The sequence below is a fragment of the Schistocerca americana genome, chromosome X (assembly GCF_021461395.2).
Source record: "Schistocerca americana isolate TAMUIC-IGC-003095 chromosome X, iqSchAmer2.1, whole genome shotgun sequence".
Taxonomy (NCBI): Eukaryota; Metazoa; Arthropoda; class Insecta; order Orthoptera; family Acrididae; genus Schistocerca; species Schistocerca americana.
The window spans coordinates 504,821,484-505,974,916 of record NC_060130.1 but is presented as its reverse complement, the minus strand read 5'-3'; the positions used below and the strand labels follow the sequence as shown (position 1 = coordinate 505,974,916).

Below are 1,153,433 nucleotides of genomic sequence, written 5' to 3'. Positions count from 1 at the left end.
TAGATATAAAAGATTGTTAGGAGATATGAATTAAGAGAGAGAATTGAATTATTAAGGAAAGCGAGAAACATGTTATTTCTTGGAAGGATGTAGACAGAGGGATATGGGTTTAACACAGGAATGATTTCAGTAAGGAAGGAGAAAGTAATACAAAAGTTTACTGTTTAGAAGGAGATAGGGATGACTAGAACCACTAAATGTACAAGCTCTAGAAGAAAGGAATAGGACTGTAGAAAAAATTTGAAAAGGAAACAAGAAAAAGTGGTATACAGGATTTTGAAGTTATGTTACAGCTTATGCCAAAAAGAAGAGATTCCAGAGAAAAAGACGCTGCAGGCGGAGTCAAGGTGCGGAGTTTTTATAATATGATGTACCTATAGTTAAATAAAAAAATAGACCTACTAATACACTAACCTTCATCACAATCAATTTTCCTCTTACTATCCATTGTGCTGAAGATGAGGAAACCACTACCTTTATACGAATATGGAAAAAAGGGAAGAAAGTATGTATAGAATGGGGATGGATGTTGATCTGTTGAAGTGGATGTAACGTTATGAAGAATATAATAATGAGAGTCTTATGTATAGTTTAAATATGGAATTTTTGTGAAGTCTCTTAGTAGTTTACTGTCTGTAAAGCTTGTAATGTATCTTAAGGGAGAAAGGGTTGCGATAAGATAGGTGGTAGTGACATGTAAATGAGAGAAATTTGGGGAATTTAAGATGGACAAAAGTGTGCACAATGTTGTATTATACACGACGTCATCAAGAACGATGCGTCATCATTGCTGTCAGATCGACAGCAGAACTGAGTAAAGCGGTTAGGCATGAGAGGCAGGAACACTGAGTGTTGGTGCCTGGTACTTCAGCTTTCGAGATGACGAAAGGAAATGCCATGGTGGGAGCAACAGTCCAAGAGGATAACACCTCTGTGGAAAAGTATTGGGATACAGCCAACATGTGCCATGACGCGATATTTATTCATGTGAAAGTCACATGCGATCTTCATAACAACTGTTTTGCTAAAGTGATAGATAATTAGCAATTCTGTCACAAACTATTTAGAGTAGCATAAGGAGATATGAAGGATGTCCGCCAAACCAGAATGGAGGCATACGTGTTACCTCAAGGACGAACGAATGTTTGATTTCATCAGAAGAACAGGCGCATTTCAGTAACCCAAAGCACAGAATGGCTGAAACTATCGTCATGCCACATGGAATCCAGCAACTGCGGAATATTCCCTGAACACTCATGGGAGTAACCGAGAGGCTGTCCAATCTATCCTGGAGAACAAACTGATAGAATAAAGGCTCCACAACAATTTGAAAGAAAATACAGTAAGAGTGGATTACACAATAATATGTAAGTTTAAGATTTTTGGGGGTTATAAATATGTTTGTGAATGTTATTGTGCTTGTAAAGTTATGGGAAGGGTGTTGTTAAGTATAAGATAAATGGAGAAATTATTGTAAGAGATGAAACTTTCTCGATTTATAATTTTCATGGAATCTAGTAACAGACATAGAAATTAAGGTTGAGAATATGACATAAGTATTGAAAAAGGGGAGGATAATTTTAGATGAAGGTTTCCCCAACTGAAATACACCTCCATCATTATTTAACTTAAGTCCTGATGTCAAAAAATATCAGTCTCAAAATTAAAAATTGTGAGTGGTACAAATTTATAGAGAATCTCTAATTTGTTTAAATTTAAATTTAAAGTACAGACAAACAAAGAATAGAAGGAAAAGGCTTCACATTATTTCAATAATTGTATTAAATCAGACAACTAGTAAAACCATGTTAAATTCTGGAAAAACATTACTTTACTGCTCAAATCTGTAGTATATTGTAACTCAATTGCGGTGGAAAAATAACAAAACGAGACAAAAAGAACAACTGTTTGACTATCCCATATTAAAATAAAGAGTTGGTCAATATAAATATATAAAGGTTGCTACATTCAGCAGTAGACAACAATTTTGCACTGACTTCAATCAATTTCTCAACCATTTATTGGCCCAGCGCAAAATTAAACATGGAAGGAGACGGATATGTAAGGTGGCAGATTGAATGAATGTTAATTTCGTACCTTACAAGATATTTTATATGTCTTAACAAGTAGATGGATATGTCACCTGACATACTTCTGCGATAATGAGCAAAGTATACAGTATGTAATGCTGAGGGATGGCACTCCATTCGTAAATATTAACACACCGATCTCAAATCCTGCATGTCAACGACCAAAAGGTGAAAAAAGGCTGATGGAAGAAACGTTTTAGTTTGGGGACAGACGCGAGTTGCGCCATTACGGCCCGCATACAACGAAAGGCTTCTAACAGGGGTTGGTCACCCGCGGTCTGAGGGACAATGAGGGCGCAGAGCGATACATACAAGGGAGAAGGTAGCGGCCCAGCGCTGCTTGCGGTGGAGAGAAATTCTTTAGGAAACTACGTTGGGGAATTTCCAGATGGGTACAAACAGGCCAGAGGCGCAGTTGATCACATGAAAGGCCCGTGGGGATCTCGTGATCTATGCGTGTAACTCTTAGCGTCAGGAGCGGGCACAAAAAATCTGTTTGGCTGAAATGACTAGGAAGGAGTAAAAGTGGCAATATTTAAATGCAGTTTAAAGGTAGGCCCTTTGTGATTGGCAGGGATAGTGACCGCAACATGAAAGGAACGCTCACATTGGTCTGAAAAAGCCGTGACGTGAAGCACGAAAGGACACAGGTGGGGGACAGTTTGCTATGAAGGACACAACACCAAAAACTTCGGGGGCTCTCCTCTGAACCAGTGTCAAGTGTAAAACATGGCGCATCACGCTCTGTACGACGCCAAAAGGGGAATCTTTGTGTAATCACTGCTTTCACTTTGGCTGACAATCAGCTAGAAATTAGCTGAAGAGTCGTTGAGCTCCGATATCGGAAAACGAAACAGTCACGTAGTTAATTGTTCTTGTGAGAACTGAGAGGGCACTCAAGTATACACGGTGCTCCATCCATGCACGTGTATGTCGTCATATTTTCCAGACTAGGGATGAATGCATGTTTTCTCACTTAATGTGAAACAGAGGACAGTTTCAGTCGCTAAAATCAGTAAAGACTTTGATTAGCTTTCTACAGGATTTTAAGAGGGCGAGAGCAGCCATGCAGCCGACAGCACGTTGCAGCAAAATGTAAATGCCGCTTGCAGAGGCGTAAAATTGTTGGATCACCAACTTGCGTCCACTGTGACCTCGAGCAATCTTGAGTTATCTTTTGCTCATTTTGTCACAAAATCTGACCATCCTCCATAGACTTGATTGTCATACTAAATAGTACCGAACTTAGAACCGGAATCGGATAATTTGTCGTAGAATTGATCAAGTTAGACAGCATCTCACTGTCTAGAAGTGCGAAAAATCTTGCAGAGAAACTTCTATTTAAATTTGATGTTGTTGTTTTCAGTGTTATTTCTGCTAAACAGGACATAATACGTTACCTTGACAACTGTCCTGAAATTTTCGTGTCACAAATTACGCAAATCCATGTCCTTCTTTGACAACAACAGAGAAATTAAACAAATTTTACAGTTAAACACCGATTCGTTCTGTCATAGAATAAGGGTCCACTCCTAGCCCCAGTAATTAATTCTAATGACGCTGACGCTCTCACAGAGTGATTTTGCTGATGTCTAACGAATGTGAAAAGGAATGGAGTGTCAGACAGTCAATGTCTATCTTCAGGAGTTCTGGGAACCAGGGTGATCCAAAACTTCTTTTTTCATGTGTACTAACCACAAGAAAACAGCTCAATATACAAAAACACGAACATATACTTCCAGATAACCACAAGCAAGAATTTGTGGGTAAGGTGAAGCTGCTAAATTTATTTCCATAGTAGTCCCAGACTGTACATCATAAATAAAAGCTGAGACAACTGTACTGTAAAAAGCCTTCTAGTTTGAAAAGTGAATGATTCTTTTCGTCCATAACGTTTCCAGCACTGCTGTGTTTGCAAAAAAACAGGTGCTAGGTGCTTTATTCTAAATGGTCCAACATACAGCGAGAATAGTTTTTGTGGCCTTGTCTTAGTTTGCAGGAGAGACATTGATTTTTCACTAGGACCTTCTACTCAGGATAGATGAAACACTGTTCTGTATTCCTGGTATCCCTCCTTTTCCATTGTAATGCCGCTGTCCTTATGTTATTGAGTGCTCCTTCAACCATCTGACTGTACCTGGCCACTTGCTGTGGCAGAAAGACAGTCACAGCCCGGATTTTGTACTCCGGGTGTTGGTTAAGTACAAATCTGGTTGGAGACATCTCAGTTGAGCTTTGAGTGAGCTGATTCACTACTAAATTAAAGCCCTAGATGTACTCGTCCCAAATGTTATGCTTTTTGTGACTGGTCCAGTAAAGCCTCGTCAGCTCCCGCACAATCCTTTATGTTGAACTCGCTTGTGGGTGGTATGCTGCAGGATAGGTTGCCTTCACCCATCTCCTGTTTAGCATGACCGACCACGCCTTCGAAACGATATGCTTGCCATTGTCTGAGAGTATACATCTCAAGTCTCCAGCTACATCCAGGAAATCTCTGGCAAAAGCTTTCACGACAGAAGTCCCTGTAGTGTTTCTCAGAGATGTGAGTGTGAAGTACTTCGACAGCAACACGACGGGGACCAGGATATATCGGAGTCTGCCTTTTGTCCACACGTTAAACAGAACAATAACGGCACCTTGTCGCAGGAACAGAATAACAATTGGTATATTCAGAAAGCAAGTCACTAAGACGATAGGCCCAAGTAGGAAAAGACTTTCCCATTTCCCCACTGCTTCTTCCGTGAGTTTCAATACTGATACGGCCCAGAAACAGAGATCATTTCATTGTTTCGTCACCTGTAATGATCTAAGTCAATTATAATCGGCTTAAACGCCTCCAGATCTCTCTTCTCCGCGCAAAGCAACGATCTTTTGTACTCAGCTGATAGTGTCCTCGTGGATCAGTTGTCCAGCATTGTATGAGTGATCAAAATGCTGTTTCCTCTTCAACATCTAGTCAAAATAGAACTGGAAGTGTGTTGCTGTCAGGGGTGGAGCTTTTATTACACTTAATTACAGCCTGTTTTATTCTGTGGCCGACTAACATACATTCGTGATTTCCTCTTTGAATTCTGTGAACATGGTTCACTGTCTGGTGATACATAACACTTTCGCTATAATATCTCCACTCATGTGATTGCTCATGACCTCTAATTTTATCTGGTTTTGGTCAAAAGTCTGGTAGTTGTCTCTAAATTGTACTACTCGGGTTATGATGGGAGTAAGTCTCAGCCGGCGGAATAATAAGAAAAATATCTTTTCATCAACGCCCCGCCCTGTGTGGAATCAGACACGTAGATCGACGACTGAAACGCTCCTCTGACGATCGCCCTGAGCAGTCTCACTTTATTCTGAATTCGCAGAGCTGTACCGTTCATTGTTAATGCGTAAACTGCTCTCTGCAAGAGGCATTCATGGCTTCACAGCTCGTCGCTGCCCTGCTCATTTTTCTATATTCTCAATGCTGTGTTTAAGTGACAAAAACACCTCAGTTTCAGAGAACCGCAGGGGTTCCGTATTTTCAGACTCAGTTCGTTCCTCCAAACACTACGTTTTACCAGAAAGCAAGATGTTTGCCTCTTCTCTACTTTTAATTTGCTCAGCCTAACTCACCCTGCTCATGCTGTTTCCGGCTGTCTTTGACACATAATTCAACATTTCTTCAACAGCTTTAATTCTTGCATCAACTTCTCAGTGCAGCGCCGTATATATTCTCTAAACAGTTTCCTGCCTGCTTTCGCCTTTTCCCTTTCTGCTTCTGTCCTTTTGTCTTTTCCCCCTGCATTTGTCCTATCTTGTTCTTCCTTTTGCTGTATTTTTCTTAGATCTATTATTTAACATGTTTCCAAAATACATGTTCTCCTGTGCACGCACTATTCTGTCTCGCCGGCCGTAGTGGCCGAGCGGTTCTAGGCGCTTCAGTCTCGAGCCGCGCGACCGCTACGGTCGCGGGTTGGAATCCTGCCTCGGGCATGGATGTGTGTGATGTCCTTAGGTTAGTTAGGTTTAAGTAGTTCTGAGTTCTAGGGGACTGATGACCTCAGCAGTTAGGTCCCATAGTGCTCAGAACCATTTGAACCATTTTATTCTGTCTCACGATTGTCGTTATAGTTACTAAATTCAATTGCCACTTCGGTATCCTGGGTTACAGGTAACGCAGAAAATTCCGATGCGGTCTGTTCCGATTCCATAGAATTCCCTTGTCCTAAATCTTTTCTCGCTATCTCAGTCCCGCCTCATTGCCCCTATCTATGTGCACAAGTTTTGAAACAAAAGAAAAAACTACCCTACAAGATAACTCTGCTCTCATTAGAATGTTATTTTTCTCTTAAATTGAGCAGGTACTGAACAAACTTCAACAATGAAAGAAGGAAATCAATTAGTCTTCGAATCAGTTCAACCAAATGCATGATAGAGAGGACCCCTACGAAAGTAAGATTTTATGGAAGCAACAACTACAATATGTCGCTGATGTAATATTAAAGACATGGAATTCAAATTGGAATGAAATCAGCAACTTGGACTGCACATATGAGAAACGAAAAGCTCACGTTTAGGATCGTGGTATCGTGGATTGTGAAAACACATCTCTTGTCCAGAACAGCAAAATGCTGTTAGCAGCCACCTATGGCCGGTCGCTTCCGTATCTCTCACTCAGCGTGGGCGCCGCTCGGACCACTGTCTCCAGTTCACTGAAAAAATTCCTTCCTCGCGCTCAGCTCCAAACCTCTCAAAAAATCATAGGTGGAGAGGCTGAATCTATACCATTGCCAATGTGATGGCCGATAAATGCACAAATTTTTTGGCAAATCACAAAAAGTTTGCAAAATTCCTCTCTTTGCATATGCGGAACACATTTAATTTCCACAAATTTGATACTATCCTGAAACCAAGCTGTTTCCGACTGTCCGGCTCGTCTGCGACCTGCGTTAGACCAACAGAAACTCGTTGGCTGAATTACAAGTTTTGGAACAAAAAAGAGAGGCGCCACTCCAACGTTATGTAAGCGTCTGGACGTCGATCCTCAAAAGGCCATGGCAGAGCAGACTTATTACCGTAATCACTTACCTTCGCGTGTTGGTGCGACAGGTTCCACTGCCAAATTCTCGCTGCCACTCCTCAAAACCCTGTGGGGGGTCCAAACTGACCCAAAGACGACAAAGTTATTCCACCCACAAGAGGGACGTGGTTGATGGCCTTATCCGTCACTACAATCGCACCCTCAGCCCAATCCATCCCCGGCAGCCGGATGCGAAACAAAACTCTTTTTTAACGCACAGTTCGGAGACTAACAACTAAGAATGGAAAAATATGCTGACTGTATAAATGAATCGGTATCATGGTCAGGTCAAAAGTGAATGTGAGCATTTAAGACAGAAACCACCTGGAATTAATTTGCTGCCAATACCAGTTTACACTAAGTGCCAAAATACAAAAGGGATCACACTACTGACATTTTTATCTGTTTTCCGTTTTCCCCCTAGTTTCTCTAAATTCGTGAAGGTATGTACCGTCTATGCTACTAAATGAAGACTGTTTGTTGCCATACGCGATTCGCTTCATTTGTTTGGGAAACATCATCAGTAACCTGAAATACATCTTTCTTTTTATACATACAATAAACATATTATGTGGTAGATATAATGTACTGATACATTACATTTTGTTGTGTTTTCTCTTGCTGTTTAGGTTAGAAGCAACTTTTGTAGCACAAGTTCCGTATTGTGAATGTATCGTTCGGTGTTACTTACGATTTCCAGCGCTGTTAACAAATGTATCTGTTCCTGGAGATGTATTTTTTGGTCTTCATACTCCAGCTGGCCGATTTCTGGAGTTGTCACATCGCATGTTTCACTTCCATTTGGTGGTCAACATATCTGTGTTTTCGGTGTGCAGTATTGACAACTGTTGTGTGTTTGTCTATCTTTTGTTTCTGGCCGGCCGAGGTGACCAAGCGGTTCTAGGCGATACAGTCTGGAGCCGCGCGAGCGCTACGGTCGCAGGTTCGAATCTTGCCTCGGGCATGGATGTGTGTGATGTCCTTAGGTTAGTTAGGTTTAAATAGTTAAAAGTTCTAGGGGACTGATGACCTTAGAAGTTAAGTCCCATAGTGCTCAGAGCCATTTCTTTTTTTGTTTCTGTTGTGTTCGATGTTTTTCATTTGTTGTGTGTGTGTGTGTACGTGTGTGTCTGTGTGTTTGTGTGTGTATGTGTGTGTGTGTGTGTGTGTGTGTGTGTGTGTGTGTGTGTGTGTGTGCGTGTGTGTGTGTTTGTGTGTGTTTGTATGAGTGTGTGTGTATGTGCACGCGCTCGCGCTCGCGCGAGTGTGTGTATTCCGCTTTCTTAAAAAATAAATATGAGATTATTTATGTGTGTGTAATTTGCTGTGTGGAAATCTATTACTATTATTATTATTTAATAAATATATATGTGTTTTTTGTGTGTGTGCGTAATTTGCTGTGTGCAAATGTATTATTGGCCTTTTTTCTTTTTTTTATCTACATTAATAATTATGAGTTCATGTGTGTGTAGCGGGGGGAGGAGGGGTGCGAGAGAGAGAGTGAGAGAGAGAGAGTGCGGGGGGGGGGGGCGGCCGGAGTGGTCGAGTGGTTCTAGGCGCTTCAGTCTGAATCGGCGCGACCGCTTCGGTCGCAGGCTCGAATCCTGCCTCGGGCAAGGATGTGTGTGATATCCTTAGGTTAGTTAGGTTTAAGTAGTTCTAAGTTCTAGGGGACTGATGACCTCAGGTGTAAAGTCCCATAGTGCTCAGAGCCATTTGAACCATTTGAACATTCATAGATTCATTAATTATTTGTCCTGGTTACATTTCGGTTTGTTATGTTTCAGTTACTAGCATGATCAGGGAGTTATTGTTTAGAAGGATTTGGTCATTGAGTATCTTCTTTTCCATTGCAATGGCTCAATGTATGTGAAAGTCTTCTTGCAATGTCAGGAGCTTTACATTTCGGTTTGTTATGTTTCAGTTGCTAGCGTGATCAGGGAGTTATTGTTTATAAGGATTGGTCATTGAGTATCTTCTTTTCCATTGCAATGGCTCTTTGTATGTGAAAGTCTTCTTGCAATGTCAGGAGCTTTTTGTTGTGATTATTCACTCTGATAACTGTCATGTCACATTCCATATTGAATGGTTCATGCCTATGTTTTATCAGGTGTTCAGCGAAGGTGGAGTGACTGTTTTCATATTTCCAACTTCTTAGGTTCTTTATATCTAGATTTAAAGTTGCTGCTTGCCATCCTCATTCTTGGCACTCTAGCTGGTATATACCTGCTCCTTGGTATTTATTTGCTTTTTCTATTGTTTCTAAATGTGATTGGAGTGTGTTTCTCGTTCTGTAAGCTATTTTTAATCCCTGTTTCTTTAGTGTATTTGGTATCTTGTGTGTTGCTTTGTGTTTGTATGTATGAGTGTACCACTTTTTTTGGTTGTTCATGTCACGAGTGTTATTGTTTTGTGTTTCCGTGTGTGCTGTAGTGTCTGTGTGTTTCTGTGCTCTCTGCTTGTTTTGATTTTTCTTTAGCTGTGTTTTAATTATTTGATTGAGTTTTTGTACTATATCTGTGCTGTAACCATTGTTAGTGGCTATGAGTTGTATTGTTTGCAACTCTTTTTCGTAATTTTCTTTGCTGAGTGGGACGTTATTTAGCCTGTGTAACATGTGTCGTAGGGCCGCTAATTTTTGATTTTGCAGGTAGTTGGATGAAGTATGTATGATTATGTCTGTGGCTGTTGGTTTTCTGAAGATGTCAAATGTGTGTCTATTGTTCTCTCTCTTTATTGTTATATCCAAGAAATGTGTTTGATTTTGTGTTTCTTTTTCTATGGTAAACTGAATATTTTTATGTATGTTGTTTATATCTGTATGAAGTTTATCAATTTTCTCTGTTGATTCTCCTACCATACAGATTATGTCGTCCACATATCTGTACCAATTTTGTATCCTTCCTTTATGATGACTGTATGAAAGATTTTGTTTTCTTTATGGTTGACGAATATGTTTACTAGTGTTCCTGAAATTGGGGATCCCATTGGAAGCCCATCTTCTTGTAAGTAAAATTCCTTTTCAAATTGGAAGTAATTTTGGGATGGGATTGCTTTGAGGGTTTTTCTTATTTCGTCAATATTGCCTGCACGTAGTTTCTTGTATGTCAATAAGATTCCTTCTATTAGTTTTATTGTGCCAGCAGTGGGTATTGAGATGTACATGTTCTGTACACCAAATGAGATGACTGATGCTGTTCGTGGGATTTATTTTATTTAATCATATGCCTAGGGCCCCCCGGCGGGCAGGCCGTTCGCCAGGTGCCGGTCTTTCAATTTGACGCCACTTCGGCGACCTGCAGTCGATGAGGATGATAGGATGATGATGAGGACAGCACAACACCCAGTCCCTGGGCGGAGAAGATTCCCCGACCCAGCCGGGAATCGAACCTGGTCCCAGATGATTGACAATCCGTCACGCTGACCATTCAACTACCGGGGGCGGACAGTTCGTGGGATGTGTAAGTCTTTTATTTGTGTTCTGACTTCAATTGTGTTTTTCACTGTTCTGCTGTTTTTCATTTCATAATGTTGCATTATGATTTGTTCATGTGTTTCGCCAACTGGTATGATGGTGCACTCGTGAAATTAATAACGGGCCTCAATGGAATGTGGGGTTTGTGGGCCTTTGGTTGCCTTCTGAGTGTTGGTGCTTTTGGGTTCTTCTGTGCGATGTCTTGTTTTTGTTTATCTGTGAGTATGTGTCTGATCTCTTTGGGGTTGTTTTTTATGTATTTTTATGTATGTCTGGAAACTTGCTGCTAGATCAGATTTTTTGGTTTTGTGATATTGTTAGAAGAGATGAAACCTTTAGTTTTTTTTATATATAATGTTCTTTATTGGTCAGTCCTATGCTGTTTCCTTTAACAGCTCTTGTGACTATGAAGTTGTTAGCTTGTAGTTTTCTTTTAATTTCTTGGTGTTGTTTTTTTCTATTTAAATCACACACAGAAACACAAAACAATAACAGTCATGACATGAATAACAGAAGAAAATCGTACACTCTTACATGCAGACACAAAGCAACACACAAGATAGCAAATATGCCAAAGAAACAGGGATTACAAATAGCTTGCAGAACGTGACTGGCAATGATAAGGAAAGCGTTTCTGAAGAAGAGGAATTTGTTAGCATCGAGTATAGATTTAAGTGTCAGGAAGTCGTTCCTCAAAATATTTGTATGGAGTGTAGCTATGTATGGAAGTGAAATGTGGACAATAAATAGTTTGGACAAGAAGAGAATAGAAGCTTCCGACATGTGCTGCTACAGAAGAATGCTGAAGATTAGATGGGTAGATCACATAACTAATGAGAAGGTATTGAATAGGACTGGGGAGAAGAGGAGTTTGTGGCACAACTTGACTAGAAGAAGCGATCAGTTGTTAGGACATGTTCTGAGGCATCAAGGGATAACCAATTTAGTATTGGAGGGCAGTGTGGAGGGTAAAAATCATACAGGGAGGCTAAGAGATGAATATATTAAGCAGATTCAGAAAGATACAGGTTGCATTAGGGTACTGGGAGATGAAGAAGCTTGCACAGGATAGAGTAGCATGGAGAGCTGCATCAAACCAGTCACAGGACTGAAGACCACAACAACAACAGAACAAGAAACACACTCCAATCACATTTACAAACAACAGAAAAAGCAGATAAATACCAAGGAGCAGGTATATACCAGCTAGAGTGCCAAGAATGTAAATCAGTATATCAGGGGATGACAAGCAGGAACTTTAAAACTAGATATAAAAAACATATAAGAAGTTGGAAATATGGAAACAGTTACTCTACCTTCGCTGAACACCTGATAAAATATGTACATGAACCATTTAACATGGAATGTGATATGACAGTTATCAGAGTGAGTAATCACAACAAAAAGCTCCTGACATTGCAAGAAAACTTTCACATACAAAGAGCCATTGCAGTGGAAAAGAAGGTATTCAGTGACCAAATCCATATAAACAATAATTCCCTGATCATGCTAGCCACCAAAACGTAACAAACCGAAATGTAACGAGGATAAATAATTAATGACTCTCCTTCCCCTCTTCTCTCTCCCTCTCTCACTGCCTCCCCCCCCTTTCACACACAGACACATGAACGTATATTTATTAATACAAATAGAAGGAAGAAAATTAAAAAAGCCAATGATACATTTGCACACAGTAAATTACACACACACAAACTCGTAACTATTTAATAACAATATTAATAATAATACATTTGCACACAGCAAATTATATGTATACATAAACTAATATTTATTTTTTAAAAAAGCAGAATACACACACACACACACACACACACACACACACACTTACGCGACCGAGTCCACAATCAGACACTCAGACACACACACACACACACACACACACACACACACACACACACACACAGTGAAAAAAACATCAAACACAACAGAAAGAAGTAACAGACAAACACACAACAACAGTTGGCAACACTACATACCGAAAACACACATATGTTGATCACCAAATTAAAGTGAAAGTGAAACATGCGATGAAGACCACCAAATACATCTCCAGGATCACATTCATGTGTTAACAGTACTGGAAATCGTAAGTAACACCGAATGATACATTCACAATACGAAACTTACGCTGCAAAAGTTGCTTCTAACCTGAAAAGCAATACAATAACACGACAAAGTGTAATGTATCAGCACATTGTATCTATCACATAATACATTTATTGTATATATTAAAAGAAAGATGTATTTCAGGCCACTTCTGATGCTTCCCAAATAAATGAGGCGAAACAAGTATAGCAACAAACAAACTGCCTTTATTTAGTTGCATAGACGGTACATACCTCTACGAATCACTCTGTTGTTTGCTAGTAAAAGAAAGAAATTATTTTCACAGACTGGGCCTACTGCCTTCGGGAAGCACATTGACTGCCATGTAAACCTTTGTTTATATAAGGAATGAACGTCTAATGGGCCATGGATAATGTGGTGACTAGAGACAGAGCAAAAGCTTTAACTCTAGAAGGAAGGGAAGGAATATGGCAGCATTCTTTCGAGGAAACCATCCACGCATTTGCCTTAATCGATTTAGGAAAACCACTGAAAACACAAATCTGCATTGCGGGATAAGGATTTAGACTGCCTGGTAGATGGTTTGGGGGATGGAAGCAAACAGCGAGGTCATCGGTACCATCGGATTAGGGAAGGATGAGGAGGGAACTCAGCTGTGGTCTTTCAACGGAACCATCCCGGCATTTACCTGAAGTGACTTAGGGATATCACAGAAAACCTAAATCAGGACGCCCGAACGCGGGTTTGAATCGTCGTCCTTCCGAATGCGAGTCAAGTGTGCTAACTACTGCGCTATGCTCCACCGAACTGTTACCGGTGCATGTAGTATCAGTGAGCGTGCTTCGCTTGTTTGAAAGGGGAAGGTGCGCGATCTGTCTGAGTTTGACAGAGTGCTGACTGTACTGGATGGCTTGGAGGCTCAAGCATTTTGGCAAGTGCACGAATTGTCGGGTGTTTGGGGAATGTTGTGGTAAACGTCTTCAACTCGTGGCGAAACCAAGGTGAAACCACGTCCAAATGTCGTGGGGTTGAGTGGCCATCCCTCATTACATATGTGGGACGTCGTAGGCTGGGCAAGTTGGTAAAACAGGACAGGCGGTGAACTGTGGTGGAACTAACAGCAGACTTTAATGTTGGGAAAGATGGGCCTCCGCAGCCAACTACCCATCCACGTGCCGATGTTAACACCACGACAGCGGTAACTACGACTGAAATGGTTGCTCGACCATGGGCACTGGACGTTGTCGCAGTGGTAGAGCGTTGCAGGGTCTGATGAATCCCGATACACTCTTTAACACGGCGATGGGTGGGCGCGAATCCGTTGTCTTTCAGGCGAACGGCTCGTCGACACCTGTAATGTTGGGGGGAGACAAGCTGGCGGTGGCTCCATTATGCTCGGGAGAACATACACTTTGACATCCATGGGACCAGTCGAGCTCGTACAAGGTACCATTACGACCAAGGAGTTTGGTTCTCTGGTTGCAGACCACGTATACTCCTTCATGATGATCATGTTTCCCGGCGTCAGTGACATTTTTCTGCAAGATAATGTGCCATGTTACAAGGCAAGGAATGTGATGGAGTGATTCGAAGAACACAGTGGCGAGTTACAGTTGATTCGCTGGCCCCCCAACTCGCCAAATCTGAACCCGATCGAACACATCTGGAATATGATTGGACGTAGTGTCAGATCTCGTCGCCACCCTCCTAGGAATTTATGGAAATTAGGTTACTTACTTGTGCAGATATCATTGCAGCGGCCTACCAAAGCCTCATTGCCTTTAAGCCAAGACGCGCCGCCGCTGTTATCGGTGCCAAAGATTGACGTACCAGGTATTAGGTACGTAATCATAACGTTTTGGCCAGTGTACTTCTGCCTCAGATTACAGAAGTGTGTCATTAACTGGTAAATCAAGCTACTGTAAGACACTAGACGGATGTCTCATAGTGACCTGATTTATAAGTTGTTTCATGCTACCTCTTTAGTGTGCGCTTGTTGTCACTAATACAAGTTAGCTACTTGGAGATCACATCTGTAAGCAGGCGTCATTTTGAAACATTGCTATTAGCCTAAAATCGTTGCAACGATATGATTATTTTGCGCACGCAGTTTCTGGTGTTTAGTGTCTCCCAAGATGCGTGTGATAGTTGTTCCTAGATTTCCTTGTCCTCTGCACTTTCAGCCGACAGGTGGGCCGAAACACAAGCATCTTAACGAAAGTTCTTTGCATGCCGTGACGAAGGGCGGCCCGTTAACGCACCACAGGAGTGAGGTGTGTTAGAATTTGTAGTTATTCTCTTCCATTGTCCGGAGATGAAGGACCTCATCACCCCGTTTGCAGTTTTCTTCAGTGATACCTACACTGGAGCCCAAAATTGAAGCAACAAACGGAAATTTTGCAAGGTTGTGTTTGTTTTGCCGCAAAATAGTATAACCAGGTGATATTAAGGTAGAAACAATGTAAGGAATACACTCCGTGAACAATTGCAATATACATAACGGTAGACAAAAATGTTCTTCGTGATTTCCAACTTAACGGATGTGGGCACACATTCCAACAACTGATTAATGTGCTCAGTATGGGGTGTGACACCCTCTGGCAGCAATGCAAGCCTGACAACGACGGGGCATGCTGTGAATGATATCATCAATATCATGTTGATGCAATAACGCCCATTCTTCTTGGAATGTTGCTCGAAAATCTTGGAGAGTGGTTGGTGGATGCTGAAGTGATGCAACCCGTCTTCCTAGTGCACACCAGACATTCTCTATGGGGTTAAAATCGGGAGAGCGAGCTGATCACACAACGCGTGCAATAACTCCCTTTACCAAGAAAATATCAGCCACTTTTGTTCTATGAGTTCGATCAATATCGTCCATCAATATGAAGTCTCGGCCCGCACCACCTCGCCACAACCGCATATGAAGTCCCAAGGTCCCGTCACGATACCTGACAGTGGTTAAACCTTGCCCATCACCTTGAAGTAGCACTGTCTGTGCGGGTGGGGGAGGCTTGTGTGTTTGCAGGAAGCTGAGGGCTATGCCGGCTGTGGGAACCTACAGTCCATAAGGCCTTGGTTGATGGAACAGACTAAGTGTGTCCCACAACGACCTGTCATCCCACATCCATTCCTTGTCCTTTCCCAACGCCTGAATACCCAACCCAAGATGTGATGCGATCCATGCCAAGGGGTGTGTGACACATGGGAAGATGTGCCGTGAACAGAGCCTCAGGGTTACTGGGCGACCTCCCTGAGAAATTAGCCTTGCACCACTTGGGGTTCCTTTGGTATGGACCGATTCGATCCTCAACTCTCGTGTGACCAAACTGGACACAAAAGAAAATAGCAATACTGAGGGGCAAGTAGAGACCTCAGACATCCAAACATCGGTGCTGGAACTGATGGAAAATATCCCCTCAACTGAACAGGGGGGCAGACCTGTTCAAGAAGTAGGAATGGTCACTAAGAAATTGGACCAGATTAAGATCAAAGACCTATCTGGGGCTCAGAGTAGGAACCTTCTTAGAGAACAAAAGCTAAAGGAAGGAAATGAGTGGTTTCCTAAACAAAAGCATAGGGAACTAGAAAGGTTTGAGCCCAAGACCTCCAAGAAAAGACTGTCCCATAGGGAAGGGGGTGTACAAACCCCTTCTACATTGAGGTCAGGCAGTAAGAGAACAAGGGAGGAATCTAAGACTACCACTTATCAGGATAAGCGTATCCAGAAAAAGCCAAGGCAAGAAATAGGGAAACAGACCTACAGTACTGCAGTCTCGGTTTTTAGGATGGTTATCCAGCAAGGCTATCCACTGGTCAAGATCACCGCACAGCACGAGGAGCTCATGCAGATGGATCTCTTTGAGAAGATTAGGGGGTAAGGACGCTAGTGCAGGATCCAACTTTAGGAGAGTCTATCGGGATCACAGCGCTCTTGTCTTCGTCTGTGAGGGGGTGGGTACAGTGGACTGGCTTAAGGAAAATGTGCCCCTAATATCACTATGGGAGGATGGAAAGCTGCTGGTGAAGACAGTGGCTGAGCTCTTAAAGACCGCAAAGATATTAATCTGGGTGCCTCTCCAGACTCCGATTGAGAAAATAGGGTCCCAAAACGAAAATGTCTCGACAGAGGATTGGAAGGTAATCAACTAGGAGGTTGCACCAAAACGGCCAAAGCCTTGTGGTTGAAGTCGGAGAGAAGTCCGTGATGACAATGTGGGAACAGGTCCTGAGACTATTCTTGGGGTTCTCACAAGTTGCTGCCAGGGTAATCAAAGACATCAGAAGCGACAATGGCGGCAAGATGGACACTGAACGTGCTGCAGATAAATCTGCAACACGGAAGAGGGGCCACTGCTGCGATGAGTCGTTTTCTGGGAAGACAAGAAGTGGATGTGGCCCTGATTCAGGAACGCTATTTATATGAAGGGGGTGTATTGGGCCTCGACTGCACTGGAGGTAAGCTGGTTTATGATAGAAATTGAGAAACTCCAGAATGTGCATTTCTGCAAAAATAAATGGAATCCCCTTCATGCCGATGGCGGACTTTCGTTCTAGGGACTTCGTGACCATCAGGATACGGTAACGTGAGGAAGGTATCACGAGGAAATTTGTAATGGCCTTGGCATACCTTCCTTATGAGACAGCGCTCCTCCTTCTCAGGAGGTGAGGAGACTGACAGTAGCCTGTGTACAACAGGGCGACAAACTATTGGTTGGAGGCACTACTAATGCCCAAAACTTAGTGAGGGGCAGTACCGACATCAACAATGGAGGTGAGAACCTTCTAGAATTTCTTCTAGCTAATAACTTAGAGATCCTGAATAGGGGCAAGGAACCTACATTTAGGAGTATAAGAAGGTAAGAAGTAATTGACATAACCTTCAGTTCCACTTTGGTGGATTGTTATGTCAAACAATGGCATGTGGCTTCATAGCCATCCTCTTGAGACCACATATACATTAAGTTCGAGGTTGAAACTGGCCTTAGACAAACCATGTCCTATAGGAATCCCAGGAAAACGGACTGGGAGGCGTATAGGAAGGACCTCGACTCAACCCTATCGGAATTCAGTACTTCGATAAGGAATCCATTAGAGTTTGAGGAGGTAGCAGGGGCAGTGAACCCTGCCATCATGACCTCATACCATGACAACTGCTCAGTCACCAAGAGGTGCACGAATAGGAGTGTGTCTTGGTGGAATAACAATCTGAAATAGCAGAGGAAACATGCACAAAGACTGTTTAACCTTGCGAGAAGGGAAGAACAACGAGCAGAATATCGAGAGCCCTTGCCAAATAAAATCTTTCAATTAAGCAAGAAATTATAGGGTACAGCTGTTCAGGCTAGACTTCACAAAATCCTCACTAGGACACCAACTAATCCAGAAGGAACTTAAAGGCATTAGGATGGGGAGTATATAAGGACAGCACATGAAATGCTGGAACTACTCATCAAGACTCATTTTCCTCAATGTACTCTGGCAGACAACATATACCAGGATGAGGTCCCTGTGAGATATAAGTTTTCATGTATTCGAAGGGATAACTGGGAATCTGTCAGAGAATATATTGACCATAATAAAATCCAATGGGCGGTGGGAACATTCCAACTGTTCAATTCACCTGGCCCTGATGTAATTTCTCCAGCGCTCCTCCAACAAGCAGGAGTGAACTTAATGTTTCTATGCAGGTTGTCTTCATTGCAAAGCCAGGGAGAGTTGATCAACCAAGGCCAAGGATATGAGACCAGTCATTCTGTCCTTTGAAACTTCCTGGCAGATTAAAACTGTGTGCTCGACTGAGACTCGAACTCGGGACCTTTGCCTTTCGCGGGCAAGTGCTCTACCGACTGAGCTACCCAAGCACGACTCACGCCCCGTCCTCACAGCTTCAATTCTGCCAGTACCTCGTCTCCTACCTTCCAAACTTTACAGAAGCTCTCCTGCGAACCTTGCAGAACTAACATTCCTGAAAGAAAGGATATTGCGGAGACATGGCTTAGCCACAGCCTGGGCGATGTTACTAGAATGAAATTTTCACACTACAGCGGAGTGTGCGCTGATATGAAACTTCCTGGCAGATTAAAACTGTGTGCCAGACCGAGACTCGAACTCGGGACCTTTGCCTTTCGCGGGCAAGTGCTCTACCGACTGAGCTACCCAAGTACGACTCACGCCCCCTCCTCACAGCTTTACTTTTGCCAGTACCTCGTCTCCTACCTTCCAAACTTTACAGAAGCTCTCCTGCAGAAGTAAAGCTTTGAGGACGGGGCGTGAGTCGTGCTTGGGTAGCTCAGTCGGTAGAGCACTTGCCTGCGAAAGGCAAAGGTCCCGAGTTCGAGTCTAGGTCCGGCACACAGTTGTAATCTGCCAGTAAGTTTCATATCAGCGCACACTCCGCTGTAGAGTGAAAATTTCATTCTATAAACATTCTGTCCTTTCTTCTTAAAACATTAGAAAAACTAGTCTACGTGCATGTTAGGGAGACGAGGTTAACTAGGGTCCCTCTACACATATATCAACATGCATACCAACCAGGAAAATCGAGTGAAACTGGACTCCACCAACTTGTTGGGAAGGGGGAGAAAGGACTTCACTTTCAGGAAACATCCCTCAGCATCATCTTGGACACCGAAGGGGCTTTTAGCAACACGACCTTCTAATCCATGGTTAAGGCAGCAAAGGTGCATGGCTTGGAAACCACCATTTGCAGGTGATGAATAAACTCATTGTAATATTAAACTCTAGATAGTACTTTTGCCAGTGATACGCAGACGATCTTGCCGTAGTAATACTTGGCAAATTTTCAAGTACAGTCAGAGCTATGGTACAAGGAGCATTGAACATTGTGCAAAATTGGTGCAGGAAACAGGATCTAAGGGTCTGTCCTAAGAGGACTGTTGTTGTACCATTTACAAGGAAGAAGATCCAACACAGATATTGGAATCTAAGGCTTCTATATGAAACTCTACCAGTGAAGGGGATAGTGAAATATCAAGGGGTAACCCTGGATGAGAAACTATCGTGGACCCCTCACATAAGGAGCACCTGTTCCAGGGCGAGAGGTACTCTAATGAGTACCAGGAAAGCTTGTGGTAAAAACTCGGCTTAAGCCCCAAGAGTATGTACTGGATATACACCACAGTAATAAGACCTATGATCACTTATGGGGCTACAGTGTGGTGGAAAATGGTAGGACAGGAGATAGATACTAAGGAGATTGCTAAGGTGCAGAGATTGGCCAGCTTAGCCATTACAGGCAGAATTAGCAGGATACCTATTGCTGGGATGGGAACCATGCTGGACATGCCCCCATTACACCTGTGGGTACAGGTAGAGGCAGCAGCTGGAGTACACAGCCTAAACACTGGCAAAAACTGGAACTCACTGGGGTACACAGGATCTCACACTAAAATAATGACTGAGGTAGACATAGGTATGGTTGGGGAAATACTGGCCGACTATGTAATAATTCCCAGCTGCTTCAACAAGCCTTTCAGTGTAATAATTGGAAGTAGAGAGCTCTGGGAGAACAAATTTCGACACCGTACTGGGAAGGCCAAGGTGTTGGGTCCACGGTATATGGAGCGATGATGATGATGTTTGGTTTGCGGGAGCTCAACTGCGCGCTCATCAGTGCCCATACAAAGCCCAATCTTTACAGAGTCCAATTTAGGCTCGTTAACGAATGATGATGATGGCGAAATTATGAGGACAACACAAATACCCAGTCTCCAGGCACATGAAATCCCCAGCCCGGCCGGGAATCAAACATGGGACCTCGTGATCCAGAGGCAGCAACGCTAGCCACTAGACCACAAGGTGCGGACGGTATACGGAGTGCAGCCAAGGCTGGAGAGAGCAATCTGTCTAGGGAAAATGGCCACTGTGTTTCAAGCAAAAATATCTGCTATCGGGGTGTGCGTGGAAGAGAATTTCGGGAGGTGCTACAGAGGTCATAGTATTTTCATTTATTCAGACAGCCAAGCAGCCCTGAAAGCACTGTCAGCCTCTGCTACAAGATCAAAGATTGTGGCAGAATGCCACAAAGTCCTTGTGGAGCTAGGGGAAAGCAATAGGGTAAACCTACTGTCAGTCCCTGGTCAGTCAGGGATTAGTGGTAATGAGTAAACCGATAGGTTGGTCAGCGTAGGGGCAATGACACCAATTGTTGGACCGGAACCTGTCCTGATAATCACCAAGGCGATGATCAAAATAAAACCACGAGACTGGGCAAGGAGACAGCATGTAGAATATTGGGCAAAGATCCAGAAGTAAAAACATGGCAAGATATTGATGCCGAAGCCATGTTCCAAGAGAAGTCTCTCAGTCCTGGGCTTCTACAGGAGAGAAATGAAACTCATGGTTGGACTATTGACTATTTCAAAAAACATCTACATACAATGGGGATAATAGAAGAAGACTCCAAACATAGGATGTGTGGTGTTAGCGAGAAAGCCAAATCATATTTGGTCTTCGAATGCAAGGCATTGGAGATTAAAAGACACGGAATATTCGGATCAACCAGACCTGAAGAAACTGTGTCTAGCAAAGCACTGGTAAGGGATCTCCTTGGACTGTTCAAGGGCATTGGTTGGCTCTACTAGAGACACAGGGAACGATACCACACAATAAACTCTGTTTCGGTGCAAGCAGCAGCGGGCTTGACCAGTGTCGTTTTTGCTTCCCTGATAAAATCAAATCAAATCAAATCAGACCTTGCCCACTCATCCATACGATTTCGTGAAGTGGTGTTCGTGTGCTCAACATAATCCCTGCCCACAACATTAGAGATCCTCCCTGATATCAGCCTCTTCCCATAATGTTTGGGTCCCGAAATCGTGTTCCACGTTTCCTCCATATGCGAATGCATCGAGACTCACTCTCTAGACCAAATCGGGACTCATCTATGAAAAGAACATTGGCCCACTGTTCGACATCCCAGAGTGCACTGTTGATGACTCCACTCTACACGTTACCTTCCTTGAAAACGCATCAGAGGTACACATGAAGCAAGTCTCCAACAATAAGGGCCACTCTGTTGAAGCACAGTAAGTGCTGCGAGGTCAGATGCCAGTTGCTATGCAGCGCTAAGGCGATCCCATCGTGCCCTAACATGCAAATAACGGTCCTCTCTTTTTAATATCACACGTGGTCTGCACTGCCCTGGCCATTGTGGTACTGTTTCGGTTTCTATAAATTGTTGCTTGATCCGAGAAGCAACAGAATGGTTCAAACAAGCCCTCGGGACTCACTAGTTTGGGACTGTCCTGCTTCCATTCTTCTTACTGCCCTCCATCGCAGCGAGTCTCGTAGGCGTCTTCTTTGTGCTATAGTGCACCGTCGGTGACTGTATACACAGCGACTGTGGATGTGGGCCTACCCAGCAAACACTATCCCGTTCGATGGGTGCTCGCCGGCCGAAGTGGCCATGCGGTTAAAGGCGCTGCAGTCTGGAACCGCAAGACCGTTACGGTCGCAAGTTCGAATCCTGCCTCGGGCATGGATGTTTGTGATGTCCTTAGGTTAGTTAGGTTTAAGTAGTTCTAAGTTCTAGGGGACTAATGACCTCAGCAGTTGAGTCCCATAGTGCTCAGAGCCATTTGAACCATTTTTTTGATGGGTGCTCTGACGTTGTTTCCGTTGACAGGAATGCCATTTTCTGTGCAAACTGTCAACAGATGTCAGTTTTATGGTATCGTCAGCTTTTGTGGTGTATTGCCCTTTTATGCCGTCCTTGTGTACCGCTATCCATATAGTTGTGTAATTAGGCCAGATATTTGTGATTTATTACGTAATTGGGATGGATATTTGCGTCAGTTTCGAGTGGTATTGTGAAATTTTTCCCCAGCAGGATAACATCAGTTGTATGGTATCGTCACTTTTTGCGCTGTATTGCGCTGTTACGCCGTCCTTGTATAGCGCAACGCTTATAGTTGTGTAATTAGGCACGATGTTAGTGATTAATTACGTAATTAGGATCGATCTTTGTGCCAGTTTCCCAACCGAAATAAATAAGTACAATAACCTAACCTTCCTCTCCCACATCTGGACAGTTTTCATGTGTTAGGGGGTGCACTTGGGCTTTCCATAAACTAGAATCGGGGTTTGAGTCCCAGAAATGGCACAGCCATTTTTATTTTCCCCGCAATTCCAAGCTCCTCTGGAGGTTTAATTGTGTTAGGAGGGTACAGTTGAACTTTCCACCCAGGAGGACCAGGGTTCGAGTTCCAGAAAGGATACTGCCAATTTTAATTTCCCGCCAATTTTCGGGTGGGGGGTAGGGGGGGGGAGGATGTCTGCACAGCTCTGAGATGAAGAAAGTCCCGCTAAAATTCGAAATTCCCGCCAAAAGAGTAGGTTAGGGTGAGGAGGGGTGAGGGAGAGGAGGAGGCTGGGGCACACGTGCGGAGGAGAAAACACGTTACGTCACCTGGGGGTGGGAGTGGGCGTGATCGGGGATGGGGGTTGTTTGGAGTGGAGGTGATTAATTGATAAATTTAATTATTTTGCATATCAATTTTATATCACAATTGCACCGGCACCGCCAGTTACCTACTACTCTCTTGCTATCTGGAAAGAAGCAGGGTGTAGGTAAGAACTACCCACCTTCAACAGGGGTGGGGTGATAAAGTAGTGTAACACACCGCGTGCAGATACCCATACCGTATCATCCAGTGTACGAAACGAGAGCACTCAGTGACTCGCAACAAATATTTCAAACGTTTAAGATAATTTTTTATGACAACTGCAATAAAATGATAAAAGGAAAAATGTTACACTCTTATTAACCATTCGCTGCTCATGCAGTTAAACTGCATCATGAGGCATGACATTTTAATATATTACTCCTATATTCGTAACACTTTTTCAGGGAGTATCCACATGTATAATGGACTATACGCGCAAAGTTTTATCTTTGTACGACACATAGTTCAGGAGATGTGATGTCATAAGCGTTGAGCCGAGTGGTAAACTTCCTTTTCTTAAAACGGAACGCACGCAGATTACCCCAGCTATAGTTATCAAGACACTTAGCTCCTTCAAACAATCTATAAATATAATTTCAAACCTTTTCTTGTTTACGTACTTAACGTGAAATATTTAACAATTAACTCATTTGTAAAGTAATCATAAGTTTGAAGCTGTTTTATGGAGGGGATTTCCATTCTCTAAGGAATCGAGGATTTACTGGTTACCTACTATCTGGAAAGATGCACTATGGGACCAAATTTGTTAGTTACATGGCTTACTTGCATAAAAATACTGTCAGAATAAGATTCCTCACTACCGCTAAAGGTGTGTGTGAATGAGAGAGTTACGCAAAATGGTCGGAAACGACCTGCTCATATTTATTTTCTGTATATAGTTGACTTGGAACACTTTTAAACGTATAGGTGCACTTCATACTTTTAAAACCAGGTCGCGCGAATAAGCTCTGCAGGAGCCAATAATTTTGTCAAAGTGTTTTGAGACCTAAGATCAAACCACATGGGTAGATACCATAAAAAAATTTAGCAATGTATCTGGAGCGACGTTGTGTAAAACAGCAGAGAATCAGGCAGATACAGAGCGATTCATCTGACCCTACCGATGTCGATTTATACAACAAACTATGTTACATCTGACCTACTAAAACCACAAGCAAGATTACCATATTCTCTCACACGCAACGTTCCTATTAACTACCGGCCATTAAAATTGCTACACCATGAAGATGACGTGCTACAGACTCGAAATTTAACCGACAGGAAGAACATGCTGTGACATGCAAACGATTAGCTTTTCAGAGCATTCACACAAGGTTGGCGACGGCGGCGACACCTACAACGTGCTGACATGAGGAAAGTTTCCAACCGATTTCTCGTGCACAAACAGCAGTTGACCGGCGTTACCTGTTGAAACGTTGTTGTGATACCTCGTGTAAGGAGGAGAAATGCGTACCATCACGTTTCCGACTTTGATAAACGTCGGATTGTAGCCTATCGCGATTGCGGTTTATCGTATCGCGACACTGCTGCTCGCGTTGGTCGAGATCCAATAACTGTTAGCAGAATATGGAATCGGTGGGTTCAGGAGGGTAATACGGAACGCCGTGCTGGAAACCAACGATCTCGTATCACTAGCAGTCGAGATGACAGGCTTCTTATCCGCATGCCTGTCTCGATCCCCGAGTCAACAGATGCGGACGTTTGCAAGACAACAACCATCTGCACGAACAGTTCGAAGACGTTTGCAGCAGCATGGACTATCAGCTCGGAGACCATGGCTGCGGTTACCCTTGACGCTGCATCACAGACAGGAGCGCCTGCGATAGTGTACTCAACGACGAGCATGGGTTAACGAATGGCAAAACGTCATTTTTTCTGCTGAATCCAGGTTCTGTTTACAGCATCATGATGGCCGAATCCGTGTTTGCCGAAATCGCGGTGAACGCACATAGGAAGCGTGTATTCGTCATCGTCATACTGGCGTATCACCCAGCGTGATGGTATGGGGTGCCATTGGTTACACGTGTCGGTCACCTCTTGTTCGCATTGACGGCACTTTGAACAGTGGACGTTACATTTCAGATGTGTTACAACCCGTAGCTCTACCCTTCATTCGATCCCTGCAAAACCCTACATTTCAGCAGGATAATGCACGACCGCATGTTGCAGGTCCTGTACGGGCCTTTCTGGATACAGAAAATATTCGACTGCTGCCCTGGCCTCCACATTCTCCAGATATCTCACCAATTGAAAACGTCTGGTCAATGGTGGTCTAGCAACTGGCTCGTCACCATACGCCAGTCACTACTCTTGATGAACTGTGATATCGTTTTGAAGCTGCATGGGCAGCTGTACTTGTACACGCCACCCAAGCTCTGTTTGACTCAATTCCCAGGCGTATCAAGGCCATTATTACGGCCAAAGGTGGTTGTTCTGGGTACTGATTTCTCAGGATCTGTGCACCCAAACTGCGTGTAAATGTAATCATGTCAGTTCTAGTATAATATATTTGTCCAATGGACACCTGTTTATCATCTGCATTTGTTCTTGGCGTTGCAATTTTAATGGCCAGTAGTATATTAGTGACACAGGAAAAAAAATGAACTGTTTCACCTAGTCGTAGGAAATTTGGCGTAGTTAAATTTTGTACTGGATACGTTCTCACTGGACTCCAAGGTTTTCGAGTTATTCAAGAAAAACGTACCAACGTGATCTCTAAAGGCTTTTTTGGCCATTCAGATGAACTGCCGTAGGAGGCAAGACGTTTTAATATATTACTTCTGTGTTGGCAACGCTCATCCCTCTATAGTCAGGATTTCCAATATGTTGTTTGTGGCACTCCTCCCTACCACTATTAAAAAATGTTCGAGTACACGAACTATTCCTGATATTCGACGTTCTCTGGTCTCTATTAATTACGCTACAGCGCCATCAGCACAGTCGTCTGTCTCGTTAATATTATTAATTTAAATGTGCCCTTGAGGCAAATGAAAGAAAAAGACGTTACCCTAAAACTATTTACGTTGACAATTCGAACCAAACGTAACCCTTACAAGTGCGGTAGTTTCTTAGTCAGAACTCTTATGTATTTTATGCTGTTAAAATTAACAAAATTTTAGGTAAAATTTATACACATGTCAGTTTTACAATTTTTAAATGCTCGACTAAGCCGGTGGCTTAATAATGCCATCCAACGACGACCTAAAAATGGTTGAACGTGGGAAATAATTCGTGGAATCGCAATTTTTTTTTACAGTGGTAAGAAGGAGTGCCATGAACGACATATTAGAAATCTTAAACGGTGGTGGTGAATGTGGAACTGGGTTTTCAATTGAAGCTTACTTTGTTTCTTGAATCACACAAAATGGTTCAAATGGCTCTGAGCACTACGTGACTTAACTTCTGAGGTCGTCAGTCGCCTAGAACTTAGAACTAATTAAACCTAACTAACCTAAGGACATCACACACATCCATGCCCGAGGCAGGATTCGAACCTGCGACCGTAGCGGTCATGGGGTTCCAGACTGAAGCGCCTAGAACCGCACGGCCACACCGGCCAGCAGCAAGACAAAAACTACGGCCTCTAGCGTAGTGGTATTCTGGTACGAAATTTAACTTTATTGAATTTCCTACAAATTGGTCCTGTTCACTTTTTCTGGAGGACAAATAATTTTTGCATGGCATGAAACTCACGAGCATGCTTTCTGAAGGCCAGCTTGCATAAAACGAGATAGGTAGGGGTCCTGTATCATCCTGAATATTTGCAGTAAATGTCATACACACATCTCCTTCTAGCCAAAAATGGTTCAAGTGAGCCTGAGCACTATGGGACTTAACTGCTGAGGTCGTCAGTCCCCTATAACTTAGAACTACTTAAACCTAACTAACCTAAGGACATCACACACATCCATGCCCGAGGCAGGATTCGAACCTACGACCGTAGCGGTCGCACGGTTTCAGACTGTAGCACCTAGAACCGCGCGGCCACCCCGGCCGGCTAATGTGTAGGGAAGAAACCACCAACCTCCCATTGTGGTGGGGGTGTGGGTGCTAAAAGGCTAACCTACAGAGAAGGGAGGGGGTGGAGGAGATGGACGGACAGAGGTGAAATGAGGAGATAGACGGAGAGGGGGAGGAAGAGATTGATGGAGAGAGGAGGATGAGGAGATGGACAGGGAGAGAGGGAGGAGGAGATGGACTAATAGACGGCTAGAGTAAATAAATGCCCGGGTAACACTAGGTTTATTAGATAAAAACGGCGACATACGTAAATGTACATCAGTGGTGAGTCTTGTTCGAATATTGTCTTTGTGAGTGTAACAAAGGCATCTCGTAACCGATAGACGACAAGATGACCTGAATTTCGTAAGACCACATTATTTGACAGCAGTCTTGCGCATCTAATCACTCGTTGATCACTGTAAACATCCTTCACAAAAAGGGGAGCCAAACTGGATTAATTAGCGCGCGGTTTGTGATGGCAATGTTATTCATTAGACGAGCTCTGGAGCCGCCGCCGGCCAGTGGCGCTTTGTAGCGCGCTTTCATGGGCGGATCAAACAACACGGTCGGCTGCGTTACACCTGCCCAATTAGATTGCAGTGACAGAGACTCCAGCGCCGCTACAGCGTGTAAACAGTGTGACATTTCTAAAGGTCCTCGTAAACGATCAAACTTGTTTGTGAAATTTTCTCTTGTCTAGTCACTGATTTATAGAACGAGCCTGTACATGTACCAACAAAGTTTGTCAATTAAACGTGACTTTTGAAGTAGAAACTGTTCATGTATGCTGTATTTTGACACTAGTGGGAATGGCTGCAAATGCAGACAAAGCATTCCGGACAATGACTGTGGGCTGTGTTTAAAGAAGAAGAAAGAGAGAAAACAAGACGTTCAAATGTTTCAAAATAAGAAAGGAATCGTTACACTCGAAACGTGATGATAACAATAACTTTAAGCGAATAAAAAATGGCTCTAAGCGCTTTGGGACTTAACGTCTGAGGTCATCAGTCCACTAGAACTTAGAACTACTTAAACCTAACTAACCTAAGGACATCACACACATCCATGCCCGAGGCAGGATTCGAACCTGCGACCGTAGCGGTTGCGCGGTTCCAGACTGTAGCGCCACTCTGGCCGGCTGTTGACTAACAGACCGCCGACTGTTGAAGAGAGTCTAATGTGTAATAGGCAGACATCTATCCAGACCCTCACACAGGAATTCCAAACTGCATCAGGATCCACTACAAGTACTATGACAGTTAGGCAGGAAGTGAGAAAACTTGGAACCGGTCGTGGTGGCCGAGCGGTTCTAGGCACTAGAGTCTGGAACTGCGCGACCGCTACGGTCGCAGGTTCGAATCCTGCCTCGGGCATGGATGTGTGTGATATCCTTAGGATAGTTAGGTTTAAGTAGTTCTAGGTCCTAGGGGAGTGGTGACCTTAGAAGTTAAATCCCATAGTGCTCAGAGCCATTTTTAAGAAAACTTGGATTTCATGGTCGAGCGGCTGCTCATAAGCCACACATCACGCCAGGAAATGCCAAACGACGCCTCGTTTGGTGTAAGGAGCGTAAACATTGAACAACTGAACAGTGGAAAAACGTGGTGTGGAGTGACGAATCACGGTACAGAATGTGGCGATCCGATGGCAGGGCGTGGGTATGGCGAATGCCCGGTGAACGTCATCAGCCAGCGTGTGTAGCGCCAACAGTAAAATTCGGAGGCGGTGATGTTACGATGTGATCGTGTTTTTCATGGAGTGGGCTTGCACCCTTTTTTTGCGTGGTACTATCACAGCACAGGCGTACATTGATGTTTTAAGCACCTTCTTGCTTCCCACTATTGAAGAGCAGTTCGGGCACAGCGATTGCATCTTTCAACACAATCGAGCGCCTGTTCATAATGCACGGCCTGTGGTGGAGTTGTTACACGACAACAACATCCCTGTAATGGACTGGCCTGCACAGCGTCCTGACCTGAATCCTATAGAACACCTTTGGGATATTTTGGAACACCGACTTCATGCCAGGCCCCACCGACCGACATCGATACCTCTCCTCAGTGCAGCACTCCGTGAAGAACGGACTGCCATTCCCCAAGAAACCATCCAGCACCTGACTGAACGTATGCCTGCGAGAGTGGAAGCTGTCATCAAGGCTAAGGGTGGGTCAACACCATATTGAATTCCAGCATTACCGATGGATGGCACCACGAACTTATAAGCCATTTTCAGCCAGGTGTCCAGATACTTTTGATCGCGTAGTGTATGTAGGTACTTCGTCCTTAGAATAACTGGAGAACTTCGATCATTTTTTATTTTGTTGCGCCTCCCCTTGTATGTTGTGCAGTTTCTGACAAACATGTCAGACACACACGATGCTTGGCAAATACGTCAAGCAGCACCATATACTAACATATATTAGGCAAACATTGTAAAAGTCGACAAATTCTCTTGATCTTTTATGGGGGCTTTAAACACTGATAAGCTGAGAGGTCATTGAGCACCTGGGCAAATGGGTTTCATCTGTAATCTACTGCCTGTCAGTATGAGTTTCTGTAGGTGCAGTATTTATGCCATTTGTTTGCTAGAATTAAAAGGCTGTGTCCTACAGGCAGGGCTTGAGATGAACTGCTCAGCAAAACTTGCTGTGGACACTCAGATTTCTACATGCTACATGCAGTTGAGAGATGACAATTTTCTCTCTCATCTATTTTTCATATACACAAAATTATTAAAGATTTCATTACAACTGGACACACCTTGAGCGAGACTCTAGAAAGTTATCAGCCCAAGATGACATTCATGGAGCATGATGGTTTTTTATGGTTCTTAGCTCATATAAACGGCATTTTCGGAGTTGAAAGCAATTGGCGGCGATCCCATCTCCTAGTAAATCCTGCTGGACAGATCCACAGCTGTACAGGGCAGACAGGGCAGCCCGTTGTTGAGACAAGTCTCCAGCAGAACAATGCTGCTCTACCTGCCGAGGCGCCAGCAGAGACCTGGGCTGGGAGCCACGGACTGAAGGAACACGTCTAGACAGTGGAGTTGTAAGCCTGACATTGTATGCAGAGCCACACGTAATAAAAAATTCACCTGTTTCTGTGTTCACCAATAGTGCAAATAGACCTGTGAACCACTTCCATCGGCCACCTCAGTTGTATAAGTAACTCAAGCGTGTGAGAACCATTTAGAGATAGAATATTTATTACACCTCATAGCTAGGACTAACAAGCTCCAAGGCACAGGTGATTTAGATAAAGATATTTCAGATTGTATCTGTTTGCTTGTTGCCGTGGGAAGTGACACAACTTCTTCCCCTTCTGCAAAAACTTAAAAAAGCCTGTAATTGGCAGTTTCTTTTTTCCCTGAGATGCTGATTTCTTAACTCTGGCCCTGGTTTGACATGAGTTTCGGTGTCGTTCGTGGACTTTGTGGGAAAACAGATTTTTTTTCTGGAGAGGAGCGAAGCACTTGGGTGTGCGACTTCAGTCTGGAAGGACTTCTCGTCAAGGCTGTGGCATGTGTGCTACCAACCATCTGTCCTGAGACTGATTTCACTTGCGAGTAGTTCAGACTGGGGAACCTATGGTGAACTTCTTACTGCACCGATAATGTGACTTCAAATGTCTCGGACTGCTCATTTGTCGAGGGCACACTTCTTCATTTTTGGTTTACCAATATTGATGTTTGGTATTCTTGTGCACTCTGTCATATATGTGAGCCAGATTGGTCCTTGGTATGACCAGCGAACGGCTATGTCACCCACTGAAATCTCCCATGATTTCGGGCTCTGGTAGAGAGTAAATTGCGATTCATCTGCCTGATTCCTAGACTGTGAGATTTTCGCATTTGTTTCGTGGTCGCGATCTATTCACATTTGCCGCCCCCACGTCTCGCCTCCGCCACACACATCTCGCCAGCTGCAATTTACATCGCTGCACGAAGGAAACACGGTAACGCACTGCCACTCCGGCATTGTACAGATCTCAGTCGCCACTTGCTCTCAGCTGCATTTATATAGATAAACTTCAGTAGATTTGGTCAATCAAAGTCTGCTCAGCGTCAGATCAATTCACATTGCATTACCCATATTTTTAGGCCCAGAGTTAAACTGTCTTTGCCAACCCAGGATCCTTGTCCAGAGTAGTCTTAAACCACCAGTTATTTATTTATGATAATTTATGTCTGTTTTTTTAGAAAAAAAATGTTATTTGAACCCTAAAATTATGCCAGACACAATCAATCATTTAAACAGTCCCCACTAGGGTTACCTTTCCCAGGGTACATCGTGAAGGAGTCTATCATGACCATAACGCTCGGACAAAGCTTCAACCTGAAACAATCGTATGTAAGAGACACATTGTAGTCCTCCAGCTGTGCTTCCACATTCAGCTACCTTCAAACTAACATATTTCTTAATGTAACTATGGTATGTAATGTAGTGTCAAGGAAAAGCTGCATACTCGGTTCACTAGATAAACAATCAAACAAGTCGTATTAATTACTTTTATTTCAATTAGAAAATTACAATACTTAACTTTAGCAATTCCACAGATGTGTCACAAGCAAAGAGCGACATACAAAATAACCAATCTTCTTCAATACCGACAATCCCAAGTCTGTGCTACATGGAGAGTACAAGCGAAGTGTCTAGCGTTGACGCTGCTATCGAAGGCGCTAATCCTGAAGCTGCTATTGAACTGAGTCGTCACCAGTCAGTCGCGGCGCTTATGGTCCCTTCACATAGGGGCCGCTGCTGTCGCTTTGTCGTCCTGGAGGGAAATCCGTTCAGTGTGAGATTGGCTGACTTCTTCTCACAGCCTTCTCTTCCCTGTCGCTCCCGACGTGCTGGCGCTTGACTTTACGCCGTAACAGTCCTCCCCACCGCCCCCCTCGCCCTCCCCCCCCCCCCCCCCAAAGCGATGGACGTCGTCGTATAAGGAGCACTACAACGGGAGGCGACGCAGGCTTGTGAAATCTCTGAGAGACCGGAAGCTGTGACTGCAGGGGACGTCAGACTTCCGATCGTACCTCGCCATCAGGGCTTCGCTCTGGTGGGAACGTCCCTCGTAAAATGCCAAGAGGGGTACGTGTCCACCCCCTGAGGCCCCTGACGGAAGGCATGGGCGGGTCCTGCTCCATCAGTAGGACGAGAGGAGGCGAAGGCTCCGTCTGCATGGGGTCGTCCCACGGTGTTGTGATGACACCCTCTGGTAGCGGGCGCTGTCCTCGGGGTCCGTGAATCTGGGGGAGGAGAACGTAAGGATCGCCGTGCACATGACAGTGGCAAATTTGATTCTGATGTCGGCGCTTCAATCCGTCTGGGCCTGAAATGAGATACGTGCAAGTGCCAAGTCGACGATGGATCTCGCCTCGCGTCCACCGTCTGCTGCCGCTAAAAACCTTGAAAAACACAGTATTACGGGCAGCGCGAGTCTTGCTTCGGCGCCCGATGCTGAGGAGGGTGGAGGAGATGGAGAGCACTGTCCGATGGCAGCGGCCATGAAGCAATTCCGCCGGCGATGGTCCATTTCGTAAATGTGAACGATGGGAGGCGAGAAACAGTCCCTTGTGTGTGCAATGCGAAGTTTGGCCATCTGGTGCTAGAAGGTTCTGACAAAATGTTCCGTTTCGCCGTTTGACTGTGGGTGGAACGGTGCACGAGGCAAAAAATAGGGGACAACGCCAGAACTGTGCTACGTGACGTTGTCGACCTATTGGCACAGCGAAAGGAAACTTGCTATAAGACGCTACCACAATCAACCAACGAATGTTCCAAAAAGGTCCCACAAAGTCTATGTGCACACGTTGCCATGGTGATCGCGACTTCGGCCAAGCAGAGAATGTGGCGGAGCGGACTTATTTTCCGCACATGCGTCACACTGTGACGTCATGTGTTTTAATTGGGTGTCCACACCTTGCCAAGCACAGTGTCGGCGCGCTAACTGTTTCGTACTAACAATCCCCCAGTGTCCTTGGTGAAGTAACTGCAACACTTCTTTCCGCAAAGCTTTAGGGATCAACACACGTGACTGTCCACTGGCATTTTGGACAAGTATCACATGTTGCTGTATAGCGAAGCTATACTGACATGCAAAGTATCGGCGAGCAACAGAGTCCTTTATGCTATGCAATGAGCGAGGCCAAGGCGTGCGAATGTATTTTAGCAAAATTTTCAAATCTGAATCAGCTTCCATGGCCAGTGCAATTTTCTGTAGATCAGATGAAAGGATTGAAGCAGTTCAGAATCGTGAGCATCGATGTGACAACAAAATGCAGCAGAAGCGTCAAAGTCTATATCAGGGCCAATCGGAAGACGTGAAACTGCGTCCGCTTACAATGTTGAGCTGTCGGACGACACACAATCTCGCATTGGTATTGAGACAACAACAAAGCCCATCTTTGCAATTTTTCGGCGGTTCGTACAGGAATCAGCTTCATCGGATGAAACAAGGACTGCAGTGACTTGTGATCCGTTACTACGTAGAATTTTCTGCCATACAAATATGGTGGAATTTGGTGACACCATACACAATGCCTCTTTCTCTATTTGTGAACAGTTACACTAAGCTTTCGACAGGACGTATGATGCGAAAGTAATAGGCCTGTCTTTAGCACCAAATCTGTGTGAAAGCACTACACCGATTCCCTATGAAGAAGCGTCAACTTGCAACACAACTGGTTTGTCAGGATCAAAGTGGAACAAGCATCGATCACTGAGCAATGCAACTTTAAGTTTTTGAAAAGCTTCTTGGCGCTAATCTATCCAAACAAAGAGGACGTTCTTGCGACGCAAGCGATGCAATGGAGCTGCGATATGTGCAGCATTCCGTATGAACCGAATATAATAGTTCATTTTCCTAAGACGAACTGCAATTCTGTGAGATTGCGAGGAACTGGAAGGTCTCGTATGGCTAACAAATGTGACTGAAGAGGACGTACACCTTGACTGTTTATGATATGACGAAGGTACTGCAACTCAGGTTTAAAAAAATCACACTTGTCCAGTCAACACTTTAGTCCTGCATTAGATAACACACGAAACAAAGTATGCAAATATGTGATGTGTTCTTCAGGTGTACGACCTGCTAAGGCAATATCGTCGAAATAGTTTGAACAGTTTTGTACTTGAGCAGTCAGCTGTTCCAAATACCGTTGGAAAACGGAGTTTGCGGAAGCACTGCCAAAAGGCAAGCGCAGTTATTTAAACAAACCCAAATGAGTGGTCACAACACATTCTTCATCGAGTGGTATTTGAAGATATGCGTTGCGCAAATCAATTTTTGAAAAGCAGCGACCAGCGCCTAATCTGTCCATAAGACCCTATGGGCATGGCAATGGTTAAGTATCAATCACAGTTTGTGAGTTGACTGTAGACTTGAAGTCAACACAGAGGCGAATGCAACCTGAAGGCTTCGGGAGCAAAACCAGTGGCCTTGCCCATTAACTAGCTCGTATGGGCGCAATAGCTCTGTTACCTTGCAATTAAGCAGCAACTTTGTTTCCTAACGCAATGGGAACAGTTCTGGCCAGGTAAAATTTCGGCTGAGCACTGTCTTTCACAATAATATGCGCAACTAAACCTTCAGGTAAGAGTTCAGGGAATTCTTTCAACAAGCGAGCTACACTATCTTTGGCATTGAATCCAGACACTGACAACATGTTATCCTGAATTTGAAAGCCAAACAAACAAGACGAATCAAGGCCAAATATGTTCCCTCAATCGCGTGATGGTAGGACAGTGGAAGTCACATTTCGCTTATACATGGCAACCAAAGTACATTTTTCGAGAAAACCAATGTCTTGTCCATTGGCAGCCGTCAGGTGCGTGCTAGTTTTAGACAGACGTGGGGAGCGTAATAGTTTAGCAATGTAACAGAGGCACCCATGTCCAACTAAAATTTCACACGTTTTCCACTAATATGCAGATGAACAAAAAGCTTGTTCAACTGGCGTAGCGCTGAAGAAACTTTTTGCTTGCTAATTTTGCTAATGCCAGCAGCAGGCTTTGAATACACCGCACGGATTACTTGGACCTTGTGACGACAATTATGCGAGTGGGCAGAATTCGTATGTTTGTTCCATTGCAAACATGCGCATTGTACATGACCTTTCTTGGACCAAGGATAACACTGTGCTTGTCTGGACGAGCAGTCTCGGCGTTTGTGCAGTGAATAACACTTAGGGCACGACTTAATTCTCTTCACCTCTTTAGAGAACTGTTCACACGGACTGGCACGCGTGGGCTGTTGCTGCCTACTGGGCCAGGCGTGAGCAAGGGACGACTCAACCTGACAAATTGCTGGCTGCTCAAATTTAGTGGCCGCAATGGCACCTCAATCATATTGATCTAGAATTTGCACTACGAGCTGAAATTATGGATCTCACTGTTTCAGAATCTGTTCTCAAAGTCTGTCATCAGTGACATTGTACATGATCACATCACGCAACGTAACATCTGAATATAAAGCACCACATAGTCCCGGTGGAGGTTCGTGTCCTCCCTCGGGCATGGGTGTGTGTGTTTGTCCTTGGGATAATTTAGGTTAAGTAGTGTGTACGTTTAGGGACTGATGACCTTAGCAGTTAAGTCCCATAAGATTTCACACACATTTCAACATTTTTTAAAGCACGACAATCACATTTGAATTTGTATATCCTCGTCATACCCTGTAAATCTGTTACCCACTCGCGATAAGTTTGTTCTGACCTTTTCTGGCAACGAGAGAAAACACCTAGCTACCACCACATTCACTTCTTGGTCGTAATAGTTAGTTAGAAAATCTACAACCTGATCATACGGAAGTTCACTCAGAGTGGCGTTAGGGAACAATTTCTGAATGATGTGAAAGACTGCACTTCCTACCATTGGGGAAATGTAATGTACTTTCACAGTACACGATACTTTGTGAACAATGATGTGGGCTTCATACTGTTGCAACGACTCGAGCCATTCCCCTTCTTTTTCGTTAAACACGAAAAGGCGGTATGGCTGTCGCAGCTACAGTTGTTGCCAGTTGCGCAGCGTCAGTGGATTGGTTGGCTAGTAACTTCTGCTCCATGTTTACAACCCAGAGCAGGGGGGGGGGGGGAGGTGGGCTGCTCATTTTGGAATATGCAAATGCAATAAACAGACAATGGAAGCAATACACATAAGCACACAAGCAAAGAAAATTTCTGCAACGCCCATCTGAAAACCCTGAATAGAAGAAACGCTATAAGACACTGTTAAAACATGTAGACACACCCCTGCAAAGAAAAGACAAGATAGAATTAAGGCGCCAGCAAAACATAAAAGCCCAAGACAAAGCAAAATTGTGGTAGCTTGGCTTTGGTTGTCGCACTGGTGTTCGCTCACTTCCTCGTCGCCAAATATGTAGTATGTAGTGTCTAGGAAACCTGCATACTCGGTTCGCTAGACAAACAAACAAGTCGCATTAATGACTTTTATTCTAATAAGAATATTACAATTCTTAACTTTGGCAATTACACAGATGTGTTGCAAGCAAAGGGTGACATACAAAATAACCAATATCCTTCAGTACAAACAATCCCAAGTCTGTGTACATAGAGAGTACAAGCGAAGTATCTAGCGTTGACGCTGCTATAGAAGACGCTAATCTTGAAGCTGCTATTGAACTGAGACGTCACCAGTCGATCACGGCGCTTATGTTCTCTTCACATAGGGGCCGCTGCTGTCGTGTTGTCATCCTGGGGGGAGGTCCAGTCAGCGTGCGGTTGGCTGACTTCTTCTCACAGCTTTCTCTTCCCTGTCGTTCCCGAGTGGCGTGCCGGCGCTTGCTTTTACGGGGTAACATTGCAAATCGTGGGCTCTGCATAAGGTGGATATTTCCCTGAACGCTGAAAACTGAAGCCAATGTACGTTGATGGTAATAATAGAAGGATCGATAATAATTAATATTGTAGTCAACAAACCACATCATTAACAATGATGAGGAAAATTGGAATACATCAAGAGTAAAGAATCGTAACAAACATGGAATATATTTATAATCATTAGCCTGCTGACAGGAAATCCCAAAGAGTACAAAAAAATGGCTCTGAGCATTATGGGATTTAACATCTGCGGTCATCAGTCCCCTAGAACTCAGAACTACTTAAACCTAACTAACCTAAGGACATCACACACATCCATGCCCGAGACAGGATTTGAACCTGCGACCGTAGCGGCCACGCGGTTCCAGACTGAAGCGCCTAGAACCGCACGGCCGCACCGGCCGGCCCAAAGAGTACAGAACTGTCCTGCATCTGAAGGGAATTTTTCACTCTGGGGGTGAATACACGTAAAACACAATGATTCACTTAATGGTGATAATGGTGACATGCATCAAACGAGGCAGAAAGTTTCACAAAAGATTGAGAGTATCATTACTACTTCTAAAAAGAACAAAACAAAAAGAAAAAGTGATGCAATTCTTATTACAAGCATTGAAAGACCGTGAAGTTAGTTCTGTATCACAGTGAAATGTAAAGTAGCTAGACTGGTTTCGGCAAAATAATATCCTTTTCACTGAACCAAGATGCGAGAGGCAGTTGTAATCAGTAAGACACATGTGTATTTATCACGTGGGATTGTTTACCACATAAACATCCTAAAGCACGTTACGTGTACCCCCTAGTCATATCAAACAGGAAAGCTACTTTCAAATACGAAAAATTTCCTAACAGGTGGTGCTTTTAAACACCTGACCAAGAATCTGAATACACTCATAAAACAGGGTGATCACAAATAATTATTTATTGACCAAACTGCGTGAATGTTCCACCAGATATAAAGGGTGTCCTATAAAGAACGCAATTCTTAAATAGAGAACCTCTTTCAGTTTGTTAGATTGTCGGACCTGAAATTCAAGCGACTGTTATCTGTTGATATTGGGATTACCAGTTGTCATTGTCAATTGGCAATTATGCGTACTAAAATGGAGCGATACACGATGGATCAACACATTCAGATTTTGAAACTATTTCTAGTACGCTGAATACCATGCAGAATCCGTTCGGTGACTCAGTTAATTTTAGGTAGGTGAAATGCGCCTAATGTGTCAACAGTGCAGGAACTGGTAAGGAAATTTGACACAGGATCGAGAGTGAACATCAAATGACCAGGACAGCCTCATTATCGTCGATTGGTGCAGAATGTCGCTGTATTCGGTGAGAGCGTCGCTACAAGTCCAATGAAGTCGATTCGCCGCCGTTTTCAACAATTAGCCATACCGAAAAGCAGTTTAGTTTGCATCCAATCTTAACGAAAGACCTGCATTGGCATTCTTTTACTATCCATCTAACACAAGAGCTGAAGCCGATTGACAGTGGGAAGCGTCGAGCAATTTCTGATGGCGTATTCATAAAACAAGAATTCGATAGTGATTATCATAAGGCATTACTTTTTATTGACGAGGCACACTTCCAGCTTAATGGCTATGCGAATTAAAAGAGTAGCGGATTTGGGGCACAGAGGAACCTCACATGGCTCATGAGAAGTGTTCTTTCCCAGAACGAGTCACTGTTTAGTGTGGTTTATGGGCTGGCGAAATAATTGGGTGACACGTTTTTGAAGACGCTACTGGACAAGCTGTGACAGTCACTGGTGTTCGTTATTGGGATATGATAACACAGTTTTTAAGGCATTCATTGTGCAAGAAGTGAATGTGGAACACATGTGGTTCCAACAGAATGTGGCAACCTGCTACACTGTCGTGGGCTGAGACAAGTATTCCCTGGCCGTACTCTATTCAAACTTTACTTTTTTATCTTACATAGAGCGATCAGACGTGAATTAGGTCAAAAGCGATACATTAACTTCAATGATCGAAAGCATTCATGATAATAGATCTACTGAAGTATCGTTTACCTCACGACATAAGCTTCCATAACATTGCTAATACGTCATCGAGACAAACGATCTATATAATTAAGGCTTTCACTGTCGGTTGTCTTACCTGCTGCTGACTCTTCTTGGTTGTATGGTTGTGACTCATGAATCTTCGAAGTGGCCGGTTGTGAGCCTCGACTTCATTTGTCCCTTTAATGGCTGACCCTGTCTGGACTTCTGAAAATGAGAACACTCACCATGTGATCATATACGTAATGCAAAGATTTAGCACAACGGATAGCACAGAAAGATAATCATAAATGAACCATGGGTGCCAGTCTTGCACAAATTGTTAAATGATACTGGCAGGGATTGACTAACTAAAAAGCATGTGTCAGTGAGCCTCGGTGAACTGTTAAAAACAAATGAAAATTATCGTCTCTGAGGATCTCGTTCAGATTTATGTTAACAAGTGATGGAGATGCACTGGGCTTCTAATACGGAGAGGGGATTTAATTCGACATGCAAGAAGTTAAAGGTGAGTACCTGGCGCTGTATGATCAGTCTTGTAGAAAAGTGTGCAACGATTCATTAAGATAAGGTCCACTCGTGAACCAGAGAAAAGAAACAATGATACAATTAATGTTTTACTGAAGAAATGACACATGCCTATAAAATACCTTAAGAATTAACAACGCCTATCTGAACCTTCGTCCTATCCCCTTTCCATCTACGTAGTTTATCGGACCTAAGCGGCACTTGCCAGACGAAGAGTTGCCACAGCATCTGAAGGTAGAGTCTGTGCCCTTCGAAATCTGCTGGCAGAGTGTGGTAAAAATTCACGTCCCTACTCTCCCTAGCGCCCCATGAAAAAAAGCCGCAACTAGACTTAGATCAGCCAATGAAGATGAGTAACTAGTGCTGACACAATGAGATGAGATGAGATCGACATTCCGTATCCCCCTCCCACGACAATTTTGAAAATAACTAACTGGACGAAGAGAAAGGTTTCCAGTAACTCAATGGCGTGGTGTCAGCTCGCTGCTACATCCCTTTATATAGAAAACTTGAAACGCATCCAACAAGTCGCTTCTGCGGAACAGAGGAATATGCCTTGGTTTGGCAATCGCCAGTCATGGCACCAGATTGTTGTCTCCCTATTGTCGAGAGTGGCGACCGACTTCAGAAGTTTCTACTCAGAGAGTTTTGAGCGTAACAGACTGCGTGCTTTTGCAAAATAAGAAAGGCCTGCTTGTTGACAGTTGTAGAGCTGGGCCAACTGTCTATCGCCAGCCCAGAGTGAAGGTGCGTCTATTCTCAGGATTTCCTCTTCTCAGAATAATTTGGCCACAAAGTGGAAACTATTACTTTAAGCAATGGTTTAAAACTGCAGTTGAGACGGTCCTGATTTCAAGGCTTCCGTGGAGAGTATTTTTGTATGACTGAGGAGGTAACACTCTGCACAGCTCCAACCTAAACGATCAGTGACATTATGTTTGGATATCCACCCTAGAGACGTAACATTTTCCGCAGCTTTCGATCCATGATAGTTTTGGTAGACCCCGAATATTTTACTTCCTCGGTACACACCATACGTAGTGACCGTTCCTCAATCAGCCACCTGAAGTGGCGCCTGATGTGGGACTAGCAACAACACACGGGGATTCCACAAAAGTTAATTCGTCTAGTACAGATATGTTTAGAGGAAACCTATTGCAATGTAAAGTTCAGTACAGGAGTGCCAGAGCATTTTGAAGTCAGAACTGGTCTTAGAAAATGAGATACATTATCTTCAATACCTATTAACTTATTTTAGAAAAGGTAGTCAGAGAACACCGAAAACGAAACCCAGCAGGAATAAGACAGGATAATACACAATAAATGAGCTTTCATATGCGGAAGATGTGGTTATAAAAAGTGGGAGGAAACAGGAGGCTCATGACAAAGGAGCCGGCCGGTGTGGCCGAGCGGTTCTAGGTGCTTCAGTCTGGAACCGCGAGACCACTACCGTCGCAGGTTCGAATCCTGCATCGGGCATGGATGTGTGTGATGTCGTTAGGTTAGTTAGGTTTAAGTAGTTCTAAATTCTAGGGTACTGATGACCATAGATGTTAAGTCCCATAGTGCTCAGAGCCATTTCTTCATGACAAAGGAGGAGGAGCGGGTTCCCGCCATTTCAATGTGTTCCAATCAGCATTGAGAGATAGGGGGATGGGAGAGGTTGCCTGCCAATTTTTTGTCACATTTGTGCCTCCCAACCACATGACCGATATCGGGTTAAGCCCCGTACCACCACAAGTGCACGGATAGAATTGAGAGATAGGGGGATGGGAGAGGTTTCCTGCCAATTTTCTGTCACATGTGTGCCTCCCAACCACATGACTAGTATCGGGTTAAGCCCTGTACCACCACAAGTGCACGGATAGAATAGGGGTTTCCCTCGATGACCTTGATTGTAACTAGTCCAACTGCTTCAGGTGTATGAGTAGGACGGTGACTCCCTGGGAGGTGGGAGTGGAGAGTGACCTTGAATATAACTAGTGCAGTTGCCTCAGAATGTAACCCGATACCGGATGTTTAACTTGATACCGTATGTTTAACCTGATACTCAAGAGGTCATCTTGTTATCTCCCTGATTATGTACTGCTAACCAGTTACAGCACTATCTTATCACCAGAAGGGATGTGTCATCTGATATTTACCTGAGCCAGAATGTGCTCTATGTATCTACATTTTGGTATATCTGTTATCACTATTTTGTTAGATTCTAATATTTATAAGATCATCGTCATCATAATCATCAACTATTTGACACATTGCTGGATAAAGATCTCTGCTTACCTCTGTGTGTAATATCCCTGCATGTTGCTGCTGCATTTTTTCTAATACGCTTTACGCTCTTTCCTTTAGTTTGTCGTCTCAGTCTTTTGTTGTCTATTGGAATGCAGTAATAAACTTCTTTGGCTTATCTACTGTCCGTTTGGCTAATTACAAGTCACGCTCCCAGCATTTCATTTTCATTTTACTCATAATAACGTCTTACACTCAAGTCTGTTCACTGAAATATTTGATTGTTTGCTCTGCTCTCCCACTAACTATTGCTATGCAGCCCTCTCTTCCTCAATGAATAACCCTCAAGCCGGAATGGATTCTGCGTGGTAATTTCATGTGTCACTTCTGTGAGGCATGACTGATAATACACGCCGTTGGTACAGTTTCAGCTTCAGACAGCTTCCTGAAACTGTTATTCACTTTACTGCCCATCCAGTTTTAGCAGTCAGCACGTATCATCAGTAATAAACTCCATTATCAAACATGGCATCAGTAATAAATTCCATTATCAATTATTTCCAGTTTTGGAGAAATGACAAGTAAATTTCTGGGTTCTGAAACCATTTCCAGTGAAGGAAGGAATATTTTCTGACTGCTGGATTTGAGCCAAATTTCAATTTCTCGGACTGCGCATGCACAAGTCACTGGCAGGCAATATTTCGAGTAGTGGTGGTGTCCAATATCCATTATTATCTGGAAATACTATAAGATTACCAATTCTGTCATCTGACACAAAATTGCAACACCATGAAAGCATCATGAAAAATTCAAATGGGCATGAAGTATACAACAAACTTGAATACTCAAAAGATTATATTTTCAGCCCATGGACATAAATTAGTTTGGAGTGACGTCATCTAGGTTCTGTATATTACACAGCACGTTTCTTATTCAGAAATCATTATTGAGTATTGTTTGTGAGAGGATAGTGTTATGCTTTGTGCAAGAAGGATACTCGTTTATCTCTGTATGTCGACATTCGACAGCAGCAGAATCGTGGCCTTTCGACTCTGGTTTATCGCTCCTCGATATTGCTGCTCGTGTTATTCAGGATCCCATGACTATCATGCGACTACTATGTAAACTTTTGTATCTCGTCGTCGGGATAGGAATGACGATTGCTCCACAGGCAGTACAGAATCTAAACATTGAGGTTGCTGGGCATAGAAACTTACGACAGACGGCGCTTCTCCACTCACCTGGCAACGCCATCTGGAGGAGTTAATGCTTTATAAACCAGAATCAGGACCATCACGGATAGAATTATCACTGAGTATAGACTACTTACATCCTCTTCGTGACGCACGTCTGGAGTCTGGTTGCTCTCTATTGAATATCGATTTCGGCTGATAATTCCTGTTCTGCTAACAACGTCTGCGAGGAAAAACGGTCGTTCTGCTATTATTCTTTACCAGTCTAGTTTGATAGCTCTGGCCGACTCATCACGTTCAGGTTTTGTAAGTTTTTACTTAGTTTCTTGATTACCTTAATTCATAAATAATAAAGACTGTACACGTTGGTACACACGAGCGTTACTATACTTACAATGTTCATAAAACGAAGTCCATAATCATCACCATGCACTATCTCGGTGGTCCCGTACGACTAGTGTCCGAAGGGACACACCTATTATTCGATTGTTCATGCAGGATCTCACACACACACGTCACACGTCACGTACCTTCTGTCAGGACATGGTATTGTTTGCAGCAAGACAAGTACGCATAAGGATATTTTTGTTTTATTTTCACATCTCTTAAAATTGCAGCCTATTATCTGGTAAACAACACAGGCCATACAAATATCATTTTTGTGTAAAACAAAAGGTGTAAAAATAAATATCTCTACCTGGCACTTACAACATTACGAAACAAAATTGTTATACTACAAAATTTCTAATACTGCAACAAAGAAACAAAACTGAAAAAACTGCTTTCTGCCACTGCAAAACTATCATTAACCCCTTAACCATTTCCCAACTATTATTGCTGCTCTTGGTACTGCATTTTCTGTGAGCGAAATCGGTACATTTCTATTTCAGTTCAATCATTACGATACACTTAAACTGTAGAGGGCTGCTAGATCTGGCGTCAAACTACTTGTAATCCTGTTAACAGCCATATTGTCTGCTGGACTCCTTTGGTATAGGGCAGCACGTCAGCAGCGTTTCCACTGTGGCAATAGAATACTGGATTCACTGTAACTTCCAGAATGCACAGTACTGCAACCCTTTGCAGCCACGATATAGATAGTCCTCAAAACCATACTATTCTGTGATCGCCAGCCTTAGTTGTTTTCTATGCATCTGTACGGAATATTGTATTGCCAGTACGGCAACATACTGATGTGTGATTGAATGCCTCGAGAAACTTTCCTTTGCTTTCCTGGATACTGCGGCTGCTGTATCGTACAAGATGCACCATGACGACTCATTCCCCAGCACTGCTTTGGGGTCCATCGTCCTTAATACCAGACAAATATTACCAGCTGCATCTTCGTACAGTGTACTATCTCAAAAGTGTGTTTCGGAGTCCCGATAATATTACAGGCGCCACTATAATTGATTTATGATTTATTTTGTACAGATATTTTACATACTGATCAGGTAAAGGATCAGTCCACTTGACGTGTGAAGAAATCTCATTTTTAGCCTCTTCCTGATTTTATAAAGCAGTTTGTATGTTCTCCTTCCTGTGACTGAAGTGTGCCATTCATTTCTCAACAGTTGTAATATGCGATTTGGCATTAAATTTTTCGTTTCGACCTTTGTTTCAAGTTTCCTGCGTACCTTCTTTCGACTGGTTTCATTTAACCAATACATGGCTGCTCTTTCTCTGATTTACACATCCAATGGCTGTATTCTTGAGAGCCATTGTTGCTACCAGGTGACTATTCTGTATACAGAACTTCGCTCCCTGTTACCGTCGAACCACATACAAATTTAATGGCGCATTCTTCCGGCTATATTGGGTGCACATAACAAATAAAATTTCGTTATCTGCTATACATCCTGGTGCTCAGTATGAATGACCAGCAGATTAGAAGTGTCAGTTTCCAACACCTCTCTTCTTCTTATATGTTTAGTTAGGTGCTAAACGTTCTTTGGATTGTTTGCTGATATCTGCTCTCGTTCAGAGGTAACATCATAAGAAAGTATTAGAACTAATAGGCTAGCTGTAGCTATTGGAGTCTAGTGCTGCGATGGAGAGTGTCTGGATACTTGTATGGGGAGTCTACAGTTTAGTATCCTCGCTGGGAGATGAGGGATTTAATAGTTCCGCATACTGTCCCTGCGCACGATTCGAAGTTATAGTAGAGCATGTTTGGCGCAATCGATATTCAGTGACTAACAGCCAGGTAAACGTTGACACAGGGACAGAGTATGTCCACCATAAGCCGTTTACGAAGGCCGCTCCACCGCAGGCAACGCATCCACCGCCCTTCAGGGGTAAGACGTGGAGAGTTATTTCCGCTCGCAATGCATTCTGCTACAGCCCGCAAGTCACATGTCATTTAAGAACTAACTCCAAATAATGACATATGAGCCAGAACATTATGACGACTTGCTTAACAGCGTATTGGCCCACGTTTGGAAGGCAGTGTAGCATCAATTCTACGTGGCATGAATTCGGCAAGTCATTGGAAGATTTCCGGAGGTATGAGGCACCAGATGTCGCTGGAAGGATCGGGAAATTACCCTTCCACCCATCAGGCAAACATGTAGGGGTCGACTGATGCGGAGCCACATGTTGAACAACGTATGCTGAACGGTGTACTCCGAAACAGCTGGACCAGCACTTCCATTGTTGTCATCATATCCTCCACAGATCGCTGCCTATCCTGTTTTATAGTGTGTCAAACATCCGACCTCTGTGTTCTGTAATGAGGCGTAGATATCCAACATATTGCCATCAGTAGTAGGACAGTAACAAATTTGGTGCCAGATGCAATGTCACATCCAGGGCACCATTTTACACTTACCACATTGTATGGGAAAACTCGGTTTTAATAGCTCTAAGGCCAAAAACTGCATAGAAATCAAAATGACATCGGTTTCTAATTGTTTTGAGACTGGTGCAACACACGTTCAACATGTTGGCCACCACTTTCTGCCAAAAGTTGAAATCGAGAAAGAGAATATTCCACAACTGATTAGAGTGCCTCAGGGATCGCTTTCAGAATGTGTTGTACAATGTGTGCCTTCAGCTCAGCTACATTCGTAATTGCCTCACTGAACACAACATCTTGCAGATAAATCCACAGCCAGAAGTCACAGGGATTAAGCTCAAATGATCAGGACAGCCAGGCTGTACGGAAATGACAGCTGATATTTCTAGCATTTCTGAAATGCCTCTGCAGCAGCCACTTCACTGGCTGTGCAATATGCAGAGGAGTACCATCTTGTATAAAAATGATCTTACCCACACATCCATACTGTTGAATGGTTGGAATGACGGTGTGCAAAAGGCTCTCAAAGCGTTTGCTAGCGACGGTTCAGGTAACAGGACACACAGGACTCATCTGCTTGAAAAACTATGGCAATACGATAAACAATGCCATTAACCTGCACCTCACAGTCACATTTGCAGAGCGAAGTGGTACTGGTTGACGAGCATGAGAAATTAATATTACCTTGTTCTGCAAATCTGAGTATTGACATGTTCTTGGAGATGGAAATGGGCTTCGTCTGTCCACTGAACACTCTGTGGTGATTCATTGTCCACTTCAATGCAAGCAAGAAATTCCAAAGCGAATGTCTGTATTCCTGGCAGGTCAGCAGGAAGCATCTCCTGAACATGGGTGATTATATATGGATAGCAATGCAGGATGTTTTGTAGGGTTTTATGCACTCGCAGATACGTCCAACATTCAGGGAGTTCCCCATGTGCTGCGCGTTTGCATACCACCGCGCGACACCTCCTGCAATCCTATGGCCATATCTTCAACAGATGGGATCAACTGCTTCTGTCCCTCTGCCACAATGCAAATCAAAAGAACCTGTGTTTTCCAATTTTGTAATCATTTTCAGCACACCATTAGCAGACATTGGAAAAATGGCTTTTTTCATACCCTTGAGTATCCAGAACTTCTGCAGAGCTACTGGCACCCGCAGTATGCAATCCTTCATGAAGGTAATCATATTGTGCATTTCAGACGCAAACTGAGGAACATGAATGTGTCATGCATCTGTAGATGTGCATGTTCTGAAGCATACAACGCCATCTCAAATTTTCATTAGTTTTTTTTTTCATGATGTTTCCCCCTGCAACAATAATACTCTGGTCATATCTGATGCCATTCTGAGCAGTGGTTCTGTTTCAATAGTGTTTTAAAATTGGAAGTTTAATTATGGACTCCCTTTATATTCCAGGACATCCTTCATCTCCTTCCTCCCAGGGACTATTGGCTGGCCCACGCAACTAAGGCAGTTCTATGTGGTACACTCAAGTTCACCTGGGTCCCTTCTCTGCCCCTCCCCCTTTCTCTCTCGACCAATTGCACTCAAGCTCCTCCTTCCTTCCTCTCCTTCCTCCTGTTATTACTCCAGCAAATGTGTGGTGCTCATCATTCCTGTTCTAAATGCTGCATTGAGAGGAATAACAGCAGCCGAGTTATTCTACTTAAGAAATGGTTGAGAATATTACAATAATTTACGAAGTAGCACACTTTGACATTACAATGTATAACTGATTTACTATAATTTTATGTCATTATGGCACATGCTACAAAAATGGTTGAGAATTTTAGTACTCTAGGCTAATTTTGTTTGGCAGAGTTTTATCCTACTTAAAAATGGAACCAAATATCACCATAATTAATGGCCCAAAGTGGCTGACTTCAAGTTTTGTGACTTAATAACATTATTAACACATGCGCATATTCTGCGAAATGGCTAGTAATATTAAGGTAATTTCAGAGGTATATTTGACATTACAGTGTGTTCCTCAATTAGTAGAAATTACTGCCACAGAGGTATTCGGCAATAATGGTGGAAAATATTAGTATTCTTGGAGAACTGTGTGGGATGGTATTATTGTAATAAAAATGGTAGCCAATACTGACACAATTAATTATTAAAAATGTATGGTTTCAAGTATTGTATCTTAATTGACACAAGTATCAGCAAAGTATTGGGCATTTCCTGTAAGCACGACCAACCCCCATTGTAAATGGTTTCAGTTTTACCGATTTTCTAAATACTCACATCTCAGTCCTAAGGTATACGTAAATGCATTGTTTAACAAATATCCAAGCAGTATATTTAAACAAGTGATGATGAAATTTCACATTAAACAATTTCCAGAATACATTATTAACAACAAATTCAACCTTGCTGAGAGTTCAAATGACAAACAGATACTACAACACGAAATTTAAGTAAATCAACTCTTGCTACATACCATATCTACATCATCCGTACGTTACTGGTGTGTGCAATGTCATAGTGTGTGTGTTAGAATGGATGCATTGCCTTACTGACAGTAATACTATAACGTACTAACGTCATGACGTTTTCTCTAATCTATAGGAACATGCAAGTCGTTTGTGAAACCACAGAGAATATTTTCACAATAATACAAAGTCTGACAATGGACTGCAAGTTGCTATCTCATTATACCCTTTAAGTGACTCTAACAGGAGTCTTATAGTACCGTTTATCTGGTATTTTAACAATAGCACTTCAGGGCATCTTCCAAGAAACAGTTCTAGGGAATCATGGACCAGTCGCATGCACTGGCGTCAGTTTATTGTTAGCTTCACTTTGGTTACTCCCTTGCACACATGTACGCAATATTGGATTTGTTTAGCATTAGAACAGAGGTTTTCTTCCTTAGTACTTTATTTTAGTGTCTTGTAAGTATTTTAATTACATAGCATATTCTTACAAGGCAAAAGAGCAGTAAATTAGTTGTCATTATTTTTCAACACAAATAAGAAAGAATATCTGAAAGAAGAGAATTCTTGAGGTAGCTTTCTTACGAGCCTCAGCAAGAGCATCTTGAGCAAAGGGCAATTCCAAAAACTTTGCCAGAATAGGTAACTAAGAGAACTGGGGAGCTTTTTGATGTAAAACACTCTGAGTGGAATCAACAGCAAACTCACATTCATGGCTTGTGGACTGCAAAAGCAAAAACAGAAAAACGAAATATGTTTGAAGAGCTGTAAGAGATACATTTCGCTAGAACATTTTATTAGTGTGTGCCAAGACCGTATATCCCATTGAATACGTGTATTACTTTGATAGCAGCTCATTTTTATGTTTCTCCATTTGCCATAAATGACTTAGATCAAACTATAGATTCCTTCCTTCAAAGACATATATTTAAGTCATTGTTAGTAATACTACTTCATTACGAAAACTCCCTTCCTTAATATATACAAGAATGCAAATTAAAATCAATGGAAACTCTAGTTGTCTTTGAAACCAGCTATATGTACTGACATCAAGGTTCCAGTCATGTGCACCATCGGGTTACGCACTGGAAAACATGACCACCACTCAGTATTACAAATCACATATGTTCATACAAGATACTTGAATGTTTAACAGTTTTTGCAGTGCATTGTTCAACAACAAATGTACACTTGCTAAGTATCAAGTGTGCATTAGCCATGCATTGTTAGCGTGTGGTGTCACTATAAGATTGCCACTATTAGAGTGATAAATAACGATGGAAGAATCCGAATATGTACCCTCACAACACATCACTAAATCCACACCGCCACCAGTGTTAACAAAATGATACCATAGAATGTTAAGACAATAAGACTGATCACAGAAGACTTATAAGTAATGACTGCAATTCCGAAGTACATATACACACTCACAAGGGCATATTGCTAAAAAATGTATGGTATTCTCTTACAGAGCTTATTCATTAAGATCACGTCAGAGGCCAGTTTTGGGGAAAATATCAGTGAGTGTATACTCATATAAACAGCATATACATCTGATGCATCATTAATGCCTGATGTACGTAAAGAACTACGTGCATATCTGTGTGCCCCACAAAACTAGCTAAACTTACCAAAAATAAATAAATAAATAAATAGATGTCCCTAATCTTCAGTGTATTATTTAGCCCACTTTTCAGGAAGAATATGCACATAACTGCTTGATAGAACAACTAGCACACATACTATTAGTGCATATAATGTCATGTCCTCCACTGCCACCACCATCCGTGACACTACCACCACTGCCCCACACAACAGCCACCAGCACTGCCACCACTGTCAACACAGCTGCCAATTCACACGTCACCAGTGTCACCACCACCATCCTGGTATACGGTATATTGTTAACAATACTCGCGGCTGTGACGGTTTGCTCCTCACCAGGACCATACCATGATCAACAGAAACGATTACAGCGTTCCGCACACCGCTAATTTTACTGGATGCAGCGGAAGCAGAGAAGCACCCAGTAGCAATAGAGGGAGAATGCAGCCAGGCTTAAAAAACGATTTAAAATTTACTATTAGATGTATCTATTTCGAGAAATGAGCAAACTTCAGTTGTGTAGACAGCTTTACAAGTCAGAAGAGCAGTAAATTAGTTGCCATTATTATTTTCAACACCAATAAGGAAGAATATCTGCAAAGAAGAGAATTCTTGAGTCAGCGTTCTTTTGCACCTCAGCAAGATCATCTTCAGCAAAGGGTAATTTCAAAAACTTTGTCAGAATAGGTACCTGAGACTACTAGAGAGCTTTCTGATGTGAAAAACTCTGAAGTGGAATCAAAGGCTAGCTCACAATCATGGCGTGTGGACTGAAAAAGCAAAACAAAAACGAGATATGTTTGTAGAGTTGCAAGAGATACATACGCCTTCAACATTTTGTTACTGCATGGCAAGGCTGTATCGACAATATATCCCAACTGAATACATGTATTATATTGGTAGCAGCTTTTTTTATGTACATCCATTTACCGTAAATCACTTAGAGCAAAATATAAATTTCTTTTTAAACAGATACATTAAAATGATTGGTAGAGATACTACTTCATTTACGAATACTCCCTTACATAATACACACAAAAATGCAGATATAAAAAAATGGAAACTCTAGCGGTCTTTGAGACGAGCTGTGTGTACTGACGTCAAGGTTCCAGTCATTTTTTAAATTATTATTTAACACAATTTCTGCTTGTGTAAACTTGAAAATGCTGTTACACACTCCTTAGGTCCTGATGAATGACATTATCGAAGGTTGCCCATGGATATCTGGGTTTGTTGTACAGGTAATTAGATTTGTTTTTAGGTGGGTTGTTATCAACATTCCAGCATTATGAGATTGCAACACATACTATTAGTGTTAAATATGTGGCAGGTAATTTCTAACGATGAGTGAACTACCTTAATACATACACTCCTGGAAATGGAAAAAACAACACATTGACACCGGTGTGTCAGACCCACCATACTTGCTCCGGACACTGCGAGAGGGCTGTACAAGCAATGATCACACGCACGGCACAGCGGACACACCAGGAACCGCGGTGTTGGCCGTCGAATGGCGCTAGCTGCGCAGCATTTGTGCACCGCCGCCGTCAGTGTCAGCCAGTTTGCCGTGGCATACGGAGCTCCATCGCAGTCTTTAACACTGGTAGCATGCCGCGACAGCGTGGACGTGAACCGTATGTGCAGTTGACGGACTTTGAGCGAGGGCATAAAGTGGGCATGCGGGAGGCCGGGTGGACGTACCGCCGAATTGCTCAACACGTGGGGCGTGAGGTCTCCACAGTACATCGATGTTGTCGCCAGTGGTCGGCGGAAGGTGCACGTGCCCGTCGACCTGGGACCGGACCGCAGCGACGCACGGATGCACGCCAAGACCGTAGGATCCTACGCAGTGCCGTAGGGGACCGCACCGCCACTTCCCAGCAAATTAGGGACACTGTTGCTCCTGGGGTATCGGCGAGGATCATTCGCAACCGTCTCCATGAAGCTGGGCTACGGTCCCGCGCACCGTTAGGCCGTCTTCCGCTCACGCCCCAACATCGTGCAGCCCGCCTCCAGTGGTGTCGCGACAGGCGTGAATGGAGGGACGAATGGAGACGTGTCGTCTTCAGCGATGAGAGTCGCTTCTGCCTTGGTGCCAATGATGGTCGTATGCGTGTTTGGCGCCGTGCAGGTGAGCACCACAATCAGGACTGCATACGACCGAGGCACACAGGGCCAACATCCGGCATCATGGTGTGGGGAGCGATCTCCTACACTGGCCGTACATCACTGGTGATCGTCGAGGGGACACTGAATAGTGCACGGTACATCCAAACCGTCATCGAACCCATCGTTCTACCATTCCTAGACCGGCAAGGGAACTTGCTGTTCCAACAGGACAATGCACGTCCGCATGTATCCCGTGCCATCCAACGTGCTCTAGAAGGTGTAAGTCAACTACCCTGGCCAGCAAGATCTCCGGATCTGTCCCCCATTGAGCATGTTTGGGACTGGATGAAGCGTCGTCTCACGCAGTCTGCACGTCCAGCACGAACGCTGGTCCAACTGAGGCGCCAGGTGGAAATGGCATGGCAAGCCGTTCCACAGGACTACATCCAGCATCTCTACGATCGTCTCCATGGGAGAATAGCAGCCTGCATTGCTGCGAAAGGTGGATATACACTGTACTAGTGCCGACATTGTGCATGCTCTGTTGCCTGTGTCTATGTGCCTGTGGTTCTGTCAGTGTGATCATGTGATGTATCTGACCCCTGGAATGTGTCAATAAAGTTTCCCCTTCCTGGGACAATGAATTCACGGTGTTCTTATTTCAATTTCCAGGAGTGTAGATACGCTCGTATTCACATTAACATACTACAACAAAATAATCTGATTTAACGTGATGTATGTCAAGATTTACCTCGAACCCCTCAATCCCGATCCTCATGTATCGTTTTTATATCGTCAGCGCAGCAAGAGCTCCGACATACAGGCTAAGCTGACATGAGGAACCAACCAATCGTATAATACAGTGTAATCTACAGTATCAATATGTGTTCTAATTTTTAAGGAGTCGTAACCTGAAGTGACAATGGTCACATTACCAACTTGTATGAAAGGGTTTTAAAATCTAACATAAGACAGTTATAGCTCAGAAGGCTATGAAAGCCGTAAACAATGAAGTAAACAAACATGAAATGGCTGGCTCTGAGCACTATGGGACTCAACATCTTAGGTCATAAGTCCCCTAGAACTGAGAACTACTTAAACCTAACTAACCTAAGGACATCACACACACCCATGCCCGAGGCAGGATTCGAACCTGCGACCGTAGCAGTCCCGCGGTTCCGGACTGCAGCGCCAGAACCGCTAGACCACCGCGGCCAAACAAACATGAAATAAGTTATAAAGCTCACCAAGAGGACAGAAAAACACTCAGAGATATAAACAGAAATCTAAGTAACCATAACTCTGTAATAACTAAAGCAGACAAAGGCAATACATTATGTATATTGAAAGAAGCAGGATAAGCGAGTAAAACATTAGATTTCTTTACTGAAAATGGCGTCACTGAAATACAAAAAGACCCAACAAAAGCATTCCAGACAAAACTCAAATCACATCTAAAAAACACACTTCCTGCTAACTGACAGTGAAAAGAAACATAGCACTATCATGAATCCTTGGACACCAAAGCTAAGATAACAACCAAAGATACATAAAGATGGGTTTCCAATTCGCCCAATTCTGAACTCAAGAAACAGCCCAGGTTACAAAATTACAAACAAACTTAACCAGACTAACTAAGACTTACACATAACTAAAAACTACTCAGTAAAAAACAATCAGCATCTAACAGACGAAATTAAAAACATCAACATTCCCCATTCAGTCCAATTTGTATCATTTGACATTACAAACCTATACACTAACATCCCCATCACCGAAACACTCAAAATCATCAGGTCAAACGTCATAAAACGTCAAAAACTATCATTGCCCGAAATTATTGAATTCATGGACCTCCTTCAACTACAACTATTTTACATTTAATAATAAAATCTACATGTAACATAGAGGTCTTGCAATGGGCTCAAGCATAGCTGGTACAATTGCCAACATATATATTAACCACCTTGAGCAAAAAACTCTTGCTAAAAAATCAAGTTCTATGGATGAAATCTTTTACTATAAACGTTATGATGATGATACGTTACTCCTGGCAGATGGCGACAAAGATGATATGAACAACATACTCGACACACTCAATGAACAAGGTAGAAATATAAAATTTACAGTGGAATGTGAGAGCAACGGTAGCATCAATTTCCTTAATCTAAACATCAGTAAAGAAAATAACTCACATCTTCAAAGTTTACAGAAAGGCAACAGCAACAGATACCACCATACACAGGTCATCCTGTCATCCCACAACACACAAACTTGCTGCATACAGAGCACTAGTTAACAGAGCCAACGATATACCAATGGATAAATATGTACATCTTGATGAGCTCAGCGTAATAAAACAAATAGCTTCAGCAAATGGCTATGATAAAGTATTAATTGATAACCTTATGCAAAAAACAAAAAACAATAATAGACCACCTTCCATAGATGAAATTAAGCTTATGCAAAAAAGGAAAAGTAATAATAAATCACCTTCCATACATGAAATGAAAAAGAAACCCACAGCTTGCATACCTTTCGCAGGCAAACTCTCCTACAAAATAGCAAACATTCTCAGACCACACGACATTAACATTGCCTTTACAACACACAAACAGCAAAGCAAACTGAGACACAGTATATACACACAGACTGATATACACTCATAATGAGGCATCTACAAAATAGTATGTAATACCTGCAGATCCTTCTATATAAGCCAAGCTGGGAGAGACTTCCAAAGACGATATAACTAGCACATAAATGCTTACCACACTAACAATTACAACAGATCAGCAGTAGCCATCCACATAAAAGACACGGGCCACCCATTCCATGATATTGCGAATGATCATATATTACATAAATAGAATAAGGGACACCAAATGGACTTACATGAAGAACTAGAAATCTTCATTCATGGCACAGCAGATGGAGATGTTTTATTAAATGATAAGCTTGAAAGTAATAATGCTAACTTCTTCAAAAACTTCTCCAATATTAAATGTTTATTTCATTGACATAACAGTTTTCATTAAGTATCCATGTAACATTCTCCATACTGCTATTACATCTAGATAAAAGTCCTAAACTTCACTACAGGTATATATTATTGTGTCTGAAACTGTAAGTAGTTTACCTTAGATTTTATAACTCTCTGGAAAGATGTTAACAGTCTCTGAAATTGTAAGTAGTTTTTCTTAGATTTTAAAACTCTTTGGAAAGATGTAAACAGATGTTTGTGAAAATGCTGAGTTGTGATTTACCTCTTACTGTGCTCTGTGTGCCAGAAAATGAAATCGCCAACAGAAATGCAAATAAACTTTTATTACCTAATCATGCTGTTCACGCGGTTCCAGACTGAAGCGCCTAGAATCACTCGGCCACAGAGACCGGCTATTAATTATATTCCCAACGTTTTTCACAGACGGTATCCACATTTGCCGCTCAATTATATATCATTATGCGACACATAGTGCAGGAGATATAACGTCAGATACTGAGGGGCGAGAAAAAGTGCCGCATCATGCAAGAAATTTTAATTTATTACTTCTTTACTACCAACTTTATTGGTAAATCATTTTCCAGACAGTACGCACATATATCTCTGGACGTATCTGCAAAATTATATCATCGTAAAGCAAGTACTTGAGGCAACACAACGCCATAAACATTAACTTGCCTGAAAATAAAACTGCAGGGCGAAATTCGCTAGACATACAGGTGAGATATGTGTACTAACACTTGAGAAATATGTTAAATATGTTTAAATCTATTTTGAATTTGAGCATGGGGGCAAATACGGATAAAAAGCTCATCCTAAACCCCTGGAACGATTTCAGTCAAGTTTGATATACGTTTTAGTTAAATCTGGATATAAATACTGCAGGGATAAGAACCACCAGCGTCCTATTAGGATGAGTTTGATAACGTGGAGAGACAAGGTGCAGCAGGTCGGGGTCGATCTGTCGTTCTTCCGTCTCCTTATTCTCTCTCAGTCACTTTCATCGAACAGTTCACCTACCTCTATATTTCTTCCTTCCGACGACCCTTCACTCTGCAGTAGTAGACACAAACTAGGCAGTGTAAAGCAGCGTTGATGAAGCCGCTACCTTGTACCTACCACACAGAGGCCGCGTAACTCAAGTTGCAAATCAGTTCCCGTAAGTTCATTTTCACAAATTTCGGGTGGTAGGAGAATGCAGTTTAATTGCAGTAAGCATTTGAAACTTCTGTTGATGTCTTTTTATCCATAAGTAAGCACAGGAAATGGATATAAAGTCCGTATTTAATAATGCAAATGGTCTATTATTTCAAGTTCACCATCTATACAACATATTTCACACGTAAAAGCAACAAGAATTCCTGCAAGTCCGACCCGATTAATTTTCCTATCTAACAGTCACTGACCCACCACTATTAGCGACTTTAACATTCGGATGTTTCAGTGCTCTTCTATGTTAAAGGTGCTCGCCAAAATATTCCATAAACAACACGGAATATACCACGCGGAATTGTCTCTCGACCAAAAGATCACACACTTATAAAACATTAACTAATTAATTCTGAAACATCAAACTTTCCTCAAAATGTTCGTAACTTAAACCGCTTTAGTCACGTCACGTTCTGTCTGAAATTATCTCACTAGCTCTTCATTTTACATACTATTTTCGCGGAGACATCTAGCATGGTGTTACTCGGAAGCAGGTTAGTGAGCGACTCTCTCGATGCTCCTCTCTTCTCTGCTTCCCTAACTATCTGCGTGCGGGAACCGCTTAATTCTGATTGGCTATTGATCTGAATGACCAATCAGAATGATCCTTCCAGATCATTCTCGCGGCAAAACTTGCCTTAGCCAACCACTAATCATATAGTCATTTACGTCATTACAATTTTAGTTTTCAATATATTGTTTAATAAAATAGAACGAAACTCAAAAAATTCTTTAAATTAATATATAAACTTTTTTCCGCTTGAGACTTTTATTCTGGCTGCTCTCTTACAAAAGCAAGCACACATCGACATACGTCATCAGCATTGTGGTTGCAACACAATTTTCCCACGGATCAGTTTTATAAGGTTTTACATAAAATGATATTACATAATGATATTACATTTTAACGTATGTCCCATATATTCTCTCTCATTCATTCCCATGTATTCATACAACAATATAATAAGCAAATAATAATTTTGAACGATTTTTATACTACATAATATGGAGTAATTAAAGCTTTGAAAAGAAAATTCCTGTTAAGTGATTTTATAAACTGTGAGCTTTGTTATGAATTCAGATGATAATAAAGGACATTTGGTTATTGTTCCTAATTGAGTTTTGTAACATACGTGTCGGTTTTAGGGCATTTAAGTAATTTTCTCAGTCTTCGTAACTATAACAGATAAAAGTCTGAAATTTTAACAGGATCCCTTCCTTAATAACAAAAAATTGTGTACCAAGTTTGAATAAAATCGGATCATAATTACTATGGTTTATTTAGATTCGTAGAGCGTATGAATTTGCGTAGCGACTGAATGTTGCTTGAGACCGTTCTCACGGCTGGTAGCGTTAGCTGTGCTGTGAGTCAGAGCAAAGAAAAAACGTAGCCATCCTGAAGCCAGCGTGTTACACGGCTGCGTGCCTTACTGCAACGAATGTTATCTCGTAATAACTTGCTACATTACAAAGGGAAGACGAGGAGATGGACAGACAGGGAGGGGGAAGGAAGACATAGGCAGAGATAGGAGGAGGAATAGGTGGACAGTGATACAGAATGGGAAAATGAATGGGGAGAGGGGAGAGGAGGAGGCAGAAAGAGAAAGAAAAGATGAGAAGATGGACAGATGGCTGCGGACAGGTTGAGATGTATAGAGGAGGGGATGGACAGGGTGAGAGAAAGGAGGAAATAGACAGAGAGAGGGGAGGAATGGAGATGCACGAGGCAGGTGGAATTTGTAGACATGTAGTGGACAAGTGGAAAGAGGAGAGGGAGAGGTGGAGTTGGAAAGAGAGAGGAGGAAGAGGATAAAATCAGAGAGAGGGGAAGGACGATGTGGTCAGAAAGAGGGGGTGGAGGAAATGGACAAAGAGAAGGAGAGGAGGAGATGAAGAGACAGAGAGAGTTGGGTGAAGGAGACAAAGAGGTGGAGGTGAGAGGATGAGATTGACATGCAGAGGGTGGAAGAGGTGTACATAGATGTGGAAGAAGGAGGTGTTTTTAGTACATGTGTTGAATGCACATGCAGGTGAAGCCACAGGGTAGTAATAAAAGGCTAGTAATAAAGCAAAATTTGTCGTATGCTGAGAAAGTTGCCCTATATCCTAGGTAAAAGAAGATGGAGATTGCAAAATTCTAGTCAACTGTGGTATGTTAGAAGTGGGGGTGACGGCAGAATATATTGGGATTTTGGGAGGGTGACGGTGGTGGGGGGCCAAAGTTGAAGCAAGTTAGAAACTGTGACCCCCAGAAATGACCATTGGATTTGTGCTTGATACCGATAAGTAGTAGTCAGAGGCAGTAGCTAGCAAAGGACGGTTATTAACGCGAGAAGGAGATGAGCAATGAGACTGCCTGTATTCGGCACCTCCTTCTGGGTGGCTGAGAGGCCTGAATATTTAAATAATTTTGGGAGTTTCTGAAAATCGATACGTCTGGCAGCTATCACAGGGGTAAGAGACAAGTCGTGGCTCCTCTGCTGCTGTTCGACAGTGTTGCTGCTCTCTGATTGCAGATGTTAGCGATCCACAGTGATCGACAAACTTACTTATCCAATAAGGAGAAATTACAAAAATTTCCGTGCATGGAATTCTTATCAGCCATCTCCGGTTAGAGAGGTGTGTGTTGCGGCTGAAGGAATGCGCACATGATTGATCGTGACAGATTTCATGTGAAATAGTTTCGTTATTATTTAGTTGGAGGTGAGTTTAGTGGAAGAAACAGACTTCGTCAGGATTAGTAACAGATAACCAACAACACTTGTTTCCTTAGAAATTGATTTTTGTATGGTTGTCGACCGACATAAATTTTAGCATTTACCTTGTGTACCTTTTGTGCATTTCCTGCGGAAATTGCAAAGAAACAGCTGCTGGTCGTGTTAACTGTTAGCTATGTACGTTGTTAGCTCCAGTGGTCGTATATTTCTGTAAGCAGTGTAAGTAGGGCATTTACCATTAGTGTTGGGGTAGTTACAATTCTAACTCTGTCTCGGACGCTAAACCTGTCTGGTGGCCTTATTTAACTCGATGTTACAAGTGTAGCAGTGCAGGTGGTAGTCGGGGACTGCTAAAAAACATTTCTCTGCTGATCTCAGGTACAATACATTGCGTAATCTGTCACGTTCCCAGCACGTCACTAATCCAATCAGTTCTCGTGATCTCCACCATTCTGCAGGACGTTCAGAAACGATCTGTGTTGCTGCTACGATAGCGACCGACCGCCATGTCATCCTCTGCCAATGGCGACGTTGGATGAGGTATGGTGGGGCGTAGGGTCGGCACACCACTCTCCCAGTGGTTGGCTTTCTTGACCTTGAATCGCTGCTACTCGGTCAAGTACAGTTAACTCCTCAGCTGGCATCACGCGGTTGAGTACACCACGTTCCAATCTTTCAACCATGGAAAAATCCATTTCAGTACCGGGAATCGAAACCGCACCCTCCGCATGGCAGTCAGCTGCCCTGGCCACTCGGCTACGGATATGGAATTACGGCACGTGTACCGCTACTTAATCATATCCCGCAGCTGCTCGCTTCAGCGGTAACTGGCGGCCACAGATGAAGCTACCAAGTCACATGTTTGTTCTAAGAATAGGTAAGCGTAAAGTACGAGGTGTGTTAAAAAAGTAAAGAGAATTTTTTTTGTAAGTATTTTATTTACTCGTCCTTTTCAACGTTATCACTTCAGAATAGTCCTAGGTAGATATTATATAGTTCTCATTAGATCTATCTTTGAGATAGCTTTTAGCTGTCTCAGCAATGCATTCTTGATCGTATCTGCCTTTGTAGAATGACGTTCTTTCAAGATTTTCTTTATTTTTCGGAACATTAATAAAGACGTGAGGACATGTCTGGACAATATGAAGGCTGATGCATCATTACAGTATTGTGTTGGGCCAAAAAATCACGAACAAGCAACGAAGTGTGAGCAGTATCTAATGTTTTCGTTATGTCACATATAACCCAACTGGTCGGAATATCTGTAATTTCTGTACTGAAAGAATTTCGTGATTGTTGGAGTCTTCTTATGTCATAGAGTCTTTTCTTGACAATAATCAGAGTTTAATTTTTCGAGAACGACTTTGTTTAAAATAAAACCCTTCCTCATCATAATTAGTAAAGTTTAGTACACCAGACGCAAAAGAATGAGGTAAGTTACTTTTATTTCAGTGTAGATCTCACTTTGCATTCTTATGAGGAAACAGATCTAGTTAGAGTTATTAGGTACTGTGCAGATTAATTTACTGTGAACAGTGTAGTTAATCTCAAACCTTTATTTTTCTCAAGTAGAGCGGTATTTTACTTTTGTGTACATTTCAAGTCAGAAATTGCCCTTCATGTGAAGTAATTTTCACAATGTACTTGAGTTTAAAGTTTCAGTTAAATATTTTTTCACTGAATACACAATTACTTTTGGCGTTTAACTAGATTAGTATTTATTATTTAAAATTCAATATTTCAACATGTGTAAGGTTTTGTTACACGACTCTGTTCACATGCGCAACGTAGGGTTCAAATGGTTCAAATGGCTGAGCACTATGGGACTTAACTACTGAGGTCATCAGTCCCCTAGAACTTAGAACTACTTAAACCTAACTAACCTAAGGACATCACACACATCCATGCCCGAGGCAGGACTCGAACCTGCGACCGTAGCGGACGCGCGGCTCCAGACTGTAGCGCCTAGAATCACTCGGCCACTATGGCCGGCCGCAGCGTAGGGCCAACCAACAATTGCTATTGTTCAGCGGTTCAGTACAGTATCTAAAGCTCACGTCACACGAGACGAAAGTTTTTCAAAAATGAATAATCAGTATTTCAGATATGGATATATCTTTTATAGAAAGCTTACAAGCACATTTTCGTGTCGCAAAAGAAATTAATTATGTCGTCACATATCCGCTTGTTTCTCTTTTTTCCCTTACTCATTCCTCGATACAAACGATGTCGAATCTGTAAGTCGTACTCTTTAGTGGTCTTACGACCTCCTGGTGCGTTATGTAATTAAAAATGAAGCACACAGTGAGCGTAGCCTTCACATTTGACCGCACTTGTCAAGCTTTCCCCGACGTTGCTTCTACTTTGTTGACTGAGCATTAATTTCGACGCCGTATCCGTAAACTCATCTTCCGTCAAGTGGTATGACACCTTTCAGTAGGTCCGTATAGCTATTGACTTCATATAAAGAGTCCCGAGAAACTTAGATTCGCTGCTGTTTTTGTTCTAAATGCAACAATTACGGAACAGATTTTGCAGTCAGACGTTTCACAGCCAACTCATAAGAACAAATTTCTTTGCATGAGCCACCTGATATGCCAACAGTATCAGTGGCTTAACTCATTGTGATTCGGCTATCGTTCATTATCGTTTCTTTCACATTTTTAGGATTTCATCGGTTGATGATGTGCTAGCTGCCGGCCGGGTGGCCGAGCGCTTCTAGGCGCTACAGTCTGGATCCGCGCTGCTGCTACGGTCGCAGGTTCGAATCCTGTCTCGGTCATGGATGTGTGTGATGTCCTTTTGTTAGTTAGGTTTAAGTAGTTCTAAGTTCTAGGGGACTGATGACCTTAGAAGTTAAGTCCCATGAGCTCAGAGCCATTTGAACCATATTTAGGTGCTAGGTCATCCATGACGTTCCACTATTTTAACATCTGCAGGATCTCCTTCGGTACGCTTATACTAATTGTAAACCATAATTTTATTCCCAGAGACTCACCAAAAGCAATATTTAACATTTCTAAAATATTGTTGAACTTTATTCCGTTCTTATAACAAAATTTAATACAAATTCTTTGATCATTTTTGTACAACATAAATAATCACCGATCATACCAGAACACATATAAACATTTTTCATCCGACCACACACGTTTACCAACACAAAAATTCTTTTTCGGACACGTTCAGCAACACAACAACGAAAAAATCGCGTGAATCGGACTAACACTAAATGCGGGAGTACAATATTTTCTTTTCTTTTTGAACACATCTCTTATCTTCTCACTTTGTCAATGAAAAAAGATTGAGCATCTGTGCTACAATGGTTATTATGGTAAAATGGGAATGAGAGTTTGGCGTCATTGGCCGGGAGGTCCCTTACGGGGCAGGTCCGGCCGCCTTGGTTCAGGTCTCATTACATTCGACGCCACATTGGACGACCTGCGCGTCGGATGGGGATGAAATGATGATGAAGCAACACAACACCCAGTCCCTGAGCGGAGAAAATCCCCGACCCAGCTGGCAATCGAACCCGGGCCCCTTAGGACGGCAGTGCGTACGCTGACCATTCCAGCGATCGGGGCGAACCGCTTATTATGGTTATGGGTAGTTTTGACTTTGTAGAGGCAGCACTCTTCTTCAAATGCTAGCAATATAAATAATACTGTTCCCATGTCCACTTAGCCGTGATGCTCTATCTGAATTCAAACGAGAAGCGACCTTCATGTGTCGTAGGTGGGGTTTTTATTAATACATTTCATTGGTCCATGTTCAAATGTGGGTTCAGAATATTTGACATGCTTCGTTCTGCCCTGCACATTTGAAAAGTCTCTGCAATATTTGTTTTCCATGCTCTGACGTCAGAAATTTGTCACTTTCATGATTATACTTGAGGCAGATCTCGGTGACAGCTTGTTTGCTTGTTTGTTTTAGTTGGATGTGTCGCTGATATTCCTTGCACCTCTCCTCGATTGCTCTGATAGATGGCTCCACGCAAGACAAGGCATCCACGGCGTGCCAAACATTAAGCGTGTAACACACGCGGGCAGGGGGCCTGGCAGGACCCGACCCGTCACTCGGCTTTGTTCGGTCAGAAGTACCCGGAGCAGGACGACACTTCATATAGCATTGCGGTGCGGCATCTTGCTGTCGGCACAACTTTCAGAGTTCGGCAGAATCGTGGTGTCAGCGCTGTTTACCCTTCACTATTTGTTCATGATATAAAGGACGTCACAGGTCCAGTGGCTGTTTGCACAAGAGGCAGTCTAGAGATCTATCGTCACAATCCTTTACATCTACATCTACATCTACGTGATCACTGTGCTATTCGCAAGAAAGTGCCTGGCAGAGAGTTCAATGAACCACCTTCATGCTGTCTCTCTACCGTTCCACTCTCGAACGGCGCGCGGGAAAAACGAGCACTTAATTTTTTCCTCGCGAGCACCGATTTCTCTTATTTTATCGTGATGATCATTTTCTCTATGTAGGTGGGTGCCAACAGAATGTTTTCGCAATCGGAGGAGAAAACTGGCGATTGAAATTTCATGAGAAGATCCCGTCGCAACGAAAAACGCCTTTGTTTTAATGATTGCCGTTCCAATTCACGTATCATGTCTGCGACACTACCTCCCCTATTTCGCGATAATACAAAACGAACTGCCCTTCTTTGTACTTTTTCGATGTCATCCGTCAGTCCCACCTGATGCGGATCCCACACCGCACAGCAGTACTCCAGAATAGGGAGGACAAGCGTAGTGTAAGCAGTCTCTTTGGTAGACCTGTTGCACCTTCTAAGTGTTCTGCCAAAGAGTCGCAGTTTTTGGTTTGCTCTACCCACAATGTTATCTATGTGATCGTTCCAATGTAGGTCATTTGTAATTGTAATCTCTAAGTATTTACTTGAATTTACAGCCCTCAGATTTGTGTGACATATCGCGTAATCGAAATTTAGCTGATTTCTTTTAGTACTCATGTGAATAACATCGCACTTTCCTTTATTCAGGGTCAATTGCCACTTTTCGCACCGTACAGATATCCTATCTAAATCATTTTGCAAGTCGTTTTGATCATCTGATGACTTTACAAGACGGTAAATGACAGCATCGTCTGCAAACAATCTAAGACGGCTACTCAGATTGTCTTCTATGTCATTAATTTAGATCAGGAACAATAGAGGGCCAATAACACTTCCTTGGGGAACGCCGGATATTACTTCTGTTTTACTCAATGACTTTCCGTCTATTACTGTGACCTTTCTGACGGGAAATCACGAATCCAGTCGCACAACTGAGGCGATACTCCGTAGGCACGCAGTTTGATTAGAAGTCGCTTGTGAGGAACGGTGTCGAAAGCCTTCTGGAAATCTAAAAATATAGAATCAATTTGACGTACCCTGTCGATAGCACTTATTACTTCATGAGTATAAAGAGCTAGTTGAGTTTCACAAAAACGATATTTACTGAATCCGTGCTGACTATGTGTCAATAAATCGTTTTCTTCGAGGTACTTCATAATGTTCGAATACAGTATATGTTCTAAAACCCTACTGCAAATCGACGTTAGTGATATATGCCTGTAATTCAGCGGATTACTCCTACTTCCCTTTTTGGGTATTGGTGTGACTTGAGCAATTTTCCAGTTTTAGGTACGTATCTTTCTGTGAGCGAGTGGTTGTATATAATTGCTAAATGTTTAGCTATTTTCTCAGCATACTCTGAGAGGAACCTGACTGGTATGCAACCTGGGCCGGAAGCCTTGCCTTTATTAAGTGATTTAAGCTGCTTTGTTACACCGAGGATATCTACTTCTATGTTTCTCATCTTGGCAGTTGTTCTTGATTCCAATTCAGGAATATGTACTTCGTCTTCTTTGGTGAAGGAATTTCGGAAAACCGTGTTTAATAACTCTGCTTCAGTGGCACTGTCGTCAGTGACTTCACCGTTGTTATTGCGCAGTGAAGGTATTGATTGTGTCTTGCCACTGGTGTGCTTTATGTATGACCAGAATCTCTTTGGGTTTTCTGCCAGATTTCGAGACAGAATTTCGTTGTGGAAATTATTAAAAGCATCTCGCATTGAAGTACTTTTCCAATCTTGGGGATTTTGCGTTCTTTTAAATTTGGCATGCTTTTTTCGTTGCTTCTGCAACAACGATGTGACCCGTTTTGTGTACCATGGGGGATCAGTACCATCACTTATTAACTTATGTAGTATATATTTCTCAATTTCTGTCGATACTATCTCTTTGAAAACATTCCACAACTTTTCTACACTTACACGATTAGATCGGAAGGAGTGAAGACTGTCTCTTAAAAGGGAGTTAAGAGCATTTTTATCAGCTTTTTTTAAATAGATATACTTTCCGTTTCTTTTTGATGGTTGTAGGTGTTACGGTATTCAGCCTAGCAGCAACTTCCTTGGTGTCGATAATCCCTGTATTCGTCACAACACTCACTATTTGTCCAGGATTATTTGTTGCTAAAAGGTCAAGTATGCTTTCGCAACCATTTATGCTTCGAGTGGGCTTATGAACTAATTGTTCAAAATAATTTTCTGAGAAAGCATTCAGTACAATTTCGGATGATGTTTTATGCCTGCCACCGGCTTTGAACGTATAATTTTTCCAGCATATCGAGGGTAGATTGAAGTCACCACCGACTATAATTGTATGACCGGGGTACTGATTTGAAATGAGACTCAAGTTTTCTTTTAACTGTTCAGCAACTATGTCTTCTGAGTCAGGGGGTCGGTAAAACGATTTAGTCCGATCGTCAGGTTTAACCTCTACCCGTACTATTTCACATGAACTATCTACTTCAATTTCGCTACAAGGCAAACTACTTCTGATAGCAATAAATACTCCTCCACCAACTATATTTAATCTATATGAATGGGAGTGACAGAAGAGAGGGATGGGAATTCTCAGTTACAGGTACTGCTTATTTGCTACGAAACGATATTATAGTACCATGCAGAAAGAATTTTAACTTTTAGATGACAATGAAAGAGTTAAAAAATTACAATGATCGACAGATAGGATTCATTGTTCGCTACATCAAGATCTAAATATTCTGCGTGGTGTCTGTTTGTTCTACATCGTGTCTCCCTACCACTTTCGCGCAACGACGCTCTGAGCGTGTTTTTTAGGGAATTGACTAGTTTGAACCTGGGACCTGTTGCTGGTAAGGAGACGTCAGACCACACATGATATGTAGAATCAGAAGAGTTCAGTGAGACTAGCGATGATATAACCAAATACTTAATGATTTCAGCGTCAGCTCCACTGCGCTCCCTGTAAAGGAATCTCAATACTAACTAAATTTAGTGGAAGGGGTTCAAGGCTTTCCTATTTTTAGTTAGCTGGTAAAATAACGTCGAAAAAGCAGTGAAGTTTACCATTGTAAATTTTATTCTGCTCACAAAACATCGTCTATAAATTGCACTATTGATAAAAGGAAATGTTTTAATACAGGATGGTAAAAACCAACTGCGTTCAACAAAAATGTGAACGAATATTCCTGAATGGGTTTCCAAGTTCTACAATGGATCGAAGGGTGACCTATGCCATATCACATCTATAATCTACGTTTAAATTAAGTTTCACAAAAGAGAAAACTATCAAAATGGTCTACAGTGACCCTCAATTATCTTTAATTACTTATCTAACTTGTCGTAAATTACAGTGGCTGATGTGGCTTCTCAATAACTATATAACAGAAAAATCATCGAGTTTCAGATTTTTACTTCAAGTGGCAAATGTGAACACCATGAGCTTTAATTGACGATCGACACTAGTACTACGTAAAGGGGATGTAACAGATGAGACTTCTTCAGTTCTGAGTGAAGCCTTATGCACTAAAAAATGCGGCATCGCGTGCGTTCATTACCTTGTCGGTGTTCGTCAGGGGGCGGCGGCCAGCGCAGCTCCGTCCAGCTCGCCCTCTCGGAAGCAACTCTTCTTCTAACTTCTCCTTACTACTACTTAACGAAGTTTGTTAAAAAAAAAAAACTATCTGGCTGTGATTTCATCTGACCAATCAGGGTCTCAATGTTAACCTTAAGCTCCACCTACAAAAATTCTGTCTATCCAATGAGAAACGTTATACTTTTAATGGTTGGGCAACGTTTTTAAAGTTTGCAACGTAACAGAGACGCGAAAAAGTCTCACGCTAAAACTTGCAGCTGGTGTGGTCCTTTTAGCGTTATCGTAAGATCTATACTGTTCTTCTGGAGGGCTCTATCTTTCAACATGGGCTGGGGGGTGGTCCTAACGTAACAGAGACGTGAAAAAGTCTCACGCTAAAACTTGCGGGTGGTGTAGCCCTTTTTGTGTTATCGTAAGATCTATACTGTTCTTCTGGAGGGCTCTAGCTTTTAACATGGGCTGGGGGGTGGTCCTAACGTAACAGAGACGCGAAAAAGTCTCACGCTAAAACTTGCGGGTGGTGTGGTGCTAGCAGTTAGCTGGCGACGTGGGTGTCCGTCCGTCCCTTATCGTAGGGCCTTCCAGCATAACACGGTTCTGCTCTCGGCTTCTGTTCTCGTTTCTCCCCTCGGAACTGCGTCTGTCTCACAGTGGGAAGGTATGACATGCATTTAGGCATTCTTGTGTTAGTCTGTGGTATTCCATTTGGTCACTCGTTACTCGTATTACTTTGGTTAATTTAATGTCACGATTTATTCGGAGCTATGTGACATACTACTGGATTTGCTTACCATGTCAGGGTTTTCATGCAAGATGTTGGATTTGCCTGACACCTTACAAAGAAGCACTTTGTGTTAAATTTGCAGGCATAGAGCACTTGAAGAAATTAATGGTACGAAGATTAAAATTTCTGAAGTGGCACCCGTTATTCCATAATTATTCAGTTGTAACAGTTTTCGCTGAAAATGAACGAAGCATATGGAGGCTTTATATATTACTGCACAATTCTTTGGTTAAGTCAATGGGCATGCGTGGAACGATTTTTCGAATTAAATCTCGCTATCGGTGAATTAATGAAGGAAAAAGAGTGCAGGAACGAAAATTAGAACATCCAGAATGGGTTTCCACCTCGCATTTTAAGTGGACTTGACTGCACCCAGTAAGACGTTCCAATACAACGTCTTCCTGATTTGGTGGAGATGCATTTAAAAATAAAATAGCGTTGTAGAAGGGGCACATTCTGACAAAGACAATCCAGTTCCCTAAACTCACTTGCGTTAAAGAAAGAGCGAGGTTTGAAACCCATTATGACCTTGCGTAATTACAACGACAGTCTCATCAAGGTTTTGAAGACACTGTTAGTCTTACATCTGTTTTCGAGCTGTTTTCAAGACTGCTTGCCGTTTATGTGCATGTGCAGATTGACCTGCAATATAATTCCACTTCTAATTACAAATCTTATGTTGGACCTATCCAGGACGTCTACATTGCTTTTCTCAGGTAGATTTTCCAAGTCCCCATACCGAGGTTGCGATGGTGCTACAATATTTCGATCAAAGTATTTGTGAGGAAGACCTTTTTTCGATTATGAAATGAAATACGTTATGATTACTTGGCAGCTTGAGTCCGAAACTCTAAAAGTGGCTGTGTCTGTCCATATGCCGACAGTTGGTACCAGGTAAAATTATATTATGCCTTCAGCGCGCCAAAAATAATTACTTAATACTGAAAATTTGTTTTCTTTGTAATCTATGTTGGTGAGAAATGTGACACATAAAACCAAGTCGTATGCAGTACGACGGTACTGCCATTTAAATACTGTGCGTTCGCTGCGCTGTTTTCCCTCTTCCCCCTCCTCGCGCTCAGACAGCGGGGCGTAGCGGGGGGGGGGGGGGGGGGGGGGGCGAACCTGAAGCGAGCCTGACGCTTTGACACTCATTTCCGGGTATGGTTCAAATGTTCCAAATGGCTCTGAGCACTATGGGACTTAACATCTAAGGTCATCAGTCCCGTAGAACTTAGAACTACTTAAACCTAACTAACCTAAGGACATCACACACATCCATGCGCGAGGCAGGATTCGAACCTGCGACCGCAGCAGCTGCGCGGTTCCAAACTGAAGCGCCTAGAACCTCTCGGCCACAGCGGCCGGCGGTCCGGGTATGGCCAGCGAGACGAAATCTTGGCCACAACTGATGTAAGACTTGCCACATTTGCGTGGATTGTGGTACACCATCACCAGTAGGAGACCTAGATCGTATTTAACGTTACAAAGAAGACCTTTTACCTTTTCTGGTGAGTGAAAAATACCCTGGATGCCATGTTTCTGTAGGTGCCCATCTATCTTCCTCGAGACTGTGCCAGGGTAAGGCACAGTTTTCCTTTTCTTTCACATTGTCGGCCTCTTCCTCAAGCGTTGTTGATACTGAAGGCAATTTCCGCTCAGTTTGTCGATCTGATTCTCCATTTCTTTAGAACATTATTTTTGTAACCCTTTCTGCAGGACTCTTGTGGTCTGACAGCAGATAAGAGTCTTTGGCATGGAATTTATTTGTGACGGATGTTGAAGTCTCGAGATGCAGAGCTTATAACGAACCAAGATTCACAGTAACTGCTTGAGATAATCCAAGTTTGCGATACCAGCCAGCTACAAATTATGTGATTTATGTTTCTTTCCAAGTTTGTACACAACAGAATAATAATACTAATAATTTTGCGTATTTCTGCGGATTTATCTTGTGCTAAGAAAATTAGTTATCCTATAGATTCCATTTTACATGAGTTACCAAAAAGGCCATGTATTTCAAATAATCGCCAAGAGATTACTTATGTAATTGTTCACGAAGTTCATTTATTCAAGAAACGTAAAACTGTTGTGTATCAAGGACAAGACCAATTTTGCAAAAATTCAATCATTCAGTAGTAAACTAAATATTCATTGTCTTGTACTCGTGGCGTGTTTGAAGATTTCAAATAATATATTTCTTAACTATGGAAAACGAACTATATTACCAATTTTATCCTTACATTTTTGTAAACTTCAAAAGATGTAGCTTTGTTCAGATTATTCACTACTAAAAACAGGAAGTCATCACAAATGGTAATTTGAAACATTACCGTTCCTAGAACTTTCGAGAAAGTTATGTTCTAACATACAGAACAAATTCTGTGCAAAGTAGTCAGTCGATTTACCGTCGTCGTTGAGACATCTAGCGTGTAACTTGTGCGCCAAAAGCTTGTTCTTTGCCTTAATCAGTACTTGGCAACATATATGTGAGAATATTGCGTCTCTGTGAATTGTGGTTATCATGGAAAAGCTGCAGTTATAAAGAAGCTCTCTTTAGTATGAATAGAATTTTCTTTGTGAAGTGCTGGTGTACTAACAAGGATCAGAAACTTGAAGTAAACCTTCATGTATTGTGACTGAAGAAAAGCTTCTTTACTACGAATTAGAAAACCCTAGACTTCTATTTCACTCCTACATAACGAAGAAAATGTGCCTCGAATTTGGAACCACTGTACAAATGAGAAAAAAAACTGTGATCAAGTAACACCGTTCTTATGAACTTTATTTAATGTCGACCGTTCCGATAATGTTAGACATACCGTATAGTAGCGGTGTCCATTGCTAAAACAGTACGTATTTCTGTTTCATATCCGCAGAAATGTTTATCTGAAGGAAAGGGTGTGACCCAGGAATCCGTCCATCCTCCTTTTAACTAACGTATCGACGAAAGGTAGCTGAGCCCCTTTTAGAATTTTTCCGTTCTGTGTGGCCTCACCACAACTGTTTCGTCCACTAACCGATGTAAACATATGAAAAAAAGAACTTGAAGAGTTCCAGGAGTATTTAAAGCCTAAAAATGGTTGAAATGGCTCTGAGCTCTATGGGACTTAACATCTGAGGTCGTCAGTCCCCTAGAACTTAGAACTACTTAAGCCTAACTAACCTAAGGACATCACACACATCCATGCCCGAGGCAGGATTCGAACCTGCGGCCGTAGCGGTCGCGTGGTTCCCGACTAAAGCGCCTAGAACAGGGCGGCCATAGCGGCCGGCATTTAAAGTCTGCCCGTCATAGTACAATAATCACGATGGAGCACTTGGACTGCCGCAGCCGACTCGGCGCGCTTTTGGTCTCAAGGTACATATTACGTTGAGAGGCACCCACATACTGTGGCATCAAGCAGTCAGGCCTGCAAGATGAGTGGTCTGCTAAGCGAGTGGATTTATTCTTATTTATCGACTAACATCAATGACTGATTATGAGCTCTAGTACTCACAATTAAGCTACAAATTATTCTCCTGTTTGAATATTACGCAAAGGAAACGGATAACGCACATCTGACTATTAGTAATTTATACAACTTTTTGTGAGGCAACTGGTCGCCTGCTCTCCCAGAAGAAATTCTAAATGACCATTTAATTCGAACTTCCGAATCATGTTCTTCAACCCCAGTGCGGAAAGAGGACGTCTTGGTATTCATTTCAGTTTAATGCATCGATACTGGCGAACAGCTGCAGCTCTATTGCTGTTGTTTTGATAAAACTGGTTTACAAGTAAATGCCTGCTCCCCCACCTCAACTGACTGCAATTTCAATGCACACTGAGGTTTGTGTTTCAACCCTACGTCTAACGGCAAGTCAAAACACTAACACAAATAACAATGCAAATCCTACAACATACAGTATGAGCGTCAGCCCTATAAAGTTTGGTACCCATGTGGTGAACAGTTTACCTTTTGCAATGGCTCAAATGGTGTTAGTTTAATTATAACCACTCTGTGTTATACGTTATCCCGGGCAGCTGTTCTCCATACTTTCTGACGAAAATAAAGTACGTGAAAACACACTGTTTGATTTTTCCTAGGATTCATTTTACGTAAATCATTAAAAGACCGCAAAAGTAGATCTTAATATTGTGTGTAACGGTTCGGCTAACTACATGGGAGGGTACTCGTCTTTGAACACAACGTAACTTCAAATGTCAGTACCGTCAGTGTCAAAGTTTCAACTGAGACAGTGTGAGAAAACGTTAGGAATTCGTTTTTGAACACAATGTAACTTCAAATGTCAATACTGTCAGTGTCAAAGTTTCAACTGAGACAGAATGTGAACCTGTTAATTTCATATTCTATACAACTAGAAAGTACACTATGTGATCAAAAGTATCCAGACACCCCCAAAAACATACGTTATTCATATTAGGTGCATTGTGCTGCCACCTACTGCTAGGTACTCCATACCAGCGGCTTCAGTACTCATTTTACAACATGAGAGAGCAGAATGGGGCGCTCCGCGGAACTAGCGGACTTCGAATGTGGTTAGGTGATTCGGTGTCACTTGTGTCATACCTCTGTACGCGAGATTTCCACACTCCTAAATATCCCTAGTCCACTGTTTCCGATGTGACAGCGAAGTGGAACCGTGAAGGGACACATACAGCACAAAAGCGTACAGGCCGTCCTCGTCTGTTGACTGACAGTGACTGCCGACTATTAAAGGGGTCGTAATGTGTAATAGGTAGACATCTATCCAGACCATCACACAGGAATTCCAAACTGCATCAGGATCCACTGCAAGTACTATGACAGTTAGGCGGGAGGTGAGAATACTTGGATTTCATTGTCGAGCTGCTGCTCATAAGACACACATCACGCCAGTAAATGCCAAATGACGCCTTGCTTGGTGTAAGGGGCGTAGACATTGGACGATTGAACAGCGGGAAACGTTGTATGGAGTGACGAATCACGGTACACAATGTGGCGATCCGATGGCAGGGTGTGGGTATGGCGAATGCCCGGTGAACGTCATCTGCCAGCGTGTGTAGTGCCAATAGTAAAATTCGGAGGCTGTGGTGTTACGCTGTAGTCGTGTTTTTCATGGAGGGGCTTGCACCCCTTGTTGTATTGCGTGGCACTAACACAGCACAGGCCTACAATGATGGTTTAAGCACCTTCTTGCTTCCCACTGTTGAAGAGCAATTCGGGGATGGCGATTTCAACTTTCAACACGATCGAGCACCTGTTCGTAGTACACTGCCTGTGGCCGAGTTGTTACACGGCAATAACATCCCTGTAATGGACTAGCATGCACAGAGTCCTGACCTGAATTCTATAGAACACCTTTGAGATGTTTTGGAACGCCGACTTCGTGCCAGGCCTCACCGACCGACATCGATACCTCTCCTCAGTGCAACACTCCTTGAAGAATGGGTTCCCATTCCCCAGGAAACCTTCCTGCACCTCATTGAACGTATGACTGTGAGAGTGGAAGCTGTCATCAAGGCTAAGAGTGGGCCAACACCATACTGAATTCTAGCATTACCGATGCAGGGCGCCACGGACTTTTAAGTCATTTTCAGTGAGGTGTCCGGATACATTTGATCACATAGCGTATCGCACAAGAGTCTACTAGACGGTAAGTACACATCCCTGTGGATACTTACTTCATGAAAAGTAATCTGACGGTCTCCAAAGTACTGCTCTTGTAATATCGGTACTTGTCGCTATATTTCGTGTCCTTACGAGGCGACTACTACTGCTAACCACAAAGATGTAACAGTTACAGCACTCTTGTAGTAACGTGACAAACCATTGACTTGGTTGTTTCAGTTGGTTATGTGTGACGCGGACTGAGTTCGATTTTTCTATGTTCAAATGTGTGTAAAATGTTATGGGGCTTAACTGCTAAGGTCATTAGTCCCTAAGCTTACACACTACTTAACCTAAACTATCCTAAGGACAAACACACACACCCATGCCCGAAGGAGGACTCGAACCTCCGCCGGGACCAGCCGCACAGTCCACAACTGCAGCGCCTAAGACCGCTGGACTAATCCCGCGCGGCTCGATTATTCTGTTTATAGCTTTATGTAGAATGTATCCTGTTAATAAAGTTTGTTTTATTTAAAAAGATTGAAGAGTTTTCACATAAAAAATTGAGAGGCATTAGTTTTTACCACGCAATATAGAATCGTGGACAAGGGAAACTTTAGCAAATTGAGTACTCCCCATATACCCACAAAAAGTAATCTTAATCTTGACGAGGATGACACAGGTAGTAAATATATTACACAGGAAAATGCGCCAAAAACGTTGATACGACTGTACAGAAGACAAGAAAAACCGCAGAAGTCTACGATAATATTGGATTGCAAAAGTATTACAGTTCATGGGAAATCGAAGATGGTGCATGGTTAACTAATTATCCACGAAACGAATATAATGGTAAATGCAAATTATGTTTATTTACATTTAGAATTGCTTCGGCTGGAATAGCAGAGGCGAGCGTAAAATTCTTGTGTGCACGCGTGTGTTGCGTATACGTGCGTGTATGTTTTGTTATGTTTCTCGTCGTTGATTGGACTGGTGGCTGTTGGCGAGTGATCAGAAGTGAATAAATCTGGACTGCTTGAGAGATTTCTGGATTCTGTTTCTCATTCCACATCTAAAACTTCATCTTGCTTTTATCAAGAAAATGTTACTGTAGCACTGCAAAATATAGCTTGTCCTACAACAGCTGGACTGTATTGTAAAACTGAATAAAATTAATTACGTTAATTCAAATACAGCTTGAAGTAGTCGTCTAGCTAAAACCAAAATAGAAGCTTAGTTCAGAGATGTTGGGGGCATATACTGTTCAAAATACAATAAATAATCTAAGTACAAATGTTTCATTTCACTGCTAACAAACTGCTGCATCTAGCAAGAAAAACATAAAACTTTTTCCATTAGTAGTACAATATTTTACTCCCAAAGATGGCGTTCAAAATCGGTTAATAGATTTTTATGAAAATAGTGGTGGATCTACTAATGACATGTTCCAAGCATTTCAATAGTCAAGTCAATTACATTTTCGTAATTTATCAGGGCTAAGTGCAAACGAAAAAGAATGTTGATTATGGAGTTAATCGCTCCTTATTTATAAATGTGAGAGATTTGGTACCATATGCGATTAAAGATAACTGCTATGCACACATAGTGCGTAATTGCATGAGACATGCCATGAGTTTTCTATCATATGAAATGGAAATTGTAATTTTGAAATTTATGCCCTTTTTCCCTGTAAGTTGTAAAAATACATGAACTGAAAAAATTTAAAGTTCTTGGATGGAGACACTCTTGAAGTGAAATTCCGTGTCATAACAAGATGACTCTCTTTTGCGCTGCACAGATGCATCATTATTAAATTTGAAAGTCATGGGAAGTTTTCTGTATATTTAGAAGAAATCTACTGTCCAATGATGTTGCAAAAGTTATTGATATTAACAATAACAACGTCTTGATTTATATTTACTACCATTTTTGTAACCATATTTAACAAAGTTTAACAAAACACTAAAATGCCTGGAATGTAACCGCGTAACAATTTTGGATGTGTATAATATCGTAGATAATCTAAAAAAGGATTGATGAAAAGCAAAACAGACCTTTTATTTGGATATCCAATAGACAAAAAATTACTGAATTGACTGGTGAAATTCACAAACATTTTCGTTATTTCTTGACAAATTTGTAGTGTACCTAAATAAATGGTTTAATTTTAGTGATACAAACTGTGTCTTTAAAGTAAGTAATACAATTTTTTTAAATGTTGAATTTGACCATTTTGTCAACGAAGCTGGAAACTGACAGCTAAGAAAAACTCTGTTTAAGTATGGATTGTCTTTACAAGGAAATCGCGTTATTAGAGAATTATAAGATCAAATACATATTTCTAAAGATTTTGCAGATTTGTTCACTCCACAAAAATGGCAACAAATACTTAGGATGAAAAGTGATGATTTTACAAATTTGTACAAATTAGTTTCATTCCTGATCGTAGACTGATGGCCTTCACGACCGGATGACACAGCTGTTGGTAAACCTTTCGGGATGTGATATCGTGGTCCAAGAAACCGTTCTGTTCCTAACATTTCGCCCAGGACTGCGCTGGACATCATCAGAGGCGCTCCTCCACTGAGTCTTGCCGACTGACCGGGTGGAAGTCCAAGAGCGATATATGTACTTCAGGAAAGGGTTGTAATCGAAGTAACACGTGATGAGCAGAGATAATCCTTGTCAAAGATAAAACTTTACTATCGATTGTCGTCTTGTCAAAGACAAAATTCTCTTGCGATTCTGCAGAACTACTGTCCATATGTCGCTAAATTTCATTGCCTCCTTTTCCCTATTAAAACTATTCTGAGGCTTATAAATTTCAATGGCTTCTCTACATAGTCATGGACAATAATTTGACGTTGTAGATAGAATTCCTGTATCAGGAAACTTCACTTCGTGGTTTCCTGACTGAAGAGCATGCTCTGCTGCAGCCGATATCTCTATTTTTTCTAGTCGTCAAAGACTTTTGTGCTCTTTTAGCCGTGTACTTACGCTCCTCTTGGTAGTTCCAATATAAACTTTCCCACACGTACACGGAATTTTTTATACACCACATGTCGACAGAGGGGAGGCGTTTATCCTTCACAGATCGGAGTACTTGACTTATTTTCTTTGTTGGTCTAAAGACTGGCCTGATGTCATATTTCTGTAAAATCTTACCGATTTCATCCGTTACTTTTTTAATAAAAGGGAGAGAAACTATATTCTTCCGTCGTTGATCTTCATCATTGTCCTTAGGTCTTCTGTCCCTTGGTCGAGTTTTCGAGTTTTTAGCCAAATATCTGTCGGTATGTGTTACTTTCCGAAAACCTTTATGTTCCAAAATTCCCTCGAGCCGTCTCATAACTAAAACATCCAAAAAGGAATGCTGCTGTTTTCCATTTACATGGTGAACTGTATTTTTGGATTAATTTTGTTTAGATGATCAAAGAATTCCTCCAAAGCCTTTCTACCATGGGACCAAATCACAAATGTGTCATCTACATACCGATACCAGCGAGATGTTTTCTTATTAGTTTTGTCGAGAGCCGATTGTTCGAATTCCTCCATATAGAAATTAGCGATCGCAGGACGTAATGGGTTACCCATTGTTACACCGTCAGGTTGCTCATAAAATTCATCGTCCCCTTACCGACAGATATTTGTATAAAAACTCGAATCACCATACACAACGAAAGACAGGTGTCATTAAAACTCTTGTCGATAGAGCCGAACGGATGTACACATCGGAACACTTAGATGCTGAAATAAAACATCTGAAGCAAGCCTTCGAGAAAAATGGCTACTCAGGGAAAGAGGTAAAGAGAATTTTGCGACCAAGGGATAGAAGTCCGAATGACAAGGATGAACCACAACGACCGAAAAATACAGTTTCTCTCCCTTTTATCAAAAAAGTAACGGATCAGATTGGTAAGGTTTTACAGAAACATGACATTAGACCAGTTTTTAGACCAACAAAAAAAGGATAAACGCCTCCCCTCTGTCGACATGTGGTGTATAAAAAATTCCGTGTGCGTGTGAGAAATTTTATATTGGAACTGCCAAGGGGAGCGTAAATACACGGCTAAAAGAGCACAAAAGTCTTTGCCGACCAGAAAAAATAGAGATATCAGCTGTAGCAGACCATGCTCTTTAGTCAGGAAACCACGAAGTGAAGTTTTCTGAAACAGAAATTTTATCTACAACGTCAAATTATTGTATACTACTATGTAGAGAAGCCATTGAAATTTATAAGCCTCCGGATAATTTTAATAGGAAATAGGAGGCAATGAAGCTTAACGACATACGGACAGTAGTGCTGCAGCATCCCAAGACAATTTTATCTTTGACAAGATGACAATCGATAGTAAAGTTTTATCTTTGACGGGGATGATCTCTGCTCATCACGTGTTACTTTGACGACGCCCTCTTGCTTAAAGTACATGTATCGCTCTCGGACGTCCGACCGGTCAGTCGGCAAGACTCAGCGGAGGAGCGTCTCTGAGGTTGTCCAGCGCAGTCCTGGACGAAATGTTAGGACCAGAAGAGTTTCTTGGACCACGACCTTACATCCCGAAAGTTTTACCAGCAGCTAGTTTCATTCTTGTTGTTGATTCCTGCTACTTCAGCATTCAGGGAGATAATTTTTTCTGTGATGAACATTAAGAGGTGGGATGAAAGAAATAAACCATATCTGAATTTGGCAAAAATTAATTATTTACTTATTTTGACATAAATATGGTTCGCTAAGATGTTGTGAAGCACTTAAGCAATGATTATTATTTGTTAAATAGTTCTGAAAGAAATAAAAATACACTCCTGGAAATGGAAAAAAGAACACATTGACACCGGTGTGTCAGACCCACCATACTTGCTCCGGACACTGCGAGAGGGCTGTACAAGCAATGATCACACGCACGGCACAGCGGACACACCACGAACCGCGGTGTTGGCCGTCGAATGGCGCTAGCTGCGCAGCATTTGTGCACCGCCGCCGTCAGTGTCAGCCAGTTTGCCGTGGCATACGGAGCTCCATCGCAGTCTTTAACACTGGTAGCATGCCGCGACAGCGTGGACGTGAACCGTATGTGCAGTTGACGGACTTTGAGCGAGGGCGTATAGTGCGCATGCGGGAGGCCGGGTGGACGTACGGCCGAATTGCTCAACACGTGGGGCGTGAGGTCTCCACAGTACATCGATGTTGTCGCCAGTGGTCGGCGGAAGGTGCACGTGCCCGTCGACCTGGGACCCGACCGCAGCGACGCACGGATGCACACCAAGACCGTAGGATCCTACGCAGTGCCGTAGGGGACCGCACCGCCACTTCCCAGCAAATTAGGGACACTGTTGCTCCTGGGGTATCGGCGAGGACCATTCGCAGCCGTCTCCATGAAGCTGGGCTACGGTCCCGCACACCGTTAGGCCGTCTTCCGCTCACGCCCCAACATCGTGCAACCCGCCTCCAGTGGTGTCGCGACAGGCGTGAATGGAGGGACGAATGGAGACGTGTCGTCTTCAGCGATGAGAGTCGCTTCTGCCTTGGTGCCAATGATGGTCGTATGCGTGTTTGGCGCCGTGCAGGTGAGCGCCACAATCAGGACTGCATACGACCGAGGCACACAGGGCCAACACCCGGCATCATGGTGTGGGAAGCGATCTCCTACACTGGCCGTACACCACTGGTGATCGTCGAGGGGACACTGAATAGTGCACGGTACATCCAAACCGTCATCGAACCCATCGTTCTACCATTCCTAGACCGGCAAGGGAACTTGCTGTTCCAACAGGACAATGCACGTCCGCATGTATCCCGTGCCACCCAACGTGCTCTAGAAGGTGTAAGTCAACTACCCTGGCCAGCAAGATCTCCGGATCTGTCCCCCATTGAGCATGTTTGGGACTGGATGAAGCGTCGTCTCACGCGGTCTGCACGTCCAGCACGAACGCTGGTCCAACTGAGGCGCCAGGTGGAAATGGCATGGCAAGCCGTTCCACAGGACTACATCCAGCATCTCTACGATCGTCTCCATGGGAGAATAGCAGCCTGCATTGCTGCGAAAGGTGGATATACACTGTACTAGTGCCGACACTGTGCCTGTGGTTCTGTCACTGTGATCATGTGATGTATCTGACCCCAGGAATGTGTCAATAAAGTTTCCCCTTCCTGGGACATTGAATTCATGGTGTTCTTATTTCAATTTCCAGGAGTGTATGTTATTAAACAAACTAGTCACGCAAAATAAATGATACATTATTTTGATATTACACACACTTTTTCCTACCTTTAACAACCGATATACTTTGTTTGCTAAAAAAATAGCAGCCCTAAGTTGGATTCACCTGAGGGAAGTGACGCCAACTCATTGTGGCTCTGACAGTAGTAATGAAAGGATCAATGGCAGATGACGTGGGACTGTGTACAAAAACATCGATAAAATAACATTTGGGATAGTATATCGTTGGTGCAATAATGACACGAGTATTGCAAGTAAGATAACTGAATAATTCATCTAAATCTACCTCTACGTAAAAACTCGGCAATTCGCAATTAAGTGCCTGGGAGAGGGTTCATTGAATCACCTTCAAGACAATTCTCTACTGTTTCATTGTCGAACAGCGTGCGGGAAACACTTAAATCTTTCCGTGCGGGGTCTGATTTCTCTTACGATATGATGATCATCATTTCTGCCTATGTAGGCAGGAGCAAACAAAATATTTTTATACTCCTAGCAGAAAGTTGCTTACTAAAATTTCATGAGAAGATCCTGTGGCAACGAAAAGCCCCTTTATTTTAATGATTGCCACCCCAATTCGAGTATCATATCCGTGGCACTCTTTCCCCTATTTCGTGATAATACAAAACGAACTGCCCTTCTTTCGACTTTTGTCTATGTCCTCCGTCAATCCTACCTTATGCGAATCCCATACCGCACAGCAACACTCCAGACGAGTGCGGAGAAGCTTACTGTGAGCAGTCTCTTTAGTAGACATGCTGCATTTTCTAAGCGTTCTGCTAACAAATGATAGTCTTTTATTTGCTTTCCACACAACGTTATCTATGTGATCGTTCCATTCATAACTGTAGTCCCTAGGTATTTAGTAGAATTCACCACCTTTAAACTTGTGTTATGTAGCGTGTAACCGAAATTTAGCGGATTCTTTTTAGTACTAATGTGGATGACTTCACACGTTTCATTATTTACAATCAAAAAATGTTCAAATGTGCGTGAAATCTTATGGGACTTAACTGCTAAGGTCATCAGTCCCTAAGCTTACACAGTACTTAACGTAAATTATCCTAAGGACAAACACACACACCCATGCCCGAGGGAGGCCTCGAATCTCCGCCGGGACCAGCCGCACAGTCCATGACTGAAGCGCCCTTGACCGCTCAGCTAATCCCGCGCGCTATTTGCAGTCAATTGCCACTTTTCACACCGTACAGATATTTTGTCCAAATCATTTTGCAAATGCTTTTGGTCATCTGATGACTTGCCTCGACGCTAAATAACAGCATCGTCAGCAGACAATCTGACAAGGCTGCTCGTATTGTCTCCCAAACAGTTTATATGGACTAGGGACAGCAGAGGGCCTATAACACTTTTTTGGGGAAAGCCACATATTACTTCTGTTTTACTCCATAAATTTCCATCAGTTAGTACGAAGTGTGACCTTTTCGACAGGAAATCACGAATACAATCGCACAACTGACATGACATTCCATACGCAAGCAGTTTGATTGGAAATCACTTGTGAGGAGCAGTGCCAAAAGCCTTCTGGAAATCTAATAATATGGAATCAATATGTCATTCCTTGTCGATAGCACTCGTTACTTCGTGAGGGTAAGCAGCTTAATACGTTGCCCAAGAACGATATTTTCTGAATTCGTGATGTCAATAAGTCGGTTTGTTCGAGGTAATTCATAGTGTTCGAACACAGTATATGTTCCAAAATCCTACTGCACATCGATACTTGGGATATGGGTCTGTATTTCAGCGCATTACACTTGTTTCCTCTCTTCAGTATTGGTGTGACTTGTGCAGCTTTCCAGTCCATATGTACGGATCTTTCGACGAGCGAGTGGTTGTATATGATTGCTTCTTCTTCTTCTGTAGTGGTCAATCCAAGGATTGGTTTGCAACAGCTACAATGGCAACTTGTCTCCATTCTGTACGTCTTTCAGCTTTTCTCTTCATTTCTTTATAGGTGTTACACCCCACATCTTTCACGATTTGATCCATTTACCTCAGCCGTGGTCTTCCTCTTCGTCTTTTTCCCTCCACATATCCCTATATGATTATGTTCAGGAGTCTTTCATGTCTTAATAGATGGCCTGTAAATTGCACTCTTCTTTTAACAATGAAACTCCAGAAGCTAATAACTATATTTGATAAGCGATATGATTAGCAAAAGTGGTGCTGTCGGTTATTATTGTATACATTAACAGTTGGTACCATTAAACTAAGTCGAAATTAAAATTTACAACTTGAAACGAATAATTGTGTATTTCTTCTTTCATTTTATCATATTCCCACAAAACGTGAGCATGAAAGGACTGACATACCCAAATAGAGCTCATCGTTGTCTTGAAGGTAAAATGGAGTAGTACGTTTCTGGTATGCTCCGGAAACCATTTTTTCAAGCGTGGAAGACAGACCACGATACACTTTTAACACACAGTCTGTGGGAATCAGTGCTCAAGTACAGATACTGCAAGTCGAAGACTCTTTCACTATTGCCTCCTTTTGTAGTTAGATTAAATCATACAAAAATTAAAACTGACACGCGAAAAAAGTAAGAATTGATATTTACGATGTCGAAATTCATTATCAGCTTCTTTAAACCATTTAATGACATTGTGCCTCTCCTCAGACCTTTTAGTCGGCGATACTCTCTCAGTGCAGCACTGTAATTGCTGCCATTCACATAAATTAGTTTCACCAACAGCGCGCGGTCTGTCTTCTCGATTGCCGTAATAATGTTCACTCACGTTATGGCTTGTCGAGTGACAGCGTGGATGTCATACCGTCATACAGACAGTGTACTGCGGCAGATTAGCAGCTTGTGGCCGCACTTGGAACTAATTTGTTTTCCAGTGTAGATCATTTTCACATTAACGGATTACCATATCTACACTACTGGCCATTAAAATTGCTACACGAAGAAAAATGCAGATGAAAACGGGTATTCAATGGACAAATATATTATACTAGAACTGACATGTGATTACATTTTCACGCAATATCGGTGCATAGATCCTGAGAAATCAGTACACGGAACAACCACCTCTGGCCGTAATAACGGCCTTCATACGCCTGGGTATTGAGTCAAACAGAGCTTCGATGGCGTGTACAGGTACAGCTGTCAATGCAGCTTCAACACGATACCACAGTTCATCAAGAGTAGTGACTGGCGTGTTGTGATGAGCCAGTTGCTCGGCCACCACTGACCAGACGTTTTCAACTGGTGAGAGATCTGGAGAATGTGGAGGCCAGGGCAGCAGTCGAACATTTTCTGTATCCAGAAAGGCCTGTACAGGACCTGCAACATGCGGTCGTGCATTATCCTGCTGAAATGTAGGGTTTCGCAGGGATCGAATGAAGGGTAGAGCCACGGGTTGTAACACATCTGAAATGTAACGTCCACTGTTCAAAGTGCCGTCAATGCGAACAAGAGGTGACCGACACGTGTAACCAATGGCACCCCATACCATCACGCTGGGTGATACGCCAGTATGACGATGACGAATACACGCTTCCAATGTGCGTTCACCGCGATGTCGGCAAACACGGATACGGCCATCATGATGCTGTAAACAGAACCTGGATTCATCCGAAAAAATGACGTTTTGCCATTCGTTAACCCATGCTCGTCGTTGAGTACACCATCGCAGGCGCTCCTCTCTGTCATGGAGCGTCAAGGGTAACCGCAGCCATGATCTCCGAGCTGATAGTCCATGCTGCTGCAAACGTCGTCGAACGGTTCGTGCAGATGGTTGTTGTCTTGCAAACGTCCCCATCTGTTGACTCAGGGATCGAGACGTGGCTGCACGATCCGTTACAGCCATGCGGATAAGATGCATGTCATCTCGACTGCTAGTGATACGAGGCCATTGGGATCCAGCATGGCGTTCCGTATTACCATCCTGAACCCACCGATTCCATATTCTGTTAACAGTCATCGGATCTCGACCAACGCGAGCAGCAATGTAGCGATACGATAAACGGCAATCGCGATAGGCTGCAATCCGACCTTTATCAAAGTCGGAAACGTGATGGTACGCATTTCTCCTCCTTACACGGGACACCACAAAAACGTTTCACCAGGCAACGCAGGTCAACTGCTGTTTGTGTATGAGAAATCGGTTGGAAACTTTCCTCATGTGAGCACGTTGTACGTGTCGCCACCGTCGCCAACCTTGTGTGAATGCTCTGAAAAGCTAATCATTTGCATATCACAGCATATTCTTCCTGTCAGTTAAATTTCGCGTCTGTAGCACATCACCTTCGGGGTGTAGCAATTTTAATGGCCAGTAGTGTACAAAGTTTCGCTGTTATAGAATAATTACAGACCACACTGGACCTCCTTGATTAGCTGCATTTTAAATACATCCTTCCGGTAAACCTTTGGTGCCCAATATATTTAGGTAATAGAGTTAAATTTGTACTAATACAGGTACTGTCATTGTGGTGAGGCCTTTCCTTTTCACATTAACCCCGTGATTATTCTTAACTAACCAATGTGTCTCTGATTGCTTGTTTCAGGCCTGGATATGGGACAGAGAAAGGTGCTTCCGAGCCTACACGGCACGGAATCTCCTCCTTGGGGTTCCACTTATTGGAGGAATTCATTCTGTGCAGCGCCATGTAACGTTAACTGAATATGTGATTGCACATTACGAAAATTCAACACTAATAACGAGAGTATGATAAAATGTTTATTTGCGACCGTTCAGCGTCACATACCTATGTCATTTTATGTAAGTTTGAGTTGTTGTGAATTATTACTTCTTTTGGGCTTCGTTTGGGTCTCGAATTTGTCATTGTCTACTATCGCGCGTAAAATCAAACGTGCCCTTATGAAATCGACGACTCCAATATTTGCCATAAACGATTTAGACGATGTCTGCTTTGCCGGCCGCGGTGGTCTCGCGGTTCTAGGCGCGCAGTCCGGAACCGCGCTACTGCTACGGTCGCAGGTTCGAATCCTGCCTCGGGCATGGATGTGTGTGATGTCCTTAGGTTAGTTAGGTTTAAGTAGTTCTAAGTTCTAGGGGACTGATGACCACAGCTGTTAAGTCCCATAGTGCTCAGAGCCATTTGAACCATTTGATGTCTGCTTTGATTGACGGAGATTTGAAGTTGTTTCCTCCAGTTGTGAGTTCTCGCACCTCGTCGCTCGCTGAGAACTTATAATCTCCGCGTCTTTAGCCTCCGCACAAGTTTACCACGTGTGAGTCTTCTCCTGTGGCGACGTGTGTTATTACAGCTCCTGTCTGCCGTGAAACAGCGAGGGCTTGGAAGGTAATTACAGACTGCCACGCGACCCTACTCCTGTCAGCTCTCGCAGGCGCTGTTGCGCAGTATTAATATAATCACTGAAAGTCAAATAAAAACGACCACAATCAACACACACCGTGACTGGCTTTGACATTTGGTAATTATTCTCCGTTTCTCACAAAAAACAACAAGTTCATGTAGCTGATTTTGACACTGAAAATGCAACAGTGAACAAACTGAGACTTTTTTTATTTAAAAAAATAGGGGGTGGGTGAAGGGTCAGGCGTTAGGAGAATCTCAGCAGCAGTCGCTTGCAGCTTCCGTGTCACATTTTTCTTTACTGTGGCTGGTGGAGATTTGTGCTTTTAAACTGTAAGGAAAAAATGGAAATGTCGTGTGGCTAGGGCCTCCCGTCGGGTAAAGGAAGGAAGGAAGATTAGAGTTTAAGGTCCTGTGGACATCGAGGTCATTAGAGACGGAGGACAAGCTCGTATTCTTTCAAGGACGGGGATAGAAATAACCGGCGCTCTTTCAGAGGAACCATCGTGGCAGCTACCTGGAGCGATTTATGGAAATTACGGAACACCTATCGAAGTTTGGTCAGAAGCTGATTTCAACAGTCGTCCTCCAGCATGCGAGTCGAATGTGCTAACCCCTGCACCATCTCGCTCGACAGAAGTGTTGGGTTTTTGCTAGTCCATTACTGGTACAGACAGTATTTCTTCCATGTGTCTCATAACGTACGGTACGTTTTCTACATCCTCAATGTTCCTTCCTCAGTAACAACGGAGCAGTCATGGAGTTCTGAGACCAACTGGTAGAGACTGATAATTTGTATATGTGTTAAAGAAGTTTGGCGATGGAATATTGACTTGTGGCGGCTCATTTCCTTGATTTCTCCAATGGTTACGCTTCCTCTGAAAATCATCAGAGAGCTTTCGTATGTAATAGAACCCAGTAAATTGTTCTCGACGGCCAGTGTTCATCAGGAGTGATCCTGGGAAGAATTATAGGACCGCTCTTATTCTATAAATACATAAATGATCTGACGGTCAAGGTGGGTAGCAATCTGCGGCTGTTTACTTATGGCGGAGAGGTGTACAGGAAGTTGTCGTCGTAGAGTGACTGTAGGAGGATACAAGACAACTTAGACAAATTTTTTAGTTAAGTGATGAATGGCAGCATGTAGAAAAATGTAAGTTAAGGCAGATGAGTAGGAAAAACAAATCGTAAAGTTCGAATACAGCATTGGTAGTGTGCTACGTGACACGATAACACTGATTAAACATCCAACCTTAGCGTTGCTAAACGATATGGTATTTAACGAGCACGTAGGGGTGGTATTAGGGAAGGCGAATTTTCGTCATGGGTTTATGGAGAGAATTTTAGGAAAGTGTAACTTATCTACAAAGGGGACGGCGTGGCGAATGCAACACTAATGTTACCCTTGCTTGGCTACCGCTCGAATGTTTGAGTTCCCCATCGGCTCGGTATAAAGAAAGACAGCGAAGAAATTCAGTGGCAAGCTGCTATATTTGTTACCGGTAGGTTCTATCAACGCACGAGTATTACGGTGATACTTCATGAACTCAAATGGGAATCGCTGAAGGACAGACGAGGTTCTTATCGCTAAACACTATTGAGAAAATTTAGACAACCGGCATTTGAAGCTGACTGCAGAACGATTTCCCGCCACCAACGTACTTCTCGTGTGAGGATCACAAAGACAAGAGCCTGTAGCTTTCATTGAATTCAGAAGTAATATTTCGCCAACCCATAGAATTAAAAAAAAAAAAAAACATAAGAGGTTTTAGTCTGACGTAAAGTGAATAAGTGGATCGAAATCATCGATTCAGTCGCTGTGTTACAATACCGACACCTAAACGAAAGATAACAGAAAGAAGGTCGAAAGAACAAATTCGGTTTTCGTAAAACAAGATTTTAAACATGTCTGACACAGCAACTGTTTAAATTCTTCACGGTAAATGATGACAGCCAAAACAGTTGCAGGATAAGGATTTATTAAAATTCTTGACCACGGTTTCGGTATATCTAAATATACCTTCATCAGAAGTAAAATACACCTGTTTTCGGGATTTTAAATGAGATGTCCATGTATTTCGAAACAGCCTTTGAAACCTGGGCAGATTTAAAATCTTGAAATATGTACCTGCCCAGGTTTCAAAGGCTGTTTCGAAATACATGGACATCTCACTTAAAATCCTGAAAACAGGTGTATTTTACTTCTGATAAAGGTATATTTAGATATCTACATCTACATCTACATTTATACTCCGCAAGCCACCCAACGGTGTGTGGCGGAGGGCACTTTACGTGCCACTGTCATTACCTCCCTTTCTTGTTCCAGTCGCGTATGGTTCGCGGGAAGAACGACTGTCTGAAAGCCTCCGTGCGCGCTCTAATCTCTCTAATTTTACATTCGTGATCTCCTCGGGAGGTATAAGTAGGGGGAAGCAATATATTCGATACCTCATCCAGAAACGCACCCTCTCGAAACCTGGCGAGCAAGCTACACCGCGATGCAGAGCGCCTCTCTTGCAGAGTCTGCCACTTGAGTTTATTAAACATCTCCGTAACGCTATCACGGTTACCAAATAACTCTGTGACGAAACGCGCCCCTCTTCTTTGGATCTTCTCTATCTCCTCCGTCAGACCGATCTGGTACGGATCCCACACTGATGAGCAATACTCAAGTATAGGTCGAACGAGTGTTTTGTAAGCCACCTCCTTTGTTGATGGACTACATTTTCTAAGCACTCTCCCAATGAATCTCAACCTGGTACCCGCCTTACCAACAATTAATTTTATATGATCATTCCACTTCAAATCGTTCCGCACGCATACTCCCAGATATTTTACAGAAGTAACTGATACCAGTGTTTGTTCCGCTATCATATAACCATAGAATAAAGGATCCTTCTTTCTATGTATTCGCAATACATTACATTTGTCTATGTTAAGGGTCAGTTGCCACTCCCTGCACCAAGTGCCTATCCGCTGCAGATCTTCCTGCATTTCGCTACAATTTTCTAATGCTGCAACTCCTCTGTATACTACAGCATCATCCGCTAAAAGCCGCATGGAGCTTCCGACACTATCTACTAGGTCATTTATATATGTTGTGAAAAGCAATGGTCCCATAACACTCCTCTGTGGCACGCCAGAGGTTACTTTAACGTCTGTATACGTCTCTCCATTGATAACAACATGCTGTGTTCTGTTTGCTAAAAACTCTTCAATCCAGACACACAGCTGGTCTGATATTCCGTAGGCTCTTACTTTGTTTATCAGGCGACAGTGCGGAACTGTATCGAACGCCTTGCGGAAGTCAAGAAAAATAGCATCTACCTGGGAGTCTGTGTCTAATATTTTCTGGGTCTCATGAACAAATGAAGCGAGTTGGGTCTCACACGATCGCTGTTTCCGGAATCCATGTTGATTCCTACAGAGTAGATTCTGGGTTTCCAAAAACGACATGATACACGAGCAAAAAACATGTTCTAAAATTCTACAACAGATCGACGTCAGAGATATAGGTCTATAGTTTTGCGCATCTGCTCGACGACCCTTCTTGAAGACTGGGACTATCTGTGCTCTTTTCCAATCATTTGGAACCCTCCGTTCCTCTAGAGACTTGCGGTACACGGCTGTTAGAAGGGGGGCAAGAATTTTAATAAATCTTTATCCTGCAACTGTTTTGGCTGTCATCATTTAGCGTGAAGTTTTCGTAAAACGTTTCCCTAAGGATGGTCGTAATATGGTTCCTCCGATCAATCATTGCATGATACAGTTTTTGAGATTAATGATCACGGAACAGATAATCAAGTAAAGTCGCTCAGTAGTTGAAAGGTATCTGGATCTGACGAGTTACCCGTGAGTTTCTAGGTAGACTGTGCGAAGAAGCTTGTTCCTCCTCTAGCAGCAGTTTTTGTAGGTCGTTGGAGCAATAACGAGATTCATGTGATTGGAAAAAAAGCACATGCCGTGCCCATTATCAAGAAAGGGCGTTAGGCTGATGAACATAAATGTCGGACAGTCTCGCTGACGTCAGTCTATTGGAAAGTCATAGAACACATTTTTTGTTCAAGCATTATGAACTTACAGACGACGAAAATCTCCTCTGTAGCATCAAAGAGAGTTCCGAAAACCGAGATCTTGCGAGATTAAGGTCGCTCTTTTCGTGCATGAAAGCCCGAGAACCCTAACTATAGCAACCAGGTTGCTGTAATGTTAGCTGACTTCCGTAAGGCAATCGATAATGTAACGCACTGCCGTGAATGAACAAAAAGTGAACATACCATTTGGCGGAGCTTATTTATGATCATATTCAGGACTTCGTTGCAGATAAAGCTAAATATATCATTTTTCCCTCGTTCTGTTTGGGAGTTGAATAGGAAAGGAAATGATTTGTAGTGGTACAAGGTACCCTCCGCCACGCAACGTACTGTGGCTTGCAAAGTGTATATGCAGATGTAGATGAAAGGAACAAAATCGGCAGATGTGAATGTAATTTTAGTAGTACCCCAAGGAAGGATTAATGGCCGTTACTGTTCACACTATACGTACACTTGAAAGTCAGAGAAACTGGTGCACATGCCTAATATTGTGTAGGGCCCCCGCGAGCACCCAAAAGTGCCGCAACACGACGTGACATGGACTCGACTAATGTCTGAAGTAGTGCTGGAGAGAACTGACGCCATGAATCTTGCAGGGCTATCCATAAATCCACTAGAGTACGAGGAGGTGAAAATCTCTTCTGAACAGCACGTTGCAAGACGTCCCACATGGGCTGAATAGTATTCACGTCTGGGGAGTTCGGTGGCCAGCGGAAGTGTTTAAACTCAGAAGTGTGTTCCTGGAGCCACTCGGTATCAATACTGGACGTGTGGGGTGTTTCATTGTCCTGCCGGAACTTCCCAAGTCCGTCGGAATGCATAATAGACATGAATGGAGGTAGGTGATCAGGCAGGATGCTTGCTTACGTGTCATCTGTCAGTCATATCTAGAAGTATCAAGGGTCCCATTGTAACATTACGAGTCAAGACAGCTGTAACGGAACTTGAATAGCGTAAAGTTATCGTTAAAAACGCACGCCGCGCGATTTGTTACGATTTGGTCGGTCATAATAGTAGTAACATGCTTTTGAATACAATTAAAATATAACGGCGATACCTGTTTAGCGTTATTGAAAATAATATGTAATAAATTAATGAGTAAGGTAGCCGATCCTATAAGAAGAGGTAAAATTGGGCATATTAAGGTGTTTTGCTTTATATCGACTAAGCCGATGATACGGCGTCTTTTTTTTCCGTTTACTCTTAGAAAAAAAAAAAAAAAACAAGTAACGAAGTGCTAATTGTGCGTTGTGAAAAATATAGGGGCGAATTTTAAATAGCTACAGTGTATAATCAGACTAACAAATGGACATTCAGTTACGCGAAATAGCGGACAGTGAAATGTGGTCATTAAATTGAGTACACCTACAGGGCGGTCAATTCCGGGATAAGTCAATTCGCATCTCACGCGGTATTGAGACCGGTTTTTTTTGTTATATCGCGGAGAGCGGGCTTCAATTTATAAAAAGGAGAAAAGCTGTATTATTATCATTGACTGTTGGTGTTAAGCAACCAAAACTGTTCATCAAAGGGTTTCGGTGAATGAGTGGTGAATGCGAAATGAAACTGTGAACGAAGTTATGTTAAATAAAGCAGAAGAGACAAGACAGTTTGGTCGTATCTGTTATTATTCCATAAACCGTAACATTTATTCTCGTTGTACGAAGCTTTATAGACGATCGTTATGACAATTTGCTTTGAAGGGATCTCGTTACGAGTTAAGTTTTGGGGACCTGGTCAACAGGGGATAGTTCGTAGATCTTAACTACTGCAGCTATTCTGGAATCAGGTGCTACCGTGACCGTTGTGTGTTGTCAATGGCTTAAGGTCATCATATCTCATGCTCTAAGATCGACGCGCCTTTCCTCTTGGTATAACGGTGTCTCACGGTAACGACGACAACGCCGACGGCGAAGGAAGATACGGTAGAAGTGGCGCCCAACGTGGGGCTCGATCGAGGAGGATTGCTGCATCGAGTCGAGTGTCATCCGGATTCACGAACCCTAGAGTTGGAAAATATTGTAGCAGCCAGTGAGTCTGTCCAATGAAAGAGGTATTCTTCAATAAACGCTAAAAGTGAGCTATACTACCAGGTATGATTAAAATAACTGTATAATTATAAAAAAAAGGAAGTTGAGACTTGTGATTTCGGTAGATAAATATATATATAAATACATAGTGAAAATAAGTGTATGTCTTGATAGTGAATAGTCATGTCAAAACGAACGAAAAGAATACATGATAATGTGCAGTTGAGTAGAGTAATGAGTAGAGAGAGAGAGGAAAGTGAAGAGGATAGGGATGATGCATCCCATGAGCTCAATGTGGGACAGGAGACATGTACAGATAATAATACAGTTATTGATTTAGAGTCACTAGGAGATTCAAATACAATGATAAGTAAGGTAAGCAGCGTGGGAGAACATAAAGAACTTGAGGTTTCGGAAGTAGATCAGCAAGTTGATCATCAAAATGGAAATATTAATCAAAAAATGTTTGATATGCTGGTATCAATAAATACTCAAATGGGTGTAATGAATGGAAGACTTGGTTCACTAGAAAGAGATAATAAGCAATTAAAAGAGGACAATCAAAAGTTAAATGAAAAATTTGAGGCCAAATTTGGTTCATTAGAAGTTAAAATGGATTCTTTGGTAAGCAAACTGAACACCTTTGATTATAAACTGGAAAATACTAAGAAAGAATTAAAGGCGGACTGGGAGACTCAATTAAATGCGAAATTTGGAGAACTAGATGTAGAGTTTTCTAACACCTTAGAAAGGCAATATAATAATTTAATGGGAAAACTTCTTGACGTTGAAAAGAAATATGAGGTAGTTTCGAAGAGTTATGATGGCCTGTCCAATAGGATGGTTAAGTGTGAAAGCAGCTGTTTCAATGCTAGCGCACAGATAGAAGAGCTTTTGAAACAAATAGTCGAGTTTGAGTCTGATGCTCGTAAGGAGATTGACAAGTATTTAGTAGATCAAACTAAAAGACTTGACGAAGATCTAACTGAATGGATAGAAATAAAAGGAAATGAAATTGTAGACAAGGTTAAGACTACTATTGGATCCCAGCCAAATGAAAATATCAATGAGCACCTAAGTAGAAATGATGAATTAATTAAGCTCTTCACTAGCGAAATTCAGAAAATAAAAGAGAAAATAGTTGATGAGTTACCTAAATGGCAAAAGGAAACCAATCATAAATTGGCTGAGTTAGAACGAAAGTCATCACAAAATTTGTTGACAGAGGACGAACGTTCGGAGAATAGGTCGAAAAACAACCGAACATGTGATAATACGAAGTACAATTGTGGTGGAAATTTGCATTGGGAAGTTGATGATTCGGTTGGTAAAGATGATGATTCTTTTGGTCAACGAGGATATTTGTCTTCTTTAAAGGTGGAGAACAGCATTTTTAAAAGTAGACAATTCCCAACATTCTCCACTGAAAAGAACAACCTGCATCCGAAAATCTTTATCAATAATTTCAAAAGAATATTTCCGCGTAGCTGGTCAGAACACGACCGACTTCAATTTATAGTATCCAAAATTACCGGAGAAGCCGCATTACGGGTCGCCGAAGTAAGTGAAAGTTGCCATACTTGCGCTGAGTTTGAACAACTTTTTTTGGCTAAATACTGGTCGTCGAGTAAACAAGAGAAATTAAGAAAAGAGGTTTACCAACCTGAGTATTTTAACAGTAAAAGGAGTACTTTAAGGCAATATTTTGAAAAGTACATAAATAAGACACGTTATTGGAGTGATCCAATTTCTCACAAGGAAGTGATCAGAATTTTGAAGGGAAGGTTGCCCATAAATATACGTGAAACGTTAATAAATGTTCCTGACCACGACGTAGAACAATTCTTGTCGGTGATTGACTCTATAGATATGATTATGGAAGACGCAAGACAAATGAGTAGTAATCAAATGTCGACTCACACTCATAGTAATACGAATAATTATAATAATAATTTAACGTATGATAATAATAATACCGAAAACCAGGTCAAACCCGCATCACAGGAGCGTGGACAATCTTCATCCTATGGTTGCAATAAAAACAATGATTATAATAAATATAGAAGAAATACTTACTGTGCTAGAGGTAAACCTCGATATGGTGACGCAAATGTGCATAGTAGTGATATTAATAAGAGTAACAGGTACCCAAGTGATGAACCCAATTGCATTCGACCTTGGGATGATAATTCGAAGCATAATGTTCATCGGCAGGATGGAACAAATGCCTCGAGTCCTCATCCAGCACAAGGAGTTATACCAATGGGCGAAGGAGCCTACAATTTGCGACGGGGTGAATACCATAACTCGGATCATACTGTACGGATTGTGGAAGTTCATGAACCCCCACCGATGACTCAACGAGATAGATTAAACTAATACCAGTCACCAAATGCCTTCCTAGGATGACTGGAAAGGAGAAGGAAGGCAGGCATCAATTTGAAGTGAGAGTATTAAGGTACAATAATGATCAGGATATAAGGAATGAGTTAATTGAAGAAAAACCTGAAGTTTCTAATAAATGTGGACAAATTTTACAGGCAATAATTCCAACAAGTATAAATAATGTTGATGCTGAAATATTAATTGATACTGGAGCAACTATTAGTGTCATGACTTTGGACTGTTTAAAACAGATAAGCCGAGGGGTAAAAATGCCCACTTTTCCTATCACAGGATGTACCGTGTCTGGCGCGTTCAGCGCAAAAATGCAAAAAGTTGTGAAACAGGTACGTGTTGACGTTACAATACAGGGGGCTCAAATAGAAAGTACATTCCTGGTTGCTCCTAAAATGACAGTACCATGTATCTGGGGTTTGGATTTTTTATGTGAGACCGGTGCAATCATTAATTTAGAGAAAGGTGAATGTATATTTAATTCAAATGTTAATGTTTTGACAACCACCCTGAGAAAGGGCCGAGTAATTCCAAATCAATTGTGTATGAATCTAATGGTAAAATATGTCAGTATTGATGATGAAAATGTGAATGATATATGCCTTATTGAATGTTCTGAAGAAATGATGGATAAAATGTCATTGCAGGAAAAGGTGTTAGACTCAGAATATTTATCTGTTATCCAAAGGGATGAACTGTACTACTTGTTGGAAGCATATCAGTCAATTTTTAGTAAACGTCCGGGTATAATAAAAGACTTTGAATACCATATTAAGACGTATGCACATAAACCCTTTTGTCGTACTTCCTATTCTATCCCATGGACAAAGAAAGAAGTAGTCAGAAAGGAAATCAATAAAATGTTAGAATGGGGTATTATTGAGCCCTCAGATTCTGAATATTGTAACCCTCTTGTGGCGGTAATTAAACCCAATGGTGACATCAGATTGGTGTTGGATGCCAGAGAGATCAATAAGATCATTATACCTGTACAAACGCGACCGGAGAACCTAGAAGAGTTAGTACAAATGTTTTATGGTGCCCGCTTCTTAACTTCTTTGGATATGCGTAGTTCATATTGGCAAACTAGAATATCGAAAGAATCTAGAAAATATACTTCATTCGTTTTTCTGGGCCGAAGTTACCAGTTTACTGTCATGCCATTTGGGTTGAAAATAAGCGCTGGTGTTTTCATATCGGCATTAGATACCGTACTGGGCAGAGACCTTTTGAATGAAGTTACTTTATATGTGGATGATTTGCTAATTGCTTCTGAAACTTGGGAGGAATATTTGGACTTATTAAGAAGAGTTTTTGCGAATTTTTTGGAATACGGAGTTACTGTAAATTTGAGCAAATCCAAGTTTGCTCATAACCAATTGAAATTTCTTGGACATATAATCACTCCTGAAGGGATAAAACCAAATCCTAAAAAGATGGATGCGATTAACAGATGTGCTTATCCAAAGAATAGAACGGAATTAAAGTCATTTATCGGCTTAGTTTCATTTTTTCGACGATTCTTACCCAATCAGTTAGGAAGCCAAGACTGTTTGTTACGGCTGTTAAAAAAAATGTCATGTGGGAGTGGAATTCCGAATGCACGCAAGCTTTTGATAACATCCGCAATGCTTTGACTAATGCTCCACTCTTACATCATCCGAGAATTGATCAAGATTTTTATATTGCTGCGGATGCTTCTGAAACAGGATTGGGTGCCACTCTTTTCCAGATGGACAATCCAGAAGATATCAGTACCATCAAAATAATTGGGTTTGCCAGCAGAACACTCTCTAGCTATGAACGTGCATATTGTACTACTGAATTGGAAGTACTGGGCGTGGTCTGGTCCCTTAGAAAGTTTCGCTATTTTGTATATGGAAAGAAGATCATTGTATTCTGCGACCACAAAGCTTTATCTTTTATTTTAACAGGAAGGATGTTCCATTCACGTTTAACCCGGTGGGCCTTGCTACTGCAAGAATATGATATTACGCTCAAATACATCAGAGGGAAAGACAACATCATAGCCGATGCTCTTTCAAGACTACCGAAAAGAAAGAATGACGAAGAGTGTGAAGAACAGACTATTGACTTTAAAGTCATGAATTTATCAAGGCAATATTGTGAGAGGCAGATTTCACAGCTATCTCGAAGTCTTCCACAACTGCAAGAAGATGATAAGTTGTGGAAAGCCATTAGGCATGCTGTTGAAAGCAAAACGCTAAGTCACTCTCAAGAACAGTATCAATTAAAATCCGGAATATTGTATCGGAGGAAGGATGAAGAAGATGTTTGGAAAGTTTGTGTTCCAAATAAATATTTAGAATCACTAGTATGGTACACTCACTTGAATTGGGGTCATTTTGGTGCCGCTAAATGTACAGCCAAAATAGCACAATACTGCTATCATCCAAATTTGGGACGTATAGCTACAAATATTCTTAAGAAGTGCAAAATATGTCAGAAGGCGAAACCCATAAACTATTGTCGGAAGATAGAATTACATCCTATCATCCCACAACAACCTTTAATGTTGGTGTCATGTGATGTCTGTGGGCCATGTCCCATGACACGTGGACGGTTCAAATATGTATTGGCTTTCTATGATCTCTTTTCAAAATATGTGAAATTATATCCTTTGAAAAATCTCCACGTTCGACCCATGTTACGCAAATTTATCAACAACTATATAACTGAGCTTGGCAAACCTATAATGATCTTGACAGACAACGCTGCTTATTATACAAGCAAAGTATGGAGAGACACTGTGAAAGAACAAGGAATCCAGCACATTTACATCTATAGATTTTACCCTTGTGGAAATCCGGTTGAAAGAATCTTCCGAGAGTTGAACCGATTTTTACGGACGTACATACCCAAATAACATTATAAATGGATCGATTGGATTTATGAATTTGAGAAAGTGTATAATGACTTACCACACTTATCGACAGGTTATTCACCTAACCAAATAGTATTTGGTGAAAGTATTGTGCCAGAATGGATGAAGAAATTACCTGCGATAGAACAAAAGATTACCAAGAAAGAAGATATGGTGAAGAAGGTCTACGAAAACCTGCAGCATCAAGCACAATTGAGAAAAACCCGTTTTGATAAAAATGTGAAGAAAGTAGTCACATATGATGTAGGGGAAGAAATTTTATTGAGAAATCACCCACAAGCATCAACCAGGAAAAGACTGAATAAGAAATGGCAATATTTATATACAGGTCCATATAAAATAATGAAAATACCTCATGAAGGTAGCTACCTCCTGGCAGATTGTGATACTGATGTAATTAAAGGCTTGTTCCCTCACATAGACCTGAAGAAGTATTATCAATAATGAGCAAAATATAGATTCAAGAAACACTGAATGATACCAAGACTACACTCAGTGGACTAAATAAAAGCACCAATCGATAAATACGTACTTATACTAACTTACAAAGAAAATTAAAGAATGTACCGACGATTTCCATGAGATACCTTCTTGGTATCAGCAACAATGACGACGCTGAAATACGATTTATCCTCTCACCGAACAGCGAGGATGGATGATTTAAAAGTGGAATTAAGAGGAAAAGAAAAGGACCAAATCCTCTCTGGTTAAACAAGTGGCCTGATAAGGGTTTTGGCCTAGGATGCCAATCGTCGAACCCGGCTGTGATCCCTGCCTTGCACAGTCGGTTGAAGAACTGAGGGCATCATCCAAGAAAAAAAAATGTGGTGTGAAGATGAAGTGATTAGTGCGAAGTGTTTCTAAGACAACCTATAAACAAATGTGGAATTTAGTTAAGGGCATTTTGTCTAGGCCCATTAACTCAACTTAAATCTTGTAGAATGTATGTACTGACTTGTTGAGTGAATCTGAGAGTGAGTGTATTCGCCGAAACAAATACCCTCTCCTGTCACAGTACACAAAAAAAATAAGCCTGTTCTGTCTGGAACCCTCTTCAAGACATCACAGTCTGGGGGGCCGTGCAACATTACGAGTCAAGACAGCTGTAACGGAACTTGAATAGCGTAAAGTTATCGTTAAAAACACACGCCGCGCGATTTGTTACGATTTGGTCGGTCATAATAGTAGTAACGTGCTTTTGAATACAATTAAAATATAACGGCGATACCTGTTTAGCGTTATTGGAAATAATATGTAATAAATTAATGAGTAAGGTAGCCGATCCTATAAGAAGAGGTAAAATTGGGCATATTAATGTGTTTTGCTTTATATCGACTAAGCCGATGATACGGCGTCTTTTTTTTCCGTTTACTCTTAGAAAAAAAAAACAAGTAACGAAGTGCTAATTGTGCGTTGTGAAAAATATAGGGGCGAATTTTAAATAGCTACAGTGTATAATCAGACTAACAAATGGACATTCAGTTACGCGAAATAGCGGACAGTGAAATGTGGTCATTAAATTGAGTACACCTACAGGGCGGTCAATTCCGGGATAAGTCTATTCGCATCTCACGAGGGACGCGGTATTGAGACCGTTTTTTTTTTATTATATCGCGGAGAGCGGGCTTCAATTTATAAAAAGGAGAAAAGCTGTATTATTATCATTGACTGTTGGTGTTAAGCAACCAAAACTGTTCATCAAAGGGTTTCGGTGAATGAGTGGTGAATGCGAAATGAAACTGTGAACAAAGTTATGTTAAATAAAGCAGAAGAGACAAGACAGTTTGGTCGTATCTGTTATTATTCCATAAACCGTAACATTTATTCTCGTTGTACGAAGCTTTATAGACGATCGTTATGACAATTTGCTTTGAAGGGATCTCGTTACGAGTTAAGTTTTGGGGACCTGGTCAACAGGGGATAGTTCGTAGATCTTAACTACTGCAGCTATTCTGGAATCAGGTGCTACCATGACCGTTGTGTGTTGTCAATGGCTTAAGGTCATCATATCTCATGCTCTAAGATCGACGCGCCTTTCCTCTTGGTATAACGGTGTCTCACGGTAACGACGACAACGCCGACGGCGAAGGAAGATACGGTAGACCATATTACTCCAACGGTACACGCCCCACGCCATTATAACGCCTCCTTCAGCTTAAACAGTCCCCTGCTGATATGCAGGGTCCATAGAGTCATGAGGTTGTATCCATCCGCGCGATACTATTTCAAACAAGACTCGTCAGTTCAGGCAACATGTTTCCAGTCATCAAGAGTTCAATGCCGGTGTTGACGGGGCCAGGAGAGGCGTAAAACTTCGTGTCATGCAGTCATCAAGAGTACACTAGTGAACCTTCGGCTCCGAAAGCCCATGTCGATTATGTTTCGTTGAATGGTTCGAACGCTGACACTTGATGGTCTAGAATTGAAATCTGCAGCAGTTTGTGAAACAGTTCCACTTCTGTTACGCCGAACGATTCTCCTCAGTCGTCGTTGGTCCCTTTCTTGTAGGATCTTTTTTCGGCCGCAGTGATGTCTGAGATTTGATGTTTTACCGGATTCCTGATATTCACGGTACACTCGTGAAATGGTCTTAAAGGAAAATTCCCATTTCATCGCTACCTCGGAGACACTGTGACCCATCGCTTTTTCTCCGACTATAATACCAAATTCGAACTCACTTAAACCTTGAAAACCTGTCATTGTAGCAGAAGTAACCGATCTAACAACTTCGCCAGTCACGTGTCTTATAAAGGCGCTGCCGTTCGCAGCGCCGTATTCTGTCTGTTTACATATCTCTGTATCTGAATATGCATGCCTATACCAGATTATTTGGCGCTTCAGTCTATATGATCTAGCGTATAACGTTGGGATGTCTGTGAATCTGTTCAGGGACGTTGATGTTGCGTATAGGAAAGGTGGAACACCTGAATGGTCTGACGAATAGCAAGAATGCCGACAGGGGTCCGAAGGCTTGTACACGGTCTGACAGTTGACTCTCAATGTAATTAAATTTAAGATGCTGCGCATAAAGAGGCGAACAGATGCATTACTGTTCGATTACGATAGTGGCAATTAATCGATGGAAAGTTTATCAACCGTGCAATACCTACAATTAACGGCTTGGAGAGAGAAAAAGTTTAACGGTTACATAAATCTAGTCACAGGAAAAACAAATAGCAGTCTGAGATTTATTGACAGACTCTTAAGGAAGTACGATTCTAGCAAAGAAACGTATAACAAAATACTCGTTCAAACGACTTTTGAGTGAGCATTGCGCATCTGTCTGTGACCCTTACCGGACTGGATTTTTACGAAAACGTGCTGAACACTAATTCTTCCGAATTTTTATTTTAAAAATCTTGAAGCTTTTTAAATAAAATAAACATTTTTGACATTTTACACCTTTATTCTTCACGCCTACATATTTGCAGCACTCTGGCGCTATTGGTCTCTCAATTGTAACGTGTAACATGACGATGTGTAACGTAACTATGTCTGAGCGTGAGAAGCAGGGTCCTGTAATCGAGTTTCGAATTCGAAGAGTTCGTACACTCATGGAGAACGCTCTCCCTCAGCATGACAATTCCAGATCGCATACGAACGCTGCGACATCTGCAGCAATCGGACGACTTAGGTAACTGTCATCGATCATTCTCCATACATTCCCAACTTGGTTCCATCCGATTTTCATATGCTTCCAAAACCTAAAAAACACCTTAGAGGACTTTACTTTGATGGTGATGAAGCGGTGGAAGTAGAAATGACGTTGTGGCTTCATCAACAAAGTCACACATTCTGCAATGACGGTATCAGCAGACTGATATCTCGTTGGGAGAAATGTGTTCGTCGACAGGGTGACTATGTTGCGAAATACATATGTAGACATGAAGAATAAATGTGTAGAACGTTGATAACGTTTGTTTTATTTAAAAAGCCTTAAGAAATTTCACTTAAAAATTCGGAAGCATTATTGTCAGCAAACCTTCGTATAAGAGATAAGGAAGAAAAAAACAAGAGCGACGCGATTCGTGGTGGTAAACGAGAGTGTTTTTGAGTTTTCCAACAAGCTCAGTGTGTTGCATCTCGCGTAAGATGGCTACTGTCGGTATCCCGTTCGTCTACATGTGTCGGCGGAGTAGAAAACATGTGCTCCTTCAGGTGTCCCCGCAGGAAGAAATCCAGGGGATTTAGGTCAGGTGAACGCGGAGGCCATACAACTGGACCGCCCCGTCCGAGCCATTTCCCTGGAAATGTTCTGTCTAAATACCGTTGCACAGTAATTTCAAAGTGTGGAGGTGCTCCGTCATGTTGGAACCATAACCTCTGGCGAAAATGAAGTGGAACATATTCTAGTGTGTCACGCAAATACTTTGAGAGGAATGCAAGATACCTTCGTGCAGTCAACCGGTCAAGCAACAAGTAATGACTCAAACTCCAGTCTCTCAATATTCCGGCCCAGACGTTGATGCCAAAGCGAAGATGATAACCATGGTCGCTGGTAACGTGTTGGTTAGCATTGGTGAACATTGTGCACATTGAAGACCTCCTCACGGTTGAACGCAGCTTCATCCGACCAAGTCACAGTGTTTATAAAGTCGTCATTGGCCTCCTGTTGTTGTTGGAACCATCCGCAGGCGGTAGTCTGCAGGCTGCAGGTGTGGCATTAAAGAACAATGATAGTCCACGCTCGTGCAGCACGTTAACGACCGTGCGTTGCAGGACACACAGTTGCCTTGCTGAGCTACGTGTACTTCGCTTAGGTTCTTGGTGCATGACCTCCAGAATAGCTTCCTCAGTAGCTGTGGTACGGCGAGTCCGTGGACGGCCTCTGTCACGCGATGGTGGAAGGAGAGAACCTAGCTGCCGAAGGCGAAGCTCCAGACGACGGAATTCATTTAAACAAGTAATTAGTCGCGGCTGGCTGTATCACCTAACGCGCATCATCTCTCTTACAGCTTTTATTCTGCATGATTCATCCCGACACTGCTAATTGTGAAATTATCGTTTTCCAATTATGCTGTTTCCCTAACGGTAATGGACGTGATGTTCCCACATTTCCAGCCATTATAATAATAAAAAGAATAATAATAATAGTATTAACGCATGGAGATACTTGCTGAACAGCATGCGCTTATCAGACTCAATGCTGTAAGTCATAATTAGTGGTTCCATGGTGATAACGCATGAAAATGGTAATCGAATGTGGAAATTATTTGCAAAGCACGTTGCTAGCCCTACTGGCGACGTAAAGCCCTAACGAAATGTAATGTACAATGAGAGGCAAAAAGATTGCCCTGGTCGAATAATTTAGGAGTCCAAGAACAGAACACTGCCCACATTCAAGTTCAGAAGTGACTGTTCTCAACTCTAGTGGTCTGTGGAGCTTTAGCTTGGTGTTTACATCGTCAAATAGAAGCAATGTAATAGTTATGACACAGTATATGTCGAAATTCATTGTAGCTTAACTCATCGTATCCTTTCCTTTGAAAATCATTACTCCAGCACGTTATGCGGTTGGAATGTTAGAACTCCACGTCGATAGAATTACTACAACGAGGAGCATTTTGCATCTGTTACAATGGCTGAGTGGTTGCCGGCACGGAAGCTCAGCGTGTTCAGTCAGAGGGTTAGCTGCCATCTGTAATTTTAAAAAACTGAGTGAATGGATCAACAATGGACCTCAATGGGTGTCAGGGAACTTCTGATCCGAAAAAAGCACAGCGAACAATGCCGAACAAAATACAACTAAGAAAAAACAGAAATTGGAAGACGGTCTGCGAAGGTGAAAGACGAGCGCTTGGATCTAACTGACGTCAATTGCCACTTTTTAATTTAGACCTATGCAGGTAATATTTTAAACCTTAATTCGCTACAAATTGTGCACTTGTAGGCTTTTCTAGGTTCCTCATTCTTTCAAAAGATTCAATTTTATACTAGTTTAATCTTTAAGCAAACAGACAAATCGTCATAGTAAAGATAATGAAAATGGATGCATTTATTTGTAATTACTTCGAGAGTTTCTCTATAGTTTTCAGCTAAGGCCCGTTTCACACTGGATCACTGGTGACGGTCACCATTGACGGTCACCGGTAATTGTGGTGAACACTCCTGGATCATTGGAGTCCGACACCGCAGGTATTGCCAGCTGATTAGTTAGTGAAATGCGCTCGAGAGTGGAGGAACTTTTGTTAGCACTTCTAAGCAGCAGGAGGAGGAGAATGAAGACAATACGTTCATTACAAGTACATCTACTGCTACGTACACTGCTACGTGATCAGCTGGAGAAAGGATTGTTTTATACTCTTTATGTCGATCTGAGAGAAGGTGAGAAGAAGTTTTTTCAGTATTTTCGAATCTCGAAAACTTCATTTGATGAACTGCTAGGAGAAGTGAAAGACGAAATCACAGGAATGGACACTATACTACAGAAGGCTATCCCAGCAGAGGAATAACATGCTTTCACATTAAAGTAGGTACTGTAATATTAAGTTATTTTATTTAAAGCATATTTCACAGATTTGAGTTCGTATTAGTACAAATTAAAAACTACTGTAAAACTTCCACTGATGGTCTATTTTCATTGTTGCTCTTCCTGGCCTGTTGAAAAGCGTTTAAGGATTTGTCACTGTACTCAGAGGCCGTTGGCGAACACGCAGATGGTAACTGATCGGAGAACCTGCACCTCACTCCAGTGTAGCCATGAACTGTTCCACGATGTGCACAGTCGTGATATGGACCCCCAGTAGCTTAATTTGGTACCGGTACAAATCCTATTTGGGACGAAGAGGAAGCGCTGTAACATTGTTGGGCATTAACAGTCACATTAATCAAATCAGATTTCACTTTCAGTCTTGCATGACTGAGAATTTATTTAATTCAGGCATTAAATACTGCATGAACAAACTATCTTCGTCTGCTTTTTGTGTTGAATTGTGTTTTGTGGAGTACTTTTCCTTCAAAATTTTATACAGCATATCATCTTCTTCTTCAAGACTCTTCTTTTCACGTGGCCTTTTTTGCGGTCACACAGCAGTTTCTTCACGTGCCTCCTGGTCTAAATTTTCTCCCCCATCAAACTCATATCTGTCACTATCATAATCATTCTCAATACTGGAGGTAGACCTGTTATAGTCAGTTGTTAAGAATAGCAGCTGATCGAAGTAGATGTACTTCTTCCTACCAGTTGCTGCAGAACCACTCTCTTCGGTCTTTTGCCTTAATAACTCTCTGGTATAACTGTCCCTTAAGCTCTTCCATTTCCTCTGAAGGATTGTCCCTGCAACAAATAAAAACCACCATAGTATTGTAATATTATCTTTAATGTGTACGTGTGCATGCGTGTGTATGCGTGTATGTAAAACGTATACTTCTGTAGTCTTGCTTCATACGCTTTATGTTTTTGTTACAGATACGTGGGGGTCGGATCATCCATAATAGACTTACACTTTCAGTACAGAATTAGTGTATCAACTATCTAGTATGTTATACGAGACGCTGGCTTTGCCATATGGCGAAAAATGAAGTCAAAATGTTTTCCCTACCTCTCGAAAGAGCTATGGCTTATCTCAGCTGAAGGATTCCATAAGAGGGCCAGCTTTCCTCATTGTGTGGGTGCAGTGGACGGAAAACAGATCAGAATTATAAAACCCACTTCCAATGGTTCACTCCATTCTGTTGTCGGCTGTTTGTGATTCGACGTACAAATTCTTGTTTACAGACGTTGGAGCGTATGAGAAATAATCCGACTCAATTGTGTTTCTTTATTCAATGTTAAATTAAAAAATGCAAGATAGTACGCTAGATTTTCCTGCACCGAAACCACTGTCATTAACTTATGAAAGACCTATGCCATTCGTGTTAGTAGGCGATGAAGGTTTCGTGTTGTCAAAATTTATTCTACGCCCTTTTGGAGGAAAGTATTTAGACGTTAAAACGTGCGTTCAACTACAGACTATCCAGAGCAAGAAGGTACATCGTGTGTAGTTTTGGAATTCTTGCAAATAAGTTACACATCTTCCATAGATGTGTTAAATTAGATTTAGCAGTGTCTACTGTAAAGACATGTTGCCTCCTCCATAACTTTGTGCATGATCGCGATGAAATACAGTTTGAGGATACGTTAACTGTTCAGGGATTGCAGGACATGTCACCTTGCTTAGTCCGTGGAGGAAATATTGCGAACAGTATCAGAGTTGACTTTGCAAACTGCTTCGTTAACCTGAAGGCGAAGCAGCTGCAAAAAATCTAATTGCTAGAAATGTTATGTGATCGTTAATGTGGTTAGGCCTCATTGTTTATCTGGGATTGTATTTATCATGTGCATTCTGCAATTATTACTATGTTCTCTATAACAAGTCATATTGTTGCACTCACTGGACTGACTGGAACTTACAGATAAAATTATCGAGTGTCAGGAGTTTGTACATCAATAATATTATGATAAATAAATAAAATTCATTAGTGTAGTAGCCACATATGCGTAACTAACTGTAAATAAGAATAATATTTTAACAGTATTTTTCGGACCATAATTTTGTTATTAAAATTATAAAATATCAGTATGTTTTTAGATTTTCTCTTAATTCGCCCCGTAGGGGTGAGTTCATAGTTTCCACACTCATCCATTTTGTCCATTATTATCGCATTCTGAGTGCATAACGGTACACTTGATACTGGTAAACGCAAAAGGAAAGGAGTGAGGGATGCAAATGTGCTTGAAGGTTACTACCATCCTGGCCTTGTACATGGTAGCAACTAAATTTCGATAGTCTTTTATGGCCCGGAAAATAAGGTATTAAATTTGTAAAAAGAACTTACCAATTTTGTTTCTTTCATCCATGCTCTTCTCATTGAAATCTGCACAGACTTCATTATACTTTAGGCGGCCAGTATGGCCGTGCGGTTCTAGTCTGGAACTCCGTGACCGCTACGGTCGCAAGTTCGAATCCTGCCTTGGGCATGGATGTGTGTGATGTCCTTAGATTAGTTAGGTTTAAGTGGTTCTAAGTTCTAGGGGACTGATGACCACAGATGTTAAGTCCCATAGTGCTCAGAGCCATTTGATCCATTTCATTATACTTTCTTGCCACGCATTCGTTTTCACCACTTTATTGCTATAGTCATCGCTTCTGACATCCCAAATAGGAGGACAACTTTCAACTTCTCTTACAAAACCTTCCGTGTTTATCACATCTAAACTCGTGGCTACAATGTGTACAGTATAATGTACAATGAATGTTTCTCGTCACTCTCTCAGAAATGCTTGTCTGTTGGCAAATCTGCAGCGCAGTGTCTGTGATCAGTGTCCCACTGCGGACACTCAAATTCGAACTAACGCATGTCCGGCAGTGACTGTTGTGAACACAGTGACATTTTTCGTCATATGTGGCGACGGTGAGTCACTGTCGCGTCACAGTGGCTCGGTGAGGCAGTGCAACGTCTTGGTGCGAATGCTCCAGTTGAAACAAATGTATCTCTGTCGGTGACCGTTGCTGGTGACCGTCAAGAGTGTCCCAGTGTGAAAAGGGCCTAAGTGAAACGCGTCAGCTGATTGATATATTTTTCTAAGTCCCTACGGGCGATTTATACGAGTGAGTGGATGTGCCTTCAGTATCTGTCGTTTCCAGTTCAACATTCGTTCTTTACCCACGGTAGGCGTATTCCACCGTCAGGCTAAAACGAAAAGGTCGATAGCTCCTCGATTGCTCCGATAATGGTAGCTGTAGTATGTGTTGGATAGAACCTCACAGCAGCCTTTTTTTTTTAATTATCGCATCGCAAATATTTCATGCTTTATTTACTTTTTTGTTATTACATTACATTTTCACTTTTTACTTTTTTTAAATACATTCTTCAGTAAATAACTAATCATGGTTTGTGAATTTTATGTCTAAAAACAATCTTCCTAGGACGGTAATATTTATCTCATCTCCTGTACCAAAAAAAAAAAAAAAAAAAAGAAAAAAAATCGTTGGAGGGTGATATTCATCTGATGTCATAAGAAAATGCAAAATATGTAGTAGCAAGTAGATCTGTATTTTGAAATTAATATTGTTGGCCTGATAACTGTGAATGCCTTTTACAGAAAATTGAAATAAAACTAAATGAAGATTAGGCTACTTATAGCTTCAGTATTTTGTCCATATGTCATTGGCATCAAGAACAGCTTGGATCCTTGGAGGCACAGAATTTACAATTCTATGAAAAAAGTTCTCATCCATGGTAGTTCTCTCGCTTGAAGAACCAGTCAGATCCCATAGGGCATTCACAGTGCCTGGAGGAGGGTATGACGAATTGTCCCACAGAGTCTTCTTAAGTTGAGTCCATACGTGTCGTATGTGACTGAGATCAGATGACTTTCGAGGCCATGGAAGGCACTGCATAACATTCTCCCTCCTTTGAAACCATCTCTGGATTCTAATACTAGTGTGTGATGGATGATTATCATGTTGATAAGTGAGACATCCACCGGGGTACCAAAGTCGAGCTCCAGGGATGATTACATTTTCAAGGAAATGCTCACAGCATGCTGAATTGAACTTGCCTCGGGTACGCTATAAAGTTCCTGCATGCATGTAAGACATCAATCCCCAGCATTTCACCCTTACGAGTCCGCTTCTAGAGCATGTGCCCACGAAGCCCGCGTCAGGCCGTTGCACATTTGTGTTGTAAACAAGAACAGAACCTCTGCTCGTCGACTCAGCTGTGCACTTGTCGGGGAAAATGACTTTCCTCCAATCGACATCTTCCCAGGAGCTCATAACTGCTAGTCTATCCACATCTTGTTTGCCAGACAACGGTTCTTTGATAAGAGCACGACGGGATCTGATTCCATGGTCCTTTAATCCTCTGAGAGCAATTGTGCACGAGCCCGGGAAATTTCTAGCTCTCCAGATTTCTGGATGATTGAAAAAGGAGCATTCTGTGCCACCCTGACCAATTCTTCATGTTGAGTTGCTATCAGGTTTACCAATGTAGCACTAGTGGAACGGTTGAATTCACGACGTCCAGCGTCTTATGGAACTATATGACATTTTCGTTTATTTGGAGGGATGCGTATGGGACCTGATGGCGTAGTGCAATGCCGAAACCGGTAGCCTTCAAAATAAAATAAAATAACCTCTCGGTTACACGGCTCTTGGAGAATTTCATTGATATTGACAGTTATTAACCAACCTATGTCCCCTGTCCATAATGGATCAAAAGAGAATTCTTCATCTTGTCTCCGTGTAGAAAGTCGTGGTCGTCCAGGTATTGGACGATTCGCTACCTGACTATTACCTCTAAATCATCTAATCCATCACCTTTCTGTGGAAGCATCAACACACAAACGACCTCCTGCCTCAGATGCACTTACACCGTTTTCAAAAAGAGCAATTATTCGCTCTCGAACATTTACATCAGCCATTTTGAAGACCTATGACGTATGCCAATCAACTGATACGTTTCTCTAAGCTAAAAACTAGAGAGACACCACGTGGTTGTCGAAGTAATTACAAATAAATTCATCCATTTTTACTATCTTTACTATGACCATTTATCTGTTTGTTTAAAGATTTGACTATTATAAAATGGAGTCTTTTGAAAGAATGTGAAATCTAGAAAAGCCGACAGGTACACAAATTGTAGTGAATTAAGGTTTAAACTATTATCTACACAGGTCTAAGTAAAAAAAAGTGACGTTGGCTCCAGTTTGATCCGAACGCTCGTTCTTTACGTTTGTAAAGCATCAGCGCTACAGATTGTCAATCCTAAGGGTCCGGGTTCGATTCACGATTGGGTCGGAGATTTTCTCCGCTCAGGGACTGGGTGTTGTGTTGTCCTAATCATCATCATTTCATCCCCATCGACGCACAAGTCGCGGAAGTGGCGTCAAATCGAAAGACTTGCACCCAGCGAACCGTCCACCCGACGGGAGGCCTTAGTCACACGACATTTACATTTAGCCTATATACTTTTTTCCAATAGGAGCCTTCTTGGCGCCCAAATGTAGGGGTGGGGGGAAAATTGGGCAGGGGTCGCAACCTGAGGCCTGGCCACCATGTACCGTTCCCACCCTCCAAGAACCAAGGAAAGCATAGTGAACATGTAGTAGATGTACAATGAACATCAATGGTATACTTATTTATTTCTCTTTTCCTTAATTAACTTTAGTACCACCAGGAACAGCAGGAAACCGACGTCGGGAGGAGGATGGCGCTGCACGACGTCAGACTCATTGAGGCAATCGACATATAGTTTTTCAGAGAAGCACATTCCGATGATTAGAGAATATACCAGTTGTAAGTGTGGAAGAGGCAGGAATCAACTTCTCATGGCAGGTACACCCCAGCTCTGGGTGGGCGGGGTGGGGTTAAGGAAGACAATACAAAGGGAATAAGGAAATGGGAGAAATGTTTCGGATTGTAGACAACTGCACAATGGCGTTCATTAAGGAAGTGCCAAAAATGAAGGACATTTATCTCGCTGTCAGCAAAGAAGTAGTGAAATGCGTGTCCACGAGTCCACTTCACAGGGTTCGTCTTCGGTTGTGAAAAATAAATTGCTTTCGGAAATAGGAGCAGTTCAGTAGGTATCTGATGAGGAGACGTAAGGGTAATTAAGGCCAGCATCAGTCACACCAATAACCAGACATCTCTTGTCGATCAGCACACCAAGCAACGCTCGTTCGTGTCCAAAACATCGCAGGCGACACACAACGGGGTGTCTGCGAAGTGAATTCCTTGAAGGCCACGATTTACTTGCTTCCCATTGACAATAACGTACCATGCAGGCTGGACGTCAGTGTCAAGAAAGGAGCGCACACCGATAGCAAAACGGCACGCCAATCGACGTGGGGATGCTTCCCCTCAACCACATTCGGTGACCTATGCTGCTGAAGGAAGCCATAGATCGCGTTCGTCGATGTCAAGTGCGCTGGCGTTATCGCAGTACGGACGTAGCTCAGTTGGAGGAAAAAGTGGCGGAAGTAAACGAAGGGTGGTGGGACGTCCGAAAGCGGGATAGGTGCTGAGAGTGTGTGTGGAGCAAGGGCCTCCAGCAATAGGGTAGAAAGGTACGTAGGAAAAAATTGGACATTTGTGGTAAGGTCTTATGGGACCAAACTGCTGAGGTCATCGGTCCCTAAGCTTACGCACTACTTAATCTAACTTAAACTAACTTACACGAAGGACAACACACACACCCATGCCCGAGGGAGGATTCGAACCTCCGCCGGGGGGAGCCGCGCGGACCGTGACAAGACGCCTCAGACAGCGTGGCTAACCTGCGGGCACGTAGGACAACGGGGCCGCAACCCATGTGAGAGCCGATGAAAAGAGCTATCGCTCTGTCAGGCACCTGTTACAGACCTTAATCGCCCCTGCAGCGCGCAAAGGTGAGGGTCTCGTACTAGATTCTGAACAGCAAGTTGTGCTTATCATATGAATGAAATGCCGCTAGCATGTGGCGGGCCATGGATGGTGGAATAGGAAGCGTCTGTGCCACGTGGGATATACATGACACCAAATATATATTTACATATTGTGTCCGTTGTAGAAGATCGTGTGATCGTAAACGGTGATCTAAGAGCTCAGCTCGTAGTTGGATAGTATCAGCTACAGGGAAAGGAGCAGCGATGTCCACAGGAAGCCCCCACTTAAAGCACGACGAAGAGGTCGTCTACATAATCAGTGCAGTGGGACGAGTGAGACGGCACGAAAGAGACGTACTATGTCGTCGACGGTAGTATCATGGTGTTCCATATTGCGAAGCACCCGTTCCGGGAAGTCGTGATCGACTCGACCGATTGCCTGGCTGAAGTCAAGAGCTGCCAAAAGTCCAGGCATGTGAGAAGCATGAGCCAGAGTGATTATGTCCCGATAGCAACAGAAGCCAGTGAGGATGGTATTGGCAGCTCCTAAAGAAGTTTCATCACGGGAAACCACGTACCGAGCGATCCATTAAAGCCGCCCAGCCAACAGCCAGGTAAAGATATTTGTGTATCTGTTGAGCAACTTCAACGGGCGGTAATGGGGTATCTGTCAGGTACCCCGAGGGTTGTGGATGGTAATGAGGAAACCGTCGAGGTAGCCGTTTTGGATTGGCACGGGAGGTGACATGAAGTCTCGACAAATTTCCATCCATACTGCCGCCAGTAGGGGAGGAAATGTCCGATAAAACTCCAGTGGGACGCCGTGAGGGTGATGTAATCTGTTCCTTGAAACCACCTGGATAGCATCATGGACTTCGTCCTTGGTGATGTTAGTAAGCACTTCTATCGTTGCATCCCCAGGAACTGAGCCAGAGGAGAGTCTGGAGACCACGGTAATGTAGGCAAGCACAGGGAACTCCCAGTTAGGACCCCATAGAGGGGCACGTCAATCTGACAAAGAGGGAGCCGACTCCACTAAGGAAGGTCCATCGCTCTGTACATCTTCAGAATGTCCATCCTCAACATCGACGTCGTCCGCCCAGGAGACAGACGTCTCACCCCTCTGACTCAGTGGAGCCCTATCAGAGATGCGAGCATAGGTAGCATCAGACACAGAAAGGGAGGCAACCGCTTCAGACGCATGCGGGGGAGGGTCGGTGTCCGGAGGTGGATGCTGATTGAAGACGGAGACGGGGAAGGACGTCGCGTGGTCAGGTGCCAGGCGTCGGTGAACAGCGCATCGTCGGTAGCAAGGTCGTCACCCTGTCCACACATCCGATGGAGGCAGTCATCAGAAGGGGTTCGGCGTTGTCTCTTCCGTTTCCTCGGCGACCGGTGCTGTTTGCTGTCGGATGGCGGGCGCCCGACATGTGACATGTGACAGAGAAGCGGAGGTTGGTACAGCTCCACGATCAACAACCGTGGAGTCGGGACAAACAGCTTGTGCCTGCTGACGGTTATCGTTCGTTTGTACTCCCTCCGGCAGCAGTGTAGGAGAGACAGTCTAACGTCCATCGCGTCGTCGAGAGGACTCGACGCCGGTACTGACTGATTCAGAGGGGGCACAATAGGCAGCGCCGCCGCCGACGCGTAAGATAGAGGTAACACAGCGGGCGCCGCTGGAAGAGCGACATCTCCGATCGGCTTCTGAACTTGTCTACGTCCTGGCCATAACCTAAATAAGTGGGCAGCTGGCTATCGTACATGACGACAGCTCTGCAGCCGGCAATAACCAAGAAAGGAGGCACGTGTTTCCGTAGTTCAGTTTTTATGTAACGGGCACCATTAAGGACACTGTAGGTCTCGAACGCCTTCCACGTTTCAGCAACGTGACTGATTACGTTGCCTTAAGGTTTAAAGGCCACCACCACAACGTGCGAGGGTACCTCAAACGGGAGTTCCAAAACCATCAGCATTCGGAGGCGAAACTCAGCGAGATCAACCACGACAGCTCCTATATGTCCATTAGAGTGTCGGAACTTGAGATCCTCAGCATGGCGCCGCACAATGTCGGCGCACAGCTCGTCATTCGCCAGGTTTATGTACGCAGTAGTGCTGAGGATCGAAAAATGAATTCCGATAACATCTTGCGGCAGGAGACGCATTTAATCCCGTATAAACAGTTCTAATTCATACGTCACCGGCCGATGTGGCCGAGCGGTTCTACGCGCTTCAGCCTGGATCCGCGCGACCGCTACTGTCCCAGGTTCGAATCCTGCCTCGGGCATGGATGTGTGTGATGTCCTTAGGTTAGTTAGATTTAAGTAGTTCTAAGTTCTAGGGGACTGATGACCTCAGATGTTAAGTCCCATAGTGCTCAGAGCCATTAAAAAAAAAATCATACGCCGCCGATCGTTTGTTATCCGAAGGAAAAGTTAATTCAGTTGTGGCTTGGCGGCAAGAAAACGCCGTGATGGTCGATGAAGCCGTACTCTGAGACAAGTCGCTACGAGTAAGTATGCAAACGCGCGCTCGCTCACAATCAGCACTATAGGCGAGACGCAAACAAGGAGCGTTCGGCTCACCACTGCCGAAGGCAGACTTCCACTCATCCATTCAAACTGATGTGAAACGCTCGTCATTGTAGTGATTTTATGGACGTGGAGTTCTTATATTTCTGCCGTTTCTACGTGCTCGAATAATGATTTACAAAAGAAACGATACGATGAGTTAAACTGCAATGAATCTCGACATATACTGTATCTTTCCGTTGCTTCTATTTTACGATGTAAACACCAAACTGAATCTCCACAGACCGCTATAGTTGTGAACACTAGCATTTCTGAACTTAGCGACCGATGACCTCAGCAGTTTGGTCCCATAAGACCTTACCACAAATGTCCAATTTTACCACCCTATTGCTGGTGGCCCTTGCTCCACACACACTCTCAGCACCTATCCCGCTTTCGGACGTCCCACCGCCCTTCGTTTACTTCCGCCACTTTTTCCTCCAACTGAGCTACGTCCGTACTCATGTGCATGTACATTGTGCAGTTGTCCGCAATCCGAAACATTTCTCCCATTACCTTGTCTTCCTTAACCCCACTCCACCCACCCAGAGCTGGGGTGTACCTGCTGTGAGAAGTTGATTCCTGCCACTTCCATACTTCTAACCGGTATATTCTCTAGTCATCGGAATGTGCTTCTCTGAAAACCCTGTGAAGTGGATTCGTGGGCACGTATTTCACTACTTCTTTGCTGACAGCGAGAAAAATGTCCTTAATTTTTTCATTTCCTTAATGAACGCCATTGTGCAGTTGTCCGCAATCCGAAACATTTCTCCCATTACCTTATTCCCTTTGTATTGTCTTCCTTAACCCCACCCCGCCCACCCAGAGCTGGGGTGTACCTGCTATGAGAAGTTGATTCCTTCCACTTCCACACTTCTAACCGGTATATTCTCTAGTCATCGGAATGTGCTTCTCTGAAAAACTATATGTCTATTGCCTCAATGAGTCTGACGTCGTGCCGCGCCATTCTGCTCCCGACGTCGGTTTCCTGCTGTTCTTGGTGGTATTAAAGTTAATTAAGGAAAAGAGAAATAAATAAATATACCATTGATGTCCATTGTACCTCTATTACATGTTCACTATGCTTTCCTTGGTTCTTGGAGGGTGGCAACGGTACATGTTGGCCAGGCCTCAGGTTGCGACCCCTGCCCAATTTTCCCCCCACCCCTACATTTGGGTGCCAAGAAGGCTCCTACTGGAAAAAAGTATATAGGCTAAATGTAAATGTCGTGTGACTAGGGCCTCCCGTCGGGTAGACGGTTCGCCAGGTGCAAGTCTTTCGATTTGACGCCACTTCCGCGACTTGCGCGTCAATGGGGATGAAATGATGATGATTAGGACAACATAACACCCAGTCCCTGAGCGGAGGAAATCGGATTACAGTCTTCTCGGATTTCCAATCTATAATGTCCATTTACTACCGGAAATATAAGGACGAAATAATGTGAGAGGAATTTTTGTATTGCTAGCATGTAACGAATCGCGCTGCGAAATCAGAGTGTGCGAATTCTTCTTCACTCTGTATATTAACATGTATGTGTGACAACAACTTCAGCTGAAGCCCATTACTGTTCCCGGCACACAAGGTAAAACGCCTAAATTGTTCTCTTGGAAAGCAACGTTAAGCCACACGTTTGGCAATGTTTTAAATGAAAGTTTAGCAAAAAATTACTAGTAGACACCAAGACCCTTTCTTTCTATCTCTCAAGATACTGTTGACCCCTTCACCGACCTTGGTACACTTTTATAGAAAATTACGTAGTTCCTGTTGTGAAGATTTTACTGAAACTCTTAACAAACACTGTTTCAGACAACTACTCTTTCCGAGAAGTTTCGACTACCGTTAAAAAAGTTTATCGTCCCAATAATACTAAACAGATATTTCAATAGCGCAGGAAACTAAAATGATTCCGTTGCAGGAAGTTATTTGTCCTTTCGTGTACTATTGTTTGCAGGAAACTACATTTCGACCTCCGGAACCGTTACGCGCTTCACATAGTACATGAATGACCTGCTTGGTAACATCGGACGCTATATTTTGCTGTTTGAAGTTGGTGCTTTCGTATGTGGGGTAGCTGTGACGCCAGCCGGGGTGGCCGAGCGGTTCTAGGGGCTAGAGTCTGGAACTGCGCGACCGCTACGATCGCAGGTTCGAATCCTGCCTCGGGCATGGATGTGTGTGATGTTCTTAGGTTAGTTAGGTTCAAGTAGTTCTAAGTTCTAGGCGACTGATGACCTCAGAAGTTAAGTCACACAGTGCTCAGAGCCATTTGAACCATTTTTGTAGCTGTGACGCTGGAAAATTATTGCGAAATGTAGAAAGATTTGCAGCGGCTAAACACACTTCGTTAGTAGTTCACCAGAGACATTAACAAATGCAAGGTTTCGAATACAAATAACTGGAATTATTCAATAACACTTTGACAGTTAGTGATAAAAGTCACAGCCACAAAACATCTGCGACCATGTTCTGAGCGATGCATATTTAGGCCACTGGATCTGGGGTACAAGCTGGCATTGGGGAAGAATATGGAAAGAAATCGGCTATATCAATTTTCGAAGAAAATTGCCCTGTATTGCTTAATGCGATTCGCAGAAACCACGTAAGAACCAAATAAGGACTGAAAGGTGACTGTATACAATAATAAGCTTTCGTCGCTTTTTCATTACTAAATGTGTGTGAATTCCTAAGGGACCTAACTGCTGAGTTCATCGGTCCCTAGACTTACACACTACTTAAACTAACTTGTTCCAAGAACGACACACACAACCATGCCCGAGGGAGGACTCGAACCTCCAGCGGGAGGGGCCGCGCAATCCGTGACATGACGCCTCTAACCGCTCGGCCATCCCGCACGGCTTTCATTACTACAAAAGCAAACGAAGTGCGCTAAAATAGAGATTTCCTTCTGGTTTTGGTAAACGTGAAGGAGGAAAGCCTTTGGCCCTGGCATGCATGCTTTAGATTTCGGTTTGCTCGATAGTTTGGGAACGGAACGTCAACTTCCGTTGCCGGAAACGCAGGAAAAGCTATTGTATACGTGCACTCTCTTATGGCTGTCGTCGCAAGGAGGGCCGCCCTACAAACTGTGGAGTTGGTGGCGAGAAACTATTATTTTCTTCCTATTAAACAAGGGAGAGTAAATACTAGAAAGTCTCCAGATAGTTTGTCTGAATTAGTAGAATAAATTGAAGTGATGACGGCTTGTAACAGTATGCAGTTGCACAATCTAGGGCGAGTGGACATTGCTTTCCACCTGTCATGGGCAGAACAGGCAAATAGGTCCACAGTTACATGACTAGTATAAAGATCCAGGTGTATCTCATTTGCGTGCGACATATTATTTCATTGTGTGTCCTGCATGAGACGGATTTTACTTAGCTGAGGAGCACTTTCAGACAGTGCCCTCATATCCAGAATGCTCTAAACCATGCAAGCTGTTTACCATTCAGTTCTTCATCCATTATGAATAGTCAGGTATTTCGTTATTGTTCCAAGGGAGCCAGTCTTTCCGAGATATACGTTTAACTGCTTGCATGAAGCGTACGGTTCTTGAGTCTTTTGGGCACCTATGACTAATTTGTGCAGACCAGAATCAGTATAGCAGTGCTAACAGATGGATCTCTTTGTGTATCATCATTGATAGGTAAGAACAGACGTGGCAAACCGGTATCCCTACTTATGGGGGGGGGGGGGGGCCATGAGGGGTGGTAGGAGAAGAGGTAAGACTGATTCTAAGCTGCTTAGTCAATAGCCACACATCTAGGTAAACATATATGCAATTGCTGCCACTCTCTCCTAAATACATCTTTTGGGGTCGGTTTCTGTGGTTGTTGTGTTATTACAATGATTTTTCTCAATTTCCAGTGCATGTGTTCATTAATGATTCATTGTTTATGAATGGTCTTTTTTTTAAATTTCGATATGTAATTACAGCAGTGAAAAATGTTCCATTAATGGCGATTTTGCATATTGATCTTCCTACACTTCAGGGATACTTTGCTGCTCCATCGCTTCTTGTTTTGTACCTGTGTACAAGTTCCTCAGTAGCTTTGGACTTGTACATCAATAGGAGGCAATTCTTCCAGCAGTGGCTGTATTACAGCTTCCTACCAATTTCACGTGGTCTTGTGGACTAGGGCTCACAGCAAGGTGAACATATACACACCTGCGATAGGAAAGGGGAACAAAATCATTTTCAAGTGCCCTGTGTCAACAAGCTCAGTCAAGCCCCATAAATCAACCTGAGCAAAATGGTTCAAATGGCTCTGAGCACTGTGGGACTTAACATCTGAGGTCATCAATCCCCTAGAACTTATAACTACTTAAACCTAGCTAACCTACAAACATCACACGCATCCATGCCCGAAGCAGGTTTCGAACCTGCGTCCGCAGTGGTCACGCGATTCTGAAGCTCCTAGAACCGATCGGCCACAGCAGCTGGTCAACCTGAACACCTCTGGTTTCTACTGCGCTGTGAACTGACCACTCATAAAAAAAAAAAAAAAAAAAAAAAAAAAAAAAAAAAAAAAAAAAAAAAAGCTCCGGCACAGGCTACTGTCTCTGTGAGTTGTGAAATGCATCCTCAGTCTATTCTGCTGCCCGTTATTTGCTGATAAGTATTCCCCCTAAGCTCATCTGTTATCACCTCCTTCCCTTCCTTGTGTAAGAAGCTGTCGATGGCGTCCTCAGCTGTATGCTCACAGGTAATACACTCATTAAACTCCCTCCTGCCCAACACCAACATCTCACCAATTGCATACATTTCCTGTCAAATCCACAGACAGCACTTTCTTCTCCAGCTTTATTCACACCAGCTGTAGAACAGGCCACATGTAAATAAATAAATATATTACCTTACATCCTTCCTCTCCAGCTACTGAGTCTTTTTCCCACCAATTCCCAAGTGTTTGGGGCAGGGAAGTGGGGAAAGGAGGGTGGGGGAAATGAGGGAGATGAGAGAAAATGGATGAGGGGGGAGTAGTGGGGGTGGTGACATCATTAGTGTGATGTTGTCGCATCTACCTCGCCCCCCTTGGAGAGGAGGTGGGGCGACTCAATCAGGCACAGCTGCCGTCTTGAATAAATTAAAACTGCGACAGAAGGAACATAGCTCCCCTGCTAACATACAGCAAGCAGTTTCTTTAAGAGAGCTGTTGGATTTTCTGAGTGCTCTGCCAATAAATTGTAGTCTTTGGTTCGTTTTCTCCACATTATCTATGTGATTCGTCCAGTTGTAACCGAAGTTTGGCCGTTCCTTTCATTACTCAAGTGGATGACTTAACATTTTTCATTATTTAGAATCAATTGCCACTTTTTTGACCATATGTATATCTTTTCTAATCATTTTACAACTGGTTTTTATCATGTGATGATTTTACAAGACGCTAAATGACAGCATCATCTGCAAACACTCTAAGAGCGGAACCCAGATCATCACATAAGTCTTTTTTGTAGTGGAGGAATAGGCAGAGGGCCTGAACACTTCCTTGGGGATCGCCAGACGCTACTTGTGTTTTACTCGATGACTTTCCGTCAATTACACCCTTCTAACAGGAAATCACGAATCCACTCACACAACTGAGACCATAGTTCATAAACACACAATTTGATTAAAAATCGCTTTTGAGGAACGGTATCAGAAGTCTTCTGGGAACCTGAAAATTCATTACGTTCGAACGTAGTATGTGTTCCAAAATCCTATTCCACATCGACGTTAGCGATATGGATCTGTAAATCAGCGGATTATTCCTATTTCCTTTCTTGACTTGTGCAATTTTCCAGTTCTTAGGTAAGGACCTATCGACGGGCGAGTGGTTGTACATGACTGCTAAGTATGGAGCTATTGTGTCAGCATACTCTGAAAGAAACCGTACTGGTATACAGTCTGGACCGTCTGCGGTGTTCCTGACTCGTGGCACTGTCTATGTGGATACTTGTCTTGCCTGCCGGTCGGAGTGGCCGAGCGGTTCTAGGCGCTACAGTCTGGAACCGCGCGACTGCTACGGTCGCAGGTTCGAATCCTGCCTCTGGCATGGATGTGTGTGATGTCCTTAGGTTAGTTAGGTCTAAGTATTTCTAAGTTCTATGGGACTGATGACCTCAGAAGTTAAGTCCCATAGTGCTCAGAGCCATTTGAACCATTTTTGAACTTGTCTTGCCGTAAACAAGCCTATTTCCTGATTCAGGGTTCGCGACGTAACGGTACCATCCTGCAGAACCGAGCAATAAATACGTCTGTCCTATCGAACGCTACTGATGCGTGGCCTCTGAAATTCTTCATGGCTGTGAGCCGATTCCTCCTGAACCCATCGGTTCCATATTCGAAGGACAATCGTGGGATCCCGACCAGCGTGAGCGGCCATGTAGCGGAACGATAAACCGCAGTCTCCACAGGCCGCTATGCACGTGCTAGTAGACGTTTCTTCTTATTACACGAAGCATTGCTCGCAAACAAACAACATTCAAATGCGTTTGCTGAATGAGTAGCCGTTGTATACATACATAGCGGAGATGACGTTTACTCGTCCCTTCAATGTGCTATTACGCAGAAACATCGGTTTGCAGCAGAATTCTCTAACATATTCTCCTTTTGAATACAATAAAGTTCCTTGAGACGGAAAAAGCCGTGTGCACAAATGAACACGGTTTCAGAAACCATCGCCCGTGCGAAACTCAGCTTTTCATTTTCTCATATGATGTCGTGCGAACTATGAATGAAGGGCAACAGTCAGATTCCGTATTCCTAGGGTTCTGAAAAGCGTTTGACACGATGACGCCCTGCAGACTGTTAACGAAAGTATAAGCGTACGGGATAGGATCCAAGATATGTGAGTGGTTCGAAGCCTTCTTAAGTAATATGATCCAGTACGTTGTTCTCGACGACGAGTGTTCATCACAGACAAGGGTATCATCAGGAGTGCCACAGGGAAATGTGATTATTTTCTTTATACATAAAAGATTTGACGGACAGGGTGATCAGCTATCTTCTACAGTTTGTTGAAGATTCTGTGATGTACAGGAAGGTGTAGTCGTTAAATGACTGTGATGACTTTAGGAGGATACTAGATGACTTAAACAAAATTTCTGATAGGGGTACTGAATGGCAGCTAGCTCTATATGTAGAAAAATGTAAGTTAATGGTGATGAGTAGGAAAAACAATCCCATAATTTTCGAATACAGCATTAGTCGTGTGCTACTAGACACAGTAAGGTCGATTAAATATCTCGGCGAAACGCTGCAAACCTACATGAAACCGAAAGAGCGTGTAAGGATCGTAGTGGGGAAGGCGAATGGTCGACATCGGTTTATTGGGAGAGTTTTAAAAAAGAGCAGTTCATCCGTTAAGGAGACACTGGAGAGCCAAACTGGTACACCTGCGTAATATCGTATAGGGCCCCCGCGAGAACGCATAAGTGCCACAACGCGATGCGGCGTGGACTCGACTAATGTGTGACACCATGAATCCTGCATTTCTGCCCATAAATCCGTAAGAGTACGAGGGGTAGAGTTCTCTTCTAAACAGCACATTGCAGGGCATCCCAGATATGCTCAATAATGTTCATGTTTTGGGAGTTTGGTAGCCAGCGGAAATATTTAAACTCAGAAGAGTGTTCCTGGAGCCACTCTGTAGCAATTCTGAACGTGTGTGGTGTCGCATTGTCCTGCTGGAATTTCCAAAGTCCATCGGAATGCATAATGGACATGAATGGACGCATGTGATCAGACAGGATGCTTACGTACGTGTCACCTGCCAGAGTCGTGTCTAGACGTATCAGGGGTCCTATATCCCTCCAACTGCACACGTCTCATATTATTAAGGACCTCCACCAGACTGAACAGTCCTCTGCTGACATACAGAGTCCGTGGATTCGTGAGATTATCTCCATACCCTTACACATCCCTCCATTCGGTACAATTTGAAAAGAGCCTCGTCCGACCAGGCAACATGTTTCCAGTCATCAACAGTCCAATGCAGGTGTTGACGTTCCCAGGCGAGTCGTAAGGTTTTGTGTCATGCAGTCATCAAGGGTTCAGGAATGGGCCTTCGGCTTCAAAAGCCCCTATCGATGGTGTTTCTTTGAATGGTTTGCACACTGACACTTTTTGATGGCCTAGCATTGAAATCTGCAGCAATTTGTGGAAGGGTTGCATTTCTGTCACTCTGAAAGATTCTCTTCAGTCGTCGTTGGTCCCGTTATTGCAGGATCTTTTTCCGGCTGCAGCGATGTCGGAGATTTGATGTTTTACCAGATTCCTGATATATAAGGTTATACACAACGTGGAATTGAAGACTGCTGTTATCACAGCGAAGAATAAAGTTAAAGTTAAAGGCATCGCTTCCCATGTTTTTATTGATGGACCATGTGTGGTTTTCGGTTGTAGATTTGATTTTGCTGTAAGTCAGGCTGGTGCTACGCCACCTAGTAACCATAACGGATATTTAAGTGTTGTGTTTGCTGGATGTGCAGGCATACGTAATTACGGTGGCCTTGAGAGTTATCGTACTTTTTACTTTTGTGAAGTAGTAGGTGGTAGTAGTTCTTACTTAGTTCCCGCGCAAGCTCTGTTTACACGTACTCGTGGCCACATGAAGGTAGATGATGATGGGGCTGTATATTTTTGGTGTAAAGGACATGGTTGCTGTGAAGTTGTATCACTTGTTGGTGACTTAACTCTGTATTGTGTTAAATAAAGTTCTGACCTTGAATAAAAGGACTACACATTGATCTTTCCAAAACTCGAGAAGCGATTCTTCATAGTGTTTTAGCTCTCTGGGTCATTCTGGGACGCTGTCTGCGACGCTCATTTGTCTCTGTGAATCTATGTGTCTCAGTGAGCCGTAACTGGTCATCACAGTTAAAGACGTGTTTGGCTAAGTGACAGGAAAATCCCCACTTCGTCGTTACCTCGGAGACGCTGTGTCCCATCACTCGTGCGCCGACTATAACACCGCGTTCAAACTCACTTAAATCTTGATAACCTGCCATTGTAGCACCAGTAACCGATCTAAGTGTTGCCGACCTCAGCGCCGTATCCTGCCTTTTTACATAACTCTGTATTTCGATATGCATGCCTAAACCAGTTTCTTTCGTGCTTCCGCGTAGAACACTAATGCGACCCATTCTTGGGTACTCCTCGAGTGTTTGGCGTCCCCAGAAGGTCGTATTAAAGGTCGACATCGAAGCAACTCACAGGTCAGCTGCTAGACTTGTTACTGTTGGCAAGTATTGGGGTGACGCTTCAGGAACAGTAATGGGAATCCCTGTAGAGAAGGCGACGTTCTTTTCGTGGAACGCTATTCGGAAAATTTAAATGACCAGCATTTGAAGCCGAATGCGGATCGATCGTACTACCGCCAAGGTACATTTCGCGTAAGTGCCACGAACATAAAATCCGAGAAATTACTGCTCATGCGGAGGCATGTTGATAGTCGTTTTTCCATCGTTCTATTTGCGAGTGGAACAGAAAGGGGAATGATTATTAGTGGTGCGACGTACCCTCCGCCACGGACCGCGCGGTGGTTTGCGGAGAATGTGGATGAAATGCTTACCATTTGCATTTCCAAGCATGTAGCACGCCTCCTGCCGATTTGACATTTGTTGCGTGCCTTCATAGTGTTGCAAATTTATTGGCCAGCAGCGCGTGTTGTTATCCACCAGGCGGATATGAATTCGACATCTGTAATGCGAATGCGAGGCCTACGCGTTGCTTTGTTCCTCGGAACAGTACGTTCGATTGCGGCGAGAGGCAGGCGGCAGGTAGCGAGCGGTTGGCTCACAGCCAACCGTGCCTGTGACGTCACCCCGGCGCGGCGTCACTCTGGCGCCGGCACCGCTTCCGCCATTATTACTGTCTCTAACTTCGTCAGGAGCCGCTCGTCACGTTCATCACGTTCCTGTCACCATTCTCCTTATCTGGACATCTCCCTTGCCAAGGGCGTCAGTTTGTTAAGCGCTCATTATAAGAACGTCTGGCACAGTATCCATCTGACACCATGTCACAAGCTGGCCGCCCATACCTTTGCACAGACACACTGACGGAATGTACCTCCACTAGATTATTGTTCAAAAGCCAAGCGTAATCAAGGAACCCGTGTAACTCGTACGTGTATATCACTAATCTCCATGTACATGGTACCTTTAAAAATATTTCCTTTCCTCCTTTACAAAATACACTGGTGTGCAAAATTTAAGGACGAAAATAACTTTCACATGATGTGTCACTGCCAAATAATATAGCTCAAATGCAACTTGGGTAATATATAGAAATAGTTGCTACAGTTTGGCACAGAAGGTAACTATAAAATACGATATGAGAGGCACAGAAATAGTTTTATTCGAAGACAATAATTACAGTCAAGTCATTGCGGTTTATGATGGTCCCCTGGGCATTAAACAAGGCGAGACATAGCTATAAATAGGGTGTGTGATCACTACGGACGGCAATTCATACTCTCTAACGTGCTCCCATGGTGGCTAAAAGGTTGGTAGGGGTTCTTGTGTTAGGAAGTTCCATTTGTCCACCAGGAAGATTGAGAACTGCTGGATGGTCGTTGGCGCATGTGGACGCGCTGCAGCACACCTGCCCAACGCAGCCCACACATCCTCGATTTAAGTGGGGGGAACAGGCAGGCCAGTCCACTAGCCGAATATCCTCTCGTCCCAAGAGCTCCTCTACTTGCGCAAATCGATGCGGCCGCGCGTTGTCATTCTTTAAAATATTACGTCAGTGTGATATCAGACACAAAATCGGTGAGTCACAAGCTGATGAAACTGCTCACACAATGACACAGGCACAGTCTTGGTGTGTACCGCTACTACATTACTGTTCAAAACCTAATCGTAGTAAAGGAACACTTGCACGCCTGTACATCTAAATCTGTACTTTACATCTACTTGGACTCTTTAAATATATTTCATTTCCTCCTTGACCAATTATAATTGATAATATAGCTGAAGAAGAATTAGTCCTGCTTACATCACTATATAAACAACTAATTTAGAACAGATGTTATGAAAACATATTTTAATAAGAATGTAATAGTTGTGTATACGTATTTTCTCCGAATGGTGAATTTTGATGGTTCAAATGGCTCTAAGCACTATGGGACTTAACATCTGAGGTCATCAGTCCTTTAGACTTAGAACTACTTAAACCTAAGTAACCTAAGGACATCCACACCTTCATGTCTGAGGCAGGATTCGAACCTGCGACCGTAGCAGCAGCGCGCTTCCAGACTGAAGCGCCTAGAACCGCTCGGCCACATCGGCCTGCATTAGTGAATTTTATGTGCAGCAGGATTCACGATAGTTGCTATTGATCAATATGCAGCTAGGAGACCACGAAAAGCTTCAGTTTATTTGTATGCATTTAAGCAACTTTCGGTTTCAAAAAGAGTTTTAGTTTTCGGAACCTTATCAGCAAATGCCTTCCTTCCAACTCCCAGAAATTATTTTCATTTTAGAAATTTTAACTTCCAATGACGTTTAGTTTTTCAAAAACAGCGATGACAAGAAGACTTCGTTTCTAGAGTGACCATAGGGTTAAGACTGGCTACGTTTCGAGAGAATTTCGATATATCAGCAGATCTTAATTTCTGGAAGAATTTTCGTTTCTAAGGCTGTAGCTATAGCCCGATTAAAATTACTTTTTGATCGATATTTCAACAGGTAGAGTGGTAGGGGCTAACTGCCATCAAATCGCAGTTCTTTCTCGAGCACCGAGCTCACTGCGTTGTCTGTTTGACAACACCTTGACGAAGCATAGCTGGCTGTCCACTGACTACACTGCCCATCGTCACTACAAGCTCTCAATCACAAGTAATTTTAATCGTACTATATCAAGTAGAATTAATGGCTCTGTGCACTATGGGACTTAACATCTGAGGTCATCAGTCCCCTAGAACTTAGAACTACTTAAACCTAACTAACCTAAGGACATCACACACATCCATTCCCAAGGCAGGATTCGAACCTGCGACCGCAGCGGTCGCGTGGTTCCAGACTGTAGAATTAATGCCCACCCAGCTAGCCGGTCGGTCTAACACGCTGCTTCCCGAGCGGGAAGGCGTGCCGGTCCCCAGCACGAATCTGCCATGCGGAGTAATGTCGAGGTCGGTGTGCCAGCCAGCCTGTGGATGTTTTTTAAGGCGGTTTTCCATCTACCTCGGTGAATGCAGGGACGTTCCCGGGGGACTGTGGGGAGGGAGGGGGGGAGGGGCTTCGCACTGGGGGCCGAACCGCACAATAACCCGGCATTCGGCATAGGTGAGGGGCGGCGGTGGGGTGCATGGAGTGCTGTGGCCTGTTGTGGGGTTGTGAATCAATGAGGGCTATGGCGGACCGGAACCTCTCCGTCGTTTCTAGCTCCCCGGTTTAATACAATACAGTACAATACAAATACAATTAGTGCATAGTAATTAAACTGAGTTAGCTCATTATTACTAAATGTGGACATACTACTATTGATCAGTTGTGCTGCGCATTCTAAAATTCCGTAGGCTCATGTGAAAGGACTGAATTGTGCACAAAGGATAAAACTGCTTCAAAAAGGGTGCCCTAATGAAACATAAGACTTGAGTTAGCCATCTAACAACAAATTTGATTTGTACCAAGTAGGTCATGTAATTACCAAATAAAACAGTATCCAAATCAAATTAATTTATTACAAATTGTAGTTAGCAAACAATAAAAAGAATTTAATCGTATGATCTGAATGAAAATCAGAAATGGGAACTACTTGGGCTGAAACACTGTTTAACACGAATGATCATTAAATCTTGGGAAAGACAGGCATAAAAGGGAGAGGTTATAGTCTTATAAATCGTCCGTAAAAATACGAACTCGCTGAAGCTGCTCATTGATTGCATGATTACCATGAAAGAAAGATTATTTAAAGCATGCTTATTACATCAATAAATAAACTGAATGATGACACAAACTCTCCATGAAATAACAAGACCGAAACCATTGCTCATTTCTAACATTGTGCCTACCAGTAACTTCCGAGTCAGCCATTTGCCCTCAGCATGCGTCATCTCACCAAACTCCGCACATCGCTGAGCAGAATTCATCATCTGCTGCTAAATGTTGCTGTCTCGGAAGTCCGTGTGCTGGGGAGAAGTCTGTATTGTCCAGCGACCGGAGAAGAAGTTCTCCAGACTAATTCTCACTTCTGGATCTGTACGCTTTCCTGTGAACTAATAAGACGATTTCACAAAACTCCACCAAATAGAGTGGTCGTAAGTAAACAAACAATATTCCGAGTTTGTAATGTTAACCTATGGAAGGACTCAGTTCTGAACAAGCCTTCCTGATGTCCCCCCTCTGCTACCAAGTTGTCTCCAGCCAGTCTGCTGGCTCCACGTTTTGGGCTACCTGGAAGACAGCGCTCAGCTCCTCCCCTTTGTTATAACCAGTGAAGAGTCTCGTTCTAAATTTTCAACTAACTGTCCAGGCTGCCCCGTGTGAAGACTTGGACCACACTGTTTCTCAAGGCTCTCCAGGGTTCGTCCCAATCTCACGCCACTCGCTTGTAGTAAGGACTTTCCTACTTGAAAAAAAAACTTACTTCGTCAAACAGTTACCCCTGGCTGCGCTGGTTCGCTAAGCTGGGCGAGTCGGCGGAACTCAAGTGTTCTGCGGTCCGATTATCCGACGTCCTGTGAAGTCTCCCGGAACACACCTAGTGCGAAACACCGAACGGAAACTGCTCTGAGTAGTTTCACCATAGGCGACGCGTAGACGATGCCGGGAGCTGGTGGCCATTCAGCCGCACCAGCCCCCGCGGTACCTGGTCCCTAAGCCGAAAGGGTAGTCGTCGCTCCTGAGTGATACATAGGACTTCAATGTGCTATCGAAAACAAGATTCACAGGTAGTTTCTCGGCCTGCTATTCACCATTCACGAAAGGTACAGAAATATTTGTATACAACTACCAGTACACAGATACAGAAGTAGTATGTTAATTGACGTTCTAATCTCCACAACCACTGAATAACGCTTTCTACAGTCATGAGCATACATCAACTAGCCTCAATTAAACTCTAACCAAATGAAGTAAAGTATATTGTGACTATAAAATATGAAACTTGTCAGTGCTGCAATAGACTAGCATGTATCAACACGTACACACATCTGTTTCTTAATTTTAGTATTTCTAGCTGAGTAACCTTTGCACCCCTTCTCTCTGTGTGTAGGATTTCTACATTTTTTTTCATGTTTGCGAAATAAATTTGGGTTATTTTAAACTACGTGTTTCTTTTTTACTTACCCAGAGTTGTTTAGACGCAAGCCACCGTCAGGTACCTCTATCGGTTCTCCCTGCTATTCCAGTCTCTTATTGTTCGTGTAAAAAAAGAATGTAACATGACGCACACATCTGTAACGCCATCCATATCTGCTTTACTATGTTGTTTGCATCCTCATCTTATACTAGTCTCAATTCGTGTTTTAATTGTTACATGATCTGTTGGGATGCGGAGAGACATTGGCTGAACAAAACATCTGGGGAGGCTTATATTCCTATCCTATACCTTTGAATTTAACACCATCTGTGGTATATTAAGAGTGTGGGTGACCGCACGTAATGTCATGGGGTGGGAGAGACAATACCAAACTATGACAACACCGCTCCAGAACCGAATCTTGGTTCCGCACCTGGTTGTTGGGCGTTTGCCTGGGAGGACGGCCAAACCTCCTGTAGTTCAATAATGTAACCTCCTCCAGTTCAGTTAATGTCGCTGTCTCTGTTCGTAGATACCATTTTGGTACGCACATGTGACGAAGCTGGAAACACACGTTTCCCCGTAGCACCCCACGCTGATGTCTGTGATGCAGGTCTGCCGAAAATGTAGAGCACTCCATGTCTTCAGTCTCACTTGACCCAGCAACGTGGCCCTTCTGCGGAGGTCGTGTACTGCGTTGAAAGTATCCTTTTCCCCATTTGAAATCTGCGATCTCCGAGTCGGTGTCTTCCACCGCATTGTGTCAAAGGGACGCTGCTCTAGTGGTACAGCTGGGATTTGGTGACGGCTAACCAGGCTCTTAAATTTCACACAAAAACTATACAGTGAATATGTGTTTATAGCAGCCATGTCATTAGTTTAATGCATGTAGGATGTAGGAGCTAGTCACTGCAAGTAACCCTATCAGTGCAGATATTTATTTCAAATGAGATTGCGAGTGGACGCTGACTTGTTGACTCGACTGGCTCTGTTTCAGAGGGGTGGGAGAAGGCCACTACGTTTATTTTTACGCTAGTAACAGCACGTGCTGTTAATCGTTAGGTTTTACGGGAGAAAGACGAACACACGTAACCAAAGTCTTGCAATGATACACATAAGCAAGTAACTGATGAAAATAATTAATTAAAATTGCGGAAATCAATGGAACAGAAGATTAGATAGTGTAGTCAACGTGATGCCGAATGTTATTTAAAAACTGAATGCAATATTGACAGTAAAACTCAATCAGACGCAATGATGGCTTTACAAAAGGTAATTAAGAGCTTGTCTTTTCCCCACAAGTTAAATAAAAAAATCTGCATCTACATGGATACTCTGCAAATAATTTTTAAGTGCCAGGCAGAGGGTTCATCGAACCACCTTCAGAATTCTCTATTATTCCAATCTCGTATAGCGCGCGGAAAGAACGAACACCCATATCTTTCAGTACGAGCTCTGATTTCCCTTATTTTATCATGGTGATCGTTTCTCCCCATGTAGGACGGCGTCGAAGAAATTTTTCGCATTCGGAGGAGAAAGTAGGTGATTGGAATTTCGTGAGAAGATTCCTTTGCTACGAAAAACGGCTTTGCTTTAATGATGTCCATCCCAAATCCTGTATCGTTTCAGTGACACCCTCTCCCCTATTTCGCGATAGTAAAAAACGTGCTGCCCTTCCTTGAACTTTTGAGATGTCATCCGTAAATCCTATCTGGTAAGGATCCCACACCGCGCAGCAGTATTCTAAAAGAGGACGGACAAGCGTAGTGCAGGCAGTCTCCTTAATCGATCTGTTACATTTTCTTACAGTCCTGCAAATAAAACGCAGTCTTTGGTCAGCCTTCCCTATAACATGTTCTATGTGTTCCTTCCAATTTGAATTGTTCGTAATTGTAGTTTCTAGGTATTTAGTTGAGTTTACAGCATTTAGATTTGACTGCTTTATCGTGTAACACTGTAACGGAAGTTTAACGGATTCCTTTTAGCACTCATGTGGATGTCCTCACACTTTTCGTTACTTAGGATCAATTGAAAATTTTCGAACCATTCAGATAGCTTTTCTAAATCATTTTGCAATTTGTTTTGATCTTCTGATGACTTTACTAGTCGATAAACGACAGCGTCATCTGCAAACAACCTAAGACGGCTGCTCCGATTGTCTCCCAAATCGTTTATATGAGAGGAACACCAAAGAGCCTATAACACTACTTTGGGGAACGCCAGAAATCGTTTCTGTTTTACTCGATGACTTTCCGTCAATTACTACGAACTGTTACCTCTCAGACAGGAAATCACGAATCCAGTCATACAACTGATACGATTAGCACACAGTTCCTCTACAAGCCGCTTGCGTCATACAGTGTCAAAAGCCTTCAGGAAATCCAGAAATACGGAATCAATTTGAATTCCCTTATCAATAGCAGTCAACACTTCGTGCGAGTAAGGAGCTCGTTGCGTTTCAGAAGAACGATGTTTGCTAAATCCGTGTTGATTGTGTGTCAATAGACCGTTTTCTTCGAGGTAATTCATAATATTCGAACACAATCTATGTTCCAAAATCGTGCTGCATATCGACGTTAATGATAAGGGCTTGTAATTTAGTGGATTACTCCTACTACCTTTCTTAGATATTGGTGTGACCTATGCAACTTTCCAGCCTTTGGATACGGATCTTTCGTCGAGCGAACGGTTGTATATGATTGTTAAGTATGGAGCTATTGCATCAGCATACTCCGACAGGCACCTAATTGATTTACAGGCTGGACAAGATGACTTGCTTTTATTAAGTCATTTAAGTTGCTTCATTGCTCCGAGGATGTCTACCTCTACGTTACTCATGTTGGCAGCTGGAGCAAGTGCAGTTTATGTTGCGTAAAATAGCGAACTAATTGGCAGAGTCCCCTATATATTCAGCTAACCAAGTTGTAAAATTGAAGTCCAAATCCCGTCCAAATAGCACGATGCAATTTCCTCTGTAATACTCACCACTATTGGTAAAAGGTCATCACGATACACAGTCACTCACGCCAAATCAATGTCACTCAGTAGCGAGACAAACACAACTCTCAAATGCAATGTGCAATGACTAAGTCGACGAGGCTGTTGAATTTCTATCCCCGTGAATTTTCTAAGTGTAGAAACGGTGCGACTGTGCTACCGCTCAGAAGAATTAAGTCCAGCTTCAGTCTGTAACGACGGCCGACCACCGAAGCCTGCAGTCCTCCCTCAAGCTAGAGCCGCCAACGAAGACCACGAGGCGCTCCAGCACCGACTTTTTCAAACGACGGAAACTAGACCACGCTAATTCAATTCATGACGTGTTATAGAATTGTCGTTAAAATTACTTTCAAGTTTTATATGCCAGTTTTTCTAACGGCTTGCCGTTGCTAGTCTGTTTTAAGGTCACATATAGAGGACGCGCGAATGTAACGGTAGGGGTAGGAGGAGAAGCTATTACAGCTTATGTACCTATATACGAGAATAATCCTGACCTTTCAGCTAGTATTACAGTTCATATTATGTACTGTACACTAAGTATACCATCCACAAGTATGAACCATATTTTATTTCATATTTGTTTTAAAGTGTGCTTTGGTCAAGTACGAGAGACATGATTTTTAAATTGTTGTTGTTGTGGCCTTCAGTCCTGAGACTGGTTTGATGCAGCTCTCCATGCTACTCTATCCTGTGCAAGCTTCTTCATCTCCTAGTACTTACTGCAACCTACATCCTTCTGAATCTGCTTAGTGTATTCATCTCTTGGTCTCCCTCTACGATTTTTACCCTCCACGCTGCCCTCCAATGCTAAATTTGTGATCCCTTGATGCCTCAGAACATGTCCTACCAACTGGTCCCTACGTCTTGTCAAGTTGTGCCACAAACTCTTCTTCTCCCCAATTCTATTCAATACCTCCTCATTAGTTATGTGGTCTTCCCATCTAATCTTCAGCATTCTTCTGTAGCAACACATTTCGAAAGCTTCTATTCTCTTCTTGTCCAAACTGTTTATCGTCCATGTTTCACTTCCATACATGGCTAAACTCCATACAAATACTTTTATAAACGACTTCCTGACATTTAAATCTATACTCGATGTTAACAAATTTCTCTTCTTCAGAAACGCTTTCCTTGCCATTGCCAGTCTGCATTGTATATCCTCTCTACTTCGACCATCATCAGTTATTTTGCTCCCCAAATATCAAAACTCCTTTACTACTTTAAGTGTCTCATTTCCTAATCTAATTCCCTCAGCATCACCCGACTTAATTCGACTACATTTCATTATCTTCGTTTTGCTTTTGTTGATGTTCATCTCATAACCTCCTTTCAAGTTCAAGACACTGTCGATTCCGTTCAACTGCACTTCCAAGTCCTTTGCTGTCTCTGACAGAATTATAGTGTCATCGGCCAACCTCAAAGTTTTTATTTCTTCTCCATGGATTTTAATACCTACTCCGAACTTTTCTTTTGTTTCCTTTACTGCTTGCTATTGAGGATAGGCTACAATCCTGTCTCACTCCCTTCCTGACCACTGCTTCCCTTTCATGCCCCTCGACTCTTATAACTGGCATCTGGTTTCTGTACAAATTGTAAATAGCCCTTCGCTCCTTGTATTTTACCCCTGCCACCTTCAAAATCTGAAAGAGAGTATTCCAATCAACATTGTCAAAAGCTTTCTCTAAGTCTACAAATGCTAGAAACGTAGGTTGCCTTTCCTTAATCTTTCTTCTAAGATAAGTCGTAAGATCAGTATTGCCTCGCGTGTTCCAGCATTTCTAAGGAAAGCAAAATGATCTTCCCCGAGGTCGGCTTCTACCAGTTTTTCCATTCGTCTGTTAAAAATTCGCGTTAGTATTTTGCAGCTGTGACTTTTCAAATTGATAGTTCGGTAATTTTTAAATTACATGCTTGTAATTTGTTTTCCTTTGTTTATGGAGATATTCGTCGTTGGCTGAAACTGATCATAAGCAAACTTTTTGTTGTTGCGTCAGAGAAACATTAAAATAAATTATTAAACAGTCAAGCACGGTACTCCATACATGAAATGTCCTTTCTTTTGTTACGAATGTTTCTTAAAAACCCGACTCCTCTCACTCTTTATCTAGACACTGAACTGACTAAATGGCAAAAGTAAACTGTCATTTAGTCCTGTTTGAAATCAGCTTATAAGCCTATCAATATTTTGTTGTTTGAATTTATAAGTTACTATTTAGAATTTGTACTATATATATAGTCCTCTAAAACCAGGCCGATGAATTTATTCAAATATTTGCAGGCAGGGACTGCTTTCAAACAAGCCCTGATGTCACCATCCTTTTCGTACTTTTTCACTATTTTTTCTAACGTTGTACCATGTTTAACCAAGGTTGTTTTCTTTCGTATGTTTGTCTTTTTAACTCTGACCACATTAATGCACACGCCGAGTTCTCTGACTCTGTCTTCACATACCGTCTTTAATTTTAGGATGCGGTTTTCAGAGTTAATGATTAATGCTGTCGTGCCAGCATTCTACAGTGTTGGTGGTACGATGGTGCCGTCTGTAGCAGCTTCAAAGATTGATCGGGGGGCCGGCCGCGGTGGTCTAGCGGTTCTAGGCGCTTAGTCCGGAACCGCGCGACTGCTACGGTCGCAGGTTCGAATCCTGCCTCGGGCATGGATGTGTGTGATGTCCTTAGGTTAGTTAGGTTTAAGTAGTTCTAAGTTCTAGGGGACTGATGACCACAGATGTTAAGTCCCATAGTGCTCAGAGCCATTTGAGCCATTGATCGGGGCTTCATCGTTTTCCAACCAACTATCTACAAAATAGTCGAAAAACTTGGAGAGGCTGGCCATATCCGGGCTGATGAATGTTTCTCGATCCAGCCATCGCGGGCATCTTCAGGTCGAAGGAGTGTCAGAGCAGCACACATAAGGATTTACAGCCTTACTTCTTCATTTTCTCTGTATTCGCAAGTAAGTCCCAAATCTTGCACCGTCCTCCAGAGAGATTTCTTTATGTGGAAATGGCAGCCACGAGCTTCAGCTGATGGGAACTCAACTTTTAACGCATAAATCGCAGCTCACTCGAAATCAACGGTGTCATTTCTAAATTTAATTTTGGTACATTGTCAACAAAGCTGCGGAAAAGACGCATGTACGTCTCTTTTCCTTCATCTGGGAAGAACGCAAAGGCCATCGTACAGATGTTTGTTGCATATTTTGATCTTCCAAACTTTGCGTGAACAGCGCATATTTCAGAAAAGTCCCTATCCATCAATAAGTTTTGTTTCCTCTTTACAGCTTCTCTTCCTGATTTTTCACTATAGTTCAATTCTTTTATCTTGGCGGCTCGCGCATGCCCGCCCAGATGCTGGAGATTGCTGCGTTGCCAGTTGCACACGACGCACGCGCCAATAGAAGCAACGCCGTAGTATAGCATAGTTCACAAGATTACGTGTAGGGGGAAGCGCGCAGTTCATGAAGTAAAGCCACCACGGCCGCATTAACCCTTTCGCTGCTACAAAGACGTGCTCCCTGCATTCCGCGCTGTGGGCGATTTTGTCACTGCACTGCTCGCCTGTGCAGACACATTGTGTTCCGACTGCTTTGACACTCTTTATCATTCGATTCCACAAAAACTATTTGGCTCAAAAATTAGATTTTTACCTATCTTCTTGACTGATACCTTCCCCCCATAAATGACTTAATTTTGTTTCGATGTTCAACGCAGTTATTATGCAGCATTAAATATAGTAAACCTTTGCACGAAATTTTGAAGAGTTTGCAGAGGTAAAAGTCCATAGAGTATACTTTCCGTATGGTCGATTTTAGTTGCCACAATGTTGAGAATGAAATGTGGACAAGATACCTATATATTTCATTTAATTTGAGTACCACATAAGTGTCGTATGTAATATTGAGAAATATTCCACCTTTCGCGACTGTAACAAAAGTTTTACTTACACTGGGCACGTTTGGCTTTATTTTAAAGCACTTCAATCAATCAAAAGGAAGTAGACAAAATACATTAAACAAAACTGTGGACTTACAAAAACATTACGACTTGAATATACCGTCTGTCAGTGAAGTGCTCAGAGCTATGTCAGATATAATTTTGTGTGTGGCACACACAAACAGCATTTATTTGCTAAAACACTGATGAGCCAACACAAACGTTGAATATTGTGCTACCGCAGCACAAAACTACGAAAGGTGACTTGGCAATGGAGGACACAAAATACAGTCCTCTTATGATGCTTCAAAAGAGAGAAACGCGTCTGGTCTAAATAAGTCGCTTATTACAGTTGCAGAAGAGGGATATATTTCAATACCATTCGTAAAACTGCGACTGTGGAACAAAAACAAGAAATAGAACATGAATACCATTGTGTATGTGCCATACCTTTCACCGATGGAAGTGCTTTAAAATAAAGCCAAACGCGCCGTGTGTATATAAAACTTTTATTACAGTCGCGAAAGACGGAATATTTCTCAATATTACATACGACACCTATGTGGTACTTAAATTAAATGAGATATTGTTATACAGTAAATATTATATGAAATTTAGGTATCTTGTCCACATTTCATTCTCAACATTGTGGCAACTAAAATCGACCATACGGAAAGTATACGCTATGGACTTTTATCTCTGCAAACTCTTCAAAATTTCGTGCAATGGTTAACTACATTTAATGCTGCACATCAAAACAAAATTAAGTCATTTATGGGGGGAAGGTATCAGGCAAGAAGACGTGTAAAAATCAAATTTTTTGGCCAAATAGTTTTTGTGAAATCGAATGATAAGTGTGTCAAAGCAGTGGGAACACCATGTGTCTGCACAGGCGAGAAGTGCAGTGATGGCAAAATCGCGCACAGCGCGGAATGCGGGGAGCACGTGTCTGCAGCAGCGAAAAGGTTAATGAAGAGGCAAAGCACTAGAAATTTCATTCAAACGAATAAAATTCGTGAAGTATGGCACTCCAATATTGTTTTTAAATAAAGGAAATACTAAGCACCACACACGTTTTGAACTTATAACCTTTCACATGGCAGCCCAACACCTTAACCGTTCCGCTACCTCAGCTCGTCGAACAGTGTACATCCATAATGACTCTCTAACACCTCAGGCAACTACTTATAAACACTGTTGGTATGACTATGAATTACTCACGCTTCGTCGAAGTACAATAGGAAATAAACAATTACCGCTGTTCTTTATTGCGAAAAAGCAGTTTGTGAGATTGAAACAAACACCTTTCCTTGCTATCGCCTGAATTAAGAGTCTTATTGCTTGTTTGGTTTAATTAATTAATAGAATATGAAGCAATTGGTATAAAGAATGCTTTTTCCAAACTTTCTGTAAAAGAAAGTCTGCTATCAAGACATTGCTTTTGTTCTATTACTTTATTTATGACTGAACGTTTCTAAAACTGAAGACACACGTCCGTGCTCTGCACTGCTGTCGAGATCTGGCAACGTCGTTCTCTGTTCATTGGCTGACTGTGTTTTGTGACGTCAGATGCGCAGAACGAACCTAAACTCGGCCGCCAAGATATAGGACGCGCACTTTAATAACTATGATCCCATCTCCAAAATTATCGTCCCTTATAACAAAGCTGCCACGGTCATTCATACGAGGGCTTGCTGAAAAGTAATAACTCCGAATTTTTTATTCTGATCTCAGTATTGGTTGAGATATTATATGTCATGCATATTACTCGGTCGACTTTCCCTTTTCGCTGACGCAAGATGCAACCCTCTGATGCTAGGTGGCTCCGAAATGCAGCGATTAACATGGCGTTGTGATAGGTAACAATGTTAACTATATTGGTAAATGCCTAATATCGAGCTTTAATCCCTCAAAAAAAAATGAAAGTGCAAATTCTAATAGTTCGTCCACAAATGGATCACCCTCTAATTCAGCGTGACAAAGCTAGACTATACACGAGCGCGGTGACGTATGCGACAATCCGACTCCTTGTGCTCACCGTCATCGATCATCCTCCGTACAGTTCCAACTCGACGTCATCCGATTTTCACCTGTTTCAAAAAGTTAAAGAACACTTTCGAGGACTTGACTTTGGTAGAGATGCAAGCAGAGGTGAGGTTGTGGCTTCATCAACAACGTTAAATTTTTCTACAGTGATGATATCAACAAACTCGTCTCCCGTTGCGAGGAATGTGTTGGTCGCCAGGATGACTATATTGAGAAATAAATATGTAGTCACGAAGACAAAATATGTAGAATGAAAATAAAGTTTGTTTTATCTAAACAGCTTTAAGAGTTTCACATTAAAAGTTTAGAGGCATTACTTTTTAGCATACCCTCTTAGTTAGTATACAAGTTTGAAGATCAACTTCTTGTGGTGTTTCTGGTTATTCCTGATTTCCGTGGTTTTATAATGTCCTCTTCGTTGCTTGCTGTTCTGGACTTTCAGTAACAAGATCGTAGCCTAGCTTGTGCTAGTGATCTAACTCTTCCGTATATATTATAGAAGTCGAAGCTCTTCCTCCCGTGGAGTCCTCTTCACCTGATTCACAGTGTTTTTTACTTCTAAGTAAGCGCCATCCGCTGCTCCACAAATTGGTGAAAGGTGGCCAAAAGATCCCTGCCGTAGGAATCTGGAGAGGCAAGCAAAAGATTAACTGACACAACTGCACTTTAAAAAAAATATTGCACTCAACTTCTGGGTGAAGAAAGGATAAACTGTTGGCAAGTTGTGGCAGTCGTGGCTTGCTGTAAGCAGAGGCCCGACATGGGCGTGAATATATGTACACTATATGTTGGCCGATACAGCTAGGTGTCAACAGCTCAGTGTAACCCTCGGCTCCAACTGGCCATACGGAAGTAATCTCGACTAGAAGACTGGTGCCCAGATGCCGGCCGCTTATAACACCGTCCTGGCCGTCTTCATCGGTCGGCGGCTGGGAGTTCTTCTCTGGTGGTGATGCTCAAAGCCCGCTCGCAGCGCTCGCATGTGCCCTCGAGGCACCGGCTCCAGCAGTATCGATACGCTACGACAATACACTTGCAGTCTTTGGCCTTAAGCACTCCTCGGCAATATGCTGATCTATGTTTTGAACTGCACCAAATCATGTCTACCTTGGTTCTCGTTATAATATACGAATAATAACCTCCCTGGTGGCCACGTGGCATACCGCTGGTTGTCGTTGACAGTTCAACATCAAACCTATAAGCAAAGAAACACACAAGGTGCATGCATTGAATACTACGTAGGTTAGTTGTACTGACATAGACTATCCAATCTGTCAGCCCCTGGGGAGCCTGGGGGGGGGGGGGGGGGGGGGGGGGGAGGGGAGCGAGGGGTTTCGGTGGAGTGCAGTTATACAGTGTCCCACACGGAGCACTTCCAATGGACGATGACTCAAGAGGTGCAGGTAGGCTTTACCCTTGAGCAGGTAACTACCAGGACTACTGGGTGTAAAGTTCACAGAGTTCGATTTGGGTGAAAATTACACTGGGTGCTGTTTTCATATATCTGTGCACGTTCCCACTAACTCCAGGTTTTTACCCCCTCTTCCTGTCGTTTAATCCCTTTGTGGTGCACAGTAAGCTCTCCTGCTGTCGTATGTCTTGCCCTTATTCCAAATAAGTTCAAACGAAGTTTGTAAACTCACAATATGAGGTACAAAAAATAACTTCACAAAACTGGAAATAAAATAATTATATTTCTTTCCAAAGCTAAGATGTCTAGGGTACAGCTGTTGTGTGGTAAGAAACGTTTTAGGAACAGCCACAAACCACTAAACTGATTTCATATTTTCAGTCACTGAAATGAATATCCTGATCGTAATTTAACACCAAGAAGTCATGGAAAGAGCATTTCAAAAGACATGGTATTAACTTGGGATTAGGTTGATCAGTGTGATCTACTCTGAATTTAAAACTGATGCATTCGGATTGCTTTGAGAAAAGGACGCGACGTGGTGTAAGGGTATCAACGCCATTTTTCGCTCTACACATGAAATTCAAGTTTACGGAAGAAACTGCGATACTTTTATTGTAAGTGTATGGAGCATACAATTATTCTGTGGTTTTAACCTTCAAATTTCTGGGCATTTCCAACATTTATTAATTTGAAATTATTTTCCACTACAGGACACGTTACACTCACAAAGTTGAACACCTGACTAATAGTTCCTCCTGTAAATAAAATTCAGAGATTTGGTGATGCATAAAATGTTGGAAACCGCTAATGGGTTGAAAAACCAAAATGGTAAAAAGTAAATCATCAATTTAGAGGTTGTTAGCCATTTTAAGACATATCTAATTTTGCTGCCCCCCTCCCTCACTCTCTCTCTCTCGCATTCTCTCTCTCACACACACTCTCATTCTCTCTCTCTCTCTCTCTCTCTCTCTCTCTCTCTCTCTCTCTCTCTCTCTCTCTCTCTCCCTCCCCCTCCCCGTCTGTCTCTCCTCATCCTCCCCTAATTTCACCTGAGCTCCCCTCCCCCTCCTTTAGGCCACTTTTACATTCAAGAAATCTATACGAACAAAAGGTATCATGTTACAATACACGTATAGCAAACCACAGATCAAAAGAACATCATTTGTCTATACCTATACATATTATAAATTACATGTGGTCGCACTAAACTAAAAAGTGTCGTCTGTTTCCAGATTCTAAGTCTTGCTATTAAAGTCTTCAGTAAAAAGATCGGGTTGATGCAGCTTTCCACTCTAATCTATCCAGCTCACATCTCTTCGTACCTGCGTAGTTACTGATTAGTGTAGTTAAGCCCTGATCTCCCTGTGCAATTTTTTACCCTTTAAAACTTCTTTCTACTACCAAACTAACTACTCAGTAATGGTTAAGGATGTGTCCTATCAACCGATAACTTCTTTTAATTATTTATTTAGTGTTTATTTAGCCTGACCAGGCTCTTTCTTAAAGTGCACCAGGAACAACACTGACAAAAAAAAATTACAAAACACATTAATAATAATAATAATAATAACGCGTGAAAGGTGCAGGGTCGATACTGTCTCCTTTTCTATCATTAGCTAACTTGTAGGAACGTGTTTACCTTTTGCGACCTCAGGGAGCAGCCGGCGCTTCACCGATTGAGCCAGGTCGGTCACGATGGTGTAGTCAGTCGTGTGCTGGAGTTATTTGGAACATTTACACTGGTGATGGGCGAGGTGTGCTACACAGTCATATGATTACATGTTGTGGCCGAGTGGAAAAGGTCTACTTGCCGCCATCTCCTTCCGACGCCGTTCCTACAGTCCAGGTCTGAGGTCTGGCTGTTAACTTCGAGAACCACCTTAAGAAGGAAATTGACCTAAGTGGATCAATTTTGATCATACGATGTCGAGGAACATTAAACCGTTACCCCAGAATGATCACAGAGAAAAAACATTATTTGGTGAGAACTTCATGGTAAAATTGTCTCTGTAGATCTAACTGGAGAATTAGCACTCAGCATACACTTATTGCTGTTTGCCGTGTTTGATATTTCATGTGTGTGCGCCGAACGAGGTAGCCCAGTGATTAGCGTACTGGACTTGCATTCTGGAGGACGACGGTTCAAACTCGCATCCGACCATCCTGATTCGGGTTTTCAGTGATTTTCCTAAATCGCTTAAGGCAAAAGCCGGGATGGATCCCCTGAAATGGCAGAGATGATTTCCTTCTCCATCCTTCAGTAATCCGAGCATGTGCACCGTCTCTAATGACCTCGGTGTCGACGGGACATCAAACACTAATTTCCTCCTCCTTCGCGTGTGTGTTTATTAATTTCATTTATGATGAGTGATGACATTTTTCTTATCTCTCTCTTCGTAGAATGATCAAGGCCGCGTGCTGTGTTAAAATTTTTAAACTATTACCTCAGCTGGAGACCTTTAATAACTAATTTTATTGCGTAAGTTACGTGATAATTTCGGGAGTGACAATGCCGAACATAGTATCTGCAGAGCTCAGCCATAACTGTTTTGAGAATGTTCAGATGTTTCAGAGTATATAATTAACACCTCCCACGTATCGTAATCAGATCTTTAAACTGATTTTTAACGTTATAAATGTTCATTTTTAATCACATTTCTCTCTCTGTTATAATTCTATATTATTTATTCTCCTGACTTATTGTTATTACTGCTTCAAAGGTCCAGTAGGCTGGTTGTGTAAACGCCAGTGAACAAGAGAGAGGTATCCAGTTAGTTTCTTGAAGCAAAAGTTGTTTAATTAAATCAGTTAGTAAGATCCTCTTTTGTTTATTAATCTTACAGATTTTGCTTACATCGAATGAAGTATATGTTCTTTTATGATTACACATCAATATATATTTTTAAGAAATTGTATGTTTGTTACTTTGAATCAGGGACGAAACTAATACAACTTTGTGCTTATTTTCTTGTGAAAACTATACCTGGCACCTTCCCACTTGCTTGTCTAATACCTATGAAGTAATAATAACAAAGGACAATAAGAATAACAATAATATTAATTGTTTTATCACATATGAAACAGTGTTTATTATTGTTAGAAGGTGAAGGGCTAATGAAAGAGAATAAGATAGCATCACTGACTGTTAAGAAAAAACAGAATTTCAATTGAAGGTCTGTAGACGAAGGGGGAGGAAACAGTGTTGGGGGGGGGGGGGGGGGGGGGGGGAAATTGCAAAGAATGAGAAGACAACTGAGCAAATGTGGGGTATGAAAGTATCGGCAGGTAGCCATGAAAAACCGTTCCCAGCAGAAGTGATGTGGTAGAAATAACGCAAGTTACAAATGAATCACACACAACCATTGATCGCCAGTTCCAGCCGGCGTGAGCTATCAGACGAAAAGTCCTTGGCAGATATGGTTATCATCTACATCTACATCTACATCTACATTTATACTCCGCATGCCACCTGACGGTGTGTGGCGGAGGGTACCTTGAGTACCTCTATCGGCTCTCCCTTCTATTCCAGTCTCGTATTGTTCGTGGAAAGAAGGATTGTCGGTACGCTTCTGTGTGGGCTCTAATCTCTCTGATTTTATCCTCATGGTCTCTTCGCGAGATATACGTAGGAGGGAGCAATATACTGCTTGACTCTTCGGTGAAGGTATGTACTCGAAACTTTAGCAAAAGCCCGTACCGAGCTACTGAGCGTCTTTCCTGCAGAGTCTTCCACTGGAGTTTATCTGTCATCTCCGTAACGCTTTCGCGATTACTAAATGATCCTGTAATGAAGCGCGCTGCTCTCCGTTGGATCTTCTCTATCTCTTCTATCAACCCTACCTGGTACGGATCCCACACTGCTGAGCAGTATTCAAGCAGTGGGCGAACAAGCGTACTGTAACCTACTTCCTTTGTTTTCGGATTGCATTTCCTTAGTATTCTTCCAATATATCTCAGTCTGGCATCTGCTTTACCGACGATAAACTTTATATGATCATTCCATTTTAAATCACTCCTAATGCGTACTCCCAGACAATTTATGAAATTAACTGCTTCCAGTTGCTGACCTGCTATTTTGTAGCTAAATGATAAGGGATATGTCTTTCTATGTATTCGCAGCATATTACACTTGTCTACATTGAGATTCAATTGCCATTCCTTGCACCATGCTTCAATTCGCTGCAGATTCTCCTGCATTTCAGTACAATTTTCCATTGTTACAACCTCTCGATACACCACAGCATCATCTGCAAAAAGCCTCAGTGGAGGTCCGATGTCATCCACAAGGTCATTTATGTATATTGTGAATAGCAACGGTCTTACGACACTCCCCTGCGGCACACCTGACAATACTCTTACTTCGGAAGACTTCTCTCCATTGAGAATGACATGCTGCGTTCTGTTATCTAGGAGCTCTTCAATCCAAGCACATAATTGGTCTGATAGTCCATATGCTCTTACTTTGTTCATTAAAAGACTGTGGGGAACTGTATCGAACGCCTTGCGGAAGTCAAGAAACACGGCATCTACCTGGGAACCCGTGTCTAGGGCCCTCTGAGTCTCGTGGACGAATAGCGCGAGCTGGGTTTCACATGACCGTCTTTTTCGAAACCCATGCTGATTCCTACAGAGTAGATTTCTAGTTTCCAGAAAAGTCATTATACTCGAACATAATACGTGTTCCAAAATTCTACAACTGCTCGACGTTAGAGATATAGGTCTATAGTTTTGCACATCTGTTCGACGTCCCTTCTTGAAAACGGGGATGACCTGTGACCTTTTCCAATCCTTTGGAACGCTATGCTCTTCTAGAGACCTACGGTACACCGCTGCAAGAAGCGGGGCAAGTTCCTTCTCGTACTCTGTGTAAAATCGAACTGGTATCCCACCAGATCCAGCGGCCTTTCCTCTTTTGAGCGATTTTAATTGTTTCTCTATCCCTCTGTCGTCTATTTCGATATCTACCATTTTGCCATCTCTTCAACAATCTAGAGAAGGAACTACAGCGTAGTCTTCCTCTGTGAAACAGCTTTGGAAAAAGACATTTAGTATTTCGGCCTTTAGTCTATCATCCTCTGTTTCAGTACCATTTTGGTCACAGAGTGTCTGGACATTTTGTTTTGATACACCTGCCGCCTTGACATGAGACCAAAATTTCTTTAAGTAGTTCTAAGTTATAGGGAACTGATGACCTCAGAAGTTAAGTCCCATTGTGCTCAGAACCATTTGAACCTTTTTTATTTTTTAAGTGACAATGAAAACTACTTGTATGCTGCAGTTGTGTGTCCACTGTAAATGGTGTTCCAGAGTTATCCCCAAATTCTTTGCATAACAAGAAAAAGTTACATCTGTGCCGTTTAGGATTAATGGAAGAAAATATTCTCTGAACTAAGGGATAATAAACCTTTCGTGATCGGCTAAGATTGCTTGCATATTAGGGGAGTAAGTTTTAAACCTATTTCCTGCACCCGCAAGTAAGTCAGTTATTTACATGCTAGATGTCTCTGCACATTTTTTTGGACTTGCAGTTAGGTATAACTTAAGGCCGTCAGCGTTTAACTGATATTTTCAATGGGAGCGAGTAGCCGACACATTAACATACAGTTAGGAATGTAATGAGCCCAGTACTGACTTTTGTGAAATCCTGATACTACATCCTACCACCGTGAAATTCTTGTTTCGACCATTACATAGTTGAAAAAAATTTACTTATGATTTTGACAAACAGAATGTCACAGTCGACATCGTTGAAAGCTTTGTTGAAATCCAAAAGTAACAGTCGCCTCTATTTTGATCATAGTATGTTTCATTTCGTCAGTCACTTTTATCAGAGCTGTCGTGGTGCTACGATTTTTTCGGAAACCTGACTGGTATTCATCTGAAACGTTATTTGAATCTAAGTAATTTGTATGTTGATTGTGAACTAAAACGTTAGACAATTACGATAAAATGCAGTGAGGCCTAGTGTTTCAGGATTCTTTGGCAGATTCCATTTTGGATCATGATATTAGTCCTTGCCACAAGGCTGCTCGGAGGATGCTGGAAGCCAGAGAATTGTTACAAATGTCTGTTATTTTTGACGCTAACGGATCGATAAGAAATTTATCATTTACTCTGCAATATTATCGTGTCCCGTACTGCGAACGAATTCGTGAAATTGACTTCCTGGCTGTATTAAAGCTTGCAGAAAAAGTGTTTCATTAGTAAACTGACAGAAAAAATCACAACAACAGGAAATAATTAATATACAGTAGTGAAATTTCGGAAGTACATTTGTCTAGGTAATATATTTAAGTCACCAACATTACAAGCTCGCAGGTTAATGTAAGCGCGATATAAACCACTGCAAATGTGATATGCTGGTGCATTTATAACCTGTCAAACACCAGAATGTTGAATGTAAACATGGAAACGTGCATGCATTGTGTTATACACGTGTCGGATGTCAGTTCGTAGGCTGGAGTTGCATGCCTGTTGCATTTGGTTGGTCAGTCCAGGGACGGTTAATCCTGTTTGTGGATAATGTCCCATATGTGCTCAGTTGGAGACAGATACGGTGATCAAGCAAGCCAAGGCATCATGCCGTCACTCTGTAAAGCATATTAGCCTACAACAGTGGTATGTTTGGTGAGTTTTGTCCTGTTGGAAAATACACCCTGGTATGCTGTTCATGAATGGCTGCACAGCAGGTCGAATCATCAGACTGACGTACAAATTCCCAGCCAGGATGCTTGGGATAACAATGACAGTGCTCATGCTGTCGTTTGATATTGCACCCTGGGGCCATAAGAAACTGGGTGTGAGCCCAGTGTGTCTAGCATGCAGATGGCTTGGTTGTAGGCCCCCCAACTGACCTCCTTCTAACTAATACACAGCCAATGCTGGCACCAAAGCAGTACCAGCTTTCATAAAAAACACAACAGAAAATGGAAAGTGTAGGTTCTAGCTCATATTTTTATTTTCTAATGAAGATCACTTGTTTCACTCTTTCTTTTCACTAGAAAATGAAAATTTACCCAGAACCTGCACTTTCTATCTTTTTTAATGCACTCTTCAGGTCTAAATCACTTAGAAAAATTAATGGCAATGAATATTTTTTATATTATGTTCACCAATTTTCAAAACTAATAATTATTTCATACAAAAGGTGAACTTTAGACAATAAAATTTAATGTTTTTTATAAAAGGTGAATGTAAGAAAATGAAATTTAATACTTTTTTATAAAAGTTGAGTCTAAGAAAATAAAATAAAGGAATGAATGTAATAAATCTATTCCTTTCTATTTCTTTCTTCTTGAGCAGTCATAAGATTTTTATGAACTGTCGATTGTACAAGATTTTTCAGTGTTCTTTCACCAACAGGTCTCCCTGTGATTACGAAATTTTTGGTCCCCTTAAAAAGGCTCTGAGGGGCAAACGATTCACCTTTGACAACGACATCCAACTGTATGTGCAGAACTGGTTAACTTCACAGCTACGAGAATTTTATGAGACAGCCATTCACCACCTTGTGTGACAGTGGGACAAGTGTCTCAACAGCCAGGGTCAATACTTCTAACAAACAGGTACTCATTTATGTAATTATGCCTCCAGCTCTTTTCTTTTTGAATGCCCCTAATGAAACAGTTATCTCTAACCCAATAAATTATTTAATCTCTTTTGACACACTTACATTGTCAATCTTCTTGATTAAAATGGCTGTGAGCACTATGGGACCTAACTGCTGAGGTCATCAGTCCCCTGTAACTTAGAACTAATTAAACCTAACTAACCTAAGGACATCACACACATCCATGCCCAAGGCAGGATTCGAACCTGTGACTGTAGGGGTCGCATAGTGTTCCATTATGTTCAAAATTTAATAAGATTTAAACAGTTTCACCAGATATAATTAACTTTGCATCAATTGGAACAGTTTTAGGAGAATCTTTTAATCTTATATTCAGAAAACTTGATTTATTTACTATTAGTGTTTGATTAGTAGGAGCTATTTCATAAAGAGTATTATAAACACAAACTGTAATATCAAAATCATTAAATGAGAATTCTTTATATATATTTCAACCAAAAACAACAATTTTTAAAAAATAAACTTATACTCAATATTGTGTATTTATTTATTTCTCTCCAGGGATAAAAGTAAATTCAATAATATGTTTGTCACACACTTGTTTTTTAAGATTACTTAAATCGATTAAGTATGGAGAGAAATAATCTTTTCTATATCCATTTTTTAAAGTAATTAGTTGAATTAGTCATACTGATATAATTATTCAATTGTGTTAAATAGTTGTATATTCGGGGTTTGTAACATAATCTGTTTCTAAGTATGGTTTAGTAATGGAATCATAACCATTTACTGGATCATTTATATTCTCAATTCTTCTAAATTTAATTCAATATATCCTTTAGTCACTTTAAATTTAACATGTACCTCTTAATGGAATTGTTTATTTAAACTTCCTATTGTTGCTTCTAATTCATCTTTCATGATTTTTCCATTAACTGCTTCACTATTAGGTTCCCCCTAGTTTTTAAAAATGTTCATATATTAAAGTCAAAGTATCATTAAACTTATAATTCATGCATAATAATTTAAAACATATAGTCACAAATATCCACTTATTACTTCATCAAAATACTGAATTTGTTTTTTATTATAGTACAGCTCACTTGAACTGATGAATTTAACCAATTCTTTCGGAATATTTCCACCAAATGAATCAATCACAAATGTTTTATTATTAGTCTTATAATAACAAATCCCTTGAGTACCAGGATGATCAGATGTATCTTAATTAACTACTCCACATTCTAAATTTTTCAGTTCATTTACTACCTCATCAATCATATCTAATTTTTACTTGTTTAAATAATTCTTCTATGTTGAAATTACATAAAGGAATATTATATTTTTGGATTTGTTTTTAGAAATTTCTTTTGCTTTTCCTTTCTTTTCTAGTTCCAAATTATGTCTTTTCTGTTCTTCTTATTCTGCATTAGTTTTTTTCTTGTTTATTACAGCATTTGTAATTGATACAGAACCACCAGCAAGTGAAACAATAATTGCTAAATAAGGTAATGTAGCTAATAATAATGGAAGATATTCACCTTCATGTTTTGTTAGTCTTTTTGCTTCTTTCATTTTTGTTAGGTATCAATAATCTTTTTCACAACATGAATACCTAATCTAATAAGTAAATTTCCACCTGTTTTCTTTCTTTTTTGTGTATCAGTTAAAATGGTTCAATAAAATGTAATTGTTCATTGTTTAATTTAATTTTAATTGATTTGATAGCAAAGTATAATCAACTGAAAACTTATTCATTTATATAAATTAAATTTTATAACGACTAATATTTTTACAATCCCCATCCATTTTCATTAATATCAATTGCCAATTTTTATTTTCCGTACGTAGCTCTTCCAACTGCAGTAGCTGCAATTTTCTCTTTCAAACTAGCATCTTTCTTTTGCAGCATTGATGTTTTTTATCTGCTTGATGTCTAGATTCTAAAACTTTATGATCACAATAAGTAATATCATGTTTTTACAAGCTTAATCTAGTGGAGTAAATCCTTTATCTTAGTAAGCAGTCTGCAGTTAGTAAATCCTGAAAGATGCATCTCTGTCATTAGAAAATTATTAAAATTCCCATTTATTAATCCTTTACCATGTTTTTCACTTTCCCAAAATGTATGTAGTACATTATTCTGAAATCTTATTAAATAAGGAATCTTTTAGCATTAACTATAAAATTACTAAATTTGTTTGTTAACATCATCATTATTCCAACTATTTTCATTATGATAATTATTCTTTCCAGCTAATCCTTCATCATGAATTACTATTAATCAGATCTCTAAGATCATTCAACCAAATGTATTTGACTTCAGAATGAGATTTTCACTCTGCAGCAGAGTGTGCACTGACATGAAACTTTATATTTTACTTGTTTTTCTGAATATTTTGTACTGTTCTTCAGCTGTTTTTGCATCTGAATGATCTGAAGAATCTCATTATACTTGATATACTTTTGTAAAATAAATATTAACAAATTCTTTTATCAGTTTATTGCATTTTTTACCTGTACTTGAGTTTATTTGGGTTACTCTCAGAATGTAGTGAAACTGCTGCATTATTTGATAAATCAACAGAATCAAATTTTTCACCCTTATCATCTGTAGTAATTTGTTATTTTGTTAAAAGAGTGATTAAACCATCTGTGCCTTTGTATTCTTTGCCACCAGTTTTTAATTTATCGCCATCGAAATCAACTGGAAAACGTTCAACATATTTAAATCAATCAACAGGTTATAGTAAAAAAGTTGGATCTTCACTATGATTAATATACTTTATCATTCTTTCAATAACATTTATTTTTATAACATCATCCGTATGTTTTATTGTTTTACCAGCACCTCTGTTGTCTTCTTCATAGTTTTTAATGCAGCTTGAATGTGTGATTCACTTAATGTAAACTCATACTTACCAGGAATATCCTCAGACCAGTCTTGTACTTTTCTAATTGATCTTAAATCTCCAAATACTTCCAGATGAGGATGTTGATGATAAAGAACTATTTCTTTTTCAGGTTATCTATTTTCTTCAATAGCTTTCAAAACATTATCATTTAGTCTTTGGTTCCTTGTTTAACTAAACAATTGCATCGATAACAGGTTGATGCTACAGTCGCAGGTTCGAATCCTGCCTCGGGCATGGATGTGTGTGATGTCCTTAGGTTAGTTAGGTTTAAGTAGTTCTAAGTTCTAGGGGACTGATGACCACAGATGTTAAGTCCCATAGTACTCAGAGCCATTTGAACCATTTGATAACAGGTTGATCTCTTTTATATTTTCTGTATTCTGTGCATGGTTGTTTTTTCCAAAGCTTGAATTGTTCTTTCAAGTCTTCAGCTTTCTTTCTGTTTCATTTAGACGGCTGCAGAACACTTTAGCACCAGAAAATATCACTTTACAACGAGATCTCACGAAGGCAAATATCCATCTAGCGCACAATACCACATGGTTCTGTTTATCCAAGGCGTATTATCACGAAATAAGGGAGAGAGTGCCTCAGACATATGACATTAATTGGGGTGGCAGTCATTACAAGAAAGGCTTTTTTGTTGTGACAGAAACTTCTCGTCAAATATTGATCACCAGCTTTTGCCTCTGATTGCAAAAATATTCAATTGGTGCACGCATGCAAATGGAGAAAGGATTATCATGATAAAATCAGAGAGAGAAGAGCAGAACAGGAAGTTTTAAGTGCTCGTTTTCCCCGCAAGCCATTCGAGAACATAACGTTACAGAAATATCTTAAAGGTGGTTCGATGAACTGCCCATAAGGGACTTAATTGTGAATTTCAGAGTAATTATGTAGATGTAGATGTGGATAATTAATTGACAAATGTGTCCAGAGTAATTGCAAAGAGTCCCGTTACTATTTCTAATCATAATTCTTTTATCGCTTTTGTTTGACCCGCACAGATAGCCGCTAGTGTCAGCACGCCGCTTTCAGTTATTCGAGGAGACGTGTCGGCCCCGGATAGATTCTGTCAGTGAATTAACGACAAGGGCTGGTATAACGAGTAGCCTGGCTGTGGTTTGCAGCCGGGCTGGTTCCCCACTTCCGACTAGGTGGGTACAGGACGACGGGAAGGGTATCACACCACCTTTCACCATAACATTGCCAAATTCATATTAACATATCGGTCCTGCAAAGATACGGGATAAGGCTAGGAAACACAAGAAGATCCTATACACTTGTCTGAAGTTTGAAAACGTATTCATATTTCCTGCACTTTTTCTCCAAAAAAATAGGCCTTTAGCAAACCAGAAAGCACTAATTGTTATGCAGTGATGGCAGGGATTTAAGTTAGGTTGAACATAAAGAAAACTGATGGCATGAATCTCAGTTTGAAGGGAAAAATTCGCTGTTAAATTCAATGTAGATACCACCTCTGTAGAATTTGTAACAAACATAAAATTTGCAGAAATGGATCTTCAGTGCTAATTCATTTAGCAACAAAGATACTAACGAAAGGAATGTAAAAAAAGTGCATTGAACACAAAGAAAACTAATGGCAAGAATTTCAGTTTGAAAAGAAAAAGTGATTGTTAAATTAAATGCAGAAATTATCTTTATAGCTTTGTAACAAACCCATAATTTGTAGAAATAAATATTAAATGTTAGTTCAGTTGGTAGGAACACACAAAGACACTAGCAAAAAGAATGCCATAACGTGCAGATGTTTCTGTGTTCACACCAACTGAGTTTATAATTAATATTCATTTCTACAAATTCTGCGTTTGTTACACAGTCTGTAAAGCTGATATCTGCATTTAATTTAACTGCCTTTTTTTTCTCTTCAAACTGAAATTCATGCCATTTGTTTTCTTTGTGTTCAGTGTACTTTTATTGCATAATGACCAGTTATAAATGAACTTGCTCTATCTGCAACGATTTCTCATGATTTCTACTGAGTATAGCTTGACATCATCAGTGAACAGAAATTTTTCCCATGACTAACACTATTAGGAAAATAATTTATGCGAATCAGGACCTATAATAGACCTAATATCCTCAGGAACTCTTAGCACTGTAGTTTGAGTCTGATAAATGTTTCACTAAAAGTTATTTGAAGTTCATGTTAGCTCTGCTCTTTGCAACCTATCTAATAGTTATGACTGAAATCTGTCGTCAACAGTATCCCTCATGATTCCAGCTTATTTAATAGAAGTTTATAGTCAACAGTATCAAAATCTATGCAAAGATCTGAGGTATACTTGCGACGCACTTAACTTGTCAAGATCAATAAGTACCACGTTGTAAGCATTTAAATGTGAAGTCATAGCTATTTATCTTACTGTGCGCCTCTGTTTCCTTGTCCTGCAGGTCATTTGATGATGTTCGATAAACACAGCTTGTAGTCAAAATTGAAGCATTTTTAAACAAAATCTAAGTTAATGATTTACATATACCTTGCAGACACCGTGTGTAATGCTTTACACATGAATCCTATGAAAAGGCGCTAATTCTCTGTCGATTAAAGACCATAAATAATTACCGTATAACGGTCCCATACTTTTTATTCGTATACCTCGGTAGGAAATCGTCCGTGGCAGTCGTGATGCCCCTTGTTCTGATATTCTTTCTTTTGCTGGAGCGATACTGCTGAACATATTCATACATTCCCGAACTGGGAAGATGAGATGTTGTACAGGAAAGAACACCGTGTTGGCCTTGAAGTGCCGCGCACTTTGCGACGCTCCGGAAAGCCGTACGCTTGAGATGGCCGGCACAGCTCGCCGTGCCAGGTTCTTGTCGACGTTAACTGGCTTGCTTCCATTAAAAGTGCCCACTCGGAGACACAAAGCAGCTAACAGCTGTGTAACAATACGGCTCCGATTATTCACGTTAGCAATTACCCGAAAAGCGGCAATTAGGAATTTGCGTCCGTTCCTGAGACACAAAGACGTCTCCACTCGTCAGCTGCCTTTGTCTCTGTTGTTGACAGTATAGGTGCCTCTTCGGCTACAACCGCCATGCTTCGTACCTCTGTAAACTGCTTCCTGGAGAAAGCTGCCAGAGTTGCTCTCTAATCCTGTCAACGCTTTACTTCCCGTGTTTACGGGAAAAAAATCTAGTGCGTTCAAGGAATACGGATAAAAGACGAATAAGGTTATGCAGACAAATAGTAAATATACGGTGGGGCTCCTAACTTTCCCACATCAATTAACATTTTACTCATTAAAGGCATTTGTAATCACATAGATAAATAAGGACAAGATACCGATGCAACAAAGAACAGTTACGTTTCGAACCTTCATTAACCACCGAGACCTAAGCATTAGTTTGTGTCTTATTATGAAGGGAATTATATTTTTTTTGCTATGGAATAGCAAATCTGTGTAAGACAAATTATGTGATATAAATCTTTCATTTTATTTTACATTTATTTATTCAGTTATTTAACCTAACAACATTAGGGATATCATTCCATCTGTAACATCCAACGAGTTATTTTTCATTACACAGATTACGATAAGCGTATTACAAATTACATATAATACAGAATAAAACACTTTAAAATTGCCATAAAAATCGTGTACTCCTCCGCATTCTGGCCCTAAACGGGCCAATCGGGCCGAGCGATGGCCGCGTCATCCAGTGTCATTGGCGACAATGGCACCTGCGCAGCACACAGCTGTCCACGTCATTGTCAGGATCCTTCACTTTGGAATCACTACTAATTAATCGAGTAGCTCCTCAGTTGGTCTCATCAGATTGATTGCGCCCTATACCAGTCCTCCCACCAGGGAAAAATCCGTTGCAGTATCGGGAATTGAACCTGTGTCCAACAGATGGTAGTAACCAGCACTGCTCACTCAGCTATGGAGGCAGATTAATATTGCTACAGAGCAGAAATACCACACTTCATACAATTCATGAGAATTATAAGCATAGATGCAACTTAAAGCAAGGCAGATTTCCACTATGAGTGCCAGCACCAATGAATATGAGAGAAAATGGGGAAGAGGGAGATAGATAAGAACACAGTAAAACATAATTTAATGAAGAGAGGAGGGAAGAAAATGAAGTGACAGACCGCGAAATGAAAAACAAAGAAACCTAACTAGGGAAAATGGCATAATTTGCTTTACTGTTTGACAGAGAATAAAATGACCATATAAATTGCCTGGAAATCTTTAGTAAGTTGTGGGTACAAATGAGCTTGACCTTGAGTGCCAGCTTACGCTTCCAGTGTTAGGTTACACAATCATGCGACGTATATTCAAGTTCATAACACCCTCCACTGCGCCCGCCCCCCCCCCCCCCCCCCCCTCCGCCCCAAACTTGCTCAAACACATCATAAGGGCGTCTAGTGTCAGACCACACTTGACCTTGGGCATATAAGATGCAGACGACCTCGAGATTCTGGATGTGAATGACAATGAGAGTGGGTATAATGTTACAACTGAGGCAGCTGGGCAAGGTATATTCAAGGTCAACCTGTCCCATCTGCACCAAGCCTGTCCATGCACCTGATAAGAACTTACAGTTTCAGCTTACACTTACCCTTTGAATTACGAGATACGAATGACCTTAGGCATATGAGATACTAATTCCCTTGAGGTTGTAAATAACAATGACCTTGAGATTCTGGATACAAATAACCTTGAGAGGAGGTATCATGTTGCAGCTGAGACAATTGCGTGCGGTCCCCATAAGGACATCCGAGAAGCTCACCGTTTCACCAGAGAAGGCAAGGCTGGAGTTATCGATGAAGTCGACGCATCACCTGCGCGGATGGATGCCAGAAGCTGAATAACTACCACCTGGACACAGTGAAAGCTGGCTGGTGTGGAAATCTTTAAACAGATTACGGTCAGGGGTTTGACGATCCAGAGACAACCTGAAGAGATGGGGCTTCATAGTAGAAGGCACGTCGTACTATGATTGTGGACAAGGACAAACCACAAGCCACATGCTTCAGTACCCTTTGTGCCCTACATCCTGTATGAAGAATTACCTCCTACAAGCCACTCCAGGCGTCTTGGAGGTTGCAGGGTACTGGGCACATATTTACGACTCGAGAATAAAAAAATAAAATGGAATTAAAGCTCTACTACCAACAACCCTTTTATTGCCACAGCATTTGCATGGGTAGCTCCATTCTTCACCCGCGCATTGTAGGGAAACGACCATCGGGGCTTTTTTTGGGATCAAAGCATTTGTATTTTTATAAATAACGATAAATTAAATTTATTACAATTATTTAAGTCCATCAATTGAGATCCAGGAAGAGTATCAGTGTGTGGGTATTTGTTAATAACATATTATCTTCAATAAACTACTGGCCGTTGAAATTGCTGCACCATAATGAAATGCAGATGGCAAACGGGTATTCATTGGACAAATATATTATACTACAACTGACATGTGATTACATTTGCACGCAATTTGAGAGCATAGACCCTGAGAAATCAGTACCCAGAACAACCACCTCTGGCCGTAATAACGGCATTCGTACGCCTGGGCATTGAGTCAAATAGAGCTTCGATGGTGTGTACAGGTACAGCTGCCCATGCAACTTCAACACGATACCACAGTTCATCAAGAGTAGTGACTGGCGTATTGTGACGAGCCAGTTGCTCGGCCACCATTGACCAGACGTTTTCAGATGGTGAGAGATCTGGAGAATGTGATGGCCAGGGCAGCAGACAAACATTTTCTGTACCCAGAAAGGCTCGTGCATTATCCTGCTGAAATGTAGGGTTTCGTAATGATCGAATTAAGGGTAGAGCCATGGGTCGTAACACATGTGAAATGTAACGTCCACTGTTCAAAGTGCTCTCAATGCGAACAAGAGGTGACCGAGACGAGTAACCAATGGCACCTCATACCATCACGCCGGGTGATACGCCAGTATGGCGGTGACGAATACACACTTCGAATGTGCGTTCACCGCGCTGTCGCCAAACACGGATGCAACCATCATGATGCTGCAAACAGAACCTGGATTCATCCGAAAAAAATGACGTTTTGCCATTCGTGCACCCAGGTTCGTCGTTGAGTACACCATCGCAGGCGCTCCTGTCTGTGATGCAATGTCAAGGGTAACCGCAGCCATGGTCTCCGAGCTGATAGTCCATGCTGCTGCAAACGTCGTCGAACTGTTCGTGGAGATGCTTGTTGTCTTGCAAACGTCCCCATCTGTTGACTCAGGGATCGAGACGTGTCTGCACGATCCGTTACAGCCATGCGGATAAGATGCCTGTCATCTCGACTGCTAGTGATCCGAGGCCGTTGGGATCCAGCACGGCGTTCCGTATTACCTTCCTGAACCCACCGATTCCATATTCTGTTAACAGTCATTGGATCTCGACCAACGCGAGCATCAATGTCGCGATACGATAAACCACAATCGCGATAGGCTACAATCCGACCTTTATCAAAGTCGGAAACGTGATGGTACGCATTTCTCCTCCTTACACGAGGCACCACAACAACGTTTCACCAGGCAACGCCGGTCAACTGCTGTTTGTGTATGAGAAATCGGTTGGAAACTTTCCTCATGTCAGCACGTTGTAGGTGTCGCCACCGGCGCCAGCCTTGTGTGAATGCTCTGAAAAGCTAATCATTTGCATAACACAGCATCATCTTCCTGTCGGTTAAATTCCGCGTCTGTAGCATGTCATCTTCGTGGTGTAGCAATTTTAATGGACAGTAGTGTATTATTACAGCTGTGCACCAGCAGAGACCAATCACCACCCCACACATACATGTAAGTACTCTCATTTTCCCTATTTTTCATATTTTTCCACAGTTTACCATTTTTCGTACTTTTCTATATTTTCCACAATTTAACAATTTTTTGCATATTATTCGATATGTTTCTGTATTTTTCATGGTTAGATGCAAATGTATAAAAATATAAGTGCTCTTATTGCAGTTCACCACAACACATTATTTATCAACAAATATGGTGTTGCAGAGAATTTAAACGTTAAATGAATACCTCAGTCTTTTATAAACAAATTGCAATTTAAATAAATTACCAAAATGCATTATTTAGCAACTGTGTACGCTGTTTCAGAGACCTTAAAGATAAACAAGCACAACACTGCAGTTTATAATGAATGTCAATGTGCAACATACAAACAAATAAACTCTTGCTATGTCTCCCCCACATTACTAGTGTGTATGATATCATAGAGAATGTGTTAAAATAAGTGTTTTCTCCTACTGGTAGAAATACTGTAATCATTGTAAAATTTTGATAAATGTAAACTAAATTTATGTTATCCTAGTTAAAATTCTGATGTTTCCAAAATATAGTATGCAAAACATATACATATGAAATAAGTTACAGTTTGTACATAATCGGGTTGGGTTGGAACTCTGTATCACAACCTTCATGTAGTAACGGAAGCAACATGTATACACTTCCACATTTACGTACAGAATACGGAAAATATGGAAAAAAGTGAAAAACATGGAAAAACAATGAAAAATCTAGAAATAATGAAAAATGAAAATATGGAAAATATGAAATAACCTGTAAAAAACAGAATAAAGTGTAAACTAAGGCCAAATCTGAATATGAAATAGTAATACAGGATACATGTATTTATACAAAGGGAGTAGTCAAAATCTGTGGCACGAGCACTAGATCAAGTCGTCTGGAGAGCTCATGGATACTTTATAAAAAGTTAGACATTTGTACGAAGGCAGAGAACTGTAAAAATCGCAGCACCATCTGCTCCCGAAATGACTGAGAGATCTGCACTGAAGGTTGAGGGAGCTCACAGACCACTAAAATTATTGAGTTTGTTATTTGTACACACACACACACACACACACACACACACACACACACAGATATATATATATATATATATATATATATATATATATATATATATATATATATCACATACAATGTGAGAGAGAGGGGCTATAGCTTCTTAATATAACGACTTTATATATACATATATATCACACATACAATGTGAGAGAGAGGGGCTATAGCTTCTTAATATAACGACTTGATATACGAGAGGAAATGACACTCCGTGTACTTTAACAGTGGAAAGATGCTGCTTTCTTGAGAACCATGATGACGAAACGAAATTGTCATATTCCCACCAGTTGTGTGTGTGTGTGACAAAATGGTGATGTTATTTCCAATCTACGTTATAGCTATAAAACATCGTATTTTTCGTATAACCTAGCAGTATTTTTGCAATATGTTACCAGCAATAACATTCTACTGCGTCATAAACTGGTAAGCATCCATTCATTTGGTATGCCACTAGTTCTATACATTGTACAAGTTGCTGACGTGCACTAAGCCCTCAAGTCGTTTTATTACTGCGGTGTGTGATTTGTAAGATACTCTTTATCTGGATTCTGAATGCTGTGGCACTCTTCCTCAATATAAGCTGCAAGTGATACGAGTGTATTTGAATTTGTAAAAAATTTAGGTGCAATGTAAATTGGAATGATTCCATAAACTAGAAGCGATACAGATGAATCAGATGTGGACACTACTACAGATGCAATCATGAGAGGTTCGCTGTTAGAGGATAAAAGAATTCTGTGCTCATAATGGGTAACAGACTTTTTATTTACATGAGCTAGATTAACAACTAATACTATTGCTGCTCAGGGTTTGTCTGACTTTTTTCACACCAGTTATCATAATTTTATCCATTTTCTTCGGTTTTTCTGTCTCATAATATCAGTTGTGGGAAATTTACGGCTTCAGACACATAAACAATTGATTGTTTTGGAGGAGACATAATGCGAATTGGGGAGAGAGGATATCGATTGGTCAGCGCAAATACCGTTTGTGTCATTTTGCTGCTGTGCAGGAGGTTATGCCCATCACTGCTGATTCATCAGGGCTGCCTAGCAGCATTATCTGATGACCTATGAGGGCCTGCCGTTGTCCTATGGTTTTGATGTTTAACATTAACTGTATAAACAGGTTACTTCACATATAAATATAATATTTGTTATTTTGCTTCTCTGAGTGTCCCTTTAGCGTACTGATTTTGGTTTCGTTTCTGTTTCTTCTATGGTTGTTGTTATTATGTTATGTAGTGCAGGTATTTTTACATTGCAACGACGATTTTCTTGTTCAGATTTCTACATGTTTTCCTTGGCTGTTCTAGCAGATTAAACAAACGGTGGACTCCAACAGTTAGAAATCCGAACAAGAATATAGTGGAAGTTGCACAAAAGTTATCACATATGCAGAACTGACACCACGATCTACGATAGATATACAATAGATACATACTGATATAAATTGAGCACTAATGACAAGGCATCATAAAAACAGCTCGACAAAGAATTAAATATTTATTAAAAATTCGAAAAACACATCTTGCCATGAATTCATTGCTCAAACAAGACAAACATTTAAACATCTTTCATGTCATCGTTAACGTGCAAGATGTTGCAAGTTGGGGACACTAAGGAATTTTTAAAGCAAAATGACCAAAAATTTGTAAAGCCCTAAATAATTTTGGTACTTGATATTCTTAAACATAAATACTGAATAATTTATGTAAATTACATAATATGGGGAAATCTATAAGAGAAAACTACTTTTAATTATTAAGTTACTTACTGACAGTAAGTTATTTATAATGCATTCGACAAAAACATGGTAATTTATTTGTCGACTGACATTTGCTTGCTCGTGTTCTCTCAATTTCAACTGTCGCTCTCCCTCCCAAGATAGCATTACGACTGCTAATGAAGTTCCTGGAAATCAGCCAATTATCGAGATTCGCTTCAATGTGTTTTATCCATAGATATTTTAGTCCCTCGGGTATAATTAGTTCCGTAAAATAAATTAGACACCGTAACCTTCTTCTCATGTCTGCTCCAGTGGCACACTGTTCTTTGTTGATACATTCTGGCGATTTTGCATTTAGGCATCTACTTTGTTACTAAGGTTCACGAGCTGCATCTCATCTCCTGGCGGAGAGTTCTCCTCACGCCGCTATGACCTTCCAGCTTTGCTATTCCAATCACAAATGATGTACAGAAAGACTGACTATCGTCAAACCTCTTCATGAACTCCAATTTCTTTGAGTTTACCGTCACGGTGATTTCGCGACATGAGGAAGTGATATGTTGGCTGGCTCTTCTTAGAACGCACGCTCTCAGAATTTAACGTGAGCTACAACATTTTTGTTGTTGCAAGTGCCAGAAGGATATCTCACAAAACAGAAAAATTTGAAAACAAATTAAACGCAGTTACCTTTAACACACTAAAGAGCCAAAGGAACTGGTACATCTGCCTAATATCGTGTAGGGCCCCCTCGAGCATGCCGAAGTGCCGCAGCACGACGTGGCATGGAGTCGACTAATGCCTGAATTAGTGCTGGAGGGAACGGAGACCACGAGTCCTGCAGGGTTGTCCTCAAATACGTAAGGGTACGATGGGGTGGAGATTTCATTTGAACAGCACGTTGCAAGGCATCCCAGATATGCTCAACAATGTTAATGTCTGGGGAGTCTGGTGGCCAGCATAAGTGTTTGAACTCAGAAGAGTGTTCCTCGAGCCACTCTGTAGCAATTCTGGACGTGTGGGGTGTCGCACTGTCCTGCTGGAATTGCGTAAGTCCGTCAGAATTTGTAACAGACATCAATGGACGCATGTGATCAGACAGGATGCTTACGTACGTGTCACCTGTCAGAGTCGTATCTAGACGTATCAGGGGTCTCATATCACTCCAACGGCACACGCCCCACACCATTAGAGAGCCTCCACCAGCTTGAAAAGTCCCCTGCTGACATGACGGGTCCATAGATTCATGAGCTTATCTCCATATCCGGACACGTCCATCCGCTCGATACAATTTGAAGCGAGACTCGTCCAACCCGACAACATGTTTCCAGTCATCAACAGTTCAATGTCGGTGTTGACGGGCCCAGGCGAGGCGTAAAGCTTTGTGTCGTGCTGTCATCAAGAATACACGAGTGGACCTTTAGCTCCCAAAGCCCATATCGATAATGTTTCGTTGAATGGTTCGCACGCCGAAACTTTTTCTTCGCCCATCATTGAAATATGCAGCAATTTGCAAAAATGTTCCATTTCTGTCACGTTGAACGAGTCTCTACAGCCGTCGTTGGTCCAGTTCTTGCAGAATCTTTTTCCGGCCGCAGCGATATCGGAGATCTGATGTTTCACCAGATTTCTGTTATTCACGGTGCACTCGTGAAATGGTCGTACGGGAAAATCCCCACTTCATCCCTACCTCGGAGATTCTGTGTCCCATCACTAGTGCGTTGACTGTGACATCACGTTCAAACTCGCTTAAATCTTGATAACCTGCCATTGTAGTAGCAGTAACCGATTTAATAACTGCGTCAGACACTTGTTGTCTTATATAGACATTGCCGACAGCACCGCCGTATTCTGATTGTTTACACATATCTCTATATTTGAATACATATGCCTATACCACTTTCTTTGGCGCTTCAGTGTTTACTCAACCTCTAACACCAAAAGTGGTACATAATAGTACGACTCCAGTCCACTGCAACTTTTACTTTTATTAACCATTGATTAGTGGAATGTTTAAGCAGTCATCGGCTGCGCTTGGCAGTCACAGTCTAATACTCTTCTTCACTAACATCAAAGGACAGATGCTATTTCTCATGTCAGTACCTCTACACATAACTTACATATGTTTTTCACTGCACCCAACTAGGAAAGATTTAGGTGTTCAGATTAAAAAAAAATGGTTCAAATGGCTCTGAGCACTATGGGACTTAACTGCTGTGGTCATCAGTCCCCTAGAACTTAGAACTACTTAAACCTAACTAACCTAAGGACATCACACACATCCATGCCCGAGGCAGGATTCGAACCTGCGACCGTAGCAGTCGCGCGGTTCCGGACTGAGCGCCTAGAACCGCTAGACCACCGCGGCCGGCTGTTCAGATTCAGTGCGACGTCAAGACGGCAGTATTATCTCTTACGGGAGATTACTTTTAGCAGCTGGTAAACCATAGGGTACCTTGGTGATATGTAGAAAGAGGAATAACGACTCCCTAAATATCAAAATTTGGAACGAAACAGTTGTTGTTGTTATTGTTGTGGTCTTCGGTCCAGAGACGGATTTGATGCAGCTCTCTATCCTACTCCATCCCGTCAAGCTTCTTAATCTCCGAGTAACTTCTGCAACCTACATCCTTCTCAGTCTGCTTAGTGTATTCATCTCTTGGTCTACCTCTATACGATTTTTACCCTCCATGATTCCCTCCAATACTAAATTGGTGATCCCTTGTTGCCCCAGAACATGTCCTACCAACCGGTCAATTCTTTTAGTCAGGTTCTGCCACACTTTCCTCTTCTCCCCAATTCTATTCAGTTCCTCCTCATTAGTTACATGGTCTACCCATCTAACCTTCAGCATTCTTCTGCAGCATCATATTTCGAAAGCTTATATTCTCTTCTTGTCTAAACTACTTATCGTCCATGTTTCACTTCGGTACATGGACAAACTCCATAAAAATACTTTCAGTAATGATTTCCTGACACTTAAATCTATACTCGATGTTAACAAATTTCTCTTCTTCAGGAACGCTTTTCTTGACATAGGCAGTATAGCAGTATGCATTTTATTCCTTTCTACTTCGACCATCATCAGTTATTTTGCTCACCAAATAGCGAAACTCATCTACTACTTTAAGTGTCTCATTTCGTAATCTGATTCCCTCAGCATCACCTGACTTCATTCGACTACATTCCATTATCCTCGTTTTGCTCCTGTTAATTTTCGTCTTATATCCTCCTTTGAAGACACTGTCCATTCCGATTAACTGCTCTCCCACGTCGCTTGCTGTCTCTGACAGAATTGCAATGTCATCGACAAACCTCAAAGTTTTTATTTCTTCTCCATAGATTTTAATTCCTATTCCAAATTTTTCTTTTGTTTCCTTCACTGTTTGCTCAATACACAGACTGAATAACATCGGGGATAAGAGACAACCCTGTCTCACTCCCTTCTCAACCACTGCTTGCTTTTCATGCTCCTCCACTCTTATAGCTGCCATCTGGTTTCTGTACAAATTGTAAATAGCCTTTCACTCCCTGTATTTGACCCCTTCCACCTTCAGAATTTTAAAGAGGGTATTCCAGTCAACATCGACAAAAGCTTTCTCCAAGTCTACAAATGCTAGAAACGTGGGTTTGCCTTTCCTTAATCTAGCTTATAAGATAAGTCGTAGGGTCAGTATTGCCTAGCATGTTCCAATATTTCTACGGAATCCAGACTAATCTTCCCCGAATTCAGTTTCTACCAGTTTTCCCATTCGTCTGTAAATAATTCGTGTTAGTATTTTACAGCCGTGACTTATTAAACCGATAGTTCGGTAATTTTTACACCTGTAAACATCTGCTGTCTTTGGGATTGAAATTATTATATTCTTCTTGAAGTCTGAGGGTATTTAGCCTGTCTCATACATTTTGGTCACCAGATGGTTGAGTTTTATCATGGCTGGCTCTCGCAAGGCTGTCAGTAGCTCTAATGGAATGTTGTCTATTCCCGAGGCATTTACTTGACTTAGGTCCTTCAGTGCTCCGTCATATCTTCCATCTCATCTTCATCTTCGTCCTCTTCCATTTGCATAATATAGCACTCAAGTACATCGCCCTTGGATAGACCATCTATATACTTGTTCCATCTTTCTCCTTTCCCGTCGTTACTTAGGACTGGTTTTCCATGTGAGCTTTTCATATTCATACAGGTGTTTCTCTTTTTTTCAAAGCTCTCTTTAATTTTCCTGTAGGCTGTAGTTATCTTACCCCTGGTAATACATGTCTCTACCTCCTTACATCTGTCCTGTAGCCGTCCTTGCATTTTGCACATCCTAGTGATCTCATTTCTCATACGTTTGTTTTCCTTTTCACCTGCTTCATTTACTGCACTTTTATATTTTCTCCTTTCATCAATTAAATTCAATATCTCTTCTGTTACCCAAGGATTTTTCACCTACTTGATCCTATACTTTCAAAGTTACCCTTTCTTCTTCTACAGTATTTCTTTCTCCTGCATTTGTCAATCGTTCCCTAATGCTCTCTCAGAAATTCTCTACAACCTCTTGGTCTCTCAGTTTATCCAGATCCGATCTCCTGCCTTTTTGCAGTTTCTTCTGTTTAATCTACAGTTCACAACCAAAAAATTTTTCTCAGAGTCCACATCTGCCCCTGGAAATATCTTACAATTTAAAACCTGATTCCTAAATCTCTGTATTATCATTATATAATCCGTCAGAAATTTTCAAGTGTCTCCGGGCCTCTTCCACCTATACAACCGTCTTTCATGATTCTTAAATCAAGTGTCAGCTATGATTAAGTTATGCTCTGCCTAAAATTCTACCAGGAGGTTTCCTCTTTCATTCCTTACCCTCAGTCCATATTCATCTAATACTTTTCCTTTTCTTCTTTTCCCTTCTGTCGAATTCCAGTACCCCCTGACTATTAATTTTTTATCTACCTTAACCATCCGAATAATTTCTTTTATCGCATCATACATTTCTTCAATCTCTTCATCATTTGCGGAGCTAGTTGGCGTATAAACTTGTACTACTGTGGTAGGCGTGGGCCTCGTGTATATCTTGGATACAATAATGCGTTCACTATGCTGTTTGTAGCAGCTTATCCGCGCTCCTATTTCTTTATTCATTATTAAACCTACTCCTGCATTACCCCTATTTGACTTTGCATTTATAACCCTGTATTCACCTGACTAGAAGTCTTGTTCCTGCTGCCACCGAACTTCACTAACTCCCACTATATCTAACTTTTACCTATCCATTTCCCTTTTTAAATTTTTTTGCCTACCTGCCCTATTAAGGGATCTGACATTCCACTCTCCCATCCGTAGAACGCCAGTTTTCTTTCTCCTGACAACGATGTCCTCCTTAGTAGTCCCCACCCGGAGATCAGAATGGACTACTTCACTTCCGGAATATTTTACCCAAGAGGACGCCATCATCATTTAACCATACAGTAAAGCTGCATGCCCTCGGCAGAAATTACGGCTGTAGTTTCCCCTCGCTTTCAGCCGTTCCGAGTACCAGCACAGCAAGGCTGTTTTGGTTGATGTCAAGGCCAGATCAGTCAATCATCCATATTGTTTCCCCTGCAACTACTGAAAGGGTTTCTGTCTCTCTTCAGGAACCACACGTTTGTCCGGCCGCTCAACAGATACACCTCCGTTGTGGTTGAACCTACGGTACGGCTATCTGTATCGCTGAGGCACGCAAGCCTCCCCACCAAAGCAAGGTACATGGTTCGTGAGGGGGAGGGAGGGAGGCGTTAACGAAACAGTAGTGATTTAAAAAGTTAAGTAATTATTCTATCTAGGAAACAAGGAATATTTCTCTACAGGACATGCACTAACGAGAAAAATCGTTATGACCACTCCCCGGGTTACGATCGGTAAGGAGAACGTATAAGCGGAACAGAGACGAATATAGAAACATTGTAGCGACGAAACGGGCAGCAAATGGGGAAATCCACCGACGTAGGAGACTTTGATAAAAGGCAGGTGGCCTGGCGCCTTGGAACGAGCATCTCCGAAACGGCGAAGCTAATCGGTTGTTTGTGTGGAATTGTCGTGAGCCTCTATGGAGAGTGGTTGAAGAATGATGAAACTATAGGTAGTGGACATGGTGTCGGTCGTCCGCGCCTCATCGCAGGACCCAGAGGCTTGCTCACCATCTAGGACAGGCGGCGATCTGTGGCAGATACGATGACAGAGAACAGCGTAAGTGCAGATACAAACAATTATTGTTTCGAAGCGCACCGTTAAGCGTACATTGTGGGACATGGGGTTCAACAGCAGACAACTGCTAAGTTTTTTAATGTTAACCCGACGACATCATCAATTACGACTGCAGTCAGCACTGGACCATCGAGGCTGTTACTTGGATCACTGGACGTGTCATCTGGTAGAACTAATCATGCTTCTTGTTACACCAAGTCGATGGCCGTGTCCGGATACGCCGTGGTCCAGGCTACAGGCTACACGAAACAGGTACCACGCCAAGGGCGTAGACCGGTGAGGACAGTATTATCCTATAGGGTACCTTCTCATCAGAATTACGTATTTCCCTTTTCTTGTTACTGTATTAACAGATACGAGGGTCACTCCAAGAGAAATGCACACTATTTTTGTAAAAATACACTTTTCATTCTGAATGTTCAACCTGTTCCAGTGAGTGGCGCCGTCACAGAATGTCTTCAAGATGACTGCTACACGTGACGTTCGTCGTCAGAAGCAACCTACTGGCATAGAATTCCTGTGCTGTGAAAACGAGACAGTGGGAAACATCCACAAGAGGTTGAAAAAGGTGTAGGGAGATACTGCTGTCGATCGCAGTACTGTTAGTCGGTGGGCAAGCAGGTTGCATAATGAAGGCGAGCACGGCAATATTGACGATCGTCCTAGCAGCGGCAGGCCTCATACTGCACACACTCCATATAATGTGCAGAGAGTTAACGAATTGGTGATTGCTGACGGGCGCATCACAGTGAACGAATTGTCACGCTACGTTGGGATAGGGGAAGGAAGTGTTTGCAGAATACTGAAAGTGTTGGCGTTAAAAAAGGTTTGTTCCAGGTGGGTTCCCAGGATGTTGACAGTGGCTCGCAAAGAAACAAGAAAAACGGTATGCAGCGAACTTTTGGAACAGTACGAGAATGGTGGAGATGAATTTCATGGAAGAATTGTGACAGGTCATGAAACATGGCTCCATCATTTTTCACCAGAGACGAAGAGGCAATCAGTGGAGTGGCATCATGCAAATTTACCCAAGAATAAAAAATTCAAAACCACACCTTCTGCTGTAAAAGTTATGGCTGCGTTGTTTCTCGATTCCGAAGGACTCTTGCTTGTGGACATCATGCCAAGTGGAACCACCATAAATTCTGATGCATATGTGACGATACTGAAGAAACTTCAAACTCGACTGAGTCGTGTTCGACCACATCGGCAAAAGCAGGATGTCTTGCTGTTGCACGACCATGCACGTCCACATGTCAGTCAAAAAACCATGGAAGCGATCGCAAAACTCGGATGGACAACACTGAACCACCTGGCTTACAGTCCTGACCTGGCTCCATGTGACTATCATCTCTTTCGGAAACTGAAAGACTATCTTCGTGGAACAAGGTTTGAAGATGTTGACTCCCTTGCGCACGCTACCAAACAGTGGCTCCAACAGGTTGGTCCAGAATTTTAGCGTGCGGGTATACAGGCGCTGGTTCCAAGATTATGTAAGGCAGTTGAGAGGGATGGAAATTATGTAGAGAAACGAAAATATTGTTCCTAAGGGACGTATCTACACACTGTAAAACTTTCGAATATGTAGAATAAAAGATGGATTTAAAAAAAATAGTATGCATTTCTTTTGGAGTGACACTAGAATATAGAGAATTTTGATACCATTTTATTTCGTATCTCGTTTTTGTTGCTTCAATAGGCGAACATCGAGATAAATGAAGTCGACTTTTCAGAGGTTTTCGTGGTCGACGTGGCTCAGCATCTATAGCTCCTTTTACTTTTCTGTAGAGAGACTTACCGTCGACCGAAGATGGAGCGAAAGGTCAAGTGATAAAATACGATCACAGGGTGAGAGGTGCGCCTGATAACGCTGTTGTGTAGGCGGTATCGCTGCCGCTGACACTAGAGTCTCGCCAGGATGCAAAGTACCGATCCACTCAACGATTTAGTGTTACTGACTGTACTTAGAGCCGCTGCGTTGATAGTGTTAATTAATGAGACATTTATCGCTCTTCGATAGCTTGGAGCGTGGCTAAAGTTACCTAGTGCCCACAGCATACTACTATTGGATGTGTTCTACATTGTTTAGAGAAAAGATAGTGGTGTCACTGTGATGGGTAGATGTAAATTATTTTATTTTTCCTGATTACAATAATGTTAGGCATATATTGTGGAGTAATATATGTTTATTTAGTTATTTATCAGTGATTTACAATCCGTCTATTGAGGGCAATCTTGCAGTGGTCAAGTCCCCACCCTTTAGCCTGTAATTAAAAAATGCAAATGAATGTAAAATAATTGTTGAGACGATAAAATAGTGTTGGTAGGAATTACGTGGTTTTAGGCCTAAGATTTGTTACAGTAGTTATTACTTAAAACACGTGTTATTCCAACTTGGCTTTGCACAAGGAACCACAGCTTTATTTAATCATAGTATTTCTTTAATTTTATGTCTACTGAGAATGAGGTAATGCTAATTAATTTCGAACGCATTTGTTCATTTTTAAACTATTACCTACGTCAAAAGTCCATTATTAGTCATAGCGCAAATTGCAAAATTTTGAAATTTGTAAACAGGTTTCGAGTATTCTTAATGTGCAATGGATTATTGCGGTGGTTATAACATAACTGAGTCTTTATCATGTGATTACTGATCATGTGATTTCTGACTACTAAAATAGTGTCATAGGAAAACATTTACACATTTCGCGAAATTTTCAGCATTATACTTTCGAACGTTCTGTTTCCTTCATGCAGCTATACATTAAGTCATCTGTTGTACCCAAATATGGTTCATAATATTTTATAGGCGGCATATGCGTTCATTACGTGTTATTGTGCGCTGTCGTCACATCACAGAAATTTTCTCCAAAAGTGCTGACAGTGATCCTCAAAGGTACACAAAACAGTTCGGAACACTGTTGCAGAAGGAGCGAAAAAAGTATGTCAAATTTAAAAGAGTAAAAAAATCTCCAAGTTCAGCAGTGTTTACTGAAGTTCGAAACTTATTGCGGATGTCAATGCGAGATATTTTAACAGCTTCCACTACGAAACTCTCTCGAAATCTGACAGGGAGTCCAGAGATATTTTGGTCGTATGTAAAGTACTCCAGCACCACGACTTAATCGATGTCTTCACTGCACCATACCAATGATAATTATCGACTACAGCGCCACTAAAAACGTGTTATTAAACACAGTTTTCTGAAATTCCTTCGCCAAAGAAGACGAAGTAAATATTCCACAATTCGAAGCAAGAACAAATGCCAACATTAGTAACTTCGAAGTATATATCCTCGGTGTAGTGAAGCAGCTTAAATCACTCAATAAAGGCAAGTCTTCATGGCCAGACAGTACACCAATTAGGTTTCTTTCAGAGTATGCTCATACAATAGTCCCATACTTAGCAGTCATATGTACCACCGCTCGCTCGACGAAAGACTAGAAAGCTGCACAGTTTAAACCGATATTCAAGAAAGGCAGTAGGAGTAATCCGCTAAATTAAAGACACATATCACTGACGTCGATTTGTAGTAGGAATTTGGAACATATACTGTGTTCGATCATTACGATCACCTCGAAGGTAACGGTCTATTGACACATAGTAAGCACAGCTTCAGAAAATATAGTACTTGTAAAACATAAGTAGCTCTTTATTCCCACTAAGTAACGAGAGCTATCGGCAGGGTTTCTCAAACGGTTTCAATATTTCTAGATTTCCATAAAGCTTTTGACAAGAGACTTCTAATCAAATAGCGTACCTATGGTGTATCACTTCTGTTGTGCGAGTGGATTCATGATATCCTGTCAGAAAAATCACAGTACATGGTATCTCACGGAAAACCATCGAGTGAAACAGAAGTGATTTCCGGCTTTTCCCAAGGGCTTCTTATAGGCCTTCTACCGTTCCTAATCTGTATAAACACCTGAGGAGATGAACTGTGTAGCCCTCTTAGATTGTTTGGAGATGATGCTGTCGTTCATCGATTAGTAAAGTCATCGGATGATGAAAACCAATTGCAAAATGATTTAAACACTTTGTCTCTGTAGTGTGAAAAGTGCCAGTTGTTTCTGAATAAGGAAATGCTTGAGGTTATCCACATAATCACCAAAGAAATCCGTTAAATTTCGGTTACGGGATAAGTCACAAAAATTTAAAGACTCTCAGTTCAACTAAATACCTAGGAATTACGATTACAAACAATTTAAATTGGATTGATAACATATACAATGTTGTGGGGTAGGCTAACCAAAAGCTGCATTTTTTTGGCATATCACTTAGCAGAGACGACAGGCCTACTAAACAGACTGCCTACACTATGCTTTTCCGTTCTCTGTTAGAGTACTGCTCTGTAGTGTGGGATTCTTACCAGATAAGAATGACTAAGAACATCGAAAAATTTCAAAGAAGGACATCTTGTTTTGTATTATTTCGAAATATAGGAGAGAGTGTCGCGGTTATGAGAAGCTAATTGGGGTGGCCCTCATTAAAAAAAAAAAAAGGGGCGCTTTTCGTTGGGGGAAGATGTTCCCACGAAATTTCAGTCACCAACTTTCTCCTCTAAATATGAAAATATTTTAGTGTCGCCGACCTACATAGGGAAAATGATCGTCGTAATAAAGTAAGAAAAATCAGGGTTCTTACAGAAAGATTTAAGTGTTCATTTTTCCCCTCTCGCTGTTAGGGAGTGACTTGAGGAACCCTCTGCTAGATGCTTAAGTGTGAATTACAGAGTAGTGATGTGGATTTAAACGTAGGTATACTGGCAAAAAGGGCATTTTCCCCTGAATGCAACAAGCTGCTCGTCTCCTGTAACAAACGTACTGGGTTTGTTTAACTTAGGTAGTATCCTACAAATCCCTCATAGTTCCCGATTTATCGTCATATTATTCTCTCACGGTCATAAAAGCGAATAACCCTTCATACCAGTGACATTACAACTTTGAAAATTAGGTGACTTTTGTATTTATCCCACAAACTTCCAGTATACTCATGAAGTGTATCATAAACTCTTTATAGCCTCTAGGTAATAACAACAGGAGTATCTAAGCATCCAGGTCAACAACATCCTATTTATTCTACTGATCTCCATATAATTGATTTACAGTTTATGGAAGAAGATAAATCTGAAAGTTGCATGTTCATTTATAATGCGAGAAGTGGCACCTGTTTTGGTTCTGGAGTCAGGCAAACTGTATGACGTTCTCCATGTTGTACCATTTCAGATAGATGTTTTGTCTTCCATTCAATAGATTTATCCTTTTAAATCAGAATTGTACTGCCTACCATTAGCTGTGGCTTCTAGTGAAGATAAACAGCTGCATTTAAGAGATGATATTCACTGGCCGAAACTACTTTATCACTATCAGATATATTTAGCAGTGTGTCTGCTATATAATCATCTTACAAAGAGACTATTATATTCAGAAAGAACATTTACAAAATATATGAATCCTGATGGTAGAAAACAAGTGACCTGAGAATAAGTAAATCACATTATAAACTCATTTTTCTACAGCAAAACCTAATGAATTGAGCTCCGCTTCTCTCCTTTCCACATAAATACATTCCATTGTTCAAAACACCAATAACTTCACTTCTTTGGAAGAGCCATACTGCGCACATACGACTTCTATTGTTGAGAAACTGAATATTATCTGAATTTGCTGTAACGTTTAAGGTTAAAATACGTAGGGTCTAATAAGTAAATGACCCAGTCTGTGCTGAATCGTCACTATTAAAATTATCATGGCAAGAATAAGGATTACTTCATGTTTGTCAGGATACTTGGTGCATTAGTGATCAAAGAATCATAATTTTTTTTATATTTTAAATCGCCGTATTGTCGTGAGCTCTGAATTTTATGTAATTTGTAACGACTCGCGTTACGAATAACTGTAGCAACTAGGGGAGGAGCGGTGTAAATTGCAACCAATGAGAAACGAGAACACTGAGACGCTGTGGGTAAGCCTAGCTTCGAGCAGGGGCGGCCAGAAATTTGGAACGCGGGCGGCCCCTTGGCTTGCTGACAGCTCCCCCTCGTCTCAGCGCACGTTACCCCCACCATCCCTGTCTGCTGTCTGAGCGGAAACGGTGGTATGCCATATCAGGAAATACTAAAAACTTAACCTATGTATCATGAAGAGTGGTATTATACTGTTACTGACTGTTGGTACAAGCGCATATGCCTACAAGAATAAAAAAATTAAAATGAAGTTGAGTTTGCAACTGCATTACGTCACAAATATTGTGTAAGCCATGTAATATTTTTACAACATTTCAGCTGAGATATACAAAAAAGATGTAGAAACAAATATGCTCTATAGAATTCTGTTAGGAATGCAATAAATTATCAAAACTACATGTGAAAGAAAAGAAAATTATTATCTAGCACTTCTCTACCGGCAATACCATGGTTTTTCACTAACTGTAAAATTTTACCATGAGTGAGAAGTGTGGGCTCTGTCGTAGGTTTGTGAGTAGTGAGTTACGCCGTGGGATTTGTTCAAAGTATTTTCATTGTGGGGAATGAGCAAGAGCGTAAGATCTGTGCCCTTCAGGTGCAGTGACAATACGCAAAGGAGGTACTAGAAAGGTTGGGGAGGATTGAGGGTGCTGGGGTATGGGAACTGTCAGTTGGCAGTTGGCAAGCAGGCAGCTAGGAGTAGGAGGTGTTCAGTCAGTTGTACTTTGCGTATGTGCAATAGATTTAACAACTGTCAGAGTTGAGTGGAGAGGAGCCTCTTGTAGCTGTAGGTGTAGGAAACATGCAGTCGTACTCAGCAGTTAGGAGGCCTGGGTCAGTTGCAAAGTCTAACAGAAAGAAGAAGGTTCTGCTGCTAGATAGTTCACACGGCAGAGGTGTGACCCAGCAGGTGTAGGAAGTGTTGGGGAGTAAGTACCAGGTCACCAGCATTGTGAAGCCTAGTAGCTAATTAGTGGGTTACAGATATCATGTAGAACAAAGAGGGAATTGTATCAATATGTTATAAGTAGTCACAATCAAACTACAGTAGCCCATTACAAACAGTATTGTAAAATGCTTAAAAGTGGTGACAGCACACGGGAGTTATGTAGGAATTTTACGAAGAAGGATTAGGTAGTGATAGTGGGTGGAGCAGGGAATAGTCTTGATAGGGACGGGGAATATGATGTAGGTGGTGACTTGATAAAGATAGCTACTCAAACTGGTGGCACTAGGGTGCATTTCGCGCAACTGTTTCAGCGTCATGATCGGTCTCATCTTAATATGGCTATTAGGCGTGTTAACATGGGGCAGGAGAGAGCACTGATGGCAGAGAGCATGGGTCACAGGGCAGTGGTGCTAGTTGAGTCTATCAGTATATCGTGTTTCACTAGGAATGACCTGCATCTCAATAGGTATGGGAAAGGGAGGCTGGCAAATCGTATAAGTGACAGTGTAGTGCGTGGTGGTGGGATCTCTCATGGAAAAATTCCTGTAGTAGTTCGTGCGTGTTAGAGCTGCACCTTTTTTGGACTGAAGTCAGCTGATAGGTGTACCTGCTTAAAGGAAGTCCCTCTAACTAAGGAATCACCTTCAGAGGATGTCATGTTTCCAAATAGAGAAAGAATTAGCATACTTCATCAAAATATAAGAGACTTAGAGATAAAATTAGTGAACTGCTTATAGATGTTGACTCTAAAATTATTGGTATACCAGAGCACAACTTAAATAAATAATTTGACAATTCACAGGTTTCCTTTACCAGGATACAGATTAGCTGGCTGCTTTCCAAGGAGTTCCTTGGGGAGTGGAGGAGTGGCCATGTACGTAAAAAACAGTATTCCGTTTGAGTCAATAGACGTATCACGGCATTGCGCTGAACAGATATTTGAATGTTGTGCAGGGGCAGTTGAACTTAGTGAAACTAAACTTCTCATTGTTGTTGTTTATAGGTCCCCTAACTCTGACTTCAGAGCATTTCTGCTCAAGCTAGAGAGGGTTCTTGATTCACTTTATAGGAAGTACCAGGAATTAGTTATATTTGGTGACTTCAAGATTAATTTTGTGTATGATTGTGCAAGAAAAAGAATGTTGGTAGATCTGATGCAGACAGTGTTTTTTCCAACAAGCGTGCAGGGGAACATTAGCACAGGCATAGACAATATTTTTATTCATTCTTTATTACTAAATGGGCACTCTGTTAGTAAAACACTAAAAGGCTTTTGTACGCAAACAAATGCCACATACAGTTACAAACTGTGTAGGAAAGCTAATCCAACGACAATAGAGAGTTTTTTTAAACCTCGTCAAGGCACAAGAATAGCAGGATATTTATAGTGCCGATAACATAGATGACAAATATAATCCTTCCCTTAACGTATTTCTCATGATCTTTGAGAGTTGCCTTCCATTAGAACGTTCTAAATGAGGTTAGAACGTTCTAAATGAGGTGTAAAATACACCTGGGTGGCTAATTAGTGGGTTAAAGATATCATGTAGAACAAAGTGGGAAATATACCAGAATGTTAGAAGTAGTCACAATCAAGCTACAGCAGTCCAATACAAATAGTATTGTAAAGTGCTTAAAAATGTTATTAGGAAAGCAAAGAGTATGTGGTACGCAAATAGAATAGCTAATTCACAGGATAAAATTAAAACCATATGGTCAGTTGTGGAGGAATTGTCTGGTCAGCAGCACAAGGTCGACGATATAAAGTCAGATCGTAGTAAAAATATTTCTGTTACTGATAAATCAGATATATGTACAGTATTTAACAATCAATTTCCGAACATTCCTGGTGAATTAAATAAAAATTTAGTTTCTACAGGGATCATATAAGTTTCTTGGCCAATGCCTTTCCGAGATTGATTCCTGAAATACTCCTCTGTGATACTGACAACGCTGTGACTGAGTCAAAAATTAAATCACTGAAGACTAAGGACTATCATGGATATGATGGAGTCCTTAACAGAATATTAAAGTACTGTGCTGCACATGTTAGCCCTCTCTTTAGCCATATGTAATTATTCCTTTAGTAATGGTAAGTTACCTGAACGATTAAAGTACTCAGTAATAAAACCGCTTTATAGAAAGAGAGAAACGGAAAATGTAGACAATTTAGACCTGTTTCCAGGGCATTAGTGTTCGCTAAAGTTTTTGAAAAGGCTGTGTACGTAAGGTTAATTGATCATTTTATATCGCATAATTTGCAGTCAAATGTATAGTTCGGCTTTAGAAGTTGTTTAACAACCGAAAATGCTGTATTCTCTTTTCTCTGCGAGGTACTGGATGGGTTAAACAAAAGGTTTCAAACGACAGGCATATTTTTTGATTTAACTAAGGCGTTTGAGTCTGTTGATCACAAAATATAGCTCCAGAAGTTGGACCATTATGGAATACAGGGAGTAGCTCACAATTGGTTCACCTCTTACTTTAGCAACAGACAGCAAAAGGTCATTATTCACGATGTTCAGAATGGCTGTGAGGAAGAGTCTGAGTGGGGTACGGTCAAGTGGGGGGGTGGCCCAGGGATCAGTGTTGGAACCACTTCTGTTCCTTATTTATATAAATGATATGTCCTGTAGTATTACGCGTAATTCTAAAACATGTCTGTTTGCTGATGACACTAGCTTGCTACTAAAGGATGTTGTGTGCAACAATGGCTCGGTTTCAAATAGTGCAGTTCATGACATAAGTTCACGGCTTGTAGGAAATAAACTAACGCTAAATCACAGTAAGACTTAGTTTTTACATTTTCACACACACATTTCTACAAAACCTGACATTTTAATTTCACAGAATGGGCATAGGATTAGTGAAAGTGAACAGTTCAAATTTGTAGGTGTTCACATACAGATACTAAACCGTCGTGGAAATACCCCGTTCAGGATCTTGTTCAAAGATTTAATGCTATCATTTTTACCATTCGAACGGTATCTGAAGTAAGTGATCGTTCGACAAGAGAATTAGTGTACTTTGCTTATTTTCTTTCGCTTATGTCGTATGGTATAACATTTTGTGGTAGCTCTTCCCATTCTAAAAGGATATTTTTTGCTCAGAAACGAGCGGTTCGAGCAATAAGTGGCGTAAGTTCGCGAACGTCTTTTCGACCCCTGTTCACTAGTCTGGATATTTTGACATTAGCCTCTCAGAATATACATTTTTTACTGACGTATATTGTTAACAATATCAGCTTATTCCCAAGAATAAGCAGTTTTCACTCAGTTAATACTCGGCAGAAATCCAAGCTGCATTTGGATCGGACCTCCTTTACTTTTGTGCAGAAAGGTGTGCAGTATACTCCTGCATCCATTTTCAGTAAGCTATCACTAGAATATAAAAATCTTAGCAGCCATCCTCTCGCTTTGAAACCGAAACAGAAGAATTTCCTCATGGGTCACTCCTTTTATTCTGCTGAAAATTTAAGCTGAGTCTCATGATATATTGTTGACAGCCTTTACTTAAACTTATGGACTGACTTTTTTGGGTCTATAAACATATTCATTAGATCTGTTATTACTTTCATATTCTAATTTCATGTACTGACACGTTCCATGACAATGAAATTTGTTTCCGTGCAGTTAAAGGCGCTGCAGTCTGGAACCGCAAGACCGCTACGATCGCAGGTTCGAATCCTGCCTCGGGCATGGATGTTTGTGATGTCCTTAGGTTAGTTAGGTTCAACTAGTTCTAAGTTCTAGGGGACTAATGACCTCAGCAGTTGAGTCCCATAGTGCTCAGAGCCATTTGAACCATTTTTTTGAAATTTGTTTCTCAATTTGGTCCTACGGAACTTGACGCGTAAATAAAAAATAAATAAATGAAATACAATTCTCGGCAAAGTACGTCAGGAACAAACCAAAATTTACATCCTTATTTAATTACTTTTGGTTCGCTGAATACATATTAAAATTGATATCTGGTACAAACTGTAGGCACACTATCAGGATCAGGCAGTTTATCACTGTCGTCACTCAGGCTGCAACGTAATCGTGACTCACTTCCAGTCATGGATATCACTTTCGCAGCTTCATTATGGAGACGCGGAAACTCTTTCCGAGGAAACCCTTCGTAGAACTGATGGCCAGTTTTAAGGTAACAGAATTTGTTTTTCAATCGGGAATTACACCTCGTATCAAGTAGTATCTCCCCTCCCCCTCCCCCCCCTATGAACCATGGACCTCGCCGTTGGTGGGGAGGCTTGCGTGCTTCAACGACACAGATAGCCGTACCGTAGGTGCAACCACAACGGAGGGGTATCTGCTGAGAGGCCAGACAAACGTGTGGTTCCTGAAGAGGGGCAGCAGCCTTTTCAGTAGTTGCAGGGGTAACAGTCTGCATGATTGACTGATCTGGCCTTGTAACACTAACCAAAACGGCCTTGCTGTGCTGGTACTGCGAACGGCTGAAAGCAAGGGGAAACTACCGTCGTAATTTTTCCCGAGGGCATGCAGCTTTACTGTATGGTTAAATGATGATGGCGTCCTGTAAAACATTCCGGAGGTATAATAGTCCCCCATTCAGATCTCCGGGTGGGGACTACTCAAGAGGACGTCGTTATCAAGAGAAAGAAAACTGGCGTTCTACGGATCGGAGCGTGGAATGTCAGATCCCTTAATCGGGCAGGTAGGTTAGAAAATTTAAAAAGGGAAATGGATAGGTTAAAGTTAATATAGTGGGAATTAGTGAAGTTCGGTGGCATTAGGAACAAGACTTTTGGTCAGGTGAATACAGGGTTATAAATGCAAAATCAAATGGGGGTAATGCATTAGTAGGTTTAATCATGAATAAAAAAAAATAGGAGTGCGGGTAAGCTACTACAAACAGCTTAGTGAACGCATTATTGTGGCCAAGATAGACACGAAGCCCACGCCTACTACAGTATTACAAGTTTATATGCCAACTATCTCTGCAGATGATGAAGAAATTGATGAAATGTATGATGAGACAAAAGAAATTATTCAGATAGTGAAGGGAGACGAAAATTTAATAGTCATCGGTGACTGGAATTCGACAGTAGGAAAAAGAAGAGAAGGAAACGTAGTAGGTGAATATGGATTGGGGCTAAGAAATGAAAGAGGAAGCCGCCTGGTAGAATTTTTCACAGAGCATAACTTAATCATAGCTAACACTTGGTTCAAGAATCATGAAAGAAGCTTGTATACACAGAAGAACCCTGGAGATACTAAAAGGTTTCAGATAGACTACATAATGGTAAGACAGAGATTTAGGAACCAGGTTTTAAATTGTAAGACATTTCCAGGGGCAGATGTGGACTCTGACCTCAATCTATTGGTTATGAACTGTAGATTAAAACTGAAGAAACTGCAAAAAGGTGGCAATTTAAGGAGATGGAACCTGGATAAACTGACTAAAACAGAGGTTGTACAGAGTATCAGAGACAGCATAAGGGAACAATTGACAGGAATGGGGGAAAGAAATACAGTAGAAGAAGAATGGGTAGCTTTGAGGAATGAAATAGTGAAGACAGCAGAGGACCAAGTAGGTAAAAAGACTAGGGCTAGTAGAAATCCTTGGGTAACAGAAGAGATGCTGAATTAATTGATGAAAGGAGAAAATACAAAAATGCAGTAAGTCAAGCAGGCAAAAAGGAATACAAACGTCTCAAAAATGAGATCGACAGGAAGTGCAAAATGGCTAAGCAGGGATGGCTAGATGACAAATGTAAGGATGTAGAGGCTTATCTCACGAGGGGTAATATAGATACTGCTTACAGGAAAATTAAAGAGACCTTTGGAGAAAAGAGAACCACTTGCATGAATATCAAGAGCTCAGATGGAAACCCAGTTCTAAGCAAAGAAGGGAAAGCAGAAAGGTGGAAGGAGTATATAGAGGGTCTATACAAGGGCGATGTACTTGAGGACAATATTATGGAAATGGAAGAGGAGGTAGATGAAGATGAAATGGGAGATATGATACTGCGTGAAGAGTTTGACAGAGCACTCAAAGACCTAAGTCGAAACAAGGCCCCGGGAGTAGACAACACTCCATTAGAACTACTGACAGCCGTGGGAGTGCCAGGCCTAACAAAACTCTACCATCTGGTGAGCAAGATGTATGGGACAGGCGAAATTCCCTCAGACGTCAAGAAGAATATAGTAATTCCAATCCCAAAGAAAGCAGGTGTTGACAGATGTGAAAATTACCGAACTATCAGTTTAATAAGTCACAGCTGCAAAATACTAATGCGAATTCTTTACAGACGAATGGAAAAACTGGTAGAAGCTGACCTCGGGGAAGATCAATTTGGATTCTGTAGAAATGCTGGAACACGTGAGGCAATACTGACCCTACGACTTATCTTAGAAGAAAGATTAAGGAAAGGCAACCTACGTTTCTAGCATTTGTAGAATTTGAGAAAGCTTTTGACAATGTTGACTGGAATATTCTCTTTCAAATTCTGAAGGTGGCAGGGTTAAAATACAGGGAGCGAAAGGCTATTTACAATTTGTACAGAAACCAGATGCCAGTTATAAGAGCCGAGGGACATGAAGGGGAAGCAGTGGTTGGGAAGGGAGTGAGACAGGGTTGTAGCCTCTCCCCGATGCTATTCAATCTGTATATTGAGCAAGCAGTAAAGGAAACAAAAGAAAAATTAGGAGTAGGTATTAAAATCCATGGAGAAGAAATAAAAACTTTGAGGTTTGCCGATGACAGTGTAATTCTGTCAGAGACAGCAAAGGACTTGGAAGAGCAGTTGTAGGGAATGGACAGTGTCTTGAAAGGAGGGTATAAGATGAACATCTACAAAAGCAAAACGAGGATAATGGAATGTAGTCGAATTAAATTGGGTGATGCTGAGGGAATTAGATTAGAAAATGAGACACACAAAGTAGTAAAGGAGTTTTGCTATTTGGGAAGCAAAATAACTGATGATGGTCGAAGAAGAGAGGATATAAAATGTAGACTGGCAATGGCAAGGAAACCGTTCCTGAAGAAGAGAAATTTGTTAACATCGAGTATTGATTTAAGTGTCAGGAAATCGTTTCCAAAAGTATTTGTATGGAGTGTAGCCATGTATGGAAGTGAAACATGGACGATAAATAGTTTAGACAAGAAGAGAATAGAAGCTTTCGAAATCTGGTGCTACAGAAGAATGCTGAAGATTAGATGGGTAGATCACATAACTAATGAGGAGGTATGGAATAGAATTGTGGAGAAGAGGAGTTTGTGGCACAACTTGACTAGAAGAAGGGATCGGTTGGTAGGACATGTTCTGAGGCATCAAGGGATCACCAATTTGTTACTGGAGGGCAGCGTGGAGGGTAAAAATCGTAGACGGAGACCAAGAGATGAATACACTAAGCAGATTCAGAAGGATGTAGGCTGCAGTACGTACTGGGAGATGAAGAAGCTTGCACAGGATAGAGTAGCATGGAGAGCTGCATCAAACCAGTCTCAGGACTGAAGACCACAACAACAACAACATCAAGCAGCTTAATCTGCAAACGATCAGAGGCATATTCAACAGATAGAGTAAACGGACTTGAAATGTCTCAAAAACATATGCGAGGTTGGCAGTATCTTGAAAACGATTTCAAAGCTGTTCCAGTATTTCTTCCAGCACCAAAATTATTTGCTCAAATTTCGCATTTTCTTTATCACCAGAGAGCTGAGGGAAATGGGGAAGAGGTCGCAGGGGAATGTTCTTTTTTCACATTTTGTCCCTTCCACAATCTGATTTTTATTTTAAATGCATCCACATTTCCCATTAAATCAGATATTAATTGCTTCTCACCTTGCAACGTCTTACTGAAGGTGTTCAAGTGTACAGTGAATGCAACTAAAAATGCAAGGTCTGCAATCCATTCCGCATCTTCTAACGTTGCTCTCTGCTGTCCCTTTTCCTTCATAAATTGAACAGTAGCAGGTCTTAACTTTAAAAATAGTTCCTGGCATGCCCCTCGTCTTAATGTGCATCATCGCAGTAGTATCTCACCTCTCCATAACGTTCCTACAGTTCCATCAAAAACTGTTTAAACTCTGACTTTAGATAATTTACTATCAGGGCCATCAGTTTCATGACATGCTCCATCCATGAAAATTTAGTACAAAGTGTTTCTTGATGTGAGAAGCAATGAATTCCGTACAAATCGTCTGTCGATCGCCATAGTTTTTGGCGCAACGTTGCCATGAGCCCATTGTGGGTCCCAAGCATCGCTGGCGCTTCATCGCTGGTAACTGAGACCAACATTTTCCAGTTCAAGCCAACGGCTTTTATTCAACAGTTTTCAGCAAGTCACTGCCTCTCGTTAGGTCTTTCATTGGTACCAGATCCAACGGTTCTTCTGTAACATCCAAATTACTGATCAACTCCACGAATATTAATCGCAAGTTGTGACGTGTCCAAAATATCGATCGACACGTCCAAAGCAATCGAGAATGCAATGAACTTGCTGGAATTGTCACTTAACTGGCTGAGACACCTGCTGCCATGACAGCTATACGGCGAGTTATTGTTTGTCGCGAAAGACTAATTTCAGAAAATTTCTGTACCTCTTGTGGTGTCACAAGTTCATTTGCCTCAACAACGCAATCTTTCATAAACTCGCTATTCCTTAAAGGTTTCTTAGATCTGCCAATTCTGAGGTTTCTTTTAATGACGGTCAGCCATGGCTCCTTATATCGCTCCTATCTAGAGTCTGTGTATCAGGAGAATGACTTATGCATGCACAGTGACAGACGGTCTGAAGCGGGTTAAGCACAGTACGTAGTTCTAATTTTCATCTGCTAGAGGACATCAGCAGACAGGACTAAACAGAAAGAACTGTAATGCAGTTAAGAATATTGACCACCAGTGTCCAGTAGTGCACAGAGAAATTAGAGAAATAGGTCAAGAGAATGTTTTTGTGAATTGTTCTGTTTATTTCTTGAAGGCCTTTTTGTTTATTTATGTTTTTACAGTTCTGTATATGCTTTTAGTAGTGTGAACGATGCGTGAATGTGGTCTAAAGTAAATATGTAGATCATTGCTTTACTGATGAACGCTGTACGAACAATAGTGAGTTTTAAGACAGTGTGAATGCAGACGACGGGAAATTTTGTATCATAAAATGTGAAGTATAATTATAGTAAAAAGAAAGCTTATTCGACTGCGAATGAAAATAGCTAATAACATAAAGTATACACAAAAAAATCAGAATGTTGAATATTTATTTCGAGAAAAAGTACAGTTCGAAAGTACATTATTTGTTGGTTGGTTAGCCATGAAAGCCGCGGACTAACGCGGGAGCATAATGTTTTTCTGTTAGCGTTAAACAAAATGGCCAATCAGAACGGAGTATTCTTCGTGCGTTTCTCATCTTGGAGGTATAGAATGCTTACAGCAGTTTACAGGAGTTGGAGCCCAGCCTTTCAATGGGTACAGTCGTGTGTAGTATGAGCTCCGAAGGAAGTTATAATTTGCCAAAGTTAATTGTGCTACATGTGATTTGAAGTGAAGGTAAATCTATTCCGGTGTGTGTTTTAGAAAGTACGGATTTTTTAAGTAGTTTTGCGTATGAGAAAAGGCAGTAATGCCACGTGCCATATTGAGCACATCGGTGACTAAAAACTTGAGTGCACTAGACACTGGTAAGATTAATAGTATGGCGAGCGTTTTCATTTAAGAACAATCCGTGCTAGTAGCTGTTGAGATTTCGGGAAATACGTTACCATAAACTTGCTAACGTGAACGAAAGGGTGTGTCCATGACCGTGATATGATTATCACGGGCTTAGCAGTGAACGTGTGAATCATCAAAGCTGAGAATATGCTGAAGTTTTGCCAGTATTTCCACCTTTCATTCAAAATTAAGACCTTTTCCCGATTCTTAGAATAGTTACGTTGTATGCAGCCTGGTGCAAGTTGTAGTGCGCCAGGTTTCTGCTCGACTTTCCTACCGATGTTCTGTTGCAACGAGTTCACAGGTGGGTGCAAATAATGGACAAAAGTAACCACTCCACCGCACATGGTTCATCGGATGGAAAAACAGTTAAAAAGCTGTAGCACATTGACCCATGTTTGAAAGAAGTTTTGTGAAAGACCATACAGTGAACGATAATGAAAAATTTAATAAATCGGTACACGCTGAAATTTGAAAGGAACCCGTTTCGAGTCACCGGACAGACTTACAAGAAAGAAGATGATGTTAATCAGTCAGGTGCGTCGAAGCAGCAGACGGCGTCATAGCAGTATCAATGAGCAGCAGTATGACAGGGCATCGCCGTCAACTTAAACGATGAGAGGGGACCCTGAAACTGGTACTGCAGACGTAGAAGGTCGGACTCGCAGTTTCAGCACGCCGAGGCTGCAGCATTCAACGAAAGATAAGTTTGTATCACTTGTTGTGTGTGTGTGTGTGTGTGTGTGTGTGTGTGTGTGTGTGTGTGTGTGGTGAAAGACTGGGTAACACGGAATGTGATGAAGATTTTGTAAATACGATAAAAGAGGAAGAACTCTCATTCGATGTAGTGCTCCACAAACTAGCACGCCTAAACAGAGAGCAGGAGTAGATGTTGAAGTAAAAGAGAACGTAGAATGAAATTTTCACTCTACAGCGGAGTGTGCGCTCATATGAAACTTCCTGGCAGATTAAAACTGTGTGCCGGACCGAGACTCGAACTCGGGACCTTTGCCTTTCGCGGGCAAGCACTCTACCGTTTTTTTTTTTTTTTTTTTTTTTTTTTATTCGTTGCACCTTCTCGGGGCGGACGTCGTCAGACATCCGTTTAATTTCGTTGTTGATCGATTCACTCAGTTTTTTTTATTACGGAGGGCAGCTAACCCTCTAACCGAACAAGCTGAGCTACCGTGCCGGCCGGAGTGGCCGTGCGGTTAAAGGCGCTGCAGTCTGGAACTGCAAGACCGCTACGGTCGCAGGTTCGAATCCTGCCTCGGGCATGGATGTGTGTGATGTCATTAGGTTAGTTAGGTTTAACTAGTTCTAAGTTCTAGGGACTTAATGACCTCAGCAGTTGAGTCCCATAGTGTTCAGAGCCATTTGAACCATTTTTTTGAGCTACCGTGCCGGCATTCAGCTACCCAAGCACGACTCACGCCCCGTCCTCGCAGGAGAGCTTCTGTGAAGTTTGGAAAGTAGGAGACGAGGTACTGGCGGAATTACAGCTGTGAGGAGTGGGCATGAGTCGTGTTTGGGTAGTTCAGTCGGTAGAGCACTTGCCCGCGAAAGGCAAAGGTCCCGAGTTCGAGTCTCGGTTCGGCACACAGTTTTAATCTGCCAGGAAGTTTCAAAAGAGAATGTTTTTGACGATATGTCTGTGTTATTTGCGGGCAGTGGAGTAGAATCTGCTTCAATAATGTTAGTTAATGTAACTAGTGGGGACAATGTAAATCCTGAAAGTGACGTTAAATATGAAATTGGTAACCAACAATTGTGTGATGACTGTGGTGGTAGTGTTACTGAAACAAATGTGTCAAATGTTGGTACCAAATTTGGTATAGTACTGGTGGATAAAGGTAAACAGGAAACAGTAATACAGAAAATAGAACCTGGAAGGTTGCAAGAAATGTTTTCAGCATTAATGGGTTCTATAAAAGGTGGACATACTAATGTGCCTGAAACAATTGGTCAGAAAATTAGTATACTTGATAAAAAAACTCGAATACCAGACCACTGTTTTAAAACAAATGTGGAAAAATGATTTGAGACGTTAGAAAGTAAGGTACAAGCAAAATTTCTCAAGTTGGGAATAACTGCCAACAATCCACTAAAACCGTAAAAAGAGAATTAACAGATGCCTTGAAAAAAGTTGCTATTGGAATCAAATAAAGGGTAGTTTTGATAAAAGAAAGTGTTTAGAAAGTAGAGGTCAAAATAGCTGCGGTAGATTCTATATGTGTAAATGATCACAAATTGTTAGACAGTAAAATTAGTTCTCAATCTGCCAAATGTATGAATGAAGTAAAAAGTGTGTCTGACCGAGTGGGTGTGTCTGAAGAAAATGTTCTACAGCTAATTAACCAGGCAGAATAGCTTGAAAATAAGTTGGATGAGCATAGCAATAGATTATGACTAGTTGAAACTAACCTCAGACATGGAACTAACAGTAATGGGTGTAGTTTTGTAGTGGAATCGTCTGAAATCTGAAATATCATATGTCACTAACAGGCAGTATTTAAGATTGATGCAACAGGAAATGTGCATCCTAAAGAATTTTCGAATGACTTTCGTGTTCTACCTAGTTTGTGGTCAGACAGACAAAAAATAGGGTTTATAAAGTCTGAATTCTTGGGAGAGGCTAGAAGTTTGGGGGTTATCGCTACTGAACAGTGCGATACTCTAGATAAATTCAAAGAGGCGTGTTGTAAAGAATATTGAAGCACATAAAAACAAATGGAGCTGCTAAATAGCTTCTGGGCTGGGGAAAAGTTTAATCCCAGAAAGGAAAGCGTGAGAAAGTTTCCGTTAAGTGGATGACAAATTTATCATATTTAAACAATAAAGTAGAGGCAGAACAAATTGTTATGGGCCTGGAGGGTAAACTGCCCACGTGCTAGCGAAAAAAAATATTGCAGCTCCGAGGAATGACGTTCATAAATTCATTAGTTATTTGGAGAGAGTTGAGAAGTTGTTGCATGAGGAGGAGAGCGCAAATCATAATGTCAGACCACCAAATAATGCAGAACCGCGGCAGAATGTAAACGTTATCAGAATTGTCGTGTACCATGGAAACAGCAGGAGCAGAGGTGCCTGGAGGTGGTGCTGTCCAGCAAATGATAGGCGAAATAATGGGAAGCAGGTGCTCAATTATCGATCGTATTCCCCGGTGCGAAAGGATGATGTTGTGCCAAGGCGACAGCAAATTGGGGTAAACATCAGAAATGGTACGGAATCCCAGAACCCGTAAAACTAAATGCAGTCTGCCTAAGATTGGAAGTAGTAATTTGAACTCCCTTGAATGAGACAGGGATTATAAGTGAGGAGCAGAAGAAGGTAGTAACAACAAGCGAAACGAGCTACATAAAAATCTGTACATTTAACGGAGTTTTAGCGGATTTTTTGGACAGACATACACAAAATAAGTACTATATTGCAGACGAAATGGATGATGTACTAGCGGAAAATGTGACAGAACCTGATTGCCAGAAAGTCTTTAGCAACCAAGTTGAAATCGAGTCATGTTCTGGGGAAGGAGAAAGTACAGAAGCTGCAGAATGACGGGAGATTAGTGATGTCAGTGTAGAAGAAATACTAGCGTCTATAAATGACGACATTTGTAAGGCTATGAGGGAGAGGCAGGACAATGGTGACCAATATCGGGGTCAGTCAATTAATTGTGGAAAAAAGGAACAGAAAGAGGAAAGGGAGAATGATGAAACGCCGGAAAAAATTTTGAGCTGTCGTTAAAGGACAGAATAGTTAGTATGAGTGAGAAAAGTTGTAAGGAGAATTCTGCAAAAATCTGTGTAATTTCTGGAAACGGGATAGGTTTCGATAGAAGGGAGGTTGTGAACGGTTTGCTGGAGGAGGGTTCTGACACTAGCAGTAAAAGGAAGGTGTTGAGTCAGCCAGTAATTAGTCTGCAACTGTGTAACGAAGAAGTACAGTGTTTAGCAGATACTGGTAGTGATTTATGTGCTATGAAAAGTTGGTATGAATCGTTGCCAAATGGAAATAAACTTGTAATAATACCAGAAATCGGGGCGCAGATAATTGAAGCTGCAGGAAAAGTTAAAAAGAACATGTTAGGCACAAAGTTCTATTGCCAGTAAAAATAAATGATGTACAAGTACTCCATAACTTCCTTATAATCCATGATCTATTTATAAAATGCTGATAGGCGTGGATTTCCTTAACCAGTACAAAGGGAGATTAAATTTAATAAAAATACAGAAATTTCTGAAATAAATGGGAAAAATGTGGTTGTACCATTTTTTCGAAAAAATAATTTGACCAAAGAAGAAGTAGCCACTATACCAATTAGTTATTGTACAACGATGGAAGATTTAGAGGGCTACAATCAGTATCGAGATGATGTGGGGGTGGATCCTGAGGAAATGAAGGTGGTACAAAAAAAAGTAGAAGGGTACCAATCAACACAAGGGAAAAGTCAAAAAAGATTATTGCAGAAACGAAAAAGTTTATGGGCAAATATATGGGTCCATTTAGGATTACTGAAAAACCACACCTAAATGTGTATAGATTTGTATACTGGAAATTGGGGAAACCATTGGGCTAAAGAAATGTTATCGATTTGAAAAGATACATTAATCCAGAGTTATATGTGAGCTGCGCTTAGAGGCCTCAGAGGGCGTTGCAATCTATGCAATGCTAGGTGTTTGATGAACACCAGGTGCTCGAGTTATTGAAATTTTTGGAAATTTGTGGTAAGGTCTTATGGGACCAAACTGCTGAGGTCATCGGTCCCCAACCTTACACACTAAGATTAAACTAACTTACGCTATGGACAACACACACCCATGCCCGAGGGAGGACTTGAACCTCTGGCAGGGGGAGCCGTACGGACTGTGACAAGCCGCCTCAGACTGCGCGGCTACTCCGTGCAGCTCGGTTTATTGACAGTGCTATTTCAGTATCTTTTCGTATTGTCGGTCTTCCTCTTCTGTCATTCTGAGCTGAATCTATCATCTTTAACTTTCTTCCCTATCAGTGAAGGTAAAGTGTTCGAGAGCCTCAGAAGGCGTTATAGTCTCTTATGACGAAATAAGTTTTATGCTGAGAGAAATGGGGGTCAAATAGTAATGGAGTGAAGTGACGACATAAGTATGTTGATGTAGGAAAATAATTAAGGTATGAAGTACGAGCTAACATCCTAAAGATTTTTGGGCTCACTTGCGGTTCCTCTTCGTCGAAATATGTTGACTCAAACTCGTCTAGGGGTTGAATCGCATGTGTCGCATTACACGCCCTAAATTAGACACTTGTGACCCTTTGATTAAATTGCCTGGCTGATGGCATTTGCAAAATTGTATGAAACGTACAATGTTAATATAACATACAACAACAGTAATAATAATAAAATCTGGAGCTAAATTAACGATGCATAGACGATGTAGGCCACACAGTTGCGATTTGGTTAGAATAATGTTTATTCAGAAAACAAACTAATAGCGAAAGTGGTCGTATTTAGAATTACTAATACACTCGAGTGCTTATCCATTTGACACAGTCTGCTCATTCACAATCTCACCGCGAATTACAAGTCCAGTACTCCACCTCATTAACTATGCAAAAAGTTCACACCAGGCGCGCAGCTGCTCACCGCTCAGACTATAAGTCCCACTATACCACACAACGCGAAATTTTCTAGGTCATTTCACTTCCCAGCTACCTAAAGACCGACCGTCTGCTTTCTCATCTCCACCAGCACTGTCCATCTACCCGTCCCCGGCCGCGTTTCCCGAACGCCTAACATTCTTGCTGAACTGACTAGTGCAGGTCCCTTTTCTGAAGCCGTCCATCTGATTGGCTACAGCTTATTCTACATTATTTAAAATTTTAACATATTTAAATAATCAAAGCTTGACCACTTTCATGTTCTAAATAAAGTAACAATAATGTCCATTACATTATAAATGTTAAATTCTTTTACATAAAACCAATACAATTTCCGTCTTAACTTTGAATGTCTTGGCCAATAGCATTGCACCAATGTGACTTCTGCTGCCCGCATCTCGTGGTCGTGCGGTAGCGTTCTCGCTTCCCACGCCCGGGTTCCGGGGTTCGATTCCCGGCGGGGTCAGGGATTTTCTCTGCCTCGTGATGGCTGGGTGTTGTGTGCTGTCCTTAGGTTAGTTAGGTTTAAGTAGTTCTAAGTTCTAGGGGACTCATGACCATAGATGTCAAGTCCCATAGTGCTCAGAGCCATTTTTGACTTCTGCTAAATAAATAAATAAAGAACAAAAGCAACTATTATGCACTAAACATTACAACAAATATTCTATTACCTAATGATTCAATAAGGTGTCATGCTGTCTTCGTTCAATGTTTTTTGTGTGGAGGAAATGATGATATGATGCTTAACTGAAAATACTGATAATTTAGGTTTACTATATCTCTTAAACAAATAAAGTTATAGATGTGATATTTACAACATTTGCCATTTTAATGATGCGATTCTATATGAAATATCGATCGCTAAGATCGACCAAAGTGTTTATATTTTAGCATTCAGGCATTCAGCTCTTTTTTACTAAACTTGTTAATTTCACTTTAACAGCAAATCGTAAACTATTATATATATGGTCAATATTCAAGTGGGATCACCATAAAAATTTATGAAGGATGATAGATGAAAATTACTGTGGGTTCATTCCCCAAATTACTACAGAATTAAATAGTTTGCATAAATGTTTCCCTTTATGGCCGATCTTATGTCCGCCATATTGAACACTGCTACGTCTCCCTGTCCACAAACAGCTTCTACGGTGTTTCTATGTGATGTAGGTTCTTGTCTGTCTCGCTCACACACAGCAGCACTTAGGCGTCATTGAGCACAATAGACGCCTGTGAATTTCCCCATCTCGTGGCGAATCTGCACTCTTTGTGGCACACGGTCCTGGATGACAGGGTTTGTTTCACACTTCCTGAAGGCTAACTCTTTTGGCCATATCCTTAAACGAAAGTGAAATGCTCGTTAACTCACAAAGGTGCTACCGTAAAGGGAAAGCAGAAAAAAGATGCATTATCCTGCTGAAACCTGACAACAAGGATTGAATTTAGTAATATGGGAAGTTATTCTATGGTATGTGGAAGTGTATGAAGTATTAATGTATCAGTTAAAATAATGGCAGATAGGAAGGAATATTCTGATGGAATATGTAAAAATAAATTGGAGGCTGAGTGAAATGTAGGGAAATGAAAGTAGCCGGATGTGACAAGTGCAGTTAATGAAGGAGATTTTGATGAACAATAAAGTTTAGTGGTCAGGGAAAGGCGTTTTGTAATGATGAAAAGGAATATACAATGGCCACATAGTTAAAGGAAGTTTAAACGAAAAATATTGCTGAATAAAGTTGAAGAAGATTTATTATGAAAGGAATACAAATGAATGTGGAGTATATATATATATATATATATATATATATATATATATATATTAAATAAAATATTTTGATTTCTATTGAATAATGGGAAAAAATATGAAGAACAAGTGATGCAAGGAGACACTGCATAAAAGTGGTAAATGTTTATTATAAGATGTTTGTAAATAATTGCTTTGTGTGAAATGTGTTTTTCACTATTAAATGTACACAAGTTGAGTTATAGTAAAGCAAAAGTTTCAGTTATGCTTTCAATAGCAACTAGTTTTTTTAAAAAAAACTCATTAAGTCTCCTAAAGGAAATAAATCTTGAAAAAAATTTTCTAGTGGAATTGATCTTGCTGATTAAAGTAAAGTAAGGAAGCAACACTCTGTTAATATACTTTCATTTTAAGTCAAGTTAAACGAAGTATAAAATTTGTAGATAATTTCTTGTAATAATAAGTGATTGTGTATCAGGATGTACGTAAAGGCAGAAGATTGTTTTCAGGGACAATGTTACATGTAAACCCTGGAAGGACAGATATGTGGAGAATGGAGAAATGTTGTGGATGCTACGATGCAAAGGTGTGGTAATCAAAAATCAGGTAAATGTATGTGACAAAGAGATGGTAGAGATGAGCTGGTGCTAAGGTAGGATGAAATACCATTGTTAAATGGAAGGACGCAAATCGCAGTGCCTTTAAAACAAGTGAATAAATACACTCCTGGAAATGGAAAAAAGAACACATTGACACCGGTGTGTCAGACCCACCATACTTGCTCTGGACACTGCGAGAGGGCTGTACAAGCAATGATCACACGCACGGCACAGCGGACACACCAGAAACTGCGGTGTTGGCCGTCGAATGGCGCTAGCTGCGCAGCATTTGTGCACCGCCGCCGTCAGTGTCAGCCAGTTTGCCGTGGCATACGGAGCTCCATCGCAGTCTTTAACACTGGTAGCATGCCGCGACAGCGTGGACGTGAACCGTATGTGCAGTTGACGGACTTTGAGCGAGGGCGTATAGTGGGCATGCGGGAGGCCGGGTGGACGTACCGCCGAATTGCTCAACACGTGGGGCGTGAGGTCTCCACAGTACATCGATGTTGTCGCCAGTGGTCGGCGGAAGGTGCACGCGCCCGTCGACCTGGGACCGGACGCAGCGACACACGGATGCACGCCAAGACCGTAGGATCCTACGCAGTGCTGTAGGGGACCGCACCGCCACTTCCCAGCAAATTAGGGACACTGTTGCTCCTGGGGTATCGGCTAGCACCATTCGCAACCGTCTCCATGAAGCTGGGCTACGGTCCCGCACACCGTTAGGCCGTCTTCCGCTCACGCCCCAACATCGTGCAGCCCGCCTCCAGTGGCGTCGCGACAGGCGTGAATGGAGGGACGAATGGAGACGTGTCGTCTTCAGCGATGAGAGTCGCTTCTGCCTTGCTGCCAATGATGGTCGTATGCGTGTTTGGCGCCGTGCAGGTGAGCGCCACAATCAGGACTGCATACGACCGAGGCACACAGGGCCAACACCCGGCATCATGGTGTGGGGAGCGATCTCCTACACTTGCCGTACACCACTGGTGATCGTCGAGGGGACACTGAATAGTGCACGGTACATCCAAACCGTCATCGAACCCATCGTTCTACCATTCCTAGACCGGCAAGGGAACTTGCTGTTCCAACAGGACAATGCACGTCCGCATGTATCCCGTGCCACCCAACGTGCTCTAGAAGGTGTAAGTCACCTACCCTGGCCAGCAAGATCTCCGGATCTGTCCCCCATTGAGCATGTTTGGGACTGTATGAAGCGTCGTCTCACGCGGTCTGCACGTCCAGCACGAACGCTGGTCCAACTGAGGCGCCAGGTGGAAATGGCATGGCAAGCCGTTCCACAGGACTACATCCAGCATCTCTACGATCGTCTCCATGGGAGAATAACAGCCTGCATTGCTGCGAAAGGTGGATATACACTGTACTAGTGCCGACATTGTGCATGCTCTGTTGCCTGTGTCTATGTGCCTGTGGTTCTGTCAGTGTGATCATGTGATGTATCTGACCCCAGGAATGTGTCAATAAAGTTTCCCCTTCCTGGGACAATGAATTCACGGTGTTCTTATTTCAATTTCCAGGAGTGTAGTAAACTTCAAAAGACTTTCATGAAATGTGAATATAAAATGTTGAAAAAGATATCAAAATATTGAAATTTTTTAAAAAATTTACATCAGTTTTGACAAGCAGGAAATGTTTTTTTTTTTTTTTCATAAAGAAATTAAAAGATTAGGCTAGGTTAGTTGTAGACTGCGAAGTCCAGAGTAAGAAATTTGTAATTTTAATTTATAAGAATGATAATTTTTTGAAAGATTTAAGATTTGAAGCCAGAATCGATAATATGCATAATTCTAAAATTTTTGAAGAAAAAACTTTATGATCACATGAGGTGTGACCTGTCTAGAGCCTGTGTATCAGCAGAATGATTCATGCATGCACAGTGACAGACGGTCTGAAGTGGGTTCAGTCAAGTAAATAGCTCTCATTTTCATCTACTAGAGGACAGTAGCAGACAGGACTAAACAGAAAGAACTATAATGTAGTTAAGAATATTGACCACCAGAGTCCAGTAGTGCACAGAGAAATTCGAGAAACAGGTCAAGAGAATGTTTTTGTGAATTGGTCTGTTTATTTATAGAAGGTTTTTTGTTTATTTATGTTTTTATTAATTTTTATAAGCTTTTAGTAGTGTGAATGATGCGTGAATAGTTTTGTATCATAATATGTTAAGTAAGTTTATGCTAAAAGGACAGCTAATTCGACTGCGAATGAAGATAGTTAATAATTTAAAGTATACACAAAAAATCAGAATGTTGAATATTTATTTCGAGAAAAAGTACAATTCGAAAGTGTGTTGTTTGTTGGTTGGTTAGTCATGATAAGCGCGGACTAACGCGGGAGAATAATGTTTTTCAATTGGCATTCAAGAAATATGGCCAATAAGAAAGGAGTATTCTTCGCGTCTCTTTTCTCTTGGAGATATAGAATGATTACAGCAGTCTAAAGGAGTTGGAGCCCAGCCTTTCAATGGTACGGTCGTGTGTAGTATGAGCTCCGAAGGAAGTTATAATTTGCCAGTGTTAGTTGTGCTACATGTTTCAAAAGTGATTTGAAGTGAAGGAATATTTATTCCGGTGTGTTTTTTAGATAGTACGGATTTTTTAAGTTGTTTTGCGTATGAGAAAAGATAGTAATTCCACGTGGCATATTGAGCACATAGGTGACTGAAAACTTGAGTGCATTAGACACGGGTAAGATTAATAGAATGGCGAGTGTTTTCCTTTAAGAACAATCCGTGCTAGTAGTTGTTCAGATTTCGGGAAATACGTTACCATAAACTTGCTAACGTAAATGAAAGGGTTTGTCCATGACCGTGTTATGATTAGCACGGGCTTTACAGTGAACGTGTAATTATCAAAGTTCAGAATATAACGAAGTTTGGCAGTATTTCCACCTTTCATTTAAAATTAAGACCTTTTCCCGATTTTTAGAATAGTTACGTTGTATGCAGCCTGGTGCGAGGTGCAGTACGGTAGGTTTTTTGCTCGGCTTTGCTACCGGCAATCTGCTGCAATGAGTTCACAGGTAAGTGCAGGTAATGGACGAAAGTAACCGCGCCGCTGCAACCGGACACTGCAGTTTGTTTCCGACTAAAAATAAGAAACAATAGAACGGACTGTAAGCACACTGGATTTCTACAGGCAAATACGTACAAATAGAAACAGCAAAAACACAATGATTTTCACGCTGGGATCGGCTCACTGCGCAGCACTGCATTCTCTTCCGACGTGTTCACATCAGGCCAATTTGATGGTCAAAACATCAACGTGAATACACTAACATATTCCTCAAACCACAGCAGCTCGGTTCTGCCTTTTTGATATTGACAGTTATCCTTCTGGAAGATGCCATCGCCTTCATGGAAGAGATTAAGCACGAAAGCATGCTGGTTGTCCGCAGTAGAGTGACGTACTCCACAGCTATCATGATGCCTTCTATTATTTCAACTATAAAGGCGTGCGAAACGTAAGGTCGACATACAATCAGATGATTTATCACTGCCAGTTAACACAGCTCGATGAAACATGGACTATAACGGAAAGGACTGCTACGCTTTGGTACGAAAGTCACTGCAAGAAATACGCTATGAGACGAACAAAAACACACTTTCGTTCAGGGACAATACTTACACTGAAGTCACTGCTACTCGTGATAGTCCCATGAAACGGCAGAAATGGTTTTTAATAGAATGTGTGATCACCACGGACCGCAGTACACGTACGTGCTCCCATGCTGGCCTCAGAGTTGGTTAGGAGTTCTTGTGGTAGGGTATTCCTAATATTCTTTACCTCCAAGAAGTCTTTCACCTGCGCTCTTCGATGTGGTCTCGCAATGTCGTCCACAAAAGTGATGTCAGAGCCGAATGCAACCCTGGAAAGACGCATACGGGGAAGCAATACAGTGTTACAATATCGTTGACCACTGAGTGTACCATATTAAAAGATTTGGTGCTCAGTACGCCCATGCGACATTATGTTTGACCGCACCATAAGACTTGGACTACCAAAACGACTATGGTTGACAACGCTCCTGAGTACGCTACGTTTTCCCATCGGTCGCCATATGAAAATACATTCAGCATTGTCGAATATGATCGCAAAAAATCAGCTTTCCTTTTGCCGTCTTCTGCTGCCATGCCATCCTGGTGTGACGGGACAGAAGACTTCGACCCACATAGCTATTTTACATAAAACTAGAATTTTATCGGGCTCTTGGCAGTATCTTTCACTATGACGCTGGCAGCCGCATGTTTCACGCATCGAGGTTTTTACAAGCGCCCGAATTTCTACCAGCGCTTGCCTATCGAAATTAGTGCGTTTCTTTTTCGATGTAGAATGCAACAACCTCTGCTTCCTCAGCATTTTTCGAATTATATTATTAACCCACGTTGGGTCTTTTCCGTCCTTAATACATGTACTCTGTCCATAATTATCCATGGAGGGTTAATCATTTTAATCTTCGTCCATAATTCACCCACGCCAATCATACTGGAACTAAATTATGTCCATTCATTGTCTAAGTGGGTTGCTAACAATTGCTTATCTGCTCTTTCTAGCATAATACTCACTTAGCCTCCTTGATTGACTTATTAACTTTAGTAACCAACGTTGCTCTGAACTACGTCATAATCCCTGACTCTATTCCGATACTATCGATAAGATCATGCCTGTTTCAAGCTACAAGATCTCAAATATTTCCACTGCGTGTGGGTTGTCTAACTAGCTGTTACAGAAAATTTTCGGAGAACGTGTTCAAAAGTACTTCACAAAATTGTCTGTCCATATCACCTGTAATGTGTCCGTCGGCCGGAGTGGCTGAGCGGTTCTAGCCGCGTCAGTCTGGAACCGCGCGACCGCTAAGGTCGCAGGTTCGAATCCTGCCTCGGGCATGGATGTGTGTGATGTCCTTAGGTTAGTTAGGTTAAAGTATTTCTAAGTTTTAGGGGACTGATGACCGAAGATTTTAAGTCCCATAGTGCTCGGAGCCATTTTTTTTTTTTTTTGTAATGTGTCCGTAGACGTCCCAGCCTACGCTCGGTACTTTAATGACGCCACCAACTAATTGTGCGTGCTCTGGGTATTCCTGCGCTACTGAGCGTAGTGCACTCCAGACTTATCAAGCGAGTTCTACAATTAACCTCGCCCCCCATAACACAGATCTAGAAATCTACAGCCAGTACCGTCACAGAATCAACGGAGCCTCTGGTTCAGTCACACCATTCGGTTCCAAACGAAAGGATCCCGAGCAGTTTCAGGAACAGTGTTGCAAATTTTGAGCCTAGCTTACACACCTCGCATCTCGGATGAGCCCCCACCTTCCCGGCAGACATACCGCGTGCATATTGGCTTTCTCTTCAGCCGGCCGTGGTGGCCGAGCGGTTCTAGGCGCTACAGTCTGGAACCGCGCGACCGCTACAGTCGCTGGTTCGAATCCTGCCTTGGGCATGGGTGTGTGTGATGTCCTTAGGTTTAAGTAGTTCTAAGTTCTAGGGGACTGATGACCTCAGAAGTTAAGTCCCATAGTGCTCAGAGTTATCTGAACCATCCATCTTCAGCCCCTGGACGATATTTCCCTATGGGACTACGCACCAGCGGTCTTCACCACTTCCGCCAGCTGCTCCTGCCCCTACGAGTTGAGGATGATCTCAGAGCCAAGCGACGGACGTCACTGGTGCAACTTGCAGACGACTTTATCCTGAACACTGGATAGCCGCAGGCAAGGCCGCCTCCACATCTCGGTTGAGTGCTCCCCGGCAGACATACGGAGTGCTTGGCTTTCTTTCGAGTCCTGGATGCTATTTCCCTGCGGGATTGCCCACCTTGTAGCCAGCACGGGAGCACGTTGCAGAACATTTATTACCGTCCGTTGTGATCACACATCCTATTGAGAACCATGTCCTGCATTTTTTTAATGTCCAGATGACCATCACTAATCGCGATTACTTCATTGTAATCATTGTCTTAGAATATAAGTGTCATTTCTGTTCTTCTGACTGCATATTTCTTTCAGTTTCTTTCTATACTATACTGTAGCAATTCTTTCTATGCATGGTCCATGTTTAATCGAGCTACGTTAGTTTAGCAGTGACACATCAAGGGAAAGTTACTTTCGTCCTTAAGTTTTGCACACCAGTGTAAAATGTCTTCCATCTCTTATTGACGTGTCTTCATAAGTGAAAAGTACGACGTTATGAAGCTGAGGTCCGATCACACATCGTTGCGGCATTCGTCGACTAGTAGTGACAGGGTTTTCAACGTCAACTGCACTTTGCTCATGGACTCTCAGTAGCAGTGGACCCTCGTAGATATACATTCTGGGTGTTCACAAATTTTTAAATTCAGGTAAATATATAGCATCGGCTCTATAACAATTATGCTCATCAACATATTTATACAACTTCAAACGCTGTCAATAATAATAATAATAACATGCATAAATTGTCTAAAAAAATTAACGGTTTTTGTGAAATTTCGTTATTTCGTACATAATAAAGTGTAGTTTATGGCAAGAACGAAACAATGTTTAAGCTATCGCTACTCTTTGTTTCGCATATTTATGTAAGAGAGTTTTTTCGTGCTTTCTTGTTTTTCGGACAATTGAACAAGATCCCTAATTCATTTAGTAGTTAAAGAATTAACTTCAGAATAGAAAATCAGGCATTCTTACGTTGCACCCACACAACGCCTTACGCTTATTATACACTTCTTTGTTTAATGTTCGCTTGTAGTGACGCTTTTTTATTTAGTCGCTTTCTCAGACAACGAATCTGGTCTGGAATGCTCTAGTCTCTTTGCGGCTAACCTTTCCTGTTAATTTTCGTTTCTGTTAGAGCTTCATACAGGTTCAACAGAGTTAATGTTGACACCGCACAAGAAAACCAATTCCTGTACAGCAGACAACCAACTCCAAATACAAACTGCGGTTTGCAGAAATGATTAAATTCAAGTATTACTATCTAGCAACAAGGTCACTTGACTACAATGTAAATGAGACGCTGAGAGCCACAAGGGCGAAAAGCACACTGTCTTCGACTCCCCCCCCCCCTCCCCCCCCTCCCCCCACCATTTAAGTGAATATCAAATAAACCAATGCGGCAGCTTTACATGAATGTTCAGATATATGTACAATGAGACCTACAGATCAGATAAACAATAAGATAAAAATATGTCAAAAGTACGAATAACAAATGCTAGTCTCACAATCGACAATGATGTGCTTTATTGTTCTCAGCGCCTCAAATGGATTACTCCATAATAAAATCCGTAACCTTATGTACCATATCTCGTTCAGTATCCTACGAAATAGGTTTTCCTCTCAGTATAACTATAACATATACTGATGTCCGATCTAATTTTAGTATACCATAGTGTGTGAACTGGCACATCTGTGGTGTGTGCTACCATTTAGCGGGATTTATGGTGAACGTAGATAAAACTCTGCTCCAGTGTGCTACCACCTTGTGGTATTGATGTAAACTAGTAGTCAAGTGGTAAGGGCTAGCAGTGCACCCCATAAACTGTGCACGTTGTTAATCAAATCCGTATGTATTTGGCCCGTAAGGCAATTACGTCACGCCAGTTGCGCATGTGCAGAAGCTCCTTAAAACAAGCGCAAGTGAAGACGTGTTCACGACCCTGATGCCACGTTTCACCGAGTCTAGTGGAGCAATATCTAGCACAGCGCGGTAGATTTAGTGCTGTGTATTTCAAATTACGTTTCATAGCAATCAAAGAAAATAACCAATAAATCCGCAAGGTGTCAAAAGTTAGTGTGTTCACGCGCTCTTTTGCTCTTGCACAGCAGCCGCCTCTGCTCAGTAGATGGCCGATTACAGTTACTTTCCTCACTCTAATTTTCCCAATAATTACGACAATTTTGGAAGTAACTGATACGATACTTATTCGTGAATGTTTCTACTCTCGGTAACCACTCTTTGTTCTCCAACAGTTCTTGTTGTGTCTGTCGCTTCTTTCACTAGATGGTAACATAAGAATTACTGAACAGCCCATTTTCTCGTAAAAGTGTGTTTGGATGTCTCACAATTACCTAGATACAAATTTAGTACTTCTTAACTTCTACCGTTGGTTTAACTGCAAAGAAATAACACAGCAGATCTTTCAGTAGAGCTAACTTCTCAAAAAGTGTACTCTGACGGAAAAATCTACTAAATGTAGTCATGGAGTGCATCAAAACACACAGTCTGGTGTTCCGAACTTCTTTTAATATTGCTCATGTTTTGCAGTCCTTCGTCTAGCCGTCTTATTTACTATCAGGATTGTCTGCACCACTACTGGTTGCACTACATCTCATGAATCTTGGCAATCATTTCCAACTGAAATTTTAACTGCATCGTTGGCGGATTGCTGTTCCTTGTTCTTGTTTCCCGTTATCGCGATACATCACACAGGGCATGCGCTGAAATTTTTTGCCGCAAATAACTTTTGACTCGTTAAATATGCTTGTGACGCCTTTCTACTGAGACAAATAGTGACCACGAGCTCATGAAACAAAGACCAAAGTGTTATCGAAACTTCATATATAATCCAAATATAGGTTTCAACTTTGTTTTTTATAATGGTATTTTTTCGCCAAAATAGCAAATCGGTATGAAAAACATTCAGTATATAATTTTCCTGTAACTCGGAGAAGAAATAAAACAGCAAAAATAAGTTTAATATGTTTTTCTTGTGCTTTTTTGCGGCCGTTTGAAAGTCGTGCAACTCAGAAGCTTTGGCTACTATCGACGGAATGTAGCGCCTCCAAAGCAAGCTATGCGTGGTGTTCATGCCATGCTCGATGGAGGCTGAATAGTGGAGCTACTTCCCACCATCCGAATAGCCACAAGAAAGGCAGAAAAATCCCTATATTTCATTTCTGCTAAACAGTTATGTCTCTGCATTTGTCTCTCACAGATAAGCTATTCTGACGCAAAAATACCAAAGTACCATTGTTTCACTGAAAAAAGAAAAACCTATGTTAATTCCTTTGCCTCAGTGATTAAAAAGTTAAGAAAAAAATGTCTGTCTTTGTTTGAGGTGAAAAGAAATAGCGAAGAGCCTATCTTTGACAATACAAAAAGTATCCGAAGGGAAAATTATCTGTCACCTCTCTCACAGCAAGTGAAATACAACAATACTGCCACAAACTTGGATACCAAAAAGTAATATGAGAAGATGCTGTTTTTGTAGCATGTTATTAAACTGCAATTTTAATTAGATATTTTTTTGCAGGAAGCAGATAACGAAACTTAAAAGCTATGAGGTATTTGCCGTAAGCGTAGGATGACGTCACGCAGTGTTTTCTGCGAGAACTCCGCACCTGCAATGGGAGCGTGGGGCGTTTAGTAAGACTGACGTGTGGATGTCAATTTGAATATTGAGGAGGTGAGAAAAATGGGAATCCAATAGACAGCTGTCTAAAACTGAAGAGCTTTCTCTGTTGCCTACGTCAGCCCTCAACCCCGTCAACCATTCCCGTCCGCCTCCTGTCTCGGCCGCCGCATTTGACAGCTGACGTGGAGGCGGGAGTCAGATAGCGCAGCCGTAGCCGCAGGGGAAATGCATGCCAAGCAGAGGGAGAGCCGGTGTCAGGGGGAAGCACTTGCAACGCCCAGGTTACAGCAGATAAACAACGGCCGCGCAAATAAGTCGAAATCAACGCTCAACTTCATTCGCGGCGATAATAAACTCTGTTGCTTCACCAACCCTTGCCTAAGGATAAGCGAGGTGAGAACAGGCCCACAGGATAAGTAACATACCTCTGGATTCGCAGTCGGGAAAATCATGGCTGGTGTCAATAGCTTGGCCAACACTATTTTATGTTTTCGTTGACTTTTGTGAACAGTGGAGGATGGTTGTTGTCACAATATTTTACACTGTTTTCCCTCTCCTCTGTTCAGTCCAAAATAATTATTTCTTAAATGACTTCATACCAAATAAAACTGTTAAATTTTAGTTTATTTCAGTGGTATTTTACAATTCCAGCCTTAAGCCATATTCCAATGTCTACATAACCGTGTTCCTTGTCTGCTCATCAGAAATCTGCGATGATAAATATTGCCATACTGATCTAATTTCTATTTTTATTATTGCTTTGTAGATGCCGGAGGTGGCGAAAAATATGGAAACAGCAAAAACACAACACAAAGCTATGCCTAAGACGATGTACGAAAACCGTTGGAATTCAAAATAGATTCCTTTCATCTCGGAATGGATATACACAGATCCTGCATGGTTTCCAATGGAATGTTATACCACTCTTTCTGCAAAATAGTGGCAAATTCAAGTAACAATTATGCAGGTGGATAACGATCACACACCATTCTCTCCAAAGTACACTACAAAGGCTTAATAATATTGAGCTCTAGGGGAGCTACGACATTTCATCCTCGTGCTCACAGAAACAGTCCTGTATCATAAGAGCTTTGTAAACGGGGCCCCTGTCGTCTTCAACACATCATCACCTTTGGGGAACAAACAGTGTACAAAATGGCTCTGAGCACTATGGGACTTAACATCTATGGTCATCAGTCCCCTAGAACTTAGAACTACTTAAACCTAACTAACCTAAGGACAGCACACAACACCCAGCCATCACGAGGCAGAGAAAATCCCTGACCCCGCCGGGAATCGAACCCGGGAACCCGGGCGTGGGAAGCGAGAACGCTACCGCACGACCACGAGATGCGGGCAAACAGTGTACCATGAGATTGACCTGATCAGCCAAAATGGTCCCATCCGACCAAATGACTTCCTTCTGTTGTTGTTCCATCATCCAGCTTTTATGGCTCCGGCACCACGTTTTCCAGTTATGGGCATTTGTATCGCTGATGAATGGTTTTCGAATTCCAGCTCGCCCTGCAGTTTCCTGCTTACGTATCGCCCTTTGTGTTTTATTGGTGCCGACAGGATTCACAAATGGGACATTGAGTTCTGCAGTGACTTTTTCAGTTGTCATCCTCTTTTCTTATCGTCGCAATCCTCTTCAATAACAGTCTGTCACGATCACACAACACACGTTCGTCAGTGTATTGAGGTATCGTATGATATTTCTCCGCTTTCATTGTATACGGTATAAATCTTCGATATGATGCCTCTTCACATACTGAGTGCTTCGGCCACGTTGGTTACGAAGCACTTACTATAGGAGCACCAACAAGCGGCCCACATTCAAATTAACTGAGCTCCTTACGTGCAATAGGAGCAATAGGAACAGTAAGCTACGAGTGTCTGCAAAGTACTTTCAGTCACAGCGACTAAACCATAGACTGCCTGGAGACAGAAAATTTATTTTCAAAGATTCAGTTGTACTTTTTTAAGTTTAGGACTCCAAGACCACACATCCAACTTCTAAGAAAGCTAAACTTATTTATTGTACACATTCAGTGTTCACAAATGATATTTACATTTTTAAATAGTGTTTCCACATATACGTTCTAGGACCGTCCTGTCACAGCAGTGCATGTTTAGGTCTCTACAGTGTGCAGTTACTGCCACCTTATGGAGAACTATACCAGGAATTTTATTCGCCGTCCGAAGTGGCCGTGCGGTTAAAGGCGCTGCAGTCTGGAACCGCAAGACCGCTACGGTCGCAGGTTCGAATCCTGCCTCGGGCATGGATGTTTGTGATGTCCTTAGGTTAGTTAGGTTTAACTAGTTCTAAGTTGTAGGGGACTAATGACCTCAGCAGTTGAGTCCCACAGTGCTCAGAGCCATTTGAACCATTTTTTATCTTTTTGAGGAATTTTATTTCCTGCTACCAGGGATGTTTGGGCTGAAGTGGTAGTGGCATTCAGTTACAAAGTACAAACAATTATGTACTTGTCATTTGCATTTCTACTACTGGGGGTGGGCTGGCAGCGGAGAAATCGCTTCCATTCGGCCGCTGAAATACAAAATATTTATAATTTTAGTGGAACAAAATTTTAGAAGATAAAATAAGTGATGACGTTTTTGAAAATATATCGCTGATGTAATATATCTTTTCTTTATTGTGCACAGCATATGAAGGGCTTATTTCAACAGTGGTACAAATCCATTTTTGTTCATTCTGAAACACAGAGTCCTAAAGTTAAATGAGCGCTGAAAAATCCGCAGTTGAGATACCAGAAATATTCAAGAATATATACTGCAGAAATATTCAGGTATATATATTTGAATATTTCTGGTATCTCAACTGCAGATTTTTCAGCGCTCATTCAACTTTAGGACTTTTATCTTAGAATGAGCAAAACTGGATTTGTACCACTATTGAAATAAGCCCTTCATATGATGGTCGCTCTTGGTAGCTGTGTGTAGGGCTTGGGATGTGGGATGTATTGTTGACGATATTAATTGGAAAAGGACCTAAGATGTTTATGTGGGTGTGGCTTAAGCGTTGGAATGTGAGTGTTGACCAGGATACCAGCTGGCGAAGGGAAAGGTGGATTGGAGCCTTCATTCAGGATATGAAGAGCAAATTTCAGGGACGAATTTATAGACTGGAAGGGGAATACGACTGAACTTACACTGAGAAAGAATGCTGGTGTGTTTTATCGCTTCTTTCTTGATATTTGATTCCCTCAGCTACGAGAGCGAAGGTGGGCCAGCAGGTGTACATTGCAGTTTTTTAGCTGTGCGTATTTATAGAATACAAATACATAGATTCTAAAATTTAAAACACACACGCACACACACACACACACACACACACACATATATATATATATATATATATATATATATAGGGTGAGTCACCTAACGTTACCGCTGGATATATTTCGTAAACCACATCAAATACTGACGAACCGATTCCACAGACCGAACGTGAGGAGAGGGGCTAGTGTAATTGTTTAATACAAACCATACAAAAATGCACGGAAGTATATTTTTTAGCACAAACCTACGGTTTTTTTAAATGGAACCACGTTAGTTTTGTTAGCACATCTGAACATATAAACAAATACGTGCCGTTTGTTGCATTGTAAAATGTTAATTACATTCGGAGATATTGTAACCTAAAGTTGACGCTTGAAACCTCCGACGTTCAGTTGCATGTTGTAACAAACACGGGCCACGGTCGGCGAGCAGCATCACCTGGGACACGTTTACGATGACGAACGTGTTTCCGAGTGTGGCTGTAGTGCACTGTTGTGGTTTGGTCTAGCTGTCGCGGTGTCCGCATGTAGCGCTTGCTACTATTGTTATTCTGCATTCGTCTCCGCACGCAGACCAACTGTAGTACACCGTGTTACCAGAAGTCTGTGATAGTGTAGTGTTGTAAGAACTGTGACCATGGTGTATTCGGACTCTGAAAAGGCAAGTGTCGACGAAATGCAGCTGAAGCCTGCAGGATGTATGCAGAACGGTACCCGGACAGAGAGCATCCAACGTGCCGCACATTGCATAACATCTACCGCCAACTGTATGCAACAGGTATGGTCGTAGCACGCAAACGGGTCCGTAACAGGCCCGTCACAGGAGAAGCGGGTGCAGTTGGTGTGTTAGCTGCTGTTGCCATGAACCCACACATGAGTACACGGGACATTGCGAGAGCCGGTGGACTGAGTCAAAGTAGTGTCATGCGCATACTGCATCGTCACCGCTTTCACCCGTTTCATGTGTCGCTACATCAGCAATTACATGGTGATGCCTTTAATCATCGAGTGCAATTCTGTCAATGGGCATTAACAGAGAATGCGCTGCAGTTCTACCTGTTTACCGATGAAGCGGGTTTCACAAACCACGGGGCAGTGAATCTACGGAACATGCATTACTGGCCCGTGGACAATCCTCGCTGGCTCAGACAGGTAGAGCGACAGCGACCGTGGACTGTAAATGTATGGCGCGGAATCATTGGCGACCACCTCATTGATCCTCACTTTTTTTGCAGGGGCCCAAACAGCTGCAACATACATCGCGTTTCTACAGAATGATCTGCCAACGTTGCTCGAAAATGTCCCACTGGAAATGCGTTGACGTATGTGGTATCAGCATGATGGTGCACCTGCACATTCCGCAATTAACACTAGGCTGACCCTTGACAGGATGTTCGACGGGCGTTTCATAGGACGTGGAGGACACATAAATTGGCCAGCCCGTTCTCCTGATCTTACACCTCTGGACTTCTTTCCGCGGGGTACGTTAAAGGAGAATGTGTACCGTGATGTGCTACAACCCCAGAGGATATGAAACAACGTATTGTGGCAGCCTGCGGCGACATTACACCAGATGTACTGCGGCGTGTACGACATTCATTACGCCAGAGATTGTAATTGTGTGCAGAAAATGATGGCCACCACATTGAACATCTATTGGCCTTACATGTCGGGACACACTCTATTCCACTCCGTAATTGAAAACGGAAACCACGTGTGTACGTGTACCTCACCCCTCATGGTAATGTACATGTGCGTCAGTGAAAAAGACCAATAAAAAGGTGTTAGCATACGGACGTAATGTGCTGTTCCAGTCTCTTCTGTACCTAAGGTCCATCACCGTTCCCTTTGGATCCCTACGTAATTCGGTGCTCTCCGATATACACGATCGAACAGCGGAGGAATGGTACTCAAGCGTCAACTTTAGGTTACAATATCTCCGGATGTAATTAACATTTTACAATGCAACAAACGTCACTGATTACGTATTTGTTTATATGTTCAGATGTGCTAACAAAACTAACGGGGTTCCATTTAAAAAAACGTAGGTTTGTGTTAAAAAACATACTTCCGTGCATATTTTTATGGTTTGTATTATTAACCAATTACACTAGCCCTTCTCCTCACGTTCGGTCTGTGGAATCGATTCGTCAGTATTTGTTGTGGTTTACGAAATATATCCAGCGGTAATGTTAGGTGACTCAACCTGTAAATTCTGAAGAGCCAAAGAAACTGGTGCACCTGTCTAATATCGTGTAGGGCCCCCGCGAGCACGCAGCAGTGCCGCTACACGACGTGGCATGTCTGAAGTAGTGCTGCAGGGCTGCCCATAAATCCGCAAGAGTAAGAGGGGGTGGATCGCTTCTGAGCAGCACGTTGCAAGGCAGCTCAGATATAGTCAATAATGTTCATGTCTGGGGAGTCTGGTGGGCAGCGGGTGTGTTTAAACTCAGAAGAGTGTTCCTGGAACCAATCTGTAGCAATTCTGGACGTGTGGGGTGTCGCATTGTCCCGCTGGAGTTGCCAAAGTACGTCGGAATGCACAATGGACATGAATGGATGCAGGTGATCACACGAGATGCTTACATACGTGTCACCTGTCAGAGTCGTATCTATATGTCAGGAGTCCCACATCACTCCAACCGCACACGCCCCACACCATTACAGAGCCCCCACCAGCTTGAAAAGTCCCCTTCTGACATGCAGGGTCCATGGATTCATGAGGTTGTCTCCATACCCGTACACATCCATCCGCCCAATAGAATCTGAAGCGAGATTCGTCCGACTAGGCAACAGTTTTCCAGTCATCAACAGTCCAATGTCTGTGATGACGGGCCCAGGCGAGGCGTAAAGCTTCGTGTCGTGTAGTTATCAAGGGTACACGAGTGGCCCTTCGGCTCAGAAAGTCCTTATCGATGATGTTTCGTTGAATGGTTCGCACTTGACACTTGTTGATGGCCTAGCATTGAAATCTGCGGCAATTGGCTGGAGGGTTACGCTTCTGTCACGTTGAACGACAATCTTCAATCGTCGTTGGTCCTCTTCTTGCACGATCTGTTTCCGGCCGCAGCGATGTCGGAGATTTGATGTTTTACCATATATATGTGTACTTCTGTATATTAGCAGTTGGATCAAAAACTTTGGTATTGGCACGTAGAGCCAGTCAGTTTTCTAGTATGTCACTTAGAACGTTCGTAATAAACTGTTTACTTTCTAGTTTGCCTCAGTATTTTTTTGCGGTGATGAGAGGGGGAACATACTTCTGTGGTATCAGAAAACCTTCTCAATTTTTGTATACATGTAAACTGTGAAACAGTGATACATGGTTTTTTTATTTTCCTGACAAAAGTGAGATTGACACTTGCAACGTTCTCCACTTCCACTCTCCAATAGACCATGATATCTGCAAAATCGTTCACCTCACTTTATATACATTGTAGGAAACAAGCTGTAGGTAAGTAACGTAGTTGGTCGGAAAGTGTTTTGAAACGGAATAGCTGGAGAAGGGCCCAGAGAGTGAAGATGAAGATGAAGGGAAGACGAGTATTCTGCAAAAGCTAGGAGGATGGGTAGATCTCTGGGCGGATTTCATGGTCAAGTAGGGAGAAGCGGCTAAAGCTACATCGAGACAGGATGTGGAGAAGGCGCGGGTCCAGTAGGAGAAGTGGGAGGAGGGTGTCTGGGCTCACGACACCCATTTCCCATTTTTTTTTTTTTGTGGAAGCGTTTAAATTTTTTATATACTATGTAATTTCAGAAATAAAGGAAATTTTTGTTTTTTGGTAATAATATGTCAATACTAGCCCCTTCAAATAATCCTCATTACTTACACTCAGGTTCAGAAGAAACAGAACACCGTGACCGACTAGAGATAGGACGTTCATATTCACTGGACATGTACATTAGTATGTTCTGCAGGAACAATTAGCATTTCAGTCACCTCGGTTCAGCATGTGTCCTGTTGTTTAGTAGGCACAGGGTCCGCCATGAGCCCTAATAGCTTGTTGCTTGGTGGCATCGACGCGTGTACGGCGCAACAGCTATCCATGCTGCATTCACCTGATTCCAAAGTTCATCTGTGGCGGTTAGCATTAGGTTGCAGCATTGCATCTGTCTTTTCACCATCTCCCACGTATTTTCGATTGGTGACAACTCTGGGGATCTGACGGGCTGTGCCAAACGGTTGACATCCTGTGACACCATGAAGGCATGTGTTCGTGCAGCAACATGCGGTCGTGCATTGTCCTGCTGAAAAATGGCGTCTGGGGTGTTGTGCAGAGTGGGTATGGCTACGGGTCACAGGATGCCATTCACATAGGTCACACTGGTCACAGTGTCCTGGACACAATCCCACAGTGACTTGTGGTTATACCCAGCAGCACCCCACACCGTCAAGCCTTCAGTTGGTACTGTGCGCCGCTCCCTCTTCCTGCAGCGAACCACAATGCTGCCATCTTTTTCAAACAAACAGAACCGGGATTCGTCCGAAAACACTGTATGATGCCATTCCTTTTCCCAGCAACGTCGTTCTATACATCATTGCCGTCTAGAATGTTTTTGCAGGTTCGTCAAAGGTAGGTGGAGAAGTGGACGTAACCCATGGCGTAATAAACGGCAACGGGCTGTCACCCCTGATAGTGTATGAATTGTTCCACTGTTCCACTGTTGTTCCAGAGCCAAGGAGGACGCAGATTTGTCCTGCAATGCCATTCGGATGAGGTATCTATCTTCTCGAGGGATGGCCTGGGTGGTGCGACCGGACCCATCTCGTCGTGTAATACAGTCTTCTGTGAACCATTCTACACACACCCGTTGCACTGCCGAGAAACTTCGTCCAACACGAGCAGCAATTTCCCGGATGGATGCATAACATTCTCTCACGCCAATAATGCGCCAAATTTCAAACTCACTGATTTGACGGTACAGCTCGCGCAATCATCTGCAAGGCACCTTGTATGTCTCCTCAAGTGACACTGATGCGTTACCTTCGGTTGATAGCGACAACGAGAGCAGCAGGGTTCAAATGCGCCTCATTTATGCAGAACATACTAATGTATATGTCCTGTGAATATGAACGTCTTCTCTCTAGTCGTTCAAGGTGTTCTGCTTTTTCTGAACATGAGTGTAATACACACGAATGTCAGCGCCTTTTCCAATCCTTGAAACCTTTCTCGAACTCGATTTCTGGATAAGTTTTAGATCTTTCAGCTATGTGTTTTTGTCTCATCTGTGCTTTGTAAACGACGGGCCTTTAATGTTTTCTTTATTTTTGACAACAGACGAAAATCACATAGGGCCCTGTCTGGTAAATATGGAGGCTGGGCATCATTAGATTATTGTTTACGACAAAAAATCACGAATAGACAATGTAGTGTGAGCAGGTGCATTATCGCGGTGCAAAATCTGTGAATTTTTTCATCACAAATCCGGGCTCTTATTTTTCAGATTTCTTCACGCAAACGGCGTTGAATTCTTAGGTAATGCTCATTGGTAGTTTAACTTTGTGGCAAGAATTCATGCTGCCCTATATCCTTAAAAGCGAAGAACACTATGATCACAACCTCACATTTGACCGCACTTGCAAACCTTGTTTTGGTTTTGGAGATTCAGAATGCTTCCACTGGGGCAATTGAGGTTTAGTTTCGGAAACCGATGTTTCTTCACCTGTTATAAAAAGCTTCAATAGTTCTCCATCACTGTTGACTTCCTGTAACGGCTCCCGAGCAACTTGCATTCTACGCTGTTTTTGTTCGAAATTCAACAGTCTTAGAACAAATATTGCTGTCACACCTTTCAAACGCAAAACATCCAAAAAATGTTATGTCCTGAGATAATTTCTATGATTGTATCATCGGCGACATCTCTGATTGTGATTCGGCAATTGTTCACAATCATTTCTTTCACTTTCTCCACGATTTCATTGGTTGATAATATGTTGAGCCATCTTCAACATCTTAATTGCCTGCAGAAAGACGCTTATACCACTTGTAAACCCTTGTTTTACTCACAGCAAACTCAACAAAAGCAATGTTCCACAATTATAAAACTTTTCTACGCTTTATCCCTAGACCAATAATCCCCGCTATTACCAAATCACATGTAACCATTTTTCACAATTGACAACAGAGTAAATATCCGACATGTCTAACACTATGCAGAAACATTTTAGACATCTTTATCAACACAACGAAAAAATCGTGCAAATCGCATTGACACAAAGCCGCGAAATCGCAAAATTCGCGTTACTTTTTGGACACACCTTGTATATCAGTTTCCAAATTTCACAGCCAATCTTCAAAAATGATCCCGCAGGTAGAACCGGCGAACCACAGGAAACTGAGAAAAGTCTCATTTCCACCGGCAATGAAATCTTGCACATGCATTCCCCCACCATCGCTCTCCGAGGCCAGTACGTGTTTCCACCTGCAGGATTTGATACTGCCATTATATCCACGATGGTGTAGACTGACGTAAGTCGTGCTGGTGTAAACATAATTGTACAGATGTTAGCATATGAGGTCACAGAAACGTAAAGCAAAAGACCACGGTCCCACTAACACTGTGTGCGAAAATGGATTCATCATAGAAATCGTTTGGGAACGTCAAACATGCTAATGAAAGTGATGCTGAAAAGCGACGGAGTTTCGTCTGAAAAGTAAATGAATGAGTGGAACTATTTTTTAATTTCTTTCGAGCTATATTTTTGTCTATAAAAATTTCAGGCATCCCTATGTGCAAAAGCCTGCTCGTCTACAATACCTGTCGACTGGACACCTATTTTTTATCGCTGTAGTAAGCTTACTGCATTTCTAAAAGGGCAGTCCCAAAATTTTATGTCAAATTCAGGCTCCTATTTACAATACCCTGAAAATTCAACTAAAAACAAGGCTTTTTCAACAGGTCCGGTATGTTTCTACTTTTAGAGTTAGTCAAAAGTCTGCTGGGTCGCAGCTGTTGTAAATCTTTTCCTTGACTAAATTTTATGAATAAAATTTGTCCTAATGTACAGAACAGTCTTCATTATGCGACTGCGCCAATAAGATTATTACTGCATTTACATATGATTTTAATTATTTCAAGAGCAAATTTAAATCTTAGAAGGCACAAATAAATTATGTACACGTATTTCCACTTTATTGTCATATTTACGCACAATGAGTAAAGCAAACACTTAGTATCAGCATACTGAAATTAAAATGCCTTTTTAATGTAGACTGCTTCTCAGTAAGATGAACCTCGGGAGGTCCATTCTCTCAATTATAACAAGTTAGGATTATATATATTTGAGTGGTGCCTGTTTTGTCAGACATGTCCGACCCAACATATACCACTAGTGATGATGCAGTTGGTGCATACATTTATATGAAATAGAGAAGGGATCGGTGGGAATTCGTGACTTCCAGCCACATAGGGCATTGTGATAATGCACTGGCGAAAGTATAAAATTTGTGCCAGAGCGGGACTCGAACCCATAGTTATTGCTTCTCATGAGTGGCTGTCTCAACCGCTTTTTTTTTTTTTTCGCGGTTGCCTTGTCTGTTTATTTTTCTGCAGATTTTTTTGTAGCTATTTAAATTGTTCTTTAAAACAGCATTGCCCATAATAAAGCAAAAATAATATGTCTTTTGCATCAAATGAAAAATTCGCCTCCTCTTCTGCAATATTGTGCTTTTTGTGTGTGTGTGTTGTTTTATCAGAAAAGACAGAAACTGAGTAGTGCACTTGCATCAAATTTGGGACTAAATGTATGGAGGGACTGACAGAACGTAATATTTAGCTACTGTTGCAGCAAAATAAAAAGGAGTGAAGTGTGTGGGTAAGGAACCCATGAAATAAAATCGAATGGTGGAATCCATACCACCTGTAACCGGTAATGCATTGTGCGCTGGACTGCAAATAAAAACAGCCTGGATTCCTTCCTCAATTAAGACGAAAAATAAAAATGGAGCACATACCGCAGCACAGTGCAAAGGGTCGTGAACTCTCCCGTAGCCTAATCATCCAGGTAAGACTTCTCGTGCTGACTAAGGTATATCCCACGTTGAATCATGCATCGTTGTATCATAGTCCTTTAATTCTAGCTGATCCAGTTGCGCGGACCGTCCTGAAGCACATTCCACAAATAATTGGAGAAATATTGTCTATAATTTCGGTTACGGATGATCTTGCAATGCTGTTCTTGCAAATAATTCCGATGTCCATAGGGCCGTCTTGAAACAAATAATGCACTGCATACCCGCGAAGCCACGTCGCAGCATTAGTTTTGGTACGAGGGTAATATGTCTCATCCGGGAAGACTAGAGTCTTACATTCAACATGATTTAGTGTCACTCGAAGAAAGTACACTAACATTTGCTTCACCAAACACCACAATGCCGCTCATGAGCCGCAGCTAAGTCGGTGTTCATCGTTGTCTTGGACTCCACAGCCCATTTACCCGTTAGTCGTTGGCGCAAGGCGCATAACAGTGATTCAAGGGCAACAGCATAGAGCAATGTAGACAGTGGGCTGCCCTGCCGTATCCATCGAGAAATCGTGACGGCCGGCTTAGGACGTCCATTGACGATCACTCCACGGAGGAGTCGCATCACGACAGTGATGATAAATGGACATGGATATCGTATGTGTCTGAGAACCGCTTCCTAATAGTGATGTGAACGCGATCAATTGATGCCAGTGCTCCATCCAGACGGCATTCCCTCGCCATTGCGATCAAGTCACAGTATTCACTGAGTGTTATTTAAATGTTATCATCACCACCCAGCAACGTCTGGTCGGGTGAAATAACTTGGTGTAAGGTCTGGTTCAAACTTGAAGCCAACAGCATGGAAAAAAATCTAGACGTCACAATTCAGGAGCGTCAGCTTGCGGTAATCTTGTATCCGTGAGCCACCGGACGGTTTGTGAACTGGTATAATCATACCTTCCACAAAGGTAGCAGAGAGCGGCACGTCTATAGATTATAATTCGCTACAAATGTCCATCCGCCGGGTGGCTAACAAATGTTGAAAAGTGCGGTAAAATCCTAAAGGGAGGCTGTCAGGGCCCAGAGACCTGTTTGCCACCCCTTGACCAATAGCATCTATCACTTCCTCTTCCGAAATTTCTTCCAGCAAAGCCGCATCCATTGCCGGGTTAATGATGCCGTAACTGGTCTGAGACAGTCCGCTAATGCCGTTGGATCAGGAGTGTGAGCTGAATAATGCTGGGAATAATAGTCGTGACATGCGCTGCCTGTGTCGTGTTGTGAAGAGGGGCGAAGACCATTCTACGACTGAGTGTATCAGCGCTCTTCGGCGTCGTTTACATTCATGAAGTACATGGAACATAGATAGGCGTTCACTTGCTGTTCTGTCCTGCATCCCAGATCGGACTACCGCTCCCTCGAGGTGGTGATGATGTGTGCCATTGCACTGTGAGTCGCTGTTTCTCTTTCTGGAGATGGCGCCATAGTATCACAGTCCCGCAGTATCTTGTAGTACAAATCAAGCATATGTCTGCGCCAAGCAGCGTGGTCTCGACCATAGTTAATCAGCTTCCGTCGTAGGGCCGGTTTGGTGCGCTCCAACTACCAGAGGATCGTCATTGGATGTACACGGTGGCGGATTTCACACGAATGCCAGGTATCCTCAATGGCTTGTGGCAGTCCGGGTAGGCCACGTGAGCGACTTTTAACTTCCACGGACTGTTGCTTCTCCACGAACGTTGTCGACGAAGGGTGATGCCACATATGTACACCGAGTGGTCCGAGAAGACGGCAGGCCACCGTTCCGCATCCTGTGACTCAGCGATTAGAGTGAGTGGAACAAAAATCCACCCTGTGCGACTGGAAGATTGATTCGTGGAGTGTGTGAACCCGGGTCGATGGCCGTGAATATTTTCCCAAGTGTCGCAATCTGCAGGTTCCGGATTAGCGTCCTGAGTTCCGGGTATGGACTCTGTCGAGGGAGCTGGTTTTTGGGTGACAGAACGCAGTTGAAATCTTCCTCGAGCATTAAATGGTCGTGGCAGTCTTGGAAAAGCGGCACGACTTCTTCCTTAAAGTCGTCTGTCCGTGCCAGAAGATGCGTGGATATTGGGTGCCATTCCTCGAGCCCTGGGGCGATAGAGAATATCATCATCCACTATTCCTTCCCGTAGAAGTATAGCGAAGGGCTGCCTGTGGCAGAGGCTGGGGCATGCATGTGCCATAGCAGTACAAGCCTCGGAACTCGTCGACGTATACTTCCTGGAGAAAGGCTATATCGATGGCAGCAGCGTACAGCATGTCCTGAAGCATGCATAACTTAGTGCGCGTGTGTATAGTATTAATGTTAATAGTCGCAATACGACAAATTTTTACTATGTCCATCGCTATAGCACCCGTTTCGACCATCAGCACCATCGCTAATGATGTGGGCGCGTTACGTTAGGGTGTCTCATACCGGTCACCGACAGCGGCAAGGGATCAGCCCCAATGGGGTGAAATCCTTTGCGTGGTGTCCAACATTAACTTGCGATGAGTCTTCTTCACAATCTTTCGCCCAGTCTCCATGAGATACCGTCGACTGTTGATGGGGTATCTCAGTTGCGACTCTCGGCGAAGACTCCGTCGTCACTAAAGGTTGGGAATCTGCGGCTGATATCTCCATGCAATCCTACCTTACAGAGGGGTAGGAAGAACTGAAGCTGTCGCCAATGCTATCTACAGGACATAAAATGGCTCAAATGGCTCTGAGCACTATGGGACTTAACATCTGTGGTCATCAGTCCCCTAGAACTTAGAACTACTTAAACCTAACTAACCTAAGGACATCACACACATCCATGCCCGAGGCAGGATTCGAACCTGCGACCGTAGCAGCCGCGCTGTTCCGGACTGAGCGCCTAGAACCGCTAGACCACCGCGGCCGGCTACAGGACATAGTGCTACCACGACCTTCGTATCGCCGTCACCACCGTCAGATTGTGCACAATCCGTTTCAGACGTTGAGAGGAGGCAATCGTCTGACGGAGCATTCCACCGTTTCTTGTGTCTTCGCCGGGAACGCTACTTGCAGAACTGTTTTTCAGTATCCGAATGGGGATGGATCTGCTCTGTTGTCGGAAAGAAAGGCTGCAGTAGGCACCACCCGTGTTGTAGTCCGTCTTCCCTATCCACACCCTCCTGCAAAGTCAGCCGTTGATTGTCTTCTGAATGTGGCGCCGTCCTTGTGGATGGCTCCAGTACTTCTGACTCCACCATGTTCATCCAGTCAGGAGCATCTGTTTGACGACTGTGGTCGACTTAGGATGAGGTGGCCATCCATGCAACCTCTGCCTAATTGAGGGAGAGGGTCGTGATCGTAGGAGGAGTTACAGCAGAAGGAAAAGGCGGGTTCTGCCTCACTGGCTCCATTTCTGCGTCACCCTCCGGGTTCATCAGAAATTCAGCCAGTTATCCAAAATCCAGCTTTTCCTTCAGCTATAGTCAATCTGCTCACATTTTCTTTCAAAAGAATGTATTTTATACAAAAGTACACGTAAGAAAAATGAATTTTAATGTTTTTTTTATAAAAGGTGCATGTAAATTAGATTGGTGCATGTAAGAAAATGGATGTTATTAATTTGTTATAAAAGGTGCACGTAAGAAAATGATTGGTGCACGTACGGAAATAAATGGTGCACATAACAAAATAAATAAAATGAAGTGGTGAATGAAAGTAAATGACTCATTTCCCTAGGTGAACGTAAAAAATAATGAAATTTATTCCAAAAAAGTGTAAAACATTCCCAATGGAATACCTTCCACTCAGCGAAACCTGTAGGCTGAGCTTCCGGTCTCAGACCATCTGTACATCAGTGCATGTGAGTTAACAGACTGCTCCATTATTTCAGGCTGAAACACGCCATCCACTTTTTAGGACAGGACTAAAAGCCCGCCTGTGGAATGGTGATAAATCGTACTGAAGCGAGGATAGAAAATATTTTGCCAAATGGGTAGCTCTCTCCGCACATAACGTACTTAAGGCTCCGTGAGATAATGGCCACATCCTTCATTCAACGTATCTACATGAAGTTTGACAATCCAAAACGCCCACGAGACTGTATATATAATTCGAATCTGAGTGATAAAGTACTTTCTAAAAGTGTGATTTTTCACTAATTTCTTTTTTTCGTAAAAAGCGAGTTATTTTATCAAAATGTACTTTTGTTTGAAGAGTCGGATTTGTAAATAAAATGTAACGATAATTACAGTACTCAAATGATTATTAGAAAAAGTTATTCGAATTTAAAGTCAAGAATGTTCCTATAAGCATTTAGATGGAAGCTAAACCAATGCCATCTGTTGAAAAACGCTTTCAAAACGTTGATATAGACCTAAGTCATTTTATTCGCTTAGAAGTTGTAGGAAACTGTTTATTTGGCTTAATTTCAAAGTTTAAATGATGAAAATTGGTTAAGAAATAGCTAGAATATGTAAATATCGTAATATAATTTACTGTAGTCAGAGGCACCTATTGAGAGTTTCCTCAACTGCTACAAGTCAAGTGTAGCTGGGAGCGACAGTGACAGAGATAAGGAGGCAGAGTAAACAGGAAGGCGTGGCTAGGTTGCACTGTAGACAGTTTTATGGCGCTTACATTTGCTCCAGCCATCAGTCGAGTTAGAGCTGTATTCGAGGCACGACCTACAGCAGCAGCTGCGCCCAGTGACCTTCAGTATTCAAACAGATGACGTAGATACAGCGAGTAGCGATTTGCTACCCCCTTCAAACATGCAACGACGTAGTGTATTTATTAATGAGCCAGAATTATATTCAATTTCTGAAAGATATTTTTATGCTTTATTCATTATGGAATTTCAGAGGTGTTGATCATCACCTCTCATTTAATTTTGGGAAGTTGGTTTGGAGATATTTGGGTTCCTTTATTCGAAGAGAAAAACTTGTTATTTACTAATGATTAGTTAGTCACTTAATTTATTAGTTACTCAGTCAGTTAGCCATCTAGCTGGTCAGTCAGTTTATTTGATGTTTGGTTCTTTTATTGCCGTTTCAAATTTAACTGATCTTTGTTCCAAGTTTAATTAATTTAACTTCCTTTCGAATTCAATTAATTTATCTTCAATTAGACTTCATTTGGTCGATTTTTCCCACCATTGCGCTGCATAAAAGCCGATGTCTTCCTTTCTTAAGGAAAGTCATTAAGGAATTCCAGAGATTAAACATTTGATCCTTGCAGATGTTAAATAAAACAAATTAAAGAATATAAACCAAGTTCGTTGATAAAAATAGCTGATTTTTCATTACCCCTTAAGGGGAACAATTCCCCCCCCCCCCCCCCCCCCCTCTTCAATTTTTCATATATTTTTTGATGTTTTACTCTAACATGATCTCAAATTGTGAATTATCTACTTTAATTTCTTTCTCCAACCAATAATTGGAACAAAAATTTGTAAGTTAGACCCCTATTGGGTAGGAGTCGAGAAATATCTTCAGATATTGCTTTATGAACCAAATTTGGTAGCACCGAAACAGCGCTACCCAAAAACACAAAGAACGTTAAATCCGTTTTCTGCAAATTCGACCACCATTGTGCTCTTTTACATCTCCTTGTAGCAGAAATTTGTCTTTATAATATTTAGCACTATCTCTTTCGATTACTTCGCTAGGACGCTAGAATCCGAATCGTTTTATTCCAAATAACACTTGTTAATAGCTTTAAGAATTTTTCATGTATTTATTTTTACTACATTTATTTAAATCTTTTAGTTCTACAAAAGAATCTTTCTCCTTGTTGTACACCGTAATTTTTACTCAGCCGTTTTTAAGTAAAATTAAATCCAAACATTCGACTTGGGAATTTTTAGTTTGTCAAAATGTATGCAGATACGTTGACTGAGGAATGTGGCCATTATCTCACGGAGTCTTATGTGTGGAGAGAGCTACCCATTTGGCAAAATATTTTCTATCCTCGCCTCTGAACGATTTATCGCTATTCCACGGATGGGTTTTATTCATGCCCGAAAAGGGGGATGGTGTGTTGCAGCGTGAAATAATGCAGCAGTCTGTTAACTCAGAGGCAGGTCTCCATGATGCGCTGATATACAGATGGTCTGAGACCGGAAGCTCAGCTTATAGGTTTCGCTGAGTGGAAGGTGTTCGATAGGGAATGTTTTGCACTTTTTTGGAATGAATTTCTTTATTTATTACGTTCACCTAGGGAAATGAGTCATTTACTTTCATTCACCAATTCATTTAATTTATTTTCTTACATTCACCTAGCGAAATGAGTCATTTACTTTCATTCAACATTTCATTTTATTTATTTTCTTACGTTCACCTAGTGAAATGAGTCATTTACTTTCATTCACCAATTAATTAATTTTTTTTTCTTATGTACACCATTCGTTTTCTTACGTGCACAAATCTTTTTCTATAAAAAAATTAATAAACATCTATTTTCTTACGTGAACCAATCATTTTTTACATGCACCTTTCATAAAAAAGCATTAAAATTCATTTTTCTTATGTGCACCTCTGTAAACAAATATTCTTTTGAAAGAAAATGGGGTGAGTTAGACTTGAACAGAGTATAGTAGAAGGAAAAGGCGGGTTCCGGATAACTGGCTGAATTTCTGATGAGCCCGGAGGGTGGGGCAGAAAGTGAGCCAGTGAGGCAGAACCCACTTTTTCCATCGACTAGTCACAATTTCACCTTTTGAGATCTGAGAAACTCGCCGTTGTAGACAGGCCGATCAAACGTGCGCTTCTTGGTTGCAACGTGAGCAAGAAACTGGCTTTTCATCGTACATAATAATCGCCCTACGGCCGTCGGTCTCAATTCAACTTTAATGTGTCGCACACCGGTGAGAACAGGGCATGTTTTAAAAATGGTCCATTTTTCGCCACAAGGTTGGAAAGCCGCAGTGACGACGACTGGTTGTACTAGAACGGGAGTTCGAAAACTAGTCGGGTAAGGAAGCCGAGTTCCGTGTGGTCGATAGAGACTGCCCAAATCTGAGTGTTTCAATTTTAAATATTTCGCATTTTCGCTCACGATTCTGTTGCACATCTCGTCACTGGGTAACTTGATTTAGACGAAACAGTTCGTAACAAAGAGGTAGATACCAATTATGGGCTATGGATCAATTTTAATCTGGTCACATATAAGATGTTAAACTTCAAAAGCTCTCATCCTTGCATGATTGATTTGAAAACTTACCTTTATAGTGGTCCGTATTAGTGATGGACTCTGAACAAGCAGTTACAAAGTAGTAAACAACAACGCACACATGCCACTCTGCGGACTGGATATAAACAGGATGCCTGCGCCACTACACTAGCGAAAATGTACTTAAAACTGTGTGCCGGACCTCTGCTTCACTCACTGGACGCGGTCCCTGACCGACTTAGATTACCAACTTATGGCACTCTGCAATGCAACGTTCCTCGTCTATTAACCCCTACTGATAACTATTGATTACTGTAGGAGTCCAGACAATATTAGTGCATCCGCACTGAAACAACTGTCAAAGAGGCTTCACGCTTTTACAGAAGTCTTAATATTTGAGTGGTGTCTGTTCTGTCAGACGTGCCTGGATGCCCGAAGCGGTTAAAGGCAACAGCTCCTGAGAAGCGGTAAATCTGGGTTTGAGTCCCGGTCTAGCACAAGTTTTCGAACTTTTGCCATTGCATTATCACAATACCCAGTGCAACTAGAAGTCACGAGTTCCAGCACACCCCTTCTCTTTCTTTCCCCATTCTCTGTTTCATATTAACTAGAGGAATACGCCGCATCATTTCAAATGATGCTGTTTTACTTTATTACAGGTAAGTGACTATAAAAAATTTCTGAAAGGCTAAAATGAGATTCCTATTACAGGTCTTCAGAAGATTTTGCTACAGTAAAAATTATCTATTTACTCAGTTGAACGTAAAGCCTTTTTTTACCAAAGGGCAAGCTATCCCCGTATAACAAAAATGATTGACGAGATGTGTTGCCAAACGAACGAAGGCAGAGCCACCTACTTACTGTTGCTGAAGCTCTGGGAAGGAATATGAGGCTAGAATTTAAGCTGCTTTTAGCTTTTCTGACGTGAGGCCAACTGGTGTTACCGTGAGCCAGTGCGTTGTTTCAACAGGTCGGTTGACTGTTCGGTTCAATGGTCAGGTGATGCAAGTCCAAATTTACGTTGCTTGTCGAAAGGGGCTAAAGGCAAGACCAAAAGGTAGAGACAAAAGTTTGGCTTTCCCATACAGCATAGGCGTAAAAGACTGAAAGGAAGCATTTACAGGCTCGTACAGTTATAGTATGCAGACCAATGTTCACAATCGTAGTTCTTGGTGAAATAAATTTGTGACAGTTGTTGCTAATATAGTTCTTAATGACATGACATACACTGACGGGAAAGAATCTCAACACTAACAATAATTAATACAGGTCAATGAAATTTCTGGAATACCTTTATCTACGTAACATTTTTAAGCGATTAACATTGCAGGATCACGGATGAATATAAGCTCTAGATAAACCACTGAAAATGTCAAAATGCTGGCACATTAATAACCAGCGTAACGGCCAGAATGTTGAATGCAAGTATGCAAACGTACATGCATTGTGTTGTACGGGTTCCGGATGTCAGTTTGTGGGATGGAATTCCATGCCTGTTACATCTGGACGTTCAATAGAGGGACAATTAATGCTGTTTTGGATGAAGCTGGAGATGTCATCCGATGACGACCCATATGTGCTGGAATGGAGACAGGTCTGGTAATCGAGCAGGCCCACCGACATGTCGACACCCCATTGAGCATGTTGGGTTTCAACAGCGATGTGTGGGTGAGCGTTATCCTGTTGGAAAACACCCCCTGGAAAGCTGTTCATGAATGGCAGTACAATATGTCAAATCAGTAGACTGATGTACAAATTTGCTGTCAGTGAGTGTGGGATAAAGTGCTCCTGTTGTCATACGAAATCGCACCCCAAACTATAACTCCAGGTATAGGTTCAGTGGGCCTAGCACACAGACAGGTTAGTTGGAGGCCCTCGGATGGCCTCCTTCTAACCAACACACAGCCATAACTGTCATGAGGCAGAACCAGCTTTCAGCAGAAAACACAACACTCGTCCACCCTGCCCTCCAATGGTATCTCGCTTGCCACTACTGAAGACGCAAACCGCGATGGTTTGGGGTCAGTGGAATTCCCTCTACAGGCCGTCTGGTTGGGAGGGGTCGTTGAAGCAACCGATTTGTATCAGTTAGTTGTGTCACTGTTGCACCAACTGGTGCTCATATTTCTGCTGCAGATGCAGTACAATGCGACTGAACCATACGCGTAACACGATGGTCTTCCCTCTCGGTAGTGACATGTGGCCATCCAGAGCCCGGTCTTCTTGTGGCAAAGTCATCCTGTGACCATCCCCGCCAGCAATCATGTACAGTGCCTACATTCCTGCTAAGTCTTTCTGTAATATGGCAGAAGGAACATCCAACTTCCGGCAGCCCAATTACACGGCCTCGTTCAATGTCAGTGAGCATCTCTGTCGTCTTAAAGGCGTCCTTCACTAACATAAATGCACCAAGTCCAGTCTCAAAGGTAACTAACTCTCACAAACTTTATAGCGTACATTGAAAACAAACCTAATTAGCATCCTCATAGCGACGCTGTTTGCGCCACTCTTTTGCAACTGGCGTGAAATTTGAATAGACATAATCTTTCAGATGTAGAAACACACCTACCAACTTCCGTTTATGTCCGATAAATCCTTCTTGATGCTGTAATTTTTCTTTTCGTCAGTGTAGTAGCTTCTCAAAATCTTCGATGCATGCTTCTCAAATGCTCTATGTCTCTGAACTGCAATTTCTTGAACATTATGCTAAAAGAATGACCTAATCACTGATGTAATCAAATTATAAGTATTATTATTATTATTATATGTATATTGAAAACTTTTGAATATTACATACTAATGAAACACTTAATTGCTATTATTTTACAACTCTTTTAGAACAGCCCCTGAGCCCACGATGTGGAGGGTGTGTAGGTCAATGGAATGTGGAATGTGATGGTAGATGTGAGGCAGAGTACAAGGATTAATAATTGGGGTTCAACAGATAGGGTGTTTGGTGTCTACTATGAAGAAAGTGTAGGATATCCGAAGGTGTACACTGTGGGTAAGATGAGATGGGACATTAATTAGTTGAGACATAATCTCAGTGGGGTTGACGAGGTGGAGTGCATCGCGTACGACGATTTGGAGAGAGTGGTAAAATTTTATAAGCTTGGCCGAAACACTTTTTCTTCACTATAAATGAAAAATGTTCGTGCCACCATTATAAATGCGGAAAATAGTACCAACAAAATGCAGAACAAAAATACAACACTAGCATCAAACTGTTGTCGATGTTTTTAACGATGTGCTAGTTGAAGATTTAAATATGTGTTACGCGAACTGAAGATAGGTAAAGCCCGAAACGTGTATTTGTATAAATGAAAAACCATAAAAAATGAGTGTTTGCTGTATTTCTTAAACCAAGACTTTTTATTGTTCAGCATAAACTATCAATTTTCGCTAAAATGCAGGTATCTTGTCTAAATCACTTTATAATCCGTTTTAATCTTCTGATGACTTTACTAGATGATAAACGACAGCATCATCTACAAACAATGTAGGAGAGTTGCTCATATCGGCCCCTGAATCGTTTATATTGATTATGAACAGCGGAGGCTCTATAACGCTTCCTTGGGGTACCGGGATATAATTTCGGTTTCAGTGGAGGACTTCTATTCAGTTACTAAGATCTGTGACCTTTCTGATCGGAAGTCAAGAATCCAGTCGCATAGCTGAGACGAAACTCCATAAGCTCGCAGTATGATTAAAATTCACTTGTGAGGAACGGTGGCAAACATCTTCTGGAAATCTAAGAATACAGACTCTGCTTGAGAACCTTCCTTTGATAGCACTCATTATTTCATATGCGTAAAGACCCAGTTGTGCTGCATAAGAGAGATATTTTCTGAATCCATGTCGGTTATGTGCCAGCAGACTATATTCTTCCAGTAATTTCGAAATGTTAGAACACAGAATACATTCCAAAAACTTACTACCTATCGATGTCAGAGACATAGGTCTACAATTCAGCAGGTTACTTTTATAGTCTTTCTTGTGTATTAACGTAATCCGTGCAACTTTTCAGCCATCTTTTATTGATCTTTCTTTCAGCTGTTCTTCCGTGTATTACGAGACACGAACTGACTGTAGTAAAATCATTACGGCAAATGTTAAGCACATACTGAATATAGGTAAATTTAAAAGTAAACTTGTTATATGATTATACACTTTCCGAGTGTGTTGCACAACAAACAGAGATTTATGTATAAAATAGCAGGTGCATTGGCTTCACCAGCACTGTATGTTCACCAGTGAAAAGCTCGTAAGGAACGGAACATTGTGGCGGGAGCTACCTTGCTAATTTACTTAGACCCAACGTCGCTAACAGAAACTTGGTGTGCCAGCAATTACGTAGATAGATAGCAGACCCTACGAGTGGCGAAGTGTGCTCAAGTCAGCAATCCCTCCAGTAGTTTGTGTGTACTTAGTAAGACGCGCCCAAACTCGCAGCGTCTTAATCTCAGAAGTTTTAACAGCTGCGCCATCGTCTTGTGTGGTTCCTTACCTCTCAGTGCAGCAAGGCCGTTCTAAGTCCTCTGGCTCCAATTGACAATCACACTTTCAAATCTCACCTTTGCACCTGCACAGAGAAGAGATCGCTCTCTTGCATTCTATGTAAACGGCTGTACTCTGCATTTTTGGTTTGAAATTGTTTGGGTACTGGGAATAACACTGCATTCAATGCTGGAATCTGTCGTAATGGATATTTGTACTTGGAACAGTATTTTCGTTAATCTGGGCAGATGTGATCCACGCGAAGGGCACAGCTGATTATGTAGACTGCTCCCTCAATATCGGAAATTGGCGTTTTGTGGCAACAGTCTGCCACACAGCGAGGTGAATTCGTCTGAAAATGACTCATTTTTGCTTACACACGTATTAAACCATATATATATATATAATTTCGTATGGCTAATAGCATACAGCAGTAAGTAAGTAGTAACACAAACAACGTATAAAAACAATGAATGGTCAATGTTACAGGCAACAAACAATTATTAGATCTAAAAAAGGAAGTAAAACACAAAATACACAAAAATACATAGAAATTATAGTAATAGTATCTAGTAATAGGTTTTTCAGAAGGAGAAGAGTAGACCAGACTCATGGTTGTATGTCCAAGTCCCTCAGCCAGCCAGAAGCATCTCCCTCCAGGAGGTGCAGCTCCTGCATTGTGCCAGGGAATCTCCTCGTAGGGCAGTCCATTGCGATATGATGTAGAGTTTGTGGATTCCCACAGTCGCAGTTGGGTGAGTCAGTCTGTCCCCATTTGTGCTTCCAGTAATTACAACTACCATAGCCTGTTCGGATACGATTTAAAGTTGTCCAAGATTTTCTGGGAAGACCGAAGCCCTCGGGCCGTAATGTTGGGTCCGAGACTAAGTTAAGATGATCAGGGTTAGACATATCCCATTCCCGACGCCAGGCTTCGTCGATATCATAATTGTCCTCGATCAGCTGTTGCCCTAATCTCCATGATGGCTTACGGGACTTGAGCCTGTGGCTGGGATTCTTGCAGTCTTCGTGTAAGGGTAGGTCACGGTTGTTAGCGCACTTTTGCCATTCCCTTTTCAGTGCAGATCTTCGCCTTAGATGAGGTGGGGCTATGTTAGCCAGTACCGGGAGCCATTGGTGGAGCGTCGGTTTAATAGTGCCTGAGATGAGCCTCATGGTGTCGTTTAGCTGGGTGTCCACCGTTGCTGTATGAGTGCTGTTTAGCCAGACCGGAGCGCAGTATTCAGCCACCTAATATACTAGCGCAAGAGCAGATGTTCTGAGAACTGTGACGCTTGCTACCCAGCTACTTCCAGTGAGTTTGTGTAGGACATTATTTCTGGTTTTGATTTTTGCTGCGCATTTGTATAAGTGCTCCTTGTACGTCAGAGATCGGTCCAATGTAATTCCCAGATACTTTTTTTTTTTTTTAATCTCATTTTGTTCGGTTTCTTTCGTTGCATCTGCTCGGGCGGACGTTGTAAGACATCCATTTAAGTTCATTGTTGATCTGTTAACTCAGTTTTTTGTTACAGAGGGCACATTACCCTCTGACCGAACACGCTGAGCTACCGTGCCGGCATGGGGATTGTAGTTAAGCAGCTGACCTCTGAACTCTACGTGGGGTGCATAGTTTGCCTGTCTGTTGTTGAGGTGGAAACAGGAGACTTGGGTTTTAGAAGCATTAGGTCTAAGCCAACATGTTTCGAAATATTCATCCATTTTGATAAGGTCTACCTCAATGATTCTTTCGGAATTGTGGAAGTCTTGATGTTGATATGTGAGAGCAATATCGTCTGCATAGATAAACTTCCTAGAAGATGTCTCTGGTAGGTCTGATGTATATATATTAAAAAGTAATGGAACTAGCACGGATCCTTGGGGCAGGCCATCATTTAACCTATATTTCTTGCTTATCTCTCCATCTAGGTGTATTTCAAAAAATCTATTTGAGAGCATATTGTTGATTAGGGTAGCCGTTTTCTTGCAAGGAATAATGCGTTGGAGTTTAAGAATCATTGCCTCCCTCCACACTGTGTCATATGCTGACGATAGATCTATGAACACGGCGACTGTCTTTTTCTTCCTTTGAAATCCACTCTCAATATGTATGGTAAGAGATAATACTTGATCACAGCAACTCCGACCGGGTCTAAATCCGGCTTGTTGAATAGGAATGAAATTCTAAGCAATGGGTTTTATTCTGTTGAGAATAAGTCTCTCCAATAGTTTGTAGCATACTCTTAGAAGAGCTATAGGTCTATAGTCCTCTGGGAGCTTTCCATCTTTGCCAGGCTTAAGAATGGCGACGATCTTGGTTTGTTTAAATAGTGGTGGTAGTGTTTCCGATCGTTGGATGTCATTGTAAAACTGAGTTAGCCACAGTAGAGCTCGAGGTTCTAGGTGCCGTAAGAACTCGGGGTAGACCTCATCTAAACCAGCCACTTTACCCATTTTCATTTCATTCAGTGCTTCTGTGATCTCTAGGATGGTAAAGGTTTTTGATAAACTGTTGTCGGGTGTGGATTGTCGGAGCTTGGTTCTCAGTTCTTTCTTTACCTTCATAGTCTTATCCTTGGTGCTGCGAGGTGTTTTTCTCGTAAGGTTAACTATTCTGTTTGCTACCTCTTTGGGGTGTATGTTGCCACCCATACAGGTTTTAATGGAGCTTTCACCCAGGTTTTTAAGAGGGCACCAGGCTTTCTTGCTGGAGTGCTTGAAGCCCATATTTTTCATGAGAGTGTGCCACTTTTCTCGTCTTGCTGAGTCCAGCCATTGGAGAAGCTCGTACGCAATTTCAGGATCGTTGTTTTGCGAATATGCATTATATAGGTCTATGCATTCTTGGCTCCAGCCGGGAATATAAGTTTTCCTGTAGCCTCTGGGAATGTGTTTTTTGACAATGGCTAGGAGTAATCCCACAAAGCGGTTGTAGTTCTTCGATGCGGGTGGGATCCATTGGATGTTGTGGTCCATTTCGGCGGTAAAGGCTTCCCAGTTGGCTTTGCCAAAATTCCATCGAGGTTTAGGTGTAGATCTCACTACTGGAATCTGTATACCGACATGTAGCAGGACGGACCTGTGCTGGCTACGAGGAAAATCAGGCAAGATCTGTTTATTGCAGCGTAATGGTAGCTTTTTGGCGTCTCTGGAAACAAAGCACAGATCGGGGTTGTAGTCTCTTTTCCATCTAGGCGAGTGGAAAGTCCCTTTATCCTTTAGATCATGGATCAAGAAGACGTCTTCTATGTCCGCCCATTTCATTACTCCCTCCCCATCCTCATTGGTGTTATTATATCCCCACCGGGTACTGTGGCTGTTGAAATCGCCCATTATCACTATAGGATGTTGTATGTTGGAAATAGCAGAGTCATTCCATGACTGAGTTGGGGGTTTGTAGAGGTTGATGACTTCAATATCAGCAATTTTTGTTCTTATGACGTAGGCGCTTGGGTCAGTGTGTGTTTTTATATCGTGGACCTGGTCAGTGTTGTTTTTAAAGTAGGTGGCAGTGCCATAGTTAGCGTGGTAAGTTGCTGCAGCAAGGGAATAGCATGGAAGTTTGCATCTATTTTTCAACTGCTTTTCGTCGGCGCAATGTGTTTCCTGGGGCAAGACAGCATCTACTGAGTGGTTGTCCAGGACTTTAATTAGGTAGTCAGATTTAGCTCTACTCATTCCTTCTACGTTGAGTTGTAGGATTTTAAGGACATCTCCAATGTCCTTGGTCAACGGGTTCTGAGAGGAACCGTTGTTTCGGGTATTCGCGTTCATGTCTGTGCTGATTCTGTAAAGCTGGGAAATCCTCACAGGTCCAGCAGCCAGATTTGTAGACTATTTAGCCGTGATAAAAAATCACGTTGCCCAGGGTGCACCACGGGGAGGCTAGTCTACATTGCACCCCATAAACCATAAAAACAGTAGACGAATCAAATCTGCGATTTCTTAGATAAATTTCTTTCAACATGTTAACTCGTCACTGCTTCAGTGTTACACACGTGTTCACAAAATTTTTGCTACATTAATGAAGATAAATCGTTAGTTTATGAAGCAACTGAGTACCATTTTCTTGCAGCGCCTATGTGCGTATTCTGTGGTTATTGTGAATACCTAGGACTCGTTTCCGCGGTCTGGGGAAAGGAATCGTCTGTCCTGTCTGCAGAGGATGGGCCGGTCTTTCTGTAATCCTCTTAAATGGGTTGTGGTTGAAGCCTAATAGCCTGGCTTAAGAGCTTGTGATTTTTCCACCATGGCTGGTAATTTCTGACGCCCAATGAAAAGAACCTTCAGAGAGTCTTCACAGGAAGCGGCACGTTACAGAAACGCTACTAGCAGGAGAAAGAAACAGCCAATTAAAATGCCTGCCTTATGCTCCTGATTTTGATTGTCTGAAAGGACTAACCTAAAGTAAACACCGTCTGAACCAGCCTCGAAATCCCAACAATACCGACCGACCGCCTTGTCATCCTCAGCGTCATTGAATGGTGATAAAGAGTGGCATGAGATCAGTACACCGTCCTCCCAGCCATTGTCAGTTTTCGTGACCAGAAACCGCTACTTCTCACTCAAGTAGCTCCTCAATTTACCTCACAAAGGCTAAGTGCAATCAGTTTGCCAGCACCACTCAGTAGACACAGACGGTCACCCATCCAAGTGCCAGCCAACTGCGACAACAAATAACTTAGGTGATCTGACGGGAACTGGCGTTACCACCGTGGCAAGGTCGTTGACAGCTGAAAGGACCAAATATTAAATAATTTCGTTGGGCATTTTGGGGCTCACGAAATCGGAAGTCAGTCAGCAGCCCTCATGAGGATTAGTACAGGAGTTTTGGGTCCTGTGGAGCGGAGATGAGTTTTTAAATATGTTGCGTGTATTCAGTCAAAACCGACTAATCCTCAATCAATGGTAAAGTTGTTCTTCTGTTACAGAAAACTGAAAGATTTACCAAGCATGTTTCCTGTTCATGGGCTGAAATGCTAAGCAGTTGTCCAGTTTTTGTGAGCAAATGTGCAACACACTGAGTGAGTTTCGGCTCGGTGGGCACAGGAGTCATATAAAAAAGTGGAGGCATCAGCTAGGTAAAAGTTATGTGCTATAACACTGATGCAGACTTAGTAAAGTATAAGAGAAGACAACTAATTCCATTTGTCCCAGTTGGAACGTCAAGAATGGCGTTTTTGTGTGTGTCCCTTTTTGCCTTAGACTGTTCAACTTTTGTGTCGGTGGAGATCATTGCCGGTGTGAGAATGTGGAAACCAGCATCAGATGGTATTTTGCCTCTATGCATGTCTCGTGGGAGAAAGCAAGGCTGATGTATCTTATTTAGACTGACTTGTAGCGGGAAGAGGTAGGCACCGTATTAAGACTTGTCCGAGCTTTCAAGTGATTTATTGTTTGCAACTAGAGTGCCGTATTCCCCACAGTCTGTGTCACCGGGTCCCTCAATGCTGAGGACGCCACCTCAGTGACTCATCAAGCACTCTGCTAATGTGTTGGCCTTGTATGGCCGTGGTGATATGACGAAGTCAGGGCTGCACTGGCAGCCGACTCAGCAGCCTTTGTCCTGCGCTGCCTCAGCACTGACCACTGAGAACCGTAAGGCGGTACGCACCGTGCATCCCTGCCAGCATGGCTTGGGTTGTGGTGACAAAAAGTGCCCGCAATCTGGTGGCTGAATCTGCCGCCCTAGCCCTGGATACCTCTGGTGTGTGTTGGGAGACAAGACGACTGCCTGTGGTAGCTAGCCGTGGAGTGGCCTGCTGCTGGCTGGCTGTGGACCCCACGTTGACCTCAGAGGGTCGAACCAGGGACCAGCTGTGGACTGGAACGCTGGCGCCCCATCTGCTGCTGTGTGTAGCTGGTGGTGTGACACGTCCTGCTGTCCAGGAGAGCTGCCACACTTGAATGCTTTGTTAGTGAACTGGCACCTATTTATATGCGGTTGTGCACCTCTCTTTTGCTAAACACGCCGCTCCACATCACATACTCATAACACTTAGGTCGACCAGTGGTCCCCTTCTGCCTGTGACTTGTGCCATGCAAACTGGTGCGTGTACTTTTTCAAGCGGTTCTACGCTCCTGTGGCCTCTCTTTTACTTTGCAACTGTTGGTGAGCGTAACTCACTGTAAACAGGCCCATGCCTGACTGTAACTTGCGCATTCAGAAATATTGCACCAAAACTGACTTTTCCTGTCCCAAATGGTAGTGCCACTACATTATTCCCCCCTTCGGAAAGGCTCGGTCCCCGGGTCGACCTTTGACTATGTCTTAACTAGTTTGGGTCGACACCTATGCCATATTTCCTTAGTTTTAGTAAACTTAAATGTGGTCTAGTGCTTCTTAAACCACAACATGGGACAAAATTTAAAAATTCCTTACTGGACGACTACTGCTCGATCAAACCCTTACCTACGCGTTTCATGCCCTCTGTATCCAATTCACTGGGACTTGGACTACCCTTGGTTCCCTCTTGGAATTGGCTCTCCGCCTGATCAGAATGAAAACACAAAAAATATTAAGGTTGCGTTGAGACTTGGTACAGAGGTGTTCAAAATGATCGTTATTTGCCGTTGCCTTTCCCTATACTGAGCGACATGCTGCAAAAGCTGTTCGGCTGATATTGCCCCCTCTTGCCCTAAAATCTCAACAGACCTGGCTCCAGAGTTTGATTTAACAAGGTCAGTCTTGGCCTGGCACACAGTTTTAATCTGCCAGGAAGTTTGAAAATAGGACGATACAGACTTCAGACTATTCTTTCTGCTCCACAGCCACGAGACCAAAACGGTAATGAATACACTATTCCTGTTTCAACCGGACGATATTCAGGATGATGTTCAGGATAACTACGTGAAACACCTCATCACCAGGACCGACGAAGCTGCCTCGCATACGGACTCTAAATGCTCAGGAGAACTACGGAGAGCGCTATACCCCCAAGAACTGTCCTGAAATACAGCCATAGATACTTGGTACTGATTGTTACGTCTGTGGGGAAGTGAGACTATCAGAAAAGATACAAAAGCACTACTTTGGGCTGTGCCGTATCCTCCATAGCTTGTCGGACGTCACATATGAAATCGAGGATTATGACCCTTCATTAAGTACACAAAAGCGCAGAGACGTCATTCATGACATGTGTTTACATAGACATTCACCGTGGTGTGCGGGATATTATGGCTGTGTTAAGACTCGAACGGCGAGAGACGGCAGTCAGTATTGGTTGAAGAGTTGAGTCTACTCAGCGTCCCAAGAGGGAAGAGACGTGCAGCGGGCCTGCAGGTGAGGCGGAAAAAGCAGTTTTTGGACTTTGTGCGGGTGGTGACAGCGAGTACGTGGTGTGGCAAGGAAGGCACATAGACTGAATGTCGGCATACACGATGCAGAAAACGGGAAGTGACTGTCGACTACAATGGATTGATGTACGGTATTCGATCATTCGAACTTTTGAGGCTTCGTGGCCGTCCGAACCGAGGGTTCCGAGTGTAGCTCCCGATAAAGACAGTGGCCATGTTGAAGAGCACGGTAGAACTGTGTTACGAATGTGCTTCTATTAGAAGCGTAGTGAGATACTGAGAACGCTAGAGACAGAAACACGTTTGGTAAAAGGTGTTTCAAGTAACTAGTGCTTTCATTACACAACTTTGAGCCCAATGACACTTTGACGTACGGCGAGCTGACTTGTACCTTGACTGTATTGCTAAAGGCATCTCGTTGACGTTGCAACCAGAAAGAGGTGGCATGAGTAATTTGGGGCGCTGACCGGTGAAAGTGGTGGGTAAATGTTAAGTAATTATTTATATGTCCTGCGTAGAATTTCGCATCTACAGGAAAGAGACCCCCAGGGAGACCCAAGAAGAGTTGGAAGAATGGCCTCCATGAAGATTTAAACCAAGCATCAATAGATACGGAGGGCAGATAACAGCAATGGACAGAATACAATGGAGGAGGAAACTTGTAGCAGCGTGGCCTGATCACGTAGAAGAAGAAGAAGAAAAAGAAGAAAAAGAAGAAGCGTAGAATACGGTAAAAGCTTTGGGACATGTTCGTAGCAGCAAATTAATTCACTGTGTATAAATATAAGGAAAGCGAAGTTTTCTAAGGTTCTTGCAAAGAATTTCTGTAGTCACAGAAAAAGTCAAGGTGGTGATGTATGTAGGAAGAAAAGCATAAAAATTTCCAGAGAGCAGCGAATGTATGCTTTTAACGAAATATATCTTATTTAATTAATTTTCCTCATATTATGATCTGTAAGTTTAAAATATTGGTGATTTAAATGTTGGAAATTTTGAGCAGCTAAGGTGATAAGGGACACTGTGGATAATTTCTTTTATACTAATGCTTTTTAGTTGATTATGGAAGGTTTCACATATGTATTTGCTAATAATTTGAAGGTCTTACGCTTAAATTAATGTTTAATGGTCAAAGAAGCCTGTTATTGGATATATATGATTCAATCGTGAACATTCTATTAACATTATGTGTAAAAATGGTTACATAATGTCTTTTAATTGATTTTGGGAAGTTTTCTGAAATTATTTCTATGATATATTTGTTTTAAGTATGCTTATCAATTACCTTGGTAGAGCACAGTGTGACTCTTCAGACAATATTGTTTTCATATGTTGGGCTACTGAGTGTCAATAATCTGTTAGTTTCCTTTTTGCTTTGAGTATACCACTAGTTCGCTCATTCGCCAAAAATCCGTGTCTCTGCCCTTTCAACAAGATTAAGTACTGCAATACACTAATTTTGTACTATCTCCTCACTTCTGTGTCTGAAGTGTACTGTTAGTTTTCTAGTTCCTAGCAGATTTTCAGCAACATAAGGCTCACAGTTCAAAGATACTAATCTTGTACAATGTCCCCTTCTACAAAATCTGTAGTCAGCTTTGTTTTTTTCTTTCACTTCCCAGAAAATCCTTAGCAACGGAAGATTCACTACTCAGTTCACCCATATTACTGATGAAGCAAACCAAGCGCTGTATCATGTGTGAGATACAGGGGCGAGCAAGTGCGCCGGGACTTAACCGAGTTCACTGCTAGTAGCGCCATGTCACCTAAACGCGTCTGCATGTAGCGCACAAGTATTGTACCATAATTTAGTATGAAATTAAAAATCAAAATTTATGTTTAAATCTTTGGTAAATTATAGTTTAGAGTAATAATGTTCCAAACACCAACTCTTGATGTTCTAAACTTAATAGTTTACGGAAAAATGCCGTTTAAAGAGAAAAATTAGAGGCACTAAATAATGACGCTAGGAAGCCAGAATTTGGTCAGAAATTGCAGTTATAAGTTGTAAATAAGTAATGTTGGTTTCCAAAACCATAAAACAAAAATTAACGCCAGAATCCACGTTTTTCGGAAAAATCAGAGGCGCTAAATAATGGACTTAGAAACTTTAAAATTTGTTTTATGCTTCAGTACACCCCAAAAATAATAACAGAGAGTCCACGTTAATCTATCTCTTATACTTTTTAAGTAATTAAATAAAAACTAATTTTGTAGTAAAATGTACCTAAGTGTTGTAGATTAAGTACTTGAAATTTTAATGATAAAGGATTTTGGTTAAACCAGATGATCAAATATATCAAATAATAGAGCTACACCAAGTTTAAGACTTTTAACATAAATAGCAACTGATATAAGTCTTAGCAAAGGTATGGTTCAGAGGTAACAATCTACCGTTAGTTCCACTAAATAAATTCTACTAAGCAAAGTTTTCATTCTAGAGAGCTGAAACTTTCTACGTGATTTCAAACTGCTTATCTGCATACCAGCAAAAATTAAGAAGTGTCTGAAGTAATTGGTAACTATATTATTAAAGATTATGTGCCCGAGATAGCGGTCGTTTGTAGACTGCCGTCGTATGCAAATAGACAGAGACAACAGATGTTTTCTCGGCAGTCCGCACCGGCACCTTATAAATACAGCCCCTGAAGTAGTAGGAAGGTTCACTTCGCTCTCAGACACTGTGAGGTCCACGCCAGTTAAACGTCTGGTCGCGCTCTGCCTCGGATGACGCCAGAGCCGAACTGTGACAAGCGCGTAGTTGGCAGTGAAAACGGATAGTGAACTCGCGAGGGCTGTACACCGTCCTGGATAGTTTAGAAAAAAATGATCGAAATGGCTCTGAGCACTATGGGACTTAACACCTGTGGTCATCAGTCCGCTAGAACTTAGAATTAGTTAAACCTAACCAACTTAAGGACATCACACACATCCATGCCCGAGGCAGGATTCGAACCTGCGACCGTAGCGGTCACGCGGTTCCAGACGTAAGCGCCTAGAACCGCACGGCCACACCGACCGGCGATCCTTTGGAATTCGCTAAAATAACTGTTAGTGTGCCGTCCGTGTGAAATTCAATTCCGCGTGGCAAGTGGTGCATTTATTTCCACTTTTATGGCGAGCATTAATTTTTGAACATTTATTACGAACTTTCAATTGAGTGATGTTAGTCAGGGCGAAAAACAATCTGGTAGGAAGTTACCGTAGAGGTCGCCTCTGAACTGCTAAAGGTGCTGTTAGGTTAGAAAGACTTGTTTTCAACTGAACATAACACAATTTTAAGTGTTGTTTGTGAGAAACTTTAATTGAATTGAATCTTGACTGGAACTTTAAACTTTTACTGAAGTCATAGTCCTGATCCCGCAAAGAAATGGGAAATAGACACTCTTCTTTCAGTGGGCTGGACCGGAATGTGGCCGTGCAGACTGGAAACTAAGGTCAGTTTGTTTCCCTTCGCTTTCTGGCTGACCGACAAATTAGTTGCCAGGCTCACGTGATTAAAGACGGCATCAAAACTTTAAACCAGTGGATTAACGTACTCGCCGCCCCACACTGTGTCTTAAAATATATTACTCTGTAAAGGTGGGTCAAGTTAAGGGCAGAAGGTAGCTTTAAAATTACAAAAATATGAAATTTCTTTTATTGGAGATTATGATGGTATGAAGTTCCAGTTGTGCGAATATAAAAGTATTTAAAATCAAAATCTTATTTAAATATTCTAAATGTCAGTTTAAATGGTAGTTTTCAGAGTCAGACACACTCACTTGTTCCTCTCTGACATTATTCTCTGAATTCATAAGCTGGTAACATTTTTTTATTGTTTTGTGCTTTCGGTTATTGACTACACTGTTTGTTGCCTTGCATTCAGTTGACTCCTATAGTAACAACGGAAGACATGTGTGCTTTCTTCTGAGCAAAGAAATGCCGAGATCGACCTCTTAATTTGCAAAGGGAGAAGCCTGTTTACCTGGAGGAAAGAAAGCAGTCAATATTATGTAAACAACATTAGATTGTGTATGGCATGAGTACAACTGGAAAGGGATTAACAGGAAGGAAAAATTTATGTGCCATTATGCACTTAACACGCTCTCTCACAAAATTTCAGAAATATAGTTCTTTACTGCATGCTACCTGCAAATCAGTGGAATCAACTACATATGCAGTAAAAGAAACTGTTAGTTTAAATGATGAGTGCACATGAAAAGTGTATTAAATACACTCTAAGCGCAATGAAATTTTTTTTCAGCCTAATACCTTTTCTCTGCAACCAATTATCCCAGAACAATGAAATTCTGACGCGTCTTAATACACGTTCGTGAGGTGACATTTTTTTAGCTTTCTAGTTGTATTATAAAGGAATCTATGACCTGCAACAATTTAAAAATTCACCCAACAAACGGTTCATCACTAAAAGTTTTTCCAAAACTACAATTTTAATATACTAGCCTTAAAAATGACAACTTGTTAGCGTAACTGTAAGTTAAAAAAATTTCTGTGTCCTACTGTTAATACTTCCTGAGAAAAGGTACACTGAGACAGTCCGTTTAATGTAGCGAAGACGGAACGTACCTTCTTCCCTTCAAGAGATCCGGGGTCCCCGCTGGCGGCTTCCTCTCCCGGGATCGCTACCGCCTCTGCTGGAGCGGGTTTCCGTTTCCGCTTCCGCGCGCCTCATCCCACACGTTATTACACCTTCCTTCGGGAGCAGCAGGCTGTGGACCCTGGACTACCGAAAGCGCCGACAGATGTGTCTGCGGTCGGGATATTGTCTTTATATATCGTAATAGTTCACGGTGGTAGCCATTGTAGCGGACGAAATAACGCAGAGCTTCAAGTGGCACTTTCATTGCAATTTTCGAAGCTACTGCTGCTTCTTCTTACTTCGTAAGCATTCCATGCTCATACAGGCCCAAGCCTTGTAATGGAGAACGAAAAGAATGTGCAACAGAAGCAGTTGAACGACAAATTCGAAAATCAGACTATGGTTTTTCATTGGTTCAAATGGCTCTGAGCACTATGCGACTTAACTTCTGAAGTCACCAGTCGCCAAGAACTTAGAACTACTTAAACCTAACTAACCTAAGGACATCACACACATCCATGCCCGAGGCAGGATTCGAACCTGCGACCGTAGCAGTCGCTCGGCTCCAGACTGTAGGCCCAGAACCGCACGGTCACTCAGGCCGGCTATGGTTTTTCACGTGCAATACTCACTTAAAGGTGACAGTATGTTGTAACAACAAAAAATTAATGTCATACTACAGGTAAAGATACTCATACGGAGGAAAATCATTCACAACCTACCCATGAAAATGACCGGAATCCGTACTACATGTACCAAACCTGGAAACGTGCATTACACATTGAGAAACGCTACAATAACGCACCAGCAAAAGAAGGCATCAAAATTCAATATCACAGAGTGTGGAACACAACCCGTAAAGACGGAAAAAGCTGCAAAGCACAGATCCAGTGCAGTCAGATACCGGTGTGCCGTGGAACTTCAACTTCTCAAATTAAACTCGGAAAATGGGTAAAGGGTGACATTTATTAAAACACCAATATCGCATTTATGTAGTATGTTACCAAACTAATCATAACAAAATCTCCATAGAAAAGATAATACAATTAAGTTCCGGAGCAGGAACACTTTACAAGCAATAAGCCATTACAGAATGATGACGTTCATGATTTCTTAACTAAAATTCGAAAGCAACACCACCCGGGTTCCGTAACACTTATTTCCAGATATTTAAGTTATCCCACATCTTGCAGTGACAGCAATCTCGTAATACTAACAGGACATATGTGGCTCCTAAACAAGCGTAGCTCAGAATTATTCAAACACAGACTATAGTGTCAACTTTCCATGCACTCCGACTCATTCTATATCCTCACATGTCTGTATTATAATTTTCTACAGAGGCCGTCCTGCACTCTAACTTTAAAGATTCCTCTTCATACCAGTAGCATACCGCGATGCATAGCGCCTCTCTTGCAGAGTCTGCCACTTGAGTTTGCTAAACATCTCCGTAACATCTCACGCTTACCAAATAACCCTGTGGCGAAACGCGCCGCTCTTCTTTGGATCTTCTCTACCTCCTCTGTCAACCCGACCTGGTACGGGTCCCACACTGATGAGCAATACTGAAGATAGGTCGAACGAGTGTTTTGTAAGCCACCTCTTTTGTTGATGGACTACATTTTCTAAGGACTCTCCCAATGAATCTCAACCTGGCACCCGCCTTAGCAACAATTAATTTTATATGATCGTTCCACTTCAAATCGTTCCGTACGCATACTCCCAGATATTTTACAGAAGTAATTGCTACCAGTGTTTGTTCCGCTATCATATAATCATACAATAAAATATCCTTCTTTCTATACGTTCGCAATACATTACATTTGTCTATGTTAAGGGTCAGTTGCCACTCCCTGCACCAAGTGCCTATCCGCTGCAGATCTTCCTGCATTTCGCTCCAATTTTCTAATGCTGCAACTTCTCTGTATACTACAGTATCATCCGCGAAAAGCCGCATGGAACTTCCGACACTATCTACTAGGTCATTTATGTATATCGTGAAAAGCAATGGTCCCAAACACTCCCCTGTGGCACGCCAGAGATTACTTTAAAGTCTGTAGACGTCTCTGCATTGAGAACAACATGCTATGTTACGTTTGCTAAAAACTCTTCAATCCAGCCACACAGCTGGTCTGATATTCCGTAGGCTCTTACTTTTGTTTATCAGGCGACAGTGCGGAACTGTATCGAACGCCTTCCGGAAGTCAAGGAAACTGGCATCTACCTGGGAGCCTGTATCTAATATTTTTTGGGTCTCACGAACAAATGAAGCGAGTTGAGTCTCACTCGATCGCTGTTTCCGGAATCCATGTTGATTCCTACAGAGTAGATTCTGGGTTTGCAAAATGACATGATACGCGAGCAAAAAACATGTTCTAAAATTTTACAACAGATCGATGTCAGAGATATAGGCCTATAGTTTTGCGCATCTGCTCGACGACCCTTCTTGAAAACTGGAACTACCTGTGCTCTTTTCCAATCATTTGGAACCTTCCGTTCCTCTAGAGACTTGCGGTACACGGCTATTAGAAGGGGGTAAGTTCTTCCGCGTACTCTGTGTAGAATCGAACTGGTATCCCGTCAGGTCCAGTGGACTTTCCTCTCTTGAGTGATTTCAGTTGCTTTTCTATTCCTTGGACACTTATTTCGATGTCAGCCATTTTTTCGTTCGTGCGAGGATTTAGAGATGGAACTGCAGTGCGGTCTTCCTCTGTGAAACAGCTTTGGAAAACGTTGTTTAGTATTTCAGCTTTACGCGTATCATCCTCTGTTTCAATGCCATCATCATCCCAGAGTGTTTGGATATGCTGTTTCGAGCCACTTACTGATTTAGCGTAAGACCAGAACTTCCTAGGATCTTCTGTCAAGTCGGTACATAGAATTTTACTTTCGAATTATCTGAACGCTTCACGCATAGCTCTCCTTACGCTAACTTCGACATCGTTTAACTTCTGTTTGTCCGAGAGGTTTTGGCTGCGTTTAAATTTGCAGTGAAGCTCTCTTTGCTTTCGCAGTAGTTTCCTAACTTTGTTGTTGAACCACGGTGGGTTTTTACCGTCCCTCACAGTTTTACTCGGCACGTACCTGTCTAAAACGCATTTTACGATTGCCTTGAACTTTTTCTATAAACACTCAACATTGTCAGTGTCGGAACAGAAATTTTCGTTTTGATCTGTTAGGTAGTCTGAAATCTGTCTCCTATTACTCTTGCTAAACAGACAAACCTTCCTCCCTTTTTTTATATTCCTACTTACTTCCCTATTCAGGGATGCTGCAACGGCCTTATGATCACTGATTCCTTGATCTGCGCTTACAGAGTCGAAAAGTTCGGGTCTGTTTGTTATCAGTAGGTCCAAGATGTTATCTCCACGAGTTGGTTCTCTGTTTAATTGCTCGAGGTAATCTTCGGATAGTGCACTCAGTATAACGTCACTCGATGCTCTGTCCCTACCACCCGTCCTAAACATCTGAGTGTCCCAGTCTATATCTGGTAAATTGAAATCTCGACCTAAGACTATCATATGCTGAGGAAATTTATGTAAAATGTATTCCAGATTTTCTCTCAGTTGTTCTGCCACTAATGCTGCTGAGTCGGGAGGTCGGTAAAAGGAGCCAATTATTAACCTAGCTCGGTTGTTGAGTATGTCCTCCACCCATAATAATTCACAGGAACTATCCACTTCTATTTCACTACTGGATAAACTACTACTGACAGCGACAAACACGCCACCACCGGTTGCATGCAATCTATCCTTTCTAAACACTGTGTGTGCCTATGTAAAAACTTCGGCATAATTTATCTCTGGCTTCAGCCAGCTTCCCGTACCTATAACGATTTCAGCTTCGGTGCTTTCTATCAGCGCTTGAAGTTCCGGTACTTTACCAACGCAGCTTCGACAGTTTACAATTACAATACCGACTGCTGGTGGTCCCCGCATGTCCTGACTTTGCCCCCCACCCTTTGAGGCTGTTGCCCTTTCTGTACTTGCCCGAGGCCATCTAACCTAAAAAACCGCCCAGTCCACGCCACACAGCCCCTGCTACCCGTGTAGCCGCCTGCGGTGTGTAGTGGACTCCTGACCTATCCAGCGGCGGAACCCGAAACCCCACCACCCTATGGCGCAAGTCGAGGAATCTGCAGCCCACATGGTCGCAGAACCGTCTCAGCCTCTGATTCAGACCCTCCACTCGGCTCTGTACCAAAGGTCCGCAGTTAGTCCTGTCGACGATGCTGCAGATGGTGAGCTCTGCTTTCATCCTGCTAGCGTGACTGGCAGTCTTGACTAAATCAGATAGCCCCCATAAGCCAGAGAGGATTTTTTCCGATCCATAGCGACACACATCATTGGTGCCGACATGAGCGACCACCTGCAGATGGGTGCACCCTGTACCCTTCATGGCATCCGGACCCTTTCCACATCTGGAATGACTCCCCCCGGTATGCACACGGAGTGCACATTGATTTTCTTCCCCTCCCTTGCAGGCCCCATTGCGCGCCTGACGTTGGAGCTCCCAAATACCAGTAAGCCCACCCTCTGCGACCGCCCGAATCTTGCAGACTGAGGGGCAACCTCTGGAACAGGACAAGCAGCCATGTCCGGCCGAAGATCAGTATCAGCCGGAGACAGAGTCTGAAACCGGTTCGTCAGACAAACTGGAGAGGCCTTCCGTTCAGCCCTCCGGAATGTCTTTCGCCCCCTGCCACACCTCGAGACGACCTCCCACTCTACCACGGGTGAGGGGTCAGCCTCAATGTGTGCAGTATCCCGGGCAGCCACAGCCGATCAGGGGATGCGCGGGACGAGCTGGCCGTCTCCGACAAACCCCCGTCTGGACCCCGCAGTGATGCCCATTGGCAACAGCCTCAAGCTGTGTGACCGCAGCCAACACTGCCTGAAGCTGGGAGCTTATTTAACCACAGTTACTTGTTCGGACCTTCCTGTTACCGGTCTACACAGATAACAGGTAGTTACCATACCCAAGGTTCATCTGAAACAGAGATACTATACGACACAGCTCTTGTTGCCCAGCAGGAGAAAAAAAAATCCTCGTGAGGTCCAATGACACAATTAGCACTCCACAGTCAGGTGAAAGTGATTTGATACCAAAAATGCACTGTAACCAAGCACCACATGGCCGTAATGTGAACCGTATACTCGCGCCACAACATATGCACTAACCCGATAGGCAAACAACAACCAATAACGCCTGTTCCGTTTTGTGAGTTCTATATTGCTTAGCGGGCCACAAGGCAAAGACCAACATGCCACCCATGAGTGCGGCAAAACACAGTGACAACAAGCAATGAATGATGTCAGTTCTGAGCAGCAAATTGCCTTCCATAAGGAACTACTCTGAAGGCCTACTACATAAAAGTCCCATGACTCAGCCAATTCATACCACATAATAGGAAGCTGCTCCCACATACCACTCCCATGAAAATACGTATAAAAGTACCTACATGCCCATGCTACACGGGCCTCGTTCCTCTCTGAAGGAAGTGACTCAAAGTCTCCACAGACTAAACCACAGTAGTCACTACAAGTTTTTGTATATGAAAATGGTATCTTCTTTCGGACATGTCCGAAGGCTCACCGACCACTTGACCATCTTCTGTGCTGATGTACAAACATTGTCCGAACTCTTACGGGAATCGGTAAGGCCGCGAGTAATGAGTGTAATGGGCAAGGGCGCTACGAATAAAGTGCGGGACAATAAGATGAGAATGTGCGTCTCACGGGAGGCGTGCCAGAGATAAGTCCGTGCAGTCGCGCTGTCCTTTGTGTCCTCGGTGGCTCAGGCGGATAGAGCGTCTGCCATGTAGGCAGGACATCGCGGGTTCGAGCCCTAGTCGGGGCACACATTTTCACCTGTCGCCCTTGACGTATATCAACGCCTGTATGTAGCTAAGGGTATTCATTTCATTGTATTGATTTAATTGGAATTTCACTGCAAGTTTTAACGTCAGTCACAAAGGACCGACTGCCGTAGCCCCACTTGTTACACACACGTTCGGTTACGTTACGTACTGCCCGCACTTGCTTGTTGTTGCTTCGCCGTCCCCTATGTGACAATCTACCTCACTGCCGTCCTCCCAGTGATGCACACCATGCAGTCCATCGACCGCCGGAAACCTATCGATAGGCAAAGACCTGCCAACAGGGACACAGGTAAAGGAAAATAATCACCAAAAAAGAGAAATATCAAAGTCAACACATGAGAAATCGTCATCCCTTAAAGTCGTGAGTTAGCACAATTAAGAGGTTGTAATACAGCCATTGAAACAGGATACACAGCGATGTACAACTCTAACTCAAAGTAAAACGGGCATAATCCCACAAGAAATCTATCAAGGATGTGAAGATGCCTTACGCGTTACCAGACTGAGAAAACTTTCAAACCTGCAAACAGCGCTGAGGCATATAATAAGAACCAGACACCCGAAGGGAAAATCTATACTGTTTCCTCTACTGACGCTGTACATTGTGTTGATATAGGATTGATGAACCTGCCTACTGACCCTCAGCTTCTGGAGAACTTATTCATTAAAGTTTTTCATAGAAGAAATATAGAATACGATATTGAGGAGCAGTATAAGCAGTTCGTTATATCACATGGTAGAGTAGAAGTTGACCCTCAGCATCGAAGGCCACGCTGCTATTTTCATGTACAATGACAAAAAAAAGGTCGCAACGCCAAAAAATAATTAATGTAGAATAATAACATTTCGGGATTACATTTGTCTAAGTAACATTTTTAAGTGATTAACATTCTAAGATCAAAAGTTAATGTAAGCACGAGATAAGTCATTGCAAATATGAAATGCTGGTATATTAATAATCGGCGTAACCACCAGAATATGGGATGCATGTATGCAAACATGAATGTATAGTGCTGTACAGGTGACGGATGTCAGTTTTTGGGATGGAGTTCCGTGCCTGTTGCACTTGATCGGTCAATACAAGTACAGGTAATATATTTTTGGATGACAATGGAGTTGTCGCCCAATGATGTCTCATGTGTGCTCTACTGGAGAAAGATCTGATGATCCAATAGGCGAAGGCAACAGGTCTGCACTCTGTATAGTATGTTGGGTTGAAACAGCGGTATGTGGGTGACCGTTATCCTGTTGGAAAACACACCCTGGAATATTGTCCATGAATGGCAGCACAACAGTTCGAATCACCAGATTGACGTACAAATTAGTAGTCAGGGTGCGTGGGATAGCCACGAGAGTGCTCCTGCTGTCATACGAAATCGTACTCCAGACCATAACTCCAGGTGTAGGTGCAGTGTGTCTAGCTCCTAGACAGGTTGGTTGCAGGCCCTCAGCTGGCCTTCTTCTAACTAATACCCGACCAACACTGGTACCAAGAAGAATCAACTTTCATCACAAAAGACAACAGATCTCGGTCCTGCCCTCGAATGAGCTCTCGCTTGACACCACTAAAGTCGCGAATAGTGGTTGTTTGGTGCAGTGGAATGCACGCTACAGTGTGTCTCACTCGGAGCTGTGTTTGAAGTAAACGGTCTGTAACAGTTTGTTGCATCACTGTGGTGTGAACTTCCGTTAAAATTGTTGCTGCAGATCCAGTACGTTGCGCCATAGCCGTACCCTGAACACGATGGCCTTCACTCTCAATAGTGTCACGTGGCCGTCCGAAGTCCGGTCTTGTTGCGACCGTACATTCTCGTGACCACCTTTACCAGCGCTCATGGGCAGTGGCTACATTCGTTCCAAGTCTTCCTGCAGTATCGCAGAAGGAATACCCAGCTTTACGTAGCCCTATTATATGACCTTGTCCAATCTCAGTGAGATGTTGATAATGGCGTCTTTGTCGCCTTAAAGGCATTCTTATCTAACATCAACTTACCACGTCCAATCTCAAAGGTAGCTGACGCTCACGACCGCTACAGCGTGTATTTAAAGCAAACCTGATTTGCATCCTCACAGTTGTGCTACTAGCGCCACTCTTATGCGACTTGCGAGAAATCGGAATAGACAGCATCTCTCAGATAAAGAAATACTCCTAACAACTTTCATTTATGTCGCACAATTCCTTCTTGGTGATGACATTTTTTTCCGGCAGTGTATAATATCCATAGATGAATACAAGTTGTTTAAAAATAGCCCAACTAAACTCCATGAGAAAAGTCACTACGTTATGCCAGGAACCACACATAGAAAGTGGAAAAATTCATTGAAGCCCGGTCGCAGCCCAGGTCATCACACACGGTCAAACATAGATGGCAGCCACTGTATTATTTAACAAGAAACTCAGTTATAAAGATAGCACAATACTGTAATGAGCGCTTGACATGTGTTGAAATTCTGCCCGCCATAGGAAGTTTGATTTTTGCCTTAATGCATTTCCAGTTCAGTGGCACCATAGATGTGTACTTTGAGTAATTCAAAGACATCAGTCACCTTGGACAAAGGAAACCACTAACCTACACCACGGACGCGAACTGCAGATGGTCATTATGGTTCTGCTCAGTACAGGATGAAAGAGGCATTATAAATGGATGTGGCAAATCGAAGTGGAAATCCACCCACATATGAAGAAAGGGCTGGTGTGCAGTCCAATGTAAAAGTCAAAGTAGTTAAGTAACATGCGGTCAGAAAGAGATCTTTCACGCGTCTAGCAATACTCTGTTTTTTTTTTTTTTTTTTTTTTTGTTCTAATAAAACCCCATGTCATTCCAAGCAAGTGTGTCAATTTTTACCTCTCTATCTACAGTATTCCGTGGTTTATTAAGTTTTCAAGTTTATACTGACTTCTTGATCACCCGGTATATGACAACGCTACAAAGCATGTTGATTGCTAGGAAGAATACACGGTAGAAAGCAAATGTGATTGTCTTGAAAAAGGTTCAAGACAACGATTCTCTAGCTCCAAAGTCCTACTGAGCGATCTGCCTTCTCGATACCATAAGGGAAGTTCTGGAGAAGCTAAACAATAGGAGAAAATATTTCTTCATGGAATGAACTCGCATCAGTGTGGTTTCAGAAGCGGGGAGCCAACAGAAGACGCTATAAATTAGACGATAAGACTGATGGAAAACAGTTCACATAAATATGTTGCATCCATAATAATGGACATCGCCGGAGCTTTCGGTCACTAGTTGTGGTCAGCATTTTTCGACCGCCTGAGGGACTTGACGCCCCACGAGCTCTGTACAACTGCTTTTAAGTACTATTGTGAAAACAGAGAAGCAGCACTGACGAGGTCAAGAGAGACGCTAACGAAAGAAATTTCAAAAGACTGTCCACAGGGATCCATAAGCGGCCCTGTTTTCGAGGATCTCAAAAATGGCTCAAATGGCTCTGAGCACTATGGGACTTAACATCTGAGGTCATCAGTCCCCTAGAACTTAGAACTACTTAAACCTAACTAACCTAAGGACATCAAACGCATCCATGCCCGAGGCAGGATTCGAACCTGCGACCGTAGCAGTCGCGCGGTTCCTGACTGAAGCGCCTAGAACCGCTCGGCCACAGCGGCCGGCCTTCGAGGATCTGACATTAAGAAAACTGTAGGATAAGGAAGAGGTCATAGCAGTAGTGGCTTATGCCGGCGACCTGATGATCCTTGTGAAGCGGAGCTCCAGCAGCAACCTGGAAGATGGGTGTAACACAGTCCTTCAACAATAACATTAGTGGTGCCAAGGAAGATGTCTGTTGCGCAAGATAAGACGGCGTACATACTGTTACAGGGAATCCTTTAAGAGCCCGAACAGGAAACTAAGCGACATGAAGTCCCTCGCCAGATACTTGGGTGTGTTCTTGATCGAACGACAGAATTCTAGTGCACATATTGAAGAAATGAGCAAGAGAGCCAGGAACATGATGAACATAGTTATTAGTCTATCCAATTACTTTTATAAGCCGCTAATGCAAACGATAACAAGGTACAATAACATTATCTGAACTGCAATCATGGGATACTGTGCGAGTGCATGATCACACAGGCATTGCTCATAACACCAGCGCGGAGAGTTAACAGGTTACCACGTGGAAAACTTTGTCGGTTTGAAATACTTTCATTCGATTTCCTGATACGGAAAAGCGGTGACGTATTGGCTGAAGAAAATACAATATCACGAAGTTCTAAATTTAAAAGGAGTATTGGCACAAGCAAACATCAAATTCACAATCAGATCATCCACCTGTGGTAGAAACGGTGGGATGATGCCCAAAGAGCGACACGCCCCTATGTTTTTCTCCAAAATACTTGTATAAAACATGGACTGAGAATGAAGTACCTGAATCCTTCAAGAGGCCTGACATTTCTTTACGGGTCCCCGGCCCCTACGTCGTCTACTGAAATCGTAGTGGTAGAAGACAGACATCCGAATGTGCCTGTATGTCAATGTTGCTGATACTGATCGGCAGGAACTGATCAGCATGCAAGACTCGCTGTCAAAGAAATACATTTTGAGACAGAATGGCAGACCTTGGACAAAACTGCCGACCCTGTTTCAAGAAAGGCTTGGGTAGTGCGGTATCTTATCAGTCGAACACTGTCTATTGCACTACGAGAAGTTGTGACAGCAGATCGAGAAAGAACACAGCGCAGGCAACTGAGGTCAACAGTTGCAGCAGAAGAACTACCAACACAGCATGCCATCATAACAACAGCAAAGAGAAACGCAGCCGTGGGCCTTGCCTCACCACCCAAGGAACTACACTGTCCAGCCACAATAATGTGACCACCTGTCAAAAACATGAGTAACCAACTTTTTCAGGGCTTAGCGAGACGTGCCGGAAGAGAGTCAGTGAGGTTCTGCAAGGGACCGACAGGGATGTAGCACCACGCCGACTCCAGGGCCGTGGCCAGCCGAGCTAGTTTTTTCAGTTGAGGATCCTTGGTATGAAATGCCTGATTGAGGTTGTCCCTCAGTTCCTCGACTGGGTTCAAATCCGGGGAGTCTGGTGGCCAAGGCAGTATGGTAAACCATCCTGGTGTTCTTCGATCCACGCACGTACACTGCAAGCTGTGCGATATGTTGCATTGTCCTGCTGGTAGATGCCCATGTGCCGAGGAAAAATAATCTGCATGTACGGATGGAGATTGGCCCCAAGGATAGATGCACACTTGTAATGATCCATTGTGTCTTCCAGAATGACGCGATCAACAAGGTATTTTCCTCTAGCCTGGAACCTACTGACGATTGTTGCAGGGTGCTTGCTTCCAGACGTTGGACACCATACGCTACAATGGAGCGTAAAAAGTGGTTCATCTGAGAAGGGCACCTGTCGCCACTGAATGGGCGTCCAGTATTGGCTTGCAAATTTCAGGCTTCGTCACCAATGAATATCAGTCACGAAGGTCCATGAAACACGTGCCTGCTGCAGAGGCCCACACAGAGCAACGTTTACTGAACGGTCGTTGAGCTGACACTGTTGGTAGCCCCTTCGTTCATCTGGGTGGTCAGTTGCTCAACAGTTGCTAGTCTGTTCACCCCTACACATCTCCAGCTGGCGTTCACGTTTGTCGTCTATTGCCCATGGTACACCACAGTTGGTTGGCTCTGAGCACTATGGGACTTAACAGCTGTGGACATCAGTCCCCCAGAACTTAGAACTACTTAAACCTAACTAACCTAAGGACATCACACACATCCATGCCCGAAGCAGGATTCGAACCTGCGACCGTAGTACTCGCGCGGTTCCGGACTGAGCGCCTAGAACCGCAAGACCACCGCGGCCGGCTACACCACAGTTGCCTCGGCACTGGTGTTTCATAGCGCCATTTTCCCACGCACGGTATACTTTAAACACGATGACGCGTGAACAGTTTACAAACTTAGCCGCGTCGGAAATGCGCCCACCTTTTGCTCGAGAGTCAGTAATCATGCTTTCTGGACGTCAGATAAGCAGCTCCGTTCCCACATTACGTCAACAACTGCACTGTTTTCCGCGTCCCCCGACACACTTTATATAACCTCCACTGGTAGTGCTGCCACCTGCCGTTTGTGAGTGGTTATTGCACATTATTGTTGAACGTAGGCAGTGACCACATTAATTTCATCTAGCACGTAGGACCGGGGTGACGTGCGTTGGGATGTGGCTATGCTCCTTACCAGCAACCACGATACTCCTACGGAACAGCGGAATCATCCTTTCGACAAGGGAGACAACAAACAATGGAACAAGCAGATGCAACCACAACGCCATACACAGCGTCCAAGGAACTGAAAGAGCATGCCTATGGACCGGGGAGCGATGGAGTGCATTGTGGAATGTAACACACAAGAACTGAAGTTACGAGGGTTGGAATTTTAATAATGGCAACTATTTATTTACAGCTCGTAGAAAATAGATACGTATTTCAGTTTTACTGACCATCAGAGTAGTCACCAGCATTGTGTATAACCCGTTGCCAGCGATGTGGAAGTCGTAGGATACTCTTAGCAGTACCAGTTGTGTTGACAGTTTGAGCGGCGCTGTCTATTGCCCGACGAATTTGTAGCAGTTCTGAAGCGAATGCTGTGAAGTGTTTCATTCCGTTTAGAAATCGAGTTGAACTCATGAGGTCATAAGTCAGGGGAGTGCAATAGGTGGTATAGCACTTAGCAGCCCCTCAAATGGTTCAATTGGCTCTGAGCACTATGGGACTTAACTTCTGAGGTCATCGGTCCCCTAGAACTTAGAACTACTTAAGCCTAATTGACCTAAGGACATCACTCACATCCATGCCCGAGGCAGGATTCGAACCTGCGACCGTAGCGGGCGCGCTGTTCCAGACTGAAGCACCTAGAACCGCTCCGCCACTCCGGCTGGCAGCAGCCCCTCAGTAGAACAAATCAGTAACAGCTTGCACTCTACGTGCTTGAGCATTGTCCTGCAAAATGATGGTCAGGTCCTGCAGAAAGTGTCATCACTTCTGTCTCTATGCTGCTCATGTTTGGAACACAGCCTACGACCAGCTTAGAGACAGAAGATAACCCACCTGATTTAGTAACCATCTGGTTTAAAAATGACTTCCCAGTGGGTTATAAACAATGACGTTACTAAAAGTATGTCTTAGAGGAGTTGGAAACTAAAATTATAGCGAGCAGTTAACACAGGTAGCATAGGACAGGTGCCGTGCCAGCAAACTAAGAGCAACACTGTCGGTTGAGACTCAAGATAAGATGATTTTACTCTATCAGAAAGTGTGTGTTGCTGTTGTCTGTGATTAGTTTGTCAGTTTGTTTACGATGTCGTGAGTGAACGGTGAAGAGTTGAAGTCTGTGGTGATAAAGTGGTGTTAACAGCTACAGTTGCTCGAATTTACAGAAGAAGAAGAACAAAAAATGACAAATTGTTTCGTTCCAGCTTCGTATTTCAGCGAGAAACTTATTACAAAAGCAGGCTTGTTTATCATCGACGGTAAAGAAGTTGAAATTTCAAGAAAAAGGTGCTCTCTAAAACCAGGAGCTGTTCCTCATTCATTTAAAAATTTACAAATATATGTATCTAAAATATACAATAGAAAACTGCAAGTAAAACGCTCGCAAAAGAGAACCTGCGGCAAAGAAGACGATTAAGAAGAAGAAGTTGGGATGTTTCCCACTGTTTCTCTTATCAAGGAAAATGTACGCAACGAATCCGTACCGGAAGCAATAGTAATTTCATTGAAAAGAAGACTGAATTGTAATAAACGGAAAGCCGTGCGATAACGCAATAAATTAAAACCGCAAATGTAGAAATCAATTTTCTGCGAAAGAAGCTCTCAAATGAAGGCTCAATCAAATGTCCTTGAGTACTTGACCATTGTAAATTTAATAAGAAGCATAAAATCATAGCTGAGATTATATTGAAGGAATGCCAATTGAAAAATAATAAGAGAATGCGGTATGATGGTTGGCTGGTTGATCTGGAGGGAGGAGACCAAACAGCGAGGTCATCAGTCCCATCGAATGAGGGGAGAATGGAGAAGGAAGTCGGCCGTTCCCTTTCAAAGTAACCCTTCCGCCATTTGCCTGAATGTGAATGGCCGGACGATGTTTTGAACCATCGTCCTCCCGAATGCGAGTTCAGTGTGCTAACCACTACGCCACCTCGCTCAGTGATGCAGTATGACACCGAGTTTCTTTTGGACAGTGTGATCTTAAAAGTCGTCCAAGGGTTACAGACATTATATGAAGCGTGGGTTGTTGCCACTCCTTCCCGAAAAACATCTCTGAAATTTAGTAAGGGAGCGAGTAACTATTTCAGACGAGTTTAATAATTCTTGCCTGCGTGAGTAAATGCTTGCGAGCTCTCGATAGCACACAACAACGTTAGACCTTTAGTGGGTATCTTTTCAATTACGTATTGATTTCCCGTGGGCCCTGCACGGAGCAGAGCATTCGCGAAGCGTGGCGGGCAAGCCGACTAGTGTGCGTCACTAGTTCGTTGCATTGGCCGTGTTTCTTGTGGAACCCGCTACAATCCTAGTTACGAAGTTGGAGAGAAAATGAGCCGTCAAACAGGAAGAATCGCCCACACACCTGATAGACAATGCTACTGGAGTCTAAGAGGTGGTGATTGACCTCTCTTCGCCACTCCGGCAAAGCGCGTCTGAGACAGCCAATTGTCAAGATAACAGTTCCACACCCAACCGCAATAAGACCGACAGGCCATTACCCATCAATGCATGAAACACTCACCAGACGACAATGTAGCAACTGCAGTGTATATATTATGCATGTGGTCTTAACTCGCTCTAATGTTTTTACAAGTCTCTCTAATTCTTGAGGATATTTCCTGTAATGATTCATTATTAACATTCAGTCAAATTTATATACTACTACCACCAGCAAAATTCTTCTCTACAGAGACAAGTTTCTTTTTTTATGACAACTGTACTAAAAAAATATTCTGGGAAATAGGTAAAGATAATTATACAACGAGTTGTTCCATGGTGATAGCCTAACCACATCTAACTACCGTGGTGAAATTGTTAAAATTGCGTTTTGTTCATGGATATAGCGGAAAACTAATATTGCTGCATCTATTGTGCTTTATAATGACGATGTCACTGAATGTGTATCACATATGTGTAAGGCGCGTCCTCAAGTGGGTCGAGAAAGAATATTGTCAAATTTTGTTACCTATAATAGATCTCCACAAAGAAAAAGAATACAAAAAGTGAAAGTCGGACATAAGGAAAAAAAATTTATGATTCTTGCTATACATGTGGATAGTGTGGACCATTTCGAAACTCTATCATTACTTTCTCATAATTTCTCGTAACCTTCTGCGTTTTCCAAAAACACCAGTTATAAAACACGAAAAACGCATTTGAAAATTGGTATAGTTTCAAAAATGTGTCACGTAAGTGATAAGTAATTCTAGTTTAAATCAGTTCTGATGGCTAACCACAGGCATTTTTCGGCTGCTGCCGTCTCCAGTGGATTATTGCCGATAGTGACATGGACTGCAATACATTTACGCTTATACTGCAATGTGTTTCTAGCTTTAGAGCGGTAAGGACTCTGACATACCCCCAAGTACATCACGGCTGCTACCATTTGGTGGCCTATTGTGAATAGCGTAGTAGGACTACAACACATTGCCACATATACTGTTGTGCTTCAGTATCATTAGAGCACTAAGGACACTGACATATAGATGAAGGCGGCACCTAACACCCATCGATAATACCACAAGCCAATCGAACTCTTAACACAATTTTATCAGTAGTGTCAGCATGTGTTCGAAATTTAGGAGTCATAAGCAGAAAGGATGTCATAATCATGTGGCCAACATAGCAACATAAAATGGTCTAGTGTTCGGACGTGCATTATAGTCTTAAGCAATTCCTCACATAAAATAGATGCAATATCAAACATACACTCCTGGAAATTGAAATAAGAACACCGTGAATTCATTGTCCCAGGAAGGGGAAACTTTATTGACACATTCCTGGGGTCAGATACATCACATGATCACACTGACAGAACCACAGCCACATAGACACAGGCAACAGAGCATGCACAATGTCGGCACTAGTACAGTATATATCCACCTTTCGCAGCAATGCAGGCTGCTATTCTCCCATGAAGACGATCGTAGAGATCCTGGATGTAGTCCTGTGGAACGGCTTGCCATGCCATTTCCACCTGGCGCCTCAGTTGGACCAGCGTTCGTGCTGGACGTGCAGACCGCGTGAGACGACGCTTCATCCAGTCCCAAACATGCTCAATGGGGGACAGATCCGGAGATCTTGCTGGCCAGGGTAGTTGACTTACACCTTCTAGAGCACGTTGAGTGGCACGGGATACATGTGGACGTGCATTGTCCTGTTGGAACAGCAAGTTCCCTTGCCGGTCTAGGAATGGTAGAACGATGGGTTCGATGACGGTTTGGATGTACCGTGCACTATTCAGTGTCCCCTCGACGATCACCAGTGGTGTACGGCCAGTGTAGGAGATCGCTCCCCACACCATGGTGCCGGGTGTTGGCCCTGTGTGCCTCGGTCGTATGCAGTCCTGATTGTGGCGCTCACCTGCACGGCGCCAAACACGCATACGACCATCATTGGCACCAAGGCAGAAGCGACTCTCATCGCTGAAGACGACACGTCTCCATTCGTCCCTCCATTCACGCCTGTCGCAACACCATTGGAGGCGGGCTGCACGATGTTGGGGCGTGAGCGGAAGACGGCCTAACGGTGTGCGGGACCGTAGCCCAGCTTCATGGAGACGGTTGCGAATGGTCCTCGCCGATACCCCAGGAGCAACAGTGTCCCTAATTTGCTGGGAAGTGGCGGTGCGGTCCCCTACGGCACTGCGTAGGATCCTACGGTCTTGGCGTGCATCCGTGCGTCGCTGCGGTCCGGTCCCAGGTCGACGGGCACGTGCACCTTCCGCCGACCACTGGCGACAACATCGATGTACTGTGGAGACCTCACGCCCCACGTGTTGAGCAATTCGGCGGTACGTCCACCCGGCCTCCCGCATGCCCACTATACGCCCTCGCTCAAAGTCCGTCAACTGCACATACGGTTCACGTCCACGCTGTCGCGGCATGCTACCAGTGTTAAAGACTGCGATGGAGCTCCGTATGCCACGGCAAACTGGCTGACACTGACGGCGGCGGTGCACAAATGCTGCGCAGCTAGCGCCATTCGACGGCCAACACCGCGGATCCTGGTGTGTCCGCTGTGCCGTGCGTGTGATCATTGCTTGTACAGCCCTCTCGCAGTGTCCGGAGCAAGTATGGTGGGTCTGACATACCGGTGTCAATGTGTTCTTTTTTCCATTTCCAGGAGTGTAGAAATTGCGTGCAAACAGTAATGTAAGAAGAATGCATCTTCATCTACATGGATAGTCTGCGAATCACTCCTAAATGCCTGGCAGAGGGTTCATCAGTCCACCTTCACAATTATTCTCCACTAATCCACTCTCGAACAGCTCGCAGAAATAACGAACACCTATATTTTTCCGTGCGAGCTCTGCCTTCCCTTAGTTTATTACGATGACCTTTTCTCCCTATGTAGGTAGGTGTCAACAAAATATTTTCGCGTTCGGAGGAGAAAGTTGGTTACCGAAATTTTGTGAGAAAATTCCGCCGCAACGAGAAACCCCTTTGTTTTAATGGTGTCCATCCCAAATCCTGTATCGTGTCTGTGTCACTCTCTCCCTACTTCGCAATACAAAGCGTACTGGTCTTCGTTGAACTATCTCGATGAATTCCGTTAATCTTATCTGGCACGAATCCCAGTCCGCGCAGCAGTACTCGAGAAGAGGACGGACAAACGTCTGTAGCCAGACTCCTTGGTAGATCTGTTACATTTCTAACTGTTCTGCCAATAAAACGCAGCCTTTGGTTTGCCTTCCCCACAACATTTTCTATGTGTTCTTTCCAATTTAAATTGTTCATACTTGTACTTCCTAGGTATTTAATTGAATATACGGCATATAGATTAGACTAATTTGTCGTGTACCAGAAGTTTAACGGATTCCTTTTAGCACTCATGTGGATGACCTCACACTTTTCATTATTTAGGGTCAATTTCCAATTTTCGCACCATTCAGATATCTTTTCTAAATCGTTTTGCAATTTGTTTTGATCTTCTGATGAGTTTACTAGGTGATAAACGTCAGCGTCATCTGCAAACAACCCACGACGGCTGCTCAGATTGTCTCCTAAATCGTTTTTATCAGTAAGGAACAGCAGGTGGCCTATAACGTTACGTTGGGGAACGCCTGAAATCAATTCTGTTTTAATTGATGACTTTCCGTCAATGAAGATGAAGGCGGCACATAACACCCATCGATAATACCACAAGCCATTCGAACTCTTAACGCGATTTTATCAGTAGTGTCAGCATGTGTTCTAAATTTAGCAGTCATAAGCAGAAAGGATGTCATAGTCATGTGGCCAACATAGCAACACAAAATGGTGTAGTTTTCGGACTTGCATTATAGTCTTAAGCAATTCCTCACAATCTAACATTGTGATTTATCTGACAGGAAATCAGGAATCCAGTCACATAACTGAGACAATATTATATAAGTACGCAATTACACTATAAGCTGCTTGTGTGGTGCGGTGTCAAAAGCCTTTTGGAAACCTACAAATGCGGTATCCGTTTGGAATCCCTTGTCAGTAACGTTCAACACCTCGTGTGTGTAAAGAGCCAGTTGTGTTTCATAAATCCTGTTGAGCGTGTGTCAACAGACCGTTCCCTCCGAGTTAATTCATTATGTTCGAATACAATAGATGTTCCAAAATCCGGCTGAACATCGACATTAATTATATAATTTATTGGATTACTCCTACTACCTTTCTTGAATATTGGTGTGACCAGTGCAACTTTCCAGTCTTTGGGTATGGGTCTTTCGTAGAGCGAGCGGTTGTATATGATTGTTAAGTATGGAGCTACTGCATCAGCATACTCCGTAAGGAACCTAACTGGTATACAGTTTGCAAGAAAAGACTTACTTTTATTAAGTGATTTGAGTTTCTTCACTCATGTTGGCAGCTGTTCTTGATTTGCATTCTGGAATATTTAAACATATATTCTATGCTGTTTACCACATGTGTATTAGTTTAGATGATACACCTCAGGTGATTTTGTTTGTATGTGATTCCAGGGTATACAGAGTGTGGTTATAAGATTATAGACTTGAAACTATATATGCCTGAGTGTCGTTTATAGTATTTATTCTTTAGGTATTTATTTGTTATATAGGGTCTTATGTAGAATTCGAGCAATTTACCTTAACTGGGAAGTTCTGTTCTTCAAACATTTTTTTTATGGATTCCAATGTCAAGATGCAATGCAAGTTTATCTTTTTCAATTTTGCAGGTACTGGGACAGAACAGCATAGAATTCCGAATCCTAATAACTAGTATCTGACAAATCACACTCTCTTAATCAGATGCATAACATAGATTTCCACATAGTTTACAGGCAATTAATTAAACCTATAGGCAGACATAGCATAGCTTACAATCTTTCCTCAGTCTTGATTACCTGGAAGGTGCAGTTCTACACCAGTCAGCATTCATAAGTTCATATTACCCCAGCAGAATAACTACTGAATGACAATAGTGCTACATATATGTTTTGTACTCAAAAGGAGCAAATCATAGTTCGGGTATATCCATATTTTTGAGGTGTTGTGGAGAACAACGTCATGGATTGAGGAAAAAAGTATGAGCCTCCATCTTTAATAACTTAGCTCTTACGTATAATACTTGTGTTGTCCAAGGCGATAGACATCTATGAGAAGCTGTTGCAACATTTCATACAGTCGATCCATTAGAACACCCACTTTAATATCAGCCAGTTCGACTTTGCAACAAGATTGTATTTGTTTGTTTAAATACTGCACTACAGTAATCGTTAAATATTAAACCATGAGACATCGACAGCCACTTACTTGCTATTACATAGTGATTCTCTGATGTGGACAGCTAGCACGTGACTGCTGCTGCTCTGGCAAGTAGGTGGCGCGGCATGAACCATCTCACACTGGTACAGTTAAGCAGGTGTACTTATGAGTGATGTGCTATGGTGGGATTCGTGTGCACCATAAAGTAGACATCCGTACATCGTTGGCCATCTCTTAGGAACTGCCTTTAGAATCCGCAAATATGTTTCTCTAATGCAATTTGAACTATGCACGCTATCCAGAACACTAACTTGTCAAATGAAACTATATGGCTCCAGAGACCTTTCCAAGTCTCAGACATCAGTGAAGTGCACATGCCGGCTGAAACAACGAATGAAGGGTAGTGGTTAGTTCATCTGCCTAGTGAAGGGGAGATATGGGTTGAAATCTCGACCCTGGTCCAAACTTTCATTCGTCACTTCAATTTGGATATATACACTACCTTATCTCCTAAGTCTTTCATGTCTGAGGTATATCATGTACATGTAGTAAAGAGCACAGAATCTATCATTTTTATACGTGTCAACATGCTATCACGCTCCTCCAAAGTCAGTTAGTTGAATATATATTAAGAAAGCAATTTGGTCTCGGAATCAGTTAATTTTGGACTGAAACTAGTCAATTTTGTGTCAATAGCAGTGAATTATCCACCACTGATACTGTCAGAGAGAATAACCAAAAATGGCTAATATCATGGTAAGCGACTAAAAATTAATCAAATACATCCAGTGGTATTAGCTGCTAATCTAAGTCATGGAAATTAATGTAGGCAAAGTATATGCAGGCCTTATGACCTAGCCACTTTAGGTAACTGTACTCTACTTTTTGCATGAATTTATTTGAATCTATTTGTATCAGTTGCATTACTGCAAAGGAGCTAACCTGTTTTTTCTTTATAGTGTAGTATTTTACCAGGTGAGCTAGAACTTCTACCCATCTTCATAGCCTCTTATGATGCATTTCATCTGTCCACAGGCAGGTAGTGACATAAAAAGGAAACGAATACAATTTGGTTATCAGCATCAAGTTTCGTTATTCAGTCATCAATCAACGCCGTGAGGCGTCACGCTAACGATCTCAAGAGTCCATACTCTGACGGGCATATAGGGACTGTAGCAGTTGAACACGGTGGTGTTGGCCTCCGAACGTAGCGGGTTTTCGAACTCCCGTTGGAAGTACCGTCGGACGCTGTGGTGGCCGTTTTTAAATCTTACGGCAACGTCGTCAGTCACATGGCTGAAATGTGGAAGACGTTCGAAACGCACCGTGTCCTCAATGGTGTCCGTCAGATAAAAATTAAACTGCGGGAACACGTGCCTTCCTACTTGGTTATTGCCGGCTGCACGGCTATAGTCATGTACGATGGCCAGCAGCGCACCTGTTTAGGTTGTGGCCAGGAAGGCCATGTCCTTTCTGAATGTCTCCGACTTAGACTGGTTCAGACGCCGATCGAAGACGTCGCTCCTCCTGCGGCTCCCACTGTGTTACATCTGTCTTACGCGTCTGTGGCAGTGCTGCCTGCTACGCCCCTTCTGAATCAGTCGGTACCCGTGTCGACTCCTATCGACGGCGCGATGGACGTTTCGCCAGTCTCTCCTACACCCCTGCAGGAGGCAATACAAATGAACGACGACCGCCAGCACAAGCTGCATGTCCCGACCTCGTGGTTGTTGATCATGGAGCGGTACCTACCTCCGCCTTTCTGCCATCTGCCCACATATCGCACGATAGCCGCCCGCCATCTGACACGGAACAGCATGCTAGGAAGCAACGGTCGCCGAGGAAACGGAAGAGACAATGCCGTAGCCCTTCTGATTACTGCGTCCCTCGGAAGTCTGGACAGGATGACGACCCTGCTACTGATGGTGACGCCCTGACACCTGCCGACGAGACGTCCTTCCCTGCCTCCATCTCCAGTCAGCGTCCACCTCCGGACCCCGACCTTCCCACGCCTGCGTCTGATGCGACTGTCTCCCTTTCTGTGTCTGACGCTACCTATGGGCGACCACTGAACCGGTGCGGTGACACGTCTGTCTCCTGGCCAGACGACGCCAATGCTGAGGATGGACATTCTGGAGGTGTACAGAACAACAGACCCCCCCCCCCCCCGCCCCCTTGGTGGGGTCGGCTCTGTCCTCATCACAGTGATGTGCCCTTCTGTGGCGGCATTACAGGGAGTTTCCTGCGCTTCCCCCGTGTTTGAATCGCCTGTGCTCGTGGCGATGGCAGCTTTTGCAGACTTGTCGCATAGCCACGGTCAATGTCAACATTATTCGCGTGTGCCACAAACTATGTTTACACCGTGACATGCTGTATGCCGCGGACGTTGCCGTTCCTCTTCTTGAGGAGGCTTGAGGAGGTGCATGGTGCATCTTTCTGTGCTACCCCCGATTTTACAGCACGTCTCTCATGCTTCCCCTACTGGTAGTGGGGTGGGGGGGGGGGGGCGATCTTCTTACATGACGGTATCCTCGCTAATGCAGTTGCCTATGTCCCTGATGCCAAGGGTATGGCTCTCACGTTTAGTGGCGTCAGGATCGACAATGTCTATGCGCCATCTGGTTCGGGTCGCCGCTGTGAACGTTCCACCTTCTTCTCAGAGACAGTCACGCCTCTCTTCCTGGGTTGGCAGGATGCATTGAGCATGGGAGGTGATTTCAAGTGCACTCAGGCACTCAAAGACCAACTACCACGACACTCTCTGTGCGCGGCGCTAGAAACAATTCTCCAGCACCTCAGCCTAATGGATTCTTGGGAGCGTGTTCATGGCGATCGACCAGGGTTTACGCGCTTCACTAGCCATTCTTCCAGTCGACTCGATCGTGTATACATCTCACGCTGCTGAAGTCTGGCCCATTGCGTTCTCTGGCCATGACGCATATATCTGCGCCATCAATCTCTGCCGCCAAAGGGTATGGCGCGGCTGTGCACCATGGAAACTGAACACGATCCACGTTACTTCACCCGACTGCCGGCAGCTCATCGAGATCACGTGGGCAGTTTGTCGTCGACGCCGTGATGCCTATCAGTCTGCCCTGACATGGTGGGTGCTCTGTGCAAAGCCTGCTCGTCGCGAGGCCTTGATTGGTTACGTAAGGGAGGTTGCGGCGTGGTGGCGACGGACTCAGGAATTCTATTTCACCATTCTCCGAGAATGTACTATGATTCCAAGGCACAGCTCACGTCCTTTTGTCGCCACCACCTTAAAGGAATAACTGTCACGACGAGCACACACGATGGGTTAGTGCAAGAGCGTCCATCTATGTATCATGTGATAGCGGAACGACGCCACCGTCGGAGGAATTTGATTAACGTTCTTACGACTGATGATGGGCAGCGTTTTGATACCCAACGCGATATCGGGCCTGCCCTCCGTGCACATTATATTACGCTGTACTCCGAATGACGTCACCGCCCTGCCAACATTAGGGCGGTCTCTAGACTCTCCTTTGGCTCGGTTTACGTGGATGCGACGATGGATCTGATTGCTAACGTCACGGAGGATGAAGTCCATGACGATATCCAGGCGGGTTCTACGAACAGGTCGCCTGGCCCTGACGGCCTTCCACTGGAGTTTTATCAGACATTTTGTCCCCTTCTGGCGCCAGTGTGAACGGAAATTTGTCAGGACCTTATGTCACCTTTCGTGCCGATTCCAGACTGTTACCTAGATGGTTTTCTCATTCTCATCCACAAGTCAAAGGGTACCTCACGAATATGCGATTACCACCTCTTGGCATTACTCAGCCGCGATATAAATTTCTTTACCCGGCTGTTGGCTGCGCGGCTTAAACAATAACATCCGCACTGCCTTCTGCCGCTATCGGGACATAGTCCTTCTAGCTCAGGATCATCGTATGCCTGGACTTTTGGCGTCTCCTTCGTGGAGCTACGTCTCGTGTAATCTAAAACTGCCGTCCTACTCCTTCCATCTCGATCCGTCGGTCAGTGCGTCAAGGCTGCCCGCTCTCTGCACTGTTCTATGCATTCGCCATGGAACCGTTGCTATGCGGCCACTGTCAACGCCTCTCTGGGATGTCTTTCGGTGACCATGTATTCAGCTGCACTGCATATGCAGACGATCTCGTCACCCTTCTTCGTAGCAGTTCTGAGGTCATGGTGTAACTGGCATGGGTTACCACCAACGGCGAAGCTTCTGGTAGATGTCTTAACGTCCGCAAATCGAGCGCCATGGCTATAGGTGCGGGGTTTCCTGCGGACAGGGCTGCTTCTTTGCGTGTAGCTGATACTCCGCGATGCTTAGGTCTCGATTTCACAAGTGATCTGCTGTGGACGATAGCCCCCAACTGCCGACGTCTGCTTTCCCAACTACGAGCTGGGCTCTTAGATCACCGTTTGCGAGCACTCAGTCTTCTTCAACGCACACAATACGTAAACGTATATTTTGCGTTACATATCCCCCTCGTGGCACAGACACACCCTATTCCGCCATTCATGGCCGGCCGTATGCTAGGGCCACTGGGTTCGTTTCTTTGACACGGCTTGCTGTTTAAGGTAAGGTACGAAAACCTCACCCTCCCACCGTGCGGGGACGGTTTAGGTCTGTATCATGTGCCTGACAGAACGGTAGCCCTTTTCATTGGCTCTCACATGACGTTGTGGCACAGTAGTCCTACGGGCCTTACCAGCCTGTTGCTGGAGGCCCTTGCACTACACTCTCTCTCAGCACCTATCCAAGTCCCGCCACCCTTCTTTTATTTCCGCTACTTTTTCCTTGAACTGAGCTACGTCCGTACTGTGATACTGCCGGTGCAATTGACATCCACGAAGGCGATCTATGCTTTTCTTCAGCAGCACAGGTCACCGAATGTGTCTGAGGGAAACTTCCCTCGTCGACTGGTTTGCCGTTTGGCGATCGGTATGCACTCCTTATCTTGACACTGATGTCCGGTCTGCATGGTACCTTACTGTAAATGATAAGCAAGTATGCTGGTCACGCCTTCACAGGATTCACCTCGGAGACACCCCTTTATGTGTCGACTGTGATTTTATAGATACAGACGAGCACCGCCTGGTGTGCAGATCGGCTAGAGGTGTCTGGTTCTAGGTGCAACAGCTGTTGTCCCTAATTAGCCCTACGACTTCTTATCAGATACCTACTCAATTACTCCTCTTTCCGGATGCGGGATACTTTCCGCAAGCGAAGACGAACTCTGTGAGGTGGATTTGCGGAGACGAAGCGCACTACTTGTTTGCTGATGGCGAGGAAAATATCCTTGACTTTTGGCAGTTCGTTAATGAACGCAATTGTGTAACTGTCCGCAATCCAAAATACAGACAATTTTTCTCCAGTTTTATCTGCAGTGTCCTCTTTAACCCACCCCAGAGATGGTGTGTTCCTGTCATGAAGAGTTGATCCCCACCTCTTCCACGCTTAGAACCGACATATTCACTGGTAATCGAAATGTTCTTCTCTCAAAAACAATACTTTGATAGTCTCAATTAGTCTTACGTCTTGCTGCGCCGTTCTCCTCGCGTGACGCCAGTTTCCTGATATTATCGGCTGTATTAATAACAAAAATAAATAAATAGACAGAAAAGAACGAAAAGCAAAATAAATAAATAAACGATGTTCATTGTACCTCTACTCCACGTTCCCTACGATTTCCTTGGTCCCTGGAGGGTGGGAACAGGACATGGTGGCCAGGCCTCGGGTTGCGACCGCTGCCCACTTTGCCCCCACCCCTTCCTTTGGGTGCCGGGAAGCTTTCTTCCAAAAATAATTTTAATAGTGAGACGAGACAATTCCCTGGGGAGTCACAGTCTCACCAAACATTTTTTGTTCTTTACAGTTCAAGCATCAAATTGTATCCTATTTTCCTCCAACAGTGCGGTATCTTGTGTATTCCTTTCTGTTACAGGTACCTTTATTTAAGTATTAAGACATAACAGGAACTTCTTAAATGCGTAAACGACCACTTTATTTCATCCATGACACAAACAAAGCCAACAGAATGTAACAGTGCAGACAATAGCATCATCTGTATCCAGTGGGGTACAAAAAACACAATAGGTATATAAATGACCACTTTGTTCCGTCCATGACACAAATAAAGCCAACATAATGTACTAGTGCAGGCAGTAACATGGTCTGTATCCAATGGATACAACAAGCACAGTGGGTCGGCGACACTAGATTGCACATTATGCTATTCGCAGTAAATCCAGTTTATATGTTTGACGACCAGCCCGACTAATCCACTTCCCTGGAAACGCTTCATTTAAATGGTTAAGCACATTCATTCCAAAGTGTGCCAGTGCACCATCATGCTGAGACATAGATGCCGCTGAACAGCAAGTGGAACGTTTCCTAATGCGTCAGACAAAGTACTGCAAATAAACGTGTGATGCAAGGGCGCATTCAACTTGTCCGGGAAATAAGTAGAGGCCCAAAAGCATTCCTCAAACGATTCCAGCCCACACGTTTATGACAAAACTCGACTGAAAAACTCGTTCACGGGTAATACAGGTATGTGGGTTGTGTTCTGAGCAATAATGGCTGTCGTCGAGGTTGAAAACACATTCCTGTATGAAGCTAGATTCGTAAGTCCATATCACTCTATTTATAAAATTTCCATCATTTCCCACTTGATGCAAAATCAATTCACAGAACTGTACTTGACGAATGTGATCTCCTGGCCGCTGGTGTTGAATTAACATATGTAATGATATGGATGCAATTCTTCATCGTGAAACACTTCAACAATCACTCTCTGAGGTATCTGCAACAGCCTTGCAGTAACACAGGAACTTCGCCGAGATGTTTGTGAAGGTTTCCAGAGTCGCGTCCTTCGTTTATGAAATATATATAAGGTCCTTGGACGATCTCTGTTCATTACTTTTGGACGAAGATTACTGGTTTCCCCAACGTGTTGGTTCAGCTGACGAAAAACATTCTTGTAGGCATGGCGCCTTTGAGGATACCGTGCAAAATTACGAACAGCAGCAGCAATTTGCTCAGCGGATGCACCCAGTACCAAAAGCATATCGACGTATTCATTGTTTGTTTACTCCATAGGGAAAAGCACTACATGAACTTCGCAGGACCAGTTATGGCTGTGCACTGCGCAGTCAGTAGACACATGCGTGCAGACAAAATGATGTCCTGCTTATACACGACGAAAACTAGGGAATGGGCCTCAAAAAATTAAAAAAGAAACCTGACGGGTATTCGAGCCATAGCTCCATGGGGGATGTGAGTGTGATGTCCAGCAGTCTACTCATTGAGGCACGACGGCTGGTACCGTAGTGCGGAATGGTAGATGTTCCTCTGTAGATTTCGATGCGCTGCACGATGTGATAGTGTTGCCAGCTCCTCGTTTATATACATGAATTGTTTTCACAATAAACATTAAATATTTACTGACGTAACAGTAAATCATGGTGGCTTCGAAGATCCCAAACAGTTTCTTGTCGCATCTCTCCTTGTTTTCACCAACACAGTGCGAGAGCTTGATCGTTCAATTAAGCTAAACGTCTCACTTCTCTGTAATTTCCTTTTGACTAAGTCAGGAGAGATTAGGAAAATGTAAATGAACATCAAGAACACGCCCTTATTGTTCTCTGATGACATCAGTGAATGTTAGTCAATCAATGTCACAGAGCGTCTAACATTCTGCGTGGTGTCTGTTTGCTCTATATCGTGTCTCCCTACCACTTTCGCGCAACGACACTCTGAGCGTGTTTTTTAGGGAATTGACTAGTTTGAACCTGGGACCTGTTGCTGGGAAGGAGACGCCAGACCACACATGACATGTAGAATTCAGAAGAGTTCAGTGAGACTAGCGATGGTGTAACGAAATGCTTAATGATTTCAGCGTCAGCTCCACTGCACTCCCTGTAAAAGAATCTTAATACTAACTAAATTTAGTGGAAGGAGTTCAAGGCTTTCCTATTTTTAGTTCTCTGGTAAAATAACGTCGAAAAAGCAGTTAAGTTTACCATTGGAAATTTTATTCTACTCACAAAACATTGTTTATAAATTGCACTATTGATAAAAGGAAATGTTTTAATACAGGATGGTAAAAACCAACTGCGTTCAACAAAAATGTGAACGAATATTCCCTGAGTGTGTTTCCAAGTTCTACAATGGATCGAAGGATGACCTATGCCATATCACATCTATAATCTAGTTTTAAATTAAGTTTCACAAGAGAGAAAACTATCAAAATGGTCTACAGTGACCCCCAATTATCTTTAATTATTTATCTAACTTGTCGTAAATTACAGTGGCTGATGTGGCTTCTCAATAACTATATAACAGAAAAATCATCGCGTTTCAGATTTTTACTTCAAGTGGCAAATGTGAACACCATGAGCTTTAATTGACGATCGACACTATAGTTCAATTCTTTTATCTTGGCGGCTCGCGCATGCCCGCCCAGATGCGGGAGATTGCTGCGTTGCCAGTTGCACACGACGCACGCGCCACGTGAAGCAGCGCCATAGTATAGCATAGTTTGTAAGCTTACGTTTAAGGGGGGAGCGCGCAGTTCATGAAGCCACCACGGCCGCATTAACCCTTTCGCTGCTACAAAGACGTGCTCCCCGCATTCCGCGGTGTGCGCGATTTTGTGACTGCACTGCTCGCCTGTGCTGACACATCGTGTTCCGACTGGTTTGACACTCTTATCATTAGATTCCACAAAAACTATTTGGCCCAAAAATTAGATTTTTACACATCTTCTTGACTGATACCCCCCCCCCCCCCCCCATAAATGACTTAATTTTGTTTCGATGTTCAACTCAGTTATTATGCAGCATTAAATATAGCAAATCATTGCACGAAATTTTGAAGAGTTTGCAGAGGTAAAAGTCCATAGAGTATACTTTCCATATGGTCGATTTTAGTTGCCACAATGTTGAGAATGAAATGTGGACAAGATGCCTAAATTTCATATAAAATTTACTGTATAACAATATCTCATTTAAGTACCACATAGGTGTCGTATGTAATAATGAAACATATTCTGTCTTTCGCGACTGTAACAAAAGTTTTATTTACACTGGGCACGTTTGGTTTATTTTCAAAAATGGCTCTGAGCACTATGGGACTTAACATCTATGGTCATCAGTCCCCTAGAATGTAGAACTACGTAAACCTATCTAACCTAAGGACAGCACACAACACAAAGTCATCACGAGGCAGAGAAAATCCCTGATCCCGCCGGGAATCGAACCCGGGCGTGGTAGGCGAGAACGCTACCGCACGAGCATGAGCTGCAAAAGGATGTAGACAAAATACATTAAACAAAACTGTGCACTTACAAACACATTACGACTTGAATATATCGTCTATCAGTGAAGTACTCTGAGCTATGTCAAATATAGTTTTTATGTGTGGCGCACACGAACAGTGTTTATTTGCTAAAACACTGATCAGCCGACACAAACGTTGAATATTGTGTTACCGCAGCACAAAACTACGAAAGGTGACTTGGCAATGGAGGAGACAAAATACTGTCCACTGAAGATGCTTCAAAAGAGAGAAACGCGTCTGGTCTAAATAAGTCACTTATTACAGTTGCAGAAAGGAATATATTTCAATAACATTGGTAAAACTGCGACTGTGGAACAAAAACAATAAAGAGAACGTGAGTACAATTGTGTATGTGCCATACCTTTCATTGATTGAAGTGCTTTAAAATAAAGGCGAACGCGCCCGGTGTAAATAAAACTTTTATTACAGTCGCGAAAGCTTGAATATTTCTCAATATTATATACGACACCTATGTGGTACTTAAATTAAATGAGATATTGTTATACAGTAAATTTTATATAAAATTTAGGTATCTTGTCCACATTTCATTCTCAACATTGTGGCAACTAAAATCGACCATACGGAAAGTATACGCGATGGACTTTTACCTCTACAAACTCTTCAAAATTTCGTGCAATGGTTTACTACATCTAATGCTGCGCAATAACTGCGTTGAACATTGAAACAAAATTAAGTCATTTATGGGGGGAAGGTATCAGTCAAGAAGATGTGTAAAAATCTAATTTTTGGGCCAAATAGTTTTTGTGAAATCGAATGATAAGTGTGTCAAAGCAGTGGCAACACAATAACACCATGTGTCTGCACAGGCGAGCAGTGCAGTCACAAAATCGCGCACAGCGCGGAATGCGGCGAGCACGTCTCTGTAGCAGCGAAAGGGTTAATGAAGAGACAAAGCACTAGAAATTTCAAAAAATTGCATTCAAACGAATAAAATCCGTGAAATAAGACACTTCGATATTATTTTTAAATAAAAGAAAATATTAAGCATCACACAAGGTTTGAACTCATAACCCTTCATTTATTAACTCTATGCCTTAACCTTTACGCTAACGCAGCTCTTCATGGAAGGTGATTCCATGAGGACTCTAACAGTTCACGCAAAATACTGACAAACACTGTTGATAAGACTATGAATTACTCACACTTAATCGAAGTACAATGGGAAATAAACAATTACCGCTGTTCTTTATTGCAAAAAAGTGGTTCGTGAGATTGATACAAACACATTTCCTTGCTATCGCCTGAATTAGGAGTCTTATTGCTTGTTTGGTTTAATTAATTAATAGAATATGAAGCAATTGGTATAAAGAATGCTTTTTCCAAACTTTCTATAAAAGAAAGTCTGCTATGAAGACAATGCTTTTGTTCTATTACTTTATTTATGACTGAACGTTTCTAAAACTGAAGACTCTCGTCCGTGCTCTGCTCTGCAGTCGACATCTGGCAACGTCGTTCTCTGCTCATTGGCTGACTGTGTTTTGTGATGTCAGATGCGCAGAACGAACCTAAACTAGGCCGCCAACGTAAATGACGCGCACTTTAGTATTACGCAAAAAGGGGGTGGAACAGATGAGACTTCTGCAGTTCTGAGTAAAGCTTAATGCACTTTTATGAAACATCGCGTGCGTTCATTACCTTGTCGGTGCTCGTCAGGGGGCGGCGGGCAGCACAGCTCCGCGCTCACCTCGCCGTCTTGGAAGCAACTCTCTCCTAACTTTTCCTTACTACAATTTACTGAAGTTGGTTTAAAAAAACTATCTGGCTGTGTTTTCATCTGACCAATCAGGGTCTCAATGTTAACCTTAAGCTCCGCCTACAAAAATTCTGTCTATCCAATGAGAAACGTTATACTTTTCGTGGTGGGGCAATGTTTTTAAAGTTTGCAACGTAACAGAGACGCGGAAAAGTCTCACGCTAAAACTTGCAGCTGGTGTGGTCCTTTTAGCGTTATCGTAAGATCTATACTGTTCTTCTGGAGGGCTCTATCTTTTAACATGGGCTGGGGGGTGGTCCTGACGTAACAGAGACGCGAAAAAGTCTCACGCTAAAACTTGCGGGTGGTGTGTGGCCCTTTTTGTGTTATCGTAAGATCTATACTGTTCTTCTGGAGGGCTCTAGCTTTTAACATGGGCTGGGGTGTGGTCCTAATGGTTAGCTGGCGATGTGGGTGTCCGTCCCTTATCGTAGGGCCTTCTAACTTAACACGGTTCTGCTCTCGGCTTCTGTTCTCATTTCTCCCCTCGGAACTGCGTCTGTCTCACGGTGGGAAGGTATGACATGCATTTTCTTGTGTTAGTCTGTGGTATTTCATTTGCTCACTCGTTACTCGTATTACTTTGGTTAATTTAATGTCACGATTTATTCGGAGCTATGTGGCATACTACTGGATTTGCTTATCATGTCAGAGTTTTCATGGAAGGTGTTGGATTTGCCTGCCACCTTACAAGCCCTTTTTTTCTTAAAGAAAAAGGAAAGGGGGGGGGGCTATCAAATGAAAAAGACACAGACGTAAAACATAATTAAGCTGTTTACAATTTCAAAAATAATCATCATAACTATTAACACATGTATCCAACTGTGATACGAGATGGTCAATGCCTTGACAGAAGAATGTCTGCGGTTGCGTATGGAACGCTGATTGCAACAGGCATGCCCCAAGCGGAGAAAGCTCATTAAATATGAGTCCTATTACAAACAATTAAAATTTCTATTCGATATTTATGTAGATATCGGATGCTTGCTGAAACCAGGTGATAGTAACGAAATTCATGCACATAAACCATATAGTAAAGCTTTCTATGTGCACTGGAGTTATAGTAATGAATACTCTGAGTTTCATCTGTACTGCGGTACGGACTGCGTGGAATAGTTTACCAATCAACTACATCAAATTGCTGATCGAATGAAAAATTACCTGCCGCAGAACAATTTTCTGACTATTAGTGCCAAAGAGGAACAAGCATTCCAAACAGCACAAACGTCTCATATCTGCAAGAAACACTTCACGAAAATGGGTGTGAAACGCAGGGACCACTTCCATTATAGACACAGATTTCGTAGTGCATGATAGCTGTAATGTAAATTATTGAATTCATTACATAACACTTTTGTGTTTCACAATTTAACTAATTATGGTTCACAATTCATAGCCATATACATCCACGAATGAGTGGAAGAAATAGCTAAAATAAATTCAGGCTATATTTCTGTGATTGTGAAGAATAAGAAAAAAAATATTCACAAATTATCGTAGCGACATAAAATTTGGGTTTACAGATTCCTTCAATTTTCTGGAGTGCTCTCTAAAAAATTCTGTCATTTTCTAAGCTCAAAGAGTTAAAAATAAAGTGGGATTCATGTGAATGAGTTTTTATACTAATAGGTCCAACTCACATGGCATTTAGTGGTCAATTCCCCATGACAATGTGTATGGATATTTTTGATCAGATATTGTAACCAACGAGAGGGCATGTTTAGGGCAGCAACCTCAAGCAGATCATCACGCTATGGAACTGTCATCTCACCTCCGCTGCTGTTGGCGTTTGAATGGGACATCGTTTCGCTCTATTCGACTCTGCAAAACCCGTCATTTCGGACAGTTGTACTGCCACAGGACTATTACTCTGTGAGCAGTGCTCATCTATATACACTGAAAGTTCTGAAATAAATTACTTTAGGCCATAGAGTAGCCTCGTTTTTCCATTCCTAAATAATCTATGAATCAATTACTATTTAACAGTAAAAACTACTGGAGAAACAAATAAATTGCTGACTTCAGTGGGGCAACGCATGTGGAAAATTGTAGACTTTATCTTATACCATTGTTATCGTCGTAGGCATCATCATAATCGACGGTTCGAAATACACTTTTGGACAAAAGACATTCAAACATTGTTTCTATCTTTACTAGCATGTGAGTAAAATAGAACACCTAAATCTTTCCGTGATAGCTCTGATTTATTTCATTATGATGGTCATCTCTACTGTGTAGGTGGGAGCTAGCAAAATATTTTCTCATATAGAGGACAGCTGGTGACTGAAATTGTGAGAAAAGATCTCATCGCGACGACAAACGGCTTTGTTTTAATGACTGTGTTGTGCGCCAAGCAAGAGGTTTACAACAATTACCATGAGACGGTGGCACTACACTGACACAAACACTTCTGAGCTCCTTCTAGCAGCCTCCAGATAACATCCACGAACACGGAACTCTTTCTGCTTATGCACCACTTCCTCTGGCACATCGTAGGTTCGTCGACAGTGGGTACAGCCATTAAGGAACGGTGTCAACCCTGGACTACTTCAGTTCCTCCTTGTACTGGCGGAGATGGAAGTTCTTCCACCAACAGGCACCAAAATACGACGCGCCACAGACACACACACAGTTCAGCACCGGCGATAGACAGTTTTGCACCAGCAATTAGACAGTTCATTTTAGTGCCTGCAGTTAGCTCTGACAGTATTCTGAACACTACCTTGCGACGTAGCAGTTGCTATTTACGGAGAACTTGAATCATCAACAGACGGACATCACTATTAGTGATACTTAAAATGTAATAAACCGCTAAGTGACAGCTGATTTAGTTAGATATCGTTGTATTAGGTTCAGGACATCAAGTGCCACGCTCCGAAGTGCACTGAAGTATTATTTTGTAACATACTTCTTATTACGTTGCCACACTTTTGTTGTGGCGTGCCATGTCACAAAAAGTATTTTTTTAACAATCCTAGCGTACAACGGCTACCGTTTACGAACTGTAACAGAAAAACATTTTTCTACTACTGTGGATGTTTGGGCTGATTTAAGAGTAGCATTCAGTTGCACCATTCGCAACAGATTGCCACCCCAGCTCGCGTATCATTTCTATAACACTGCTGCACTATTCGGAGATAAAAAAGACGAGGTGCCCTCTTTTGAAGTTTTTCGATGTCCTCCGTCAATGTTATCTGGTAACGATCCAATATCACGGAGCAGTGCTGTAGCAGAGGACAGACAACAACTGTGTAGGCAGCATCTTCAGTAGATTTGTTGCGTCTTCTAAGAGTTGCGCCAGTAAATTGCAGTCTTCGGTTCGCCTTCCGCGCAACATATACAATGTGATATTCCCAATTTAAGTTGTTCGTAACTGTAATTCCTAGATATCTAGCTGCACTGAAACACTTTAAATTTGTATGATTTGTCGTGTAAACGAAATTTAATGGAATATTATAGTACTCATGTGGAGGACCTCTCACATTCTGTTGTTTAAGGTTAACTGCCAGTTTTCGCAACATATAGATATCTTGCTTAAGGAACTTGGCGGTTCGTTTTGATCTCATGACTTTACTAAATGATAAACGACTGCGTTATTTGAAAACAGTCTAGGAGATCTGTTACGGTTGTTTCCTAAATCGTTTATACAGATTAAAAACAACATAGGACCTTCCTTGGAGATATTAGTTCGGTTTTACTAGATGACTTCCCGTCTGTTACTACGAACTGTGATCTTTCTGACAGGAAATCAGGAATCCAGTCGTACAACTGAGACGATACTGGACACACAGGAAATTTGACTACTCGTTTCTTATCACTTGGAGTCCTCCAATGAGCTTTCTTGTTCCATTTAAAAACCATTCACCTAGCTACACCCTACACTCCAAGCCGCTTCTATTTGTTTCTCTGTCGCTCGTGGTAACTCCTCACAGGTACCTCTCCATAGCTCACTGAGCAACCCTCAGTTTGCGATTAGTTCGTGCATTAAAAGATCATTTATCACAACTACAAGTCAAAACTTGTAATATACTTACAACATCCCTACTGCCCTATAGGTTAAATCACAGCGACCATATGACCATAAGTCAATAGGTACTGATGATGATGATGTTTTGGTTTATGGGGCGCTCAACTACGAGGTCATCAGAGCCCGTAAAAAAATCCCAATTTTTACACAGTCCAATTTTTTTCATAGTCCAATCTAGTCACTGTCACGAATGATGATGATGATGAGCCGATAAGGACAACACAAACACCTAGTCCCTGGGCAGTGAAAATCCACAACCTGGCCGGGAATCAAACCCCGTACTCTGTGATCCAGAGGCAGCAACGTTAGCTATTAGATCATGAGCTGCGGACAACAGGTACTGAAATATAACCGCAGCTAAACTGAGAAATGTACATCAATTGCGGAAAAAGAAAGTCGCCACTCCTACTAAACTTTAGTAGTAGTATTAGCTTTATTCATCCTTAGATCTCTTTTTACAAGGATATAGGACATTTCGAAGTATTTACAATTTTAGACCAATTCAAAATAAGCTAATTCGTATACACATACATATACAGACTTCTAGTTGGACACAATCATTAGATTTACTCCTGGTATACTATAATTCTTTTACAAATAACTTATTAAATAATGTAATGCCACACTGTTCACTCATATCTCACTAACAGTCACTGCACACACTATACACACATCGTTTCATAGCACTTCATTAACTACATACACACACACACACACACACACACACACACACACACACACACACTGGTGATCTCTGGGCCATTTTCTGTACCGCAACTTCCCATTTGCTATCCTGAAAAACTGAGTCAGTATCGCTCTATAATGAGTGAGATGTTGAACTCAGAAACAGGAAGAGGTGTTACTATTGTGCTATGCATAGATTGGGGGGTAAGTACTTTATAATCATTATTATTATTTATTTGTATAACTTTTTTTTACCAAACCCCTACTCTGTTTTATCTAAGTAATCCTTCAATGTCTAAAATGTGTTGCATAACAGGTACTTTTTAGCTGCCTTTTTCAATAAGTGTATTTTGGTAATTTCTTTAAACTCTTTTGGTTATCTTTAAACTCTTTTGGTTATTTATTGTACAGTTTTATTCCTTGATAGATAATGCTGTTTTGAGTTTTGCTTATTTTTTCTTGGTAAATGTAAGTTGAGTCTAGCTCTTGTTCCATGGTCATGGACAGACCTGTTTGTGCAGTAATTACCAATGTTATTTTTGATGTGTACAACTGTCTGGTAAGTGTATTCACATGGAGCAGCTAAAATCCCCAGCGCTTTGAACAGATCTTTACAATGAGTTCGACTACTATTTTTGGTTATTATTCTTATGGTTCTTTTCTTGAGTTTGAAAATTGTTCATATTTTGTGCATTTGTACACCGAAAAAGAATGTAATAGCTAAGACCTGAGTGTACATATGAATAGTATGTAACTAAAAGACACTGCATGTTACACACTGATGATAGGACTCTAAGGGCATAACATGTTGATGACATTCTGTTTCCAAGTACATTTGTGTGTTCACACCACTTCAACTGAGAATCAATATTCATTCCTAGATATTTTTCATTTGTTACTCAGTCTATAGAGGTGCCATCTACATTTAATTTAACATTGTCATTTTTCTTCTTCAAACTGAAATTCATGGCATTAGCTTTCGTTATGTTCAATGTCACTTTATTGCCTATTGATCAATTATAAACTTCCTTGAGAGTTTCATTTGCTTTCTCTGCAAGGATTTCTGTTGTTCTCGCAGTGACTATAATATTGCTGTCATCAGCAAAAAGAATTTTTTCACCATGAGTAACACTACTGGGAAAGTCATTGATGTATATCTGAAATAGTATTGGTACTAATATGCCACCTTGTGGAACCCCTATATTAATGTATTTTGGTTCTGAGAGATGTTTTACTGAATGTTTAGATCTATTTGAAGTATGTGTTATCTCTACTCTCTGTACCCTGTCTGCTGGGTATGATCGAAACCAACCATTAACTACTCCTCTTATTCCTAATGCTTCTAATTTATTTAATAGAATCTTGTGGTCGACTGTATCAAAGCCCTTAGAAAGATACAAAAATATGCCTGTGACACACTCATCTTTATCAAGAGCATCAAGTACAACTTTTGTGAATTCTACTACTCCGTATTTTTGCCACTTCGGAAACCAAACTGTGATTTGCTTAGAAGTTTGTATTTATCCAGGTAATTCATTAATCTGTCTTTCATAATTGCTTCTATTATTTTTGAGAATGGTGACAGCAGGGAGATGGGTCGATAATTTTCTGTGTCTTCTGCAGAACCATTCTCAAGCAAAGTTACAACTCTTGCCTGTTTTAACTGCTCTGGAAATGTCCCTGATGTGTAGGATTTACTTTTTATATTTGTTAAGGGGGCTTGTATAATCCCTATGCATAATTTCAGTACACACATTGGTACTTCATCTAAGCCTACTGACTTTTTAAAATTCATGATGGTTCTTATAAACATAGTGCAAATCGCTTTGAGTTTCCATCATTGGTAGACCTCGCTAATCGACAAAATAAAAAGTAATATTAAGAAGCAATACAGTCGGCTTTACACTGTGGGAAATTCCACTGCAGAACTAACTAATTATGACACCAGTGGTTCTTGTATTTTATCCATACAGGTGACAATACAAAGCGAAAATGTCATCACTAGACGCAAAATTAAATTACCGAGATTTAAGGAAGCATATTTTCTGCCAAATTTTGAAGAAAGAGTAGGACTAATATTTAAAAGCAATCACTACTAGTATAGCAGGGCAGGTACTATAACAGATAACGAATTTATCTCAAGCTCACCAATAAGGACTTCTGTTGTCAGGTTAATGTTGGCATTTAGACAGGTATCATGACACAGTTTAGGCACATGGACAAGATACATACCCCTCCACAGACTTGTCCTCGAAGCAAAAGCGCTGATGAGGACTTCCAGTGTCAGGTTACACTTGACCTTGAGAGACGTATCATGTTACAGCTGAGGCAGTTGAGCAATGTATATCCAAGGTAAGACCCCTACCCTGTTCCCATACTTGTAAGTGGCACATTCAAGGTCACCCAGGGAATTTCCATCTTATCCAAGTCCTCACCGGCCAGGCGGGATTAGCCGAGCTGTCTACGCCGCTGCAGTCATGGACTGTGCGGCTGCTCCCGGCGGAGGTTCGAGTCCTCCCTCGGACATGGGATTAGCCGAGCTGTCTACGCCGCTGCAGTCATGGACTGTGCGGCTGCTCCCGGCGGAAGTTCGAGTCCTCCCTCGGACATGGGCGTGTGTGTTTGTCCTTAGGATACTTTAGGTTAAGTAGTGTGTAAGCTTAGGGACTGATGACCTTAGCAGTTAAGCCCCATAAGATTTCACACACATTTGAACATTTGAATAAGTCCTCACGTTCCCTTACGCACCCCGTCCCCTGTACCAGTAGCCGTCCGGGGTGGCCGAGCGGTTCTAAGCGCTACAGTCTAGAACCGCGCGACCGCTACAGTCGCAGGTTCGAATCCTGCCTCGGGCATGGATGTGCGTGATGTCCTTAGGTTACTTAGGTTTAAGTAGTTGTAAGTTCTAGGGGACTGATGACCTCAGGAGTTAAGTCCCATAGTGCTCAGAGCCATTTGAACCATTTTTGAATCCAGTTGCCTGGGCCCCCTTACCAGCCAGAGCCTCCAGGCATAATAATTAGAAGAATAAGATTGTTAGATATGAAAGTATGTATTAAAATATTATTATTAATATTGTTATTAATAAATATATTCGATAATACTTACGATTTGTTATTTTTTATTCCAGCAGCGGCTCAGTACGTTCCTAATTCTGTAGTAGCAAAACACTCAAGTGTTCAGTAGACTATTCAAATGGCTCTCAGCACTATGGGACTTAACATCTATGGTCATCAATCCCCTAGAACTTAGAACTACTTAAACCTAACTAACCTAAGGACAGCACACAACACCCAGTCATCATGAGGCAGAGAAAATCCCTGACCCCGCCGGGAATCGAACCCGGGAACCCGGGCGTGGGAAGCGAGAGCGCTACCGCACGACCACGAGCTGCGGACAGTAGACTATTGTTCGTGCCGTCACACAAGCAGCAGTAGCCCACAGGCAGTCTTCCCGATTTACCAGATCTGGCGTTCACAGCAGCAGCAACCGCCGTTAGAAGACAAAGCTCACCGAGGCTCAAAAGAGTATTATTGTTCATCAACACGTACAACGTGACTATTAGCGGTTCTATGCGTAGGAATGTAGGCCTGCCACATGATAATGACCTTGAATTTGTTATAGAAATAAGAAATTCACAGCGTATTGGTGCTAAAGTGTAGTTTTCATAGTATAAGTGAGACTATCAAAAAATGGTTCAAATGGCTCTGAGAACTATGGGACTTAACATCTGAGGTCATCAGTCCCCTAGAACTTAAAACTACTTAAGCTTAACTAACCTAAGGACATCACACACATCCATGCCCCAGGCAGGATTCGAGCTTGCGCCCGTAGCGGTCGCTCGGTTCCGGACTGAAACGCCTAGAACCGCTCGGCCACCGCTGCCTGCAGACTATCTTTGTAGCATGATTGCGTATATATAAAAGAATATGGCGACCTTACATTACCGATTACACACTCCTACTGACGTTAAAATGTTAGGACTTAAATTGTCTACAGTTGGTATATATGGAGAGTCCATGCTTGAATTAACCTAATGGGACACAAACATTTACCTGTTAACATTTCAGTGGCGTACATTTGAATGATCTGTACTGTGACATAGATAGACTTTACCGTTGGCAATACGTATGCAAGGGCAGCGTACCATACTTACTATGTACTGACGGCTAATTGACTTGTTTGTCATAGTAACGGCTATTGGAAGCCAGCGAGAGCACTCAGAGATAGCAAATGAAGACAAACTGCAGAGAGCAGGCATACTTGTTGGCATTTAAGTTAAAAGCAGTAAGCGTAACGGTAGGCCCCTGCGAACTGTAAGCGCTCTGGACAGCTGTCCCAGGGTAGAAATTTCACTTCAGAGAATCATCAAGTAACCGCATCCACCGCCTAGACACGGAGCAGCAGTCTGTGTCGCCTGGCCATCAAGAGCTGTTGCGGGATGATTTGATTCACGGATCCAGTTATATGGCCCCTCCCGTGTATAGCGATTTTACGACTATGACGAGTGGGACCTGAAGATGGCAGAAATGTAATGCCGAAACTGGTAGCACATAGAAGTTCATAAAATAAAATAAATTTCTACAATTTATAAGGCTGTGGGTAAATTATTGCATCAAGAAGTTCATGCCAGCCGTCGTCCCACGATCCATAGTGGATAAACGAAGATTGAAAGAAGATAGTTATCTGTTGCTGTATCTGTCCTGCTATACTAATATTACTGAAAATCAAATAACATGTTCATTACAGTCCAAAAGTGTCACGAAATAATTTACCGATTTGCATTGTCTGATCTGATTAAAACTATTAATAGCACTTTTATGAACAACATATGAAATAATATTGCACAAAAGATGTTAACTGAAAGCCTAAAAACTGCATGCCAAGGCATAACAAGTCAATGCAATAAAATGACACATTCAATAAATACTCTGGAAAACATAAAAAAAGTCTTGTTAGAATAATTGCCAGAAAATTAATTATTTCAAGTTATTTTAATAGGACTGATTGCCTTCGAAACTTAGGACCGAACATCTTTACCAAACATGTTAACTACTGGCCATTTCACTGAGTAAGAGGGATAGTTCTGTCTTTCTTGGAAACAAATTTAGGTGCTCATTTAGTGAAATATATATGTGGACTATTTGACTAAGCCAGTGACGTTCGGTTGTATTTAGTAACAGGTATAGCATCTTCCCCATTTAAGAAGGACATGAAGTTATCGACAGACTATCCCAAAGCATGCTCTAGGACTGCCTTTTACATTCCAAAAGGTCTAACTGATGTTCCTTACAAACTATCGATGTCTTGATTACGGTGGCGCCAGATGATGCTCTACTTAAACAATCTACTGGGTTCCCGTGTACCTCTCTTAGGTATACATTATTTCTAACTGCAACTTTTGACAGATAGCACATGGGTTGCTGCTGCTCATGGACGTGGGTTTTAGTGTAACTACTACCCAATTCGCAAATATTGCAGATTGTATTCCTCCCAGTTGCTACACTACGCGTCTCCAACTCGCTTCTTCACAATTATCAGCGGAAGAGTGTCCGAAGAGCTTATGCACACACTGTTTGTTCTCTTTCCAAGTAATTTTGGAAGATCATTTACTCCTGACAGTTTTACTTTTTAATGCTATACGCTGACAACTCACACTCTATTCACGATGAGACGTATTTTACAAATTTGGAATACAACACGGATTAATTACGTAATCATTTTTATGATGTTTGTATGAAAGAATACAGCATACAGCATACGGTTGAGAGAAAACTACAAAAAATAAAATAAAGTAAATGCGGTTATGGTTTAAATTGCATTGATTCGTTGCATACTGATAGCAGCTTTTCTTTGCTGTCCACGTTGTAAAGTTCATTTTGAAATTTGTTTGTTTATCAGAGGCACTAAAGGTAACTTTCAAACTTCCAGTTATTTTTTTATTTACCTATTCATTTTATTTTATCTATTTATTGATTTTTTTCCTCCAAAACCTGTCATTGTCTTCCACTAACCTAAGCTCAATAACTTAACGATGGTTATATTATCGTAGTCTTTATATAATCGATTTAGAGACCTAGGTTCAGATTTTTCGGGGTGTACAAGCAGTTATAGCAGCAGAATGAAAATTGTGCAAGAAGAAAATAGGCAAACTGATTCTGGGCACTAAAGTTAAATAGCCAATTACGTACATAAAATAATTACAACGTTAGCAGACTTTTTATTTGATTTTTGACAACATCAATAGTTTTACGTCTGTATCCGGTCACTGCCTGGAGTCGTTGAGGAATGAAATGTTTGAAAACTGTTCCAGTAAATGTAGATTGCCGTGGCTGCATTTGTATGTGCTTGCATTCAGTAATGAGAAATGAAATGTATCTCTCCAGTTAATTTGGTAATGTAAATTTAATTGCAGCGGCAGTGATGCAGAGTTACTTTGTTCATGGTTCATGAAAGCGGCCACTTCTGATCGCACTCTAGCCTGAGATGAATACCAGTCATGAGTGCGACGGCACACTCTACCATATTAACAGCCTCTCAACAATTGATACTGTCAAGTTGAGCAGCGAATTTCTTTTAACACATCATTGTACTATCTGTATAATCCATAACGCTGCTGTGTGACCCATTCCCTCTCTTCAACGACAAACACTATTCATGAAGAAGTAACGTATTCACACTCAAAAGCAGTTTCTGAAACACATCTCGTGTGTACAAAATACAGCAGTGGCGAAGCGAAGATCCTATGCTTCTAATTGTATTAATTCAGTCAACGTTTTTTTTTTAAAATAAATTAACTTTTTCTTCTACCAACCACAATTTCCTTTTTATTTATATTTTACACGAAGCGTTTCGAGAAATTATTATCATATTGGAGAGCGTTTTTCGTGTGCTATGCTATTTACTCGTGATGTTCTCGATTACATTCCCGAAATGCTTCGTGAAAACTGTCAATAAAAATAAAAATTTATTTTATTCTGATTGGGTATGTACTTCTTGGGCATTTAGCTGTATTTAGTAACAATGTTTATTTGACATATTCCAATCAGCTGTCTTTATTTTTCTTATTTATCTGATTTCAGAATAACGTAACCTAATCTTGGAACATTCAGATGGCTATCCACTCAATGTATTCCATAGTCGATTGCTTGGACAGTCATATGGAGAATGTCTGAACATGGGGTTGTGTAACTGTGATATTGATTACATATAGTACATATAAACATCGAAAATAAAGATTGGAACATGTCAAATATATGTTATTAGTAGATACAGTGACCCTTTGCTGAGATAGTTTCACAGCAACGGCAACCACATGACAGTAGTTTTGTAGCAGGGGGTTGCTAAGCAACTATTATTTCGTGTTTTACGTTTTGAAGATAGCATTTTAGAGGATTTGTCACTACTGTGAAAATATTTTTACAGTAACAAATGTAACTGGGATATGAAACCGAATAAATCATATGTATATTATGTAAGGGTGTCCTTGGGGTATACATAGCCAGCGCCAATCTGGAGGAAATAGTTTCTGGGCAGCAACCAGGTTGCTCATTCCAGAGATGTTTCTCTCGAAGCAGACCGGACAGAAATGTAGTCTCTTCCTTTTGAGAAGACAGAGATTTTCAAACAGACAGCGAAGCCGTGGGACCGGACCATGGTATGAAATCGCAAATTCTGAAACTGCAACTAATTATCTCAGTGAGTGATCTGGTTTACTAAATAAACGCACAGGTAAATGCTACTAATGAATTGAGGCGTACGTCTCAAGCAACATAATAAAATATTACTGTTTCGCGATAAGGGCGAGAGGCACGCCTGGTGGTGTAAAATTTGGCGATCGATTATTGGTTCAGTTCGAAATCTAAGAGCTGAGTGCATATGGGCGCCTGCCTACTCGAAATCGTGGAACAGGACCTTACTCGTAACTGCATCCTGATAGACGACGGACGTTCTCCAGGAGTTGCACAAGTTTTGCCGACCAATGCGTTCTGGCACTCACAGACGATATAAAGGCTTATATACAGGACGAACCAGAACTCCAATGACATACTTTTAGAGGTGGTAATGCGGACCAAAAAAGTAAAAAAGCTAAGCAAACGAAGTCTCCACACTGGATACCTTTATAGCTATGAGCACTTGTTCACCTTCATCTCTGTGAAACACATTCTTCTACTGCACAAGTGCTGAAAGCTCTTAAGGTATGCATTTTAGGGCCTCTTGTTTGCCAGACATTTTATTCCTGTTTCGGTCTATACTACCACCTCTGAAAGTTTGTCGGTGGAGTTCTGCCACACCCTGTACATACAGGTGACATACATGTTCAAGTGTGTGTACTGACGCTGCACATCAGACGTGTCTTTGTGTGTGTGCGTGTGTGTGAATGTGTGTGTGTGTGTGTGTGTGTGTGTGTGTGTGTGTCTTAGGACAATCGTAGTTCGAAACTTTCGTTAGTGTTAGACGCTCATCTAATAATAAAAACACATTATGTTCACTGACGTCTCATTGTGAATCATGGTACAACTATCGTAATAACACATCAATAGATGTGAAGTTTCACGGTTCGAATTTGAGCGTGAGACTCTTTTCTAGGTGATAAAGAATAGTGCAGAACCATTTTTCAACAGTTAATTTGTTTGTGTTATAGTCCAGCATCGCCAGTTGTCTTGTAACCTGTCCATAAATAATTCGTACACTAGTGAACTTTAGAACAATGTGCAAGAGAAATAAAGGAGATCAAGTTGGAGGAGAATAAGCAGTGCGGTAGGGCGCTTCTGGCTCCAAATTCAAGATCATGGTGTAACTTGATATCCCGCCCACATTTGTCGGTCAATTTGGAGTGCTTATTCCTAGATCCAGGGAATTCCCTCTGGTCCCCCTTCATCTACCTGCACCTCTCGGCAAATTGCGGTCGGTTCTAGCTCAAAATCAAGTTCATTCTAACCCACTGACGTCAGCCAATAGTAAGGTGGGAAACCCTTTCCTCTCCCCTCCCCCCAACCCCTTCTCTCTCTGAGTGAATAAAATAGCTTTAAAATTGTGGGTTCCCCCATCCCCCTCCTACTTTTTACTATAGATCAGCTGCACGAACCTCGCCATTCTTGTTCTGTGTGGTTTAGTGAAAAGCATCAAATTTATTTCGGAGTGGGGTAAGGTTCTTTCTTTGCATATACCAGCAAGTTTATAACAAATTAATTTCTTGTTTATTAACAATGTTTTCAATGTTTCTTTCACACTGCGTTTATTTAACTTTTTCGGTTTATTGTCCACAATTCTTTCCTAAGTAATTTTACAATACATTGTTGTTAATTATTTTGTACTTTAACAGAAAACTTATGTAACAGATCAAATATAATTTTTGAAACCAATACTAGTAGGTACCGACATACTTCTTATATATAGGGGACTGATGACCATAGATGTTAAGTCCCATAGTGCTCAGAGCCATTTGAACCACTTCTTATATACAGAGAGAGATACCATCTGCATTAATAATTGTACACAAGGAATCTATATACTGTTTTTCCCATGACTAAAAATTTTAACCTTTCTTTTTTTCTAGTTGGTTTTAGATACTTTTTTATGTACTTGAATTTTTATTTTACAACAATAATTTCGTTATACAATATAGAGAAACTTTTACCTGGGTAATGAGAAATTAATAATGCTACCTGGAACACCTAGCAGCAGGTGAAAGAAACACCACACACACCACACACACACACACATATATATATATATATATATATATATATATATATATATATATATATACGCTATTTACAAATACGGGCTGTAAATGTGTACAGGGTTTGGGAAAGGGGGGAGGCGGTTGTTACTTATGCCTCGTGACAACAGGGTGCAGGAGGGCGGGTGGTCGGAATTAGGGAGTGGGTATCCAGTCCAGGGCTGCCGTTAAATGACAAGACAGGAAATTAGGTACAGTAAAGAGGATTTATTCCAATGTTCGGTGTACAAGGGGCGCGCCTAGGGTCGGAAGTTACCAGGTTTAGATCAGTCTAGGAGATCGAACAATTAATTGAAATGGGCAACGGAATGGGAAGCGGCCCGTGTTAACTTACGTTGGTGGCTGGTCGTGAAAATCAGAGCCAGAGGCTCTGCCATCCAAAAAGACGTCTATTCTGCTCGAGATCTGGATTACAAGAGAGAGAACCAACTGTGTCTGCTCCGCAGACCACTCCAGCATCCACACACGTGATCGGTATCCCGCGCACGCTATTGGCTAAAACCAATGGCGTGAATTCGCTAGCAGTTTCAGCAGAGGGCTCAAGGTGTCTCTTGTCAACATCTTTAACTCGACAGAACTGCCTCGGTTTTGAAAGACAAGCGACTTGTGTCACGTAGGCACGGCGTAGGTTACTCGGGGAGAACACTTGTAAAGACTTTACTGGGTCTTTGAAATTAATTTGTTGAACCAATTCCCTAAAATAATTCTTGACTGGCTGCCACCATGTACAGAGCGTTCAATAAGTAGTGCAACACTTTTTTTCTGAAAGTAGGTTAGTTTTATCCGGGATCCCTACTCACCATACTATTCCTCACTCTTTTGCCTACAAAACCCTATTTTTCAACATAATCTCAATTCAATGTGATTTCCTTACGCCACCATACTGAGAGAGCCTGTGTGCCCCCATGGTACTACTCTATTGGTCGACGTTGGAGAAAACATCTTGCTGCATCTCGCCATCACTCACGTTCTGCATCCCGCGGAATGCATCCTTCATTGGACCAAACAAATGGAAGTCTTGTGTCAGGTATCGACGAACCCAGTGCTCACACACCTTTGAGGACGCCAACTGGTGGACAAGTGCGTCAGCATTACCAAAAGAGACGTCCAGTTGAGTAGCGAGGTGTTTGATTGTGATCCATCGATCATCTCGACTGCGAGTGTCTACACGTTACAGCATTGCAGGAGTCACAGCTATGTGTGGCTCTCTGGCACATAGGAGATCAGACAGGTTTGCACCACCTTGTTGCGATTATGACAAAAGCCTCGCTCAATGATTCGCAGTGCTTTTCTTCACTGCCAGGTCTCTGTAGACATTCTGAAGCGCCTACGAATAACTGTGATGCTTTGTTTTTCCATCAAAAGGAACTCAGTGGATGCTCTCTGCTTGGAACACACCTTCGTTACAGACGCCATTTTGAAGGCCATGGAAATTTATGAAACTGAAGAGGCGAATAATCCACGGCGTCTCATAACCTGTTCTGAAATTTTTTCAGCCGAATTTGGCCGATAAAAACTGATGCTGCGGTACGTATTGAATGCTCCTCATAAATACCCATCCAATCTCAATCACTCAGGTCAATAGCATGAGAATGGGAATGTCTCGATCCCGTCGTCATAGACGAATCGTTTATCATCATGACGTGACAGACCGACTTTCAACTGTGATACACTGTGTACCACATGGTCTCGTGATCGAAGCTTACTTGCAGCACCATTTGCTGAAGAAGGAGAACGATCAACATCACCGAGCAGGCACTGCTTGTAATAATTGGATCCACTGAAGCTACCGGATGCATACACTTAGCCTGACATTGGATGGCGTCTATATCTGTGTCGTACGCGTACATTTTCAGTCTGAGTCCCACAAACACTGCAATCTGAGACCCAATTGCTTCATCTTTCATCTGGCCGATAACCTTCTTGTTTTGACGTGTTATGCCATGTCGATTATCGGCCGCAGATCTAGACATACCGCATGCAATGGGGTGGAAACTTATTAATTCATACAGAGTTTTGGTTGACCAGTTCCGAGCCATCTGCCACCATGCGAAGTACCTATTAGCTCCGTTAGATCTTCTAATGTACTATCGTCCGTTAGGGGTGCTAGTATACTTCCATGTGCTAAAAAAACAAAATTCACCAAATTGTAGCTGTATGCAGGTAACATACATAAACATGTAAGTACATAGAAAAAATAATCTTACCTTGATACCTGCAGTGTCACTAGAGTCAAATCGAGGTCCCTTACTCGCCCCTGCTGCAGATGCATCAGACTGATGTTTCATATCTATATTAGAGACTGATACTGATTATGTTACCACGGCTCATACTAGAACATCCCCGGATTCTGGCGGCAAAAGACCTCTTATTTATAGCCAGAAAACGGGCTACATCCGCATTCTGTGCTGGGTGCGAACCAATAGGATACAAGTACAGTTAATCTCCACTACTTCGGAGGTGTTGTTAGTCTTTTACCGAGCGAATGCCCAGGTGGCAGATAGGGGGCTGCTCACCAGATATGGTGGGTACCAGGGAAATAAAATACCCAACATTGACCAAAACTAGTACGAAGGGCACTACACTTCAATATGTCAGTGGCGGTACCCCAACAGCATCTGTTCCACTGTTAGTGGCGGCTGTGGCTAACAACCATAGTTGTACACGGAGCCTGCTTCACTCGATCGTCTGACAGTCAAACATGAAAAGGTCTTTTAGAGAAAAAATTACACCGTCCAAGCCAGTAGGGATGGAGAAGGCTTCATTGGATTCGGTGGGTAGCTAACTAGAAGAGACAAATGAATGGGAGCATTTGAAATCATCCAACTCTCATCAAGTTCATGTTGCCAAAATAAAACATAAACATGTTAACTACATTGCAACACATAACGTCAACTCTTTACTGAAAACTGGCAAGCCAGAAACCTCACAAGTAAATTGGACAGACAAAACATTATAATAGCAGGACTCCAAGAAATGAGAAATGCAACAGAAGATCCATTTGAATATCAAGGTTATAGAATTTGCAATGAAAAATCAGGACAAAGAGTTATGAAACACTGCCCACAATTCGGAACAGGAGTTACAGCAAATTTGAAAATTATAGAGTCAATGGCTGATTTTGAAGCTATTCCTCCATTAATAGCAGATCAGGCCTGAAAACCACAAACAAGATGTAAAGTATCATAAATGCCCATAACCTTACCAATGGGAAAAATTTTCTAACAAGAACGATGGTAGAACCAGAAAAATTCTGGGGTCTGTTGAATCAGACAATAAATCAATTCAATAAAAACAACGTAAAGATCTTAATAGGGGATTTTAATACCCAACTGGGAAAGGAAAAGAGGTACAGAGACACATTTGGAAAATGGGTTCCACATAAACAGACTAGTAGAAACAGACCAAGACTTTTGGAAATTTGCAGAACATATGGTCTCCTCTCTAAATCTACATATTTTAAAACAAAACCAAGCAAACTTATGACATGGAAACATCCTGATAGGACAGGAGGAGACTGGTAGCTGGACCATATCTGTATGGAAAAATTCTTTCATAAAGGAATTCGAAACATGAAAGTATTGAGAGGAAGAGACACAGGTTCAGATCAATATTTGATGAAAATCAAAATCAAATTCACCCCATTAAGGAAAAAAGACAGAGAGCAATTGGAGATAAAAGAAAGTATGACCCACAAAAACTAACTAAAAATGACAAATATCAGAAAAACACACAACATACAATAGTAATGGATTGCCTTGAGGAACTAATACCAAACGTGCTGAAGAATCGGCACCAGTAAATCAACGTAAGAAAGCATACAAGGTGGACAACAGAACGTGACGAAGTTCATGATCAAACAAATGAAGCTTCGACAAAATTTCAAACTCAAAAAACAGAAGAAAATGCAACTAACCTCAAAAAATCAGGAAAAAATTCTCTCGATCTATCATAAAAACAAAGCGGCAGTATCAAAAGGATCTGCTGAATTTCACTGAAGAATACTACTACAAAACCAATTCTAGAGAGTATTTAAAAGCCTTTGATAAACAATTACGTAATTACAACCATCCCACACCGCTACTGAGAAATAAAGATGGATGTGTAGTCCATAATAACAAGGAAAACGCAGAAATCATGGCAGTAGCATTCAACAAGCTCTTGAACTGTGACGAACCTGAAAAGCTTCTAACAATAGACACAGGCACCCTGTAAAAACCGAACCAGGAAATATAAAACTACCCACAGTGCGAGCGAGGTGGCGCAGTATTTAGTACACTGGACTCGCATTCGGGAGGACGAGGTTCAAACCCACGTCCAGCCATCCTGATTTAGTTTTCCATGATTTCCCTAAATCGCTCCAGGTAAATGGCAGAAGGGTTGCTTTGAAAGGGCGAGCCCGACTTCCTTCCCCATCCTTCCCTAATCCGATGGGATAGATGACCCCACTGTTTAGTCCCCTTCCGCGAATCAACCAATCATCCTCCAGTACAAGAACTAGAAATTGCACTTAGAAAATGAAAAACTTGTAGCATGTGGTGAAAATCAAATGTTTGCAGAAATGTGTAAGTCTGCTGGTAAAACAACTCACACATCTTTACCCATTATTTTGCAAAAAATTCGAACAACAGAAAAATTCCCAGAGAACTGGACCACAGCTATAATTAACACTTCATAGGAAAGACGACAAAAGTGATCGAGACAACTATAGAGGAATCTCGCTCTTGGAGTCTACCTACACGGTTTCTTTCCAAGATTTTATACAATAGGATCGAAGAACAACTGGACAAGGAACTGAACGAATACCAAGGAGGCTTCAGACCTTGAAGAAGCTGTTCCAAACAAATAATTATTCTGAAATTTATCATGGCTTATTATTGCAAACGAAACAAGCCTCTCTCAATTATATTTATAGATTTTAAGAAAGCATACGATTCTATCCATAGACTCTCAATGTTAAAATTGTGAGGCATTTTGGACTCCACCCAAAACTAATTAAACTGGCAGAACTTACCTTATGAAATACAAATTCGAAACTTAAGTTCAGAGGAGAACTTTCTGAATAATTCTTGGTAAAAACTGGTTAAAGGCAGGGAGACGGCCTGTGACCACTTCTTTTTAATTGTGCCTTTGAATACTTAATGAGGGAATGGTACAACGACAATTTAAGAAAACATTAAGGCTGGAACACAAAAATACGATATAAAGTTGAACTGTTTAGGATTTGCTGATGACCTCGCTCTTCTCGCTAACAACATTCAAGTAATTAAACACCAAATACAATCATTACAGGAAATAGCTCAGAGTATTGGCATTCAAATACCTTTGGAAAAACAGAAATAATGCTAACGGAACCGCCACTGGCAAGCAAAATTAGAGCTGAAGAACACGACATAAAAATTGTTGAAAAGTTTAAATACTTGGGAGAAATAATAGCACATAAACTGAATGAGAAACCATCATGCCATACTAGAATAAACAAATTGATTATACGCATCATGTTACAAAGAACACATATAACAAAAAATGCTTCTCAACAGCCACAAAACTGAAACACTACAAAACAGTCACACAGCCGCAAATCACATATGCTAGAGGAACTGTACGTAAAACAACCAGCACTGTGGAAACATACAGACACTCAAAATATAAAGAAGGATAGTCAATACATGTATAAATAGAAAATACTAAAAAGACAGAGTTTGGACAATAGCTTCAAATGAAACAGATCAAGTGACATAAACAATGAAAAAAACGGGTCTCTTTCCTAGGACATTTGATGAGGACAACAGAAAATAGAATTAGTAGGAGAATAATTGAGTAGTTATGGAACAGTAAGATCGGCATTAGATGGATCACAGAGATCAAGGTGGACATGATGAAATTACAGACTATGATGGAGGATTTGAACATCAAGACAGACGGGTTCAAATACTTCAGGACAAACATATCACACCACCAATAAAAATTAACAAACAGAAAATGGGAAGGGTGCTTTCGTATGAGGAGAGAAGGCCACGAAATGAAAGAATGAAAAAGTATTGGGCCAATAAAAGACAGAAGGACCTAATTCATAACATTGACTAAAATGATCCAATGTAGGCCATAAAATAAAATAATAATAATAATAATAATAATGATAATAATCCCCACTAAGTGAGTGACAGCAAATTCATTCCTACAAAACTGTAATCAGTGTCTACACATTTGCCATGACATGATATGGTACCTGATAATTGTATTCCAGTGCCAACTGGAATGTAGTTATCAGGTAGCACTTCTGACGCTATTGGCACGGATCAAATAATACTATATTACATTTAACAATGTGGAAGCGTCTGTGCCGGGGCACCAAAGCACATCAGGCAGCGGCTGCGGACTTAACTATGCTCTACCACATGTTAGTGTTCCAGCACTGCATCGACCATCTGCTGTCAAGGGGCTGGTGCAAGCCAGACTCCCTGCAACGAGGAGCAGTGCATTAAATGCACACATGTCCCTGCTAGTATAAAAAAGGTGGGACATACATGTTCGGCAGTTTTTTTCATCGAATATTAATGCAGTGATGGAAAACAATAAGAAGAAGGTGCACTTTTGAGACGAGATGTGTACCTGGTGCATGTATTAAATGAATGGGACTTTTTCCTACAGAGCGGCACAGGTAGACCCTTAGCAACAGGCAGCAGTATATCACTAACATTTTCACTGTCGCATAGAAGAAACATCTAAAATTATGTATCTAATCCTCGACAGACGGCATAGGTAGTGTGAGATAAATACCTGAAAGCTGTCTGCAGGAGAGGACAAGGATGGATAAACTGAATAAATAAATACAAAACTTTTAAAAGAAAATTTCATTTATTTGTAACCCAACTTAAAAGTAGTTCCACATTATACGAAGCAAACATGAACCGAACTTCTCCATTCATCTGCTTGAGCTGTCGAATAAATGGAAATTTGTATGATTTGAGGATGGAAATAGCCACATCTCGTGAATCCCGAACATCTTCTCACAGCCTTTGACATAAATAATGCTGTCTGTGTGGTTATTGATTTGGAAAGATGTCACCATATATTTATACGCCAATCGAAAGTCGTCCCAGGGTTTCCCCATGATGGAAACGACCTAACGATGCTGCGACTTTTTGGGTCTTGGAATATTTTACAGACATAAATGGTTTGCACTAAGTGTCGTTTGCGAAGAACGTCATTATTATACATCCAGTGTTTATGAGTGCGTTGAAGGATTTATCTTTAAACACAAATTGTTCTCTCTTGTAATATGAGTAAAAGCCCTGTGTGTCGATTATGATGTTTGCACTTTAAGGCATTACTGTGAAGTTCCTCAGATCTGAATCAGCGCCTCTACATTTCTAAAAGTCGTCTAACGATCTCAGTGAAAGATGAATAATTAATCATATAGTCATTTAACAATAATGTGTGCACAGTGGTGCTTGAGGGGATATTGTCTTCTGATTCAAATTCAATATGGAAGTCTATTGGTCCAGATTTTACACTTTCGTTTTCCTTTCAGCAATTGATCATGTCAACTGGCGATAATTTCTTTGGGCTGAGCGTACTTCTTAATTCATCACTCTCATAGTAAGAAGAGTAAAACTTTGCTACATGTCATACAGTAGGCCAATACTGTTATTATCCCAGTCAAGCTGTAGATTATTTTATGGATAAAATACAGAATTCTAGAAAACTCTTGTATTGGTTAGTTTAGTTGCTGAATATACTTTTTCATATACCTCCTCCTCTCTGTTTGCAGTCCCAGTATAATCGTTCGACGTGTTTCTAGCAGAACTGTAGTTTTAATGGCCCATGTCTGTCTGGATGTCATCAATAGACTTGGATATTCAAACAGTTTCCATAAATGCAAACTTAATGTGGTTGAATGCCTGAATTCAATACATGTAAAAATTTCAGGTTCTCCTCATCTATTAAAGATACGAGGCATACCAGTTCCTCCAACGCAATCTTATTCTGTACTTGCTGTCCTTGAATGTATGAGTTGTTGTTTGTCACACTTTGAACTAGAATTAGTTCTTATTTATCGTTGATGGTGACATGTCTATTATCCTAAAAGCACCCCAGAAACGTTTTGAGTGGGCTACAAACGCTAAAATAATTCCTTATCGATCTGTCTATGACCCATCCCGCATTTTGTAGAGAATTCAAGTCCGGAATGGATGTGAAGACATGTGTTTCGAGGGTTTGCGTGATTCTGGCAAACCTTTAGTGATCGACCAAGACACCATTGAGTTCATAGCTTATTTCTTGAAACTGAAAGTCGAACACATTATGTGTAAGCTATAATGCTATTGGAGAGGTTCCATTCTTCTTCTTAAATGTTCCTTCCTAGTACAGCAAAATGTCGCTCGGAATTTAGAAATCATCTTCATGTTTGAAGAGGAAGCCTTATCTCAACTTTATTATTATATGTCACTGAAGCAAAAGGTTTGTTAAAGAAATATTCTTAATAAATGATTCGCTCATTGTACTGAAATCCACTGTGAAGTGATGTACTGACAGCTGTGTGCATCGATTTTATATCTTTACCCATCTTGCTGTTCCAGGTGAAGATTCCCATCCTGGTCAACAATATTTAACTAGAGATGGTCTAATGTCTGAACAATCACTGGTTGGATGTATTGGGTTGTTAATCATCTAATTGAATTTGCCCTGGTCACACTGTAGGGAATATTCTGTAGACTGTATGAATTAGTCTGTCATTGAGATACGAATTCGTTGTGATATTACACTCAGCATCAGCCATGCTAACAGGCACTGTATCCATTGACTGATCATTCTCGTAAATTTGATCAGTATTGCTCTCCAAAGTTGACTCCTTGAGAAATTCAGTAGCGGTCCTGTTTAACCTATCTGGCTAAAGATTACTGTTTTTTTTATAGTTCCTATCTCTGTTTTAAAGCTATTAACATCTGCACATAACTCAAACCCATTCACAGATCATTTTATAAATGCACTTAAATCGTCAATACTGTATGAGCTACGGGGTATTTCCATATCTATGTCACTTCCTAGATGTACTTTAATTTTCGCCTCAGTAATTTTAGGAATGTACTCGGGTTCTACAGCCAGTTCATCTCTATCGCTTGTGCAAAATGATTATCCCAAAATATGTCATCACACTTCAACTAGACGATTATTGTTTCATAAAGGAGGAAGAGGAACGTGTTAAAGAAAGAGGAACATGTTAATGCTTGTTACATGTTTGAGTGGCTAAAATCTGAAGAGTGTGTAACTTGTTTTAAAGACTTTTGATAGAAACTGACAGAAAGACGCCAAAGTTTGAATACTATTGATTATTATTTGATTCATACACAACTTATATACCTGGTATGTGATACTTCACACAGATTTCACTCAAAACCTCAAGCGGTTATGAGTGATGAGCTTATTTCAAAGTATGAGCCTTGCTACAAGCATTATGATGTGAATGCACGATGTCAAACTGATGGCACTTCTCATATTAAACTGCATTGTGAGGGCTATAAAAAGAAACAAATAAAAAATGGTTTCTCAATATGTCATTTTCCTTTCTTAAAAATATTAATACGTGTGCACAATGCAGCTTAGGAAGTTGGTTTCATTATGGTAATGGAAAACTATTTCTGTTCAGGAACCAAACACTATGAGGATTAACTGAATCTCAATTCACATCTGAATCCTGACTGCTGTTGGCGAAAATTGAGCAAATATTATCTCTCTCTAAGGTATATTTGTGAGTAGGCATCTGGTACTTTATGAACGTTAGTCGGCAAAACTCACGGAGAGGGTATTCTCCGATGAGTAGCACGTTTTGTTACTGTTGGGAAGGACACGTATGTCGTCGGCGGCAGCGGCTGATAAGCATTGTCCGCTTGTCGAGATTGGGGCCCTGGATGTAAGTGTATCTCTCTCTACAGCCAAATACTGTAGGACATATGCTAGAAACAGCAATGGTGGCGACGGGGTGATCGCTAGAATTAGTATGTATATGTTGCAAAGTGCTAATTGTTCAGTCATTGACATCTGCCTTTTAAAGGGAGTATTTGTATACCAATCGGTAGCAATGCAATGGGACTGGTTGCAGGAAATGCTATTGTTCCTCTCTCTCTCTCTCTCTCTCTCTCTCTCTCTCTCTCTCTCTCTCTCTCTCTCTTCAGCGAGCTGTGGATACACATCTTTACAAAACATTTGAATAACAGGATGGTGTTGTGTCACACAAAAGAAGAACAACAGCTACTTGAGAAAGGCCCAAAATACAATCTGAACTCCCACACAACACATAAGACCATAGAAAAATCTTTTTACTGAGACTGAATACATCACAGGACAACATGAAAAAACTAACACTCGAGACTTCAACCCAGGCCTAACAAGAGAACTAGTGACAGAGGAAATGAAACAAATCATCAGAAATAACAAACCATACACAAACACAAATAAAAAACATCTGATGAGAAAACCATAAACAGTATACACAGAAAGCTAAAACAACACAATGCTCTCATCACCTAGGCAGACAAAGGGATTGCTCTAGTCTTAATAACAGAGGCAGAATACATTGAGAAAACAGAAAACTTTCTGGCAGAGAATGAAATAAACAAGCTAACCAGTGACCCAACACAAAGATACCAAAGAAACGTAAAGGCTCTCTTAAAAATCATGACACACACCTTGACACAGAACCAGACGAAAAGAATGACACAAAAGTACCCTAAAGCTCCACTCTTAAAAAGCCTGCCAAATATCCACATACCCCTCATTCCAGTCAGGCCAGTGGTTGACTTCAGAAAAGCCCCATCTTACTCACTAGGGAGACACATGCACACATTCCTACGGGAAACATACACATACACAAACAACAGAAGCCTCAAAAACACAGGAGACATGATAGTGAAAATTAAGAATGTCAGCATCCCCTCAACAGCAAAACTGGTATCTTTTGATATAATATCCATGAACACAAACATACCCACAGAAGAAACTATAAACATTATAGAACAACAGTTAAAATGCAATAAATTCCCAGATGTACAAATAAATGAAATCTCAACCATTCTTAGGCTAATCACAGAACAAAACTACTTCACTTTCAACAACAACTTCTACTTGTAACAACAGGGGATTCCCATGGGGTCCCCCATCAGTGGAACATTAACCAACATTTTCTTGGACCATATAGAGAACACGATAGTCAATAACATTTTAAAACAAGGAGGGTACAAAATAATCTACTGGTACCAATATTTGGATGAAATAATCTGTCTTGTAGATGAAACACATAACAGGACAGAAGAACTACACAGTGCACCCACAAATCCACTTCACAATGGTAATAGAAAACAACAAGAAACTAAATTTCTTGGATCTTACAATCGCAAGAAACAACCACCAACATGAATTCTCCATCTACAGAAAGCCCACATCCAGAAGCCCTGTAATCCACAGCTCATCCAACCACCCGACAGTGCATAAATAATCCAGTTTCACACACGTGCTCCATAAGATAAACAGAACACCTCTTAAACTAGAAAACTACACACAGGAACTAAATATAATCAAATAAAATTGCTGTTGAAAACGACTATGAAACAGACAGCATAAACAAACTCAACAACAATGTAAAATGAAAACATACAGTACACACAGACAACGCAGCAGACCACACCACTTCAGAAAAAAGAGACAGATGGTACACACATACAATAACAAAATATCACATAGAATAGGAAACATCTGATGAGAAAAACCATAACATTCAGAGAAAACAATACAGTTCAGAAAAGACTAAGACCAGTCACAACAACCTCAGACAAATTCAGCAACGCTGGAATACGTCAACTCACTTGCAACTCCTGTCAGGCCCAGTACATAGGACAAACAAGCAGAAACTTCCGAACGAGGTACACAGACCACATGAGAGCTCTAAAGAGTGACAGCACACATTCAACTTTTGCAGAACACCTAATGAACAAAAACCATAACCTCACTAATATCGAAAACGATCTACACATTCTGAGAAACAGCAACAGTCTATACCGACAACTAACAATAGAAGAAAATTGCTACATCAAAAGGCTATAGTCGAAGGGGGAAATGTAATAAACGAAAATACAACACTTTGTAACAACAAACTCTTTATCACTCTGAGAGAACTGACGAAGGACACAGAACAGAAAGCACACACATGCAAAAGAACCACTTCCCCATCACACACATAGACATAAATAATAAACAGAAGTCGTCGTAATTCGCGCTTCAGTTTTTCGTAGCCTTTCTCGCCACATGCGATACACCTCTCGCTACACACGCGAACAGCAAGCTGGCATAATGTTCTGGATCAGAAACAGAGTGTGAAAGTTTTGTTTTCCTATGTATAAAAGCAGCCACATACCATTCAACGAACTTGAGTACGCGAATAGCTAAGTAACAGCTCAGTACACACCAAATAACTTGTTTCCACAACACTACCACAACCCCAAGTATATATTGCTCACATACGAAATTCAGCTTTTAGTAGTTTGTTTACTAACAGCCGCTCATATGGTTGCTGATGACATGATGTTTGCTAAGTAAAAAACGGCAACGGAAAAAAATCGAACAGAAAATACGTCGCAGACAGCGACAATAATTGCTTAAAACATGCTGTAACATACAATAAATAAGGTAGTATAAAAGTGTCCATAGAAAACTATATTTCTAAAAACGAATAGTAAAAATGTGATAATGTGCAATTGTGATTGTATAACCATGCTATTTTCTGCATGTTTTAGATTTAAAAAAACCCACTGATGATGGTGATATTTGTCGCCGAAACTAGTTTGGGAGAATAAAGAAATAAACGAAAAACAAGGTGTTTTGCATCAAGGCAGACTCAATTTTCTGATATTACTGAATACGAATAGCTTCTCTCTCTCTCTCTCTCTGTCTCTCTCTCTCTCTCTCTCTCTCTCTCTCTCTCTGTCTCTCTCTGTGTATGTGTGTGTGTGTGTGTGTGTGTGTGTGTGTGAGTGTGTGTGCGTGTGTGTCTCATAGTTTTGTATCAATTGCTAGCGAATGCGATTCCAGTTTCTTACTCGTCCTCAAACTATTGTCTCACACACAACGCCAAAGTTAAATGTCTGCACTTATTTGTATTTTGCATCGTCTGCTGACGCTTCCGAGTTACTTAGTCGTCAACTGTGGGTTTCAAGACTCTGTACCCAAGGTCTACTTTTCATCAGATGAAGTGTTATGTCTGTGTATCTCCCCTGTTGTATCTGTGAATGGGAAACAACAAATAACAGTAGGTGTGAGTAGACAGCAAGTTTCTCTCACAACAAGGGAAAGACGAAATAGAATAGTACTATACACCAACGAATGACCTAGAGCAGCCATTGGGACAGTTATCAACAGAGTCTGTGGATGACGCCGAGTTTGGAGCACTGTGAAGCAGAATCCCATGGGCAGGCCAGTTCCAGAGTGGAACTGAAACCCTGACGATGGCATTCCGAGTGGTGTGGCGGCAGCGAAGTCCAAGACGAGACTGATGGAGTGAGGGGATGCATGAGCTTATAAAGTCCCAGGCAGCGTAGGAATATATACACTGTCGATGACTCTACTGCAAATGTAGCATAGCGTGATTGGTGTAGTACTATCATGTAGAAATTTTACGTGTGTACACCGGCCAGGCATTGCTATGATACCATGGGGGCAGCCGCGTGAATCGGCCGCACCTGCACTGTCCAACTCTGGCATTGAGCCTCTGCTAAGAACAGCTGGCCGAGGGCTGTTGACATGTGACCAGTGGTTCCATGGCGGCTGGCACAATGGTGTAAGCATTGATGATACCACATTCTTCTCCCCCAAAATTCCTCGCTGTGGTGATGTACTCTGGGACCACAACGATGATGGGGAGGTCTGGGCCAGAGGCACGGCGATGAGGTTGGACGAGGAGCTGGGTCCACAGATGACTGACTCAAGTTCCAGCATCCACAGCATGGACCCCGGAAAAAAACGGAAAAAACTGGAGGCAGAATGTGCCTCCAGCCCATTTGGGTGTGAGCACTCCCACGATGACATAGGTGTGTCTAGATCCATGGGTGTTGTAGCAGACAACACTGAAGATTAAGGTAGCTGCAAATGGGATGGCGGAGGATGTGGCGGCGACAGCAGTGAAAGGGCTGCTGGGGGTTGTGATGATGGAGGCTGCGACACCAGGGTCTGCGACAGTTGGGGCTGCTGCGATGGAGGAAGCAGTGTGCTTGGCTGAGGTGACCTGGCCTGCAAAGACTGCAGCTGTGGCAACAGTGGTTGAGACACACAAATCCTGCTGGAAGAACAGGATAGCTGGTATGAAACCTGTCGACAATTACTGCTAGGGGAAACACCATCTCCTGGTTTGTGTTCTGGAACACAAAAGTCCACTGCAGGATCAGGAATAGCAGGAGGGCACAGCAGATTCTGGTGTATGTGATGATGGCGTCCTGACCTGTACCAAATAACATAAATTTCTCTGTCCACAGATCAGACTACAGTCCCAGGTTCCCACAAATGACCACTGTTAAAAACACAGAAGTACACCCTATGAGTGGCCTGGAATTTTGAGGAAGATAGGATAGTATGTGTGGAACGTGGAGGAGGGAGGAGATGCAGTGTAGAACTATGAGATCTGCTATGCAGTTCAACTGCTGACTTATCACCTTGAGGCACAAAAAAGTACTAGGATAAGAACAGGAGCAGAGCATTTTCCTTTGAGAGGAACTGCCTTAATTTTGAAATCTGCACCTTGAAGGTGCACAGGTATTATTCCGCTTCCCCATTGAATAGTGGTAAGAAAATTGCTGCGAGGACGCGGGTGATGCCGTTAGCTGTACAGAAAGATACAAATTCTGCTGAAATCAGTTGTGAACCGTTATCGGATATAATGTTAGATGGAAATCTATCTTGGCACATTATAGTCGCTAAAGCTCGAATCATGGTGGCCGATGTCATGGAATTCAGAAAACTTGGAAGAAGTATCCGCTACAATAAGCCACAGTGAATCCCTAAATGGCCCCGTGAAATTAAAGTGAATTCATTGCCAAGTGACATCCGGCCAGAGCCAGTCGAAAACTGTTGGATAGGAGTAAGGAGGTTCTCAGCTCATTCCTTCCAGTGTGAGATCATACGTTCAATGCACAACCACGTGCAGTGCTGCCTGGCCAATTGCTTTTTAGAAACGATCTCCCAATGTCCTTTATGAAGTAATGTCAACACCTGCTGCCACAAAGTTGCTGGGATCAGCATGAGAGATTTTTCATTTGATGAGTATGAAAGCACAACTCCATTTCAGAACAAAAAGGTGTCCCGCTGGGAAAACCAACGCGAGGCTTGTGCTATGTGGATAGAAAAAATTTCTGGTCTAAAAGATACTGATGAAACTTGGAAACGCTGTAGATGATTGCCAAGGCCTCCTTATCCAGTTGTTTGTAATATAACTGAGCTTTGTTAAGCAGCTCTAATGTGAAAGTACTCGGACGGTCTGCAGTGCCAATCTTGTGGGACAGCAGTACTCCAGTGCTGTAGTGCTACAGTGAGGACAGGACCATAGGTGTCGTAGGATCAAAGTGCTAAGTGGACTAGACATCTGTAGCTGAGCAAGACTTTTTAATGTCTGGAGAGCCATTTCTTGCTCGCAGAACGAGACAAAAGAGACATTTTTCTACAGGAGAGCATGTAAGGGTGTCACAATCTGAGCTGCGCTAGGTATGAAGCCAATATAATATGGTATCTTGCCAAGAACAGCCTGAAGTTCCATGAGATTTTTCTGGGAAGGAAACTTCCGAATAGCCTTCAAGTGTTTGGCAGAAGGGTCAACCTCATAGGAGTCGATGGTGGGCCATGGTATTCGATTTAGCTGCAGAAAAATTCGCATTTCTCGCGATTGCACCTGAGACCTATGTCGATGTGGGTTTCGAAAAGCCAGTCCAAATTCCAGAGGTGCTCATCTGGAGTACTGCCTGAGATGACTATGTCGTCCAGATGACTGGATCAGCAAGGCACCTTCGACATTAGTAGCTCCAAAAACTGTTGGAAGATGGCCAGGACAGAAGCGTTGTAAAATCTGAGACACTGATATTGGAACAGCATTTAGTCGCGTCATCCAAAATGAGCTGCAAATAGGCGTTCTTGAGATCGATCTTCGAGAGAAAGTGCCGCCTTGTAATTTGTCCATTAACTGTTCAGAGCGAGGAAGAGAGTAGGAGGGTATGAATACACGATAGAATGTGCATTAATGGTGGACTTCATATCTCCACAAGGGCGAAGTTGGCCGTTGGGTTTTCTGACTTTGATGACGTTTGACGCTCACTAACTGGCACAATTGAGCGTGATAGCTCCCAGGTCCTGCATACATCTTAATTCTTCTGGGGTGGTCTCTTTCAAAGTAATGCGAGTGGAAATGTCTCTTTCCATACCTAATTGGTCTTCTAAATGCTGACAGTATTTGTCACCAAGCTTCATGATACTGTCATAGGGGTATGGAAGTTAATCGTTGCCACATTATCAGAGATTTGGAATTTGAAGGTGTCAAAGGCATTAAAGCCACAAATGTCAGGACTGTCATAAGAGTGAAGCACTGTGACAGGAACATGCCTTCGATGTAGATCGGTACTCCATCTGTAGAAGACAAGTGTCTAGGATTGTGATACGCTCGCCATTGTTAGTGGTGATGCTCTGTGTCAGAGCTTTGAGCTGTGTGGAGCCAAGGTTTTTGAACATGGACCAATTGATGAACGTCAGAAAAGCCCCAGCATCCAGCTGTAATTGTACAACTTAGTTCTGAACACGCAGCTGAATGAAAAGTTCCTTTGCTCACGTAGAAACACAGAAGAACACTCGGACCCTCATTCAACCTAGGGCGAGTCCTGCCTAGTCGAGATATTATAGCATGTCTGAACTAGGAACGACTCGTCATAATCCAAATGGTTCAGGAGTGCGGCATGGTCGACGGCGATCTGATAGGCACCAATTGCCTCAGAACCATGGGTGGCCGTGGGAACAGACAGGCCCTGCAATTTCTTTGAACAAAGGTCTTGGATGTGCCTAACATTTCTGCAAAACAAACATTTGGCTCGGCGGAAAAGACAAGCATCCCTCTCATGAGAGTTGTAGCACTGAAGGTAGGATTGCAATTTGCCTCGTTACGTGACTGAAACGGGCGTGCCGTAGATTGTTTACAGTGCCCATAAGAAGCAGACATACCATGTGGGGAGAGTGGCCACCACAGAAGGCGGTTATGTCTAGCTCTGTGGTGTCAAACAATTCCTCTGCCTCGCTTATACGAATGACATCCACAACCGAAGGGTTCGATAGTTTGAGGACCTGTGCCCAGTGTCGGGAATCAGTAATGTTGTGAATAACAGGATCCTGCAACATGGCGTCAGCGTAAGACTTAGCAGAAGGACATACACATTTACAGGTGCAAATCATACTGCACAACTCCATGGCCACTGCTTACAGGACTGGGTAAGTTGGCGCCTCATTTGAAAGAACTTACATCGAGAGGTGACCAACACCCGTGCGTCGAAATACTTATCGAGAGCGGCAATGACTTCCGAGGAAGAAACAGATTCCGGCTGAGTAAGGTGGAAGAAGAGGTTCCTCCTGCTGGGTGGCCGCCATGGCGAAAAAGAGTAAACGAAAAGTAAGACAAGCACAAGAACAAAGAGAAGGCCCCCCAAAACTTAAAGCTAAACGTCATCCGCTCTGGAAATCAACAAAAGAAGAAGATACCCCTGCAGAGGAGATGAGACACAGCCACAGCCGTGTCTCCGGGGCAGAAAACATACTACCCCATCCTCACCACCACTATTCGTCGTGTCCATGAATAGGCAACAACAAACCACAGCTGGCGTGAGTAGACAACAAGTTTATTCCACAATAAGGAAAAAGTCGAAAGAGCATAATACCGAGCACTAATGACTGATCTAGAGATCTAGAGAAGCTAATGGGATGGCTATCAGCAGAGTCCGTGGTTGACACCGAGGTTGGAGTGCTGTGTAGCAGAATCGCTTGGGTAGGCCAGTTCCAGAGCAGGGTTGAAATCCTGATCATGGTGATCCGAATGGTGTGGCGCCGTGGTTTCAGCAGTAGTGAAGTCCAAGACGAGACTGCTGGAGTGAGGGGCTGCACGCACTTCTAAAGCCCCTGGCAGCGTAGGACTATCTCCATCGTCAATGAGTGTACTGCTGCGTGGCGTAGCGTGAAAGGTGCGGTACCATCATGTAGCTATTTGGCGTTAGTGTGCCAAACGTGCGTGCTGTGTTACTGTGGAGGCACCTATGTGCAAGGGGAACACCACCTAAAAACAGAGCCTCACAGCCCATGCTCTGCGGCTGACTGTGAGGAACCGCCTCCCACAAACGCACGGAGACGCTGTCTCACTCACGGTTTAATGAAACATAGACATGAACGAAAACGAGCAGACCCACCACAACTACGCTAGTGCTGCATACTTTATTGCACTCATATGTTAATGATAAAAGGTCTCTTAACAGAATCGAGTGAAGAGAGTAATACCAATGTTGGGTCCTATGTATGTCTTCAAAGGCAGTGTATTCAGTTCCGCGTTTTATGCACTTTTCGCATTTGCTTGCTTCAAATTTAAGTTTCCAATTGAGGTAACTCTCAACTCAAAACTCTGAATTCATAATTTTGCAACAATAATTGTCTTCGAATATGAACAATATTGCAAAAAATTTATCGGCATTTTTTTCATTTAAGCACCCAATAAAAGGGCAATAGTAGGAACATAAACAAACTGCTCATTTTGGTTCTAAAAACATATTCATTATAATTAGATAATATAATCAGTAAACACACACACACAGAGAGAGAGAGAGAGAGAGAGAGAGAGAAAGAGAGGAGAAATCTCCACAAAATGCCAGTTTTTAGTATTTGTGATAAGCTGCAGTTACAGGTCAACTGTTTTCCATTCTTTGATACACAGTTATATTTTTGACGACATTTAGATTATTCTTTTGCTTTCTATTCGTAAAGCAAATCATTATATAACTTATGATGGATTCAAGTGTGTCGCTGTTTATACAATGAAAACCAAGAAGCAAATGTCTGGGCATACTACTGGCTGCTATTTTCACAAGCACATCTTTGATTTGCTTGCTGTAGGAACATTTCATTTCTATAAATATTTTTGAAGACTTAAGTAAACAAACGAAACACATGTAAGTACATCATTGCTTGGATGTGTTAGTGCTTCCCTTTCGTTTGCAACTATTGAATCATGTACTTGTTTTGTTTCTTGAGATGTGAGAAACTCTTTACAATATGTACACTTATTTTTTAAGCACCTGGCGTGAACGATAACCTGATGTATAACGGAGCAATAGCCATGTGCCTTCCTCTGTTTCATCAACATCATTATCATCTACTACCAAGTTTAAAAGCTCTGGGGCAACTGTATCTTTAAGCCTGTAATTCCACAACCAGCAGTACCAACATCAAAATGGCTTTCAGCAACATCACCAAATACTTTTGGCATTAGTCCAAGAGAAAACATATTCTGGGCCTTTAGTTTTCTTTCGTTGCAGACACTTGCCTTAAAAAGATGTAATTTTCACCACTTAGTTGGCAGTATTTCTCGAACATGTCTTCTAAACTGTCTCTCTGCATTTTCCCAAAAGCAAATATGCTCTGTTTTTGTCAGACAAATAGTAAATTCTAAAACCAATAAAGGCTGTAGCAGAGTGTCTGAGAGCAAAGTGTGTTTCTCTGGACAGTTTCCTTACGTCAATGGAATCTTCCCACGCACACAACGAGGACAGAAAGTTTGTGTGTTCTCTGGCCAGTTTCCTTACATCTGTGGAATCTTCTCATGCACACAACGATGACAGGAAGTTTGTGGGTTTCTCTGGACAGTTTCCTTACATCAGTGGAATCTTCCCATGCATAGAACTATGACAGAAAGCTTGTCAAAAAATTACGAATATGTCTTGAATCGACAGTTACAGGTTCCTGGAAGACGTTGCCCATTAACTAGACCACTGATTTATTATTTTTATAAATGTAGAAATACTCTTCCTTTTTCAATTCATTTGCCGCGTGGGATTAGCCGAGCGGTCTAGGCGCTGCAGTCATGGACCGTGCGGCTGGTCCCGGCGGAGGTTCGAGTCCTCCCTCGGGCATGGGTGTGTGTGTTTGTCCTTAGGATAATTTAGGTTAAGTAATGTGTAAGCTTAGGGACTGATGACCTTAGCAGTTAAGTCCCATAAGATTTCACACACATACACATTTTTCAATTCATTTCCTTAATCCTAATAGATGCAAAGCAACAACTGACATGTTGTTAAAACATCCAATGCTAACTTCACACTTTGCTGTTCAATTGAATTTCGCTATAAGGACCTAAGCGTTAAAGAAATGTCATATTGCAACAGTTCATCTTTTTCTATTAAATGTAGTTCCTTCAGTGCTATGACAGAAGAATAACTTTCCTTCAAGCCATCACTAAAGGTAGGAAGGCATAGATTTTGATCCTTTTGGTTAAACTAGTTGTTTAGGATACTTAACACTAGGTGGGGCAGAAAAGTATGAAATAGCTTTTTTGTTAATTGAATTTTTATCATCTACTACTCTCACCACCTGAAATCCAACTATTTCTAGTTTAATAATTACAGTTTTTATGACTGGTAAAAGAACATCAGCTTAAATTGTGTGAACTGGGGTGTATTCACCACACCTTTGTAAACTGAATCCTCGGTCTGGATACGAAATCACAAGCACTCGTTGCACAAAAAAATTTATCAGCGTCAAAAGCATCACCTACAACGTTCCCACCTTTATAATCAATTTGGGGCTTCAAACGGATCTCAACAATCAATAGGAGGAGACTTTTGTTGTTTATAGAGAAAACTTTAACCTTGATTGTTATGTAATTAAGAAACTGGTCACTCTGTTGTTCGATGGATGGGTTTGTCGAAAGCTTGCTAGGAAGTCTTGATAAAGTATTGGTACTTGGTATGGAAAAATTGCAAGGACTTCTCAAAAACCTGTAAGCATGAGCACTGATCGAATACACTAATGACCACAGAATCATTTAATCACTTCCATACCTGAACCATGTTCAATTTTTGCATCTTAGAAATGAAAGTTCTATCTTCAAAAATTTAATTTTATCTTCACTTCCAGGTAATGTCCAAATGTGTTCAATACAGGACAAACTCGCTTCAACAGGAGCGTCAGTTACATCGGACATCACATACATCTCTTTCATAACATTACTGACTGCATGAATGTCATTTACTTTAATCGGTAACTTCAAGTCAGCATCATCAACAAAGGCACTCAACAATAAATAACTATTTATAACTACATAACACACAACTCTTGGATAAGGTTCATCCTCCAACACACAAAAAGCAAACTGTTTGGTTGGTTAATCATGATCCAGTCACTGTGCTTTTTACACAAATTTTACTTTTGTATTCTTCTAAATTACTAAATGAAATCGTCTCAATCATTTTTGCAAGCGATTTCACACGCTGTTGAATGGCCACCTCGAATGGCTTCTTTTCCAAACGTTCTTGACGACTGTCTCCGAAGACAAATAAGTAGGGCACCCTGGAAAATTTAATGGGACAGCATCTGGAAATAAAGAGATAAACATGACAGTAATGCAGCAGTTTTTAAAATGTACATGCTTGTGCTGGACCACTATCAACATCGGAACAAAATTAATGAATCGGTATTTCAATTTCGATTTTTTTAAAGTGATTACAAGTATTTTCTGCTAAGTACTAAATAAATGTTCACCCAACTTTTTTATATGTGGACGGTCTACAGGTGCCCTAAGGAATTTGTCACTTGGTTAGTCATAAGCGCTGGTACTCCTTAAAATGTCATCTGCATTGATATACAGTTTACGTATCTAAAAAGAAAGAAGGATACATCTAGAGAAAGGATGCAAACTGACAAAGGAAAATTGACTCATGGCTGCACAAAGTAGCGTTATATAATGCTTCGTTATAGCTGGCTTATTGGTTAGTATTTTCAGTTTTTCAGCATTACTTTACTAAAAAGAGTAACCATATATGAATCAAGATAACGTGCAGATACTTAGAACGGGCTGTTTACTGGTGATCCAGCCTTTTCTGTGAACTGCTGAGATCCATTTCTGTCTTAAGGCTTTGTCAAACAGGAATGTAAGCAAACTAACTTTAGGATCATCATCATAATTTCCTCTAGAACTGGGCATATAACACTTACGTGACATTCTGAAAAGACACTAAGTAACACTGCAAAGCGTGTATTTCAACAAATGGTTCAAATGGCTCTGAGCACTATGGGACTTAACATCTGTGGTCATCAGTCCCCTAGAACTTAGAACTAATTAAACCTAACTGACCTAAGGGCATCACACACATCCATGCCCGAGGCAGGATTCGAACCTGCGACCGTAGCAGTCACGCGGTTCCAGACTGAAGCGCCTAGAACCGCACGACCACACCGGCTGGGTGTATTTCAATAGTGACGTACAAGATTTCCATCAAAAATGTTACAAACGTTGCGACTAGGAATCCGTGCTTTAAAATTGCCATGTGTAACAGAGATCGTAATCTTCAGCCGCAGACGAGGCCCCAGAGAAAGAAGTTGGCCCCGATCGCGAAACGGTGACGTCACAGATCTATCAGAGGTACGTGTGTAGGCTTTGTTTGTTGGTGACGTTGGCATGAACTGCGCCTGCGCTGTCCAACTAGCCTGCACTGCGCGTGAGCAAAGAACAGTTGGTCGTGGGCTGTCTGAAATGTCAAGTGGCAGCCGGCGCCATGGTGTACGCACTGAAGTGGTGTGCGAGATAACCGTTAGAAGGAGCAACCTTTGTTTGAATCGGGGATGAATTTTGGAAGATTTTTGTGGTTACTTGCGCTCTGGTGGGCCGTAATGGAATATTTCTCTGAGAAGACGCCATGAGGGAACAAGGCCGGTGTTCATATTCGAGATCTTGAGTTATTTTCACCTCGTGATGGTTCAGTTCATAGCAAGTACGGCAGTTCACGGAAGAAAGCATGCTATTGTAAATGATCACTTTTGCTAAAATTTTGCTAGCTGGTGAGCATATTTTTGCCTTTTATCCGGCATAGTTTTCCTTTTCACAATACATTGCCCAATAGCTTCAAGTCACTCAAGAGACATGTCCTCTTGTTTATCAGATTTAAAATTTACATCCTTACCGTATTATCCTGTGCTATTCAGCACATTTTGTCTTGAAGCCACCGTTGCTTCACATTCCATACTTAAATTTCCTAATAGAATTTTTTGAACTCGTTTTTTAAAAATCCAAGTAATCTGTTTATTTTTTCTAGCACTAGTTTTCCCACTTAGAATTTGATGGCAACATCCTTTGAAAATCAGTAATCTTGCTGTCCCTCCCAATCAGTCACTGGAATCAGTAACAACCCTAAATGATCTAGGCATGTCTGTGCAGAGCAATTTAAGTTGGATCGAAGGTAGATGAAAGAGACCGATTTGTTATAGAAATTCAGGCTCATGCGGGAGGCTACAGAAATGCTTTCTTCCCATTTACCATCAGCGAATAGAATGAGAAGATGGGAAATATACTGGCTCACTATCAACCCTGTCTCACACATCAAACAGTGGATTGCCGAGTACAGTTGTACAAGTAGAGGAAGGTTGTTACCGATGGGCCACCTAATGAAAATGTATAATAAAATCCTCGCATATTGTAACAAATATTTTATTTCCAGTGTAAATTGACCATTATCTCGTACATTTCGCTATAGATCATAAAAATTTCCTATTAATAAAACATTTGAAAAATAAAAACATGTGTCACTACCCCAATGAAGGGATTCGTTTCCTTCATTGAGCCAGGCAGTTTCGTAAATGGGGTGCAGTGTAGTAGCTGTTAAATACTATACACCTATAAATGAGTTTCAATACATTTCACATTTTTTTTTGTTTTTAGAAGTTTTTTGTTGGCATCTGAAGCCGAGTAACATATATTCGAAGCCAATGAGGATAAAAGTAGAAATATAGCCTTCGAAGCCAGACAAAAAGCTGGGTGATTGCCAAAACACTTACGGACTATTATCAAACAAATTACTTAAATTTTGACGTAGTGGCGTACTTACTTAGGCCTAAGACTTGACAGAATTCGAGGCGACTCACTCAAGGCAACTTGCAGTGCATGTCTTAACAATACCTATTCTCCGTCCGCGGCACGTAACTTTGTATTGTGAATATGACAAAATGGTGTGAACTGCTCGTACTTGCCACCGATGGCTGCAAAAATTTAATCACTTTTACCATATCGTTACGCCATTTCCATTACTAATACTATTCAATTAGAGGAACATAGTGCAAATCTTACCTTTTTTCACTCTTGCTTTTTGTCTTCATGGAACAATTCACCATTAATATGGTGAATCATTGACAAATCGGGGTACACTTAATGACTGTCAGCATACGCCTATTGTCAATATCCACAGAAAAATCAATCCAGTCCATCGATGGAACCGGCCCATCATTAGCAACCTTACCCGAGATGCGGATGTAGATGCAGATGTGAAACTATTTTCGTTTAATTATCCGGACCCTGCTGTGTGTCAAATGACTTGCAGCAAAAATAATGTTCTGGACGTAGGCCCCAGAGTCTTGACTATACTTAACTCTGCGAAACTTGTGATACCAAAGACGAGAGTAGGTTCATACATCTTGACTACGAAAGCTCTTCTGTCATCTTGAAAACTGATTCTTTCCCTTAGCAAAGAAAAAATATTGTGTTTTACTTGTAACTATTTGGTGTAGGGCCCAATTTTGTATGTAAAATGGAGCTTTTTGTGGGACTGATTTTTATTATGTTTATGGGCATGAGATAAAAAGAGGTAAGATGGAACTCTGTGCCTGCCTACAATACTTCCATGGGGTCCATCGAACGTAAAGTCGGCATCCGGCGGACAGATCACCATCAACAGCGCCGGTTGCTCTGGGTTTACGACAGTGAGCAGTCGTAACTGTAAATACCTTTAGAACCAGGATGCAATTTGTCTTTTGCCATAAAAGCGTTCTTACAATCTCGTTCACAGAAAAAGGTGTTACAGATAGTTTCTCGTAAGAGGACTGTAATTTCGCTCGGGCCTTAATCCTGTCTGGAACGTAGGGGAAGCTCCTGCATAGCACCTTATTGCTTCCAGCCCCACCACAATCCTAACTAAACTGTAAAGCGCTCTCTCAAAGCAACGACGCGGATTCCAATCAATTTGCGTCGCACTATAACCTTACCATCCTCTGCCTTCCTTAATCTTATTCTAGTGATCTGCGTGGTTCTATTTTCAGTAGGGTTTGGCTAAATTATTTTCATCGTAGATTTTCGAATTGAATTCTCTTAAGATCACTGAATATTTATTTCATTTGACAGTCACTTCATTTCTTGATTTTTCAGTAATGAAACCCTACTCCACTCTCTGTTCTGTCAAAGGCAACGTGCGAATCAGATTTTATTGTTTTCTTTCTTTTCATTCTATACTAAGAATTGAGAATTGTAGACTATCCGAAAGAAAAGTCTTTATTTATTACAAAAAACTTTTGTATAATGTGTCCATTTGCAAACTGAACCATCAAAAAGTTTCTTGTGTGAGCTTTCAACTTCCACAAAAGGGATAACAATTCCAATATCCATCCTAGTTGAACGTGGAACCGTAGTAGTAACGTAACTGAAGTCATAAACATCATGCGAACTATGTTCGATGATTCAGTGGATCAGGAGTGTAACGGTTGAGAAGAACTATCCCTATCTTCATATGTGAGTCGTTGCCACAATAAGTTCCTTTCAGTTTACTGGCCAACATGCGCTCTGTTGCGCTTGGCAGCTGGCTATTCAATGAAAATAAACAAACAGGTGAACTTAGCTATAGAGACTATTGTAAGAATGATCTAAAGTGATTATACAGGATTTGAACCCCTCTTCGAAAAAAAAAACAAAGCGATAAATAGATATTTAATGTCAATGAGTATGAAATGTGGGGAAGAGGAAACCTATAAGGGTAGGTCACTAATGTGACAGCCGTTTTGAAAATCGCCATCTTCAATGCAACTCATAATTTTCAAATTGAAAGGGCTTTAAATGACATCAAACAGACATAGAACCACACGAGAGGAACATTGATGTGGCTCTCAGCTGAGCATATTTTTATTCATTCTCAATTTATGTCGCATTTTGCACAGAATGAGGCAAATACTGGTGTCTAACAACACATGAGAGCTACAGCAGTAGTAGGGCATAGAGAGCACCACCTCACATTGCATTGTTGCCAAATTTATTGATGATGGCGGATCCAAGATGGCAGCAATAGACATGGCAACATCTAAATGACGTAATGGCGGAAAGTTCAAAGTTTACTGGGAAAATGGTTCAATTTGGCTACCTCAACTAACCAAATCCCACCCCTGCCCTCCCACTACCCTTCCTCTTCCCTCCCACCAGAAAATGGCGGGAAAATTTTGCCGGGATAAAAGGTCACTTTGGTTACCTCCACTAAACTAACAAAATGGCGGCAAAATTTTGGCGGGAAAATAGGTCACTTGGGCTACCTCCACTAAACTATGAGGTGAAATCCAAAATTTTCGGGACTGGTGCCACCATCTGGAAAGTAGGAGTAGTAGATCTTTGCACCACTAATTGGCGATAGCTGCATATCTGATGAGTCAGTGTGCGGTGTGGCATTCAGCTGGGAGAATGTTTTGCATTCTGTGTATAGTGTGTGGTGATTTTACAATGGATCCGTGAACAGAACAGTGCGTGTGTATCAAATTCTGTTCGAATCTCGTGAAAAGTGTTACAGAGACCCTTGCAATGATTGAATAAGTGTTTTGGGGACAGAGCATGAGCCGTACGATCATCCCAGTGGAAGGGCCCGGGCTCTCCAAGACCCAAAAAAGCGAGACAGGTGAAAAGCAAAGTGAAGAGCATGATCATCGTTTTCTTTGATACCAAGGGAATTGTGCACAAAGAATCGTCCCACCCAACCAAACAGTGAATTCTGCATACTACTGTGACATGTTTTGATGCCTCCGTGAAAACGTGCTGTGACAATGGCCCGAACTTTGGCGTCAAGGGATCTGGCTGCTGCATCACGACAATGCGCCCTCTCACACTCCCTTGTTCACCAGGAACTTTTTGGCCAAAAACAACATGGCGGCTGTACCCCACCCACCGTACTTGCCAGATTTGGCACCTTGCAACTTCGCGCTATTCTCAAACCTGAAATTCAAGTTGAAATGCTGTCGATTTGACACTCTAGAGAGTAATCAAGAAGCATCGCTGGTGGTGATAAACACCCTCAAAGAACAGGATTTCCAGAAAACGTTTGACCAGTGGCAGAAGCACTCGGACCAGCGTGTACGTGAGGATGGGAACTACTTCAAGGGTGATGGTGAGCATCAGTCCAAAGGCAAGGTTTCCAACAGATGGCAGCACCAGTCCCGAAAATTCTGGATATCACCTTATAAGTCACCCAACCACCACCTCTTCCTTGGAATTGGCGGGAAAAGGACTCAGCCTGTGCTGGACTGCTGCATAGGATGGATGTAAGTCTTTATTTTGCATGCATTGTTTACTTAAACAATTTGAGTTGTCATCGGAAATAGCTGCATCCAGTGTGTTCACCATGAGGTCCAGAGTCCTACTGATCTAGTAGATAGTACCGCCACCAGAGGGTGCTGTCGTCCCTTGTACGACATAATCCAAGATGGCGGTCTGGGTAAAAATGGTGGGAAAAGGACTGAGTCTGTGTCCAGCTGCTGGAGAGAGGAAGGAGTTTACTTTATTTATTTTCAGAGGGAAGTTGGAACAATTTATTTAGGGACAGACTTCATGTAGTTTAGTTATTTATTACACTGATACAAAACACTCACCCTGATGTGCTTGGGGTCACAATCATAGTCTACAGACCTGCAAACTGCTCGTAAATTGCCGAAATAATTCAGTACACTGATGTACACACACGCAAACAACTCGGGAATTGTCAAAATAATGCATGTAAAACGCTCTGCAAACACGCTCACTAAATGTAAACTGTCGAAATAATGCATCGCACAGCTCACACACCTGCAAACTACTGGTAAATTACCGAACTAATGAAGTAAACTGATTCACAAACACGTTCGCTACATGTAAAATAATGAATGTATAGCGCTCTGCAAACACGCTCACAACGCTTAAACAGCCGAAAATAATGCAGTGCACAAACACTCATTGCATGTAAAAACGCTTTCGAATTATCGTTAAGAAATTCGACCACGACGTAACAGCGAACTGTTCCCTACAGAGCTCCAAGGCGGCACGCACACACTGGTCCGGCCATGTTCCACATGCGAGACACCTCTGACCGCACGCACTTCTTTACCTAGGCACCATTGCTGGCGCAATGACGCGTAGTTGCGAGGTATTGGTCTAGCGACTCACCATCACAACCGTAGCTAAAAGGATGTCAGTGTTATACTGACATCACATGTCTATGTAAATAAGAGCCAATTCTCCGTCTCGGAAATCGGAAAGTATCGCAGAAATAGTTAACGGTCGCCTTGAGAGGCACCCACATGCCTTGCTCATACTGTGGTATCAAGCAGTCAGGCCTGCAAGATGAGTGGTCTGCCAAGCGAGTGGATTCATTCTTATTTATCGAGTAACATGAACTCTAGTACTCACACTTAAGTTACAAGTTATCCTCCTATATGATTAATATGCAACGGAAACACATTATCTGACTATCAGTAATTTACAGAACTCTGACTGGACACTACGCACTGGCAATACCACATTTTCTTTTTGTCTTTTATTTAACGGCTTTTATCGACACGTGGCCACCGCTCTGAATATGAATGGCGCACACATTATAAATTCGGGACATTATTACAACATACAATTCGAAGGAAAAGTCACCAATATTTTTCTTTTCACTATCTTATTTATTCTGATAAATTCTCTAACCTAAACACGCAAATTCTATAACCTACAACAATAACACATGAGAAATTCCGCCCAGTGGGCATGGCTTTACAATGGTGAATCTCTATATTATGGTCTCGTAATTATTTTTAACGCTACAGTGCACTTTCTGGATAGGATGGTGGATCTTTTATTGTACCTCACACTTCGACTCTCACAATCATCATCACTAAACCTTCCTCCAGACCGAGCGGTACAGAAGGAACAAGCATAACCCACTAATCTTTTGAAACTACCTTGCTACTCTCCCATGCAAACCACACATACCCAAATTACATGACATACATCACACTGCAATAAGAAATATAAAACACTAAATAGTCACAACACTATCACTTTCAGCTTTCCCACTTCAATTAATATTTATCCCAGTTTCACACGACACTGCCCCACTTCGTAATTCTACTTTCCTACTATGAACTCTGGAGATATATGCCCGTCTTCCTGTGCAATGCAAGCCAAATGGCGTTGCTGGATAGACGGCCGACTCACCTTGCTTCTCTCTCAGAGTTTGAATCAAGCGTCACACGGAATCATATCACGCAAAGTAATATTAAGAACATCACACACGCGAGTCCTCAACTGATACCATGGACGAGTATTTCTCTTTATCCTTTGTCTCATACACAGATTGAGACTCACACAGTACTCACCACGTGGAAGTACTCGTCTCTAATTTCAAGTCCTGCACACGCCATTTCTTAAATATTTCAACTTATGGTACACACGCTATTTCTTAAATATTTCAACTTATTGTACACACGCTAGTAATCCAGCTTAACTTAAGCACACGGAAGTATTTCAACTTAATGCTACACGTGGTTTCATTGTGACCGTTGGTCATTTCTGAAGATTCCTACAATCCCATTAATATTACCTGCCTGACACTTAATTCTCCCCACAAAACTTCCTGAAATAGAGAAATTAATATTTCAAACTACTCTTAAATATTCCACATGCATACCATGTCTCCACTCTTTCGTCATTACGGAGCACAACTAAAACAGGTCTTAACAGCACAAGATCCAGCGGCAGAGTGCTGAAACATTGCCGTTCTCTAGGTCCTCTCCCATCTCTGTCGAGGTGGGGGAAGCACCTTGCTATCGTATTGGTCAGCCACATTTCAGGCACTCAAAGCTCTGGTAAATTTCATCTCTTTGGTCCCACCAAAGGTGGCCAAAGGATCGACTCAAAGATGATCATATATTCACATTCACTATCTGCGGTTAGCAGACGACCACACATTCATTCATTTCACAGATCTCACCAAACTGGATGTAGGGATTTACTTTGTGGGAGTGCACATGTAATCAATTAAATAAATAAATTGTCATTCTTTCCCACACTGGTATCCGGCTTCGCTGTATTGATTGAAATTGAGTTATTTTACAAAAAAAAATGTGTTGTTCTGACAAAAATAATGAAGTATGTTGTACCTATTTTCAATGTCGGGCGGTACTGTACCCTTTCACCACCGGCTACCCATGCAGAAAAAAATGGCACGGTACTATCCTTGCAATGCGAGGGTCGTTCCGAACATTTTTTTTTAAGAAAACTGTATTAAAACAAACATAGCAAGTCATCAAAATAACCAGGAGGAGACCTTAGCCCCTGGTGACCTCAAATAGACGACCAAATGCTGTTACTTTACCAAATTACTGACACAGTTGTTCCATTACTGTACTCTCCACAATCCGGAGTAATGTACACATACAAGTTTGCAACAATCCACATGACAAATAAAACATTACATCACACAAATAAAAAATAATGTTGAGATAAAAATTTGCTTAGTTACTGGGATCTTCGTTATTTTTATGAGTAATCCAAACTTTACTAATTCTATGACAAATAAAAATAATACTAATTGTACTCGTGAAATTCTAAATAGCTCACCGTCCAAACACAGAACAAGAAATCTGACATTCATAAATTGCGTTGTAATAGTCTTTACACGGCAATGTCTAAATACAAAACAAAATCAACAAAAGAAAAAATTTCGTACACTAGTTACACGTAGAATGTCAGGGTCCATATCAATACACGCAATAAATAGTTAGCAATAACTGCTTGAATCCACCAGTAGCTCTCGTGTCTTACTCTACTGCTCATTTCTCTATTGTTACACATTTAGACGACAAGAACTTGCATTTCGACTAGCCTTCGTTACACTTTAATGTGAAATATCACCACTGTGATAATAAAATAAGTGGCTTCAGTCACCACACCAACAAGATCATTACTGTCCACGACATCAAAATGCATCAATTAATTCCGATATTTGTTGTGCAATGCAAACTCTTCTCCCCTGTGACAACCTTACTGATCAATGCTACAAGAGCCGCTACGTTAGTATTACGCCACTGGCTAATAATTAAAGCATCATTGTACCAAATATTCTAATAAACTTGCTACGTGAACTTGATACCCAGAACAAACAAAAAAAAAAAACACTAACTATTCTAAACACAAATGTTAATGAAATACAATTACACTTGCTGTCCCTTCAGGAATGAAACATATAAAAAAAACATTTACACAATCACGAATACATTATTCCCTATCTTGCGAGTCACACGGAAACATTTCATTCTGTGATTTTCTTGGGGTCAAAAAGTTGCTGATAATTTTCCTAGAAACACTGTCTCGGTGTCAAAGCTCTCCCATGGTTTCCCGGACGAAAGTCTTTAAGTCACTCAAATCGGCATTTTGAACACGCACTGAACAGTAAACTGTATCTCACATTAAACACAAATGTCATAGTCACTCTCAGCGCACCATCCACACGAATCTGGTCGTCCAGAAATGGCCCTACAACTACTATTACCCACGGTTCTGTCCTTTCAGTTCATGGTGTAATTAAAAGTCGTAAGTTCCAACAAACAGCACTTATTCCCTCACCAATTAAAGAAATGTCTCCTACTACAGATGCAAATGTCAATGTCCCACTCTAGTTTCTTGCGTTCATACAATAATTAATCACCAAACGACAACTGTCCCCTTCAAGAATACCAAGCGTCCCACATGCAATTCACAAAGCACACTTAACAAGTCACTGCCAAAAGTTTATGGATCCCACCAAAGGTGGTCAAGACAAAACAAAACGATCGTCCTGTCTGCTAAAGACAAAATCTTTTCCACTACTCACAACGTGGGAACACCAGTCTTTCACTTTCCACCTTATGGAGACATACGAGCAGTCATCTTGCTTCACGACTCCACAGTCCAGTACTAGTTAATAGTTGCTGGTAACAAATGCCCGCCGGGCTCTGCCGCGCGTCGTCCTTTCTGCCGTGGCGCCGCTGCACGCGCCGTTGAGCAGAAGAAACCACCCACTGTTGCCTCCGCGGGATACTTTCCCCAGTCGTAAGGGTGGCGGAACTTATGAATGGCCAGTGGTACGTGCGTGTCGCCCCAGGCCGTTGACCTGCTGTAGCGGGCGCGTGGAGTGTACCCCGTCCGGCAGTGGAGTGGGGAGTGCCGCGGCTCTGTCGCCCGTCGCCATGGCTACGTCAGCTCGGCCCGCTAGCGGTATGGGCGTTACGACACCCAATCAGTCAGACCCTTCCGTGCATCTCGCAACATTACAGACAAACGGATATATTTAAATACTCATTGATTACATGTATGATCTATTAGATACATTGGTAATAAAAGAATCTTTGTTCTAAAAAACATAAAACTATACACCCTAGTTTTCTACACATACATCAACATTTATCCCTTTTCTATATACAGCCCACACTTGCGCTATTGATTGTACCTGTCGTCCCTCATACAAAACATGAAAGTGTAAAAAAAAAAGGAATAATAAACAATCTATACAACTCATAATTACAATATAAAATAGTAAACTACTCTAACATCCTATCACAATAAACATTTTAGAAACTGGTGACTCTAAATCTACAACATACAATGCACCTTTGTGCTTGTGACAGACTGAAATTAGTATCCCTTTATATATTTTACCTTTTTTTATTATATATAACAACATTTCTAGGACACGTATGTACCATCCACATGATGTCGGATCCTGACCTGCCATCGAGGTTCATCCAAATCAAACAATACACAATAATGTTTTAGTTACAGATCGGTAGCATCCCCTTTACAGGAGTGTGCGCATTGATCACACTACTCTACGACTCTCACTCACCAGACATCACATTTTCCTTCTCATTCAATACATTAATACACTAACAGAATAGGTCTAGAAGTCAGCTAACCTTGACACCACCACACTCACGACAACATACCATACCTTTGCGCCCTTATACTCATAACACCACCACACTCACAACATACCATACCTTTGCTCCCTTATACTCCACCACATAACACATGAAGCTGTTTCGGAGATAGCATTCCAGTCTCCGAATTCGTCCTTTCACTCTGGCACCTCTCTCCATCGGCTTACCTCTGCATTCGCTTTACCGACTATTCCTCCTGCTAAATATCACTTTAGAATTGCGACATTTCATCTAAGAACAAAAATACACAAATTATTCAACCTGCAAAATAACTGTACACATTCTTGGTACCGTTTTGATTAGTTATACTGGTACCAGGCTTCAACAACAACAACAACAAATATTATTTTTGCCAAATCGCAAATGTTATGCTAAGAATTAGATCTACACTTATATTACATCTTACGTCAGTATTCCACAACGTTCACCATCTGGATCTCATACTCCTTTTATGTCCTTTCACATTGTGCAGTTGTCCTCATCTCTTCATTCGTATTTCGGCTCTCCGTAAGTCCATTACTCCATCATTTCCTGGTCTTCCTTCGCCATTGGCATCAATCTCTATTGCAGCATACACAGGCCTCTCTGTAACATACATCTAAGACATCTCCACATTATTAATTCTACTCACCTTTATTTACCACTGTTTCATCACGTCGAATCTCTCTTTATTAATCACACTGCTCCACGTCGCTTCTCTCCTTATATATCACCTTTATCCACTACTATTTATCACGTCGCTTCTCTATCTACCATCTTTAACCACTCATTACTCATCACGTCGTTTCTGCTTGATCCTTATTCATATGACAAAAAATACGTGCATACACCACTCTGTCGACTCCTGTTCATGACTCATTCGACCAGTCTATTCCGTCATACTTCCTGACATCCCGCCTGAAAATTCTTATGTTCGATTTGACCCTGCACAACGTTACACACCACAAATAAATACACTGACTATCTACCATAAATTGCCTACTTTAGATCTATCCTTAACTTTTCCATAATTTAATGTTAGAAATGTGATGAAGCCCACGAGATTGTTTTCCCCTGATCGTCTCAATCAGTACAGCATTTTCATGGACAATCCGCCTCACTCTGAATGGTCCACTATACACAGTAAAGAATTTGCTAGTTAGGAATCTAAGTTTACATGAAAATTAAATGTGTGCAGAAAATATACAAGCTGGGAGAGATGGGACAGCCCAAGTGTTAGAAACTTTGGTGCTAGTGGTCTCTTTCCCTAACACCAGATTCCGAACATCCATACGCAGCACCTCATAACTGTCGCTATGACAATGACATACTACCGATCAGATGGCATCTAATTTAAAAACTTCGATCACATTACTGATGTTACCTGTAACAGCAGTATAAACGTACCCTATTCCATACACATCACAATGTTTACTTTTTACATTACGTGTTAAGTACCTGCAATAGCCAAATCACACTAATTAAACTGGACTCATTGGCATTATTACATGACATTTTAGCAACTGGTTTCTTTGAGGAAACAGTCTTTTTACTTTAGTGTTCCAAATAAAAATTTGCAAATTTTGCTCTGAGATACCAGCCTAACAGATTCCTTTACTGGTGTTTTATTCTCTGATCAGAGGTATGGTATTTGCACTCCTACATATCAGTAGAGTATGTCTGCTACATAGACAATTTTCAGTGCCAGCTGCATGTGTTTTAAGGCGAGATGCTAAGGGCTGATATGTTGGATTAGTTTCTCCTATCCTTCAATCTATTACGACAAGAAAGAAATGCCTGGATTCCATGCTCATCTGTCATTCTGATAGTTCCTGCCGTTCCTATCCTCGACACTATGTGACCTATGAGTCGTGTCTCCGTTCACAATGTTGCTCTCATTACCCAATTCCTGCAACAAGTGCCGGAGTGACGCGGAATCGTCTAAGCCTCTGCCTGCCATCACCATATCTCTGCGCAATTTCACTGGCAACTTCGCTATACAGATCCTAGGGAACTCCCCAGGTTCGTATGGCACATCCAAATACCTATTTCGTCTCAGGATTTCCTGATAGCACGACACTGGATCTCTTATACCACCTTCGTTACAATTTGGCATCATCAATATGCTTTGCTTAACCTGGTCCTGCTTACTTCTCGACCAGAATTCATTTAAATAGCTACTACAGTCTTTAATGACTTCCTGCATTTTCGCTCTGGCCTCGTCCCTCAAATGGTTACACACAAACTTCATTTTGAGGAGCGGTCCCCACGATGAAGGTAATGAATCTTGAAATTGAGACAGCCTTGGACTATACCCAGTTGGGTTTGCCACCTGCTTTATCCGACACAACCGTTCTTCTGACTCCCTGAATTCGTCTTCCTCTTTCTGCCTATTTTCGCTTTTTGAGTTTATCTCACTCTCCCTCTGCAATCTACCTGGTGGCGTGTCACCTTCGCTACTGCACGCTAATTGCAACTGTGCTAGTTCTTCACTATGTTTCCTATTTGTTTCTAACTGTGCCTCTTTAAACTGTAATAGTGACTGTATCTCCTCCTGGTCGGCATAAACCTCTCGCTGCGTACTGTCAGAGCCTGTCTCGCCTCTTATACTGATCTTTTCTACCTCTGCACTAATCGTATTCATTCTGACCACTACTTCTTTGATTCGCTCATCCGGCAACACGTCCCTACGTTTTGTAATATCGCTCTCTATTGCACTTATTCGTACCTCCAAATTATTGGCTTTTTCTTTCACAGCATCCTGTACTTGCTTGGACGCACCCAGATTCTTCTCCCCCTCATCTAACTGATTATTAACTGCGGACAGACGCTCATCGATAACTGTGTGTAGCTTCCTCATTGTCTCTTTATTTCCCTTATCCAATGCCTCCATACTTTCCTTACTACCTTTATCCATCGCTTCCCATCTTTCCTTACACTCCCTATGTCTCTCCTTAGCCTCCCTATCTCTCTCCTTCGCCTCCCTATCCATCTTCTGTAAAAACTGCAGTATCACATTGTCATTTGCTACTTTCGACGCGCTCACCTCGTTCGCCTGAGAAACCGTAGCCTCGCCAAGGGTAGCTTCACTTTCACTGCATACCTGACCTAGTCCCGGCTCGCCCGCGTCGTCGGGAAAAGCCCCCGATTGTGAACAAATCCCCGCCGCATAAAGGATCACCTAGCCGCGGTCCGCTGAACAATTCAGCCCCTTCTGAGTGCTTGCCGTCCCCGCTCATTAACCCACGGTCAACAGCTACTTCCTGCTGCACTGCTACGTCCACCCCAGAATCGCTATTCTCCATGGTGGCTACACTTTTCGACTGCGACCTAGTTACTACGGACATTACGCAAAAAAATTATACCACGATCTTCCAGCCTTGGCCGATATAGCAATTAATTACATAAAAAAATAAAAGATCCTCACCAATCCAGAAAGAAATTGCAAACACAAAAAATTTTACTTCTTAGCGCTATCACAATAGTTTCCATCAAAAAAATAAAAAAAATCTTAACAGCAAACCTTAACAGTAAAATATCCTGGCAAAAAACGGTATCCTGGCAAAATATCCTGGCAGGGTCGAAATTATGAGAGGCACCTACATGCCTTGCTCATACTGTGGCATCAAGCAGTCAGGCCTGCAAGATGAGTGGTCTGCCAAGCGAGTGGATTCATTCTTATTTATCGAGTAACATGAACTCTAGTACTCACACTTAAGTTACAAGTTATCCTCCTATATGATTAATACGCAACGGAAACACACATCTGACTATCAGTAATTTACAGAACTCTGACTGGACACTACGCACTGGCAATACCACATTTTCTTTTTGTATTTTATTTAACGGCTTTTATCGACACGTGGCCACCGCACTGAATATCAATGGCGCACACATTATAAATTCGGGACATTATTACAACATACAATTCGAAGGAAAAGTCACCAATATTTTTCTTTTCACTATCTTATTTATTCCGATAAATTCTCTAACCTAAACACGCAAATTCTATAACCTACAACAATAACACATGAGAAATTCCGCCCAGTGGGCATGGCTTTACAATGGTGAATCTCTATATTATGGTCTCGTAATTATTTTTAAAGCTACAGTGCACTTTCTGGATAGGATGGTGGATCTTTTATTGTACCTCACACTTCGACTCTCACAATCATCATCACTAAACCTTCCTCCAGACCGAGCGGTACAGAAGGAACAAGCATAACCCACTAATCTTTTGAAACTACCTTGCTACTCTCCCATGCAAACCACACATACCCAAATTACATGACATACATCACACTGCAATAAGAAATATAAAACACTAAATAGTCACAACACTATCACTTTCAGCTTTCCCACTTCAATTAATATTTATCCCAGTTTCACACGACACTGCCCCACTTCGTAATTCCACTTTCCTACTATGAACTCTGGAGATATATGCCCGTCTTCCTGTGCAATGCAAGCCAAGTGGCGTTTCTGGATAGACGGCCGACTCACCTTGCTTCTCTCTCAGAGTTTGAATCAAGCGTCACACGGAATCATATCACGCAAAGTAATATTAAGAACATCACACACGCGAGTCCTCAACTGATACCATGGACGAGTACTTCTCTTTATCCTTTGTCTCATACACAGATTGAGACTCACACAGTACTCACCACGTGGAAGTACTCGTCTCTAATTTCAAGTCCTGCACACGCCATTTCTTAAATATTTCAACTTATGGTACACACGCTATTTCTTAAATATTTCAACTTATTGTACACACGCTAGTAATCCAGCTTAACTTAAGCACACGGAAGTATTTCAACTTAATGCTACACGTGGTTTCATTGTGACCGTTGGTCACTTCCGAAGATTCCTACAATCCCATTTATATTACCTGCCTGACATTTAATTCTCCCCACAAAACTTCCTGAAATAGAGAAATTAATATTTCAAACTACTCTTAAATATTCCACATGCATACCATGTCTCCACTCTTTCGTCATTACGGAGCACAACTAAAACAGGTCTTAACAGCACAAGATCCAGCGGCAGAGTGCTGAAACATTGCCGTTCTCTAGGTCCTCTCCCATCTCTGTCGAGGTGGGGGAAGCACCTTGCTATCGTATTGGTCAGCCACGTTTCAGGCGCTCAAAGCTCTGGTAAATTTCATCTCTTTGGTCCCACCAAAGGTGGCCAAAGGATCGACTCAAAGATGATCATATGTTCACATTCACTATCTGCGGTTAGCAGACGACCATACATTCATTCATTTCACAGATCTCACCAAACTGGATGTAGGGATTTACTTTGTGGGAGTGCACATATGATCAATTAAATAAATAAATTGTCATTCTTTCCCACACTGGTATCCGGCTTCGCTGTATTAATTGAAATTGAGTTATTTTACAAAAAAAATGTGTTGTTCTGACAAAAATAATGAAGTATGTTGTACCTATTTTCAATGTCGGGCGGTACTGTACCCTTTCAGCCTTTGTTTTTGTAGTAGCTTGCGTGATGTCTCAGCTTCTCCGCAGGGAAATTCTTGTCCTAACAGGACCTGTTTTCGAAAATAGCCTAGAATAACACCGAATGCATTCTACCTGATGGTCCTAAATAGGCACCCCGTCCGTCACGTGCTGGCTTTCCCAGAAATCATAATGACCTGCTTTCAACATACGTCTCAGAAATGGTAAACTTTCTCACCGCTAAAGGCCTTCATCATATCTGTGCACGCTTGTGAAAACACTGTTAATCATAGAAGCATTCTTGTTGTTTGCAAAGAGAGCACTGACTAAGCACAGACGGGAAAATCGGAACAATTACGCAAAAAGAATTCGGAACACTGCCCTAGAAAGAGGAAAATAGCTGGAATTTTCGGTGTCCTACAGCTGTTGGTCTGGAGATGTCCCAATGCCACAATGGTGGATGAGGGACAGTATCCCGCCAGAGATGGATGGTTTGCTTCAACTTGTCTTTGAACATTTGAAGGAAGAAGATGTATTACTCCCTGAACTTTCCATAGGTACCAGTACCTCACTCTCCCCCAAATTTGGTCGAACCAGTCTGTAGAGGCTCCTACGCCCCAGCACAAATGATGCCTTGGGAATGAATGGAGCATTCTGATTGGCTCTTGCTGAATTTATCTTCCAAATTACTGATGCTGCTAAAGTGGGAGCAGTGTCCACCATTTTTCTCTACAGACGAGACTTTCAATGAAAAAACTATTTTGCACATATCACCATATCTCATTGACAGCCTAACATTGCAAGAGTGGTCTACAGATCATGAAATACGGAAAGACACTCCCTCAATTATACTGCCCTGTCACTATCGAGGAAAGCTTGAATATTTCAGCGTGAAACTGATCTCCAACCTGGCTATATATCACCACACACCGTATCGACATAGTAAATACACAATTCGTATCCTGCACCAAAGAACCTGCATAAAGCTATCGACCATCAGACACTCGTACATATAACACAAAGACAGACATCATGCGCACATGGACTGAATATAGTCCCCGCAGCACTAGGTATTTACTGAAAGCTCGGTAGGTCATCCACCGCAGCCGACGGTCACAAGCCAACTATCTCCTCACACACACTGGCCTGACGCATGGCCAGAGGTCCCTCAGCGGAGCAAGGACACTCTCCAAACTTTTGTACAAAGGCGGAGTCGGTTTCCATTGGCACAAAGGCGTTACCGTTTCTGGCCTCGACCTGTTTGCTTGCTTACTTTCTACACCCATCTCCAGACTCTGGGATTACAAGAACGTATGTATTTTCACATGGTTTGCCAGAATATCATACTATTTACGCGATACTTCTCGATAACAAGCATATAGAAATGTTGTTTGCATAGCAGTATCGCTTTCTCAGTATAATTCTGAAGATATAGGCTGGATATTATTTCTCTAGAAACCCGAAACTTTAGAGAGGTGCAGCGTGCTGTAAACCACTGAGTAACTGGAAACTTATCTCGTCTGCGAAGGTCTTTACGCCAGAACTCGAAAATAATAGAGGAAACTGATATTTCAACTCACGAACACCGATGTCAGTGATACAACAGATTCCAAATCATCCTTATAATTTACAAACTAACGTGCTTCTCATGTCTAGAGAACCAGCAAACGTGTCTTCGACCTGTCTTTCACCTGCTAGATGCAAGGTTAGAAGAAGATGTGCTGTTGCCTGAAAATAGGACATTTCTTATTCCTTTCATCGTGAAAGTGCTGCCACCTCAATACTAAACAGCTGTCTGGTCATACCTGCATATCCACTTTCCCAGGAGATGGAGACGTTATAGAGGTCTGGTGGAGTGGCTGCAACGCTCACAAAATTCTAGCCCATAAAATTTCTAGTTGTTGGATATGCAAAGGTTGTCGTGTATGCGGTGAAGATCAGGAACGTTCCCAATGAACGAGCATCACTTTCTAGAATTGGCAAGTCTGAGCACAAGGCTACCTAGCCGTATATATCACAACATGTGGAGCTTAAATTTCATTAGGAATGGCTAAAGAGGCTTCCAGAGTTGTCAACATGTTGGTAACATAGCCTCACAGATTGTCTCCTCCTCCTGTCTCATGATACAAGGTGGGGAAAGTAAAAGTGGCCCAGTCATTTTGAAACCATTTGTGGCAGGATTAACGGAGAAGGAAAATACTTAGTTACTTCCAACACGACGGAGCAACTACCCATACAGCCAGCCGAAACTTGGAGCACATTTACACAGTCTTCACGCCTGACAGTGTTGTTAGCAAAGGTCAGTCTGGTCACGTCCCTAGCTGACCACCCAAGCCACCTGATCTGCCAGTGTACGTTTATTTTGTGTGGGGAACCCTCAAGTCTAAGGTGTATCATAACAACCCTCATAGTCCTCAAGAACTGCAGCAGAACATTTCGAATGAGACTGCAGCAAATCCAGCAGTCCAGCTTTGATCCGACTTCAGCAACTTGCTGTCCAGGGCCCAAAAGTCCCATGAGATGAATTGTGATCACGTTCAACATCTGCTATAGTCAGGTTAGTACTGTGTATCCTTTCCTCTGCTGTGTTTCTTTTTAACCTGGAACTCCGTTCTCCAGGCCATTTTTATTTGCCTCTCTTCTGCCTGAAAAAAGAAATAGGAGTACTTCAGATATGCGTTTCTAGTGCTGTATCCGTATCTCTAATACATACAAACCTGGATAGAAAATTTAAACGGATATCGTAGGACGCAGGTCATGTTTGTATCATCCACCACTATGGGCAATTCTGCGTCCATCATATGCTGATAAGCAATTGAATCAGAAGCACGTGCCCACTAGAATGTAGTAAGCCTCCTTGCCCTATGGATGACGGTAACGGCTAATGAGATGCTACCACGGCACTGAAAGCATTGGGAAACATCCTAATATATGGCTGGTCAGTGGCTATACACAGCTCATAGTGATTAGTTCCAGTTGCGTCTGAGGTTTCGCTGATATCTCGCTCGATGGAATGCCAGATGCGCTCAATAAAAATGAGGTAAGTGTAGCTATGGGCCACACAAGCACCCAAGCACAATTCTGACCGTGGAATGTTTCTCAAGCTACTTTGACACAGTTCGGGGGTAACAGGGTGCTGTTTTGTGTTGCTAAGAGTAGTTGTCACCCGTGGGCTGATGTAGGTGCACAGACGGGCATATATGATCGGACGGTAGGTTTTTATGTCTTTCGTAGGTGAAGTGCAATGAAAGCTTTGCTGGGATCCAGTTTCAATCCATGTAAATATCTCCGACTAGAGAATACTTGCAAGATCTGTGTGAATGCTACTCTAATGCTACGCATGATGAATCATTTTACATAGTTTTCAGCATGCATAATCTGCCACCAACACATACCGTGCCTCATTCTTACAGGCGACAGTTTTCATCTCTATGTCCTGTGGTGTATAAGCGAATGGAGATACACGTCTGAGGTTTTGGCTTTTGTATACTGTGGATTGTCTGACTGCTCACCACTTATAGGTGCCCAAATGTAAACTAGTGATTGGTTTGCTCCGAAGTGGTCCATCTACCACTGTTGATATCCTCTATAGTCGCCAGGGATAATCTTTCTTCATCACCGTATTGCCCTTGAGAGCTGAATCTAGTGACGCCGCTTGTCTCAAAATCGAATCACTCATGGTTCACTCCTGACGCAGTGGCACGTGAAAATCTTGGAGTGTCATGCATTGGAGATCCATCATCTGGTGGCGATCAAATGCACAGATACCGTGCATCTTGTCTATTCTTTGTTCGACTGTCCTACGGACATTCACTACGAACTCCGATGTCCTGCATTTCATATAAAAGAATAAATTCCTGATAGCTTGTAGAACTGTTGCCAGCTTTCAACACCAAAGCGGTATAGGCTGCTGCCGGTTTTGAGACTCGGTAGGCAGCTAAGAAAGTCATATGAAACCTGCTCCCAGTGAAATTTGGACCCACAGAAGAATCTGTGAAGTCTGCGAATTTATTCATGAAAACTATCTGCTGACTAAGTCACGGTGTACAACATCCTGCTGTCGGAGTAAAAGTGCCACGATTGGTTAACATAGCCTTCTGCGATATGCTTTCACACGCATATTATACTGGTTATAGGTCATTTAACATTTAGATAGTGCTTTAATTTCCTTTATGATGCCCTAATGACAAAGATTGTGATGCATTGTCATCTTATAAATTTTGTTTGTTTGTATCATGTAAGTTGTTTTATGACTCATGCTCTGTCCTTTTAAAGTACAGGATGTCTCAAAATTGTTGCAGCAAATTCGAGGGGCTTTAGAGAGTCTCTTGAGGAGCAAATCGAGAATGGGAACCTGTGACAAGAAACATCAGCCAACAACGCCACAAAGCGTCGAAACTATATGCCTCAGTACCTACTACTAGACCACCCCTTCGGCATCAAACGTCACCTTGTACGCTGACAGACAGTAGGCGAAACGCCTTGCAGCGTTGTTTCCTTATTTAGTGACAGCGACAGAAATCCCATGAACACCAGCGGAAAAGGTGGGGCTAGCTGATGCATAGAAAGGCCTTGTCTCCTATATATCCGATGCTCTGTTACCTCTGTGGATGATGATTGCGGACATGGGTTCCCATCCATAGTTTATTCTTCTACTGGAACCCTCTAAAAGCTCCAATGTTTTTCTATCTACTTGAGAAAAAATAAACTGCAGATGGAAACTTGTGTCCCAAACGGACATACACCAAGGCAACAGAGCATCACATTCATAGGAGACATGGCCCCTCAATGCAGCAGCTAGTTCCATCTTCCTCGTCTTCCCAATCAGCAGCTTTTACTGAATAGCAAACGACATCGCGATACATTCCACCCGTAGTCCGTCAGCGTAAAGAGTCACGTTTGTGTCGAAGAGGTGCCCTAATGGCACGCGCTGGCGCCTATAACTTCGACGCTCCGTAGCGTCCTTGGATGACGTTTCATGACATTGGATCCTATACTCGGTTTGTTCCTTAAGACACCCACCAAAACACCGCGAAGTTTGTCGCAACGTTTATGGGACATCCTGTATATCTTACTTAATAAACAATTTTATAACACTCATGTGCCTTCCAGTTGGCAAAAATGTCAGTGTTATGCTGAATTATAATAATAAATTGGTTTCATGTTTTTAGGTTACATACAGAAGACGCGCATGCAACGCTAGAAGTGCGAGGAAAATCTGTGTACAGCTTACGTCACCTAGTTAGCACGACAATGCATATTATGTGCCGGTTGGTTGGCTGGGTTGAGGGGTGGGGGGGGGGGGGGAGGGGGGAAGTGACCAAACTGCTTGGTCATCGGTCCCTGTGCCGGTACATTATATGTACCACAGATTGATCCGTGGGTATGGGCCATATTTTATTTAATGTTTATTTTAAAGCTTGATTGATCAAGTAGAAGAGATGCATTTTTAAATTCCGCTTTGCAATTTCGTGTTTTACGGTTTACATGACACTTTCTGAGGATACAGTCACCAGTAAGAATTTTGTTGATCGTGTCAGACAGAAGATAAAATAAATTATGACCACTTCTGGTTCCAAAAACTTGGTGTTACAGTTCTTGTTCGAGCATTATCAGTCCTGTACATTATTTGTTGTTATAAAGTAAAACGCTTCGTAAGACTCCTTGACTCTTCTACCCGTCACGTAAGTTGCGGAGCTGGGACACGGGAATCAATGGACTTTCCTCGACCTTTTATGGGCGCAAATTTCATTGGGAAAATTTCACTGGACAACAGCTGAGAAGATAGCCTTTATGGGCTGACGTGGGGAGCGGGGATGCAGTCCTTCTCACCCCACGACAGTTTATTTTCAGTGGTGCTGATCATCGAAATATTGCCTCACTATTAGACATCATTACCAGCCTCGTCGTATTTCATCGTTCGCTACTTATGGTATCACAGTTTCTTTTACTTTTTATGTACAGCACCAGTGGGAAAGAGGAGAGTCCCAGCCAAATGTGGAAACAGACATCGCATCCACGCTGTTAGGCAGAACCTAAAGAGAACATTTTCACTAACCATTTTTGGAGTGAAAGACATTAATTTATGAGTATTTTAATTAATGTGTTAGAAGTATCAATATGAAAGAATTATTTCCCGTCATATTGTTTACCATTGACTGGAGGGGTGCGATGTACGGGGTGTCACTGTACACTATCTGATCAAAACTACTTGGAAACCTTTGGTGGACACTAATATGGAGTGTGTCCATCCATCGTCTTTATGATCTCTTGAACTCTGCTGCAGACACTTGCAATGAGGTGTCTGCATGTCTATGGAGGAGTGGCATCCGGTTCTTCTTCAAGAGCCGAAACCAGAAAAGATAGTAATGTTGGACGTTGAGGTCTGGAACGAAGTTCACGTTCTAACTCATCCCAAAGGTGTCCCATTGGTTTCAGGTCCGGGCTCTAGGTAGTCAGTCCACTTCAGGAATTTTATCGTCCACAAACCATTATCTCATAGTTGCTACTTTATAACAGGATGCATTGCCGTGTTCATAAAAAAATCGTTAATCTCCGATATGATCCTCAACGCAGTACACAATGTTGTAAAATGTATTCATATCCTTCCACATCTAGCGTTTTCTTAAGCGCAATAAGGGCACCACGCCGCGTTCTCCAGACATTCACCAAATCCTAATCCTTCCATCCGATTGCCAGTTGATATGGCGTGATTCGTCGCTCCAAACCAATCGTTTTCAGTCATCTGCTCTCCAGTGGCATCCCTCAAGTGTCGCTTAGTAGTGACTGCAGGAATGTGGGGCTTATTCTGAGCTGACAAAACTCATGCGATACCTCCTAATATCGTGTCGGACCTCTTTATGCCCAGCGTAGCATAGCAACTCGACATGGCGTGGATTCAGCATGTCACTGGAAGTGCCTCCACCGCCGTACATAATTGCTGAAGTGTTACTAGTGCCAGATTTTGTGCACAAACTGACCTCTCGATTGTGTCCTATAAATGTTTGATGAGACTCGTGTCGCACGATGTGGGTGACCAAATCATGCGTTGGAATGGTCCAGAATGTTCTTCAAACCAACCGCGAGCAGTTGTGACCTAGTGACATGAGGCATTATCATCCATAAAAATTGCATCGTTGGTTGGCCCATGAATGGCTGCCAATGGTCTCCAAGTAGCCGATGATAACCATTTCCACTCAATGATCGGTTCAGTTGGACCAGAGGACCCAGTCCACCCCATATAAACACAGCCTTCGCCATTATGGATCCATCACCAGTTTGCACAGCGTCTTGTTAACAACTTGGGCCAACCTCGGTCCCTAACATCGGGTCTCATCTGACCATCCGATATGGTCACGAGCCCAGGAGAGCCGCTGCAGGCGATGTCGTGCTGTTAGCAAAGGCACTCGCGTCGGTCGTCTGCTGCCGTAGCCCATTAACGCCGAATTTCGCCGCAGTGTCATAGCGGATACATTAGTCGTACGTCGTACATTGATTTCTGCGATTATTTCACGCAGTGCTACGTATCTGTTAGCACTGAGAACTCTACGCATAGGCCGCTGCTCTCGGCCGTTAAGTAAAGGCCATCAGCCGCTGCATTGTCCAGATGGTTCAAATGGCTCCAAGCACTATGGGACTTAACAACTGAGGTCATCAGTCCCCTAGACTTAGAACTACTTAATCCTAACTAACCTAAGGACATCACACACATCCATGCCCGAGGCAGGATTCGAACCTGCGACCGTAGCAGCGGCGTGGTTCCGGACTGAAACGCCTAGAACCGCTCGACACAGCGGCCGGCTCTGCGTTGTCCGTGGTGAGAGGTAATGCCTGAAATTCGGTATTCTCGGTACACCCTTGACATTTTGGGTCTCGGAATATCGAATTCCCTAACGATTTCCGAATTGGAATGTCCCATATATCTAGCTCCAACTACCATTCCGCGTTCAAAGTCTATTAATACCTGTCGTGCGGCCGTAACCACGTCGAAAACCTTTTCACCTGAGTACAAATGACAGCACCGCCAATGCACTGCTCTTTTATACCTTGTGTACGCCATACTACCACCATCTGTATGTGTGCGTGTCGCTATCCCATGACTTTTGCCACCTCAGAGTATGAGGAGCTGCTCAGTCATTACACCGTATTCTTCCTAATTCCCTACACACAGTCATTGTTGTAGCTGGACTGCTGGTAGCACATTAGAAATCACGAGTGATTCCTTCTGCTGATTTCATGAGATTTTTTACAACCAGTCTGCAATGCCCGACGGTACCTGTCGGTCAGTACATGAGGTCTACCTTGTCTTGATCTAGCTGTGGCTGTTTCTTCGCGTTTCCACTTCACTACCACATCATCAACTGTCGATATGGGCAGGTTTAGAGAGGCTGAAATGACCCTAATGGAATTCTTACTCAGGGAACAAGAAATGACAAGCCCACGCACAAAGGCACTGGGCTCCTCTGACTCATCCATTTTGCTGTTACTGCTTCACTACTGAAAATTTTGTGGCGGTGTTCGTAGCGACAAACAATTCGCGGTAGAAACGGCTTACGAAGTCACCGCCACACTTTTAATAGCGGGCCGACCGGTCCGCTGGAACAGTGAACAGAAAGAGGAAAACCCAAACACTCTGATTAAATAAAAGTCGGTACTTATCTTTATTAACGAAGATACAGCAACACAGTAGTGACTCCGTATCTACAGAAATCTGTCTAGTTCGAGTCGGAGCGGCTAGGTCAGCGTCGGCTGACGACAAACAACAACTCTGCTGCGATGAACACACAACTGACTAGCAAGTACACAATTCGGTGGCGAGTATACAACTGAGCGGCGAATACAGAACTGTCCTAGCGCTCGCGACTCCAGCGCTTAAGAAGCCAGAAGCCAGCGGTGGCGCGCGCAGACTTGCGGCGATTTCCTGTCTCGCTGGCGCTGCTTATGCGGACGGCGTCCGGACTTTGATGCTGCCAACCTTTTGGCAGCGGACTCGGGTGGCATTACTGGCTAGGATATAACAGAAAACATATCCCCCCCCCCCCCCGTCTCCTTTTATATTGGCGGGCCCACCTTTCGTAACATCCAGTGGTCAATTCCACATTACATGGGGGTGTACAGATAGTGTAAGTCTGGGGTTTCAGAAGACAACTGCACAAAAGCATTCACAAAAGAGACACGCATCTGTTGATAGAGTATCTTTCCAAGTTTGTGACTCACATTGCAGGTTCTCAACAGAGGCACAGTTTGTGAGGCAGCAAACGTCAATACGTGCTTGCTATTCATTGACACGAGAAGTCAGGGAAGGCGAGGCAGCAGCTCTCTTTTCAAGTCTGTTCTGGAGTTTCTTATCTGCACGCACGAACAATATGGAGAAATGGAGCAGAGGATTAACAATAAAACTTGAAGACAGCACAGCATGCAGGAACAAACTGTAATTACGCTAATTCGGCAAGCCACTAACATGTTCCCTTTACCAGGGGAACATTGATAAATAGTAACAATGTGCAGCAAATTCCCACTGGTTGTCCGATAATCCATCGTGCGATACTCGTCCCAGTGAATAGTGAATAGATTAACTGAATAAAACGACACATGTATCTTGACGAAAAATCGGGCTCTCCCCGTCGAAGGTTCGAGTCCTCCCTCGGGCATGGGTGTGTGTGCTGTCCTTAGCGTAAGTTCGTTTAAGTTAGATTAAGTAGTGTGTAAGCTTGGGGACCAATGACCTCAGAAAAAAAATCAAATGGCTCTGAGCACTATGGGACTTAACATCTGAGGTCATCAGTCCCCTAGAACTTAGAACTACTTAAACCTAACTAACCAAAGGGCATCACACACACCCACGCCCGAGTCAGGATTAGAAACTCCGACCGTAGCGGTAGCGCGGTTCCAGACTGAAGCGCCTAGAACCGCTCGGCCACACCGGCCGGCTGACGTCAGCATTTTGGCCTCATAAGACCTTACCACAAATTTCCAAAAAAAAAAAGAAATATCGATGCAGCAGCTACTGATACCACATCCATACAAATGAGAACTTGTCCTACATCATTTTGGAAGTAGCAATACACTGATAATATTTGATATATTTACGTCCTCCTAACGTCTTCAATTCAGTCACAATTACAATGTTGATGTAACTGCATACAAGAGAACTTTTAAGAATAGCGCGTACTATTCTGTCTATGATATGTCAGACACGATCGTGTGACATACGTTCTTCTCATTTACTAACAGTGTGCGACTGAAAACAATAGTGGTCTGTCGAGCTGTAACAACACTGACGCGTTGCTATAGACAAGTACGCAAACCCACATTACGTGACTAGCTGCGGTAGATTTATACTGAATTCTGTGAGTAGGACTGAAAATGGAACACGCTCCTTGATTCTTTAACGTATTGATGTCTTTTCTCTTCTGCAGAAGAAAGGTTAAAGATTAATCTCTTGTCGAAATCGATATCTAAGTCACTAAAACACAGAAAATTAGCTGATTTGGAAAGTAGGGCGGGAGGGCAGAGGGGGGCGGAACTGGCCTTGCTGTTGTCTAAGAGACTCTCTCTGTATTCTCCGCTGATTCGTGACATCCACCGAAAGGCTAAATGAGGAGAGATTAATTGCACTTTGAATCCCGAAAGTCCCGATACTACAATCTCTCGTTCGGAATTTTTCTATTATGATCATCTCCTCATCAAGTGCATGATACACTTGTATGTTCTAAAGCAAGAGATTTCAACTGTACAATGATTCTGATTGCATGTTGTCTGATGATGGAAATAGCACCGAGCAACACGGCTTAGCAGAAAACCAGTTTTCGACGTAATTATCCAGTTAGACATGTCTATTAAACTTTGTGTACCTGGAAGACTGATGTTGTGTCACTGAAAATCTGGAAAATAAATAATACTGTCTCCACTTCGTGTCTGCACCGCTTTCAGTTTACCCTTCTATATTTACCTGGTACCGGTGTTAGGTCATAACTACAGCTTATGTCTAGCCAAGGTAAGTATAGACACGAAAAGCGTCATGTAAGTGAATATTCCACGGAACTACCAATTTATTTGACAGAACAAAGTACATTTTTTCTGAATGTAAAGTTATTTTACTCTTCACATTTAGCGTTTTAATTGTGTAACGATGTATATGGAGCAGTATGACTTCCGTACCAACCAGTACGAATTTCTATAACATCGGTCTTGAGCAACACAACACGTGCTTTTCTCATAAGACATCCTGAAAGCTATGCATCGAGGCAGTCAATGGCTGCTGTAGTTCTTCATTTCCGAAAGCCATTTGACCCAGTTTCACAACAACGCTTATTAACGAAAGTAAGATCGTATGTGGTATGAAACGACGTTTTACTGAACGTGACTGGACTGAGGATTTCCTGGAAGGGAGGAGGCAGCATGTTATCTTAGATGAACCGTCATCGGAAAATGTAGGCGTGTACCAGGGTAGTGTGTTGGGACCCATATAGTACATGTTCTTTATTAAATACCTGGATGACAATAATAACATCCGACATTTTGAATATGATTCAGTTGTATATATGGTTGCTCTCTACCAAAAATACGGTCCAGTAATTTTGGTAGAGTATATAAATGACGTAGTACATGGCAGGATGACCGGTAGTGTTCGTGCATTAGTACCGAAGGAAACATAAATTAATCGATGAGAGAAACTGGGAGCCGACTAATTCTCTTTGTTCAAAATGGCGCTGAGCACTATGGGACTCAACATCTGTGGTCAGCAGTCCCCTAGAACTTAGAACTACTTAAACCTAACTAACTTAAGGACATCACACACATCCATGCCCGAGGCAGGATTCGAACCTGCGACCGTAGCAGTCACGCGGCTCCGGACTGAGCGCTTAGAACCGCTAGACCACCGCGGCCGGCTTCTCTTTGTTCTTTGTTTGTTTATTTTACACATAATTGGAACCACACATAATTCAGAGTCAGTCCATTGTGTATTTTATATCCCTACAAAATATAAAGTGCCTTTTATACGTAAAAAATTAGCTGCTCACGTAATTTCTGCGCATTCATGTAACCAAAACAATTATTTCTGATGCAAGAACAATTTACATGCACAACCAAAAAAATCAATTTAATTATTGTTGTTATATTGTTCTCAATAGAACGTCCTTCATCATGATCAAAGGCCAGAATTTCATGTTATAACTGATAACTGCGAAAGTTGTTTAGCAGTAACAGAAACATGTTTTATGTAAGCTCGAAGAGGTGATGTTTCACTTGTTTATGTTTTGCATTTTGTTTTTAGGAAATTGGTTTTTCTAGCGCTATATGACCAAACCTGTATTGTCTATTTTATTTTTAGTACAACATCTCTCTGCTTCACATTAAAAATCAACAATTTTCGAATAATACCTGAATTAAACTTCGACAATTCATATTTGCTATAAATACTGTTTATTTTTAAGTAACAGACAGAAGGATACTTATGCAGAACAAAAATGTTCCATAGGTTACGTGGCCCTTCTATAAGCCCACATTCAGTTTCTAGATGGTTCACCACTTCCGGTTTCTGGGTAATTTCGTAACTTACTGATCGTATACGCAAATAAAGCGATAGAAATGAGGTAAAGCCTGATAGGTATGCAACACTCCTAACGTACAGGTAACGCGATTGTGCTCTTAACTGATGAAGGCTACTGGAAGAACTACCAGTCAGTCTGCGGTAGCCTTCGGTTGTTTTACAACGCCAGTTATCTATAATGAAATATGGGAGAGTACTGTGCCCTGCAACACTTTTCAGACTGTCGCCTCTAACCAGCCCTGTAATTTTGAAATAATAGCAAAATTTAGAAACTGTTCCAAGGTACAAACATAGTCACGCACCTAACAACATACATTCTGTTCAAACTGACAAGTGTTGCAATCGAGAAAATCTTGTCAGTACTGTTGTTAATATATTTCTTACATTATTGCTCTATTACACACCAATAACGTGTAAGTGAAGTCAAATGAAAAACTAATATCAAGAAATAGTTACAAGTTAATAAAAATTAAATAGAATCTGTTGCCAGCTAATACAAATTTCCATTTTCATTCAAGACCTCATTCCGTTTCAAGGTACCAGACGGTGCACGACTGCTAAAGTATGCCCTAACGGCCCACACGTTATGCAACTATTTTTAAAAATACACAGAATTTAACTCACCATAAAACTCTCTAACAGAAGAATTAACAATATCCTCGAAGCAGTTTTGATATTTTATACAGCACTTAAATATGTAGAGCTTGTAATATTTACAAACACTGAAAAACACGACCTCATGCCTTACAACGACAAAAACAGCAGAAAATGCTGGAAACTGCTAGTGGCGGTCTCTAATAGGCGTACCATTATATGATTCAAAAATGAGTCACTAGACTGAAATACCGACCTAGGTACAGGACCAAGGATTGACAATTCACTTAACATGTTCAGTATTGTAAATTTATGCACTTCACAAAACGAACAAACGTAGTATTCTACGCTTACGATGTCAGTGAGTCACGAGTGGAATCAGTCAACTCATACTAATACCCGGATGTAGCCGCTTGTGGGAATATTAAACGAAATACTGAACGTCGAAATCACGGGCAGCACGGACGAGCACAGGTTACTTTGACTCTCGGTAGAGCGTCACTAAAATGCCGGAGAACCTGAACAAGATAACGCTTGAAGAGAGACGTCGTCTGTCCGGCGAACGCTTACTTACAGAGTTCAGAGAACCAGTATTAGGTGAGCTATCTAGAAATATACCACACGCCCCCTGTGTAGCTCTACCGTAGGAACTGCGAGGGCAACATTAGGATAATTATAACGCGCGCATTGGTATTTATTACACATTAATTCTCGCCTCACTCCATACACGAATTAAACGGAATAAAACCCTAATGCCTGATAACTTCGGGAAGTACCTTCTGTCATGCACTTCGCAGTGATTTGCAGAGTACAGATGTAGATGTAGAGTTACTTTTTTTAAGTCTCCTTCAACATCACAGATTTTATTAAACACAAATTACCCATAGATAAATCACAGAAATAATAGTTCATCACTCTTTTGGAAATACACAAAACTGAAGATCTCTATAGGCGAATACCTCGACTGACACAGCATTGTGGATGTTTGTTGAATAAGTCACACGGTTGTGCAGGAGAAAAATTTAGTACTCTGGCCAGTCACATTAAACTGACCACTTGTCAAAAGCGTGAATATGGGAGAGTACTGTGCCCTGCAACACTTTTCAGACTTTCGCCTCTAACCAGCCCTGTAATTTTGAAACAATAGCAAAATTTAGAAACTGCAAAGTATATCTATTTAAAAAAGCTGATAAAAATGCTCTTAACGACTTTTTAAGAGACAGTTCAAATGGTTCAAGTGGCTCTGAGCACTATGGGACTTAACATCTGAGGTCATCAGTCCCTTAGAACATAGAACTACTTAAACCTAACTAACCTAAGGACTTCACACACATTCATGCCCGAGGCAAGAGTAGAACCTGCGACCGTAGCAGTCGCGCGGTTCCGGACTGGAGCGACTAGAACCGCTCGGCCACCGAGGCCGGCCTTAAGAGACAGTCTTCACTCCTTCCGATCTGATCATGTAAGTGTAGAAAAGTTGTGGAATGTCTCCAAACAGATAGTATCAACAGCAATTGAGAGATATATACCACATAAATTAATAAGTGATGGAACTGATCCCCCGTGGTACACAAAACGGGTCAGATCGTTGTTGCAGAAGCAACGAAAAAAGCATGCCGAATTTAAAGGAAGACAAAATCCCCGAGATTGGCAAAGTTTTGCAGAAGTTCGAAATATGACACGTACGCTTTTAATAATTTCCGCAACGAAATTCTGTCTCGAAATCTGGCAGAAAACTCAAAGAGATTCTGGTCATACTTAAAGCACACCAGTGGCAAGACGCAATCAATACCTTCACTGCGCGATAATAACGGTGAAGTCACTGATGATAGTGCCACTAAAGCACAGTTATTAAACGCGGTTTTCCGAAACTCCTCCACCAAAGAAGAAGAAGTAAATATTCCTGAATTCCAATCAAGAACAACTGCCAAAATGAGAAACATAGAAGTAGATATCCTCGGTGTAACAAAGCAGCTTAAATCACTCAATAAAGGCAAGGCCTCCGGTCCAGATTGTATACCAGGCAGGTTCCTCTCAGAGTATGCTGATAAAATAGCTTCATAATTAGCAATTACATACAACCACTCGCTCACAGAAGGATAATAATAATAATAATAATGGCGTGTGAGGAGGGCCTCCCGTCGGGTAGACCACTCGCCTGGTGCAAGTCGATGGGGATGAAATGATTAGAACAACACAACACCCAGTTCCTGAACGGAGAAAATCTCCGACTCAGCCGGGAATTGAACCCGGGCCCTTGGGATTGGCAGTCTGTCGCGCTGACCCCTCACCTACCGGGGGCGGACACAGAAGGATATGTACCTAAAGACTGGAAGATCGCTCAAGTCACACCAATACGCAAAAAGGGAAGTAGGAGTAATCCACTGAATTACAGGCCTATACCACTAACGTCGATTTGCAGTAGGGGTTTAGAACATATACTGTATTCGAACATTATGAAGTACCTCGAAGAAAACGATTTATTGAGATATAGCCAGCACGGATTCAGAAAATATCGTTCTTGTGAAACACAACTAGCTCTTTATACTCATGAAGTAATAAGTGCTACCGACGGCGTATGTAAAATTGATGCCATATTTTTAGATTTCCAGAAGGCTTTCGACACCATTCCTCACAAGCGTCTTCTTATCAAACTGCGTGCCTACGGAGTATCGCCTCAGTTGTGCGACTGGATCCGTGATTTCCTGTCAGAAAGGCCACAGTTCGTAGTAATAAACGGAAAGTCATCGAGTAAAACAAAGAGACTGCTTACACTACGCTTGTCCGCCCTATTCTGGAGTACTGCTGTGCGATGTAGGATCCGCATCAGGTGGGACTGACGGACGACATCGAAAAAGTACGAAGAAGGGCAGCTCGTTTTGTACTATCGCGAAATAGGGGAGATAGTGTCACAGACATGATACGTGATTTGGAGTGGCAATCATTAAAACACTGGCGTTTTTCGTTGCGACGGGATCTTCTCTGAAATTTCAATCACCAGTTTTCTCCTCCGATTGCGAAAATATTCTGTTGGCACCCACCTACACAGGGAGAAATGATCATCACGATAAAATAAGAGAAATCAGAGCTCGCACGGAAAAATTTAAGTGCTGGTTTTTCCCGCGTGCCGTTTGAGAATGGAACGGTAGAGAGACAGCATGAAGGTGGTTCATTGAACCCTCTGCCATGTACTTTATTGTGAATAGCAGAGTAAGCAAGTAGATGTAGATGTAGAATCAGCTTTTGCAGGGCGGATCGCTGCAAGACGTGCAGGAAAAGAATTAGGCAGGTTCTGGAAGGTACCGACAAGGATGTGGAGCCATGCCGATCTAGAGCCGTGGCCAGCTGCGCTAGGTCTCTCGGTTGAGGACCCATGGCCCGAACAGCCCGATCGAGGTGCTCCCAAAGATTCTCGATTTGGTTTACAGCAGGGGATTTTGGTGGCCAGGGCAGTACGGGAAAATCATCCTGGTGCATTTCAAACCGTGCGCGGACACTGCGAGCTGAGTGACACGTTGCTCTGTCCTGCTCGTATACCATTGTGCCGAGCGAAAACAAAGCTTGTGGGGGTGGACATGGTCCATAAGGATAGATGCATACTCTTATTGATCCATTGTGCCTTCCAGGATGACGAGATCATCCAGGAAATGCCACGAAAATATTCCGCATGCTTCCTACTCCAGCTTGGACCTTTCCGACGATTGTTCAGAGTGTTTACTTTTTGTCCAATGGAGCAAACAACGTGGTGTATCTGAAAACGCCACTCAGTGGAGGGCCTGTTGCGGTGTTGGCGTGCAAATTCCAGACATCGTTGCCGATGAACAGCAGTCAGAACGGGTGTATGAACCAGGCGCTTGCTGCGGAGGCCCATACACAGCTACGTTCGCTGAACGGTCGTTGAGGAGACACTGTTGGTAGCTCCTTGGTTCACCTTAGCAGTCAGTTGCTCAACAGTTTCACGTCTGTTCGCCCATACCGATCTCCGCAGCCGTCATTCACCCTTGTCACCTATTGTCCAATGTGCATCGCTGTTTCCTCGGCGCCTGTTTTGAACAGTGCCATTTTTGTCACGTACGGTATACAACACAACACAGAATACAACAGAACACAAACAGTGTACAAACTTAGCCATTTCGGAAGTGCTTCAAACCTTGGCCCGAAAGCCAACGATCATGCCCTTTTGTACGTAGGGTAAATCGCTCTGTTTCCTCATTGCGACAACGACTGCAGTGTTGTCCGTGTGCCCCCAACACGTTTTATATACCCTCCATTGGCAGTGCTGCCACCTGGCGTCTGTAAGTAGTTATTTGACGTTGACGTCAGACACAGATGGTGGACACATTACTGTTACTGTTACACTAGTGTAGCTTCGACTAGAAAGCACTCGAATACGAACGATGCTCTCGGTGCACCCATATGCTATGGTTCGCTTAGTGAAAATACAACTCCCGGTTAAGAGGTGAGTGAGGACAGTATCGCATCAGGCAGTCTGGCTTTCTGTGTGCTAGGTACATGTCGTAAGTTAGTGCAACGAAGTCCATGATGTCAAAACCATTGTCCAAGGGCAAAGCATGTAGTGCAGAGTCGTTGTCAATAGGTATACCGGAGAGTTCGATGTAAACATCAGCTGGTTGACAAGTGAGACCTTGACATACGGTGGCAGCCCTTACGTCTGTCTCAGATGATTGACCATGTGACATGAGGCGTGGGGATCTATCCTTACATGCCGCGCCTAACGACTTCACCAGATTTATACATTGTTGTATCGATTTATCCATCTGATGCGCCCCGGAAAATTTCGGCCTGCGAATTCTAAAATTTTTTGTAGTTTTATTCCAGCCACTGCCTGGCAATTGAGATCTGCTTGTCCCGATGTGCCAATCAAGTATGCCACTGGGCAATACTGCTGACATTACGCCAAATGCTCCAGCCGGAAGGGTTTGCGACACCATCCACAATGAAGTGCATAGAACAGCTAACACCGCAACACACTGTGACAAAGAACGGAGTAACATCTTGTAACTCAGAGCACTTGCTTGCTGCCACATACTCACACAGAAGAAATGTGACCACATCTAGCAACGTGCGCTAGCTGCGGAGCCCGCGAGTGTACCAGGAAAGCTGACAGGACAAGTAATGTTGAACAAACCCACACATCGCTCCCAGTAAGACTACATCAGAAGCGTAGCAATAAGTGCGTGAATAGCTGAGCGTAGAGGCCCAGGATATTCAGTCATGGCAATATTTTGTCCTTCCCTTGAACCTGAGGAAATGACGGTATGTTGAGTTTCAGAGAAACCGTGACAAACATTTTTGTGATGAAGATCTGCTGGCTGCCTGCCCGCTGATAAATTTGTCAAACTCCAGCCCGATGCATGCCACACCCATAGCGTAGCAACTAATGGACTTGGAAACTTCACCAGTACGAGAAGTTGGTGTGCAGTCAACCTCCGCCCTCTAAGGGACTTCGGTCGACGGACGACAAGCTGTCTACAGTCTGGCAGGAGGAGGTACGCCCTCACAGCCTCCTAAAAACCCAGACGTCGTCGACCACGGTCTTGGTCGACCTCTGGTGGGTGGCTGGGGTAACTGCTGTTCAGCACCGAACGTCTAGTGTCGGCTATCGCACCCAGCCGCACGACATGGGGACCACAAGTAAGCACGTGGATGCATGGCTGTGCAAACTCTTGAGGCTCTGAGTGGACCATTCCCGTTTCTTCGCCTGCTAGTGGGCTAAATGGCAGCGTTGTAGCAGCCACCCACGGTCCAGGGCAACGGACGTGACGGTCTCCGTCGGGGCATCAGCACATTCGGCAACCAGGTGCACTGGCACACGCCTTGGACAGCATAGAGGACGGCCATTGTGCTGTACACTGTCCATGGAAATAAAACACTTGTTATTGCTACCACTGTTTCATTGTGGGCCCCAGTGTGAACCAGCCTCTCCCACACCATTTTTCTCATCCATCCTGACGTGTAGCAGCGCCGAACAGGTAGGGTTGCTACACGTTAATACGCCTGGCGAGATTACGGGATTACTTGATCACAGATCATCACAGTGATTTGACGGTTACCAGTTACTGGTACAAAGTTTGTTCAAAACGGCGCTTACGCATACACGGTTCTAAAATGAGAGTTCTTAAGCCTCCGTTAGTGTATTCCGTCACTGAGCTGTTGCCACGAGGTTTTAGATAAAATTTCTGTTAACAAAAGACAGTGGGAAATGCTAACTGTGGCCGGACTGCACCCACTTGCACAGGCGGTTCAGGATCCTTTGTTCTAGCCCCTTGATACTGAGTTATTATGGAGAGTACGAGTTCTAAGAAATGCGAGTGCAAAAGCACATTTTTCATTAGTTAGCAGTGGAGTCAGCAACCACGTCAGGCTCCAGCTTTGTTCTGCTGTCACCCCATCTGTGGGTGTAATCTGGGTCGGCAGTAGCGAAGCGAGGCAAGCGATATGACTAAATTCTTTCGTTGGTTGTCAGCTTCGTTCACTGATGTGTCAAAATACTACTTTAATATCGCGTTGGTACAGCCATGGAACGCTGTAGAGGAGCGATTGCTGCTTGGATGTGGGGTCGACAATTCCTTGATAGGTTCAAATGGCTCTGAGCACTATGGGACTTAACATCTGTGGTCATCAGTCCCCTAGAACTTAGAACTACTTAAATCTAACTAACATAAGGACATCACACACATCCATGCCCGAGGCAGGATTCGAACCTGCGACCGTAGCAGTCGCGCGGTTCCGGACTGCGCGCCTAGAACCGCAAGACAACCGCGGCCGGCTCCTTGGTAGGTCTACGGTGGTATGTGGCACCAAATGTCTACGTACAGGTCACGAAATTCCCGTAAATTGTGGATCGGTGGTTTGTCAGATCGGAGCTGACGTCCGGTTGCATCCGAGATGTGTTCCATCGAGTTATGATGAGGCGAATTTGTGATCAACACATCAGCATGTGAACTCTACCATGCTCCTTAATACCATTATAGCTATATTCTGGCCTTATGAGACATACAGTTATCGTGCTAGAAAATGCCATCGCCGTCACGGAAGGCTTCAAGGCGCGAACAGCCGACGACCATCACCTTTCCGAGAAGCTCGTTTCCAGGCACCGAGCCGTAAGAATTTGTTCTTTGCTAGAGTCGGTTATGTCAATGTAGTTCCCTATTTGCGACACGTATCGTAGCTAGAATCATTCCCCATTCGTCTTTGCTCCGAACGGCCATGAGTCGACACTGAATCTGGCAGAGGGCATTGTTCATTATGTTTTGGGCCATCAGTGTAGCTTCCTTGAGCCTTTGACGAGTTTTTACGCCGTATTTTCTTACTTTTAATAACTTGTGCAATACGTGCACTTATGCTTTTAGTTTTGGCCTGCTTTTACAGTCATAGTTTTCTAAAACGATCGTGTCCAAATGAAAAGAAACAGGTAACACTATTTCTGAACATAGAGAGCCTCGTTCTTGTCAGATGTGCTCTGGCAGAGGGACTGTAGTGTCTCCTCCCATCTAGCTCGTAGTCTTCCGCTGGGGATCTTCATAACAAACTGCTGGGCGTTTAACTCACCTCCAAATCGTTGTCTTAGTTATATGTTCACTCGGTCTGTGCTGCCATCTTGAGCAACGAAAGCTATTCGGTTGACTCGTGCATCAATAGTCCCTTCCCTGAGACAAAAAAAATTGTTCTCTTCATGAGGATGCCAGTTAAAATTTGTAATAAGCCTCATATTTTAAGACTGTATTAGAAACCTTGAAGATGAAGAAATACGGCTTTTAGATTGAAAAGTCATGGGGAAATCACATGTAGATTTGACACAAGTTTTCATTTCCCAAACACGGATAAAAAGAAGGTGTGCAGTTGAGATTGCTGTTTATTGATGTTATTCATGGCGAGCTGAGATCGCACATTTTCGTTCCAGGGTACGCGTGACCTTTATGCGACGATGGCTGCTGCTCTTTGAACTCAAATTAGCCAGAGGAAGGTATTCTAACAGTAAGCACACGGGCTGGAAAAGGTCACTTGTTAACAGCAAAACGCGATGACGCTTGCCCTCTAGCTTTTTGTTGTTATTTTCCTATACTATGTCTTCATTTCCGCAAGAGAGGTTTTGTTGCTCTTCATCCAACGATATACGTAGTTTTACAATGAGAAAAACAAACTTATAAGATGATTATTGTGGTTTTAAAATTATAGAGAGAAAACAAAGGACGATGCAATGAGATGCCTAGAAAATGCGATATGAGTGTAATGGCGATGAAAGGTACCTGTACTGGTGTCTATAGGATAGGATATTGGAGGCTGTGACTAGTTATTGCGGTTAATGTTTTGGATTCCAAGGGGATGCAGTAACACAATAAATATGTAGGAACTGAACGATTTGGAATAGTTTAAGGTTTGGGGAAAGTAGGTGGAACTGGGAGAAGAGGTAGAGTGGAAGTCTTTCGAGGACCAAAACACCAAAAAAACGTCGAGTAAACGTGGGCGCTGAAGTGCATTCCTTAAGAGCTACAAGCGTACGTTCATCTTCGATACTGTAAAACACATCTCTTACGCTGAACAAGTTCTCATAGATTCTAAGGTGCCGGCCGGGGTGGCCGAGCGGCTCTAGGCGCTACAGTCTGGAACCACGGTCGCAGGTTCGAATCCTGCCTCGGGCATGGATGTGTGTGATCTCCTTAGGTTAGTTAGGTTTAAGTAGTTCTAAGTTCAAGGGGACTGATGACCTCAGAAATTAAGTCCCATAGTGCTCAGAGCCATTTGAACCATTTTTGATTCTAAGGTATCCATTTTAGAGCCCATATCTACTACACCATTTCTTCTTTTTTGTCCATACTCCCTCCTCCCAAAACATGTAAAGCAAAGAGCTTACGGCAGATAAGGTCCTCCGCAAGAAGTATCGAATGATTTTCGCTTATAACTGTCGACTCGATCGTTTCCGGACAAAGGTCCTTTACCTCAAATTGATACATTTAAGGTTCCACATTATCGCTGAAAGTCTGTTACATCGTAATGAAGGGAATCACACTACATATTTGGAACAGAGAAGAATGGGAAATCATTCTAGCGACGAAACGGGGCTCAAATATGGAAACCCTCTTACGTAAGTGAATTTGACAAGTGATAGTTTGTTATAGCCCGCTGCATGGAAAAAAAAGCATCTCCGAGACGGCGAAGCTGATGGACTGTTCACGTGCTACTGTCGTGAACATCTATAGACTGTGGTTGAAGAACGGTGGAACCATGGGTAGCCGAGAAGATGTTGGACGTCCACGCCGCTCCGCAGAACCTCAAAGTCAGAGGCTTGCTCGCACCGAAGAGCACTGTAGGTGGCGGTCTGTGGCTGGTCTGACGACATAGAACCATGCTGGTACAGCCACAAATGTTTCGGAACACGCTATTCAGCGCACGTTGCTGAATACGGCGCCACACAAGAGACGATCCCTGCGTGTTCTCTTAGTGTCTCTCCGACATCATCAGCTACGATTGCAGTGACCATAGAGGCTGTACTTTGGATCAGTGACAACGCTTCGCCTGGTCGCATAATTCTCGTTTCTTTTTACAACAGGTTGATGGTCGAGTACGCATACGCCGTCTCTCAGGCGAACGGCTGGCCGAAACATGCACCGCAACACAGGCGCAGGCTGGTGGTGGCATTGTTATGCTATGGGAAACATTCCCCTGGCACCCGCTGGACCTTTAGTACTGTACTAACAGAAGGCACGATACAGCTGTGAACTACGTGCGGGTTACTGCAGACCACCAGCACATTTTCATGTTTGATGTCTTCCCTCAACGGTGGTGGTATGTTTCAACACGATACCTGTCTCTGTCACATGGCTAGAGTCGTGCAACATAGTTTATACGAGTATGACAGTGAACTCACTTTGACATATTGGCTAGTCAATTCGTTTGATTTGAAACGGATGGAACAATTCCGGGACGTAATCTGACGACAGCTCCACACCCACAAACAACCGACGCACAATTTACGGGAATTACTTGACAACTGTTAGACGTGTAGTGCCATATACATCCAGAAACTTAGCAAGTATTCGTCAAATTCATGTCATGCAGAATCGCCGCTGTAATCCGTAGCAAAAGTGGGCGAACACACTGTTAAGTGTGTGTTCCTAATGTTTTGTCTCATCAATGTAAAGTGGCTGTAAGGCTCATGGTCATACAGTCTTAAAGGATGTGTGTGTGTGTGTGTGTGTGTGAACTCCTAAGGGACCAAACTCCTGAGGCCATCGGTCCCTAGACTCGCACACTACTCAAACTAACTTAAACTAACTTATGCTAAGAACAACACACACACCCATGCCCGAGGGAGGACTCGAATCTCCAGCGGGAAGGGCCGCTCAATGGCATGGCGCCTCAAAAGCACGCCGCAGTCTTGAAGGGTGCAAACAAAAATGAAGAGAGCTGAGTCGATCGCTGTGTATAGTTATCAGCCAGTAGTAAATTTTGAATGAAAGATCATTGCACTTCATTGCGGAAGGGATTGTTAGTGGAACTTAAATGGGATTCTTTAGAAGAAGGTCTATGTTCTCACGAAACTCTGTCAGAGAAATTCGAGGACGATCGTGCAACACTTATGGTCATCTTATACAAAGTTGCGACGATGTTTACAACCAGTTATATATATTTGGTAAAACACGACATCATTGGTTTTAAACCGTTTAATACCAAGAACTATTGGTATAATTGATTAGATCAGCAGTTTGAATGCGCTTTAAGAAAGATACCATATCAAAAAATTTTACGGTGGGTAGTTTATTTTTTAGATACAGTCCATAGTCAAAAATATAGGAATACATTATTAGTCAACATTTAACTCCAAACTGTGTGTAAACCATACTTGAAATATTAGAAACAGAAAATACATTATACGAAAACACTGTCAAATGTCTCCTCTCATATAGGCCACTGTATATGATAGCAAAATAAAAACAAATAACTTTCATTGAAACAGCACAACAGTAACATTAAATCTCTGGAACAAACGTAAATATACTTTCTGGAAGTCTCTTATCATAATAACAGTCAGATTTGTCTTCATACTATGACCGGAATATTTCGATGGCCTGTGTGTCTCCCACATAGTTCAGGTTCCGCTGTATATAAACCAGTTCCTCAGATGTACTTAGGGATAGTCTGTTTGGCAATGGAACGCTCACTTTCAGCTGAGGAAGGTGGTACATTCAGAATTCTCGAAGCAATTGAATATAAGGGCTGTTTAGTACATAAGCCTTTCCACCATCCAGAAGAAGGTGATACATGTATTATTGCAGTCCTTAAAGCATTGGTTGGAAAATGTCTTCGACTGTCTGAAATGCCGTCATATTTCCCATAATAATGTCACTGTCATATGCCAATATTCACTCATTTTTGCGACGTAATCTAGAGCCTATGTTCTCTCCTCCTGAGTGAGATTTTCCCCTGTGAAACGGCTACACAACATATTTGCCGCAGAATGAATAGATTTACATGCATAACTATGCCTGAGGCTCACAACATCTTTAATTGAAGATTTATTTACCGGAAAACGTGTGTAACATTCTAGGAGTACAGCGTCTACTTCCCTAGAAATTCTATCAAAGACATGATGTACATTCGGAAGTACAGCATTATTGGCTTCACGCTTCCTTATGACTTCTGACGTTGATCGCAAGGGACGTTATGCCTCATCAGATCGCTACCATGCTTCGTCCGATAACACAGAAGCTTAAAGTGTTTCGTCGCACTGCACAGTTGGACATACAGCAATATCTGACACAGCCTTTTTATTCTTAAGTGAAATGTCCAAACAAATCACAGTACCTGCCCAACAGATTGGTACGGAAGTTTTAGTGTCATAGGGGTATGACTGAATTTCTCTTTCCTCTTTGTTTTCGATAAATCATTGGGGACATTGCTCTCCTTGAAGAACTTTACTCCTTTCTTCGCTGGATGAAAGCACTCTTTCAGCGTTCTCAGATGTACTTCAAAAGTATATTGAATATATGTGCTGCATATGATATGCAGTATATATATGCATATTGACCCTCAACTATTTTCCAAACAGCATTCATACAGGGCACGGCGCTTAAATCCGGACACATGAAACATTTTTAAAAGCAAATTTCTTAAAACAAAATACCAATAAAATGAAAATCCTTTTACTTATAAGTAGTGGTATCTTCCAAGGGTAACATTACTCGATGTAGCCCCCTTCAGCCGCAATGTCCGCATCCAATCTTGTCCTGCGGCGATCGCACGCACTCTTTAAAACAGCGCTGTCCATATTCGCCGAATAATGCTTCGATAGCAGTGCGTAGAGATGCGAAATTGGAGTGCTTCATCTTATTTATAACTCTTTCGACTACGCTCCAAATATAGCATTCGAGGGGGTTCAAAGCCGGACTACTCGGAGGCCAGAACTCCTTTGACCACAACATGTCAACGTTATCCGAGAGCCAGTTTTGGACTAAATGATTCGTATGAGGCCAACTTATGCCATCCGACGCATTGTTCGCTAGCTGATATTCAATATTGATGCCAATTTCCTCAGTAATTGCCCCAGGTCCTCCGAAATCAGCACCTGAGGCTTCTCGATGACTACCGCAGTTTGTGACACGTGTTTCCTCGAATGAGGTTTCCTCGCCGGGTTACCGGAACCTTCCCCGGACTTCTCCAAAGCATCATACTGGGCCACAATATCTTACACAGTTGATCTCGGGTACCCGAAGAATCAAACTATATCAGTGGGCGAACGCCCAGAGCGAAGACTTTCGATAATCTCGGCTTTTCAGTTGTGCTCTGCACTTGTCAGTAACTTCTCGGCCATTTTGAGGTTCTGGCTGATTACTAGATGATTATGGCTTTCAAAAACGCCAATCGCGACCTCCGGCGAAACTACGACATGGCGGGAAATTCAAATTGAAATTTGTACGGATTTAAACGCCGGACCTTGTACTTCGGTCGTTGTCTGTGACCACGGATACGAACCCCTCCACACCTGTTTCACTAATAACTTCAATTAGTTCCGAAGCAATATACTTTGTAGTTTCCCTGTCCTCTCAGGTCGTACACTTTCATAGAATGTTGGCTGAGGTGTTGTGACGATAAAGTTCACGACATTATTCCCCAGTACATCAGTCAGTCCATCCGTAATCAATACAACATCAGTTTAACAATCCAATTTCATTGTGACATAGTTTTTACACAATAACATTCCGCAGAAAGTAAAGATGTGCTAAGCAGGTAGAGAATAGGAGGCTCATAGTCAGGCCGTATTTTCTAAAATGATTCCCGCCAATATTTCGAATTCAGCACATATAGTGGAGCAGTTGAACCATATATAACGCTGCTAAAGACTCCGTCAATGTCACTATCATTTGACTCATGGGTATCCTTATACCTAGATGAAGAGGGTTGGGAAGTGGCCGCGCGGTTCTGGCGCTGCAGTCTGGAACCGCGAGACCGCTACGGTCGCAGGTTCGAATCCTGCCTCGGGCATGGATGTGTGTGATGTCCTTAGGTTAGTTAGGTTTAACTAGTTCTAAGTTCTGGGGGACTAATGACCTCAGCAGTTGAGTTCCATAGTGCTCAGAGCCATTTGAACCATTTTTGAAGAGGGTTGTGATGTTTCTGTCGTAAGTAGTTCAGTGAGAGAAGAACCGCAAGACACTGATGTTAGCGTAGATCAAGACGCTGCCCATGATACTTTAATATTCTGCATCCCATTGTTTCATGACATATTTTGCCATGCATCATCCGTAGCTACCCGCTGAACATACCGAGTGCAAAGATAGTATCTAAGAAGTTGTTCTTTTAATTGTGACACCAGAGCGTTATGATATTTAGTTACACAATATTTACATGTTGCCTCTGTCGTACCATAAACTTGTCTTACAGTGAAATGATTCCGCACCATTGATCTAGGACGCAATCCACTAACTAAACAATCCATTTCGATTGCGTAAGACAGTTCAGCATAACGTCAAGTGAGGCGTGTCAGAACTGTCTGGCTTTATATAGACCTGTGGTCTGTTAGCATAATTCTGTTACAGTGAGGAATCCCTTGAGTGTAAGATCGCAAGTTCAATCTTGAGTAAGGCTAACTTGAAAGTGTTGTGTTAGCATTAAACTTCACAAAATGGACACCGTCGAGTTTGAAGGAGTTCTCAGTATGTACCATCAGCTAGCACCGTAAACGAAGAATGAAAAATGGCGTGCCACAGTGATCACAAAGTTTCGCACCATCAAGATCGAAGACGAACTCCTTGGGAGCTAAAAATCGTTCAGGACGTTCAGCTGGGTATCCGCTCTTGAAGAACGCATATAGAACTGTTGGAATGTGACGGCATACAGCCAATTGCGAAACACTCGTCGTGAAGCATATCATGAAACTTGCTATCCTTTAGGGAGTATCAGTACATAGTGCGACTATATGTTTTATAGGTACGGAAAAAAGAGGCTAAATTTGTCCGGTGGTTCAAGGTAGTATGACTGCAATGGTTCTAATGGCTCTGAGCACTATGGGACTTAACTTCTGAGGTCATCAGTACCCTAGAACTTAGAACTACTTAAACCTAACTAACCTAAGGACATCACACACATCCATGCCCGAGGCAGGATTCGAACCTGCGACCGTAGCGGTCAGTATGACTGCAATGTCACAAGCTTTTTAGGAGCGGTAGTTTTCTCTAAATGAGTCAAGGAATCAAGCAAAAGCAAATTATTTTGACTAGAGAGTGGCCAAAAACAGTGCTCATACCATGGCTGTAGTTGTCTCATGCCCGTTTTCCTACTCTTGCTTGCTGTGACGTTAATATTCCCTACTGTCCTTGTAAGATCACACACACCAGAGCGAGTCGTAGGGAGCAGGACACTTGCAACTTCTCACAGACGATTTACAATCCAGATTAAAAGCCGGAATAATTGTGTACGAATGCTTGAAGGCATTGATGTTAGTTGATCTTGATACAACTCCTTGGTGCCTCTAATTTCCAGGGTTCCTTCCATACGCATTTCCTCTTCAAATCCTGATTCATCGGATTTGAAAACAAATTTCTTACTGAATAACGAGACGTTAAGTACCCACACTTTGGACGACTGTCTATTACTACGTTTCGCTGGAGACGGGATTTGTGGCTCATGATGAACTTGTTCAAAATGGTTCAAATGGCTCCGAATACTATGGGACTTAACATCTGAGGTCATCAGTCCACTAGAACTTAGAACTACTTAAAGATAACTAACCTAACGACATGACACACATTCATGCCCGAGGCAGGATTCAAACCTGCGACCGTAGCGGTCACGCGGTTCCAGACTGAAGCGCCTAGAACCGCTCGGCCACAACTGCCGGCTAATGAACTCATATACACTGTCAACACAGTCGAGCATATGCGACACCACACATTCCACTCACTCATCTTGCAGAAACGCTATATTTCATCTGTCTCTTCTTTCTCATTCTTCGAAATTTCTTAGGTTCCTTTCTGACGAAACGTCAACTTCGGCATCCGTTGCTGTAGATATAATGCAATGTTTGCTTTGTTTATCGTTGCCATTGCTCTGTTTTGTATCAACAACACCACCACTGTAACGCTGTTGTGAGATACTCGTCGACTAAGCGGCTCAGCTACGCTCCGTAGCCTCATGCTGTGCTCACAATTGGATACCTCTTGTCCTGCCCCCTATTGCTATTGACAGTCAATATTGTGGTTGCATGGTAGACAAAATGTGGGATGTCGAATGCAGTAAACGTCATTGGCCTTTTGCGACCTCGCACTCGAGGACTTCCGTGTAGGAATTCCCGGATTCATTCCGTTCATTACAGTATGATAGCCCCTGATGTGTATGCGCTACATGCTGTTGTATGTTACTGCAGGTTGCGTGACAACTGGGATGAAAAGAACCACTCCTACCATCCTTAAATAGTTTTAAACTGCTCAAAACAACATGTTCTCCAATGCAACGATATTAAATCGTATTTTTTACTCTCTGATCCCATTATGCTTTTGTCGTAAGGACCATTCCAAAAAGACGAGGGAAATTAGGGCGCATACAGAGCGTCATTGACATTTACTTTTCTCCCACTTCAAACTTAAACTGAATGGGACAGAAGAGGATTAATATTAGTAATAAGTATCCTGTGTCATTCACAATACGATACCCGTGAAGTCTACAGTATATCTAGATATGAGTGTCGATGTTATTTGTATTACGGCAAAGTGCCGTCAATACGTGTGTGCAACGCATAGCCCGAAGAGAAATTGGTGAATCGTAATTGACATCCCTAGGGATGACAGAGTTCTCATCTGCACGGCAAATGAGAAACTACGGAGATTTAACTCGAGTGTTGGCATAATAGCGTTGGATTACCACTCCAGATATGATTTTCTCTATCCATGTCGTTCTACACTTGCTTCATGGAGTATTGCGTGTATGTATTCATTTGGGCCTTTACGTCAAACCAAAGACGGTAGGCTCATCATCCCATAGAATTATGAGTCCTTCCATGAAACGTCGTCTTTTGTGAAGAGGTTAACTACAATTTGGACTGTAGTGATTGCTGTTGTCTGCAGTTATGAGCACAGTTTATTGAATTGAGCACAAATACACAGGATAGACACACAGTTGATCCAAGTAGATTTAAGACTGTCGTGACACAGAGAGAATACAGCCAGCTCCAAGTGTGGTCCCTACAAGTCCAGATTCATAGCCAGGCGTTATCACAAGATATCGGCCAGTGTACTGAATGTTCCATGAGCGCGATCCCACGAGCGAGCGAACGCTCTGGGCTGGGGTGCACAGGTAACCACAGCTGGCGTTTACGGGGTCCCACCAGGTGACAAGACGTCAGATCCGGAGGCGTGACGTAGGCTGAGAGCTCCACTTGCGGTGAACTCTCGTTTATCGCCGCACTACCGTTGGTGAGGGCTGCTAGTGATGCTCGATTTCCGACACCTACTTTAATTCCATATTGATGTGGCAGTCGGTTGCAGCAACTATAGTGGAGATCAGGGCTGTTGTAGAGATGAACAGCATCTCCCAGTTCTTAATATCGATCGAACACCGTCGGTGTCAAATATGACGGCGGTTGCTGTGGTACCTGTCTGTCTGCGCATTCCCAGAACTGTATTACCAAGACAAAAAGAAAACGAAAAAGATCGCATTACTAACAGGCATGGATCCGGGGTTCCCACATTTAACGTAGCAGAATTGCCTAGGGTTTAATAATAATACTAAGATATGTAACACCGGTAAGAATATTATATACAAAAATCACTTTTAAAAGACATGTACGGAAATACGTGTGTGATGTTCCGTCTCTGAAAATAAGAGATTCTGATTGAGTACCAAGGAAAAAACTGAAATTTGAACAGAAAATTAATTACTCCTCCCACGAACTACAAAGAAATCAATACTTAACAATCTGACTGCGAGTTTTAAAATATCCTCTAACGTCTCCTAACAACTGTTCTGCAATGCTTCTGTACGCAACAGACAACTTACCTTTTCTTGCCGCTGCAACTGCGCGGTCAACAGCATGCTAAAATATTTCAAAAAGCAATACTGCGATACATGCTGAGTGCGATGCATGGACTAACTGCAACAATTACTGCTATACTTTCACACGTAGAAAATGAATGATCAGGAGGAGTTTGGACAACTAACCTTAAAAGTTGTAAAGAAAAATTAAAGAAACCAATAAAAACTGTTACTTTACTATATTCAGAAAATTGATTATTTAAATGCTGACAAACTTTACACAGACTTTTAGTTATTCCACAGTGTCTATACTCAATAAACACGTTCCTGGCCACAACAAAGATACGAATATTACTCTCAGTGTATGCATACAAAAATCTGACAAAATCCCTCCGGCGCGCCATCAACCAACAACTAAGTGTAGCAAAAAGGCAAATTACCAAAAAATCCTCAATTAACACGAAAATTTCCTCCAGCGCTACTAGCACGATCACGGCACACTGCGATCTCTCATGTCGCACGGCTTCTCTCCACCGCACCCTGTGTCCGACATACTTCGACAACTGCTCGCTCTTTACTACTCGCGACAACAATATCTCAGACTCAGATTTTGTGTATGCACACAGCAGAATCTTAGACGTCCAACTTTCAGTATCACTACTCTGCCAGACCCGAACCAAGAGCCTCATCGTGCATATGGTAAGGGAGGTGGAGGGGGAAGTGCAAAAACCTCGTTAAAATATAAAGTTTCGTATGGGCTGGGCGATAGAACCGGCGAGCGCCCCATGCTAGAGTACCAATGAAGACCTCAACGGTAGTAAAGACAGAGACACTGGATCTCGCTATGGTGGAAGTAGCGGAAGAGACAACTCATTTAACGAAATCCACTTTGCGTCTAACTTGAATCAAGTCGCAATGCCATCGGCGTCCGCTGTTAGAGATGCGGCCGGAACTTAAAAGTCTAAAACTAAGCCCTCCAGGCTTAATCACAGTGATTTGTTTTACAAATGAATCGTGTAAGTCCAAGCACAACAGTGAAGTGAGCAATAAGGAGGTAACAAATCCATGATCTGTGGCGGATTCTTGGAGGAAAAGACTGAGAACCTTATATCTCACATCAGAAGATGTCGGAATCCTTTGGCTGCTTCAAGCCAAAAATCAAAACTTTCTCTGGCGCAATGAACATTAACTGACTTCTAAAGCCCGGAAAGCTCTACAAATTAGGGGAAACTTGTAAAGAAAGAAATTAAAATTTTACCCACGGAAGAAACAAGATTGTCAGATGCGGTCGCCATGGTGTTACAACCCCCCCGAGCTCACGGGCTGTAAATTCTCAGACCAACCGAGGTTTGGTTTGCGAGAGAGGGGTGACTCACGCCGAATCGTGCAGAGAAACCCAGGCAAGTGGGTCATTGACTTTATTACGCCGACGTCACACAGCGGGCCTTCCACTGAACTTGGCGATGGCGCCGCACAGAGTGCGTGCGTGGGTCGGAGCCAATGCCGATGCTGGAATACGCAGCGGCTGCGTCCGTTCGCCCAGCCTTGCTGACGTAGTGCTCTTGCTCACATCACGGCCAAGTGGCCGCTAAGTGCGTTAGTCCCGGAACACGGCTGACTTCCCTCAAGCGCGACTCGTGGTCTCTCCTGCAGAGCGCCGAAGGGTAGCAGCCGATCTCAGTCGTTGTAGTGAGCCTTAGCAGCTCCGAGCGTCCACACAGGGCAGCTCAGTGACGACAGACAGCTCTGCACCCAGAAGGCCGCGAGTTCGCGCCCAGATCCCGCCCCTGCGGACAACAGGTTGCAGTCCGCCGGACAATGCCCCCCATAGAGCCGAGGCAGTAGCCCTCTCGCTCCTCGCGACGGTGCAGCTCCAAAGTGCGGCGCGCCCCGCCGCAGTTATAACGTGTCCGTGCAGTGGAGCTTGGGGATAGCTTCAAAGGGCCGATTGGCCGCCGATATCCATCACCAGAGGTCGTCGAGCTTGACCTTCAGCTTAAAAAAAAGTCATTCTCTACGGTTCTAGACGCGGACAGAACGGCGACACGATTGTTTGATTTGAGCCTTTGGTCTCACTTATTTATACTTTTTTTTCCCCCTACGCCTTTGACGTAGTTCGTCTGGAGGGGACAAGTGGAGTGCTCTTTAATAATTACAACATCATCTTTCGTCAGGCCGCTTCGCCCCTACACACAGGTCTCTAGGCGCTGTTATAACTGCAACATATGGGTGCTCCATAGCACGTTAGTGCCCTATGCTTTCCTGATTACTTCACACTTGTATACAGTGTCGGCTGGACAGTGGCTTCTCGCCTGCAGAATCGTTTGCAAAATATCAACATCGCCAGCACCTGCCATCCAATGTGCCAATCGGTCGTTTAACTACTACCTTCCAGTCATACCTGCGCAAAATTTACAAATATTTCCCAAATCCACGCCTGTACTTATTCGTGATGGAGCATACCACCTCCCTTCCGAGAAGATTCATCCCGAATCTTTAACATCGTGCTCCTTCGCAACTACCTTAACTCTAATAATTTACATACTGAGGACAATCTCTCGAATTCACCATACAGGACTGACGCTCACTCTGTACTACTACCGTGTACCCCTTGTGATACCCTTAAGCACTAATTAAGACCTTAAAACTAATTGCTTCCACGACCAGTGCCGATAAACCATTCTATTGGAAATTGGTGTGTTGGGACGGCCACAGCCTGTGCCCTCTTGCGTCTTACCCAGAAATACAGTACGCAAAAGCCTGCTAGAAACACGCCACAACTGGTGGCCGGTACGATCACCACTAATACTTTGTGCCCCTGTTCTTTCCGGAAATGGCGTACATGCTGCCACAATTGTTCCATCGAAATTCCCCCTTGTTTGGACTCTATTAATCTGTCCAAGGACTGCAGTAGTTCTGAATTGAGTGTGTCATTTAAATACGTTAAACTTTGAACGGGTAATACCATCAGAGATCCTGCTGGCTAATACAACGTATTCCGGTTTTGCAGGGATCGAATGAAGGGTAGAGACACGGGTCGTAACACATCTGAAATGTAACGCCCAATGTTGAAAGTCCCGTCAGTGCGAACAAGAGGTGACCGAGACGTGTAACCAATGGCACCCCATAGCATCACGCCGGGTGATACGCCAGTATGGCGATGACGAACACACGCTTCCAAAATGCGTTCACCGCGATGTCGCCAAACACGGATGCGAGCATCATGATGCTGTAAACATAACCTGGATTCATTTGAAAAAATGACGTTTTGTAATTCGTGCACCCAGGTTCGTCGTTGAGTACACCATCGCAGGCGCTCCTGTCTGTGATGCAGCGTCAAGGGTAACCGCACCCATGATCTCCGAGCTGGTAGCCCATGCTGCTGCAAACGTCGTCGAACTGTTCGTGCAGATGGTTGTTGTCTTGCAAATGTCCCCATCTGTTGACTCACGGATCGAGACGTGGCTGCACGATCCGTTACAGCCATGCGGATAAGATGCCTGTCATCTCGACTGCTAGTGATACAAGGCCGTTGGGACCCAGCACGGCGTTCCGTATTACCCTCCTGAACCCACCGATTCCATATTCTGCTAACAGTCATTGGATCTCGTTCAACGCGAGCAGCCATGTCGCGATACGAGAAACCGCAATCGCGATAGGCTACAATCCGACCTTTATCAAAGTCGGAAACGTGATGGTACGCATTTCTCCTCCTTACACGAGGCATCACAACAACGTTTCACCAGGATATGCCGGTCATCTGCTGTTTGCGTATGAGAAATCGGTTGGAAACTTTCCTCATGTCAGCACGTTTTAGGTGTCGCCACCGGCGCCAACCTTGTGTGAATGCTCTGAAAAGTTAATCATTTGCATATCACAGCATCTTCTTCCTGTCGGTTAAATTTCACGTCTGTAGCACTTCATCTTCGTGGTGTAACAATTTTAATGGCCAATAGTGTATTTTTTCTGCGTATATTTTATTTTCTTGGTTGATGGGCATATGTTGCATTAATTACTGTGTAGAACTTATTTGTACATTTCAAGGAAATTGTCATTAATCTGTTGGTCACTGGCTTTGCCTGTTGAGTTGTACTCCCTTCTGTTGCTACATATGGTGCCTCAGAGCTGGTGGAACCCTGGTATGCATGCGCTGTTTTTATGAAATAATTTTTGCTCCTTCGGTCATATTTTGATAATACTTATTAGCACTGTTTCTTGTCCGCCGTGAGACTCACAGACACTATGTGCTACTATGAACATTTGTTAAGTTCCCGTCGTATTTACGATGTGTAATATGCGTGCAAATTACCAATCTGCCACTCCAATTACGTCTTCATTACCCAGGATATAAATTCTACATAGTTTTTGTTGCAGCTGGTTAACAACGTTCACAGGATTAACTGGCTTCCGCCTACTCATGTCTGCCGTTATTACGTGCACTCAATTACCACACACAACACCAGGCTTACTAGTAGTGTGCGTACAGCTACAACGCAGTGAGTCTAGTACAGTCACCCTCTGATGGTTCCAGTGGCTGCACACGTAGTTTACAGATGAGTGTCATTGATAGCTATTAAAATAGGCGGAACGTAATATTCTAAGAGCGTTTACAGTCGGTTTAGGGCTTTCGAGCAGGATTTGGTAACGAAAAATGCTGTTAGGACAAATTCTAGTACTCAGTAATGTCATACGATTCAATTTTCTTGTACCCCGTACATGATAATTATTACAATTGGCAAGCCAGCAGTGATAGCTTCTCTAGATTCTTCACACAATGGATTTCTAACCGTGTAGGAATATTTCTCCATATCGCAATTTTGTATATCCAGAACACTATATTTAGCCCTCAATTTATGTCAGTAGCTTCTCTCTTGACTTTCTTTCGGTCGGCAGTTCGACCAACTGCCACCTCCCAACAACGAAATCCTTCCTGAGATACACGCTTTCATCCAACCCCAGTCAACAACAGTCCTCCTCAACACATTCTTCTGCCTCGTTCTTATTCCTTGCATTCCCTTAGTAACTGTTAGTTGATTCCTGTGGTTCCACTGGGGTTCCATTGCAGTGCACATCATTCTACCTCCCTTATAAACATGGTAGCATTCATGAAACATCAGCGTCTCCATTATATCATATCAGCATCAATATCATCATCAATAATTACATCTTAGCTGCTGTGCAAAATCATCTAATTTTTTAATCATTAGAAATGTTCAGTAACGTATACTTTAAAATAGACTTTACTTAATAGATAATTAGAACTTTATCAACAATGCGAAACGTTTGGCGGAAGAGCTCGTCAGCTCCTCGGAAAACGAAATAACAATATAGGAAAAACTTGATATTGTTTTCGTTTTTCTTCCATTTTCTTCATTGAGACGAGTGTTACATTCTGCACTTTGCTAAGCACTTATCATTAGGAATCAATCGGCAGTGGCAGTACCCGTGAGGTCCCTGCATCACAACCAAATGTGGAGCCCGTTACACCATGTCACTTTGATAATCAAGTCCGATTTATAATTTAATTTAAGTAACGTTGGATAAACAACGGCGTTCAGTTGGCCTGTCACTCTAAGGTAGACGTCTGATGCACCTTGTTAACGTTACTCTTCAGTTTGACTAGTCCCTGTTTGCTATAGCACCTGAATACTGGTTCTAGATTACGGAAGAGATATTACACGTGTAACTACAGTTTAGGTTTAAAGCATCTAAGATTTATCACAAGATTCCCCACTTCTTAATGGAATGCGCATACGTACTCGTGAATTTCAATGAAATAGATAACAGTACTCAAAAGTAATAACAATTAGCTGTATAGTTAGGGTAATGTGGTCAAGCTAAATTATCTGTTTAACAATACTGGAGTTCATTCCACTGTGGTAAAAAACTTAAATGCTTTTAAAGCCTATCGCACTGCACGAAGTATATATCGCAGACTTGTACCAATGTATTACCTAAAATCTATTCACACTAATCCCATTCAAAATTAATGTAGGAATAGATATCAAAAATAAAACCTTTAACTCGTCAATATCACATCAATTTCGGTAGCAAAAAATTACTTACGTAATCCTTTTATTAATGGAAATTCAGTCCAGCGAAAATTACGCTCTTTTGTGCTGTAAATTTATCACAGTGTCAGTCACAGTATCGTCACAGGGTTATTTGGTAACCGTGATAGCGCTACGGAGATGTTTAATAAACTCAAGTGGCAGACTCTGCAAGAGAGGCGCTCTGCATCGCGGTGTAGATTGCTCGCCAGGTTTAGAGAGGGTGCGTTTCTGGATGAGGTATCGAATATATTGCTTCCCCCTACGTATACCTCCCGAGGAGATCACGAATGTAAAATTAGAGAGATTAGAGCGCGCACGGAGGCTTTCAGACAGTCGTTCTTCCCGCGAACCATACGCGACTGGAACAGGAAAGGGAGGTAATGACAGTGGCACGTAAAATGCCCTCCGCCACACACCTTTGGGTGGCTTGCGGAGTATAAATGTAGATGTAGATGTAGATGTAGATTAAGCGACAAGCCAAGTCAGCGAGATAATTTACCACCTGTAGCGGCTTTATTTTATTTTTCTTTTAAGCTAATAATCTGATTTCATTTATCTTTTCTGTCTTTGCCGTATGTAGTCAGTTTGCAGTATTAATTTGGAAGTAAATGTCTTTTAATAAAAAATATCTTTCTATTTCAATTTCGATACTCGTAATCAAATTATAAATCTTTGTGTCAGCTTTATTGCAATTATGTCTATCTATAGTATATTCAATCTCTTTGTAGCACTTGACAGACATTTTCAACATGCTGTTGCTCAACACTTTTAAGCTTGTTTCCGTAAAACAGGTAGGCGAAGGGTGATGTATTTTTAAATTTGAAGGCAAATTTTCTTTTCAATACCTTGCCTTTATTTTCTCTCTTTTATTTCAAAATTCAGTTCAGCCATTCGTCTTAAGGGTACGAGACCCAGAAAAAGTGTAAGTCCCCACTGACGTACAGTAAACATTAAGATGAAGGACAAACAAGTAGCATAGGTGCCGCCTCCACTTTAGTCCATGCAATCAAATAATCATATCAAATTAAAACCTCTTCAGATGTTCGCAACACGCGCCCCACTAAAAATCCCTGTTTGAAATGGTCACTCGACACTGTTAATCATACGTAGTAGCTTTACTAAATATATGCCTTTTATGATGGCTCCTTCGAAAGTCGTCGCCTTTCTTTAACTATGTCAGGGGAGATCTTCACGAACTCACAGGTAAATCATCGCTATAGAAACAACATAACTTTCCACTTTGAAATGCTAGGATCTTTCACCTTAAATAAAACGCTCATGAGTCATTTCTTCACTCAAACCCCAAAACCTAACAACACACGACCAATAAACAGCCACAAATTTATCCTCTAAGAGTGCGCCACACAACAACAGAAAACCACAATTCAGTTCCCTCTGAGTATGCTTTCAGAACCCAAAATGCATAACCACAATCAATAACTCTTGTTTCTTATAGCCTCTCAATATACCTCAATGCCAATAAATAATTACGCAGGCCCGTCAGACTCGCAATCTCACAAGCAAAGATCTCCCTGCATCACATAAATCGTAAGGCGAATCCTAGCTGGTCATCCATAAAACTAGTAAACCAAATCCTCCCAAATTTATGTTGGCAGGATACTCGAAGCAGCATATATTGTCGGCAGTCTCTCCCAATTACGACTTCCCCACACAATAGCTCGCTCCCGACAACTAGCGTACCCGAGACTATCCCTTCAAGACTTGAACCGACTTCTCGTACCGGTTGAAGCGATACTGCCTACCTATACCACATGATGGGAAGCGTTAATTTTGAGAAATGAACAACGCCACTATTCCTTTTAACAATTTAATATTGTTGTTGGAGGCAGTCGGCTTCGCACTCAGCGGCCAGCTACGGTAGGCTGTAACGTCTCTGGACTGTGGGCTCAAAGGTTGTGGTCCATCGCAGCAACCTCCGAAAACACACATATACTGCACCTCGACGTTATGTAATACAGCGCAGTTACAAAATAAATATTAGAAAACTTTTTTTTTTACATTTCCTTGTATATTATCTTATTTTTGGATGCAAATTTCTGCAAGGAAAGGCGACATTATAAAAAAGTGTGTTTTCAACATGAAACAGTACACCTTTGGAAGGTCGCAGTTTTGCTCTATACATTACTCAGCATTGATTATATACTGGTCTTCGACGCAGTTTGATTATGGGTTTCATTTTCCAATTAACTTGAACCCTATACTGAATTAAACCGACGCTGCACCCTAATTTCAAATTAAAAGCGCCGCAACGAGAACTGAGTAGAAGATAATACAATTTTGCAACGGGCTTTCGCGACTGGAATTTCGCGCTTGATTATTTTACTCTCACCCCTGCACATTTACAGCCCTATTAGTGTGTACTGAAAATGTATAACACCAAGGTTAGACAACGGACACATCTTGTAGTTACACGTATTCCGCTCATCACATTTCTAATGTCTAATATAATATTTACTACTTCTCGTAGATACGTAATACGCAGAATAACAGGAAATATTCAGGACTGAGTCAACGAAGTCTCTAGGTGTACTAGTAACACATAATTTCTAAAAATATAGGTGAGCAAACACTAAACTCTGCGGTACCAGATCGAGCAACTAAACTTCACAGTATAAGACATAACATTACAGGCATGGTAAATTTTTTTTCATACGTCGTAGCAGCCTAGATGACAGTTCGATAGTTTTACTTCTGGAGGAAGTCGAGCGATTGCTACAACACATACAAAAAATATTAGTTCCCTTTAGCAAAGCTCTTTAACCTACGAATAATTAACTTGGATGAAATCCGTATTCACATAATTGACGGCATTGTACAAGACGCTCAGCAACAGTCTGAAAAGCTTGTAAAGATGTTGCACGGTAGGTTGTGCTGAGAAATAACTGTTAAGAAAAAAATTCAGTACTTGGCGCCGTTTCCGAGTTAATTAACATTGAAGTTAGCCAATCAGTCAGTTGCGCGCGCTACGTCAAGCGGCCCGCCAGATGCAGTTATTGTCAGTTGTTCTCGTGGCGTGGATGATAGCGCACGAGAATGCTCAGTGTTTGGCTCGGGTTCTATACTTACTACCGTCCTATGTCCAGTTTTTATATCGCTCTCTATTTCGGTTTTAGGAAACGAGACGAAGAACACGTTTGGCGATACAGTCTGACGGGCCGCTTGAATTTGAGTGTGACAGCCTGATTGGCTAACTTAAGTGTTAATAAACTCGTAAACGGTACAACGTAGCGATTTTTTAACAATTATTTGTCAGCAAGCTCTATCCCTGCAACATTATTAGAAGCCTTTAAGACTGTTTCTGACAACCCTGTGTATTTAGTAATGTCGCTGAACGCAATAATAACTGTTCAAATGGTTCAAATGGCTCTGAGCACTATGAGACTTAACATCTGAGGTCATCAGTCCCCTAGAACTTAGAACTACTTAAACCTTACTAAGCTAAGGACGTAACACACACATACATGCCCGAGGCAGGATGCGAACCTGCGACCGTAGCGGTCGCGCGGTTCCAGACTGAACCGCCTAGAACTGCTCGGCCACACTGGCCGGCAATAATAACTGTTTATTACTTGAATAGTACTGAATGACAGTCAAACATCATATTGCATTTAACTGTGACCTTCGGCACACAGATCTGAGTAATAATACTAGCTCGCTCCTGGATCTGAACTATGATGAGTCTGCTATCAGAGTGGGGCGAGCAGCTCTGCGCTCTGACGAAAGTAGACTTCCAGCAGCGGCGGCGTACGGAACCTCTAGAGGGCGTGTCTTCGTCGACGTGTCATTCGTGGCTGCGTCTCGCTGCAGCCGTCCTTAGTTTGTGCTTCTGTCATGGGATGGTACTTTTACTACGGGATCTTACTCTCCGGATGTCACCACAATGATGAACGTGACTTCCTGGCTAATAAAAACTGGCTGCCAGATCGGAACTCCATTCTGGAATCTAGGCTTTCAAGGCTAATTCTCTTGTATGCTGAGCTTTCTAGGCAGATGCAAGACTCGTCCTCGCAGATTCACTGCTGCCAAATAATTCTCGCCTAATTTACTATCCTCACAGACGCTCTGCTGTATAATTTGTGGAGCTAGCAATCCTGGAACAAGCACTATTGGTCTATAGAATGATAAGGCAGTTCTTATATTTCAGAAAATATTTGTTTCACTTAGCAATTTTAAAATCTGATCGCAGACCTATAGAGAAGATATAATCACTATTTCACTGATTAATTAAAATATTTATTGAATGAAACCAATTTGCAAAAAACATATTGGCATTAATATAATTGTTTGTATCTCAAAGAGTTGTAGATGTTTTTGGAAACTTTTTGTACAGAAAAATTAATTATTACTTCTATATGCAGATATTACGAAGCTTTTTCTCTTGTGCTACAAGTGGGAAAATATTTTTTTATTGGTAAGTAATTTTTACATTGCCTGACAGAAAAAGTGAAGCACACAGAAGGCATGGCCGGATGTCGTTGTAACTTCACACACATACACACCATCGGTGGATATGTAAATGATTAGAACTGGAGTTCTCTGTGACGGGTAAAACGGCCTCCACAGTGCATTAATGTTGTTCGTGCTTAGTGTTGTTGCCACTCCTGGCAGAGTATACACTGGGCGAGAACGTCATATGTTGAAAAGAAAGGAAATGGAAATGAGCGTTTGGTGTCATTGGCCGAGAGGCCCCTTGCGGGGCAGGTCCGGCCACCTTGGTGCAGGTCTTATTACATTCGACGCCACACTGGGCGACCTGCGGGCCGGTTGGGGATGATATGATGATGAAGACAAAACAACACCCAGTCCCTGAGCGGAGAAAATCCCCGACACAGCCGGGAATCGAACCCGAGCCCGTAGGACGGTAATCCGTCATGCTGACCATTTTTTTTCCTTTTTTTTCATTTTGTTCGTTGTTGGCCGTTGTGTTTGGTCATTGCGGGCGTTCAAGTTCGTTATCCTTCAACTCAGTTTTTTTTATTATGGAGACCAACCAGCTCTCTGACTGAACACGCTGAGCTATCGGGGCGGACACATGTTGAAAGAACACTGTGAAGCAGGCGGAGAGGCCGCGCACTCGTATGAGACAATATTATCGACGCCTGACAGAGTTTGAAGGTGACCTCACTGTGGGACTCCATTTTGTCGACTGATCGAACCGTCCAATATCCAAATTTGTGGGGCAGTCGAATCTGACAGTCGTCGTCAACGTTCCTCTCATCCACATCTGAAGACCGCAAGGGAGGATCGTCGTGTTGTGCACCAGTCACATCGTAACACCTACACATCTGTCCCTTCCATCAGAGGATAAGTAGTGGATCCCCTGCAACATTCTGTGTCGTCCCGTAGCATTCGTGGGTAGCTTGCACCCAGACGAGGGAATTACCGTCTCGTGCGTAGGCTGCCGTTAACACCACAATGCAAATGGGTGCGTTTGGAATGGCGTCGTGACCAGGAAGCATGGACTGATTGACGTCGTATTGTGTTTAGCGATGAATCGCGATTATGCACTACCCCCGATGACTATCGTCGGCGAATATGATGGCGAACTGGAAAGAGGTCCGATTCTTCCAGTGCTTTGGGGAGACAGCCATGTTACTCCTGGCGTCATCATGTGGGAAGCCATCGTGTATAACTTCAGGTGACGGCTGGTAGTGACTGAGGGAAAAGTGACGGCACAAAGTTACGTAACGAACATTCTGAATCCTCATGTTTTACCGCTGATGGGGCGGTATCACGGAGCCAATTTTCAATAGGTCAATGATCGTCCACACAAGGCATTTGTCTCCGTGAACTATCTGCATGCTGCTGAGCTACTGCCGTGGCCGTCCAGATCTGTCCCTGTTGGATCATGTGTGAGACCAGCTCTGCTGTTAGCTTTATCCCAGTGTCATATTCGGGATATATCAGGGACCAATTACAGCAACAGTGGACCAGCTTGCTTCAGGAGAGGAATGAACGGCTTTATGAAAAGCCACACCACCGCATCAGTCCATGCATTATGTGGACTGATAGGTTGCAACGTAAGTTGATAAGTAGGCTCATATTACAAGATACTTGTAAATTTCACTCCATTTTGTAATCAGTGAAATAACATCACATCCCGTCTCAACCTGTGAAATTTCATTTCGTTTTCTCCTACCCTTCTGGGTGTTTCACTTTCTTTGTCAGGCAGTGTATTTGTATGGAATATAGCCTTCTACAGAAGTTATGTTGTTGTGGTCTTCAGGCCTGAGACTGGTTTGATGCAGCTCTCCATGCTACTCTATCCTCTGCAAGCTTCTTCATCTCCCAGTACCTACTGCAACCTACATCCTTCTGAATCTGCTTAGTGTATTCATCTCTTGGTCTCCCTCTACGACTTTTACCCTCCACACTGCCCTCCAATGCTAAATTTGTGATCCCTTGATGCCTCAGGACATGTCCTACCAACCGATCCCTTCTTCTAGTCAAGTTGTGCCACAAACTTCTCTTCTCCCCAATCCTATTCAATACCTCCTCATTAGTGATGTGATCTACCCACCTAATCTTCAACATTCTTCTGCAGTACCACATTTCGAAAGCTTCTATTCTCTTCTTGTCCAAACTATTTATCGTCCATGTTTCACTTCCATACCTGGTTACACTCCATACAAATACTTTCGGAAACGATTTCCTGACACTTAAATCAATACTCGATGTTAACAAATTTCTCTTCTTCAGGAACGGTTTCCTTGCCATTGCCAGTCTACATTAGATATCCTCTCTACTTCGACCATCATCAGTTATTTTGCTCCCCAGATAGCAAAACTCCTTTACTACTTTAAGTGTCTCATTTCCTAATCTAATTTCCTCAGCATCACCCGACTTAATTCGACTACATTCCATTATCCTCGTTTTCCTTTTGTTGATGTTCATCTTATACCCTCCTTTCATGACAGCGTCCATTTCTTTCAACTGCTCTTGCAAGTCCTTTGCTGTTTCTGACAGAATTACAATGTCATCGGCGAACCTCAAAGTTTTTATTTCTTCTCCATGGATTTTAATACCTACTCCGAATTTTTCTTTTGTTTCCTTCACTGCTTGCTCAATATACAGATTGAATAACATCGGGGATAGGCTACAACCCTGTCTCACTCCCTTCCCAACCACTGCTTCCCTTTCATGCCCCTCGACTCTTATAACTGCCATCTGGTTTCTGTACAAATTGTAAATAGCCTTTCGCTCCCTGTATTTTACCCTCGCCAACTTCAGAATTTGAAAGAGAGTATTCCAGTCAACATTGCCAAAAGCTTTCTCTAAGTCTACAAATGCTAGAAACGTAGGTTTGCCTTTCCTTAATCTTTCTTCTAAGATAAGTCGTAGGGTCAGTATTGCCTCACGTGTTCCAATATTTCTACGGAATCCAAACTGATATTCCCCGAGGTCGGCTTCTACCAGTTTTTCCATTCGTCTGTAAAGAATTCGTGTTAGTATTTTGCAGCTATGACTTATTAAACTGATAGTTCGGTAATTTTCACATCTGTCAACACCTGGTTTCTTTGGGATTGGAATTATTATATTCTTCTAGAAGTCTGAGGGTATTTCGCCTGTCTCATACATCTTGCTCACCAGATGGTAGTGTTTTGTCAGGACTGGCTCTCCCAAGGCCGTCAGTAGTTCTAATGGAATGTTGTCTACTCCCGGGGCCTTGTTTCGACTTAGGCGTTTCAGTGCTCTGTCAAACTCTTCACGCAGTATCGTATCTCCCATTTCATCTTCATCTACCTCATCTTCCATTTCCATAATATTGTTCTCAAGTACATCGCCCCTGTATAGACCCTCTATATACTCCTTCCACCTTTCTGCTTTCCCTTCTTTGCTTAGAACTGGGTTTCCATTTGAGCTCTTGATATTCATACAAGTGGTTTCTCTTTTCTCCAAAGGTCTCTTTAATTTTCCTGTAAACAGTATCTATCTTACCCCTATTGCGATAAGCCTCTACATCCTTACATTTGTCCTCTAGCCATCCCTGCTTAGCCATTTTGCACTTCCTGTCGATCTCATTTTTGAGACGTTTGTATTCCTTTTTGCCTGCTTCATTTACTGCATTTTTGTATTTTCTCCTTTCATCAATTGAATTCAATATTTCTTCTGTTACCCAAGGATTTCTACTAGCAGAAGTTAACAGAAGTTATATGTGAGCGATAAACAGTTCAGATAAGAAGAAAACACGTGCTTCTTGCTGTGTTGGCAGAAGAGCCAACACCGTGTTGCTAGAGGAGGCCGAAATGCACGCGTTTAATTACACGCAGACTGGCGTGAGGTCTGGAACAGGTCAGAGAAATAAGACTAGCAAAACAGGAGGTACTGGTAGAATACTTAACTTTAATCCACAATCGGTGTACATCTCTCTTGACTGTACATAATTTCCATTTCAATATACACTGGTAATGGCGCCTTGCTAGGTCGTAGCAAATGACGTAGCTGAAGGCTATGCTAACTATCGTCTCGGCAAATGAGAGCGTAATTTGTCAGTGAACCTTTCCTAGCAAAGTCGGCTGTACAACTGGGCGAGTGCTAGTAAGTCTCTCTAGACCTGCCGTGTGGCGGCGCTCGGTCTGCAATCACTGACAGTGGCGACACGCGGGTCCGACGTATACTAACGGACCGCGGCCGATTTAAAGGCTACCACCTAGCAAGTGTGGTGTCTGGCGGTGGCACCACATTCCTCCCCCGCAAATCGGCGTACGGTTGTGTTATAAGGCTTCCGCCCGCCGTGGGGAGGACCCCATGTTGACGTATGCGACGAGGTGGGGAGCCAAACAACAGGCGAGGCTGCGCTACCCGCACCCGACCATTCGGTCCGAGGGGAGCTGGGAAACGCCTGAATACCTAGTCCAGGGTGCACGCCAACATGCGGTGTATGCGCCCGTAGAGAGACAGGAGGGACCGAAGGGTCGACCTCCATCGCGTCGGGGTACCCGACGGGCGAAGACGCCATCTGGTCCGGAGCAGGCAAGAGTTCCATGTCGGAGGACAGCTTGTCACGGGAAGCGATCGGCGGCGCGTGACCCAGGGAGGCGCTTGACGGCTGCAGCGAAGCGTCCACCGCGGGCGTCGCCGGCGGGAGAACAGGCGGCGGCGACGGCGCGTCGCCATGGGGCATAATGGAAGGCAGCGTCGGTAACACCTGGGGATGAGGCGAGCCAGTAGATGGGTCCCCAGGGCGCTGACCGGACGGCACCGTCGCTGAAAACAGACGTGGAGCGGCAGAACCCGTGCGACGACAGAGGCGCAGCTGATTGAGATGCCGACGCACCTCACCAGAAGCCCCAAAAACTAGATACATAGCGCGGCCGAGGCAGCGAAGAATGCGCCCTGCGAGCCAACGCTGTGAACCTCGATAGTTGCGATAGTATACAACGTCGCCTGGAGCAAAAGCAGGTGGCTGCTGCTGCACAGGAACCTGAGGCGGCGGATGTAGCAAAGACAGCAAGGTTCGATGAGGACGACCGTGGAGCAACTCAGCCAGCGAGCGACCATCTCGGGGATGAGAGCGATACGAAGACAAAAAGAGCAATAACGCGTCCTCCCGAGAATGCGACTCTTTCAACTTCAACATCTGTGACTTGAAAGTCCGGACCAATCGTTCAGTGGCACCGTTGGACTGAGGCGAAAACGGCGCGGATGCCAGATGTTGAATACCATTGGTCTTGCAGAATGACTGAAATTCTACAGACATGAATTGTGGGCCATTGTCGGAAACAATAGTCTGTGGAAGGCCTTCATGCAAAAGATAGCAGATAACGCTTGGATGGTGGCAGAGGACGTCGTGGAAGACATCCTGACAACAAAAGGAAAATTACTGAAAGAATCGACCACAACCAACCATCGAGCATTCCAGAATGGACCAGCAAAATCGATGTGTAAGCGTTGCCAAGGGGAAGTGGCTTTCGGCCATGCAAAGAATTTCCGCGGCGGTGCGGATTGTTGTTCGGCACACGCCATGCAAGAAGAGCACATATTCGTAATTGCATCATCAATTCCGAACCAAGTACAGTGCTGACGAGCAAGTTGTTTCGTTCGCACTATACCCCAATGTCCTTGGTGGAGAAGCCGTAAGACAGAGGACTGTAACGAACGTGGGACCACGACCCTGGAATGATCATGATCAGAACGCAACAGCAAAACACCACGTCGTACCAAAAGTCTCTCCTTGTGAGCAAAAAATCGGCGAACCAACCGATCCTCGATCCGTGACTGTGACAAGGGGCATTGCGCATCAACAAAACGCAAAACGGTAGCAAGGACAGGGTCAGCAGCTGTGGCTGTAGCCACACGACGAAAATCGATCGGAAACGATTCGACCACGTCATCGGTTTCCGCATCAATGAACATGCAAGCAAGTTCGGAAGAATCGAATGCTCTATCCTCAGCAAGAGGCAAACGGGACAACGCATCAGCGTTTCCGCGCTTAGCAGTGGACCGATACAAGATATCGTAGCGGTACTGCGAGAGGAAAATAGACCAGCGAATAAATTTCTGCGCTGTAAACGGAGGTACAGGCTTGTTGGGATGAAAAAGCGATGTCAAAGGTTTGTGGTCTGTGATGATGGTGAAGGGACGACCATACAAGAAATCATGAAACTTAGTAACACCAAAGACGAGAGCCAAGGCTTCTTTCTCGATCTGTGAATAATTTCTTTGCGCAGACGAGAGCAATTTGGACGCAAAGGCAATAAGGCGATCATGCGATCCATCTTTGTGCGCAAGCACAGCACCGATCCCGAAATCCGATGCATCTACCATCAACAAAAGGGGTTTCTGGGGATCGAATGGCGTAAGGCAAGTATTTGAAAGCAATGCCGATTTCAACTGTCGAAAGGCGCGCTCGCATTCCGTCGTCCAGACGAACGGAACACCTTTACGGCGTAAAGACTGGACTGGAAGAGGCGTGGCGCACATATCTGTTGTAATAATAAATTTTTCCCAGCACACTCTGTAGCTGCTTCTAATTCTGCGGCGAGGGCAAGTCTTGGATGGCACGGAGGTGCTCGGGACTGGGATGTATGCCTTGGGCATTGAGTACATGTCCCAGATAGGGTAAGTCACGAGCAAAAAACACACATTTGTCCTTCCGCAAGCGAAGACCATTTTGTCGCAAGACCTGAAATAATGTTCTGAGATTGGCTAAATGTTCTTCTTCCGTCTTTCCGGAAATCACAATATCGTCCAGATAGTTTGCTGCAGTAGGGATCGAGGCACAAACAGTTTGCAGATATTGCTGAAACAATGCAGGGGCGGATGCACACCCGAATGGCAGTCTTTTGAATCGGTACAAACCAAGATGCGTGTTAACCACCAAGACGCGCTGGGATTCGTCGTCCACTGGTATTTGCAAGTACGCATCTGCTAGGTCCAACTTCGAAAAATATTTACCCGGGCACAGTTTGTCAAAAAGATCTTCTGGGCGGGGTAAAGGATAAGTCGCAATCACTAGTTGTGGATTCACTGTTGCCTTGAAGTCCACACAAAGTCTCAATTTTCAGGAAGGTTTGGCGAAATTACTAAGGGTGATGCCCAGAGAGAAGCCTGCACAAGTTCAGTTACACCTTGTGATTCCAAATCGTGTAATGTTCTTGCAACCTCATCACGCAATGCGTGGGGAACATTGCGCGCTCTGAAAATTTCGGTTGCGCGTTTACTTTCAGTTCCAAATGTGCTTTATAGTTCTTAGCGCAACCAAGGCCCGGAGCAAAAATGTCTGCAAACTCTTCACATAGACGAGAAGCACTGGCTGAAGGCACAGTCTGGTTCACTGAGAGGACCTGATTGACTATAGACAAGTTAAACAACTGAAATAAATCTAAACCAAACAAGTTCACTGCAGAAGAAGGACGAAGAACGTAAAATTACACTAGTTTTGTTTGTCCCTTGTATGTTGCAAGAAGGCTGCACTGTCCTAACACATATTCTGACCTGAATATGTAGTTAGTTTAACATTTGTGGCACGCAACGGAGGTTTGCCCAGCTGTTGGTACGTGTCGTGATTGATTAGTGAAACCGCAGCTCCTGTATCGAGTTGGAATGGTATCGCGTGGCCATGAATGTCCAAATCAACAAAAAGTTTATTGTCCTGCTGACGACAAGAGCGACTGTCTCGTGCAACGTGAACCGACACTGGTACAAAATCACTTGCTACTTGACGTGATTTCCGGCGACGTCGACGCATCCTTTTTGTGGGACGAATACAGTCACTGTTAGAGAGAGTGGCACTGGGCGGAGCGGAATGAACTGCATGAATGTCCCTGGGCGAAGGTTCACGAGCCTGAGTATTCGTGGTTCGACTCCGATTCTGGTGCAAAGCAAAGGGCCTGGAATGGTTGTGAGTGTCCGTTCTGAGCTTTTTCTGGCAAACACTTTGAACATGTCCTTTTTTATTACAGAAAAAGCAAATAGCTTGGTGGGACGGACAATTGTCACGCGAATGTCTAGTAGCACACCGCGGGCATGAGTTTAGCACTGCATTTGCTGGCTTGCGCGGCAAACGTAGCGGAGAGCTTGGCGGCAGCTGCGCGGACGGGCGTGAGGGCTGTTTACCGTTCCGTGCAGCTCGCCCGGCGGGCAGGTTAACGCGACACACGGCCGGCGAAGTTTTAAACGTTTCCTGAGCAAAGTCAAGTGTGTCCTGCCTATCCAATATGTCCATCACTTGTGGAAGGGAGGGATTGACTAGTTTCAAAATCTGTTCCCTTATACGAACATCAGAAACGTTCTGTGCAATTGCATCATGCACCATAGTATCTGAATAAGGGAGGCCACATTCACTAGGCCTTGCAAAGTTACAACCCACTCCCTATTAGTCTGACCGGCCGTACGTTTTGTACGAAAGAAAGTATACCTTTTTGCAACTACACTGACTGATTCTTTGAAATATGCATCTAATGCAGACAAAATTTCTTCGTAGGACAGAGTTGCTACGTCGCATCGGGGAAATAATTTCACTATCACTCGGTACGTTTGGACGCCTACACAAGAAAGCAAAAAAGGCTGCCGCTCAATACCTTGAATTCTGTAGGCGGAGAGATGGAATCCAAATTGGCGTGACCACTCCTTCCAGCTTTCCAGTGCCGCATCAAAAGGACGAAAAGGTGGTGCAACTGCGTGTTGTGGCTGCGGTAGCAGTGGAGCGGCGGGGGCCGCATTGTTTTGCATAGCACGTTGACCCTGGACGAGCTGTCCAGGGGCATCCAATAAGGCCTGCGTCTGCTGATTCTGCAAGCGATAAAATTCGGACAGTACATCTGGAGATTGTGGCGAAGCCATGACACAAGTAATTTAAGCAAGTATAAAGAAGAAGACCCTTTTTAGACTCGTCGCCATGTGCTGTGTTGGCAGAAGAGCCAACACCGTGTTGCTAGAGGAGGCCGAAATGCACGCGTTTAATTACACGCAGACTGGCGTGAGGTCTGGAACAGGTCAGAGAAATAAGACTAGCAAAACAGGAGGTACTGGTAGAATATTTAACTTTAATCCACAATCGGTGTACATCTCTCTTGACTGTACATAATTTCCATTTCAATATACACTGGTAATGGCGCCTTGCTAGCTCGTAGCAAATGACGTAGCTGAAGGCTATGCTACTTCTGAATTGTGGCTCTACAGAAGGACGTTGAAATTAGATAGGTGCATCGGATTACAAATGACGAGGTACTGAACTGAACTGGTAAATATGTTGCCAAAAATAAATGTTTATTTTTTTAATTTTTTAATTGTTGATGGCAAAACAGTGTAACTCTTAAAGGCTAAACATTGTAGTTGTTGATGGCTGAATAATGTAGAATGTATGAAAAAGAGAAAGGTATCGCGCGGAAATGGCTCATCCTTACCCTTGGAGATTTTCTCCAGAATGACTCTGGAGCGGCTTTGAAACTTCGTGGCACGCTAGACATCAAAAGAAGGTTCCAGGCCCAAGTAATGGCCCAGCATACGGTTTTCATCTGACGGGAAGTTTCAAAGCAGCGCACCCTCCGCTGCAGAGGAAAAGATTCATTCTCGAAAAAGTTCTATGGGCTGTGGCTATGCTTTCTTCCAGGAGAACTAGTTACGGAAAATTGGAGAGAGGTACTGGCTGAACTAAAGCTTTGAGGGTGAGTCGTAATTCTTTCCAGGAAAGCTCTGCCGATAAGAGCCTTACCTGAGAAAGGAAATACTCAGGGTTCGAAGTGTAAGTGTAGTTCACACACACATTCAAAATTCATAAACTTGGTAACTTATTTCCGTGCTATGTTCGCTTAATTAGGAAGATTCCCGCCCAGGAACTAACTGGTTCGAACTTTGCCGGTGCAAGTATTGTCCATCCCCAGTTTATTGCCAGGAAGAAGATGGTAGGTGCTGGCTGTTGTTTCTGATCTCAAGATCATACAACTTCGTTCACTATCAAGTCCAAATCTCCATATCAGTATTTAACAGAGGGATTGCGAACGTCATTGTTTGCTGTAGTTGGATAGTAAGAACAGTAAGCTTCATGGGTCCCTCGATACTACCAAAACGGCTCAGATTATTTGCTGATACATCTACATCTTCATAAATACTCCGCAATTGATATTTAGGTCCTTGGCAGTGTGTTCATAGAACCACTCTCTTTTTTTTTTTTTTGCCCCTTCTCTCTCGAACAGCGCGTGGGATAAACGAACGTTTATCATATTTTATTACGACAGTCGTATCTCCTCATGTAGGTGGGAGCCGACAAAATATTTTTGCACTAGGTGAACATCCTGTGTTGTCTGAGTATATATTTATCCCAGTCTTGTATCTTCCTTCTCTCTCCCTCCCTCTCTCTCTCTCTCTCTCTCTCTCTCTCTCTCTCTCTCTCTCTCTCTCTCTCCTTACTCTATCCATCTCCTCTTCACATCTGCAGAACTCTTTCCCCCACTCTCTCTGCCAGTCTCCTCTCCTTCACTCTGTCCATTTCCGCCTTTTCACTTTCTCCTTTTCAGTCTTATTCCCCCTCTCTCTGTCCATCTCCTCCTTCCCCTCTCCGTGTTCTCCTCCTCCTCCACTTGTCACTTTCCTACTCCCCAGCCGGCCGGAGTGACCAATCGGTTCTAGTCACTACAGTCTGTAATCGCGCGACCGCTACGGTTGCAGGTTCGAATCCTGCCTCGGGCATGGGTGTGTGTGATGTCCTTAGGTTATTTAGGTTTAAGTAGTTCTAAGTTCTAGGGGACTGATGACCTCAGAAGTTAAGTCCCATAGTGCTCAGAGCCATTTGAACCATTTGAACCATTTGAACCTACTCCCCACACCTCTCTTTGTCCATCACCTCCACTACTCTCTATCTGTCCATCTCTTCCTCCACCCCTCCCTCGACCAATCTTCTCCTCACCATTCTCGACATCCATCTCCTCCTCGTCTCTTTCACTGTCCTTCTCTTCCTCTTCGTTATATCTGTCCACTTCCTTCTCCCCCAGTCTCCCTCCAGTCTCCAGCTCCTCATCTCTGTCCATCTACTCCTCCCCCCTATCTGTGTCCATCTCCTCCTTTCCCTTCTCTGTCTTTCCATCTCCCTCTCCCCTATCCCTATCTGCCCATGACCCCCACCCCAGTATGTTGGTGGTTCCAACCCCCATAGTATTTATTTCCAGACAGTAAATAACATGTGTACCAAGTTGGCTGACATCGATCCTTTGGCTCAGAAGCAGCTACTTATCCGTAGCTTTACAAGTGTACGTATATGTCACGTATACACTGAAGAGCCAAAATAACTGGTACACCCGCTTAATATCGTGTAGGGCCCCCTCAACCACGCTGAATTGCCGCAACACGACGTATCATGGACTCAACTATTGTCTGAAGTAGTGCTGGAGGGAACTGACGCCATGAATCCTGCAGGGCTGTCCATAAATCCGTAAGAGTACGAGTGGGTGGAGATCTGTTCTGAACAGCACGTTGCAAGGCATCCCAGATATGCTCAATAACGTTCTTGCCTGGGGCGTTTAGTGGCCAAAGGAAGTGTTTAAACTCAGAGAGTTCCTGGAGCCACTCTGTAGCAATTCTGAACATGTGGGGTGTCGCATTGTCCTGCTGGAATTGCCCAAGTCCGTCGGAATGCACAAGGGCATGAATGGATGCAGGTGCTCAGACAGGATGCTTACGTACGTGTTACCTGTCAGAGTCGTCACTAGACCTATCAGGGGTCCCATATCGCTCCAATTGCACACGCCGCACACTATTACAGGCCTCCACCAGCTTAACAGTCCCCTGCTGACATGCAGGGTCCATGCATTCACGAGGTTGTCTCCGTACCCGTACGCGTCCATCCGCTCAATGCAATTTGGAACGAGGCTCGCCTGACCAGTCAACATGTTTCCAGTCATCAACAGTCCATTGTCGGTGTTGACGGCCCAAGCGAGGCGTGAAGCTTTGTGTCGTGCAGTCATCAAGTGTACACGAGTGGGCCTTCGGCTCCGAAAGCCCATATCGATGATGTTTCGTTGAATGGTTCGCACGCTGACACTTGTTGATGGCCTAGCACTGAAATCTGCAGCAATTTGGGAAGGGTTGCACTTCTGTCACGGTGAACGATTCTCTTCAGTTGTCGTTGGTCCCGTTCTTTTAGGATCTTTTTCCGGCTGCAACGACGTCGGAGATTTAATGTTTTACCGGATTTATGATATTCACGGTGCACTCGTGAAAAGGTTGTACGGGAAAATCCCCATTTCATCGCTACCTCGGAGATGTTGTGTCCCATCGCTTGTGCTCCGACTATAACACTACGTTCAAACTCGCTTAAATCTTGATAACCTACCATTGTAGCAGCAGTAACCGATATAACAACTGCACCAGACACTTGTTATGCAGTATAGGCGTTGCCGACCGCAGCGCCGTATACTGCCTATTTACATATCTCTGTATTTGAATGCGGATGCCTATACCAGTTTATTTGGAGCTTCAGTGTATTTCAAACATAATTAAGGTATTTCGCACATATTTGAACACATACTTCACCCGTATCTCGAGCGAATTTCTCACTACAGTTTGCCGGCCTGTGTGACCGAGAGGTTTTAGGCGCTTCAGTCTGGAACCGCGCGACGGCTACGGTCGCAGGTTCGAATCCTGCCTCGGGAATGGATGTGTGTCATGTCCTTAGGTTAGTTAGGTTTAAGTAGTTCTAAGTTCTAGGGGACTGATGACCTCATATGTTAAGTCCCATAGTGTTCAGAGCCATTTTTTCTCCCTACAGTTTCGCTTTCAGTCAGCTCATTGTTAATGATGTCTTTCCAATGACATAATTTTGCAGCTACATCAAACAGCGTATGTGTATACTCTATAAGAAATGTGTTGGTAATAGAGTTATTACTAAATAAGTTATTAAAACGATATCCCCGATGCGGCAGAGTTACTTCATGACCGACCGACTCAGGCGCTGCAGTCATGGACTGTGCGGCTAATCCTGGTGGAGGTTCGAGTCCTCCCTCGGGCATGGGTGTGTGTGTGTGTGTTTGTCATTAGGATCATTTAGGTTAAGTAGTGTGTAAGCTTAGGGACTGATGACCTTAGCAGTTAGGTCCCATAAGATTTCACACACTATTTTTTTTTGTTACTTCATGAACAGTGAAAATGTGGTAAGTCATAAACTATTTTCCTTTAATCATTTTAGGGGGGTGTCAGTGCGAACAAGTTTCGTAAAAATTTGAGATTATGTTTCATGAAGTTCCGATAGGTGTCTATGCCATATGTAACCCTCAAACTGCCGTCTGTAACGGTGATGCATTCCGAATGTTCACAGGTGTGTGAATTCCTAAGGGACCAATCTGCTGAGGTCATCGGTCCCTAGACTGATACACTACTTAAACTAACTTAACGTTAAGGACAACACTGACACCCATGCCCGAGGGAGGACTTGAACCTCCGGCGAGAGGGGCAGCACCATTAGTGACATGGCGCCTCTAACCGCGCGGCCAAACCGCGGGGCAGTGCATTCCAGACAGACAGCTGTCATTGAGTTTCTTTTGGTGGAAAACCAGAGCATTGCAATATTTATAGGCGCCTGGCAGTGAACAAAAGCACGGTGAGTTGTTGGGTGAAGTGTCTGTCATCATCGCAACAGACACTGTGGCTCCTGCAATGTTAGAACGTGCGGACACTCTCATTCGAGGCGCTCGACGGAACACAATCAAACACCTCGCTTATCAACTGGACGTCCCTTCGGGTAGTGTTGACACACTGGTTCACCAGTGAGGGTTCTCGGAGGTGTGCGCCCACTGGGTTCCTCGGCGCCCAACAAAGGACCATCTGTACGGAGATTCTTGTGCGTTACTAGGCTGATTGTGACAATTTTTTGACGAATCTCGTAACAGGCGATGAAATATGGCTCACGGATTAATCACTCCGAACCGGATACAAACCGGAAATCCATGGAGTGGTGCCACACCAGATATCCTCCAAAGATAATGTTCAAAACAGCATCCTCAGCCTCTAAAGCAATGGCGACGGTCTTCTGAGACTCAGAATGGGTTATTCTATTTGATTTCCTCCCTCATGGTGCAACGACCATTCTGAGGTATATTGTGCTACCTTCAGAGCATTGAAAAAACGAGTTCGGAGTGTTCGTCGCCACAAAACTGCAAACGAACTTCTCCTTCTCCATGACAACGCAAGGCCTCACACAAGTCTGTGCGCCCAAGAGTAGCTCACAAAACTTCATTGCACTGTTCTTTCTCATTAAACCGTAAAGCCCGGATCTCGCACATTCCGACTTAAAAAAAATGGCTCCGAGCACTATGGGACTTAACATCTTAGGTCATCAGTCCCCTAAAACTTAGAAATACTTAAACCTAACTAACCTAAGGACATCACACACATCTATGCCCGAAGCAGGATTCGAACCTGCGACAGTAGTGGTCGCGCGGTTCCAGACTGAAGCGCCTAGAACCGCTCGGCCACGCCGGCCTGCCATTCCGACTTCCACCGGCTTGGCCCAATAAAGGATGGCCTATGCGTGAAGCAGTATATGGATAGTGGGGAGCTTATTGATGCAGCAAGTCGTTGGCTCCGACGTCGACCAGTACAGTGGTATCATGCAGGCATATAGGCGATTTCAGTAACGTGTCGTAAGACCATCGCACTGAACAGAGATTATGCTGAATAACAGGGTTTTGTAGTCAAAAGAGTGGGCAATAATATAGTGTATTGGAACCCTGAATAAAACAAATCCGCTTTCAGAAAAAAATATGTTGTATTACTTATTGAACGTCCCTAGTAATTGCTCTGTGGCATTTCATATTATAATTCTTCCGTTTATTTAACACAGCTATATTCTGGTAATGGTGTATCGAAACGTGTCAGTAAAGTAAATTGTATCCAAAATTCCATAATTCATTAAGTGCAATTCTGCATTGTCACCTACCTCATAGCTGGAAGCATTTATCAGTCAGCCGGCCGGTGTGGCCGTGCAGTTCTAGGCGCTTCAGTCTGGAACCGCGTGACCGCTACGGCCGCAGGTTCAATCCTGCCTCGGGCATGGATGTGTGTGATGTCCTTAAGTTAGTTAGGTTTAAGTAGTTCTAAGTTCTAGGGGACTGATGACCACAGATGTTAAGTCCCACCGTGCTCAGAACCATTTGAACCATTTTTGAACCATTTATCAGTCAAGTGAAGACAAGAGGAAAAATAAAACATAATAACCGTTTAATGACGTACCGTGAATGCGAAGTAGTTGCCAAAATAATTAATACTACAAGTAAGTACATATAACACATTTCTATACATTATATGTACAGAATATTGTTAAAGATTCAATTCAAAGTTTTCCTTCACCTTGCACGGCTGCTCGTGATGAAGAGTTATATCTCTCTTGTAAATTGTGAGCTGTTTATAGTAATTGCGGTGTACATTCCGGGAAAATGCAACCTCAGTATCGTTTACTGATTCGAGATCGCAGATCGTGTTGTGTAACAATGTTATGGCTTTCAGAATGTGTACTGAATTTTCTACACTGATGTCGATAGGTCCATGTAAAATTATAATCTTATAATCTATACGGGGTGATACATGATGATGTTACAATCTTTCAGGGGTGATGGAGAAATGTAAACGTACCAGTTTTAGGTAAGAGACCTTGGGTTGGAAATGACCGAGTAGAAAGTTATTGACGAAAATTGCTCAATTCTGGCAGTGGACCTCTTCCACTGCAAGCTTCCTGCTTCCCATACTTTGGGAGGATAAATATGGAGCAGAACAAAAAACAGTATCCATTAAACATGGGTTCTAAAATGCTTACTTTTAGAGCTAGGAGCACTTGCTGATCTTTGCTAATGTGAAACACATTTCTTGTTCCAAACAAGTGAGTTTATCTCTTAGTGTATGTGTTTTATAGCCCATGTTTACCGGACAATTTTTTTCTTGTTTTGGTCCATACTACTTCCTCCCAAAATATGAGAAACAAAGAACTTGCAGTCGAGGAGATCCACTGTCACGGGTATCAGAATGATTTTCGCTTAAAGCTTTCGACTCGCTCGTTTTCAGACAAAGGTCCGTTACCTGAAATTGATAAATTTACCCTTCTCCATCATCCTTGAAAGTTCCTAACATCATCACAATTCTTCCCCAAGATAATCGATTGTTGTTTCTTTATTGAGAGTCATCTACAGTCACTGACCTTTCAGGAAAAGGCCTCATTAAATATTGCTTTAGAGGAAATGTTGTATCCACTAGGAAAACATATGGATACTTGATCATGGATCTTCTGAAGAATTCTTATTTAGGGATTTTTAACCTTACCCTATCTGTTGCATGTCGGAAGGAGCAGTCATCAAAAAAATATGTTTCGTTATCTTTGCCATAGGAGCCTTTATTCGCCAAAACAGCCTATAATTTGCGTTAGTGACACCTAATAACCCTATAGAAAAGAATTCGAAGTAATAATACGTGGAACCAGATTTACTAATGTTCTTAATACTAATGTGTTACTCTTGAGTACTTCCAAGGCATTCACGGAATTGCCGTCTGTCCCGAAAATACTTTTTTTGTAAGTCGTCTTCTATTGGTTTGGGCATGTGCTTTCTTAACAGCGTTGTCGAGATAGCTTTACTAAATTCTACAACGATTTTGGAAATAGTCGTTTTCGAAATTCTGAAGCAAAAAGCGTGTTTGCGGAATCGTACTGGTTGAACCCAACAGCAAAACAGGTTTTATAGCGTCCAAGATATAATCAAGCTTTGTAAGCAACATTCGAACATATTACTTGGATAGAAAAGCTTGGCATTTCAGTTCTTCATACAAACGATGAAATTCTACATGACTATGCGTTTCATAATGAACAACTTCGTTTCTTCGATTCTTCAGTATTTGATATGTAAGGTACGAGTTGTCAATTATAAAGTCTTTTGTATGTCCTTTATGAATGTGATGTACTAACTGGGTGAACATACTGACGGTGGAATTACGCATCTACTCTCACCAACTGTTACGACTGAGCTGTGCCGCGCGGGATTAGCCGTGCGGTCTGGGGCGCTGCAGTCATGGACTGTGAAGCTGGTCCCGGCGGAGGGTCGAGTCCTGCCTCGGGCATGGGTGTGTGTGTTTGTTCTTAGGATAATTTAGGTTAAGTAGTGTGTAAGCTTAGGGACTGATGACCTTAGCAGTTAAGTCCCATAAGATTTCACAAACATTTGAACTTTTTTTTTTTGACTGAGCTGTTCAGGCAGGGCCCTCGGCGCCAGCGCGTTCAAATTACATACAACTTTTGTTTCAAAATGGTTCAAATGGGTCTAAGCACTATGGGACTTAACTTATGAGGTCATCAGTCCCCTAGACTTAGAACTACCTAAACCCAACTAACCTAAGGACAATACACACATCCAAGTCCAAGGCAGGATTCGAACCTGCGACCGTAGTGCCTAGAACCGCTCGGCCGCTGCGGCCGGCCAACTTTTGTTTCCTCCATATTATAGTGAGGTATGGCTTTCGTTTCAGCTTTAAAAACAATTTCGATGTGTTCGCTGTGTTTGATACGGAACCCTTGAAATTTTATGCAATACCCTACTTAGAAATTAGATTTCACAAAACTGTAACAAATATCACAGAAATAGACACTTCGCAAGCTGTGGTGTCAAACTATAAGATACGAAAAACATCAATTCTATGTGCCTTTAGTTTTTTCAGAGTCGAATGAGAAGTATTGTACAGCGAATAAAACGCGAAAAAACGAGATACGTGGTTTTAAATTTTTTAAAGGAGAAGAAGAATCTCTACTGAAAAACTAACTTTAGGGACTGATGTAGCTTTGCTTCTTTAACATGCAGTACTTTTTACAGCAAGAAAATCGGAAAACTCATTTTTGTCATGTACTGACATCAGCCACCGGTGGGTTGCGCACGCAAGACAAAGTAACCGCTTCGCGTTGGATCGCTCACCTATTCACGCGATCCCACCCCACGTCGCATTCGCATCAGACTGCTCACGCAGTACGCGGCTTGGCGCTACTTCAGGCGACTCAGCGGAAAGCGACATGCGGTAAGCCAGCGGCGCAGCACAAGGTGGAGAGGGCGTAAACTGTAGCGTGTGCGACATCAAATAAGCAAACAGATATAGTCAGGATGGCTACTCGGAAAGGAACGGCAGTTACTGACATGAATAATTCAAATGATAATGCCGAAGGGATTCGATAAGCAGTGAATATACGAGGGTTGTCCAGAAAGTAATACACCGCACTTTTTTTCTCAGCCGAAAACAATGCTACGAAGCGAAACGTTACGTATGTATTTATTTGAAATCTAAGTGAGGGCGCCAAGTTTCTGCCACTTCCAACATACAGCGTAGCTGCACGACAATTTCAAAATGGCGTCTGTAGGTGATGTACGTCACAAGCAACGTGCTGTCGCTGGGTTTTTCAAAAAAAATGGTTCAAATGGCTCTGAGCACTATGGGACTCAACTGCTGTGGTCATAAGTCCCCTAGAACTTAGAACTACTTAAACCTAACTAACCTAAGGACATCACACACATCCATGCCCGAGGCAGGATTCGAACCTGCGACCGTAGCGGTCGTGTGGTTCCAGACTGTAGCGCCTCTATGGGTTTTTCAGTTCAGAGAAAGAAACTGTGGGGAATATTCACAAACGCTCGTGCAGAGCCTATGGCGCATGTGCTGCCGACAGAAGTGCAGTTAGTCGCAGGTCACGGATAGTGAGGTCCTCAGAAGGCGGTTCGGCGGAGCTCCACGATTTGCAGCGGCCGGGGAGACCATCCACGGCTGTCACACCTGACATGTTGCAGCGAGCACTAGTTTGGCCCATTAAATTATGCCATTTGTGGAAGGCAATTTGAGGGCGATGAGGAGGTAATTCACACAGTGTAGCACTCGCGCCGCCACCAGGACAACGATTAGTACTGACGGGCATACACGCCCTTGTTTCGCGGTGGAGGAAGGCCATAGAACTGGATGGAGATTACGTGGAAAAATAGGGTGTATATATAAAACACCATTCTTCGTATGTGTAATCATCATTAATTCAATACCGAATTGTTGAAGAAAAAATGCGATGCATTACTTTTTGGGCAACTCTCGTACAACAGCACTATGAAGACTTGATGGAATTTATTGAAAAATAAATTTCTAGCCAAAAGAGAACACTGGGAAGAGCAAGCGAATTGAAACTGAAATTAAAGGCAAACTATAGCAATGGGCGACAGAGCAGGCGTTGTTAATTGGCACGTTGGAACTAATAAAAAAATAAAATGACAGTTATAGAGAAAATTCACAGAAACCATTGAAAGCATATGCAAGTGCGGTGCTAACCATGCCATCTGGTAGAGATGCAACCAAAACAACTCTTGCAGCTAAAATTGCAGCAGCGCAAAAGAATGCAACAAAGTATTGTGTTCATAAAGTCATGAGCAAATGAAGAGGCAAATTTAGTGCAACAAAAACTAACTAAATCACTAAAACTCACCAAAGAGGAAAGTCGTATAAAGAAGATCAAGCAAAGCAATAATGTAATCATCCTGGAAACGGCTACACAAAGTGACACAGAAAAAATAATAAACAAAAGAAAGGTGCAAGAGACGCTGATTTGTGAACAGCCTAAGAAAAAGAGACTGTATGACATCACAGAGGACACTGATACAAGGACACTAAAAGAGGCAATGTGCATGCAGAACCCTGAAGATGATCTGACCAAGGAAACCTTCGAAAGTGGCTTTTCAGTACGATTCAGAACAGGACTAATAGGAAGAAAAGAGGACTATCGAGTTATTGAAGGTCGACCTTGATCGATCGGGCGCTTTTTTTTTTTTTTTTTTTTTTTGCGGACGTCACATGACATCCGTTCAAGTTGTTGATCCTTTCAACATGGAAAGAATATGTAACACAGCTTCATCAACATTTCGACGCCTACAAAATCACAGGTGAATCACGTCGTGCATCTTTCTTTTCATATGTAGGCGTTTACACCTACCGCCTCCTAGTGAAATTGTTTCTCCTCGGTGAACCCCAAACCAGGTCCTACGAGGTCATTTAGATGAATTTTTTGAGAGACAAAGACACGTTGCTGCTGCAGAGTATAAACGCAATGTCGTAGTGATCAGTCCTATGAAGAATTGGTCACGGAATTGCAGGGCACGGCTAGAGACTGTAAATTCTTTGTGTCTGAGGCGTAACTTATCAGGATGAAATGCTTCGCGCTCTATTATGCAGAATCTATCAGATCAGCGACTGAGGTCCGAAATTCTACATCATCGCTACCCTACCCTAGCCTCAGTGAAGTGCCTCAACTTATGGATGCACCCGAAGTTCGAGATTTAGCAGAACAAGATTTATGTCTACCTGTTATCGCTTCACTTGAGACAAACAACCCGTGCCGCAACCACAGCCCTGGCCCCAGCACTTGCTAATCAGGACCGCGTAAACACGGCCGGACCAGCTGCACGCAACGTTTGCCGCACCGGCGCAATCCTAAGTACACTGCCCGAACTCCGCACAAGGTGAAGTCATTAGTGAAATGCTATGTCATTCATGATTGGAAAAATTGCTTCTTCAGACAAGCTGAATGCAAATTTTGTCAACCCACGAGGCATACAAAACTGGTCTGCCTTCAAAAGAGCAGAAAGTGCACCCCTGTTTCACGCGGGAATAAAGCAAAGCAGGAACGGATGGAAAGCGATGTTATTTCATTTTCAGATTCTGTGCCTCCTTTTATCCAAAAGTTAGGCAAGCGAAGTGGCAGAAAACGCATACACACGCGTTTAAAGCGAATACCACTCGCTTCACCAAGGCTCTCCCAGTCTGGATATTCACGAAAGCGCTCTAGCGCCCAGGTGGAAACGATGAAACGGAGAACAGTTTTTCACAACACGGAGTGGAGAATTGTATTCAGAGAATACGCCGCAGACTGTGGATTACATTGCAAATTTGTAACCAGTGAGTGCCTTTTCAACTAATTACCAGAGGACTGTCACGTTGCTTAACCTAGATACATATGAAAAAAATTGGTCAGCCAAATTTGCAAACATCAAGTCTGCATCTCACAGTCTATAACGGCGACTGCTTGGAACAGACCACTTACTTGCTAAATACAGTGACAGGACTCAGAAATTCCCTTTCACTGTAGTCTGCCCAGGAGCCCAAATATTTTCGGCATGGATGCGTTTGTTTCCTTCTGATTAGACATACAGGACAATGTGCATACCATTGACGCAAAAGATTCCCATGTCGCAATTCAACGACTCTATGACAAGTAACAACATTTTTTCGACGGTACTGTAGGCTGTGCAAAAGATTATCACCCTCATATTACGCTGGAAGCTAATGCGCAAACCAAATTTTGCCGCGCAGGCCATTTGCTGTATGCATTACGCGAAGACGTGGCTACAGAAATTCAGAGACTGGAACCCGTTGCTGCCTTAAAACCTATTTCAGCAAATATATGTAAATTGAAGGTGGAGAGGGGAAGAAAGGGAAGGGAAGGGACTAGTGATGTCAGTTGCATAGGGGCTTTCCGCGTAAATAGCGGCGACGAGTGAAAAATGTATGCCGGACTTAGATTCGAACGGGGGCAGATGCGTTAACCTACTGCGCCACGCAGACGCAGCGCTTGTAGCTACTGCGCGGACTACCTCGGTACGCCTTCGGTCGACCCACACTCCCACCCACTGCCACGTATCTGCAGCCTGTCCATTTCCTCCATGCTCGCTAATCCGAGATTCCCGCGGGGAGGTCGGACGTATTTGTGCATCCGTACTGAAGGAGGTGGATTCGTTGCCCATCTAGGCGAATCAATTATATGAATGCATGGTGTCTGCTATTTCGGACATGACCTTGCCTTATGCACTACGACCCGCTCGAAACACTTGTTTTTGCCGCCGATGCCTCGTTTCATGGCATCGGGGCGGTTTTATCCCACAAAATTGGCAAAACAGAACGCCCCATTGCACTTCCTTCCGACACTGTGAACAGTGCTCAGATTAATTTTATCATTAGTTCCATGGAAGAAAATTTGTCCTGGTCACGGAACAGGAGCCTTTGACTACACAGTTTCATCCATCTAACAAGTTTCAGACCGCACGGAGCAAAAGCTTCATCGTTAGTGGCTATTATTGTCAAATTACCGAGACGAAATTCTGTATCGCCCGACAGTGCCACACGCAAACGCCGACACATTGTTTCGTTTTACCTGTCTTCTGTCTGTCGCTGTCTCTCTCCACCCTGTGGGGATTCCTAATGCTGCGACATCCTTCTCAGTGTCATATTTCCACCTTGTGCGAGGTCGGCCCAATGGTCTTGTTGCTTGGAGAGTGCCCTCAAATGCCTTCTTACGAATCCTGTTAGTTTTCATTCTAGCTACAGGCCCTGCCCATTGCAGTCTCCTACTTCCTAATTTCTGAACAATAGTGAGTTGCTTCATTAACTGATAAATTTCAGCGTTCTTTCGAACCCTAAAACACAGGTGCCCAGATTGTTCTCACCACTTTGCTTTCGAAATCATTCAGTTTTTCTCTTTTTTCATGGTAAGTCTCAAGCTTTCCGAACCACACAGTACTGCTGGGCAGATGATGGTGTTACATATTTTCACGATAGTGATGAGTGACAAAGTTTTACTTTTGAGTGGGCTGCTTAGAGCGTACAGACATCTTGATCCTGAGATTATTCTCTCATTTGTATCCCTTGTTACGATATTTTTATTGCTGAAGCGCGATCCAATATATTTAAACTGAGGAACTTTTCTGAATCTAGAATGGTGGTCAGTTTAAAATTGTGGATTTGAGTTTATCCCTCGACCTATTTTCATATATTCTGGTTTTTCTTGATTTATCAAAAGTCCCATTTCGCTGGAACTGTGCCTGAGGAATCTGTACATGTTCTTCATCTCTTCTTCTGTTTCACTGAGTAAGAGCATATCATCTGCGTGTTCCAGGCGTTTTACCTCACTGTATTCGAATCGGAGACATCGTATAACTGAAAATTACTCTCTCGAAACACTTTCTCTCATGCAAAGTATAAGAGAACACATGAAAGAGCATCTCCTTGTCGTAAGCCTGTTTTGATTGGGAAATTGGGGGATATAGATCCTCTGAATTTCACTACTGCATGTGAGACATCTAAGCACAGTTGTATCATCCTAATCATTTTACTGTGTATCCTAAATTCTCTTAGTGTATTGTACAGGATACTTCTGTGGATGCTGTCATTTTTGTTAAATTCCCAGTATTTCTCAAAGATCTGCCTTAGAGTAAACAGATTTTCACTTGTGGAACGGTTTGGTTTAGATAAGCAAATAGAACGCATGACGGCACAATGTCGTGTTTGCACGGCCAATCAGGCCGCTCGAAGCCAGGAATTTTTCTCCTGGCCACATTCTGATACTCCACGGAAACGCCTCCATATAGACTCTGCTGGCCCCTTTTGGCAAACACGTTGTCTATCATCCTCGATGCCTACAGCAAATGACTTGCCATGAACAATTGTTTCCGACAATGGACCTCCTTTTCTTCCAAGGAATGTTCACAGTTTTGCAAACACAATGGAATTCATCATGCCAGAACACCAAAATGGTTCAAATGGCTCTGAGCACTATGGGACTTAATTTCTGAGGTCATCAGTCCCCTAGAACTTAGAACTACTTAAACCTAACTAAACTAAGGACATCAGACACATCCGTGCCCGAGGCAGGATTCGAAGCTACGACCGTAGCGGTCGCGCTGTTGCAGACTGTAGCGCCTAGAACCGCTCGGTCATCCCGACCGGCTCAGGACAGCACCATTCTCGCCACAGTCTAACGACTACGCCTTTCGTTGGAACGTTCAAGACGCATATATCAAATGTTCGACCTTCACATTCAAGTGAAAATGCCTTACTGATGTTTCTGAGTTCAGGATGAAAGAGGCATTATAAATGGATGTGGCAAATCGAAGTGAAAATCCACCCACATATGAAGAAAGGGCTGGTGTGCAGTCCAATGTAAAAGTCAAAGTAGTTAAGTAACATGCGGTCAGAAAGAGATCTTTCACGCGTCTAGCAATACTCTGTTTTTTTCTCTTTTTTTGGTTCTAATAAAACCCCATGTCATTCCAAGCAAGTGTGTCAATTTTTACCTCTCTATCTACAGTATTCCGTGGTTTATTAAGTTTTCGAGTTTATACTGACTTCTTGATCACCCGGTATATGACAACGCTACAAAGCATGTTGATTGCTAGGAAGAATACACGGTAGAAAGCAAATGTGATTGTCTTGAAAAAGGTTCAAGACAACGATTCTCTAGCTCCAAAGTCCTACGGAGCGATCTGCCTTCTCGATACCATAAGGGAAGTTCTGGAGAAGCTAAACAATAGGAGAAAATATTTCTTCATGGAATGAACTCGCATCAGTGTGGTTTCAGAAGCGGGGAGCCAACAGAAGACGCTATAAATTAGACGATAAGACTGATGGAAAACAGTTCACATAAATATGTTGCATCCATAATAATGGACATCGCCGGAGCTTTCGGTCACTAGTTGTGGTCAGCATTTTTCGACCGCCTGAGGGACTTGACGCCCCACGAGCTCTGTACAACTGCTTTTAAGTACTATCGTGAAAACAGAGAAGCAGCACTGACGAGGTCAAGAGAGACGCTAACGAAAGAAATTTCAAAAGACTGTCCACAGGGATCCATAAGCGGCCCTGTTTTCGAGGATCTCAAAAATGGCTCAAATGGCTCTGAGCACTATGGGACTTAACATCTGAGGTCATCAGTCCCCTAGAACTTAGAACTACTTAAACCTAACTAAACTAAGGACATCAGACACATCCGTGCCCGAGGCAGGATTCGAAGCTACGACCGTAGCGGTCACGCTGTTCCAGACTGTAGCGCCTAGAACCGCTCGGTCATCCCGACCGGCTCAGGACAGCACCATTCTCGCCACAGTCTAACGACTACGCCTTTCGTTGGAACGTTCAAGTCGCATATATCAAATGTTCGACCTTCACATTCAAGTGAAAATGCCTTACTGATGTTTCTGAGTTCATATCGCACTTTGCCTGCTCCTGGCAGTTCGCCGGCAGAACCTTTGAGTGGGAGACGCCCTCGGACCTTTCCGCATTTGCTCCGTCCTCACCGCTCTGCTCCAGTTTCAGACTTCACCCCGAAATTTCACCCGAACGTCAGAGTTCAATACCGAGTGGACAACAAGCCAGCGCGGCAGCGCAGGCACGCATAGCGCCACCAAAATCAGCTACGGCTCCGTGAATTGAGTGACCCTGCCTGCCGTAGATTAAACTGTTTCAGACTTCTTCATCGCGCGACACCAGCATCCGTGACACAGCCACATTCGTGCACCGCATCGCAGCCTCCTACGGAGCTTACCGAGCTGCCTCCACCCACGGAGTTCTCACCGACGGAAGTCTCCGTCTGCACACCCGCGACGCCACAGGTAGCCTCTCCCATGGACATCTACGCCGTCACCGTTGGCTAGTCTCCGGCAATCTCTGCAGCATCCTCCATGTTCCTACCTGTGCTGTCGGATGCTTCCTGTGTTTGGTTTCTCTGGCACCCGCAAGACGCAATGTCGGAACGCGGGTTGGTCTTCTCTGCCCCGAGCCAACTAGCCAGCCTCATCACTATCCACGGCACAGGCCTCGCCCAGCAACTTCAAAAAGTGGTTCAAATGGCTCTGAGCACTATGGGACTCAACTGCTGAGGTCATTAGTCCCCTAGAACTTAGAACTACACTCCTGGAAATTGAAATAAGAACACCGTGAATTCATTGTCGCAGGAAGGGGAAACTTTATTGACACATTCCTGGGGTCAGATACATCACATGATCACACTGACAGAACCACAGGCGCATAGACACAGGCAACAGAGCGTGCACAATGTCGGCACTAGTACAGTGTATATCCACCTTTCGCAGCAATGCAGGCTGCTATTCTCCCATGGAGACGATCGTAGAGATGCTGGATGTAGTCCTGTGGAACGGCTTGCCATGCCATTTCCACCTGGCGCCTCAGTTGGACCAGCGTTCGTGCTGGACGTGCAGACCGCGTGAGACGACGCTTCATCCAGTCCCAAACATGCTCAATGGGGGACAGATCCGGAGATCTTGCTGGCCAGGGTAGTTGACTTACACCTTCCAGAGCACGTTGGGTGGCACGGGATACATGCGGACGTGCATTGTCCTGTTGGAACAGCAAGTTCCCTTGCCGGTCTAGGAATGGTAGAACGATGGGTTCGATGACGGTTTGGATGTACCGTGCACTATTCAGTGTCCCCTCGACGATCACCAGTGGTGTACGGCCAGTGTAGGAGATCGCTCCCCACACCATGATGCCGGGTGTTGGCCCTGTGTGCCTCGGTCGTATGCAGTCCTGATTGTGGCGCTCACCTGCACGGCGCCAAACACGCATACGACCATCATTGGCACCAAGGCAGAAGCGACTCTCATCGCTGAAGACGACACGTCTCCATTCGTCCCTCCATTCACGCCTGTCGCGACACCACTGGAGGCGGGCTGCACGATGTTGGGGCGTGAGCGGAAGACGGCCGAACGGTGTGCGGGACCGTAGCCCAGCTTCATGGAGACGGTTGCGAATGGTCCTCGCCGATACCCCAGGAGCAACAGTGTCCCTAATTTGCTGGGAAGTGGCGGTGCGGTCCCCTACGGCACTGCGTAGGATCCTACGGTCTTGGCGTGCATCCGTGCGTCGCTGCGGTCCGGTCCCAGGTCGACGGGCACGTGCACCTTCCGCCGACCACTGGCGACAACATCGATGTACTGTGGAGACCTCACGCCCCACGTGTTGAGCAATTCGGCGGTACGTCCACCCGGCCTCCCGCATGCCCACTATACGCCCTCGCTCAAAGTCCGTCAACTGCACATACGGTTCACGTCCACGCTGTCGCGGCATGCTACCAGTGTTAAAGACTGCGATGGAGCTCCGTATGCCACGGCAAACTGGCTGACACTGACGGCGGCGGTGCACAAATGCTGCGCAGCTAGCGCCATTCGACGGCCAACACCGCGGTTCCTGGTGTGTCCGCTGTGCCGTGCGTGTGATCATTGCTTGTACAGCCCTCTCGCAGTGTCCGGAGCAAGTATGGTGGGTCTGACACACCGGTGTCAATGTGTTCTTTTTTCCATTTCCAGGAGTGTAGTTAAACCTAACTAACCTAAGGACATCACAAACATCCATGCCCGAGGCAGGATTCGAACCTGCGACCGTAGCGGTCTTGCGGTTCCAGACTGCAGCGCCTTTAACCGCACGGCCACTTCGGCCGGCCCAGCAACTTCCAACTTGGCCTGGGTGGGTATGGTATCGGCCGCTATTCGGACGGCCGCACTTTCAAATACGCACGCCGCGTTCCCTGCAGCCGCCACCGCGGTGCGAGGGGTCTGACACGAACGATTACACGTCTGCCAATGAGATGCAAGCATTCTCTCTCAGGAGCATCAGCGGCGGATGTACTTAAGTTCTAACATTCGCGCACTGAGCCCATTTTGTGTGTTTACCGGGTGAATAACATTTACAGACTTTCATAGTGGCCAGGGTTCGACATCTTCTGAATAGACATTCTACTGAAAAGTGATAGATTTATAAGTCTACTAGAGAAGTGTGTGCCTAGCAAAACTATAGGGGAGGGAAAGGATCCACCTTGGTACAACAGACACATTAGGAAGTTGCTGAGAAAGCAGAGAATTTTGCACAGTCGTTTTAGACGTAGTCATTGCCCCGCTGACAAACAGAAATTATGCGAAATGAAAGCAGCTGTCAGAAGGACAACGAGAGATTCTTTCAACGAATTTGAAAGCAATATTTTATCTGCATATTCTAAAAATAACCCCAAAAAATTTTGGTCGTACGTAAAATCTATGAACGATACAAATAATTCAATACCTTCTCTTGCTGACAGTACGGGTGATGTAACTGATGATGATAAACAGAAGGCCGAAATTCTGAACCAAGCTCTCGAAAACTCGTTCACGGTAGAGGACTGCAGCACCATTCCCCCTTTTAATTATCGAACAAACGCAAAGATGGCTGATATAGTGTTTAGTGTGTCTGGAATTGCAAAACAGTTAGATCCTTAGACGCCAGGAAGGCATATGGCACAGACGGTATCCCCGTAAGATCTTATGTTGACTATGCTACAAATATGGCACCATTCTTATCCATCATCTATCAGAGATTGTTGGAACAGCGGAAAGTTCCACGGGACTGGAAGAAAGCCCAGGTCATAGCAATCAATAAAAAAGGTAGAAAATCGGATGCACAGAATTACCGGCCAATTTCACTGACATCGATTTGTTGTAGAATCATGGAACATATTTTGTGTTCAGACATAATGAACTTTCTAGACTCTGAGAAGCTCATCTGCAGAAACCAGCACGGCTTTAGGAAACAGCGGTCATGCGAGACACTGCTGGGGGGCCCTCTTTGTGCGTGATATACAACAGGCTCTAGATACCAGTTCCCAGGTTGATGTTACATATATACTTTTTTTAAATTCTTTATTAGTAATAACCGTTATAATTATACAAGTTAACCCACTTTCTTAATTCATTAGTGGGTCCTAACAGTTATACATTTATATTAAATTTTGCAGCTAATTTCAGTTTTAAAAGTGAGCTACAGTTATTAACAAACAATGGGCATCTAATATCTACATCTACTGTTTATACCTAATCCCTATAACTAATTTAATTTATATATATTCTGCAGCGTCACATGTGTGCCAATGAAAGATATAAACCTACTTTAATATGCCTTGCTCTTCGAGCTAATCCCGAAGAGCTTGCCCATGGCACTGGGCAGGCCTCGATGTTAAATTCGCTGCAGTTCCTATCTTAATTTCCTATAACTAAGTCCTACAAACAAACTTATCCTACGTCATATCTGGTGTGTGTCACAATCGGTGGTTGATCCCTACTCCTCCTAATCCTGCACGTGGCGGATTCCAACTTAAATGAAGTCGGCCAGTCCACGCACAGGCGGCATGGGAATAGGGCTCTTGGACGCAATCAGTGGTTATTGTCATTATTATTTAGTGTATCTCTCCTAAATATTCAGTTAGAACTTTTCGAGATACCTCGTTTGCCAAGGTGTTTAAGGTCTGAAAAGTTTCCTCTCGTCTGAGTAGTTGATATGTGTCATAGTTGGGTAGTCTGTCTCGTAGTGTGTTTGCGATATCATTGAAGAGGGGACATTCGTAAACTACATGCTAGGGTGTACCCTCCGGATCGCCACGGTCACACGCTGGTGTTGCCCTCTTCCCAAATCGACATAAGTATGTCGGGTAGGGTCCATGGCCAGTGAGAAAGTGGATCAGACCTCGTGTAGGCTCAAAGTACTTCAATCCCAGGCGTTCCCTCACATCAGGTAGAAACTGGAAGGTTCTTCGTCCAGCCTCTTCTACTTCCCAAGTCTCCTGCCAGAGTTCCTCCCCTCTTTTCCTTATTTCTCTTTTATCCCCCACCCTAATACCCATGGTATCTACAATCTTCTCATAATTTCCCTTTTTGGCCCAATACCAAGCCGCCTGTTCTCTTATCTTTATGTCCAGAGGGCAGAGCCCCATTATGACTAATAGGGCCCCCCCTGGAGATGTTCTATAGGCACCCACAGCTCTTAATACCATGCTTCTCTGGACCCTTCTCACTGCCATGGCGGGCACAACCCTCGTGAGCCTGTGCGCCCAGACTCCCGATCCGTAGCCCACAACTGAGGTTAGGATACTATTATGATAGAGTCTAATTAGGTGTGGAGGAAGATGGAATCTTTTATGGCCTATTGAAATGAGGTTATTTAATATCTGAAGGGCTCTCTGGGTGACGGTATCAATGTGTTTTCCGAAACTCCACCTCTCATCAATGATAACTTCTAGGCAGCGTGTCTCACGTCGTCGGAGAACTGGTGAACCGTCTATTCTGACAGTCGGATTTCTAATAAGATGTCCTTTTAGCAACAGGTAAGTGGATTTGCTGGGCGATATCGTCATTTTAGTCGTGTGGCACCACTGTTGGAGTTTGTCTAACGCTGTCTCTATTTTCGGTTCAATGTCTTCGCGGCTACGGCCGCCAACCAACAGGAGGAGATCATCCGCGTAGGCTATCACCTCTAGCACCTCATCACTTTGTTGTAGTCTATCTAATAAAGGCTCCATGTGGATGTCCCAGAAGAGGGGTCCTAAGACGGAACCTTGGGGACATCCTTTGGTAATTATCTTTCCAACTCTTTCGCTAGAGGATGATAGCCAGACCTCCCGATCCTTGAAATAGCTCCTCAGGCAACCGTATAGCGGCCCTGGACACTCTTTCTCCCGCAAGCAGGAGAAGAGCGAAGGCCACCACAGGTTTTCGAAGGCGCCACTGATGTCAACCATGATGCCAACCACGTATTTGTGCGGGGTCGAGCCACAGACCTCGGCCGCCAGGGCGATTGCATCAGATGCCGACCGCCCCGGCCTGAACCCGAACTGTCTGTCACTCATCCCGCACAACACTCGGTGTGCTGTCAATCTGTCAGCCAGCAATTTCTCCAGTATTTTGCCAAATACATCCAGCAAGCAAATGGGCCTGTAAGATTTCACTTCTGCGGGGTCCTTGTCTGGTCCTTTCTTTATAATAACTACATTTGCGTATTTCCATCTCTTTGGGAATTTTCTCTGTCTAAGGCATTCATTATATAGATGTGTTAGTGGCGCAGTCAGCTGAGGCGCCAGAAACTGCACCATCTCCGCCACAATGCCGTCTGGCCCAGGTGCTTTTCCTCTTTGCAGAGATCTTATATGGGTTGCTACCTCCTCCTCTGAGAAGGGGTAGACAGCCGTCTCATTAATGTATACTTCTTGGTCTTCATCTCTGAGTTGCTTCTGCGGCTCTGTCTCCCCATCCGCATTGTCGTCAGGCAACAGGGACCGTAGGAGGACCCCCGCAGTCTCCTGCCAGGACTCCGTCATCCTGTCCCCGTACCTGATTGTTGATAGCTCCAGAGGAGAGCGGATTTTTTCTCTCACCAACTTATATGGAAGCCCCCATGGGTCCATGACTAGCTGGTTGAGCACAAAGTTTTCCTAGCTTCTCATCCTGACTTCACGCAGTTCCTTTTGGAACTTCCGCTTTTCCTCCCTATATAGCAACTGCCACCCTTGTCGTTCCTGCCAGACGACACTGCGCTGGTAGTGCCTCCTCAGCCTTCTGACAGATTGACGCAGTTCTCCTAGTTCAGCAGACCATGGTGACGGAGAGGCCGCCATGGCCCTCCTTCTAGTACGTACAGCTGCCCTCACCGCTCTTGTCACTGCATTCACCAGTTCCTCCGCTCTCTGTCTACGTCCATGTCCAGATGCATGTCACCTTCCGGTGATGGAGGAATGTCACACTCCCTTGCTAGGCGTTCCCAGTCGGCTCTTCTGTAATTTAGTTGTACTTCCCACCCCGTGCCCCAGCGGCACTCTCTTTCTCCTAAGGTGAAAGTTATCAAATTGTGGTCGCTTGTGGTGGCATTCTCTGTGACTCTCCAGTTTTGAATATTGTTAGCTGTGTTGGGAGTTACAAGAGTGACATCAATATTTGTGCCCTGTCCTCCTCCTGCAGCGTAGGTAGGAGGATTGCCAGGCCTGTTGGCCACCACAAGTTGTGATGCCACAATAAGTTCCTCGACTTTTTCACCATTAGCATCTCTTGTGCCACTGTACCACAGGGGGGATTTAGCATTAATGTCGGCTGTTATTACAACTTTTCTTCCCCGCAACGCCGTGGTAAATCTCGCTAGGTGGTCTATGTAATGTTCTATGTTGTCCCCATACTGAAAATACATGTTTATGAGAGTTATGATTCCCATAGGGGATTGAAGCTCCACGACGTTACAGTGGCTAGTTGTGAACTGTGAGAGTGTGGTGACTCTCAAGAGTTTATTTCTGATTATAATCGCCGCCTTCGGGTCATCCGCTCTGTTGACTATTTGCCAGCTCGCGGCAGCAAAAGCTATTTTCCCAGCCAGGGAGTATGGCTCCTGTAGACAGAGTACATCTAGTCTCCTCTCCTCCACCTCCCTTCGGAGCTCCTGCATTACGAGTCTGCTGTTATGAGTGTTAAGCTGTCCAATAGTTATTTTTGTCATTAGGGGAAGTAAGTATGTATTCGGTCATGTGGCCAGGTCTTACTCCAGTCGAAAGCAATTCGTCCATGTGCTATTACTGATTGTTGGTAAATGTCGTCAAGATCAAATTTCTCACCACGTCTTTCGAACACTTTCTTGAGCAGGTCTCGCAAGGCTCCGAAGTCGGTGGGGAGATTCACTGATTTTAGCTGGATTCTGTCAACAGCCTCTATAACCGAGAAGGTTATCTTCCTGCCGTCTTCATGTCCTACACGGACCACATGTCGTAAGGCAGTGGTCAGGGTAGCCGGCTGCTCCAGTCTAGATAGTTGCATGGTGTACTCCAAGTTGGGGTACACCCTAACCGGATCGACCGGTGGCAGTCTAACTATTGGTGTGCTTTGTATCGTGGGGCTCATACTTGAGCTTGTCACTATGTTTTCTTGAATAGGTTGTTTGTTTGTATGATTGTCTTTAGAAGTAGCCACAGCCACAGCATGCCCTTGCCGTTGTTGGTGTAGTTTCGGCTTCGGCTTTGTTCCCCGGCTTCCAGAGGAGAGAGTTTCAGCCATGAGGGGGAGATTGGTTTGTATGCCTATGTCCATTGTTGGAAATTCAGTTTGTATGGCTTTGTCTTTTGTTTCAATTTTAGTGGCACCCGAAAGCGACCTCAAAAAATCCTTGAATCTATTTGCCCTCATGGCATCCCTCCTCCTTTTGCTCGGGGACTTTCGCTTTGGCATCCTGTTCGGTATGCCGGCCTCAACCATAATCAGTTCTGGAGATTAATCTCTGCTCCAACATTCTGTATGTCGGGCAATTCCTGCCTGTGGCTCCGCAAGACTTTTTCCCTCGATTCTTGCATGGTATGCAAACTGCCGCTGCCTTGCAGTCTTTGCGGCTGTGACCGTTTTCCCCACACTTAGGGCACGCCGGCTCCCTGGTGCACAGCCTTAAGATGTGATCCAAGTCACCACAGTTGTGGCAACGAGGTACCACGACATAATCTCTTGTATTGATGGCATAAAAACCAACATATAATCTGCCCATTGTTGTTATGTTCTTCCATATTGGCGCTGGCACTTCGGCGACGTGATGAACAACATCACGACCCCGTGGCCCAGTCTTAAATTACAACTTAAAGCAGCTCTTAAATTCTTCTTCATTTATTTCATCAAAGTGTTGTTGTCTAATTGTTTCTAGGAGTTCTTCGTTTGTCATGATCGTGGGAACGTCATATAGTATGACGAGAGGATTTCTTTTCCTCGGTGGTTCACATTTAACCACCGAGTTCAGTTTCTGGTTATTCAACAGTTTGTCCTTGTCTTCCTCGGAGGCAGCTTTGACTATAACGGAATTTCTCCTCGGTTTTACCTTTTTAATTCTGATTTTGTCTTTTACGGGGTCTATATTTTTTGTGAATAGTTCTTGTATTTTCTTAACGCTTGTATCCTGCCCAGGCAGTGTCCTAAGGAAGACTGCTGTGTCTGTTCTTTTTGTCAATTTGTCAATTGTGTCTCTGGTCGTGTTTTGTGGACGCTTAGTGGGCGCTTGCGCGGCCACGGCCGCCCACGTCTTTGCCGATTGCCTCCTTAATCTGTCATTCTCCTTTTCAAGTTCTTCCACCCCGCCTTCAAGTTTAGCGTGGGCAATAGCCCATGCTGCCAGCTCATTTTTGATGATGGCAAGTCCAGCTTGGCTTATCTTGCCATTCTTTATTTGTTGCTCCATGAGCGACGAGATTCTGGAATATCTCTGCATTACTGACTCATTCTCTGCCTGTCCCTGCTCGTCCTGGGGAGAGAGATCAGTCGCAGCGGAAGCCCGTTGAGGCGCACACGAATTACTCGTTTCATTTGTAGCCATGATTACAACGAGTGATGAAAAAAGGTGGGAGCCCGTCTCTTGCCCCGGACCGGCTCCTCTGGCATGGGGGGGGGGGGGGGGGGGGGGACGACTTCTGCAGCTCGCCCACCGACCTCGCCCCTAGGTCAAGGGCACTTCCGAGCTGCCGGGTACAACGCACCGTCGCCAGTGCACTGTTTCCCCTCGGGGTAACCCCCGTCATCGACGATTTCACGCGACGCTCCTCGGCAACTGCACCCCGCACTCCGGAGAGGAGGATGCACCTCTCGTCCTTCGCCGCCTACTTGCCCGAGTTTCCACCTCTCGGCCAAGGACCCACTCCTACTCAGGTGGCGGGCCGGTCCCCCAGACGTTCGGCGGTCTGGACCCATCTAACCTGGCCCAGGCGATGTCACCACCTCCTGGGTTTGGCAGAACACGCCCCGGTTACCTACGGGTGCGGCGAAGCGCCCTTGCCGACTCGCGCCGCGATCCCACGCCAACAAACGAGATCGCCGGCATGCAGAGCACGTGCTGGTCTGTGCCCTGCGAACAGAAGGGACTGGTGTTCGGTCCCTCGACACAGCTCCCCCTGTGCCACGCACCCCTCGCTTTCGCATCGGGTTGGGTCGCAGCTCTCCCTTTTGTCGTAAGGCAGAATGCCGAGCTTAACATCTGGCACCACGGGAAGGCGGAAAGAGCCACTTGGTAAGGAGAGGCTATGAGAGACGCATCACTTCCCCGAGTGAGGACGGCCACGGCACGCCCGACAGGAAGCGATACGCCCCAGTGTGAGCTTCCGTGCCTTGCGGCGCGCCGGCAACGGGCAGGCCCGTGCCGAAACGCGCCGTCAAGCGACTGACCTCACGCCAGACTTGATGTTATATTTCTCGACTTTCGAAAGGTGTTCGATTCAGTTCTGCACTATCGCTTGATCCAAAAAGTGCGCTCTTACGGTCTATCCGATGACATATGCGGTTGGATGGAAACTTTTCTAACAGACAGGGAGTAGTATGTCGTCCTGAACGGGGTGACTTCAACAGAAACAAGCGTAACTTCAGGCGTGCCCCAGGGCAACATAATAGGTCCGCTGCTTTTTACGATTTACTTAAAAGATCTGGTTGATGGTATTGACAGCGGCACCAGACTGTTTGCCGATGATGCTGTAGTCTACAGGAAAGTAGTATCACACGAAAGGTGTGAACAAATCAATGAGGATTTTCAGAAAATAAATGCATGGTGTAATGACTGGCAGTTATCTCTCAATATTAGTAAGTGTAATCCACTGCGTATAACAAGGCGAAAATCCCCATTCATGTACGAGTACAAAATAAATGCTCAGTCTTTGGAAGCGGTAACGTCCGTCAAGTTTCTGGGTGTGACTATTCGAAATTCTCTCAAATGGAATTATCAGATTTCTACATCTACATCTACACCTATACTCCGCAAGCCACCCAACAGTGTGTGGCGGAGGGCACTTTACGTGCCACTGTCATTACCTCCCTTTCCTGTTCCAGTCGAGTATGGTTCACGGGAAGAACGACTGTCTGAAAGCCTCCGAGCGCGCTCTAATCTCTCTAATTTTACATTCGTGATCTCCTCGGGAGGTATAAGTAGGGGGAAGCAATATATTCGGTACCTCATACAGAAACGCACCCTCTCGAAACCTGGACAGCAAGCTACACCGCGATGCAGAGCGCCTCTCTTGCAGAGTCTGCCACTTGAGTTTGTTAAACATCTCCGTAACGCTATCACGGTTACCAAATAACCCTGTGACGAAACGCGCCGCTTTTCTTTGGATCTTCTCTATCTCCTCCGTCAACCCGATCTGGTACGGATCCCACACTGATGAGCAATACTCAAGTATAGGTCGAACGAGTGTTTTGTAAGCCACCTCCTTTGTTGATGAACTACGTTTTCTAAGGACTCTCCCAATGAATCTCAACCTGGTACCCGCCTTACCAACAATTAATTTTATATGATCATTCCACTTCAAATCGTTCCGCACGCATACTCCCAGATATTTTACAGAAGTAACTGCTACCAGTGTTTGTTCCGCTATCATATAATCATACAATAAAGGATCCTTCTTTCTATGTATTCGCAATACATTACATTTGTCTATGTTAAGGGTCAGTTGCCACTCCTTGCACTAAGTGCCTATCCGCTGCAGATCTTCCTGCATTTCGCTACAATTTTATAATGCTGCAACTTCTCTGTATGATGCAGCATCATCCGCGAAAAGCCGCATGGAACTTCCGACACTATCTACTAGGTCATTTATATATATTGTGAAAAGCAATGGTCCCATAACACTCCCCTGTGGCACGCCAGAAGTTACTTTAACGTCTGTAGACGTCTCTCCATTGAGAACAACATGCTGTGTTCTGTTTGCTAAAAACTCTTCAATCCAGCCACACAGCTGGTCTGATATTCCGTAGGCTCTTACTTTGTTTATCAGGCGACAGTGCGGAACTGTATCGAACGCCTTCCGGAAGTCAAGAAAAATAGCATCTACCTGGGAGCCTGTATCTAATATTTTCTGGGTCTCATGAACAAATAAAGCGAGTTGGGTCTCACACGATCGCTGTTTCCGGAATCCATGTTGATTCCTACAGAGTAGATTCTGTGTTTCCAAAAACGACATGATACTCGAGCAAAAAACATGTTCTGAAATTCTACAACAGATCGACGTCAGAGATTTAGGTCTATAGTTTTGCGCATCTGCTCGACGACCCTTCTTGAAGACTGGGACTACCTGTGCTCTTTTCCAATCATTTGGAACCTTCCGTTCCTCTAGAGACTTGCGGTACACGGCTGTTAGAAGGGGGGCAAGTTCTTTCGCATACTCTGTGTAGAATCGAATTGGCATCCCGTCAGGTCCAGTGGACTTTCCTCTGTTGAGTGATTTCAGTTGCTTTTCTATTCCTTGGACACTTATTTCGATGTCATCCATTTTTTCGTTTGTGCGAGGATTTAGAGAAGGAACTGCAGTGCGGTCTTCCTCTGTGAAACAGCTTTGGAAAAAGGTGTTTAGTATTTCAGCTTTACGCGTGTCATCGTCTGTTTCAATGCCATCATCATCCCGGAGTGTCTGGAGTCTGGATATGCTGTTTCGAGCCACTTACTGATTTAACGTAAGACCAGAACTTCCTAGGATTTTCTGTCAAGTCGGTACATAGAATTTTACTTTCGAATTCACTGAACTCTTCACGCATAGCCCTCCTTACGCTAACTTTGACATCGTTTAGCTTCTGTTTGTCTGAGAGGTTTTGGCTGCGTTTAAACTTGGAGTGAAGCTCTCTTTGCTTTCGCAGTAGTTTCCTAACTTCGTTGTTGAACCACGGTGGGTTTTTCCCGTCCCTCACAGTTTTACTCGGCACGTACCTGTCTAAAACGCATTTTACGATTGCCTTGAACTTTTTCCATAAACACTCAACATTGTCAGTGTCGGAACAGAAATTTTCGTTTTGATCTGTTAGGTAGTCTTACATCTGCCTTCTATTACTCTTGCTAAACAGATAAACCTTCCTCCCTTTTTTTTATATTCCTATTAACTTCCATATTCAGGGATGCTGCAACGGCCTTATGATCACTGATTCCCTGTTCTGCACATACAGAGTCGGAAAGTTCGGGTCTGCTTGTTATCAGTAGGTCCAAGATGTTATCTCCACGAGTCGGTTCTCTGTTTAATTGCTCGAGGTAATTTTCGGATAGTGCACTCAGTATAAAGTCACTCGATGCTCTGTCCCTACCACCCGTCCTAAACATCTGAGTGTCCCAGTCTATATCTGGTAAATTGAAATCTCCACCTAAGACTATAACATGCAGAGAAAATTTATGTGAAATGTATTCCAAATTTTCTCTCAGTTGTTCTGCCACTAATGCTGCTGAGTCGGGAGGTCGGTAAAAGGAGCCAATTATTAACCTAGCTCGGTTGTTGAGTGTAACCTCCACCCATAATAATTCACAGTTACACAAGTAACTGGTAATGCGAGCTCTAGATTGCGGTTTATTGGTAGAATCCTGAAGCGATGCAGTCCTTCAACAAGGGAAATTGCTTACAATACCTTAGTTCGTCCAGTCTTGAAGTATTGAGCGTCTGTATGGGACCCTTACCACTTGGGTCTGATTCAAGTAACTGAGAAGGTCCAAAGAAGAGCGGCAAGATTCGTGACTGGTACATTTATCCATCGCGAGAGAGCTACGAATCTCATAGAAAGTTTCAAGTGGGACACACTTGTAGATAGGTGGAGCGCTAAACGGAAGAGGCTGCTCACTAAATTCCGAAATCCGACCTTCACCGAGGATGTAGAGCATATATTATTACCACCAACTTTCAAATCGTGCAATGATCACCATTCAAAGATAAAGGAAATTAGAGCTCGTACTGAGGCATTCAGACAGTCGTTTTTCCCTCGCGCGATTACCGAGTGGAACAGAGGGGGGGAAATATGACTTCGGCGCGAATTGTGCTCTCTGCCACACACCGCTTGGTGGCTAGCGGAGTATATGTAGATGTAGATCTGTACTTATTTCTACATTCAAATCTACTGTTATCAAGTGACGCTGCAAATTCAGCAACAAAGTTATGTATTATTTTTACTATTTGATTTCAGATGTAGGCTAAATTAATATCTGCACTCTCTGTTATGAGTGGCATCTGTTCCTCGCTCCTCTATCCACTAAAGAACCACACAGCTTGTAAGGAAATACATAACACGCCTGAGGCTAGAACACGTCTCATGAAGCAACAAAAAGTATAACTTGGATTTCGTTCGGTTTCAATGAAAGGCCGTCGAAATTAGGGTCCGCCCACGAAATATTTCAGTTTGCCATCTTCCTAGCCTTCAACTTTCAATGATGTGAAGATTTCACCAGGAACACGAGTTGGATCGGATTCCTAGATAAACTGAAGGTACTATTTTCCTGGTAGGTATACAGAGGGAACTTGTGACACGCAAGTCGACGTTGTGGTTTCCAGTTGAGGGGCTGACAGAGCAAGTGGTACAAGTGCTTGCCGAAACAAACTGAGTAAATGAATGTCAAAGTTAAATGGCTATTCATAAACCATGTGAGTTACTACAGATACTTGAGATATTTTTCCGTAATGATCAGTTAGCCAGTGTATGATTTCAAGTATTATTGGAGATTGTAGCTAGAGATTGTAGTGTCTCTACATTATTTTTGTAATATATTGAAAATACCTATGCTCCTTATGTACTATAACTTTTTAGATTGAAACAGGTACAGGTGTAACATTGTATTTACAGTGCTATATTCTGAAGAATTTTTTGGTACAACGCTCATAATATACACATTCATTATATTCATTATAAAAAAGGACATGTGAGTAAATAAAGCAAAATTAATATAACAAGCTGAAAAACAACAGATTAGTAGAAAATAAAATTAAAATACCAGAACGGAAAAGTATTCATGTGATTCCAACACATTCGAGAGATTATTCGTAGTTACTTCGTATAATCCCCTCACAGTCAGTGTCTACAGAATCATTTCCTTTTGTGGTATCTCTTGAAGAATGCCCTTCCCGGGGCCACTCTCTAAATGCCGTACTATTGTGTTGTGCATTTTTCAGTCTTCCACGCATCCTTCTTTGACCATATCCTCTTCTTCCTCTACTCCCTCTTCTTACAGCCACGGTAGCTCTTGTTTGCCAAAAGGGAAATATTGTTATAGGATCCATGATAAAGAGGAAGGATTTAGTTCTTTGCCTTCTGAAGATTTTTTCACTTCTAAAACTTTATTTCAAACTTATCTTCATACAAAGGCTGGAGAAGGTGTATTGATGGGGGACCAATATTGGGACTCTTAAAATCCCCTTCCGTAAACTGACGAGCACCGTTCAGTGAATACTTGAATTGTATTGTTAGAGGATTTTCTTTGCCGATTCAGATCCACCTGATTTTACTCCACTGTATACTGACTTGAAAAAATATCGAAACACCAAGAAGGAGTTGTGCGACATAAACGAAACTTGTTAGGAGTGTTGCTACAACTGAAAGATGATATCCATTCATATTTCACGCCAGTCACATAAGAGTGGCGCTAGTAGCGTCACCAAGAGGATGACAATCAGGTTTCATAATATTACCTAACGTTATTGGGAAACAGTGATTTGTCAGCTAAGTGAAATTAGTAAAAAAGTGCCTCGATCGCACAGCCATTTATTTAACATACGACCGGTTTCGGCCTCTAGTCGTAGGCCATCTTCAGAAATGCGCCGTAAAGATAAAAATTTAAAGTACTGATTTACATACGGAAGTCAGAAAATATTAAGAAGAATATATGTTCAAATGAGGGATCGTTAGCCGTCCGGCTGACGTTGATGACTCTTGGTACAGCTGTGCTGATCCTGATTTAGGTTTTCCGTGATTTCCCTAAATCGCTCCAGGCAAATGCTGGGATGGGTCCTTTCAAAGGGCACGGCCGACTTCCTTCCCCGTCCTTCCCTAATCCGATGAGACCGATGGCCTCGGTATCTGGTCTCCTTCCCCAAAACAACCCAACCCAGCAACCCTTCTGCGGTACTGCAGAAAGACTTGGCAGGAATACAGCCACTGTACATGACTGCTGGCAACGGTGGTCACGAGAATGTACGGTGGCAAGAAGACGGGGCCTCGTGACACTATCGAGAGGGAAACCATCATGTTCGGCGTATGGCTCTGGTGCATCGTACTGCATCTGCAGCAGCAATTTTATCAGCAATTGGCACCACAGCGACACACCGAACTGTTGCAAATCGGTTACTTCAAGGACAGCTTCGATCCAAACGCCATGCAACGTGGATTCCACTGACCGAAAACCACAGCCATTTGCGGCTTCAGTTGTTGTCCTGGCACTCATCAATAGCATTTCAGGGGGTGTTTTCTGACAGGATAATGCTCGCTCACATACCGCTGTTCTAACCCAACATGTTCTACAGACTATCGACATGTTGCCATAACCTGCTCTATCATCGGATCTGTCTCTAATCGAACTACAACTCCAGCGTCATCCACAACCAGCATTAATCATCCCTGTATTGACCAACTAAGTACAACATTCATGGAACTCCATTCGACAACGTGACATCTGTCACCTGTTCAACACAGTGCTTGCACGTTTGCATGTTTGCAGTCAACATTCTGGCGGTTACACCGGTTCTTAACGTACTATCATTTCAGATTTGAATTTACATTTCACATTAACCTGTGATTTTGCAGTACTAATCACTTAAATATGTTATCTAGACAAATGAATTCCCGAAATTTCATTTCTCTACATTAAATATGTTTTTGTGTAGCAATATTTTTTTACCGTCAGTGTATTTTGTTTCCTTCTGTGTATTTAGCACTTTTCCCCTAAATTGAAAGACTCACACCACACCATTGAGTGATAGAGAATTATTGTTTTCTTAAGTCCTTCTACATCTACATACGTGTACTAAATACCTCTACATACGTGTACTAAATACCTGAAGTAACCGAAATAGAACTGTTTGGTAGGGTTTCAGTTGCTAGCTTCATTGTGCAAGAAATAACAGGGAAGTTTTAGTAGTGTGGACAAATTTTATGCGTCATTCAAACGAATACATTAAAACTAACAGTCGTCACTTTCAACACTTGATACGAGCTTGACTTTTTATGTGGAGCGTAAGCTGTGTAATAAGCAACAACTAAATATTCAAGGTTAATAAGGAAACAAACTTAGCTTTGCTTCCCTAATATTTATTTGTTACGAACCAGTTTTCTGGTTATTAGGCCACAATTAGGTAACACCTGACTAGTGTTTACTTCATAAAAAACAAATATTAATACAATGTTTACAATGTACAGCAACTGTTGTCTCAGCTACTGTGAGAGTCAGCTCTGACACAAACAGGGAACGAGAGGTGTTGCGATGACTGGTGGCAGGAATCCTAAATGCTGTGTACATTAAACTTTCTAATTAAATAGACAATCTATTTCCAGAAAGAAAAGAAACATAACTTCTCGTTAAGAACTGGCTTGCTGAGCCTCCTATATGCAATTAAATTTACACTCTACTACTACTCGCAGAACGCAGGCTAATTATTGCCTCCTTATTTCTCATGAGTGATGCTCTCGAAGCTTGGGACCCGACTGGGGCCGACCACCTTTCTTTTTTTCTTTATTTTTCTTTATTGTGATTTCATTCCTCTGCCCCATATGGGCAGGGGAGGGCTGTCAGCGGCACAATCCGCCGCTCTTCAGCCGAGTGATATGACAACTTGAAATAAGAATAAAATGTTACATACAGAAGGTGATAAAGGGGAACTTAAAACAGAATAATGGAAGAAAATGGAGGTAAAAAATAGACTAACAAGGAGGCTTTCATGGAGGACAGTTAAAAAAAAGTCACCAGAAAGTTAAAAAAAAAAACACAGTTGGCGATTCTTCAAAACTCAGAGAAGACACTGAATTGACATGCACAGATTAAAAGTCGGCCACAGTAGTAAAAACACTCCAGAACAACACACTTAAAACCCACTTGGAGCACACATGATGAAGAATAAGACTGCCAGGTGGGACCTGCCGAGGGAAAGGGCAGGGAGGATGGAAAAGGAGGGGAGAGCAAGGGGCAGCAGGGGAAGCGGCAGGATGATGAGAGGAGGGGCATCAGTGGGTACACGAAGGAGACATGTGGGGCGGGAGATGAAGAGGGAAGACAGGGCAGGAGGGAGTGCAGAGACACTGAAAGGAGGCACAAGAGATGGAGGGTGAGTAGGAGGGGGAAGCCGCTCAGAAGGAGGGTGGGGGAGGAGAGGGAGCCCTGAGGAGGAGGCAGGAAGATGGGGTTAGAGTTGGTAGGAAGGGTAGATGTCAGGGCGAAGCTCATCATCCGGGAGGGATAGATGGTGGAAATTGCGTTGGAAAGGAGATGGAGGGTGTTGAGATGGAGGGGCGACCACCGATGGGCGGTTGGTTAAGTCAGCGTTGAGAGCTGCTGCTGAACTCAGTCTTCCTGCACGTGTGGCGCTGCCCACTCCTTCCATTGGCGCACAGGTCACCGCCTTCTCGATGCCGTTACGCGGCGCTGCTCTGGTCTGTGCGCAGTCGTTGTTTTAGGACTGCAGAGCACCGATCGCCTATAAGTTACTTATGGTTTACATTATTGGAAAAGCGCCATTCCTAATTTCAAAATTAAGGATTCTTCGAGAGACGGCATGAATGATTTTAGGAAAACACATGCTATGTCGATCTAAGATGAGTTGCCTTGAATTAACAGAAATAATCAGTTTCAAAGATGTGACAATGATGGTTGCGCCACATACTTGTTTTAGTATGCAACTTATATGGAAATAACACCTGTTCTTTCTTCAACGAATAACGTTCACGTTGTAGTTGATGTTTTCATACTCACTCACAGTGGTGCTCACAGTTATTCACGTCAGTGGAACAACACAAGCTATCAAGACACACCATACGCTCGGACTGACTCATATTAAACGAAAACAAATCGAAGATAATCAAAAGGTAAATGAGCATCAAAGATGGTGTTCTATAGCAGAAATATATGGCACCTCAAAACTAGGAGGCGTATACTACACTAAATTAGATTCAAGGGTATATTTTAGAAGAAACATAGTGAGTTGGATGGAGAGTGATAGAAGGGAATTTCGGTTTTTACAACATTAGTGGTAGAAAATGCAGTCCGTTTTTCAACGTTAAATATGAAACTGTTCAACAAAGATGTCAATGGGTTTGGTGGGATAACTGTTGTCCAGAAGTGCACATTTGTTTTGATTAATTTCGTACGAAAATTTCAGTTTTTAGAAAGGTTTTAGGTGTACAAGGAGATCTCTGGTCTAGAAGAAGAAGAAACTTAGATCTTTTGTTAAGATATTAATTTCTTATTTAAGTTCAATATTGAAGCATTTAACCTTTCAGTTTTACAGTTCCGGACACGAACATTAAAGCCACTGAAGCCAGGCCAGGTACTGACCAGGGCAAGGAGGCCCTTTAAGAAAAAAAATGATGATGTCTTAAAAACGCTACGTGACTGAGATTCTACATTAAACTCTATGGTCCCTTTACCCGGTAGGGTTACTGGGGTATATTAGAGGGAGGCCAGTCCCCGAAGTGTAGTCCATTTGAAAGATCTACATCAGTCGGGTGAATATGCCTCTTGCACGACTGCCACCCGATCATAGCATTTTCCTTGTTTTTGCTTTTACCAATAACTAAGGGAAGAATGCATTATTATAACTACGAGGGTAATCCCAAAACTAAGGGCTGCTATTTTTTTATAAGTACATAGACCTGTCTATTTCTACAATGGCTTACATCAGTTTACAGCTTGAACATTTAGCTATTTTTCGACATAATCACCATTTCTGTCGATGCATTTTTGTAGACGCTGTGGCAGTTTTTGTATGCCCATGTCATACCAGCTCGCCGCCATGCTGTTCAGAAAGTTATGAACCTCTTCTTTCACCTCGTCGTCGGAGCTGAATCGTTGGGACCAAAATTAACGCTGACAGGTACTGTGGGACTCTGAATAAACTCAAATGAGCAATTCAGAACCGGAGAAGAAGAATGTTCAGCACGGGAGTACACATTCTCCATGACAACGCTCGCCTACACATCGCTCGGCAAACCATTTCTCTCCTGCAACAGTTTCAGTGGAACACAATCACCCACCCACCCTATAGTCCTGACTTGGCGCCCAGTGACTATCACCTGTTCCCTGGGTTAAAAGAGCATTTGGCCGCAAAGCGATTCACCTCCGACGACGAGGTGAAACAAGAGGTTCATAACTTTCCGAACAGCATGGCGGCGAGCTGGAGTGACATGGGCATACAAAAACTGCCACAGCGTCTACAAAAATGCATCAACAGAAATGGTGATTATGTCGAAAAATAGCTAAATGTTCAAGCTGTAAGCTGATCTAAACCATTGTAGAAACAAACAGGTCTACGCACTTACAAAAAAATAGGAGGCATTACTTTTGGGATTACCCTCGTATACAGGGTGAGTCACCTAACATTACAGCTGGATATATTTCGTAAACCACATCAAATACTGACGAATCGATTCCACAGACCGAACGTGAGGAGAGGGGCTAGTGCAATTGGTTAATACAAACCATAAAAAAATGCACGGAAGTATGTTTTTTAACACAAACCTACGTTTTTTTAAATGGAACCCCGTTATTTTTGTTAGCACATCTGAACATATAAACAAATACGTAATCAGTGCCGTTTGTTGCATTGTAAAATGTTAATTACATCCGGAGATATTGTAACCTAAAGTTGACGCTTGAGTACCACTCCTCCGCTGTTCGATCGTGTGTATCGGAGAGCACCGAATTACGTAGGGACCCAAAGGGAACGGTGATGGACCTTAGGTACAGAAGAGACTGGAACAGCACATTACGTCCACATGCTAACACGTTTTTATTGGTCTTTTTCACTGACGCACATGTACATTACCATGAGAAGTGAGGTACACGTACACACGTGGTTTCCGTTTTCAATTTCGGAGTGGAATAGAGTGTGTCCCGACATGTCAGGCCAATAGATGTTCAATGTGGTGGCCATCATTTGCTGCACACAATTGCAATCTCTGGCGTAATGAATGTCGTACACGCCGCAGTACATCTGGTGTAATGTCGCCGCAGGCTGCCACAATACGTTGTTTCATATCCTCTGGGGTTGTAGGTACATCACGGTACACATTCTCCTTTAACGTACCCCACAGAAAGAAGTCCAAAGGTGTAAGATCAGGAGAACGGGCTGGCCAATTTATGCGTCCTCCACGTCCTATGAAACGCCCGTCGAACATCCTGTCAAGGGTCAGCCTAGTGTTAATTGCGGAATGTGCAGGTGCACGATCATGCTGATACCACATACGTCGACGCGTTTCCAGTGGGACATTTTCGAGCAACGTTGGCAGATCATTCTGTAGAAACGCGATGTATGTTGCAGCTGTTTGGGCCCCTGCAATGAAGTGAGGACCAATGAGGTGGTCGCCAATGATTCCGCACCATACATTTACAGTCCACGGTCGCTGTCGCTCTACCTGTCTGAGCCAGCGAGGATTGTCCACGGACCAGTAATGCATGTTCTGTAGATTCACTGCCCCGTGGTTTGTGAAACCCGCTTCATCGGTAAACAGGTAGAACTGCAACGCATTCTCTGTTAATGCCCATTGACAGAATTGCACTCTATGATTAAAGTCATCACCATGTAATTGCTGATGTAGCGACACATGAAACGGGTGAAAGCGGTGACGATGCAGTATACGCATGACACTACTTTGAGTCAGTCCACCGGCTCTCGCAACTGAACGTCGGAGGTTTCAAGCTTCAACTTTAGGTTACAATATCTCCGGATGTAATTAGCATTTTACAATGCAACAAACGGCACTGATTACGTATTTGTTTGTATGTTCAGATGTGCTAACAAAACTAACGGGGTTCCATTTAAAAAAACGTAGGTTTGTGTTAAAAAACATACTTCCGTGCAATTTTGTATGGTTTGTATTAAACAATTACACTAGCCCCACTCCTCACGTTCGGTCTGTGGAATCGGTCCGTCAGTATTTGATGTGGTTTACGAAATATATCCAGCGGTAACGTTAGGTGACTCACCCCGTATATTCGTTTCCAAGCGCTAATTCCTTATTCCAACCGTTAATAATCTTATTTTAAGGCTCTTAGTGTAGGACCCTCTACCATTTGTGTAATTTTGACTGGAAGGCTTAGGTCACACTGTACATGCACTTATTTCGATGTGAAAATCGTTAAATTTCTGGCGTAAGTGGACTGATCCAAGTTGTGATTCAGTTCTTAATAACTGGTAGTGCTGAAAGAAAGGATTTCACGATTCGTCGGCAATGGAAGGTCGTCGGTAACAGAGTGTAATCTCGGATAGGACAAACAAAGGGAAGAAACCATCCCGGTATTCACCGTAACGAAATCAGGAAAACAACGGAAAATCGGAATCGGATGACAGTGTGGGGATTTCATACCCGCTCATCCCACAAGCGTGGCCAACGCCCCTACTGAGAATTTTGATGACCAAGCAGTAAGATACATGGCGCAAAAGTGCCGTTCAGTGAAATGTGAATTTAAATTCCCATATTTTCATGTTGTAACGGTAAAGACACTTTATGTCACATTGTAGTGGCCAATAAAACGGTTCCATAAAGCAAATACTGGGGTGAGTACATTTTGTACCGCAACAGAGTGTAAAAAAGAACTTTTCTCTGAATTAAAATGCAAATGTGTATCGAAGCAACGTGTGGTGTACAGTTCGCTATCGGCTACAAATTAAAACTGGTCACAGCAGTTCGTCACTTTTCAGGACTTTCAGCAACAGGTGCCGCATCCAAACAAAAAGCGAAAAGCCTGCCATACTCAAACAAAGCGCTTTGTGTGCGATGGGGCGCAAATAAAACGGCGCAAAAGAGAAAACAAAATCACAAACGTTGACAAAAGTCGTGATCCTGCGAATGGTGCGTGACAGAGAGGGCAGCGTATGAAAGAGGCATTTATTTGCTCGTCAGCGTCAGGAAGTTGCAAACAGCAGTGAGGGCAGCAGATAACACCTGGGAGCTCCACTCAGGTCTCTGCTGCTGAGGTCACAGGCTCAGCAAATACCGGCAAGCACGATAGAAGTCGACACAGTGTTAAAAGCATTCTTGCGACATAATTATTGGCTGCTGCTCCAAAAGCAATCCTGAAAAACTTATTATTCCGCCTTTTTCTCACTCAGAGAGATGCACCGATGAACTAAAACATTATGACCGCTGTTCACGCGCGACTGAATGCCGCTTGCTCTCATGGTGAACACGTGACGCGGTATGTGTATAAGCGAAGCAGAGAGGAATGGGGATATGGGACGCAGATGGAGAAATTCAAAAACGTCAGCAACTTTGACGAAAGGCGAATTGTTATAACACGGAATCTGCGAGCGAGCATCTCGGGAACGGCGACGCTGATCGGTTGTTTGCCTCCTACTGTCGTGAGCGTCTACGGAAGGTGGTTGAACTACGGTGAAACTACACTACTGGCCATTAAAATTGCTACACCACGAATATGACGTGCCACAGACGCGAAATGTAACCTACAGGAAGAAGATGCTGTGAAACGCAAATGATTAGCTTTTCAGAGCACTCACAAAAGGTTGGCGCCGGTGGCGACACCTACAACGTGCTGACATGAGGAAACTTTCCAACCGATTTCTCATACGCAAACAGCAGTTGACCGGCGTTGCCTAGTGAAACGTTGTTGTGATGCCCGTGTAAGGACGAGAAATGCGTACCATAACCTTTCCGACTTTGATAAAGGTCGGATTGTAGCCTAAGGCGATTGCGGTTTATCGTATCACGACATTGCTGATCGTGTTGGTCGAGATCCAAAGACTGTTAGCAGAATATGGAATCAGTGTGTTCAGGAGGGTAATACAGAACGCTCTGCTTGATCCCAACGGCCACGTATCACTAGCAGCCGAGATGACAGGCATCTTATCCGCATGGCTGTAACGGATCGTGCAGCCAGGTCCCGATCCCTGAGTCAACAGATGGGGACGTTTGCAAGACAACAACCATCTGAACGAACACTTCGACGACGTTTGCAGCAGCATGGACTATGAGCTCGGAGACCATGGCTCCGGTTACCCTTGACGCTGCATAACAGACAGGAGCGCCTGCGATGGTGTACTCAACGACGAACCTGGGCGCACGAATGGCAAAACGTCATTTTTTAGGATAAATCCAGGTTATGTTTACAGCATCATGATGCTCGCATCCGTGTTTGGCGACATCGCGGCGAACGCACATTGGAAGCGTGTATTTGTCAACGCCATCCTGGCGTATCACCCGGCGTGATGGTATGGGGTGTCATTGGTTACACGTCTCGGTCACCTCTTGTTCGCATTGACGGCACTTTGAACAGTGGACGTTACATTTCAGATGTGTTACGATCCGTGGCTCTACCCTTCATTCGATCCCTGCGAAACCCTACATTTCAGCAGGATAATGACGACCGCATGTTTCAGGTCCTATACGGGCCTCTCTGGATACAAAAAATGTTCGACTGCTGCCCTGGCCAGCACATTCTCCAGGTCTCTCAGCAACTGAAAACGTCTGGTCAATGGTGGCCGAGCAACTGGCTCCTCACAATACGCTACTCACTACTCTTGATGAACTGTGGTATCGTGTCGAAGCCGCATGGGCAGCTGTACCTGTACACGCCAACTAAGCTCTGTTTGACTCAATGCCCAGGCGTATCAAGGCCATTATTACGGCCAGAGGTGGTTGTTCTGGGTACTGATTTCTCAGGATCTATGCACCCAAATTGCGTGAAAATGTAATCACATGTCAGTTCTAGTATAATATATTTGTCCAATGAATACCCGTTTATCAGCTGCATTTCTTCTTGGTGTAGCAACTTTAATGGCCAGTAGTGTATGATTAGCCGACAAGCTGTTCGCCGTCCTCTCCTCATCACAGCTGTAGGCTCTGTAAAGCAGCATGAGCGACAATCTGTGGCAGATCTCGCGTCAGAGTACATGTCTTTCTTCTAGGCGCTTCAGTCCGGAACCACGCGGCTGCTACGGTAGCAGGTTCGAATCCTGCCTCGGGCATGGATATGTGTGATGTCCTTAGGTTAGTTAGGTTTACGTAGTTCTAAGTCTACGGGACTAATGACCTCAGATGTTAAGTCTCATAGTGCTTAGAGCCATTTCAACCATTAGTACATGTGTTTCGGAGCGCACCGTACACCGCACATTGTTGAAAGTGGGACTCTGCAGCTGACAACTCCTGTGGTCCCAGTGTTAACCAAACGACATCGTCATTTACAGTTGCAGTGTGTGCGGCATAATCGAAACTGGACACTGTATGGATGGAAGAGTGTCACTGGTCAGATGAATCATGTTTCTTATTACACCAGATCAGTGATCGTGTACGGACACGCAGCCATCCAGGTGATCAGTTGCTCGAAATATAAGCCGCACCACGGACGCAAGCCGAGAGGTCAACATTATGCTGTGGGAACATTCACCCATTCACGTGGGCTAGCTGTGGTTGCAACCGAATGCACCACGACAGCTGTGGACTGCGTGCCTACATGCATACATTCATGCCTGATGTATTCCGCAATGGCGATGGCATATTCTATTACGATAACTGTCTCTGCCATACGCCCAGAATCACTTTGATATCAAGGCCAACACGCTGTAGTGTGCCATCTCCGCGCCCACAAACTGCTGGCACGTAATGTATAGGAATTGCGTAACCTGTGCATCGATGCTTGTTTCCATACACCTATGGAAACCCACCAAGAGCTTGCCGAATCATTGCTAAGCTGCATTGCTGCTGTGCTGCGTTCTAAATGTGAACCAGCACGCCATTACGGTGGTCATAACATTTTGGCTCATCAGTGGTGCGCTGTACTTGTAACTTTTGGTGTGGACAATACAGTCGTTCAATGAGTCGAATTCGAAATTCTGTCATCCACTGTCTATGTTTTTCCAACGGCTTTGCCTCGTTGAATACACCGCTTCTCGTCAGATCACTGAATTTAACCAACGTCGGGCCTGGCCAGTACTTGGATTGGTGGCCACGCGCTGTTGGCGACTTTCCCTTTGCCTTTACTTCGAAGGGGAGGAGGGATGGTGGCCTAAATTTTTTGATCTCCAGACTTTGCACCAATCTCCTTCATGAAACTACAAACCTCTCCACAAAGTCTCATGAAGGGCGTGTGATACCGTCAATGGGGACCCTGTAACGCCATTCGAGGGATATAAATTATGGGTCGGCACCAGGTTTCAATCTTCCCCTCCTTTTCTCATCATCATCCAACACAAGCATGACACCACACTATACACACTCATTACAATCACCTACATTTAACGCATACATTTAAACACACAGCTTTTACCCTTCATGGAGGAAAGGACCTCTCTGCGCGAAAGACATAAAAACCTTCCCAATTAGGGTGCTGAACTTGCCATAGTGGGTCTCCCAGCCAGCAGCGCGACACTATATTTTTTTACGGTCCACTGAAATAGAATCTTTAGAGCTCTCTGTCAGATAAATCCTGTTCGGACACTCAAACCTGACGTCTCCGTTTCTTCACAATTATTCATCCATTCACAGTACAGGCATGTTATCACCCCTCCCCCCCCCCTCCCGGATGTGACTTATTCAAAGCAGAATAGTTGAATGACACTTACTTTATTTTATTATTTTTTTATGATAACAATCACACAAAAATGCGAAGTAAGGTTACCAATTTCTACCAACTAGTCGTCACCATCAGACTGTCTGACTGCACGTGCTCCAAACTTTACATTACCGTTTTTAGCATGTACTTTTAGAGTTGAAACAGTCAGCAAAGGGAAACTGCACTTTCAGATCCTTTTTTCCTCGAGAAAATTATAAAAGTAGACACAAACTGCACTCCTACAAGGGTGATAAGCATTCAGGTTCCGCATAATTTGTGAAGGTGCTTCACTTAGCTCCAGGACCAAACACTTACCTTTACATATTACGAGTATAGCTGAAAGTCGTTCATTAAAATGTCAACTTTCAAGCTATTCGATCTTACCCGAGCCCTTATTGCCAAGTCTGTTGCAACCAAAATCGGTTTCAGATTATCGATTGCTTAATGTACACTCCTGGAAATTGAAATACGAACACCGTGAATTCATTGTCCCAGGAAGGGGAAACTTTATTGACACATTCCTGGGGTCAGATACATCACATGATTACACTGACAGAACCACAGGCACATAGACACAGGCAACAGAGCATGCACAATGTCGGCACTAGTACAGTGTATATCCACCTTTCGCAGCAATGCAGGCTGCTATTCTCCCATGGAGACGATCGTAGAGATGCTGGATGTAGTCCTGTGGAACGGCTTGCCATGCCATTTCCACCTGGCGCCTCAGTTGGACCAGCGTTCGTGCTGGACGTGCAGATCGCGTGAGACGACGCTTCATCCAGTCCCAAACATGCTCAATGGGGGACAGATCCGGAGATCTTGCTGGCCAGGGTAGTTGACTTACACCTTCTAGAGCACGTTGGGTGGCACGGGATACATGCGGACGTGCATTGTCCTGTTGGAACAGCAAGTTCCCTTGCCGGTCTAGGAATGGTAGAACGATGGGTTCAATGACGGTTTGGATGTACCGTGCACTATTCAGTGTCTCCTTGACGATCACCAGTGGTGTACGGCCAGTGTAGGAGATCGCTCCCCACACCATGATGCCGGGTGTTGGCCCTGTGTGCCTCGGTCGTATGCAGTCCTGATTGTGGCGCTCACCTGCACGGCGCCAAACACGCATACGACCATCATTGGCACCAAGGCAGAAGCGACTCTCATCGCTGAAGACGACTCGTCTCCATTCGTCCCTCCATTCACGCCTGTCGCGACATCACTGGAGGCGGGCTGCACGATGTTGGGGCGTGAGCGGAAGACGGTCTAACGGTGTGCGGGACCGTAGCCCAGCTTCATGGAGACGGTTGCGGATGGTCCTGACAGCCTATACTTTGGAGGCAGTGTGGAAGATCCTGTCACATGCCTGTGTCCCATGTCACTGCTTCTGAGCCCCATTGGACGGTGGACAAAGCATTTTGGTTCTGATTCTGTTTTTGACTGATGATTCGTCTTGCCACTACTGCGTTTTGCTACACAAGCCTGAGACGTCATGTTGCTTATTGATGTTCGCTGTTTGCATTGAAGTTACATTCGGATGGTCATTCTCAAGCAACAAGCTGCCAAAATTATGGTGAGGTGGTGACATCCACCTACAGCTGACAGCAGTAATACGGTTGCAGTATTTGCAGGTTTTTAAATGTGCCTACACTCATGTTAAAACTTAACGTCAGTCGTTGAAAGAGGTAGACTGTGGTGCATACACATGGTGCAATATCAGTTTTTCGCTCGTTCATCCATACAGTAGGTGTACTGGCCACATCACAGTTCTAGGGGGACGGGAGGGCAGGGTATGTACTTCTAGCGCACAGATTTATGACTCTTGTGTAAACAAACACGACCTATCACTTTCCAGGTCAGCAACCACCCTCCCCCTCTCCGAGTAGCCCATTTGCACTGTTTAATGTAAATAATGACATCATTGTTATGATTATGCAAGTACAATTTATGACCATAATGTAAACAAACTGTACACCAGTGCTCTCCTCGGTTATTTAATTTAGTCCCTAATGTTTACCTGTCTGATCGCTATCAATTTTCCACCTTCCCCTCCAACTTACCCAGTCATTCACACCAATTGCGTGATGTATAAATGACATGGTAGGCTGAATTGCTACGATATGAAAGTACATATTTACGACACTGGGAGAAAACCTCCAAAATTGTAACAAGTAAATTGTTGCTGAAGAACTATAAACAGATATGTGAGGTGGTCGTGTGTTGAAATGATTGCAGAAAATCTCACTGTTCAGCTATGACAGCATTAAATTATAGTAATTCACCCACAGGATAATGTCCGTTTGAATTTCCTATGTTTATTGTAACGTCTTTTTGGGGTCATAAATCATAGTATTTCAGCCTGTCATACCCAATATCACCCAATGAATAACCAGTAAGAGTACTGGTGCAGAGTTTTTTTTTTACTTTAAGGTCATAAGTTACAGTTGAATAAACACAAGTGTATCACATTTTACGGAAAAATGTGTGCAAGTAGGATATTCGGAGAGGGGCAGGGTGGGGGTGATCTTGAAAGTGACAGGTCGTGTTTGTTTACGTAAGATATATAAATCTTTGGCCCAGACGATACCCTGCGTTACTACCAGCATTTCCGTTGATTTAAGTATGTTCAAGATTTGCTAATGTGTCTAAAATTTTTCTTTGTTCATTTCTTCACATATGCCCTGGATACCATGTGGTTCATCACGGAACAAGTGCAATCATTTATTCGTTATTACTTTGGAAATTAGTCTCAGTAATCACAATAATAACTAAAATATCTACGATTAATTCCTTACCAAGTCACTTAATGAAAGCTACGCAAAAGACTGGATTGTACACGCACTTGTGTATTAACTCTTGAATTCAAATTTAATTTGACCGTGAACTTTATTTTGAAAGCTGCCGTCAGCAAAAATATTAATGAGTGCGATGTCCAACGGCACTCAACAGAAGTCTTTTTCAATTCTTTGCATACCTTTCAAGCTGAGAAGGTAACAAGTGCTGAAGAGATTTCCAGACTACTTGCTGTTTACCAAATTATGTTACGTTCTTCTGTGGACAGGTGTTACGGCATTAGACTGCGGCTCACATCCTCATAGCACTTTTTCTACCTACAGGAAGGATTTAATACACGTTATGAAACTTCTAGATGAAGTAATAATGGTATGAAGTACCGTCCACTACACACATCACGGTGGCTTGCGGAGCAAATACTGTATGTAAATGTAGACAGTAACCTCTCCTTTCTGACACAAGGTAGAAACGTCTCGGTTAAAGCAGATTTCTGTTTCTGCTCTACCACTTCATTTTGTAAAATGCGTATGTGATGAGAGGAGGCTGCAGTTTTCTGCCAAATTTGCCACAAGGAGTTTTGAACCTCAACACGCGGGTGGAGTATATCTCTTTAGCAACCAGAGTTAATGTTATGTGTTGATGACGTTTCTTCTTCTTGACGGCCAAGCTCGTTAAATATTCTGTTGGCAATTATAGTGTGAGGTGACTACTCTATTTTGGATGCTGCTTTTCCTTGTAAGTACCTGCTGAGTAAACTTTTACATTTGCTGATATGGCTAATATTCGCATAATTATGCCCTAGGCAAATTATTTATAGTGTGAATTGTTACGTGGAGACTAAACTTTTTATTAGTAATTCTTTGTCTGTTTAACAATTTCACGACTGGCACGCATGTGTTCAGGAAGACCTTTAATCAGAATTAAAATGCATTTTATTCGATGTGCTTTGTTTACAAGTATGTAATCAACGTAACGAAATGCCTTTAGGCTTTCACACTTGTGCTGAAGTCATTGTTAATGACAATATTGCCCAAGGGTATGTACTTGCATTCATGTATCAACTTTGTAAGTCACATGTTCGCTTCGTTAAAATATATTTTAAGTAGGTTTTGATTAAATTTATCCCTAATTTCCATGTTTCCTCTTGACAGTAAAACCTCACTTAGCATGACCATTCTTACATGCAGTGCACATTCTCGTGGTTAGTTTCATAAACCTTGATGGATGCACTGCACTTTGGCATGAGCTATTTAATAAGACTGCATAGCTGCGAACTGCACAAGCAGCGTAATTCATTTTCAGGTCCATATGCGGTTACGTGATTTACTGCTGGTATTATTGTAGAGCAGAGCAGATTTTCCATTTCACATGTAAGGTTTTAGTTTTAGGGCCGTAATGGTTCAATATTTAGTGTGCTATGGAGCACAATGATTTATTTATTTCTGTATTATTTCGATGTAGCATCAGGAACTGTATGTGATTTTTGATGCAATAATTATCGTTAAAAAGCCACGATTGTTGAAGAAAAAGTTGTTGTACGGCATGTTTTACAGATAGTTCCTTCTCTACATCTACATCTACATCTATACTCCGCGAGCCACCTTACGGTGTGTGGCGGAGGGTACTTATTGTACCACTATCTGATCCCCCCTTCCCTGTTCCATTCACGAATTGTGCGTGGGAAGAACGACTGCTTGTAAGTCTCCGTATTTGCTCTAATTTCTCGGATCTTTTCGTTGTGATCATTACGCGAGATATATGTGGGCGGTAGTAATATGTTGCCTATCTCTTCCCGGAATGTGCTCTCTCGTAATTTCGATAATAAACCTCTCCGTATTGCGTAACGCCTTTCTTGAAGTGTCCGCCACTGGAGCTTGTTCAGCATCTCCGTAACGCTCTCGCGCTGACTAAATGTCCCCATGACGAATCGCGCTGCTTTTCGCTGGATCATGTCTATCTCTTCTATTAGTCCAACCTGGTAAGGGTCCCATACTGATGAGCAATACTCAAGAATCGGACGAACAAGCGTTTTGTAAGCTACTTCTTTCGTCGATGAGTCACATTTTCTTAGAATTCTTCCTATGAATCTCAACCTGGCGCCTGCTTTTCCCACTATTTGTTTTATGTGATCATTCCACTTCAGATCGCTCCGGATAGTAACTCCTAAGTATTTTACGGTCGTTACCGCTTCCAATGATTTACCACCTATGGCATAATCGTACTGGAATGGATTTCTGCCCCTATGTATGCGCATTATATTACATTTATCTACGTTTAGGGAAAGCTGCCAGCTGTCGCACCATGCATTAATCCTCTGCAGGTCCTCCTGGAGTACGTACGAGTCTTCTGATGTTGCTACTTTCTTGTAGACAACCGTGTCATCTGCAAATAGCCTCACGGAGCTACCGATGTTGTCAACTAAGTCATTTATGTATATTGTAAACAATAAAGGTCCTATCACGCTTCCCTGCGGTACTCCCGAAATTACCTCTACATCTGCAGATTTTGAACCGTTAAGAATGACATGTTGTGTTCTTTCTTCTAGGAAATCCTGAATCCAATCACAAACCTGGTCCGATATTCCGTAAGCTCGTATTTTTTTCACTAAACGTAAGTGCGGAACCGTATCAAATGCCTTCCTGAAGTCCAGGAATACGGCATCAATCTGCTCGCCAGTGTCTACGGCACTGTGAATTTCTTGGGCAAATAGGGCGAGCTGAGTTTCACATGATCTCTGTTTGCGGAATCCATGTTGGTTATGATGAAGGAGATTTGTATTATCTAAGAACGTCATAATACGAGAACACAAAACATGTTCCATTATTCTACAACAGATTGACGTAAGCGAAATAGGCCTATAATTATTCGAATCTGATTTATGACCCTTCTTGAAAATGGGAACGACCTGCGCTTTCTTCCAGTCGCTAGGTACTTTACGTTCTTCCAGCGATCTACGATAAATTGCTGATAGAAAGGGGGCAAGTTCTTTAGCATAATCACTGTAGAATCTTAAGGGTATCTCGTCTGGTCCGGATGCTTTTCCGCTACTAAGTGATAGCAGTTGTTTTTCAATTCCGATATCGTTTATTTCAATATTTTCCATTTTGGCGTCCGTGCGACGGCTGAAGTCAGGGACCGTGTTACGATTTTCCGCAGTGAAACAGTTTCGGAACACTGAATTCAGTATTTCTGCCTTTCTTCGGTCGTCCTCTGTTTCGGTGCCATCGTGGTCAACGAGTGACTGAATAGGGGATTTAGATCCGCTTACCGATTTTACATATGACCAAAACTTTTTAGGGTTCTTGTTTAGATTGTTTGCCAATGTTTTATGTTCGAATTCGTTGAATGCTTCTCTCATTGCTCTCTTTACGCTCTTTTTCGCTTCGTTCAGCTTTTCCTTATCAGCTATGATTCGACTACTCTTAAACCTATGATGAAGCTTTCTTTGTTTCCGTAGTACCTTTCGTACATGATTGTTATACCACGGTGGATCTTTCCCCTCGCTTTGGACCTTAGTCGGTACGAACTTATCTAAGGCGTACTGGACGATGTTTCTGAATTTTTTCCATTTTTGTTCCACATCCTCTTCCTCAGAAATGAACGTTTGATGGTGGTCACTCAGATATTCTGCGATTTGTGCCCTATCACTCTTGTTAAGCAAATATATTTTCCTTCCTTTCTTGGCATTTCTTATTACACTTGTAGTCATTGATGCAACCACTGACTTATGATCACTGATACCCTCTTCTACATTCACGGAGTCGAAAAGTTCCGGTCTATTTGTTGCTATGAGGTCTAAAACGTTAGCTTCACGAGTTGGTTCTCTAACTATCTGCTCGAAGTAATTCTCGGACAAGGCAGTCAGGATAATGTCACAAGAGTCTCTGTCCCTGGCTCCAGTTCTGATTGTGTGACTATCCCATTCTATACCTGGTAGATTGAAGTCTCCCCCTATTACAATAGTATGATCACGAAACTTCTTCACGACATTCTGCAGGTTCTCTCTGAGGCGCTCAACTACTACGGTTGCTGATGCAGGTGGTCTACAGAAGCATCCGACTATCATATCTGACCCACCTTTGATACTTAACTTAACCCAGATTATTTCACATTCGCATTCGCTAATAACTTCACTGGATATTATTGAATTCTTTACTGCTATAAATACTCCTCCACCATTGGCGTTTATCCTATCCTTGCGGTATATATTCCATTCTGTGTCTAGGATTTCGTTACTGTTCACTTCCGGTTTTAACCAACTTTCCGTTCCTAATACTATATGCGCACTATTTCCTTCAATAAGAGATACTAATTCAGGAACCTTGCCCTGGATACTCCTGCAGTTTACCAATATTACGTTAACTTTTCCTGTTTTTGGTCTCTGAGGACGGACGTTCTTTATCAACGATGATAATGTCCTCTCTGGTAAGCCGTCAGGTATTTTATCGTTTCGCCCAAGGGGGGGTCCCTCTAACCTCTCGTGCTCAAATCGCTAGTTATTAAAGTCAGGGAACAGATGGCAAATTATCGTTTTCAGTTTAGCATAATATAGTTTCAAACAATAAGTAGGCAGACACTATTAGGGCTATTTAGAAAGTAAGGGGCGATGGTTCTCTAAATGGAAATCACAGTGAAAATAAAAAAAAATGGTTTTATTTGCAACAGTTAGTTACACCCTCCAGCTACTTCTCTACGAAGTCGCCGCTCCGACTGAGACATTTGTCGTAGCGTTGTACTAGCTTTCCAATACCCTCGTCATAGAAGGCAGTCACCTGTGCTTTCCTCCAGTTCTCTACACTGATCTGCAGGTTTTTGTCTGTGACAAAATGTAGTCTTTATAGCCAGCGGTTCATGTGAGCAGACATAAAAATCAGAGTCTGTATGGTGGGTAATCAAACAGTTCACATCGAAAACGCTGCAGGGGCGTCCTCATTTCCCTGCCATGTGCTGCCGAGAATTGTCAGGAGCCGGCCGATGTGGCCGAGCGGTTCTAGGCGCTTCACTCTGGAACCGCGCGACCGCAACGGTCGCAGGTTCGAATCCTGCCTCGGGCATGGATGTGTGTGATGTCTTTAGGTTAGTTAGGTTTAAGTAGTTCTAAGTTCTAGGGGACTGATGACCTCAGATGTTAAGTCCCATAGTGCTCAGAGCCATTTGAACCATTTTTGAATTGTCAGGAAGAAGGAAATGCACGACAGTTACACTGTGTGGGCTGCAAGAAATAAGGCGAAAACTCTCACAGGCACTCACACTTGGCGTTAGACACTATTTTCTAGACATCTTTACGCTGGAAACTGAAAAGAGTGATCTGACGCGATCGATGGATTACTGGAGACACTGTCCAGCACATGTATGCAAAGCTTCATCGAATTTTCACTGTGGTTTCCCTTTCGCGACCGATCGGACATAACTTTCTGAATAGCTCTACCAGTTTCCGTGTATTAAGTTAATACCTTGTAGCAAGAGAATAATGATCATTATAAGGTTTTGTATCAATAAGTTACAGCTACTAAGCCTTCATCACAGTCTCTAGCCCACATTCCACATTACATTTAGAACTTAGAATTTTGAACGCTGCAGCCCAGAATATTTCACTGAAGTTACAGTCTAAGGATTACATTATGCATTTACCTATAACATTACAGGTAAATGATCATATTTTGGACATCGCAGCCCTTGTAATCCTTGTGCACAAAATACGTGTGCAACCACAACATCAAAAGAAACAAGCATATTAACACCGCACAAGCAAGGGGAAAAAGACGCAGAATCAAAAACCACATGAAACACGCTAAAAAAAAAAGCTGTACATAACGATTCCCATTTGGAAATGTACAACAGAGAGAAAAACAAACTGCGTTTCGTTGTTTGCGGGTAACACGCTCACAGCTTGTTATCTGCAAACAACGAAACATGGTAGATTAAAAATTACCAGAGTACGAACTGTGTGAGGAAAGTAATGAGACTGACAATACTGCGGGCGATCTGGCAACGTTGTGTTGTTCTATCTGTGTAGACAGTTGTTTTCATTCCTTCCAGATGCTCAGTCCCAGTTTCAGCTCTGCACAGCCATCACGTGATTTTTGAGAGCGTCCACAGTGAAGTTGTGTTTTTGTTGTGTGTTACGAAACTGGAACAGCGGAATTTAGAGCAACGTTATGCCATCATGTTTTGTGTTAAACTTGGTAAATTGGCTAGTTTGACCTGAAAAGCTGAAAAAGCTTTATGGGGAACATTCCTCAACAAGAGCACAAGTTTTCTCCTGGTACAAATCATTTTTGGCAGGTCGACAACATGCTGAAGATGAATCTCACTCATAGAAAGCTTCAGCTTCAAAAACCGACGAAAACGTCGAACGCATGCATGCTCTTGTGAGATCAGACCTGTTAAACGTAAACACTTTCACCGTACATCAAATTTTGATCGAAGTCTTGTACTTGTGAAAGTTGTGTTACCAAAATGGCACTAAAAACCTCACAACTGACCAGAAGGACAACCGAAAAACAAGTGAGTTGATCTTCTTGACAACGAATGGTTTACTCGTGTAATCACAGGCGATGAATCACGGATTCTTGAGCACCCTCCTGAGTCAAAGCAACAAAGTGAGGAGTGGCACTTTAAGACATCTCCTCGACCAAATAAGGCTCGTATGAGCAAGTCAAAGATCAAAATAATACTGATATGCTTTTTTGACAGTAGGGGTATCGTGCATAAGGACAAACTGTCAACCAAGTGTTTTACAAAGACGTCCTTGAAAGGCTCAGGAAAAGGGTGAATCGAGTGAGACCAGGCATTCCAGACAAGTAGATGCTGCATCATGAGAACGCCTCATGTCACATGACATCTTCTATCATGGAAATTTTTATCTCAAACAGCATTCCCATTTTGCAGCCCCCTATTTACCACATCTGAGTCCTTGCGCTTAATTTATTTTCCCAGAATTGAAAAATGTCATGAAAGGACGTGATTTTTGGATTCTGGAGAACATTCAAAAGAATGTGAGCAACATGTTAAAGGCCCTACCAATTGAAGCCTCTTGGTGCTTCTATTAAGAGTCGGAACAATGACGCCACTGCTGTATAGCTGCCAAAGCAGATAATATTGTTGTTTGAAGAAAAAAGTGAGCGATAAAAATTCAGCCTCATTACTCATACATATCTAATAGCATCATGTGATGTGCATAAACAAATCTATATATCCACATTAATTCCAAATTTAATACAATATCTTTAAACATATCGTACATAAACAACATGCAATGTCTAAACTCAGTGACATATATATATTAAGATGGTATCTGTTCTTTCGGGCATGTCCGAAAGAACAGATACCACTGGTGACCATGCAGCTCGTTAGAATGAAATTACAATGAAATGAACACATTTAGCTGCTTACAGGTAAGCACCAAAGGGTGTTCATCTCATTGAAATTTCAGTGACATATGCCTTAAACTTTTGTTATGTGCAAACTAATGCAAAATATTTGACACTTAATATTTATTCCTTTTGCAAATGTAAATACTTTTGATCCAAACAGTCATATAACCTACACAAGAGGTTAACATTTAACAACAACTTTTCAGAAAGAAAATGTAAAAACCCATTGAAGAGTGCATAAACTGATGAAACACGCATGGGGAAAACAAAACTATAGAACAATGTCCGACAAAAGGCGGAATTCCTCTGCAGTACTGCACATGTTGTTCCCTGTCATTCCAGTAAGATCGAAAGATAAGTGGTAAGAGCTTTCTTCCAAATTTGTTTTGCTTTCTACACTATGGAAAGTTTCTGCTGAATCAGTATCTGTAACATTCGTTAAGCATTTATTACGTGAAGTCAGTCATGTGTACATGGCTGTATCAGATACCAGACATCAGTTTCCATCGTTGCACTGGATCCAAGGTTTGCAATGCAGAAAGATAAAACCAATTTTTATGTCTCCCTACCATCCTGCCCCAAATCCAACAGGTTACGTGATGAAAGACTTAGGAAAGCTTTGAAGGTTATACTCATAAATGTTACACATTTACATTACACTTGAACATTGCACATAAATGTTACAACGTGATATCTGTAAATGACCTACCTCTTGAACAGACATGATAAATTCAGGACCTATATTTGGAGATGGCACAAATGTGGCTGCAGAAGATGTATAGCAAGCCATAAATTTTGTAATGAACAGACACATGGCTTACAGAAAATAAGTCGTCACTTGCTAGTGACAAAATACTATGCACACAGTGGCTACACATAGTCGTATTTAAGATGCATTTCATATCATATGACGATTAAATAATCAAAAACTGTAAATTGCTGGTATTTGAGATAGGTGGGAGAATTGTTTGTATGTTTCAGACTGGATACCATGTAGAAACTGAGGGCTTCCATCATCAACTACAGAACGTTCCTCTTTGCTCTTAGCCAACTGAAACACATAAAGTCTTATGTCTTTTCGTATTTTCATTATATTATGTTCTACAGTACTACATATAGGATATTCTGACCTTCCAAGCCCATAAAATAACTGTCAGAAAAGTTTGCATGGTCACTTCATGAACATAACCTAGGCTACTGTTCAGGCACAAAGAATTCTGCCTCTTCTATCCCATAACATATGAATGTTTGAATAAAAGGTAGTTCATATTCTGACTTTCGAGAAAAACATTTTTTGTTTGTCGTATATAATAAGAATACCTTACCATAAAAATCATTTTCTTATGTTAGAAAATTACAGCTCTGATGAAATTTGACTTTACCTCATTATCAGCGCTGGAGCTCCTAGTTTACTAGTCTACATCTTAAGCAATTCATGTAGAAGGTGAGGTACACAGAGGCACGTAAGAAAGATATGTATTTCCTGGGATTCTTAAACTTTGCCTCAGTGGTTCATGTTTTCCTTCTCTTTTAGCACACTTGAGAATAGGAAATGACCCCCTTCGTCTTATAAAATATCAAATCTTCAATGACACCCACAGCGTGCCTGAATTTCATTACCACTAAATCGATGCATTCTATGTAAAGTTTTTAGTTTTTAGAACCTCACTTGGCAAATCATTGAAAATCATTTACTAGCATGCTCGAAAATCTGAAATGGTTAGCTCTTCTTCGTTTTTGACGCTAATTCCATTCAGCGTCGAAGCACATAAATATTATTTCTGTAGCAAGCTTTCTCAATGACAACAAGATCAGCATCATAAGACAGCACCAACGACATGTTCTCATAAGCTGTTGGTCGTAAATCCTCGTCTCCTTGTGAACATAAATAACATCTTACCATTGCAATTTTGAAATTCTTGTTCCTTCCCACACTGTTGTTGGAATGTGTTACAGTATTGTTCACGTCATTATCCAGTTTCTCAATGTAGTATCAAATTAAGCATGACACAGTTTCTGAATATGGAAACACAATTTAAACACTGTCTGTAATCCCATTCCTTAATAGCCTACAATTTCCTTTAGTAGCAAAAATTTTAAACACAGATCATTGAAAGCGATATGCTGGAATAATTACCCTTATATCTCTTATTCTACTGAACACAACTTTTGACTGAACAAGCAAATATTCAGTATACTCTTCTGTATTTACTTACTTGTATCATTTTCAAAGTACCCGTTAAGTGAAACTCAAATTCACGGTCCGCCACGTTCAATACACGGTGGACAAGGCCCATTCTGTTACTGAACAGAGAGATCTCGCGTCTTAGGAGAACGCATATCTATAAATAAATGGCGGGCAAATATACACTCCTGCGTGTTGTGCGTTTTTCCCTAGTTAATTATTTAGTCAGTTAGTTCAGCGTTTCGTAAAACGTATTCGGGCATGTATTATAACTATTTCTGTTTTCAACTACCAGTAACTTTTATTTATTTTATGTTTAGTTTAACGCAATGCAAGGCGTTTCTAGTTTGCTCTGGCCCTCTTCAGGGCCTTAAACTAGATTAAAATAGAATTTTTTGTTTCCTGTTCGCTGCTGAAGGAGCTGTTGGTGTATTTGCAGGGGGGAGGGGTGGGGGGGGGGGGAGGAGACAGTGTCTGGCCAGAAACTGATGTATGGATGCCCACTGCTATTGTCTGCTATGTGTGGAGTTGTGGCACATTCGTTATTTATGACTGACACCACAGCCTGTGTGGGATGCAGATAGTTTTGCATAGGTTATTATGTAACGAAAATCGTGCGATATATTTTTCTGTATGAAACTTGGTCACTTACGATTTTGATGTCCCAAAGTTTCTTTTTTCGTCTTGGTACACTAACGGAGCTCTTGTGTAACATTCCACTTTGGGCTGTTTATTTCGTCATAGTTTCTTAACGCGATTCACAGCACAATATTTTTTCTACGTTTGTGTAAACACTGTACACTTAATACAATACGCTGAAGTGACAAAGTCGTGATATAGCGATACGTGCATATACAGATGGCGGTAGTATCGCACACACAAAGTATAAAAGAGCAGTCCATTGGCGGGGCTGTCATTTGTACTCAGGTGATTCAAGTGAAAAGGTTTCCGACGTGATTCAGGATGCACGACGAAATTAACACTCTGAACGACGAATGGTAGCCGGAGCTAGACGCATGGCTCATTCCATTTCGGAAATCGTTAGGAAATTCAATATTCAGAGATCCACAGTGTCAAAAGTGTGCCGGGAATACCAAATTTCGGGCGTTATCTCTCACCACGGACAACGGAGGGTCCGACGGCCTTCACTTAACGATCGAGAGCAGTGGCGTTTGCGTAGAGTTGTCAGTACTAATAGACAAGCAGCACTGCGTGAAATAACCCCAGAAATCAGTGTGTGACATACGACGAACGTATCCTTAGAACAGTGCGGCGAAATACGGTGTTAATGGGCTATGGTAGCAGACGACCGACGAGAGAGCCTTTGCTAACAGCACGACATCACCTGCAGCGCCTCTCCTGGGCCCGTGACCGTATTGGTTGTACCGTAGGTGACTGAAAAACTGTGGCCTGGTCAGATGAGTCCCGATTTCAGCTGGTAAGAGAAGATAGCAGGGTTCGAGTGTGGCACAGACCCCAAGAAGCCAAAGACCCAAGCTGCTAACAAGACACTGTGCAAACCGGTGGTGGCTCCTCAATGGCGTGGACTGTGTTTACATAGGATGGGCTCAGTCCTCTAGTGCCACTGAACCGATCGATGGCTGAAAATGGTTATTTTCGATTACATGGAGACGTCTGTAACTATTCTTGGACTTCGTGTTCGCAAACGATGGAATTTTTATGGATGAATATGTGCCGTGTCACCGGGCCACATTGTTCTCGATTGGATTGAAGAACATTCCTGACAATTCGAGCGAATGATTTGGCCACCCAGATCACCCGACATGAATCGTATCGAACATAATCGAGAGGTCAAATTATGCACAAAATGCTGCATTGGCAACGCTTTCGAAATTATGGACGACTATAGAGGCCGCCTGGCCCAATGTTTCTGCAGGGGACGTTCAGCGACTTCTTGAGTCCATGCCACGTCGGGGTGCTGCACTATACCTGCACTACAAGGTCCGAAAGATAGTTGGAGGCATCCCATGACTTTTGTCACCTCATGTGTAGCGACCTTGTAGCGTAGATGAGTATCGATTATCGATTATAGTATTTACAACGATAGTCGCGATGTTGACAGCAGTGGCGTAGCGTGAGGGGAGACTCTGAGACTTAGTCTCCCCTGTATTTGTGCTTAAAAAAGATGCAATAGTAATTCATAGCAAAAATATAAACGACATTCTACTGAGAGCACTAAATGTGCGAAGACATCACCTTTGTAGGCCGCGCCGCAGCACTCTTGAGTATAGGTGTATCTGCCTGCTTGAGACTCGATTGCTCCCAGTCTCTGCCTCCCTTCCCTTCCCTTACCTGGCTGTGTGCGCCTGAGCGTTGGTGGCATTCACGGCTCTCCTCCACTTCCCCTTCCACGAAGGCCGGTGCGCTGCACATGCTAGCAGGTATCAGAGACTAGTCTCTGCCGCTTCTATATAGGAAGTCAACAGTCAGGCGGTTTGTGTTCATAGTCGTTCTTGTGTGATTTTAGTGCATATTTTCGTTGTGTCGTCAACATGAGGGAGCCAGTAACTGAACATCTTATACAATTTTTATTAAAAACGCCTTTTTCTACATTAACGTACGGAAAAAATTGAGAATTGATGGACAAACGACCTACTCCTATACTCAGTGTAGTTTTAAGTGAAGCCAAACAAAAGCGCACTTTTCAGCCAGCCTGGTACGATAAGTATGCTTGGCTGACTGCGAATGCAGTCACTAACATATTATATTGTTATATACATCTTCTGTTTGGTGGTGAAAAGGAATGATGCAATGAGGGCATTTGTACAATAAATAACTTTGACAGGAAAGCACAAAAGTATCAGATATCAAAACGTCACCTGCAGAACAAAGAATCATTTCAGTTATTGGGCAGCCGGCCGCGGTGGCAGTGCGGTTCTAGGCGCTTCAGTCCGGAACCGCGTGACTGCTACGGTCGCAGGTTCGAATCCTGCCTCGGGCATGGATGTATGTGATGTGCTTAGGTTAGTTAGGTTTAAGTAGTTCTACGTTCTAGGGGACTGATGACCTAAGATGTTAAGTCCCATAGTGCTCAGAGCCAGTTATTGGGAAAAGTAGAATTGAGCACGCCCTTTCTGAAGCCGCTCGTCTGACAGCAATAAAATACAACAAACAAATTGCATCCAGCAGGATGCAATTGTATTTCTTTGAAACGAGAACTAGCCTTTCGCCGCCATCGAGAAGACGAATCCTCCAGCAACAAAGGTAACATCTGGAATTGTTAGATTTACTAGCTCAAGGAGAGCAGTTAAGCCGACAACATCAGTCATCATCTTCAACCTTTAAAGGAACTTCTCCAGTTATACAGAATGATGTAATAGAAATGATAACTCTGGAAATTAATGAGAAAATATGATCTGAAATTCAGAACTGCAGTATCATTTCGATTCAGGCTGATGAAATATTAGACGTGTCATGCAAGAGTCAAATGAGTATAATATTCAGGTACTGTGTTGCAAACAAAATTGAGGAAAGATTCGTTGTATTTTACGATGTTTCTGGAGATAAAACTGCCGAAGGTTTTTCAAACATTATTCATGCAGTATTGAAAGAATTGGATGTGGAAGGAAAAGTGGTTAGTCAAACATATGATGGCGCTTCAGTAACGGCGGGCAGAGAAAGAGGACTACAACAATTGGTGAAGCAGTTCTGCCCCCATGCGCTGTTTATTCATTGTTACGCACACCAACTGAATTTGGTACTGTTACATGCCTCCAAAATCATACGATTGGTACGCATGTTTGTAAGTGATCTTACTGCATTCCATTCGGTTTTCAGCAAATCATCAAAACGAACTGTATTGCTAACTGAGAAAGGATTTAAACTGCCACATGCGAGCAACACTCGCTGGAACTTTCGTTCCAGGGCAGTTTCAACAACATCTAGTCATTTCTCAAGGATACATAATGTTTTTAATTATATATTTGGTGATACAGACTCCCAGTGAGACCCAGAATCTTTGAGCTGTGGGAATGAAACGACGGATGGATGATCCTACGTTTGTCAACTTGCTTTGCTTATACCGAGGGTGCTTTGTTTATGTTTATCGTCTCTTTAATTTTCTTCAGTCAAAATCTGCCAGTATAACTGCTTGCCACAACGAAACAACAATTGTTTTGAGAAACTTACGGCAATTAAGAACGGAAACATTCGTTGATGAATGCATTAAATGCAGCTTGTGTTTGAATGGCAAAAGACGGGACATTAACTTACGAGATACTGGACTTGCAAATTGTTCAGATGGAAAGAAGGTTTCAAGACTTTCCGCAAATTCAGTTTGTTGAACTTTTGAACGAAAAGTGTTTCCCGAACTATCAAAAGAATTCCCAAAGTTGAAACTGCTTCAATTATTAGAACAGTACCCTTTTTTCAAACAAGAACAACTTGAAAATGAAATGTGTAACATATACGCTGATGATAAAAAACACTATCCCCAAGAATCCTCTTAAACTACATTGTCAACAATGATTTAGACTCCGTATATGAAGAAATAACGAAGTTCCTTCGTTTGGTTTTGACCCTACCCGCAACTACAGCAAGCAGTGAACGAAGCATGAGTACTCTTAAACGAGTGAAGAATTATTTAAGGAATTCGATGTCCAACATTCAGCTGTCCTGTTTGAGCGCGTTAGCAATAGAAAAGAGACTACTTGGAGAGCTATCCAGTGATCAGATCTTTGTAGACCGAGTTATAGACTTATTCGTGGAAAGAAAAGACAGGTACATTGCACTTGTGTACAAGAAAATATAAGTGCTTCTTCCGTTCCTGCCGGAGTTCTACAAATTTGTCATCGTTTCTTGAACAACTTATTATTATTATTATTATTATTAGTGGAGGTGGTAGTGGTAGTAGTAGTAGTAGTAGTTGTTGCTGTTGTTTTATTTCATGCATTTTGTTTCATTTGTTTAAATTATTGTTTATTGTACCATTTCGTCTCCCTATAATCACTGCAAAGTCTTCCCAAACTTTTCAACCACGCTACGCCACTGGTTGACGGTATGGTAGTTGTTTGTTTCACATTGACATATCTTAAATCTATTGCATTAGAACTGGCTCAAGACTACTTAAGAATTTTGAATTTTTGAATTCGTTTATGTCATTGAGAATACGATTTGTCCGTATTATGAATGAAAATTTCCATTTCATCCATAGCATCCATTGCCTTACTTCTTCAGATTTTGCGAAAAAAGTAAGCGTTGTCTTCGATTTTCAAATGTTGTACTGTGTCTTTAAAAGTGTTGCTACTGCTGAGTTGTTACATTTATCGAGTCTGTAGCATTCTAGATATTTCTGAATTGAATTCTGATTTTTTTTTCTGTTTGGCCTATATAATGTTTGTTGCATTGGTTAAAGTTAATTTTGTAAATGCCAGATACATCAAAAGCTGTATCTAGCGGTTTCATATGGTGAATAAGCTTCATACTTTGGTTGTTTTTAGTGCTGTATCTGGTTTTTACATCTGTGTTTTTTAATAGACTTACTAATTTGTCAGGCATTATACCAAGGTATGGCAATTTTACATATTTAACTGTTCGGATGCGGTCAGTTGTGATGGTAATTTGATGCTAATTGTTCGGTTTATTTTTTATCTCCTGTGACATTGTATCAATGAGTGAAGGATCATGTCCATTGCCTACTGCAGTACAGCTTATGATTTCTGTTTCTTACAGGAGTTCTGTATTCTGAAGCGGAAATTTTTGGGCTCTGTTTAGCATTTATATATATGCAGCTTTTTTGTGGGAGGCAGAATGTGTACAGGATTTGATGTCGTGGTGTCTGTACTATTAGGTCTTCTGTAAATACTGAAAGAAACCTTTTGGTTCTGTTTTGATATTTTCATGCTAATAAAATGTAGTGTTATTTTCGTCATGCTCAAGGGAGAATTGGATATTTTTATACAGGCTACTGAATTTATTAAAAAGATATGTTACATACCTCCTATAGAATTTAACTTTGCTTGTGATGCTATATTTTAGTGTCAATATTGTATTCTCTATTTTGTTGATGAATATTTCTACTATTGGCCCACTGGGAGGGCTTAGCATTGCTAACCCTATATCCTGCTTGTAAATTTTGTTGCTCAAAGAGAAGCAATATGTTAAAGTGCTAATTTAAGTACATCTACAAGCCGTATTATTTCTGGTATGGCCACTGTCTTGGTTTTCAATATGTTCTTTCTTATTATATCAACTGTTTCATCTACTGGTATACTGCTGTGTATTTTTACAATATCTGGGGATAAAAACAATGAAGTAACAAACAGTTTTAATAAATTTAGTAGCCTGCACAAAACATGCATTTCAGCCTTGAGCATTGAGAAAACACAAAACTCCTTTCATCGACATGAAAATATCACAACAGAACCAAAAATTCTCTCAGAATTTACAGAAAACCTACTGGTACAGACAAAACTATAGCATACTCCCATATACATGCTGCCTCTCACAAAAAAAGCTGCACATCGATCAACGCTACATAGAGCTCACAAACTTCCAATTCAACGTACAGAACTCCAACACGAAGTAGAAAGAATAAACTGTATTGCAACAGACAATAGATATAATTCTCCCGTCATTAATAGAATAGATAGAAAACATCAAATTACACTCACAACTGACTGCACCTGAACAGTTAAATATGTAAAATAGCCACACCGTGGTATTATGTTTGAGAAATTATCAAGGCTAAGGAACGTATCAACAAAAAAATTTACCGATATTTAATTGAAACACAGTATTCCCGAAATAATCAGCCTTAAAACAAAAGTTCTGCCAACCGAATTGCATGCGTCTTACCAGGTATCACCGGTCAAATTTGGCATGAGGAAGCATAAGGTATAACAACGAAATGGTGAATTAATTCATATCAGTTGTCCTTTGAAAAAAATATCTGCCAAATGTGCCCATACAAAATTTACGACGGCTGATCCCGGTGGAGGTCCGAGTCCTCCCTCGGGCATGGGTGTGTGTGTTTGTCCTTAGAATAATTTAGGTTACGTAGGGTGTAAGCGTAGGGACTGATGACCTTAGCAGTTAAGTCCCGTAAGATTTCACACACATTTGAACAGTTTTTGAAAATATACGATATTGCAGTGCCTATGCAATGTTCCTTGAGGCATGCATGCATGTCCAGAGGAACAGGGAAAACATTTTCAACGAAAGTCACTTGCCCGGTTTTGGTGGTTAAATACGATATTGCAGTGCCTGTGTTGTTAAGAAGAACGATTCACTACGGAGACTACAGCCATTATGCAATAAATCAAACGTATTCTAAGTTGCAAATATGGATAACCATCAACTGCATAATGGAATGACCACGATTCGGACACTGCATCGTTCTTCTTAACAACACATTTAATTTTCAATTAAAATGTTTCCACTGTACGGGAAAGTACAGGGTGATAATAATTAACGTTACACTTTCAAAATGCTGTAGAAATAACACCAGAGGCCAGAATGACGTCAAATTCCAACGGAATATTATCGGAGAAGGGGGAAAACGTATGTCAGAAGAAAAAAATAGTGTGAAAATTGATCAATAGATGGCGCTGTATGTGTCAGAATAAGTAAATGAAAACACCTGTCACGCGCACGACTCACTGAAGTTGGTATAAACACGCCGGGTACACGGCTTTTCCTCCTTTCGCGTCTGCGACGTTCGTCATGACTGTCTCAATGCAGGACTGCGCTCTGCTTGTAAAGCTGTATTACAAGAATGACTGTGCACACGACGCTCTGCAGAAGTTCCGTACACTGAAGGGTTTGAAAAAAGGCGTTGGTCCGATGACTGCCGTGGGTCTGGAGAAAATGATTCGGAAATTCGAAAAAACGGGTTCTTTTGGTGTGAAGCCTGGTAGGAGTAGAAGCAAAGGTCACAGCAATGCAGGAGGAGACGAGTGGTGGTGGGCAAACGTGTAGTGCACGGAGAATTGCCCGAACATTAGACATCCCCGTGAACACGGTGCGTAAAATTCTACGAAACAGCCTTCTCTGCTATTCGTTCAAAAGTACCCATGTGCACGAGTTGCTTCCTGTTGACCTGCCAGCAAGAGAGACCTTTGCTTTAGAATTTCTTGCTCGCATGGAAGTGGACAATGATTGGCCGTGGAAGATTTTGTGGACATACGAAGCCCACTTCCATCTGACAGGATATGTCAATACACGGAATTGCCGAATATGGGTAACGGAAAATCCACACGGAAATCAACCAGTACCACTTCATCCTGAAAAGGTCAATTCGTAGTGCGGGTTTACGGCATCATTAATCATAGGACCATACTTTTTCTAAGAGATAGATGCCTCCAGTCCTGTTACCTACACCGTCACTGGTAAGCGCTACGAGTGTCTTTTGCACAACCACGTCATTCCAGCTCTCCAACAGCGTGGATGTGTGGATGGGACCATTTTTATGCAAGATGGCGAGCCTCCACACACTGCAACTCCAGTTAAGCAGCTGTTGAAGCGCCATTTCGGAAATGCTAGAATTATCAGTAGCCATTTCCCTACAGTCTGGCCGTCCCGATCACCTGATCTTCACCCGTGCGACTTCTGGCTGTGGGGCTATCTGAAAGATGTGTTCAGTGTTCCGATTACGAACTTTGCTGCATTGAAGGCACGCATTGCGCAACACATTCTGAACGTGACCCCGGAAACTCTTCCATCAATTGCGAAACATGTTGTTTCTCGGTTTCAACTTGTTGCAGAAAACGGTGGACAGCATTTTGAACATGTTTGGCGCCAGTCACACGGAAATTAATAATCTGATTTGATTTTGATTGATGTTTTTTCTCCGGTTTTTGGCCTAGGACAATTAAAAACTTACGTGATTTCTGATTTTTATGCGGTTTTTGGCCTCAGGACAATTAAAAACCGATTTTTGCCATAGGATGTGATTTGACCTTGCTGTGGTAGATGGGCTTACGTAACTAACAGTATCACTCCTGTATACTCATGGACACTGAGTAGTACAGTTCGCTAACGTTGTCTGATACATTTGTCATTTGTGGTCGACCACTATTAAATTATGATGCTTACAGAGCCATCTATTTCTACCTTTTGTAAATATTTCTTTTTCTTCTGCCATACGTTTTCCCCCTTCTCTGATAATATTCCGTTGCAATCTGACGTCATTCTGATAAGTGGTATTATTTCCACTTAACTGTAATTTTAATCACCCCGTAGATGGAGGATTCAGATGCCAACCAGTATAAGTCAGTCCACAATGAAACTGAAGATAGTTAGATGTTTTCAAAATGTAACGCAGAAAAATAAATGTGTACTGTATTGTGTATTGAAACCGGGGACCTAGAAACGACGGAGAGGCTTCATCCTGCCGTAGCCCACAGTGGTCCACAACCCCACAACAGGCCACAGCAGGCCCCACCGCTGCTCCACAGCAAACCCAGTGTTATTGTGCGGTTCGGCCCCCAGTAGACCCTCTCTGGTAACGTCTCATACCAAACGAGAGTAACCCCAAGTGTTTGTGTGGCAGAGTAATTATGGTGTAAGTGTACTTGGAGACAGTGTTTGCGCAGCAATCACCGACATACTGTAACTGAGGCGGAATAAGGGGAACCAGCCCACACTCGCTAAGGTAGATAGAAAACCGCCTGAAAAACCATCCACAGGCTGGCCGGCACACTGAACCTCGACACTAATCCGCCGGGAGGATTCGTACTGGGGACCGGCACGCCTTCCCGCTCGGGAAGCATCGCGTTAGACCGTACGGCTAGCCGGGCGGGCTAAAATTCAGGTGATTCACACAATGATAATACTTTTTTTTATCGAAACCTAATACAGCTCACCTATTGTGAGGATACAGAAGAACGTAACTTAAATAATTGCAACATAACTATAATTTAAGAAAAAAACTGTGTCTTATGGTCACTGCCCTCTGCACTTGTTGATGAATTTAATCTATATATTCATCATTATCGCCACCATACTCTGCAGGATTCTTGATTCGTTTTGTTTTTGAGGATGATGCACGTGTGCTTTGGTTTATTGAAGGTATCCAGCTATAAAATGAGTGATAATGTGGCGGAATTACTGCAAAAGTTTCAACATATGCTTTTTTTCAGCTCTTTAACAGGTCGACGATCTGAATACAGGGGATCTTGAACAACATTGATAAAATGAGGACGACTTCCTTTTGAATTTGATGTAATGTTTATCTCAAAAATGCAATATCTTCCAGCAATGTTTCTTCGTAGAAAATAGAATTTTCTTGGTCTTTGCAGTATCCTATCCATTTCATTTTCAATCAGTTTACTTTAACCCCTTCATCATTGGTTTTTGAAGCTTCCACATTTTTGGTTGACAGAAACTCTTCTCGCTTCCTCTCCGTTGCCAGAAATGGATTTTTGCGTTTGGCAATTGTTACCAGATCAATCCAGTCTCTTGGACCAAATATAAATTCTTTCCTTTTTGCTTTGGATTCGATAACGCCAAAATCTGCATCATTTAGGGGGTAACTGCGTCCCGACACCATACATTTGTGGTCAATGACCCTGGATCTTTAAAAGGTTTTCAACGATAGGCTTAGGTTGATAATCCTGTTTTGACCTGTGTAAAAATATGAATACATGACAATATGGCGATGAGATGAAGCACATTGTTTAAGATGTTTAACAAGACATGCACCAATTTCCTTTGATCCTCGATATCCATCTGTCTCGTCCCACATGTACATGTAACCTTTGGAGTCATTAAAACTGTCCACTCCTAGGTTATATACATACATATTTAATTTGTAATAGGCAACAGATGTGGGAAGTCTTGGGAAAGGTAAAGCGTTTTCCAGATCAAAAGTAAAAACATTAACTTCTTCTCCTGCAAGCAACTTGTCTGAATTCAAAGAATCTGTTGATTTTTGTGCTCGCCGAAGATGAAGTTCTTTTGTAATCATTGCCTCGTCCTTTTTTGCGTCATCATTCTCAAAAGTAAGGATGTTCTGCAGGGAATCGCATAACTGATATGTATCTTCGGACGGGTGTTTAAAATGTAAATTGAAATTAATAGAAAACACGTGATAATACATCTTCTCTTTGACAGGTTCTCCGCGTAAAGGTTGTACAGCTTTCTGATATTCAGATCAGACTGCAAATACCTCCGATTTGGCGCATCAGAGAGGGTATAATGAGTTTTATAAGAGGGAAACGATTCCATGCGTTCTTTCACTTTTGTCACATCGATTTTATTTGTTGGCGGCTTATGGCCTCTTTTATCAGTACATGCGGATGGTTCTGTACTACCCGATATTTTATAAAGACGACAATCACTACCTTGAAATGTGTCCATAAAAAACTTTTTACGCACATGATCTGACATCACTGTTGTTGTCAAATAATATGTCAGAGTTTTAGATTTTGGTGCCTTCGATGAGTTTCTTGGACGAAGTTGCTTCACCTTTGTGTTGTGGATCAGTCCGCGAAGATAGACGTTCTGCTTGGCATTATCGCTCAATTTATAAAAGGATTCGAACAATGGTCGCCGCTCTGCAGGATTTACTAAATCAAAACATTTTCGTGAACATTTACAGTTCACACTGATTACTGGTGGTACCTGCAAAACGCTCACACCGTTCTTGCACGCACACCAAGGCACTATACGCTCTTTGAAAATTATTTATGCATTGTTTTCGTAAACTCCTCCGCTAGTTGGGTAATTCCAGGCTCAGTATAACGTACGATCCGAATTACAAACAGTGACAAAGGAAAGCGATTAGCTGATTGAAGGAACACTGCATTCGTTGAGGTATTAGCAATGCAGCAAGAGTTTACTGTAGATATTATAGACGTGATTGATGGACATAAAAACGCTAGTGTGACAGTGGAAATATACAAAGCTATTTTATTTTATACTTTGAATCACATTTTTATTGTAACATTTTGTTTTATAGCAATTTCGTTTGTACACATCTACTTATTATAAACATGTAATTACAAAAACAAATAAATAAATACAGTTACGGACCCGTGGAACCTATCCCTTTGGAGAAGTTTTGGGAATGTTAGGGGCAACACCTGAAGAGGGATAGTTCATTTCTTTACGGTAAATTTAAAGTGGCGGTGCCAAGTAGGGGTAGATTTTATTTTCGATTCTTTTATTTTTGGAGATTTAACTTCATTAGATGAAAAGATAGGTCCATCACAAAAAAGAAAAACAAGAAGAAGTGGAAAAATGGTAAGGTGAATGCTCGCGATAAGCGGGAAATCCGCGTTCGAGTCCTGAAACGGCATAAATTTTCATTGTCGTCATTTCATTATAAAGCTAACGGTTGTCTACATTCGCAACTGCGAATACGTTTCATTAATCACACTATGTCTTTAACGATTATAAAGGAATCCACACAACAGTTTTAAACGAAAAATGTGTATTTTAAATTTTTGTTGTGCTCGCCCTTTGTAGTGGGAGCCCATAATCGAGGGGCCGAACTAGACTGGGATTGTGCCCCAGGACTGACAGTATATGTAAATGAAAAAATTAGGAAAAATTAGAATTCCTTTTTCCACAGTTCTAAGTATGTCTTTTGGAGAAACATAGGAATTTGCAATGCAGTATTGGCCCCAGGACTTATCTTTGAAGATACACTACGTGATCAAAAGTATCCTGACACCTGGTTGAAAATGACATACAAGATCGTGGCGTCCTCCATCGGTAATGCAGGAATTCAATAAGGTGTTGGCCCACCCTTACCCTTGACAACAGCTTCCACTCTCGCAGGCGTTATTGTCGTGTAACCTCTCCGCCACAGGCCGTGCATTATGAACAGGTGCTGGAAGGTCTCTTGTGGAATGGTAGCCCATTCCTCATGGAGTGCTGCACTTAGGAGAGGTATCGCTGTCGGTCGGTGTGGTCTGACACGAAGTCGCCGTTCTAAAACATCCCAAATGTGTTCTGTAGGATTCAGGTCAGTACTCTGTGCAGGCCAGTCCATTACACAGGCGTTATTGTCGTGTAACCTCTCCGCCACAGGCCGTGCATTGTGAACAGGTGCTCGATCGTGTTGAAAGATGCAATCGAGATTCCCTAATTGCACTTCAACAGTTGGAAGCAAGAAGGTGCTTAGAACAGCAGTGTAGGCCTGAGCTGTGATAGTGCCACGCAAAATAACAAGGGGTGCAATGCCCCTCCATGAAAAATACGACAACACTGTAATACCACAGCTTCCGAATTTTGCTGTTGGCACTACACACGCTGGTAGATGACGTTCACCGGGCATTCGCCATACCCACACTCTACCATCGGATCGCCACATTGTGTAACGTGACTCGTCACTCCATACAACGTTTTTCCACTGTTCAATCGTCCATTGTTTACGCTCCTTACACCAAGCCACATGTGATGTGTAGCTTATAAGTAGCCGCTCGGCCATGAAATCTAAGTTGTCTCACCTCCCACCTAATTGTCATAGCACTTGCAGTAGATACTGATGCAATTTGGAATTCCTGTAAGATAGTCTGGATAGATGTCTGGCTATTGCACATAACGACCTTCTTCAACTGTCGGCTATCTCTGTCAGTCAACAGATTAGGTCAGCTGTACGCTTTTGTGCTGTACGTGTCCCTCCACGTTTTCAATTCACTATTACATCGAAAACAGTGGACCTAGGGATGTTTAGGAGTGTAGAAATCTCGCGTACAGACGTATGACACAAGTGACACCCAATCACCTGACCACGTTCGAAGTCCATGAGTTCCGCGGAGTGCGCCATTCTGCTCTCTCAAGATATCTAATGACTACTGAGGTCGCTAATATGGAGTACCTAGCAGTAAGTGGCAGTACAACGCACCTGATATGAAAAACGTATGTTTTTGGGGGTTTCCGGATTCTTTTGATCACATAGTGTAGGCTAATGGGAGATATATGTACATTAATAGCATTTGAAAATTTTGGGAAAGTTTGTGAACATGTTGACAGAATTGCACTCTTTGAAATTCTGTAGATTTGAGGGATATAATACAGGCAGTGAAAGGTAATCTACAACTTGTACAGAAACCAGGCTCCGGTTATAACTGTCGAAGGTCATGAAAGAAGCAGTTGATGAGGAGGGAGTGAGACAGCGTTGTAGACTTTCCCCGATGTTAGTCGATGTAACCAACAAGAAATTTAGAACGGTAATTAAAGTCTAAGGAGAATAAATCGGATTATTATGTGAGGCAGTAAAAGTAGTAGATGAGCTTCGTTATTTGTCGATATTTGAGCAGAAAAATAACTGACGATGCCCGAGCTCTGACAAATCGCCGTGAACATGAAATGTGTCTCTAAATATAATACATAATTACGGTAGTTGTTTGGTTTGCAGTCCAGTCTTTAGAATGAAGAAGAAACAACACCGCAATTATGAACTATATTGAGAGACACATTTCATGCTCACGAAGATTTGTCAGAGACAGTTCCGCAGAACTTTAGGAAGTAACAAACTTTAGGTAGATAGATAATCAGCAAAAGCTTTCAGAAATGGATCATATTAAATGACACTTATCCACATGTGATACACCTTAAGGTGCTTCATGAAGGCAGCAAATACGTCTAACTTATTTAACAACGTAACAAAAATTTGTAAGTCTGAATTCCTTAACTACATTTAAAACGCCTTCACAGATATATATGTTGTAAATTGTTGTAGTTGTGCTGGGAAAGTCCCTGAGCTTCTAGCGCTAATAGAAAGCACAGAAGCTGAAATCGTTATAGGTACAGAAAGCTGGCTAAAGCCTGAAATAAGTTCTGCAGAAATTTTTACGAAGTCTCAGACAGTGTTCAGGAAAGATAGATTAGGCAGAATTGGTGGTGGAGTGTTTGTGTCTGTCAGTAGTGGTTTATCTTGTAGTCGAAGTAGATACTCCGTGCTAATTGGTATGGGTGGAGGTTATACTTAACAGCCGAACTAAGTTAATAATTGGCTCCTTCTACTGACCCCCAGACTCCGATGATATAGTTGCTGAATATTTCAGAGAAAATTTGAGTCTCGTAACAAATAAATACCCCACTTATACGGTTATAGTTGGTGGGGACTTCAACCTTCCCTCGATATGTTGGCAAAAATACTTGTTCAAAACCGGTGGTAGGCAGAAAACATCTTCCGAGATTTGCTTTCTCCGAAAATTATTTCGAGCAGTTAGTCCATGAACCCACGCGAATTGTAAATGGTTGCGAAAACACACTTGACCTCTTAGCCACAAACAATCCAGAGCTGATAGAGAGCATCATGACTGATACAGGGATTAGTGATCACAAGGTCGTTGTAGCTAGGCTCAATACCGTTTCCTCCAAATCCACCAGAAACAAACGCAAAATAATTTTATTTAAAAAAGCGGATAAAGTGTCACTAGAAGCCTTCCTAAGAGACAATCTCCATTCCTTCCGAACTGGCTATGAAAATGTAGACGAGATGTGGCACAAATTCAAAGATATAGTAGCAACAGCAATTGAGAGATTCATACCTCATAAACTGGTAAGAGATGGAACTGATCCCCCGTGGTACACAAAACAGGTCCGAACGCTGTTGCAGAGGCAACGGAAAAAGCATGCGAAGTTCAGAAGAACGCGAAATCCCGAAGATTGGTTAAACTTTACAGACGCGCGAAATTTGGCACGGGCTTCATTGCGAGATGCCTTTAATAGGTTCCACAACGAAACATTGTCTCGAAATTTGGTAGAAAATCCGAAGAAATTCTGGTCGTATGTAAAGTACCCAAGCGGCAAGACGCAGTTAATACCTTCGCTGCGCAGTGCCGATGGTACTGTTACCGACGACTGTGCCGCTAAAGCGGAGTTATTGAACGCAGTTTTCCGAAATTCCTTCACCAGGGAAGACGAATGGAATATTCCAGAATTTGAAACACGAACAGCTGCTGGCATGAGTTTCTTAGAAGTAGATGCTTTAGGGGTTGCGAAGCAACTCAAATCGCTTGTTACGGGCAAGTCTTCAGGTCCAGATTGTATACCGATTAGGTTCCTTTCAGATTACGCTGATACAATAGCTCCCTACTTAGCAATCATATACAACCGCTCGCTTACCGATAGATCTGTACCTACAGAGTTGAAAATTGCGCAGGTCGCACCAGTGTAATAGGAGTAATCCATCGAACTACAGACCTATATCATTGACTTCGGTTTGCAGTAGGGTTTTGGAGCATATACTGTATTCAAACATTATGAATCACCTCGAAGGGAACGATGTATTGATACGTAATCAGCATGGTTTCAGAAAACATCGTTCTTGTGCAGCGCAGCTAGCTCTTTATTCGCACGAAGTAATGGCCGCTATCGACAGGAGATCTCAAGTTGATTCCGTATTTCTAGATTTCCGAAAAGCTTTTGTCACCGTTCCTCACAAGCGACTTCTAATCTAGCTGCGGGCCTATGGGGTATCGTCTCAGTTGTGCGATTGGATTCGTGATTTCCTGTCAAGAAGGTCGCAGTTCGTAGTAATATACGGCAAATCATCGAGTAAAACTGAAGTGATATCAGGTGTTCCCCAGGGAAGCGTCCTGGGACCTCTGCTGTTCCTGATCTATATAAATGACCTGGGTGACAATCTGAGCAGTTCTCTTAGGTTGTTCGCAGATGATGCTGTAATTTACCGTCTAGTAAGGTCATCCGAAGACCAGTATCAGTTGCAAAGCGATTTAGAAAAGATTGCTGTATTGTGTGGCAGGTGGCAGTTGACGCTAAATAACGAAAAGTGTGAGGTGATCCACATGAGTTCCAAAAGAAATCCGTTGGAATTCGTTTACTCGATAAATAGTACAGTTCTCAAGGCTGTCAATTCAACTAAGTACCTGGGTGTTAAAATTACGAACAACTTCAGTTGGAAAGACCACATAGGTAATATTGTGGGGAAGGCGAGCCAAAGGTTGCGTTTCATTGGCAGGACACTTAGAAGATGCAACAAGTCCACTAAAGAGACAGCTTACACTACACTCGTTCGTCCTCTGTTAGAATATTGCTGCGCGGTGTGGGATCCTTACCAGGTGGGATTGACGGAGGACATCGAAAGGGTGCAAAAAAGGGCAGCTCGTTTTGTATTATCACGTAATAGGGGAGAGAGTGTGGCAGATATGATACGCGAATTGGGATGGAAGTCATTACAGCAAAGACGTTTTTCGTTGCGGCGAGATCTATTTACGAAATTTCAGTCACCAACATTCTCTTCCGAATGCGAAAATATTTTGTTGAGCCCAACCTACATAGGTAGGAATGATCATCAAAATAAAATAAGAGAAATCAGAGCTCGAACAGAAAGGTTTAGGTGTTCGTTTTTCCCGCGCGCTATTCGGGAGTGGAATGGTAAAGAAATAGTATGATTGTGGTTCGATGAATCCTCTGCCAAGCACCTAAATGTGAATAGCAGAGTACTCATGTAGATGTCATGTAGATGTAGATATGAGTCGGGCCTCCCGTGTTTTGTTGCACTAATCAGTTGTGAATAATCTACTGTAGTCCATGGGTAAACCCAAAAAAGTCATTTGACGGTTTGCCTTGAGAAAATAGGAAACACACTGTCATTGGTTACATCTTTTCCAGCAGAATTAGGAACAATTACAGCTTCTGTCAAAATTAATCACCTCACTTTCATCAAAATCCTGAGACAACCACAGGCCAGAAAACGCTTTTATCTGAAGTTTTGATTTTTTTTTTCTTTTTTATCAACTTGGAGATCAAATCTCTGTCATCTGCGCCGAGCGCACATTTTTCAAATTAGAGATTAACGTCTCTGTCATCTACGCCGACTGCACAAGAGGATAATTAATTTCTTGTTGCCTCAGAAGCCAGATTAATTAAAACGTCATTTAATGGGTTTCATTAAGTTTCAGAGATTTTGAGGGGTGACGTAAAGCCAAGTTTATATTTCGATTATCATACGACTGGAAAATGGAGTCTGTGGAAATTCTTTCTGCTATCTCTGAAAACGAGTGTGATTGAGCTCTCATCGAACCTTATTACTGGACGTCATATTAATACGACCATCCATCGCCTAGAAAGAAAAAGAAAAATTCGATACTATTACATAGTTATGATTAAGAAATTTTGTTAAATTGATGACACAGATGAACTAGAGGTGGAACACAGATTGCAAAGGCATCACTACTGCCGCCTCAGGAATTCGAACATGCACTTTGGCACATTTTACTACAAAGCCCAAGCGGATGGAAAATCCACACACTTCATAAAAATGGGTGTACGTACATGTGTATGTTCCATGTCTCTTCCTAAATTACTGGACCGATTTCAACCAAATTTGGTAGACATATGACTTACCGTCTGGAAAGAATTTTTGTTGGGTTAAGAAGTACCTAATTGTCAAAGAGGAGGGGGTGGTCCTGAAAAAGCGGTGCAGCTCACAACGCACGAACACCCAGACTTCATTCATCCAGTATTGGGACTTGCAAAAAACTTTACACATAATTTAAAAAACCATTACGAAACTTTTTCTCGCTGATAACCTCCACAAAATGATAAAATGAAAAACGTTTATCGGTTACTGCATTTTCGTTGTTCATGCCACATCAGGAACGACGTTTTAAGTTATTATTTTTTTACTAGAAACTGTATTCATGACACATTCTACAGACAGTAATCACATATACTACTGAATGTATCTGCAAAACTATATCAGTGTGTAACACACAGTTCAGGAGATATGACATCATAAACATAGAGATACGTGAAAAACTACTGCATCATGCATAACGTTTAAATTTATTACTTCTGTGCTACTAGCTTTATTCGGAACATATTTCGCAGACAGTATTCGCATATGCCGCTGAGTGTACCTGTAAGATTATAACATTGTACGTCGCATAGTTGCTAGAGATACAGGTGAAATATTTGTACAAATATGTGAGAAATATATTAAATATATGTGACATGTAGGTATGCATGCAAAATCGTAGATAAAAGTTTTCTCCTAAACCTCTGGATTTATTTCGATCAGACTTGGTACACATATTATTTACTATCTGGTAAGAAATATTATGGAGTAAGAACCAACCAGCAACCTCATATTTGAGTGAGACTGATAATTTTGAGACAATGAAGAGATTGACACAGGTAGTGGGAGGAAGAAATTGACAGAGAAATGGTTGTTTGATTGGTTGGTTGGGGGAGGAGATCAAACTGCGAGGTCAGCAGTCCTATCAGATTAGGGAAAGATGGGTACGGAACTCGGCCATTCCCTTTCAAAGAAACCATCCCGCTATCTGACTGAAGCGGTTTAGCAGAGGAAGGGAAGATGATGAGAGGAACAGAGAGAGGGGGTAGGAGAAGATGGGCAGATGAAGAAAGGAGGAGATTGACAGGGAGATGAGGGAGGAGGAGATGGATTTGATTAAGAGAGTGCGTAGGAGAAGGTGAACAGGAGAAAAAGGACAGAGAGAGAAACATAGAGATGGGGAGGTGGGGATGGACTGAGAGAGGGGGTAGGAGAAGATGGGCAGATGAAGAAAGGAGGAGATTGACAGGGAGATGAGGGAGGAGGAGATGGATTTGATTAAGAGAGTGCGTAGGAGAAGGTGAACAGGAGAAAAAGGACAGAGAGAGAAACATAGAGATGGGGAGGTGGGGATGGACTGAGAGAGGGGGAGGAGGTGATAGACATAGAGTGGTGGGACGAGGAGATAGAGGGGTGAAGAGGAGATAGAAGGGATGGGAGCAGATGGACAGATGGCTAAGAAGTAGATGCACAGAGGGAGGACGAGCAGACCGACAGAGCGAGTGGTTCAAATGGTTCAAATGGCTCTATGGGACAACATCTTAGGTCATCAGTCCCCTAGAACTAACTAACCTAAGGACATGCCCGAGGCAGGATTCGAACCTGCGACCGTAGCAATCCCGCGGCTCCGGACTGAAGCGCCTAGAACCGCACGGCCACCGCGGCCGGCAGAGCGAGTGGAGATGGGTAGATGGACAGAGAGAGGGGATGTAGCAGATTGGCAGAGAGAGGGGCAGAAAGAGATGAGCAGAAAGAGGGGTGAAGGAAATGGACAGAGATAGGGGAGAATGGGCAGAGTGAATGTCACGAGCCCTTTCTTCTTATCTCGTGTTTTCTACTGAAAATCTCGTGCTTGTACTCTTGTTAACTTTACTATTACACAGATCGCCTGAACTTTATTTTTTTTTAATTGGTCCTGTGCGCAACAAATAACTTACTTGGTCTTTCTGCTGCCACTGCTTGATCTTCTGCACTCCATTATTTAACAAAAACATAAAAAAACCGATTATTCATGCTGAGTGCAATGTATGTTCTGTATGGCGTCTCCTGCTGTTGCTGCGGCTGCTGCTGCTTACTACAACTACATATAATTGAAGAGAAAGGGTTTGGTCAAATCTAAACTCGATAAATGATAACCCAAACAAGTAATTCCTTTTTTCAGAAACTGTATTCTGAAAGCGATTCTTTCTCATTCAATTAACAAAACGCTAAAAGCTCTTTGAACAATCGCTTCGTATGTAAATCTGCCTCCAGTGGCATTAAAGTAATATTACAAATTAATCAAACTCTTGAGAGATACTGAAATATTTCTCAATTAAATACATAGTGAAACAATTCCCTGACAATTACAAAAGAATCCAATGACAAAAATCAGTACTTAATCTAATCGCCTAACAATTTTTTCCCTTAAGAATTCAACTCCTATAATTATCAGAATTACCGTCTGCTGCTACGCACATACACAAACCCTTTTCTTTAAATTAATAAGCGCGCTGAAAATTATAAAAAATATCAACTCAATACCAAATCCTGTGTCGCTGCTGGCGGACACGGCAGCACGGCAGCTCGGCGACGACCCCTCGCCCAACACATGTGCGTACCACAGCAGGCGGGCTCCTACACTGGCTTCCAAACTGCCGCAAAAATCCGTGCTCTGCGAAGGGCGACACAATATCTTAGACTCCAGAGCTTGTGCATGCGCGCTGTAGCCAACCTTTATATCCTAAGAGCGTACTGCCAACTCTCAAGAGAAGGAGAAGAGGAGGAGATGGACAGAGAGGGAGCAGGAGGTGATGGACTGAGGAAAGTGGAAAGAGAAGATAAACAGAGATTGGGAGGTGGAAATGGATGGTGAAAACGACTGAGATTCCTGTATATGAAAACCAACACGCATGTCAGCAAGCCAAATCATGTGAAGCAGCACTTCACCAACTTTTGAGGAGGTGGAAAAGACGCCACATTTTCAGGAAACTGCTCTCAGCATTTTCTCTGATAGCATGGAGGCTTTTAGCAATACGACTTTCGAATCCATGATTAGAGCTGCTCAAGGGCATAACATTGAAAGCCCCATACGTAGGTCGATTATGACTATGCTGAGCAGAAGAAAAGAAGCAGCCACCGTGAGGATGTCTGCGAGGAGGGGTTTTGTCTCCAGTACTGTAGAACCTGGTGGCGAATGAACTCATTCAGGAGCTAAATACTAATTGCTACTTTTACCAAGGGTACACAGATGACATAGTCATAGTAATACTTGGAAAATCTGCTAGTATAGTTAGAGCACTGGCACAATGCACAGTAAACATTTTACAAGACTGGTGCAGGAAATAGAGCCTAAGGGTCACTCCCAAGAAACTGTTCTAATAACATTCATGAGGAAGCATATCCAGCACACGAACTGGTCGAAACACTACCTGTAGATGGGGTAGTGAACTACCTAGAGGTAACCTTGGATGAGGAACTATCATGGACTCCTCACGTAAGTAATATATGTTCCAAGGCGAAAGGTAATCTTACGTGCATTAGAAGAGCTTATGTAAAAAACTAGGGTCTAAACCTCAAGAGTAAGTGCTGGGTATACACCACTGTCATAAGACCTACGATAATTCATGGGCCTACAGTGTGGTAGAACAAAGTAGAACATAACGTGGCTGCTAAGGAGTTGGCAAGATGCAGAGATGGGCCTGCTTAGCCCTAACAGCGGAATTAGCAGCACACCTGTGACTGGAGTAGAGACCCTGTTGGGCATGTCCCCATTACACCTTTGTGTTACAATGAAGGTAGCAGCAGGAGCACACAGGCTAAAAATTTCAAATAACTGGATACCTTTAAGATATCCAGAATCCCACATCAGAAACTGGATTTTGTAAATATAGGAATGGATGCGGAAATGCCGACTGGCAATACAATAACTTCCAACTGCTTCAATAAACCTTTCAATGGAACAGTTGGAAGTAGGTAGTAGTGGAAAAACTAACGCGACGATGTGCAGGAGACACAGTATTGTTTACTGACAGGTCAAAAACAGACGAAGGCCCTGGTGCTGGCGTTGACAATATATAGCATAGACTAGAAAGAGCCATCTCTTTAGGGAAGCTGGCCACGGTATTCCAGGCGGAAATATCCGCTATCACGGTATGCGCGGAGGAGAATTTGTGTACGTGCTACAAAAGTCGTAGCATCTACATATATTGAGACAGTCAAGCAGGTCTGAAATCTCTATCAGTCCCTGCAACGAGATCGTTTCAGAAAACTAAAAAGCGCTTATGAGACTATGGGAAAGCAATAGCGTAAACCTGCAGTGGATTCCTGGTCACTCACGAATCAGTGGCAATGAACAAGCTGATAGGCCGGCCTGGACAGGCGCGACAATTCCGTTTACTGGAGCGGAACCTGCCCTAAGCATCGCTTAGGCGATGGTCAAATCAAAACTACGAAACTGAATCGGATGGCAGCACATAGAATATTGGACTATGATCGGAAAACAACAGAATATCAACCTAATGATACCAATGTCATGCTCTAAGAGAAGTTATGTAATGGTGGACTGGAACAGTACAAAGAATAAACTAATGGTAGTAATGAAATAAAATGAGGGTTTGGCGTCATTGGCTGGGAGGCCCCTTACGGGGCAGGTCCGGCCGCCTTGGTGCAGGTCTTATTACATTCGACGCCACATTTGGCGACCTGCGCGCCGCATGGAGATCAAATGATGATGTAGACAACAAAACATCCAGTCCCTGAGCGGAGAAAATCCTCGACCCAGCCGGGAGTCGAACCAGAGCCTCTTAGGACGCCAGTCTGTCATGTTGACCATTCAACTATCGAGGCGGACATTGCACTAATAATGACATGCAATGGGAACTTTAAGAAATTTCTATGCACGATGGGCAGAAAACACTGCACACCTAATCTTCCACTGCAAAGCATTGGAACTCAAAAGACACAGAATATTCGCGTCATCAAATTCTGAAGAAATTGTGTATAGTAAAGAACTAGTAAAGGCCCTCCTCCTAACCTTTAAAAGTACAGGTTGACCTTACTAGAATCACAGGGAGTGAAACGCACAATAAACTTTGTTTCGGTGTGGGAAATTGTGGGCTGGGACTCCAGTTGTCTCCCTCTCCCTGTTCAAATCAAACCAAATCAAAGCGTTCCGAACGAATGCAAGTCAGATAATGGTGTTGTACAAACAAAGTCGTTGGACCCCTTTACATTTTCAAACTCTTTGACTGGAGTGCGACACATGCAGATTTGTTTACGATCTCTCAGAGTGACAAACAACACTACTGCAGGATCAAACCCAAATCGTACCTCCTTTTTTCCCATATGTCAAAAAATGAGAGTGCACAATATTTTTATGTATATGAAGATGAATCTGTTCTTTCGCACATGTCCGAAAGAACAGATAGCATCTTCATATATATATGGTTAAGACTCACCGGCCATTTGACCATCTTCTTCTGCGCGGATGCACAAACAGTGCCCGAACTCTTACGGGAATCGGCAGAAAGCCGCGCGTAATGAGCATAATGGGTAGGGGCACTATGAATATAGAGCGGGCCAATAAGTTGGGAATGTGGGTCTCACTGGAGGCGTGCCAGAGATAAATCCTGACAGTCACACTGTCCGCTGTGTCAGCGGTGTCTCAGATGGACAGAGCATCTGCCATGTAAGTAGGAGATCCCGGGTAAGAGTCCCGCTCGGGGCACACATTTTCAACTGTCCCCGTTGACTTATATCAACGCCTGTATGCAGCTAGGGGTATTCATTTCATTGTAATTTCATTCTAACAAGCTGCATGGTCACCGATGACATCTGTTCTTTCGGACATGTCCGAAAGAATAGATACCATCTTCATATATATATAAGGCTCACCGGCCATTTGACCTGTCCGCGGCTCGTGGTCGTGCGGTAGCGTTCTCGCTTCCCGCGCCCGGATTCCCGGGTTCGATTCCCGGCGGGGTCAGGGATTTTCTCTGCCTCGTGATGACTGGGTGTTGTGTGATGTCCTTAGGTTAGTTAGGTTTAAGTCGTTCTAAGTTCTAGGGGACTGATGACCACAGATGTTAAGTCCCACAGTGCTCAGAGCCATTTGAACCATTTGGCCATCTTCTTCTGTGCGGATGTACAAACAGTGCCCGAACTCTTACGGGAATCGGCAGCAAGCCGCGAGTAATGAGTATAATGGGCAGGGGCACTATGAATATAGTACGGGACAACAAGTTGGGAATGTGGGTTTCACGGAAGGCGTGGCAGAGATAAATCCCTGCAGTCGCACTGCCCTCTCTTCGGTGGCTCAGATGGATAGAGTATCTGCCATGTAAGCAAGAGATCCCAGGTTCGAGTCCTGGTCGGGGAACACATTTTCAGCTGCCCCCCTTGACTTATATCAACGCCTGTATGCAGCTAAGTGTATTCATTTCATCGTAATTTCACAATATTTTTGACTTACAAATCTGAACTCGTTTATTATGAACAAACGATTAACACAGAATTTGCTGGACTTGTCTTCCCAGGACCTGGAAATGCCCACTAAAGAGAACCAGTTCTTAAAGCTTGCGAATTCTCTCTACAAGGATAAAGTACCCTTTGCCGTTCACCCCGACTTCGAATATCTTTTCGCTCCTGTGGCGGGCTGTACGGTTGACCCCATTGCCTCACATACGATTCTCACAGAACGCCATTTATGTTCTGTGCCAGTGTATCAAATTGTACGTACATTTTTCATAGTCTTAACCATTTCGATTTGCAGGTGGGGGATGATCCTGCAGAATGGTTCCTCTCTGAGTACGATGACCTTGCAAAGGAATAACCATTTCGATTTGCAGGTGGGGGATGATCCTGCAGAATGGTTCCTCTCTGAGTACGATGACCTTGCAAAGGAATAACCATTTCGATTTGCAGGTGGGGGATGATCCTGCAGAATGGCTCCTCTCTGAGTACGATGACCTTGCAAAGGAATAACCATTTCGATTTGCAGGTGGGGGATGATCCTGCGGAATGGTTCCTCTCTGAGTACGATGACCTTGCAAAGGAAAGTTGATGACACGACGGGAAGATGAATTACTGTACAAGAATTCAGTTGATTGTTAAATTTTTGGGCAACCACTGGATACAAAAGCGGGAACGAGGCAAAGAGATCATTTCCATCTAACCAGTATGGCTCATATCCGTCCTCATCTACAATTTAAGTGGATTTAATGTACTCCTCCTAATTGAGCCCTTGGCTGACACAGTCTGACTGAGTTAGCGTCCTGCCCAACAATACACAGAAATACGAGTACATTACGTTTTTAGAACGAATCAGCAAAAAATTACGTTCCACTTCCTGAACCTAGTGAGATTCATGCAAGTACCACTACAGAAACTTGCTGAAATCACAAGTCAGGAACATTTACATCTCACTCGAGGCGCATTTCCTGATAATGCTAAGTTACAGTATGTAACGAAGAAGAAATGAATAGCTGGATTCCTGGTAGAAACTAAACATCACCTCTCTTTCCAGCAAACTTTCAAGCAGTGTCATATCGGATGCAGAGTATGAGCTTGTAGTGAGTATACGGCAGAAGTTCAACATCTCTAATTTAGGGTAATATGCAAATCTTTATATGGACAGAGATGTAAACTTACCTGAACAAATTTGCAAACTATTCTGGAAATATACTCTTCGGATCCTGACTACTACTGAACTGTACCAGGGCTTTCATGGAATGCCATGCTGAAAAAGGCGCGTGTTAACATTGAACTCTCAACCGATATTGATATTCTGTTGTTTTTTGTATCCGAGATTCATGGGTACTTTGCCAACGTGTCCATAGGCGCGCTAAGGCAAACATCACGCAGATGAATGAGCAGTTCACTACGTCTCGTGATTTAAGTTAAATCACATACTTGGATGGAAACAACTCTTACAGACAAGCCGTGCTCTCTGCCTATTGGAGGGTTTCAGTGGCTGTCTGATAAGAAAATCCTCAGACTGGGTAAATTCAAAGATGTGCCAGCAGATTGTTAAATGCAAAACGTTTTACAGGTAGATTTAACGTATCCTATTACTATTCATAACAAGCACAGTGATGCACCACTATGTATAGAGTGCTGAATTTTACGAAACGGTTCCCACCCCGAGCTGTTGATAATGGTGGAGGGGAAAGCAAGGTAGATACTATATTACCGTAATCACCACCAATATATGTATCAAGTTGGATTGAAACTGAATAGTCACCCACGTTATTTGCTTCGGACAGCGTCCCTGGTTCATCAAAGGCAGCAGAGTGGGCGGCTGATGATGGTGCAGTGTGGTGTGGGACATTACCGACAGCTTGGCTGTTTACTCCAACCTAATCCTGTCCAGCTACTAGCGCTCTTTGTGACCAGCGCGGCAGCAGTTGTGAACTGGACCTTACTGGTGATCAACGCCTTCAAAGACCATAGAAAGGGACTCTCCTTGGTGTGGTGTTAGTGTAAATAATAAAGACACAATTGTTGCTATTCTATTCCCGCTATACATGATGCTGACAACCATACATGTTGCAACAGTGTCCTTTACACTTTTAAAGATGGGAGAAGTCAACTATCTGGTTTCTAACTTCGGTTATAACTGTTTTAACATTTGACGTTGGGGATGGGGAAACCCGTTTAAGCATAGCAGAAATTGACTTAAACTTGGGGCAGTGCACTGTAATGTCTGGAGTGGGGGAAACCAATGATTTTTTTAATTACCTGCAACTTTAAAGCATGATAAGTGATTTTGCCATGCAGCCTGAGCTCTTATCTCCAGGTCACCCACCTTGGACTGTGGCATCATGGAGCTGGGGTAGCCCAGAAAATCTGACAAACATGCAGCCTGTGTTTACTTTTCCAGGGTCACCATCTTGAACCATCATCATGGATTATGAGATTATAGAGGCCGTGCTTGTATCTACACGTCAGCCATTTTTGGTTGTAACATCATAGGCTTGAGTAAAATCCAGGAAATCTGACAACATGCAGCGTTTGCTTATGTTCCTAAAGCCGCCACCTTGACGCCGGCCGAAGTGGCCGCGCGGTTCTGGCGCTGCAGTCTGGAACCGCGAGACCGCTACGGTCACAGGTTCGAATCCTGCCTTGGGCATGGATGTGTGTGATGTCCTTAGGTTAGTTAGGTTTAACTAGTTCTAAGTTCTAGGGGACTTATGACCTCAGCAGTTGAGTCCCATAGTGCTCAGAGCCATTTTTGAACCGCCACCTTGGATAACCATCTTGCATTGTGACACCATACAGCCTGTGCTCATACTCCCAAGTGAGAGATCTCAAATAGTGACTTCATAGAGCCTATGTTTGTATTCTTTGGTTGGCCATCTTGGAACTCCATCTTGGGTTCTTACATCATAGAGCTTGTGTTCATATTCCTAGGCCAGCCATGTTGAATACTGATTCATAGAATCTATACTTGTATTCCCGGATCCTCCAAATTGGATATTATTCTTTGCACTACCATGGATATTAACCAATGGGACAACTCCACATATTGGGCTTGCAACCAACTTACAGTTAGGAGAACCAGTCTAGGTCCACCATCTTGGATTACGCTATTTTGTATGTAGGGAAATGATACTATTTTTTAATGTCCTACATTTTTTAATTTCCAACCAATTTTGAAGAATCTCCCGCCATTTGATGCATAGGATATCTGGCCTATGTCAGAGGGGTGGGATAAATTTGGAAACAGTGCCTTATATCATCGATGAGGTCATAGGGCTCGAACTCAGACTGCTATACCACAGCCATGACCTGTTTGATGTAGTATCTTGGCATGGCTGTGGACGTGGTGTAATAATAAACATGATTCATCCAGCCCAATCTCAACGATCCAGTGCCCAATGCGATCGTAATTGACGATGTCGTTAAGCCACTATGGGAGTACAGGTGTCCATGTTCAACAATGCGAACTGAATTGTGTGCTTCTATACACTTTTGAATGAACCAGCACAGTATTCTGTCTTCAGATCCAATATAAATCGCAACATATCCTGCTTTCCAGAGCCTCTGACCACGATGTTCCGTGACGGGGTGGGGACTTGCAAAACACTTGTCGCCTACTCGTCATTTCACATGCTTTCCATTGATGCTAACGACAGAAGCAGGCGAACAGCATACCAGTTTCGCCGTTTCCCACATGCACTGCAGCAGGCTTTCGCCATGACGGGGACATGCAAAACACTTGTCGCCTACTCGTCATTTCACATACTTTCCATTGATGCTAACGACAGAAGCAGGCGAACAGCATACCAGTTTCGCCGTTTCCCACATGCACTGCAGCAGGCTTTCGCCATGACGGGGACATGCAAAACACTTGTCGCCTACTCGTCATTTCACATACTTTCCATTGATGCTAACGACAGAAGCAGGCGAACAGCATACCAGTTTCGCCGTTTCCCACATGCACTGCAGCGGGCTTTCGGCATAACAGTATGTCCTTGATCAAAGTTACTTATGTCAATGGATTTTCTCATTTGTGGCCCATATCGTCACTAGAATCCCCCATTCGTCTCTTCTCCAGTTACGAACTTTCCTCACTGCGTCACGTTCTTGCAACGCTACCAACAAGCATTCAGCGTAATTCGAAATGCTGACTTCAGACCTATGAAGAACGGAACAAAAGCCAGTACGTTTACAAATACAGAGATGACGTCATGCACAAAGCTGTGGCCACAATGCAATGCGCAGTACACCTACAGAGTTCTCAAAGAAATGGAACCAAAAGAAAGTGATTCTTTTCTATGTATCCTCCAAAGCAATGTACACGATTCAGCTTACAGGCATGACTCGAGTAGTGAATTTTAACATTGATTTACTGCGCTCACTTGTGAGGATGTGTGCGTGTACAGGAAGAGCAATATCACAGTTAGAACATAGTGAAGACCCAGTCAACTCTTTTAACCAAAATAAATTTTTCACATTGATGCTGTGGCCATCAAATTCGCCTGATCTGAATCCGACGAAACACGTCTGGGCCGCCGGCCGGAGTGGTCGTGCGGTTCTAGGCGCTACAGTCTGGAGCCGAGCGACCGCTACGGTCGCAGGTTCGAATCCTGCTTCGGGCATGGATGTGTGTGATGTCCTCAGGTTAGTTAGGTTTAATTAGTTCTAAGTTCTAGGCGACTGATGACCTCAGAAGTTAAGTCGCATAGTGCTCAGAGCCATTTGAACCATTTGAACGTCTGGGCCGCCATCGGGTGCAAGCTCCGCGCCAGCAAAACACAAGCCAGTAAACTATGGGAATTAACTGCCTGCTCAGCAGATAGGCACATTGTGCCATAAACCTCGGGCAACGTATGAAGCACTTGTTGAAACCAAGTCACGCAGAATCACTTCTGTATTGTATTCCAGAAGTGGACCAACACCATTTTAGAGCAAGTGGTTTTTCTTTGTTTCTGCTCTCGCTGGTAATGGACAATACTTTGGAAAATTCCTTTTTAACAAGCAATTTCGAAATTTTCTGCGCTACTGCCTCCAAGAGTTTCACAACACCAATACGTTCACATTTTAAACCACAAAATTCAAGTCTCTTTCCTTGTTCAGTAAGATCCTCAATCCAGCAAAAGTTTTTATTTGTGCATTTACTCTTTAAAAAATTATAGTGGAAAGAGAAACGCATGTAGAGAATCGATGCCCAGTGAAGGGACTGGCAGTTGACCCTCAACGTAAACTGGTGTAACTAATTACGCATAAATAGCCGGAAAAAGTAATTACTGCTGGATTACAAGTTTGGCGATCAGTCACTCTAAAAAGTATCAACTGTTGAATATCCAGGAATATACACTGAAGAACCAAAGAAACTGGTACACCTGCCTAATATCGTGTAGGGCCCCCGCGAGAACGCAGAAGTGCCGCAACACGTCATGGCCTGGACTCGACTAATGTCTGAAGTAGTGCTGGAGGAAATTAACACCGTGAATCCTGCAGGGCTCTCCATAAATCTATAAGAGCACGAGGGAGTGGAGATCTCTTCTCAACAGCAAATTTTAAGGCATCCAAGATACGCTCAATAATGTTCGTGTCTGGGGAGTTTTATGGCCAGTGGCAGCGTTTAAACACAGAAGAGTGTTTTGGAGCCATTCTGTAGCAATTCTGGACGTGTGGGGTGTCGCATTGTCCTGCTGGAATTGCCCAAGTCCGTCGGAATGCACAATGGACATGAATGAATGCGGGTGATCAGACAGAATGCTTAATACGTATCACTTGTCAGAGCTGTATCTGGACGTATCACGGATTCCATATCACTCTTACTGCACACGCCCCACACCATTACAGAGACTCCACCAGCTTGAACAGTCCCCTGCTGATATACAGGGTCCATGGAGTCATGAGGTTGTCTCCATACCCGTACACGTCCATCCACTCGATACGATTTGAAACGAGACTCGTCAGACTAGGCAACATGTTTCCAGTCATGAACAGTGAATTGTCGGTGCCGACGGGCCCAGGCGAGGCGTAAAGCTTTGTGTCGTGCAGTCATCAAGGGTACACGAGTAGGCCTTCGGCTACGAAAGCCTATATCGATGATGTTTCGCTGACACTTGTTGATGACCCAGCACTGAAATCTGCAGTAATTTGCGGAAGGGTTGTACTTCTTCCACGTTGAATGATTCCTTCAGCCGTCTTTGGTCCCGTTCTTGCAGTATCTTTTTCCGGCCGCAGCGTTGTCGGAGATTTGATGTTTTACCCGATTCCTGATATTCACTGTACACCCATGAAATGGTCGTACAGTAAAATCTCCACTACGTCGCTGTCTCGGAGATTCTGTGTCCCATCGCTCGTGTGGCAACTATAATTCCACGTTCAGACTCAATTAAAGTTTGATAACCTGACGTTATGGCAGCAGTAATCGATCTAAAAACTGCGTCAGACAGTTGTTTTCTTATATAGCGTCGTACTCTGCCTGCTTACATATCTCTGTATTTAAATACCCATGCCTATACCAGTTTCTTTGGCGCTTCAGTGCATGTACGAAAGTAAAGGCCAAAACTGCAGCTGGAAGATTATAACGTAAAATTTTTCGCCCTTTACACTTTTCCTTTTAAAGAGGACCAAATCAGTGACAAATTTAGATTAAAAGACCTGAAATACAAATTTATTTTTTCGTTTAAAAAATAAAGATGAAGTAATGAAAAATCCGAAAAAAATTTATGACAAATATAAAGCATATATTGCATTTAAAATATCCAGGCTTACTGTAAACCAGGCAAGATTAACTTCAGTGACTAGTAAACCAATGAGTCTGATAGTTCATTGCTCAGTGAATAGTTCTGATCCAATCCCTGGGAAAAATAAATAGAATTTTCACATGCCAACCTTAGTTGACTGTATCAGAGCTACCATTTCACAAATTTTCATATTTGTCTAAAACACATTTACCTTGATTTTGCTTACAAGTTCGAAAACAAAATAGTTCGGAAAGTTTATGACTCCACTTGTAGATCGACGAAGGAGGCACTCTGAACTCGAGGCCGAAACAGCTGCTACCCGGGTCAGAAAATTGCACGTAAACTCTAAAGTACCGGCGGTTTGATAGAATTTACGTCACCCAATCTCAGATGCGGACGGTAAATGCTTTACAAGGGAGGAAGCAGTGAGGCGCTCAGAAATCCAATATGGCGCTAAGGGAATTATTAGCTGTTTAGCGCTGCTCGGCGCGACGAGGCAGGCTCTTCTAGAAAGACCGCCGATCTCTTCAACTTCCTCCGCATGCAGCCAAGCGAAATTTCCCCACTAACGCTAGTTATGGAAAGTTGTGCTAGACCATATGCTGGGAACCTGTCTCTAACTTTAAGACATCGCTTGTGAATATGTCAAGAGCGTTGTACAAGCGTCTAGAAAAGTTGATCTTAGCTCAGGGTAATCAATATTCACAGGTGGTGTTTAAGGTAACTATTAAAATAACATTGTTACTGATTTGTAAACATTAAGCACATAATACGTTCCACGTTGGACCTTATTAACTTTTTAACAGGATAAGATTTAGCATCATAAAAGAGAATAGTCACCACTCATCACTTTTTTTAATAGTAACGAGAAATATAACACTGAAGAATTAAAGAGTCTTTCGCCTTGCATAAAAAAAATATATTGAGTGTCATGTAATATTTTGTGTAATGTAATATCTTGTATAGACACCTTTTATTAACCTGACGCATTCCACATCATTACGAAGTGTCGTATTCATGATCTACGGAACAAGTACTAATCTAATCTAATCTAATCAACTGTTTTAGCTTATGCCTCATTTAACGCTTATCACTGCTACAGTCAATATCTCATGCTCATTAATGGTACTATCAGGGTACACGGCACTGCCCAGGTACGTATTTATTCCAATCTGCCATTAGGCTATCTCCTCCTTCCCCCTCTCCCCGTCCATCTCTTTCTTTCAGCCTCTCTGTTCATTTGCTCCCCCCATCTGCCCATCTGCTCATCCCCCACTGCTCATTGCTCATCCCCCAGTGCCCATCTCTTACTGCCCCTCATCCTCCCCTCTATCTACTCTTCACCCCAAGTCCATCTCCTCCTCCACTTCTTTTTATTTCTCTCCTACTTGCCCCCCACTTTCTACCCCTCTCCTCCTCTCCCTCTCCTCCTCTCTGTGTCCATCTCCTCCTCTTTCCCATTCTCTCTCTATCTCCTTCTCTCCTCTCACTCTGTCCATCTCCTCTCTTCGCTTTCCCTATCCATTTCCTCCTCCCCCACTCTCTGTCCATCTCCTCTTCCTCCCTCTCTCCATCCATCTCTTCCTCTCCTAGTTCCTGTCCATCTCCTCCTCTTTCCTTTCTCTGTCTATCTGCTCCTCTCCCCTTTCTTCATCTGCTCCATTCCCATGTGTCCATGTTGTCCTTCCCTCTCTAAGTCCATCTCTTCCTCCCCCTCTTATCTCTGCCTCATCCCCTCTATTTCCATTTATTCCATCCCCTTCTCTGTCCCTATCCACTCCTCCCACCGCTGACTCTCTTTGCCCATCTCCTGCTCCCACTTTGTTTGTCCATCTTCTTCTCTTTTTTTTCTGTCCATTGTTCCCTCCTCATCTGTCTATCCATCTCCTCCTCTTCACTCTTAGTGTCCATTGGCTCCTTCCCCCTCTGCGTCTGCCCATCTCCTCCTCCACCTTATTTCTCCACGTTATCACTCTCACGTCAGCAGGAGTTTGGTGGTTCGTAACTACTCAGTATTTCTTTCCAACACAGTAAGTAGTACGTGCATCAAGTTAGCCTGAAAGAAATCCATGGGTTTTATGTTCGCTATTTACTCGTGGCTTTGCCCATCTATGCACATGTCACATATATGAAAAGTACATCACACAGATTCGTGCAAATAGTTCACCTGTATCTCTGGCGAATATCGCCTTGCATTTCCGTTTTCACACAACTCAACGTTTATGAGTCATATCTCATGAACTGTGTGTTCTACGGTGATATAATTTTGTAGGTACATTCAGCGGCATATGTAGATACTGTCTGCGAAATACGTTGCGAATGGAATTCCTATCAAAGAAGTAATAAATTTAAACGTCAAGCCCAATGCGGTAGTTTTACTGCTTGAACAGCGAAAATGTAGTATGCGATAAACTTTTTTCCTGCGATCATTTTGTGGGAGTTGCTAACGAAAAAAATGTTCTTAAAAGTTTAGAATTACGTGTAAAGCTTGTTTCAAGTAAGTAAGTGGTCTCATTCTCAAATGATGGATGGATAAAGTCTGGGTATAGACACATCATGGGCTACACTTCATTTTCACTCCTACTGCAACCCTTTGCATAGGTCGGTGGTTCTTAGACCCACAGCGATTTTTTCCAGATAGTAAGTAATATGTATACCACGTTTGGTTCAAATTGGTCCAATGGTTTAATAGGAGATGTGGAACACACATATATGTGTACATATATTTTTATAACATGTGTGAACTGAGTATTAGTACCATGTACAGCTCACAACATATTTACTGTATCATTAGTAAGCGTCAAATGGTGAATACACTAGCTTTTTATCTAAATAAATAGTCATCAGGTCATATTCTAAGCGGAAAAGAACTCTGTGTTACAGATGACATACTGTATTGATATAGGCTTGTGGCTAATTTTGACTGACAGCCACAGGGCACATATAATGTAACAAAAGCTTAAGTTCAACTGAGATATTTAATATAAACAACACAAAAACGCTGATCCTAATATATCTCTCATCTGCATAGAATTTTGTACATATATCTTTCAGAACCAAAAAGAAAAAAGAAAAAAAAGAACAATGAAGATGCCGCAAATGTAATGCAACATTTTTCGGATGCAAAACAAAACTGTGTCCTTGCAAGAAAGCAGAACCTTTAATTCTTTATTGTTTTCTGCGAGAACACAGAGTTTAAATTCCTTTATACTAATGACAAAACTACACAGTTTTTCATAACACTTTTCTCTTTGTTGTTGTTGAACTTCAGTAATTATAAAGAAACCAATACCACTGGTGTCCGTATTGGTCACTTTAACAGACAACCTCAGAGCTCCATTTTGCAACCTGTTGTACACAGATAACGCCATAGCGCTATTGACAAGTCTGCAACGTTTCCTTTCTTTGGAATCTTCTACTGCAGCCATGCTGGGTGGCAGCTGTGACTCATTAATAGTTCTGTCCATGGTTATTAGAATGCATGGTATAGACTATGAGGTGTATGCGCAGCAGGGATGGGCGATCTGCAGCTGAATTGATACAAAGAGCTTGATCCTTCTACAAAGTGAGTGACTGGTGACTCAGAGATAGGAGTGGTAGTTCAACCGACATTAAGTTACTCTCCGGTGACATCAGTAAGAGGAACGAAGATTCTGGGACAAGCCTCCGTAGCTGGAGAAAAATACGCTAATGCTGATTTGTATGTATGGGTTCACACACTTTACTGTCGTGAGCAGCTTTTGCCAGCCAGCACCTCATTTTACATTTCACTGCAACAGACAGTCCTATGAACAATGGGAGCTCTTGGCACCACACTTGAGTTTGAGCAAACTGTAAGGAAATGGCTCATGAGACCTGGTGAGCTAGCTCTCTGCCCTCTTATCTCTCCTGACTTCGCATAGAGCAGATCATGAGATAGCTCCAGGCTTCTGCTTACCATTGCCAACTGGATCACAAGGCGACACAGGAATCACCTCGTTCAGTGTGCTCCTACCTTAATCCCGATTCTACATCTACATCGTCATCACACTCAAGTGCTTGGAAGAGGGTTCATCGAATCATCTTCACAACAGGTCTCTATTATTCCAGTCACGAGCAGCACGTGGAAAAGACAAACACCTATATCCTTCTGTGCGAACACTGATTTCCCGTGTTTTATTGTGATTGTCGTTTCTCCTTATGTACGTCAACAAAATATTTTACATTCAGAGGAGAAAGTTGTTGACTGAAATTTCGTGAGAAGATTCCGCCACAACGATGTCCACCCTAAATCCTGTATCATGTCAGTGACATTCTCTCGCCTATTTCGTGATACTAAAAAACGTGCTACTCTTCTTTGAACGTCCTCGATGTACATCATAATCCTATCTGGTAAGGGAAAAAAGTTCAAATGTGTGTGAAATCTTATGGGATTTAACTGGTAAGGTCATCAGTCCCTAAACCTACACACTACTTAACCTAAATTATCTTAAGGACAAACACGCACACCTGTGCCCGAGGGAGGACTCGAACCTCCGCCAGGACCAACCGCACAGTCCATGACTGCAGCGTCTTAGACCGCTCGGCTAATCTATCTGGTAAGAATCCCAGGTCACACAGCAGTACTCCAAAAGAGGATAGACATGCGTAGTGTAGGCAGTCTCTTTAGTGGACTGTTACATTTTCTAAGTGTTCTGCCAATAAAACCGCAGTCTCTGAGTTGCCTTCCCCACAACATTATCTTTCTGTTATTTCCGAATTAAGTTGTTCGTAATTGCAAGTACTAGGTATTTAGTTGAATGATTTATCGTGTAACCGAAGATTAACGGATTCCTTATAGCGCTCGTGTTTATGATCTCACACTTTTCGTTATTTAGAGTCAATTGGCAATTTTTGCACTATACCGATACCTTTTCTAAATCATTTTGCAATTTGTTTTGATCTTCTGATGATTTTACTAGACGATAAATGACAGCATCATCTGCAAAAAAACCTAAGATGGCTGCTCAGATTGCCTCCTAAATCATTTACGTATATAAGTAACAGCAGAGGGCCTATAACACTACCCTGGGGAACGTCAGAAATCACTTCTGTTTTACTCTATGACTTTCCGTTAATTACTACGATTTATGACCTCTATAACAGGAAATCACGAATCCAGTCACATAACTGTCACGATATTTCATAAGCAAGCAATTTCATTACAAGCCCCTTGGGTGGTTCAGCGTCAAAAGCCTAATGGAAATCTAGAAATACGGAATCAATCTGAAATCTCTTTTCAGCAGCACTCAACACTTCGTGAGTGTAAAGAGCTAATTGCATTTCACAAGAACGATGTTTTCTAAATCTGTGTTTCAATACACCGTTCTCTTATAGGTAATTCACAATGTTCGAACACAATATATGTTCCAAAATACTGCTGCAAGTCGACGTTAATGATATGGGCCTTTAATTTAGTGGATTACTCTTACTACTTTTCTTGAATATTGGTGTGACATATGCCACTTTCCAGTCTTTGGGTACGCTTATTTCGTCGAGCAGACGGTTGTATATGATAATTAAGTATGGAGCTATTGCATCAGCATACTCTGAACGGAACCTAACTTGTATGCAGACTGGCCTGGAAGACTTGCTTTTATTAAGTGATTTAAGCTGCTTCACTTCCTCGAGGATATCTGCTTCTTAGTTACTCATGTTGGCTCTGATTCTTGATTCGTATTCTGGAATGTTTACTCCTTCTTCTTTCGCGAAGGAATTTCGGAAGGCTGTGTTTAGTAAGTCTGTTTTGACAGCACTGTTGTCGATAGTATCCCCATTGCTATCGCACAGAGAAGGCATTGATAGTGTCTTGCCACTAGCATACTTTACACGTGACCAGAATCTCTTTGGTTTATCTGCCAAGTTTCGAGACTGAGCTTCGTTGTGGAAACTATTATAAGCATCTCGTATTGAAGTCCGCGCTAATTTCGAGCTTCTGTAAAAGATGGCCAATCTTGGAGATTTAGCGTTCGTTTAAATTTGGCACGCTTTCTTCGTTGTTTCTGCAAGTGTTCTGACCCGTTTTGTGTATCAAGGGGAATCAGCTCCGTCGTTTATTGATTTATTTGGTATAAATATCTCAATTGCTCTCGATATTATTCCTTTGAATTCAAGCCACGTCTGGTCTACGCTTACATTGTTGATTTGCATGGAGTGGAGATTCTCTCAATTTTTGAATAGGTATATTTTTTGTTTATTTTTGTAGTATTTTGGGGTGATAATATCCAGTCTCGCTACGACAATTCTGTGTTCACTAATCCCTGTATCCGTTTTGATGCTCGTTACTAGCTCAGGATTATTTGTTGCTAAGAGGTGAAATGTATTTTCACAACCTTTTACTATTCGAGTGGACTCATAAACTAATTGCTCGAAATAATTTTCAGAAAATGTGTTTAGCACACTTGCGGATGAAATTTCATGCGTACCTCCGGATTAAGGTGTGGCTTTGAATTTTTTTTCTTGGGTGAATTTGCATGATGCCACTCCATTGACTGCCTCCTCGTCTCTGGTGGAAAATGATAGAGCCATGTTTCATCACCTGTCATAATTCTTCCAAGAAATTCATCTCCACCATTCTCGTACTGTTCCAAAAGTTCGCTGCATACCGTCTTTCATCAACATCCTGGGAACCCACCTGGCACAAACTTTTTTAACGCCAACACTTTCAGTATTCTGCAAACAATTCCTTCCCATTCCAACGTAGCGTGACAATTCGTTCACTGTGACGCGTCTGTCAGCAGCAGTGAGAAGGACCCCTTGTACTCATCTGTTAGCAGACTGAATGCATCTGGGGTCACCCTGGAAAAATTGGAACACCGAAAAATCGTCATTCCTGCTCGAGATCGATAGCAGGATCTCCAAGGCTGCAGTCTAGCACTCTATCCGCCAGACCACTACAGCTACAACGATATGTAAACTAATTTCTTAAAATTTTCATACATATATCTGGATCTATAGATTACAGAATACATTGCATGTTCATTTGTTCTCATTTTAAAGCTTTTATTATTTATGAAGTGCCCCATAATAGTGAGAATTTTAACGTTTCCATAAAATGTAGTTTTAAATGCTGTAGGACATAGGTTAACCACATTGCCTGCGCCTAGAAGAGCGTCAGGTGATATGAGGAATCATTTGCCCAAATTGGATGAAAAACTAAAATGCCACTACCATCAGCAGATAACTTCCCACTTTTCTAGCTCCTCATCAAACCTGAAGAGACTTGTAAAATCTAAGCACTCAACAGTACCGCTGAAATCGTATGGGTGATGAAGCCGGTATAGAACGCAATACGCTGATAATTCTTCTGCAGAAATTAGAGTGATTGTCTCTCGCAGATTATCCTGAACAATGTCTTCTTCCACTTAAGGTAAAGTCCTCCTTTCAGGAAGTCAAAGTAAATTTGAATATTTTATGATGCCTTCATACAATCAATTTGCATTTACAACAACCTATAAGCAGCTCTGACAAGATTATAGATCCTATCCCAGTAATTGAAATTATAGTATTAGATAAATAACTTTTTAAAAAATCATAAATAAGCACTGTTCAAATTATAATTTACAAATACGGAAACATTTTCAAACTCTCTTCCTGTTATTTGATAAAATTAAAAAATGATTTGACCACTTCAAAGCCAACAATGAGTGGGCAATTCTAAATAATACCTATGCTTACACAGAACATTTTGTGGAAGAGAAGGCTTCAAGTTGTATATTCTAGAGCGTTTCCAATCTGGACAAAGCTACATACTACAAAAAATTTTACAATGGCTGTTATCTCCAAGTATACATCAAGTTTAAAATGACCGGTCATACCAACGAACAATGCTTCAAACATGAAATCAGCTGCTGTGCTTCCGAACTTCCACATTTCTCATACTTTGCGCATTCTTTAAATCTTGTTGTGCAACACGCAATACCTAAGTCGACACATAAAACTGTTGATGAGATCGAAAGAGAAGTTGTGTCTTTCAAAAAAGAGTCTATTCACCCTAAAAACACTTATTTAAGTACAATAAAATTAGAAAACATGATCAATCACCAACCAGTTACCTTTATAACATGTGGAAATTCTACGTTTTGGGAGGAGACCAATTATATTACCAGTCAACTCCATGGTAGTAGCGATAATGAACTAGACAAATATTAACGTGAGGCAGCAGTAGTGTTTCATTCAACTTATGAGCCACCACATAACTGCTGTACCCAACATTTCACCATTTCATTCTGAAAAGACTATGCGTCTCAGCTACTCTTACGCCATGTGAATGTTTCTACGTTTACGTCTACATAGAGATGACAACTCTGCAGAGGTTTCATCGAACCACCTTCAGACTACTTCTCCACAATCCAACTCTGGAAGAGCGCGTGGGAAAAATGAACACTTAAATCTTTCCGTGCGAGATCTGATTTCTCCTATTTTATTGTCCCCCTGCTTAGCTGGGTGATAACGTGCTTGCATCCCATGCAAGAGGGACAGGGTTCGATTCCCGGTCGGTTTGGAGATTTTCTCCCCTCGAGGACTGGATGTTGTGTTGTCCTCATCATCATTTCATCCTCATCACCGGCGCGCAATAAGACTTGCACTTGGCAGCCGAACTTCCCCGAATTGAGCCTCCCGGCCAACGACGCCATACGCTCATTTCCATTTTTTTTCCTATTTTATTATGACGATCATTTCTGCCGAAGTAGATCGGCGTCAAGAATATGTTTTCGCATACGGAGAAAGATAGTGGTGATTGAAATTTCGTGAAAAGAACCCGCCACAACGTTAACGCCACCTCAACTCGCGTGCTATATGGGTGGCGCTCTCCCTCGTATTTTTTACGATGATGCAAAACGAGCTGCCCTCCTTTAACCTTTTTCGATGTCCTCCTTCAGTCATATTCCGTACGGATTCCATACCGCGCAGCAATAATCCAGAAGAGGACGGAAAAGCTTAGAGTAAGCCGTTGCATCTTCTAAGTGTTCTGCCAATAAAACACAGTCTTTGGTTCCTTATCTGACTGATCTTTACAGTTTAAGTTGTTAGTAATTGAAATCTCTAGGTATTTAGTGGAATTGTCAGCCCTTAGGTTAATGTGATTTATCGTGTAGGCTAACCGAAATTTAACTGATTCATTTTAGTTCTCAAGTGAATGATCTCGCTCTTTTTATTATTATGGTCAATTTCCACTTTTCATACCATGCATACATCTGGTCTAAATCGTATTGCAGGTGGTTTTGGTGCTCTGATGACATACTAGGCAACAAATGACAGCATCATCTGCAAACAATTTAAGAGGGCTGCTCAAATTGTCTCATAAATCCTTTATATAGATTAGGAACAGCAGAGAGCCTATGAGGCTTCCTTGAGGAACGCCAGATATCACTTCTCTTTCACTCGGTGACTTTCCGCCAGTTATTAAGCTCAGTGACCTTTCTGACAGAAAATTACGAATCCCATCGCACAACTGGGACATTACTCCATAGGCACGCAATTTGATTAGAAGTCGCGTCAGGAGAACTGTGTCAAAAGCCTCCTTGAAATCGAGAAATATGGTTTCAATTTGAGATTTTCTTCAGATAGCATTCTTTTCAAATGGAGGACAAATTTGTACGAAGAAAATAAACCAACTCAACTTCGAGAAAATTGGTCAAATTTTGTTTATGAATCACAAGATTCATTAGTTGCATCTTCTTAGACACATATACCGTCATATTGATTATAAGCGACCGTTATAAATCATTCCAGGAAACAGAAAATTTCTTTGAATTGCATTGCAGTCTTGTATTATATTTTCAGTAAAATGATGAAAAAGTATGAACAATACGTTTTACTTTTCAATTTCCAAAGTGATAAAAACGCTTAGAAATTTGTTGTGATATTTTTCATTCTTACTGATGAAATATAGGACTTTTCGGGAATCTGTAAAAGTACAAGGAATGTAACGGAAAATTATTGTGTTTCTATGTTCTTTCAGATATACAGGTAAGGTGACCTCGAATTAAGAAAGTAAGGCTTCTTACTTTCATTTCTTTTGGTAACTGAAGGGCGAGACGTTAGCCATGAAAAAGAGATGGTTCATTCGAGTGAGTGGCTGTGGACCGATTCGTGAAGAGAACGATTTTGCAGATGTTACGTGCGTAGTAGCAACCTGCGATGCTGCCGTCACAGCCGACTCTTGTCACCGCTCAGAAGCCCACCATTGCCATAACCTACTGTGATGTTGTGCTTTGAGGGAATACAGGGTTGTTTATGTAAGTGTGAGTTGCTCTCGGTCATTGACGATTACGTAAAGGATTACACTACAGCTGTCAATGTTCTGAGAAGTTTTGACAGTATGTTCTGAATTGTTTTCGGCGAAAAATAATGGTTTTCGCTATGTAGTCGAGAATTCTACAAACCACTCAGACAACGAAATGATTAGGACTTAAGCTTCATATGTTTCCCAAGAACAATGAGACGAAACAAACAAGGATAAATGCTTGCAAACGCGCCTGTTTGTTTTCAGTTGCTAATGTTTTTATGTGCTCAAGAAAATGGTTCAAATGGCTCTAAGCCAAGGTAGACACGACGCCCACGCCTACTACAGTAGTACAAGTTTATATGCCAACTAGCTCTGCAGATGATGAAGAAATTGATGAAATGTATGATGAGATAAAAGAAATTATTCAGGTAGTGAAGGGAGACGAAAATTTAATAGTCATGGGTGACTGGAATTCGACAGTAGGAAAAGGGAGAGAAGGAAACGTAGTAGGTGAATATGGATTGGGGCTAAGAAATGACAGAGGAAGCCGCCTGGTAGAATTTTGCACAGAGCGTAACTTAATCATAGCTAACACTTGGTTCAAGAATCATGAACGAAGGTTGTATACATGGAAGAACCCTGGAAATACTAGAAGGTTTCAGATAGATTATATAATGGTAGGACAGAGATTTAGGAACCAGATTTTAAATTGTAAGACATTTCCAGGGGCATATGTGGACTCTGACCACAATCTGTTGGATATGAACTGTAGATTAAAACTAAAGAAACTGCAAAAAGGTGGGAATTTAAGGAGATGGGACCTGGATAAACTGAAAGAACCAGAGGTTGTACAAAATTTCAGGGAAAGCATAAGGGAATAATTGATAGGAAATGGGGGAAAGAAATACAGTAGAAGAAGAATGGGTAGCTTTGAGGAATGAAATAGTGAAGGCAGCAGAGGATCAAGTAGGTAAAAAGACGAGGGCTAGTAGAAATCCTTGGGTAACAGAAGATATACTGAATTTAATTGATAAAAGGAGAAAATCCAAAAATGCAGTAAGTGAAGCAGGTAAAAAGGAATACAAACATCTCAAAAATGAGATCGACAGGAAGTGCAAAATGGCTAAGCAGAGATGGCTAGGGGACAAATGTAAGGATGTAGAGGCTTATCTCACGAGGGGTAAGATAGATACAGGAAAATTAAAGAGACCTTTGTAGAAAAGAGAACCACTTGCATGAATATCAAGAGCTCAGATGGAAACCCAGTTCTAAGCAAAGAAGGGAAAGCAGAAAGGTGGAAGGAGTATACAGAGGGTCTATGCAGGGCCGATGTACTTGAGAACAATATTATGGAAATGGAAGAGGAGGTAGATGAAGATGAAATGGGAGATGTGATACTGCGTGAAGCGTTTGACAGAGCACTGAAAGACCTAAGTCGAAACAAGGCCCCGGGAGTAGACAACATTCCTTTAGAACTACTGACAGCCTTGGGAGAGCCAGTCCTGACAAAACTCTACCATCTGGTGAGCAAGATGTATGAGACAGGCGAAATTCCCTCAGACTTCAAGAAGAATATAATAATTCCAATCCCACAGAAAGCAGGTATTGACAGATGTGGAAATTACCGAACTGTCAGTTTAATAAGTCACAGCTGCAAAATACTAACACGAATTCTTTACAGACGAATGGAAAAACTGGTAGAAGCTGAACTCGGGGAAGATTAGTCTGGATTCCGTAGAAATATTGGAACCCACTAGGCAGTACTGACCCTACGACTTATCTTAGAAGCTACATTAAGGAAAGGCAAACCTACGTTTCTAGCATTTGTAGGCACACAAGCCTCCCCACCAACGGCAAGAGCATTTGTAGATTTAGAGAAAGCTTTTGACAATGTTGACTGGAATACTCTCTTTCAAATTCTGAAGGTGGCAGGGGTAAAATACACGAAGCAAAAGGCTGTTTACAATTTGTACAGAAACCAGATGGCAGTTATAAGAGTCGAGGGTTATGGAAGGGAAGCAGTGGTTGGGTAGGGAGTGAGACAGGGTTGTAGACTCTCCCCGATGCTATTCAATCTGTATATTGAGCAAGCAGTAAAGGAAACGATAGAAAAGTTCGCAGTAGGTATAAAAATCCATGGAGAAGAAATAAAAACTCTGAGGTTCGCCGATGACATTGTAATTCTGTCAGAGACAGCAAAGGACTTGGAAGAGCAGTTGAACGGAATGGACAGTGTCTTGAAAGGAGGATATAAGATGAACATCAACAAAAGCAAAACGAGGATAATGGAATGTAGTCGAATTAAATCGGGTGATGCTGAGGGAATTAGATTAGGAAATGAGACACTTAAAGTAGTAAAGGAGTTTTGTTATTTGGGGAGCAAAATAACTGATGATGGTCGAAGCCGAGAGGATATAAAATGTAGACTGGCAATGGCAAGGAAATCGTTTCTGAAGAAGAGAAATTTGTTAACATCGATTATAGATTTAAATGTCAGGAAGTCGTTTCTGAAAGTATTTGTCTGGAGTGTAGCCATGTATGGAAGTGAAACATGGATGATAAATAGTTTAGACAAGAAGAGAATAGAAGCTTTCGAAATGTGGTGCTACAGAAGAATGCTGAAGATTAGATGGGTAGATCACATAACTAATGAGGAGGCATTGAATAGAATTGGGGAGAAGAGGAGTTTGTGGCACAACTTGACTAGAAGAAGGGATCGGTTGGTAGGACATGTTCTGAGGCATCAAGGGATCACCAATTTAGCACTGAAGGGCAGCGTGGAGGGTAAAAATCGTAGAGGGAGACCAAGAGATGAATACACTAAGCAGATTCAGAAGGATGTAGGCTGCAGTAGGTACTGGGAGATGAAGAAGCTAACACAGAATAAAGTAGCATGGAGAGGTGCATCAAACCAGTCTCAGGACTGAAGACCACAACAACAACAACAACACCAACAAGCACTATGGGACTTAACATCTGAGGTCATTAGTCCCCTAGACTTAGAACTACTTAAACCTAACTAACCCAAGGACATTACACACAAACATGCCCGAGGCAGGATTCGAACCTGCATGTGCTCAACAAAAAAATTGTTCAAATGGCTCTGAGCACTCGGGGACCTAACTCGTAAGATCATCAGTCCCCTAGAACTTAGAACTACTTAAACCTAACTAACCTAAGGACATCACACACATCCATGCTCGAGGTAGGATTCGAACCTGCGACTGTAGTTGTGGCGTGGTTTCAGACTGTAGCGCCTAGAACCGCTCGGCCACTGCGGCCGGCGTGCTCAACACATTTTGCTGATTAGGATTGGGAAAGTGATTTGAATGGTGGACTGCTGAATCTTCCTCTGAAACGCCAGTCGAATCCTGATGCTCTTCTAGCTCTGTGTTACCGATCCTCCAGAGTGATGTAGAGGGTACATCTATGTTTGCATCTATATGGATACTCTGCAAATCACACTTAAGTGCCTGGCAGAGGTTTCATCGAAGCATCTTCACAATAATTCTCTATTATTCGCTCTACAATAGCCGGCGGAAAAAATGACTCCAATAATTAAAGAAAATCTGGGCACAATAACCAAGCTGAAGGGATTTTACAGGTAAATATTTTACCAATTAATGAAGTAACTACTAGTAGAGAAGGCCGGCCGAAGTGGCTGAGCGGTTCTAATTGCTACAGTCTGGAACCGAGCGACCGCTACGGTCGCAGGTTCGAATCCTGCCTCAGGCATGTATGTGTGTGACGTCCTTGGGTTAGTTAGGTTTAAGTAGTTCTAAGTTCTAGGGGACTGATGGCCACAGCAGTTAAGTCCCATAGTGTTCAGAGCCATTTGAACCATTTTGAACTAGTAGAGAAAACAATAACAATGAAAACAAACAATGCTGTATGCGACAATGTGCGGTTCTGCCAACAATTAGAAATTATGTAAAAAGAAATAAAAGACCTTACACAAAGGAATGGGGTTTTACAGGATCATCTCTCTCGGTATAATGCTGAGTTACATAAAATAACACATTTTAAAAGATGGTTGAGGGTTCTTTTTCTGACTGTCACCAACATGTGGTTAAGAAAGTACGGTGTTGTAATTGGTCATCTGAAGATATAGCAAGCGCTGCGCCCTTACGTTGTATGTTCTATAAAGCGTTCTGTTTTGTCAGGGGCGTATTGAGATATCCTCTTACTAGCGCAGTCACTATCAAAACAAGAGTCACGAGGTTTAGCGTTTCTTCAAGCTTTATACTAACATTTGGCCGACCACAGAAAAATGACCTAGATAAATTTTAGAAAACAAACAATCTTTTAAGATATTTCTTAAACAAAGATTTATACAGAGAAAAAAGTTAAACTAACTCAGTTTTTTCTTTACTTATCTAATAAATAAGTGATTGTATTCACAACTGTATGAGTTAAATGGTTCAAATGGCTCTGAGCACTATGGGACTTAACTTCTAAGGTCATCAGTCCCCTAGAACTTAGAACTACTTAAACCTAACTAACCTAAGGGCATCACACACATCCATAACCGAAGCAGGGTTCGAACCTGCGACCGTAGCGATCGCGCGGTTCCAGACTGTATCGCCTAGAACCGCTCGGCCATCCCGGTCGGCATATGAGTTAAACATGTGAGCGCTATGTGCCTATAAACTTCTATGCGGTATGGTGAGGTGGCTTCACCTCTCACAGCACACCTACCAATGCTCTGCTCGAGCAGGGTGCAATTCACAAATGGACGTTACGTATCCATTCCTTCGGTAAAAGTTAACGAGGGTAGACTGCCAAGTGGCGAGAAGCTTTTCTGGCCAAGGAGAGCCACCGTTCCTATGGGGGAGACAAGACACAATTCCACGCCGGGCCCCAGCAGAGGTAGCAGGCAAGCATCTGACAATTTCGGGCATGGGTTACTTCAAACTGGCTTAAGGAGCAAAAGTCGCAGGGAGTGGGGATTTGGCACCTAATCTGTTGTTAATGCGGAAAGAGATATAATTGGTTACAACGTAACACTTTTAATAGGAGAGGTGTCGGGAAGTTTGTAGAAAATAATATCATTGAGAAAAGTACGTTGCAGCCGTTTTACTGGCTGAGCTGATTTTTTATGGTCATTTGGAGAGCAGAGAGAGAACACTGTAAACACTTAGGCTTCTGCTACGGGAGAGAAGTCTTATCTAAAAACATTTAGCCTTCAGCTTTGGGAGATAACACTTAGCTTTTGGCTGTGGATGTGAAGACTTCGGTTAACGACAACAGAGAATTGGGCCTCAGCTTTTACAACATGCAACAACGGCTGCTGTGCAGCTATGGGGAGCCGACCTCACCAACTGCGCACCCTATATTCCAGTGTATGAATTAAGGAGAAAACTTGCAGCATTAATGAAATGAGAGTCGTCAGTAGTTAGTAGGAGTACTGTGTATACAGGATTAGGTTCCGTGATTTCTACGTGTAGTTTAATTTATTACGAGTCACCCACGACCAGGCTATTTATGTTATTTACCTCTGGTTATCGTACGCCATTCTGGCAACGTCCGTGCAGTTACTGTGTATTCATCGCACTCATGTTTTCGCACCTGAATGACTTGTGAGAAGGCAGACACTCTCATTTCATCTACCTCTTGCGCAGTTTGCCAAGTCAATCAAACATCTGATTTACATTGTTAAACGCTTCTGAATCTTCGTTTTCCCTCTTTCTACGTCTTATCGATCACAATAACGTTTTGTCTTTGGTTCACATTCATGTAGATACACAAAGAGAATATTGTAATAAACTGGGGTCAATTTGTACCAATATTTCATTTCAGCAGCTATACGATCCCTTATTTACCAGTTTCCTAAGACTTTTTAAAACAACCAACACCCAGGATTCACATACTAAGGCCATCCATTTCATATCGTTATTACATTGCATGACAGTTTTGTTGGAGTATTTAAGTCAGTGGGGAGCGATCTGCCTTTTGGTCGGTCCAGCTGACGCGGATCATTGTGAGAGGCAAGTGGTGTGTTGCGCTCGGTCGGTGTCTTTCAAGTGAATAACTGGAAACGAGTGGTTTGGAGTGATGAATCACTCTATACTCTCTGACAATCCGTTGGAAGGATTTCGATTTTGCGAATGCCTGGAGAATGTCACTTGCCATCATGCATAGTGCGCATAGTGAAATACAGAGCAGGCGATGTTTTGGTTCGGGGGTGTTATTCCTAGGTAGAGTTTGGTCCCCTCACCACCTTTAAGAAAACGCTAAATATGGAAGCATATGAAAACATTTTATAGCACTGTGTACTGCGTTCAGTAGAGGAACAGTTCGGAGACGGAGATTTTTGTAACAGCATGCCAATGCAACCTGTTATAAGGCAGCATCTGTGAGGCAATGAATTGTAGACAATAACATCCTGAAATCGATCAGTCCGCCCAGGGTCCTGGCCAGAACCCAGCAGAACACCTTTGGGATGTTAGAACCTAGACTTCACTTCGGATCTCAGCGTCCAACATCCCCACCTCCTCTGTTACTGGCTCTTGAAGAAGTATGGACTGCCATTCCTCCACAGACATTCAGACACCTCATGGAAAACCGAGCGAGGTGGCGCAGTGGTTAGACACTGGACTCGCATTCGGGAGGACGACGGTTCAATCCCGCGTCGGGCCATCCTGATTTAGGTTTTCCGTGATTTCCCTAAATCGCTCCAGGCAAATGCCAGGTTGGTTCCTTTCAAAGGGCACGGCCGACTTCCTTCCCCGTCCTTCCCTAATCCGATGAGACCGATGACCTCGCTGTCTGGTCTCCTTCCCCAAAACAACCAACCAACCAACCAACCTCATGGAAAACTGTCTCCAGCAGAGTTCAAGCCGTCATAAATGCGAAGGGAGGACATATCTCATATGAATGTCCACCTATACGTGTCCGGACACCTTCGATGAGATAGTGTATGAAGTATTCACGTCTCCAAACCCCGCGCTCCTTCACGAAAAATTCCCTGTGGCGACCGATCAAACGAGTGGCACTTCAGTTGATGAAGTCAAACCAAAACTTTTAGAAGAAAAGTTAGAGGCGGTTTGAAAGGATTTCGATTTCACAGAAACCCGACTTTGGGGAAATCGCATTTCTGTCGTACCATATTTTATCTGAACCTATACCCACGATATTGTTCTTCTTTATTCACGTCGACAAGTGCGGATTCTTGAGCTCTTGCAACAGATGAAAATCATTTTCAGATTTTAAATTTTTTGGAGGATTGTTCCAGGAAAGACAGCGATCTTAATAATATTATGACTTATTTCAGTTCACACAGTCGTGATCGCATTTCTTTTTTCGTTAAGAATATACTAAAAACATACAATTTACCTTAAGATCCATAGCGTATGACAGATAGCTACAGACTCATTACGTCATAACAAGGTCAAACTCCCACTGTGACTGACGTAGCGCGTAATCGAAACACCAAATAAATAAATACGCTTTAAAAATAGGAATCTATTTTTATAAAAAATATTTTTGATGTAATAACTGTACTACTACCAACAGGAAAAAACTACAAAATTTTGTCACAATTCCTATAACAGCACTACCCGTCATGGTAGCGCATTAGACAGAACAGTTACATTTGACGCTCAGCTGATTACTTATTTCAATACATCTGTGTTAAAGTGCATATGCTTACATTTATTGTAACGGCATTTTTTGACGTAGATAACCCAAAGATGGTCTCAAGACGGGCCGAGATCGTTTGTTAAAATAAAAAATAGCTTGAGCTGTTGAATCGCACGATTACGTCTACATTTACTTTCGCGATGCGTTTGTAGGTTCTCATACCTAAGAAAGGCAATCACTTTGTGGACCTATGATTAGTTTGATTGTTACTCACTAACTTATTGTGTGTTAAACCAAACACTGCTTTCAAATGAATTCTGGTCGTTTCTATTCTGGATCTCAAGTCTGGAACTGTCTCACGTAAGATAATATGAACTACTTCTTTTTCACAGCGTCTTCCACGTTGCATAGAACTATCAGCTGTTATATATTTATTTCATTGGAAGTAGATTTTCTTGCAGCTGAACTTTTTAATGTATTTTGATATTTATCGCATATATATGCTATCGATCTTAAGACAATATTTTCTCATGCAAATGTACCTGTCGGGTGTGCTTCATAACTGTGATGCCGTAAACAAAATAACTCTCTTTCAATGGTTCAAATGGCTCTGAGCAGTATGCGACTTAACTTCTGAGGACATCAGTCGCCTAGAACTTAGAACTAATTAAACCTAACTAACCTAAGGACATCACACACATCCATGCCCGAGGCAGGATTCGAACCTGCGACCGTAGCGGTCACGCGGTTCCAGACTGAAGCGCCTTTAACCGCACGGCCACAACGGCCGGCTCTCTTTCAATTTTTCTTATTTCTACATGAAGAGTAGAGGTTATTTGACACCAATTAGCCAACTGTGCTGCAGACGCATTATGGGTGCTTCTCTTCATGGAAGATCTTTTATAGTGCTTACACCATCGAGTCACCGACCACACGCAACAGATACCCGATACAAGACAATATTGTCTTGAAATCATTAGAACACAAATGTATTAAACATCAAAATAAAATAAAAAATATAGCTTAATAGAAATTGACTTTCCTAGGAATAAATACGCGCTCCTATTGTCTTTGTTACTTTTTTACACGCGAACACGATCGCGTACGCGCTCACACACACACACACACACACACACATACACACGCACGCAATCTGTCGTTGTGGCTATAATAGTTTGGTATTAGCTCTGAGTAGTGATGGCAGGAGAGAAACAAAAAGCTTCAATCGACCTAAATTTTGCGGAAGCTTTAAGCTTTTAGTATTCGGGGCAGAAACTGCTCCTTATGAGGCTGGAGGGCGCAAAGCATTGGAAAGCCATTAGGAGCGCGCAATTGGCGGCGGGAAAATGCCACTTCGCGAAATCCCGTGCTCAAGCTCTGTCCCCTGTCCAACGTTCCAGCAAGGTCCAGCTAGTGCATCATTTACATGAAACACCTTGTCACGGTTGCTCGCCGTGGCGCCAGGTTCCGACTGTAGACATATAGGACGCAAATACTCCGACTAGTAAGTCTTTAATACTGATGAAATAAAACGTGACAAGTCAGCAAGTTTCTGGAGGTATTTGGCACTAGATGCCTACGCACAGGTTATGCATGTCGCATCAATGACGACTCATTGGTTTGTGGGCGCGTAATTGGCACCAGATAACGTCCCAGATGTGTTCTGTCGGGTTCAGGTTAGGTGAATTTCATGAACAACATGTCAACTTGAGATCACTGTCATGCTCCTCAAACAACTGTAGGATGATTTTAATAGTTGTGACACGGATAGTACTCCTGCTGGAAGATTCCGCTGCCTTTGGGGAAGACATGAAGCATGAAGAGATCAGGTAGGCCCCAATTGTGATCACGTAGTTCATAGCTGTCATTTTGCCTACGATTACTAGCACGGTTCCCATGGAAGCCCAGTTGAACGTTCCCAATAGCATAACACTGCTCCCACCTCCTGCATCAGTGGCGTTGTGCAGGTTTCGTTCACCTGGGTGACAGACTGTCCAAACACGACCATCGACCTGGTATAACAAGAAACATAATTCAACTGGCCAAGCAACACGTCTCAAATGATCCACAATCCAATCTCAATGATCCAGTGTCCACTGCAATCGTAGTTGACGTTATCGTTGGATCAACAATGTGTGCCGAACAGTGTGTTTCAGAGCACCTGTGACTTCGCCAACATAGTACTCTGTCGTCAGATGTACCACATATCACCGCCTGTCTTGCTTTATAGAGTGGGCAAGCTCCCGAACCACTGTCTCTGCTCCGCTGATACAGAGTGAACCAGACTAACACCGACAAACTCCACCCAAGTTGTTCAGGGATAACTTCTGAGTATTTTGGTATAAGGGACCCACAGTCTCCAGCAGCTCGTTACAGAGTAATAATATAATTATGATTTATTCGCTTTGTTACAGCAATCGGCCTTGTTTCCTTGAAAACACTTTTACAGAAGCGAAGAAGAATCAAACATGTAATAAGCAAAACCCACAACACACAACACGTAACACAGAGTAAAGTAACAACCCTCAGATGAAACGTATACACTTTTGTCACAGTGTGTTCCACGTATTCGATCAGTGTACATTATACCACATAACAAATGCAGACTATCTTCTTGCAGGTATTGTTGAAAATGTCAACCGCCCTGATCACGGCAGAGTGTCCAGCAACGCACCATCGAATGTGTTATACGATCAAGAATTCCAGAAGTCAGGCGTACTATTTCCGGGGCTGCGATTATCCTCGAAACCAGGTATGTGGTAATATCGACCGGAGTCTCGTAAACTAGGCTCTTCACATGCCCCGAGAAGACGTAGTGTCATGTCTAGCGATTGAGTTGGGCGTGGAACAGGACCACCGCAACCAATCCGTTGTCACCCAAACTGTACTTCATTGTGGTTCCTAACATAGAGAACAAAGTGTGCCGGCATCCCGTCATGTTGAAACAACACAAGTTGGTGAATTCTCAGCGGCTCATCTTCTACGAACAATGAGAAGACATGAAGCAGGAAAGTTTTCTACACGACTCCGTTTATTGTACCAGGAAGTAGGTAAGGTCCATAAGGTCCAACCCCGTAATCGTTAACTATACCAGTTCCTGCCCCCCCCCCCCCCCCTCCGACAAACACACACACACACACACACAACAAATGTCTGTTGGCTGGATCGCCACACCAGTGCGTGTGGAGTTTCGTCGTGGATATTCTTACTATGGAACATGACCTGTCTTATAAACATGGCCTTGTCCGTAAACAACACGAAAGTACGAAAACTGAGTTTTTCTGTCCATTGCCGTACGTAATAATTTGCAAACGCTACTCAAAATGGGAAGTGCGCCAGATGCAATGATTGCACCTTCTGTGGATGACAGGGCTGTAGTCGTTGTTCATGTAAGACTCTCAAAACAGTTGCTTGGCTTGTGTTCAGACCGCGAGCAACGTTCCGACTACCAGAAGCAAGACAGTCCTCGATCACGTATAACACATTATCTTCCAAATCGAGTGTTCTAGCATACCTTACACAGCCTGTATCTTCTATTCTAACACAGAAGGATCCAGTTTCTTGTAGGTGCCCATGTGAAGATGCCAAAGTGCTGTGATGTTATTGCTGTCGGTGAGGGAGCAGCTCAGCATAGCGTCGTTGTGCTGCTCTTCCACTGCATTCAGTGAATCCATACTCGAACTGCATTTCAGCCAATTTTTCATCAGTAAATCCATCCATACAACTGATATTTATCATTGTTAATGCACAACAAACACTGCAGTAAAATCAGACCCTAGACAGGACCGAGCAGTACTGAATGCAAACCTTAGGGAAACGTCATTACCGATGCCAAAAGAACGTACCATGAGCGAATGGGTACATGCAGTATAGATACAAAGCCTACAGGAGCAAAAAAGAAACGGATTGCAATGACTCTATAACAAGCTGCCAGAGACTCTGGGTCCCTTATTCTAAAATACTCATAACATATCGCTGACAACTTCTGGAAGTTTGCCGGTATCGTTCTGGTTCACCCTGCATACTTACCTTACAGTGTCACACACCTGCATTGACACCAGACGGCCTTCAGTCTAGCAGAGGGCAGTGGTCTTAATCTTTTTGGTCGTCACTGTAATACAATAGCCGGCCGAAGTGGCCGTGCGGTTCTAGGTGCTGCAGTCTGGAACCGCGAGACCGCTACGGTCGCAGGTTCGAATCCTGCATCGGGCGTGGATGTGTGTGATGTCCTTAGGTTAGTTAGGTTTAAGTAGTTCTACGTTCTAGGGGACTAATGACCTCAGAAGTTGAGTCCCATGGTGCTCAGAACCATTTCAACCACTTTTTGTAATACAATAAGGAACATGCACTCAAGGACATATGATGCAAAGAATTCTGCCTGTCAGCTTGTAGCGTCTTTTTCGTTACGTGGCTTGGACGCGACGAGACATCGCAAGTGATGTGGAATCATCGACCGCTCAACCGCTGCCCGCAACTCGTGAAGATCGTACACGGCACTCCTATTTCGCTCGATGACGTCCCAAATGATATCGCCGGTGACCTAAGGGGGGAGTGGGGGTCACATATAAGTGATGGTGAAAGGCTGTCCCATTCATCAGACACTTGTGATCACAGGTGTTACGAAATGTGATCATTTTTGCTATTCCTCCTGCTACTAAATATTTTTCAGCGGTCACAGGGCAGGATCTCCACGAGTTCTGAACGTAACCTGTTGTGACCGGAGATTTTCGTAGGCGGGTGGTATCCCACACACAGCTTCACAGCACGTCATTCCCTCTCCTGCCAGCTACTATCACAGATTGTGTGTGCAACGTTCCATGCAGGACGGCGCGGATTACACAGTTATCAGGTACATGTACAATGTTTTTCCGTGGACACCCTTATAAAGATGTCACACACTGATAATTCAGGTGGACTGCAGAACTAGTACTCTGAAAGCGCATATTTGTTGTTAAATAATGCAATGCAGTGCAGAAATTTGGGACATAGATCCATTTGTTAAAATATCACGATTTTCTTATTGTTTAATGCGGGATATTGATGTAAGTTATTTCAGTATCGCACTGTGGTAAGACGTCAGTCTCGCTCTTTTCTATGTTTATGACAAGACTGGTCAAACTTGTGAATAGGAGTACTGTTATTGGTAAAGCCGTTGTTTTTTTTTAACAAACATGACATTACACAATAATATTAGTACCGTCATGTGTTGTTATTCATAGCAATAGTTAATTTGTTGCACTGCAGTTCTTGCACATGCCCTTGTTTTTTTAACACATTATGATGTGTCCTCATCCTTATTGCACATGCCAAGCCGAAGGTTTTGTTTATGAACAGTGACTGTGCTCTGCAGCTTTGCGCTGTAGCACCGCCGTTGTTCTTACAGACAAATATTACATGCTTCAGATGAAGTCACAAAGCAAACTGTAGCTGGTCATAGATCTGTCCACGGAAGACACCATATCAAGTGCGCTGCTCGCATTCTGCCACTTCTAGCCATCTCTGAAGAAGGAAAGTTTCACAAGGACAACCTTACCAAGGAGATGGACATAGAATGGCTGGTGGAGGCAGTACAAAATACGGTGAGAGCAGTTAATACAGACTGTGTTCTGTGGGGTTGCTGTTTATAAGGTTAGGGAGTCCGGAGTGTGTTTTGTCTTGTGACTGACACAGCTCTCAGCTACTTCCTGCAGCCTGCTGTCTACCGTATGCTGCACCACTCCTTGTTGTTGGTGCCTAGTGCGAAGAGAGATAGTCTCCTTCTCAATCTCTCCATTTCCACTGTCTGCCTAGGATACTGTTGACAGGTGCTGGATACCATGACATGTGGCACTGTGCAGCCCACAGATATTGGCATCCACGTCTCTCATTCTCCAGCCTGTAGCTGGGGGTATAGGCAGAAGGCGTGCAGAGTTAGCAATTGGTTCTGAGCTTCCTATCTGGAGAGGTGCACAGTGATGATATTAAGCACTTTCATCTTCCGTCTACCATAATATTTTTAGTGCAGTCTGTATGATAATAAATGTGCTTACTCTACAGGATATCTTTGATAGTATGTATGGTGTTAATACCATTTCATTTCTGGTAATATTCTCTCAGTTAAAAAAATTTATGGAGTCGCTCTTTATGAGGTAATTGGCGCTTAAACTTAGCAACATTCTCCTCATCGATTATCTGTACATCTGCCCACATGTTGATGCGTAGGCATGCACCCTGATATTCAGTGTTTGAGCTTGTAGCAGTGTCTTCCCTACCAGCCTCCATGTCGGTTTTTTTGGTCATGTCAGACATGATTATATGCACACTGTGTGTCCCTAATGCCTATTCCTCTACCATTCCTAGGGAGATGGGTGGACACAATGCTGATTTCTCTGGTTGATTTGGTCATAGCCAGGATCCACGCACTCTAGGTGGTGCACAGTTGTTAAAAGTGTAAATTTAGCAATTAGTGTATATACCTGCCCTTGGAATATTTTCCCTCTTTGTTTTACAGGTTTATTATTATCCTATAGCGTCATACTCCCCTCAAGGCAACTTCATAGTGATGTCACACACGAGTAATTCAGGAGCGAGTTCCTCATAATTTTGATGTGTATATGTAGCGGTGTGGTATTTTTCAATATACAGGGTGATTCAAAAACAATACCACAACTTTAAAAATGTGTATTTAATGAAAGAAACATAATATAACCTTCTGTTATACATCATTACAAAGAGTATTTAAAAAGGTTTTTTTTCACTCAAAAACAAGTTCAGAGATGTTCAATATGGCCCCCTCCAGACACACGAGCAATATCAACCCGATACTCCAACTCGTTCCACACTCTCTGTAGCATATCAGGCGTAACAGTTTGGATAGCTGCTGTTATTTCTCGTTTCAAATCATCAATGGTGGCTGGGAGAGGTGTCCGAAACACCATATCCTTAACATACCCCCATAAGAAAAAATCGCAGGGGGTAAGATCAGGACTTCTTGGAGGCCAATGATGAAGTGCTCGGTCACGGGCTGCCTGGCGGCCGATCCTTCGATTCGGGTAGTTGACGTTCAGGTAGTTACGGACAGATAAGTGCCAATGTGGTGGCGCTCCATCCTGCTGAAATATGAATTGTTGTGCTTCTTGTTCGAGCTGAGGGAACAGCCAACTCTCTAACATCTCCAGATACTGTAGTCCGGTTACAGTAGCACCTTCGAAGAAAAAGGGACCAAAAACTTTATTGGCTGAAATGGCGAACAAATGTAAAACTAAATGAAACTTTATAGCTCCCTTAATTCGCCGACAGATAGTGCTTAGCTCTGCCTTTTGTCGTTGCAGAGTTTTAAATTCCTAAAGTTGTGGTATTCTTTTTGAATCACCCTGTATTACACTGTGATAATTGTTATGTATACTGTATTTAGATGCCTCTTTGGTCGGCAGAAATCAATAAAATTTCAGTAGGTGGTGAGAGCATTTACAGAATAAGTTATGACGTCATTTGTTTCACATACTGTATTTTCAAAGTGTCTTAAGCCATAAATTTAGTTACTATTAACCAAGATTTCGCGGAAAACGTGGTGACGTACGGAATTTCTACCAAGTGGACAACTCGCTCGTTTTAACACATTACCCACACTATTAATGCAGGTCTGACATGGAATATGTGTATAGAAAGTGTTTACTTGATATATCACTGTGGTATCTATTTAGCATTTTTAAATGCTCACCAATAGTGCATTTGTTGTTAATAATGCATTGCAAAAATTGTTAACACATTGAAAATGGTCCCCAGAGATCTCCGTATCACAGCAGCCAGCAGCAGTTGATGGAGCATGGAAATCTCTGTTGTCCTGTTCAGGCGTCGTTCACAGTCTATTGTACTCTCTTTTGGGTAAAGTTTAAATTATTTGCTTGCAAGGCATGTAGTAGGAAGAGTGTAGTTAATAGTGTCGGAATATCTGACCACTTGTACAATCATGTTACCGGTGAAATCTGCATGTATACAAAGGTGATTTTACAAGCCAGGAGTCAAAGCACAAGACGGCGCGTCATTGGTAACATGCTTCGTGCAACGATGAAATATTTCACGATTTATCTGCTGATTCATTATTAGATTCATAGTGGTGGCTGGCGTCTGCTAGTGCTTCATGATGATCCTTTCACTATAACGTACATACTTCAACTGATATAGAAACAGTGATAATACTGCTGATAGAGGCAGTGAGTTAGGGCCCTTTACATCAACTAAAAGTTGGGAACAGCCATTTGTGTTGGTGAATGTCAGTGATGTTAGTAGTGATGATGAAAGAGACGTTGGTTTACGTAGAATCGATAAAAGCAATGGCTATGTTTTAGACAGTCCTCTCACACATTTGATACCTTTTGAAAATCGGCCAGACCTTACATTTGTTCCTGATTATTCGTGTAGTATTTCAGGAGTTGTAGCTCCAATTTTTAGTTCCGAATTATTTCATGTTTCCGCAATACAATCTAACCTATATCGCAATTAGAATCCCCCAAGACACTAAAGTGGATCGAAATTTCAGTTGTTGAAATGAAACTACTTTTAGAGATTATACTTGTAATGGGACAAGTTAGAAAGGACAGTGAATGGGAGCACTGGAGCATGGACCCTTTGATCGAAACTCCTACAATCTGACAGGTGATAAGTCGCAATCGTTTAGAACAGACATGGAACGCATGGCACTTTACCAACAGTTTACGACAGGATGATCCAGGAAACAGGCGCTATACGGTCTGGCCAGTCCTCCAGCATTTTGTGGATCGTTTTCAGACAATTTATAAACCGACCAGCCCGCATCTCGTGATCGTGCGGTAGCGTTCTCGCTTCCCATGCCCGGGTTCCCGGGTTCGAATCCCGGCGGGGTCAGGGATTTTCTCTGCCTCGTGACGGCTGGGTGTTGTGTGCTGTCCTTAGGTTAGTTAGGTTTAAGTAGTTCTAAGTTCTAGGGGACTGATGACCATAGATGTTAAGTCCCATAGTGCTCAGAGCCATAAACCGACCAGTAAATATAACTCCATGAGGTCATGATACCTTGGAGCAGCCAGTAAGGTTTAGGACCTATAACACTGGAACGCTGGAGAAACATTGCCTACGTGTGCGAATGGTATGTGAAGCCAGAACAGGTTACATATGTAACATGGAAATATATATTGGGTAAGGGAAAAGACTAGACGAAACCATTTTTTCTGTATTGACACCACGCTTAGACATTTGGTATAATGTCTATCAGACAACAAACGTACCAGTGTGACAATTGCAGATAACATACCTGCGCAGAAGACTAGGGACTGTGGGACAATAAGGGCCAATAGAGGCTTCCACCTGAGTTTTCGACTGCTGTAAACACTCTCAAGAAAGGGGAAACAATGTACTACCCGAAGGGAGATATGATCCGGGCTGGAAGGACGACTGGGTGGTGTGAATGGTTAGCATGATACAGTCAGCTATGATAAAGCGTGCAGAAAGCAAAAGAGGTATTGTGAAGAAGCCTGACTGTATTCTTTAGTCCAATAAATACATGAAGAGTGTGGGCAGAGCAGATAGTATTTGTCATACCATAAGACTGTAAAATGGAGCAAGAAGGCAGTCCTATGATCGATCAACTGTGCTCTATTTAGTGTCTTCATAGTGCATAAAATACGAGTATGGAACCCCGAAAAGAAGATGAAGTACAAGTCATTCCTGTTGAAGACAGGCAGATACTGCGCATCAACTCAGTAGCGAGAAGTGAATGATCAAGAGGATGGTGGAGGAGAAGATGAAGACCCCAGAAAAAAAAATCTCCCACATCTCGAACATCCAAACAGAGACATCATCAAATACTATCAATAGAATGAGGAAAAACAAACTGGAGGCAATTTTTGGATCAGGGACCAAGAAATAGCCTTTCAAACCTGCAAAGTTTGCAACACATGCATGCTGAGGAAGGAAACACTACTACATCTGCTCGTTCTGCAAGGTACCTCTTCACAAGTGAGTGTGCTTCTGAAAGTACCATACATTGAAGAACTACTATAACATCTGGTCTGGTGTGTGGAATTCTAAGTTTGAACGTAATATGGTCTATAGAATAAAATAGTAATTGCACTTTAAAAACACCCAGTCCACAGGGAGGGGGAGACTAAAACTTCTGTTTGGTGGATTTTGATGATTATCTGTACATGAAGTTTACAATTACATCAAAAATATAGTTAATAAAATATGGTAATTTTCTGCATGCATTAAAATTACTGTTTCATAATGCAGAGAGATGTTTTCTCGTAAAACACTAAGAGTGTAAGACAAAAAGATGCATTGTTGATGAGACGTAAATTTTTTTTATGGGTAGATGCAAAAACACAATAGCTAGCAGAAAAAAATACCGTTATGTATAGACAACAGTTAATGGTGGTATTGACAGGAGATTAGAGGACCTGCAAGACAGGTATGATGTGGAGGAAGAGGAGGAGGAGGAGGAGGAGATTAGTGTTTAACGTCCCGTCGACAACGAGGTCATTAGAGACGGAGCGCAAGCTCGGGTGAGGGAAGGATGGGGAAGGAAATCGGCCGTGCCCTTTCAAAGGAACCATCCCGGCATTTGCCTGAAGTGATTTAGGGAAACCACGGAAAACCTAAATCAGGATGGCCGGAGACGGGATTGAACCGTCGTCCTCCCGAATGCGAGTCTGCGAGTCCAGTGTGCTAACCACTGCGCCACCTTGCTCGGTGGTATAATGTGCAGACTGGATGTAAGGAAGGTAGTACACAATACCTGACCACTGCAGTAACTTGGAACAAACCTATGTGGACCTTAATGAGTTAATGTAGAAATTCGGCGTAATTTTCAAACATTCAGTGTCTCACAAAGATCATATTTGTTGTTAAATAATGCACTACAGCACTGTTAAGTTGGTATATTGACGTGATTCGTTAAATAATGTTCTGTGGTAACTGGTTAACACTACATTTACATATCTTGGGATAGAGATGTGGGTGTTTGGGAAATTGATCAAATTGTAACTACCACTTAATTATGAGAAAATCGGTTAGTTGTACTTACATGTCTTTTTATTCTGGCCAGTGGTGGTGGCTGGCGTCTGCTGGTGCTTCATGATGATCCTTTCACTATAACGTACATACTTCAAATGATGCATCCCACTCATTTACTCTAGTTATAAAGGATAAGAAATGGATGGGGGAACTTGAATCTTATAGTCCAGGAGGGGAGGGAGAGAAGAGGGCGAGGGGAGGAACAACTGTGCATGTTCAGGATGCATAACCTGATTCATAAGGTCATTTGTGTCTCATACGGTCAGTGCCTCAGGGGCATGGGCAGGCCTGGGAAAGAGTGGATGGGGATCGACCTCGAATGTACCACAAAGAAATATGTGGGCAGGCCTGGAGGAGGGAGAAGTGTGGGGGTGACTTAGTATATAACTCACCCAACTGCCTTCGGTATAACATGATACCTCCACTTAAGCTCAAATGTAACTTACATTGTAAGTGTAATCTGATACTCAAGGTCATTTTGTAATGCAACAGCTTAAAATCCACTAACAATTTGCTAATGTTTTGCTCTTAAACTGTATCCATAAAAATCAACACTTGAGATATCGATTTTACAAACAGTGCTAAATTTTTTTGGCCACCTATTAAAGGGAAAGTAATGAATAATAATCAGTTAAAGATACTAAGAACAAAATGAAGAATGTTTGTTGTAGTTATAAGGACTATCAAATTCAAAGGTTATTCAAAATGTCTTCAGATTTTGAGTATGCTAATGAGACAGGGGGGCAACCGCTATTGGTTCAATCTGTTTTGTGTGGGTGATCTTAGTGCCAAGTGGTGCAGAAAGAAAAAAAAAGCTGACAGTCGCAGACAGTTTAGCCTTTTTTGCGGATGTAACAGTGTCATATTTCTGTGATTGCTAGAACTGTGTACATTTGAGTGAAATTTGGTGTAGAAGTGGCATTTGTGTTGCAAAGTGATCTCCAGAAATTGTCGGTTTTGCAAAGCAAGATCATCCAACATTAATGTACCATGAAACTTTGAACCACTCCTACCTCAAGGAAATGGCTCCCACAGCAACGTGTTCATACTAAATTAATTCCATCCAAAAGGAGAAGTGAAGAACCTAGTCAGCTATCATTCTTCAGCCTTCAACTACTGCACCACAACCGCTACTACAAACAAGACAAGAACTTTTATTAAATCTAAATAGGTTGGACTGAATTGAATATTACGGTCTAAACTTCATATTCCATTATGGAATAGATTCTTTTATTTAAAATTATTTATTAATTTCATTCTCCTAAGATCATAAATCTTATCCTATTTCCTTGTCATTGTTTTTTATGAAATTTTGTGTATAGATAAATGGACAAAAGATCATATTAATTTTCAAGTATCACAACTATGAAAGATTCTCATAATTTCTAGTAATGTAAATTTTGCTGTAAAAGACAGCTTTAAATATATTTCCATGACTGTGAAATGTGCTGGTCACTTTGATAATTTAATTACTGATATTGGTCTTGAGTTTAATTTCACTACTTCGCCAGTCATTTAATTTTCATTAATATTAACTAATTGTAAAGGTGGTAGCCACTGAGCCATTCAGTGAACTCACATCTTGCATCTCGATTCGAAATAGGATGTTCATCAAAATTAACAACAAAATAACTGCATTTCAGTCACAGTACAATTGAACCTGCTACCCTTGCGGTCGCGCGGTTCCAGACTGAAGCGCCTAGAACCCCTCGGCCACTCCAGAGAGTTAGTATATTTTACAGAGAGACTGTCGTACAGTAAGAATATACCAGTCCACAATCAATTAGCTGCTGTGGTGAGGATAGAACTACCAGGTAGGACGTGAAGTGATCGTTCAGTGAAATATCCTTTGTTGGGTGTCCAAATTATCGCAGATCGATCCCCGATATCTTCACCATACTTTGGAGACAGGTCTACGAAAAAATCAAGTTCCAAAAATTAACAATATATTCCGTTAGTTTATCCATGCTCAACAAATTAAGTAAACATCTTTAGAGTCAGCAGAACAGCAACAGTTTTAAAGTGCGGAATAAATGCCAATGCTCAACTGTGAGACAACAGGCGCAGTTTTTATGGGAAGACATCGGGTGTCATGTTAGACGATGTTTTGTGGCTATGCAAAAGGTCGTCCGGGTCGAGTGTTGTTCTGCTGTATAAAAGTACGATGCAACGGACTTTTTTTACGTTGTGTCTAGCTGTGGGAACACTGGCTTGCCAGAAAGTTAAAATCTTATTCTGTACCACATTTAATACATTTAAAAGTAAACATAGTTAATGTACTATCCAGCAATTACTATTTTCATTGTTAAAAGGAAATTCTTTTCCTATTATGAAAACATTAAAAAGTTCGATTACATGCGATTCGTGTGCATCAAAATTTAGACGAATTGGACAAACATGGAAACGACGGGTTCGATTACAATTCCACGGTGAACTACAGACTGAAATCCAACACGTATGAGCTATGCCAACTTTACAGAAACTGCGGTAAACGCAGAGTGTGTGTGTGATGTACAATTCCTTTTACCACCAGTGTCCAGCGGTCGGAAAGAAAGTAGCTGTAAGCACACTGAACTGCTATGTGAGTCAATGTAATGACTGTTCCGTTACTGTTTCCCATCAAAACCCGAAATACATTGTTGGCCATTAAATTTGCATCACCATTAGGACGACGCGAACAAACGCGAAATTCTCATAAAACTGGGATTTCAGCCTGACCGCACAAAGCAGGTAGGATTAACGCCATCTACATTCTCTGCAAAGAAACGATATTTCACATTATTTCGCAGTCAGAAATTCCTTTTATTTTTTATATGGAAGAGTTCGTGTTATGCCTCGTGTAAGATGGAGAATCGTCTACCAACATGTTTCGTAACCCGACAGCGGCAGTGGCCTGTTGTTGCTGTGGTTTATCCTCTTGTGATATTTCTGCTCATACTGCTCAGGATCCAACGGGGCGTCATGCAGACACGGAATCGAGGGAGTCAAGAGGATCATACTCAACGCCACGCACATCCTGATGTACCACGCGCGATTATATAAAGAGTAGCGTCCGAGGGGATAGTGGGACAGTCATGTTCTTTGTTTGGCCGTGCAGTCCTGCACAGCGACATTACGTATCTTGAGTCAGGAAATATGCTTAACAAGACAAGTATCCACACAAACATCATTACGATGTCTTTAGCACCATGAACGGTTAGCATAGCGACCATTTTTGTGGGTTTCCCTAAAGCGGCAGGAAAGTGGCGCTTGGAAACAATGGTGCGCCCAACGACAGCACTGCACACAGACATGGAAACACGTCGTTTTTTACGTGGGTCGTAGTTCTACGTAGAGAATTGTGATAGACGTATCAGCGTATAGAGGAGCCGAAGTGAACGATCGTTGACAGATTGTGTTCATCATTGTCATACAAGGGTGATGATGATGATGTTTTGTTTGTGGGGCGCTCAACTGCGTGGTCATCAGCGCCCGTACAAAGTTCCCATTTTTTTTCTCAGTCCAATTTTTACACAGTCCAGTCAAGCCACTGCCACGGATAATGATGATGAAATGTTGAGGACAGCACAAACACCCAGTCCCCAAACAGAGAAAATCCCCAACCCAGTCGGGAATCGAACCCGGGACCTCATGATCCAGAGGCAGCAACGCTAGCCACTAGACCGCGAGCTGCGGAGGCCATACAAGGGCAGCATCCACTGCGATGATATGGGACACCATCGGGTACACAACACGTTCATGTCTTATTCACACGGACTGTAATTTGGACAGCAGTCAATATATTTGTGACATGTTTAGATTTGTGACTGCCCGCTCTCTGCGACGTTATCTTTCAACAAGACAACGCAAGACCGTTCGTAGCTCATGCTCCCCTGGGTGGTTACTTTGATACATAGGTTGTTCGACTGTTGCCTTGGCCAGCACGTTCTTCAGATTTCTCGGCCAGTGTAGACACTTGACCACAGGTTGCAGTTGCCGATAGACTGACACCCCACCACTCGGCAACCACTGCAGTAGATGAAATGTGACACTGAGTCGAAGCAGCATGGAATGAAGTACCTATACTTGTCATCAAAGCTCAGTCCGACTCAACTCGAGTCGACTACCACAGCAGGCTAACAAACTGTGGCTGCCACAGGTGTCAGCTATGTATATTAAATTTCGCGCTATGTAGACCCTGACATCACCTACAGATTTAATCGTGTGTTCATTTTACTATACTGTATACGCACAACAAGTAAAGTTTCATTATTTGCTACCATTGCTGGTGTTGAGTTTTAATGGTGAGCAGTGCACATTAGCTCTCGTAGTGCACGGCAGTAGCAACGGCAGCAGCAGCTGAGACAAAACGCGGCTGTCCGGCGCGGAGCTGCGGGGGGCGCCATCGAGGGGCTTTACAGGGATTGCGCGGCCGGGAATAAACAGCGCGCTGGCTGGTTTAGGAGGCCCCCTATTGATTCCCAGAGCTGTTTACCGCCGGCGTCCACTCGCAGCCCGGCGCCGCTGCTCTTTCCCTTCCGGTGGCCCGCATTGTGTTCGGACGCCTACGCGAACCGCGCCACGGGTGATGGATCACCAGAGCGCGGAGTCACCAATCGGCTCACCTGCTCGCTGTCTCCGAAAAACTCGAAGAACTGAAAAAAGCTGTTCTTCAGAATAGACGGTTACTCTGGCAGAAAAGTCTGTTGTCTGTATGTAAATGCCGATAAGCAAGAGATGAAACTGGGCCTGCAGGAGTGGCCGAGCGGTTCTAGGCGCTACAGCCTGGGACCGCGCGACCACTACGGTCGCAGGTTCGAATCCTGCCTCGGGCATGGATGTGTGTAATGTCCTTAGGTTAGTCAGGTTTAAGTAGTTCTAAGTTCTAGGGGACTGATGACCACAGCAGTTAAGTCCCATAGTGCTCAGAGCCATCTGAACCATTTTTGAAGAGATGAAACTGGGCGAAAATGCGACAATTGGTAACACTTGAGCGCCGAGGCACGTCATGTGGCCGACCACTTTTCAGAAAATCCTAACTACGAGGCCTGTCGTATGACGCACCAATGCAAAGGTGCCGCAACTACGATATGAAACAAAAATTTTAAGTCACTCAGTATTATCAACGTACTGTTGTAAAATGGAACCCACTCAGTTTCTTCCTTCTTTTATTTCTTCATTTTCTGACAAAGTCTTTGAGTGACATAGCATAAACATGCCTGTACTGAAATGATCAGATGAAGAGTGGAAATGAAATGATCGTATGGCATTGTTAGTCGGGAGGTCCCATTCGGGTTCGGCCGCAAATTGCAAGTCTTATTTTTTCAGTCGGCGCCACATTGGGCGACTTGCGGCCGATGATAAGGATGAAATGAAGAGGAGGACAACACAACATCCAGTCTACGAGAGGAGAAAATCTCCATCCCGACCGGGAATCGAACCCGAGCCGCCGGCCAGAGTGGCCGAGCGGTTCTAGCCGCTACAGTCTGGAACCGCGCGACCGCTACGGTCGCAGGTTCGAATCCTGCCTCGGGCATGGGTGTTTGTGATGTCCTTAGGTTAGTTAGGTTTAAGTAATTCTAAGTTCTACGAGACTGATGACCAAAGAAGTTAAGTCCCATAGTGCTCAGAGCTATTTGAGCCATTTGAACCCGAGCCCAGTACATGGGAGGCAAGCACAGTACCACCCAGCTAAGCAGGCGGACAAGAGTGGAAATGTCAAACGTTTTAAGTACCACTTTTCCACAAAACACGTTTTCAGTGCTGCTGTGTTGTCTATGCTCAGCTGCATGTTCCTAGACTGGACCAAAGTGTCCAATCATGGACAAAGATCATGTATTCGAGAGAAATTGCTTTCTGTGGATCTACTGGATGACTTAACAAAACACAAAGACATGTTGACGATGCTGCAATTTCTTAATCAAAATCACAAACAGTACTGCAGTAAATTTTGCAACATCTGATCCCAAGACTGGAGTTGTGTAAGAAACAGATATCAATACTAAAAGATCTAGGCGTTTCAGTCTGGAACAGCGCGACCGCTACGGTCGCAGGTTCCAGTCCCGCCTCTAGCATGGATGTGTGTGATGTCCTTAGGTTAGTTAGGTTTAAGTAGTTCTAAGTTCTAGGGGACTGATGACCTCAGATGTTAAGTCCCACAGTGCTCAGAGCCAAAAGATCTTTGTCAAGAATATAGATTTGTTATTTTCGTGCAAAAGGTTTAACACATGGGTGAAATGGTTTTTATTGACTACAGTTCTAATATTTTAAACATTTCTGCTTTATCTCTGTACTTGTAGTATTACAAACAAAACATAGAGCCACAATATTAACTGCACTTGAAAAAAAAAACTTTCTTATTGGCACTTTGAACCGTTCATTTTTCTGAGATCGCACTTCAGCATTCGTAACAAATTATTTACTTTTTAATCCATCTCACTATTTTTTTTTCAGTGATGACATAACAGCGTAATTCTGTGGTTGACATTTCCCCACTTTACAATTTCAGCCTTCAGCCATATTTCTTTTAATTTATCTTATTTTTCGTAGACTGTCGATTGATAACAAAATGAAATCATAAAATTACTGGCGAACCCGGCAATACTTTGCAGTGACTCAATATGTCGGTATTGGATCTACGTCCTAATCTCCTTCTCTCCTGTATTGCTGCCCATACCATCCTCACTCCTTACTTTGTCCCTCTCCCCCAACCTCTCCCTCTCTCTTTGTCTATAACTTCCTCTCCTTATTTCGCTCCGTTTCCTCCTCCCTGTCTCTCTGTCCATCTCCTCCACCCCCACTCTATGTCTATATCCTCCCCTCCTCCTCCCCTCTCTCTATTCATCTCCTCTTCCACCCTCCCCCTAATCTTCAGCCTTGCTTATTGTCATTGTAAACGAAACCTTGACAGGGAGCTGAATTCACTTAAAATGAATGGGAAAATGGTTGGTACCACTGGTATGCGGGATATGAGAGAGACCTCTCCAGCTGCTGCATTATCTTCAGTGACAGTATTTTGCATAGCTTTAATCTGCAAATGCATAGTAGTACAACATTTTGGACGACTCAGATTCTGTAGTAGAATCATAATCATAAGCCAGTAAACCACAGCAACTACTTTCAAATTTCCTGTTATAACAAATTGCGAGGAAGAAAGCAAATCAGCACGTAGTTGTGTATACACAATTTTGTTTCAAATTATATGTATGTAGAAAGAATTTATTTGACAGAAACCATTTCTCTGATGGCTTAAATGCCCTGCTGTCATAGTTAAGGATCACTGTGAAAATATTAACGAAACAGCACACTTCCACAACACAGCATTTTCTCTTCTCGCGTTAGTTTTAACAGAAAACGTGAAAATGTTTGTTTCAAAAAATATATAGCTTTAGTCAATATGAAGATTTAATAGACCATCGTCTAAAAATTGGAAGTAAACTGGTGAAGAACTTTTCGAGATGTTTGCTAACACTGTTTCCACTTTACATATTACATGTACTTATGTATTATATATATTAAAAATATATAGCCAATGTCGATCAAAATGTTTATTGGAGTAACGTAAAAATCTGAATTAAATCGGTCAATAACTTCTCAAGATACTTCCTAACAACGTTTTCCCTTTTATCTTACGTAGATATTAAAAATATGTAGCTTATATCTTTCCAAACGTTTATTAGAGTATCGTGAAAAATTTGAATTGATCGATCAAGAACTTTGCGAGAGCTTTTCGAACAACTTTTACTCTTTATATATTATATACTTATATTTATACAGTACATATATTAAAAATATGTCGGAAGTGCCCGTAGTAACGATTATTAGATTTTAATGTAAAAAATTTTAATTAAATCGATTAAGACCGTTTCGACATTTTTGCTAACAGCGTTTCCCTATTATATAGTATATATATACAGGGTGTTACAAAAAGGTACGGCCAAACTTTCAGGAAACATTCCTCACACACAAAGAAAGAAAATATGTTATGTGGACATGTGTCCGGAAACGCTTACTTTCCATGTTAGAGCTCATTTTATTACTTCTCTTCAAATCTGACGCTGACATTAGGGTTATCGTCAACTGCACGAAGAATTGCCTCGTCCATTGCAGGTGTCCTCGTCGTTCTAGGTCTTCCCCAGTCGCGAGTCATAGGCTGGAATGTTCCGTGCTCTCTAAGACGCCGATCAATTGCTTCGAACGTCTTCCTGTCGGGACACCTTCGTTCTGGAAATCTGTCTCGATACAAACGTACCGCGCCACGGCTATTGCTCCGTGCTAATCCATACATCAAATGGGCATCTGCCAACTCCGCATTTGTAAACATCGCACTGACTGCAAAACCTCGTTTGTGATGAACACCAACCTGTTGATGCTACGTACTGATGTGCTTGACGCTAGTACTGTAGAGCAATGAGTCGCAAGTCAACACAAGCACCGAAGTCAACATTACCTTCCTTCAATTAGGCCAACTGGCGGTGAATCGAGGAAGTACAGTACATACTGACGAAACTAAAATGAGCTCTGACATGGAAATTAAGCGTTTCCGGACACATGTCCACATAACATCTTTTCTTTATTTGTGTGTGAGGAATGTCTCCTGAAAGTTTGGCAGTACCATTTTGTAACACCCTGTATAGTTATATTCCGTATGTATTAAAAACATGTAAGGTATGTTGGTTCTTAATTTTTGTCAGACTACCGTGTAAAAACCTGAAGCAAATCGTTCAAGACCTCTTCCATATTTTTGGTAACAAAGTTAAACAACGACTTGTCTTTCTATAGTAGAATAGATAGTTACTACATTGCGTAAAATACCATAATGACATATATGTAAAGTAAAACTGAGTGCCAATAATAAAGCGCGATAAAATAGTAACTGAACCATCCATCCCATAGTTTGGACAAGTATGTTTTTGTTCATAGCTCGATGTTTCTTTTCATAACAGACATGTAGCTCCATAGCGGTAGGGCTAGTTATAACTGCTCATACTTAATAGTTCAGTCCATCTGCCTCAATAGGCTTCTTGTTGTTTGCCCATTCACTCTGCGTTGTTAGATACTGTTTCAGCCGACAAAAGTAGGGTTGAATAAAAATCAACTACATACCTATCAGGCAAAGGCCGCATAACCCAAGGTTTGAGGCAGCATTTGAAAGTTCTTCAAAATATCCGGCGTTAGGTATTCTAAAGAACTTGCTTGAAAATGTTTTAAAGTTCAACCAATTAAGATTTATTGCCTCAAAAATAAGTTGTAAATGGCTATCAAGTCCGCACTTAGTGTCAAACTGTAATTGGTGCAAACTGACTACGGTTTTTTCTAAAAGTTCTCCACACGAAAGCAGCCAGACATTTTCCAGTCCGACTAGAAATAATCTTCACGTCCTATAGAGTCAGTGATCCCACACCTATTCGTGAGTTGCTACGTCGAATTGTTCTGTGATCTTCTTAGAAAGAAGTGATTGCGATAGTATCTCGTGATGTTCACAAAGTACGCCACGCAGTTTTTGTAGTACGGCGAGAAAGTTCACAAAAAAAACTTCCAAACATAACTACTTAGAATATCTAGAATTTCACAAAAATGTTAAATACTCTATTCGCTTGATACGACATCCGACAAAATGCAAAATTTCCTTCAGCTTGGCACAAATTTGTGCACCATGGTCTAACATTGATGTTTCCTGTAATACGAATCCCGAGCGACTCTCCGAGATAAAGAAATGTAGCCAAAGCATTACACAAGGCGCGAGCACAATATCTACTGGCTGATGATTCTGGCTGATGATTCAGGCAGCCAGTCAGAACAGTTCAAGCCTCCAGATGCTTGTGGTAATCCTTAAGTCATCCAGTAGATCCACAGAAAGCAATTTTTAAAAGAAATTCTGTATTTACCAAACCATACTTAATATAAATAAAATAAAGGACGGTTTATCCCAGAAATGAAATACTAATTGATTTAATGTCTAACGTCTCTTGTGATTGCATTTATACAAAAGCAGGCACGATAGAACACATGTTACATACAGTGACGCGCCAAAGAAACTGGTATAGGCTTGCGTCTTCAAATACACAGATATGTAAACAGGCAGGATACGGCGCTGCGGTCGGCAATGTCTGTATAAGACAAGTGTCTGGCGCAGTCTTTAGATTGGTTACTGCCGCTACTATGGCCGGTTATCAAGATTTAAGTGAGTTTGAACGTGGTGTCACAGTCGCCACCCGAGCAATGGGACATAGCATCTCCGAGGTAGCAATGAAGTGTGGATTTTCCCGTAGGACCATTTCACGAGTGTACCGTGAATATTAGGAATCCGGTAAAACGTTAGATCTCCGACGTCGCTGCGGCCGGAAAAAGATCCTGCAAGAACGGTGCCAACGATCACTGAAAGAATCGTTCAACGTCACAGAAGTGCAACCCGTCTGCAAATTGTTGCAGATTGGGCCATCAACAAGTATCAGCGTGCGAACCATTCAACGAAACATCATCGATATGGGATTTCTGAGGCGAAGGCCCACTCGTGTACCCTTCATGACTGCACGACACAAAGCTTTACGCCCCGCCTGGGCCCGTCAACGCAGACATTGGACTGTTGATGACTGGAAACATGTTGTCTGGTCAGACGAGTCCCGTTTCAAATTGTACAGAGCGGTTGGACGTGTACGGGTATGGAGACAACCTCATGAATCTATGGTCTCTGTAGCCGGCCGAAGTGGCCGAGCGGTTAAAGGCGCTGCAGTCTGGAACCGCACGGCCGCTACGGTCGCAGGTTCGAATCCTGCCTCGGGCATGGATGTGTGTGATGTCCTTAGGTTAGTTAGGTATAAGTAGTTCTAAGTTCTAGGCGACTTATGACCACAGCAGTTGAGTCCCATAGTGCTCAGAGCCATTTATGGTCTCTGCATGGCAGCAGGGGACTCTTCAAGCCGGTGGAGGCACTGTAATGGTGTAGGACGAGTGCAGTTGGAGTGATATGGGACCTCTGATACCTCTAGATACGGCTCTGCCAGGCGACAAGTCTGTCTGATCACCTGCATCCATTCATGCCCATTGTGCATTCCGACGGATTTGAGGAATTCCAGCAGGACAATGAGGCACCCAAACGCCCATAATTGCTACAGAGTGACTGCAGGAAGACTTTTCTGAGTTTAAACACCTTCGCTGGCCACCAAACTCCCCAGACATTATTGAGCATATGTGGGATGTCTTGCGATGTGATGCTCAGAACAGTTCTCCATCCCCTCGTACTCTTACGGATTTATGGACAGCCCTGCAGGATTCATGATGTCAATTCCCTCCAGTACTACTTCAGACATTATTCGAGTCCATGTCACGTCGTGTTGCGGCACTTCTGCGTGCTCGCGGGGCCCTACACCATATTAGGCAATTGTACCAGTTTCTTTGGCTCTTCAGTGTACGTCACATGATTCCTGACTGCACAAGAATATTCCCACGCTTATATTTTACATAGTTTCCTACAAAATAAAACATGCTCACTTTACGAATGTCCTCCATATACTCTTTCAGTCTCTCCCCAACACTCATACAAAAAGCATAGTTGAATAATAATTTTTGAAAGTGTTTACTACTGCATCCCCTTGCGAGGCGGGGAGACTAATGGGACAGAAGCAGACGAGCATAAACGCCCTTAATGATCGTGATTCTGTTATGCAAGCGTTGTCTGTTTGTCCTAGCTCTGACTATCCTACCTTGCACACGCTGTACAAAATATTTACTTGTCTACCTGCATCTATTGCTACAGTACAGAGAAGATTTTCAACATTGGGGCGTACAAAGAAATGGCTGAGGTCGACAATGAAAGAGGATCGACTTAATGGCTTTGATCTGTTGAACACTCACTCTGACATTGATTGTCCTACTGACTATATAGTCAACCAATTCGCCAGGAAGAATAGGAGAATAGAATTCATCATTTAAGGACGAGAACCACAATTGTAACTTTTTTATATAATGAGATGGCATTGTCTTGTATATGTGAACAATCAGTTTAAATAAAACTTTCTTAAACTTTGCATGTAACTTGATTATTTTTTATTACGGTAAACGTAAAGGTATCTCAAGATACCTTCCCTCCGCCCCCCTCTCCTTGATGTTTTTCTGTATCCGCCACTGTCTTATTCACATGTTGACACAACGACATCATCATTTATGATTGCAGTGGGCACGAGACAATCGGGATTCGACCATCGATCAATGGAAACGTGACGGCTCTTCGTGTGATTCACGTTTTTGCTACACTAGGTCGATGGTCGTCTCCACAAACGCCGTCATCGAGGCGAGTGGTGGCTCGAAAAATGCAGCACGCCACTTGTGCAGGCTGGTGGGAGCAGTATTATGGAAGACATCCTCCTGCGCCTTCATGGGACCCCTGGTAGTAATCAAAGACAGGCTGACAGTTGCAAACCACCTGCATCCCTTCATGCTTGATGTCTTCTCCGATGGCGATGTTATCTTTCAGCAGTATAATTGTCTGTGTCTCGGAGCCACACCCATGCTACAGTGGTTTGAGGAGCATTATTGTGAACTCGTGTTGATGTCTCGGTGACCGAATTCTCTTGATATAAATCCTATGTGACCCATTTCGGTCGCTACCTGGCGCCATCACCTCGTACGCAAATCAGTGGTCCGTTATTTACCCGAATCATATGACCTGTACTTAGACGTCTAATGCCACATACCTCCACAAACCTACCAACAAACTGTCAGATCCCTGATACGTAGAATCAGTGATTATTTCGTTCCAGAGTCGGAGAAACAAGCTATTAAGTAGGTAGTCATAAGGTTTTGGCTCATCAGTGTACATCTTTTGGCAGATCGTCGTCCCATGGTATATTCTCAATCTCATCATTCAGAAAAAAAGCGCGAACTCAAGAAGTGCTCATATTCTCCACCAGAGCGCTGCAAGCGTGCAGCAGCCTGATCGAGCAGCAGTACATGCTTTAACCACATCAGTTGCATTCGGATTTATTTCCTCTTGATCTGCTTGTTATTTAAATATTTCACCCTTTCAATACGTTCACATACTTCTTCTTTGACGCTTTTAAGACAATTTATATAAGAGCTCTGCAGATTACCTGGCCAAATTTCTCAGCTTAAAAATTATGTCCATTAACGGTGAACAACACTTTTCTTTTTGATATAGACTATGCCAAGATTCACAATTAACTTCTTTTCTAATTGCCTTCACGGCGAACTCGGGGAAAAAAGCAAGTGGCGCACGTTTAATAGATACCATCTCCAGAGCTGTAATAGAGTAAAGGTACCGGTGCTAGATTTATTTTTCAATGACACTGCTGTTATTATTTATGAAACTATCATCAAACAACTACCAGTTAGGAAATTTTTTGAACGATTGGGCTCCATTAAGCTTGTACAGAATTTTAGTCACTGTTTCTGAACGCTTAGGTATCACTTCCGACGAAGCTGACTGCGCTGTTGCAAAGGAATTCCTATCTTCAAGTTTCTGTTGAGGGCAAGTACTATAGCTCTATAGCTCTTGAATCCAGCGTATCATTGTCGTCTGAGTTCTCCTCAAAGTGCTAAAGAACATTTCTATAGCACGCTGTTAAGGACTCTTCTTAGCATGTAATGAAAGCGAATGACAATAATTATCGAACACATATAACTATAGAACACATCGTCAACCGAATGGCCTTATCAGTCTCGTTGCTGAGGAAAACCACTCCTTGCTCATGGCATGATTTTTCCATGTCCTCAAGATACATAAAGAACTCGTTTACCAGTCACTGAAGTCAGTCATCATCTGTGTTTAAAAAAATTATCTTATCAGGACAAAACCTAGTGCTGTTATAACTGCTAACATAATGGATATAGAACCATTTCTGAAACATTCTAATGAAATATATGTTCTCCGTACAGTCTTTGGACAAATGGGATTTTGGACGTCCAGAAAGTGTTTGGAAGTATTCCAGAGCTGTTATTATTGGTGTAGTTAACATAGACCTTGCTCGTTTCACGTTCATTTCTTTCTGTGTTGTAAGGGTTTACATTTTTCAAGTCAAAAAGCGGACTGGTTTTACGGCTTGATTTGTCTGCAGTTCATACAAATTTTTGATGTGGGATCCACTTATTCCGTAGTATATGTTTCTTATATGTTTTAAGAGTGGCATTGATCAAACGCAAGAAATAATGGTTGGTTCCGGTCTTTTGGGTGAAAAATTTGTGGCTTACAAATCCGCCCATTGCCAAGATGTCTCGTCATATTTACATTGATCTTATGACCGTCAGTAATAGCCGTACTATTAGAAATCGGCACTCCCTGGTCTCTCTGAAGACGGTCATTTAAAAATTAAATAGATCTTTGTCTGAGATTCGTTTGGTGACAAAGCACGCAGCAGGCAGTCTGTTCTTAGTATATAAACCTGTTAGCATGAAGCAAAGTAAATTGTTTCGCATTTGGTTACGTTCTTGTTGTTTGTAACTTCAGTTGTATTATCGCCAGTATTCTGACAAGTGCACATCCGTGACCAAAGAAAGTATCAACCTTTCTGTCGTACTGCAACTGTTGTCTTATATCCATACGCTATCGAGGTACCAAATTTTTCACTCACTTTTAGCTTCTTTTTTCGCAAGTAGTTCCACTCAAATTCGAGACAGTGTGTTCGTAGAAGGCAACTGCAGGATGTTTCTTCTAGCACACCTGTACGCTTTGGATGATATGATTCCCACGGTACACTGTGTTTTGTAGTGTATTCTGTCTCTCTTTGAGAGGATATCTTGAAATTTGTTGTTTGCGCGAGAAGAAATTAAGATTTTAGGTTTAATGGATCATGCTCTGCTGTTTTAATTATATGTGTTAATGCTTTGTGACAACTGTTGTTTTAAGTCTCCAATTCATGAGTGGTTTCATTGAGTATATTTTTAAGATGTAAAAGTTAATCCATCATATCCGCGGTAGCAATCGCAATTTATTTTCACCATCTTTTCATTCAAAATGCCAGGTTTGGTACGAATGGAAGTACAACAGTTGTTATTGTTATCATATTCGTGCAGATAGACACCTGAAGTAATGCTCTGCCATTAGTTTGCTCAGTATTTTCACATATTAGTTTTTTTATGTCACGTTCACTGAGTTTCTGATAATAGGTCTACGTTCTTGTTTGCTTTTTCGACGTTATATGATGGATAAAAATTTGAAACAGAGGAACATCAGCGTCCTGAAAATTCTTAATTTTTAATCCAGGTCGATAGTCGGACTGTCGAAAATGAAGGTTGCGTAACACATAAAACATGCTTCGAAGTCGCCATCCCCTGGAAAAAAAATTGGGGGCGATAATCTAAATTCTCTGGGCTCACTTCTTACGACCTGACTCACGGGCATCAGCAAGCTGCTGTAGGAAGGACATCTCTGTTTTCTCTGTAAAAAATTGGTTCAAGCTATGAGATTGCGTCGGTTCATCTAGCGCAGGGCTCTGACGAACCGGCCAATCGATAATAACACGATTTCAGTCCAGTAACAACTTCGTGAATGTAAAATGTTCATTGTGTATACAGAGGTGTAAGTATGCCGTCTTTCCATTAATTTTTGTAACTTTTGTGACTTTTTCGTCCGTCATGTTGGCAACAGTATAGAGTCAGCCCCTCTACCTGTATTTGTGGAGAGGTTGGAATTTGGAGAGTAGGGGACGGAGTTTTGAGGTACGCGGTTGGTGATCGACGGACACAGGAGCTGACGGCCGGCTCTGGCTGTTTGTAGCACTCTGTGACTTGGAGCGGAGGTGAGTTTTTACAATCCGCCGTAGCACGATCCGTAATCTAAGCAGCTCGGTTCTGGTATGTTATACATGTGCGACGTAAGTCGCTGACTCCAGTTTGAATCTGGGTTCTTTCATCTTGTACCAGTCAGCTGTACGGATAAGGATATCTTCGTGCTGTAGCCTCCATGCCGCCTTGCTTCCACACTGTTTCTCCCACAGTATTAGTCTCACCTATTTTGTCAACATAATTCGAGAGCCAACAGATTTTATTTCACTGCTAATTTTTGTTTAACATTCGCTTCGTTTAAGGCAAAATGAGACTCCGATAAAGGCAAATTGCTGCTGATTAAATACTGTTTCATTTTAAAGTACAACTGAGGTTCTGTTGAAGACAAATAATGTTTGACTCATGTTGTTCAACTTTAGAGTAAATAAAATTTTTGTTAAAAGCAGACTTGACTAACATTACACGACCCCCAGCTTGTCCTTCGGCTTTACTAGCTTTCCTACTTTACCAGAATAAAGATAACCTAATATACCATCAAGTTTTGCTTTGCTGAGTTGGTGTTGCCCTTTGCATACAGGGGCCATATCTGTCGATAGGATATTTTTGTTTCGTTAGCTGCAGTACAAGCAGCTGGATCGCGCGCTGTACCACATATTTAGGGAGCTTAAATTTAATACGACTCCCTTCAAGGTAATGTGCTAAATATTTTAAGTTGACCATGTAAGTGAGATAAGTTTGCAAAACGTTTGATATTATGCTTCAATTTTGTTGGAACTCGCGAAGTGCTCTCATTATGAAACACTGGATGACTGTATTGTGGGTAATTTGCACTCCATTTTAGCAAAAGCAAGTTCTTTAAGCATCTCAATATTTATAGCATCACATCTCCTGAACTATGTGCCGTACATTGATATAATTTTGCAAGTATATTCAGTAATATATGTAAATAGTGTACGCAAAGTATGTTGCGAATGGAGGAATTATTATAATAGAGGTAATAAATCAAAACGTCATGCCTGATGTTGAAGCCTTAATGCGCGCCTTTTCGAGCAGAAGCTAGTTTCCACGCATCTAAATGTCTACGACGTCAAATCTCCTGAACTATGTGCCGTACAATGACATAATTTTGCACGTACAGTCAGTACCATATGCGCATACTACGTGCAAACTGTGTTACAAATTGAGTTGGTAGTTAAGTAACGTCATGTCTGATGGTGAAATTTTACTGCATGAACAGCGAAAATGTAGTAAGCGATGAACTTTTTGCCTTTCATCGTTTTTTGGTGGTATCAGCGAGAAAAAGTTTCAAAACTAAAAGTCTGAAATTATACACAAATTTTGTTGGATGTCGCTAGGTGCTCTCATTCTCAAATAATCGATGAATAAGTCCGTATATTTCCGCACCGGCAGTTATGCTGCCTCCAGACACAGTGTTTCTAACTATAATACTTGACATATTGTGTTAAACTTTTAACATAAGATTGTTGCTCTTAATGAGTTGGTTATAGCAGCATTTAAAATTTTGAAATTCGTTCAATAAATACGCTAAATGTTAAAATCAATGTCTTTTTTTTTTTGTTTTTTGCCCCTGTAAGTCGTTAGACAGGCAACTTGCATCTCGCACTGGGTTCTGGGTTTCGGGTCAGTCCGTTAAATCGTTGTCACGTGGAACGAGTTGACTAACGTTAACGTGGCGCTGTACGAGTTTTGTGACGTCACTTACTGCTATTCGGGGCCAACGAGATATACGGATCCCGTTGCGTGCGCCACAGGACTTTTTTTTTTTCTTTATTGAATTTCGATTCCCCCCGAAAGGGGCGGGCTGGCAGCAGCTTAGTATGCCGCTCTTCAGCCTAAAGACTTTGTTGCCATAGCACGTGAGACTACAGGTCTTATATGAGTTGCAGCGACCATCTCCAATGGGGTACGTGTTATTTATTCACATCAGTTTAGTACTTCGTAGCTGCGCGTTTAAATGCACTCACGCTCTCAATAAAATTAGACGAAGTTAAGGAAATCATTGGGTGCCTTGTCATTCACGTATTTATTTCCCACCTGGCCCCACATGCAGCTCAGCGTTTGCGATGTACAGGTATGTTGGCCAAGGCAGCTGGTGTGACGTCACAAATTCGTTGCGAGGCCAATATTTGCTGCGGGACCCGGTGCTATTTCACGCTGAGGAGCCATTTCGTCAGGTGAAACACAAAATAAGTTCTGAGATATATAGGCAATGTGCCACACAAAGTAGAACCTACAGGAAGTAATAACGCTCCCTGCGTCACAAGCCCAAAACGAGTCGCTACACTTTGTGGTGTTCACTAGAAGGCGATATTCGATGGGTTTTATGTTATACCTTACACCCTACGAATATATGCTGTTTCTAAACACCAGCACACTGAATGTTACGAGACTGATCTGTTTTAAAAAATGACGGGATACGTCATATTGGTGGTTAAAGAATTTTCGTATTTTGCTGTTTTCGCACTGAAACCCGAATGCTATGAAAGTAAGCCAGTTTAACGCAACGATACGTGGTAGGTTTATGAAAAACGTGTCGTTCTCGTTAGGATTTATTATAATTAGATGTCAGTTAACAACAGTTCGGTGATTAAAGACTTTACAAAACCGTAACATAAAATACAAGGTCGCTCAATGAAGAGTTTCAGCGTAGCTTACAAGGGAACATTTCCAGTCGTAAATAAATTACCTTGATGAAACTTGGCTGGTATGTGGCGGTGTCAAAATAATGCAATATGGTTTCTTTCGTTTCTAGCCGCTTTAAGTTTTAAAGCATAAAATACATCCCAAAAGATAATTTGGCATATTAGGTTTAGAGGGAACATCTTCAAAACCATGATATATATAAAAAAAATGTCGTCCCGTAGAAAAGTTGAAACGTAATTAACAATGTTGAAACAAAACCAGTGACGCAGTTCATCATGTTAACAGCAAGTGATACACATGTGATGTACGCAAGTAACTTTTAGGCATCTGGAGCGGGCACAAAACGTCCGATTGGCGGAAACGAAGTAGGAAGGAGTGAAGTGCCGAGATTTCGACACAGTTTAATGGTAGGGACCTTTGGCAGAGAGAGTTTCCACAAAAATAAGAGGAACGCTTCTATTGGTCGAAAAAAAAAACCATGACGTGGAGAACGAAAGAACCCAGGTGGGGAGACAGTTTGGCTACGAGAAACACAAGAGCGAGATTTTCGAGGACTCTTCTCTGAACTGGCGTCAAGTGCAGAACAGGGCGCATAACGCTCTGTACGATGCAGAGGAGAAATTTGTGTGAACCGTGCATTCACTGCGGATGACATTGAGCTAGATATTAGCTGTAGCGTCGTTGGGCTCCAACTGTGGAGAAACAAACTAGCCAGTTAGTTAATTGTTCTTGCGACGACTGACAGGGTATTTTAATATGCATGCTGCTCCAGCCATGGGCGTGCATATCGCCATATTCCAAGACAAGTGCCGCAGGGAGGGGTTTTGTCGTCATTACTCGACCGTACACTCTCTCTCTCATTCATTGTCCACCTGCCTCAGTACGGCTTCCTTACGCACGTCCCTTCACTCTGCAGTAGTAGATACTCACTAGGCCGTGTAAGGCAGCGTTGATGAAACCATGACCTACCACACAGAGTCCGCGTAACTCAAGTTGCGAATCAGTTCATTTTAATAAATTTCGGGTGGTGGGTAAATGCAGTTTACCTGCAGTAAACCCTCTGAAATTTCAGTAAAATGGTTTTTATTCTTAAGAAAGCACATAAATTTGCTATCAAGTCCGAATTTAATATTTTAACTGCTCTACTATTCCCATCTCACAGTCTGTACAAAATGGTCTCACTTGAAAAAACAGCAGCCAGAATATCGACCAGTCTAACCCGATTAATTTTCGATCTGACAGATACTGACCCACTACTATAACGAGTTGAAGCATTGGTCGACAGAGTGGTCTTCAAAGGTAGAAGTGCTCGCCCAAGTCTTCCATAAAGTATATGGAATATACCACGAGGAATTTCACTAAGACCGAAATATCACACACTCATAATACATCAATTAATTAATCAAATTGTCCTCAAAATGTTCGAAACTTAAACTGCCTGAGTCATGACACTTCCTAACAGCAATGAACTCAACAGTTCATCATTTTACAAGTTATTTTCTCGGCGACATTTAGCATGATGCTACACATACGAAAGCTGGCTAGCGACTCTCTTGGAGCCACCCCACTCTATGCCTATCTAACTTTCTGCACGCGGGAACAGCTTAATTCTGACTGGCTAATGGTTTTAATGACCAATCAGAATGATCCTTCTACATCAATCTCGCGGCAAAACTTGCCTGAGATAATCACTAATTAGAAAATCATTTACGTCTTTCCATTGCCAATTTCTAATATAATATTTAATAAAATAGACCGAAATGTAAAATAATCCTTAAATTAATTTAGAAACTTATTCCACTTCTGACTACTATTCTGGCTGCTCTCTTACAAAAGCAAGCACACATCGACATACGTCATCAGCTTCGTGGTTACAACACTATTTTCCCACGGTTCATTTTCATAAGTTTTCACATAAAATAGTATTAAGTTTTTTTCGTATGCCCCACAGACACTCTCTCGTTCACTCCCATGTATTCACACAAAAAAATAAGAAGCACATAATAATTTTGAATGATTTTTAGACTACGAAATGCAGAGTAATTAAAGCTTTGAAAAGAAAAATTCCAATTAAGTAATTTAATACACTGAAAAATCTGTTTATGAGTTTAGATGATTATAAAAGACCAATTGCTGTTGTTCCTAACTGAGTTTTGAAACTTAAGTGTCGGTTTTTTGGAGATTTAAGTAATTTTCTCAATCTACGGAACTATAAGAGACAAAAGTTTGAAAATTTTACGGAATCCTTTACTTAATAACAAAAGATGGTATACCAAGTTTGAGCAAAATCGTATGATAATTACTATAGCTTATTGAGATTCGTAGGGGGTATGAATTTACGTTACTTGAGACCGTTCTCACGGGTAGTAGTGTCAGCTGTGCTGTGAGTCATAGCGAAGACACAACACTGCAGCCAGCGGGCTATATGACTGCATGCTGTACTGCAACGAATGTTATCTCCTAATAACTTGCTACGTTACACTGGGGATGAGTACATATTTTCTCACTTAACGAGAAACGTAGGGAGAGTTTCTGGTGGAAAAATCAGCAAAGGCTTAATTAGTTTTATACGAATTTCAGAGGACGAGGGCAGCCTTGCAGATGACAGCTCATCGCAGCTAAGGTAAATACCGCGAACAGAGGCGTAAACTTATTGGTTCACCAGCTTGCGTCCACTGTAGACTCGAGAGACCCAGGGTAATCTATTGCTTAACTTGTCACAAAACTAACCGTCCTCTGTAGACTTGATTGTCATACTAAACAGGACAGAACTTTGAACCGGAATCGGATGACTCATCATAGTACTGGCCAACATCATGACGTAGTCGTAAGAATAATTTTGTAAAGAAACTTCCAGTTAAAATTTATCATTGTTGTGTTTAGGATTGTTTCACTTTCTGAGGACGAGATGCGTTCGTTTGACAACTGTCGTAACATTGTCACATTGTAAACTGAGTAAATGCGTGCATTTCTGTGATAAGATTACAACATTAAACCAGAAATATTTACACCTTACACAGTTGTTGCTCTGTCCTCAAAACCTTATACTATTCAGTACCTCCTCATTAATTACTCATCTAATCTTCAGCATTTTTCTGTAGCTCCATATTTCAAACCTCTTGTCTAAGCTGTTTATTGTCCACATCGGCCGGCCGGTGTGACCGTGCGGTTAAAGGTGCTTCAGTCTGGAACCGCGTGAACGCTACGGTCGCAGGTTCGAATCCTGCCTCGGGCATGGATGTGTGTGATGTCTTTAGGTTAGTTAGGTTTAATTAGTTCTAAGTTCTAGGCGACTGATGACTTCAGGAGTTAAGTCGCATAGTGCTCAGAGCCATTTGAACCATTTGTCCACATCTCAATTCCATACATGGATACACTCCAGACAAATACCTTAAGAGAAGTCTTCCTAACACTCAAATCTGTATCCAATGTTAACAAATTTGTCTTCTTCACAAACGCTTTTCCTGCCATTTACGGTCTAAATTTTATATCCTCTCTACTTTGGCCATCATCAGTTATTTTGCTGCTCAAATAGCAAAACTCCTCTACTGCTTTAGGTGTCTCATTTTCTAATCTGATTCCCTCAGCGTCACCTGGTTTAATTCGACTACATTCCACTATCCTGGTCTTGCTTTTGTTAATGTCCATCTTATACCCTCTTTTCAAGACACTGTCCATTCCATTTAACTGTTCTTCCAACTCCTTTGCTCAACATATCTAAATAAAATTTGTAAATGTCCATTACTATTCTAATTATTTGCTTCATTTGTTTTTGTTTTATGTTTTACATTGTTATTTTACACTTTAAATTCATGATTTTTTTGTCCTTTTGGTTTACCATTTCACACATACCTGTATTTTGTTAATTTAAAATAGTAAGTAACTAATTATTATGACACAAAATCATTGCAGTTACGATTATCCGTAAGAGATGCTTAAAACATAAACTTTCTTAGGACCATGCACATAAAATGAACAAAATTTGATCACATAATAACACATGATGGACAACACAATACAAAACAAAATTCAACAGAATTCTTGGCCTGTGGAGGGAGATCCTCTAAATTTCCTGATTTATACTAGGCATATATCCGTATATGTATTGTTTCTCAAGTGGAGACTGACATCATAATGACTCAACAGAACTAGAACTGCAAATCTTCTTACAAATTTCTTCCAACCCTGAAAGTTCTATACATCAAATGGCTGTTCCTGTGCTGTCGAGCCATTTGAGATGACCATGTTAAAAAGTTCCTTATCCTCAAGTATGACGCTCAAATGGGTTTTTCTGGATGACAACTGCCCTTTTCAAAGTTTTAAAAGAAATTAATGGAAAGTTTGGACCAAGAATTCAAGAAATTCTGTTTGAAACCCCAAATGTTCTTCTGATGGCGTCAAAATCTGGTATCCGACGACATCAAAACATATTTGACACAAATTTTCTTTCCCGGTATGGGAGAAAAATCTGTATTATTGTTAGATTCTTGGGGTGGTCAATGTGAAACAACCGTTTCGAGGAGAAAGAGCTCATTCACCTGATGGTCCCAAAATGCTCGACAGGACAGGTAAAGCCACTGGATATATTCGGCACTCGATGTTGGAAGAACTTTGTGAGAAGACTTTCAAATTTGGTTCTGTTAAATAATTATGATGTCAGTCTCCACTTTACAAACAATATAAGCAAGCTACAGTCACTAGTATACAATCAATTCTGTTCGCCAAGGTTTTGCAGTATACTGAAATACGTCTGGTACAAATCCAAATATCTAGATGATCGCCCACCATAGTTTGAGAATCCTGCTTAGTTTTGTTTTATGTTGTGTTGTCCATCATCTGTATTACTAGTAGAAATTTCATTCATTTTATGTCGGTGGCGTAAGAAAAGTTACGTTTTAGGCATTTCTTTACAGATAATCATTACTGTAATGATTTTGTATTATAATAATGAGTTATTTATTATTTTCCGCGAACAAACTACACATATGTGAAGTAGTAAACAAAAGAAAACAAAAAACCAGTAAATTAAAATTTAAAACAACAATTTAAAACATAAAACAAAGATAAGTAAACGAAATAATTAGAATAGTAATGAATGTTTAGATATTTTAATTAAGTATGTTGGAAACATTAAAATGGCACAGTGTGTACCACTTATTTTCCTGTACATGGAAGGTTGTGATGTGGAAGCTTCTTTAATTTATGTTGTAACAAAAATTTGCATTTTTCGGACTTAACTGATGATGATGGGGTATTTTCCAAAATTTCATATTATGACCAAAGTTGATTACACAGTATTCAAAATCGTTAATTACATTTGAACTTTTATGTAAGACACATTTTTTTATACATCTTGGTTTCGAAGATATTCCCTCTAAACCTAATATGCCAAATTCCTTTTTCGCGTATGTTTTACCGCTTAAAAGTGAAACTGTCCAAAAACGAAGAAATACCCTATTGCATTAGTTTGATCCCTCTACATATTCACAAAGTTCCATCAAGATCATTTATTTACGCTTCGCAATGTTCCTTGTTAGTCAAGGCGCCACGTCACAGAATAGAGGATAGAGCCTAAAGGGTTGGCATTCCGCTGTAACCAATATTTCTTCACCTTCGCGCTTTCTAAAACGTTATAGGACTTACTTATTAAATTAGTAGAAATAATTTCTGTGATATTTGTTGTCATGTAAATATAAGTGTGTTTTCTTTAAGGAATGAGTTTGTTTGATTTTTTGAATTTTTATAAGCTAATGTCCTTACAGACTGAACATGTATCTTTCTTTTTTTCTGATTACAATGGTTATTAAAGTTTTAGTTTGTGTGTACCACAGACAGAACTTCCTGACTATCATATACACAGGGGAGGAATTGTGCGTTTTAATATAGCTAAGGTACCGATTTTACGTGCGTCCATTTTCGTCAACCAGGTGTATAGTTTGACAGCCAAATAAAGACAACTGCTGCTAGAGAGCTCTGAGAGCGCAAAATCACGTTAATCAGTTCGTCCCATGTTCCGACGGCGCTGTTTCTCGTGAATTTGGATATCCTGTCTGCGCGCACGTCAACGTTAGCTCCATCGTCCAGTGTGACGATGTCTTTAGTAATACTCACTGGTATGCAAAGCTTAAGGACGAAAGTAACTATTGCATGATGTGTCACTACCAAGTAACGTAGCTCGATTAAATTTGGGTCATACATAGAAAGAACTGCTTTAGTGTAGCACAGAAATTAACTGAAAGAAATACGCAATGAGACGAACAGAATTGATACTTTTATTCAAAGACAATAATTACATTGACGTGGCCGTGATTTATGATGGTCCCCTGGACATCAAAAAACGAGGGACATGGTTCTTAATACGGTGTGTGATCACCAGGGACAACAATTGATCACCAGGGACAACAATGCGTGTTCTGCAACGTGCTTCCACGCTGACCACAAGGTTTGTAAGGAGTTTTGTGGTAGGGAGTTCCATTCCTCTACCAGCGCAGATAACAACTGCTAGATAGTCGTTCGTGCATGTAATGCAATGCGTCTCCTCAAGGGATTTGAGTTAGGGAAACGGACAGATCAATCCATTCGCCAAATATCCTTTCGTTCCAAGAACTTCACCACCTGCGTCGTTCGATGCGGTCACGAAGTGTCATCCATAAAAAATGAAGTTACGGCAAAATTCACCCCTGACAAGACGCAAATCGGGGAGCAGTACAGTATAACACTGACGTTGATCACTGAGTGCACTGTGTTCAACGACCTGGAGGTCATTACGTCCATGCTATATTATACTTCCCCGCATCATAACACCTTGACCACCTAAATGATAGTATTCGACGAATTTCCTGGGTCCATTAGGTGTTTTCACCTCTCGCCCCTGATCACGTGTGGGTTGCGTTGGGGACATGTTTTGTAGCACGTCCACATGCGCCCACGACCATCCAGCATTTGTCAACCTTGCTGGTGAAGGCTCTGAGCACTATGGAACTAAACTTCTGAGGTCATCAGTCCCCTAGAGCTTAGAACTACTTAAACCTAACTAACCTAAGCACATCACACACATCCATGCCCGAGGCAGGATTCGAACCTGCGACTGTAGCGGTCACGCGGCCCCAGACTGTAGCGCCTAGAACCGCTCGGCCACCCCGCTCGTCTGCTGGTGAAGGAATGAGACATCCTACCACAAGAACTCCATACCAACCTTGTGGTCGGCATGGATTGACGTTGCTGTCCATGGTAATCATGCACTTCATTAAGAAACACGTTCCATTTATTTCATATGTCCAGGGGACCACCTGAATCGCCGTGACTTCAGTGTAGTTATTGTCTTTGAATAATAGTGACATCTATGTTCGTCTCGTTTTGTATCTCTTTCAACTACCTTCTGTACAACACTGTAGCAGTCCTTTCTATGTACGGTTCAAGTTTCATCGAGTTATGTTACTTGACAGTGACACATTATGCGAAGGTTACCTATGTCCTCCATATCAGTGTAGATATATCTACCAACTTCGCCCGAAATCGATGCAGAGGCTTAGGGGGAGATGTCGAACACATGTGTGCATGAAATATATTACACGCACACATGTCTTATTCTCTGCTGATTTACAATACGACTCCAGAGAGGATTTTAAGTTTATCTCTGGTATATTGCAGTATTACTTGATCTTAGGTCCCGAAACACGTTGACAAAATTATTGGCTCGCTGCAACGCACTCTCTCACTAATAAGAGACAAATTGCATTTCATATTTTTAAAAGTGTTTCGAGTCAACCAAACATAGGAAATAAATACTAGAAGATCATTTTCGAACATTTTTACGTGACCCTTTTCGTCCACTCACCCACCCCTAATGATAGTGGGGAATCTTAATCACACAGAATTTTTATACAAACAATAAGTCATTTACCTAACAAAAACCTTTTTAAATTTGTAGAGGTGTTCCTGAGTTATGCTTGAGTGTCATCCCCTCTTTATCCCAACCTCCACTGGATGTAGGTGTTCCTTAACCGCGCAGAGTTTTATTCCAGATATTACGCAACCATTAAACTCCTCTGTATAAAACAGCTTCAAATTTCTGATAATTTTAGAAATCACTTAAAATGTTAAATATTTGACGTTAAGCATATAAGCGAGGAAAAGCTTATAAAAGATTTCGAATTATGTTTAAAGTTCGTAAGAAGTCGCTATGTGCTCTCATTATCAAACTCTTTTTGGATATGGCCTAGATAATTGGTGTTCCGTTTTAATGAAAGATAGTTTCTCATGCATCTCACTTAATGACGCCTTGCCTACGTGTCCTACAACGATTTAATTTTGAGGATAAATTCAGTGGTAAATGTGGATACTGTCCGCAAAATTTGTTGCGAAGAGAGTTAGTAGTAAATAAGTAATAAATCAAAATGTCACCCCTGATGCTCCAGTTTTACTGCATGAACAGCGAAAATGTGATAAGCGATGAAAATCTTCCCTTTAATCATTTGGTTTAGAGAGTCAGCAAGAAAGCGTTAAAGCATTTCGTAAGAGTTTGAAATTATGTGTAAAGTATGGTGCAAGTTGCGAATTGCTCTCATTATAAAAATAGTCTGGGTATTTGCGCGCGGTGCGTTACGCTTCTCTTTCATCACCAATCCTCACCCCTTTGGGAGGTAGGTGGTTCCTACTCGCACAGTGTTTCTTTCCAGGCAGCTGCATACATTTTTATAGGGCACTGAGCTCTAGAATGATTACGTGTACTATCAGTCAATAAATCTTTTGGTGTTTTCAGCTACTGGTAATTTTCTTCTTCTGTCCACTAATCCACCAACATACGTTCTCATCCCTAAGTTTTGACATACGGCACACTTGGAAGATAATGGAATGTTAGAATCTCATAGAGTTTCACTTGTCGACGACTACGAGATGATTACAGAGGAAGCAAAAACCATAACGGACAAGAATTCGGAATAAAACCGCCCCAGTAGTCATTTCAATCAAATTGGTAGGTAAACCTTGCTAGACAGGGATGTGAACCCTGCTCTTCCCGAATACGCATCTTTTGCATTTACCACTGTACAACCCCTGTTGCGAAAGAAGAAGAAACAGATTTGGAATTTAGGAATGTATTTCAACGAGGAAATCACTTTGTATTATAATCTACAGCGTTATTTACATATTTTAACAAGTTTTCTTTAGTCGACGGGTGAATCAGTTCTCAATTCATTGTTAGCAATTTTATAGGTAATCGCAGCAATTTTTCTAGCAGTGTTTAACTATCAAAATAGAATATTTTCTCTGCGTGTTACTGCGGACTGATAAGTGCTCTTCCGTTAAGTGTTACCATGCGTCATCTACACAATAAGTCTCTTGGATTTCGAATTTGTTACAGGCATCATTACGACACTGAAAGAACATTAAACTTTTTTCGATTCCATGCGCTCAGCCTCCTCAGGCGTAATAAGCTGCAAGCACCAAATTCCCCCCAGTATTGATCGTCGTTCCGGTGCCAGCGAAGTGGTTAGAGAGCGAATATTTACGCGAAATTCTGATTTCACGGTCGTCGCCCTGATTAGCGATCAACCTCTCGTCGGGTGGACGTCAGATTTTACAGGTACAGGAGGGCGGCAAAACGGGGAAAGAACTAAGTAAAGTGTAGCAGTGGTGTCTTTTGAATCATAAAAATATTAATGAAATGGAAAGTAAGAACTGTAGCCGTATTTGAAGCAATGCTCAGTTATTGAGAAACTCGCCGGTTTTCGTGTATCACTTTAAATGTAGCCGGCTGTTGTGGTCGAGTAGTTCTAGGCGCTTCAGTCTGGAACCGCGCGACCGCTACGGTGGCAGGTTCGAATCCTGCCTCGGGCATGAATGTGTGTGATGTCCTTAGGTTAGTTAGTTTTAAGTAGTTCTAAGTTCTAGGGAACTGATGACCTCAGATGTTAAGTCCCATAGTGCTCAGAGCCATTTGATTTGAACCTTAAATGTAATTCAGAAAATATTTACGTGAATGAAATTAATGTAACAACACAGATTGCAGACTGCCGCTATCAGATACACCAGCTTACAGTCTAACGTAAAATGATTGAGTGCAGGACACCTCATAAAGCTAAATAAAAATTTAAACTTTTTCATTTGTCTAATCAAGTAACAAATTTATCCAGAAACTAGTGCCATATGTCCCCTGCTTTACTAGTCAAAAGCTTCCGCCTTTCCTCTTTGTGCTGAACTCTCTTCAAAGGTGTTTCCCCAATGACTGCAGTCCACTAGGTTCTACATTTTTTTCTTTTTAACTTGGCTGTACTGTGACAGTGCTCTATGTTATGTGATGAGTCCAATTCCACTAAACTACTTTCTAGATACCCACTGAAAACTAGGATAGCAAGCGTAAAATATTGTCCTTCTCAAGATGAGGACCACAGAGCTTTAACTGGGATCCCATAGCCCTATTTATAGAACTCTCTTCCTTTTTGATATGAAAAGAAAGGATTTCTGCGAAAATTTCTACATCCAGTTGTTGATCACAGCGATGTTATCCTATTATCACCAACATAGTCCGCCCCTATTAGCTAAGTGGTCAGCGTGACGGAATGTCATACCTAATGGCTTCGATTCCCGGCTGGGTCGGAGATTTTCTCCTCTCAGGGACTGGGTGTTGTGTTGTCCTTATCATCATCATCATCATCATCATTTCATCCCCATCGACACGCAAGTCGCCGAAGTGGCGTCAACTCGAAAGACTTGTACCAGGTGAACGGTCTACCCGACGGGAGGCCTTAGCCACACGGCACTTCCATTTCCATTTTATCACCAACATATACACACACGCGCGGATGAACCAAAACATTATGGCCGCATCCTACCACGAGAAAGAATGCCGCATGTTGGCTATGCGGTCACGCGACGCAGTAAGGAAAGTACGTACACTGATGACTGAGGAAAGTCTGACGACACAGCGGTACGTCACGAACATCCTGGATCCATATTTTTTACCTCTTATGGGAGAATCCACTAACAAGTAAAAACATTATGACCACTGCGCACCGCAACATTGGAGGCCGCCTGGTGGCGTTGCTAGCATGTGACACGGTGACAAAAGTATGTAAGAGGAGTAGACACGGACGGAGGATCACCGTAGCGAAGATATGGGCTGCAAATGGTGAAGTCCATTAAGATAAGCTAGTTTCACCAAGGGCGGATTATTATTACGCAGAGCCTGTGAACGAGTATCTCGATAACAACGAAGCTGGTCAAATGTTCACGAGCTACTGTCGTGAGAATGTACGGAAAGAGGTAGAAGGACACTAAAATTACCACAAGCCGCTAAATGGTTGTACTTCCACGACTCTTCACAGAACGTGGGGTTCGAAGGCTTTTCTGCACTGTAAAGTAGGCAGATGGTTATCTGTGGCATATCTGCCGAAAAAGCACAATGCTGCTCAAGTGTTTCAGCACTCACCGTTCGTCGTAAGTTGTTGAATATGGAGCTCCGCAGCAGACCATCCTTCGTGTTCACATGTTGACCCAACTACATCGTCAGTTACGATTGCAGTGGGTACGGGACCAGCGGGATTCGACCACCGATCAATGGAAACGTGTCTGCTCCTCGGGCGAATCATGGTTTTGCTACACTAGGTCCATGGTCGTCTCCACAACGGCTCGAAATGTGCAGCGCTCCACTGATACGCTGTGGGAGACATTCTCCTGCGCTTACATGGGACCTGTGGTGGTACTCAAACGCAAGCTGACAGCAGCGAACCACCTACATCCCCGATGGCGAAGTCATCTTTCAGCTGTATAACTGTGTGTGTCTCGGAGCCAGAACTGTGGTACTGTGATTTGAGGAGCGTTATAGTGAACTCACGTTGATGTCTCGGCGACCAAATTCACCTGATGTAAATTCTATGGAATCCATCTGGGTCGCTATTGGGTGCCATCACCGCCTACGCAAATCAGCGGCCGGATATTTCTGCGAATCATACGACCTGTGCGTAGACATCTAATTCCACGTACGTTCACAAACGTACCACCAAAGTGTCGAATCCATAATCCGCATAATCAGTGATACGTTTCGTTCCAGAGACGGACAAACTATTCGGCAAGTGGTCATAACGTATTGACTCATCAGTGTACGCGGAAAACAGACGAGTGTGGACTCGTTCTAGCGACTATACGGAGAGCAGAAAGGGAAATCCACTGCCACAAGCGACTTTGATAAAGGGTAGATTGGTACGGCCCCGCACCAGGGACGAGAATCTCGGTTGTTCACGTGCTACCGTCGTTGGTGTATATGAATCAGTAGTTTTAGAAACTGGGTAAGTCTAGAAAGGGAAAGTGTTCAACAGACGAAAATCTGACTGCAGGTCAGAGAATAGGAAAATTAAATGGTTTTCAGTGTGTACGGTAACAAAGAATAGTCTTTAAACCATAATTAGTAGTTTCAAAATAGCTATATATTATTAAAGTTGGAAGAGTTACGTTGCCTCTAAAATTAACATTGTATTGTATGGGTTCAAAGTGTATGGTATTATAATTTTTAATACAATAGCAAACACAAAATCTGAAATATGAAATATATGTATGTTAACAAAATATGGTAAATCCGTAGCACATTACTTAAATTTACACTAACATAATTTCAAGACTAGGTATCATGTCCTTTTTTCTGTTATTAACAATTTTTTTCAGGATTATTGATAATAACGATCCCACCAAAATTAACGGTTTAGTGAGCTGTGAAACGACACAATTTTCCTTACATGGAAAAATTAGTGTACATTTTCTAAACATGTTCTCATAGGCTTTTCTGGGTGGGAGGCGTACTCAATTACTAATTCTATGTGCTATGGCTCTCAGGTTGAATGCGCGTTGCACCAAACCATAGGTGAATTTTGATGCAGTAACTACACTGAGTTACCTGCTGAACTATTTGAAATGCTTGAAACTTGATATCTGGAATTGTATCTTCTGCCATCGTGGAAGATTAATACTTTCCGTGGAGTTTACATTTGCCAGGGTAACGTAGTATTTAAATGAGGAACTTCATTGTATTAGTAGTTCGCACACCTGTTCTGGATGGTAAATTGTGTTAGTAGTTCGCACACCTGTTCTGGATGGTAAATTCTCTCATGTTTTCATATTTATCTATTTACTACCCTTAAATCACGGTCTTTTGTAGGAAAAAACAATGTCCCCTTATGGGGAAAAGCTGCTCACTAGTCTTAAAACGTTTGGTTCTCGAAGTGCTAAGAGAGCTCGCACGATCATTTAGTTCCTGTTGTGCCCCCCTTCTCCCCCCCCCCCCCCTCCATCCCTTTGCAAGCATCGACAAAGATGGAATTCCATAGTGTCCTGTGACAGATTGTTACTGATGTGGTGAGCTATGAAAGGTGCTGCTTCATTTGTCCCTTTTTTTCTTTGGCATGTAGTATAGATGTAGAAATGGCCAGTTTCAGTTTTCATGTTGTAAACTTCAAATACATTAAGTGTCAACTGACAAAAGTAAAATAACTGTTATACTGAAATAACTGTCAGACTTATATTTTGCTTGTACTCAAAGGTGGGCACTGAGACATCATGCCATTCTTTACACCCCTTAACACAGCTGTGTTGATTTTCGCAGGGCATTATAGAACATTTTTGCTCTTCTCTTATGTGCTGCCAGTTCCTCCTCTGATACATTTTTGGCCACATTATTGAGGAATGGTGATTTTAACTTCATCTCAAGCACCTCATAGGTACAACAGGTAATCACCTGTGGCCGTCCAAATTTTAGATCAAGGCGTCCTTAAAAATATTTTTCTTAGTACTGATAATTCAATTTAATGTGTGGGTGTTTAACTTTGAAACGATCAAACATGATTTTCACAGACGGTCTTCTGTCCAAGCAACGAGACTCATTCCCGAAGTAATGAAGCTGTTTCTTGTAGGAAATGATTTAACATGACTGTGGATATACATTAATATGTCAGCAGAGTTTGCATTTGCGGTAACATTTTCCCATGTTGGTCTCCTCCAGATATACCGGAATGCAATAATTCCATTATACGGCCGGCCGTTGTGACCGAGCGGTTCTAGGCGCTTCAGTCTGGAACCGCGTGACCGCTACGGTCGCAGGTTCGAATCCTGTCTCGAGCATGGTTGTGTGTGACGTCCTTAGGTTAGTTAGACTAATAGAAGCTAGTAGATTAATAAAAGCCTTCTGATACACTTCCTTTCGTGATTCGTTGATGATAGTAAGGTGTGTGAAGCTAAAGTTACGTCTTACCAAACTGTTTTCTTTGTTAAGACGTTTCCTCTGCACAGACTGACATTCTGTTAGCCCTTGCAGCTAGAGGTCTCGCTTCACAAACCGTTACAATTTATCTAAAATTCGTTTCTCTTGTACCTCGTCTATATCACGAAAACATTCTTTCTTACAGCTGCATCTGGGACCAGTTTGTCGTGCTGAAACAATTTTACTACTATTGTCTTTATATTTTTTTCTCTTTTCACTTTAGATCAAAGCATTCTTTAAAATATTTTGCGTAATACTGATAAGTCACTTTAATGCCTGGTTTCACGTCTATAAAAATCTGCATTTCTAATACCTTTATGCCGTTTCCACGTGTTTTCGCCCTTCATAATTCGTCGATGACTCAATAACGCAAAGAACAAAAGTAATATACTGCCCATATTCGCAACCCAAACAAATCAACTATTTATAAGAAACGAAGAGAACAATGCATTGTGAACGGTGGTACCTACATTGAGTACAGAAACAGCGGTAGTCCTGGACTTACGAACTTTCTCAAATTAACCAGATTTATCGCACTCTACGATATTGCAGTACCTGTAGTGTTAAGATCAATGATGAAATGTTTCTTCGGCCCTGCATGGATCCGTGATCGAGTCACGGTCCGGCAAAAATTTTCATTGTCGTCATTCTCCTGTATAGCTGATGACTTCATTTATCGCATTCTGTTGTGCTGCAAGAAAACAGTGGACTACCGTACTTTCTATCCAGGGTGATAGAACTTGGCTCAGAGAAATAGATAATAAGAAAATCTGACTTTCGAAAGAAAGAGGTGTGATTTTGTTTCCAAAATTGCTGATTTATATGGAAAGTGAGTGAAAGACGGCGGAACCACGAGTAGGCACCACGATATCGGACGTTTACGCCTCATCACAGGACTTCATGGACGGAGACGTCCGCTCTGTAATGTACGATGAGCGGCGATCTGTGTCTGAGCCTTTCTCCATCAGGATGGCGTAAGTAGCATAATATGAAACCTGTCGGTCGCTTTATTGACAGAATTGTTTCACTTGGCATAAACGTCCCATTGCGCACACATTTACACTTCAGCGTCATGAAGGCGGCGTGCCTCAAACGTCGAATTGGTGTGAAATGTACTACATGCCTGAATATGAAGACAATCAGCATTTTAGTGTATCTGCACAACATAGGGAGAAATAGCCACAACATTCTGTATACAAGGAAGGATTATGTGGTCGGTTTGTCATTCGGAAACAGTACTCGTATATTGTTTGTTTATGCCTCTGTAAGAAGGAGAAACTAGAACCACATCGTATCACAATTCTATATCAGCAGTATTGTGGTCTGTCGAGACTGTTGTTAATGATTCTGCAATACTGGTACTCGCATTGGTCAGGATACCAAGACTGTCGTGTGAATACGGAATCGATGGTTTCAGGATGACCATACTCAATAACATTCGGGACGCTAACTGCCCTGCATGACTAGTGGGCAGATAAATAATCCATTGCACCATGAGAGATCGGATGAAACGTCAGTTACCACAGTGAGTTAAGAATTATTTGGTCTGTTGCATAAAATGACACGCAGATTACTAATTATATTGCCACACGTTTGGAGCCAAAAATGTAGTGAATGCTTCAAAATACTCTGTGATATCACGTAGCATGCAAATTACCAGTGACATCGCTCCACGTTGGGAACCAATAAGTAAGTGAAATCAGCAATTGATGGAAATCAAAAAGTAAAAGATTATGAGAGTAAAAGGTTGAGAAGCGAATGGAATAAATTGTTTAGATGAATAAAACATGAAATGACTACATTTATTTCAGTACCTTTTGGACACACACAAAAAATTAGAAATCTCATGGCCTATTTTACTGGGCGTGGACACGATTCAGTTATTAAGGGGAAGGAGGAGGAGGGAGGTGGGATGAATCATCTCACCACTCTTCACAGTCATTTGTGGAGTGGTGATACGGCGGTAGGTGCTATGTCGGTACGTCGAGTCACCTGGAAGCTGTGCGGCGGCGAGTCGGCTGCTCCCCCCCCCCCCCCCCCGCCCCTTCACAGTGTTCGGCAAGGCCCGCACTGGTCCCCGCGTCAGCTCTTGTAGTGGGTTACGTGGCCGAAGCAGCGATATCACAGTATCGGGAGGCGTATGTAGTTAATGGATCAAAGACTCCCATGTCCTCTTGCTTCTTCTGTCGCACAGACTGTCCTTTCCCCTCTAATCCTCTCAGCGTTTTCATTAACGGGATAGTTTGCAATGTTGCCCACTGAGTGATCGAAGTTTCATAACAACACCTCACAGTGCAAGGTGGAAATTTTCTGTCTTGCGTGGGGCGGTGTGTCATCAGGGATTGGAGTCTTTCTCACGTTTTCACTGTCAAGGCTGTTCCCAGCGTTGGCGCATATTGTTCCGACGTTTCCTTTTTTGCGTTCCTAAGCTGCTGTGAAAGCAACCAGATAATACTTCTTTCTAACGGCTCTCTCGGTGTGACGTTCATAAAACATTTTTTCAAGCAGGCTGACTTCTTCCGCAGTTGTTTAGTTTCATTTGACTCCTTGTGCGAATTGGCTCAAAAATGGTTCAAATGGTCTGAGTACTATGCGACTTAACTTCTGAGGTCATCAGTCGCCTAGAACTTAGAACTAATTAAACCTAACTAACCTAAGGACATCACACACATCCATGCCCGAGACAGGATTCGAACCTGCGACCGGAGCGGTCGTTCGGCTCCAGACTGTAGCGCCTGGAACCGCACGGCCACTCCGGCCGGCTTGTGCGAATTCTTGGCACTTTGTGTCTACGTCTATGTAATAGCAACTTGCACATCTGGAATATTTTGGAGAAATGGATGTTCTGTAGTTATGTACTGCCTCAATTAATGACGAAGAGAGTGATTTGCACATGTAGGTTGCTCACTCCCTTCTTGAAACACTAACAGGTACGGAAGGTAAGAAGAAAATTATTTAATTCCTGAAGGTGGTATTTCACTAGAAGGCGCATCGTAAGTTTGATCCTGCGTTTGTGATTCCTTGTTCCGTATTGCTTTATTCCTCTACATGTTTACATTTTTTAGAGACATTCTGCAATGGTCAGAGTACCTCAAAGGAATTTATTTCGGAAGTTGGGTTGTACTATACACTGCTAGCCATTAAAACTGCACCACCAGGAAGGATAGCAAATAACGAAATATTTCTTATTGTGCAAATACTGTACAGTAAAAACAATGCATAATTAAATCTGAAGGTGATTTGGGGGTATACATGATGTGAAATTTAGTACACAGAACAGCCACCTCTGGCAGCAACAGTGGCCTCAGTACCGTTGTGCAAAGTGAGCTTGAATGATAGATACGAGTATGTCATTCCATGCTCTTTCAAATCTATGCCAGAGGGCATCATGTATAGCGGCTGGTGGGTGGTGGTGTACCAGTCTCTCAGCAACCCATCACCAAGCATTTTCACTTGACAAGTTATCAGGAGAAATCACTGGCAAAGACAGCAGACGAACACTCTCTGTACTGAGACAGGTCAGCACTGCACGAGCGATCTGAGACCTTGTGTTATCGAAAAACGACATCACGGAGTCCTCGAACGTAGGACTCAGCCACTAGCGTTAAAACGTCAGAAAAGAGATGGCTGCTATCCAACGGATCGTCTATACTAACGAGATGTGGTCTTATTGTGCATCCAACGATAACCCATACCATAATCTTAGGGTTTGGGCCCGTGTGTGAATAACATCTACATCTACATCTACATTTATACTCCACAAGCCACCCAACAGTGTGTGGCGGAGGGCACTTTACGTGCCACTGTCATTACCTCCCTTTCCGGTTCCAGTCGCGTATGGTTCGCGGGAAGAACGACTGCCGGAAAGCCTCCGTGCGCGCTCGAATCTCTCTAATTTTGCATTCGTGATCTCCTCGGGATGTATAAGTAGGGGGAAGCAATATATTCGATACCTCATCCAGAAACGCACCCTCTCGAAACCTGGACAGCAAGCTACACCACGATGCAGAGCGCCTCTCTTGCAGAGTCTGCCACTGGAGTTTGCTAAACATCTCCGTAACGCTATCGCGCTTAGCAAATAACCCTGTGACGAAACACGCCACTCTTCTTTGGATCTTCTCTATCTCCTCCGTCAACCCGACCTGGTACGGATCCCACACTGATGAGCAATACTCAAGTATAGGTCGAACGAGTGTTTTGTAAGCCACCTCCTTTGTTGATGGACTACATTTTCTAAGGGCTCTCCCAATGAATCTCAACCTGGTACCCGCCTTACCAACAATTAATTTTACATGATCATTCCACTTCAAATCGTTTCACACGCGTACTCCCAGATATTTTACGTAAGTAACTGCTACCAGTGTTTGTTCCGCTATCATATAATCATACAATGAAGGATCCTTCTTTCTATGTATTCGCAATACGTTACATTTGTCTATGTTAAGGGTCAGTTGCCACTCCCTGCACCAAGTGCCTATCCACTGCAGATCTTCCTGCATTTCGCTACAATTTTCTAATGCTGCAACTTCTCTGTAAGATGCAGCACCATCCGCGAAAAGCCGCATGGAACTTCCGACACTATCTACTGGGTCATTTATATATTTTGTGAAAAGCAATGGTCCCATAACACTTCCCTGTGGCACGCCAGAGGTTACTTTAACGTCTGTAGACGTCTCTCCATTGAGAGCAACATGCTGTGTTCTGTTTGCTAAAAACTCTTCAATCCAGCCACACAGCTGGTCTGATATTCCGTAGGCTCTTACTTTGTTTATCAGGCGACAGTGCGGAACTGTATCGAACGCCTTCCGGAAGTCAAGAAAAATAGCATCTACTTGGGAGCCTGTATCTAATATTTTCTGGGTCTCATGAACAAATAAAGCGAGTAGGGTCTCACACGATCACTGTTTCCGGAATCCATGTTGATTCCCACAGAGTAGATTCTGGGTTTCCAGAAATGACATGATACACGAGCAAAAAACAAGTTCTAAAATTCTACAACAGATCGATGTTAGGGATATACAGTAGAGCGTCGATTATCCGAACGTCGGTCAACCGAACGACCTCTTAACCGAACTGTGTACTCGCTCGCACCTGTTACTCTTCCACCCTACAGTCCATCATCCCCCTCACTCCCAAACCAAGTTTCCCACAGTATTCGCGCACTAGGCCACCGATGGCGGAACATTGCTTCTAATGGGGCCTTCACAAGGCGCTGCTGACCGGCCAAGCCGCCAGTCGCTGTGTTTCAACAATCAGCACACTTCTGTCGGCTTGGCACCGGCAGTAGAAGTAGTGGCAGTATCAAAGCTGTTCACAGCAACAGCTGCGCCAGCTTAGAGTTGAGGCGTGCCGCTCCGCGCAGTTTGAAGAAGAGCTTCTCACGGTGCAAACAGTCACCTTCTGTTCTCTGTTACGACCACTTGAGTGCTGCTGCGTGGAGAAGTGAACTTGACGATACAAAATGCTTAGACGTAAACGTGTTGTCCTTTCTATGAGGGACAAGTAAGAGATTATTAAAAGGCTAGAAGAAGGTGAATCTGCAACCACTTTATACAATTTTAATTTTGTATACTGTGTGTATTCTTCATACAAAATGCGTATGTAATTGTATATATTTTTGTTTAATACACTGTGCCACATAATATATATTCCTACTGAAGTTGCCTTTGTATGTTACTTTGTAATACTAAAAGAGATGCCTGTTTTTATGAATAAATTTACTGTACAGTACTTCTTTTTGGCAAATAAACATGTACAGTTCGGTTATCCGAACAAACCAGTTTTCCGAACACCCATGTCCCCCAATTACTTCGGATAATCGACGCTCTACTGTAGGTCTATAGTTTTGCGCATCTGCTCGACGACCCTTCTTGAAGACTGGGACTACCTGTGCTCATTTCCAGTCATTCGGGACCTTCCCTTCCTCTAGAGCAGGCTGTTCCAGCTGGTCAGCTCCGTTGTGAGCCGATGAGCGCTCCCTGCTCCAGGAGCCGTGTAGTTCGCTGTGGCCATTCAAGTGGGCCGGCACGCCGGCACGTGGCACTGCTGGCTGAGGCAGGCGGCAAGGCGAGCGTTTTGATGTGCCAGCTGCGTCTTACAAGATCGACAACCTTATACTCCCAGCTGCTAAGACGTGGTGACATGCTACACCAGGAAATACCATGTTCAGGAAATAAATAAGAAACAACAGTTTTACAAGAAACTGCATACTAAATTTATTGGGCCTCTGTAGCTTGACATTTTCTTTTCATTATAAGATCGGAAATATCAGGCATCAAAGTGTTCGCAGCGTTAATGCGGAGGATGGCCTTCATTGTTGCATCCTGAAGAAACGATCGTTCCTTACTTTTTACTCTTTTCATTGCTGAGAAGAGCTGCTCACAACAATACATAGACCCAAACATGCACATGATCCGAGCGGTATTGTCGTGAAGCTTGGGAAATGTTTTTTTGCTGTATTGAACGATACCATCGTGACAAATCCAACGTATTGTAGTACCTCTCTTTCAACAAAGTTGAATTTTGCAAATCAATAATCTCCAATTGAAGTGACGATGACAGGTCGTCGGGGGAAACTGAAAACGGAGTGCTGAACACCTTAAGTTCCATTTCCAAACGAGTGAGGTCTCGGAATCGTCTTTCAAACGACGTGATGAGCTACTTTAACTTTGCTTGGTAATCGCCGAAAGTAGTACCTTCAGGTAGTTTTAAAGAAGCAAGACGATTGAAGAACGTTAAATGTCTTTTACTCATCTGCCTCTCAAATAAACGTAAATTTTCCATGAACCCTTTGATTTGGTCGTGCATGTCAATGTCCTGTAATGGCAGATTTCAATTGTTCAGATGCATAGTTATGTCAGCTAGGAACGCCAGGTCTGATATCCATTTTATATCTTTCAGACAACGCTTTTCTTCCCCTTTCATTTCGAGAAAAAGGGATATTCTCTCACGAATGGCAAAGAAAACATCAAGAGGTTTTCCCCGACTCAGCCAACGAACTGTACTGTGGTAAGGTATATCCCCATACTCCGCTTCCATATCTTTCAGGAATCCTTTGAATTGGCGATGATTCATACAGTGACACCGCTAAAATTCATACACTTCACGACATTTTTCATAACGCCAACTAGCTCGACTGTTTCAGCACACAGTGCCTCTTGGTGAATAAAACAATGAAGAGTTAAAATGTTCTCTGCCTCGTGATGACTGGGTGTTGTATGATGTCCTTAGGTTAGTTAGGTTTAAGTAGTTCTAAGTTCTAGGGGACTGATGACCATAGCTGTTAAGTCCCATAGTGCTCCGAGCCAAAGTCAAAATGTCTTTCCCGAATTCGTCCCTGAGTTTATTTTTCAAACGACAAACAAAACCAAAACATTTGTGGTGCACCGTCTGTCGCTACAGAGTGGAGCTTATCCCACGCCAAATTCATATTGTCCACTGACTCACAAACAGCTTCAAAAATGTCACGTCCTGTTGCGGTGTAAGCGAGTGGTACCACATCCGAGAGTTCTTCAGTTACTTGCAGCTCCATGTCGACACCACGCACAAAGACTGTAAGCTGAGCACAATCCGATGTGTCGGTGCTTTCGTCAAGTCAATCGCTAGCGAAAATGCAACACAGCTCTCCGCCTTTTTCCTGAGCTGTGTCTCTAAATCCGCTGCCGTGTCCAGGATTCGACGAGACATTGTTTGCTTCGACAGGCAAACCCCTTCAATTGCCTGCACTTCCCTTGGAAACAAACATTCTGCAACTGCTACCATGCACGATTTTACGAGTGGTCCCACCGAAGACGGCTTGCCACTCGTCGCAATGATGTGAGCGGCCCTGTAGCTTGCTCGAATTGCTGATTCAGTAGTGTTTTCTCCGCTCTCATTCACCTGAAAATTATAAAAGCATTACAGAACACGAACCATGTTGCATGTTTTGATACCCTCCGTATTACGAAACCGTTTTTAATCTTACGTCTCCTGGTATGTCGTTCTTAAGCCAGGCTACCAGCCCTCTGCGTGCAATGCCTTCTACCTGATCGTAGTGCGCTGCGTGAAGACGTGTATAATGTCGTTGTATATTGTGCCTCTTCGCAGAATTAAATATGACATACGAGACACTGCGGACGACCATCCCTCTCAATGAATAGAGGTACAGGGCTACCGCGGCTAGTCATAGCTGTCATTGAACACGGATTATTGCGTCAGTTGCGGCTGCATGCGGCCAGGGGGCAGTGAGTTCGCTTTCCCCTTCCACGCGGGCTCCGAGCTGCCGCAGTGAGCGCTCCGGCTCCCTGGAGCTCGGTTGGAACAGCCTGCTCTAGAGACTTGCGGTACACGGCTGTTAGAAGGGGGGCAAGTTCTTTCGCGTACTCTGTGTAGAATCGAATTGGTATCCCGTCAGGTCCAGTGGACTTTCCTCTATTGAGTGATTCCAGTTGCTTTTCTATTCCTTGGACACTTATTTCGATGTCAGCCATTTTTTCGTTTGTGCGAGGATTTAGGGAAGGAACTGCAGTGCGGTCTTCCTCTGTGAAACAGCTTTGGAAAAAGGTGTTTAGTATTTCAGCTTTACGTGTGTCATCCTCTGTTTCAATGCCATCATCATCCCAGAGTGTCTGGATATGCTGTTTCGAGCCACTTACTGATTTAACGTAAGACCAGAATTTCCTAGGACTTTCTATCAAGTCGGTACATAGAATTTCACTACCGAATTCACTGAACTCTTCACGCATAGCCCTCCCTACGCTAACATCGTTTAGCTTCTGATTGCAATATGTCAATATTTGTTCCTCTTGGTGCCCCCTTAAGTGGATACGTCCACTGTCATGCTCCACGCATAACTGGTATTTGTGTGAGAAGATGACGCAGTGCCAGCTGCTGCGTCCAGTGTTGTTTTTGGGCACCCTACAGTTGGCGCACCTGTCTCTGCTACCGTGTTAAAGGAAGCTGCAACAATGGTCACTAAAAATCGATGGTGGTCCAGAGGTCCTGGCACTGTCGGTGTGGATACTTTTCTTTCTAACAACAAATGGCTCTGAGCACTATGCGACTCAACTGCTGAGGTCATCAGTCGCCTAGAACTTAGAACTAATTAAACCGAATTAACCTAAGGACATCACACACATCCATGCCCGAGGCAGGATTCGAACCTGCGACCGTAGCGGTCACGCGGTTCCAGACTGAAGTGTCTTTAACCGCACGGCCACACCGGCCGGCTCTTTCTAACAACAAGCCCAATTCATGATTCAAGGTACTGTAATACCTCTGCTAGTGGCCACTTTCGCCAACTTCCAGCGCCAGCAACCTAGGACGAGGAAAAAGCCGGTCCCCATTCAGCAGCCGGGAGAGATGCGGATATGGGGCTTTCTGCACCCATGCAGGGGAAGGATGGCAGATGTCTAAGCCTTGCTTGAGAATGGACACCTTGCGAAGAGTCTAGTGGACAATGAGATGCTGTACAGATAACTGTGGACTCCTGCAAAGACAAAGCAAAAGCATAGACATAACAGCATCAAGAATGCAGAGGCGGAGGCGTGTGAATCTTCTAGCTGACAGCAGCCGTTTTTACTGCCTTAAAAAAGCGAGAATGTGTTGAGAATTCAAGGACCCTCCACAAAAAATGGTTCAGATGGCTCTGAGCACTATGGGACTTAACATCTGAGGTCATCAGTCCCCTAGAACTTAGGACTACTTAAACCTAACTAACCTAAGCACATCACACACATCCATGCCCGAGGCAGGATTCGAACCTGCGAACGTAGCGGTCGCGCGGTTCCAGACTGAAGCGCCTATAACCGCTCGGTCACACAGGCCGGCCGGACCCTCCACAAGCAATCGTAAGGGCCCGGGTTCAGTTCCCGGCTGGGTCGTAGATTTTCTCCGCTCAGGGACTGGAAGTCCTCATCATCATCATTTCATCTCCATCGACGCGCAAGTCGCCAAAGTGGCGTCAGATCGAAAGACTTGCACCTGGCGAACGGTCTACCCGACGGGAGGCCCTAGTCACAGGACATTTACATTTTTATCACTGAAATATGTTACCCAGACATACATATTCATTTCTCTACATTCATTATTTTTTGGTGGTGTGATTTTTTTTCCGTCTGTGTATATAAAGCTTGTATGCCGGAACCCAGAAACAGTTGCAAGTTGGCTATCTAACGAGTTCCAGGGGCAACAAAAGTTTGATTTTCAGTGCTTCACGTAACTCTTGACCGAATTTTAAATTTAAAATAGTGTCAGTATCTGCGCATTAAGAGGTAGAATCTTACGTTAATTATTTAACACAATAAGACAAGTATTACAGTCGGAAACTGTGTATTTGTTTTGAAGTAGCGTAACTGACGTTGTGCAAACATTACAAGGACGCACTGAAAAGTAATGCCTCCGAATTTTTTATGTGAAAACACTTAAAGCTTTACAAATAAAACAACGTTATTAAGATTCTGTATCTTCATTCTTTATGTCTACATATTTATTTCTCGTCATAGTCCCCTGGCGACGTACACATTTCTCCCAACGAGAGACCGGTTTGTTGATGTCACTGTAGTATGCTGACGAAGCCACAACCTCACGTCTTCTTGCACTGCTTCATCAGCATCAAATTGAAGTCCTCAGAGAGGTTCTTTAAGTTTCGGAAATAGATGAAAACCGAATGAGGCCAGGCCGGGACTGTATGGAGGGCGATGAATAAGAGTGAACCCAAGGCGTCGAATCGCTGCGGTCTGACATTGTCATTCTGAAGGAGAGGGTGCTCCATGTGTGGACGAACTGTTCGAATTCGAAACTCGATTACAGCACACTGTTTCTCAAGCACCGACACAGTTACGTTACATGCGCCATGTTACACACTGCAATTCGGAGCCTTCTAACGGCAGAGGGCTGAAAATATGTAGACATGAAGAATAAAGATGTAGAATGCCAAAAACGTTTGTAATATTTAAAAAGATTTAAGACTTGTCACGTAAAAAAGTCGGAGGCATTACTTTTTTTCAGCGCTCCCTAGTACATCCATCCAGTATTTGAGAATAAGAGCACTTAGTCACTCCCAGCAAACCTTAAAAATAATTTCAAACCTTTACCAAACTTTTTTTTTCCTGAAATCCTCGTCAAAATGATGAAAGGAAAAATGTTCGTAGATTACAACATTTTTGATGCTCATGCACAAAAATTTCAGCATCAGGCTTGACGTTGTACTTAATTACTCTTTACCGCTAACTCTGTTCGCAACACATATCGCAAAGACCATGTACGAGGTTCGTTCAATAAGTAGTGCAACACTTTTTTTTCTGAAAGCATGTTGGTTTTATTCAGGATCCCTAAACACTATATTATTTTCCACTCTTTTGGCTACAAACCGTATTTTCCAACATTGTATTCTATGTATTGTATGTTAACCGGGGACCTAGAAACGACGGAGAGGCTCCGTCCCCGCCGCAGCCACAATGGTCCACAACCCCACACCGGCCGTGGTGTCCGTACGGTTCTAGGCGCTGCAGTCCGGAACCGCGGGACTGCTACGATCGCAGGTTCGAATCCTGCCTCGGGCATGGATGTGTGTGATGTCCTTAGGTTAGTTAGGTTTAATTAGTTCTAAGTTCTAAGGGACTGATGACCTACGATGTTAAGTCCCATAGTGCTCAGAGCCATTTGAACCACAACCCGACGAATACTATCGCTGTCCACTTCACCCCTCCGCCGCCCCACACTGAACCCAGCGTTAATGTGCGGTTCGGCCCCGGTGTACCCCCTGGGAACGTCTCACACCAGACGAGTGTAACCCCTATGTTTGCGTGGTAGAGTAATGGTGGTGTACGCGTACGTGGAGAACTTGTCTGTGCAGCAATCGCCGACATAATGTAACTGAGGCGGAATAAGAGGAACCAGCCCGCATTCGCCGAAGCAGATGGAAAACCGCCTAAAAACCATCCACGGCTGGCCGGTTCACCGGACCTCGCCACAAATCCGCCGGGCGGATTCGTGCCGGGGACCAGGCGCTCCTTCCCGCCCGGAAAGCCGTGCTTTAGACCGCACGGCCAACCGGGCGGGCTTATTTTCCAACATAATCTCTGTTCAGTATGACTACCTTACGCCACCTTATTGAGAGGGCCTGCATGTCCTCATGGTACCACTCTACTGGTCGACGTCGGAGCCAATGTCCTGTTGCATCAATAACCTACCCGTCATCCACGTATTGCTTCACGTGGAGTGCATTCTGCATTGGTCCAAACAGATGGAAGTCGGAAGGTGCGAGATCCGGGCTGTAGGGTGCATGAGGAAGAACAGTCCAAAAAGTTTTGTGAGCTCCTCTCGAGTACGCAGATTTGTGTGAGACCTTGCGTTGTCATGGAGAAAGAGAACGTCGTTTGCTTCCTGAAGACAGCACAATACAGTTCAGAGTTGATTGTTGCCCCATGAAGGAGGACATCAAAGGGTTCTAGAAGACCGTCGCAATGGTTTTACTGGCTGATGGTGTGGCTTCGAACTTTTTCTTCGGAGTAGCGGTGGTGTGGAGCCACTCCATAGATTGCCGCTTTTTTACCGGTTCGAACTGATGAACCCATTTTTCATTGCCTGTGATGATGTTCGGTAAAAAATTGTCACGATAAGCCTCGCAACGCGGGAGCAATTCCACACAGATAGTCCTTCGTTGCTCTTAATGGTCTTCAGTTGCACAGTGAGGAACTCAGCAGACACACACACACCTTTGAGAACCCAAACTGCGGGAGAAGTGTGTCAGCACTACAAACACAGACGTCCAGTTGTGCAGCGAGGTGTTTTATTGTGATCCGTCGATCACCTAGAATGAAAATGACCGCACATTCCAACATTGTAGAAAACACAGCTGCTTGCGACCAGCCGGCACGCACAAAATCGGATAGGTTTGCGTGATCTTGTTTGCGATGATGACAGACACCTCGCCCAACGACTCCCCGAGCTTTTGTTCACTACCAAGTCTCCGTATATATTCTGCAGCGCCTATGAATATCTGTGACACTCTGGTCTTCCTCCAAAGAACCTCAGTGACAGCTCTCTGCTTGTAACGCTTCTCCATTTTGAAGGCTACGCATAGCGTCGCCACCTGTTGGAGCTTCATGAAACTATAGGAGCTGAATTGAGAATATTCAACGATGTCTCATAACAAATTCCGCATTTCTTCAATCGAAATTGGCCGAGAAAAAAAAAGCGTTGCGTTACATATTAAACTCACGTCATACATTGTATTGTATTGTATGTTAACCGGGGGCCTAGAAACGACGGAGAGGCTGCGTCCCCGCCGCAGCCGCAGTGGTCCACAACCCCACGACGGCTACCGCAGTCCACTTCACCCCTCCGCCTCCCCACACCGAACAAAGGGTTATCACGTCATACATACTCGTACATTACTTAATGTAAATGCAAACTTGTATCGTTGCGCGACACATACTTCAGAAGATACGACATCATAAACATTTATATGTGAGAAAAATTTGTGTTTTTCTTGAGATATACAGCAAATTACCCGGTCTATGTCCATGGAGTGTTTCATACACTATTGGCAATTAAAATTGCTACACCAAGAAGAAATGCAGATGATAAACGGGTATTCATTAGACAAATATATTATACTAGAACTGACATGTGATTACATTTCCACGCAATTTGGGTGCATAGATCCTGAGAAAACAGTACCCAGAACAACCACCTCTGGCCGTAATAACGGCCTTTACACGCCTAGGCATTGAGTCAAACAGAGCTTGGATGGCGTGTACAGGTACAGCTGCCCATGCAGCTTCAACACCATACCACAGTTCATCAGGAGTAGTGACTGGCGTATTGCGACGAGCCAGTTGCTCGGCCACCACTGACCAGATGTTTTCAATTGGTGAGAGATCTAGGGAATGTGCTGGCCAAGGCAGCAGTCGAAAATTTTCTGTATCCACAAAGGCCTGTACAGGACCTGCAACATGTGGTCGTGCATTATCCTACTGAAATGTAGGGTTTCGCAGGGATCGAATGAAGGGTAGAGCCACGGGTCGTAACACATCTGAAATGTAACGTTCACTGTTCAAAGTGCCGTCAGTGCGAACAAGAGGTGACCGAGACGTGTAACCAATGGCACCCCATACCATCACGCCGGGTGATACGCAAGTATGGCGATGACGAATACATGCTCCCAATGTGTGTTCAGCGCGATGTCGCCAAACACGGATGCGACGATCATCATGCTGTAAACAAAACCTGGATTCATCCGAAAATATGACGTTTTGCCAAGAGTGCACCCAGGTTCGTCGTTGAGTACACCATCGCAGGCGCTCCTCTCTGTGATGCAGCTTGAAGGTAGTCCATGCTGCTGCAAACGTCGTCGAACTTTTCATGCAGATGGTTGTTATCTTGCAAACGTCCCCATCTGTTGACTCAGGGGTCGAGACGTGGCTGCACGATCCGTTACAGGCATTCGGATGAGATGCCTGTCATCTCGACTCCTAGTGATACGAGGCCGTTGGGATCCAGCACGGCGTTCCGTATTACCCTCCTGAACCCACCGATTCCATATTCTGCTAACAGTCATTGGATCTCGACCAACGCGAGCAGCATTGTCGAGATACGATAAACGGCAATCGCGATAGGCTACAATCCGACGTTTATCAAAGTTGGAAACGTGATGGTACGCATTTCTCCTCTTTACACGAGGCATCACAACAACGTTTCACCAGGCAATGCCGGTCAACTGCTGTTTGTGTATGAGAAATCGGTTGGGAACTTTCCTCATGTCAGCACGTTGTAGGTGTCGCCAGCGGCGCCAACCTTGTGTGAATGCTCTGAAAAGCTAATCATTTGCATATGACTGCATCTTCTTCCTGTCTGTTAAATTTCGCGTCTGTAGCACGTCATCTTCGTGGTACAGCAATTTTAATGGCCAGTAGTGTTATGGTAGTATTTACTGACTTCCAACAAACTTTAAGCATAATTTCAAACTCTTCCTAATCTTTTGCTCGCTTAGATGCTTAAAATGAAATATTTCGCACATTAACTTATACGTAAGGTAATCAGATATTTCAAGCTGTTTTATATACGGGAGATGGAGTCCTTAAAGAATTGGGGATTTACTGGTGTGCTAAGACAGGTTGTAAACTACTGGTGCACGTGAAACAATGGGCAGCGAAGCCTGCGTCAACAGCTGTGGGGCAGGAAGCGTGTCGCAGAAGCGGCGGCGTGGGCACGGCGGTAGTTTCATTTCCCGAACGGCAACGAGGCCGAGATCGATGTGCGGCCACGCGGCTCGCCATAACCTGCCGCACGCCTCACGCCAAAGTGGCTTCCCGTGTCTGCCGCAGTAGCGCGGCCATTCTTACACCATTCCAGGGAAAGGAGGGGAGCGGGGAGCCAAATGGGATCTCCCGAGGGACCATTTCTTAACGACGCCCATGAAGCGAGAGGTTCAGTTGTGCCTTGCCCTTTGGGAGCTAGCTCAGATGAAGGATCGCTTATGGTCCCTCCGTGAAAGGGCTAAGTGAGTATACGACCCTCGTCGAATGGTGTGTTAAAATCAACAATCAGGCTGAGAAGGGAATGAGACAGGACTTTAGACTATATCCAACGTTATTCAGTCTATACAATGAGATAGCAAAGAAGAAAACTAAGGAAAAATTTGAAGGTACAACTAAAGTTCTTCAAGAGGAAATAAGAACCTCGGTATTTGCCAATGATACTGTATATGGCAAAGGATTTGGAACAGTAGTTGAATAGATTTCGAATGAAACAACAACTTTACTGTTGGCAGTCACTATTTATTTATCTCCACGACTCGTTTCAAAGGTTTAAACCTCCATCATCACGTGGATTTACGTTCGTTAGTATGACATATGTGTGTGTTTTGTTACGATTATTGATGGAACGTCTGAGGCTGTCTAACGGAGAAACAAAACACTCTTTCAGAACATGATTTTGGTTTTTTTTTACAAAAAACTAACGTATATCTAACGGTAAAAATAAAATAGTAAACTAGAATACTTCCAGTGGTCACAGGTTCCTTTCACTGTCGCAACACATCACATATATACTGTCACATTTTGTAAACAAAGATGGCGTCTGGAAACTATTAGGTGCACGGATCATATAGCAAAAGAGAAACATTATCACACAGTACAAGGAATATACATCATAACAACGTTATTAAGGAATAAGTTTTAAAGGATTTTGGACATCTTTGTTTTAAGGTGTTGAATACATGCGTTGGAATAAATATTTCAGATGGTATATAAATTCGATTTCGTGAAGTTCATATAGCTTAAATTTCATACTCGTTTATATAATCAGGTTACATGTTACAAACTTTAAGTACAATAATTGCGTTGGCTACACTGATAAAATTATACATAAATGACAGTTTTTTTTGGGAGTCAGAGATAGGGGTGAAAGGTGGGAGGAAGAGGGAAAGGAAGAGAAAGAGAAAGTGAGAGGGAGAGAGAGAGTGGAAGGAGTGACTGGATGAAAGCAAACTCTCCAGAGCAGTGGGTTCTTATGTTACATGTCTTACATGCAACAACTAACTAAAGGTTGGGGGTAATACATTGGCTAATGCTTTATAATATGCAGCTAGATGTACAGTTCGTGCCATTAGTTGATGTACATATAGTTTCAAGCTGACAGGGTTACAAGCTGTAGGTGTGATGGTATATTTGTAAATGAGGTCAATCCACCGTACATCTGGAGGATTTCATGGTAACGTAGCTAAATACACTCCTGGAAATGGAAAAAAGAACACATTGACACCGGTGTGTCAGACCCACCATACTTGCTCCGGACACTGCGAGAGGGCTGTACAAGCAATGATCACACGCACGGCACAGCGGACACACCAGGAACCGCGGTGTTGGCCGTCGAATGGCGCTAGCTGCGCAGCATTTGTGCACCGCCGCCGTCAGTGTCAGCCAGTTTGCCGTGGCATACGGAGCTCCATCGCAGTCTTTAACACTGGTAGCATGCCGCGACAGCGTGGACGTGAACCGTATGTGCAGTTGACGGACTTTGAGCGAGGGCGTATAGTGGGCATGCGGGAGGCCGGGTGGACGTACCGCCGAATTGCTCAACACGTGGGGCGTGAGGTCTCCACAGTACATCGATGTTGTCGCCAGTGGTCGGCGGAAGGTGCACGTGCCCGTCGACCTGGGACCGGACCGCAGCGACGCACGGATGCACGCCAAGACCGTAGGATCCTACGCAGTGCCGTAGGGGACCGCACCGCCACTTCCCAGCAAATTAGGGACACTGTTGCTCCTGGGGTATCGGCGAGGACCATTCGCAACCGTCTCCATGAAGCTGGGCTACGGTCCCGCACACCGTTAGGCCGTCTTCCGCTCACGCCCCAACATCGTGCAGCCCGCCTCCAGTGGTGTCGCGACAGGCGTGAATGGAGGGACGAATGGAGACGTGTCGTCTTCAGCAATGAGAGTCGCTTCTGCCTTGGTGCCAATGATGGTCGTATGCGTGTTTGGCGCCGTGCAGGTGAGCGCCACAATCAGGACTGCATACGACCGAGGCACACAGGGCCAACACCCGGCATCATGGTGTGGGGAGCGATCTCCTACACTGGCCGTACACCACTGATGATCGTCGAGGGGACACTGAATAGTGCATGGTACATCCAAACCGTCATCGAACCCATCGTTATACCATTCCTAGACCGGCATGGGAACTTACTGTTCCAACAGGACAATGCACGTCCGCATGTATCCCGTGCCACCCAACGTGCTCTAGAAGGTGTAAGTCAACTACCCTGGCCAGCAAGATCTCCGGATCTGTCCCCCATTGAGCATGTTTGGGACTGGATGAAGCGTCGTCTCACGCGGTCTGCACGTCCAGCACGAACGCTGGTCCAACTGAGGCGCCAGGTGGAAATGGCATATCAAGCCGTTCCACAGGACTACATCCAGCATCTCTACGATCGTCTCCATGGGAGAATAGCAGCCTGCATTGCTGCGAAAGGTGGATATACACTGTACTAGTGCCGACATTGTGCATGCTCTGTTGCCTGTGTCTATGTGCCTGTGGTTCTGTCAGTGTGATCATGTGATGTATCTGACCCCAGGACTGTGTCAATAAAGTTTCCCCTTCCTGGGACAATGAATTCACGGTGTTCTTATTTCAATTTCCAGGAGTGTATTTATGGTAAATATTAAGGCAGGCGTGTACGTGTGTGTGTATGTGTGTGTGTGTTTGTGTGTGTATGTACGCTGAAAATTTAATATCGTTAGCAGTCGCTGAAAACAGGAATAATACTGTTGTAAATATTGTCATTTGTGTCATATAAGATGGATACAGGTTATCTTTGTTTGGTGTTTGTACATAAAGAGTGTTTCAAGGATGTCTAATTTTTTTGCCTTTAAGTTGGATGTGTAGGATGTTGATACTTGTTTTGCTAACATGGTGTTTTGTTACATGCAGGTTGGTGGCTATTGCCGATGCGTGGTATTTTTTGTTTTTTAGTGCTGCCATGTATGCTTTGAAGCTAATCTCAAATAACCTATCTGTCTGGTCTATGTAGAAGCAGTCACTGTCCAAACATTCAATTTTGTACACACCTGTGTGATGAAATGAATTTCGTGTGTTGCTGTTGTGAGGTAAGGCGGCCGGAGTGGCCGAGCGGTTCTAGGCGCTACAGTCTGGAACCGCGCGACCGCTACGGTGGCAGGTTCGAATCCGGCCTCGGGCATGGATGTGTGTGATGTCCTTAGGTTAGTTAGGTTTAAGTAGTTCTAAGTTCTAGGGGACTGATGACCTCAGAAGTTAAGTCCCATAGTGCTCAGAGCCATTTGAACCATTTGTTGTGAGGTAACTTCTGTCCAATCTTGTTGTCTGTGGTAAAGGATATGTTTATACCTTTTCGTTTGAAGACATTGGCAGTCTGATATAAAATATTACCTAGAAGTGGGATTGGAGAATGTTTTTTGTTTTTGTTTTTTGTGATGTGATTGCTTTTCCATTATTGAGTTCGTAGGCTCATGCAAAAAGGCCATAAGATGAATATCAACAAAAATAAACCAAAAGCAGAGAGGATATAAAATGTATACTGGCAGTAAGAAGATAAAGAGAAACTGTCGAATGTATATTTAAGTACTAAGAAGTCTTCTCTGGATGTATTTGTCTGGAGTGTAGCCTTGTACGAAAAGTGAACGTTAAACAGTTCCAACAAGAGTAGAAGAAAATATTCTTTTAAAATGTGGTACTACAGAAGAACTCCGAATATTAGATGGTTAGATCGAATAACCAATGAAGATATACAGAATAGAATTGGAAAGAAAAGAAATTTATGGAACGACGTGACTAAAAGAAGGGATCGGTTAATTAACTGGCTGAAAAACACGGACTTTATGGTTTAATCTTGTCTAATATCATATGTATATTGTACAAAATCATTTGCCTTATGTCAACTGTATATTGTATAAAATCACCATACGATTAAATAAATAAATAGGACGCATCCTGAAGCATCAAGGAATCCTCAGTTTGCTAACGGGAGGAGATGGGGAAGACAAAAATTGTGATTGGAGATCTATGCTTGACAACAACAAGAAGATTACTATGGCTGTAGCTTGTAATAGCTATGCAGAGTAGAAGAGGCTTGCAGAGTATAATAATATCGCCTGTAATTACGTGAAATTTGCTTCTTACTCTACATCTGGTATTCAAGGGCAAGAACTGTTACGTGAAATTATTCTGAAAACTTTATATTGGCGGTAACGTCATAAACAAACTGGAGGCTGACATTCTTTAGTTTAATCTGAATTACTTTCGTAAAAATGAAGAATGATAATAATACTGTTAATTCTTTTTTACTTTTGAAACTTTAAAATAGGTTCGGTTCACAGTTAGCTTGGAAGCAATTCATTTGGTATTTTACTGGTCTTGAAAAAAAAATGAAGCACTCACAAAAATTATCGGATTTCGATAAAAACAAATGACTGCAAGTTCTAATTAATGTAACACACAAACAGTAATTCCACACAAATTGGTTTTTTGAATAACCGGGAACCAAACTATAGACCTCTGAATTCAAGTTTCTCACTTTAAATGAATGAAATCCACTTTCTTCTTCTATCTAGAATGAAGGAGGATCTTCAAATAACGTATTCGTACTACGCAATTTCCTTTTTATGTTTTTAATGAACGTTCAGTCTACACACACGTAAATCAGGCTCACATTTATTAATACATCTGAGCGACAAAGGGTTAATTTCATCCAAGACCTAATGGCAAGAGAACAAGAGAGCAAGAGCACAAGATAACAAGAGAGCAAGATAACAAGACAGCATTTCACACTCGTACATGTCCTTTTGTAGTACTCTAACAGCATTATTTTTGCGTTATTTTTATCTCAATGTCAGTTACAAGTTTCATGCATCGCTGCATTACATAGATATTGGTACCAATAAAATTAAATATTGTTTCACTGCTAAGAGTACTGGGCGATGGCAATTAGTAATTATTTCTCTTGATATGGGGGCCATTCGTTAAGTATGGCTGTGGGGCCACAGGAGTGTAGCCTATACGTGTTCTTGTTTAGCTATTAATCTCTGACGTACATTGTGTGGCTTCAATTGTATTTGCACAGTTGTGTAGAACATTGGTTCTGTGGCAGACCATGTCACTTTGATGAGTGCACTGAAATGTATGAAATATACAATTTGGTTACGAAAGACCACAGAACAGAGGCAACTCACACATAGGAGAATGGGCTGTTCAAGAAAAAAAGGGGGGGGGGGGGGTACTGAATGTTCTTCAGAGATTACTATGAAGCGCGTAGGCCATAACAAGAACGTACCAGGACAGGTCAAACCTTAGTATTGATGCTTTCCAGTTTGTGCGTGTGGTGAACCAAGGCGAAATACTTCATTTAGTCCGTATCAGTAAGTCGTAGTTCTTAAATATGGTAGCTTCGTCTTCTGCTTGAGATGCTTTTAGACGTTAGTATGGAAGAAAAGGAGTATGTGATCGGCACTCGGCAGCTGATGCAATCTTTTTCCATTTATGTCGTATTTTCAGAAACAGAAAAACAACAGCAATCATTTTTCAGTGCTAAAAGTAATACTAATTCCTTGTTGTATAGTGTAGTGACGTGTTGTTCAGGTCTTCAGCCCGGATACTGGTTTGTTGCAGGTCTCCAAGCTAACACAATCTGTCCCAACCTATTTATCTCTGCGTAACTGCTTCAGCCGACATCCATCTGAACCCACTTACTGTGCTCCAACCTTGGTGTCCTTCTACAGCTCTTACCTCCAATCCCCCCTTCCCCACCCCGCCCCCCACCCTCCCCACACCCACACACACTTTCTTCCATTGCTAAATTAATGATCTCTTATTCCTTAACACGTACCAACCGATTCATTCCTTTAGTCTGTTTCTGTCACAAATTACTTTTTCCACCAGTTGCATTAATTACCTCTTCATTAGTTATTCAATCTATCTGCATAATCTTTGGTGTTCTTCTGTAGCACCAGATTTCAGACGCTTCTATTGTCTTCTTATCTGAACTGTTTATCGTCCACGTTTTACTTCCGTTCAAGGCTACACTAAATACAAATACCTCCAGAAAACACTTAGAAACACTTCAATTTATAATCTATATTAACAAATTTCTCTTTTTTCAGAAAGGAAATATGGCTTATCAACTTTCTTTGTGGTATTAGTATCACCTTAGGCTTCTTAATGTTTAGTTTAAGGCTCAGGTTTGATACCCATAGGTAAAATGATACGGTGCAAGCAATTATTTTAGGGCTGGCGCTCGAATACAGCTGGATGTCGTTAACATTTAGGTGATTGTATCATAAATGAAATAAAATTAAAATACAAAAAAAAGCAACGGCACAAAGAACTAAACACACTATGTGCTTACCGACATGTCCGAAAGAAGAGAGGGCATTTTGATCCTCCAGATACCATAATGAAGATAAAAAGGAATTAGAGACATTAGCTGCCAATGGGCATTGATTTATATCAGTGGGGCAAGTTGAAAATTTGTGGCGGACCAAGATTCCAACGTGGGTCTCTGTCACCGGAACCGCATAAACTACCTGAGCAAGCCTCCCGTCAGACCCAAATATCCAATTTACACCACGCACTACTGATGTAGTACCCTGCTCATTAGCCTCATTACTCGCGGCATATCGCCGAATCCCGTACAAATTTGAGCTTGGTGTGCATATGCTCTACAAGTATCATTTGCCGTCATCCCCGTAATTAACACACGTGGCATCTGTTCTTTTGGGCACGTCTGAACACCACATACATAATTACGGCGAGTAACGAGGCTAATGAACAGGGGTAATACGTCACTAGTGTGTAGTGTAAGTTGAGAATTTGAGTCTGACGGGAGGCGTGCTAGGGTAATCCGTACGGTTGTGGTGACCTCTGTGTCCGGATGACGCAGTGGTCAGCGCATGCCGGCCGCTGTGGCCGAGCGGTTCTAGGCGCTTCACTCCAGAACCGCGCTACTGCTACGGTCGCAGGTTCGAATCCTGTCTCGGGCATGGATGTGTTTGATGTCTTTAGGTTAGTTAGGCTTAAGTAGTTCTAAATCTAGGGGACTGATGAACTCAGATGTTAAGTTCTATAGTGCTTACAGACGTTTGAACCATTTTTTTTCAAAACTAGGTGACGTATATTACGCTAACGTCTTTAATTCCTTAGTGTTTCCCATTATTGTCTTTTCTTGTTTATTTTTTGCTGCTGTCGGACTATCAGACTCAAGTATCGGAGACTTACCGTACATAGAGAACACACTTCGTTACGAAAATAACCTTACTATGTTCCTAACACAAATACGTGTCTCTTATAATTAACGTTACTTCACCAAAGAATGAAAAATTTCACTTTAAAATGATAACAGTATATGTCCAAATACTTTGGTTTATTGTCCTTTTAGCACGAACACACTTCCGTAACAACGCCCACGTTCATCAAGTCTCCTTTAAAAAAATGTTCAATATGTGTGTGTGTGTGAGTTCTTAAGGGACCAAACTGCTGAGGTCATCCGTCTCTAGACTTACACAGTACTTAACCTAACTTAAACTAACTTACGCTAAGAACAACACACACACCCATGTCCAAGGGAGGACTCGAACCTCCGGCAGGAGGGGCCACGCAGCCAGTGACACGGCACTTCAAACCGCACGGCCACTCCGCGCGGCCTAGTCTCCTTTCACAATTATGTTTGTTTCGCATTCACACCGAAGCAACCATTGTTACATTGTGCTTACACATTAACTAAACGGATAATGACTGATCAAGGAAGTCTTTTCCTTTACGTTCTACTTCAAAAATGGTTCAAATGGCTCTAAGCACTATGGGACTTACCATCTGAAGTCATCAGTCCCCTAGACTTAGAACTACATAAACCTAACTAACCTAAGGACATCACACACATCCATGCCCGAGGCAGGATTCAAACCTGCGACCGTAGCAGCAGCGTGGTTCCGGACTGAAGCGCCTAGAACAGCTCGGCTACATCGATCGGCTACTTTCTACTTACAATCTGTTTCTCCATGACAATTACTGATACTCAAACACGACACTGTATCAATCATAAATCTCTTAACTAATCCTCCGCGCCTTCCTATGTAATAACTGAATTACTAAAACACTTTTATTCTCCGAGCCAATGTAACACATTCAACTATTAATTCCACTTTCACCAAATTCTGCACATTACTTACTCAACACCGACTCATCTCCAGATGCCAAGACAGCGCGTGACCACTAGCACTGGGGCTGGGGACATTGTTGTCATTATACGACAAGACAATACTCTCTCATAGAAAAGGCGCGCTCGCTCCGAAAGTTCCAGAAGCCAGCGATAAGTGAGGAGTAGAGTATCGATACGCTATGACGTCAAAGACAGCAGTACTCCCTACATGTCGAAGTCCAGAGAGCACATGTTTCCATGACAACTTCTGCCATCTGTAGATGACATGCTGAGATCAGTTTTTACCGCAACTGTCAAACCACAGTATGGCACTGTCTGAGAAATTCGGTTGTTTCGTTTTATAAGTAATATGTCGAAGGTGATAGTAACAAAAGCCTGCTGAAATAAAATTAAATTGGTCCCTTCACGTACGTCTGCGGTACGTTTGATGTCGTCAGTCACGTTGATTAATGCTATTGCTGTGCTATCGTGTATTAGGAAGCCTGTGAGATTCGCAGGGTGATTCACAATTCATGCTACACACTTCTAGAGATTGTAGACGGGACTTAGTAGATCAAGTTTTACATACGAACCCATACCCGGAAACGTCACCCAATGACGCTACAGAGAGTCAAAGTTAGAGGCGCCGACACCTGTGTATGTATGTGTATACAGGATGATTCCGCTATGATAGTAAAAACTTCCTAGGATGATGGAGAAGGATAAATGTATCTATTTGAGGCAAGGGCCCTAGTACCGGAAACGAACGATTCGAAAGTTATAAGCGAAAACCGTTCTGATACCTCTGACAGTGGAATACATGTACTGATATTGTTGTTGCTAAGATTGTAAGGTAGGCAACTTTCAGAGGTGGTAGTATGGACCAAAACAAGGGAAAAATTCCAGCAAACATGAGCTCTAAAATGCATACCTCAGGAGCTATGAGCACTTATCCATTTTCGCTACTGTGAAAAGCGTCTCCTTTGTTGAGTGAGTGGCCAGAGCTCTTAAGGTATGCAAGGACTTGGCCGTCTTTGCTACTGGCACCTCATTTATACTCCACTGGGCTCTTGTGGTGTGTGGAGAAGGGTACTTCGTGTACCATTGTCACTTCACCTCTCCCCCGTCGAACACGGTGCACGTCAAGAGCAACTCCTAGTAGGCCTCCGTGTGAGCAAGAATCTCTCTGACTTCATCTTCATAGTTTCTCGCAGGATATGCACTGACGAGGCAAAACATTATGTTCATTCCCCACCGCAAACCTGAATTCTGCCTGGTGACGTTGCGGGCACGTCACTTGATAAATTCGGGTTTTCCTTGCACGAGGAATTTTGCGACGCGCTAGGTGGGGACAGAACATTTGGCTTCTGCAGGGACGCGAAACGTAAATACGTTGCGCACCTGTGTTTTCCCAGAAAATGAAACACCAAGCGCATCAAGTATTCACACTGCACATGCCGTCTGAGTAGAGTGTTCACGCAAAGCGTTGTTAGTTTAACAGAAGTGATAACATATCGTACACTGTTGATGGACAGCGTAGTCGCTTAGGAGATAAGAAAAAGAATCTCCTCGGTTTTCTCCAGACGAACGCGAAGCGCAGAAAAACAGTTATCAATATGTTTTTTTACGCAGCAGAAATTAACAGTTCGTTTTCGCTAGCACTGAAACGCGCTTGTAGCTTTTTAGCACACTTTGCAGCCGTTTTCCACATGAACTTTACCTGCCTTGCAGCATTGCTTTCCTATAACGTTGTGTACATCGTATAAGACTAGTCCAGGACCAGTTGACCTGTCACTCCTGACACGAAGCGCTGGCGCACTACACATTGCGATCTGTACGAAAATACCTTCACTATTATGTCACTGTCGAGGGGACGACGCATAAGCCGGCTACGTGTCGCAAAATTCCTGATGCTAGAAATTCCGGCTTTAGGAAAAATCTATGGGTAAAGTGAATACTGACAGGCGAGTCCCATCCCACTACGTCATAAGGAGCACCCACAGGCTGCTTCACAACGACGCTGGTTAGAATGACACTTCCGCAACGCGCCATTTGAATCAGTAATGATGCAATGCGCAGACATGGTCCAGGAATATTAGTTTATACTAAATGCGTTAACACTACACGGAAAACAGAAATTAGTAACTTATACACGACCTAGTCACTTTAATGTAACCACTGCCTTTGTTCGACGTCAACTTGCCATAACCACTCACGGACGGTAGGTAGCTGCACTAGCAATGGAGGGTATATTAAGCGTGTCGGGGGGGGGGGGGGGGCAGAGAACACTGCAGTCGTCGTCGTAATGCGGAAACGTAGCGACTTACCCGACGTCCAAAACGGCATGATCATTGGCTATCGGTTCAGGGGTGGAAGGATTTCCGAAAGGTCGAATTTGGTAAGCTGTTCGCGTGCCACTGTGGTTAAAGTATACCGTGCATGGCAAAACGGCGCTATCCAAAACTGGCGCCGAGGCAACTGTGGCCCACCACGGCCATAGATGACTGGGTAAACGATAGCTGCGGTGATGTGTACGGGCGAATAAACGTGCAACTGATGAGCAACTGACCGCCCAGATGAATCACGAGGCTACCAACAATGTCTCCTCAAAGATCGTTCAGCGAACGTTGCTCCGCATCTGCCTCCGCAATAGAAGCCTGGTTCCTGCACGCAGGCTGCCTGCTGTTCATCGGCGACGAAGGCTGGAATTTGCACGCCACTACCACAACTGGACGTCCACGAGTGGCGACAGCTGGCCTTTTCAGATGAACCACGTTTTATGCTCCATCGGACAGATGACGAGTACGGCGTGAAACGTCTTAAAATAAATACCGAGGGAGAGTTGTGGTCTGTGAAATGTTTTAGTGCCATTCCGTGGGCGATGTAGTCATTCTGCAAGGCACAATGGGTCAACACACGTCTGCATCTATACTTGGGGACCATGTCCACCCAAACAAGCAGTTTGTCTTTGCTCAGGACAATGGCATCTATCAGCGGAACAATGTAACGTGTCACGCAGCTCGTTTTGTACGTGAGTGGTTCGGAGAACACCAGGATGAGTTTGCTGTACTCCCCTGACGATCAGACTCCTGGGATTTAAACCAAATCGAAAATCTGTGGGACGACCCGAATGGGCTGTTTGCGCCATAGATCCTCAATTGAGAAACGTAGCCCATCTGGCCACGTAACTGTAGTCGGCGTGGCTCCACATACCTGTCGGTACCTTCCAGAACCTCACTGACACTCTTCCTGCACGTTTCGCAGCGGTCCGTACTGCGAAAGATGGTTTTTGGAAAGATGGTCACATTAAAGCGACTGCACAATGAATAATTAACGGAAGAAACAGAATGTACGTAAATATTCGCAAGCTGCACTGCAAGACGAGAAACTGATTAATTATTAGTCGCCCTGTACGGCAGTTGTAGCGGTCTTTCGGGAAAGGCCACTTCTCCACCGCAAGAGCTGCTCGCTGATGTTTACCGGGACAGTACGAAAAATGGTTCAAATGGCTCTGAGCACTATGGGACTCAACATCTGAGGTCATCAGTCCCCTAGAACTTAGAACTACTTAAACCTAACTAACCTAAGGACATCACACACATCCATGCCCGAGGCAGGATTCGAACCTGCGACCGTAGCGGTCGCACGGTTCCAGACTGAAGCGCCTAGAACCGCTCGGCCACTCCGGCCGGCGGACAGTACGAGCGTCGTTCAATAAACAATGCCCCGTTACTTTTTTTCTCGGACAGTATTTACTGCCGACCGCTGTGGCCGAGCTGTTCTAGGTGCTTCAGTCCGGAACCGCGTGTCTGCTACAGTCGCAGGTTCGAATCCTGCCTCCGTCATGGATGTGTGTGATGTCCTTACGTTAGTTACGTTTAAGTAGTTCTAAGTCTAGGGGACTGATAACCTCAGATGTTAAGTCCCATAGTGCTTAGAGCCATTTGGACCATTTTTGAACAATATTTATTCTTAAGAGTTATAATTTGCTGATAATATCAGTCAATATTTCTTTAAATACTATTTTTCTACACTGTCTCCATAACGTTCGGCCAGCATTGTGCGTTGTGTAAGAGTGTGTATTTTAGTAAAATTTCTTGTCCAGTGCTCGTACCCATGCTTGCACCGCATGACTACACTCCCATAATCTTCAAAGCGTGTCCCACGTAGAGAATATTTAAGTGTCCCAAACAAATGAAAGTCCTAGGGGACCTGGTGTGGTTTATAGGGTGGATAAGTGAATGATGTCCAACCCAATTTAGCGATGAGTTTCCAGATTCTGAGACTTAATTTGTTAGATTGCATTATGGTGTTGGAGAAAGGTTTATTTCGGATCCTTCTCACGCCAGACACGTCGCAAAAGGTTCTTGAGTTTGTTCAGAGTCTTCACATATGCATCTGAGTCAATGAGTAACCATTTTGGTAACACATCCACGAGAATGACACCGTCACTATCCCAAAAAACTGTCAGCAGAGGGAGATGCCTTGAATTTTTCTTATTTGTTGTTTGCGGGTGGTGCCACTCCAGTGACTGCATTTTTTTTCTGACTCCAAGTGATGCACCTGTGTTTAATCAGCTCTAACAACCTGTGACAGAAAGACATCACCACTGGCCTCGAACTACTCCAAAAGTTCAGAAAAAATGGCTTTATCTTGGAACTTGTGGTCTGCCGAGAGCATTCTTAGAATCTATCGTGACCAAATCTTTGAATTTCAAAGAGTTCCAGTCATTTCACACGTATTTGCAGTGCTCACCGATAGCGTCAGAATCAGCCACCGAGTTGCGATGCGCCTTCTGCACGAATAGTGGCTCCTACACGAATCACCATGTTGGGAACACTTGCTGTGACAGACGACCCGAACATGACTCATCATGAAGCTCAACTTGTGCACTTCCTGACGCTTACTCTCTATACTCATTGGCCAACAGTACTTCCATCAACTGTGTCATTATCATACACTACACACAAACGTTTATGAATTCTGAGTGTCGTATGCAGATACCATTTTTATGGTTCACTACGAGTCTGTCACTTGGCAGAAATGTACGAAGTTTCCCTCAATTGCAGAGAAATATCAAGTTTGAAAAACCTATAATAAAAAAAATAGGGCATTAATTACTGAAAGACACTAGTAAATAAATTGGGGAGAGATAAATAGGGAATCATTCTAATGACGATACGGGATGAAAATGGAGAAATCTACTGATACAAGCGATTCTGACAAAGGACAGATTGATAGGGCTCTGTAGTTAGTTAGCTAGTTGGTTGAGTGTTCCATTGATCAATGATGTGGAACGTGTCAACTGCACAAGAAATGCACATATGAAACAAGATATATATATATATATATTCAGTACAGTGTTAAAGATTAATATTTCTCTTATTTACCCCATTCCCTTAAATGGCACGACATGCGTATACTGTATTTATAGATTTATTTATTCTTATTCAAGAGTTTATCTGTGGTATAGAAGGAGTTCTCTAGGAGATATGATTTCAATTTATTTTTTAAGCTATTACTGCTGTCTCTCGGACATTTTATTTCATCTGGTAATTTGTCAAAAAATTTTATAGAAACATATTTTACCCCTCTCTGTGCCAAACATGGGTTGAGTAAAGGATAGTGTCTTTCTTTTTTCCGGTACTACAATCATGAATTTCACTGTTGATTTTAAATTGGTCCATGTTGTTGAGAACAAATTTCATTAGTGAGTCAATGTACTGTGAGGCTGTTGTAAGAATTCCCAATCTTTTAAAAAGATGCCTACAAGATGTGCGACTATGAACCCCACACATTATTCTAACTACTTTCTTTTGAGCAGTGAATACCTTTTGTCTAAGTGTTGACTTACCCCAAAATATTACTCCGTATGACATCATAGAGTGAAAGTATGCAAAGTACATTAGCTTACTAATTTCTATATCCTCAATATTGGCAATTATTCTAATTGCAAAAGTTGCTGAACCTAATCGCTTTAGAAGTTCCAAAATATGAATTTTCCAATTAAGATTCTCATCTATATGTACACCCAAAAACTTAGTATGTTCTATCCTGTCTACTGACTTCTGTAGATGTGTTATATTTACTAAAGGAACTGTACTTTTTTCAGCATAAAACTGGATGTACTGTGTTTTTTCAAAGTTTAGTGCAAGGCCATTTGCCCAAAACCAACTAATGACTTTTCCTAAGACCTTATTTGTATCGTTTTCAATTGTAGTTTCTTTTACTGGATTATAATGATGCAAACAGTGTCAGTTCAGCTTCTTGTTTCAGATAAGAAGGGAGGTTGTTCACATGTATCAAGAACAGAAGGGGACTCATGATTGAACCTTGTGGAACACCTAATGTAATTTCACCCCAGTTAGATGAAGCGACAAACTTATTTAAATCACTAAACCCATATAAAGAAACTTTTTGTTTCCTATTCTATAGGCACGACTTAAACCACTAACATGCTATTCGATTTATACCATAGTAACGAACATCTCGGAAACGGCGAAAGTGGTTGGCTGTTCGCGTGAAATGGTCTTGAGTATATATCAATACCTCTTGAATAAACGACAAAGTGTTGGACGTCCATACCTCATCACAGAACTCAACGTACACTATTATCCTCCCCCAAATCACGCACGAAAAGATGTAGGTGGTCCGAAATAATGTTCACGTAGTCAATAGCTTTTATGGTGCCGTCGATTACGACGTGGAGTTAGGACAACCCCCCCCCCCCCCCCCCCCCCACATTCTGTAAAGAAATATAGGCGGCAATCTGTGGCAGATCAGACACCACAGTACAATCCTGGTGCAGGCACGCGTGTTTCGGAGCACACTGTTGCGAGCACGTTGTTGAAGATACTGCAGTAGACGACTCCTACTTGTTCCCATTTTGACCCAACAATATCGTCGATTACTATTGCAGCTGGCATGTGGCCATCGAGACTGGACCGGGGACCAATGGAAATATGAAATCTGGTCAGATGACTCATGTTTCATGTTACACAAGGTCAATAGTCGTGGCCGGCTACACCGTTACTGAGGCGAACGAGTGCTCGGAACATGCACCATGCCACAGATGCATTCGCCTGGCCTTCCATGGGAACTGTGGTCGTAATCTACGGCACCATAACAGCTGATGACTACGTGAACATTATTTCGGACCACCTACATCCTTTCATCCTTGATATCTTCTCTAACAGCAATGGCATCTTCCAGTAGGATAACTGTCCGTATCGCAGCGCCAGAGTTGTGCTGTAGTGGTTGGAGGAGGATAATAAAGAACACTGAAGTCTCGATGACCAAATTCACCTTATCGGTTTCCAACATCGGCGTGCAATTTACAGGAGCTATATGATTTGTGCGCAGACATCTGCTGCCAAATACCTCCCAAAACCTACCAAGGACCTGTCGAATCCGTGGAACGCAGAATCGCTGTTGTATTGACTTCCAAAGGTGAACAACATACTATTAAGCAGGTGGTCATGATGTTTTTGCTCATCAGTGGAGCAATATATTGATTGACTCCTTCTTGTCACCGACACTCTCGGAATTTTTACAGTAAATCGCAACGTGGTGCACGACGTCTGTCTTACAGAATCTACCGCTGGAGTTGGATTAACCTCTTCACGTTACTTTTGTGTTTACTAAGCGAACTCGTGTCGAAACACGCCATTTTTCTTTGTATCTTCCGTGTTTCCTATCTGGCATCGATTGTAGGCGGATGGACACTACTCAAGTATCGATCGAACGAGGATTTTGCAGGTAACCTCGTTTGCGGGTGTACTATACACTAACAAAACTCGTGGAATAGCGAAATGTGCATACCGAGATGACGGTAGTATCGCGTACACAAGGTATAAAAGGGCAGTGCATTGGCTGAGCTGTCTTTTGTACTGAGGTGATTCACGTGAAAGGTTTCCGACGTGATTATGACCGCACCACGGGAATTAATAGATTTTGAACGCAGAATGGTAGTTGGAGCTAGACACAGGGAACATTCCATTTCTGAAATCGTTAGGGAATTCAATATTCCGAGATCCACAGTGTCAAGAGCGTGCCGCGAATACCAATTTTAAGGCATTACCTTTCACAGCAGACAACGCAGTGGCCGACGGCCTTCACTTTATGACAGAGAGCAGCAGCGTTTAAGTAGAGTTGTCAGTGTTTACAAACAAGTAACACTGCGTGAAATAACCGCAGAAATCAATGCGGAACATACGACGAACGTATCCGTTAGGACAGTGTTGTGAAATTTGCCATTAATGGGCTATGGCAACAGAGGACGGACGCGAGTGCCTATGCTAACAGCACGACATCGCCTGCAGTGCCTCTCCTTAGCTCGTTAGCTCGTGACCATATCGGTCGGACCCTACACGACTGCAAACCATGGCCCAGTCAGATGAGTCCCGATTTCAGTTTGTAAGAGCTGATGGCAGGATTCGAGTGTGGCTCAAACACCAAGAAGCCATGGACCCAATTTGTCAACAAGACACTGTGCAAGCTATGTGGTGTGGTCTGCGTTTACATGGAATCGAATGGGTCCTCTGGTCCAATTGAAACGATTATTGACTGGAAATTGTCATGTTCGGCTACTTGGAGACCATTTCCAGGCCGGTCTGTGTTTGCCGAGCGGCTCTAGGCGCTACAGTCTGAAACCACGCGACCGCCGCGGTCGCAGGTTCGAATCCTGCCTCGGGCATGGATGTGTGTGTTGTCCTTAGGCTAGTTAGGTTTAAGTAGTTCTAAGTTCTAGGGGACTGATGACCTCAGATGTTAGGTCCCATAGTGCTCAGAGCCATTTGAATCATTTTTGAACCATTTCCAGCCACTCTTGGAGTTCTTGTTCGCAAAAAAACGATGTAATTGTCACCGGGCCACGGTTGTTCGCGCCTGGTTTGAAAAACATTCTGGAGAATTGGAGTTAATCATTTGACCACACAGATCACCCAGCATGAGTCCCATGGAGTTTTTGTGCGACATAATCGAGAGCTCAATTCTTGCACAAAATCCTGTTCCGGAAAACCCTTTTGCAGTTATGGGCGAGTATAGAGGCAGCATGGCTCAGTATTTCTGCAGGGGACTTCCAATGACTTATTGAGTCCATGCCACGCCAATTGCTGCCATACACCTGGAAAAAGGAGATTGGTTACGATATTAGGAGGTATCCCATGACTTTTTTCACCTTCCTGTACTTTGTATGGGTTCTACTGATGACTCTGATTTTGGTGTATGGTTTTCCGACAACTAGGTTTCTGTGGTTGGCCCATTTTAAATCGCACGGTACGCATACTCCAAGGTTATCAATTGGTGCAGCTGTTTTCAGTTCGGCTATCGTGGCATCAAACAATAATAATCTCCTTAAGTCTTCTGCAGACGGAAATTTTAGTGGTAGGTCTATGTATTTGTCTTTCATAAAGATAACATGCTCGTATTCACACACGAGCGAAGCGGATGCTGATTGAAAAGATTATACAGAATAAATTTAGTGTTGTTTGCAGCCTGGAGGAAACTGCAAGGAGGCTCATTAGCTGTGAGTGCTCTGAGGCTCTAGCAGCGCTTGCTAGCTTAGCCGTCAACTGAGTAACTGGGCAGCGGTAGCAGCGTCAGCTGTCGGTATCACGTAGAGCACTGCCGGGACTGCGTGGGCGTCAGCGGGCGGCCGGCCACAGCACGTTCGTGTGGGTGCCACAGCGCCGGCAGCTATCTGACACCTCCCCTCCCCTCCCCACCCCCACACGCCACCACTCTGGCTTCTGTTGAGGACCTGCTGGTGCAGCATTACATTCTCTTCTCTGACGATAGTGCAGTCCCAACTGACCGTGCCACTCCTTCCACGTTACGCGACAACAGATCGAGCATGAAGATGTTTTTATTCATTTATACATGTATTTACTTACTTATTGATTCATTTAACATGGTAAGATTAGGACAATCAAGCCCTCTTTTCCAGCCAACCATCCTACATACAGGGTGATTATAATTAATGTTCCGGTTTCAAACTGCTGTAAAAAAAGAACCGCTGCTCAGAATTACGTCAAATTTGAACGGAATGTTATCGAAGATGGAGGAAACGTTTTGAAAACAAAACAAATTAACGAACGATTTCCCAGTTATGGCGCTGCAAGCGCCGTACTGGACATGGATTCGTCTACAAATGACAGATAAACTGCAATACGATGTCTATGGCTTGAGTTGCACGTTAAACCAACCGTATAGTGCAATGTGCATGACCGCACACGGTTGGTAGTAAATAAGTGAGGCATTGTTAGTTAGGTAAGCCCATTCACCATGGCAAGGTCGTACCACATCGGACGGAAACAATCGGCTTTTAACTGTCTTGAAGCGAAAAACAAATAAAAAGCAAGAATAACATCGATTTTTAATTGTCCTGAAGCCAAAAACCGCATAAAAAACAACAGTGACATCGGTTTTTAACTACCGTGAGACTAGAGCAAGACATGTTTTATATGCTGTTCAGCGTTTTCTGCCAATAATTGAAATCGAGAAACAGCATGTTCTACAACATGTAGAAGTGTCTTAGGGGTCACGTTCCGAATGCGATGTGCAATGCGTGTCTTCAGTTCAGCTACGTTTGTAATCGAAACACTGAAAACAGCATCTTTCAGATGACTCCACAGCCAGAATCCACACGGATTAAGACCAGGTGATCTGGATCGCCAGGCTGCACGGAACTGACAGCTAATAATTCTAGCATTTCCAAAATGTCTCTACAGCAGATGCTTCACTGGCTGTGCAATGTGCGGAGAAATGCCATCCTGCATAAAAATGAACCTAACTACATATCCACGCTGTTGAATAATTGGAATGTAGTTGGTGCGCAAAAGACTCTCATAGCGTTTACCAGCATTTAACACGGTCCGCAGGACCCATCTCCTCGAAAGAACATGGTCCTACAATAAACGAAAGCATCATCACGCACCACACATTTACCTTTGCGGAATGAAGCGATATTGGTTGAGGTGCGAGTGGATTTCCCGTTGCCCATTTTCTGCAATGTTGTGTATTAACATGTCCTTGGAGATGTAAATGGGCTTCCTCTATCCACAGAATGTTCCATGGCCATGCATTGTCCACTTCTATCAGAGCAAGAAATATTGCTCTATAACACAGAGACCTATCAATATTTTCTATGAAATTCAGAAATTCCTTCACAGAATCAGTTGGGTTGTGAATGACTTCCCATTGCAATGATTCTGGACGTCGTCTCTTTCATGTAGAGATTTTTGTAAACAACCCTAATGGCCTATCTAAAGTATTTTCTTGCACAAAATTCCTTCATACACTCTTTACCACTCTTACACTGTGGCCCATTCAAAAGTTCATTTTGTAATGTCACTTGTTTAGCCCTGAAGCCAACAAAGTGCTCTGTGTGCCGATTACCCCATTCTGAGCTCCTACCTAATTTCGTCTTTACAAATTTAATTTTACCAATCTCCCTCCTGCCATCACCAAAATTACTTTCACATTACAGCCAATAAGTCCACTGCTTGGAACGTCCCCTCTCCACTGAATGGTTTTTGCACATAACCTTTGCCTCATAGGATACCTCATCATTAAATGTCCTTGTCCAACTGCTGGATTACTTATTAATTCTTTCAGTGCATTTATCTACTTTTCTCTCTCGCTCCCTTCCTCATCTAACTGTTTATCATTATTCTTTATACTTTTACAACATTCAGAAACGCCTACATTTACAGCTTTAAGCTCTGCATTTGTTTGTAATCCACAGTCTTTACATCTTTGTTCTTCTGTCTCAATTCGTCCCACAATATGACACTCTACAGCTTCCACCTTGGCTACCAATTCCTTTCCGACTTCATCAACTCTGAAACTAGCTCCATGGATCAGTTTAGTATTATTTTCAATTTTATTTGTAATTTAAAAGAATTTAACCTCTAGCTGGTCAATTTTTCAACCCACTGAACCAACCTTGCCATGAGGCTTCGACTTCATTACAGTTTTCGTCTATCTCAGATTCCACCTTTTATAACTTCTTATTAAGAGCGTAAAAAAAAAAAAATACACACTCACAGTTGACATACAGCCACCTGACCCATTTCTATCTTTGCCATACTAGGGCTACGAGAATCATTCCCTGCGCTCTATGACACCCAGTCACTTTGGAAATTATCAGTTTCATCGACCATGGCAGATGATCAGAAAACACGTTTAAAACCCAGCCGCTCACTGTACTTAATTTGTGTTTCCCGCCGACGTACACCGCCTCTGCTGCTCCGCATTCGGTCAGATGCCGATGCGATATCGCCAGCGACGTGGGCTGCCGTTTGCCACGTGTGACGCCGCTTTGAAAACGCTGTCTCTGCTGCTCGGTCTGCTTAGAAAACGCCACCGCTGCTGCGCGGTGATGCTGCACACGTGGACTGCTGTGCTGGCCACATGCCATGTTGTTGTCTGCTGTTGCTGTTGTTCCTAACACGTGCTATCAAGTCTAGCCAGTGCACTAAAATGCGCAGCGACTGGTACACTATACAAGAAACACGTGGGCCCCCAAGCTGACTGTTCACCACGAATGTTTGGAACGTCTACTGGGACAACCAAGTACAGTCCTACTCCAGAAGAGGTAATTCGTTTACGATGTTACTCTGGGACTCTTTCTCCCCTCTTCGATCATGTATCACTTCCGAGATAATTTTCACGACGCTATAGAAGATGCCAACGAGAACGGGCAATGTGCAGGCTATAACTCTCAGCAAGGCTCGCTATTGTCAGCAGGGGCTGTTAGTACACTGACATTCTAAAGCCCAAACGTTTTAACAGAATAGTGGACATGCAAACCTTATCATCGCAGTAAGATAAGTTAGCGTAATTAACTATTTGAATTATGACTAGAATTGCTGATAAAATCCCGAAGGACAAAAATATGACCTGAACAAGATTGTTTTTGTATCTTGAATAAAACACTTATTTTAAAATTGCATCATATATGCGGATGGTGGTACACACAAATTAACTCAATGAATGTCTGGTCATCGTTTTAAACAGCAATTAGGATTCATAACCACTACATGAAGCAGGAGCATTTGCAGTAAATAGCAAGCGCTACTTCAGTACGTACATAAGCGCAGTAAACAGATGCAAATCATAATGATCTCTCAACGTTCTTTAGCCTGACACAAACCTTCCCGGCGATTCTAGATCGCATCCCCATCGATGTTGTTATTGTTGTTGTTGTGGTCTTCAGTCCAGAGACTGGTTTGATGCAGTTCTACATGCTAATCTATCCTGTGCATGCTCCTCCATCTCCCAGTACCTACTACAACCTACATCCTTCTGAATCGGCTTAGTGTATTCATCTCTTGGTCTCCCTCTACGATTTTTGCCCTCCACGCTGCCCTCCAATGCTAAATTTGTGATCCCTTGATGCCTCAGGATATGTTCTACCAACCGATACCTTCTTCTAGCCAAGTTGTGCCACAAACTCCTCTTCTCCCCAATCCTATTCAATACTTCCTCATTAGTTACGTGATCTACCCACCTAATCTTCAACATTCTTCTGTAGCACCACATTTCGAAAGCTTCTATTCTCTTCTTGTCCAAACTATTTATTGTCCATGTTTCACTTCCATACATGGCTACACTCCATACAAATACTTTCAGAAACGACTTCCTGACACTTAAATCGATACTCGATGTTAACAAATTTCTCTTCTTCAGAAACGCTTTCCTTGCCATTGTCAGTCTACGTTTTATATCCCCTCTACTTCGACCATCATCAGTTATTTTGCTCCCCAAATAGCAAAAATCCTTTACTACTTTAAGTGTCTCTTCGATGTTATCACCACTAATTCTATCCATGTCCAACACTGTTAAAGAAAGCAAAACTTTACAAGTTTACAGCTGCAAGACTAAACAAATGAAAGTATTGTTCGTGCATGCGAGATCGTGTCACGTATTAAATCGACTACAGAGTGAGAAACCAGAGTCCAGATATCCACACGCTACCAAAATTATTCTAAGTCCCTCCATCACAGTGTGAAGTATTTACGGTACACACGCCGCCGAGAACGACAGAAGACTCCAGCTCCACGACGATAAACTCAAGGATCTTGTGCTCTGTTGTGCACGCTCATCTAAAAGCTCGCTCATGTGACCACTACTAGAATCAATGTCGATATTATTATCCCGACTACCCTCCAGAATTTATACAGTCCTTTCATACAAATACCGGGTCATCAAAAAGTCAGTATAAATTTGAAAACTTAATAAACCACGGAATAATGTAGATAGAGAGGTAAAAATTGACACATATGCTTGGAATGACATGGGGGTTTATTAGAACAAAAAAAAAAACAAAGTTCACAAAATGTCCGACAGATGGTGCTGGACAGCAAAAGTCAGTGACTGCGCATGACAATCGTGTATAAAAGGAGCTGTAATGAGAGAGAGAATCAGATACGCCAGCAGTCGCAGCATGTTGACGTTACCTGAAAAGACGCTTTTAGTGAAGCTGTATTATCAGAACGGGGAATGTACTAGTTCAGCGTTACGATCCTCTCGCTATAGGAAGGGGATTTGAACGGGTAAAGGTCCGTTGACAAATGCAGCTGTGGCGAGAATGACTTCGAAGTTCGAAGCCACGGGTTGTTTAGACGATAGACCCCGTAGTGACCGACCGATCGCAAGGCGTAATGCTGCTGCGACTGTTCAGGAAGAAATGGAGACTGTAGCGGGTTCGTTTATGCACGGGAAAGTCAGCGCTCGTGCAGTCGCACGTCGCACCGGCATTCCATACACTACTGTTTGGTTGGCACTTAGGCGTTCCCTCCGATGCTATCCGTACAAAATCCATCGGCATCATGAACTGTTACCTGGCGATTTAGTGAAGCGGAGGGCGTTTGCGGTGTCGGCGTTTCAAAAGATGGCGGAAGATGACGATTGGTTGAGTAACGTGTTGTGGACAGACGAAGCTCATTTCACGCTCCGAGGGTCTGTCAACGCCCACAACTGCAGAATTTGGGCTACCAAAAACCCTAGAACTGTCGTGAAAACTCCACTGCACGACGAGAAAGTCACGGTATGGGTTGGATTTACCACATCTACCGTTATCGGGCATTTTTTCTTCGAGGAAATGCGTGATTCATGTTTTGTAACTGCTACCGTGACGGGTGAGAGGTACGCCGATATGTTACAGAATCGCGTCATCCCCACCCTGGCTGATAAACACCTGCTGGAAAATATGATGTTTATGCAGGATGGCGCTCCACCCTATATTGATAGACGCGTGAAAGCTCTCTAGCGCGCGTCGTTTGGTGATGATCGTGTTCTCAGCCACCACTTTCGTCATGCTTGGCCTCCCAGGTCCCCAGACCTCAGTCCGTGCGATTATTGGCTTTGGGGTTACCTGAAGTCGCAAGTGTATCGTGATCGACCGACATTACTAGGGATGCTGAAATACAACATCCGACGCCAATGGCTCACCATAACTCCGGACATGCTTTACAGTGCTGTTCACAACATTATTCCTCGACTACAGCTATTGTTGAGGAATGATGGTGGACATACTGAGCGTTTTCTGTAAAGAACATCATCTTTGGTTTGTCTTACTTTGTTATGTTAATTATTTCTATTCTGATCAGATAAAGCGCCATCTGTAGGACTTTTTTGAACTTTTGTATTTTTCTGGTTCTGATAAAACCCCATGTCATTCCAAGCATGTGCGTCAATTTGTACCTCTCTATCTAAATTATTCCGTGATTTATTCAGTTTTCAAATTGATACTGATGTTTTGATTACCCGGTACATTTGATATAATATTTAGTAATTCTGTGCAGTCAGTTTCGTGACCTTTTAATTGAATATTTATGACTGTTTCACGAGTTTCAGATAAATCTTATACATCTGCTTCGCTACATCTAGCGCTTAGTCACAACTTCCAACTTACATATTTCTATGTCTCACACATATAAATAAATAAACATCGAAAATTAGTAGATTATTCAAAGAGATACTCATGCTGATAATATATTCATGTATTTGAGGAGAATTTCGTGGTTCTGGCACCATTTATATTCAATCGCCTTAATTGTTTATAAAACTTTATATATTGGTTTAACTGAAAAAGAAATGAGTTCATTTTATTGCTAGCATTATACACCTTCATCTGGTGTACCGTGAGTGTGACTTTCATAATGAGTTTAGTTCTTAAATTTATTGCAACAGTTATAAGATCTGTTACCGCTTTTTTTCTGTGATGCTTGAAAGGCATTTTATGTATTTTTCATTAAAATTATATTAGTGACGATATTTCAAAGTACAGACCTCCGTCTTCGCTCAATGAAAAACTACGCACTGAAACACACACCTCTTTCTGCCTGGGAAAACCATGAGAATCACTGGGCCTCATAGCTTGATAGCCACTACCTGTGTTTAGCGCTCCGCCATCTCAGCTCGCCCGTCACAGTCCAGTTGATGCTGGCCCACAGCCGACCTGTCAGATTGAGTCCGCCCTGAGCTAGTCGAACCAGCTGCTTGTAATGTTGCAGTTGACTTGGTGAGTGATGATATTACACTCAACACAGTGACTGCGATGTATTTAACTGATAACTGAGTGCCAAAGTTGTGTGTGTGCAGTGTGTATTGTTTCTCTGTTTCAGATGCCTTAAATGAATCAGAAAAACATTTTTCAAAGGCAGTATTATCACAATATTGAGGACAACTAAATTAAAAAAGAAATCTAATCCATATTTATGTATATCAATGTAATAATATGTTGATCTGTGTTTTCATGTACGTACACTACTGGCCATTAAAATTGCTACACCACGAAGATGACGTGCTACAGCGCGAAATTTAACCGTCAGGGAGAAGATGCTGTGATATGCAAATGATTAGCTTTCAGAGCATTCACACAAGGTTGCGCCGGTGGCGACACCTACAACGTGCTGACATGAGGAAAGTTTCAAACCGATTTCTCATACACAAGCAGCAGTTGACCAGCATAGCCTGGTGAAATGTTGTTGTGATGCCTCGTGTAAAGAGGAGAAATGCGTACCATCACGTTTCCGACTTTGATAAAGGTCGGATTGTAGCCTGTCGCGATTGCGGTTTATCGTATCGCGACATTGCTGCTCGCGTTGGTCGAAATCCAATAACTGTTAGCGGGTTCAGGAGGGTAATACGGAACGCCGTGCTGGATCCCAACGGCCTCGTATCACTAGCAGTCGAGATGACAGGCATCTTATCCGCGTGGCTGTAACGGATCGTGCAGCCACGTCTCGATCTCTGAGTCAACAGATGGGGACGTTTGCAAGACAACAACCATCTGCACGAACAGTTCGACCACGTTTGCAGCAGCATGGACTATCAACTCGGAGACCATGGGTGCGGCTACCCTTGACGTTGCATCACAGAGAGGAGCGCCTGCGATGGTGTACTCAACGACGAACCTGGGTGCACTCTTGGCAAAAGGTCATATTTTCGGATGAATCCAGGTTCTGTTTACAGCATCATGATGATCGCATCCGTGTTTGGCGACATCGCGGTGAACGCACATTGGAAGCTTGTATTCGTCATCGCCACACTGGCGTATCACCCCGCGTGATGGTATGGGGTGCCATTGGTTACACGTCTCGGTCACCTCTTGTTCGCATTGACGGCACTTTGCACAGTGGACGTTACATTTCAGATGTGTTACGACCCATGGTCTACCCTTCATTCGACCCCTGCGAAACCCTACATTTCAGCAGGATAATGGACGACCGCATGTTGCAGGTCATGTACGGGCCTTTCTGGATACAGAAAATGTTCGACTGCTGCCCTGGCCAGCACATTCTCCAGATCTCTCACCAATTGAAAACATCTGGTCAATGGTGGCCGAGCAACTGGCTCGTCACAATACGCCAGTCACTACTCTTGATGAACCGCGGTATCGTGTTGAAGCTGCATGGGCAGCTGTACCTGTACACGCCATCCAAGCTCTGTTTGACTCAATGCCCAGGCGTATCAAGGCCGTTATTACGGCCAGAGGTGGTTGTTCTGGGTACTGATTTCTCAGGATCTATGCATCCATATTGCGTGAAAATGTAATCACATGTCAGTTCTAGTATAATATATTTGTCCAATGAATCCCCGTTTATCGTCTGCATTTCTTCTTGGTGTAGCAATTTTAACAGCCAGTAGTGTATACACTAATGAACCAAAACATTATGACCATCTATATATGAAGACAGTAACTTGTTTTCGAAAGAAAAGTTACTGTTGATGACTGTGCAGCTTTACCCTGGAATAAATGATGACTAACTAACAACCTCAGCTGCCCACAGGTGTTGTTGGGTGAGCAAATGTGTATAAGGTACAATACATATGTAGAATTGTGGACAGTTGGGAATGAGAGTCTCACGGGAAGCGTGCAAGGGATAAGTCCCTGCAGTCACGCTATTCATCTGTGTCCTCGGTGGCTCAGATGGAACAGTCTGCCTTCGGCAGGGCAACAGAGCGGACGCGTACGTGTTGAATTCGTGCGGAGCGTGAGCTCGCTTTGTTTACATTCTGACGGCCGTTGCTTAAGTGCTGGCTTACCTTGTACGATCCATGGCGAACCGTTACCGTAAATCAACACTCCGATTTACTTTCTGCAGCGATTATGCCCGACCCAAAGCACTCGAGGTGGAGCGTTTTCTGAGAGAGGAAGTGAAGATCCCGGCGACCGATATTATCGGCATACATTAGTCCATCGTGAGCAACACGGTCTATGTGAAAATCATTAACGACGCGGCGTGCGAACGCATACTACGTGAGACCAAACAGGGGCTCCGCTTCTGTCACGCTGATGGCAATGTGGGGGATGTAACCGTCGACCACGCAGGCTTAGGTATGCGAACGATACGCATTTTCGAATTGCCATTCGAACTTCCTTCTGAGGAAGTCGTCGCGGCACTACGCCCATACGACACAGTCCATGGCCACACTGTGGAGAAGTCGACACAGTTTCGGACGTATCCTGTCCTAAACGGGGTCCAACAGGTCACCATTGATCTCCGAAGCCACGTCCCGTCCTACTTACAGATCGGCGGATTCCGTGCAATAATTATATACGACGGCCAGCCTCGGACCTGTTCCGGGTGCGGCAAAGAATGCCACCTTAGATCCGAATGACTACAACGGCGTATTACGCAACTTCCAGCTGCCGAAGAACCACCCACATCGCAACCTACAGTGCTGCCGGTGATCTATGCCGCTGCTCTAGCTTCTCCTACCGCTTTGCAACGTCGCCCGGTCACCACAAACGACGCCACCAACGAGCCCGACCAGACACCGACGGAGAGCGCCTCGGACGGCCCGCCGCCTCGGCCGGCCATCGACGCCGCTCCGAAGATGCCGGCACAACCAGACGTTGACCCTGACCTCGGAAACACGATGGAGATCGACTCGCTCATCGTTCCTACAGCGGCCTTTCTGCCAGAACGACGCGACTCCCTTCCGTCGTCGGACACGGAGGGTCGCACAAGGAAACAACGTTCTCCGAAACGTCCGAGGCGAAGACGTCGCACCGTTTCCGGCCAAGAGGAGACGTTACAAGTCGAGGAGGACGTAACCGTCAACCAGCACGAGGCCTCAGAACCCGCTACTGCTGACGAAGACGTCATGAGCGCGGAGACATCTACCGGTGTGCCTGCGCTCCGTGCTGACGCTGAACTAAATCATGAACGTATCACAGGCGACACTACACCACGCACAATTACAACATCTTCTGCGGACAAAATGGAAGATACATCAGTTTCCGCTTCCACGGCGTGGCACGAGGAGGAGGTCAAGGAGCACGACCCGTTACGGGACCCTGCGCCGTCACGGCCGCACCACTAATCGTACTGTCCCCAGACTCCCCTGCGGGCCAGCGGGATAACGTTCCGCTGCGACGCCCACACCCTTGCGCGGACGGCGGAGTGGACCAGCCTCCAGCAATCCGACACCAGGCCTACCGGATAGCAACCATCAACACCAACAACATCCGTTCCAGGGTGAAAATCCGCCTTATGCAGGAGATGTTCTGGGCTTCGGATATTGATTTCGCCCTTCTGCAGGAAGTTCGCTTGGCTAGTCTCCCGGATATCAATGACTATACCGCCCACGCCTCCGCGAGTGATCCTGTGGGCCGCGGGGTGGCCATCTACGTCCGCCACAGGATTTCTGTGACCGATGTCGCCTTCCTTCCATCAGCTCGGGGCATGGCACTCACTGCCATGGGGACACGCATCATAATGTCTACGCTCCCTCAGGCACCGACCGACGGCATTAAAGAGCCCAGTTTTATTCCGAGGAAATCGCTCCCCTGTTTTTAGGGCGTTATGACCATTGCCTACTAGGAGGTGATTTTAACTGCGTTCTGCATCCTAAAGATCAGATTCCCCACTATACTACATGCCAGGAGCTACGTATAGTGGTGCGAGACCTCCTGCTTCACGATACCTGGGAAGTTCAACACGGCGACCTTTCTGGCCATACCTTTCTTACGAGTCATTCCGCAAGCCGACTAGACAGGATATATGTCTCACAAACTCTTAGATCTGCGATACGGGGCGCCGAACGCTGGCCGCTGGCCTTTTCCGACCATTGCGCTTACATCTGTACGGTCCTCCTTCCGCCGCAATCAGTATGGCGCAGCCGTGCGCCATGGAAACTCAATACCTCACACTTGCATGACCTGGCGTGTCGCCAACAAGTCACTGAAACGTGGACAGCCTGCGAAAGACGCCTTCCCCGCTACCACTCGACATTGACATGGTGGTTGGACTGCGCCAAGCCGGCGATCCGGAGGACGCTGATGAGATACGGGAAGGACATGGCCGACTGGCATCGCACCACTGTTGACATCTATTACACGATTCTCCGAGATATCGACGCTCAACCGCCAACCCCGGACAACCAGTTGGAACGGCAAAGAACTAAGGCGAAGGTAATTGCGCTGGCACACTGAAAACTGCAAGGGGTCGTGATACGGACGCGGCGCCACGATCACGCGGATTTAGAAATTCCATCCATGCATCATATAGTGTCCGACAAACGAAGGCGTCGTCGGCAGATCATCAGCAATCTGACCACGCCTCATGGAACGCAGGTGACCACTCAGAATGACATCGTCCACGCATTCGTCGAGCACTACCGTCGTACTTATAGTGAAGAAGACGCTGAAACTGCAGCAGACGACTCCATTTTGCATTACGTCACGCGCACCCTCCCCCACACGGAGGCGGATGCTTTGACAGTGGCGGTCACGCTAGATGAAGTCAACAACGCAATCGCCAAGGGTGCAGTCAACAGATCGCCCGGCATTGACGGCTTACCGATTGAGTTTTACCGTACCTGTCGGGACCTCATGGCACCACGGTGAACGACTATGTATCAAGAACTGACGACCTTTGACCAAGCAATCCCACCCGCCTTTGCTAAGGGATCATCGCACCAGTCCACAAACCAGCCCGTGGATCGATGGTCACGAGTTACAGACCGCTCACCCTACTCAATGCCGATTACAAGATTTTCGCGCGCTTACTGCCAATGCGGCTCCGAACAACACTCCCTCATATCCTCTCGCCAGAGCAAACGACGCCTGGCGCACAGGTTAACATACAGACTACCACAGGGGAATGCCGCGACTTAACTGCGATAGCGGCGGCCTGCAGACTCCGGGCAGCCCGAATGGGCATCCCCCCTCCGTTTCTCGACGTCATCCGGCGTCGTTACGACAGTGCCAGTTCACGTGTCCAAGTCAATGGACGTTTAGCAGGGCCGGTACCTATCTGCCGTTCGATGTGGCTGGGGTGCCCCCTCTCTACCCTCCTGTATGCCATTGCCCTTGAGCCCCTTATTGGTGGCTTGACGACCAAGCTCTCTGTCCTCACCCTACGCCAACACACTTTTCGCTGTCGGGCATATGCTGATGACCTCTTCCTCCTCATTCGCTCCGGCTCTGAGATTCGGGAAGACCTCGAATTGATTACCCGTTATGGGGCTGCCGCTGGCAGTGCCATGAATGTCGCCAAATCTTCTGCAATGCATAATGGACGAGGCCTCCAGGAGGGTGAAGTGGCAACCCTGCCGCTTGTGCGGACTTTCCGGTACCTGGGCATTACCTTTACCCCCACGGTCACACGCACAGCGGCAACGAATTTCCGTCGCCTGTTACACGTCATCCGCAACGACGTCCGCCAGAACCTCTTGCGCCGCGAGGACACACTTCAACGTGTTGAGTTTCTTAATCTTTATGTGGCATCAAAATTGGTTCACATCGCGCAAGTTCACAGGGGAATGCCGCGACTTAATTGCGATAGCGCACGGGAAAGCGGTCTGTGTGGCGCCGCCTGGGGAAGGTGTGTTGCCTTTCGAAACTGGGTTAAAACCGCCAGGAGACCCTCTGATTCCTGGAAATCTTCAGAATGTCTGAAGTGCTCTGTGGCTCAGAGGAACCTGAGTGGGGCGGGGACCGTAATGTCCTATCCCGTGGCCTTGACGTGGCCCCAGCGCTCAGTAACCCCCATAGATGGGGTGAAGCTAACACAGGAAGGGCCGTCCATGCATGACGTTAAAAGGCTAGCCCTTAACTGGGTGCAATCCTCAGTGAACCGCACTGGCCCACCGTGAATTATCAAAAGCGGTGGGTGAGACATGGTCGGCCATGATCCCCCAGTACGTGTGGAGGCCCTCCGGGGAACGTAGCTCGGGTTTGAGTGGCGCACCGTCTCGATGATGTCAAACTCCACAACATAAGACTAGGGCCATACAATCATTTTTATCACATCATCATTCTCATAACACCTCCGGGCTGTGGAATGGTGAGGGTTGTCGTTGTGTCAAGGAAGGACGTTAAACTCCCGTCAAGGTAGGATGTTAAATGCCCCCAACCCAAGGCGATAGCGAAGGGTGCGTGGCACAGGGGGAGCTGTGTCTGAGGGACTAACCATCTGTCCCTCCCTCAATTCGCAGGTCACAAGACCAGCTGGTGCTCTGCATGCCGGCGACCTCGTTTGTTGGCGTGGGACCTCGGCGCGAGTCGGCAAGTGTGCTTCGCCGCGCCCGTGGGTAACTGGGGAGTGTTCTGCCAAACCCAGGGGGTGGTGACATCGCCTGGGCCAGGTTAGCTGGGTGACCGGCCCGCCACCTGAGTAGGAGCGGGTCCTTGGCCTATAGGTGGGAGCTCGGGCTAGTAGGCGGCGAAGGACGAGAAGTGCATCCGCTTCTCTGGAGTGCGGGGTGCACTTGCCGATGAACACTGGGAGAAATCGTCGGTGGCGAGGCCACTGAAGGGGACCAGTACACTGGCAACGGTGTGCTGAACTCGGCGGCTCAGGGAAGCCCTTGACCTAGGGACGAGGTTGGTGGGTGAGCTGCATTTTAGTCCCCCCCCCCCCCCCCCCCCCCCGCCCATGCCAGAGGACCCGGTCCGGGTTTAGAGACGGGCTCCCAACCCCCCTTTTTTCGCTTGTCTAATCACGGCCGAACCAGAGACAAGCGATTCGTGTGCTTCTGCACGAGCTTCGATGCTTTCTGCTCCCGACCCATCGGGGCAAATGGAGGATATAGATGAGAAAGTAATGGAGAGACACAACAGGATTACGCAACTGTTGGAATCCAATGTAAAAAACGGTAAGATTAGCCAAACTGCAATTTTGGCAATAAGAAATGAACTTGCCTCCTGGGCGATTGCTCATGCTAGGCTTGAGGGGCGAGTTGTGGAATTACAGCGGGAAAACTTTACCCTTAGGAGACAACCGACCAAGACATGGGCAGGTGTAGTAGCTCAGGCTGCCCCCAAAACCCAAACAACCAGAGAAACGATTGCGAAAGTGACACAGAAGCCGGACACGGCGGTCTTTTTAAGGCCCCTGCCTGGCCAAGACACCAAAAAGGTCCAGGAAATTTTTACCACCATGGTAAATCCAGTCAAGGATAAAATCAAGGTAAATAAAGTTAAAGCAACAAAAAATGTTGTAATTGTAGATGTAGCAACTGAGGAGGATAAAAACAAATTTTAAATAATCAAAATCTGGGCAAGGCAGTCAGGTGTGAACCCCCAAAGAAGAGGAATCCACTCGTAATCATGTACGATGTAACGGTTACGATGGACAACAATGAATTGTGCGACACGATAAAGAACCAAAATTTTGACAATATGACTGATGAACAATTTAGAAATGACTTTAAACTGAAATTTAAGACAGGACCAAGAGACAGACAAACAGTACACCACGTAGCAGAAGTTACAGGATCTATGTGGAAAAAGCTTACAACTATGGGTAGGATATACACTCCTGGAAATGGAAAAAAGAACACATTGACACCGGTGTGTCAGACCCACCATACTTGCTCCGGACACTGCGAGAGGGCTGTACAAGCAATGATCACACGCACGGCACAGCGGACACACCAGGAACCGCGGTGTTGGCCGTCGAATGGCGCTAGCTGCGCAGCATTTGTGCACCGCCGCCGTCAGTGTCAGCCAGTTTGCCGTGGCATACGGAGCTCCATCGCAGTCTTTAACACTGGTAGCATGCCGCGACAGCGTGGACGTGAACCGTATGTGCAGTTGACGGACTTTGAGCGAGGGCGTATAGTGGGCATGCGGGAGGCCGGGTGGACGTACTGCCGAATTGCTCAACACGTGGGGCGTGAGTCTCCACAGTACATCGATGTTGTCGCCAGTGGTCGGCGGAAGGTGCACGTGCCCGTCGACCTGGGACCGGACCGCAGCGACGCACGGATGCACGCCAAGACCGTAGGATCCTATGCAGTGCCGTAGGGGACCGCACCGCCACATCCCAGCAAATTAGGGACACTGTTGCTCCTGGGGTATCGGCGAGGACCATTCGCAACCGTCTCCATGAAGCTGGGCTACGGTCCCGCACACCGTTAGGCCGTCTTCCGCTCACGCCCCAACATCGTGCAGCCCGCCTCCAGTGGTGTCGCGACAGGCGTGAATGGAGGGACGAATGGAGACGTGTCGTCTTCAGCGATGAGAGTCGCTTCTGCCTTGGTGCCAATGATGGTCGTATGCGTGTTTGGCGCCGTGCAGGCGAGCGCCACAATCAGGACTGCATACGACCGAGGCACACAGGGCCAACACCCGGCATCATGGTGTGGGGAGCGATCTCCTACACTGGCCGTACACCACTGGTGATCGTCGAGGGGACACTGAATAGTGCACGGTACATCCAAACCGTCATCGAACCCATCGTTCTACCATTCCTAGACCGGCAAGGGAACTTGCTGTTCCAACAGGACAATGCACGTCCGCATGTATCCCGTGCCACCCAACGTGCTCTAGAAGGTGTAAGTCAACTACCCTGGCCAGCAAGATCTCCGGATCTGTCCCCCATTGAGCATGTTTGGGACTGGATGAAGCGTCGTCTCACGCGGTCTGCACGTCCAGCACGAACGCTGGTCCAACTAAGGCGCCAGGTGGAAATGGCATGGCAAGCCGTTCCACAGGACTACATCCAGCATCTGTACGATCGTCTCCATGGGAGAATAGCAGCCTGCATTGCTGCGAAAGGTGGATATACACTGTACTAGTGCCGACATTGTGCATGCTCTGTTGCCTGTGTCTATGTGCCTGTGGTTCTGTCAGTGTGATCATGTGATGTATCTGACCCCAGGAATGTGTCAATAAAGTTTCCCCTTCCTGGGACAATGAATTCACGGTGTTCTTATTTCAATTTCCGGGAGTGTACGTTGGATTTCATGCCATCAACGTTCGGGACTACTTGGTGGTGCCTCGCTGCCACAACTGTGGCGACTTGGATCATATCCACAAGTACTGTGACCGGAAGCCGGCTTGCTCCAGATGCGGAGCGGAAGATCACATACGGAAACATTGCACCAAATCTGGAATCTGCATTCCATGTGTAAAGAGAGGCAAAAAGACCTGTAACGCCTCAGGAAGGAATTGCCCAACCTATAGGATGTTGGAGCAAAGACTGATATCAAGAATTGATTATGGCTGAAGCCACAGCTGTGCGCAGGATGCCAAAAAGGAAGTCTTCAGGGAAGCGGCGCGGAGACGCGGCTAGGGCTGCTAAATTCAAACAATTCTTAACCTTCGTTGAATGCAGTAAAACTGAAAAACCAGGAATGGTAGACGTGTCCGTCCAGACGGACCTGTGTGGAGGGGAAGATGCCGCTCTCCCCTCCCCCCGGAAGTCGAGACCGCCAGAAGATCGGGCACCCGAAGTCAGGCGTCCTGCAATAGCGGGCCAAATAAAAGCCACAAGAAACAGCTCCACATCAGAAGAACCACTTCAAGTAGACACAATCAGTAGCATGATAACCACACCTACTTCTGACCAATCGTTAGTTATACGTCTAGAGGTGGATCCCATCAGGATCTACCCAAATCTGGAACACGCCTTACAACTTTCCCGTCTGGAGGAGCTGGCTGTCCTGACCACAGCATTAAGGCACATAGTGCGGGTAGGACACCAGTATGGACGTAGAGTCACCTTCTCGGCCATGGAGGCTGTCGATAGAATACAGTTAAAGACCATGAATCTCCATACTGACTTTGGCACCCTGCGTGACCTTGTCAAAAAGGTTTTTCAAAGAAGAAACGAAAACTTTGATCTAGACGAGATCTACAATCAGGCTGTCTTAGCCAATGGTAGGATTTCGTATGACTGGAGGAAGACCTTTCCAGAACAATATGTACACACATATTTTCCATGAACATTAAAATACAGCTAGGACAACTAAATGCTCATAATAGCCGATTAGTCATGCAGGAGCTCCGAAGGGTGGTGGAGGAGATGAGTCTCGACGTACTCTGTCTACAGGAGCCATACTCTCTTGCAGGTAACATAGCTTTCGCTAGCGTTAATTGGCAAATAGTATCCTTTGGAGATGATCTAAAGCCACCACTATAATCATAAATAAAGCTATAAGAGTCACTGTGCTCGTTCATCTCTCAAATGAACACTGTATTGTAGCCGAACTCCAGGCTCCAGTTGGAGTCATTCATTTAGTTAATATGTATTACCAGTATGGTGATGACATTGAGACATATTTAGATCAACTAATACGAGTCACAACAGCACTAAGAGGCCGAAAGATAGTGGTGGTGGCAGATGTGAATGCGAAGTCCCCCGTGTGGCACAGTGGCACCCGAGATGGCAGAGGGGAGAAGATGGAGGAAACAGTGATGTCACTACAGTACTTGGTTGCAAATAGTGAGAGGCACCCACATGCCTTGCTCATACTGTGGCATCAAGCAGTCAGGCCTGCAAGATGAGTGGTCTGCCAAGTGAGTGGATTCATTCTTATTTATCGAGTAACATGAACTCTAGTACTCACACTTAAGTTACAAGTTATCTTCCTATATGGTTAATACGCAACGGAAACACGCTTCTGACTATCAGTAATTTACAGAACTCTGACTGTACACTACGCGCTGGCAATACCACATTTTCTTTTTGTCTTCTTATTTAACGGTTTTTGTCACCACGTGGCCACCATACTGAATATGAATGGCGCACACATTATAAATTCGGGACATTATGACAACATACAATTCGAAGGAAAAGTCCACCAATCTTTTTCTTTTCACTATCTTATTTATTCCGATAAATTCTCTAACCTAAACACACAAATTCCACAACCTACAACAATAACACATGAGAAATTCCGCCCAGTGGGCATGGCTTTACAATAGTGAGTCTCTATATTATGGTCTCGTAATTATTTTTAACGCTACAGTGCACTTTCTGGATAGGATGGTGGATCTTTTATTATACCTCACACTTCGACTCTCACAATCATCATCACTAGACTTTCCTCCAGACCGAGCGGTACCGAAGGAACAAGCATAACCCACTAATCTTTTGAAACTACCTCGCTACTCTCCCATGCAAACCACGCATACCCAAATTACATGACATACACCATACTACAATAGGAAATACTACACAGAGAATGGTCACAACATTATCACTTTCATCTTTCCCACTTCAATTAATACTTATCCCAGTTTCACACGACACTGCCCCACTTCGTAATTCTACTTTCCTACTATGAACTCTGGAGATATATGCACGTCTTCCTGTGCAATGCAAGCCAAGTGGCGTTGCTGGATAGACGGCCGACTCACCTTGATTCTCTCTCAGAGTTTAAATCTAGCGTCACACGGAATCATATCACGCAAAGTAACATTAAGAACATATTCATCACACACGCGAGTCCTCAACTGATACCATGGACGAGTACTTCTCTTTATCCTTTGTCTCATACACAGATTGAGACTCACACAGTAGTCACCACGTGGAAGTACTCGTCTCTAATTTCAAGCCCTGCACACGCCATTTCTTAAATATTTCAACTTATGGTACACACGCTATTTCTTAAATATTTCAACTTATTGTACACACGCTAGTAATTCAGCTTAACTTAAGCACACGGAAGTATTTCAACTTATTGCTACACGTGGTTTCATTGTGACCGTTGGTCACTTCCGAAGATTACTACAATCCCTTTAATATTACCTGCCTGACATTTAATTCTCCCCACAAAAGTTCCTGAAATAGAGAAATTATTATTTCAAACTACTCTTAAATATTCCACATGCATACCATGTCTCCACTCTTTCATCATTACGAAGCACAACTAAAACAGGTCTTAACAGCACAAGATCCAGCGGCAGAGTGCCGAAACATGGCCGTTCTCTAGGTGCTCTCACACCTCTGTGGAGGTGGGGGAAGCACCTTGCTATCGTATTGGTCAGCCACATTTCAGGCGCTCAAAGCTCTGGTAAATTTCATCTCTTTGGTCCCGCCAAAGGTGGCCAAAGGATCGACTCAAAGATGATCATATATTCACATTCACTATCTGCGGTTAGCAGACGACCATACATTCATTCATTTCACAGATCTCACCAAACTGGATGTAGGGATTTACTTTGTGGGAGTGCACATGTGATCAATTAAATAAATAAATTGTCATTCTTTCCCACACTGGTATCCGGCTTCGCTGTATTAATTGAAATTGAGTTATTTTACAAAAAAAATGTGTTGTTCTGACAAAAATAATGAAGTATTTCGTACCTATTTTCAATGTCGGGCGATACTGTACCCTTTCAATAGAGCCGGGACCCCCCCCCCCCCCCACCAACACAGGCGGAGGAGGAGAAGGAACTAATATTGATGTAACACTAATTTCACCAAATTTTGCTGGTCACTTGAACAACTGGATGGTATGAGACCAAGTAACAACAAGTGACCATAATTTAATTACATTTGAGCTCACCGACAAGGAATGCCACTGGGACATAGGGTGGGAGTTTCAACTAAGCTACAACAAAACTGATTGGCAGCGCCTTGCAGGAGAGTTTCTTCCCCCAACATGGCCAGAGGGTGATGCAGACGTCGACAGGCATGCTGAAGATCTGGTTAGTGCCATCACAAAAGCGGTTAAGGCTGCAGTTGGTTGGTTGGTTTGGGGAAGGAGACCAGACAGCGAGGTCATCGGTCTCATCGGATTAGGGAAGGACGGGGAAGGAAGTCGGCTGTGCCCTTTGAAAGGAACCATCCCAGCATTTGCCTGGAGCGATTTAGGGAAATCACAGAAAACCTAAATCAGGATGGCCGGACGCGGGATTGAACTGTCGTCCTCCCGAATGCGAGTCCAGTGTCTAACCACTGCGCCACCTCACTCAGTAAAGGCTGCAGTACCAACTAGGAGAAGGGCTGTCGCGGCCTCGCCGTCACCATGGTCTGCTGAACTAGGGCAGATGCGTCAGTCGGTCAGGAGGGCGAGGAGGTACTACCAGCGAAGTGTCGTCTGGGAAGAAGAACAGAGATGGCTAGAAATCTATAGGAGTGCTAACGAGGAGTTCCAGAGAGAGCTCAAAAGGGTCAGACTGGTAAGCTGGGAGAAGTATGTCCAGAGCCAATTGGCTACAGATCCCTGGGGCATCCCACATAAAATAGTTAGGGAAAAAATCAGGTCTCCCATGGTACTATCAACCATCCGGGATGGGAATCGGATGACAGGGACATGGCAGGAAACTGCTGAAGTCCTTCTCCGGTCCCTGCTTCCGGATGACACGGGAAATGAGGATACAGAAGAACAAGGCCTAATTAGACAAGCTCAGCAAGAAGAGTATCAAAACAATACCGTGGAGTACCCCTTCTCGGAGAACGAGGTGGCGGTGCACATTAAGGCACTTAAAAGAGGGAAAGCCCCGGGACCAGACGGCATCATAGCGGCGGTGGTGCAATACCTTGCTCTTCAACTAGTAGCACCTCCAGCTAGAATCTACAACGAGGCCCTAAGCCTCAGGAAGTTTACCACCATCTGGAAACAAGCAAATGTAGTGATAATAAAAAAGGGATTTGATAAAGATCCTAAAGAAGTCAAGTCCTACAGACCCATATGTCTGTTGGATCTGCTAGGAAAATTGCTGGAGAGGCTGCTGGCTGACAGGCTGATGGCACACCGAGTGCATTGTGGAATGAGCAGCAGGCAGTTCGGCTTTAGGCCGGGGCGTTCTGCATCTGACGCAATCGCCATGGCGGCTGAGGTCTACGGGTCGTCCACACACAAGTACATAGTTGGCATCATGGTGGACATCAGTGGCGCCTTTGACAACCTGTGGTGGCCTTCGCTCTTCTCTCGCTTGCGAGAGAAGGAGTGTCCAGGGTCGCTATATGGGTGTCTTAGGAGCTATTGCATGGATAGGGAGGTCTGGCTATCATCCCCTAGCGGAAGAGTGGGCAAGAAGATAACAAAGGGGTGTCCACAGGGCTCTGTCCTGGGGCCACTCTTTTGGGATATCAATATGGAGCCTCTCCTAGAGACCCTGGAGAGCTGTGCAGATGTGCTAGAGGTGATAGCTTACGCTGATGACCTCCTCCTGTTGGTTGGCGGTCGGAGCCGAGAGGAATTAGAACCAAAAATCGAGAGGACTATGACATTACTTTCACAGTGGTGCCATAGAACCAAGCAAAAAGTAGCACCAAACAAATCCACCTACCTACTCCTAAAGGGCCAATTGGTCAGAAACCCTACAGTTAGGATGGGTGGCACACCATTTATACGTCGTCGAGAGGCTAGGTATCTAGGAGTAACGCTAGACGAAAAATGGAGCTTTGCCAGACACATTGAGGTAGTAACACATAGGTCGATAGAAGTGTTAAACAATCTCATCACCATAGGTCATAGACGATTTCATCTCCCGCCGAACCTCATCAAGCTCTATCATAGCACCATTGTTGTCTCCATCGTGGGCTATGGGTCCGGGGTCTGGGCCCACAGGCTCACGAGGGTCGTTCCTGCTATGGCCGTGAGGAGAGTGCAGCGAAACATGATACTACGATCAGAGGGGGCATATAGGACATCACCAGGGGGAGCATTACTGATACTCATGGGCCTGTGCCCCTTGATGTAAAAATCAGGGAGCAGGCTGCATGGTATTGGGTAAAAAACGGGAAAATTGAAAAAACCAGGAATATTATGGGGGTCAGAGTGGGGGACAAAATAACAATTAAAAGAAGGGGAATAGAACTTTGGCAGGAAATCTGGGATGGGGGTGATACAGGAAGAAGGACTCACCAATTATTGCCAAACGTTCAGGAGAGATTAAGGCTGAAACATTTCCAGCCAAGTAAGGGACTGCTGCACTTCCTCACTGGGCATGGCCCGTACCCGGCATATCTATGCCGGTTTGGGAAAAGAGCGACACCATCGTGTGACCGTGGTGACGAAATCGGCACACCGGATCATGTAGTCTACGAGTGTCCGCTTTTCGACGTCCGCTTTTCGACGTCCGCTTTTCGACGACGTTGCAGCTAATTTACGGAACTCATTGCCTAACACAGACACCTTTCAACTTATTCGAGACCCTACCACTTTCACCATCATCAATAAACTGGCTAGCGAGGTATCCGCCAAGGTCCTAAGGGAATATAGAAGGAAGATAGAGTAAATATAAAACCAAAATGTGACATCACGCATCATCCCATACCACCAGGGTGTGTACTGGCCGACCGTCAATGACGATCGGGATCCGACGCATCCAGGACTAGGGGGAGGGTGCGACCACACCGACTTGAGACTACAGCACACCAACTATGACTAATAAAAAACTATTATTATTTTTGTAGAAGTAGATCGTAGGAAATTCGTTTTCTTTAAACCTGCAGCGATTGCGGTAAGGCCAGCCCAGTGCCAGGGGCACGCCCACTGGGATTAGCTCGGTGGGCATGGCCATGAAATAGTAGGTTTATATTATATACTGGCACACCTGTAACGCTGCAGGATGTACTTGCTAGTAGTAGAGTAGGTTAGAGTTGATAGCATGATTGACTAACCGTAAATTAAAAGATACCCATAGACCATATAGATAGATAGAACTAACTTCCTGTGGCTAATATAACAGTAGAATATAGAATATTTTGCAAATGCTGCTAATGTAATATTGTGTCTAATTTCGACCCACTAATGATTTTAGGTGGTGGGTTAGATGGTATAACATTGGTTTTGATTAATAAAGATTTTTTTTTAAAAAAAAAAAAAAGATCTCCCTCTGCCAACTGCAATTGGGCGCAACCTTCAGGCGGCTTTTGGCTATTATCTCACGGCTGGTTCAATTTTTAAAGTCCGTTATAAGACACTTACCCTGCCCTCACGGTATGGTGGCGTCGGGCTCGTCAATGTTCGTATGCGAGCTGCAGCCTTGTACATGAGTACCATGGGCCATGGGCCAGGGTACATCTCTAACACGCAGCTTGCTTGAGGTCCTCCTACCTGCTTCCACCTCACCACCGGCGTCTGTCGGCCATATCGTGCCCCATTTGTCCCATATTTCGACCTTTTTCGTCGACCACAGTTGCATACATACCAGTCTCCCACATACACGCCCACCTAGGACTAAGGATTTTTACCGCCTGTTGCTGCGCTGTGTTCTCCGGAATGTGATGGAGACCAAACATCCCTCCATCCAGTGGCCCATAGTGTGGACTACCGTCCACCAGCCCTTCCTCCCTATGAACGTCCGGGCACTGTGGTATCACATAGTCAACAGGAAATTTGCCACGAAGCAGCGTCTGCACAACATTGGCTTGTCAGAATCCCCTCTTTGTCTCCTTTGCCAGCAACTGAACACTGATGAACACCGTCTGACATGCGCCTCATCGCAAGATGTATGGCGCTTCGTGCAGCAAATCATTGCCTGCTATCTCCGGGTGCCACCAGACACAATCGAACCTCGAATGTTTCTATACCCGGAGGACTGACATTTTCCTGCCGCCAAATGTCATGCTATTACGTGGGTCAAAGGGTGGGCGGACGCTTATCTCTTTCATGAGTGACCTAAATCCCGCCTCGGCTTCTGGATATATTTACGAACAGCCCATGCAGCGCTCGAAAACACGCCACGTTACCGAACATTATTTGCTAACTATCTTAGAGCGGTCTTTGTTAGACCTCCACTGAGTTGGGGGGTGCCTGGCTCAGAGGGCACCCACCCCTCCCCCCCGGTGGTGTCTGAGTTTCAACCGCCTACGATCTATTCTACTTCTGACCTCCGCGGATGGGAGAGCGCGTCGCAGATTGCGCGGATTTTATTTCTTTTTGCTGTTCCTTTTTCCTTTCTTTTACTTTAACCAGAATTTATATTTCTTTTCTCTTTCGCCGATGTGTTTACATAATTTCATGATATTAGTGAATCTTACAAAAACACATGCAAATAAATAAATAACAACGCCTTCCATTACTGTTGAAAAAAAAAAAAAGCGCTAATGGGTTGCATACTGGACAGGGGCAGACGCGCCGGTCCTGGATCGAATCCGCCTGGCGGATTAACGACGAGGACTGGTGTGCTAGCCTGGAAGTGGTTTTTAGGTAAAAAAAAAAAAAAAAGATGGATAGAGCGTCTGCTATGTAAGCAGGAGATCCCGGGTTCGAGTCCCGGTCGGGGCACACATTTTCAGCTGTCCACATCCAGGTATATCAACAACACCTGTCGGCAGCTGAGGTTGTTAGTTAGTCATCATTTATTATGACCATCTGCTGAATAACTTATTTGTCTGTCTTTGGAACGAAATACATCACTGATTCTGTGCATCAGGGTTTCGACAGTTTGTTTGTAGGTTTGTGGAGGTATGTAGCATTAGAGTTCTAGGCTCAGGTCATGAATTCGCATAAATAGCGAGCCGGTGATTTGCGTACGCGGTGATGGCGCATGATAGCGGCCTAGGTGGGTTCTATAGGATTTACATCAGACGAATTTGCTGGCCGAGACATGAACGTGAGTTCACTAAAATGCTCCTCAAACCACTGTAGTACGGTTCTGGTTCCGAGACAAGGAAAATTATACTGCTGAAAGATAGCATCGCCGTCGGGGAAAATATAGCATGAAGGGTTGCAGGTGGTTCGCAGCTGTCAGCGTGTCTTCGATTACTACCACAGGTCTCATGCAAGCTGAGAAGAATGTCTCCAATAACATAATATTGCTCCCACCAGCATGAATCCGTGGCGCGCTGCACGTTTCGAGCACCCGTTCACTTGGATGACGGCGTTTGTAGAGACGACCATCGACCTAGTTGTAACAAAAATGTGATTCAACCGAAGAACTGACACATTTCCATTGATCGATGGTCGAATCCCGATGGTCCCGTGCCCACCAAAAATTGACGATGTCGTTGGGTTAGCATGTGTATGCGTAGTGGTGGTCTGCAGTGGAGCTCCATGTCAACAATGTGCGATGAACGGTGTGTTCCGAAACACTTCTGTGTGCGCCGGCATTGTACTCTCTCGGTATACATGCCACAAATCACCATCTATCCTACTTAACAGAGCAGACAAGCCTCCGAACCCCACGGTCTGTGAAGAGTCGTGGACCTCCAACCATTCTGCGCCTAGTGGCATTTTCACAATCCTTCTCCCTCTTTCCGTATATGCCCTTTGTCAAAGTCACTTACCTCAACAGATTATCCCATTTTGAGCCCATAACTTCGCTAGGATGAACGCCGTCCACGTCTGCTCCGCTTATATACTTTTGTTACCATGTCATTCATGTGCCCACAACGCTACCAGGGGCCCTATTCTTTATCGTTCATACCGATTGGTGCAGTAGGTTAGCCTCGGTAGTGACATCATTTTCGATTCGTTAGCCAAAGCTGCTATTCTGTAAGCTTCTGAGACCTGTTATCGATCGGTCTGCCCACTGATTTTCCAATAACTGTACCGAGTGGTGGTTAGGGTTCGGTACGGCTACTCTTTCAGTTTGGTGTGATTTGTTTACAGCTAGAATTTGTTATTTTAAAATATTGAGTGGTTTTAGTTTCTGATTTAGTGATTAGGTTTAACTGAAGAATCAACAGGACACATCCAAGTGGAAAGTGAGTTCATAATAGACTGCTCTCCTTAGTTAGAAATATGGTTCATGTTCTTGTTACTGTGAATGGTTACAGTACAAAAAAAACATTTTCCGTCAATACTCATACAAAATAACTGTCATTTTTACGTAATAAAGAGTCTAAAAGTCATTAAATTTCAAGATGTCGGTACTGCTTATGTATATTACATGAGTTTTAGCTGCAATTACTAGTGACTTTGCGCGCTTTTTCCCGCTAATTGTTTAGTTATTAACTATCGAAACGCGTTTACAACTTTTAAGTAACAATGGAAAGCGATTTTTTGAAGCCTGGTAGTGGAACCCTTTCAAAATTTCATCCAGTTAGAGCTTACGCCAGCATTGTTCGGCAACGAAGTCAGCCGGCATCCCTTTTCATTTAAATCAGCAGTAGTAGTTGTCGTGGCCAAGTGGTGTCGACATGGTAGCTCAGCGTCTTTCGTCAGAGGGCTACCTGCCCTCTGTAACAAAAAAACTGAATGAATGGATCAACAACGAACTTGAACGGGTGTCATGGATCTGCCTCAAACAAATGTAAGGAACAAAATGCGATCAGCACAAAAAAAAGAAATGTTTAAGGCAAGAGACTGTAGTGCTGAAGGTCGTAGTTTCACATCTTGCTGGGTATTTTTTTTTTTTTCCTCTTCATGTTTGTAACACATTCTGAGACTTTGTGGAAGTTAAGTATTTTTCTGCAATATGCGTTGCTATTTACATATAAGAGAACGCTTTCTCAGTTATGAGTATCATAGATTTCGTGACTTCCGCATGTTAAAAATAAAAGATGGACTTCCTGGGCGCGAAACAAGAAACAGTGACATTTATATTTTTTCTTGTCACAATTAATTCACCATTTTTGTTCCGAACAAACACTGATTTCCGAGTGTATGGTTATACAGCAACCTAAGAGCACAACTTAAATTACTGCAAATGAAATTAGCAGCAAACATCTTTATACTCTTGCAATCTAATCCTTGACAACAGCAGGCACAGATGAAAGATTCCTGCCATAATATTTTTATACTCTACTATAGTATATAAAGGCAACGGCCTTGCAGCAGTGGTTACCCTGGTTCCCGTAAGATCACCGAAGTTAAGCGCTGTCGGGCGTGGTCGGCACTTAGATGGGAGACCATCCAGGCCGAGATGCGCTGTTGCCATTTTTCGGGGTGCACTCAGCCTCGTGATGCCAGTTGAGGAGCTACTCGGCCGAACAGAGGGGCTTCGGTTAAGAATACCATCATAACGTCAGGGAGAGCGGTGTGCTGGCCCCACGCCCCTTCTATCCGCATCCTCCACTGAGGATGACACGGCGGTCGGATGGTCCCGGTAGGTCACTCATGGCCTGAAGACGGAGTGCTTTTTTTTACCATAGTATATGAAAAGTTTTGATTCATCAATGCATGTTATTAACTACGACACACTTCAATAGCTGCTCTCGCCACATGCCGTCGAAAACGCGTTTTTAACATTTTGTTTTTAAGACCCAAATCGTTCATGTATCGTATAGGGAAGGAAGTAGACTACTTTATCATTTGGATCTCTAGGAGCGTGTTAAAACGTCATTGTATGTATCTTTTTATCCTTTGACACTCTCTTAAACAATTTTTCGGGTGTTTTTATAAAGGTATTTGTACAATGTGGTACTGCGTACCATTCCTTACTCATTTTCCGAAACGTAAAAACCAAAACAAGATGTCTATGCGAATTAGAATAAAATGACATAATACAATTTCCAGAACACAGTCAAATACCCTATCGTTATTCCGCATGCTTGTAAACATGCAGTTAGCGAAATTTAAGCAGTGCTATGTACTCTAAACACACTTTCCGGTACCGCAAAGAATCGCATGCTGTGGGCGCTGCAGTGCACGTGAGAGGATCTGCGGCAGTTTGCTTTTGATTGGTTGGCGTGAGGAGAACTGACAACAGCACCTCGGTCCTATAGGACCAGGCGACATCGCTTCCGAAATGCTTACAGAATAACGTATGGGCTCTCCCTCGAAAACAAGGCCAATAGGTGTGCTCGTCTACCGACCCGATTGGTAGAGCGGTCGAAAGATACAGAAACAGCCCCGGCAGCATCCAGCGTTGCGATGGGCAGTGGTCATAATTTTTTGGCTTATCAGTTTACAGGGTCGCCAGAAACAGTCCGAAAAGCTTGCAAGGGTGTTGCAGGGTAGGTTGTACTAATAAATAATTGTTAAGAAAAAAATTCGATATGTTTGCCATTTTTGAGTTAATTAGCACTAAAACTAACCAGTCACACCATTGTGTGAGCAAATTCAAGCAGCCCAATAGATATGATTAGTGTCAGTTGTTCTCATAACGTAAATGATACCGCGTTAGACTGCTCAGCCTTTGGCTCAGGTTTGGTCCTTACTACCATCCCATGTCCAATTTTTGTATCGCTTTCTCGTTTTGTTTTAGGAAAATTTGACGATATTGTCTCTGGTGGCTGCTTAAATTTTTGTGCACACTGGCCTAATTGGCTAACTTCGATGGTAACTAATTAGGAAATAATGCAATGTGTCGATTTTTTTTCCTAATAATTACCACTCAGTACAACCTACCCTGCAATATACACTGTTTCTGACCACTCCCGGTCGGCCGGTGTGGCCGTGCGGTTCTAGGCGCTGCAGTCCGGAACGCGGGACTGCTACGGTCGCAGGTTCGAATCCTGCCTCGGGCATGGATGCGTGTGATGTCCTTAGGTTAGTTAGGTTTAAGTAGTTCTAAGTTCTAGGGGACTGATGACCACAGATGTTAAGTCCCATAGTGCTCAGAGCCATTTGAACCATTTGACCACTCCGTATAAGTGTTTTTGTATGTCCACTGATAAATAAGAAAAAAATTTGCTAGCGTCATATTTCAGCAGGAATATGAGTTTGTAAGTACTTGCGTCCAACGTCTGATTTTGTTCTAAAAGCGTTGTCACGAGAAAATAGGGGTAATGTTGGGAAGCAAAAACTTATGAGTACATCTGATATGGTGAACGAGATATTAAGCTTCTCTGTCTCTCAACCAAGATCAAGATGCCAGCGCCTAATGTATGCCATGAACAGAATGAACAAAAGGATTGCACAGTGATCTATGTAAAATTAAATACTTGAAGATTGTTACAAAATCTGGAGAGATTACCTGAAACTAAGCCAATGTCAAGGGTTTCAAATTTCAGCGTGATCCGGTAATTAGTTTCTTCAAAATTCCAGTTTTTACGAAATTTTAAAAGCGTGTAACATTAAACTTAAAAATTTGTACTTCTGAAATTAGGTACAGTTGGTTATAAAAACACTGTGAAGAGATTTTTATTAAGCCTCCTCTTTTGCATTTTGAATCACTCCACTTTTTTCGAAATCTTAAAAACGCGTAATATTAAAGTTAGAGAGTTCTGCCTTTGAAAGTAGATTCATTTTAACACAAAAACATGTGGTACAATTTTTCATGAAGTTACCTCCTTTACTTTATGAAGTATTAAGTAAAAACCAACGTTCGTGTACAAAAAACTGGAAAAACTAGATAGATTAAGTTACCTATGTACAAAAGGTACGAAGCTAAAATGTCAGTCAGCACTGTATTTGATACAAGTAGTAACGAAACTGTACCAACTTTCAGTATGATACTGTAATTCAATAAATGTACAGAAGTAACTAAAGAGACAGTTCAGACGCCACTATCTACCCTCTTATATACACATATATATACCAGAATCATTAGAATCCAAAGGCGAAAAAAAAATTATGCTGAGGTGGACACAAACCTGCCACCTTCCATTCTATAGCTCACGACACTGACGAATTTTCTTCCTTTGTTTTTACAGGTATGCACTTTACCACCTTTTTGCCCTTAGCGCTTTATTATTTTTTATCTTTAAACAAAAAATAAATCTCTTCTTTCAAGGAACTAGGTTTTTAGTGCCCAACAAAGGAAACCTTTTTAGTGGTTCCTACAATTTTTTTATGAAATACAAGACATAAAGAAGTAAAAGCTCCACAACAGTGAACTCGAACAAGTATTGTTATAAAAGCAGGACGGGAGGGTGGGAAGGATTCCTGGAACATTACAGAGCCATAAATCTAAGTTATCCAGTCCCTGGTGTTACATTTTACCAACTAATAAGACAACTCGGCATGAGTTTCCAACCCACAATAAACACGTTTTGTAACAAATATTTTTGAAGACCGGAAGCTGACCGCAAAACGTGTCAAAACCAGTTGCCGAAAATAAATATGTATTTATGCGGTATGGCAGTAGAAAATTTTTTACCAAGTAAAACAGATCGCTCCTCCTCATTTCACAGCATCAGAAATTTCAACCATATGTTGCTGAAAGGTACGCAGGTCGAGATCGTTCTTGCCTCCAAATATAAATTGACCATAATGGTCCAAATGGTTCAAATGGCTCTGAGCACTATGGGACTTAACATCTAAGGTTATCAGTCCCCTAGAACTTAGAACCACTTAAACTTAACTAACCTAAGGACATCACACACATCCATGTCCGAGGCAGGATTCGAACCTACGACCGTAGCGGTCACGTGGTTTCAGACTGAAGCGCCTAGAACCGCTCGTCCACAACGGCCGGCGACGGTAATGGCCTAATCGTGTTGGTTTTAATCCGCAGGAAAGAGGAGGAGTCTGTAAGTAGAAGGATGTCAGCCAAAAAGACAGATTTGATCGATCGAGTGAGGAAAGACAGTTGCCAGTCTAATACAGATCCAGTCCTCTCGACCACAAGAGCGTAGGTTTTAATGTATCAGTTTGCAGCCAAAGGCTGTGCTGGTCCGTCTCACTTAAACCAATACAAAGAAGACGTTCATTGGTTGTATCAGGCAGTGAACGACCTTATACCAGATGGTGCCACGTTCATTGGTAGAACAGGAAGGCTAATATGGAACCACATGATCCTCCAAAACGTCACAAAGACGCATGTTCAACAGGGGAGAGTAAGCGAGACCTCCCCAGGGACGAAACAATCGTCTGGTAGTAAGATGTGTCTTTGAGAGGATATCAGCCCCCAAATAACTGACAGCGATATAAAATTCCCGTATATGTTTCGATCTGGAGTTCATCCGGCTAACATCGACAGGAGGAGCTAAACTGGCCGGCCGGAGACAGGTAAATAGTCGACACGTGATTGAATGAGTGGCTTGAATAATGTTAGTATAGTGCGCCGTATAAATGATATCGAAGCCTTTATCTGTATGTCAGGAAGACCCTAACCTCCAAGGGAATGGGGCCTCACCATTACTTCTTAGTGTACTCGAAAAATATGATGTTTCCATACGAAACGTTCAGATAATTGCTTTAGTTTGCAGGTTATCATCGCAGGAAGCGGAAAAATTTGTGCTACATAATACGCTTTACACAAATCATAGGTATCTAAGATTCAGACTTTCTGAAGTAATATAAGGGAGTGACGCTCATGCTCGAGAACCGCTCCATGTATTTTATCCATAACCGACCTCCAATTAAGTGCAGCCATCTTCACCGGGGAACGAGCAATGATGACACCCAACAATTTCTGGCGATCAACCACCATGGCCCAAGAGACCACAGCGTTTTTAAAGCCCCGTAAATCCAACGTATTACATTTCCGTTCCTTAATCTGGTCTCCAGAGAGATAACAAAAAGCATCCTAGGTTCTCTTGGGCAAGGGAATTTCACCTGAATTAGGAATTAAGACCATGACATCGTCCGTATATGGCCGCATCGAATACTGCTCTTCTAATATCATCCTGCCACGTAGCAGCGATATGGCGAAGTAAAGGCTACAGAAAAAAGACGAACAGTGACATGGAGGGGGGGCTTCCTTGCGAGACATCCCGACTGATGACGATTTGGGGAGTGAGTTGGACATTCACGGCCACAGACGCTTGGATACCAGTAAAAATACTGAGTAACACTCGATACGCTTCATCGCAAAGCCCGACAGCTTTCAATGCTCGCAACAAGAAACTGTGACTTACTTGGTTAAATTCCTTATAAAAATCAAGAAACAGTAAGGCCCCAGGAAGAGAAGTGGTGGCAGCTACCGACACGACATCTCAACATTCTGGGAAAGGAGTCAGGATCGTGTGCCCAGGAACACAACTCTGTTGAAATATAAGGATTCTCGCAAGCAAGACCAGCAGGCGGCTATTTATTGCCCTCGCAATAATTTTGTAATCGAAATTAAGGAGTGTTAACGGGCAGCGTTTATTAATGTCAGAACATCCAGATGTTTTCAGGATTAAGACGATCTCGACTACCTTGAAATGGGCGGGAATCAACCCTTCCCCCCACTGCAAAATTTCATTTATCAGCAGCGTTATTGTGACACTTATTAGCGGCCAAAAATGCACTAAAGAATTCTGTAGGAAGCCACCAAATCCAGGTGATTTAGCCGAGGTTGAATGAGCAATAAAGTCACAATTGTCATCTCGGTGAAAGTTACCTAAGAATTCAACATTTATTAAGGGAGTGCCTAAACAGTCCAGAGAAGAATTGCAATAAGTTCACTAAACCATTAAGTTCTCGGTTAAAATTGAAACTGTCGGTCTGGTCCACAGGACGCAACACACAATTAAAATCACTGCCTAGCAAAATTCTTTGTGGATTTACAAAAAAAATGTATAGCTTATGCCCGGACCGTTTTCAAGTATCTCGATATTAGTTATCGGTAAACTCTCCCTACGCAGTTCCAGTATAAAGTTCAGATGCCACACTAAAAAACGTAGGAAACCTAGGAAGAAAAAACGGATCAAATAACACTTCTTGCAGAAGCACGACATCGGTCCTTCAGTCAAATATAAATTGGCACAAGGCTCCAAAACGGAATTCAGAACTGATACTGTATACAATCATAGTAAGAAAAATATATGGGTGCATCCGTTATCTACAGGAACCAATCAGAAGTCACGAACAAGAGGTGACGTCTATGTTGCGCATCGTAACCCGTGGCGGAGTCCACGGACGAATCAAAGGGTAATGTCCTTGTGCCACTACCTCCAGATTTTTCAGATTCTTTGAGCTTATTCATTTTGCGTGTCACCATACGGTCCAGCTGATAACGTTGTTAAATGTAATGTCGTGTGACTAGAGCCTCCCGTCGGGTAGACCGTTCGCCGAGTGCAAGTCTTTCGATTTGACGCCACTTCGGCGACTTGTGCGTCGATGGGGATGAGATGATGATGATTAGGACAACACAACACCCAGTCCCTGAGCGGAGAAAATCTCCCACCCAGCCGGGAATCGACCCCGGGCCCTTAGGATTGACATTCTGTTGCGCTGACCACTCAGCTACCTGGGGCGGACATAACGTTGTTTACTGTGCCTTCACGGCAACGTACCCTTTGCATGCGGTAACGTGGGAGAATCATGTGTAATACCCGGATCTGGCGCAGAGGAGGAAATTTCCGTGCCGCACCCCACCTGCATGTGGGCGTTGTGAATCTGGTTGACTGGATAAATAGGAAGCAGACAATAAAACATTTGAGCTATTAGCCGGTTTTTCCTGCACTTCAGTGTTGCCCGTTAAATTATCATTAGAACTTGTTTCCTCAATCCGGCCGGAGTGGCCGTGCGGTTCAAGGCGCTGCAGTCTGGAACCGAGCGACCGCTACGGTCGCAGGTTCGAATCCTGCCTCGGGCATGGCTGTGTGTGATGTCCTTAGGTTAGTTAGGTTTAATTAGTTCCAAGTTCTAGGCGACTGATGACCTCAGAAGTTAAGTCGCATAGTGCTCAGAGGCATTTGAACCATTTGTTTCCTCAAGGAGACGGAGGGAGGGGTCGGCCTCAGGTATGATCGACAAGTCCGTCGATAGGCTATCGAACTCTACAACATCCCCATCTTCAACCTGTACAGCATCTCCAATTCTATCAGTAAATCGAGACTTGGTGCAGGGAGAAGCGACCTCCGGCTGAATCGTTCCAGGGGTATGTGGAAGGGGGGCGGTGATTCATCTGAGTCGTCACCATCCTTAGTCCGTCGATCCTTGTGTTAAATTACATCATGACATATGCAATGTCATGATGCAAATATAGCGGTGGAAAATCTTGAGAATTGTCAGCCAATGGCTCCTGTTGCTCCTTAGCAACATGGGAAGACATGGCGTCCATCTGTTGTGGTACAAGATTTGCTGACGTCAAGTTACGACGTTGTTCATAAGCTGATTTTAAGACAGCCACACGATGCCGGCAATTTGATCGGATATGGCCACTTTCACTACAGAGAAAGCAGAAAGCATGGTCCTGTTTGTCCTGTACAAGTAATATGAACACATTATCAACGCACCTGTAAGTGAGAGGGGTTACTCTATTCTACACATATTTCCGCCGAACGAATATCATTACAGCACTGCAATCGATGTTCGGGGGATCAGTGTGCTCGTCGTATACTATGTATTTCTTCATATTAGAGCAATACTTCTTTAAGGAAAATGTCATCAACTCCAGGTGGAAAATTAAAAATCCTGACATTAGTACATTCGACTTCCGCGTTAGCAAGAAGAACCATACTAGCAGTTCCATCGCGGTGGGCGAAAGAAACTTGGTTACCATGACGCGGAATTACCCTGTCTACATGACAAAAAATATATAGGCGTCTGGATCAAGGTAAGCAATATGCATCTGTTCTGTACTGATCCGAATCTTGCCTACAAGACAGTTGTGAATCTCCAAGGACCCAGGCTGAATATGACGCATGGACTTTTCGAAACTGAAACTTGAAGTACATTTATGTGGAATGTTCTTGGTAAGCATGGTATACATCATGGCAAGGGCTAACGCCACGCCCAGAAGAGACAAAACGGCAATCAAAACAATGGAAAAAGGCTGGTGAAATACACCGAAGAAGGCAAGAACACTTTGTCAGTTGTTAAGGTGATGGCCACTGTTTGCTTGGGATTTACAAGGAATAATCCTCATAATTTACTTGAAAAAAGGCAAAACCGTAACTGAACCCTATTGTGCTTCATTGGTGGATCGTTTTAAACCTTCAATGGCTGAAAACCGAGCAAGGTCGGCACGTGAAAACGTGCTCCTTCATAATGATAATGTACCATCCCACACGTCAGGGATAAAAATGGCCAAAGTGCATGAATGGGGCTTTTAATTGGTTCCTCGTCCACCATATTCACCAATCTTTGGTCCCGGCGGAGGTACGAGTCCTCCCTCGGGCACGGGTGTGTGTGTTTGTCCTTAGGATAATTTAGGTTACGTAGTGTGTAAGCTTAGGGACTGATGACCTTAGCAGTTAAGTCCCATAAGATTTCACACACATCATCAATTTTAGCCCCAAGTGACTTCCTCCATGTCACTAGTTGAAACTTTGGCTTGCTAGGTATTGCATTCAACGAATATTTTGCAGAGTTTGGAAGTACTTACTTTTTCCGATGGGATGAAACAGATGGAGGATAGGTGTACCAAGCGTGTATCCCTCAAAGGAGATTATGTCTTGAAGTAAGGTGAGTTATTTACGGAACAAACATTGTTTCTTGCTGTTTTGGCAGCCTAATCAAACCGCTCTCGTATAAAAATGCCGACCCCATAGAGAAACGGGTAAAGGCAAGAAGGAAAAGAAGAAGAAGAAGAAAAAGAAAAAGAAAAAGAGGAACAAGAACAGAAAGATGAGTTTACCATCTACAAAATATCATTGCTCTTGTCGAAAAGTCTGCTGCCTGATTAATTATATCTAGGTTCGCATCTGTACGCAACAGCCGGCAACAAACGAGAGCAAGCTGCCTGAAAAAACGACGATTATGTTAGTATTCATTTAGTATGATCAATTTGACAGGAGTGAGAACACACGAATAAAACTTGTGATTAGATATATTTAGGTTTATTAATAAAACGTAATTAGCGCTTTTAGTTTAACACTACAAGAGTTTGCCAAACCTTACCACGTTTGATATAGTGCTGGCAGTAACACGTCTTGTAGTAAGTGTAGGCATAAACAGCTCACATTTGTTGCTGAAAAATAAATTAGGTTTACAACTTTGCAGGCAGAAACGAATTCCAGCACCCCGACAATGCTACCTTTACAAAAACGGCATACCACTCCGCCTGTTTCTCATATGCAGTCCACCAAGTTTCCAATAGACGTGGACGCTACAATGCTACATAAAGCCGTCCTCACATGAGACGAGGCAGCTAACGACGTGGACGCGGACGGGATATCCAATATTACGAGGCACAGCGCCCGCATCACATGGGACGTGCTAGTTAAAGTGATTTGCGGCTGTTGCTCTCCCCACCGGCAGCTGTTGGCTGTATATGGCTCGTAAACCACACAGTCTGTTTACTTTCGTAATCTTGGACCCGTGTAAAATACCTGTGTTAAATGCATTAAATCTCACATTGCTTCTCTTATCCGTTTGCTAGTCAAGCTGTTCTGTCTGTAGTAAACGTAAACAAAAACTTCAGTATTCACGATCCAGTTAAATAAAAATGAAACTTCTATATGCAGTCACTAAAGACACCAGCCTATAAAACTACACAAAATCGGACTAAATCAGTCCTGAGAGGGAGCGCACTTATATTTACATACCATCTAATATTACAGAAAATATTTGTATTAATTTAAGAAAGAAGTCCCACAATCTTTAGGAAAGAATGTAAGTGAGTAAAAAAACTGGATACAGCACAATGTGAACCCACTACACATTGTTTCATAACTCACCACCTGTAACAGCTAAACTATCCAAAACTTCTGCAACAGCCGCCCTTGTATTTTATGTTACAACCTTCTGAAAGCTTTAATCGCCTATATTTTACTAACTGACATTTAATTATAATAAATCCTACCAAGAACGACGCGATTTTGATGAAGCTTCAATGTGCCATCGCTTTAAAGTTGCATAATTTCATAACGCGCGAGTTGTAACCTGAAATTACTTAAATACAGAAATTCTTTAATCACCAATATGAGGTTTTCCGCAATGTTCTTACAACAAAATGGCTCTGAGCACTGTGGGACTTAACAGCTGTGGTCATCAGTCCCCTAGAACTTAGAACTACTTAAACCTAACTAACCTAAGGACATCACACACATCCATGCTCGAGGCAGGATTCGAACCTGCGACCGTAGCAGTCGCGCGGTCCCGGACTGCGTGCCTAGAACCGCGAGACCACCGCGGCTGGCTCTTACAACAACAAATCATAACCATATCGACGTAGTTTCGACAGATCCTCAATGTGCTGGTGCTTATAAACATCATATATTCGAAGAGTGTAATTTATAACACAAAATCCACCAAATATGGGCTTCAACCAAAAACGACAAATACAGTACGGCGTCTCGCAAGTTCTCCTTGTGGTGAATAGAAAATTCGTGTTTCTTATTGCTTCAACCATTGCGTACTGCAGAAATATCGCAGAATTTACGTTGTGTTTCACACGAGGTAATGGCTCCTCAGCGTGAAACAACAGGAAGTGACGTCACAAAAGTGTATGACGACGTGACCTACCAAGAACAGGATACAAATTTTAGAATATCTCAGCACTCAGCATCAAATATTCGGTGATGAGGACGAAGATGTGAAGAATAAATGGAGAAAGTTCAAAGGCATCGTTGAATACGCCCCAGACAAGTATGTTCCAAGGAAGGTTTTAATGGATGGGAAAGATCCACCATCGTTTAATAGCCGTGTTAGAAAAGCGCTATGTAAACAAAGAGCACTTCATCTCAGATTCAAGAGAAGTAAAAGTCTAGCTGACAAACAAAACCTGAACGAAGCGAAAATGAGCGTAAGGAGAGCAATGAGAGAAGCGTTCAGTGACTTTGAAAGTAAGACGTTGTCAACCGACCAGAGTAAAAATCTTAAGAGATTTTGGTCGTATGTAAAATCAATAAATGAAAATCATCTATTCATTCTCTCAGCGACCACACAGGCACCGAAACGAAAGATAAGAGAGAAGGCCGAAATACTGAATTCGCTCTTCTGAAGTTATTTCACAGCGGAAGATGGTAACACTGTCACTCTTTTCGATCGTCGTACGAACATCGAAATGGCAGATATTGAGATAACCGATCGCGGAATTGAAAAGCAGCTACACTCGCTTAGTACTGGAAAGGCTTCAGGACCAGACGAGATACCTATAAGATTCTATAAAGATTATGCGAAAGAACTTTTTTCCATTCTAGCAGTAATTTATCGTAGATCGCTTGACCAATGAAAGATACCCCAATGACTGGGAAAAAGCGCAGGCCATTCCCATTTTTAAGAAAGACCGCAATACAGATCCACACAACTATAGACCTACACTACTGGTCATTAAAATTGCTACACCACGAAGATGACGTGCTACAGACGCGAAATATAACCGACAGGAAGAAGATGCTGTGATCTGCAAATGATTAGCTTTTCAGAGAATTCACACAAGATTGGCTCAGAGCCATTTGAACCATTTTGTGTGAATGCTACGTACAGCATCATTATCTATCTGAATTTCATGATAGTATAGAGGCTGAAGCGCGAACATTCCACGATGTCCCACAACCAATTCTGCATTTTTTTCAACCGAAATTAGCTGAGAAAAAGAATGTCTTGCATTAGTTACTGAATCCCCCTGTATGTGTGGCACTTTGAAGTGCAGTGCAGCGTTCAATAAAAGTTACCTGGCCTGCAATAGTAATGTGTAACTTACTTTTTGAAGTCCTCTCTTAACTAGAACGCCTCGTTTCTGTCGCCCATTTCCCGTAAAATCGAGTCCCAGCACCCTGTTGTACCTCTGTTGTACTCTGGCCTACTGTCGCGCCTCTATCAACACGTCCCACGTTCCTTTCGCCTCCAAACACTCCAGATCCTTTCCCAGCAACTTTAATCGCGTCCTGCTCAAGCGTTCCTTTCATCCGTAGCTCGGGGCTTCCGTGGCAGTCGCACGAAATTACACGCCGCGGGCGACTGAATGCACGCACTGTCAATGCCGTGTGGCTGCCAGACAAATGACGCGACGTATTACTCCGCAGATTTAACCGGAAGCCTTTATTGCCAGACGCGGATTAATTCTCTGTTCTGCTACACAAGTAAGACAGTCTAATTACGTACGATGTTTCAGTGTCCGTGTTCTTAAGAACAACGACTCTTTCTGACATGCATGCTTGTCCGAAGGTACAGGCATTGCAGAGGTTACAGCCATTATAAAACACATTAAATGCATTCGCAGTTGCGAACAACCATCAGGTGTATAAAAGAATGACCACAATGAGAATTTGTGTCGGACCGGGACTTGAACCCGAATTTCCTGCTTTACGTGAGTGGTCGCCTTAATCGCTTGACTAACCGTGCACGACTCACGACCACACCCAAACTTCGGTACGTCGTCGTTTCTGCGTCACCTCCTGTAATCGTAGGCACATTATGTAATTGACGTACAAGGGAGGACATTGTAATTGAATATCGCTGTCTGGTATCGGGAAATCCGGCTTCAAGTCCTGGCCTGGCACAAATTTGAAGTGTCATCATCCCCATATATAGCTGATGGTTGTTAGTATTGGCAACTGCGAGTACATTTCATGTATTTCGTAATGGCTGTAGTCGCTACAGTGTCTGCTCCTTCGGACATGCATTCATGTCCAAAGGAACATTGCGCCGTTCTTCTTAACAAAACATGCACTGCAATATCGTATTTGTCCACCGATACCAGGCAGCGACATTCAGTTAAATTGTTTGTACGAGTACAGGTTGTGACGCAAGAACCACGACTCATGGAAGTTTGGGTGTCGCTTTGAGTAGTGCACGGGTAGCCAAGGGTTAAGGCGACCACTCACGTGAAGCGGGAAATCCGGGTTCGAGTACCGTTCCGCCTCAAATTTTCATAGTCGTCAATACGTTATAGAGCTGACGGTTGTTCGCATTTCCAACCGTAAATACATTGCAAACTTTCCGCTCTTTCAATTGCAATCAAGACTTTAATAAAATGGCAATGGTAATGTGAGCCAGAACACTGGAAGGAGTTGTGGTTCAAATGGCTCTGAGCACTATGGGATTTAACTTCTGAGGTCATCAGTCCCACAGAAATAAGAACTACTTAAACCTAACTAACCTAAGGACATCACACACATTCATGCCCGAGGCAGGATTCGAACCTGCGACCGTAGCCGTCGCGCGGTTCCAGACTGTAGCACCTAGAACCGCTCGGCCACTCCGGCCGGCGGAAGGAGTTGTGGTCTAAATAACAATTGATTTATTCATTCATAACATCACATGACAAAAGATGGCTAAAGAAAAGCCATACAAGCGTTTTTATTTGACAAACACTTCCAATAATATGCAGTCTATGCTTAAAAAAGTGATCAGCTGGGTATCAACACAGCACATTCACCAGAACCAATCGCTTTATTTGACTTCATACATGTGAATCCGTGGTATGGCCCAAAAATTATGCAACTATCAAGCATCTATACTCTACCATTCCATAAAGAAAAATATGGTTTCAAAGAACAGGGTACTGAGAAGCATGTATTGGAGACCTACGCTGTAGCAGTGAATACTTGACCCTTCTGCAGGTGAGGTTCTCACCATTTTGGTAAATATTTGCGATTCTTTACTAGCGAAGCACCAGTACCAGAGTCCTCTTCTCTTTCTCTACGCTGTGCGGCTGGTCCCGGCGGAGGTTCGAGTCCTCCCTCGGGCATGGGTGTGTGTGTTTGTCGTTAGGATAATTTAGGTTAAGTTGTGTGTAAGTTTAGGGACTGATGACCTTAGCAGTTAAGTCCCATAAGATTTCACACACATTTGAACATCTTTCTCTACATCTTTAAACGTCCCCTTAGAAAAATTTATGAATGACTGTGCTGATAAACCCCTACGTTCTTTGATTTCCAAACAGCTGAGCAAAACTGAACGTACTCAGACATTCACTAAAGTGACACACAATATTTTTAGCGCAACGCAATCTGACTTTCAGTAATCCCTACAAAAGAATGGCCCTCACTAACAATAACCTATACCTTTCATGAAATCTTACCTCACAAAAATCTTCGTTACTCGAACTACTGCAATACAGCGAGCACCAATACTGCCAGCTAAATAAAAGATTCTAACTACTGAAGGCACTAACTACTGATAGGCATAGTTAGCAAATGAAAGATTTTGATAGAGAACAAACAATGTATTTACCTTAATAGTGTTCAAAAGTCATAATATATATCAGTTCATGACATCCAGTCTTACAAATTTACTGTCTCTGTCCAGATCATCCGCTCTCAAAACTCCGCCATCTCACTCCCCACATCCACCACTGATGGCGGCTCACTCCAACTGCGCAACGCTACGCGCTGTTAACAGCCAACTGTCCAACACTACAATAGCGAATATTACAACAATGCCAACCAGCCACAGACTGCACACAGCACAGCCAGTGATTTTCATACAGGGCGCTACATGGCGTTACCAATATAAAATCCTAAACAGCCTACTTACATAGCCCCCATGCTCCCCACAAAAAATTTTACAAATTGTTTTAGGCAGTGGCCAATACAGATTTGAAAAACTTTTTCGTAATTACAATAACAAAGATACCAAATGCACACACTTATTGATACACTGCTGGTCAAAAGCAAAAATTGTTCTCATAGTCCATAAAGTCAGTCCTGATCATTCATCATAGTATTAATTACAATTTCATGCACAAAGTATGAGCAGTAAAAGACAAATGCACACGGAAGTAGTGGATTTCCAAGCAGGCTTGAAGAAGTAGTGTTGTCCTTCCAACGGAAAGACCGTGCAGACTCTTGACATCAGATAGGTAATGGGCCACAACAGAGCAAATCCACAGCAGAGTCAGTCGAAGTTTTTAAGAATATTAGTAGGTAGGTCATCACAGAGCAGACCCACTGTAGTCCTGGTAGAGATTATGGTATTGGTGGGCCGTCAAAGGTGCAGACGCACTTCAGTCCTTGTAGAGACGGCCAGCAGCCATCTGTTGCAACTGTGCAGGTGCACAATCATCATCGAAGAGTCTTGTACTATATAGCAAGTCCATAAACCACCACTTGTACACTCACAAAATTTTTGGAATTATCCTTAGAACCAGCAATGCTGTTAACCAGTCCCTTGCTAAATTATCAACACACGTGCAAACACTAACAGTATCAACTTCTCATCTATTGTGCATATACTACGACCAACAGAAACATGTGCAGTGAAATGAAACTTAATTTGAATAACTGGTGTCTATACAATTACTATTACAAAGGTAAAAAATACATCATTAAAGAACATAACAATTCAGATAAAATTTGTAGTAATACAGGCTTTACAAAAGAATAGGAATAAACATATACATCAGTGTTACAGGAGTTATGACATAAATAAATACATAAAAGGTCTGAATAACTTCCGAAACATCAACTTCACACGTGACCATTAAAACAAAACAAAATAAATAATGTCTAAACATCTTTACAAAGTAAATAACATATAATTAGAAAAATTCTACAACATAACTCTTATCAGCTAAACACATAAAGGCAGGAAGAACACAAATACACAAGGGTACACAAACACATAGCGGAATAACACAAAAGGAACGGACAGGATTCGTTTTCAGTGTAACATTTGGTACTGCAGTCCAACCCAAAACTTCATTCCATAGATCTTTCATCTTATTTCACCCTTTTTTATACCTTGTCAATGCATTTCTTTCACTTCATCACAACTCATTCTCTTATACAGCCTACCCCCTCTTAAACTAACTTAAATCTACTGAGCTCAGATGCTAAACTAAAGGACGAGACAATGCAGCAGCACAAAACAATTAACGCAAACAGCAATGACAAAAAATGCAAATTGGCAAAGCAAGCAGCAATAAATATAAATTAGCAAAACATTTGCAATATTACAACTAATATAAGGCAATGTGCAGCAAACAAGAAAAATAAATCAGTAGTAAAACTGGCTTAACAGAGTAATACAAAGCGAAATTTAATAGCACTATGCTTGGCAAGCAGCAGCAGGAAATGCAATAACTTATATCTAAACATGACAAAGCTCAAGCAGAAAAAATATTGCAGTAAAAATGGCCATGTTTAATACCTATGTCAAATCTTAACACTAGAGTGATGCATCACGAGAACTTACTCTAGCAGACAAGTTACCAAATCGTAAAAAAATTATTTATGCAGTTCCTGTGAAGGGAAATGTCTGTTTATGTTCCCTCGTTTTCTTGGAAATAGATCATAAAATTATTATTACCGGATCTGTAGGCATAAACTAACTATATTTGTATATCCATTAAATTTTATTTTAACCAATGCTGCAGTGCAGCTGGAAACTAGATATTAAACAAAATGAGCAATCTCTCAACTAGAAAGACAATAGATGTAAAATGTTTCTCATCATTTCATTAGGCATTTTAGTAAATATCATAAATTAAGAGCTCCACAGTGTAATCATATGTTTTCAAGTTTGAGCGTGTTGTATTTGCGATGCTTTCTACAAAGGAGTGTCAATAGCGAAGTGGGCTGGCTGCCCACAACGCATTACGTGAAGGTCACTTAACTTTCTTACCGAAATATTTACGACAGCAGTGACAGTCTCATATAAAAAAAATTCACAGGTCGAAAAGTTACAGTAGAAACGTGTAGAAACGAAATCCCAGGAATAGCTTTGTTGCAATACGTTCACACATGGACAAACAACTCATAACTCTTAAAGTACGATTCTTGGTTTCCAACATCCTTTTTTACAAACCAGAGTCTCTAACTTCTATTCATTATTCATATACATACAAACACGTAATCACGTTCCTCATATACGGTAGCATCATTTTATTGATCGTAAACATACCTCAACAGCATAATACACATCGTCATCGTAATAATAACATTATCACAGATCAATCACATCTCAAAATCGTCGTAGCTTCTTTCAATAATTCCAAGACCTTCAATAAAGTCATCTACCTCAAATGTACTTCAAAAATCATGATCCCTTACCAAATACGACATTCAAAGCTCTCATTGTATCACAATGGTTCCAAAAAAAAAAAAAAAATATGAAGAGTTGACAAAGTACAGACAAAATACAATTTCATAAGTGTGAAGTTATCCAACTACGTAATTGTGTATACATGTGTCACTGATGTAGTAAAAAGAATGCTTGTTTCTCTGTTAAATAATCAGATAGCTGTGTAATTTTGTGTTAAAGAAATGTGGTACCGATGTGTAAAGTTGTATAAGCAAATACCATATTAGCTAGGGCTCCTTGTGCTTGCCAAACACATGGTACACAAAGTAAGCGTGTACCCCCTTGAGGATTAATGTAATTATACCCTCAAGTGTTACAGATTACAGAAATGGAATGAAATGTATCATGGGAAACTTTAGTATCTTTGTAATTCAAAGATCTTTAAAAATAAATGTTTTAAGTACAAAATTAATCACTCAAATACGTGTACTGCAGTGCTAAACTGTGCGTCTTGTTGTAAGATAATCTCTGTCATTACTTAAGGGTAAAAAATGTGCCAAGGCTCGTAATTATTGTCGTCCGTAAGCAAAGTACTGTGGAAGTCAATGTACTTACCTCGTAATAAACAAAAGCGAAATGCTATGCGTATAGATATCGTAGTTATTACGTGCATTACCGTGATCAAAAAATACTATACTGTAACGTACTGTTGTGGTACGAAAAAGGCTGTCTCATTGTAGCTATACCACAAAAGTTACTACTAATATATGTTTTACTTTCCAGAAGAATTCAGAAAAACTGTGCAGATATAAAACAGATACACCGCAAAAGCAACAATGTAAATTGTGTCACACATTAGTAGCGTCGTGATATAATCGTGTAGCTGTCAAAGAAACCAAATGCTAAGTCATCTTTAATCTCACAAAAAGTACTTCACATAAAGAATGTCTTTTCAAGTAAACCAGAATGTTGCATTAAAATCTCATTAGCAGTATATGTTCTAAGTATGTAACCGGATATTCGTTACGTAATCGTGCATCCAACAAGCAAGAATGTACAAATAACAACACTGCGCCGTCTGTTCACTACAACACTGCATTCGTAATTACTGTCTAAATATGTTCCCTAGGTTCTAGACTGGATAGTTAACTTTAAAACATAGTTGCATGTTAACAGTTTCTAAATATGACGAAGCGTACAAGTAACGTGAAGTGAAAAAGTTTATAGCAAAGACTAAGTTAAAAAGCAGATTATCTTTCAATAAACGGTTTTACATGTGAAGTATGGTGTAAACCTTTACTCTTCCTAGTACGCAGAGTTTCAACTTCAACGCAATTATCATGTGGTATCCGTCGGATTCTGTAAGGTCCATTGTAAACCAGAAAGAATTTGTGACTCAAGTGTTTCTTCTTATGTGACAATGAATGAGCTTTAACAAGAACTTTCTGACCAATATACAGTTTCTTTGCATTTGCTTTACCGTGTAGTTTTCTCCTTTTGTCTGCAGCAGAATTTATATTTTTAATAGCCAAATCAATTATGTCTTTGTGTCGAAGTTTACGTGTATTCGGAAAAGGTACAAGCTCTCTGATTCTGTTCGGTGTTTCTTCATTCTTCAGTAGAAGAATAGGTGGTAAAGCAGTGGAGTCATGAGGCATTTCATTCAGCACGTTTTGAAATAAGTGTAAATATCTGTCCCAATGCTGATGCTTTCTGTGACAATAAAGTCTGAAAAGCTTATTGATTTCTTTCATAATCCGTTCAGACGGGTTACAATGTGGTGAGTTCAATGAAATAAAAACAGGTTTGATTTTATGATTCCGAAGCATGCGTGACCAAACAGCAGACCTGAATTGCGGTCCGTTATCTGAAATGACTTTAGCAATGTGTCCAACTTCACGTAAGAAATGTTTAACAAACGCGTTGGATACAGACCGTCCAGTGGCTTTACGTAACGGTGTGAAAGAAACAAATTTTGAAGTAAGTTCAACAGCAACTAGAACGTACGAAAATCCATTAGATGTTCTGACAAGGGGTCCCAAGAGATCAACAGCAGCAAATTCTTTTAATTTAGAAGGAATGATAGGAAACAACGGAGCACGATGTGAGATAGTAGATGGTTTAGCTTTTTGACAAAGTTTACAAATAGACAAGACTCTTCGAATTCTCTTTTCCATATTGTTAAAATAACATTTTCGTGGACCAAAATGTGCATAGCTGAAATGAATGTACCAAATGAACTTATTAAAAAAATCGTCAGGAATGCAAAGTACCCATAGCTTGTCATCAACAGAGCAGCGTTTGAACAGTATGTTGTTTCTAACCAGATAATAATGCCGAATCTGTGTGTGTGTCTTTTCATGCCATTTGCTTTTGATGTATTTCCAAATCGGATCTTTATCTCGTTCATGAGCAATGTCCTTTAAAGATGTGGTAATGAATTTTTCTCGAGGTTGCCTTCTGTGTAACTTTTCTCAAGTCCAGCCGGTGCGCGTGACAGTGCGTCCGCAACAATGTTCTCCTTGCCGGGAATGTAGACTACTGTGAAGTGGAATTCTTGCAGAAACAATGCCCAACGTTTTAACCTGTCATGATTTAATTTTGAAGACATAATAAATTGTAATGCACGATGATCACTGTATACTTTTACGTCCTTACCAGAATGAAAGAAATGGAATTTGTTAAAAGCCCAAACGATAGCTAAAGCTTCTAATTCAGTAACGGAATAATTTTTTCCAGATTTTGCTAGCACTCGGTTAGCAAAAGCAATGGTTTTCTGAACAGTAGTGTCATTTTCTATCGCTTCTTGAAATAAATGGGCGCCAAGACCAACTTTAGAAGAATCCGTGCTAAGGCAGAATTCTTGTGACAGATCTGGATGAGCTAGTATTGGTGCGTCAAGTAGCGCATCTTTCAAAGAGTTGATTTCCAACTGTGCCTGTTTGTCCCAGTTCCAAATAGTATTTTTTCCAGTGAGAGAAGAAAGTTTTGGTGTAACTGGAATTTGCATATTCAGAAAACGACGGTAAAAATTTGCGAGACCTAGAAAACTGCGGACTTGTTTTTTTGTGGATGGAACTGAAATGGCTCTGATTGCTTCTAACTTTTCAGGATCCGGCTGAATGCCTTCAGAAGAAATAATACGTCCTAAAAACCTCACCTTCGACCTACCGAGTTCACACTTTTCCAAGTTAACTGTAATTCCAGATTCTGCAAAAATACGTAACAAACTGTTGAGGATGCGATTATGTTGTTCTCATGAAGCTTCTGCTATTAGAATATCGTCCACATATAAGGTGATGTGACGTTTTAAGAACTCAGGTAATATGGAATTTAGCCCGCGAATGAATGCTGCCGAAGAAATGTTCAAACCAAAAGGAAGTTTCCAGAACTGATAACAAACGCCGAAACAAAGGAAAGCTGTGTATTTTCTACATTCTGGATGCAGTTCGATCCGATAAAAGCTGGACCTGAGATCAATGGAAGACAACACTTTCACGACATTGAAATTCTGAAGAAGTTCGGCCTTGCTGTGCTGGTACTGCGAATGGCTGAAAACAAGGGGAAACTACAGCCGTAATTTTTCCCGAGGGCACGCAACTTTACTGTATGGATGAATGATGATGGCGTCCTCTTGGGTAAAATATTCCGGAGGTAAAATAGTCCCTCATTCGGATCTCCGGGCGGGGACACCTCAAGAGGCTGTCGTTATCAGGAGAAAGAAAACTGGCGTTCTACGGATCGGAGCGTGGAATGTCAGATCCCTTAATCGGGCAGGTAGGTTAGAAAATTTAAAAAGGGAAGTGTTAAAGTTAGATATAGTGGGAATTAGTGAAGTTCGGTGGCAGGAGGAACAAGACTTTTGGTCAGGTGAATACAGAGTTATCAACACAAAATCAAATAGGGGTAATGCAGGAGTAGGTTTAATAATGAATAGGAAAATAGGAATGCGGGTAAGTTACTACAAACAGCATAGTGAACTCCTTTTGTGGCCAAGATAGATACGAAGCCCACGCCTACCACAGTAGTACAAGTTTATATGCCAACTAGCTCTGCAGATGACGAAGAAATTGAAGAAATGTATGATGAGATAAAAGAAATTATTCAGATAGTGAAGGGAGACGAAAATTTAATAGTCATGGGTGACTGGAATTCGTCAGAAGGAAAAGGGAAAGAAGGAAACGTAGTAGGTGAATATGGACTGGGGCTAAGAAATGAAAGAGGAAGTCGCCTGGTAGAATTTTGCACAGATCACAACTTAATCGTAGCTAACACTTGGTTCAAGAATCATGAAAGAAGGTTTTACACGTGGAAGAAACCTGGAGATACTAAAAGGTTTGAGATAGATTACATAATGGTAAGACAGAGATTTAGGAACCAGGTTTTAAATTGTAAGACATTTCCAGGTGGAGATGTGGACTCTGACCACAATCTATTGGTTATAAACTGTAGATTAAAACTGAAGAAACTACAAAAAGGTGGTAATTTAAGGAGATGGGACCTGGATAAACTCAAAGAACCAGAGGTTGTCCAGAGTTTCAGGGAGAGCATAAGGGAACAATTGACAAGAATGGGGGAAAGAAATACAGTAGAAGAAGAATGGGTAGCTTTGAGGGATGAAGTAGTGAAGGCAGCAGAGGATCAAGTAGATAAAAAGACGAGGACTAGTAAAATTCCTTGGGTAACAGAAAAAATATCGAATTTAATTGATGAAAGGAGAAAATATAAAAATGCAGTAAATGAAGCAGCCAAAAAGGAATACAAACGTCTCAAAAATGAGAAAAATGAGATCGACAGGAAGTGCAAAATGGCTAAGCAGGGATGGCTAGACGACAAATGTAGGGATGTAGAGGCTTATCTCACTAGGGGTAAGATAGATACTGCCTACAGGAAAATTAAAGAGACCTTTGGAGAAAAGAGAACCCCTTGTATGAATATCAAGAGCTCAATTGGAAACCCAGTTCTAAGCAAAGAAGGGAAAGCAGAAAGGAGGAAGGAGTATATAGAGGGCCTATACAAGGACGATGTAGTTGAGGACAATATTATGGAAATGGATGAGGATGTAGATGAAGATGAAATGGGAGATATGATACTGCGTGAAGAGTTTGAAAGAGCACTGAAAGACCTAAGTCGTAACAAGGCCCCAGGAGTAGACGATATTCCATTAGAACTACTGACGGCCTTGGGAGAGCCAGTTCTGACAAAACACTACCATCTGGTGAGCAGGATGTATGAGACAGGCGAAATACCCTCAGACTTCAAGAAGAATATAATAATTCCAATCCCAAAGAAAGCCGGTGTTGACAGATGTGAAAATTACCGAACTATCAGTTTAATAAGTCACAGCTGCATAATACTAACACATATTCTTTACAGATGAATGGAAAAACTGGTAGAAGCCGACCTCGGGGAAGATCAGTTTGGATTCCGTAGAAGTATCGGGACACGTGAAGCAATACTGACCCTACGACTTGCCTTAGAAAATAGATTAAGGAAAGGCAAACCTACGTTTCTAGCATTTGTAGACTTAGAGAAAGCTTTTGACAATGTTGACTGGAATACTCTCTTTCAAATTCTGAACGGGGCAGGGGTAAAATACAGGGAGCGAAAAGCTATTTACAATTTGTACAAAAAGCAGATGGCAGTTACAAGAATCGAGGGACATGAAAGGGAAGCAGTGGCCGGGAAGAGAGTGAGACAGGGTTGTACCCTCTCCCCGATGTTATTCAATCTGTATATTGAGCAAGCAGTGAAGGAAACAAAAGAAAAATTCGGTTTAGGTATTAAAATCCATGGAGAAGAAATAAAAAATTTGAGGCTCGCCGATGACATTGTAATTCTGTCAGAGACAGCAAAGGACTTGGAAGAGCAGTTGAACAGAATGGACAGTGTCTTGAAAGGAGGATATAAGATGAACATCAACAAAAGCAAAACGAGTATAATGGAATGTAGTCGAATTAAGTCGGGTGATGCTGAGGGAATTAGATTAGGAAATGAGACACTTAAAGTGGTAAAGGAGTTTTGCTACTTGGGGAGCAAAATTACTGATGATGGTCGAAGTAGAGAGGATATAAAACGTAGACTGACAATGGCAAGGAAAGCGTTTCTGAAGAAGAGAAATTTGTTAACATCGAGTATAGATTTAAGTGTCAAGAAGTCGTTTCTGAAAGTTTTGTATGGAGTGTAGCTATGTATGAAAGTGAAACATGGACGATAAATAGTTTGGACAAGAAGAGAATAGAAGCTTTCGAAATGTGGTGCTACAGAAGAATGCTGAAGATTACATGGGTAGATCACATAACGAACGAGGAGGTATTGAATAGAATTGGAGAGAAGAGAAATTTGTGGCACAACTTGACTAGAAGAATGGATAGGTTGGTAGGGCATATTCTGAGGCATCAAGGGATCACCATTTTAGTATTGGAGGGCAGCGTGGAGGGTAAAAATCGTAGAGGGAGACCAAGAGATGAATACGCTAAGCAGATTCAGAAGGATGTAGGTTTCAGTAGGTACTGGGATAGAGTAGCATGGAGAGCTGCATCAATCCAGTCTCAGGACTGAAGACCACATCAACAACAACTTCCATCGTTTGCGGCCTGTCTGTTTCAGGAATGATAATAGTATTGATTTATCTCGAATCTAAGACAAGCCTGATCGATCCTTTTTTATTCTCAACAACATGTAATGTATTGTTGTATAAGCTTACTGCAGGCTCAATAATGCCCTCGTCAAGGATAGATTGTATTTCTGTTCTAACACGGTCCCTATAATGTGCCGGAATTACGTAGGGTCTAACACAAAATTTAGTATGATCACGAACACGAAATTGGTATTGAAATCCCTTGATTGTTCCTGTTTTGTGAGCAAAACCTGTGGAATGTGCTTGTAAAATCTCAAAAAGGTCCTGCCTATCAGTGTCATTACAATTCTCAATTGTTTGGATTTTATTCGGAATTAACTCATTAGTATCAAATACGCCGTCGATATCATCCCTGTCAGTACTTGCAGAGTGATTGTTAGTGTCAAGTTCCGTCGAAAATTTGAACTGTTGTCTAACAGGAGGTAAAGCCGATTAATTTCCTCGTCATGGTTTGAGAGCCAATCTTCAAATTTAAAAGCTATTGACCTACCCTCTTTCTCTAAACTTATTTCAGCATCGTGAAAGTTTAAGATTGCTTTGTATTCATTCAAAAAGTCTACTCCCAATATAATTTCTGTTGAAAATAATGGAACGATAAGGATGTTCAAAGAGAAATTGTGGCTTTGACAAAAGAACTCTAAGTTGGTTTGTTGGCGTACATCTACACTTTTTCCAACGATTGCACCTTGTAAGTTAATCTTACGTAACGGAAGTGTGGGGCAATCGTTCGATTTGTTGCATTTGCTAAAGGCTGTTCCACTAATTACTGAAATGGGACTGCCAGAGTCAAGTACTGCAGTAAATTTTACATCATTTATTGTAATGTGAATTACAGGATATGCAATGTTGCTATGTTTTACGTCGTGTTCCTGGAGTAAGATGTCCCTAATGACTTCCATTTTTACATAATTACTAGCCACCGCAGCTACGTCGTCAGCTTCATAACTACGTTTTGTGGCTGCCAGCGGTGTGTCATTGTTGGCGCGGATCGTTATTGGGATTTGGAGATCTAACTTCTACAAATTCACCTTGTCGAGAGGGCCCTGCCCTGTTTGAATCCCGCCAGTTCTGATGGAATTCAGGTCTGTCGTTTTGTCGGTAGTTTACATGGTTTCTTGTTTGTCGCTCATGTGATGGAGAATTTCTCCTGGAAACGTAACTGCGTGGTGGACCGTTGCGTCTGAAGTTATCCTGTCTCCCTTGATAATAATTATTTTGGTTCCCATATTGTCTGTTGACTGGAAATGTCTACATCCTGTAATTCTGTCAGAGACAGCAAAGGACTTGGAAGAACAGTTGACTGGAATACTCTCTTTCAAATTCTAAAGGTGGCAGGGGTAAAATACAGGGAGCGAAAGGCTATTTACAATTTGTACAGAAACCAGATGGCAGTTATAAGAGTCGAGGGACATGAAAGGGAAGCAGTGGTTGGGAAGGGAGTAAGACAGGGTTGTAGCCTGTCCCCGATGTTGTTCAATCTGTATATTGAGCAAGCAGTAAAGGAAACAAAAGAAAAATTCGGAGTAGGTATTAAAATTCATGGAGAAGAAATAAAAACTTTGAGGTTCGCCGATGACATTGTAATTCTGTCAGAGATAGCAAAGGACTTGGAAGAACAGTTGAATGGAATGGACAGTGTCTTGAAAAGAGGATATAAGATGAACATCAACAAATGCAAAACAAGGATAATGGAATGTAGTCTAATTAAGTCCGGTGATGCTGAGGGAATTAGATTAGGAAATGAGGCACTTAAAGTAGTAAAGGAGTTTTGCTATTTGGGGAGCAAAATAACTGATGATGGTCGAAGTAGAGAGGATATAAAATGTAGGCTGGCAATGGCAAGGAAAGCGTTTCTGAAGAAGAGAAATTTGTTAACATCCAGTATTGATTTAAGTGTCAGGAAGTCATTTCTGAAAGTATTCGTATGGAGTGTAGCCATGTATGGAAGTGAAACATGGACGATAAATAGTTTGGACAAGAAGAGAATAGAAGCTTTCGAAATGTGGTGCTACAGAAGAATGCTGAAGATTACATGGGTAGATCACATAACTAATGAGGAAGTATTGAATAGGATTGGGGAGAAGAGAAGTTTGTGGCACAACCTGACCAGAAGAAGGGATCGGTTGGTAGGACATGTTCTGAGGCATCAAGGGATCACCAATTTAGTATTGGAGGGCAGCGTGGAGGGTAAAAATCGTAGGGGGAGACCAAGAGATGAATACACTAAGCAGATTCAGAAGGATGTAGGTTGCAGTAGGTACTGGGAGATGAAAAAGCTTGCACAGGATAGAGTAGCATGGAGGGCTGCATCAAACCAGTCTCAGGACTGAAGACCACAACAACAACATTGTCTGTTTCTCTCATTGTCTCTGTGATAGCCATTATCGCGGAGAGGTGATCTTTCCCTGTAATTATTATTACTCTGCCAACGGTTGTCATACGGGTGGTGTTTGTTTTGGTCACGACTTACATTGTAAGAATAGCCTTGTCGTGTCCAGTTATTATTCTGTCATCGCGGAATTGTGACGGATGTGACCTGTAATTGTTGTGCTCCTGTTTCCGAGTTCCGCGAATGCCAGTGTCAATTTCCAATTCTTGTAACAGTCCCTGAAAAGATTAAATGTTGTCTTTGCAACGTCCTGCCAAAATAATATGTCGTAAATGTTCAGGTAATTTGATTAAGCAAATGTGGATGAGTTCTGAGAGGCTGTATGGGTTTGAAAGATACTGATTCTTATGTAACATGTCTTCGAAATATTTGACAAAACTAGAAAATTCCGATTGTTCGAAATGTTTCATCATTATGATGCTATGTTTTACTCGGTCTTGAGTAGCTTGAGGCCAATATGCTGAGAGGAAGGCATGATAAAACTCTCCTTCGCTGTGGCAATCGTGAATCACCGATCGCATTCTTACAGCTGGTTCATTCTCTAAGTAGCCACACATAAATTCTAACCTGTGCTCCAATGACCAGTTGGGAGGAAAACAATGAGAGAATTGATGAAGCCATGCTTGTGGATGAATGTCGTTGCCAGAAGTCTTAAATGTTTTGAATTTACGTGTAGTGATGAACAACTTATAGTCAAAATCATCATGTCGGCAAGCCGCATAACGGTCATTGTTACTTCTTTTCGGCGGTTCAATCTCAAAATTCAGTGCGCCTTGCCAATTTCTTTCATAATTTCCGAAATGCCCTGTGTTATTATTTTGTGACTCTTGCGTATTTCTAAGTCACTCTTCCCGTGTTGGAGCGCAAGTCTCCTCTGAAATATGTAGTTCTTGTATTACGTGTGTCAACTGATCTTGTACTTCATGGATTTCTCTTTTGTATTGTGTATTGATTTGATTTTGATTTTGTTTGAATTTTCTAATTTGTTCATACTCTTCTGTGTCAGTGAAGGCTACGGGTCTTGTGTCATTCATATCATCATCTACCTTTGTGGATAAGTTGGTGGACTGATCCGAAAGTTCGGCTACTTTCTCCGATAGAGAACTTATTTCCTCAGTGTGTTTTTCTGAACCAAGTTTCAGAGTGTCCATTTGTGTTGAAATCGTATCTACTGTGTCCTTTAAGTTTTCCTGAGTTTTTGCAAGTTGCGTAACCGAATCGGTAGATGCAACTGAGTCAATTTTAGCTTGCAAGGTGTCGTGATTTTCATGAACAGTAGTTTGCAGTACCTTTATGGCTGCTTCGTGATTCTGTAATGCATTTTCATGACGCGAAAAAATAATTTGGAAATGCTCACAAATTTGTGTTTTTACGTCATTACAGACTTTTTTACATTTCGATTCGATTTTAAGTAACTCAGCAGTTAAACCTTCACGTGTTTGTTCAAGCGTGGTGTCTAACTTTTGAAGCTGTTGCTGTGACTGTTTTTGATTTTGTTCCATCGCGTCTAACTGTTGCTGTGTTTGTCTCTGGTGTTGTTCCATTGTGTCTAACTTTTGAAGATTTTGTTGCATTGTGTCTAACTGTTGCTGTGTTTGTCTCTGATTTTGTTTCATTTGTTGCATTAATTGCAATAATAATGTATTAGTGTCTGGAATCTGTTCCTCTATGCTTTTCGGCAGTGCATTTGCACCGGCAACGTTCACATTTCGACGAAGAGAAAATGTGTCTTGACTTATTTGAGAAAACGGTGAGGACGCAAAACCTGAATCTACAGTATTTGCAAGATTGTGTCCTGTCATTTCGGATTCCTGAGGCGAACTGTTGCCGACCGATCGATCGATAATGCTTCCCTGTTCACTAATTGTTTCACTGTCTACAGTCTACACCATTATTTGCCACCTGCTCTATTTCCCTATGCACAGTCACCAAGATACTATGTTGAACATTAGTTAATTCATCACACGGTGGTGCTGATACACTGCTATCGTCTTCACTGTCATTTCTCAGTTTACTTTGGAGCCTAGTATTACGTTTTTCACACGCCATAATTGTCACAATGTTTCACACGATAACACAGAAAAGACCAATTGGAAGAGTAAAATAAGAAAACACACTAACACAGCACTGAAAATAATATCTAGTTAATTGCAACCGCAGCTGCAAAATACTTGGTGCAAATCTACATGCATGCCACAACTGTTTTACTGTACAACAATGAAAACCTACAAAGAAGATTCTCTCTACAATTACGCGCTAGCAATAAACAATAGCTACACTAATTACACAAACTACGAGAAAAAATCAGAAGGTTCCAGTGAGGTATCCTCGGCTAAGGGTCGACATATGTAACGTCCCCTTAGAAAAATTTATGTATGACTGTGCTGATAAACCCCTACATTATTTGATTTCCAAACAGCTGAGCAAAACTGAACGTACTCAGACATTCACTAAAGTGGCACACAATATTTTTAGCGCAACGCAATCTGACTTTCAGTAATCCCTACAAAAGAATGGCCCTGGCTAACAATAACCTATACCTTTCATGAGTTCTGTTCATGACATCCAGTCTTACAAGTTTACTGTCTCTGTCCAGATCATCCGCTCTCAAAACTCCGCCATCTCACACCCCACATCCACCACTGATGGCGGCTCACCTCCAACTGCGCAACGCTACGCGCTGTTAACAGCCACAATAGCGAATATAAAAACCTAAACAGCCTACTTACAAGCTTTCCTCCGCAGCTCGGTAGCATAGCACATTTGCATGCTTAGACAATACCCAATTTTGGAACAGGCTAATCACGAGATGGAGCGCGCCATTCGAAGCTGGGAGACCGCGCGCTGCTCTGCATATACAGATTTGACCAACCAGAGACTTTAAAAATTAATTGCGAGAAAAGGAAAAAAATTCAGCTTCACGGCATCTTTCCCATGTGTTTACGCCATGTCTTTGCTCAAGCATGACTCGGACGGAGTCACAGTCCATAAAAAGATCGTTATCTCTCCTTTGGCGTCCATTTCGAACTTTCCAAAGAACTGCCATAAACTCGCTAAAAGTCTCATGCCTTCACAAATATGTTTTGTAGCAGAGTCTGGACGCCTGGGTGCCACTGCCCTGTCCCACAGATATTCGCAGAAACTCACAGGCATCTCATCGGCTTCCTACCTAGGAAGGGCCCATCTTCTGCTTTACATCTACATTTATACTCCGCAAGCCACCCAACGGTGTGTGGCGGAGGGCACTTTACGTGCCACTGTCATTACCTCCCTTTCCTGTTCCAGTCGCGTATGGTTCGCGGGAAGAACGACTGTCTGAAAGCCTCCGTGCGCGCTCTAATCTCTCTAATTTTACATTCGTGATCTCCTCGGGAGGTATAAGTAGGGGGAAGCAATATATTCGATACCTCATCCAGAAACGCACCCTCTCGAAACCTGGACAGCAAGCTACACCGCGATGCAGAGTGCCTCTCTTGCAGAGTCTGCCACTTGAGTTTGTTAAACATCTCCGTAACGCTATCACGGTTACCAAATAACCCTGTGACGAAACGCGCCGCTCTTCTTTGGATCTCCTCCGTCAACCCGATCTGATACGGATCCCACACTGATGAGCAATACTCAAGTATAGGTCGAACGAGTGTTTTGTAAGCCACCTCCTTTGTTGATGGACTACATTTTCTAAGGACTCTCCCAATGAATCTCAACCTGGTACCCGCCTTACCAACAATTAATTTTACACGATCATTCCACTTCAAATTGTTCCACACGCATACTCCCAGATATTTTACAGAAGTAACTGCTACCAGTGTTTGTTCCGCTATCATATAATCATACAATAAAGGATCCTTCTTTCTATGTATTCGCAATACATTACATTTGTCTACGTTAAGGGTCAGTTGCCACTCCCTGCACCAAGTGCCTATCCGCTGCAGATCTTCCTGCATTTCGCTTCAATTTTATAATGCTGCAACTTCTCTGTATGATGCAGCATCATCCGCGAAAAGCCGCATGGAACTTCCGACACTATCTACTAGGTCATTTATATATATTGTGAAAAGCAATTCTCTCATAACACTCCCCTGTGGCACGCCAGAAGTTACTTTAACGTCTGTAGACGTCTCTCCATCGATAACAACATGCTGTGTTCTGTTTGCTAAAAACTCTTCAATCCAGCCACACAGCTGGTCTGATATTCCGTAGGCTCTTACTTTGTTTATCAGGCGACAGTGCGGAACTGTATCGAACGCCTTCCGGAAGTCAAGAAAAATAGCATCTACCTGGGAGCCTGTATCTAATATTTTCTGGGTCTCATGAACAAATAAAGCGAGTTGGGTCTCACACGATCGCTGTTTCCGGAATCCATGTTGATTCCTACAGAGTAGATTCTCGGTTTCCAAAAACGACATGATACTCGACAAAAAACATGTTCTAAAATTCTACAACAGATCGACGTCAGAGATATTGGTCTATAGTTTTGCGCATCTACTCGACGACCCTTCTTGAAGACTGGGACTACCTGTGCTCTTTTCCAATCATTTGGAACCTTCCGTTCCTCTAGAGACTTGCGGTACACAGCTGTTAGAAGGGGGGCAAGTTCTTTCGCATACTCTGTGTAGAATCGAATTGGTATCCCGTCAGGTCCAGTGGACTTTCCTCTGTTGAGTGATTCCAGTTGCTTTTCTATTCCTTTGACACTTATTTCGATGTCAGCCATTTTTTCGTTTGTGCGAGGATTTAGAGAAGGAACTGCAGTGCGGTCTTCCTCTGTGAAACAGCTTTGGAAAAAGGTGTTTAGTATTTCAGCTTTACGCGTTTCATCATCTGTTTCAGTGCCATCACCATCCCGGAGTGTCTGGATATGCTGTTTCGAGCCACTTACTGATTTAACGTAAGACCAGAACTTCCTAGGATTTTCTGTCAAGTCGGTACATAGAATTTTACTTTCGAATTCACTGAACGCTTCACGCATAGCCCTCCTAATTTGGCATCGTTTAGCTTCTGTTTGTCTGAGAGGTTTTGGCTGCGCTTAAACTTGGAGTGAAGCTCTCTTTGCTTTCGCAGTAGTTTCCTAACTTTGTTGTTGTACCACGATGGGTTTTTCCCGTCCCTCACAGTTTTACTCGGCACGTACCTGTCTAAAACGCATTTCACGATTGCCTTGAACTTTTTCCATAAACACTCAACATCGTCAGTGTCGGAACAGAAATTTTCGTTTTGATCTGTTAGGTAGTCTGAAATCTGCCTTCTATTACTCTTGCTAAACAGATAAACCTTCCTCCCTTTTTTTTATATTCCTATTAACTTCCATATTCAGGGATGCTGCAACTGCCTTATGATCACTGATTCCCTGTTCTGCACATACAGAGTCGAAAAGTTCGGGTCTGTTTGTTATCAGTAGGTCCAAGATGTTATCTCCACGAGTCGGTTCTCTGTTTAATTGCTCGAGGTAATTTTCGGATAGTGCACTCAGTATAATGTCACTCGATGCTCTGTCCCTACCACCCGTCCTAAACATCTCAGTGTCCCAGTCTATATCTGGTAAATTGAAATCTCCACCTAAGACTATAACATGCTGAGAAAATTTATGTGAAATGTATTCCAAATTTTCTCTCAGTTGTTCTGCCACTAACGCTGCTGAGTCGGGAGGTCGGTAAAAGGAGCCAATTATTAACCTAGCTCGGTTGTTGAGTGTAACCTCCACCCATAATAATTCACAGGAACTATCCACTTCTACTTCACTACAGGATAAACTACTACTAACAGCGACGAACACTCCACCACCGGTTGCATGCAATCTATCCTTTCTAAACACCGTCTGTACCTTTGTAAAAAGTTCGGCAGAATTTATCTCTGGCTTCAGCCAGCTTTCTGTACCTATAACGATTTCAGCTTCGGTGCTTTCTAACAGTGCTTGGCGGTCTTCAGTATATACAAAGCTGCTGACAGCTGCAGCGACTCCTCGACGCTAGTCAGCCTACCTGGACATAGCCGCCGACCGACCAGCGACACCCAATGTTTCTACACAATGAGATCGGCGGAACTGAGTGTCAGCAAACGTTTTCACACAGGTTCCGCAAAAAAAAAAAAAAAAAACACTCCCCTTGGCTCTCAGCCGTTACGCTTTTACTGCAGTCAATTAACTCGGCACCCTCTTCCTTGGAACACAGGTAAAGCCTACTACTATGCCTTCACTAGACCACACAAGCAAGAGCATCAACTACTGCCAACTATTTCGTTCACTAAACACCACCTCTAGCTAAGTAATGGCTCCACGCTATACAATGAGGTCTGTCCCAACCGAACAAGTGTTTGCTCGCTAAGCCATAAAACTCTCCTAGAAAACCGAAATGACACAACTCGAAATCCGGGCCTGTGTACAGGAACGCTCTTCCTGGTGCTATTAATTTCCTGTGCTACAAGAGATAACTTGTTTGCTGAATGAGGATCACCTCCTCCTGACTTCTGAAATACCCTACGAAAACACCACATCCAAGACCAGAGGGCACACCATTTGTGAACTCCAAGCGGGCTGTCGGCTGAGTCCCCGGCTACACACAGAGCTCTTCTTGAGCTCAGTGAGAGTGTCATACACACATCAAAAAAAGTTTAGCATCACCCGAGTTCGCAGAACTCCTGAAGATAGACGTTGACTGTGGATATTCTATCACAGACACAGTTCCTTTGACTGTTCATAGATGTCACTAAACCTGCCCAAAGATGTAGACAACCATGCACGAGCAGCGCGTATTAGGTGGACGGGGTCCGACAGCTGATCAGTTCCAGTCATTCCACCAGGAAGGAGGTACAAGGCTCGTGTTATCTGTAGTTCAACCATGCCTAAACGGTCAATACTGCGGATACTGCGGTTTGATCGCGTCCAAATTGTTACTTTATGCCAGGAAGGGCTCCCTCGCTCAGACCGCCCAAGGGCTACTACTGCAGTGGATGACCGTTACCTACGGATTATGGCTCGGAAGAACTCTGACAGCAACGCCACCATGTTGAATAATGCTTTGCGTGCAGCCACAGGACGCCGTGTTACGACTAAAACTATGCGCAACTTCACTCCTGACGTCCATGGCGAGGTCCACCTTTGCAACCACGACACCATGCAGCGCGATACAGATGGGCCCAACAACATGCCGAACGGACCGCTCAGGATTGGTATCACGTTCTCTTCACCGACGAGTGTCGCATTTGCCTTCAACCAGACAATCGCCAGAGACGTGTTTGGAGACAACCCGGTCTCTACATCTACATCTATAATCCACCAGCCACCTGACGGTGTGTGGCGGAGGGTACCTGGAGTACCTCTATCGGTTCTCCCCTCTATTCCAGTCTCGTATTGTTCGTGGAAAGAAAGATTGTCGGTATGCCTCTGTGTGGGCTGTAATCTCTCTGATTTTATCATCATGGTCCCTTCCCGAGATATACGTATGAGGGAACAATATACTGCTTGACTCCTCGGTGAAGGTATGTTCTCGAAACTTCAACAAAAGCCCGTACCGAACTACTGAGCGTCTCTCTTGCAGAGTCTTCCACTGGAGTCTATCTATCATCTCCGTAACCATTTCGCGATTACTAAATGATTCTGTAACGAAGCGCGCTGCTCTCCGTTGGATCTTCTCTATCTCTTCTATCAACCCTATCTGGCACGGATCCCACACCGGTGAGCAGTATTGAAGCAGTGGGCGAACAAGTGTACTGTAACCTACTTCCTTTCTTTTCGGACTGCATTTTCTTAGGATTCTTCCAATGAATCTCAATCAGGCATCTGCTTTACCGACGATTAATTTTATATAGCCATTCCATTTTATATCACTCCTAATGCCTGTGCCCAGATAATTTATGGAATTAAATGCTTCCAGTTGCTGACCTGCTGTATTGTGGCTAAATGATAAAGGATCTTTCTTTCTATGTATTCGCAGCACATTCCACTCGTCTACATTGAGATTCAATTGCCATTCCCCGCAACATGCGTCAATTCGTTACATATCCTCCTGCATTTCAGTGCAACTTTCCATTGTTACAATCTCTCGATATACCACAGCATCATCCGCAAAAAGCCTCAGTGAACTTCTGATGTTATCCGCAAGGTCATTTATATATATTGTGAATAGTAACGGTCCTACGACACTCCCCTGCGGTACACCTGAAATCACTCTTACTTCGGAAGACTTCTCTCCATTGAGAATGACATGCAGCGTTCTGTTAGCTAGGAACTCTTCAATCCAATCACACAATTAGTCTGATAGTCAGTATGCTCTTACTTTGTTCATTAAACGACTGTGGGGAACTGTATCAAACGCCTTGCGGAAGTCAAGAAACACGGCATCTACCAGGGAACCCGTGTCTATGACCCTCTGAGTCTCGTGGACGAATAGCGCAAGCTGGGTTTCACACGATAGTGTGTTTCGAAACCCATGCTGAACGCCTTAGACACACTATCCAGCGAGTGCAGAAAGGTGGAGGTCCCTGCTGTTTTGGGGTGGCATTACGTGGGGCCGACGTACGCCGCTGGTGGTCACGACAGGCGCCGTAACGGCTGTACAATACGTGAATGCCATCCTCCGACTGACAGAGCAACCGTATTGGCAGCGTATTGGCGAAGCATTCGTCTTCATGGATTACAATTCGCGCCCCCGTCGTGCACGTCTTGTGAATGACATCCTTCAGGATAACGACATCGCTCGACCACAGTGGCCAGCATGTTCTCCAGACATGAACCATATCGAACATGCCTGGGATAGATTGAAAAGGGATGTTTATGGACGACATGACCCACTAATCACTCTCAGGGATCTACGCCGAATCGCCCTTGAGGAGTGGGCCAATCTGGACCAACAGTGCCTTGATGAACTTGTGGATAGTATGCCACGGCGAATATAGGTATGCATCAATGCAAGAGAACGTGCTACTGGGTATTAGAGGTACCGGTGTGTACAGCAATCTGGACCACCACCTCTGAAAGTCTCGCTGTATGGTGGTACAACATGTAATGTGTGTTTTTCATGAGCAATAAAAGGGGCGGGAATGATGTTTATGTTGGTCTCTATTCCAATTTTCTGTACAGGTTACGGAACTCTCGGAACCGAAGTGACGCAAAACTTTTTTTGATGTATGTACATTCCTGGAGAACATCTTAAGAAGCGTTTGTATACGATTTCGCGAAAGAGAGAGAGAGAGAGAGACAGAAAGACAGAGACAGAAAAACAGAGAGAGTGGTTGCTTTAGCTATCTTTTTCTCATGACTACGTGAGAAATGAAACATAGCAGCAACACCGAAAGTCTTTCACACACACTCGCACACACAAATGAACGCGCGAGTGCAAATATCAGCTGCGCAGTTCTTTACTGCTCATAGGGTATGTGCGGAAACTCTTACACGACAGTCTTAATTAGGGGGAGCTTTCATGTACGATTTCGTAAGATAACAGTAGAGGTCGGTCCTGAACTACTACATTTACGACACTCCCAATCTCAGTAAACAATTGCGCTGTAGCCGTTACGGAATGCCTTGTGTGCTTGTTCGTTGTTATCTTTTCTTCGTGTGTTGATAGCCCAGCACTGAAATCTGCAGCAGTTCGCGGAAGGGTTGTACTTCTGCCACGATGAACGATTCTCTTCAGTCGTCGTTGGTCCCAATCTTCAAAGATCTTTTTCTGGCCGCAGAGAAGTTGGAGATTTGATGTTTTACCGGATTCCTGATATTCACGGTACACTCATGAAATGGTCGTACGGGAAAATCCCCACTTCATCGCTACCTGGGAGATGCTGTGTCCCGCTGGCCGCTGTGGACGAGCGGTTCTAGGCGCTTCAGTCCGGAACTGCGCTGCTACTACGGTCGCTGGTTCGAATCCTGCCTCGGGCATGGATGTGTGTGATGTCCTTACGTTAGTTAGGTTTAAGTAGTTCTAAGTTCTAGGGGACTGATGACCTCAGATGTTAAGTCCCACAGTGCTTACAGCCATTTGCACCATTTGCTGTGTCCCATCACTCGTGCGCCGACTATAACACCACATTCAAACTCACTTAAATCTTGATAACCAACCGTTGTAGCAGCAGTGACCGATCTAACAACTGCGCCAGACTCTTGTCTTACATAGGCGTTGCCGACCGCAGCCCCGTATTCTTCCTGTTTACATCTCTCTGTTTTTGAATATGCATGCCTATACCAGTTTCTTTGGCGCTTCAGTGTATAATTTGTAGGCATCGGTCGTCAGCTGAGGGCCATTACTCGACAGGTTTGTAATGTTTTGTGTTTGACAATAGCAGTTAAATATTCGAGTTCGTTCACTTCACACACGTTCGGTGGACAACTTCCTGTGCTGACATTCCTTGCTGCCATGAAGTGACATTGTATTCACGGGTTAAGCTTCCAATGACCTTTACTGCATCTTGATCGACTGAGCAGTATACACAAGCCGCATCGTCTCTTTAACCATTCAGACACACAGCGCTATTATTGAACTGCGTTGAGAACACAGGCTTACGTTTACCTCCATTAGGCAAGTGTCTGGACAGAGCGTGATTTCCGTGGTCAAAAGAGTACTGAAGATGAATTTCCCGATTAAAAAGAAGCACAAACACAGACACAGGCACACTCACAAACACACACACACACACACACACACACACACACACACACACACACACACACACACACAAGTTATCAATGTCGTGAAGGTGGCGCAAAACTTTTTCTGAGCAGTTTAGTTACAAATTTCTTCAGTTCATTCAGTAGTTTGCTCATAGGTGCAGAACATATGGAGCACGGTGGTATATGTTCGCTTTTGCCCACCGGAAGTTAAACAGTCTGCATTATTTTCCTTTCATAAGTGAAGCTGTCATCAACACGAAGGTTGGTTTAGAAACTTCACTGCTTATATAAACTTAGTAATATTAGAGGTGATATGCCATTGCTTTCCTCCGACTTGCTAATTGGAGTGAGGTAGACTGAACTCACACTGAACGTCAATGGCGGTTTGTTCACACTAGGCATATCGTCAACTGCCAGACACGTCACACTTCTCACTACAGAATGGTGAAAGTGAGGTTTAAAAGGGACAATTTGTCTTACAAAATTTCGGAATACAGTCTCAGCAGCAAAGAGGTAGAATTGGTAATAGTTGTGTTTATAATGGTTGAAAAGTAATTAGTAGTTGATATCTTAGACAAAACTAATTTGTAAACTGTCAAAGCAAAAGTGTTACACGAACATTTTAATATACAGAACTATCATTTTTACCTGATCAAGAAAATATACACAAATGTGCAGAACTACGTTATTTAGCAACCCCCTCCATCGCCGAGGTTACTGACACATGCCTGTGCAGCCGTGCAAGACACGGATATGAGCTGGTTCGAATCCTGCCAGCATGGTAGCTCAGCGTGTTCGGTCAGAGAACTGGGTGGTCTCTGTAATAAAAAAAAATGAGTAAACGGATTAACAACGAACTTCAACGGATATCATGTGACGTCCACTACGACCATACACAACGAACAATAACCAATAAAATGCAAAAAGAAAAAAAAAACCTGGAGGTGGAAAATTTTCGCTGTCAGTATTTGAATGGCAAGGGAAGGAGTGGTGGTAATGGCATAAAGTTTTTGCTCACTAGTGTTTGTGCCAATATCATGGATTAAATTCGAGCCCTCTCTGCAGAATCTCATTAAGTGAGGGCCTGTGACGCTGTCGATTGTGATCCATGTGTCGGATGGGGATGGGGGCGGCCCCCTTGCTGCTATTCGAGAGGAATAGGCAGTGTTCCAGCACCGGGATTTACCCTCTTCCTTCCCTTTATCCATAACAACACTAAACCAGCACTCAGTCATCACAGTCCTCCACAGTTCATAACAGGTCGGAGGAAGGCAACAGCAACCTGGTTCCACTAGCACCTTGTCAAGAGTAGTGACCTGTTCGCCTGCTCTCATTTCCTGAATATGAGACCACTTTTTGATAATATATATTTAGCAGGGAGTGGAAGTAGTAGGACAGTGAGCAAGCTGACTCAAAGGGCTCATTGTTCTCCTTCTGGAAATAACGATGTCACTTTGCCACACCGCTTGTTTAAACAAACCATACGAATATGGTCTTAAGTTATGTTTACACAAGTGTAATTTATGAGCATAATGTAAACAAACTGTGCACCACTGCACTTATCAGTTATTATTTAAGTCCCAGATGTTTGTCCATATGACTCCTTTCATGTAGCCATCTCCCTCTCCCCACCTCCCCTTCCCACCCTCTCTCCCAATGGCTGCCCGGCTTATCTGGCGATAAGTTATGATCATATTCTAGTTGCCACCTTCCCCCTTGCCTCTGTCACACCACTGGTCCAATTGGATGATGTATAAAAGGCGGAAAGTTACCCAATGATTTATGACCCAATAACTGTGTCATACACTTTAACATTACGGTGGATGTGTGAAGAATGTTGGAGAATTATCCTGTTGGCTGAATTAATATAATTACTGTAATTTATGGTGCAACAAATTACTTTAGAAACTTCGACATTACACTTGATGTGTGCAAAAATGTTGGGGCGTTATCCTATTGACTGATTTCAATCATTTAATGATGTCGTGGTTGCTCAGTGTCATATTCTGAAAGCATTGCAACACACGACCACCTTCAATTTCTGTTTACAGTTCTCAGCCAATTTGTTACAATTCTGGGACTGTTTCTTACAATTTTGCAATTTTTCTCCCAGTCTGCAAATACCACTTTCAATTGCTTTTGAGATCGTCAACCAAAGAGACACATAATTACAAGACTTGTAACGTTTAACGATTACTACATGATAGGATACAATGGGGCAGGAACGTTTATTTAACCAAACATATACCACACAAGTGAGGGCACCACTGCCCATGTGTCAGACAGATTGAGAATTTCGCATGCTGTACTGAAGCACCACTACCGCTAGTTTAGTGTGCTTGGGACCACCACAGCCTCCGCACGACTGGCAAAAGATGGAAAGGCTCCTGCGCTGCTCCGTACGGAGGCTATGACAACAGCTGTCGGCTCACACATGCATAATCACATTATCCGCTCCCCACACACACTGCACAGGGGACAGATAGCGCTTTCTTCTAGCCATCGCACCATACAAGGTAGCATCTAAGCGAAGGCTGATTTTTCCAGGATGACATATAATAAAACCATCCCTAATTATAAAAATAATTTGGTCAGCATTTTGCTTCTCTCCTAGCAGCATTTAGTGCAAACTGCGTTCTGCTTAAACTATATGATCATAAGTATCTGAACACTTCTGCAGTGTTGTGCTCTTGCTCCAGCTCTTGTAAACCAGAACGCACGCTGGGGCCCTCGCTGATGCGCATCTGAAAAAGCAAATTACATTCCCCTCCTACAACACCAGAGAACAGATAATATTTGCGCTTGTCTTCTGTCCACTTGGAGGACAGCTGATACGCAGACAGCATAATGGTTCAAATAGCTCTGAGCACTATGGGACTCAACTTCTGAGGTCATCAGTCCCCTAGAACTTAGAACGACTTAAACCTAACTAACCTAAGGACATCACACACATCCATGCCCGAGGCAGGATTCGAACCTGCGACCATAGCGGTCTCGCAGTTCCGGACTGAAGCGCCTAGAACCGCCCGGCCACTCGGCCGGCTGCAGACAGCAGATACCTGTTTTAACAATACTCTAGTTTTATAACGCCAGGGATGATATGTTATTATTAACATTCCATCACCATGACATACAGTCCCTAGCAACTTTCCAGGGTATAGAGCTCCACTCACTTGGTGTAAAGGTTTATGATACATTTCTTCTTCTGCTTATCCGTTAATGGATGTTAGTGACCACATGACGCGTCTTCATTTTATGAACTACAGTATTTAATACCTGTTCTGTATTTGGTAATGTTGTCCACTGCTTTACGTTATCAAACCAAGATATTCATCTCCCCCCCCATGAACCATGGACCTTGCCGTTGGTGGGGAGGCTTGTGCGCCTCAACGATATAGATAGCCATGCCGTTGGTGCAACCACAATGGGGGGGTATCTGTTGAGAGGCCAGACAAACGTGTGGTTCCTGAAGAGGGGCAGCTGCCTTTTCAGTAGTTGCAGGGGCAACAGTCTGGACGATTGACTGACCTGGCCTTGTGACATGAACCAAAACGGCCTTGCTGTGCTGATACTGCGAATGGCTGAAAGCAAGGGGAAACTACAGCCGTAATTTTTCCCGAGGGCATGCAGCCTTACTCTATGGATAAATGACGATGGCGTCCTCTTGGGAAAAACATTCCGGAGGTAAAATAATCCCCAATTCGGATCTCCGGGCGGGGACTACTCAGGAGGACGTCGTTATCAGGAGAAAGAAAACAGGCGTTCTACGGATCGGAGCATGGAATGTCAGATCCCTTAACCGGGCAGGTAGGTTAGAAAATTTAAAAAGGGAAATGGATAGGTTAAAGTTGGCTATAGAGGGAATTAGTGACGTTCGGTGGTGGCAGGAGGAAGAAGACTTTTGGTCAGGTGAATACAGAGTTATAAATACAAAATCAAATAGGGGTAATGCAGGAGTAGGTTTAATAATGAATAAAAAAATAGGAGTGCGTGTGAGCTACAACAAACAGCATAGTGAGGCTATTATTGTGGCCAAGATAGACATGAAGCCCACGCCTACTACAGTAGTACAAGTTTATATGCCAACTAGCTCTGCAGATGATTAAGAAATTGATGAAATATATGATGAGATAAAAGAAATTATTCAGGTAGTGAAGGGAGACGAAAATTTAATAGTCATGGGTGACTGGAATTCGACAGCAGGAAAAGGAAGAGAGGGAAACGTAGAAGGTGAATATGGATTGGGGCTAATAAATGCAACAGGAAGCCGCCTGGTAGAATTTTGCACAGAGCATAACTTAATCATAGCTAACACTTGGTTCAAGAATCATGAAAGAAGGTTGTATACATGGAAGAACCCTGGAGATACTAGAAGGTTTCAGATAGATTATATATTGGTAAGACAGAGATTTAGGAACCAGATTTTAAATTGTAAGACATTTCCAGGGGCAGATGTGGACTCTGACCACAATCTATTGGTTATGAACTGTAGATTAAAACTGAAGACACTGCAAAAAGGTGGGTATTTAAGGAGATGGGAACTGGATAAACTGACTAAACCAGAGGTTGTACAGAGTTTCAGGGAGAGCATAAGGGTACAATTGACAGGAATGGGGGAAAGAAATACAGTAGAAGAAGAATGGGTAGCTTTGAGGAATGAAATAGTGAAGGCAGCAGAGGGTCAAGTAGGTAAAAAGACGAGTTCTAGTAGAAATCCTTGGGTAACGGAAGAGATACTGAATTTAATTGATGAAAGGAGAAAATACAAAAATGCAGTACATGAAGCATGCAAAAAGGAATACAAGCGTCTCAAAAATTGCGAGATGCCGCGGCTAGCAGTGTATTTAACACTAAATTCTTCTCGAATCTTCATATGGAAATGATGCTCTAAGCACCCCCTTTTCTAACTCCTACTTTTGATGTTGCACATGGATTAAGAAGAAACGTGAACTGACTGTAATCGACCCTACAAGTGGAGTAGAAAAGAGCTTGGCACCTGCAATAATTTAATTTGATAGACATTAATTAAATAAATGAAAGTTTCAGTAACGTAGTGAGAAATGAAAGGGTTGCTCTACCGATTAACAGAATGAGAGTTCTGTCCAAAATTATAATTTGATTTATTATGACTAAACTCAAAATCATAAACAAAACACATGAAACATTTACAATACATCAAATTGGATCAAATTGGATACTCAAATAAATGCTGTGAAGGTGAAGTTGTCCATAAACTAGATTGTGACATTTATGACGAAGTAGTATGTGGAGCCAATTCCTTGCAACTCAAATCTTAAGAGAAACATCGAGCCAACTCAACATTAATTGCTGCTACATTAGTGACAACTCAGACAATGAACACCAAGACAGAACAAAGTTAGAAAAGACTAAAGGGCGCCCTCTGCTGAGCTCTGATTATCACAGTGCAGATTCCCTAGTCTGCCGGTGCTGCGGACATACATTACCAAGCTGTCTTCTTAACTGCAAGGACACGACCTGGCGTACCGGAAGCGATGGCTGGTTGCTTCGACGTCCCGTCGTGGTGATGATAATGTCGCGAGTATACCCCGAAACAAATTGTCCTGATCTGGTTGTTCCAGACTAAAGACGTCCTAGCAGTACAAATGCGCCTCTGAGGGAGACGAAGAAGGCTCGCCACACAATCGCTGACGGTACAGTGATTGATTTTAACAAGCGAATTCACACAGTAACTCCGATACAGTCAACTTTAGCCAAAACTGCCCAAGACAGACAACATCCGCCGCTTGTACGCAAAACGCTCAATTGCCAACTGTACTTGGAAAGTTACGTTGAAGTCGAAACTTCAGCAACTTCGTTAAACAGTTACAATCAAATAAAAGTATATTAGACAGCCAACGAAGGGCAGGGTGTCCAGAGCCGCGAGAGCTGTCTTGTAACCTACTCTGACCGAAAGGCGAGAACCGACTCCCACCATGTCACCCGCACAAACCGAACACAGAACATTCCCGCACCCACGACAGTGGCCATGGTTAAACGTTCCAATCAGCAACTCGAAAACCGGCGGAAAATTCCACTCTATTGCCGAAGCACTACCATTCCACCAATGGAGATTCTTGGCGCCAATTTCTGCGCCGATTTTGATACGTCACGGAGCTATGCCCTGAGCAAGCCAATCACAGTTACGATTTTGCAGAAAACGCGGGAATTTGCCCGCCAAGACTGCCTGGGGACACAAGTCATTCCCGCGCCTTGCTGGTAGCCCGCCAGAAAGTGTTTTCGCTAAGTTTCTGCGAAGTAACGGAATCTCTAGACCAGCCGCTCCTTCAGGCCCCTGCGGGCGTGACTCCACCGCTATTATGACAATGTCGGCGTCTGGAAAGCATTCACTTGACTCCCTCACACCCGTCGGCTTAACCCTTTGAAGATCATCAGAACCCGCCTGTCACCGGACCACCAGGGTCACTAGAGGCGCTGCATGGGAAGTCCGCGTGTGAAGGAATAGCAACTTTTCACCACGTGCAATTAGAGAGGAAAATCGAATTACTCAGAGTAAGATAGAAATATGAGAGGGGGCTTCTGCCACCTCTCAAAATGAGATCGACAGGAAGTACAAAATGGCTAAGCAGGGATGGCTAGAGGACAAATGTAAGGATGTAGAGACTTATCTCACTAGGGGTAATATAGATACTGCCTACAGGAAAATTAAAGAGTCCTTCGGAGAAAAGAGAACCACTTGCATGAATATCAAGAGCTCAGATGTAAACCCACTTCTAAGCAAAGAAGAGAAAGCAGAAAGGTAGAAGGAGTATATAGAGGGTCTATACAGGGGCGGTGTTCTTGAGGACAATATTATGGAAATGGAAGAGGTTGTAGATGAAGATGAAATGGGAGATATGATACTGCGTGAAGAGTTTGACAGGGCACTGAAAGACCTAAGTTGAAACAAGGCCCCAGAAGTAGACAACATTCCATTAGAACTACTCACAGCCTTGGGAGAGTCAATCCTGACAAAACTCTACCATCTGGTGAGCAAGATGTATGAGACAGGTGAATTTCCCTCAGACGTCAAGAAGAATATAATAATTCCAATCCCAAAGAAAGCAGGTGTTGACAGATGTGAAAATTACCGAACTATCAGTTTAATAAGTCACAGCTGCAAAATACTAACGCGAATTCTTTACAGACGAATGGAAAAACTGGAAGAAGCCGACCTCAGGGAAGATCAGTTTGGATTCCGTAGAAATGTTGGAACACGTGAGGCAATACTGACCCTACGACTTATCTTAGAAGAAAGATGAAGAAAAGGCAAACCTATGTTTCTAGCATTTCTAAACTTAGAGAAAGCTTTTGACAATGTTGACTGGAATACTCTCTTTCAAGTTCTGAAGGTGGCAGGGGTAAAATACGGGAAGCGAAAGGCTATTTACAGAAAGCAGATGGCAGTTATAAGAGTCCCGGGACATGAAAGGGAAGCAGTGGTTGGGAAGGGAGTGAGACAGGGTTGTAGCCTCTGCCCGATGCTATTCAATCTGTATATTGAGCAAGCAGTAAAGGAAACAAAAGAAAAATTCGGAGTAGGTATTAAAATCCATGGAGAAGAAATAAAAATTTTGAGGTTCGCCGATGACATTGTAATTCTGTCAGAGACAGCAAAGGACTTGCAAGAGCAGTTGAACGGAATGGACAGTGTCTTGAAAGGAGGGTATAAGATGAACATCAACAAAAGCAAAACAAGGATAATGGAATGTAGTCGAATTAAGTCGGGTGATGCTGAGGGAATTAGATTAGCAAATGAGACACCCAAAGTAGTAAAGGAATTTTGCTATTTGAGGAGCAAAATAACTGATGATGGTCGAAGTAGAGAGGATATAAAATGTAGACTGGCAATGGCAAGGAAAGCGTTTCTGAAGAAGAGAAATTTGTTTACATCGATTGTAGATTTAAGTGTCAGGAAGTCGTTTCTGAAAGTATTTGTATGGAGTGCAGCCATGTATGAGAGTGAAAGATGGACGATAAATAGTTTAGACAATAAGAGAATAGAAGCTTTCGAAATGTGGTGCTACAGAAGAACGCTGAAGATAAGATGTGCAGATCACATAACTAATGAGGAGGTATTGAATAGAATTGGGTAGAAGAGGAGTCTGTGGCACAACTTGACCAGAAGAAGGGATCGGTTGGTAGGATATGTTCTGAGGCATCAAGGGATCGCCAATTTAGTACTGGAGGGCAGTGTGGAGGGTAAAAATCGTAGAGGGAGACCAAGAGATGAATACACTAAGCAGATTCAGATGGATGTAGGTTTCAGTAGGTACTGGGAGATGGAGAAGCTTGCACAGGATAGAGTAGCATGAAGAGCTGTATCAAACCAGTCTCAGGACTGAAGACCACAACAACAACAACATATTCATCTTCACCCTTTTCTTTTTCTTCCCTCCGTTTTTCCTTCTCTTACTAACTGTAGAAGCATTAACTAGGTGTTCAGTAATATATGTACCTGTTATGCTGTTTTTCTTGTTTTAAACGTTGTTAACAATTCTCGCTGTTTGCATATTCTTCACAACAATTCAGCGTTAGTCGCTCTCGCTGTCCATGGTGTTCTAGGCACTTTTTTGTAAATCCACATTTCAAAGACCTCGATCTTCCTTGCTTTCGTCATATTTAGTGATCAACCTTTAGAACCACATGGATGTATGCACCAGATGTAGCATCTTCAAACTCTCAGGTTTAAGTCTAGGTCTGTACTTACGAGAATTTTCTGAAATCTTATGAAGGCTTTATAGTTGTTTGCTATGTGACATACTATATCCATTTCTGTTCTCCAGGCTTCACATTGCCATGTTCTAAGGTATTTAAATTTATCTACTCTTCACAGGAAAGGGCACTGAATCGTAGATTTGTATTTATAAGGGAGTCAGGCTGTTGTATGGCAATCATAAAGTTCATCTTTTAGGTGTTAGTATTACTGCTGCAATCTCCTACTGTGTTGAGGAGTTGCTCATCATCTAAATTAACAGCAGTCAATATATCATCAGCACAGCGAATGTTGTTGATGAAGGCTTCGTTAACCTTCATACCTTTTTCTATATCTCCATGTGCTTCCTGAAAAATACTCTTTGATTACGAACTGAATAATATGAGCGATGGAATGAATTCTTGTTGGACTCCTCCAGAGATATTAACCAAGTCAGTGATCTCATTATCATTGTGTAAAATGCATCTGATACTGCTTTGTAGTCTTGGACCTGACCTGCAATCCATATTTTTAAAAATCAGTTGTGTAGCATAGATTTTATCTGAGCCAAAGAATGCGAAACACTTTGAACATGCAGCAGCAAATAAAATCGAAGAGAAAAAAATGGTTCAAATGGCTCTGAGCACTATGGGACTCAACTGCTGAGGTCATTAGTCCCCTAGAACTTAGAACTAGTTAAACCTAACTAGCCTAAGGACATCACAAACATCCATGCCCGAGGCAGGATTCGAACCTGCGACCGTAGCGGTCTTGCGGTTCCAGACTGCAGCGCCTTTAACCGCACGGCCACTTCGGCCGGCAAAACCGAAGAGAAATCGCCTACACCACCAGTGCCCTTTTAGAGTATTTCAGTATGATATGGAATCCCTATCAGATAAGTTTGATGATTCCTTAGAGAGTAGGACATGATCTATTTCCATCCGCAGCTTTATTCATACACTTGCGATCCGTATGCTTCTTACAATAGATAATATTAGAAGCTTCACATACCCTTCGATTGTTATAACACCCATCCCTCCAAATCATCATTGTGATCATTTCACAAGACGTATGCCAGTATTTATTTTTCAACCGTAAGCATCTCCTTGATACACAATATCCCTCTTGTAGCGTCTACCACTAGAGTTCATTTAGGATCCTGCGCTGACTGACAATCCCCTGACAAAATGCACCACTCTTTGTTAGGTCTTATCTACCTTTTCTATTAATATGATCTGTCCGGTACTGACGACCAGTACTTGAAAATTGGTCGAACAAGTGGTTTGTTAACCACTTCATTCGTCGGTGAACCGCATTTCCTTAAGATCTCTTCAATTAACTTCCGCATAGCATCTAAGTAATGAGATCAGATCCCATCCAGTCCTTTCTCTAGTCATTTGTGTACTGTATAAGAACTTAAGTTAGATTATTACTGCATGGCACTGTTTGTCGCCATGTTATTGCCAGTAACAAATGTTCCAGTTTCTCAATTCGATTCTCCTTACACGGTGTCCCCCTACCGTCGTTTTCGATGGTTTGGCAGCTAGAGTGCTTCTGGAGTTTTTCGGTACTGAGTGCCCTCCACCACGTACTGGAGAATTATTAATCCGACTTTCCCTGCATTCTTACCATTAACAGATATTGCATTAAACCTTAAGTCATTGTGAACATAGTTTATCACGCCAGTTGTTTAAATAACGGACTGGGAGGACTATTACTAACTTACTGAGCCAGAAAATGTATGGTGCAGTGGACGCTGTACATCTTGTTATTCCATTGGTTCAAAAAATGGCTCTGAGCACTATGGGACTCAACTTCTGAGGTCATTAGTCCCCTACAACTTAGAACTAGTTAAACCTAACTAACCTAAGGACATCACAAACATCCATGCCCGAGGCAGGATTCGAACCTGCGACCGTAGCGGTCTTGCGGTTCCAGACTGCAGCGCCTTTAACCGCACGGCCACTTCGGCCGGCTATTCCATTGGTCTTAAGGCAAAAAGCACCATAAACTGCTACTATTTCCACAAATACAGTTATTCCACACGTCTTAAGAAAATGAGGCAATGTATCGAATAGATTTAAGGAGGTCACTATGTGGGGCAGCGGCGTCATTTGTTACGAGAGTCTAAAAACTATTTTTGGTGTCAGCCAGAAGGCGAAGGAGAACGTACTGACAACAGTTTCCAGTCTTCAAGTCCACATTCTTCTTTTGTTCACACTGAATGAAATGTTTCTACCCTCTGTTTACTCGGCGGGATCAAGAACTATAATTATAAATAAAAGTTTTGAGTTCTAACTGATTAATGTATTTGTTAAAAGTGCACACACACGAACATAGTAATATTCCCGGTAATAATAATTATGTCCCTATCACAAACAACACTATGAGCAGTTCAGAGGCGACCTCTACGGTTAGTTCCCATTAAATTGTCTTTCGCCCTGACTCCTAAAGTTAATTGCTCTCCACAAAAGTGGAAAATAACTGTCACCACTTGCCACGGGGTTTTGTTAACATTACGGATGGCACACAAACAATGACTTCCACGAAATTTAAGCGATCCAAGACGGTGTACAGTCCTCCCGTGTTCACTTCCTGTTTATACCGAAATCATACATTTAGCAACAGACTGGCTGTGACGTCATCCGAGGCGGCGCGTAAGCCGGCGCTTGACTGACGCGGGCCGATTGATAGCTGGGTGCGAAGTGAAATGTTTTCAGAAATCTAAACGATCCAGGATGGTGTACAGTCTTCGCGAGTTCATTTTCTACTTTTACCGAACACGCGTTTAGTTGCAGGCTTGCAGCCTGGCTGTGACGTCATCCGAGGCAGCACGTAAGCCGGCGTTTGACAGACGCGGACCGTACGATAGCTGGGTGCGAAGTGAAGTGTTCTCACTGCTTCGCTTCGCAAATTCACGGAGCTTCATGCTCCGGTGAGTTGTAGGATGGGCGGATCACGCCTTTTCTATTTCTTTTTGGGGGTGTTAAGTGTTGTCTTCTCGTTTGAATCTTCCTCTCGGTTGCCTTGCTGCTAGTGGGTCTTCTTGCTCATGTTGCAGTCCTTTACACCAGCAACAGGTCTGGCCACCTTGTGGTCACCCGCCAGTGCGCTTGGTTGTCCAAGTTGCGGACGAGCTCGTCCTCCGACATCCACGCGGCCGCATAAAAATGATGCGCCGCTTGCCGGAATCGGTGTTTAAGCAGTGGTACTCCCGCTACTCTGTGGAGTTCTCCGGTCCTGAAGTCACGTGGCAGGTGAAGCGCTAACCCAAGCGCCTTGTTCTGGACCGTCTGCAGCTTTGCGATGGACGAGTCGGCCGCGTTGCCCCAGACCACAGCAGCGTCCTCTAACACTGGCCTGATTAGTGTCAAGTACAGAGTAATGTCACAGTGTGGGGGCAGGGTCGTCGCGGGGTTGAGTAAGGGATATAACACGTGCAATCTGCCAAGCGCTCTACCCCTTACTTCCCTGATGTGCGCCTTCCACGTCAAGCGCCGGTACAGAGTGACGCCTAGGTAGCGTCCGGTGTTCGACCATGGGATGGGCCCTCCCATGATGCTGAGTGGCTCTGGGTCAGGTATGGTGGCTGTTCTCACTGCCTCTCAGGCCGTATTTACATATGGGCGCAGCGGACAGCCGAAGGGAACACCTGCCGTCATCCGCTCTGTCCCCCGGTAGCAGCATCTAAATAGCCGCTTTCTCGGACACATATGATTTTATAACACTGTTTTGTATCAATTTACAGTCTTCGTAATTTTTATATTGATGGACTTAAGTTGGCTTTAATCACAGAAAAAGCTTTAGCCAAGCAGTCTAGGGCGCTGCAGTCATAGACTGTGCGGCTGGTCCCGGCGGAGGTTCGAGTCCTCCCTCGGGCATGGGTGTGTGTGTTTGTCCTTAGTATAATTTAGGTTAAGTAGTGTGTAAGCTTAGGGACTGATGACCTTAGCAGCTACGTCCCATAAGATTTCACACACACATTTAGCTCGCCTACATTTAACCGTTGCCGGTGAGAATTTTTAGAACGGAACCGACAGTAGAACATGAACTCTGAACTACAAGAAACTTTGTATTGGTTCTTGTTTACATCAGAGTCCTGAAACTTGTTATATCTTCATTATTTAATAGAAGGCTCAAATGGTTAAAATGGCTCTGAGCACTATGGGACTTAACTGCTGGGGTCATCAGTCCCCTAGAACTCAGAACTACTTAAACCTAACTAACCTAAGGACATCACACACATCCATGCCCGAGGCAGGATTCGAACATGCGACCGTAGTGGTCGCGCGGTTCCGGACTGTGGCGCCTAGAACCGCTCGGCCACCTCGGCCGGCTTTAATAGAAGCAATCAAGTGCTGTAGTCAGAACTGTCTATCATAAATACAACTGTGAGCAAGTGCTGTAGTCAGAACCATCATTATTATAACTGATACTTTATCTACTACAAATACGGACGTTTTTGTTCCAAATTTAGATTTCAGTAAATTGATCGAAAATTATTAGAGGTAACTCAATGGGTTCACATAGTTAAGGTTTTTATATCAAACTAACGCTTCATACGAATTTTCATCTTTTTAAGTCTAATATTTAGCGCCATCAGCCTCTCGTAAAACCGTGTATTCTGACCAAACTGCAAATGTCTATCGAAACACCCGAGAAAATCTACCTGATGAGTGTTAGGAGGGACAGTCTGTATCTCCGATCACTAACAATATACTGACACAAGTGCATGTACGCACACTGCATTTTAGAACTCCTGGGAATTTCAACTGTATCGACTATCACTGTATTTTCTTGTTTTATCAACAACCAGAAACCCTTACTGTGTGTGATGCTTGTGTGTCAAGTGCAGTAGACCCTACCATGCTTAAACAACGTGTAGACATCTTCTTCATGTATACAGGAGATAACAGTGTCGTACATGGCATGCCATGGTGTACCTGGCACGGCATTTGATCGGTCTGCCAACAGAGAATGATGAGTTTTAGACCACATGTAGCACAGCCGACATAAACACTGCGCAGATCTTGCTGTGGAAAAACATGTCAGGGTGATGGAATGTTAATAATATCTTATTTCAAGAAATATTATACACTCCTGGAAATTGAAATAAGAACACCGTGAATTCATTGTCCCAGGAAGGGGAAACTTTATTGACACATTCCTGGGGTCAGATACATCACATGATCACACTGACAGAACCACAGGCACATAGACACAGGCAACAGAGCATGCACAATGTCGGCACTAGTACAGTGTATATCCACCTTTCGCAGCAATGCAGGCTGCTATTCTCCCATGGAGACGATCGTAGAGATGCTGGATGTAGTCCTGTGGAACGGCTGGCCATGCCATTTCCACCTGGCGCCTCAGTTGGACCAGCGTTCGTGCTGGACGTGCAGACCGCGTGAGACGACGCTTCATCCAGTCCCAAACATGCTCAATGGGGGACAGATCCGGAGATCTTGCTGGCCAGGGTAGCTGACTTACACCTTCTAGAGCACGTTGGGTGGCACGGGATACATGCGGACGTGCATTGTCCTGTTGGAACAGCAAGTTCCCTTGCCGGTCTAGGAATGGTAGAACGATGGGTTCGATGACGGTTTGGATGTACCGTGCACTATTCAGTGTCCCCTCGACGATCACCAGTGGTGTACGGCCAGTGTAGGAGATCGCTCCCCACACCATGATGCCGGGTGTTGGCCCTGTGTGCCTCGGTCGTATGCAGTCCTGATTGTGGCGCTCACCTGCACGGCGCCAAACACGCATACGACCATCATTGGCACCAAGGCAGAAGCGACTCTCATCGCTGAAGACGACACGTCTCCATTCGTCCCTCCATTCACTCCTGTCGCGACACCACTGGAGGCGGGCTGCACGATGTTGGGGCGTGAGCGGAAGACGGCCTAACGGTGTGCGGGACCGTAGCCCAGCTTCATGGAGACGGTTGCGAATGGTCCTCGCCGATACCCCAGGAGCAACAGTGTCCCTAATTTGCTGGGAAGTGGCGGTGCGGTCCCCTACGGCACTGCGTAGGATCCTACGGTCTTGGCGTGCATCCGTGCGTCGCTGCGGTCCGGTCCCAGGTCGACGGGCACGTGCACCTTCCGCCGACCACTGGCGACAACATCGATGTACTGTGGAGACCTCACGCCCCACGTGTTGAGCAATTCGGCGGTACGTCCACCCGGCCTCCCGCATGCCCACTATACGCCCTCGCTCAAAGTCCGTCAACTGCACATACGGTTCACGTCCACGCTGTCGCGGCATGCTACCAGTGTTAAAGACTGCGATGGAGCTCCGTATGCCACGGCAAACTGGCTGACACTGACGGCGGCGGTGCACAAATGCTGCGCAGCTAGCGCCATTCGACGGCCAACAAAGCGGTTCCTGGTGTGTCCGCTGTGCCGTGCGTGTGATCATTGCTTGTACAGCCCTCTCGCAGTGTCCGGAGCAAGTATGGTGGGTCTGACACACCGGTGTCAATGTGTTCTTTTTTCCATTTCCAGGAGTGTAGTTATAAAACTCTTGAGTTTAAAACTGTCTACATACCAAGTAGCCCGCCCGGTTAGCCGAGCGGTCTAACGCACGGCTTTCCGGATTGGGAAGGAGCGCCTGGTCCCCGGCACGAATCCGCCCGGCGGACTGTGTCGAGGTCCGGTGAGCCGGTCAGTCTGTGGATGGTTTTTAGGCGGTTTTCCATCTCCCTCGGCGAGTGTGGACTGGTTCCCCTTATTCCGCCTCAGCTACACTATGTCGTCGATTGCTGCGCAAATAAGTTCTCCACGTACCCGTACACCACGACTACTCTACCACGCAAACAAAGCGGTTACACTCGTCTGTTGTGAGAGATGTGCCCTGGAGGGGGGGGGGGGGGGGGGCGTCCACCCGGGGCCGAACCGCACCCGTACAATAACCCCGAAAGAGTGGTTGGTATGGGGCGGCGGAGGGGCGAAGTGGACTGCGGTAGTCGTCGTGGGGTTGCCGCTGCGGCAGGGACGGAGCCTCTCCGTCGTTTCTAGGCCCCAGGTTAATATACAATACAATACAATACATACCATGTCAGTGGAAGTGGGTCTCTGTGCATGTCTTCTCCTCTGCTGAGTGCTTGGTGTATACACAAGTAGCAGTCTGCCCAACAAAGCAGAAACGGTCTGCCGGCCGCTATGGCCGAGCGGTTCTAGGCGCTTCAGTCCGGAGCCGTACTGCTGCTACGGTAGCAGGTTCGAATCCTGCCTCGGGCATGGATGTGTGTGATGTCCTTAGGTTAGTTAGGTTTAAGTAGTTCTAAGTCTAAGGGACTGATGACCTCAGATGTCAAGTCCCATAGTGCTTAGAGCCATTTGAACCATTTGAACTGTCACCATGCATGGTGGAGGAGACTTTAATTCTCTTCTTTCAGGCGTGGTCGCTGCTGGCAGCAGTTGGCCAGAGTATCTCATCCTCAGGCATAAAGCAATGGCTTTAGTGAACACAACACACAATGGAATGCTCTGTGCAGCAGCAGCAGTTGCAGTGCCAATGGCAGTCTGACCCTGCGAAAAGTGATGGCTATATGGCATCCATTCCCATGGAAGATACCTTCATAATTTTTTCCTTGCTTTAAATAAAGGCCATAGCTCTCCTATACCCATTCCAGTAATGATATGAGTACAAGTGTGGGATATTAATGTAATTTAATTAAGTTTTGTGCATGTTTTTTTTTTAATTTTCCTACTTGGATTTTTTATTTCCTGCTGTCTGCTATAATCGTATAGAGTCAGATTCCTCTAAGGCACCCTGATGGTGACAGCATCGCGTGTAGGCCATTGTTTTTAACGCACTGATAATGCAGAGACAAGATCTTTACCGTGAAACATTCCTACACAAATAGACTTGGTTCATATCAAGAACGTACATGTTTGAATAATTGACTGTGCTAATTTTTTTAACACGGGATATCACTGTAATCTGTACAATGCAAGAGTGTATTTGTTAAGCTAATGCACTGTGGTAACTGTTAAACATTGAAAGTCTCGTATTTATGATTTTCTACATCTGCTTTTGTATGACGATATTGGAAAGCGGGTATTTGGAATACTGCGAGAAAATCATTCAACAATTGTAACAAATTGCCCAAAAACTACAAGTAGAAATGGAAAGTGGCCATACGTTGGAGTGCTTGTAGAAAATGCCACTCGGAAGCCATGATATTAAATTATAATAATTCAGGCGATAGTATTAAGCCCCTTTGAATTTTCCACATCCTCTATAATTTCAAAGCGTATGACATCATTTTTGAGTCATAAATCCTAGCAGCTACAATAATTGAGCCAATAGGATAACACCCATTTGAATTTGCCACCTTTTTCTTCAATCAGTAGGAGGAAACGAGTGGGGGAATGGGAAGCAGGTGAAAGGTGACAACTTGAAAGGCATGTAAATTATTGCGATATAAACATCCAACGGCCATTGGAGAAGCGGGAGTGGAGGGGGGAGGGGGAAGGCAACAACTTAAAAGAGCCCAAGTTGACAGTTTGTTTAGAGTCCATAAATTATACTTGCATAAACGTGTGCTCGGTTTGTTTGCATAAGGAGCAATGCCAAGTGACGTCATTGTTTACATAATGAAGACAATGGACCCTTTGAGCCATAACTGGCTCTGCTATACTGCTAATCTGATGGCAAATGATGCTGTCATTCAGCGTCATCAGAAGGTCAAAACTAATTACAAAATTATGTGGATGAGATGTGTACATAATGCAAAAAGTGGTAATTAACCCTGACTAACAAAAAAATGTAAGGTCCTCCATATGACTACTAAAAATATGTTAAATATATGTTACAAAATCAGCAACACACTCTTAAAGGTTTTCGATTAAATTAAATGCCTAGGGATTAAAATTATGCACTGCTTAAAACCATATAGATAATGTCATGGGGAAGATGAACCAGAGACTGTGTTTTATTGGGTGAACACTTAGAAGATGCAAAAAATCTACTAAAGAGACTACCTACACTACGCTTGTCGTCCTGTTCTGGGGTACTGCTGGTATGGGATACATCTCAAATACAACTAATGGAAGACATCCAAAAATTTCAAACAAGGCCAGCTCATTTTGTGTTACTGGGTAACACGAGACAGAATATCACGCACATTATATGTAGGGTGGCAATCATCAAAACAAAGACGTTTACCTTGTGACGAGATCTTTTCACGAAATTTCAGTCTCCAACTTTCTCCTCCGAATGAAAAAATATTTTGTTCAATCCCACCAATAATAGGGAGAAACGAACATCTTAATAAAATATCAGGAATCAGAGCTCGAAGGAAAAAGGTGTACATTTTTTCCATGTGCTAGTAGAAAGTGGAACGTTGGAGAAAAAGTGTGAAAGTGATTTTACAAACCCTCTGACAATCACTTAAGGGTGAATTGAGGAGTGATCATGAAGATGTAGATGCTCTAAAATGGTTATTTCAGACTGTACGAGGTCTTGAATGAGCAGAGCATGGGGGGGCACACGTTTGGAAACCGGTTACGATTCATTATAGACGGCTGTTCACAGCAGTGAGAACGGTGGTTCTACCTAAAAAAAAAAAAAAAACATACACAGTGAAAAGCTGCCTTTACGGTGGGATTTACAGTTCGTGACTGATTTCAGAAGATGGAACATGACTCGTCACAGAAACTTGTTTGCCTACGTGCGTTCAATTCATAACACAGTAGGATGTAGTGCTCGGAAGAAATGCACCGTCGTGAGAGGAATGTGGAAGAAACTGGGTCGTTCAACTCACAGAGACCTTCCCACGGCTGTCAACAAAGATTTTTTTACCAAGCGAACTCTGAGGAAATGGTGTTGTATCGTATGGAAAAAGATTCATCATGGCCATAACACAAGAATTTTACATACAATGAATATGCCATATTCTAGTCTAAAAACAAACCGTAAGTCCTAGAGAAATCTTCGCCTAACTTACTTAATTGAACTATCTGAGATGCCCACACAAAACTCAATAAATTTGAACATTGCAAGCTGGCGATGTCTTAAGGATTTTACTTTGCTCGAAACCTGTAGGAGTGTGTGACAAATGACCAATAGTTTTATGCTAGTGAACTGTAGATAATGAACATACTGTGTTATTTCACGCAGTATATTTATTTTATATTATTTTTATGTACTTATTGACATTACCTATTTACTTAGTACGCCATTTATTTCAAGTAAAAGTGGGTAAACGTGAATAATGCATTATACACTGGTCAGCCTCCCCGTGAACCGAATGCTTGATGTGGAGCTCACTGATGAAGCAGCAGTTAAAATCGTATTACCAAAAAGCGTGCAATCAACTGGGTCAAATGGTTTTGAACCTTGACCACAGTTCCATCAACGGTGTACGTTGATGGAACATGGCCATAACACAAGAATTTTACATACAATGAATATTCCATATTCTAGTCTAAAAACAGACCGTAAGTCCTAGGAACGGTCAGGTCAAACAGGGGTGGAAAAAAACGATATATCCGAAAACCGGTTGTTTAAGCGGTAACCGCGATCGCTACCAGAGGGGCAGCCCCACTTCCAGATCAGATGTACGCAAAGACATCTCATTGGGTACGTCAAAGTTAAAATAAGCAATATACACATTAATTTAATTATGTACTGAAAGATTAATTCTTCCTTTCGCCATTTAAAACTGACTAATAGATTGCTGTGCATTAAATTGGCCCAAGCGGAATTAAGATGTAACTGATAAAACTTCGTTGGGAGTACAAAGCTCAGCCAGCATCGAAGTGCTCTTAGGAGTACGAGAAGAAGAAAGGAACATTGACAAGTTTTAGCGACTGTTTGCAATTCGTTTCACTGAAAAGGTGGGATGATGCCAGTTAATTAAAAACCTTCTTCTCTAGTCTGTCTGTAAACTCAAAAGCGAGCAGCGCTTTTGGTGGGGGAAGTGGCCTTTCCCTGAAGAACGCCGCCACCGGCCTACAGGGGCACCCAAAATCTGTTGCCCGTTACCTGTCCAGCGGTGTAGATCGGCTTGCAGTGATATACGTCGTTTCTGTTCGTATGACCTTAGTTGCCAGTGTCAGTCAGTTAACTTTGTATACTTACTGGTATACATCGATTTCCGGAAGTGATGGATAATCGTCTAACATTGCAAGAAAATGTGCAGAACACGAGGAGGAAGTATTTGCGGAGTAACGAGCGCTCGATCATCTCTAATGTTATTACATCGTGTATTAAAGAGGCGATCCAAAAAGAACTGTTGGCTAATATTACCAGACCCAATCAAAGGTCTGCAATTTATGCAAACGTCAGCCTCGTCCAATAGGAAGCATAAGGAATGAACGCGAAAATAAGCCGCATGGTTTAGTGGAATCGCCACGAAGGAAAACTAATAATCTTGGGAGGAAACCGATCGTTATAGACAGTTGCAAAATCACGTAAAACCTTTGATGCTTATGGAACACTAAATCTCTATCCCAGTCACTATTCACCTGATTCTGAGACATATTGCTTGAAATTTGTGCGCAATAGCTATTCTCAACACTGCTGAAATTTTCTTCGAAACATGTACATCGATTCTGGACTTCTAAGCAAAAACGCTTGACATATGAGGTGCGTTCACGTACTAATTATTATTTTTTGGTAAGAACGTTATTTGCTAATCTACAGCAATATTATCCTCTTCAAAATATTCCATATCACATACTATATACTTGTGCCAGTGCTTTTTCCAATTCCCGAAATTCTTTAGGAACTGTTTCTTCGGGGTAGTTTATAGGTCTCTGAACTGTGCATTTTTAATCTCATCCATGCGTGTAAAACCGCTGTCCTTTAAGGCCTGCTTTGAAATGTTTATACCACTTGTATGATATTGATTCACTTATAACAGGTTCACCAAAAGCAATATTTAACATTTCTAAAAATTTCATACACTTCATCCCATTCCTATAACAAAATTTAATACAGATTCTCTAATCTATTTTTATACAAAACAAATAATCTTTGATGCTACCAAAACATGTGTAACCTTTTTGACACCTGACAACGAAGTAAATACCCAATATGCATAACATTGTACATATACGTTTGAGACATGTTTACGAAGACAGTGACAAAAAAGTAGTGCAAATCGGACTAACACAACATGCAAAATTATAAATCTATGCCTACTTTTTAAACACTTATCGTGTTGCAAAAATTGTTAAGTTTCAATGCAATCCTTCAAAGAAACTTCTACCCTTTAGTAGAAACACAAAGTAAGAACTAGCCTCAGATTCTACAGATTGATTGCATTATATGGGGTTCTTTTTACGAATAGCAATAGAGGAACATACAATACATTCAAATGAACAGGCATTCGGCTCTCCTGACTTCCATTCTTATTTACTCTATAATGTTGTGTTTCGGAAGAAGCTATCGGTTTTTGTATTCCTTATGGTCTTAATGCGTTTGTCTAAACGCAGCCGAGATGTATCTGTACACGTCATCGCCACAGATTTAAAGCGCGCGCCGCGGCGGGGCCGGTACTACGTTGTGAAACAGCCTGTAGAAGCGCCTTGTGACGTAGCTGGGTTAGCAGGGTGGGGACTCGCCCGCTCGCTCTTCAGTTTAGCTTCTGAGGCTGCGCCGCCTACGCCAGCGTGCTGGTTCCAGGGCCGGGGTGGCAGACGGCGGGTGGAAGTAGCGCCACCCCCAGCCAAGTCCCAGCAAAGATCAGCCCAGCGCTCACCCCGACCACCGCGCTACCACCTCGTGGCGGCTGCAACCCTGGCATTGGCAGCAGCAGGCAGAGGCTACGTACGACAGCAGCGCCAGTGTTGCCAACCCTAGTGGAAACTAGAGAAAGAGCAAAAGGATGCTACGGTGACTGATATCAGCCTGGATTCAACAACAGTTACGCGCAACCATTGTTAAGAATGCTCTCTCCGCAAACATTAAGAACGGGTTAAGTACTGACCTAAGGAATAACGTCTTTATAGATGAGAGTTCAAATACAGGGTGCCGCACGAAATGTGTTACCAATTGTTTCTTTCACAATTTACGACGCACATTAGTTATCCCGCTGGGATCTCTACAGCAGTACCAGCAGAGCTTGGAAAAACAAATGAGTTACGAAATGACGTGTAATTCACCATACTGCGGCTAGGAGACTAGTAAGCAGCAATGGCTGACAATGGAAGACTGACGACACAGCAACGATCGGCAATTGTGTTACTTTTTCATGAAACGAAAAGCCTTGTGACTCAGAGGCGTTTTCTACAACACACGATGGGTCCCTTGCAAGAAGACCACCCACAGGTTGTACGATAAATTTGTACAGGAAGGAACAGTATTGGAGGCGAAGCGACCTCGCCCTAAGCCCGTTTGTTCGCCGGAGGATATTGAAGCGGTACGACTTGCTGTACAGAGAAGTCCCGGGAAATCGTGTAGACAGGCAGCAGTGCAACTGGGAATATTCAGACGCTCCGTTCAACGCATTCTTAAAAGTGACCTCCACATGTACCCATACAAAATGACCTGTGCACAGATGCTCACTGAAGAACACAAGCAGCAGCGACTACTGATTGTTCAGTGGGCGGAGGATAGGGAAGAAACTCTCAACAACGTTTGGTTTTCAGACGAGGCGCATTTTCATTTAGACGGAGTGGTTCACAAACAAAATGTACGCTTTTGGCCACTGAAAACTCACAAATGCTTCATGAACGACAACATTATGCTCCGAGGATTACAGCGTGGGCAGCAATTTCCAGTCACGGACTTATTGGACCCTTTTTCTTTGAAGAAACTGTGAACAGCGAGCCTTATTTGAGCATGCTTCGCAATAGCTTCATTCCACAGCTTCTTGCTACTGCTTTGCCCTTCAACACGCAGTGGTTCATGCAAGATGGAGCAAGGCCACATACTGCAAACACTGTGTTGGAGTTTTTACACGAGCATTTCGACATGTGGATCATTTCACTCAGGTTTCCAGGTCGCTTCAATGACGGCCAAAATTGGCCCCCCAATAGTCCAGACCTCAATCATGTGACTTTTTTCTTTGGGGGTACCTGAAGGAAAAAATTTTCCCGAAACGTCCACGTGATTTAATGGAGCTCAGAAGACTTATTCTTCAAGCTTGCAGTGAAATTACGGAAGGCATGTGCCGTAGGGTAATCACTAACTTCAGTGTTCGTTTGAAGAAAGTTAGGAAACGAAATGGTGGACATATTGAGAATGTGCTGAGTTAGAACAAATCTCCATGGACGGCTCTTCATTGTAGTATATGTTCCTTTCAGATTGTATTGACAATAAAGTTTATATTCAAAAACAAAATGCTAACACATTTCGTGTGCCACCCTGTATCAGCAATGTCAGACTTCTGTGTACGTCAGTTAGATATGGAGACAGTTCCGAAGTCAAAATAACTTACTGATTTAATTCCCACAGCTGGAGATGGAGGTAACTCTAGGGGTCTGTAAAACTCCTTCAAGAATTGTATAGAGAGATTTGAGTTATCTGTTGATAATGTTATTGTATTTTGCGCACATAATGCCCACGTTATACTAAGTAAGAATGAATCATTCGAGACCCATCTCTTAAGCGAAATCTCGTAGATAATTTTGAAGGTTGTTTTTGTCATTCGGCTCACTTAGTTGTCGTAACTGTTTTACAAAAAATTTCTAGCTATGTCGTAGCTCTGATACAGAATATTTACAGCTATTTTTCTCGCTCTCCAAAGCGCCAGAGTACATTAGAAGAATTTCAGAAGGTCGTGCACTCTTCTCAGTTAAAAATATTAAGCACCAATAAAACAAGATGAGTAACACTTAAGAACTATATTCATGTACTGCAACAATTGAACGTTCTTGTTGAGCTGTTTAGGGAAGTATCATTTGAGGATACGCTACGGTCGCAGGTTCGAATCCTGCCTCGGGCATGGATGTGTGTGTTGTCCTTAGGTTAGTTAGGTTTAAGTAGTTCTAAGTTCTAGAGGACTTATGACCTCAGCAGTTGAGTCCCATAGTGCTCAGAGCCATTTGAACCATTTGAGGATAAGAATCCCGTAAGGAATATAATCTTTCCTGAACATCAAAATACCTATACTAACGATTATTTACATTTTAACCATGTACTCCCACTAATTAATCAGTTCAATGCGATGTTCCAGTAACGGAAAGTCTCTGTACATCATCTGTATCCAGAGGGTAAAAGATTTATCAGAATTCTTGCAGCTACCATCATCAGTCCTTTCTTCCCCAGCAAGAATGAGAAGTTAGAGAATTTAAATGTATATGACCCTAAAGTGTTGCTCGGTACTGCAGATGTTAATGTGAGAAGTAAACTGTAAGGGTGCTGAAAGACGTTAGTGAGACGGACAAAGAGTAATGGGGGCTAGTTTATGTCAAATTTTACTAAAAGTGTGTGACTGATGCAAGAGATTTCCAATAAACATCAGTTTACGTAAGAACATGACATTTGAGAATCCAAAAATTGCCCTCTGCCAGGCACTTAATTGTAAATCAGAGAGTAATCATGTAGATGTAGCCCCGATTCAGAGAAAGGAACTTGTCGAGAAATATGAAAGGAAAGTCTATAAACATGAAGCTATCAAAGAGTCTATAACACTCCCCGTCTGCTAACTACTGTACCATAACCTCAATGCCAGAAGCAGGTTGTAACATAAAACAATTTTGTAAAAGTAACTATGGCACAAAGCAACAGAGCAGTGTTACCCTCTGAGAGGAATTTTGTTAAGTTGACCGTATTGTTCCTAATGGAAGTGGCTTATCGGAAATGAAAGTCAGAATTACGTTAATATTGGAATAGTGACAAACAAAATTTTGCCTAGCTATACTGTTTATAGAATAAGTGAAACGGTCGCCAGCCTAATTAGGCAAGAGAAAGATTAACATTCTCGTTTATGAAAGTAGGTATAAGTAACTATAATGGACAACACAACAGACACAACCTAGACTTAGCAAGACGCGAGTGCAATGAACTCTAACACACATATGTTTTAAGATTGAAGCTAACAGTTAGAGCAGCAGGAACTATTTTCAAAATTATAACAGGTACAGAAAAACACTATCACTTTCAGGGTTTACACAAACTGAGTGGTCTTTATACTGTTAATATGCACACAAGAGAGACAAACACTTGGCATACATGAGAATGTAACGTTTCACAACTGCAGCTTTCTCACTTTTACTACAACGAAACACAATGTTGACAAAATTGCAAGGAATTGACTCTCCTTTTTAGAATTTACTACAGACAACAACGTGATCATTTACTTTATAAGACTCAGCCTAAAGTTTGAAGTTGGTAACAGCACTTTAAATAACAGTTTCAATAGGAAAATTATTATTGGACAAATAACATTTGCTTTAACTCACTCTGTTACCACATTAGCTTTAACTATCTTTCAAATAAGTTCAAGAGGCATTATTTAACAAAGCTCTAGGCTTCAACGTACTTTGAGTAATGACACTCGGTAATCACTTTACTTCAAACGGAGAGGACCCTGAGAGGTGTTATGATGAGGAGTAAAATCAAGGTAGGTAAATAAATTCCGATATGAATTACCTTATATTTCAGCACACTAACACATCCATTAGGCTGATCCTTCACTGTACATCAATATAGTATTACGTTACAGTGATTGCGCAATGTGGTGGCAACTGCATGTTGGTAGGTGGAATTACAGGTAGAATTGCCGGACTTTATCGTATCTTCATGGCGATGATTCATACAAATTCCAGAATAGATCCAGCTATTTATCCACCCATCCGAGGCATTGGAAAGAAGCAGTAAAAGCCTCTCTCTGAATCAGCATGATATGCACCTTTACATTGACAGTGCACAGACTGGTAGCTCCTTTCCGACTGGTGGCTCGTCTCCGACTCGTGCTCGTCTCCGACTGACTATCAGTTCCACCTTTTCCACCTATGCCAACCACAATTTGCGCGTGCTACGCATTTCCGTTCCAGAGGGGAACCACTACACCATTTACATACAAACTAACTAAGAACCCTAAGTGAGGATCAGCAATTTACATAACAGCAAACAAATACATTAAATAAAACAGAACATTTTCACATATTGACACTTCTACAAAAAATTATTCACACAAAATTACAATTACATACAATAAGTTCTGCTCCCTCCAAATGGGACAAGGAATACAAATTGCAGATACACTACTTTGCATAGAATCAAATCACGACATCAAAGGTTTGACAAAGAAAAGAATACACAATTTTATGCTATCGATTTGAACACATACACAGGCGATCAACAATGTAACATTAAATAAAGCAAAATGAATCCATACAGCATAAGAGCTGTGGTGTTACAAGTCCAACAAACAAAAGCTGTACCTTCCTGATATAGAAAAAGGGGCGTTACAATCAAAGAATAGCGTCGAACTCTGGAGAGCAGTAGGTGAAATAAAAAAATTTTGCTGCACACTATGTGTTCTCGAATACTGCCAAACTAGCAAAAATAATACTAGTCTTGCAGCATGGGAATGCACATGAATAACGGGCTTTCTCCACGATGACAGACATTAAAACTAAAAAAACGTAATAGGATGCACCCAGAAACACTAAGTGACTTGTGAAGAGAAAGGATAGATATGGAAAACAAGCAACATTGTACTACATACTGTGGCGAAATAAGCGCTGTACCGTTTGAGAGATACAGAGGGGAGCGAGTGTGCCGATTTCCCATTTCACTGCAAGTAGCGCCACGTCTCCATAACGCGTCTGTGCGTAGCACACTAAAATAGTATTGCACCATAATTAAGAATGAAATTAAAAGTTGAAGTTGCTTTTTCAAACTTCGTTAACATATGCTTTAGTGTAATAATGTTTAAACTGTAAAGTCTCTGATTGATTACGACATATTTTTACCTAAATACATCGTTTTCAGAAAAAAATAAGTGGCGCTAAATAATAAAGGTAGGAAGCCAGAAATTGGTCATAATGTGTAGATGTATGTCAAAATTAACTGGTGCAAATTTCAACGTGATTAAAGCAATATTTTGGTCAGAATCCACGTATTTAAGACAAAATTGAAGGCGTTAAATGTTAGACTTAGAAATGTGAAAATTTGTATGACACTTCAGTTCAACATAAAAATAATAACTTCCCTACCCAATTAAGCTACTTCCAATAGTTTTCGAGTAATTTAATGAAAACTAAATTTGGAACAAAAATGTCCTTAATTGTAGTATTAAGTATCTATTATATTAATGCTAGGAAGTTTTTGTTACAGCACGTGATGAAACCTATTAAGTAATACAGCAATAACAAGTTTTAGGACCCTTATGTTAACGACAATCAATACAAGGTCTCTTAAAGTTGTAGTTCAAAGGTCATGTTCTACTGTCAGTTCCGTTCTAAAATTTCTTGAAGGCAAAGTTTTAGTGCATCAACTTTTTCTGTGATTTTAACCAACTTACCTACATTCATACAAAAATTACGAAGATCCTAAATTGATTCATAACATTATTATTAAATATTGTGTTTCCGAGAAAGCGGCCGTTTAGAGACTGCTACAGTGGGCATACTGCGGATGACAGCAGATGTGCCTTCGGGCCTCCGCTGCGCCACATACATAAATACAGCCCGAGAGGCAACACTAGGCTCTGTACTTCCACCGTCGGAGGGTGGCACGGAACTTAAAGTTCCAACGCCACACCTTCAACGTGCTATGCTCGGCTGTTATTCAGCCGTTGCTTTGAGTCTCCTCTCACTTGTCACTTGTCCACCGAGACAGTTGGAGCGGATCTGAACCGGTGACGCTGTGTATTAGTAAACTACCACAAAAAAAGACTATGCTTCACTTCGCACCCAGCCACCATAAGATCCGCGTCAGTCAAACGCCGGAGTGCGCGCTACCTCGGATGATGCCAGAGACTGGCTGTTACAAAACGCTTATTTTCAGTAATAATAGAAAGTGAACTCGCAGCGGCGGAGCGGGGTCGATCGTCTGCATTCTCTCTATTACTTATCGAAAGTACACCTACCTTGATATGCTTCTTTCCGACGTCCCTTCACTCTGTAGTACCAGATACGTCCTAGGCAGTGTAAAGCAGCATTGATGAAAACACTGCCTAATACCTACCACACAGAGATCGCGTAGCCGGGGTTGAAAGTCAGTTCCTGAAACTTCATTTTAAAAACCGGGCGTTCGGAGGTTGCAATATACTTGCAGAAAGCATTTAAAATTAGATTGAATCTGCTTTTTATTCATATGGAAACACAAGAAATGGCTATCATGTCCGTATTTAATCTTGTAATGCTTTATCACTCAAAGTTCACTGTCTGTACGACATGGTTTCACTCGAAAAGCAGCCAGAATTTCTGCAAGTCCGACCAGACTAATTTTCACGTTCTACCAGATACACACCGACAACTATTCGCGGGTTTAACAGCCGGTCGTTTCAGTGGTCTTCTCAGCAAGTAGTGCTCGCCATATATTCCGTACAGAGCAGGAAACATGCCACGCGGAATTGTTACTACGACCAGAAAGTTCACACGCTCATAACTCTCAAATTTAATTTACAAACATCAAACTTTCATTAAAATGTTCGTAACTCCAGTAGCTTCAGTCCCGAGGTATTCGAACCACAATTAACTCACTATTTCTTCATTTTTCAGAGTATTTTTACGAGGCTATGTAATATGGTGTTATCCGTAGGTCGGTTATCAAGCGATTATCTGGAAGTATTCTACTCACTGCCCACTCTACTATATTCGCACGGAAACAGCTTAATTCTGATTGGCTGTTGATCTAAACGACCAATCAGAATGTTCTTCCAGATCATTCTCGCGGCAAAACTTGCAAGAGCCAATCAATAATCTGATAGTAATTAGTGCCATTAAAACTTCAATTTCTAGTATATTGTTTAATCAAAATAAGCGAAGTACGAATTATTCTCCAAATTGATAAATAAACGTATTCCGTCTCTAACTTCCGTTCTGGCTGCTTTTATACAAAAGCAAGCTCACACTACCATACGTCATCTGAATCATGGTTGCACCATAACTTTCCCACGGTCTATTTGTACAAGCTTTTATGAAAAACGACATATTAAGTTTTAACGTATGTCCCACATACACTCTCTCAGTCATTCTGACGCACTCACAAAATATAATCAAATAATAATTTTGACCGATTTTTGTATTAGTAATGCACTGAGACTGAAGTGCCGAAAAAAGAAAATTCTAATTAATTGATTTTTATGCAGTGGTAACTTTGTAATGGTTTCAGATGATAATGCAAGTCAATCTGTATTTGTTCCTAACTTGGTTTTAAAAAACAAGCATTGGTTTTACGACTTTTAGGTAATTTTCTTTATCTCCAGCACTATGATAAATAAAAATCAGAAATTTTCACAGCATCATTCCATTAATAACAAAAGGTTGTACAACAAATTTGAAAAAAACCGGATAATAATTAATGGATTATTTAGATTCGTAGAGGGTATGAATCTCCGTATTGACTGACTGTTACGCTACGCAGTTCTCACGGCAGGCAGCGTCAGTTGCACTGTATGTAAAGCGACGAAAAACAACATAGCCATCCTGCAGCCACAGTATCAAACGGCTGTGTGCCTTACTGCAACAAATGTCATCTCGTAATAACTTGCTACGTTACAGCGTGAGGACTGTACACCATCCTGGATGGCTTAGATTTCGCAAAAGTAACTGTTAGTGTGCCGCCCGTAATATTAACAAATCTGCGTGGCAAGCGGTGACAATTATTTTCCACTTTCGTGGCGAACATTTATTTTGATTATCAGTAGTCAGGGCGAAAGAAAATTTAGTAGGAACTTACCGTAGAGGTCACCTCTGAACTCTCATAGTGCTGTTTAGGATAGAGAGATTTACAGTCAGTATGAACATAACGAATATTACAATGTTGTGCATGTGAAACTCTACCAACTCAGTTAGAACTCAAAATCTTCATTTATAATCGTAGTCCTGATCCCGTTGAGCAAACAGAGAATAGAAACATTTCATTCAGTGGGCTGGACAAGAATGTGGACTTGCAGAGTAAGAACTTTGATCAGTATGTTCTACATCGCTTTCTGGCTGACCACAGAAATAGTTGCCAGGGTCTCGTAAAAGACGGCGAACAATATTTACAACAATTCCAATTTCCTCCTATGAGTAATGATTATTATTATTAATAAGAAAACCAGCCCGCCAACCCACAATACCCACTTACAGAGGAACATGTCCTTAAGTTTCTAAAATGTATGTATCAGCTTCCTGACAAAGACGAACAGGTGCTGGAATCATCTGATGATGAATTATTATGATAGGATTAGTAAACAAATGAGAAAATTGAAATCGTTTTCGAACTGCTCATTTGTCAACCTTACACTTTATTACAATCTTAAAATTAAAAAAAAAAAAAAAAATTTCTTAATGTTGGAACACGTGAGGCAATACTGACCCTACGACTTATCTTAGAAGAAATATTAAGGAGAGGTAAACCTACATTTCTAGCATTTGTAGACTTAGAGAAAGCTTTTGACAGTGTTGACTGGAATACTCTCTTTCAAATTCTGATGGTGTCAGGGGTAAAATATAGGGAGCGAAAGGCTATTTACAATTTGTACAGAAAGCAGATGGCAGTTATAAGAATCCAGGGACATGGAAGGGAAGCAGTGGTTGGGAAGGGAGTGAGACAGGGCTGTAGCCTCTCCCCGATGCTATTCAATCTGTATATTGAGCAAATAGTAAAGGAAACAAAAGAAAATTTCGGAGTAGGCATTAAAATCCATGGAGAAGAAATAAAAACTTTGAGGTTCGCCGATGACATTGTAATTCTGTCAGAGACAGCAAAGGACTTGGAAGAGCAGTTGAACGGAATGGACAGTGTCTTGAAAGGAGGGTATAAGATGAGCATCAACAAAATCAAAACGAGGATAATGGAATGTAGTCGGCTGATGCTGAGGGAATTAGATTAGGAAATGAGACACCTAAAGTAGTAAAGGAGTTTTGCTATTTGAGGAGCAAAATAACTGATGATGGTCGAAGTAGAGAGGATATAAAATGTAGACTGGCAATGGCAAGGAAAGCGTTTCTGAAGAAGAAAAATTTGTTTACATCGATTGTAGATTTAAGTGTCAGGAAGTCGTTTCTGCAAGTATTTGTATGGAGTGTAGCCATGTATGGAAGTGAAACATGGACGATAAATAGTTTAGACAATAAGAGAATAGAAGCTTTCGAAATGTGGTGCTGCAGAAGAATGCTGAAGATTAGATGGGTAGATCACATAACTAATGAGGAGGTATTGAATAGAATTGGGGAGATGAGGAGTTTGTGGCACAACTTGACCAGAAGAAGGTATCGGTTGGTAGGACATGTTATGAGGCATCAAGGGATCACCAATTTCGAACTGGAGGGCAGCGTGGAGGGTAAAAATCGTAGAGGGAGACCAAGAGATGAATACACCAAGCAGATTCAGAAGGACGTAGGCTGCAGTAGGTACTGGGAGATGAAGAAGCTTGCACAGAATAGAGTAACATGGAGAGCTGCATCAAACCAGTCTCCAGACTGAAGACCACAACAACAACAACAAGGTTACATTTCATGAAATATAATTCGTGATGACAGCTAAAGATAATAGAATACTGTGTTGGTGAAAATATATACAGAATATCACTATAACCAAAATGTAGAAAAGTTATGAGAATTCTGGCAGTCAGTTTTATCAGACCTTCTTTCCTAAGCAAGGACGAAAAGTTAGACACTTCAAATTCATGCGACCCTGGCGTATTAAGCTGGAGTGTAGCCGTGTATGGAAGTGAAAAATGGACGATAAACAGTTTAGAGAAAAATAGAATAGAAGCTTTCGAAATGTGGTGCTAAAGAATAATGTTGAAGATTAGATGGAACGGAACTAATGAGGAGATACTGAATAGATTTGGGGAGACAATAAATCTGTGGCACAAATTGCCCAAAAGAAGGAATTAGTTGACAGCACACATTCTGAAACATCAAGGGATCACCAATTTAGTATTCGAGGTAAGTGTGGGGGAGGGGGGGGGGGTAAAAATCGTAGAGGAAGACTAAGAGATGACTACAGTACGCAGATTCAGAAGGATATAGGTTGCAGTAGTTATTCGGAGATGAAGAGGCTCTTACAGGATAGAATAGCATGGAGAGGTGCATCAAATAAGTCCTTGCCTTGGACTGAAGACCACAACAACAACAACAATGTGTTAAGCAAGATAAAAGTCTCTCCTTGTTGTCCTAGGATGTCCTAGAACTGAATTCATGTACCACAAGGTGACAAAAATATTGCTATACGTACAGGTTCATATACTTGAATGCCGTTTTAAGAAACATTGAAACATTTCACACATAAAGCTAACAAAACCCCTTGCGAATGAATTCCTTATACCTTCGCAAGCTCAAATTCCATATAAAGAAGAAATTACCTGTCGCATCAAACAGCAATTATTATATTAACAGCAACCTTGTGAATGATCCACAATCTTCAAGTCCATCGCTGTCGTTGTTGGTCGTGTGACTAGGGCCTCCCGTCGGGGAGACCGTTCGCTGGGTGCATGTCTTTCGATTTGCCGCCACTTCGGCGACTTACACGTCGATGGGGGTGAAATGATGATGAGTACGACAACACAACACCCAGTCCCTGAGCGTAGAAAATCTCCGACCCAGCCGGGAATCGAACCCGGGCCCTTAGGACAGTCTGTCGCGTTTATTGTCAAACGACCTAGTTATAAACGTACGGAATGCACTTCTTTAGTGTTTAAGTTCTTTATGTAGCCTATAAGTCATTACTGATTTCTGTAGGCTATGTTATAAATTATATTTGGTACTGTAGAGGAGTGTAGCGGAATTGGAGTATGTTCGTAGCAGAAACACACTGCCGGAGAAAAAGAGTTAGTAAGCCTGGATAGACGACGTCGAGTTTGATCAGATGAAAAGATATGCCACATGGGGGATAGTACATGTACTGATAATAATTTCAACGTCGTCCGCCAATAGATAGCGTAGTGCCACAGCTACCAGAGCGCCATTTATGTCTATCCTTCAATAGGGAATGCTCACAGCCAGAAGGCTCAGTGTGGTGCAAACATGCGAAGCAAGCACGCAACCATGCCAAGCAGACGCACGGGTGCTCCCTACAGCCAACTGAGCCTGTCTGAAAGGGGTCAAATTGTTGCCTTCCGAATGTTGGGATGGCCCTTTCGGAGAATTGCTACACAAGTTGGACGTGCTGCGTTAGTTGTACAGTCATGCTGATATCAATGGTCACGTGAACAATCTCACTCCTGTAGACGAGGTTCTGGACGTACACGCACCACAGAAGGCCGCGAGGAGCGTCGTATTGTAAGGGCAGCAGTGGCAACTCGAATAGCTACCACAGCAGGATAAGAGGGCTTGCGAGCCCAGACGTGTCAATACGAACTGTTGCAAACTGGTTATTAGCAGTGGACTAGGGGCACGCACACCTGTAGCCCCTCTTCCACTCATGCCACAGCATCAACGTGCACGGCTCGAATGGCGTCCCCAGAGGATCACATGGAAGATGGAATGGCGAGCCATGGTCTACAGCGATGAAAGTAGATTCTGCTTGTACTCAAGTAATCGTCATTTGCGTGTACGACATGGACCTGGTGAACGGTGTCTCGTAGAGACACACAGGCCCCATTCCAGGCGTTATGGTCTGGCGCACTATAAGCTACAACCCACGTTCACCTTTGGTGTTTTTGAAGGGGACGCTACCTGGGGCCCGATATATGCAGGATGTTGTTTGACCCATTCTTTTGCCGTACTTGTAACAGGAAGGTGATGTGTGTTCCAATGGAACAATGCCCGCCCACACACTGCCTGCCATACTCAACGTGCTCTGCAAGACGTGCAGCAACTTCCCTGTGCGGTACGATCTCCAGACTTGTCTCCAATCGACCACGTGTGGGATACGATATGACGAGAACTTACTCTTGCAGCTCGTCAACCAACTACTGTTACACAACTTGTAACACCAAGATCGATTATAAATAATTTGTACTGTGTAATTTTATGTATATAACTATGAAATGTTTGGTCTTTACTGATTAATGTCTTTGAATTTCCAGAAGGAAGTGGAAGTTTGTGATGGATATTTAAATAAAAAAATTTAACAGTGTGTTTAAATAATGAAACTTTATAAAATATGCCTGTTTATAAAAGAGAAGTTGTATGTAGAAAACTGGTTCATACTTGTTGTTGTTGTTGTGGTCTTCAGTCCTGAGACTGGTTTGATGCAGCTCTCCATGCTACTCTATCCTGTGCAAGCTTCTTCATCTCCCAGTACCTACTGCAACCTACATCCTTCTGAATCTGCTTAGTGTATTCATCTCTTGGTCTCCCTCTACGATTTTAACCCTCCACGGTGCCCTCCAATGCTAAATTTGTGATCCCTTGATGCCTCAAAACATGTCCTACCAACCGATCCCTTCCTCTAGTCAAGTTGTGCCACAAACTTCTCTTCCCCCCCCAATCCTACTCAATACCTCCTCATTAGTTACGTGATCTACCCACCTCATCTTCAGCATTCTTCTGTAGCACCACATTTCGAAAGCTTCTATTCTCTTTGTCCAAACTAGTTATCGTCCATGTTTCACTTCCATACATGGCTACACTCCATACAAATACACTCCTGGAAATGGAAAAAAGAACACATTGACACCGCAGCATTTGTGCACCGCCGCCGTCAGTGTCAGCCAGTTTGCCGTGGCATACGGAGCTCCATCGCAGTCTTTAACACTGGTAGCATGCCGCGACAGCGTGGACGTGAACCGTATGTGCAGTTGACGGACTTTGAGCGAGGGCGTATAGTGGGCATGCGGAAGGCCGGGTGGACGTACCGCCGAATTGCTCAACACGTGGGGCGTGAGGTCTCCACAGTACATCGATGTTGTCGCCAGTGGTCGGCGGAAGGTGCACGTGCCCGTCGACCAGGGACCGGACCGCAGCGACGCACGGATGCACGCCAAGACCGTAGGATCCTACGCAGTGCCGTAGGGGACCGCACCGCCACTTCCCAGCAAATTAGGGACACTGTTGCTCATGGGGTATCGGCGAGGACCATTCGCAACCGTCTCCATGAAGCTGGGCTACGGTCCCGCACACCGTTAGGCCGTCTTCCGCTCACGCCCCAACATCGTGCAGCCCGCCTCCAGTGGTGTCGCGACAGGCGTGAATGGAGGGACGAATGGAGACGTGTCGTCTTCAGCGATGAGAGTCGCTTCTGCCTTGGTGCCAATGATGGTCGTATGCGTGTTTGGCGCCGTGCAGGTGAGCGCCACAATCAGGACTGCGTACGACCGAGGCACACAGGGCCAACACCCGGCATCATGGTGTGGGGAGCGATCTCCTACACTGGCCGTACACCACTGGTGATCGTCGAGGGGACACTGAATAGTGCACGGTACATCCAAACCGTCATCGAACCCATCGTTCTACCATTCCTAGACCGGCAAGGAAACTTGCTGTTCCAACAGGACAATGCACGTCCGCATGTATCCCGTGCCACCCAACGTGCTCTAGAAGGTGTAGGTCAACTACCCTGGCCAGCAAGATCTCCGGATCTGTCCCCCATTGAGCATGTTTGGGACTGGATGAAGCGTCGTCTCACGCGATCTGCACGTCCAGCACGAACGCTGGTCCAACTGAGGCGCCAGGTGGAAATGGCATGGCAAGCCGTTCCACAGGACTACATCCAGCATCTGTACGATCGTCTCCATGGGAGAACAGCAGCCTGCATTGCTGCGAAAGGTGGATATACACTGTACTAGTGCCGACATTGTGCATGCTCTGTTGCCTGTGTCTATGTGCCTGTGGTTCTGTCAGTGTGATCATGTGATGTATCTGACCCCAGGAATGTGTCAATAAAGTTTCCCCTTCCTGGGACAATGAATTCACGGTGTTCTTATTTCAATTTCCAGGAGTGTACTTTCAGAAACGACTTCCTGACACTTAAATCTATACTCGATGTTAACAAATTTCTCTTCTTGAGAAACGCTTTCCTTGTCATTGCCAGTCTACATTTTATATCCTCTCTACTTCGACCATCATCAGTTATTTTACTCCCTAAATAGCAAAACTCCTTTCCTACTTTAAGTGTCTCATTTCCTAATCTAATTCCCTCAGCATCACCCGACTTAATTTGACTACATTCCATTATCCTCGTTTTGCTTTTGTTGATGTTAATCTTATATCCTCCTTTCAAGACACTGTCCATTCCGTTCAACTGCTCTTCCAAGTCCTTTGCTGTCTCTGACAGAATTACAATGTCATCGGCAAACCTCAAAGTTTTTATTTCTTCTCCATGAATTTTAATACCTACTCCGAATTTTTCTTTTGTTTCCTTTACTGCTTGCTCAATATACAGATTGAATAACACCGGGGAGAGGCTACAACCCTGTCTCACTCCTTTCCCAACCACTGCTTCCCTTTCATGCCCCTCGACTCTTATAACTGCCATCTGGTTTCTGTACAAATTGTAAATAGCCTTTCGCTCCCTGTATTTTACCCCTGCCACCTTCAGAATCTGAAAGAGAGTATTCCAGTTAACATTGTCAAAAGCTTTCTCTAAGTCTACAAATGCTAGAAACGTAGGTTTGCCTTTTCTTAATCTTTCTTCTAAGATAAGTCGTAAGGTTAGTATTGCCTCACGTGTTCCAACATTTCTACGGAATCCAAACTGATCTTCCCCGAGGTCCGCTTCTACCAGTTTTTCCATTCGTCTGTAAAGAATTCGCGTTAGTATTTTGCAGCTGTGACTTATTAAACTGATAGTTCGGTAATTTTCACATCTGTCAACACCTGCTTTCTTTGGGATTGGAATTATTATATTCTTCTTGAAGTCTGAGGGTATTTCGCCTGTCTCATACATCGTGCTCACCAGATGGTAGAGTTTTGTCATGACTGGCTCTCCCGAGGCCATCAGTAGTTCTAATGGAATGTTGTCTACTCCCGGGGCCTTGTTTCGACTCAGGTCTTTCAGTGCTCTGTCAAACTCTTCACGCAGTATCTTATCTCCCATTTCTTCTTCATCTACATCCTCTTCCATTTCCATAATATTGTCATCAAGTACATCGCCCTTGTATAGACCCTCTATATACTCCTTCCACCTTTCTGCCTTCCCTTCTTTGCTTAGAACTGGGTTGCCATCTGAGCTCTTGATATTCATAAAAGTGGTTCTCTTCTCTCCAAAGGTCTCTTTAATTTTCCTGTAGGCAGTATCTATCTTACCCCTAGTGAGACAAGCCTCTACATCCCTACATTGTCCTCTAGCCATCCCTGCTTAGCCATTTTGCACTTCCTGTCGATATCATTTTTGAGACGTTTGTATTCCTTTTTGCCTACTTCATTTACTGCATTTTTATATTTTCTCCTTTCATCAATTAAATTCAATATTTCTTCTGTTACCCAAGGATTTCTATTAGCCCTCGTCTTTTACCTACTTGATCGTCTGCTGCCTTCACTACTTCATCCCTCAGAGCTACCCATTCTTCTTCTACTGTATTTCTTTCCCCCATTCCTGTCAATTGTTCCCTTATGCTCTCCCTGAAACTCTCTACAACCTTTGGTTCTTTCAGGTTATCCAGGTCCCATCTCCTTAAATTCCCACCTTTTTGCAGTTTCTTCAGTTTCAATCTGCAGTTCATAACCAATAGATTGTGGTCAGAATCCACATCTGCCCCAGGAAATGTCTTACAATTTAAAACCTGGTTCCCAAATCTCTGTCTTACCATTATATAATCTGTCTGATACCTTTTAGTATCTCCAGGATTCTTCCAGGTATACAACCTTCTTTTATGATTCTTGAACCAAGTGTTAGCTATGATTAAGTTATGCTCTGTGCAAAATTCAACAAGGCGGCTTCCTCTTTCATTCCTTCCCCCCAATCCATATTCACCTACTATGTTTCCTTCTCTCCCTTTTCCTACTGACGAATTCCAGTCACCCATGACTATCAAATTTTCGTCTCCCTTCACTACCTGAATAATTTCTTTTATCTCGTCATACATTTCATCTATTTCTTCATCATCTGCAGAGCTAGTTGGCATATAAACTTGTACTACTGTAGTAGGCATGGGCTTTGTGTCTATCTTGGCCACAATAATGCGTTCACTATGCTGTTTGTAGTAGCTTACCCGCACTCCTATTTTTTTATTCATTATTAAACCTACTCCTGCATTTCCCCTATTTGATTTTGTATTTATAACCCTGTAATCACTTGACCAAAAGTCTTGTTCCTCCTGCCACCGAACTTCACTAATTCCCACTATATCTAACTTTAACCTATCCATTTCCCTTTTTAAATTTTCTAACCTACCTGCCCGATTAAGGGATCTGACATTCCACGCTCCGATCCGTAGAACACCAGTTTTCTTTCTCCTGATAACGACGTCCTCCTGAGTAGTCCCCGCCCGGAGATCCGAATGGGGGACTATTTTACCTCCGGAATATTTTACCCAAGAGGACGCCATCATCATTTAATCATACAGCAAAGCTGCATGTCCTCGGGAAAAATTACGGCTGTAGTTTCCCCTTGCTTTCAGCCGTTCGCAGTACCAGCACAGCAAGGCCGTTTTGGTTAATGTTACAAGGCCAAATCAGTCAATCATCCAGACTGTTACCCTTGCAACTACTGAAAGGGCTGCTGCCCCTCTTCAGGAACCACATGTTTGTCTGGCCTCTCAACAGATACCCCTCTGTTGTGGTTGCACCTACGGTACGGCCATCTGTATCGCTGAGGCACGCAAGCCTCCCCACCAACGCCAAGGTCCATGATTCGTGGGGGGGGGGGGGGGGGGGGGGAGGGGGGGGTTCATACTTAGGGAAGTTGTATTATAAGGAAGGAAATGATGGCATAAAACTGTGTTTGCACCATAAAAACTGTCCTAATCACAAATCAATGCAGGGTCCTGTCCTTAACGTACAGAAAATCGAGCATGCTGTTTCTGAAAATATAATGGTTTGTTGTTGCACTAAAGGTGCTACAGTTCAGTGCTAAATTGTTTAAATGTTGTTATCAAAACTACCTGCTTCACAGGTAGTGAGAAAGGCACGTATATTGGACTATTATGAAAAGTAAATTGCGTTGATTAGTATCATGTACTATTTTCTGCGACTGATTGAGCTTAATATTTGAATAACTTGTTCTAAAGCATTAAAACATAAAAAGATTTAAGTGGGGTTAGAAATCCACAATAGTGTAAGGTAATTTGTCTCTGAAATAGTTACAGAATTGGCCAGTAGAGTAACTGACAGTTTATGGGCCCCTACTACATTCTTTTCTATTATGAGAATCTGAAGTATTTTCATAAATGAGAGAGGGTAAAAAAGTGTTTGTACAGTGTTACTTATCTGCATTTGTGGTGTGTGTGTTAGTTAAACAAGGACTCTTGTCATAATTCATTTAGTTTCATGAGGTCTCTGACAACTTTTTGGTGCTGAATTGGTTAATGGTTGAGGTGGTGATTCTTATCAATAGGAGTAAAGCGCTAATTATATTTCTGTGATTACCAATTTATGCAAATGATGACTACTGCTTGCCACTGGTCAGTTCGCCTGGTATTTGTGTGTGTTCATTGCACTTCACAAAGAGAGGAAGAATAAACCCCCTTTTGCTAAATTATATTCAAATTCTTTGAGATTAATGTTCCAAATGATTATACCTAATTAGGCTGGCGACCGTTTGTTATTTCATTTGTATGCGTTTACTACGTTCTTTATCTTCAAAGTCTTTCTGCTTTCTACTAATTGCCGTAGTAACGAAATTCATGTTCAATACCCTCTATCCATTAGGTAAACACACAGTCAAATACAAAATTCCTCACTGAGGGTTACACTTATTGTGTGTTAGTGTCATATTTAGGTGTTGACGTACAGAATAGGTGTTATAAACTAAGTGAACAGGTCGAGCAGGCTGGGCACAACGTGTCCCAAGACAGTTTTCGCCATCTGTACGGTCGACTGGATGCCAAATTGAGCGCCTACATTACTGCCTTTAGAGTGTTTCAGCATGGGTCGATACCTACTACCTCAGAACCGCTTTTGCTGTCGATCTGTAAATGTAATCATTTCATGTACTCCATTCGCACTGGTCCAGTGACAAATCTTCAGTAAAATGTAAAACTATAAAAGAGTGTACTAATTGTTTTTTGGCCTTATAGCTTGTTGTTAACTGCCAACACTGCCCCACCCCAACGACCGTCGCCTCCCACGGAAAAGGGTCAAAAAGGATGTAATGAAACCACTCACAGCTAGAGACAGTGAAAACGTTCATATAACTGACATACACTTGTGTCAGTTGGTTGTCTCCCATTAAGTTAAACCACTCAATCCTAGAAAGTGACATGACCGCAGACTAGTTTTATTTGGTTTTATCATTCGTCTGAAAAAACGACTGAAAAACAAGTGACAGGCTTATCAGTTGTTAAAACCAATCGGTTGATCCACACTACCCTGTTCCGCGACTCCAGGTGTTCCTGCCGAACTGTTAATCCTTACGTAAATTTGAGCAGTTGCTATGAGGTTGTGTTGCCGATGGGGATGTAAGTTATCTATTCTTTAAAAAACTAAGTAATTATTAACGTCTATTATCTCCTTATCTCAAAGTACTTTCTATATGATCCTGTGACACTTGTATAATTTTGGCCATAAAGATGTGGAATGCCCAGTGTGTTGCAGGTTCTGTGATTGCACTTTCCCATAAACTACTGAATTGCTGAAGGCTGGCGGTTTTAGTATAGCAAGTCGTAACGCACATAATCGGCCAGAGTGGAGACTGGTGTTGAATGGGGCCGTGAAGCTGTGAAGCAGCTGCCAGCGATAGCTATAACCTTGCCACTAGCTCTACAATCGCTGCTCTTTACGACTCTATTTCATCTGCCAGGCCCCTAGCTACTTTACATGACATTGACGTAAACTTCATGTGTATCAAAGAACGTTTCAGACATAAATGAAAACGAAGTAGCTGATAGAAATTCTAAAGAAAGTATTACTCAAGATAAATTCTAATGAATTCGGTTCCCATGCATTGACTTAATCAACAAACATTGGAAGAATGGAATAGGCGGCAAACAGTAACCCACACAAACAAATGAAAACTGCATGCTCTTATTCGCCAGCAACTTCGGAGAAACTGTGGTGTGACGAAGTCAGAATGAGTAAACGACACCAGAGTTCCACACTACGAATGCCATTAGGAACCAGATTTTATCCTAGTCACAGCTATAAAATTAAAGTTACAGACTCCCCGAAGTGCACTCATGACAGTGAAGAAAAAACCTAAGTAAATCACGTGATATTAGCGTGCAATAATTATCGAACACAGCAAATAAAACTGTTCTACAGCATTAACTTATTGTGTTAACCGGTTTTCGACTTACAAGGCCATCATCATTTCATGATGGCCTTGTGTTAACCGGTTTTCGACTTACAAGGCCATCATCATTTCATGATGGCCTTGTAAGCCGAAAACCGGTTAACACAATAAATTAATACTGTGGAACACACGCAAATTAGCGCTTTTCCTTTATTATAATGTTGTTCTACCGGAAGATTCAGTTAACATGAAAGTACAATTATCTTACATTCATTAATGTCCTTCAAAATACGAATGATACAACTATCTATCATATCACAGGAATCTACCTAAAACTCTCAGATATTGACATTTAATTTCATCTGATCTGAATACTTAATCTTGATATGCAGTCATGTACATATGTATATGTTACATATAAATTTTAAAACTGCGTATGTGTAGGTGTACAAATAAAATGTAATTGGTGAATTGGTGGATACCACCTAAAATCAAATAAAAAGGAAAAGGCTCCCTTACAAAACATATTCCCAGCAATACTTCGGAACAGCTGCAGTTGTTAAGACAAGCTGCGGCATGGTATTATTTTCACATAAAAGAAAACAGTTTGCAAGCGACCTATTGTGTTTAACATGAGCAGTTAGATTAAGCTCTGATTTATTATTATATGAATGTCCACGACCCAGTAATCAATTTTGTAATTCAATTTAACTTAGAAATTAAAAAAAGACGCAGTCACAACAGTACACACAATAAACCGCACTACTGGAAATAACTTATATGACTGAACATCAAACAGCAAGGAAATCTCTCGTGAAATCCTATCAAATTTACCAATTCTGGATGCGGTCAGTTTGTAGCTTATATGAGTGAACATCAAACAGTAAGGAAATCACTTTTAAAATCCTATCAAAATTACAAATTGTGGAAGCGTTCAGTTCATAGCCAATCACAGTGCAATGGAATGATTCCCCGTGAATGTAATCTCTATGCTTTAATATGGAAATGGTCTGTCACTGAAAATATCTCACAAATGAAATTCAGTAATGATGCAGTTCACGGACAAAATCCGTATGTACTACAGAAAAAGCTACATGCATCGCTACCCTGTTTCTGGAAGTTATTTTGTTACTATATAAATATACCATTGCAAAAACATGTGACAGGAATCTGCATTTCAGTAACATTCCTTAAACTTAAATATTACAATCTCAAAAATAGTCAGAACAGGATATTTATTACTAAAAACGTGGAAGAGCCGTCGATAACTCACCTGTTTCATTCCTGGTGCCGTGGATAATCATTCATTATATAAAGGAGAATGATAATAACAGGTACGCTCAACGTTTATTGCTTGGGTGAGATTAGGGCCTTAAGGCCGTCTCTTACACTTGACCAGGAACAATGCATATAAAAAATATTACGTAACAATTAGAATAACAGTAATTCGCATTATTAATAAAATAATAATTGGCAATAACAATAATAATGACACTAATACTAATGATAAAATAATGGAAAAACTAAGAAGGATATTGATTTTTTATTATATAACAAACCCAATAACAATTTGAACTATTAATAAAAATAATAATTGGTAGTAGTAATAATAGTAATAGTAATAATAACACTAATAATAATAATAAATGGAGACATTAAGAATGATAATGATTATTTTAGCACTTTTGAAGTCTTGTTTGGGATCAGAAAAAATTGGAAGGGATAATGAAAGATGAGAGGATTGAAATGAAAGTGACAGTGGCTATTTGGAAAGAAGAGAATTTTAACAAAAAAATGTGTAGACAAGTGGAGGAAAAAGAGATGGAAGAGGGAATATTGAAGAGAGTGAGCAGTGTAAGGGAGAGCTTTTGTGATACAAGGTTGCCCATTAGTTGTCTTTTGAAGTTTGAATGCATTTTAATTTCTCTAATATTTTTTGGAATTTTTTTCGAAAGTCGCGTTCGTGATACAGAAAATGATTTGGAGAATCTGGTAGTGTTGTATAATGCCTTGTTGAGAAAGAGTATTTCTGCCGTGCTGTAGTGTAGGGGTTGAGGATAAATAGGAAAGAGTGCAATGACTGAGAAAACGATACAGCAAGCAAAGAATATGGTAATATCTACGCTTATCGGCTCGTAGCCGTAATAATTGTTCGTGGGCAGGAGTGATATGGTCAAAATTTTGTAAGTCAAAAATGTATTGCACACAAGCATTCATCGTTAGTTCCAGCTCACGAGAGCTCTGATAGGTAAGTTCTTGGATAACAGGATCGCCATAATCAAGGATGGTGAGTATTAGTGACCCTACTAGTTTCTTTTTAAGCTCTGGAGGAAAAAGTTTTTTATATTTCTGTAGTGAATGAAGTGATGTTGGCCTCTTCTTACAGACTGAAACTGTGCGTTCAGAACTGTCTCCAAATTCTTTTCAGAAGAAGGAAAGGTCATTTCCGTGATTCTCTGAACTTCGGAGTAAAGCGTTTTTTGTGAGCGACTAAGTTTTCTTGTGCTTTAGAAGGATTAAGTTTCAAGCCTATGTTCTAAGCCCATTCTCAAAAGCAAGTAAGTGAGTATTTATGTCCTGGATGGCTGTGTGCTGAGCTGGACTTGCACTTAGGAATAACTGAAGGTGGTCATTTGTAATGGGATATATTAATCGACAGATCATTAACAAATTTTGGGAAAAGTAATGGGCCCAATACTGACCCTTGTAGGACCATGATACTGCATTCTTCCACTTTGACCTCTTTGTTCCGACCATTACGCATAGTTCGCGGTATGTAAGATACACTCCTGGAAATTGAAATAAGAACACCGTGAATTCATTGTCCCAGGAAGGGGAAACTTTATTGACACATTCCTGGGGTCAGATACATCACATGATCACACTGACAGAACCACAGGCACATAGACACAGGCAACAGAGCATGCACAATGTCGGCACTAGTACAGTGTATATCCACCTTTCGCAGCAATGCAGGCTGCTATTCTCCCATGGAGACGATCGTACAGATGCTGGATGTAGTCCTGTGGAACGGCTTGCCATGCCATTTCCACCTGGCGCCTTAGTTGGACCAGCGTTCGTGCTGGACGTGCAGACCGCGTGAGACGACGCTTCATCCAGTCCCAAACATGCTCAATGGGGGACAGATCCGGAGATCTTGCTGGCCAGGGTAGTTGACTTACACCTTCTAGAGCACGTTGGGTGGCACGGGATACATGCGGACGTGCATTGTCCTGTTGGAACAGCAAGTTCCCTTGCCGGTCTAGGAATGGTAGAACGATGGGTTCGATGACGGTTTGGATGTACCGTGCACTATTCAGTGTCCCCTCGACGATCACCAGTGGTGTACGGCCAGTGTAGGAGATCGCTCCCCACACCATGATGCCGGGTGTTGGCCCTGTGTGCCTCGGTCGTATGCAGTCCTGATTGTGGCGCTCGCCTGCACGGCGCCAAACACGCATACGACCATCATTGGCACCAAGGCAGAAGCGACTCTCATCGCTGAAGACGACACGTCTCCATTCGTCCCTCCATTCACGCCTGTCGCGACACCACTGGAGGCGGGCTGCACGATGTTGGGGCGTGAGCGGAAGACGGCCTAACGGTGTGCGGGACCGTAGCCCAGCTTCATGGAGACGGTTGCGAATGGTCCTCGCCGATACCCCATGAGCAACAGTGTCCCTAATTTGCTGGGAAGTGGCGGTGCGGTCCCCTACGGCACTGCGTAGGATCCTACGGTCTTGGCGTGCATCCGTGCGTCGCTGCGGTCCGGTCCCAGGTCGACGGGCACGTGCACCTTCCGCCGACCACTGGCGACAACATCGATGTACTGTGGAGACCTCACGCCCCACGTGTTGAGCAATTCGGCGGTACGTCCACCCGGCCTTCCGCATGCCCACTATACGCCCTCGCTCAAAGTCCGTCAACTGCACATACGGTTCACGTCCACGCTGTCGCGGCATGCTACCAGTGTTAAAGACTGCGATGGAGCTCCGTATGCCACGGCAAACTGGCTGACACTGACGGCGGCGGTGCACAAATGCTGCGCAGCTAGCGCCATTCGACGGCCAACACCGTGGTTCCTAGTGTGTCCGCTGTGCCGTGCGTGTGATCATTGCTTGTACAGCCCTCTCGCAGTGTCCGGAGCAAGTATGGTGGGTCTGACACACCGGTGTCAATGTGATCTTTTTTCCATTTCCAGGAGTGTATAAGTAGAACCATTGTACAGCACTCTAAGCAAAATTTGTACTTTTGAGTTTATAAAGTAGAATACCGAAGTCGACAGTTCGAAAGCTTTGCTGAAATCCAAAAAGTACTTCATAGTAGCTTCTGGTTTGTCTATAGCTTGTTGTAGACTGATATTCATCCAGAAGGTCATTTGATGTTAAGTAACTGGTAAGCTGATTGTGAATTATGTATTCTGCACTGAAGTGACAAAAGTCATGGGACAGCGATATTCACATATACAGATGGCGGCAGTGTCATGTACACATAGTATAAAAGATCAGTGCATGGGTGAAGCTGTCATTTGTACTCAGATGATTCATGTGAAAAGATTTCCGACGTGATTATTGCTGCACGAGGGGAATTAACAGACTTTGAACAGAGAATGTTAGTTGGAGCTAGACGCAAGGAATCTTCCATTTCGAAAATCGTTAGGGAGTTCAATATTCCGAGAGCCACAGTGTCAAGAGCTTGCCGAGAATGCCAAATTTCAGGCATTACCTCTCACCATGGACAACTCAGTGGCCGATGGACTTCACTCAACGACCGAGATCTGAGGAATTTGTGTAGAATTGTCAGTGTTAACAGACAGGCAACGCTGTGTGAAATAACTTCAGAAATCAATGTGGGAATCGTGACGAACGTATCCGTTAGCACAGTGTAGCCAAATTTGGCGTTAATGTGCAATGGCAGCAGACGACTGATCCGAGTGCTTTTGCTAACAGCACGAAATCGACTGCAGCGCATATCTTGGGCTTCCGACCATATTGGTTGGATCCTCGACGACTGAAAAACGCTGCCCTAGTCAGATAAGTCTCGATTTCAGTTGGTCAGAGCTGATGGTAGGATTCGAGTATGGCGCAGACCCTACGAAGTCGTGGACCAAGTGACACAAGGCACTGTGTATGCTGGTGGTCGCTCCATAATGGCGCGGGCTGTGTTTAAATGGAATGGACTGGGTCTTATGGTACAACTGAACCGAACATTGACTGGAAATGGTAATGTTCGGCTACTTGGAGACCATCTGCAGCCATTCATGGACTTCATGTTCCCAAACAACAATGTGCCATGTCACCGGGCGACAATTGTTGGCGATTGGTTTGAAGAACACTCTGGATAGTTCGAGCTAATGATTTGGTCACCCAGATCGCCCGACATGAATCTCATCTAACACTTATTGGACATAATCGAGAGGTTAGTTGGTGCACAAAACCCTTCCGCAATTATGGACTGGTATAGAGGCAGCATGGCTCAATATTTCTGCAAGGGACTTCCAAAGACTCGTTGGGTCTATGCCACGTCGAGTTGCTGCACTACGCCGGACAAAAGGAGATCCGACACGATATTAGGAAGTATCTCACGACTTTTGTCACATCAGCGTAAAGCCTTAGATAACGCTGGGAGAATGCAGTATGCTGTCACACAAAACATGAATCAGAATTGTGGAGGAAAATTAAGTAAATACTTGGGAGAGCAGAAATGTATGACAGAAATACTGAACTGATACTCTGTATTAACTGCAGATTAACGAAAGTAGAACATAAACCATGTGGGTATCACAATACGTGTTATCATTAATCCAATTTCTAGTAAACACAGAAATACAAGTTATCTGTACACGTCTTCCAGAACTGAATAACATAAAGTGCGGGAGATAATATCAAAACTCAGTGCGTAATCGACTAGACTGAGTAACTACGACATGATCCCGTAACCAGCTCACAACCTACGAAAAACAAATTATGTCTGAGACTCTGTATCACCTCGCGCGTAAATATCAGATCACGTTCGCAATTCTTCACCAATTCAGCACGCGAAATTGTGCGAATACGAATATCACATCACTGAAATGCCTTAAACATTGACTATCAAGAACCACAGCAAGTAACTGAAACGGTTTCACCAAACATCGCCAAAACAGCCGCAGCCACTTCCGAACTGCTCCAACTGCCCCGCCTTGATAGCAAAATGCGAATTCACGTTCTCTTGACCTCATGGCCCTACCTGACCGCGCGCTACACTGCCTCGCAGTGTGTGGAACTCACCTAAGATGAAAACATGCTACCACAACAGTTCCACAGAGAGGGAAACCAATGAGTCTTCATCACCTATCAGTGTTGATAACAGAATTTCGTTGCTAAAAGTTTTGCAAAGATTATTTCCAGAGTTAAAAAGACAAGACTGTAGCAAACCTGAAAGTACAGATTAAAGCACATCTTTCAAGTTCCTCGACGTACAAAAGGAAATGAAGGTTGGAGTAAGACTTTCCGTCGACTGAGCGATCGATAGTAATGAGGTAGAGGGTCAGATTGGAGAAGATATTAGCAGTGTTCCTCTTTTACTCCAGAATGTCGTTTCTGTATGTGCAGTCACGTGACATCAAGTGAGAGTGGAGTAAAAAATAGCTGGGAAAACAGCATATGTAATTACAAGAAGTAAAGGAAACACAGTGAAGTTGAACGACATGAACGAAAAATAATTACAGAACATACGTTGCTGTTACTCTCAGGAAATTGTTCAGAGTAATAAATCTGTAGCTAAATTCTTCCGGCTACTTTTTCAGATAACATGCTGTCAAGCTATACAAGCGAATAAAAACAAGTCATCCTGCACAATTCTACCTTCACAATTAATATACACTGACGGAAAAAATCGCAACACCAAAAAATAGTTACTGTAGAGTAATGAAATTTCGGGAATACATTTGTATAGGTAACATATTTAAGTGTTTAACATTGCAAGAACATAGGTTAATGTAAGCACAAGCTAAGTCATAGCAAATGTGAGATGCTGGAACACTAACACCCGGTATAATCACCACAATGCAAGAATGCCAACGTGCATGCATTGAACTGTACAGGTGCCGGATGTCTGTTTGTGGGTTCAAATGGTTTAAATGGCTCTGAGCACTATAGGACTTAACTTCTGAGGTCATCAGTCCCCTAGAACTTAGAACTACTTAAATCTAACTAACCTAAGGACATCACAAACATCCATGCCCGAGGCAGGATTCGAACCTGCGACCGTAGCGGTCACGCGGTTCCAGATTGTAGCGCCTAGAACCGCTCGGCCACCCCGGCCGGCTCTGTTTGTGGGATGGAGCTGTATGCCTGTGCACTTGGTCACTCAGTACACAGAAGGTTAATTCTGTTTTGAGTTGTCTTCCGATGATGTCCCATATGTGCTTGATTGGAGACAGATCTACCGACCTAACAGGCCAATGCAGCATCTCGACACTCTGTAGAGCATGTTGGGTTACAACAGCGGTATGTGGGCGAGCGTTATCTTGTTGGAAAATATTCCCTGCAACGCTGTTCATGAATACCAGCACAACACATCGAATCACCACACTGACGTACAAATTTGTAGTGAGCGTGCGTGGGATAACCACAAGACTCATATAAAATCGCAACCCAGACCATAACGCCAGGTGTAGGTCCAGTGTGTCCAGCATGCAGACAAGTTGGTTTCAGACCCTCAAGTGGCCTCCCTCTAAATAATACACGCGCATCACCGGCACTGAAACTGAACCAGTTTTCGTCAGAAAACACAACAGACCGCTACTCCGCCATCCAATGAGCTCTCGCTTGACACTACTGAAGTCAAAAGCGGCGGTGGTTTCGGGTCGGTGGAATGTACGCTACTGGGCGTCTCTCTCGGAGCTGTCCTTGAAGTAACCGATTTGTAACAGTTCGCTGTGTCACTGTGATGCCTACTGCTACTCAAATTGATGCTGCAGATACAGTACGTTGCGCCATAGCCAAACGCAGAGCTCGGTGGTCTTCCCTCTCGGTATTGCCACGGGGCCGTCTCGAGCCCGGTCTTCTTACGACTAGACAGTATCGTTATCAACGCTGCCAGCAATCATGTACAGTGAACACATTCCAGCTCAGTCCTCCTGTAATATCGCAGAGGGAACCGCCTGTTTCTCAGAGCCCTATTACAAGACCTCGTACAAATTTCAGTGAGGTGCTGACAATGCCATCTTTGTTACCATAAAGGTAGCCTTGACTAACATCAGATCACCAAGTACGCTCTTAAAGGTAATTAACTCTCATGACCGTTACAGAGTGTATTTAAAGCAAATCTGATTTCAACCTCATAGTGACGCCACTAGCAGCCACTCTTATGCGACTGGCATGAAATTTGAATAGACATCATATTTCAGATGTAGAAACTCGCCTACCAACTTTCGTTCATGTCTCACTACGCCGTCTTGGTGTTTCGATTTTTCCCCTTTAGATTCAAATGGTTCAAATGGCTCTGAGCACTATGGGACTTAACATCTATGGTCATCAGTCCCCTAGAACTTAGAACTACTTAAACCGAACTAACCTAAGGACATCACACAACACCCAGCCATCACGAGGCAGAGAAAATCTCTCACCCCGCCGGGAATCGAACTCGGGAACCCGGGCGTGGGAAGCGAGAACGCTACCGCACGACCACGAGAAGCGGGCTCCCCGTTAGAGTAGTGTCAGGTGAGCAATCAAGAAAATACATGTTGTAGTTTTCAGACCTAAAATAGGAAAGCAGCCACGTGTTATGGAAAAAAATAAAACCCACTGAAAATGACACATACGTGTGCGAACATAGAATATCAAAAAGAAATACCTTGTGTTTTGCAGACGGCAGAGTTTTAAAAACACAGATAAGCTAATGTTCTTTCCACAGTTCCTAAGTGAGAAGGTCCTCGTAGATGTGGAATAAGTCAAAATGTTTTAAACGTAATTTCATTCAAGAGGTAATAACACACTTGCAACAAAAGCTGTAAGAGTATAATACACCAATGAGCGTATGATAATTCCTAGGGTATTGTAGCCACGCATCATGAAACTAAAAATCTGTTTACAACATTTATTTATACTGATCATATGACTGCTCTGAAGATAAGGAGAAGTCAGATTTTAGGTAACTCGTTATTCGATGTTATTAACAATGTATATATCACCAGGTTATGAGGTATGAAATAACATCTATTTTCCAAACATGCTATCGTGACGATAGTAATAAAAAAAGGAGTCATGAGCCCAGGAGAATAGATACAGCCGATACCTAATAGTTTTATGGGCAAAATCGGTGTAGTTTTGAGAGAAATATCTGCTCAAAATGGTTCAAATGACTCAAAGCACTATGGGACTATGCTTAACTTCCTCAGTTCTGAGCTTAGGTTTTATGAATGAAAAGTTTATGACGGTGGCCAATGAATTGTTATGGGACACAATAAGATTACAGCAGTAGTTTTTTTAATGTGTGGTTTACCACAGTTTTAGAACAAATGGTTCAAACGACTTTAAGTAATATGGGACTTAACATCTGAGGTCATCAGTCCCCTAGACTTAGAAGTACTTAAACCTAACTAACCTAAGGACATCACAAACATCCATGCCCGAGGCAGAATTCGAGCCTGCGATCGCAGCAGTACCGCGGCTCCGGACTGAAGCGCCTAGATGTATCTGCTTCCAAACTTTAACCAGTTATAGCACTCCCTGTAATAGTACCTCCTAGAAGACTGAACCACGTCTCTCTCTCCCGGTATATCGAAAAACAATTACCGTCTGAATGTTGTCACTGAGCATTTACATATATCGTATCGCTCCATTGGAGCTGAAGGCCAGTGCTCGAAGTCCTTTGCGCAGATCATCAAAAAATTTTGTCGTCTGTACAGGAAGAACACCATATCCAGCAAACTATTAATCACGCGAGAGGGCTCCTGTATTGTTCCTTCATAAGCAGTGTAAAGATACTTCATTCCCCTTACGGCTATCGAAGTTTTCCACGTCAAATCCGTACCTTCCCTTACAACAGGACACAGTCATTTTCTTTGCACCTGTCGGAACACCCACATACTTTATAAGCCTGCTGCTCAAGGCGAATCTGTCACGCATCCCCTACTACTACTAAGTATAATACTTCACCAATAGCTGAATGCCTGTGATACGAAAGAATACTGAGCGAAAATTAGCGATGGGTGGACATGTCTCATAAGTTTTTTCCTTGCGCGTGGTACCCCTGTGTCTTAGAAAGAGAGGTGTAATCGTCTTACAAGCCGCCAAATGTTAAAAACACGATCGCAACGGCCGTGTTACTGTCACATGCGGTCTTGGTTCTACAGGCGCTCACAAGTATCGCTAACGATATCCATGTTGAAAGGTACACAAGCCATATAGATCAAGGTATGGCATTACCTCCAAATGAAGTGGTTTTTCCACACAAATACCTCGACATTGAATACAGACGGTGATCGCTGGAGTGCGTATTAACAGAACGACAGTGCTGTTACAAGTCGCCGACGGTGTAAGCTCGTATAAAAATCACAGAATTTAGAAAGTGATTTGGCTAAGGAAAGAGGTATGAAGCCGGTATTTGCAACTACCTCATACCGTCGCTAGATATTTCTCCATTATTTGTAATCCATTCTGGCTCAATACCACGTCAGAGGTTCTGCGATATATCCACTGGGTTATACACTATGTGATCAAAAGTATCCGGACACCGCCAAAATCATACATTTTTCATATTAGGTGCATTGTGCTCCCACCCATTGCCAGGTACTCCATATCAGCTACCTCAGTTGTCGTTAGACATCGTGAGAGAGCCGAATGGGGTACTCCGCGGAACTCATGGACTGCGAACGTGATCAGGTGAATGGGTGTCACTTGTCTCATACGTCTGTACGTGAGATTTCCACACTCCTAAATATCCCTAGGTCCACTGTTTCCGATGTGATAGTGAAGTGGAAACGTGAAGGGACACGTACAGCTCAAAAGCGTACAGGCCGACCTCGTCTGTTGACTGACAGAGACCGCTAACAGTTGGAAAGGGTCGTAACGTGTAATAAGCGGACTTCTATCCAGACCATCGCACAGGAATTCCAAACTGCATCAGGATCCACTGCAAGTACAATGACACTTAGGTGGGAGGTGACAAAATTTGGATTTCATGGTCGAGCGGCAGCCCATAAGCCACACATCAGGCCGGTAAATGCCAAACGATGTCTCCCTTGGTGTAAAGAGCGTAAACATTGGACGATTGAACAGTGGAAAAACGTTATGTGGAGTGACGAATCACTGTACACAATGTAGCGATCCGATGGCAGGGTGTTGGTATGGCGAATGCCCGGTGAACGTCATTTGCCAGCGTGTGTAGTGCCAACAGTAAAATTTGGAGGCGGTGGTGTTATGGTGTGGTCGTGTTTTTCATGGAGGGGGCTTGCACCCCTTGTTGTTTTGCGTCGTACTATCACAGCACAAGCCTACATTGGCGTTTTAAGCGCCTTCTTGTTTCGCACTGTTGAAGAGCAAGTCGGGGATGACGACTGCATCTTTCAACACGATAGAGCACCTGTTCATAATGCACGGCCTGTGGCGGAGTGGTTACACGACAATAACAGCGGACTGGCCTGCACAGAGTCCTGACCTGAATCTTATAGAACACCTTTGGTATGTTTTGGAACGCCGACTTCGTGTCAGGCCTCACAGACCGACATCGGTACCTCTCCTCAGTGCAGCACTCCGTGAAGAATGGGCTGCCATTTCCCAAGAAACCTTCCAGCACCTGATTGAACGTATGTCTGCGAGAGTAGAAGCTGTCATCAAGGGTAAGGATAGGCCAACACCATATTGAATTCCAGCATTGCCGATGGAAGGCGCCACGAACTTGTAAGTCATTTTCTGCCAGGTGTCCGGATACTTTTGATCAAATAGTGTAAGTGATGGTTGATTGAGAATGATCACATGCAGTAGATGGTGTGCTGATTGAGGTCGTAAGAAATGTACACTGACTTTTCACAACTCTAGTGTTACGCTTGCCGGTAGAAATGCTGTCTGCGATTTGGAATCAAGTCTTTCCATTCCACCACATACCCGTGTTGGATCCCACGGAGAGGTCTTTTAATGTTTACAGCCACTAGCGAATCATTCTTGTGGCACTCTCATATCTCGAAAGGAGTCAACTTTTTCGAACCTATCCGTTACAGTAAAATTCAAACTTGGTTTTAGATAGTCCCTATGCATCTTGTAACTGCTCCTCAGGTTCTGCCCCGCCATCCCTGCAGTTTATCACATGTGACCGTCCCAATTTAAGCCGGAACTGAGCAGAAGTCAGAGAGAGCTGTATCCACCACATTGTGCAACCCGAGTAGAAACAGAGTGAGCTGAGTTAATGCTATATGACTCATTCTGCAACCCGTGTAGAAACAAAGTGAGCTGAGTTAATGCTATAGGATTGTGCTTTGACCATTCAGCGCCAAACGAATCCTGCTCCTGCAACACGAGATAGTATAAAAGACAGTATGAACAGTTATGGTGGTGTTTATTATGGGAAAAATTAGGAAGACTCAACGTCATACAGGTACTGTAGTCCAAAGCAGATCTCTGTACCGCAGGGTCTATTCACGTCTATCACCCAATCATTCTATCATCGTTATTCTCTACTATTCAACAGAGAAAAATTACGAACTGTAAAAGCTCAGCTAATTTTATCCAATACATTTTTACCACATCTCTCTCCTCTGTTTTATCGAGAAAAAATACCATCTGCATGCCACCATCTAGCATATGTGGCGATCCTATTAAATATATAGGTATTGATCCATTGGAGCAGGCGGCCATTGATCGACGTCGCTTGCACAGACCAGTGCAAAATTTCATCAACTATTCTGTACGAGGACCAACTCCTACAGATTATCAGTCGCAAGAGAGGGTCCCTGTTTTGTTTTTTGATACACCGCTTTTTCTGCTGCAAGACGCTTTGTACACTTGCCATACATTTGGTTTTTTCCGCCACAACTTTGAGGTCTGTGTCTGGTCTCACAGAAAACTAGACATCGCACAGTGTAGGTCATGTTGTTACTGCTGCTCCCACAACACACACACACACTGAGTGATTGAAATAAAAGACAGTCACAACATAAGAAAACTGGAAGAGTTTTGAGGCATTGTGGAGCGTTTCAAAACTGCTGTAATAAGGTGATTGATGACCTCTACATTTAGCTCATCATTCACAGTGACAGGATATCTAATGGCGCTGTGTTCCGTTTGATTGATTCCTTGTATTGCTGCCATGTACGTGATAACTGTTTTGGAGTTGGTCATCCCCGGAAGGTGTTGCCCCCTCCACCAAGACTCTTTCTCCATCTCAAACAAGGATTGTCAGTCAATCATTATGTGGTAATCAACAGCATATCAGTGGATGGTTGGGATGAAAACGACACCATCAAAGTACAGCAGTAGTAAGCATCACAGTTGATGGTGCGAAAATTTTTATCAATTTTACAATAATTTCAACACTGACTAATGACGCAGCACCATGCTTCCCAATTTCTGCATCATCGCTAAGCAGCCCCTCCACTACTCTTTGAGTACCATTATGAATGTAAATCGATGACTGTACAGTATGTTCATTGATTGTTAATTCTCGAACATATACACCAAAGTATACCAGACAACGACCTACATGTCTGTAACAATTCGATCATAGTGCGAAATTTACGATCTTACTCTATGTGGATGGGAGTCACAGGGCATTCTTAGGATAAAGTTAGAGACTGAAAGATCTCGCATTGTCTTTGACCAACGTTCCCTGTAGTAATGGCGCCAATTTAATCTGCAGCTGACCAGAAGTAGGCCGTCACATTACACGTTTTGTGGAGGAACGCTGCGAACTGAGGCTGTAGCTGCTGTCCTGCACCCATCCAAGAACACAAGATTTCTCCAGATGCGCGAATGTCGAGGACGTTAGCACCTCTTATCGGTGTATAGTAGATATGAAACTGTTGTGACGATAGAACAGATGGTTAAGAACAAGAATCGGATGGTTTTTATACACGATGGAGCTTCAGACAGACGGGTTTTGCTGCATTTTACGTAAATCAACTGTGCTACCAATTATAAAGCATTGTTGTAGTGTCTGGAGTCATTACCAAGAACGTATTGGCAAGACAGAACATGGAATGCTACACTGCTACTCTCTCAATGTAAGAATTATATTTCCGGCGCATTTCATACATTCTACTTGCAGGTTTCTCTACGACAAACTATGGTGACAAACTGTAAAATGAAAAACTACTTCCTTAAAACATCGATTTCTTGTGATACATGTACAATATAGCTTTCCAGAGGTGTATAGCCCCCACTGTTCACATCCGCTATGGTTCAGAAATTATACTATGATCGCATCAGTCCTATGTAAGTTGATCGTTAGTAACGGACAATGGCTCTTACAAAGAAAGAGACAAACGCTTAGCAGCGGTGTTTAACACGTGAAATTAGACGTCATGCCGCCACTAACTCCGTTGACAGGACATCTGTCAAGCACATGTATACACAGAGATTGTAGTACCTCACAAACACCCGTCGCTAACCTAGAATCTACATTTGATTCTTCAGTTTCTCCCGGCGTATTTGTGGACTCGCATTCGGGAGGACGACGGTTCAATCCCGTCTCCGGCCATCCTGATTTAGGTTTTCCGTGATTTCCCTAAATCGCTTGAGGCAAATGCCGGGATGGTTCCTTTGAAAGGGCACGGCCGATTTCCTTTCCCATCCTTCCCTCACCCGAGCTTGCGCTCCGTCTCTAATGACCTCGTTGTCGACGGGACGTTAAACACTAATATCCTCCTCCTCCGGCGTATTTGTTGCTCGAACAGTCCACGGGTATACGGCCGGTCCATAGTGTCCAACGGGCACAATATTTCGACGATCAGACATGTCGCCATCGTCAGGTGCGCTGACGAACTGAGCTCCTGAGGGCGGGCGGCCGATTTAAATCCCCTCCCCCCGCGGGCCGCTCTCTTCGCCGTCCGCGCCCGCGCGCCGGCGGTCGCGAAGACGTGGGCGTCGGAATCCGTCGTAGCGTCGATGTGCTTGCTACGTCCGCCCTGGTCGCCAGTTCGTACTTCTTGCTGAAAGTCTTCTTAATTACATTCAATGCCGCCCACGTCTTCGGGACCGCCGGCGCACGGGGGCGGACGGCGAAGAGAGCGGCCCGCGGGGGGAGGGGATTTAGGACGGCCGCCCGCCCTCAGGAGCTCAGTTCGTCAGCGCACCTGACGATGGCGACATGTCTGATCGCCGAAATATTGTGCCCGTTGGACACTATGGACCGGCAGTATACCCGTGGACTACGGTCGCAGGTTCGAATCCTGCCTCGGGCATGGATGTGTGTTATGTCCTTAGGTTAGTTAGGTTTAATTAGTTCTAAGTTGTAGGCGACTGATGACCTCAGAAGTTAAGTCGCATAGTGCTCAGAGCCATTTGAACCATTTTTATACCCGTGGACTGTTCGAGTAGACTCTCCATAGTTATGAAACCGAAGGCTCGATTTTATGCCCAAGATGTGGCAGAGGAATGGAGTACGTCGCATAAATCTTCGTTCGTCTAGAGGAATGTGTCGAAACAGGATGGAAGTCCTCTGATGACTGAGAGGTTTTCTGTCAACGATCGCAAGTAGACAGTTCTCTAAGTCACACACGGAACACGCAGTTGTATGAGAGTAGAATGTAGGTTATGTAACACAACCGATGCATCCCGACAGAACAACGGAAAAATGGTCAAATGACCTGCAGCAACATGTCCCTCTCTCTCTCGAATGCATCATCAGTCTACCATTAAATCCTACCTTGTTACAACGCCATCTCAAACGATCACTCCATCCACTCTCTGTCATCCTTTAACGCAGATGCAAGTAACTTTAGAGGCAGATGATTCTCTGTTTCCCAGGAAAGCATGGAAGACAGCAGTCAACTTGTGTATATCACTATTACCTCAATAGACATCCCGGCGGAGGTTCGAGTCCTCCCTCGGTCATGGTTGTGTGTGTGTTTGTCCTTAGTATAATTTAGGTTAACTAGTGTGTAAGCTTAGGGACTGATGACCTTAGCAGTTAAGTCCCATAAGATTTCACACACATTTTAACATTTTTCAATAGACATTCAGTAGAATGTTGCATCAAAGAAAAAATAAAAGACTGTTTCCCCAGGTCCCGGTACTTCCATCTCAACGTTTTCTTGTATTTATCTTGCAGTCATATACTCGTTCCCATTTACAAGAGTTGTTCTGCACCAATCAGAAGACATGAAAGTACTCTCTCAGTTTCAATGCATTTCGGCGTGTTTTCTCTCAATTTATACGTATTTTCCGTCATTTTTCGTAATTTTAGCGATTTTATGTCACTTCTGTTCATGCGATGATGACATCACTTCAGAAATGATAGTGGTTTTTCTTCCGACACTTGAGTAGATTGCGTGAAACAGGTTGTGATGATCAAATTTCTTACAAAACTAGAACGCAAGAATCTGATGCTGTATGACAGAAACTTTACAGAAATGTCAGTAGAGATGAGTTATGCACCAAAAATGTCAAACGTAAGCATGCAGATGGTAACGGGTTTAGATGTAATGAAAGGCACGTGTAGTAGAATCTTATAGGAGGATCTGCTACAAGACACTCACGATTTGTTTCGTAAATGCCTGTATGATATAGCATCGCAATGGTAAAAAGAGACCTGCCATAGTGTGCAAAACAGCTACGTCCTCTTGAATTATAGTTTGTTGTTGTCGAACGTAAAATGACTGTGTTTTTTTTCGACATATGAACTAATGGCGCGAAAGATTGTGTTCTCTAACGTTATTTCACATGTCTGAAATGTTTGTAATACACACATGATCATCTGTGGACGACGACAGTGCACTTTGCTGGATGTTGCAAAATAACGAGATGCTAATTGTATCCTGCAGTTGAACGTAACGATTTTGCTCATAAAACTAAAAGAAGATGGACTGTTCCTATTTTCGTGGAAAGAGGGCATTTATTATCGTTGCAATTCTGTTTTCCTTTTTTAATAGTTGCTTTATTACAGGAGTCGCGTTGGTGTTAAATACATATGTTACAGCACAGTGCTCGGAACAGCGTGCTGCCGAGTTTCCTAAGAGGTCGCGGCTGTCTCTTTAGACAAACAATCCACGGTCAGGAAAGTATTCATTTATCATAGTTTTGTTCTGAGCGATGACGGTGTCGCGCTCTATTGTATGTGTACCTTTTCTCGGCGTCGATAACGCTGACCACCAAGCAGCGTGCTCCCCAGAGCACACTGTACTGAAGACATTGCAGTGTGAAGCTACCGACGCTTTAGGCGGAAGGCTTCCTGTTTTGCAAGCAGCCGGTTTTTAAAAACGCCATCTGGTGCATTCTCTAGAATTCGTTGTTGTTCCAGAGGAGTCTAGTCTTTCCGAGGAATATGTTTAACAGATTTGTTGACGTTAAATATAATTGTTCTCCATCGCAGAACGTCCGTCTACTGGGTGTGAGGGGACCGTGTCTTCTGGGGGTGGTCGCCAGACACACAGTTGCGCTTTGACCATAGACGCAGAGTGCAGGGGATCTGTTGCTATATTTTAGATGAACAATTTGCACTTGAGCCAGCCCTCCTTTTATTTCCTATTGTTTAGTTGACTATACATGCTATTGTGTTGGCATAGGAGTGTCGTCTCAAGGCAGCCAGATGGTGGAAGGCCGAGTGTGGTCAGCGACCATGAGGGGATGGCTGCTGGCTGCAGAAAAACTATGAGGCAGTTGGTGGAGCAGCTGGCCATTTCAAAAAGCCTGTCACCCCCGCCCCCCCCCATAGATGGATGGAGGAAGGGAGGGGAGGGAGGGGAGAGGGTCTCGATTTTCGGCAGTTTATGGACACTTCTCGAGGAAAACGCACCTTCGTTTGGGACGACGATTTTCCCAAGTATATTTGTTGCATTATGACCCGTTCATTACAAGTGCTGGTTTTTTCACGACAATTTTTAAGTGTGATTAGAACTGTGACACGTTTTCTCCATCAGTTGTGGTATCATGTATTGGCTTTGGTTACGTGGGCAGCTGGGTTGTTTTTGAGCAGGCATCTGTAGTGAACTCTGACGTCAAACAACGATACTGTTCTCAGCTGTATGATTACAGGTAATAAGCTCTTTGAATTCCTCTCTGTCCATCACCAGCATCTCATCAGTTGAACGTATTTCCGGCCAAAAAGAATAAAGGTAGTATCTTACACCCTTGACTTTTTCCCACCAGCTTGTAGGTGAAGTTTGAGCGTGTGTGTCACTAGTTTCGAGTGGTATTGCGAAATTTATTCCCAGCAGGATAACACCAGTTGTATGGTATCGTCAGTTTTCGAGTTGTATTGCAATTTTAGACCATTTTTGTTTAGCGCTATGCATACAGTTCTGTAATTAGGCCTGATGTTTATGATTAATTACGTAATTGTGACCGATCTTTGCTTCAGTTTCCCGACCAAAATAAATAAAGTACACTAACCTAACCTTCCTCTCCTGCATCTTAGACTTTCCTTCCAGTAGAATCAGGGTGTGAGTCCCAGAAAGAGCACAGCGATTTTTAATTTCCCATCAATTCCAAGTGCTTCTGGTGGTATAATTGCGTTAGGTGGGCTCACTTCGGCTTTCCATCCAGGAGGACTAGGGTTCGAGTTCGAGAAAGGGTACTGTCAATTTTAATTTCCCACCAGTTCCCAAGTGGAGGAGGGGGGTGGGGTGGGGGGGGGGGGAGACATCAGCACAGCCCTGGGTCAAAGAAATTCCCACCAACATTCGAAATTCTCGTCAATACGATAGGTTGGGGAGGGTGAGGGTGGAGAGGAGGGAGTAGGCTTGGGCCCACATTTAGGCTGGGAAAAACTTGTGAGGTCATCTGGGTGTGGGGGTTGAGTGTGGTCGGGGGTGGGGGTGGGCATGGTCGGGGGCGGGGCTGGTCGGGGGCAGGGGTGATTAATTGATAAATTTAACTAATCTGCATATCAATTTGGCATCGAAATTGCACCTGTCCCCCATCTCCTTACTACTGGCGTTTATTGCACAGTTTAAAGTGTTTTAAAAATCTCGCTGGCTCAACACCATCATCGCTGGAAGTCCCATGGTGCAAGATCTGCACTTTATTGTACTTCGGCATCTCCCACGTCTGAGCGGTGTTGGGCAACTCAGTGACACACTACCCGCGAATTCTAAATTTTACCTGCTCTTGAACTAGTTAACTGCGCGAGCTGCCACTTTTCGAAAGAGTTCAACTGAGTGTGGATGTCAGTTCACTGCCTACAGAAGAAAACACAACTTAAGATGGCACTACAGCATTTTCCTTCCCATTTTCAGAATTAAGACTCTCTATGACTGCTAAGCTAGACCAGTCACAGTTATGGCTAAAAAAGTCTGATAAAATGCTCAAAATATTTTCATTTCTTATACACTGAAGCGCCAAAGAAACTGGTATAAGCATGCGAAGTCAAATATAGAGATATATAAACAGGCAGAAGACGGTGCTGCGGTCGGCAACGCCTATGTAAGACATCAAGGGTCTGGTGCAGTTGTTACGTCGTTTACTGCTGCTACAATCGCAGGTTATCCAGATTTATGTGAGGCTGAACGTGATGTTATGGTCGGCGATGGTACACAGTATCTCCGAGGCAGCGATGAAGTGGGGATTTTCTCGTACGACCATTTCACGAGTGTACCGTGAACATCGGGAATCCGGTAAAACGTCAAATCTCCGACGTCTCTGCGTCCGGAAAAAGATCTTACAACAACGGGACCAGCGACGACTGAAGAGAATCGTTAAACGTGATAAAAGTGCAACCCTTCCGCAAATTGTTCCAGATTTCAATGCTGGACCATCAACAAGTGTCAGCGTGGGATCCATTCAACGAAACATCATCGATATGGGTTTCCGAAGTCGAAGGCACGATCGTTTACCCCTGATGACTGCACGACACAAAGCTTTAGGACTCGCCTGGGCCCGTCAAACCAGCATTGGACTGTCGATAACTGGAAACATGTTGCCTGGTCGGACAAGTCTCGTTTCAAATCGTTTCGAGTGGATGGAGGTGTACGGGTATGGAGACAACCTCATGAATCCATGGACCCTGCATGTCAGCAGGGGACTCTTCAAGCCGGTAGAGGCGCTGTAATGGTGTAGGGCGAGTGCAGTTGGAGTGATATGGGACCTCTGATACCTCTAGATACGGTTCTGACAGGTGACACATACGTAAGCATCCTATCTGATCACCTGCATCCATTCATGTCCGTTGTCCATTCCGACGGATTTGGGGAATTCCAGCAGGACAATGAGGCACCCCAACGTCCAGAATTGCTACAGAGTGGCTCCAGGAACACTTTACTGAGTTTAAACTTTCGCTGGCCACCAATCTCTCCAGACATGAACATTATTGAGCGTATGTGGGATGTCTTGTGACGTGCTGTTCAGAAGTCGTCTCCACCCTGTCGTACTCTTACGAATTTATGGACAGCCATGCAGGATTCATGGTGTCAGTTCCCTCCAGCAGTACTCTGGACGTTAGGCGAGTCCATGCCACGTCGTGTTGCGGCACTTCAGCGAGCTCGCGGGGGACGTAAAGCAGGTGTACCAGTTTCTTTGGCTTTTTAGGGCAATAATAAAGGGAACGCTTTTTAAAAAATTGAGACGTGTTGTACTTCCATCTCTGCATCTTAAAATAAGTTCCTATATATACTGCACATGTTTTTCAAGTTTATTGTTAGACAAATGAGACCTAACTGTACAGTCAGTTCCAAAGGAAAGTGTACGCCATAATTTTAAATGTAATGCCGCAGCGACATCTCTGGTAGTAGTCTCAAATCTGTAATCAATGTGCTTTTGCATAGTGCACAGATAAACAGCGTGAGAGTTGAATGTTTTAGCAATTTGCACTTATTTACAGCCAATTTAAATGCTGAAAAAATTTGCAGTATTTCTCAAAATGCCTTCTGAGGTCCGTTAAAAAGCTATTTGGTTTGAACGAGGCAAACTGATTACTTCAAGAGGATAATGACCAGAAACAGCGTGGAAACAAGGCAGTGAGATGAACACGATGGATTGGCCTGCAATGTCTCCGGATGCAAATCCGATCGGAACTGTTTGGTCGTATATTAAGATGAAGCTTAAAGGAGAGCCAATACAGATTTTGAAGCAGCTGTCATGCAAAATCAGGACGATATGGAGATCGCTACTGAGAGAATGTGCAGAAAATCTCGTGAAAAGCTTGCCAAAAACATGCCAAGCCATAATCGATAATAGCAGTGACTGGGTTAACTATCAGGTAATTGTGCAATTACTAATAGTATGTATTTTCATCTGAACATACATTTATAATAGTGTCTTTTATTTCATACAGATAACGGCGTACACTTGCCTGTGGAACTGACTGTTTCACTCATTTTAATGTAGCTGGTTGTATGAGTTTGAACTATACCGTCAACCAATGTGGACGTGCCCTTGTGAAAATATTGTTAATTATGAGAGATATTTTTTTTTCTTTTTCTTCTTTCTCTTCTTCAGCTTGATTTACTCTGTGCACATATCTTTGCTGGTTAAGAATACTTGTTGTTTTGTTCTACAGTATAAAATATTGTTGCTTTTACCATTATTAATATTATTTGACGAATCTCTTTTAACTGAGTATGCAAAAGTGTCAACGTAAGTTTGGTCTTCTTTGTGGTGGTTTTGTGAAATGTGTTGTGTGAAACAAAATGTAATATGCAGCACTATTGTATTAACTGTGATGTGAGAGTGATATCGATAGTTGGCATCCAAATAGCGACATTCAGTGGGTGTGCAGCATCATGGCATGTGCGCGTGTGTTGTGCAATTGTGCTACACAGAAGCACTTGAAAATTTTTGGTCAATTTCTTATTTTTTTTATCACGGCATAAACTACATTTCAACATGGACGATATGTTACAAAACGTTACACTGTGGGCACTGTGAGTTTCATTGGGTACTAGAAACAGCAGTCACGATGCTTATGCAAATGGACTCTGATTGTCGCGGTTAAAACCGAACTGTTTTGCACGTAACACAGTTGCCCTAAAACATTAACTGTCGCCGTGGAGACTTTTAAACTGTTTATGACGTGTGGTACTGTTTTCGCCATAACTGTGAATTCGCGATCTTGATCGCTAAAAGCGGAAGGACTGTAACTTCGCAATCGGCGAGTAAAAGTGTGTTGTATACTGTTTTAAAACTGAATACACGACGTCAGAAGCAGAAAAGTGTGTGTAAAGAACATTGCAATGGTTCACGTACGAACTTGGATTTATGCAGCAACAACTACGTCTAATCGGCCTGTGATCGAAGGAATGATACGGATGGTCATATTACCGTCTGCCTGGAGAAAGATTTCCCGAGCAAAATCATAAATCCATTGTAATTTAATGGTTGATGGAGTTATGTTAATTAAACCACCAGCATCACCGAGCCGCTGCTGACGTTACAATTCGTCGTCTACAAATGATAAGCTGCATGCCAAGCGCTCTCCCCCTGTAAAGACTCAAAGAATTTCGTGTAGTTTCAAATGTAATTTCTTTCTCTTTTGTGAAGAACTTTTCTCAGTACTCTTACTTTATTTCCTTTTGAGCTGAAATTCGCAATCAAAATTACGCAAAGTAGATGTCTGTGAACAGTTTTCTTCACCTATGGCTCAGTTCGTGACAGAACTAGGTAGCACAGCATATTATGGTTTAATTTCGTCACACTACTGAGTCATTTTCTTTGCACCCTCTGAAAATGAAAGGCATAAAGCCCTGTGAATTGCCTCACAAGCATTGGTTGTTTTTTAAGCCCAACTTCCGTATGTAAACCCACATTCTGAGTGTATGTAGTTCTTTGTCAATTAGAAGAACATATGAACTTTCAAAAAGCAGCTGTAAATTAATTTCAGTTGAAAATCACACGACATTAGAGTCGTTGATGAAAAGCATGTTTTTTTAAAGACATTTCCTGCAACACGCTATAAACTTCATTTAACGTTTTCTGTAATGGCGGCAAAATATATCTTCTAGCCCAATAAACACGTAATGTAATGTAAATAAATTCCTTGCTGGAAATATCGAGTCCATTGGATGTAACGTCTTTGCGAATTAAGTTCAAAGGTCTCTCATACAATTCAGTAATAGTCTTCCGTTTTACACTGTTGGAACTTATTTGTCTGTTTAAATTATGAATAGTTTCGTGGTTATGAATGAATTCATCAACAACCAGAAATGGGTCGAAGTATCATTGAAGTAAATACGTGAGTTAGATGTTTCTACTGTACACCTCCACGCTACTCCACGTTGTTTCTCTACCTTTCTGAAATTTATTTCTCCCAACAGCGATCGACTTAATGGCATCTTTCACATTTCATATGCTCCCCAGGAACGTTACACTCCGTTGCTAAATTACTAGGTAGATACGAGAAGTAGGAACTGGCACACACAGTACAACACTCGGACAGAATGACCAAGGATAACAGCGCTACCGACAATTCGGTGCAAACATTACCAAGCAGCAGATATAGCACTCGCGCACAGTCGACTTCTTTGCTGACATAATGCTGACCCTTCTCTTGCTCAGTTAGGCAAACAGTAAACCTTTTCGCGGGCTGTCGGTATGCACCCAATTTCAGTATGACTGGTCGCGACATTATATTTTGTCCATCCACTTCCAGAGTCTGTGTGCGCTTTCAAAGTTTTGCCCACAACAATCGTACTGTCCCGCACACTTGACCTTTGGAGTACGTTTCCAGCTGCCGTACCATTTCACTCGCACTCCGTGATGCAACTGTTATCCGTACCACAGCACAGCAATCTGTGCAGGAGACCCACAACATGTACACTCTTATGACAATGCGCCAGTCTTGTTGCGCAATGGTGTTAGCGTGGGACGATATAAGTAACGTACTTTCTGACGTTCCTACATAGTCATTATCTTCCCTGTCGTTTGAGTACTCTCTATTCTACAGCAATTTTCTCGTTTGACATTTTGACTTAATCCAAGTTCTCTACTGCTGGATAAATTACGTTGCCAGACTTCTCCATGTCCTGCAGTCATCAGCTATAGGCATCCACGTTGCTTTCTGATGACAACCACTCACCTTCCCTAAGTACCATCACCTGTGCCTTTCTTATTTCTTAGCGAGTGAGGTGGCGCTATTCGTGTGTTACCGCTGAAAGTAGGTTGGGTAGAACAGACGAAGTCTTTGCACGGAGATGGATCCACAGATTCCCTATTATACACTGCCAGGAATGGAATGTATTACAAAATTAAGTACCAGTTCGACATTTTGTCAAACTTTGTAGAGATTTTCATTCGGAATTCTAGTCCAGGTGATCCCCATAGGCACGAATGAACTCCTGTATTTGCTGTGCCACGAAAACAAAATGCGTCTAAACGTCTTCTTGCCATGACTCAAACATACGATTTGTCAATTCCTGGAAATTGCTGGTTGCAGGCGGGTATGAAAGTATACGTCATCCCGCCACACCCCAGACATGCTCTATGTGCGACATATCAGGGAACCAGCCATACCAGTCAAGGTTTCATACAGTCCTCAAGGCGTTTGTGGTGTGAACTGCACAGTGGGATCTTGCTTTATCTTGCTGGATTATGCCATTAGGTATCTTTGTCATAAAAATTATGACAACAGTATCTACTGTTCTCGCCACATACAGTTGAGCATTCAGCCTTCCTTCAACAATACGAAATCTATAAAATAATTTTTCTACTTCAATAAATTTTTACCAATACTCGTATTTAGTAGCACGATAAGAGGTTTGGCTGCATGCTGCCATCACGAGTTGCAATAGTCTTTACTTGCAGATTCTTTTGGAATGTGATGAGGTCTATTTGCTGAGTGTGCCAGTGAAGCTACGAACCGAAATTTGTCACTGTGCAAAAAGATTAGTTTGTTTCAGTGTGTTCATTAAGCGGGTTGTACGTTTCAATCACTTCATTGACATCGTTCCTCACAGTTTTGCTCAGTGTGGGCCACAAGTGAGTTGTCAAAAAGGCGTTTGATGCAATAACACTAAACAAATAAAAATTATAAATTTATTATCAACGCAGAAATACATATAGAATCGAATGAATGAACCTACGAAAGATGCTCAAAGTAGTTTCCACGCTGTTATCAGAAAACGTTGCATCTTTTCGGCACTGATTAACTCGTACAAATTTTGTCGCAAATATTCCTGGACCTAAGATTTCCAAACTGATGGGATTTGTTCCTTCAAATACTCAACATCACAAATCTTAGCGGGATAAACCTAATTTTTTTAGTATACCCCAGATTGAAAGACTAGAGATCGCGGAGGCAGTTCAATAGTGTCCCGTCTGCCAATCCGATCATCAAAGTTTTCATGTAGAAAGTCTCTCATAATAACTACATATTGCGGGTGTGCTTCATCTTTCCCTTAACCGGCTGCAGATGTTCAAAAAGTAGACTGTTTACTAACGGTAACTCTTGGAGCATACTCAAGGTAATTTACAAAAATGACCGTTAAAAAAATGAGGCCCGTTTAGCCCATCCCTGAAAATCCCTACCAATACACTCACGTCAGGAGAGTTTAACTCTGTCTCCAACGGCACATGGGGATTCGTAGAATCGTAGTATACAGAGTCATATCAATTGGCTCTATCATTCACCTGAAATGTTGCTTCGTCCCTACGAAGAATGCTTTTGTAAAACTTGGAACCGGCTTCTTGTCGGGTTGTGTACAGCTCCATACAACTCTCCGGATCGACTTTATTGAGGTCTCGAAGTAAAGTAGCCCCACACTCCCTCAATTTCAGTTTTTTCTGAAGCCTTCGTAGGCTTGTTCTTGCTGTTCCATACTCGTCAGACGCTTTTCTTTGATTTAATCGGCCTCACCACAAAACATTGAGCGACAGCATTAAGGTCCTCCTGTAGTAACAGACTTTTGCCCAAGTGAACGAGGAAGCTCTGCTACCAAACCAGTCTCTTCAAACCTTAAATTTAATTCCCGAATGGCTTGTCGAAAGGGAGGCTCGACATTTGAGAAACGTTGTACGAACAAATCCCAAACATCACTGGAAGTGTGGCCATATTTGGAAATAGATACACACTGTTCTGTAGCTAACGTTCAGTTCACTGGTTCTCAGACAACAACAAACAACATAACCTCACTCTCAGCTGAAATAGATTTTGTTCTAGCATTTCAGAATCTTTCGAATGTAAACAACCGGATGTGAAACTGTTAAGTTATGATGTTATGTTTATTCTGGTGCTCTGTGTGCCAGACAAATACGGTGTGGGCCGTAAGTCAGTTGTCGCTACCAATTCTTAGACTTCATTTTGCCTAGTTTACTGATAAGTCAATTATGAATTTGATTAGGGCGTAGAACCAATAGTACTGTCCGGTAGCCATCATGTACTCACACTATTCTTCATTTGCCTTTTTCATCATCTTGTTTCTCTTTTGTTCTCATTTCGTGGACAGGTCGGCAGCAATTCTCATTCTCCTTTGTTTCTTATCTTCCACAAGTCTTTTCACCTCAGAGAGTGTTGCCAATTTCAGATCTTGTTTTAGATGACTGATGAAATGAAGTCTTGGTCTTCCTTATGAATGAATTCTTAGTATTCCTTGTGAATTTTTCCTAGAAATGTTTCTTCCATGAACTTCTACATCTATATGTACAGCTACCTGGATACTCTGCAAATCACATTTAAGTGTCTGGCAGAGGGTTCATCGAGTGACAGGGCAATATAGGTGCAAAACCCATCGGTGTCTCCAGTCCTTGAGAGTACCTCTCAACGATCTTTTTTCTCCTATCCTGTTCTTCTTTCTGCTCACGAAATCTTTAAGGCTCTTTTTCAACTCCATGCCTCAAAATCCCGTCGTTTTTTCCGTTCTGATACCTTTATTGTTGAAGTCTTCGAGCCATATACACTCATGCTCATAAATTAAGGATAATTGCATAATGTGGTGCAACACAACGTGGCACTACACAAAACTGGCGCTAATAGCATAGGCACATAGGTAACATACACGACACAGATCTGTAAGTTCACGGTATTGGTGATACGTTGAGAACACCGTCCCGAAACACATGTGCTACAAAACACCACTGTTTCCCGCGCATGTACCCCGACATCAATATGGGATATGATCACCATGCTCACGTACACAGGCCGCACAACGGGTTGGCATACTGTGGATCAGGTGGTCGAGCTAAGACGTGCAGCGATACGTCGACCGAGAGTATCCCAGACGTGCTCGATGGGGTTTAGGTCTGGAGAAAAGGCAGGCCACTCCATTCGCCTGATATCTTCTGTTTCAATGTACTCCTCCACGATGGCAGCTCGGTGGGGCCGTGCGTTATCATCCATCAGGAGGAAGTTGGGACCCACTGCACCCCTGAAAAGGCGTCCGTTCAAAATGACGTCCCGATACACCTGACCTGTTACAGTTCCTCTGTCAAAGACATGCAGGAGTGTACGTGCACCAATCATAATCCCACCCCACACCATCAAACCACGACCTCCATACATGCCCCTTTCAAGGATATTAAGGGGTTGGTATCTGGATCCTGGTTCACGCCAGATGAAAACCCGGCGAGAATCACTGTTCAGACTATACCCTGACTCGTCCGTGAACATAACCTGGGACCACTATTTCAATGACTACGTACTGTGTTCTTGGCACAAGGCTTTACGGGCTCTTCTGTGACCAGGGATCAGTGGAATGCACCATGCAGGTCTCCGGGCGAATAAACCATGTCAGTCAGACCTACGTCCGTAGACTGTATGTCTGCAGACAACTGTTCCAGTGGCTGTGGTAATGTCCCGAGCAAGGCTACCTGCAGTAATGCGTGGCCGTCTGCGCGCATTGATGGTGAGATATCGGTCTTCTTGTGGTGTTGTACACTGTGGACGTCCCGTGCTGTAGCGCCTGGACACGTTTCCTATCTGCTGGAATCGTTGCCATAATCTTAAGATCACACTTTGTGGCACACGGAGGGCCCGTGCTACGACCTACTGTGTTTGACCAGCCTCCAGTCGCCCTAGTATTCTACCCCTCATAACGTCATCAATATGTGTTCTTTGAGCCACTTTCAACACACAGTCACCATTAGCAAATCTGAAAACGTCTGCACGCTTACTCGCTGCACCACACTCTGACATGCACCAACACACCTCTGCGTATGTGGACTGCTGCCAGCGCCACCGTGCGACGACCGCAGGTCAAATGCACCGTATGGTCATACCCCAAGGTGATTTAAACGCGCAAACCGCCCACCAGAGCGTTGTTTCACCATGTATCAGCATTATCCTAAATTTATGAGCATGAGTGTAGGGCAACACGCCAAACAAAAGGTTTTTCCATTCTGTTCCCTAGTGCTTAAACCAATATTTTGCGATGCTAGGAACTCCTTCTTGTTGCATGCTGTTTCAGGTTGAGCTATTTTGCATTTGGTCTGCTGGCTTGATCTAGCATCCTCTATAAATCGGTCACCCAGGTATTCAAATGTGATGGCTTGCTTATGATTCTCTTCCATGCAGATGCAGACTTTTCTTCTACTGGAGCTTCACTATATACAGAGATCCGTACTTTTTATTATTTTCACGTTACTTATTTCTGTAAATAACTAGTTATGCCCCACATACCTTTTGAAGAGTGTCCTCTCATCTGGATAACACTGTTTCATCAACTGTACACTGAACCATTTTTGTGTTATACTTGTACGAACAGCTTCTTTCTGTACCGAAAACACTGAAAATAATCTCGCATAAAGATTATATTTTTATCGACATGTCTCACTGGCGTGGAACAGTCCATCTGTCATTTCAAAAAATCCTAACTTGGAAACTATTAGGTATAGGGAATTTGGTTCATTGTAAAATGTTTATCGGCTCTCAAAGCTTTTTCTTCTGATTTGTCCTTTGTTGCAAATTTGACACGGAGTACATTAAAACGACGACAGATCAGCAGGACACAATGTGTTAAAAAAAAGCAGATAAAAATTCACTTGACGCCTTCCTAAGAGACAATCTCCAATCATTCCAGTTTAATAATATAAGTGTAGACCAGATGTGGCTTAAATTCAGTGAAATAGTATCGGCAGCAATTGAGAGATTTATACCAAATAAATTAACAAACGACGGAGCTGATCCTCCTTGGTACGCAAAACGGGTTAGAACACTGTTGCAGAAACAATCGAACAAACATGCCAAATTTAAACAGGCGCAAAATCCCCACCAAGATTGACGATCTTTTACAGAAGCTCGAAATTTAGCACGGACTTCAATGCGAGATGCCTATAACAGTTTCTACAACGAAACTTTGTCTCGAAACCTGGCAGAAAATCCAAAGAGAGTCTGGTCGTATGTGAAGTATGTTAGCGGCAAGAAACAATCAATGCCTTCCCTGCGCGATAGCAATGGAGATACTATCGAAGATAGTGCTGCCAAAGCGGAGTTACTAAACACAGCCTTCCGAAATGCCTTCACGAAAGAAGACGAAGTAAATATTCCAGAATTCGAATCGAGAACAGCTGCCAACATGAGTAACGTAGAAGTAAATATCCTCGGAGTAGTGAAGCAACTTAAATCACTTAATAAAAGCAAGTCTTCTGGTCCAGACTGTATACCAATTAGGTTCCTATCGGAGTATGCTAATGCTGCATACTTAACAATCATATACAACCGTTCGCTCGACGAAAGATCCGTATCCAAAGACTGGAAAGTTGCACAAGTCACACCAATATTCAAGAAAGGTAGTAGGAATAATTCACTAAATTACAGGCCCATACCCTTAACGTCGATGTGCAGCAGGATTTTAGAACATAAATTATGTTCAAACATAATGAATTACCTCGAAGAAAACGGTTTATTGACACACAGTCAACAAGGGTTTAGAAAACATCGTTCCTGTGGAACACAACTATCTCTTTACTCACATGAAGTGTTGAGTGCTATTGACAAGGGATTTCAGATCGATTCCGTATTTCTGGATTTCCGGAAGGCCTTTGAGACTGTACCACACAATCGGCTCGTAGTGAAATTCCGTGCTTATGGAATATAGTCTCAGTCATGTGACTGGATTTGTGATTTCCTGTCAGAGAGGTCACAGTTCGTAGTAATTGACGGAAAGTCATCGAGTAAAACAGAAGTGATTTCTGGCGTTCCCCAAGGTAGTGTTATAGGCCCTTTGCTGTTCCTTATCTACATAAACGATTTGGGAGACAATCTGAGCAACCGTCTTCGGTCGTTTGCAGATGACGCTGTCGTTTATCGACTAATAAAGTCATCAGAAGACCAAAACAAACTGCAAAGCGATCTAGAAAAGATATCTGAATGGTGCGGAAAGTGGCAGTTGACCTTAAATAACGAAAATTGTGAGGTCATCCGCATGAGTCCTAAAAGGAACCCGTTAAACTTCGGTTACACGATAAATCAGTTTATTCTAAAAGCCGTAAATTCAACTAAATACCTAGGTATTACAATAACGAACAACTTAAATTGGAAGGAACACATAGAATATGTTGTGGGGAAGGCTAACCAAAGACTGCGTTTTACTGGCAGGACACTTAGAAAATGTAATAAACCTACTAAGCAGACTGCCTACACTACGCTCGTCCGTCCTCTTTTAGAATACTGCTGCGCGGTGTGGGATCCTTACCAGATAGGACTGACGGAGTACATCGAAAAAGTTCAAAAAAGGCAGCACGTTTTGTATTATCGCGAAATATGGGAGAGAGTGTCACAGAAATGATACAGGATTTGGGCTGGACATCATTAAAAGAAAGGCGTTTCTCGTTGCGACGGAATCTTCTCACGAAATTCCAATCACCAACTTTCTTCTGCGAATGCGAAAATAGTTTGTTGACACCGACCGACATAGGGAGGAACGATCACCAAGATAAAATAAGTGAAATCAGAGCTCGTACGGAAAGATACAGGTGTTCATTCTTTCCGCGTACTATACGAGATTGGAAAAATAGAGAACTGTGAAGGTGGTTCGATGAACCCTCTGCCAGGCACTTAAATGTGATTTGCGGAGTATCCATATAGATGTAGATGTAAATCTGATATTCCTTATCCAAATTTGTGACATCTATATTATTTCTGTGCAATTCACAATTAAGTATCTGACAGAGAGTTCCTCGAATGGCCTTTAACCTACTTTGTAAGATGTCAAACAAATAATACACCGCGCATTGAATTCCTCAAACAATTCCGGGTAACTCAATATGTCACATGACATAGTTACATGAAACTGAGCGAATGTTATTAAAATGCTGATGTAATAAATAAGCCAGCATGTCGTGAATATAAACCACTAACACTCACACTAGTAATTGCATGCAAGTAATTTCCCCGACCCGAGCTAAGAGACACAGTTCTGAGGGAAAGATAATTTTACGACGGCAATGCCCTTCCCATGTAGGCCGACACCTTCTGCCACAGCGCATCTAGCGGACACAATGAGACACCTGCCGCCACTGTGTAGGGTGTCAGCAAAAGCCGCCCCTTGTACCTGCTTTTAACAATGACCCTTCGGAAAGCATTTTTACGAGAACATGGTGGGAGATGCCAAATAAACTGTCCAGAGAGCCCCAACTCAAAACATAGGTGACTCATTGTAGCCACCTGCGTTAAAAACTCGGGTGAAAGAAGAAGCTGTTTACCTCAGTATTACATAGCAAAAGTTAAACTATGTCCTACGAAAGAAACGACGCCTGTAGTAGGCTACAAAAACTCTAGTGGGTGTAGTTATAACAAAGTGTGAATTCTCTGATTTTGACAGAAAAAAGCGCGTGACCACCAGCTTTGATATAGGCAAATTGCGGACAGAGTAATTGGCTCTCCTCTTGCAGAAATAGTCGAGGTTTTGAGCAAGGTGACTCGTGCCACACTGAGATGATTGCAAGAATCATTATGTGAACACTTGTTCACAGGCCCGTCTTAACTCGTAAGGAGTTTAACTGCGCGGTCTCCCAGTACAGAGAATCGCACCGAGCACTGACAGTTAAAGCTTGCGAGTGATTTGAGGGCAACTACATACGTGCTGTTCCAGACAAATAGCGTGTACCATGCCAATTAACTTAGCTAGGGAATAACATGTAGTCTCGGCTTCACCAAAGACGTAGGAAATGTATCCGACTGGTGTTTAACAGTCGAGAGAGATTTAGAATTGATTCTCAGGTTCACAGCTCGCGCCGACAGCTACCACTGCCACCGTCTAAGCAAGGTAAACACAGGTGCACCCGCGCTATGCCACCATGTGACACTCCATTGACACTCAAGAGCTGCGGTCGTCTCGGTCTCTCCTATTTTTTTTTTCTTTCTACATTCAACCATGACCTGTAGTTAAACATATTCACGAAAGTCGGGCCTAATTGAAGAAGAAACGTGAGATGTCCGACCTGACGAAAAAGACTGATCAGCCACTATACAGTTATGAATTGTTTTAATTGTGTGCTTCATTTTGACTGCTCTTTACTGACCCCCATTCAATTTTGGGTATTTTTGCTGTGCGTTTTGGCGTAATTAATATCTCTGGCCCCAACTGTATTTAATTAGTTTGTATAAAAATACAAATCTACACCCAGACATGGTCATCAACCATCTTACCATTAAAAAACCTTATAATAGTTAGCAATTTGGCTTCACAGTTGTGAACACCCAGTATCAATATTTTACCATCCTCTACGTAATTTTGCTAACATTGCTATGTCATGAAGTCATACTTAGAGTAAAAGTAAACCTTAAAAACGAAAATCTAAGATTTTCATTTTTTCTAAATTATAGTTACGCCTGAATCTGTACACTAATTTCTGTTAGCAAGAACGTTTTCTTTACAGGGAGTGTAGTGGAATCAACATTGAGATCATTGTCAGATTACTTCACTGTCCATACTGCTGCACTCTTCTGAACTCTGCATGTGTAAGATAGTGTCTTCCTACCGTGCAGGCCGTAGGTTCAACACCAAATTCCTAAAACACTCACAGAGCATCCTTGCGCAACTGTGGTACGAAGATAGATCAGAACCAGTCACACATATGTTATATAATGGCGACCCTGCCGTGATGGTAAAATACTATGGTAATGTGGTCAACCACACGTAATTACTAGGACAAAGGAAAAAAGTCCTCTTAAAAAATTTTCGTAATAAATTTTTGTGTTGCATACATCAGTGGTAAATATTAGTAGCTACTGACAAGTCAGTAAGGAGACTGAGGCGCGAAATGTACTGAGAGACGTTCACAGTATCCCCATAGTATAGTTGTAACGCTATTGTTAGCTTTAAGTTTTTCTTGCAAGCACACAGGTGGCTGGCACAGCATTGATATGTTGGCTCTGTCCCAACTGGTAAGTGATGGTCGTTCAGTCTTGTTATTGTGTCAAGGTGAAGGTAGTAAGTTTACGAAGCCAGTAAGGTCATGTGTTTGCATGATTAAGCGAAGCAGGGCGCGTCAGTTAAAATTGCAAAGACGGGAATCAAAGAGATAAGCAGTGGCTGATCGAAACCTTGACCGAATTGAGATTGACACCCAGCAAGATAACGTACGGGAATCTCAGGACAGAACACCAGATGACAAGATGATGAATGAAATAGATCAAGAGGTGCAGCAGGACGTAAATACCGAACAACAAGGCGCCGTAAGCGGCGACCAATATATTGCAGAGGTGCAAAAAGATGGGAAACGTCTTGAACATGTAGAACCCACAGTACATGTAATAAGACCTCCCTCATAACCAACACAGGCAATACAAGTCGAAATGTGTCACCGCGTGGTTCACTGCACACAGTTGCGGACAGATACGAGAATGTAAATGCAGAACTAAGGGCGTTGGAAGAAGAGGCAGTAGGACCCCTTAATTTGTCGGAAATTCTCCAGCAATTAACGTGCACCATAACGATGCACAACAGAGAGATAAAACAACAGATACGTGAACAGAGTGAGCAGAGTGCGGAAATAGCGAAACGACTGCAACAACAGATATGTGAGCAGGATGCAGAAACGACGAAACAACTGCGTGAAATTAAAAAAATAAACATAGAGGTAAAAGAACAATTACGTCACATTGAGTAAGAGGCAAAAGAATCCCGAGATGTGATCGAAAATTTAATAATAGGTCACACGCAGTTAAGAACAGATATCGAGAAGGTCCAAGTGGACGCGCAAACATTTCGTGACGACACACAGACCTAAATTAAAACATTACGTGATGATGCTCACGGTGAAATTGCAAAGATAACCAAACAGGTTAATGCAATTCGACGCCAAGCAGCGGGCACAGCATGACAAATAGTTGAAGATAGTGTGTTGCAAAAACGTATCACAAAAGCGATTCTCAAGAGGTACGATACTGGCATCGTGAGAATAGAAGAAAAAACGAATAATCAATTCAAAAAACTCAGAGAAGAACTGTTGCGAATTATACAAGGGCGAAGTGATCAAGATCATACACTATCTGAATTCGTAACAACTTCCGAGTCAATAACGCCCCAAGAAAGGAAAGAAGTTTCACAAGGAACGAAAAAAGATTTCACGCAAATACAGTTCCAATCACAGGCGGAGAATAAATTATGCGATATCCGACCACTTGCGTTGCCACTGGCAGGTTTCGAAACTCATGAAGAGCAGATAACACCACGAAGACATCGGGTACCACAAGCGTTCTTTCCGGAACAATTCGGATCACATGATGAAGCGGCAAGATTAGCCAGGCAAGACATCGAGCCAATACGTGCCAGGGAAATACAAGGGCACGAAGGTTATTACGTAAAACATACCGACACTCGCGCAGAGCCGACGGAAGAGAGTCATTGCGTTCCATTACAACGATATCATGCAAGATTAGGCGAAAGTTACAGTGGACAATAGCCAGTGGATTTACGACAACCTGAAGGACTGGCACGTGAAGTGATCGGAAACAGAAGCGGCGAAGGCTCTAGAATTTCGTACAGAACTATGACAAGGTACGACAACGATCATTTCCTCACTGTAAGGAAGTTTCAGCATTACCGTGAAGGACACTCACTGCATCCACGAACGTTCATTGATCAAATCAGAGTAAGATTATCAAAACATTGGACTTTAGCACACAAACTACGCTTTATATGTGCCCATATGTCTGGAACAGTAGCAGAAACGATACAAAACGTAGCACCTACATGTCGATCATATGAAGATTTAAGAGATAAGTTTCGCGCACGCTACTGGTAGAGTGAAGCGCAAAAATGGTCAAGTATGAACTACTACAAAATCCATACTTCGAAAATTCCGGAGAGAAGAGTCCTGTAAAATTTTTCGAAGCAATGGCAAAGAAAAACTAATGTTTGAATATGTCATATAGTGATGGAGAATTGATTAAATTGTGTACCATAAAGTTGCCACTAAAATACCAACAGTCACTGGTAGGGAGTGGAGGCAATGACGTGGAGGCCTTCAAAGGAATTTTGAGAGAATTAAAATTCATATTCTCGGAAGATGAGGCAAGAAAAAAGCGAAACCTGTGTGAAAACCTGAATGAAAGACCGTGAAATGCGTCGGAGACTGCACGAAGGAATGTTAGCTATTACGAATCGCGTGATAACTTCGCGCCGAGAAATGACAATCGATAACAAAAGAGAAATGGTTACGGATACGGAACAAGAAATGGCAATGGTTATCCACCCAGGAATGGCAATAATTTCTACAGGGGGAATAACGGTAATCGCAATGGGTATTGGAGGACAAACAGGCCGACAAATTACCAGCTACGAAACCCGTGTCACCAAGTCAAGCAAAGGCAGGAAGGACCGAAAGAAGACATGGAGATAAAGTCACCAAACCCCAATAAACGTTGGAATTGACGAGAGAGCGACCAGGACAAGGAGAACAGCACACCTACCCAAACAACCAGCAGCTACGTAACGAAAGAAGTAAACACTTTCACGCAATAGGTGAAAGATGAAGGAACAGAACCACAGGGACTGAAAGAAGTCGAGATATCGCAAACATCAGGTTGGACAGGAATTAGTTGGGAAGATTTCACAAAAAAAAGGACTACCGGAACAAAATGAAGTAGGCATAACGGAAGTCAAGATAAGAGGTAAAGTAATTAGCATTGCAGAGTTATTTAATACTGACACTAGGGAGATCCAATTCCAAGAGGATAACATATTGCCGAGAGAAATAAACGTTTTTTCACGACTGGTAATAAATGAGGAAATAGGATCACAGGGACCAAACAGAGGCAGAAAAGCAACTTCATGCTGGGGAGAAATTAACTGGGAGGATACCGATGAGTAAAACGAACTACCACCGGCAGGCACAATGAGAGAAGAGAATAGGGACTAAGCAATTAGAATTGCAGAGTTATTTGAGGCAGAGGCCAGGGAAAACCAACTCAAGGAGGATAATGCGCAGTCAACGGAAGTTGAAAATAAATTACAATTGGGCACAATACAAAAAATGGTTCAAATGGCTCTAAGCACTATGGGACTTAACATCTGAGGTCATCAGTCCCCTAGACTTAGAACTACTTAAACCTAACTAGCCTAAGGACATCACACATATCCATGCCCGAGGCAGGATTCGAACCTGCGACCGTAGCGGTCGCTCGGCTCCAGACTGTAGCGCCTAGAACCGCACGGCCACTCCGGCCGGCATTTGGGAGATTCCACGTAAGAAGAAGAGTCAGATGTAGTTGAGTTGAGGGAAGACGAAGTTAAATGTGAAGAAGAAGTTATAGAAGAGAGAGAGATAGTGATCGAGGAATATCCGACAGAAGGTTCGAATTACAGGTAAAAATCCTGAAACGACCCACATATGGTTCATTAGAGGATGCTTTAATGGAAGGAGATGAGGTAGAACAGAGCAAATCGGTCGAGATTCAAGCAGTTGTGAAGGCCATGGTAGCGAAAATCCCAATTAATGAAATCATAGACAGCGGAAATGAGCTAACTGCGATTTCGAAGGACTTATTTAACCAGTGCAATGCTAATGAAAAATTACCAATCTTGAAAATGAAGAAGATTAAAGTGAAGGGTCCCATCAAAAATCATTTTGCGGATGTCAGTAAACAAGTAAGGTTAACTCTCTCGTGCCAGGGTCAAAAGATCAAAGCCAATTTCGTTATCACACCGAAATTAACGGTGGACATGATAACAGGTGAGGATTTTCTGAATGAAAGACGAGCTGTGATCGACAGGCCGCCGCACGGAGTGGCCGCGCGGTTTGAGGCGCCATGTCACGGATTGCGAGTCCTCCCTCGGGCATGGGTGTGGGCATAGTTCTTAGCATAAGTTAGTTTAACTTAGTTTAAGTAGTGTGTAAGTCTAGTGACCGATGACCTCAGCAGTTTGGTCGCTTAGGAATTCACACTAATCTGAATTTGAATCGACAGGCAAAAGGTAGCGTCACTTTTGAGAGCACTACACTTTTCTTTGAGCAAGGGCTGTACAGTGTCAAACATAGGTGCAAGATCAAGAGCCTTCCAGACCTAAAGAACGATGTTCCCCAGTCAAAGAAAATAGAACAGACAAAACGAGCCGGCTCCTGTGACCGAATGGTTCTAGGCGCTTCAGTCCGGAACCGAGCAACTGCTACGGTCGCAGGTTCGAATCCTGCCTCGGGCAAGGATGTGTGTGATGTCCTAAGGTTAGTTAGGTTTAAGTAGTTCTTAGTTCTAGGGGACTGATGACCTCAGATGTTAAATCCCTTAGTGCTCAGAGCCATTTTTGACAAAACGAACCAGACATACACTCCTGGAAATGGAAGAAAGAACACATTGACACCGGTGTGTCAGACCCACCATACTTGCTCCGGACACTGCGAGAGGGCTGTACAAGCAATGATCACACGCACGGCACAGCGGACACACCAGGACCCGCGGTGTTGGCCGTCGAATGGCGCTAGCTGCGCAGCATTTGTGCACCGCCGCCGTCAGTGTCAGCCAGTTTGCCGTGGCATACGGAGCTCCATCGCAGTCTTTAATACTGGTAGCATGCCGCGACAGCGTGGACGTGAACCGTATGTGCAGTTGACGGACTTTGAGCGAGGGCGTACAGTGGGCATGCGGGAGGCCGGGTGGACGTACCGCCGAATTGCTCAACACGTGGGGCGTGAGGTCTCCACAGTATATCGATGTTGTCGCCAGTGGTCGGCGGAAGGTGCACGTGCCCGTCGACCTGGGACCGGACCGCAGCGACGCACGGATGCACGCCAAGACCGTAGGATCCTACGCAGTGCCGTAGGGGACCGCACCGCCACTTCCCGGCAAATTAGGGACACTGTTGCTCCTGGGGTATCGGCGAGGACCATTCGCAACCGTCTCCATGAAACTGGGCTACGGTCCCGCACACCGTTAGGCCGTCTTCCGCTCACGCCCCAACATCGTGCAGCCCGCCTTCAGTGGTGTCGCGACAGGCGTGAATGGAGGGACGAATGGAGACGTGTCGTCTTCAGCGATGAGAGTCGCTTCTGCCTTGGTGCCAATGATGGTCGTATACGTGTTTGGCGCCGTGCAGGTGAGCGCCACAATCAGGACTGCATACGACCGAGGCACACAGGGCCAACACCCGGCATCATGGTGTGGGGAGCGATCTCCTACACTGGCCGTACACCACTGGTGATCGTCGAGGGGACGCTGAATAGTGCACGGTACATCCAAACCGTCATCGAACCCATCGTTCTACCATTCCTAGACCGGCAAGGGAACTTGCTGTTCCAACAGGACAATGCACGTCCGCATGTATCCCGTGCCACCCAACGTGCTCTAGAAGGTGTAAGTCAACTACCCTGGCCACCAAGATCTCCGGATCTGTCCTCCATTGAGCATGTTTGGGACTGGATGAAGCGTCGTCTCACGCGGTCTGCACGTCCATCACGAACGCTGGTCCAACTGAGGCGCCAGGTGGAAATGGCATGGCAAGCTGTTCCACAGGACTACATCCAGCATCTCTACGATCGTCTCCATGGGAGAATAGCAGCCTGCATTGCTGCGAAAGGTGGATATACACTGTACTAGTGCCGACATTGTGCATGCTCTGTTGCCTGTGTCTATGTGCCGGTGGTTCTGTCAGTGTGATCATGTGATGTATCTGACCCCAGGAATGTGTCAATAAAGTTTCCCCTTCGTGGGACAATGAATTCATGGTGTTCTTATTTCAATTTCCAGGAGTGTAGAAAGAGACAAGTAAAAGTTCAGGGCTTCATCATGTAAGCCATATTAAAAGGTATGATGAATAATCACTGATAGGAATCAGTAAATAATATCAAAGAAGCCATCAGTTATGTTTCAGACAGGACGTGACCAGGAGTCTGAGGAAAAGACGAGACAGAGAACTGAGAAGAACCTTAAATTTCTTACGTGTAGCAACTAACATGATATGTAGAGTTTGCAAATGTGAAACAGATCTAATAACATGGCATACTAACATACTACACCACGACACCACACATAACGAACATAAGGAGTCTCATTAGCTTAAAATATAAGGAGCAAATTGGAACCTGATAGAGAAACTACAACTGTAACACAGAGATAGGATGCCGAACCATGTAAAGAATTTCTTAAGAGGAGTAAATTAAATTAGGCATTAAACATAAAGTACATTATACGAAAAGATTTTTGTACTCGACGTCCTTCGAGAGACAATCGTCAACTGTCCACGACAATGTGGTGGACGACAAACGAAAATATATATGGGACGTGAACGGACGAGATCAACGATTTTCTACCATGCGGGGGCGCCGGCAAGGGCACAAGAAGGATAACGATTTGTAACCAAGGCTACCCTTGTACCTAATTGCGGGAGCAACCTTGCCATGATAAAGAAAGTACAAGGAGGGTGGATGAGCAGCAGAAGATCGACGTTGGGTCCAGGTGTTGCGAAAGTTCACTTTCGACTGATACTCAAGTCCGAAAGACTGCAGGGAATGACGGGCCACAAAAAACGAAACAACAACTAGCGCGCGGAGTATAAAAACAAACCGCCTCGCCGAAACCACAGCCTGGCTGAGACACAATCTGTCAAAACACAGTGTTGCCACCTGACTGCGATATTATATTCAACTAAAGAGCTGAAGGAAAATCTGTCAATCAGTGCTGAACTACACGTCCTAATCACCAACTGAAACACTAACAAATATTTTAAAAAACTTCAAAGCAACTAGTAGTCATAAATTCCCACATCCTGCCCAGAGAAGAGACAAGAACCAAGTCTGAAGAAAGGAAGAAGCTTGGAAGAACAGAAGATGAAGAGTCCCAAGACTGATGTTGAAGAGAGAAAATGGGCGAAAATACTTCAAGACACATCTTTCCAAATACCCATCCTATCGTAAACTAGTTTTCTGGGAAGTGCTACAAAAATATATATACCTTCAGCAATGTCTTGAGTAGAAAAGCACGCATTTTAAAGCCAACACTGCGAGACTCCACACTAAAAGGTTAACATTATCATGAGGTCCCCACCAAACTATGGCAACATCCTGTTGCAAAATTCGACGAAGAACGATGCTGCACACACACAGGTATGCTGACAAGCATCTCCCACACGTCCTTCAGCTTCATGCAAAGACAATGGTCACCAGCCTCGTACAAGAACATTCGTAGGCATTGAGTAAAAATAGTGGTCGAAATTAGATAAAGATCAGTGTTAGACGGTGAAAACGCTGCAAAAAGGACCAACAACTAACACAGGACGACGATGTACTCATATCGATTTGATACAATTTACATCTCTCTGTACAATATATGTGTCTGAAAAAGTACTGTGTAAGAGTCTTTTCATAATCTTCGTTTAATGAATAATGCAGGAGAAATCTTTTTGTAAAGAAATACGTGATGCACTTTAATGTAATCAGAATAAGATTTTAAAAAGGAAACTTGTTCATATATATTGTGCCTTAAGGATCACATTCTTTAAGTTAATTTACTGTCTAAGAGTGTAATATTTTTAAATTTTATTCATGCATAATTATCACTGCAACATTCCTTAAAAACCACATTGTCTGTTAGAGAAATAATTTTTTATAGTAATATGTGTGTATGAATATTGTTTGTGACTCTAATATTGACCATAACATTTTTGAATTTGCAAAAGTTCAAAATTAAGACAAGATTAGGATTTGATAAAGAATTATTTATATGCTTACATTAGTTATTAGAACCATCAATTATGGTAAAACAAACAGCAGAATTGCAATTTTGGATTACGTGTAAAATATATAAATTTTTAAGTTAATTTAAATAATAAGTGGTTGAGAAAATTGTATTAAAAGAGTGATGTGAGAGGCTCCTCATCTTCAATACAAAATCTAACATACACACAACTCATTTCAATAAATAAAAACAAGAAATTGATAGTAATATAAAAATTTACAGTCTTCACTTAAGGGAAACAATTAAATCAATAACATAGTGAACCATGTTAATAATTAAAGTATACAAACCAACAGAATCAAATAGAATAAGAACTAGACCCAGTGGCTGACCAGTATTCAATGTTTAAGAAAAAGTACAATTTTGACTAACTTAGACAACACCTCAACCATTGCCTAACTTCAGTACAAGAATTTTCGCAGAAAGGTGGTGCTGTGTAAGATGTCAATAACACACATTACACTGAATTCCTGAAACAATTCTGGTTAACTCAATATGTCACACAACATAGTTACGTGAAACTAAACGAATGTTATTAAAATGCTGATGAAGAAATTAGCCAGCATTTAGTGAATATAAACCACTAACCCTCACACTAGTAATTCCATGCAAGTAATTTCCCTGACCAGAGGTAAGATACACAGTTCTGAGGGAGAGAGAATTTTACGACAGCAATGTCCTTCCCATGTAGGCCGACACCTTTCGCCACAGGTCAACGCCTGCCACCACTGTGTAGGACATCTGCAAAAGCCGTCCCTTGTTCCGGCTTTTAACGACGACAGTTCGGAAAGCCTTTCTACAGGAACATGGCGGGAGATGCCAGATAAAGTGTGCGGAAGTAAAACGTCTGGAGAAACCCAAGTCAAAACGTAATTGACTCGTTGTAGCCGCCTGCGTTGAAAACTCGCATTTCAGAAGAAGCTGTTTACCTCAGTGTTACATAGCAAACGTTAAACTCTATCCTACGAAAGAAACGTCGCCTGTAATAGGCTGCAAAAACACTAGTGGGTATAGTTATAACGCTCTGATTTGCCAGAAAGAAAACACGTGGCCGCCAGATTTGATATAGGCAAATTGCGGACAGAGTAATTGGATCTTCTCTTGCAAAAATCGTTGTGTGTTTGAGCAAGGCCACGTTGAGACCATTGCGAGAGTCATTATGTGAACACTTGTTCACAGGCTCACCTTAACTTATAAGGAGTTTAACTGCATAGTCTCCTAGTACAAAGAATCACACCGAATATTGACAGTTAAGGCGAGAGAGTGATTTGAGGGCAACGACGTATGTGCTATTCCATTCAAATAGCATGTACTGTGCCAATTAACTTAGCAAGGGAATAACTAGTGGTCTCAGCTTCACTGAATATGTAGGAAAGGTATCCGACTGGTGTTTAACAGTCAAGAGAGATTTAGAATAGATTCTCGGGTTCACAGAACACACGTGCGCCCACAGCATGCACACTCACAATTGATATCCCTCCTATTTTTTTGTACATTCAACCATGACCTGTAGTTTAACATATTCACGGTTGTCGGGCCTAATTGAAGCACAAACACGAGGTGTCCGGTCTGACGAAAAGGACTGATCAGCCACTCTAGAGTTATGAATTGTTTTAGTTGTGTACTTAATTCTGATTGCTCTTTACCGACCTCCATTCAATTTTGGGTGTTTTCGCTATGCATTTTAGTGTAATTAATATCTCTGGGCCCAATTGTATGCAATTTTTTTGTATATTTATCGACCCCCAGACATGGTCATCAACCATCTCACCATTAAAAAACATTTTGATACATAGGAATTTGGCTTCACAATTGTGAACACCAAATATCAAACTTTTACCGTCCTGTACGTAATTTTGCTAACTTCTCTATGTCCTGAAGTCATACTTAGAGTAAAAATAAACCTTAATACCGAAAATCTAAGATTTTAATTTTTCGCTAAATTATAGTTACCTCGGTTAGCGATAACGTTTCCTTTACAGGGAGTGTAGTGTAATCAACATTGATATCATTGTCTGGTTACATCACTGTCCGTACTGCTGCACTCTTCTGAACTCTGCATGTGTGAGATGGTGTCTTCTTACCTTGCATGCCGTAGGTTCAACACCAAATTCCTAAAACACTCACAGAGCGTCCTTGCGCAACTGTGGTAGGAAGATAGATCAGAATCAGTCAGACATTTGTTAGAACTTATCTACCGTTCCACTCTCGAACAGCACACGAGCACTGATTTTCCTTATTTTATTATGATTATTATTTCCCCTTATCTAGGTGAGCGCCAACAAAATATTTTCTCACTCCAAGGAGAAAGTGATTTAAATTTCATGAGAAGGACCTGCCACAGCGAAAACCGCCTTTATTTTAATATCTGCCCCGCAAATTCGTGTATCGTATCCGTGGCTCTGTCTCCCTTATTTCGCGATGATACAAAACGAGCTGCCCTTCTTTGAACTTTTCAATGTCCTCCATCAGTCCTATCTGATGCGGATCCCACACTGTACAGCAGTACTCCAGAAGGAGGCGGACAAGTGTAGTGTAAGCATTCTCTTTAGTAGATCTGCTGCATTTTCTAAGTGTTCTGCCAATAATTGGCAGTGCTTCGTTTGCTTTCGAGGCAACATTATCCATGTGATCGTTCCAATTTAAGTTATTCGTGACTGTAAACCTGAAGTATTTAGTTGAGTTTACAGCCTTTAGATTTGTGTGATTTACCGTGTAACTGAAGTTGAGCGGATTCTTTTTAGTGCTCATGTGGATGACTTCACACTTTTCGTGATTTATACTCAATTGCCATTTTTTGCACCACACAGATATCTTGTCCAAATCATTTTGCAATTCGTTTTGATCATCTGATGACTTTACATGTCGGTAAATGACAGTATCAGCTGCAAACAATCTAAGAGGGCCGCTCATATTGTCTCATAAATCGTTTATATTAAGCAGGAACAACAGAGTTCCTATAACACTTCCTTAAGGAGCGCCAGATATTACTTCTGTTTTACTCGATGACTTTCCATCAATTACCACGAACTGCGATCTTTCTGACAGGAAATCACGACTCCAGTTACACAACTGAGACGATACTCCATAGGCACACAAGTTAGTCGCTTGTAAGGAACGGTGTCAAAAGCCTTGTGGAAAACTAGAAATATAAAATCTATTTGACGTCACAAGTCGATAACACTTGTCGCTTCCCGAGAATAAAACAGTACTGCGGAATTATCGACACCATTATTGGAGGGCACCACCGGCAATAACAACCATAATGAGGTTTTTCGACAACGTTGGAGAGACAGGCAGTGTCAAAGACCTTCGAAATGAACGTTCCCCTGTGTCTTACGCACCCTTGACAATCTGTAGCTCCCAGAAGTCAGTCACGCGCATTGGAGGAAGCAAGATCAAGTGACCATAAATGTTACACAAGCAGTTACCCCGTTTTGCGTATAAAATGCAAATGGTCCAAGCATTTCAGCCAAACGATCGTCTTCTGCGGTATGCATTCGTGGGTTCCGTACTGACATCTACAGTTGCAGAAATTAACACCTGAAAAGGCGTTTGTTTTCAAATGAAGCAACTTTCCACACTTCTGGACAAGTGAGTCCGCACAACATTAGAATTGGGTGCTCTCAAAACCACCACAACACACGTCATTATAGCCATGATAAATGTTTCGTGTGTTATACAATACACGATAGTGTGACAGGCCCATATTTGTTCACTGAGAAAACCATTAAGGGGAATGTTTACCTGGACATGCTCGAACAGTTCCACGGATCGAAGACCGAAGCCGTTCATTACCATTCAGCACGATGGTGCACCTTTACACTGGAGCTTGAATATGCGGGATGTGCAGGATGACACATTTCCTGATAATTGGACGGATAGTGATGGTCCCATCGTATAGACCCGTGCTCTCCCGATGTCATGCCATAACATTTCTCTTTGTGGGGCTACCTCAAGGATCGAGGGTACGCAACTTCAGTCAGTAACATTGCTGCCCTTTGTGTACGCGTTAATAAAGCAATCAGAAGTGTTGATGCCTTGATGTTCCACGAGTGACAAGTGGGGCACACACTGAAATTCTGGCACAACAGAAAAACTTTTAGAGCTGCTAAAAGTTTTACAGTAAACCACGATTCCTTATGTCTAATAGCTTCCAAGCTACGATTTTTCGAAATTTTAGCGAGACTTTAGGTACATCCTGTACAGGAGAAGTCTATTAGTTTGATATCGTTTGTCCAATGTGTGCGTAGTGTAACTTTTACGTTCTATATATTAGTTTCTGTATATTAAATTGCACACTAGTTTTGTAAAATAATGTACTGTGTACGAGAACAGTTATATGGAGTGCTACATACCAGATGTCTACTACTACACCCATCAAAACACATACTATGCAAGCCACCGTGTGGTGGAAGGCGGACGGTACCTTTCCCCTCTATTAATCACTTCCTTCCCGTTTCACTCGCAAACAGAGAGAGTGAAAGACGACCATCTATTGGCCTCCATACGAGCCTAATTTCTCTTATCTTAATCGTCCTTACGCGAAATCTACGTTGGCGGAAGTGAAAAGTTCCTACAGTCAGGTTCAAATGCCGAGCCTTTGAATTTCCTCAGTAGAGTTTCGGAAAAAGAATGTCGTTTTCCCTCCAGGGATTCCCATTTGAATTCATGAAGCATCTCCGTAATACTCGTGTGGTGATAGAACCTAGTGGTAACAAATCTTGCAGCCCGCCTCTGAAATACTTCATCTGCATCTACATCTACATGGTTACTCTGCAATTCACACTCAAGTGTCTGGCAGAGGGTTCATAGAACCATTTTGATACTACTTCTCTACCATTCCACTCTCGAATGGCGCGTGGGAAAAAGGAACACCTAAATCTTTCCGTTCGAGCTCTGATTTCTCTTATTTTATTATGATGATTATTTCTCTCTACGTAGGTGGGTGTCAACAAAATATTTACGCATTCGGAAGAGAAAGTTGGTGACTGAAATTTCGTAAATAGATCTCGCCGCAAAGAAAACCGCCTTTGTTTCAATGACTGCCACCCCAACTCGCGTATCATATCAGTGACACCCTGACCCCTATGGCGCGATAACACGAACGAGCTGCCCTTCTTTGCACTTTTTCGATGTCCTCCGTCAATCCTATCTGGTAAGGATCCCACACCGCGCAGCAATATTTCAGCAGAGGACGGACAAGTGTAATGTAGGCTGTCTCTTTAGTGGGTTTGTCGCATCTCCTAAGTGTTCTGCCAACAAAGCGCAGTCTTTGTTTCGCCTTCCCCACAATATTATCTATGTGGTCTTTCCGATTTAAGTTCTTCCTTTAATCCGACCGGGTAGGGATCCATAATATTAGAGCACTATTCAAGAATGGGTCTCTCTGGTGTTCGATACACTATCTCCTACATAGATGAGCTACACTTTCCTGAAATCCTCTCAATAAGCTGACGTTGACAGTTTGCCTTCCCTACTACAATGCTTAGCCAACGGCCTTGCCACAGTGCTAATACCGGTTCCAGTCAAATCACCAAAATAAGCGCTGTCGGGCTTGGCTAGCACTTGGTTGGGTAACCGTCTGGGTCTGCGGAATGCTGTTGGCAAACTGGGCGCACTCAGTCTTTGTGAGGCCAATTGAGGAGTTACTTGACTGAGTAGTAGCGGCACCGGTCACGAAAACTGACAACTGCTGGGAGAGCGGTGTGCTGATCACTTATACTCAATATCTGCATCCAGTGACGCCTAAGAGCCGAGGATGACACAGCGATCCCGGGTTCGATTCCCGGCGGGGTCGGGGATTTTCTCTGCCTCGTGATGACTGGGTGTTGTGTGACGTCATTAGGTTAGTTAGGTTTATGTAGTTCTAAGTTCTAGGGAACTGATGACCATAGATGTTATGTCCCATAGTGCTCAGACCCACTTGACACAGCGGCCGGTTGGTACCGTTGGGCCTTCAACACCTGTTCGAACGGCGTTTGTAGTACCATCTTTACATGCTCGTTCCATTTCATATCGCTTTGCAACATTATGCCTAGATATTTAGCTAACGTGACTGTGTCAAGCAGCATGCCATTAATGCTGTTATCGAACGTTACGGGACTGTTTTCCTGCTCATCGGCATTAGCTTCCATTTTTCTACATTTAAAGCTATTAATTTTGCTCCTAGTCACTCAATGACGACACTTTGCCATAGACCGCAAGGTTATCAGCAAACACCCACACATTACTGCCCAACCTGACCGTCAGATCATTTATGTGAACAGAGATTAAGAGCGGTCCTATCGTACTTTCCTGGGGCACTCTGAGGGACACTCGCCGCCTGTTATCATAAAGAAAGAAAAAGAACTTCGATTCTGAATGAGAGAATTGCTTTTATGGGTGTAGAAGCGTAGAAGAGTGTCCCAAATCTGTCCCCAAGGACGTTGAAGTCGTGCAAATTAAGAAAAGTTGTACCCAGACAGCTGAGAGGCCCGGATCCCGCAAGTGCGGATGAAAAATGAATGTAATCTTTGGACGCGGCCGCCGTGCGTCTTTGCTAGCCCTGCGGCGTGCTGGGCGATAAATCAGCACACGCAACGGCTGCAGACGCATCTGCCCCGCGAGCCGTGTTTTGGCGACACCTACAGCACGCACCCGTCCAGCTCGGGGTGTTATAAATCACTAGACTTTCATATTTTGCTCCTGACTCGAGAGAGCGCGACAAGGAGTCCTCGCGACAACTGTATAATACTGGGCTCATATATCTGCAACAGAGTTAGCTTCCGGGTTCCGTATCCTGTACTGCACGAGTCCGTAAAATCGTCACGTAAGTCTTCTGTAAGGACAGCTGGTGAGTTCGATAGAACTGTCACAATATAAGACCTATAAACCTTTCCTGCGAGGAAAACGAGTTAGTGTTAGAAGCCATGATTCCGACTGGACTGCAAAGATTTTGTCAATAATCAATATATATTTCTGGGCTCAATCAGTTCTAATTGGAGTTTAGTTCAAAATCATCCTATTATGGCCGCACTGCTGCGAGATTTCTTAAGGGATTCATGAAGATAGGTGACTGTTCAACACCTGACAGAGCAATTGTTGTGGACTGGCAAGACAGCCAATCCACAGTGACGGGTAACCGAAAGGCACGCGCTTAAACTCACGCAGGTTGGCGTGAGGCCTGAAACAGGATACGTAATGAATGCTATAAAGACAAGTACGTAGCTTCTGGAATACTTAACTTTAATCCACAATTGATGAACATTGGTATTGTTGCTGTACATGCTTCATTAGATACATAGCAAAGGATAAATGGCGCCTTGCTAGGTCGTAGCAATTGACTTAGCTGAAGGCTATGCTAACTATCGTCTCGGCAAACGAGAGCGTAATTCTCAGTGAACCTTTCCTAGCAACCTCGGCTGTACAACTGGGGCGAGTGCTAGTAAGTCTCTCTAGACCTGCCGTGTGGCGGCGCTCGGTCTGCAATTACTGACAGTGGCGACACGCGGGTCCGTCGTATACTAGCGGACCGCGGCCGATTTAAAAGCTACCACCTAGCAAGTGTGGTGTCTGGCGGTGACACCACAGCAATTAATGGCAAAATATTACGACTACTGCCCACCGCGACGTTGGATGGCGCCTGGTGGCGTTGTGGGCACGTGACGCAGTAACAAAAGTAAAAATGGTTCAAATGGCTGTGGGCACTATGGGACTTAACATCTGAGGTCATCAGTTCCCTAGAACTTAGAACTACTGAAACCTAACTAACCTAAGGACATCACACACATCCATGCCAGAGGCAGGATTCGAACCTGCGAACTTAGCAGTCGGCGGTTCCGGACTGAAGCGCCTAGAACCGAACAAAAGTAAGCGGAGCAGACACGGACGGGGCACCACCCTAGCGAAGATACGCGCTGCAAACGGGGAAATCCATTGAGATAAGTGGCTTTGACAAAGGGCGGATTATTATTATTACGGAGAACCAGTGAATGAGTATCTCGGAAATAGGGAAGCTGGTCGAATGTTCACGAGTTACTGTCGTGAGTATCTATGAAAAGAGGTAGAAGGACAATGAAACTACCACTAGGTGCAAAATGGTTGGACGTCTACGACTCTTCATAGAACGTGGGTTTCAGTGGTTTGTCTGCTCTGTAAAGTAGGATAGATGGTGAATTGTGGCATCTCTTCCGAAAGAGCACAATGCCAGTGCACGCACAAGTGTTTCGGAGCACATCGTTTATCGTACATTGTTGATTATAGAGCTCCACAGCAGACCATCCCTATGTGTTCACATGTTGACCAAACGACATCGTCAGTTATGATTACAGTGGACACGGGTCCATCGGGATTCGACTGTCGATCGATGGAAACGTTCGGCTCTTTGGGTGAATCACAATTTTGCTACATTAGATCGACGGTCGTGACCACAAACTTCGTCATCGAGGTGAACAGCGGCTCGAAACGTACATGGGGTCAGGCTGGTGGGATCAATGTTATGTTATGGTAGACATGCTCCTGTGTTTACATGGGATCTGTCGTAGTAATCGAAGACACGCTAATAGCTGCGAATCATCTGCATCCCTTTTTGCTTTATGTCTTCCCCACAACGATGTCATCTTTCAGCAGTGCAATTGCTCGTGGGCCGGCCGCTTTGACCGAGCGGTTCTAGGCACTTCAGTCTCAAACCGAGCGACCGCTACGGTCGCAGGTTCGAATCCTGCCTCAGGTATGGATGTGTGTGATCTCCTTAGGTTAGTTAGGTTTAAGTAGTTCTAAGTTCTAGGGCACTGACGACCTCAGATTTTAAGTACCATAATGCTCAGAACCATTTGAATTGCTCTTGTCTCGGAGCCAGAAACGTGCGACAGTGGTTTGAGGAGCATATAGTGAACTCACTTTGATGTCTCAGCGACCAAATTCGCATGATGTAAATCCTATGGAACCCATGTGGGTCGCTAACGAGCGCCATTACCGCGTACGCAAATCAGCGGCCCGTTATTTATGCGAAGTACATCTACTGCCACTTACCTCCACAAATCTACCAACGAACTGTCGGATCCCTGATCTGCAGTATCAGTGATGTATTTCTTTCCAAAGATGGACAAACAAGCTATTAAGCAGATGATCATAATGTTTGACTCATACTGTACACTAATGATAAAACTGTGAAACTGCTGGTTTGTGTGTTTGAACACACCACTCTCTAAAACTACTAGACGAATTTTCATGGGGTTTCCACAGGTAACTTGAACGTAAGTTGTGGCAACCTGCTGGCTTTATTTGATCAAAACTGAATCACAAAAAAATCATAATTAAAATTTTATCTAAAACCGTCGTATGTGTCTGTTTAAACACGCTAATCTCCAATTCTAATAGACGAATTTTCATGGGTTTTCACAGGTAACTTCAGAGTACTTTGAGTCAGCTTGTAGGTTTTATTTAATGAAAACCGGATCAGGGGAAAAAGACATCGTGATTTAAATTTTTATCTAAAACCGTCGTGTCAGTCACTTTGAACACACTTCTCCCCAAAATTAATAGACAAATTTTCATGGAGGTTTCACAGGTAACTTGAGCATAGCTTGAGGTAACATATAGAATCTATTTCATCGAAACCAAAACACTGAGAACAAGTTATCGCAATTTAAAACTTTATCTAAAATCGTCTGCTCATCTTAGTAGTCGTACTTTAATCATCACGGCGTAGAACACCAAAGAACTAATAAATAGCGCTGTTAGTTTTGTAGTACACCAAAGATCCAACAGACGACGTTTAACTCAGTGACAGATGCATTTTCGGAAGTCTTCGTCAGTAGCACAATTAAGTACCACAATCTTAATTTAGTACACACAAACTAACAGTGAATTTACTTGGCTAGGATATACGGATTTACTGATTCCACTTTATGAATTAAAAAGTTAACATTATAGCGTTCCTGCCTTCGATAGGTTTTATTTATATTTTTTGCTGGGGCAAACGAATTTATTATGTTTGCTTTGTGATTTGCGTACCTACTCATTACATTCATATTTTGTTTTGCTTACGAATAAAAGTGCTTAGAAAAAGGTCGAGTCTTTCTGAATACACCAGAACGCCTTAAAGTCTGAAGACTATGCCGTCTCAAGTATCCCATGAAAATCGTGAGGTGAGATTTACTGCGGCTCGAGAATATCAGGCCTTAACTCGCTCTTTGGAAACTCCTTCTGAAGGTCAAGTGCGACGTAACTCTGATCGAGAGTGTCATGCGTTATATCGCTTCTCAGAACCCTTCAGTGAGCGGCTTAAAGTTACTTTTCTCCCACGTAAAATTATAGAAGCTGAAATTTTGACAGGAAGTCGCACACGCGAGCTACTTTTCATACCCCGAATCCCACTTATTGCAAATAATTTACCAGCTCACTTCAGACGCGTACAGTTCCCAGTGAGCTTACGTTATACCATGACTGTAAACAAAGCACAAGGCCAGAAGCTGAGTTTTGCGGGCGTGGACCGTAGTGTCAGTTGCTTTTCGCATGGCCAACTCTACGGGGCTATCTACATGCAAGTGAAGTAAACAAGCTCTTCGCTCATGTCCCCAATCATACTACTTCAAGTGTTGAAGACAAAGAAGCTTTGTAAGTCAAAAGTAAATTCCACACTACGAAGTCTCGGGCACAACAATAGATAATCCCTCGGGCAACGCCAGATTTCTCAGCTAGTAACGAACAGAAACTGTTTCAGTGATGGGTTTTCAGATAAGTTAAGATCCCGCATGTTAAAGCTAATTATTAATATAAGATAATTGCACTTGAGTGCAGCATGTGGAATTAATTTAGGAAATAAACTAATTAGGGACACCAGCTGCAGGAATATACTTCTGTTATATTATAGTAGCTTTATCTGCACTACATGTTCCGTTTGGACCACAGTCAGGTACTTTCAATTATCGTTTATAAAAAACAATTACAATATGATTAATATTATTCAATCACTGCTATTAAAATAAGAGAACAGTGACAGGTTGATAGTTATTGTTACTCTGAGACGATTGAAACATCGGCAGATGGACTACGACGGAATGCTTAACCTCCTCAGTTCTGAGCTTAGGTTTTAAGAACGAAAAGTTTATGACGGTGGCCAATGAATTGTTATGGGACACAATAAGATTACAACAGTATTTTTTTATGTTTGGTTTACCACAGTTTTAGGACAAATGATTCAAATGACTCTAAGCAATACGGGACTTAACATCTGAGGTGCAAAAATGTGTGTGAAATCTTATGGGACTTAACTGCTAAGGTCATCAGTCCCTAAGCTTACACACTACTTAACCTAAATTATCCTAAGGACAAACACACACACCCATGCCCGAGAGAGGACTCGAACCTCCGCCGGGACCAGCCTAACAGTCCATGACTGCAGCGCCTAAGACCACTCGTCTAATCCAGCGCGGCTAACATCTGACGTCATCAGTCCCCTTGACATAGAACTACTTAAACCTAACTAACCTGAGGACATCACACACATCCATACCCGAGGAAGGATTCAAACCTGCGACCGTTGCAGCAGCGCGGTTCCGGACTGAAGGGCCTAGAACCGCTCGGTCACAGCGGCCGGCGGCAATGCTCAAAAAACTCAATATTAAACACAGAAAATCAATGTTAAATACCTAAACATTTCGAAAACAGTGCCACTGAAACGTAAATCTATAGGTCGTTGCCGAAGGTTGTCCCAGTGCTACATCGAAAAAGAAAAACAAATGTAGCTGTATTTTTGCCATGAGATACACAATCACTTATTCGATAGTGTAGAATATATTAGTTTATTACAGCGTGTTGTAAACACATTCTAGTCCAAAATTACTTTAAAAAATATAAATTTCCTTTTATTTCTCGAAGATATGCTGATACTGTATAAACAGCTTTCTTTAAACGGATTCTGCCAGTTCCTGGAAAAACACAGAAATGAAAACAAGTGATGCGATTAAAGTATATGCTGCTATCAGGCACACAGAGTTTAGTTTCTTTCCTCAGAAAAAAAAAATATAATTTGGATTTGACATATATGCTACATAAGGACTTAGGACGATAAGTGTACGTTTTACCAGATAAGGCAGGGTGGAGAGTTGACGTTCTGTGACTTCTGGCATTTCCAGAAGGGGCTTTTGGGGTGGTGATGGTCTTGGTGATACCAGACCTCTAGAGCTGGCGGCAGTGGCTCTGGCTAGCAGTCGCTTACCCACGCTAGCTAATATTTCCTGTACTTCTCAGCAGACGTTGATATGCCTCCTATGAGGTGTGACAGAAAAGTGTCTCATCTGAAGGCTAGTATCGAAGTGTCAGTTAGTAGGAGGGTCTCTCTCCTAGAGTCGTGCAAAGTTTTGAATGCGTGTGCCCATACATCTGATTGGAAAATTCAGATACTTCTTCTCGCTAAATTAATTATTTAATAGTGTCATTTGTAACTGTTGCCCAATACTCCTTTTTGTCACACACACACACACACACACACACACACACACATACATACACACACACACACCAAGACAGGTCCTCTCCGAAAGAATTCCTTCATTATTATGAGTTAAATTTTCTCTGATACCTGCAAGCCCTATAAGCGACCATCATGAGTAGTTATTTTGCCTTGTGGCATGTCCACCTCTCCCTGTCTTGCGCCTTTTTATTCAATTCACCACAGTTATCGCTCATTTGCCTCCCACTGTCCATCAGCTGCTATCTTTTTCTTTCTCGCCCTCTCCTTCTATTTCTCTTTACCATCCCTTGAATCTCCTGCTGGAGTAAGCACTGCTTTCTCAAAATGTAACCTAGCCAATTTTGTCATCCTTTACCTTATGGTATTTAAGAGATTTACGTTTTTCCAAACTTTTCTCAACACCTCCTCATTCCACGCCCTGCCTTTCTCACTCACACACACTAGAGTTCCTCATAACCACATTTCCAGTGCCTTCAGCCTTCTTTTTCCAGCTCACTGCCTCATACAAACCTATGCTTCATTTGTAGCATTTTGCCAATATTTTCCTCTTTTTTATTGAGTTCTCTTTCAACTGTCAAAATGCTTTCTAATATGTCTGTGGCGCTCCTGACATTCTCCTAATATTTACCAAGTACCCCAGTCTTGCCACCTGTTCTAGTTACTGTCCATCTATCACGAATTTGGCCTTGTCTCCTTTTCCTACCAGAATCAACTTTCGGTTCTTTCTTATTTATTTTCATTCTGAATTCTCATTTCTTTAAGAAGTTTTTTGGGCACCATGAACACCACAACGTCGCCAGCAAAACGTATACGCTCTGCCCTTTCGTCTCCTAGATACACTTCTCTCATTCCTTCCATGCCCTCTGCCATGATCTCTTTTAAACAGATGCTAAACAGAACAGATAAGAAGCAATATCCCTACCTGATTTCTCTTGTTACTCCGATTCCTATGACCCTCGTTAGTTCTCCACTAACTCTGCCTCGGAATTTTTGCGTAAGACGTAACTCTGTGATCAGTTTTATTTCTCATCAATCGATGCTGTAGTCTCTCAGAAAAAGCGTGAATCTAACCACCATTATCCTACCAAGACGGTTTCCCAATCAATAAAAAGAACACGAATCTTCCTATTCTTTTTAATGTGCCTCATTCCTAGGACTCGTAGCAAGCATCTTGCATGTCTAGTGCGTACCCCATTTCTGAAAACGTACTGCTCTTCTCCCATGATGCTGTTGAGCTTGCTATATGCTCTGCATCCATCACTCTCAGTAAACCCTTGGCCAAATCTGACATCAAACTTAAAATCATACGTTCTTCACGTTTTCTAGAGTTGTTTCTCTTTTCTAGGGGTACTATCCGGAGGATGTGTACATTTGTTAGCTCTGTCTTCTAAAAGCGCCTTTATTCTGAATATTATCTCTATCCTTGCAGCGGGCTAAAACATAGGCTGAGTGTGCAATCTTCCTCTCAGGTCAAACAATGGTGCTTTGAGGTCCTACTGAGGCTTTTATTATCCGGCTACACGCTTCAAATGAATGGATCCTGGTGGTTAGCTCCACAACCTGTACACTATCTCTCTCTCTCTCTCTCTCTCTCTCTCTCTCTCTCTCTCTGTACCTCGGTATAACCCATACAGGGACTGGAAAAAAACATTGAAACAGCGTGAGAAACGCATGCTTGATCATAAATGCAGATGCTAGCCAACCCTGCAAGTTGTGCTCTTGTATTTCACCACGAACGGCACCTGTGCAATTTCCTCAATATGTCAGTCGTGGTCAGAACAGTGTTCTGTGTAGTCGGTCGTGAGTGAGATATGTCGGAGCGTAGTGAATTCTAACGTGGAAAAATTGTTGGTGCTGATATGGTGGGTGCTTCAGTAACCAAGGTAGCCGAACTGTTTGGTGTTTCAGGAGGCACCATATCGAAGATGTATGCCAGATATAGGGAAAGCGGAAAGTGTGTCTCGAATAATGGTAACAGAGAGTCATTAAAGAGCATTGTGACGAAAAATAGGAGGACAACACCTGCAAACGTCACCGCAGAACTGAATGTCACACTCGTGAACCTTGTCAAATCCAAAACAATACGAATGGTGGTCCAGAAGTATTGCAGCGCGAGTTGGAATTCCAAAACCACTAACATGGTGCCGAAGCCATTAAACCTGGACTATGGACCAAAAGAAAGTAATATGGTCGGATGAATCTTGTGGCACATTGTTTCCAACTTCTGGCCGAGTTTACGTCCCAAGACTGAAACATGACGAGGGTTCATTGATCATTTGGGCAGCCATATCGTGAGCTTCCATGAGCCTTGAGATTACTTTGCAATGTCGCATTACTGCCAAGGATTCTGTGACCATTTTGGCTGATCGGCTTTATCCCATGGTACAATGTTAGTTGCTGCTGTGTTCCAAGTTGAATGAGCCTTTGTCCTCACAGTTCTCACCGTCCAGGACTGGTTTTGTAAGTACGAGGGTGAATTGTCGCGTCTCCCTTGGCCACCACAGTCACAAGGACGCAATATTATTGATCCTTTGTGTCTTACTTTGGAGAGAAGAATGCATGATCGCTGTCTACCTCCATTATCGTTACCTGCACTTGCCACCGTTTTGCAGGAAGAAAGGTACAATATTCTGTTCAAAAATGTTCAAATGTGTGTGAAATCTTAAAGGACTTAACTGCTAAGGTCATCAGTCCCTAAGCTTACACACTACTTTAACCTAAATTATCCTAATGACAAACACACACACCCATGCCCGAGGGAGGACTCGAACCTCCGCCGGGACCAGCCGCACAGTCCACGATTGCAGCGCCTAGACCGCTCGGCTAATCCCGCGCGGCTACAATATTCTCTTGACACCCATACAGGAGATGTATTTATGCATTCCGAGAAACTGAAAGCTGCTTTGGACGCCAACGATTTTGTTACACCGGTTTAGGCAAACTAATGTGGTGTGTTTTCGGTGTTTCCATATTTTTGTCGAACCGCTGTATATTAAAAGGTCAGCAATGGAAAGCGAGCTTCTGAAATTCCCACATCCTCTATAGCATCTCTCCTTTTTATGGGGGTTGCGTTGCAGCGATGTACAGACCACCACTGGCAACCATTCCCTACTTTCGGCTAGACTTTTTTTATCTCCACTGCAAAATGCCTGGTTTCTTTACAGAGTGAAAATTATTGAACTATATGAGAAAAACGTAAATTAGTTACAAATTACGGCGTGCACACACTTTATTCAACATGTAAATGTCACTACAGATATTCGGAATTAGGTTATGACATGCCTGCCATAATTGGCGACGATATCAGGCAGACGAATAGCGAAATTCTGGATGACCTGCTGAAGTGTCAGAAGATCGGTGTTGTCGATGACCTCCTGAATGGCTGTTTTCAGCTCAGCAATGGTTTTGGGGTTATTGCTGTACACCCTGTCTTTAATACAGCCCCACAAAAACGAGTCGCATGTGTTCAGTTCCGGAGAATACGGCGTCCAATCGTGGCCCATGCCAGTGGCCTCTGGGTACCCCACATTATTATGATGATGTTCGTTTTTTGGCCACTCAATTGCGCGGTCATCAGCGCCTGTACAAAGACCCAATTTTTACACACTCCAATTTTTTCACAATCCAATGTAGTCACTGTCACGACTGATGATGATAATGGTGAAATCATGAGGACTACACAAACACATAGTCCCCGGGCAGAGAAAATCCCCAACCCAGCCGGGAATCGAAACCGGGACACTGTGTTCCAGAGGCAGCAGAGCTCCCCAGAGACATAATACGGCCCCCAGAGGGCTCCTTCGGCCTCTCCTCTTTCGATGGAGTCGATTTCCGTCTTGCATGAACCACGTCTTGTCCAAATCAGGGTCATTTTGTATAATGGAGATGAAATCATCTTCCAAAACCTTCACGTACCGTTCGGTAGTCAGTGTACCATCAAGCAATATCGCACCGATTATTCCGTGACTGTACACAGGACACCACACGGTCACCCGTTGACCTCTCTATTGCGAGATGCAAATTCTCAGTCCCCCAACTGCGCCAATTTTGCTTATTGACGAACCCACCCAAATGAAAGTGAGCTTCATTGCTAACCCAAACCACACAGCGCATACTAATTCCCATCACGCCCCGCATCCAACCGTGCAGTTTGAAGGTCCTAACTCAAATCTTTCGGAAGTTATGACGAGTTTATTTCACATAGTTCAATAATTGTCACACTGTATGATGCTTATGCTGCCATCGGGAACTTTAGGTGCATGTTCGATCACACTTCTAAGATAATACAACCCCTCCAGTTAGCAGTGTGTCGAAAATCAAACATCACGTTGGTGGGCTATTTGAAATACCCAGACGTTTTGGCACGATTTACGACGGATATTAAGCACTACAGCTGACAGAAAATGCGAGTGCAGAGGCTTAGTCATGTGTAGAGAGATTTTGATACACATATGCATGTAAAGGACACGGACGTCGTGTTCCGGTTTGTTTTCACCTCTCCAAACAAACTACAGCTGCGTCAATTCACTATACCAGATACAAAGATAAAATATTACTGTGACTTCTACATTTCGGGCAAGGCCAGGCGAAACATCAGAATTTATTTGACCTGCCACTGCCTCATCTCAAAGTCTTTCTCACACAGAAAGACAATGATATACCAAATCATTATGATCATTTGCTTGATAGATGTCGGTACACTTCTGGAATGTTGAACAGCATCTATTCTATGTTGCATACCTTCAACAAGCCCATGGTAAGTTTCCAGTGGTATGTGGCACCAGATGTCTTCGCAGAGGTCACGGAGTTCCCATATATTACGGCCGATCGGAACCAGATCGGGTTGACGGAGGAGATAGAGAAGATCCAAAGAAGAGCGGCGCGTTTCGTCACAGGGTTATTTGGTAACCGTGATAGCGTTACGGAGATGTTTAACGAACTCAAGTGTCAGACTCTGCAAGAGAGGCGCTCTGCATCGCGGTGTAGCTTGCTGTCCAGGTTTCGAGAGGGTGCGTTTCTGGATGAGGTATCAAATATATTGCTTCCCCCTACTTTTACCTCCCGATGAAATCACGAATGTAAAATTAGAGAGATTAGAGCGCGCACGGAGGCTTTCAGACGGTCGTTCTTCCCGCGAACCATACGCGACTGGAACAGGAAAGGGAGGTAATGACAGTGGCAAGTAAAGTGCCCTCCGCCACACACCGTTGGGTGGCTTGCGGAGTATAAATGTAGATGTAGATGTAGATAGTTTAAGGGCGCCAAGCTGTGCGCATGATATCATTTCAGATGTATTCCAGCAGATTTACATCACGCGAATTTGGTTGTGAGGATACAACATGAGTTCAAAATCACGCTCATCAACCAACGCAGCACGATTCTGGCCTTTTGACACAAATCGTCATCCTGTTGGAAGATGTTATCGCCATCAGGGATGACACCAAGCATCAAGGGATGCAGATGGTCAGCAATAATGCTTGCATAGTACACAGCTGTCACAGTATAGATTACCACCACTGAGCACATGAAAGGCCAGTTGAATGACTCTCATAGCACAACACTGCACCCAGCTGCCTGCGTTTGTGGCATGGTGCATGTTTCGAGTAGCCATTCGCCTAAATGATGGCATATGCAGACTAGAGCATTGACCTGATGGAACAAAAAACGTTATTCATTCGTACAAGGCGGCACCTCTCCACTGATTCACGGTCCGCCCTTGTTTACCCCTTGCGTACTGCAGTCGTAATCGACGACGTCGATTGGTCAACATGGGATCACGCTAGTAATGGGCAACCTTCGTGTTGGTGCATTCATTCAGGAGCAAACCTATTGTGCTCTTATGATTGAAAGGTCTTTAACCTATTGTTCTGCTAAGTGGATTATGACCCCAGACGGATGATCTGTCCTGAGAAACCTCCCCTCACCCCCACCCCTCCCCCAACCACTCAGGAAACCACCATCCCTCAGTAGGGGGGCAAGAAGGACATGAGTGCATTTTGTTAGTGCGTGTTGCCTACATCAGCAGCAGGTATGCACACAGGGGCAAACCTATTGTTATCTTTTGATTGACAGGTACTTAACCTACTGTTCTCCTTTGATTGACAGGTACTTAACCTACTGTTCTGTTAAGTGGTTTTCCGTCATCCCCATTTCCTTCTGATTGGCAAGCACTTATTCTATTGCCCCCCACACCCTTCCCCCCCCCCCCCCAACCATTCCCCCACTCACTGCTACAGATACACATTCAGGTCTGAGTTATTGGAATAGCTCCCCTCACTCTTATCACTTTGATTGGCTACTTAATTAAATTGATCATTTAACTACCTCTCACCCACTGGTAAACACCCCCCCCCCCCACACCACCCAGAAACTGGTGGTAAGTTCCAGTTCCATCAGGACAATGAAACACACCATGGCTACCTCCCCTACTCTAAGAAAATGGTGGGAAAAAAGGGCACTTTGGCTACCTCCACTAACCGAAGTCATCCAATCGCCACCGCTTCCTAGGTATTGGTGGGAAAAGGACTCTGCCTGTGCTGGATATAGGTCTTCATTTTCAGTCTTTATTTAAGCAATTAGAGACAGTACCACCATCAAGTGTGTTCATCTCAAGGTCCAGAGTCCAACTGACCTAGTACACAGTACTGCCACCAGAGGGCATTGTCATCCCTTCCGTAACATAACCCAAGAGGGCAGTCTGGAGGTGGTGGTGGAGACGAAGAATCTCATAACAGGAAATTCAAGGGCTTATTGTTTATTCAGAAAAAATTCAGTTTTTGGGGTTGGATTTCTCTTGCTTATCATTCTCTGCTGTTTGGAAACATGTAGGTCTTGTAAGAAGCAATTACATGGGGCAAACATGTTGCATAACCTAATGTTCAGCACTGTACTCTGGGTGTCTTAACCTAATGTTTGTGCCTTTGTTGGCACTTAACCTATTACACTGTTAAGTGGTTTTCCCTGTCACGCCCATTTCCTTAAACTATTGTACCGACTTTGATACCAAATTAAGTAATTCATTATGTCCTACTCCAATTTTCTGATACAGTTTTCGAATTTAACATGCTTTTGAACGCCATTTCTGGCACATTCCTCTTTGTCACCCACTATTGCACTGCATTTTACATTAAAATTATGCAAATTAACCTGTTGCTCTGACTTAACCTGCTGTTCTGCTCCATGTCACCCACTCACACACAACCTCCCCTTAATTATTGTGCGTCTAACACCATGTTGATATAAAAATTTTTTGCAAATCGGTATTCTTCACATGTATGGGGTAGTTTCTCTTAATTTGCAGCATCCTATTGGTTGGCGAAATAGATGGAATATAGTTTAAACAAAAGGTCGCTAATAAAAAGCACATCCGACCACCCAACGCCCGATGCCGATGATGGGGTCCAGGTGCATTGGCGGGCCTCGCAAAGTGGCGACACAGCCATCAGCTGCCCAGCAACGCACAGGCATCAGTTCTAGACCCATAAGCATGAGACAGTGGCATCCCTTACATACTTGACACCCAAGAAATTCCTGTCGAAATACGTGTTTACCTAGACACCATTGCTTGCGAGATGATGCATAGCTAAGGTGTGGATCAAGTGCCGAGAGATGTTGCAATGCTTTCCAGAATAGCACAGGGTGCATTGTTCCCAGCAATCCCAATGGAGCAGCCCATCCTTCACTGAATTTACCTCTCAAACTGCTGCTGCTGCCAGTGTGGGAACACCACTGTCTGCCCTTTTTTTCTACAGACGAGAGTTTCAGTGGCAAAAAACTATTTTCTACACATTTCCATATTGCACTGGCAGTTAAAACCCGCTGCAAAAGTTGTCTACATATCATCAAATACACACAAGACTCACAAGTATATTTGGAGCCAGGTACATATTTACCAGTGTAACTACAATTAAATATTACGATTGCTGCTACAGTCTGACACCAATCGACATCCAGGTAACGTCTTGTCTTGACAGCTGTGGTTCTGTAACAGATCTCAGTATCTAGAGCACACATAATTTTCCATGTAAAAATCTCTCACATACCCTCACAGTTATCAATGTGCTGAATCTATACATGCCTCACGATAAGGCACACACACATTTTGTCTGATCATGCCATGACATAAGCCACAGTAACTTTGCACTGGAACATATACGTATTTCAGGCAAACAGTGCAGTTATCTTTTATATCTGTACAGCGCCCGAAAAAATTATGGTATGCCTACACTCACACTGGCTATATCTCTCGATTCTCCTCATTCCTAGGAAATTATCTGACAAAGTCTTCGAATCAGCGCTTCTGGAAGGTGCTGCATCCTGTCAAGATTCTCTCAAGCAAGTGTTATGAAGGACAGGCATCTGGCACTATGTGTGATAGTGAATACCGCACCTGCGGACATAATGCTTAGAAAGACATCAGCAACGCAGGTTGGTGTAATGTATCAACATCACTATCGATAGAACAACAAGGAAAATGTAGGGTACACTTAGGGGTGCCGATAACGTTCTCACCGCTATGTAGATACTCCGATATCCCAGCACAAAAAATGTCTTGTGAATGAATGATTATGAGTGGCTCTTATCGAATTTACCCATCGAACTACAGATGCAACCAGTGTGGAAGCACCACCCACCATTTCTCTTTTTCTGCAGACGAGACTTTCAGGGGCAAAAAACTATTTTACACAGATCTCCATATTGCACTGACAATTAAACCTTGCAAAGTGCCCTACAGATCGTCAAACACAGAAAGACTCTTACTCAAGTACACTGCTCTCCCATTGAGGACAGGAGTTTGAATATTAGAGTGTGAAACCGATCTCCAACCCAGCAATATATCACTGTGTACCGCGTCGATCGAGTAAACATACAATTCATATCCTGCCCCATCCAAAATCACCCCTTTTACATCATTCATACATATACCGCGAAGAAAGACAGCATAAGCACATACACCATAGGTATACTCACGGCACTAGATACTTCCCATGAGGTCGGGTGGTCATCCATCCTAAAGCATGACCATTGCACCCTCAATGGGTCAAAGTCACTCTCAGAACTGTTGTGCAAAGACAAGCTCGTTTCCCCCCTCAGCACAAACCCGTTACTGTTTCTGATCCGGACCTGCTTGCCTGCTTGCTTGCTTTTCTACACACATATCCAGACTCTGGGACTACAAGAACATGTGTGATATTGAATGGTTTACTAGAATATCATACCATTTTCGCAGTACTTCCCAATATCAAGCACACAGCAATATCGCTTTAATAGCAGCATCGCTTGCACGACATAATTCAGAAGATGTAGATGGGAAATGATTTTTCTAGAAATCCTAAACTTTAGCTAGGTGGAGCATGCTGTAAACCATAGGGTAACTAGAAACTTATCCTGTCTGCGAAGACCTTTACATGAGAACCCGAAAAAAAAATAGAGGAAACTGATATTTCTACTCGCAAATACCGATGTCAGTGATGTGACAGAGTCCGAATCATTCCTATAGTTTACAAAGTCATCTAAGGTGTTTCTCATGTCTAGAGAACCAGCAAACATGTCTTCCACCTGTCTTTCATCTGCTAGATGCACACACCACAATCTATGTTCTCTCAACTAAATAAAGATGCAGAATGTTAAGAAGCAGTCAGCCAAACAATTTGCATGGGAGGGAATAATGGTCCAGTGCAAACACATGTCCATGTTGAATCTTCTCAGATTTCCATGCGATCACAAAAGCTATCCAACACATACCAAGTATTAGTTCGCCATTTGGCCGCCTAGAGGACTGTGCGGTTAAGTGAGTTACATTCCTACACTCAAAACAGACCTTTCCATTCGGATAGCTCCTACTGTTAGCGCGAAACGTGAACCATCCCTCACAGGTCACCAGCGCTGCGAGTCAAGAACCCTTAGACAGAATTATCCTAGTTATAGGCAATGATTGATTGAGAAGGATCACAAACAGCAGTAGATTGTGTGATGATTGATGTCATAAGAAATGTACACTAGCTTTTCAGATCTCCAGTGCTACGCTTGATTCAAAATCAAAGACATCATTGCTACTTAAGTAGCAATGATGTCTTTGATTTTGAACCAAGTCTTTCCATTCAAACACATACCTGCGTTGGAGCATATGGACAAGTCCATTAATGATTACAGCCACTAGTGAATCATAATTCTGGCACTCTCATATCTCGAAAGGAGCCACCTCTCTCGAACCTATCTGCTACAGTAAAATTCCAACATGGTTTTAGGTAGCCCCTATGCATCTTGCAACTACCCTTCAGACTCTGCACTACCATCCCTGTAGCTTTGCACATGTGATTGTTCCAATGTAAGACAGAATTGAGTAGAAGTCGGAGAAAGCTATATCTACCACCTTCTGCAACTCATGTAGAAACAGGCGAAGCTGAGTTTCTGGGACAGAATTGTGTTTTGACCATTCGACGGAAATGACGCCTACTCCTGCAACATGAGGTAGTATAAAAGACACTATGGGAACTGGGTATAGGACGTCGATTTTGCTACTGCGTTGTGGTGCTTCTCCAAACTACAAGAAGATACTACAGACCCATATCCCACAGGGCCCATTCACATCTATCACCCCAACATTCTATCATCGTTATTCTGCTCCATCCGCCAGAGAAAAATTACGAACTATAAAAGCTCCACTAACATCATCCAATAGAGAACTCGATAAGACTTTTATCGCATCTCTCTCCTCCCATACTTAGAAAACAAATACTCCAAGCATGCCAGCTTCGAGCACATGTGATGATCCTTTTAAATATTCAGGTATTGATCCACTCCACAGACCAGTTAAAAGTTTCATCACCTATTCTGTAGGAGGATGACCGTATCCCACAGACTATACTGTAAGTCGTAAGAGACACTCCCTGTGATCCTGTGTCGTTGTTTGAAACATTGTTTTTTTCTGGTGTAACACGCTTTGTACACTGCCATACATTTTGTTTTTCCATCACGGCTTCTAGGTCTGTGTCAGGTTCTAAACTGACATTAACGCGTTCTGATCCATTGCCTCTCGCAGAAAACTAGACATCACACTGCGTAAATCATGTGACTGCGCCTACCATAACATACCACACACACTGGATGATTTTAAATAAAAGACAGTTACAACATAAGGAAACTGGAAGAGTTTGGCGGCATTGTGGAGAGTTTCCAAACTGCTGTCCGAAAGTGATTGACGACGTCTACATTCAAACTCATCTGTCACAGTGACGGAATAGCTGACGGCTCCATGTTCCGTTTCTACTGATTCCTCATATTGCAGTCACGTACGTGATCAGTGTTTCGGTGCTATGCGTCCCCAGAAGGTGTTGTCCCTCTACCAAAACTCTTTCTCCAACTGAAACAAGCGATGTAAGTCAGTCATTATGTGGTAACCAACAGCGCACCAGCGGACAGATGGGATGGAAAAGACACCCCCTATGTACTGAAATAATAAGCATTACAGTTGACTGTGTGAACAATTTTACCAATTTTACAGTAGTTTCAACACCGACCAATGATGTGGCAGTATGTTTCCCAATTTCAGTATCATAGCTAAACCACACCCTCCCCACTTTGCGAGTATCATTGTGAACGTGGATAGATGACTGTGCAGTATGTCCATACATTGTTAATTCTCAAACACATCCACCATCAAAGTATATCAGACAGCTCTCTACATATTTCTAACACTTCGAGCATAGTGCTTAATTTACGATATATCTCTATGCTGATGGAAGTCACAGAGCATTCTCACAGTCTTAGGGTAAAATTAGATACTGAAAGACCCCCCTCAAACTGTCATTGACCAACCCGCCCTGCAACACCGTTACCGATTTAATCTGCGATCGACCAGAAATAGACAGGTACATTCCATGTCTCGTGAATGAATGCAACTAGCCAAGTCCTCAGCCATACAAGTACAAGATATTTCGCTAAATGCACCCATGTCGAGGAGGTTAGCACCCCTTATCGATGTATAGTAACAGATTTCAAAGAGTAGTGATGTAACAGCAAACGGTTAAGAAGAACAAGAAACAGGTGATTTTTATGGGTGATGGAGATCCAGACGGATGGAGATCGAAGCATTTTTAAGCAAATCAACCAAGCTATCAATTTTAAAGTATTATTCCAGAGTCTAGAATCAGTACCTGGAAGGTATTGATAAGAGAGAACATAAACACACGCACTCCTAAGGCTACAATGTTCCGCACTTAATACGGGCTATAATGTCAGATCGCTTGCGTTTCCGACGTATCAGTCATATAGAATGTAGCGCTGTTAACATTCCAAAATAAGAAATATATTTCAAGCGGATGACAAACACCCTTCTTCCCAGTTTCTCTACGATAAACTATCTTATCGAACCGTACAACGAAAAAACTACTTCCTTAAAACATTGGCTTTGTGTGAAACGATTATGGTTAGTAACGGGGAATACCTCTTACAAGGAAACAGAAAAACGCATAGCAGCAGCGTCCGACATGTGAAAATTACAAGTCATTCCGCCAGTAATTCTGTAAATCTCACATCTGTCATACAAATGTGTACATGGGGATTGTAGTACCTCACAAGCACCTTTCGCTAACTTAGTTATGATGCTGAAGTCTAGCTTTTACACCCAAGATGCGACAGGGGGATGAAGTACATCGCAAAAATCATAGTTCGTTTAGAGGAATGTGTAATTTCATCACACATAACATGGAAGCCCTGTGATGATCGACAGGTTTACCGTTAATGGTCGCAAGTAGACAGTGCTTTAAACCACATACAGAACACGTGGCTGTATACGTGTAGAACACAGGCTATGCCACAAGACTGATGTATCCTGACAGAACAGTGGAAAAATTGACCTACAGCAATTTCTCCATCTCTAGAATCCATCAGTCTACCATTAAATCGTACCTCATTACAGCTCCATCTCAATCGATCACCCCATCCACTCTCTGTCATCCTTTGACGCAGATGCATGTACGTTTAGAGGCAGATAGTTCTCTGTGTTCCCGAAAAGCGTAAAATACAGTAGTCAGCTCACATGTATCACTCGTACCTCAATAGACATACAGTATAATGTTGCATCGCCAGAAAAAAAAAATTGGCTTCTTTCCTGACTCCCTTCACCTCCATGTCGATGTTTTCTCGGATCCCTCTTGGTGCCGCAAACTTGTCCCCATGTACAAATTTCTCTGTGCCAACCAGAAGATACGCAAGTAGTTTCTCAATTTTCCCACATTTTTGTGTATATTCAGTCAATTTATACCTACCCTCCCCCTCATTTTCACAATGCTATCGATTTTATGTCAGTTCCAACCATGCAATCATGACATAACCACCCATTCTGTGTTCTACAATTGCTTGTAAATGTAGAACATCTGCCAACATCTAGCCCAAATGCACTGATCTGAAGGTGTAATATAGCACTGTACTCGATTGCATCCAGTCACCTCAACATTTGGAGAGCGTTTGTTCGGTTTTCTGTATCGATAACTGTGAGGCAATAAGAGACATTTTTACGTGGGAAATTATGTGCGCTATAGATACTGAGATTCGTACCAGAACCACAGATGTGAATCATTACCTGAACATCGATTGGTGTCAGACTATAGCAGCAATTGTAATTTTTAATTGTAGTAACAATGGGAAATATCTTCCTGGCTCCCAATATTCTTGTGAGTATTGTATGTAATTGATGATTGTAGACAACTTTTTCGGAGTTTAACTGCCAGTGCAACATGGCGATGTGTAGAAAATAGTTTTTGCCACTCAAACTCTCATCTGCAGAAAAAAAGGGCAGACAGTGGTGCTCCCACACCAGCAGCAGCAGCAATTAGATGGGTAAATACGGTGATGGACTGGCCGTACTGTTGGGATTGCTAGGAACAATGTACCCTGTGCTATTCTGGGAAGCATTGCAACATCTCTCGGCGCTCAAACCGCACCTCAGCTATGCGTCATCTCACCATAACGGTGTTTAGGTAAACACGTATTTTGACAGGAATTTCTTGGGTGTCAAGTATGAAAGGGATACCGCCACCTCATGCTTGCGGGTCCTGAACGGACACCTATGAGTCGTTGGGCAGCTGATGGCCGCGTCGCCACTTCGTGGGGCCTGCCGATGCACCCAGACTCCGTCGTCGACGTCGGGCGTTGGGTGGCCGCATGTGTTTTTTATTAGCGATCTTTTGTTTAAACTATATTCCATCTATTTCGCCAACCAATAGGATCTCGCAAATTAAGAAAAAATACCCCATACGTGTGAAGAATACCGATGTAATTAATTTGCAAAAATTTTTTATATCAACATGATGTTAGAGGTACAATAGTTAAGAGGAGGGTGTGTGTGAGTGGGTGACATGGAGCAGAACAGCAGGTTAAGTGCAGAACAACAGGTTAATTTGCATAATTATAACGTAAAATGCAGTATAATAGTGAGTGACAAAGAACGATGTGCCAGAAATGGCATTCAAAAGCATGTTAAATTCGAAAAGTGAATCAGAAAATTGAACTAATCACTTAATTTGGTATCAAAGGCGGTACAATAGTTTAAGGAAATGGGGGTGACAGGGAAAACCACTTAACAGAATAATTGGTCAAGTGCCCACAAAGACACAAACATTAGGTTAAGACACCCAGACTACAGTGCTGAACATTAGGTTATGCAACATGTTTGCCCCATGTAATTGCTTTTTGCAAGACCTACATGTTTCCAAACAGCAGAGAGTGATGAGCAAGAGAAATCCAACCCCACAAACTGAATTTTTTCTAAATAAACAATATACCCTTGAATTTCCTGTTATGAGATTCTTCGTCTCCACCACCACCTCCAGACCGCCATCTTGGATTACGTCATGGAAGGGATGATAGTGCCCTCTGGTGGCAGTACTGTGTACTAGGTCAGTTGGACTCTGGACCTTGGGATGAATACACTTGATGGTGGTACTGCCTCTAATTGCTTAAATAAAGACTGAAAATGAAGACCTATATCCAGCACAGGCAGAGTCCTTTTCCCACCAATACCTAGGAAGTGGTGGCGATTGGATGACTTAGGTTAGTGGAGGTAGCCAAAGTGCCCTTTTTTCCCGCCATTTTCTTAGGGTAGGGGAGGTAGCCATGGTGTGTTTCATTGTCCTAATGGAACTGGAACTTACCACCATTTTCTGGGTGGTGTGGGTGAGAGGTAGTTAAATGATCAGTTTAATTAAGTAGCCAATCAAAGTGATAAGAGTGAGAGTAGCTATTCCAATAACTCAGACCTGAATGTGTACCTGTAGCAGTGAGGGGGGAAGGGTTGGGGGGGGGGGAGGACAATAGGTTAAGTGCCTGTCAATCAAAAGAAAATGGGGTTAACATGGAAAACCACTTAACAGAACAATAGTTTAAGTACCTGCCAATCAAAGGAGAACAATAGGTGAAGTACCTATCAATCAAAGGAGAACAATAGGTTTGCTCCTGAGTGCACACCTGCCCCTGATGTAGGCAACCTACACTAGCAAAGTACGCTCGTGTCCTTGTTGCCCCCTACTACCCTGAGTTCACCAACATTCCTGTTTCCTTCTTTGTTATTACAACTGCTTCTGCTTTTTTCTTATTTTGTTCTATATTGATTACACTGGACTCAGCCAAACTGAAATTCTGTTCTTTCTGCCATCCCACTCCAGTAATTCTCTCTGTATCTAATTTCAATCTTTAAAATTTTGCACTTGTGGGTATCCACAGTCTCCAGATGCTTTGCTGCATGTACAACAACATTGTAACTTGTTGTACAGAGAGCAAAGTTCAGAATACGATTTTGAAAGTTGTCATGGTATTGTGGATCCTTTCATGGAATGACGGAATATGGCTACTTTTTACTTGTAATTAAGAGTTATTTGAAAATGACATGAAATACAGTTGTTACGAGTGTGCCTGACAATGACGCTTAGTAGAAATTAGCTAATCGCACGATTAAATAAACATCGCATTACAGCCTACTATGGACCACATTTACGTTTGTTAATTTCAATCCCTACATTTATCCTTTTAAGTTCTCTAATGTATCTACATGATTAAGAGATCTAGCATTCCACGCTATGACCAATAGAACACCAAATCTGTTTTTCTGATGACTGTGACGACATCATCATCCTGAGCACTCCCAAATCGGAAATACGGTTTGGAACACTAATTCACTTCGGGTATATTTTACGTTGGGGGATATAGTCATAACAGTTTTCCCTTGTTTCAGCCGTGGTGCCGAACCAACATAATAAGTTCAAAAATGGTTCAAATGACGCTGAGCACTATGGGACTTAACATCTGAGGTCATCAGTCACCTAGGACTTAGAACTACTTAAACCTAACTAACCTAAGGACATCACACACATCCATGCCCGAGGCAGGACTCGAACCTGCGACCGTAGCGGTCTCGCGGCTCCAGACTGTAGCTCCCAGAACCGCACGGCCACTTCGACCGGCCATAATAAGTACATACTGGTTATTGTTACAGTTCAGATCAGTCAATCATGCAGATTTTTGTCCCTGCGGCTACCGAAATCGTTATGTAGTGTGACCTCTACACAGATACCCTTCTACGTCTCCAATTTCATGATTGCTCTGCAATTCAGAGTAAAATGCCTGGCAGAGAGTTCGTCGAACCACCTTTTATTTAGGTTAGGAACAGCAGACGGTCTATAATACTTCTTTGGGGAATCTCAGATAGCACTTCTGTTTTACTCCATGACTTACCATAAGGTGTTACAAACAGTGACAGATTTGACAGGAAATCACGAACTCAGTTGTATAATTGAGACGATACTCCGTTGGCACGCAATATGGTTACAAGTCTCCTTTGAGGAACGGTGTAAAAAGTCTTTTGGAAATCTAGAAGTCTGGAATCAGTTTCATATTCCCTGCAGATAGCATTCATTCTACTGCAAATCAATGGAAGTACCATAGGTCCGTAATTCATCGAATTACTCCCGTTTTCTTTCTTGAGGACTGGTGTGACCTGTGAAACGTTCCAGTCTTTGGGTACCGATCTTCCGTTGAGTGAGCGGTTGTATGGTATTGTTAAGTATGGAGCTAATATGTCAGTACACTCTAAGAAAAACTTAACTGGTATACAGGGTGGTCCATTGACAGTGACCGGGTCAAATATCTCACGAAATAAACATCAAACGAAAAAACTACAAAGAACGAAACTCGTCTAGCTTGAAGCAGGATACGAGAAGGCGCTGTGGTTGGCTCGCTAGATGGCGCTCCCATAGGTCAAACGGATATCAACTGCGTTTTTTAACTAGGAACCCCCATTTTTATTACATATTAGTGTAGTACGTAAAGAAATATGAATGTTTTAGTTGGACCACTTTTTTCGCTTTGTGATAGATGGCGCTGTAATAGTTACAAACGTATAAATACGTGGTATCACGTAACATTCCGCCAGTGCGGACGGTATTTGCTTCGTGATACATTACCCGTGTTAAAATGGACCGTTTACCAATTGCGGAAAAGGTCGATATCGTGTTGATGTATGGCTATTGCGATCAAAATCCCAAACGGGCGTGTGCTATGTATGCTGCTCGGTATCCTGGACGACATCATCCAAGTGTCTGGACCGTGCACCGGATAGTTACGTTATTTAAGGAAACAGGAAGTGTTCAGCCACATGTGAAACGTCAACCACGACCTGCAACAAATGATGATGCCCAGGTAGGTGTTGTAGCCGCTACATCAACATCGATTGCACCCGTACCATATTTCTGTGCACCAGGAATTGCATGGAGAATACTTTGAACTTCGTGTACAGTTCTGCCACTGGGCACAAGAGAAATTACAGGACGATGACAGATTTTTTGCACGCGTACTATTTAGCGACGAAGCGTCATTCACCAGCAGCGGTTAACGCAAACCGGCATAATATGCAGTACTGGGCAACGGAAAATCCACGATGGCTGCGACAAGTGGAACATTAGCAACCTTGGTGGGTTAATGTATTGTGCGGCATTATGGGAGGAGGGATAATTGACCCCCATTTTATCGATAGCAATCTGAATGGTGCAATGTATGCTGATTTCCTACGTAGTGTTCTACCGATGTTACTACGAGGTGTTTCACTGCATGACAGAATGGCGATGTACTTCCAATATGATGGATGTCCGGCACATAGCTCGCGTGCGGTTGAAGCGGTATTGAATAGCATATTCCATGACAGGTGGATTTGTCGTCGAAGCACCATACCGTGGCCCGCACGTTCACCGGATCTGACGTCCCCGGATTTCTTTCTGTGGGGAAAGTTGAAGGATATTTGCTATCGTGATCCACCGACAAAGCCTGACAACATGCGTCAGCGCATTGTCTGTGCATGTGCGAACATTACGGAAGGCGAACTACTCGCTGTTGAGAGGAATTTCCAATGCATTGAGGTTGACGGACATCATTTTGAGCATTTATTGCATTAATGTGGTATTTACAAGTAATCACGCTGTAACAGCATGCGTTCTCAGGAATGATAAGTTCAGAAAGGTACATGTATTACGTTCGAACAACCGAAATAAAATGTTCAAACGTACCTACGTTCTGCATTTTAATTTAAAGAAACCTATCTGTTACCAACTGTTCGTCTAAAATTGTGAGCCATATGTTTGTGACTATTACAGCGCCATTTATCACAAAACGAAAAAAGTGGTCCAACTAAACCATTCATATTTTTTTACGTACTACACGAATATGTAACAAAAACTGGGGGTTCCTATTTAAAAAATCGCTGTTGATATCCGTTTGACATATGGCAGCGCCATCTAGCGGGCCAGCCATAGCGCCATCGGGTTTCCCCCTTCAAGCTAGACAAGTTTCGTTTTTTGTAGTTTTTTCGTTTGACGCTTATTTCGTGAGATATTTGGCCCGGTCACGATCAGTGGACCACCCTGTATAATCTTGACCAGAAGACTTGCGGTTATTAAATGGTTTAAGCTGCTTCGTTTCACCGAGAATATCTACCTCGAAGTTATTCATCTTTCCTGCAGTTCTTTACTTGAATTATGGACTATTTACTTCGCCTCCTTTGGTGAAAGGATTTCGGAAAACTATGTTTAATAACTCAACTTCAGTGGCAATGCCATGGGTAATATTATCATTGGTAGCGTGTATGAAGGTATTAATTGTATCCTGACGCCGGTGTACCTTACATATATCCAGAATCTCTTTGGATTTGCTGCCAGATTTCTAGACAGAGTTTTGTTGTGGAAATTATTAAAAGCACCTCGCACTGAAGTCCGTGCTAAGTTTCGAGCTTCAGTAAAACAACGCCAATTTTAGAGATTAGCATTCTTTTGAATTTGGCATACTTTTTCCATCGTTTCTGTAACATTGACCTGACCGGTTTTGTGTACGATGAGCGATTAGCAATATATTTTATTAATTTACTTAGTATAAATCTCTCAATTGCCGCCAATACCATTTCTTTGAATTTAAGCCACATATGGTCTGGGTTTACATAGTTCGTTTGGAAGACGTGGAGACTGTCTCTTAAGAAGGCGTCAAACTAATTTTTATCTGCCTCCTTACATGGATTTATTTTGCGTTTATTTTTAGTGGATTTGCGATGTTACAGTGTTCACTCTCGCTACAACGATCTTCTCACCACTGATCCCCGTATCCGTCATGATGCTCCCTATTTGATCAGGGCTATTTTTTGCTAAGAGGTCAAATATGTTATAACAACCGTTCACATCTCTAATGGGCTCCTGAACTAATTGTTCGAAACAATTTGCGGAGAAAGGATTTAGCAGATTTCGGGCAATTTTTTTATGTATACCTCCGACTTTAAACATGTATTTTCGCCAACATAGCTTAGATTAAAATAGCCCAAACTATAATTATATGAGTGGGGCACTTATTTGAAATGAGACTCAAGTTACCATTTTACTGTTCAGCAAATGAATCATGTGGCTCGGGGCGCCTGTAAAAGTAACCAGTTATTAATATGCCTTCAAGTATAAGCTCTACACATACTAATTCCTAACTCACAGGCTCTATCTACTTCAGTTTCACTAGCAGGTAAACTACTTCCAACAATAACAAACACTCTAACACCAACGGCATTTGACCTATCCTTTCTGAACACCGTTAACTCATGTGCAAAAATTTAGGCTGAGCTAATCTGCGGCGTTAGCCATCTTTCAACACCAATTACGATTTGATTGTCAGTGCTTTCTATTTGCGCTTAGAGCTCTAGTTCTTTCCCAACACAGCTACGACAATTTACAACTCTAATACAGATTGTTGCTAAGTCTACCCTCGTCGTGTTTTCGTCCTACACCCTTCAACACTGTAGCTCGTTCTATAGTTTATCGAGACCCTCTAGCCTAAAAACCACCAAGCCCTGTGGTTGAAGCTAGAGTGTGGTTATCTGTACAGTTTCGACACACAGTCGACCCTTCCGTGTCAAAATCCATTGTACATTGCGTGGACTATTCCTTATAGAGATATTGGGCTCAAATCTTGATCTCAGCCACATGAACCATCACTTGCGCGTATAAACCTTGCTAATGAACTGGTTGGCCCAACACTATTTGTATTACTAAGCGACTATCTCCTGGACCTAGTTGCAGGTTCCCTATCTAACGGCTTCAGGGAGCAACAAGAATCTGATTTTCGATATTTCGCGTAATTATTGAACGAATTTGATAATTTAAAATGTGGCCACAATCTACTCATTAAGACGTATAACCGTATGTTAGAAGTTTAACGCAGTAAGACAAGTATTACTGTTAGAAATTGTCTGTTTGTTTTGAGGTAGCGTATCTGACAGAGTGAAAATACCCGGACTTTATTCATCCAGCGTTTGGGAACGAGAGTCCTTATCGACTTACAGCAAATTTTTAGGATATTTTTTTTCTTTTGCTATCACCCCAATAAAATTAAGAAAAGAAAAAAGTTTTTCGCTTATTGCATTTTCGCTTTTCATGCAGTAAATCTTCAGCGGCAGACATGACGATTTAACTTATTACTTCTTTGCTACTAACGCTATTCTCAATACCCTTTGCAGACAGTATCTTTTAAAATTATATCACTGTACGTCACATTGTTCAGAAGATATGACGTCATAAGCACTGAGATACGTGAAAAATTTGTTTTTGCTTAAAATGGAGCGCAAATTGCACATATTATACCCATCCAGTTGCGAGGTGCCGGGGCTAGCAGTGTATTTAACACTAAATTCTTCTCGAATCTTCATATGGAAATGATGCTCTAAGCCCTCCCTTTTCTAACTCCTACTTTTGCTGTTGCACATAGATTAAGAAGAAACGCGAACTGACTGTAATCGACCCTGCAAGTGGAGTAGAAAAGAGTTTGGCACCTGCAATAATTTAATTTGATAGACATTAATTAAATAAAGGAAAGTTTCAGTAACGTAGTGAGAAATGAAAGGGTTGCTCTACCGATTCACAGAATGAAAGTTCTGTCCAAAATAACAATTTGATTTATTATGCCTAAACTCAAAATCATAAACAAAACACATGAAACATTTACAATACATCAAATTGGATACTCAAATAAATGCTGTGAAGGTGAAGTTGTCCATAAACTAGATTGTGACATTTATGACGAAGTGGTATGTGGAGCCAATCCCTTGCAACTCAAATCTTAAGAGAAACACACGACCAACCCAACATTAATTGCTGCTACAGTAGTGACAACTCAGACAATGAACACCCAAGACAGAACAAAGTTAGAAAAAGACAAACAGGCGCGCTCTGCTGAGCTCTGATTATCTCAGTGCCAATTCCCTAAACTGCCGGTGCTGCGGACATACATTACCAAGGTGTCTTCTTAACTGCAAGGACGCGATCTGGCGTACCGGAAGCGATGGCTAGTTGCTTCGACGTTCCGTCACGGTGATGATAATGTCGCGACTATAGCCCGAAACAAATTGTCCTGATCTGGTTGTTCCAGACTAAAGACGTCCTAGCAATACAAATGCGCCTCTGAGGGAGACGAAGAAGGCTCGCCACACAATCACTGACGGTACAGAGATTGATTTTAACAAGCGAAGTCACACAGTAACTTCGATACAGTCAACTTTAGCCAAAACTGCCTAAGACCAACAACATACGCCGCTTGTACGCAGAACGCTCAGTTGCCAACTGTACTCGGAAAGTTACGTTGAAGACGAAACTTCAGCAATTTAGTTAAACAGTTACAATCAAATAAAAGTATATTAGGCAGCCAACGGAAAGCAGGCTGTCCAGAGCAGCGAGAGCTCAGTCTTGTAACCTACTCCGACCGGAAGGCGAGAGACAACTACCACAAGAGCACCCGTACAAACTGAACACAAAACATTCGCGCCCCTACGACAGTGGCCGTGGTTAAACGTTCCAATCAGCAACTCTAAAACAGGCGGAAAACTCCACTCTATTGCCGAAGCACTACCATTCCACCAGTGGAGATTCTTGGCGCCAATTTCTGCACCGATTTTGCTACGTCACTGAGCTATGCCCTGAGCAAGCCAATCTCAGTTACGATTTTGCAGATAACGCGGGAATTTTCCCGCCAAGACTGCTTGGGAACACAAGTCATTCCCACGCCTCGCCGGTAGCCCGCCAGAAAGTGTTTTCGCTAAGTTTCTGCGAAGTAACGGAATCTCTAGCCCAGCCGCTCCTTCAGGCCCATGCGCGCGTGTCTCCGCCGCTATTATGACAATGTCGGCGTCTGGAAAGCATTCACTCGACTCCCTCATACCCGTCGGCTTAACCCTTTCAAGATCAGCAGTGCCCGCCTGTCACCGGACCACCCGAGTGACGAGAGACGCTGCGTGGGAAGTCCGCGTGTGAAGGAATAGCAACTTTTCACCACATGCAATTATAGATTAAAATCGAATTACTCATAGTAAGATAGAAATATGAGAGGGGGCTTCTGCCACCTCTCACAGTGTTTCATAACGAGAGCGACTTCCAGCAAACTTTAGCATAATTTCAAACCCATTCTAAACTTTTTCTCGCCTACATGTTTAACTAAAATATCTAACACATTAACTAATTTGTAAAGCAATAAGACAGTTGAAGCCCTTTTGTAGATGGGACTCTGTAAAGAATCGGGGATTTACTGGCTCATTTAGATGTCGGCTATGATTGTCTCCCGATCTTGATGCCTAAGTTGGCAAATGGAAACTTCCGCCTCAGACCGTCAGCACGTCCCCCCTTTTTCCCGAGAGCCCTGCCGTATCTCTGCATCCGCTGTCCGTCCGCCCGCAGGGCACTTCAAATTAGCTCTCCTCACAAAGGCCGTTTTACAGCCGTCCTCGCCGCCGCTGCCTGCCTGAAAGCTAAAATCTCTTGCGACCTGCCAGTTAAAAACGCAAAATGAATCTCACACAGACTATCATACATTTACTGTCATTCCACTCTCAAATAAAACTAGACTTCTTTCTAAAATGGATAGTGGATATCCACGAACCGAATTTTACGACGGGCCGATGATTACGAATTACTGTTTTCCCTTGGATTAACTGCATCTGAGAAATCTTCTGCCTCCTTATCAACAAAATTTGTATAAACAGCTCAGGATCGATTCAATATGCGTCAACACTAAAGGATATATGTTTGAGCCGTGTGTAGGCTCTCAATATATATCGCGCTGTTAAGATTGTTCTGAGTCCTTCCATACCATCGTTAATTGATTCTTTCATTTTTATAGTTATGGTGCGTACGATTCTGTTGAGGTTCCCCTATGGCGGCGTGTCTGGTCGTATCGATATTCGAGTCGCTGCTTCCTGTTAGCCTTGTGTAAGGGAATAAGATCTTTTGGGGGATGGCCGGTTAGTTGCCTAGCGGTGACAATTTGGTCGGTCGGTTTTTAAAATCGGGAATTAGAGAATGCCGTACGATGAGACCGCAGCGTGGCGTGGCAGTCGAGAGTTGGCGGTTGTTCCGAGAAGCCGCGTGGTCTATTCTGGCGGTGCGAGACGTGTGGGACGAGTTGACGGGACAAGGCTGTAAGCTCTTGCCGGGAACACCCGGGGGCCACGGCTGTGGTTCCGAGTCACTACTTGGTGGGAGCGGCAACGGATGTCTTTAAATTTTCCGTCTGGAGGCGGGAATGATGGACTAGTAACTCGCCTAACCTGAGGAGTGTATTTCGCCGCCGTGGGTGCAGAGAAGACGAGGGCTCCGGCGACAGAGCGCGTGGCTGCGTGACTGTACCCAGTTGGGTACGCTGGCGACGTGGACACGGTCGGGTGTGAGGAACCTTTGCATCGGAGTTCACCTGCTGTTTCTCTGATAAACTGCAAGTTGAGTTGGTTAAAGGTTTAGATGTTAATTGAAGAATTTTGGTTTGTGCAACCAGCGTCTTTTCTGCCTTGTGGCCTCCTGCGTTCGGGTTTCTAGTCCCTGTCGCCGGTGTATTTATAGATAGTGATCTTTTCGGCTTCTTATTAGTACTGCCCGGTAGGAAGTGTATTTTTGGGCAGGTATTATTGTTTTAGATTACATTTTTTCTGCCTTGTGGCCTCCTGCGTTCGGATTTCCTGTCCCTGTCGCCGGTGTAATTATAGACAGTGATCTTTTGACTTCTTATTAGTGCTGCCTGGGAGGAAGTGCATTTTTGGGCAGGGTTTATGGTTCCTGATTTGATTCCTCCTCCTCCGCTGGCCTCGCATGAGGTCGACGCGATTGCTGAATGTGAGGTGTTGTGGGTCTGTTAGTCCGCTTCTAGCCTGAGCATCCTTCGGCAGACAGTTGTGGCCGCCTTTACACCCGGTCGGTTAATTATTTATATCCCAGGACATTTTGGTGGCAGGACATGATACTAAAGTTTTTAGTTATTGTAAAATGTTAAATAGTTGTATTTTATTCTGATTGTTTAAAAAGGTTAAGTTTGCCTTTCATTGGTGTATTTTTTAAAATTACGTGGCTTTAAAATTGTTAGTTATTGTAAAAGTTGAATGACTGTATCTTTACTTTGATTGTTTTAATCTGCTTGGCATTCTTTGATAATGCTAGTTCTGCCTCCCTATTAGTGAGCCCTTGTAATTTAATATCTTGTGGCAAAATTTAAAAGAAGTGGCTTCCTACATGTTCGGTAGCGAAATTGTATGCAATTGGTGTTTTTGTTTCATTACTTGGAAAGTTTTAATTTTGTTATTAAATGCTTTATCAAAGTGTGTTTTAAGTAAAATGGCTTGGCTATTAACGGTAAAGTAAAGTTTTTAATTTCAATACTTGGAAAATTTTGATCTGTTATCAGATGTTTTATCAAAGCCGGTTTCAAGTAAAATGGCTTGGTCGTTAACTGTAAAGTAAATTGTTTTGAAAAGGCACTCATGCCTGCTAGCTTTTTGGATCTGTTCCTGGTTAAGTGGCAAAGAAATGACTTTTAATGGTTGAAGTAATGGGGGTTTTCCTTGATTAATCGTTATACCCGTCTCAATGTTTAAATGCTGCACAATATCAAAAAGAAAAAAAAACTAAAAAAAATTCCGCGATCAGGTGCAGACGTGCATACAATACGAATCGGCCACTGTGTCATTCTCAGTCGTATGGCGTCATTTGGATGAGTACCAACGAAATTGAGAAAAGAATACAATATGCCAACAGCTTCTACCAGAACGTAAGGGTTATTCTGTTGACAATACGTCTCAAAGGAACGTGAGAAAGGTATGATTCAACATATAGAAAAGTTAAAACAACCTTCGGTGAAATTAAAAGCGAAAGCGGTAACATTAAGGGTGCAATAAGAATTCCACCGTTAACTGCAGAGGAGACAGTGGACAGGTGGAAAGAGTACACTGAAGGCCTCTATGAGGTGGAGAACTTGTCTGATAACGTGGTAGAAGAAGAAACAGGAGTCGATAAGGAAGAGATAGGGAATCCAGTATTACGAGGTGCATTCAAGTTCTAAGGCCTCCGATTTTTTTTTCTGATTAACTACTCACCCGAAATCGATGAAACTGGCGTTACTTCTCGACGTAATCGCCCTGCAGACGTACACATTTTTCACAACGCTGACGCCATGATTCCATGGCAGCGGCGAAGGCTTCTTTAGGAGTCTGTTTGTCTGTTTTGACCACTGGAAAATCGCTGAGGCAATAGCAGCACGGCTGGTGAATGTGCGGCCACGGAGAGTGTCTTTCATTGTTGGAAAAAGCCAAAAGTCACTAGGAGCCAGGTCATGTGAGTAGGGAGCGTGAGGAATCACTTCAAAGTTGTTATCACGAAGAAACTGTTGCGTAACGTTAGCTCGATATGCAGGTGCGTTGTCTTGGTGAAACAGCACACGCGCAGCCCTTCCCGGACTTTTTTGTTGCAGTGCAGGAAGGAATTTGTTCTTCAAAACATTTTCGTAGGATGCACCTGTTACCGTAGTGCCCTTTGGAACGCAATGGGTAAGGATTACACCCTCGCTGTCCCAGAACATGGACACCATCATTTTTTCAGCACTGGCGGTTACCCGAAATTTTTTTGGTGGCGGTGAATCTGTGTGCTTCCATTGAGCTGACTGGCGCTTTGTTTCTGGATTGAAAAATGGCATCCACGTCTCATCCATTGCCACAACCGACGAAAAGAAAGTCCCATTCATGCTGTCGTTGCACGTCAACATTGCCTGGCAACATGCCACACGGGCAGCCATGTGGTCGTCCGTCAGCATTCGTGGCACCCACCTGGATGACACTTTTCGCATTTTCAGGTCGTCATGCAGGACTGTGTGCACAGAACCCACAAAAATGCCAACTCTGGAGGCGATCTGTTCAACAGTCATTCGGCGATCGCCCAAAACAGTTCTCTCCACTTTCTCAACCATGTCGTCAGACCGGCTTGTGCGAGCCCGAGGTTGTTTTGGTTTGTTGTCACACAATGTTCTGCCTTCATTAAACTATCGCACCCACGAACGCACTTTCGACACATCCATAACTCCATCACCACATGTCTCCTTCAACTGTCAATGAATTTCAATTGGTTTCACACCACGCAAATTCAGAAAACGAATGATTGCACACTGTTCAAGTAAGGAAAACGTCGCCATTTTAAGTATTTAAAACAGTTCTCATTCTCGCCGCTGGTGGTAAAATTCCATCTGCCGTATGGTGCTGCCATTTCTGGGACGTATTGACAATGAACGCGGCCTCATTTTAAAACAATGCGCATGTTTCAATCTCTTTCCAGTCTGGAGAAAAAAAATCGGAGGCCTTAGAACTTGAATGCACCTCGTAGAATCAGAATCTAAAGAGCTTTGGAAAATCAAACATGGCAGAAGGGAGAGGCAACATTCCATCGGAATTGCTAGAATCACTGGGGGAAGTGGCAGCAAAATGACAATTGAAGTTGGAGTTTCGAATATATGAGACTGGTGATACACCATCAGACTTTCGGAAAAGCATCATCCACACAATTTCAGAGATCGCAAGAGCCGACAAGTGCGACAATTGTCGTACAATTACCTTAACATCTCACGTATCCAAATTGTTGACAGGGATAATATACATAAGGATGAAAAGAAAATAGAAGACCTGTTAGACAACGATCAGTTTGGCTTTAGGAAAGGTAAAGGCACCAAAAAGGCGCTCTGACGTTGCGGTTGATAAAGGGAGCAAGGCTGAATAAAAATCAAGACGCGTCCATAGGATTTGTCGGCATGGAAAAAGCGTTCGACATTGTGAAATGGTGCGCTCAGTAACACTTGTGGCTGCACCAATATTCCACTCTGTCGTCCAGTCTGCTACAGATCGTATCCTACCCTTGATTACAAAGCAGGCTACTCTCCAACCTCCACATTATGTGATGAGGCATGGACGTTTAACACCTTGCAGCCTACTCATAGTTTCACCGTTCTTCAACCGGTACAGACGCTCAGGACAGCATCACACGAACAATCGACCAGCTTCGCCATTCGCAAGACGCCCATTTCGAAGCACCAGCCTGTAACAATCTCCCGTTTGCCCGAGTCCCTTACGCATGTGCATTCTCCATATGCGGCCCATATCGTAGCTAGAATGATTCGCCATTCGCCTCTACTCCGATTATATACTTTCCCTATCCCGTGACATGTCCACATATTTTGGCTCATTATAGTGTACGTAGACGTGGACGTACTATGGCTCATTTTAGGTTAAATGAGGAGGCGACGGCGGGAACGGCATCAGACGATATAAAGGGTTAATAAAATTTTATCGGGTTTCTAGCTGCGTCAGGTGGTTAAAATCCCACAAGCTTTCGACCGAGTTCTCCTCGCCCAATGTAAAGTGGCAAATGACTGCCGTGTCGCCGTGGCCTCTGTTTTATAGCAGCGCTGCTGGCTGTGACGTCACTGGTGCTCTCCTCATCGCCAAATGTGGTAATGTTGGCGGGGTCCCAGGCTGTGCTGAGCTGTAAACCGCCGTCCTGATTGATGATGATTTCAGATATTTTTATTTCTACCGCTTCTTAATGACGCTATCCCAAAATCCCTTTCTCCTCATAATTACCGACGTTTCGTCGAATGGAATTCGGTGTCGATCTTCTAAAGAATGTTCAGCCATGGCTAATTTTTCAGGACAGCGTAGGCATAAGCACCTCTCGTGATCGTCTGGCCTTGATCCACAATGCGTAGTGTTTGGCCAATGTACTAGCAGCCACACTGTGATAGTAATTTGTACACACCTGGCGTTCTAAGCCCTAGATCGTCCTTCACGGCCTCACGATCTGTTATATTTTTGCCGGGGGCCTCAACACTGGTGAGATGTAAGTCTCTTCAGCAGCTGGCTAATCTTTCTCTACACTGTGCTACAGGAAGGCAAAAACGCAAGTTTCTTGTTCTCTTCGTCGGTAGTGTTTATCAAATGGCTCTGAGCACTGTGGGACTCAACTGCTGAGGTCATTAGTCCCCTAGAACTTAGAACTAGTTAAACCTAACTAACCTAAGGACATCACAAACATCCATGCCCGAGGCAGGATTCGAACCTGCGACCGTAGCGGTCTTGCGGTTCCAGACTGCAGCGCCTTTAACCGCACGTCCACTTCGGCCGGCGGTAGTGTTTATCCTGCGTGTCTCACCAGAAATGGCCTCTTATGCCTGGCGGTGATTGTTGACGTTTCTGCGAGAGACTTTTCGAAGGTGGCTCAGTTCTAGTGGAAGATTTTAGGCGTCTGATACGACTTCAGAACGGCGGACTAGGGTGTTCAGAAAGCCACGTTTTTGTGCCGAATGGTGGCTGCTAAGAGCGTGTAGATACCGATCCGGGTGTGTAAGTTTCGTGTGCACATTGTGCCTGAGATGACCATCAGTTTTCCAGCGAATGAGGAAGTCAAGGAATGGCAATGCACAACCTACCTCTACCTCCATCGAAAACCTAATGTGATCGCGAAGGCCATTCAGGCGTTCCAAGAATTCTCTTTTTCACGTCCATGGGGCCAGATGATAAAAGTGTCGTTGATGTATCAATAAAAGCAACCTCGCTTATCTGGAGCCAAGTCCAAATCAATGTCTTCAAATTTCTACATAAAAAAGTTGGGTACGGATGGAAATAACGGACTTCCCATCGCCATGCCTCGCCACTGGTCGAAATACTGGCAGCCATATAGGAAATACGATGATGTCAATGCGTGCTTAAACAATCAATGGTTCAAATGGCTCTGAGCACTATGGGACTTAACTTCTAAGGTCATCAGTCCCCTAGAACTTAGAACTACTTAAACCTAACTAACCTAAGGACATCACACACATCCATGCCCGAGGCAGGATTCGAACCTGCGACCGTAGCGGTCTCGCGGTTCCAGACTGTAGCGCCTATAACCGCTCGGCCATCCCGGCCGGCGCTCAAACAATCTCACGATTGTACTATCAAATAACTGGGAGAGGAGATCTGTGCAGTCTTTGACAGAAACACACGTAAATGGAGAGAATACATCAAAACTGACCATTATGTCACCTTGCCCAATTTGGGTTTCATTCAATTCATAAAATCGTCGGCGTTCTTGATGTGATGCAGACAGCGACCAACATGGGGTGTAAGGATGCTGGCCAGATGTTTTGCCAGTTTGTAAGTTGGTGACCCAATAGCGTTCATAATGGGGCGAAGAGGAGAACCCGTTTTCTGGATCTCTGGTAGCCCATAAAGGGTAGGAGGTCGCGCAGCCTGAGGGAGGAGATTCTTAATAACGCTTCTTCCAATGATGACTGACGGGCGGGCACGTGGCAGTTTGTGGTAGGATTCCCCTCTAGAATCGACTGAGTTTTAGTGTCGTGGTCAGCTTTATTCGGAGTGATGGATTCATCACCCTTGTCAGCTGGCAGAACTACAATGAGAGGGTCGTTGATGAGTGCGTGAAGTCCGTTGCGTTCAGTGCTAATCGAGTTAGATAGCAGTGGTTTGGATATTGAAATAATACGGCACGAATTTTGTCTCCACTCTCACTAGGCATCTTGCGGATTGCTTGTTCAGACTCACTTATGCAGGATGCTTGTTTCAAATTGAGACAACTAAATGTCTCGAAAACAAGGCATCGTAAGAAAAAAAATGTTCTAGCTGAAAAGTTAATATTAGTAAAGGGGATATCTGTCTGTGCTATGACGGACTACCACATAACCACACCTCCTGTGTGGTCGGAGCCAACTTTGTATTTTCATATGAGAACGTCCCCAATTTTTATTGCATACTCGAATATTACGCACAGATTACTTACTGAAACCATTGTTTTCGATGGCGCTGTAATACGAAAATATCAAGTGTGTTTGTTCTTGCAATTAAAAACTGACAAATTTGATTCTACATTTCATTTGTGATATAAATGTAAATCTATCTGTTATAACGGTTCAGAGGCCTATTTATGTTACAAATTTACTTTAGTGTTGCGAATTTGATTCTACAGTACAATATGGTTAGCTGTTTCAATGTCTGGTAAGAAACTATGTTTTGTGCGATCCAGGAACAACTATGTGAATAGTTTTCTGTTCCCATCTGGATGCTTGATAAAGGTCAGTCCTCTCGCCTCTCACCATTGAGATGTTTGATATCTGTGAGTATCCATGGCATGTGCGCCTGCCCCTATCACTTCACGAAAACTTTGCGTCATTACAGTGGTTATGGTTTGTATCCCGCAGGTAGTCGCGTACCGACGAACGCGAGATTAACGGGAGTTAGATGGATACACACGCCGAAATAAGTTACCCAATGGCTGCGTTCGAGGACGGCCACCGAAATCAAGCATTCCGACGGTTTGGGACTCATCACAATCATGCCTGTAGGGAACAGAAAAATAGTTTGCAATAAAAGTACCTTATTTTCCAGCAGTGTCAATGTCTAGCCACATTACTTGAACTGTACAATCGTATATGCAACGCTAAAGGCAATTTCGTACATAAATGTCAACCTTTAGAACACAAAGGTTTACATTTCGATCGTAAGTGAAATGTAGAATCACATTCGTCGGTTCTTAATTGCAAAAACAGGCACACCTGATAATTGTCGATTACAGCGCCATCTATCACGAGTGGGATACAATGATCAGCCTAAACCGGGCGCATTTTTGCGCATAATCCGAATATGCAACAGATATCTGGGGTTCCCATTTGAAAATGCGAAGTTGACTCCGTCCATGCAGGAGAGGTGGTTAGGATGTGACCAGCTGTAGCACGAACAGATGTCCCCTTATTAACATTAACTTTTCACCTACAACATTTGTTTCTTATTATGCGCCGTTTTCGAGATATTTAATTGTCGCATGTTAAAACGAACAACCTGCATAATAATAATAATAATAACTGCTAAATATAGGATGGGCGTGTGCTAATCATGTGAACAACCTAAAAACAGAGAAATGGACTGAAAGAATGATTGCTAAACATGTGACCACCGGTAGGGAAGAGGTTAACTTCTGCAGGTCTGACGGAAATAATATACTAAGGCTACGTGCTGTCATCAGAAATTACTATGTAGTGTGACCTCTACACAGATACCCTTCTACGTCTCCATTTTCATGACTGCTCTGCAATTCACTGTTAAATGCTTGGCAGAGTGTTCGTCGAACCACCCTCTGACTTTTTCTCTACCGTTCCACTCTCCAACAGCGTGTGGGAAAAATGAACGCTGAAATCATTGCGTGCGAGCTCTTATTTCTCTTACTTTGTTATCATAATCATTTCTTCCTATGAAGGTTAGCGTCAATAAAATATTTTCACATTCAGATGAAAAAGTGGATGATTGAAATTTCGTGAAAAGAACTTGCGGCAACGAGAAGGGTCTTTTCTTTAATGACTGCCACCCCAACTCGCTTATCTTATACGTGACACACGCTCCCCTGTTTCGCGATTGTACAAAACGAACTGCCCTTCTCTGCATTTTTTCGATATTCTCCATCAATCTTAACTTGTAAGAATCCGATAGCGTTCAGCAGAACTGTAGCAGAGGACGGACAAGCGTAATGTATGCAGGCTCTTTAGCAGATATTTTGCATTTTCTAAGTGTACTACCAGTAAAACGCAGTCTTTGCTTCGCTTTCCTCGCAACATAATGTATGTGTTCGTTCTAACTTAAGTTCGTAATTATAATTCCTAGATATTTAGTTGAATTGGCAGCCTTCAGATTACTGTGAGTTATCGTGTAACCGAAATGTAACGGATTCCTTTTAATACTCATGTGGATGATTCAACACTTTCCTCTTTTTAGAGTCAATTTTCACTAGTCGCACTATATAGACATCGTGTCTAAGTCGTTATGGACTTGGTTTCGATCGCCTGGTGACTTTACAAGACGATAAATGACTACATCATCTGCAAACGACCTAAAAAGACTGCACAATTGTCTCTTAAATCGTTTATATAGGTTCGGAACAGCAGAGGGCCTATAATGCTTCCTTGGGGAATTGCAGATAGCACTTCTGTTTTACTCCATGACTTTCCATCAGGTGCTACAAACAGTGACCTATCTGAAAGGAAATCACGAAATCAGTTGCATAACTGAGGCGATACTCGGCTGCACGCAATTATGTTAGAAGTCTCCTGTGAGGAACGGCGTAAAAAGTCTTTTGGAAATCTAGAAGTGTGGAATCAGTTTGATATTCCCTGTCAATAGCATTCATTCTACAGCAAATCAGTGTCAGTAGTATAGGTCCGTAATTCATCGAATTACTGCTGTTTCCTTTCTTGAGTACTGGTGTGACCTGTGCAACGTTCCGGTCTTTGGGTACGGATCTTCCGTTGAGTGAGCGGTTGTATGTTATCGTTAAGTATGGAGCTAATATGTCAGTACACTCTAAGAAAAACTTAACTGGTATGCAATGTTGACCAGAAGACCTGTGGTTATTAAATGGTTTAAGCTGCTTCGTTGCACCGAGAATATGTACCTCGAAGTTACTCATCTTGGCTGCAGTTCTTCACTTGAATTCTGGACTATTTACTTCGCCTTTTTTGGTGAAAGGATTTCGGAAAACTATGTTTAATAATTCCACCTCAGCGCACAGTCATGGGCAATATAATCATCGCTAGCGCGTATAAAGGTATTAATTGTGTCTTGACGACGCTAAATTCAGGATGGGCATGTGCTAATCATGTGAACAATCTAAAAAAGAGAAACGGACTGAAAGAATGATTGCTAAACCTGTGGCCACCGGTAAGGAAGAGGTTAACTTCTGCGGATCGGACGGAAATATCGCATTTAGGTTACGTGCTGTCCGCTGTTCTTTGCATGTATGGCTCTTTGCTGTTCGTGGCGCTGCAATGTAAGCGTCAGCAAAGCTCACTGCACAGGAGCAGGCGCAGACATAAATATGGATGTACCGCCAACTGCAATGGCCAACAGGCAGTTAGCGCTATTCCGCTGTTTGCCATATCGACCAGAGTCACTTCATGTGATGGAACTGCCGTCCACCAACTATTGTGTATTAAGCCACTTCTTATTAGCGACCCAGCCTCCAATATAACTTGGCACATAGTGCACTGAGGGTGGTGTGACACATACAGCGATCTACCGATCTAGACTTTAATTTAACTACATATGTCGAACAAGAGCATTTAATTGAAATAAAGTGCAGTGCATTTTAGGAACTACATTATAGCAGGCTGCGAAACAAAGAATGTATAGTTGTTACTTCAATATTTGTTTATTACGAATCGGTTTTCAGCTTATTAGGCCGTCGATAGCTGACAACCTGATGGCTGTGGACTACAAAGCAGAAAACTCATCATAAGAAACAGGTATTAGCGGCATAAACTGCTGTTTTAATGTTTTTTTAATCTTAAACATGACATTTTTCTATCAAATATTAAAGGAAGATCCATTAATATAATTTGATAATTCATTTATGTGTTCAAAACTGTGCATAAGAATTTACTATGTTTCCCAAGATCCTCTCAGTTGGTACCTGCTATTTTGCGACTACATGATTGTGATCGTTAAATAGGTTACTTTGCCGGCCGGAGTGGCCAACCGGTTCTAGGCGCTACAATTTGGAACTGCGCGACCACTACGGTCAAAGGTTCGAATCCTGCCTCGGGCATGGATGTGTGTGATGTCCTTAGGTTTGTTAGGTTTAAGTAGTTCTAAGTTCTAGGGGACTGATGACCTCAGAAGTTAAGTCCCATAGTGCTCAGAGCCATTTGAACCATTTGGAATAGGTTACTTTGCACGAAGAAGGAAGCTGCAAGCCCATGATGTCTCTGCTGGGAGATAGTTGGTAGTTAGTGACTGTCAAGTAATGAAAATCTAACAAATCTTCAGAATTCCACCAAAAACCAGAACTAAAAAGGACCTACATTTCCTTACAAAGGTTCATTTATGGTGGCAACAGAAAATACAAGCAATTATAGTATGGTTTTTTGTTGTTGGAATCGAATATTTGAATAGGAATCAGCAAGATCACTTATTCTCACTTTGTCCATTTTTTTGACGTATTCACCACATAACGTCTGCATCGTGTACTTATTGCACATCACAGTTAACCTCATGTTAGCAGGGTCATACCAAGGCCATGGAGAAATAGGCCACAATCAAGTGTACAGGCACACAGAGGAGGCCCAAAAACTGACAGAATAAAACCAGAAAAACGATTTAAGAATCAACTGGAAGATGTACGTGATTCCTTCTTCTCCACGCTTTCCTATGTTTTGCCTGAGACACGAGGAGTTTCCTTCGGCCTGAAATAATATACTTACACTATCGTCAAAGTGTTTTTCCATCCAAGTACCATCATAAAGAAATGACTACTAGCGAACAGTGCTGGTAACTGATTGTCGGCTATGTCCCCTATACAACATGTAAAAAGTTCCTACATTCGCCTTGAAAGTCCCCAGGGATGCAAAAAATTCTAGACTGACGAAAACGAGAAATAAACACTGATCACGTCTTGGGAAGTAACATTTTCCCATTATTAATAATTTTGTCCACTGAACGGTCACTGTTTTTAGACAAAATATTATTTGGGAAGCTACCTGCTGTTAATGTTTTAGGAAATTTTAGAATCGACGAAATTGTCTTTTATCAGCTCACCTATATGATCTATTGTTGACTAGGATAGTGAGTGCTTAGCAAATGCTGTCACAAATCTTATTTCAGCAGCTCTGGTGTCCTCTTCGAGCTAAAGACTTGCAGTGCTTGTAGTATGTTGACGCACCCACAATAAAAACAGTAACGGTTTAATAAATTGTGACATTCGACTGTAGTACGAATCGCTATTTGCGTGCTTGAAAAGTTTCCGTCTTCCAGCGCACAAACTAAAATCACACACCCCGCAACGAACACGATAACTGTCCCTGGGATATGCAGTTAACCACCATTTCAACTATTCTTCCTCTTCCCACACTTCCCTAAATATCTGTTTTCAGCTTTGACTGCCATTATTTTGTAACTCTCTTATTTTTCGGTACTGAAGCCATAATAAAAAGACGTACACCCCACAAAAAGAAACTTCACAAGCTTATGTTAACGCTGTAGGAACTGAACTGATCTGCGACAGCTTTTTATCTTTTATTTTTAACATGTAAACACACAAGGAAGACAGACACACAATTGTCCCCAGGGAAGTTAAGAGCGTAACTGTGGGCTCCTGTGGGAATTAAGAATGTAACTGAGGAAGTAACAATGGTATGGAGATTACAATGTACATGACAGAAATTTGCTTGATGGGCCCCTATTTTCGGTCGTCGCATGTCGCCCCCTTCGGAGCACTTCGAGTTAATTGTCTTCTATTGATCACTGTTGATAGTGTCAGGGTTTCCTCAACAGTAGCCATTTTCCTTCTAATCATTGCAATGTATTGCAACAACTTTAGTTTAATTTACATCCTTTGCTACAAATCAGTAATGCATTTCAAATTGCTGTCTCGTAATGTGCATTCCCGTATCCATGTTACTTTTGTGTGAAATTTGTGCCTCAGCAGACAGCTGCTCATCGGCACGACGAGTGCTAAGCAAGAAACACATCAGTATTTCACCTATCACGCACCCTCCCCACACAGCGGTTAAAATAATTTCCTTCTGTACGTCGTATTGTCCATTAGGCAGACCCTTCTTGCCCAAATTCCTCTATTCAGTGTTGACAGACATTACAATGTTTAAGATTTATACAATCAAGCAACTTTTCTTTTTTAATTTCTTGTTTTACGATTTTCCTTTCTTTAACCAAAATGCCCTTCGTTTAACAGAGGGATTGTAAATTCATCCTTACATCCCCACATTTTGGAAAAAAGAGCCAAAAATCCCTATATGTAGTGTAGCGACACGGTGGTATAGTGGTTGGTAAATATATAAACAATCTTCATCATTTACAAGAGCCTGATAACTGCATTTGCGATCAGCCAGAAAGGGATGGAGAACATACTGACCACAGTTTCCAGTCTGCAAGCCCACATTACTCTCCGTATACAGTGGTATCTTTATGTTGATTGTGGTGCAAACAGAATACTTATTTTTTAATTTCCAGATTTAAAACCAAGATCATAGTTTTACTGTATTCCACAGCCAAAAATTTAATTATGATGACAAACAACTTTCACTTAGTTAAATAAATAATAAATAAAACAATAGTTTTATCTTTATAAGTAAGTTATTTGACATCATGGTTATTTATAACAGCAGATGATATAACCATTGTATTTAAAAAATAAAGAAAATGATTAATTTTTTCTTTATAGATAGGTTCTCTGAGACTGTGTTTATCTACAACCACAAACCAAATTTTTATTTATTTAAGAAAATTTAATTACCTTTTGTCTTTATAAATAATCTCTGTCACACCTTGTCTATCTATATCATGGATTGAAATTTTCATTAAAAAACTAAGAGTACATTTCAATTGTAAACTTTTCAATTTCTCCAAAAGTTAAAGTTTTTCTATATAAATAAAAACAAAACAAAATGCACTCAAAAATCTGTACTATTTCGAAACTTAGAAAATCATTGCAAAGAAAAATGTGGATTATGTTATGCTGATTTGGAAATTATTGTAAAGCAAAAGGTTATTTAAAAGTAACTAGAGATAATCTAAAGGAATTTATTGATTATTTTAATATGACAAAAATAAAGAAGAGAGAACTAAGGTAAAATAATATAAAAGAATTTCAACCAACTTTTAAAACAAAAAAATTAAAAAATTATTCTGAACTTAATAAAGACAAATTAATCACTCTTATTCAAAATCCTGTTGACAATATTAATAATAATGATAACGAATTGAATAAAAAATGTCTAAGGGAATTTCATGAAACCTGCAAAACAAAAACATTAAAAAAGTATTCCAAACTTAATAAACAACAATTAATCTTCGTTATCGAAAGATCTGACAACAATATTAATGATAAGGATAACGATTTGAACAAAAAATCCTTAAATAATATTCACAAAATCATTAAAACAAGAATTTTTAAAGTTATTGTAAAGTTTATAAACAATAAATATGAAGGTAATATTAATAACACTGATAATGAGAATTATTTTCAAAAGCTTCTAGTAGATAATATCAAGAAATTAAACAAAAAAATATCTGAAAAGTTATACAGTTTACAATTTTCTAGATGCTGATTTTTTAAATCGTGTAAGTGAATGAATAGAAAAGTTTCTGCTTTTAAATCTAGAATAAAATCGTACAAAATTAATAATGTTGATAATACTGTTGAATGACAAGAAATTTTGTAATCAAATTAAAGAAGAAGTAATCTCTAAATTAAAGGACATTTTAATACAAGGAAGAGCGATTCAAGCTAAAGTGAAATTATTATGTAATTTTAAAATACAAGAAAAAATAAATGAATTTAATTTTAAAACAAATAATGAAGCCTCATTAAGAACAACTAACTTCTAACATTATTATCAAAAATCAAGAAATAAACTATTAACTGAAATGGAAGAACTGCAAACAAAAAATCTAATTGGTTTTAATTTTACCTAAATACTTTAGAATTAAGTGCTAATAGACACAATCCAAACTTTGGTTCTCCTTATATTCATTTACCGAAATAAATTAAAGATAAAAAACCGATACTTAATTCACAAAATACAAATCAAAAATGCTTTCTTCATTCAGTAAAATCAGCTTTATATCAAAAAGATTGTCATAAAGAAAGAGTTAGTAAACATAAATGTTTTGGATTAGAATTAAATTCAATTTTCGAAAACTCAAAAATCAATTTTCCCATTCAGTTAACAGAGATTCCCAAAGCTGAAAACAGAACGTAAATAAGAAAAACAGGTTAATCTTCTTCTTATTCAAGAAGAAATTAATTCTCATTATTGTTGAATAAAATATCTATCTAGATTCATTAGCCCCATTATCAAACAAAATGGACTTCAAATTTATCCTTGTGATAGATCTTTAAGATATTTTTAATGTCAAGAAAAATTAAACACTCATCAAAACAATAGTATGGAACATAAAGAAGTAAAGATAGATATCCATGTGCACTGTGAGAAAATTATATAATATATCATTGTGAGTACTTTTCAATTTATCCAGATTTCGCATGTCTTTTAAAAGATGTTAACACTCGACAACCAAATCCAGAAAAAGCTTCTAGTAATAAATATCACAAACATTTACCAACATCATTTAGTTATTATGCTAACAGTGACTATAAAAGTCCTGTTAGATTTACTGATAAATATGCAGCGAAAAATTCTTTGAAATTTTGCAACAAGAATGTAGAGAAAATAAAGGAATATACAATAAAAATGTTCTAATGATAATGACAAATAAATAGAAAATAAAAAGCAGTTAATTGTATCTGTGAAAAAGGATTTTCTGCAGGTGAATAAAAAGTAAGAGACTATTTTCATCTAACAGGAAAATATCGAGCAAGTTCTTGCAAAGATTATAATCTTCATTATCAAAATCCTAATTTTATTCCAGTTTGTATACATAATTTAACAAATTATAATGTTCATTTGTTCATTAAAGAATTAGCAATAGACCAAGAAAATATTAACAGCATTCCATATATTGACCAAAAATATGTTTGACTCAGTACAATGGTCGAAGATGGAGTACCATTAAAATTTTCGGATACGATTAAGTTTATCGCATCAAGTACTGAAAAATTAGCTTCTACTCTTACAAAAGAACAATTTAGAATAACAGCAAGGTTTTTTAAAGGTGAACGATTTTATTTAATAATTGAAAAAGAAGTTTATCCCAATTAGTATATAGCTTTTGAAGAAAAATTACAAGTGACAAAATTATGTATTTTTGACTTAATGAAGGAAACATTTCTGATAAAGATTATATTCACTGAAAATAAGTTTGGAAAAATATCATATTAAAAATTTAGGTGAATACACAATTTTTTTTATAAATTTCACATTTTAATTTTAGCATATAATTTCGAAAATCTTAGAGATACAAATATTAAATCTTATTAATTCGATCCATCTTGGTATTTTACGGCTTCTGGTTTATCTTGGGATTCTACATTAAATCTGACAAAAATAGAAATACATTTATTAGACGATTATGATATGGTTCTATTTCTTGAAAAATTAATCTGAGGTGGATTTTCTCAAAGTATTAAAAGATATTCAAAATAAAATGATATATGAAAAATTTTGAGCCATAAAAACAACCAAATTACGTTGCATATTTATACACAAATAATTTATATATTTGTAGAATGTCTCAACATTTGCAGACTTCAGTTGGTTATAACTAAAATGTTTCAGTTTTGACAAAATTCTTAAAATACCAGATGATATTATATATAGTTATATTTTAGAAGCTGATTTAGAATACATGATTTGCATAAGGATATGCCATTAGCACCTGAAGAAGGAATTAAATTAAAGTAAATAATAAAGAAAAAAAATGTTTTATATTATAGAAATCTTAAACAATGATTAAAACTTGGATTAAAATTGATAAAATTTCATTGCATCTTATCATTTGAAAAAACAAGTTCCCTGAAAAATACATTGACCACAATATAGAAATGAGAAAAATGCAGCTAACAAATTCGAATATGATGTCTATACATTGAATTGTATTGTGTGGAACTGGGGACCTAGAAACGACAGTGAATCTTCTCCACCCCCCCCCCCCATAGTGGTTCACATCTCCACAACAGGCTACAGCAGTCCACTCACCCCACCACTGCCCCACACCGAACCCAGGGTCACTATGCTGTTTCGCCCACAGTGCCCTCCCCTCCCCCCTGGGAACATCTCACATGAGACTAGTGTAACCCCAGTGTTTGCATGGTAGGGTAATTATGGTGTATGCATACATGGAGAAAGTGTTTACACAGCAATCATGGACACAGCATTACAATGGAAAACCGGATGAAGATCCTTCCACAGACTGTCTGGCACACCGAACCTCGACACTAATCCGCCAAGCGGATTCGTACTGGGGACTGGCACGCCCTCCTGCCTGGAAAGCATGTGTGTTAGACCACATGGCTAACTGGGTGGACTTTTACAAGTTAATGAACAGTTCAGTGTTTGGAAAAACGATGGAAAATATTACAAATACAATATTAAAATAATAACAGATCCAGGAAAATATATGAAATACATTTTCAAACAACATTAGGAGCATATTACTCTATTTTCAGAAAATCCAAGTTGCAGTTAATACAAAAAACATTGGTAAAAACCAATAAACCAATTTATATTCCAATGAGAACTCTACATATCTCAGAAATAAAAATGTGTGATTTTCCCTATAATGTTCTAAAACCCAAATACAGTGAAAATACTGATTTATGTTAAATGGACACACATTCGTTTATTTGTGATATAAGGAACGAAAATATTTATTAAGCTATGAAATCGATCGTAAACGAATTTGACATAAGTGATTATTCAAAAAATAATATTTACGGAATTCCATGAGTAAACAAGAAAGATTTAGAACAAATGACAAATGAAACTTGTGGAAAAATAATGGAAGAGAAAAAATCAAAATGAGTTAAAAATCTCTTGCAAAAAGTGAAATTAGGTTTGATGATCCTAAAAACTGTTTGGATAACAAAATAAAACAATATAAAAAATGAATTCGGTTAGATAATTTAAACATGAATCCTATGCACTTCATTGTAATAAAAGTGTTTCAAACTCTCATGATGATAAACATAATATATTACAAGATAGGAATTCATACATCACCATACAGTCATTATAAATTAGACTCCATTAAAATAATGGATTATAACAATATTTTCTTGTGTGAATTAAACAGTTGCATACAAAAGTAACTGAGAACAAATAATGAAATTAAAAATTTCTCAGTTTTTAATATTTTGTCATGATATGGTAATTAATGTCTTTTCAGATATACTTTGCAAACAAATTTCCCACAATACATCCTTTCTTCCAGGAGTGCTGGTTCTGCAAGGTTTGCAAAAGAGCTTCTTTGAAATTGGAAGATAGGAGACGAAGTATTGGCAGAACTGAAGCTTTGATTATGTGTCGTGAGTCATCCTTGAGTAGCTCCGGTGGTAGTGCACTTGCCTGGAAAAGGCAAACCTCCTGAGTTTCAGTCTCAGTCTCGCATACAGTTTTAATCTGCAAGAAAGTGTCATATCAGAATACATTCCACTGCAGAGTGAACATTGCATTTTGGAAACAACACCAGGCTGTGGCTAACCCATGTCTCTGCAATATCCTTTCTTCCAGAAGTATTACTTCTGACGTCATTGGGTAGCTCGGTTGGTAGAGCGCTCTCCCGCAAAAAGCCAGAGGTTCAAGTTTGACTCTTGGTCTGGTCTACAGTTTTAATCTGCCAGGAAGATCATTCAACTTTTTAATAATACCTTTCTTTAAATTTCTCATTATAGTTACAGCTATGAATATATTTACAAGCATTTCTAATTACTTATTCAAAATTTTGACAAGTAAGTCTTTTTTCTTCCAGTTATTAATAAGTTCTTTTATATGTTCGATACTTATTCTCTCTATATTCTTTTTGTTTCTTTTTTAGACAAACAATACAAACTTTTTTTGAAAGTTATTCGGGTTTGTAATTTTTATTTCTTTATGAATAACTTTTTCTTGTTTGCAAAGTGGACGAATCATTTTATTTTCATGTTCCATTTATAAAGAGATACATTATCAGAATTTAAAAAAATATAATTCAATTAATTGTATTACATATAAATTGAGTCGTTTTTAGATCTAAAACACAACAAGCTTATGTATAAAAACATACACCCTTTAATAATTACCAGTGAAAAAAATAATCCTTGGTTTATGGTAATTAGGTTGCTAATACCTTAGGATATAAATGTCCTCAAGTTACTGGAAAACAACATATTAAAGAAAGATATTGTAAAATATTTGAAAATTACAATAGCAGCATTTTACTGCTATCTGAAACATTCATTCTGATAAAAATTTAATAATGAACCTGGTTTATCTACTTTAGTTATGTATTCACAAATACCATTTGCAGACAATTTTCACAATTGGCTTTTTGAAGAACTCTCACCACATATTCGTGGCCATAGTGAATATAAAGTAAGAAAGGAAATAATAGATTCCTATAAAAATCAAATAAATCACTTAAATTATATACATAGAATTAGTGATAATTATATAAAAAATCTGATGAAATATATGACAGAACCATAGAAATTTAGATAAAAGAAATGCACAAATAACTGGTTTATTGAAACTTGTTGTTCCTCAATTACCTCAGGGAAATTTAAGACCTACTTTTGTTGTTTTAAGATTACATGATAGTAATTTTAATTACGAATTATGATACTATACAAACACAATTTAAAAATTTTGAAAATACAAATATATATTATCAGGAATAGATGTCGAAACTGTGAAGAATTTTTAAGAAGTAATTATGTACCAAATTAAGTGAATTTATAACAACAGATGAAATAAACTTGAAGAATTATCTATTGGCAAAATTATTTCAATATCTGGAATAATTTTTCCTGAGAACAACACTTCAAGCACTTATTTATAATTAAATTTTAAATAACATACAAACGATTATTGTGTACATCCAATAACCAAAACTCATTAAAACCAGTTGAGTCTATTAACTCAAATTTAAAATTTTCAAATAATTCCAACATAAAATCACTTTTGTTAACCTTTATTTAAATATCAAAATAATCTTCTTTAATAAAACGCTAAGCATAATGAATATTATATTCAGTACCAAATACATTTTTATTTTGGATAGCTAACTCCACTTAAACATATAATTTTTATTAACATTTTGAAAAAATTACATTACTTTTATTTACCCAACTATTCTGTGACTTGTCAGAACCTTACCATTTAACACATACTTTATTACCTCTCTTATTTGAAATTTTTTCTACAAGACAAACATCTGGAAAATTCGTTTTCAATAGTTCTTGTTCATAAAATTTTTTTTTTTACATTTTGACTCTTTAAATCTTTCGATTTATATGTGACTGGAGTAGTATTAACAACATCTTCATTTTCAAAAATTTCAGTTCGCCGGTTTTCTGTATATCATTTTTCGAACATTCCTTTTAATTTATTTATTCCTAATTTATCACCAATTTAATATTTAGCACTAATATTTAAAAAATTTGTTACATAAACATCTTTCAATAATTTTTTTCATTTTCCTTGTTTATGTCCTTTGGTTTCGTTTAAATTGTTGAATATTTTGTGTTATTATATTCAACAAAAAAACTAGTTCAACCGATTTACGATTTCCTTGTAAGTCAAATTTCTCACGTTTTTTCTTTTAATGTTCTATTAAATTGTTCAAAAACATATGCCTTAATTCATTAACAGTTGAATAAAGTTTAATTTAAAATTTTTTGTTAGTTCATGAAATTATGTACTATAAAATTCTTCATCATTACCTATTCATAAATTTCTTGGATTTCTCAAAATGGCTCTGAGCACTGTGGGACTTAACAGCAGAGGTTATCTGTCCGCTAGAACTTAGAACCACTTAAACCTAACTAACCTAAGGACATCACACACATCCATGCCCAAGGCAGGATTCGAACCTGCAACCGTAGCGGTCGCGTAGTTCCAGACTGAAGTGCCTAGAACTGTTCGGCCACTCCTGCCAGCTTGGTTTTCTCAACTTGAATATTATTTAAAAGGATCAACTGAACTGGTTATTATGAAAAGGCCATAAATCCATTAAACGTGATTTTGAGATATTCAAAGAACACTGTTTTACACTTAGATAGGAGAAGATATGAAGTACTTGGATTTTTATACTCTGGTATACCTGAAAACCATTAAATCTACATTTTCAAATCACCAATATTTATCATCATATTCCTCAAATTAATTTTTTTTTCTCTTGGACTCATGACCTTTTCGAAACAAATTAATATAAATAATAGTACAACTATAGAATTTGAGCAAATTTATTAATAAACACAAATTACAAATAGTATTTTAACATAATCATCATTACAGATAAGCACTGTTGCAACATTATCTGCAAGTTTCATACATTTTCATCTTGCTTCAGCTGTTGTAGGCCAAGTGAATAAATCAATATAAAAGTCTATGTGCTCCTCTGCAAAGTACGGTTCCAGTTTTTTTATATCATTTACCTTAGCTTTGTTTATAGAACATTGGATGAGGTTGTTGGAAGTCTGATATTTGCTAGGCATTTTAAAAGTCTGAAAGAGTTTAGAGTCAGTCAATCAGTGAATCATCGGGCTCTTAACACCTCCTGGTTGTGGTTGTCATACTCAAACATATTGAACTGTGAAACACTGTAGTTGATTTTCATTGAACTGTCTTTTCCCATTGTTTCTAAATTCAGGGAATTGCATTTAAAAAGGTCTGGCCACCTGTCCATATAGTTCTTAACAATGTTGTTATCCTCAAGGTAGTTGACAATGAATGAGTTCCATTTATTGGCAGAATGAAGAATAAGTTCAATATATTCTTTCATAGTTGAAACACTGATTTCTTCTTATACCCCCAAACACACTATCATAAGGTAGGAAAGAGTGCCCCCAGATAGGAAAGTATCGAAATATTTTTCAAACATATCAAGACTTACTAATATCACTAGGAATCGGGCTACTGTATTGTTACGTTTTTGTCCTGGGCAACCATCAGAGAAAATGTGCATCTCCTTAAGATTTTTACCAAAGTAATCTTTGTTCAAGAAAGCAAGCATTAAACTACAAATCTCATTAGCTCCCATTTTGGCTACAAAGAAATCAGGTTTGTCAGGCTTAAGGTCGTAAATACAGAAAGTAAAGACCCAGAGCTCACATGGGTAAAACACTTCCTGCACTGTAATGCACGGAAGTGGCACGTTCTGCATAAAATCCATACAGATACCTTGAACATCTTCATCTTGCTTGCACTTTTCCTGTACAGCTTTTATCTTTTTATAAAACTTTTTGGTCCTTCGAATGTGAACCATTTCCTCAGCAACAATCACTCATTTAGCTGAATCACAAAGGTAAGTGTTTTTTAGTTTAGTTTTAAGTTCCTCACAATAACCCCAAACATCTTTTTGTGGTCTACTAAACCTGTAATAAAAAATAAAAGATAATAAAAACTTTAAATACCCATATTTTACATTCAAATCAGTGAACCTCTCTAGAAATAGCGAATGCATGAACTTTACATTCAAACTGGCCTTCAAATACTTATTATCTCTGTTTGCATAGTGAGTAACTTTAACCCCAAATTTTATCAATAACATCATGTTTTATAGCTCTGACTCTCCTTCCCATGCTCTTACCTCTGTTATCTACAGGAGATTTTTCTAAAACCAGCAGGTCTCCTAATCTTCGAATCCTCCTGTCACTCTTCAGGCCATGAATACTAATAAATGCAATTTTACATACCAGTATTCTCTTTCCCTGAACTTGAACATGATATATGAAGTTCTTATCCCTACTTTTTGGATTAACCTTCCTTAGGCGTCAGTGGGTTTTTCCTGTAACTTCCATAAGACCTTGTAGATATCTATCTTGTGCATCCATGCTCTCAGATTCCTTGAACATTTCCGGATCTGGGCTCTGTCAGTCTCATCAATGGCATCAAAACAGTGAAGCTTACAATTGCCATAGAAGAAACCAATGTTCAGAATAAACAAGGGAAACATAGGCTTTATGTTTTACTATAGATATACGAAACATGTATGCAATATTTAGTTATTAAATTCATACCTACTTGCAACTTTTCACCATTGCAGTTGTAGGAATGTTTTGTCCTTTGTAGTTAATGTACACTTCTCCTGATAATCTAGCCTTCTTTATTATGATATGTTTGTATTTATCATAATGCCATATGTCTTTTCTCTTGTTATGGATGTTACCTTCTTCATCTGAGTCTTTTTCTTATTAAATTGCCTTTACTAATGAAAGATTAGACAACAACAACATAAGAGTTGTCTTAGAATGTGGTGCCAACGATAGATCATGGCAAAATCTGACTATTGTTAATGTATGGATATAAGCCGTATGCTATTTCCAGTGACTAAAAAGTTTTACATAAAACTGATGAGACAATGTAGTATAAAATGTCTGAGTCCAGGACTCATGATATTCTTGTACCAACCAAATACTTTGTCCACGATTTCCTTGGCTTTAAAGGCATAGACTCATGATGTTCTCAACACCGATAAATGCATCTACAGATTGAGAATACAAAAATACTGAAATCTGAATTTGTAAAAAATTGACTCGTAACCTTTTCATAATAACTGATTCAATTGTATTTTACGTTTCTGGAACATGTGAGGCAATACTGACCTTACGACTTATCTTAGAAGAAAGATTAAGAAAAGGCAAACCTACGTTTCTAGCATTTGTAGACTTAGAGAAAGCTTTTGACAATGTTAACTGGAATACTCTCTTTCAAATTCTGAAGGTGGCAGGGGTAAAATACAGGGAGCGAAAGGCTATTTACAATTTGTACAGAAACCAGATGGCAGTTATAAGAGTCGAGGGGCATGAAAGGGAAGCAGTGGTTGGGAAAGGAGTGAGACAGGGTTGTAGCCTCTCCCCGATGTTATTCAATCTGTATATTGAGCAAGCAGTAAAGGAAACATAAGAAAAATTCGGAGTAGGTATTAAAATTCGTGGAGAAGAAGTAAAAACTTTGAGGTTCGCCGATGACATTGTAATTCTGTCAGAGACAGCAAAGGACTTGGAAGAGCAGTCGAACGGAATGGACAGTGTCTTGAAAGGAAGATATAAGATGAACATCAACAAAAGCAAAACGAGGATAATGGAATGTAGTCAAATCAAGTCGGGTGATGCTGAGGGAATTAGATTAAGAAATGAGACACTTAAAGTAGTAAAGGAGTTTTGCTATTTAGGGAGTAAAATAACCGATGATGGTCGAAGCAGAGAGGATATAAAATGTAGACTGGCAATGGCAAGGAAAGCGTTTCTGAAGAAGAGAAATTTGTTAACATCGAGTATAGATTTAAGTGTCAGGAAGTCGTTTCTGAAAGTATTTCTATGGAGTGTAGCCATGTATGGAAGTGAAACATGGACGATAAATAGTTTGGACAAGAAGAGAATAGAAGCTTTCGAAATGTGGTGCTACAGAAGAATGCTGAAGATATGGTGGGTAGATCACGTAACTAATGAGGAGGTATTGAATAGGATTGGGGAGAAGAGAAGTTTGTGGCACAACTTGACTAGAAGAAGGGATCGTTTGGTAGGACATGTTTTGAGGCATCAAGGGATCACAAATTTAGCATTGGAGGGCAGCGTGGAGGGTAAAAATCGTAGAGGGAGACCAAGAGATGAATACACTAAGCAGATTCAGAAGGATGTAGATTGCAGTAGGTACTGGGAGATGAAGAAGCTTGCACAGGATAGAGTAGCATGGAGAGCTGCATCAAACCAGTCTCAGGACTGAAGACCACAACAACAACAACAATCTTTAACTAGTACAGCCTAAGCAAATATTGAGAAAACATCAATGGCAGTTAATAAATATTTAAATCCTATATTTACTTTGGAAATTCCTTTTAAGTTTCCAGAATCTACGTTAACTGAATCAGCTTGCCACAAATCATCTATTCCAAAAGAAATTACTTTTTTCTTTCTAAATTTTTTCTCATTGGTTAATGTAATTCACTAACAAGTTCATCACAAGTATTTCATCCACTACCTATAAATTATTTTAACAAACTTGATTCTTTTTATACTTTTACAAATTGAAGGAATACCTTCAAATCTCTGTTTTTTATTTGTAGTAATTAAAATATGAGGATTATGTGTTTCAGTAAACTTTTTACACTCCAAACAATAGATGTAATTATGATACTCCATTTATATAGAATAAAAAAATTAAATTAGATCAGCACATATAATTAACTTAAATCAACTAGAACAGTTTTAGCCGACTCTTTTAACATCACAGTTACAAAATTTGACTAGTGTACTGCTATTGATTGGATGTCAGGAGTCACTTTGTAATGTTTGTCAATTAGAGTCATCGAAAGATGAAAATATTCAATTGTTAAATCTCTATTTATATTTTTACCAACAACAACAACTTTTCTACAAAATAAGCATGTTCATTGATAATTGTGCATTTTTGTATGAATCCAGTCGTAAAAGCAGATGCAATTATTTGTTTATCTTATACTTTATCTTGAAGATTATTAACTCATAAAAATATGGAGTTAAATTTGTTTTTGAGAAAAAATATGAAACAGTTTTTTCTATTTTGGTATATTTCCTCCAAATGAATAAAAAAAAATTATATTTTTAATTTGGATAATGCAATGAGTACCCACATGATCAGATGTATTTAAATTTACTATTCCACATTCCACATTTTTTAGCTTATTGGGTAATTGATCAATCATAATAACACCAAAAATATATCTAATTTTTAATAGTTTAACTATTTCTTCTGAACCAAAATTAGTTAAGGGATTATTAAATTTTTTGGTTGTTTCTTTAAAAAAATTTTCTACATGAACTTCCTTCCTACTCATTGCGAATTATATCTCTTTTGTTCCTGTAATTCTTTATCAGTTTTTTCTTGTTTAAGACTGTATTTTCAATTGGTGCATATCCACAAGTGAGTGAACCAATACTTGTTAGAAATGGTAATGTAGTGAATAATAATGGTAAAACTTAAACTTCAAATTTTGTTTCTTATCATTCATTAAATGTTCAACAATTTTTTCACAAGATGAATACCAAATGTAATAAAGAAGTTTCGACCATTTTTATCTTTTTTTCCTTTTTTTGAATCACCTAGAAATGGTCCAATACTAAATAACTGTTTGTTATTGACCTTAATTTGTACTGAGTTTGGTTTTATTACACCATTTTAAAGTTTTGTATAGTCAGTTCTAAACTTATTCGTTTATATAGATTAAAAATTAATGAAGAACTTTTTATAATCCCCATCCATTTTCATCAACACATATTCCCTTACCTAATTTTCGCTTTCGATACATTATTCCACTAACTGCAGTTGCAGCTAATGTTACACCAACTGAAACATCTGAAGCATGCTTTCTTTCTTTTGCACCAAACTGAAGTTTTTTATCAGCTTCCAGCCTTTTTTCTGATTTTTTACTATATCTATAAGACTTATCATGTATTTTACATTCTTCATTGAGTGGATTTATTCCTTTATCTCCTTGTGCTAATCATTCATTTTCTTTAGTAAAAGTTTCACAATAATTATAAGCAGAGAGATGCGTCTCAGCCATTGGTAAATTATTTAAAGTCCAATTTACTATTCTTTTGCCATATTTCTCACTTTTCCAAAATCTAAATGGTGTATTACTCCAAATTCTAGTAAACTATGCTATAGTTTTTCGATCACTGATGACAATGTCACTGAATTTATTTGTCACCATTTTTGTTACTCCTATTTCTTCACTGAAACAATTTTTGTTAGTGATTTCGGCTTCATGAATAACTGTTAATCTATCAATTAGTGATGAGCATGTTTTACTGATTTCCAAAATGAGAAAGGTATACCATTTGGATGGCTGAAGACAGAGTCTCAAAATATCTGTGAACATTAAGAGTTATTCCAACTTTTCGATTATTATAACTTTTATTTCCAGCTAATTCCTCATCATAGATAGCTGTCAATCTGTCAGCTAACTGACAAACATCATTCATCACAATATATTCAACTGGTTTTTTCTGAATATTTTTTTACTGAATCTTCGCCAACGTATTGAAATGGATCATCAAGATCTGTTTCTGAAAAACTAGTTAAATATTCTTCAACACTTTTCATCAAATTATTAGATTAATTTCAGTGACTTGACTTAATTTTATTTGGATTAGTATCAGAATATACAGTGATTAAGTCGAATAAAAGTCTAGTTTAATTTTGTTAGTCAAAAGAATGAAATTCTTTACTTGAATCATTCAAAGTAATTTGTCTTTCAGTTAAACGAACCACAAATCCATCAGGACCTTCATACTTCTTTTCACTAATTTTCGTTTTAACAGCGAAAAACTCAGCTGGATATTCAACTACCATAGGTCTTAATCCAAAAACAGTATCTTCACTATGACTGATAAATTTTAACATTGTTCAACTTATATTTATTTTTTAACATTCTGTGGTTCTTTCCTTTTTATTTTAATTCTCCAACAACTTATTGATTTCTGATTCACTTGACAATTAATCTCTTTTATCACTATCATATTGTATAATTGTTGGAATATCATTAAACTCTTCTGAACAATGTTGATTATAAAGAACCATTTTTTCAACATCTGTTTTCTTCAGTAGTTTTCAAAACATCACATAAACCTCTAATTTCTTGTTTAACTTGTAGAATTACATCGATAAGTGGTTGGTCTCCTTTTTAAAATTTTTCATATCCTGTCTTGCTCGTTTTTTTCCATTTTTCAACTCTTGTTATAATTCTTCTTTTATCTTTTTGTTTCATATAGCTTTCCTATCAATTTCGGGGTCATATTATGAAAACATTTACTAAGGATAAAAACACAATATTCGTTTTTTATTTTACACTCACCTTTTATGTTCAACATTTTTATGCTAAACGTTTTTGTGTTTGAAGTTTAATGTTACAAAATTTCTTACTCTTCTCTCTGTATTTACAGTTATTAATTTTTCTCTTCTTATCCACTGTTATAAAACCAAATTTAACTTTATTCCAACATTTACTACACAATTCTTTAAAATCAAAATATTTCAAAGCATCCCCAAAATACCTATGATAAACATGAATTAAGTATGTATCAGCTTATCTGAAAATGGTATTTCTGAATACGATTGAGCTAAATAAAAACGATCAATTCCTTTATGTCCACCTCTAGTAAAATATTCTCTAACTACATGTTGATTCTTAAAAATGAAATCATAGTTTTATCTTCAATTTTTTCACATCTTTTTACAAATCCTTGATATTTTGGTTGATCTACACTTTTAGAATAAACATACAAATGATTAATTTTTTCCAATTTAATGAACCTGGAACTAAAACATAATTGTCAATCATAAATCGCTTGTTTCTATTATTGGACATCAAATAGAATTTGGTAGAAGTTAACTACGTTTATTTTTTTCAGGAATTATTTTTGGTTCCCAATCTGTCATTTATTTATACAATTTTAATTGATATAAACGAGTACTCATTCATCTATTCATCTATTCTTAAAAAGATTAATAGTTGCATTAAAACAAACTCATAGACATGTTTCACTAGTTGGTTTTTATTAATGAAAAAGTAATAAATTATACACTAGCAAAGAACTGGTGGAAATTTCTGTTGCTCAGTACAGTTTGAAAAATTTGGAAAAATTTATTCAATCAAAAATACCTAATATACAAATAAAAGAAAAAAATTCTGATCGACTTGTTATTGAAAGTGATATTACATTATTTATGGACAAAGAAGAATGTACTAATCAAATTTAGGGTTTCATAATCAAATCATTGAAGCTAATAAATGATGAATTGCTGATAATGTTCCTAAAATTATTTCATTTGAATTAATAAATAAAAATCTTAACCTAGCTGACAGAATATTTTTTTAAACATTGTGATCATTATCAGAGAGAAACTAATATTATTTCTTCATTTAAACCAAATGCTGAATTTGGAGGACCTATAATTTATGAACCAAATTGTTTTACAAATATTTCAAGGTTTGACACTATTCAAAATTTTATGATTACTATGTCTGGTGGCAATGATAATATGATTGACTTTAATGGTGCGTGTGTAACAGTAATTTAAAAAATGAAGTAATAAATTTAAATTTTTCTTTAATAAATGCTTAACAAAATCAAGAGGTATCAATTTTATTCACTTCTTGTAAATGAGAACACAGAAAATAATTTAAATCTTCCTAACATAGAAACTGAAATTAATATTAATATTAGTAATGGATGGATTCATCCTAATAGTTCACATCTTTAGATCACATTTGATGTTATTGATGTAGATTGAATGAATTTTTCAGCATATGATGGTAAATCAAATAATAAACTAATTGATAATTATGTGTTAAAATTGTTTGATATTATAGTTGAAAAAGGAAATAACATTTTATCTAGAATATAATATCCATTGATTTCTTCATCATCTCTTATTTGATTAACTTCATCTCTATGAAATGAAATAACTATGTAAGGACAACTATAAAAAATAAACAAAATAAAGTACTTTATCCATTATTTGGTGAATTTTTAAGGATTTTAAAGAAATAATTTTTTTAGGAGATTTAACAGTTATTTTCACTTCAATTTCAAGAGAAGATTAAAAAGATTCTTTTCTTCGATGGACTACCAATAATGGTAACAGAACATTTCCAAAAGAGTTAAATTTTTTGAAAAAGTATGAAAACTTGTGTCCCTCTTGTTAAATATGATATCACAATACTTGTTTGAACTAGAAAAAGAAACACTCAAAACTCCAAAAATTCGAATTTCTTTCTTTGAACTACAAACAAATGAATTTGCAAGATTAAAAGGAAAAGGTAATTTTGAATTAGATCTTACTCATTATTATAATTCTGCTGAATTTGATATGCCTTACTTTATTTTTTTTGTTTCCCAAACTGATTGTAAAAACTATCAGTCAATGATTCTTCTTTACTCAATCATGTTAAATTGTGAAATATCAATATGAAATCAAGTTTTTCCTCAAGAATTATGGAATCTTGAACCAACGAATAACTTTTTAAAAGTTTAAGATCCTATTATAGGTTTTAAGAGAACAACACTGTAAATACCGATTTAATGTAAATCCATTCAATTTTATTCAAAATTATCCTATCTATGTGATAAATATGTCTAGAAGAATAAATAGTTTAACTATACAAAAAACAACAATGAAATTATGTGCAGTTTTTAATAAAAAATACAAAATGATACCATTGGATATATAATTATGTATGGTGAGAAGAATTTAACTTATGATTCACTACACTGAATAACTTTGAATTACATCAATTAATAAAAACTAGAAAAAGGTATAGAAGTGTCAACATGATGTTTACATTTACTTTTGGAATACTTCCAAGAAGATAGAGGAAAAAAATTTGTAAATCTAAATTTTTTCTATACAAATAAAAGCAAAACCAAATGAACATGACTGATAGTGTTGAAAATCTTCTAAGGGAACTTAACACTTCTAGTAATGGTTGTGCAGAAAAGTTAACAAAACTACCTGAGCTGAAAAGAAATTAATCTTACAATATTTCAAAAGCTTTATTTGTGGTAACTAAATATGTTGAAAAAGTTTAATTACTCTTAGATGATAAAGTTACTCTTCCGGATCAACAAAATAAAAGTTTTCAGATGATGATGATAAATTAGGCAAAATTACTGGATTACATTTTATTTATCAAGGTAAGGAACAAAATAAAAATAAATCAGTTCATGTTATTTAACGTGAACAAATTTTAGAGTTTTTTTTTTATTTTTTAATAAAATGAACATTTCTTTTCGCATCATGGATAAATTTTTAAATGTGGAATACAGTAAAGCTAAAATCTTGGTTTTCAGTCTGGATTTTTTAAAGATATTCTCATTGAAACAGAATCAGCATAAATAAACTGCTGTACCCTCTGAAATAAAATGTTCCTACTTGCTATTTAGTTAGCAGGATCAGAAACTATCACTATAAATAAATTTTTTGAATTGTAACTGACTAATATGTACAGTAAACGCTTACATGCACAACATACAATATATTCCTGATAATAAAAATAACATCCTTATCGGAAACAACACTACTAACAGCTCAGAGGTGACCTCTACATGAAGTTCCAAGATAAATGGTCTATCAGCCATTCTTCTAATTATCAAAGTTAATTGCTCACCTTTAAATTGGAAAATAATCTCATCAATTACCAAAACACTTGTTTCAGTATTATGGGCTGCACACAGACACTTCCTCCCATAAAATCAAAGCGATCCAGGATAGTGTACAGTCCTCACAAAATTTTAGTTCCAACTTCTACCAAAAACGCTTTTGGTAGCAATCCTTCTGTGATATCACCCAAGGCACAGCATATACAGACATTTGACTGATGCGGACAGTTTGATATCTCAGTACAATGTGTCTCTTTTCACTGCTTCACTGGCTGTATTTGTACATGGGCGAAGCAGACCACCAAACAGAACATTTGGCATCAACTACTCTAGGCACAGATAGCAGCATCTAAATGGTCCCTTTCTCAATACATATTAATTAATAGCTCTGTCGCTTAAAAATTTACAATCTTCATAATTTTTATATTTAGAGTTAAGTCTGCTTTAGTTACTGAAAAAGTTTTAGCTTAAATGCTTTAAAACTTTGGCAGCTAGAGTTTTTAGAATGGAACCAATATTGGATCACGAACAGTGAACTGTCTCTAAATTCCTTATAATGATTGTTATTTATAAAAAAGTCTTGAAACTTTGTACAGCTGTGTCTATTTCATCAATTTCATCAAGTGCTGTAATTAGAACTTTCTGTAAGAAATGCAAATGATACCTAATCTATTATGAATAGAGATATTTTCATTCCAAATTTGGTTTTTAGTAAGTAACTCGAAAGCAAATAGAGGTTGCTTATTGGTGTCACATACTTTTTTCATAACAAACTGAGGCTACATACGAATTTTTGTCCTTCTGAGTCTAATATATAGCGTCCTCAATTTTTCGCAAAAGTGCCGATTTGACCAAAATACTGCCCTGATTATGTTGAGATGTGTGACATACATTTGCACATTCTGAACAATTTTTAGCTTTCTAGATTCATTATTAATGCTCCTTTTTTTCTTAAAATAATATATTTATCATAACTTATTCATCAGATTATTCTGAGATTTCACAATGTTACCATAGACATACTCAAGCTTAAACTTACAAAGTTACGAAAAGTTATTTTAATTTTTAAGTTCACTTTTAGGTTATGATGCAATAATTTGTATGGTACACACAGGTGTGTTACATGACATGGTGCTAGAAGTACTGAACTGGGTAAGTCCTGGCACACTTGCTCACCTCTGTATCTCTCACAATGATACAGAGCTCGATTCGCCATGTCACCCTCTATTTACTTTTGTGAAAAAAATTATTTTTGACCAAAGTTAAATATTAGAAACAAGTAATGTTTCTGTAGCTGACCTCTTTCAAATGAAACTGATTTTAGATAACGTTTTCTTAATATTACACCCACAAGAGAGAGCGGGAGGGAGAGGGAGAGAGAGAGAGAGAGAGAGAGACATAATATACTGGATTTTTAGAAATGATGTTCTTAAAATAACATAACGCCATGAAAGTAAATTTTCTATTATTGCAAAATTAATTTTATGATTTAGAATTTTAAATCTTAACGTGAAATAGGAAAACACAAAAGCACCTCGCTTTTTAGTACTTACTCAATTAATCATAACCACAGGCACTGTTTTGTGTGTCCTTACGAACCACTTTTGCTAACAGATTAAGGTAGAGTGGGAAGTCACAAAGTATGGCGTTCTTCACAATACGCTACTACAAGAACGGAAATTGGTGGGGGGTAGTCACTGTGGTAGGTGTCGTCCCTTCTTATTCCATAAGCTTGAAGGTTGCCTTTCATGAAGCCTCCATGTCCCTGAGAAATAGATAACATAGCCTAAGCTTCTCTTCTAAGGGAGAACAAAACACATCTATATTCTAATTTCTTTCCATAATTTAAATAAACAACTGAGAATTATCAGAAAGAATTTTTCTTTTTTAATTTATTATTTTGAAAACTGTTATTAACATTCTCCAAATGATTGTTGGCAATCGGCACTTCACAAAATCGTGACATTACTCTAGGTCACTTCCACTAGTTACATCACTATTAAGATTGAATCACGAACTTTGCAAAATACTTTTTTTATATAAACCATAGCTATTATGCTCTAAAAGTGAACACAGGTTTCTAAATAACCACATTTTGGGCTAGTTTGCAATTTATTTCATTACCTGAGATGTCGATTTCCGTAGAATATCGAGTAATCTCTGTAAGTTCTATCTTCATATGGCTCAATTATCGTACCAATCACTATGCTAATGGAGTCATTTGTTCAACAGCGGATACTTTGGTTTGTTGTAGACATAATTAGAAAGCAATTTTTATTATAACCTGCCAAAAGTGTACAATTAGCATTCCTTAACACATTCGTTTATGTGTATTGTTATCTGAAATTGTCAATATTTATCTGTTAAATGACCATCTACCTTACCCAAGATTATGCATTTCTCAACCTTTTTATGGGATGTGCAGGAATTACTCACCAATTCTTCACCATTTTAACGTGTATATCAGCCTACTGACTTCATTACTCCTGCTTTTCCCTATTTTCATTTATCCATATTTTTCGACGCTTCCTCCCCCATTTTATCTTTGTGAGCCTACTGACCTCACTATTTACAAATATCTTTGGTGTGATTCTCACACCACTTCCACATACCTCCTTTAAGTAATATCAAAATGCTTTGGCTTGCCTGTAGTGCGCCATATTATTAACCTCTACTACCTACAGACAACCTTACTCCCAACATGAAGATTATTAATCTATACAGAATGTATACTTCCATAATTTAGAAATTTCCAGCCTCAGTTACTTCTCTTAACACAAAGTATCTGTACCTTACTAATCCTTTTTATGGATCTCATTTATTATTTGTTTACTTCAGCCATTATTTTTCTATCATTGGTGCTCACAAGTGCCCATTGTTATTTCGGCATTTAGAATTTACTACTGCAAACTACCTCTCAAATTCTCTTATAAGTCGTCATTTGGATAAAGTCTTTTTTGGGAATTATTCTTACTTACTAGGAAAATATTACAAACTAATAGCATATGTACTATGTGAAGACATATATTTCTTACATACTATAGATAGAACAGAAGAAGAAAGTAAAACCGGAAAGGGAAATAAAGTTCCATCAAGCTGGGACTACACTGTACACCAAACTATGTATCTGCAAAAGAGTGGTAGGCTCTTTTCAGAATATGATTACTGTCGGTTTTGAAAGGCTTCAGATCTACAGTGTTTCATAGACTTAGTTCTCTCTTACTTTTTGGGTATATCAAACGGTATGCTTTTGCATGTGGCTTACCTATTATCTTGAATGGTCGTTCTTAAACGTGCATGGACTTCTATGTTTCTGCTGAAATTTTCTTAGACTTTCTGTAGTTTTGAATAACATTAGTTCACCAGTGTTAACACTAGTTCTCTCTTACTTTTTGAGTATGTCAAACGGTATGCTTTTGCATGTGGCTTACCTCTTATCTTGAATGGTCCTTCATAAACGTGCATGGACTTCTTTGTTTCTGCTGAAATTTTCTTAGATTTTTCTTTAGTTTTGAATAACACTAGTTCACCAGTGTTAACACTAGTGAGGGAAGATTTTATGTCATGCCTCCTTTTTGTGTCCAAGGCTCTTATATGGACGTTTACTCTACCCTGTGCCATCTTATCATCTCTAGAGCTCTGAGATAGGACTGGGAAATCAGCCATGTTTGAAAGAATGTACTGGAGTTCTTGATTAAACATTAGTTTACAGGGAGCAAAGCCTGTTGCATGATGTTTAAGTTTATTGACGACTACTCCAAAGTTTTTGAGATGATCGCCCCAAGCTGAATGCTTTCCTACACATTAAGTTCTATACAAACTGTTTATCTCACACATGACCCTCTCAATCATATTTCCCTGAGGAAAATACGCCGAATTCCTTATGCGGTGAATTACGGCCTTTTCTAGACACGCTTTAAATTTTCCAGATACCAACTGCCGCCATTATCCGATAAGAGACTCTTAGTCTCGCCAGTCTTTACAAAATAGTCCTTTTCTAGCTCGTCTGCCAGCGTTTTGGCATCAGCTCTCCGTACTGGATGTAATTTGACATACTTGCTAAAACCGTTAGTCACCGCAAAAAACATCGCTACATCCTCCTTTTGATGTTGGAAGGGGGCCGAAAAGGTCGGCTGCACATAATTCTAGGAGTTCACTTTTTTCTACGTTGTGCACATCTCCCTGCATAACACTATTTACTGCACATACCTTCTCACACATGACACAGGAAGCTAGCCCCCTTGTCACTCCACAATGCATGTTGTCGAAAATCACCTTCTCACTTAATTGAGCAATATATTTCTTGGCCCCACAATGGCCATATCGTAGATGCACGTAATCTATCAGCAGATCCACATGTCATAATGGAAAACATATCTTCCATTCTGCTGAATCTAACTTCCTTCATCAGAATAAAATTTTATGGAGGCTATAGTACTGCCCTACTTTTGGATAATTAGCGACCCCTAAATGGCTTTTGACTAACCTCAAGCAGCTGTTGTGCCAGAGCATCTGAAGGAAAATTTGGAAAATATTTCGAGTAGATTTGCCAACCATGTTATAGTTCTGGGTGGAGATTTTAATTTGCAGGATATAGACTGGGAGACTCAAACATTTATAACGGGTGGCAGGGACAAAGAATCCAGTGACATTTTTGTAAGCACATTGTCTGAAAACTACCTTGAGGCGTTAAACAGAGAACAGACTCGTGGCGATAACATATTAGACCTTCTGGTAACAAACAGACCCGAAATATTTGAAACAGTTAACGCAGAACAGGGAATCAGCGATCATAAAGCGGTTACTGCATCGATGATTTCATCCTTAAATAGAAATATTGAAAAAGGGAGGAAGATTTTTCTGTTTAGCAAAAGTGACAAAAAGCAGATCTCAGAGTACTTCACGGCTCAACATAAAAGTTTTGTCTCAAGTGCAGATAGTGTTGAGGATCAGTGGACAAAGTTCAAAACCATCGTACAATATGCATTAGATGAGTATGTGCCAAGCAGGATCGTAAGAGATGGAAAAGAGCCACCGTGGTACAACAACCGAGCTAGAAAACTGCTGCAGAAGCAAAGGGAACTTCACAGCAAACATAAACATAGCCAAAGCCTTGCAGCAAACAAAAATTACGCGAAGCGGAAAGTAGCATGAGGAGAGCTATGCGAGAGGCGTTCAATGAATTTGAAAGTAAAGTTCTATGTACTGACTTGGCAGAAAATCGTAAGAAATTTTGGTCTTACGTCAAAGAGGTAGGTGGATCAAAACAAAATGTCCCGACACTCTGTGACCAAAATTGTACTGAAACAGAGGATGACAGACTAAAGGACGAAATACTAAATGTCTTTTCCCAAAGCTGTTTCACAGAGGAATACTGCACTGTAGTTCCTTCTATAGATTGTCGCACACATGACAAAATGATAGATATCGAAATAGATGACAGATGGATAGAAAAACAATTAAAATCGCTCAAAAGAGGAAAGGCCGCTGGACCTGATGTGATACCAGTTTGATTTTACACAGAGTACGCGAAGGAACTTGACCCCCTTCTTGCAGCAGTGTACCGTAGGTCTCTAGAAGAGCGTAGCGTTCCAAACGATTGGAAAAGGGCACAGGACATCCCAGTTTTGAAGAAGGGACGTCGAACAGATGTGCAGAACTACACACCTGTATCTCTAACGTCGATCAGTTGTAGAGTTTTGGAGCATGTATTGTGTTCGAGTACAATGACTTTTCTGGAGACTAGAGATCTACTCTGCAGGAATCAGCATGAGTTCCGAAAAAGAGGATAGTGTGAAACCCAGCTCGTGCTATTCGTCCACGAGATTCAGAGGGCCATAGGCACGGGTTCCCAGGTAGATGCCGTGTTTCTTGACTCCCTCAAGGCGTTTGATACAGTTCCCCACAGTCGATGGTTCAAATGGCTCTGAGCACTATGGGACTCAACTTCTGAGGTCATTAGTCCCCTAGAACTTAGAACTATTTAAACCGAACTAACCTAAGGACATCACACACATCCATGCCCGAGGCAGGATTCGAACCTGCGACCGTAGCGGTTTCGCGGTTCCAGACTGCAGCGCCTAGAACCGCACGACCACTGCGGCCGGCTCCCCACTGTCGTTTAATGAACAAAGTAAGAGCATATGGACTATCAGACCAATTGCGTTATCGGATTGAAGAGTTCCTACATATCAGAGCGCAGCACGTCATTCTCTATGGAGAGAAGTCTTCCGAAGTAAGAGTGATTTCAGGTGTGCCGCAGGGGAGTGTCGTAAGACCGTTGCTATTCACAATATATATAAATGACCTTGTGGATAACATCGGAAGTTCACTGAGGCTTTTACCTGATGATGCTGTAGTATATCGAGCGGTTGTAACAATGGAAAATCGTACTGAAATGCAGGAGGATCTGCAACAAATTGACGCATGGTGCGGGGAATGGCAATTGAATCTTAATGTAGACAAGTGTAATGTGCTGCGAATACATAGAAAGAAAGATCCTTTATCATTTAGCTAAAATATAGCAGGTCAGCAACTGGAAGCAGTTAATTCCATAAATTATCTGGGAGTAGGCATTAGAAGTGATTTAAAATGGAATTACCATATAAAGTTGATCGTCGGTAAAGCAGATGCCAGGCTGAGATTCATTCGAAGAATCCTAAGGAAATGCAGTCCGAAAACAAAGGAAGTAGGTTACAATACACTTGTTCGCCCACTACTTGAATACTGCTCACTGGTGTGTGATCCGTACCAGATAGAGTTGATAGAAGAGATAGAGAAGATCCAATAGAGAGCTGCGGGCTTCATTACTGGATCATTTAGTAATCGCGAAATTGTTACGGAGATGAGAGATAAACTTCAGTGGAAGACTCTGCAAGAGAGACGCACAGTAGCTCGGTACTGGCTTTTGTTGAAGTTTCGAGAACATACCTTCACCGAGGAGTCAAGCAGTATATTGCTCCCTCATACGTATATCTCGGGAAGGAACCATGAGGATAAAATCAGAGAGATTACAGCCCACACAGAGGCATACCGACAATCTTTCTTTCCACGAACAATACGAGACTGGAATAGAAGGGAGAACCGATAGAGGTACTCAAAGTACCCTCCGCCACACACCATCAGGTGGCTTGCGGAGTATGGATGTAGATGTAGATTATCAGCATTGTGTTTACTTCCGTAGTTATTACATACTTTCGTCAAGGCACTTTCCTCCTAGAGCTCACGTATGGCCAACATGCACACCTCATTCTTATCTGCTAACGGAATTTCTGATTCCCCGATTAACTCAGCACTTCTTGATAGCCCGCCTGGTACCAGTTGTTATTCCCCTGTATGTATTTAATATCAAGATCGAACTGCTGAAGATACATGGCCCACCTGGTTAGTCTTGGATGTCTCAATTTGCAAGTTTTAAAAACGTAACTGCCGTGCGACCACTATATTATCACTATATTATCATCTTGCGACCTAACGAATAATGCTCAAAGTTTTGCATACCAAACACGATAGCCAATGCCTCTAATACCGAAATTCTATAATTTCGTTCAGCAGGTTTCAGTGAACGAGTCGCAAACGCGATTGGTTTATGTACCTCTTCGTCACCTTCTGTTACCATCTGAAACACCACTACTGCAGTCCCATAACCACTTGCATCAACTGACATGCAAAAGAGGTATGAAAAATATAGATGGTGTAATAGAGGACCACTCACCAAATAGTTTTTTGTTCTTCAGAAGCGAACTAGCACTTCTCAGTACAAACCGATGGGGTACTATTCTTCAAAAAGTGGAGTAGGCAATGTGAATTAAACAAGTGACTTTAACAAAACGGCGGTAGAATCCGAATAAACTGCACATTGACCTGAGCTGCTTTTTATTTCTGGGTGCTTCAAACTTTTCAGTGACTGATAATTTGAAAGGATCAACTAATATAATTTCCCCGCTAATTTCATGGCCCAAGAAGACACTCAGTCTTCTCTAACTTTCATTTGATACCTCCTTTTCCTATAGCTTCTAGTAACCTGTCTCGTGGACTGATACGTTTTTCCCATGTGGGAGCTGCCAACAGTATATCGTCAGCTGATCTAACAATTCCTGCCCCAATTCATGAGGTATCACTCTTATAAAGGCACACACAGAAATATTTAATCCAAATGGGACTACTTTATATTGGTAGCACACTCCATCATACAAAAAAGCTGTATCTTTACATGATTCTTTTCCCAGGGGCAAATTTCAGTATCCACATGTTATGTCTAATGATGTAAGATACGTAATTCCTCGGAACTTTTGCATCAGTTCGTCCATATTTTGAGGACTGTTGCTGTCTCTTATTACAATTTCATTTAGCCAGCGTGCGTCGAGTACTAATCTAACGCTTCTGTCACGCTTAGGCACAATAACAAGAGGGTTATGATGTTCACTAATTGTTTGCTCAAAGACACCCCATGTCAACGTACGTTGAATTTCTTTCTTAACAGCCTCCTTTCTCGCAACATGTATGTGATAATGTTTCTTGAAAAATACCTGCCCAGGCTTTAAAATCAAACAGAATTCATAACCTTCAATTTCACCAATCGTATTTGAGAACACATTGCGATGAGTGGTTAATACCTTTACCATACCTAACACCTTTCTACACTCTGTTTATCACAAATTTGAATTGTTGACTGTACCGTAGCCCCTATGTCTTCCAGGATATAGTTCTTTTCCTTATGAGCATCTTGCACATTATTCCTAAATTCAGTATCTTCCTGAAAGTATCCCTTATTCCTCACTACTGTAATAGGCAGCTCCCACGCTTCATTATTGCTGCCCACATAGCTTTCAAAAAGGCTCTGTAATTACTCGAAAATCAGGTAAAGTTAACACTAAGTGGCTCCGATTAAAGCCAATCTTCCCTTGATATCTCGTTAAAAGATTTGCACCAATTAAGATTTCAACACTTAAACCGAGCATGATTAAAAGAGGATGATATATTACTACGTTGCTATCTGTACCAATAGGTATCAAAGCTTCGCACTATACTTGTCTATAAACTTTTCCAGTAGCACCTATTATTCTTAAATCATTTACTTTCATGACAGTTAGCTCGTTCTTATTAGGAATAGAATCAAAGAATGCTTGGGACAAAACACTTGCTTCATCTCCACTGTCAAGAAGACAACGAACTGTTACTCCTGAGATGTTAGTTTCTTATAATAAGGTGAGTCATGCTAGTCTGGAAACGTTCCTCATAAAAGTCTTCTAAATAATCCTTTCCAGTCTGTTTCGAGTTAAAGTATTTTTTTCAAGTGCAAGTACATTTACACTGAGATTCACGGAATCATCAGCTTCTACATCTGCAGCTGCATTTTCCAACCTGTCTATCAATTTTAAATTCAAGCCCTTGATGACTTCCTCTAATTTCATTTGCTGCACATCAACGAGACTACTCTCTATTTCTGAGCAACATTGCTATCTATAATACTGTGGTCTGCTTTTACAGATTTTGGCAAGTCATTACAACTAATACATTCCCTTACCTCAGTGTTGTTGCTACCTCGTTCGTCCAACAACTCCTCATCTCAAAAAACTTGCAAAACTGACTCTACTTCCTCTACCGAAACTTAAGTCTTCAGATTGCCATTATTGTCGAACATGTAAGCCTCTATTTCATCTTCGTCCTTATCTGAGGCAAACCCGTTAATTTGTTCTTCCCTATTATCTCTATAATTTTCTTTCTCCTTCCTGACCCATTTTTCTACTGTGTCCAAAATGCTGTCAGCTAGGTAATGAGAGTGGTTTAGCACATAACTGGTACTGCTTGTTTCTATTTCATCTTCCCTGTTATCAGTTTTCGTGTGCTGCCTGACTGTGGTCTGTGTTTTTGCTACTGGCTGTGTTTCTATTTCCGCCTGGTGAGCGCCAGTTTCCTCTTAGGCGGAACTTCCCACACGCGTTCTCTTGCGTCATTCGATTCAGAATCAGATCGGGTTGCATTCGGCTCTCCGCCTTGTCTCAGTGACACATTAGTTTCATTTCTGCCTTCGTCATAATAATTACTGCGAAAGCGCAGTGGCTGTCTACCGCCCCTTCCTCTACCACAGCCTTGACGACGATAATTAGTTCATGTATTATGAACCTCCATAGTTCTAAAATTCACGTTTCCATTGTCATTATTTCGGTTGAAAGTAAGACAGTTAGAGGACCTATTATTATTATTCTGCACCTCCTCCTCAATAACAGCTACTCTTTCTACTCCTCCAGATACTCAGTGAATGGTGGATACGTAATGTCTATATGTGAAAGTGCTTTATTTCTGCCAATACCAAGGCAGCTTACCTTCTAATCCCAGGACAATCATTTCCAGTTTCACCATTCCTGTCAGATGTGACAGCCGTGAAGTCCACCTTCTAGAAAACACTTTAACTTATTTACGACCTGGAGTAAACTTTTTACCACTGCAAAACTCTCTCAAAATATCGGTTTGTTTGTTGTGTGACCAGTATTCATTAAGAAATGCAGTTTTAAATTCAGAAAGAGATTTGCGTCTAACCATTACGCCAGCTGACCAACACAAAGCATCTCCTGGCAAATGACTTCTTATGAAAGAACTTTTCCCACATTCTAACCATGCATTTGGCAAAGTACCCTCAAAATCATTCCAGAACTCTAATGGGTGAATTTGTTTGTCTGGATCAAAATGTAAAAATTGATGACATCCGATGAAATCGGCGTCAACTGAAGCAACATGATGTACTTTAGTACTGCAAGAGTTAACAGAGGTTACTCTATTTTCTATGTTAGTAATACTAGTATTTATTTCTTCTACTCGTAGTTCTATTGCTTGTACTCTGTCAAATTTTTTTATCAACATCCTCACATAATTTCACACAGTCAGATTTCACTTTCTTAACATCCTTTTGGAAAGAATTTACTTTATTATGCACTTCATCAAATAGATTAGAGCGAAGTTTGGATTTGTTGCCTATTCTTTCTGACAACCTCCCTTCCATACGATAATCTGCGTCTTTAAAATCTTGACGTACTTCACTAATTTCAGTTCTGAAAATGTGTTCAAATGTGTGTGAAATGTTATGGGATTTAACTGCTAAGGTCATCAGCCCCTAAGCTTACACACTACTTAACCTAAATTATCCTAAGGACAAACACACAAACCCATGCCCGAGGGAGGACTCGAAACTCCGCTGGGAGTTCTGAAAATGCTATGCAATTTATTTAGCTGTTGCCCTACTTTGTTTTGCAGATGATGTTGGTTACAATAAACGTTATAATTTAAGCTATTCAGTTTTCAGGTCATTTCATCCTTTTGTTCTTTACTACTAACCTTCAAGTTTCTGCTATTAGATTCTATCTTACTATTCAGTTCTTTATGATGCGACTCAAGTTTAGAAAATTGTAATTGCATCCAGTTTGGTGCCTCTATCTTGCCACTTGCCATTTCCATCGTTTTCAAAGGAGTTTCTAGCATTCCTTGACTTGCCAAACTTCAGAAATATTGAACTTAGTTTCATTGTCTGATAAATCTATTAATTATACTTCTTCTTGTTTGACTTCAACTTCGATTACTTCATCATTAGCAACTGGTTCTACCTTCGCAGTAACATTGAAATTTACCTCCCATTCTACTTTGGAGAAATCACCTTCAGATTTTTGGATTTATTACTTTGACAGAACCATCCTAGTTAATTTCAATATCGAATTCTGAGGATTCGTCGTCAGAGACTGATTCCGTCTTAACTTTCACATCATCTTTCTCATTAGATTCCATTTTTAATAGCCTATTGGAAGCTACTTTATATATTCTTTATATATTCTTGACTTAACTGCTTGGCCTCGACGAGCAATGCCAGCGCAGTGTACCAGAAAAACGTGATGTAACGCACTGCTACGTAATGTAGGCAGCAGCAGCAGCAGCAAGTGTGGCAGTGAGGATGGTGACGGGTATCACCTACTGCAGTAGCCCGAAGGGGAGGGGGACTCTGGTATGTGAGCGCAGTAGCTTGCAGATAACTTGCAGGTCCACGCAGCTCCGTGATGCACCGTCTTCTTCTAACTTTAGCACCGGTAGTAGCCGCGATGTAGTTTCGGCTTCTTACCTCCTTCCCTACTTCTGGCATTACGTACGGTTTTTTGTTGGTTTTAAAACATTAATATCTGGAGCTACATTATGAAACTATGTTTAAATAAATGAAAAATTAATTCTATTTAGATTTATTGAAGCTCTGCCTCTCTCTCTCTCTCTCTCTCTCTCTCTGCTTCCCAGAAGTAATTTTTTGCAAGAAAATATTTGTCATCATTCGTTACTTTCTCTGAATTTCTTCAGTTAATACATGGTCCTGGCGAATTCTGTATATCGCATCGAATTTGTCCTGAGAATAACTTTTTACCCACTCACATGATTTCTTCCATTTCCACGCCACTGAGAGTTTCGACATTTTGATTCAGAAATGAAGTTCACTATTACAAAACGGCTATTTATAAACACGAGACTGATGACCTCAGAAGTTAAGTCCCATAGTGCTCAGAGCCATTTGAAGCCATAAACACGAATGGGAAATTGTATTAAACGCTACTTATTGGCACTGAATGAAAGGCAAATATCGGAACGGCAATAACAGTGGCGTCAAGCGATAACAGAGTGCAGACAATAACAATGATTTAACAATGGGAAAACGATCGAATGTTTCCGTTCAGAACTGAATGCACCGGACTGCGCCCACTGATTTCATTCGGTTGCTCACACAAACTGATTAACTCAAAAGAATGAATGAATAGTCCACCTGACAAGTAAAGCCACAGAGGGCTGAACAGACTGTTTTCATTCGGTTGCTCCCAGAGACTGGTTTCGTTCAAAAGAATGAATGAAAAGTTCAGCCGATATGCAAAACTATAACCGAATGAGACGATTGTTTTCCAAAAACCGACAGACTCATTATTTTCATTCGGTCGTTCCCATCACTAAATGAGACGAATACGCTGTTACCCGATTAATAGAATAATAAGCAAAATGGGGAAACATCCACATATAACGCACATCTCATTGTACTTTTAATTTTTGTTAGTAGCGCCTTAAATGATAGCTTTGAATCTTATTTTGCAAAATCTGCATCGGATTTTGATGCCAAATATAGCAGGAATATCGACACTGCTGACCTAGTTAATGAAACAGATCTTTCAAATTCCAGTAAAAAAAACCTAATGAGCAACACAGTGATGAATTCCGGCGGTGGGCTTGGGAGGAGGGATGGGGGGGGGGGGGGGAGGAGCGCCACGAAGATTCAGTTAAAAACTGATCTCGGTGGAGAATTCATGTATATTTGTATATAAAATTGAAAGTCAAAATAATGAGTGAATTTAAATTATCGTCTGGACTAATGCTTGTATTGTTATGACAAATTTCAACTGTGCCGGCAGCAACTTTTTACGAAATCTGCAATCAACAATGGACAAGTTGTGATAACTCTGCATACTCCCTTCATTCGTCGGTTTCAACTTTTTGTTGACAGGGAACAAGCAACTTTTTTCAAATTCATTAAGGCATTTATTAATGATTCTGTCAGCAGCTGCTGTATTTATATTAGGCGGCTAGTTTCCAACATTACAAGTTTATTTTCTGACCTGGCCTACTCAGACTGCAGTGACAGTTCATGTTCTTAATAATACAAATGAAAGTGGCAACACATGGTGTATAAATGTTTGCGGAATAAATGCCACAATCCAACATGTCTCTTACTTACCAAGTCGAAATGAAATTGATACGAGCAAAAAGGATCTATCTGAATACGAAGGCGGCCGTATGTTACACACTATGACAATAATCAGCATCAGTTGCTGTAGTATTTTAAGTGTTAGTCAGTCAACAGCTTACTATGGAAGAGTGATGTGATCATGCATGGTGCGTGCGGTCTTCGTCAATTGTTCGTATAAAAAGAAGCGTTAATGCCGAATATGGTTAAAAAAACATTTTTTTCTTACTTTTCCAACAGAATTCAGCGTAATGCAGAAGTCATAGATGAGTATGAGTCTGTTAAAAGACATGCTAGTGAACGTGATGAATTGCTTCTTGAATCTTCAGTTAGTCTTCTTCAGTCTTCGAGAGAAATATGTACTACTACTTCTGATCCATCCTTAAGTCGTCATCTTAAACAAAGTGTTGAACACGAGATTCAGCACCAGAAAAAATGGGAGTTTAGGTACAGTTGGTTCTACTTTGGCCGCTATCGGGATGGGGCTTATTGCAAAACATAGCACATGTTTTTTCAACTGCTCTCACCAACGTACAAACGCACGAATAAACACCCTATAATAAAAGACACATTACATACTGTTAAGTATATTTATGAAGTTCTTGATTGATTCTTCTAAACGAGGAAATGTATTGCATAAAGTTAATTGTGCTTTAGAACATCCTGTTTTAAAAATACCCGAAACTATTGGCTCCGCTGGGTGAGTACCTGTCGCACAGTTCATACTATATTTCTATGCTATATATCCATTGTGATGGCAAGTGAACATTTACACAAGGACGGTGTGGATTAAGTAAGTTTGGCAATAGGAATCTTTTTAGAAATTGTGTGTTACAGTTTCGTTGCAGGTTTGACAATTTTGGACGACACACAAAATGCCGCCTCAAACTTAACTAAAGGTCTGCAAAAATAATCGCTCAGAATTTCGCAACTCCCCGTACTTGTTTCTGGAACACTGGAACACTTAACACCCATCGACTTCCTTTGCGATTCCGATGAACATAGTGTGGAAAATGAAACACTAAATAAAATTAAAAGAGCTACAAGTGGATTCAAGAGAAATTAAACGTGTGGTATTCAGTCAGTACAAGAAACAAACTATGAGAAAAAAGAGGAAATTTGTGAAAAGCATGATTAATGAATATGATTAACGGATCAATGACAAAGCTGTGAAACTGATAGAACTAAAATTTTGAATTTGTAGGGATCCAAAGCCTCCAGATGCTTAATAAACGTAAATATGGTCCTAAGAAGGCTATAATGTGATAGTTATTTAATCGTGCGATTAAATAATTTCGACTAAGCGTCATTGTCTAGCACCTGTAAAACCATGAAGGAAAAGTACTACATTGTCTGCATACATTGCCACGTATAAGTAACACCTCACACAGCTCACATTAAGGTACAAAAAAAGATGGTTCAAATGGCTCTGAGCACTATGGGACTTAACCTTTGAGGTCATCAGTCCCCTAGAACTTAGAACTACTTAAACCTAACTAACCTAAGGACATCACACACATCCATGCCCGAGGCAGGATTCGAACCTACGACCGTGGCGGTCGCGCGGTTCCAGACTGTAGCGCCTAGAACCGCTCGGCCACTACAGCCGGCCATTAAGGTACAACGTTACTGTATATACAGGGTGGTCCAAAAGTCCGGAAACACCTTGATAAAATCCAAAAGGAGCAGCAAACAAAAAAACAGAGTCCCTACACACGAGGAACGGGAAGGGGGAAACTTTATAGGCAATGCCACCAACATGGCGGCCTTCTTGAAAGCCACCATCTTGGATTCAACTCCAAAATTTCAAATGGGAATGTGGTCATGAGACATATCAAACAAATATAGAATTTCACCAGAAATACAATCCCGTTGTTATTTTAAACATAGCTTTATTCATTCTCAGGTTATAGCCAATTACTTGCGGCAGCAGTGGGACGCTCGGAAGCGTGAGTATTACGTACTGAGAAGTCATAAAATGGAGTCTGAAACGGTGCAGAGTGAGAATCCCATGCCCGATATGTTACATGTGTTTAACTGTTAGGTATCATTTACACATGCTAACGTTTTAATCATTGTTTCCTTATTTACAGGTTACAAAATGTCCTTAACACATGGAGAACGCATTGAAATCATCTTGATATCAGGAGAAAGAAGCACACGGGTCATTCCTGAGGATTTAAACAGTCGTCACTCAACCAGACAGCCCATCACTCACAGCGCAGTTGCCAAGCTGTTGGCCAAATTCCGAGCAACAGGTTCTGTCGGAGATAAACCTAAGGCTGGAAGACGAAAATCCGCCACCGATGAAGCAACAACAGTTAGCGTGTTTGCATCATTTAGCAAGAGTCCGCCACGGAGTACTTGGCACCTGTCACAAGAATGTGGGGTTAGCTGTACCTCCATACTGCGAATTTTATCGCCGCACAAATGGCACCCGTACAAAATTCAGGAGGTGCTGTGCAGTGATGAAGCCAATTTCTTTATCAATGGTGAAGTGAACAAGCAGAATCACAGTTACTGGTCCGACACAAATCCGCACTGAATTGATGCTTCCAAAACGGTCGACAACAAAAAGTGATGCTCTGGTGTGGTGTGTGGGGTACCAAAGTCGTTGGACCATTTTTATTGATGGTACGTTAACAGCCAATCTGAGGTTATTGGATGAAGAAGTGTTTCCCTCGCTGTTAACGGAGGACGGGACATTTCCGGAATTCTTCCAGCATGATGGAGCCCCACCACATTATGGGCACAATGTGCGAGCATACCTGGATGTGCAGTTCCCTCAAAAGTCGATTGGTCGTAGGGGTGCTGTGGAGTGGCCACCACCTTCACCTTCACCTTTGACTCCTTTGGATTTTTATCTTTGGGGTCATGTCAAAGCACTGATTTATTCTGTGAAAATACGGGATTTGCATCATCTAAAGCAGCGCATTGTTGATGCGTGTGGTCAAATTCAGCCAGATGTGTTGGTCAAAGTTCATCAGGACTGGGTTCGGAGGATAGCATTAAGAATCCAACATAATGGACAACAAACCGAGCCATTCCTATGACTGTTGGTGGTCTCTAGGGACTGTGTAACATCGGCGTAATGTCTCTTCGGTACATAACACACATGCTGCTGAGTGTCCCACCGCTGCCACATGTAACTGGCTATAACCCGAGAATGAATAAAGCTATGATTAAAATAACAACGGCATTGTTTTTCTGGTGAAATTCTCCATGTGATTGATATGTCACATGACCACATTCCCTTTTGAAATTTTGGAGTTGAATCCAAGATGGCGGCTTTCAAGATGGCCACCATGTTGGTGGCATTGCCTATGTTTTCCTCTTCCCGTTCCTCGTGTGTAGGGACTCTGTTTCCTTGTTTGCTACTCCATTTGAATTTTATGAGGGTGTTTCCGAACTTTTGGACCACCCTGTATTTCTTACTTACATTTGTAACACCTGTATTTCACGTCATTTTCAGATCACTCTTAATTACAAGTAAAAAGTAGCCATATTCCGTCATTTTACGCAAGGGCTCACACTACAGTGACACTTTTTGAGAACGTATTCTGAACTTTGCTCTACGTTCAACAACATGGTGACTGACAGCAGCTGGTAATTTATTGTCAAAGATACATATTCCTACAAAGACTTTAAGACTCTCGATATCACGTATCATAGGCACGTTACGTACATCATTGGCGTGCCAAACTTAACTGATGTCATGTATAGAAACAGTTAGCGACGAAAAGACACATTAAGTGTATACAGACGAAAACAAAATATTGTATACACTACATGGCATATCACCGGACAAACTACATTATTTTAAACATCATATTAGCAAAATATATATGAGGTACATACAAAATTCCACAAACAGTTGAAACAGAGTATGCCATTAATTGTTGGCCTGTCAGGTATAATGACTACCTTACATCGTAAGTCATCAGCGTCTGGAAGTTATTTCCAGACACACAGAAGCCAGACCTGAGTATTTGCACAGAAAGATAAATTACAGATTTTTTTATTTTTAGTAACAACCAATATATCATGCGTGAAAGGGTGGCAGCTAAATGTCACTTGTATTATAAAATATATCAACCAGTATTGGAAACATCAAGTACTTCATGACTTACAACGTATGACAGTATCATAACATAAAATACATTAAAAATTCATGAGAGCGGTTCAATGTGAAGAGAAACGAAGTGGGAAATAGCTATAAAAAGAGGATAAAAGAAGTCTCAAAACAAGATGGCTTATGTGGCCCTATGAGGTAACCAAAACACCAAATTATAAAATGTGTAAAAATCAATGTCATACTCCTAAAGGAAGAACAGTTTGTTACAATATTTATTCAATATTCACTACATAATACATTACTGGACATGTAGAGATTCCGAAACAATGTTCTTACAATCATATACATGCCTCTAATGTTGAGCAAATACGTGGTAACACATCACATTCTTTGATGAAAAATATGTGGTAACTACTATATGACGCACAGCAAGTACACAGATGAACTCACTACTTATTAAGAATAAAAAATGTCTCAACAATTGTAAAATGTAGGGAGGGATTAGCAAAATAAAACACTTGCAACATGAAGTGAAGGAGCCATTGATCTGTACACAATGCAATATAGACATTACAGGTATACTGTTATCTCGATATAACATACGTTATAAGCTTATACAACAACTATAAAACCCCTTGGGAACCGTTCAATGTAAATCTAACTTGTCAAAAACAGGAACTAAGTTAATTTTTTTAAAGCTTTGGAATAATTCAATAACTTAGTGATAACATTTGCAAAAGAATAATGCATGAAGTTAAGACTTAAAAATGGTGAAGCTGTTATAGCATGCCAAATTTAAAATCGTGCAAATTGCGTCCCTATGGAGTACCATCTGACTTGTGCGACTGTATTCGTGAGTTCCTGCCAGAAAGGTCACATTTCGTAGCAACTGGTGCAAAATGGAAATGAGCGTTTGGCGTCATCGGCCGGGAGGCCCCTTACAGGGCAGATCCGGCCGCCTTGGTGCAGGTCTTATTACATTCGACGCCACATTGGGCGACCTGCGCGCCGGATGGGGATGAAATGATGATGAAGACAGCACAACACCCAGTCCCTGAGCGGAGAAAACCCCGACCCAGCCGGGAATCGAACCCGGGCCCGTAGGACGGCAATCCATCACGCTGACCACTCACCTATCGGGGCGGACGTAGTAACTGTGAAAAGTCATCGAAAAAAACTGAAGTATTATCTGGCGTTCCCCAGGGAACTCTTACATGCCCTCTGAGCAGCCCTATTAGACTGTTTGCAGACGACACTGTCATTTACCGTCTTGTAAAGTCATCAGATGACCAAAACTAATTGCAAAACGATTTAGATAAGATATCTGTATGATGCCAAAAGTGGCAATTGACTCCAAATAATGAATAGTGTAAAGTCATCCACATGAGTACTAAAAGAAGTCCTTCAAATTTCGGTTAACACGACAAATCACACAAATTTAAAGGCTGTTAATTCAACTAAATATTTAGGGATTACAGTTACAAATAATTTAAATGGGAACGGTCACATACATAATGATATGGGGAAGGCAAACCAAAGACTGCATTTCACTAGCAGAATACTTAGAAGATGCAGCACGTCTACTAAAAGAGGCTGCCTACACTACACTTGTCCGTTCTCTACTAGAGTATTACTAGAGTATCCTAAATATTTAGGGATTACAATTACAAATAATTTAAATGGGAACGGTCACATACATAATGATATGGGGAAGGCAAACCAAAGACTGCATTTCACTAGCAGAATACTTAGAAGATGCAGCACGTCTACTAAAAGAGGCTGCCTACACTACACTTGTCCGTTCTCTACTAGAGTATTACTATGCAGTGTGGGATCCACAGCAGATAAGACTGATAGAGGACATCGAAAAAGTACGAAGAAGGACATCTCACTTTCTGTTGTCGCGAAAGAGGGGAGAGCGTGCCACGGGCACGGTACGTGAATAGTGGTGGCAATCATTAAAACAAAAGTGTTTTTCTTTGCAGCAGGACGATCTCGTTATATTTCAATCACCAATTTTCTCCTCCGATTGTGAAAATATTTTGTTGGCGCCCACCTACATAGGTAGAAATGATGATTATAATACAATAAGAGAAATCAGAGCTCACGCGGAGGGAATGGTAGAGAAATAGCTTGAAGGTTGTTTGATGAACCCTCTCCCACACATTTAATTTTGAATTGTGGAATAATCATGTAGATGTACATGTAAAAATCTCAGGAGGCTTGTCTTCTGCTGCTGCTTCCTTTGTCTTAAGGGCCGTCATCGGCTATGAAGCACTAAGGACATTCGCTGAATTTATGCTGTGCATTCTCGTTTCCACTTTCAGGGTAGGAAGATCATTCAGCACTATGAACAGGATGTTGACAACGTAAGAAATAGGATGGGTCTGAATACACTTCATTTGAGTTTTTTTTAATAGAGATGGGGCCCCTCCACGCCCGCACCAACGTGGTGACCAAACCAAAAGTTCTACTGTCACCTCCGTAAACATGTTAGTTGTCTAGTAAGTGGATCACAGGATGCTGGGCTGTGATGTTGGGTGAAAGTGTCAACACAAGGGGATGAGCAATCCACAGAAACTTTCATTGATGATGTCATCAACAGACATGCTTTAAAAAAGGCACGAGGCATTAGTTTGCTGTAAATTAAGTTACTGCATGCAATAATAATATTATTTTATTTATTCTCATAATTTTGTTCTATAAGATAATTAATTTAGGGTATCTCTACTTTGTGCTTGCATAAAATTTAATTACATATCAGTGATTAAGGGTAATTTTTAAACATAAGTACCGTTGCTATTTTTTCAGTATGGTATCACTAAAATCCGAAGCCTGCAACATTCCCTCCCCTCCTTCCCCGACTGGATCAATACCCCCTCCCCACCCTCCTCGGAGTAGGATACTTTGAAGTTTTTTTTTTCCAAAGTATGGGTAACGAGCTGGTTATTGAACCATCGAAATAGCTTTCAGAAAATTTATGACAATTCCAGTGACCTTGTCAACGCAGTTTCAACAAATTAAATAAGATAAAATACTGCTTAAGATCGAGACTGTCAGATTCAGGCATTTTGTCAACAGAATACACAGGTGCTAAATTTGACTTCAAAGACATTATTAATGGATTTGTTTCACTCAAAGCAAGGAAATGGAAAGCAAAATTATAATGGAAACATCATTCGTGGAAAGGAATCAGTTCTCAAAAATTAATTACAGACGTTTTTCTTTTAACTACAATTAATAATTATGCACTATTAATAATATATGAACAGAAAAAAACCTGTCTTTATTATACATCACACTAAAATCAATGTACAGTAGCTGCCGTAATCTGTAAGACACAGGTTTTCCGTTACTTTAGAAAGTTTATACAGTTTTTCAGTTCTTTAGTAAGCTGACACATTTAATTCGTTGTGTGAGATATTTCTCAACTACGAGTGGATAGCAAGTAATGTTATTCAGTAATCCGTCCTTTTTATTTAATTTACTTTATAAATTACAAAATTCCGTAAATCTGCGTAGGAAATATTTTTCTAGGAGGGGGTTGAGGGGAGTCGGAGGGAAGCAGCTGAAGCAGTTCCGTCAGGGGTGCAGTAGCACCATGGTACGGTTGTGTGTGTTAGGCGCCATGTTGGACAGAGCCTTGTACTTAGAAGTGACGCGCTGGGAGGAGAAGTGAAAGCATCTAACATACAGTGTGGGACCACACTGAAACAAAATCAGGTAGATAAACAAACATTTAACCCTGAATTACACGCACCGTGCTCTATGAGTAGGCGATTTTATCTTCCGGTCAACAATGAATTAATAAATCAAGACTTCCGTTATAGGCTTTTTCCACCTTCCCCCTCCTTCCTTAACGAATCACTGGCAACAGTTGAAGACAGTCATTATTGTCCGAAGCAGCAAACTGATGAGGTGCGGATTGTCAGCCCGCATGCGTGCATTCTTGTATCTTCTGTCGTCAGTTCTTCTAAAGTGTGTTGCAAGTAAAGCAGTTTTTTCTGGTAATATTGAAAAATATAAATAATAACGTTTCTAAAAGTTGTATACTTATTTCTTTACTTAGAAAATTTAGTTGTCCTACTTGTGATATAGGTTTTTGCATTTAGGAAGAATCTGACACTTGTTTCATATAAGCCTAAGAAAGACAAGGCTCTTCTGACGCTATCTACTTTACATGATTATGACAGTATTGACACTGATTCGTAAAATTCCAAGCCACAAATTATAACATTTTATAATGATACTAAATCCGATGCGGATAAGGTTGATGAAATTAAATGTACGTATTCTGTGATGAGAATTACCACAAGATGACCATTTATAATTTTTTCCTCTCTTCTGAATATTGCTAGAGTCAATGGATACGTAATTTACAAGAACCATTCAAACTCAACCGTTCCCAGAAAAGACTGTCTGAAAGTTATTGGCAAAGAATTGTTGTATGATTATTTGTCAATAAAGGTAAACCAACCAAATACTCCAAGAAGCATCAGCAACCGTATCACTGAAATTTTGGGATTACCGAAACCAGAAGTCACTCCAAGAGCTCCATAAGCAACTATTCGAGGAAGGTGCAACTTCTGTGATAGGAAGAAAAACAGACCAAGATTTTGTTGCAAGCTGTGCGGAAAATTTGTGCGCCTGGAACATGTCGCAGCATACCTGTGCAGTGAGTGTAGTGACAGTAGCAACCATGGTGAATGATTTGACTGAAACAGACAGTGTGCCATAAAGTACTATTTTTCTGAAAAAAAAAATTGTGAACTTTTTTCTGAAAAATCTGTTGCTTAATATTCATTCACAAAAACAGCGGAAAAACAGAATGAACGGTAATTTCAGTGATTATAGCAAATGTTATTTTAGGTTTAAGGATAAATTACAACTCAAATTTGTTTTTTCAGTACTGATGTCCAAATACATGACGTTCACGATTTCAGTGCTTTATTTATGTTATCTATGTTCAAGCATATTATATTTCCTAACAAAACTATTAAAATTATTCGTCAAACTGGTAATAAATGTAATGTGGACTCTCAGTCCGTGTGCGTATAATGGTTTTAAAATCGTTAAAATGATCACGCATGTAGCGGAGGGTTAATGTCAAGTAATATGTAATGGGAGAGGGGAGACAATGTGAGGGTATGTTATCAACCTGCCGGCCATTTTGGATGCCGTAGTCGTTGATGCAACTCGTAATTTTCTAATGGATAGGGGGTCATTTGACATATCAAACATACAGAGAATTACGCGGGAAAAACAATGGTGCTTTTCATTTGAGCACAGCTTTACATCATTCTCGAGTTATGACTAATGTTTCTTTCTTACAAATGACGTGAAAGCTGATGTTAACACAAGCTGAACGTCCTGATATCGGGAGACGGGAGCACCCGTGTTATAGCAGAGGTTTTCAAACCGTGTCACACAGACAGAACACCAACTGCTGTTCCCCACAATGAGCTGGTGAGACTTCTCGCGAAATTTCGTGTCATTGATTCTGTCTCAGGGAAACCGAAAACTCGACGATTGAAAATGGCTACAGATGAAGCAACTCCGGCTGCTGTTCTGGCATCGTTCTGTATCACTCGCCACATTTCACAGGAAACTGGGGACAGCCGTACATCATAATGAGAGTTTTCGCCACACATAAATAGCAAACTTACAATGTGAAAATGTTAGTTCTCACCGAGGACGATCCAGATCGTCGGATTCCGTTTGCAGAACGGGTGACACACAAGCCGGACGAAAACCGTCGTTTCGCCTGTGACGTAATACTTACAGGTGAGGCTTATTTCTGTGTGAGCAGAGAGGTAAACAAAGAGAATCGTACTGGTCAGATATTAATCCTAACTGGATGGATCCATCGAATGTATTTGGCGCATCGAAGGCGATTGTTTGGTATGATGTGGGGTTCTCGTATTTTTACGCCTTTCTTCATTATTCAGGGTACACTAACAGCAGCCTGTTACCTGTCGTTATTAGACGAAGATGTTCTGTCGTCGCTGTTGTCTGAATCGGGACATGTGCAATTTTCTTTTATCACGATGGTGCCCCATCTTGTTACAGGCTAACTGTCCAGGCGAACCTGGATATCCAGATTCTCCGGAGATGATAGGTCATAGAGGTTCCTTTAGATTTGTATCTGTAGGAACATGTCAAGCCAATTTCGTATGCAGTGAAGGTCAGCAACTTTGCACACCTCAAGGAGCGTATTGTTGATGCTTGTGCTCGTATTCTGGTCCTATGTAATATCGCTAAGTGTGTCTAAGGATTCCATCCAGTCATTCGTTGGCCAGTACTATATGACAGTTGAAGACAGCAAAACGAGAGCCGAAGTTTTAAATTTCGTGTTTAAGAAATCATTCACGAAGCAGAATCGTACGAACATAACATCGTTTGACCACTGAACTTACACCCGTAAGCATCCCTGGCGTAGAGAAACAACTGAAGAATTTGGAAAGAGATAAACCGCCAAGTCCGGATGAAATCCCAGATCGGCTTTACAAAGAGTACTCTACGACACTGGCCCCTTAATTAGCTTGCATTTATCACGAATCACTCACCCAGTGGAAATTCCAAGTGAGTGGAATAAAGTGCAGGTGACTCCTGTATATAGCCAGGATAAAAGAACGGACTCGCATAATATCCTTAATATCGCTTTTCTGAAGAATCCTTGAACATAGCCTCAGTTCGCATACAATAAATGTCGTTGAGAAGAGAAGCTTATGTCCACGAATCAGTACGGTTTTAGAAAGCATCGCTCGTTCGAAACTCAGCTTGCCCTTTTCTCACATGATATACTGCGAGCTGTGAGTGAAGGGCAATAGGCAGATTCCATATTTCCAGATTTCCGAAGAGCATTTGTCACGGTGTTCCACTGCAGACTGTTAACGAAGGTACGAACATATGGGATAGGTTCCCTGATATGTGAGTGACTCGAAGACTTCTTAAGTAATAGAACACAGTATGTTGTCCTCGACGGCGAATGTTCATCTGAGCAAAGGTGTCGTCAGAAGTGTTCCAGGGAAGTGTGACAGGACCGCTATTATTTGATGTGATGTACGGGAGGGTGTCGAAGTTGAGTGACTGTGGAGGAAATAAGATGATTTAGACAAAATTTGAAGTTGGTGTGATGCGTGGCAGCTATCTTAAAATGTTGAAAACTGCAAGTTAATGTAGATGAGTAAGAAAAAAAACTGTAACGTTCAGATAGAGCATTAGTAATGTCCTGCTTGACACTGCCATGTCGTTTAAATGGCTGGGCGTAACGCCACAATGTGATATGAAATGAAAGGAGAATGTGAAGATCATAGTATGGAAGGGGAATGGCTGACTTCGGTTTATTGGGAGAATATTGGGAAAACGCAGTTCATCTGTAAAGGAGACCGCATATAGAACACTAGTGCGACCTGTTATTGAGTATTGCTCGAATTTTTTGGATCCGCACCTGTTCGGATTATAGGAACACATCGAACAAATTGAATTTGTCAGTGGTGGGTCGAAGCAACACTATAATTACGGATCTGCTACGGGAAATGAAGTGGAAATCTCTGGAGGGAAGGCGACGTTCCTTTAGAGGAACACTGCTGAGAAAATTTATAGAACTGACATTAGAAACTGACTGCAGAACAATTCTATTACTGCCAACATACCTTTCGCGTAAGGACCACGAAGATAAGATACGAAAAATTAGCGCTCATATGGAGGCATATAGACAGTCGTTTATCCGCCACACACTGTACAGTGGCTTGTAGAGTATGTAGATGTAGATGTAGATTCTGGTACGTGTGTTGGTTAGTCATCGAGGAATGAATGAAGTGGATAGCAACAAGCTGGACTACATGTCGGGCACATGCTGCAACCTTCATGTGCTTTCTTCTGTACAAAATGTGGTGTAACGAGAGAATGAATGAGGCTATGATCAAATGAAATGCGTCATTGTTTTTCTCGTGTAATTCTCCACCTGTTTGGTAAGTCATATGATCCCCATTCTTTTTGAAAATTACGAGTAGCATTCAAGATGGCAGCTTCTAAAAAAGCCGTTATGTTGGTAACATAGCATCACATGTTTTGCCCTCTCACATCTCATACTACTTGACTTCAAATTTGTGTTTATCACCTGCTTTTCTTTTTGAAGAGTAGTTCCACAACTGCAGACCACCTTGACTTTTAACTTGGTGTCTGTAACTCATGGCCAAGGAGATAGAAAGCTATCACCACAATCTGATGCAAGAAGTTATACAGTAGCCGAACAGATGTGACAGAAGGCACCACCTTGGCACTATAACAGGGCTCTTTACCACATGTCCAGCTTTGATGAAGCTGCCGCCGGGGGTGCAACATCGTCGATACAGCGAAGTACGGAGGCGAGCGGTGACGCAGTGGTGGCCTGGATTACTACACGTCCGAGACTGGCGCCGTGCCGCTTCCTTGGCCTATATGAGGATGAATTATATCCTGATGTCCTGTCATAATAGGCCATACCAGTCGTAACTGCCCAATCCAGTTATACAATGTCTGTCACCGTCTGGAGCAAGCTCCAGCAAGGTACTCGGCAACAGCCACGTGTGTCACCCAGCACACTGCTACAAGACATTACTTCCATTAGATGTGGTACCACAGGCTTTACTTGGCACTGATGCTGCCAGACGCTGAACTGGTGCCTCCCGGCTGGGACTATTTGCCGACCGATATCTACTGACATTAGGGTGGCTGTCCAAGGGGCCACTGATCGCATCTGGGACTGACTTGCCGGTGAGCTGCCCTGAGTGCACACACTCGGCTGCTGCAGGCTTGCCATTGTCGCTGCATCCTACGCTGTGGTTCATAGCCCGCCTCCATGCTGGAGTGATTCCTGCACTGAATCACACATCTGCACCATACGGTTTGACCAGCTTGCCGTCATTGTGTGTTGCCTCATACCTAGTGCGACACTAGAGTCGCCAAGGTTCTGACAATGTAAATTAGTCACCGCTACCGACTCCCTGCCTGGCGTCTCTGAGCGCTGACTTCACCTCTAATACCTCTGGCAGACGCACGTCCACGAAGCTCTCGCTAAGTTAAGTGATTAAGATTGAAATAAGAGCTAATTGAGTTAATATTACAATTTAGACTAGCGCATTTACTTCTTCGCTAGGCTATCTATTGAAGGTTTCACTTTTTTGAGTGTATTTAGATGGAAAACAAAGTATTTCGTAAAGGCTAATAGTCGTTAGTTTTGTTTACATTTTAGGTGTAAATTTCGGGCGACTGTAGATCTTTATTTTTTGACTAGTCTTAGCGGTTCAAAGTTAAATTAATTCGTGTCTGTCATACAGAATTTAGGTAGTGAATTGAACCTTTCGAAAGTAAGTTTAAAAGTTTGTTCACATTAGCGTTTCGTTACGTATTAGTACAAGCTACGGAACTTCAGTGCTCTTGTGCCAAGTTATTCTCTGCATTTGTGTAAATTTTTATACCAAAGCGTGTGTGACAAATGCTGTGATTGGCGTAGAAATCTGAAGGAGGGGGTGTTCTGTGAAGACTGTAGGTTATGGTTTCATTGGGGCGAATGTAGCAGCGAGGAAACGGGGTAGATAATGAGTCTCTTCCATGGCAATGTAGATTGTGTAGAAAGGACAGAATAATCGTTGAACAGGGGGTAAAAATTTGTGCCATTAAGGCTGAATTAGAAAACGCGAATTTGGAATTATGTACGCTCAGGGAGGAAAAAGAGATGGGGTGCTGGGAAAAGGTGTCAAGCAAAGGGCGAAAAAGGGAGACTGTGGAAAAAACTTTAGAAATTCCGTTAGCAAATCAGTTTGGCTTGCTATCTGAAGTAGTGGAGGAAAGGCCTCATCAAGATGTAGTTGAATGCAGGTTGACGTTGAATATTAGCTTAAAGGAAAAGACAGGTCGGGATCAAGTCAGAGTAGGAAAAGAAGAATTCTGCTTGCAGGTAGCAGTCATGGTAAGGATGTAGGCCAGCAGCTTCAGGAGAAATTAGGTGAAGGGTACCAGGCCACACGTTTTGTGAAACCAAGAGCTAGCCTAAACCTGATGACAGAAAACTTAGGTCAGCTATACAGGGACTTTGAGAAGGAAGATCAGGTAATTATAGTTGGGGGAGCAGGAAAGAGCCTGGCTATGAATCCAAGATATAGTGTTAGGAGTGAACTGCAGGAGCAGAAACTGGGCAGTCAAATGTGAGGTTTGTGGAGGTCTTTCAGGGCCATGATCGGCCCTGGGTAAACACTGCTGTAAGACATGTTAACATTGAGCTGAACAGAATGCTCCAGATACTGGTAAAATCTCACATAAGTGTTGTTCCAGTTGATGCTATTGGTAGGTGGGGATACACTAACGTGACCTGCACCTAAATAGGAAGGGGAAAGATAAGTTAGTTTCTCTATTGTCAGATACTGTAGTGGAGGCCACAGAAACACAAGGGATGATCTCTGTAGTTGATGGGACCAGGCAGACAGGTTTTTTAGATTAAAGCCAAAGTCCAGACAGACAAAAATCAAGAACAATAGAAGATAAGAAGCTTTATGTACATTAAATAGGGATAAAGCTGAGGGTAGTAACAATTAACTTCATCAGAATATGAGAGGAATAAAAAATGAAGTAGATGAGCTGTTAGATGATCTCAAAAATAAGAACGAGATTGATATACTTTATCTGTCTGACCACCATGTAACTGTGGGGATGGAAAGTGTCAGTATAAATGGGTATACTTTAGCATCTTACACTTGCAGATCTAGCATGGATAAAGGAGGAGTTGCCGTTTACAGAAAACAAGGGTATAAGTGCGGTACAAAACTGTAGAAGTAAGCAAATTTTGTGTCGATCAGCACTTTGAAGTTTCTGCATGTGAACTACAGCTACATAATGTAGTGTTGATATTACCAACAGTGTACAGGTCGCCATTAGGAGATTCAGGGCTATTCATAAAAAAAAGTCTGACTCCCTCTTATGCTGTCTTCAGACATAAAGAAGAAGTTATAAATATTTGGTGATTTCAGTGCAAACTTTCTAAGCAATTCTGATACGAAAAGTGACCTAGAAGTGTTATTAATGACGTATAACTCAGAATCAGTGATCAATTTCCCTACACAATTTCCCCTCAAGACAGTAGCACACTAACTGATAATGTATTTGTACAGCAAGAGGATGTAAAACTAACACGTTCTTTCCCTGTGATAAATGGATTATCAGACTATGATATACAAATTATTAACTTACAAATCTTAGCGGGGTGTACAGTTCAGAAACCATTAAGTAGAAGTATAATGCTGGTCAACCTGGTATCTATAGAGAACTTCAGATAAAGTTGAAGAAATGTTAACTGGGAAGATGTATATAATGCGCCAACTGTCAGTGATAAATGCAACATATTTCTTGATAAGTTTATATCCCTTTTTGAGCGCTGCTGCCCCAAAAAAATTATTAAATGTAACACCAAGAGTTTTCAAAGAAACCTTGTATCACTACAGGTATTAAAGTGTCTTCAGAAAGAAAAACAGATTTGTATGAGGCAGCAAGAATTAGTACAGACCCAGAGGTGATTTTATACTATAAAAATTATTGCAACATATTGAGAAAAGTTGTCATAAAATAGAAAATATGTATATTAGTGATGAAATTAACAATTCGGACAATAAACTTAAATCAGTATGGAATGTTGTTAGACGAGAGAAAGGAAAAGTAACTACTGGGGTAGGTGGTATTACTAAAGAGAATGATACCATCTCAACCAACAGCACACAAGTAGCTAGTATATTTAACAACCATTTCTTAAGTGTAGGTGAAAAAATTGGTGAGAATAGTTCAAAAGAAAAACCCAAACAGTACATGGAAGAGTCAGTTTTGAGAAAACCTAGTCAGATTAATTTTCTCTAACAACCTCTTGTAAAATACGGAAAATGATTAAATCTTTGAAAAATAAATGTTCTGATATTCGTCTTCATCTACATACATACTCCGCAATCCACCATTCGGTGCGTGGCGGAGGGTACCTCGTACTACAACTAGCATCTTCTCTCCCTGTTCTACTCCCAAACAGAACGAGGGAAAAATGACTGCCTGTTGCCTCTGGACGAGACCTAATCTCTCTTATCTTTGTGGTCTTTCCGCGAAATGTAAGTTGGCGGCAGTAAAATTGTACTGCAGTCAACCTCAAATGCTGGTTCTCTAAATTTCCTCAGTAGCGATTCACGAAAAGAACGCCTCCTTTCCTCTAGAGACTCCCACCCGAGTTCCTGAAGCATTTCCGTAACACTCGCGTGATGATCAAACCTACCAGTAACAAATCTAGCAGCCCGCCTCTGAATTGCTTCTATGTCCTCCTTCAATCCGACCTGATAGGGATCCCAAACACTAGAGCAGTACTCAAGAATAGGTCGTATTAGTGTTTTATAAGCGGTCTCCTTTACAGATGAACCACATCTTCCCAAAATTCTACCAATGAACCGAAGACGACTATCCGCCTTCCCCACAACTGCCATTACATGCTTGTCCCACTTCATATAGCTCTGCAGTGTTACGTCCAAATATTTAACCGACGTGACTGTGTCAAGCGCTGCACTACTAATGGAGTATTCAAACACTACAGGATTCTTTTTCCTATTCATCTACATTAATTTACATTTATCTATATTTAGAGCTAGCTGCCATTCTTTACACCAATCAAAAATCCTATCCAAGTCATCTTGTATCCTCCTACAGTCACTCAAGGACGACATCTCCCCGTACACCACAGCATCATCAGCAAACAGCCGCACATTGCTATCCACCCTATCCAAAAGATCATTTATGTAGATAGAAAACAACAGCGGACCTACCACACATCCCTGGGGCATTCCAGATGATTCCCTCACCTCCGATGAACAGTCACCATCGAGGACAACGTACTGGGTTCTATTACTTAAGAAGTCTTCGAGCCACTCACATACTTGGGAACCAATCCCATATGCTCGTACCTTAGTTAGGAGTCTGCCGTGGGGCACCGAGTCAAACGCTTACCAGAAGTCAAGGAATATGGCATCCGTCTGATACTCTTCATCCATGGTTCGCAAGATATCATGTGAAAAAATGGCGAGTTGCGTTTCGCAGGAGCGATGCTTTCTAAAGCCGTGCTGATGCATGGACAGCAACTTCTCTGTCTCAAGGAAATTCATTATATTCGAACTGAGAACATGTTCGAGAATCCTGCAACAAACTGATGTTAAGGATATTGGTCTGAAATTTTGAGGATCCGTATTTCTACCCTTCTTTTATACAGGCGTCACCTGTGCTTTTTTCCAGTCGCTCGGGACTTTACGTTGGGCAAGAGATTCGCAATAAATAAGGAGCCAATGCAGTAGAGTACTCTCTGTAAAACCGAATTGGAATCCCATCAGGACCTGGTGATTTATTTATTTTCAACCCATTCAGCTGCTTCACAACCCCAGGGATGTCTATCACTATGTCCTCCATACGGGAATCTGTACGAGACTCAAACGGCAGAATGTTTGTACGATCCTCCTGCGTGAAAGATTTCTCAAATGCTAAATTTAAAATTTCAGCTTTCGTTTTGCTGTCTTCCGTTGCTAGGCCAGACTGATCAGTGAGTGACCGGATGGAAGCCTTCGACCCGCTTACCGATTTTACGTAAGACCAGAATTTCCTTGGGTTTTCAGCAAGATCTTTTGCTAAGGTATGACGGTGGTAGTGGTTGAATGCTTCGCGCATCGCTCTTTTTACAACAGCACGAATCTCTACTAACTTTTGCCTGTCCTCATTCTTCCGATCTTTCTTGTACCGCGAGTGCAACTGCCTTTGTTTCCTGAGCATTCTCCGAATTGCGCTGTTAAACCACGGCGGGTCTTTTCCGTCCGTAACCCACTTTTTCGGCACATACTTGTCCAATGCGTGATTTACAATGTGTTTAAGATTTGCCCATAATTCTTCTACGTCCATCGTACCGGATGTAAATGATGTCGATTCATTTACTAAGTGGGATGCTAACAACTGCTTATCTGCTCTTTCTAGTACGAATACTCTCCTAGCCTCCTTGACCGACTTTTTAACTTTCGTAATCATAGTCGTAATGACAACATCATGATCACTAATCCCTGTCTCAACACTGACACCGTCGATGAGGTCTGGTCTGTTCGTGGCTACCAGATCTAAAATATTTCCATTACGCGTTGGCTGTCGATTTAGCTGCTCAAGACAGTTTTCGGATAATGTGTTCAAAAGTAATTCACACGACGGCTTGTCTGTACCACCTGTAATGAATCCATAGACATCCCAGTCTATACTAGGTAGGCTGAAGTCGCCTCCGACTAACATAGCATGATCCGGGTACTTCTGCGATACAGAATGTAGACTCCCTTTGAATGATTCTAGAACCGTCACGGTGGAACCTGGTGGCCGGTAATAACACCCCACAATTAACTTTACTTCCCCTAGCCCTGTTAAACGTGTCCAGACAACTTCACAATCACACTCTACTTCGACCTCAGTAGACACAATATTTTTGTCAACTGCAATGAAGACACCACCTCCTACGGTGTCTAATCTGTCTTTTCGATACACGTCCCAACCCTCACTAAATATTTCAGAACTTCCTATCTCAGGGTTCACCCAGGTCTCAGTCCCGAGAATAATTTGCGTGCCACACGCTTCCTGGAGGGCAGTAAATTCAGGAACTTTATTCCGAACACTCTGAAAATTTACTGCTAATATCTTGATAGCTGAAGTGTCTTTACACTGAACGCTTCCTGATTTCCTTGCCTGCACGTCGACTGGTGAGTGTTCATCAGGACACCTCGCACTACTGCCGAACCTAAAAAAAAACCATGTGCACGCCACAAGTACTCTGCTACCTGAGTAGCCACTTCCTTTGTGTAGTGCACCTCTAACCTATCTAGGGGCGTCCTACAATTCCCCACCCAATAGCGCAAGTCTAGAAATCTGCAGCCAAGACCGTCACAGAGTCGACGAAGCCTCTGGTTGAGACCCTCCACTCGGCTCCAAACCAAAGGACCCTGATCCACTCTGGGAACGATGCTGCAAATAGAGAGCTCTGCTTGCGCCCCACGTGCGAGGCCAGCGGTCTTCACTAAATACGCCAGCCGCCTATACGAACTGAGGATCGCCTCAGAACCCAAGCGACAGGCATCATTGGTGCCGACGTGAGCAACTACTTGCAGATGACTGCACCCCGTATGCTCGATAGCCGCAGGCAAGGCCGCCTCCACATCTTGGATGAGGCCCCCCGGTAGACAAACCGAGTGCACGTTGGATTTCTTTCCAGCCCTGTACGCTATTTCCCTAAGGGGCTCCATCACCCGCCTAACGTTGGAGCTCCCAATAACCAGCAAGCCTTTGCCCCCGTGTGCCTGCTCGAGCCCTGCTGAAGGAGCGGCCACCTCCCCACTGACAGGATGAACGGGCGAGGCCAGCCGGCCAGCCTCCACATTGACCCTCCGCCTCGAGCGACGCGAACGCGTTGCAGTCCGCGACTCACCCTGAGGTGAGGGCGGCCCCAACGCGCCGGGTACACTAGAAGGTGCCTCGGCAGCCGAGTCAGCGGACGCAGCAAGCGACACCTGGGGTGTCTCAAGCGACGCGCCAGACCCTCCGCCGTCGCTGCACCTCGAGGCAGCAGCCTGAAGGCGGCTGACCGTGGCCAACAGCACGCTCAGCTGCTCGCGAACCGCGGCCAGTTCCTCCTGCGCCGCACACAGCACGCACACACCGTATCCATCCTACTGCACATATCTAACGACTCCGCGAATTTATACTCTACAGATATCAATAAGCAATATTACTCCTCTCAAAAACGAGAATACGCAAGGATTTTATGTGATTAAATATGCAAGCGCACAAACACTCGGAAATAAATTAGGAATCAAACTACAAAACAAATATGAAAGCTAAACATGCGACTCGCTACTGCACTGCTGCTGCACTGATACTTCACCAGCGGCTGCTCAAGGCTCAAGGCTATTAAAACAATGTGGAGCAGTTACAGCTGATGTTCTGAGTCACATAGGTAATGCATCACTAACTTAAGGTATTTTCCCAGACAGGTTAAAATATGCCACTATCAAGTCTCTCTACAAAAAAAGGGACACCGCAGATCTCAATAATTACTGGCCAGTGTCCTTGCTTACAGGATTTTCAAAAATTGTGGTGAAAGTAATGTACTCAAGAGCGGTTAGCCATCTCAGCACTAATGGGATACTTGGTAAATCACAATTTTGGTTTCAAAAATGCTGCCGGCCGGTGTGGCCGAGCGGTTCTAGGCGCTTCAGTCTGGAACCGCGCGATCGCTACGGTCGCAGGTTCGAATCCTGCCTCGGGCATGGATGTGTGTGACGTCCTTAGGTTAGTTAGGTTTCATTAGTTCTGAGTTCTAGGGGACTGATGACCTCTGATGTTAAGTCCCATAGTGCTCAGAGCCATTTGAACCATTCAAAAATGCTGTTCCACTGAGACAGCAATATACAATTTCAGTGCCAACATAATAGAGTCTTTAAATAGTAAAATGTCACAAAGCGTTTGATTGTGTGAACCATAACATTATGTTACAGAAATTACAATTCTATGGTATAAATGGAATAGCATATGAGTGGTTTAAGTCATGTCTAGAGAACAGGAAGCAAAAGGTTTCTTTATATGGTTTAAGTGATTTAAGGAAGTTTCCTACTTCATGTAACTGGGATGAAATTACATTAGTAGTTCCACAGGGTTCGATAATGGTTATCCTTCTGTTCTTGATATATGTGAATGACCTGCCTTCGTACCTGAAACAAGAAGCTAAACTGACATTGTTTGCTGATGATACAAGCATCATTATTAAGCCAGTGAAAGGAACTCCAATAGAAAATGATATAAATAATGTCTTTGGAAAAGTTATTGCTGGATTTCTGCGAATGGGCTTGCTCTGAACTTTCAAAAACACAGTACATCCAATTTCTACTGCAAGGGGTACCGTTTCTTCAAAAATGGTACAAATGCCTCTGAGCACTATGGGACTTAACTTCTGAGGTCATCAGTCCCCTAGAACTTAAATCTACTTAAACCTAACTAACCTAAGGACATCACACACATTCATGCCCGAGGCAGGAGTCGAACCTGCGACCGTAGCGATCTCGCGGTTCCTGACTGTAGCGCCTAGAACCGCTCGGCCACTGTGGCCGGCTACAGTTCCTTCAATAAATATAACACATCAACAGAAGTCAGTAGCCAGGGTAGAACATACTAAGTTTTTCGTTGTACATATAGATGAGAATCTTAATTGGAAAATTCATATTCGGGATTTCCTAAAGCGGCTAGGTTCAGCAACTTTTGCAATCAGAATAATTGTTAATTTTGAGGATACAGAAATTAGCAAGCTAACATGGTTAGCATATTTTTACTCTCTGATGTCATACAGAATAATATTTTTGGGTAACTCAACTCTTAGGCAAAAAGTATTTACTGCTCAAAAGAAAGCAGTTAGAATAATGTGTGGGGCTCATCGTCGCACATCTTCTAGGCCTCTGTTTAAAAGGTTAGGAATTCTTACAACAGCCTCACAGTACATTTACTCAGTAATGAAATTGGTCTCAACAACATGGATCAGTTTAAAAACAACGGTGACATACATGATTATAATACCAGAAGAAAGAAAGATATACACTATCCTCTACTCAACCTTTCTTTGGCACAGAAAGGGGTAAATATGCTGCTGTAAAACTTTTCGATAAATCACCAAATGAAATAAAATGTTTGACAGACAGCAGTAATAGTTTTAAAAATAAACTGAAAGCATATCTCTTCGACAGATCCTTCTATACCGTAGATTAATCCTTGAATAGGAATAAATAAACCTATAGGTATAATACAGGGTGTCCCAAAATAATGTGTACACCCTTTGAAACAGAATATCTATTTAATTAAAGGAGACAGAAATACAATTTTTATGGGTAATAATTTAGAAGGCGGTGAAAAACATGACAATGCTTTCTTTTGTTTCAGGATTGTCAGCAAACATGGCGTTATCGTTTGAACAACGGAAATGGGTGCTAAAGTTTTACTGGAAAACAGAGAATGTGAGTGCGGAACGCCGACGTTGGAGACTTGAATTCGGAACACCACCACCGACAAGAGTTACAATTACAAGAATAAGAGGTAAGTTTGAATTAGAAGGAACGGTGCACGATATGAAGAAGGGCGATAGCGGACGAAGGAGAAGTTCAACAGGCAATGAGAGTGTTGATGGAGTAATCCAGGCATACACACGATCCCTGAAGAAATCTGTGAGGCAATGCTCTCGTGAGACTGGGATCTGCAGAAGCAGTGTTCATAGAATTTTTCGCTCTCAGAACTTTAAGCCTTACATTCCAAAACTTTTCCATGCTCTTAACGAGAATGATCCTGATAGGCGAAGCGAATTTTGTGAGTGGTTCGCTAACAGATGTGAAGAAGAGCAACGTTTACAAGATCGGATTCTCTGGTCAGATGAAGCTAAGTTTAAACTTGATGGAACAGTTAATCGCCATAATTACGTGTACTGGGCCAGGGAGAATCCATACGTAACCGAGTAAAGGCATGTTAATCTACCAGGAGTAACAGACTGGTGTGGTCTGTCTTCTAGAGGGTTAATCCGGCCGTGCTTCTTTGACAACACTGTCACGGGCGACGCGAACTTGGAAATGTTGGAAATGATAACTCCTGGTCTTAGCGTTTTGTTTGGAAATTAAGATTATTACTTTCAATAGGATGGGGCCCCACTCACTTTCACTTGGATGTGAGGGCATTTCTCAATCGTACATTCCCTGCCAGGTGGATAGGACGAAGAGCGAGTGTAGAGTATCCAACTCGATCTCCAGATTTAACTCCTATAGACCTCTTTCTGTGGGGTACTCTCAAGAACACAATTTACGCTGCGAGACCACACACACTGGATGATCTTAAAGGGCAAATTGAGCAAGCCTGTGATGCTATTCCGTTGGAAACAATAAAGTTGGCATGTCGCTCAATCGTATGTCGTTGTCGACGGTGTATTGCGATGGACGGACACTAGTTTGACCATTTACCACCTTAAGTCGGGTCATGAGGCAGCTAACACCACTAAAATTTTATTTCTAACCCCTTTCATTAAATGAAATTCGTTCTCAACAACATGGATCAGTTTAAAAACAACAGTGACATTCATGATTATAATACCACAAGAAAGAAAGATTTACACTATCCTCTACTCAACGTTTCTTTGGCACAGAAGGGGGTAGTTTCAAAGAGGGTATACATTATTTTGGGATACCCTGTATATGCATTCTGTGCCATTTAAGGAAATGGGGTAGGTAATAAAAATTTTAAGCTTAAAGAAAAGCTTGATTCATATGTGCATTTGTTATGCACCTGACACGTTCCACGACATAACGGTTACCGTGACATTCATCAATGAAACACGTAACTAACTAACTAACTGAAATCTCCGGTGGCTACACACACTACCGTCCAGAGCCAGCCTCTGTCCTAGGTCCTGATTGCATCAACACAACTTTTTGACTTCTGTACTGCACGCAATGAATAAATTAACTATTGCCTTCTCACTGTTTCTATGACCTTACGGCGGCTGTCCACACGGCTCTTCGTACCTGTGGCCCCGCCAAATATCCTGCATTGTCATTGCGACCTGCAACAAAGTAATAACAGTTTTTCTTAATCAGTGAAACGTATTGACCCATTCTTAAGCACCCTTTTCTTCCAGTTTAACTGCAAGTATACAGTAGATCTCTGGTACACAATATATGTCAATTATCAAGTCATATGTTGGACTCTTTTTAGTGTTGGTATGGTATGACTATTCCTGTTCATCTACATTCCAGTAGTTAACCTTGGTTAACCAATATACTTACTGACTGCTTGATTCACGAGTGTAATCAGGATCAACTACAACTCTTAAGAAGCTACACGTAACTGTATCTCTCTCTCCAGGTTCCACTTGTCACAGGAACTGGTGTTCAGCTCGCAAAATATCTGACACCAAATAACGTGAATTTTGCGAGTGTGTGCTGAAAGATAATACCTCCGAATTTATGTAAAAAGTCTTAAAGCTCTAAATAAAACAAACGTTACTAATATTCTACGTCTTTATTCTTCATGTTTACGTATTTATTTCTCAACACAGTCACCCTGGCGAAGAACACATTTCTCTCAACGAGCGATCAGTTTGCTCATGCCGTCACTGTAAAATGTTTGACTTCGTTGACGGAGCCACCCAACCCCACCTCTGCTTGCACTACTTCATCACTATCAAAGTGATGTCCTTGAGCATGTTCTTTAAATTTTGAAAAAAGTTGAGGATCCGATGTGGCCAAATCGGGACCGCATGGAGGATGATCGATGACACTGAACCCGAGACGTTGGATTGTTGAATACGTCGCTGCACGCGTGTGAGGTCTGGCTTTGTCATGCTGAAGGAGAGAGTGCTCCATATGTGGACGACTTCTTCGAATTCTAAACTCGGTTACAGCAAGTTTCTCACGCAGTTATAAGTTACGTAACGCACCGCCATGTTACACGCTACAATTCGGAGCCTCTAGTGGCAGAGAGCTGTAATTATACAGTTATGAAGAATAAAGATGTATAATGTTAATATTATTTTTTTATTGAAAAAGCTTTAAGATTTTTCACATAAGAAATTCGGAGGCATTACTTGTCAGTACGCCGTCGTATACCATTGTATCCCACATTCAATGCCCTTCTGAATACAGATAGAGAAGCTTTCGTTGGTAGTTCAGGATGCCGTTAATCTCCTCGTAGAGGACAGGTGAACAAGTAGTATACAGGCTTCACAATACTTTGCACCCGCCGACTCAGCGTTGCAGCATTAAAAGTTTTGGTTGGTTTCGTTCTCTAGGGACTGGGATACGTAGTTGCCGCATTACACGCCAAATTCTGCTGAATCTACAAAAAAATGGCTATGAGCACTATGGGACTTAACTTCTGAGGTCATCAGTCCCCTAGAACTTAGAACTACTTAAACCTAACTAACCTAAGGACATCACACACATCCATGCCCGAGGCAGGACTCGAACCTGCGACCGTAGCGGTCGCGGGGTTCCAGACTGTAGCGCCTAGAACAGCTCGTCCACCCCGGCCGGCGCAGAGTCTACAGTATACGATAAGAATACACATATGAATCGAATGGTCGAAGGTTTCTATCACTCGACAATTGCGAATTATGAAAGTAACATATAAATTTATAAATGAAAGATTGCAATTAAATGAAATCTGCAGGTACTATCTTAACGACTTTAAATGATGAGTACGATAGTAGAAGTACTTTTGAGAATGCGGTATATTCCTGCAAAACACTTATTGGTGTCGATGGACCAGCAATTAAATAAAATATATGTTGATGAACAGGGAAACAATAGATTCCTACTGCACGTAATTAGTTATGAACAACAACAAAGCTCGCGAGATATTCACTTCTAAGCGCACACTACGTCTTCACTGTAGAAGCCACGGAAGTCTCACAAGTGCACGAGTAAGCACTATGAAATATTTCTATCTGCCGCGACCACGCGTAAACCGCGCCACACTCTCCAAGTCCCTTTCGCGACCGTCGCGTCCAGCACTTCCCGTGTCCAGCACTGCCACACTGCCAACACTGCGCTCGTGTCCTCTCTCGAAACGATCCTCCTCCCCCACTTCTATACAGTCTCACCATTAACGAGCGCCGTAATTTCGCTAGAGCGCTCCCTCCGTGTCTCCAAGCGAACGTACACTCACAAACATATTTAAGCACATACGAAATACTGGATTTACATTTAAATACTTGAAATTAAATAAATATTCCTACGGCTGGACCATAAACACGCACTGACACACATTATTAGATACATAAACAAATTAAATAAACATGTATCAAAGGAATACAACAAAAGGTAGGCCAGTAGCCTAATGTCTCTCTGCTTTCTAAAGCACAGTAAATATTTAACCAGTTTCTTCATGAATAGTATATATGCAAACAAAGATATAGATGAATAAATATATTTATAAGCATGATACTACCGTTTTTTTTTCGTGTAACTATGGAGTACTTATGGACTGACACGATCGATAGTAATCGGCCACTTTGACCTCCAATAACTCAAGCAGTATTTAAGTTACATGCCTGTAATTCATACCGATTTAGGTTTACACTAATAGCTTTCTAAAGACACAGCTATCGACAAAATCGGATGAATCGTTTATAATTTGGAAATTATTTGCTGGGTGTTACTTGTATAATTTACTGTCAGATACTATACTTTAAACTAATAAAGATATTGAAAATCTGATTACACCATCAGAATCGTCGTGCAAATAATAGTAACGTACATGTTTCCTTTTGAGGTATCATGATTCATCTAGCTACTGTTAATTTCTATACGAACTGTGAAATGTCTGCCATTAAGGTTTCATAAAGTCCGCCACCTTTGGCACTCCCGGCGTGTCTCCTTAATCGACACAGCGTCACAATGGAATTCCCAGCCACGCGGCTGGACCATGCGCTGGGGCTACCCCTCTCGTCCTATTAACGTTCGCCGCCACGCGTTTGCTGCCGGGCCCCGGCTGACCGAGCGGCCCGAGCGGCCACGCCAACTTCGAATATTTTCAGGGCTTCACAATTCGCCCGTTACCTCACAAGTATACACCGAGATTACCTTGTGATTCCTTCTGCCTATCGTAGAAAATACTGTCTGTGCACATAAAGAAGTAACATTACGAAGAAATATAATAAAATATACACGCTGCGATTAGAATTACCAACAGTGTTCATTTTAAAAGCCATTATCTGAACTACTCAACCACCTTATGAGCTATACAGTCCAGTCACATTAATGTGACCTTCTGTCAAAAACCTGAGTAAACCACCCTTTGTAGCGTCGACGTGCAGGAAGAGTGACAGAAGTTCTGGAAGGTACCGACAGGGGTTTGGAGCCACGCCATAGCCAGCTGCGCTCTGTTTGTCACTGGAGTATCCGTGGAGTGAACAGCCCCATCGAGATAGTCCCACATATTCTCGATTGGGTTTTAATCCATGGAGTTTGGTGACAAGGGTAATACGGTAAACTCACCCTGGTACTCATCGAAACACGCACGTACATTGCGAGGTGTCTGACACATCGCACCGCCCTGCTGGTAGATGATTTGATTTGATTTAATGGCGCGCGGGATTAGCCGAGCATGGACCGTGCGGCTGATCCCGGCGGAGGTTCGAGTCCTCCCTCGGGCATGGGTGTATGTGTTTGTCCTTAGGATAATTTAGGTTAAGTAGTGTGTAAGTTTAAGGACTGATGACCTTAGCAGTTAAGTCCCATAATATTTCACACACATTTGATTTTTGATTTGATTTAATTTATCGCTCATTTAGAGACCTGTAGCCTTACATTTTATAACAGGTCGTTCATTTTCTAGATTTTCATACAGATACAAAACATATTCAGTATTACAAACATCAAGTATCGTTTTCAGCAATTACAATGGAAGTAATAATAAATTCAAAATACATTAGAAATTGAAAGAGAAAAACACAAAAATATCGAAATTTCAAGAAGATATGATGATAGATGATAGGAAAGACTTGGATAGTAAAAGAGAGAGAGAGAAATGTTACTCTATCTGAGTCAGCCTGGCCTGAAAGCCTCGGAACTACTTCTAGCCTTGTAGTCCCGTTTCACTAACTACAGTTTAATTTACGGATTAATATTTCTATATAAAATGGTTGAAATGGCTCTAAGCACTGTGGGACTTAACATCTGAGGTCATCAGTCCCCTAGACCTAGAACTACTTAAACCTAACTAACCTAATGACATCACACACATCCACGCCCTAGGCAGGATTCGAACCTTCGAGCGTAGCAGCAGCGCGGTTCCGGACTGAAGCACCTAGAACCGCTCGGCCCCAGCGGACGGCTATTTCTAAACACTATTTACAAAGACACTATAACTATTATGTACATTGTGGAAAGCGCAGTGGTGTGTGAGTGTAAAGTATGTTATTTCTTGGAGTTATTAATTAACCTTCAGTTTCTATATTATATGTCTTGAATTTTACTTGTTATGTTGCTTATATACTAAGTGTTGAGTTACAAATGTTACACTCCAACAGCAGTATAATGACCGCAGGATGGATACGCCTGCTGTTAGATATGATGATGCCTGCTGGTAGATGACATCGTGTCGAGGAAAAAACAATCTGCTTGTACGGGTGGCCATGGTCTCCACGGGTATCACCCAGGGAATGCCACAAAAACATCCCCCAGACCATAGCGCTCCTTCATCTGGCCTGGACCCTTTCGCTGGTTGTTGTAGGGCGTTTGCTATCAGATGTTTCAGGCAGTAAACGCCAACGGCCATCTGTCCGATGGAGCACAAAACATGATTCATCTGAAAAGGACACCTGCCGCCACTCAGTGGATACTCAGTAGCCATACTGGAATGCAAATTCCAGCCTTCGTCGCCTGTAAAGAAGCCGTTTGCATGGCTGAATGAACCGAGCGCCTGCTGCGGAGATCCATACGCAGCAAGGTTCGCTGAACGTTCATTGAGGAGGCACTGGTAGTAGCCCCTTGGTTCAAGTGGGCTGTCGGTAGCTCAACATTGCACGTGTGTTCTCCCGAACACATCTCCGCAACCCAGCAGTCGTTCACCCCCTCATTTACGCCCCGTGGTGCAAAAAATTGCCTCGGTGCCAGTTTTTGATAGCGCCACTTTACCATGCACGGTATACAGGGCGATTATAATTAAAGTTCATGTTTCAGACAGCTGTAGAAATAACACAACTGGTCATAATGATGTCAAACTGCAACGGAATATTGTCGGAGAAGAGGGAAACGTATGCCAGTAAAAAAATAAATAGTTACAAAATTTATCAATAGATGGTGGTGTAAGCATCATAATTTAATAGTGGTCGACTACAAATGACAAATGAATCATACAACAAGGCGTGAGGTGCACGTTTGACGCTAAACAACTGTACTACTCAGTGTGCATGGGTGTACAGGTGTGATACTGTTAGTTACGTTAAGCCCATCCACCACGGCAACGTCATATCACATCAGATCGGAAAAATCGGTTTTTAGTTGTCCTGAGGACAAAAACCGCATAAAAAGCATCAGTCAAATCGGATTATTAATTTCCATGTGACTGGCGCAAAACATGTTCAATATGCTGTCCACCGTTTTCTGCAACAAGTTGAAATCGAGAAACAGCATGTACCACAACTGATCGAAGTATTTTCGGGGTCACGTTCAGAATGTGTTGCTCAATACGTGCCTTCAATGCAGCTAAGTTTGCAATCGGAACACAACACAACGTCTCTCAGATAGCCCCACAGCCATAAGTGATCAGGTGATAGGGGCGGCCAGGCTGTAGAGATATGGCGACTGATGATTCTGGCATTTTCGAAATGGTGCTTCAGCAGCTGCTTAACTGGATTTGTAATGTGTGGAGGTGCGCAATCTTGCATAAAAATGATCCCATCCATACATCCACCCTGTTTGAGAGCTGGAATGACGTGGTTGCGCAAAAGACACTCATAGCGCTTACCAGTGACGGTACAGGTAATAGGATCGGAAGCGCCTCTCTCTTCGAAAATACACTACTAGCCATTAAAATTGCTACACCAAGAAGAAATGCAGATGATAAACGGGTATTCACTGGACAAATATATTATACTAGTACCCAGAACAACCACCTCTGGCCGTAATAACGGCCTTGATACGCCTGGGCGTTGAGTCAAACAGAGCTTGGATGGCGTGTACAGGTAAAGCTGCCCATGCAGCTTCAACACGATACCACAGTTCATCAAGAGTAGTGACTGGCGTATTGTGACGAGCCAGTTGCTCGGCCACCATTGACCAGACGTTTTCAATTGGTGAGAGATCTGGAGAATGTGCTGGCCAGGGCAGCAGTCGAACATTTTCTGTATCCAGAAAGGCCCGTACAGGACCTGCAACATGCCGTCGTGCATTATCCTGCTGAAATGTAGGGTTTCGCAGGGATCGAATGAAGGGTAGAGCCACGGGTCGTAACACATCTGAAATGTAATGTCCACTGTTCAAAGTGCCGTCAATGCGAACAAGAAGTGACCGAGACGTGTAACCAATGGCACCCCATACCATCACGCCGGGTGATACGCCAGTATGGCGATGATGAATACACGCTTCCAATGTGCGTTTACCGCGATGTCGCCAAACACTTATACGACCATCATGATGCTGTAAACAGAACCTGGATTCATCCGAAAAAATGACGTTTTGCCATTCGTGCACCCAGGTTCGTCGTTGAGTACACCATCGCAAGCGCTCCTATCTGTGATGCAGCGTCAAGAGTAACCGCAGCCATGGTCTCCGAGCTGATAGTCCATGCTGCTGCAAACGTCGTCGAACAGTTCGTGCTGATGGTTGTTGTCATGCAAACGTCCCCATCTGTTGACTCAGGAATCAAGACGTGGCTGCACGATCCGTTACAGCCATGCGGATAAGATGCATCTCGACTGCTAGTGATACGAGGCCGTTGGGATCCAGCACGGCGTTCCGTTTTACCCTCCTGAACCCACCGATTCCATATTCTGCTAACAGTCATTGGATCTCGACCAACGCGAGCAGCAATGTCGCTATACGATAAACCGCAATCGCGATAGGCTACAATCCGACCTTTATCAAAGTCGGAAACGTGATGGTACGCATTTCTTCTCCTTGCACGAGGCATCACAACAACGATTCACCAGGAAACGCCGGTCAACTGCTGTTTGTGTATGAGAAATCGGTTGGGAACTTTCCTCATGTCAGCACGTTGTAGGTGTCGCCACCGGCGCCAACCTTGTATTTATGTTCTGAAAAGCTAATCATTTGCATATCACAGCATCTTCTTCCTGTCGGTTAAATTTCGCGTCTGTAGCACGCCATCTTCGTGGTGCAGCAATTTTAATGGCCAGTAGTGTATATGGCCCTATGATAAATGATGCCGTAAACCCGCACCACACAGGGACCTTCTTAGGATGAAGTGGTACTGGTTGATTTGCGTGTGGGTTGTCCGTTGCCCATATCCAACAGTTCTGTTTATTGACATATCCTGTCAGATGGAAGTGGACTTCGTCTGTCCACAAAATCTTCCACGGCCAATCACTGTCCACTTCCATGCGAGCAAGAAATTCTAAAGCAAAGGTCTCTCTTGCTGTCAGGTCAACAGGAAGCAACTCGTACACGTGGGTAATTTAAATGGATACGAAAGAAGGATGTTTCGTAGGATTTCACGCACCGTGTTCTCGGGTATATCCAATGTTCGGGCAATTCTCTACACACTACACGTTTGCACACCACCACTCGTCTCCTGCACTGCTGCGGCCGCTGCTTCCACTGACGTCGAATAAAACCGTTTCCTCCCTCTACCGGGTTGCACACCAAAAGAACACCTCGTTTTGAATTTCCGAATCACTTTCTCCAGACCCACAGCAGTCAGGCGGCTGCTTTGGCCGAGCGGTTCTAGGAATTCCATTCCGGAACAGCGCTGCTGCTACGGTCGCAGGTTCGAATCCTGCCTCGGGCATGGATGTGTGTGATGTCCTTAGGTTATTTAGGCTTAAGTAGTTCTAAGTTCTAGGGGACTGATGACATCAGATGTTTAGTCCCATAGTGCTTAGAGCCATTTAGCCCACGGCAGTCATCGGACCAACGCCTTTTTTCGGACCCTTTAGTGTCCGGAACTTCTGCAGAGCGACGTTTGCACTGTCATCACTCTTGCAATACAGCTTTACAAGCAGAGCGCAATCCTGTATTGAGGCAGTCATGGCGAATGTAGCAGACGCGAAAGAGGAAAGGCCATGTATCCGGCCTGTTTATACCAACTTCAAATGGGTCGTGCTCGTGATAGGTATTTTTATTTACGTATTCTGACACATACACGGCCATCTATTGATCAATTTTCACACTTTTCTTCTGGCATACGTTTTGCCCCTTCTCCGGTAATATTCCGTTGCAATTTGACGTCATTCTGATCTGTGGTGTTATTTTTACGGCGTTTTGAAAGTTGAACTTTAATTATAATCACCCTTTAACCACGGTGGCACGCGAAAAGCTTACGAACTTAATCGTTTGGTAAATGCATCCACCTTATTCCCTGAAGCCTATGGTCATGTTTTTTTTTTCGGACGTCAGATAAATCGCTACGTTTCATCATTATGACAACCACTGCACTGTTTTCCACGTCCCCCGGCACGCTACTGCTACTGCTGCCGCCTGCCGTCTACGAGTGGTTATCGCACGTTGCCGTCGAACACAGGCTGTGATCAGATTACTATGACTGTACCATGTATAAAGACACTACAGGAGTCCCCACGAGGCTGCTACGGTCGCAGGTTCGAATCCTGCCTCGAGCATGGATGTGTGTAATGTCCTCAGGTTAGTTAGGTTTAAGTAGTTCTAAGTTCTAGGGGACTGATGACCTCAGAAGTTAAGTCCCATAGCACTTAGTGCCATTTGGAACTACAAGAGTCCGACCGCCAACTCTTTTGCAATGCTAAAACAATCTTCTTTCAACTATTTATTAGCAAATAAAGTAACGTGACCATATTTTTAAATATGGATTCGAATGTTCCAGGACATGGCCTGGGGAATACGGACCATGCCAAAAACGATTATTCGCAGCAGACAACACATCCTGACAGTTCCTAAGTAACAATCATATGAGGTGTAAACGGTAACGGTAAACGGTAACTGTTTACATTATAACACAGTGGTGTAAATGAAGTCGAGACCAATAATTTGAAAGGCACACTTGTGGTCCATCAAGCCGGGAAACAGCATCAAATTTGCCTACAAAAGCCACCTAAGCTACAACGCATGCATGCCGCGCGAGATTTTGGCGCAAATCGTCCTTTTGAATATTAAAATCCACTTGCACTCACAAAAGTATGTAAAATTTACATATATGTAAATTGTACCTCAAAATAATGTGAATTTTAACAAAAAATGGCTCTGAGCACTATGGGTCATCAGTCCCCTAGAACTTAGAACTACTTAAACCTAACGAACCTAAGGACATCACACACATCCGTGCCCGAGGCAGGATTCGAACCTGCGACCGTAGCGGTTGCGCGGTTCCAGACTGTAGCGCCTACAACCGCTCGGTCACTCCAGCCTGCGAATTTTAACAACATAAAATTAACAATTAAGTTGTTTTGTTTGTTTGGCCTTCTTACCACGAAACTATCTGTTAAGTTTAGATCGAATTGTAAATGTAATTAGTCTATGCGTAAAGTTTACAAGCTCTGAGTGAGGTGACGCAGTGGTTAGCCCACTGGACTCGCACTCGGGAAGACGACGGTCCAAATCCTTGTCCGACCATCCAGATTTAGGTTTCCCGAGATTTCCCTAAATAGCGCGAGGCAAATGCCAGAATGGTTCCTATAACAGAGCAGGGATAATTTCCTTCCCCATCTTTGAAATATTCCGTCTGTAATGACCTCGATGTCAACGGGATGTTAAATCCTCGTCTCCCTGACTTCCTTCGTTTACAAACGTTTTTCTTTTCTTTCGTTACCCACACGGGAGTGTTTAAATTAATAATGTTAACGAAATAGCCGACTAAGCAGGTGGACGTAAAAGAGGATCCTGAAAATCTGGTACAGCGCGCGTGTGCTGTAGATTAGGTGGTTTTCGTAGGCCAAGCTGAGGTTATTTACCGGCTTGATAGAACGCAGGTGTCCTATTTCAGAATGTTCATCTCGACTTCGCCTACAGCACTAAGGTACGTTATAAACAGTTGTCGTTTACGCCTTGTACATGACATTGCCACCACCTCGAAAAAGAAATTCAGAGGAGAGATTTCAATCAGCATCAAGGTCAGGACCGGTATTTTTAAGGTGACAGGCTCTCGCCTTTATTTTTCAACTGAGCGCTGGAGAAAGGGTTCCACTTGTGGCGCAAGGAAATATTAAAGGTGCCAAAAATGGAATCAGATTAGGCCGCAGAAGCATGGCTCTCACAATCGACAGCCTAGCTTTCGCAGTTGATGTTGCGATCTCCTGCGATTTTCTAGAGACAGTCACAAAAAAATAAGAGCCTCCCGACCACTTTTGACAAGTTAAGCCAGCGCCCACGAACTATATAGATGTAAACGAGGGAAAATCAGGTAGATACTTTGAAGCTGCGTTTATATTTGTACATCTTGCGCCTAGTCACCTTGCCCAAGGGTTGCTATTTTACTAAAAACAGCCTCAAAATTTCTCCCTCCTCCCCTGTTTATCGATTTACTTTTGTTTTACAAGGGTGGTTCCACGCTTATGGACCACTCTGTGTAATGCTTGTGTAGCTATTCGCACAGGTGATAGTTACAGCTCGTACAAAATAGATACGTGTTTCAAAGTTTTACTGACCTTCAAAGTAGTCACCAGCATTGTGTTTAACCCATTGCCAACGATCTGGAAGTCGTAGGATACTCTTAGCAGTGACAGTTCGAGCGGCGCGGTCTATTGCCCGACGAATTTATAGCAGTTCTGAAGCGAATGCCGTGAAGTGTTTCCTTCAGTTTAGAAATCGAGTTGAACTTAAGAGGGCTTAAGTCAGGGGAGTGCAGTAGGTGGTATAGCACTTACCAGCCCCATCAGTCAAACAAAGCAATACAGCTTGCACTGTACGTGCTTGAGTATTGTCCTGCAAAATGATGGTCACGTCCTGCAGAAAGTGTCATCACTTCTGTCTCTATGCAGTTCATTTTTGGAACACAACCTACGACCAGTGATGACACTTTCTGCAGGACCTGACCATCATTTTGCAGGACAATACTCAAGCACGTACAGTGCAAGCTGTTACTGGTTTGTTTGACTGATGAGATTGCTAAGTGCTATACCACCTATTGCATTCCCCTGACTTAAGCCTTCGTAAGTTCAGCTCGATTTCTAAACTGAAGGAAACACTTCACGGCATTCGCTTCAGAACTGCTACGAATTCGTCGGGCAATTGACCGCGCCGCTCAAACTGTCAACACAACTGGCGCTGCTAAGGGTATCCTACGACTTCCACATCGCATGGCAACGGCTTATAGTACACAATGCTGGTGACTACCTTGAAGGTCAAAAAAATGGTTCAAATTGCTCTGAGCACTATGGGACCTAACTTCTGAGGTCATCAGTCCCCTAGAGCTTAGAACTACTTAAACCTAACTAACGTAAGGACATCACACACATCCATGCCCGAGGCAGGATTCGAACCTGCGACCGTAGCGGTCGCGCGGTTCCAGACTGTAGCGCCTAGATCCACTCGGCCACTCCAGCCGGTCTTTGAAGGTCAGGAAAACTTTTAAACACATATCTATTTTGTACGAGCTGTAAATAAGTAGTTGCCACTATTAAACTTCCAACCCTCGTATTTTAAAAGTCGAGGTTGGTTTTCGTGGCACTGAGTGCCATAGCCATTCAGAGCGAGTAAAAAGCAAGCCCAATCGGTGCGGAGTCTCGACATGGCGGAAGAGCAGTGAAATGGTGACATTTGTGCTGATAATGGCGGTTGGTGGATAAGCAGTCTCCATTGTTTGATAGCAGAGAGTACAACCAAGGTACATGAGCTCATTATCACAGACTTATGGGTTCAAAATTCTGAAACGCTAATGTTACGAATAACCCAGTACGCCAAATCACGACAGTCGTTCACCAGCAGTAAGCCGAGAGACTCGACCTTCAATCCTTAACCTGCATCGGCGCTCCCTGCAAACGCGTTGCCGCTATGGATCAGTCAGCGGTCTTGTCGGAAATTAGTTCGGCGCTGGCATTTCCTCAGGGCACTAAACCGATACACTCCATTACCGGCGTCCAATTGACTAGCTTAAGGTCGCTGTTCAGTACGTCCACCTCTACGTCGACACTCAGCAAACCGGTGCGGAGGGATTTGATACAGTCCCGCACTGTAGTTTAGCTAACACAGTACGAGATTATTGAGTAACTGACTAGATCTGCGATTGGATTCAGGGATTTTTTGCGAATAGAATTCAAAATGTCACTCTTAACCGAACAAAATTGGCAGATGTGAAGGTAATATCATGAGTACCGTAAGGAATTGTAATGGGAAAGTTACTGTTTACAATATCCAGGGTTGTCGGAAGCAGTCTGAAAAGCTTGTAAGGGCGGTGCATGGTAGATTGTGCTGAGAAATTATTGTTAAGAAAAAAGTTTGATACGTTGCACCATTCCCGTATTAATTATCATTGAAGTTAGCAGTTGCGCGGGCAATTTCAAGCGCTCAGCCAGAGTCGGCGTCGCCAAACGTGTGTTTCGTTTGGTTTTCTAAAACCCAACAAAGGAGTGAGACCATAAACGGACATGGGGCGGTAGTAAGGATCGAACCCGAGCCAAAAGCTGAGCCGTCTCGTGCGCTCTACGCTATGCGAGAAACTGACACTGTATCTGGCAGCCCGTTCGTATTTGTGGGCACAACGGCCTGATTGGCTAACTTCAACGCTAATTAACTCGGAAACAGCGCAAGCCATCGAATTTTTTCTTAACAATTATTTCTGAGAACAGCCTACCCCGCAACACGCTTACAAGCTTTTCGGACTGTTTCTGACCACCCTGTATATAAATGATTTTGTGGGTAGCATCTAAAGCTCTACGGGACTTTTCACGGACGATACAGTGTCAATATTTTCAAGCGACTCAGAAGAAAAACTGCAGTCCAAACAAACGATAAAGTATGCCGAAGACTTCCTCACAACTTAAAAATCAGTCAAGATAAATTTTTATCCTCTGGAATATAGAAAATAATATATAGTAAATGCCTGGCTCTGTACATAGGTGAAACAGGCCACACCATATTCAAAGAACTCATCAACGCCTTCCGATACAAAACACCACACAAATCTGCAATAACCTCCCTTATAAAAGATACATGACTTGCATTTGACAATGTAGAAAGCAGCCTCGAAATACTACATACGCTGAACCTCTAAAGTGCCTTTTCCAAATAAAGAATTTTCATCATTAGCAAAAGACGCAAAATAGCCTAAAGTGCCCTTGGTCTAAACAGTTCTCCACCTGAGAATAATGGTGTGGACCATCGAAACGCGTAGTGGCAAAATAAACAAGTGACTGACGCAGAAACTGTTTTACTTGTATTGATCAACATACGCAGCCCTTCGTAATGCCGCCCCTTAAGGACGAAATATTCAACCGCAAAATACCTATGTCTAACAGTCCACAGCCATATAAAGAGGAATGACCAAATAAATTGAATTTCAGGAAAATCAGACGCCAGGCTGTTATTCTTTAGAAGGATATTAAGGAAATCTAAATCATCCACGAAAAGAAGTGGCTTACAAAACAGTTGTTTTAATGATTCTTGAGGATTGCTCATCATAATGAGACTGTTAACACGTTGAGTTAATAGAAGAGATACATACGGTCCAACAAAGAGCGGCGCGTTTCGTCGTAATTCCGAGAGACAGTACATCCCCGGAAGAGTCGGGCAATGTATTCCATCCCCTCATATACGTCTCGCGAAATGACCACAACATCTACATCTACATCTACGTGATTACTCTGCTATTCACAATAAAGTGGCTGGCAGATGGTTCAATGAACCACCTTCAAGCTGTCTCTCTACCGTTCCACTCTCGAACGGCACGTGCGAAAACCGAGCACTTAAATTTTTCTGTGCTAGCCCTGATTTCTCTTATTTTATCGTGATGATCATTTCTCCCTATGTAGGTGGGTGCCAACAGAATGGTTTCGCAATCGGAGGAGGAAACTGGTGATTGAAATTTCATGAGAAGACCCCGTCGCAACGAGAAACGCCTTTGTTTTAATTATTGCCACCCCAATTCACGTATCATGTCTGTGACACTATCTCCCCTATTTCGCGAGAATACAAAACGAGCTGCCCTTCTTTGTACTTTTTCTATGTCATCCGTCAGTCCCACCTGATGCGGATCCCACACCGCACAGCAATACTCCAGAATAGGGCAGACAAGCGTGGTGTAAGCAGTCTCTGTAGTAGACCTGTTGCACCTTCTAAGTGTTCTGCCAATGAATCGCAGTCTTTGGTTTGCTCTACCCACAATATTATCTATGTGATCGTTCCAATCAAGGTTATTTGTAATTGTAATCCCTAAGTATTTAGTTGAATTTACAGCCTTCATATCTGTGTAACTTATCGCGTAATCGAAATTTAGCTGATTTCTTTTAGTACTAGTGAATAGTAGTAGTGAATAACTTCACACTTTTCCTTATTCAGGGTCAATTCTCACTTTTCGCACCATACACATATCCTATCTAAATCATTTTGCAAGTCGTTTTGATCATCTGATGACTTTACAAGTCGGTAAATGACAGTATCATGTGCAAACAATCTAAGACGGCTACTCGGATTGTCTCCTATGTCGCTACTATAGATCAGGAACAATGGAGGGCCTATAACACTTCCTTGGGGAACGCCGGATATTAGTTCTGTTTAACTCGATGACTTTCTGTCTATTACTACGAACTGTGACCTTTCTGACAGGAAATCACGAACCCAGTCGCACAACTGAGGTGATACTCCGTAGGCACGCAGTTTAGTTAGAAGACGCGTGTGAGGAACGGTGTCGAAAGCCTTCTGGAAATCTAAAAATATGGCATCAATTTTACATCCCCTGTCGATAGCACTTATTACTTCATGAGTATAAAGAGCTAGTTGTGTTTAAAAAAAAATGGTTCAAATGGCTCTGAGCACTATGGGACTTAACATTTGAGGTCATCAGTCCCCTAGAACTTAGAACTACTTAAACCTAACTAACCTAAGGACATCACACACATCCATGCCCGAGGCAGGATTCGAACCTGCGACCGTAGCAGTCGCGCGGTTCCGGACTGCAGCGCCTAGAACCGCTCGGCCACCACGGCCGGCTGTGTTTCACAAGAACGATATTTTCTGAAACCGTGCTGACTATGTGTCAATAAATCGTTGTCTTCGAGGTACTTCATAATTTTCGAATACAGTATATGTTCCAAAACCCTACTGCAAATCGACGTTAGTGATATAGGCCTGTAATTTAGCGGATTACTCCTACTTCCCTTTTTGGGTATTGGCGTGACTTGAGCAATTTTCCAGTCTTTAGGTACAAATCTTTCTGTGAGCGAGTGTTTGTATATAATTGCTAAATAAGGGGCTATTTTATCAGCATACTCTGAGAGAAACCTGATTGGATACAATCTGGACCGGAGGCCTTGCCTTTATTAAGTGATTTAAGCCGCTTCCTTATTCCGAGGATATCTATCAACGAGAAAATCGGAGAAATTAGGGCTAATATGGACGTTCACCAGCAACCAGTCTGTCCACACGCCATTCGTAGGTGGTACAGGGAAAGTGATTCGGATAGTAGTACCAGAATTACCCTCCTCCACACACAGTAAGATGGTTTGCGGAGTATAGAGGTAGATGTAGAAGTGCATGGCACAATTTGTTTCCCATTGTGCCATGTTTAGGGTTCTTCTCTTTCCGTTCATGTTTGGGGCGCAGAAAGAACGAGAATGCCTCTGTAAGTGGCCTAATCTTTGTCTTCGCGGTCTCTGAGGGAGCGACACGTTGAAGGTCGTAGCATATTCCTAGATTCTTCACTTATTACCTGTTGATGAAACTTCTTGAACCGCTGGCAGCTACATTCCATAGACCGGCTGGGCAATGAACAGGACTGGGCTTCTGTGACAGATGGTACGTCACTTCATGCTGCTACATCTCTATGCTTCAGTTCATCAACCGTAACGGCTGGCGAGTGGTGGCCCGCCAGTATGTCGATAACCGGAGAGCAGATGTTTTCAGTGGGGGACAGATGTTGAATAAGAGCTGGGTTGAGCAACAATCGAAAACCATCTGTGTCGAGGTAGGGCAGAACAGAACGGACAATATGCAGTCTTGCGTTACCTTGTTTAAAAATAACGTTGGAGATCTAGAAGGCAGAGCACATCCGCCAGTCTTAACACGTCAGAAGTGTAACGGACGCTGTCCAGATAACCGGTTACTGGCATCAGAGGCGATCGTGTTGAGTACTCAGTACCACTCCATGTTACCACGCCAGGGACTGTGTCCTTATACACTGATCAGCCAGCAATCATATACAACCGCTCACTTGACGAAAGGTCTGTTCCTAAGGACTGGAAAGTAGCACAGGTCACACAAATATTCAAAAAAGGAAATCGTTGTCACTGTGCAAGCTGCAAATTAAAATTCACCTACCTCAGAACGGCATCTGCTCGATGTCCCATCACTCGGCAACGTAGATACTTACAAGATGATGTAAAAGCAGCGTTGATAAGGAACACCATCTAATGTATACAATTACTGAGGCAACTCTAGTTATGAAAGAAACTTCTGTAGAAAAACTGTCGTTCAATTTTATCGGACAGTAAGAAAATGGTTTGGCTTCTGGAAAATAATGTCCGAAATTTCCACACAAAAATGCTCATTTTGCCCTTGATAGCCAAAAGAAGGTACTATTCAGTCCATATTTAAACTATTGGCTATTTTCTTCCAGTTCGCAACACATACATTTCACACACACAGCAGCCAGAAATCTGTCCAAACCCGACCCGAATTAAACAACATTTTCACAGTCATTAATTTCACCACTAATCTGAGTTATTACATTCGGTCCTTCTTGTGGATTTCTAAGAAAGAAATTGCTCGCCAAAAATGCTCAGCGGTTGAATTCTGAAACATGCCACGCGGATACTACGAAGGCTAATATTTCACACGCGGATATCTGTCCAACAGATTTAGTCAAAATCTCTGAAATTTCGCCAAGCAGTCCTCAACAGCAACTGCTATCGACTTAGCTCACCAATATCTCAAACACTAAGAAATTCTTAATCTTACACATTATTTTGACTGGCACTAGTAACACGACCGTCCGCGTTCAATGCTAGCGAACGACCCTCCTCTTAGAGCCTCACTCCCAGTTTAACTAATCAGGTAACGAGCGGGAACTGTCTCAATTCTGTTTGGCTGATCATATTCCCAGCCAATCAGAATGCTCGCTCATGGTCATACTCGCACCAAAACTGGCCTGCACCAATCCTTATACACAGACACATTTGCGTCAATCTGACATGCAAATATTATCGTTTAATAAACGAAAACGAAAAGACAATAATTCAGAAAATATTCTTTAGATACCGATTTTACTCCAGCTGACTTTCTAGCTGCTCTGTTACAATAGCAATCACACCCAGACATACGTCATCAGCAAAGTGGGTAAATTCCCTAGGATCATTGTCCCACGACAGGCTTGTGTAACTTTTGCAGGTTACTTAAGATGGTATATAATGCAATATTGAAATTAAACAGATGTCCCACATACGCACTCTCATTTACTCACATTTACTCCCACAACAATATTAGACACAAATAATAATTTTGTCTGATTTTTTTCATTACGAAAATGAAAAATAATTAAACTTTTAATATGAAAATCTCAGTTAATTAATTCTGCACACTGAAAGTTCGGTTTATGTTTTCCAATTATACCAAAAGATAAACTATCATATTTCCTAACTGAATTTAGTTCCTTAAGTGTTGGTTTTTTACATTTTGGTAAATTTTTTTATATCCGAAACTATGATAGTTACAATGTTGAAATTTTTATACAATCTTCTTCTGAATAACAAAAGGTAGTGTGCCGATTTTGAAAATGATTAAATAATATTTCATATCATTTATTTAGGTTCTTATATGTGGTGAATGTACGCGTCCAGTAAGAGACCTTGAATTGCTTTCCCATGGCAGGCAGTGACAGATGCTCGTGTGTCTCTCGGTTAGGCCGCTAGATGTCAGCCCCCGAAGTTACATGCAGCAAGGTATCCTCAAACAAACGTTCGCTCGGTACAACTTGAGACGCTACACACTGACCTCAGTTTGCAGTAGGATTTTGGAGCATATGCTGTACTCCAGGGATCCCCAAACCATTTTGGACAAGTGACCCCTTTTCCAAAATGAACTGTTACCTCAGACCCCCATGGCCAAATTACCTACTTTTAAGATCAACCCCCTTATTCATAATGGTCCGCTAACTTAAAACAGCTGCTACAGAGTGTTATTTTTCATTCTGACTTAGGTCAATAGAAGAAGACAGAGTGAGAATTAGCAATGCTTTAAGTTAGCAGACTATTATGAATAAGGGGGCTTATCTTTAGTTTTTTCTTATTGATACAAAATACCTAGGTACTAAGGTACCAACTGGAAAACTTTGCACTTGGTTAAGTGAGTAAAGTACTAAAACTTAAGTACTTAAAGAATCTTAAGTAGGTAGGAAATTATATTAAAAAATGTATTAATTCGCAAAGAGAAAATAAAACATTCAGTGTGATGGATGAACCGGGTGACTCTACCAATCTAGCTACATCCGGTTCAATAGTGGTGAGTTGCAGCCTTAAATCTCCACGTTCGTTGATTTTCAAACGGTTTCTTTGTTTCGTCAAAATGTTTGTTACCACACTGAAGCTTTTTTCAACTAGGTATAATGATGGAAAAGCGATAAGGTATTTTTCAGGAATGTTCCACAATGTAGGATACTGTTTTTCAGTGTTTCGTTGCAACCAGAACTTCTGATAGCCTTGGTTGAACTTCTGCTTAAGTTATTAGCGTTCAAGCTCCAACGAATTTCAAAACGCAAATGAACTTTCAACCTAAGTGCAAGCTCGTTAAATTGTAAAATATCAGGAACATGTTTGGACTTGATTATGAATTCGTTCGTGTTAAATCGCGTAAGCGTCAAATAGAGAGCAAGTCAAAACGCGCCTGAAAGACGTACGCTCGGACTCATTATCTTGCACAAACTTGTCCACACAGACTTGCCGAGTTTTTCATCTTGTACGAACTTTAGACTTTACATTACTACAACAATGCTATTTCCTACAAAAATATTAATTATTCTTAGAATACGTAACACAACATAAACAATACAGTACCTACCTATCTTGAAAGTTTTAAATAAGAACTTGTGTTAATTTAATAGGGGTCGATTTTTAGAGCTCGTCGACCCCCAAAATCAGTTTTCGTTTATGTCGACCCCTAGGGGTCGATATCGGCCACTTTGGGAATCCCTGCAGTGTACTCGAACATTATGAATCACGTTGAAGAAAATAACTTATTGATACATATCCAACACGGATTCAGAAAATATCGTTCTTGTGCAACAGACCTAGCTCTTTATTCCCATGAAGTAATGAGTGCTGTCGACAAGGGATCTCAGATCGATTCCATATTCCCAGATTTCCAGAAGGCTTTTGATACCGTTCCTCACAAGCGACTATTAATCAAATTGCGTGCATATACAGTATCGTTTCAGTTGTGTGACTGGATTCGTGATTTCCTCTCAGAGGTCACAGTTCGTAGTGATAGACGGTAAATCATCCAGAGTAGAACAGAAGTTATATCTGACGTTCCGCAAGGTAGTGTCATAGGCCCTCTGCTGTTCCTGATTTACATAAATGAGCTGGGCGATAATCTGAGCAGCCCTCTTAGATTGTTTGCAGATGACTCTGTAATTTACCGTCGAGTAAAATCATCAGACGGTCAATTCCAATTACAAAATGATCTAGAGAGAATTTCTGTATGGTGCGAAAAGTGGCAATTGGCATTAAGCCAAAGAAAATTGCGAGGTCATCCACATGGGTACTAAAAGAAATCCGATACGTTGTGGGTATACGATAAATCACACAAATCTAAGGGCTGTCAATTCGACTAAATACCTGGGAATTGCAATTATGAGCAACTTAAACTGGAAAGACCACATAGATAATATTGTGGGGAAGGCGAAAAAAAGACTGCGCTTTGTTGGCAGAACACTTAGAAGATGCGACAAACCCACTAAAGAGACAGCCTACATTACACTTGTCCGTCCTCTGCTGGAATACTGCTGCACGGTGTGGGATCCTTCCAGGTAGGATTGACGGAGGACATCGAAAAAGTGCAAAGAAGGGCAGCTTGTTTCGTGTTATCGCGCAATAAGGGTGAGAGTGTCACTCACATGATACGCGAGTTGGGGTGGTAGTCACTGATACAAAGGCGGTTTTCTTTGCGGCGAAATCTATTTACGAAATTTCAATCACCAACTTTCTCTTCCGAATGCGAAAATATTTTGTTGACACCCACTTACGTAGGGAGAAACGATCATCATAATAAAATAAGAGAAATCAGAGCTCGAACGGAAAGATTTAGGTGTTCCTTTTTCCCACGCGCCATTCGAGAGTGGAATGGTAGAGAAGTAGTATGAAAATGGTTCGATGAACTCTCTGCCAGGCACTTAAGCGTGAATTGCAGAGTAACCATATAGATGTAGATGTAGAACATTATGACCACCTAACTAATAGCCGATATGTCCACATTTAGCACGGATAACAGCGACGACGCGTCGTGGCATGGGAGCAATGAAGCCTTGGTAGGTCTCTAGAGGGAGTTGGCACCACGTCTGCACGCACAAGTCACCTGATTCCAGTCAGTTCCGAGGAGGAGGGCGACGACGTCACGTTGGGGGACCAGCACATCAATGGGAACTCGCCACTGTGTTCCTCTAACCATTCTTAACATGGCGCATTTTCTTGTTGAAAGAAGCCACAGACGGAGGGAAACATGACCTTTATGAACGGGTGTACGTGATCTGCGTACGATACTTCTTGACCCTCATGGTGCCTTGAACGAGCTCCAGTGGACCCATTGGATTCCCATTGGGTTCCCCTGGAAGACGACGGATTCGCGCTCTCCCATCGGCATGATGAACAAGGTGTCGGAAGTCATCAGACCATGCAACGCTCTGCCACTGCGCCAACGTCCAATCCCGACGGTCACGTGCCCATTTCAGCCGTAGTTGCCGATGTTGTGGTGTTAACATAGGCCATGGCCATTGGTCGCCAGCTGAGGAGGCCAATCGTTAGGAGTGTTAGGGGTGTTACGAGGAATTCTTTGGCCTATTTTATTGTTTGTTTGGAATGCAATTCTTATTTCGTGTCGCTTGAAGGTATGTGCAATACTTTGAGAGATGTTACCGAGGAAGGGGATGCATGTTGTTAGTGTACTTCCTTCATTCTTAGTAGTTATTTTGTTCATTTTTTTTTACTGTTTTAACTGAATTGTCTGATATTGTGGGTTTATACCTATTAGCTACAGCTATTTGTGTTATGATTTTTATTTAATTCTGGAGGCTCTAACCACTCAGTGGGATTTTTAGAGTCCATGGATCATTGAGTGGTAAGCTGCTAGTATGCACATGTTCGGGTGGCAGGAGGAATCACATATGTTTATGTCTGTGGTGATTCGTTCCCTGAAATTTGGAAGACATATTTTTTAAACTTGTTTGTATTCCTCAACCGCCTAGAACCACTGTGTGTTCAGACACACTTGTGTTCTGCCCAGCATTAAAGTCTGATGTTAGTTCCGCCACAGTTCGCGGCCTGTCCTGTTTGTCCAGTCTGCACGGCCTACGACGTCCGACATCATTAATAAGGGGTGGCAGCCCAAACCCATGACGTCTGGACGTGGTTTCACCTTGATTTCGTCACGTATTGAAGACACTCACCACAGTACTCCTCAGACACCCAACAAGTGCAGTTTCTGAAATACTCGTGCCGAGCCTCTGGATCATCACAATCTGCCCTCGGTGAAACTCAATCGCGCGCCTTCCCCATTCTACACACGGACAGCATGCCCACTAATACTACATGCAACTTGCATGTGTCTGGCTAGCAGTCGTTCCTCGCCATGTGACGCTGTTGTCGTCTGGAAGGGTTTATGTCGATAGTAGGTCGGTGGTCATAATGTTCCGGCTGATCTGTGTAACTATGACGAACGCAATCTGGCAACGTTCGTTTCTGTCGGAGCCTCCACACACGGATATGTCCATCGTGATACTGCAAGCAGGACCGGGACTCACTGGATAAGACGACGTAATACTTCTCTCGTGTGCAGTGTTCTTGGATGCACCACTTCGGATGCGCAGGCCGTGGTCGTGTAGCTGTCGAATTCCGACACAAGCAAGCAGTCGTTTCTCCTTCTTACACGAGAGATAATACGATCATCTCATGAACAACCAACGTTGAAATGCAATTCCTGATTAAGAAACACGCTGCACAATCTTTGATTGTGTTGTGGGTTGGCAGGAGAGCCAACACCGTGTTATTAGAGGAAGCCGAAAGGCACGCGTTTTAGCTCACGCAGGCTGGCGTGAGGTCTGGAACAGGACAAGGAAATTAGAATTTAGAAAAACGGACGTAGCTGGTGGAATACTTAACTTTAATCCATTAATGATGAGCGTTGCTCTTGACTGTACATTATTCACAATATCAATAGTAGCTGAACATGGCGCCTTGCTAGGTCGTAGCAAATGACGTAGCTAACTATCGTCTCGGCAAATGAGAGCGTATTTTGTCAGTGAACCATCGCTAGCAAAGTCGGTTGTGCAAATGGGGCGAGTGCTAGGAAGTGTCTCTAGACCTGCCGTGTGGCGGCGCTCGATCTGCAATCACTGATAGTGGCGACACGCGGGTCCGACGTATACTAACGGACCGCGGCCGATTTAAAGGCTACCACCCAGTAAGTGTGGTGTCTGGCGGTGACACCACAGATTGTAAAGATTTTTGAGGGCTTTTTTTTTTAGGTCGATCCTAAGAAATTTTGGTCTTATGTCAAAGCGGTAGGTGGATCAAAACAAAATATCCAGACACTCTGTGGCCAAAATGGTACTGAAACAGAGGATGACAGACTAAAGGCCGAAATACTAAACGTCTTTCTCCAAAGCTGTTTCACAGAGGGAGGCTGCACTGTAGTTCCTTCTCTAGACATGACAAAATGGTAGACATCGAAATAGATGACAGAGGGATAGAAAAACAATTAAAATCGCTCAAAAGAGGAAAGGCCGCTGGACCTGATCGGATACCAGTTCGATTTTACACAGAGTACGCGAATAAATTTGCCCCCCTTCTTGCAGCGATGTACCGTCGGTCTCTAGAAGAGCGTAGCGTTCCAAAAGATTGGAAAACGGCACAGGTCATCCCCATTTTCAAGAAGGGACGTCGAACAGATGTGCAGAACTGTAGACCTATATCTCTAACGTCGATCAGTTGTAGAATTTTGGAACACGTATTATGTTCGAGTGTAATGACTTTCCTGGAGACTAGAAATATACTCTGTAGGGATCGGCATGGATTTCGAAAAAGACGGGTGTGAAACCCAGCTCGCGCTATTCGTACGAGAATCAGACGGCCATAGACAAGGGTTCCCAGGTAGATGCCGTGTTTCTTGACTTCCTCAAGGCGTTTGATACAGTTCCCCACAGTCGTTTAATGAACAAAGTTAGAGCATATGGAGTATTAGACGAACTGAGTGATTGGATTCAAGAGTTCCTAGATAACAGGAAGCAGCATATCATTCTCAATGGAGAGAAGTCTTCCGAAGTAGGAGTGATTTCAGGTGTGCTGCAGGGGAGTGTCGTAGGACCGTTGCTATTCACAATATACATAAATGACCTTGTGGATAACATCGGAAGTTCACTGAGGCTTTTAGCAGATGATGCTGCAGTATATCGAGAGGTTGTAACAACGGAAAATTGTACTGGAATGCAGGAAAATCTGCAACGAATTGACGCATGGTGCAGGGAATGGCAATTGAATCTCAATGTAGACAAGTGTAATGTGCTGTAAATATATAGAAAGAAAGATCCTTTATCATTTAGCTACAATATAGCAGGTCGGCAACTGGAAGCAGTTAATTCCATAAATTATCTTGGAGTAGGCATTAGGAGTGATTTAAAATGGAATGCCCATATAAAATTAATCCTCGGTAAAGCAGATGCCAGACTGAGATTCATTGGAAGAATCCTAAGGAAGTAGGTTACAGTACACTTGTTCGCCCACGCTTGAATACTGCTCACCGGTGTGGGATTCGTACCAGATAGGGTTGATAGAAGAGCAGCGCGCTTTGTTACAGGATCATTTAGTAATCGCGAAAGAGTTACGGAGATGATAGATAAACTCCATTGGAAGACTCTGCAAGAGAGACGCTCAGTAGGTCGGTAGGGGCTTTTGTTGAAGTTTCGACAACATACCTTCACCGAGGAGTCAAGCAGTATATTGCTCCCTCCTGCGTATATCTAGCGAAGAGACTATGAAGATAAAATCAGATAGAATAGAGCCCACACAGAGGCATACCGACAATGTTTCTTTCCACAAACAAAACGAGACTGAAATAGAAGGGAGAACCGATAGAGGTACTCAAGGTACCCTCCGCCACACACTGTCAGATGGCCTGCGAAGTATGGAGTTAGATGTAGAGGTAGATGTAGAGATCAGTAGCGAAATGGAAACAACGGTGAAAATCAAAAATGTTTTATTTGCATCAATTCGCTACATCTTACAGCTACGAGGGAAGTTCAATCAGTAACGCAACTGACTTTTTTCGGCCAGTTTCTGTTGAAAAAATAGAGAATTTGTAATGGGACATCTTGGAATAGCCCCGCTTCAGTCGCAGTAGTGTCATGAAATTCCAATATGTGGCGGCGCTACCCGTAGACTTCAAAATGTATTTGAAGTGGGTTCCAAGCAGAGAGCTGTCACTGAGTTTCTTTTGGCGGAAAACCAGAGCATCGCAGACATTCGTAGGGCTTGTGAAATGTCTAAGAATGGCTGTCAGGTAACAAAACCACGGTGAGCTGTTGGGCTAGGCGTCTTATCATATTTGCTAGAAGGTCGCGCAAACCTGTCTGATCTCTGGCGTGACGGCCGGCTGCACGCAGCTGTGACTCCTACAATGTTGAGACGTGCAGATACTTTCATTCTAGGTGATCGACGGACCACAATCGAACACCTCGCTGCTCTACTCGACGTCTCTGTTGGTAATGCTGACACACTCGGCCACCAGTTCCGGTACTCAAAGGTGTGTGCCCGCTAGATTCCTCGCTGACTAACAGAAGTTCGTAAAGATCAACGAAGAACCATCTGTGCCGAATTACTAAGTGTTATGAGGTTGATCACAACAATTTTTGTCAAACATCGTCACAGGCGATGAAACATGGGTCCATCACTTCGAACGGAAAATAAAACGACAATCCATGGAGTGGCGCCACACCACCTCTCCTCCAAAGAAAAAGTTCAAAACCACACCCTAAGCCTGTAAAGTCATGGTGACAGTCTCCCTGGACACTGAAGGCGGTATTTTTGAGCCGTGCTGCCGTTCGCGTTGGTGCTGCTTCTAGGTTTCCGTCCTCTGTTGGAGGCCAGACCGTATCGTTTAGCTTACATGCTTGCGGTTGTTTGTCTTCTTCTCGTGTTGACCGGCGCCACTTGGTTTCGCAAGCGTTGCCTGTCCGCTAGTGGCAGTAGCGGCGGTTATCGATATGTAGTAACTGTGGCCCTATCTTTGGGGCGGCCTCGTTGTTCTTCCGGGTCGTGTCAGTGTGGAGTTCGGTTGGGGACTCAGGAGGAGGCAGGTCCGCGCAGTGCGAGAACACACGGCGGCATGCATTGACTGCCTGATCGAAGGCCTGTGGTCACGAGGGTGCACCACCCCGTCGTAAACCGGATCCTGCAAGCTTTAAGTTGAGTGCATTTGGATTCAAGTAGAGAAACCTCCACCATTTTGAGATCTTGTGAGTCTCCTGTGACTTGGGTTCGTGTTGCTGATCGTAGTGTTGCCGAGGCGAAGAACAGCGAGTGCAGTGCGTGGGGAAAGCGGATCTGATTAGCTTTCCCGGACTTCTAATTGCTATTTATTGCGTTCAGTTTTTTACTACTGATTAAGTTCAACCAGCAGTATTTTTCCCGTCTCGCCTCGTAGCAGCTAATGCCTCAGTTACCTGCCCTGAGGATTAGTGTATGTAACGGCAATGTACGTTTCCTCGCCTTGCCGCTGCTGTCCAGTGAGGCGTGTAGTTTTGACAGCTTTCTTCATTGTAGGTTGGTTGGCGGTTTTTCTACTCTGGTGGTAGTGATTTCTTTCTCGTTCCGGGCGCTCTAAGCACAATATTCTGCGGGTGGAGTGCAGACCGTCGGTTCCGGCTTTGGCGTATTTTTACATCTTTACATTTGGTTTCTTGGACGTCAGGTAGCCTCAGCAAGATTATCAGTAGTCATTCGTTAGACTGTCTCTAGTTTGAGTTTCCATCTTGTGACGTGACTGCAACTCTTGGCTGCCTGTCTCATCGCTCGCAAAAGTGTTTTTTTGCCGGACCTACTCAGAGGTCGATTCCTGGTGCACCGTCTGTGACATGCCCTTGTGTTTTATTATTCTATTTGCTGTTTTAATGTATGTTTCTAAATTTTTTATATAATTGCCATTCTTAGCGTTACAGCAGGTTTAAATGATTGTGCTACCAAGTTTACCATCATTTTGTCTCACCTGTTTGGTGATCAGTTTCTTGTCCTTTTAAATGAACCTTTGCTGTTGTATTCGCTGTTTTATGTATGTTTTTCTAAAATTTTATATAATTGCCATTCTTGGGGTTACAGCAGGTTTAAATGGTTGTGCTACAAAGTTTATCATCATTTTGTATCACCCGTTTGGAGATCAGTTGCATGTCTTTCTAAATTAACCCTTTTTACATTATGTTTGTCATTTTTTCTTTATAATTGCCATTCCTGGCGTTAAAGGTCTTCAGCCGTGACTGTGGTTACTTGCCTTAAAATTCTAATTGGGATCACATTGGCTTGTTTTTAAAACATTATTTGCTGTGTCTGTATTTTATGCTCATTTGGTAAATTGTAACGCACTGAAAGCATTATTAATTACACAGTTGTTTATTCTTTCATTAGTAACGTGTGATACCTTGATTTATTGCTGAGTCTGGAATCCTGCCTTCCTTGACTACCGGGTTGTGCTACCCTCAGGAAATTGAAGAAACGACTTCATCGTGTTCGTCATCATAAAAATGGTTCTCCATGACAACGCAAGGCCTCACACAAGCTTGCGCACCCGAGAGGAGCGCACAAAACTTCACCGGACTGCTCTTCCTCATCGGATCTCGCACCTTCCGACGTCCATCTGTCTGGCCCAATGAATGATGTACTCCGTGGGAAGCAGTACGTGGATGATGGAGAGGTTATTGATGCAGCAAGTCATTGGCTCACCAGAAGTCGACCAGTAGACATGTACCATGCGCAAATACAGGCCTTCCCAGTAAGATGGCGTAGCGCCGTCGCATTCAACGGAGAGTATGTTGAATTATTTATCGAACCCCCTCTTACTTTTCTACAAAGCCGCCACTGCGACTTAGATATTTGTCATAGGCTGGTACCATCTTTCCAAAGCCCTCGTCGTCGAAGGCAGCCAGCCACCTGTACTTTCCACCAGTCCTCTACGCTGGTTTTCAGACCGTTGTCTGTGTGAAAATGCTGTCCTCAAAGCCAGAATTTTATGTGAGCAAAGAGATAAAAACCAGAGAGATCCAAGTCCATGTTGTATGGTGGATGATCAATGCATCGAAAATGCTGTAGGAATCTCTTTGTCGCATCTGCACTGTGCGTCCAGACATTGTCATGAAGAAGGACAATGCTTGATGACAACATTCCTCTTCTTTTGTTCTAAACTGCCCTTCGTGGACGCTCTTCTCGAAGCGCCTGATTCACTCGCGGAACAAGATCATCGGTTGACTCGCTTCATTCCCTGAGCGCTTGCATCATGAACATCTGCACATCCTGCGCAGCACTTTGCTGTCACTCACGACAGTTGCGTTATGTGGGCTGCATAGAAATCAGGCGGAACGCCTCAGCACGAAGAAATCGAATGATAGTTCGCACTTCACACTTAGTGGGGAAACGTTATTTTTATATGCATCCTTACACGCTCACTGTGCGCTCATAACTGGAAAGTGCAACATGACACGATTGACGGACATGTTAGGGACACTGTACAGCACATACGCGCGAAGTTTCGTCTAGATTTCACTGTGGTTTTAATTTCGCTACCAATCGAACCCTGAAAACAACATATCCCTCGTAGATAGCTTTACTCCTACCTACTTAATATGTGAGCGCTGATATGTTTATCATTTATATATCCATGCCCACAGTACATTCGTGCAAACTTGACTTTTTTGTATGCTGTCTTCATGGTGTTGCAATTTTAATTAATCGTGATTTTTTTACGAAAACAATCAACTGAAAAATGGAACCATTTCTGGTACCCCAGTGTTCGAAAATGAAGCGATATCTCTGAAACACCTCTACCATATCTGTAATAAAAACGTAACACGAAAATCGGCAGCAATGTCGGAGGAAATGGACTCTTGTACGGCGAAACTGGCGGAAGAGGCAACTCTGTCTATTCCAGGAGCACCTGTTTCATATTGAACGGCCCCCTGGTAGGCGTCGCTTCACCATTTGCGGTGCGGCCTTTGCCTGTACATCTTATCTTCAGAAGTAGGACGTGGTCGCAGTCATCACAGGCTAATCACCAATAATAATCGGTATGGTTAAGAAGGCTTTATGTAATCAAAATACTCATGGGGGGAAATTCCCCACCGTGCCCAAGAGTAAGGTAAATGAGACCGTATATAGGATGCCAGTGCGACCTATTCTTGAGTACTGCTCGAGTGTTTGGGATACGTACCAGGTCAGATTAAAGGAAGACATCGAAGCAGGTCAGAAGCGGGCTGCTAGATTTGTCACTGGTAGGCTTGAACAACACGCTAGTGTTACAGAGATGTTTCAGGAAACTATATGGGAATCCCTGGATGGACGACGACGTTCTTCTCGAGGAACACTATTGAGAAAATTTAGAGAACCGGCATTTGAAACTGAATGCAGAAGGACCACGAAGATAAGATATGAGAAATTAGGGCTCATACAGAGGCATATAGGTAATCGTTTTTCCCTCCTGTTTGCGAGTGGAACAGGAAAGGAAATGACTAGTAGTAGTACGGGGTACACTCCGCCGCGCGGCGTAAGGTAGATGGCGGACTATCGATGCAGATGTAGATGTAAGGTGTCATTGGCCATTCGGATTCTGGAGGACTCCGCCATAATGTTTTGAGTGCATCGTAGCACCCAGAAGATCACACAAGCAAAAAAAACATCGATTTTAAACGTCCAGCCACTCATTCAACTTGGGAAGTCACAAACAATAATTGACTTCTTAAAAAACAAGAACATTTCTTAGAAATCAAGAACATCATGTTTACAGCTGTGCAGGAAATTATTTAACTGGACTGTGAACATTTGGAATCAAATGGATACAGAATCAATAAGAGAAAATCCAACAGCGGAATCTCTAAGGACGCACCAATTTTCGGCAGTAGTTTCATCATTTCCAATAAGTGATTGATTGAACAGTGAACTTCGACTTAATTCATGAAAGGATATCTTCTCTAACATTTAGAACCATAAATATAGTGTATAACACTTTAACCGTTCATGCTCCAGCAAATAATACCCAGAAGAAAACCAGACATAAGGTAAACGAATACTGGGAGAAAACAAATAATTATCCGAGTAAAATACCATAGAATATTACTATTAAATTAAAGGACGACTTTAAGGCACGAACTAGAAAAAAGAAAAAATGTAGGAAGATAGTAGGTATACACTTCGCACACATGCATACCAAAAGAAATGAAGAGAGGCTGGTAGAATTATGTGCTAATTATTACACAGTAATAAAATCCGCTGCCTTCTAGAGAAAAGCGGAGGAGGTAACGACATCGGTTTCACCGAACCCGATATATAGGAAAAACACCTCGACTACACAACAATATGCACAAAGCCATCAAAAGAAATGATTATAAAGTCTCAAGTTTCGAATCAGCCCACTATACAGGGTCATTATTTCCACCGTGTGCAAATTCTAGGGATGATACAGAACAGAAAAGGTCTAATGAATTTATGTCCGGAAATACATGGTTTCCATGCTAGAGACCATTAATTCAATCACACAGTATTACAAGGATTGCGGTCTAATACGCGCTGTATCATGCAGCCACAGCTACAGTATGTGTTGAAAATGGTTTCCATGTACCTCAACGCATGTGTGTACGCGTCGTAGCACGTTCTGTCTCACACGTTCGCATCGGCCAGGCTGCATGCGGAAAGTGTCAAAGACAGCATGAATACCTTGTTCCAGAGTCTCCACATCATTAATGGGCTCTGTATACACAATATTTTTGAGATGGCCCCATAACCAGAAATCGCACGAGTTGAGATCCAGTGAACGAATAGGCCATGCGACTGGCCCCTCGTCCAATCCATCGACCAGGGAAGACCCGACTGAGATGCGTCCGGATGTTAGCGGCGAAGTGGGTTGGAGCATCATCATGTAGCAGCCACTTAACCCTTCGAATCAGCAAGGGAGGCAAAGTAGCCGGCAAGAAACTCTGAAAGTTCCCGCCTGTTAGGCGACATGGAAGGAAGACTGGTCCCAAAATATGGCCGCCAATTATCCCGGCCCACACATTCCGGCTGCACCAATGCTGATGATTCGCTGTCACCATACCACAGATGACTGTTATGAAAGCTGAAAATTCCACTCCGCAAGAAGGTGACCTCATCTGTGAATAGGATGGATGACACAAATCCCGGAATAGTGGTTGCCTGGTGAGGAAACCGGTGACAAAACTGCTCCCGATGTGGAAAGTCTTCCGCTACTAATCCCTGCACACGCTATAAGTGATAATGGTAGTTAAAGCTGTCGTGGAGAATGTTCCATACGGTCTCTGGTCTACTCTGTACTGGCGGGCCAGCTGCGTGGTACTGACACGGCGATCGCCTTCCACAGTGTTAACCACATTTTCCTCCAAGTATGGTGTCCGAACATTTAGGGTGCGTCCTTCATGATTTCCTGCTTTCTGAAATGACCCTGTCTCAAACAAACTGCGAAACACTGATTGCTATGGTTGTTGTCGGCGGTGATAGGTCTCCTGATGCAATCTTGCTGCCCTCCGCCCGTTACCATTTGCCAATTTGTAAGTAAACACAATGTTGGCAAGCTACGATTCGAATACGGAATCATTGTCTACAACGCTGTACAACATCCACTACAAGCTGAGTCAGCAAGAGAAGTGAATCGGACACAACATTATCAATTACTGTGGCAAGAGAGGGCGCCAGGGCATGACGTATGAGGAACAGCACCACCCTCTAGGAGGAAACCATATGGTACAGCGTGTATTGCACCACGGTCTCTGTAACAAAGTATGACTGAATAAAGGTCTCTAGCATAGAAACCGTGCATTTCCAGACATAAGTTAATTGCAGCTTTTTGTTCCGTATTCTCTTATCAATCAGTCAGTGGGGTTTGTACACGGTGGAAAAAATCAGCCTCTATATCTGTACCTAAATTTAAGACTAAACATGAAGCAAGTAGAAAGCATACGAGACTAATAAAAATGCCGACATGTGACACAAATAAGGTGGAGTTGAGAAAATTAAAAATGGTTCAAATGGCTCTAAACACTATGGGACTTAACATCTGAGGTCATCAGTCCCCTAGACCTAGAACTACTTAAACCTAACTAACCTAAGGACATCACACACATCCATGCCCGAGACAGGATTCGAACCTGTGACCGTAGCAGCAGCGTGGTTCCGGACCGAGAAAATTAAAACCAGAGCTACAAAACCAGGTATTTCAAACATGGGAAGATCTTAAAAATAGCATCATCAAATCAGCAATAAAAACGGCACCACCTACTAAAACGAAAAACGCAGATATCATGGAATGGTCAATGCGACAAGACCATACGAGAGGAATAGAAGGCATGGGAAAAATGAAATTCAAACAAAAGTCATAAAAACGGGAATAACATCCCAGAAAGAAAAATAAAAGCCAATGGAGCTTTTAAAAGAGAGACATAGTTATTCATCAGGTATGAATAACTCCACGAAGATTTTATAAAGCATGAAATGAGAAACCATCTGCAACTGTTTAAGAGAACTCATTAAATTTATGCCGCCCTCTTTACAACTTATAAACTAGAAAATAAACCAGATGGCTCACTCTAAACTGGAACGTTTACACAACTATCATGAACATCAATTAGAATTTACCGTTAGCAGAAGTTGTTCTCAAAACGACGACTCCACAGACCGAGATTTATATGAAACTAGCTGAGTACCAAGCACTTCCCGGGCATGTATTTATTCCAATCTTCTTTAGTTCTTTAGTTCCTCCTCTCTCCACACTCTACCCATCTCCTCCTGCCCTTCTCCTGTCCATCTGCTTCTCCCCATTCTCTCTTACCATCTGCTCTTCCCCTGTCTCTGCCTATCACCTCCTTGCCGCCTCTAAATCCATCTCCTCTTCCCCTCTCTAAGTTCATCTCCTCACCCCCCCTAAGTCTATCTTCTCCTCCCCCTGTCTCTGTTCACCTCAAAGTCTTCTTTCCTTTCTTTGCCCATTTCCTCGTCCCCATCTCTTTGCCCATCTCCTCTTCGATCGAGCGAGGTAGCGCAGTAGTTAGCACACTGGACTCGCATTTGGGAGGACGACGATACAAACCCGTGACCAGCCATACAGATTTACCTTTCCCGTGACTTCCCAAAATCGCTCCAGGCAAATGCTGGGATGGTTCATTTGAAAAGGGCACGGTCGATTTCCTTCCCCATCCTTGACACAAGAATTTCCTTCCACATCCTTGACGCAATCTGAGCTTGTTCTCCGTCTCTAATAACCTCGATGTCGACGGGGCGTTAAATTCAATTTTCCTTCTTCCTTCCTTCTCCTCCTCCCACGTACCTGTATCCATCTTGTCCTTCCCCCTCGCTGTCCACCTCGTCTTCCCCACTCTCTCTCTCGAAATCACAAGGTTGTCACCACCACCATAATAGCAGGCTGGTGGTTCTTAAACCCTTAGTATTTCTTTCCAGATTGTAAGTAATATGTGTACCTAGTTTCGTTCAAATCGATCCAGGGGTTCAGGGGAGCCTTCCTCCCGAGACTTTGTCAAAGTACGCACATATCAAATATATTTCACATATATGTAACATATATCACACATATTCGTACATATGCATTACCGTGAAAAAAATCACAACACCAAAATATAATTAATGTAGAGTAATGAAATTTCGGGAATACATTTATCTAGATAACATATTTAAGTGATTAACACGGCAAGATCACAGCTTAGCGTAAGCACGAGATAAGCGAAACTGCAATGCTGGTACATTAGTAAGCGGTGTGACAGCCATAACGTCGAATGCAAGCATACAAACGTGTATGCATTGCGTTGTAGAAGTGCCAGATATCAATTTGTGGGATGGAGTTCCACGCCTGTTGCACTTGTTTGGTCAATACAGGAAGAGTTAATGCTGTCTGTGGATAACGCTGAAGTTCTCGTCCGATGACGTCTCATATGTGCTCGATTGGAGACAGATCTGGTGATCGAGTAGGCCAACGCATTATGTCGACACTCTGTAGAACAGGGAAGCGGGAGGGGGGGGGGGGGCTACAGAAGCGGTGTGTGGCCAAGCGTCTGTTGGAAACCACTTCCGTAAGTACCGTTAATGGATGGCAACACAACATGCCGAATCACCAGACTGACGTACAATTTTGCAGTACGAGCACATGGAATAACTACGAGAGTGCTCCTGCTGTCATACGAATTTGCAGCCCAGACCATAGCTCCAGGTGTAGAACCAGTGTGTCTCGGAAGCAGACAAGTTGACTGGAGGCCCTCAAATGGCCTCCTTCTAACCAACACACGGCCATCAGCGCTGAAGCAGAACCAAGTTTCATCATAAAACGCTACAGTCCCCCACCCTGCCCTCCAATGAGGTCTCGCTTGACACCACTGAAGTCGCTTTTGGCGGTGGTCAGTGGAGTGCACACTACAGGGCGCATGGCTCGGAGCTGTCCTTGAAGTAACCGATTTTTAACAGTTCTTTGTGTCACTGTGGTGCCAACTGCTCCTTAAATTACTGCTGCAGATGAAGTACGATGCACCAGTACCACACGCCGAACATGTTGGTAGTGACACGTGGCCGTCCGTAGTCCGCTATGCCCGCGACAGTACATTTTCTTAATCATCGCTGCAAGCGATCGTGAACACTGGCTACTTTTCCTGCTAAGTCTTTCTGCAGAATCGCAGAAGGAACTGCCAGCTTGTCGCAGCTGTATTATAAGACCTCGTTCAAACTTAGTGAGATGCTGATAATGGCGTGTTTGTCGCCTCAAAGGCATACTTAACTAACATCAACTCACCATTTCCAATCTCAAAGGTAACTAACGCTCACGACCGTTACAGCGTGTACTTAAAGCAAACCTCATTGCATCCTCGTAGTGGCGCTACTAACGCCACTCTTACGCGAATGGCACGAAATTCGAGTAGGCATCATCTTGCAGATGTAGAAACACACCTACCAACTCCATACGGCCGTTTTTCACGCGCCTCAGTGTTTATGACGCCATATCCCCTGAAGCATGTGTTGTACAACGGTATAATTTTGCAGGTACATTCAGTGGTATATGTGAATACTGTATGAAAAATGTGTCGTTAATAAATTTAATAGTAAAGAAGCAATGAATTAATACGTATTGCCTGACGAGGCAGTTCTACTGCTTTAACAGCGAAATTGTAGTAAGCGATAAACATTTTTTCTTTCATCATTTTGCGGGGGTTATAAGCGAGAAAAGTTTCGTAAAAGTTTGAATTTATATGTAAGGTTTGGTGCAAGTCACTAAGTATTCTCATTCTCAAATAACGGGCGAATAACATCTGGGAATTCGCGCGTGGTGAGCTACACTTCTTTTTCACCTTCACACTCTCCCATTTGACAGGTATCTAGTTCTTACCCCAGCGGACGTTTGTATAGCCATTCCGACATCTGTCTTACTGTGGCTATGTTACAATATACACTCCTGGAAATGGAAAAAAGAACACATTGACGCCGGTGTGTCAGACCCACCATACTTGCTCTGGACACTGCGAGAGGGCTGTACAAGCAATGATCACACGCACGGCACACCGGACACACCAGGAACCGCGGTGTTGGCCGTCGAATGGCGCTAGCTGCGCAGCATTTGTGCACCGCCGCCGTCAGTGTCAGCCAGTTTGCCGTGGCATACGGAGCTCCATCGCAGTCTTTAACACTGGTAGCATGCCGCGACAGCGTGGACGTGAACCGTATGTGCAGTTGACGGACTTTGAGCGAGGGCGTATAGTGGGCATGCGGGAGGCCGGGTGGACGTACCGCCGAATTGCTCAACACGTGGGGCGTGAGGTCTCCACAGTACATCGATGTTGTCGCCAGTGGTCGGCGGAAGGTGCACGTGCCCGTCGACCTGGGACCGGACCGCAGCGACGCACGGATGCACGCCAAGACCGTAGGATCCTACGCAGTGCCGTAGGGGACCGCACCGCCACTTCCCAGCAAATTAGGGACACTGTTGCTCCTGGGGTATCGGCGAGGACCATTCGCAACCGTCTCCATGAAGCTGGGCTACGGTCCCGCACACCGTTAGGCCGTCTTCCGCTCACGCCTCAACATCGTGCAGCCCGCCTCCAGTGGTGTCGCGACAGGCGTGAATGGAGGGACGAATGGAGACGTGTCGTCTTCAGCGATGAGAGTCGCTTCTGCCTCGGTGCCAATGATGGTCGTATGCGTGTTTGGCGCCGTGCAGGTGAGCGCCACAATCAGGACTGCATACGACCGAGGCACACAGGGCCAACACCCGGCATAATGGTGTGGGGAGCGATCTCCTACACTGGCCGTACACCACTGGTGATCGTCGAGGGGACACTGAATAGTGCACGGTACATCCAAACCGTCATCGAACCCATCGTTCTACCATTCCTAGACCGGCAAGGGAACTTGCTGTTCCAACAGGACAATGCACGTCCGCATGTATCCCGTGCCACCCAACATGCTCTAGAAGGTGTAAGTCAACTACCCTGGCCAGCAAGATCTCCGGATCTGTCCCCCATTGAGCATGTTTGGGACTGGATGAAGCGTCGTCTCACGCGGTCTGCACGTCCAGCACGAACGCTGGTCCAACTGAGGCGCCAGGTGGAAATGGCATGGCAAGCCGTTCCACAGGACTACATCCAGCATCTCTACGATCGTCTCCATGGGAGAATAGCAGCCTGCATTGCTGCGAAAGGTGGATATACACTGTACTAGTGCCGACATTGTGCATGCTCTGTTGCCTGTGTCTATGTGCCTGTGGTTCTGTCAGTGTGATCATGTGATGTATCTGACCCCAGGAATGTGTCAATAAAGTTTCCCCTTCCTGGGACAATGAATTCGCGGTGTTCTTATTTCAATTTCCAGGAGTGTATTTAGCAAGGTTTGAACGACGAACCGGAGCTGGCGCTCAGGCATATTGTGCGAATCGATTTATTCGCTTTCTCGAAAGATTAATTGGGCTGAATGTGCACAGTCGGATTTTAAGTGCAAAAACAGTAACCCTGAAACAACTCCGGACTGGAGCGAGACATGGTTCAAATTTTGTTCACCTTGCTCTAAGGTAAGCTTTAACCGTTTGCGAAAATCTTGTTTTGTTTGTAGTTCACGAGCAAAAAACACGTTTTCCTGAGAGGTTTTTAAGGCCAGCTACGTCTATACTTTAAACCTGTACGAATTCGAAGAACTTAGCACGAAGGTACATAAATGGATAACGTCAAAACGAAATTCCTTTTATCCAATAATCTTTATGCGTTGTCGAGATACGGCGGCTTAAAATCGAGCTAAATGTTGCCCGTAAAATCCGTTCTTCCGTGAATTGAATACGAGGAACGGTTTTAAGTGACACAAATAAATAAAAAAATGCATTACTATGATAAAATTTGAAACTCACCTTCATTCAGATATTACGTGCCAAAAAAAAAAAAAAAAAAAAAAAAACAAGGTTTTTGTGAGTCTTTTTTACGCGCGCCGCAGGCGAATGTGTCCTGGGCGTATTTAGGGATTTAAAAAAAGGGAACTCGCTTTTCGACTTATCTGGCAGCTTCAGAGACATATAAACGAAAACAGTTTGGCATATTCGCGCTTTATAACGAGTTAACCCTACTTCCTCACCTCAATGAGCTCTCTTAGACCCACCCCTTGTTAAATGTATGATGAGGGGAGTAAGAACAAATACACACAAATTTATGTGCTTCTAGACAGTGGGATGATCTAAGATTGGACGTATCCGAGAGTGGGGGCGCATCAGTAATAGGAAGTTTCCCAAAGGGGGATGGATGCATCCTAAACTTCAATGATACGTTGTGCCATATTGCAAGACATGACAAATGCCACGCTGGATGATATGATAACATGTGTCATGTTATAAAACATGACATCATTTATCCTCTTACTACGCTTGACACGATGCATTATATTACACGACATGGGTACTAGTACTAAAAAGTATAAAAGCACGATTACTTTATTATGTTTTGATTTAAATCTATTTGAAGTTGCCAGATAAGTCAAAAGGTTGTTCCCTCCTTTTACATCCATAACTCTTCCCAGGGCATATTCGTGTTTTTTTTTCCTTGTGCTACAATAGGAGGATTTTTCATTGTGGTACATACATACATGTGTACACATATTTATTTTGATAATATGTCTGTATTAAAGATAATATATGCTCACTGAAAAACAATAAGACTGCCGATAAATGATAATTAATTGAAACCCTCAGCTGCCGACAGGTGTAGTTCATATACCTTATGGGGATACCTGAAAATGTGTGCCCCGACCGGGACCCGAACCCGGAATCTCCTGCTTACATGGCAGACGCTCTACCCATCTGAGTCACCGAGGACACAGATGAATGGCGGGACTACAGGGACTTATACCTTGCACGCTTCCCGTGAGCCCCACATTCCCAACTGTGCGCAATCTACATACGTAATGTACGTAATAGATATTTGCCCATCCACTCATTACTCGCGCACACTAAGGTAACGATTCCCGTAAGAGTTAGGGCAACTTTTGCGCATTCGCACAGACGAAGGTCAATGGCCAGGTAGCCATTTAACTATATATGAAGACAGTAACTGTTCTCGAAAGAACAGATACCATTGATGACCGTGCAGCTTCTCTAGAATAAATGATAATTAACTGAAACCCACAGCTGCCGACAGGTGTAGATGATATACCTCGATGGGGACACCTGAAAATGTGTATCCTCACCGAGACCCGAACCCGGGATCTGCTGCTTACATGGTACACACTCAATCCATTTGAACCACCGAGGACACAGACAAATAGCGCGACTGCAGGGACTTATCCCTTGCACGCTTCCTGTGAGACCCACATTCCCGACTGTCCACAATCTACATACGTAATGTACGTAATAGATATTTGCCCATCCACTCATTACTTGCACACACTAAGGTGACGATTCCCAGCAAGAGTTAGGGCAACCTGTGCGCATTCACACAGACAAAGGTCAATGGCCGGGTAGCCATTTAACTATATATGAAGACTTAGTAACTGTTCTCGAAAGAACACATACATATATACATAAGCATTTATATAACAATCTAAATAAATCTACTGCCATTATCTGTACAGCGAGTTGCAACTACTATGATTTCTGCTTCAATTCCTTAATTTCTTTACATTCTACATCATAATTCTTTATGAAAATTTAAAAAAATGAGATAACTTACGAGTTTCTGATACAACAAGTTTTCGTTGTGTTTTGCAATTCCAGCTGCATAGTGTCGGCCTATATCTCTAGGTCTGCTGCTCATGTTGACTATCTCACTCTGCATAGAAGGAAAAATAAATTACAAAATAAAATGGAGTTCTATTATATAACTGGATAGCGTTGCAGATCAGTATTATAATTTACATTCACTTTGTACAAAAGTCAGGTCCGACTGCCTGTGTAAGAGCGAATAAACTTTCACAGATAATGATCAAATGGGCGAAATCGACTTTCCAAAACCACCTATACAGTGGTCTAGGGTTGGGTCCCAGCCACCCGCTCTCATTCATTTCGTGCCGACAGTGCACTACGGGGAAACTGGCCGACAATTACATTCATTGAACAACATCGTTGCAAAGAAAGCAGATAATGCCAGTCGCTAACAGGGACAAGTATCAGCGAAGTTCTCGACAACAGAACAAAGCATTTGAAGGTATGAGAACAAGCGTCAGTAATTTTAAAAAAATCACAAAAAACCTTTCAACAATTGATTCGTCGATTTACTTTCTTTTACATGTGAAAATAAAACTCACTCACTGTTTGGAATGTTCTATTAGAGCGATAACTGTGTTGATGAGTACCCAAAAAAGTTGTACTGTACATAAAATACCATGATAACACTTGTTTTTATTTTAAGGATTACCCACAATCATCATTTTCGTCGTTTGAAGTCGCTGTATAGAGCAAATACAAAACACTAATCTAGAGATTGCAGGTGAACCATATAAGATATGCATGTGCTATCCTGGTGTTTTATGTATATTTTTTGGGATCTAAATTAAAGTCTTACATCATTTTCATGTAATTATTATGCTTTAGCCACCATATTGTAAGAAAGTGCACAGGTGGCAAAATTTTCTCCAAATTAATTCATTTACACCCACACAGGATATCTGTTGTGTTCCCTAAGGTACCACATTGTAACTAAATTTATATAACTGTCCGTGACAGCATATAAATGTCTTGTACAGTTCACGCACAATCGCAATTTTTCTGTTTATTAGTAATGTGACCCACCTCACGTGTAACATGCGTGACACAAAACGTAACGACCTTGATATGTTACACATACCCGAAGAAGTTTCACTTCAAAAAGTGACCAAAGCTCTAGATCGTAAACTGCAGGTCCTGGGTTACATTCCAGTGGCTTGCTATTTTTTTTAATAATCTCAATCGAAATGACTTTGGTCTTAATTTGGTTTTAAATATAACTGTTTTTTATTTCGTTTCGAATCATTGCCATATCATTTTAATCATCATATAAAGATTCTTTTCTTTCCTCAGTCTTTTTCTTCCTTTCAGTCTTTTTTTCTTTGACATCTTTGCTCATGTCATTGTAATTCCTATATTTTTATTATCTATCATAATATTCAAATTTTAAAAATTTCTAACGATTCAACATAGCAGATGAAATGTTGTATTTATAATCTGTTAATAAGTTCTGCCAAGAGGGATATGCTGGGAGGAGTACATAAAGATCCCTGGGTTGATGGATGCTATGGGTTGGTAACAGTTTCCTCAGGGCTGATAACATGTGTTTTGTAAAGATCATGTGCTATGGTAGAAATGTCACATGGAAGCTACAAAGTTTTGTGAATGCTCATTATAAAGACGCTCATGTTCATAAGTGATAATTAATTATAATAATGAATGGGAAATTACATTGAACATGTGTACACTTCAATTACGCAAAGACTGGCAGCAGTGGGAAAAGACACTATATCTATCGAAATCTTCTGACATCTGCTGAAAGGAACTAGAGTGGAATAGTTCACCATACGTTTTACAGACTGTATATTTGCCATACATTAGTCTCAAAACAGTGGGTCTGTTTTGTGGATGGTCATTGTCATACAAACATATAAAACTATTTCTGCACCATGATAAAAGATAAACGCTTCCTTGCCGCAGTCACATTTTATACAAACTTTTATATAAATTTCATTAAATTTGCACAAAATGGTAAAGTTAATACAATGACTGAACTGAAGCATACAAGGATCGAATGCTAAATTAAAAAAAGTTTAAAACCAAATCAAACGAATAAAAATAAAGATCAAAACCATTTTGCTATAGATTTTTTAAAAAGTTGCCATTCTGTATGCATTGAACATACAACCTTTAGATTATTAGCCAAGAGCCTTAGTGGAGCAATTCGGTAAACTCATGTTATGTTCAATGGTTCAGTGTGAAACGTCCCCTTAGAAAAATTAAACATGACTGTGCTTAAACTGACACACAATATTTTTAGCGCAACGCAATCTGACTTACAAAAATCCCTACAAAAGAATGGCCGTGACTAACATTAACCTATACCTTTCACAAATCACTTACCTCACAAAAATCTTCGTTACTCGAACTACTGCAATACAGTGAGCGCCACTACTGCTAGCTAAATAAAAGATTTAAACTACGGAAGGCACTAACTACTGATAGGCATAGTTAGCAAACGAAAGATTTTAATAGAGAACAAACAATGTATTTACCTTAATAGTGTTGAAAAATCATAATATACATAGCAGTTCATGACATCCAGTCTTACAAACTTCAAAACTCCGCCATTTCTCTCCCCACATCCACCACTGCTGGCGGCTCACCTCCAACTGCGCAACGCTACGCGCTTTTAACATCCAGCTGTCCAACACTATAATGGCAGACATCAATGCAAACTAGCCACAGACTGCACACAGCACACCCAGTGATTTTCATATAGAGCGCTACCTGGCGTTACCAATAAGAAAACAGAAACAGCCTACTTACATATCCCCCATGCTCCCCACAAAAAATTTTAACAATTGTTTTGGGCACTGGCCAATTCATATTTGTTAAAAATTTTTTCACAATTACAGTAACAAAGAAATCAAATGCACACACTTATTGATACAATGTTGGTCAAATGCTAAAATTTTCTCACAGTCCATAAAGACAGTCCTGATCATTCATCACAGTAAAACTGCCGTTTCTTTTCTCAAAGTCTGAGCAGTAAAAGACAATGCACACGGAAGTAGTTGATTTTCATGCAGTCTTGAAGAAGTAGTGTTGTCCTTCCAACGGAAAGACGGTGCTGACTCTTGACATGCTGACAGGTAATGGGCCACGACAGAGCAAACCCACAGCAGAGTCATTCGACGTTTTGAAGAATATTGGTAGGTAGGTCATCACAGAGCTGACCCACTGTAGTCCTGGTAGAGATTACGGTATTGGTGGGCCACCAGAGGTGCAGACCCACTGCAGTCCTTGTAGAAATAATGGTATTGGTGGGTCATCAAAGATGCAGACCCACTGTAGTCCTTGTAGAAATTATGGTATTGGTGGGTCATCAAAGATGCAGACCCACTGTAGTCCTTGTAGAGATGGCCAGCAGCCATTTGTTGTGACTGTGCAGGTGCACAATCACCATTGAAGAGTCTTGCGGATAATATAGCAAGTCCATAACCACCACTTGTGAACTCACAAAGTTTCTGGAATTGTCCTTAGAACCAGCAATGCTGATATCCAGTCTGTAACGGAACTGAAATGATGGTGGGCTGACAGTAATTTGGAGCCCGCGCATCGGAAACGGCCGCGCTGGTGTGAGACTGCCAGGGAGTGCACCCTGATGCCATCTATTGGCGAAACTGGGAATTAGCGCTGCCTGTCAGACAATGCACTAAGCTCTCGGAGTCAAATGTATTCTTTTTCTTGGTAATTATAAGTTATTACTGTATGATTTAATGTTATAAGGCGCTAGTAGTAAATTATTATGACTGGTATGAACTCCAGGGTAATAAATATAAATATTCTTAAATACTAAATGATTGCGGTGAAAAGGTGGTAGGGGAATGCTCCCACTCTTGGTGATACGAGCGTAGCTAGAGGTAGCTGGAGACACAGGGACTGAACAATGGAATGGCCTAGGGAGTGTTCACGTGACCGGACGTGCGTAACTGTGCTCACGCAAAAGTGATTGTGCAACAGCGAAGAGGCGAATATCGTCGCCGTTTGTGGAGTAGAACGCGACGAATGGTAGTCGAAGCCGACTCTATGCCACTGGTGCTGATTGTAAGAGTTCCTGCGCCCAGATTTTATGGCAGACGTGCAGTAGCTTATACGAGTGCTACTGCTCGTAGTTCCAGCCGCCATTGAGGGCATGAGGCGTGAAGAGCTGCGCTAGCCACATGCATCTCACCACCAGCACCGACACGTCTACCCAAGGCAAGACTGCTTGCAATTGTTAAGTCGAACTCTGTATACATGAAAAAGGAGAATACCAGTTTTCTTTTGTGCAAGTGCAGAGGACAGAATATAGTAATGAGTAAAATTACGATGCATGTTGTTCATTGTAAAGTGTAGTAACCTGAAACATAGTGTAGTGAAATCAGACTGACACCACCATCGCCTCTTTCATTTACAATTCTTTTGGGTGTAGAATACTTTAGCGTATAAGAATGTTGAAAAGAGCAATGGTCACACCAGAATGAGTCGCCTATTTATAGTTACTTAAATTTTTCTGAGTAACCTTTCAAGTAAAGTCACTTAACTAATTCTATATCAATCGTCCAAAGAGTAATATCCAAAATCATTAAATAAGTTGAAGGATAGAATTTTGTTAACCTAAGTTGCATAAGTTGTCTTGGTGGTAATTACCAAGCCAACTCACAGAAATTGAGAGAGTATTTGCTTTGTAGAATCACCTAGAATGATCAGAAATAGTAATATTCAGAATTAAGTTTAAATTCAACTCAAGCCGTTTCACTTTGAAACGAGCCAAAAATTTGATTTATTCTTTTGCTCCTTCAGAGCTGGCGACCGTAGTTATAAGTATTTTCAGGAGGATTCGACGGTAAGTCTGCTGCTCTCGTCGTGCTGATAGGATTATCCACTGCTGCTAGCAGTGGTGATTGGATACATAAGCTCACTACCAAGTTAAGTGGGTCAGGTAGGCAGTGTTACCGTGTGAACTGTAGGGCACTGTAGGCCGTGGATCGAACCCGTTCAATCATCACAGCTCTTTGGGAAATAGTCCGGTTAGGAGTGTACTAATCATTAGGTAAATACTGGCGAGTAACGGTCAAAAATGTATACGCAAGTGAATTTAGCAAGGTCCATGTAGCACCTAGTTAATGTGGTGCAATGGCGAGGGTAGAAGTGGAGTAAAAGTGAGCTGAGCTTGTGGCAGCTGTGCTGTCTCCAAAGATTAATAACGTGAATTCACTACTACCTCTTACCATTAGGGCTGAGCTATTTACGGTTAAAATACGTAGCAGTAAGCGCAAAGGCGTGACAGCTACAAGTCCGTATTGGCTTTATACATACGGAAGTAGCAAGCGGGTCATTCCGTCAGTGGAGGGGTTAGAACAACCGAGTCAGTTGAGAACATACCCCATTTACTGATGGAAAGATTCGGCGGTTCGGTCGCATGTGGCGACCGTGACAGGACTTACCAAGTTTGTAGAATAATGGCTGCAATAAAAGTGTTTTATATAAACTTGGAGTTTCAAGAAAATTTTAAATTTAAAATTCTGTTGTAGACAAATATACCACAATTGGTAAGTTCAAGACGACAACCTGCAAAGCAGCAAAAGAAAGTCCAATAGTAGGAGTTAAACAAGTAATACTTGGTTTAATAAACATTTCTATTAGGCACGAAATACAGCAGCATAAGATGGAGTCGAATAGTAACAACCAAGACGAAAACATTACAAGGTCAGACCCAGGGTAGGTTGGAAAATCTTATAGATGAATCCACACCCACAAGACAGGAGGAATAGGAAGTGAAACCAAAGGTAGTGAAAAGTGAACCCAATGTATCTGTGGATGCAAGTCGCAAGGGAGAGGATATGGAATTAACAAGTTTGTTAAATAGGATGATGGCGCAAATTCGAGAAGGGAATGCTAGTTTGAAAGCAGAAATGGCTAGTCATATATCCCAATTGGAGGAAAACCTATCTGGTAAAATAAAAGCCAATTTAGATATTTTGAATACGCAAAGCCAACGTATCACATGGTAAACAAATCAGTAAATAGCATTAGGGCTGAAATAACAAATGTTCAGAGAAAAGTCACAGAAATAGAGAAAAGATTTGATACCGAAATTCAGAGAATAGAGAAATCAGTGGAACCTTTGGTTAGTGAAAAATTAGAACCGATAATTGAAAGTAAATTACAGGTGATAGTACCAGTTGTAAAGAAAGAGATTGTTAAAGAAACGGCAGCTGATATTGAAACACTGCGCAATACCATGTTGAGTTTTGATGTATGTGTGCAGGAGCAGGAAAATACACTGCGTAATGAGATAAAATTGTTAAGTCAGCAAGTTCAGAATCAGACGTTTCTTAACTGTAGTGGTATCCCATTGGTAATGCAAAAATCGGAAATACTGAGTAGGGAGGAAAAATACGATCCTCAAAAGAAACAAGGTGGATGGCATCCAATGGATTTTATAAAAAATTGTGAACGTGCCTTACCAACAGACATGTCGGATAAAGAAAAAATTAATTTAGTAATAGACGCTTTAGCAGGTCATGCTAAACGTTGGGGATTGAATTTGGATATCGACAATTTGAAGTTTACAGACTTCAAAGAAAAGTTCCTTGAGGAATTGTGGAGCACACAACAGAGAGATGGGTTGTGGAGAGAATTCGTTGTCGCCAGAATGCCAGAACATGGGCGTGGGCTCATGAAAGAATACTGTGAAGGATGGTTCAAGCGTTTGGAGTATCTTAAAGATCGTAGATCAGAATCGGAGATAGTGTGGGGGTTGTGGAAAAAGCTACCTGACGATTCAAAGCGTTATGTAGGAGGCACTCATCGAACATTCGATGAATTTTTAGAAAAAATCGAGAATGAAGATAGGTGGCGTGAAACTAGAGAGTTTCGAGGTTTCAGAAATCAGAATGGAATAGTAAAAGGTGGTAGGAATGAACCGCAAATTAACATGATGAGAGGAAGAGGTCGAGGAGGTAACTCTCAGCGAGGGAGAGGACACTATCAGGGAAACGGGATGCATTATCAAAATCAGGAAAACTAAATACCGCGCAGGTCAAGGGCCTAACGCGCGCGGAAAGAAATAAATGGCCCAAATATAGGGAAGATCGGAGTAGTCAGTACTATAGTAGGATAGTACGTCGTTCGCCTGAAGAGCAGTTACACAAACGAAACTTTGCGAAGTATAATGCAGGGATACAAACAGAGGAGAGAGAGCAGGGAGGAATTATTAAGGGAAATGAAGTAGGAAAAGAATATCGGTCGGATGTGAAGGCTCACGTGAATGAAATAAGTACAATTCGAGGTCAGAGTGACGAATTGATGAAGGAAGAGTCAGAGGAGGCGTTGTTTGTCGGTAGGGATGGCAACTGTGCAGAGAGGCAGGGGCAAGGTAGGAGTGATGTGACTTATGGTAAAAGGTTCGTACGAATAGTCGACGAATCGCATCGAGAAGTAATTAAAGAGGGGAGGGTGGATAAGAAAAAGGGGCATAGTGCAGAGACGCATGCCAATTCAGAAATTACCTCGTATGCAGAATATGTACATCAGCTCAAAAGCCAGCCAGCACAATTAGAAAGATCTTCCACTCAAGTGATTAGTTTGGACCCGAATATGACAGTGTTAGAGAGCCATACCGATTATGATGTGTACCTAGTGACAGCAAGAGTACATGACTGTGATGAAGATTCTTTTAAAGAAATTAGAGAAAGTGTATCTAACCAAGAGAAAGAGTGTTGTGATCCCTGTAGTACTGAAGCAAATGAGTTGAGTGAGACTGGAATTCCATTAGTAGGGGAAAATAATGAAAGTAAGAGTGGCGAATGCACTATCCAACAAAGGGAAAGTAGAGAAATGGATTATAATTTGCAAGAATTATTTGAATCCGAAGAAGGTCATATTTCTAAGGAGGAGGAATTATCGTCAGAATCATCAGAAAGCATCCAGGGAGAAAAATAAGTAGAGGAAGTTTCCGATCCCGCAACCGAGAGTTCAGGCATGACAGATTCGAATGAGAACGAGATGGCATTAAAGAGCCTAGACGAAGGACTATTGGAAAAAGTGGTGAAAGAATTTAGGATGAAAAGGAGAAAGAAACCTCCAGATGGAATGGTCAGTATAAAAACCGGAAAAATAATATGGCAAGACTTGGCGGTGGAAAAGGATTTATTATGGGAAGATAAAGAAAGTATGAAAGAGGACAATAGGATGCAAACAATCCTGCCCATTAATGTATGTGGGTACGATTTATATGTATTGTTGGATACGGGTGCTCAAATAAGTGCTATTTCGCACGCATTTTTTGAGATGATCAAAGAGCAACGAGGAGTAGTCATGATGCCAGTAACAGGTGTTAAAGTGATAGGGGCGACAGGGAAATGTAGTAAACCTGTTAAACATCAAGTGATGATGGAATTTAAGATAAAAAACAAGCTATTTTCGAATGCATTTTTAGTAGTTCCAGAGCTCAGTGCCGAGATCATTTTAGGCATTGACTAGTTAATAAAACAGAAATTAATTATAGATTGTGACAAAGGGATAATAGTTTGTAAAGTTGATAGTGCGGTATTAGAAATACCATTTGAATCATCTAGAGTAATGGAAGAGAACCAGCTGAGATGGGTAGAATATAGAGATGATCATGATTCAGGAATAGGTCAAAAATTCGATTGGTTTCTGGTGAGGCAGATAGATGAAGATGGAAATAAGGAGACACTCCTTCGAAATGTAGTGGATAAAACGGAAGGACTATCTGATGCCCAAAGGGAGGATCTATGGCAAATTCTGAAAGAAAATCAGGAGGTATTTTCGGACAAACCGGGATGAGTGATAAATTATGAGTACTGCATGGAGGTAGAGGAGCATGAACCTTTCTTTAAACCACCATATAATGTACCCTTGTCTAAGAAAGAAGCAGTTCAAAAAGAAATAGATAAAATGGTTTCATGTGGGGTCATTGAACGGAGTTCTAGCCCATATAATGACCCACTAGTGATAGTAGGTAAGAAGGATGGAAGTGTACGAACAGTGATAGATGCTCGTAATCTGAATAAAGTAGTGAAGAGGGAGTTGGATCGTCCAGAGAACATAGATAATTTATTGCAGAAGTTTAATGGTGTAAAGTACATGACTAGTTTAGACCTAACTGCAGGATACTGGCAAATCCCATTAAGTGAGGAGTCTAGGAAGTACACGGCATTTTTATTCAATGGCAAATGCTACCATTTCACAGTGGTACCATTTGGCCTAAATACTTCCGTTTCAGTGTTCATTCGGGCTTTAGACAAAATTTTAGGGAGTGAACTTAGTTTGCTAATCACGGTTTATGTAGATGATCTGTTAATTGCTACAAGGACATGGAAAGAGCACATAGAGTTATGCGACAGGGTGTTCAAAGCTTTAATTAAAGGAGGAATGACCCTGAACCTGAAAAAATGCGAGTTTGTGAAGAAAGAAATAAAGTTTTTAGGTCACATAGTAACACCAGAGGGAATTGAAAAGGATCCCGATAAAGTCAAAGCAATAAGAAATTGTCCGGCTCCCAAGAATAAAAAACAACTAAAGTCATTTATAGGACTTTGTTCCTTTTATCGTAAGTATGTGGATGATCAGGTGTTCAATAGCCCCCATCTGAACAACCTACTTAAGAAGAACAGTGTGTATATATGGACTGAGGAATGTGAAACAGCATTCAACCAGCTAAAAGACAATTTGGCTAAAAACATAAAGTTATGGCACCCTGACCTGTGTGAACCATTCCACATGGCAACAGATAGTTCAGATTATGGATTGGGAGTATCCATATTTCAGGAGGTAATGATAGATGGGGAAAAAACTCATAGACAAATAGGATTTGCGAGTAGAACCATGTCTAAGTACGAAAGAAACTATACGGTTTCAGAGAAGGAGGCTTTAGCTATAGTATGGGGTTTTAGGAAATTTCAACTTTTCTTATGGGGACATAAGACTGTGGTCCATACAGACCACAAAGCTTTAATATTTTTGAAGGACTGCAGATTGTTACATAACAGGTTGACCAGATGGGCGCTGTTTTTACAACAATTTGATATAGAGATCAAGTATGTTAAAGGGAAAGAACATGCAGTACCGGATGCTTTGTCGAGATTACCGGAAGGATGTGAGACACTAGAAAGTGTAAAGAATAGGGAAGATGTTTTTGAGGTGAATTACTTCAAAAAAGCGGAAGGAAGAGAAAAAATTAGGGAAATATGTCGGAATATGCGAAGATATCAAAGTGATGATGATGCACTCAAGTCGGTAAAGGTCAAGTTTGACAATCTGGACGCAACTAACATAAGGGCTTCATATAAAATACATAAAGGTGTACTGTATCTTCAAAGATTAAATAATCCAGGGAAGTGGAGAGTATGTTGGCCAGAACAACACACTGAAGTGCTGATAGATTATGTTCACTTGGCATATGGCCATTGTGGTGCACGGAAGTGTACCGATAAGTTAGATGAATGCATTACCTTTAACAACATGGCACGAAGGGTAGCACAGAGGATAAGATCTTGTGATCTATGCCAAAAGGCGAAAGTAACAAATGCAACTAATCAAGGGCCCATGCAATCAATAAAACCTGATGAAGTATTAGAAATAGTAGCAGTAGATATCTTTGGACCATTACCGAAAACCATGGGGGGTTTTGTGTACATATTTGTAGCAGTTGAACTTTTCTCAAAGTATATAAAGCTATATCCCTTGAGAAAAGCTACTGCCAGAGCTGTGTACGATAAAATGGTGTGTGATTATTTTGTGAAAGTAGGGAAGCCAAAGAGAATACTATCAGATAATGGTGTTCAGTTTTGCTCAAAAATGTGGAAGGATGGGATAACTGAGAAACAGGTAGAAGTGGTACATATCTCAGCTTATCACCCATCAAGCAATCCGGCAGAAAGATATATGTGTGAGATAGGTCAGTTATTTAGGACGTACTGCCATAGTAACCACAAGAAGTGGGGCATGTATGTGAGTGAATTCGAAGAAATCATGAATTCATTAACAAACGAGAGCACTGGATTTACTCCAGAAGAAATCCTGAAAAAGACGAGAAGTAAAAGTCTAGTAGAAGACCTACTAGAATTTCCAGATAGAGTTGAATTAGATTATGATAGTAAAAAGAACTTAGTAAAAGACAAGATGAGAAAACAAGCAGATGCGAGAATTCGTCGCCGTGATGAAAAAGTAAGGAATCCTAAATTCAAAATAGGTGATCTCGTTCTTGTAAAAACACATGAAACGTCAAGTGAAATTAATAACGAGATCAGCAAATTTAAATATATATATAATGGACCATTTAAAATAGTGTCCATACCCAATGTGAATGCTTATTATTTAGAGTACCCATTAACAGGCAAACGCCTGGGAGTAAGAAACATAGTGGATCTCAAAAGGCATGAACCACGAATTCTACCAGATTGAAAAGAAATATATAAATATATATAAAAGTAAACCAATATGTAAATAGTTTTGTTTCGTTTGTTCTATGTGAAAGGTAAATGTTCACTAAAATATGTTGCAGTATTCTAATGAAACTTCTAGTTTAAGTAGAGACTAAACAGACTGGGAAAGACTGAGCTTCTAAGAAAGCCTTAATAGATGTGTAAATAAGTGTTGTGGAAGAGGTAGAAAAGTGAGGAGGTAAACTGAAAAGGACGGGCTATAAAGTAATAGGCGCATAACGTGTGTTTTACTTGCCTGAGATAAAAGAAGTGTATTTAAAATTTTTGTAAAAAAGATGTTTAAAGTGTACTGTGTTTAGAAGTAAGAAAATTGGAAAGAATATATGTAAATCATTTATGTAATGTTTAGCAGGAAAGATAGAAAGAATTGGTGTTTAATTTTAAATAAGTAATATAAGTACCGAGGTGTATCAGTAAGAAAGGGAAAACCCTTGGTAAAAGGCTTAACGAAAATTTCAGATTCATTATAGGAGAGACTTCTTATTGAATTATCACTGTTAGATACTTCAATAAGAAGTGGGGCATGTGTAACGGAACTGAAATGATGGTGGGCTGACAGTAATTTGGAGCCCGCGCATCGGAAACGGGCGCGCTGGTGGTGGACTGCCAGGGAGTGCACCCTGATGCCATCTATTAGCGAAACTGGGAATTAGCGCTGCCTGTCAGACAATGCACTAAGCTCTCGGAGTCAAATGTATTCTTTTTCTTGGTAATTATAAGTTATTACTGTATGATTTAATGTTATAAGGCGCTAGTAGTTAATTATTATGACTGGTATGAACTCCAGGGTAATAAATATAAATATTCTTAAATACTAAATGATTGCGGTGAAAAGGTGGTAGGGGAACGCTCCCACTCTTGGTGATACGAGCGTAGCTAGAGGTAGCTGGAGACACAGGGACTGAACAATGGAATGGCCTGGGGAGTGTTGACGTGACCGGACGTGCGTAACTGTGCTCACGCAAAAGTGATTGTGCAACAGCGAAGAGGCGAATATCGTCGCCGTTTGTGGAGTAGAACGCGACGAATGGTAGTCGAAGCCGACTCTATGCCACTGGTGCTGATTGTAAGAGTTCCTGCGCCCAGATTTTATGGCGGACGTGCAGTAGCTTATACGAGTGCTACAGCTCGTAGTTCCAGCCGCCATTGAGGGCATGAGGCGTGAAGAGCTGCGCTAGCCACATGCATCTCACCACCAGCACCGACACGTCTACCCAAGGCAAGACTGCTTGCAATTGTTAAGTCGAACTCTGTATACATGAAAAAGGAGAATACCAGTTTTCTTTTGTGCAAGTGCAGGTCATTCCGTCAGTGGAGGGGTTAAAACAACCGAGTCAGTTGAGAACATACCCCACTTACTGATGGAAAGATTCGGCGGTTCGGTCGCAAGTCCCTTGCTGAATTATTAACACACGTGCAAACACTATCAGTCCCTACTCCTCACATATTGTCCATATACTATGACCAACAGAAACGTGTGCAATGAAATGTAACTTACAAGTTACTTAATCTGATGAACTGGTGTCCATTACAATTTTATAACATAAGAATACAATTACAAAGATACAGAATACATCATTAAAGAACATAACAATAAAGATAACATTTGTAGTAATAGGGGCTTTCCAAAAGAATAGAAATAAACATATACATCAGTGTTACAGGAATTATGACAGAAGTAAATACATAAAAGATCAGAATAACTTTTGAAACATAAACTTCACACATGAGCATTAAAACAAAACAGAATAAATAATGTCTAAACATCTTTACAAAGTAAATAACATATTATCAGAAAAATTATACAACGTATCTCTCATCAGATAAACACATAAAGACAGGAGGAACACAAATACCCAAGGGCACACAAACACATAGTGGGATAACACAAGGAAAGGACAGGGTTTGTTTTACTGCAGTATTTTGCAAACAAAACTTACTTTACTTCTCAGATATCTCCCTTCGTTCTTCATTATTTCCAAAAAGTCCCATCTATACCTGCTTTCTATACTTTTTTCGTATGACTTCTCAATGCATTTCTTCCAATGCATCGCAACTCATTCTCTTATATAGTCTACCCCATCTTAAGCTAACTTAAATCTACTGAGCTCAGATGCTAAACTAAAGGACGAGGCAATGCAGCAGCGCAAAACAATTAATACAAACAGCAATTTAAAAAATGGAAATTGTCAAAGCAAGCTACAGTAAATCTAAATTACCAAGCAAATGCAACATTACAACTAATATGAGCCAATGTGCAGCAACAAGGAAAATAAATCAGTAGTAAAACTGGCTTAACAGAGTAATACAAAGTGAAATTTAGTAGCACTATGCCTCGCAAACAGCAGCAGCAAATGCAATAACTTATATCTAAACATGACAAAGCTCAAGCAGAAAAATATTACAGTAAAGACAACAATGCAGATAAGGGAAATGTCTATTCACATCTTAATGTCTATGTCATTAAAGTGGTGCACCACAAAAACTTATTCTATGAAATAAATTACCAAATACTTGAAAAGAAAATTATGTATGCAGTTCCTGTGAAGGGAAATGTCTTTTTGTGCTCCCTCAATTTTTTTGAAGTATCACAAAATTATTATTTACTGGATCTGTAGACAGAAAATATCTATATTAGTACATCTATAAAATTTTATTTTAACCAATGCTGCAGTGCAGCTAGAAACTAGATATTAAACAAAATAGGCAAAGCAATGCGTGAAATGTCATTCACTAGCCATATGGCATTTCATAATGCAGTAAACAATCTTTCAACTAGCAAGACAATAGACATTAAATGTTTCTCATCATTTCATTTCAGTAAATATCATAAATTAAGAACTCTACAGTGTAATCATGTTTTCAAGTTTGAGGGTGTCGTATTTACAATGCTTTCTACAAAGGAATGTCAATAGCAAGGATAATGGCCTCTCTTTTCTTTTTTCTTCTCCACCTGTGCCTCTGAAAGGCACACACTAATGGCTTTTTTCCAGGCGTCTGTCGCGCAGCTGGGTGCCCATGACGCATTATGTGAAGGTGGTCACTTAACTTTCTTACCGAAATATTTACGACAGCAGTTTCCGCTACAGTGACAGTCTCATATAAAAATATTTCACTGGTCAAGAATTTGCGTTACAAATCTGTAGAAACAAAATCCTATTGATATAACAGTGTCCAAAAAATTTTCGTCAGCATTGTAATACATTCACGGATTTACATACATTTCATAACTCTTAAAGAACGATTCTTGGTTTCCAACAACCTTTTTCACAAACCAGAGTCCCTAACCACTACTCATTATTCCTTACCTTATTCGTCGACACTTCTTCAATATTTCATCATAACAGATACGTAGCATAATCAAATAACTCATATAGCATCAGCTTATTGATCATAAACATACCGCAACAGCATAATACACATGGTCATCGTAATAATAACATCATAACACCTCAGTCAAATCTCAAAAACGTCGTAGCTTTCTGCAATAAGGTCAAAACCTAAATAAAAAACCTCTGCTCATTTCAACAGTCTCATCTACCTCCAACGTACTTTAAAAATCATGATCCCATACCAAATACATTATTCAGAGGTCTCATAGTATTACAATGGTTCCGAAAAAATACGAACAGTTCACAAAGTACAGACGAAATACAATTTCATAAGTGTGAAGTTATCCATCTGTGTAATTGCGTAAATATGTGTCACTGATGTAGTAAAAAAATGTTTGTTGCTCTGTTAAATAATCAGATAGCTGTGTAATTTATGTGTTAGAGAAATATGGTACCGATGTGTAAAGTTGTATAAGCAAATACCATATTAGCTAGGGCTCCTTGTTCTTGCCAAACACATGGTACACAAAGTGGGCGTGTACCCCCTGAGGATTAATGTAATTATACCCTCAGGTGTTACAGATTACAGCAATGGAATGAAATGTATCACGGAAAACCTTTGTATCATTGTACGTCAAATATCTTTAAAAATAAATGACTTAAGTGCAAAATTAATCACTCAAATACGTGTCCTGTAGCGCTAAATGTGCGTCTTGTTGTAAGATAATCTCTGTGGAAGTGTGGTAGTTATTGTCCCACGAAAGCTAAGTTCTGCAGAAGCCAATGTACTTACCTCATGATAAACAAAAGTAAAATGCTTTGCTTATAGATATCTTAGTTATTACGCTTATTGCCGTGATGAAGAAAGTACTGTGCTGTAAAGTATTATTGCGCTACGGAAAGGCAGTCTCATTGTAACTATACCACAAAAGTTACTACTAAAACATGTTTCACTTTCCAGAATAATACAGAAAAACTGTGCAGATATAAAACATAAACACCGCAAAAGCAACATTGTAAATTGTCACTCATTAGTAGCGTCATGATATAATCGTGTAGCTGTTAGATAAACCAACCACTGTGTCATCTGGTATCTCACATAAAGTACTTTAAATCCAGAATGTATTTTCAAGTAAACCAAAATGTTGCATTAACATCTCATTAGCAGTACCAGTATATGTTCTAAGTATGTAAGCCTTATAGTCGTTACGTAATTGTGCAACTAACAAGCAGGAATGTACACACACAATAACACTGTGACGTCTGTTCACTATAACAATGCGTTCGTAATTTCTGTTTAAATAAGTTCTCTTGGTTCTTGGTTGGATATTTCACTTCAAACATTGTTTCATGGTAACAGTTTCTAACTCTGACAATGCATACTACAAATGTGAAGTGAAAAGTTTTGTGGCAAATACAAAGTTAAAAAGTAGATTATTTTTCAATAAACGGTTTTACATGTGAAATGTGACGTAAACCTTTACTCTTCCTGGTACGCAGAGTTTCAACTTCAACGCAATTATCATGTGGTATACGACGGATTCTGTAAGGTCCATTGTAAACTAGAAAGAATTTGTGACTCAAGTGTTTCTTCTTATGTGACAATGAATGAGCTTTAATGAGAACTTTCTGACCAATATACAGTTTCTTTGCATTTGCTTTACCGTGTAGTTTTCTCCTTTTGTCTGCTGCAGATTTTATATTTTTAAGAGCCAAATCAATCATGTCTTTGTGTCAAAGTTTACGTGTATTTGGGAAAGGTACAAGCTCTCTGATTCTGTTCAGTGGTTCTTCATTCTTCAGTACAAGAGTAGGTGGTAAAGCAGTGGAATCATGAGGCATTTCATTCAGCACATTTTGAAATAAGTGTAAATATCTGTCCCAATGCTGATTCTTTCTGTGACAATAAAGTCTGCAAAGCTTATTGATTTCTTTCATAATCCGTTCAGATGGGTTACAATGTGGTGAGTACAATGAAATAAAAACAGGTTTGATTTTATGATTCCGAAGCATGGGTGACCAAACAGCAGATCTGAATTGCGGTCCGTTATCTGAAATGACTTTACTAACGTGTCCAACTTCACGTAAGAAATTTTTAACAAAGGCATTGGATACAGACCGTCCAGTGGCTTTATGTAACGGTGTGAAAGATATAAATTTTGAAGTATGTTCAACAGTGACTACAACGTACCAAAATCCATTAGATGTTCTGACAAGCAGTCCCAAGAGATCAACAGCAGCAAATTCTTTTAATTTAGAAGGGATAATAGGAAACAACGGAGCACGATGTGAGATAGTAGATGGTTTCACCTTTTGACAAAGTTTACAAATAGACAAGACACTTCGAATTCTCTTTTCCATATTGTTAAAATAACAAGTTGTTCGAAGAATATGATAACATTTTCGTGGACCAAAATGTGCGTAGCTGAAATGAATGTACCAAATGAGCTTATTAACAAAATCGTCTAGAATGGAAAGTACCCATAGCTTGTCATCAACAGTGCAGTGTTTGAAGAGCATGTTGTTTCTAACCAGGTAATAATGCCGAATCTGAGTGTGTCTTTTCATGCCATTTACTTCTGATGTCTTTCCTAATCGGATCTTTATCTTGTTCATGAGCATTGTCCTTTAAAGATGTGGAGATGAAGTTTTCAAAGTCGACTTTCTGAATGTAAAGAATACTGAAATTTTTCTCGAGGTTGCCTTCTGTGTTACTTTTCTCAAGCCCAGCCGGTGCGCGTGACAGTGCGTCCGCAACAATGTTCTCCTTGCCGGGAATGTAGACTATTGTGAAGCGCAATTCTTGCGGAAATAATGCCCAACGTTTTAACCTGTCATGATTTAATTTTGAAGACATAAGAAATTGTAATGCACGATGATCACTGTATACTTTAACGTTCTTGCCAGTAAGAAAGAAACGGAATTTGTGAAATGCCCAAACGACAGCTAAAGCTTCTAATTCAGTAACGGAATAATTTTTTCCAGATTTTGCTAGCACTCGGTTAGCAAAAGCAATGGTTTTCTGAACAGTAGTGTCATTTTCTATGGCTTCTTGAAATTAATGGGCACCAAGACCGACTTTAGAAGAATCCGTACTAAGGCAGAAATCTTGTGACAGATCTGGATGAGCTAGTATTGGCGCGTTAAGTAGCGATTCTTTCAAAGAATTGAATTCCAATTGTGCTTGTTCGTCCCAGTTCCAAGTAGTATTTTTTCCAGTGAGAGAACAAAGTTTTGGTGTAACTAGAATTTGCATATTCAGAAAACGACGGTAAAAATTTACGAGACCTAGAAAACTGCGGACTTGTCATTTTGTGAATGGAACTGGAATGGCTCTGATTGCTTCTAACTTTTCAGGATCCGGCTGAATGCCTTCAGAAGAAATAATATGTCCCAAAAACTTCACCTTTGTCCTACCGAACTCAGATTTTTCCAAGTTAACTGTAATTCCAGATTCTGCAAAAATATGTAACACGCTGTTGAGGATGCGATTATGTTGTTCCCATGAGGTTTCTGCTATCAGAATATCGTCCACATATAAGGTGATGTGACGTTTTAAGAACTCAGGTAATATGAAATCTAGCCCGCGAATGAATGCTGCCGAAGAAATGTTCAAACCAAAAGGAAGTTTCCGAAACTGATAACAAACGCCGAAACAAAGGAAAGCTGTGTATTTTCCACATTCTGGATGAAGTTCGATCTGATAAAAGCTGGATCTGAGATCAATAGAAGACAATACTTTTACGCCATTAAAATTTTGAAGAAGTTCTTCCATAGTTTGTGGCCTGTCTGTTTCAGGAATGATGATAGTATTGATTAGTCTCGAATCTAAGACAAGTCTGATTGATCCATTTTTCTTCTCAACAACATGTAATGGATTGTTGTATGAGCTTACTGCAGGCTCAATAATGCCTTCGTCAAGCATAGATTGTATGTCTGTTCTAACACGGTCCCTATAATGTGCTGGAATTCCGTATGGTCTAACACAAAATTTAGTATGCTCACGAACACGAAATTGGTATTGAAATCCCTTGATTGTTCCTGTTTTGTGAGTAAAAACTGTGGAATGTGCTTGTAAAATCTCAAAAAGGTCCTGCCTATCAATGTCATTACAGTTCTCAATTGTTTGAATTTTATTCTGAATTAACTCATCAGTATCAAATACACCGTCGATATCATCCCTATCAGTACTTGCAGAGTGATTGTTAGTGTCGTGTCACCGCCAGACACCACACTTGCTAGGTGGTAGCTTTAAATCGGCCGCGGTCCATTAGTTCATGTCGGACCCGCGTGTCGCCACTGTGTGATCGCAGACCGAGCGACACCACAAGGCAGGTCTCGAGATACGGACTAGCACTCGCCCCAGTTGTACGGACGACGTAGCTAGCGATGCACACTGACGAAGCCTCGCTCATTTGCAGAGCAGATAGTTAGAATAGCCTTCAGCTAAGTCAATGGCTACGACCTAGCAAGGCGCCATTAGTAACATTGCATGTATCTAAAGAGTCTCACTTGTATCGCCACAATCTCCAGATGTACCAAAAGGATGGATTAAAGTTAAGTATTCCAGAAGCTACGTACTTTTCTTTATAGCATTCATTACGTATCCTGTTTCAGACTTCACGCCATCCTGCTTTAGCTTAGCGCGTGCCTTTCGGCTTCCTCTCATTGTGTCTAGGCTGTCTTGCCTAGGCACAACAGTTAGTGTCAGGTTTCGTCGAAAATTCCGAACTGTTGTCTAGCAGAAGGTAAAGCCGATTAATTTCCTCGTCATGGTTTGAGAGCCAATCTTCAAATTTCAAACTAATTGACTTGCCTTCTTTCTCTAAACTTATTTCAGCATCGTGAAAGTTTAAGATTGCTTTGTATTCATTCAAAAAGTCTACTCCCAATATAATTTCCGTCGACAATAATGGAACAATAAGAAAGTTCATAGAGAAGCTGTGTCTTTGACAAAAGAATTCTAAGTTGGTCTGTTGGCGTACATCTACACTTTTTCCAAAGATTGCACCTTGTAATTTAATCTTATGTAATGGAAGTGTGGGACAATTGTTCGATTTGTTGCATTTGCTAAAGGCTGTTTCACTAATTACTGAAATGGGACTGCCAGTGTCAAGTACTGCCGTAAATTTTACGTCATTTACTGTAATGTGAATCACAGGATATGCAATGTTGTTATGTTTTACGTCGTGCTCCTGGAGTAAGATGTCCCTAATGTCTTCCATTTTTACGTAATTACTAGCTACGGCAGCTGCGTCGTCAGTTTCATAAGTACGTTTTGTGGCTGTCAGCGGTATGAGTCACTGCCTATTGTGTCTTTGTTGGCGCACGTCGTTATTGGGATTTGGAGACCTAACTTCTACAAATTCACCTTGTCGAGAGGGCCCTGCTCTGATTGAATCCCGCCAGTTCTAATGCAATTCAGCTCGGTCGTTACGATCATATCGTCTGTCGTCATGTCGGTAGATTCCATAGTTTCTTTCTTGTCGGTCACGTGGTGGAGAATTTCTCCCTGAATCGTAACTGCGCGCTGGACCGTTGCGTCTAAAGTTATTGTGTCGCCCTCGATAATAATTATTTTGGTTCCCAAATTGTCTGTTTCCCTGATTGTCTCTGTGATAGTCACTACCGCGGAGAGGTGATCTTTCCCTGTAATTATTACTACTCTGCCAACGGTTGTCATACGGGTGGTGTCTGTTTTGGTCACGATTTGTGTTGTGAGAATAGCCTTGTCGTGTCCAGTTATTATTTCTTTCATCGCGGAATTGCGACGGATGTGACCTGTAATTGTTGTGTTCCTGTTTTCGCGTTCCGCAAATGTCAGTGTCAATTTCTAATTCTTGTAAGAGTCCCTGAAAAGCTTCAATGTCGTCTTTGCAACGTCCTGCCAAAATAATATGTCGTAAATGTTCAGGTAATTTGATTAAGCAAATGCGGATGAGTTCAGAGGGGCTGTATAGGTTTGACAGGTACTGATTCTTGTGCAACATGTCTTCAAAATATTTCACAAGACTGGAAAATTCAGATTGTTCGAAATATTTCATCATTATGATGCTATGTTTTACTCGATCTTGTGCAGCTTGAGACCAATATGCTGAGAGGAAGGCATGGTAAAATTCTCCTTCACTGTGACAATCGTGAATGACCGATCGCATTCTTACAGCTGGTTCATTCTCTAAATAGCCACACATAAATTCTAATCTGTGCTCTAATGACCAGTTGGGAGGAAAACAATGAGACAACTGATGGAGCCACGCTTGTGGATGAATGTCATTGCCAGAATTCTTAAATGTTTTAAATTTACGTGTAGTAATGAACAGCTTATAGTCAACATCATCATGTCGGCGAGTCGCATATCGGTCATTGTTACGTCGTTTCGGCGTTCCATTTCAAAATACGGTGCAGCTTGCCAATTTCTTTCATAATTTCCGAAATGCGCTGTGTTATTTTGTGGCTGTTCCGTATTTCTATGTCCCTTGTCCCGTATTGGGGCGCGAGTGTCCTCTGAAATACGTAATTCTTGTATTACCTGTGTCAGCTGGTCTTGAACTTCCCGGATTTCTCTTTGGTGTTGCGTATTAATTTGATTCTGATTTTGTTTGAATTCCTAATTTGTTCGCACTCTTCTGTGTCAATAAAGACTACCGGTTTTGTGTCATTCAGATTATCATCTACCTTTGTAGATGCTTCCCTGTTGTTTTACTGTCCACGCCATTATTTGCTGCCCGATCCATTTCCCTATGCACAGTTACCAAATTACTACTTTGAACATTAGTTAATTCATTACTCGGCGGCGCTAACACACTGCTTTCGTCTTCACTGTCATTTCTCAGTTTACTTTGGAGCCTAGTATTACGTTTTTCACACGCCATTATTGTCACAATATTTCACACGACAACACAGAAAAGCACAATTTGAAGAGCAAAATAAGAAAACACATTAATATAGCACTGAAAATAACATCTAGTTAATTGCAAACGCAGCTGCGAAATACTTGGTGCAAATCTACATGTATGCCACAACAACAATGAAAGAGTGCCACTACAGAGGAGATTCTCTCTACAATTACGCGCTAGCAATAAACAATAGCTACACTAATTACACAAACTACAAGAAAAAAATCAGAAGATTCCAGTGAGGTATCCTCGGCTAAGGGTCGACATATGAAACGTCCCCTTAGAAAAATTAATCATGACTATGCTTAAACTGACACACAATATTTTTAGCGCAACGCAATCTGACTTACAAAAATCCCTACAAAAGAATGGCCCTGAATAACATTAACCTATACCTTTCACAAATCACTTACCTCACAAAAATCTTCGTTACTCGAACTACTGCAGTACAGCGAGCGCCACTACTGCCAGCTAAATAAAAGATTCAAACTACGGAAGGCACTAACTACTGATAGGCATAGTTAGCAAACGAAAGATTTTAATAGAGAACAAACAATGTATTTACCTTAATAGTGTTGAAAAATCATAATATACATAGCAGTTCATGACATCCAGTCTTACAAATTTCAAAACTCCGCCATTTCTCTCCCCACATCCACCACTGCTGGCAGCTCACCTCCAACTGCGCAACGCTACGTTCTGTTAACATCCAGCTGCCCAACACTACAATGGCAGACAACAATGCAAACTAGCCACAGACTGCACACAACACAGCCAGTGATTTTCATACAGAGCGCTACGTGGTGTTACCAATAAGAAAACAGAAACAGCCTACTTACAAGTGTGCAATGACAAAATATTTTCGCCACGTTTTCACAAACGATGGTACATCAGGGTGGATGGATTCACAGTGTGAAACCTGGCATTCTATCCTACACCACTATATAAGTCCTTTCAAAAAGTCAAGCCTACCCCTAGTGTCTCACTGACAAATAAATCTTTCCTGTATTCAAAAGAAAATGAATTATAATGATAAATAACTTGATGCCCATATTGCTATTTACATGGCACACAAAACCTACTTATTTTTATCTTGGCATCATATCTAAAGGAAACAAATACTCTTACCTTCTTCTTCAATGCTTCTCGTTTTCCTGTAAACAAAATTCACAATAACTACATTCAGTTCTATTTCACTCTCTTAATATCTTTTGCTGTTGTTAAACAGTAGTATTGTATCCTATTAGTCTGCAGCGACCAGTGAAGAAAAAACGACTAAAAACAACCGCATCAACTTCGAAACTGCAACATGTTATATGACAACAGTCAACCAATAAAAAGTCAACCTTTACCCTGGACTGCTCATATCAGAAATACTATAAGAAAAGTAAATACACTGTAGAAGGAATGAATGACTGCAATAGTAGAGTTACAAAAATAAATATGGTATCCATTAACTACTTCCTTATTGGCAATAAAAAGAACCCTATTCTAATTGATAGTATTATTATGACTACCTCAGACAACATTAGGCAAGTCCCCCCGCTAAGTTTTAGGTGTTGTTAACTTTCAATACTGTACTTTTATAAATTTTTCTGAGTGATTTATGTAATTCAATAATGATTTCTTCTCGAATATCAATATGTTATAAACCATTACCTTCAATTATTTAATAGATTTACATTTATTAGTTTTACAAAATCAGCCAATTCCTTACACTCTTTGACTTTAATTTTTTGTTTGGTTATCTATTTGGATGATGAGTATCAACAAAATTTCTACATTATAGAAATCAAATATGATTGTCTGAAATTTGATTAATGTTATTCTTAATATATAGTGAAATTATTTATACAATTTTAAATAAAATAATTATATAACTTTTTAAATGCAAAACTTTTAAGAATTTGTAATTAAATAATGGACAAATGATGATGTATCTATTTTATTTTCTAAAATATGTTATTATCTCATAAGTTCAATCATTTTTATTGATTTGTACTGACAACAACAACAACAACTGACTATATTTCATGTTTTCGATTTTGTATGAAATTCATAGTTCTATACTGTTCTCTATTGTTCTTTATTGTCTAATCGGAAAATTCTGTAAACTTATTTTATTTTTAATAATACATTTGTTTACTCCTCTTCATTCTTCCCATACTTATCACCAACTCTATAAGCATACATTTTCTCTCATAAACCACTACATTCTTCCATTATGGTTCTATTACATTAATCTTCCATTTGTCCAAATACTTTTACTTACTTGAGGTAAATTGTAAATATAATTTTCTGGATAATCACTCATACCAAATTATGCGTCATTTACTTTAGATTTTCACAAGAATCTTCGATTTTATATTGCCCATAGAACTGTAAGTATCATGATGACAAAGTTCGATATTATCTACACATATTGGTTCCATAATTTATAGCGAAAATCACATATTAATAAATCAAATAGAGCCATCCAAATATAAAGAGGTTTATTAAATAAATTTTAGTTCTGTTTACATGGATGGCATCTTAATTTTCATCAAATATTGTTAAATTTTTAAAATATGGTTTACCTACTAAAATATCTTAAATATATGAGTCCGAGATTAATTTTAAATGTACTCTGTTCCTTATAATTACCAAATACTGACTTTTCATCAATTTGTCTAAATCGTTTTCAAAATATTTTTTGCTGTAGTTCTCATTTCTGTATTCGAATCTATACACTTTTTCAACTAATTATAATCTATAAATTTTAAAACTTTATGTATTGTTGTTATTTTCATTCCTGAAGATAAACATGATCTAAGAATTCTATAACAACAACACATTTATATTTATTATCTGAACAAGTAAATTTTTTCATCAGATCCCAGACCTATTTTATTCTTTGAGGCAACAGCCAAATCTTTATGTTAATCACATAATTGTTTAAGGTATTCTAAATCTGCTTCAGAAATATAACCTAATCTAGGAGTATTTGAAATTTCAGTTTTTTTTTAATTGAAAATAGTTCATTTCATACAATTCAAATCCACCATATGGTAAATATTGGCACATAGCATAACATATAGATTATTTGCATCTAAATATATAAAAAAACTCGATATAATTTTTTCATAATTTTTGACATATTTGTTAAATGCATAAACACATCTTTTACAACATTCAATCATAAAAATCATATGATAACCCTCTAATAAAGTAATTGGTTCATCAGTAATTTTTAACATAGCATCAAATGATAAACTACAAGCTGTGTAATACCTAGATGGTTCAAAATTATATGCTTTGATACATATTTTTCTACAATTTTCAAAAGCAATAGCTTATTATAAAACATTAGTTTTAAGCTATTAGCCCACACAGATAGCCGTGCGGTCTAATGCACAGCTTTCCAGGAGGGATAGAATGCCTCTCCCCAGCACAAATCCGCCCAGCAGATTAGTGTCGAGTTCCGGTGTGCTGGCAAGTCTGTGGATGGTTTTTAAGGCAGTTTAACGATTTGTATCAGCGAATGCAGGCTGGTTGCCCTTATTTCTCCTCAGTTACACTATGTTGGTTATTGCTGTGCAAACACTTTCTCCACATACGCATACACCATAATTACTCTACCATACAAACATTGGGGTAACACTTGTCTGGTGTGAGACATTCCTGGAAGATCCAATGGGGGCCGAACCACATAATACCAATGGGTTCAGAGCGGGGTGGCGGTGTGGGTGAGTAGACTGCTGTAGCATGTTGTGGGGTTGTGTACCACTGCAATCTGCGTTGGGGAGGCAGCGTCTCCATTGTTTCTAGGTCCCATGTTCCATACAATACAATTCAATAAAATTTAAGATATAAATCATTTTATGCACTAATATATTTTAAGTTAACTTTTTCAAAACTAATTTTGTATGTTTTGAACCTACATCATTTATTTTACATTTATTCAGTTTATTGTAAAATTACTTTTTTAACTCAAAATTGTGTTTCTTCAACTTTCTGGCAATTACTCATATAATCACAGGGACAAATGTCCATTTTAGTAACTAAATTCATTATTTAATCTGAAGAAATTTACTAATATTTTTCATTTCCTTCTCTGTTAAATGTAAAGAAAATTTATCAAGGCTTGAATCCACAAATCTAAATGTGGCATTTCCTGTTTTTTTAGCAAAAGTGCTACATCTATCTTCATTTCCAACACAACAAAGTTCTTTCACAAAAGATGGACATGGCATTATAAATTATGTAACATATCTGGTAAGGAATTAGGATGTTTTAATTGTAAGTAATCAGAATTACGTAATGGTCTTATATAATTCCCAGTCAAATGAAGGTGATGACAAATTTTTTATTATTTTTTGTATAAATTTTTCTACACAAAGATCATGTTTTGATTTATTACATATTGTTTCCTCTTCACAACTCAACCATACCATTATTCCATTTCAGTATTAGTTTCCAGAATTGGGTCCTCTACAAACAATTGGATTTTTATAATTCTGAATTATATATATATATATATATATATATATATATATCAAATGAAATTTTTTGGATAGGTTAACAATTTTTTTATTTTCTGTTCTAATTTTTCTTAGTACTAGATTTAGTAGTTTATTAATTAGACAGTTATTTTGGTAGTCAAATAATGTCTTTATTATTAATGTGTAATAAACATAAATCACGAATAAATCTGCAGTGCCGATTTTTTATGATACGACATGAAACAAGTTTAGAAAAGTTTGTTAACCAACAGTAATGTGAATTACTTTCTTTTAAAAATATGGTGAATAACTATGATACTCTTTATTAGAATTTGTTATTTTTCGATGAATATCATTTTTATTTTTCATTGAAAAAATAATTATAAATATAATTAAATTTTTTATTAAATTTATAATTGAATTTTCAAATTCACAATAATCATTAAGTTCATGTACCGTGAAATATTTTCAAGAAAATTGAAAAAACATAACAGCATTGAATATACTTGTGATTTCGAAATTGTAAACCTTATTATTTAGTATACCTTTGTAGTTTAGGAACTGCCTCTTTATAAAAGTAAAAAACCCATATGCATCAATTAGTTTATTATATCTTTCGTCAAATTATTTCATAATTATTATTTAGAGCTAAACAATTATTTTACTATATTTAGTATTAATATATTCATTGTCTCTAAGATTACAAAAAATTTAGTTGTAGATCAATTATATTTTTAAAACAGTTGTTATTTGCATATTTATTTATAAGGAACAATTAAAAACTGCTTAAAATTAGTTCATTACACACAATTGATTAAATAAAGGAAATATATTACTTTATGTATTCTATATAGTGAAATACATTATTTTCATATTTTTCACTTTCCTTATATCCATTATTACATTAATTATTGTAACTCTTCAGGCTTTCCCAGCGATCTAATGACATCTTGGGTTGTCGGGTGTTCTGCCAGATATCAGCGTCGTACGTAGCTCGTGACCTTCATCAGGTACGACCTGAGACTGCTCCTCGAGTGGACCTGGTCCAGTATTTATGCCTATGGCCTTCCCCCTCCACCAACAGCTGCAGGCGCTTCCTCTGTGGTCTGCACCCATTCATCGTGCAAGTACGACACTGATATCTAGCAGAGCACCCGACAACCCAAGATGTTAATTATGCTTGTTTTGCAAAATAAATAAAAATTGATTATCTGGCAGAGCACCCGACAACCCAAGATGTTAATTATGCTTGTTTTGCAAAATAAATAAAAATTGATTATATATATATATATATATATATATATATATATATGTATATATATAATTCTAGTTCAATAATATTTTTAACATTTTAAGATGCCATTTCTGAATTTGTTATGCAATGAACACGATTATATACAATTAAATTTGATAAAGTAACAGTAATTATACAGCTACTGGAACAGTTTTGACGGTGTCATCTAGCATTACACAAAAAATTGGTTTATATACAAATTTTATTTAGTGGCTAACAGTAGTTATTTCGCATAGATTACCAAAAACACTTAGCGAAATATCAAAATGATTAACATTAAAAGAAAAACATACATTCAAATTCTTATGAATGCATATAACTTTTTATGACTAAAATTATACTCGTCGATTTATGAATCCTTTATTTATTTCCTATCATAAATGTAAATTCAATCATTTGTTTATCATGTACTTTATTTTTAGTCAATTACATTCATCCAAAGCATAATTAAGTGTTAAATTGAAATTATTTTTGTTTTATGATAATCTTCTTTAGAACTATCATAAATTATACTCCATTTATAAAAATTTCTTAAAATATTTTTAATTACTTTTCTTCATATTGTTTGGTAAGAGCAACATAACCACTTATTGTATCACCCATTTGTATTAACAATATATTTTTAAAAGAAATATAAATCTTAGTATGATGAAAAACTCTACATAATTCATTCCAAACCTATGTAGGTAAATTTTTTTCCAGTTCATTTTTATAAATTTTTATATTATAATTTTATTCTATTTCTCCTAATCCATATTTATTCACTATCGGATTAGCTTTTGTTTCTATTACACAATCATCTAATTTTTGCTAATTTCAATCTGTATCTTTTTTATTTTCTTCAACTCATATTTACCAGTTTTAGTATTAATTTTTAATCAAATTATCCTAACCTTTTCTATTAATTTTTTGTTGTAAGATTTTTCTAATTCAACATATAATTTTTATGTTATTTCCATATATATGTGCACTGATTAAATTTCAGATGTCTTGAGCTTTAAAAATATCTGATAATAGTTTAAACATAAATAAATATATATGACCACAAATAAATTCATCTACCTTTTTATTCCTTCAGAAATATAGTCCAAATCTTTTTTCCCAATTTCAAAAATGTTGGTCATTAGGTAATTCATTAAGTATAAAAATGTCTCTAAAACATGCAATTTTCAATCTTTTGGCAAGTGGTTTTAAATCGAAGTTTATTATTTTTGGATATATTCTTTACATGATTCTCAATTGCTAAAATATATCTCTTTGCTCTTTTTTTCTATGTCTTTTTGATTTTATATATTAATATTTTTGCTACACCAACTACTCCACTAGTTATCGTGCCACAGTATCTACATATGGTATTACAGCAAATAATAATGTTAGTTATCAACTTTCATATTTTGTTAATCCAGAACCTGTTTTTATCTTTTTTTAAGAACCTCAATAATTTTTTCGCAACTGTCACACTTAATAAAATATGTAAATTTCCTCCAGTTTTTACCTCGTTTTTCTTTTGTGCATGATTTAAAAAATTGTCAATACTATTTAACTCTGCATTTTATTTTAAGTGCTTTAAGTCCAGTTGTACCATTTTCCAGCAAAGCTTTACCTATTGAGAAATAACTCATATATATAGACAAAAAGTTTATAAATATTAAATAAAATCAATTTTTTTAATACTTAGAAACCAAATTTATTTTAAAAACGTTCAAAATTGTCTTACTTAAAGAATTTATTACTTCATTTGTAAGTGTAAAAGTAGCAAAACTGATATCAATCTAATTACTATTGTTATCAGTTACAGTTATTGAAATTTTATATAACTAGGAACAAATGAAGGAAAATAAGATTTATAAATTATATAAGTGCCAGAAAATAGTTCTGGGTTAAAGGAAGTAATAACACTTGTTTCTCAATGAGAATTAACGTTATATTTTACGAATATTCGTCCATCTAAACTAAAATTAATATTAATTATGTCAAAATGTATCATTTGTGGCAAATTACTTGCAATAACTTTTTGCTTTAGCCAGAATAGTTTGATTATTAAGGTCTAAAGTCCTCCAATAGTGAATTTTATATGAATATGTAAATTAAAATCACCTTCAATAACACCTTTATTCAAAATTTATATTTTTTGATATGCATATTAGGTTTCTTAGTAGGAAAGTCTTTAAAATACTGTTTATGAACAAGAATATTAAGGCCCCAAGTTCGAGTCTCAGTCTGGCACATAGTTTTAATCTGCCAGGAAGTTTCATGTCAGTGCACTCTCCACTGCAAATTGAAAATCTCACTATGGGAACAGGAATATTTATTGTTTCTCCATTAAATATAACTTTTAATTTAGTGATGTAATATAATGAGTTAATGAGGTTGTATAAAAACCAATCATAGCCACTCTTTAAAATTGTCTTCTATAGGTAAAATAATTCTTTTGCCTATGAATTCATGAAAAATCGCTTAATTGAATTTGATGATTCATTTATAAATAATAAATTTTTATTAGAACAAAAGAGTTGAAAAATAGATTGTAAAGCAAAAACGTGAATTCAAAATAGAAAAGTTAAATATGACAAACTCTTATCACACCATTCAATTTGCAGAAATTCGAATAAGTGGACATAGAAAAACAACATTAACGATTGATAATTATATTTATGCATCAGGATGGTCAAAATAGGATCAAATAAATGATTTATTTATTTATTGTGAAGTTACTCGGAATTTATAAAAATGTGTAATAAACAGAAAATCAGAAGAAATTTGCTACATTTATTGAAAGTAATGAAGAAATTGAACCGATAGATTAATGTGAGGATAATTAATTCGCTTTATTTGATGATTTTGTTCTTGAAAATCAAGGTATTGTTAAACAATATGTTTCAGAGGAAGAAATAAGGAATAGAGTGGGGTAACAAAAAAACAAATATATTCGAAGATACCACAACAATTAGAAGCAGGTAATATCAATTTCTTAAATATTTTAAGACAAAATGATACAAATTTAAATTTTATATAAATGAAAATTGTTGGTGGAGATTTAATTTTTGATGCTTTTAAAGAAATGTGTACTATTTGTTGGAATAATGGTAAATTTGGATTTATTACAACAGATTTGATAAACAGAATAAATGAAGGAAAATAGAGCTACAAAATTAAAGATTCAAAAAAAAATTAAATTATTAACGTAAATGTAAAATATTAAAACAAATGTTACACATAAGTGTAAAAAATAATATTATTATGTTTTTATCCTTAATAAATGTTTGCAAAACATGACTCAGTAGCAGTTAAAAACGCAAAGCGGAATATAAAAATAAAGGTACAATGAAAAGAAGAATTTAAAATGAAAAACACACTAGAATCAAATATGAAAATATAGCTGTTACTGATACAGTTGAAGATATATAGGAGATGAAGTATTAACCACAATTAAAGATTATAAAGAAATTGCAAAAGAAATTGTTCCTTATTATCATCAATGCCATTACCTACAAAAATTTAATGACATACCAACAGTCAAACAATATGATAGAGATTATACACTCCTGGAAATGGAAAAAAGAACACATTGACACCGGTGTGTCAGACCCACCATACTTGCTCCGGACACTGCGAGAGGGCTGTACAAGCAATGATCACACGCACGGCACAGCGGACACACCAGGAACCGCGGTGTTGGCCGTCGAATGACGCTAGCTGCGCAGCTTTTGTGCACCGCCGCCGTCAGTGTCAGCCAGTTTGCCGTGGCATACGGAGCTCCATCGCAGTCTTTAACACTGGTAGCATGCCGCGACAGCGTGGACGTGAACTGCATGTGCAGTTGACGGACTTTGAGCCAGGGCGTATAGTGGGCATGCGGGAGGCCGGGTGGACGTACCGCCGAATTGCTCAACACGTGGGGCGTGAGGTCTCCACAGTACATCGATGTTGTCGCCAGTGGTCGGCAGAAGGTGCACGTGCCCTTCGACCTGGGACCGGACCGCAGCGACGCACGGATGCACGCCAAAACCGTAGGATCCTACGCAGTGACGTAGGGGACCGCACCGCCACTTCCCAGAAAATTAGGGACACTGTTGCTCCTGGGGTATCGGCGACGACCATTCGCAACCGTCTCCATGAAGCTGGGCTACGGTCCCGCACACCGTTAGGCCGTCTTCCGCTCACGCCCCAACATCGTGCAGCCCGCCTCCAGTGGTGTCGCGACAGGCGTGAATGGAGGGACGAATGGAGACGTGTCGTCTTCAGCGATGAGAGTCGCTTCTGCCTTGGTGCCAATGATGGTCGTATGCGTGTTTGGCGCCGTGCAGGTGAGCGCCACAATCAGGACTGCATACGACCGAGGCACACAGGGCCAACGCCCGGCATCATGGTGTGGGGAGCGATCTCCTACACTGGCCGTACACCACTGGTGATCGTCGAGGGGACACTGAATAGTGCACGGTACATCCAAACCGTCATCGAACCCATCGTTCTACCATTCCTAGACCGGCAAAGGAACTTGCTGTTCCAACAGGACAATGCACGTCCGCATGTATCCCGTGCCACCCAACGTGCTCTGGAAGGTGTAAGTCAACTACCCTGGCCAGCAAGATCTCCGGATCTGTCCCCCATTGAGCATGTTTGGGACTGGATGAAGCGCCGTCTCACGCGGTCTGCACGTCCAGCACGAACGCTGGTCCAACTGAGGCGCCAGGTGGAAATGGCATGGCAAGCCGTTCCACAGGACTACATCCAGCATCTATACGATCGTCTCCATGGGAGAATAGCAGCCTGCATTGCTGCGAAAGGTGGATATACACTGTACTAGTGCCGACATTGTGCATGCTCTGTTGCCTGTGTCTATGTGCCTGTGGTTCTGTCAGTGTGATCATGTGATGTATCTGACCCCAGGAATGTGTCAATAAAGTTTCCCCTTCCTGGGACAATGAATTCATGGTGTTCTTATTTCAATTTCCAGGAGTGTAATTTAGATGAAAAAGAAATACAAGATTCATTGAATAATTTGAAGAAGAGACTAAAGATAGAAAAAAGTTTGAAGATAAAGAATATGTGTCAAATATTAAAAAATAAATGTAAGTGAAACCATGCCAGAAAATAAACTATATGATCAAAAGTATCCAGACATCGCCAAAAACTTATGTCTTTCATATTAGGTGCACTGTGCTGCCACCTACTGCCAGGTACCCCATATTAGCGACCTCAGTAGTCATTAGACATCGTGAGAGAACAGAATGGGGTGCTCCGCTGAACTCACAGACTTCAAACATGGTCAGGTGATTGGGTGTCACTTGTGTCATATGTCTGTGCGCAAGATTTACAAACTCCTAAACATCCCAATGTGATAGTGAAGTGGAAACATGAAGGAACACGTACAGCACAAAAGCGTACCAGCCGGCCTCGTCTGTTGACTGACAGAGACTGTCGACAGTTGAAGAACATCATAATGTGTAATAGGCAGACACCTATCCAGACCATCACACAGGAATTCCAAACTGCATCGGGATCCACTACAAATATTATGACAGTTAGGCAGGAGGTGAGGAATGTTGGATTTCACGGTCGAGCAGCTGCTCATTAGCCACACATCACGCAGGTAAATGTCAAACGGCGCCTCGCTTGGTGTAAGGAGCGTAAACATTGGATGATTGAGCAGTGCAAAACGTTGCATAAAGTGACAAATCACGGTATACAATGTAGCGATCCGATGGCAGAGTGCGGGTATGACAAATGCCCGATGAACGTCTTCTGCTAATGAGTGTAGTGCCAACAGTAAAATTCGTAGGTGGTTGTGTTATGGTGTGGTCGTGTTTTTCATGGAGGGGGCATGCAACCTTTGTTGTTTAGTGTGGCAATATCACAGAACAGGCCTTCATTACTGTTTTAGACACCTGCTTGCTTCCCACTGTTGAAGGGCAATTCGGGGATGGCAATTGCATCTTTCAACACGATTGAGGACCAGTTCATAATGCACGGCCTATGGCGGAGTTGTTCACGACAATAAAATCCCTGTAATGGACTGAACTGCACAGAGTCGTGACCTGAATCCTATAGAACACCTTTGGGATGTTTTGGATCGCCGACTTCTTGCCAGGCCTCACCGGCGGTCATTGATACCTCTCCTCAGTGCAGCACTCCATAAAAAATGGACTGCCATTCCCCAAGAAACCTTCAACACCTGATTGAACATCGGCCTGTGAGAGTGGAAGCTGTCATCAAGGGTAAGGGTGGGCCAACACCATATTGAATTCCAGCATTAGCGATGGAGGGTGCCATAAACATGTAAGTCAGTTTCAGAAAGGTGTCTGGATACTTTGGATCACATAGTGTATCAATAATAGTGAAGGTTCAGTTTTCGGATTAAGACCTCCCAGTACATTTAAATTTGTTGGCAAATTACCAGTAAAATTTAATGGTTGTAAATTAACAGTTGGTGATAAAACATATAGAGAAACAGACAGATTAAAGAATCTATCAACTAATAAATAAATTACTATAGATGACATGAATAAAATGTTTTGTCCAGTTCATTTACCGAATTATGCAGCTATATTATATAATTTATGTGCATTATGTTCTGGTAATAACCCGAATAAAATAAAATCAAGTACAGGTAATGAATATAAATATTTGAAAAAACCATTAATGTTTATTTATTTTAATTATCAGTAAATTTAGATTCAAGTGAAGATGAAATTATTGGTGAATTGTTAATTATGAAATAAATGAAAAACAAATTGTATATATTTAGATGAATGATGTTGGAGATTTAATTGATAGATTAACAATCATTCATAGAGAATAGCTAACTGGAATAAATATTATTATAATGAAAATGTTGGAATAACAAAAATGTTTACAAATATATTTAGTGGTTTTATTATTAATGATCCAAGAGGAATACCTGATTTAATTAGATTTGTGAATAATTTATCTCACACATTTTGGAAATCAGAACAGTATGGATAAGTATTAGTTAATATTTTAGTGAACAAACTGATTTCTGAAATGCATATTCCTGTTTATAATTGTTGTGGCCCTGGAACAAAATTAGAAGAAATATAAGCTAGATGTGATAAAGGAACAAATCCATTAGATGAAATTTGTTAGAAATGTGATATTGCATATAGAGTTGATAAAGATTTAGAAAAAAGAAATGAAGCAGATAAAGAAATGCAATTAATGGGAAAAGAAAGAATGTATGCAGTAGATGCTTTATTTTGTGAAAAATTAGCAGCAACACAGTCATAGGAATAATGTATCGAAAACGAAAATGAGGAATAGGCCTCGATGATAATGGTTTGGGATTCTAAACTAAACTCCTCCCGAACAGGCCATGAAGGCCTAACAGCACCGACTGGCAGCCGTGCCATCCTCAGGCCATAAGCCTCACTGGATGTGGATATAGAGGGGCATGCAGCGAGCACACCACTCTCTCAGCCATATGTCAGTTTCCATGAGTGGAGCTGCTACATCTCAATCAAGTAGCTCCTCAGTTTACCTCACAAGGGCTGAGTGAATCCCCCCTTGCCAACAGTGCTCGGCAGACCATATGGTCACCCAGGCAAGTGCTAGCCCTGCCAGACAGCATTTAACTTTGGTGATATGATGGGAACTAGTGTTACCACTGCAGCAAGGCCATTGGCATGGTTGGAGCTTATAAAATTTTTAATAAGACGTTTAATTAAATTTTTATAAATTTTTATTAAATTTTTTTAAAATTTTTATCTATGTAAATGAGCGAAGTAGAGTGCTATCAGGTTTATTCCTTTCTTGTTAATGAAAAAGTAAAGATAATTTAAATATACCTAATAGAAATATAGAAATTAATTTAATATGGGAGATGATTGGGTTCTTCCAAATCATGCTCAATTGTATATGAATTTTAAAACCGTTCAAACTGATGGACGAGTTTACCCTATATATGTTGGAAATCTAATAAAAAGGTAATTGATAATTATGTTGCAGAATTGCTTGATCTGTAACTACAAAAAAAGGAAATATTTTATCAAGAATAGAACATCCTTTTATTTCCTCATCAGTTTTATTAAATCTGATTTATCTTTTCTGATACAATTTATATGGAAAGACATATACTTAATAATGGTAAAATAGAAACCAAAGAAAATGAAGTACTTCATCCATTAGAAATGTTTGGCAGTTTTCTTAGAGACTATAAAGACGTTATGTGGGAAAGAAATTTAACTGTTATTTACACTTTAAGTTCTAGTGCTAGAGATGCTGTTCTTAGATGGTCTGATAAAAATGATGCTGGAGTAAAAATAAAGATACAACACCAAATCAAGGAGAAATTGCTATCGAAAATATGAAAATTAGAATGCCTATTGTTAAACATGATCCCAGTTACGAACTTGAACAAGATAGATTAAAAAATCCAGATATACCAGTATCTTTCTTTGAATTACAGGCTATGTAAATCTAAAGATTGAGCAATAAAAAAAATTTTGAGTTAGATATAAGAAATAATTGTAATTCAGTATAATTACATATGCCTCATTTTATTTTTGTTTTTTTTTACAGAATAAGTAAAATAATCAGTTGTTTGATTCTTCATTATTTGATAATGTTAAATTATAGAATATATATCTACAAAATGGAAGAAATGAAATTTTTCCTCAAAAAATGTGGATTAAGGACCCGTCATAATTTTTTTAATCATAAATTTCATTTCCTGACATTAAGTGAGTAACACAATTAAAGGGAGATATTGATATATATCCACATAATTTCCTCAGATATCATCACATTCATGTTGCAAATATGACTCAAAAATATTATGGCAAATCAAAAAACAACTATGAAATTATTTGCTACTTTTAATGATAAAATTCTTAATGATAATTTTGCTTATACAATTTTTATGGAAAAAGAATTTAACTTACAGGGTCAGCATAGAATTTTAATAGAGAAATTTTAAAAATATTTGTAGTCTTTCAGTTATTAAAGGAGAATATTTTAAAAACAATACAGAAAAAATATAATGTTGTAATACTTATGGTAAATATTTCATCAAAATAAAATAATATTTTTCATCAATATATGTATTTACATTATACTTCACAAATTTTTTTGAAGTTATAAAAAAAGGAAGAGAGTGATTTTTCAGTTTATTCCTATATTTCTAACAATTTTCATTATAACTATAGAATTCAAATTCATGTGTATCTTCACCATAAAGCTATTTAAAACTTTCAGTACATCATTAAATTCTCTACTTTTCAAACATTCTATAATTAAAAGTGATTTAAAATAAGATTTGCAGATATGACACTTAACTTCATTCCCTCTTGGCTTATTATTTTTTCACCAAAATTATTTTTTCTAAATTAATATTCCTATCTTTTAGTCATATTTTTATTTGTTATAATTTATAAGATTTTTAAAAATGAATAAGTTATCAGACATTTTAAAATGACAATAAAAAATTATTAGTTTTCAAAAAAGCGAAATAAAAAATTATTAGTTTCTGAAAAAGTTACAAATTAGAAATTTTAATGTCTCATGTGTGAGATTTTTAATTTTTTCAATCATTTTCACATCAGTTAAAATTTATACATTTTCTGACTTTTTGTTTCATGAAATTCAGTTAAATTTTATTTAATAAATTGAGTTGAATGGCCCCACTTTTAGAACCAAAAGGTTTTCAGCAGTAGTAGATCAAAATTGCTGATGGCCCCAAAATTTTGGGCCGTTCCGGCAATTCATATCTACTACCACCTAATGTTTGCAGTTGACGTAACCTGTTAATAGTTGTAGCAGATGTATCTAAGACAGTAGCTTCATACTGAAAAAAAATCTTACCAATAGGTCACGTTGCTTCTAAATTCTATGTTATAGTATGATAAATGGTATGTTCTAAATTATGGCATAAAAAGCTAAGCTTTCTGTGCACTAATACATGACATTCTTGTATAACAAGCATAATTTTCGTCCACTTTTCCGCCAATCTAAAATTTGCTTACATCAAATTTCTCCACAGAGCGCAATGAAATAAAACGGATATTTTCGAAAACTCCAAAGTAATCTAGAGATTTCCCGCCTGAAGTGTGTGGTTCAATATATTTCCACACACTATTGCTTCCCTGTACCCTTATCATAGCCCAAGACCTGCGACTGTAAGGGAAAGCTGCAGTTAGAAATCCTCAGAACTTGAGGATTCTCGATACAGGATTTTGATATATAATGATAATCGCCCTGGGAGTGTAAGTAGCTTATATCCGCAGTACCTGAGATATTGGACGGAGATTACATGGCACCAGCAAATAGTCATTAGTCTCACAGTGCAAGGAGTATATCGCCAATGGCAGCGAAGTCATTCTTCTCAACAAGAATCGTAATGGAGACTCGAGACGCTCATTCCATAAAGGAAGTAAGGAAGATTAGGGTCTAAGGTTCCATTAACAACGACGTCATTACAGATGGAGCACATACTCGAATTGTTTCAAGGATGGGGAAGGAAATCGGCGTGCTCTTTCAAAGAAACCAATCGGCATTTGGCCGAGTGATTTAGGGAAACCACTGAAAACCTAAATCTTGATAGCTGGACCCAGATATGAACCGCCTTCCTCCCAAATTTGAGTCCAGGTGCGCCACTTCACTCAGTGCGAACTCCGTAATGAGTGGCTTTGATAACGATTTGAACATCGAACGAGTTCTTTATTTCTGTGTTTTGGATTGATGTCTTTAACTAAGAATTTGACGTTTCTAAACATAGTTTCCAGTTCTGTAAATATTCGATCTCGTGTTATGGAACTTTTTGTGGTAGACCAGGCATGGGCAACCTCTGGAGACCCACAAGCCTTATTCACATACTTACTTCGGCTCGCTGGTCGCACACAAACTTTGTTGGTGAATAATGCTGTATAGTGAAGAATTGTTAAATTGGGATTCTCAATATTTATTTCAGCACATTTTTTTAAATATGCTAATAAAACTTTTTCGCGAACAGACCGTCCCAGGTGCTCCATCAGAACCAACTACAGCGAGCTGACTCGACTGTATATTCAAAGTTTCGATGAGTCTTTTTATTTCATAAAGACTATGTTCACCAGTAGTGGTTCCTTTCAATGGCTGTAATGTTAATAATTTCTCCGTTATATTGCACTCCACACCTCCACCACCAATAAAAATGTCCAACTGAGCTGTGTATGACGAGCCAGTGCTGTCGTCCAAAGCGATCACAAATATTTCGAATGTGGTAGTACGCTACACAAACTTTTTGTGTCATCGGCCATCATAGCAGTTTGTCGAACAACTGTTCGTGTCGATAAACTTATTTGTTTGCATTCTCTTTCTTTCTTTATCGGGACATAACACATCTGCGTTAGCCCAGAGGTACTCTTTCATCTTTCGCTTTAACGATTTGCAAATTTCTCTACTTATTATGAAGCAAGCTTAAAACTAGTGGTTACACTGTGTCCTCGTTTTGGCAAACATTTGCTGTTCCGCGTCAAAATTGGAAATTGGTATTTTAACTTCGCCTTTCTGTAATATTGTCCTGCAAAGTGTTGTTGAGAAATGCTTAGTACAAAAATACCTATTCATATTACATCTCTTCACAACAGATAATGTTCACTACACAACAAGCAAACAGGTTTACCTTTGTACATGGTAAACAAATAATCCTCCGTCCGTTTCTCCTTGAATTGACGACATTCGAAATCTAGTTTTCTCATCTTAATGCCAGACTTTCTGGAATGAACTCAGTAATGAGGTACCAAAAAACTTTCACAAAATCAATATACAACTAGCACAAAACTTTACGAGTGAACTGACAAGCGATAACTAATTTTTTCACCAAGTTATGGCCCCTGCTGCCGTTATTCAAATCGGTGCAATTCGCGAGTAGTCTGTAATTTCCCTGGATTGTCGCCTACTACAAACATTCGTGATCTATTGGTGTGTATCACAGACGTAGGCTGTAAGCAGTAAATAACGTGTGTGTGTTTTCAGGATTGATCCAGAGGCGAAAATACTTCTCCCAGAACCCCTTCAAAGCAGTGAGCTGTGTCTCCCACTCTCCGCACGCACATGAGCACTTAGCCGGTAACTTTACGCTCCGACTGGGAAGTTATTTTCTCTTTGTCGTCAAAATCCAAGGGCATTGAGCGTGCGCAAGGTAAGCCGAAATTTCACTGGGCTGCGTCATAAGTTGTAGACCAATGGCGAGCTAAGCGTCGACAGAAATATCAAAAATGCGTCGCAGGAGGAGTACAATGCGACCCCCTCGCTCTCTTCCACGAGTTTCTTCCGCAAGCGGGACTGAAACAATTCGCGGGCCGCATCCGGCCTGCGAGCCGCCGGTTGCTCGCCCGTGTTTCACGATACTATTGCTGGAAACAAAGACGTGTTACAATTTACTTTTATAAGCTTACTGGATAAAATATCAGTCACAACCATAAAAATACACACTGTGCGGTTTTGAGCCCTGTAGATAATGAACTGTTACCAGGCGGACATGTGATACTCCACCACTGACGTAAGTTATGGCTATAAGGTGGTGAGTATGTGCCTGCTGGTTGTATCGAATAAACGCAGATGTGGTGGATGCAGAGACGTACCGCTACGGCTGAAATGAGCTATCGTGTTTGCACATACTCGAGGCCATGTTGCGAATGAAGTTGCCCAGTTTGTTACTGTATCATCGTAGACAATTCACCCTGTCTATAAGGAAAATTGCATCATTCTCAGTCATGTAACATGGCAGAAGAACAGTGGTCGTAAAACCTTCCTAAGCCATAGGGATCGGAGACACGTGTCACACCTTGTCTCTGGCAGCCGGTTTTAAACTCGAAAGCATTTGCTGCTGTTAGTGTATGCAGACCAATCTCGACAAGTTTACGATCGAATATTGCGAAAGGAACTGTATGCAATGGACATTTCGAGTCAAGTACCTTGCAAAATGCCAATGCTCACAGCGACACATGAGCTGCCAGTCTTCAGTATGGTTCAAATGGCTCTGAGCACTATGGGGCTTAACTTCTCAGGTCATCAGTCCCCTGGAACTTAGAGCTATTTAAACCTAACTAACCTAAGGACATCACACACATCCACGCCCGAGGCAGGATTCGAACCTGCGACCGTAGCAGTCGCGCGGCTCCAGACTGTAGCGCCTAGAACCGCTCGGCCACAGCGGCCGGCTCTTCAGTCTGCCAAGCAACACAGAATGTGGGTGGTAGCTGACTGGCGTTGTGTACTGTCGTCCAAAAAGTCACGATGGTCTGTGTTTTTGTATACCGTCGTCCAACAAGTCGCGATGGTCTCTATTTTCAGATAATGCTAGGCGTTGACTGCACCGACGATCCTATGAGGCATTTAACCCGGGGTGTATGGAGGACTTAGTTCAGGACGGAGGTGATTCTATGGTGTTTTACCATGATTTGGAACATTTCAGTCAGGTTACCAAGAGCATTAACCAGTGAAAGGTTGCGCTATGTACGATAACTAGCGAACCTGGCAATGCTTTGCAATTGCTAAATATGTATGGGAACTGGATATACGTCTTAATCTCCTTCTGTCCCCCTCCTCTCTGTCCATCTCCTAGACCCATTTCTCTCTGTCCATTTCCTCCCCCACCTTCCCTTCTCCGCACATCTCCTTTCCACCTTCCCACTGACCCTCCGCCTTGTTTATTGTTATTGTCAACGAAACCTTGATTAGGAGTTGACGTCGCTTAAAATGATTAGGAAAATCGTTTGGTATAACTGGTACATGGGGTATGAGAGAGACCTCTCCAGCTCCCTGGTTTGTAAGGATGGTATTTCGCATGTTTATAATCTGCGAATGGGTATGATTAAAATGTTTCGGACGATTCAGATTCTGTTTCCTGTATTCTAATTATTAGACAATAAGCAGTAAATACTACTTTCCTATTTCTTGTTAAAACTGCCTGCGAAGAAGAAGAAAACGAAAGAGCACATTGTTGTGTATACAATTTTTGTTTAAAACCGTGTATAGAGAGGAAGAATATAATAGGGAAACCATTTGTCCAATGCTTTAAATATTTTCCTGTCGAAAGTTAGCGGAAGATACATTTTCGCAACACAGCACAGCATTGTCTTTCAAAATGTTCAAATGTGTGTGAAATCTTATGGGACTTAACTGCTAAGGTCATCAGTCCCTAAGCTTACACACTACTTAACCTAAATTATCCTAAGGACAAAAACACACAACCATACCCGAGGGAGGACTCGAACCTCCGCCGGGACCAGCCGCACAGTCTATGACTGCAGCGCTCTAGACCGCTCGGCTAATCCCGCGCGGCCTTTTGTTTTCTAGTACTGTTCTACAAAATTTCTATGTTTATTTAACCCTGTCTCTCACACGTGAGGGGCGTTTAAAGGTATGTCTGTTAGTACACCCCTCAGGCTGTAGCAGCTCCTAGCCAGGTGACATTGTCTCAGTCTCTGCGTGTTGTACTGTTGCGCTGCACTGTTAGACGATCAGATGAGGTTATGTATATCGGCTCAGAACTAGGGATCCCCATCCACACTTTCTTTCCTCGCAGTGCTCCGTTTCGTTGACAGTTCGTCCTAAGCTACCTCATTGTGTTGCCATGATCTCCATTTCCTTATGCGGTCGTGCGGTTGCAGACTAAAGCGCCTAGAACCGCTCGGCCACTCCGGCCGGCGCAAATGTTGCAATTTTTGCTATACGAACTCACAGTCACTCAAGTCTTTGTAGACCAGTGGTCGTCAAACTGCGGCCAGATCAAGCATTCGTGTGGCCCGCGGTTCTCAGTCGAATTTTATAAGAACAAGCATCTAACGACTGACAGGCATATGCCAAGGGGTAAGCTTCGTAAGAGTGCAGTTTTCCTATTCATCAACAGACAAAAATACTTGCAGTGACAGTAATATATTAAGACTTGTTTAATTTTAATTGATGCTGGTGAATTCGGCCGTGAAGTTGCAACGGTACTTTCGCGTTCTCGTCAATACGGTACCAGAACGTTTAAGTTCTACCACTGTAAAGACTGAAGATCCGCGATTCGGAGTGTCAGAACTGTGCAGTAAGTAGCGGCAGGAACACCACCACAAAATCACGCAGCACTAACACTCCAAACAATCGACTCTCGGAGAGATATTTTAACCGTGTTCAACCCAATGGTAAAGTATCGAACTATTTTTCTCCGAATCATACAGTTTGGGGGAAAAGCAGTGAGAATAATTACTTTTGGAAACCTTTTATCAGACAAAGCCAGTTATAACAATAAACTGTTTCGCTTAATAAAACGGCCGCCAGCCTAAATCTGGCACAGTGTCTACACAAAAAGATGAAGTCAATTTCCGACACTGAATAAATAACTACTTTCACTTACTGTGGTCACTTGGCAGTAAGTACTATTAATCCCACTTTCTGCTACTTACGGAATTTATCACTATACTTCAGTAATTATTTAAAGAAGACACACATATGTTTCATCATGGATACAAAAAAATATTAAACTTATAGCTATCATTCATATGACCAACACTATTATATAACACGACTAAATTTCATTTCTTTAGGATTGTTATTTGTTAACGTTTTACTAACACCAATATTTGTCTGGCTTTCTTTGACATGGAGAAGCAACACGAACAATTACTGTTAAGATTGTTGCAGTTAAACAATTATGTTACTTTACTTTCAAAAGTATTATTGAAAACCTATCCTCATGGCCACGCAAAGCGGTGGCCCTTAAACTGATACGTGCAAACTTTAGTATTTAATAACGACTTTCAGAATTTACTACCAAAGCAGTACTCTTGCCAGTAATTTACTATTATTCAAGCTTCAATAAACATCTGGATACTCGGAATAAATTCGTTTAGGTAAGGACCCTACTGAGGTAGATGACACAGGAAAATCACAGATAAACACAACGGTATATTTAACACTTTTATTCCACTGATTGAAGATGGATGGTTCATACTATGATACACTTCTACATAAAGTACTTTGCCTGTTACTGATGTCGAAGGTGGCGTGTGGCGGTGCTGCGTAGTAACATTGCGCAGGTACGGCTCTTGATGTACATAGCTCTGTCTTCCTCTTGGTGGCGACGATAAAATTGCAAATTTCTGAGCTATTAATTTATTGCCGTACTGCGCCAATCATGTAGAACACGTCAGAGGCCAAAAACCCAGCCTTGCGGATAAATTCGGGGCCTCTCGTGCTTCACCAACGTAATCCGTGTTCACTACTTGCAGGGCAGCTACCGACTGTGTGTTACTCTCGCGCCAATTCTCACTCGCGCGCCACACCACCTTTTCCATTCCACTACAGAACGGAGTTCCGTTCTACCTATGATCACTACACCTTTTCAATTTACACTTCCGCTTACAAAAACCCTAAGTATGAACCATCTACAATTGCATGACAGCATATACATACAAAATTGACATAATTAATTACAGTTGTAATTGAAATATTACATAATTATTTACAAAACATGTTTTAATACATTTATTCCACCTACGTCAAAGAGGTTATTTTAAACAGATAAACTACACTTAACAAAGCTTACTCTCGTTATAGTATAATTTTTCAAAATTATGACGGAACAAAAAAAAATTTAAAATATATAGATTAATGGCAGTATTATATTTACAATAGCATTACAAAGTGAGTTAAAGTAAGACTCTTACCTCAGGGACAAAGGGGTAAATAGCGCCGCCTCTGGAGCGATAGAGGAGGCAAGTAGAGAAAATTTTTATTGTTTGTCTCCCTTACCTACAAATCAAGTGACTCGCACCGACCAGCTTCTATGGTATAAATGTCGACAAGGAAGTAACATGGATTCGTAAATGTGTACTACGCATACGGTCAAGTTCAAATGTGGTACGTATTTGTAGCAAGTAACATTAAATTAATTAAGGCTGTTGTAATACAACGCAATGACAAGAACAAAAATCAAATTCAAAACTTTTAGTAAACATTTGTGATTGTGTCTCATAACGCATTTAAATATAAGTACAATTACAGTTATTAATCAATTAACGACCGCTCAAACAGACAATACAGCATTTCGTCAGGTAATTACAGCGTCAGAACTTTGGGGCCACTGAGGGTGGCAGCAGTCTGAAACACGGAATAGTCGACATGAAATATTTCTAATGGTGCCGACTTTTAACGATCAGCACTTGGGGGCCGACAGCCAGCTTATCGCACCCTTGCTGCAGCTACTCTACTGGGGAGCTCAAAATATACTAAGTTCTGTAGGCTACCAATTAATAACAACATCGGTAGATATACGGTCCTAGATGCCGGCCCTCAATGTCGGTATTGGCTCTTCAAAAAAGTTGTTTCAGGACCACTGTTCTAAATGCTTCACAGCAAGCACGTGGGCCTGTACTGCCGAAATACGTTTGTTTCGTAGGCCCACTATCTTCCTTCACCACTGTCACTCTTTGTGTTAGTTATCAATTACAACGAAAGCCAATATTCGGCCGTATTATGATTGCGGAATTGCAATTAAAAAAGGGAGGAACGAAGATTTGGTTATAACGTCCCGTCGACAACGAGGTCATTAGAGATCGAACACAAGTTCGGAACGATTCAGTGGAGCGATTTATTAAATTACAGAAAATCTTAATCTGGATGGCAGAAAGCGGATTTGAACCGTCGTCCTCCCGAATCCGAGTCCAGGGTGCTAAAATTGCAATTGGTTGCAGTTATGTATATGAATCGTATTTTGCTTAGCGGCGGCTGGTAATTCAACACGTGTTTAGATCCATGTGGACATCCTCATTTCTTGTATTTTTTATAACATCCTGTACTTGCCCTCTATGTGTGTACATAATTAGCATCTGTAATTTCAATCCCCACTGATTTTGACAATTTTGTTCACAATATAGAGATTTAAAATACTTTTTAGTGGCTTCTTCAAACCTAAAACAATGATTATCCGCATATCGCTTTCCATGGTACCCCAAGGTCGTAATTACAAACGTTTTCAACAGTTAACGCTGCACATACCACAAGCAGCAACACAAATATATATTATTTCATTGTATGGAGGAAGTTCTTTGTTGTATGAGTTCACGAGATGCGAGACAGGTATGCATAATCACAGGGCTAACTTAAAATATACCAATTTCAGGGCATAATTCTCAGTCAGTACATTCATATTAAAACTAGTGTTTAGTCTTTATCAAGAAATAAACTGAGTGTCTTTAGATAACATCTACTTCAAGTCACATTAAGTTCTACCTTACAAACATTCTCTTAAATTCATAGTTCAAGTTCAAAAACAAAACGCGCACGACGATGATTTCTTCAACATTCTCTATGATCACGCGTTGCCCTTTCAATTAGATTTTCATGATCAGTGTGTTGTGGATACTTCTGTCTTCCAACATGACAATAGCTGTCTTCTTGTTTGACCAACCCTCGGACATTTTATCACATCGCTGTTGGTATGCTAAATCACCCTATCCTGACCCCCATACCAAATGTGTAGGACATGAAACGTAGCAGTCAGTATCCCTGAAATCTGATAGCTCTGCTGCATCTAATCAACGAAGGAAAGAAGGAAAATTAGAGTCTGATGTCCCGCCGACAGTTCTGTCATTACAGATGGTAATCACCAGTGAGTGGCTTCAGCTTGATATTGTGTACCTGAGGAAACTTGTGGACTCTATTTCTCGACAAACTGAGGTCATTATCAAGGCTGCAGGCGATATTAGACGACATTAGTACGGTGTCTCCTGAGAGGTTGTTGACTTTTTGGCCTGTGTGCTTAGTATATTACACAACTTAACTCGAAATTGTATGGTTAACTTCCTGTTTGAAAGATAATTCAATAACATTACTAAAAATGGGCGGCGTTGATTTCCATGATTATCTTAAGATGGACTGAGCAAAGTTCACCCTTCGCTGTTTGTGACACAACTACCAAGGTCAGCCAGCCAGCTCTGCATACAATGTTGTTTACAGTAGAGCGCCGCACTTCCTGCGTCAGCCACTATGCACTACTTGCTTCTGGTTTTGGGTCACTGATTGGATTCCTTACTGACTCTCGCCCTTGAAGGACTGACTATGTCAAGAACGTGACATTGCAACTTTGCTACGATCACCCAACTAAGTCCTTGACTTCTGTCAAATAGCCGGCCGATGTGGCCGAGCGGTTCTAGCCGCTTCAGTCTGGAACCGCGCGACCGCTACGGTCGCAGATTCGAATCCTGCTTCGGGCATGGATGTGTGTGGTGTCCTTAGGTTAGTTAGGTTTAAGTAGTTCTAAGTTCTAGGGGACTTATGAACTCAGATGTTAAGTCCCATAGTGCTCGGAGCCATTTATTTTCTATCAGATAATGTGTCCTCGAAACATAAGGAAATGGAGATCATGGCAACACAATGAGGTAGCTTAGGACGAACTGTCAATGAAACGGAGCGCTGCGAGGAAAGAAAGTGTGGATGGGGATCCCTGGCTCTGAGCCGATATACATAACCTCATCTGATCGTCTGACAGTGCAGCGCAACAGTACAACACGCAGAGACTGAGACAATGTCACCTGGCTAGGAGCTGCTACAGCCTGAGGGGTGTACTAACAGACATACCTTTAAACGCCCCTCACGTGTGAGAGACAGGGTTAAATAAACATAGAAATTTTGTAGAGCGGTACTAGAAAACAAAAGGCCGCGCGGGATTAGCCGAGCGGTCTAGAGCGCTGCAGTCATAGACTGTGCGGCTGGTCCCGGCGGAGGTTCGAGTCCTCCCTCGGGTATGGTTGTGTGTTTTTGTCCTTAGGATAATTTAGGTTAAGTAGTGTGTAAGCTTAAAGACTGATGACCTTAGCAGTTAAGTCTCATAAGACTTCACAAACACACAAACTAGAAAACAAAAAGCAGAGAGTCTTTATAATGCCATAAACATAAACAACTGACCATAGACAACATAATTATATTAAAATAGATTTGGATTAGACCGTTTTTTTAATTTAGTTATAATATGCACGATAACCCAAAAAAAGGTGCACCACGAAGGATTTATCCACGTTGCGACGGGAATCGGTAGATGTGATGAACCTGTACAGACAAAAAGTGACTAAAATTTCAGAACAATGGGACAATTTGTTCAAGAGAAAGTGCTTCACAAATTGAGCAAGTCAATAATGCGTATTCCACTTTGCGAGGTGCCGGGGCTAGCAGTGTATTTAACATTAAATTCTTCTAGAATCTACATATGTAAATGATGCTCTAAGCCCCCCCTATTCTAACTCCGACTTTTGCTGCTGCACATGGATTAAAAAGATACGCGAACTGACTGTAACAAACCCTGCAAGTGGAGTAGAAATAGAGTTTGGCACCTGCAATAATTTAATTTGATAAATAAGTTAAATAAAGGAAGGTTTCATTAACGTAGTGAGAAATGATAGGGTTGCTCTACCGATTAACAAAATGAAAGTTCTGTCCAGAATAACAATATGATTTATTAAGACTAAACACAAAATAATAAACAAAAACACATGAAACATTTACAATACATCAAATTGGCTCAAACTGGATACTCAAATAAACGCTGTGAAGGTGAAGTTGTCCCTAAACTAGATTGTGACGTTTATGGCGAAGTGGTATGTGGAGCCAATTCCTTGCAACTCAAATCTTAAGAGAGACACACAGCTAACCCAACATTAATTGCTGCTACATTAGTGAGAACTCAGACAATGAACACCCAAGATAGAACAAAGTTAGAAAAGACGAACAGGCGCACTCTGCTGAGCTCTGATTATCGCCTAGCAAAAATGCCTGCTTTGCCGGTGCTGCGGACGTACATTACCAAGTTGTCTTCTTAGCTGCAAGGACACGATCTGGCGTACTGGAAGCGATGGGTGGTTGCTTCGACATCCCGTCGTGGTGATGATAATGTCGCGAGTATAGCCCGAAACAAATTGTTCTGGTCTGGTTGTTCCAGACTAAAGACTTCCTATCAATACAAATGCGCCTCTGAGGGAGACGAAGAAGGCTCGCCACACAATCACTGATGGTACAGTGATTGATTTTCACAAGCGAAGTCACACAGTAACTCCGATACAGTCAACTTTAGCCAAACCTGCCCAAGACAGACAACATAGGCCACTTGTACACAGAACGCTCAATTGCCAACTGTACTCGGAAAGTTACGTTGAAGTCGAAACTTCAGCAACTTCGTTAAACAGTTACAATCAAATAAAAGTATATTAGACAGACAACGAAAGGCAGGCTGTCCAGAGCAGCGAGAGCTCAGTGTTGTAACCTACTCAGACTCAAAGGCGAGAGCCGACTACCTCACAAGAGCACCCGTACAAAACCGATCACAGAACATTCCCGCCCCCACGACAGTGGCTGTGGTTAACCGCTCCAATCAGCAACTCGAAAACTGGCGGAAAATTCCACTCTATTGCCAGAGCACTACCATTCCACCAATGGAGATTCCTGGCGCCAATTTCTGCGCCAATTTTGATACGTCATGGAGCTATGCCCTGAGCAAGCCAATCACAGTTACGATTTTGCAGAAAGCGCGGGAATTGGCCCGCCAAAACTGCCTGGGTACACAAGTCATTCCCACGCCTCGCTGGTAGCCCGCCAGAAAGTGTTTTCGCTAAGTTTCTGCGAAGTAACGGAACCTCTAGCCCAGCCGCTACTTCAGGCCCCTCCGAGCGTGTCTCCGCCGCTATTCTACAATGTCGGCGTCTGGAAAGCATTCACTCGACTCCCTCACACCCGTCGGCTTACCCTTTCAAGATCAGCGGAGCCCGCCTGTCACCAGACCACCTGGGTGACGAGAGACGCTGCGTGGGAAGCCCGCATGTGAAGGAATAGCAACTTTTCACCGCATGCAATTAGAGAGGAAAATCGTAAGATAGAAATATGAGAGGGGGCTCATGCCACCTCTCATAGCCCCTTCGCCATTTTAGATTGTAATTGGTGAGTGGTTGGCTCACTTAGGAGCAAGGTAGTGAGTCAGTCGCCCAAGAACAATCTTGCAAACTGACTCCACATGCCGCACTCTATCAAAAAATCTCTGCAACTGAAAAATGCAGCTCATAGATGGAAGATTATTTATGATGTAGCCAACTTCACCTTCTTAATATGGAACTCTAACACTCACATCACACATCCATACCCAGGGAGCCCCTTCCAAACAGCGATTCACACAGACATTCATGCTCTAAATATGGCCTGGGCATGTGAGCCAAATATGGAGCAGTTTATTCTTTACAATCAGGGCTGGAGTGCTCTGCAATTAAATGCCCAAGATGTTACAACAATTTGAATCATTAAACTAACCTGAACTCACTCATACATGATACTATTTAAGTTAACAATCTCTTTATGAGCTTTCAGAATCTAATTACAACCTCCGATTCATTCTGTCTCCCTGCAGCAAGAATAACCTTTACAAAATGTTCCCTGAACTGATGGTCCATTCACAATGACAGTGGTGGTATCTGCTTTAGTTTATGGGGACTTCAGGCACACTGTTTGCATACACACAACAATAAATACAAAAATACAAAAAAAAACATGGTGTGGAGAACAAATTTGTAATTTGTGCGCCCTGCTCTATCACTTACATAAGAATTACAGTGTAAAACACAAACACATACAAGGTATAACATACATTACAAAAACAACACTAGAGAAAGAAATTTAAGAAAAAAAACATGGTTCATGGGGCGTCAAGTTGTGCGTGCACATTGCACAATGTTCATGACTGTGCTGAGAATGAGGCACTAAATCACATTGTTAGAAATATTCGAAGCACTTCACAAATTCGTTAGTTTCTCTGAGGGTGTTGGTATGTTGAGTCATATGCATTGATGCATGTGGTTCCATGTCTTGAGCATCGGAGGGGGGCTTTGGGGATGGGGCCACAGTACTGACATCACATAGGGCTAAATGTCGGGTGTTGTTGCTATGTTGTTGCAACAGCAATAGGGTGTGCTGGAGCATCTGCAGTACTCTGTTGAGATTGCAGCAAGACCCACGCATATGATAATGGCAGTACGGTAGGAAGACATAGTGATAGGCTCTCCTCATGTCGATTAAATGTCTCTGAGGTCTACTAGTTGGGATGCATCACTAGTCCAGATCTCTTCTCTCCCTGGACAGTACTTTACGTTTCCCAATATTGAAATTCGATGAGGGATGATGGCACGTGGAGTGACTCCACAAGTGTGTTAGGTCATCCAGACAGAATCGAACTAGGAGCGACAATTGCTACAACTGCTCTCTAATAGAGAGGAGAAGCTAGAAACGAGACAATTCATTTGTCAGAGTTTGTGGCACGATACTGCTTTGTGTATGCAGATCGGCCGATGCTAGTGAGTTGTAAAAACCCCAACAGGTGAGTATATAGTGTCCCTTTCTGTCCTGAGGCACATGAGGTGCAGGTTCTTCGTGTACTCACGACAACGTGGTCTGCCGCAGGGAATCCCTCCAAACGGCTGCCGCGTCCGGAGAGCTGGCTGGCTGTCGTGTGTGGGTCGCGTGTCAGTGTCAACGGCCAGCCTCACTTTCGCTTGTGGCCCGGCGAGGATCCCGCCTAATCCCTCAGGTGTACGGCCCGGTGACTGTCAGTTTGCAGGACCGGACGCTCCCGCGCCCTTCTCGTTAGGTGGCACGCTGACGCTCCCCTTCTTCCAGGTACCCGAAGACCTCTTGTTTTTGCTCCAGCTGGCCTCTCCATTGCCACGATACCCGTCATCTGCACAATTCTGACAAAAATCTTATGCCTAACTTTTCCCATGACCTTCTATGTTATAATAAATTTACATAATCGACACATTGATGGTCTGTCATTTCAGACACTCTTATTTTACTTTTATAGTTATTAATCTATGGCTATCATTATAACAAAATCTTGGTGTATCTAATCTAGACATGGAAATAATTTATCTTAATATTTGTGTAGAGACCGATCTCACTATTGTACACTCCTGGAAATGGAAAAAAGAACACATTGACACCGGTGTGTCAGACCCACCATACTTGCTCCGGACACTGCGAGAGGGCTGTACAAGCAATGATCACACGCACGGCACAGCGGAAACACCAGGAACCGCGGTGTTGGCCGTCAAATGGCGCTAGCTGCGCAGCATTTGTGCACCGCCGCCGTCAGTGTCAGCCAGTTTGCCGTGGCATACGGAGCTCCATCGCAGTCTTTAACACTGGTAGCATGCCGCGACAGCGTGGACGTGAACCGTATGTGCAGTTGACGGACTTTGAGCGAGGGCGTATAGTGGGCATGCGGGAGGCCGGGTGGACGTACCGCCGAATTGCTCAACACGTGGGGCGTGAGGTCTCCACAGTACATCGATGTTGTCGCCAGTGGTCGACGGAAGGTGCACGTGCCCGTCGACCTGGGACCGGACCGCAGCGACGCACGGATGCACGCCAAGACCGTAGGATCCTACGCAGTGCCGTAGGGGACCGCACCGCCACTTCCCAGCAAATTAGGGACACTGTTGCTCCTGGGGTATCGGCGAGGACCATTCGCAACCGTCTCCATGAAGCTGGGCTACGGTCCCGCACACCGTTAGGCCGTCTTCCGCTCACGCCCCAACATCGTGCAGCCCGCCTCCAGTGGTGCCGTGACAGGCGTGAATGGAGGGACGAATGGAGACGTGTCGTCTTCAGCGATGAGAGTCGCTTCTGCCTTGGTGCCAATGATGGTCGTATGCGTGTTTGGCGCCGTGCAGGTGAGCGCCACAATCAGGACTGCATACGACCGAGGCACACAGGGCCAACACCCGGCATCATGGTGTGGGGAGCGATCTCCTACACTGGCCGTACACCACTGGTGATTGTCGAGGGGACACTGAATAGTGCACGGTACATCCAAACCGTCATCGAACCCATCGTTCTACCATTCCTAGACAGGCAAGGGAACTTGCTGTTCCAACAGGACAGTGCACGTCCGCATGTATCCCGTGCCACCCAACGTGCTCTAGAAGGTGTAAGTCAACTACCCTGGCCAGCAAGATCTCCGGATCTGTCCCCCATTGAGCATGTTTGGGACTGGATGAAGCGTCGTCTCACGCGGTCTGCACGTCCAGAACGAACGCTGGTCCAACTGAGGCGCCAGGTGGAAATGGCATGGCAAGCCGTTCCACAGGACTACATCCAGCATCTCTACGATCGTCTCCATGGGAGAATAGCAGCCTGCATTGCTGCGAAAGGTGGATATACACTGTACTAGGGCCGACATTGTGCGTGCTCTGTTGCCTGTGTCTATGTGCCTGTGGTTCTGTCAGTGTGATCATGTGATGTATCTGACCCCAGGAATGTGTCAATAAAGTTTCCCCTTCCTGGGACAATGAATTCACGGTGTTCTTATTTCAATTTCCAGGAGTGTATATTGTGTGTGACAACTGATGCTATGTATTGGATGAACAACTAAATGTGTGGGCCCGCACTAATATTACTGTTAATTATATAGATCGACAGTAGACATGCTCAAGAATTAAGTATCATTTGCCAACGACCTACATTCTATGTCTTTTGACTAAATTATGTTGTTATGCAGGTCGAAGTTTTACTGTGCTATAAAGAACATGCAACTATTCTACTTTCGCTCGCCCGTCGTCCCTCCATCTCGGGTCTGTGGTTTGGTGACCTGAAAAATAGCATCCCAACAGGCGCGCGCCAAACACTTGTGGTAGAAAACCACCACAGTATTAAGTATCTAGTTATTGTTAAATCCTAAAGTTTAATTTATCCTAGTATATGGTACTCTCTCTTTTTTTTTTTACCTTATACAACACTCTTACATAATTCCTGTTACGCTGAGATGTCTCGCTGCTCGCCGCTATTGACGACAGTGATGTGCACGCCGTACGACATGGCCTCCGAGTTCTCACTACGCCTCACTGAAACTCCAGAGACTGGGTTAGCCATGGCTATACAAGACAATAAATTTATAGTTGCAACTTCTTTTTTCTATGTTATGCTGTTTTCGCGATCAAAGCACACCTTTCCAGAGGCAATGTAATATGACCAAGCCAGGACTGGTTCCTGTTGAGGATTCCGTCGCCCACCACACACCAGCTACACAGTATGTCACGAATCTCCAAGTATAATTCCTTGGTTATTCACCTGTGACAGTCACAAGCAGCACGCTAAATCCCCAAGCAGCACATTGGCATGGTAGGCTTTAAGCCCGAATTTCTACCGTCTAGGGCACCATTGGAGTCAAACGCTCACAGGTTCACCCCGACTTGCAAGACAACGATGCTGGCGCATCACTGTAAAAACTATACTGCCCATGTTCATCCGCGAAATCACGCAATATACCGCAATCTTGCAGTGCACTGACGCGTGCCTGCAAGCATTGGTATGAACGTCTCACGAACTGGTTGTGGCCGCTATGGAGCGTATCACGACTTCTCAGAACGCTTCTAAGAGCACGTTCTTGTATGCGCCCGTTTGTGCGACATCTCCTCATTCATCATTATCCCTCAACATGGACACCAGACAGGAAAGGACTAAAACATTGCTCATGGAAAGGTAGTGTCTCCTACTCCATCGACATTGGAAGTCGCGAACAGAAACAAAAAAGGATAGCAGTAGTAAATTCTTATGCTAGACAATGCAGCGTGTTAATACTTTAGCAATCTTAATCTATTAATGCAATGATTATTGTTCCCCGAAGAAAGGTTCATGTATTTGCCCATTCTACTATGTACACCACTTACACTACTACTATTCCACAAACTCCTTTATGTGAGAGATGTGGTGGAGTCCCATGGACTTCTTTCCTTTCAGCGTCTCCAATTCATAAGCATTGTGGTGAGCTGCTCTCCTTATACGGTACGGGCCGTTGTAAACAGAATAGAATTTTTGGCATTTCGTTTTTTGTTTGTTCGAAAGTCGGAAAGACTTCACGAGCACCCTTTGTCCAATTTGGAAGTGTCGTAGACGAGCTCCCCTGTCGGCACGTCTCTTCCTGACCTCTGCTGCAGCCCGTATCCTCTTGAGAGCCAAATCCACTATGGCTTGGTGCTGCGTTCGCGCCCTTGGTGGGAAGTTTACGACCTCGGTTATCAAGTCCTTAGGAATCCGGTTTTTCAGTAATGTAATGGGTGCCAATTTTGTTATCCCATGGGGTGCCTCATTGATCACCTCCTGGAAGTCTTTAAGGAAAACGTCCCACGTCGTGTGCTGTTTGTTACAGTACAACCAGCACAAGTTTCCGAGTTCCTTAATAACCCGTTCTGCAGCATTCGAGCTCGGATGGTGTGCAGATATAAAAATGGGATCAATTTTACATCCACGCAACGTCTCCTTCCATGTTTTTGACTTAAACTGTGGCCCGTTATCAGAAATAATTCTACTCACATGACCAACCTGTGGTAGGAAATCCCGGATTGGGGCTCGTGATACAGTTCGTCCTGTCGCCCTCTTCCGTGGCGTAAAGGTAACGTATTTGGACGTTAGTTCAACAAACACTAATACGTAAGTATATCCTCTTCTTGTTCTTGGCAAAGGCCCCATCAAATCTGTTGCCGCTAATTGTCTTAATGTGGTCGGTACGATTGGGTACAATGGTGCCTGCATGCTCACAGTGGTGGGCTTAGCCTTTTGGCAGTCTTTACACACCGACAGTACCCTCCGAATTCGACGCTCCATGTTTCGAAAGTAACACATGGTCCTTAGCTTGAGATTGCACTTGCGTGGTCCGAAGTGTCCATACCTGAGGTGAGTATGCCATATAATCTTGTTTATTAGGTGTTCAGGGATGCATACCCCCCATTCAGTGTCATTGGCATAATTTCGGTGGAAAATTATGCCTATCCGCAAGAGGTAGAACTGCCTGATGGTGGCGTGTCTTCTGTCTATCAGTTTCTGTTTCAATAACACTAGGGCAGGGTCCTTGTCTTGCTCCTTCTTGATGTCCTGCATACTACAGGTAATAAAATTTTCAAAAGCTACTTTCTGCATATAGAAAAGGCAGTAGTGATTTTCCTCCAGATCTTCTTCCATGTTGTGCTCAAATCCGATCGGTGACCGTGATAAGGCGTCTGCAATAATGTTCTGACTGCCGGGGATATATTCTATCGAAAAGTTGTACTGCTGCAGATATGATGCCCACCTAATGAGCCGCCTTTGATTAAGCTTTGCAGTCATCAGGAACTCGAGTGCCTTGTGGTCTGTGTAGACCCTCGTCTTGCGACCAAACAGAAGGTATCTGAATTTTTCAAACGCCCATACAATAGCCAGCGCCTCTAACTCGGTTACTGAGTAATTCCTCTCACTCTTGGCTAGTACTCTGCTACCAAACGCAATTGTCTTCCACACCCTGTTTCCTTCATGTACATAGTCTTGGAACACCATGACACCCAGACCTGAGTATGAACTGTCCGTTACTATGCAAAGCTCTTCTGCTAAATTAGGGTGTGAGAGGATGGGTGCTTGTAATAATGCGAATTTTAATGCTTTCCATTCGGATTCGGCCGCCACATCCCATTCCCAAGGAATCGTCTTTCCTGTAAGTTGATGCAACCTAGGACTGCTCTGAGTTTTGACATGTATAAAGCGGTTGTAAAAATTTATGATCCCCAAGAACCCCCTTAACTGATTCTTTGTCGTAGGAATGGGAAACTTTTCAATCGCTTCGATCTTTTCGGGATTTGGCGCAATGCCCTCACCCGTGATGATATGTCCTAGAAATTTGACAGAGGACGTTCCAAAATTCGTTTTTTCGATATTGATAGTCACTCCGTATTCCTTGAATGTCGCAAGGAGTTCACCGAGGACCGCATTGTGCTCTCCCCAAGATTTCTCCGCGAGCAGCAAATCGTCCACATAGCAGGTGACACGACGTTTCAAATTATCGCTTAGTATGCCGTCCAGCCCCCGAATGAATGCGGCAGACGAAATGTTCAAACCAAATGGTAGACGACGAAACCGTTAACATCTTCCAAATGCTAAAAAGGCTGTGTACTGTCTGCAATTTGGATGGAGCTCGATCTGCCAGAAACTCGATTTTAGATCAACTGATGAGAAGATTGGTATTCCATGGAAGTTTTGTAAGAGTTCCTCTAATCGTTCCGGTCTGTCTTTTTCGGGTTTTATTATGGTATTAATCTGTCGCGAGTCCAAGACTAAACGAATACTACCATCTGCCTTCTCGACTACTCTTAACGGGTTATTATAGGCTGAAGCCGTAGGTTCTATTATTCCTTCACTCAGCATTCGCGTAATTTCAGCTGCTACTTTCTGTCGATATGCCAAGGGGATTGGGTAGGGTGGCACACGAAACTGGTTGTGCGGACGTACACGGAATTCATATTGGAAGTTCTTTATTGATCCTGTCCTGGGAATGAAGACCTCCGCATGTTCTACTAGTAATTTATGAAGTTCTTTGCGGTGGTCGCACCTTATACTCTTTATTGTTTCCCCTTTTTCTCCTATTTTCTCCTTTATTTCTCCCATTATTCCGACTTCATTCTCATCCGTGTCATCTCCCCTACCCGCAACGTCGCCCTGTTCTTCCTTTCTGTCTTTCAGACACGGATAGTTTATCCGTACGCAGTTAGACGGTAGTTGAGCTGGGATCAGCTGGTCGTCGAACTTAATGTGGACGGGATTCCCTTTCCTCAAAACCACTTCACCTCGTCCTAGATCAACTATCGCTTCATGTTCATTTAGGGAGTCCGTTCCTATTATCATGTCGATCGCCAGATTTGGCACGATCCAGAAGTTAGACTCTATTTTGTGTCCTTGGCAGGAGAATTCCAGTCTTGTTTGTTGGGTGACCTCCGTACATTTACCCGCTAATGCCCCTTTTATTTTGGTTTTCTTAACCGATAGGACAGGCCAGTCCATCTCCTGAGAGCACCTCTTGTATGCTGCCTCAGATATTGCTGTTATGTAGCTTCCACTATCTATTATCGCATTCATACTCTTTTCAGCTACTGCTACTGTGATAAGAGGCTGCCGATCCTGTCGAGGAGTTGTTTTATGTTCTTCGAGCAGGATTTCTGATAAATCTTCGTAATTTATCATCCGTAGTTGGCCAGGTCCGAGATTACGTGCGAAATTCCGGCAGCCTGTGTTCGCACTAGTCTGGCGTCAATCCCTTGTTAAGCTCCCCCTCCTCTGACGTGCATTAGGATTTGCGGGTCTAGTTTCAATCTCCTGGCTCCACTGTTGCCCTTGGTTTCGCTCTCTCCAATTACGGTCGCTTTGCCGTTCGTTATTCCTCCTATCCCAGATTCCTTGTCTAGATTGACACTGCTCCCTGACGTTCTGGATTCCGTGTCTTTGGTTTCCATAACCTTGAATAGCGTAACCATAACTTCCGTAACCCCTGTTTCCTAACTGACCAGTGCGATTATGCGATCTGTTGTCGTCTTCCCTCCCTGGCCCGTGGTATTTGTTACTTTGCCCCTTCTTCCTGTCCTTTGCGTCTTGTTTATTAAAGACTACTTCGAGTTCGCGCAATAGACTCATGAATGCTTCTATGTCAGATCCACACTTCCCGACAAGTGTCTGTTGGTACCTAACTGGCAATTTGGAAAAGCAAAATTTAATGATTTCTCCGTTGCTATATGGACTATCTAAAAATTGATTCTTCTTGAGTAAATCATCAAGAAATTTGGTTGCGCTCCTATGCCCGGACACTTCCAGTTCAGGACAAAATATTATTTCCTCTTTAATCCTGTCTTGCGTTTCCTTTGACCAGTAGGTCCGCAGGAATGCGACAACAAATTCCTGATAAGTCCGACACGTCACTGCCACACCCCGCATCTTTTCCGCGCCTTGGCCTTCGATGTGTCCATACATGAATTCTAATTTTGCCTGGGTTGGCCATGATGCCGGTAATGAATTTGTAAACTGCATCACCCAGCTCTTCGGATGCATCGACCCTCCATTTTCTTTGAACTTCCGGAATTTTAGCATCGACAGGAAGTGATTGTGATCAAAATCCTGTCTGATCCTCGCACTGGTGTTGTCACTCGTTTCCGATACTTGCACGTCTGCTGAGTGTCCTGATCTATCTTGCTGATAACTATGATGTGCTACCTCTGTATCACAGTGGAAGTGGCACTCCGAATTCACTCTCCTAAGTGGGCTATAATTATTGGAGCTATTACTCGCTGTTCCTGTGTGTGCATTGTTAGTTCCGCACTCGGTCATTGGGCTAGAACACGGCGGGCTTTTCCTCGGAGAAACAATTCTGTGTACTCCATCATTGGTATCCGAACGCGCAGTGCTCGTGTGCCCGTTTTGCTCTAGTTTTGCTATCCGACTCTCTACTTCTTCCATTCGTTTCGTGGTGTTCGCAACCGCGATATTACCTTGAGTTTTTAAGAATGCTACGGATTTTGAGTGGGATTGTGTTGTACGTCGCAAGCGCCCTGCGAGTTTAGAAGTTGCTTCCGCGACTTTCATTGCCCCTATTGCTGCCGTTTTGGCCAGGCCTGCTACTTTTTGTGCAGCCATTGACATTTGTTTTACTTCTCCACATTCTTTCTTTATTGTTAGTAATTCCCCACGAATTTCCCCTATATGCGAAATTATTGCCTCAGTGTCCTTCTTACGCTGTTCGTCAGCTTCTTCCTTCTCCTTCTTACGATGTTTCTCCTCTTCTTCCTCTTCCTCTTACGTTGTTTCTCATATTCTTCCTTCTCCTTCTTACGCTGTTCGTCAGCTTCTTCCTTCTCCTTCTTACGTTGTTTCTCCTCTTCTTCCTTCTCCTTCTTACGTTGTTTCTCCTCTTCTTCCTTCTCCCTCTTACGTTGTTTCTCCTCTTCTTCCTTCTCCCTCTTACGTTGTTTCTCATCTTCTTCCTTCTCCTTCTTGCGATGTTCGTCAGCTTCTTCTTTCATTGATCGTAGGAAGCTCAGTATTGAGTTTACGTCATCTTTTTGATCCTCTTCAAACGTGGGAGATGTAACTCTGGACACCTGGGCGCTAGAGCTCTGATGTGGCCGAGCTAGCCCCTGTCTGCTCTCGTTCGTTTGATTATAAACTTCTGCTACCGTCTCGACCTGTGTGCCTGTCTCTGTTTCATCCTCTACTTCACTATCATAATCACGGCCGCAACGCTGCTCTAAGATCGCGTCCAAATCACCTTCCTCATCAATGACCCTGGCGTCCTGTCCTGCTAAAAATGTGCCCATCTCATCTTCGAACCTATTCCCGTCAGTAAACTGCCCCTTATCCATTATGCTATCCTCTTTTGTTTTAGCTTCGCTTGATAATAGTCGTGCCTTACTTCTCGTTATCATTCATGAAAAACAAATTTATCTACAATTGCACAATAAAATTAATCTACTCCATATATTTTTACACATAGACATAAAATTTCAACAACGCCGTTCCAACGCTGTAATTAAACGCACGATTTGTTGTGGTACAGAAACCGCACACAAACCCGACAAAGTGTGATGTCATACGGACACACCATCAAAGGAACACAAAAAAAACAATGAACAAAAAAATATATACACTGAAAACAAAAACTGTAATCATGCGCCGCTACTTAAAACTAAACGCGGAATTACCAGAAGAAAAACTTGGGTATTAATCAATAAAAAATTAAGCAAAAAAAATTCTGAGTGTCCCTACTAATATTACTGCTTGCTTATCAGCGATTCACAGGAAAGATCCGAGGCTAAGGGTCGCCATTTTATGCGAGGTGCCGGGGCTAGCAGTGTATTTAACACTAAATTCTTCTAGAATCTACATATGTAAATGATGCTCTAAGCCCCCCCTATTCTAACTCCGACTTTTGCTGCTGCACATGGATTAAAAAGATATGCGAACTGACTGTAACAAACCCTGCAAGTGGAGTAGAAAAAGAGTTTGGCACCTGCAATAATTTAATTTGATAAATAAGTTAAATAAAGGAAGGTTTCATTAACGTAGTGAGAAATGATAGGGTTGCTCTACCGATTAACAGAATGAAAGTTCTGTCCAAAATAACAATATGATTTATTAAGACTAAACACAAAATAATAAACAAAAACACGTGAAACATTTACAATACATCAAATTGGCTCAAATTGGATACTCAAATAAACGCTGTGAAGGTGAAGTTGTCCCTAGACTAGATTGTGACGTTTATGACGAAGTGGTATGTGGAGCCAATTCCTTGCAACTCAAATCTTAAGAGAGACACACAGCTAACCCAACATTAATTGCTGCTACATTAGTGAGAACTCAGACAATGAACACCCAAGATAGAACAAAGTTAGAAAAGACGAACAGGCGCACTCTGCTGAGCTCTGATTATCGCCTAGCAAAAATGCCTGCTTTGCCGGTGCTGCGGACGTACATTACCAAGCTGTCTTCTTAGCTGCAAGGACACGATCTGGCGTACTGGAAGCGATGGGTGGTTGCTTCGACATCCCGTCGTGGTGATGATAATGTCGCGAGTATAGCCCGAAACAAACTGTCCTGGTCTGGTTGTTCCAGACTGAAGACTTCCTATCAATGTCCCTTAACATAGACAAATGTAATATATTGCGAATACATAGAAAGAAGGATCCTTTATTGTATGATTGTATGATAGCGGAACAAACACTGGTAGCAGTTACTTCTGTAAAATATCTGGGAGTATGCGTGTGGAACGATTTGAAGTGGAATGATCATATAAAATTAATTGTTGGTAAAGCGGGTACCAGGTTGAGATTCATTGGGAGAGTGCTTAGAAAATGTAGTCCATCAACAAAGGAGGTGGCTTACAAAACACTCGTTCGACCTATACTTGAGTATTGCTCATCAGTGTGGGATCCGTACCAGATCGGTTTGACGGAGGAGATAGAGAAGATCCAAAGAAGAGCGGCGCATTTCGTCACAGGGTTATTTGGTAACCGTGATAGCGTTACGGAGATGTTTAATAAACTCAAGTGGCAGACTCTGCAAGAGAGGCGCTCTGCATCGCGGTGTAGCTTGCTCGCCAGGTTTCGAGAGGGTGCGTATCTGGATGAGGTATCGAATATATTGCTTCCCCCTACTTATACCTCCCGAGGAGATCACGAATGTAAAACTAGAGAGATTAGAGCGCGCACGGAGGCTTTCAGACAGTCATTCTTCCCGCGAACCATACGCGACTGGAACAGGAAAGGAAGGTAATGACAGTGGCACGTAAAGTGCCCTCCGCCACACACCGTTGGGTGGCTTGCGGAGTATAAATGTAGATGTAGACGTAGAATACAAATGCGCCTCTGAGGGAGACGAAGAAGGCTCACCACACAATCACTGATGGTACAGTGATTGATTTTCACAAGCGAAGTCACACAGTAACTCCGATACAGTCAACTTAAGGCCAAAACTGCCCAAGACAGAAAACATAGGCCGCTTGTACGCAGAACGCTCAATTGCCAACTGTACTCGGAAAGTTTCGTTGAAGTCGAAACTTTAGCAACTTCGTTAAACAGTTACAATCAAATAAAAGTATATTAGACAGCCAACGAAAGGCAGGCTGTCCAGAGCAGCGAGAGCTCAGAGTTGTAACCTACTCCGACTCAAAGGCGAGAGCCGACTACCTCACAAGAGCACCCGTACACAACCGAACACAGAACATTCCCGCCCCCACGACAGTGGCTGTGGTTAACCGTTCCAATCAGCAACTCGAAAACCGGCGGAAAATTCCACTCTATTGCCGCAGTACTTCCATTCCACCAATGGAGATTCTTGGCGCCAATTTCTGCGCCGATTTTGCTACGTCACGGAGTTATGCCCTGAGCAAGCCAATCACAGTTACGATTTTGCAGAAAGCGCGGGAATTTGCCCGCCAAAACTGCCTGGGTACACAAGTCATTCCCACGCCTCGCTGGTAACCCGCCAAAAAGTGTTTTCGCTAAGTTTCTGCGAAGTAACGGAACCTCTAGCCCAGCCGCTACTTCAGGCCCCTCCGAGCGTGTATCCGCCGCTATTCTACAATGTCGGCGTCTGGAAAGCATTCACTCGACTCCCTCACACCCGTCGGCTTACCCTTTCAAGATCAGCAGTGACCGCCTGTCACCGGACCACCCGGGTGACGAGAGACGCTGCATGGGAGGCCCGCGTGTGAAGGAATAGCAACTTTTCACCGCATGCAATTAGAGAGGAAAATCGTAAGATAGAAATATGAGAGGGGGCTCATGCCAACTCTCAACTTCTGGCTCTTATGCAAGCAGTTATTCGGGTTGGCATTGGTTGACAGAGTTGTTTTTTGTCCTCCTGAGGGATATCGTGCCAAATTCTAGCCAACTGGCACGTTAGATCGTCAACATCCTGAGCTGCTTGAGGAGCATGCTCATAATGCTGCAAACTTTTCATTTGGGGAGAGATATGATGAAATTGATGGCCAAGGTAGGGTTTGGCATGCATGAAGACAGGCAGTAAAAACTCTCACCGTGTGTGAGTGGGCATTGCCTTGCTGAAATATGAGCCAGGTTGGCAGCGAAAGGAGTAGCGCAGTGGTTAGCGCACTGGACTAGCCTTTCGGAGGATGATGATTCAAACCCCCGTCTGATCATCCAGATTTTTTCTCTAAATCGCCTAAGGAAAATACCGAGATGGTTCCTTCGAAGGGGAACGGCGGCTTTCCTTCTCCATCCTTCCGAAATCCGAGTTTGTGCTCCATCTCTAATGACCTCGTTGTCGACGGGGCGTTAAACACTAAACTCCTCTTCTCACTCTCCAGCTATGGCTTGCCATGAGAGGGCAACAAAACAGGGCATAGAATATCGTCCACGTGCCGCTGTGCTGTGACGGTGCTGCTGATAATAACCAAAGGAGCCTTGCCCTGAAGTGAAATGGCAGCCCAGACAATCACTCCTGGTTGTCGGGCCATATGCCAGACGACAGTTGGACTGGTGTTGCACAAATGTCCAGTACGTCTCCAGACACGTCCTCGGCCTGGCATCTCATTAACTTGAGAAGAATTGTCTTTAAAGATGAATCCCACTTCGAAAGAAGCCCCGATGACCAACGAAGACGTGCCTGAAGACGCCACGGACAGCAATGGGATACCAACCTGACTGTCGCCCGCCATACAGCCCAACAACCACGACTGATGGTCTGGGCTGCCATTTCATTTCATAGCCGGACCCTCTTGGTTGTCATTCGCGGCACCCTCACACCACAACGGTACGTCGTCGGCATTCTACGCTCCGTTTTGTTGCTCTTCATGTCATGCCATCCTGGGCTTACATTTCAGCAAAATAATGCCCGTTCGCTCACGGCGAGAGTTTCTACTGCTTGTCTTCGTGCTTCCCAAACCCTATATTGGCCAGCAAAGTGGCCAAATCTCTCCCCAAGACAGGACGTTTGGAGCATTATAGGCAGGGGCCCCCAGTCATCTCGGGATTTTGACGATCTAACGCGCCAATTGGACAGAATTTGGCACGATATCCCTCAGGAGGACATCCAGCAACTCTGCCAATCAAACCCAAGCCGCCGGCCGCGGTGGTCTAGCGGTTCTAGGCGCTCAGTCCGGAACCGCGCGACTGCTACGGTCGCAAGTTCGAATCCTGCCTCGGGTATGGATGTGTGTGATGTCCTTAGGTTAGTTAGGTTTAAGTAGTTCTAAGTTCTAGGGGACTGATGACAACAGATGTTAAGTCACATAGTGCTCAGAGCCATTTGAACCATTTTCTGAAACCCAAGCCGAATAACTGCATGCATCAGGGCCAGAGGGGGGCCAACGCGTTATTAACATGCTCAATTTGTATAGCTGATTCTCCCGAAGAAAACATACAATTTTTCTGAAATTATAATCATTTGTTTGTCTGTAAGATTACATCACAGCTAATGGTTTCCGTCCAGACAGTTCCATCGTGGTGCGGTTTTTTTTTTTTGTTTTTTTTTTTTTTTATACTAATACTAGCATATTACCATAAGAAAGGTAGTTGTAGTTTAATAACACTTTGAGAAAACATAGCTAGATAGCATCCCCATTTCATTGAACAGAATACAGGTAAAATGAGTTAAAAATTTGTAACAAAAAACGTAACAAAACTTGCTGTACTCCCTAGGCAGCATGTTAGAATTCAGTACCAGTGAATAAATTATTAGTGTGATTGCTTTTATTAAATAGGCAACGGCCTTGCCGCAGTGGATACACCGGTTCCCGTCATATCACCGAAGTTAAGCGCTGTCGGGCGTGGCCAGTACTTGGATGGGTGACCATCCGAGCCACCATGCGCTGTTGCCATTTCTCGGAGTGCACTCACCCTCGTGATGCCAACTGTGGAGCTACTCGACCGAATAGTAGCGGCTTCGCTCAATGACAACCATCATAACGACTAGGAGAGCGGTGTGCTGACCACACGCCCCTCCTACCCGCCTCCTCCACTGAGGATGACACGGAGGTCGGATGGTCCCGATGGGCCACTCGTGGCCTGAAGACGGAGTGCTTTTTTTATTAAATGTCGATAGTCACGCGTATAACACCAAATCTTAGGAATAAGACATCTCATAGCTTTTCAGACACATGTAAGTTCAACCAATTTCGACCATGGGGTTTGTCAGGCATAGATTTAGCCTCCTTCACATCGCCTCTTATGAGCCTTTTCGACGGCGATATCTCTAATGGACGACAGAAATTGATCACTGTCAAGGAAATACATAAGTGCCTGTTCATCATAATAACTGCAGAAATCAGCGTTCCTCGTGTGTTTTTATCCTAACTGTTTTTTATTCCTCTCGACACAAATGGTTGTGGAGTGACTTGTCGACTGGACTGGTCTTCAGCCAAAATGGGTTTGAAATACTTCTTCGTTTCGGTAACGTTTATTCCACTTAAATGGGTCTAAACAACGCTGACGAAAGAAATCTTAACACCAAGAAGAGATTGTGTGGCATGGACGTAAATTGGTAAGCATGTTTCTACTTCTGAAAGATGTCTATTCCTATTAAGCGCCAGTCGCATAAGAGTTGTGTTTGTAGCCCCACTATGAGAACGCAAATTAGGTTTGCTTTATCTACGCGCTGTTACGGTGGTGAGCGTCGATTACCTTTGAGACTGTTCGTGGTGAGTTCAAAAATGGTTCAAATGGCTCTAAGCACTATGAGACTTAACATCTGAGGTCATGTCCCCTAGACTTAGAATTACTTGAACGTAACTAACCTAAGGACACCACACACATCCATGCCCGAGGCAGGATTCGAACCTGCGACCGCAGCAGCAGCGCGGTTCCAGACTGAAGCGCCTAGAACCGCTCGGCCACAGCCGCCGGCTTTGCGATGTCCTTCGTCAACCCTACACTATGTGATCAAAAGCACCCGGTCACCCCTCTGTAATACGGAAGCGATCGCTAGTTGGCACGAGCGGAGGATTCGCTAGTTTAAAAGAACGTGGGGAGTACTGCGTTCTCAGTAGCACCAAAATATCAGAAGTGCAAGGCCCATGTTATCGACGACCTACATAAACAACATAGAGTGGCCAAGCGAACTGAAAACTTGGCCTCCATCTTTTGTATCGTCTTGTTAAGTGATATAATCGTCTGCTAGCACGGAATCATGTGTTTTTGTTTGTCCTACTACTACTAATCGTGAGTTTTCTGTCGAGAAATAATTTCAAAAATATGATGTGCACTTTTCGCGTACTATTGCAATCTCAAGCGTAACGTTTGAGATATGCGAGCTGTTGCGTTATTCTGGTAACTTTAACACAAACATGTGCATTTCTGTAATTAATGATATAGCTTACCCAAGAGATGCTGACGAATTTCGGTACGACACTTACAGTAATTACATCTTTGACTTGGTTGACGTTTATCGTGTTTGACACTACGAAGTTCTGTCTTCCATATGTACCAAAGAAGTGTATTTATATAAGTCGTTGGTATTTATAGAGGAAGAAGACTGTAGTAGTTGTAAATAATCATTTTAATACGCAATTCGTAGGCTTAATTATCGTTCTCGTCGAGGAAAATTTCAGATATGTGGACTAGAGTTTTTTGTTCTAGCGTCATGTTTTTTGTGTGGATTCCAGCACCTCTAATGGAAGACAGGACTGTCATGTTTCATCTAACATTGCATTGCTCTAAGATGAGAAGAGCGTACGCAACTATACTGAGAAGGCCGCTACTTAGTTCCGCCTTATTTTATTTATCCAGTATTGTATTAGCTCGTTGTTTTTCAAAGGAGTTCTGCACAAAAAATGAAGAACAGCTTATAGTTTACATACATGCATAGCCCATATTTCTGTTGCAGTTATTGCTTAAAACGTAATTTTAATCTACAAAAACAGATACATTGTCGATACACCAAGACACACTAAATGCAGTAAGGGGGGGGGGGGGTATACTTCAATAAAGTCAGCTGCCTGTCGTTCCAAATGACCATATAGATCCAGCAATACGATTTAGAAACTTGGCAAATACGACAGTTACGTTTCAGGAATATTACATGAGAAAATATGCTTGTACCTAGCTAAAGTTCGACATTCCAGCAATATAATTATTACGATTAATACGGTCGTACACTGCACATACACTGGACTTGTTTTATGATCAACAAAATAATTTTAATTCATATTTCTATCACGAAAACATATGATTTTCCAGATCTGTTGCATCTATTCAGCTGACATGTTCGGTTTGCCTGACGTTACAAAATATGGTGGCCAGTGTTGCTTGTTGCTGCCATCCATAGCGCTGTAACGCAGAGACAACCTCTTCATGTTGGTTATGTATGACTCTTTGCATATTACAAGACCGATAGTAGAGCTCCTAGTGGCCTGGCAATGAATTTCGAATTCGGGAAAATATAGCGTGATAATCTGCATTCTTGCTTTGCAAAATACGAGTACTAAATGATAACATTTTTCATTTACATTTTGCAGGTGGGTCCGGTATCTGGCTGGAAAGTGTAGTGATTTGTAAAACTGAATATTGAAATTTCAACCGCGTGGTTGTTATCAAGTAAAAATTATGTTCCAGATTTACGACCTTCTTGTGTGTATCGCACTCTTTGAATTGCATTGTATATATGTTGCTCTCATTCTGCTTATTTTTTCCTGTCAATCGTAATATTCGGTGGGATAAACTATTCTATATTTGTTTTCTGTTCCATAAGAAACAGAAGCTGGTTTCCTCGCAAGCTCTTCTGTGGACTCATGTCTGTCTGTTGCTGCTTGAGAGTACGTGTGTGAACTGCTCGATTTTAACGCATTGTAAGTATATCGCTCCTATTCGACGTTATTTTTGTTCCCATCCGTTTTTTGTACTCTCACATTTAATGCAAGCCATTGAAACTTTCCTGACTCTGCTAAAATGTACTGCTCGTAGTACCTGTTAATAACGCGTGAAAACATTTGCGTAAATACTGTAGCATTTTTAGCATTTGCAAAGAAGAATGCTCTAGTCGCCAAGACTACAAAGTATACTCATCTACTACATCCATATTCTGCAATCCACTGTGAAATGCATGCCACTCAGTGACAAGAAGCAACACTATTCAATGCTGGATTACATACTCGTTCCGTGATAAAAAGTAATTAAGTTCAATATACCGAGCGAGGTGGCGCAGTGGTTAGCACACTGGACTCGTATTCGGGAGGACGACGGTTCGATCCCGCGTCCTGCCATCCTGATTTAGGTTTTCTGTGATTTTCCTAAATCGCTTCAGGCAAATGCCGGGATGGTTCCTTTGAAAGGGCACGGCTGACTCCCTTCCCCATCCTTCCCTAATCCGATGAGACCGATGACATAGCAGTTTGGTCTCCTCCCACCCCCCCCCCCCCTCCCCAAATCAACCAACCAAAGTTCAATACCAAAACTGTCAAAACCTGCTAACAGGGAGTTCGCCATTAACTGCAAGAAAGTATGGAGAATGGATGCAAACAAATATAAAGTAGAATAAAAACAGTATACTTAACGTGCAGTTAAATCGTGCAGTTTGCACAGTGATTCGTAAGCAGCAACAAATACACAAAATTCCACAGAACGCAGTGTGACGAAACCAGCTTCACGTTTTACATGAAACAAAAACAAATATAGAATCATTTACTCCACCCAGTATTACGGATGCGAGCAGAACTCAAATCAGAATCCGAGCAAAATATTCACAAAGCAAATCAAAGAGTTTAATATGCACGAGAAGTAATAATCAGAAGCACAATGTGGTGAAACTAGCTCCTGCTACGAAACCAAAACGAAAACAAGAAAGACTAAAAATCAGTGTCGCGCGCGGTTAGCCGAGCGGTCTTAGGTGCTGCAGTCATGGACTGTGCGGCTGGTCCTGGCGGAAGTTCGAGTCCTCCCTCGGGTATGGGTGTGTGTTTTTTCCCTTAGGATAATTTAGGTTAAGTGGTGTATAAGCTTAGGGACTGATGACCTTAGCAGTTAAGTCCCATAAGTTTTCACACACATTTGAACTGATAAACTTGTAGCGCTCCAACTGGCCTGATAGTGAACCAACGTCGTGTTATCTGAAGTCCCTATACGAGTTTCACACCGGTGGGTAGCAGCGAAGCTCTAACAGCAAAAAATGGTTCAAATGGCTCTGAGCACTAAGGGACTTAACATCTGAGGTCATCAGTCCCCTAGAACTTAGAACTACTTAAACCTAACTAACCTACGGACATCACACACATCCATGCCTGAGGCAGGATTCGAACCTGAGACCGCAGCGGTCGCACGGTTCCAGACTGAAGTGCCTAGAACCGCTCGGCCACTGTGGCCGGCCTCTAACAGCAGAATGGGTCGGTCTGGAGGGCAGTGACTCCGAACGCGGGCTGGTCATTGGATGTCAAGTCAGTAAGAAATCCATCAGGGACATTTCAACCTTTCTAAAGACGCCCAAGTCGACTGTTAGCGATATGATTGTGAAGTGGAAACGCAAAGGAAGAACCACAGACAAAGCAACACCAAGCAGACTTCATGTACTGACAGATAGGAACCGTCGAGTGCCGGCCGCGTTGGCTGAGCGGTTCTAGGCGCTTCAGTCCGGAATCTCGCAACTGCTACGGTCGCAGGTTCGAATCCTGCCCCAGGCATGGATGTGTGTGATGTCGTTAGGTTAGTTAGGTTTAAGTAGTTCTAAGTTCTAGGGGACTGATGACCTCAGATGTTGAGTCCCATAGTGCTCAGAGCCATTTGAACCATTTCATTTGAACCGTCGAGTGTTGCGAAGGGTGGTTGTCAAAAATTGGATGAAATCAGCAAAAGAAATCGCTTGTGATTTCAAAGGTGTTACCAGCAGTCAAGCTACCCCACTGACTGTACATATGGAGCTCAAAAGAATGGGGTACAATGATCGAACAGCTCGTTATAAGCCACACGTTTCTGTAATCAGTACTAAACAACACTTGAGGTGGTGTAAAGAGCGACACCACTGGACTGTGGATGACTAGAAACGAATGATTTAGAGTGATGAATCATGCTATACCCTGTGGCAATCCTATGGTAGCGTTTGGGTTTGGCAAATGTCTGGAGAACATTACCTGTCATCAAGTGCAGCGCCAACAGTTCAGCATAGAGGAGATGGTGTTATGGTACAGGGATGTTTTTTGTGGTTAGTGTGTGGTCCCCCTCAGTGAGCCTAAGAAAACGCGAAATGCTGAGAGATATGAACACATTTTACAGCACTGCTTACTGCCTACAATAGAGAAATAGTTCAGATATGATTGATTGTATCATCATGACAGTGCATCCTGTCACAAAGCAGCATCCGTGATGGAATGGTTTATGGGCAGTATCATTCCTGATATGGACTGACCTGCCCTTAATCCCAACCTGACCCAATGAAAAACCTCTGAGGTAAGTTAGGACGTTGACTTCGCTCAATACTCTAGCGTCCAACACTACTTCTTCCTACAGTTTCGGCTCTTGAGGAAGAATGGGCTTCCATTACTCGACAGACATTCAGACACCTCATTAAGAGTGTCCCCAGGACATCTGAAGCCGTCACAAAGGCGAAGGGTGGATACATCTCACATTAATGAGCACTAATACGTTTCTGGATACTTCTGGTTAGATAGCGTATCTGGTAAGGATCTCACACCGTAGCAGTAGGTCTACTCCTGAAGAGAGTGGACATGCTTAGTACAGGCGGTCTCTTTGCACCTTTTAAGTGCTTCGCCGATAAAATGCAGTCTTTCGTTCGCTTACTCACGTCATTTTCAGCGCAATTGTTCCAATTTAAGTTGTTTATGATTGGAATCCCTAAATATTTATTGCAATTATCGTTTAAAAGTTAAGTAAGTTAAAGGACCTACATTGGAAAGGATAGAGGGTATGTACGGTCATTGTGGATGGGTATAAACAAACTGGTCCAGCGAGCTGTAACTGTGGAGACGAGAGTAGGTGAGTGTCATGGGTGTGGATGGTGGGAGACACAAATGGAGTAAGGAAAACGGGTTCCAGTTAGGACATGGCGTGAAGAGAAAAGGAGTAGAGAAACGTGGTGAGGAGGTGGGGTCCTCTGATGTGGGGTGGGACAGGAAAGAAAGAGTTGAATTTTACAGGATATAGAGGGGTTTGTCTGAAGTTTTGTTGGGAGATGATATGGAGTGGATGTAGGTGTAGAGTTGGTGGGATGTATCGAGGAGGAGGAGAGTAGTGTTTAACGTCCCGTCGACAACGAGGTCATTAGAGACGGAGCGCAAGCTCGGGTGAGGGAAGGATGGGGAAGGAAATCGGCCGTGCCCTTTCAAAGGAACCATCCCGGCATTTGCCTGAAGCGATTTAGGGAAATCACGGAAAACCTAAATCAGGATGGCCGGAGACGGGATTGAACCGTCGTCCTCCCGAATGCGAGTCCAGTGTGCTAACCACTGCGCCACCTCGCTCGGTGGGATGTATCGATGTAGAGGCAGTAGCAGAGCAGTGTTAGAAATTACAGGGGAAACAATGGACAATGGGATTGTTGGAGAAGAATTTCCTGTTTGTGTGAGTATTCAGCGTGAGCCAGGAGGGATGGGATTATGTTGACATGATAAAGAATGGAGGAAAATAATGCGCAGTGCGTGGCATTCGAGGGTGAGTGACAGAAATTTGGCGGAGCGTATATCTGGGCAACATCAGCTTAGGAGATCAAAGTTATGCATATGTGGAAGATACAGAGGAATGAATTCTGAATATTAGCAGCTTTGGTCTGTTGTGGATTTTCTGTACGATGATTAGTAGTTCAAGTTTTCATGTTATATGCAGCATATCCATACCCCCAACCCCCACCCCATTCCGCCCCCCAAGAGATACACACCAATTTACCCATTTCGTTTGAACACAGATGCAGTTTGTTCAGAGGCGAAGTGTCTCTTCCGAATGTTTCGTTCAAGACTTAAAACAGTCTTGAAGAGTAGTGTACCGTAAAGTAGCATCGCATGTGCTTCTGCAAATAAATAGAAACCGCAGAAGTACACACACGCGTGAACTTATGATTTTGGCGCGTAATGAGCGACATCAGCTAGCGATGAGGGGAAGACGTCTTTGCATGCTGAGTACGGCCGTGGCCGTAATTATCCCTCAGCTTTGTCTGCGCGGGAGAGCGGCTGCAGAAGCGGGCTGCAGTCCCACAGCCGGCGAATGCTTATTACTCACAAAGAGCCGCCAGCTGCGTTCGTTTGACGGGTTCGTTATTGCTTCGTAGTCCTCGTTATTCTTTCAGCTTTTTCGCTTGCAATACAACTTCATTTGCTTGCGTTGTTTATTGCAGTTATATATATTTTTGACGTCTCTCCCTTCTGTCACAGTATTATTAAGGAAGACTAATAGAAGTATACTAGAAACAGAGATGCAAGCAAAATAGCAGCGCCCGTTCGTTCCGTTGTTCACATGGGCTAATAGTTTCACTTCTTTTCGACAGTTTACGTTCCAGCAGTTTAACGTTAGTTTCATTCAGCTTGCATTCTCCTGTATGGCTGTTACACGCTACTTGAGCGGATAATACATATGAAACAGTAATCCTTGTGTAAGAAAATCAGAAAATTATTCACTTATCGGAGCTCGAGGTTACATTCTCTTCACTGTCTGAACCACTTTTACATATATTCTCTCTCTCTCTCTCTCTCTCTCTCTCTCTCTGTCTCTCTCTCTCTCTCTCTCACGTCTAGGGTTGCTAGGTGTCCAGTTTTAGCTAGACATGTCCGGACTTCTACGGTCGTGTTCGGCCAAATATATAAAAGGCGGTCTGTTCGACTTTTCGAAGCTAATGACGCAAGCGCGAAGAATACGTATATGGAAGAATGAAGAATTTTATTCGGAATGACCGAAACTGGCAGAATATTACTTTGTAACTCCAGGCCATAATGTCAACGTTGAAATGGTGTTTGCCGGCCGCTGGTGGCCGAGCGGTTCTAGGCGCTTCAGTCTGGAACCGCGCGACCGCTACGGTCGCAGGTTCGAATCCTGCCTCGGGCATGGATGTGTGTGATGTCCTTATGTTAGTTAGGTTTAAGTAGTTCTAAGTTCTAGGGGACTGATGACCTCAGATGTTAAGTCCCATAGTGCTCAGAGCCATTTGAAATGGTGTTTACTTTTATGACCGCCAAAGGAACGCATTAAATTGCAAACTGACACAATCACATAAGATGATGCTGTTTTTGTACAATTTAAAATTATCCTATCAAGAGTTTCACTAAAATTATTTCCAAGAAACATAACATTCTTGAAAAAGTGGGCTCAAAGGAGAAATATTGATACTTAACCACAGAGTATTGTTATTGCATTGTAAGCCTAATTCAAATGACAAAAGTTATTGAATATTCTTTACTTTTCCGATTCAGAAGAATAGATAAGGGTTTACACTGTCTGATGAAGAATTTTTAATCAATGTATATTGACACAAGATTATATTAGAAACAAGACAGGAATAAAGAGGACTAAACACTTAATTTCTATCATAACTGCCAGATTATAAGGCTGTTTTCTGATTTTTTAGTTTAAGCACTTTTAAAGTTGAGGTCGCAAAAACTAACTTTAATTGAGTATAAATAAAGAACTGAAAATGTCCAGTGGACTATGTCTTTTTTCAATAGGTAGTCCTACCCTTGTTAAATATAACGCCGAATCCGGCCTTTCAATTTTGGACACGGCAACTCGAACCACTCCACTCCTCTCTCAACAATACTCCAGCGCTGAGAGAGTGTAACATAAAAACTAAATAACTTAAAAAGATATTCTCAGAACATATCGATCTCAAAGAAACTTTAATACACTCATTTAGATAATTACTGAAGGCAAAGATTTACACTTTGGGTTGCCAATTGCAGTGTTTCACATAGGGATAAATAATCAAACTTTCTTTTATGTACATAAATTAGCAGTTTGCGTTGATAAAGTCTGACACGTCAGAACAAAAAATGCTTGTGAAGTGAAAATAACTGGGAATGGGGTTGTAAGCAAAGGTAACGATTAACAACGCTAAGCCATTTAGCAAGTGGAATGTAGGTAAGGCGCTATACGCTAACGACTTCTACAGGCAGCACGAGGAACTAAGTATATTATGCCGAAGATAACTTTTTCACACCCAGCTTGTTCACATTTTCTCAGCACGGTTGTCAGATTACCTAAATGAATAGTATACGAAAATAAACTGTGAAGGAGATTGTCGAAAATATACGTTTAACGTAAAGATGAATCAACTAGAACTAGTAAATTCGTGTAATACAATAAATTAATTAACTATCAATTACTCTTACCACAGCCCTACTGTAAGATGTTGCCAGTGCGAGTTTTAACAATAAATACGTAATCGGCATCACTGGTGCTGGGAACCACTGCCAGTCTCATTTCCAATGAGAACATACTAATTGGACAAGCAAAGTTATTATAATTGTAGACGATGCGCCACCTTAGTGCAGATGTTATGATGGTGACTCGTGTCCAAATGGTTCAAATGGCTCGAAGCACTATGGGACTTAACATCTGAGGTCATCAGCCCCCTAGACTCAGAACTACTTAAACCTAACTAACCTAAGGACATCACACACATCCATGCCCGAGGCAGGATTCGAACCTGCGACCGTAGCGGCAACGTGGTTCTGGACTGAAGCGCCTAGAACCGCTCGGCCACAGCGGCCAGCGGTGACTCGTGTCCATCTTGCTACTGCAAAGGAGGTATTTCCAGGCTAACATGTGTTGCCTGGGAATCATTCTCGCTGTTGAAATTATTTGTTATGGGGGTATGCTTACACCACCAGGAGTAAACACATTCACACTGCTGCAAACTACCTTGATCAACTAGAACATTATGACCACCGACCTACTGTCGATATAAACCCGTCCTGGCGGTAGCAGCGTCACCTAATGAGGAAAGACTGCTAGTTACATACACGCACTGTGGGTGCATGTAGTTAATATCAGTGAGCGTGTTGTCCGTGTGTAAAATGGGGAAGGCGTGTGATCTATTTGAGTTTGACCAAGGGTAGATTCTGAGGACACGGAGACTCGGCACGAGCGTTTCGGAAACTGCACGACTTGCCAGATGTTCGAGGAGTGCTCTGGTGAGTGTCTTCAATACGAGGCGAAACCAAGCTCACACTACGTCCAGACGTGGTGGGATTGGGCGGCCACACTTCATTACATAAGTCGGACATCGTAGGCTGGGCAGACTGGTAAAACAGGACAGGCGGAATTAACATCAGAATTTAATGCTGGGCAGAGTACAAGTGTGTCTGAACACACAGTGCACCGAACACTCCTAACGATAGGCCTTTGCAGCCGACGACCCATGATTGTGCCAATGTTAACACTATGACATCGGCAACTACGACTGAAATGAGCACGTGACCATCGGCAGTGGAAGTTGTCGCAGTGGCAGAGCTTTGCATGGTCTGATGAATCCAGACACCTTCTCCATCAAGCCGATGGGTCGGCGCGAATCCATTGTCTTCCAGAGGAGCAGCTCCTTCACACATGTATTGCGGGGCAGAGACAAGCTGGCAGCGGCTCTATTATGCACTGGGAATATTCACGTTGTCATCCTTGGGTCCAGTGCAGTTCGTGAAATGCAGCGTGACGATCAAGGAGTATTGTTCACTGGTTGCAGACCATGCACGCCCCTTCATGACGATCACGTTCCCCGATGGCTGTGGCATGTTCAGCAAGATAATGCGCCATGTCACAAGGCCAGGACTGTCACGGTAAGGTTCGAGGAACCCAGTGGTGAGTTCCAATTGATGTGCTGCCAAGGGTCAAGGGTAACCGCAGCCATGGTCTCCGAGCCGATAGTCCATGCTGCTGCAAACGTCGTCGAACTGTTCGTGCAGATGGTTGTTGTCTTACAAACGTCCCCATCTGTCGACTCAGGGATCGAGACGGGGCTGCACGATCCGTTACACCCATGCGGATAAGATGCCTGTCATCTCGACTGCTAGTGACACGAGGCCGTTGGGATCCAGCACGGCGTTCCGTATTACCCTCCTGAACCCACCGATTACATATTCTGCTAACAGTCATTGGATCTCGACCAACGCGAGCAGCAATGTCGCAATACGATAAACCGCAATCGCGATAGGCTACAATCCGACCTTCATCAAAGTCGGAAACGTGATGGCACGCATTTCTCCTCCTTACACGAGGCATCACAACAACATTTCACCAAGCAACGCCAGTCAACTGCTGTTTGTGTATGAGAAATCGGTTGGAAACTTTCCTCGTGTCAGCACGTTGTAGGTGTCGCCACCGGCGTCAACGTTGTGTGAATGTTCTGAAAAGCTAATCATTTGCATATCACGGCATCTTCTTCCTGTCGGTTAAATTACGCGTCTGTAGCACGTCATCTTCATGGCGTGGCAACTTTAATGGTCAGTAGTATACAATCATCGAATATTACGATATATGTAAACATCACGAACATAAATTTCTAGAGCCTCCTAGAAATGATAAATTCTTAATTATAAATATTTGATGATGAACGGATCTGAATAGGCGACCCCCACCACGCCAGCCAGCGACGTTCCGATTAAAGTTATTTTGCGACTGATGTTTCAGTGAGTCGATTGGTAGGGGCGTCAGTCACTCGCGGCTGTTTCTCGGGCTCCACGTGTTCGCTGTGTTGCGTGTTCTTTGGACATAAGCCTTGCCAGGTGACGTGGACGTGCTTACAAGGGCTTGGTGGGGTGCAGGAGGGACAAGCAAGAAGCGCGGGAGGGGAGGGAAATGACCGCCATTACACACAGCAATTTTCGCATTGCGCCACTACACATGGTGATTCAGCTGCCCCTACCGATGTCGTTTTATGCAGCCCGCAATGTTATACCTGGGATTCAAAAACCATGCCCTCACTACAAGCGAACTATTAGTTCTGCAGTAAAAATGAAGAGGGCCTATTTGTAGGGAATTTAATGCTAATGTAGTTACATTTCGTGTTGGGATACACGTTCGCTAGACATCGTAGTTTTCGAGTTATTCAAGAAAAACGCACCCCCACTGCCACTCTCAGTCCCCACCAGTGGGGATTTCCAGATTGTTGCTCATGGCACTCCCTCCAGTCACTGTACAAAAATTTGCGACTGCACGAATTACTTCCCACATCCGACCCTTTTTATTCTTCGTTGACTGGCCTTGTTACACCACCGGCTTAGTCGAGCATTTAAAAATTTTAAGACTGACCTTTGGGTAAATTTTATTTAAAATTTTGTGAATTTTAACGTCATAAAATAAAAAATTTACATCGTTGTATTCGTCAGGTCTTGTGACTACGAAACTACTGCGCTTGTAGGACCAATCGAATTGTCAACGTAATCAGTATTAGCGTAGCGTTTACAAAAGTCGTTTTTCTCTCGTTACCCCCACGGAATTTAAATTAGTAATGTCAACGAAAGAGCCGACTGACTATACTGGTTGCGTAACAGCCAAATCAGTAGAGAGCAGAAACAGTCGAATATCGGGAATAGTTCGTGTAGTCTGAAAGTTTGTACAGTAGTAGGAGGGAATGTCACGAACAACATAGTAGAAATCCTTACTGGTGATGGATGAGTGTGGGGTAGGAGGTGCTACTGAATGTCACTTCTGTACTTTTTTCTTTTCTTTTACAACGGTAGGAGCTGCCTATCACCCTGTATAAATATTTTTATGGAATAAGGCAAAATTATACCTGCTGCTGAAATTAGACTTTGGTAAACGTTTTAGTTTGTATACAGAAGTATAGAAAAGAAAAGCGTCCAATTGACGATCTTTATCACACGACTATAAATAAACTGTATTGTTAAAAACTTCATTTCCTGTAGTCTCTGTGCATAAATTGCCTTTAGGGGTCATAGTTATTATTATGTTTTGCAGTTAAGAAAACTTGGATTTTAAGAAAGCATCCATAAAGCTTGGAGACTTCTGAGCCGCCTAAGCAATTATCTAAGACCACTGCACATCATAGTATAACTGCCAAGTAGAGTTGCGCTCTACCAAAACTACACTTCGGTAGTTTTGGTTCAAATGGCTCTGAGCACTATGTGACTTAACATCTATGGTCATCAGTCCCCTAGAACTTGGAACTACTTAAACCTAACTAACCTAAGGACAGCACACATCACCCAGTCTTCACGAGGTAGAGAAAATCCCTGACGCCGCCGGGAATCGAACCCAGGAACCCGGGCGCGGGAAGCGAGAACGCTACCACACGACCACGAGCTGCGGACGGTAGTTTTGTCACAGTAGATAAGTTACGTAGTAAATGGTAGGAATCCAGGTAGTTTTGGTAGCACTGGTAGGAAAAGAAACGTAAATGAATGTGTGAAGCAAACTAGAAGTCGACGAAGTTTCTTTGTTTTTTATTTGTTTGTCTGTCTGTCTGTTTCGCATATAATTAGAACCGCACATCGTTATGTAGTAGCCCATGGTAGTCCACTGTGTATTTCGTATTTTTTCAAAATATAAATAGCAATTTATAAGTAACAAAAATTAGTTGACCGAGTAACTTCTGCCCTTTTATGTAACCAAAGCAATTACTTTTGATGCAAGTACAGTTTACATGCATGAACACAAAAAAAGCTATAAACAGGGCGACAATTATTGAACTACTAGTATATGAAATAAAAGCGTCATAACTTCTGAACGATTTGCTTTAGGACGCTCAAACTGCACGGCTGGCGACGAGGCGTGATGGGAATTAGTATCCATATGGTCACGCGCCTTGTTGTCGGCCATTTGCACGTGAAAATGTCACGGTACAGCGTGCCTGAGCGTAGAGCGCTTGTGGAGGCATACTATGCGAGCAATAACAGCCCAACTGCGTTTGCAATCGGGTTCAAGCTGAAGACAACCGCTCCAAGTCTACTAACAATCAAGAATTTCATTCGCAAGTTTGAGAGAACGGGCAGTGTTCGTGAGGACAGTGATGGCAATTTTGGTCGTGCAAAAAGGGTGAAAACGCCTGAAAACATCGAGAAGACACGCGCTGTATTTCAAACCAGCCCCAGGAAATCTATCAGACGAGCTGCACAACAGGTGGGAATTATCCAGGAGACATTGAGACAAATTGTTGTTGAAAACCTGCATCTCTTCCCATACAAAACTCAAACCCATCAGCCATTAAGCCCCAGGGCCATGGAACAGTGGTTTTGTTTCGACAATACTATTGTCCGCAGAACTGAAGAACAGCACCTTGATGTGATTATGGTTTGGTTTAGTGACGAAGCCCACTTTCATTTGGGAGGCTTTGTCAATAAGCAAACTTGGCGCGTCTGGAGGACTGAGAATCCGCATTTCGCAATCGAGAAGTCTCTTCACCCATAAAGGGTGACTTTGTGGAGTGCAATGTCCAGTCACCGAATAATCGGTGCGATATTCAATTATGGCGCCGTGGCTACCGAACGCTACGTGAAGGTTTTGGAAGATGATTTCATCCCCATTATCCAATGTGACCCTGATTTCCACAAGACCCCATCAAAGCAGGAGAGTGTTTGACGTCCTGGAGAAGCAGTTTGGGGACCGCATTCTGGTGCTGAGGTACCCAGAGGCCACTGGCATGGGCCTCGATTGGTCGTCATATTCTCCGTATCTGAACACATGCCACTCCTTTTTGTGGGGCTGTATTAAAGACAAGGTTTATAGCAATAACCTCGAAACCATTGCTGAGCTGGAAACAGCCATTCAGGAGGTCATCGACAGCATCGATGTTCCGAGACTTCAGCAGGTCATACAGAATTTCGCTGTTCGTCTGCGCAACATCATCGCCAATGATGGCAGGCATATCGAACATGTGATAGCCTAAATCCAAATACCTGTAGTGACGTTTACATGTTGAATAAAGTGTGTGCACGCCATAGTTTGGAACTAATTTATGTTTATTTCATATAGTTTAATCATTGTCACCCTGTAATTACTGTTATTTTGTCCTCAATAGAACATTTCCTATTATTGTTGATAAGTGAGGAAATTGTTTGAGAGTAACAGAATCTTGTTCCATATATTCTCTACGAAGTACGGAAGAGATGTTTGATGTGTTTTGTTTTGCGTTTTTTTTTACCCTTTTCTGAGGAAACTATTTTCTAGCGCTGTATAATAAACCTGTATTGTTTTTTTATTATCCCTACATCCCTGTGTTTCACGTTACAAATCAATAATTTTCGATTAAAGCCTGAATGAAACATTGACAGTTTCAATTTTGCTATATATACTGTTATTTTTTATTAACAGGCAAGAGGATAGCTACGTAGAAGAAAAATGTTCCGATGGTTATGTGGGACTTCATATACATACTCACTTAGTTTCTAGACGGTTCACTGCTTCAAGTTCTTTAGAACATCGATGGTACTTGCAACCATCGCTGATACAGCTGGGTTGCAACGCAAGTCGATACCACAGACATTAGCGAGGGCTCCCTACAATCCGCAACGACGTATGGGAGGCGCTCCGAAACATCACGCCTCTCTCCGCAACATCAGCACCCTCACATTGAGGTCAATATAGTGTTGATCATGCCAGAGCTCAGCCCAGTTCGTGACCCCATCTGAAGAAACCAACGCCATAGCGTAGGACCAACGTGACAGCTAAAGTTTCTGAAGGACTTTTCCAATTAAGCGTGGAACGTTGTACCGCAACAGAACAGTTTGTTGAATTGTGCACCAAGTGATGCTGCAATAATCAATAACAGTTGCAATTTCCTGTGACAAAGACCTGTGTCGACGGTAAGCAAATCTTTTATTCATTTATGTAATAAAGTGAACAAATATTTTATGAGCCTTCTCCCAGAGCAGTCAATGAAGTCATAGTTGTGGCTGGACGAAAGTAGTTTCGCTTGGTCAAAACAATTTTGTTACCTTACTGTTAATTTCTGTAATAAAACTACGTTCTCGTAGTAATGCGGTCATAAAATAAAAATATCTGAATTTAATTATTATTTATACTTTCAATAAAGTAATAAAATTTTGTCATTTTATTTCTACACCCATGAAAGTAAAAAGCTGAGTATTTATATAAAACATTATTCCTTGGTTTTAAATGTTGATCGGTGTATTAAAATGCACTGGAGATTTCTCAGCTAAAGGCATGCGGAACTGGAATCTGTGAATCGTTCTGTATCTCTTGTTGATATTAAAGAGCCATCACAAACTTGAGCAAACAATAAGTTCCAGAAAACAAGAAATTACCGATTTGCTACAAAAATAAAAAAAATCCCGTACCAGGCGACCATAGAAAGGCTGAATTACTCGATCACGTGACTGAGAACAAACCGAATTTACTTCTATATGTTATACATGAACTGGCAAAAGAAATATGGCCGTAGGTCCTCTGACTATCGTGACATCAGTGCCATTTCTATTCCACTCAACTCATACGGGCTCAAGTTATGGGTTATATGACAAAGGAATAACAACTAAAGTACACTGGCATAAATGGAAAGATTGACAAAAGACGCTATAAACCAGACTTTGTCGTCAGATTGGAATAATGTAGTAAGACACACGAAAGAAATAATAATGAAATCGTGGGAAATGAATGCGTAGTGGAAAATAACATAAAACGAAATATTTCAATGAACTGTGCCAGCAGTTCTAGTAACTAGACAGACGATAGTTGATAAAGATGCTTGGTTTGTGGGCACTCATCTGCGCAGTCTTCATCGCCCGTACAAAGTCCCAATTTTTTCACAGTCCAGTCTTTTACGCAGCCCAGTCTAGCCACTATCACGAATAATGATGATGATAACAACACAAACACCCAGTCTCCGGGAAGAGAAAATCCCCAAGCCGGCCGGAAATCTAACCCGGGACCCTGTGATCCAGAGGTAGCACCGCTAGCCACCTTTTTTCCCCCTTATTTTGTTCGGTATTGTTCGTTGCGTTTGGTCTGGGCGGACGTCACAAGACATCCGTTCAAGCTGATCGTTGCGTCCTTTACTCAGTTTTTTATTACAGAGGGCGAGCAGCCCTCTAACCAAACACGCTGAGCTACCGTCCCGGCCACTACTAGACCACGAGCTGCGGACGCAGACGATAGTGAAAGTGGTTCAAATATAACTGGCGTGCATCCGTTATTGGTGTAGTGTTTTACGAAAAATTCAGTTGTGCTCACCCCTTGCGTATCACTGAATGCTCGTCTCGCTGCCGTTATTAATCTACAACCTGTGATTACGGTATTGACAGGCCGCGGCTCTCTCGCTCGCTCAGCCCAGCCGACGAACTGCGTTTCTAATCCTGTTAACTCGAAACTGAGTATTTATGTACGAACGAGAATTGCAACTTCTACTGGAATCAGCTACTATGGAGTCTTACTCATTACGACCACTATAACGGCCGTGCGGAGTGGCCGTGCGGAGAGAGTCGCCGTGTCACGGAATGCGCGGCCCCTTCCCGCAGGAGGTTCGAGTCCTCCCTCGGGCATGTGTGTGTGTGTGTGTGTGTGTGTGTGTGTGTGTGTGTGTGTGTGTGTGTGTGTGTGTGTGTGTGTGCGTGTGTGTGTGTTCGTCGACATAAATGGATAAATGGTATAACGGCTTGTTTACAGCATTCAGTCCTTCTGCTTAACAATCCTCATTTTATGCAAGATGTAGTGTCTCATTCAACTTATGAGCAAATGGCTCTGAGCACTATGGGACTTAACATCTGTGGTCATCAGTCCCCTAGAACTTAGAACTACTTAAACCTAACTAACCTAAGGACATCACACACATCGATGCCTGAGGCAGGATCCGAACCTGCGACCGTAGCGGTCACGCGGCTCCAGACTGAAGCGCCTAGAACCGCACGGCCACACCGGCCGGCAACTAATGATCATTTTGGCATGCTTTTAGTTTTATTGTACCTAGTACAACCATAACAAATTAGCAGTAGTCCATAGATATCCGGTTGTTGTTGTACGCCGGCCGTGGTGGCCAAGCAGTTCTAGGCGCTTCAGCCTGGAACCGCGCAACCACTACGGTCGCAAGTTCGAAGCCTGCCGCGGGCATGGATGTGTGTGATGTCCTCGGGTTGATTAAGTTTAAGTAGTTCTAAGCTCTAGGGGACTGAGGACCTCAGATGTTAAGTCCCATAGCGCTCAGAGCCATTTGAACCATTTTTGTCGTAGTACAAGCAGTCAGTAAGACACTATAATAGCGACTTCCAGTAGAAGATGCAATTCTGGTTTTACGTAAATACGCATTTACAAGTTAAGGGTTTTAGAAACGCAGTTCCTCTGCTGAACTCAGCGAGTGAGCGAACTCAGGCCTACCCTCACAACGTATGCGCCGCAGCCTGTCTTTCTTGCACAGCCGTACCCACAGAAGCAGTGTCGTCCCCACTACTGCCCTCCGCACTACCTTTTGGTGACCACCCAGCTATCAATCGCATGAGCACATAACATGTGTACGAGCCGACAATGCTGCTCCCCACGACTGCCATCTGTCAATCTCAAAGAAATTTTAATTGGAATATAACCCACTGTGCACACAGCACTCTGGGCAGCAATAAGTAAATGTAAGAGTGAACTTCGTTGCGTTTTCATGTAATTACAATATGGTTGTCTGTAATTAATGAAGACTTATTTCAATGAATTAAGGAATGTAACAAGCTCCTGAGTTACATAAGCTAAATATTACAGTTGGCAGATAGACATTTGATAGGGTTTTGCCCTCACTCAATCACCTACAAACTATAGTCCATTTAAAATTGCTGGATAGCTGACGTCTGTCGGTTGGCGATTCAGTGTTGCCACATCGACTACCGCTCGGTTAAAGGCAACACGTACGCATGGCGAAATACTTCACAAGCGCTGAAATGGAGTTCATGTAATGCGGAGCGATGCTGATAGCTGCTGACATCAAGTTTGGTGGGAACGCGAGATGCTCTGTCCACAGCTGATTTTAAATGACCAATGACAGAACTGCGGCAGACAAGGCGTTCTCTAGCCCTGAATTTACACACGTGTCATAACCTAGCCACAAACTCTTGATGGGCAATGTATCCGAGGAAACGGCGGTCAGCGACCTGCGGCAGTTCTATTAATCACGCTCGCTTTGTTCACGGCGATTAAAGCTTATCTATACAAGCAAACTCAAGACAGAGAAAATTCAGTTTCAGCGCAAAAAGTGAACTGTAACTTCTCGCTCTTACTAGGCGAACTGACGCGATACCGATCGATGAGCAGTCCCAGTTGAATCTCATATACAGGCTATAGGCGACACAAGCAGATTCCAAAAGAAAAAGGAACGACAGGAAAAAAATAAGAGAAAATAAAGCCAATATGATGATGAAAACGACGCGATAGAAGATTAAAAATAAAAAACTGCTTTGAAATCAATTAATTGAAGATAATAGTAATCACTGTCATTTTGCTAAAGCTTTAAAAATAAAAAAATTATCACGTTACAGGATTCGAACCCACGACCTTCTGCATTTCAAGCTGTTAGTGTACCACTACGCTCCCTTCAAGAAATTTGGTTTCGTATCATATCGTATGAAGTTTACCTTCTGTGTCTCTGATATGATACTGATTGAATATACGATGAAGCCGAATCGCGTCTTGTGCGAAGGAATTCAGTAGTCCTTGGCTAGTGCTGTGTACAAAATGTGCGTTATTTCGTAGCCATCGTTTTGTGTGTGTTGTTTTGGGTGTGTTTATCAAGTGTGATGAAATCCGAAATATAAGTGCCCGACCTAGGATTCGGGATCCAAACACAACAAGAAAAAAAAAAAAAAAAAAAAAAAAAAAGGAACTGGAAGTGAACTGATCATTTGCTGTGGCAAACAGTTCCGGCGTGACGCTGAGCGCTGTGATTGGTGGAAGACACGTCCAACACGTGAACTACCAACTACAAAGTAATTTTAATCAGACTACAAAAAAATGGTTCAAATGGCTCTGAGCACTATGGAACTTAACATCGGAGGTCATCAGTCCCCTAGAACTTAGAACTACTTAAACCTAACTAACCTAAGGACATCACACACATCCATGCCCGTGGCAGGATTCGAACCTGCGACCGTAGCAGCCGCGCGGTTCCGGACTGCGCGCCTAGAACCGCTATACCACCGCGGCCGGCAATCAGACTACAGTCAGTTATTCTGTCCCTAAGTAGTACCTGGCAGCCAATAATTCACGTTTAGTTTTTACGATTTCCCTACATTCTGAATTAATTTGACTGGTCATTTTCTAATAAATACAACATTTTAGTTGAGTATTTGTTCATTACTCTATGTAATAATATGTAAGGATGACCATGACAGTTTGTTACTCTAACTATGGACGACTGTCATGAATGAACTGCTTGACGTAATTGAATTACAACTTAAATGAAACAAGGGCTACAGAGAATATTACAAGTTGAATAAAGTGTGTATATATACTGTCAGAACTGATTCGACCGCTAGGCAGCTCTCAAATGGTCCGTAATCAGTTGCTCTTAACATTTTCATGTGGCTCAAAGGTCTGGTGCAAGTCTTTCACCTGAGCGCCGCTACGGCGATTTGCGTGCCTCTAACATACCATAGTTATCCAACTGGCGAAAAACGACCTACAGTTAACGTGGAATCTGAACCACATGTCGTTTCTGGCGAACCTTCACATCATTGAGAGATTAAGGCTAGGTTAAATGCACACTGGAAAAATCCTTGGTGTGTCCGGAGTTCGATCCCGTGCCCGTTCAGTTTGCAAGCCCCCTCTGTATCGCTGGACGACGAGTGCGACTATACATAATATGTTGCATAACAACTCGTCATAAGAAGTCTCAGTAAAATGTATATACAAACAAACGTATACATTGTACGTCAGTGAGTAGTCGGAATTGTAACTGCAATTAATTCGTTGAAGCTAGGAGGGGAGAGAAGTGGGGTGAATAAAAGCAGAACTCCAGCAGAAGAGAGGAAACGGACTGAACAGTTATTGAGTAACATTTTTAAAAATCCTCAAAACTACGTTTTGAAAACAAGTGGTAATTTAAAAAAAAAGTTCAAATGTGTGTGAAATCTACGGTCATCAGTCCCTATGCTTACACACTACTTAACCTAAATTATCCTAAGGACAAACACACACACCCATGCCAGAGGGAGGACTTGAACCTCCGCCGGGACCAGCAGCACAGTCCACGACTGCAGCGCCTCAGACCGCTCGGCTAATCCCGCGTGGCGTGGTAATTCAGTTCGTAGAAAAACGTAAACGTTCATGGACGGAAACGTCAAGCTTACTGAAATAATCTAGGCTATTATGCCGTGATCGAATGAATTTTGTAATTAATTGGTAGTTGGTAGTTTCAAATGAAGACCAGAACGCCATACTTGGTCAAACGGCTGGTGATTATTTTGACCATTTCTTTATTTGATATATAACATCACTCCGACTTATACTCAACTCACCTCCAGTAGCGGCGGATATGTTCAATGTGACACTGAAGAGCCAAAGAAACTGGTACACCTACATAATATCGTGTAGGGCCCCCGCGAGCACGCAAAAGTGCCGCATCACGACGTGGCATGGACTCGACTAATGTCTGAAGTAGTGTTGGAGGGATCTGACACCATGAATCCTGCAGGGCTGTCGATAAACCCGTAAGATTACGAGGGGTCGGTGGGTGGGAATTTATTCTGAACAACACGTTGCAAGGCATTCCAGATATGCTCATTAATGTCCATGTCTAAGGTGTTTGGTGACCAGCGGAAGCGTTTAAACTCAGAAGAGTGTTCCTACAACCACTCTGTAGCAGTTCTGAACGTGTGAGGTGTCACACTGTCCTGCTGGATTGCCAAAGTCAACAGAATGCACAATGAACATGAACGAATGCAGATGATCAGACAGGATGCTTACGTTCGTGTCATCTGTCAGAGTCGTATCTAGACGTATCAGAAGGCCCATAGCACTTCAACTGCACACGCCCCACACCATTACAGAGCTTCCACCAGTTTAAACACTCTCCTACTGACATGCAGGATCCATGGATTGATGAGCTTATCTCCACATTCGTACACGTCCGTTCGCTCGATACAATTTGTAACGAACTCGTCCGACCAAGCAACATGTTTCCAGTTATCAACAGCCCAGTATCGGTGTTGACGGTCCCAGGCGAGGCGTAAAGCTTTATGTCGTGCAGTCATCAAGGGTACACGAGTGGGCCTTCGTCTCCGAAAACCTATATCGATGATGTTTAGTTGAATGGTTCGCAAGCTGACACTTGTTGATGGCCCAGCATTGAAAACTGCAGCAATTTGCGGAAGGGTTGCACAATCTTTTTCCGGCCGTAGCGATGTCGGAGATGTGATGTTTTACCGGATTCCTGGCATTCACGATACACTCGTGAAATGGTCGTATGGGAAAATGCCCACATCATCGCTACCTCGGAGAGGCTATGTCCCACCGCTCGTGCGTCAACTGTTACACTACATTCAAACTCACTTAAAGCTCAACAACCAGATCTAACAAACGCGCCAGACACTTTTTGTCTCTGCCTATTTATGTATCTCTGTATTTTAATACGCATGCCTACACCAGTTTCTTTGGCGCTTCAGTGTACACAAGTAGTTTGATATTAAAATATTGTTTTCTACTGACATACTTGGGTGTCAAATCGTCGATTTATTCTCTGATGAAGGGCGAGTGGAAATAAGATGGTTTTTTGACTTCATAATTCATGAAAGATAACCTAACGTATGTACAGGTTCAAAATGGTTGAAATGGCTCTGAGCACTATGGGACTTAACATCTGAGGTCATCAGTCCCCTAAAACTTAGAACTACTTAAACGTAACTAACCTAAGGACATGTTCGCCCCGGTAGCTGAGTGGTCAGCGTAACAGACTGTCAGTCCTAAGGGCCCGGGTTCGGTTCCCGGCTGGGTCGGAGATTTTCTCCGCTCAGGGACTGGGTGTTGTGTTGTCCTAATCATCATCATTTCATCCCCATCGACACGCAGGTCGCCGAAGTGGCGTCAAATCGAAAGACCTGCACCTGGCGAACGGTCTACCCGACGGGAGGCCTTAGTCACACGACATTCCGATTTTTACCTAAGGACATCACACACATCCATGCCCGAGGCAGCATTCGAACCTGCGACCGTAGCGGTAGCGCGGTTCCAGACTGTAGCGCCTAGAACCGCTCGGCCACACAGGCCGGCAATGTACAGGTGCTAAGGTTATGTAAACGCTTACTTGCAATCCGTACCACTTTCAAGTAGTTAATGGAAGCATTACAAAGTTTCTTTTTCAACTATAGTATTTATTTATTTATTTTACAGTGACAGAAAGGATGTACTAGCATTTGAATCTTGATAGTTTGTTTTGCTTAAAAAGCTTTACGAGTTTTCACATAAAAATCAGGAGGCATTACTTTTCAGCACGTCCTCGTATTAATGCTCTTTGATTTGGTAATATTATACGTATTTCAATGTCCAACGAGCCCTAAAAATCGTATCGATTCTGGAGAGCGCTGTACTTGAATCTGATGAGAAGGAAGCTGAATTCTAGCACAGCTACGTGTAGAACGGACCTTAGGTTCTAGAGATCCATTATCTCGCGTCTCAGGAGACGCCAGGGAGGAAATTAGAAAAAAGCAGCGAGCACTAAGCTTTTCTGAATGAAATCTAGCGCAGTGTAACTGGCTTCACCGGAGTGTGGATTCATTTCTTCTCCAGGGGAAAATTAGAGTTCACGGTGCATTGATCTGTGCTGAAGTGCCGGGCATAGTCTTTGCTTAAGAGCATCTCGCCTTCCTTAGAGCGAGGATATTAATTCTGCAGTCAACAGCCGGACACATGAAGGCTTTAACTTTCTTCCATCTTGTCAACTTCCAGGACCTTGGCGATTTGAGAAATTAGATTCCTGTAAACAAATAAATATTCCAATTAAGGATCCAGATTTCCACACTTAGATTGCTCAGTAATTACACCTAGTTATACTGGGTAGTACTACTTTGATCAGCTAGAACATTATGACTACCTACCGAATAGCCCGTATGTCCACATTTGGCACAGATAGCAGTGGCGACGCGTCATGGCATGGAAGCAGTGAGGCCCTGATAGTTCGCTGGAGGGATCTGACACCAATTATGCATACACAAATCACATAATACCAGTCAATTCCGGGCAGGGGGCGATGAGCACATACAATCACATCCCAGATGCGTTCGGTCGGGTACAGATCTGGCGAGCTGGGTGGTCAGCATATGAACTGGAACTCGCCACTGTGCTCCTCGAACCACTCCATCACAAGCCTGGCACATTATTTTGTTGAAAATGCCAATGCCATCGGGGAACATGATGGTCATGAAGGGGTGTACGTGGTCTGCAACTCCTTGGCCGTCATGGTGCCTTCCGTGAGCTCCACTGCAGCCGTGGGTGCCCACTTGTATCTTCAAATGGCTCTGAGCACTATGGGACTTAACTTTTTGGTCATCAGTCCCCTACAACTTAGAACTACTTAAACCTAATTAACCTAAGGACATCACACACATCCACGCCCGAGGCAGGATTCGAACCTGTGACCGTAGTGGTCGCGCGGTTCCAGACTGTAACGCCTAGAACCGCTCGGGCACTCAGGCCGGCACTTGAATGTTCCCCAGGCCAGAATGGAGCCGTCGCCAGCTTGTCTCCATCCCGCAGTAGCGGTGTCAAGGAGCTGTTCCCCTGGAAGACGACGGGTTCGTGCCCTCACATCGGCATGATGAAGAAGGTATCGGGATTCGTCAGACCATGCAACGCTCTACCACTGAATCAACGTCCAGTACTGATGGTCACGTGCCCATATCAGTCTTAGATGCCGATGTCGTGGTGTTAAGAATGGCACATCCATGGGTCGTCGACTCCGGAGACCAATCTTTAGGAGTGTTCGGCTCACTGTGCATTCAGACGCACTTGTGCGCTGCTCATTATTAAAGTCTGGTGTCAATTCCGTCACAGTTTGCCGCCTGTCCTTTTTTACCAGTCTGCCTAGCTACGATGTCCGGCATCTGTAATGAGGGGTGACCGCCCAACCCCTCAACGTCTGGACGTGGTTTCACCTTGATTTCGCCAAGTGTTGAAAACACACACCACAGCACTGCTCTAATACTAGACAAGTTGTGCAGTTCCCGAAATGGTCGTGCCGAGCCTCCAGGCTATCACAGTATGCCCTTGGTCAACCTCAGATACATAGTACGCCTTCCCCATTCTACACACGGACAACACACTCAGTGATAGTACATGCACCTTGCGTATGTCTGGCTAGCGTTCATTCCTCGCCAGGTATCGCTGCTATCGTCTTTATGGATTTATATCGATAATAGGTCGTTGGTCATAACGTTCTGGGTGATCAGTGCATATAACAATACCATCTTCGATATAACGAAGTGAATGAATCGCTGGGAATGTAATAAATGGCGATGCAATCGTCTCAGTGACATCCGTTCATTAATGGTGAACCAGTGTTGTAAATATGTTAGATGTGAACCATCGAAACGCATAGTTGCAAAATGTTTTATTTGTATTTACCAACAGTCACAGGCGCAGCCCTCATTATGTCGTCGCTTACGGATAAAGTATTAAGAACAAAGTCTATTGAGAAAACTTCACTTACTCTATCACAAGTGTTATAAGGTAGGTGTATCAAAAAAGGACTAGTCTTAAATAAGGCCCATTGCTCGTAACACTGAACTTATGGAATGTGGCAGCACTCATTGAATATTCTACTAATAAGCACTCAACAGCATTAGTAACGCGTTTCAGCTGTCATTCGTTTCCTTCCATTTCGTGTTATTGCTTTTGAGTGCTACGTTTGACCAGCTATTAAGAGTATGACTCAAATATTTGGAATAATTTGTATGTAACCAACTATTTATTATACATCCATCGAAAGTTCGTTTACTCGTTATTACAGCTGCAACTAAATCTGCGCAACTATTGGTGTTGTGGAAGTACTGAACAACTAAATGAGGAAAAGTAGAAGATATCTAATACGGCCCAGATGGACCTTGTGTAATTCATTTGTTGTAATAATAAGAGTAGTAAGTTTTCTTTCCTGAGACTTAGGTACCTTAGATACTCTACTCTGCTGCAATTAATTGTGGCTTCTGTGAGAATAGCCACCTTGAACACTTCTAACGCGTAGGTTAATACTAAGAGTGGAGTTGAAATTTTACTTTACGTTCGTAAAATAAATAAGCTTATATAAACCCCTGATCCAACCCGTGGTACTCCGAGGGTTCCCCAGAAAGTAATGCACCGCATCTTTTTCTTCAACAATTCTTTATTGAACATAATGAGAATTACATATACGAAAGAATGGTGTTTTACCTACACACCCTATTTTTCCTTGTAATGTGCATCCCGTTCTATAGCCTACCTCCAGCGTGAAACAAGGGCGTGTATGCCCTGTCGGTACCAATCCTTGTCCTGGTGGCGGAGCCAGTGCTTCACTGAGTGAGCTTCCTCTGCTGATTGACAGATGCAGCGCCAACTGCCGAGTCGTAATGCGTCTGTCCTCACGAATGACATCAGCAGCTCGCTGCAACATATCAGATGTGACAGCCGTGGATGGTATCCCCAACCGCTGCAAATCGTAGAGCTCCGCCGAAACGCCTTCTGATAACCTCACCCTGTACTTCTGTCGACAGCTGATGCTCCTTAGACTTTTCACAAGCGTTTGTGAATGTTCCCCACAGTTTTTTTTTCTGCAGTGAGAAATTCAATGACGGCACGTTGCTTGTGACGTACATCACCTGCAGACGGCATTTTGAAACTGCCCTACAGCTACGCTATCTGTCGAAAGTGACGGAAACTTGGCAAGCTCGCTCCAACGCTTCAAATACACTACTGGCCATTCAAATTGCTACACCACAAAGATTACGTGTTACAGATGCGAAATTTAACCGACAGGAAGAAGATGCTGTGATATGCAAATGATTAGCTTTTCAGAGCATTCACACAACGTTGGCGCCGGTGGCGACACCTACAACGTGCTGACACGAGGAAAGTTTCCAACCGATTTCTTATACACAAACAGCAGTTGACCGGCGTTGCCTGGTGAAACGTTGTTGTGATGCCTCGTGTAAGGAGGAGAAATGCGTACCATCACGTTTCCGACTTTGATAAAGGTCGGATTGTAGCCTATCGCGATTGCCGTTTATCATATCGCGACATTGTTGCTCGCGTTGGTCGAGATACAATGACTATTAGCAGAATATGGAATCGGTGGGTTCAGGAGGGTAATACGGAACGCCGTGCTGGATCCCAACGGCCTCTTATCACTAGCAGTCGAGATGACAGCATCTTATCCGCATGGCTGTAACGGATCGTGCAGCCACGTCTCGATCCCTGAGTCAACAGATGGGGACGTTCGCAAGACAATAACCATCTGCACAAACAGTTCCTGGGTGTTTGCAGCAGCATGGACTATCAGCTCTGAGATCATGGCTGCGGTTACCCTTGACGCTGCATCACAGACAGGAGCGCCTGCGATGGTGTACTCAACGAAGATCCTGGGTGCACGAATGGCAAAACGTCATTTTTTCGGATGAATCCAGGTTCTGTTTACAGCATCATGATGGTAGCATCCGTGTTTGGCGACATCGCGGTGAACGCACATTGGAAGCGTGTATTCGTAATCGCCATACTGGCGTACCACCCTGCGTGATGGTATGGGGTGCCATTGGTTACACTTCTCGGTCACCTCTTGTTCGCATTGACGGCACTTTGAACAGTGGACGTTACATTTCAGATGTGTTACGACCCGTGGCTCTACCCTTCATTCGATCCCTGCGAAACCCTACATTTCAGCAGGATAATGCACGACCGCATTTTGCAGGCCCTGTACGGGCCTTTCTGGATACAGAAAATCTTCGAGTGCTGCCCTGGCCAGCACATTCTCCAGATCTCTCACCAATTGAAAACGTCTGGTCAATGGTGGCCGAGCAACTGGCTCGTCACAATACGCCAGTCACTACTCTTGATGAACTGTGGTATCGTGTTGAAGCTACATGAGCAGCTGTACCTGTACACGCCATCAAAGCTCTGTCTGAGTCAATGCCCAGGCGTATCAAGGCCGTTATTATGGCCATAGGTGGTTGATCTGGGTACTGATTTCTCAGGATCTATACACCCAAATTGCGTGAAAATGTAATCACATGTCAGTTCTAGTATAATTCATTTGTCCAATGAATACCCGTTTATCATCTGCATTTCTTCTTGGTGCAGCAATTTTAATGGCCAGTAGTGTAATACATGCGTAACGTTTCGCATTCGTAGCAATGTTTTCGGCTGAGAAAAAAATGTCATGCATTACTTTCTGTACAACTCTCGTATGTGGCTGTGAGAAAGCAGGACTTTCATAAACTCCTCGTATTTGCGAAATAAGTGTTGCGGATGATGTTTGGTACGATGTTGGACTCAAAAACGAGTGACTGGAGGCTCAGACACAACCATGAGCTACATGAACTGTATCGAGATGCCAATTAGCAGGAATCATGAGAAGCAAGCCAGGCGCTAAAAACGTTATCGTCCTGATCATCAGAAGGAAGCAACTACACATGGGTTGGGAGGAGGAGGAAATTAGTGTTTAACGTCCCGTCGACAACGAGGTCATTAGAGACGGAGCACAAGCTCGGATTAGTGAAGGATGGGGAAGGAAATCGGCCGTGCCCTTTCAAAGGAACCATCCCGGCATTTGCCTGAAGTGATCTAGGGAAATCACGGAAAACCTAAATCAGGATGGCCGGACGCGGGACATGGGTTGGGGACGCGGCTCGGACGGAAGACGACAGATGGCCACGGAAGTTCCAGATTTCATCGCCACAGTTACGAGACTCCTAAGAAGGCCAAGGCAGAGATGGAGGGATTGGCCTCCAAGAAGACCTGCAATAGTCGGCGATAGATGTGGACTGATGGCAGATTGCAGCGATGAATAGAAGACGGTGAAGAAGGAAATTTCTAGCAGCATGCGGTCCGTTGGGCCTGATTGCGTTAAGTAAAATATACAAGCCACAGTTAACGAACATTTGTTCCGGCTTTCGGGAAAAAATCGTGGATGATATAAAAAAAGTCAACACGCGAGGAGAGTAATCACACGAGATCTTCGGGAGAGTGTTAGATGCAATTGCTGATGGAGCGAGTGTGAGAACAGTTGCTAGGGAAATTCGAATCCTTCGTTCATCGTTGCGCATTCCCAACGAAAAATGGATAGATCCACCATATTAATTTCGGAACAAGAAGACGAACTTTGTTGCAGAATATTTGGACAGACTGACGTAGGTGTGCCCATGATAAGCAAACTTTTACAAAGATTAATGTTTAGTTTTTGCCAAATGAATAATATTAAAACACTTTTCAGTAAGACAAATAAGCTAGAACGTAGCTCAGCCTGTTTCTTCAGCATCATCCTGCTGTTGCAATAAGGGAGCTTAAATGAATTTGGGCAGAACATCCACATTAAACAAATTAATCGTTTCAGATTACTTTGAAAAAGGTACTTTCCGTAAGGTAGGCCTAATAACTAATAACGACTTTATGGGAAAATTCAACTTTAGAGGAAAAACGGAGTGTTTTCCCAGAAGGGAGCGAAAATACTTTATATTATTGCTCCTCAGCATGCTGAGAATGCAACAATAGTTGGATGTGGAAACGCTGTGCGTCAAAGTACACCCCCCCCCCCCAAAAAAAAATTCTTTTCAAACGAAACAGGCGTGAGGATTAATGGGGTGGCAGTTTATCTACAGGTGCTTTTTTTTTAGATGACTGTAAAGGATTCGGTGACTAGTTTGTAAATTGCGTTGAGCATTTTCCTAAACATCAGAGCTGTTGTAAAAACCCTTCTCGTTTTGACGAAGCTAAATCACATTTTGACACTAATATTGTCGATACTACTGAAGAAAATAGCGCAGTCTTCTGCCTAGCAATCAATTGTACGCTATAACTATAGCCACTTGAAGAGAGTGCTTTCAAACCATTTAAAGGTTTTTGAGACGATGTTTCTTAAACTACTAGACAGTTACCGTAATGAAGAGTGACACATGTGCGAAGTTCGGTGAACTGTTCGTAAGTGCCCGGCTGACAGCAGTGACGCCAGCTAACTTGACTGCTGGTTTCAAAAGGAGATTGTAAATCGTGGTCTGGAGAGTCATGTGCCTGATTAAGGATGGGAAAGACCCACCATGGTTTAACAAAGAAATTCGGAAAGCCTGGAAAGCTCTGAGATATTTAGCGAGTCGTGGAACGTATATCGGAAAGACTAAAAAATGGTTCAAATGGCTCTGAGCACTATGGGACTCAACATCTGAGGTCATCAGTCCCCTAGAACTTAGAACTACTTAAACCTAACTAACCTAAGGGCGACACACACATCCATGTCCCGAGGCAGGATTCGAACCTGGGGCCGTAGCGGTCGCGCGGTTCCAGACTGAAGCGACTAGAACCGCTCGGCCACAACGGCCGGCCTCGGAAAGACAGATTAGAGGGCATAAGAGGAGGAGTGTTCATTGCAGTTGACAAAAATATTGTCTCTAGTGAGGTCGAGGTTGAGTGTGACAGTGAAGTTACCTGGTCGCGAATAGCAGGTGTAGATGAAACCAAGTTAATTGTTGGATGTTTCTACGTGCCATCCGATTCTGCTGTGGCAGTTCTAGAGTCATTCAAAGAAAGTCTAGAGTCAATAGCGCGTAAATACCCGGATCATGCAATACTAGTTGGAGGAACTTTAACCTACCGAGTATAGACTGGGATGGTTATGGATTCATTGCAGGGGTTACAGACAGACAGTCATGCGAAATGCTTTTGAACACATCTTCTGAAAAGTGCCTTGAGCAGCTAGCTCGGTAGCTCACACTCAATGGAAATATCTTAGATCTTGTAGCTACAAATACGCCGGACCTTATCGGCAATGTCAGTATAGGTCGAGGATTAGCGATCATGATGTCAACAATGAATACGAAAGTTAATAAATCAGTCAAGAAGGCTAGGAGAGTGTTTCTGCTAGGTCGAGCAGATAAGCAATTATTAACATCTCACTTAGACAGTGAATTGGTATCACTTAGTTCCGTAAGATAGATGAAGAGGAATCATGGGCAAAGTTTAAGCAGACTGTAAATCGTTGTCTGGAGAGTTTTGTGCCTAGTAAGTGGATAAAGAATGGAAAAGATACACCATGGTTTAATAACGAAATACAGAGGATACTGAGGAAGCAGAGGCTGCTACACTCTCGGTTCAAAAGGGAACGCGCAAATGACAAGTGAAGGTTAGTATAGATTCGGGAATCTGTGAAAAGATCTATGAGCGAAGCATACAACAACTAGCACCGTCGCACTTTAGCAAAAGATCTGGCAGAGAACCCGAGGAAATTCTGGTCTTATAAAACCGCTAAGCCGGTCTAAGGCTTCCATTCAGTCCCTTGTCGTCCCAGTCTGGTGTGGCAGTTGAAGATAGCAAAACGAAAGCCAAAGTTTTAAATTTCACGTTCAAGAAATCGTTGACCCAGGAGAATCGTGCAAACATACCGTCATTTGACCATCGGACAGACTCCCATATGGACGACACAGTAATAACCATCCCTGGCGTAGAGAAACAACTGAAAGATTTTAAAGTAAAGTAATCACCAGGTCCGGATGGAATCCCAGTTCGCTTTTACAAAGAGTAATCTATGGCATTGGCTACTTAACTAGCTTGCATTTATCGTGAATCTCTCGCCCAGCGCAGAGTCCCAAGCGACTGGAAAATGGCGCCATTGACTCCAGTACATAAGGGTAAAAGGACGGACCTGCAAAGTTACAGACCAATATCCCTAACTTCTGTTTGTTGCAGAATCCTTGAAAATAACCTCAGTTCGAATATAATAAACTTCCTCAAGACAGAGAAGCTTATATCCACGAATCAGCTTGGTTTTAGAAACCATCGCTCGTGTGAAATACAGCTTGCCCTTTTCTCCCATAATATACTGAGAACTATGAAGGGCAACAGTCAGAGTCGATATTTCTAGATTTCCGGAACGCATATGACATGGTACCCCACTGCAGGATGTTAACGAAGGTAAGAGTATATGGAATAAGTTCACAGATATGTGAGTGGCTCGAAGGCTTCTTAAATAACAGAAACCGGCATGTTGTCCTCGGCGGCGAGTGTTCACCAGAGACAAGGATATCGTCAGGAGTGCCCCAGGGAAGTGTGACAGGACCGCTGTTGTTCTCTACATACATAAATGATTTGGCGGACGGGGTGGGCAGTAATCTGTGGTTGTTTGCTGATGATGACGTGGTGTACGGTTCAAATGGCTCTCAGCACTATGGGACTTAACTGCTGTGGTCATCAGTCCCCTAGAACTTAGAACTACTTAAACCTAACTAACCTAAGGACATCACACACATCCATGCTCGAGGAAGGATTCGAACCTGCGGCCGTAGCAGCAGCGCGATTCCGGACTGAAGTGCCTAGAACGGCTCGGCCACATCGGCCGGCATGGAGTTATTGATCTAATGTCAGAGAACCCTTCGATTAGTAACGTTCAGTAAACACTTCCAAAGAATAAGGACGGAGAAATATCCACAGTATCTAGTACATCCATTAAAAGTTTTTGAGATGTCTTGTCTATTCCAAAATGGTGTCACGAAAAGAGTACCACGACGCGAGGTTGTTAATACACCGGAAAAATTATTTCTAAGTCCTTGTATACAGAAAAAGGAACCCAAAAAGACGTTAGTGGTTCAAAGCAAAAAACCAATGTGTATTCCTAGGGACCAAACTGCCGTGGTCATCGGTCCCTAGACTTACACATTACTTAAACGAACTTATGCTAAGAATATTACACACACACCCATGCCTAAGGGAGGACTCAACCTCCGGTGGGAGAGGCCGCGCAATCCGTCACATAGCCCCTAAACCGCGCGGTCACTCCGCGCGGCCAAAAAACCAACGGGTGTGCCAAGGACAAAAACAAAATTTCCCTACCTAAGCCGGTATGCAGTCTGCAAAACCAACACGTATCTAGCTATTATAGTACTGTAAAGTCTGTCGAAAGAAACGGGTTGTATAATATGCGGCTACGTATAGCATCCAGGGAATATGATCATGACGAATGTGTGGATTTACTTTCTGAAGACATTGAACTTTTTATTTGTCCTGATTGTAAGGATGATCTGTAATGTGAGAGCTGAACATTTTACTGTCAGTCTCACTGGAATCTGCGAACGTCATTTTACATTTGCTCTGCTCCTGAAATATTTCCATTTGTATATTCCAACAGATCTACAGTTCATGAGCATTATTATTTGTGTACGAAAATGAATCATTTACGGTTACATTACTTTGTTACAACAAAACACGGTGCAAGTGATAATTATTTTCAATATACCACAGTGGTGTAAAGGAAGTCGAAACGAACAGTTTTATACAGGACATTTGTGGCCTATCAAGTCGGAAACTACTGTCCTACAAATACCACCTAAGTTACAGAGTTTGCACGAGATTTTCAATATTCCCTAGGTCTCGATGATGTATCTATTAGCCCTAGAGAAAAAATTGATAGGACCTTTTTAATAGGAAATTTAATGTAGTTTAATTTTATTGGGGATTTGTTTTCGCTGGAGGTCACAGTTAAAGAGATATTCAAGGCAAACATATTTAAGTGTGGCCTTCTGACGCTTCCCCAAACTCACGCTGTACCCGGTCAGGGTTTTTAGTATGTTGTTGATGGCATTCCCTGATAATAGGGAAGAAATCAATGATGACTGATGTATCACATAATAACAATACAAAACAACAGACATTTACACATTGGAGATTTCGATATTTTGTCAGAAATTGACATGATTAAACCGTGGCAGTGTAAAAACACACGTTAATACTTACAATAAAGTTAAAACAGCAGCCAGATGCTGTTAATAATGCTATTTATTAAGAACTAATAGCACTGTTAGCAACAGTCGTCTGTTCACATTTATAATTACATACAGCTTATGTTTTACGTGTGATGTTGATTGATGTGGCAAATGTTCCTTGGCTTCCCCCCACCCCCCACCCTTCTTCCTGTAGGGCACCGCTACTCGAAGAAACTTTCGCCACAACGAAATTCAGCGAATATCACATGTTAGCGTAGTAAAGGTTTTTTTGGCCGCTATGTGCCCCTTTAAACTTTGTTCACGAAGACGGCGTTACACTGTTGAGATAAAGATTGGAGCAGCTCTCATACTGTTCACTTTCTCGCAAATTGCAGGCGCAGTACGAGTTCCCCACATGAACTGATCTTCCCAAAATGATGTTACTTGGGTCTTCTAGATCGCGAAACACTTGCATTGCGAACAATTTACTTGGACCACTGCAATGTATACGTCACTTAGTTTGGACTACACCAATGAGGTGATATGGTACGAACGTGATCAAGTATGAAAACACACTGCGAGATGCACACAATGTACTGTAAACTAATGAGAACTGGTTGCTACACAAAGCTGAAGGAATGAGGCCCAATTTGAATCGAATCGTGTCAGGTAAGAGAACGTAACTGTTGTTCTGGCTACTACCCAGATCCCCCCCCCCCCCTTTATGCGAACAGCCAGTCAAATGCACAACATGTTTATCATTGTTTTATTATCAGAATATAAAAGAATATTTAAAACGAAATCCCTGTTTTAACTACAAACCCATAGTTTTGATATCTGATCGAAAACATTTGACTGGTGGGCTAAAACCTGGGTCACACTTTCTCATGAACCCCCAGTAAAAAGCAACTAAAAGAAGGGCAGGCTCTCGACATACTCAGTGAATTTACAGTGTTTAATATTGACAACCATATCGCAAAATTTAGTTACACTTCGACCAAGTCTTTTGACCACATTTGAAAGCATGGTGTGAGCAGTTCTCCTCAATTAGTCGGTATTGTCTGTTCCTTCGCGCCGCAGTCACACGTGGAACATCAAACCTAGCGACTTTCGTCGTTGGGACTTGAATAAGAAGGGGATTCTGGAGTGGATATTCATTCCAGCGTTGGGGCACAGTATCCAGCAGCTCACTAAACGAGTGAAATTTCATCATTCTGTAGCCTATCTGCATTTGCTCCCCAGCTGTTATCGTCTATTTTGTGCAGTAGATTTACTTTTAAGCCAATCTTCTTTCACAAGTTCGTTCAGTGCAGTATAGCAGTGCTACACCATGTAAGTCAAAGAGCATTACCAGCTTCCGTTGAGATCTGAGCTCTTATGATAACAAATGGCAAACAGTAACTTATTTGTACGGAAACAAAGTTTAAGACAAACAACTGGCTACATCTAGAAAAAGAATTCTCGTGCAATCCACTGATCCACCTGATGGTGACGGTGTAAGTTCTCGCAACGCGGTATGGAAGACACTAAAAGTGAGTGACAGAGATAATTGTATTAATTTATATCATAAATGGTCGCTGTTACCGAAACATGGACACATAAGTTAGTATGATATTAGGTTTGGAATTAACTAGATCTTCATGTTTGCTAGTTGTCATTATATTTAATTGTTTGATTAACCTGGCACATCTAATATCGTCGTAAAATAGTCTGTAGATGAATAAACACGCAACTAATTTCCCAACCCAGTGACAGCGTTATTACGCAATATAAATAGACACACATCAGTGTGTCACCAACATTGAGCTTTATTCACGCCAAGCGGAAGAGGACGTGAAGTACTGTTCCACAGAGAGGACTGCCCGCGGCATTCGTATCTGAACTGAGTATCTTAGTTGTGGCTTACTAAGGAAAACGTAGCTACGGCGCAAAAAGTTTCTCTCTCAACAGCCGACGCGTAACTTGCGAGCCGTTACCTCGACAAAGCGAACGCTGCAACTTTTAATTCGAGTGAACGAGCAGGGAACTCACGGCGAGCTGAATCGATGTGTAACAACCAAGCCAAACTACCCCAATGAAAGCAAGAAGCACTTCGACGTCTTTCTGTTAGTTACGATATTACTCTGACTGAACACAGCGATTCCCTGAGAGCCGGCGGATGATAAATTAAGGCTGGCGTAGTTTCCTCTACTTCGTCCTCCTTTTGAATGTCGTTTCTCAGCCCTGTATTATGTTCACTGCTGGATAAGGAACTCCTGTAAAATTCTCCATTTATAACGGCGACTTGCTTTAAGCATCAAAGTTTTCACTTCACACTTCTTGTTGTCGCTCACCTGTCTTCAATTACGACGTGATCCAGTGTCTGTCATCCAACAGTTCTCCGGAAACGTGCTTCTTCCGTCTTCACTGGAAGTTTTTAACATTCACATTGATGACCCAACTCACGTCATGTCTGTCACACCGCTGACACATGAGAGTAAAATATATGAGCGACAAGAATGATGGCGACTGAGCAGACATTGCGGTGTATGGACCTGTTCTGACAGAATTGTGGTTGTGCACATGTATACTGTCCTCTAAATAAAGCTAGTCATCAGAAGGGGAGGAGAAAACGAAATCAAACTATACCGGTCGAGAGCATGTGCACCGTTATTGCAGTGATTACTAAGTCGAGTCAAATTTACAAACAACTTGACCGTATGAAAACACTTATCAGTGTGACGTTGCAGGCTGTAGTGACACTAAACATTCAGTCGTATCATTACTGGTCTGTACAGTGGCATCGACATATGGTAAGTTGAATTCATACATTAATGTAATTGTGGCTCACAATTTTATGTAATTTCTATTGTTTGCATGTTACCACAAAAAGTATTTTTCCTTTTGTCTTCACATCCGAGAGCAGTTAACGCCCCCGGACATACTCGACATCAAGTAGGAGGCCAGAGGGATGAAGAAGATACCAAGAGTGTCAAGTTCTTGCTATGCCTATTTTTCTCAACAATGTAAAAAGAAAGAAAGACATAATTTGTACTGAAAAAACTTTCAGTTGATCTTGAGATCTTGAAAGATCAAGAATTGTAAACTGATGTTGTTTAAAGTTATTACGTTACGCGACGCTATATGCACTGCATATCAATAAAACTTTTGTGAAGTTGTTGGAACTAATTTGAATATACTGGTGTTCCGATTTATTTTCAAATGTTTGTGAAGGGAAACTTTGAAGAATTTCTACTTAAAATGGTAACGACGTTTTACGAGAATACATAATTAAAGGCATGATTGAAATTGACGCTGATGAAAAGATAAATGTTATATTTAGATTCTAAAAGCACTTACTCAAGTGGGAAAATGAAGTTTTTAAATCTAATTGGTGATAGAAAATCTGTTAAAAGCTGCGACTGACACGGAAATATTCATTAGTTACAACCATCTAAACAGTTCAATGGAGCGAGTGCTGAAATTTAAACACAATTTGCATTTAATTTGAACGTAGGATATAACGTATCATGGACTATATCATTAAAGTGCACGGAAGTATTTTGACCCTTGGTGAAAATTTTTAAATTTCATCATGCTATAGGCCCATATCTCTCCTATAAGTGAATAGTATTCCAAATCAGAGAGTCAATGTTTACACAGAAATTAACGCTATGCTAAATGAGTGTTTATAGCGACCAGAGATACTGTAACTAGCCGAGCTGACGGATGGTAACGAATACTGCGGTTAAACGTGATCTCTGGGTCGGTATACCAACGGGATAATCAACGAGACCCATTACGACTTATTTCAGGATTAGTTTCGTGAAACAACAGTTTTTCTTCGTACATTACAGAACTATTGCCCATGTTCACAACGCGAAAGCGTACAAGAACCCGTCAGTATTAGATTATCATTGGATATATGTAACATGTGATCTTCGGAGGTGTAACTAGCGATCTGACGAAGAGTAGATACTCGTACGTCGCCTTAGATGGGTACTAAAGGCTGCATAACGAGATTATGCCGTTTAAGAACGTCTTACCACTAAACAATGTAGTGACCGTAGGAAAGGACCAGCAGTGAGGGCATAAAGTACCAGGATAAAAGCACTTTGAAAAAGATAATTTCTCCTGGAAAAAAGAAGACGATCGGAGGAATCAAGAGGTAAGTGAGAAGCTGAAGAACAAGATTCATATGAACGCTCAAGTACAGAAGAAGTGGTCGTTGGGGGCCATTGGGAATTTATTTGTACAAGTGGAGATTTAAAAGCGACTGGGGGAGTATTCCGAGCCCTGCAGCTGCGATCACCACTCCGAGTGGGCGCAGTTGCAGTTCGCGGTACAGAATTCAAGGGGCAGTAGTGGCACGAAGAATGGCAGCTGTCTCAAACAGCCAGCGCTTTCCTGCTAGCCTGAATGTCGTCTGCAGATGGAGACCACACTTTGGTTTACAACAGTCCAGGTTAGTTAGATCGATTGGTGAAACTTTTTTTTTTAAATAAAAACTTCGCGAATGTGAAAGTGACTAGTGTCAACAAGAATTGTATATATTTGTCAAATGGTAATAAGATGAATAGTTAGTGACCGGAAAAAGGTTATCAAAAGTGGTATTCTTTAATTCAGTATTTGCAAGTACTTGTTTTAAAGGAAAGATAGAATCCATATTTACGACGGTTATTCGGAAAGTAAGGAACGATCGGCCGTGAAATGGACAATACAGTGAAAATCTGATGAATCTTTGCACAGATGCGCTAGACACTGTATCTAGTACGTCTGTCGATCGCATAATGTCGCTCTTTTCAGTTCTGAGCTCACAGTGAGAACGTAAAGATGGCCAGAAATTAGCGTATCCCTCCAAGTATGAGGGCCTGGCGAAAGATTTCGCCTGAAGCTATGCAGTCCACATAACATAACTGTCATGCAGTTTGTTCTACACACCAATTCTCGGCCACACTCTGCAGGGGCAATGAAGATGCTCCTGCAACGTTTTCGATGGGAAGTGTTTGATCACCCACAATACAGCCCGTAATTGGCTACCCCTGAGGTTCATATCTGCTCAAATGAAACGCTGGCTATGAAGACAATAATTTGACACAGACAACGAGCTGCACTCCACAGTAGAAAATTGTCGTAAAGCACTGGCGGCTGTCTTCTATAACGAGGGAATTGAAAAGTTGGTACAACGTACAATGTCTAAGTCTGAGCGGCGACTGTGTAGAGAACTAGCTGGAAGGTGTAGCTAACCGTTGCAAATAAAACAGTTTTGATTTTCACTGTGGTTTCCATTTCGCAACCTATCTTTCCTTACTTTCCGAGTAGCTCTCGTATAATAGTTATAATTATATCATGGAAACTAGAGGGTCTGTGACTGAGTCTGTACGTATGATGAACGACATGAAGGAATTATTGGCCGCTAGTCTGGCGCCATTGAGTGCAAGTATAAAAGGGATCAATGATAGTTTAGCTTCAGGTAATGACCGTAGGGACAGTAGTTTAAAACAGGTGAATGATAGCTTAGAAAGTAATGCAAACATGGAATGTAGTTTAAAAGAAATGAGTGCCAATACGGCTCGTGGTTTAAGAGAGAGAAATAATAGTACCGTAGTTTAAAAGAGGTGAATGATAACATATGGATTGTAAGCGAACAACTAAATGTTCATATTAATGAATCGCGATTAGGAAAGGACGTTATTAAAACACAAATAGAAGAATTTAAAGGAGAACTTTCGGCAAAAATAGATGGCAAAGGCGCAAGATTAGAGGTGGTGGTGGTTAGTGTTTAACGTCCCGTCGACAACGAGGTCATTAGAGACGGAGCGCAGGCTCGGGTTAGGGAAGGATTGGGAAGGAAATCGGCCGTGCCCTTTCAAAGGAACCATCCCGGCATTTGCCTGAGACGATTTAGGGAAATCACGGAAAACCTAAATCAGGATGGCTGAAGACGGGATTGAATCATCGTCCTCCCGAATGCGAGTCCAGTGTGCTAACCACTGCACCACCTCGCTCGGTCGCAAGATTAGACCATCAAATTAGAGAATCCAGACCAGAAAAGGAAGAACTGAATAAGAAAAATGTGTGGATAATACGGTATAAAAACTTTGGGATGAAATCAGTACGGCACTGGATACTTTTGAGGTTGGTTGTACTCAGCTACAAGAGGAGAGTGTGGGAAAGATAGGAGATACACTAAATTATTTACAAGGGCAATCGGGTAATATAAAACTACAACGTGAAAAGATAGAACTGATCTAGAGAGTATAAGAACTTGGGTTAAGAGACTGTCTTTCTCAGATTTAAGGAGAAGGATACATGCAACTGAAAGGTTATCTTGCTAGAAAAGAAATAGTAGGGATCACAGATACGACAACTGTAGAGTTCGGCCACGAAAGGGACAAAAGAAATAAGAAGTAAGATTCGAATTTAACGTTCCGTCGACATCGAGGATATTAGAGACGGAGAACAAGCTCGGATTGTTTCAAGGATGGGAAAGGAAATCGGCGATTCCCTTTCGAGGGAACAGTGCTCTAACCACTGCGCTACCTCGCTAGATGGGCCAGAAGGCAATCACAGTAACAATCAACTTTGTAGCATGGATAGCTCTAATGAGAGTTTCTAAGAAAATGAAATGATAGAAGCGAAGAAACAATCCTCCGGTTCAATCAAAGACTTCTTGAAAGAATGGAAATCTGAGATTGTTCAAATGGCTTTGAGCACTATAACTTAACATCTGAGGTAATCAGTCCCCTAGAATTTAGAACTACTTAAACCTAACTAACCTAAGGACATGACACACATCCATGCCTGAGGCAGGAATCGAACCTGCGACTGTAGCAGTCGCGCGGTTCCGGACTGAAGCGCCTAGAACCGCTCGGCGGAGATCTCAGAGTGGGACGGCGTGGTCTAAAGTGATCTCGTCATTTAAATCAAGAAATGGAGCGCATCTGGTCTTTTCTTAAAATCATTTGATATAGGGGGAAGGGAAGGGCGGGGAGAAATCAACTTCCTCACCTAGTGGCCTTAAAAAGATAGAATTTGCCACGGGTAAATTGGAGAGTGGTGCACAAGAGGTGGGGGTCTTGAATACGCAGGATTTTACTGATTAGAGGGAATGTAGCAGATTAATCAAACAGGAATATTGGAATACAGGTCGCCAGGAAAAACTTGCTTTGGAACTTTCAGATCCTAAACCATATGGGAGTAAATGTGGAGGATATAAACGCTATTTCACGTGGCATTTAGATACGGCGAAATTCCTATATAAACAGGCAGATGAAGAACTGTTGATTCGTGTATTATCTAATCGCCTGCCTATGTCCGCACAGTCCAAGTTTCTCACAAAGGGCTGTGCCAAAAGTAACGAACTGTTACACTACTTAGGACAGTTAGACGATATTCATGAAAAGAAGAACAAGAATGGCCAGGGAGGAATAGGAATGGGTTCTCAGATAACGAGAGAAATCCAAAAAGAGAGGCAGAAATAGTACGTAGTAAGTATCTGAAACTAAAAGAACCAAATTTAGTAATCGAAGAACGAGAAACCAGACTAATTATAACGACCAAGGTCAGCGTGCTCACAGCTCGTCCAACAAACGGCAGCAAACTCGTAATTGCAATAACTGAACACGCGAAAACGAAGAAGATCCTATGGGAGGAGCCATTCTGCATGACCAATAATTATGAACTATAGGCCCAAGAGGTTAGGGATCCAGACCTTGAGCTGTGAACCACAATTAAGAGAGTAATTATAACGTGAAGGAGAAGTTTGCCCAGAAAATGAAACTACGAAACCAATAGTAGAAGAAAAAGTGGAGAGATACTCTGTGAACATGATTCTAGACTCGGGCAGCGATATTAGTATTGAAACTAAGGAATTATATGAAAAACTGAAGACTAGACGGGCATATCCAACATACTATACAGGGTGTTACAAAAAGGTACGGCCAAACTTTCAGGAAACATTCCTCACACACAAAGAAAGAAAATATGTTATGTGGACATGTGTCGGGAAACGCTTACTTTCCATGTTAGAGCTCATTTTATTACTTCTATTCAAATCACATTAATCATGGAATGGAAACACACAGCAACAGACCGTACCAGCGTGACTTCAAATACTTTGTTACAGGAAATGTGCAAAATGTCCTCCGTTAGCGAGGATACATGCATCCACCCTCCGTCGCATGGAATCCTTGATGCGCTGATGCAGCTCTGGAGAATGGCGTATTGTATCACAGCCGTCCACAATACGAGCACGAAGAGTCTCTACATTTGGTACCGGGGTTGCGTAGACAAGAGCTTTCAAATGCCCCCATAAATGAAAGTCAAGAGGGTTGAGGTCAGGAGAGCGTGGAGGCCATGGAATTGGTCCGCCTCTACCAATCCATCGGTCACCGAATCTGTTGTTGAGAAGCGTACGAACACTTCGACTGAAATGTGCAGGAGCTCCATCGTGCATGAACCACACGTTGTGTCGTACTTGTAAAGGCACATGTTCTAGCAGCACAGGTAGAGTATCCCGTATGAAATCATGTTAACGTGGACGAAACTAAAATGAGCTCTAACATGGAAATTAAGCGTTTCCGGACACATGTCCACATAACATCTTTTCTTTATTTGTGTGTGAGGAATGTTTCCTGAAAGTTTGGCCGTACCTTTTTGTAACACCCTGTATACAGGGAGTCTAATACAGGTACATGGGGAAATCTGATAATGGAGGGGGTATTAATACCTAATTCAACCACTGAAGTGTGATCAAAATTTGTTAGTAGTACCTTACCTAAATATATCAGTACTACTCTGACTGGACTGGTTAGGAAAGTACTGAACGGTGTTGTATTTTGCCCGTAAGAAGTTAATTCTGTCAAATCCAGGCCATGTAACTGAAATTCCGTTCGTTAGAAGTATGATGAATGGGGAAACAAAAGCAAGATGGTGATTTTCTCAATACCTGTGAGAAAGGTGATATGGAAAGTGAGAATAAAGAAACTGACCGGAAAATAATACAGAAGGGGCGACATAGTCAATTCTTTGGTAGCCAAGAAAAGGAGAAGTTATTAGACCTACTTACGCGACATAAAAAAATATTGTCAGGTCAGCCGGGGACAATCCAGGGTTATGAGTCTCAATGAAAAGTTAAATAGACAAAACTTTCTTTGTGAAGCCTTACGCAATACCATTTTAACAGAAAAAACACGATAGCAAGCAAATTAGTAAGATGGTAGTACATGGGTGTACAGTGTTAGCACCATCATTAGTCTTGGGCAATCATATAACATGGGAGCCTCAATTAACAAATAAAAAGAGCCGCCCCTGTGTAAAAGAAAGGTAATTGTTACTCATGACGTGGTTGAACAAAGTACACTGTACCACGCTGACACTGTACCACACAAGCGGCTTGTAGTGAAACAGCGTGCTCGTGGGATATCGTCTCAGTTATGTGACTGGATTCGTGATTTCCTGTCAGAGCGGTCACAGTTCGTAGTAACTGAGGGAAAGTGATCGAGTAAAACAGAAGTGATTTCTGGCGTTTCCTAAGGTAGTCTGATAGGCCCTCTGCTGTTCCTTATCTATACAAACGATTTAGGAGATAATCTGAGCAGCTGTCTTAGCTTGTTTCCAGGTGATGCTACCGTTTATCGCCTAGTAAAGTCATCAGAAAACCAAAAAAGATTGTAAAACGATTTAGAAAAGATATCTGTACGTTGCGAAAATTGGCAGTTGACCCTTAATAATGAAATGCGTGAGGTCATTGTTGTGGGTTGGTAGGAGAGCCAACACCGGGTTATTAGAGGAAGCCGAAAGGCACGGGTTATAGCTCACGCAGGCTGGCGTGAGGTCTGGAACAGGACAAGGAAATTAGAATTTAGAAAAACGGACGTAGCTGGTGGAATACTTAACATTAATCCATTAATGATGAGCGTCGCTCTTGACTGTACATGATTCAGTATCAATAGTAACTGGTAATGGCGTCCTGCTAGGTCGCAGCAAATGACGTAGCTGAAGGCTATGCTAACTATCGTCTCGGCAAATGAGAGCGTATTTTGTCAGTGAACCATCGCTAGCAAAGTCGGTTGTATAACTGGGGCGAGTGCTGGGGAGTCTCCCTAGACCTGCTGTGTGGCGGCGCTCGGTCTGCAATCACTGATAGTGGCGACACGCGGGTCCGACGTATACTAACGGACCGCGGCCGATTTAACGGCTACCACCTAGCAAGCGTGGTGTCTTGCGGTGACACCACATTCCTCCCCCGCAAATCGGCGGACGGTTGTGGCATAAGGCTTCCGCCCGCCGTGGGGAGGACCCCATGTTGACGTATGCGACGAGGTGGGGAGCCTAACAACAGGCGAGGCTGTGCCACCCGCACCCTGCCATTCGGACCGCGGGGAGTTAGGAAACGCCTGAAAACCTGCTCCAGGGTGCACGCCAACATGCGGTGTATGCGCCCGCAGAGAGGCAGGAGGGGCCGAAGGGTCGACCTCCATCGGGCCGGGGCACCCGACGGGCGAAGACGACATCTGGTCCGGAGCGGGCAAGAGTTCCATGTCGGAGGACAACTGGTCACGGGAAGCGATCGGCGGCGCGTGACCCAGGGAGGCGTCCGGCGGTTGCAGCGAAACGTCCACTGCGGGCGTCGCCGGCGGGAGAACAGGCGGCGGCGGCGGCGGAGGCGGCGACGGCGGCCCGTCGCCATGGGGCAAAATGGAAGGCAGCGTCGGTAACACCTGGGGCCGAGGCGAGCCAGTAGATGGGTCCCCAGGGCGCTGACCGGACGGCACCGTCGCTGAAAGCAGACGGGGAGCGGCAGAACCCGTGCGACGACAGAGGCGCAGCTGATTGTGATGCCGACGCATCTCACCAGAGGCCCCCAAAACCAGATACATAGCGCGGCCGAGGCAGCGAAGAATGCGTCCTTCGAGCCAACGCCGTGAACCTCGATAGTGGCGGTAGTAGGCAACGTCGCCTGGGGCAAAAGCAGGTGTCGGCCGCTGCACAGGAACCTGATGCCGGCGAGCGACATCTCGGGGCCGAGAGCGATACGAGGACAAAAAGAGCAATAACGCGTCCTCCCGAGAATGCGATTCTTTCAACTTCAACATCTGTGACTTGAAAGTCCTGACCAATCGTTCAGCGGCATCGTTTGACTGTGGCGAAAACGGCGCGGACATCAGATGTTGACATCAGATGTTGAATACCATTGGCCTTGCCGAATGAATGAAATTCTGCGGACATGAATTGTGGGCCATTGTCGGAAACAATAGTCTGTGGAAGACCTTCAATGCAAAAGATAGCGGATAACGCTTGGAAGGTGGCAGATGACGTCGTGGAAGACATCCGGACAACAAAAGGAAAATTACTGAATGAATCTACCACAACCAACCATCGAGCATTCCAGAATGGACCAGCAAAATCTATGTGTAAGCGTTGCCAAGGGGAAGTGGCTTTTGGCCATGCAAAGAATTTTCGCGGTGGTGCTGACTGTTGTTCGGCACACACCATGCAAGAAGAGCACATATTCGTAATCGCGGCATCGATTCCGAACCAAGTACAGTGCTGACGAGCAAGTTGTTTCGTTCTCACTATACCCCAATGTCCTTGGTGGAGAAGCTGTAAGACAGAGGACTGTAACGAACGCGGGACCACGACCCTGGACTGATCATTATCAGAGCGCAACAGCAAAACACCACGTCGCAAAAAAAGTCTCTCCTTGTGAGCAAAAAATCGGCGAAGCAACGGATCCCCGATCCGTGACTTTGCCAAGGGCCATTGCGTAGCAACAAAACGCAGAACGGTAGGAAGGACAGGGTCGGCAGCTGTTGCTGTAGCTACACGACGAAAATCAATCGGAAACGATTCGACCACGTCATCGGTTTCCGAATCAATGAACATGCAAGCAAGTTCGGAGGAATCGAATGCTCTATCCTCAGCAACAGGCAAACGGGACAACGCATCGGCGTTTCCGTGCTTAGCAGTGGACCGATACAAGATATCGTAGCGGTACTGCGAGAGGAAAATAGACCAGCGAATGAATTTCTGCGCTGTACGTGGAGGTACAGGCTTGTTCGGATGAAAAAGCGATGTCAAAAGTTTGTGGTCTGTGATTATGGTGAAGTGACGACCATACAAGAAATCATGAAACTTTGTAACACCAAATACGAGAGCCAATGCTTCTTTCTCGATCTCTGAATAATTTCTTTGCGCAGACGAGAGCAATTTGGACGCAAAGGCAATAGGGCGATCGTACGATCCATCTTTGTGCGCAAGCACAGCACCGATCCCGAAATCCGATGCATCCACCATCAACAAAAGGGGCTTCCGGGGATCGAATGGCGTAAGGCAAGTATGGGAAAGCAACGCCGATTTCAACTGGCGAAAGGCGCGTTCGTATTCCGTCGTCCAGACGAACGGAACACCTTTACGACGTAAGCGATGAAGCAGAGCTGAAATGGAAGAGGCCTGTGGAACATAGCGATGATAATATTTCATTTTTCCCAGCACACTCTGTAGCTGCTTCAAATTCTGCGGCGAAGGCAAGTCTTGTATGGCACGGAGGTGCTCGGGACTGGGATGTATGCCTTGGGCATTGATTACATGTCCCAGGTAGGGTAAGTCACGAGCAAAAAACACACATTTGTCCTTCCGCAAGCGAAGACCATTTTGTCGCAAGACCTGAAATAATGTTCTGAGATTGGCTAAATGTTCTTTTTCCGTCTTTCCGGAGATCACAATATCGTCCAGATAGTTTGCTGCAGTAGTGACCGACGCACAAACAGTTTGTAGATATTGCTGAAACAATGCAGGGACGGATGCACACCCGAATGGTAGTAGTTTGAATCGATACAAACCAAGATGCGTGTTAACCACAAACATGCACTGAGATTCTTCGTCCACCGGTATTTGCAAGTACACATCTGCTAGGTCCAACTTCGAAAAATATTTACCCGGGCACAGTTTGTCAAAAAGATCTTCTGGGCGGGGTAAAGGATAAGTCGCAATCACTAGTTGTAGATTCACCGTTGACTTGAAGTCCACACAATGTCTCAATTTTCCGGAAGGTTTTGGCGAAATTACTAAGGGTGATGCCCAGAGAAAAGCCTGCACACATTCAGTTACACCTTGTGATTCCTAATCGTGTAATGTGTTTGCGACCTCATCACGCAATGCGTGTTTACTTCCAGTTCCAAATGTGCTTTATAGTTCTTAGCGCAACCGAGGCCCGGTGCAAAAATGTCTGCAAATTCTTCACATAGACGAGAAACACTGTCTGAAGGCGCAGTCTGGTTTACTGATAGGACCTGATTTACTATAGACAAGTTAAACAAATGAAATAAATCGAAACCAAACAAGTTCACTGCAGAAGAAGAACGAAGGACGTAAAATGACACAAGTTGTGTTTGTCCTTTGTATGTTGCAAGAAGGCTGCACTGTCCTAATACAGGGATCTTGTGACCTGAATAGGTAGTTAACAGTTGTGGCACGCAACGGAGGGGTGCCCAGCAGTTTGTAAGTGTCTTGATTGATCAGTGAAACTGCAGCCCCAGTATCGAACTGGAATGGTATCACTTTGCCGTTAATGTCGAAGTCCACAAAAAGTTTATTGCCCTGCTGACAACATGAGCGACTGTCTCGTGCAACGTGAACTGACACTGGTACAAAATCACTTGCGACTTGACACGAGTTCCTGCGATGTCGACGCACACTATTTGTGGGACGAACACAGTCACTGTGAGAGAGAGTGGCACTGGGCGGAGTGGAATTGACTATATGAATTTCCATGGGCGAAGTTTCGCGAGCCTGAGTATCCTTGGTTCGATTCCGATTCCGGCGCGAAGCAAAGGGCCTGGAATGATTTTGAGTTTCCGATCTGAACTTTTCCTGGCAAACACTTTGAACATGTCCTTTTTTATTACAGTAAAAGGAAATAGCTTGGCGTGATGGGCAATTCTCACGCGAATGTCTAGTAGCACACCGCGGGCATGATTTTCGCACTGCATTTGCTTGCCGGCGTAGTACACGTGGCTGAGAGCCTGGCGGCAGCAGCGCGGCCGAGCGCGAGGACTGTTTACTGTTCCGTGCAGCTTGCCCGACGGGCCGGTTAACCTAACACACGGGTGGCGAAGTTTCAAATGATGCCTGAGCAAAGTCAAGTGTGTCCTGCCGATCCAATATGTCCATCACTTGTTGAAGGGATGGATTGACTAGTTTCAAAATCTCTTCTCTTATACGAACATCAGAAACGGTCTGTGCAATTGCATCACGTACCATAGTATCTGAATAAGGGAGTCCACATTGACACTCAAAAGCACAATACCTAGTAAGGCCTTGCAAGATTGCAACCCTCTCCCTATTAGTCTGACCTGCCGTACGTTTTGTACGAAAGAAGGTATACCGTTTGGCCACTACATTGACTGATTCTTTGAAATATGCATCTAATGCAGACAAAATTTCGTCGTAGCACAGAGTTGCTACGTCGCGTCAGGGAAATAATTTGACTATCACACGGTATGTGTGCACCCCGACGGAAGATAACCAAAAAAAAATGGTTCAAACGGCTCTGAGCACTATGGGACTTAACTACTGAGGTCATCAGTCCCCTAGAACTTAGAACTACTTAAACCTAACTAACCTAAGGACATCACACACATCCATGCCCGAGGCAGGATTCGAACCTGCGATCGCAGCGATCACGCGGTTCCAAACTGACGCGCTTAGAACCGCATGGCCACACCGGCCGGCAGATAACAAAAAAGTCTGCCGCTCGTTACCTTGAATTCTGTTGGCGGCGAGGTGGAATCCAAATTGGCGTGACCACTCCGTCCAGCTTTCCAGTGCAGCATCAAAAGGACGAAAAGGTGGTGCAACTGCGTTTTGTGGCTGCGTTAGCGGTGTATCAGCGGCTGCCGCATCGGTTTGCATCGCACGTTGACCCTGGACGAGCTGTCCAAGGGCATCCAGTAAGGCCTGCGTCTGCTGATTCTGTAAGCGATAAAATTCAGACAGTACATCTGGAGAAGTTGGCGAAGCCATTACACAAGTAAATCAGGGCAGGATAGTTACGAACGCAGTGTTGTCTCGTCGCCAGTGTTGTGGATTGGCAGGAGAGCCAACACCGGGTTATTAGAGGAAGCCGAAAGGCACGCGTTTTAGTTCACGCAGGCTGGTGTGAGGTCTGGAACAGGACAAGGAAATTAGAATTTAGAAAAACGGACGTAGCTGGTGGATTACTTAACTTTAATCCATTAATGATGAGCGTCGCTCTTGACTGTACATGATTCAGTATCAATAGTAACTGGTAATGGCGCCCTGCTAGGTCGCAGCAAATGACGTAGCTGAAGGCTATGCTAACTATCGTCTCGGCAAATGAGAGCGTATTTTGTCAGAGAACCATCGCTAGCAAAGTCGGTTGTACAACTGGGGCGGGTGCTAGGAAATCTCTCTAGACCTGCCGTGTGGCGGCGCTCGGTCTGCAATCACTGATAGTGGCGACACGCGGGTCCGACGTATACTATCGGACCGCGGCCGATTTAAAGGCTACCACCTAGCAAGTGTGGTGTCTTGCGGTGACGCCACAGTCATTCACATGAACACTAAAATGAATTGGTTAAACTTCGGTTACAAAATAAAACTGTCAAATCTAAAGGCCGTAAATTCAACTAAGTACGTAAAATTACCAATACGAACAACTTAAATTGCAAAGAGCACATAAAAAATAACGTGGGGAAAGCAAATCAAAAACTGCATTTTAATGGCAGGCCACATGGAAAATGTAACGGATGTACTAAAGAGATTGCCTATACTACCTTTATCCGTCCTCTTTTGGAGTACTGCTGCACGGTCTGGGACCCTTAACAGATAAGATTAACGGGAGTACATCGAGAAAGTTCAAAGAAGAGCACCTCGATTTGTATTACCACGAAATAGGGGAGAGAGCGTCACTGACATGATACAGGATTTGTGGTGGGCACCATCAAAACAAAGGCAGTTTTTGCAGAGTGCACAGAAATGAGCAAGAGCACATAATAATGTAGCGAGAAAACCTAATATTGATGTTGGAGATATGCTAATGGTTTAAGCGCAGCAATTGACGTGTTAAGTCCATAAAGAAAAGAAAATCTTCATCCAAGAAATCAAACAACTGGTAAAATTGTGGTGGTTAAACACCATAAGGCAGTAGCACGGAAAGATCCGGTTACAGAGGAATATAAAGGTCTCTACAATATCGAACATATCCAGAATTGTAGAAAGTTGCTCTTGAGAAAGGACAACAAAACAACAAATTTAAAAACGTTAGAAAAGATGACTTATGGCAGAGCTGTGCTTCAAATTTTGTTACGGATATTTTTTACCTGTACACGGAAAGAAAAAATTCAGAATGAAATTCATAAAAGGGTACAGTATAAGTTGGAGTGGACTAAAAAACACCAGTTAGAACAAGGTACACGAGAGAGAATAGTAATTTAATCGGACAAGTACAAAAAGTAATGAGAGGTTTCGAGTACAAAAAGCTATAAACTAGCAGAGTGGTTCTGAGTGTATCGTGTCAGAAAAAAGCGACTTTCAAAGACTGCGAAATAACAAACATAAAAAAATGCTTATTGTTGTGAGAAATAGTGCACGCCTTCTGTGGTACCGTAAATGTATCGTAGTGGCATACACGAAAATTTTAAATTGATTCTTCGAGACGTTACAAATAAGGTTAGCAGTTAAAAATATTAGGCGGGCAGATGATGATAAATCGGTAAATACTCCTATCTACTTAAGAAAACACTACCATGATAAGATACGTTACAGGGCTTGTTAGCAGTGGCACAGGCGTGACCGGAGATGGAAATATTTAAGGACAGGCAGAGGAGTCTCTCCATAACTCAGTAATGTGAGGGATTTATCACAGCTGGCAGAGACCGGGAATTGTCGTGCTGAGGCTGTAATGGCTTTCTCGCAATATGGCAATTGCAATAGGAAAAATAATTAATACAAGTACTATACATGCTTTATTTTTAATGTAAGTTAGTAAATAAGTCCACCCTTGCAAGTAGTAGCTGTTTTAGTCTGTGATATTAAAAGAAGCCTGTAGTCATTAACAGTACTTGGAGGTGTAGAAGCGGGATGATAAATGTTTGACAGCTAGAAGTCATTATGTAAAACGAATTTAAATGGAGTCGTGGTGGCTGCGTAACTCTTAGTACTAAAATATTTTGATCACCGTGTGAAGATAGACATGACCAACCTACGCACACTCGACTGATTTTATCAAAGTAATGAAATCTGTGTTGCTAATTATGTTATAAGCCGGGCGTAGAGCTGCCATTAGCTACGAAATGCACAGTCACAAGAGTCAAAAGGTATTTTTAAAGGAAAATATTTAATAAATATAGAAAACAACTATTTACATACATTAACTTGAAAAGAGGCTCATAGTATATATTGGTTACCATGGAGAAAAGTATAGAGTGTAATATGCCAGTATGTTGTCTCCCTGATTTTAACAGTGAGAGCTGACGTAATTTTGATGGAAATGGAAAATAAAACGAAACGGAAATGTTCTGTAATTATAATTTCACTTTAAGGACTCTTTCCGAACTGAAAGATGGCTCACTTAGGTTTAAGAAAGCGTATTTCTACGGTAGCTGTTTCTATTTCGTAGGATATAGATTGTAATATTGAATTTTCTGTTAAGATTAGATATAACATGTCAGGAAAGGATATAAACAGAAACTTATTACCATAAATACTGTGACTGGTAAAGTTTAAACAAGTAGTTAAAGACGTTTCCCAGTAAAAAATGATGTTATAATGTACGTAATAATTAGTATAAATGGAAAAAGTCGTAATACGTTTGGGAAAGTTATAAGTGTTTCAATAATTAATAAGACAGATAAAGATCAATGTATTTCTTAAACAAAAAAGATGTTTCTCATACACATGGGACGTAATAATAAACATGAATTTTCTGAATTACACATATAACACGAAATAGACTATCCATAAAGAACAAGAGTATTTGTTATCAAGTATACGACATAATATGAATGAATGTGAGTTGACTGTACTAACTTTTCGCACATAGTATAAAATATATAGCAAATACAGGTGTCCAGGAACAGAAAAAGAAGATAATAGAATCAAGTCCATACCACTCCAAAAAGATAACTGTGTGGATTCTGTATTACTTAGGATTACACAGAATTACGATAGTATAGAGGGAAATACATACCGCAAAACTATAATAGCACCCAAGATTTAATTATCATTAATGTCCATTATCCATACGTCTTTGCGCTTGGAAGGGGGAGGGAGGAGAACTGACGAAATATTCAGTAGTATCATTACTGGTGCAACGATACATGATAATTAGAATTCATACATTAATGTAATTATGGTTTATAATTTTATGTAATTTGTACTGCTTCCTGTTACCACGAAAGGTGTTTCTTTATTTTGTTCCAAGAGCGCCGCAGCAAGAAATTGGCAGCGACCCCAGTTTTCACATCCGAAAGCACTTAACGCCACCGGACATACTCGACATTATTAAATGTATTCGCAATTGCGAATAAGGGTAACCATCAACTGTAGGATGGAATGACGACATCGAAAATTTGTGCCAGACAGAGACTCGAACCCAGATTTCCCGCTTATCGCGAGCGGTCGCCCTATCTTTTGGCTTTCCGTGCAGGGTCTGGCCGTGAGTCGTGGTAAGGCGACCGCTCTAATTAAGCAGGAAACCCGGGTTCGAGCCCAAGTCCGGCACAAATTTTCAATGTCGTCCTTTCCTTCTACAGCTGATGGTTGTTCTTATTCGCAATGGCGAATACATTTAATGTATTTCATAACGGCTTTAGTCACCACAATGCCTGTTCCTTTGGACATCCATGCATGTCTGAAGGAACTTTGCATCGCAATCAAAATAACACAGGTACTGCAATATCGTATACTCGACATCAAGTCGGTAGCGAGGGGAAGGAATAAGATGCCAAGACCGTCAAGTTCTTCCTACGCCTAATTTTGTTAACGATGTAAAAAGGAAGAAAGATACAAAGTTTTGAAACAACTTCCAGTCGGTCTTGAGATTTAGGAAGATCAAGAGTTGTAAACTGATCTTGTCATTTACAGTTATTACGTTACACAAGGCTGTATACATTTCGTGCCAATAATACTTTTGTAAAGTTGTTAGAATTAATCAGAAGATATTGTTGGCTCAAATGGTTCAAATGGCTCTGAGCACTATGGGACTCAACATCTGAGGTCATCAGTCCCCTAGAACTTCGAACTACTTAAACCTAACTAACAATGAACATCTGAGTTCATCAGTCCTCTAGAACTTAGAACTACTTAAACCTAACTAACTCAAGGACATCACACACATCCAAGCCCGAGGCAGGATTCGAACTTGCGACCGTAAGATGTTGTTGTTCTGTTTTTGTCTGAAAACCTTGTGAAGAGAAACTTTGAAGAAGCTCTACTGGAAATAGTAATGAAATTATAAGAGAATACATAATTAAAGGTGAGATAAAATTCACGCCGATGAAAAGATAAAATTATCTTTGGATTCTAAAATAAAACTTATGCAAGTAGGCAAATGGGCTTTTTAAATCTGATTGGTGACGGGAAATCAGTTAAAAGCGACAACAGATACTGAAATACAGGGTGTTATAATTAAACTTATGCTATATGAGAGGGCTGCTATGAAAAGAGAGATCGTAGCACAATGAAACTATGTGGAAACATTTGTAACGACATAAGGACAAGAATAACGAATAAATCGTTAAAACAAAGACATTTTAAAACATTGCTCAATGTGATGAGCATTTGCATTCTCGATAGCCTGTAACAGCACTAGAGACTGCTTTGCTATTGCCCGAAACATCGGTGGACCATGGAATGTTGAGCTGCCGTTCCCGTAGCGTCCAAGTTGTTCCGAGCGAACGTTTGTTGTAGGATATCTTGCTGTATGTAACTTCGGGGGGCTGACATCTAGCGGCCTACCCGGGAGACACACGTGCATCTGTCACTGCCTGCCGTGGGAAATCTATTCAATGTGTCTTACTGAACGCATACATTCACCACCTATAAGAATCTGAATAAAGCATAGTAATTTTTGTGTAATCGCTTTAAAACTTCGTATACTGCACCTTGTTATTAATAGAAAGGTGGTGTGAAAATCTCAGCTTTCTAGCGGGCATATTTTCGGAGATAGAAAAATTTACTTCAAAGAGAGGAAAATTACAATTAAGAAAGGAAATCCACCTGGGAACATTAATGACTTGTTTATGGTCGTCAATTGAAATACTCACCTGAACTAGCAGTGTATAGAATTATTTAATTGAAATTTAATTTATAAATTTAAAGTACCTTACAATTTTCGTAGTATGAAATCTAGAATAGCTTCAGAAAGAACTATTAAAATCAGTATTTATTTTATTATGTGAGCATGTGAGCAAATTAGAGTGTGTATGTGGGACATTTGTCAAATTTCAGTATTGCATTATATACCGTCTTCAGTAATGTGCAGCCGGCCGCGGTGGCCGTGCGGATCTAGGCGCTACATTCCGGAACCGTGGGACTGCTACGGTCGCAGGTTCGACTCCTGCCTCGGGCATGGATGTGTGTGATGTCCTTAAGTTAGTTAGGTTTAAGTAGTTGTAAGTTCTAGGGGACTGATGACCTAAGATGTTAAGTCCCATAGTGCTCAGAGCCATTTGAACCAGTAATGTGCAAGAGTTACACAAGCCTGTCGTGGGAAAATGATCCTAGGGATTTACCCACTTTGCTGATGACGTACGTCTAGGTGTGATTGCTATTGTAACAGAGCAACCAGAAAGTCAGCTGGAGTAAAATCTGTATCTAAGGAATATTTCCAGAACTACTGACTTTTCGTTTTCGCTTATTAAACATTATTATAATATTTATATGTCAGTCTGACGCAAATGTGTCTCTGCATAAGGATAGGTGCAGACTAGTTTTGGTGTGAGTATGATCACGAGTGAGTATTGTGATTGGTAGTCAGTACGGTTAGCCAGACGGTTCCCACTCGTTACCTGAATGTTATACTGGGAGTGAGGCTGGAAGAAGGAAGTCGCTCGCTACCTTTGAACGCGGACAGTCATGTTACTAGTGCCAGTAAAAATAATGTGTAAGATGAAGAATTACTTAGTGTTTGAGCTATTGGTGAGCTAAGTCGATAGCAGTTGCTTTTGAGGACTGCTTGATGAAATTTCAGAGGTTTTGACTAAATCTGTTGGACAGATATTCGCGTGTGAAATATTGGCCTTCATAGAATCCGCATGAGATGTCAAAGTGTTCAGCTACTGAGCATTTTTGGCGAGCGATGTCATTTTTAGAAATCCACAAGAAGGACCGAATGTAATAATTCATATTAGTGATGAAATTAATGACTGTGAAAACTTTGTTTAATTTGGGTCGGATTTGGAGAGATTTCTGGCTGCTGTGCGTGTGAAATGTGTGTATGAATCGTGAACTTGAAGGAAATAGCAAACACTTTAAATGTGGAGTAAATAGTACAAATTTCAAATGTCTCTGAGCACTATGGGACTTAACTCCTGAGGTTATCAGTCCCCTGGAACTTAGGACTACTTAAACCTAACTAATCTAAGTACTTCACACACATCCATGCCCGAGGCAGGATTCGAACCTGCGACCGCAGCGGTCGCACGGTTCCAGACTGTAGCGCCTAGAACCGCTCGGCCACCCCAGCCGGCTAAATATTACCTTTTCTTTGGTTCTCAAGGACAAAATAAACATTATTGTGTGGGAATTTCGGACTTATTTTCCAGAAGCCAATCCATTTTCTTACTGCCCGATAAAATTGGATGACAGTATTTCTACAGAACTTTTTTTCATAACTAGAGTTAGGCGGCCTCAGTAATTTTAGATATTAGGTGGTGTTTTTTATCAACGCTGCTTTTACATCATCTTCTAAGTATCTAGGTTGCCGAGTGAAGGGACATTGAGTAGATATCGTTCTGAGGTAGGTGAATTTTAATTTGCAGCCTGCACAGTGAAACGATGAATAGACACGAGAACACGAGAAATTAAACCCCGCCCCGCCGCAATTGGTGCTTTAGCGGCCGGGAAAACAATAGTAAATATCGGGTATGTAGAAACTTTATAAAGAGTAGCAGTGTTTAAATGGACACGTAAAGTGTTCGCACGCGAGAGAAAAAAAATCTATTGTAGGACAATAGACACGTGTACTAATAAATTGTACTTGGAGCGCAGCAGGAAAGAATTCCAGTGCAAAGGTACTAGTGAAGTGTACTTCGCAGCGAGCGAGAACAACAGTCGGTGGTCTGTAGCAGACGACGTGCCGACAACTGACAATCGACAGGCGCCGTGCTACTGCAGTAAACAAACCAGATGAGTGGGAGTAGTTGGTAGCCGTAGCGGAAGCGGTGACCCGTATTCTGGACCGACGTGTGCAGAGCCTGGTGTATGGACACGCGGTACCATCTCGCCGCATCAACAATATGAAGAAAAAGATAAGTAGTGTTCTACTTAGAGTTTTGTATGTGTGTGCCAAGAAACTTTGCAAAATGGCTGAAAATAATCAGGCGATAGTAAAGGAGAGACTGGGGGTAGATTTGGGGAATGTAAAAGATGAAAATGATTCCATGATTGGTAATTTCAGTTTTGATGTGTCACAAGCAAATGTTAGTAATAGTTTGCTAGATTCAGTGTACGTTAATTGTGAGACTGATGATAGTGAACAAAACATGATGGGAGACAAAGTTGAAAATATACCCGTAATTGTAAAAAAAATAAAACAGGAACCAATGTCAGTGGCTTGTGAACGAAAAGATAGTGTCTCAGATACGTTTGCGAATGTTCTCAAACATATGAAGGAGATGGGTTCAGTTATAAAATCTTTATTACGTTCTGATGTTGAGATCAAAATTAATAAAATGGGTCTAATATCGACATTAAAATGAATAAAATGGGTAGTGACATAAAAACTTCCTTAATCTCTGGAATAAATGGGTTACATACTGAAATTGATCAGGGGTTTGCTAACTTGTCAATAGAAATGGAAGCTAGGATGGAAGATAGAATTTCGAATTTGAGGGATACTTGGAAAAATTATATGATCTTGTTCAGTAATAATGTGAAATGTGAACTTAATCAGATGAAACGAGAATGTCACCAGGCTGTTGTAACAGTAAAAGATGAATTGACTGTTCAGATTAAGAAAGTTGTTGAGGATAGCAAACAATTGGATAGGCAAGTAAATTCAGAACTAAATCAAGTTCATGTACAGGTTCAGAATATAGAAAAACACTGTAAGGATGGCCATGTTGCATTAGAAAGTCAAGTTAAACATGGAAAAGATGTGTGTGCTAAGTTGGGTATGCAAGTGGATAGTAAAATTACTAACATAGAAACTACATCCAGCAATTCAGTACTAGTGTGAATTAGCAATTGTGTGAGCATGAGGGTAGACTAACCCGAGTAGAGCAAAATTTTAACAACCATAGTGGCTGTGTACTAACTAATGGTGTAGTAGAATCATCTGAAATTGCTTATGTAACACATCGCCAATTTTTGAGATTTGATCCTAGTAAAAATGTTCATCCAAAGGAATTTTGGTGTGATTTTGAGGATGTTTCGCCTAAATCTTGGAGTGATAAACAAAAGATAGGATTCATTACTTCAAATTTTATGGTAGAGGCAAGAATTTGGGGAAACTTGGCCTCAGATAAATACAACCGATTAGTGGAGTTCAAACAGGGTTTTTTCGATGAGTATCGGTAAAAAAGAAAACAAATGGAGGTTTTAAATAAATTTTGGTCAGGGGAAAAGTATGATCCAAAGAGAAAGGGCATTAAAAGATTTATACAGAAATGGTTAACTACTTTGTCATATTTAAATGCAAGAGTATCAACTGAGGAAATAATTATGGGGACAGAAAATAAGCTGCCATTGTACTGGAGAGACAAAATAATTTCAGCTCCTAGAGATGATCTTGATAGATTTATTCACTATCTGGAAAGGGTAGAAAGTATTTTAAAGGAAGAAGAAAATGCTAGGAGAGTATATAGGCCTCCTGTCATAAAGAATGATAATAGAGATGAAGTTAATGTAAACAGAATCAGCGTCCAAAGAAGTAATGGAGACAGAGGTAGATTTAGAGGACAAGGAGGTAATGGTGGGAATAAGTTCAAGGAACGGGTTTAGTATTAAGACTGCCGTCAACTGTCGGCTGATGACGTAACAGAGAGGCGGTGCCCGCCCGATGACAGGCATCTTAGACATACAACAACACCCGATAGGAAAACCGTCAGCGGTCTGCCATGAAGCTGGCGCTCGCAGACGAAAACGTTATAGGTTAAACCCGCTAGCGACACCCTTTGTAAGGAAGGCGCCAACAAAATAATATATTGGTAATAATAATTAGCCACTAATAGAGCAGAGGAGAGTGACACGGAGAAACTAAAGGTATATCCAGTAAATAACGTAGCATTATATGATAGAGACAGTACAAACAAAGAACATAAGGACCATAATGTTAAGGAACAAGTAAATTTAAGTAAAGATTCGGATCAGGAAATGGGGGTGAATCAGCACTGCGAAACAGATGAGGGGCTACGAATGAATTGTGGGATTAATGCGGGAGTGAGGGTCGAAGAAGTTTTGAGTAAATTAATTCAAGTAATTTCTGAAAGTGAGAATGGAGAATCGGAAGAAGGGGAAGAAAAAAGTGGTGTAAAAATTTCTGACAATACCTTGGAAGGCGTTACAGAATCAGAGGAAAATTATGGTGATAAGTTGGAGTATTTTAAGTTGTCAATAGTGGACAGACTTGTGGAAGCTGCCACTACTAATAATAAGCAAAAGAAGGACCCAGTAAATGTAAGTATGATTTCCACAAGGGAGGTAGGATTCGACAAACGAGAAGTGGTGCAGGATTTGTTAGAGGAGCCTGAGACAGTAATCAAGAGAGTGTATGTTGGACAACCAATTATTAAAGTAATGATGTTTCAAGAAAAAGTTCCTTGCCTGTTCGGAAGTGTGTGCTGTACCACAGAATTTTGTAAATGCTCTCCCAAAGAATAAACAAATAGTTGTAATGTCAGCGAGGGATCTAAACATTATTGTAGCCACTAAAAAATCTAAGAAAGTGGTTAAACAAGAAGTCCTATTACCCATAACTGTAAGTCGGGTAGACATAAAAGAGAATTTTCTGGTTATAAATGGACTCAGTGTGGAAATGTTGGTAGGTGCCGACTTCTTGCATAAATATGAAGAATGGGTGAATTTTGGGTCCAGTGATGTAATTATAAGAATAAATGGAAAACCTGTAGTTATTCCATTCATTGGAAAAAGACAGAGTGTAAACAAAGAACAAAGTGACATTCCAATACGATACAGCAGGGCGGCTACATTGATCGAAGGCAGTAATGAATATGGTGAAAGGGAGGAAGTGGATTCTTCTGAACTAGAAAATGTCAGCATTGACAAAAAACTTGAGGAACTTACTGAATTAAGTGATATACAAAAGGACGATTTAAGACAAATTATGAATAAACATTGTGAGGTATTTTCAGATCAGCCTGGATTAGTTCGAAATTACGAATGCTAATTAACCTGAAAGGAGATGCACATTTTTTCAAAAAACCATTTGCGGTTCCAGAAGTGCATAAGGTAGCCGTTCGAGAGTCAATACAGAAAATGCCCGATTGGGGGATAATTGAAAAGACTGTTGGTATATACAATAACCCATTGGTTGTAGTATCTAAGAAGGACGGCGTTGAATAAGATTGTTATACCAGAGAGTGACAGGCCAGAAAACATTGAAGAAGTATTACAGAAGTTTAAAGGGTCCAAATTTTTTACTTCTGTGTATGTTACGTGTGGACACTGGAATCTACCTCTGGCCACGGAATCCAGAAAGTACACAGCGTTCCTGTTAGAAGGACGGTGTTACCAGTATAAGGTTGTGGTTTTGAGTTGAATATCAGTGTTTGTGCATTTGTAAGGGCAATGTCTCAGGTTTTAGGTAATCAGTTATTGAGGCGAATTACTGTTTACGTGGACGATGTATTGATTTCGACTCCCACTTGGGAAGAGCGCTGTTTGTTGTTAGACAGTGTGTTAAATGCTATTAACACGGGGTCGAAACTGAAATTAGGTGAGACAGAATTTGCCAAAAAAGAGATCAAATTCCTGGGACATATAGTAAGCGGGGAAGGAATTATGCCCGATCCAAGTAAAATAAATGCTATTAGGGGCTATGCAGCACCGACCACACATAAGGAACTAAAAGGAATGTTCGGTTTGTTTGGATTTTATCGCAAATTTGTGACTGGGCAATTATTTAATTATCCTTGTTTAAGGGAATTTCTGAAGAAAAATCTTCCCTATAAGTGGACCCCGGAACGTAAAACAGATTTGAAAAACTTAAGAAAGCACTAGTGAAAGTAAGATTTTGAATCATCCTGACTTTTCAAAACCTTTTTGTTTAGGATCAGGTGCCTGTGGTTACGTTTTGGGGGTAGAATTGTTCCAGATGGAGATGTTGGAGAAGTACAGGTCCACAAAGCTATCGCATTTGGAAGTCGATCGTTACAACAAGCGGAGAAAAATTATAGCATCTCTGAACTGGAAGCTTTAGCGGTTATTTTCGGTTTGCAAAAGTTTGAGCAATACCTGTTAGGGCATTGATTTTTACGGATCATAGTTCTCTAATTTATTTAAATACTTGTCAGCTCAAATATGGTAGACTCAGGAGGTGGTCTATGTATGTGCAACACTAACTATGAGATGCAGTATATAAAAAGGGTGCTGAAAACGTAGTGGCAGATGCGTTATCGAGAAGTGTAAAGAACAAAGAGCAAAGGGTGTATCCTGTAACGAACAGGGATTGTGATGAGATATTGACCGCAGTCTTTCAACTACAGGAAGAGGGACCGATTAAACGCATCTGTAAGAACCTTAGACGAGAACAAAATCAGGATGGTAATCTTAAATTGGTGAAAAGTAGAACAGGTCACCCCGATTTTCCAAAGCTAGCAAAATATTTCCAAGTTCACAAAGATATTCTTTTTAGGGCGAGAAAGAACACTAACGAGGATTGGCGTATTTGTTTCCCTGAACAACATGTGGACCTGTTAATTGATTTTGTACATAATAAATATGGGCAGTATGGAGCACGTAAATGCATTGCCAAGCTAAGTGAAGTTGTAATATTTGACAACATGTGGCGCAGAGTGCAGAAGAGGCTGGAATACTGTGACAGGTGTCAAAAGGTACGAGCTAGTAACAGAATTATACAGGGACAGGTGTACTCTGTGAAACCCCAAAACAAACTAGGTTTTGTAGCAATAGATATTTTCGGCCCACTACCAGTTTCAGGAGAAGGTTGTGAGTATGTGTTCGTACTGATAGATGGATTTACTAAATATGTGAAATTTTATCCGCTTAAGAAGGCTAACTCTAAGGCAATTGTAAGTAATTAGAGGAAAACTATTTTGTCAACATTGCTGTGCCAAAAGCTATTTTGTCAGATAATGGTCCACAGTTTATATCTAAGCGTTTTGAAGAATGTTTAAGTAAGAAAAACATAGAGCACATCAAAATTTCGGCCTATTTTCCACAGGGAAACCTGTGTGAAAGAATCATGAAAGAACTTAACCGTCTCTGTATGACATACTGTCATAAGAAGCACTCAGCGTGGGCTAATTACTTGGGGTACTTTGAGGAAGTACTTAATAATTTAAAACACAAAGCCACAGGATTTGCTCCAGTAGAATTAATGGGAAGGATTAGACCTAACAACATCCTATTTGATTTAGTAGAATTCCCTAAAATTACAGAATTGGCTATGGAAGAAAAGAAGAAGGTAGCTCGTGCTAATATTAGAAAAAAAGGCGTTGGAAAGAAAAAGGAGACATGATGCGAGAGCTAGTCCAACGAGCTTTCAGATTAGTGATCTAGTGCTAGTAAAGACTAAGGAAATATCTAAGAAACTTACGGCTGAAGCTAAGAAATTTACAAAAAATGGCTCTGAGCACTATGGGACTTAACTTCTGAGGTAATCAGTCCCCTAGGACTTAGAACTACTTAAACCTAACTAACCTAAGGACATCACACACATCCATGCCCGAGGCAGGATTCGATCCTGCGAACGTAGCGGTCGCGCGGTTCCAGACTGTAGCGCCTAGAACCGCTCGGCCACCCCGGCCGGATAAGAAATTTAGAGTCGAGTATGTAGACCCTTTAAAGTTACAGAGAAACCGCATGGAAATGCCTATAGACTGGAGTATGTGAAGTCACATAAATTATTTGGATTAAGAAACATTATTGATTTAACGAGATACATTCAGAAAGAAGTCTAAAACCGTAGCAACTACACTGGATTACTACCCAGTTCTCCGTCCTGTCTTTTCCTCCAGAGCCGAGTGTCTTGCACGTTGTGGTTAGCGCCCGCAGAGTGCCCAGCTGATCGATTTATTCTTTCAATTTTCGTTTTCGTAAACTGGTCGCCCACGTGTCTCTTTAATCTATCCGTCCTTGCTTCCACTCCGCTCCCCTCTTTGGGAGTGGGGAAGGACCACTTTTCTAACTACCCACTGCAATTCCTTGCATTGGCACTCAACACTACCACGGGTTACGGACCTGTTGAGTGATGTGAACACTGTGGCAACAATGCTTCCCCTTTTTTCGTGGCGTGAGGAAGAAGCAGAACCGTTTTCCAGCGCTGTTTCTTGGTTAAACCATTGACAGCGTTCTTAGATGCTCTTCTCATTCTTGTGCAGGCCCTTGTGTGGACTCATAACGATAACAGCACGTTACAGATTTGTTGAGTGATGAGATGACTGAGGCAACAATGCTCCTCCCTCCTATCTGTGGAGTAGGTGATCAGTAGAGCGGTTTTTCAACCAAACAGCACAAACTTACATTGACACATTTGTTCTAATAATGAACTAAGATACTGATCAAACCTAACATAAATGTAAATGAGATGACTTGAAAGCCACAGAGAGGTGGACTTAAGTGTATTTAATATTGTCAGTAATCTATGTTCTCTTGAATGTAATGTGCCATATGGGTTTGAGAGCCATACAAGTTCGCATGAGTTGTGCTTAATGTTTATCTATAAGGACCTTTTTTGTATGTACTACATATATACCACAGTAACTGACTGGTGTTAGAGGTGTTTTGAGAGCCACAGAAGTTTGTTGCAGTTAGATTCAGTAATGTGTAATGAAGAGCCAAAGTAATTGGCTAGTGGTTTCAGTACTTTACAATAAGGACTTTTTGTATTTTTCTAGAATATTGTATACGAAAAATACACAGCCACAGAGGTAGTATGAGTTATGTTCAAATTTTCTACATGGAGTTTTGGTATTCTTTGCCAGTAATAATGTATTCCTTATATAATATGTGTCTAATGTGAGGACTTTGCTAAAGCCACAGAATCTGGCGAGAATAATTTTCAGTAATTTTATAAGGACTATTCATTAGTTTGGTATTCTCTATGTATAATATGTGGGTGAGATGTTCCTTCGGAACTACTGAAGTGGGCATGAGTACTTCTCAGTAATTTTAGAAAATTGATTTCTCCTTTTATATCATGTATGTAGGAGGTGTTCCAGAACTGCAGAAGGTGGCCTGAATGGTGTTCAGTATATTCAGTAATTTTCTATTCTTTATGTAACGTATAATGATGTTTTTCAGAGCCGCAGATGGCGGCAGAAATAATTCAGTATATTTAATTATGTTGGGTTGTTCTTGAGGTGAAATAGTTCATTTTATATAAAGTTATGTTGCTTAATTAGTATCTGTAAAAAAATTACTAAAGGTTAAAATTCCTAGAGAAAAATATTTGTGGATTTTTGAATCAGCAATATTTGTAACAGCAACTTGCTTAATGATGAAAACAGATTTTGGAAAAAGAATTCAGTGGTGGCGCCAATTTTGGGTACTGTTGATTTTTTTTAGGGAAACAGTTAATTCACTTTTTACTGAGAGGATTAGTATTAAATTTAATTACTGTAAATAAGATGATGTATTTTATCAGAAAATGAATTTGTCCCAGCAAAAAGCTTTTAGTAAATGAGAGAAGTAAATTCAAAAGAACAGTAAAGTTTTGGAAAAACTTTTCCTGGAATTCTTTGATTTTGAATTGAGAGCAGCAATTGCTGACTGAAGTATATATGTGTGTTAGGTTAGGATGTAGATATTAAGCATGGACACTTAGACGTACTGTATTTTGCAGGTACGATAAAAACTGTGCAGAACCCAATACAAGACTGAGAGAGAACACCAATTTGTGACTGAGAGCTGGATTATGTACCCCAGTGACGAGAACATAATGTTACCCGTATGTAAGTGCTGAACTAAAGTTATCTGAAAGACAAAGATTTGTAAAAAAAGTGTTAAAAAGTTTATAAACGCCATTCATAGCGAGTATTATATATTTGAACACCCTCCACAGTGTCGAAACCATAGTGTAGTGAAATTTCGTGGACACTCTCAACAGTGCGTAAATCGTAATTTCAAAAAAAAAGAAATTAACTAATTTGTAAAATCATTAAATATTTGATTTCAAGTTTGAAAGAAAAGTTCAATGTAAATTTTTTGCTAATTCAGTTTTGAGAAAAATATAGAAGAATATAATTTTGAGAGAAACAGATGATTTTGGAAAAAGATGGAATTTTTTTGTAAATTAATTTTGTATAATAATTCTGTACGCTATTCAATCCTAGCTTTTGATATTCGATATATTTGTATATAATAGTGTCACGTAGTTCGATATTTGCTTAATTAAGGAAAAAATGTTTGAATATCTGTGTTGTGGTAGTTAAAGATTCAACTCTTGGACGCAGTAAGAACCATAAAATGTAATTAAAAGAAAATTTTGGTACGTAGGGGGTGTCTAGCGTCGCAAGTTGTTCAAAGAGAACGTTTGTTTTAGGTTAGCTTGCCGTATGTAACTTCGGGGGCTGACATCTACCGGCCTACCCAGGAGACACACGTGCATCTGTCACCGCCTGCCCTGGGAAAGCTATTCAGTGTGTCTTACTGAATGCGTACATTCACCACCTATAAGACTCTAAATAAAGGATACTAGTTTTTGTGCAATCGCTTTAAAAATTTGTATACTACACTTTGTCATTAATAAAAAGGTGGTGTGAAAATCTCAGCTTTCTAGCGGGCACATTTTCGGAGATACAAAAATTTACTTTAAAGTTAGAAAAATTACACTTAAGAAAGGAAATTCACCTGGGAACATTTATGACTTGTTTTTGGTTGTCAATTGAAATACTCACCCAAAGTATCAGGGTACAGAATTATTTAATGGAAATTTAATTTAAAAAATTTCAAATACCTTACAATTTTCGTAGTATGAAATCTAGAATAGCTTCACAAAGAACTATTAAAATCAACATTTATTTTATTATGAGTTATGTGAGCGTGTGAGTAAATTGGAGTGTGTATATGGGACATTCGTCAAATTTCAAAATTGCGTTATACAGAGTGTTACAAAAAGGTACGGCCAAACTTTCAGGAAACATTCCTCACACACAAATAAAGAAAAGATGTTACGTGGACATGTGTCCGGAAACGCTTAATTTCCATGTTAGAGCTCACTTAGTTTCGTCAGTACGTACTGTACTTCCTCGATTCACCGCCAGTTGGCCCAATTCAAGGAAGGTAATGTTGACTTCGGTGCTTGTGTTGACATGCGACTCATTGCTCTACAGTACTAGCATCAAGCACATCAGTACGTAGCATCAACAGGTTAGTGTTCATCACGAACGTGGTTTTGCAGTCAGTGCAATGTTTACAAATGCGGAGTTGGCAGATGCCCATTTGATGCATGGATTGGCACGGGGCAATAACCGTGGCGCAGTACTTTTGTATCGAGACAGATTTCCAGAACGAAGGTGTCGCGACGGGAAGACGTTCGAAGCAATTGATCGGCGTCTTAGGGAGCACGGAACATTCCACCCTATGACTCGCGACTGGGGAAGACCTAGAACGACGAGGACACCTGCAATGGACGAGGTAATTCTTCGTGCAGTTGACGATAACCCAAATGTCAGCGTCAGAGAAGTTGCTGCTGTACAAGGTAACGTTGACCACGTCACTGTATGAGAGTGCTACGGGAGTACCAGTTGTTTCCGTACCATGTACAGCGTGTGCACGCACAATCAGCAGCTGATTGGCCTCCACGGGTACACTTCTGCGAATGGTTCATCCAATAATGTGTCAATCCTCATTTCAGTGCAAATGTTCTCTTTACGGATGAGGCTTCATTCCAACGTGATCAAATTGTAAATTTTTACAATCAACATGTGTGGGCTGACGAGAATCCGCACGCAATTGTGCAATCACGTCATCAACACAGATTTTCTGTGAACGTTTGGGCAGGTATTGTTGGTGATGTCTTGATTGGGCCCCATGTTCTTCCACCTACGCTCAATCGAGCACGTTATCATTATTTCATACGGGATACTCTACCTGTGCTGCTAGAACATGTGCCTTTACAAGTACGACACAACATGTGGTTCATGCACCATGGAGCTCCTGCACATTTCAGTCGAAATGTTCGTACGCTTCTCAACAATAGATTCGGTGACCGATGGATTGGTAGAGGCGGACCAATTCCATGGCCTCCACGCTCTCCTGACCTCAACCCTCTTGACTTTCATTTATGGGGGCATTTGAAAGCTCTTGTCTACGCAACCCCGGTACCAAATGTAGAGACTCTTCGTGCTCGTATTGTGGACGGCTGTGATACAATACGCCATTCTCCAGAGCTGCATCAGCGCATCAAGGATTCCATGCGACGGAGGGTGGATGCATGTATCCTCGCTAACGGAGGACATTTTGCACATTTCCTGTAACAAAGTGTTTGAAGTCACGCTGGTACGTTCTGTTGCTGTGTGTTTCCATTCCATGATTAACGTGATTTGAATAGAAGTAATAAAATGAGCTCTAACATGGAAAGTGAGCGTTTCCCGACACATGTCCACATAACATATTTTCTTTCTTTGTGTGTGAGGAATGTTTCCTGAAAGTTTGGCCGTACCTTTTTGTAAAATCCTGTATACCGTCTTCAGTAATGTGCAAGAGTTACACAAGCCTGTCGTCAGAAAATCATCCTAGGGGATTTTCCCACTTTTCTGATGACGTACGTCTAGGTGTGATTGTTATTGTAACAGAGCAGCGAGAAACAAAGAATATTTCCAGAATTATTGTCTTTTGTTTTCGTTTATTAAACATTACTATAATATTTGTATGTCAGATTGACGCAAATGCATCTGTGTATAAGGATTGGTGCCGACTAGATTTGGCGCGAGGATGATCACGAGTGAGTATTCTGATTGGCAGTCAGTACGGTCAGCTAGACGGTTCCCACTCGTTACCTGATTGTTATACTGGGAGTGAGGCTGGAAGAAGGAAGTCGCTCGCTAACTTTGAACGTGGACAGCCATGTTACTAGTGCCAGTAAAAATAATGTGTAAGGTGAAGAATTACTTAGTGTTTGAGTTATTCGTGAGCTAAGTCGATAGCAGTTGCTGTTGAGGACTGCTGCGCGAAATTTCAGAGGTTTTGACTAAATCTGTTGGACAGATATTCGAAGTGAAATATTGGCCTTCATAGAATCCGCATAGGATGCTAAAGTATTCAACTACTGAGCATTTTTGGCGAGCAATGTCTTTTTTAGAAATCCACAAGAAGGACCGAATGTAATAACTCATATTAGTGGTGAAATTAATGACTGTGAAAACGTTGTTTAATATGGGTCGAGTTTGGACACATTTCTGGCTGCTGCGCGTGCGAAATGCGTATATGAATCGTGAACTGGAAAGAAATAGCCAATAGTTTAAATGTGGACTAAATAGTACCTTTTATTTGGTTATCAAGGACAAAATAAACATTATTGTGTGGAATTTCGGACACTATATTCCAGAAGCCAATCCATTTTCTTACTGCCCGATAAAATTGGATGACAGTGTTTCTACAGAACTTTCTTTCATAACTAGAGATGTGTGGCCTCAGTAATTGTAGATATTAGGTGGTGTTTTTTATCAACACTGCTTTTACATCATCTTCTAAGTATTTACGTTGCCGAGTGAAGGGACATTGCGCAGATCCCGTTCTGAGGTAGGTAAATTTTAATTTGCAGCATACACAGTGACATTGATGAACAGACACGAGAAATTAAACCCCGACCCGCTGCAATTGGTGCTTTAGCGGCCGGGAAAACGATAATATAGTTCGGGTGTGTAGGAACTTACTGAACTGTCAGTTTTGAGCACAGCGCCTAACACCTTATCTAGGGCCCTGATAAAGACAGAAACAGATATATTCAGGCCAAATGGCACTACCTTGTACTGGTAACACCTGCCTGCATATAAAAACGCTGTTTATTTCCTTCTCTCTTCTTCTAAGCCTATTTGCCAGTACCTTGTGTGAGTTCCAGGCTAGTCATAAACTGTACATCGTGAAATCTTTGCAGTATCTCTTCCATACTTTCTGGTCTATCCGCCTCACGTTGAACAACCTCGTTCAACATGTGTGCGTGTATCACAATCCTGACACTACCATCTCTCTTTCCTACTATTATTAAGGGATTGTTATAAGGGCTGCTACTCTTCTCTATAACATTCCATTCTAACATGCGACCTATCTCTTGGTGGACAGCCTCCTTCTTGGATAGCGATACTGCATATGGTCTTACAAAGAATGGTTCATGGGGTATTACATTTAACTTGCACTGATACCCAGTAACAAGCCCCAGTTTATTTGAAAAGACGTTCTTATTTCTCATTATTACGTCATATAGGTCTCGTTTTTGTTCAGCGGTTTATCCAGCGGTTTTCTAATTCTTTGTGTTTGAACGTTCTTGATCTCTATTTGTCTGTCCGCAGTAGTTGAACTTGTTTTAGTCTCAACACCGTAATCTTAATATCAATTTCATCGATTAATGAACTTTATTTAACCAACAGTTCGCCAAGTGTCACATCAGGTGGGTATTCTTTGGAAAGATGGCTGTCATCTTCCGAGACTTTTGTAGAAATGTGCTCTGTTTTCTTTTCTATCTCATCTTCTGAGCTCACACAACCCTCATCATACTCGTCTGACTGTATAACATCAGGTTTGATCTCGTAGATATTGTAATTTAAGTGGCTTTCAATTAGTTGTACCTGGTCATTATCGCCAAATTCATCTTGCCCCTCCTTGTAACATCCGCCTCGGTTTTCAATAGGACTAGCGTCGCTGGGGTTGGCTACTTCAAAAACTTCATTTGGACAAGCCTGCTGTTCAGGTACAGAGTTTTCCGTTTCAAAAACACTAATTTCTTGCAGGCTGAGTAGCGTCAATTTCTGTCCGCTCTCCCCGTTTGCACACCTCCCATGCAATCCTCTATAACTTTTCTGTTCGTCGTACATATCACTGAGCCGACCTAACCACACCTCCTCACGTTCTGCATTTCCCTGCTCAATAACGGAAACTTTATTTGAGATCGGCTCTATTACTTCCGCTGGCGACTCATAGTCTACTGAAACATGCGTAACCGTTGTTGCTTTAACAGAGGCCGCTTCCTTCTCCCCTACCGGTACACTAATACCATTATTACTTTTATGAGCAGTGACAGATGCGTCGACTGCCGTTTCCAGCTCAGTTATCATTTTTCTAGGTGTGTCGCTCTCTTTACTCTTTTGCACAATCTCCCATCGCTGAATTATCCTTTCGGATTTATCATGGTGGTACTGTCTAGGTGTTTGTTTGGGCTTCCATGGTCTCCCCACGCCCGGTGGGCCCGTAAGTGGCGCGGCTAGTTGTTTCACTGACTAATTTCGACAGACCTGTTGCTACCAGACTGCCGTGCTATATCAAAAAATGTTCAAATGTGTGTGAAATCTTATGGGACTTAACTGCTAAGGTCATCAGTCCCTAAGCTTACACACTACGTAACCTAAATTATCCTTAGGACAAACACACACACCCATGCCTGAGGGAGGACTCGAACCTCCGCCGGGACCAACCGCACAGTCCATGACTGCAGCGCCTTAGACTGCTCGGCTAATCCCGCGCGGCCGTGCTGTATCATTCCGCTCCTGTCTACTATCATGCCACCAAGGACCACATACCATATTTAATTGATACTGGCCTCTATCATTTCTACAGTTGTTATTGTTACTATAACCATTATTGTTATAGTGCTGTAGATTGTTATTACCATGGTGGTTGCTACCATTATTGCCATGGTTATTGCTATTGTCCTGGTTGAGACTATGGTGGGCATTATTACCATTACCATAGCTTTTAACATTTTTGTGGTTATTCCGGCAATTGTCTTCGTCTTCTACTTTCTCTAAAAACGCAGCAATCGTTCTCGAACTACTGCCAATGTATCTCTTGGAGTCATCTGGAAGCTTTTTCCACAGCTCCCAGACAATCTCCAATTCAGTTTTCCGGTCGCGCAAATATTCCAATTTGCGGATCCAGTTCTCACAAAACTCTTTCATAGAGCAGTACGTGTTTACATCGAAACGCTCCTCCTTCGCTAATATTCCAGCGCTATGTGCGTGGTATGACACACAGTGCTGATTTTCTCCTAATCGTTTCTCCAACTACCTGTAACTTCTTGGCAAGTGGTAACTGATAATGTTTCCACTTCCTGCTTTTTTTCATTACATACAACCGATTGTCTATTTACTTTAGCACCTATGCCGGATACTAAAGTCTGTAAAGTCGTTATTTTCCGCCGGTCGGGGTGGCCGAGCGGTTATAGGCGCTACAGTCTGGAACCGCGCGACCGCTACGGTCGCAGGTTCGAATCCTGCCTCGGGCATGGATGTTTGTGATGTCCTTAGGTTAGTTAGCTTTAAGTAGTTCTAAGTTCTAGGGGACTGATGACCTCAGAAGTTAAGTCCCATAGTGCTCAGAGCCATTTGATTTTTCTCGTTATTTTCCCTACATCCTCTTCTCGAGCTACTTTCACTTTTTCAGCTACCTTGCTCTCTGTTGTGGGACCAACAGTCTACCAGTTTCTGTTCTATACTCCCTACTTCAGTTTCGAAACGACTATTTATGCCTCCTATCTTTGTTTAGGCTTCCTCCACATCACGCTTCAGATTACCGATTTCGGTACTCAGTGCTACTACTTCTGCTCCAATTTTATCTACCTTTGTGTTAACAATTCCAATATTACTGTTAACAGTTTTAATTGCTTTATTCTTCTCATCTATTTTTGCTGATTGGGCACCCATTTTAGCATTCATTGCTGCCGACTGGGTATCAATTTTACTGATTAACAAACTGAACAAATCTTTTTTATTTCCCGAAATCGCAGGTTGCAACACCGGTTCTGTCTTAATAGATTCCTCGTATCCGTCGTCAATAGGTTCTGTTTTACTTTTTATTCCGTATTCCGTAGCATTTGAAAGTGCCTGGAATTCTATTTCTGCCGTTGTTCGATTTTCAGCAACAGCGTCTGTGATGCTAGCCGCCGAACTCTGAACAATGAGTCCCGCTTCCTGGGTCGCCCTTTGTTCGACCCATTGTTCCGCATTTGGTACAATCAAATTACTCGTTTCGACTATTTTATTCATGTTGCCCAGTTTGCTGATTACTGTGAAATTTAAATGTGCGGCTTATTTCTGCCACTAACTGTTATTGTACATGAGCGACTTTGTCTGTAGCAAAACGTTATTATTCGCTACAAAACTGTACAATGCAAGTTCGTGCCCAGAACAATACCAAACTGATATTTCCCTGTCATCTGCGTCTGCACGTGTAACCTCCTGCTTGCGATACAAAATATGACTGTGGATCACATGTATGCCTAATGGATTTTTACTAATTGGATCTCTCCTGAAGAAATAATAAGTAGGAGGAAAGTGTACAGCAGACCCTTCTTATGGAAAAGTCTACTAAAAATAAAAAGTTATTAAACGGAACAGGATTGTAATTTGGAAAAATGAAAGTTATTTTGTGCATTCACTCACGAACAACACTGGACAGAAAAGGGGTACCACTGATCATGAATCCAAAAGTTACACTAATGAACGAAAAGGAAATAATTAACGGTCGTCGGCCCACTAGGGTAATTTACATCCAAAATCCTGTACAAGATGATGGGAAAGAAAAACATGGATTATTAAACACTGACGTGGCAACTGAAGGTTGTCACGTTTTTTTGACACTAATTTTGAGCATGTAATGATAAAGAAAACTGAGAAGTCACTCTTACGTTATGTTTGTCATTAAAAAAATTTGAAAAAAAAACAGTCGAGTAACGATTTGAAAATATGCAATCAAACTGTATGCTAGTACTGAACTTCATTATGTGAACAATGACTTTCAGTGACCTCAACGTAACTTCATCAAAGAAATTAAGAAAAAAAAACAAGCACTTTTACATTGCAGTTAATTATTTTGCAAATTGGATTTCAAATTATTGTCTGAACAACTGAGCCTTTTTTTACTGACTTGAACAGAAATCAATAACAGAATACATACCAAACCAAACAGCCATGTGCTCTAATCTGTACGTAAAATAAATAAAACTTCTGCACTCTTAATTTGTGCATTTCTTTAGATTTGGATTTTTCCAGTGATTAATTCTCAAACTTAAAATATTAAATTGCTTTACTTTATTCATATACTGAAGCCTCTGTTTACAACAGTTAATTGAAAGTAGACTGAGGCTAAAATTCTTAAAAGTGAAATTATTCATTAATAAACTGGCTGTAACTATACAATTTGTTTCTTATGACACGCGGTTAGCATATAAGGGAAAGAAACAAGGACCCTGCTTGGTAACACTGCCTAAGGACAATGAGGACACAATCGCCCTGAGTTTAACTGATTATTATTTAAATAAATTTTATCAATCAAATCACATTCAGTGGTGCTACTGGGTTAGCCGGTAATACTTTCTACCAATGAACAGTCTTACTTCAGTGCTGTGCATACGACGAAACTCGGAGCTGACGACGTATCTGTGTTTCTGGAACTGCTGCTGCTGTTGAAGACGGTAGCACCTTGTGGAGCCACGGCTAATTACAGGAACGGGCAGTTGTAATTAATACAGCCTCTTCCGCCCGTCCACTGTCCCTACTCCTGATACTAGACATCTGGCTGACGCGTGTACATGATGCCGCTGAAATGGTACACTCTACTGCGAGAGCATTTACACCACACTTCCGCACACTACAAGTGCTAGAACCCGTCTCTCTCTCTCTCTCTCTCTCTCTCTCTCTCTCTCTCTCTCTCTCCCGCGCGCTCCTCGCAACGACTATCTACCCAAAGATTTTACAATGCATAAGCACTGCTATTATCGTTGCTAGTCGATGCAAATAACAATTCTTTTGGCTTTTGCCGCGCGGGCTTAGCGGAACGGTCTTAGGCGCTGCAGTCATGGACTGTGCGGCTGGTCCCGGCGGAGGTTCGAGTCCTCCCTCGGGCATGGGTGTGTGTGTTTGTCCTTAGGATAATTTAGGTTAAGTATTGTGTAAGCTTAGGGACTGATGACCTTAGCGGTTAAGTCCCATAAGATTTCACACTCATTTGAACATCTTTTGGCTTTTCCCCAGAGCTTATAAGTTACACAGGTGAATACAATGAAATGTCAACAGACTTCTACCTAAATTTACACATACAGTGAAGCAATGTCCTTACTTATTAAAAGAAAGCATTATCAGTGCAAATATTTATATACAATTCTGCAAAAAAAAATATATATCGGTAGCAGGTGCCATGAATCCTGCATTTCCGGTGTTACAGCCCCTCCGTATTTCCTTTCATGCATCGATACTCGCGAAGTGCAGCAGCACTGCTGCTGTTGTTTTGATAAAACAGCTTTACGCGTAATCTCCTGTTCACCACGTGCAGACACAAGTTGACTGACTGCATCTGTTATGCCTACTAATGCTGTGTTTCAGTCTTATGTTGCCGTACCAGTTCTGGTGCCTAACAGCAGGACATGACACTAGCACTACTAACAACGCAAATCCTGCGGCAGATAGTCTGAAAGTCATTCTTATAAAGTTGGGTCTTCTTTTTCTTTGGTGTATTTGCCTTCTGACAGACTTCAACTGCCGTGCGGTTAAAGGCGCTGCAGTCTGGAACCGCAAGACCGCTACGGTCGCAGGTTCGAATCCTGCCTCGGGCATGGATGTTTGTGATGTCCTTAGGTTAGTTAGGTTTAACTAGTTCTAAGTTCTAGGGGACTAATAACCTCAGCAGTTGAGTCCCATAGTGCTCAGAGCCATTTGAACCATTTGAACAGACTTCAACTAGAGGCTCTTCATCGTGTGCTGCTCTAGCCATCTTTCTTCATCTGTTTGTATGTTCATCCTCTTCGAATGTCATCCATCACTCCAGTTCTCTTCCTACCTCTTTACCTCATTATTCCCACTCTTCTGTCTATAATTCTTTATTACAGACAATTCCTACACAGTATATGTCCCAGCCAATATTCGCCGGCCGTAGTGGCCGTGCGGTTCTATGCGCTACAGTCTGGAACCGAGCGACCGCTACGGTCGCAGGATCGAGTCCTGCCTCGGGCATGGATGTGTGTGATGTCCTTAGGTTGGTTAGATTTAATTAGTTCTAAGTTCTAGGCGACTGATGACCTCAGAATTTAAGTCGCATAGTGCTCAGAGCCATTCGAGCCAATATTTGTTATTCTTTCTGATCACTTCCAGTAATCTTCTTATTTCCTGTATTTTCTTCATTACTTCGTCATTCATAAGTCCATCAGTCCATTTCAGCTTAAGCATTCTTCTCTAAACCCAGATTTCAGAATCTTCTAAACGTCTTTCTTCTTTCTTGTTAACTGTGCATGTTGTTGTATAACACTACACTCCACACATAACATTTAGAAACTCTTCCTCAGCTCCACTGGAATTCTTCTAGATATTAGTAACTACCTGATCTTTTCAAATTCTCTCTTTACTGTAAGTATCCTCCTCCTTATTTCTTCTGTGCAGCTTCCCTTCTATGTTTTAAACTTACAGCATCATTTCCATGTCTTTGAACTTCCAAAGGTACAGAAAGGATTTTACTTGTTCTATCATTTTTCTGTCTAGGAATATGTCAACTGGAGCTTCGTTCTTGCTTATTCTCGGCACTTTTGTCTTTCCTAAATTTATCTTCATTCCATATTCTTTACGCCTTCTTGAAATCCTCCCTCGGGTATGGGTGTGTGTGTTGTTCTCAACATACGTTAGTTTAAGTAGTGTGTAAGTCTAGGGACCGATGACCCAAGTAGTTTGGTCCCTTAGGAATTCACACACATTTGAACATTTTTGAAATACTCTTCCAACATCTTTTCTAGCTCCTCTTCTGATTCCATCAGCACTGTTTAATCATCTGCGTATTTTATAGGTTTTATCCTTTGTGCTCCAATTACAATGCCTGTTACATCCTCTGTGCCATTAACTATTAGTTCTTCTCCATATATGTTGAATAGCTTCGGTGACAGTAACATCCCTGCCTTACATTCCTTCCATTTCCCATCTCTTCTGCCTCCTCCTGTCACATGCCGGCCGGAGTGGCCGTGCGGTTCTAGGCGCTTCAGTCCGGAGCCGTGCGACTGCTACGGTCGCAGTTTCGAATCCTGCCTCGGGCATGGATGTTTGTGATGTCCTTAGGTTAGTTATGCTTAATTAGGTCTAAGTTCTAGGCGACTGATGACCTCAGAAGTTAAGTCGCATAGTGCTCAGAGCCATTCCTGTCACTTTTTGCTTTGTATACATTTGACTCATTAAATTTTTCTGTCTATACCCACACCTTTTAAAATTCTCAGCAGTATACTCCAGTTGACTCTATTAAAAGCCTTCTAGACGAGAGAAAAAAAATTTACATCTTCCTGTTCATATCTGTCATACATTCTCCAATCATCCCCAGGCAACCTACTGCATCTCTCTTTCCTTTACACTTTCGGAATCCAAACTAGGCTTCCCGAGTATTTTCCAAATTTTTTTTAATTCTCCTGTTATAGAGTTGGGTACCAATGCCATAAATAGTTTTCCCTGTACACTCACTCAAGTAGCTGAAGTTTAATTATAACCATCCTCTATTCTTCAATTAGAATGATCTAAACCAGGGCTGGCCAGGGCATCTAAAACTTCACGCAGGCTGGGTATACTGGCCACGTGCAGCCCAAGGCTCGGCCTGTTCTGGCTTTGCCCGTTCCTTCCCGGGAGAACTCGGTACAGCGCGTAATTTCATTTAGTATAGTAGTGTGGCATTCTTCGGTCGATACAACCCTCTTCAGTTTCGGCAGAATCGTGGTTTCAGCGCTGTTTAACCCTGGCTATTTGTTCGTGTATGAAGAACGTTCACAGGCCCAGTGGCTCTTTGCCAAAAATATTCGTTGACTATGAAAGAACAACAAATCACAACGATCGAAAGGCGGGATTCAATGTCCTGTACATCAAGAAGCTCTTTGTGCTAAATTTATAGGAATGCAGCACGTGAAGAATTTGGTGATATAAATAGTAAAATTTCTAAAGCCGAACGCATTATTCTACTGTCAGTTGGGACAGTTTTCGAAAGAACTGAACGAAGAGTTCAAAAATGGTTTAAATGGCTCTGAGCACTATGGGACTTACCATCGGAGGTCATCAGTCCCCTAGAACTTAGAACTACTTAAACCTAACTAACCTAAGGACATCACACACATCCATGCCCAAGGCAGGATTCGAACCTGCGACCGTAGCAGTCGCGCGGTTCCAGACTGAAGCGCCTAGAACCGTTCGGCCACCGCGGCCGGCGAACGAAGAGTATGGAGACTTCTTACTGCAAAGTACGTTGGTTAGGTCGAGGAGAATGCTTGGAACGACGATTTTGTGATTTAAAACCCGTTATTGTTCAATTTACGAGGGAACAAGTACTGCAGGAAAGAAAATTAGAACATCCGAAATGGAGTGCAGACTTCGTACTTTCAGTGAACTTGACTGCACACTGCCCACAGTAAGACACTGCAAGGTGTAAAATAACTTCTTTCGGATTTGGTGGCGATGCTTTTACTTTAAAAAATCTCGTTACGGAAGGAACAGATTCTGTCATCCACAGTCTATTTGCTTAAGCGCACTGCCATTAAAGAAAATGCGAGGTCTGAAGAACTCATTGTGGCCTTCAAAGAATTACAAGACTCATTCCCTAATCGTTTTGAGGACACCGGTAATCTTACATCCGTTTCACACTGCTCTCGAGATCGTTTGCCATTTCAGTTGCAAGCGCCCGTGTGCATGCGCAGATGTTAAGTGATTGACCTGCAAGGTGATTCCCGTTTTAATGATAAATCGTTTTACGTTAAAACAGCCCAGGAAGTCTATACTGCTTTCCTCTGGAAGAGTTCCCACGTCTCTATAATGATGCGAATACGGTACTGCAATGCATGTGTTACTCTGAATACGATGCAAAGTTCCTTTGGACACTGCGGCGACTACAGCCGTTATGAAATACATTAAATGGATTCGCAGTTGCTAATAAGGACAATCATCAGCTGTATAATGGAATGACGACAATGAAAATCTGTGCAAGACCGGGACTCAAACCCGGATTTCCCACTCAATTCGAGCGGTCGCCTTACCATTTGGCTAATCGTGTAGGGCGTGGCCGGGTTCGATTCACGGTCCGGCACGGATTTTCATTTTCGGCTTTCCATTCTGCAGATGATGGTTTTCCTCCTTCGCAATGGTGAATACATTTTATTCGCAATGGACATATTTGTGAGAAACACCTTTTCTCGATTATGGAGCTAAGTAAGTCATGATGAATGCTGCAGGTAAGCCTGATCTTTGGGTCAGTATAGCAACGGGATAATCGACGAATCTGGTTGCGACTTGTTTTATAATTGATTTGGCAAATGATTGTATTTACCTGGTGCATTACAAAACTAATGCTCATATTCAGAACGCAAAAGCGTACAAGAACTTGTCAATATTAGATTATCTTCGGATGTACGCGATATACGATCTTCGTTGGCGTACTCGCGATCTGACGAAGAGTAGGTACATTGCCTTAGATATATACTGCAAGATGCCATTGGGGCCATGGCTATACTTCACTAAATGAGCCTCGACGATCCCCGGCACGAATCCGACCCGCGGATTAATGTCGAAGTCCGGTGTGCCGGCCAGTCTGTGCATGGTTTTTCAGGCGGTTTTCCATCTGCCTCGGCGAATGCGGGCTGGTTCCCCTTATTCCGCCTCAGTTATACTATGTCGGCGATTGCTGCGCAAACATTGTCCCCACGTACGCGTACACCATGATTACTCTACCCACACAAACATTGGGGTTACACTCGTCTGGTGTGAGACGTTCCCGGGGGTTACACTGGGGGCCGAACCGCACAATAACCTTGGGTTCGGTTTGGGCGGCGGTGGGGTGAGTGGACTGCTGTAGCCTCTTGTGGGGTTGTGAACCACTGTGGGCTACAGCGGGGACGACGCGCCTCCGTCGTTTCTAGGTCCCCAGTTCCATACAATACAATCCCCTCTCGATATGCAAACCACTCCACTGTGATTCAAATGTATGGTAGTGTTGTAAGCGCAAGGAAACGGAAATAAAGGACTGCCCTGAAATATGAACCGTAGCTGTGGTTCTTGTATGAAATTATGAAATATGAGAGGAGTGTTGGAGGCAGATGGCTACTATACTGGAACAGGAATGCAGAAACCTTATGATTTATTGGCAATTAGTCGCATGTAAGTTATCACAGGACAAAAATAACTAATCAAACTCTCTCTCTCTCTCTCTCTCTCTGGCAAGAAATGAGTGTCGAACCTCAGTTTATGAAATACTCACATTAACTGCTGTGGTGAGCGGAATGGCTCATAAAGGAACTGGAATTATTCTGGTAATAAAGCTCACGCAAAATATAACTCAATTTATACACGGGTTAATTCTGATCGTGGTGATTGCATCGGTTTGATAAGTATGATGGATAAGCACACAAGAAAACCCGACAAAGAAGTCATGACCAAGAGGTAAACGACAGATGTGGCGGATAATATCATTAGGTCAAAGCGCGCTGATTCCCTCGCGAGTGTTACTTGCTTTCCACATTGCTGCGTGGTCTTGCACATGTTAAACGAAGCTGAGGTGAGAGGGAGTGCAGTGGGTGATGGTCTGTCAAGTGTGTGACATTTCAGCTTCTGCCCTCTGGTCTCCTCAAATGTCTCCACAGAAGGCTTCTTCCTGGCTGTCACTCATGATGACTCCTGTCTCAGTGTTCCTCAACTTGCACTGTCCTTTTCTGCCCTCGAGATTCCTTCAAAAACTACTGGTAAGCCCATCTAAAAGAACGTCTCTAGCTCTGCCAACAGGAAATATTGTCTCAATAATGGTGCACTGATTATAGAAAACAATCTGATCCTTTTTTGGGAAGCTGTGAGCGCCGACAAATGGTAAGCTATCGTTCCAATAGTTTGTGAACGCCAAACAATCGTAACTCAGCCTCACTTTCCAAGCTATGCTCCACGCGGATTGTGTCTTTAATAGCAGCCCCAGCGAGTCATCGGCAAGCTATAGTGAAGTTTGGCTCTTCTCATATTACGATGTGATCCTGCCCGCACGCTTAGCGGTGCGGTCTAATGCACTGCTTTCCGGGCGTGAAGGCGTGCCGGTCCCCGGCACGAATCCTCCCGGCGGATTAGTGTCGAGGTCCGGTGTGCCGGCCAGTCTGTGGATGGTTTTTCAGGCGGTTTCCCATCTGCGTCGGCGAATGCGGGCTGGTTTCCCATACTCCACCTCAGTTACACTATGTCGGCGATTGCTGCACAAACACTTTCTCCACGTACGCGTACACCATAATTACTCTACCACGCAAACATTGGGGTTACACTCGTCTAGTGTGAGGCGTTTCTGGGGGGGGGGGGGGGGGGTCCACAGGGGGCCGAACCGTACGATAACCTTGGGTTCGGTCTGGGGCGGCGGTGGGGTAAGTGGACTGCTGAAGCCTGTTGTGGCGTTGTGTACCACTGAGGCTACGGCGGGGACAAAGCCCCTCTGTCGTGTCTAGGTTGGCTCTGAGCACTATGGGACTTAACATCTATGGTCATCAGTCCCCTAGAACTTAGAAGTACTTAAACCTAACTAACCTAAGGACATCACACAACACCCAGTCATCACGAGGCAGAGAAAATCCCTGACCCCGCCGGGAATCGAACCCGGGAACCCGGGCGTGGGAAGCGATAACGCTACCGCACGACCACGAGCTGCGGACTCGTTGCTAGGTCCACAGTTCCATACAGTTCAATACAATGATGTGATCTCATCTTGCCAAAGCGCTCAGAGTCGCACGCTTTTACCTCTTTCCGACCGAACACTGCCGCCCACTATGCGGGTGGCCAAATAGCAGTTTGAGGACACTCTGTACAAAATATTGCAGCCTAGCGGAAGTGTGGTGGGCGCATGGCGCAACACGCCAGTCCAGGCACCGCTAGTTTATAAAACTTTTATCGCCTCAAACACAGAAACCCAACTGAAGGACCATGGCGAATGGCTTGCAGGCGACCGGTTTCTCAAAAACCTACCTTACCTCCAACCCTATCCTAACGGCATCCCCTTCCAGTGCTCTGCTTTCCTGCCATCAAACTACACAGAGATTCAGTGCAGCAAGGTGCATAAAATTAGGAATTTGTAATCTCAGTAATCATCACACATGGCCCTTGAGAATTAAGCCCCACATTATATGCGTTACATTCTCGTGAAGAAGATCTACCTATAACGTTACTGATTCATTAAACGAGTATAATTAGAATGAACCACAAGTCTGGCTACAGCCTGACACGTGTCATCATCTACCGAGACAGTTACAAATCTGTGCCAAGGTTGTTATACTTAGACTGGTCTTAATACAGCAAACTCAAGTAACTTTTTCAACCTCCACACTCCTACAATTCGTTACTAAAAAAGAACGAAGGGAAACGTAAAATGGTTCTGTATCTGTTTGGCTCAGTTTTTGTTATTGCTGTTATGCTTTAGGCGTATGGGTCAAGACACTATTCTCTAACATTGAATAATTGTGGCAAATTTCACTTTACAACCAATCAAAAACATGTCCTACACAACCAGAATCATACATTACCACAGGATCTGATTCAACAACAATCCCGCATTGTTGGGCACAAACATTCCATTTGAGTAAGACAACACATTCTCACAGCATTGAAGAAAGGTTTACACACACACTCATGCATGCTAAGTGATGGTTCGTCTCCTCCAGCACTCAATTCTTCCAAAAATTTATACACAAATAAACAAACACATACATTTCACAATATATGACTAACCTAACTTCACATCAAAATCTTTATACAAAATATTACACAGTTCGGCATATAATGATACCTCATAAAAGAAATTCGATGGAAACTCTCATAGCTTTAAGTCATGACAATTTACATGTACGCATCAAGATTACAAACTGTGTGGAACTGAATGAGACAACAGCGATACAAATAACTGCAAAGTATACTTAACATGGTAACCCAAGTGGTCACTTAATGAGGTAAATGAACACCTCTCAGATGATTGGAAATGTTTAATGAACTATTTTAAGGGAAACAACGCAAGCTACCAAAAGGCAAGTCACATACGCCGAATGTCATGACGAGAAGTTCGTCAAAAAGTGTGAAAATTAATCTTAGCAAAATTCCGTGTCATCATATAAAAAAAATTACGTTGAGGAACCAAATCAATCGCATAAGACAAAATTTCTGGCAACAAACTGTGCATCCAAGAACGTGAAAGATTCATTAACATCAATTAAAACACATCATTACACACAAAATTTTACACGATTCACACAACAACAAAATAACGTTACACATAAATAAATGAATTCTTCGTTAACAAAAAGCACATAAGAAGGATGAATGCAGATTCCCTTAATATGTTGCACTGTCCAAAGATCACGGTGCCACTCCAAAGTTGACAAAGAACATCAGTACCACAGACATCAGCGACGTCTTTCTGCAATCCACAATGACAAATGAGAGAGGCTGAAGATAACATGTCCTTTCTCTTAGCACAGCAGCGTCCTCACATTTAGGTCAATATAGAGCCGCCAACAGTTTTGTGCGACCAATGACATACGCCATGTGACCACTACACCTTTTCATCCACAGTCAAATGCTGAGGCTGTACAGTTCATTCGAACGTTCAAAAGTCACACGGAGCAACTCCGTTCCTCCCACACATGGCAACGAGCAGTGAAAATTTTTGTATCCTATCACTCCTCGCGACGTGACGGGAAGTCACTAGCAGAACTGTCAAACGGCTGAAAGCACCGTACCTTGTTGCATCTTCTACAGTCGCCGCGGTAGCAATTCATTCCGCCAGGTCGGTAAAAGGTTCAGGTGCAGGATGAAGTCTCTTACAAAGTCTTTTACCAAAGCAATTAGACGCTCATCTTACGTCGTCAACAGTTCCGCTGGCCTTCTGCAGCGCCATCTAAACCAGCTGAACTGCGCGTATGAGTATCTCAATGGTTCTGCCACAGAATGTTTGTCCACAGTCGTAGCCGTCTGTCCGCTGGTCGTGAGCGATACGTTCCAGTGTGGTGCCCATGGAGATCGACACCCCGCCACCGCCATAGCCACCGCCGATGACGTCACCAGCGCTGGCACCCGCCCAGCTGCCCAAACTGATGTCCATGGCCGAGCTGCCCCCAAAAGGTAATCAGCCGCTTCAGAAAATCCTCTTACCGTCGAGCCAACCACAGTGTCTGTTTCTCTGGACGTGGGCGTGCACCCTGCAACTAGTGTTTCGGCCAGTGTTCCTGGTCGCCTGCTGGGTGGACACCGGGGTGCGAGAGGCGAGAGGCGAGGCGTCATTAGTCGCAGTCACCCTTCCCGATTGCTCGTCCGCACCTGCATTCAGTCCTCATCCCTCCCCCACCCCCACCCCACCCCCACCCCACCCTCGTCACGTGCATATGCCGTACACGGCGCCGATGTGAAGCTTTGGTAAGGGGGGGGGGGAGGAATGTGGGATCGTCCAAAGATCGCAGCACCACACCAAAGCCAGCATCGCACTTCGATACCATACGTATTAGCGATGTCCTGCTGCAATCCACAACGACGAATTGGAGAGGCTGAAGATGACATGCCCTCTCTCTCACAACAGCAGTACTCTGGCATGGAGGTCAAGACAGAGCCAAGCATGGAACCGCTCTGCCAAGTTAATGACCTCACCTGAAGAAATCAATATCATCGAGTAGGACTGAAGTGTTATTCAAGTCTCAGATGGAAATGTACTTTGGTAAACGATGAAAATTTTGCTTCACAAGAACAGTTTGTTAATTAGTGCATCAAGTGATGTTTTAATAGTCAATGACAGTTGTAAATTATCAATCACACATGTGACAAAGTATCGTATTAAGTTAAGCAAAACTTTTTATCATTCATGTAATACAGTGAACTAATATTTCATCTGTTGTTGTTCTAATGAGCCTTCTCCCAGATCAATCAAAGAACCCACAGTAATGGCTGGACAACTGTAGTCTGGTCATAACATAACACATGCAGTATGGCATCATACATCGTCACACGACATTGACACATGGAAAGGTGCAGAGTTTGGACAGTTGAGTCACCAAAAAGGGCGAGGTAACTACTGTCAAAGACGACTGCATCCACAGCCTCTGTATGTCTGTGTTGCAGCATCCATCATCCTGTATTCGAGCTCCATCCAGCTGGCATAGTGACAGCTGGCTGTTGGTCAGTGCTGTCCAGGGACGAAGCAGTACCACCGGCCTCATTAGGGGGGAAGTGAATGGATTCCATTTCACAGCGCCCAGCTTCAAACACAAGGTGCATATTATGGTTACCCCACCACGGAGTGACTTACGTGTTGGCTGTACCAAGTGAAATCACATACATCAATGCCAAATTCTAGTTGTTGCTAGATCTTGCGACGACAGGAAGCCACGAGTTACTGCTCTTAAAGCAAATTACTGTGGCATCTGCAACAACAATCACTTAATATGGTGTTGCGTCCATAGGGGACATGAAGGTGCTGTACTCAAACCGAAGCATATCAGCTGAGGAAGGGTTGGTGATTCCAGCACAAAGAACAATAACAGGTCCAAGCACTAGGTTCATTTGCGGCGTACACCATGGGTTTTCCAGTGCACTGTGTATGCAACGCATGCAGGTGCAAATGTTAGTTTCGGTGTCCTGCGCCTGCTCAGGCCGTAAGAGTTGTTGACTGAGAGGACAGCCACTCAGTTGTAAAGCCAGGCTGCTTCCTGGAGCAGGTGAAGCTGAGTCGTCTGTCATTAGACAGCTCAGCACATGTGACAAACTAGATCAGTGTAGTCTGGTAAGCAGCGGCTTGTGTTACCACCCCTGGTGTGGCCTAGAGATGGTTAAACTATTATTTTCAGAGATCGGATCAGACTTGGTCATTCATTGGAATGGACTAGCTCTTTTTCATGACATTTCTTGAGGACATTCTTTATTTTTGTCTTTAAAAGATTTTAGTTACCATTCCATTAATCTTGGCAAGATTTTCGTTTTTAAAAGTGAAACTGCTTTTCTGAGGACACTTCTTTGGTTACCTCAACAAAAACTGTCAAAACCTCTTAAGAGTGTTGGATTATATTCCAAGCTGTACCTTTTAATTTACAGGTGATCGATTTTCCACCTAAAACAGCAAGGCAAGAAATTATGGGATCTTTATTTAAAGTAAATCCTTGGAACATTTCGTAAGTAGAGTTCCGTCTGGTTGAGACATCATGTTTCAGTTTCAGTCGGTCTTTAAAAAAAGTCTTGCCTTTCAGCAAGTTTGTTTAAAGCAAAGGGTCTCTCCTTAAGAAAGCTAACAACTCATTTGACATCATCAACTGTTTTCTGTATGGACTTCTGAATTGCATTTTGCGCAGTGAGGCGTAAAGAACATGCAAAGCGTGGGATATGTGGAGGTTTCAGAAGCATGGCAGTTAATGTCATATTTGACTTACTTTCTGTTACTATGGAAGTGATTTTAGAATTTATATTGTATTTGGGATAACAGACTTCACCCAGTTTGAGATGTTTTCTGCACTGTGTCTGTCTTCGAATCGTGAGCACTCTAAAAGATATGACATAGTTCACTCTGCTCATCTATGAAATGTGCAGTGAATGCATAGAATCTAACGTTATTTACACTTGTCCACGCATCAGATGAAAGATAAAAATGGTTCAAATGGTTCTAAGCACTATGGGACTTAACATCTGAGGTCATCAGCCCCCTAGACTTAGACCTACTTAAACCTAACTAACCTAAGGACATCACATACATCCAAGCCCGAGGCAGGATTCGAACCTGCGACCGTAACAGCAGCGCGGCTCCGGACTGAAGCGCCTAGAACACTCGGCCACAGCAGCCGGCCAGATGAAAGATAGACTGACTCTGTGCTGGTCGAATCATTTTTAATTTCATCAAATAACTCATGATGCAGAGTGGGTATCAGACAGATTGACAACGTTTTTCGACTTCGTTAATTACAATTTGAGCAAAGCAAGAAAAGTATAGCATTAGATGTACAGCTTTTCTGAAGAGACAGAATTTAAGATATATATATGCTTTGCTCAAATTGTAATTAACTAAGAATATATATATAATCTTAAATTATGTCTCTTCAGAAAACTTGTACATCGATTGCTATACTTTTATTTAATGTGAGTGGATTCGTAATGTTAAAACAATTACTTATTGGTTGTTGTAAATGAAAAGCAGTTGGGAGCAAAAGCATCACAAAAGGAAATAAATCAGGACTTGGTCCAGAACCTGACGACACTGGCGGGCTGGAAACAGCCTGACAGGACGCCTTCACCCGAGGCAGAAGCAGACGTCAGTGAGGACGGTTCACGAGAAATGATTTCTCGAATTTCTGCATCGATTGATGACGATCTTGATCGGCTTCCTGACCCTCATTGTTCCTGAGGTACTGTAGGATGCTCCGATTTTAGATGGCTGCTCGGGTTTGGTGATGAGCCAGAAGCCACGGCAATTATCTGCTGACAGTAGCGGCATTTTCATTTTCCTTCCATTTTTGTGAACCTGTACCGAACACCGCTCGTAATTCTTCTAGGCGAAGGCATTGTGGATGACATATTGTGGTGCAGCACTGAAAAGTACACTAGTTAAATTAAAATATTTACTATTAACACCACCATTTTAAATTGAATAAGCTTAAAGCGAGAACAGATATACATGTAGCACGTTTTATAATCAGAAATTATATAGTAGACCGTCGTGATCTCCCGAAACCTAGACCCACAATCGTGAAGTTCGTATTATACACGCAAACGTCTCAAATAGTCATAGTGATTAAGATACTCGGGAAGACAAGCCTGATAATATGCTAGGATTTCACTGCTGAAAGATAAAAATTTTGAATAATGTGATATCCGAATTAGGGCTACATAGAGCGTAAACAAGAGATCGGAGGATAATGGCGCAGATAAAGGTTGGAAAAAAGCAGTGCAAATGAACTCTGAAGCTTATGCTTAAGGAGCTATAAACTTGTCTACTCATGCAGCCACTAGTTCTACTAGCATGTCTGTATTGTTACTGTATAATATAGTTAGCCATCCCTTTCAACTCATTTCGAGGAACTCCGCTATATATTTCAGAATATCGTCATTCATGTCTTTTTTCTAACGAGCGTGGACACCCGACTCAAGGAAGCATGCTCTCCAGTTTCCTAAATATAGACTCCACTGTCCTAACACACCACAGGAGTAACAGATGAGCAGATGGAATACTGACATAAAAACGCTTTCACTTATTACCGACGGTGCTACTAACACCCAATAGTAATGAAGACAAGCAAACCAAATATACGTTCGTAAATATCAGATCCCTTAAGAAAATTTGCCTGATTTGCGTCCTCTACAGATCTCCGAAAGTAGACGGGATAGCCTTTTTCAAAACTCACCTTTCAAAATTCGATCCGTCTTAGAAGCATACAAATAATACTAGGAACACTAACATTCTGCCCTTCATTGTGAAATTCAAGTGTGAATTATTTCACGGAGGTAAATGATTGTAGCAGCGAAAAATTCATTCTTGAGCTGACAATGCTGTCGAAAAATCTTTCAGCTCAGCATTTACTGTACAGGCCAACGTCGCAGTCCAAATGATCAAGCTTATTGTTGACCTACCACTGCTCATAATAATTACTGCTCCCAGGACGTTGAAGCTCTTGCCCAGGAAACACAGCAGAAACAGTCGTTCCCATCAGAATACAAACACTAGAGATCCGATTGCTAAGAAAACTAGCTGGGTACTCTCTTTCCGACGGGAGAGTGAATGCAGATATCAGAAAAGAACAAAGTGAAAAGCTTAAATGAGCAGATTAAAGAATACAGAAACTACTGCAAGGATTATGTCATGAGAATAGAAGGCGACCGATTACCAAAATTAGTGATATTTAATACCCAATGGGCAGAAGATTTTTAGGAAGACCGAATAAAATTAACAATTTCAACCGAGAGGGCGTAACAGGCAAATGCCTAATATATGCTAAGAGGAGAAGAAGAAGAGAGATTATGTTCAACATATTATAATTTTTACGTAACTGTGATTTTAATAAGTTTTGTAATTACATATAAAAATCTGATCTGATGTAAGGAGACTCGTGAAGGCATTAATCTGTTCAGATTAAATGAATAAATAAAAAATTAAACATAATATATGGGTTGCCCCGGGATGAATGGTCAATATTCAGGGATATGGCAGGAACGATCATGTGAAGCAGGAAACTTCACGTGGACACTATTGTGATTGGTTTCTGAGAAAGAACGTATTTAATGTACATGGTGATTTATTTTCTTTATTGTTCAGTATACTGTCGTTGTTTACAATGTACCATAGTAGTGTATACAAAGTCAAGACAAATAATTTGATATAGGACATGTGGTCTATCAAGTTGGCGTACCTACACCTCAACGCATGTACGTTGTGCAAGATTTTCCGTATTCTCTTGCTCTCTTCACGGAACCTGTAAGTTCTCGAGAAAAAATGAATTGGGCCTTTTTAAAGGAAATTTAATTTAGTTTAATAACTAGAGGCCTCGGATTTCGTGTTAATTAAGAAAAACGTACAAAAATAACTTTACATATGTTCCATGTCAGTAACCATTTGGAACAGGACATATGTCCATATTTAGTTTTTTGCTTCAAATGATTGTTCCTGTCATATCTCTGAATATTGACCATCTCTCGTGGGACAACCTTTATACATCGACTATCACGTATGTTACAATAATTGTGTGTTATACATACCGTTATATTTAGTATCATATCCACCCAAAGTAATTGAAATATGCATAAAGGATACCAGCACACCGACAACAGCAGCTATAAATGCAACAGACATGGAAGGAGACATAATAGTACACCTCACAAGAACACACACACGAAAAGAAAACAGAAGAGCAACAACACAAGAAGACAACAACTAGAACAAGCCAAATATGAATACAAAGAATTAAGAGCTGAACTCGGTTGGAGAGCTACTCAGTCAAGAAAGCGAGTTGCAAACTGTATCACTGTGCCAAAAGAGCAGAGGACAGAGTGAGGTCTCAAGTCACTGGGTGGTCTGCTCCGTGTGATCTCATCCGTGAGAGTGGGGAGAGCAGTGAGCTGCCTTGCAGTCTGATCAGTAAGAGTGGTGGCGGAACAATGAACTAGTTAGCTACCTTGTAATCCCATCCCTGAGAATGGTGGGGAGTAGTGAGCTAGAGAGACAGGTTACGGTCCGATCGGTGAAAGTGGTGGGGAGTGCTGAGCTGTTGGTAGGGGAGTGATGCCTGGGTAGCTTTGCGATATGCTCCAACTGCAGCTTTTATGCTCACTGGTCACACATTCTGAGTGTGATGCTAAGTCAAAGGACAAGAAGTATCAGCTCACTCAAAAGCATGTAAACATTTATTGAGCTTCTTAAATTTGACACATTCTTTTGAAATCAAGAGCAGAAACATGATTCTGGAAGTGTTTTCCACTTTCATGTATTGTACTGAAGCACCTATGGCTCGTTTGGCTCGGCACCTTCCTGGTTGAGTGGACTTTTTTTTTCAATCAGAGACTGGGTGTTGTGTTATGCTTCCTTTCATGTAGCCGTAATTATTATTACTATTGTGATGGCTGAATGGGTACTGCCTGACAGCCAATAAATTGAGAAAAAACGGAGCTTTCTTTATTTTCTGCTTTCATGGATGAGAAAGTCTTTGTGTGCTAATAAGGTATGTAAATCCGCTTGTGCACATGGGCTACACCACACTTTTCGTAGCTTGGGAAACATCTTCTTAAGAATGTGGCGTGAAGCGTCGCTGCAGCAATCTAGCGCAGAATTTTCATCCCGCTCATTACAGCCACCATAGACACATCTCGAAATCAGGTGAGCTACCATTCATTTTTTCCGAATCATGCACTCTTTAGGAAGATCTGGCTCCTTCAATCAGTTCAGGAGTGGACAGCCCATCTCTAGTGTGGTCACGCCAGGCCCAGCAGACTGTGACAGCCTCCACTTCGCCCATTCAAACCACCCTCTCAGCTGGCCAATAGGAATCGCACCCAGTGCGTCACCTATGACTGCACCCGAGCGACCTCATGTGCCGGATGTCATGTGCCCAGTGCCCAGTGTCCAGTTGCCAACGGCCTCAGCATTGGCTGCTCAAATGCGTCATCTGTACAGACCTTACAACTGACTATCAACACTAACTCCACAATTTATTACATCTCAGATATATACAAAATAATTGACAATCCACTTCCAGAAAAACGCTGAGAGAGAAACTATGTTGATATACAAAGAGCACTATATAATTTCTTGATAGAGTCTCAGATGCTTATCATTCCTACAGGTTCAAAATTTAAAGTGGCAGAACTCAGTCGTCCATAGGGGACTCTACATTCGAGTAATATAGTGTCATAAAAGTAACATGCATAAAGCAAGGCACTTAGCCCTTCTTGCTCCTGTATGGAGGCAACACAACAAGGTTAGCGACGATTATTAGTTAAGAGTTCATTTGTTATTCTAACTCATTATGTTACAATACCATCCACTCATGCACCTATATTCAGTCATGCCCAATACTAAAAGAAATCAACAAAATTAGTAAAACAGAAGAATTCCCAGATTAATCACACACCATAATACCGACCTCGTGCTCTCATCCAAAATTAAATTTCATCCTTTGACGTCAATCACATCCCCTTATCTCGTCGGTTCAGCATGCACTGGCTCCTCTACCTCCCAGTTCCACCTGTAACAAGCTTATAACACACGCAAATCTCAAACAAAATAATGTTCACCCTTTATCTTAATATCAAGTCGTCGTCACCCTGCTGAAATTTCAAATCTGGCCCAAACTTAAAATTAAACGACAAGCTAGAAAATCCCCATTTTTCATTTTTAACAGAGATAATGTGCATCATAACCTCTTATCTTACTGGTGTTTCTTCATTTCCCAATGTACCTTTGGTGTGATTCTTTATTTGTTATGTCCACTTTATATCTCTTTTACATATTCTATGGAAAAATCTGCTACCACTGCCAAAAATATGGAATCTTTCTCACATCTCATATTTTTCCCCTTCTATTCTTCCTTACACGGTGGATCTCTTGCATCTACTATTAAGAAACAGAAAATTATAGCGTTACACGAGTACTGCCATACAATACACCTACGCACCTTTGCCAGCAGTTGAACGCCTCAGAAAACACATGAAATTTCTCCCTCGTTCACAACTCTGACTTCAGCAAAATATAGCAGGTTCCTTTGTTCGTCATCATCCTCTCACTGGATCCGTGAGACTACAACACAAAATACAACAAAATCAGCAAAATGTGGTCTACACATCCCTAGGCATGGGGCAAAAATAAACACAACTCCATGTACATACACAAACGCTCTTTAGCGCGGTCATGTAAACATCACTCACATCCTCAAAAAATGTGTGTGAAATCTTATGGGACTTAACTGCTAAGGCCAACAGTCCCTAAGCTTACACACTACTTAACCTAAATTATCCTAAGGACAAATACACACACCCATGCCCGAGGGAGGACTCGAACCTCCGCCTGCAGCGCCTCAGACCGCTCGGCTAATCCCGCGCGGCTCACTCACATCCTCACATATTTCTAAAAGTCGTAACAACTTCCAGACATCATGTGACATGGTAGAGTACCCAAAGTAATAGCACCAATGAAGCTTACGCCATACTACAGTTACCATGAACGCTATACTTTCTACCTGAACACTAATCCAGGTTCCCTCCTATTCACCACACCAAGAATGACAACACCTACGCCACACATTAACTCACAAATTAGGACTGCACCTAGTGCACCTTAAACATTCCATCATGTCTCCTTCTTTCCTGTGTCTGCACCGTCACAGTGAGTACATTACCACCACAATCCGTTAAAGTCTTCAGAGGCTGAACCTCAGTGGAACATTTAGTTAACTAACCTATGTGAACAGCAGCCTCGCAAATCACCTAAAAGTGCTTGAGACAAAACGCCACCTCATTCAATCTGGAGAACGTTCGCCTTTCCACATATGATACCAAACTTTGGGTTCAATTAATTACTCACAAGTACAACAGAAAGCTCTTCCTCAACTAATTAATTCCTAGTAGGCTAACCGCATGTAACCAAAACCCTAAAAATACTTGTCGCTTAAGTCTAGTACATCTATTCCATAAAAGGTTTAACATTGCTTAAATGATGTGTACCACAGGACTTGTGTGATTTCAGAGATTCTGCTTCAATAACGTTAGTATGTACAAAGCGTCTAATGCACAGGGACCCATAGTACAGTGGTAAAAACTTATTACTCAAGCTGTTTAGTTAGTGGAAGCGCATATGCGATTTGATAAGTACCTTCTGACCGACGTGGTACTCCCTAAAATTTCCAATTCTATCAGCTCGTTCGTTTCTTTTCCTTGCAGGCTCGGGTGTTCTCTGTGAGGTCAAGGAGATTACTTCTTTATGGCATGATGTGGGCTGAGTGGAAATTTCACCAGTTCATGATCCTGTGTTCTGCCATCTGATTCGTAAGTATCGTTATCAGTCGAAGAGCAGAGATTGTATGTGGAAGATTATTCATAACGTCCTGGAAATCGGGTAAAAAGATATTCCATGATACATGATTTTTCCACAATGCAGCCAACAAAGACAGCCCAGTTCACATACACCGATAATTCTGTTGACTGGGTCCTTACTGGAGTGGAAGGAGGAAATAATGATTGGGCTAATCTTTTGCCTCCTCAGTGTTTCTTTCTATGTATTGGAGTGAAACTGCGGACCACAGTCAGAGATCAACCTCTCCTCTCTTCCCACGTGTTGTATCAATAACTACTGGAGCGGCATACAAACACTTTCCTCAGTCGGTATGCGTAATGGCACCAATGTCACAAATTTCGATAGCAGCTGTACCGTGGCCAACGTGTAGCAAAAGCCACTTCTCGTCCTCGGTAGTGGCCCTAGGAAATCCGTGGCCCCAAGTTGACGTTATCCCTCTGGGACAATCGGAAACAGTGGAATCTGATGCGATGTCGTGGATGGCTTGGTCTTCTGACACAGTTGGCATACCAATGGAATCACCCGAATCTTCTAGCTCCTTGTTGTTGGCACATAACTTCGAGAAATACTTTGATAGTCCAAAGTGGGCATAACACTAATGAGGAAAGCAGGTATGCAAAGCACCCAGGTCGAATCTTTGAGATTCTGGCGCCGAAATAAAACTTCCTTTTGCAGTAGATGAAATTGCTGGATTGCTATTTCTTCCCTGTCCGCCACTTTGTTCTTCAACTCTGTAGTGATGGGTTCCAATCCTATTCGCTTGCGATACTGCAGAGCTACATGGTCGCACAATTCTCGAATGCGACATTCTTCATATAAAAGAGCCTGGAGCGATTATCCTCCAGCTACTCTTCAGCAGTCTCTGCAAAACCGATCGGACAGAGCAGTAGATCATCGGCAAGAATGTTCACTGACTCGGTACATCTGTGACCCTGAGAACTCTTGCAGGTACAGTACCGAACCAAGTAAATGACCACGAGATAGCTAGAAAATTAACAAATACTGTAGTGCCTAGCAATCCATATGGACTCGAGGTTTCCTTCCACATAAAAAGTGGCATAACTCGATTCCCCACACGACGGCAATGCTTCAAGCTCTGTAATCGAGTGGTTTTTCTCACACTTTGACAGTAGCCTACTACCGAATGCACAAGCTGTCCTTTCTCATTAACTCTTGGAACAAAACTACACCTAATCCCATCCTCGCACTGCCATGATTATTCAGAACGCCTTAGAAAGATCGGGACGTGCAAGGATTGGTGCTTCCACTAGTGCTCTCTTTCAACCTGAAATTAATGCTCTGTGGCTTAATCCTACATCCACAGTGACTCCTTCCCTGATGATTAACATAGGCATGCTCTTGACAAAGCCTCCATTTCCGCGTGTTCAACAGTGATCACTCAATATCTGACATTATTCAAGTCCCTTATATACCCACCAGGCCAGGTAATAGTTCTGAACAAGAACAACTCTAATGCACTCTGGTAGCTGTTCTACATATCACAGGGAATTAAATCTCTGACGATTCACATACCCACTGATGGTTGGTGTGTGTGTGTGTGTGTGTGTGTGTGTGTGTGTGTGTGTGTGTGTGTGTGTGTGAGCGTGCGTGTGAGTGCGCGCGGGGGGGGGGGGGGGGGGTGAGATTATGGTGACACTTGACCACGCCCTCTGAGTGCTTCACGTTTGTTCCAGGCAGTGTATTACAGACCAAAATCTTGTTGCAAACGCTGGAATACTTTCTCAAACAATGTATTTTAACTGATGGAACTCAGTACATTATCCTCGACGGCGCGTGTTCATCAGATTTCTGGCGTCCCGCGGAGATTTACATAATCGTTGTGTCAGATAGGGAGGGAAGCGATCTGTGCACAGGATAATCTCGTTGTTAAGGATAACGTGGATGGAATTTTTGGAAATGTGAGTAGATGTAAGTTGATGTGAATGGAAGGGGGAGAGACATTCCTGTAACGTTGAAACATAGTATTAAGGGTATGCTGCTTAACTCAGTCACGTTAAGGGGCTCCGGAAAGTCTCAAAATCATGAAAAGTTCAATTTTTACTTTTTTGCGTTTTCTGAATCTGCAGACTATTACCTTTTAATAGATATATAATTTATTCAATTCCGAAGACTACAACTATTTTTAAATTTTTTTTTGAAATGTGTTCTACATGGGCGTGACCCACTGTGGCGCTGTTAAACTGCTGTCAAATGGTGTTATTATTAACGTCCGTGTTCATCAGGTACATTTTAGTGATGTGAGATAAAGTATGTGTTGTGGCTAACCTGTGATGGTTCAATATATATCGCTGGTGTGATTGTCGATTGTTTCATGTTTATTTACTCTGTCGTTATCTCGAAAATATTCGTAATTAATTCTGTTTCTTGAGTCTCTGTTTTGTTGAAGTATAATAATGAGTAAAAGTCAAGTTATTAGAAATCCTCTGAAAGCGTTTAAGAAAAGGAGAAATGTTGGAAAGCCAAAGGTATGTGTTATTACTGTAAACAATAAAGACGATAACCAAGTGAGCGAACCTAACCTCTCAAGTACACCTGCCCATAGCAGTCAAAGTGGGAAAGAAAATACTTCACAGAAGAAGCTTGGTTCAATGAGTGAAAACTATGAATGTTTTATGGGCGAATCGGATGCGAATGAAATATTTGATATGTCGGTTCTCAAAGGAATTTTTTCAAACTGTGTAAGATGTATTCATTGTAGTGAAGTTGGACTGGAACTCTCCATAATAAAGCACGTAGGACTTGCTAGTGAAATACAACTGAAATGTGATAAGTGTTCATACATGACCACCTTTTGGAACAGTGTTGCAGTAACTGCAACTGGAGAAAATGGTAGCAAAATGTACGAACACAACAACGAGCGATGCTTGCTTTAGACAAGGAACCCCTTCGGGCTGCAGACAGGGCTGTAAAGAGTCTAGAAATACAAGCAAGAGTAAACAGGAGGAGGAACAAGTGGAAGCTGGAGGAGGAGTTTGCAGAGGATGAAGATAATCCATCCTATGGACCTGGAATGCATTAAAAAGTTAATCCAATCTTTGTCGCTCGATTCCCAAAACTTTTATTTTCTCATACTAATTACATGTTTTCTAAGGATCTTCCAAACATATTTGTTTCAAACTTTCAGTAAATGTTACACAGTACCTTCTGCATAATTTAACACAGCCTTTTTCCAAAAAACTGTATATTTTTGAATATATAAATAAAAAATTGCAAAAAAATGTTGTGAATTTTCATTACAATTGAAAAAAAATCATCTTTAATAACTGAACTAAAATTTTGTAAAATCCCTGTGTTAAGTTGTAGCCCATATTCCAATAAATAATCTGTAAAAAGTTCAACTTCCTACCTCAAATACTTTGTGAGGAAAGATGTAATTTATAAGCGTTATTTTAACATTGCAAGTATAGGGCGTTCCGGAGCCCCTTAAGCACACTAGGTCGGTTGTAGAGAACGACCCCTATCAATTTACTGACAGTGACTTCTGAGAAAGTATTGCGCGCATTCAGGTATGGAGGAGACCATGAACAAAGCGCTTGTGCGATACTTCCACGAATGTTGCTCGAGGGTTTCTAATTCTCAAAAAGGTAGAATTTTTTTCTACATTTACATATCCCCTCCAGTATGGTGGAGGGCATACTAACCAGTTCACAACAACATTGTGAGATGAAACCTTGGGCATGGATAATTCATCTGTCACAAAGATGGGCAGGAGTGGTGTTCCTTTATGACACACAGTTAGAACTTTGTCCACTTTTCTGAGTTTCCTTTTATTCAGAACCGGCCGAGCGGTTCTAGGCGCTTCAGTCCGGAACCGCGCTGCTTCTACGGTCGCAGGTTCGAATCCTGCCTGCCTCGGGCATGGATGTGTGTAATGTCCTTAGGTTAGTTAGGTTTAAGTAGTTCTAAGTTCTAGGGGACTGATGACCATAGCTGTTAAGTCCCATAGTGCTCAAAGCCATCTGAACCATTTGGACATGTTTCTGCAACTACGTGTGATGTCACAAAAATACGACTCGAATCTACAAAAATAACGTTCTTCGCTTTCCAATGGCTGTAGATTTTTACGTAATATTTAACTCTTACGCAAAATGACTTACACATATATTTTAGCCGGCCGGACTGGCCGAGCGGTTCTAGGCGCTACAGTCTGGAACCGTGCGACCGCTACGGTCGCAGGTTCGAATCCTGCCTCGGGCATGAATGTGTGTGCTGTCCTTAGGTTAGTTAGGTTTAAGTAGTTCTAGGTTCTAGGGGACTGATGACCTCAGCAGTTAAGTCCCATAGTGCTCAGAGCCATTTGAACCATATATTTTAAACAGGGTGTTACAAAAAGGTACGTCCAAACTTTCAGGAAACATTCCTCACACACAAATAAAGAAAAGATGTTATGTGGATATGTGTCCGGAAACGCTTAATTTCCATGTTAGAGCTCATTTTAGTTTCGTCAGCATGTACTGTACTTCCTGGATTCACCGCCAGTTGGCCCAATTCAAGGAAGGTAATGTTGACTTCGGTGCTTGTGTTGACATGCGACTCATTGCTCTACAGTACTAGCATCAAGCACATCAGTACGTAGCATCAACAGGTTAGTGTTCATCACGAACGTGGTTTTGCAGTCAGTGCAATGTTTACAAATGCGGAGTTGGCAGATGCCCATTTGATGTATGGATTAGCACGGGGCAATAGCCGTGGCGCAGTACGTTTGTATCCAGACAGATTTCCAGAACGAAGGTGTCCCGACGGGAGGACGTTCGAAGCAAATGATCGGCGGCTTAGGGAGCACGGAACATTCCACCCTATGACTCGCGACTGGGGAAGACCTAGAACGACGAGGACACCTGAAATGGACGAGGCAATTCTTCGTGCAGTTGACGATAACCCTCATGTCAGCGTCAGAGAAGTTGCTGCTGTACAAGGTAACGTTGACCACGTCACTGTATGAGAGTGCTACGGGAGAACCAGCTGTTTCCATACCATGTACAGCGTGTGCAGGCACTATCAGCAGCTGATTGACCTCCACGGGTACACTTCTGCGAATGGTTCATCCAACAATGTGTCAATCCTCATTTCAGTGCAAATGTTCTCTTTACGGATGAGGCTTCATTCCAACGTGATCAATTTGTAAATTTTCACAATCAACATGTGTGGGCTGACGAGAATCCGCACGCAATTGTGCAATCACGTCATCAACACAGATTTTCTGTGAACGTTTGGGCAGGTATTGTTGGTGATGTCTTGACTGGGCCTCATGTTCTTCCACCTACGCTCAATGAAGCACGTTATCATGATTTCTTACGGGATACTCTACCTGTGCTGCTAGAACATGTGCCTTTACAAGTACGACACAACATGTGGTTCATGCACGATGGAGCTCCTGCACATTTCAGTCGAAGTGTTCGCACGCTTCTCAACAACAGATTCGGTGACCGATGGATTGGTAGAGTTCAGTTGGCTCTGGGACTTAACATCTGAGGTCATCAGTCCCCTAGAACTTAGAACTGCTTAAACCTAACTAACCTAAGGACATCACACACATCCATGCCCGAGGCAGGATTCGAACCTGCGGCCGTAGATGTCGCGCGGTTCCGGACTGTAGCGCCTAGAACCGCATGGCCGGATTGGTAGAGGCGGACCAATTCCATGGGCTCCACGCTCTCCTGACCTCAACCCTCTTGACTTTCATTTATGGGGGCATTTGAAAGCTCTTGTCTACGCAACCCCGGTACTTCAGTTAGGCCGCTTACCAAAGTTACTGGCAGTAGCAGAAATTTTTTCGAGTTGTTTACAACACGGTTTTCCACCTGCCAACAAGACTATTTTGTGACAAAAAAATGGCTCAAATGGCTCTGAGCACTATGGGACTTAACATCTATGGTCATCAGTCCCCTAGAACTTAGAACTACTTAAACCTAACTAACCTAAGGACAGCACACAACACCCAGCCATCTATTTTGTGACAATCTCAGGTGTGATGCACTTACTATAATGGAGAGGGGTAAATGTATAAATTTGAGGTTGAGTTGTGAAAGGTGGCATGTTCTTAGGACTTGTCTCCTTTCATTTTTAATTAATTACTCTTCGTGCTTGTAATGTGGACGGCTGTGATACAATACGCCATTCTCCAGGGCTGCATCAGCGCATCAGGGATTCCATGCGACGGAGGGTGGATGCATGTATCCTCGCAAACGGAGGACATTTTGCACACTTCCTGTAACAAAGCGTTTGAAGTCACGCTGGTACGTTCTGTTGCTGTGTGTTTCCATTCCACGATTAATGTGATTTGAAGAGAAGTAATAAAATGAGCTCTAACATGGAAAGTAAGCGTTTCCGGACACATGTCCACATAACACATTTTCTTTCTTTGTGTGTGAGGAATGTTTCCTGAAAGTTTGGCCGTACCTTTTTGTAACACCCTGCATATTTCAACTGACCTTCAGTTAGGCCGCTTACCAAAGTTACTGGCAGTAGCAGAAATTTTTTCGAATTGTTTACAACACAGTTTTCCACCTGCCAACAAGACTATTTTGTGACAACCTCAGGTGTGATGCACTTACTATAATGGAGAGGGGTAAATGTATAAATTTGAGGTTGAGTTGTGAAAGGTGGCAAGTTCTTAGGACTTGTCTCCTTTCATTTTTAATTAATTACAGTCATGATTACAGGCATATTTAATGCACTGCTATTGAAACAGGAAGGCACTAGGAGAGTTATGACGTTTTACGAAATGCGTTGACAGTCACTGCGTATTGCTTGCCTCGGTATCCAGTTGCAGTGCGTAATTAGAGGTGATAGGTCTTTCTTTCTGCTGACAAAAATCCTGTGATCTTTTTATGTTGCCTCTCTGTGGGGAGACATGGTGCTCAGAGAGCTGCTACAATGAAGCCCTAATAAGCCGCAGTTCTGGGAAGGTGGAAGCACCCGTCTGCAGGTACAATGGCAAGAATGGTGCGGGGGCCAAGGCCGTGCCGCCTAGTTGTCCAGTGACGAGCTGTAACCTGCTGTTGACGCACTAACAAGGCCACCCTCCATACTGTAAATCACGGATTTTGATGCACTTCAAATGTGTTGTAGAGGCACTTACGCTGACTACCTGGCTATCCGGTTTTTTAGCGACGGGCCTTGGTTTTTGAGAAAATCGATTTTGAATTTTTATTGCTCGCTTTGTATACCCGTCACATTACGTATATTTCGAGCAAGTCAGCATAGCGCAGCGGTAAAGATTCACGGCTACCGCGCTGGACGTACCGTGCTCGAATTCTGCTCGTGTACTTTTTTTCGAAATCGACCGAATTTTTCCAATTTTATTTCAAAGAATAACAACAAATAGTGTAAGATGTGCAAAATTATAAAGATATATTCAATTATTAATTTTTTCAAATATTAATTCCGTTTGTGGTTCGCATCATATTCTCCCAATTCATCTTCTTCATTGAAATCTATCAATTCATCATCAATAATGATCTGTCTTTCGGCCAAGAGATCCTGTATTGCGATACATCTCTCATCGCCAATTGCAACGGAATTGGCAGCGTATTCGTTACGAGATTCAAATCGAGAAGTAGATTTTCGGCGTATTTAATGGCATTTGTGATTTCACCTTTTGATTCTTCGTTCAACTCCTCTACTTGTGGATCTTCTTCTGGCTGCACTACTGCATAAACACTTGGTTCTGCCATATCACGGAATTTTTCTAACACACGGCACTAGACACACTTTGCGAGCAACTGACGCTGTAGTTAGATGCGAACGTAAAGGAATACAACTCGCATCCTCATTGGCCTAGGAGCTGGGGTTCCCGTTACGGCTAACGGTATTCACGGGAGAGGGGACGATAATGGGCGGAAATCGATTTCAGGTAATACAAGAAGCGACCGTTGTACGAACATTTGGAACTCCAACTGCGAACCACAAACGGAATGAATATTTGAAAAAATTAATAATTGAATATATCATTATAATTTCGCACACCTTACACTGTTTGTTAACATTCTTTGAAACGAAATTGAAAAATTCGGTCGATTTTGAAAAAAACGAAAGAAGTACCCGAGCAGGATTCCAACGCGTTACCTCCAGCGCGGTAGCTGTGAACCTTTACCCCTGCGGTACGCTCACTTGCTTCAAATAAATGTAATGTTACGGGTATACAAAGCGGGATATGAACTTCGATTTTCCCAAAAACTAAGGCCCATCGCTAAAAAACGGGATAGCCAGGTACTCGGGGTAAGTGCCTCTATAACATATTTGAAGCGCATAAAAATCCGTGATTTACAGTATGGAGGGTCCCCTTGTATGATGTATTGTTCCCAATGCTAGCCGCAGGACTTTTTTTTACGACTTTCAGACTTAATCCCACAATGGGCCAGCGCTCTGGAAATTGTTCCCTGTCTGGAGAGAACCATTTTTGGAATCTGCAGGTATTTGCGGGTCTGCTATCAGAGTATCTTTTTTAAGAAAATCCTACCTATTACAATTGTAAAACGTTTCTCCTCAGAGTCTGAAACAACCCCGCACTGCTGCGTGCCTGATGCTGTTTCACCAACGCACCTGGCGTACTTTTTCAGATGTTTGGGTTCCCACGCCAAGCTATTTCCCATGCGCACTGAAAATAAGCGTCACGATTGGGAATCTGACGGTGACGTCAGAAGAAGAACTAGGGGGCCTCAGTAATCTGTGGCAGCAAGTCATTCTATGGGGGAGTGATTTTTGCCCACCTCACGGAGGGAAACTGTGCGCCAATATTTGATTATACGGTTGGTGTTGTAAAATCCTGCCGCGTACAGCTGGTACTGAGAATTTGTTGAGCTGTTCCACTTGGAGCTTTATGGAGAAGGAGGTTTTGGGAGAGATTTAGAGTGTTGGCCAAACGACACCGCAGAGTGAAGATCGAAGTGCTCACTCCGCAGCGTTGATCAAGGCGCAGTCCTACATCCGAGTCTACTCATGGACGCGCTGGTCGAAGAATTGCAGATTTGCAGCACCGGCCACGGGGTTTACGCACGATGGTCATCTGTTCGTGATGAGCATCCTCGCAGCTCAGGCACATTAGGAATTTTCCAAGATGATCTAAATCCTGTATGGCACCTCCTTTCGGCCCGCAGCAGCAGTTGCTCGATTAATACATGTAGCACAGTGTTACAGTCTAGTGGTTCACAATCACTGTCATTTAAGATATAGTGAGTTAGATAGCCTTAATGTTGATATTCAAAGAGGGAGGCGTCGTGCATAGAATTGCACCCCTTCTAGGCAACTTTGTCAACCGATAATCAGCGCTTACAAGATCGGGATTTATAGGAGATTTACTTGTGTATCTGATCTTTATTATTGTGGTACATGTTCGGGATGGTTCTGTCATGGATCATTGCGGTGCAGACATTAATCACAGGGAATTCCCAAATTATCACACCACCATGGCAATTTGGAGTTACAAGCAGAAATCTCTCTGACAGAGGAATACATATACTTTTACAGTTGTTACAGGGTAGGCAACTTTCCGAGATGAAAGTCTGGACCAAAACGCGAAAAAATGCATACCTTAAGAGCTATGAGTACTTGTTCAAAATGGTTCAAATGCCTCTGAGCAATATGGGACTTAACATCTGAGGTCATCAGTCCCCTAGAACTTAGAACTACTTAAACCATGCCCGAGGCAGGATTCGAACCTGCGACCGTAACAGCAGCGCGGTTCCGGACTGAAGCGCCTAGAACCGCTCAGCCACAACGACCGGCAGTACTTGTTCATCTTCGCTACTGTGAAACTCGTCTCTTCTAGTGGAGAAGTGCTCATAGCATTTAAGGTATGTATTTAAGAGTCTATATTCAATGGAAATTTTTTTCTTCGATAGCTACTACCTCCTCCAAAAAATATGGAACCGAAAGAGCTTGTAGTAGAAGAGATTGGTTTCACAGTATCGAAGATGAACAATTGCTCATAGCTCCCATGATATGCAATTTAGATCCCACATTTATTCGACTTTTTTTCGTGTTTTGGTCCATACTACCACTTCGAAAGTTGCTTACGCTACAATCTTAGTACCACCTGTAAAATATTCCATTGTCAGATGTACAGGAACGACTTTCGCTTATAATATTCGAGTATGTCGTTTTCGGACTATGGTCCCTAACCTCAAATTCATAAATTTACATTTCTCCAACACCTCTCAAAATTTGTATCATCATCACGGAATTGTATTGTGAGAATTGAAAACTTGTTCCAAACTGAGAATCAGAACTAGATTTCCTTCTTTTTACGAGCAGCCGCCTTAGTTACTGGACTGTCTACCGCACTTCCTGCGCTGCCTCAAACCTTCATTAACACCGAGGTTCAATATACACTGACAGAAGAAAAACTCACAACATCAAGTAGGAATTGTGTGACAAATGGAAGTTGGTAGGCGTACTTCTACACCTGAAGGATGCTGTCTATTCAAATTTTGTGGCAGTTGCATAAGAGGGGCGCTCGTAACGCCACTATCAGGATGCAACTCAGGCTTGCTTTAAATACACACTCTAACGGTCGTGAGCGTTAGTCACCTTTGAAATTGGAGGTGGTGAGTTGATGTTAGTCGAGAATGCTTTTAAGGTGACAAAGACGCCATTATCAACACCTCATAGAGTTCGAACGAAATCGTGCAATAGGACTATAAGAAGCTGGATGTTCCTTCTACGATATTTTAGGAGGACGTGGCAGGAATGTAGTCACTGTACGTGACTGAAGTCAGCGGTGATCGCGAGAATGTACGATCGCAAGACGGTCGCGGTCACGGGGCACTACCGAAAGGGAAGACCTTCTTGTTCGGCGTAAGGCTCTGGCGCATCGTACTGCATCTGCAGCAACAATCTGAGCAGCAGTTGGCACCACAGTGACATAACGAACTGTTACAAATCGGTTACTTCAAGGACAGTTCGAAACGAACCACCCTGTAGGATGCATTCCGCTGACCCCAAACGACCACCGTTTACGACTTATGTGGTGTCAAGCGATAGGTGATTGGAGGGCAAGGTGGAGGCCCGTTAATGTTTTCTGAGGAAAGCTGGTTGAAGCCTCAGTGCTAGTGTTGGCCGCGTTTTGGTTATAAGATCATTCAGTTGAGGCCCTGCAGCCAACGCGTCTGCGTGCTAGACACACTGCACCTACACGTGGAGTTTCGGTTTGGGGTGCGATTTCATATGACAGGAGCATTGTCGTGGTTATCCCACGCAACCTGACCGCAAATTTGTGCCTCAATCCGGCTGTTCGACCTGTTGTGCTTCCATTCGTGAACAGCATTCCAGGGGATGTTTTCCAACATGACAACGCTCGTCTACATAACGCTGTTCTAACTCACCAAGCTCTATAGGGTGTCGACACGTTGCCTTTTCTAAATCATATTCCCACTAGATGCTCTGCAGGATCTTTCTTACAGTTGTTGCCATAGAAAGACGTAGCAGCAGTACTCTGTTATGGTGTTTTCATCTCACCAAACAACAAGGCCGGCACCACTCACATTGGATCAAAAATGGTTCAAATGGCTCTGAGCACTATGGGACTTAACATCTATGGTCATCTGTCCCCTAGAACTTAGAACTACTTAAACCTAACTAACCTAAGGACATCACACACATCCATGCCCGAGGCAGGATTCGAACCTGCGACCGTAGCAGTCGCGCGGTTCCGGACTGAGCGCCTAGAACCGCTAGATTACCGCGGCCGGTACATTGGATCCCAACAGTCACACCCCACAAGCATCTTCGAATATATGTCTCAGTCTACTCCACAGAGATGCTGCATAAGAGCCGGACACACAGACAAAATGTCCCTTTCGGTAACGCTATGAGAGCATCGACGTCGTTTTGACAGACTGCCAATGCCTCTCTTCACTAACACCTCTGTCGTGGCTGGTGCTCTAGTGGAGCCAGCACAGTAGCCCAGCGTGTTCGGTCAGAGGGCTGGCTGCCTCTGCAGTAAACAAACCGGGGTGAAGTATTGAACGATGAATCTGAATGGGTGCAAGTGACGGTCGCCCAGACCAAATTATGGAAATTTAAAAAAATAAAGTGGTAACGCGGGTGCCTGGAGACCGAGAGGTCAAGGGACCGAATCCTGGTCCAACCACAAAAATTTTAAGTCCGTCTTTAATCTGCCCTTCACCTTTCAATGGTGTGAAGAGTTGCTGGGAATGTCACGTGGTTCGGATTCCGCGTTAAACTGTAGGTCCCCTTTCCTGGGTTGGAAAAAAGGGGTAAGGTGGGGTGACACAAGTCGCCAAAGTGGCGTCCAGTCGTAAGACTTGCACCTGGCCATTGAGCCACAGGAAAATGTTATTCATGCCTGTGCTTTACATAACCTCCATCACGTCGAATCAGTTTACCCCATCCAACCCCGCACAACGAGATCACTTCCAGCAGCTGCGGTTTGGACAATCTCATTACCTGACAACTTTACGTCACCTTTTTTAACAGTAACTACACCGATATCCGAGAACGGTTGGGGTTTCAAAATGGTTCAAATGGCTCTGAGCACTATGCAACTTAACTTCTGAGGTCATCGGTCGCCTAGAACATAGAACTAATTAAACCTAACTAACCTAAGGACATCACACACATCCATGCCCGAGGCAGGATTCGAACCTGCGACCGTAGCGGTCGCTCGGCTCCAGACTGTAGAGCCTAGAACCGCACGGCCACTCCGGCCGGCAGGTTGGGGTTTGCGCAGTCCTCCAAATTGACAGGCCTGTAGAGCTCTTGCGAAACATATGTTCAAAAATGTTCAAATGTGTGTGAAATCTTATGGGACTTAACTGCTAAGGTCATCAGTCCCTAATCTTACACATTACTTAACCTAAATTATCCTTAGGGCAAACACACACACCCACGCCCGAGGGAGGACTCGAACCTCTTCCAGGACCAGCCGCTCAGTCCATAACTGCAGCGCCTTAGACCGCTCGGCTAATCCCGCGCAGCAACGAAAATATGTTAAAACAATTAATGCATGTATGTACGAAAAATATTGATGAATATATTACCAAAAATGGCTCTGAGCACTATGGGACTTTAACATCTGAGGTCATCAGTCCACTAGAACTTAGAACTACGTAAACCTAACTAACCTAAGGACATCACGCACATCCATCCCCGAGGCAGGATTCGAACCTGCAACCGTAGCAGTCGCACGGCTCCGGACTGAAGCGCCTAGAACCGCTCGTCCACCGCGGCCGGCTATCATCAGTAGTAACAGATCATAATGTGTTTAGAGGACATGTCGTATATTATGATCATATTCTAGGGCAAACAACGATAGGTACCTACAGAACAAGGCGTGAGTTCATATCTAGCAACCGTGGAAACAATAATGGGGAACACTTTTTTAGGAAGACTTTCTTCAGGAGAGGAGTATATTACAAGAGAATGAACGTTTAATCAACATGTGGACATTGACCACAAAAATGTAATAATGGTGACAGTAACAGAAGCACTTGTCCAAAATAAGGAGGAAAAGTAATGAAAAACGGTTCGACAAATTTCAAAATGCAAAAAGATGATATGGTCAGAGAGGATAAGACTATGAAATAGGTAATGTTGGATAACATTATTTAAAATAATGCAGTGGTTCTGTTTGTTATTTTACAACGTTTGTTACTGCCAGTCACGAGTTACCTTTACTTATTTTCTGCATTTGGGGAAATATTTCCCATTATGAAATATGTTTCTCGCATATTACGACATTTTAGGCTGCATTATTCTGGTGCCTCTATATATAAACCCGTGAAATTTTGTAATTAATGCTCTGTCCTTCTCTATAGACAATGCCAAATTTGAAAAAAAAACTTATTTACTGATTTCTTGTTATCCTTCTATGCCATAAGTAAAAGTCATTTCCAAATTCGCCATTGTCTGTAAAGAAACATACAATATTGGTTACAAAATTTCACGTGTTTATATTACAGTCAGTTTCCACATCTGAAAGATCGCACCTATAAATGTCACAATATACAAAAATCATACTTGTAAACGGGAATTATATCCCGAAACGTGTCGACCATAAAATAAATAAAGGAAAATTGTGACTGGTAGCGACAAATGTTATTTTATAACAAACAACATCATCGTTCTTAAAGTCTTATGTTTCCACCAAACATTTCTGATCATAGAAAATAACACCAAACAACTATGAGTGAGGCACGGGTTTTGATCAGGAAGCCCATTAGAATTCATGGGACGATTCAATTAATATACTTGAGCAATATTTGCAACCAAAAACCTACAAACATTTTAAGCAACTATGGACAGAAATTGGACAGAATGAACTTACTAATGAGGCACAGTAGATACAGCATTATCAATGTGCATGACTTGACCTGTCGTTATAGTGTGAAGATCAAGAGAATCTGCAACATGCTTCTCCATCTCTCTGAAGTGACGATAGAAGAGTTAAGAATATCACTGGAGCAGATGATGAATAGTGCTGGGGAGGCTTAAATCCATCGCTTGGGAAACATGCCTATTACACCTTTACAAAAATGAGGGAAAATTTGTGTTTCATTACACTTTACGTTCCACTTCACACGTTTTATCTGTATCTGTAGGAAGCGCGCTAATAAACAGCTCTGTGTACTGTACCAACTGGTGGCCATGTCATCCTCTACCTGTGGCGTCATTCGGATGCGGTATGGAGTGACATGGGAGTAGTATAGATAACTACTATCCAGTGCACTTTCACCTTCAATATTATCATGTGATCATGAAGTTCTTACAGGTGTCCACCACAAGCACACATGACATCATCAATGACCCTGAATGTATGTCATCAAGGTGGTTATGGATAGGAAATTTAAATACTAAAGATGGCCTTGGGCTGGACATTTAAATTGTAAAGGCGGCTAAATTTTGTTACAGCCAATGACAGTGCAGTATATTTTTTCATTATGTTTAAGTGAACAACAGTAGATTCTTTGGGTGATAAAGTTACGTAAGGTTCTTCAACTTAACTGTTTAAACTGGTGCTATTCAGCACACAATGCTCTCAGCCATGCTGATTATGCAATTGCGCATTTGTGCACAGTAACACAGCTTGTGCATAGAAGTGTGAGCAGCCTGACCTGATGTCGACAAGACAACCGCGCACAGCAAGCTCCTCGCCTTGAAGTGTGACGTGCGTGCAAAGATGGACAGCGCACCACCCACGCCAGATGAACATTACGACGTGGCTGCTGCTTTGCCTCAGAGGGACGCACTGCGAGCCGGCCCGACGGCCACGCCCTTGACACGTGCCGGTGACATCCGATTCACTCAGACTACGTCTTTCAGTAATACTCTCTTTCGTCAGCTGCTATGCTGTGCACAATGTATAATTTACTTCGACATATTCTGCACTGTGCTCAGAACCATCCGGACATTAATAATATGTTCCATAAGCACCACGCAATTGGGCACACGTGCTAGCATTGAAAGATACGTAGCCAAGCGGTTAAAGGCGCTACAGTCTGGAACCGCGCGACCGCTACGGTCGCAGGTTCGAATCCTGCCTCGGGCATGGATGTTTGTTATGTCCTTAGGTTAGTTAGGTTTAAGTAGTTCTAAGTTCTAGGGGACTGATGACCTTAGAAGTTAAGTCCCATAGTGCTCAGAGCCATTTGAACCATTTTTTGTTTTTTTGAAGTTACGTACCGAGTGTAAACATGTTTGTTTCACTTCTTATACGTACATTCTGTTACAAAGTGATCCAGGAATAATGTGTTTTATTAAAGCTCAGCAATTTTACGAAAGCTTTGTTTCTTTTTAGACACAAAGGAATTATAGACCTTGGCTGCGAGGCAACATTGATAGAAAGCAATATCCCCTCGCAGCCTAGGTCTGTAATTCCTTTGTGCCTCAGTTCACAATGGCTGCTGGATCAGAAATGGTATCTTCTTTCCGACTTTTTCTTTTCTGCGTATGACATTTACAACTCTGTAAGTGGTTGAGTATTTTCTTTTTGTAGTTCTGCGCATGTAATAATCTAGCAGATACATTCATGGCTTCATCTCCTGAACTGCTCGAATTTTGAATATCTCAGTAGACCGGTCTGCAATGCAGCGTTTCCCGAAAAACCACTTATTTTTACTATTTCTAACAAAGTCATCGACTTTGAATTTACCTTTTATTGGGTCTATCATCTCGATGTTATTATACACAGTAGACGAAATGCTGTTTCTTTCATGCCATCAGGTTTCATATTAACTGCTCTATATCTTGTCTGATTATACTGATTGAGTAGATCTTGCACGATATCAATCAATTTGAAAGAAACTCTCTGTGAAATGTTTAAATATCTTTCCTTTAAGAAATCTACTGAATCGCTCCACGACTGAAGCTTTCAAATTGGAAAACAATGAGTACTGATTTATTTTGTTTCTTCCACCAGCATTTTGATACGAGTATTTTATAATTCCTTGCCTAAGCCTGTTTGTAAATGTTTCGGAATCCTATTACTTTTTCTGTATTTTGTTTTTTTTTTCTTTTTTTTAAACAACCTCACTACAAGTTTTGTTCTCTAGAGCGGCGACCCGTGAATATTTGGAGTGCATATCGATTAGGGGTAATAAATATTTATAACCTGAATATTGTTTGAAGTAAACCAATTCAGCTCTCCTCGGATAAACGTACGCGTTGTGCAGTCAAGTTCTTCAGCTGTTCCAGTTTTCCAGCGAGATCTCGTTGGAATGATGCATCAATAATAAAATGCTTCCTTATACACTGACAGAAGAAACTGCAACATCAAAAAGAATTAATGTATAGCAATGAAATATCGGGAATACATTTGTCTAGTTAACGTATTTAAGTGACTAACATATCAACATCAGGCCTTCATGTAAGCGCGAAATTGCAAATGTGAAATGCTTGTAAATTAATAACGGTGTAACCGACAGAATAGTGAATGGAAACATGCAAACGTACATGCACTGTATTGTACAGGTGCCAGATGTCAGTTTGTGGAATGGAGTTCCATGCCTGTGGTACTTGGTCGGTCAATCCAGGGATGGTTATTGCTGGTTGTGGATGACACTGGAGTTGACCGATCATGTCTCACATATGCTCGATTGGAGACAGATCTGGTGATCGAGCAGGACAAGGCAACATGCCGACAACCTATAGAGCATGGCGTGTTAGAACAGTGTTATGTAGACGAGCGTTGTCATGTTGGAAAACACCCCCTGGAATGCTGTTCACGAATGGAAGCACAACAGGTCGTTTAGCCAGATCGAGGCACAAATTTACGGTCAGGGTGCGTGGCATAACCACGACAGTGCTCCTGTCCTATGAAATCTCACCCCAGACCGAAACTCCAGGTGCAGGAGCAGTGTGTCCAGCACGCAGACGCGTTGGCTGCAGACCCTCAACTGATGTTGTTCTAACCAACACGAGGCCAACACTGGCACTGAGGCTTCAACCAGCTTTCCTCAGAAAAGATAACTGGCCTCCATCCTGCACTCCAATCACCTATCGCTTGACACCACCTGAGTCGTGAATGGTGGTGGTTTGGTCAGCGGAATGCATTCTACAGGGTTTCCTTGAAGTAACCGATTTGTAACACTTCATTGTGTCACTGTGAAGCCAACTGCTGCTCAAATTGTTGCTGCAGATGCAGTACGATGCGCCAGAGCCTTACGCCGAACAAGATGGTCTTCCCTTTCGGTAGTGCCCCGTGACCGCGACCGTCTTGCGATCGTACATTCTCGCGACCACCCCTGTCTGCAGTCATGTACAGTGACTACATTCCTGCCAAGTCCTGAAATATCGTAGAAGTAACATCCAGCTTCTTGTAGTCCTATTGCACGACTTCGTTCAAACTCTGTGAGGTGCTGATAATGGTGTCATTGTCACCTTAAAAGCATTCTCGACTAACATCAACTCACCACCTCCAATTTCAAAGGCGACTAACGCTCACGACCGTTAGAGTGTGTATTTAAAGCAAGCCCGATTTGCATCCTGATAGTGGCGTTACGAGCGCCCCTCTTATGCAACTGCCACAAAATTTGAATAGACAGCATCCTTCAGGTGTAGAAATACCCCTACCAACTTCCATTTGTCACACAATTCCTACTTGATGTTGTGAGTTTTTCTTCTGTCAGTGTATATTGAACCGCGGTGTTAATGAAGGTTTGAGGCAGGGCAGGAAGTGCGGTAGACAGTCCAGTAACTAAGGCGGCTGCTCGTGAAAAGAAGGAAATCTAGTTCTGTTTCTCAGTTTAGAACAAGTTTTCAATTCTCACAATACAATTCCGTTATGATGATACAAATTTTGAGAGGTGTTGGAGAAATGTAAATTTATGAATTTGAGGTTAGGGACCGTAGTCCGAAAACGACAGACTCGAATATTATAAGCGAAAGTCGTTCCTGTACATCTGACAATGGAAAATTGTACAGGTGGTGCTAAGATTGTAGCGTAAGCAACTTTCGAAGTGGTAGTATGGACCAAAGGAGCATCCAGCTTCTTGTAGTCCTATTGCACGACTTCGTTCAAATTCTATGAGGTGTTGATAATGGCGTCTTTGTCACCTTAAAAGCATTCTCGACTAACATCAACTCACCACCTCCAATTTTAAAGGCGACTAACGCTCACGACCGTTAGAGTGTGTATTTAAAGCAAGCCTGATATATTTAGCGTATGGCATTTAGACACAATTGTTATTACAATCAATATGCAAAATTGTAATAATTTGGCGTTAGATATTCTTACAGTTATTACAATAGTTATACAGAATTATACAAAATTATACAAAATTACACATAATACACATGTTACAGTAGTTATACAAAGTTATAGTAGTTTGGAAGTAATTACAAACAAACATCTAATGAGTTAATATATGCAATTGATTCTGGAGTCGCCATCAGGAAATCTTCTGGAGTCCCATCATAGGCTGTCCTGGGGCAGTCTTCTATTATGTGCTGGATAGTTTGATTTTCTCCACATTGACATAGCGGCGATTCTGTCATGCCCCACTGGTAGAGGGAATAGGCGCATCTGCCATGTTTAGTTCTAATTCTGTTTAAAGTTGCCCAGGTTTTGCGTGATAAGTCAAAACCTGGAGGCTTCTGGGAGATACATGGAAGTTTACTGATGTTCTTTAAGGACCATTCTTGGTGCCAGGCGCTGGTTATGTTGAATTCTTCCTCTGTTGCAGATGTGGCTATTGCGGTTCTGATGGGTGACCTTCTGGAGCGGAGGCGGCTTTGGGTGGCATCTTCAAAATTCTCATGGATGGGTAGATTCCGATTGCTCATTATCTTTTTGTACTCTCGTATAAGAGCGTTTGCGTGGCGTAGGTTAGGGGGTGGTATGTGGCTTAGTACTGGGAGCCATTCCACGGGTGTAGTCTTTATTACACCAGCGATCATTCTCATTGTGTTATTGAGCTGTGCATCGATTCTATGGGTGTGGGGGCTGTTTAGCCATACCGGCGCACAATATTCGGCAGCTGAGAAGACGAGACTTAAGGCTGATGTCCGTAACGTAGTAGCTGCCGCTCCCCATGTCGTTCCACAGAGCTTCTGTATAATGTTATTCCTTGTTTTTAGTTTCTCTGCTGTTTTCATTAGGTGACCTTTGAAAGAGAGTGTTCTATCGAGGGTCACACCTAGGTACTTTGGGGTTTTATTGTGGGTAAGCCATGTGGTCTCGAATTTTATTCTGAGCTCCCTCTTAGCCGCTTTATTGTTTAGGTGAAAACATGATACTTCTGTTTTGTTGGCGTTAGGTTGCAGGTGCCATTTTCGGAAATATTCTCCCATCTTCTCCAAGTCAGCTGTTAGGGTCTCCTCTGCCCCTTCAAATGACTGACTTCTCGTTGCAAGGACCCAGTCATAGGAGTAGCCAAACTTCTTTGATCTTGTTTCCGGTATGTCTGCAATGTAGAGATTGAAGAGGAGTGGTGCAAGCACCGATCCTTGAGGTAGGCCATTTTTTAATTTCCTCGGTGAACTAATATCTGAACCCATGGTGACTTGGATCGTTCTGTCATTCAGCATGTTGTTTAGTAGGCGAGCTGTTAGTTTACATGGGATTATGCGGAGGAACTTATAAATCAAGCCTGATTTGCATCTTGATAGTGGCGTTACGAGCGCCCCTCTTATGCAACTGTCACAAAATTTGAGTAGACAGCATCCTTCAGATGTAAAAATACGCCTACCAACTTCCGTTTACATCGCTTAACTCCTTTGTGTTGCGATTTTTTTGCCGTTGGTGTAATCATTACTGAATGAGAGAGGGAAAACAAAAAATTAAAATACTATACATAATTTTTATTATAAGAAACATTACCTTTCTTTGTTCAACACCAGGGTTCATTGACCGCAAAATATGAAATTTAACATAAAAACAGATTGCATTTCTTTTACAGGTTCTTATGAGAAATCTCGTAGTGACAATCACGGTACCAATGTCCCAATAATCTCACGTTGAACATTTCCGTCACTAGGCCCCATTAGTCGACACACATTTTCAATCGCAGCGCAGGAAGTGAGGGGCACCCCTTATCCTCAGTGTTATGTACGTCATATTCTAGTGACGAGTCGTTAATCCACTTCACTTTCTCAAGCTCTTCACGAAGACTCGTGGCTCAGGTGCATTTAATGAGCGTAGGCGATTCAGCGGCACCTCCAAAGTTATGCCTACGCCATCTGAGGTCATGTTGTGCTGGTGGTGATTTTGCGTCAGACATATTGCAGAAGTTGCACTGAGGTGACAGAAGTCATGGGACAGCTATATGCACACATGCAGGTGGCGGTAGAATCGCGTACACAAGGTATGAAGTGTGTTCTTGTTCCGCCGAATATTGACGTCGGGTCTGCACCATTGCCCCCCCCCCCCCCCTAGCAGTCTACGGCGTGTCAACGTTGCAATTTGTGCGTTAATCCTGCTGCATTCCCTCTGGGTGTCAGGGGTGGGCGGCTGGGCGTCCATGTCGCGGAGAACGGCGTAGAAATAGTCGGTAGTGTGCCGGCGCCACGCAGCTACTTCCTTGCCATACTGAATCAATTTACGTCGAATGGCAGGTTTGGCACATTCCAGCCACCAAGTCAAGGTCGAGCAGTACTTAGGTAAGCGACGTTCAGATGTAAATCCATGTCTCGGTAGCACATTGAAGACATTTGAGATCATGAAGATGGGAAGTGTTTAGCTTCCACAGTGCACGACTGTGCTAGACCACTTGCTGGGGGAGGAGAATATTGCAGATGTAGGCACAGTGGTCCGAAAAGGCCAAGGAAAGTTCTGCACATTGGGCTGCAGGTGTGAATTCCCGAGAGACGTAAATCCTATCAAGGTGGCTCGCGGAGTGACTCGTCTGGTATGTATGTCCAGGCGCGTCGCCGTGCCGAACTTCCCAAGTGTCGCGGAGCAACAGATCACGGACGACACGACGCAGATCTTGACAGGTGTGGCGGGGCATTTGATCGTTAGGGTGCAGGACACAATTAAAATCACCCTCACGCAAGTAAAGGTCACAGCGTCCAAGAAACAAAGGGGCGATTTCTTCTGAATTGAAGTGTGCCCTGTCGCGTCTACGGGTGAAGCCTGACGGAGCGTAAATGTTGACAATCCGCGTCCCCATGACGGTGACGGCCATGCTCCTGGCGGATGGAAGGTATGTGGTATCAGCTACTGGAATGCCTTCTCAGGCGTAGATGGCTACGCCGCGTCCCAGGTGGTCACCAGGAGAAGGATAAGTGTTATATATCCTGAAAGTCTGGCAGAGTGTACTTCCTGTAGCAGTGCGATCTCGACGTCCGATGCCCATATTATCTCTCGCAGCAGTTGAAGTTTCACGGGTGAGGTAATGGTGTTAGTGTTGATCGTCGCTACTTCGGTAGGGTTGGAGCCGTACCCTGCCGTGGAATGGAACTATCAGCGGAGGGTGAAGAGGGGCGAGGAAACGGCGAGTCATGCCGTACGCCACCAGACGGCGTAATTCTGTCCCCAGCGTGTGGTCCAGGCCTTCGTCGACTTCGTCACTGCACGCCATTGAACGCGCTGTCGTTGTGATGTTCTGACGTTCCACTTTGTTCGTAGGAGCGGAGGATGGCTAGGCGGAAGTCGCAACGGTGGAGTCCACTGGTTTAGGTGCACTTGGGCGAGCCAGCAGAGTAGGCACCGGTACTGCCACAGCCGTCGTCATGTTGTCGTCACTCGTGTCGTCGTGCAGGTTCTCCGAGGCCTCGTCGGGGCGGACGGCCTCTGCTGCCTCCGGGGAAGGTGATCCGTCTCGTTCCGAGACCGTACGGCGCCTCCTCTTGCTCCTTTTAGGCGAACGTTGTTTGCGTGTTCGTCCCTCTGTGTCGGCAAACGGAAGGCGCTCTGGGAGGAAGGCCCTCGCGAGAACGATAAGTGAAGGGGCGTCCATATCATCGGTCGGGTGGGGATCGGAAGTCGTCGCTGTTGGCAGAGGCACCGGAGTAGGCACAGGTTGTGAGCGCGACGCGTCGACCCCGGCGGTATCCGTAGCAACAGGATGGGTCACCGGTACATGGTCTGACGGGCGGCGGCCGGTGGGAGGAGAAGAGAGTGCCAATGCGTAGGTGATCGGTAAAACCGTCGTCGGAGTCGGAGGCGCCACGGTAGCTTCTGGCAATTGGGTAATTCGTCGCTGAAGACACTCAGGACTGAGGTGGCCGCCTTTGCCGCACCCGGAACAGGTCTCGGGTTGACCGTCGTATATGTTGACCGCGCGGCACACGCTAATTTGCACGTAAGATGGCACGTGGCGATGGAGATCGATGGTGATCCGTCGTACACCGTTAAGAACGGGGTACGTTTGGAATTGCGCCCAGCGTTCGGCAGTATGGCCATGTACAGTGCCATAGGGGCCGAAAGCCGGGATAACGTCTTCCGCCGGGAGTTCGAAACCTCGTATGGTGCGCATTCCCAAGCCTGCGTGGTCGACAGTGACTGCACCGACATTTCCGTCGGCGTGGCAAGAGCGTAGTCCGTGTTTGGTGTCACGAAGTATTCTTTCGCACACCGCATCACTGACGACTCTGATGTACACCGCACTGTTTAATATGGACAAATGGATGCCCAAGATGTCGGAAGCTGGGATCTTAGCAACGTCGCGTAGGAAGCGTTCCACTCCCAAGGCCTTTGGTCGTGTATAGTCGTTGCAGAAGCTGAATCGTAGTGTTGATTTTCTAAAACGGTTGGCCATGGTTCTACTACACATAAGTGACGGCTGCTGAAATGTGAACAACAGCGAGCGCGCGCACTCCGCATGCGGAAACAACAGCACGTCTGCACTGCACGGCTGCGAAAGCCGGACTGCGCCGTCGGCCAAGCAGGCGGACTTGGTAAGAGATGATGGTCAAGTGTTTGAGCGTGGCGCAGATCCCACGACGCCACGGACCCAAGTTGTGAACAAGGCACTGTGCAAGCTGGTGATGGCTCCATAATAGTGTGGGCTGTGTTTGCATGGAATAAACTGGGTCCTCTGCTCCAACTGAACCGATCGTTGATTGGAAATGGCTATGTCTGGCTGCCTGGAAATCATTTGCAGCCATTCATGGACGTTCTCAAACAACGACGATGGAATTTTTATGGATGACCACGTCACCAGGTCACAATTGTTCGCGATTGGTTTGAAGAGCACCATGCAAAATTCGACCAAATGATTTGGCCACCCAGTGAACAATTATGGGACATAATCGAGAGGTCAGTTGGTGAACAAAATCCTGCACCGGCAAAACATTCACAATTATTTACATGCCAGAATATTTATGTAGGAGACTTCAAACGACTTGTTGAATCCATGCCACGTCGTGTTGCTGCACCGTGCAGGGCAAAATGAGGTCTGACACGATATTAGAAGTATCCTATGACTTTTGACACCTCAGTGTAGTCTAACTTGTAGTAGGGCGTTGTACTCTGTAAAATTCAACCACCAGAAGCGCTTTACTTCGAGTACTATCCAACATCCGAAATGCAAGTTCCATCGAAACAATTCGATTGTCTGTGGTGCGGAATCCTTAATCAAACACCATGTCGCACATGGTTCTGGAAAGAAAGAAAACAAACATATCGGTGAGCAATCTAACGCTAGAAAAAAATCCTAAGCATGAGAGAGATTTCTTTTCCACCTTTACTTTTAGTAAAATATCTGGCAGACTACTGACCTGTTGTGGATTTCAAATGGTTCTTAAATACATCATCATAAGGTCACTTCCGGCTGAGAAACTGCGAGATTCTTTTCAAATTTACATCGTTAAATCTCTGATATATGGGTACGCCTTGTTACCCAGTTAGTCAGAGGTGTCGTTTCTGCAACTGAGTCGTGAATATCCAGGCAGTATGTTATCGTATCTTTTGGGAACCGTATTTTTGTCTGCATTTCACTCCCAAAATCAATGACAGACGTTTTCAGTGTTCCTTCATCTCGGTGCGAACAAATCATGAAATATATGGGACAGTTCTGGAAATATGTACCACTCATGAGTGGATTTCTCCTTAGTCCTCTATCTCCAGAATACAGCGACTGAAAATTTAAGTTCATTACAAATGTTTGCGCAGTATTATTTGTGCTAAAATCGACTGCGTAGTTCTCTTCAGGATATCTAGAGAAAGTCATGTATACTTTCAACACTGTGACGTCTCTTTCATCCATTACTAATTTCTTGTGCAACATATTCAATTAAATCCCAATTAAGGGATGCTAGGCTTTGATCATTTTTTAAGCTCTTGCACAATGATATTTGCTCTTTGTCAGACACACTTACTTGTAGCATTTCCCAACACATGCTTCCAAGCACCATTTTCGATTTGGTCTCTATAATAGCTGAAATTATTCAATTAGTGTCTTGTCTGCTGTGAATCAGTAGAGTTCCATGAAGATTGAGTGTCGATTATACCGTCAGTGAGAGCTGCACCGCTAGTTCCTGCTACTAATAAGGCGAATACACCGTTCGCTTGTTCCATATTTTTAAGAGCTTCAAACAGGAGCGACTGCAGTAATGGATAGGAACTGTGATTGTTGTGAACAGATGCGAGCTGAGTTGGCGACCCTTCACTCACAGCTCCAGGCTGTTTTGGCTTCCATCACACAGCTTGAGGCTGCTGCTAAGGGGCGTCACTGTGGGGAATCGAATGCGGGGAAGCGAGGGACATCAAGCACGTCCCACGTGTCCTCCGATCGGTCCACTGCTGTGGCCGCTCCAGGTACTGCCTGCACTGAGGTTGACCCCTCACCCGTGGTCGAGTGGGAGATCATTCCAAAGTCTGGCAGGCAGCGAAATACTTTCCAAGGGGCCGATCGCAGGGCCTCCCCAGTTCGTTTGACGAACAGGTTTCGGGCGTTATCTGTGGCTGACGATGTGTCTGAGCCGGATGCAGTCGGCCAACCTGGTCCAGAGGAAGCTTCTCAGCCCGCAAGGTATGGGCATTCACAGAGGGTGGGTTTGCTGGTAGTTGAGAGTTCCAACGTTAGGCGCGTAATAGGGCCCCTTAGGAATATGGCTGCCAAGGAAGGGAAGGAAGCCAGTGTTCACTCCGTGTGCATTCCAGGGGGAGTCATTCTGGATGTGGGAAGGGTGCTTCCGGATGTCATAAAGAGTGCAGAGTGCAGCCAATTGTAGGTGGTGGCTCATGTTGGTACCAATAACGTGTGTCGCTTTGGATCAGGGCAGATTCTGTCTGGTTTCAGGCGGCTAGCGGAAATGGTAAAGATTGCCAGTCTTGCTTCCGAGATTAAGGCGGAGCTCACCATCTGCAGCATCGTCGATAGAACCGACTGTGGTCCTTTGGTGCAGAGCCGAGTGGAGGATCTGAATCAGAGGCTCAGGCGGTTCTGTGATCGTGTAGGCTGCACATTCCTTGACTTGCGCCATCGGGTGGTGGGTTTCCGGGTTCCGCTTAATAGATCAGCAGTCCACTACACACAGGAGGCGGCTACACAGGTAGCGGGGGCTGTGTGGAAGGGACTGGGCGGTTTTGTAGGTTAGAGGACCTCAGGGAACCACAGAAGGGACGCCCGTCTAAAAGTGGGCAGGTAAAACACAGTAAGGTAGTTGTAGAAACGATTGGTATTGTAGTTGTAAATTGTCGTAGCTGTGTTGGCAAAGAACCAGAGCTCCAAGCCCTAATAGAAAGCACTGAAGCTCAAATAGTTGTAGGTACAGAGAGCTGGCTAAAGCCGGAAATAAGTTCAGCCGAAATTTTTTCAAACGATCTAACAGTGTTCAGAAGGGATAGATTAAATAAAGTTGGTGGTGGAATATTTATTGCTGTCAGAGGTAGTTTGCCTTGTAGCGAATTGAAGTAGATAGTTCGTGTGAAATAGTATGGGTAGAGGTTACACCCGACAATCGGACTAAACTATTAATTGGATTGTTTTACCGACCCCCGACTCAGAAGATATAATTGCTGGACAGTTCAAAGAAAACTTGAGTCTCATTTCAAATAAGTACCCCGCTCATACATTTATAGTCGGTGGTGACTTTAATCTACCCTCGATATGCTGGAAAAATTATACGTTTAAAGCCGGTGGCAGGCATAAAACGTCATCCGCAATTGTACTCAATGCTTTATCACAAAATTATTTTGAACAATTAGTTCATGAGCCCACTCTAAGCGTAAATGGTTGCGAAAGCATACTAGACCTTTTAGCAACAAATAATCCTGCACAAATAGTGAGTATTGTGAAGAATACAGGGATTATCGACCACAAGGCAGTTGCTGCTAGGCTGAATACCGTAACACCTACAACCATCAAAAAGAAACGCAAAGCATATGTATTTAAAAAAGCTGATAAAAATCTCTTAACGCCTTTTTAAGAGACAGTCTTCACTCCTTTCGATCTGATCATGTAAGTGTAGAAAAGTTGTGGAATGTTTTCAAAGAGATAGTATCGACAGCAATTGAGAGAAGTATATCGCATAAATTAATAAGTGATGGTACTGATCCCCCTTGGTACACAAAACGGGTCAGATCGTTGTTGCAGAAGCAACGAGAAAAGCATGCCAAATTTAAAAGAACGCAAAATCCCCAACATTGGCAAAGTTTTACAGAAGTTCGAAATATAGTGCGGACTTCAATGTGAGATGCTTTTAATAATTTCCACAACGAAATTCTGTCTCGAAATCTGGCAGAAAACCCGAAGAGATTCTGGTCATACATAAAGCACACCAGTGGCAAGACGCAATCAATACCTTCACCGCGCGATAACAACGTGAAGTCACTGATGACAGTGCCACTAAAGCGGAGTTGTTAAACACGGTTTTCCCAAACTCCTTCACCAAAGAAGACGAAGCAAATGTTCCTAAATTCCAATCAAGAACAACTGCCACGATGAGAAACATAGAAGTAGATATCCTCGTAGTAACGACGCAGCTGAAATCACTTAATAAAGGCAAAGCCTCCGGTCCAGATGGTATACCAATCAGGTTCCTATCAGAGTATGCTGATAAAATTGCTCCATATTTAGCAATTATATACAACCACTCGCTTTCATAGAAAGATCCGTACCTAAAGACTGGAAAATTGCTTAAGTCACACCAATACCCAAAAAAGGGAAGTAGGAGTAATCCACTGAATTACAGGCCTATATCACTAACGTCGATTTGCAGTAGGGTTTTGGAACATATACTATATTCAAACATCATGAAGTACCTCGAAGAAAACTATTTAATGACACATAGTCAGCACGCATTCAGAAAATATCGTTCTTGTGAAACACAACTAGCCCTTTATACTCATGAAGTAATAAGTGCTATCGACAGGGGATGTCATATTGATTCCACATTTTTAGGTTTCCAGAAGGCTTTCGACACCGTTCCTCACAAGCGTCTTCTAACCAAACTGCGTGCCTACGGAGTATAGCCTCAGTTGTGCGACTGGATTCGTGATTTCCTGTTAGAAAGGTCACAGTTCGTAGTAATAGACGGAAAGTCATCGAGTAAAACAGAAGTAATATCCGGGGTTTCCCAAGGAAGTGTTATAGGCCCTCTATTGTTCCTAATCTATGTTAACAACATAGGAGACAATCTGAGTAGCTGAATTAGATTATTTGCAGATGATGCTGTCATTTACCGTCTTGTAAAGTCATCAGATGATCAAAACGACTTGCAAAACGATTTAGATAAGATATCTGTATGGTGCGGAAAGTGGCAATTGACCCTGAATAAAGAAAAGTGTGAAGTTATTCACATGAGTACTAAAAGAAATCAACTAAATTTCGATTACGCGATAAGTCACACAAATCTGAAGGCTGTAAATTCAACTAAATACTTAGGGATTACAATTACGAATAACCTAAACTGGAATGATCACATAGATAATTTTGTGGGTAGAGCAAACCAAAGACTGCGATTCACTGGCAGAACACTTAGAAGGTGCAACAGGTCTACTAAAGAGACTGCTTACACCACGCTTGTCCGCCCTATTCTGGAGTATTGCTGTGCGGTGTGGTATCCTCATCAGGTGGGACTGACGGATGACATGAAAAAAGTACAAAGAAGGGCAGCTCGTTTTGTATTATCGCGAAATAGGGGAGATAGTGTCACAGACATGATGCGTGAATTGGAGTGGCAATCATTAAAACAAAGTCGTTTTTCGTTGCGACGGAATCTTCTCATGAAATTTCAATCACCAGTTTTCTCCTCCGATTGCGAAAACATTCTGTTGGCAACCCCCTACATAGGGAGAAATGATCATCACGATAAAATAAGAGAAATCAGGGCTACCACAGAAAAATTTAAGTGCTCGTTTTTCCCGGGTGCTGTTCGAGAGTGGAACGGTAGGGAAATAGCTTGGAAGTGGTTCATTGAACCCTCCGCCAGGCACTTTATTGTGAATAGCAGAGTAATCACGTAGATGTAGATTGTTTAAAATAATCGTCCTGTCATCCTCTGCAAACTCGAGTGCCATCGTGAACAGGACACATGAACCAAAACGTCCATCTGCACCAACTAATTCTTTTAGTTCATTTCTCGTTCCCCAACAAGCATTCTTCAATGCTAACTCCATCATTTGTTGTAAAATGATTTATATCATTTCATTATCGTTGCAGTTGCTGGATTTCACATATGATCAATAATTTGGTTATTTAAACGATACTGAATGTCCGAAAAAAGTGAAATGTGTAGCTTTTATTTGAAACGATGTCAGTAGCTATCAGCACTCCATTTTCATCGAGAAGTGTTCCTTCAATACATGAACGACTTTCGCATGGAAGTAGTTAAGTGTTTTAATTTTTTATCACCATCGATATGGAATCTTTGTGAGTGAAAACTGGTTACCCAATTGGATTATATAATGGGAGATCAAATATTTTCCGTTTGAAGGCTGTGCAAATCTGAATCGGTGTGCTATTGTGGCAAAACCGTCGTTAGCGTACAGGCAATCATCCCAACGACACACAGGTTGAAGACACCCATTTGGTAGAACACATGTCCTGCTGCATAAGTCCATAACTGCCTGCTGCACATCCTCATCCAACAGTAATCTACGTCCCTTCAAATGTCTCCCACTTGTAATGGTCCATAATGGATAAAGTTGACCTCAGATCAACTGGTGCCCTGTGTCGAATCACGACCAGCTCTGAATTTGGTGCACCATTCCACAGCAGCGCAAGCTGTCGCCAGCACACCAGTCGGCATAGAAGGTGCAAGAAGACCGATAGTAGGCGCTGGATCAAAAGCGCCTGTCAGCAGAAAGGCTAAAGACAGATTCGCAAGCAACGCGCCGCCAACGCCCTCTCGGCCGCCAGTATTTAGATCGCCACCACGGACCAGAGGGCCCTGTTACAGACAGAGACGCAGTCAGCTCAATTACTAGCTCAGTCACTATTCTAGTTGGCGTCTGTCAGTTCACATCACCAGCTACGAAAGAGTAGTGTACATAGCGAGACTTGTATTTCACTAGCAGTGACGCTAACGTGGACTATTATGGAAGAGCTTGTACCACAACACATGGATTAGTTTAAAGATAAGTAGGATTTCTGTTCTGATAAATAAAGAACCCTGTTAATACATGTATACAGTTCTGTTGTAGAAAGAGGATACCGGCCACCAAACAACATCCTCTCCTTGCTTCTCACGACACACGACTCAACAGTGGCAACGAGATGACACAAAAGTTTGCCCTTCAGCAGCCAAGAAAACAATAAAAGCACGCTGGTCCCGTTTGGTCCCATTTGGTTCGTCGCCATAGTTCACGTTTCCGTATTCCCACGCACACATCGGAAAGACACGAATGCCACCCTAATCCTTTGCCTGTATGTCGGTGCTTCCATACCCAAATTGGAGTCGGGCTGGGTTGCGTATACGCCGCAGTAACTCCCTCAAACGGAAACCTTTTGATTGTCCCTTACGACATTCGAAGGAAGTAATAGAGTCAACGAGAATTTTGTCTCTCATATCCAATGAGTGATTCATCACCATCACTTCTCCTTCACCCACCTCAACGTCAAATGAGAGATCACAGTGAGTGACAGTATTTATAGCAGTTTGCACCCTAGCGATGAAGCAATTTGTCGATTGTGAGGAGTCAGTACATTTTTCATCTTATTAGTATTCTTCTTCTTCCTTCTTCCTTTTCTTCTTCTTCTTCGTTCTCCTTATCCTCCCCCACCCCCCCTCCTCCTCCTCCTCCTCCTCCTCCTCCTCCTCCTCCTCCATCTTCTTTGTGTTCGTTTTTTCCTCTTCAAACGTAACCTTATATCTGAATACGATCCCATTACGTTACTTTGTGTGAAGTCGAACAGTTATTTCTTCACCGTCAAAATCCACAAAATTTCCATCGTGACCTTTAATTCATACACTTCATTCTGAAAGGTACCTTACCACCACTGGCATGTCAATTGGTGAATCTGGTTCTTCCAAAATCTTATATCCAGCTGGTACTACAGGCCACAGTTGATGTAATTTTTATGTAGGAGCAGCATTATGGAATGAACTCCAGAAATGTTATAATCAACACATGGAACGTAAACTTTCTGAATATCTACTAGATGTTCTGCTGTCTTTAGAGTTTCTTTTTCAATTAAATTTCTCTCAAAACCTGAAACTGAGCCTATTTTATTATGCATTCGAAATCAACATTTACATTACTTTTCATCTCGCATCGATTGAATGCTTTATTGTAACTAATCTTAAATTTTACGTTGATTTTCTTTTTATCTGCATCATCTTTGTGCTCATTCTTGATGCTGTATGACTAGTCTCTCAACAATTTGGAAATAATATCACAGAGTTCATAAGTTACACGTTTTGAAGTGACTGTCTCCAGAATTTCCACATCGGCTGTTTACTTATAAAAGTAGAAGCTATTGTTTCTGGATGTAATATTCGGTATGGAATTGTGAGTAAATAAGTTAAGTAAGGCAATTTCGCATGCATGATGAGATAAATTAAGCGTGGTGTTAAAGGCAGCACTTACAATCTGGTCTTTGTCCGATAGGCTAAATGTTACTCCATGTTCGATGACTTCCATTGCGATACCATCAGTATATACTAAAAAATTTGCTCATTTATCTGGAGTTCAGAAGTATTAACCAAATGTGACCACACCTCTGACGTCTAGGTGACAGAAACGTAAATTATATTTGTACTTTATTTTATAATTTTTGGAATATCGTACTATATCCACAAGAGACGTTAAGATGCCAAAGCTGTCAAAGTAATACACAACATTACCCTCTTTCTTCTAAGATACCAAATGTGATCTAGTTTCACTTTCAGTCTGGAGATTAACAATCGCACTTTAACGCCTTTTAGATGTTTTGGGAAATGTATCTTCCATAAACACAGCTCGAAAATATATTTCCAGTTTTTTAGCATAACATGCTAAGTCATTATTAGTGAGTGCTCTAACTGGAAGACTGTGTAAGGAGAATTTTTTTTATAAACCTGTATAAAATAAACCTGTTTTTCCTATATAGTTCTAAATAAATTCCTCCCTTCACGAAGTGCTATTGCTTCCGTTGTATGACTATGTCTTTGCGTCTCAAATAGTTGTTTCAGAGCAGCTTTTGCCACATTTACAGCGTTCACGACCCCTTCCGTACCTCCTGCTAATCCCCCAAGTGCAGATGATGCAGCAGATGTTGTAATGAGGGGTAATATTCGACTTGCTTTGGGGATGGGTATTATACACTCTCTGTCAAGCGATTTTGCTTTTCGAGCAACTTGTGAAGCAATTTTATGAGCGAGTTTCATGGCTGCTATGAGATGACCCCCTGGCTTTATACACTTTAAACTATTTCAAACTATTATATTTATTCTGTTATTACATTCTTCTTCTTTGTCATACACATTTTACCTTTAGCTTTCATTGCATCAGTCACTGGTAAAGCACCTAATTTTTCGCCGAGGTTAGCATCTTTCGACTTCACTCTACACCATGCTTTTTCAGCCAGAATCTGGTCTGCTCGATGTCTGTCTGACAGACTGCCTGGACACGCTGCCTAAGCGATACCATGGTCCTTGCATGCTGCTTGTAATGGATTGACTCCAACATCACCTGTGTTTAAGCATTTTATCGACATTGTTCCTCGCCCACAGTATGAGTACATTAAGTTCCACAGACAAGTTGTTAACAACACGATTAAATAGAGAGCCACTTTGCTTCCTCCTCCTCCTCCTCCATCATTATCACTCGAATTCCACCTCACGAGTGATGTACTAGAATCCATGTAGTGCTCTTATATAAATCAATCCTATTACTGACAAAAGTGGGTCGCAGTCACAAAATAGGCAACATGGTCATCTATTTCCAGATACAATTAAATGCATTATATCTGGTTCTTCCAAGTGTGGAAAAACGAATGTGGTTATTAAACTTCTCCTTCACGAAAATGGTCTCAGATTTAAGAGCATATAATGTTGAAGCGATATTGAATATAAATATATAACTACACATTTCTGGGACAAGTGCTTGAAAACTTGAATGATAATGGATATTACATATTTCCGATGAAAGAAGATGTAATATCGCCCGATAACGTGCTACCGTTTTCGATTTTTATTCTTGACGATATAGCTGTTGACAGGCAAGAACATACAATATGAACACTTTGTTTTCGATGAGTCCTCATTATGGTAGCAACAGCTTTTATGTATGTCTTACATACAGCAAAATCCCGATACAATTAATTAGAAACAATGCTAATGTAATTACTCTTTTCAAACAAGATAAACGTAATTTTAGACTTGTTTTCAGCGATCATGTTAATCCAGATGTAACTTCTAATGCGCTCCTCGAAATGTGTGAACGAACATGGGAAGAAAATACATATAATTTTATGGTTATAAGCAAAGATGTTCATTTAAATAACCGACGTTATCATATTGATTTCGATAAATATATCTGTAATTAACATTGTTTGCTATTTGTTATTGCTGATAAAAAAATTGAGATTTTTGCCGCACTGATTATTGCTTAATTTTTTAAATTACCAACGATGTTGCTTAAGTCATCGGGTCAATTTCATAGGAAAAATTCTCTCACCGGGACATGAAGCCTGGACGTCTAGATTTATAACCCGAGTTGAGGGGTGTACTAACAAACAACGCATAATGCCTAACACATAACGCCTAACGGCTATGGCCTAACGACTAACGCCTAACGGATAACGATGTGAGATGTAGTTTAGATTGAGAGCTTTGCCTTCAGTAGGCTCAGTTGGTTTTCCTTTAATCAACATGTTCTTAATTGCATAGCACGCAAGATTAGTCTTAAATGTCCAGTGTTAAATCCCGACGAAATATTCGCAGGAAACTGGCGTTGCTGCAAAAGGACAAGCTCAAATTTGCTCTGTATTTAAACTTGTTCCTCGTCCGCAACGGAGATTGGAGCAGCAATTCGGAAAGGAAAAGACAGACCAAGAAGAAGCCAAATAAAGCACCACGTTTGTGAAAGCAGTAGATGGAGGAGGAGGAGGAGGAGGAGAAGACGATGACGGTGATGAATACCGATGTGGGAGATGATTATGACGACGATAATGATGATGGTGAATCACGGGAGGTAATTACAGCAGAGACAGGGGTAAGCTAGCAGCATTATTTTCTGATGAGACAACAGACAAAACTCATATCTGTTATCAGATTTTAACCTATAGCAAACGTGTGGATGATAGGTGACTCACAGGTAGATTTTGATGGAATTAATTTAATAAGTCATAACTTAACATACCCGGGAACGAGGGGATTATATAATCTACCGTTTAGAATTAAACCACTGAAAAGAAGTACACAAGACGAGATATTCAAAATTATGATAAAATTCTTAAGGCTACTGTGGTGTCACCGCCAGACACCACACTTGCTAGGTGGTAGTTTTTAAATCGGCCGCGGTCCATTAGTATACGTCGGACCCGCGTGTCGCCACTGTTAGTGATTGCAGACCGAGCGCCACCACACGACAAGCCTAGAGAGACTTACTAGCACTCGCCCCAGTTGTACAGCCGACTTAGCCAGAGATGGATCACTGACAACTACGCTCTCATTTGCCGAGACGATAGTTAGCATAGCCTTCAGCTACGTCATTTGCTACGACCTAGCAAGGCGCCATAGCATTTGATATTATTTTATATTGTGGTTATAACATGTACCGTCAAGAGAGATGTTCTACAATTGTGGATTAAAGTTAAGTATTACATCAACTACGTACTTTATTTGCTACTATTAATTCCTTTAACTGTTCCAGACCTCACGCCAATCTACGTGAGCTTAACGCATGCCTTTCGGCTTCCTCTCATTGTGACTTGGCTGTCTTGCCAAGTCACAACATTTTTGGCGACGAGGATGGGATGGTCGTATTGCTCTAATTTACTTGTGTCATGGCTTCGCCACAATCTCCAGATGTACTGTCCGAATTTTATCGCTTGCAGAATCAGCAGACGCAGGCGTTATTGGATGCCCGTGGACAGCTCGTCCAGGGTCAACGTGCAAGGCAAAACGATGCGGCAGCCGCCGCTCCACCGCTACCGCAGCCACAACATGCACTTGCACCACATTTTCGTCATTTTGATGCGGAACTGGAAAGCTGGACGGAGTGGTCACGCCAATTTGGATTCCATCTCGCTGCCTACAGAATTCAAGGTAACGAGCGGCAGCCTTTTTTGTTAGCATCCGTCGGGGTGCACACATACCGTGTGAGAGTGAAATTGTTTCCCCGACGCGACGTAGCAACTCTGTCCTACGAAGAAATTTTGTCTGCATTAGATGCATATTTCAAAGAATCAGTCAATGTAGTGGCCAAACGGTATACCTTCTTTCGTACAAAACGTACGGCAGGTCAGACTAATAGGGAGTGGGTTGCAACTTTGCAAGGCCTTACTAGGGATTGTGCTTTTGAGTGTGAATGTGGACTCCCTTATTCAGATACTATGGTACGTGATGCAATTGCACAGAACGTTTCTGATGTTCGTATAAGGGAACAGATTTTGAAACTAGTCAATCCCTCCCTTCAACAAGTGATGGACATATTGGATAGGCAAGACACACTTGACTTTGCTCAGGAGTCATTTGCAACTTCGCCAGCCGTGTGTCACGTTAACCGGCCCGCCGGGCGAGCTGCACGGAACAGTAAACAGCCCTCGTGCCCGTCTGCGCAGCCGCGTGTGCCGCGCCAGCACGCAAATGCAGTGCTAAAGTCATGCCCGCGGTGTGCTACTAGACATTCGCGTGAGAATTGCCCGTCACGCCAAGCTATTTGCTTTTCTGTAATAAAAAAGGACATGTTCAGAGTGTTTGCCAGAAAAAGCTCAGATCGGACACTAACAACCATTCCAGGCCCTTTGCTTCGCGCCGGAATCGTAATCGAACCAAGACTACTCAGGCTCGTGAACCTTCGCCCATGGACATTCATGTAGTTCATACCACTCCGCCCAGTGCTACTGTTTCTAACAGTGACTGTGTTCGTCCCACAAATAGTGTGCGTCGACATCGACGGAAATCCCGTCAAGTCGCAAGTGCTTCTGTAACAGTGTCAGTTCACGTTGCATGAGACAGTCGCTCTTGTCGTCAGCAGGACACTAAACTTTTTGTAGATTTGGACATTCATGGCACTGTGATCCCATTCCAGCTCGATACCGGAGCTGCAGTTTCTCTGATCAATCACGACACGTACAAACAACTGGGCACACCTCTGTTGTGTGCCGCAAATGTTAAGTTAACTAGCTATTCCGGCCAGTGCAGCCTTCCTGCAACATACAAGGGACAAACAAAACTTGTGTCTTTTTACGTCCTTCGTTCTCCTTCTGCAGTAAACTTGTTTGGTTTGGATTTATTTCAGTTGTTTAACTTGTCTATAGTCAATCAGGTCCTATCAGTGAACCAGACTGTGCCTTCAGCCAGTGTTTCTCGTCTATGTGACGAATTTGCAGACATTTTTGCACTGGGCCTAGGTTGCGCTAAGAACTATAAAGCACATTTGGAACTGAAAGTAAACGCGAACCGAAATTTTTCAGAGCGCGCAATGTTCCTCACGCATTGCGTGATGAGGTCGCAAGAACATTAACCGGTTTAGAATCACAAGGTGTAATTGAACGTGTGCAGGCTTCTCTCTGGGCATCACCCTTAGTAATTTGGCCAAAACCTTCCAGAAAATTGAGACTTTGTGTGGACTTCAAGGCAACGGTGAATCCATAACTAGTGATTGCAACTTATCCTTTACCCCGCCCGGAAGATATTTTTGACAAACTGTGCCCGGGTAAAGATTTTTCGAAGTTGGACCTAGCAGATGTGTACTTGCAAATACCAGTGGACGAAGAATCCCAGCGCGTTTTGGTGGTTAACACGCATCTTGGTTTGTATCGCTTCAAAAGACTGCCATTCGGGTGTGCATCCGCCCCTGCATTGTTTCAGCAATATCTGCAAACTGTTCGTGCGTCGGTCCCTACTGCAGCAAACTATCTGGACGATATTGTGATCTCCGGAAAGACGGAAGAAGAACATTTAGCGAATCTCAGAACATTATTTCAGGTCTTGCGACAAAATGGTCTTCGCTTGCGGAAGGACAAATGTGTGTTTTTTGCTCGTGACTTACCATATTTGGGACATGTAATCAATGCCCAAGGCATACATCCCAGTCCAGAGCACCTCCGAGCCATACAAGACTTGCCTTCGCCGCAGAATTTGAAGCAGCTACAGAGTGTGCTGGGAAAAATTAATTATTATAATAAATTTGTTCCACATGCCTCTTCCATTTCAGCTCCGCTTCATCGCTTATGCCGTAAAGGTGTTCCGTTCATCTGGACGACGGAATGCGAACGCGCCTTTCGCCAGTTGAAATAGGCGTTGCTTTCAAATACTTGCCTTACGCCATTCGATCCCCAGAAATCCCTCTTGTTGATGGTGGATGCATTGGATTTCGGGATCGGTGCTGTGCTTGCGCACAAAGATGGATCGCATGATCGCCCTATTGGCTTTGCGTCCAAATTGCTCTCGTCCGCGCAACGAAATTATTCACAGATCGAGAAAGAAGCGTTGGCTCTCGTCTTTGGTGTCACTAAGTTCCATGATTTCTTGTATGGTCGTCACTTTACCATCATCACAGACCACAAACCTTTGACATCGCTTTTTCATCCGAGCAAGCCTGTACCTCCACGTACAGCGCAGAAATTCATTCGCTGGTCTATTTTCCTCTCGCAGTACCGCTACGATATCTTGTATCGGTCCACTGCTAAGCACGGAAACGCCGATGCGTTGTCCCGTTTGCCTGTTGCTGAGGATAGAGCAATCGATTCTTCCGAACTTGCTTGCATGCTCATTGATGCGGAAACCGATGACGTGGTCGAATCGTTTCCGATTGATTTTCGTCGTGTAGCTACAGCCACAGCTGTTGACCCTGTCCTTGCTACCGTTTTGCGTTTTGTTGCTGCGCAATGACCTTTGTCTAAGTCACGGATCGGGGATCCGTTGGTTCGCCGATTTTTTGCTCACAAGGAGAGACTTTTTGTACGACGTGGTGTATTGCTGTTGCGTTCTGATAATGATCAGTCCAGGGTCGTGGTCCCACGTTCGTTACAGTCCTCTGTCTTACGGCTTCTCCACCAAGGACATTGGAGTATAGTGAGAACGAAACGACTTGCTCGTCAGCACTGTGCTTGGTTCGGAATCGATGCTGCGATTACGAATATGTGCTCTTCTTGCATGGCGTGTGCCGAACAACAATCCGCACCACCGTGGAAATTCTTTGCATGGCCACAAGCCACTTCCCCTTGGCAACGCTTACACTTAGATTTCACTGGTCCATTCTGGAATGCTCGATGGTTGGTTGTGGTAGATTCATTCAGTAATTTTCCTTTTGTTGTCCGGATGTCTTCCACGACGTCGTCTGCCACCATCCAAGCGTTATCTGCTATCTTTTGTATTGAAGGTCTTCCCCAGACTATTGTTTCCGACAATGGCCCAAAATTCATGTCCGCAGAATTTCAGTCATTCTGCAAGGCCAATGGTATTCAACATCTGACATCCACGCCGTTTTCGCCACAGTCAAACGGTGCCGCTGAACGATTGGTCCGGACTTTCAAGACACAGATGTTGAAGTTGAAAGAGTCGCATTCTCGGGAGGACGCGTTGTTGCTCTTTTTGTCTTCGTATCGCTCTCAGCCCTGAGATGGTAGCTCGCCGGCTGAGTTGCTCCACGGTCGTCCTCATCGAACCTTGATGTCCTTGCTGCATCCGCCGCATCAAGTTCCTGTGCAGCGGCAGACGCCTGCTTTTGCTCCAGGCGACGTTGTATACTATCGCACCTATCGTGGTTCACGGCGTTGGCTCGCAGGGCGCATTCTTCGCTGCCTCGGCCGCGCTATGTATTTGGTTTTGGAGGCCTCTGGTGAGGTGCGTCGGCATCTCAATCAGCTGCGCCTCTGTCGTCGCACAGGTTCTGCCGCTCCCCGTCTGCTTTCAGCGACGGTGCCGTCCGGTCAGCGCCCTGGGGACCCATCTACTGGCTCGCCTCATCCCCAGGTGTTACCGACGCTGCCTTCCATTCTGCCCCATGGCGACGCGCCGCCGCCGCCGCCGCCGCCGCCTGTTCTCCCGCCGGCGACGCCCGCAGTGGACGCTTCGCTGCAGCCGCCAAGCGCCTCCCTGGGTCACGCGCCGCCGATCGCTTCCCGTGACCAGCTGTCCTCCGACATGGACCTCTTGCCCGCTCCAGACCAGATGTCGTCTTCGCCCGTCGGCTGCCCCGACCAGATGGAGGTCGAATCTTCGACCCCTCCTGTCTCTTTCCGGGCGCATACACCGCATGTTGGCGCGCACCCTGGACTAGGCTTTCAGGCGTTTACTAGCTCCCCTCGGACCGAATGGCCGGGTGCGGGTGGCACAGCCTCGCCTGTTGTTAGGCTCCCCACCTCGTCGCATACCTCAACATGGGGTCCTCCCCACGGCGGGTGGAAGCCTTATAACACAACCGTCCGCCGATTTGCGGGGGAGGAATGTGTTGTCACCGCCAGACACCACACTTGCTAGGTGGTAGCTTTTAAATCGGCCGCGGTCCATTAGTATACGTCGGACCCGCGTGTCGCCACTGTTAGTGATTGCAGACCGAGTGCCACCACACGACAGGTCTAGAGAGACTTACTAGCACTCGCCCCAGTTGTACAGCCGACTTAGCCAGAGATGGATCACTGACAACTACGCTCTCATTTGCTGAGACGATAGTTAGCATAGCCTTCAGCTACGTCATTTGCTACGACCTATCAAGGCGCCATAGCATTTGATATTATTTTATCTTGTGGTTATAACATGTACCGTCAAGAGAGATGTTCTATAATTGTGGATTAAAGTTACGTATTACATCAACTACATACTTTATTTGCTACTATTAAGTCCTTTAACTGTTCCAGACCTCACGCCAATCTGCGTGAGCTTAACGCGTGCCTTTCGGCTTCTTCTCATTGTAACTTGGCTGTCTTGCCAAGTCACAGCAGCTACCACTGCTCATAAGCACAGATATGTCCCCCATAGACAAGTTAATTCGAACAGAGGCTACAAATACATGCATGTCTTTAAGGCTACATTAAATAAAATTAGTTTAACATTATTGAGATAGGACGAAAATGCATTTGCTGTTCGCAATTGGAAGACAATCTGTAATGAATCGCCAGCACAAGTCGACTTTGTTCGGTGGAATAACCCGAATGATGTGGTGGAGCGATTCGTTTTCTTGCAAGTTTCCAAAGTAGATGACATATTAATGGAAAAATTGTTACTGAAGAGGAACTTCGAGAAGCATCAGTTATCACCTGAAGTTCATGTAGCTGGCTGGCTAAAATACTGAAGTGAAAGACTCAGTTGCAGAATGGACTGTTGCGTATGAGAACATTGTGAAAGATTTCCATGTACGCACGTGCCTTTACTGCGGATGGGAAACAGACACCATTAGTGACAGCGCGTGTTGTGTACATAAGCCACGACTGTGACAATGTCACGCGGAAAAACATATCACATGATAAAAGAGCAAAAATCGGTGCCTACAAGGAACCGGGATCATCTACTCGTCAAATCGCCACGAAATCGGACCGTTCAAGCAAAGTGACCGATAATTTCGTTAAACTGGTTGCACGCTACGGACAGAACGGGAAATACAGGCACAGTGTAAAAATTATGAGAGGTATCCAATTACTTTTGCGAAAAGTAAGGAGCACAAACCGTTATTCTTCTCTATTTGTTGCTGATTTACAGTTGCCAGTTACTGCGAGACCTGTACGACAAATTTTCTCGTATGAGAAACATCTTGCATTCGAGAAAAGTCTTCAGGCACTGAAAAACTTATGCCATGGACTTCAGAATGGCACAAAACGATCTTCAGTGATGAGAAGACGTTTAATTTAGATGGGCCAGATGGATTTTGGCATGATCTGAGCAGCAGGTAAGAATGAGCAGGAATTTTGATGGTGGAAGTGTTACGCTTTGGGCAGACTACTGCGCTAAATGTGAATCACCCATTGCTTGTCTAACATTAGAATGAACTCTGACATGTAACCTGAGGTGCTACAGACAGAATTGATTAGAATTTATGAGGCTTAGGGGACGAAATTCTAATGTTTCAACAAGATAATGCATCTGTGCACATTTCTGCTACAACCAAAAAGTAGTTTGAAGGTGGAAATATAGGCGTCTTGTCCTGGCCTGTACGTAGACCGGATTTGAACACCATTGCAGACCTTTGGGGAGTACATGCAAGGCGTGTTTGTCGCAATGGAAAGTAATTTTAGGAAGTATGCGGGTTGAAAAGAGCTATAAGAGAACAGTGGCCGACAGTTTCACTGTTAGAACTTTTAAACCCTTACAAAATCAAAGCGGAAGAGAATTTTTGAGGTAATTAGGAAGAACGGAGGTTGGACAAATTACTAACAATACAATAACACAACAAGATAGTGAGTGCATTTATACCAAATTCCATCCAGGAAATGCAAACGACTTACATTGTTAAAAAACCGTGTGCCCGACCGAGACTCGAACTCGGGACCTTTCCCTTTCGCGGGCAAGTGCTCTATCATCTGAGCTACCGAAGCACGACTCACGCCCGGTCCTCACAGCTTTACTTCTGCCAGTATTTCGTCTCCTACCTTCCAAACTTTACAGAAGTTCTCCTGCGAACCAGGTCGGGCACACGGTTTTAATCTGCCAGGAAGTTTCATATCAGCGCACACTCCGCTGCAGAGTGAAAATCTCATTCTGGAAACATCCCCCAGGCTGTGGCTAAGCCATATCTCCGCAGTATCCTTTCTTTCAGGAGTGCTAGTTCTGCAGGTTCGCAGGAGAACTTCCGTAAAGTTTGGAAGGTAGGAGACGAGATACTGGCAGAAGTAAAGCTGTGAGGACCGGGCGTGAGTCGTGCTTCGGTAGCTCAGATGGTAGAGCACTTGCCCGCGAAAGGCAAAGGTCCCGAGTTCGAGTCTCGGTCGGGCACACGGTTTTAAACTGCCAGGAAGTTTCATATCAGCGCACACTCCGCTGCAGAGTGAAAATCTCATTCTGGACTTACATTGTTACTTGTGTTATGACAGTAACTGTGTAATTCTCTCTTCACTGTGTATGACTTATACGTATCTATTACTTTCATGATAAATTTGATACATGTATGCTTCAGACATTGTACTGTTACTTTCGTAGGGACCATGCCTATCTACAGATTTCCACCATCGTGTATGGCTGAGAACATTGTGTCCTGAATACCACAAATTCACATAATGAAGTTTAAGAGGCTTACGTAATTTTCTTACCAAAGTAAACTACTGTAGTGCCATTAAATGTAGCGCAAGAAAATACTGCAATGTCATTGGCCGTAAAACTATTTAGCCATCATTATTACACTGAAGAGCCAAAGAAACTGGTAAATCTGCCTAAAATCGTGTAGGGACCCGACAGCATGCAGAAGAGCCGCGATACGACGTGTTATGGACCCGACTAATGTCTGAAGTAGTGCTGGAGGGAAATGCCACCATGAATCCTGCAGCGCTGTGCATAAATCTGTAAAATTTCAAATGGTTCAAATGGCTCTGAGCACTATGCGACTTAACGTCTGAGGTCATCAGTCGCCTAGAACTTAGAACTGATTAAACCTAACTAACCTAAGGACATCACACACATCCATGCCCGAGGCAGGATTCGAACCTGCGACCGTAGCGGTCGCTCGGATCCGGACTGTAGCGCCTAGAACCGTATGGCCACTCCGGCCGGCCCGTAAAAGTACGAGGGGGTGGAGATCTCTTCTGAAAAGCACGTTGCAAGGCATCCCATATATGCTCCACAATGTTCATGTCTGGGGAGTTTGGTGCCCAGCGGAAGTGTTTAAACTCAGACGGCCGCGCGGGATTAGCCGAGCGGTCTCGGGCGCTGCAGTCATCGACTGTGCGGCTGGTCCCGGCGGAGGTTCGAGTCCTCCCTCGGGTATGGGTGTGTGTGTTTGTCCTTAGGATAATTTAGGTTAAATAATGCGTAAGCTTAGGGACTGATGACCTTAGCAGTTAAGTCCCATAAGATTTCACACACATTTGAATTTTTGAAACTCAGACAAGTGTTCCTGGAGCCACTCTGTAGCAGTTATGGACGTTTGGGGTGTCGCATTGGCCTGCTGGAATTTCCCAAATCCGTCGGAATGCTCAATGGACATGAATGGATGCAGGTGATCAGACAGAATGCTTACGTACGTGTCACCTGTCAGAGTCATATCTAGACGTATCAGGAGGCCCATATCACTCCAACTGCACACGCTCCACACCATTACAGAGCTTCCACCAGCTTAAACACCCCCCTTCTGACATGCAGGGTCCATGGAATGATGAGCCTATCTCCATACCCATCCGCTCGATACAATTTGAAACGAGACTCGTCCGACCAGGCAACATGTTTCCAGTCGGTGTTTACAGGCCCAGGCGAGCGTTAAGCTTTGTATCCTGCATTTATGAAGGGAACACCAGTGGGCTCCGAAATACCATATCGCTGGCACTTGTTGATGGCACAGCATTGAAATCTGCATCAGTTTGCGGAAGAATTGTACTTCTGTCCGCTGAACGATTCTCATCAGCCGTCGTTGGTCCCGTTCTTGCAGGTTCTTTTTCCTGCCGCAGCGATGTCGGAGATTTGACGTTTTACCAGATTCCTGATATTCACAGTGCACCCGTGAAATGGTCGTACGGAAAAATCCCCACTTCATCGCTACCTCGGAGATGCTGCGTCACATCGCTCGTGCGCCGATTGTAACACCACGTTCAAACTCACTTAAATCTTGATAACTGCCATTGTAGCAGTTGCAACCGATCTAACAACTGCGACAGACACTTGTGTTATATAGGCGTTGCCGACCGCAGCGCAGTATTCTGCCTGTTTACATATCTCTGTATTTGAATACGCATGCCTATACCAGTTTCTTTTGCACTTCAGTGTATTTAAATTTCCCATCCAAGTTCATCTTTAATATTTGAATTTCCCGCCCGCTACCGCCATATTTAAAGCTTAAATTTTCCCGCCCATTGCCGTCTTGATGCTATCATACACCTAAGGTCATTGATGACGTTATGTGTGTAATTTCATTGATGGTATTGTACATCGCCGGCCGCGGTGGCCGTGCGGTTCTGGCGCTGCAGTCCGGAACCGCGAGGCTGCTACGGTCGCAGGATCGAATCCTGCCTCGGGCATGGGTGTGTGTGATGTCCTTAGGTTAGTGAGGTTTAAGTAGTTCTATGTTCTAGGGGACTTATGACCTAAGATGTTGAGTTCCATAGTGCTCAGAGCCATTTGAACCATTTTTTATTGTACATCCTGTGTCATTAAAGACGTCACGTGTGCACATGACGGATACATGCATGACCTTCATGACGACCTTGAAGGTCAAATTAAGCTGAACATGCGCTGGATAGTAGTTATCTGTACTAATCATGGGGTCAGCACTCGATTCTGCCGGCTGTCGTCGGTCTCCCACACCTTGAAGCCGCTACTTCTCAAATAGCTCCCCCGTAGGCATTACGAAGCTGAGTGCACCTCGTTCCAGTCCTACCACCAGGAAAAATCTCTGGTAGTACCGGGAATGGAACCTGGTTCCTTCGCGTAGCAGTTAGACACGCTGACCATTTAGTTACGGAGAGGACGAAAGCCCATAAATGCTTACAAATAAAATAAGGAGGGAAGTACTGATGCTGATGCTTGACCATTGCTGAATACAGTTCTCAAATCTTTTTTAGACGAAGGCGATCCACCGAACATATACAGTTTTTCTTGGAACACTTGTAGACGAAGAATATCCATCGAACAGATACAATTTTTCCTAGAACGTGATTCGCAAACACAAATGGCTGCATTACAGTGCCATCTTGGCTGAAAACGGACCTCGGCTCGAATCATGATTTTTATCGTTAATTGATAGCGGTGGCTCTTATACATAGTATGAAATCGGTCTGATGCATCATATAGCATTGATAATGGAAATATCTGTTTCTGAAATCTTTTAGCGAACAAAGAAAAATTGGAGCTCTTCAGAGAATTTCCTTCTCATACAAAATGAATTACTCAACTGTGGATACAATCTAAGCATCCAAGACGTGTAAATGCATCAAGTGCTAAACCATAGTAACTTCCAATTTTTCAATGTAATTGACACTCTTATTGGTTGACCTTCATGCTCCCAAAAGTAATTTGACACTGACCTAAGACATTCGCTACGTTGCAGATCGATACGCTCGGAGACTTTCGGACGAGATTTCGATACCGCGTGGATGCAGCACAAAAAAGAATTGATCGTTCAGCGTGCAGGAGTTAATAAAGCAAGAAGAACTGTAATATCTGGGGATTAGCCACTCGCAAAGACTCCGCAATCGTCACGGCGGATCTCGAAAAGGCGCTTATAGAAAGGCTACGCGTCTACATGTTCGGGACCGCTAACGCAAGCCTGTGCGGTGCTGCTCACCTCGGAGATAGTTCAAATATAGCACTGGAAATTTTTTTTCCTCCAGTATTTATCCAGAAAGGGGAGGAGAGGTTGTAGCGTAATGTTCCTTCTCACCAGATTTTGCACCAATGTCTTGAATTAAAGTCCAAATCTCCCTATAGTGTCCCATGGACTGCGCATATGACACTATTGATTGTGATCCGCCCGTCAGAAGGGAATGTTGAGCTCGGTGGCCCCTTGGTGCTGTTCGAGAGCAGCAGGCTATGTGCCAGCGTTGGATTTCACTCTCTGCTTTCTCTCATCGTAACACCCACTAAAGCGCCAAAAAAACTGGGATATGCAAGAGTATTCAAATAAAGACATATGTAACAGTCAGAATACGGTGATGTGGTCGGCGACGCCTATAAAAGACAAAAAGTGTCTGTCGAAGTTGTCAGATCGTTTACGGCTGCTACAATGGCAAGTTATCAAGATTGAAGTGGGTATGTACGTGGTGTTATAGACGTCGCACGAGCGATGGGACACAGCATCTCCGAGGAAGAGATGTAGCGGGAATTTTTCCGTACGACCATTTCACGAGTGTACCGTGAATATCAGAAATCGGGTAAAACGTCAAATCTGCGACATCAGTGCTGTTGGAAAAAGATCCTACGTGAATGGGACCAACGACGACTGAACAGAATCGTTCAACGTGACAGAAGTGCAACCCTTCTGCAAATTGCTGCAGATTTCGATGCTGGGTCATCAACAAGTGTCAGCGTGCGAACCATTCAACAAAACATCATCGATATGGGATTTCGGTGCCCTTGATGACTGCACGACACAAAGCTTTACGCCTTGTCTGGGTCCGTCAACACAGACATTGGACTGTCGGACTGTGGATGACTGGAAACATGTTACCTGGCCGGAAGAGTCTCGTTTCAAATAGTATCGAGTGGATGGAGCTGCACGGGTATGGAGATAAGCTTATGTACCCTTCGGCCCTGCATGTCAGCAGATGACTGTTCAAGCTGGTGAAGGCTCTGTGATGGTGTGGGGTGTGTGCAGCTGGAGTGATATGGGACCCCTGATACGTCTAGATACGACTCTGAAGTGTGACACGTACATAAGCATCCTGTCTGATCACCTGCATCCATTCGTGTCCGTTGTGCATTCCGACGTATTTGGAAAATTCCAGCAGGCCAATGCGACACCCCAAACGTCCATAACTGCTACAGAGTGGCTCCATGAACACTTTTCTGTGTTTAAACAGTTCCGCTGCCCACCAAACTCCCCAGACATGAACATTGTGGAACATATCTGTGATGGTTTGCAACGTGCTGCTCAGAAGAGATACTCACCCCCTCTAATTCTTGCCGATTTATGGACAGCTCTGCAGGATTCATGGGGTCTGTTACCTCCAGCACTACTTTAGACATTAGTCGAGTCCATACCACGTCGTATTATGGCACTTCTCCGTGCTCGCGGGGGCCCTACACGATTTTAGGCAGATGTGCCAGTTTCTTTGGCTCTTCAGTGTATTTGTTCCAGCGTGTTACTGACAGGTTTTCGACGCACAAAAGTGTACAGGCCGACTCGTCTGCTGACTGACAGAGACCGCCGACACTTGAAGAGGGTCGTAATGTGTAATACGCAGACAAATGGCTCTGAGCACTATGGGGCTTAACATCTAAGGTAATCACTCCCCTAGACTTAGAACTACGTAAACCTAACTAACCTAAGGACAGCACACACATCCATGCCCGAGGCTGGATTCGAACCTGCGACCTTAGCAGCGGCGCGGTTCCGGACTGAATATCCTAGAACCGTAATAGGCAGAGATCTATCCAGACCATCACACAGGAATTCCAAACTGCATCAGGATCCACTGCAAGTACTATGACAGTTAGGCGAGAGGTGAGAAAACTTGGATTTCATGGTCGAGCGGCTGCTCATAACCCACACATCTCGCCGGTAAATGCCAAATGATGCCTCGCTTAGTGTAAGGAGCGTAAACATTGGACGATTGAACAGTAGAAAAATTTTGCGTAGAGTGATGAATCGCGGTACACAATGTAGCGATCCGATGGCAGTGTGTGGGTATGGCGAATTCCCGGTGAACATCTGCCAGCGTGTGTAGTGCCAACAGTAAAATTCGGAGGCGCTGGTGTTATGGTGTGGTCGTGTTTTTCATGGAGGTGGGTTGCAACCCTTGTTATTTATCGTGGCAATATCATAGCACAGGCCTACATTAATGTTTTAGACATCTTCTTGCTTCCCACTGTTGAAGGGCAATTCGGGGATGGCGATTGCATGATGTTTGGTTGAATGGTTCGCACACCGACACTTGTTAATGGCCCACCACTGAAATCTGCAGCAATTTGCAGATGATTTGCATTTCTGTCAGGTTGAACGATTCTCTTCAGTCGTCTTTGGTACCGTTCCTGCAGGACCTATTTCCAGCTGTAGCCATGTCGGCGATTTGATGTTTTATCAGATTCTTGATATTCACGGTACACTCGTGAAATGCTCGTATGGGAAAATCCCCACTTCATCGCCACCTTGGAGATGCTGTGTCCCATCGATTGTGCTCCGACTATAACACCATGTTCAAACTCGCTTAAATCTTGATTACCTGTCATTGTAGCAGCAGTAACCGATCTCACAACTGCGGCAGACACTTGTCTTGTATAGGAGTTGCCGACTGCATCGCCGTATTGTGCCTGTTTACGTATCTCTCTATTTGAATGCGCATGCCTATACTAGTTTCTTAGGCGCTTCAGTGTATATCATACTTGTTTTCCATCTTGCGTATCCTTTCCACTTAAGCAGAACGTTCTGAAGAGCTGTCTTGAATAATCTCCAGCAGATATTTGATTTCCCTTACCTTCCCCGTTTTCCCAGTATCTGTTATTAAATATTTTGTTGCAATCTTAATATGTAACATTGTTAATGTTGAAAGGGTACAGTACCGCCCGACACTGAAAATAGGTACAACATTCTTCGTTATTCTTGTCAGAACAACATATTTTTTGTAATAATAACTCAATTTCACTTTATACACCGAAGCCAGATACCAGTGTAGGAAAGAAGGACAATTTATTTATTTAATTGATCACGTGTGCACTCCCACAAAATAAATCTCTACATCCAATTTGATGAGATCTGTGAAATGAATGAATGTATGGTCGTCTGCTAACTGTAGATAGTGAATGGGCAATATATGATCATCTTTGAGATGGTCCTTTGGTCACCTTTGGTGGAACCAAAGAGATGAAATTTACCTGAGCTTTGAGCGCCTGAAATGTGGCTGACCAATACGGTAGCATGGTGCTCCCCCACCTCGGCGGAGGTGCGAGATGACCTGACGAACGGCCATGTTTCAGCACTTTGGCTCTGGATCTTGTGTTGGTAAGACCTGTCTTAGGTGTGCTCCGTAAAGACAGAAGAGTGGAGAGAATGATATGCATGTGAAATACTTAAGAGTAGTTTGGAATAATTATTTCTCTATTTCATGAACTTTTGGGGGAGAGAATTAAATGACAGGCAGGTAATATTAAGGGGATCGTAGTAATCTTCGGAAGTGACCAACGGTCACAATGAAACCAAGTGTGGCAATAAGTTGAAATACTTGCGAGTGCCAGTACTAAGTTGAAATACTTCCGAGTGCTAAAGTTAAGCTGAATTACTGGCGTGTGTACTATAAGTTGGAAATATTTAAGGAATGGCGTGTGCAGGACTTGAAATTGGAGACGAGCACTTCCAAGTGGTGAATACTGTGTGAGTCTCAATCTGTGTATGAGACAAAGGATAAAGAGAAGTACTCATCCAAGGTATCAGTTGAGGACTCGCGTGTGTGACGAATATGATCTTAATATTACTTTGCGTGTTATGTTTCCGTGTGACGCTAGATTCAAACTCTAATACTCTCAGAGAGAAGCAAGGTGAGTCAGCCGTCTATCCAGCAACGCCACTTGGCTTGCATTGCACAGGAAGACGTGCATATATCCTCCAGAGTTCGTAGAAGGAAAGGAAAGTTACGAAGTGGGGCAATGTCGTGTGAAACTGGGATGAATACTAATTGAAGTGGGAAAGCTGAAAGTGAAGTGATTCTAACGTTGTGACTATTCTTTGTGATGTATTCTATGTTGCCAGTGTGATGTATTTCATGTAATTTAAGTATGTGTGGTTTGCATGGGAGAGTAGCAAGATAGGTTCAGAGGCAGTGGGCTATGCATGTTCCTTTTTGTACCGCTCGGTCTGGAGTAAATTTTCGTGATGATGGGTGTGAGAGTCGAAGTGTGAGATATAGCAAAATATTCACCATCCTATCCAGAAAGTGCACTGTAGCGTTAGATAATTACGAGACCGTAAGATAGAGAATCACCAAAGAAAATCCATGCCCACTGGGGGGAGTTTCTCATGTGTAATTTTGTATAAAATGTAATGGTGTGTTATCTTTGAATCATAATAGAATTTATCGGAATAAAAATGACAGTGAAAAGAAAAAGATTGGTGGCCTTGTTCTTCGAATAGTGTGTAGTCATGATATCCAGAATTTGTAATGTGTGCGCCATTCATATTCAGTGCGATGGCCATGTGTTGATCAAATCCGTTGGGTAAGAAAGAAAATATGGTATTGCCAGAGCGTAGTGAACAATCAGAGTTGTATAAATTCCTAATAGTCAGTAGCGTAGTGAACAACCAGAGTTGTGTAAATTCCTAATAGTCAGCCGTGCGTTATCCGTTTCCGTTGCGTAATATTCAAACAGGAGAATAATTTGTAGCTTAATTGTGGGTACTAGAGCTCATAATCACTCATTGATGTTACTCGAGAAATAAGAATAAATCCACGCGCTTGGCAGACCACTCATCTTGCAGGCCTGACTGCTTGATGCCACAGTATGAGCAAGGCATGTGGGTGCCTCTCAATGTTACCTCTCCAGAGATTCTTAAGCCTGTCATCTTGGATGTGTCTTCCGGAAGACGTACATGCACTGCTGAATCTGTCAGGCTTTCAGAAAGTGTGGGAAAATCACCAGCAAATGCTAGGCAGTTTATTGAATGCCCTTTGTTCTTTCTCCTTAACGACAGTGGCGATATTTAGGATTCTTTCAGTTTTTCATTCCTAATTCATACAATCTTCTCCATGACAGCGTTGAAAAGAAGTGCAGATAAACCATCGCCCTGTCTGACACACGTATTTATTCTGAAAGAGTGAGATGCGAGGGGATTTCAAAAAGTCAGTTACACATTATTATGGTAGGTAAAATAACTTTTCAAAGTGACGCAGGTATGTGGCACTATTATTCAACGTAGTCTCCGTAAACAACAGTCGGAGCATTCTAACAATCGTTCAGTGACTCGAAAACTGAAATCCAGTCCTTGGTCAGAGAGCCATTCGAAAACAGCTGAGTAGTCTCCTTGTCTCCGTAAACAACAGTCGGAGCATTCTAACAATCGTTCAGTTACTCGAAAACTGAAATCCAGTCCTTGGTCAGAGAGCCATTCGAAAACAGCTGAGTGAACACCCTCATAGTCGGAAAATCAACGTTGTTTCGAATCAGATCCTCGATCGCCTGGACATAATCGTCTGTGGTCGATGTCGGTGGCCTTCCTTCTTGATCAGTATCACCAATATCTGTGCTGCCTGGGTCAAATTGTTGGCACCAATTCACTACGGCTGGACGTGATTCTGTATTTGGTCCATTTACCGGCAGAATTTCACGCGAATCCTAATGCAATTTAGACGTTTTGGCCAAAGGAACCGTACCGTCCTACGTACTTCAACATTGGACTACGTTTCCAGTTGTCGCGCCACTTCATTCCCACACCGCGATACACGTTTTATCCGTTACGCAGTAGAACTGTGTCTGCATAAGTCTCAGAACACGTACTCTCTTCTGATGCCCTTAGCGGGGAACGGCATGTGTAACTTACTTTTTGAAGTCCTCTCGTATCTCATCTCTAAATATTTCTTTTGAAATTGTCTGTCAGAGTTTCTCGGATTAGGTTCACCAAATTAGTTTTAGATTCAAAGATTCAAATGCACTGATTTACCTAGAGCCCACCTCCCCCCCCCCCCCCCCCATTTGTTTAGTTTACTTTAAGGTGACTTCGACAATTCTGTTGGAATTTGTCATTGGTGATGTAGGTATAGTGGCACAACCTTAGTGGGAAATTTGCTGACAGAATCGCCTGGAATATTAGAAAATGTTTGCAGAATCCTGGGTAATATCATAAATGCGAAAGTAACTCTGCTACGTTTTCACGAAATGTGGTAAGGAGATAGCTTGAACCCTGAGAAAAAACACAGGTTACATCAGAACCCTCCCCCCCCCCCCCCCCCCCCCCCCCCATGAACCATGGACCTTGCCGTTGGTGGGGAGGCTTGCGTGCCTCAACGATACAGATAGCCGTACCGTAGGTACAACCACAACGGAGGAGTATCTGTTGAGAGGCCAGACAAACGTGTGGTTCTGAAGAGGGGCAGCAGCCTTTTCAGTAGTTTCAGGGGCAACAGTCTGGCTGACTGACTGATCTGGCCTTGTAACACTAACCAAAATGGCCTTGCTGTTCTGGTACTGCGAACGGCTGAAAGCAAGGGGAAACTACAGCCGCAATTTTTCCCGAGGGCATGCAGCTTTACTGTATGATTAAATGATGATGGCGTCCTCTTGGGTAAAATATTCCGGAGGTAAAATAGTCCCCCATTCGGATCTCCGGGCGGGGACTACTCAAGAGGACGTTGTTATCAGGAGAAAGAAAGCTGCCGTTCTACGGATCGGAGCGTGGAATGTCAGATCCCTTAATCGGGCAGGTAGGTTAGAAAATTTAAAAAGGGAAATGGATAGGTTAAAGTTAGATATAGTGGGAATTAGTGAAGTTCGGTGGCAGGATGAACAAGACTTTTGGTCAGGTGAATAAAGGGTTATAAATACAAAATCAAATAGGGGTAATGCAGGAGTAGGTTCAATAATGAATAAAAAATAGGAGTACGGGTAAGTTACTACAAGCAGCATAGTGAACGCATTATTGTGGCCAAGACAGACACGAAGCCCATGCCTACTACAGTAGTACAAGTTTATATGCCAACTAGCTCTGCAGATGACGAAGAAATTGATGAAATGTATGATGAGATAATAGAAATTATTCAGGTAGTGAAGGGAGACGAAACTTTAATAGTCATGGGTGACTGCAATTCGAGAGTAGGAAAAGGGAGAGAAGGAAACATAGTAGGTGAATATGGATTGGGGCTAAGAAATGAAAGAGCAGAGCATAAATTAATCATAGCTAACACTTGGTTTAAGAATCATGAAAGAAGGTTGTATACATGGAAGAACCCTGGAGACACTAAAAGATATCAGATAGATTATATAATGGTAAGACAGAGATTTAGGAACCAGGTTTTAAATTGTAAGACATTTCCAGGGGCAGATGTGGACTCTGACCACAATCTGTTGGTTATGAACTGTAGATTAAAACTGAAGAAACTGCGAAAAGGTGGGAATTTAAGGAGATGGGACCTGGATAAACTGAAAGAACCAGAGGTTGTACAGAGTTTCAGGGAGAGCATAAGGGAACAATTGACAGGAATAGGGGAAAGAAATACAGTACAAGAAGAATGGATAGCTTTGAGGGATGAAATAGTGAAGGCAGCAGAGGATCAAATAGGTAAAAAGACGAGGGCTAGTAGAAACCTTGGGTAACAGAAGAAATATTGAATTTAATTGATGAAAGGAGAAAATATAAAAATGCAGTAAATGAAGCAGGCAAAAAGGAATACAAACGTCTCAAAAATGAGATCGACAGGAAGTGCAAAATGGCTAAGCAGGGATGGCTAGAGGATAAATTTAAGGATTTAGAGGCTTATCTCACTGAGGATAAGATAGATACTGCCTACAGGAAGATTAAAGAGACCTTTGGAGAAAGGAGAACCACTTGCATGAATATCAAGAGCTATGATGGAAACCCAGTTCTAAGCAAAGAAGGGAAAGCAGAAAGATGGAAGGAGTATATAGAGGGTCTACAGGGTGTTACAAAAAGGTACGGCCAAACTTTCAAGAAACATTCCTCACACACAAAGGAAGAAAATATGTTATGTGGACATGTGTCCGGAAACGCTTACTTTCCATGTTAGAGCTCATTTTATTACTTCTCTTCAAATCACACTAATCATGGAATGGAAAGACACAGCAACAGAACGTACCGGCGTGACTTCAAACGCTTTGCTACAGGAAATGTTCAAAATGTCCTTCGTTAGCGAGGATACATGCATCCACCCTCCGTCGCATGGAATCCCTGATGCGTTGATGCGCTGATGCAAACCTGGAGAATGGTGTATTGTATCACAGCCGTCCACAATACGGGCACGAAGAGTCTCTACATTTGGTAATGGGGTTGCGTAGACAAGAGCTTTCAAATGCCCCCATAAATGAAAGTCAAGAGGGTTGAGGTCAGGAGAGCGTGGAGGCCATGGAATTGGTCCGCCTCTACCAATCCATCGGTCACCGGATCTGTTGTTGAGAAGCGTACGAACACTTCGAGTGAAATGTGCAGGAGCTCCATCGTGCATGAACCACATGTTGTGTCGTACTTGTAAAGGCACATGTTCTAGCAGCACAGGTAGAGTATCCCGTATGAAATCATGGTAACGTGCTCCATTGACCGTAGGTGGAAGAGCATGGGGCCCAATCAAGACATCACCAACAATGCCTGCCCAAATATTCACAGAAAATCTGTGTTGATGACGTGATTGCACAACTGCGTGCGGATTCTCGTCAGCCCACACATGTTGATCGTGAAAATTTACAATTTGATCACGTTGGAATGAAGCCTCATCCGTAAAGAGAATATTTGCGCTGAAATGAGGATTGACACATTGTTGGATGAACCGTTCGCAGAAATGTACCCGTAGAGGTCAATCAGCTGCTGATAGTGCCTGCACACGCTGTACATGGTACGGAAACAACTGGTTCTCCCGTAGCACTCTCCGTACAGTGACGTGGTCAACGTAACCTTGTACAGCAGCAACTTCTCTGACGCTGACATGAGGGTTATCGTCAACTGCACGAAGAATTGCCTCGTCCATTGAAGGTGTCCTCGTCGTTCTAGGTCTTCTCCAGTCGCGAGTCATAGGCTGGAATGTTCCGTGCTCCCTAAGACGCCGATCAATTGCTCCGAACGTCTTCCTGTCGGGACACCCTCGTTCTGGAAATCTGTCTCGATACAAACGTACTGCGCCACAGCTATTGCCCCGTGCTAATCCATACATCAAATGGGCATCTGCCAACTCCGCATTTGTAAACATTGCACTGACTGCAAAACCACGTTCGTGATGAACACTAACCTGTTGATGCTACGTACTGATGTGCTTGATGCTAGTACTGTAGAGCAATGAGTCGCATGTCAACACAAGCACCGGAGTCAACATTACCTTCCTTCAACTGGCCAACTGGCGGTGAATCGAGGAAGTACAGTACATACTGACGAAACTAAAATGAGCTCTAACTTGGAAATTAAGCGTTTCCGGACACATGTTCACATAACATCTTTTCTTTATTTGTGTGTGAGGAATGTTTCCTGAGTGTTTGGCCGTACCTTTTTGTACCACCCTGTATACAAGGGCGATGTACTTGAGGACAATATTATGGAAATGGAAGAGGAGGTAGATGAAGATGAAATGGGAGATACGATACTGCGTGAAGAATTTGATAGAGCACTGAAAGACCTCAGTCGAAACAAGGCCCACGGAGTAGACAACATTCCATTAGAACTACTGACAGCCTTGGGAGAGCCAGTCCTGACAAAACACTACCATCTGGTGAGCAAGATGTATGAGACAGGCGAAATACCCTCAGACTTCAAGAAGAATATAATAATTCCAATCCCAAAGAAAACAGGTGTTGACAGATGTGAAAATTACCGAACTATCAGTTTAATAAGTCACGGCTGCAAAATACTAACGCGAATTCTTTACAGACGGATGGAAAAACTAGTAGAAGCCGACCTCGGGGAAGATCAGTTTGGATTCCGTAGAAATGTTGGAACACGTGAGGCAATACTGACCCTACGACTTATCTTAGAAGCTAGATTAAGGAAAGGCAAACCTACATTTCTAGCATTTGTAGACAACGTTAACTGGAATACTCTGTTTCAAATTCTCAAGGTGGCAGGGGTAAAATACACGGAGCGAAAGGCTATTTACAATTGGTACAGAAACCAGATGGCAGTTATAGGAGTCGAGGGGTATGAAAAGGAAGCAGTGGTTGGGAAGGGAGTGAGACTGGGTTGTAGCCTATCCCCGATGTTATTCAATCTGTATACTGAGCAAGCAATAAAGGAAACAAAAGAAAATTTCGGAGTAGGTGTTAAAATCCATGGAAAAGAAATAAAAACTTTGAGGTTCGCCGATGACATTGTAATTCTGTCAGAGACAGCAAAGGACTTGGAAGAGCAGTTGAATGGAATGGACAGTGTCTTGAAAGAAGGATATAAGATGAACATCAACAAAAGCAAAACGAGGATAATGGAATGTGTCAGGAAGTCGTTTCTGAAAGTATTTGTATGGAGTGTAGCCATGTGTGGAAGTGAAACGTGGACGATAAATAGTTTAGACAAGAAGAGAATAGAAGCTTTCGAAATGTGGTGCTACAGAAGAATGCTGAAGATTAGATGGGTAGATCACATAAATAATGAGGAGGTATTGAACAGAATTGGGGAGAAGAGGAGCTTGTGGCACAACTTGACTAGAAGAAGGGATCGGTTGGTAGGACATATTCTGAGTCATCGAGGGATCACCAATTTAGTATTGGAGGGCAGTGTGGAGGGTAAAAATCGTAGAGGGAGACAAAGAGATGACTACACTAAGCAGATTCAGAAGGATGTAGGCTGCAGTAGGTACTGGGAGATGAAGAAGCTTGCACAGGATAGAGTAGCATGGAGAGCTGCATCAAACCAGTCTCAGGACTGAAGACCACCACCACCACAACAACAACAACAACAACAACTTCAGAAACTAAAATAAAACGGAAGACCCCCCAAGAGGGTGAAGTAGGGACCCCTAACAACCCTTACCCGGAGGTTGGCAACTCTGAGTGTTTATAGATTTTTCCGTGAGAGTGCGAATCCAATGTTTACTCGTGCGCGAGGTTTCTCAAATTTTAAAAGGAAGACAAGGCGTGCTTGTTTTTACGGGGAAATACTGTGGAAATACAATTTTAAAAATCCGACGGTAAGCCCGAGAACCGTATCTAAAACTATGATGTCGGGAAAGCCTTAAGAAAAATATTATTGATATTATTCATTTTGCAATATACCTCGCAGACGTAAGTCCAATTTAGCGCATAATTTTAAGAGAGTTCGAGATCCAAAAGTAACTCGAACCCAACAAACCTCGGAGCCATCTCAGGCCTTAAAAGACAGAGAGACATTAGAACATTCACAACCTGTCGCATTTTAGACTGAACCCCTTCCCTTGAGTGTGGGACCCCTGAAGGCCAATGATGTTTCGGCATTCGACGCCTCACATATTCTCTACCATGCAACCACAATATTGGCTTCTAACGGCAACAGGGGGGTATCCAGTGGTGGGCACAGCATGAGGCTACGAAGCGTAGTTGAACTGCTTAGTCGACGAGTAACTCACAACAATACTACAGTGCTAGTGGTGTTCATACAAATCAAGCAATGGCAACGATTAACAAATAAAACATTGTATTACATCTACAACAACAGATGCTGAAGTTTACATTTCGTCAGAAAGGAATGCAAAGAATTTCTCAGCGTGAGAAAGAAGTGGCAGATGAAATGTTAGCGCTTCTGCAAGATGAGTGGAATGTGTGGTATCGTATACGCTCGGCTGTGCGGATAATGTGCATGAGGAGTACAATGTTGACGAAACGTGCATGACAAGTGAAAGTGGTGCTGAAACAATGTAGAGCCACGTAGTTCATCATCTTTGTCGGACAGGGAGCCACAAATCCCATCTCCAGTTAAGTGTTAAAGAACAATCATTGTCCAAGGAATAGGTACTAAACATAATTCAGTACGTGGAAGATCATCCGCAACTTAGTAAAAAAACCGTTATCAACAGATTTCGAATAAGTCCGCAGTAATACGACCAAAAACTAGGACATTCAAAGGAAGACACGGCGGGCTTGTCACAAGAACTAGTGTTTGCGCGTTTCAAGGATGCTCGATAAAATTTACAGGACGTGCATGATAGTGACCTACTACGTTATGCTCATCAAAATCCGCGCGATATAGGTCACAGTTATTTCAAGGAAGCAGTAGATGCTTGCTTAAATTCAGAAAGAGCTAATGAATTAGAAGAAGTGAGATAATGGAAATTCAAACAAAGCGTCAACTTGACGATGCACAAAAAACTGCGGCATCGGACGGAAATTTGTAGATGAGATAAACAAACTTATCCCATCGTTCAGTAATAAATTTGTTTTCAAATCCGACAAATCGGGATTTGAAGAGGAAATGCGTGTGAAAGGAACCCTGGAAATTAGGGGCACCAAGAGAGTCTATCAACATCATCTAAAACCAATGCCTTAACGCATACGTATATAATTCTATTGCTTGAGCCTTGTCTCGCAGTTATGCAGGGTCAGCCATCGTTAATCGGAGTTGGCGTGTTAATGGTTAAGGGGTGGCCGGATGCCCTTCCTGCCGCCACCCCGTACCCACCGGGACGGAATTAGTGTACCCCAACTGTCTGCGTCGTGTGTAATCCATGGAATAGTGCGAAAGTGTTCAGATGTCTGCGAGCCGTGTAATTGAGGCGGAACATGGGGACCAGCCCGGTATTCACCTAGCGGGATGTGGAAAACCGCCAAAGACCACATCCAGGCAGGCCGGCACATCGGCCCTTGTCGATAATCCGCCTGGAGGATTCGATCCGGGGCCGGCGAGCCTACCCAAGTCCAGGAAGCAGAGCGTTAGCGCTCTCGGCTACCCTGGCGGGCCGCGTATGTATATAATTATGCCGACTGTTAAGCTGGGTGTTAAATTGACTGGGGAGTTATTTATTGTGCTGCGAGGAGTTGGAGGTGCTCTGCTCATCTACATCTACATCTACATGATTACTCCGCAATTCACATTTAAGTGCCTGGCAGAGGGTTCATCGAACCACAATCATACTATCTCTCTACCATTCCACTCCCGAACAGCGCGCGGGAAAAACGAACACCTAAACCCTTCTGTTCGAGCTCTGATTTCTCTTATTTTATTTTGATGATCATTCCTCCCTATGTAGGTTGGGCTCAACAAAATATTTTCGCCTTCGGAAGAGAAAGTTGGTGACTGAAATTTCGTAAATAGATCTCACCGCGACGAAAAACGTCTTTCCTTTAATGACTTCCATCCCAACTCGCGTATCATATCTGCCACACTCTCCCTATTACGTGATAATACAAAACGAGCTGCCCTTTTTTGCCCCCTTTCGATGTCCTTCGTCAATCCCACCTGGTAAGGATCCCACACCGCGCAGCAATATTCTAACAGAGGACGAACGAGTGTAGTGTAAGCTGTCTCTTTAGTGGACTTGTTGCATTTTCTAAGTGTCCTGCCAATGAAGCGCAACCTTCGGCTCGCCTTCCCCACAATATTATCTATGTGGTCTTTCCAACTGAAGTTGTTCGTAATTTTAACACCCAGGTACTTGTTGAAGTGACAGCCTTGAGAATTGTACTATTTATCGAGTAATCGAATTCCAACGGATTTCTTTTGGAACTCATGTGGATCACCTCACACTTTTCGTTATTTAGCGTCAACTGCCACCTGCCACACCATACAGCAATCTTTTCTAAATCGCTCTGCAACTGATACTGGTCATCGGATGGACTAGACGGTAAATTACAGCATCATCTGCGAACAACCTAATAGAACTGCTCAGATTGTCACCCAGGTCATTTATATGGATCAGGAACAGCAGACGTCCCAGGACGCTTCCCTGGGGAACACCTGACATCACTTCAGCTTTACTCGATGATTTGCCGTCTATTACTACGAACTGCGACCTTCCTGACAGGAAATCACGAATCCAGTCGCACAACTGAGACGATACCCCATAGGCCCGCAGCTTGATTAGAAGTCGCTTGTGAGGAACAGTGTCAAAAGCTTTCCGGAAATCTAGAAATACGGAATCAACTTGAGATCCCCTGTCGATAGCGGCCATTACTTCGTGCGAATAAAGAGCTAGCTGCGTTGCACAAGAACGATGTTTTCTGAAACCATGCTGATTACGTATCAATAGATCGTTCCCTTCGAGGTGATTCATAATGTTTGAATACCGTATATGCTCCAAAACCCTACTGCAAACCGACTTCAATGATGTAGGTCTGTAGTTCGATGGATTACTCCTACTACCCTTCTTAAACACTGGTGCGACCTGCGCAATTTTCCAATCTGTAGGTACAGATCTATCGGTGAGCGAGCGGTTGTATATGATTGCTAAGTAGGGAGCTATTGTCTCAGCGTAATCTGAAAGGAACCTAATCGGTATACAATCTGGACCTGAAGACTTGCCCGTATGAAGCGATTTGAGTTGCTTCGCAACCCCAAAGGTATCTACTTCTAAGAAACTCATGCTAGCAGCTGTTCGTGTTTCAAATTCTGGAATATTTCATTCGTCTTCCCTGGTGAAGCAATTTCGGAAAACTGCTCCCTACGATTCTTTCTCGTGTGCGTGAACTTGCAAGGCAGTACGGAATAACAAGTAAGGGTGGGAAAACGGGTGTAAGGGAACTGCAACTATGTTATGAGCACTGCTTTTGGCCACCAGCTGGCCAAAATAACTTGCTTTTGATTTATTTCTGGTCTGTGGACAAAAATCGTACTCGTTTAGAGCAAACTGAAAAGTGTATGACATTGCAGTTCGTACCACCTGCTACCACTGGACAAATTCAGTGTTCGATTGTTTGTTTTTCCCGTGCCTATAAAACATTATCGTACTATCTGCACCATAGCTGCCTTACAGGATAGCCAGTTTCACGATAAGCTCCATGACAGCTTTCGCATTTGGTTGCATGCCATCACATTCCATCAGTCCTCATCACACCGTTACACCAATATGATTCTATATTCACTCTTTAAGAGTGGATACCTAGCTGAACGTTCTGTACGTTTTGGAACTCCCAAGGAGTTTGCCTTTGATCTTGCGATCACTGCGGTGCGCCATTTTTCATTCGGTGTTCATCGTGTAAGTTAATGGTCTGCTTTGAACATTTCTTAAACGTTGACGAAGTCCATTTTATGAAGTGTAATACATACATAACATTCAAGGTTGATCTCTGCACCTTCCGGACATCCATTTTCTGTTGCCCTCGTGATACACATTGTCAGTCATTACCGGTTAATACTTTTCCTGTCGTAATTGTTACCACAAAACTTTGAAATTAGCCTTACTAAAGATTGAATTTGCGACCTTGAACCCCAGGGATTCTTTGTGAATTTCACACGACTCTTATAGCTTCGGAGAAAGTTGGAGACTCACAACGACGGCGTCACTTAATTGCTGTACGACAAACAAAGGTACGTCGTGCCTCACTTACCATCACTCTTTGTAATGAAACTAGTGATATGTGAGTGCAGACATGAGTAAAAGCAAATGCTTTCTAAATATTTTATCTACTTTATCAGTAATAACCAACAGTACAGTCATCATGGAAATGTTGTTCTTTTTTAACTCAGAACAACAAAACCTTTTTTAGTGTTTTGGGAAATTGTTTAAATTAATCGCACGGAGAGATCTAGAAAACATTTTTTTCCTGGATCCATGTCTGAGATGATAGAACGGGAAACATCCTCCGTTACGCACTGACCAATAGTTTGTAGAATATATACACACACTGAGGAGCCGAAGAAACTGATACCCCTGCCTAATACCGTGTAGGGCCCGCGAGCACGCGGAAGTGCCGCAACACGACGTAGCATCGACTCGTCTAATGACTGAAGTAGTGCTGGCAGGTACTGATACCATGAATCCTACAAATCTGTCCATAAATCAGTGAAAGCACGAGGGGGTGGAGATCTCTTCTGAAAATATGGTTCAAATGGCTCTGAACAGTATGGGACTTACCATATCTACATCTACATTTATACTCCGCAAACCACCCAACGGTGTGTGGCGGAGGGCACTTTACGTGCCACTGTCATTACCTCCCTTTTCTGTTCCAGTCGCGTTTGGTTCGCGGGAAGAATGACTGTCTGAAAGCCTCCGTGCGCGCTCTAATCTCTCTAATTTTACATTCGTGATCTCCTCGGGAGGTATAAGTAGGGGGAAGCAATATATTCGATACCTCATCCAGAAACGCACCCTCTCGAAAGCTGGCGAGCAACCCACACCGCGATGCAGAGCGCCTCTCTTGCAGAGTCTGCCACTTGAGTTTGCTAAACATCTCAGTAACGCTATCACGCTTACCAAATAACCCTGTGACGAAACGCGCCGCTCTTTTTTGGATCTTCTCTATCTCCTCCGTCAACCCGATCTGGTACAGATCCCACACTGATGAGCAATACTCAAGTACAGGTCGAACGAGTGTTTTGTAAGCCATCTCCTTTGTTGATGGACTACATTTTCTAAGGACTCTCCCAATGAATCTCAACCTGGTACCCGCCTTACGAAGCTGGCCGGAGTGGCCATGCGGTTCTGGGCGCTGCAGTCTGGAGCCGAGCGACCGCTACGGTCGCAGGTTCGAATCCTGCCTCGGGCATGGATGTGTGTGATGTCCTTAGGTTAGTTAGGTTTAATTAGTTCTAAGTTCTAGGCGACTGATGACCTCAGAAGTTAAGTCGCATAGTGCTCAGAGCCATTTGAACCATTTTGAGTGCGGAACTGTATCGAACGCCTTCCGGAAGTCAAGGAAAATGGTATCTACCTGGGAGCCTGTATCTAATATTTTCTGGGTCTCATGAACAAATAAAGCGAGTTGAGTCTCACACGATCGCTGTTTCCGGAATCCATGTTGATTCCTACAGAGTAGATTCTGGGTTTCCAAAAACGACATGATACTCGAGCAAAAAACATGTTCTAAAATTCTACAACATATCGACGTCAGAGATATAGGTCTATAGTTTTGCGCATCTGCTCGACGACCCTTCTTGAAGACTGGGACTACCTGTGCTCTTTTCCAATCATTTGGAACCTTCCGTTCCTCTAGAGACTTGTGGTACACGGCTGATAGAAGGGGGGCAAGTTCTTTCGCGTACTCTGTGTAGAATCGAATTGGTATCCCGTCAGGTCCAGTGGACTTTCCTCTGTTGAGTGATTCCAGTTGCTTTTCTATTCCTTGGACACTTATTTCGATGTCAGCCATTTTTTCGTTTGTGCGAGGATTTAGAGAAGGAACTGCAGTGCGGTCTTCTTCTGTGAAACAGCTTTGGAAAAAGGTGTTTAGTATTTCAGCTTTACGCGTGTCATCCTCTGTTTCAATGCCATCATCATCCCGTAGTGTCTGGATATGCTGTTTCGAGCCACTTACTGATTTAACGTAAGACCAGAACTTCCTAGGATTTTCTGTCAAGTCGGTACATAGAATTTTACTTTCGAATTCACTGAACGCTTCACGCATAGCCCTCCTTACGCTAACTTTGACATCGTTTAGCTTCTGTTTGCCTGAGAGGTTTTGGCTGCGTTTAAACTTGCAGTGAAGCTCTCTTTGCTTTCGCAGTAGTTTCCTAACTTTGTTGTTGAACCACGGTGGGTTTTTCCCGTCCCTCACAGTTTTACTCGGCACGTACCTGTCTAAAACGCATTTTACGATTGCCTTGAACTTTTTCCATAAACACTCAACATTGTCAGTGTCCTAACAGAAATTTTCGTTTTGATCTGTTAGGTAGTCTGAAATCTGCCTTCTATTACTCTTGCTAAACGGATAAACCTTCCTCCCTTTTTTTATATTCCTATTAACTTCCATATTCAGGGATGCTTATGATCACTGATTCCCTGTTCTGCACTTACAGACTCGAAAAGTTCGGGTCTGTTTGTTATCAGTAGGTCCAAGACGTTATCTCCACGAGTCGGTTCTCTGTTTAATTGCTCGAGGTAATTTTCGGATAGTGCACTCAGTATAATGTCACTCGATGCTCTGTCCCTACCACCCGTCCTAAACATCTGAGTGTCCCAGTCTATATCTGGTAAATTGAAATTTCCACCTAAGACTATAACATGCTGAGAAAATTTATGTGAAATGTATTCCAAATTTTCTCTCAGTTGCTCTGCCACTAATGCTGCTGAGTCGGGAGGTCGGTAAAAGGAGCCAATTATTAACCTAGCTCGGTTGTTGAGTGTAACCTCCACCCATAATAATTCACAGGAACTATCCACTTCTACTTCACTATAGGATAAACTACTACTACTAACAGCGACAAACACGCCACCACCGGTCGCATGCAATCTGTCCTTTCTAAACACCGTCTGTGCCTTTGTAAAAATTTCGGCAGAATTTATCTCTGGCTTCAGCCAGCTTTCTGTACCTATAACGATTTCAGCTTCGGTGCTTTCTATCAGCGCTTGAAGTTCCGGTACTTTACCAATGCAGCTTCGACAGTTTACAATTACAATACCGATTGCTGCATGGTCCCCGCATGTCCTGATTTTGCCCCGCACCCGTTGAGGCTGTTGCCCTTTCTGTACTTGCCCAAGGCCATCTAACCTAAAAAACCGCCCAGCCCACGCCACACAACCCCTGCTACCAGTGTAGCCGCTTGTTGCGTGTAGTGGACTCCTGACCTATCCAGCGGAACCCGAAACCCCACCACCCTATGGCGCAAGTCGAGGAATCTGCAGCCCACACGGTCGCAGAACCGTCTCAGCCTCTGATTCAGACCCTCCACTCGGCTCTGTACCAAAGGTCCGCAGTCAGTCCTGTCGCCGATGCTGCAGATGGTGAGCTCTGCTTTCATCCCGCTAGCGAGACTGGCAGTCTTCACCAAATCAGATAGCCTCCGGAAGCCAGAGAGGATTTCCTCTGATCCATAGCGACACACAGCATTGGTGCCGACATGAGCGACCACCTGCAGATGGGTGCACCCTGTACCCTTCATGGCATCCGGAAGGACCCTTTCCACATCTGGAATGACTCCCCCCGGTATGCACACGGAGTGCACATTGGTTTTCATCCCCTCTCCCTAAGGGGTCCCATTACGCGCCTGACGTTGGAGCTCCCAACTACCAGTAAGCCCACCCTCTGCGACCCCCCAGATCTTGCAGACTGAGGGGTAACCTCTGGAACATGCTAAAAACTGTTCTGCAAAGAACGTATGAACTAATCTACAGAGAGCACAAACAATTCGACACAAAATTTAACCGGTTATTAAAATACAAGATTGCCTAGTAAATGCAGTAATGCTGCTACTTGCCCACTGCTGACACACTGCTCGGCGGAGGAAGGAGACTACGCGATTTTGCACTGTTCAGGTACTAAAACTCCATGTTACAACTCTCAAATACTATAATACGCCCGAAATTTATTAATTAAACAATGCAAGTACCAAAAACACGCAAAGAAAATAAGAATTAAACTATGTAATAAATAAGTGAGCTAAGAGTATAGACTTGCTGCTGGCAGCTGCTTATCGAACGGCGGCAGGTCATCAGTCCTCTAGACTTAGAACTACTTAAAACTAACTAACCTAAGGACATCACACACACCCATGACCGAGACAGGATTCGAACCTGTGACCGTAGCAGCAGCGCGGTTCCGGACTGAAGCGCCTATAACCGCTCGACCAGACGGCCGGCAGATCTCTTCTGAACAGCAGGTTGCAAGGCATCCCAGATATACTCAACAGTGTTCATGTCTGGGAAGTTTGGTGGCCAGCGGTAGTGTTCAACCTCATAAGAGTGTTCCTGGAGCCACTCTGTTGCAATTCTGCACGTGTGGGGTGTCACATTGTCCTGTCGGAAAGCACAATGGACATGAATGGATGCAGGTGATCAAACAGGATGCTTCCGTACGTGTCACCAGTCAGAGCTGTATATAGACGTATCAGGTGTCCCACATCTCTCCAACTGCACACGCCCCACACCATTAGAGCCTTCACCATCTTCAAAAAGCCCCTGCTGACATGCTGGGTCCATGGATTCATGAGCCTATCTCCACACTGGTACACGTCCATCCGCTCGATACTATTTGAAATGAGACTAGTCCGACCAGGCAACATGTTTCCAGTCATCAACAGCCCAATGTCGGTGTTGACGGGCCCAGGCGAGGCGTAAAGCTTTGTGTCATGCAGTCAAATGGTTCAAATGGCTCTGAGCACTATGGGACTTAACTTCTGAGGTCATCAGTCCCTGGAACTTAGAACTACATAAACCTAACTGACCTAAGGACATCACACACATCCATGCCCGAGGCAGGATTCGAACCTGCGACCGCCACGGTCGCGGGGTTCCAGACTGTAGCGCCTGGAACCGCTCGGCCAGGTCCTTCAAGCAGTTTAACAGTTACACGTATTATTGTGGCAATATCCAATGCAGTAGAAATCTTCTCGCACTTTAATGCTCAACACAATGTAATACAGATTTACAGCTGCAACTGTTACTGATAATGTACAGTTGAATTTGGTATCTACCATGGTATCTAGATGCTGAAATATACTGAAATGGTACTATAAGCAGTGTTTCTACCGCCTGATAGCACTGTTTAGCACTGTTTAACGAAGTAGTGTTGAATATAGAATATAGTGCAACTACGCTCACGCAGTTATATATAGAGTGATGTGCATATCCGTAGTAGAAATGATAATTTGTTTCGTTTTTTCACTATTTTGTAGCAATAACACATCAGATTACAAGCCATGATAGCAGTTGTCAATACTTCAGTACAGGATAGCTGCATTTAGACATAAGCTAATATGATTTTTGATAGTGAAATTAATTTCACATTGAGTTTTCTTTAACATTAATCAATGTAAACCATACCTGATCTTTTCTCTCGTTCCTAATTTTTGGTTTGAATAACATTTCAGACACATGAGGATGGATCATACGGGAAGAGAAGAATCCAGTTTGAGATTGAAATTGAAATACTCGTGCAAGTTTCCTGGATGCAGGAGTAGTTATTATGTAAAAATAAATTCCAAACACAAGAATAAACATTTCTATAAATTTCCAGCTGCATCAAAAAGTGAGACTTTAAAGAAGTGGAAATTGATCTGTAATATAGATGAAGGTGTCAACTGTAGTTATTATTGTGTGTGTGAGGATCACTTTTATGAAGCAGATTTTGTGAACTTTACTAGACACAGGCTAAATCCTGGTGTTATACCAAAGCACATGGAATTGGTGTTGTATCATCCTCCCCCCACCCATCTGTGTTACACTGGTGGTGGTGGTGGTGGTGGCGGTTTCACCACATCGGGTGCAAATATAAGCGTGCAAGAGACAGGTCACAATGCAAAATCTACAGTAATACAACGAAGCAGTCCCCCTTTACAGAGCACAGATGATGGTGAGTACAGCTTTTTATCCTCACCTGTTTATGATGTTGAAAGTAGTGCAGGTGTAATGGGATCTGGCGTTTCTAAACGTGATTTAACTCCAAGAAAACACAAAATGTATAAATTGCATAGAATTACAGTTTCCAGAGTGTGTAAATTGAAGAAACAGCTACAGAATGAGAGGAATAAATTGAAAATTCTAAAAGAGTTGTATGATGACAGGAAATTTCAGTTAATTGAAGAAGAGTTGAATGATGTGACTAACACTTTTATTAATAGTCAGTTAAGAAATGCCAGTATGCAGCCCTCAGCAGTACGGTGGTCTATACAAGATAAGGCATTTGCTTTATCTATTTATAAGCGTAGTCCCCGGTTGTACAGATATTTGGCCACATACTTCTCCCTTCCATCTGTCAGGCTGCTCAAGGGAGTGCTTTCCCACATATCATTTGATACAGGACTTAATCCAGCTTTATTAAACTTTTTAGCAAGGGAAGTAAGTAATATGTATGAAAATGACAAATATTGTGCTCTACTTTTTGATGAAATGTCTCTGGATGATGGTATGTACGATGGTGCACACAAACAGCTAATCTATGGGTATCAGGACTTGGGTCATTTAGGACGTTCACCTGTAGCTGCTAGTCAAGCATTGGTTTTTATGCTTAAAGGCATTCACAGAACTTGGAAACAAGTTCTAGCATATTACTTTACTGCAACCACTTTCCACTACACCCATTTGAAATCACTCATTGTTCACATCATAAGTGAACTACAGAATATTGGGTTCAAAGTGGTTTGTACTGTATGTGACCAGAATGCAACAAACCAAAAGGCCCTTAAGCAACTGTGTGAAGCAAATTTGTTAAAGCCCAGTATATTTCATTTTGTCGTCAATAATCAACCAATTGTTACCATTTATGATGTACCACATCTGCTCAAAAACACTAGAAATGCTTTGATAGATAATAACATTCAATTTGAACCTCACAAAGCAGCAAAGTTTGAGTACATCAGTACAGTGTTCTTTTTGGATAAAAAAAACGGTTCAAAACTCTGCCCAAATTAAAAGCACAACACTTTAACTTTTCTGATTCCCATGTCAAAATGAAGGTAAAAGTTGCTGCTGCACAAATGAGCCATACTGTTGCAGCTGCAACTGAAACATATGTTTCTACTCACACATTACCATCTGAAGCTATACACACAGCTGAGTTTGTGGAAAAGGTAGATAATTTCTTTGATTCACTCAACAGTAATGAGCAATATCCCAGGGATGGAAAACAATTTAGGTGTGCTTTATCAGAAAATTCATCACATTTAGAAATGTGGTATAGCATATTGAGGGAAATAGGCAGCTGACAAATAATAGATTTAAAAACGGGAAGAAACAAGACTAATATTTTTAGCTTCATAAAAGGTTGGCAGATTACATTACAGTCTATTATTTTCTTGTGGAAGACCTTGAAAGTGGTTGGCTTTATGTACTTAAATTTAAAGGCGTTCAATCAAGATGCTTTAGAAAATTTCTTTTGTTGTATAAGACAACATGGTATTGCTAATACAAACCCAACTTGTTTTCAGTTTGTACAAGCTCTGAAGACTTGTGTTGTCAATCATATGACTTTGCCTTTCAAAGCCATGAGTGTAAGTAACTGTGAAAATGATGATTACACTCCCTTGAGCAGTTTGTGTCACTTTTTGGCAGCTAGTGGTAGGAGTGAACATTTAAGTGAATGTGAGATGAAAGACACTGATACATCTGAGCAAATTTATTGTTACTCAGATGGTATCATCGAGTCTGTAGAAGATCAACAATCCTTAGCCTATGTAGCAGGCTATGTACTAAAAGCCATAGATGTACCAGATGATTGTGAAACATGTAATACCAGTCTCTACTCCTCTGTTGTGACTGAAAATCATTTGTTTACCTCATTTAAAGAGAATAGTGAGGAGCATTCTCATTTGAAATATGCAAGTGAAAGAGCCATGATTTTCCTAAGGGCACTCCATGATCAGCTGTATGAGTATCTAAATAGTCATGGTCACACAAAAAAACTACATGATAATTTAAAAAAAAACATTTGTTCTGTCTCATACAACAATTTGTAATAAACATGACATTGAAGAGAGACTTCTGAAGACAAATATTCCATTTGTAATATACAAGTATGTGAAAGAAAAGAAATTTACAAACAAGAGGAAATTGTGTATGCAACAACTTAAAAAGAAGTTCAGATCATGTTAAAAGACTTTGTATTTTGTTTATTATGTGTACAATGAGAGTAAGCTCCCTATACATATACAAATGTTCTTGTATCAAAATCATGCCTTTGACTTGTTATAACAAAATCTGGTAATTCAGCAGGCACATAACTTAACACTTTCTAGATGTGATGATTGGATTCTAAAAGTATAATGAATAAAGTGCTGTCAAGGGGAATTTGTGTTAATTTTCAGTAGTGTACCAAACAGTGTTTTCAAAGAGGAAGTAAATAAATAAACATGTTAAAAATAAATGTTGTACCAGTGCCTTGTTTCATTATTTAAACATGATTGGTGTTGCCAAAATAACAGCCAAGTTGGGGAAAAAAGAAAAAAATGTTGTGTTGTAGTTCATTTTCTTTGTATGTCTCATTGGCAAAAACATTTTGGCTCCATTCATGGAGTGTCTACCTGCTCTGCTCCCAATTTGTTTTTCAGTTTTGTAAAATAGTATTTTGTGTGTTTCATAAATTTATTTGAACTGTGCAGAAGTTCAATTTCAGATGACTGAATATCCATAAATAACAATCAACAGAAAAAATAATAAATCGGATTTTGTAGACTTTACAGTAGATCCTTGGTTTGTAGCACAGATTTTTTTGTAAATGACCTCTTGGTTATCCATTAGCTGTGTAGTTATTTATTTGTGTAACCTACTATTCCACTTTCGATCATGCGAGTGGACATAATGTGCTTTAGTGCTTTAGGATATGTGGAAACGTAAAAATCATTTATATATGCATGCAATGTCAGATGATTTTTGTCTGCCATGTGCTAAAGCTCGTTTATTTCCGCATGATAATGGCCACACGGCCAAATCTCAATATTGAGTTTTACAAAAAAATTTCACAGTCAAAAGGTGACGCAATTTACGAAAATTTTCACACTGTAAACTGCAGCTACGAGTAGTTAATGTTTGTTTTTGATTGAGATTTCTTTTATATATTACTTTGCAAGATCTCAGAAACCTTTATTACTGCACTATGCGGCCCACATTCAAAGATTAAATGAAAAATATTGTCCTCTAATTCGCGTATTTAGAAATAAACATAAGAGATTTTCGTGCCATATTTTTTCGTATTGAAGTTCACAGCCAGGCCACAAGTAGCGCTGGTGTCGTTCTGTGTTTCCGTATAATAATATGGTCTTTGCACTTCTACTATATTGGTGTTCTGTGAGTGCACCCCGCTTGCCAACAGTGCTCCGCAGGCCGTTGGCAAAGAAATAACATAACTGACGGAAATAACCGGTTATTTAGAAGTAGCAGTTACTGTAATAATTGCTCACTGTTACTAGCAGTCACTAAAATAACTGTCTGTAGTGCGTGGCTCCATCTGTTACCGAAGTTGAGTACTACGCTTTCGCGACATTGAGATCTGATCAGGGATAAATGGACGTACCATCCAGAAGGTATTCTATAGGTCATGGAAATAACTGTGGGACTGTGCGCCATCTGTTTATCGAAATGTGTACTACGCTTTCGTGCTATCTAACTACTGGGTGGTTATAAGTTAACTGCAGCTGTTCATAGAGGTCCAGTGTGGGCTGCAGCTATCGCATGACAGTGAAACTTGGTACATATTTTAATGCATCAACACGAAACCGATTTACGCTGAAAAAGTAGTTCCAGTTTCGGCAAACAGGTGCAAACCTGAGATTGTGAAAGCAAGAAACAGGCAAAGAAATGTTTCCATATGTAATGGATCAGAAACGAGGCATGAACAGTACAGGTCAGACGAACGAGGAAGCCAAAATGTTGATTTTATTATTAACCGCCGCTTACACAATTTGTTCAGTATAAGCACCAGAGATATCGACGAGATGCTCCATCCGTATAAAGACATGATCAACAGTTACTCGCAGCAGTTCCGATGGAATCTGAGCAATGTGTTCCTATACAGTGGTCTTCAGATCAGGTATGACCGAAAGTATGCCTGACAAATGCGTTCTTTTATATAATCATAGAGCCAAGGGACACATGGATTCAGATCAGGTGATCTTGCAGGATATGCATCTGGAAAGCCTCGCCGGCCGGAGTGGCCAAGCGGTTCTAGACGCTACAGTCTGGAACCGCGCGACCGCTACGGTCGGAGGTTCAAATCCTGCCTCGGGCATGGATGTGTGTGATGTCCTTAGATTAGTTAGGTTTAAGTAGTTCTAAGTTCTAGGGGACTGATGACCTCAGAAGTTTAATCCCATAGTGCTCAGAGCCATTTGAACCACTTTTTTTTTTTGTTTTAAGCCTCTGGAGATTACACGTTCGAGGAAGGTTGTGTTACGCAGATCTTTCACTGGGCGAGCAACCTGAATTGTTGCCCCATCTTGTATGAAAATTGTGATTTCCACACAGCTGCGCTCTTCTCAATCAAGAATCACATGATGTACAAGGTGGTCTCGATAACGTGCAGACGTCACTGCAAACCTGACAGGCCCTCTGGGTATATTCTCTTGAGAGAAGAATGGGAATGAAGGTGCTTGTGAATCCACACCACAGAGTCACATGTGGCGAGTGCAGTGGCTCTTCGCGCACTACACACAGTTTACAAATACCCAAATGCGGCGGTTCTGTACATTCACTGCACCCTGTAGTGTAAAATGTATCTCGTCACACCATAGAATATTGCCTGTCCACCTGTCAGCAGCTTCGATTCATGTCAGAAACCGAAGTGCATATTCAAATCATTGCTGCGGATGACGAGGTTTCAGTTGCTGCACCTTCTGGATCTTAAACAGGTACCAGTGTAAAATAGACTGAAAAAACTGCCAATGGGATGGACAACTCTCGTGATACTCACAAGCACTAGCACTACCAGGGCCATGTGCTGCACGGTCAGTTACAGCAACAGCAACTTCGTCAATAACTTCCACCGGGATAGAATTCCTTCCTCTTCCCAGTGCTACACCAAGCTCATCATTGTTTTCGAATTCCATTATCAGCTTCTTCAAATCATTCAGTGACATCGGGCCTCTCCTCAGACCAATCAGTCGATGATATTCTCTCACCGCAACACTGTAATTGCTGCAAATTCACATAAAACAGTTTCACTAACAGCGCAAGGTTCTTCTCGATAGCCGCTGTTCACTTATGTTATGGCATGTCAAATGTTAGCGTGGATGTCATACAGTCATAAAAACAGTGTAGAGCGCCAGAACTGCACCTGTTGGCCACAAGTGGAACTAACTTGTTTCCCAGTTTAAAACGGTGTAAATCGGTTCCGCATTAACTCATTAGCATTTATACCTGATTTCCCTGACATACGATAATCACAGCCCACACTGGACTTCCGTGAGTATCTGCACTTTAATTTTAACCACCCGGTACATAGAGTTACCACACGAAATTCGTCCGACTATGGCAGCAACCGATAGTAGATGAGAGTAAGTAGCTTTCTGTGGCAGTTATTTTATTCGCTCACAGTTCTTGCTCTTTGAGAATTACGGGCTAGCATTATAGATAACCTGGAATTAGTAACTGTGTCCCAGACTCCAGTAGGTCGTAGCAGACAACTATATTTCGGGAGAGGACAGATATTCAGGTGAAACAAGTATTATCGTACTTCTACTGAAATAACTGCGGCCGTCATGGGGTTCCATAGCGTTTTCAAATAACTGACAGAAGAGCTTCTGTGAAGTTCGGAAGGTAGGAGACGAGGTACTGGCAGAATTCAAGCTGTGAGGACGGGTTGTGAGTCGTGCTTGGGTAGCTCAGTTGCCGGAGCACTTTGCCCGCGAAAGGCAAAGGTCCCGAGTTCGAGTCTCGGTCCGGCACACAGTTTTAATCTGGCAGAAAGTTTCATATCAGCGCACATTCCGCTGAAAAGTGAAAAGCTTATTCTGGAACTGGAGTGTTATTGCTCTTACCGTGTTCCACATGCCGCCCCACGTGTAGCTGCTTTAACCTGAGTGAGGTAGCTGTTAGCCTGATACTGCGCTCCAGAATCAACTTGCACGATTACCAAACCAAATAAAACAAAGATATCTCAACGCATATTTCAAAGATGTAACTATAGGACGCAAATAAAACAAAAAACCGAACAATGTTAATTAGAAATGAAGTGTGAAAATGGGGGTGTGAATTCACACAACTGGGCTGGCGCGCGAAGCGGCACTGCCAATTGGCTGCAGTAAGAAACCGGACTTGAACACTATACAGAAATAAAGCGACAAAAGTTGAAGTCCCGACCGTAAGAAATACATAAGAGAAAAGTTATTTGAAGTCTGATTTTCCCACATCTGGGGAATTGGGTAGTAAAAGTAACAGACAGTTATAAGTAACTGTTAAAAGTAACTGCTATAAAAAAATTACCGTATCCACTATAACTGATGCTCCGAAATATCCGTTTGGCCGACGTGGCAGCACCTAGCAGCTGTTTGGCAAGCAGCTGTGTCAGTCCGCCGACTACTAGGCGTTCGGCGAGCACTCGCTCGGTGCTCGCCGAATATCTTATGGCCGACGCCGCCTTATTGGAGGCAAGCCGTAAAAGAAAGAAAGGTTAGTATTTAACATCGACAACGAGGTCATTATAGACGAAGCACAAGCTCGCATTAGGGAAGGAGATGGAAGTAAGTCTGCCTTTTCAGGGGAACTATCCCGACATTTGTGTAAAGTAACTTAGTGAGATCACAATAAACTTAATTTGGGACGGCCGGCCTGGGATTTGAACCGTCGTCCTCCGAAACGTAAGTTCAATGTGTTAACCACTGCGCCACCTCGCTCAGGAAGGGGGGAGTCTGTGCCAAGTCTCTTGCGCCAACCGCAGCGGTCTCTTACTTCTAACCGGTCAAGGTCGTCGTCAGAGTGGTCAATTGGATTAGAGAATCGGCCCCTCAGAGTAGACTGTCGAATGCGTTTTGTCCTTATGGTACCAGCTTCCTTGTAACAGCCGGATGTTGGCTGCATAAACATATCTGTCGAAGCAAGTCAGATTTGCTCGTATACAGGAGCTCACCGACATTATGTTCTCTACGTAATCAGGTTTGAGCTTGCCATAAGGTGGTCACATTTCCAGTTGTGGCTCTGCTCTTATTTTTCTTGATTCAGTATGATGGCGCTATTCGAATATCTCGCATTCCTGCACAGTCGTGTTATGAATTTCTTTAATAGCTCCGCGTGGGGGGTAGAAAAGGTATTCATTGTGCACCTTGAAATGGAACGGGTCACGCAGTTAAGAAGACAAGTTTAATATGAGGTGCTGTGGTTACGCCCAACAATGGTGTGAACACTGGCGCAGGTGTGAAAAGTAGAGAGCAGGCAGGTATATGCCGAAAAAAGGTTTTAAGATCCAGACTAGCTCTTTGTACGTGGCCCACTGGAATGCTGCCCAGAGGGAAACCGGCGACGACTGGCGCCATGCAAAACCGTTGATCACCCGACAGATCCAGCTAGATATCCGCGTCAAACATTGAGTCAATCAACAGCCCTGAATTCATGTTAAAAACCGTGTTTTCTAAACACGAAAAATAGAAAGAGAGAGCCGTTATCCCACCACGTCATCTTGAAAGGTTTAATTGCGTTTGCAAAGTCGCTTTCTTTTGTTTTGAAAACAAAAGTAACCGAGATCAAGGGCTGATTATGGGGGGGGGGGGGCTGAAGGAGCGTTCGATCCCCCCCCCCCCCCTCGCCGCCCGAGAGTTGAAACTAAATTAAAATCAAATGCTAATTTTTGTAATCTGCGCCAAAGCTAAGCACGCGAATTTAGAGTCTATGTCAGTGGATTTAGTGGTTAATTCAGTATTCCCCAACCCACCTTACTTTGTGTGCCAGAGAGAATGTACTAACTGTACCAGTGACTTGCGCTCCTCATCCTGTTCGAATTTGGGGCGTCAAATATTAGCAGGGCTTCCCGATACGCCATAGCAGTTGGCGCTTCGCGTTTACCTTAGGGCACTGTCTGCTTTACTATCACTGTTGTCATTGCTGCTATTGTCAGACTGCTTGCCCGGAATTCAGGAGCATAACCAAACAGTTTGCTGTGCGTGAACAATGACGAAGATTGCCCAGGAAGTAATGCACCGCATTTTTTTCCTTCAAAAATTCTGTATTGAACACAATGAGAATTACATACGAAAGACTGGTATTTTATCTACACGCCCTATTTTTCCACGTAATCTCCATCCCGTTCTATGGGCTTCCTCGCCGGCCGCGGTGGTCTCGCGGTTCTAGGCGCTCAGTCCGGAACCGCGCGACTGCTACGGTCGCAGGTTCGAATCCTGCCTCGGGCATGGATGTGTCTGATGTCCTTAGGTTAGTTAGGTTTAAGTAGTTCTAAGTTCTAGGGGACTGATGACCTCAGAAGTTAAGTCCCATAGTGCTCAGAGCCATATGGGCTTCCTCCAGCGCGAAACAAGAGCGTGTACGACCTGTCGGTATCAATCCTTGTCCTGGTGGCGGAGCCAGTGCTTCACTGTGTGAATCACCTCCTCATCGTCCTCAAAATGTTCTCCACGAATGACATCCTTCAATGGCCCAAACAAGTGGAAGTCCGAGGGGGTTAGGTCAGGGCCGTAGGGTGGATGGGGTAACGCGGTCCAACCCTGTTTTGCGACGCGTTCAACAGTCCTCAGACTTGTGTGGGGCCGAGCGTTATCGTGTTGCAGCAAAACATTTCCTGTGTCACTGTGGCGCCGAAGTCGCCGGAAGCGCGTCTTGAGTTTTGTTAATGTGTTGACATACGCTTCTGAATAAATAGTACCGCCTCTTGGCATCACATCAATGAGAACCACACCTTCACAGTTGCAGAACATGGTGATCATGACCTTACCGGCAGAAGCAGTTGCTTTGACTTTTTTCTTCTGTGTGGAGTGGGAATGGCGTCATTCCATCGACTGTCGTTTTGCTTCGGGCTCAAAATGGTGAACCCAGGTGTCATCACCTGTCACAATCCAGGTCAAGAAGGCCTCGCCCTCAGCTTCAAAACGCTGCAACAAATCAAGAATTTTTTTTTTTTCGTGCGATTTGTGATCCACCGTTATACACTGCGGGACCCATCTTGCATACTCTTTTGAATAGCCAAGAGTGCTGATAATTGCATCCACACTTCCTTTGCTGATTGACAGATGCAGTGCCAACTTCCGAGTAGTAATGCGTCTGTCCTCGCGAATGACATCAGCTCGCTGCAATGTGTCAGGAGTGACAGCCGTGGATGGTCTCCCCGACAGCCGCAAACCGTGGAGCTCCGCCGGACCGCCTTCTGATGACCGCACCCTCCGTGCCCAGCGACTAACTGTACTTCTGTCGACAGCAGATGCTCCATAGACTTTGAAAAAGCGTTTTCTAATATTCCCTACAGTTCCTTTCTCTGCAGTGAGAAATTCAATAATGGCACGTTGCTTGTAATGTGCGTCACCTGCACACGCCATTTTGAAACTGTCCTGTAGCTACGCTATCTGTCGGAAGTGACGTAAACTTGGCGCGCTCACTCAGGAGACTTCAAATAATACATACACAACGTTCTGCATTCGTGGCATGCTTTTCGGCTGAGAAAAAAAAATGCAGTGCATTACGTTCTGGGCAACTCTCGTATATAAAATAAGCTACTTACAAAAAGGTGGTGAATGCTACACATTTCAAGAAATTTAGAACTTTTTGTATAAAATAAAACACATTTTGGCAATCGTTTGATATTTTAAGGTGTCAAAACAGCTTAAAACAGTAGTTTTCGAAGGGTTTTTTTCCCTTAACTTTCAAGGGGAGGGCCTCTGGGTATTCTTTCTCTTCTAGGCAACCCCCTACCCACAAAACTTTATTAATCCGCCCCTGGTGGAGATAGGTGCGCGCTTGCCCGGAGGTGAGATGGCTCGAGACACTTCACTGCATGCTTGGCTGGCGGACGTAAAACACTTGTTCACGATCACGTGCGGCCGACGGACGCAGGATAGGTTTGACTCTTATATTTAACAATATTGGTTTGATGTGCACAGATTACCTTGCTCCATTATCGTTGGTTTTCCCTATTAAGTAAGACTTCATGACCCAGGCGATATATGAGAGCAAATAATACGTAGTACGTGCTTCAGCAACGTCAACGTCGGGGCGGGTGGTTTATTTGACAGACGGCACGGTAGCTCAGCGTGTTCGGTCAGGGAAATGACGAACCTCTACAACAACAAAAACTGAGTGAAGTTCTTATCAACTGAATTTGAAAGACGTCATGCGGTTTACACACAGAACCACTGATGAAAAGACGACGAAAAACAGACCGAAAAAAAGGCAAACAATGGTGAACCGTGTTCCTGGATACCGAGTGGTTGCTGAATCGATGCACGGAATTTTTTCAGTTTACTTTTAACATAGCCATTACCTGTCAATTATGTGAATATTCGCCTGGAATGACACGTGTTTCGAATACCTCGTTAAACTGTTGGTACTGCTTCCCCAGTACGATTACCGGGATAGGTTAGAGGCCCACAAGTGGCCGAAGTGGCATCCAATTGAGACACTTACACTAGGCCGTTGGGCCGCACGAAATTATTAGCAAAATTAACTGAAGAAAATGTATTGCCCAGTTTTATCGAAGACATTAATTAAAAACAATGTTCTCACGATAGCTTCATTTACCCAAGATAAACACCCAGTGGTGACCTGCGCATTACCAGTCACTGCCGATGTTGTTACACATACAGTGTGCCATGTGGTAATTGTAAAGTTGTAAAACTACCGTAGACTATCGCAAATAAGCGTATACTACGCTAGTTTTCCTGGTAGCTTTGGTCAGTTGTGATCGTAACCGTATTACCCGTACTGTGTGTTGCATACCAATCGGGCATTACCTTATTTCGATCGGTTTGTTTGCGTATCCGATCAGTGTCTCACTAGATTCCCCTACAAAAACCAGCATCGGTGAACCGTCTAGAAACTGAAAGAGGATTTATAAAGAGCCGTGTAACCTACGGAACATTTTTGGTCTACATAGTTATCCTCCTAGCTTTTACTTAAAATTAGATAGTATTTACAGAAAAACTGAAACTGTTAATATTTAATTCGTAGCTTGTATGAAACATGTTTCTGTTATTTATTAGCAACTTTCGCACTTAATCACTAACAACAGGAAACTCTTGCCTTTAATCAAGGTAAAGAACGTTCTACTATATGCATACTTAACTTGCATCGAAAGTAATTGCTTTGGTTACATAAAAGCGCAGAGGTTACGCGATCAACTGATGCAACTGATATTTTGTAAGAATATAAAATACATAATGGACAATACATTACGTACCTTGACCGGTCATCGTTATTGAGACACTGTATTCGTTCCACATGTGCGTCTTTGCAGGGATGCTTTCGGCCCTGACTTGATTTTTCTGGATGACAATGCGTGACCGCATGGAACAGCGCGAGTGGAGGAGCTGTTGGAACAAGAGGACACTCGGCGAAAGGATTAGCCTGTCCGTTTCCGCGACTTAACTCCCATTTAGTACGTGTGGGATGCGGTGGCAAGACGTACCGCAGCATGTCGTCTAGCAGTTATCAACCGCCCTGGTGGAAGAATGGAACGCCCTATCGCAAGAACTCCTTATCAACCTTGTGGCCAGCATGGGAGCATGCACTGCCGTCCACGGCGACTGCATATCCTATTGCTAACATGTCCCGCCTTTTGTAATGTCCAGGGAACCGTCATGAATCGCGGTGACTTCCGTGTAATTATTGACTTTCAATAAAGTTATTTCCATTCGACTCATTCCGTATTTCTTTGAGTACCAGGCAAGTGGCCCGCCAGCATGGTGTAAGCTGTGTGCAACATTCTCCACGACAACTGCCACTGTCCGTATCATTTACAACGCGTGTTAGCTTTTTTACCTACTGACACCTATGTGGCACCGGTTTTGTGCTGGTTCATAGCACAGGCCACCACAGGACTGGGATTTCTGTCATCTATCCTACTAACAGATGAGGCTACCTTTATGAGGGGTGGTACCGTCATCCTTCACAACACTCACCGGGGAGCTACAGAGAATCCCAATGCTATGGTGACAGCGAACCATTAACACTGATTCCGCCCCAACATGTGGGCGGGGATCATTTCCGATCACCTCGTGAGGCTAGTCATCCTTTCACAACGCCTCGCAAGACAAGCGTATCTGCACTTCCTGCGGGTAACCTTGCCTCCATTGCTGGAAGACCTGCCTTTTGTGGTGCGAAGGGTAAAGTTTTGGTTTGTTTAGCTTTAGGGCGCAAAAACAGCTGAGGTCATGCGCGCCCAAGTCAGAACTAAAGAACATGAAGACAGAAAGGAGTTAAAAACGACTATACGTCAGTCTCAATAGACATAAGAGAAGACAGCTAAAAAGAGGCACGTGGAGAAAGGGCTAGAAAAGGCACCATACAGAAACGGATGTCCAAAAACAAAAAATTAAATGTCCTTCGCCATATTGCCTTGGTGGAGAAAACGTAAAACGCGGTCGACAGCCCGCGCGTTGCTTGCTAAAACAGCCGACAACTCAGACGGCAAACCCAAACAGGAACGGAAACGGTTAAAAAATGGGCAATCTGTCCGGAAGTGGCAGACAGTTAAAACTTGAGCCCAATGTGTACAAAGTGGTGGGGTAGCGCCACTTATCGAATTACGATGCCTAAACCCAATACGCAGCCGAGTTAAAATGATCTCCTCCCGGCGGGAGGGCCCAGAGGAGGTCGTCCAAGCCACTGGGAGAGGCTTAATAAGCCGCAGCTTAATCCCGTGAAGCGAGCACCATTGGTGATACCAAAGGGACAACACCTCCAGACAGACAGCAACACAGAGATCATCAGAGGGAATATAGGAACTAGCGGGCTGAGGTACGAGGACTGCAGCCTTGGCAGCAGCGTCAGCAGCCTCGTTTCCTGGCAGACCGACATGGCCAGGAACCTACAGAAACATGAAGACACCAAGAGAGAGCAAGTGACAGTTTTCCTGGACCCGCTGCACCAAGGGATGGGCGGTGTACAGAGCACATAGACTTTGAAGGGCGCTGAGTAAGTCTGAGCAGAGAACACAATTGAAAAGTCGGTGTCGCCGGATGTACTCCGTGGCCTGATACAGGGCGAAGAGCTCGCCTGTAAATACTGAGCAGTGTGCCCAAAGCCGATGACGAACGCACAACCGACCCCACAGTCAGTCCGAGAGCCATCAGTGTACACAAAGCTAATATCGCGAAATTCCATGCGAAGGTCGTGAAACTGAAGACGATAGATCGAGGCTGGACTACTGTCCTTAGGAAGCAAATTTCCTGGATAAAGGTGTCCGACAAGGCAAACTCACACGCAAGTTGAACACTCGGCCTCTTAAAAAATTCCTGAAGGAAACAGGGCAGGCGGCCACGGAAGCCCCGCGTGTAAAGAGTATGGAGGATACCAGTTCTCCAGGAGGTGTCGTAGGCCTTCTCTAAATAGAAAAACATGGTCAGTGTCTGGGATATCGGCAGAAAACCATTCGTGACATGGGTGGACAAAATAACGAAATGGTCAACTGCAGAACGCCGCGCTCGAACTCCACGCTGCGCATTCGTTAGTAAATTGCGAGACACGAGACACCATACCAGCCGGACATGAATCATACGTTCCATCACCTTGCAAACGCAGCTGGGGAGAGAGATGTGGCGAAGGGTAAAGTGGCTACTGCACGACTGTGTTCGACCTCACTGCCTTCTTGAATGTGGAGCTAAAACACTAGTACAGAGAGAACATTCTCACTTGCCTGGTGTATGCTAATGTGTGCTTCTAGTCATTGAAACCTACACCGCAAAGAGCTTTTGTCTTCACCTTTAACTGGCTGAACCTCCATTGGAACGCATTTCCAGCTGTTTTTTTTACATGTTTTTTTTTTTTTTTTTTTTTGCTGCTTATACTCTCAGGAATCGTTCGCTGCAGTTTGTCCCCATTTAGCAAAATCGCCCCATATATGCAATCTAAACTATTCCGCACTTCAATTATTTTCACTGTAACTGTACATAATCTCCCTAATTGTCTTGTTCCATCGGGTGACTTGTCTCGAAAATCACACGCAGATAAATTAGTCACTAACAGCTCATATCTGTCTCCTAAATGAGACTGGAAATTTCATTGATGCAATGACAAGAAGTCTATTAATTCCAGTACATCAGTGCCCTTGAGTCTGGTGAGAAACGACGTCAAATCGTCCAAGACCATTGTGTTGAACTTCAGCAGAAAATTTCCAAAAAAATGGTTCAAATGGCTCTGAGCACTATGGGACTTAACTGCTGTGGTCATCAGTCCCCTAGAACTTACAACTACTTAACCCTAACTAACCTAACGACATGACACACAGCCATGCCCGATGCAGGATTCGAACCTGCGACCGTAGTGGTCGCGCGGTTCCAGACTGTAGCGCCTAGAACCGCTCGGCCACCCCGACCGGCAGAAAATTTCCAGTACGGCTGCAGAACTTTATCGACTTTATTAAAATTATGGAGGTTCCCGTGATGATACAGAGCTTTCTTTCCTCATTCAATTCCAATAGGTAATTGTTTTCTGGCACAAATACGTGCGTGCAATTTTCGCTTACACGCTAGACACTTCACATACAGCTGAGGCGGTCAGCCTGATTTTGTATTTGTGTGAAAGAGTTGGGTCGAACCAAATAGCTCTAATATTTGTGCGTAAAATCTTCGTCTGGACATTGTTCCAAAAATTGTGAGCAATTGGTGTGACAGTACTTGATTGTCACTGGATTAAGTTCTCTTCCTCCAAGTTACCCAGCCGGTTATAGGGGGGGACCTACAGTGTAACATGGACTCCGACCTAAATTACAAACGTTGCCGGGGTGAAGTAAGCGACAAGTGACGTATAAAAATCCCAGGACGGACCAGGGATCGAACCCAAGAGCTTTGGAAACGCAGTCTGGCACATTACTGCTGACTCTGAGCCACCGAGCACATCAACTGAAGCTTTTTTCCTTTTACTAAAAAGTTTTCATTTTGCTGAAATACAACGAATTACAACGTTTTATAACACTGATGGATTGCGTAATCAACATCAGTACAGCCTTCAAATTATTTAAATTAATTAAGGAATTAATAATGATGACAAAAAAGAACAGTCTATACCAGTGTACATTTTGTATTTACAAGACTATAGTTTTTTAAACAACATATATTAATTTTAGTTCTGCTTGCACAACTTTTTCTTTATGCTGTGTTGATAGACTTTCTGAACTGCATTTAGATATAACTAACAGAAATTAAACAGCGGAATTGCAACAGTTGCCACAGCGAAAAAGTTTTTCCTAATATAAAAGTTCCACATGCATTACAATAAATTGAACATGTGGTACTTATATTATACCCTGATGATTTGAACGATTTGTTCAAATTTGTTGTAGGTGAAAACGTTTTGTTGAAATTTTTAATAACTGAACTGCATACATAGCTTTCCTTTAATGCATGACACGCAGCTGTCTCAAAGTCGCCTATTACTACCGGTTTTACTTAATAACCACAATGACAATATAAAAGTTCACACGTTATTTACGTATCATATCATGTCAGTATGGCAATCGCCTTCACAAAATGCGTATACATAGCATTGTTATTATTATTGACAAGTACATAACTGTAGCTGATTAAAAAGTGACGGTGACAGCAAATTATATTTGGGGGTCAGGAGACAGTAATAAACCCTGTATCCGAGCGTGATTACATTTGAACTCTTAAGATCAGATAGGTGTCATCGGTACTGTACAGTAGTCTGTGACCCGCACTTTCAACAACTAGCATAGATTTTTGTTCGAGCGATCAACGGTGTGTTACGGTGGAAAGAGCGGATCTGTCTATGCAGTGCTCTGTGTACCCTGTTCACAACTGTTTTGCGGCGGGGCCAACGACCTGGGGGGGGGGGGGGGGGGGGTCGCGTGTTGGAGGAGGGGAGTATGGCCTAACGTGGTTATTGCGTGTCGGGCTGGCGCTATACTGTATACTGGATGGCGGCGGTCGCAAAGGCAGCGGTCGATGTGCATCGCAGGCGCAGACGGGCCGGCCATAGCCCGGTCGGCGCCGCCGCTCGCTTCTCCGCCTCGCTACCAGATGGCATTTGCGCTTCCGCGCTGCATCTGGCGTGACGGCCACAGTAGCTGAGCGCAGCATCTCATTCCCGAAGAGGGCTGGCGCTGACAGCTGTGAATATTACCGTACTATCAGTCTAACAAGTAATGGATGAAAAACAATGACAAATTTTATGTAGAAGAATAGCAGAAATCGACCTCAGGGAAGATCATTTTGTGGCCTGGAGGAATGTAGAAACACGCTACGCAACCCAACGAATTATGTCAGCAGATAGACTGAAAAAAGAAGGAAAAGCTATATTTATAGCATTTCTAGTTTTAGATAAATCTTTTGACGATATTGATTGAAATAGGCTCTTTGAAATTCTGAGCGCAGCAGGGATAAAACACAGGGAGTAAAGTTTTCTTTTTTTTCCGGAACACTAGCATACAGCCATTTCACAAAGCAGCACTGAAAATATTACAATACAGTTTGTTCCGATAGTTCAGAGTATACATTAGCTTAAGTTGTGCCCTGGTACGAAGTTATTTAGGCGTAACGAAGGACAGATTCCGACATAAAACAAGTTCATATCCGCGGTGTACTGAAGTGAATAACCAAAACGAAACTGTTTTGCAGGATACGCAGAGGTAGTGTGCTACAAAAACCCTACTGGGAACAGAATAAGAAATGATACTGTGAAATTCCCAATTCAATCCATGTTAATGATCATCTAACTAAATTAGCAACAAAATGTACTTTTGTGTGTCCTGTACGAATTGTTTCAAAATCTGCGGATAGAAAATTGAATATTTGTGCAGGTCTGTAAGTATCATCTAGACAGAACATGAGAACAGTATACGAGAATCCGATTTAGGTATTACAGCCATATGTGTAGATACACCAGTGTTCAGACACATACATATACGAGGTATGTAGTGGCATATATTGGGTGTTACAAAAAGATACGGCCAAACTTTCAGGAAACATTCCTCACACTCAAAGAAAGAAAATATGTTATGTGGACATGTGTCCGGAAACGCTTACTTTCCATGTTAGAGCTCATTTTATTACTTCTCTTCAAATCACATTAATCATGGAATGGAAACACACAGCAACAGAACGTACCAGCGTGACTTCAAACACTTTGTTACAGGAAATGTTCAAAATGTCCTCCATTAGCGAGGATACATGCATCTACCCTCCGTCGTATGGAATCCCTGATGCGCTGATGCAGCCCTGGAGAATGGTGTATTGTATCACAGACGTCCACAATACGAGCACGAAGAGTCTCTACATTTGGTGCCGGGGTTGCGTAGACAAGAGCTTTCAAATGCCCCCATAAATGAAAGTCGAGAGGGTTGAGGTCAGGAGAACGTGGAGGCCATGGAATTGGTCCGCCTCTACCAATCCATCGGTCACCGAATCTGTTGTTGAGAAGCGTACGAACACTTCGACTGAAATGTGCAGGAGCTCCATCGTGCATGAACCACATGTTGTGTCGTACTTGTAAAGGCACATGTTCTAGCAGCACAGGTAGAGTATCCCGTATGAAATCATGATAACGTGCTCCATTGAGCGTACGTGGAAGAACATACTGACGAAACTAAAATGAGCTCTAACATGGAAATTAAGCGTTTCCGGACACATGTCCGCATAACATCTTTTCTTTATTTGTGTGTGAAGAATGTTTCCTGAAAGTTTGACCGTACCTTTTTGTAACACCCTGTATTTACAGGATGAGCGTTCTATATCGCGCTGAGTAGCACGTGGGAATATAGTCAGTTAATTGTGCTTTGGCCTTTCCCCTGCATTCTAATTACCAAGAACATTAGATTAGCAGCGCAGGGAGTTATATCGAGACATTGGCACTGTTGACGAACTCTTGCAGTATTTTATATGTTGCTACACCGTTGGGTGCCAACAAAATTTGAAGGCTGCTTAGGAACTGATTACCAGGAGCCCGAAGATTACTTGCAAGGAAATTTACGTAATACGTGTTCCAAGGCCATTGTAGGAATATATAGCTTTGATCTCCTTCCTCTCCGCAAATGCATGGAGGCGTGGCGCGTAAGTTGAGCCGACAGAGGTGTTAGCTGAACTTCCAATTAATTAAATTTCAGACGTGCTATAACTGTCGTGAAGCTCTTTAATGTCTGTGTCTTATTATACCATGAAACTCTTGGAATCGTGGGATGAGAGCGAATGGTTAATCAAAGTTCGTACAGAAACCAGTCTGCAGTTACAAGAGTCGAAAGGCGTGAAACAGAGTCGGTAGTTGAGAAGGGCGTAAGACAAGATATGTGGGTTCTCGTCCATGCTATGTCAGTCAGTACAATGATCAAACAGTAAAGGAAACCAAGGAGAAATTTGGAAAGCGAATTAAAGTTCAAGGAAAAGAAATATATTTGATGATGATATTGTTATTCTGTCCGCGTCAAGTGAGGATAATTAGTTGAATGAATTGAATAATGTCTTGAAAAATTATTATTAGACGACTGTCAACAAAAGTAAAGCAAAGGTAATGGAGCACGACAACATTTTTTTTGAGGCGGTTATCTTGAATTAACGCTTCACGGGGTAGGGGATGAAAATTATGTGATTAACGAATCTTCAGATCTGTTTCCCACTGAGAATGTGTAAGACACATAACCGACAGCATACCAGAAACCATTCTGACGAAAGTGGAAGTAGCGCAGACCACACCCAAACTTCCAAGACGACTTCCAAAACCAGCAACAGACAGACGCTCACGCGGTTGACATAAGTGTCAAAGACAGGCATACGTTTCCTAAACGTCTTTCGAGAATAAAAATTAATACGATTAAGAAATACATGCACAGTTCGTTGATTTACAAAAAAGTTTCTGGCAGTTTTACGGAAGCTATTTTTGGCAGACTATGAGAGAATTTGGAATCCTATAGAAATATCCAACGGATTGGCGCAGTACATACATACATACATACATACATACATACATACTCGATGTTTATTCGGGAGGACGGCGCTTCAAACCTCCTGCGGCCAGTCAGGTTTAGGGATTCCATGGCTTCCTAAATCGCTTATGTAAATGTTGGACACGGCCGAATTCTTTTCTCAGCCTTTCCTAATGCAGGGTTGTGACCCATCACCACTGATTTCGTCGCCCACAAGACGTTAAATACCAGTAACGCACAAAAAAATCCAATGAACATATAAAGAGAAAATACCACTTTCAAGATCAAAATTATATATCTCCATGCGGGTGGATCTACTACACACTCAGTTATCTATCACGTGTTCTCTTCGCCGTAGTAATGGAAAATGAGTGTAAGGAGTACTGAGAGCAGCACGAAATACATTATAAAGTAAAATTTTGCCAAACCATCTGACTAAAAATCCTGAGATGATTTGGTCTTCCGTAAAGTGATTAAACCGATAGAAATCTTCTGTTCAGTTGCTCAGTGGCCATAATGACACCGAAACGGAAGGTGACACAGAGACAGACGAAATACTTAATTTAATCTTCCGAAATTGTTTCACCGCGGTAGATCGTAATATGTTTCCTCTTTTTAATCATCTCACGAACGCCGAAAAGGCTGTTATTGAGATAAGCGATAATGGAACAGAAACTTGACTAAAATCGCTCATCAGATACCTCTGAGGCTCTACGAAAATTATCCCCAAGAACTTGTTCCCATTGTAGCAGTAGGTCGTTGGAGCAATTAAAGTGACCTACCGATTGGGTAAAAGTGCAAGTTATTTCTGTTTACAAGGAGCGTCCAAGAACAGATACATTACATTATATAAGGAGCCATCAAAAGGTTTCCGTTTGAAGGCCGTACAGTCTAGAACTGGTGTGCCAATTAGGCAAAATCCCCATTTGGTAGAATGCCGTGTCCTGCTGCGTGAAGAGATCTGTCACTGCCTGCTGCACATCCTCGACAAACAGGAATCGGCGTCATTTCAAGGCCTTTTTTAGGGGACTGAGGGCGTGATAGTCGGATGGGAAGAGGTCAGGACTACAGGACGTGTGCTCGACAGTATCCCGCTTGAGATGGCATCGTCTGTAATGGACGTGGATGGCCACCCGGATCGACCGGCGTCTTGTGTTGAATCGCGACCAGCACGGAACTTTGAGCATCATACCACAACGGCGGTTTTCGACAGACATGCTGACCCATACATATTCTTTATTCTCCGATGTACGAGAGTAATCCCAAATGTATGGTCTCCTACTTTTTATAAGTACATAGCCCTGTTTATTTCTACAATGGTTTACGTCAGTTTACAGCTTGAACATTTTTGTTATTTTTCGACAATCACCATTTCTGTCGATGCATTTTTGTAGACGGTGTGGCAGTTTTTGTATGCCCACGTCATACCAACTCGCCGCCATGCCGTTCAGAAATTTATGAACCTCTTCTTTCACCTCGTCGTCGGAGCTGAATCGCTTTCCGACCAAATGTTCTTTTAACTTATGGAACAGATGATATTCGCTGGGCGCCAAGTCAGGACTATAGGATGGGTGGGTGATTATGTTCCACTGAAACTGTTGCAGGAGAGCAACGGTTTGCCGAGCAATGTGTGTGTGACCTTTGTCATGGAGAATGTGTGCGCCCTTGCTCAACATTCCTCTTCTCCGGGTCTGAATGGCCCTTTGGAGTTTTTTCAGAGTCTCACAGTGCCTGTCAGCGTTAATTGTGGTCCCAGTGGGCATAAAGTCGACCAACAATACCCCTTTCCGATCCCAAAAAAACGGGTGTCATGACTTTACCGGCAGACTGAGTTTGTTTGAATTCCGCGGCTTTGGCGAAGGAGGAGGCCGCCACTGGCGTGTTTCTTCCTTGGTCTCAGGTGTGAAGTGGTATGCCCAGGTTTCGTCACCCGTGGCAACTGAGTCCAGAAAGTTCGGCTTCAAGGCGGTGGAGAAATGCGCGGGAAACGCCAGTTCGTTGCCGCATGTGGTCCTCCGAATGTGTGGCACGCCTTCCGGTAGTTCACTGTTTCCGTTAAAATTCTGTAAGCGGTGCTTCGGGAAACCTCAGAGACCAACGTGCAGAGATCATCCAGGGTAATCCGCCGATCTTCACGCATGCTTTGCTCAACCTTCAACACCGTCTCCTCAGAAACTGACGGTCTCCCGCTCCTTTGTTCGTCGTCAATTTCGGTCCGACCAGCTACAAACTCTCTACACCACTTACGAACATTTTTGACATCCATGCACGACTCACCATACACTTCCGTCAATTGGCGATGGATTGCAATCGACGCAGTGCCCTTTGCGTTCAAAAACCGAATAACTGCGCGCAATTCGCACTTGGCCGTAACATCCAACGGGAGCTCCGTTCTCAACGGCTGCCAAGCCTAGACTGAGCGCCTCAGCGCGCCGTGCGCATGTTTATACATAGCGCGTGAAGCACTCTTCATAACAGTGTGACCAACTGCCCCACAAACAGAGTTCTGTACTTATAAAAATATAGGAGACCTTACTTTTGGGATTACCCTCGTATGTCTACTGGTGTTTGTCCTTCGGCAGCCAAGAAAGGAACAAAAGCACGTTGATACCGTTTGGACGCATATGGCAATAATGTCGCCATAGTTTACGTTTCCGCGTTTACCGTGCACACATCGGAAAGACGCGAATGCCACACTAATGCCTTTCAGTGCTTATCGTTGTCTTGCTACGTTGCACTTACGCCGCAGAGACGCCTTCAAACACCCTAAACTTTGTTTCGCCGACTCTAATCTGCTGTACAGTTATGAAACAAGACATGTGTTCTCGCATTATGTCGTGTTTTGAGAACAAAAAGATCTTCTACATTAATTAATATGGATTCCGCAAACAGAGATCTTCCGAAACTCATTTTGCTCTTGAGTGCGTCATGACATCCAGAGCGTCTTAGACAAAGGTGCCCAGGTTGCCAGTATGTTCCTTGAGTTTTGGAAAGCACAAAGTTCCGCACTGTCGTTTGGTGAACAAAATACGAGCTTAACGAGCATCGGAAAATATTTTTGATAGGTTTCAGGACTCCTCTGCACACAGAATTCAGTACCTCGTTTTTAACGGAACAAAATCGACATATGTAAAGTTAATTTCGGGAATACCCCAAGGAAGTGTTATATGGTGGTTACAGTTTACAACATACATTGATGATCTAGTGAATAATTTGAAAGGTGGCTATAATTTCGCACCTTACAAGCACTCATCCACATACTTTGCCGTGATCTACAACCACATTAGGTATATTTGATAGGTTGTACATTGTAAATATGAATATATAAAGGATACTGACATTGTCACGTATGTCTTGTAAATATTTGTTAACGCTTATTGCATGAAAGGTGACGAAGTGTCTTTATTATTATTCATTTATTTATCGTGTCAGAAGCAAACTAAAAAAAAAACAATATTAGATACATTACTACATACATACATACATACATACATACATGCATTATGGTTTATAAATTAAACTAGTCAAGAATGAAATAAATGATTAGACACAGATTGTGTTGTCAAACATAAGGTGATTTTAATCTATATAGTGGATGCCCAAAAATTTGCAACGTCCAGTGCACTTTGTGTAGCGTTTACGAGGTCCTCCATGGTGCACACAGTTGGAGGTAATGTGCGTTGTAGTAGATGTGTTGGTGTCTGCACGGCAGCTCCGCAGTCACACTGGAGAGAGTCCACCTGGAAGTCCCACCTCTCCAGATTACTCTTGGCTCTTGTGACAGAAGAACGCAGGCGGTTGAGTGATTTCCATGTGGACCATTTCTCTGTGTAGCCTGGGGGGAGAACTTCTTGCGGGATCAGCCACTCCTCCAGATGCTGGCATCTGACCTGCCATCTCTTCTCCCAGTGTTGATGTGGAGTGTCAGCGAGTGGTTCTGTACTGTGAAGGAAGCTCTTTCTAGACACAAGTCTTTGCTGTGCCGGTTGGTGGCCATGTAGTGGGTGCGCTGCGGATGTTAATGCCTTCTTCATTTCACTCCGTGCTGCTGTATCTCTTCGGATGTCCGGGGGGGGGGCTATGCCGGATAAGCAGTACAGTTTTTCCGCAGGTGTGGCTCCTAGACAACCCGTAGTGATACGACATGTCTCATTCAGAGCAACATCAACTTTCTTTGTATGTGTAGATCTGCACCATACTGGGCAAGCGTACTCAGCTGCAGAGTAGCAGAGGGCTAATGCGGATGTGCGCACTGTGTCTGGCTGTGCTCCCCATGTTGTTCCAGTCAGCTTCCTAACCACATTGTTCCTGGCAGCCACTTTTTACTTTGTTTTTAAGCAGTGTTCCTTATATGTAAGAGCACGGTCCAGAGTGACTCCGAGGTATTTTGGAGTCTTGCAGTGTTCTAAAGAGGTTCCTTCCCAATCTATCTGCAAGGTTCTACTAGCCTGTCTGCTTCGGAGGTGGAAAGCACAGGTCTGGGTCTTAGAAGGATTTGATTTCAATTGATTGTCCCTGTAATAGGCAGTTAATTCTTTCAGAGCATCAGTTAGCTTCCGCTCCACCCTCTCAAAGCTGTGATCTTGTGCTGTGATTGCTCGGTCATCTGCATATATGAAGCTTTGTGTCCCTTCTGGTAACGGCTGGTCATTAGTGTATATATTGAAGAGGGTGGGTGCCAGTACACTGCCCTGTGGCAACCCATTTTTCTGCTGCCTCCATCTGCTTCTTTGTCCTTGATATTCCACAAAATATCTTCGGTTCTGCAGAAGAGCCAGCCGAAGTGGCCGTGCGGTTAAAGGCGCTGCAGTTTGGAACCGCAAGACCGCTACGGTCGCAGGTTCGAATCCTGCCTCGGGCATGGATGTTTGTGATGTCCTTAGGTTAGTTAGGTTTAACTAGTTCTAAGTTCTAGGGGACTAATGACCTCAGCAGTTGAGTCCCATAGTGCTCAGAGCCATTTGAACCATTTTATTTTTCTGCAGAAGATTTCTAATTAGACAGGTTAGTTTGTAGTCCTTGGTGAGGTTGTATAGCTTCAGCAACAAGAGTCTGTAGTTGACAGTGTCGTAGGCGGCTGAAAGATCTATAAACACCGCTCCTGTTATCTGCCGCCTTTGGAAGCCGTCCTCTATATGCTGTGTCAAATTCAACACCTGTGCTGTGCAGCTCTTCCCTTGTCTGAATCCTGCCTGTTGAGGGATCACTAATGGTTCTATCATATCTGTAATTCTGTGGAGGATCAACCTTCCCAATACCTTATACAGGTGGCATTGGAGGGAGATTGGCCTATAGCTTTTGGGGTCATCCCGGTCTTTCCCTGGTTTATGTATAGCTATAATTTTTGCTTTCCGCCAAGATTTTGGTATCTTGCCGCTCTTGACACAATTTTTCATTAGCTCGAGTAGCCCGCACTTTGCGCCTGGACCAAAGTTCTTGATCTGTTCACTTCTTATGTCATCTACCCCTGCTGCTTTTCCGACTTTGCACTTATTTAGAGCTGAGTCGAGCTCATTCAAACTGAATGGTCGAGACAGAATGTTTCCCTCTTGTTCGGGCTCCCTTTCCAGGGTTCGTCTCCCGATTTTACTGGTATGGTCAGGTTTACCATTTTTCAAAAGCTGGTGTGCGATCTGGTCTGCCTTGACATTTGTATGCGTATTGGGTCGGGAGGGATCATTGTTAAGGTGTCGTAACAATCTCCAGGCCTTTTGACTACTTCTACTTATCTCACATTCTGTCATCAGTTTAATCCACTGTTCTCTCTTCGCCTCAGAGATTGAGGAGAGAGTATTTTGCGCAGCCAGATAAGTCTCCTCGCTATAAGGGTTTTCTTCATATAGTCGATAGTATCCGTCCAGCAGGGCAGCTGTTTCAGGTGCCACACCCTGCAGATACATTGTCCTACACCCTCTTGGAATTGATGCCCGGGAGCAATGTTTGACAGTTTGAACAAAGCTGTCATACTCTTCAGGAATAGGTCGCACAGACTTAATCTCCTTGTCCAGCATCTTAGCTAATTTTTTCCAATCGGCTTTCTTGAAATTGTATCTCCGTTTGAAATTCACCTCCTGTGGCCTTATTGCTGGAAGAACTTGACACAGTAGTGGCCTGTGTTGCGTCTTTGGTATGGGCGAGCACACTGATTTGGAGCAAAGCTGTATGATGTCTTCACTCACAAAGAGGAGGTCAGGGTTAAATCCACGTTGCCACCTGCCACTGTTGAAGGAAGGGGGTAGCTTGCTGTCATGTATGAGACAACTGGCAGGATTCAGCCCAGGAGAGGACTGCCTCCCCATTTTCGTCATCTTCAGAGGATCCCCACAAATGACTATGGCTATTAAAGTCACCGATTACTACAGACGTCTTGCTGTTATGGAAGTTCCTGGGTGGTATGAAGGAAAATACAGCCGAAGGGGGCTTATACACAGAGGTAACCATGCAGTTACTCAGCTCCACTGAGATGACTTCGATGTTATTTTCTACGGTGCAGTGAGCACTGATTATCTGAAGCCCTGGTCTTATAAATACGGCGCTTCCATACTGAGAATGCGATGTTTCTGCAGATAGTTTCATGCCCGGTATTTTTGGTCGTCTCTGTCGCTCATCTCTATGCGTCTCTTGTATACACAGGACGTCGCATTTTTTGTCACGGCATAGGTTGGATAACACATGTTCTTTGGCTGATGATATGCCTTCAATATTTATAGATATGATGGTTAAAGTTGGCTCTGAGAAGGACCGTTTATTTACTCGCATGTTTGTTTGCTTCTGGTGTGAGAGAATCAGCCGTCTAGGTATACCTAACCGCCCAGGGGACGCCCGGATGTGTAAGGCTTAGTTGTCAGGACACACCCTTCGTGGAGGCTTCTCTCATGTCCCCCTTTATTATAAAAACGGCGTAATGAATGATTGCCTATTCTAGTAGAGGTTGGAACGCCAGTGGAGATGAAACGGCAGGCAGAACTCAAGCTCTGGGTGGAAGGTCCACACAGGTGTTGGTCCTGCTTAAACACAGGAAGTAGCTAGACAGATGTCGTGGCACCTGAGCTCTGGAGCACAATAGGGTGACGTCCGGCCGCTATTGTAGTATGGGCCGGGAGGATAACCGGATAATACTTCCGAACGCTGAAAATCTTGGACACAGGTGAGAGGAACGAAGAAGCGGCACCTCGGAAACCACGCAGGCTGGGTTATTTCCAAGGAGTTTTACTCAGAAGCGTACCATTGTACGAGTATAGGTTTTTCTTCGCAAACTTTCCGCGCTGGACGACAAAGGACTAAAATATGGTTGGTCCGCGTTCAGAGGAATCTGTAGAGTGGGAGAATATTCCGTGGTTTCGAGAATATGATTCGTTTTCGGAATTACGATGTTGGGGAGCCAAGCCTTGCTGGGAAGACAGCGCTGAAGAGACGATGTCTTCTGTTGTGAGCGCCCGTGTGTGACGGTCGCTCGATATCAGCTTTGTTGAGACAGACGGACTTCTTGTCTTTGCTCTCAAAAGAGTTTATAGTTAGAACAGTTAGGCACTGTACTGTTGCGAACTTATACGATTCTGGACTTCTCCGGGTTGGAAGTCGTCGTCGAGTACGCAGCGTTCAGTGATTGAGAGCACTTCTTCTGTCTATACTTACGTTGAGACGTTATTAGAACTCCGTCCTTGTGGCTTGGAGTTCGCGTTTCTCGTCTGTAGAACACAGAGAGGAGAAGACAGTATTAGAGTGTATCAGTCAGAGGACCGCCTTCTGCCGTCCTAGTGTTTGAAAGAGTTTTATTTTGTGGCTGGAGTTCTTCCATCGACGCAGACGTGTACGAGAGCCAGCACGCCGACGCACAAGACGCAGTACATACGGTGATATTGTAAATTACTTCCGCTTATTAGGGCTATAAAACTAAACAGCTGTGATCACGTTAGTTTATTTCCACTGAGGTTCCACACCACTGTAGAACATCTTTGAAACTGGTGTCTTCTAGTGTTTAGTACGTAGATAACGTATGTCATTTCGCGTTATTTTTGTTAGATCGCGTGGCCAAAAAGGGGGCAGAGTTGGGCAATTGATTAATAGTTTTACTTAGGAAATACAGACATTTGTCAGAAAGGGTGTTTTTTTTTAATCTGTAATGAACGTTTAATAAGAAACAATGTTTATCATGTAGTAGTATTAGTTGCCTTCGTCATTCATTTATGTTTAGATTGTAATTTATGGAATTAAGAGATCCTAAGATCTGCTTCAGGGGGTAATCAGACACGGCAAAATCATCATTTTAGCGTTTATTATTTTCCGTTGCGCACATTCATTTTACACCCGACTGGAGTAGCATCTTTGAAATTAATTAATGAATATCTGTGTCAGTTGCCAAAAAATTTTTAATTTACTCCACGACCGGATTCGGCTTTCTTATTGAAGCCATTTCCTTCTGGAATATGAAAATGCCATTGTCAACATATGACACAATGAATATTTAAGTACCTCACATGAAGTCATTCTGCTCAATATAAAAAGGCCTTCTTTCGATTTGCAGTAAACAGACTTCGTTAAATTGCACTGCATACTCATGAAGGAGAAAAGGAACTTCCTTCTATGACCAGGGCCCATATAATCTCAGCATTTAAAAAAAAAAAATCGTAATGTACACGTCGCGTATAAATTCCAACCTTCACTGCAACGTCTTTTAATACACTACATTAACACAACGCAAGGCTTATACCAAAACGGTGGCATAAGCAAACACTACTACTCTGACTAAGGCTAGCAACACTGAACAAATGTAAGAAATTTGAAAACAGGATACAAGGATACACACAAAATTAAAAAAGAAAATCATAGGAAGTAGATCCACTTCCAAAGCCCACCTCACACACGATGCACAGTATCGAAAATAACCTTGTAATTCTTAATACAATGAAGAAGGCATACTTTATGGATACACAGAGGATGGACAAAAATATAGAAGTACCACACACACATTACATTTCCTAATACGTTGTATTAGGTAATATAATTTGTTTTTGAGTGCGCTCAAAATAACTTCCACTCGCTTCGGAATGGAAAATACAGGCCTTGTATAGCTTTTAGGGGAGTCGTATATCATCTTCGCTCCAAATTAGAGGCAAATTAAGGCGACGATGATAGAGATGGACTGCGATCAAGCACCCCTTCTCTACAAAGAAGACCACAAAGGCTCAATAACATCAAACCTGTCGTGGACGATGTGGGCTGTGTGAGAAGTGGTCCTGTCGTCTTAGAACACAGCATCGTCACTCGGGGACGAACACTGACACTCTGTACCATGGAATGGACCTGAACAGCCAAAATGGTCATATAATCCTTGGCAGTAGTGCGACCTTGCACAGTGGCCATGGGACCCATGGAATACCACGATATGGCGACCCAAATCATCACAGAATCCTTGTCATGTTTCAGTCTTGGGACGTGAACTCTGCCATAAGTTGGAAACAGTGTGCAATGAGACTCTTCCGACCTCTTGCTCCACAGTCCAGGTCTTTTGGTTTCAACACAACACCACGTCTTCCTGTTAAGTGCATTTGCACCGCTGATGAGTAGTTTTGGAATTCCAGCTCAGTCTACAATTCCATGTTTATGGAGCTCCCTCTGTCTCTTTTTGCGACTGCGACATTCAGTTCTGCAGTGACTTTTGCAGCTGTTGTCCTCTTATTTTTCGTCATAATCCTTTTCAATGGCCGTTGTCACGATCACTCAACACACACCGGCCGGTGTGGCCGAGCGGTTCTAGGCGCTTCAGTCTGGAACTGCGCGACCACTACGGTCGCAGGTTCGAATCCTGCCTCGGGCATGGATGTTGTGATGTCCTTAGGTTAGTTAGATTTAAGTAGTTCTAAGTTCTAGGGGACTGATGACCTCAGATGTTAAGTCCCATAGTGCTCAGAGCCATTTGAACTCAACACTCAAGTTAGGGACTATGGTTTTTCGCTTTTCCTACATAAATCTTCAATATGGAGCTTCTTGAATCACCAAACGCTCGGCTACCTTGGTTACGGACGCACCCACCATATGAGCACCAACAATTTATCCACGTCGAATTCAGTTACTTCTGACGTGATGCACTCACAACTACGCGGAATACTGTTTTTCCCACGACAGGCACTTGCAATGTATTGCGGGCATTGCACAGGTGTCGTTCGTGGTCAAAAACAACAGCACAACCTGCAGGCTTGGTTAGCACCCGTACTTTTGTTCAAGCATGCATTTCTAGCAGTGTTCCCATATTTTTTTCCAACCCCTTTATACAGGGTGATTCAAAAAGAATACCACAACTTTAGGAATTTAAAACTCTGCAACGACAAAAGGCAGAGCTAAGCACTATCTGTCGGCGAATTAAGGGAGCTATAAAGTTTCATTTAGTTGTACATTTGTTCGCTTGAGGCGCTGTTGACTAGGCGTCAGCGTCAGTTGATGCTAAGATGGCGACCGCTCAACAAAAAGCTTTTTGTGTTATTGAGTACGGCAGAAGTGAATCGACGACAGTTGTTCAGCGTGCATTTCGAACGAAGTATGGTGTTAAACCTCCTGATAGGTGGTGTATTAAACATTGGTATAAACAGTTTACAGAGAATGGGTGTTTGTGCAAAGGGAAAAGTTCTGGACGGCCGAGAATGAGTGATGAAAATGTAGCACGCATCCAGCAAGCATTTGTTCGCAGCCCAGGAAAATCGACTCGCAGAGCTAGCAGAGAGCTGTAAATTCCACAATCAACTGTATGGAGAGTCCTACGAAAAAGGTTAGTTTTGAAACCTGAACGTCAACTACCCGAGGCGATGGATCGGCCGCCAGGCAGCCCGTGACAGAGCACTTCATCACTGGCCTCCAAGAAGTCCTGATCTTACCCCCTGCGATTTTTTCTTATGGGGGTATGTTAAGGATATGGTGTTTCGGCCACCTCTCCCAGCCATCATTGATGATTTGAAACGAGAAGTAACAGCAGCTATCCAAACTGTTACACCTGATATGCTACAGAGAGTGTGGAACGAGTTGGAGTATCGGGTTGATATTGCTCGTGTGTCTGGAGGGGGCCATATTGAACATCTCTGAACTTGTTTTTGAGTGAAAAAAAGCCTTTTTAAATACTCTTTGTAATGATGTATAACAGAAGGTTATATTATGTTTCTTTCATTAAATACACATTTTTAAAGTTGTGGTATTCTTTTTGAATCACCCTGTATATACAATCAATGTTAGTGGACATACGTATGGTCGCAGATGAGATGGCGTGGGTCTCTCGGCGGAACATTGCGGAAAGCTAACAGAGCGCGCTCAGAGCATCCCGTGGGCAGAAGTGCTGACCCAGGTGTTTACTTGCCGGCGGCGATAAGCCGAGCCATCCAATTATTATGCTGAGATCGACTAACACGGACCTGGCTTTCGCATCGCGCTGTGCTCTTTGTTCCGAGTGCTAGTCGTTTTGGTCTTGAGCTTTTCTCCGTGCCTGTCTCTGTGTGGCGTTCAGACTATCTGCTGCGCCGTAGATCGGCCCAAATGTGGAAATTTTCTTCTTCCGGGGTCCAACTCCCCGGCTTCAGAGTCGAGCACCCACCAGCGGCTGGAGTAGCGACATTTATGCTGACAGGACGGTTTCGCGGCAGTATCACGCCTGTTCAGATAAAAAAGAAATTTATACTCACCTAAAAAATCCAGAGAAACGACGCTCAACAATCAGCGCACGCTAAGAAACACCAGTTTCTTTAATACATACCACTACGTTATTAACGGCAGCCTTTAAAGGCATTCTTAAATTTCGTTCCTGTGAACAGATATTAGCAAACGTGTTCCAATCTTGTAATTAGTTCACTTGCGTACATGACACGTTAGCGGTCTCTGCACACTCAAACGTGAGCGGATAAAAGTTATAACATTGGGGGCTGCAACTTTACACTTGACCTGGACACACCGTCCACTGCATCTATCCTAGGATTTCATTAAATCTAAGCAACTACCACTAACTTTGAATAGTAAAGTACGAAATGGAAAATTTCGAACTTTTCAAAATACACTTATTTTAATGCTGCACTATGCCAACATACTTAATGTATAAAAATGTACAGTTTTTGATAGTCATTGAAAATCCATTTTTATTTTTCTACATTATTATTATAGTTTATGTTTATGTTTTAAATCCACCCGATCTTTACTTTCGTAACCTACATTGCTTCACAACAGCACAATGTAAGCTTTTATTTTCTGTGCGTATACTGTACAGGCGAAACTTTGCTCCTACATTACTTTTATGTAAAGTACTTAAATACTCATTGTATCACTTATTTGCATTATCAGTTATAGATCCTACTAGAAAATGACGTCAACATAAAAGGCGATACCGGTCTTGGAGTAAAATAAAGAACTTTTCAGGAACTGGAGTAGACACTCAAAATTCAGTAAACACTTGCGGCGTATCATCTCTCTCCAAATATGGAGAACTAATAACTGCTGGATGATTTTGTTGCCCCCGTGAGGCTTTTCGCCGAAGATACTGTTGTTTGTAAGACATTTGCATGGACAGAAGACTGTTGAAAAATATGGGAAGATCTGCAGAGGCTATACTATTGGTGCAGAGACTGGCAGTTCACCTTGAACGTAAGTAATGACTTACTGTTCGGTTACACTATTTATGACAAATCAGTGGCAACATTGGCAGCCGTAAAACACCTAAGAGTAACCGTCCGTATATTTTAGAAATCACGGATGCCAGGCTGAGACAGTTGGAAAAATCTTAAGGAAATTTAATTCATACATGAAAAAAGTTTCACGTCTCGTGAAACGACGAGAAAAATCAGATAATTAGAGCTCATACGGATGTTTATCGACAGTCGTTCTCCCACCACACCACTAGTACATGGAACAGGGATAGCGGAAAAAATGCTGGTACCGGAAGTACCCCCCTCCACACACCGTGAGGTGGCTTGCGGAATATAGCTGTAGAATTGGATGTAGAAAAACTCAGCCGAAACATCATAATATAAATCATGGCATAAAACACAAAAATCCAATAACAGCTTACGTTGATGTTATAGTTCTTTTCGGAAACAATAAAATCTCCAAAAGAAGACAATCTAAGATGACAGAGGAACTGCAGTTAAACCTCAATAAAACAACTTATTTTGTATCTACCTGCACTCCCAAACATAATTATAACTTGTAAGTCCGTAGTGAAATTTTTGAACGAGTAAACAAGCTTAAATACCTGGTAAATCTCTTCAATATGACAAATAATGCAAAAAACTGAAATTAAAATTAGAGTTAAAATGTAAATAAAACTTATTGTGCCCTGTCGCTTATCTTAAAGATCAGAAATATTGATAAGAAATCCAAAATATGTATTTATGAGTCATTTAAATAATCAGTCCTAATACATACATGCATGCATACATACATAAGAATCGCGTGACCGCGGGGAGAGGGCGCACTTACACCTTCGATTCTTGAGAATGTACAATACAAAGCATTTTATCCATTACCGAAGTCTCACACATTTCTAAGAGGTATCTCCCCGCGATTCCGTTAAACGCCTTAACTAGCCATAATTATTGCAATAACACAAAAATGCATAATCTGTCATGAACTCAAGCTCACCTTTAAGTATCAAACTAATCGATCTGCAAAAAATATTGATTGGATAACCATCTGTTTCCTGGGATATAGTATGTTTTTTGCATCATTTATTAAATATAGTTGCTGTGATCTGTAACGTCTCGAAATTGATCAGCTCATATAAGGTACGTGAATCAAATAAGGGCCATATTTAAAGAAGCCGCACTGCTCGTAATTCTGAAAGTGCTGAGCGAAACATAGCAGCTGGCAGCACTCACTGCTGGTAAGCACTCTACGGATATAGTAACGTATTTCAGCTGATTCGTTTCCCTCGTTGTGCTGCTACTTTTGAGTGCTTTGTATGACCACCTTCGGGTAGTACGACTTTCAGATATCTGGAGTAATTTGTATGTAATCTTCTAAGTATTACATATGCCTGGATACGCCGTTTACTTGTCTCTAAAACTGTGTAATTAAACTTGCAAAATTATTAGTAGTATGGGAGTAGTCAGTAACTTAACAAGAAAAAGTTAGAAGTTTCTAGTAAGGCCCGGGTGGGCCTGTTCTGAAGTATCTGGCTCAGGGCAATGATACTAGCTAATCTCACTCCTGGCTTCAAATAAACAGCGTTTCCAAACAAACAGTAATTTTTCCTTTCAAATCTCAAGCAATTCCCAAATCTGCATTTGCACCTTCAGTTTTAACGGAGCGTTCTATTGAAACAAATTTCACCGATAACATATCCGACCTATCGTCTAATGGTACAGCTAATGACTATACTCGTGAAGTTATAGATCGTCGATCAGTAAAATTCAGAAAACATCGCCAAAGAATAATTACGGGAAACATTCAGAGCACCTACCGCACCCAATAAAAGCATTCGAGACAATTGTCTACCGAAAATTTGTGTCAAAAAAGAGCATCGCCAAGTTTGGTTGCAGCCACCAAAAGCAAAATTTGTAACCCATAAACTTTAGTGAGAAAGTAAAATCAGAAGGATGTTGAAAAAACGACATGCCATTTGCAGAGACGGCGACTGACTTCTTATAAGGCATATTTTTTTTATTTTTGACTCCCTCACTTTTTTATGATACAATCATAACCGGTTTCGGCCTTCACAGGCCATCGTCAGATGCTACAATTGAGAATAGAAAAGCTTAAATTAAGACACGACGTGAAACAGGTGCAGTTATTTTCACTATAACTACTTGTGAGCTTTGTAACGCACTTGAAAATGGGCTTATCACCCGAAACCTAGAGTGTGCAGTAACATTAATAATATATTGTGAAACAACGATAAAAACAGTGTTTCTTTAGTTAATTAGAATGATTAGTAAAGTGCTATTTCAACGCACATGGTTGATACCTACGGGCGGCATTTGATGAGCAAGTGTCGTGCATTGTCAACTAAACGTAACACCAGAAGTCAGGGAATTATACCGGGTGATCAAAAAGTCAGTATAAATTTGAAAACTGAATAAATCGCGGAATATTGTAGATAGGTACAAATTGATACACATGCTTGGAATGACATGGGGTTTTATTAGAACGAAAAAATACAAACGTTCAAAAAAATGTCCGGCAGATGGCGCTTCATCTGATCGGAATAGCAATAATTAGCATAACAAAGTAAGACAAAGCAAAGATGATGTTCTTTACAGGAAATGCTCAATATGTCCACCTTCATTCCTCAACAATTGCGGTAGTCACTGAATAATGTTGTGAACAGCACTGTATAACATGTCCGGAGTTATTTATGGTGAGGCATTGGCGTCGGATGTTTCCTTTCAGCATTCCTAGAGATGTCGGTTGATCACGATACACTTGCGACTTCAGGTAACCCCAAAGCCAATAATCGCACGGACTGAGGTCTGGGGACCTGGGAGGCCAAGCATGACCAAAGTGGCGGCTGAGCACACGATCACCATCAAACGACGCGCGCAAGATAAAGTTCACGCGCCATCTGTCAGACATATTGTGAACTTTTTTTTGGTCTAATAAAACCCCATGTCATTCCAAGCATGTGTGTCAATTTTTACCTCTCTATCTACATTATTCCGTAGTTTATTAAGTTTTCAAATTTATATTGACTTTTTGATCACCCTGCATACACTATGTGATCAAAAGTATCCGAATACCAGGCTGAAAATGACTTACAAGTTCGTGACACCCTCCACCGGTAATGCTGGAATTCAATATGGTGTTGGCCCACCGTTAGCCTTGATGATAGCTTCCACTCTCGCAGGCATACGTTCAACCGGGTGCAGGAAGGTTCCTTGGGGGATGGCAGCCCATTATTCATGGAGTGCTGCACTGAGGAGAGGTATCGACGTCGGTCGGTGAGGCCTGGCACGAAGTCGGCATTCCAAAACATCCCAAAGGTGTTCTATAGGATTCAGGTCAGGACTCTGTGCAGCCCAGTCCAATACAGGGATGTTATTGTCGTGTAACCACTCCGCCACAGGCCGTGCATTATGAAGAGATGCTCGATCGTGTTGAAAGATGCAATCGCCATCCCCGAATTGATCTTCAACAGTGGGAAGCAAGAAGGTGTCTAAAACATTAATGTAGGCCTGTGCTGTGATATTGCCACGCTAAACAACAAGGGTTGCAAGCCCCCTCCACGAAAAACACGACCACACCATAATACCACCACCTCCGAATTTTTAAATGGTTCAAACGGCTCTGAGCACTATGGGACTTAACTGCTGAGGTCATCAGTCCCTTAGAACTTAGAACTAACCTAAGGACATCACACACATCCATGCCCGAGGCAGGATTCGAACCTGCGACAGTAGCGGCAGCGCGGTTGCAGACTGAAGCGCCTAGAACCGCTCGGTCACACCAGCCGCCTCCGAATTTTACTGTTGGCACTACACACGCTGTAAGATGACATTCGCCGGGCATTCGCCATACCCATACCGTGCCATCGGATCACCACATTGTGCACCGTGATTCGTCACTCCACGCAACATTTTTCCACTGTTCAATCGTCCAATGTTTACGCTCCTTACACCAAGCGAGGCGTCGTTTGGCATTTACCGGCGTGATGTGTGGCGTATGAGCAGCCGCTCGACCACGAAATCCTAGTTTTCTCGGCTCCCGCTTAACTGTCATAGTACTTGCAGTGGATCCTGATGCAGTTTGGAATTCCTGTGTGATGGTCTGGATAGATGTCTGCCTACTGCACATTACGACCCTCTTCAACTGTCGGCGGTCTCTATCAGCCAACAGGCGAGGTCGGGTGTGTGTGTGTGTGTGTGTGTGTGTGTGTGTGTGTGTGTGTGTGTGTGTGTGTGTTGGGGTTTATGGGCGCTCAATATCGAGGTCATCAGCGCCCTGACACACAGTAAAAGGAACGAATTTGGAGAGACCTAATAAAACTGAGAAACATACTCAAAGAAAGCAGGAAAAGAGGGAAAAGACGACCTAAGAAAGTAAAACCTAAGGAAGGGATAACATAGCAACAACAATGACACAGGAAATCGTCAGTGGCTGGCCACTTACATAAAATATGGGCGAGCTTGTCACACAGGAAACAAGTTAAGATCCCCTCCCTAAAATCTTTGTAAAAACATTTGACAGGGCACAGAACTTTAAAACTTTAACCACATTCGTCCGAGTGTTGCCTAAAAGAGTTGGCAGGTCGGCTGGCAAGTCAGCCGCGGCCCGCTGGTCATAAAATAAAATGCAATCCAATAAAACGTGGCGCACAGTGACCTGGACGCCGCAAGCACCGCGAGGTCGGGCTATACGCTTTTGTGCTGTACGTGTCCATTCACGTTACCACTTCACTATCACATCGGAAACAGTGGACCTATGGATGTTTAGGAGTGTGGAAATCTCGTATAGACGTATGACACAAGTGACACCCAATCACCTGACCTCATTAAAAGGCCGTGAGTTCCGCGGAGCGTCCCATTCTGCTCTCTCACGAAGTCTAATGACTACTAAGGTAGCTGGTATGGAGTACCTGGCAGTAGGTGGCAGCACAATGCACCTAATATGAAAAACTTATGTTTTTAGGAATGTCCGGATACTTTTCATCACATAGTGTACATACAAACAAGTGTACTTTTTCCTTCCCCACTCTTTGCGCTAGATGCGCGCGTCCTCTATAAGACAATCTTCTCTCCTAAGAACCATAAAATATGACAGTTATTTCAATAATATTTCGATCAGCTATTCATCAAATACGAAAGTAAATGCAGGTCATTAAAACAGTAAAATATATTTACAACAAATTGAGGCTTTTACAATAAAAGAGACAGAGTAGCAACCTTGATGGTACATTTTTCGGTGCCTCGATGGCGCTGCACTTGAGGCTGCTAGGCGTTTGCTCCACTGTACATAGGCTTAGGAGAGATGACACAGAATGGATGACCACGGCAGTTCCTTGTTGCTGCTCGCTGGTAGTCTTCTTCTGGCTGCGAGGTGTTCATGTTAGAATAGTAGAAGTTAGGAAGCGCGGCCCGGAGAGCACAGTGCGGCACCCGTTCACAAGGCGGGCCTTTATAAGCTGGATCATGTATGCAGGAAGCAGCGACTAACTCAGCTAAGCAAATAGTCTTAAATATTAAAATATGCTTTAGTCGCAATCTAACTTTGTTCGCAGAGGAGTTTATACGGTTCTTTACCTTTCGCGACGTAAACCTTTAATTCTAAAATGTCCAACAGTCTACTTTTTTCGACATTATGTAAAATTTTTAGATTTTGGTCAATGTTACCACCGGATCCCGAGTTACTTCTGCGGAAAGACTGCTGGCCACTTCAAAAAAACCAACCTGAAAGTAAACCTCAGAACTCACAGCACAACGCGGACACGAATTTGTCACTCCCTAGAAAAATCCTGTAAATTTATCCGTTCAGGCGTGTAACTACAATGTAATAGTTATGAGAAAACGTACGTAGGACAGAAAGGAAGAAATTTCAAATCCAGTTTCAGAGAACATCTGAATCCCGCTGGCACTAATACTTCTTCATTTAACGCACGCCTCAAAGAAAAAAGACAAATGCTATAATATAGTGCCTGAATCATACGCGCCACAAAGAAAGGCACTCTGCTAAATATTCTAGAAGCAACAGAAAATTTCAAATATATCACGAAATATCCTGGTTTTATCTTTGACGAAAGATTTGCCTACAAAAAAAATCGAAAATTTCACTAACACTCCTGTAGACTTTTACTACTCAACTACTCAGATACATTGTTTTCTTCAGATATTTAGCTAACGCAAGTAGTACAATTATTCCGAAATGAAAGTATACAGGGCGATTTTTTTCACCGTGTACAAGCTCTAGGGGTTGATTGATTAAAGGAAACGGAACAAAAAAGGTCTAATGAACTTATGTCCAGAAATGTATGGTCTCCAAACTAGAGACCATTTATTCAATCATACTTTGTTACAGAGACTGCGGTCTAATATGCGCTGTGCCATGCAGCCACAGTTGCAGTATGCATGGTTTTCTCCTCGAGGGTTCTACTGTTCCTCATATGTCACGCCCTAGCGCCCTCTTCTGTGACAGTAATTGGTAATGTGTCCGATTCACTTCTCTTGCTGACTCACCTTGTAGTGGATGTGATGCAGCGTTTTACACAATGGTTCAGCATTTAAATCGAGAGTTTACCGACATGGTGTTTCCTTACGGAAAGGCAAATGGCAACGGGCGGCAGGCACCAGGGATGTATCAGGAGACCGATCCCCGACGACAACAACCATAGCAGTCAATGTTTACAATTGTGTTCCGCCGTTTGTTTGAGACAGGGTCGTTTCAGAAAGCAGGAAATCCTGAAGGACGTACCCGAAATGTTCGGACACCAGACTTGGAGGGAAATCTGATTAACACTGTTGAAGGCGATCGCCGTGTCAGTACCACGTAGTTGGCCCGCCAATACAGGGTAAGCCAGATGACCGTGCGGAACATTCTCCATGACAATTGTTCTTACCCTTATCACGTACAGAGTGTGCAGGGCTTAGGAGCGACACACTTTCCACAATGGGAGCAGTTTTGTCACTGGTTTCTTCACCAGGCAACCACTGTTCCGGGATTTGAGTCATCCATCCTATTCACAGACGAGGCCACCTATCGCGGAGTGGTATCTTCAAGTTTCATGATAGTCATCTGTGGGGTGGTATGAAGAACCACCAGGGTATGGTGACAGTGAATCATGAGCATCGGTGCAGCCGGAATGTGTGGGCCCACCAGTCATCCTTCCACGTCGCCTAACAGGCCGGAACTATCGGCATTTCTTGCGGGTGACTTTGCCTCCCCTGCTGGAAGTAGTGCCATGAGGGGTCCAGTTGCATGGCCTGTTCGTTCACCGGATCTCAACCCATGCGATTTATGGTTATGGGGCCATCTCAAAAGTATCGTGTATGTAGAACTCATTCCAGATGTGGAGACTCTGGAGTAGCGTATTCAATCTGCCTTTGACACTGTTCGGATGCAGCCTGGCCGATGTGAACGTAAGAGACAGAACGTGCCACGGAGCGTACACGAAAGCGTCGAGGCACATGGATACCATTTTCAGCATGTACTGTAACTGTGGCTGCATGGTACAGCGTGTATTAGACCGCAGTCTCTGTAACAATGTACACTGAATAAATAGTCTCTAGCATGGAAACCATGCATTTCCGGACATAAGTTCATTAGACCTTTTTTATTCCGTATCCTCCCATCGATCAATCCCTGGAGTTTGTGCACGATAGAAAGAATCGCCCTCTGTAAGTTATGATGTAAACAACTCATTCATTATTTTATTTATTGCCGTTTCTGTCACAGGTGCGTACAATTTCTTGGTGGTGACTAATTTCGAACGTTAACGTTCATTCTAAAACCATTGCCTTCATTTCAACTGTTTATTAGAGCATAATATTTTTGATAGATTTACAAGACATCTTCATTAAACAAATCTGCATTTTAAATGTTACGTGACTATAATACTGAAGTGGTACATTCGAGAGACTAGCATGTACCGTAGCTAGTCTCTTGAATGCACAACTTCAGTACTATGGTCGCGCCACGTTCATAAAGGAGATTTGATTTATGAAGATGTCTCGTGAATGTGTCAGTGTAATTATGCTCTAGCAACCACCTGAGATGCAGGCAGTGGTTTGAGAATAAACGCTAACGTTCGAAACCAGTCACCACCACGAAATCGTACGCCACTGTGACAAAAACCTGAATAAATAAGAATTAAATCTGAGTTTCTGGTTCTTTTACCAAGAAAATGTTGGAATAAGATCAATCTATTACCTTTTGTTGTAAAGCGCCACGCCATTCACAGTTACACAATAGCCAATATCTTACGCTGATTAAAATTGTCGCATAATTACATAAATATATGAACGTTATCGGCAAACATATTTGGCATGTGCATAGGAACCATTGGGTGTAAGACAAATCATATAACAAACAACAGTCACATTATCTCACACAAAACACTGTACACAAGAGAAATACACACTCAAGCACCAATGAAACTGGTATGGGCATGCATATTCAGATACAGAGATACACTACTGGCCATTAAAATTGCTACACCACGAAGATGACATGGTACAGACGCTAAATTTAACCGACAGGAAGATAATGCTGTGATATGCAAATGATTACCTTTTCAGAGCATTCACACAAGGTTGGCGCTGGTGGCGACACCTACAACGTGCTGACATGAGGAACGTTTCCAACCGATTTCTCATACATAAACAGCAGTGCGTACCATCACGTTTCCGACTTTGATAAAGGTCGGGTTGTAGCCTATCGCGATTGCGGTTTATCGTATCGCGACATTGCTGCTCGCGTTGGTCGAGATCCAATGACTGTTAGCAGGATATGGAATCGGTGGGTTCAAGAGGGTAATACGGAACGCCGTGCTGGGTCCCAACGGCCTCGTATCACTAGCAGTCGTGATGACAGGCATCTTATCCGCATGGCTGTAACGGATCGTGCAGCCACGTCTCGATCCCTGAGTCAACAGATGTGGACGTTTGCAAGACAACAACCATCAGCACGAACAGTTCGACGACGTTTGCAGCAGCATGGACTATCAGCTCGGAGACCATGGCTGCGGTTACCCTTTACGCTCTATTACAGACGCCTGTGATGGTGTAAACGACGAACGCGGATGCACGAATGGCAAAATGTCATTTTTTCGGATGAATCCACGTTCTATTTACAGCATCATGATGGTCGCATCTGTGTTTGGCGACATCGCGGTGAACACACATTGGGAGAGTGTATTCGTCATCGCCATACTGGCTTATCACCCAGCGTGATGGTATGGGGTGCCATTGGTTACACGTCTCGGTCACCTCTTGTTCGCATTGACGGCACTTTGAACAGTGGACGTTACATTTCAGATGTGTTACGACCCGTGGTTCTACCAATCATTCGATCCCTGCGAAACCCTACATTTCAGCAGGATAATGCACGACCGCATGATGCAGGTCCTGTACGGGCCTTTCTGGATACAGAAAATGTTCGATTGCTGCCCTGGCCAGCACATTCTCCAGGTCTCTCACCAATTGAAAACGTCTGGTCAATGGTGGCCGAGCAACTGGCTCGTCACAATACGCCAGTCACTACTACTCTTGATGAACTGTGATATCGTGTTGAAGCTGCGTGGGCAGCTGTACCTGTACACGCCATCCAAGCTCTGTTTGGCTCAATGCCCAGGCGTATCAAGGCCGGTATTACGGCCAGAGGTGGTAGTTCTGGGTACTGATTTCTCAGGATCTATGCACCCAAATTGCGTGAAAATGTAATCACATGTCAGTTCTAGTATAATATGTTTTTCCAATGAATACCCGTTTATCATCTGCATTTCTTCTTGGTGTAGCAATTTTAATGGCCAGTATTGTATGTAGATACGCAGAATACGGTGAGAGTTTGAACGTCGTGTTATAGTTGGCGCACGAGCGATGAGACATATCTCCGATGTAGCGATGAAGTAGCGATTTTGCTGTACGACCATTTCACCAATGTGCCGTGAATATCAGGAATCCGGTAAAAATACAAATCACCAACATCGCTGCGGCTGAAAGAGAACCTGCAACAACGGAACCAACGACGACTGATGGCAATCGTTCAACGTGCCTGAAGTGCAACCCTTCTGCAAATTGTTGCAGATTTCGATGCTGGGCCATGAACAAGTGTCAGCGTGAGAACCATTGAACAGAACATCATCGATATAGGCTTTCCAAGCCGAAGGCCCACTTGTGTACTCTTGATGACTGCACGGCACAAAGCTTTACGCCTCGTCTGGGCCCGTCAACCCGGACATTGGACTGTTGATGACTGGAAACGTGTTGCCTGGTTGGACGGGTTTCGTTTCAAAATGTATCGAGCGGATGGACGTGTACGGGTATAGAGACAACCTCATGAATCCATGAGCCCTGCATGTCAGCAGGGAACTGTTCAAGCTGGCGGAGGCTCTGTAATGGTGTGGGGCGTGTGCAGTTGGAGTGATACGGGACCCCTGATACGTCTGGATACGACTCTGACAGATGACACGTACGTAAGCATCCCGCTGATAATCTGCATCCATTCACGTCCATTGTGCGTTACGACGGACGTGGGCAATTTCCGCAGGACAATACGACACCCCACACGTCCAGAATTGCTACAGAGTGGCTCCAGGAACACTCTTCTGAGTTTAAACGCTTCCGCTGGCCACCAAACTCCCCAGACATGAACATTATTGAGCATATCTGGGATGCCTTGCAACGTGCTGGTCAGAAGAGCTATCGTCCCCCTCGTACTCTTACGGATTTATGGACAGCTGTGCAGGATTTATGGTGTCAATTCCCTCCAGCACTACTTCAGACATTAGTGGAGTCCATGCCACGTCATACTGCGGCACTTCTGAGTGCTCGCGGGGGCCCTACACGTTATTAGGCAGATGTGCCAGTTTCTTTGACTCTTCAGTGTATTTTGAAAGATATTTTCTTTCCTGTGATGCAGATGATACTGATGATGGGCATTTGAACCCAATACAAGTCAGCAATAAATAAATACGTCACTGTACAGGGTGGTTCAGAAGGAATAGTAAATATTCTAGGAGGTGCTAGCGTGACCTAATTTGAATAAATCGTTACACGTAATGTGTGTCCATTTGGTATCCTCTCCAGACTTATGTACACTGCCGGGAAAATATGCAGTACCCACAGGGATTGTGATCATTGCTACCAGGGAATAATATGTTCCTACTGAGGGGTTTTAGTGTTCAGTGATCATTTGTCGTGGTCATCGGCGAAAAGATGGCATTCAGGAGGTCAGTCTGCGCGCCCTTTGTTTCCCTTTTTGTAAAAAGTACCTGTGCTGAATTTAGAGGAGAACAGTGTTTGCAGCATTCATTCTAGGGTACAACCACGCCACGCCACGCCGACGAGTACGTACTCCTGTTGAACAACTTCAGCTATTTGAACGGGGCCGCATAGAGCGCCCGCAGGACGCTGGATGGACATATATGATGTCACACTGCTTTCAGCAGTGGTCTGTGGAACGTTCCCACGCCCATTAACTAGGTTCTAGACACACGTCAATACTGACGCACTGTGAGCAGCGTTTCCCACGCGAACATCGTCCAGAGAAGAAATCCGGGTACATGTTGCACCTGATGTCACCAAGGACCACTGGGAACAGTCTGCTTGCGGAAGGACTAAGATCACTTGTGCATCTGGCCGGGTTACCATTGACACGACGACACCACCGAGCACACCTACTTCGATGTTGTGAAAGATGATGATGATGATGATGATGATGATGATTGGATTGCGGGGCGCTCAACTGCGCGGTTAACAGCGCCTATACTAATTCCCAACCTTTGCCCAGCCCAATCTCGCTACTTTCATGAATGATGATGAAATAATGAAGACAACACAAACACCCAGTCATCTCGAGACAGGAGAAAATCCCTGACCCCGCCGGGAATCGAACCCGGGACCCCGTGCTCGTCGATGTCGTGAAAGAGTCGATTGGAGATTCAAATCTTGGCCAGCTGTTTTCATTGATAAGTGTAGGTTCTGCTGCATGCGAGTGATGGTCGTACTCGCACGGTGTAGACCTGGTGAGTACATTCGCCCACGACACACAGGTCACACCCCAGGCTTGATGGCGTGGGGGAACCATCATTTACAACTCGCGGTCACATCTGGTGTCTCTGCAATGTAAAGTAACCAGAGCCCGTTAAATTGCAGAAGTTTTTATCCTCGTGCTACTGCCATTTCTTCGACAGGAAGGTGGTGTGCTTTTACAGTAGGGCATTGCACGACCATATGCGGCTGCCGCGACGCAACGTGGACTTCGTGATGTACAGTTGCTCTCGCCAGCAAGACCGAGATCTCTGCCGCCAGCTGAACATGCATGGGACATGATGTAGCGGCCACTTACTCGTTCACCAGAGCTTGTAAGAAAAATTGCCGAATTGCAGCAAAAGTTGCAAATCACACTTAAGTGCCTGGCAGGTGGTTCGGTGAACCACCCTCACACTAGTTCTCTATCATTCCACTGTCGAACAGCGCGCAGAAAAATAGAACTCCTACATCTTTCCGTGCGAACGTTGATCTTCCTTATTTTATTATGATGATGATCGTTTCTCCCTATGAGTCGGCGCCAAGAAAATATTTTCACGTTCGGAGGAGAAAGTTTGTGATTGAAATGTCGCAATAAGATTCCGCCGCAAGGAGAAACGCTTTTGTTTTAACGATTTCCACCACAAATGCTGTATCATGTCCGTGACACACACTTCCCTATTTCTCAATAATACAAAACTTGAGACAACCTATCACAGGAAGCCATTCGCTACCTTCATAATGGTTTGCACGCGAGAACACACGCGCCTACGTTTCCGCCAAGGGGGGAACACTGCGTACTGATGCGACTGTTCGGACAACCTGTACTGTGACATGTGTGTTTCATTTGGCCCGAATTTTTCACCATATACTCCTAAAATTACGAACTACCTGTCACACTACTTGCCTATAAAATGACCTTATCCTTGGGGGTCCTAAATTTTTTCCCCGTTAGTGTATGTCAGTTGAGGAGGCCGCGGTTAAGAGTCGGAACGATCTGCGACTGCACCGTTAGACTCCGCAGTCAGTCGCATCCTTACGCGAGCCCTTATCTTGTTTACTCGGCCTACGTTTGCTTTGCACAAGATTATATTCTTCACGTTGTCGTGCACTCACAGCAAAGGTGTCGAACTCTAAAGCTTAGATTGGCCAAATATTCAAGGTTCAAGTTTAGGTCGACCACAAATAAAGGAGTTTAAAAATCAGTTTCCATAGAAACGCAAATTTGCTTCGAAATATATAGTACTGAACACAAGAACAATGGTAATTTTAATGTTTCTTCCTGACTCTTGACTTATTTTTCCTGCTACTCTTTTCCCTTATTTGCAGTAATTACTTTCAAAACTGACCCAAGCTGAATGTCCAAAGTTTTAGAGATTTAATTCCTTTCATAATTAAAAATAGCTATTCACATCGATAAATAATTCCAAAGACGGATATAATTTCATATGCACAGCTACGACGGCAGCATGTAAGGACGAACATTTAGGTCCAGATCGATCTACTGTTATGCTGGAGTGTGCAGCAGTGCACTCTCCTGTTTTTCAAAGCCAAAGCTGGCTGAAGTGGCCGTGCGGTTCTAGGCGCTGCAGTCTGGAACCGCGAGACCGTTACGGTCGCAGATTCGAATCCTGCCTCGGGCGTGGATGTGTGTGATGTCCTTAGGTTAGTTAGGTTTAACTAGTTCTAAGTTCTAGGGGACTAATGACCTCAGAAGTGAGTCCCATAGGGCTCAGAGCCATTTGAACGATTCAAAGCCAACACTTGCATATGGGCCCGACTGCGGCGCATTCTTAAGGGGAGAGTCCGCCGAACGCCTGAGTAGAATCTCTATTTACAGTTATTGGGCCTGTCATGTGGTAGTCGTCTTCCAAAATAGTCACTGTTTATCGAGTTTTATGCGCCTGCGCGTAAGACGATACGACATTTACATACCGTTATACTGGTGGGGTGTTACGCACAAATAATCCTGAGGGCCGCGAGCTTGACACACTGTCTTCAGTGAATCTTCGAATTCTCTTGAAAACATCACGTGTAGCTCTTCGTCTTCGCGCTGTTTTATAAAGCCAACATTATTCACAAACCAAACGATCAGTTTATGTTTTATGTTTACTTCACCTTTCATTTAACTCCACCGGAAAAAATCTAAAGGGCAAGATCAGGGGACCTTTGTGACCAAGAAACGTGACCATTTCTGTCGATCCAACTTTCGGCACCTGATGACTAAAATGTCCAGGGATCCCGTCATCATCGAAGAACGTTCCCATCCTTGTAACTAAAGGATCCTCTGCCAGTAACGCTGGAAGCTCGTTTTCAAGAAAGTCTACATAATGGGTACCTATAAGATGATGTAGTAACACAACAGGTCCAGTCCACTGTGAATCAAATCGCACGTGCATTAACAGAGGAGCGTTCTTGAAAATGTGTATCCACAAAGGCGAATGGGTTTTCGACTGTTGTTGTGAGCGACGATTGTTACTACCATCACGAGTGAAAGTGGCTTCATCAGTATAGAATATGAATGAGATTACTCGGCGATTTACGATCAGCCAACAAACAACTCGCACTCGTCTACCTTCGTCTCCTTCTCTACGGTGCTGGAATTCGCGGTAAATGATAGGATAGAGACATACATAATGTCCGCCATACTTTTGTACGTAGAACACCGATAGGAGTAGTAATTCTGCGCGTGCTTATCGAAGTACTACGTACTACCTACTGAATAATATCATATTCATTCTGATCGTCTACCCGCCAGGGTAGCCGAGAGCGCTAACGCGCTGCTTCCTGGACTCGGGTAGGCGCGCCGGCCCCGGATCGAATCCGCACGGCTGACTAACGACGAGGGCCGGTGTGCCGACCAGCCTGGATGTGGTTTTTAGGCGGTTTTCCACATCCCACTAGGTGAATATCGGGCTAGTCCCCACGTTCCGCCTCAAAAAATGGCTCTGAGCACTATGGGACTTAACTTCTGTGGTCATCAGTCCCCTAGAACTTAGAACTACTTAAACCTAACTAACCTGCGACCGTAGCGGTCACGCGGTTGCAGACTGTGGCGCCTAGAATCGCTCGGCCACCCCGGCCGGCCGTTCCGCCGCAGTTACGCGACTCCCAGATATTTGAAACACGTTCGCACTATACCATGGATTACACTAGACGCAGACAGTTGGCAGTTGGGGTACACACATTCCGTCGGGGGGGGGGGGGCATAGGATAACTTCTAACATCGTGTCGGGCCTTCTTTTGCCTTGTGTAATGGACCAACCCTAAATGCCATGGACTCATCAAGTCCATGGATGCCCCTTCCAGAAATACTGGGCCATGCTGTGTCTATAGCCGTCTACAATTGCGAAAGTGTCGCCGGTGCAGGATTTTGCACACGAATTGACGTGTCTATTGAGTCCCGTAACTGTTCGATGGGATTCCTGTCGGGCGATCTGGGTGGCCAAATCATTTGCTTTTCAAACCAATCGCGAACAATTGTGGGGCATTGTCATCCATAAAATTCCATCGTCGTTTGGGAAGATGAAGTCCATGAATGGTTTCAAATGATCTCCAAGTAGCTGAACATAACCATTTCCGGTCCATGATCCGTTCAATTCCACCAGAGGACCCAGGCCATTCCTGTGAAGGCAGCCCACACCAGTATCGAGCTACCACCAGCTTGCACAGTGCTTTGCTGACAACTCAAGTCTATAACTTCCTGGAGTCTGTGCCACATTCGAACCATACCATCAGCTCTTACCAACTGAAGTCGGGACTCATCTAATCAGGCCATACAGTCTTCCAGTCGTCTGGAGTCCAACCTATATGGTCACGAGCCCAGGAGAGACCCCGCAGGCGATGTCGTGCTGTTAGCAAAGGCTCTCTCGTCTGTCGTCTGCTGCTATAGCCCATTAACGATAAATTTCGCCGCAGTCTCCTACCGGAAACGTTCGTCGTACGTCCCACATTAACTTCGGTAGTTATTTCACGCAGTGTTGCTTATGTGTTAACACTGACAACTCGACGCAAACGCTGCTGCTCTCGGTCGTTAAGTGAAGGCCGTCGGTCACTGCGGTGTCCGAGGTGAGAGATAACGCCTGAAATTTGTTATTTTCGGCACACCCTTGACACTGTGGATTTCGGAATATCGAATTCCCTAATGATTTCCGAAATGGAATGTTCGTGCGTCTAGCTCAACTATGATTCCGCGTTCAGAGTCTCTTAATTCCCGTCTTGCTGCCATAATCACGTTGGAAAACTTTTCACATGAATCACCTGAGTACAAATGACAGCTCTGCCTGAACACTTTTCAATTTGGTACTCTGCAGTTACGAAATCGTCTACCATAACCTCTACAAGAAACAGACCCGTACACAAAAACCATAGCGGCATACTCACCATTTCTAAATACATTTGGCATGCTTAAATAATACAGTACAATTGGCCAATAAAAAGAAACCTCAATTAGAATAACAACAGTTAACGTAATTAAACTCAAGCCCATCTTCACGACCTGAGATTATAAACAAAAATGACCATCGATAAATAGATCCATAACAACTGGACTATGATCAAGCGAAATGGAAACTTACCTCTGTGACCAGCTTTATCTCTGTAACCAATAAAACTGGACGCTTGTTATTTGCAGTGCTTTAATCTGTTTACTCTATAGTAGTACCTCCCAAAATATTTATTACTCCCCCCGAAATGTCATTTATACCAGGGTGTCCCACCTAACTCTGCCACCTCACGTATTTCCGAAAAGAAACTAAATGTGAAAAATGCCATAGATGCAACTATGTCACGAACTCACACAATGGGCAGGAACGCATAATCCATAAGGGCCAACGAACACCACTTTCAACACAAACTTAGGTTTTTCTAAATGGCACATATACGTTTTTTCTACAGGTACGAGAACTGGAGGTACAATTTAGTGATAAGACGTTGTTCTAGTGTCCTGAAAACTATTATTAGTGCCGTACAGCACACAGAACTTTCAAGTTTGTGCATGACATCTAGCACAGAAAACGCACTCACATATAACCGGTAACGTCACGTCCGAGGAACCTGGATCACTACAACCGATGTTAGAAGTGCCCACCGTTTCTGTCAGTACAGTTGTGGGGTCGGTGAACAAGAGAGCATTGCACAGATTGTAGTGTTTCTACAGAAATTGCCTTAGGGGTTCGTGACACACTCTTTCACTGCGCCCCAGAGAAAGAAGTCTAACGGCGTCACGTCGGGGGACCGGACTGGCATTTCCAGTCCCACGTCCTCCATGAGAAGGGTAGAGCGTCTTGCATAAATGAAGCATACTGCCGTCTGGTTAAGGTACGATAATAATAAATTTCCTTTACTTCACGTGTATTGTCACATATATTTTTTTTTCATAAGACTACCGGTTTCGGTCTATAACGACCATCATCATATCTGTAGCAAAATATGGCAGAACACAAATACACTAACAGATTGTCTCCGGCTTAAAACCAATCAGATAGACCATAATGAAAAGTATTACTGGCACACATGTGCATTTGTGTGCTTTGAATTTGAAGAGGCATACCCGTTTTATAAACAAGTATATACCCCATGTTTGTACCCTGATAAATATAGGGACCTACAATACGGGTACCAATGATGCCGCACTAAACATTGACACCCCACTGTCACTGATGAGCAACCGTGCGAACCCTGTGGGAATTTTGCACGGACCACTGGTGTTTGTTCCGCAGATACACATGACCATGATTTGTGAACGAAGTTTCATCCATAAAAAACGTATCAAGTAGGAAGTCAGGATGACCTTCCAACCCCTGAAGTGCAAAACGACAGAATTCAATGCAGGATTCAAAGCCATTCCCGTACAGTTCTTGATGGAGTGAGGTATGATACGGATGAAACGTATGCCTATGCAAAATTCTCCACACACTGCTAGGGTAGTCTGTCGTACACTCGCATCAGGATTGTGCGCTACAGCAGCCAGAACAGCAGTTTCATTGCCAATGTTAGTCGCTGTGCTTGTATGTTGATGCTTTCTGGGTGCCCAGCTGGCCGGCCGGTGTGGCCGTGCGGTTCTAGGCGCTTCAGTCTGGAACCGCGCGACTGCTACGGTCGCAGGTTCGAATCCTACCTCGGGCATGGATGTGTGTGATGTCCTTAGGTTAGTTAGGTTTAAGTAGTTCTAAGTGACTGATGACTTCAGATGTTAAGTCCCATTGTTCTCAGAGCCATTTGAACCATTTTTTGTGCCCAGCTGCCTGTTTCCATGAGACTCGTGCATGTGTTGCGAAAGGTATGCTGTGAATGACGTCGTAGATCAGGATAGCGTTTGGAAACTAGCCGCGTTTTACTACCGCGGGATCCTTGATTGATAGGTGGCAGAATCACGATGTTTTGCAAATCACACCCAAGTGGATTTATACTGAATCTGCACAACGTACATAATGTGATCTTATAATGACCCTGATAGAAATCCTACGTGGGGTGGCTAGCCTCTCTCGTAATTTATTCATTAAATTAATTGATCAAAGTTCCTCCTCCAAAAATGATTATGGGAAAGGATTTTGGTGAGTGTGACTGTTTAACAGATAAAAGAAACCCAAAACTGATAATAAATTTGTACAAGGAACAATCATGTATATTAAAGTAAACCAAACATGTAAATCGTCCTCATTTGATACAGGTGTTGGCAAGAACCTAGTACACAAACGATACTGCAATGGAATGTAGTGTGCTCCTCTACTACGAGGAGTCGGAGCAAAGAGTACGAGGAGTCGGAGCGAAGAGAGCAGCTGAAATGTATAATATCGATGAACAAATGGGTAATCGGATGCAGTACGGCGATATCACCCAAGTAGGCAAAGTAGTTCTGTCACTGAGAAATTTGGGCGGCTGGAAAATCAACCGAAACCCTACTGGCCGGAGCTGCGTATATTGCCGACAGTATGGTGCAAAGCGGTGGGCTGATGACGGCTGCTATTCGTGGCCGGCTGCGTTACATGGAGATGGGCTCCACCTAGGAGATTGGTCGAAGCACGGGCGCGAAAAAGGAAACACCTAAGTGTTTGTCTGGGTGGCTGGACAACTGAACTTGCGAATGAAACTACTCTGTAGCAAGGTGGTTAAGTACGCGACAGACTCTTACGGCGGCCAGGAGCCAACTCTCCCTGAATTCCCTTCCGCCTCGCTCCCAGAGAGCCACCGCTCGATTGTGCCAGAACTCAGCCAATCGGTACCGATAAACAAAGCTTTTGCCAATTATGGCCTTACAACAAATTCGTCCAGACTCCAACTACCATACTCCATCTACCTGGGCGCCAGTACCATTCCTTCCCGCCAAATCCAGTGGTGACTGCGAACGTGTACTGACGTAACAGTCGAGCAGCCTATCATAGCCTCTGCCAGGACTTTGTACAGGAAGCTTTCTGGCGCTGGGCGCCAACGGAATATAGTAGTTGGGGTGTTACATGAGGCGCTGTTCTATCGGCTATCCCGAGGATATCCCAAATCGTCGTCATAATATCGCAAAGAGTAGCACAGCTGCAGCGCCGAGCTGGCGCGTTCCTGTCCAAAACATGAGGCTTTCGCGAGCAATCTGCTCCCAGCCATTGCAAAAATAGCGAGCGTTCGTCGCTCTGACCCCTGAGGTTTGACATCAAAAGAGAGAGCTGCCAATCATGTGCGGGTCGGAACTCAGTCCGCAGTTTCCAGTGACCCGATGCTCCGCCTCCCCCCCCCCCCCTCCCTACCTCCCTCCCTCCATCAACCCATGACCGTTGGCTGCTGGCTGCTGTTGTGAGCAACTGGCCTGGCCAAGGCCTTCTGTTGCTGCACCTCGTCTCCAGCGTGAAAAGAAGAACAGACTTCTGATAAGCATGCATCCTACTCTCAGTCATGCACGTGCCGATACACAGAATCCGATTACGTACTTTGCACGAGAGTGTAATACTGTAGACAAATAACAATTTCCATGTATGCAAATCCAGATTTTAGAGATGCAAGATAGGCTAGTTAGACGCTCTTAATAAGTATGAAGAGGCCAGAAGACCTGCCGTCTTGCACGATGAATGTACACCGCTACAGCTCTGGTTGCATTTCTGTGGCACATACAATAAATTAACATCATATCTAGTTTTCCTTCGTTACTGAACACCAGCATATCGACGAGGCGACCACAAATGTCACAAGCCACACCAAAACAGGAAAAGCACGGTTCGAACCGTATCTGAAAGGGCGCAGCCCAGAATCCTCCCGCGGTCAGAAAAATAGTACCGAATCTTCCCAAGCCCGAAAGGGTCTGAAAAACAATGGGACAGAATCCGGTTTGAAGCAGGTAGCAGTTCTAAACGTTATGTATACCCCATGCAGGCAAAGGAAACCATATGAAGTTACAGTAGAAGGAGTAAAATTTTTTCGCATGTATAGTGAGTATGTTTAAAAGTTTTATCTTTTATCTTATTGAGAAGTCCAGCCGACACAGTGCCAGCGACTAAGTCCCGCTCAAGGTCACGCGCAAAGCGTGCATAAGTGAATCAATATTTTTTGTTTAAAACACGGGAGGGGCAGGGGAAGGAGATAAGGAACATGGCAGAGATAATTATATAATTGTCTATAATACAACATACAATGTGCCAGTTTGGGAGGATTCGGCCTGTTACCTGCTTACCTACCTGGTTTCGGGAGGATTCGGGGCTGCGCCCATCTGAAATGCGTCACAGTGTATTTTCCTGTTTGACACAGACTGCAGTACAGCACGCCCGATCAGAACACAGTAGTAGACTGAATGGTGCAGGTAGAACGTGCGTACTGGTAGTTGTCTGTTTTACAGCAGGCTGCAGGACAGTGCAGACAACCCTTGCCCTGCACGTTACAGCAGAAGCTACCGCGCCATTGCCATCCTTTGAAGTCTAATATTTCAGAACGTATGAGATTTAGATACAAAAGTGAAGTCAAGTCAGCCATGAGAAACTGTAACTCCAGTATTCATTTCCGTTAAAAAAAATTACATTTGCCATTTAACTCTAACTTTGTGCTGAAGGTGACGTTCGTTGACCTTTATTGATTACGCACTCCTGCTCATTGTATGGGCCCCTGACGTAGGTGGATCCCTGGCCAATTGCATTTTTCACATTTTTTTTGTGTGTCTCCTAAGAGTCATTAGGTGCATTTTCTCTGGAATTTCTGTAGATATCTGCAATTTCTTTTCTGCAGCGTGTAGCTTGGAGTCAGCCCAAACAAATACCACATTCTCGTCTTTCACACGATGTCCAGCGTCGATGAATAGCTTCGGTTTGTTTCTCGTTAGGAACAACATTTTTAAACTGAAATTTTATGTACCCATTCCACAGAGTGGTCACAAATTAGTCTATTGCGACATTGCTATCATCGACGTGTATTAACAGGGACAGTAGCCAGCAGCGATAGTGCCGGCCGGGCCCACGTTATTACCGCCATGCAGAAGCGCTGCCCTGTCGCTGCTGGAAAACCGATTATTCTTCGTGTTTTACTTTTGCTATTAACTGATCAAACAAATAACGCACTAGATTAATTTGCGACCGCTTTCTCAAATGGGCATGTAAGATGCTGGGCATTGTATGCAAGATGTAAGGAGCAGGATTTGTGTGGGCCGACTCCAACTGCACGTTGGAAAAACGAAACTGCAAGTATCCGCCGAAACACCAGAGAAAATTCGCTGAAGACCCATAGGAGAGACACCTGGTTGTACACAGGGTGTTAAAAAAAAAAGTGCCGAATACTTTGAGAAGTGGTACTACTCATCGAAACAAGAAAAACGAGTCCAATAAACATGGGTCCGGAAACGTATACTTTCCAAGACACGTGTTTATAGGAGGGGTTGCGCGACGCTTGGTTGCACATTCGTTGCATTGACAATCTGTCAAATGTGTCGGCAGGGTATTATGATGTCTTACTCACAGTGCTCTACCTACCACTAGGTGGTCTGCAGCCAGTTGTGTGGTTAGAGTTTTGTTGTAGGTTACGTTAGGTTTCGTCGTGTTTCTGTGCCTTATTATACAGTACTGCCAAAAAATGATTCAAATGGCTCTGAGCACTATGCGACTTAACTTCTGAGGCCATCAGTCGCCTACAACTTAGAACTAATTAAACCTAACTAACCTAAAGACATCACACACATCCATGCTCGAGGCAGGATTCGAACCTGCGACCGTAGCGGTCGCTCGGCTCCAGACTGTAGCGCCTAGAACCGCACGGCCACTCCGGCCGGCGACAGTACTGCCAATCCTAGGTGCGTATGTGTTTTACCTTCTTCCAAATGCGGATTCACTTACGTGTTTAATGTTACTTCCCGGTCTGTACGTACACTTGGTGTAATGCATTTACATTTTTCTTTCTTCCACCACTTGTTACCAATGGTAGCCTGCTACTCGACAAGTGGTATGATATTCTGTTATGGTTTAGCAAACAGACGTAGCGTGCGAGCTTATGCCCTCTAAGATGAAAAATTATCACAGCGCAGCGTGGTCTCTGATAAGCTGTTCGGCAGACTTTCCCTGCGTCTGAAGGACACAGGTGCCGTGACAACTCGGAAGACTGACAGTGGAAGGCCACGATTGACATAGAGGAGCGCGTGCTACGTTCGGTGGAAGAAACCCCTGGGACCAGTGAGCGACGACTAGAAGCAGCACAAAGCTTGTCTCACTCTCTTGCCTGGGGTACTCCATGAACAACTGATGTACCTATATCATGTAAAGAGCGTTCAGCCCTTAAGGCTAGAGGATCATCATGGCAGACGGCGGTTCTGTCAATGGCTGTTGCAAAAGGGTGCCACAGAGCCACTATTCACATCCAAGATTTTATTTACCGATGGGACAGGGTTCACAAGAGATGGTGTTCTGAATTTCCATAACCAGCATGTGTGGGCAGATGTAAATCCCCAACCAATTCAGAAAAGTGGGCATCAATACCGATTCTCTATCAACATATGGGTAGGCTAATAGGCCATAGATTAAGAGGGCCATAAGTACTACCACAAAGGTTAACTGGGGCGCATTATCTGGACTACTTCATTAACGTACTGCCTACCTTGCTGGAATCTGTGCCACTGCAGCAACGAATACAAATGTGGTTCATACACAATGATGCACCAGCACACTTATCACAATGTGCGCAAACGTCTGACGCAGACATTTCAGGACCGTTGGATTGGTCGGGGGGCCCCCACGCTTTGGCCTGCTCGTTCCTAAGACCTCAGTCCCCTAGACTTTTGGTTATGGGGGCACTTGAAGAAATTTGTCTACGCCACGCCAATCAAAGATGTGCAGACACTACAGAGTCGCGTCTCAGCAGGTACAACAACAACCGAGTATACTTCAAAGGCTGCGTCATTCCTTACGCCGGACGGCAGAGGGGTCCATAGTCGCGAATGGACGCCACATCACCTCCTGTAAACACGTCTTTGTCGCAGAAAGTATGCATTTCCGGAGCCATGTTTAACAGATGTATTTTTCTTGTTTCGATGAGTACTAACACCTCTCAAAGTATTAGACTTTTTTTTAACAACCCTGTATATACAGGGAGTTAGGGAAATAAGTGCAGATATTTTACTGGTGATTGCGGACAGTGTGCTGAAGAACATTACATCAGTATTTTTCTTCATTTGCACACTAATAAGTATAGCTATTACTAATAGTATATTTTTAATTAGTACTTCCAAGGACACGTAGCAAGTTTAACATTTACTTTCCCTGTGCAGCTGGTAATGTTATGAAGTGCGCACGAGTGAACGCCAAACGGTTAATCTATACTGACAGTTGTAATCCATTTACCATTAGTGGTGCAGATCATACGGAAAACATCAGGTAGTAAATTATGTGACGTGTTTGGAGAAAGACTGCTAGAACTAAAGGAAACAAAACACACTGAAGTGGGTATATGTTAAGGTACCAATGATCACAAATCTGCACTTATACCCCTACCATCCTATATATACATACACATAAACTGAGGACCAAAAGAAACTGGTACACTTGCCGAATATCGCGCAGGGCCCCTGCGAGCACGCAAAAGTGCCCTGGACTCGACTAATGTCAGAAGTAGTGTTGGAGGAAAGTGACACCATGAATCCTGCAAGGGCTGTCCATAAATCCGTAAGAGTACGAGGGGGTGGAGATTTCTGCTCGACAGCACGTTGCAAGGCATTCTAGGTATATGTAAAGGTTTTTTAAATTACCGCCACCAGTCACAAACTTTGTTAACTATTGTATTACTTATTTATTTTGCGACATATGTCGAGGGAATACCTCATCTTCAGGCTAAATGGCATTACAAAAACAAATTCATAATAAGATCATACTGATGTTGCATAGTCTTTTCATAAATGCTGTGGTTATTCTGTGGAAGAAGAGAAAACTTAGTAAGAGGCGATGTCACTTTCGAAGATGGACTGATGTTTGCATGAAAATATTTTGTAACAGTCACTCACAAAGTGAGTCCCCTTCTGTCACGCTGAACGATTCTGTTCACTCGTCGTTTGTCCTGTTCTTGCAGGATCTTTTACCGGCCCCAGCGATGTCGGAGATTTCATGCTTTACCGGACTCCTGATATTCACGCTACATTCGTGAAACGTTCGTACGGAAAAATCCCCACTTCATCGCTACCTCGGTCATGCTGTATCCCATCGTTCGTGCGCCGACTATAAGACCACGTTAAAACTCACTGAAATCTTGATAACCTGCCATTTTAGCAGCAGTACCCGATCTAACAACTGCGCCTAATATATGTGTTGCCGACCGCAGCGCCGTGTTCTGCCTGTTTACATATCTCTGTATTTGAATACGCATGTCTATACCAATTTCTTTGGCGCTTCAGTGTACATGCTGGCAGGCAAATCGCTCCCCAATTAACTTAGCTACTAAATTAATAACTGTCGCGCAACAGATTTAACGATATCGACGGGATGGCCGCCGTAATAGGTGTTGCCCTTCGCAAAATCTATAGAAGTATACTGCATGGAAAAGGGATTCACTAACTAGTAAATTAAAATCTTGGCTCAAGTTAATCCAGAATTTATTCCGCTCATAATCAGTGTGCATAGGTCAATCAATGACATTAACGTAAGATTTAGTTCAGCACGTAATAAAAGAAACATGTAATAAAAACAAGTTATTGAGATACACTTGTATTAATTAACTTGGCAAAGTTTTGAGAAAAGAAGCTGGGGATCAAATGTAATCAACATCCTAGGATACCAGTTCTATGAAACACACTTGTGGTTGGCCGGCCGGTGTGGCCGTGCGGTTCTAAGCGCGTCAGTTTGGAACCGCGTGACCGCTACGGTCGCAGGTTCGAATCCTGCCTCGGGCATGGATGTGTGTGATGTCCTTAGGTTAGTTACGTTTAAATAGTTCTAAGTTCTAGGGGACTGATGACCTCAGTAGTTAAGTACCATAGTGCTCAGAGCCAATTGAACACTTGTGGTTGACACGCAGTGGTTGTAAGATCGTAGCAAAATGACGTGAAAATAACGTGCAACTACTCGTGCTCGCTCGGTGTTGGACGAGCCTTCCTGAATTCAACCAAACATCAGAAAACCCCCAACTTCATTCCTTCCTAACCAGTCGATGCTGCTTGATATTCTCAACAAAATTATTGTCAAAACGTAGACTGCCAGTGCCGCAGGTGTATGTCACTGGAAGTCGTCAGAAAATGCTCAGGTCGCCTTTCAAAGTTGGAGCTCTGCTTGCCGCTGCATTGCGTCCTTCCGCGTACCCCACCAAAGAACTGTGTGAACATCGTTCTCCGATCTGGCGGATTTCCACCCTTGCTGTTTCGATAATGTTCTGGGCCTCGAACCTACAACAACCTTTTTAGCCCACCAAAGCGCGGAAGACGGCACAGGATCTTACACTCTCGACAATATTTTTAAGAGTGGCCAATTAGCTTCCTTCTTGCACGTTGGTGGAAGCGTCCCTCATTTCACCAGTGCTCAGCGTCAGGGAGACGCAACATGCTTTCACAATTCAGCCAAAAAGCACAGGAAAAAAGCTGAATGGCTTAGCTTTCTTTGCATCCTGCTGGGAGATAATCTGTTCAAGTGGTTCCTTCACCCAACCTGCCTTCTGAAAAGGCACTGGACACTGCACAATGCCAACTGCACAGCACTTTGACGTACATCTACATCCATACTCCGCAAGCCACCTGACGGTGTGTGGCGGAGGGTACCCTGAGTACCTCTATCGGTTCTCCCTTCTATTTCAGTCTCGTATTGTTCGTGGAAAGAAGGATTGTCGGTATGCTTCTGTGTGGGCTCTAATCTCTCTGATTTTATCCTAATGGTCTCTTCGCGAGATATACGTAGGAGGGAGGAATATACTGCTTGACTCTTCGGTGAAGGTATGTTCTCGAAACTTTGACAAAAGCCCGTACCGAGCTACTGAGCGTCTCTCCTGCAGAGTCTTCCACTGGAGTTTATCTATCATCTCCGTTACGCTTTCGCGATTACTAAATGATCCTGTAACGAAGCGCGCTGCTCTCCGTTGGATCTTCTCTATCTCTTCTATCAACCCTATCTGTTACGGATCCCACACTGCTGAGCAGTATTCAAGCAGTGGGCGAACAAGCGTACTGTAACCTACTTCCTTTGTTTTCGGATTGCATTTCCTTAGGATTCTTCCAATGAATCTCAGTCTCGCATCTGCTTTACCGACGATCAACTTTATATGATCATTCCATTTTAAATCACTCCTAATCCGTACTCCCAGATAATTTATGGAATTAACTGCTTCCAGTTGTTGACCTGCTATTTTGTAGCTAAATGATAAGGGATCTATCTTTCTATGTATTCGCAGCACATTACACTTGTCTACATTGAGATTCAACTGCCATTCCCTGCACCATGCGTCAATTCGCTGCAGATCCTCCTGCATTTCAGTACAATTTTCCATTGTTACAACCTCTCGATACACCACAGCATCATCTGCAAAAAGCCTCAGTGAACTTCCGATGTCATCCACAAGGTCATTTATGTATATTGTGAATAGCAACGGTCCTATGACACTCCCCTGCGGCACACCTGATATCACTCTTACTTCGGAAGACTTCTCTCCATTGAGAATGACATGCTGCGTTCTGTTATCTAGCAACTCTTCAATCCAATCACACAATTGGTCTGATAGTCCATATGCTCTTACTTCGTTCATTAAACGACTGTGGGGAACTGTATCGAACGCCTTGCGAAGTCAAGAAACACGGCATCTACCTGTGAATCCATGTCTATGGCCCTCTGACTCTCGTGGACGGATAGCGCGAGCTGGGTTTCACACGACCGTCTTTTTCGAAACCCATGCTGACTCCTACAGAGTAGATTTCTAGTCTCCAGAAAAGTCATTATACTCGAACATAATACGTGTTCCAAATTCAACAACTGATCGACGTTAGAGATGTAAGTCTATAGTACTGAACATCTGTTCGACGTCCCTTCTTGAAACCGGGGATGACCTGTGCCCTTTTCCAATCTTTTGGAACGCTACACTCTTCTAGAGACCTACGGTACACCGCTGCAAGAAGGGGAGCAAGTTCCTTCGCGTACTCTGTGTAAAATCGAACTGGTATCCCATCAGGTCCAGTGGCCTTTCCTCTTTTGAGCGATTTTAATTGTTTCTCTATCCCTCTCTCGCCTATCTACCATTTTGTCATCTGTACGACAATCTAGAGAAGGAACTACAGTGCAGTCTTCCTCTGTGAAACAGCTTTGGAAAAAGATATTTAGTATTTCGGCCTTTAGTCTGTCATCCTCTGTTTCAGTACCATTTTGGTCACATTTTGTTTTGATCCACCTACCGCTTTGACATAAGACCAAAATTTCTTAGGATTTTCTGCCAAGTCAGTACATAGAACTTTACTTTCGAATTCATTGAACGCCTCTCGCATAGCCCTCCTCACACTACGTTTCGCTTCGCGTAATTTTTGTTTGTCTGCAAGGCTTTGGTTATGTTTGCTGGGAAGTTCCCTTTGCTTCCGCAGCAGTTTTCTAACTCGGTTGTTATACCACGGTGGCTCTTTTCCATCTCTTACGATCTTGCTTGGCACATACTCATCTAACGCATATTGTACGATGGTTTTGAACTTTGTCCACTGATCTTCAACACTATCTGTACTTGAGACAAAACCTTTGTGTTGAGCCATCAGGTACTCTGTAATCTGCTTTTTGTCACTTTTGCTAAACAGAAAAATCTTCCTACCTTTTTTAATACTTCTATTTACGGCTGAAATCATCGATGCAGTAACCGCTTTATGATCGCTGATTCCCTGTTCTGCGTTAACTGTTTCAAATAGTTCGGGTCTGTTTGTCACCAGAAGGTCTAATATGTTATCGCCACGAGTCGGTTCTCTGTTTAACTGCTCAAGGTAGTTTTCAGATAAAGCACATAAAAAAATTTCACTGGATTCTTTGTCCCTGCCACCCGTTATGAACGTTTGAGTCTCCCAGTCTATATCCGGCAAATTAAAATCTCCACCCAGAACTATAACATGATGGGGATATCTACAACCTGGCTCTAGTCGTAGAAGTGGCCGTTTATTTGCTATGGCCAAGTCTCCACAGGTCATCGTTTTAATATTTTTCGTTGACTTTTTCACTGTGCAATGCATTCCTACAGTTCATGGAAAAAGTCTGCGACGGCTGCCAGCAGGTTGCCGAACACAACAGTAAGAATCATTCCATGTAGGCTTTCACGGCCGGCGTCTTTATCAGTAAACTCTTCCGGGCTAAGTTGCCGTGGTCGATCTGTAGAACTTCTTCTCCCTGACGTTTCGTTCTCAACTACGGAGAACATCTTCCGAGGTGAGTCGACGACTGGCTGCTAGGAGCTGGGGCCGCCGCTTATATAGAGATCGTAGGGGGCGCCACCACACGTCACATGGCGTCGATGTGCAGCTGTCTCTGGCTATCGTCTGTTCTCTCGATTGCAGGCAATCGATTGTCACGTGATTGATGCAACGTCGACCGCCATATCTTATCCAATTTTAATCCTTCTTCTTTACGATTAAAATTGTATTGATGTTTGTGGATTTCAATTGCCTCTCTATACATACGTGTATAATAGTGCGACGTCCTCGCTAGCACGCTTGTTTCACCAAATTTTATGTCGTGATCTCCATCCTTAAAAGCATGTTCCGCTACTGCCGATTTGTCGATATGTCCCAACATGTACAACAGTAAGAGCTGACAGTTAAATTAGTCGGAATGCCAGAACTGTTACCCCTTCCCCAGCAGCAGGATTTCACAAGTCTGCCTGTGTCCCTAGGGAGTCTCACAGCGTGGATCTTGTCCCGTCATCCACGGTTTGGCTAACTGTTGGTTTTCCAGATCTCAGCTTGCAAACAAAATTTAAGAATAGGAAAGGTTCAAAAATAGGAAAAGATGGCCTGAACCTTACAATCACTGATGTCAATACTATAATTAGTATTAAAATTAAATCGATCGGTCAAAACGTGACTCTAATGGTGATTAATTGAATTAGCATATTAAAAATGAGATGTGACAGGTCGGAGATGTACTGTCACCTCTCGCGGGCAGTGGGTCGAAGTTGAGATCCGAGCTGGTCCTATACGTGCTGTACTGGAGACAGATCTGGGCATCTTGCTGGTCACAGGAGTATCTCCGCATCACACAAACAGTTCATAGAGATGTGTACCATGTGTGGACGAGCATTGTCTTCTTGAATAATGGCACTACGGTACTGTTGTGTGGGAGGACACAGGATTTGATTGACGAACCATCGTACCATCAAAGGTCTCTCAGTCACTATCAGCCGTGACCTGAAATCGTACCCAATGGCTTCGCAAACCGTGAACAACAGCTGTGTCTCTCCAAAGCAGTGGAAGAATCGATCTTCTCCCCAGGTCGTTACCACAGTCGCCATCGGTGGTCATCCGAGGTAGTCCAGAAACATTGTAAGGTTCAAATGGCTCTGAGCACTACGGGAGGTAGCTGCTGAGGTCATCAGTCCCCTAGAACTTAGAACTACTTAAACCTAACCAACCTAAGGACATCACACACATCCATGCCCGAGGCAGGATTCGAACCTGCGACCGTAGCGGTCGCGCGGTTCCAGACTGTAGCACCTAGAACCGTTCGACCACTTAGGCCGGCAAACATTATAAGGTTCAGGCCCCTAGAGTACAGCGTTTTTATTCATAACAGAATTCTGCAAAACCTCTCGTTTAGCCAACTGTAGCGTTATGTGGCTGATCGCTGTGAAATAATGTAAGGTGGCGCACGGAAAACCTGCCTCGAGTACAGACTGCTCGCCAATTACGCACGATTTGTTGACCGCTACGAGCAGAACAGATAAACATGTAATAATTAGGCAGTAAAGAAATAACAAATAAGCTAATGCAAACAACAGCTTCGAAACAATAGATAACGATTGGTGGGTGACAGTGAGCAGTCTAGGACTCGGGCCGATTTTTCGTGCGCCATCCTGTACCACTGAAATAATATTGTAGTAGTTACCATATTCTCTTTACAAAATGTGACACCAGACACTCGATTATGGAGCGCGGGCTTCATTACGTTGTAAGTCAGTCTGCCTTCCATAACAATGAATATGCTCTTTTACCACGGCTAAAAAAAAGACGAAAAATAGCCACTCGTGTGTGCCGTGCCGACTTCCTTTGCATGTCTAATAACAAAATAATCTTGCCTTTTTAAAGAATTTTTCTGCTGTTTATCGAAATATTGAAGTAAGCTGATATGCCGTTTTGTTACCTGAAAACATGTATGTATTACATACCATGTAATTTTTATGTAATTTACGTAATTATAAAATACATTTTAATTACCGGTCATGGACGCTGAATAGAGTACGAAAAGAACCTGAAGTTCAGAGTTCAAAAAAGGTTTGAAACAGATCTAGAATGGGCGCGCGCAGCAAACGAAACGAACAACAACTCGATAATGAACTATGAGCAGTCGGCAGTGGAACTGCGACGAGTGGTCACGCGAAGGAGGACGAGTCCGCCCGAAAGAGCCCCAGACCGAGACCAACGGGAACGGGTAGGCAAGTGCTCTTGCCGCCTTCCATCTTCAGTCCCTATGCTAGTAATTTTCAGTTTTTCATAAGAACCATATACCGAGCACAAATGAACGAAGAACGAGTAAAAATGAACGGTTCCCAAAAAAGAGCGATCTAATTCCCAAGGATGAACGAGTTTGCCCATCTCTAGTAAGCTTGTCCTCATATTCCCACACAGTCCAGCAATGTACCAGTCACGTCCTAATGCCCCACAAATCTGGATACTGTATGATTCGAGCAGTTGGCCACATGGAGAATCACAATGAGACCCATTTCAAACTCCTCCCTGATAACGCTTTCTCACATGAGTAGACAGGACCTCCATATCATTCACATTTATCACTGAACATCTGACACTGTTCTCGTCCCTTATACACCCTACTACGCCTGCAAACAACACTAACACACACTGAGTGTACATGTACGACGTTACATTGATATCCTACCATGTCTTTCTCCGCGATCATAGAAATTTCGAAATCATAATTTTCATAATTGAAACATCACATTAATTCCAGTTGTCCACTCGCATGTTATTGAATTCCTGTAAATTACTTCGAAGTGATTACATTGCTCTGAGCTGATGTTCACACGAAAACACAAGAGAATGCAGAAATGAGTAGACTGGTAGATGGAAGGGAGATGTGAGAGTTGGGCTCATTAGTTTTGCGATACCTGGACTATACTAGGTTGCTCCTTCCGTCTTACAAGCTGCTCGAGGAAAATAACAGATTCTTCCGTCTGTGGCAAGCACAGACGCAATTGTACATGCCACGCAACGCCCATCCTGAGGCGCGCGCTCTGCAGGAATGGGAACCTGGGGAAATCTTGGTAAAAGCCGCTGCTCCGACTGCTCTCTTGAGGAAGCGTTTCGTAGGTAAAAACAGCGCTTTATGCGTCTCCGGCGCCAACTGCACTCTATGCTGATTAAAAGAAAAGAATTAGAATGAAAGGAACTCGCTGGCACCTCGGAAAGTCCTCCTCGATGGAAAGCCAAATGGCTGTTTTAGGACTAGCAGTCACGCGTGTTTTTCATTCCTGTTGAGTGAAGTACGAAGTGCGTGACTCCGTGGTTAAGGCAGTCCGAGGGTGACGGATTTCATATCTCTGCCTAGAACCTGATTTAGGTTTTTCCATAGTTGTCCAAATTTCGTGCACAATTAACTCTTCTTTTAGATCGGCGAATGATTAGATGATATACAAATGCTTGGAAATTTGCGGTAAGGTCTTACGTGACAAACTGCTGACGTTATCGGTCCCTAAGCTTACACACCACTTAATCTAATTTAAAGTAACTTACACTAAGGACAGCACACACACCCATGCCCGAGGGTGGACTCGAACCTCCGACGGGGGGAGCCGCGCAAACCGTGACAAGGCACCTCTGACCGCTCGACTACAAATGCTTGAAGAACGTCAGTTTTCACCACCTTAAAGGTGCTGCTTTATTGCCGAGAATAGGCACAATATACCGGGTGATCAAAAAGTCAGTATAAATTTGAAAACTGATTAAATCACGGAATAATGTAGGTAGAGAGGTACAAATTGACACACATGCTTGGAATGACATGGGGTTTTATTAGAACCAAAAAAATGTCCGACAGATGGCGCTTAATCTGATCAGAATAGCAATAATTAGCATAAAAAGTAAGAAAAAGCAAAGATGATGTTCTTTACAGGAAATGCTCAATATGTCCACCATCATTCCTCAACAACAGCTGTAGTCGAGAGGAATGATGCGAACAGCACTGTAAAGCACGTCCGGAGTTATGGTGAGGCATTGGCATCGGATGTTGTCTTTCAGCATCCCTACAGATGTCGGTCGATCACGATACACTTGTGGCTTCAGGTAACCCCGAAGCCAATAATCGCACGGACTGAGGTCTGGGGACCTGGGAGGCCAAGCATGACGAAAGTGGCGGCTGAGCACACGATCATCACCAAAAGACGCGCGCAAGAGATCTTTCACGCGTCTAGCAATATGATGTGGTTTTTTTTTTTTTTTTTGGTTCTTATAAAACCCCATGTCATTCCAAGCATGTGTGTCAATTTTTACCTCTCTATCTTCATTACTCCGTGGTTTATTAAGTTTTCAAATTTATACCGACTTTTTGATCACCCGGTGTATTAGTGTTACTCAATTGAAAACGAGTCAGGTCGTAAAAAGTAAAACGTTCATTATTTCAAAAGTAACCGCCAAAAGTGATAATAAATTTATCCTACTGTGAGACAAGACGGTCAGCGCTTTTATCGAAAAATGTTGGCGGTTGCCTACGGAACCATGATTGTATCCAGACGTCCACCTCTTCGTCCGAAGCAAATCTACGGCCACGAATGACTTTCTTCGGGGCTCAAAAAATATGGAAATCCCTTCGTGAGGTATCGCGACTGTATGGAGGATGTGTAATGGTTTCCCAGTGAGACTTCTAAAGTGTAGTCGAAACAACCTTGCCAACATGCGGGCGGGCATTAACCATCTTGTCTCACAGTGGGATAAATGCTTTAACAGTTGTGGCCATGACTTTTGAAATAACAAAGAGGTGAATTATTTTTTCCATCTGTCGCATCATGTTCTCTCGGACATGTCCGACAGAACGGACGCCACTCATTCATATAATTTCATAGGCCTACTGGCCAATGAATCAATCTTCTTCAGTGCAAATGCACTAACACGTCCGACCTCCTGTGGGAATCTCGGAAGAGCGAATATGGAGGAAATGGACAGAGGCTGAGGATAGGTCGCGCTCGTTGGGAGTGTGGATTAGAGAGCCTGTATAGGGAGAGAGTGGCCAACCGGACGATACGGCGGCCATTTTTCTGCCAAACTGCGGGAGGGACTTTTGAATGGCCAGTAGTGGAGTACACACTCACCGAATCAAAATCACAAGACAATATGGCGAAATCGTTCGTTAAATGCTTTTGTTTATAAGAATAATATGTTATAATAATTTTCACACAGCCAATTTACAGGACTGTTTTCAAATTTAACTATGTATATTGCAAGTTGTTTTATATGTAGTAAAAAGCAAAAACGACTTACTTCGCATAGATGAGAGTACTTGGTTGGTTTCCACAAGGCTCCTGTTTGATTTATGTCAGCCCTGTTGACTGCGACTGCCCACTGCTTTCGTCTTTCTTCATTGCGTGGAAATTCTAACATGCGAAATCCACCTCCGCCTCTATTGGAACAACCAAATGCAACACAACCTGGCATCGTTTACGAACGTCTGCAGAAAGAATTACAGATGTCAAAAACAATACTGTACAATTACTAACGTGTTTACTTCAACCATGTAGGCCTACCGATTTAATCACAAAACGCTTCATTATTTCAACTCCTATTTAAGATCGCAAACGCTAATTACGTACTAAAAACGATATGCAACTAAATCGAACATGCATGCACAATGCATAACTAGTCTCTCAATAATTCAAATACCTTTTAATCGTTTCCAAAAGTCCTCTGAACTTCAATCCAACTCAAAAGCACGGCGAACATAGGAAGCGCGAGAGACGTTTGGCGCCATTTTTCTGCCAAAACTAATCAACCAATCACGGGCAACTTCACCTATGGCCACTCTCTCTGTATACAGGCGCTCTAGTGTGGATCGGCCGTGAGACGATTCGAGATGGCCTGTGCAGTTGCGATAACACTGTGTCCCGTACGGCACATTGGTTACCGCACCTGCCCAGGAAGCAGGTGGCGCAGTGGTTAGACACTGGACTCGCATTCGGAAGGACGACGGTTCAATCCCGCGTCCGGCCATCCTGAGATAGGTTTTCCGTGATTTCCCTAAATCACTCCAGGCAAATGCCGGGATGGTTCCTCTGAAAGGGCACGGCCGACTTCCTTCCCCATCCTTCCCCAATCCGATGAGACCGATGACCACGCTGTCTGGTCTCCTTCCCCAAACCAACCAACCAACCAGGAAGCAGGAGATCCCGGGTTCGAATCCTGGTCCAGTACGTATTTTCACTGGTCGCCACTGATTCCGCGTAATGTCCCAGTGCAGCTGACCGCAGTGCTCCCTCCTCTTTCCTTTTCTTTCTTCCCCTCTCCACTTCCAATTTACACAATCATCGAGAAGACTGAGGACAGAGACACGACGGATCCGAAGAAAATACAGACCAATTTACTTGATAAACGCGTTGGCTAAAGTTCAGGAAAGACTGCTGTGCGACTAACTCCAGTCGCAAAGACAGCACTTCGGTCTTACACTCACCAATTCGAGTTTATACCACAGAAATCTATACATGACGCCATTAACAATGCACTGCAAAAATACAAACGACAGAAGACTAATATGAAGCTGCGATGCTAACTGATAAGAGTTGGTGCCTTTGATAACCTCTGGTGGCCTGCATTATTTGCAAGATTAAGGGAAATGTAGATACCCACATCGCTATATTACAGTCTCCTAGATTAGTGCAACAATAGAGATGTATAACGGCGTACACGCCATCAGAGGGTCCTCTAAAGAATTACGGAAGGCCGTCCACAGGGGTCCATATGCGGCCCCATATTCTGGGACATCGCTATAGAACCTCTTTTAAACACACTTGATGAGGAAAACAGGATGACAGGAGTAACTTCGTTTGCAGACGAGATAATGGTAATTACATAGACCAGATCAAGAGCAAATCTTGAACTAAAGGCAACGCATATACTGGAAAATGTAAATAACTGGTGTAACAACAACAAATTTCAAATAACAGCCAACAAAACTGTCTACCAGCTGCTAAAGGGAGCATTACAAAGAAACTTAACAACCAGACTTGACAATATCACCACACAAAATCTTACGACAAGATACCTCGGAGTATATGTTGACGGAAAACTTTCATTCTAAGACCACGCAAAACTCGCGACTGACAAAGTGACGAAACTGATGCATGAACTAGCCAAACTCAATACAGCGCAGTTTAGATTACCACTACAAATGATACGAATCTACCATATCACTTTGTGTGAGTCCATTCTGAGCTTTGCAGCCAACACATGGGCCCATCGTCTTTACCTAACGTAGAGGAAGGCGGCGTGTGGGTAGGAGCAGGAAAAATACGTCGGTACTGCACTTAAGTAAAAGTGGTTTACTGGAGCCTGAATATATATACAGAGGCATACATAACTTGTACAGATGAGCACAGTCTCAAGCTGAAGCTAAGTGTCCTGGCCGTCTGCTCTTGATCAAGTGGGCAGAATCAGGAACGGAGCTCATAGAGTGCGGTGTCTTCGGTGTCTGTGGTAGTGCCAACATTAGAACATGTATTTATGCCGTGGCATCGTTGCTATCGATACCATACATACAAAACCATAGTACGACGCGGACAGAGAAGCATCCTTTTAAGAATGTCAGAAGCGTTTGGGACGGCATCTATGGAGCCATTATGCGTCGTCCTGGATGTGTACCCAACAGACACTACAGTACGTTTCAGAGCTGCAGCATACAGGATGAAAAAGGGACGACAGGAAATGTACAGGAAATTACAGGCCAACACATAATTGACAAGAAACAATTTAATGGCGAAATAACACCGGGCGGACGAATAGGACAAAGGACGCAGAATCCACACATTCTTCCCGAACATCCGAGAACGAATGAGCATGAAATATGTAGATCCGACACCTGGTATGGTCCACTTTCATGCTGGGCACGGACCGTACCCACATCATCTCTGTTGTATTGGATTAAGCAATACAGGTATATGCACATGTGGACAAATCGGCACAGCGGAACACGTCACATTACATTGCGACATTCGACCACAACAGCACGACAATGACATACGACAAAGGATAAGACAGCCGGATGCCTGGCTAGAACTAAACACCATAACAGACAATATTTCACAAGCGCTCCACACAGCATATAGACAGGAACGGCCATACATGAGACAGAGAATAGGGAATCCCCTTACAAGACAACATAACACATGGAGCGATTCCGCCAACAGCGCAACCACTGACCTGGATGCCTCAACAAACTCAGAAAAATACAACGTGGATGCATAGAACAATGTAAAAGTAGATAATAGAACAATGAAAAAATAAAGTATGTATACAACATTATCCAACGATAAAAGATGTGTAAGGATTGACTATAGATACGCAAAGCTTAAATAATTGCTAAGTCTAATTTCATAACGGCTTACATTACAGAAATACACCGAGCTAAAACTTGCTGGCGAAGCGAGACTCGACGAACTTCCGAGGCTCCCTCCCACAGGAAAAGCCATGACACTGTGTAACACCTATTTAAGACCTATTTTGTATCTGTATTGATATTTCTATGTCAATTTGTAGCGTTGCTTATGTAGAGTGTTGTATCTGTCATGGAAATTCTTTGACTATGCCTACATATTTCATTTATGAGAACTTTTTGAACGATGTTGTTTAAACTGTGCTTGTGGATTTAAATAACTACTGGAACGATTGTTATATAATGTACTGTGAATGACTTCGTCCATAGTTTGGCAATGTATTGTTGAATGTAAAAGATGTGGGGGAAACCCAGCCGCTACGGAAGTAGCCTGGCGGAGTGTAAAAGGTGTGGTTGGCGCGCAAGTTGCAACTCCTCCTTTGTGACGGAAAGGAGTCGGCTGAGCAGTGCTGTGGTTAACATCTCTCTAGTAGTAGTGGATCATTGTGGCACATGCTCTTGGGGTTTTAAGGCCAGAGGAGCTTAAGAGCAATATTTATGGGCCTTGGATGCTGCATTTGGTGATACAACTATCATGGCATATTTTAGGCCCTGTAAAAATATAATTCCGACTCCAAGAAGATCTGTAGCAGGGCGAGGCCAGCAGTACTGCCATGATTACATCGCCGCCATGTTAACAGCCACTGAAAATTACGCCACCAGTGCCACCAGCATTCCACTAAATTTTTTATATTTGGTACTCTGTAAGTGGACCAGGTATTTTTCAAATTTGATTGATTTTGATCATAATCGTGGTATTGCTAAAGCTCTATCTTACACCCATAATTATTCCAAATCAGAAACCTGGACAGAAATCCTATCCTAGTGAATTTAATTACGAGTGTCCTAATTTATTATGGAAAGAATTATTTGCCAGCTGTAAAAATAGTTGTGATTGTTCTCTAATGTGTTTAAAGTTCAGTTTTATATTTTGAGAACTACTCCACTTCCCGTCCATTTTTAAATCAATCTGCAGTCTTTTTCTGACATAATTTGCCTTACTTGAAAAGCTGCCTGAAAATAGTAAAGTCTATAGTTAAAAGAACAATAATATTGATTTGGAGTGAAAAAGATTATTAAATGTTGCACTTATGCACTTTGATCAGAATTACAAAGTTTTATCAGCTTTCAAAATGGTTCAAATGGCACTGAGCACTATGGGACTTAACATCTGAGGTATCAGTCCCTTAGACGTAGAACTACTTAAACCTAACTAACCTAAGGACATCACACACATCCATGCCCGAGGCAGGATTCGAACCTGCGACCGTAGCGGTCGCGCGGTTCCAGACTGAAGCGCCTAAAACCGCTCGGTCACACCGGCCTGCTATATCAGCTTTCATTTCAAGAGAAAGTGTTTGAACTTGAATTTAATGTTGTTTTGGCATTTGCACAGCCAACTATATTTTGAGAACATTAGAAGACTGCTTATCAAAGCAAATTTGTTATTTAAAGAGTTATAGTTTGTTGTGCTTTACTTAATTAATAATTATTGATGAGAATACTTACCATTTCTCATAGATACTTGTGTAGTTTTGTTATTGAGCATGGTTCATCAAACTATGAAAGTTTAAGGACCCTCCTGTGAGGGCTAGTTAGTTAATGAAGCAAAGCAAAGGCTCCTTCAGAGCCACTGTAGTTAGTTTTGCATTCCGATTAATTGCTTCAAACTGAGCTTAAGAAAGCAATATTTACTCTGTTAGCTATTCTATTGCAAGTCGGTTAATTCACAGGCATAGAGACCCCTACACTAAGAAATGATGTTACAGAGTATGATCATTAACATACCGCCTGATTTAAGTCAGTATCATTTCATGCTCTACTCTGTTTAGTATTGCTATTAGTGTCATGTGTCTTGGTGACTGGTTCTATAAACTGCTGCGTCTACTTCATTTAAGGTTCGTGTTGCTGAGAGGCATGTGTTACTGTTTGCTATCCCATTGGCCATTTGTTTGTCTGACTTCCAAGTTAGTAGTACAGTTATCTGCAAGGTTAGGTTACTGTATTGCAGTGTGAACAAATATAAAGAAAGAGTTTAATGTGTGTGTCAATGAAGGTTGGTTTAGCCTTAGCACTGCCTTCTGCTTTATTATATTGCTTGACACAAGAATGCCTAAGTAGGCTGGCGACCGATATTAATACGTAATATTAAATCTTGGTTTAGTGCTGGGATAACGTTTGTTCCTGACTCATCTGTTTACTGTTGGTTATATTCTGATGGAGTGTTTCGGAAACGAATTCCGGTCTGATTGCTCTGTTCCCATTAGGGTATCTCATGGTCACAACTTTCTAAAAAATTCGTCGCGGAGGTTTAACGTTAGCATCGATTGCCGTTTAAAAAGTGGTCGGTGTTACTGTTACCACTGCCAGTAATTATTCAAGAATGTCATACTACTGTCAAATGCCGTGTAAGCTGTAAATTTCCAATAATAGATCATTTTGCATAATGCATTACTAGAAACTGGACTAGAATAGTGAAATTAATGTGAAAATGTATACCAGTTTATTATGTGTATTGCAAAATTGTAGCCGCGCGGGATTAGCCGTGCGGTCTGGGGCGCTGCAGTCATGGACTGTGCGGCTGGTCCCGGCGGAGGTTCGAGTCCTCCCTCGGGCATGGGTGTGTGTGTGTGTGTGTGTGTGTGTGTGTGTGTGTGTGTGTGTGTGTGTGTGTGTGTGTGTCCTTAGCATAATTTAGGGTAAGTAGTGTGTAAGCTTAGGGACTGATAACACTAGCAAATAAGTCCCATAAGATTTCACAAACATTTGAATTTTTTTTTTTTGCAAAATTGTAAATAACGTAATTCAATACAATTTATACTTACGTCTAAGCAAATTATTGCTCCATCTGGGACTGGCTCGAACTTGTTCCGATGCCCTCCCACTTGGAACAGCCAGGAAGTGGGACACCTATTAAAAACCTGTCCTATCATCTATTAGCTTCTTTTTTTTTTTCTACATTGATACTCCGCAAGCCACCCAACGGTGTGTGGCGGAGGGCACTTTACGTGCCACTGTCATTACCTCCCTTTCCTGTTCCAGTCGCGTATGGTTCGCGGGAAGAACGACTGTCTGAAAGCCTCCGTGCGCGCTCTAATCTCTCTAATTTTACATTCGTGATCTCCTCGGGAGGTATAAGTAGGGGGAAGCAATATCTTCGATACCTCATCCAGAAACGCACCCCCTCGAAACCTGGCGAGCAAGCTACATCGCGATGCAGTGCGCCTCTCTTGCAGAGTCTGCCACTTGAGTTTATTAACATCTCCGTAACGCTATCACGGTTACCAAATAACCCTGTGACGAAACGCGCCGCTCTTCTTTGGATCTTCTCTATCTCCTCCGTCAAACCGATCTGGTACGGATCCCACACTGATGAGCAATACTCAAGTATAGGTCGAACGAGTGTTTTGTAAGCCACCTCCTTTGTTGATGGACTACATTTTCTAAGCACTCTCCCAATGAATCTCAACCTGGTACCCGCCTTACCAACAATTAATTTTATATGATCATTCCACTTCAAATCGTTCCGTACGCATACTCCCAGATATTTTACAGAAGTAACTGCCACCAGTGTTTGTTCCGCTATCATATAATCATACAATAAAGGATCCTTCTTTCTATGTATTCGCAATACATTACATTCTTCCTAAATAAACAAATTGTTTCCGTTTTCTTTTCCTCAAATTATGTTCATTTTATACCAGTATTAACTGATTATTTTTACTCTTGTTTTATAGCTCAAAACAAATTTTGTTATGAATATGGAACAGTGTACTGTATCATGTAAAATTGTAAAATATGCAACCTGTTTTTTAAAATAGGCAGCAGTTTTTTAAATATGTAATAAATGAAATGAAAATGGGAGCCACGTCCCGCCTCAGTTACACGACAGGCAGGCATTTACAAAACTTTCGCACACTTTCACAAGGGGTGACGCTACACGCATAGATATGAGGTACAAAAATTCAGTCCTGGAGTGGAAAGGGGTTGTGACAGGAGGGACATCCTGCCACACTCTACCACGACCACTGCCACTGCCAGATCCAAAAGATAATCTTTCGAACCCGTGAAGATACGGGACGAAGACCAGGAAAAAGTCTAAGTTTTTCTTCAGTTTCATACGATCGTCCAACGACGATACATTCCTGTACACAAGTGCATGCCAGTGAACAATCTGACAGTGCTGCAGATCATAGCTGACAACACTATTATATAGGGTGTAACGGATGTAAGTGCAGATAGTTTTCTTAGTCACTAACGACAGTGTACTGGACAACATTACACCAGCGTTTACTTCATTTTCAGATTAAGAATTATAGTTGCTAGGAGCAGTATGTTTTAGGTTGGTAAGTACCTCCAAGAATATGTGGCAATAGCGAGTCATTAATGCCTATTTTCCCCTGGCCAGCACGTCAGGGGCTGAGGAGTGGGCGCGCGGACGCAAAATGGTTGGTCTGTACTGCAGGCGTAGTCCACTTAGTGGTGCAGCTAGGACCGTGCAGAAGGCATTGGGTAGTAAATAATGTGATGTGTTTGCGGGAAGACTGACACAGAGAAAAACAACACACTAATGTTGTGATTCTTCAACTTCTTCCGGCGTATTTCTTGCTCGAACAGTCCACGGGTGTACTGTCGGTCCATAGTGTCCAACGGGCACAATATTTCGGCGAACAGACATGTCGCCATCGTCAGTTGCGCTGACGAGTTGAGCTCCTGAGGGCGGGCGGCCGTCCTAAATCCCCTTCCCCCGCGAGGCGTTCTCTCCGCGGTCGCTGAGAGGCTGGCGTCGGCGTCTGTGGTGGCGTCGGTGTAACTGCCTCGTCCGCCCTGGTCGCTCGTTCGTTTTCTTTGCTGAGCCTAGAGGCTCAGTTCGTCAGCGCACCTGACGATGGCGACATGTCTGATCGCCGAAATATTGTGCCCGTTGGACACTGTGGACCGGCAGTACACCCGTGGACTGTTCGAGCAACACACGAATGTTTTTACATATTAAGGAAACACGTACAAAAATATCTACGCTTATACCCGTTACATCCTGTATATATTGCGAACATTGGAGGTTATATTATGCTTCCTTACGGCACACCCGACATTACTCTCGTTGCTGCGGAACATTTACCGCATATCACAGCGTATCGGGTTCTATTAGTTAAATAATCCTCGAGCCGATCATGTATTGACGTAACCAGATAGTAAAGACGACGTGTTGCGTTCTCTGGCAGCCTGGTAGAGACGAAGGCAACAACAACGCAACATCACAAATGGCATGCAGCGCTGCTAACAGCAAAAGCTCTAGGCGTTAAGGCGTAGTGGACGAGTCGTTACGAGCGTCAATAGTCGATACCGTTTCTCTCTGCCGCGAAGACATGTGAAGGAGCTCAATTTCCTTCCATTGCTGTGCGGCGTGACCAGCACCATTATGCAGCTCAAGTAACAGACAAAAAACAAGTACAAGTCGCTGAACGAATGACGTCTACGACGGATGGTCTCCATTCCTTGGTCCAGAAGATCTACAGACTCTTCACTGAAGCAAAATACAGGATGACCTACGGGAAACGAAAGGTCTTCAAATGAACAGTAGAAAGTTGATTTTTAAGAAAGAAACTTATTTATATAAGATCTGTGGCATCGTACGCTGTCCATACCATACTGTCCAGTCCACGTGTAGAAGTTGGCAGTAACCAATGTGAGTGCGCCGCCAATCTGCGGCCGGCTCCGTGACACACCATTCTCTGCCCATGCGGCCAGCGCCACCACAGAGCAGACTTAAAGGACGCTGCACCGCTCTACGTTAGTCCCTGTGTTAGTTGTGTTCTGCCTGTGTACTCTAAGCATTCTCAGTTAGCCTCTGTTGTTATTGTGTATGACGATCGGCCTATCTCAAGCACGTGCAACGGACTGTATTCTGGACTTCTTGTTACCCAAGTTAAGCAAAACGATGTTACTTAAACACTACGTGTGCAACAAACTATTTTTGGTCTCTGTCTTTGAACCCACGAACTTTTTGGCATCCACAACCAGGCCTAACAAACAAAATGAGAGTCTAAAATCTTCTATCAGTTACAACGTGAAAGACGTATTCACAGTCTTCCTAGACATTCAGACAATCTGAAAACGTCCTTTTTCCTTAGGTTACCCTGCATTAGGAATTTACTTGGACGACGTTGAACCGATCTTCAACACTCAGTTTCCCATACCTTTATAACCAAAATCATTCACTGAAGTAAAGTTCCTTCAAGTCCGAAATTAAACAAAGTTCTTCCACAAGTAAAAACTAAACAACATTTCTCCAATGTCAAACAAAATTATAGTTCTGAATCGAAAAAATAAGTTACTTAACACGAAAAAATAATCAGTTGATAAATGAGAACACAACACTCTTTAAAGGCGAACAAATAACAATAACGTTTAAGTTCAACAAAAAACAAGTTCCTTCATTCTCGGGTTTGAAAATACAGTCTGCATTCTAGCTTAAGTCATGGAAGCAAGCACTTTCAATATATGTTATAGCCGAAGTTCACAAGGTAAGTATCGACATCAAACAGTATGGGAAATATGCGAGTTCTGCAAGGATAGTAGCACGAAGTGAAGTCTTGGATCTTGTCGGTGCAGTAATAAAAGTAGAAATTATGCCAAATCCCAGCTAGCGTGTCGCCAGTTACACTTAGATTGCACACAGATGAGGCGGGGTGCTGTCGTGGAAGATGGTGGCGGAGTCCATAGCGAGACATTGCTGAAATCATCTTGTCGGTTGCTCGCTGCGATGGAACTGGGTTGCTAAGCTGACAAGCTGGCCTAAATACACTTCTGGAAATTGAAATAAGAACACCGTGAATTCATTGTCCCAGGAAGGGGAAACTTTATTGACACATTCCTGGGGTCAGATAAATCACATGATCACACTCACAGAACCACAGGCACATAGTCACAGGCAACAGAGCATGCACGATGTCGGCACTAGTACAGTGTATATCCACCTTTCGCAGCAATGCAGGCTGCTATTCTCCCATGGAGACGATCGTAGAGATGCTGGATGTAGTCCTGTGGAACGGCTTGCCATGCCATTTCCACCTGGCGCCTCAGTTGGACCAGCGTTCGTGCTGGACGTGCAGACCGCGTGAGACGACGCTTCATCCAGTCCCAAACATGCTCAATGGGGGACAGATCCGGAGATCTTGCTGGCCAGGGTAGTTGACTTACACCTTCTAGAGCACGTTGGGTGGCACGGGATACATGCGGACGTGCATTGTCCTGTTGGAACAGCAAGTTCCCTTGCCGGTCTAGGAATGGTAGAACGATGGGTTCGATGACGGTTTGGATGTACCGTGCACTATTCAGTGTCCCCTCGACGATCACCAGTGGTGTACGGCCAGTGTAGGAGATCGCTCCCCACACCATGATGCCGCGTGTTGGCCCTGTGTGCCTCGGTCGTATGCAGTCCTGATTGTGGCGCTCACCTGCACGCCGCCAAACACGCATACGACCATCATTGGCACCAAGGCAGAAGCGACTCTCATCGCTGAAGACGACACGTCTCCAGTCGTCCCTCCATTCACGCTTGTCGCGACACCACTGGAGGCGGGCTGCACGATGTTGGGGCGTGAGCGGAAGACGGCCTAAAGGTGTGCGGGACCGTAGCCCAGCTTCATGGAGACGGTTGCGAATGGTCCTCGCCGATACCCCAGGAGCAACAGTGTCCCTAATTTGCTGGGAAGTGGCGGTGCGGTCCCCTACGGCACTGAGTAGGATCCTACGGTCTTGGCGTGCATCCGTGCGCCGCTGCGATCCGGTCCCAGGTCGACGGGCACGTGCACCTTCCGCAGACCACTGGCGACAACATCGATGTACTGTGGAGACCTCACGCCCCACGTGTTGAGCAATTCGGCGGTACGTCCACCCGGCCTCCCGCATGCCCACTATACGCCCTCGCTCAAAGTCCGTCAACTGCACATACGGTTCACGTCCACGCTGTCGCGGCATGCTACCAGTGTTAAAGACTGCGATGGAGCTCCGTATGCCACGGCAAACTGGCTGACACTGACGGCAGCGGTGCACAAATGCTGCGCAGCTAGCGCCATTCGACGGCCAACACCGCGGTTCCTGGTGTGTCCTCTGTGCCGTGCGTGTGATCATTGCTTGTACAGCCCTCTCGCAGTGTCCGCAGCAAGTATGGTGGGTCTGACACACCGGTGTCAATGTGTTCTTTTTTCCATTTCCAGGAGTGTAGCTCCCTCACGGTACGATATAGGTGGACATATTTTTGGCACATGACACGGAAGATGCAAAAAGATGTGTGGTACGTCAACTACCTCTACCGTCGCCATGAACACTACCTAGTGGCCTGGCCGGAATGCTGTTGTCGCCATATGCTGGTCTGGCCAGAGTCTTCTGCAACTCAAGATTTCCCACAGCATCCATTCTGTAGGAGCGAAGCTCGCGGCAACTGGAACTACTTTGACATCGGGGTGGTGCCATTGGCACCTTATGTCTAGGGTGCCACGGCATTGATCTCTTCCCATCCCCCCCCCCCCCCCCCCCCCCACCTTCCGCACTGGGTGAAGAAGAAGCGGACGCAGCCGGCACAATCTTCAGTAATATCAGAGACCTCCATCTAAAAGGAGGTGGGGGGGGGGGTAGTATTGGGGGTGGGGGGAGCAGTGAGCTCTCCACACGTCTACTTCCATGGAATATGGTGGCTGTGTCGTGATGTGATACCTCACGGCTAACATTGCGCTGATGGGTGTCAGAGAGAGGGGAGCGACATAGAAAGGAAGAATAGGGAAAAAGATGTTTAACAATATATTTTCAGTTTACAATGTACAAAAGTGTATATATTTTGCATTTAACAAAGAGAATTGTATAAACAAGTATGTGATGATAAAGTAATATTTACAAGTTTCTGTATGTTTTTCATTGAAAAATTATGTCATACTTTTTATACATTGGTGTCCTAAATTAAAGAAACAAACCGCTATTTCTCAGTTCTGTGTCTAATTCACGATATAATCATACTAACTGTCAACAGACGTCAGTAAGATCCTGTTCTGCGCTGAAGATGGCATTCCAGTCAGCGGATAACCATGCCAACCTATCAAACAGGTAGTGTTTGCTGGGAAGTCCCACATCCGATATCCTGTGTATACAGTCACAGACGGTGCAGTATGGCACAGAGAAGATGCCCACCAGACACTGCGGTGGAAAGCCATGGAAACAATGGAAAAAGGACAGTCGCAAACTGAGTGGCCCGATGGCTTAATGTGAATAGTTCTGTTGTGTCTCAGAGGTGGCGACATTTTATAAAGACCGAAGCTGTATCCTGAAGACCAGTTAAGGATCGGGCATGTGTAACATCAGAGAGAGAGAGCCGTTCTTTGGCCGTAAGGGCACGATGGTATCGCCTCAGTACTGCAACGCAACTGGCATCTGACCGCGGCATCCACTAGTCGTGTTGTGTCGAGGCAAATGGTGTACAGAAGGCTTCGGCAGGTTGGCCTTTATTGTCGGAGACCTGCTGTATGTGTACCTCTGACGCGTCTTCACAGAAGGGAACGTCTGGAGTGGAGTCGTCAACATGCCACTTGGACGGTGGAACAGTGGGCCAACGTTCTTTTCACAGATGAGTCCCGATTTCGTCTAGAGACTGATTCTCGGTGGTTTCACATCTGAAGGAACACGATTACGGGACCCAAACATTGTGCCAAGACACCGATATCGAGGAGGATTCCTAATGGTGTGGAAGGGAATCATGCTGACAGCTCGAACATCTTCGTGAAACTGTACAGGTGAATCAGTAAAGTTTATCTGCTGTCAGGTATTGTGACGGTATCTTCCGACCTCATGTGCGGTTGTTCAAATGGCTCTGAGCACTATGGGACTTAACTGCTGAGGTCATCAGTCCCCTAGAACTTAGAACTACTTAAACCTAACTATGCCGGAGGCAGGATTCGAACCTGCTACCGTAGCGGTCGCGCGGCTCCAGACTGTAGCGCCTAGAACCGCTCGGCCACTTCGGCCGGCTTGTGCGGTTGTCACAGGGTGCTGTGGGCCCAGACTTCGTACTGATGGACGATAATTATCGACCTCTTAGAGCATGGGTGGTTGATGTTTTCTTGAAAACGGAAGATGCTGCACGCATGGCGTGGCCTGCTCGCTCTCCCAATTTGAATCCCATAGAGCATGTCTGGGATATATTAGGGAGATGGGTTCCATCACGTCATCAATCACCAAAACCAGACTTGCGAACAGTTCTGCAGGAAGAATGAGCGTTATTGCCTCAACACGAGATTGATGAAATCATTCACAGTATACCCCGTGGTTGTCAAGCCTGTATTGCTATCAGAGATTGTCACAACACATACTGAGCATATTAACAACTTGTCAGAATGTGTGTACAAATCCGTCAAGCTGGAGAAAACCAAAGAACGTTTTTGTCTACTGTTATGCATGCTGCAGTTGCTTACATTCTGTTTCTTTACGTTATTTCTACTTAACCATCGTGTTTATACCGTTTTGTGGCAAAATAAACGCAACCTTGCAACATTTCCGATTGTTGCTTTAATTTTGGACACCAGCGTATATTCACATTGGGAATACATGTGATGAAAAGTTCTGAGATTCCGCAATTCATAAGATTTCAGTATTGAGATGTATTCAGCTGGTGCTGTGTCAGAGAGACTTAGCAGTTAATGAATGTACATGAGAAAATAATTCCTTTGTGAACACAAGGGATGGATAACTATGAGCCTTAACAGTTCATGCATTTTAATAATAGTAAATTTGACTTGTATGGCCAACAGCGAGAAAAACCTAAACTAATACCTATATACGCTCATGTTGTTACTGCCAATGCACACGCATACGACGAATGGCTCTCTTGTCGTCCTGAAGGAACAGGCTGCTCTGCATTGGGGCTACAGTACGCTCTACATGTCAAGATTTTTGCTTTCATTATCAATAAACTCATTTACAATTTCTAGTTCCTTAATTCTGATACTGTATTCCTGTTTTCGCACGAAGCATATCTCAGCAGCTCACTTTAACCGTTCAGTAATGGTCTGAGCGACGGGGTGTTAAGCTCCCGGCGCAGTTGCGTTCCGTCACTGTGTGTTATCGATCAATGTGAAGTGTTCTCAGGTGCCTGTATCTGGCAAACCAGCACGGGCGGAAGCACGCACCGCAGCCAGCCAGTCGCTGCACGCACGCACGACACTCGTCCTGCCCATCCTTGCTGCGCTGCTCGTTGCTATCTTCCTATATATACAGTATATACGGAGATTTCGCAGGTGCTCCTGCCCAGTCGCTTGAAATAACCACTCGTCAGTACACCATATCCCCATCAGCAGAAACACTAAATACGTGTACTTTGCGAAACTGTCGGTGATAGAATGCAATGATACGAGGCGCTCACTATCGAAAAGCACCAGTCTGTGGCAGATAAAAGTTCAGAAGCGGACTGCTGCACGTTCTCTATGCCGTCACTAACCAGTTTTGCCCACAGCGCACTAGTTATTACGTAAAACTACAGTTTTTCTTCATATATGACTGATACAGTTACCTAGGATAAAATACGGGCAGCGAAGAGCTGTCTAAAACTTGTGCAGAGATCACACTATAATTCTTACAGTCAAAGCACGTGAAAAGGGGAGAGTAATTTCTCTAAGACGTGAGACGGGTGGCAGCTAATGCCCCATGGTATCTGTATATTGCGTAAGCAGTAAAGAAAACGGAGGAGACACTGTCTCGGTGGTAAAGTGCAGGGCTACCAATCCAAACGTCTCGTGTTCGATCCCTAGTCACTCCTAGAATCACAACACTTCTTTTACGCCTAGCAATAATATGTCTAAGTGAATAACGCTTAGCTGGAAACCTGAACTGTAAGTCTGCCTTTAACTGACTAGATAATTCAAATCACTTCTTTGCTAATTGATTCGAGGTTGATTGGGCGATTTAAGAGGAGGTAGGAATGAGACCTTGCCATTGCATTATATGATGAAAAGTATCTAGACATCTATTAGTGAACGTTAATACGGAATGCGCCCACCCCTCGCCTTTACGACGGTTGGACCGTGCTGGGGATAGTTTCAGTGGGGTATCTGAATGACTGCGGGATTGGCAGTTCATTCTATCACAAGAGTCGAAACCATAGAATGTGCTGATATCGGATTCTGGGGTCTGGTGCGACATCGTCGTTCTAACTCAACTCGAAGGTGTTCCATTGGGTTCACGTTGGGACTCTGGACAGGCTACTCCATTTCTGAAATGTTATTGCCCACAAACCATTCCCTTACCGCTTCTGCTCTATGATCGGATGTATTTTCATGCTGACTCAGTCAGTCATTATCTCTGAGCTATTCCTCTATGTACACAGAACACAATGCTGTTAAATATGTTCATATCTTCCTCATTTCGCATATTTTTAAGCGAAATAAGGGAACCACGAACAACATCCCCACACCCTAGCACCACCTTCTCTCTATTCCACTGTTATCACAATACATGATGACAGCTGACATCCTCCAGTAATTCACCAAACCCTTCCATCGCACTACTACAGGGTATAGCGTGATTCATCGCCCCAAATCACTTGTTTTCGGTCATCCACTGTCCAGTTGTGGCGCTCTTTACTCCATCTCGAGCGTCCCTTAGCAATGACTAAAGTAAGATGTGGCTTTTGAAGATCTACTCGACCACTGTACTTTGGAACTCAGGGTGGTCCCTGTGCATCAGTACATGAGGTCTGCCTCGTCTTGGCTGCTCCTTCACGTTTACACTTCATAATTACATCCCCAACAGTCGACTTCAGCAACTTTAGAATGGATGAAACATTTCTGATGGATTTGTTAGTCAGGTGAGATCCGTTGACTATTCCGCGTTCAAAGTCACTGAGCTCGCCTTGCGAGATGTTGGCTGAGATTGTTGGCATATCCCTACAGTGCTGTAAGTCCTGTCGCTGGTGACATACAAGAAAGGGAAGTTCTCCATAAGGTCATGAAAATCAAGAAAACAGTGTCACACATCAGAAACGTCTTATAAAAAACTAAGTCCCTCCAGAACAGGCCATGAAGGCCCAACGGAACCTACCGGCCGCCGTGTCATCCTCAGACCACAGGCGTCACTGCATGCGGATATGAAGGGGCATGTTGTCAGCACATCGCTCTCCCGGCCGTATGTCTGTTTACGAGACCGGAGCCGCTACTTCTCAGTCACGCAGTTCCTCAATTTGCCTCATAAGGGCTGAGTGTACCCCGCTTGCCAACAACGCTCGGCAGACCGGATGGTCACCTATCCGAGTGCTAGCCCAGCCCGACAGCGCTTAACTTCGGTGATCTGACGGGTACCGGTATTACCACTGCGGCAACGTAGTTGGCAGAAACGTCTTGTAGAAGGAAAAATACTTGGGGTGGCCCAATATAGAATGAAAGAAAGAGCACGACACAAAACAAGAATGTATTAATGAAATGGCCAATCTACCTATGAAAGAAACTAGCAGTCACTATTACAGTTTTAGCAAGTGGACAAGAAGTTGTAATTATGTAATGTAGCCTTGGCACAAGATTTTTAGCTGAAAAAATGTCCCTTTGGAAATTAGGTTTTGCAATTAATGCAACCGCCCGAAATCTGCCCTCCGATGATGTTCTAAGTGTAATGTCTCGCTTCTTTTGCATATTTTCATGATCTTGTCGAATACGACATTGTTCGCGAGTTTGAAGAAATTTTTCTCAAACTCACTGCATGACTCAGTTTTGTGCGTTAATTTTAATATATGGCCTCATCCAGGGAGCTTACCTAAACGACAAGATTCGATGAATCCTCTTTAATAACAGTTTCTTTCTTAAACATTGTTCTGATTTCTGCAATGCATAATTTTTCGTACCATTCAAGGTGGAAAACAGTTTCTTTGGTTCTTTGTTGTCTAATGGTGGTGCCATTTTTTTCTGGGCATAAAGGTAAATCTCAATGTCAGTTGTTAATATTTTTAGGGTATTCAAGATCTGCTTCCAGTATGCACCCTACGTTAGAATCCTCTGGCACATTCTCAACATCAAAATTTTTGGTGCTATCTTAAGTAAGCCATTCAAAATTAGATAGGAAAGATGTTATATCACAACCTAGCTATATAAGTTACTCACATTAAGATAAACTATGTAAGATTCATCTAATATTTTCCTCGTAATCAGACATGAATCGGTTGTTAGAAACTGCGTGTCTGTAAGAAAAATGAACAATTCCGCCTCTGATGCCTCGTTCAACAAGCTATTGATAAACTGAACGAAAATCGGCATAACTATACTGCTACTAACGTGATTTGTGATGTTCTCTCAGCATGGTTGACCGACTGAACATTTTCGGATTTCTGTAAAAACTATTCCACTTTGTTTGCAATGCTTTAGTCGTATTCACAAAGCCCTTGGACCAGTGGTCTTATATTTGTTACCGGCCACGGTGGCCATGCGGTTCTAGGCGCTTCAGTCTGGAACCGCGCGACTGTTACTGTCGCAGGTTCGAATCCTGCCTCGGGCATGGATGTGTGTGATGTCCTTAGGTTAGTTAGGTTTAAGTAGTTCTAAGTTCTAGGGGACTGATGACCTCAGATGTTAAGTCCCATAGTACTCAGAGTCATTTGAACTTCTATTTGTTCACCTCAGTGACGCTGTAAGTTCTGCATTTGTCACAAATGTTTTAGAAATCCTGTGGCAACGTCCGATGTGTATACTGCGCTTGTAGATGCGTCTCCAGCAGACCAAGGCAGCTATTCCTTTTCAGTCTGAGTAACATTCCTCAGAAATTATTTAAAAACCCTGTGAAAACGTCAGATGTCCTGTGTACAACCTAATACATGAAGTAAATGTTTTGTAATGTGGTTGCTGCCACGTGTCGTTTGCAGAGTTTAAAACCGAGAAAATAACTACAGTTGGCTGTTTGATGTACAGGTTCAACGGTAGGGAAGCAGGTTTGACAAAATTTGCTGATTTAAGAACACAGTTGATTGATTTAGGCACAATTTTCACTGATTTTGTCACGATATTTATTGATTTCGACTTAAATTCAATGATTCGCTGATTACGACTCAAAATAGAGAACTGAATCTGCACTCCCTCTTGGTGTTAGAATCTACCGAACAAAGAAAATAACGTGGGCTGTGAACTACACCATTTCAAGAAATGATTCAGAAATCCTGTGAAAGCGTGTATGCTCGCCAAATACAAAGAAAATAACGTGGGCTGTGAACTACACCATTTCAAGAAATGATTCAGAAATCCTGTGAAAGCGTGTATGTTCGCCAAATACGTACCTTGCTAGCAAACAGAAGACCCACTCCCCACCAATCGATTACGACGACGTAAACCTTTCACAGTTACAGGAATATAATTCTGAAGCCCATTATTCACCAAAAAGGTGTGCACTGTCAGCAAATGCTCAATCGCCGTCTTCACTTGATCTACTAACCGTACTGTTCACCTCGGATATGAGAAGTGAAAATACTTCTCACCAGTGCCTGAGCAGCATGTCCAGGCGTCTTCAGGCGTGTACACACCAGGCCAGAGCCAGAGACAGCCAACAGCTACGTTGGCATAGATTTGCTTAGTGTGTACGGACGGCAAATCTGAATCAACGAAGCAGCCGCCCATGGTTGCAGTTCGGTCTGCTGTCGGTAACATCAAAGCGTTGGCGGTTGGTTGGTCTTATGACCCCTCTCCTAGTGTGGACGCTAGGTCGAATGGTCGTTGGTTCCGTAGCGATTTGTTGTGTCTCTAGAATGGGTATGTAAGTTTTTCAGGACAGCCACAAGACGCACTGACGATGTTTTATTGATCGGTTTCGCTCTTTAACAAGATCATCATCAGGAACTCTGGAGTTCACAGTTTTAAACTACAACAGTTGGCTGTTAAAGAGCGAAACTACTCAACAAGACATACAAAGTGCGACTTGTGAATGTCCTGGAAAACTTAATCTGAACAGTCGCTATTTCCCTCAAGGTAAGTTCACACCGAAAACCAATTCCAACAAAGAAAAACATACAACTGTTTTAAGTTTGGCAAACTTGCAACTGTTGCAAAATGCTTTCAACAGTTTCAAATTCTTGGAAACACAAGTTCGGCGTTTTTATTTTTTGGTACAGAAAAGCAATGTATATGGATTCTGACTGAAGATTTATTTATTTATTTAACCTGGCAAGATTAGGGCCATCAGGCCCTCTCTTACATATAACCAGGCATTCTACTTATTTTACATTCATATGTTTTAGTGGGCATGTTAAACTACATCTAGTACAAAAAGTGAAACAAACAATCACAAAGGCACACCTGGAAAAATACATACATATAGAGTTTATATTAGTAGATCATAAGTACTGTTATAATTAGACATTATTGAAGAGACAGACTTTAGATAGGAGTGCTAGCAGCAGGGAGTGTGAGGGAGAGTGATGGTGAAGGGAGGAGAAGAATAGAGACATGATGAAACATAATTAAGGAAATATAAAGGAAAAGAAGATTGCGTGGCTTATAGAGATAGATGAAGAGGAAGGCATCTCACGAACAAGATAGGAGACGCTAGCTTTGCTATTTGACAGAGGAGAGGATTGGTCTTGTACATTAATTTTGTGGAGAACGTTACGAGGATGATAGTAGGAAATGCTTTAACTTCTTCTTAAAAGCAGCAGGGATTGAATTTTGCGCAAGGTAAGGAGCAGTCCGTTCCAGAGGCGGACAGCGGCAACTGAGAAGGAGTTTGCAAAAGTTTTTGTTTTGTGAATGGGCACAGTTAGGATACCAAAGAGTGACCTCGTGTTTCGATTATGATGGCATGACAGGTGTTTAATCTCTGAAGCAAGGTACTGGGGTACTTGCGCGACGAGGAGTCGGTGAAGTAGACATAGAGTGTGGTAGTCACGCTATTTGTCCGGCCGCAGCCACCCTAGCTGGGAGTATGAAGCACTAACATGATCATATAGGCGAATGTTGCAGGTGTAGCGCACACAGGCATTCATGGTTACTTCAAGCCGTCTTTTGTTTTCACTACTCGTGCCTTGTTGAATTACATCACAATAGTGGAGGTTCGGTAGAACGAGTGCTTGCACTAGCTGGCGTTTCAAGTCCTGTGGAAATATGTTCCGAAACTTCTTGAGAGCATAGAGACAAGCAGACGTCTTCCGCCACACGCAACTGTATTCTCCGCCCAGTTGAGATGCTCATCCAAAGTTACACCTAAGTTCTTAACTGTTTTCTGATATGGTATTGGAGTACCGTCGAGCAGAATAGGAGGCAGCCGTTCGCGCAAATCTGAACTTATTAATTTCTGATAGGCTATTAAGATTAATTGCGTCTTTTTTGCATTTAGTTTAAGCCCCAGGTTTTTCGCCCATGTCACTACTGAAGACAGATCACCATTCATCTGAGCGATTGCAATGTTTATATCTTCAGATCTGACGCTTAGGTAGAGCTGGAGGTCGTCGGCATAGAAATGATATTTACATGAGTACAGAACCGACGAAATATCGTTGACATATAAAGAAAACAAAAGTGGTCCTAAGACTGATCCTTGTGGCACTCCCGAAGAAACATGTTTCCAGGAAGATTTTTCATTTATGCAGACAACACACTGCTGTGTCTTTTAAGTACCTTTCAAACCATCTCATTGCACTATCTGAGAAATTAAGCAGTTGCGTTTTCTGAGCAATATGTCAAAGTTAAAGTGTCAAAAGCTTTGCTGAAGTCCAGTAGCGTCAATATTGTTGCCTTTCGGTTGTCGATGGCATATTTCATGTCATCAGAGCAGTGTTTGTGCTGTGATGTTTACAGAAACCGGATTGAAATCTGTCATATAGGCTGAATTCATGCAGGTGTTCAGTGATTTGATCATGAAAAATATATTCAAGTGCTTTGGAAACAGCAGGCAGTATGCTAATTGGTCGGTAATCATTTGTCATCATTTTTTATGGTGGGAGATGATGCTTTTGCTCTTTCAGAGTACATGATGAAACCATACGCAGGATGGCACGAGAAAAGCAGCCACGAAAGTATGTTTAATTACCGAATACCTCGCGCTAAAAGAATTGTGGAGAATGTTTTTGGAATATTGTACGCAGTTTTTCGGTGTCTTAGAACAACATGCACTTAAGTCCTGAAAAAGCAACTTTAGTGACGTCTGCAACTGTGTCTTTGCACAGTTTTCTTAGAAGAAATAAAGGAAGTGCCATAGTTTTGGCAGTTTTGATGTGGAAGATCCAGAAGCAGGCAGGTTTTCAGATGGCAGTTGGAGGATGTCTCTGCAAAATAAATATCTTCAGTGAAAGGGAGGTAATGCAGGAAGAACCGCAAAGAATGTAAGGGATGAATTTGCAAACTACCTTAATATCGGATGTTGGTAAAGTGAAACGGCAAGAGGAATATGAATAAATAAATACCGAGTGAAAAGACAAATGTAGGCTAATTAAAAACTTCCGAACAAAACACTTATAGCTATAGTTATCAACAATGTAAGTCATTAATTTGCAAACAACTTTGTATCAGATTTTGACAAAATGATGTGAAAAGGGAAATAAATAAATTTCCGGTGAAAATACAGCTCCAATTACAAAATTTCCGACGAAAAGTCTTACAGCTTCAGTTACGCTAGTGACTGACATTTTACTTACGATTGTAAATATTTTTCTCCCTGGCTTGTTCACGCCTTCCAAATACTTCATACGCCCGTAAAATATCCATTTCAGAACGTAGATCTCAGATGTCCCAGGCCCACTTCTAGTTTTGACCATTTTACAATGCTCATGATTGTACTGTGTTTTCATATTTGTCAATTTCCTTTCACACTCTACAAGCGGTACACCAATTTTATCCGAAACTTCTTTCAACAAATCTTTCCTTTTATATCTGTCTTTATATGCAGAATCAGAAGGATACTGCAGAGGTTTCTTCATTTCTATTTCTAACAAAAACTGAATGGATCTGTTGACGATTCATGAATTGCCGTAATCGAAAGAAACACAGCGGATGGATAAAGAAACACAACAGTCATGGCAAATGCGCATGTGGAAATCACGCAACTCTGCCGTGTTTTTGCTCACTGACAAACTAAAAACTCAAGACAAAACTTCCCTCAACTAGTTGTTCAGACTCGCGACTTCAAATAACTTCGATCTGAAAACAGTTGCCAACCGAGTTCGTTGGAGTTGGTTTTCAGTGTGAAGGTACCTTTATAGGCAATGCTTGCTCTCGCTATGAGTGTGTATTCATGGGTTTTAAAAATACGGGTTTTAAAAATACTGGAGTATGGAGTAGGATATGGAGAGAACACTAACGCTGATAGAGTTTTATCGTGAACCGGAATTTTTGTGGGTCCCCTACGAACTGTGATTATAAAAATAAATTTAAAAGATTTGACGCTTGGAGGAAAATAACTCAGATATTATAAAGTGATATGCACGATGCGAGAAAGAAAATGAAATATTTATTGATAACTTTTCACCGTGATGGATAAAGAGAAACAAACAAAATTGGGAGTAACTATTAAATTTCTTCTGCATGTACAGCTCTCCTAAAAGAGTTTTCGTATTTGGAAATTTTAGGCTCTATACAATTCAAGAACAATTCGAAATCTGTAGCTTCCATTAGCCAAAAATTATGAAATAGCCCATATTCCAGTTCAGCTTTAAAGTGAGAGAATTTTGTCACACCACCCTTCTCCGAACTTTTTAAAAGAGAAGTCGTCCACCAGCATCGTTTCTTTCTTTTCTTTTTCTGATGATCAGCTTTTGATGAAAAAAACATATATATATAATTTATTTATTTATTATGTAAATGAATGGATGAAAATGGGGAAGAAATGGCTTTAAATATTTTTGTTATTTACTCTTTCAGTACGAACTTTGTTGTAGAACCCTTTTTTTTACGTGTAGTAATAAAAATTCATTTAGACATATTTAAGCACATTTAAAATTACGTGAACTTTAGCAACCCTCTCATGCTGATAAATTCAAACTAACTGATTAATAACATTTATGACTTTGAAAATTAATTAAATTAAATTTTTTACGTATTTCGGCCTTGGCACATATTTTCTAGATGCAGTGGGTTTTTAAATATTTACTGAATTCTTTCCCGGCGTTAGCTATGGAACACAAGACTGTCTCTGTTAGCATAAAATGGTTAATATTGCCAAGCTGACCTGAACGTTTAATTATCATTGACAAAACACACTTCACTATACGTTTAAGTTATTTGCTTTAGAAATTGAAAGGACCAATAGATTAACAACTTCAACGTTAATTATCCGCCTATGAATGTACAAATGTAAAACCAGTAATAAATTCAGTCAGCCTCAGGATCGTTGTAAAGAAAAAATATTTCGTAATTCACTGCTAATTTTACCTGCTCCCGATTTACGGGTTTGGTTAATTTTATAGCGGAACAATTTTTTAAATGTGCCGCCGCTGCAAATCGTTCGGTCGCGGCACAGCCCAGCAACACCAACGATAATCGCTAAAAATGCTGAAAATTCTTTGAAGAAATATTATAGATGACATGGGCAAGCTAATTTACATTATTAATACACATTTTTGATAAATTATAATGTATTTAGACCATAACAATAATTAAAATTACACACCTTTATAATTTCTCCTCTAATGGCGGCTAAAGATAGATACAGACAAAAGAAGTCTACTCATTCATATAATGCTACGTCACAGGTTCTCCTCTCTCTCTCTCTCTCTCTCTCTCTCTCTCTCTCTCTCTCTCTCAGCTCTCGAGGAAGACGACAAAGAATGCACATTATGTAGTGCTATTTATACTATTGCAGATTATGAATATCTCTTTGTAATCTTACAACATTATTTTCCTCTGTGGCTATATTTTACATTTTTTCATCGCAGATAATAACATATTTCGTAATTACATTATGAGTATATAAATATTACAATAATAAATACACCGAGAATATTATTACAGAAAATATTACAACAATAGCCAACGTCCTTTATACAAAATTAAATAATATTTTTTGTTAAACAATTACAGTACATACGAATTGCTTCATAGCGGCGTATATAGTACAATTAAATGTCATTTCAGTTTATTAATAGTGTGTGTGTGCTGCCATGGAACGTTACAAGCTTCTTTGAAAAAATTTATGCTGCACGTGTGACGACTTCTAAACTCTCTATGGGCCAGTGAAATAGTAATTAAAACGCTAATTGGTAATAATAAAGAAACTGGAGCGACGTCGGCAAGTTATTAGAGCCAACTGCGATTCCACATGGCCGAATCCTTTAGCCACAAGCCCGTTGCTTGGTGTGAATGAGAAGCCGAACGCCAATGCGTCGGCTACCAACGTTCGGCCGAATCCAGTATCGGTGGTTCGTTGGCCTTCTTTGGCAAAGTGAGTGTGCGCCTGTAAGGGGTGCCAACGTCCGCTGAATACCACCGCGGTCTAGCACAGCACCTGGCCTGCCGCCACCTTTCTCTGTGTACTGGGACCGGTGGCGCCCCTAGCTAGGACTACGTGGGGTTTCCTATCGTAGGGCTTCCTACGAGGGTGCCGGAGGTAGCGAAGCTGTCCCGAGCAACTGGTTCCCTAACGAGGTGTTTGCGATTTTAGCCTCCCCCACTGCTTATCTACCCCAGTCGCTCACCCTCAGTGCAGGTGTTGTCACCGTTTCTCAGACAGTGTCGTCGTCGATAGCTTTCGTTCCGTGCGTTTTCCTATAAGACTTCTGTTCTATCCAGTGTACAAGATGGAAGTGATAACAACAACGAAAGGGAGGCCGTGTCTTATCAAGGATGGTCAACGCTACCGTATTTATAGGAAAAATGAAGAATATACGAACTGGATGTGCGTCAATTATGAACGGAGTAGGCGCAAAGGCCGTTAAAAATTGCAAATGGTGAAATCGTTGCTAAACAGCAACATTCTTGTCCACCTAACAAAACAATTGGGAAGATAAAGAAAAGATTACATAATTGCAGAAAAAGAGTTCGTGAAGAAAAGACAGTGCCTGTAGCCCAAATTTTTAAGCAGGAATTTCAAGATTTGAAAGATAAAGGATTAGAATTCGTGGCATACATTCCGAATTATGACAGCGCCAAGACTCAACTGTGTAAGGCGTGAAGAGAAGCTATTGGGACAACCCAGAACCCTGGCTCTAGTTCGGAAATTCACCTTAGCGAAGACCTTTTGAAATTAACGGAAGGTAACAGTTTTTTGAAGATTGATGATAGCTCTGTTCCAGGCAAGAGACTTCTAGTATTTGACTGTAAAGAAGCAGAGAAAATCCTTTGTGACAATGGAACTGTGCTTATGGATGGGACATTTGACAGCTGTTCAAATGGTTCAAATGGCTCTGAGCACTATGGGACTTAACTTCTGTGGTCATCAGTCCCCTAGAACTTAGAACTACTTAAACCTAACTAACCTAAGGACATCACAAACATCCATGCCCGAGGCAGGATTTGAGCCTGCGACCGTAGCGGTCGTGCGGCTCCAGACTGTAGCGCCTAGAATCGCTCGGCCACTCCGGCCGGCGACAGCTGTTCGAAACAGTTCAAACAATTGTACGAAATCCATGTCGACATCGGAAATACAGAAGGGGCAACTAAGATATTTCCTGTTTTATTTGCTTTGCTACCAGACAAAAGTCAAAATTCATATGAAAGACTTTTTTCTGGATTGAAATCTAAGACGCCTGGGTGGTCACCAAAACTGCAGTGCTAGATTTTGAAACGGCTACTATTAAAGCAATGAATTCAGTGTTCCCTGAAACACAACTTTCCGGTTGCAATTTTCACTTTAACCAGTGTCTGTGGAAGAAGATACAGGAACTGGGATTAACCGAAGACTACAGGGATAGGGAGGAAGTCCGATTGTTTTGTCGCATGTGTGGTGCTGTGGCACGTCTTCCACTTAACACTGTCGATGAAGCGTGGATTTTAATAATGGAACAAATGCCCAGTGGAGAGAAGACCACAGCATTTGCAGACTATATGGTTGATCAGTGGATGGAAAATCCTAATATACCTATTGAAATGTGGAATGTTTTTAACCAACGGACACAGAATGACGAATGCTGTCGAAGGTTCGCATAGAAAACTGAACTCCTAAATAAATCAGAAACATCTAAATGTGTACTTCCTGATTCAAAAGCTGAAGGAGGAAGCAGTGAATGTAATTTCTGAAATTAAAAAAGATTCCATTTGCCTACCTCTTCAAAAAAGAAAGAAAAGTTATACAGATCTTGACAAAAGATTAAAAGACATTATAAAAACATATGAAGACTCTGGAGATTTAAAAAGGCGTTTAAAATCTCTAGACTGTCTACAAAAAATTGAACAAGAAATTACGATTGATAAGAAAAAGAGATTATCAATTTGCTACTGTAACAACAACAAAAACAAAAAATAAATAAAAATAAATAAAATGAAAAAATTTAAACATGCCTGTGTACCACGCGCATAGCCAGTCCTAAGCCTGGATAAAATGTGAAGGGATGTTCTTATTTTCATGTCAGTCGGAAAGTTCACGGTTACGATATTTATTTGTAGTCGGAAACACGAGCGTCACCACGGAGGGGGTCTAGAGATTCGAAAAGTTGGATGATAAAAAATTTACCGTGATGTTGTGTGTGAAAAATTCTGGGATTTGCTGTTGGCCTTAAAAATATTGTTGTTTCAAAACGGTATGTGTAAATACAGCACACATTTTACCAACATCGATAATTTCGCAAAGTTAACTTGCCGATTCTGGAGTTTCGTCTCACATGTCATACAAAACTAATTACTTGTATTTGACGGATTCCATTCATAAAAGTACGCTTTTAACAGTATTTCTAAAGTTCTAATAACAATCTGATATTTATTGAATTTTTAACTCAACGAAACTGAAATTTTACTTGATAAATTTCTTACACAGCTGGTTGCCCACTTTTCTGTCAGAGTCTTTTAAACACCATCATATTTGCCTTTATTGTGCTCCAACAGGAGCATTTTTCAGCTGATTATTATGTAGTTCGTTTTATAAAGGTGAAATTCCAACTAGATGAACTTTGGTGGAGTCATCTGTATTAAGTAACGAATTTTATCATCTGTAGACATTAAGAACAACAATCTAGCTATCGACACTTTATACGCTGCATCTAACCATAGGAAAACATTCCGTAATTTCTTTCAGACGAACACTCCCATTGTCGCGTAAATCTTTATCTAATTACTAACAGTAAACCCGGCGTTGCCCGGATATTTATTCATCCCAGTTTTATGTCAGTTCATCCCCTCTTCCCTCATCTTTCTTGTCCATTTAGTCCCATCTCGTCTCTCTATCCACCGCCTCCTTCCGCCCACCCGTCTCTCTTTCCATCTCCTCCATCTGTCCCCCCCCTTTCTCACAACACTTCCTCCTCCTCTCCATCCTCCTCTCCTTCTCCATCCATCTTCCCGTCTCTGTCCACCCCCTCCTCCGCCTTTTCTAATAGTACGTCAAATTCACAATAACACCCCTAATTTATGTATTTCTTACAGTGTTCCATTAGTCATTCACCACCTTCCCCCTTTCTCTGTTTACCTGCTGTTCCCTCTCTCTTTTAATCTGCTTCTCTCACTTCTCTGGATGCACCTTCTCCCCCCTTCCTGCCCCCATCACCTTCTCCTCTCTCCGTACATCTCCTCCTCCGCCCCCGTCATGCCATCTCCTCTTTTCCCGTCTATGAAAAAAATGCGTATATCTGCCAACTTTCATGCTGATTGACGAAACGATGTTGAATTTATTTAAAGGTAGGCCAACCGTCCGCCATCGAGCATACGTTGGCTTGTATAATGTCTTCACCACGAAAACATACATACATGAGCCAACTCCCACCCTCCGCCATACACCGTATGAAATTTCACGTAGACGGTGAGGTTCCCCTTGTTTTGAAGATCAAACGTATAAAATTTTATCAAGATAGGAGCAACACTGTGGCTTTTGTTGAAATCCGTAAATAAAGTACCCTCCACCACGCACCGAACGAAGTTTTATGTAGGTAGTGACCTTCCTCTTGGTTTGGGAAATAGGGATTCATTTTTCTACACCCCGCTCGCTCTATGCCGACTTAGTTGCAAAACGTAAATAATAGATTCGAACAACAGAAATCATGTAATGATTTCTGTCGTATAATGGGCAACATAACTATTAAATAATAGCAACGAGATTACGAGAGCAGTCACTTTCATTGTTACGTAAAATAACGTTATACCTTGTAAATCATCACGACATAAAATGAAGATGATAAGCAATGTGGGACTTCCGTTTGCGTTTGCAACTCTCTGAGAACACTTGTGCGGTGGAGGGTGGGAGGGGGCAGCAAGGGGAGCAT

The 1,153,433-nt window shown here is 42.5% G+C and overlaps 1 pseudogene; it reads left to right on the top strand.

Moving 5' to 3' along the window:
• The first annotated feature begins 900,173 nt into the window (after positions 1-900,173).
• Positions 900,174-900,291, top strand: LOC124557425 (annotated as a pseudogene).
• The last annotated feature ends 253,142 nt before the right edge of the window (positions 900,292-1,153,433 follow it).